Here is a 1,029,196-nt window from a genome sequence, read left to right as displayed (position 1 = left end):
CAACTTGTTATTACGCACTGCAGTTGCTAGTACCGCAATTGCACTGTGTGCGTATTTGGAAGAAAAGCGACGCAAAAAAAAGGATACATACTTGGTTGAAGTCATAGGCATTACGTCGTGACAGTAAAAGCACTCAGCAAAATTTGTTACGAGGGCTGCTAGTGGAGGATGTCAACTCTGCTACTATATAAATTACTTACGAGTGGGTGAGAGTGCATTTCAGTATTTTCTCAACACAGTGACTTCTCATATTACAAAACAGAATATTCTCTTGAGAAAAGCTGTATCTGCAGAAGACAGGCAAACTGTAACACTGGAATTTCTCGATACAGGAGAGAGCTACTCTAGTTTATAACACAGCACTGGAATATCAAATTGCACATTAATCAAAATAGTTCCAGAAACGTGTGAAGCGATTTATAAAGCACTGGTGGGAGAATATGTGAAGGCAAATAAATGTTTAATACACTATATGGGCAATAAGAACTATTTTTATTTTTGAATAATTGAATTACTGGAATTAATGTTGGAACAACTACAAAATCACGACGCGAAAGTCAAGATTTTTCGGTAACAGGCCCGTGATCATATTGGTGTAGTACGGTTTTTGTTGAGTAACGTCTGGCCGCACTGCTAGTAAACACAGCGTACAGCGCACACGCAGGAGAGCCGCTCTGCGATTTTCGGCAGAGGGCGTTGGAGTGTTGGCACCATCTACCTGCAAAGCATTGCGCATGCGTGATTTCCGCGCCTGCGCGTTCTTCGTGCGCGTGTTCAAGGAACGGGGCGTCGACGTGCGGATACCGTCCGTCGTACCAAGCCACCAGCAAGGTTGAACAGTTGCTTCGAGGAAATACTGTGGAATTTGCACAACGTGATCAGGCGGGAAACCCGTGAAGACTATGCACTACATATCCACTGGGAAACCTTAAACGAGTCACAGCTACAAAATTAATAAAACGTACAAAACAGATGAAGTGCTTTTTAACTTGTGGTATCCAGAGTCCAAAGTAGAAACGCAAAACTAAGAAAGATTTTTTATTTTATTTTATAGTGTGACCACATCCTCTATGCTGGCTTGATAAAAAGCTGCATGGATGTTTCCAGATGTAGACGTGGATGGCTGTAGCTTGTGATTGTGGACATGGAGTCGCCTGCAGCATATTCCAACTGCCCATGAACATACAATTAATAGCATGCACTGTGTCCCTTGCTCAAACCCCCACCATAGTCGAAGCAAGTTTATAGTTAAGAGTCGAAGCAAAACGCTGACTCTGAAGCCATGTTTACAGACACACTGCAGAGACGTCAAATAGCTGTAGCGACGCCAGCGCTCCAGGCGGTTACATTTCACATTGCAGTGAACAGAAGGCAAATAACTTCTATGATGAAATCTACGGCGAGTCACTAGATTTGATCATATTTATTTGACGGCAGACGAGATTTGAGAGTATTTCCTATTACGCCATTAAATTTCTTTGACATAAGTATTTGACGTATCAACTTTTACAAAGAAATATGGTAGTGTAATTCTGGCCTCAGAGCACTTTCTTTTCCCCCAAGTCTGGACTCATCCTGCGACTGAATGCTGCACGTCGAGTGAATCATTGCGTCCCCCATTATCTTCGACGTCCCACAAAGTAATGACTGTGGTGTCACCGCCAGACACCACACTTGCTAGGTGGTAGCTTTTAAATCGGCCGCGGTCCGCTAGTATACGACGGACCCGCGTGTCGCCACTGTCAGTAATTGCAGACCGAGCGCCACCACACGGCAGGTCTAGAGAGACGTACTAGCACTCGTCCCAGTTGTACAGCCGACGTAGCTAGCCATGGTTGACTGAGAATTACGCTCTCATTTGCCGAGACGATAGTTAGCATAGCCTTCAGCTACATTTGCTACGACCTAGCAAGGCGCCGTATTCAATTGATATTTAGACTCTATTAATGTATCATCAAGAGCGACGTTCTACAAATGTGGATTAAAGTTAAGTATTCCAGAAGCTACGTACTTTTCTTTATAGCATTCATTACGTATCATGTTTCAGACCTCACGCCAGCCTGCGTGAGCTTAGCGTGCATTTCGGCCTCCTCTAACTACAAGATGTTGGCACTTCTGCCAACAGTTCAATGACACGAGCCGTCTATCGCAACCACAAACTTTTTGACGGCTGTGCATTTTCAACTTCTCGCGGCGTAATGAATAATCTATTAAATTTCGGGCATGCAGCCGCGCAAATAAAATTTCTTCTACTGATATTTCGGCCGCGTATCGTCCGGCCATCTTCAGAGCGAGTCACAAGACTGACGACAAGGTGCCAAGCGCGGCCTTATATGCTCCACCGCGGCGGTACTGCGCATGCGGGTCACAGATGCTGCGCCGCCTGTGGCGAAGGCGTACGGACATTCGATGTGCTTATCGATGTTTGATCGGCGGCGGTGACACGGTTTGCAGAGAAGTCGTCACCGTGTCACCGCCGCCGATCAAACATCGATAAGCACATCGAATGTCCGTACGCCTTCGCCACAGGCGGCGCAGCATCTGTGACCCGCATGCGCAGTACCGCCGCGGTGGAGCATATAAGGCCGCGCTTGGCACCTTGTCGTCAGTCATGGGGGTTGCACCCCTCTACCATCCTCCACACCTACAAATCCTTAATCCGTCCCATCCTCTGTTATGCCAGTCCTGCCTGGATATCTGCCCCCCCCCCCCCAAATTCTATCAGTCCCTCCAGATCCTTGAGCGTCATGCACTCCGCCTCGCCTTCCGTATCCGCCTCCCGTCCCCCACGCGGATCCTCTATGATCTCATTCCTTTCCCCCATCTGCTCCTCTTCCTCGAACATATCCGCATCCTCTACACCTCCCGCCGTCTTGAACTCCCTCACCCCCTGGTTGCTCCTCTCCTCTCCCATCCTCGCCCCCTGCCACGTCTTCACCGTTGTGTCCCCCCTACCCTCCATCTCTACACCCTCCATCTCCTTTCCCAAGGTGGCTTCCGTCAACTCCCCCTCCCGGATGATGCCCTCTCTCCCTCCATTTATCCTTCCTATCAACTCTGATCCTCCCTCCCCCTCCTTTCCTCTGTCCTTTCCCTGGGCTCCCTCTTCCCCCCCCTTCCGTCCTGTTTCCTCCCCACTACACCTCTCCCTACCTCCCTTCTCCCCCCCAGTCCTTTTGTATTCCCCTCCTCTGCCTACCCCCCCTCCCTGTCGCATCTGCCCCCCACCCCTCTTGTGGGTCCTCATCCTCCATCAGCTCCTTTCCCGGACCCCCCCCCCTTCGCTTTTACTCTCCTTTCCCCCCTCTTTTGTTTTCCCATCTCCTGTCCCGTTTCCCCCCACCTGCTCTCGACTGTGGTGTCACCTTTGCCGACTTTTTCGTGCTGTGTTCTAGTGACTTCAGTGTTGTGTTGCGAACAGAAACTATGCTGTCGCTGGGTGTGAATTTTATATACTTTGCGAACAGAATCCAGACTGTCGCCGTGTTTTTTTTTTTAATTGTCTATTGTTTTCCCTGTCTGCTCGATATGTATTTTTATTCGCTTCATCATCCCTCTGTTGCTTGTTTTAATTTCCCCGTTTTCTTTTCACCTTGTTACTCACTAAGTCCCCGATTTTATCGCCTGTTTTTTATTATTATTTATTCTCCTGTTCTTTGTCAGAAAATCTGTAGGCTGCGGAGCGGCGTCCTAAGCTGCTGCCAGCCCGCCCCCTTCGGGGGGAATTGAAATTCAAAAAAGGAAAAAAAAAAAAAAACTTGTCGTCAGTCTTGTGACTCGCTCTGAAGATGGCCGGACGATACGCGGCCGAAATATCAGTAGAAGAAATTTTATTTGCGCGGCTGCATGCCCGAAATTTAATGGATTTTTGACGGCTGTGTCGCAGTTTAAGGTGAATGATGTCTCGGAAAAGCGCCCTCCCGCTTTTATTATATACAGAATTTACGTATCCAACATCACACACAGAGAGGCAGAATGGCTGTGGTCCATCTTAGGTAATATCGCGGCTTTACAATGTGTCAAGGATTTCACATTGAGTTCCTGCATTACAAGTACTTTTAAATCGAAGGGCACACCCTCTTATATTTTTGCGGTGCTGTTTTGATATAAAGCTTACAGAGAAACAGAGTCGTTGCAGGTATGTGGTGGGATTACACTGGCGTGACCAAGGTCACGGGACAGCGGTATGCGCGTGGTAGTAATGCTTATACAAGGTAAAAAAGACAGTGCATTCTCAGAGGTGTGACTTGTACTCAGGTGATTCGAGTGAAAAGCGTCCCGAAGTGATTGTGTCCGCACGAGGGGAAGTGATAGTTTTCAACGTGGAATGGTAGTCGGAAGTACATGCGTGAGACATTCCGTTTCGGAAACCACTTGGGAATTCGACACTGCGAGGTCCACAGTCTGAAGAGTGTGCGACAAGACCACGTGTCAGGCGTTACGTACCTCCCACTGCGGAGGCAGCGCGGCGGCCGGCGGCCCCCACGTATCTGCCGAGAGCAGCGGCGCTTACGTAGAGTTGTCAGGCTGTAGTGGTGCTTTATTTACGTGACCATTACGGCACTCCAACCGCAGTTCTCGATACCAGTAATATCGTACTGCTTTTCCGCGAAGTAACAGACACACTTTTGTGACAATATTCACATTTGGTTTTATTAATGTATAGGTACACCGATGTGTCGATATATTACAGTGATATGGTTCGTGTGTGTAACCATTTCTGTGAGACTGTCATAATCTTTGACTTACTTGTAACCGTTTTGGCGCAAATGCGCGTAGAGCGGTCTTTGTTTCACTTTGGCAGAAGTTAAGTTGTTTATTTCGCTTTATAAAAGAACAGTGAAGTCTTTTGTGTTTGGTTAAAGTGGAAATTAAATACACTCCTGGAAATTGAAATAAGAACACCGTGAATTCATTGTCCCAGGAAGGGGAAACTTTATTGACACATTCCTGGGGTCAGATACATCACATGATCACACTGACAGAACCACAGGCACATAGACACAGGCAACAGAGCATGCACAATGTCGGCACTAGTACAGTGTATATCCACCTTTCGCAGCAATGCAGGCTGCTATTCTCCCATGGAGACGATCGTAGAGATGCTGGATGTAGTCCTGTGGAACGGCTTGCCATGCCATTTCCACCTGGCGCCTCAGTTGGACCAGCGTTCGTGCTGGACGTGCAGACCGCGTGAGACGACGCTTCATCCAGTCCCAAACATGCTCAATGGGGGACAGATCCGGAGATCTTGCTGGCCAGGGTAGTTGACTTACACCTTCTAGAGCACGTTGGGTGGCACGGGATACATGCGGACGTGCATTGTCCTGTTGGAACAGCAAGTTCCCTTGCCGGTCTAGGAATGGTAGAACGATGGGTTCGATGACGGTTTGGATGTACCGTGCACTATTCAGTGTCCCCTCGACGATCACCAGTGGTGTACGGCCAGTGTAGGAGATCGCTCCCCACACCATGATGCCGGGTGTTGGCCCTGTGTGCCTCGGTCGTATGCAGTCCTGATTGTGGCGCTCACCTGCACGGCGCCAAACACGCATACGACCATCATTGGCACCAAGGCAGAAGCGACTCTCATCGCTGAAGACGACACGTCTCCATTCGTCCCTCCATTCACGCCTGTCGCGACACCACTGGAGGCGGGCTGCACGATGTTGGGGCGTGAGCGGAAGACGGCCTAACGGTGTGCGGGACCGTAGCCCAGCTTCATGGAGACGGTTGCGAATGGTCCTCGCCGATACCCCAGGAGCAACAGTGTCCCTAATTTGCTGGGAAGTGACGGTGCGGTCCCCTACGGCTCTGCGTAGGATCCTACGGTCTTGGCGTGCATCCGTGCGTCGCTGCGGTCCGGTCCCAGGTCGACGGGCACGTGCACCTTCCGCCGACCACTGGCGACAACATCGATGTACTGTGGAGACCTCACGCCCCACGTGTTGAGCAATCAATTCGGCGGTACGTCCACCCGGCCTCCCGCATGCCCACTATACGCCCTCGCTCAAAGTCCGTCAACTGCACATACGGTTCACGTCGACGCTGTCGTGGCATGCTACCAGTGTTAAAGACTGCGATGGAGCTCCGTATGCCACGGCAAACTGGCTGACACTGACGGCGGCGGTGCACAAATGCTGCGCAGCTAGCGCCGTTCGAAGGCCAACACCGCGGTTCCTGGTGTGTCCGCTGTGCCGTGCGTGTGATCATTGCTTGTACAGCCCTCTCGCAGTGTCCGGAGCAAGTATGGTGGGTCTGACAGACCGGTGTCAATGTGTTCTTTTTTCCATTTCCAGGAGTGTATATGAAGATTGATACAAAACTGTTTTCTTGATGATGTGACAATTACGAAGAAGTATATGTGAATTTACAAGAAGTTTGATAAAAATGTGGATCGTGAACACCAAGTCAATAATTATTTCTACCATACCATTGTTATGATCTGGGATTGTTTGATCATTAAGAATTTCATGAAAAACGCATTTGTTAGGTCTTGAGATATTGCTAAAATACAGATCTGGACCTTCTAGCAGTCAAAGTGCAATCACCCTAGAACCAACAAGATGAGCCATAATAACTTCGACGAAGTCTACATGGGAATCCATTCAAGATAAGTGCCAAAAATAATGGCTTTTTTTACAGTGACTTCATTATTTCCATTGTTGTTGCCCGATAAAGCGAACATATGCTGCGTGAGCAACATTATTAATCTGATTTCTAACCAACTTTGCAAGTGGTGGTGTTGTTAGAAGGGCTAACAGACGAACAGCATTGCCTGGAATAATTAGCCGCAGATTTCAATGTGGCACGTACCAAGAACGTCACCGCTAGAACAATGTGGGGCCGGCCAGTGGGGTACGGCAGCAGAGGACCGCCACGAGTGCCTCTGCTGGCAGCACGGCATCGCCTGCAGCGCCTCTCTCCTGGGCTCTCCGCCTTATCTGCTGGAAAACCGTGGCCTGGCCAGGTGAGCCGGTAACAGCTGACAGCTGTGTTCCAGTGTGGTGCCACGAAGCAACGGACCAAACTTGGCAACAAGGCACTAAGCAAGCTGGTGGTGGATCCATAAAGGTGTGGGCTGTGTTTACACGGAATGGAATCGGTCCTCTGGTGCCACAGAACCGATCATTCACTGGGAATCGTTATGTTCGGCTACTTGCAGACCATCTGCAGCCATTCATGGACTTCGTGTCCCCAAACAATGATGGAATTCCTGTGGGTGAAAATGTTACTGCGCCCCAAATGTTCGTGACTAGTTTGATGAACATTCTGGCCAATTTGAGCGAATGATTTGGCCACCCCGATCGCCTGATATGAGTCCCATTGAACATTTATGGAACATAATCGAGCAGTCAGTTCGTACACAGAATACTGCAAGTATCTTAGTATGTTATTCTCCAAGTAAAACCAAAGAAAAAAGTTCATAAAAACATATGTCCGCAAATGTTTAGTTACGGAGTTACGGCTAATAAAAGATTTGGTCTGACATTTAGCAAATTCGCTGATACGAAGCCATCGCAAAACTGTACGAGGTTAAAGGAAAGCACGGTTTCCATTTACTTTGTTGTTATTGGTCTGGTGAATCTAATACAACATGTCCCAGATGTGAATCTGCAGTAGTTTTCCAAAACATCCAGAGGAGCAAAGACTATTATACAAGTAAATTTGTTTACTTTCCATTACGAATTTTGTAACGATGTTGTTGGCAACCGTGAGTGACTTGTTTCAGTCGTTCCCGAACCTTCAAACGAGTTAGTTTTCTGTGTTTTTCAGTGAAAGAACATAATGTAAAGTGTATTTAAGCGTTTTTTTCCGGTTAACATGAATTCACGTGTGCTATGGTATTAATAAAAGCATATTATCTCACATTCATACAGTTTCGGTTAACGTTATCATCATCATTTTACGAAAATTAAATTCTCTGCTACTTCTGTTGAAAAGTTTGTGCAATTGTCTGGAATAATTCGATCGAGAGAAGCTATTCTTAAATACAGTAACGAAGTTTGGTAAGAAGTTATAAAAAGTGCACGATTCCGTTTCTTAAATGTCGTGTATTACATTTAACAGTGTGAGAACAAGTACTGCTAAACAGACTACATGTCTTCAAGGCCTCCAGAGTGTTCTCTGTAGATGCTGAGGCAGTATCTGGTCGCAGCGTCGGTCGCCTGGACGTCATTCGAGTCGGCTGACGTAAGATGTGGACTCTCCTCAGCAGTTACGTTTGGCGCCTTTTCAAAAAAATGCGTGGCGTGCCGTTTGGCAGAACATTGTCGCAAGTAAAACAGCTTCTTGAGTATCTTTTGGAGCACTGCCGACCCAATTTACTCCTCCGTCTTAAAGTTCAGCCTGGCTCACTTACTCTGGGTGTGGCGATGTTAATACAGGGTGTCCCAGGAGGATGGCCAGTATTAAGGCAGATGACAGAAACACTGACTCAAAGCAAAAAGAAAGTCGAGTAATTATGTGCTGTAAAATGCACACCACAAGAGCTCAGTGCACTGCTTCGTCTTCCATACTGCGAAACATCTCCTCTATTACAGTAGTGTGCAAAGCTCTTGAGGCCAGTATTACACTATCCAATTTCTTTGTCAAAGATTAGATCAAAGATATGGTCAAATATTCGTCAAATTTATTTTACAAAGATTTTGGCGTGGCCCTAAAAAGGGGTAATTACACGGTCATCATATTTTCCATCAAAGATGAAGATCGCTGACAACAACAACTTCTTATTAACCGCAGCAGTTGCATGTACCACAACTGCACTGTGTGCACATGTGGAAGAGATGCGGGGAAAAAAAAAGGAAACGTACCTGGGTGAAGCCGTGGGTTTTACGACGAGACGATTAAAGCATTGAACAAAAAAAAAAAATGGTTCAAATGGCTCTGAGCACTATGGGACTTAACTTCTGTGGTCATCAGTCCCCTAGAACTTAGAACTACTTAAACCTAACTAACCTAAGGACATCACACACATCCATGCCTGAGGCAGGATTCGAACCTGCGACCGTAGCGGTCGCGCGGTTCCAGACTGTAGTGCCGAGAACCGCTCGGCCACCCCGGCCGGCGATTCGACAAAACTCCTTACGTGAGCTTGTAGTGGAGGGCGTCAAGTCGTACATAAATTACTTAAGAATGGATGAGCATACATTTCAGTATGTGCTCAGTGAAGTGTATCCTCATATCCCAAAGCACAATACGCACTTACAAACTGCTGTATCTGCAGAAGACAGGCTCACTGTTAACACTCCGATTCCTCGTTACTGGAGAGAGTTACTCCATCTTACAGAACAGCACTCGAATACCACAGTGCACATTAACGAAAATAATACCTGAAACGTTTGCAGCAATTTATAAAGCACTAAAGGACCAATGTCTGAAGGTAAATAAATGTTCAATACACTTTATGTGCATTAAGAACTATTTTCTTTGTAAACAAATCAATTACATTTTGTGTCCGAAAACTACGAAATTAATAGAAATGTATGACGCTGATGAGGCGTTTTACAACGTAAGGCATCATCATGAGGCAACTTTACTTGCGTAAATAAAAAGAAATAAATATGCCGATACGTACTTTTGCTTCCTCGTGGGAGTAGCTTGTGTGGACGCCACGTATTTTTTACTTTTGCTTCGAATAATGTCTGCTGCCGTGCAACCAGCCCGTATCTCACGGCTAATGATCTCCGCAATATTATACCCCTACAATGTTCTTAATCTATTTTTGTATTCAGGGTGCCTCACGTTGTAAAGCACCTCATCAGCTTCATACATCTCTATTAATTTTGTAGTTGACGGTACACACCTATTGTATTTACCGGCGATGTTTATGAACTCACTGCAGCTATGCTAGCACTCCCCATGGTAACATGTCACATTGCAGTGAACAGAAGACAAGCGACTCATGTTCAAATCTACAGCGACGCCCTACATTTGATCAAATTTATTTGACGACAGACGAGATTTGACAAAGTGCCCTATTACACCATCAGACTTCTTTGACATAAATATTTGACATATCAACTTTGACAAAGAAATTTGATAGTGTAATACCAGCCTGAGGTATGCATTTTAGAGCCCATGTATTTCGGACTTTTGCTTCGAATAACCATTCCTCTCATTTCCCTGAACACTAACCAGTCCTCCAGAGACATCCTGTACATGACTAGGGTAAACGAGGGATGCCTACAGCCGACAAATTCTTGTAACTGATAACACATCAGCGATACGAGAAAATTTGACGTCCTTATCAGCTACATACAAATCTAGGTTTTGCAGGAAACTTTTTTCTGTGTTTCACAACCGACCATGGAAAAATAATAAAATGACCTTTGAAACGCCATATTAAATACGTTGCACCCCAGGGCGGTAACCACAGTGGTAGAGCGCTTTAGAAAAAACTGGAAGAGCGTCGCACGTACGTTTCCTGACCAAACTAAGTTGCGAATGGTTTCAGTGAGCCAGATACAGAATGGAGAGTCATGCTGTTGAAGCTGTTGTCCGAGATAGGTATACGTATGAGATCTGAAAGTCTCATTCGAAAAATATGGTCACAGAACCGACTTGTGAGCATCAGTGGTCATAAGGCCGTCATAGCCTCGCTTCCCATAAATGTTGGTCCTAAAATCGCGACAAAATCCACAGAAATCCAGTTATAAGATACAGTGAGGACAGATTTCAAAGGCCTAGAAAAATTAATGTATATGTCAACACGGAGCATAATACTTGTATGCATATATCTGATGCATATATTTGAAAAGAACAAAGTATAACATGAGTTACTTACGTACACAACTTTTACACAGATTATTTTATGGACCACTCGTACATCTCGGATATTCTGACAGCCTTTAGTTGTAAGTACACTGCCAAGTGCTCTCAGTTGATACACCCAGACTATTCCGGTCCTCAGTCCATTGAGCTCCCATTAATGAAAAATTTCTCTCAATATTAGAAATATGTGCTACAATTGAAAACATATACTGAAGAGACAAAGAAACTGGCACACCTGCCTAATATCGTGTAGCGCCTCCCCGAGCTCTCAGATATCCAGCAGCTCGACGTGGCGTGGCCTCCACTAAGGTCTGAAGTAGTGCTGGAGGGAGTTGACACCATGGGTCCTGCGGGGCTGTCCATATGAGTACGAGGGGGTGCAGATCTCCTCTGAACAGCACGTTGCAAGGCATCCCAGATATGCTCAATAATGTTCATGTCTGGAGAGTTTGGTCGCCAGCGGAATTGTATAAACTCAGAAGAATGTTCCCAGATTCACTCTGTAGCAATTCTGGACGTGTGGGTTGTCGCATTGTCCTCCTGGAATTGCCCAAGTCCGCCGGAATGCACAATGCACATGAATGGATGCAGGTGATCAGGCAGGATGCTTACTTACCTTTTCATCTGCCAGAGTCGTATCTAGACGTATCACGGGTCCCATATCATTCCAACTGCACATGTTCCCCACCATTACAGAGCCCCACCAGCTAAAACAGTCCTCTGCTGACACGCAGGGTCCGTGGATTCATGAGCCTCTCTCCATACCCGTACAAGTCCATCCGCTCGATACAATTTGAAACGAGACTCTTAAACGTCCCCTTTGAAAAATTATGAATGACGGTTTGGTAAACTTCTACGTTATTTGATTTTGAAACAGGTGAGCAAAACTCAACGTACTCAAACAGTTTTCTGTTTACTTATTCTGATTATTACTAAACTGACAGACAATATTTTTTAGCGCAACGCAATATGACTTTCAATAATCCCTACAAAAAATGGCCCCGACTAACAATAACCTATATCTTTCGTGAATCAGTTACCTCTCAAAAATCTTCGTTACTCGAACTAGTACAATACAGCGAGCGCCAATACTGCCAGCTAAATAAAAGATTTTAAGTACTCAAGCCACTAAGTACTCATAGGCATAGTTAGCAAATGAAAGATTTTCATAGAGAACAAACAATGTATTTACCTTAATAGTGTTCAAGTCATCATATATATATATATATATATATATATATATATATATATATATATATATATATATATATATATATATATATCAATTCATGACATCCATCTTTACAAATTTCCTTTTTCTGGCGGACACACGTCCAGATCGTTTGCTTATATTAACTTCTCACAACTCTGGCATCTCTCTCTCCACATCCACAACTACTGGAGGCTCACTTCCAACTGCGCAATGCTACGTGCTGTTCCCATCCAACTGCCCAACACTCCAGGAGCGAATATTCCAACAATGCCAACCAGCCAAAGACTGCACACAGCACAGCCAGTGATTTTCATACAGAGTACTACATGGCGTTACCAACATAATAACCTAAACAGCCTACTTACAACTCGTCCGACCAGGCAACTTGTTTTAGTCAACAGTCGATTGTCGGTGATGAAGGGCCGTATTTTGTCTGTTTACATATCTCTGTATTTGGCTCAAATGGCTCTGAGCACTTCTGAGGTCATCAGTCCCCGAGAACTTAGAACTACTTAAACCTAACTAACATAAGGACATCACACACATATCCATGCGCGAGGCAGGATTCTAACCTACGACCGTAGCGGTCGCGCGGTTCCAGACTGTAGCACCTAGAACCGCTCGACCACCCCGGCCGGCTCTGTATTTCTTTCGCATTTCAGTGTATAAGTGTAGTTTGGTCAAAATGCTAATTTTGCAGCCTCCGACACGTTGCTTGGTTCCCATCTCATGCCTCACCACCTGAATCTCCCTGAACCGGCGTTTTAGTCGAAAGCTTTCCGTGAATAATGGACCAGAAACTTATGTGGGCATCTCGTATTCGCGACGTGTTCTTCGCTTCTACATGTACCTGCTACGCCGTAGAGACCTCTCAGTTTTCTTTTTATCCACTTCACAAGAAAAGGGAGTTTCTGAGTTCGAGTCGGACACGTAATGTGAACCTAACTGCATGCAGATGTTTGCGGTGGACGCTGCTCTTCCCCCTCCCTCCCTCCCTCCCACCCTCCACGGTGCCACAGCCCGGCCTCCGCTGGCCCTGAGCTCAGCTGCCGCCGACCCACGTCAGCGTCGTAATCTCTCCGTGTGCGTCGTCACAGCGTTTTATCGACTGCAATGTTCATGGCTCACCGTGGGTAATCACGTTCTGAACGAATACTGCGCAGAGAAACCATCAAGAAACAAACCGTATGCTTACCACGTTTTTGGGTAGCTTCATCTAACACGAAGTTGAGCCACGTTTCTCAAGAATGTTTTTTTTGCTGAAATCTATGAGTCTTTCCCTTCTCTCACTCCTAGATCCAAGGCCATATTGTCCTGTACCCCTTTTTTCTACTCCTTTTCACACAACCGCATTCGAATGCCCCACGACTATTAGATGTTCATCTTCCTTTACGTACTGAATTCCTTGTTCAATATCCTCTTTCTCTTGGTCTTTAAGTTGCGACGTCGGCATGTATATCTGAACTACTGTTGTCGATTTCGTGTGCTTCCGATTCTTGCAAGAACCCTATCATGGAACTCTTCACATTACCTCACCCACTGCCCTACCTTCTTACTCATAACAAATCCTACTCCCATTATTCCCTCCCCCTGTCGGAGGTTCGAATCCTCCCTCGGGCATGGGTGTGTGTGCTGTCCATAGTGTAAGTTAAACTTAGTTTAAGTAGTGTGTAGGTTTAGGTACCGATGACCTCAGTGGTTTGGTCCCATGAGACCTTACCAAAAATTTCCAATTTTCCCATTATACCACTTTCTACTGTTGTTGATATTATACTGTACTCATCTGACTAGAAATCCTTGTCCTCCTCATATAGAGATTGAGCCTGTTATTTCCCTTTCCATATTTTGTAGTTTACGTACCAGGTTCAAACTTCTGACATTCCATTTACCGACACGTAGACTATTATGCTTTCGTTGGTTATTGAATCTTTTTCTCACGTTACCTCGCCATTGGCACCCACCGCCCGGGGATCCGAATGGGAACTAGTCCGGAATCTTTCGCCAATGGAGAAATCATCATGACACTTTTACAGAAATACGTAATACCACATTAAACAAATAACACAAGGTGTGATGTTGTGCCCTGTCTCCCAGACGTCAGCCGAGGGGAGAACGGCCGACAGTCGGTCTCTCCGGCGTCTGGACAGCGGCTCCAGTCTCCACTGCCAGGGGGCCACCCCAGAACATGGTGAGCACGCTTGAGGAAGTCAGGTTTCGCATACCCCCTGCTGGAGGGGTGGGGGACACTTTTTCCAGTCGGTCAGCTCGGTGAACCCGTTTTATAATCAAGCCAGCAGATACGAAGGTCAGAAAAGGAGAACTTTCTACTTACATGGGGGAAATATGGTCGCGACAATTCATCTTCAAGTACGTTTCGAACAAAAGCAGTGAATCGAATTACGTAAAAGTTACAGGCTGTGCACAGTGTGAACCGTCCAACCATCATGTCAGGTTTTACAGTTGTACAAGAAATATTCACTGAAATACAGCGCTCCAAACACGACCAAAATTTCTGAGGGGCCACCGCTACTTTTTGTCACGCTTCACTTACTGGTCTCCCTGTGAGGGCTACAAATTAGTACATCTTGCTTTGATTGCTCAGAGAACCTGCCCAGGAAATTTGGACAAAATGTGGCATCACTGACTGGCAGCCGGCAGGCCATTCACCATGCGATCATGATGTGTGTATTGTCAACTCGCATTGTAAGAATGTCACACGACAAAGCTGTTCATTCAGTCACCACTTTTGAGAGGTGGAATTTTTTTCTTAGCGATCTTCTGCCACATATTGATTGCCACAGCAACGTCCAAAACGTCTCAAAAAATTTAAACGTGGCCTTCTCTGGTCTCCGAAGGCGATCCTTGCGCTGGTTGTTAAAACTTTCGTCCGTCATCATATTGCTTACCATTGTGTTGATTACACTGGATGAACTGATGAAATATGCTGAAACGTCTCTGTGAAGTCGTTTCATAAGACGCTTGTCGAATTCGGTACAACTTATTCACTTTACTACCGGATTTTAGCTCAATTCATGAACTCTTTCAGAAAGACAGAGCACTCAAATTAGGCCTATGGAATATTGATATTATATGTGTGTTTCAATGTGGGGTTTCGGTTTTGTTTTGTGGGAAACGCTGAGTTTGTCATCGTCTGCTGGGAGCAGACGATGTTGCTTCCCGTTTGAAGGAGAGCGCAGGATGACCAACTTAGGTTTCCAATACCTGAACAGAGAGGTTTACACATCTTAGTCGAAGGCTGTTTTTGTGAGTGAGTTTGGTGACGCAGGGCTACCCCTCTGGCAGCTTCCGCTGCACGGGGAGCTAGGTAATCTGGAAAGAGAAAGGGGCACTCTTCGGTGAACGCTTGGTGAGTACGGATCGTAGCTCTTAAAGGGGGTTTCAGGTGATAGGAAGCAGGTTGAGTTAGGACTTCGTTATGTTTAACTGGTGAAATACTTAAGAACTTTAGCTTATCTGAAGCGTGTGAAGCGAGTTATTATTTTTAAGATTTTTAATCTTACATTTTCTGGAAATTGCTTTTGTCTTTGTGTGTCGATTTTGTGCCACGTGTCTGGTAATTAATGACCCTTCTGGTGCACCACGGCACCGCGAACGTTCCATTTTGACAGTTTGCTTGTTTAATGAGCTACAGTTCCTGCAAGAATATCTGTTCTTTCGTGCGCTTTCTACAAAGCAGCACAACAGTTTGAGTCAGAATACACCACGTGCTCTAGTTCGGCCGTTTGCAAGCAGCAGATGCAGTTAGTATGTTGAATAATTATCGCACAGCCTTGTGTATTGGTTAAAACTCTGTCCAGAATACAGCATGCGTAGAATCGTAATACGAATCTCACTGAGATATTTTTATGGTATTAATGCAAAAAGAGATAATAGTATAATTGTCTCCCACCCCCGTCTTCCGTGTTTCTTCTTGCTGTAGTTAAATTGTGCTCTGTTTTATTCTCACGTAATTCTTACTTAAATATTTCGATTCAGGCAACAGTTATGTGTAGTTAGGATGTGCTACCAAATATTTAGTTACAATAAATAATTTACGTGAAAGAAATTCTTTGGTATAGATCTTACCCCCTTACTCTGATTTCCATTCCTGAATTAATCAAGTTGCTTCATGCACGACATGGAGTACTATTTATATGGCTGCTTAAAGAAATTTCTGTACTTGTAATTAAATTATTAAAGTATTTAAACTAATAATTTTCCAGCTCCGTTTTTTGTAAATGGTTAGGAAGGTCTTGGGCTGGTGGCGACCCTGAATTTCTGAATTTTTATCATTATTTGTGTGAGCGAAGCAGCTACAAATGCGAGATAACGTATATGGCTCGATGAGAAACGTCGTAAACATAGTAACACGTTACAATGTGTTTAGTGAATGGGTTTGCAGTTTCCGTTCTGCTGTCCTTGTTGCTTCAGGTTGTTCTGGCCAGCTGTTTACAATTTACACACAGAACAGCGAGCATCGAGCCATCTGTGGTCTTCAGTTGCTGAAAATGCAAACAACTCGACAGAACAACCGGGAGCACACCACTAATCAGTCGCTCCGAGAAAAGCCGAGAGATCGTGTTAGAGAAGTATGTTATCAGCCAATTCATCCCAGTTTTTTTTAGTGTTTCTTGTGTAACCAACAAACCGCCGATTCTCTAAGGCAGTGTTTTTCAACCTGTGGGTCGCGATCCCCATGTCCGTTCTTGCTGGCGTACCCGGACAACTCATTGTAGTGACCGAAAACGCGCGCGACTATGCCTTCTCACCCCCACGCCTCTACCGGGAAAAGAATTTCATTATATCTCTGCAGGCAGAGATTTATCAATCAGTATAGCATCAACAGAAAGAAAACTGAATACGTTGCCTTTGAAATCGCTGACATACTTTTATTGTGGTTCTGGGGGTCGCCAGAATATTTTTACTTGGAAAGGGGTTGCGCATTCAAAACGGTTGAAAAACACTGCTTTAAGGAATGCAATTCCCATGTGTAAAATGTTTCAAACTCCTGATTACAAGTGAATTAATACGTTAAATATTCTTCGTTAAGAATGTAAGCTACAAAAAGTTTAGAAAAGGTATGAAATTATGCTCCCATGTGCACAGCAGTTTCAAACTCCTGATTACGTTACAAGTGAGTTCATACGTTAAACATTCAGAGTTAAAGATGTAAGCACCAAAAAGTTTAGAAAAGATATGAAATTAAGCTCGAAGTTTGTCAGAGGTCATTGAGTTCTGTCATTATGAAATACTGGGAGATACATCCAAGGGAATTTGAGCTCCACTCTAAGGGGAAGCGGGTTTTTCACGCATGTCAATGTTTCTGACATCGCATCTCCTCAGCAATATGGGGTACAGTGATGTAATTTCGCAGCTATGTCCAGTAGTGTATCTGGATGCTGCCTGAAAACTGCGTTGCGAACAGCGTCAGTAGTAAACAAGTAATAAATTAAGAATATTATGCCTTCTGCTGAACTTTTGCTGATCGAGCAGTAAAAAAGGTTTCTTCCTTCACAGTGTCTGTGCGTGTGGGGGGGGGGGGGGGGGGGGTCAGCGAGAAAAAGTTTCGTGAAGGTTTGAAGGAAGAACGTGTGTGTAAAGTTTACTGCGTGTTGCTGAGTGCCTCCACTGTCGGACTGCGTAAATCCGGCAGAGGCGCCGCATGCGCTACGGACGGCGCACTCCTCGCAGTTTCGGCAAACACCGGCAGAGTGTGTGAGCATTGGCACTGCAGCTGCTCAGTGCACCCCAGGCTATAATAGAAGTGTTTACGTTTCGATAGGGGTAGATTCACACAAACTCTCTGGGGAATGGCTGAGATAACTCTATAAATATTACTTCCAAACCTTTATCAGTGCCACGATTAGTTCTTTGTTGCACAAAATGGTCAAATATTTGAAAATGTTTCAGTAATTGTATAGCAGTACGTTCTGTTAGAGACGTTTTGATTTTAGTCTGACCATCTTGGCTATCAAGGTCCTGAATTTGTACAGAATGGCGTCTCTACCCTATAGACAAGGATACATACTACAACAAAATCCGGTACACATGCTCCACATTTTTTTTTTTTTTTTTTTTTTTTGCTAGGGATACTTCCCACACAGTTAAAATAACAGTTTTTTAATAACTGCAAACATTTCTGTTTTGTTTGTATTTTCGTTCAAATAGTTAACCATGCACAACATACCAGATCCCTACGACACGGATGATGACAAAAAATTAAGAAAAGTACTCCAATGTACGTGTAACAAGTGTGGAGAATTATATCTGCAAAATAATAGGTTATGTTGCGCAAATTGTAACTTTTGATTATATGAAGATTACACAATTTTTTATTCGTTTTGTGTCGACTGTGGACGAGAAAATGGAAAGAAATCAGATTAACTAAGATTGTAAATCTTTCTTTAGTTTTTTATTTAATATTTCACCATGGGTTATAGTGTGTATTAACGAAGGTTAAATGTGTTGTGTGTCTTAATTTTAATCTTTTCAACTATCAGCAAGTAGATTAGTTACGTAGTCTGGTGAACTACTTAGATATGTAAATGACGTATTAAAGAACTATTGTTAACACTTCATAGTTTTTCCTTCACCCCACAACACATTTATAACCAAAATGTTTTTATGAACGTGTATATACAGATTTTGACTTAAGAACAGCGTAATTTTGCGGTTTTTAGCAGCCAGCATATCACTCATGGAATAAGGTTCAAAAATGGTTCAAATGGCTCTGAGCACTATGGGACTAAACATCTGTGGTCATCAGTCCCCTAGAACTTAGAACTACTTAAACCTAACTAACCTAAAGACATCACACAGGATTCGAACCTGCGACCGTAGCAGTCGTGCGATTCCGGACTGAGCGCCTAGAACCGCTAGACCACCGCGGCCGGCGTGGAATAAGGGTAGACGCCACAGTGTAAAGATGTTTTCATGGTCAAATATGCGTAAACGTTACGCTGAAGAAATAAAAAAATATCTAAAGAGAACTCGTGTGCTTATTTGTACAAAAAAAGTTTTAGTAAAAGTAGTAATCGTGACAAACCTAACTAAATTTGTCTTGTATGCATAAATATACTAGTCACATAGATACGTCATGAACTCACAGAGTAACAATGTGAGAGTTAACTTTTGCATCCTATTAACCAGTCCTGACGACAGCAAGACAGCCGACCAAGCGTCCTGAATCTCTGAATCGTCTTTCCAGCTCCAGGTACTGGAAACGCTATCGACTGCTCGTACTGCGTGCCTGGACTGCATGGATACGAAGCTGATTTCGTTCTCCAGTATCTATGTACAATAAATTTACCACGAACTTAAAAGTTTAATAGTGTGCAATTTAATAAACAATGACTCCAAAATGTGCCACTTAACTTTCGCGAAAACTGAATATAATCTGGCCTTTGCTCCGAGTGTTGTTTTCAGCCAATCACAGCAGAAGGCAACTGTTGCCATGAGAAATGTCACTGACGTCACGCCATTTGTTAATTATGGGAAAATTCTTGGTGCACCTTCGTGTGCATTATGTAGTTAAAAACGAAATTCCCACCCTGACGGCAAATTTGCTACTGTCTTAATTTTTCTGTTTTCCGTTCTTTTTTAGTTGCCTTAAAATTCGTGGAGATATCTCCGTCTATGCAACTAATTGAATGCAGTTTTGTTTATTACCATACGCGTTTCGCTTCTTTTATTTGTGAAGCATCTTCAGTGGCGATTTCCAGCGGTGTTTACTCGTGTTCTGGAGATGTATTCGGTAATTTCCATGCTCCAGCTGGCCTATTTCCGGTGTTCTTTCACGCACATTTAATTGGACACATTGCATGTATCACTTGCGCTTTCTTGCCTTCAATTGGTTGCATAGATGGAACATATCTCCATGAATTGTTACCGTCCGTTCATTTGCATACTGGTGACTGAAGGCTGTCATTTGAATTCTGGGCTCCACATAACACTTGACAGATCAGCATCAGAAGATCGTATGACAGTAGAGATCTTGTTTCCCGACCGAGACGCAAAGCACATATAGCCACACGTGACGATTCTTGGTGTACCGATTTTGTGAATGAAAATATAAACCAGCGCTCTTCATGATGTTCCCACACTAGCAGTTCGAAAATACGGCACCTGTTGACACTACTACACATCTCCTTTGACCGCTGCCGGATAAATCACTCATCAAAATGTAATATACGTAAAATACCTTTAGCAGTAAGAACTATTTAATTTATTCCCATTACAATATATTCGTACGCTTCGCCAAATCACAAACTACCCCTTCAAACTAAGTTAGATAAAAGTATCACCATGCTGTGCCGTCCAAACAAACAATGTAGAAGGAAAATAAATGTCAGTGTTGTGTTCCGTCCATGCACTCAGGATGTCCCGTCAAATTACGACACAGGTGAAAGCCAATGTCTGACTTCGGGAAAACACTCGTGGGAGACATGTTTTGTCGTACTTTTGAAGGTGTAATGTATATATACGCCAGAATGCGTCAAACACAGTGAAAATGTGGACATCAGACTATGCTACATACGAATCCGCTGCCCCACCCTTCCTTTCACATTCACATTCATTGGCTTCCCCATCTCACAATCATACCACCTTACTTCAACCTAACATAGAACTCGTGCTGTGCTACAGATAGGTCTGTCTGCACAACCAGGATTTCAGGGAGGTGGGGAGGACGCTATCGTATCAACCCTTCTTCTGGAAAGTTCGTCTTCAACCATTAGCATTCCTATTTTTTCGTTTACTTCAACAAAAAGCGTTGAATTTACCTTTTGCGTATTAATATCAAGAGATCCGCTTGCTGTGATATAAACTATGTATGCTTTTGCTGTATATAATAGCAACACTCTTTATGCTGTGGGAAAGTACACCCGTAAGTGTGCATTCTTGTTAAGCAAAACCGCACCAGCAGTTGATTAATCCTTTCTTTATCCTGATAAAGTGTTACTCAAAATCTTATGTGGTTTTGTTTAACAAAAATATGTATGTCAATCTTCAGTTTCTGCCCACGTATCTGTTGATCGAACAGCCCAAGTGTGGAATGCCGGTTCATAGTGGGCTGTTTGATCAAGAACATGTGTAGTAGTTGTGTTCTGCACTAAGATCTGTAATTGTCATTCGGTGTATTTTGACATCATTCTGAACATTGATGAAGACGTATCAGAAAATACACTGAGGACGACTGGTTTTACTGTCAAGTTCTACAGTACTGCTCCTTTATGTGTGGTACTGTTTCCCTCATTCATACAGCCTTCTTACTAGGAAAAAAAAAAGTTTTTTGATCAGTGTAAGCCACAGTCACTGTCTGGATATATAGAGTTCGTATTAACAGAAGTGAACAAAGACGAAACGTATAACGGCGAACATTGAGATCTGCAAAAGTACGCAGTAAAATTATCAGTTTTAGGTCAACGTAGCAGTTTATTAATGTCTGAATTTACAGAGGTAGAATAAAGACGAAATGCAGCACAACCTCACCTAACTTACTGCCTATCCAACAGACTGGTCTGTCACCACAAACGTTACTGTAGGAAATATATACCGAAATTACATGGAAAAGCGTTCTGTACTACAACATGTTTGCGTGACGTCATGTTCTGTGGTCTGTTGGAATAAATCTTTGTGTAGCCGAAGTTTCGTACTCTGCAGTTTTCGTAGAGCTCAGATTCCGAAACATGTGATTCAATGCTCCACTAAGGAATGGCTAAAACTCGTCCCACTTGCTTTGACGTCGAGCGATAAATAACGGCAACAGACTGAGCAAGCTCTAAGCGATGTGCCAATGCAAACTTATTTCATTCCTGAGTAGATTAATTTTTGTCTTAACATCGTGTCTCCTTAGAATAGAAGGAAAACGTTTTGTTCCACTGCTGCAGCTATTTTTTTCAGCATTCCTCAGTAACAGTAGGTTAGTCCTTGTACAAATCAGATGTACACGAAACAACACTATAATTCGATAAAAAAAAAAGATTCGAGCGTGAACAAGAGAAGAACCTCGTTCTGAGCGGACTGAGCGAGTGAAATGCTTTGAAATCAGGTCTAAAATCCTTAGAACAGCAGACTTAATGGGAATTTTGGTATGACTATAATATACCAAGATCTTAATAAGCAATTTGCGAGTGAAATAACCGATAAAAAATAAACGAGACCACAGAATTACTATCACTACGACAAAAAAACTCAACAAAGCAGGGAAAAATGAATATGGTCATCCTTACCTTATTAACGATATCCGTGTCGCACAAGAATTTATCGGAGCGGAAGCTGCAGCACGAAATGCCGACGCAGACCCTCACACTGGACACAGCTCAATGTAAATGCGACAGACAACTGAAGTCGCAGGACATGGCCGCTGCGCCAGTGCTGCCAACGGCTGAGAGGGCGGCAGGTACCAGCTGCAGTCCGCCTCGGCAGCCGCTACAGGGGCCTCGCACAGGGGGCCGTGTGTGGCCTGCTGACTCAGTACTGGCGCTGGAACTTCTGTGAGCAGGCTTTCTTGCAAACACTCCTTTGTCTGTTTGCGCTGCCCTTCTGTGTACACGCTCAATATCCCTTGTTAATCTGTTTGTAATGGGTCCCACCCAATCGAGCTATGTATTTGGATGGGTCACACGAGTGATTTGTAAACTGTGTCTCCCTTGTAGACCGACCGCATTGCTCCAATGTCTCGCCTGCGGACCAAAGTCTGCCTCTTACTTTACCTACAACTGAGTCTATGTGATATTTCCATTTCATATCCCCACGTATTGCCACACCCAGATCTTTATCTGAGTTCCCTGTTTCCAAAAAGTGACTCATTAATACCATAACCCTAGAACATAACGTTTCTACGTCTTCTTAGGTGTACAGTTTTCTATGTAAATACTGCGCAAATAAGACTCAAGTGCGTGGCAGAGGGACACTCGTCATGGCGATGGAGAGATTTGCAGTTGTATGCTGAAAGGCGAATGTGTATATTTTCTTTGTGTGTGACTGTTGTCAGTAATAACAGCTTCTCTACATATGTTGTCATTCATTGAAATCCGAATGGATTCGAACCATTACATAGTCAGTTAAATTCCTGGTCCTCCGGTAAAATAGACGATTTGTTTTAGAAATCTGCAGATTTAAAGCAATTTGTTAAACTATGCTTTTATTTGAAATCGTGTAAAAGTCTGAGTAAACATTTGTGCAGCTTCTTTGAAAATGGTTGAAATGGCTCTAAGCACTATGGGACTTAACATCTGAGGTCATCAGTCCCCTAGACTCAGAACTACGTAAACGCAACTAACCTAAGGACATCACACACATCCATCCCCGAGGCAGGATTCGAACTTGCGACCGTAGCAGCAGCTCCGGACTGAAGCGGCTAGAACAGCTCGGCCACAGTGGCCGGCACAGCTTCTTTCGGACAGTACTTAATTATAGGTAATGCTATCATCTCTACCAACTGTGACCTTGCTGTTAACATTGTCTCCAAGGCCACTAGCCAACGGCATGAACATCAGTCCATCCAACACGTATCCCTGAGGCGTGTCTGAAGCTACTTCCACATCTGTTGATAAGTCTCCTTCCAAAATAACAGGCGGTGTCCCCACTAGCAAGGAGAGAAATCCTGTGTGTGTATGTATAAAAGAGACAAACGTATGATTAGACAGATAGATAGTAGAGGGAGACAGTGGGAGAAAGTGGGGTGGGGGAGGGGAGAGCGGGGGAAAGAGGAAGACAGGGAGAGAGAGAACTACTTCATCCGCGTGTAGGGAACACCCCACGCATTTGTTCTGCTATGTCCCTCGTCATCGTGAATGTTCCCACAGTGTGAAACATACACTCCCGACATTGCTTCTCATTTTTTATACACTCCTGACAGCAGCGCTCCAAACCGACAATAAGATATACTTCTGAATACGGTAAACAAGCAATGCAAGTAGCATGATTTATATTGATCTGTAACACAGTTTTTACGATAGGGAACGTCTGTAATGCCATAAAAATCTGCATTACCTAAAAGATTACATCTCATTTTGCTTATTTACTCAACAACTTTAAATTTTTCTAGCTACACTTCCAGCCAGATCAGTGAATGTGTAACTTGGAAAGCGTGTATGGAATGCAACATGTAGATTGTTTAAGCTACCAAATGAGCCATCACAACTGTAGATGAGGTGAAAACCACAAAAAATGGCAATAAGACATCAAAAGCAATAACACTCTTTGTCAACACACAAGAAACCAGTGCCACAAACGGCAAGAATCTTCCAGCAGGTTGATTATATTTACAATAGTACTCGTTTATTAGAAAATTGAGTAAAATGTAAAAACCTGGGAATCATTAGACTCCTAAAAAATTGTTGATTGTCAAAGAGTGTGTCTACCATAACAAGTACAGACAGAAACAAACATAATTATGTGCTTCTCATGCTCGATACATGTGTTTATTACGTTCTCTTGCTTTCAGAGGAGTGAGCTGCAGTTATAGACACACTGAGAAGTACTGCACCGTGAATAAATTGTAGCTTACGTCACAGAATCAATGGGGTTCCACTGTGTTTACATTTATTACACTATCATTCATGTTCCTGGATAATTTACTAATGCTTGGGACGCAACAATATAGTAACAATTTCGTTAATTAAGTAGAAAATTAATGAGAAACAAACGTTAATCTTGCAGCTGGCTTTCTCGCCGCTAGAGGCGCTAGTCTCGTTCAGTTGTCAGGCGCTCAACAGCAGTGACTGCCGCCAGAGAGAGAGAGAGAGAGAGAGGTTTGATCCCCGCCACTGCCTAAATTTTGATAAATAATCAACACTGGCGGCCGAAGACTTCCGGCATAAGAAGTCAGCCTCATTCTACCAACGGCCTTGTCAAAGAGGGCGGAGGAGCGGATAGAGGTTCAGGGCACTCTCTTGTCCTAGGGGTGGGAAATTGCCCCTAAAGGCGGAAGAATAAGCAATGATCAACGACATGAGGATGCAGAAGGCAATGGAAACCACTGCATTAAAGACACGTAACGTGTATCCACAGGACATATGGCCTGTAATTGAAGAAGTGTCATGATAATCTCTCCATTGGCAAAAGATTCCGGAATAGTCCCCCATTCGGATCTCCGGGAGGGGACTGCCAAGGGGGAGGTTACCATGAGAGAAAGATTGAATAATCAACGAAAGGATAACATTCTACGAGTCGGGGCGTGGAATGTCAGAAGCTTGAACGTGGTAGGGAAACTAGAAAATCTGAAAAGCGAAATGCAAAGGCTCAATCTAGATGTAGTAGGGGTCAGTGAAGTGAAGTGGAAGGAAGACAAGGATTTCTGGTCAGGTGACTATCGGGTAATATCAACAGCAGCAGAAAATGGTATAACAGGTGTAGGATTCGTTATAAATAGGAAGGTAGGGCAGAGGGTGTGTTACTGTGAACAGTTCAGTGACCGGGTTGTTCTAATCAGAATCGACAGCAGACCAACACCGACAACGATAGTTCAGGTATACATGCCGACGTCGCAAGCTGAAGGTGAACAGATTGAGAAAGTGTATGAGGATCTTGAAAGGGTAATGCAGTATGTAAAGGGGGACGAAAAGCTAATAGTCATGGGCGACTGGAATGCAGTTGTAGGGGAAGGAGTAGAAGAAAACGTTACAGGAGAATATGGGCTTGGGACGAGGAATGAAAGAGGAGAAAGACTAAGTGAGTTCTGTAACAAGTTTCAGCTAGTAATAGCGAATACTCTGTTCAAGAATCACAAGAGGAGGAGGTATACTTGGAAAAGGCCGGGAGATACGGGAAGATTTCAATTAGATTACATCATGGTCAGACAGAGATTCCGAAATCAGATACTGGATTGTAAGACGTACCCAGGAACAGATATAGACTCAGATCACAATATAGTAGTGATGAAGAGTAGGCTTAAGTTCAAGACATTAGTCAGGAAGAATCAATATGCAAAGAAGTGGGATACGGAAGTACTAAGGAATGACGAGACACGTTTGAAGTTCTCTAACGCTATAGATACAGCAATAAGGAATAGCGCAGTAGGCAGTACAGTTGTAGAAGAATGGACATCTCTAAAAAGGGCCATCACAGAAGTTGGGAAAGAAAACATAGGTACAAAGAAGATAGCTGCGAAGAAACCATGGGTAACAGAAGAAATACTTCAGTTGATTGATGGAAGGAGGAAGTACAAACATGTTCCGGGAAAATCAGGAATACAGAAATACAAGTCGCTGAGGAATGAAATAAATAGGAAGTGCAGGGAAGCTAAGACGAAATGGCTGCAGGAAAAATGTGAAGACATCGAAAAAGATATCATTGTTGGATGGACAGACTCAGCATACAGGAAAGTCAAAACAACCTTTGGTGACATTAAAAGCAACGGTGGTAACATTGAGAGTGCAACGGGAATTCCACTGTTAAATGCAGAGGAGAGAGGAGATAGGCGGAAAGAATACATTGAAAGCCTCTATGAGGGTGAAGATTTGTCTGATGTGATAGAAGAAGAAACAGGAGTCGATTTAGAAGAGATAGGGGATCCAGTATTAGAACCGGAATTTAAAAGAGCTTTGGAGGACTTACGGTCAAATAAGGCAGAAAGGATAGATAACATTCCATCAGAATTTCTAAAATCATTGGGGGAAGTGGCAACAAAACGACTATTCACGTTGGTGTGTAGAATATATGAGTCTGGCGACATACCATCTGACTTTCGGAAAAGCATCATCCACACAATTCCGAAGACGGCAAGATCTGACAAGTGCGAGAATTATCGCACAATCAGCTTAACAGCTCATGCATCGAAGCTGCTTACAAGAATAATATACAGAAGAATGGAAAAGAAAATTGAGAATGTGCTAGGTGACGATCAGTTTGGCTTTAGGAAAAGTAAAGGGACGAGAGAGGCAATTCTGACGTTACGGCTAATAATGGAAGAAAGGCTACAGAAAAATCAAGACACTTTCATAGGATTTGTCGACCTGGAAAAAGCGTTCGACAATATAAAATGGTACAAGCTGTTCGAGATTCTGAAAAAAGTAGGGGTAAGCTATAGGGAGAGACGGGTCATATTCAGTATGTACAACAACCAAGAGGGAATAATAAGAGTGGTCGATCAAGAACGAAGTGCTCGTATTAAGAAGGGTGTAAGACAAGGCTGTAGTCTTTCGCCCCTAATCTTCAATCTGTACATCGAGGAAGCAATGATGGAAATAAAAGGAAGATTCAGGAGTGGAATTAAAATACAAGGTGAAAGGATATCAATGATACAATTCGCTGATGACATTGCTATCCTGAGTGAAAGTGAAGAAGAATTAAATGATCTGCTGAACGGAATGAACAGTCTAATGAGTACACAGTATGGTTTGAGAGTAAATCGGAGAAAGACGAAGGTAATGAGAAGTAGTAGAAATGAGAACAGCGAGAAACTTAACATCAGGATTGATGGTCACGAAGTCAATGAAGTTAAGGATTTCTGCTACCTAGGCAGTAAAATAACCAATGACGGACGGAGCAAGGAGGACATCAAAAGCAAACTCGCTATGGCTAAAAAGGCATTTCTGGCCAAGAGAAGTCTACTAATATCAAATACCGGCCTTAATTTGAGGAAGAAATTTCTGAGGATGTACGTCTGGAGTACAGCATTGTATGGTAGTGAAACATGGACTGTGGGAAAACCGGAAGAGAAGAGAATCGAAGCATTTGAGATGTGGTGCTATAGAGGAATGTTGAAAATTAGGTTGACTGGTAAGGTAAGGAATGAGGAGGTTCTACGCAGAATCGGAGAGGAAAGGAATATGTGGAAAACACTGATAAGGAGAAGGGACAGGATGATAGGACATCTGCTAAGACATGAGGGAATGACTTCCATGGTACTAGAGGGAGCTGTAGAGGGCAAGAACTGTCGAGGAAGACAGAGACTGGAATACGTCAAGCAAATAATTGAGGAAGTAGGTTGCAAGTGCTACTCTGAGATGAAGAGGTTAGCACAGGAAAGGAATTCGTGGTGGGCCGCATCAAACCAGTCAGTAGACTGATGACCAAAAAAAAAAAAAAAAACCTGGTGTCAGAGACATGGTTTCTTTGTGCATTTTTACACTGCGACCAGCTTTTATCCGCGACTGCGTTGTGTAACAGCGCTTACTTTCATGGCGAAGCTGCGATAACTTTGACACTACCTGGCGTGTCAAAATGAAATCTGTATCAAATTTTAAGTTAGACCTGCAAAAATACAGATCAAAATAGCATCCAATTGCGGGCATCAGTTTTTGAGTGGTTCGCGTAGACATACACACAAAAATACTAAAAAAATTTTTTTTTCGCTTCGATAGCTGTTATAAGAAAACACCCTCCTATTTAGTTTTCTTAAAAAGCTCCTACGTACAGATATCTTCAAGTTGATATATTTTATTATATGTGTAAATCCACAATGCAGTGGAAACCACTGAGCGTATCATCAAAGAGTGCCGACTTGTATGAAGCAAAGCTATGTCCAATGTTGAATGATTTTCGCTGCCAACGTCCTGAGCAGTTGGGCGGACGTGATTCCAGATCACCATCCTTTGAAAAATTGTTAAAAGTATCGTTAAGGGAACACTTCCTTTGAACTATAGAGCTGACAATATTAATGTGAGGTACAGATTCAAGACCTACACCTCTCTTTAACGCCACGGATTTGTAAATTGAAAATTATTAACATGTTATTAAAATAATTGTCTAACCAATTAGCTGTGTCCGTGCTTCACTCTTTACCATTAACAGGATACAGTGGGGTGAGGTACTGCAACGTGCTAATGCTTAAAATGTGCATCACGGATGGTCAAAGTTCCTCACGATCAAAATTATTGCTCAAATTCTGACTCAAAATCGATTGCAAGGTTGTTTGTTATTTCATAAGTGTTCTGTTTTCCGCTTTAAAATATGACGTCAAGTCAATGACGTTCCATTGTGGTATTAAAAACTCTGAAGTGTATACTAGTACTAAGGGTGAACAAATTCTGAGCACTAAATAAATGTCTGCTGTATTCGAAATCATCCAGATGAAAACTTCAGTGTTTTATGATGATATCAGACACAAATAGCTGTTCTTACATAGTTACATAACGAGACCCAACATACTTCTTTACTGTTTAAACTTCGGGGTATATATGTATCACTATATAAAATCGATGTCACCCACATAAACAATCTTCTACTTTGTAAAAAAAGTTGGCGATTGGCCTCCACGCACCGATTGTTAGATGTCTGTGCCTCTCGGCACTTGTGTCAACTGCTCTTTTTTGAATCAGTGTTGCCAACGTCAACACTCCTGCGCTTTTACATTTCTAATTGTGCGCTCTGTGGCGTTGGCTGCATGCAGGGGGTTTGTTCCATGACCTAAACGTCACTAAGAAGCTACTGCTGGCCATCGAGGTTAGCTCTGACACACCTGTTACCCTGTTCTTCCTCGTGACGCCAGAAACATTATCAATCAGTTGGCAGAATGTTGCGAACTTAACCAAATGGCGAGATAATTCACCTTTTTCACAGATTGCTTGCAACAAATAATTGCTATACTTGATATGACTAAAAGAAAGAAGAAAGAAAAGAAACCTCTAACTTGACAACAGTTTTTGAGCCCCCCCTCACACTACCACCAATGTGCGGGGTCCGTAGCGTTTGCTTACTCCAGTTACGTGGCTAATCCGGCACTGCTGGAAAATCCGCTACAGTATCAGATACAATTTATTATGCAGCCAACAAAAAATAGCCTAAGGAAGGAACTTAAACTGTAAACAAGTCTATTCTGTGCCTTTGTGGCATCTGTGGCCATTTTACGAACAGAGACACCAAGGACGGCTGCGATGGAACCGAAGAGCGTGGACCATTCATAAGATCGCTGTTTAACTGTAGTGTGATGCAACAGGTATCTTGCCCTTCATGTGGAATCTGAACTTGCGAAGTTTTAAGGTATTCATTCGAAATGAGGATTTCTCAGCTATGTGTGTGAAATGCGTTAACATTTTTTAAAATATCAATGTATCACATGAGACCGTAAATGTGGCAATATTTTGCTCAACTTGTGGCACCTGTTCTTCTTTGATAGAGAGTTGATACATAGATTTTCCAAAATTAAGGATAAGTTCCTCCGTATCTGGATACTAAATGCAAGAATTGAGATTGTTTTGCGTCGTACTGTAACAAGTAACTTGATTTATTACTTTTCAGGGTTTAGCCTGTTAGGCCTTTATTTTTAATGTCTGTTATCATCGGGAAGGCCCTTTCAAAATATGCTTTGTCATGCCATAAGTGTGGAAGTTTTCGAAAACACATATTGTTCATCAAAATGAAAATGAGAGAATGTAGACTAATCTTTACGCAACATGTGCAGCAAAATACATATTAAATCTGTATTACTCTATAACTAAAGTCTTATAATTAACCTAATACTGAATTAAATATCTTTTGTACTTTGGGATGAAACTTTACGGGGCGTTTACTTTCGGAATTCTGCCGTTACGCCGCGAAGATCAGGCGCGAGTATTTCAAACCTTGTTACTGTTGCGACTTGTAATTAAGTTTTTCACAAAAACGATGTTTTTATAAAAATAAAATTATTTTATATTTGTTCCGACATTCTGAGGACGGATATTACTGGTGGACCAGTTTTCTCGAACAAATTTATTGCAGATTAGTTTTCGTATGATGCAGTTCAAAGTGCGATATTGCAGAAATTCCAGCATCGCACTCTTTACAATACACACCTGCTCATCTTCTTACTTTTTTCCGACTGACGCACTTTTTGCTCCAACACACACCGCATTTTCGCGTCAGCGCCTGCTTGTTCGCGCTAGATGGAATGCGTTCGCCAATGTCCCCATTACACCAAACGCTTTGGGGCCGACACCTGCCAAGGTCGTCCAGGTTTTCCACGCTGAGAGGACGGACTGACGTCTATACTGTGTCTTTCTAGCAAACTTTCGATGAGATTAATTTGAAAGACAAGTCTCCCGAATTTCCCACCACGTTTGTTGTGCAACAGGTAGGAATTCAGAGGTGCTACATCCATGAGATCGCGAAATTGTTTCACAAATATTTCCGAAGACGTTTCCTTGTGGCCGAATAACTGGTCATACGTTCGTCAGATAAATCAACGCCGCCAATGTCGTCACTGTATTTCAGTATAACTTCAGCTTTTACCATTTTTAACTCTTTTCTCAGTTCGCTGCAACTCGTCACCTTGAACACAGGAAAGGATGTTCAAGTCTCTCTTCTTCAGCATCTCATTGGCATCAGTTTCCCCTCTGTAAGAGGTCTGAACATTACCTGTCTCGAGTTTTTTTTGTTTCAAAGGTGTTGGCATTTCTTTACTGTTAATCACAAGAGTCCCAGAGCAGTAAGTGATTTTAAAAACGAGAAAATCGACCCGCTGACGGCTAGCGTAAAACCTGTCGATAAACACAGTGTATCCATTGCTAAAATATCTGTGAAGGGAAGACGAAACCACTTTAGACGCCAGAGGATATTCACTATATTGTGGCTCAAGCACAGTGTCTTTTTCACTGTAAATTATAAAGTGACGTATATTCTCGGTACTTGATTCAAACAAGCTAAATGTTTTAATATCAAGGCGAGCAAATTTCATTGATAGAGACCTTTCCACACATAACAGCCATTCATCGATAATTAATTTGAGTTCAGAGTAAGAAATCTCTTCAAACTTCTGTCTGTAGATTATAAATTAGATATTACAATCTACACAATTTAGCAGGAATTCCATGACAGTCTTTTGATTAGCACTGCTGTCATTAAAATGAAAGAACTGGAATAGAATACTGAATCAGGTTTCTGACTTAACTTCCCTGAAAACACGTATTTCAAGGACTTTTTTCTTTGCATAATACATTTCGGAGTCCGCGTTTTGAATAATCTTCTGGAGGAATACCATAGTGAATAAAGAATACAATTCTCCATTGTTTGCTTCTAGCAATTTGTGGACAAGCGACCGCTATTTCACTTTGTACAGCATGTGCGTTCATGAACTGTTCAGCATATTTGTTCGTCTCGCTCGTTATCTTTGTTAGCAAAGCTGTGATAAAAAAGTGTTAATATTAAATATCTTTGAGAAACAATACAACAGAATGGATTACAAAAATCTGCAGTAAATGTAAGAATAAAGAAAATGGAAAGAGCATATGGTCTGACCAAAAATATTTACAACGAGAAATATATACCTAGAAAAACAAAACTAAACACTACACCACATTCGTACGACCGGAATGTTTATATGGATGTGAATGCCTAACGATGAACTATGAGATGGACAAACTAGAGGTACTAGAAAGAAGGATTATTGGAAACATAATCGGAGCAATAAAAACTGCAGATGGTTGGAAAATAAGAAGTAATGGGAACATGTATAAAAATATAGAGAAAATATCTGAAGTAAACGAACATTAACCGTTTTCGGACACCTCTACCGAATGAACGGAAATAGACTAAAAAAACAAGTACTCCTACAGGTATATTTCTGGAAGAAGAATTTGACAATAGCGTGGATTACAGAAGTAATGAAAAATCCAGAAAGAAACAACATCAAAGAGTCAGCACATAGAAACAGTTTTAAAAATAAAATATTAGGTCCATAATTAGGCTTCCGCTGTTTTTTCTCGAAGTTCGGGGCTTCATTGTGAAAAACTTACAAAAAAAATTATGACTCATAGTATTGCCCATTGCTGGCCACTACATCTCCCATCTTTCGGATAGCATACGGATCCAGTGGCGGAAGAACTGGGCGTCTTTTGGGGGGATCCACGAATCGATTCAATTTTGCACCTGTTCATATGACTGGAAGTGCTGGTCAGACAGACTGTATGGCACTGATCGAAAAAGGTGGTAGTCAGAGAGGGCAACGTATGGAGAATACGGCGGGAGGGATAGGACTTCTCATTTCAACGTTTCCATGTATATTCTGACGAGTTTTGCGACGTTGGGTCGAGCACTGACGTGCTGCAAAATTAACTTTACGTGTCTATCGCTGTATTTTGGCCGTTTGTGTTTCAGTGCTGGGTTCGAACGCATTAATTGCTTTCGATAATGGTGTCCTATGACTGTCTTCGTCTGTTCAGTAGCTACGAAAACGTTCTGTCTTCCACACCCATGCCGTTCTTCGACATCAAACTCACCGTTCTTAATGCAGTGAAAACATTATCTGCAGGTTCTTCCGCTAATAGTTCTCTCACCATTCGTCGTACCCAGCATGTTAAGTGCCGCAGTCGCAGATTTCTTCATGTTAAGGAAGAAAATTAAAACTTCCCGCAAATGGCGAGAAATGGGTACCTAAGTTGACGTACTTATCGAGAATAATCGCATCGTGCAATCACAAATCGACTAATATTTTTATGGAATTATGTTTACAGATGCCTAAGCTTATTGTATTACACCTATGACCACCCACCTGAAGCCCTACTTGCCGCTGCTGCCGTCTATTGCAAAACGGCGGAAGCAAAGTTGTAGACTTAAGGCTTTCAAAGCAGAAGAAATAAAAAATTGGAAACAACATGGACAGAAGAAAGGAAGAGACTTCATGAGGAGAAAGTGAGGGAATACTGGAAGAATAGGAAACAACAAGAAAGGAAGAAGAGGAACCGAAGTTGTCAACGTGATCCAAGTTGGTCAATACGACTGTAAAAAATAAAAAAAAAGAGAAAAAAAAGAAGGAGGTATGGAGTATCTCCAAAAGAAATTTTTATACCGGAATTTCCTGTGAAAGGGAATTCACTCCTTTCTACAGTGGACGTACCACACCAGGCCCTTGCAGAAACGGAACCACTGTCATCAATCATCACTTCTTTTCTGACGTCACCTTCACCTCTTGACGCTTCTGAGTCATTGTCATTACAGTCATCGTCATCGCTTTCTCCACCACAACGTCGCAAGACCACCCATGATCACCTCCGTCTAATAATCTCTAAATGTTGTCATCACACAAAGACGTACAATATGCACGCTCAGACAAGTTTTCACTAACTTGTGCGTCTTCCGCCAAACGAAATAATGGCTGCAGGCAACGGAACACCGGCGACATCTGTGCAGTGACCTTTAAGCGGAGTGGGGTGAGTCCTCCTTCCGGCTGGTACAGACATCGCTAAGCCCGCCGAATGTGGCCGACTGCGCGTCCGCCCTCAGCTCGTCGAACACGGTCTAGCAGTTGAAGGAACGCAAAATCGTGACTGGCGATGTTTGAATTTACCGAAACTTGAAGTTTATCGCGGAATTTCTTGCGAGATGATTTTAACAGTTTCCACACAGCAAATCTGTCACGAAATGTGGCAGAAAGTAACAGCGATTCCGTTCATTTCGGTTCACATTATAAGTACATCAGCGCGAAGACGCAATCGCTGCCTACGCTCCCCGAGAATAATGGTGATACCTCCTGTAAAAGTTCGCGAGACCAAAATAAGACTGCAACTCTTTTACTTTTGTAGGTGTTGGAAAATTCATTACCGCCTCTACAAGTTTTGGATCCGTGCAGACACCCTCCTGTCCTATAATATGACCTAAAAAACTGACTTCTTCCAACAAAAAATGATATTTTTCCATATGAAGAGTTAACCGCGCTGCTTTCAGACGATCGAAAACTTCACGCGAACGGCGCACATGTTCTTGCACGTCCTTTGAGAAAACAATTATGTTTTCCAAATATACCATACACTGATTAGGTTTCATCCCTTGTAACACGCTATCTAGTAACCGTTGGAAGGTTGCCGGAGCATTTTTGAGTCCGAAAGGCATTCGCTGATACTGAAAATGACCTGTAGGTGTTGAAAAAGCTGTCTTTGGTCGGTCTTTTGGGGCGACCTCCAACTGGAGAACTGGTGGTACCCTCTTCGAAGATCCAATGTCGTGAAGTACCGACACTGACCCAAATTATCCAGAGTTTCAGTGATATTAGGCATTGGGTATGCATCCGATACAGTTTTTTGATTCAGGAACGATAATCACAGCAAAAAAGACATGCCTTGCCGCCATTATTACGACAGGAGCGGACCACGGACTACTACTGGTTTCTATTATCCCATCCCTAAGCTATTGATTAATAAATTCTTCCATGGCAGGCTGTAAACTTTTTGGAACACGATTTGGACATTTATACACCGGTGCTTCACTCCCAGTGGGGATGTAATGATGAACTAACGGTGTGGTGGGCAGTTGACCGTGAGAATTAAATAACTCTTTATATTCTGTCAAAAGGTTCTCCATGACTTCTCTGTCTTGCCCTTCTAAATGTGCTACTTTAGTACACTACAGTGCGGACCAGCTGACAGACTCTCCCGGCATTGTGTAATCTGCTGCGAAATCCCTATCCAGTTCATTTTCCCCTATTACCTCCAGATTCGCTATTACGGTATCCTGTGCTAACTGCACCTCTTGAAGGCCAAAATTATCAACACTGACAGGCATAACCTCTTTTACTTCTATTTTCCGCATGTAGGGCACGCTACGGCGCGTAAAACACGTCATTTTATCCAGCGGCTCATTCTCAGACTAAGGTTCAACGACACACGACGAATTTACCGGCACACTAGCTCCAACATCTGTCCAGATTATTTTCCCTGTGCGCTTCTGTATAGTATCCCGCGAGTTAACCCTAAGGGACCTTGTACGCACTTTAGGTTGCCCACCCGACGTCTGGGCGGTTCCTTGCGACAGTAATGGTTTTTCGGCCGCAGAACCTAGGCGAAATTGTATTCCGTCCAGTTCTACTGTCCGCCGTTCCAGGTTAACTTTTGCATGATGCGCAACCGGGAAGTCCCGTCTGAGTATGACATCAGGGCTGCTGCCATCAACTGGAAGAACTTCTACCTTCGCCTGCAAGTTCCTCATTTCCACTCGGAAGTTAAACACCGCTGATCCGAGTGACTTCACCTATCCCCCACCCACGCCACGTAACGCCCAGCCTGGTGGTTTTAATTTTCACCGAGTACATTTCTACTCGCCACCGTTACCTGAGACGCTGTATCCAATAAAAATTTGCACAGTCTGCCCCTCAGCAAGCCGGTCAGAATAAAGTCTGCCACGGATTCTGCACTGGCATTAATCCTCACCGGGGGTTTTCCACAGTGGACGCACCGCCCCCTGCCCCATTTAACTGATGGGGGTGAGGTCCACCTTGCGGTTTCCTATCATGTTTCTGCCAGGACCTATTGCAATTACGCTCCCGATGACCCAACGTCTGAATTTCCTGACTTGCACAACCTTGCAATCGTGTCTAATGTGTCCCATCCGACCACATCTGAAACATTTTATTTCTGCATTGAACACTGCTTCCCTGTCCCGCGTCTTTGTTACTGCTTCAACTTTCTCTAACGCCACAGCAATTCCGACTGCCTCATTGAGAGTCTTAGGGAATTCCATCCTAATCTTGCGGGAGGCTTCGGGTTCTATTCCCTGCAAAAATGCGTCTAGTGCCCTCTGCTCAGCTTCCTGCAGAATGGCTTCATGAATCCTATCGAAATCCGTTAGCTCATAGGTATTAACATTAATTTTTCGAATTCGATCTACAAAAGCTTCTATTAATTTCCCATTCCTTTGATACAGTCTATTCAATTGTTCCCAATAATATCTAGACGTATTTTTCCTCTGATACCTTTCCAGCAACCCTTTTTTGAATATTTCAAATGTCCGAGCATCCCTTAATTCTTCATGGCATGTAACATACGCTCTGGCATCCCCAGATACTTTCAACTTAGCCACATGCAAAAGTGTTTCTGCACCCCAATTTCCAAATTTAGCGGCCGTGCTAAGGTTCTCAAAAAAATCGTAACATCCTCCCAGGCTTTTCCCGAGAAAGGGGTAATAAAAGACACAGCGTTAGTGTCAAGAATTACTACTCACTTCTTTATACTCAACAAGCTGTATCTCTAATTCCGACACTCCCTCAATTAGCTGCTGAATAGCCACCTCGGCTGACACAGAGTGCCCCATCATTACCAGCTATCGAACAAGACTACAGTAAGCCCAGAAAGAAGAACAGGAAGGGAAGACGGACTATGCTACATGTTCAGACAAATCACCAAACGAAAAATTGGCACTTACTTGTCGTGTTGCAGAAGTTGCTGATACATTGTTGCCCTTCTCAGCTGCCACATATCCCCGTTCATTACCAGCCACAATTTCCTCCAAATCCAGGGAGAAGACGACTACTGTCACCAATTGTAACAGCAGTGTGTGATGTGCAGGCTGCCCAACTGACACCACTTGTAATAGGATGACCGTAGTGGGTGACGAGGTCGGGTTGTAGGGTGTGGCTGGGTAGAAGAAGGTGGCTGTTTTTAGCAATCTTCATCTTTATTGTTGGTTCATCCAATACATTTTCCGGTAGCTTAGTCCCACCCCTTGTGTCGTGGTGGAGACGTGCTGATGCGGGCAGCCATGCTCAGTCAGCGACTGCGCAGGCGGTAGGAGGTTAGCAGCACGAGGCCTGGTCGAGCGCGCCTCCTGCAGACGCTGCGGCTCGTGACGACGCCGGGAGTCGCCGCTGCAGCAGCGGGCAACGACCTCTGCCAGCCGGTCTTCGGGGACAGTATCACTGATGACGATGACGTAACAGCGACCGAACGCCCAATCGGTCGAACCGATGACGATGCCCAACTCTGATGCCCTTAAATATTGCAGACCGCTACTGAATCCGCCTCTTACGTGGAGTTGGCTAAAACAACGGCGCCACATGCGGCTCGCGCCTCTGTAATTTGCTAATGCTGCAATCTGGCTGTTGGTGGCTGCCGCACACGTACGCACATACCGACGCTCGTTGCAAAACTGAGTCACCTTGAAAGGTGGCTACACTGAGACACAGCGCCAGAGATTGCGCCAAAGAGTATTATTTAGCCGCCTCCACAGGCAGTAGTCGTTCAGATGCGATGGTAGAGAGTGCTTGTCGAGAGGTCATAATGGACAGTGGTTGTTGTGAAGTCGTGGTGCAGAGTGCTTGTTCCGTGTTTTATGCAGCAGATGTTGTTCGAATGGAGATATTGTAATGATCAGAGTGCTTTTCGTCAATATATATGAAGGTAAAAAAATTCCCTTTTCTTTTTATTATTTCAATGTCTTAAATAATGCGTCATTACAGGTTCAGTCAACAAAGCATCTGGCTGGTGTTCTTGTGTTAGAGTGTAATTCTGGTTTACTTGCGTAATTATACCATTTCTATTTTTTTAATTACTTCAATATAAATTGTACTTAAAACTTCTTGTCTTATTGAAGAAGAACCGTGCCAGATGTGTACGTTGAGTCACACTTCCACACACAGAACAGCTATACTTGTGTTTGTTGTTTCGTAGGTTTTATAGTTGCTGGGGACTTAATTAATTAATTGTGTTAACAGAAATTTTCTTTCATTCTTTGTTGTTATTCTATGCAGTCAGAATGCGTACTAAAACTAGTCAGGGCCAACCATTTACGAGACAGCGTAAACGGACAGTAAGCTAGTAAAAAATAAAAAATATTTGCATAAAATTTAATTAAGCCCCCAAGCAATACTATATTCTCGCTCTATATCGAGTAACGTTTCTATGGAAACAACAGGATTTTCTTATGGGATACGACTATCTCCTTTCAGATTCACTATTCCTTCTTTACTGCATCCCTCGCTCCATCACATCGACGAATTAACACAGAAATTGCGTCGCCATGAAATACTATGAGTTCCATGACTTCTCCTTCTAAATCGAGTAACGTTTCTATGGAAACGACAGGATTTTCTTTTGGGATAGGGGTATCTCCTTTCCGATGCACTATTCTTTCTTTACTGCATCCCTCGCTCCTCACATTGAGGAATTAACACAGAAATTGCGTCGCTATGAGATACTATGTGTTCTATGACTTCTCGCTCTATATCGAGAATCGTTTCTATGGAAACGACCGGATATTCTTTTGGGGTACGAGTATCTCCTTTCCGATGCACTATTCCTTCATTACTGCATACTTCGCTCCCTCACATTGACGAATTAACACAGAAATTGCGTCGCTATGAAATACTATTGGTTCTATGACATCTCCTTCTAAATCGAGTAACGTTTCTATGGAAACGACAGGTTTTCTTATGGGATACGACTATCTCCTTTCCGAAACTATTCCTTCCTTACTACATCCCTTGCTCCCTCACATTGACGAATTAACACAGAAATTGCGTCACTATGAAATACAATGGGTTTTATGACATCTCCTTCTAACACGAGTAACGTTTCTATGGAAACGAAAGGATTTTCGTTTGGGATGGGAGTATCTCCTTACCGATCCACTATTCCTCCTTTACTGCATCCCTCGCTCCCTCACACTGAGGAATTAACACAGAAATTGCGTTGCCATCGAATACTATGGGTTCTATGACTTCTCCTTCTAAATCGAGTAACGTTTCTATGGAAATGATAGGATTTTCTTTCGGGATACGAGTATCTCCTTTCCGATGCACTATTCCTTCTTTACTGCATCCCTCGCTCAATCACATTGACAAATTAACACAGAAATTGCGTCGCTATGAAATAATATGTGTTCTATGACATCTCCTTCTAAATCGAGTAACGTTTCTATGGAAACGACAGGATTTTCTTATGGGATACGACTATCTCCTTTCAGATTCACTATTCCTTCTTTACTGCATCCCTCGCTCCATCACATCGACGAATTAACACAGAAATTGCGTCGCCATGAAATACTATGAGTTCCATGACTTCTCCTTCTAAATCGAGTAACGTTTCTATGGAAACGACAGGATTTTCTTTTGGGATAGGGATATCTCCTTTCCGATGCACTATTCTTTCTTTACTGCATCCCTCGCTCCCTCACATTGAGGAATTAACACAGAAATTGCGTCGCTATGAAATACTATGTGTTCTATGACTTCTCGCACTATATCGAGTATCGTTTCTATGGAAACGAACGGATTTTCTTTTGGGGTACGAGTATCTCCTTTCCGATGCACTATTCCTTCATTACTGCATACTTCGCTCCCTCACATTGACGAATTAACACAGAAATTGCGTCGCTATGAAATACTATTGGTTCTATGACATCTCCTTCTAAATCGAGTAACGTTTCTATGGAAACGACAGGTTTTCTTATGGGATACGACTATCTCCTTTCCGATTCACTATTCCTTCCTTACTACATCCCTTGCTCCCTCACATTGACGAATTAACACAGAAATTGCGTCACTATGAAATACTATGGGTTTTATGACATCTCCTTCTAACACGAGTAACGTTTCTATGCAAACGACAGGATTTTCGTTTGGGATGGGAGTATCTCCTTACCGATGCACTATTCCTCCTTTACTGCATCCCTCGCTCCCTCACACTGAGGAATTAACACAGAAATTGCGTTGCCATGGAATACTATGGGTTCTATGACTTCTCCTTCTAAATCGAGTAACGTTTCTATGGAAATGATAGGATTTTTTTTCGGGATACGAGTATCTCCTTTCCGATGCACTATTCCTTCTTTACTGCATCCCTCGCTCAATCACATTGACGAATTAACACAGAAATTGCGTCGCTATGAAATAATATGTGTTCTATGACATCTCCTTCCAAATCGAGTAACGTTTCTATGGAAACGACAGGATTTTCTTTTGGGATACGACTATCTCCTTTCAGATTCACTATTCCTTCTTTACTGCATCCCTCGCTCCATCACATTGACGAATTAACACAGAAATTGCGTCGCCATGAAATACTATGAGTTCCATGACTTCTCCTTCTAAATCGAGTAACGTTTCTATGGAAACGACAGGATTTTCTTTTGGGATAGGGATATCTCCTTTCCGATGCACTATTCTTTCTTTACTGCATCCCTCGCTCCCTCACATTGAGGAATTAACACAGAAATTGCGTCGCTATGAAATACTATGTGTTCTATGACTTCTCGCACTATATCGAGTATCGTTTCTATGGAAACGAACGGATTTTCTTTTGGGGTACGAGTATCTCCTTTCCGATGCACTATTCCTTCATTACTGCATACTTCGCTCCCTCACATTGACGAATTAACACAGAAATTGCGTCGCTATGAAATACTATTGGTTCTATGACATCTCCTTCTAAATCGAGTAACGTTTCTATGGAAACGACAGGTTTTCTTATGGGATACGACTATCTCTTTTCGGATTCACTATTCCCTCCTTACTACATCCCTTGCTCCCCCACATTTACGAATTAACACAGAAATTGCGTCACTATGAAATACTATGGGTTATATGACATCTCCTTCTAACACGAGTAACGTTTCTATGGAAACGATAGGATTTTCTTTTGGGATACGAGTATCTCCTTTCCGATGCACTATTCCACCTTTACTGCATCCTTCGCACCCTCACATTGACGAATTAACACAGATATTGCGTCGTTATGAAATACTATGGGTTCTTTGACTTCTCCTTCTAAATCGAGTAACGTTTCAATGGAAACGACAGGAAATTTATTTTGGGATACGAGTATCTCCTTTCAGATTCACTATTCCTTCTTTACTGCATCCCTCGCTCCATCACATTGACGACTTAACACAGAAATTGCGTCGCCATGAAATACTACGAGTTCCATGACTTCTCCTTCTAAATCGAGTAACGTTTCTATGGAAACGACAGGATTTTTTTTTGGGATCGGGATATGTCCTTTCGATGCACTATTCTTTCTTTACTGCATCCCTGGCTCCCTCACATTGAGGAATTAACACAGAAATTGCGTCGCTATGAAATACTATGTGTTCTATGACTTCTCGCTCTATATCGAGTATCGTTTCTATGGAAACGAACGGATTCTCTTTTGGGGTACGAGTATCTCCTTTCCGATGCACTATTCCTTCATTACTGCATACTTCGCTCCCTCACATTGACGAATTAACACAGAAATTGCGTCACTATGAAATACTATGGGTTATATGACATCTCCTTCTAACACGAGTAACGTTTCTATGGAAACGACAGAATTTTCTTTTGGGATGGGAGTATCTCCTTTCCGATGCACTATTCCACCTTTACTGCATCCTTCGCACCCTCACATTGACGAATTAACACAGATATTGCATCGTTATGAAATACTATGGGTTCTATGACTTCTCCTTCTAAATCGAGTAACGTTTCAATAGAAACGACAGGAAATCTATTTTGGGATACGAGTATCTCCTTTCAGATTCACTATTCCTTCTTTACTGCATCCCTTGCTCCGTCACATTGACGAATTAACACAGAAATTGCGTCGCCATGAAATACTATGAGTTCCATGACTTCTCCTTCTAAATCGAGTAACGTTTCAATGGAAACGACAGGATTTTCTTTTGGGATAGGGGTATCTCCTTTCCGATGAACTATTCTTTCTTTACTGCATCCCTCGCTCCCTCACATTGACGAATTAACACAGAAATTGCGTCACTATGAAATACAATGGGTTATATGACATTTCCTTCTAACACAAGTAACGTTTCTATGGAAACGACAGGATTTTCTTTTGGGATAGGGGTATCTCCTTTCCGATGAACTATTCTTTCTTTACTGCATCCCTCGCTCCCTCACATTGACGAATTAACACAGAAATTGCGTCACTATGAAATACTATGGGTTATATGACATCTCCTTCTAACACGAGTAACGTTTCTATGGAAACGACAGGATTTTCTTTTGGGATGGGAGTATCTCCTTTCCGATGCACTATTCTTTCTTTACTGCATCCCTCGCTCCCTCACATTGAGGAATTAACACAGAAATTGCGTCGCTATGAATTACTATGTGTTCTATGACTTCTCGTTCTATATCGAGTATCGTTTCTATGGAAACGACCGGATTTTCTTTTGGGGTACGAGTATCTCCTTTCCGATGCACTATTCCTTCATTACTGCATACTTCGCACCCTCACATTGACGAATTAACACAGAAATTGCGTCGCTATGAAATACTATTGGTTCTATGACATCTCCTTCTAAATCGAGTAACGTTTCTATGGAAACGACAGGTTTTCTTATGGGATACGACTATCTCCTTTCGGATTCACTATTCCTTCCTTACTACATCCCTTGCTCCCTCACATTGACGAATTAACACAGAAATTGCGTCACTATGAAATACTATGGGTTATATGACATCTCCTTCTAACACGAGTAACGTTTCTATGGAAACGATAGGATTTTCTTTTGGGATGGGAGTATCTCCTTTCCGATGCACTATTCCACCTTTACTGCATCCTTCGCACCCTCACATTGACGAATTAACACAGATATTGCGTCGCAATGAAATACTATGGGTTCTATGACTTCTCCTTCTAAATCGAGTAACGTTTCAATGGAAACGACAGGAAATTTATTTTGGGATACGAGTATCTCCTTTCAGATTCACTATTCCTGCTTTACTACATCCCTCGCTCCATCACATTGACGAATTAACTTAGAAATAGCGTCGCCATGATATACTATGAGTTGACTTCTCCTTCTAAATCGAGTAACGTTTCTATGGAAACGACAGGATTTTCTTTTGGGATAAGGGTATCTCCTTTCCGATGAACTATTCTTTCTTTACTGCATCCCTCGCTCCCTCACATTGAGGAATTAACACAGAAATTGCGTCGCTATGAATTACTATGTGTTCTATGACTTCTCGTTCTATATCGAGTATCGTTTCTATGGAAACGACCGGATTTTCTTTTGGGGTACGAGTATCTCCTTTCCGATGCACTATTCCTTCATTACTGCATACTTCGCTCCCTCATATTGATGAATTAACACAGAAATTGCGTCACTATGAAATCCTATGGGTTATATGACATCTCCTTCTAACACGAGTAACGTTTCCATGGAAACGACAGGATTTTCATTTTAATTGGGAGTGTCTCCTTACTGATGCACTATTCCTCCTTTACTGCGTCCCTCGCTCCCTCACACTGAGGAATTAACACAGAAATTGCGTTGCCATCGAATACTATGGGTTCTATGACTTCTCCTTCTAAATCGGGTAACGTTTCTATGGAAATGATAGGATTTTCTTTCGGGATACGAGTATCTCCTTTCCGATGCACTATTCCTTCTTTACTGCATCCCTCGCTCAATCACATTAACGAATTAACACAGAAATTGCGTCGCTATGAAATACTATGGGTTCTACGACTTCTCATTTTAAACAGAATAACGTTTCTATTGAAAAGACAGGATATCCTTTTGGGATACGACTATCTCCTTTCCGATGCACTATTTCTTCTTTGCTGCATCACTCGCTAGCCATTTCATTGACGAATTAACACTGAAATTGCGTCGCTATGAAATAATATGTGTTCTATGATATCTCCTTCTAACACGAGTAACGTTTCTATGGAAACGACAGGATTTTCGTTTTAATTGGGAGTATCTCCTTACCGATGCACTATGCCTCCTTTACTGCGTCCCTCGCTCCCCCACACTGAGGAATTAACACAGAAATTGCGTTGCCATCGAATACTATGGTTTCTATGACTTCTTCTTCAACATCGAGTAACGTTTCTATGGGAACGACAGGATTTTCTTTTGGGATAGGGGTATCTCCTTTCCGATGCACTATTCTTTCTTTACTGCATCCCTCGCTCCCTCACATTGAGGAATTAACACAGAAATTGCGTCGCTATGAAATACTATGTGTTCTATGACTTCTCGCTCTATATTGAGTATAGTTTCTATGGAAACGAACGGATTTTCTTTTGGGGTACGAGTATCTCCTTTCCGATGCACTATTCCTTCATTACTGCATACTTCGCTCCCTCACATTGACGAATTAACACAGAAATTGCGTCACTATGAAATACTATGGGTTATATGACATCTCCTTCTAACACGAGTAACGTTTCTATGGAAACGACAGAATTTTCTTTTGGGATGGGAGTATCTCCTTTCCGATGCACTATTCCACCTTTACTGCATCCTTCGCACCCTCACATTGACGAATTAACACAGATATTGCGTTGTTATGAAATACTATGGGTTCTATGACTTCTCCTTCTAAATCGAGTAACGTTTCAATGGAAACGACAGGAAATTTATTTTGGGATACGAGAATCTCCTTTCAGATTCACTATTCCTTCTTTACTGCATCCCTCGCTCCATCACATTGACGAATTAACACAGAAATTGCGTCGCCATGAAATACTATGAGTTCCATGACTTCTCCTTCTAAATCGAGTAACGTTTCTATGGAAACGACAGGATTTTCTTTTGGGATAGGGGTATCTCCTTTCCGATGAACTATTCTTTCTTTACTGCATCCCTCGCTCCCTCACATTGACGAATTAACACAGAAATTGCGTCACTATGAAATACAATGGGTTATATGACATTTCCTTCTAACACAAGTAACGTTTCTATGGAAACGACAGGATTTTCTTTTGGAAAGGGAGTATCTCCTTTCCGATGCACTATTCCACCTTTACTGCATCCTTCGCACCCTCACATTGACGAATTAACACAGATATTGCGTCGCTATGAAATACTATGGTTCCTATGACTTCTCCTTCTAAATCATCGTTTCTATGGAAACGACCGGATTTTCTTTTGGGGTACGAGTATCTCCTTTCCGATGCACTATTCCTTCATTACTGCATACTTCGCTCCCTCACATTGATGAATTAACACAGAAATTGCATCACTATGAAATACTATGTGTTCTATGACTTCTCGCTCTATATCGAGTGTCGTTTCTATGGAAACGACCGGATTTTCTTTTGGGGTACGAGTATCTCCTTTCCGATGCACTATTCCTTCATTACTGCATACTTCGCTCCCTCACATTGATGAATTATTACAGAAATTGCGTCACTATGAAATACTATGGGTTATATGACATCTCCTTCTAACACGAGTAACGTTTCTATGGAAACGACAGGATTTTCGTTTTAATTGGGAGTATCTCCTTACCGATGCAGTATTCCTCCTTTACTGCGTCCCTCGCTCCCCCACACTGAGGAATTAACACAGAAATTGCGTTGCCATCGAATACTATGGGTTCTATGACTTCTTCTTCAACATCGAGTAACGTTTCTATGGAAACGACAGGATTTTCTTAAGGGATACGACTATCTCCTTTCAGATTCACTATTCCATCTTTACTGCATCCCTCGCTCCATCACATTGACGAATTAACACAGAAATTGCGTCGCCACGAAATACTATGAGTTCCATGACTTCTCCTCCTAAATCGAGTAACGTTTCTATGGGAACGACAGGATTTTCTTTTGGGATAGGGGTATCTCCTTTCCGATGCACTATTCTTTCTTTACTGCATCCCTCGCTCCCTCACACTGAGGAATTTACTGCATCCTTCGCACCGTCACATTGACGAATGAACACAGATATTGCGTCGCAATGAAATACTATGGGTTCTATGACTTCTCCTTCTAAATCGAGTAACGTTTCAATGGAAACGACAGGAAATTTATTTTGGGATACGAGTATCTCCTTTCAGATTCACTATTCCTTCTTTACTGCATCCCTCGCTCCATCACATTGACGAATTAACACAGAAATTGCGTCGCCATGAAATACTATGTGTTCCATGACTTCTCCTTCTAAATCGAGTAACGTTTCTATGGAAACGACAGGATTTTCTTTTGGGATAGGGGTATCTCCTTTCCGATGAACTATTCTTTCTTTACTGCATCCCTCTCTCCCTCACATTGACGAATTAACACAGAAATTGCGACACCATGAAATACAATGGGTTATATGACATTTCCTTCTAACACAAGTAACGTTTCTATGGAAACGAAAGGATTTTCTTTTGGAATGGGAGTATCTCTTTTCCGATGCACTATTCCACCTTTACTGCATCCTTCGCACCCTCACATTGACGAATTAACACAGATATTGCGTCGCTATGAAATACTATGGTTTCTATGACTTCTCCTTCTAAATCGAGTATCGCTTCTATGGAAACGACCGGATTTTCTTTTGGGGTACGAGTATCTCCTTTCCGATGCACTATTCCTTCATTACTGCATACTTCGCTCCCTCACATTGATGAATTATTACAGAAATTGCGTCACTATGAAATACTATGGGTTATATGACATCTCCTTCTAACACGAGTAACGTTTCTATGGAAACGACAGGATTTTCGTTTTAATTGGGAGTATCTCCTTACCAATGCACTATTCCTCCTTTACTGCGTCCCTCGCTCCCCCACACTGAGGAATTAACACAGAAATTGCGTTGCCATCGAATACTATGGGTTCTATGACTTCTTCTTCAACATCGAGTAACGTTTCTATGGAAACGACAGGATTTTCTTAAGGGATACGGCTATCTCCTTTCAGATTCACTATTCCATCTTTACTGCATCCCTCGCTCCATCACATTGACGAATTAACACAGAAATTGCGTCGCCATGAATACTATGTGTTCCATGACATCTCCTTCTAAATCGAGTAACATTTCTATGGGAACGACAGGATTTTCTTTTGGGATAGGGGTATCTCCTTTCCGATGCACTATTCTTTCTTTACTGCATCCCTCGCTCCCTCACACTGAGGAATTTTAACACAGAAATTGCGTTGCCATCGAATACTGTGGGTTCTATGACTTCTCCTTCTAAATCGAGTTACGTTTCTATGGAAATGATAGGATTTTCTTTCGGGATACGAGTATCTCCTTTCCGATGCACTATTCCTTCTTTACTGCATCCCTCGCTCAATCACATTGACGAATTAACACAGAAATTGCGTCGCTATGAAATACTATGGGTTCTACGACTTCTCATTTTAAATCGAATAACGTTTCTATTGAAAAGACAGGATATCCTTTTGTGATACGACTATCTTCTTTCCGATGCACTATTTCTTCTTTGCTGCATCACTCGCTAGCCCTTTCATTGACGAATTAACACAGAAATTGCGTCGCTATGAAATAATATGTGTTCTATGATATCTCCTTCTAAATCGAGTAACGTTTCTATGGAAACGACAGGATTTTCTTATGGGATACGACTATCTCCTTTCAGATTCACTATTCCTTCTTTACTGCATCCCTCGCTCCATCACATTGACGAATTAACACAGAAATTGCGTCGCCATGAAATACTATGAGTTCCATGACTTCTCCTTCTAAATCGAGATACGTTTCTATGGAAACGACAGGATTTTCTTCTGGGATACGACTATCTCCTTTCAGATTCACTATTCTTTCTTTACTGCATCCCTCGCACCCTCACATTGGGGAATGAACACAGAAATTGCGTCGCTATGAAATATTATGTGTTCTATGACTTCTCGCTCTATATCGAGTAACGTGTCTATGGAAACGACAGGATTTTCTTTTGGAATGGGAGTATCTCCTTTCCGATGCCCTATTCCACCTTTACTGCATCCTTCGCACCCTCACATTGACGAATTAACACAGAAATTGCGTCGCTATGAAATACTATTGGTTCTATGACATCTCCTTCTAAATCGAGTAACGTTTCTATGGAAACAACAGGTTTTCCTATGGGATACCACTATCTCCTTTCGGATTCACTATTCCTTCCTTACTACATCCCTTGCTCCCTCACATTGACGAATTAACACAGAAATTGCGTCACTATGAAATACTATGGGTTATATGACATCTCCTTCTAACACGAGTAACGTTTCTATGGAAACGGCAGGATTTTCTTTTTTGATGGGAGTATCTCCTTTCCGATGCACTATTCCACCTTTACTGCATCCTTCGCACCCTCACATTGAGGAATTAACACAGAAATTGCGTCGCTATGAAATACTATGTGTTCTATGACTTCTCGCTCTATATCGAGTAACGTTTCTATGGAAACGACAGGATTTTCTTATGGGATACGACTATCTCCTTTCAGATTCACTATTCCTTCTTTACTGCATCCCTCGCTCCATCACATTGACGAATTAACTCAGAAATTGCGTCGCCATGAAATACTATGAGTTCCATGACTTCTCCTTCTAAATCGAGTTACGTTTCTATGGAAACGACAGGATTTTCTTTTGGGATACGACTATCTCCTTTCCGATGCACTATTCCTTCTTTACTGCATCCCTCGCTCCCTCACATTTACGAATTAACACAGAAATTGCGTCGCTATAAAATACTGTGGATTCTATGTCTTGTCCTTCTAAATCGAGGAACGTTTCTATGGAAAGACAGGATTTTTTTTTGGGATAGGGGTTTCCTTTCCGATCACTATTCCTTCTTTACTGCATTCTTTGCTCTCTCACGTTGACGAATTAAAACAGAAATTGCGTCGCTATGAAATACTATGGATTCTAAGACTTGTCCTTCTAAATCGAAGAACGTTTCTATGGAAACGACAGGATTTTCTTTTGGGATACGACTATCTCCTTTCCGATGCACTATTCCTTCTTTACTGCATCCCTCGCACCCTCACATTGACGAATTAACACAGAAATTGCGTCGCTATGAAATACTATGGGTTCTATGACTTCTCCTTCTAAATCGAGTATCGTTTCTATGGAAATGATAGGATTTTCTTTCGGGATACGAGTATATCCTTTCCGATGCACTATTCCTTCTTTACTGCATTCCTCGCTCCCTCACATTGATGAAATAACAAAGAAATTGCGTCGGTTTGAAATACTATGTGTTCTATGACATCTGCTTCTAAATCGAGGGACGTTTCTACGGAAACGACACGATTTTCTTTTGGGATACGACAATCTCCATTCCGATGCAGTATTCCTTCTTTACTGCATCTCTCGCTCCCTCACATTGGCTAATTAACACAGAAATGGCGTCGGCATGAAATACTACGAGTTCAATGACTTCTCCTTCTAAATCGAGTAACGATTCTATGGAAATGATGGGATTTTCTTTTGGGATACGAGTATTCCCTTTCCGATACACTATTCTTTCTTCACTGCATCCCTCGCTCCCTCAAATTAACGAAATAAGACAGAAATTGTGTCGCTATGAAATACTATGGGTTTTATGCCTTGTCCTTCTAAATGGGGGAACGTTTCTATGGAAACGACAGGACTTTCTTTTGGGATACGACCATCTCCTTTCCGATGCACTATTCCTTCTTTACTGCATCCCTCGCTCCCTCACATTTACGAATTAACACAGAAATTGCGTCGCTATGTAATACTATGGGTTCTATGCCTTCTCCTCCTAAATCGAGGAACGTTTCTATGGAAACGACAGGATTTTCCATTCGGATGGGGGTAACTCCTTTCCGATGCACTATTCCTTCTTTACTGCATCTCTCGCTCCCTCACATTTACGAATTAACACAGAAATTGCGTCGCTATGAAATACTATGAGTCTATGACATCTCCTTCTAAATCGAGGGACGATTCTATGGAAACGACAGGATTTTCTTTTGGGATACGACTATCTCCTTTCCGATGCACTATTCCTTCTTTACTGGATCCCTCGCTCCCTCACATTGACGAATTAACACAGAAATTGCGTCGCTATGAAATACTATGGGTTCTATGTCTTGTCCTTCTAAATCGAGGAACGTTTCTATGGAAACGACAAGATTTTCTTTTGGGATAGGGGTATCCTTTCCCATGCACTATTCCTTCTTTACTGGATCTCTCGCTCCCTCACATTGACGAATTAACACAGAAATTGCGTCGCTATGAATTACTATGGGTTCTATGTCTTGTCCTTCTAAATCGAGGGACGATTCTATGGATACGACAGGATTTTCTTTTGGGATACGACTATCTCCTTTCCGATGCACTATTCCTTCTTTACTGGATCCCTCGCTCCCTCACATTGACGAATTAACACAGAAATTGCGTCGCTATGAAATACTATGGGTTCTATGACTTTCCCATCTAAATCCAGTAACATTTCTATGGAAACGACAAGATTTTCTTTTGGGATAGGGGTATCTCCTTTCCGATGCACGATTCCTTCTTTACTGCATTACTCGCTACCTCACATTGACGATTTAACACAGAAATTGCGTCGCTACGAAATACTATGGGTTCTATGTCTTGTCCTTCTAAATAGAGGAACATTTCTATAGATACGACAGGATTTTCTTTTGGGATAGGTGTATCTCCTTTCCGATGCACTATTCCTTCTTTACTGCTTTACTCGCTACCTCACGTTGACGATTTAACACAGAAATTGCGTCGCTATGAAATACTATGGGTTCTATGACTTTCCCATCTAAATCCAGTAACATTTCTATAGATACGACAGAATTTTCTTTTGGGATACGACTATCTCCTTTCCGATGCCCTGTTACTTCTTTGTTGCATGCTTCGCTCCCTCACATTGACGAATTAACACAGGAATTGCGTCGCTATGAAATACTATGGGTTCTATGTCTTGTCATTCTAAATCGAGGAACGTTTCTATGGAAACGACAAGATTTTAATTTGGGATAGAGGTATCCTTTCCGATGCACTATTCCTTCTTTACTGCATTCTTTGCTCGCTCACGTTGACGATTTAAAACAGAAATTGCGTCGCTATGAAATACTATGAGTTCTAAGACTTGTCCTTCTAAATCGAGGAACGTTTCTATGGAAACGACAGGATTTTCTTTTGGGATACGGCTATCTCTTTTCCGATGCACTATTCCTTCTTTACTGCATCCTTCGCACCCTCACATTGACGAATAAACACAGAAATGGCGTTGCCATGAAATACTACGTGTTCAATGACTTCTCCTTCTAAATCGAGTAACATTTCTATGGAAATGATTGGATTTTCTTTTGGGATACGAGTATTTCCTTTCCGATACACTATTCCTTCTTTACTGCATCCCTCGCTCCCTCACATACACAAATTAAGACCGAAATTGCGTCGCTATGAAATACTATTGGTTCTATGCCTTGTCCTTCTAAATCGAGGAACGTTTCTATGGTAACGACAGGATTTTCTTTTGGGATAGGGGTATCTCCTTTCCGATGCACTATTCCTTCTTTACTGCATCCCTCGCACCCTCACATTGACGAATTAACACAGAAATTGCGTCGCTATGAAATACTATGGATTCTGTGACTTCTCCTTCTAAGTCGTGTAACGTTTCTATGGAAACGACAGAATTTTCGTTTAGGATACGAGTATCTCCTTTCCGATGCACTATTCCTCGTTTACTGCATCCCTCGCTCCATCTCATTGACAAATTAACACAGAAATTGCGTCGCTATGAAATACTATGTGTTCTATGACTTTTCGCTCTATATCGAGTAACGTTTCTATGGAAACGACAGGATTTTCTTTTGGGATAAGAGTATCTCCTTTCACATGCTCTATTCTTAGTTTACTGCATCCCTCGCTCCCTCTCATTGATGAATTAACACAGAAATTGCGTCGCTATGAAATACTATGTGTTCTATGACTTTTCGCTCTATATCGAGTAACGTTTCTATGGAAACGACAGGATTTTCTTTTGGGATAAGAGTATCTCCTTTCCGATGCACTATTCCTTCTTTACTGCATACTTCGCTTCATCACATTGACGAATTAACACAGAAATTGTGTCGATATGCAATACTATGGGTTTTATGACTTTCATATCTAAATCCAGTAACGTTTCAATGGAAACGGCAGGCAATTTCTTTTGGGATTCGTGTATCTCCTTTCCGATTCACTATTCCTTCTTTACTGCATCCCTTGCTCCCTCACATTGACGAATTAACATAGAGATTGCGGTGCTATGAAATACTATGTGTTCTATGACTTCTCATTCTAAATCGAGTAACGTTTCTGTGGAAACGACAGGATTTTCTTTTGGGATACGACTATCTCCTTTCCGATGCACTATTCCTTCTTTACAGCATCCCTCGGTAGCTCACATTGACGAATTAACACAGAAATTGCGTCGCAATGAAATACTATGTGTTCTATGACATCTCCTTCTAATTCGAGTAAAGTTTCTATGGAAACGACAGGATTTTGTTATGGGATACGACTATCTCATTTCCGATGCACTATTCCTTCTTTACTGCATCCCTCGCTCCCTCACATTGACGAATTAACACAGAAATTGCGTCGCTATGAAATACTATGGGTTCTATGTCTTGTCCTTCTAAATCGAAGATCGTTTCTATGGAAACGACAGAATTTTCTTTTGGGATAGGTGTATCTCCTTTCCGATGCACTATTCCTTCTATACTGCATCCCTCGCCGACTCACATTGACGAATTAACACAGAAATTGAGTCGCTATGAAATACTATGGCTTCAATGTCTTGTCCTTCTAAAACGAGGAACGTTTCTATGGAATCGACAGGATTTTCTTTTGGGATACTACTATCTCCTTTCCGATGCACTATTCCTTCTTTACTGCATCCATCGCTCCCTCACATTGACGAATTAACACAGAAATTGCGTCGCTATGAAATACTATGGGCTCTGTGACCTCTCCCTGAAAATCGAGTAACGTTTCTGTGGACACGACAGAATTTTCTTTTGGGATACGACTATCTCCTTTCCGGTGCACTATTCATTCCTTTCTGCATTCCTTGCTCCCTCACGTTGACGAATTAACACAGAAATTGCGTCGCTATGAAATACTTTGGTTTATTTGACATCACCTTCTAAATCGAGTAACGTGTCTACGGAAATAATAGTATTTTCTTTTGGGATTCGATTATTTCCTTTCCGATACACTATTCTTTCTTTACTGCATCCCTCTTTCCCTAACATTGACGAATTAACACAGAAATTGCGTCGCTATGAAATACTATGTGTTCTATGTCTTGTGCTTCTAAATCGAGGAACGTTTCTATGGAAACGACAAGATTTTCTTTTGGGATAGGGGTATCTCCTTTCCGATGCACTATTCTTTCTTTACTGCATCCTGCGCTCCCTCCCATTGACGAATTGATACATAAATTACGTCGTTATGAAATACTATGTGTTCTATGACTTCTCATTCTATATCGAGTAACGTTTCTGTGGAAACGACAGGATTTTCTTTTGGGATACGACTATCTCCTTTCCGATGCACTATTCCTTCTTAACTGCATCCCTCGGTAGCTCACATTGACGAATTAACACAGAAATTGCGCCGCTATGAAATACTATGTGTTCTATGACATCTCCTTCTAAATCGAGTAACGTTTCTATGGAAACGACAGGATTTTATTTTGGGATAGGTCTATCTCCTTTCCGATGCACTATTCCTTCTTTACTGGATCCCTCGCTTACTCACATTGACGATTTAACACAGAAATTACGTCGCTAAGAAATATTATGTGTTCTATGTCTTGTCCTTCTAAATAGAGGAACGATTCTATGCAAACGACAGGATTTTCTTTTGGGATAGGGGTATCTCCTTTCCGATGCACTATTCTTTCTTTACTGCATCCCTCGCTCCCTCACATTGACGAAATAACACAGAAATTGCGTCGCTATGAAATACTATGGGTTCTATGACATCTCCTTCTAAATCGAGGAACGTTTCTATGGAACCGACAGGATTTTTTTTTTGGGATAGGTGTATTTCCTTTCCGATGCACTATTCCTGCTTTACTGCATACCTCGCTCCCTCACATTGACGAATTAACACAGAAATTGCGTCGCTATGACATACTATGTGTTCTATGACATCTCCTTCTAAATCAAGGAACGTTTCTATGGAAACGACAGGATTTTCTTTTGGGATACGACTATCTCCGTTCCGATTCACTATTCCTTCTTTACTGCATCCCTCGCTAGCTCACATTGACGAATTAACACAGAAAATTCGTCGCTATGAAATACTATATGTTCTATGACATCTGCTTCTAAATCGAGTAACGTTTCTATGGAAACGACAGGATTTTGTTATGGGATACGACTATCTCTTTTCCGATGCACTATTCCATCTTTACCGCATTCCTCGCTCCCTCACATTGATGAATTAACATAGAAATTGCGTCGCTATGAAATACTATGGGTTCTATGTCTTGTCCTTCTAAATCGAAAATCGTTTCTATGGAAACGACAGGATTTTCTTTTGGGATAGGTGTATCTCCTTTCCGATGCACTATTCCTTCTTTACTGCATCCCTCGCTCCCTCACTTTGACGAATTAACACAGAGATTGCGGTGCTACGAAATACTATGTTTTCTACGACTTCTCATTCTAAATTGAGTAACGTTTCTGTGGAAACGACAGGATTTTCTTTTGGGATACGACTATCCCCATTCCGATGCACTATTCCTTCTTTACTGCATCCCTCGGTAGCTCATATTGACGAATTAACACAGAAATTGCGTCGCTATGAAATACTATGGGTTCTATGACATCTCGTTCTAAATCAAGTAACGTTTCTATGGAAATGATGGGATTTTCTTTTGGGATACGACTATCTCCATTCCGATGCACTATTCCTTCTTTACTGCATCCCTCGGTAGCTGACATTGACGAATTAACACAGAAATTGCGTCGCTATGAAATACTATGGGTTCTGTGACTTTCCCCTTCTAAATCCAGTAACATTTCTATGGAAACGACAGGGTTTTCTTTTGGGATAGGGGTATCTCCATTCCGATGCACTATTCCTTCTTTACTGCATTACTCGCTACCTCACATTGACGATTTAACACAGAAATTGCGTCGCTATGAAATACTATGGGTTCTATGTCTTGTCCTTCTAAATAGAGGAACATTTCTGTAGATACGACAGGATTTTCTTTTGGGATACGACTATCTCCTTTCCGATGCCCTGTTACTTCTTTGTTGTATGCCTCGCTCCCTCACATTGACGAATTAACACAGAAATTGCGTCGCTATGAAATACTATGGGTTCTATGACTGTCCCATCTAAATCCAGTAACATTTCTATGGAAACGACAAGATTTTCTTTTGGGATAGGGGTATCTCCTTTCCGATGCACTATTCCTTCTTTACTGCATCCCTCGCTCCCTCACATTCACAAATTAAGACCGAAATTGCGTCGCTATGAAATACTATTGGTTCTATGCCTTGTCCTTCTAAATCGAGGAACGTTTCTATGGTAACGACAGGATTTTCTTTTGGGATAGGTGTATCTCCTTTCCGTTGCTCTACTCTTTCTTTACTGCATCCCTTGCTCCCTCACATTGACGAATTAACACAGAAATTGCGTCGCTGTGAAATACTATGGATTCTGTGACTTCTCCTTCTAAGTCGTGTAACGTTTCTATGGAAACGACAGAATTTTCGTTTAGGATACGAGTATCTCCTTTCCGATGCGCTATTCCTCGTTTACTGCATCCCTCGCGCCCTCTCATTGACAAATGAACACAGAAATTGCGTCACTATGAAATACTATATGTTCTATGACATCTCCTTCTAAATCGAATAACGTTTCTATGGAAACGCACGGATTTTCTTTTGGGATACGAGTATCTCCTTTCACATGCACTATTCTTAGTTTACTGCATCCCTCGCTCCCTCACATTGATGAATTAACACAGAAATTTCGTCGCTACGAAAAACTATGTGTTCTATGACTTCTCGCTCTATATCGAGTAACGTTTCTATGGAAACGACAGGATTTTCTTTTGGGGATAAGTGTATCTCCTTTCCGATACACTATTCCTTCTTTACTGCATCCCTCGGTAGCTCACATTGACGAATTAACACAGAAATTGCGTCGCAATGAAATACTATGTGTTAAATGACATCTCCTTCTAAATCGACTAACGTTTCTATGGGAACGACAGGATTTTATTTTGGGATAGGACTATCTCCTTTCCGATGCACTATTCCTTCTTTACTGCATCCCTCTCTTACTTACATTGACGAATTAACACAGAAATTGCTTCGCTATGAAATATTATGTGTTCTATGTCTTGTCCTTCTAAAACGAGGAACGTTTCTATGGAAACGACAGGATATAAAGGCACATTTGCATGCCGAGCGTGAGTTTCCTCGGAAACGCGAAATATTAATTAAATAAATAATCAGTGACAAATAAATAAAGCCTATGGCACACAACTGCAGCGCTGTGTCGCTGATAAAACAAAAGCACAATTACGTTACTCTTATGTTTAATTAAGAAAAGAGAGAGCTCTGGTAGAAGTGGTGCGAGAAGCACGTATTTTATTCTATTGTCTGGCACACCGCCATATTTCATGTTATAGAAGAATACTGCGAGTTGCAACCAGACTAGGCACTCGATTCTGTAAAGAATTTATATTTATAAAAGTAAGTAGGATTATGAACTGTAGGCTTTTTCATTGAATATATCTGATTTAACTAACTGTGTAACTTTTTTATGTTTAGTAGACAGTCACCTCTGTACGACGTATTGACATGGCTGGCAAATTATTCTAATATTGAGATTTAGATTTGAGTCCGCATCTACCGCAGCAGTCTTTGGAAACGATTTATTTACGAAGTCCGATTATTTCAGTTTTATTTCACGGTCAACTACGAGTAACATTGCCTTTACAAAAAAGCCATTGTCAAGCGTCTGATACCGAATAATTAAACGTCCACGTTCCAGATAAGCAAATATCAATTACAATTACAATCACCATCATACAGAATAATTAATTAATATTTAAATAAATAATATTTTTTTTATTTTATTTATTTTATATTGGCGACCGTGACAGGACTTGTTATTTTGTCATTTGTTACATTGTTCTCTTTGTTTCATGTAAAAAATCAACTTTCTGGACCTGGACGTCAATGTATGAGAGATAACAAAATTTGAAGACATTGCAATTCTGAAATTTTGCCGGAAGACGCAAAGAAGCTTCCAGCAAAATAAGGTAAGACGCAGCATCCTTGCATTAGCAGGCTTGACCAGACGTATAATTCAGTGTATTAGCTTTTCAGTAAATTCTGTAGTGTTTCTTTTCCGCATAACAGTTTCAGTGATAAATTTCATTCTCAGTACTTTTCCCTAAACAATAACGTATGCAACAATACCAATACACGAGTGTACAATATGGCCGACTTCTGTACGATACGTAGTAACATGGACAGCAGCCATTACCAATAATCTCAAATTCAGTTTATATTTTTAAATTAACAGACAGCCATTGTTGCTACGAGCGATTCAGGCTCAACTGCATTTTATTTTAAAATCAGTGTCAAATATTTTCTTGAAACATATATCACGTGTGGCATGGTAATAACTAGAAATCAATACGCAAAAATGGAACAGCAAACACGTACTATTCAGACGCAATCCGACTCGGACGAGAGACAAATGTTAGAAAATGACTTTACGACAGCAACCGGTAGTGACGATTTATCAAACATTGACGCAAGTGTTGACGGAAATTTTGGCAATAGGCCGTCCACTACAAAAATTTCAAAGTCTCAGTCAGAGCCCATGTTGATGCATGACGTCACGTCTAATGACGCGACGGGGGCACAGACCTTGCAAACAGTAAACATTGCAAACATGTTACAAATGCTAATGAAACAGAACGCGGAAAACATGGCAACCTTAAAGACACAAAATGAACAGTTAAAGACACAAAATGACGCAATTAAATCTGACCTCATAGCACTCAAGACAGGTAATGACACTTTATGTAAACGTGTGGAACTTATAGACGCCACACTGACCAAACAGATGACTGAACTCAGTACTAAATTTTCCCAGCTTAATACGAGACAAGAAGAGACTACAACTGACGTAGCACTTTTACAGACACAAGTAAAAAACTTTAATGTCACGTGTGAAGTTCTTACTGAACAAATTCAAACATATCCTTCAGTACATGACAATCTTGAAAAACGAATTACTGACGTACAGAACAAATTTGACAATGTTTGAACAACACCTGACTGACATCTTACAATCTGATGCCACAGCTCATTTTCAAAATATTAATAAAGAATTTCATGATTGGGTAGTGAACAAAGACAAACATTTTGATACATGCTTACGTGAAAATTTACCAACAATTGTGCACGACTCCGTAGCGCAATACATTACTAATAACAAACAGCTGATCAGTGACGCAGTACAATCCGTCACTGCACCCATGAGACAATTCACCGATCGACCACAGTCTGAATGTAACGAAAATATCAGTCAAAATGCACAGTTCAGGAACCAATATACATTCGAGTATGACACACACATACCGCACACGACAAACACACAAGAACAAAACACACCACGACTACAACACATACCACGATGTGTAAACACAAACACAAGCTATTATCATGGTAAACCACAGCAACATTATCGTAATTACTCGCCAGCTGAACATACCAGTAATTACAGTGGAATAAATCCATATCACAATACGAAGGAAGAAGAAAGCTTAATGAAACACAGGCAATTTCAGATTTTTATCCCAGAAAAACGAACCATTCATCCGGTGATTTTTCTTAAATCTTTTAGTAACGCATTTCCACGCACTTGGAGTGACCGGAAAAAGATTTCATATATTGTCGGTTACATCCAAGGCGATGCAGCTGTCTGGGCATACAGTCTAGCTGACGTATGTACCACGTACAGTGAGTTTGAGCGTGCTTTTCTGAACAAATTCTGGTCGCAATCCGTCCAGGAGCGACTCAGAAGACAAATTTTAGAACCTGAAATTTTTAACAGTAAAAATGGCAACTTACGCAGATATTTTGAAAAATACCTGAACATGGGACACTTTTTAGACGAACCAGTCGCAACGCGTGATATACTCCGTGCGTTGAAGGCCAAATTGCCTTTCAACATTAAAGAAAAACTCCTACATATCCCGGATGACGATTCAGATTATTTTTTAACAGCCTTAGATTCGGTTGACATGTTACTTGAAGATCAGCGCTTCGCGCGGCAAAACAGCAGCCACAATGTTTACACTAGTGGTATGCAAAACATGCAGGCTTGCCAACTCAATTCTGGCGCGCCCACAGTTAGATACGCGGTACAGCAAAAACAGCAAACTCACATGCCGTTTCAATACGAAAATCAAAATCAACACGCGTATTCCAATACAAACAATAGTTACAACAGTAATAACACTTCATGCGGCAATCCATACAAAAGGCACCGCGGTAATAACTACAACGGTAACAACGGATACAAAGGCAACAACAAAAACACAAACAGAAATAGAAATAATAATAACTACGAGCCAAGACAGCATCAAGGTTGGACTCGTAACGATCAGTACTATCATTCAAACTCTGCTTTACCACAGCAGCCACCAGGACAAAATTGGAGCATACCTTACGACTGACAGGTAAGTTATAATGCGCAACAGCAACAACAACCGCAAAAGTTTGGAGATCATAATAGGCAATATCCGAATGTGAATATAATAGAAATGACACCTGATGCACAACCTCAATCTGTGTCAGTACCTAGTACATATGCTAATCCAACAAACTAGAAACAGTCACTACTTTGCCCCAGGTCGTGGCTGAAGAATTCTTGGGGGGCGACTTCAATGTTAATCAGTTATTTGACACCACAATTGAACAACAAAATATTGATATGCCTAATAATACTAAACAAAAACTACCTGTTTTATTTATAAGATACAACTACAATAACAATATATCAGATGAACTTTTACAAGACAGTACACAATGTCGTTCAAACACAAATGAAATTGTTTTAGCATCTACCACTGGTGTAGTAGGTGGGATTCCAACTACTATTATCCTAGATACAGGTGCAGCTGTGAGCGTTTTGTCTTTTAATTTCTATAAAAAGATGTGTGAATTGGAACCTGTGCCTGAGTTTCCTGCCCAAAACTGTAAAAAACGAACTGCACGTGGACCAATTACTCGACGGGTCATGTCTGATCTGTAATAAGCAATGCTTTTAGTCACAACGAACTGCATCATAACGACTATAATGGAAATGGGAAATGGACACGCTTATGTATTAATCACGTTGTAATACAACGATGTTACTGTGATCAAAAAAAACTTTACCACGACGATACTAACCTGTAAGAAAAAAAAAAAATTATTGTGCAGCAGATGAATATAAACTGTAATAACGACACAATGTGTATAGGTCAACGCACCTGAAACATACGGACATTTTTCTTTGAAGTATTTCAAAACAATACTATGTAACTAAGAACATTCAACAATCTAAGTTGTATTGTGTTATAACAAATATTGTAAATTTAAAACTAAGTTACCTGTCATAGAATGTAGTCTTCATATGTAATCTTGGTTGAATATTTTCTTTGTGCAACGACTGAGAAACGCGCGCACATGAACAATATGAACTGCAATACTGTGCCGCGTGATCTAACTGTACGATATAACGGCAGTGCCGGAGTCACACAGACGCTTCTGCGCATGCGCGCACTCTATCTGCCAACATAAGAACTTTTACGGCGCACCCGTGTCATTCAAATTTTGTATATAATGTGTATAATGTAAGTCATGTAAATAGTTGTAGATAACTTAGATTATCTTGTGCCTTTAGGTGAATTGCTCGCCTGCAGGTGTGTCCTTTCGCCTCGCAATTCAGGGGGCAATATAAAGGCACATTTGCATGCTGAGCGTGAGTTTCCTCGGAAACGCGAAATATTAATTAAATAAATAATCAGTGACTAGTAAATAAAGCCTATGGCACACAACTGCAGCGCTGTGTCGCTGATAAAACAAAAGCACAATTACGTTACTCTTATGTTTAATTAAGAAAAGAGAGAGCTCTGGTAGAAGTGGTGCGAGAAGCACGTATTTGATTCTATTGTCTGGCACACCGCCATATTTCATGTTATAGAAGAATACTGCCAGTTGCAACCAGACTAGGCACTCGAATCTCTAAAGAATTTATATTTATAAAAGTAAGTAGGATTATGAACTGTAGGCTTATTCATTGAATATATCTGATTTAACTAACTGTGTAACTTTTTTATGTTTAGTAGACAGTCACCTCTGTACGACGTATGGACATGGCTGGCAAATTATTCTAATATTGAGATTTAGATTTGAGTCCGCACCTACCGCAGCAGTCTTTGGAAACGATTTATTTACGAAGTCTGATTATTTCAGTTTTATTTCACGGTCAACTACGAGTAACAATGCCTTTACGAAAAAGCCATTGTCAAGCGTCTGATACCGAATAATTAAACGTCCACGTTCCAGATAAGCAAATATCAATTACAATTACAATCACCATCATACAGAATAATTAATTAATATTTAAATAAATAATATTTTTATTTATTTTATAAGGATTTTCTTTTGGGATAGGGGTATCTCCTTTCCGATGCACTATTCCTGCTTTACTGCATACCTCGCTCCCTCACATTGACGAATTAACACAGAAATTGCGTCGCTATGAAATACTATGGGCTCTGTGACATCTCCCTGTAAATCGAGTAACGTTTCTGTGGACACGACAGAATTTTCTTTTGGGATACGACTATCTCCTTTCCGATGCACTATTCCTTCCTTTCTGCATCCCTTGCTCCCTCACGTTGAAGAATTGACACATAAATTACGTCGCTATGAAATACTATGTGTTCTATGACTTCTCATTCTAAATCGAGTAACGTTTCTGTGGAAACGAAAGGATTTTCTTTTGGGATACGACTATCTAATTTCCGATGCACTTGTCCTTCTTTACTGCATCCCTCGGTAGCTCACATTGACGAATTAACACAGAAATTGCGTCGCTATGATATACTATGTGTTCTATGACATCTTCTTCTAAATCGAGTAACGTTTCTATGGAAACGACAGGATTTTATTTTGGGATAGGTCTATCTCCTTTCCGATGCACTATTCCTTCTTTACTGCATCCCTCGCTTACTCACATTGACGAATTAACACAGAAATTGCGTCGCTAAGAAATATTATGTGTTCTATGTCTTGTCCTTCTAAATAGAGGAACGATTCTATGGAAACGACAGGATTTTCTTTTGGGATAGGGGTATCTCCTTTCCGAAGCACTATTCTTTCTTTACTGCATCCCTCGCTCCTTCACATTGACGAAATAACACAGAAATTGCGTCGCTATGAAATACTATGCGTTCTATGACATCTCCTTCTAAATCGAGGAACATCTCTATGGAAACGACAGGATTTTCTTTTGGGATACGACTATTTCCTTTCCGATGCACTATTCCTGCTTTACTGCATACCTCGCTCCCTCACATTGACCAATTAACACAGAAATTGCGTCGCTATGAAATACTATGTGTTCTATGACATCTCCTTCTAAATCGAGGAACGTTTCTATGTAAACGGCAGGATTTTCTTTTTGGATACGACTATCTCCTTTCCGATGCACTATTCCTTCTTTCCTTCATCCCTCGCTAACTCACATTGACGAATTAACACAGAAATTGCGTCTCTATGAAATACTATGGGTTCTATGTCTTGTCCTTCTAAATCGAAAATCGTTTCTATGGAAACGACAGGATTTTTTTTTTTTTGGGATAGGTGTATCTCCTTTCCGTTGCACTCTTCCTTCTTTACTGCATCCCTCGCTCCCTCACATTGACGAATTAACACAGAAATTGAGTCGCTATGTAATACTATGGCTTCAATGTCTTGTCCTTCTAAAACGAGGAACGTTTCTATGGAAACGACAGGATTTTCTTTTGGGATCTCCTTTCCGATGCACTATTCCTTCTTTACTGCATCCCTTTCTCCCTCACGTTGACGAATTAACACAGAAATTGCGTCGCTATGAAATACTTTGGGTTATATGACATCTATTTCTAAATCGAGTAACGTTTCTACGGAAATGATAGGATTTTCTTTTGGGATACGATTATTTCCTTTCCGATACACTATTCTTTCTTTACTGCATCCCTCGTTCCCTCACATTGACGAATTAACACAGAAATTGCGTCGCTATGAAATACTATGGGTTGTATGTCTTGTGCTTCTAAATCGAGGAACGTTTCTATGGAAACGACAAGATTTTCTTTTGGGATAGGGGTATCTCCTTTCCGATGCACTATTCTTTCTTTACTGCATCCCTCGCTCCCTCCCATTGACGAATTGACACAGAAATTACATCGCTATGAAATACTATGTGTTCTATGACTTCTCGCTCAATATCGAGTAACGTTTCTATGGAAACGACAGGTTTTTCTTTTGGGATACTTCTATCTCCTTTCCGATGCACTATTCTTTCTTTACTGCATCCCTCGCTCCCTCACATTGACGGATCAACACAGAAATTGCGTCGCTATGAAATACTAAGGGGTTCTATGACATCTCCTTCTAAATCGAGTAACGTTTCTATGGAAACGACACTATTTTCTTATAGGATACGATTATCTGCTTTCCGATGCACTAATCCTTCTTTACTGCATCCCTCGCACCCTCACACTGACGAATTAACTCAAAATTGCGTCGCTATGAAATACTATGAGTTCTATGACTTCTCCTTCTAAGTAGAGTAACGTTTCTATGGAAACGACAGGATTTTCTTATGGGATACGACTATCTCCTTTCCGATACACTATTCCCTGTTTACTGCATCCCTCGCTAGATCACATTGACGAATTAACACAGAAATTGCGTCGCTATGAAATACTATGGGTCCTATGATTTCTCCTTCTAAATCCAGTAACGATTCAATGGAAACGACAGGAAATTTATTTTGGGATACGAGTATCGCCATTCCGATTCACTATACCTTCTTTACTGCATCCCTCGCTCCCTCACATTGACGAATTAACACAGAAATTGCGTCGCTATGAAATACTATGGGTTGTATGTCTTGTGCTTCTAAATCGAGGAACGTTTCTATGGAAACGACAAGATTTTCTTTTGGGATAGGGGTATCTCCTTTCCGATGCACTATTCCTTCTTTACTGCATCCCTCGCTCAATAACATTGACGAATTAACACAGAAATTGCGTCGCTATGAAAAACTATGGGTTCTATGACTTCTCATTCTAAATCGAATAACGTTTCTATGGAAACGACAGGATTTTCTTTTGGGATACGACTATCTCCTTTCCGATGCACTATTCCTTATTTACTGCATCCCTCGCTAGCTCTTTCATTGACGAATAACACAGAAATCGCGTCGCTATGAAATACTATGTGTTCTATGATATCTCCTTCTAAATCGAGTAACGGTTCTATCGAAACGAAAGGATTTTCTTATGGGATGCGACTATCTCCTTTCAGATGCACTATTCCTTCTTTACTGCATCCCTCGCTCCCTCACATTGACGAATTAGCACAGAAATTGCGTCGCTATGAAATACTATGTGTTCTAGGTCTTGTACTTATAAATCGTGGAACGTTTCAATGGAAACGACAGGATTTTCTTATGGGATACGACTATCTCCTTTCCGATGCACTATTCCTTCTTTACTGCATCCCTCGCTCCCTCACATTGACGAATTAACACAGAAATTGCGTCGCTATGAAACACTATGGATTCTGTGACTTCTCCTTCTAAGTCGTGTAACGTTTCAATGGAAACGACAGAATTTTCTTTAGGATACGAATACCTCCTTTCCGATGCACTATTCCTCCTTTACTGCATCCCTCGCTCTCTCACATTGACGAATTTACACAGAAATTGCGTCGCTATGAAATACTATGGGTTCTATGTCTTGTCCTTCTAAATCGAAAATCGTTTCTAAGGAAACGACAGGATTTTCTTTTGGGATAGGTGTATCTCCTTTCCGATGCACTCTTCCTTCTTTACTGCATCCCTCGCTCCCTCACATTGACGAATTAACACAGAAATTGTGTCGCTATGAAATACTATGGCTTCAAAGTCTTGTCCTTCTAAAACGAGGAACGTTTCTATGGAAACGACAGGATTTTCTTTTGGGATCTCCTTTCGGATGCTCTATTCCTTCTTTACTGCATCCCTGGTCCCTCACATTGACGAATTAACACAGAAATTGCGTCGCTATGAAATACTACGGGCTCTGTGACATCTCCCTGTAAATCGAGTAACGTTTCTGTGGACACGACAGAATTAACTTTTGGGATACGACTATCTCCTTTCCGATGCACTATTCCTTCCTTACTGCATCCCTTGCTCCCTCACGTTCACGAATTAACACAGAAATTGCGTCGCTATGAAATACTTTGGGTTATATGACATCTATTTCTAAATCGAGTAACGTTTCTACGGAAATGATAGGATTTACTTTTGGGATACGATTATTTCCTTTCCGATACACTATTCTTTCTTTACTGCATCCCTCGTTCCCTCACATTGACGAATTAACACAGAAATTGCGTCGCTATGAAATACTATGGGTTCTATGTCTTGTGCTTCTAAATCGAGGAACGTTTCTATGGAAACGACAAGATTTTCTTTTGGGATAGGGGTATCTCCTTTCCGATGCACTATTATTTCTTTACTGCATCCCTCGCTCCCTCCCATTGACGAATTGACACAGAAATTACATCGCTATGAAATACTATGTGTTCTATGACTTCTCGCTCAATATCGAGTAACGTTTCTATGGGAACGACAGGATTTTCTTTTGGGATTCTAGTATCTCCTTTCCGATGCACTATTCTTTCTCTACTGCATCCCTCGCTCCCTCACATTGACGAATCAACACAGAAATTGCGTCGTTATGAAATACTATGGATTCTATGTCTTGTCCTTCTAAATCGAGGAACGTTTCTATGGAGACGACAGGATTTTCCTTTGGGATAGGGGTATCTCCTTTCCGATGCACTATTCCTTCTTTACTGCATCCCTCGCTAGATCACATTGACGAATTAAAACAGAAATTGCGTCGCTATGAAATACTATGGGTCCTATGATTTCTGCTTCCAAATCCAGTAACGTTTCAATGGAAAAGACAGGAAATTAATTTTGGTATACGAGTATCTGTATATTGAGCAAGCAGTAAAGGAATCAAAAGAAAAATTCGGAGTAGGTATTAAAATTCATGGAGAAGAAGTAAAAACTTTGAGGTTCGCCGATGACATTGTAATTCTGTCAGAGACAGCAAAGGACTTGGAAGAGCAGTTGAACGGAATGGACAGTGTCTTGAAAGGAGGATATAAGATGAACATCAACAAAAGCAAAACAAGGATAATGGAATGTAGTCAAATTAAGTCGGGTGATGCTGAGGGAATTAGATTGGGAAATGAGACACTTAAAGTAGTAAAGGAGTTTTGCTATTTAGGGAGTAAAATAACCGATGATGGTCGAAGTAGAGAGGATATAAAATGTAGACTGTCAATGGCAAGGAAAGCGTTTCTCAAGAAGAGGAATTTGTTAACATCGAGTATAGATTTAAGTGTCAGGAAGTCGTTTCTGAAAGTATTTGTATGGAGTGTAGCCATGTATGGAAGTGAAACATGGACGATAACTAGTTTGGACAAGAAGAGAATAGAAGCTTTCGAAATGTGGTGCTACAGAAGAATGCTGAAGATAAGGTGGGTAGATCACGTAACTAATGAGGAGGTATTGAATAGGATTGGGGAGAAGAGAAGTTTGTGGCACAACTTGACTAGAAGAAGGGATCGGTTGGTAGGACATGTTTTGAGGCATCAAGGGATCACAAATTTAGCATTGGAGGGCAGTGTGGAGGGTAAAAATCGTAGAGGGAGACCAAGAGATGAATACACTAAGCAGATTCAGAAGGATGTAGGTTGCAGTAGATACTGGGAGATGAAGAAGCTTGCACAGGATAGAGTAGCATGGAGAGCTGCATCAAACCAGTCTCAGGACTGAAGACCACAACAACAACAACATACGAGTATCTCCATTCCGATTCGTTATTCCTTCTTTACTGCATCCCTCGCTCCCTCACATTGACGAATTAACACAGAAATTGCGTCGCTATGAAATACTATGGGCTCTGTGACATCTCCCTGTAAATCGAGTAACGTTTCTGTGGACACGACAGAATATTCTTTTGGGATACAACTATCTAATTTCCGATGCACTATGCCTTCCTTACTGCATCCCTTTCTCCCTCACGTTGACGAATTAACACAGATTTTTGCGTAGCTATGAAATACTTTTTGTTATATGACATCTCCTTCTAAATCGAGGAACGTTTCTATGGAAACGACAGGATTTTCTTTTGGGATGGGAGTATGTAATTTCCGATCCACTATTCCTCCTTTACTGCATCCCTCGCTCCCTCACACTGAGGAATTAACACAGAAATTGCGTTGACATGGAATACTATGGAGTCTATGACTTCTCCTTCTAAATCGAGTAATGTTTCTATGGAAGTGATAGGATTTTCTTTCGGGATACGAGTATCTCCTTTCCGATGCACTATTCCTTCTTTACTGCATCCCTCGCTCAATAACATTGACGAATTAACACAGAAATTGCGTCGCTATGAAAAACTATGGGTTCTATGACTTCTCATTCTAAATCGAATAACGTTTCTATGGAAACGACAGGATTTTCTTTTGGGATACGACTATCTCCTTTCAGATGCACTATTCCTTCTTTACTGCATCCCTCGCTCCCTCACATTGACGAATTAGCACAGAAATTGCGTCGCTATGAAATACTATGGGTACTACGTCTTGTACTTCTAAATCGTGGAACGTTTCAATGGAAACGACAGGATTTTCTTATGGGATACGACTATCTCCTTTCCCATGCACTATTCCTTCTTTACTGCATCCCTCGCTCCCTCACATTGACGAATTAACACAGAAATTGCGTCGCTATGAAATACTATGGATTCTGTGACTTCTCCTTCTAAGTCGTGTAACGTTTCAATGGAAACGACAGATTTTTCTTTAGGATACGAATATCTCCTTTCCGATGCACTATTCCTCCTTTACTGCATCCCTCGCTCTCTCACATTGACGAATTTACACAGAAATTGCGTCGCTATGAAATACTATGGGTTCTCTGACAACTCCTTCTTAATCGAGTAACGTTTCTACGGAAACGAAAGGATTTTCTTTTGGGATACGAGTATCTTCTTTCATATGCACTATTCTATGTTTACTGCATCCCTCGCTCCCTCACATTGACGAATTAACACAGAAATTGCGTCGCTATGAAATTCTATATGTTCTATGTCTTGTCCTTCTAAATCGAGGAACGTTTGTATATAAACGACAGGATTTTCATTTCGGATACGAGTATCTCCTTTCCGATGCACTATTCCTCCTTTACTTTATCCCTCGCTAGCTCACATTAACGAATTAACAATGAAATTGCGTCGCTATGATTATACTATGTGTTCTATGACATCTCCTTCTAAATCGATTAACGTTTATATGGAAACGACAGGATTCTCTTATGGGATACGACTATCTCCTTTCCGATGCACTATTCCTTCTTTACTGCATCCCTCGCTCCCTCACATTGACGAATTAACACAGAAATTGCGTCGCTATGAAAAACTATGGGTTCTATGACTTCTCATTCTAAATCGAATAACGTTTATATGGAAACGACAGGATTCTCTTATGGGATACGACTATCTCCTTTCCGATGCACTATTCCTTCTTTACTGCATCCCTCGCTCCCTCACATTTACGAATTAGCACAGAAATTGCGTCACTATGAAATACTATGGGTTCTATGACATCTCCTTCTAAATCGAGGGACGTTTCTATGGAAACGCCAGGATTTTCTTTTGGGATACGACTATCTCTTTTCCGATACACTATTCCTTCTTTACTGCATTCCTCGCTAGCTCACATTGACGAACTAGCACAGAAATTGCGTCGCTATGAAATACTATGGGTTCTATGACATCTCCTTCTAAATCGAGGAACGTTTCTATGGAAACGCCACGATTTTGTTTTGGGATACGACTATCTTCTTTCCGATGCACTATTTCTTCTTTACTTCTTCCCTCGCTCCCTCACATTGACGAATTAACACTGAAATTGCGTCGCTATGAAATACTATAGGTTCTATGTCTTGTCCTTCTAAATAGAGGTATGTTTCTATGGAAACGACAGGATTTTTTTTGGGATAGGGGTATCTCCTTTCCGATGCACTATTCCTTCTTTACTGCATACCTCACTCCCTCACATTGACGAATTAAAACAGGAATTGCGTCGCTATGAAATACTATGGGTTCTATGTCTTGTCCTTCTAAATCGAGGAACGTTTCTATGGAGACGACAGGATTTTCCTTTGGGATAGGGGTATCTCCTTTCCGATGCACTATTCCTTCTGTACTGCATCCCTCGCTACCTCACATTGACGAATTAACACAGAAATTGCGTCGATTTGAAATACTATGTCTGCTATGACATCTCCTTCTAAATCCAGGATCGTTTCTATGGAAACGACAGGATTTTCTTTTGGGATGGGAGTATCTCCTTTCCGATGCACTATTCCTCCTTTACTGCATCCCTGGTTCCCTCACACTGAGGAATTAACACGAAAATTCCGTTGCTATAGAATATTATGTGTTCTATGACATCTCCTTCTAAATCGAGGACCGTTTCTATGAAAATGACAGGTTTCTCTTTTGGGATAGGGGTATCTCCTTTCCGATGCACTATTCCTTCTTTGCTGCATCCCTCGCTCCCTCACATTGACGAATCAACACAGAAATTGCGTCGCTATGAAATACTATGGGTTCTATGACATCTACTTCTAAATCGAGTAACGTTTCTATGGAAACGACACTATTTTCTTATAGGATACGTCTATCTGCTTTCCGATGCACTAATCCTTCTTTACTGCATCCCTCGCTCCCTCACACTGACGAATTAACTCAAAATTGCGTCGCTATGAAATACTATGAGTTCTATGACTTCTTCTTCTAAGTAGAGTAACGTTTCTATGAAAACGACAGGATTTTCTTATGGGATACGACTATCTCCTTTCCGATGCACTATTCCTTCTTTACTGCATCCCTCGCTAGATCACATTGACGAATTAACACAGAAATTGCGTCGCTATGAAATACTATGGGTCCTATGATTTCTCCTTCTAAATCCAGTAACGTTTCAATGGAAACGACGGAAATTTATTTTGGGATACGAGTATCTCCATTCCGATTCGCTATTCCTTCATTACTGCATCCCTCGCTACCTCACATTGACGAATTAACACAGAAATTGCGCCGCTATGAAATACTATGGGCTCTGTGACATCTCCCTGTAAATCGAGTAACGTTTCTGTGGACACGACAGAATATTCTTTTGGGATACAACTATCTAATTTCTGATGCACTACGCCTTCCTTACTGCATCCCTTTCTCCCTCACGTTGACGAATTAACACTGTAATTGCGTAGCTATGAAATACTTTGGGTTATATGACATCTCCTTCTAAATCGAGGAACGTTTCTATGGAAACGACAGGATTTTCTTTTGGGATGGGAGTATGTAATTTCCGATCCACTATTCCTCCTTTACTGCATCCCTCGCTCCCTCACACTGAGGAATTAACACAGAAATTGCGTTGACATGGAATACTATGGATTCTATGACTTCTCCTTCTAAATCGAGTAACGTTTCTATGGAAGTGATAGGATTTTCTTTCGGGATACGAGTATCTCCCTTCCGATGCACTATTCTATCTTTACTGCATCCCTCGCTACCTCACATTGACGAATTAACACAGAAATTGCGTCGCAATGATATACTATGTGTTCTATGTCTTGTCGTTCTAAATATAGGAACGTTTCTACGGAAACGACAGGATTTTCTTTTGTGATAGGGGTATCTACTTTCCGATGCACTATTCTTTCTTTACTGCATCCCTCGCTCCCTCACATTGACGTATAAACACAGAAATTGCGTCGCTATGAAATACTATGTGTTCTATGACTTCTCGCCCTATATCGAGTAATGTTTCTATGGAAACGACAGGATTTTCTTTTGAGGTACGAGTATCTCCTTTCTGATGCACTATTCCTTCTTTACTGCATCCCTCGCTCCCTCGCATTGACGAATTAACACAGAAATTGTGTCGCTATGAAATACTATGGGTTCTATGTCTTTTCCATCTAAATCGAGTAACGTTTCAATGGAAGCGTCACGAAATTTCTTTTGGGATACGAGTATCTCCTTTCCGATGCACTATTCCTTCTTTACTGCATCCCTTGCTCCCTCACATTGTGGAATTAGCACAGAAATTGCGTCGCTATGAAATACTGTGGGTTCTATGTCTTGTACTTCTAAATCGAGGAACGTTTCTATGGATACGACAGGAATTTCTTTTGCGATAGGGGTATCTCCTTTCCGATGCACTATTCCTTCTTTACTGCATCCCTCGCTACCTCACATTGACGAATTAACACAGAAAATACGTCGCTATGAAATATTATGTCGTATATGACATCTCCTTCTTAATCGAGCAACGTTTCTATGGAAACGACAGGATTTTCTATGGGATACGACTATCTCCTTTCTGATGCACTATTCCTTCTCTACTGCATCCCTCGCCCCCTCACATTGACGAATTAGAACTGAATTTGCGTCGCTATGAAATACTATCGGTTCTATGACATCTGCTTCTAAATCGAGGAACGTTTCTATGGAAACGACAGCATTTTCTTTTGGGATACCACTATCTCCTTTCCGATGCACTATTCCTTCTTTACTGCACCCCTCGCTCCCTCACATTGACGAATTAACACAGAAATTCGTCGCTATCAAATACTATGGGTTCTATGAAATCTCCTTCTAAATCAAGGAACGTATCTATGGAAACGACAGGATTTTCTTTTGCGATACGACTATCTCATTTCCGAAGCACTATTCCTTCTTTACTGCATTCCTCGCTCCTCGCATTGACGCTATGAAATACTATGGGTTCTATGACATTTCCTTCTAAATCGAGTAACGTTTGTATGGAAACGACAGGATTTTCTTTTGCGATACGACTATCTCCTTTCCGATGCACAATTCCTTCTTTACTGCGTGCCTCGCTCCCTCACATTAACGAATTAACACAGAAATTTCGTCGCAATGAAATACCATGTGTTCTATGACATCTCCTTCTATATCGAGGAACGTTTCTATGGAAACGACAGGAATTTATTTTGATATACGACTATCTCCTTTCCGATGCACTATTCCTTTTTTACTGCATCCCTCGCTCCCTCACATTGACTAATTAACACAGATTTTGCGTCGCTATGAAATACTATGGGTTCTATGTCTTGTCCATCTAAATCTAGGAACGTTTCTATGGAAACGACAGGATTTTCTTTTGGGATAGGTGTGTCTCCTTTCCGATGCACTATTCCTTCTTTACTGCATCCCTCGCTCCCTCACATTGACGAATTAACACAGAAATTGCGTCGCTATGAAATACTATGTGTTGTATAACATCTCCATCTACATCAAGGAACGTTTCGATCCCAACGACAGGATTTTCTTTTGGGATACGACAATCTCCTTTCCGATGCACTATTTCTTCTTTACTGCATCCCTCGCTCCCTCACATTGACGAATTAACACAGAAATTGCGTCGCTATGAAAATCTATGGTTTCTATGTCTTGTCCATCTAAATCTAGGAACGTTTCTATGGGAACGAAAGGATTTTCTTTTGGGATAGGGGTATCTCCTTTTCGATGCTCTATTCCTTCGTTACTGCATAAGTCCCTTCTTCACATTGACGAATTAACACAGGAATTGCGTCGCTATGAAATACTATGGGTTCTATGTCTTGGGTTCGTAAATCGAGGAACGTTTCTATGGAAACGACAGGATTTTCTTTTTGGATAGGTGTACCTCCTTTCCGATGCACTATTCCTTCTTTACTGCATCCCTAGTTCCCTCACATTGACGAATTAACACAGAAATTGTGTCGCTATGATGTACAATGTGTACTATGACATCACCTTTTAAATCGAGGAACGTTTCTATGGAAACGACAGGATTTTCTTTTGGGATACGACTATCTCCTCTCCGATGCACTATTCCTATTTTACTGCATCCCTCGCTCCCTCACATTGACGAATTAACACAGAAATTGCGTCGCTATGAAATACTATGTGTTCTATGACATCTCCTACTAAATCGAGGAACGTTTCCATGGAAACGAAACGATTTTCTTTTGGGATACGACTATCTCCTTTCCGATGCACTATTCCTTCTTCACTGCATCCCTCGCTCCCTCACATTGACGAAGTAACACAGAAATTGCGTCACTATTAAATACTATGTGTTCTATGTCTTGTACTTCTAAATCGAGTTACGTTTCTATGGAGACGACAGGATTTTCTTTTGGGATAGGGGTATCTACTTTCCGATGCACTATTCCTTCTTTACTGTACCCCTCGCTGCCTCATATTGACGAATTAACACATAAATTGCGTCGCTATGAAATACTATGGGTTCTATGTTTTGTCCATCTAAATCTAGGAACGTTCCTATGGAAACGACAGGATTTTCTTTTGGGATAGGGGTAAGTCCTTTCCGATGCATTATTCCTTCTTTACTGCATCCCTCGCTCCGTCACATTGACGAATTAACACAGGAATTGCGTCGCTATGAAATACTATGTGTTCTATGACATCTCCTTTTAAATCGAGGAACGTTTGTATGGAAATGACAGGATTTTCTTTCGGGATACGAGTATCTCCTTTCCGATGCACTATTCCTTCTTTACTGCATCCCACGCTCAATCACATTGACGAATTAACACAGAAATTTCGTCGCTATGAAATACTATGGGTTCTATGTTTTGTCCTTCTAAATCTAGGATCCTTTCTATGGAAACGACAGGATTTTTTTTTGGGATACGAGTATCTCCTTTCCAAAGCACTATTATTTCTTTACTGCATCCCTCGCTCCCTCACATTGACCATTTAACGCAGAAATTGGGTAGCTATGAAATACTATGGGTTCTATGTTTTGTCCTTCTAAATCTAGGAACGTTTCTATGGAAACCATTGGATTTTCTTTTGGGATAGGGGTATCTCCTTTCCGATGCACTATTCCTTCTTTGCTGCATCCCTCGCTCCCTCACATTGACGAATTAACACGGAAATTGCGTCGCTATGAAATACTATGGGCTCTGTGACATGTCCTTCTAAATCGAGTATCGTTTCTATGGACACGTCAGAATTTTCTTTTGGGATACGTGTATCTCCTTTCCGATGCACTATACCTTTCTTACTGCATCCCTTGCTGTCTCACATTGACAAATTAACACAGAAATTGCGTCGCTTTGAAATACTATGGGTTCTATGTCTTGTCCTTCTAAAACGATGAACGTTTCTATGGAAACGACTGGATTGTCTTTTGGGGTAGGGGTATAGTTTCCGATGCACTATTCCTTCTTTACTGCATCCCTCGCTCCATCACATTGACGAATTAACAAAGAAATTGCGTCGGTTCGAAATACTATGGTTTCAATGTGTTGTCCTTCTCAATCGACGAACGTTTCTATTGAAACGACAGGATTTTCTTTTGGGATAGGGGTATCTCCTTTCCGATGCACTATTCCTTCTTTACTGCATCTCTCGCTCCCTCACATTGACGAATTAACACAGAAGTTGCGTCGCTATGAAATACTATGGGTTCTATGACATTTCCTTCTAAATCGAGGGACGATTCTATGGTAACGAGAGGAATTTATTTTGGGATACGACTATCTCCTTTCCGATGTACTATTCCTTCTCTACTGCATCCCTCGCTCCCTCACGTTTACGAATTAACACAGAAATTGCGTCGCTATGAAATACTATAGGTTCCATGTCTTGTCCTTCTAAATCGAGGAACGTTTCTATGGATACGACAGGATTTTCTTTTGGGATACGACTATCTCCTTTCCGATGCCCTATTCCTTCTTTGTTGCATGCCTCGCTCCCTAACATTAACGAATTAACGCAGAAATTGCGTCGCTATGAAATAGTATGGGTTCTATGACATCTCCTTCTAAATCGAGGAATGTTTCTATGGAAACGACAGGATTTAATTTTGGGTGACGACTATCTACTTTCCGATGCACTATTCCTTTTTTACTGCATCCCTCGCTCCCTCACATTGACGAATTAACACAGAAATTGCGTCGCTATGAAATACTATGTGTTCTAGGACATCTCCTTCTAAATCGAGGAACGTTTCTATGGAAACGACAGGGTTTTCTATTCGGATGGGGGTAACTCCTTTCCGATGCACTATTCCTTCTTTACTGCATCTCTCGCTCCCTCACATTGACGAATTAACACAGAAATTGCGTCGCTATGAAATACTAAGGGTTCTATGACATCTCCTTCTAAATCGAGGGACGATTCTATGGAAACGACAAGATTTTCTTTTGGGATACGACTATCTCCTTTCCGATGCACTATTCCTTCTTTACTACATCCCTCGCTAGCTCTTGCATTGACGAATTAACACAGAAATTGCGTCGCTATGAAATACTATGTGTTCTATGACATCTCCTTCTAAATCGTGTAACGTTTCTGTGGAAACGACAGGATTTTCTTATGGGATACGACCATCTCCTTTCAAATGCACTATTCCTTCTTTACTGCATCCCTCGCTCCATCACATTGACGAATTAACACAGAAATTGCGTCGCTGTGAAATACTATGGGTTCTATGACATCTTCTTCTAAATCGAGGAACGTTTCTATGGAAACGACAGGATTTTCTTTTGGGACACGACTATCTCCTTTCCGATGCACTATTCCGTCTTTACTGCATCCCTCGCTCCCTCACATTGACGAATTAACACAGAAATTGCGTCGCTAAAAACTACGTGTTCTATGACATCTCCTTCCAAATCGAGTAACGTTTCTATGGACACGACAGAATTTTCTTTTGGGATACGAGTATCTCCTTTCCGATGCACTATTCATCCTTTACTGCATCCCTCGCACCCTCACATTGACGACTTAGCACAGTAACTGCGTCGCTATGAAATACTATGGGTTCTATGTCTTGTCCTTCTAAAACGAGGAACGTTTCTATGGAAACGACTGGATTGTCTTTTGGGGTAGGGGTATCCTTTCCGATGCACTATTCCTTCTTTACTGCATCCCTCGCTCCCTCACATTGACGAATTAACACAGAAATTGCGTCGGTATGAAATACTATGGTTTCAATGTCATGTCCTTCTAAATCGACGAACGTTTCTATTGAAACGACAGGATTTTATTTTGGGATAGGGGTATCTCCTTTGCGATGCACTATTCCTTCTTTACTGCATCTCTCGCTCCCTCACATTGACGAATTAACACAGAAATTGCGTCGCTATGAAATACTATGGGTTTTATGACATCTCCTTCTAAATCGAGGGACGATTCTATGGAAACGACAGGAATTTATTTTGGGATACGACTATCTCCTTTCCGATGTACTATTCCGTCTTTACTGCATCCCTCGCTCCCTCACGTTTACGAATTAACACAGAAATTGCGTCGCTATGAAATACTATAGGTTCCATGTCTTGTCCTTCTAAATCGAGGAACGTTTCTATGGAAACGACAGGATTTTCTTCTGGGATACGAGTATCTCCTTTCCGATTCACTTTTCCTTCTTTACTGCATCCCTCGCTGCCTCACATTGACGAATTAACACAGAGATTGCGGTGCTATGAAATACTATGTTTTCTACGACTTCTCATTCTAAATCGAGTAACGTATCTGTGGAAACGACAGGATTTTCTTTTGGGATACGACTATCCTCATTCCGATGCACTATTCCTTCTTTACTGCATCCCTCGGTAGCTCACATTGAGGAATTAACACAGAAATGGCGTCCCTATGAAATACTATGGGTTCTATGACATCTCCTTCTAAATCGAGTAACGTTTCAATGGAAATGATGGGATTTTCTTTTGGGATACGACTATCTCCATTCCGATGCACTATTCCTACTTTACTGCATCCCTCGGTAGCTCACATTGACGAATTAACACAGAAATTGCGTCGCTATGAAATACTATGGGTTCTATGACTTTCCCATCTAAATCCAGTAACATTTCTATGGAAACGACAGGATTTTCTTTTGGGGTACGAGTATCTCCTTTCCGATGCACTATTCCTCCTTTACTGCATCCCTCACTCCTTCACATTGACGAATTAACACAGAAATTGCGTCGGTATGAAATACTATGGGTTCAATGTGTTGTCCTTCTAAATCGAGGAACGTTTCTATGGAACGACAGGATTATCTTTTGGGATAGGGGTATCTCCTTTCCGATGCACTATTCATTCTTTACTGCATCTCTCGCACTCTCACATTGACGAATTAACACAAAAATTGCGTCGCTATGAAATACTATGGGTTCTATGACATCTCCTTCTAAATCGAGGGACGATTCTATGGACACGACAGGATTATCTTTTTTTTGGATAGGACTATCTCCTTTCCGATGCACTATTCCATCTTTACTATATCCCTCACTCCCTCACATTGACGAATTAACACGGAATTTGCGTCGCTATGAAATACCTTGGGTTCTATGTCTTGTCCTTCTAAATCGAGGAACGTTTCTATGGAACCGACAAGATTTTATTTTGGGATAGGGGTATCCTTTCCGATGCACTATTCCTTCTTTACTGCATTCTTTGCTCCCTCACGTTGACGAAATAAAACAGAAATTGCGTCGATATGAAATACTATGATTTCTAAGACTTGTCCTTCTAAGTCGAGGAACGTTTCTATGGAAACGAGAGGATTTTCTTTTGGGATACGACTATCTCCTTTCCGATGCACTATTCCTTCTTTACTGCATCCCTCGCACCCTCACATTGACGAATTAGCACAGAAATGGCGTTGCCATGAAATACTACGTGTTCAATGACTTCTCCTTCTAAATCGAGTAACATTTCTATGGAAATGATTGGATTTTCTTTTGGGATACGAGTATTTCCTTTCCGATACACTATTCCTTCTTTACTGCATCCCTCGCTCCCTCACATTCACAAATTAAGACCGAAATTGCGTCGCTATGAAATACTATTGGTTCTATGCCTTGTCCTTCTAAATCGAGGAACGTTTCTATGGTAACGACAGGATTTTCTTTTGGGATAGGGGTATCTTCTTTCCGATGCACTGTTCTTTCTTTACTGAATCCCTTGCTCCCTCACATTGACGAATTAACACAGAAATTGCGTCGCTATGAAATACTATATGTTCTATGACATCTCCTTCTAAATAGAGTAACGTTTCTATGGAAACGCACGGATTTTCTTTTGGGATACGAGTATCTCTTTTCACATGCACTATTCTTAGTTTACTGCATCCCTCGCTCCCTCACATTGATGAATTAACACAGAAATGGCGCCGCTATGAAATACTATGTGTTTTATGACTTTTTGCTCTATATCGAGTAACGTTTCTATGGAAACGACAGGATTTTCTTTTGGGATAAGAGTATCTCCTTTCCGATGCACTATTCCTTCTTTACTGCATACTTCGCTTCATCACATTGACGAATTAACACAGAAATTGTGTCGCTATGAAATACTATGGGTTCTATGTCTTTCATATCTAAATCCAGTAACGTTTCAATGGAAACAGCAGGAAATTTCTTTTGGGATACGTGTATCTCCTTTCCGATTCACTATTCCTTCTTTACTACATCCCTTGCTCCCTCACATTGACGAATTAACATAGAGATTGCGGTGCTATGAAATATTATGTGTTCTATGACTTCTCATTCTAAATCGAGTAACGTTTCTGTGGAAACGACAGGATTTTCTTTTGGGATACGACTATCTCCTTTCCGATGCACTATTCCTTCTTTACTGCATCCCTCGGTAGCTCACATTGACGAATTAACACAGAAAATGCGTCGCAATGAAATACTATGTGTTCTATGACATCTCCTTCTAATTCGAGTAACGTTTCTATGAATGAATGAATAGGAAAATAGGAATGCGGGTAAGCTACTACAAACAGCACAGTGAACGCATTATTGTGGCCAAGATAGATACGAAGCCCACACCTACTACAGTAGTACAAGTTTATATGCCAACTAGCTCTGCAGATGACGAAGAAATTGAAGAAATATATGATGAAATAAAAGAAATTATTCAGATAGTGAAGGGAGACGAAAATTTAATAGTCATGGGTGACTGGAATTCGAGTGTAGGAAAAGGGAGAGAAGGAAACGTAGTAGGTGAATATGGATTGGGGGTAAGAAATGAAAGAGGAAGCCGCCTGGTAGAATTTTGCACAGAGCACAACTTAATCATAGCTAACACTTGGTTTAAGAATCATGATAGAAGGTTGTATACATGGAAGAACCCTGGAGATACTAAAAGGTATCAGATAGATTATATAATGGTAAGACAGAGATTTAGGAACCAGGTTTTAAATTGTAAGACATTTCCAGGGGCAGATGTGGACTCTGACCACAATTTATTGGTTATGACCTGTAGATTAAAACTGAAGAAACTGCAAAAAGGTGGGAATTTAAGGAGATGGGACCTGGATAAACTGAAAGAACCAGAGGTTGTACAGAGTATCAGGGAGAGCATAAGGGAACAATTGACAGGGATGGGGGAAAGAAATACAGTAGAAGAAGAATGGGTAGCTTTGAGGGATGAAGTAGTGAAGGCAGCAGAGGATCAAGTAGGTAAAAAGACGAGGGCTAGTAGAAATCCTTGGGTAACAGAAGAAATATTGAATTTAATTGATGAAAGGAGAAAATATAAAAATGCAGTAAATGAAGCAGGCAAAAAGGAATACAAACGTCTCAAAAATGAGATCGACAGGAAGTGCAGAATGGCTAAGCAGGGATGGCTAGAGGACAAATGTAAGGATGTAGAGGCTTATCTCACTAGGGGTAAGATAGATACTGCCTACAGGAAAATTAAAGAGACCTTTGGAGATAAGAGAACCACTTGTATGAACATCAAGAGCTCAGATGGAAACCCAGTTCTAAGCAAAGAAGGGAAGGCAGAAAGGTGGAAGGAGTATATAGAGGGTCTATACAAGGGCGATGTACTTGAGGACAATATTATGGAAATGGAAGAGGGTGTAGATGAAGATGAAATGGGAGATACGATACTGCGTGAAGAGTTTGACAGAGCACTGAAAGACCTGAGTCGAAACAAGGCCCCCGGAGTAGACAACATTCCAGTAGAACTACTGACGGCCTTGGGAGAGCCAGTCCTGACAAAACTCTACCATCTGGTGAGCAAGATGTATGAAACAGGCGAAATACCCTCAGACTTCAAGAAGAATATAATCATTCCAATCCCAAAGAAAGCAGGTGTTGACAGATGTGAAAATTACCGAACAATCAGTTTAATAAGCCACAGCTGCAAAATACTAACACGAATTCTTTACAGACGAATGGAAAAACTAGTAGAAGCCGACCTCGGGGAAGATCAGTTTGGATTCCGTAGAAATACTGGAACACGTGAGGCAATACTGACCTTACGACTTATCTTAGAAGAAAGATTAAGGAAAGGCAAACCTACGTTTCTAGCATTTGTAGACTTAGAGAAAGCTTTTGACAATGTTGACTGGAATACTCTCTTTCAAATTCTAAAGGTGGCAGGGGTAAAATACAGGGAGCGAAAGGCTATTTACAATTTGTACAGAAACCAGATGGCAGTTATAAGAGTCGAGGGATATGAAAGGGAAGCAGTGGTTGGGAAGGGAGTAAGACAGGGTTGTAGCCTCTCCCCGATGTTATTCAATCTGTATATTGAGCAAGCAGTAAAGGAAACAAAAGAAAAATTTGGAGTAGGTATTAAAATCCATGGAAAAGAAATAAAAACTTTGAGGTTCGCCGATGACATTGTAATTTTGTCAGAGACAGCAAAGGACTTGGAAGAGCAGTTGAACGGAATGGATGGTGTCTTGAAGGGAGGATATAAGATGAACATCAACAAAAGCAAAACGAGGATAATGGAATGTAGTCGAATCAAGTCGGGTGATGCTGAGGGTATTAGATTAGGAAATGAGACACTTAAAGTAGTAAAGGAGTTTTGCTATTTGGGGAGCAAAATAACTGATGATGGTCGAAGTAGAGAGGATATAAAATGTAGACTGGCAATGGCAAGGAAAGCGTTTCTGAAGAAGAGAAATTTGTTAACATCGAGTATAGATTTAAGTGTCAGGAAGTCGTTTCTGAAAGTATTTGTATGGAGTGTAGCCATGTATGGAAGTGAAACATGGACGATAAATAGTTTGGACAAGAAGAGAATAGAAGCTTTTGAAATGTGGTGCTACAGAAGAATGCTGAAGATTAGATGGGTAGATCACATAACTAATGAGGAAGTATTGAATAGGATTGGGGAGAAGAGAAGTTTGTGGCACAACTTAACCAGAAGAAGGGATCGGTTGGTAGGACATGTTCTGAGGCATCAAGGGATCACCAATTTAGTATTGGAAGGCAGCGTGGAGGGTAAAAATCGTAGAGGGAGACCAAGAGATGAATACACTAAGCAGATTCAGAAGGATGTAGGTTGCAGTAGGTACTGTGAAATGAAGATGCTTGCACAGGATAGAGTAGCATGGAGAGCTGCATCAAACCAGTCTCAGGACTGAAGACAACAACAACAACATTCTATGGGAACGACAGGATTTTATTTTGGGATAGGACTATCTCCTTTCCGCTGCACTATTCCTTCTTTACTGCATCCCTCTCTTACTCACATTGACGAATTATCACAGAAATTGCGTCGCTATGAAATACTATGTGTTCTATGTCTTGTCCTTCTAAATAGAGGAACGATTCTATGGAAACGACAGGATTTTCTTTTGGGATAGGGGTATCTCCTTTCCGATGCACTATTCTTTCTTTACTGCATCCCTCGCTCCCTCACATTGACGCATTAACACAGAAATTGCTATGAAATACTATGGGCTCTATGACATCTATTTCTAAATCGAGGAACGTTTCTATTGAAACGACAGGATTTTCTTTTGGGATACGACTATCTCCTTTCCGATGCACTATTCCTGCTTTACTGCATACCTCACTCCCTCACATTGACGAATTAACACAGAAACTGCGTCGCTATGAAATACTATGTGTTCTATGACATCTCCTTCTAAATCGAGAAACGTTTCTATGGAAACGACAGGATTTTCTTTTGGGATACTACTATCTCCTTTCCGATGCTCTATTCCTTCTTTACTGCATCCCTCGCTCCCTCACACTGACGAATTAACACAGAAATTGCGTCGCTATGAAATACTATGAGCTCTGTGACATCTCCCTGTAAATCGAGTAACGTTTTTGTGGACACGACAGAATTTTCTTTTGGGATACGACTATCTCCTTTCCGATGCACTATTCATTCCTTTCTGCATCCCTTGCTCCCTCACGTTGACGAATTAACACAGAAATTGCGTCGCTATGAAATACTTTGGTTTATATGAAATCACCTTCTAAATCGAGTAACGTTTCTACGGAAATGATAGGATTTTCTTTTGGGATACGATTATTTCCTTTCCGCTACACTATTCTTTCCTTACTGCATCCCTCGTTCCCTCATATTGACGAATTAACAAAGAAATTGCGTCGCTATGAAATACTATGGGTTCTATGTCTTGTGCTTCTAAATCGAGGAACGTTTCTATGGAAACGACAAGATTTTCTTTTGGGATAGGGGTATCTCCTTTCCGATGCACTATTCTTTCTTTACTGCATCCTGCGCTCCCTCCCATTGACGAATTGACACATAAATTACGTCGCTATGAAATACTATGTGTTCTATGACTTCTCATTCTAAATCGAGTAACGTTTCTGTGGAAACGACAGGATTTTCTTTTGGGATACTACTATCTCCTTTCCGATGCACTATTCCTTCTTTACTGCATCCCTCGGTAGCTCACATTGACGAATTAACACAGAAATTACGTCGCTATGAAATACTATGTGTTCTATGACATCTCCTTCTAAATCGAGTAACGTTTCTATGGAAACGACAGGATTTTATTTTGGGATAGGTCTATCTCCTTTCCGATGCACTATTCCTTCTTTACTGCATCCCTCGCTTACTCACATTGACGAATTAACACAGAAATTACGTCGCTAAGAAATATTATGTGTTCTATGTCTTGTCCTTCTAAATAGAGGAACGATTCTATGGAAACGACAGGATTTTCTTTTGGGATAGGGGTATCTCCTTTCCGATGCACTATTCTTTCTTTACTGCATCCTGCGCTCCCTCCCATTGACGAATTGACACATAAATTACGTCGCTATGAAATACTATGTGTTCTATGACTTCTCATTCTAAATCGAGGAACGTTTTTATGGAAACGACAGGATTTTCTTTTGGGATACGACTATTTCCTTTCCGATGCACTATTCCTGCTTTACTGCATACCTCGCTCCCTCACATTGACGAATTAACACAGAAATTGCGTCGCTATGACATACTATGTGTTCTATGACATCTCCTTCTAAATCGAGGAACGTTTCTATGGAAACGACAGGATTTTCTTTTGGGATACGACTATCTCCTTTCCGATTCACTATTCCTTCTTTACTGCATCCCTCGCTAGCTCACATTGACGAATTAACACAGAAAATGCGTCGCTATGAAATACTATATGTTCTATGACATCTGCTTCTAAATCGAGTAACGTTTCTATGGAAACGACAGGATTTTGTTATGCGATACGACTATCTCTTTTCCGATGCACTATTCCTGCTTTACTGCATCGCTCGCTCCCTCACATTGACGAATTAACACAGAAATAACGTCGCTATGAAATACTATGTATTCTGTGACTTCTCCTTCTAAGTCGAGTAACGTTTCTATGGAAACGACAGAATTTTCTTTTGGGATACGAGTATCTCCTGTCCGATTCACTATTCCTCCTTTAGTGCATCCCTCGCTCCCTCACATTGACGAATTAACACAGAAATTGCGTCGCTATGAAATACTATGTGTTCTATGACATCTCCTTCTAAATCGAGTAACGTTTCTATGGAAACGATAGGATTTTCTTTTGGGATACGACTATCTCCTTTCCGATGCACTATTCCTTCTTTACTGCATCCCTCGCTCCCTCACATTGACGAATTAACACAGAAATTGCGTCGCTATGAAATACTATGTGTTCTATGACTTCTCGCCCTATATCGAGTAATGTTTGTATGGAAACGACAGGATTTTCTTTTGGGATACGAGTATCTCCTCTCCGATTCACTATTCCGTCTATATTGCGTCCCTCGTTTCCTCACATTGACGAATTAGCACAGAAATTGCGTCGCTATGTAATACTATGGGTTCTATGACATCTCATTCTAAATCGCGGAACGTTTCTATGGAAACGACAGGATTTTCTTTTGGGATACGACTAACTCCTTTCACATGCACTATTCCTTTTTTACTGCATCCGTTGCTCCCTCACATTGACGAATTAGCACAGAAATTGCGTCGCTATGAAATACTATGGGTTCTATGTCTTGTACTTCTAAATCGAGGAACGTTTCTATGGATACGACAGGAATTTCTTTTGCGATAGGGGTATCTCCTTTCCGATGCACTATTCCTTCTTTACTGCATCCCTCGCTAGCTCACATTGACGAATTAACACAGAAAATACGTCGCTATGAAATATTATGTCTTATATGACATCTCCTTCTTAATCGAGTAACGTTTCTATGGAAACGACAGGATTTTCTATGGGATACGACTATCTCCTTTCTGCTGCACTATTCCTTCTTTACTGCATCCCTCGCTCCCTCACATTGACGAATTAGAACTGAAATTGCGTCGTTATGAAATACTATCGGTTTATAAAATAAATAAAATAAAAATATTTTTTTATTTAAATATTAATTATTCTATCTGTATGATGGTGATTGTGATTGTAATTGTAATGAATATTTGCTTATCTGGAACGTGGACATTTAATTATTCGGTATCAAACGCTTGACAATGGCTTTCTCATAAAGGCAATGTTACTCGTAGTTGACCGTGAAATAAAACTGAAATAATCGGACTTCGTAAATAAATCGTTTCCAAAGACTGCTGCGGTAGGTGCGGACTCATAATCTAAATCTCAATATTTCAATAATTTGCCAGCCATGCCAATACGTCGTACAGAGGTGATTGTCTACTAAACATAAAGAAAGTTACACAGTTAGTTAAATCAGATATATTCAATGAATAAGCCTACAGTTCATAATCCTACTTACTTTTATAAATATAAATTCTTTACAGAATCGAGTGCCTAGTCTGGTTGCAACTCGCAGTATTCTTCTATAACATGAAATATGGCGGTGTGCCAGACAATAGAATAAAATACGTGCTTCTCGCACCACTTCTACCAGAGCTCTCTCTTTCTTAGTCAAACATAAGAGTAACGTAATTGTGCTTTTGTTTTATCAGCGACACAGCGCTGCAGTTGTGTGCCATAGGCTTTATTTATTTGTCACTGATTATTTATTTAATTAATATTTCGAGTTCCCGAGGAAACTCACGCTCGGCATGCAAATGTGCCTTTATATTGCCCCCTGAATTGCGAGGCGAAAGGACACACCTGCAGGCGAGCAATTCACCTAAAGGCACAAGAAAATCTAAGATATCTACAACTATTAACATGACTTACATTATACACATTATATACAAAATTTGAATGACGCGGGTGCGCCGTAAAAGTTCTTATGTTGGCAGATAGAGTGCGCGCATGCGCAGAAGCGTCTGTGTGACTCCGGCACTGCCGTTATATCGTACAGTTAGATCACGCGGCACAGTATTGCAGTTCATATTGTTCGTGTGCGCGCGTTTCTCAGTCGTTGCACAAAGAAAATATTCAACCAAGATTACATATGAAGACTACATTCTATGACAGGTAACTTAGTTTTAAATTTACAATATTTGTTATAACACAATACCACTTAGATTGTTGAATGTTCTTAGTTACATAGTATTGTTTTGAAATACTTCAAAGAAAAATGTCCGTATGTTTCAGGTGCGTTGACCTATGCACATCGTGTCGTTATTACAGTTCATATTCATCTGCTGCACAATAATTTTTTACCGGTTAGTATCGTCGTGGTAATGTTTTTTGATCACAGTAACATCGTTGTATAACAACGTGATTAATACATAAGCGTGTCCATTTCCCATTTCCATTATAGTCGTTGTGATGCAGTTGGTTGTGACTAAAAGCATTGCTTATTACAGATCAGACGTGACCCGTCGAGTAATTGGTCCACGTGCAGTTCGTTTTTTACATTCCGTGGAATCTTGGTTGCAGAACCTCGGACGGCACATAGCTGGCGTCGATCCTTGCACAGTCCAGGTAAGAGTGTCTGTCACATTTCGAGAACATTTCATTCCCTGAAGTTCCAACCAAAATTCTTCCACCCGTCGTGTTGTTTTCTGGACAGGCAGTTTGTGTCCATTTAATCCAGTTAACATCTTGAAGTTAGGTACTGTGGTAATGTCACTAGACGATGCAGGAATTATGCACTTCACATTTTCAGTTTTTTGCTGAATATAGCTCACCTAAATGTTCGTAGTTATTAATCAAGGAATTCGTTCATCGCGTTTACATAGGTACGATGCATAATGAATGGCATTAACCGTTTCCTTCACATATGTTTCTGCGTAGTTGCAGAGTTAGTAATGTTCGTTAATGTCCGTGAAGAGAGGTTCACTATGCAATGTCTTTTTGGCACTCGTTTTGTTCAAATTTTTACATAGTAACAGTTACATGATACATCAGTTAAAAAAGTAAGTAATTATACATACACATGTCACATATTTTCTTAGCATAAACATAATACAGTTGCACATAAAAATGTTTGCATCATCATTACATAGCTATAGGTTATTACATTGTGTCACGTGATGTCATCTGAAATTAAGATAGGTTAGACACAACATTCATTACATCAGTAGGCAAGACCAGGCGTTTTCACTACTCAATAAATATTCAAAATAGTAAGAGAGAGAAAATGTTCGATTCCTCGCGTTTTGTGCGTGTGTGTAGAGTGTCTGTGTGGCCTTGACTACTGATAGATGCTTTTCGTGTTGAGAGATGTGCGTCTAATCTATTTCTCAAAGTAAAAGATCGCTTCACATATGACGTCTGTCGGTTCGTCAGGTGTCATACCAAGTCAGTGGTACCTACAATAACAAATGTTCCGTGAAAAATTAATATATCATTCACTGCTATGTAATTATAAATTTTATTTTGATATTCCGTCTTCCAGGTGGTGGCGCGCGATGAAAGAAGAGTTCTTCTGCCTTCAACTGCGACTCTGGAACCGCTGAAATGAAAATTTCTACACCACTTATTATCTGTGTTGTAACAACAGAGTTTTTCGAGTTGCTTAGCAATATTTTGATGGGTATGACTTTGACATTATTCAGCATGAAATGCTCTAAGATCTCGGTGTGCGTATTTTTCTAAAATTCTTTGAAGTGTGTCAACGTGTTCCTTCCAAGACTGTGTAGCTATCAGTATATCATCTACATAGTGTGTGACTGTCTCAACTAAATCGTCGCCAAGCACGGTATCCAGGGCTGTAATGAATACCCCAGAACTGACATTCAGTCCGAAGGGTAGAACACAAAACTGATAGGTTCGCCCCCCGAACATAAATGCAGTATATTTCCGTGAATCAGGAGTGATACCCACCTGCCAAAACGAATTAGCGAGATCTATTGTGGAAAAATATTTTGGATCTAGAAATTTCTGTAATTGCTCTTCTAAATTTTCGGGTTTTGTGTGAACCGGTAAAATTATTTCATTAATTGCTCGTGCGTCTAACACTAACCTAATGCTTCCATTTGATTTTTTGACGACAAGTAGAGGACTACAATAAGGTGAGGTGGATGGTTCAATGACCTTCCAGTCTAACATTTGTTTTAATTCTTGCCACACAGCAGGTCGTTGAGATAACGGTACGTTATATGTCTTGTGGTAGAATATCTTGTGAGGCTTAACTTCAATCTTGTATACATACGTGTTGATAACACCTAATCGTTTGGTAAAAACTTGTAAATATTTGGATAACACTTCCTGTAGTTTTATACGTTCATGTACACTGAGAGCTGTAGCTTCACTTATCTTATGATCAAGCAATGTTTTCAAGTCCATTATCTCTGTGTCAGCTGAGTGTGTTTGCATATCTTGAATGTCATTGTCAAGTACTAACTGAACCTTGTACCCTGTACAGTGTTTGTCATGCTTTAGAGTTCTCCTGTCCAAATCAATAATAATTACACTGCCTTTATCATTTAAAATACATTTACCTTTGGAGAAGTCTATAATAGAGTCCTTCTCGCTCATAATATCTATTCCTAATATGCAATTTGTCACAAGGTTTTGTACAACCAGGAATGGCCATTGTACGGTTCCATTACCTATTTTAATGTTTACAAAAACTTGCTTCTTAACCCTACATGACTTATTACCTAGTGCAGTAGTTATTTTACAGTTTTGGGCAGGAAACTCAGGCACAGGTTCCAATTCACACATCTTTTTATAGAAATTAAAAGACAAAACGCTCACAGCTGCACCTGTATCTAGGATAATAGTAGTTGGAATCCCACCTACTACACCAGTAGTAGATGCTAAAACAATTTCATTTGTGTTTGAACGACATTGTGTACTGTCTTGTAAAAGTTCATCTGATATATTCTCATTGTGGTTGTATGTTATAAATAAAACAGGTAATTTTTGTTTAGAATTATTCGGCATAACATTATTCTGTTGTTCAAGTGTGGTGTCAAATAACTGATTAACATTGCAGTCGCCCCCCAAGAATTCTTCAGCCACGACCTGGGGCATAGAAGTGACTGTTTCTAGTTTGTTGGATTGGCATTTGTACTAGGTACTGACACAGATTGAGGTTGTGCATCAGGTGTCATTTCTATTATATCCACATTCGGATATTGCCTATTATGATCTCCAAACTTTTGCGGTTGTTGTTGCTGTTGCGCATTATAACTTACCTGTCGGTCGTAAGGTATGTTCCAATTTTGTCCTGGTGGATGCTGTGGTAAAGCAGAGTTTGAATGGAAGTACTGATCGTTACGAGTCCAACCTTGATACTGTCTTGGCTCGTAGTTATTATTATTTCTATTTCTGTTTGTGTTTTTGTTGTTGCCTTTGTATCCGTTGTTACCGTTGTAGTTATTACCGCGGTGCCTTTTGTATGGATTGCCGCATGAAGTGTTATTACTGTTGTAACTGTTGTTTGTATTGGAATACGCGTGTTGATTTTGATTTTCGTATTGAAACGGCATGTGAGTTTGCTGTTTTTGCTGTACCGCGTATCCAACTGTGGGCGCGCCAGAATTGAGTTGGCAAGCCTGCATGTTTTGCATACCACTAGTGTAAACATTGTGGCTGCTGTTTTGCCGCGCGAAGCGTTGATCTTCAAGTAACATGTCAACCGAATCTAAGGCTGTTAAAAAATAATCTGAATCGTCTTCCGGGATATGTAGGAGTTTTTCTTTAATGTTGAAAGGCAATTTGGCCTTCAACGCACGGAGTATATCACGCGTTGCGACTGGTTCCTCTAAAAAGTGTCCCATGTTCAAGTATTTTTCAAAATATCTGCGTAAGTTGCCATTCTTACTGTTAAAAGTTTAAGGTTCTAAGATTTGTCTTCTGAGTCGCTCCTGGACGGATTGCGACCAGAATTTGTTCAGAAAAGCACGCTCAAACTCACTGTACGTGGTACATACGTCAGCTTGACTGTATGCCCAGACAGCTGCATCGCCTTGGATGTAACCGACAATATATGAAATCTTTTTCCGGTCACTCCAAGTGCGTGGAAATGCGTTACTAAAAGATTTAAGAAAAATCACCGGATGAATGGTTCGTTTCTCTGGGATAAAAATCTGAAATTGCCTGTGTTTCATTAAGCTTTCTTCTTCCTTCGCATTGTGATATGGATTTATTCCACTGTAATTACTGGTATGTTCAGCAGGCGAGTAATTACGATAATGTTGCTGTGGTTTACCATGATAATAGCTTGTGTTTGTGTTTGCACATCGTGGTATGTGTTGTAGTCGTGGTGTGTTTTGTTCTTGTGTGTTTGTCGTGTGCGGTATGTGTGTGTCATACTCGAATGTATATTGGTTCCTGAACTGTGCATTTTGACTGATATTTTCGTTACATTCAGACTGTGGTCGATCGGTGAATTGTCTCATGGGTGCAGTGACGGATTGTACTGCGTCACTGATCAGCTGTTTGTTATTAGTAATGTATTGCGCTACGGAGTCGTGCACAATTGTTGGTAAATTTTCACGTAAGCATCTATCAAAATGTTTGTCTTTGTTCACTACCCAATCATGAAATTCTTTATTAATATTTTGAAAATGAGCTGTGGCATCAGATTGTAAGATGTCAGTCAGGTGTTGTTCAACATTGTCAAATTTATTCTGTACGTCAGTAATTCGTTTTTCAAGGTTGTCATGTACTGAAGGATATGTTTGAATTTGTTCAGTAAGAACTTCACACGTGACATTAAGGTTTTTTACTTGTGTCTGTAAAAGTGCTACGTCAGTTGTAGTCTTTTCTTGTCTCGTATTAAGCTGGGAAAATTTAGTACTGAGTTCAGTCATCTGTTTGGTCAGTGTGGCGTCTATAAGTTCTGCACGTTTACATAAAGCGTCATTACCTGTCTTGATTGCTATGAGATCAGATTTAATTTCGTCATTTTGTGTCTTTAACTGTGTCTTTAAGGTTGCCATGTTTTCCGCGTTCTGTTTCATTAGCATTTGTAACATGTTGGCAATGTTTACTGTTTGCAAGGTCTCTACCCCCGCCGCGTCATTAGACGTGACGTCATGCATCAACATGGGCTCTGACTGAGACTTTGAAATTTTTGTAGTGGACGGCCTATTGCCAAAATTTCCGTCAACACTTGCGTCAATGTTTGATAAATCGTCACTACCGGTTGCTGTCGTAAAGTCATTTTCTAACATTTGTCTCTCGTCCGAGTCGGATTGCGTCTGAATAGTACGTGTTTGCTGTTCCATTTTTGCGTATTGATTTCTAGTTATTACCATGCCACACGTGATATATGTTTCAAGAAAATATTTGACACTGATTTTAAAATAAAATGCAGTTGAGCATGAATCGCTCGTAGCAACAATGGCTGTCTGTTAATTTAAAAATATAAACTGAATTTGATATTATTGGTAATGGCTGCTGTCCATGTTACTACGTATTGTACAGAAGTCGGCCATATTGTACTCTCATGTATTGGTATTGTTGCATACGTTATTGTTTAAGGAAAAGTACTGAGAATGAAATTTGTCACTGAAAACTGTTATGCACGAAAGAAACACTACAGAATCTACTGAAAAGCTAATACACTGAATTATACGTCTGGTCAAGCCTGTTAATGCAAAGATGCTGCGTCTTACCTTACTTTTGCTGGAAGTTTCATTGCGTCTTCCCGCAAAATTTTTGAATTGGAAAATATCTTCAGATTTTTTGTTATCTCTCATACATTCACGTCCAGGACCAGAAAGTTGATTTTTCACATGAAACAAAGAGAACAATGTAACAAATGACATAATAACAAGTCCTGTCACGGTCGCCAATATAAAATAAATAAAATAAAAATATTTTTCTATTTAAATATTAATTATTCTATCTGTATGATGGTGATTGTGATTGTAATTGTAATGAATATTTGCTTATCTGGAACGTGGACATTTAATTATTCGGTATCAGACGCTTGACAATGGCTTTCTCATAAAGGCAATGTTACTTGTAGTTGACCGTGAAATAAAACTGAAATAATCGGACTTCGTAAATAAATCGTTTCCAAAGACTGCTGCGGTAGGTGCGGACTCATAATCTAAATCTCAATATTTCAATAATTTGCCAGCCATGCCAATACGTCGTACAGAGGTGATTGTCTACTAAACATAAAAAAAGTTACACAGTTAGTTAAATCAGATATATTCAATGAATAAGCCTACCGTTCATAATCCTACTTACTTTTATAAATATAAATTCTTTACAGAATCGAGTGCCTAGTCTGGTTGCAACTCGCAGTATTCTTCTATAACATGAAATATGGCGGTGTGCCAGACAATAGAATAAAACACGTGCTTCTCGCACCACTTCTACCAGAGCTCTCTCTTTCTTAGTCAAACATAAGAGTAACGTAATTGTGCTTTTGTTTTATCAGCGACACAGCGCTGCAGTTGTGTGCCATAGGCTTTATTTATTTGTCACTGATTATTTATTTAATTAATATTTCGAGTTTCCGAGGAAACTCACGCTCGGCATGCAAATGTGCCTTTATAGGTCCTATGACATCTGGTTCTAAATCGAGGAACGTTTCTATGGAAACGACGGCATTTTCTTTTGGGATACCACTATCTCCTTTCCGATGCACTATTCCTTCTTTACTGCACCCCTCGCTCCCTCACATTGACGAATTAACACATAAATTGCGTCGCTATCAAATACTATGGGTTCTATGAAATCTCCTTCTAAATCGAGGAACGTATCTATGGAAACGACAGGATTTTCTTTTGCAATACGACTATCTCATTTCCGATGCACTATTCCTTCTTTACTGCATTCCTTCCTCCTCGCATTGACGCTATCAAATACTATGGGTTCTATGACATCTCCTTCTAAATCGATGAACGTTTATATGGAAACGACAGGATTTTCTTTTGCGATACGACTATCTCCTTTCCGATGCACTATTCCTTCTTTACTGCGTGCCTCGCTCCCTCACATTGACGAATTAACATAGAAATTGCGTCGCAATGAAATACTATGTGTTCTATGACATCTCAATCTATATCGAGGAACGTTTCTATGGAAACGACAGGTATTTATTTTGGGATACGACTATCTCCTTTCCGATGCACTATTCCTTTTTTACTGCATCCCTCGCTCCCTTACATTGACTAATTAACACAGAATTTGCGTCGCTATGAAATACTATGTGTTCAATGTCATCTCCTTCTAAATCGAGGAACGTTTCTATTGAAACGATAAGATTTTCTTTTCGGATACGACTATCTCCTTTCCGATGCACTATTCCTTCTTTACTGGATCCCTCGCTCCCTCACATTTACGAATTAACACAGAAAATGCGTCGCTATGAAATACTATGTGTTCTATGTCTTGTCCTTCTAAATCGAGGAACGTTACTATGGAAACGAAAGGATTTTCTTTTGAGATAGGACTATCTCCATTCCGATGCACTATTCTTTCTTTACTGCATCACTCGCTCCCTCACATTGACGAATTAACACAGAAATTGCGTCGCTATGAAATACTATGTGTTCAATGTCTTGTCCTTCTAAATCGAGGATCGTTTCTATGGAAACGACAGGATTTTCTTTTGGGATAGGGGTATCTCCTTTCCGATACACTATTCCATCTTTACTGCATCCCTCGCTCCGTCACATTGACCAATTAATACAGAAATTGTGTCGCTATGAAATACTAAGGGTTCTATGACATCTCCTTCTAAATCGTGTAACGTTTCTATGGAAACGACAGGATTTTCTTATGGGATACGACTAACTCCTTTCCGATGCACTAATCCTTCTTTACTGGATCCCACGCTCCCTCATATTTACGAATTAACACAGAAAATGCGTCGCTATGAAATACTATGTGTTCTATGTCTTGTACTTCTAAATCGAGGTACGTTTCTATGGAAACGACAGGATTTTCTTTTGGGATAGGGGTATCGCCTTTCCGATGCTCTATTCCTTCGTTACTGCATACGTCGCTTATTCACATTGACGAATTAACACAGGAATTGCGTCGCTATGAAGTACTATGGGTTCTATGTCTTGTCTTCCTAAATCGAGGAACATTTCTATGGAAACGACAGCGTTTTCTGTTTGGATGGGGGTATCTCCTTTCCGATGCACTATTCCTTCTTTACTGCATCCCTCGCTCCCTCACATTGACGAATTAACACAGAAGTTTCGTCGCTATGAAATACTATGGGATCTATGCCTTGTCCTTCTAAATCTAGTATCGTTTCTATGGAAACGACAGGATTTTCTTTTGGGATACGACTATCTCCGTTCCGAAGCACTATTCTTTCTTTACTGCATCCCTCGCTCCCTCACATTGACGATTTAACTCAGAAATTGCGTCGCTATGAAATACTATGGGTTCTATGTCTTGTACTTCTAAATCGAGGAACGTTTCTATGGAAACGAAAGGATTTTCTTTTGGGATACGATTATCTCCTTTCCAATACACTATTCCTACTTTACTGCATCCCTCGCTCCCTCACATTGACGAATTAACACAGAAATTGCGTTGCTATGAAATACTATGTGTTGTATGACATCTCCATCTACATCAAGGAACGTTTCGATCCAAACGACAGGATTTTCTTTTGGGATACGACAATCTCCTTTCCGATGCACTACTTTACTGCATCCCCCGCTCCCTCACATTGACGATTTAACTCAGAAATTGCGTCGCTATGAATTACTATGGTTTCTATGTCTTGTCCATCTAAATCTAGGAACGTTTCTATGGAAACGACAGGATTTTCTTTTGGGATAGGGGTATCTCCTTTCCGATGCTCTATTCCTTCGTTACTGCGTACGTCCCTTCTTCACATTGACGAATTAACACAGGAATTGCGTCGCTATGAAATACTATGGGTTCTATGTCTTGGGTTAGTAAATCGAGGAACGTTTCTATGGAAACGACAGGATTTTCTTTTTGGATAGGTGTACCTCCTTTCCGATGCACTATTCCTTCTTTACTGCATCCCTAGCTCCCTCACATTGACTAATTAACACAGAAATTGCGTCGCTATGAAGTACAATGAGTACTATGACATCACCTTTTAAATCGAGGAACGTTTCTATGGAAACGACCAGATTTTCTTTTGGGATAGGGGTATCTCCTTTCCGATAAACTATTCCTTCTTTACTGCATTACTCGCTACCTCACATTGACGATTTAACACAGAAATTGCGTCGCTATGAAATACTATGGGTTCTATGACTTTCCCATCTAAATCCAGTAACATTTCTATAGATACGACAGGATTTTCTTTTGGGATATGACTATCTCCTTTCCGATGCACTATTCCTTCTTCACTGCATCCCTCGCTCCCTCACATTGACGAAGTAACACAGAAATTGCGTCGCTATGAAATACTATGAGTTCTATGTCTTGTCTTTCTAAATCGAGGAACGTTTCTATAGAAACGACAGGATTATCTTTTGGGATAAGGGTAAGTCCTTTCCGATGCACTATTCCTTCTTTACTTCATCCCTCGCTCCCTCCCATTGACGAATTAACACAGAAATTGCGTCGCTGTGAAATACTATGGGTTCTATGTCTTGTCCTTCTAAATCGGCTAACGTTTCTATGGAAACGACAAGATTTTCTTTTGCGGATACGACTATCTCCTTTCCGATGCTCTATTCCTTCTTTACTACATCCCTCGCTAGCTCTTTCTTTGACGAATTAACACAGAAATTGCGTCGCTATGAAATACTATGTGTTCTATGTCTTGTCCTTCAAAATCGAGGAACGTTCCTATGGAAACGACAGGATTTTCTTTTGGGATACGACTATCTCCTTTCCGATGCACTAATTCACCTTTACTGCATCCCTCGCTCCCTCACATTGACGAATTAACACATAAATTGCGTCGCTATGAAATACTATGGGTTCTATGTCTTGTCCTTCTAAATCTAGGATCGTTTCCATGGAAACGACAGGATTTTCTTTTGGGATACGACTATCTCCTTTCCGAAGAACTATTATTTCTTTACTGCATCCCTCGCTCCCTCACATTGACGATTTAACGCAGAAATTCCGTCGCTATGAAATACTATGGGTTCTATGTCTTGTACTTCTAAATCGAGGAACGTTTCAATGGAGACAAAAGGATTTTTTTTTGGGATACGACTATCTCCTTTCCGATGCACTATTCCTTCTTTACTGCATCCCTCGCTCCCTCACATTGACGAACTAACACAGAAATTGCGTCGCTATGAAATACTATGTGTTGTATGACATCTCCATCTACATCAAGGAACGTTTCGATCCAAACGACAGGATTTTCTTTTTGGGATACGACAATCTCCTTTCCGATGCACTATTTCTTCTTTACTGCATCCCTTGCTCCCTCACATTGACGAATTAACACAGAAATTGAGTCGCTATGAAATACTATGGGTTCTATGTCTTGTCCATCTACATCTAGGAACGTTTCTATGGAAACGACAGGATTTTCTTTTGGGATAGGGGTATCTCCTTTCCGATGCTCTATTCCTTTGTTACTGCATACGTCCCTTCTTCACATTGACGAATTAACACAGGAATTGCGTCGCTATGAAATACTATGGGTTCTATGTCTTGTCTTACTAAATCGAGGAACGTTTCTATGGAAACGACAGGATTTTCTTTTTGGATAGGTGTATCTCCTTCCCGATAAACTATTCCTTCTTTACTGCATCCCTAGCTCCCTCACATTAACGAATTAACACAGAAATTGCGTCGCTATGAAGTACAATGTGTACTATGACATCACCTTTTAAATCGACGAACGTTTCTATGGAAACGAATAGATTTTCCTTTGGGATACGACTATCTCGTTTCCGATGCACTATTCCATCTTCACTGCATCCCTCGCTCCCTCACATTGACGAAGTAACACAGAAATTGCGTCACTATTAAATACTATGGGTACTATGTCTTGTCCTTCTAAATCGAGTTACGTTTCTATAGAGACGACAGGATTTTCTTTTGGGATAGGGGTATCTGCTTTCCGGTTCACTATTCCTTCTTTATTGTATCCCTCGCTCCCATACATTGACGAATTAACACAGGAATTGCGTCGCTATGAAATACTATGAGTTCTATGTCTTGTCTTTCTAAATCGAGGAACGTTTCTATACTAACGACAGGATTTTCTTTTAGGATAGGGGTATCTCCTTTCCGATGCACTATTCCTTCTTTACTGCATCCCTCGCTCCCTCACATTGACGAATTAACACAGAAATTGCGTCGCTATGAAATACTATGGGTTCTATGTCTTGTCCTTCTAAATCGGCTAACGTTTCTATGGAAACGACAAGATTCTCTTTTCGGATACGACTATCTCCTTTCCGATGCTCTATTCCTTCTTTACTACATCCGTCGCTAGCTCTTTCATTGACGAATTAACACAGAAATTGCGTCGCTATGAAATACTATGGGTTCTATGACATATCCTTCTAAATCGAGTAAAGTTTCTATGGAGATAATAGGATTTTCTTTCGGGATACGAGTATCTCCATTCCAATGCACTATTCCTTCTTTACTGCATCCCTCGCTCCCTCACATTGACAAATTAGCACAGAAATAGCGTCGCTATGAAATATTGTGTGTTCTATGACATCTCCTTCTAAATAGAGGAACGTTTCTACGGAAACGAGAGGATTTTCTTTTGGGATACGACTATCTACTTTCCGATGCACTATTCCTTCTTTACTGCATCCCTCGCTCCCTCACATTGAAGAATTAACACAGAAATTGCATCGCTATGAAACACTATGTGTTCTATGACATCTCCTTCTAAATCGAGGAACGTTCCTATGGAAACGACAGGATTTTCTTTTGGGATACGACTACCTCCTTTCCGATGCAGTAATCCTCCTTTACTGCATCCCTCGCTCCCTCACATTGACGAATTAACACAGAAATTGCGTCGCTATGAAATACTATGGGTTCGATGTTTTGACCATCTAAATCTAGGAACGTTTCTATGGAAACGACAGGATTTTCTTTTGGGATACGGGTATCTCCTTTCCGATGCCCTATTCCTTCGTTACTGCATACGTCACTTCTTCACACTGACGAATTAACACAGGAATTGCGTCGCTATGAAATACTATAGGTTCTATGTCTTGTCTTCCTAAATCGAGGAACGTTTCTATGAAAATGACAGTATTTTCTTTTGGGATAGGGGTATCTGCTTTCCGATGCACTAATCCTCCTTTACTGCATCCCTCGCTCCTTCACATTCACGAATTAACACAGAAATTGCGTCGCTATGAAATACCATGGATTCTATGTCTTGTCACTGTAAATCGAGGATCGTTTGTATGGAAATGACAGGATTTTCTTTTGGGATACGACTACCTCCTTTCCGATGAACTGTTCCTTCTTTACAGCATCCCTCGCTCCCTCACATTGACGAATTTACGCAGAAATTTCGTCGCTATGAAATACTATGGGTTCTATGTCTCGTCCTTCTTAATCGAGGATTGTTTCTATGGAAACGACAGGATTTTCTTTTGGGATAGGGGTATCTCCTTTCGGATGCACTATTCCATCTTTACTGCATCCCTCGCTCCCTCACATTGACGAATTAACACAGAAATTGCGTCGCTGTGAAATACTATGGGTTCTATGAGTTGTCCATCTAAATCTAGGAACGTTTCTATGGAAACGACAGGATTTCCTTTTGGGATAGGTGTATCTCCTTTCGGATGCACTATTCCATCTTTACTGCATCCCTCGCTCCTTCACATTGACGAATTAACACAGAAATTGCGTCGCTATGAAATACTATGGGTTCTATGACATCTACGTCTAAATCGAGAAACGTTCCTATGGAAACGACTGGATTTTCTTTTGGGATACGGCTATCTCCTTTCCGATGAACTATTCCTTCTTTACTGCATCCCTCGCTCCCTCACATTGACGAATTAACACAGAAATTGCGTCGCTGTGAAATACTATGGGTTCTATGAGTTGTCCATCTAAATCTAGGAACGTTTCTATGGAAACGACAGGATTTCCTTTTGGGATAGGTGTATCTCCTTTCGGATGCACTATTCCATCTTTACTGCATCCCTCGCTCCTTCACATTGACGAATTAACACAGAAATTGCGTCGCTATGAAATACTATGGGTTCTATGACATCTACGTCTAAATCGAGAAACGTTCCTATGGAAACGACTGGATTTTCTTTTGGGATACGGCTATCTCCTTTCCGATGAACTATTCCTTCTTTACTGCATCCCTCGCTCCCTCACATTGACGAATTAACACAGAAATTTTGTCGCTATGAAATACTATGGGATCTATGTCTCGTCCTTCTAAATCGAGGATCGTTTCTATGGAATCGAAAGGATTTTCTTTTGGGATACGACTATCTCCTTTCCGATGCACTATTCCTTCTTTAATGCATCCCTTGCTCCATCACATTGACGAATTAACACAGAAATTGCGTCGCTATGAAATACCATGGGTTCTATGTCTTGTCACTGTAAATCGAGGATCGTTTGTATGGAAATGACAGGATTTTCTTTTGGGATACGACTACCTCCTTTCCGATGAACTGTTCCTTCTTTACAGCATCCCTCGCTCCCTCACATTGACGAATTTACGCAGAAATTTCGTCGCTATGAAATACTATGGGTTCTATGTCTCGTCCTTCTTAATCGAGGATTGTTTCTATGGAAACGACAGGATTTTCTTTTGGGATAGGGGTATCTCCTTTCCGATGCTCTATTCCTTCGTTACTGCATACGTCGCTTCTTCACATTGACGAATTAACACAGGAATAGTGTCGCTATGTAATACTATGTGGTCTATGATATCTCCGTCTAAATCGAGGAACGATTCTTTCCAAACGAAAGGATTTTCTTTTGGGATAGGGGTATCTCCTTTCCGATGAACTATTCCTTCTTTACTGCATCCCTCGCTCCCTCACATTGACGAATTAACACAGAAATTGCGTCGCTGTGAAATACTATGGGTTCTATGAGTTGTCCATCTAAATCTAGGAACGTTTCTATGGAAACGACAGGATTTCCTTTTGGGATAGGTGTATCTCCTTTCGGATGCACTATTCCATCTTTACTGCATCCCTCGCTCCTTCACATTGACGAATTAACACAGAAATTGCGTCGCTATGAAATACTATGGGTTCTATGACATCTACGTCTAAATCGAGAAACGTTCCTATGGAAACGACTGGATTTTCTTTTGGGATACGGCTATCTCCTTTCCGATGAACTATTCCTTCTTTACTGCATCCCTCGCTCCCTCACATTGACGAATTAACACAGAAATTTTGTCGCTATGAAATACTATGGGATCTATGTCTCGTCCTTCTAAATCGAGGATCGTTTCTATGGAATCGAAAGGATTTTCTTTTGGGATACGACTATCTCCTTTCCGATGCACTATTCCTTCTTTAATGCATCCCTTGCTCCATCACATTGACGAATTAACACAGAAATTGCGTCGCTATGAAATACCATGGGTTCTATGTCTTGTCACTGTAAATCGAGGATCGTTTGTATGGAAATGACAGGATTTTCTTTTGGGATACGACTACCTCCTTTCCGATGAACTGTTCCTTCTTTACAGCATCCCTCGCTCCCTCACATTGACGAATTTACGCAGAAATTTCGTCGCTATGAAATACTATGGGTTCTATGTCTCGTCCTTCTTAATCGAGGATTGTTTCTATGGAAACGACAGGATTTTCTTTTGGGATAGGGGTATCTCCTTTCCGATGCTCTATTCCTTCGTTACTGCATACGTCGCTTCTTCACATTGACGAATTAACACAGAAATTGCGTCGCTATGAAATACTATGTGGTCTATGATATCTCCGTCTAAATCGAGGAACGATTCTTTCCAAACGAAAGGATTTTCTTTTGGGATACGACTATCTCCTTTCCGATGCACTATTCCTTCTTTACTGCATCCCTCGCTCCCTCACATTGACGAATTAACACAGAAATTGCGTCGCTGTGAAATACTATGGGTTCTATGAGTTGTCCATCTAAATCTAGGAACGTTTCTATGGAAACGACAGGATTTCCTTTTGGGATAGGTGTATCTCCTTTCGGATGCACTATTCCATCTTTACTGCATCCCTCGCTCCTTCACATTGACGAATTAACACAGAAATTGCGTCGCTATGAAATACTATGGGTTCTATGACATCTACGTCTAAATCGAGAAACGTTCCTATGGAAACGACTGGATTTTCTTTTGGGATACGGCTATCTCCTTTCCGATGAACTATTCCTTCTTTACTGCATCCCTCGCTCCCTCACATTGACGAATTAACACAGAAATTTTGTCGCTATGAAATACTATGGGATCTATGTCTCGTCCTTCTAAATCGAGGATCGTTTCTATGGAATCGAAAGGATTTTCTTTTGGGATACGACTATCTCCTTTCCGATGCACTATTCCTTCTTTAATGCATCCCTTGCTCCATCACATTGACGAATTAACACAGAAATTGCGTCGCTATGAAATACCATGGGTTCTATGTCTTGTCACTGTAAATCGAGGATCGTTTGTATGGAAATGACAGGATTTTCTTTTGGGATACGACTACCTCCTTTCCGATGAACTGTTCCTTCTTTACAGCATCCCTCGCTCCCTCACATTGACGAATTTACGCAGAAATTTCGTCGCTATGAAATACTATGGGTTCTATGTCTCGTCCTTCTTAATCGAGGATTGTTTCTATGGAAACGACAGGATTTTCTTTTGGGATAGGGGTATCTCCTATCCGATGCTCTATTCCTTCGTTACTGCATACGTCGCTTCTTCACATTGACGAATTAACACAGGAATAGTGTCGCTATGTAATACTATGGGTTCTATGTCTTGTCTTCCTAAATCGAGGAACGTTTCTATTTATACGCCAGGATTTTCTGTTTGGATAGGGGTATCTCCGATCCGATGAACTATTCCTTCTTTTTTGCATGCCTCGCTCCCTCACATTGACGAATTTACATAGACATTGCGTCGCTATGAAATTCTATGTGTTCTATGACATCTCCTTTTAAATCGAGGAACGTTTCTATGGAAACGAAAGGATTTTCTTTTGGGATACGACCATCTCCTTTCCGATGCACTATTCATACTTTACTGCATCCCTCGCTCCCTCACATTGACGAATTAGCACAGAAATTGCGTCGCTATAAAATTCTATGTGTTCAATGACATCTCCTTCTAAATCGAGGAACGTTTCTATGGAAACGACAGGATTTTCTTTTGGGATACGACCATCTCCTTTCCGATGCACTATTCTTTCTTTACTGCATTCCTCGCTCCCTCAAATTGACGAATTAACACAGAAATTGCGTCGCTATGAAATGCTATGGGTTCTATGTCTTGTCCTCCTAAATAGAGTTACGTTTCTATGGAGACGACAGGCTTTTCTTTTGGGATAGGGGTATCTCCTTTCCGATGCACTATTCCTTCTTTACTGCATTCCTCGCTCCCTCACATTGACGAATTAACACAGAGATAGAGTCGCTATGAAATACTATGTGCTCTATGTCGTCCTTTTAAATTTAGGAACATTTCTATGGAAACGACAAAATTTTCTTTTGGGATAGGTGTATCTCCTTTCGGATGCTCTATTCCTTCTTCACTGCATTCCTCGCTCCCTCACATTGACGAATTAACACAGAAATTGAGTCGCTATGAAATACTATGGGTTCTATATCGTGTCCTTCTAAATCGAGTTACGTTTATATGGAGACGACAGGATTTTCTTTTGGGATACGGGTGTCTCCTTTCCGATGCACTATTCCATCTTTACTGCATCCCTCCCTCCCTCACATTGACGAATTAACACAGAAATTGCGTCGCTATGAAATACTATGGGTTCTATGTTTGTCCTCCTAAATCGAGGAACGCTTCTATGGAAACGACAGGATTTTCTTTTGGGATAGGTGTATCTCCTTTCCGATGCTCTATTCTTTCTTTACTGCATTCCTCGCTCCCTCAAAATGACGAATTAACACAGGAATTGCTTCGCTATGAAATACTATGGGTTCTGCTCCTTGTCCTTCTAAATGGAGGATCGTTTCTATGGAAACGACAGGATTTTCTTTTGGGATACGGGTGTCTCCTTTCCGATGCACTATTCCATCTTTACTGCATCCCTCCCTCCCTCACATTGACGAATTAACACAGGAATTGCGTCGCTATGAAATACTATGTGTTCTATGACATCTCCTTCTAAATCAAGGAACGTTTCTATGGAAACGACAGGATTTTCTTGTGGGTTACGACTATCTCCTTTACGATGCACTATTCCTTCTTTACAGCATTCCTCGCTCCCTCACATTGACGAATTAACACAGAAATTGCGTCGCTATGAAATGTTATGGGTTCTATGTCTTGTCCTCCTAAATAGAGTTACGTTTCTATGGAGACGACAGGATTTTCTTTTGGGATAGGGGTATCTCCTTTCCGATGCACTATTCCTTTTTTACTGCATTCCTCGCTCCCTCACATTGACGAATTAACACAGAAATTGAGTCGCTATGAAATACTATGTGCTCTATGTCGTCTTTTAAATTTAGTAACGTTTCTATGGAAACGACAAAATTTTCTTTTGGGATGGGTGTATCTCCTTTCCGATGCTCTATTCCTTCTTTACTGCATTCCTCGCTCCCTCACATTGACGAATTTACACAGAAATTGCGTCGCTATGAAATACTATGGGTTCTATGTCTTGTCTTTCTAAATCGAGTTACGTTTCTATGGAAACGACAGGATTTTCTTTTGGGATTGGGGTATCTGCTTTCCGATGCTCTCTTCCTACTTTACTGCATCCCTTGCTCTCTCACATTGACGAATTAACACCGAAATTGCGTCGCTATGAAATACTGTGGGTTCTATGTCTTGTTCTTCTAAATCGGGGAACGTTTCTATGGAAACGACAGGACTATCTTTTTGGATATGTGTATCTCCTTTCCGAGGCTCTATTCCTTCTTTACTGCATACCTCGCTCCCTCACATTGACGAATTAACACAGGAATTGCGTCGCTATGAAATACTATGGATTCTGTGTCTTGTCCTTCTAAACGAAGGAACGTTTCTATGGAAACGATAAGATTTTCTTTTCGGAAATGGGTATCTCCTTTCCATGGACTATTCCTTCTTTACTGCATACCTCGCTCCCTCCCATTGACGAATTTACACAGAAATTGCGTCGCTATGAAATACTATGGGTTCTATGTCTTGTCCTTCGTAATCGAGGAACGTTTCTATGGAAACGACCGGATTTTCTTTTGGGATAAAGGTATCTCCTTTCCGATGCTCTATTCCTTCTTTACTGCATCCCTCGCTCCCTCACATTGACGAATTAACACAGGAATTGCGTCGATATGAAATACTATGGGTTCTATGTCTTGTCCTTCTAAATTGAGGAACGTTTCTGTGGAAACGACAGGATTTTCTTTTGGGATAAGGGTATCTCCTTTCCGATGCACTCTTCCTTCTTTACTGCATCCCTCGCTCCCTCACATTGACGAGTTAGCACAGAAATTGCGTCGCTATGAAATACTGTGGGTTCTATGTCTTGTACTTCTAAATCGAGGAACGTTTCTATGGAAACGACAGGATTTTCTTTTGGGATACGACTATCTCCTTTCCGATGCACTATTAATTCTTTACTGCATCCCTCGCTCCCTCACATTGACGAGTTAGCACAGAAATTGCGTCGCTATGAAATACTGTGGGTTCTATGTCTTGTACTTCTAAATCGAGGAACGTTTCTATGGAAACGACAGGATTTTCTTTTGGGATACGACTATCTCCTTTCTGATGCACTATTCCCTCTTTACTGCATCCCTCCTTCCGTCACATTGACGAATTATCACAGAAATTGTGTCGCTATGAAATACTATGGGTTCTATGACTTGTCCTCCTAAATCGAGTTATGTTTCTATGGAAACGACAGGATTTTCTTTTGGGGTAGGGGTATCACCTTTCTGATGCACTATTCCTTCTTTACTGCATACCTCGCTCCCTCACATTCACGAATTAACACAGAAATTGAGTCGCTATGAAATACTATGGGTTCTATGACTTGTCCCTCTAAATCTAGGAACGTTTCTATGGAAACGACAGGATTATCTTATGGGATAGGGGTATCTCCTTTCCGATGCTCTATTCCTTCTTTACTGCATACCTCGATCCCTCACATTGACGAATGAACACAGAAATTGCTTCGCTATGAAGTACTATGGGTTCTATGTCTTGTCCTTCTAAATCGAGGAACGCTTCTATGGAAACGACAGGATTTTCTTTTGGGATAGGTGTATCTCCTTTCCGATGCTCTATTCCTTCTTTACTGCTTTCCTCGCTCACTCACATTGACGAATTAACACAGGAATTGCGTCGCTATGAAATACTATGGGTTCTATGTCTTGTCCTCCTAAATCGAGTATCGTTTCTATGGAAACGTCAGGATTTTCTTTTGGGATAGGGGTATCTCCTTTCCGATGCACTATTCCTTCTTTACTGCATCCCTTGCTCCCTCACATTGACGAATTAGCACAGAAATTGCGTCCCTATTAAATACTATGGGTTCTATGCCTTGTCATTCTAAATCGCGTTACGTTTCTATGGAGACGACAGGATTTTCTTTTGGAATAGGGGTATCTCCTTTCCGATACTCTATTCCTTCTTTACTGCATCCCTCGCTCTCTCACATTGACGAATTAACACAGAAATTGCGTCGTATGAAATACTATGGGTTCTATGACATCTACTGCTAGATCGAGGAAGGTTTCTATGGAACGAAAGGATTTGCTTTTGGGTTACGACTATCTCCTTTCCTATGCATTATTCCTTCTTTACTGCATTCCGCGTTCCCTCACATTGACGAATTACAACAGAAATTGCGTCGGTATGAAATACTATGTGTTCTATGACATCTCCTTCTAAATCGAGGAACGTTCCTATGGAAACGACAGGATTTTCTTTTGGGATACGGCTATCGCCTTTCCGATGCACTATACCTACTTTACTGCATCCCTCGCTCCCTCACATTGACGAATTAACACAGGCATTGCATCGCTATGAAATACTATGGGTTCTATGTCTTGCCCTTCTAAATCGACGAAGTTTCTATGGAAACGACAGGATTTTCTTTTGGGATAGGTGTATCTCCTTTCCGAAGCACTATTCCTTCTTTACTGCATCCCTCGCTCCCTCACATTGACGAATTAACACAGAAATTGCGTCGCATGAAATACTATGGGTTCTATGAGATCTCCTTCTAAATCGAGGAACGTTTCTATAGAAATGACATGATTTTCTTTTGGGATAGGGGTATCACCTTTCCAATGCACTATTCCTTCTTTACTGCATCCCTCGCTCCCTCACATTGACGAATTAACACAGAAATTTCGTCGCTATGAAATACTATGGGTTCTATGTCTTGTCCTTCTAAATCGAGGAACGTTTTTATGGAAACGACACGATTTTCCTTTGGGACAGGTGTACCTCCATTCCGATGCTCTATTCCTTCTTTACTGCATCCTTCGCTCCCTCACATTGACGAATTAACACAGAAATTTAGTCGCTATGAAATACCATGGGTTCTATGTCCTGTCCTTCTAAATCGAGGATCGTTTCTATGGAAACGACAGGATTTTCTTTTCGTATACGAGTATCTCATTTCCGATGCACTATTCCTTCTTTACTGCATCCTTCGCTGCCTCACATTGAAGAAATAGCACAGAAATTGCGTCGCTATGAAATACTATGGGTTCTAGGTCTTGTCCTCCTAAATCGAGTTATGTTTCTATGGAAACGCCAGGATTTTCTTTTGGGATAGGGGTGTCACCTTTCCGATCCACTATTCCTTCTATACTGCATTCCTCGCTCCCTCACATTCACGAATTAACGTAGAAATTGAGTCGCTATGAAATACTATGGGTTCTATGACTTGTCCCTCTAAATCTAGGAACGTTTCTATTGAAACGACAGGATTTTCTTTTGGGATAGGGGTATCTCCTTTCCGATGCTCTATTCCTTCTTTACTGCATACCTCGATCCCACACATTGACGAATTAACACAGAAATTGCGTCGCTATGAAGTACTATGGGTACTATGTGATGTCCTTCCAAATCGAGGAACATTTGTATGGAAACGACAGGATTTTCTTTTGGGATAGGTGTATCTCCTTTCCGATGCTCTATTCCTTCTTTACTGCATTCCTCGCTCCCTCACATTGACGAATTAACACAGGAATTGCGTCGCTATGAAATACTATGGGTTCTATGTCTTGCCCTCCTAAATCGAGTATCGTTTCTATATAAACGACAGCATTTTCTATTGGGATAGGAGTATCTCCTTTCCGATGCACTATTCCTTCTTTTCTGCATCCTTTGCTCCCTCACATTGACGAATTAACACAGAAATTGCGTCGCTATGAAATGCTATGTGATCTATGTCTTGCCCTTCTAAATCGAGGAACGTTTCTATGGAAACGAAAGGATTTTCTTTTGGGATACGACTATTTCCTTTCCGATGCACTATTCCTTCTTTACTGCATCCCTCGCTCCCTCACATTGTCGAATTAACACAGAAATTGCGTCGCTATGAAATACTATGTGTTCTATGACATCTCCTTCTAAATCAAGGAACGTTTCTATGGAAGCAACAGGATTTTCTTTTGGGATACGACTATCTCCTTTCCGATGCACGATTCCTTCTTTACTGCATCCCTCGTTCCTTCACATTGACGAATTATCACAGAAATTGCGTCGCTATGAAATACTATGTGTTCTATGTTTTGTCCTTCTAAATCGAGTTACGTTTCTATGGAGACGACAGGATTATCTTTTGGGTTAGGGGTATCTCCTTTCCGATGCACTATTCCTTCTTTACTGCATCCCTCGCTCCCTAACATTGACAAATTAACACAGAAATTGCGTCGCTATTAAATACTATGGGTTCTATGTCTTGTCCTTCTAAATCAAGATACGTTTCTATGGAGACGACAGGATTTTCTTTTGGGATAGGGGTATCTCCTTTCCGATGCTCTATTCCTTCTTTACTGCATCCCTCACTCTCTCACAGTGACGAATTAACACAGAAATTGCGTCGCTATGAAATACTATGGGTTCTATGTCTTGTCCTTCTAAATGAAGGAACGTTTCTATGGAAACGATAGGATTTTCTTTTGGGATAGGTGTATCTCCTTTCCGATGCACTATTCCTTCTTTACTGCATTCCTCGCTCCCTCACATAGACGAATTAACACAGAGATTGCGTCGCTATGAAATACTATGGGTTCTATGAGATCTCCTTCTAAATCGAGGAACATATCTATGGAAACGACATGATTTTCTTTTGGGATAGGGGTATCACCTTTCCGATGCACTATTCCTTCTTTACTGCATCCCTCACTCTCTCACAGTGACGAATTAACACAGAAATTGCGTCGCTATGAAATACTATGGGTTCTATGTCTTGTCCTTCTAAATGAAGGAACGTTTCTATGGAAACGATAGGATTTTCTTTTGGGATAGGTGTATCTCTTTTCCGATGCACTATTCCTTCTTTACTGCATTCCTCGCTCCCTCACATAGACGAATTAACGCAGAAATTGCTTCGCTATTAAATACTATGGGTTCTATGACATCTACTTCTAAATCGAGGAACGTTTCTATGGAACGACAGGATTTACTTTTGGGATACGACTATCTCCTTTCCTATGCACTATTCCTTCTTTACTGCATTCCGCGTTCCCTCACATTGACGAATTAACACAGAGATTGCGTCGCTATGAAATACTATGGGTTCTATGAGATCTCCTTCTAAATCGAGGAACATATCTATGGAAACGACATGATTTTCTTTTGGGATAGGGGTATCACCTTTCCGATGCACTATTCCTTCTTTACTGCATCCCTCGCTCCCTCACATTGACGAATTAACGCAGAAATTGCTTCGCTATTAAATACTATGGGTTCTATGTCTTGTCCTTCTAAATCGAGTTACGTTTCTATGGAGACGACAGGATTTTCTTTAAGGGATAGGGGTATCTCCTTTCCGATGCACTATTCCTTCTTTACTGCATCCCTCGCTCCCTCACATTGACGAATTAACACAGGAATTGCGTCGCTATGAAATACTATGGGTACTATGTCTTGTCCTTCTAAATCGAGTTACGTTTCTATGGAAACGACAGAATTTTCTTTCGGGATAGGGGAATCTCTTTTCTGATGCACCATTCCTTCATTACTGCATCCCTCACTCCTTCACATTGACGAATGAACACAGAAATTGCGTCGCTATGAAATACTATGGGTTCTATGTCTTGTTCTCTAAAATCGAGGAACGTTTCTATAGAAAAGACATGATTTTCTTTTGGGATAGGGGTATCTCCTTTCCGATGCACTATTCCTTCTTTACTGCATCCATCGCTCCCTCACATTGACGAATTAACACAGAAATTGCGTAGCTATGAAGTACTATGTGTTCTATGACATCTCCTTCTAAATCGAGGAAATATTCTGTGGAAACGACAGGATTTTCTTTTGGAATACGACTATCACCTTCCGATGCACTATTCCATCTTTACTGCACCCTTTGCTCCCTCACATTGACGAATTAGCTCAGAAATTGCGTCGCTATCAAATACTATGTGTTCTATGACATCTCCATCTAAATAGAGGATCGTTTGTATGGAAACGACAGGATTTCCTTTTGGGATAAGTCTATCTCCTTTCCGATGCACTATTCCTTCTTTACTGCATCCCTCGCTCCCTCACATAGACGAATTACCACAGAAATTGCGTCGCTATGAGATACTATGTGTTCTATGACATCTCCTTGTAAATCGAGGAACGTTTGTATGGAATCGACAGGATTTTATTTTGGGATGCGACTATCTCCTTTCCGATGCACTATTCCCTCGCTCCCTCACACTGACGAAATAACACAGAAATTGCGTCGCTATGAAATACTAGTTGTTCTATGACATCTCCTCCTAAATCGAGGAACGTTTCTATGGAAATGAAAAGATTTTCTTTTGGGATACGACTATCTCCTTTCCGATGCACTATTCCTTCTTTACTGCATCCCTCGCTCCCTCACATTGCCGAATTAACGCAGAAATCGCTTCGCTATTAAATACTATGGGTTCTATGTCTTGTCCTTCTAAATCGAGTTACGTTTCTATGGAGACGACAGGATTTTCTTTTGGGATAGGGGTATCTCCTTTCCGATGCACTATTCCTTCTTTACTGCATCCCTCGCTAGCTCTTTCATTGACGAATAACACAGAAATCGCGTCGCTATGAAATACTATGTGTTCTATGATATCTCCTTCTAAATCGAGGAACGTTTCTATGGAAACGACAGGATTTTCTTTTGGGATAGGTGTTTCTCCTTTCCGATGCACTATTCCTTCTTTACTGCACCCCTCACTCCCTCACATTGACGAATTAGCACAGAAATTGCGTCGCTATGAGCTACTATGGGTTCTATGACATCTCCTTCTAAATCGAGGAACGTTTGTATGGAAACGAAAGGATTTTAATTTGGGATACGACTATCTCCTTTCCGATGCACTATTCCTTCTTTCCTGCATCCCTCGCTCCCTCCTACTGACGAATTAACACAGAAATTACGTCGCTATGAAATACTATGTGTTTTATGACATGTCCTTCTAAATCGAGGAACGTTTCTATGGAAACGACAGGATTTTCTTTTGGGTTACGACTATCTCCTTACCGATGCACCATTCCTTCTTTACTGCATCCCTCGCTCCCTCACATTGAAGAAATAGCACAGAAATTGCGTCGCTATGAAATACTATGTGTTCTATGACATCGCCTTCTAAATCGAGGAACGTTTCCATGGAAACGACAGGATTTTCTTTTAGAATAGGGGTATCTCCTTTCCGATGCAGTATTTCTTCTTTACTGCATCCCTCGCTCCGTCACATTGACGAATTAACACAGCAATTGCGTCGCTATGAAACGCTATGGGTTCTATGTCTTGTCCTTCTAAATCAAGTTACGTTTCAATGGAGACGTCAGGATTTTCTTTTGGGATAGGGGTATCTCTTTTCCGATGCACTATTCCTTCTTTACAGCATCCCACGTTCCTTCACACTGACAGATTAACACAGAAATTGCGTCGCTATGAAATACTACGTGTTCTATGACATCTCCTTTTAAGTCGAGGATCGTTTCTATGGAAACGACAGGAATTTCTTTTGGGATACTACTATCTCCTTTCCGATTTACTATTCCTTCTTTACTGCATCCCTCGCTCCCTCACATTGACGAATTAAAACAGTAATTGCGTCGCTATGAAATACTATGGGTTGTATGTCTTGTCCTTTCTAAATCGAGTTACGTTTCTATGGAGACGACAGGATTTTCTTTTGGGTTAGGGGTATCTCCTCTCCGATGCTCTATTCCTACTTTACTGCATCCCTCGCTCCCTCACATTGACGAATTAACACAGGAATTGCGTCGCTACGAATTACTATGGGTTCTATGTCTTGTCCTTCTTAATCGAGGAACGTTTCTAGGGAAACGACAGGATTTTCTTTTGGGATAGGGGTATCTCTTTTCCGATGCACCATTCCTTTATTACTGCATCCCTCGCTCCTTCACATTAACGAATGAACACAGAAATTGCGTCGCTATGAAATGCTATGGGTTCTATGTCTTGTCCTCCTAAATCGGCTAACGTTTCTATGGAAACGACAGGATTTTCTTTTAGGATAGGGGTATCTCCTTTTTGATGCACTATTCCTACTTTACTGAATCCCCAGCTCCCTCACAATGACGAATTAACACAGAAATTTCGACGCTATGAAATACTATGTGTTCTATGACGGCTCCTTATAAATCGAGGAACGTTTCCATGGAAACGACTGGATATTCTTTTGGGAAAGGGGTATCTCCTTTCCTATGCAGTATTTCTTCTTTACTGCATCCCTCGCTCCGTCACATTGACGAATTAACACAGCAATTGCGTCGCTATGAAATATTATGGGTTCTATGTCTGGTACTTCTAAATCGAGTTACGTTTCAATGGAGACGAAAGGATTTTCTTTTGGGATAGGGGTATCTCCTTTCCGATGCACTATTCCTTCTCTATAGAAACCCTCGCTCCCTCACATTGACGAATTAACACAGAAATTGCGTCGCTACGAAATACCATGGGTTCTATGTCTTGTCCTTCTTAATCGAGGAACGTTTCTAGGGAAACGACAGGATTTTTTTTTTGATAGGGATATCACCTTTCCGATGAACTATTCCTTCTTTACTCCATCCCCCGCTCCCTCACACTGACGAATTAACACACGAATTGCGTCGCTATGAAATACTATGTGTTCTACGTCTTGTCCTCCTAAATCGAGGAAAATTTCTATGGAAACGAAAGGATTTTCTTTCGGAATAGGGGAATCTCTTTTCCGATACACCATTGCTTCATTACTGCATCCCTCGCTCCTACACATTGACGAATGAACACAGAAATTGCGTCGCTATGAAATACTATGGGTTCTATGTCTTGTCCTCGTAAATCGGCTAACGTTTCTATGGAAACGACAGGATTTTCTTTTGGGATAGGGGTATCTCCTTTCCGATGCACTATTCCTTCTTTACTGAATCCCCCACCCCCTCACATTGACGAATTAACACAGAAATTGCGTCGCTATGAAATACTATGTGTTCTATGACATCTCCTTCCAAATCGAAGAATGTTTCTATGGAAACGAAAAGATTTTCCTTTGGGACACGACTATCTCTTTTCCGATGCACTATTCCTTCTTTACTGCATCCCTAGCTCCCTCACATTGACGAATTAACACAGAAATTGCGTCGCTATTAAATACTATGGGTTCTATGTCTTGTCCTTCTAAATCGAGTTAAGTTTCTATGGAGACGACAGGATTTTCTTTCGGGTTAGGGGTATCTCCTATCCGTTACACTATTCGTCCTTTACTGCATACCTTGCTCCCTCACATTGACGAATTAACAAAGGAATTGCGTCGCTATGAAGTACTATGGGTTCCATGTCTTGTCCTTCTAAATCGAGGAACGTTTCTATGGAGACGACAGGATTATCTTTTGGGATAGGGGTATATCCTTTCCGATGCACTATTCCTTCTTTACTGCATCCCTCGCTCCGTCACATTGACGAATTATCACAGAAATTGCGTAGCTATGAAATACTATGTGTTCTATGACATCTCCTTCTAAATCGAGGAAAGTTTCTGTGGAAATGACAGGATTTTCTTTTGGAATTCGACTATCACTTTCCGATGCACTATTCACTCTTTACTGCACCCCTCGCTCCCTCACATTGACGAATTAGATCAGAAATTGCGTCGCTATGAAATACTATGTGTTCTATGACATTTCCTTCAAAATAGAGGATCGTTTCTATGCAAGCGACAGGATTTTCTTTTGGGATACGACTATCTATTTTCCGATGCACTATTCCTTCATTACTGCATCCCTCGCTCCCTCACATAGACGAATTAACATAGAAATTGCGTCGCTATGAGATACTATGGTTTCTATGACATCTCCTTCTAAATCGAGGAACGTTTCTATGGAAACGACAGGATTTCCTTTTGGGATAGGTGTATCTCCTTTCCGATGCAAAACACCTTCTTTACTGCATCCCTCACTACCTCACATTGACGAATTAACTCTGAAATTGCGTCGCTATGAAATACTATGTGTTCTATGACATCTCCTACTAAATCGAGGAGCGTTTCTATGGACACGACAGGATTTTCTTTTGGGATTCGGCTATCTCCTTTCCTATGCACTATTCCTTCTTTACTGCATCATTCGCTCCCTCACATTGAAAAAATAGCACAGAAATTGCGTCGCTATGAAATACTATGTGTTGTATGACATCGCCTTCTAATTCGAGGAACGTTTCCATGGAAAAGACAGGATTTTTTTTTTTGGGATAGGGGTATCTCCTTTCCGATGCAGTATTTCTTCTTTACTGCATCCCTCGCTCCGTCACACTGACGAATTAACACAGCAATTGCGTCGCTATGAAATACTATGGGTTCTATGTCTTGTCCTTCTAAATCGAGTTACGTTTCAATGGAGACGACAGGATTTCCTTTTGTGATAGCGGTATCTCCTTTCCGATGCACTATTCCTTCTTTACAGCATCCCTCGCTCCCTCACATTGACGAATTAACACAGAAATTGCGTCGCTATGAAATACTATGTGTTCTATGACATCTCCCTTTAAGTCGAGGAACGTTTCTATGGAAACGACAGGATTTTCTTTTGGGATACTACTAACTCCTTTCCGATGCATTATTCCTACTTTACTGCATCTCTCGCTCCCTCACATTGACGAATTAACACAGAAATTGCGTCGCTATGAATTACTATGTGGTCTATGATATCTCCTTCTAAATCGAGGAACGTTTCTATGGAAACGAAAAGATTTTCTTTTGGGATACGACTATCTCCTTTCCGATGCACTATTCCTTCTTTACTGCATCCCTCGCTCCTTCACATTGACGAATTGACACAGGAATTGCGTCGCTACGAAATACTATGTGTTCTACGTCTTGTCGTCCTAAATCGAGGAACGTTTCTATGGAAACGGCAGGATTTTCTTTTGGGATAGGTGTATCTCCTTTCCGATGCTCCATTCCTTCTTTACTGCATTCCTCCCTCCCTCACATTGACGAATTAACACAGGAATTGCGTCGCTATGAAATACTATGGGTTCTATGTCTTGTCCTCCTAAATCGAGTATCGCTTCTATATAAACGACAGGATTTTCTATTGGGATAGGAGTATCTCATTTCCGGTGCACTATTCCTTCTTTACTGCATCCCTTGCTCCCTCACATTGACGAATTAACACAGGAATTGCGTCGCTATGAAATACTATGGTTTCAGTGTCTTGTCCTTCTAAATGAATTAACGTTTCTATGGAAACGATAGGATTTTCTTTTGGGATAAGTGTATCTCCTTTCCGATGCACTATTCCTTCTTTACCGCTTTCCTCGCTCCCTCACATAGACGAATTAACACAGAAATTGCGTCGTATGAAATACTATGGGTTCTATGACATCTACTTCTAAATCGAGGAACGTTTCTATGGAACGACAGGATTTACTTTTGGGATACGACTATCTTCTTTCCTATGCACTATTCCTTCCTTACTGCATTCCGCGTTCCCTCACATTGACGAATTAACACAGAGATTGCGTCGCTATGAAATATTATGGGTTCTATGAGATCTCCTTCTAAATCGAGGAACGTTTCTATGGAAATGACATGATTTTCTTTTGGGATAGGGGTATCACCTTTCCGATGCACTATTCCTTCTTTACTGCATTCCTCGCTCCCTCACATTGACGAATTGACACAGAGATTGCGTCGCTATGAAATACTATGGGTTCTATGACATCTCCATTTAAATCGAGGAACGTTTCTATGGAAACGAAAAGATTTTCTCTTGGGATACGACTATCTCCTTTCCGATGCACTATTCCTTCTTTACTGCATCCCTCGCTCCCTCACATTGACGAATTAACGCAGAAATTGCTTCGCTAATACATACTATGGGTTCTATGTCTTGTCCTTCTAAATCGAGTTACGTTTCTATGGAGACGACAGGATTCCCTTTTGGGATAGGGGTATCTCCTTTCCGATGCACTATTCCTTCTTTACTGCATCCCTCGCTCCCTCACATTGACGAATTAACACAGGAATTGCATCGCTATGAAATACTATGGGTACTATGTCTTGTCCTTCTAAATCGAGTTACGTGTCTATGGAAACGACAGGATTTTCTTTCGGGATAGGGGAATCTCTTTTCTGATGAACCATTCCTTCATTACTGCATCCCTCACTCCTTCACATTGACGAATGAACACAGAAATTGCGTCGCTATGAAATACTATGTGTTCTATGACATCTCCATCTAAAGAGAGGATCGTTTATATGGAAACGGCAGGATTTCCTTTTGGGATACGACTATCTCCTTTCCGATGCACTATTCCTTCTTTACTGCACCTCTCGCTCCCTCACATTGACGAATTAACACAGAAATTGCGTCGCTATGAAATAATATGGGTTCTATGTCTTGTCCTTCTAAACCGAGGAACGTTTCTATGGAGACGACAGGATTTTCTTTTGGTATAGGCTTATCTCTTTTTCCGATGCACTATTCCTTCTTTACTGCATCCCTCGCTCCCTCACATTGACGAATTAACACAGGAATTGCGTCGCTATGAAATACTATGGGTTCTATGTCTTGTCCTTCTAAATCAAGATACGTTTCTATGGAGACGACAAGATTTTCTTTTGGGATAGGGGTATCTCTGTTCCGATGTTCTATTCCTTCTTTACTGCATCCCTCGCTCTCTCACAGTGACGAATTAACACAGAAATTGCGTCGCTATGAAATACTATGGGTTCCATGTCTTGTCCTTCTAAATCGAGGGACGTTTCTATGGAAACGACAGGATTTTCTTTTTGGATATGTGTATCTACTTTCCGATGCTCTATTCCTTCTTTACTGCATACCTCCCTCCCTCACATTGACGAATTAACACAGGAATTGCGTCGCTATGAAATACTATGATTTCAGTGTCTTGTCCTTCTAAATGAAGTAACGTTTCTATGGAAACGATAGGATTTTCTTTTGGGATGAGTGTATCTCCTTTCCGATGAACTATTCCTTCTTTACTGCATTCCTCGCTCCCTCACATTGACGAATTAACACAGAAATGGCGTCGTATGAAATACTGTGGGTTATATGACATCTACTTCTAAATCGAGGAACGTTTCTATGGAACGACAGGATTTACTTTTGGGATACGACTATCTCCTTTCCTATGCACTATTCCTTCTTTACTGCATCCCTCGCTCCCTCACATTGTCGAATTAGCACAGAAATTGCGTCGCTATGAAATACTATGTGTTCTATGACATCTCCTACTAAATCAAGGAACGTTTCTATGGAAGCAAGAGGATTTTCTTTTGGGATACGACTATCTCCTTTCCGATGCACGATTCCTTCTTTACTGCATCCCTCGTTCCTTCACATTGACGAATTATCACAGAAATTGCGTCGCTATGAAATACTATGTGTTCTATGTTTTGTCCTTCTAAATCGAGTTACGTTTCTATGGAGACGACAGGATTATCTTTTGGGTTAGGGGTATCTCCTTTCCGATGCACTATTCCTTCTTTACTGCATCTCTCGCTCCCTCACATTGACGAATTAACACATAAATTGCGTCGCTATGAAATACTATGGGTTCTATGTCTTGTCCCTCTAAATCGAGTTACGTTTCTATGGAAACGACAGGATTTTCTTTTTGGATAGGGGTATCTCCTTTCCGAAGCACTATTCCTTCTTTACTGCATCCCTCGCTCCCTCACATTGACGAATTAGCACATAAATTGCGTCGCTATGAAATACTTTGTGTTCTATGACATCTCCTTCTAAATCAAGGAAAGAAAGTTTCTATGGAAACGACAGGATTTTCTATTGGGATACGACTATCTCCTTTCCGATGCACTATTCCTTCTTTACTGCATCCCTCGCTCCTTCTCATTGACGAATTAACACAGGAATTTCGTCGCTATGAAATACTATGGGTACTACGTCTTGTCCTTCTAAATCGAGTTACGTTTCAATGGAGACGACAGGATTTTCTTTTGGGATAGGGGGATCTCCATTCCGATGCACTATTCCGTCTTTACTGCATCCCTCGCTCCCTCACATTGACGAATTAACACAGGAATTGCGTCGCTATGAATACTATGGGTTCTATGACTTGTACTTATTAATCGAGGAATGTTTCTATGGAAACGAGAGGATTTTCTTTTGGGATAGGGGTATCTCCTTTCCGATGCACTATTTCTTCTTTACTGCATCTCTCGCTCCCTCACATTGACGAATTAACACAGAAATTGCGACGCTATAAAATACTATGTGTTCTATGTCTTGTCCTTCTAAATCGAAGAACGTTTCTATGGAAACGACAGGATTTTCTTTTGTGATAGGGGTATCTCCATTCCGATGCTCTATTCCTTCTTTACTGCATACCTCGCTCCCTCACATTGACGACTTAACACAGGAATTGCGTCGCTATGAAACACTATGTGTTCTACGTCTTGTCCTCCTAAATCGAGGAACGTTTCTATGGATAAGACAGGATTTTCTTTGGGGATGGAAGAATCTCTTTATCGATGCACCATTCCTTCTTTACTGCATCCCTCGCTCCCTCACGTTGGCGAATTAACACAGAAATTGCGTCGCTATGAAAAACTATGGGTTCTATGACTTGTCCTTATAAATCGGCTAACGTTTCTATGGAAACGACAGGATTTTCTTTTGGGATAGGGGTATCACCATTCCGATGCACTATTCCTTCTTAACTGCATCCCTCGCTCCCTCACATTGACGAATTAACACAGAAATTGCGACGCTATAAAATACTATGTGTTCTATGTCTTGTCCTTCTAAATCGAAGAATGTCTCTATGGAAACGACAGGATTTTCTTTTGTGATAGGGGTATCTCCATTCCGATGCTCTATTCCTTCTTTACTGCATACCTCGCTCCCACACATTGACGACTTAACACAGGAATTGCGTCGCTATGAAATACTATGGGTTCTATGCCTTGTCCTCCTAAATCGAGAAACGTTTCTATGGAAACAAAAGGATTTTCTTTTTGGATAGGGCTATCTCTTTTCCAATGCTTTATTCCTTCCTTACTGCATCCCTCGCTCCGTCACATTGACGAATTAACACAGAAATTACGTCGCTATGAAATACTATGTGATCTATGACATCTCCTTCTAAAACGAGGAACGTTTCTATGGAAACGACCGGAATTTCTTTTGGGATACGACTATCTGCGTTCCGATGCACTATTCCTTCTTTACTGCATCCCTCGCTCTGTCACATTGACGAATTAACACAGAAATTGCGTCGCTATGAAATACTATGGGTTCTATGTCTTGTCCTTCTAAATCGAGTTACGTTTCTATGGAAACGAAAGGATTTTCTTTTTGGATAGGGGTATCTCCTTTCCGATGCACTATTCCTTCTTTACTGCAACCCTCGCTCCCTCACATTGACGAATTAGCACATAAATTGCGTCGCTATGAAATACTTTGTATTCTATGACATCTCCTTCTAAATCAAGGAAAGAAAGTTTCTATGGAAACGACAGGATTTTCTTTTGGGATACGACTATCTCCTTTCCGATGCACCATTCCTTCTTTACTGCATCCCTCGCTCCCTCACTTTGACGAATTAACACAGGAATTGCGTCGCTATGAAACACTATGTGTTCTACGTCTTGTCCACCCAAATCGAGGAACGTTTCTATAGATAAGACAGGATTTTCTTTCGGGATGGAAGAATCTCTTTTCCGATGCACCATCCCTTATTTGCTGCATCCCTCGCGCCCTCACATTGACGAATTAACACAGAAATTGCGTCGCTATCAAATACTATGTGTTCTATGTCTTGTCCTTCTAAATCGAAGAATGTTTCTATGGAAACGACAGGATTTTTTTTTGGGATAGGGGTATCTAAATTCCGATGCTCTATTCCTTCTTTACTGCATACCTCGCTCCCTCACATTGACGACTTAACACAAGAATTGCGACGCTATGAAATACTATGGGTTCTATGTCTTGTCTTCCTAAATCGAGAAACGTTTCTATGGAAACGACAGGATGTTCTCTTTGGATAGGGCTATCTCTTTTCCGATGCACTATTCCTTCTTTACTGCATTACTCGCTCCCTCACATTGACCAATTAACACAGAAATTGCGTCGCTATGAAATACTATGTGTTCTATGACATCACCATCTAAATCGAGGAACGTTTCTATCCAAACGACAGGATTTTCTTTTGGGATACGACTATCTCCTTTCCGATGCACTATTCCTTCTTTACTGCATTCCTCGCTCCCTCACATTGACGAATTAACACAGAAATTACGTCGCTATGAAATACTATGTGATCTATGACATCTCCTTCTAAAACGAGGAGCGTTTCTATGGAAATGACAGGATTTTCTTTTGGGATACGACTATCTCCGTTCCGATGCACTATTCCTTCTTTACTGCATCCCTCGCTCTGTCACATTGACGAATTAACACAGAAATTGCGTCGCTATGAAATACTATGGGTTCTATGTCTTGTCCTTCTAAATCGAGTTACGTTTCTATGGAGACGACAGGATTTTCTTTTGGGATAGGGGTATCTCCTTTCCGAAGCACTATTCCTTCTTTACTGCATCCCTCGCTCCTTCACATTAACGAATTAACACAGGAATTGCGTCGCTATGAAATACTACGGGTTCTATGTCTTGTCCTTCTTAATCGAGGAATGTCTCTATGGAAACGACAGGATTTCCTTTTGGGATAGGGGTATCTCCTTTTCGATGCACTATTCCTTCTTAATGCATCCCTCGCTCCCTCACATTGACGAATTAGCACATAAATTGCGTCGCTATGAAATACTTTGTGTTCTATGACATCTCCTTCTAAATCAAGGAAAGAAAGTTTCTATGGAAACGACAGGATTTTCTTTTGGGATACGACTATCTCCTTTCCGATGCACTATCCCTTCTTTACTGCATCCCTCGCTCCTTCTCATTGACGAATTAACACAGGAATTTCGTCGCTATGAAATACTATGGGTACTACGTCTTGTCCTTCTAAATCGAGTTACGTTTCAATGGAGACGACAGGATTTTCTTTTGGGATAGGGGGATCTCCATTCCGATGCACTATTCCGTCTTTACTGCATCCCTCGCTCCCTCACATTGACGAATTAACACAGGAATTGCGTCGCTATGAAATACTATGGGTTCTATGTCTTGTACTTATTAATCGAGGAATGTTTCTATGGAAACGAGAGGATTTTCTTTTGGGATAGGGGTATCTCCTTTCCGATGCACTATTCCTTCTTTACTGCATCCCTCGATCACTCACTTTGACGAATTAACACAGGAATTGAGTCGCTATGAAACACTATGTGTTCTACGTCTTGTCCTCCTAAATCGAGGAACGCTTCTATGGAAAAGACAGGATTTTCTTTTGGGATAGGTGTATCTCCTTTCCGATGCTCTATTCCTTCTTTAATGCATACCTCGTTCCCTCACATTGACGAATTAACACGGGAATTGCGTCGCTATGAAATACTATGGGTTCTATGACATCTCCTTCTGAATCGAGTTACGTTTCTATGGAGACGACAGGATTTTCTTTTGGGATAGGGGTGTCTCCTTTCCGATGCACTATTCCTTCTTTACTGCATCCCTCGCTCCTTCACATTGACGAATAAACACAGAAATTGCGTCGCTATGAAATACTATGGGTTCTATGTCGTGTACTTCTAAATCGAGGAACGCTTCAATGGAAAAGACAGGATTTTCTTTTGGGATAGGTGTATCTCCTTTCCGATGCTCTATTCCTTCTTTACTGCATTCCTCGCTCCCTCACATTGACGAACTAACACAGGAATTGCGTCGCTATGATATACTATGTGTTCTATGTCTTGTCCTTCTAAATCGAGGAACGTTTCTATGGAAACGACAGGATTTTCTTTTGGGATAGGGGTATCACCATTCCGATGCACTATTCCTTCTTTACTGCATCCCTCGCTCCCTCATATTGACGAATTAACACAGAAATTGCGATGCTATAAAATACTATGTGTTCTATGTCTTGTCCTTCTAAATCGAAGAATGTTTCTATGGAAAAGACAGGATTTTCTTTTGGGATAGGTGTATCTCCTTTCCGATGCTCTATTCCTTCTTTACTGCATTCCTCGCTCCCTCACATTGACGACTTAACAGAGGAATTGCGTCGCTATGAAATACTATGGGTTCTATGCCTTGTCCTCCTAAATCAAGAAACGTTTCTATGGAAACAACAGGATTTTCTTTTTGGATAGGGCTATCTCTTTTCCGATGCTTTATTCCTTCTTTACTGCATCCCTCTCTCCCTCACATTGACGAATTAACACAGAAATTACGTCGCTATGAAATACTATGTGATCTATGACATCTCCTTCTAAAACGAGGAACGTTTCTATGGAAACGACAGGAATTTCTTTTGGGATACGACTATCTGCGTTCCGATGCACTATTCCTTCTTTACTGCATCCCTCGCTCTGTCACATTGACGAATTAACACAGAAATTGCGTCGCTATGAAATACTATGGGTTCTATGTCTTGTCCTTCTAAATCGAGTTACGTTTCTATGGAAACGAAAGGATTTTCTTTTTGGATAGGGGTATCTCCTTTCCGATGCACTATTCCTTCTTTACTGCATCCCTCGCTCCCTCACATTGACGAATTAGCACATAAATTGCGTCGCTATGAAATACTTTGTGTTCTATGACATCTCCTTCTAAATCAAGGAAAGAGAGTTTCTATGGAAACGACAGGATTTTCTTTTGGGATACGACTATCTCCTTTCCGATGCACTATTCCTTCTTTACTGCATCCCTCGCTCCCTCACTTTGACGAATTAACACAGGAATTGCGTCGCTATGAAACACTATGTGTTCTACGCCTTGTCCACCCAAATCGAGGAACGTTTCTATAGATAAGACAGGATTTTCTTTCAGGATGGAAGAATCTCTTTTCCGATGCACCATTCCTTCTTTGCTGCATCCCTCGCTCCCTCACATTGACGAATTAACACAGAAATTGCGTCGATATGCAATACTATGGGTTCTATGTCTTGTCCTTCTAAATCGGCTAACGTTTCTTTGGAAACGAGAGGATTTTCTTTTTGGATAGGGGTATCACCTTTCCGATGCTCTATTCCTTCTTTACTGCATACCTCGTTCCCTCACATTGACGAATTAACACAGGAATTGCGTCGGTATGAAATACTATGGGTTCTACGACTTGTCCTTCTAAATCGAAGATTGTTTCTATGGAAGCGACAGGATTTTCTTTTGGGATAGGGGTATATCCTTTCCGATGCTCTATTCCTTCTTTACTTCATCCCTCGCTCCGTCACATTGACGAATTAACACAGAAACTCAGTCGCTATGATATACTATGAGTACTATGACATCTCCTTCTAAATGGAGTTACGTTTCTATGGAGACGACAGGATTTTCTTTTGGGATAGGGGTCTCTCCTTTCCGATGCACTATTCCTTCTTTACTGCATCCCTCGCGCCTTCACATTGACGAATAAACACAGAATATGCGTCACTATGAAATACTATGGGTTCTATGTCGTGTACTTCTAAATCGAGGAACACTTCTATGGAAAAGCCAGGATTTTCTTTTGGGATACGTGTATCTCCTTTCCGATGCTCTATTCCTAGAAACGACAGGATTTTCTTTTGGGATAGGGGTATATCCTTTCCGATGCACTATTCCTTCTTTACTGCATCCGTCGCTCCCTCACATTGACGAACTAACACAGAAATGCGTCGCTATGAAATACTATGTGATCTATGACATCTCCTTCTAAAACGAGGAACGTTTCTATGGAAACGACAGGAATTTCTTTTGGGATACGACTATCTCCGTTCCGATGCACTATTCCTTGTTTACTGCATCCCTCGCTCCCTCACATTGACGAATTAACAAAGAAATTGCGTCGCTATGAAATACTATGGGTTCTATGTCTTGTCCATATAAATCTAGGAACGTTTCAATGGAAATGAATTTTTTTTTGGGATTGGGGTATCTCCTTTGATGCTCTATTCCTTTGTTACTGCATACATCGCTTATTCACATTGACGAATTAACACAGGAATTTCGTCGCTATGAAATACTATGGATTCTATGGCATCTCCATCTAATTCGAGTAACGTTTCAATCCAAACGACAGGATTTTCTTTTGGGATAGGTGTATCTCCTTTCCGATGCTCTATTCCTTCTTGACTGCATCCCTCGCTCGATCACATTGACGAATTAACACAGAAATTGCGTCGCTATGAAATACCATGGGGTCTATGTCTTGTCCTTCTAAATCGAGGATGGTTTCTATGGAAAGGAAAGGATTTTCTTATGGGATACGACTATCTCGTTTCCGATGCACTATTCCTTCTTTACTGCATCCCTCGCTCTTTCACATTAACGAATTAACACAGGAATTGCGTCGCTATGAAATACTATGGGTACTATGTCTTGTCCTTCTAAATCGAGTTACGTCTCTATGGAGACGACAGGATTTTCTTTTGGGATAGGGGTATCTCCTTTCCGATGCACTATTCATTCTTTACTGCATCGCTCGCTCCCTCACAGTGACGAATTAACACAGGAATTGCGTCGCTATGAAATACTATGGGTTCTATGTCTTGTCCTTCGTAATCGAGGAATGTTTCTATGGAAACGACAGGATTTCCTTTTGGGATAGGGGTATCTCCTTTCCGATGCACTATTCCTTCTTTACTGCATCCCTCGCTCCCTCACATTGACGAATTAACACAGAAATTGCGTCGCTATGAAATACTATGTGTTCTATGACATCTCCATCTAAATCGAGGAACGTTTCTATCCAAACGACAGGATTTTCTTTTGGGATATGACAATCTCCTTTCCGATGCACTATTCCTTCTTTACTGCATCCCTCGTTCCCTCACATTGACGAATTAAAGCAGAAATTGCGTCGCTGTGAAATACTATGGAGTCTATGTCTTGTCTTCCTAAATCGAGGAACGTTTCAATGGAAACGACAGGATTTTCTTTTTGGATAGGGGTATCTCCTTTCCGATGCACTCTTCCTTCTTTACTGCATCCCTCGCTCCCTCACATTGACGAATTAACACAGAAATTGCGTCGCTATGAAATACTATGTGTTCTATGACATCTCCTTCTATATCGAGGAACGTCTGTATGGAAACGAAAGGATTTTCTTTTGGGATTGTGGTATCTCCATTCCGATGCACTATTCCTTCTTTACTGCATCACTCGCTCCCTCACATTAACGATTTAACACAGAAATTGCGTCGCTATGAAATACTATGTGTTCTATGACATATCCTCCTAAATCGAGGATCGTTTCTATGGAAACGACAGCATTTGCTTTTCGGATAGAGGTATCTCCTTTCAGACGCTCTATTCCTTCTTTACTGTATACCTCGCTCCCTCACATTGACGAATTAACACAGAAATTGCGTCGCGATGAAATACTATGGGTTTTATGACATGACTTCTAAATCGAGGAACGTTTCTAGAGAAACGATAGGATTTTCTTTTGGGATATGACTCTCTCCTTTCCGATGCACTATTCCTTTTTTACTGCATCCCACGCTGCCTCACATTGACGAATTAACACAAAAATTTCGTCACTATGAAATACTATGGGTTCTATGTTTTGTCCTCCTAAGTCGAGGGACGTTTCTATGGAAATGACAGGGTTTTCTTTTGGGATACGACTATCTCCTTTCCGATGCACGATTCCTTCTTTACTGCATCCCTCGCTCCCTCACATTGACGAATTAACACAGAAATTTCGTCGCTATTAAATACTATGGGTTCTATGTCTTGTCCTTCGAAATCGAGTAACGTTTCTATGGAGAGGACAGGATTTTCTTTTGGGATAGGGGTATCTCCTTTCTGATGCACTATTCCTTCTTTACTGCATCCCTCGCTCCCTCACATTGACGAATTAACACAGGAATTGCGTCGCTATGAAATACTATGGGTTCTATGTTTTGTCCTTCTTAATCGAGGAACGTTTCTATGGAAACGAGAAGATTTTCTTTTGGGATAGGGGTATCTCCATTCCGATGCACTATTCCTTCTTTACTGCATCGCTCGCTCCCTCACATTGACGAATTAACACAGAAATTGCGTCGCTATAAAATACTATGGGTTCTATGTCTTGTCCTCCTAAATCGAGAAACGTTTCTATGGAAACGACAGGATTTTCTCTTTGGATAGGGCTATCTCTTTTCCGATGCCCTATTCCTTCTTTACTGCATCCCTCGCTCCCTCACATTGACGAAGTAACACAGAAATTGCGTCGCTATGAAATACTATGTGATCTATGACATCTCCTACTAAAACGAGGAACGTTTCTATGGAGACGACAGGAATTTCTTTTGGGATACGACTATCTCCGTTCCGATGCACTATTCCTTCTTTACTGCATCCCTCGCTCTGTCACATTGACGAATTAACACAGAAATTGCGTCGCTATGAAATACTATGGGTTCTATGTCTTGTCCTTCTAAATCGAGTTACGTTTCTATGGAAACGACAGGATTTTCTTTTTGGATAGGGGTATCTCTTTTCCGATGCACTATTCCTTCTTTACTGCATCCCTTGCTCCCTCACATTGACGAATTAGCACATAAATTGCGTCGCTATTAAATACTATGTGTTATATGACATCTCCTTCTAAATCAAGGAAAGTTTCTATGGAAACGACAGGATTTTCTTTTGGGATACGACTAACTCCTTTCTGATGCACTATTCCTTCTCTACTGCATCCCTCGCTCCCTCACATTGACGAATTAACACAGAAATTGCTTCGCTATGAAATACTATGGGTTCTATGTCTTGTGCATCTAAATCGAGTTACGTTTCTATGGAGACGACAGGATTTTCTTTTGGGATAGGGGTATCTCCTTTCCGAAGCACTATGCCTTCTTTACTGCATCCCTCGCTCCTTCACATTAACGAATTAACACAGGAATTGCGTCGCTATGAAATACTACGGGTTCTATGTCTTGTCCTTCTTAATCGAGGAATGTCTCTATGGAAACGACAGGATTTCCTTTTGGGATAGGGGTATCTCCTTTTCGATGCACTATTCCTTCTTAATGCATCCCTCGCTCCCTCACATTGACGAATTAACACAGAAATTGCGTCGCTATGAAATACTATTTGTTCTATGACATCTCCATCTAAATCGAGGAACGTTTCTATCCAAACGACAGGATTTTCTTTTGGGATATGACAATCTCCTTTCCGATGCACTATTCCTTCTTTACTGCATCCCTCGCTCCTTCACATTGACGAATTAACACAGAAATTGCGTCGCTATGAAATACTATGCGTTCTATGTCTTGTCCTTTTAAATCGAGAAACGTTTCTATGGAAACGACAGGAATTTCTTTTGAAATAGGGGTATCTCCTTTCCGATGCACTATTCCTTCTTTACTGCATCCCTCGCTCCTTCACATTGACGAATTAACACAGAAATTGCGTCGCGATGAAATACTATGGGTTTTATGACATGTCTTCTAAATCGAGGAACGTTTCTAGAGAAACGATAGGATTTTCTTTTGGGATATGACTCTCTCCTTTCCGATGCACTATTCCTTTTTTACTGCATCCCACGCTGCCTCACATTGACGAATTAACACAAAAATTTCGTCACTATGAAATACTATGGGTTCTATGTTTTGTCCTCCTAAGTCGAGGAACGTTTCTATGGAAATGACAGGGTTTTCTTTTGGGATACGACTATCTCCTTTCTGATGCACGATTCCTTCTTTACTGCATCCCTCGCTCCCTCACATTGACGAATTAACACAGAAATTTCGTCGCTATTAAATACTATGGGTTCTATGTCTTGTCCTTCTAAATCGCGTTACCCTTCTATGGAGACTTTTCTTTTGGGATAGGGGTATCTCCTTTCTGATGCACTATTCCTTCTTTACTGCATCCCTCGCTCCCTCACATTGACGAATTAACACAGGAATTGCGTCGCTATGAAATACTATGGGTTCTATGTTTTGTCCTTCTTAATCGAGGAACGTTTCTATGGAAACGAGAAGATTTTCTTTTGGGATAGGGGTATCTCCATTCCGATGCACTATTCCTTCTTTACTGCATCCCTCGCTCCCTCACATTGACGTATTAACACAGAAATTGCGTCGCTATAAAATACTATGGGTTCTATGTCTTGTCCTCCTAAATCGAGAAACGTTTCTATGGAAACGACAGGATTTTCTCTTTGGATAGGGCTATCTCTTTTCCGATGCCCTATTCCTTCTTTACTGCATCCCTCGCTCCCTCACATTGACGAAGTAACACAGAAATTGCGTCGCTATGAAATACTATGTGATCTATGACATCTCCTACTAAAACGAGGAACGTTTCTATGGAAACGACAGGAATTTCTTTTGGGATACGACTATCTCCGTTCCGATGCACTATTCCTTCTTTACTGCATCCCTCGCTCTGTCACATTGACGAATTAACACAGAAATTGCGTCGCTATGAAATACTATGGGTTCTATGTCTTGTCCTTCTAAATCGAGTTACGTTTCTATGGAAACGACAGGATTTTCTTTTTGGATAGGGGTATCTCCTTTCCGATGCACTATTCCTTCTTTACTGCATCCCTTGCTCCCTCACATTGACGAATTAGCACATAAATTGCGTCGCTATGAAATACTATGTGTTATATGACATCTCCTTCTAAATCAAGGAAAGTTTCTATGGAAACGACAGGATTTTCTTTTGGGATACGACTAACTCCTTTCTGATGCACTATTCCTTCTCTACTGCATCCCTCGCTCCCTCACATTGACGAATTGACACAGAAATTGCTTCGCTATGAAATACTATGGGTTCTATGTCTTGTGCATCTAAATCGAGTTACGTTTCTATGGAGACGACAGGATTTTCTTTTGGGATAGGGATATCTCCTTTCCGAAGCACTATTCCTTCTTTACTGCATCCCTCGCTCCTTCACATTAACGATTTAACACAGGAATTGCGTCGCAATGAAATACTATGGGTACTATGTCTTGTCCTTCTAATTCGAGTTACGTTTCTATGGAGACGACAGGATTTTCTTTTGGGATATGACAATCTCCTTTCCGATGCACTATTCCTTCTTTACTGCATATCTCGCTCCCTCACATTGACGAATTAGCACAGAAATTGCGTCGCTATGAAATACTATGGGTTCTATGACATCTCTTTCTATATCGAGGAACGTTTCTCTGGAAAAGACAGGATTTTCTTTTTGGATACGACAGTCTCCTTTCCTATGCACTATTCCTTCTTTTCTGCATCCCTCGGTCCCTCACATTGACGAATTAACACAGAAATTACGTCGCTACGAAATACTATGTTTTCTATATCTTGTCCTCCTAAATCGAGTTACGTTTCTGTGGAAACGACAGGATTTTCTTTTGGGATAGGGGTATCTCCTTTCCGATGCACTATTCCTTCTTTACTGCATTCCTCGCTCCCTCACACTGACGAATTAACACAGAAATTGAGACACTATGAAATGCTATATGCTCTATGTGTTGTCCCTCTAGATCTAGGAACGTTTCTATGGATACGACAGTATTTTCTTTCGGGATAGGGGAATCTCTTTTCCGATGCACCATTCCTTCTTTACTGCATCCCTCGCTCCCTCACATTGACGAACTAACACAGAAATTGCGTCGCTATGAAATACTATGGGTTCTATGTCTTGTCCTTCTAAATCGGCTAACGTTTTTATGGAAACGACAGGATTTTCTTTTGGGGTAGGGGTATCTCCTTTCAATTTCACTATTCCTTCTTTACTGCATACCTCGCATCCTCACATTGACGAATTAACACAGGCATTGCGTCGCTATGAAATACTATGGGTTCTATGTCTTGTCCTCCTAAATCGAGGAACGTTTCTATGGAAACGACAGGATTTTCTTTTGGGATAGGGGTATCTCCTTTCCGATGCACTATTCCTTCTTTACTGCATCCCTCGCTACCTCACATTGACGAATTAACACAGAAATTGCGTCGCTATGAAATACTATGGGATCTATGTCTTGTCCTCTTAAATCGAGATACGTTTCTATGGAGACGACAGGATTTTCTTTTGGGATAGGGGTATCTCCTTTCCGATGCACTATTCCTTCTTTACTGCATCCCTCGCTCCCTCACATTCACGAATTAGCATAGAAATTGCGTCGCTATCAAATACTATGTGTTCAATGACATCTCTTTCTAAATCGAGGAACGTTTCTGTGGAAACGACAGGATTTTCTTTTTTGATACGACTATCTCCTTTCCGATGCACTATTTCTTCTTTACTGCAACCCTCGCTCCCTCACATTGACGAATTAGCACAGAAATTGCGTCGCTATGAAATGCTATGGGTTCTATGACATCTCCTTCTTTATCGAGGAACGTTTCTATGGAAACGACAAGATTTTCTTTTTGGATACGACTGTCTCCTTTCCGACGCACTATTCCTTCTTTACTGCATCCCTCGCTCCCTCACTTTGACAAATTAACACAGAAATTGCGTCGCTGTGAAATACTATGATTTCTATGCCTTGTCCTCCTATATCCAATTACGTTTCTATGGAAACGACAGGATTTTCTTTTTTGATACGACTATCTCCTTTCCGATGCACTATTCTATCTTTACTGCATCCCTCGCTCCGTCACATTGACGAATTCACACAGAAATTGAGTCGCTATGAACTACTATGGGTTCTATGTCTTGTCCTTCTAAATCGAGTTACAATTCGATGGAGACGACAGGATTTTATTTTGGGATAGGGGTGTCTCCATTCCGATGCACTATTCCTTGTTTACTGCTTCCCTCGCTCCCTCACATTGACGAATTAGCACAGAAATTGCATCGCTATGAAATACTATGGGTTCTATGTCTTGTCCTTCTAAATCAAGGAACGCTTCTATGGAAACGACAGGATTTTCTCTTGGGATAGGTGTATCTCCTTTCCGATGCTCTATTCCTTCTTTACTGCATTCCTCGCTCCCTCACATTGACGAATAAACACAGGAATTGCGTCGCTATGAAATACTATGGGTTCTATGTCCTGTCCTCCTAAATCGAGGAACGTTTCTATGGAAACGACAGGATTTTCTTTTGGGATAGGGGTATCTCCTTTCCGAGGCACTATTCCTTCTTTGCTGCTTCCGTCCCTCCGTCACATTGCTGAATTTTTACAGATATTGCGCCGCTATGAAATACTATGGGATCTATGTCTTGTACTTCTAAATCGAGGAACGTTTCTTTGGTAACGACAGGATTTTCTTTTGGGATACGACTATCTCTTTTCCGATGCACTATTATTTCATCCTCGCCCCCTGACATTGACTAGTTAACACAGCAATTGAGTCGCTATGAAATACTATGGGTTCTATGTCTTGTCCTTCTAAATCAAGGAACGCTTCTATGGAAACGACAGGATTTTCTTTTGGGATACGACTGTCTCCTTTCCGACGCACTGTTCTTTTTTTACTGCATCCCTCGCTCCCTCACATTGACGATTTAACTCAGGAATTGCGTTGCTGTGAAATACTATGGGTTCTATGATATCTCCTTTTAAATCGAGGAACGTTTCGATGGAAACGACAGGATTTTCTTTTGGGATAGGGGTATCTCCTTTCCGATGCACTAATCCTTCTTTACTCCATCCCTCGTTCCGTCACATTGACGAATTAACACAGAAATTGCGTCACTATTAAATACTATGGGTTCTATGTCTTGTCCTTCTAAATCGCATTACGTTTCTATGGAGACGACAGGATTTTCTTTTGGGATACGGGTATCTCCTTTCCGATGCTCTATTCCTACTGTCCTGCATCCCTCCCTCCCTCACATTGACGAATTAACACAGAAATTGCGTCGCTATGAAATACTATGGGTTCTATGTCTTGTACTTCTAAATCGAGGAACGTTTCTATGGAAACGACAGGATTTTCTTTTGGGATACGACTGTCTCCTTTCCGACGCACTATTCCTTTTTTACTGCATCCCTCGCTCCGTCACATTGACGATTTAACACAGGAATTGCGTTGCTATGAAATACTATGGGTTCTTTGTCTTGTCCTTCTAAATCGAGGAACGTTTCTATGGAAACCACAGAATTTTCTTTTGGGATACGACTATCTCCTTTCCGATGTACTATTCCTTCTTTACAGCATCCCTCGCTCCCTCACATTGACGAATTTGCACAGAAATTGCGTCGCTATGAAATACTATGTGTTGTATGACATCTCCTTCTAAATCGAGTAACTTTTCTATGGAAACGACAGGATTTTCTTTTTGGATACGACTATCTCCTTTCCGACGCACTATTCCTTCTTTACTGCATTCCTCGCTCCCTCACATTGACGAATTAGCACAGAAATTGCGTCGCTATGAAATACTATGGGGTCTATGACATCTCTTTCTATATCGAGGAACGTTTCTATGGAAACGACAGGATTTTCTTTTTGGATACGACAATCTCCTTTCCAATGCTCTATTCCTTCTTTACTGAATCCCTCGCTCCCTCACATTGACGAATCAACACAGAAATTACGTCGCTACGAAATACTATGTTTTCTATGTCTTGTCCTCTTAAATCGAGGAACGTTTCTATGGAAACGACAGGATTTTCTTTTGGGGTAGGGGTATCTCCTTTCAATTTCACCATTCCTTCTTTACTGCATCCCTCGCATCCTACCATTGACGAACTAACACAGGCATTGCGTCGCTATGAAATACTATGTGTTCTATGTCTTGTCCTCCTAAATCGAGGAACGTTTCTATGGAAACGACAGGATTTTCTTTTGGGATAGGGGTATCTCCTTTCCGATGCACTATTCCTTCTTTACTGCATCCCTCGCTACCTCACATTGACGAATTAACACAGAAATTGCGTCGCTATGAAATACTATGGGATCTATGCCTTGTCATCTGAAATCGAGTTACGTTTCTATGGAGACGACAGGATTTTCTTTTGGGATACGACTATCTCCTTTCCTATGCACTATTCCTTCTTTACTGCATCCCTCGCTCCCTCACATTGACGAATTAGCACAGAAATTGCGTCGCTATCAAATACTATGTGTTCAATGACATCTCTTTCTAAATCGAGGAACGTTTCTATGCAAACGACAGGATTTTCTTTTTTGATACGACTATCTCCATTCCGATGCACTATTTCTTCTTTACTGCATCCCTCGCTCCCTCACATTGACGAATTAGCACAGAAATTGCGTCGCTATGAAATACTATGGGTTCTATGACATCTCCTTCTATATCGAGGAACGTTTCTATGGAAACGACAAGATTTTCTTTTTGGATACGACTATCTCCTTTCCGACGCACTATTCCTTCTTTACTGCATCCCTCGCTCCCTCACTTTGACGAATTAACACAGAAATTGCGTCGCTGTGAAATACTATGATTTCTATGCCTTGTCCTCCTAAATCGAATTACGTTTCTATGGAAACGACAGGATTTTCTTTCTTGATACGACTATCTCCTTTCCGATGCACTATTCCTTCTTTACTGCATCCCTCGCTCCGTCACATTGACGAATTAACAGAGAAATTGAGTCGCTATGAAATACTATGGGTTCTATGCCTTGTCCTTCTAAATCGAGTTACAATTCTATGGAGACGACAGGATTTTATTTTGGGATAGGGGTGTCTCCTTTCCGATGCACTATTCCTTGTTTACTGCTTCCCTCGCTCCCTCAAATTGACGAATTAACACAGAAATTGCGGCGCTATGAAATACTATGGGTTCTATGTCTTGTCCTTCTAAATCAAGAAACGCTTCTATGGAAACGACAGGATTTTTTTTTTTGGGATAGGTGTACCTCCTTTCCGATGCTCTATTCCTTCTTTACTGCATTCCTCGCTCCCTCACATTGACGAATAAACACAGGAATTGCGTCGCTATGAAATACTTTGGGTTCTATGTCTTGTCCTCCTAAATCGAGGAACGTTTGTGTGGAAACGACAGGTTTTTCTTTTGGGATAGGGGTATCTCCTTTCCGATGCACTTTTCCTTCTTTGCTGCTTCCTTCCCTCCGTCACATTACTGAATTAACACAGATATTGAGTCGCTATGAAATACTATGGGATCTATGTCTTGTACTTCTAAATCGAGGAACGTTTCTAAGGTGACGACAGGATATTCTTATGGGATACGACTATCTCCTTTCCAATGCACTATTATTTCTTCCTCGCTCCCTGACATTGACTAATTAACACAGAAATTGCGTCGCTATGAAATACTATGGGTTCTATGTCTTGTCCTCCTAAATCGAGGAACGTTTCTATGGAAACGACAGGATTTTCTTTTGGGATAGGGGTATCTCCTTTCCGATGCACTATTCCTTCTTTACTGCATCCCTCGCTCCCTCACATTGACGAATTAACACAGAAATTGCGTCGCTATGAAGTACTATGTGTTCTATGACATCTCCATCTATATCGAGGAACGTTTCAGTCCAAACGACAGGATTTTCTTATGGGATACGACAATCTCCTTTCGGGTGCACTATTCCTTCTTACTACATCCCTCGCTCCCTCACATTGACGAATTACCACAGAAATTGCGTAGCTATGAAATACTATGGGTTCTATGTCTTGTCCATCTAAATCTAGGAACGTTTCTATGGAAACGACAGAATTTTCTTTTGGGATACGACTATCTCCTTTCCTATGCACTATTCCTTCTTTACTGCATCCCTCGCTCCCTCACAATTACGAATTAGCACAGAAATTGCGTCGCTATGATATACTATTTGTCCTATGATATCTCCTTTTAAATCGAGGAACGTTTCTATGGAAAAGGCAGGATTTTCTTTTGGGATAGGGGTATCTCCTTTCCGATGCACTATTTCTTCTTTACTGCATCCTTCGCTCCCTCACATTGACGAATTAACACAGAAATTGTGTCACTATTAAATACTATGGGTTCTATGTCTTGTCCTTCTAAATCGCGTTACGTTTCAATGGAGACGACAGGATTTTCCTTTGGGATAGTGGTATCTCCTTTCCGATGCTCTATTCCTGCTTTACTGCATCCCTCGCTCCCTCACATTGACGAATTAACACAGGAATTGCGTCGCTATGAAATACTATGGGTACTATGCCTTCTCCTTCTAATTCGAGTTACGCTTCTCTGGAGACGACAGGATTTTCTTTTGGGATAGAGGTATCGCCTTTGTGATGCACTATTCCTTCTTTACTCCACCCCTCGCTCCCTCACATTGAGGAATTAACGAAGGAATTGCGTCGCTATGAAATTCTATGTGTTCTATGTCTTGTCCTTCTTAATCGAGGAACGTTTCTATGGAAACGACAGGATTTTCTTTTGGGATAGGGGTATCTCCTTTCCGATGCACTATTCCTTCTTTACTGCATCCCTCCCTCCCACACATTGCCGAATTAACACAGAAATTGCGTCGCTATGAAATACTATGTTTTCTATGTCTTGTCCTCCTAAATAGAGTTACGTTTCTATGGAAACGACAGGATTTTCTTTTTTGATACGACTATCTCCTTTCCGATGCACTATTCCTTCTTTCCTGCATCCCTCGCTCCGCCACATTGACGAATTAACACAGAAATTGCGTCGCTATGAAATACTATGGGTTCTATGACATCTCCTTCTATATCGAGGAACGTTTCTATGGAAACGACAAGATTTTCTTTTTGGATACGACTATCTCCTTTCCGACGCACTATTCCTTCTTTACTGCATCCCTCGCTCCCTCACTTTGACGAATTAACACAGAAATTGCGTCGCTGTGAAATACTATGATTTCTATGCCTTGTCCTCCTAAATCGAATTACGTTTCTATGGAAACGACAGGATTTTCTTTTTTGATACGACTATCTCCTTTCCGATGCACTATTCCATCTTTACTGCATCCCTCGCTCTGTCACATTGACGAATTAACAGAGAAATTGAGTCGCTATGAAATACTATGGGTTCTATGTCTTGTCCTTCTAAATCGAGTACAATTCTATGGAGACGACAGGATTTTATTTTGGGATAGGGGTGTCTCCTTTCCGATGCACTGTTCCTTGTTTACTGCTTCCCTCGCTCCCTCAAATTGACGAATTAACACAGAAATTGCGGCGCTATGAAATACTATGGTTTCTATGTCTTGTCCTTCTAAATCAAGAAACGCTTCTATGGAAACGACAGGATTTTTTTTTGGGATAGGTGTACCTCCTTTCCGATGCTCTATTACTTCTTTACTGCATTCCTCGCTCCCTCACATTGACGAATAAACACACGAATTGCGTCGCTATGAAATACTTTGGGTTCTATGTCTTGTCCTCCTAAATCGAGGAACGTTTGTGTGGAAACGACAGGATTTTCTTTTGGGATAGGGGTATCTCCTTTCCGATGCACTATTCCTTCTTTGCTGCTTCCATCCCTCCGTCACATTACTGAATTAACACAGATACTGAGTATCTATGAAATACTATGGGATCTATGTCTTGTACTTCTAAATCGAGGAACGTTTCTATGGTGACGACAGGATATTCTTATGGGATACGACTATCTCCTTTCCAATGCACTATTATTTCTTCCTCGCTCCCTGACATTGACTAATTAACACAGAAATTGCGTCGCTATGAAATACTATGGGTTCTATGTCTTGTCCTCCTAAATCAAGGAACGTTTCTATGGAAACGACAGGATTTTCTTTTGGGATAGGGGTATCTCCTTTCCGATGCACTATTCCTTCTTTACTGCATCCCTCGCTCCCTCACATTGACGAATTAACACAGAAATTGCGTCGCTATGAAGTACTATGTGTTCTATGACATCTCCATCTATATCGAGGAACGTTTCAGTCCAAACGACAGGATTTTCTTATGGGATACGACAATCTCTTTTCGGGTGCACTATTCCTTCTTACTGCATCCCTCGCTCCCTCACATTGACGAATTACCACAGAAATTGCGTAGCTATGAAATACTATGGGTTCTATGTCTTGTCCATCTAAATCTAGGAACGTTTCTATGGAAACGACAGAATTTTCTTTTGGGATACGACTATCTCCTTTCCTATGCACTATTCCTTCTTTACTGCATCCCTCGCTCCCTCACAATTACGAATTAGCACAGAAATTGCGTCGCTATGATATACTATGTGTCCTATGACATCTCCTTTTAAATCGAGGAACGTTTCTATGGAAAAGGCAGGATTTTCTTTTGGGATAGGGGTATCTCCTTTCCGATGCACTATTTCTTCTTTACTGCATCCTTCGCTCCCTCACATTGACGAATTAACACAGAAATTGTGTCACTATTAAATACTATGGGTTCTATGTCTTGTCCTTCTAAATCGCGTTACGTTTCTATGGAGACGACAGGATTTTCCTTTGGGATAGGGGTATCTCCTTTCCGATGCTCTATTCCTTCTTTACTGCATCCCTCGCTCCCTCACATTGACGAATTAACACAGGAATTGCGTCGCTATGAAATACTATGGGTACTATGTCTTCTCCTTCCTAATCGAGTTACGCTTCTCTGGAGACGACAAGATTTTCTTTTCGGATAGAGGTATCGCCTTTCTGATGCACTATTCCTTCTTTACTCCATCCCTCGCTCCCTCACATTGAGGAATTAACGAAGGAATTGCGTCGCTATGAATTTCTATGTGTTCTATGTCTTGTCCTTCTTAATCGAGGAACGTTTCTATGGAAACGACAGGATTTTCTTTTGGGATAGGGGTATCTCCGATCCGATGCACTATTCCTTCTTTACTGCATCCCTCCCTCCCTCACATTGCCGAATTAACACAGAAATTGCGTCGCTATGAAATACTATGTTTTCTATGTCTTGTCATCCTAAATAGAGTTACGTTTCTATGGAAACGACAGGATTTTCTTTTTTGATACGACTATCTCCTTTCCGATGCACTATTCCTTCTTTCCTGCATCCCTCGGTCCGTCACATTGACGAATTAACACAGAGATTGAGTCGCTATGAAATACTATGGGTTCTATATCTTGTCCTTCGAAATCGAGTTACAATTCTATGGAGACGACAGGATTTTATTTTGGGATAGGGGTGTCTCCTTTCCGATGCACTATTCCTTGTTTACTGCTTCCCTCGCTCCCTCAAATTGACGAATTAACACAGAAATTGCGTCGCTATGAAATACTATGGGTTCTATGTCTTGTCCTTCTAAATCAAGGAACGCTTCTATGGAAACGACAGGATATTCTTTTCGGATAGGTGTATCTCCTTTCCGATGCTCTATTCCTTCTTTACTGCATTCCTCGCTCCCTCACATTGACGAATAAACACAGGAATTGCGACGCTATGAAATACTATGGGTTCTATGTCTTGTCCTCCTAAATCGAGGAACGTTTGTGTGGAAACGACAGGATTTTCTTTTGGGATAGGGGTATCTCCTTTCCGATGCACTATTCCTTCTTTGCTGCTTCCATCCCTCCGTCACATTACTGAATTAACACAGATAATGAGTCGCTATGAGATACTATGGGATCTATGTCTTGTACTTCTAAATCGAGGAACGTTTCTATGGTAACGGCAGGATATTCTTATGGGATACGACTATCTCCTTTCCAATGCACTATTATTTCTTCCTCGCTCCCTGACATTGACTAATTAACACAGAAATTGCGTCGCTATGAAATACTATGGGTTCTATGTCTTGTCCTCCTAAATCGAGGAACGTTTCTATGGAAACGACAGAATTTTCTTTTGGGATACGACTATCTCCTTTCCTATGCACTATTCCTTCTTTACTGCTTCCCTCGCTCCCTCACATTGACGAATTAGCACAGAAATTGCGTCGCTATGATATACTATGTGTTCTATGATATCTCCTTTTAAATCGAGGAACGTTTCTATGGAAACGACAGGATTTTCTTTTGGGATGGGAGTATGTAATTTCCGATCCACTATTCCTCCTTTACTGCATCCCTCGCTCCCTCACACTGAGGAATTAACACAGAAATTGCGTTGACATGGAATACTATGGAGTCTATGACTTCTCCTTCTAAATCGAGTAACGTTTCTATGGAAGTGATAGGATTTTCTTTCGGGATACGAGTATCTCCTTTCCGATGCACTATTCCTTCTTTACTGCATCCCTCGCTCAATAACATTGACGAATTAACACAGAAATTGCGTCGCTATGTAAAACTATGGGTTCTATGACTTCTCATTCTAAATCGAATAACGTTTCTATGGAAACGACAGGATTTTCTTTTGGGATACGACTATCTCCTTTCAGATGCACTATTCCTTCTTTACTGCATCCCTCGCTCCCTCACATTGACGAATTAGCACAGAAATTGCGTCGCTATGAAATACTATGGGTACTACGTCTTGTACTTCTAAATCGTGGAACGTTTCAATGGAAACGACAGGATTTTCTTATGGGATACGACTATCTCCTTTCCGATGCACTATTATTTCATTCTCGCTCCCTGACATTGACTAATTAACACAGAAATTGAGTCGCTATGAAATACTATGGGCTCTATGTCTTCTCCTTCTAAATCAAGGAACGCTTCTATGGAAACGACAGGATGTTCTTTTGGGATACGACTCTCTCCTTTCCGACGCACTATTCCTTTTTTACTGCATCCCTCGCTCCCTCACATTGACGATTTAACACAGGAATTGCGTTGCTATGAAATACTATGGGTTCTATGATATCTCCTTTTAAATCGAGGAACGTTTCTATGGAAAAGGCAGGATTTTCTTTTGGGATACGACTATCTCCTTTCCGATGCACTATTCCTTCTTTACTGCATCCTTCGCTCCCTCACATTGACGAATTAACACAGAAATTGTGTCACTATTAAATACTATGGGTTCTATGTCTTGTCCTTCTAAATCGCGTTACGTTTCTATGGAGACGACAGGATTTTCCTTTGGGATAGGGGTATCTCCTTTCCGATGCTCTATTATTCTTTACTGCATCCCTCGCTCCCTCACATTGACGAATTAACACAGGAATTGCGTCGCTATGAAATACTATGGGTACTATGCCTTCTCCTTCTAATTCGAGTTACGCTTCTCTGGAGACGACAGGATTTTCTTTTGGGATAGAGGTATCGCCTTTGTGATGCACTATTCCTTTTTTACTCCATCCCTCGCTCCCTCACATTGAGGAATTAACGAAGGAATTGCGTCGCTATGAAATTCTATGTGTTCTATGTCTTGTCCTTCTTAATCGAGGAACGTTTCTATGGAAACGACAGGATTTTCTTTTGGGATAGGGGTATCTCCTTTCCGATGCACTATTCCTTCTTTACTGCATCCCTCCCTCCCTCACATTGCCGAATTAACACAGAAATTGCGTCGCTATGAAATACTATGTTTTCTATGTCTTGTCCTCCTAAATAGAGTTACGTTTCTATGGAAACGACAGGATTTTCTTATGGGATACGACAATCTCCTTTCGGATGCACTATTCCTTCTTACTGCATCCCTCGCTCCCTCACATTGACGAATTAACACAGAAATTGAGTCGCTATGAAATACTATGGGTTCTATGTCTTGTCCTTCTAAATCGAGTTACGTTTCTATGGAGACGACAGGATTTTCTTTTGGGATAGGTGTGTCTCCTTTCCGATGCAGTATTCCTTGTTTACTGCATCCCTCGCTACCTCACATTGACGAATAAAAACAGGAATTGCGTCGCTATGAAATACTACGGTTTCTATCTCTTGTCCTCCTAAATCGAGGTACGTTTCTATGGAAACGACAGGATTTTCTTTTGGGGTAGGGTATCTCCTTTCCGAGGCACTATTCCTTCTTTGCTGCTTCCGTCCCTCCGTCACATTGCTGAATTATTACAGATATTGCGTCGCTATGAAATACTATGGGATCTATGTCTTGTACTTCTAAATCGAGGAACGTTTCTTTGGTAACGACAGGATTTTCTTTTGGGATACGACTATCTCCTTTCCGATGCACTATTATTTCATTCTCGCTCCCTGACATTGACTAATTAACACAGAAATTGAGTCGCTATGAAATACTATGGGCTCTATGTCTTCTCCTTCTAAATCAAGGAACGCATCTATGGAAACGAAAGGATGTTCTTTTGGGATACGACTCTCTCCTTTCCGACGCACTATTCCTTTTTTACTGCATCCCTCGCTCCCTCACATTGACGATTTAACACAGGAATTGCGTTGCTATGAAATACTATGGGTTCTATGATATCTCCTTTTAAATCGAGGAACGTTTCTATGGAAAAGGCAGGATTTTCTTTTGGGATACGACTATCTCCTTTCCGATGCACTATTCCTTCTTTACTGCATCCTTCGCTCCCTCACATTGACGAATTAACACAGAAATTGTGTCACTATTAAATACTATGGGTTCTATGTCTTGTCCTTCTAAATCGCGTTACGTTTCTATGGAGACGACAGGATTTTCCTTTGGGATAGGGGTATCTCCTTTCCGATGCTCTATTATTCTTTACTGCATCCCTCGCTCCCTCACATTGACGAATTAACACAGGAATTGCGTCGCTATGAAATACTATGGGTACTATGCCTTCTCCTTCTAATTCGAGTTACGCTTCTCTGGAGACGACAGGATTTTCTTTTGGGATAGAGGTATCGCCTTTGTGATGCACTATTCCTTTTTTACTCCATCCCTCGCTCCCTCACATTGAGGAATTAACGAAGGAATTGCGTCGCTATGAAATTCTATGTGTTCTATGTCTTGTCCTTCTTAATCGACGAACGTTTCTATGGAAACGACAGGATTTTCTTTTGGGATAGGGGTATCTCCTTTCCGATGCACTATTCCTTCTTTACTGCATCCCTCCCTCCCTCACATTGCCGAATTAACACAGAAATTGCGTCGCTATGAAATACTATGTTTTCTATGTCTTGTCCTCCTAAATAGAGTTACGTTTCTATGGAAACGACAGGATTTTCTTATGGGATACGACAATCTCCTTTCGGATGCACTATTCCTTCTTACTGCATCCCTCGCTCCCTCACATTGACGAATTAACACAGAAATTGAGTCGCTATGAAATACTATGGGTTCTATGTCTTGTCCTTCTAAATCGAGTTACGTTTCTATGGAGACGACAGGATTTTCTTTTGGGATAGGTGTGTCTCCTTTCCGATGCAGTATTCCTTGTTTACTGCATCCCTCGCTACCTCACATTGACGAATAAAAACAGGAATTGCGTCGCTATGAAATACTACGGTTTCTATCTCTTGTCCTCCTAAATCGAGGTACGTTTCTATGGAAACGACAGGATTTTCTTTTGGGGTAGGGTATCTCCTTTCCGAGGCACTATTCCTTCTTTGCTGCTTCCGTCCCTCCGTCACATTGCTGAATTATTACAGATATTGCGTCGCTATGAAATACTATGGGATCTATGTCTTGTACTTCTAAATCGAGGAACGTTTCTTTGGTAACGACAGGATTTTCTTTTGGGATACGACTATCTCCTTTCCGATGCACTATTATTTCATTCTCGCTCCCTGACATTGACTAATTAACACAGAAATTGAGTCGCTATGAAATACTATGGGCTCTATGTCTTCTCCTTCTAAATCAAGGAACGCTTCTATGGAAACGACAGGATGTTCTTTTGGGATACGACTCTCTCCTTTCCGACGCACTATTCCTTTTTTACTGCATCCCTCGCTCCCTCACATTGACGATTTAACACAGGAATTGCGTTGCTATGAAATACTATGGGTTCTATGATATCTCCTTTTAAATCGAGGAACGTTTCTATGGAAAAGGCAGGATTTTCTTTTGGGATACGACTATCTCCTTTCCGATGCACTATTCCTTCTTTACTGCATCCTTCGCTCCCTCACATTGACGAATTAACACAGAAATTGTGTCACTATTAAATACTATGGGTTCTATGTCTTGTCCTTATAAATCGCGTTACGTTTCTATGGAGACGACAGGATTTTCCTTTGGGATAGGGGTATCTCCTTTCCGATGCTCTATTATTCTTTACTGCATCCCTCGCTCCCTCACATTGACGAATTAACACAGGAATTGCGTCGCTATGAAATACTATGGGTACTATGCCTTCTCCTTCTAATTCGAGTTACGCTTCTCTGGAGACGACAGGATTTTCTTTTGGGATAGAGGTATCGCCTTTGTGATGCACTATTCCTTTTTTACTCCATCCCTCGCTCCCTCACATTGAGGAATTAACGAAGGAATTGCGTCGCTATGAAATTCTATGTGTTCTATGTCTTGTCCTTCTTAATCGAGGAACGTTTCTATGGAAACGACAGGATTTTCTTTTGGGATAGGGGTATCTCCTTTCCGATGCACTATTCCTTCTTTACTGCATCCCTCCCTCCCTCACATTGCCGAATTAACACAGAAATTGCGTCGCTATGAAATACTATGTTTTCTATGTCTTGTCCTCCTAAATAGAGTTACGTTTCTATGGAAACGACAGGATTTTCTTATGGGATACGACAATCTCCTTTCGGATGCACTATTCCTTCTTACTGCATCCCTCGCTCCCTCACATTGACGAATTAACACAGAAATTGAGTCGCTATGAAATACTATGGGTTCTATGTCTTGTCCTTCTAAATCGAGTTACGTTTCTATGGAGACGACAGGATTTTCTTTTGGGATAGGTGTGTCTCCTTTCCGATGCAGTATTCCTTGTTTACTGCATCCCTCGCTACCTCACATTGACGAATAAAAACAGGAATTGCGTCGCTATGAAATACTATGGTTTCTATCTCTTGTCCTCCTAAATCGAGGAACGTTTCTATGGAAACGACAGGATTTTCTTTTGGGATAGGGTATCTCCTTTCCGAGGCACTATTCCTTCTTTGCTGCTTCCGTCCCTCCGTCACATTGCTGAATTATTACAGATATTGCGTCGCTATGAAATACTATGGGATCTATGTCTTGTACTTCTAAATCGAGGAACGTTTCTTTGGTAACGACAGGATTTTCTTTTGGGATACGACTATCTCCTTTCCGATGCACTATTATTTCATTCTCGCTCCCTGACATTGACTAATTAACACAGAAATTGAGTCGCTATGAAATACTATGGGCTCTATGTCTTCTCCTTCTAAATCAAGGAACGCTTCTATGGAAACGACAGGATGTTCTTTTGGGATACGACTCTCTCCTTTCCGACGCACTATTCCTTTTTTACTGCATCCCTCGCTCCCTCACATTGACGATTTAACACAGGAATTGCGTTGCTATGAAATACTATGGGTTCTATGATATCTCCTTTTAAATCGAGGAACGTTTCGATGGAAACGACAGGATTTTCTTTTGGGATAGGGGTATCTCCTTTCCGATGCACTATTCCTTCTTTACTGCATCCCTCGTTCCGTCACATTGACGAATTAACACAGAAATTGCGTCACTATTAAATACTGTGGGTTCTATGTCTTGTCCTTCTAAATCGCATTACGTTTCTATGGAGACGACAGGATTTTCTTTTGTAATAAGGGTATCTCCTTTCCGATGCTCTATTCCTACTTTCCTGCATCCCTCCCTCCCTCACATTGACGAATTAACACAGAAATTGCGTCGCTATGAAATACTATGGGTTCTATGTCTTGTACTTCTAAATCGAGGAACGTTTCTATGGAAACGACAGGATTTTCTTTTGGGATACGACTGTCTCCTTTCCGACGCACTATTCCTTTTTTACTGCATCCCTCGCTCCGTCATATTGACGATTTAACACAGGAATTGCGTTGCAATGAAATACTATGGGTTCTATGTCTTGTCCTTCTAAATCGAGGAACGTTTCTATGGAAACGACAGAATTTTCCTTTGGGATACGACTATCTCCTTTCCGACGCACTATTCCTTCTTTACTGCATTCCTCGCTCCCTCACATTGACGAATTAGCACAGAAATTGCGTCGCTATGAAATACTATGGGTTCTATGACATCTCTTTCTATATCGAGGAACGTTTCTATGGAAACGACAGGATTTTCTTTTTGGATACGACAATCTCCTTTCCTATGCACTTTTCCTCCTTTACTGCATCCCTCGCTCCCTCACATTGACGAATTAACACAGAAATTACGTCGCTACGAAATACTATGTTTTCTATGTCTTGTCCTCCTAAATCGAGTTACGTTTCTGTGGAAACGACAGGATTTTCTTTTGGGATAGGGGTATCTCCTTTCCGATGCACTATTCCTTCTTTACTGCATTCCTCGCTCCCTCACACTGACGAATTAACACAGAAATTGAGTCACTATGAAATGCTATGGGCTCTATGTGTTGTCCCTCTAAATCTAGTAACGTTTCTATGGATACGACAGTATTTTCTTTCGGGATAGGGGAATCTCTTTTCCGATGCACCATTCCTTCTTTACTGCATATATCGCTCCCTCACATTGACGAATTAACACAGAAATTTCGTCACTATGCAATACTATGGGTTCTATGACTTGTCCTTCTAAATCGAGGAATGTTTCTATGGAAACGACCGGATTTTCTTTTGGGATAGGGGTATCTCCTTTCCAATGCTCTATTCCTTCTTTACTGCATACCGCGAACCCTCACATTGTCGAATTAACACAGGAATTGCGTCGCTATGAAATACTATGTGTTCTATGTCTTGTCCTCCTAACTCGAGGAACGTTTCCATTGAAACGATAGGATATCCTTTTGGGATAGGGGTATCTCCTTTCCGATGCACTCTTCCTTCTTCACTGCATCACTCGCTCCCTCACATTGAGGAATTAACACAGAAATTTCGTCGCTATGAAATACTATGTGTTCTATGACATCTCCTTCAAAATCAACGAACGTTTCTAAGGAAACGAACGGATTTTCTTTTGGGATACGACTATCTCCATTCCGATGCACTATTCCTTCTTTACTGCAACACTCGCACCCTCACATTGACGAATTAACACTGAAATTGCGTCGCTATGAGATACTATGTGTTCTGTGTCATCTCCATCTAAATCAAGGAACGTTTCTATCCAAACGACAGGATTATCTTTTGGAATACGACTATCTCCTTTCCGAAGCATTATTCCTTCTTTACTGCATCCCCCGCTCCCTCGCATTGACGAATTAACACAGAAATTGCGTCGCTATGAAATACTATGCGTTCTATGTCTTGTCCGACCATATCTAGGAACGTTTCTATGGAAACGATAGGATTTTCTTTTTGGATAGGGGTATCTCGTTTTCGATGCACTATTCCTTCTTTACTGCATCCCTCGCTCCCTCACATTGACGAATTAACACAGAAATTGCGTCGCTATGAAATACTATGGGATCTATGTCTTGTCCTTCTAAATCGAGGAACGTTTCTGTGGAAACGACAGGATTTTCTTTTGGGATAGGGGTATCTCCTTTCCGATGCACTATTCCTTCCTTACTGCATCCCTCGCTCCCTCACATTGACGAATTAACACAGGAATTGCGTCGCTATGAAATACTATGTGTTCTATGACATCTCCATCTAAATCAAGGAACGTTTCTATCCAAACGACAGGATTTTCTTTAGGGATACGACTATCTCCTTTCTGAAGCACTATTTCTTCTTTACTGCATCAATCGCTCCGTCACATTGACGAATTAACACAGAAATTGCGTCGCCATGAATTACTATGGGTTCTATGTCTTGTCCATCTAAATCTAGGAACGTTTTTATGGAAACGACAGGATTTTCTTTTGGGATAGGGGTATCTCCTTTCCGAGGCTCTATTCCTTCGTTACTGCATACGTCGCTTATTCACATTGACGAATGAACACAGGAATTGCGTCGCTATTAAATACTATAGCTTCTATGTCTTGTCTTCCTAAATCGAGGAACGTTTCTAAGGAAACGACAGGATTTTCTTTTTGGAAAGGGGTATCTCCTTTCCGATGCACTATTCCTTCTTTACTGCATCCCTCGCTCCCTCACATTGACGAATTAACACAGGAATTGCGTCGCTATGAAATACTATGTGTTCTATGACATCTCCTTCTAATTCGAGGAACGTTTCTATGGAAACGACAGGATTTTCTTTTGGGATACGACTATCTCCTTTCCGATGCACTATTCCTTCTTTACTGCATCCCTCGCTCCCTCACATTGACGAATTAACTCAGAAATTGCGTCGCTATGAAATACTATGTGTTCTATGACATCTCCTTCTAAATCGAGGAACGTTTCTATGGAAACGAAAGTATTTTCTTTTGGGATAGGGGTATCTCCTTTCCGATGCACTATTCCTTCTTTACTGCATCACTCGCCCCTCACATTGACGAATTAATACAGAAATTGCGTCGCTATTAAATAGTATGGGTTCTATGTCTTCTCCTTCTAAATCGCGTTACGCTTAGATGGAGACGACAGGATTTTCTTTTGGGATAGGGGTATCTCCTTTCCGATGAACTATTCCTTCTTTACTGCATCCCTCGCTCCCTTATATTAATGAATTAACACAGCAATTGCGTCGCTATGAACTACTATGGCTACTATGTCTTGTCCTTCTAAATCGAGTTACGTTTCTATAGAGACGACAGGATTTTCTTTTGGGATAGGGGTATCTCCTTTCTGATGCACTATTCCTTCTTTACTGAATTGCAAGCTCCCTCAGATCGACGAATTAACACTTGAATTGCGTCGCTATGAAATACTATGGGTCCTATGTCTTGTCCCTCTTACTCGAGGAACGTTTCTATGGAAACGACAGGATTTTCTTGTGGGATAGGGGTATCTCCTTTCCGATGCACTATTCCTTCTTTACTGCATCCCTCGCTCATTCACATTGTCGAATTAACACAGGAATTGCGTCCCTATGAAATACTACGTGTTCTATGTCTTGTCCTCCTAAATCGAGTTACATTTCTATGGAGACGACAGGATTTTCTTTTGGGATAGGGGTGTCTCCTTTCAGATGCACTATTCCTTCTTTACTGCATACCTCGCTCCCTCACATTGACAAATTAACACAGAAATTGCGTTGCAATGAAATACTATGTGTTCTATGACATCTCCTATTAAATCGAGGAACGTTTCTATGGATACGAAAGGATTTTCTTTTGGGGTACGACTATCTCTTTTCCGATGCACTATTCCTACTTTACTGCATCCTTCGCTCCCTCACATTGACGAATTAACACAGAAATTGCGTCACTATGAAATACTATGTGTTCTATGACATATCCTTCTAAATCGAGGAACGTTTCTACGGAAACGACAGGATTTTCTTTTGGGATACGACTATCTCCTTTCCGACGCACTATTCCTCCTTTACTGCATTCCTCGCTACCTCACATTGACGAATTAACATAGAGATTGCATAGCTATGAAATACGATGGGTTCTATGTCTTGTCCTCCTAAATCGAGTTATGTTTCTATGGAGACGACAGGATTTCTTTTGGGTTAGGGGTGTCTCCTTTCCGATGCACTATTCCTTCTTTACTGCATCCCTCGCTCCTTCACATTGACGAATTAACACAGAAATTGCGTCGCTATGAAATACTATGGGTTATATGTCTTGTCCTTCTAAATCGAGGAACGCTTCTATGGAAACGAAAGGATTTTGTTTTGGGATAGGTTTATCTCCTTTCTGATGCCCTATTACTTCTTTACTGCATTCCTGGCTCCCTCACATTGACGAATTAACACAGGAATTGCGTCGCTATGAAATACTATGGGTTCTATGTCTTGTCCTTCTAAATCGAGGAACGTTTCTATGGAAACGACAGGATTTTCTTTTGGGATAGGGGTATCTCCTTTCAGGTGCTCTATTCCTTCTTTACTGCATACCTCGCTCCCTCACATTGACGACACAGGAATTGCGTCGCTATGAAATACTATGGGTTCTATGTCTTTTCCTTCTAATTCCAGGAACGTTTCTATGGAAACGACTGGATTTTCTTTTGGGATAGGGTTATCTCCTTTCCGATGCACTATTCCTTCTTTACTGCATCCCTCGCTCCCTCACATTGACGAATTAACACAGAAATTGCGTCCCTATGAAATACTATGTGTTCTATGTCTTGTCCTTCTAAATCGAGGAACGTTTCTATGGAAACGACAGGATTTTCTTTTGGGATAGGGGTATCTCCTTTCCGATACACTATTCCTTCTTTACTGCATCCCTCACTCCCTCACATTGACGAATTAACACAGAAATTTCGTCGCTATGAAATACTATGTGTTCTATGACATTTAAATCTAAATCAAGGAACGTTTCTATCCAAACGACAGGATTTTCTTTAGGGATACGACTATCTCCTTTCTGAAGCACTATTCCTTCTTTACTGCATCCCTCGCTCCCTCACATTGACGAATTAACACAGAAATTGCGTCGCTATGAAATACTATGGGTTCTATGTCTTGTCCATCTAAATCTAGGAACGTTTCTATGGAATCGAAAGGATTTTCTTTTGGGATAGCGGTATCTCCTTTCCGATGCTTTATTCCTTCGTTACTGCATACGTCGCATATTCACATTGACGAATAAACACAGTAATTCCGTCGCTATGAAAAACTATGGGTTCTATGCCTTGTCCTCCTGACTCGAGGATAGTTTCTATGGAAACGACAGGATTTTCATTTTGGATAGGGGTATCTCCTTTTCGATGCACTATTCCTTCTTTACAGCATCCCTCGCTCCTTCACATTGGCGAATTAACACAGAAATTGCGTCGCTTTGAAACACTATGTGTTCTATGGCATCTCCTTCTAAGTCAAGGAACGATTCTATTGAAACAACAGGATTTTCTTTTGGGATACGACTATCACCTTTCCGATGCACTATTCCTTCTTTACTGCATCCCTCGTTCCGTCACATTGACGAATTAACACAGAAATTGCGTCGCTATGAAATACTATGTGTTCTATGTCTTGTCTTTCTAAATCGAGTTACGTTTCTATGGAGACGAAAGGATTTTCTTTTGGGATAGGAGTATCTCCTTTCCGATGCACTATTCCTTCTTTACTGCATCCCTCGCTCCCTCACATTGACGAATTAACACAGACATTGCGTCGCTATGAAATACTACGTGTTCTATGACAACCCCTTCTAAATCAAGGACCGTTTCTATGGCAAAGACAGGATTTTCTTATGGCATACGACTATCTCCTTTCCGATGCACTATTCCTTCTTTACTGCATACCTCGCTCTCTCACATTGACGAATTGACACAGGAATTGCGTCGCTATGAAATACTATGTGTTCTATGTCTTGACCTCCTAAATCGAGGAACGTTTGTATGGAAACGATAGAATTTTCTTTTGGGATAGGTGTATCTCCTTTCCGATGCACTATTCCTTCTTTACTGCATCCCTCGCTCCCTCACATTGACGAAATAACACAGAAATTGCGTCGCTATGAAATACTATGGATTCTATGACTTTATCTTCTAGATCGAGGAACGTTTCTATGGAAACGACAGGATTTTCTTTTGGGATACGGGTTTCTCCTTACCGATGCTCTATTCCTTCTTTACTGCATACCTCGCTCTCTCACATTGACGACTTAACACAGGAATTGCGTAGCGATGTAATACTATGGGTTCTATGCCTTGTCCTCCTAAATCGAGGAACGTTTCTATGGAAACGACAGGATTTTCTTTTTGGATAGGGGTATCTCTTTTCCGATGCATTATTCCTTCTTTACTGCATCCCTCACTCTCTCACATTGATGAATTAACACAGAAATTGCGTCGTTATAATATACTATGTGTTCTATGTCTTGTCCTTCTAAATCGAGGAACGTTTGTATGGAAACGACAGGATTTTCTTTTGGGATACGACTATCTCCTTTCTGATGCACTGTCCCTTCTTAACTGCATACCTCGCTCCCTCACATTGACGAATTAACAGAGGAATTGCGTCGCTATGAATTACTATGTGTTCTATGTCTTGTCCTCCTAAATCGAGCAACGTTTCTATGGAAACGAAAGGATTTTCTTTTGGGATAGGAGTATCGTCTTACCGATGCACTATTCCTTGTTTACTGCATCCCTCGCTCCCTCACATTGACGAATTAACACAGAAATGGCGTCGCTATGAAATACAATGGGTTCTATGTCTTGTCCTTCTAAATCGAGGAACGTTTCTATGGAAACGACAGGATTTCCTTTTGGGATAGGTGTGTCTCCTTTTCGATGCACTATTCCTTCTTTACTGCATTCATCGCTCCCTCACATTGACTAATTAACACAGAAATTGCGCCGCCTTGAAATACTATTCGTTCTATGACATCGCCTTCTAAATCGAGGAACGTTTCTATGGAAACGACAGGATTTTCTTTTGGGATACGACTATCTCCTTTCCGCTGCACTATTTCTTCTTTACTGCATCCCTCGCTCCGTCACATTGACGAATTAACACAGAAATTGCTTCGCTGTGAAATACTATGGGTTCTATGTCTTGTCCTTCTAAATCGAGTTACGTTTCTATGGAGACGACAGGATTTTCTTTGGGATAGGGGTATCTCCTTTCCGATGCTCTATTCCTTCTTTACTTCATCCCTCGCTCCCTCACATAGACGAATTAACACAGAAATTGGGTAGCTATGAATTACTATGGGTTCTATGTCTTGTCCATGTAAATAGAGAAACGTTTCTATGGAAACGACAGGATTTTCTTTTGGAATAGGTGTGCCTCCTTTCCGATACACTATTCCTTCTTTACTGCATCCCTCGCTCCCTCACATTGAGGACTTAACACAGGAATTGCGTCGCCATGTAACACTATGTGTTCTATGACATCTCTTTCTAAATCGAGGAACGTTCCTATGAAAACGACAGGATTTTCTTTTGGGATATGGCTATCTCCTTTCTGATGAATTATTCCTTCTTTACTGGATCCCTCGCTCCCTCACAATGACGAATTAACGCAGGAATTGCGTCGCTGTGAAATACAATGGGTTCTATGACTAGTCATTCTAAATCGAGGATCGTTTCTATGGAAACAACAGGATTTTCTTTTGGGATACGATTATCTCCTTTCCGATGCACTATTCCTTCTTTACTGCATCCCTCGCTCCCTCACATTGACAAATTAACGCAGACATTGCGTCGCTACGAAATACTATGTGTTCTATGTCTTGTACTTCTAAATCGAGGAACGTTTCTATGGAATCGACAGGATTTTCTTTTGGGATAGGGGTATCTCCTTTCCGATGCACTATTCCTTCTTTACTGCATCCCTCGCTGCCTCACATTGAAGAATTAACACAGACAATGCGTCGCTATGAAATACTGTGTGTTCTATGACATCGCCTTCTAAATCGAGGAACGTTTCTATGGAAACAACAGGATTTTCTTTTGGGATACGACTATCTCCTTTCCGCTGCACTATTCCTTCTTTACTGCATCCTCGCTCCGTCACAGTGACGAATTAACACAGAAATTGCGTCGCTATGAAATACTATGGATTCTATGTCTTGTCCTTCTAAATCGAGTTACGTTTTTATGGAGACGACAGGATTTTCTTTGGGATAGGGGTATCTACTTTCCGATGCGCTATTCCTTCTTTACTGCATCCCTCGCTCCCTCACATTGACTAATTAATACAGAAATTGAGTCGGTATAATTTACAATGTGTTCTATGTATTGTCCTTGTAAATAGAGAAACGTTTCTATGGAAACGACAGGATTTTCTTTTGGGAGAGGTGTACCTCCTTTCAGATGCTCTATTCCTTCTTTACTGCATACCTCGCTCCCTCACATTGACGAATTAACACAGGAATTGCGTCGCTATGAAATACTATGGGTTCTATGTCTTGTCCTTCTAAATCGATTAACGTTTCTATGGAAACGACAGGATTTTCTTTTGGGATAGGTGTATCTCCTTTCCGATACACTATTCCTCCTTTACTGCATCCCTCGCTCCCTCACATTGACGAATTAACACAGAAATTGCGTCGCTATGAAATACTATGTTTTCTATGTCTTGTCCTTCTAAATCGAGGAACGTTTCTATGAAAACGACAGGATTATCTTTTGTGATAGGGGTATCTCATTTCCGATGTTCTATTACTTCGTTACTGCATTCATCGCTCCTTCACATTGACGAATTAACACAGGAATTGCGTTGCTATGAAATACTATGGGTTCTATGTCTTGTCTTCCTAAATCGAGGAACGTTTCTATGGAAACGACAGGATTTTCTTTTTGGACAGGGGTATCTCTTTTCCGATGCACTATTCCTTCTTTACTGCATCCCTCGCTCCCTCACATTGACGAATTAACACAGAAATTGCGTCGCTATGAAATACTATATGTTCAAGGACATCTCCTTCTAAATCGAGGCACGTTTCTATGGAAACGAAAAGATTTTCTTTTGGGATACGACTATATCCATTCTGAAGCACAATTCCTTCTTTACTGCATCCCTCGCTCCCTCACATTGACGAATTAACACAGAATGTGCGTCGCTATTAAATATTATGGGTTCTATGACTTGTGCTTCTAAATCGAGTTACGTTTCTATGGAGACGACAGGATTTTCTTTTGGGATAGGGGTATCTCCTTTCCGATGCACTATACGTTCTTTACTGCATCCCTCGCTTCCTCACATTGATGAATTAACACAGGAATTGCGTCGCAATGAAATACTATGGGCAACTATGTCTTGTCCTTCTAAATCGAGTTACGTTTCTATGGAGATGACAGGATTTTCTTTTGGGATATGTGTATCTCCTTTCCGATGCACTATTCCTTCTTTACTGCATCCCACGCTCCCTCACATTGACGAATTAACACAGGAAATGCGTCGCTATGAAATACTATGGGTTCTATGTCTTGTCCTTCTTAATCGAGGAACATTTCTATGGAAATGACAGGAATTTCTTTTGGGATAGGGGTATCTACTTTCCGATGCACTATTCCTGGTTTACTGCATCCCTCCCTCCCTCACATTGACGAATTAACTCAGAAATTGTGTCGCTATGAAATACTATGGGTTCTATGTCTAGTCCTTCGAAATCGATGAACGTTTCTATGGAAACGACAGGATTTTCTTTTGGGATAGGAGTATCTCCTTTACGATGCTCTGTTCCTTCTTTACTGCATACCTCGCTCCCTCACATTGACGAATTAACACAGAGATTGTGTCGCTATGAAATACTATGGGTTCTATGTCTTGTCCTTCTACATCGAGGAACGTTTCTATTTAAACGACAGGATTTTCTTTTTGGATATGTGTATCTCCTTTCCGATGCTCTATTATTTCTTTACTGCATACCTCCCTCCCTCACATTGACGAATTAACACAGAAATTGCGTCGCTATGAAATACTATGGGTTCTATGTCTTGTCCATCTAAATCTAGGAACGTTTCTATGGAATCGAAAGGATTTTCTTTTGGGATAGGGGTATCTCCTTTCCGATGCTTTATTCCTTCGTTACTGCATACGTCGCATATTCACATTTACGAATAAACACAGTAATTGCGTCGCTATGAAAAACTATGGGTTCTATGCCTTGTCCTCCTAACTCGAGGATAGTTTCTATGGAAACGACAGGATTTTCTTTTTGGATAGGGGTATCTCCTTTTCGATGCACTATTCCTTCTTTACTGCATCCCTCGCTCCTTCACATTGACGAATTAACACAGAAATTGCGTCGCTATGAAATACTATGTGTTCTATGTCTTGTCTTTCTAAATCGAGATACGTTTCTATGGAGACGAAAGGATTTTCTTTTGGGATAGGAGTATCTCCTTTCCGATGCACTATTCCTTCTTTACTGCATCCCTCGCTCCCTCACATTGACGAATTAACACAGACATTGCGTCGCTATGAAATACTACGTGTTCTATGACAACCCCTTCTAAATCAAGGACCGTTTCTATGGCAACGACAGGATTTTCTTATGGCATACGACTATCTCCTTTCCGATGCACTATTCCTTCTTTACTGCATACCTCGCTCTCTCACATTGATGAATCGACACAGGAATTGCGTCGCTATGAAATACTATGTGTTCTATGTCTTGTCCTCCTAAATCGAGGAACGTTTGTATGGAAACGATAGAATTTTCTTTTGGGATAGGGGTATCTCCTTTCCGATGCACTATTCCTTCTTTACTGCATCCCTCGCTCCCTCACATTGACGAATTAACAGAGGAATTGCGTCGCTATGAAATACTATGTGTTCTATGTCTTGTCTTTCTAAATCGAGTTACGTTTCTATGGAGACGAAAGGATTTTCTTTTGGGATAGGAGTATCTCCTTTCCGATGCACTATTCCTTCTTTACTGCATCCCTCGCTCCCTCACATTGACGAATTAACACAGACATTGCGTCGCTATGAAATACTACGTGTTCAATGACAACCCCTTCTAAATCAAGGACCGTTTCTATGGCAACGACAGGATTTTCTTATGGCATCCGACTATCTCCTTTCCGATACACTATTCCTTCTTTACTGCATACCTCGCTCTCTAACATTGACGAATTGACACAGGAATTGCGTCGCTACGAAATACTATGTGTTCTATGTCTTGTCCTCCTAAATCGAGGAACGTTTGTATGGAAACGATAGAATTTTCTTTTGGGATAGCGGTATCTCCTTTCCGATGCAGTATTCCTTCTTTACTGCATCCCTCGCTCCCTCACATTGACGAATTAACACAGAAATTGCGTCGCTATGAAATACTATGGGTTCTATGACTTTATCTTCTAAATCGAGGAACGTTTCTATGGAAACGACAGGATTTTCTTTTGGGATACGGGTTTCTCCATTCCGATGCTCTATTCCTTCTTTACTGCATACCTCGCTCTCTCACATTGACGACTTAACACAGGAATTGCATCGCGATGTAATACTATGGGTTCTATGCCTTGTCCTCCTAAATCGAGGAACGTTTCTATGGAAACGACAGGATTTTCTTTTTGGATAGGGGTATCTCTTTTCCGATGCATTATTCCTTCTTTACTGCATCCCTCACTCTCTCACATTGATGAATTAACACAGAAATTGCGTCGCTATAAAATACTATGTGTTCTATGTCTTGTCCTCCTAAATCGAGGAACGTTTGTATGGAAACGACAGGTTTTTCTTTTGGGATACGACTATCTCCTTTCTGATGCACTATCCCTTCTTTACTGCATACCTCGCACCCTCACATTGACGAATTAACAGAGGAATTGCGTCGCTATGAATTACTATGTGTTCTATGTCTTGTCCTCCTAAATCGAGCAACGTTTCTATGGAAACGAAAGGATTTTCCTTTGGGATAGGGGTATCGCCTTACCGATGCACTATTCCTTCTTTACTGCATCCCTCGCTCCCTCACATTGACGAATTAACGCAGAAATTGCGTCGCTATGAAATACTATGGGTTCTATGTCTTGTCCTTCTAAATCGAGGAACATTTCTATGGAAACGACAGGATTTTCTTTTGGGATAGGTGTGTCTCCTTTTCGATGCACTATTCCTTCTTTACTGCATTCCTCGCTCACTCACATTGACGAATTAACACAGAAATTACGTCGCCTTGAAATACTATGGGTTCTATGACATCGCCTTCTAAATCGAGGAACGTTTCTATGGAAACGACAGGATTTTCTTTTGGGATACGACTATCTCCTTTCCGCTGCACTATTTCTTCTTTACTGCATCCCTCGCTCCGTCACATTGACGAATTAACACAGAAATTGCTTCGCTATGAAATACTATGGGTTCTATGTCTTGTCCTTCTAAATCGAGTTACGTTTCTATGGAGACGACAGGATTTTCTTTGGGATAGGGGTATCTCCTTTCCGATGCACTATTCCTTCTTTACTGCATCCCTCGCTCCCTCACATAGACGAATTAACACAGAAATTGGGTCGCTATGAATTACTATTTGTTCTATGTCTTGTCCTTGTAAATAGAGAAACGTTTCTATGGAAACGACAGGATTTTCTTTTGGAATAGGTGTGCCTCCTTTCCGATACACTAATCCTTCTTTACTGCATCCCTCGCTCCCTCACATTGAGGACTTAACACAGGAATTGCGTCGCCATGTAATACTATGGGTTCTATGCCTTGTCCTCCTAAATCGAGGAACGTTTCTATGGAAACGACAGGATTTTCTTTTTGGATAGGGGTATCTCTTTTCCGATGCACTATTTCTCCTTTACTGCATCCCTCACTCTCTCACATTGACGAATTAACACAGAGATTGCGTCGCTAAAAAATACTATGTCTTCTATGTCTTGTCCTTCTAAATCGAGGAACGTTTCTATGGAAACGACAGGATATTCTTTTGGGATACGACTAAATCCTTTCCAATGCACTATTCCTTCTTTACTGCATCCCTCTTTCCGTCACATTGACGAATTAACCCAGAAATTGCGTCGCTTTGAAATACTATGTGTTCTATGCTATGTCCTCCTAAACCGAGGAACGTTTGTATGGAAACGACAGGGATTTTCTTTTGGGATACGACTATCTCCTTTCCGCTGCACTATTCCTTCTTTACTGCATCCTCGCTCCGTCACAGTGACAAATAACCACAGAAATTGCGTCGCTATGAAATACTATGGATTCTATGTCTTGTGCTTCTAAATCGAGTTACGTTTTTATGGAGACGACAGGATTTTCTTTTCGGATAGGTGTATCTCCTTTACGATGCACTATTCCTTCTTTACTGCATTCCTCGCTCCCTCACATTGACGAATTAACACAGAAATTGCGTCGCCATGAAATACTATGTGTTCTATGACATCTCCTTCTAAATCGAGGAACGTTTCTATGGATACGACAGGATTTTCTTTTGGGATAGTGAATCTCCTTTCCGATGCACTATTCCTTCTTTACTGCATCCCTCGCTCCCTCACAATGACGAATTAACACAGAAATTACGTCGCTATGAATCACCATGGGTTCTATGACTAGTCATTCTAAATCGAGGATCGTTTCTATGGAAACAAAAGGATTTTCTTTTGGGATACGATTATCTCCTTTCCGATGCACTATTCCTTCTTTACTGCATCCCTCGCTCCCTCACATTGACAAATTAACGCAGACATTGCGTCGCTACGAAATACTATGTGTTCTATGTCTTGTACTTCTAAATCGAGGAACGTTTCTATGGAAACGACAGGATTTTCTTTTGGGATAGTGGTATCTCCTTTCTGATGCACTATTCCTTCTTTACTGCATCCCTCGCTGCCTCACATTGAAGAATTAACACAGACAATGCGTCGCTATGAAAAACTGTGTGTTCTATGACATCGCCTTCTAAATCGAGGAACGTTTCTATGGAAACAACAGGATTTTCTTTTGGGATACGACTATCTCCTTTCCGCTGCACTATTCCTTCTTTACTGCATCCTCGCTCCGTCACAGTGACGAATTAACACAGAAATTGCGTCGCTATGAAATACTATGGATTCTATGTCTTGTCCTTCTAAATCGAGTTACGTTTCTATGGAGACGACAGGATTTTCTTTGGGATAGGGGTATCTACTTTCCGATGCACTATTCCTTCTTTACTGCATCCCTCGCTCCCTCACATTGATTAATTAACACAGAAATTGAGTCGGTATGAATTACTATGGGTTCTATGTATTGTCCTTGTAAATAGAGAAACGTTTCTATGGAAACGACAGGATTTTCTTTTGGGATAGGTGTACCTCCTTTCAGATGCTCTATTCCTTCTTTACTGCATACCTCGCTCCATCACATTGACGAATTAACACAGGAATTGCGTCGCTATGAAATACTATGGGTTCTATGTCTTGTCCTTCTAAATCGATTAACGTTTCTATGGAAACGACAGGATTTTCTTTTGGGATAGGTGTATCTCCTTTCCGATACACTATTCCTCCCTTACTGCATCCCTCGCTCCCTCACATTGACGAATTAACACAGAAATTGCGTCGCTATGAAATACTATGTTTTCTATGTCTTGTCCTTCTAAATCGAGGAACGTTTCTATGAAAACGACAGGATTATCTTTTGGGATAGGGGTATCTGTTTTCCGATGTTCTATTCCTTCGTTACTGCATTCATCGCTCCTTCACATTGACGAATTAACACAGGAATTGCGTTGCTATGAAATACTATGGGTTCTATGTCTTGTCTTCCTAAATCGAGGAACGTTTCTATGGAAACGACAGGATTTTCTTTTTGGATAGGGGTATCTCTTTTCCGATGCACTATTCCTTCTTTACTGCATCCCTGGCTCCCTCACATTGACGAATTAACACAGAAATTGCGTCGCTATGAAATACTATATGTTCAAGGACATCTCCTTCTAAATCGAGGCACGTTTCTATGGAAACGATAAGATTTTCTTTTGGGATACGACTATTTCCATTCCGAAGCACTATTCCTTCTTTACTGCATCCCTCGCTCCCTCACATTGACGAATTAACACAGAAATAGCGTCGCTATAAAATACCATGTGTTCTATGTCTAGTCCTTCTAAATCGAGGATCGTTTCTATGGAAACGACAGGATTTAGTTTTGGGATACGACTATCTCCTTTCCGATGCACTATTCCTTCTTTACTACATCCCTGGCTCCATCACATTGACGAATTAACGCAGAAATTGGGCCGCTATGAAATACTATGGGTTCTATGACTTGTATTTCTAAATCGAGGAACGTTTCTATGGAAAAGACAGGATTTTCTTTTGGGATTGGGGAATCTCCTTTCCGATGCACTATTCCTTCTTTACTGCATCCCTCGCTGAGTCACATTGAAGAATTAGCACAGAAATTGCGTCACTATGAAATACTATGTGTTCTATGACATCGCCTTCTAAATCGAGGAATGTTTCTATGGAAACGACATGATTCTCATTTGGGATACGACTATCTCCTTTCCAATGCACTATTCCTTCTTTACTGCATCCCTCGCTCCGTCACATTGACGAATTAACACAGAAATTGCGTCGCTATGAAATACTATGTGTTCTGTGACATCGCCTACTAAATCGAGGAACGTTTCTATGGAAACGACCGGATTTTCTTTTGGGAAAGGGTATCTCCTTTCCGATGCTCTATTCCTTCTATGGAAACGAGAGGATTTTCTTTTGGGATAGTGATATCTCCTTTCCAATGCACTTTTCCTTCTGTACTGCATCCCTCGCTCCCTCACATTTACGAATTAACACAGAAATAGCGTCGCTATAAAGTACCATGGGTTCTATGTCTAGTCCTTCTAAATCGAGGATCGTTTCTATGGAAACGACAGGATTTAGTTTTGGGATACGACTATCTCCTTTCCGATGCACTATTCCTTCTTTACTACATCCCTGGCTCCATCACATTGACGAATTAACGCAGAAATTGGGCCGCTATGAAATACTATTGGTTCTATGTCTTGTATTTCTAAATCGAGGAACGTTTCTATGGAAAAGACAGGATTTTCTTTTGGGATTGGGGAATCTCCTTTCCGATGCACTATTCCTTCTTTACTGCATCCCTCGCTGAGTCACATTGAAGAATTAGCACAGAAATTGCGTCGCTATGAAATACTATGTGTTCTATGACATCGCCTTCTAAATCGAGGAATGTTTCTATGGAAACGACAGGATTTTCATTTGGGATACGACTATCTCCTTTCCAATGCACTATTCCTTCTTTACTGCATCCCTCGCTCCGTCACATTGACGAATTAACACAGAAATTGCGTCGCTATGAAATACTATGTGTTCTGTGACATCGCCTTCTAAATCGAGGAACGTTTCTATGGAATCGACCGGATTTTCTTTTGGGAAAGGGTATCTCCTTTCCGATGCTCTATTCCTTCTTTACTGCATACCACGCTCCCTCACATTGACGAATTAACACAGGAATTGCGTCGCTATGAAATACTATGGGTTCTATGTCTCGTCCTCCTAAATCGAGGAACGTTTCTATGGAAACGATAGGACTTTATTTTGGGATAGGTGTATCTCCTTTCCGATGCACTATTCCTTCTTTACTGCATCCCTCGCTCCCCCACATTGACGAATTAACACAGAAATTGCGTCGCTATGAATTACTATGGGTTCTATGTCTTGTCCTCCTAAATCGAGGAACGTTTCTATGGAAACGACAGGATTTCCTTTTTGGATATGTGTATCTACTTTCCGATGCACTACTCCTTCTTTACTGCACCCCACGCTCCCTCACATTGACGAATTAACACAGAAATTGCGTCGCTATGAAATACTATGGGTTCTATGTCTTGTCCTTCTAAATCGGCTAACGTTTCTATGGAAACGACAGGATTTTCTTTTGGAATAGGCGTATCTCCTTTCCGATGCACTATTCCTTCTTTAGTGCATCCCCCGCTCCTTCACATTGACGAATTAACACAGAAATTCCGTCGCTATGGAATACTATGGGTTCTATGTCTAGTCCTTCCAAATGGAGGAACGTTTCTATGGAAACGACAGGATTTTCTTTTGGGATAGGGGTATCTCCGTTCTGATGCACTATTACTCCTTTACTGCATCCCTCCGTCTCTCACATTGACGAATTAACACAGAGATTGCGTCGCTATGAAATACTATGGGTTCTATGTCTTGTACTTCTAAATCGAGGAACGATTCTATGGAAACGACAGGCTTTTCTTTTAGGATACGACTATCTCCTTTCCGATGCACTATTCCTTCTTTACGGCATCCCTCGCTCCCTCACACTGACGAATTAGCACAGAAATTGCGTCGCTATGAAATGCTAAGTGTTCTATGACATCCCCTTCTACATCGAAGAACGTTTCTATGGAAACGACAGGATTTTCTTTTGGGATACGACTATCTCCATTCCGATGCACTATTCCATCTTTACTGCATTTCTCACTCCCTCACATTGACGAATTACTACAGAAATTGCGTCGCTATGAATTACTATGTGTTCCATGTCTTGTCCTCCTAAATCGAAGAACGTTTCTATGGAAAAGACAGTATTTTCTTTTGGGATAGGTGTATCGCCTTTCCGATGCACTATTCCTTCTTTACTGCATCCCTCGCTCCCTCACATTGACGAATTAACACAGAAATTGCGTCGCTATGAAATACTATTGGTTCTATGTCTTGTCCGTCACAATCGAGGCACGTTTCTATGGAAACGACACGATTTTCATTTGGGATACCACTATCTCCTTTCCAATGCACTATTCCTTCCTTACTTCATCCCTCGCTCCGTCACATTGACGAATTAACACAGAAATTGCGTCGCTATGAAATACTATGCGTTCTATGACATCTCCTTCTAAATCGAGGACCGTTTCTATGGAAACGACAGGATTCTCTTTTGGGATAGGGTATTTCCTTTCCGATACACTATTCCTTCTTTACTACATCCCTCGCTCCCTCACATTGACGAATTAACACGGAAATTGCGTCGCTATGAAATACTATGGGTTCTATGTCTTGTCCTTCTGAATCGAGGAACGTTTCTATGGAAACGACAGGATTTTCTTTTGGAATAGGGGTACCTCCTTTCCGATGCTCTATTCCTTCGTTACTGCATACGTCGCTCCTTCACATTGACGAATTAACACCGGAATTGCGTCGCTTTGAAATACTATGGGTTCTATGTCTTGTCTTCCAAAATCGAGGAACGTTTCTATGGAAACGACAGAATTTTCTTTTGGGATACGACTATCTCCTTTCCAATGCAATATTCCTTCTTTACTGCATCTTTCGCTCCCTCACATTGACGAATTAACACAGAAATTGCGTCGCTATGTAATACTCCTTCTAAATCGAGGACCGTTTCTATGAAAATGACAGGATTCTCTTTTGGGATAGGGGTATCTCCTTTCCGATGCACTATTCCTTCTTTACTGCACCCCACGCTCCCTCACATTGACGAATTAACACAGAAATTGCGTCGCTATGAAATACTATGGGTTCTATGTCTTGTCCTTCTAAATCGGCTAACGTTTCTATGGAAACGACAGGATTTTCATTTGGGATAGGCGTATCTCCTTTCCGATGCACTATTCCTTCTTTACTGTATCCCCCGCTCCTTCACATTGACGAATTAACACAGAAATTCCGTCGCTATGAAATACTATGGGTTCTATGTCTAGTCCTTCTAAATGGAGGAACGTTTCTATGGAAACGACAGGATTTTCTTTTGGGATAGGGGTATCTCCGTTCCGATGCACTATCACTCCTTTACTGCATCCCTCCCTCTCTCACATTGACGAATTAACACAGAAATTGCGTCGCAATGAAATACTATGGGTTCTATGTCTTGTCCGTCACAATCGAGGAACGTTTCTATGGAAATGAAAGGATTTTGTTTTGGGATAGGGGTATCTCCTTTCCGATGCACTATTACTTCCTTAGTGTTTCCCTCGCTCCCTCACATTGACGAATTAACACAGAAATTGCATCGCCATGAAATACTATGGGTTCTATTTCTTATACTTCTAAATCGAGGTACATTTCTATGGAAACGACAGAATTTTCTTTTGGGATACGACTCTCTCCTTTCCAATGCAATATTCCTTCTTTACTGCATCTTTCGCTCCTTCACATTGTCGAATTAACACAGAAATTGCGTCGCTATTAAATACTATGTGTTGTATGACATCTCCTTCTAAATCGAGGAACGTTTCTATTGAAACGACAGGATTCTCTTTTGGGATAGGGGTATCTCCTTTCCCATGCACTATTCCTTCTTTACTGCAACCCTCGCTCCCTCACATTGACGAATTAACACAGAAATTGCGTCGCTATGAAATACTATGTGTTCTATGTCTTGTCTTTCTAATCGAGGAACGTTTCTATAGAATCGACAGGATTTTCTTTTGCGATTGGGGTATCTCCTTTCCGATGCACTATTCCTTCTTTACTGGATCCCTCGCTCCCTCACATTGACGAATTAACAAAGCAATTGCGTCGCTATGAATTACAATGTGTACTATTTCTTGTCCTTCTAAATCGAGTTTCATTTCTATGGAAACGACAGGATTTTCTTTTGGGATTGGGGTATCTCCTTTCCGATGCACTATTCCTTCTTTACTGCATCCCTCGCTCCCTCACATTGACGAATTAACACAGGAATTGCGTCGCTATGAAATACTATGTGTTCTATGACAACTCCTTCTAAATCGAGGAACGATTCTATGGAAATGAAAGGATTTTCTTTTGGGATAGGGGTATCTCCTATCCGACGCACTATTCCTTCTTTACTGCATCCCTCGCTCCCTCACATTGACGAATTAACACAGAAATTGCGTCGCTATGAGGTACTATGGGTTCTATGTCTTGTCCGTCACAATCGAGGAACGTTTCTATGGAAACGAAAGGATTTTGTTTTGGGATAGGGGTATCTCCTTTCCGATGCACTATTCCTTCTTTAGTGCATCCCTCGCTCCCTCACATTGACGAATTAACACAGAAATTGCGTCGCTATGAAATACTATGTGCTCTATGTCTTGCCTCCTAAATCGAGGAACGTGTCTATGGTAATGACAGGATTTTCTTTTGGGATAGGGCTATCTCCGTTCTGATGCACTATTACTCCTTTACTGCATCCCTCCCTCTCTCACATTGACGAATTAACACAGGAATTGCGTCGCTATGAAATACTATGTGTTCTATGAAATCTCTTTCTAAATCGAGGAACCTTACTATGGAAACGACAGGATTTTCTTTTTGGATATGTGTATCTACTTTCCGATGCACTATTCCTTCTTTACTGCACCCCACGCTCCCTCACATTGACGAATTAACACAGAAATTGCGTCGCTATGAAATACTATGGGTTCTATGTCTTGTCCTTCTAAATCGGCTAACGTTTCTATGGAAAAGACAGGATTTTCTATTGGAATAGGCGTATTTCCTTTCCGATGCACTATTTCTTCTTTAGTGCATCCCCCGCTCCTTCACATTAACGAATTAACACAGAAATTCCGTCGCTATGGAATACTATGGGTTCTATGTCTAGTCCTTCAAAATGGAGGAACGTTTCTATGGAAACGACAGGATTTTCTTTTGGGATAGGGCTATCTCCGTTCTGATGCACTATTACTCCTTTACTGCATCCCTCCCTCTCTCACATTGACGAATTAACACAGGAATTGCGTCGCTATGAAATACTATGGGTTCTATGTCTTGTCCTTCTAAATCGAGGAACGTTTCTATGGAAACGAAAGGATTTTCTTTTGGGATACGACTATTTCCTTTCCGATGCACTATTCCTCCTTTACTGCATCCCTCGCTCCCTCACTTTGACGAATTAGCATTGAAATTGCGTCGCTATTAAATACTATGTGTTCTGTAACATCTCCTTCTAAATCGAGGAACGTTTCTATGGAAACGACAGGATTTTCTTTTGGGCTACGACTATCTGCTTTCCTATGCACTATTCCTTCTTTACTGCATCCCTCGCTCCCTCACATTGACGAATTAGCACAGAAATTGCGTCGCTATGAAATACTATGTGTTCAATGACATCTCTTTCTAAATCGAGGAACGTTTCTATGGAAATGACAAGATTTTCTTTTGGGATACGACTATCTCCTTTCCGATGCACTATTCCTTCTTTACTGTATCCCTCGCTCCGCCACATTGACGAATTAACACAGAAATTGAGTCGCTATGAAATACTATGTGTTCTATGTCTTGTACTTCTAAATCGAGGAACGTTTCTATGGAAACGAAAGGATTTTCTTTTGGGATACGACTATTTCTTTTCCGATGCACTATTCCTTCTTTACTGTATCCCTCGCTCCGTCACATTGACGAATTAACACAGAAATTGAGACGCTATGAAATACTATGGGTTCTATGTCTTGTCCATCTAAATCAAGTTACGTTTCTATGGAGACGACAGGATTTACGTTTGGGATAGGGGTGTCTCCTTTCCGATGCACTATTCCTTGTTAACTGCATCCCACGATAGCTCACATTGACGAATTAACACAGAAATTGCGTCGCTATGAAATACTATGGGTTCTTTGTCTTGTCCTCCTAAATCGAGGAACGTTTCTATGGAAACGACAGGATTTTTTTTTATATAGGGGTATCTCCTTTCCGATGTACTATTCCTTCTTTACTGCATCCCTCGCTCCCTCACATTGACGGATTAGCACATAAATTGCGTCGTTATGATATACTATGTGTTCTATGGCATCTAATTCTAAATCAAGGAATGTTTCTATGGAAACGACAGGATTTTCTTTTGGGATACGACTATCTCCTTTCCGATGCACTATTCCTTCTTTACTGCATCCCTCGCTCCGTCACATTGACGAATTAACACAGAAATTGCGTCGCTATGAAATACTATGTGTTCTATGACATCTCCATCTAAATCGAGGAACGTTTCTGTCCAAACGACAGCATTTTCTTTTGGGATACGACAATCTCCTTTCGGATGCACTATTCCTTCTTTACTGCATCCCTCGCTCCCTCAAATTGACGAATTAACACAGAAATTGCGTCGCTATGATATACTATGGGTTCTATGTCTTGTCCATCTAAATCTAGGAACGTTTCTATGGAAACGATAGGATTTTCTTTTGGGATAGGTGCATCTCCTTTCCGATGCTCTATTCCTTCTTTACTGCATTCCTCGCTCCCTCATATTGGCGAATTAACACAGGAATTGCGTCGCTATGAAATACTATGGGTTCTATGTCTTGTCCTTCTAAATCGAGTAACGTTTCTATGGAAACGAAAGAATTTTCTTTTGGGATAGGGGTATCTCCCTTCCGATGCACTATTCCTTCTTTACTGCAACACTCGCTCCCTCACATTGACGGATTAGCACATAAATTGCGTCGTTATGAAATACTATGTGTTCTATGACATCTCCTTCTAAATCAAGGAATGTTTCTATGGAAACGACAGGATTTTTTTTTTGGGATACGACTATCTCCTTTCCGATGCACTATTCCTTCTTTACTGCATCCCTCGCTCCCTCACATTGACGAATTAACACATAAATTGCGTCGCTATGAAATGCTGTGTGTTCTATGACATCTCCATCTAAATCAAGGAACGTTTCTGTCCAAACGACAGCATTTTCTTTTGGGATACGACAATCTCCTTTCGGATGCACAATTCCTTCTTTACTGCATCCCTCGCTCCCTCACATTGACGGATTAACACAGAAATTGCGTCGCTATGAAATACTATGGGTTCTATGTCTTGTCCATCTAAATCTAGGAACGTTTCTATGGAAACGACAGGATTTTCTTTTGGGATAGGGGTATCTCCTTTCCGATGCGATATTCCTTCTTTACTGCATCTCTCGCTCCCTCACATTGACGAATTAACACAGAAATTGCGTCGCTATGAAATACTATGGGTACAATGTCTTGTCCTTCTAAATCGAGTTACGTTTCTATGGAGACGACAGGATTTTCTTTTGGGATAGAGGTATCTCCTTTCTGATGCACTATTCCTTCTTTACTGAATCCCTCGCTCCCTCACATTGACGAATTAACACAGAAATTGCGTCGCTATGAAATACCATGGGTTCTATGTCTTGTCCATCTAAATCTAGGAACGTTTCTATGGAAACGACAGGATTTTCTTTTGGGATAGGTGCATCTCCTTTCCGATGCTCTATTCCTTCTTTACTGCATTCCTCGCTCCCTCACATTGGCGAATTAACACAGGAATTGCGTCGCTATTAAATACTATGGGTTCTATGTCTTCTCCTCCTAAATCGAGGAACGTTTCTATGGAAACGACAGGGTTTTCTTTTTGGATAAGGGTATCTCCTTTCCGATGCACTATTCCTTCTTTACTGCATCCCTTGTTCCATCACATTGACGAACGTACACAGAAATTGCGTCGCTATGAAATACTATGTGTTCTATGACAACTCCTTCTAAATCAAGGAACGTTTCTATGGAAACGACAGGATTTTCTTTTGGGATACGACTATCTCATTTCCGATGCACTATTCCTTCTTTACTGCATCCCTCGCCCCTCACATTGACGAATTAACACAGGAAATGCGTCGCTACTAGATACTATGGGTTCTATGTCTGGTCCTTCTAAATCAAGTAACGTTTCTATGGAGACGACTGGATTTTCTTTTGGGATAGGGGTATCTCCTTTCCGATGCACTATTCCCTCTTTACTGCATCCCTCGCTCCCTCACATTGACGAATTAACAAAGGAATTGCGTCGCTATGAAATACTATGTATTCTATGTCTTGTCCTTCTTAATCGAGGAACGTATCTATGGAAACGACAGGATTTCTTTTTGGGATAGGTGTATCTCCTTTCCGATGCACTATTCCTTCTTTACTGCTTTCCTCGCTCCCTCACATTGACGAATTAACACAGGAATTGCGTCGCTATGAAATACTATGGGTTCTAGGTCTTGTCCTCCTAAATGGAGGAACGTTTCTATGGAAACGACAGGTTTTTCATTTGGGATACGACCATCTCCTTTCCGATATACTATTCCTATTTTACTGCATCCCTCGCTTCCTCACATTGACGAATTAACACAGAAATTGCGTCGCTATGAAATACTATGTATTCTATGTCTTGTCCTTCTTAATCGAGGAACGTATCTATGGAAACGACAGGATATCTTTTTGGGATAGGGGTATCTCCTTTCCGATGCACTATTCCTTCTTTACTGCTTTCCTCGCTCCCTCACATTGACGAATTAACACAGGAATTGCGTCGCTATGAAATACTATGGGTTCTATGTCTTGTCCTTCTAAATCGAGGAACGTTTCTATGGAAACGAAAGGATTTTCTTTTGGGATACGACTATTTCCTTTCCGATGCACTATTCCTCCTTTAATGCATCCCTCGCTCCCTCACTTTGACGAATTAGCATTGAAATTGCGTCGCTATTAAATACAATGTGTTCTGTAACATCTCCTTCTAAATCGAGGAACGTTTCTATGGAAACGACAGGATTTTCTTTTGGGCTACGACTATCTGCTTTCCTATGCACTATTCCTTCTTTACTGCATCCCTCGCTCCCTCACATTGACGAATTAGCACAGAAATTGCGTCGCTATGAAATACTATGTGTTCAATGACATCTCTTTCTAAATCGAGGAACGTTTCTATGGAAATGACAAGATTTTCTTTTGGGATACGACTATCTCCTTTCCGATGCACTATTCCTTGTTAACTGCATCCCACGATACCTCACATTGACGAATTAACACAGAAATTGCGTCGCTATGAAATACTATGGGTTCTTTGTCTTGTCCTCCTAAATCGAGGAACGTTTCTATGGAAACGACAGGATTTTTTTTTTATATAGGGGTATCTCCTTTCCGATGTACTATTCCTTCTTTACTGCATCCCTCGCTCCCTCACATTGACGGATTAGCACATAAATTGCGTCGTTATGATATACTATGTGTTCTATGACATCTAATTCTAAATCAAGGAATGTTTCTATGGAAACGACAGGATTTTCTTTTGGGATACGACTATCTCCTTTCCAATGCACTATTCCTTCTTTACTGCATCCCTCGCTCCGTCACATTGACGAATTAACACAGAAATTGCGTCGCTATGAAATACTATGTGTTCTATGACATCTCCATCTAAATCGAGGAACGTTTCTGTCCAAACGACAGCATTTTCTTTTGGGATACGACAATCTCCTTTCGGATGCACTATTCCTTCTTTACTGCATCCCTCGCTCCCTCAAATTGACGAATTAACACAGAAATTGCGTCGCTATGAAATACTATGGATTCTATGTCTTGTCCTTCTAAATCGAGTAACGTTTCTATGGAAACGAAAGAATTTTCTTTTGGGATAGGGGTATCTCCTTTCCGATGCACTATTCCTTCTTTACTGCAACACTCGCTCCCTCACATTGACGAATTAACACAGAAATTGCGTCGCTATGAAATACTATGGGTTCTATGTCCTGTCCATCTAAATCTAGGAACGTTTCTATGGAAACGACAGGATTTTCTTTTGGGATAGGTGCATCTCCTTTCCGATGCTCTATTCCTTCTTTACTGCATTCCTCGCTCCCTCATATTGGCGAATTAACACAGGAATTGCGTCGCTATGAAATACTATGGATTCTATGTCTTGTCCTTCTAAATCGAGTAACGTTTCTATGGAAACGAAAGAATTTTCTTTTGGGATAGGGGTATCTCCTTTCCGATGCACTATTCCTTCTTTACTGCAACACTCGCTCCCTCACATTGACGAATTAACACAGAAATTGCGTCGCTATAAAATACTATGGGTTCTATGTCTTGTCCTTGCAAATCGAAGAACGTTTCTATGGAAACGACAGGATTTTCTTTTTGGATGTGTATCTCCTTTTCGATGCTCTATTCCTTCTTTACTGCATACCTCGCTCCCTGACATTGACGAATTAACACAGGAATTGCGTCGCAATGAAACACTATGGTTTCTGTGTCTTGTCCTTCTAAATCAAGGAATGTTTCTATGGAAACGATAGGATGTTCTTTTGGGATATGGGTATCTCCTTTCCGATGCACTATTCCTTCTTTACTGCATTCCTCGCTCCCTCACATTGACGAATTAGCACAGAAATTGCGTCGCTATGAAATACTATGGGTTCTATGACTTGTCCTTCTAAATCGAGGAACGTTTCTATGGAAACGACCGGATTTTCTTTTGGGATAGAGGTATCTCCTTCCTGACGCTCTATTCCTTCTTTACTGCATCCCTCGCTCCCTCACATTGACGAATTCACACAGGAATTGCGTCGCTATGAAATACTATGGGTTCTATGACTTGTCCTTCTAAATCAAGTAACGTTTCTATGGAGACGACAGGATTTTCTTTTGGGATAGGGGTATCTTTTTACCGATGCACTATTCCTTCTTTACTGCATCCCTGGCTCCGTCACATTGACGAATTAACACAGAAATTGCGTCGCTATGAAATACTATGGGTTCTATGTCTTGTCCTTCTAAATCGAGGAACGCTTCTACGGAAACGACAGGATTTTCTTTTTGGATGTGTATCTCCTTTTCGAGGCTCTATTCCTTCTTTACTGCATACCTCGCTCCCTGACATTGACGAATTAACACAGGAATTGCGTCGCAATGAAGCACTATGGTTTCTGTGTCTTGTCCTTCTAAATCAAGGAATGTTTCTATGGAAACGATAGTATGTTCTTTTGGGATATGGGTATCTCCTTTCCGATGCACTGTTCCTTCTTTACTGCACTCCTCGCTCCCTCACATTGACGAATTAGCACAGAAATTGCGTCGCTATGAAATACTATGGGTTCTATGACTTGTCCTTCAAAATCGAGGAACGTTTCTATGGAAACGACCGGATTTTCTTTTGGGATAGGGGTATCTCCTTCCTGACGCTCTATTCCTTCTTTACTGCATCCCTCGCTCCCTCACATTGACGAATTCACACAGGAATTGAGCCGCTATGAAATACTATGGGTTCTATGTCTTGTCCTCCTAAATCGAGGAACGTTTCTATGGAAACGATAGGATGTTCTTTCGGGATATGGGTATCTCCTTTCCGATGCACTATTCCTTCCTTACTGCATTCCTCGCTCCCTCACATTGACGAATTAACACAAAAATTGCGTCGCTATGAAATACTATGTGTTCTATGACATCTCCTTTTAAATAGAGGAACGTTTCTATGGAAACGAAAGGATTTTCTTTTGGGATAGGGGTATCTCCTTTCTGATGCACTATTCCTTCTTTACTGCATCCCTCACTACCTCACATTGACGAATTAACACAGAAATTGCGTCGCTCTATATACTATGGGTTCTATTACTTGTCCTTCTAAATCGCGTTACGCTTCTATGGAGACGACAGAATTTTCTTTTGGGATATGGGTATCTCCTTTCCGATGCACTATTCCTTCTTTACTGCATCCCTCGCTCCCTCACATTGACAAATTAACACAGGAATTGCGTCGCTATGAAATACTACGGGTACTAAGTCTTGTCCTTCTTAATCGAGGAACGTTTCTATGGAAACGACAGGATTTTCTTTTGGGATACGACTATCGCCTTTCCGATGCACTATTCCTTCTTTACTGCATCCCTCGCTCCCTCACATTGAGGAATTAGCACAGAAATTGCGTCGCTATTAAATACTATGTGTTCTATAACATCTCCTTCTAAATCGTGGAACGTTTCTATGGAAACGACAGGATTTTCTTTTGGGATACGACTATCTCCATTCCGATGCACTATTCCTTCTGTATTGCATACCTCGCTCCCTCACATTGACGACTTAACACAGGAATTGCGTCGCTATGAAATACTATGGGTTCTATGTCTTGTCCTGCTAAATCGACGAACGTTTGTATATAAACGACAGGTTTTTCTTTTTGGATAGGAGTATCTCCTTTCCGATGCACTATTCCTTCTTTACTGCATCCCTCGCTCCCTCACATTGACGAATTAACACAGAAATTGCGTCGCTAAGATATTCTATGTGTTCTATGTTTTGTCCTTCTAAATCGAGTTACGTTTCTATGGAGACGACAGGATTATCTTTTGGGATATGGGTATCTCCTTTCCGATGCACTATTCCTTCTTTACTGCATCCCTCGCTCCCGTCACATTGACGAATTAACACAGAAATTGCGTCGCTATGAAGTACTATGGGTTCTATGTTATGTCCTCCTAAATCGAGGTACGTTTCTATGGAAACGAAAGGATTTTCTTTTTGGAAATGGGTATTTACTTTCCGATGCACTATTTCATTTTCACTGCATCCCTCGTTCCCTCACATTGACGAATTAATACAGAAATTGCGTCGCTATGAAATACTATGTGTTCTATGACATCTCCTCTTAAATGGAGGTACGTTTCTATGGAAACGACAGGATTTTCTTTTTGGATACGACTATCTCCTTTCCGATGCAGTATTCCTTCTCTACTGCATCCCTCGCTCCCTCACATTGACGAACCAGCACAGAAATTGCGTCGCTATGAAATACTACGTGTTCTATGACAACTCTTTCTAAATCAAGGAACGTTTCTATGAAAACGACACGATTTTCTTTTGGGATATGACTATCTCATTTCCGATGCACTATTCCTTCTTTACTGCATCCCTCACTCCGTCATATTGACGAATTAACACAGAAATTGCGTCTCTACTAGATACTATGGGTTCTATGCCTTGTCCTCCTAAATCAAGTTACGTTTCTATGGTGACGACAGGATTTTCTTTTGGGATAGGGGTATCTCCTTTCCGATGCACTATTCATTCTTTACTGCATCCCTCGCTCCGTCACATTGACGAATTAACACAGAAATTGCGTCGCTATGAAACACTATGGTTTCTGCGTCTTGTCCTTCTAAATCAAGGAACGTTTCTATGGAAACGATAGGATTTTCTTTTGGGGTTTGGGTATCTCCTTTCCGATGCAGTATTCCTTCTTTACTGCATATATCGCTTCCTCACATTGACGAATTAACACAGAAATTTCGTCACTATGAAATACTATGGGTTCTATGACTTGTCCTTCTAAATCGAGGAATGTTTCTATGGAAACGACCGGATTTTCTTTTGGGATAGGGGTATCTCCTTTCCAATGCTCTATTCCTTCTTTACTGCATACCGCGAACCCTCACATTGTCGAATTAACACAGGAATTGCGTCGCTATGAAATACTATGTGTTCTATGTCTTGTCCTCCTAAATCGAGGAACGTTTCTATTGAAACGATAGGATATTCTTTTGGGATAGGGGTATCTCCTTTCCGATGCACTATTCCTTCTTCACTGCATCACTCGCTCCCTCACATTGACGAATTAACACAGAAATTGCGTCGCTATGAAATACTATGTGTTCTATGACATCTCCTTCAAAATCAACGAACGTTTCTAAGGAAACGAACGGATTTTCTTTTGGGATACGACTATCTCCATTCCGATGCACTATTCCTTCTTTACTGCAACACTCGCTCCCTCACATTGACGAATTAACACTGAAATTGCGTCGCTATGAGATACTATGTGTTCTATGTCATCTCCATCTAAATCAAGGAACGTTTCTATCCAAACGACAGGATTATCTTTTGGAATACGACTATCTCCTTTCCGAAGCATTATTCCTTCTTTACTGCATCCCCCGCTCCCTCACATTGACGAATTAACACAGAAATTGCGTCGCTATGAAATACTATGCGTTCTATGTCTTGTCCGACCATATCTAGGAACGTTTCTATGGAAACGACAGGATTTTCTTTTGGGATAGGGGTATCTCCTTTCCGATGCTCTATTCCTTCGTTACTGCATACGTCGCTTATTCACATTGACGAATTAACACAGGAATTGCGTCGCAATGGAATACTATGGGTTCTATGTCTAGTCTTCCTAAATCGAGGAAGGTTTCTATGGAAACGATAGGATTTTCTTTTTGGAGAGGGGTATCTCGTTTTCGATGCACTATTCCTTCTTTACTGCATCCCTCGCTCCCTCACATTGACGAATTAACACAGAAATTGCGTCGCTATGAAATACTATGGGATCTATGTCTTGTCCTTCTAAATCGAGGAACGTTTCTGTGGAAACGACAGGATTTTCTTTTGGGATAGGGGTATCTCCCTTCCGATGCACTATTCCTTCCTTACTGCATCCCTCGCTCCCTCACATTGACGAATTAACACAGGAATTGCGTCGCTATCAAATACTATGTGTTCTATGACATCTCCATCTAAATCAAGGAACGTTTCTATCCAAACGACAAAATTTTCTTTAGGGATACGACTATCTCCTTTCTGAAGCACTATTTCTTCTTTACTGCATCCCTCGCTCCCTCACATTGACGAATTAACACAGAAATTGCGTCGCTATGAAATACTATGGGTTCTATGTCTTGTCCATCTAAATCTAGGAACGTTTTTATGGAAACGACAGGATTTTCTTTTGGGATAGGGGTATCTCCTTTCCGAGGCTCTATTCCTTCGTTACTGCATACGTCGCTTATTCACATTGACGAATGAACACAGGAATTGCGTCGCTATTAAATACTATAGGTTCTATGTCTTGTCTTCCTAAATCGAGGAACGTTTCTAAGGAAACGACAGGCTTTTCTTTTTGGAAAGGGGTATCTCCTTTCCGATGCACTATTCCTACTTTACTGCATCCCTCGCTCCCTCACATTGACGAATTAACACAGGAATTGCGTCGCTATGAAATACTATGTGTTCTATGACATCTCCTTCTAAATCGAGGAACGTTTCTATGGAAACGAAAGTATTTTCTTTTGGGATAGGGGTATCTCCTTTCCGATGCACTATTCCTTCTTTACTGCATCACTCGCCCCTCACATTGACGAATTAACACAGAAATTGCGTCGCTATTAAATAGTATGGGTTCTATGTCTTCTCCTTCTAAATCGCGTTACGCTTAGATGGAGACGACAGGATTTTCTTTTGGGATAGGGGTATCTCCTTTCCGATGAACTATTCCTTCTTTACTGCATCCCTCGCTCCCTTATATTAATGAATTAACACAGCAATTGCGTCGCTATGAAATACTATGGGTACTATGTCTTGTCCTTCTAAATCGAGTTACGTTTCTATAGAGACGACAGGATTTTCTTTTGGGATAGGGGTATCTCCTTTCTGATGCACTATTCCTTCTTTACTGAATTGCAAGCTCCCTCAGATCGACGAATTAACACTTGAATTGCGTCGCTATGAAATACTATGGGTCCTATGTCTTGTCCCTCTTACTCGAGGAACGTTTCTATGGAAACGACAGGATTTTCTTGTGGGATAGGGGTATCTCCTTTCCGATGCACTATTCCTTCTTTACTGCATCCCTCGCTCATTCACATTGTCGAATTAACACAGGAATTGCGTCCCTATGAAATACTACGTGTTCTATGTCTTGTCCTCCTAAATCGAGTTACATTTCTATGGAGACGACAGGATTTTCTTTTGGGATAGGGGTGTCTCCTTTCAGATGCACTATTCCTTCTTTACTGCATACCTCGCTCCCTCACATTGACAAATTAACACAGAAATTGCGCTGCAATGAAATACTATGTGTTCTATGACATCTCCTATTAAATCGAGGAACGTTTCTATGGAAACGAAAGGATTTTCTTTTGGGGTACGACTATCTCTTTTCCGATGCACTATTCCTACTTTACTGCATCCTTCGCTCCCTCACATTGACGAATTAACACAGAAATTGCGTCACTATGAAATACTATGTGTTCTATGACATATCCTTCTAAATCGAGGAACGTTTCTACGGAAACGACAGGATTTTCTTTTGGGATACGACTATCTCCTTTCCGACGCACTATTCCTTCTTTACTGCATTCCTCGCTACCTCACATTGACGAATTAACATAGAGATTGCGTAGCTATGAAATACGATGGGTTCTATGTCTTGTCCTCCTAAATCGAGTTATGTTTCTATGGAGACGACAGGTTTTTCTTTTGGGTTAGGGGTGTCTCCTTTCCGATGCACTGTTCCTTCTTTACTGCATCCCTCGCTCCTTCACATTGACGAATTAACACAGAAATTGCGTCGCTATGAAATACTATGGGTTCTATGTCTTGTCCTTCTAAATCGAGGAACGCTTCTATGGAAACGAAAGGATTTTGTTTTGGGATAGGTTTATCTCCTTTCTGATGCCCTATTACTTCTTTACTGCATTCCTGGCTCCCTCACATTGACGAATTAACACAGGAATTGCGTCGCTATGAAATACTATGGGTTCTATGTCTTGTCCTTCTAAATCGAGGAACGTTTCTATGGAAACGACAGGATTTTCTTTTGGGATAGGGGTATCTCCTTTCAGGTGCTCTATTCCTTCTTTACTGCATACCTCGCTCCCTCACATTGACGAATTAACACAGAAATTGCGTCCCTATGAAATACTATGTGTTCTATGTCTTGTCCTTCTAAATCGAGGAACGTTTCTATGGAAACGACAGGATTTTCTTTTGGGATAGGGGTATCTCCTCTCCGATACACTATTCCTTCTTTACTGCATCCCTCACTCCCTCACATTGACGAATTAACACAGAAATTTCGTCGCTATTAAATACTATGTGTTCTATGACATTTAAATCTAAATCAAGGAACGTTTCTATCCAAACGACAGGATTTTCTTTAGGGATACGACTATCTCCTTTCTGAAGCACTATTCCTTCTTTACTGCATCCCTCGCTCCCTCACATTGACGAATTAACACAGAAACTGCGTCGCTATGAAATACTATGGGTTCTATGTCTTGTCCATCTAAATCTAGGAACGTTTCTATGGAATCGAAAGGATTTTCTTTTGGGATAGCGGTATCTCCGTTCCGATGCTTTATTCCTTCGTTACTGCATACGTCGCATATTCACATTGACGAATAAACACAGTAATTGCGTCGCTATGAAAAACTATGGGTTCTATGCCTTGTCCTCCTGACTCGAGGATAGTTTCTATGGAAACGACAGGATTTTCTTTTTGGATAGGGGTATCTCCTTTTCGATGCACTATTCCTTCTTTACAGCATCCCTCGCTCCTTCACATTGACGAATTAACACAGAAATTGCGTCGCTACGAAACACTATGTGTTCTATGTCTTGTCTTTCTAAATCGAGTTACGTTTCTATGGAGACGAAAGGATTTTCTTTTGGGATACGACTATCTCCTTTCCTATGCACTATTCCTTCTTTACTGCATCCCTCGTTCCGTCACATTGCCGAATTAACACAGAAATTGCGTCGCTATGAAATACTATGTGTTCTATGTCTTGTCTTTCTAAATCGAGTTACGTTTCTATGGAGACGAAAGGATTTTCTTTTGGGATAGGAGTATCTCCTTTCCGATGCACTATTCCTTCTTTACTGCATCCCTCGCTCCCTCACATTGACGAATTAACACAGACATTGCGTCGCTATGAAATACTACGTGTTCTATGACAACCCCTTCTAAATCAAGGACCGTTTCTATGGCAAAGACAGGATTTCCTTATGGCATACGACTATCTCCTTTCCGATGCACTATTCCTTCTTTACTGCATACCTCGCTCTCTCACATTGACGAATTGACACAGGAATTGCGTCGCTATGAAATACTATGTGTTCTATGTCTTGACCTCCTAAATCGAGGAACGTTTGTATGGAAACGATAGAATTTTCTTTTAGGATAGGTGTATCTCCTTTCCGATGCACTATTCCTTCTTTACTGCATCCCTCGCTCCCTCACATTGACGAATTAACACAGAAATTGCGTCGCTATGAAATACTATGGATTCTATGACTTTATCTTCTAGATCGAGGAACGTTTCTATGGAAACGACAGGATTTTCTTTTTGGATAGGGGTATCTCTTTTCCGATGCATTATTCCTTATTTACTGCATCCCTCACTCTCTCACATTGATAAATTAACACAGAAATTGCGTCGCTATAAAATACTATGTGTTCTATGTCTTGTCCTCCTAAATCGAGCAACGTTTCTATGGAAACGAAAGGATTTTCTTTTGGGATAGGAGTATCGTCTTACCGATGCACTATTCCTTGTTTACTGCATCCCTCGCTCCCTCACATTGACGAATTAACACAGAAATGGCGTCGCTATGAAATACTATGGGTTCTATGTCTTGTCCTTCTAAATCGAGGAACGTTTCTATGGAAACGACAGGATTTCCTTTTGGGATAGGTGTGTCTCCTTTTCGATGCACTATTCCTTCTTTACTGCATTCCTCGCTCCCTCACATTGACGAATTAACACAGAAATTGCGTCGCCTTGAAATACTATGGGTTCTATGACATCGCCTTCTAAATCGAGGAACGTTTCTATGGAAACGACAGGATTTTCTTTTGGGATACGACTATCTCCTTTCCGCTGCACTATTTCTTCTTTACTGCATCCCTCGCTCCGTCACATTGACGAATTAACACAGAAATTGCTTCGCTGTGAAATACTATGGGTTCTATGTCTTGTCCTTCTAAATCGAGTTACGTTTCTATGGAGACGACAGGATTTTCTTTGGGATAGGGGTATCTCCTTTCCGATGCTCTATTCCTTCTTTACTGCATCCCTCGCTCCCTCACATAGACGAATTAACACAGAAATTGGGTCGCTATGAATTACTATGGGTTCTATGTCTTGTCCATGTAAATAGAGAAACGTTTCTATGGAAACGACAGGATTTTCTTTTGGAATAGGTGTGCCTCCTTTCCGATACACTATTCCTTCTTTACTGCATCCCTCGCTCCCTCACATTGAGGACTTAACACAGGAATTGCGTCGCCATGTAACACTATGTGTTCTATGACATCTCCTTCTAAATCGAGGAACGTTCCTATGAAAACGACAGGATTTTTTTTTGGGATATGGCTATCTCCTTTCTGATGAATTATTCCTTTTTTACTGGATCCCTCGCTCCCTCACAATGACGAATTAACACAGGAATTGCGTCGCTGTGAAATACAATGGGTTCTATGACTAGTCATTCTAAATCGAGGATCGTTTCTATGGAAACAACAGGATTTTCTTTTGGGATACGATTATCTCCTTTCCGATGCACTATTCCTTCTTTACTGCATCCCTCGCTCCCTCACATTGACAAATTAACGCAGACATTGCGTCGCTACGAAATACTATGTGTTCTATGTCTTGTACTTCTAAATCGAGGAACGTTTCTATGGAATCGACAGGATTTTCTTTTGGGATAGGGGTATCTCCTTTCCGATAGACTATTCCTTCTTTACTGCATCCCTCGCTGCCTCACATTGAAGAATTAACACAGACAATGCGTCGCTATGAAATACTGTGTGTTCTATGACATCGCCTTCTAAATCGAGGAACGTTTCTATGGAAACAACAGGATTTTCTTTTGGGATACGACTATCTCCTTTCCGCTGCACTATTCCTTCTTTACTGCCTCCTCGCTCCGTCACAGTGACGAATTAACAGAGAAATTGCGTCGCTATGAAATACTATGGATTCTATGTCTTGTCCTTCTAAATCGAGTTACGTTTCTATGGAGACGACAGGATTTTCTTTGGGATAGGGGTATCTACTTTCCGATGCGCTATTCCTTCTTTACTGCATCCCTCGCTCCCTCACATTGACTAATTAATACAGAAATTGAGTCGGTATAATTTACAATGTGTTCTATGTATTGTCCTTGTAAATAGAGAAACGTTTCTATGGAAACGACAGGATTTTCTTTTGGGAGAGGTGTACCTCCTTTCAGATGCTCTATTCCTTCTTTACTGCATACCTCGCTCCCTCACATTGACGAATTAACACAGGAATTGCGTCGCTATGAAATACTATGGGTTCTATGTCTTGTCCTTCTAAATCGATTAACGTTTCTATGGAAACGACCGGATTTTCTTTTGGGATAGGTGTACCTCCTTTCCGATACACTATTCCTCCTTTACTGCATCCCTCGCTCCCTCACATTGACGAATTAACACAGAAATTGCGTCGCTATGAAATACTATGTTTTCTATGTCTTGTCCTTCTAAATCGAGGAACGTTTCTATGAAAACGACAGGATTATCTTTTGGGATAGGGGTATCTCTTTTCCGATGTTCTATTCCTTCGTTACTGCTTTCATCGCTCCTTCACATTGACGAATTAACACAGGAATTGCGTTGCTATGAAATACTATGGGTTCTATGTCTTGTCTTCCTAAATCGAGGAACGTTTCTATGGAAACGACAGGATTTTCTTTTTGGATAGGGGTATCTCTTTTCCGATGCACTATTCCTTCTTTACTGCATCCCTCGCTCCCTCACATTGACGAATTAACACAGAAATTGCGTCGCTATGAAATACTATATGTTCAAGGACATCTCCTTCTAAATCGAGGCACGTTTCTATGGAAACGAAAAGATTTTCTTTTGGGATACGACTATATCCATTCCGAAGCACAATTCCTTCTTTACTGCATCCCTCGCTCCCTCACATTGACGAATTAACACAGAATGTGCGTCGCTATTAAATATTATGGGTTCTATGTCTTGTGCTTCTAAATCGAGTTACGTTTCTATGGAGACGACAGGATTTTCTTTTGGGATAGGGGTATCTCCTTTCCGATGCACTATACGTTCTTTACTGCATCCCTCGCTTCCTCACATTGAAGAATTAACACAGGAATTGCGTCGCAATGAAATACTATGGGCAACTATGTCTTGTCCTTCTAAATCGAGTTACGTTTCTATGGAGATGACAGGATTTTCTTTTGGGATATGTGTATCTCCTTTCCGATGCACTATTCCTTCTTTACTGCATCCCACGCTCCCTCACATTGACGAATTAACACAGGAAATGCGTCGCTATGAAATACTATGGGTTCTATGTCTTGTCCTTCTTAATCGACTAACATTTCTATGGAAATGACAGGAATTTCTTTTGGGATAGGGGTATCTACTTTCCGATGCACTATTCCTGGTTTACTGCATCCCTCCCTCCCTCACATTGACGAATTAACTCAGAAATTGTGTCGCTATGAAATACTATGGGTTCTATGTCTAGTCCTTCGAAATCGATGAACGTTTCTATGGAAACGACAGGATTTTCTTTTGGGATAGGAGTATCTCCTTTACGATGCTCAGTTCCTTCTTTACTGCATACCTCGCTCCCTCACATTGACGAATTAACACAGAGATTGTGTCGCTATGAAATACTATGGGTTCTATGTCTTGTCCTTCTACATCGAGGAACGTTTCTATTTAAACGACAGGATTTTCTTTTTGGATATGTGTATCCCCTTTCCGATGCTCTATTACTTCTTTACTGCATACCTCCCTCCCTCACATTGACGATTTAACACAGGAATTGCGTCGCTATGAAATACCATGGGTTCTATGTCTTGTCCATCTAAATCTAGGAACGTTTCTATGGAATCGAAAGGATTTTCTTTTGGGATAGGGGTATCTCCTTTCCGATGCTTTATTCCTTCGTTACTGCATACGTCGCATATTCACATTTACGAATAAACACAGTAATTGCGTCGCTATGAAAAACTATGGGTTCTATGCCTTGTCCTCCTAACTCGAAGATAGTTTCTATGGATACGACAGGATTTTCTTTTTGGATAGGGGTATCTCCTTTTCGATGCACTATTCCTTCTTTACTGCATCCCTCGCTCCTTCACATTGACGAATTAACACAGAAATTGCGTCGCTATGAAATACTATGTGTTCTATGTCTTGTCTTTCTAAATCGAGTTACGTTTCTATGGAGACGAAAGGATTTTCTTTTGGGATAGGAGTATCTCCTTTCCGATGCACTATTCCTTCTTTACTGCATCCCTCGCTCCCTCACATTGACGAATTAACACAGACATTGCGTCGCTATGAAATACTACGTGTTCTATGACAACCCCTTCTAAATCAAGGACCGTTTCTATGGCAACGACAGGATTTTCTTATGGCATACGACTATCTCCTTTCCGATGCACTATTCCTTCTTTACTGCATACCTCGCTCTCTCACATTGACGAATTGACACAGGAATTGCGTCGCTATGAAATACTATGTGTTCTATGTCTTGTCCTCCTAAATCGAGGAACGTTTGTATGGAAACGATAGAATTTTCTTTTGGGATAGGGGTATCTCCTTTCCGATGCACTATTCCTTCTTTACTGCATCCCTCGCTCCCTCACATTGACGAATTAACAGAGGAATTGCGTCGCTATGAAATACTATGTGTTCTATGTCTTGTCTTTCTAAATCGAGTTACGTTTCTATGGAGACGAAAGGATTTTCTTTTGGGATAGGAGTATCTCCTTTCCGATGCACTATTCCTTCTTTACTGCATCCCTCGCTCCCTCACATTGACGAATTAACACAGACATTGCGTCGCTATGAAATACTACGTGTTCTATGACAACCCCTTCTAAATCAAGGACCGTTTCTATGGCAACGACAGGATTTTCTTATGGCATACGACTATCTCCTTTCCGATACACTATTCCTTCTTTACTGCATACCTCGCTCTCTCACATTGACGAATTGACACAGGAATTGCGTCGCTTTGAAATACTATGTGTTCTATGTCTTGTCCTCCTAAATCGAGGAACGTTTGTATGGAAACGATAGAATTTTCTTTTGGGATAGCGGTATCTCCTTTCCGATGCACTATTCCTTCTTTACTGCATCCCTCGCTCCCTCACATTGACGAATTAACACAGAAATTGCGTCGCTATGAAATACTATGGGTTCTATGACTTTATCTTCTAAATCGAGGAACGTTTCTATGGAAACGACTGGATTTTCTTTTGGGATACGGGTTTCTCCATTCCGATGCTCTATTCCTTCTTTACTGCATACCTCGCTCTCTCACATTGACGACTTAACACAGGAATTGCGTCGCGATGTAATACTATGGGTTCTATGCCTTGTCCTCCTAAATCGAGGAACGTTTCTATGGAAACGACAGGATTTTCTTTTTGGATAGGGGTATCTCTTTTCCGATGCATTATTCCTTCTTTACTGCATCCCTCACTCTCTCACATTGATGAATTAACACAGAAATTGCGTCGCTATAAAATACTATGTGTTCTATGTCTTGTCCTCCTAAATCGAGGAACGTTTGTATGGAAACGACAGGATTTTCTTTTGGGATACGACTATCTCCTTTCTGATGCACTATCCCTTCTTTACTGCATACCTCGCTCCCTCACATTGACGAATTAACAGAGGAATTGCGTCGCTATGAATTACTATGTGTTCTATGTCTTGTCCTCCTAAATCGAGCAACGTTTCTATGGAAACGAAAGGATTTTCCTTTGGGACAGGGGTATCGCCTTACCGATGCACTATTCCTTCTTTACAGCATCCCTCGCTCCCTCACATTGACGAATTAACGCAGAAATTGCGTCGCTATGAAATACTATGGGTTCTATGTCTTGTCCTTCTAAATCGAGGAACATTTCTATGGAAACGACAGGATTTTCTTTTGGGATAGGTGTGTCTCCTTTTCGATGCACTATTCCTTCTTTACTGCATTCCTCGCTCCCTCACATTGACGAATTAACACAGAAATTACGTCGCCTTGAAATACTATGTGTTCTGTGACATCGCCTTCTAAATCGAGGAACGTTTCTATGGAAACGACCGGATTTTCTTTTGGGAAAGGGTATCTCCTTTCCGATGCTCTATTCCTTCTTTACTGCATACCACGCTCCCTCACATTGACGAATTAACACAGGAATTGCGTCGCTATGAAATACTATGGGTTCTATGTCTCGTCCTCCTAAATCGAGGAACGTTTCTATGGAAACGATAGGACTTTATTTTGGGATAGGTGTATCTCCTTTCCGATGCACTATTCCTTCTTTACTGCATCCCTCGCTCCCCCACATTGACGAATTAACACAGAAATTGCGTCGCTATGAATTACTATTGGTTCTATGTCTTGTCCTCCTAAATCGAGGAACGTTTCTATGGAAACGACAGGATTTCCTTTTTGGATATGTGTATCTACTTTCCGATGCACTACTCCTTCTTTACTGCACCCCACGCTCCCTCACATTGACGAATTAACACAGAAATTGCGTCGCTATGAAATACTATGGGTTCTATGTCTTGTCCTTCTAAATCGGCTAACGTTTCTATGGAAACGACAGGATTTTCTTTTGGAATAGGCGTATCTCCTTTCCGATACACTATTCCTTCTTTAGTGCATCCCCCGCTCCTTCACATTGACGAATTAACACAGAAATTCCGTCGCTATGGAATACTATGGGTTCTATGTCTTGTACTTCTAAATCGAGGAACAATTCTATGGAAACGACAGGCTTTTTTTTTAGGATACGACTATCTCCTTTCCGATGCACTATTCCTTCTTCACGGCATCCCTCGCTCCCTCACACTGACGAATTACTACAGAAATTGCGTCGCTATGAATTACTATGTGTTCCATGTCTTGTCCTCCTAATTCGAAGAACGTTTCTATGGAAACGACAGTATTTTCTTTTGGGATAGGTGTATCGCCTTTCCGATGCACTATTCCTTCTTTACTGCATCCCTCGCTCCCTCACATTGACGAATTAACACAGAAATTGCGTCGCTATGAAATACTATTGGTTCTATGTCTTGTCCGTCACAATCGAGGCACGTTTCTAAGGAAACGACACGATTTTCATTTGGGATACCACTATCTCCTTTCCAATGCACTATTCCTTCTTTACTTCATCCCTCGCTCCGTCACATTGACGAATTAACACAGAAATTGCGTCGCTATGAAATACTATGTGTTCTATGACATCTCCTTCTAAATCGAGGACCGTTTCTATGGAAACGACAGGATTCTCTTTTGGGATAGGGTATTTCCTTTCCGATACACTATTCCTTCTTTACTACATCCCTCGCTCCCTCACATTGACGAATTAACACGGAAATTGCGTCGCTATGAAATACTATGGGTTCTATGTTTTGTCCTTCTGAATCGAGTTACGTTTCTATGGAGACGACAGGATTTTCTTTGGGATAGGGGTATCTCCTTTCCGATGCACTATTCCTTCTTTACTGCATCCCTCGCTCCCTCACATAGACGAATTAACACAGGAATTGGGTCGCTATGAATTACTATTTGTTCTATGTCTTGTCCTTGTAAATAGAGAAACGTTTCTATGGAAACGACAGGATTTTCTTTTGGAATAGGTGTGCCTCCTTTCCGATACACTAATCCTTCTTTACTGCTTCCCTCGCTCCCTCACATTGAGGACTTAACACAGGAATTGCGTCGCCATGTAATACTATGGGTTCTATGCCTTGTCCTCCTAAATCGAGGAACGTTTCTATGGAAACGACAGGATTTTCTTTTTGGATAGGGGTATCTCTTTTCCGATGCACTATTTCTCCTTTACTGCATCCCTCACTCTCTCACATTCACGAATTAACACAGAGATTGCGTCGCTTTGAAATACTATGTGTTCTATGCTATGTCCTCCTAAACCGAGGAACGTTTGTATGGAAACGACAGGGATTTTCTTTTGGGATACGACTATCTCCTTTCCGCTGCACTATTCCTTCTTTACTGCATCCTCGCTCCGTCACAGTGACAAATAACCACAGAAATTGCGTCGCTATGAAATACTATGGATTCTATGTCTTGTGCTTCTAAATCGAGTTACGTTTTTATGGAGACGACAGGATTTTCTTTTCGGATAGGTGTATCTCCTTTACGATGCACTATTCCTTCTTTACTGCATTCCTCGCTCCCTCACATTGACGAATTAACACAGAAATTGCGTCGCCATGAAATACTATGTGTTCTATGACATCTCCTTCTAAATCGAGGAACGTTTCTATGGAAACGACAGGATTTTCTTTTGGGATAGTGAATCTCCTTTCCGATGCACTATTCCTTCTTTACTGCATCCCTCGCTCCCTCACATTGACGAATTAACACAGAAATTACGTCGCTATGAATCACCATGGGTTCTATGACTAGTCATTCTAAATCGAGGATCGTTTCTATGGAAACAAAAGGATTTTCTTTTGGGATGCGATTATCTCCTTTCCGATGCACTATTCCTTCTTTATTGCATCCCTCGCTCCCTCACATTGACAAATTAACGCAGACATTGCGTCGCTACGAAATACTATGTGTTCTATGTCTTGTACTTCTAAATCGAGGAACGTTTCTATGGAAACGACAGGATTTTCTTTTGGGATAGGGGTATCTCCTTTCTGATGCACTATTCCTTCTTTACTGCATCCCTCGCTGCCTCACATTGAAGAATTAACACAGACAATGCGTCGCTATGAAAAACTGTGTGTTCTATGACATCGCCTTCTAAATCGAGGAACGTTTCTATGGAAACAACAGGATTTTCTTTTGGGATACGACTATCTCCTTTCCGCTGCACTATTCCTTCTTTACTGCATCCTCGCTCCGTCACAGTGACGAATTAACACAGAAATTGCGTCGCTATGAAATACTATGGATTCTATGTCTTGTCCTTCTAAATCGAGTTACGTTTCTATGGAGACGACAGGATTTTCTTTGGGATAGGTGTATCTACTTTCCGATGCACTATTCCTTCTTTACTGCATCCCTCGCTCCCTCACATTGACTAATTAACACAGAAATTGAGTCGGTATGAATTACTATGGGTTCTATGTATTGTCCTTGTAAATAGAGAAACGTTTCTATGGAAACGACAGGATTTTCTTTTGGGATAGGTGTACCTCCCTTCAGATGCTCTATTCCTTCTTTACTGCATACCTCGCTCCATCACATTGACGAATTAACACAGGAATTGCGTCGCTATGAAATACTATGGGTTCTATGCCTTGTCCTTCTAAATCGATTAACGTTTCTATGGAAACGACAGGATTTTCTTTTGGGATAGGTGTATCTCCTTTCCGATACACTATTCCTCCCTTACTGCATCCCTCGCTCCCTCACATTGACGAATTAACACAGAAATTGCGTCGCTATGAAATACTATGTTTTCTATGTCTTGTCCTTCTAAATCGAGGAACGTTTCTATGTAAACGACAGGATTATCTTTTGGGATAGGGGTATCTCTTTTCCGATGTTCTATTCCTTCGTTACTGCATTCATCGCTCCTTCACATTGACGAATTAACACAGGAATTGCGTTGCTATGAAATACTATGGGTTCTATGTCTTGTCTTCCTAAATCGAGGAACGTTTCTATGGAAACGACAGGATTTTCTTTTTGGATAGGGTTATCTCTTTTCCGATGCACTATTCCTTCTTTACTGCATCCCTCGCTCCCTCACATTGACGAATTAACACAGAAATTGCGTCGCTATGAAATACTATATGTTCAAGGACATCTCCTTCTAAATCGAGGCACGTTTCTATGGAAACGAAAAGATTTTCTTTTGGGATACGACTATTTCCATTCCGAAGCACTATTCCTTCTTTACTGCATCCCTCGCTCCCTCACATTGACGAATTAACACAGAAATAGCGTCGCTATAAAATACCATGTGTTCTATGTCTAGTCCTTCTAAATCGAGGATCGTTTCTATGGAAACGACAGGATTTAGTTTTGGGATACGACTATCTCCTTTCCGATGCACTATTCCTTCTTTACTACATCCCTGGCTCCATCACATTGACGAATTAACGCAGAAATTGGGCCGCTATGAAATACTATGGGTTCTATGACTTGTATTTCTAAATCGAGGAACGTTTCTATGGAAAAGACAGGATTTTCTTTTGGGATTGGGGAATCTCCATTCCGATGCACTATTCCTTCTTTACTGCATCCCTCGCTGAGTCACATTGAAGAATTAGCACAGAAATTGCGTCACTATGAAATACTATGTGTTCTATGACATCGCCTTCTAAATCGAGGAATGTTTCTATGGAAACGACAGGATTCTCATTTGGGATACGACTATCTCCTTTCCAATGCACTATTCCTTCTTTACTGCATCCCTCGCTCCGTCACATTGACGAATTAACACAGAAATTGCGTCGCTATGAAATACTATGTGTTCTGTGACATCGCCTTCTAAATCGAGGAACGTTTCTATGGAAACGCCCGGATTTTCTTTTAGGAAAGGGTATCTCTTTTCCGATGCTCTATTCCTTCTATGGAAACGAGAGGATTTTCTTTTGGGATAGTGATATCTCCTTTCCAATGCACTTTTCCTTCTGTACTGCATCCATCGCTCCCTCACATTTACGAATTAACACAGAAATAGCGTCGCTATAAAATACCATGGGTTCTATGTCTAGTCCTTCTAAATCGAGGATCGTTTCTATGGAAACGACAGGATTTAGTTTTGGGATACGACTATCTCCTTTTGCGATGCACTATTCCTTCTTTACTACATCTCTGGCTCCATCACATTGACGAATTAACGCAGAAATTGGGCCGCTATGAAATACTATGGGTTCTATGTCTTGTATTTCTAAACCGAGGAACGTTTCTATGGAAAAGACAGGATTTTCTTTTGGGATGGGGGAATCTCCTTTCCGATGCACTATTCTTTCTTTACTGCATCCCTCGCTGAGTCACATTGAAGAATTAGCACAGAAATTGCGTCGCTATGAAATACTATGTGTTCTATGACATCGCCTTCTAAATCGAGGAATGTTTCTATGGAAACGACAGGATTTTCATTTGGGATACGACTATCTCCTTTCCAATGCACTATTCCTTCTTTACTGCATCCCTCGCTCCGTCACATTGACGAATTAACACAGCAATTGCGTCGCTATGAAATACTATGTGTTCTGTGACATCGCCTTCTAAATCGAGGAACGTTTCTATGGAATCGACCGGATTTTCTTTTGGGAAAGGGTATCTCCTTTCCGATGCTCTATTCCTTCTTTACTGCATACCACGCTCCCTCACATTGACGAATTAACACAGGAATTGCGTCGCTATGAAATACTATGGGTTCTATGTCTCGTCCTCCTAAATCGAGGAACGTTTCTATGGAAACGATAGGACTTTATTTTGGGATAGGTGTATCTCCTTTCCGATGCACTATTCCTTCTTTACTGCATCCCTCGCTCCCCCACATTGACGAATTAACACAGAAATTGCGTCGCTATGAATTACTATGGGTTCTATGTCTTGTCCACCTAAATCGAGGAACGTTTCTATGGAAACGACAGGATTTCCTTTTTGGATATGTGTATCTACTTTCCGATGCACTACTCCTTCTTTACTGCACCCCACGCTCCCTCACATTGACGAATTAACACAGAAATTGCGTCGCTATGAAATACTATGGGTTCTATGTCTTGTCCTTCTAAATCGGCTAACGTTTCTATGGAAACGACAGGATTTTCTTTTGGGATAGGGGTATCTCCGTTCTGATGCACTATTACTCCTTTACTGCATCCCTCCGTCTCTCACATTGACGAATTAACACAGAGATTGCGTCGCTATGAAATACTATGTGTTCTATGTCTTGTACTTCTAAATCGAGGAACGATTCTATGGAAACGACAGGCTTTTCTTTTAGGATACGACTATCTCCTTTCCGATGCACTATTCCTTCTTTACGGCATCCCTCGCTCCCTCACACTGACGAATTAGCACAGAAATTGCGTCGCTATGAAATGCTAAGTGTTCTATGACATCCCCTTCTACATCGAAGAACGTTTCTATGGAAACGACAGGATTTTCTTTTGGGATACGACTATCTCCTTTCCGATGCACTATTCCATCTTTACTGCATTTCTCACTCCCTCACATTGACGAATTACTACAGAAATTGCGTCGCTATGAATTACTATGTGTTCCATGTCTTGTCCTCCTAAATCGAAGAACGTTTCTATGGAAACGACAGTATTTTCTTTTGGGATAGGTGTATCGCCTTTCCGATGCACTATTCCTTCTTTACTGCATCCCTCGCTCCCTCACATTGACGAATTAACACAGAAATTGCGTCGCTATGAAATACTATTGGTTCTATGTCTTGTCCGTCACAATCGAGGCACGTTTCTAAGGAAACGACACGATTTTCATTTGGGATACCACTATCTCCTTTCCAATGCACTATTCCTTCTTTACTTCATCCCTCGCTCCGTCACATTGACGAATTAACACAGAAATTGCGTCGCTATGGAATACTATGTGTTCTATGACATCTCCTTCTAAATCGAGGACCGTTTCTATGGAAACGACAGGATTCTCTTTTGGGATAGGGTATTTCCTTTCCGATACACTATTCCTTCTTTACTACATCCCTCGCTCCCTCACATTGACGAATTAACACGGAAATTGCGTCGCTATGAAATACTATGGGTTCTATGTCTTGTCCTTCTGAATCGAGGAACGTTTCTATGGAAACGACAGGATTTTCTTTTGGAATAGGGGTACCTCCTTTCCGATGCTCTATTCCTTCGTTACTGCATACGTCGCTCCTTCACATTGACGAATTAACACCGGAATTGCGTCGCTTTGAAATACTATGGGTTCTATGTCTTGTCTTCCTAAATCGAGGAACGTTTCTATGGAAACGACAGAATTTTCTTTTGGGATACGACTATCTCCTTTCCAATGCAATATTCCTTCTTTACTGCATCTTTCGCTCCCTCACATTGACGAATTAACACAGAAATTGCGTCGCTATGTAATACTATGTGTTCTATGATATCTCCTTCTAAATCGAGGACCGTTTCTATGAAAATGACAGGATTCTCTTTTGGGATAGGGGTATCTCCTTTCCGATGCACTATTCCTTCATTACTGCACCCCACGCTCCCTCACATTGACGAATTAACACAGAAATTGCGTCGCTATGAAATACTATGGGTTCTATGTCTTGTCCTTCTAAATCGGCTAACGTTTCTATGGAAACGACAGGATTTTCTTTTGGGATAGGCGTATCTCCTTTCCGATGCACTATTCCTTCTTTACTGTATCCCCCGCTCCTTCACATTGACGAATTAACACAGAAATTCCGTCGCTATGAAATACTATGGGTTCTATGTCTAGTCCTTCTAAATGGAGGAACGTTTCTATGGAAACGACAGGATTTTCTTTTGGGATAGGGGTATCTCCGTTCCGATGCACTATCACTCCTTTACTGCATCCCTCCCTCTCTCACATTGACGAATTAACACAGAAATTGCGTCGCTATGAAATACTATGGGTTCTATGTCTTGTCCGTCACAATCGAGGAACGTTTCTATGGATATGAAAGGATTTTGTTTTGGGATAGGGGTATCTCCTTTCCGATGCACTATTCCATCTTTAGTGTTTCCCTCGCTCCCTCACATTGACGAATTAACACAGAAATTGCATCGCCATGAAGTACTATGGGTTCTATTTCTTATACTTCTAAATCGAGGTACATTTCTATGGAAACGACAGAATTTTCTTTTGGGATACGACTCTCTCCTTTCCAATGCAATATTCCTTCTTTACTGCATCTTTCGCTCCTTCACATTGTCGAATTAACACAGAAATTGCGTCGCTATGAAATACTATGTGTTGTATGACATCTCCTTCTAAATCGAGGAACGTTTCTATTGAAACGACAGGATTCTCTTTTGGGATAGGGGTATCTCCTTTCCCATGCACTATTCCTTCTTTACTGCAACCCTCGCTCCCTCACATTGACGAATTAACACAGAAATTGCGTCGCTATGAAATACTATGTGTTCTATGTCTTGACTTTCTAATCGAGGAACGTTTCTATAGAATCGACAGGATTTTCTTTTGCGATTGGGGTATCTCCTTTCCGATGCACTATTCCTTCTTTACTGGATCCCTCGCTCCCTCACATTGACGAATTAACAAAGCAATTGCGTCGCTATGAATTACAATGTGTACTATTTCTTGTCCTTCTAAATCGAGTTTCATTTCTATGGAAACGACAGGATTTTCTTTTGGGATTGGGGTATCTCCTTTCCGATGCACTATTCCTTCTTTACTGCATCCCTCGCTCCCTCACATTGACGAATTAACACAGGAATTGCGTCGCTATGAAATACTATGTGTTCTATGACAACTCCTTCTAAATCGAGGAACGATTCTATGGAAATGAAAGGATTTTCTTTTGGGATAGGGGTATCTCCTATCCGACGCACTATTCCTTCTTTACTGCATCCCTCGCTCCCTCACATTGACGAATTAACACAGAAATTGCGTCGCTATGAAGTACTATGGGTTTTATGTCTTGTCCGTCACAATCGAGGAACGTTTCTATGGAAACGAAAGGATTTTGTTTTGGGATAGGGGTATCTCCTTTCCGATGCACTATTCCTTCTTTAGTGCATCCCTCGCTCCCTCACATTGACGAATTAACACAGAAATTGCGTCGCTATGAAATACTATGTGCTCTATGTCTTGCCTCCTAAATCGAGGAACGTTTCTATGGTAATGACAGGATTTTCTTTTTGGATAGGGGTATCTCCCTTCCGATGCACTATTCCTTCTATACTGCATACCTCGCTCTCTCACAGTGACGAATTAACACAGGAATTGCGTCGCTATGAAATACTATGTGTTCTATGACATCTCCTTCTAAATCGAGGAACCTTACTATGGAAACGACAGGATTTTCTTTTTGGATATGTGTATCTACTTTCCGATGCACTATTCCTTCTTTACTGCACCCCACGCTCCCTCACATTGACGAATTAACACAGAAATTGCGTCGCTATGAAATACTATGGGTTCTATGTCTTGTCCTTCTAAATCGGCTAACGTTTCTATGGAAAAGACAGGATTTTCTATTGGAATAGGCGTATCTCCTTTCCGATGCACTATTCCTTCTTTAGTGCATCCCCCGCTACTTCACATTGACGAATTAACACAGAAATTCCGTCGCTATGGAATACTATGGGTTCTATGTCTAGTCCTTCAAAATGGAGGAACGTTTCTATGGAAACGACAGGATTTTCTTTTGGGATAGGGCTTTCTCCGTTCTGATGCACTATTACTCCTTTACTGCATCCCTCCCTCTCTCACATTGACGAATTAACACAGAGATTGCGTCGCTATGAAATACTATGGGTTCTTTGTCTTGTACTTCTAAATCGAGGAACGATTCTATGGAAACGACAGGCTTTTTTTTTAGGATACGACTATCTCCTTTCCGATGCACTATTCCTTCTTTAAGGCATTCCTCGCTCCCTCACACTGACGAATTAGCACAGAAATTGCGTCGCTATGAAATACTAAGTGTTCTATGACATCCCCTTCTAAATCGAAGAACGTTTCTATGGAAACGACAGGATTTTCTTTTGGGATACGACTATCTCCTTTCCGATGCACTATTCCATCTTTACTGCATTTCTCACTCTCTCACATTGACGAATTACTACAGAAATTGCGTCGCTATGAATTACTATAGGTTCTATGTCTTGTCCTCCTAAATCGAGGAACGTTTCTATGGAAACGACACTATTTTTTTTTGGGATAGGTGTATCGCCTTTCCGATGCACTATTCCTTCTTTACTGCATCCCTCGCTCCCTCACATTGACGAATTAACACAGAAATTGCGTCGCTATGAAATATTATTGGTTCTATGTCTTGTCCGTCACAATCGAGGCACGTTTCTATGGAAACGATAGGATTTTGTTTTGGGATAGGGGTATCTCCTTTCCGATGCACTATTCCTTCTTTAGTGCATCCCTCGCTCCCTCACATTGACGAATTAACACAGAAATTGCGTTGCTGTGAAATACTATGTGTTCTATTTCTTATACTTCTAAATCGAGGTACATTTCTATGGAAACGACAGAATTTTCTTTTGGGATACGACTCTCTACTTTCCAATTCAGTATTCCTCCTTTACTGCATCTTTCGCTCCTTCACATTGTCAAATTAACACAGAAATTGCGTCGCTATGAAATACTATGTGTTCTATGACATCTCCTTCTAAATCGAGGAACGTTTCTATGGAAACGACAGGATTCTCTTTTGTTATAGGGGTATCTCCTTTCCCATGCACTATTCCTTCTTTACTGCATCCCTCGCTCCCTCACATTGACGAATTAACACAGAAATTGCGTCGCTATGAAATACTATGTGTTCAATGTCTTGTCTTTCTACTCGAGGAACGTTTCTATAGAATCGACAGGATTTTCTTTTGCGATTGGGGTATCTCCTTTCCGATGCACTATTCCTTCTTTACTGGATCCCTCGCTCCCTCACATTGACGAATTAACAAAGGAATTGCGTCGCTATGAAATACAATGAGTACTATTTCTTGTCCTTCTAAATCGAGTTTCGTTTCTATGGAAACGACAGGATTTTCTTTTGGGATAGGGGTATCTCCTTTCCGATGCACTATTCCTTCTTTACTGCATCCTTCGCTCCCTAACATTGACGATTTAACACAGAAATAGCGTCGCTATGAAATACCATGGGTTCTATGTCTCGTCCTTCTAAATCGAGGATCGTTTCTATGGAAACGACAGGATTTTCCTTTGGGATTGGGATATCTCCTTTCCGATGCACTATTCCTTCTTTACTGCATCCCTCGCTGCCTCACATTGAATAATTAGCACAGAAATTGCGTCGCTATGAAATACTATGTGTTCTATGACATCGCCTTCTAAATCAAGGAACGTTTCTATGGAAACGACACGATTTTCATTTGGGATACCACTATCTCCTTTCCAATGCACTATTCCTTCTTTACTTCATCCCTCGCTCCGTCACATTGACAAATTAACACAGAAATTGCGTCGCTATGAAATACTATGTGTTCTATGACATCTCCTTCTAAATCGAGGACCGTTTCTATGGAAACGACAGGATTCTCTTTTGGGATAGGGTATTTCCTTTCCGATACACTATTCCTTCTTTATAACATCCCTCGCTCCCTCACATTTACGTATTAACACGGAAATTGCGTCGCTATGAAATACTATGGGTTCTATGTCTTGTCCTTCTGAATCGAGGAACGTTTCTATGGAAACGACAGGATTTTCTTTTGGAATAGGGGTACCTCCTTTCCGATGCTCTTTTCCTTCGTTACTGCATACGTCGCTCCTTCACATTGACGAATTAACACCGGAATTGCTTCGCTTTGAAATACTATGGGTTCTATGTCTTGTCTTCCTAAATCGATTAACGTTTCTATGGAAACGACAGAATTTTCTTTTGGGATACGACTATCTCCTTTCCAATGCAATATTCCTTCTTTACTGCATCTTTCGCTCCCTCACATTGACGAATTAACACAGAAATTGCGTCGCTATGTAATACTATGTGTTCTATGGCATCTCCTTCTAAATCGAGGACCGTTTCTATGAAAATGACAGGATTCTCTTTTGGGATAGGGGTATCTCCTTTCCGATGCACTATTCCTTCTTTACTGCACCCCACGCTCCCTCACATTGACGAATTAACACAGAAATTGCGTCGCTATAAAATACTATGGGTTCTATGTCTTGTCCTTCTAAATCGGCTAACGTTTCTATGGAAACGACAGGATTTTCTTTTGGGATAGGCGTATCTCCTTTCCGATGCACTATTCCTTCTTTACTGTATCCTCCGCTCCTTCACATTGACGAATTAACACAGAAATTCCGTCGCTATGAAATACTATTGGTTCTATGTCTAGTCCTTCTAAATGAAGGAACGTTTCTATGGAAACGACAGGATTTTCTTTTGGGATACGACTATCTCCTTTCCAATGGAATATTCCTTTTTTACTGCATCTTTCGCTCACTCACATTGTCGAATTAACACAGAAATTGCGTCGCTATGAAATACTATGTGTTCTATGACATCTCCTTCTAAATCGAGGAACGTTTCTATGGAAACGACAGGATTCTCTTTTGGGATAGGGGTATCTCCGTTCCGATGCACTATCACTCCTTTACTGCATCCCTCCCTCTCTCACATTGACGAATTAACACAGAAATTGCGTCGCTATGAAATACTATGGGTTCTATGGCTTGTACTTCTAAATCGAGGAACGATTCTATGGAAACGACAGGCTTTTCTTTAGGATACGACTATCTCGATTCCGATGCACTATTCCTTCTTTACTGCATCCCTCGCTCCCTCACATTGACGAATTAGCACAGAAATTGCGTCGCTATGAAATACTAAGTGTTCTATGACATCCCCTTCTAAATCGAAGAACGTTTCTATGGAAACGACAGGATTTTCTTTTGGGATACGACTATCTCCTTTCCGATGCACTATTCCATCTTTACTGCATTTCTCACTCCATAACATTGACGTGTTACTACAGAAATTGCGTCGCTATGAATTACTATGGGTTCTATGTCTTGTCCTCCTAAATCGAGGAACGTTTCTATGGAAACGACAGTATTTTCTTTTGGGATAGGTGTATCGCCTTTCCGATGCACTATTCCTTCTTTACTGCATCCGTCGCTCCCTCACATTGACGAATTAACACAGAAATTGCGTCGCTATGAAATACTATGGGTTCTATGTCTTGTCCGTCACAATCGAGGAACGTTTCTATGGAAATGAAAGGATTTTGTTTTGGGATAGGGGTATCTCCTTTCCGATGCACTATTCCTTCTTTAGTGCATACCTCGCTCCCTCACATTGAGGAATTAACACAGAAATTGCGTCGCTATGAAATACTATGGGTTCTATTTCTTATACTTCTAAATCGAGGTACATTTCTATGGAAACGACAGAATTTTCTTTTGGGATACGACTCTCTCCTTTCCAATGCAATATTCCTTCTTTACTGCATCTTTCGCTCCTTCACATTGTCGAATTAACACATAAATTGCGTCGCTATGAAATACTATGTGTTGTATGACATCTCCTTCTAAATCGAGGAACGTTTCTATTGAAACGACAGGATTCTCTTTTGGGATAGGGGTATCTCCTTTCCCATGCACTATTCCTTCTTTACTGCATCCCTCGCTCCCTCACATTGACGAATTAACACAGAAATTGCGTCGCTATGAAATACTATGTGTTCTATGTCTTGTCTTTCTAATCGAGGAACGTTTCTATAGAATCGACAGGATTTTCTTTTGCGATTGGGGTATCTCCTTTCCGATGCACTATTCCTTCTTTACTGGATCCCTCGCTCCCTCACATTGACGAATTAACAAAGGAATTGCGTCGCTATGAATTACAATGTGTACTATTTCTTGTCCTTCTAAATCGAGTTTCGTTTCTATGGAAACGACAGGATTTTCTTTTGGGATTGGGGTATCTCCTTTCCGATGCACTATTCCTTCTTTACTGGATCCCTCGCTCCCTCACATTGACGAATTAACACAGAAATTGCGTCGCTATGAAGTACTATGGGTTCTATGTCTTGTCCGTCACAATCGAGGAACGTTTCTATGGAAACGAAAGGATTTTGTTTTGGGATAGGGGTATCTCCTTTCCGATGCACTATTCCTTCTTTAGTATATCCCTCGCTCCCTCACATTGACGAATTAACACAGAAATTGCGTCGCTATGAAATACTATGGGATCTATTTCTTATACTTCTAAATCGAGGTACATTTCTATGGAAACGACAGAATTTTCTTTTGGGATACGACTCTCTCCTTTCCAATGCGATTTTCCTTCTTTACTGCATCTTTTGCTCCTTCACATTGTCGAATTAACACAGAAATTGCGTCGCTATGAAATACTATGTGTTCTATGACATCTCCTTCTAAATCGAGGAACGTTTCTATTGAAACGACAGGATTCTCTTTTGGGATAGGGGTATCTCCTTTCCCATGCACTATTCCTTCTTTACTGCATCCCTCGCTCCCTCACATTGACGAATTAACACAGAAATTGCGTCGCTATGAAATACTATGTGTTCTATGTCTCGTCTTTCTAATCGAGGAACGGTTCTATAGAATCGACAGGATTTTCTTTTGCGATTGGGGTATCTCCTTTCCGATGCACTATTCCTTATTTACTGCATCCTTCGCTCCCTAACATTGACGATGTAACACAGAAATAGCGTCGCTATGAAATACCATGGGTTCTATGTCTCGACCTTCTAAATCGAGGATCGTTTCTAAGGAAACGACAGGATTTTCCTTTGGGATACGACTATCTCCTTTCCGATGCACTATTCCTCCTTTACTGCATCCCTCACTCCCTCACATTGACGAATTAACGCAGAAATTGCGCCGCTTTGAAATACTATGGGTTCTATGTCTTGTACTTCTAAATCGAGGAACGTTTCTATGGAAAAGACAGGATTTTCTTTTGGGATTGGTATATCTCCTTTCCGATGCACTATTCCTTCTTTATCGCATCCCTCGCTGCCTCACATTGAAGAATTAGCACAGAAATTGCGTCGCTATGAAATACTATGTGTTCTATGACATCGCCTTCTAAATCGAGGAACGTTTCTATGGAAACGACAGGATTTTCATTTGGGATACCACTATCTCCTTTCCAATGCACTATTGCTTCTTTACTTCATCCCTCGCTCCGTCACATTGACGAATTAACACAGAAATTGCGTCGCTATGAAATACTATGTGTTCTATGACATCTCCTTCTAAATCGAGGACCGTTTCTATGGAAACGACAGGATTCTCTTTTGGGATAGGGTATTTCCTTTCCGATACACTATTCCTTCTTTACTACATCCCTCGCTCCCTCAACTTGACGAATTAACACAGAAATTGCGTCGCTATGAAATACTATGGATTCTATGACATCTCCTTCTAAATCGAGGACCGTTTCTATGAAAATGACAGGATTCTCTTTTGGGATAGGGGTATCTCCTTTCCGATGCACTATTCCTTCTTTACTGCATCCCTCGCTCCCTCACATTGACGAATTAACACAGAAATTGCGTCGCTATGAAATACTATGTGTTCTAAATCTTGTCCTTCTGAATCGAGGAACGTTTCTATGGAAACGACAGGATTTTCTTTTGGAATAGGGGTACCTCCTTTCCGATGCTCTATTCCTTCGTTACTGCATACGTCGCTCCTTCACATTGACGAATTAACACCGGAATTGCGTCGCTTTGAAATAATATGGGTTCTATGTCTTGTCTTCCTAAATCGAGGAAAGTTTCTATGGAAACGACAGAATTTTCTTTTGGGATACGACTATCTCCTTTCCAATGCAATATTCCTTCTTTACTGCATCTTTCGCTCCTTCACATTGACGAATTAACACAGAAATTGCGTCGCTATGAAATACTATGTGTTCTATGACATCTCCTTCTAAATCGAGGTCCGTTTCTATGAAAATGACAGGATTCTCTTTTGGGATAGGGGTATATCCTTTCCGATGCACTATTCCTTCTTTACTGCATCCCTCGCTCCCTCACATTGACGAATTAACACAGAAATTGCGTCGCTATGAAATACTATGGGTTCTATTTCTTATACTTCTAAATTGAGGTACGTTTCTATGGAAACGACAGAATTTTCTTTTGGGATACGACTATCTCCTTTCCAATGGAATATTCCTTTTTTACTGCATCTTTCGCTCACTCACATTGTCGAATTAACACAGAAATTGCGTCGCTATGAAATACTATGTGTTCTATGACATCTCCTTCTAAATCGAGGAACGTTTCTATGGAAACGACAGGATTCTGTTTTCGGATAGGGGTATCTCCTTTCCGATGCACTATTCCTTCTTTACTGGATCCCTCGCTCCCTCACATTGACGAATTAACACAGGAATTGCGTCGCTATGAAATACAATGGGTACTATGTCTTGTCCTTCTAAATCGAGTTACGTTTCTATGGAAACGACAGGATTTTCTTTTGGGATTGGGGTATCTCCTTTCCGATGCACTATTCCTTCTTTACTGCATCCCTCGCTCCCTCACATTGACGAATTAACACAGGAATTGCGTCGCTATGAATTACTATGGGTTCTATGTCTTGTCCTTCTTAATTGAAGAACGTTTCTATGGGACCGACAGGATTTTCTTTTGGGATATGGGTATCTCCTTTCCGATGCACTATTCCTTCTTTACTGCATCCCTCGCTCCCTCACATTGACGAATTAACACAGAAATTGCGTTGCTATGAAATACTATGGGTTCTATGTCTTGTCCTCCTAAATCGAGGAACGTTTCTATGGAAACGACAGGATTTTCTTTTTGGAAAGGGGTATCTCCTTTCCGATGCACTATTCCTTCTTTACTGCATCCCCCGCTCCCTCACATTGACGAATTAACACAGAAATTGCGTCGCTATGAAATACTATGTGTTCTATGACATCTCCTTCTAAATCAAGGAATGTTTCTATGGAAACAATAGGATTTTTTTTGGGATACGACTATCTCCTTTCCCATGCACTATTCCTTCTTTACTGCATCGCTCGTTCCGTCACATTGACGAATTAACACAGAAATTGCGTCGCTATGAAATACTATGGGTTCTATGTCTTGTCCTTCTAAATCGAGTTACGTTTCTATGGGGACGACAGGATTTTCTTTTGGGATAGGCGTATCTCCTTTCCGATGCACTATTCCTTCTTTACTGCATCCCTCGCTCCCTCACATTGACGAATTAACACAGAAATTCCGTCGCTATGAAATACTATGGGTTCTATGTCTTGTCATTCTAAATCGGCTAACATTTCTATGGAAACGACAGGATTTTCTTTTGGGATAGGGGTATCTCCTTTCCGATGCACTATTCCTTCTTTACTGCATCCCCCGCTCCCTCACATTGACGAATTAACACAGAAATGGCGTCGCTATGAAATACTGTGGGTTCTATGTCTAGTCCTTCTAAATCGAGGAACGTTTCTATGGAAACGATAGGATTTTCTTTTGGGATAGGGGTATCTCCTTTCAATCTGGTGTTAGATAAGGTCATAAAAGAATGGGAAACATCACAACAGGGGATAACCTTAGGAAACCTACAGATTAAATGCCTGTCTTTTGCAGATGATTTGGCGATTTTCACGAAAGGTATAAAGGAAACAAAATACACTATTGAAAAACTGCACGAAATCGCTTCCAAAACTGGACTATAGATCTCTTACGAAAAGACACAGTTTATGAGCACAAAGAAACTCTCATCTCTGAACACAAAGTGTGGCACGATTTACAAAACAGCAAACTTCAAATACCTCGGTGAAACACTACAAATGAGTGGACATAACAGAGACTCAAATGAAGAAAGAAAGACTAAACTGGACAAGGCATACAAAGTAGTGTGGAATCATTACAACAAGAAGTCTATCTCACAAAAAGCCAAATTACGCCATTACGACACGGTGGTGCTCCCCGAGGCACTATATGCAGCAGAGACCACACTAATCCGAGGGCATACATGTATCAGACAATTAGAAAAAGTAAAACGGAAAATACTTAGGAAAATATTTGGCGCATCTAACAACAATGGAATATGGATCAAGAAACCTACAGAGGAACTGTACAAACATACGGAGACAATCACAGAAAAGATTAGAAAACGCAGACTACAATTCTATGGACACCTATACAGAATGCCATCACACAGGCTGACCAAACAGATCTTTGGCTGGGTAACCTCTAGAAACAACAAATGGGTGGCAGAGGTAGAAAACGACCTGAACCAGCTCAACGTAACAGCAGACACAATAAACGACAGAATAAAGTTCAGAAACATCATTAAGAAAAGTAAATTACATGAGATACAATGCGACAAACGAACAGGCATAAAATGGACCGAAGAACGAAAGCAAGATCACAGCCAGAAGATGAAAGAAATATGGGCAACCAAAAAGGCAATCAAGATGAAGCCGAAGACATGAAGCCGACAAGAAGCATGGACAGAAGACCGGAAACAGAAACACAGCGAGCGAATGAGGGAAGTTTGGGCAGCAAGGAAGGCAGCAAAAGGAACTGGCCATGTAGTTTAGTCCAAATGCGCTCTTTAAGGGCAAAACACCAATAATATATATATATATATATATATATATATATATATATATATATATATATATATATAACAATAAACACAAATTTATTATTAGAAACAACTTTAAACAGCTTTAATTTTTTGTATTTCTTTGCTAATATTAAATCGGCTATTTTTTTAAAGTAATAGTCACAATGTAAAGTAACTGAATATACTGGAACATGCTACAAGAAAATTTAAGGTTTACTTTTCATTGCACCAGTTTTTCACAGTTTTCGTGAACGCTCTTAGCACGTTGCCATTTCGCTAGAAATATAGTTGTGGACAGTTTTCCTCTTTCTTTGATATGGACAAAATCGACAAGTTTTTCTTTTTTAATCGGTCTCGTTGAACATGACGCGTCATCAACTTGAACTAAAGATTTACTGCTGTTGGCTAACGATTGTGACTGTAGTTTTTTTAAATATCTTCTTCTACACATGAAATAATATTTCGTAGCTCTAGAGGCATATTGCAGACTACCAGTCGGGATTTCACAAAATCTTGGAACAAATATAGAGAAACTCTTATCGGGATGTCACAAGGTGATATGGTTTCTTTTCGGCAAAAGGCCATAAGTAAATATTTGCGTTTTGTTCTGGGATGATGTTCGGCAAAGGACGCGCATATACGTGGTCTTTCGCACAACCCAATGCAAAGAAATCCGTGGCTGTCAGGCCCAGAGGTCCAGGTGGCAGAGGACGCGGTACGAGGGATTCGACGTTCTGGGAGACGTTGATTTTAAAGTTTTCGCCTCTTTCCGATGCAAAGCATTTGCGCAATGGTTGAAATTTTGAACTTTCCAAAATGAAATTTTCACTCTGCAGCTGAGTGTGCGCTGATATGAAACTTCCTGGCCTATTAAAACTGTGTGCCGGATCGTGAATCGAACTCGAGATCTTTGCCTTTCGTGGGTAAGTGATCTAAGGCAAAGGTCTCGATTTCGAGCCCCGGTCTGGCACACAGTTTTAATCGGCTGGCGAGTTTCATTCTGAACATTCTTTTACACTCTCTGTAATCGTTAGTTACAGCGGTTTGTTACTGCTGTAGCGAATTTTAGTTGGTCTTACAGTGGAGCCCATGCCGTGTGGCTGGCCTCCCACGCCCTGTGCTATTATAACGCCGGCAGTCGGGCTGCGGGAAGCGGCTCAGACAACAAACTGGTTGTCAGCTGACCGCCAACCGCTGGCCGGCCGCTGTCACAGCGGGGATATGACGCCAGCACTCGTGGCCGCACTTCCGGCACACACACACGCTTAAACACGCGAATTATTCCTGTCGCACATCAGCAGTGATGCATCTACGCAAATACGACTTGGAGACGTGAAATCGCTACTTTGCTACAGCCACTTCCACCTAAAAGGTGAACACGTCCTTACTTGGCCAGTACATCGACACTGGATGCAGAACTCTGATCAGCTGGTGTGGCCAAGCGACTCTAGGCGCTTCAGTCTGGAACCGCGCGACCGCTACGGTCGCAGGTTCGAATCCTGCCTCGGGCATGGATATGTGTAATGTCCTCAGGTTAGTTAGGTCCACGTATTTCTAAGTTATAGGGGACTGATGACCTCAGATGTTAAGTCCCATAGTGCTCAGAGCCATTTTTGGAGACCTCTGTGTCATAGACTAAACTGGTGACGTCGCGCGACTGATCTACGCAAACCGAACGGTCGTCATTATCGGTTCAGTGTCACAGCGTGTAATATCAAGTGTACCCACAACCAATCGTCATAAACTCTCAACACTACTTAATCATTCGCGGCGCAAATACATTCTCACATCGACTCCCAGACACAGATGGAGTAGTTTCTGAAAGGTTCGGGGAAAAGTTGCGTCTCGTTACCAGACAGGTACTTCACTCATACAATAATAGTTGGTGGTGACTTCAATGTACCCGCAAGACGTTGACGAAAATGCATAATTCAAGCCAGCGATCGTCATAAAACATCGTCCGAAATTCCACTAAATGCTCTCTCCAAAAATTATTTCGAGGCCCTGGATTAGGAGCCCACGCTTACGAAAACATACGTGACGTCTTGGCAACAAATAATCATGATCTGACAGGAAGCACCATTACAATTATGAGGGTCTAATCCAAATTCACCGCGAATAAAGGCAAAATATATCCATTTGAAAACAGTAGATACAATTTCGCTTCACACCTACCTAAGAGACAGTCACTCCGAACTAAGTAGACTATAGTGGTATTTAAGTACTGGCGCTGTAAAGAGGGGCGGATTATGTGGATTATTTCGAAGTGTGTACTTTCAACAGCAGCGTCTATGTTGGCACTTACACAGTTTCTCGCTGCCATTACCAATGAAACAATATACATTGATTGATATGTTAACTATCTTTTGACCAGACTGATATTTACCTCTTATTTCTTGAAGAAAAGGAAATGCTGTCCATCGCCATCATAAAGGGTGCAGTATAACACATACATCAAAAAAACGCTTTGCATCACCCCGGTTTCCAGATCTCCTGAAGATAGACATTGACTGTGTGTATCGTATCACATACACAGTCCCTTTGACTGTTGAGAGATGTCACTAAACCTGCCGAAAGATGTAACCAACCGTGAATGAGCAGCGCCTATTAGACGTGGGGGGTCCGACAGCCGATCAGTTTCAGTCATTTCACCAGGAAGGAGGTACACGGCTCGTGTTGGCTGTAGTTCAACCCTGCCTAGACGGTCAATACCGTGGTTCAATCGTGTCCACATTGTTACTTTGTGCCAGGAAGGGATCTCAACAAGGGAAAGTGTCCAGCCGTCTCGGAGTGAACCAAAGCAATGTTGTTCGGATATGGAGGAGATACAGAGAGACAGGAACTGTCGATGACATGCCTCAGTCACGCCGCCGAAAGACTACTACTGCAGTAAGTGACCTCTACCTACGGATTATGGCTCGGAGGAACTCTGACAGCCACCATGTTGAATAACGCTGTTCGTGCAACCACAGAACGTCGTGTGACAACTCAAACTGAGTGCAATAGGCTGCGTGATGCGCAACTTCACTCTTGACGTCCATGGCGAGGTCCATCTTTGTAGCCACGACGCCATGCAATGCGGTACAGATTGGCTCAACAACATGCCGAATGGACTGCTCAGGATTGGCATCACGTTCTCTTCATCGATGAGTGTCGCATATGCCTTCAACCAGGCAATCATCGGAGTCGTGTTTGGAGGCAACCTGGTCAGGCTGAACGACAGCCACATTGTCCAGCGAATGCAGCAAAGTGGAGGTTCCCTGCTGTTTTGGAGTGGTATTATGTGAGACCGACGTACGCCGCTGGTGGTCATGGAAGGCGCCGTAACGGCTGAACCATACATCAATGCCATCTCTGACCGACAGTGCAACCATATCGACTGCTTATTGGTGAGGCATTCGTCTTCATGGACGACAATCCCTGAACCCATCATGCACATCTTGTGAATGACTTCTTTCTGGATAACGACATCGCTCGACTAGAGTGGCCAGCATGTTCTCCAGAAATGAACCCTATCGAATATGCCTGGGATAGACTGAAAAGGGCTGTTTGTGGACGACGTGACCTATCAACCACTCTGAGGGATCACCGTTGAGGTGTGGGACAACTTGGAGCAGCAGTGCCCTCATGAACTTGTGGATAGTATGCCAGTACAAATACAGGCATGCATCAATGCTAGAGAACGTGTTACTCGGCATCAGAGGTTCCGGTGTGTCTAGCAATCTGGACCACCACCTCTGAAGGTCTCGCTGTATGGTGGTACAACACACAAGTTTGGTTTTGATGAGCAATATAAAGAGCGGAAATGATTTTTCTGTTGATCTCTATTCCAATTTTCTGTACAGCTTCCGGAACTCTCGGAACCGAGGTGATGCAAAACTTTTTTTATGTGTGTACAATCATAAATTGGGCCGCCATTGTATCCGAATGTTGCACGCTACTATGTATCCAGCAATACAGAAATGAAAGAAACTGCCTCTATTTGCAGAAGAAATATTGTAAAGGACTTTTGTTCAAATACAGGGTTATTACAGATGGTTGAAGCGATTTCACAGCTCTACAATAACTTTATTATTTGAGATATTTCCACAATGCTTTGCACACACATACAAAAACTCAAAAAGTTTTTTTAGGCATTCACAAATGTTCGATATGTGCCCCTTTAGTGATTCGGCAGGCGTCAAGCCGATAATCAAGTTCCTCTCACACTCGGCGCAGCATGTCCCCATCAATGAGTTCGAAAGCATTGTTGATGCGAGCTCGCAGTTCTGGCACGTTTCTTGGTAGAGGAGGTTTAAACACTGAATCTTTCACATCACTATGCGTGAAACTTGCCCGCACGCGTTCAACCGTTTCTTCGTTCACTGCAGGCCGACCCATTGATTTCCCCTTACAGAGGCATCCAGAAGCTTTAAACTGCTCGTACCATCGCCGAATGGAGTTAGCAGTTGGTGGATCTTTGTTGAACTTCGTCCTGAAGTGTCGTTGCACTGTTATGACTGACTGATGTGAGTGCATTTCAAGCACGACATACGCTTTCTCGGCTCCTGTCGCCATTTTGTCTCACTGTGCTCTCGAGCGCTCCAGCGGCAGAAACCTGAAATGCGGCTTCAGTCGAATAAAACTTAATGAGTTTTTCTACGTATCTGTAGTGTCTCGTGACCATATGTCAATGAATGGAGCTACAGTGAATTTATGAAATCGCTTCAGTCATTTGTAATAGCCCTGTACACATAGCTGTCAGATACACACAACACATCCACCCAGAATCGCAGACGGGAAGAGACAGATAGCTGACGAGTGAAAAATTTGATTTCGGCTTAAGGAAACATTAGAATGTAGGTATATGTTCATCTTTCTTTTCGTACATACCTCTGTTTGGAGTGGGCATGTTTATACTGTATCTTTGAGTCACACAGTGCAGTAATATTTAGTAAATGGCATATGCTTTATAGCCAAATCAAAATAAGATATAACACTACTGCCCCCAGACTGTATACTGGCGTTGTCCATGATTATTGGACGTACGTAACATAAATAATCAAATTTGACGTGAAAGTACCGCTGAAAATATTTTTTGTCCTGTCTGGGGATCAAATCGTCGTAAAGTTCTGCGTCCTACGCAACTACAAAGGGCAGTTAGAGCGTTTCATCACTGTAGGCACACGTAAGTTTGATCACTGCTTCAGACAAGGTTGTATTTCTCATTCAACGCACGCTAACCTTATCGTATTTAGACAGTTTTTCTTGATATACCTTTTCATTTGAAATATTTCCGACACCCTTTTCATATACAGTTTTCCTTACATGTCTTTGTACAAGTACATAAAATTTTACATGCGTTACATAAATTACTACATGACGTAAATTTCCTCCTTATAACTACTCATAAAAGTCATTTTAATATTAGCTGAGACAGGAGGCCCAATGCGTTTTGCTTATATACAAGATTGTACATTAATTTGTCACATCGTTTTCCCTGTTGGCATGACAATAACTAAATACAAGTGAATAACATTAAAGAAATCCTTTTCGCCTTCAAAATTCGTAAGGCAACATTTACACGACAATTTATTGCATATTAACTCTCATCATTAATAAATCATTTGTGTTCAGAATGTGAGTGTGTGGGTACTATTCTGTCATTCTGTGCAACGGATTAATCTGAGATGTACCCTTTACCCTGTGGCTCCTGCAAGATGCAATTTCCACCCCCACACTACTACAGAAGTCAGACAGACGCTCCTAACGTTCTATAGAGATATGCCTGAAAAACATTCAACACTAAATATCTTGTGGAGTCGTCCGCTGTAAGGAAATGACACAAAAATTCACACAATTTCTTACATAACTAGTGGGTTACTTGGGTACTGGAGTAGTGCTAGTTAGTGTAAGAAAAACATGAAACTAATGAAAAATATTATTTACTCTGCAAAAATTCAGAGAAATCACAATGGCACTTTCAGTTATGAACTGAACAAGTTATTTCTGGGTTCTTTTCGGAATGTGAAGTCACCTCTTAAGGATAGGATTTGCTAATGAAATTTCTATACAAAGTCTAAGATTGTTATTGACTTGGCAGAATGGTGGAGAGCCACGCCTACACAACTTGAATAATTATCCATTACAATGTACAAGGCTGTCACGTGTGAACTGCAGTGAAGTGTATGGTTGTGGAGGAAATATGGGGCTCGCTATAGCTGTAGCGCACCATACCATAAGCTGCGATGACTGCTGTCTGCACCGCTCGCTGCTGACAAATAAGGTAACTCTTATTCTATCTGGATTGACCTTTGCCAATCAAACTCTCCCTATGCCTTGATGAAGTCAAGGTCAGTTAACCAGTCCACCGTGATGCCACACAAAAATTCACTCACAGGCGTTTAACTATAACTCTGTCCGTTCACACTGCACAATAAGTGTGGTGGCTAACACAGTGAACAACACTTAATCACAAGGACTCAATATAGAGTCACACTCCGATTTGCTCTCGATAGAGGTGCTCTCCCAGTGAAGTACTGAGGAGAGACTTAGTCCTCGCTCTTTGAGTACACTTATGAGCACACACGCCCTCATTACGTATTCTCGCTCCAAGTGCGACAACGGAACGGCCCTTCTCCACGCCAGATGTGAAGGGGTATATCTTTCGGTCTATTCCATTACTCCTTCAGCTCAAGGCGTCAGAAATGTCGTCTGCCAATCAGCATTGCTCTTCTAAAACGGTAGAATGACGTATCGTTTAAGGCGACCAATCTGGAAATCTGTAGAATCGGCGTTTGGCGTTTGCTGTCTCCCCGTGAAAACCTCTGAAACTGCATGCTATGTTTGTAAAGAATGCGTAGGCTGGGTGCTCCCACACAATGTAGCAGAATTTGCTTTTAAGCCGAACATGGGGTCGTACTTTCACTCATGCAAACGCTGTCTGCTCTAGTCTGCAGCTCGTGGTCGTGCGGTAGCGTTCTCGCTTCCCGCGCCCGGGTTCAATTCCCGGCGGGGTCAGGAATTTTCTCTGCCTCGTGATGACTGGGTGTTGTGTGCTGTCCTTAGGTTAGTTAGGTTTAAGTAGTTCTAAGTTCTAGGGGACTGATGACCATAGATGTTAAGTCCCATAGTGCTCAGAGCCATTTGAACCATTTTTTGTCTGCTCTACGATCAGTCACCGACCGATGTAGATAGGCTGAATCGTCCTCTGAAGGGACTGGCCTCTTGGCGTGTGGTCCACCTCTCCCGAACTAAAAGCTCCTGTATCTGTCATGTCTTGAATGTGTGTGTGTACACCAGCCTTGAGTATCTCAACCCCCGTGCGCACTTGTTATTTGCGAATTGTTTAAATAAATTCATACAACATTGACATTATCTTATCGAGTTTGGGTTCGAATGAAGCGTCTTGATGTGCAGAATATGGTTTTGAGGGCGGAATATGTAAACAGTAAACGTCAGGAGATCACGGCCTCTTATATACCTCACTCCTTTTGACAAAATTTTTGTCTGGGGTTTGTCAATGCCGAGGAAAACATTGACAAAGTCAGGCAAAAATTGTTCTTTTGGATTTTCCAATAAACTTTTCTCAGCCATTCTTAACAATTTTTTTCTTATGATTTCTTTATAGCTATTGTTTCTATTTTTTTAATTCCACAATTTATGATTTGTTGTTAGGCAAATATAGAGTTTACAAAGGTTGTTATTCTTTGTCGTTTATTTCCAAAAATTGTTTATACAATAATAATTTTTCTAAATTCGTAAGTGTACAGTGTATTATGTCTTGGTGTGGTTATCTCTTTTCTTCAGTTAGGCTTTGTGTAAATGTTCGCAAAAGCTCTGTTGTGTTACTTTTTTTAATTTATTTAGGTATTATGTTTTTCTTTATGTGTCAACTTTTTTGTGTAAGTATGAAGAAGCATTTCCTCTTAATTCTATCATCGGTATTAATATTATAACCCCAAAAAGGTGTTTTTGAATGTTACTTAAAGACGAAAAATGCTGCATAAATCCTTTTCTAATTTTACATTTAAAAGAAATAAATAGACTTTCCAGGAGTTTGTGAGATTATATACACTCCTGGAAATGGAAAAAAGAACACATTGACACCGGTGTGTCAGACCTACCATACTTGCTCCGGACACTGCGAGAGGGCTGTACAAGCAATGATCACACGCACGGCACAGCGGACACACCAGGAACCGCGGTGTTGGCCGTCGAATGGCGCTAGCTGCGCAGCATTTGTGCACCGCCGCCGTCAGTGTCAGCCAGTTTGCTGTGGCATACGGAGCTCCATCGCAGTCTTTAACACTGGTAGCATGCCGCGACAGCGTGGACGTGAACCGTATGTGCAGTTGACGGACTTTGAGCGAGGGCGTATAGTGGGCATGCGGGAGGCCGGGTGGACGTACCGCCAAATTGCTCAACACGTGGGGCGTGAGGTCTCCACAGTACATTGATGTTGTCGCCAGTGGTCGGCTGAAGGTGCACGTGCCTGTCGACCTGGGACCGGACCGCAGCGACTCACGGATGCACGCCAAGACCGTAGGATCCTACGCAGTGCCGTAGGGGACCGCACCGCCACTTCCCAGCAAATTAGGGACACTGTTGCTCCTGGGCTATCGGCGAGGACCATTCGCAACTGTCTCCATGAAGCTGGGCTAAGGTTCCGAACACCGTTAGGCCGTCTTCCGCTCACACCCCAACATCGTGCAGCCAGCCTCCAGTGGAGTCGCGACAGGCGTGAATGGAGGGACGAATGAAGACGTGTTGTCTTCAGTGATGAGAGTCACTTCTGCCTTGGTGCCAATGATGGTCGTATGCGTGTTTGGCGCCGTGCAGGTGAGCGCCACAACAGGACTGCATACGACCGAGGCACACAGGGCCAACACCCGGCATCATGGTGTGGGGAGCGATCTCCTACACTGGCCGTACACCACTGGTGATCGTCGAGGGGACACTGAATAGTGCACGGTACATCCAAACCGTCATCGAACCCTTCGTTCTACCATTCCTAGACCGGCAAGGGAACTTGCTGTTCCAACAGGACAATGCACGTCCGCATGTATCCCGTGCCACCCAACGTGCTCTAGAAGGTGTAAGTCAACTACCCTGGCCAGCAAGATCTCCGGATCTGTCCCCCATTGAGCATGTTTGGGACTGGATGAAGCATCGTCTCACGCGGTCTGCACGTCCAGCACGAACGCTGGTCCAACTGAGGCGCCAGGTGGAAATGGCATGGCAAGCCGTTCCACAGGACTACATCCAGCATCTCTACGATCGTCTCCATGGGAGAATAGCAGCCTGCATTGCTGCGAAAGATGGATATACACTGTTCTAGTGCCGACATTGTGCATACTCTGTTGCCTGTGTCTATGTGCCCGTGGTTCTGTCAGTGTGATCATGTGATGTATCTGACCCCAGGAATGTGTCAATAAAGCTTCCCCTTCCTGGGACAATGAATTCACGGTGTTCTTATTTCAATTTCCAGGAGTGTAATTATACTAAGTTTCTTTACAAAAGGTTCTAAGGTATCTATAAATTGTGGACTTTACATACATAATAAAAATAATTACTTTTACAAAGAAAGGGAAGAAAAATATCATATTACAAATGTGTATAATTTTTATAAATTTACACTTGTTTTAGTACAGAGGCAATTTATTTATTTATTTATTTTTCGAAATATTCTTTTCGTTTGGTGCTGCTCTATCAGTTTCTGTGCTTGACGATCTCCATTGAAGTATTGCAAGGTGTCGACTCATTTATATGGGTGTCACAAATCATGTGAGAAGCACTATAGCATCCGATGCTGGGTCTTATTTGTTGACCTTGTCATCATGAAGTGGTATTCTAACCAATGGTTGTTAATGACTGTGGTTTACTGAATATACAGTGATGTCCTTGTACTCCTTTACTGTCACACCTGGTGCAGTATGGTAGTTCAATGATTGTAGTAGACTACTGACAATCATCACCCAATATTGTGCTGTGACATCTCGGTACTTCACACCTGGTTCGGTATGGCGATTTGATGATGTGGTAGAGAGAATACTGTTCATTTTGATGAATCTATTTCTAGATAATTTTGGTTGGTACTACTTAATAATCTGTTTGCTGTTCGCTTGTATTCGTTTTTACGATCCAAGGTTTATTTTTAGAGAGGTGGTTGTGGTAGTTGCCATGCCTCAAAGTTCATGGAAAGACGTTTGTAGCAATTTGCTTTGTAGGATAGGAGAGAAAGATATCTTGCTGTCTTCTGCCCTTTTTCATATTGCATCTTCCGTTCTTCTCTTCTTTCTTGCATTCTTCTGTTCTTCTTGGGCTAGGAATATGTGACTTTTAGTGTAGGAGTGATATAGGATTTGTAGGATCTGACTGCCTTTCCAAATGTTACTTGATGAGTTTGTAGATCTTAGTAATTTTTTGTACCTTCATTGTCGTCTCGTCGTATTATGATTCTCCCCACGCTCTTCTGTTGTGTAGCAGTGTCGTGAAATATGAAATGTCCATGCTGCACGTTGTGCTCCTGAAGTCCAACCTGGTTGCAACCTGCATTTCCAGTGTGGCGTTGGTCTTCATGTTGTTTTTGCCCTAAGTACTTTCTCAAAATGTCTGTACCCTCTCCGTCGCTATCTCGAAGCATCTGGTGTTAAGGGAGCTGGTGATTGGTGTTAGTGGCGATGTCCCTCTGACGCATAGAAATATTTACAATTTTTGTTTTACATATATTTGTTATTTACAAAAAAACTCTGATTTTATATAATGCAAAAATTATCTAATAGTGGCAACAATTGTTGTATATATATGATTTCTTTTCTTTATTCTAATTATGTCCTACCACTTCTTCATTCTTTTAATTGTTGTGTACCATTCATTATTTGTGTGCATGTTGTAGTGTACTTGATACTGCAAGAGATTGTTAGTGTGTATTGTGTCTGTTTTTCTTTTAATTAATGTGTTATTTTGTTGATTCTTAATTTAACTTTTATTTAGTGGTTAATATAAGATACGGTGGACATTAGTTTGCCTAACCTCTTCCGCATTTTTCAATTCAACCTTTACATTTTGCAGTATTTGGTGACCTAACTTCTATATCTGGCTTGTCTTTGCTGTATTGTTCTTGTCTCTGTGGACCATAATTTCCTCGGTAATTATTCGCGCCCTGGTCTCGCCAGTTGCTGTTTCTAACATCGTGACCTCTTTCAAAGCACCCTTGACCATTGGCATTTTGATTCCTAAACCCAGATCCGCCACTGTATGAGTGTCCATTACCGTTCCTATTTCGGTACCAATTATTCAGGTTATCGTTTCTACGCCAATTGTCTCCATCGTGCCACTGTCCTTGTCTGTTAAATTGCCTGAAATTATTGGTGTTAGGATTACGATTATTACTATTGGAATATTCGTTCCTAGTCCTCTCCTTTTGCTGTTCCCTTTCCTTTCTTTTTTTTCTTTCACCTCGTCTTCTTTGAACATAAATTCAAGTTCCCTTAAAACCTCTTTGAATTCTTCGGTATTTTCATTTTTTCCTACTGTCGCCTGTTGATACTTTACCGGTAATTTCATTCTACATAGACGTGTTAGCTCTCCGTTACTGTATGGTTTGTCAAGGCATTGATTCTTTTTGTCCATTGTATCAAAGAATTTTACCACGCCTTTCTCTCCTGAGTTTTCATATGGTGTCATCGGAAGTAACTCGTATTTAATTTTGTTTTGCGCGTCCTTGGACCAATATCTTTCGAGAAATGCTGTTCTGAACTGTAGGTAAGACGTACAGGTAGCCGCGATCTTTTCCATCACCTCTGCTACTGTCCCTGACATATGTGCACAAATGAAGTCAAGTTTGTGAGCTACACTCCAGTGGTTTGGTAAGCCTACCTGAAACTCATCGATGACTGTGCGTGCATGCAAGCTACCGCCTTCTTCCTTGAAATGTTGAAATTTTCTAACTGTAAGGAAGTGGTCTGTATCGTATCTACTCATAAATCCGGTTTGTGGCTGATTCATGGACACAAATAATCTGCCACTGCTTGTCTCGTCGTGTTTATTCTCTGGTAATCTACTGCCTGTCTGCCTATTTTCAATTTCCTGACTCATATCCGCATCACATGGTATCATTGATGAACAAAAGTGTTGTTCGTGTGTTTCGTCGTTCGCGGTATAGTACCTGTGCTGCTATTATGTTGTGCCGCTGGATTTACTGGTTCAGTTGCCTGTCTTTCGATTGGTGTCGGCTGAATGTGTGTGTTGAGTTTTTCTAGATACTGTGCCTGGTCCTGTGGCATGTCATGTATTACTTTAATCGGGGTTTCTTCTTTTGATTTCTGCGTGAGTGGTCTGCCTCGGTTCTACTTGAACTTTCTTAGACGGTGCGTGTTCGTGTACTGAATTAATGCTTGACGTATCAGTTGTTTCGCTACAGGTGTAATCGATCTCGACTTTTTCTTCTATTGTTTGTATCAACTCTGTCCGAAGCTTTTCAAACTGATCTTTGTTTTTAAGTACTATTTTATTGATCCGCTGATCATATTTTTTCAGTGTAACCTTTGCGACCTTGCTTTGAATTGCTTGTTCTTCCGAAATTTATATAGCTGTTCGAGTGGCTTTTTTCGTAAAACGTTCCACCTTTTTGTCAATGTTTACGATGTATTTGTCCACGTCAGTGCATGACTGCTGCTGACCTTGTGTTAGTACCTGAATTCTTTCTCTAGATTCTTTTGCGTCTTTGTTTATCTGAGTGATCTATTAATTCTAGCGATCTCTTCTTCCATCTGAATTTTGACCTGTTGAATCTGTGTCTTTATCTCTTGTCTCAAGTTCTGATTATCCTGTTTCAATTGCTGATTCAATTCTTGATACTGTTTTGTCATCTGTGTATTAATATCCTGATTCTGTTTCGTCATACTAGCGTTCATTTTTTGTAACATCTCCATGATAACGTCCTGTCCTGTAACACTACCTTCTGCTGAACTATGCATTCTCGATCTATTGTTTTCCACTCGCTCAGTTACGTCGTTTGCTGGGCTATGCTGTGACGTTTCTAAGTTTGAGAACTGCAATAACCCGTGCTGTCTGCGTTGAGGACTAGTTGCGTTTGTCATTGAACCATGCAAACAAATCCGCATTCTGCCATCTCTGTTGTGTATGTCTTGTGTTTTCAGGTACAGTATGTTCGACGTATTCTAAATGTTCCCCCTCTTCCTCACTGTCTACTTCTCTTTGAACGTTAGCTGACTGCCAGTTCATTGACTGTATTGACGCGTATTCTGTCTCTGAATATGCCGCAGACAAACGCGTTTCCTGTGCTTGTTTCGCTTCTAATCTTTGCCATTTCATAAGTGGGCTGCCTATTTCTGGCTCAGAATGTGCCCTACCTGGAATTTCATATTCTGGAAATTCGATGTTCTCGTCCCCTCAATTCCCATCTGCCTGATCTGTCTCATTTTAATCCCAGTCTAACTGAGCATGCTGATTCTGCTTCTCCCCGACTGTCCTATTCTCTGATTCACCTTCTGTCCTATTCTCAATAAGCACGTTTACTTGCTGTCTATCTGGTTGATTCTCCCCAATCTTGTCTACTTGCTGCCTCTTACGTAAACTTTTGGCTTGTACTCTCGTTAACATGGATATTCTTTCAACACACCACAGCTCTATCTACAAAACTGTACGACCAGCTAAATGTTGGTTGAACCAACAACAACAACGTCGTGACTTCTCGGCTAATATTCTATCTGCTCTACTACAATCTCCACCTGTGCGCTTGCAAAGGGAGAAAAATGTTATTTCTTAATTCTAACTTATATGATGATGCGCCACACTGTGTCTCTTCATCACTCTGCATCTTTGCCTATCACCTGAAAATCCTACGCCCTAACAGCTACACAAAAATCGTAAGAAAATGCAAAACTTTCCAACACACACCCTTTTCCCTACAATTCTGCTTTCTTCGCTACCTATATCTATTCTAATCCCATTCTTTGCAGATAGCTATTTAATTCATGAAAGAAGTTCTTCAAAGTGCTACTGCTGCGACATGCCGTACCTAACTATCCTGACACTTTCCTATCCTGGTAGCTTACCTACTTTACCTATCCTGGCAGGGTCGCCATTTTCTGTGAGCTTGTGGGTGCTATTCTGTCATTCTGCACAATGGATTAATCTGAGATGTACCCTTTACCCTGTGGCTCCTGCAAGATGCAATTTCCACCCCCGCACTACTACAGAAGTCAGACAGACGATCCTAATGTTGTAAAGAGAAATGCCTGAAAAACATTCAACACTAAATATCTTGTGGAGTCGTCCGCTGTAAGGAAATGACACAAAAATTGACAAATTTCTTACATAACTAGTGGGTTACTTGGATACTGCAGTAGTGCTGGTTAGTGTAAGAAAAACATGAAACTAACGAAAATTATTATTTATTTTGCAAACATTCTGAGAAATCACAATGGCACTTTCAGTTATGAACTGAACAAGTTATTTCTGGGTTCTTTTCGGAATTTGAAGTCACCTCTTCAGGATAGGATTCGCTACTGAAATTTATATAGAAAGTTTAAGATTGTTACTGACTTGGCAGAATGGCTGAGAGCCACGCCTACTCAACTTGAATAATTATCAATTAGAAAGTTGCTAGGTACGGTCAAGGCTGTCGCATGTGAAATGCAGTGAAGTGTATTGTTATGGAGGAAATATGGGGATCGCTAGAGCTGTAGCACACAATACCGTAAGCTGCGATGACTGCTGTCTGCGCTGCTCGCTGCTGACAAATAAGATAACTCTTGTTCTATCTGGATTGACCTTTGCCAATCAAACGCTACCTACACCTTGATGCGGTCAAGGACTCCTATTCGCCCCTAGTCTAACTATTGGCGTGGTACATTGGTCAGATAACCAGTCCACCATGATGGGACTCAAAAATTCGCTCACAGGTGTTTAACTATAACTCTGTCCATTCACACCGCACAATAAGTGTGGTGGCCATCACAGTGAACAACACTTAATCGCAAGGACTCAATACCGAGTTGCACTCCGATTCGCTCTCGACAGAGGTGCTCTCCCAGTGAAGTACTGAAGAGAGACTTGTTCCTCGCTCTTTGAGTACACTTACGAGTGCACACACTCTTGTTATTTGTTCTTGCTCCAAGAGCAGCAACGGAACAGCCCCTTGCCAGACTTGAAGCGGTATAGCTTTCGGTCTCTTCCATTACTCCTTCAGCTCAAGGCGTCAGAAATATCGTCTGCCAATCAGCATTGCTCTTCTAACATGGGAGAATGACGTTTCGTTTAAGGCGACCAATCCAGAAATCTGTAGCATCGGCGTTTGGCGTTTGCTGTCTCCCTGCAAAAACCTCTGAAACTGTGTGCTATGTTTGTAAAGAATGTGTAGGCTGGGTGCTCTCATACAATGAAGCGGAATTTGCTTTTAAGCCAAACATGGGGTCGTTCAACCCTTTCACTGGGGAAAATGCTGTCTGTTCCACGGGCGGTCGCCATCCTACATAGATAGGCTGAATCGTCCTCTGAAGGGACCAGCCTCTTGGCGTGCAGTCCGCCTCTCTCAAACTAAAAGCTCTTGTGACCACCGTGTCTTGAATGTGTGTGTTTGTACGCCAGCCTCGATTATCTCAATCCCGGTGCGCACTTGTTATTTGCATATTGTGTACATGAATTCATACAACACTGACAATCATATCGAGTTTGGGTTCGAATGAAGGGTCTTGATGTGCAGAATATGATTGTGAGGGCGGAAAATGTAAGCAATGAAGGTCAGGAGACCACTACGTCTGACAACAACTTTTATGATGATCTAGTACTCTAACTTTTAAACTAATGGCCTAGTTTTTGTGTACATGAATAATTTGCAAAACACGTTGCACACCAGGACTGGAAAAATAATATACATGTATGTAATCTGACGATATGCATGAACTGCTACCACCATCTCAGCATTTGTAATTCCAGGTCGCTAACGAAAGGAATAGAGAACTTCACTCTCGCATTTCGAACATAAGCAAGCTTAACTACGCTTAGCCACACTTGTGTCAATTCAACCAGGTGGTGGTCTTCAAATCTACAGTGAACTGTGACAAGGAATGGAAAGAAGCATCTATCATCTCCAGCTGATATCCATCGTTTATATTTCACACAATGATTGAGAAAAGCCTTTGCGAAAGTTTCATAGTGTTTTGTGACAGACTAATTACTCAGTGTTTGCAGCACTATAAATAAAAGTTTTGACATCATTGTGTCATGCAATTAATAAAATTAATGTCATTTGCTCAGAAGGTCCTGTAATGATTGTACTTCAGTGTTGTTAATTTATACTTACCGTTGCTAAATGGCATATGCTTTATGGCCAAATCAAAATAAGATCTAACACTACTGCCCCCAAACTGTATACTGGCGTTGTCCATGATTACTGGACGACAGTATGCAGTAGCAGTGCATTTTTCGAACGGACATAACATAAATAATCAAATTTGACGTGTAAGTACCGCTGAAACTACTTTTCGTCCTGTCTGGGGATCAAATCGTCGTAAAGTTCTGCGTCTTACGCCACTACAAAGGGCAGTTAGAACGTTTCATCACTTTAGGCACACGCAAGTTTGATCACAGCTTCAGACGAGGTTGTATTTCTCATTCAACGTATATATGTATATCTGTAAAGACTTTACTACCAAAGGTGTGCCCAAAAGAAATGTTGGTGGAAGAATATTTAGATAAGCTCTGATCATGTTTAATTGTCTTGAACACTTGTGTTCTGCGTTCATATCTGTTACTTCCATTCTTCAAATATGATCCCACCCTTTTATGCATCCTCTGGTAGATCAGGACGCCAGTATCATTTCACAACATTTTACACACTCTACCTTCTTTATCTTCTCCCCATGAACCATAGACCTTGCCATTGGTGGGGAGGCTTGCATGCCTCAGCAATACAGATAGCTTTACCGTATGTGCAACCACAACGGAGGGTTATCTGTTGAGAGGCCAGACAGATGTATGGTTCCTGAAGAGGGGCAGCAGCCTTTTCAGTAGTTGTAGGGGCAACAGTCTGGATGATTTACTGATCTGGCCTTGTAACACTAACCAAAACAGCTTTGCTGTGCTGGTACTGTGAATGGCTGAAAGCAAGGGGAAACTACAGCTGTAATTTTTCCCGAGGGCATTCAGCTTTGCTGTATGAATAAATGATGATGGCGTCCTCTTGGGTAAAATATTCCCGAGGTAAAATAGTCCCCCATTCAGATCTCCGGGCGGGGACTACTCAGGCGGACATAGTTATCAGGAGAAAGAAAATTGGCGTTCTACGGATCGGAGCGTGGAATGTCAACTCCCTTAATCAAGCAGGTAGGTTAGAAAATTTAAAAACGGAAATGAATATGTTAAAGTTGGATATAGTGGGAATTAGTGAAGTTTGGTTTGATCCCGACCTGTTTTTTTTTCCTTTAAGCTAATATTCTGCTTCAACCTACATTCAACTAAATCTGAATGAGGCCCTTCCTCCACTACTTCAGATAGGAAGCCAAACTGATTTGCTAAGTGAATTTTATAAGTTTTATCAATTGTTTCCCTTTTTCGCCCTTTGCTATCTACCTTTTCCTAGCGCCCAGATTCCTTTTCGTCCCTTAGCTTACATAATTCCAAATTCGCGATTTCTAATTACGCCTTAATGGCACAAATCTTTGCCTCCTGTTCCACGATTTTTCTATCCTTTCTATGTAACCTACACTGCCATGCAAGAGTTTCATTAACTACCCTCGTTTCCTCTCCGCTGCACTCTCCCCAATGAAACCACAAACTAGTCTATACAGAACACTCCCTCTTTCTAGTTTCTATGGCAACCACCACGCTTATCACACATGGTTTGATAGTAAAACGTAACACAAAAGCAGAAAATAACTACAACAGCACAACAGTATTGTAAGCTGTACTAATATGTAACTAAACATTAATGTAAACAAACTTACAAACTTGCTTCAGAAACTTTTAATTAACCACACAAATTCTGGATGAGAGACACGAATTAATTTAACTTTGAAGTGCTAAGTCTAGTCAAAAACAAATATCTACACTTGTACGAAAGATACGTTTAAGTATGTAAACAAACTCGCGACTATTGGCCTTTACAAAATACTTCCTTTTCGATGTAATTACGTTTATAAAAGCGAAACATTCAATAGATAGATTAGATAAGAAGTAAATGCGCTAGTCTAAAATGTAATACTAACTAAATTAGCTCTTATTTCAATATTAATCGCTTAACTTAGTGAGAGCTTCGTACGTGCACATCTGCCTGGCTACAGGGCTGTCAACCTAAGTACATGAAATAACATTTCATAAAACAATGAAGGTGTTACAGTTGTCATAAGGAGATTAGTTTACTACGGATATACATTCAGTTTGTAATGTATTCTTCAATAACTTTGTAATTTTATCTTTTATACTAGAAACTGCAGAGATTATAGGAAAAGTAATGAATCTTATTAATATTATTGAGCTAGACCTCCTTTTGTATGGAAATAACCAGCCAGCCTTCGATGATGCACCCATTTGATGCAGTGTTACAGCCTTTCATGATCTGCGAGGCTAGACCTTCATAACTAGTAACAACATTTGCTGGCCCCAATGCCGTCATTCCGAACCACAATACTCCATCACTGCCCACTGGAATCACCATTGCACCAGCTTAGCCACTGCCCAGCTGATGTATCTTGGCAGACCTCATACTGTCCCTGCTGACTCAGTACATGGTCGGCACACCTGTTGCCTTGGCATCACCACCACACCACTGTATCAGCGCATCATTCAGTTGGCTGTGTATATTTCTACAATAGCAAAAATTATTTCTACAATAGCCAAAATTGGCCAATTCGAACTCTAAATTATTGTACTATTACTTGTCGCTTCTTAAATACTTTGGAGTTTTCTATTCCTGTCCACTTTTTTTACTGCATTTTGGAAATTATTTGTTTCCCCTATTAGAATGTTGCATGCCTTAGCAAGAACCACCGGTCCAAAGGAGCATTTTCTAACATTAAACTACTATTTTTGTAATTTTGAAATAATTAGCCTGCTGGTATGGAGGGGGAGTGAAGTGTGCATGGTAGATTGATAGACCGAGTGGCGGAACACTTTATGAAATACATTTCACTGCAGACCTGTGGTTAGGCAGGGGCTGGTTCTGTATCAGTTACCGCTGTATATGCCTTGTTCACATTCATACCATTCTGACAGTGAGGATGCTGATGGGGAGACACTTCCAAGAAGCATCGCTAGTGAAGGAAACCACCTAGACAACCATCCAGCAACCAATCAGACTGCTGTTAATGGTCACATGGGGCCATACAGCATAGCTGGGATCAATTTGGCTCACTATTGGCAACCAGCTTTCCGTCTGATCAGAGGTGTGCTTCTATCCCATTCTCCAGCACTATGCCCTCAGTCTATCAGTGGCCTTAGAAGTAAAGTTCTGATGTAAACACCAGTCAGTTGTTTTAAAGTACTCTATTTTCTTTAAACAATATGCTTGATTACCCTGTGCTCCTGGATCCACAACCTACAACTGACTTGTCCTTGGCAATTCTTATACAAGTTTATTCTGTAGTGATTAGCTTAGGTTATTATTTTAATAGGTGCAGTTACACTTTTAATTTATAGGTATGTACTGTGTTTATGTAGACTCAGTTCTTTGGGTGGTTTTCCAAACAACCACTGAATGTGCTTATTTTCTGCTTACATTTCGTGTACCAGAGAAACACCGTATGACCCATCCTTAGCTGATGCCTATAGATATTCAGTCCATATTGTGTACCTTTCTTAACATGTTACTACAAATTTTACAGTTTCTTAGAGATTCATAATATGTATGGTCGTCACACTTTGTAGCACATTTTCAGATTCATCTGAATATAAAGCTATTGTCCAGAAATCCAGTTTTTCTTTCCTTTTATTGGAAAATAATATCTAATACAAATTTAATATTTAATACAAATGTATATGGATATTGGCTATTATGAATAACCTATACAGCAGTTGTGGATGTACTATCATGAGGAAGATGGGATACAATGTAACCACATCACTACAAAGTGTCACAGATAAAGTGTAGCAACACAGAACAGTGCCAATCAATTACAACTATCTCCCATTGTTACACATATGATGGAACATACTAAACCACTTTCAACAATAACAAATAGGTAGAGAATTAAAAACAATCGTTCTGAAATTAAAAATGAAGCATAAGTACAGATTTCCAAAAACCTCATGTATATTTACACAAATTAAGAAAAATACCCACGATGGAAACATCTTTGAATATAACAAGAAATATTTGGTGCTCACGTTCTGAGCTCTCCCAAGTGTTGTTCTTGTGTATACAAATAACTGGAATCAAATCATAACACCTAATGTTTGTTTACCTATTTCATTTTTTTTTGTAGAACTTACACAGTATTAAATGCTGAACAAATAATTAAGAGGTTTGGTGCGTAACACTTATCTACATTATCTCTGAATCATGTACAGAGCTTAGTGAAACAAAAATATTTCACAAAAAAAAAAAATACAGCTATTGTGCACTGGTGTAAATGGCAACCAAGCATGATGAATTTCTTACATTACAGTTTCGCATCTGACTGATTTACGTGAAGATGCACTGATGGGCAAAAATGTCATGAACACTGCCCATGAGGAGAATGAACGCCACATGTATGCACATGATGCAGTGAGCAGATTACAAGTATATAAGCAGACCAGAGATTTACAAGGAATTGTTCTACCAGTTAAATGGATTGCAAACATGTAAATCCAATGACATAAGTGACTTTAGCAAACGTGAAGTTACAATGGCATGGCAGTTGGGAACTAGCAGCTCAAAAGTGGTGAAGCTGGTTGGCTAGATCTATGCTACTGTTGTGAACATCTGTGGAAGTGGCTGAAAGGTGATACATTCATAACCTTATGAAAAGATGTAATACATATACACTTCAACACCAATCATGGAAGTCAGATGCTTGCCTGCTCTGTAAAGCTGGACATGAGGCAATGTGTGGCATATCTAATGAGGGATAACAATGCTAGAGCAGCCGTACACGTTTTTGAACAGACAATTCAATGTACATGTACATTGTTGAACATGGGGCTCTACAACATATGGTCTCTGTATGTTTCCATATCGATCCACCAAAATGTTCAATTGCAACTGCAGTGGGCAAGGGATCACTGAGGTTAGAATGAAGGTCAATGCAAACGTCAACTGCCAGGATGGGTGACATTTCCTGTTACACCAGGTCAGTTGTACATCCAGATATGCTATATAGGTGAATGGCGCCAGATGGAGGGTGCATTATGCTATGGGGGCAGTCACTTTGGCTCCTTTGGGACATTTGGTAGTAATAGAAGGCATCATGATAGTTGCAGACTATGTGACCTTTATTGCAACTGCATTCCTGGTGAGCTCTCCCATGCTGAAGGTATCTTTCAGCAGGATAATTGTCCATGTCACATGTGCAGAACAACTCCACATTGGTCTGAGTAGCATGGTAACTAACACCGATGTCTTGACCACACCATTTAGCTGATCTCAATGTGTGGAATACAACTGGTGCAACATAAACCCAGAAACATGTAAATGATGTGTCAAGTACTGTGTTCCAACAGTGGACAAACATGCTATTAAGCAGGTTGCTATATTTGCTGTTACGTGTACTTATGCAGGATTAGTACTAACAGAACATAAATGTACACACTATTAATGACACAGCAAATCCCTTGAGAAAACATATCCAAGTAAAACAATTATTATAATTGTGTTTCTCCAGTTTTGAGGTTACCAGTCTGAATGAAGCAAGTGCCATGAATATATTTTTACTATCACTGTTTCTAAAATACATAGATACAAGTACTACATGATGACTTTGTTTGGAATAATAAACAGCAAGTCATCACATTACCTTGGCCTTATACTGAATATTGCATAGTACTTATGATCACTGACAAATTTAAGGATCTATCAGAATTCACAATCTTCTTGTCTCAAGATCTATAGGAAAAAGCAGCAGTGCTAATGACAAAAACACATTTGATTCATGTTTCTGGAGTATTTAGGATTACCATTTCTTGACATGTAAAGTGGCAGATACGGATTTATATATTGTCACATTATTGCACATTTTTTCACAATCCTACCACATTTTAATTTTATTTCACAGGCAATGCAATTTACTGTCCCCCTGCCACATCCATTGTTTTATAGGCCTTTAGAGCACCAACCAGGAAAATCTATTTGTCGTAATTTCTTTTTGATGTGAAGTAGTGCATGTGTCTTAAGAGTTCCCACCTGAATGAAACTTTTGTCACATCACATTTGTGAGTTCTCCTAATGTGTTCTAACGTATGTGTCTTGAGATCACCTGATCTAGCAAATGATTTGCCACAAATCTCAATTGTGCAGTTTCTTTAAAGTGTGAATTAATATGTGACTCTCGAGATGACCTGAATGGGCAAAAGATTTCCCACAAATCTCACATTTGTAAGGTTTCTTTCCAGTGTGAATTATTGTGTGTCTCTTGAGAGAACCTGATGTGGCTAACGATTTGCCACAAATATCGCATTTGTGGGGTTTCTTTTCAGTGTGAATTAATGAATGTTGCTTGAGAACGCCTGACCTAGCAAAAGATTTCCCACAAATCTCACATTTGTGAGGTTTCTGTCCAGTGTGAATTAATCCATGTTGCTTGAGATGACGTGACTGGGCAAACGATTTGTTGCAAATCTCACATTTGTGAGGTTTCTTTCCGATGTGAATTAATACATGTTTCCTGAGATTTCCTGACGAAGCAAAAGATGTCCCACAAATATCGCATTTATGGGGTTTCTTTAAAGAGTGAATTAATGAATGTTGCTTGAGATCACCAGACCTAGCAAAAGATTTCCCACAAATCTCACATTTGTGAGGTTTCTTTCCAGTGTGAATTAATGAATGTATCTTAAGATTATATGACCAAGCAAAAGATTTCCCACAAATCTCACATTTGTGAGGTTTCTTTCCAGTGTGAATTAATATGTGTCTCTTGAGAAGGTGGCCCCTAGCAAAAGATTTCACACAAATTTTACATTTGTGAGGTTTCTTTCCAGTGTGGGTTAATACATGTTTCTTGAGATAACTTAACATAGTAAAAGATTTCCCACAAAACTCACATGTATGAGGTTTAATTCCAGTGTGAATTAATGTGTGTATCTTGAGACTGCTTGCCAAGGCAAAACATTTCCCACAAATCTCACACTTGTGAGGTTTCTTTCCAGTGTGAAGTAATACGTGTTTCTTGAGACTACCTGACACCGTGAAAGATTTCCCACAAATCTCACATTTGTGCGGTTTCTTTCCAGTGTGAATTAACATATGTGCCTTTAGATTACCTGACCGGGCAAACCATTTGTCACAAATATCACATTTGTGAAGCCTTTTCCCGGTATGAATGTAACAATGTCTCTTGAGATCACCTGACCTAGCACACAATTTGCCACAAATACCACATCTGTCAGTTCTGTTTGCAGTAAGTAGATCAGCCTGGGCACTGACATTAACAGCTATAGACGAAGTTCCATAATTACCTTTTTCCTCTCTATCATTTGTCATGTGTGTGTTACACATGTCGTTAGAGGGCTTCTTTGACACTTTCCAAGTTTTCTTACATGACGACTGCTCACTGTACTGTGTGACAGAAACTTCTGGCTCGCTATCCAACAAGGTACTGCTTTGATGCTCATCACTATGGCCATATCTTTCATGACTGTCAGCAGTTAAAAATTGACAATTCTCACTCATTCTCATATGCATTATGAGTCTGTATTTTGAAGGAAAGCTCTGTTGGCAGAAATTACAGCTATATACATGTAATTCCTTTTCCCTCGTACTGCAGTCATATCGGGTGGCAACTGAGCATTCCTTATCAACAGTCACATCTTCTGTATTGGTACTGAACCCATGTGTTGACTTCTCCATGTCTATCACCAACTCTTCCTGGACCAGTCTATGGTGACAAGTTTCCTCACATGATTTGCTGCAGCTCCCACCAGTAGTCTGAGTAAATCTGAAGAGTGAGGAGGATAATGTTAAATAAGATACTCAACAAAGAAACATTATTTGAGTGACCATAAATCCAGTACCATAGGCCACAAGTCATAAAAGTGAATAAGAAATTACATATTCAGTAACTGTTACTGATGTAAAATTACAATATTCCACCAGAAGCAAACGACTGATGAGGTAAAAATGGTTTAAATCGAAAATAACCAGATGAAATTCAATAATGATTAATCTGAGTCACAGCCTACTTGATCTGAAATTTTTAGATGAGAATTAAAATACTTCACCTTCACGTGTTACAATCTTTCTAAAATACAGTGCTAATAGTTAGTAATCTACACCAATTTATTAAAAGTATAAAAAATGTATCAGTTACAAGTTTTAATTCAAAATTCTTAAGTTCATGGGATTTCAGATTTATTTAAGAGAAATAATTTTTAAATACTACTCTTCCATTATCTTAGCTCTGTAAGTACATCCTCTTTGTTTTGTCAACACTTTCACCATTAGAAACGATAGATTTATTTCACCTAGTAAACATTTTTTTTGTTCGATTCCCAATAAGTCAATGACTAGTGCAAGCATCAATATTTTGATTAGGTATCTAGAATGGATGTTGATCAACTGGATAATGACGGTTCATGAACAAGAATCAATGTCACATCAACCAAGGGAAAAAATTTGCATACTGATGAATGAATGTGAATGACAAACTTGCAGATGGTTTTAATCTAAAACTGTTTTTGGCACTGCAACTTATATGAAGCCTTGCACAAATGGAAATACTGTCTGAACAGATGGAAATGGTTGCAAATTTTCCAGTACACTTGGAGTGAGCCTTTTTGAAAATTTTTTCATCTTCCCAACATCTGGTCACCTAGCATTGCAGAAAACTGTTGACTGAACGACACATATAAATGGCCACATCATCACCCATCAAACAATGAAGGCTAACACTACATATTGAGTGGCGGTGATAACAGCTGATGCATGAGCTACACCTGTAGTATGTGGGTTTCATTATTATACCTGCAGTTAAACCGTTTCCTACAGAACAGAAACGTGTGATGCATTTCAGGTCCCCGGTATGTACATCGTGTTGGACATGAAAGATTAAAAAATACTGAGGGCGTGCATGCTTCCGTGGTTTCCTTGTATCCTGATTGTGACATCTGAATCTTTTTGCAATCTGATGTATAGTTGTTTGGTATGGTATCTGACAAAGTTCGAGTGTTTTTAACTACTAACTGGGATCACACGTTTTTTCAAAGTAACTGGTATTATAATAAAGTGTCAGATTCCAGAAGTTAACAACTGTAGAGGACAAGGGGTTATTTTTAAGAAATACTGTGCAAAATTGTGATTTATTGAGTTTCAGTGTGCGATTTGCCAGCCTCACGGCAAACAGCTGATGAAGGCTGGCCAGCATGTTATGCAGGTGACAGTTTTGCAACGAGCGTCCGTATGTGTGTACGTGTGCGGCAGCCATCAGAACGCAGCATTAGCAGAATTACGTAGGCGCGGGCCGCGTGTGGCAAAGTTGCGTTAGCCAACTCATCAAGAACCCTCTAATAAACACGCCGCTGTGTAACCGGCGGATTCAGCAGGGGTCTGCACTATTTAAGGACATCAGTGGTGGGCGTCGGCATTCGGTTCGACCGATTAGGCGTTCGGTTGCTGTTAAGTCGTCATCAGTGACGCTGTCGCTGTCCATGTCCTTGAGGACCGGCCGCCGGGGGGTGTTGCCCGCTGCTGCACCGTCGACTCCCGGCGTCATCACGAGCCACCACGTCTGTGAACTGGGCCATGCCTCGTGCTGCTAATCTCCTACCTCCTGCACAGCTGCTGACCAAGCACAGCGTCGCATTCCCCAGACTGCAAGCATCAGCAAGTCTCCACCACAACACAAGCAGTGGGGTTGAGCTACCGGAAAATGTATTGGAAGAACCAAAATAAAGAGGAAGATTGTTAAAAACAGCCACCTTCTTCTACCCAGCCACGCCCTACAACCCTGACCATGTCACCCGCTCCAGTCATCCTATAACAAGTGGTGTCAGTCACGCAACTTGCGCATCACACACTCCTGTTACAATTGGTGACAGTAGTGGTGTTCTCCCTGTATTTGCACGAAATTGTGGCTGGTAATCGACAAGGGTATGTGGCATTTGAGAAGGGCAACAATGGATCAGCAACTCCTGCAACATGACAAGTGCCAATTTTTCGTTTGGTGGTTTGTCTGAACCTGTAGCATAGTCCGTCTTCACTTCTTGTTCTTCTTTCTGGGCTTACTGTAGTCTTGATTCGATAGCTGGTAGTGATGGAGCAGTCTGTGTCAGCCGAGGTGGCTATTCAGCAGCTAATTGAGTGAGTGTCGGAATTAGAGATAGAGCTTGCTCGGTCTAAAGAAGCGAGCAAAGAATGGTTTCCTGTTAATGCAGTAATTCTTGACACTAACGCTGCGTCTTTGGTCACCCCTTTCTCAGGAAAAGCTGGGGAGGATGTTATGATTTTTTTTTTTTTTTTTTTTAGAACCTTAGCACGGCCGCTAAATTGGCAATCTGGGGTGCAGAAACGCTTTTGGAAGTGGCGAAGTTGAAAGCAACTGGGGATGCCAGAGTGTACGTTACATGCCATAAAGCATTAAGGGATGCTCGGACATTTGAAATATTCAAAAAAGAGTTGCTGGAAAGATATCAGAGGAAAAATACATCTAGATATTATCGGGAACAATTGAATAGAATGTATCAAAGGAATGGGGAATCAATAGAAGCTTTTGTAGATCGAATTCGAAAAATTAATATTAATGCCTATGAGCTAACGGATTCTGATAGGGTTAATGAAGCCATTCTGCAGGAAACTGAGCAGAGGGCACTAGACGCATTTTTGCAAGGAATACAACCCGAAACCTTCCACAAGATTAGGATGGAATTCCCTAAGACTTTCAAAGAGGCAGTCGAAATCGCTGTGGCGTTACAGGAAGTTGAAGCAGTAACAAAGACGCAGGACAGGATAGCAGTGTTTAATGCAGAAATAAAATGTTTTGGATGTGGCCGGATGGGACACATTAGACGCGTTTGCAAGGAAGTGCAGTGCAGGAAATGCAGATGTTGGGGTCATATGGAGCGTAATTGCAATGGGTCCTGGCAGAAACATGATAGGAAACCGCAAGGTGGGCCTCGTCCCCCTCAGTTAAATGGGGCATGGGGTGGTGTGTCCACTGTGCAACACCCCCCGGTAAGGATTAATGCTAGTACAGAATCAGTAGCAGACTTTTTTCTGACCGGCTTGGTGAGGGGCAGACCATGCAAATTTTTATTGGATACCGGGTCTCAGGTATCTGTGGCGAGTAGAAATGTACTCGGTAAAGTAGAATTAAAACCACCACGCTGGGCGTTAAGTGGCGTGGGTGGGGGACAGGTGAAGTCACTCGGATCAGCGGTGTTAAACATCTGAGTGGAAATGAGGAACTTCCAGGTGAAGGTAGAAGTTCTTCCACTTGTTGGCAGCAGCTACGATGTCATACTCTGATTGGATTTCCTGGTTGCGCATCATGCAAAAGTTAACCTGGAACGGCGTACAGTAGAACTGGATGGAATACAATTTCGCCTAGGTTCTGCAGCCGAAAAACCATTACTGTCGCAAGGAAATGCCCAGACATCGGGTGGGCCACCTAAACTGCGTACAAGGTCCCTTAGGGTTAATTCATGGGATACTGTACCGAAAGGTACAGGGAAAATAATCTAAGCAGATGTTGGAGCTAGCGTGCCGGTAAATTCGTTGTGTGTCGTTGAACCTTTGAAATTGAGCCGCAGGATAAAATGAAGTGTTTTACACGCCGTAGCGTGACCTCTGTGCGGGAGATAGAAGGCAAAAGGTTGTGACTGTCAGTATTGATAATTTTGGCCTTGAAGAGGTGCAGTTGGCATGGGGTACCGTAATAGCGAATCTGAAGATAATAGGGGAAGATGAACTGGGTAAGAATTTCACAGCAGATTACACAATGCCGGGAGAGTCTGTCAGCTGGTCCGCACTGAGGGATAAAGTAGCACATTTAGAAGGGCAAGACAGAGAAGTCATGGAGAACCTTTTGACGGAATACATACAGTTATTTAATTCTCATGGTCCACTGCCTGTCACACCAGTAGTTCAGCATTACATCCCCACTGGGAATGAAGCACCTGTGTAAACATCCGTATAGTGTTCCAAAAAGTTTACAGCCTGTCACAGAAGAATTTATTAATCAACAGCTTAGGGATGGGATAATAGAAACCAGTAGTAGTCTCTGGTCCGCTTCTGTCTTAATAGTGGGTAAAAAAATCACCTGATGGGGGCAAGGCATATCGTTTTTGTTGTGGTTATCGTTTCCCGAGTCAAAAAACTGTATCAGATGCATACCCAATGCCGAACATCACTGAAACTCTGGATAATTTGGGTCATTGTCGGTACTTCACGACCTTGTATCTTCGAAGTGGGTACCACCAGTTGGTGGTCGCCCCGGAAGACCGACAGAAAACAGCTGTTTCAACACCTACAGGTAATTTTTATTGTCGGCGATTGCCTTTCGAACTCAAAAATGCTCCGGCAACATTCCAACGGTCACTACATAGCGTGTGACGAGGGCTGAAACCTAATCAGTGTATGGTATATTAGGACGACATAATTGTTTCCTCAAAGGACGTGCAAGAACATGTGCGCTGTTTGCACGAAGTTTTCGATCGTCTGAAAGCAGCGCGGTTAACTCTTCATATGGAAAAATGTAATTTTTTGTTGCAAGAAGTCTGTTATTTAGGTCATATTATAGGACAGGAGGCTGTCCGCATGGATCCAAAACTTGTTGAGGCGGTAATGAATTTTCCGACACCTACAAAAGTAAAGGAGTTGCAGTCTTATTTAGGTCTTGCCAATTTTTACAGGAGGTATATTCCACAATTTCCGGAAATTGCAAGGCCCCTCACGCAGTTGTTGAAGAAAGGAGCAAAATTTCGCTGGTCAGCAGCATGCAGAGAGGCTTTTCAAAAGTTAAAAAAGATGTTAACATCTAGTCCGGTTTTGGCTTTTCCAGACTTTAGTAAAAAGTTTATATTATCTTGTGACTCTAGCAATTTTGATTTGGGTATAGTATTATCTCAGGAAATAGATGGGCAGGAGCACCCAATAGCATATGCTTCCAGACATTTAAACAATGCAGAAAAAAATTACTCAACAACTGAGAAGGAGTTATTGGCATTAATTTTCGGAATAACCTATTTCCGGTGTTATTTGTATGGACGACGTTTCAAGATGATTACTGACCATGCAGCACTTAAGTGAACTACTAAATATTGCAACATATGGTTTCATACATATGAAAGTGAAGCAACTGAACATTAAGAATGAAGAAAAAAATCCAAGTAATATGCAAGTAAGGTTTCAAATAAATATTTTCGTATGTTTCTCAAAGTACTACAAATAAAAATTTTAATTAAATTTTTTTTACTGTGCCGATCCTTCATTAACAACCAAGTACAAGATACAATTCCTGGAAAACTTCAAGGATAAATAAATTTTGATGTTAATTATTTATAAATTGTTTGAGAAACCTCCATGTAGGCATTGTGTAGGTACTGGGTACTTGTGTCATATCCCTAAAATTTACTGCACAGCATTTCGTGTGGCAGGTACATTGATAAACTATTCATCTACATCTACGTGATTACTCTGCTATTTACAACGAAGTGCCTGGCAGAGGGTTCAATAAACCACCTTCAAACTGTCTCTCTACCATTCCACTGTCGAACGGCACGCAGGAAAAACGAGCACTTAAATTTTTCTGTGCGAGCCCTGATTTCTCTTATTTTGTCGTGATGATCATTTCTCCCTATTTAAGTGGGTGCCAACAGAATGTTTTCGCAATTGGAGAAGAAAACTGGTGATTGTAATTTCATGAGAAGATCCTATCGCAATGAAAAACGCCTTTTGTTTTAATGATTGCCACTCCAATTCATGTACCATGTCTGTGACACTATGTCCCCTATTTCACGATAATACAAAACGAGCTGCCCTTCTTTGTACTTTTTCAATCCGTCAGTCCCACCTGATGCGGGTCCTACACTGCATAGTAATACTCCAGAACAGGGTGGACAAGTGTGGTGTAAGCTGTCTATTTAGTAGACCTGTTGCACCTTTAAGTGTTTTGCCAATGAATTGCAGTCTTTGGTTTGCTCTAACCACAATATTATCTGTGAGATCGTTCCAATTTAGGTTACTTGTAATCCCTAAGTATTTAGTTGAATTTAACGCCTTCAGATTAGTGTGACTTATCACATAATCATAATGTAGCTCATCTCTTTTAGGACGCATGTGAATAACTTCAGACTTTTACTTATTCAGCGTCAATTGCCACATTTTGCACTATACAGATATCTTATCCTAAATCATTTTGCAAGTCGTTTTGATCATCTGATAACTTTACAAGACGGTAAATGACAGCATCATCTGCAAACAATTTAAGACTGATACTCAAATTGTCTCCTATGTTGTTAATATAGATCAGGAACAATAGAGGGCCTATAACACTTCCTTGGTGAACGCCGAATATTACTTCTGTTTTACTCGATGACTTTCCGTTTATTACTACGAACTGTGACCTTTATGAAATGAAATCACGAATCCAGGCGCACAACTGAGGCGATATTCTGTAGGCACACAGTTTGGTTAGACGATGCCTCTGAGGAACAGTGTCGAAAGCCTTCTGGAAATCTAAATACATGGAATCAATTTGACATCCCTTGTCGATAACACTTATTACTTCATGAGTATAAAGAGCTAGTTGTGTTTCACAAGAACGATTTTTTCTGAAACCGTGCTGACTGTTTGTCAATAAATCGTTTTTCTTCGAGGTACTTCATAATTTTTTAATACAATATATGTTCCAAAACCCTACTGCAAATCGACGTTAGTGATATAGGCCTGTAATTCAGCGGATTACTCCTACTTCCCTTTTTGGGTATTGGTATGACTTGAGCAATTTTCCAGTATTTAGGTACATATCTTTCTGTGAGCTAGTGGTTGTATATAATTGCTAAATATGGAGCTATTTTATCAGCTTACCCTGAGAGGAACCTGACTGATATACAATATGAACCGGAGGCCTTGCCTTTATTAAGTGATTAAAGCTGCTTCGTTACTCCAAGGATATCTACTTCTATGTTTCTCACCTTGGCAGTTGTTCTCGATTGGAATTCAGGAACATTTACTTCGTCTTCTTTGGTGAAGGAGTTTCGGAAAACCGTGGTTAATAACTCTGCTTTAGTGGCACTGTCATCAGTGACTTCACCGTTCTTATCGTGCAGTGAAGGTATTGCGTCTTACCACTGGTGTCTTTATGTATGACCAGAATCTCTTTGGGTTTTCTGTCAGATTTCGAGACAGAATTTCGTTGTGGAAATTATTGAAAGCATCTCGCATTGAGGTACGCGCCATATTTCGAACTTCTATAAAACTTTGCCAATCTTGAGGATTTTGCATTCTTTTAAATTTAGGATGCTGTTTTTGTTGCTTCTGCAACAACGATCTCACCCACATAGTGTACCATGGGTGGTCAGTACCATCACTTATTATTTTATGTGGTATATATCTCTCAATTGCTGTTGATACTATCTCGTTGAAAACATTCCACAACTTTTCTAAACTTACATGATCAGATCAGGGTTGGAGACTGTCTTTTAAAAAGGCTTAGGAGCATTTTTATCAGCTTTTTTAAATAGATATACTTTGCATTTATTTTTGATGGTTGCAGTAATGATGGAAGTGAACATGTATTTTATCAACACACATACTACAGCCTGGACAGTAACACTGCTGATAGTTTACACCACATCTGTTAAAGATTTTGGCATGATAGCTATTACCTCTATTTTATTCCTTCCTTTGTTCTCTCAATTCTCCAACTAAAGAGCTGTCAGTATGAACAGAAACAGTCTCTTACATTCGATCTATCTACGCTGATAACCTTCTACCCAACAACTAGTTGGGTTGGGGGATCAATGAGACTTCGCAACCTTTACTCAGTCTTTTGGCCGAGGCTGGTTGCGAAGTGCCATTACATGTACAAGGTAGTATTACGATGGGGTCGCCACTCCCAAAGACTAGCCCTCCCCACCTCCGAGACGTAATTAGTGTACCCAAACTGTTTGCACCCAGTGTAATCCATTGTAAAATGCAAATGTTTGGAAGCTGTGTAACTGAGGCAGAATGTGGGGACCAGCCTGGTATTCACCTAGCAGGATGTAGAAAACCACCTAAAAATCACATTCAGGCTGGCCGCCACACTGGCCCTTCATTGTTAATCTGCCAGGTGGATTTGATCCAGGGTCGGCACGCCTACCGGAATCCAGGAAGTAGTGCGTTAGTGCTCTCCGCTACCCTTGAAAATACTACATCTGGTTCCACCTACTAAGGAAAGATTGTCAATGCACTTGATGCCAGGGTTGGAGACTGTTGTGAATACAAGCAAGCCTATTAAAGCTTTTTCTTAGAAACATCAATATCATGCAAAGAAGGTACATTCTTTTGAACATTTTTATATTATCAAGATTTTGTTTCATCACTGTTGAATCTCATCTAAAATACCTTCAGGGAAAGTACACCTGATTTCTAGTTCAATGTCTATTCCTGCCCAACGCATTACCACTAGATCACAGGGCAGGAATCTGCAAAGCAATGTTATATTGTCTAGCATTAACATTGCTTGGATTGTGCATTTATCCATTTGAGTTTCCCCTACCATAAAAGCAGGAATCATGCTGATATGACTATGTCCTCTGTTATCATTATCATTTCCACGACGACCACTACTACCACCACCACCAAGCCATTTTCTGAATTTGTATCACCAATTTCCATCATGTAATCTTGATGAATATTACTGTCATCCACAACTTCACAATTCATTTATCCAAATTTACGTTGAAGTACAGTTCTCTTACTCTCGGAATTCATGTATGATGCTGATGCTGATGATGATGGGTTTGTCGGGCACTCAACTGCACGGTCATTAAGTCCCCTTTCCTACACAGTCCTTTCCTACACAGTCCTTTCCTACACAGTCCTTTCCTACACAGTCCTTTCCTACACAGTCCTTTCCTACACAGTCCTTTCCTACACAGTCCTTTCCTACACAGTCCTTTCCTACACAGTCCTTTCCTACACAGTCCTTTCCTACACAGTCCTTTCCTACACAGTCCTTTCCTACACAGTCCTTTCCTACACAGTCCTTTCCTACACAGTCCTTTCCTACACAGTCCTTTCCTACACAGTCCTTTCCTACACAGTCCTTTCCTACACAGTCCTTTCCTACACAGTCCTTTCCTACACAGTCCAATGTAGCCACTGTCACGAATGATGATGATCAAATGATGAAGACAATGCAAACACCCAGTCATTAGGTAGAGAAAGTCCCCAACCCAGCCAAGAATCGAACCCAGGATCCCATGATCCACAAGCAGCAATGCTAGCTACTAGACCATGAGCTGCGGACAGAACTCATGGTGAATTATAAGTCCGATCAGGCTGGTTTGAATGGTTACAGAGACATGGGGCACACTGCACATTGTAAAAGACACTGACAGAGGTCACCATAATTATTATACCATAGTAACAATAAACAAAAGCTGTTGATAAAAACCCCTGCTGAGTGGCAATCATAGAACGAGTGTGGTATCTGCAAGACGTCATAGCAACTTTATTATGGATTTACTGAGGGTAAAATTGTTTGAAAAGCACCCTGTTTTCATAACAAGAAGTCGATCCAAGGTATTTTAAGTGATTATAATGAAACTGACAGTGTTCCAGGTGCTGTAGTGTGCACTCTATACATTGCAGGATGCTGTAACATTTTAGGATGTATATTAAATGGTGTCCTCACCGAGCATGCTGAAAAATAATTTTTCACTTTTCGCCACCAGGTGAAAATATGGCGCTAAAAGGAAAGAGAATGAGGTATTAGATAGGAAAAGAGAAGAACCATAGTGCAGGTAAAATAACTGATGTTTAGCCTGAAAGACTAAACAATCTACTTCTAGAATATATAAATTATGGTAATTAAATGGAAACATAGATCGATTACGACTGTTTACAGCTTAAGCTGGTGAAGAGAATGCAGATCACATGAACAAAACATTATCGATCTTACCTAGGCTTCAAAAATTATGCATTGTTGAGTAAGTGTGGAGACAGTTGTTCATGAGCTTTACAGACCTGCATGCAGAATATATCTGATAATACAAGGAATGGATTATGCACGGCAGGCTGATCACTTGGATATGCAAAACTACTTGGCAGGCTGATCACTTGGATATGCAAAACTACTTACTATCACATGATGGCTGCAAGTATGTTCTCACAGTCACAGTCACAGACACAGACACACAGACACACACACACACACACACACACACACACACACACACATTCCAATTTCACTTGGGCCTTACCTTTGAATGTAAAGACAGGGAAGGAGGTTTGAGAGGTTTCTGAACAATTGTTGCAGACAGGACTAAATCGACTGTCCATCAACCTTGAAGGCATATGATGGAAGTGAATTTTACGATAGGCATTTCTAAGCAGAATTCGAATGATGTGGGATAAATCACTAAGCAGAATTCGAATGATGTGGGATAAATCACTATTCAACATTCTCATATTTGGAAACTAGTATTGCCATATGGTTGAACTGGACCATCAAAAATGGAATGTGGAAGCAATTTAATCTTCAATGTATGTGCAAATGGTTGAACATACAGCCACAAATCATTGATGAGTATAATCCCATTATTCACCATAGAATTAAGAGCAAACCTATTGAAGTCACAAACGAATTACAGGAAAAATTTGAACCCATTATGTTCCTCATAGAGTGGGTCACAAGATGTCAAAGGAACTGGGCACTGATGAAATGGCTTAGTTTCGTTTCTCATCAAAGCTCAACAGCTGTGTAAACACCCAGAAATTGCTATGTAATTCGAAAAGCAAAGCTCAAACCGTGCAGTAGTGTGAGATGAGTGCTAGGAAACGTATCAAAAAAGTTGGAGGTGGTATTCTCGAGAATCTGCCATCAGAAGTTTGTATCTCTAGATACAATTTCTGTGGAGCTGGAACAAAATTGAAATAGCACCTAGCTTGTGGTGACAAGGGTTTTAATGCCTCTGACAATGTATACAAAGTGCACATCATCACCTACACTACAGACAAATATCACCGTATTGCAGGTATTTCAAGGACCAGATATTCATGTAGCACAACCTATTTCTGAATATGTGGTTGATAAGGCAATGTTTGCTAGAACTTAAATTGGATACTGGACTAACCTTCAACCAATACTGAATGCAGTTCACTGTATTCTAAAGAAGAAGAAAAACCTATGGGATGTTTAAAAAATTGGTGACAGCTGTAAAAGGTGCCTTGAGGAAGAAAGAAAGAATGATGTGTTAAAAAGCCCAGGTTCCTACAAATACCAAAGACATCTGGTGGAATAATTCTGTTTCAGATACCTCCATTTGCTGGGCTGTCAGCTACTGGTTTCATTAACAAAGAGAGCTGATATATTTCAAGCAGTACAGAATGCCCGAAAATGCGAAAATTAATTACAAGCAGCTAAAAGGCATATGACCATGGAGGCCATCGCTATAGGTGAAGGCCTATATTTACAATACAGGAAATGGCTTTGGTTGTACATAAAAAAGCCCCACAGCAATGTTACTGCAAAAAAGGATTAAAAACACAGATCTGGCAAAACTCCTCAGCAAACTTAAAATCATGAGATTTTACAGCGTCTTTATGAACGATATGCTGCCTGAGACAATGTGGAAATTCAAGAAACATGGAACTGTCAATTTAGATGTTGTTCGGGGTACGGAGCTCTTGGTGATTTAAAGCCACCTGAAGAACTGTGTTGTCACTTCACCAATAGGAACCAGCTGCTGTACAATGTTCGACGCTCCCATGACTTCAGTTCATACCTCTGAGGATATTTCTGCCTGATATTTTTCCTCAAAATTGCATAAAAACAAGCAGTATGCAAGTCTCCACATCATTTGAAGCTGCGATGTAATTATGTTCACTCTAATTCTAATTGGTTTAAATTGAAAGCAACCTACTTTCCTCCAATATATGAGCAGGGGGTAGTGGTGTACAGTATTGACTGGCTGGAAACACACGAAAGCATAGCTAACTTCACTGATTTAATAATAAATTGCATCTAGGGAATTGGGAAGTTGTGTCAATACCTCTTGGCACTTGCAACATTGACAATTCATATGTATACTTGAAACGTTTTGTTAAGGGATTTGAAGTATGGGGTCCACGCAAATGTTCATATGTTTAAATCAGAGATAGAAACAAAATACATTGAGGACTTCAGTCACAAATATTTAATAGGATGGCTAGTAAGTTTCTCAGAGGGACAAGTGATGGTGCGTAATACTGAAAATTTATCAACTGGTGAACCAACTGCCAGTCACTATAATTCGTGTAGAGTGTAATATTGCAATGAATTTTGTACCTTGACGACAGATTGGTCCATACTATTTATGTATTTTTTTCCTACAGTGGGTCCTGCATATAAAAGTTAAGAAAATGAAGTCCATAATGAACATGGGTTGCTACACGAAGCCAAGGTGGCGAAGGGTTCACAACCATAAGGAATGTGGCAGGTACTGTGAAGTTAAGCTGCAAAGAAGAAGCCAAAAGCAAACTCCAAGAGGTAACTGAGATGAATTGCATTACCTGTACTAGCAGGCAGGGGAGTAATCGAATAAGAGGGAATAGGATGAGTGGTGAAAGAGAAATGGCATGCCTATCCACTGAGGAAGACATCATCATGCCAATATGACTAGTTGTGCAGCATCTTCTGCATAGACTCTAAACCCGGCTTGGGTAAAACCCACCAGTGGTGAAACATACTCCATGATCGTGGAGTGTGTTAAGACAGCAAATGATGGACAGAGGTGCAGAGGAATGAACTGAACACCCACAGTCTAGTTATGAATGGACATGAGATTTAAAAAAAAAAAAAAAAAAAAAAAAAAAAAAAAAAAATGGAGAAGGGTGGTCTGAACCACTCCCCTGGAAGTACCACTTAGGAGATGTAGGACACTGAGGAACTGGGTACCATGTACAGACAGTGTAACAATAATGTACCTATAATAATTTTTTCCTTTATGCATTTAGATAAATGTTCCTTTCTGAATTTATGTGAAATAATGTAAATTTTTTTTGATTTTTTCTTTTCGTGTCATGTTAAAGAAACTGTACACAACTTTTGAAATGAATGTCATTACTTATGTTAGATTTTTAAGCGATTTGGTAACCAAAGGAAAGTGTATTTAATGTTAAATCTATTGTATGATGTGAAAAATGGAATTTAAACACTTGGTCCATACGTAGGTAATGCATTAGAATATGTGTAGTAGAATACCTGTGGTGAATACCCTACCTGTAGGGACGCGGGAAAAGGTGGATGCAGGCGAGCGCGGGAAAACGCACACTGGCGCGGTTCGGCACAACGGGCTCAGTGAAACAGTCGGAGTTGGGTATCGGTCAGAGGAACATGTACTGTACCGAGGATGCTATCTAGGAAAAGTGGATTCCATTGAGCCTCGGATGGGCCGATTCCGACGACTATTTGGCATGGCTATATTCTCAGGCACAAAACTGGAAAGATTACGACGCTAAGAAGAATGAAAGTGTCGATACTGTGAGAGCCTTAGCCGTTCTTGTATGTGTGCTGTGCTGCCCGCTATCTCGCTGCCCGCCATCCGCCACACCGACGTGCACAGGTCAAACATTCATTTCATCTTTAGAAGTGTATTTGTGTGGACCAGTGTCGAAACTGTTTTGACTGTTCAATAATAACGTGACTTTTACCAGAATTGCCTTAGCCATCACTTATCCTTATCATTGACCTAGACAGGGTCCTTACCACATATTGTGCAACCCGAGTATCCCGAACTGAAAGTTTACAGTTAGTACTAAATTATCTGCAGACCAATCTATGCTACAAAGACGTTTAAAGTTAGGAGTGCAAAGGTAAATGTTAGTAAAGAACAACAGTGTGGTTAAATTGAAAGATAAATTTTGAATGGCGCTAGCTATGTTATTTAATTGATTTGTGACTGAAATAATGATAACTAAGTAATTCAAAATAAGACAAAAGAATAGTTCTTTACAGATTGATAACTTTGAGTGTTAATGTACCTTCAGGACTTACTAGTTTCAGTATAACAACCATAACAGATTCAGGGCCCCCCCCTTTTTCTCTTGCCTATTCTTGCACATTTTGAAGTGTACTGATCAGAATTGAACAGTAAAATTAATTTCTATATTAAACCTAAGTGTATCAGTGTTTTTTCCAATTTTAATAGTGACATTGTATGTGTGTTTTCAAAATTACTGATTCTAGGGTAATCTATGCCCGATTTCAGTCTGATCAATATACAAAGTGCAGCTCGTAGTAATCATTGCTGTGTGGTGTTGTGTAATTTTAGCTCGTACAAATTAGTACAAAAGAAGAAAACCTTAGTTCAGTAGATTCTTTCTGGTTCTAAATTTTGCCATAAAACGCAACATTACTACGTGTCATTATGCTTGTACATGCACCCACTTGTACCGGGAAAAACTCATTCAATGCCTAATTAGGCTGGCGACCGTATTATTAATCATTGGTAGTATCTACTGTGTGTACTTCTTGTCCATGCGAATGCGTAATTGTACTTTACATTTGCTTGACGCATCACTGTAGTTACTGACTGAATAAGTCCGAATTGCTTCCATTAGGTACACGCGGTCAACTTATGTACTAAATCCTTGTTTACAAGGTGAAGCCCGTGAACTTATAACAGTACAGGCTTTATTGAGTTAACGCACGTCCGACAGGGCGGAAGTGTTACACGTGGCTTCCCGGTGACAGGACATCCAGTTGTTGTCGGTTATAAACTAAAGACCGAACAGTGGATGTTCAGTGGCACGAATAGCAATAAAGTTCAGTAAATTAAACTGCAGTGTGAGTCAAGTAAAATAGTGTGGTGTGATTGGCATTCAATATGGACAGGAACGGGGACAGGGTAGATGTGCCGAGCGAAATGGAAAATGCGGCTAGCAGTAGCAGGAGTCTACTCGGCCAGATAACAGATGGCGTTAGCGAAAGACAATTGGCGTACATACGATACCATGAACACGTCAACGAACAGATTGAAATGTCGCGATCGCCTCGAACACAGCAAGGGACAAAACAGGAAGTAGAGGGTGATTTTGTAGATGATAGTGGGTACGTGAACGAATCCACTGGCATATTTGATTCACCACAGATAAAGAAAGAACCGAAAGAAACTTATGAAGTAGGACCGGAACACACGGATTCCGTAGAACAAAACAGTGTAAAAATTTTGAGCATGAACGATCTATTTGAACAATTAACCAAACAAATTGCAGGGCAGAATGAGCAACTTCAAAAACAAGTCGGCAATCAGGTTAAGCAGCTCAAAACACACGTTGACGAGCAGCTTAAAACACACGTTGATCAAATTAAAGCACAGGTCAAAGATCAAGGAATTAGAATTAGTAAACAAATAGAGCAGGTAGAACAAAAAGTGGGAAATTTAAGTTCTGTGATAAATAATATGAAATTTGAAATTGATACTATTAACAAAAATATGGATACTATGCAGGAGGAAATTGGTAACATTAACAGTAGATTCGATGTTGAAATTCTCAACATCCAAGAGAAAGTAGAACCTCTGGTTGAAACTAAGGTAGACGAAAAAGTTTTCGGTCTTAAAACTGAGATCGTAAACGAATGTCAACACAGGATATCACAGTTGAAAAAGGTGGTTCTAGACACTGGAAAAGATTTAGGTGAAATAGTAACCGGCTGTATTCAAAATTGTGAACAAAATACTACGGAAATTCAAGGCAGAATTTTCGATCTGGAGAGCAAAATAAAAGATAGGCCTGGTGTTGTCTGTAATGGCACACCGATTACGAAGCTGTTAGAAGGCGAGGAACGCTTCGATCCAGCCAAGAAACATAACGGGTGGCATCCGTTAGACTTCATAAAAAATTGCGAGAGAATATTTCCTGGGCACTTGTCTGATCAGGAAAAGATAAACGTTGTAATTAGCGCCTTAGCAGGTGACGCTAAGCGCTGGGGAATAAATTTAGATACCGAACGAATGACGTTCGAAGAATTTAGGCAAAAATTTACCGAAGAATATTGGTCTGAACAAAAGCAGGACCATTTATGGCGCGAGTTTATCATGGCCAAACAGCATGATAACAGGGGCAGGAATTCTTTGAAAGATTTCTGCGAGTATTGGTACAGGAAATTGACGCATTTAAGAGGTAGAAGATCAGATTCAGAAATTATCTGGGAACTGTATAAAAAGCTCCCAGAAGATTCCAAGAGGTATGTAGGAAGCAATCATCGCAGCTTCCAAGCATTTCTCGAAAGAGTAAGACGAAGACCATTGGCGCGAAAGTCGTGCCAATTATCAAAATTTTGGCAACCGTAATACCCGACACAATGACGAAAGGAATGTCGGCGATGGATTTCGCGTCAATGTAATACAGAGAGGAAGAGGCAGAGGAAGAGGCAGAGGAAGTTATCCAGGTCGCGGACGAGAGTACACCGCGCAAAACAATAACGACGCGGGAAACTAATTTCCGCGAACGTTGCGGGCCAAACGGAAGCGGACAATACATACCGGCCCCGATTTAAGAACAGATACCGGACCGACCGTAATGTAATGAGACAGGTTAGAGACAGGCGTGAAACGAAGCAACGTGTTGTGGCAAGACAAGCGTCAGGTGCGAGCGAGCATGAGTCATCTATGCCGCGCAGAAAGCTCCAGGTTAACGGGCGAGTGGAGCATCAGAGGGCAACGGCCCAGCCTAGTGGAACATCTGTTCAGAGAGAAGCCGCTAGCAATACGGCAGCAGTAGGTGCGAACGTAGCCGTAAGAGATAATGAAAATTTTACGAGTGATAATTCCGTGGCAAAGGAAACGATAGATGAGACTGTGAATACACAGAGAGGTGCGGTTAGCAGTGTTTGCAATGAGGAAAAGGGCGATAATGAATTAGCGGAAGTAACTGATTGGCGTGTGCAGATCGACGATCTGTACAAGGGCCTAAAGCAATGTGAGTGGGAGGATGTTAAGAAGGAATATGAGGCGAAGAAATTAGTTAATAGAAAGGGAAATGATAGGGGCGTCAATATAGTGACGTGGCCCAAATGTGAAGAAGGGAGAATAAATAGCGCCGCGAAAAGTACGCGTGCTGCCGATAAGGGGAAGGTTAATGATAGGAAGGATTTGGAGGATGAAATCCTCAGCATTGACGAAGAAATAACTTCTGCTAACAATCCGCCAATAGTGCAAGCTGCTACCGAGAGGCACCGTGGAGAAGGGGCAGATGATTACATGAAAGTAATTAAAGTCCACGAGGATTATACCGAATATGAAGTCACAGTAGAGGTAAATAAAGCTGATGATGAGGCCGTTTCATCAAAAGAGGAGATTGAATTAAAATCTAAGCCTGATGACAATACCGAGGAAGAACTTAGTGCCTGTCTCAGAAAAGCCTTTATGTTAGAACTTGATAGCGATCCAGAATGGTCGGATTCCGACGATAGTTCAGATGATGAAATATACGTAAATACAGACAAAATTGAATATACTAGCTTTCCCTGTTGTGCAAAAGTAGCGTACTTAAATGAATCTGATGTGGAGGAAGAGAGTAGTGATGACTCTAGTGAAGATGAATTTTTCGGGGTAAAAGAAAGTGAATATACTTTTACTGAAAGAGGGTATGAAAAAATCAGTGAAATAAAAGGGGATGCAGTTAAGTACGATATTATTCCTAACGATGACGAAGTATCAAAACAAAATCCAGATGTTGAGACCGAACAAAGAAAGAAAGAGCCGCCTGACGACTCAGTGTTTATTTTGCGAAGAGTTCAAGTGAGCAAAGACTTTGAACTCCAGAGGCCTAAGAAGCCTCCAGACTTAAGTGACTGATTTATGAACCATAAAAGAATGCCTTGTTAATAAAGAGACGAACAGGGGCAGGGTACTGTATTTGTATATATTATTAATATTAGGCATTACTTGATTGTTACTGTAACTCAGTGTTATCTGAAATTGAATTATTGTTTTATTGAATTAGAGCCTGGGGCAGATTCATATCGGATTTTGAGAATGTCATGAACACATTACATCATGAAACTACAGGGTTCCCACCGGAAGAAATTTTGTTAGGTAGAAGTAGTAAAAGTTTAATTGAAGAAAAATTAGAGTTTCCACCTTGTACAAGTTTGGGATTGAATCAAAAGAAAGAATTGGTTATAAAAAGGGCAAAGCAAAAAGCCGAATCTAGATCTAGAAGACACGATAAGAATCTAAAAGTTTCAAAATTTAAAATTGGAGATCATGTTCTTCTGAAAACCCACGAAAAATCTAGTGAACTAAACCATGAAATTTCAAAATTTAAATATATCTATAATGGACCATATATAATACAGAACATTCCACACGAAAATGCTTACTACCTAATCTACCCAAAATCCAAAAGACCTTTAGGTGTAAGAAATATAGTGGATCTGAAACTGTATGTTCCCAGGAACGAGTAATTATGCTGTATTTTATGCTGAACCCAAGTTATTTCAAATGTAACTATTCTTTGTAAATGTCTGTATAATCTTGAAAGTGTGCTAATGTAGTTATGTGAGTTTCAGATTACCAATTCTACTGTAACTATAAAAATGTATGGAGGAAAGGACTGAAAGGAAAGGATAAATGCTTTCAGCCAGATAAAAGATGGAACTGTCTAAAATGAAAATGGGCAGTGTATGAACCAGAATATGAAGGACTGCCAAATACCAATGAGGGCAGATAAATAGTTGATGGTAAATAGTAAATGTAATCCAGAGGATGTGACAATATGAAGTGAAATGGACTGCCCAAATCCACATAATAGGCAGCAAATATGTGTAAATAATTTCTGAAAATTTTGTGGGTGTGTTTTGTTTAATAAATTAAGAACTGGACTGCTATTCAAAGCAAGCAGCGACAAATTATCCTATAGTGTATACGAAATATGCATTTGTTTTTGTAGTTAAATGTGTGTATTCCAGAATTTTAAATTATTTCTTTAAGAAATTTGGGAAAAAATGATTAAATTGCTATTTTAGTAATGTTAGAATGGGAAGTGGGACTGTGCAAAAGGCACTTAAATAAATAACAAGAAACTGGTCTTAATATGTTAAAATAGTGTGAACCTATATACAGTGAGTGGAAGGAAATATGTAGTGTAAATCTTCTTGAACATTTACGTGAAGATTCAGAATCAGTGTATTATTGTTAAATTTAGTGTTCCCATAAAATTTGGACTTAAGAAAATTTTCTGGAAACAGGGGCATGTGTAACAATAATGTACCTATAATAATTTTTTCCTTTATGCATTTAGATAAATGTTCCTTTCTGAATTTATGTGAAATAATGTAAATTTTTTTTTTATTTTTTCTTTTCGTGTCATGTTAAAGAAACTGTACACAACTTTTGAAATGAATGTCATTACTTATGTTAGATTTTTAAGCGATTTGGTAACCAAAGGAAAGTGTATTTAATGTTAAATCTATTGTATGATGTGAAAAATGGAATTTAAACACTTGGTCCATACGTAGGTAATGCATTAGAATATGTGTAGTAGAATACCTGTGGTGAATACCCTACCTGTAGGGACGCGGGAAAAGGTGGATGCAGGCGAGCGCGGGAAAACGCACACTGGCGCGGTTCGGCACAACGGGCTCAGTGAAACAGTCGGAGTTGGGTATCGGTCAGAGGAACATGTACTGTACCGAGGATGCTATCTAGGAAAAGTGGATTCCATTGAGCCTCGGATGGGCCGATTCCGACGACTATTTGGCATGGCTATATTCTCAGGCACAAAACTGGAAAGATTACGACGCTAAGGAGAATGAAAGTGCCGATACTGTGAGAGCCTTAGCCGTTCTTGTATGTGTGCTGTGCTGCCCGCTATCTCGCTGCCCGCCATCCGCCGCACCGACGTGCACAGGTCAAACATTCATTTCATCTTTAGAAGTGTATTTGTGTGGACCAGTGTCGAAACTGTTTTGACTGTTCAATAATAACGTGACTTTTACCAGAATTGCCTTAGCCATCACTTATCCTTATCATTGACCTAGACAGGGTCCTTACCACATATTGTGCAACCCGAGTATCCCGAACTGAAAGTTTACAGTTAGTACTAAATTATCTGCAGACCAATCTATGCTACAAAGACGTTTAAAGTTAGGAGTGCAAAGGTAAATGTTAGTAAAGAACAACAGTGTGGTTAAATTGAAAGATAAATTTTGAATGGCGCTAGCTATGTTATTTAATTGATTTGTGACTGAAATAATGATAACTAAGTAATTCAAAATAAGACAAAAGAATAGTTCTTTACAGATTGATAACTTTGAGTGTTAATGTACCTTCAGGACTTACTAGTTTCAGTATAACAACCATAACAGATTCAGGGCCCCCCCCTTTCTCTTGCCTATTCTTGCACATTTTGAAGTGTACTGATCAGAATTGAACAGTAAAATTAATTTCTATATTAAACCTAAGTGTATCAGTGTTTTTTCCAATTTTAATAGTGACATTGTATGTGTGTTTTCAAAATTACTGATTCTAGGGTAATCTATGCCCGATTTCAGTCTGATCAATATACAAAGTGCAGCTCGTAGTAATCATTGCTGTGTGGTGTTGTGTAATTTTAGCTCGTACAAATTAGTACAAAAGAAGAAAACCTTAGTTCAGTAGATTCTTTCTGGTTCTAAATTTTGCCATAAAACGCAACATTACTACGTGTCATTATGCTTGTACATGCACCCACTTGTACCGGGAAAAACTCATTCAATGCCTAATTAGGCTGGCGACCGTATTATTAATCATTGGTAGTATCTACTGTGTGTACTTCTTGTCCATGCGAATGCGTAATTGTACTTTACATTTGCTTGACGCATCACTGTAGTTACTGACTGAATAAGTCCGAATTGCTTCCATTAGGTACACGCGGTCAACTTATGTACTAAATCCTTGTTTACAAGGTGAAGCCCGTGAACTTATAACAGTACAGGCTTTATTGAGTTAACGCACGTCCGACAGGGCGGAAGTGTTACAACAGGTAAGAATATGTGGGAGGACCAAGGAAGTTTCCTATCAAACATGAGCCCCAGGAATTTTCTAGTTTCAATGAATGAAAGAACAAAAGGTGCAAGATGTAAAGATGGTGTAAGAAACTCATTACGCCGTCAAATATTCATAGAAAAGGTTTTGGCAGTGGAAAAGTAAAAACCACTGCCCATGCTTCACGAGAAAAGACGATAGGAACGACGCTGAAGACACCACACAAGGAGACAGGTTGGTGTGGAACTGTAACAGACAACACAAATCTTGGTGAAAAGAGAGATGCCTGTTGGGTAATTCCATAATATGGGTAATAGGGATAGCAAAGACAATGATACCCAGAACGAGCATTCAGGCACCCTGTTTTCCTGGATAAATGTGTCTGACAAAGTCAAACCATATAAACCTTGAGAAAACTTTGTGTTTTCAAAACTTCCTCTAGTAAATGGGGCAGATGGCATCTAAAGCCCCACATGTACAGACTACAGAGGATAACAGCCCTCCAGCAGATGTATCAGGATGTGGAGAGCACATCTCTGCAAGTGAATCACATCGCTGCACGCCTCAGTCCACCAGGGACCAGGACACGCTACAGGAAACTTGAAGTGCACGGTATGGAACATTCTTTGGCGGTAAGGATAACATTTGGAAGATACTTTACGTGGTCATCACAGCTGTGTAAAGGTCTTGAGGGAGGGGTAAGGCCCCCAGTCGGCCTTAGAAAGCTGCCAATTGAATTTCCACTCAGAGGAAGTGATCACTTGCGTATGTTAGAGGGAATGGGTCATTCCAGGTTGATATGGCGTGCATTATTGTGCTCTGATCTTTTTTAGAGTGCATGCTATAATCGATTATAGTTCGCTGTTTTGGTGCTGGTGACACTCCGGTGGTGATTTGCTATTACGTCGCTGGTGTGTGTTCTTGGTGGCTGGCGGAAAGCGAGATGGTAGTCTGTTTCCGGGTATTGCACGGAACGTGAAGTTCGCTCTGCTGACCTGCTGGTGAATAGCGCTAAGGTGGTTGTGCCTCACAACATGAGCAAAGTGGTCTGGGGCGGAGGTGCCTCGCCACTGTGCTGGCCATGCGGTGGTGATTAATTGGATTCTGTGTACTTGTTCTGCCTGCCTGTCTGATGTGGAGGTCCGGTGGGGTCCTGTGATAATCTGGCCGAGAGACAACTAGTTGCTAAATTTTGGAGTCGTCTGCCAGGTTAGGGTATGGGCATGGTTGGCTCTTCATATTTTCTGCTGGAAGCTCCAGCAGCGGTTTCTCAACTTCATTCTGATGTGGGACGGCGTTGTTGGAAGTTTTTGCTGTGTGTGTGTTTGTGTGTGTGTGTGTGTGTGTGTGTGTGTGTGTGTGTGTGTGTCACGTTACGATATTTGTTGGTACTAATTTACTTGCTCAATTGGAGTATCTTATGGTTATCCTGCTGAGTGGGTCGTTACTCACCCGGTCTGCTCAGTGTAATCTTTGGTGCGGCCTGTATGTTTTTTTTTTTTTTTGAAGGAATTCACGTAGGTGGTTCCTGTTACCTGCCTGGGGTTGCGTTCATGTATGGTATATTTGGCATTTGATGTGTTGGGTAAAGTCTGCGTAAGAAAAGCAGTTTATCTTGTGTTGATATTATCTGTTGTGTGTTACAGAACATAACCAAGGTGCATAAGTGATGGGCAGATGTGGGAGGCATGTCAGGGAGCTCTCAGCATTTATTTCAGGGACCGTTTCTAGTGGGAAACCTGTGAAGTGATGAGAGCTCACTCATCTGTGATTGCGTTGGGAGTTGCCCTTGTCTTTTGTTTGTATCAAATTATTAATTTCTTCGGAATTCACATGAAAGATCAAGCGACAGATATTTGGAGCGGCGTTGTTTTAGTTGCAGCTCGCGCAATTATCTTATTCGGGCCTGTCCGGTGCCGCGGACACCCCGTGATGCTAAATGACGCCAGGGGAAGAGGAGAAGGATTTGGAGATGCAGGAAGATAAATTGGCCGGTTAATTGCCGGGCCATTCGTGTTGTCTCTCGCCCCTCCTCTCCTTACATTTGCATGAAGATTGGGGATGAACAGATTTATGCCCTATTAGATATTGGTAGTGCCCATTCTATAATAGATAAGAACTGGTATTTTGAATTTAATACACTGGCCCGTAGTTCAAATTTGCTTCTTATTGAGGTAAAATGTCGTGCGGCCAGTCGGCAGTTGTTGCCTATCCTCGGGGAACGTAAGGTTAGCTTATCTGTCGAAAAATTTTCTTGGCCGGTGAAGTTGTCGGTCGCCGAGCGGTTAAATATCCCATTGATCTTGGGATGTGATTTCATATACAAAGCGGGTCTTATTATAGATTGTTCTAGAGGCACATTTCATTTTCGGTTCCAACCTGGAACGAAAATTGCCTTCTGTGATTGTAGACAGGGAGGAGGTTGCCAGGTGGTCTCTGTACAGGAACGGCTCCCTGTTACGGCCCATTTAAACCATAGCCAGACTGACGCATTACAAGCGTTGTTGATGAATTACCCTGAGGTGATGACTGATAAGCTCAGGGTAACTAGCTTGATTCAGTACAAGATCCAACTTATTGACAACACTCCTGTGTAAGACACCGTATAGACTGTTCCCTCTGAAGATGTGCATTTTGAAAGACAAAATTAATCAAATGTTAGAAATGGGGGTCATTCATTATTCCACATCTCCGTACGCTTCACCTGTGTTCTTGCTCCCTAAGCCAGGTAAAAACGATCACCGTGTCGTGGTGGATTATCGTCTTCTTAATCAGAAGGTTATATTAGAGTCGGTACCCTTGCCTGATCTCCATAATTGTTTCACCTGGTTTTGCGGCGAGAAAGTATTTACTGTATTAGATCTAAACCAAGCGTATTTTCAAATTCCCCTTAGTGAATCTTCTAAACCCGGCATGGAATTTACCACCGATTGGAACTTATTTGAGCAACAGAGTTCCATTCAGTTTGGCTACGGGTGCCACTGTTCTTTCAAGACTTCTGGACAGAGCCTTGGGTGATCTGAAGTTTCAGTGCGTCTATAATTATTTAGACGATTTGGTAATTTACAGTGCGTCGTTTGAGGAACACCTTACACATGTGAAGTTGGTATTTGAAAGATTGCATAATGCAGGTCTGACGGTTAAGCCTTCCAAAATAAGTTTGTGTAATACTAGTATTGTCTTCTTGGGGCATGTTGTCTCTGAAAGAGGTGTGGAGGGAGATCAGGAATGCACATGAGCTATTAAAGAGTTTCAGCCTCTCTGCGATAAACAATGTATTGCACGTTTCATAGGTATGTGTAATTTTTTTCGTAAGTTCGTCCCTGATTTTGCATTGTTAGCGGATCCCATCAATCAGTTACGAAAGAAAAATGCTAAGTCCCATTGGGGCTAGAAGCAACAAACTGCTTTTCTCACTTTGAAACAGGCCATCGCTAATCCTCCAGTCCTTGCAGTACCTGATTTCAATTCGTAATTTACTGTGCAGACTGATGCCTCCCAGGGAGGAATTACCACCGTATTACTACAAGGCCAAGAAGGTAGTCGATGGCCTATTGCTTATGCATCGCGTCGTTTATCCGATCCAGAACGAAAGTACTCTGTTTATGAGTGCGAGACTTGGGGTAGTGGTGTTTGCCCTCGAAAAATTTTCATTTTACCTGGAACATCGCCCGTTTGTACTGGAGACTGACAATCAGGCTCTCAGTACGGTGGGCAGTTCGCATATCTGCCTTTTGATTCGAGGTTAGACACATTTGTGGTGCGGATAATACTGCCGCGGATGCTCTCAGTAGGATGTTCATGGATGGGGAAACGGAGGAAGGAACTGAGATAGGAGTGGGGGCCTTACTGACGGATGTTCTGGGGTTATTTTGCGACGCACCCCAGAAACAAATTGATGATCTATATTGGGGACCGTTATATCAGCGTCTTAAAGAAGGTGAAGAGGTACCGGGCCTTCAATTTCACAATGCCATTTCATGTAAACAGCAAAAGGGTTCTGGGGAGTACAAATTGTGTATCCCTAAGGAGCTAGTAACTATGGTTATTAAATTTTTCCACGACACTGTGTCAGGAGGGCATATGGGATTTAGTAAAACCTTAAACCACGTGTGAGAGCATTTGTACTGGAAGGGTTTGTATACGAACGGTAGGAGTTTTGTTGCGAAATGCAATGAATGCAAGTGAGGCAAACCTGATGTAGGCCCCCGTACTGGATTTCTTCAGTCAGAAAGGGAGTCCAGTCCCATGGAGCATCTCTATTGATTACATCGCCCCCCCTACCTCGAACTAGGAAATGTAATAAGTACATGTTGGTGGTAGTTGACATATTTTCGCATTATTCATGGTTGTTGCCAACCGAGGGAGTCATGGCAGATATTACTGTTCAGCACCTTGTTCGTGTTTTTTCTTGGTTTGGCCCTCCGAGGATCTTGGTTAGTGATAACGCCCCGACTTTCTTGTCAGGGTGATTTAAATATTTTTGTTTCTCTCAAGGGGTAAAACATATAACCACAACACCGTATTATCCCAAGGCCTCCTTTGCTGAATGAGTCAATCTTAACTTGAAAGCCACCTTGTGCATTTTTCATACTTGTTCCCCTACAAGCTGGGACACGTCATTGCCATAGCTCAATCAGGCATTTCACTCAGCGCGTCACGAGTCAACCGGCAGTATGCCTAATGTGTTGATGTTTGGCATTCGATAAATTCCCGTGTCTAACTTGACGAATATTAATGATTTACTGCCCAGGGAAATTACTTCAGCACGCCTTCGTAAGAATTGGGACACAGCGAGGCGTAACATTCTGCGTGCGCGCAATAGACAAGCCAAACATATAATCGTGGTAGATGCCCCTTTAGAGGGAAGGTGGAGGGGCTTAGTTTTTGTCCGTAACACATCCTCTTTGGGACATAATTAGATAAAAGGTAAGCAGCAGCCTCCTTTCTGTGGACCCTATTGAATAGAAAGGATTTTAGGGCCGGTTAATCTTTTGGTTAGGCAGTTGAGTTCTCGGAAGTTCTACTGCATCCATATAAGCCAAGTTAAGCTGGCTAGGGAACACGTGTAGGCTTGGCACAGGCGTTGTGTCAGAGGGAGCTCCATTCTGGGCATTTTTGCTCCCCCCAACCCCCACCCATGGGTTTTGGGGGGAGGAGATTGATATGGTGTGTGATACTATCCTGTGATCTTGTTTAGAGCGCATGCTATAATCGATTATAGTTTGCTGTTCTGGCGCGGATGGCACTCCGGTACTGATTTGCTATTATGTCGCTGGCATGTGTTTGTGGTGGCCGGTGGAAAGTGAGAGGGTAGTCAGTTTCCGGGTATTGCACAGAATGTGAAGTTCGCTCTGCTTGACCTGCTGGTGACTAGCGCTAAGGTGGTTGTGCCTCGCAGTATGAGCAGAGTGGTCTGGGGCGGAGGCGACTCGCCGCTGTGCTGGCCATGCAGTGGTGATTAATTGGAGTTGGCGTACTTGTTCTGTCTGCCTGTCTGATGTGGAGGTCCATTGGGGTCGTGTGATACTCTGGCCCGGAGACAACAAGTTGCTAAATTTTGGAGTTGCCTGCCAGGTTAGGGCGTGGGCTCTGTTGGCTCTTCACATTTTCTGCTGGAAGCTCCAGCAGCAGTTTTGAACTTCATTCTGATGTGGGACGGCGTTGTTGGAAGTTTTTGCTGTGTGTGTGTGTGTGTGTGTGTGTGTGTGTGTGTGTGTGTGTGTGTGTGTCACGTTACGATATTTGTTGATGCTAATTTACTTGCTCAACTGGAGTATCTTTTGGTTATCCCACCGAGTGGGTCATTGCCCACCCGGTCTGCTCAGCATTACCTTTGGTGGTGCCTGTTCATTTCTTTTTGAAGGAGTTCATGTAGGTGGTTCCTGTTACCTGCCCGGAGCTGCGTTCACCTATGGTATATTTGGCATTTGATGTGTTAGGTAAAGTCCGCCTAAGAAATGCGCATTTAGACAGTATATGAATAGTGAATTACTTCTGCTTGGTATATGTGGTCTTCTGGGACCTGAACAACACCATCGCATCAATTTGGTTTGTGTCACAGCATTAAGTGGTATGTTCTGTATTTTTATCTCACTGTGTTATTATTAACTTGGTGGAATAGTCACGTTTGTTGTCGTTAAGGCACTTCTAAGACTGTGGTTGGACTATTCATGTGCGCTTGGCTTTTATTGTTTTGTTTTACGAAGTGAGAATTGCTCATTTAGATTTGTGTGTGTTGGCTTCTGGCACCTGTTAAGTGCACCTGAGATAATGGCACCATGGCTATGTTCTGTCGGGATGTTATATTGTTATTTGATTTTTTAATTTTATCTTGTGATGATATTATCTGTCGTGTGTTACAGAACATAACCAAGGTGCGTAAGTGATAGGCAGTTGTGGCAGGCATGTCAGGGAGCTCTCAGCATTTATTTTGAGGACCATTTCTAGTGGGAAGGCTTTAAAGTGTTGAGAGCTTGGTCGTCTGTGATTGTGTTGGGAGTTGCCCTTGCCCTTTGGTTGTATCAAATTATTATTTTGTTATTATGTTTATTGGTTGTGTGTTGTGCTGCTTTTATTTTATGGTGCCAAGTCCCATTATCGTTTATATAAATGATTTTAAATTGTATTGCCAAGTTAACTTATTATTGTATTTTGTCTCTTGGGTAAACTCTAAAAGCTGTTTGGATATTATTGGGTGGAAATCCTTGGATAGTTGTCCTATAAGAACACACATTCCAAAGATGACAGGCGAGCTGGACAGTGCAGAACGAGAGGTCCAAATGGTAGTAAATGTGCATGGAATCTGAAAGGAACGTTGGTGCTCCAGTGGTAAGAGATGATTCAGAAGGTCAGCTAAGAGGGAACCTCTTGGACATGCTCTCTAAGAGCCCCAAAGCAGATGGTGGGCAGTAAAGTTGCCAAGCAGCAAAAAGGAGTGAGAGAGCTGACCAATGAGCTAGAGTAAGTCCGACTTGGTAACAGCAAATGATGGAGAGGTGTAGATCTTGCAAAGAGAAAAGGTGAAATGAGGAAGGGCAATGCTGACTGCAACAGCTAGCAGTCGCATGTTAAATGAGATGGATGGCCAGCATGGCTCCCACATGAGGTGGAATGCTGTCCTTGGAGGTAAAGGTCACAGAGGACCAGAAGGAAACATGAAAGGTCAAATGGGTTGTGAGGACAATTTTTTTTCTTGGAAGCAGAAAACAAGCGGACACTGCAATTCCAAGAGCAGCTGTAATTCCTCCTTGAATCTAATGCCATGAATGTTCCATTGGAGAAGAGTCATCATGGGAATTGGGGAGGAGGGAACAAATTAAGATTAGTCACCTTGGTGGCTACTGAGTGACACCCCTCAAAAATTCACTGCTACAGGGGGGAAGAGGCAGCAGAATCCTGTTCCATGATATCTACAAGCATATAGGCACTCTCCCTGGGTCAGTCTGAATTCCATGGCAGAAAATTTGTAGGCAGTGGGCAACAACAAAATGGAGGTCAGCCAGGTAAGGGTACATGTGCCAACACCACTGACAAGGATCTCCAAGTCAGGGAATAAGAAGACCATTTGTTTTTGTTTCAGTTCTTAGAACTTTCTACTTGACAGATGAAGACTTGTTTTTGGCTGTAGAAAGTCTTTGCAGGAGTACTGCTTTTGTCCCTTTCAGACTGACAGTTGTGTAGCAGGTTATTTCGCCACCAAAGGTAAAGATCTGATGGCTTGTTGCGTAGCTGTAGGAGGGGACAGGGATGCTATTGTGACCTGTGTGATTTCACTACTGCAACACTGAATTTTAGATCAGGAGTCTGGGTGGGCATATCCTCCATTATGCATGGCATTGCAAAAGCGATACTGTAAATGCCAGCTGGTAAAACGCACGCATTTTGACTAGATAAGAACTGCAAGTGACAGGGTGGGGTTTGGTGTCCTTCACTCAGATCTGCTGGATGGCGTGCTCATTAAGACAGCAGAGAGGAGGCAAACAGCTGCCCTCATGAGCATCTCTGCCAAAAGTAACACACTTTGCCATGTTTTGACAGGACACCCATTTTATTATAATGTTGACACTTGTAGGAACTCAACTGGTTTGGAATGTATGGTTGGACTGTGTTTACTTTATAGCTTGCCTTAATCTTTGAGGCAAAAACTACTCGAGCAAATGGTAGAAAATGAGTGCATGTGGGCATTAACTTTGCATCATTCTTTTCATAAATGAGAAAAAAATTTCACAGAGCCTCCAACTGCAACGCCTTCCAGAATAAGGCACACATGAACCATAGTAAAGAACTGACCCTCTCCTGTACGTGATACCATGAGGAACCAACGTGCGTTTGGGAGGGCCTTCAAATTTATAGCCTCATTCTGTTTATGTTTAGTAGACACACACTAAGATGGTGATTGATACATTGCAAAAAAAAATCACCCATGATTGCCAACATCTCCAATGGCATGCTCTTTCCAACTGGGAAGCCCCTCAGAGGGGGATTCACCTACTGTAAATTATTGTTCACACGTCAGGTCACACCTCCCAAACTCCTGACAGAGGGACCAATTGGCATGTGGGAAGGTAACAGCTCAGGCACTCACCCTTCTGGGCCTGACCTGTATCAGAGGATACGTGAGAACCCTATCCGTTGACCTGGAGCTGCCAATTATGCATTACCTTACACCTGTAATGTGTCTAACAAATGGGACAGCCTTCAGAAACACACCAGGACGAAGGAGAAATGGAGATAATGAGGATTCACCAGCTAAATCTTCACAACCTTACTGAAACTGGCACCATTTACTTACGTTTCTTCTTGATGGTGGCCTGTAATGTCACCACTACAAGCTTGTGTGTTACCTGAGCACCGCTGTGGCACCGCGTTGAAACAGATGTTCAACACTATATTCATTAATCTGAAAGGCTGGGAATCAGCTCCAATTTTTGGATATATAGCCATTCACCCTTTCTTCCTACTTGTTCTACTGCAGTATATTAGCTTGTGCCCATCTAGAAGAATCTGTTCAATTTGCAGTGATTTTCATGTGACATTCTGCATTGAACACAATACAGCTGCTGATAAGCCACCTGAACTTTTATTTTCCTGTATGGATATCAGACGTTTGCTCTATTTATCTAGGAATAGTCACATAATGGTTGTTGTGAGGAATAGTATTAATGAATAATTACAGTAGTGCATTTTATATCTGAAGTACTCTCACAGTTAATAAACAAAAATTTATATTTCTGGAAAAGTTCTGCAGTGAATTATGAAAACTTACCTTGCACTATCAGATTCGTATCTTGCTGAGGTTCCCACCTGAAATATTTGAAGAAATGGTCAGTGATTTACAACTGATGAGACAGTAAATAAATAGAATTCTATTAACGCCCACCAACATGTGATTGGTCCACAATATGCTGTAAGTTAGGCTTGAAAATATCATTAAAGAGGACATGATAAACTGTTGCAGTTAATGAAACAGAATGTTAGTAAGAATTCATTCTCCATTTTCTCATTGTGTTCAGCACTGTAAATAACTACACAAGCCAGTAATTTGTTTGTAGCCATACTTCCTACTAAACACTTCACAAAGGAAAGTGACCAATAACATCTTTAACCTGTCATGCACTTACACCTTGTGTAAAATTTTCTTTCAGTTTCTTTCCATTATGAAAACTGCCATTCAATGACAGATGAATCCATCATCATAAGTGACTCATTTGGGCCTTTGTGCTCTGGGCAGCCCAGACAAACTTGCAGAGGTGAGGAGTGACTTCTAAACCCAACCTTAAATTCACATCCGGAACTACATACAGGCTTGGACCATTAAATATACAAACATTAATAAATATTGGCAAACTCAAAATAGTTTCAAACATTGTAAACACACAAGTTAAAATTGGCATTACAAAATAACACATTCACAGATGAAGAAATATCACAATCAGAAAACTGTAGATTCTTAACGGAGAACACAGGGAAGAAATTCGCTTAACTACTCCAGAACTAGGATCTGCATTCATAAATGGCAATTATGATGCAAACGGTACCAAATTTTTCATTACCTCCAGAAAGTCTCTCTCCCTGCAATAATTCAATATTTAGGTGAGAGTTACACAATAATCAATGCACATGCACCAATAAATCAGGATAACAAGAACAATGCAGAAGGTAAAACAGTCCTCAGAACAATGTTGAGAAGCATCTGATGAAGTAAGGGAGGAAAACATACATATTTTATTAAATTTCTATCCTCAGACTGGTACAGAATGGAGACGAGAGCATTTTCTGCCTAAACTGCTATTAAATGTATTTATTCACAACTGGAATTTTGACTGTTATGCCATTCTCAAGTGACAGCACACTATGAACTAAGTCAAAGTTATTAAATGTCATGCCTAGTGCTTGGGGAGTGGATATTAAGATGTACAGTATGATATGACTGTGACAGAAATTAGTACACTAAGTACTACCATTGTCTAGACATACAGATTACGAAGATTCTCATCTTGTAACGAATATGGAATTTGTAAACATTGTTAACACAAGGAAAGTATTACCTCAAAAGGAATTATAAAGAATTCAGACATCACACTCAGCTACCACATGAGAATTGTACAGCTGCCAAATTAATTTTGAATAAGTACATTCCGTAACACTCCTGCTCCTGGTAGAAAATGTTTTCATTTACGAATGTCTGCCTGACTGGATGTAAGAAAAAAGGAAAATTGGCAAGAAAAAGACATTTAGCATACACCACTAAAAAGATATGAGGACAACAATAATATGATTTGAGAAAATCAGACAGCTTATGTGCCAGTAGCAAAGCACAATTCCAAAAAGATGAAGAATTCTAGAGTCAGAAATAGATATCTGTTGAAATTGACCATTACCACTGAATAATTAAAGTAAGATTCCTGGCCTAGAATAACTGATAACCATGTGCACGTAGGATTCAACGAAATTCCATGAAAAGTGCAAGGAGAAAACTACAGCAGTAATTCTGAAATACGAGGTATATCAGAGATGGCTTAGGGCAGGATGGACCTGTGGAGGCCAAATTGATAAAGGACCGAAGGAGCAAAATACTATTGGAATACATCCGTAAAATTTTAGAAGCAAGACTGCTTTTATTCAAAATTCTTAAAGAATCTGAAATACAGAAGACAACACGGGTCGTCTTAAAAGAACTACAGCCTCATTTGAGATAAGGACAGACTTTAGCCAAGGCAATGTACTAACTCCATTATTCTTTCAGACTATACTAGAAAAGTGAATATTGAACAGATTTAACAGTTGTCAGAATCTAATACCCAGAAGTTGACTACTACTTAGTTAGAAAATTGATAATGTCAAATTTGTTTGTTCAACTTTTGTAGACAATTTAGCAATGCTGACTGTGTAGAAAAACCACAGAACAGAGAGAAAGAAATACAGTAGGAAAAGCATGACTACCCATCTCTTCTGATAAGAAGCAGTAAAGCAGAATTGGGTAACAACAGAACTGGGACGGTCAGGGGAAGGCAAATTTAAGGATCTATGAGAAGTCATGTAGCCAAATGGTGGGGAAAACGGAACCACAAGAGGAAGACTATGAAAGTCTGACTTTGCATTTCAGTTAACAGAAGACATTTATAGTAAAAATTCATTCTCCAAAATTGCAGAACCTACAACTTGCAAGGCAGTCATTTGGCCAGAATACACATCTGTACCACAAATACCTGCTTTAGAATCAACAAAAGATAATGAAAATTACGAAAAAGAAAAGATACTAGGAAACAGAACACCAGCACAAACATTTAAATTCAGAAACAATACAGAAATATACATGAAGATGCAGGAAAATAACTGGAGACAAAATTTGGCAAACAAGGCTAATGAGTCTTAGCATACTGAAAAGAAAAACTGTGCAGCAGTACTAAAACCATAAAAAAAGAACTTATTGGCTTACAGGAGTGCACAAAGACCTACAAGAAACTTGTATAAATTAGCAAGATATTTAAAACCAAACCAAATCCAGAAACAGAACTGAGCTGGTAAATTGTCCACAGCATAACAGTTCCAAAATGACAAGATAGAAACTGGATGTCAGGTGTGTGGAAAAAAAATGTGTACAGATCAAGGAGTAGCATACATAAATGTAAAACCTTAGCTGGACTGTAACTGATCAGGAAAAAAAAATTGTTGCACAGTTGTACCTTTTCAGTAAAGCATAGCAATTATGTATGTACTGCAAACAAGTTGCAGCAAGCAGGTCAGAGTGTCTCTGCAAATATGCAGATAACAGTATTAGGAGTGTTTTGTTAGGCTACAGGAGACCTCAGAAATATTTTGCAGTGGTGGTGGTATGCTGTCAGTACTGCTTGCATGCAGTCACAAAAGAGCAATGCATTCAAGTGTCACTCCATCAAGAGCTGCATGCTGCTGTGGTTACATATCTAGTCAACAAACAAGATCATACAATAACAATATAAGTATATATTCCTTTAGCTCTAAAGTATGTAACTTGCCTTGATGGTATGGTATCCATTAACAACTATGACTGAGGTATTTACTCAGTGACTGTTTACTTGTAGAGAACTAGAAGTATAGCAAAACAACACTTGCTTGATGTGAGACAAGCTGTCTTGCATGTCTTCAAGATTGGGAGGTAGCAGTGCAGTACTTCTAGGGACTATGGCATACCACGACCACAAACAAGTGTGCATAGTTAATGGCAAAAACAGGAAACAAAAGTAACCAATAAGCCAAGGTCAGGTCATCATTGAAGAGCGAGGAGGAAGGACAAAATGGTTCAAATGGCTCTGAGCACTATGGGACTAAACTGCTGAGGTCATCAGTCCCCTAGAACTTAGGACTACTTAAACCTAACAACCTAAGGACATCACACACATCCATGCCTGAGGCAGGATTCGAACCTGCAACCGTAGCGGTCATGCGGCTCCAGACTGTAGCACCTAGAACCGCTCGGCCACTCAGGCCGGCAAGGATGGACAGAGTGTGTGTGTGTGTGTGTGTGTGTGTGTGTGTGTGTGTGTGTGTGTGTGTGTGTGTGTGTGTTCGGGCTTATGGGCACTCAACATCGAGGTCATCAGCGCCCTGACACACATTAAAAGGAATGAATGTGGACAGACCTAATAAAACTGAAGCACTCACTCAAAGAAACCAGGAAAATGCTGCACAAGAAAGTAAAACCTAAGGAAAGGGAAAACATAGCAACAAGAATGCCACAGGAAAATGTCACTGGCTGGCCACTTACATAAAATATGTGCGAGCTTGTCACACAGTGAACAAGTTAAAATCCTCTCCCTAAAATCTTTGTAAAAACATTTGACATGGCACAGAATTTTAAAACTTTAACCACACTGGGCCGAGTGTTGCCTAAGAGAGATGGCAGGTCCGCCGGCAAGTCAGCCGTGGCCCGCTGGTCAGAAAATAAAACGCAATCCAATAAAACATGCCGCACGGAGACCTGGACGCCGCAAGCACCACACATTGGAGGGTCCTCTTGCCGGAGCAGGAAGCCATGCGTCATAGGGCTGTGGCCTATTCGAAGCCGCGTGAGGAGAACCTCATCCCGTCGATGGGGCTGAAAGGAAGTACACCACACACGTTTTGTGGGTTTGACTATACGGAGCTTATTGTCAGTCACTTCCAGCCACTCATCCTCCCACCAACGCATGAGTGCGTGCAATGGGATAGCACACTGAGATACGTGTGGATCGAGACACGCCTCCTTGGCTGCTAGATCTGCCCTTTCATTCCAGCAATGACGACATGCCCCAAAACCCAGCAGAAAGCTACAACCTTCCCCAGTCGCTGTAGTCGGAGGAGGGCAACCTGGATGGTCTGGACTATTTTGTTTGCCGGATACAAACGTTGCAATGAGTGAAGGGCTTTGAGTGAATCGGAACAGACAAGAAATTTAGGAGAGGAAGAAAGCCTCATCTGCTCCAGTACCCGCAAGATTGCAGACAATTCCGCATCAAAGACAGTAAAAGTCTGAGGCAATCAGACCTTGAGGACACAATCCGGAAAAACAACTGAGCAACCAACGGAATCCCCTTGTTTTGATCCATCCGTAAAAACAGCTACAGAGTCGTGGCACTCAGATAAAATGGCAGAAAATACTGCATTAAAAACTGTGGCAGGAATGCAATCTCTCTTGTACTGCAATAAATCTAAAATCACTCCGGGCCTTTTCAGTAACCAGGGTGGCAGGTGGTTAAAACCCAGGATTTGGGGTTGTACAGACTCCACACCAAGGGATTCTAGCACACGTTGCACACGGAGACGGCGGGAAAAAAGGCGGTCCAGAGGTGGATGGGCAACAAGATGGTGAGCAGGCGAGCTGGGAGCTACAAGAAACTTACATGCCTGGCGCACCAGCAGGAGCTGCCGCCGGATGGTAAGTGGCGGTTCGCCAGCCTCAGCACAGAGGCTGGGTGCGGGACTGGTCCGATAAGCAGCCGTGGCTAGTCGAATCCCAGCATGGTGAACTGCGTCAAGGATCTGCAAATAAGACGGCCTTGCTGACCCATATACTGTGCACCCATAGTCCAGCCGTGAACGCATAAAAGCGCGATAAAACTGAAGGAGACACGCCCTGTCCGCTCCCCAAGACCTGTGGCTGAGGCACTTGAGGATGTTCAGTGCCTTCAGAGTTCTGGCTTTCAAGTCACGTAGGTGTGACAGCCATGACAACCTGGAGTAAAAAATTGGGCCCAGAAAACGCACTGTGTCTCTAAAATGTAGGACAGTATCCCCCATATGCAAGTCAGGCAAAGTAAAAAGACGACGAGAACGATTAAAATGAACACAAACACACTTATCGGCAGAAAACCGAAAACCCGTCTTTGCAGCCCACTCCTCTAACCGCCGCACTGATAGCTGCAACTGACGGCTCACGGTTGCAACACTGGAGGAGGAACTGTACTCGACTCCTCACTGTAGACGTTATACTGTTGATGGCTATGGCAAAGAGGGTAACGCTTAAAACACTGCCCTGGGGGACATTATTCTCTTGCTCAAAGCGATCAGACAGTGTGTTACCAACGTGGGTCCGGAAAAACTGCTGAGACAGGAAAGACCGAATGAAAATGGGGAGGCGGCCACGAAAGCCCCATTGATGCAGTTGTGCAAGAATACAGTGTCTCCAAGTAGTATCATATGCCTTACTGATATCAAAGAAGATACCGATACAGTGATGCTGACAGAGGAAATCCTGCTGAATAGCCACCTTCAGGAGGGTCAGGTTGTCGACCGTGGACCGAAATTTTCGGAATCCACACTGAAAGCGGCTAAGGAGCTGTCTGGTCTCTAACAGCCAGACCAGACGACGGTTAACCATCCGTTCCAGGGTCTTTCCGACACAGCTTGTCAAGGCGATACTACGATAACTACTGGGACATGTGCGGTCCTTTCCCGGTTTGAGGAGAGGTATGAGGATTGCCTCCCTCCACGAGGTAGGGAACACTCCTGTCTGCCATATGAGATTAAAACATACAAGGAGGATTTCCTTTGACGCCGCTGGCAGATATCGCAGCATGGAGTACCAGATGCAGTCGTAACCTGGTGCAGTGTCAGAAGTCTCATTAAGTGCCGATTCAAGTTCCCACATGGAGAAAGGGAAGTTGTAGGCCTCAGAACTGTTCGACCGAAAGTCCACGTTCACTCTTTCGACAGTCGCACGATAGCGACGAAATGCTGGATCCTGGGTTGCAGTGGCAGTACTTTGTGCAAAATGCTCTGCCAGTGTCTGAGCAATGGCTCTGGGTGTCGTTTGGAAGTATCCCTGGTTCAGGACTGCAGCTATTGGTAAACGGCTGCGTTTACCGGAAATCCTCTGGATGGCTTCCCATACTTTTGTGGAACAAGTGGAACGGTTGATGGAGTCCAGGAACTCCTGCCATGACCTTTTCTTGCCCTCTTTAATGACACGGCGTGCCCTGGCTCTCGCGATTCGAAAGGCGGTAATATTGGCCGCTGTTGGGCGGCATTTAAATCGTCGAAGAGCCGCACGCCTGTCCTGGATGGCTGAATGGCACTCTTCTGTCCACCAAGGTACAAGGCGCCGCTTAAGAGGGCCAGAAGACCATGGTATGGACAGGTCAGCAGCATGATGGATCACTAGTGTGATGTGATCCACCCATTCCTGTACGCTGTTGTGGCGTTCAAAGACAGCCAACCGAGTGAACAGTGGCCAGTTTGCTCTGCCAATCATCCATGACGGCGGCCTCTGCTCCAGCAATACACCATCCAGGAGATGAATGCGGATGGGGAAGTGATCGCTGGAATGAAGGTCGTCAATGACCTCCCAGTGAACAGAGTCAGTGAGGATTGGAGAGCAGAAAGATAGGTCAATGGCTGAGAATGACCCAGTAGCAGTAGAGAAATGAGTCGGAGTACCTGTGTTGAGGATGCACAACACTTGGGATGTTAGGAGGCTCTCAAAAATTCGACCTTGAGCGCAAAGAGAAGTGGAGCCCCACAGGACATGATGGGCATTGAAGTCTCCCAGGAGGAGAAATGGGCGGGGGAGTTGGTCGATAAGATCTGTGAGAGCCTCTAAGTTCACTGCATCCAGAGGGGGTAAATAAAGGGAGCAAACGGTAAGCCTCCGACGTGAATGAATTTCAACTGCAACTGCTTGCAGGTCAGTATCCAGGGGGAGAGCAGAGGAGTGGTGGTCATTATTGACAAACACGGCGACTCCACCTTTGGCACTTTCTCCAGTCAGGTCATCTTTGCGATATAACGTATAGCCGCTTAGTACAGGAGCATCAGAAAGTTTGAAATGCATTTCCTGTAAACACAAGCACAGGGGACGTTGCCGTGCTAGGAGGTTAAGTTCCTCCACATGTGCCCGGAATCCATTCACATTCCACTGTATAATGGGAGCCATCTATCAGGGTGGGAGTACCTTCATTCTCACTTTCTGTCGGGGAGGAGAGCCCACAACAGGTGGAGGCTCAGTTTTGGGGCGAGATGATTGCCCCAATCTGACATCAACCTCCATCGCCTCTGAAGAGGAGTCGAGAGAGACGTCAGAGAGAATGACATCAACATCAGCAGATTGATTAACTTCAGTCTCCTTCAGTGGCGAGTCTTCACCTTTGGCTTTGGTTTAGATTTTATGGCCTGAGGTGGCATTGGAGCCAAAACCTCAGAAGCAGTAGGGGGTGTAGCAGTGCTGGGCAGTGCACAAGACTGGACCCGGGAAGGGGCAGGAAGTTCCATAATGTCAGCCACCACAGCCTGGTCAGAAGGCCGGGGGGGGAGCAGCAGGATTCACAGGAATGGCAGCAGCACATATACATTGACAAATGCAGGTGCTAGTGCTGACAGTAGCAACCTCCGTTTGTGTAGCGGCATCGGTTTTCAAGACTGGCTGTTTCAGAACAGAAGAAAAGGAGGCAGCGAACGTGGGCGGCTGCATGGAGTTTTAGATTCTCTTTGCCTCACCATACGGGATGCGTTTAGTGGTTTTAAGTTCCTGGATCTTCCGTTCCTCAAGGAAAACTCTGCATTCCCTACTCCACACAGAGTGACCCCCAGAGCAGTTGACACACTTGGGAGGAGAGGAGCAACCAACTCCCTCATGGATGGCTTCACCACATTTCCCACAAGTGGCTTCCCCTTTACAGCCGAGAGTAGTGTGGCCAAAGTGTTGGCATTTAAAACACCACATGGGGTTGGGGTAATAAGGCCATACACTGAGGCGTAGGAAACCTGCCTTCACATGCTCTGGCAATTTGGTGCTGTTAAACGTAAGGATAAATGAGTCAGATTTCATGAGAGCACCATCCACCCGTTTCATAACGTGTTGCACGTTGACAATTCCTTCCCGGGACCATTCAGACTTCAGTTCGTCCTGGGGAATGCCAACGAGATCTCTGCAAGTCACAACACCCTTGCTGTAGTTCAAGGTGTTGTGAAATTCAGTCTCTATCGCAAACTCCCCAAGAAATTGTGCCTTCTGAGGGTTCTGGATTTGCTGGAAGCTAGATGTTTCAACCAGCAAGGTGCCATTTCGCAAGCGCTTTACAGACTTTAACGTGCCAGCAATACCTTCTAAGCCCTTCTGTATATAAAATGGCGAAACTTTTTCAAAACTCCCATCTTTTTTTTTAATTATGAGAAACACATTCTGCGAAGCAGCATGCATTCTGTTACTACTACCTGAATCAGGAGGACTGGCTACACGAGCCCTCTTGTTAGATTGGGTGTTAGAACCTACCAGTGGCCCACCCTTTCCTCTGGGAGGAGGAGAAGAAAAGTTCGAGGGTTCCATCTCGGTCCCACGAGCAGCTAGGGAACTAGAAGTCCACCTAGACAGAGCCCCGCATGTCTAGGTAAGCCTTATACAACTGAGGTGCGGCAGGTTCCCCAGAGGTTGCCCGCTAACGACTGTTCCACCTCAACAGCCATGCATCTCATCAGCGCGCAGCACACCTTGAGATTGAGGGGCTGTTTATAGAGGTTTATTCCATCCTCTCGATCCGGGCGATCAAGCCAAGATTCCCACTCCCTGAGACACACAACGTTCGACCGCCGCGCCGCACGGTGGTCGCTGAAGTATGTCCAGAGCTTACGGTGACAGGGGACTGTCGGCGCTTACCAGTCCCCAGCTCAGGAACCCCGGGGTCGCCAAGCCCGTACCCAGCAAATGAATGCTGAGCCCCTGGGGGCAAAGGAAGGACAGAATGATTTGTAAGCGATCAGCTGCTGCTCCAAGAGAAACACCTCAACAAATCAGGGATGACCTGAAGCAACATAATGGACTGATTTGATGCACGTCTACTGTAAAAAGTCACTAAGTAACAGATGATTTACATGATAAATGACATAAAACCACTCATAAATTCAAAAAATAAGGACAGGATAGAGTTTGCAAGGAAACATCGAACTTGGAATGCCAAAGATAAGTCTAAGATTTCATGGAGTGACAAAAATTAATTTAACATATTTATTTTGTGATGGTGTCCAGTACACAGGGTGAGTCACTAAGAATTGCCACCAAGAATAACTCTGGAAGTATGGTAGGAGTTGAGAAGTGTGTGGGACAAAAGTTTCATGATACAACAGGGTCCATAATATGACGGTTTTTACTTGCTTCAGAGATATAAAGGTCAACTTTCTTTTTTTAAAATGAGATGCTATAGTTTGTTACATATTTTCTGATAGCAGCTGTAGATACAAATCCAATGATGTGTAACAGTAAGGTCAAAAAGGGTCAAAAAGGGTGGCATGAACGTCCATTTACAGAAGGTGTTCAAAGTGATGATCATTGGTATGAATGCAATCTTCTTATGAAGTGAGTGGTATTCCTTATCACATTGGCACTTATCGAAGCATATCCTCTGTCAATTCTCTCTCACATACCTTCAGGTGTTGTTGGAACATCGTTATAAACAATGTCTTTTACAAATACCCACAAGGAATGCTCCAGAGGCATCAAGTCTGGTGAACCATCTGGCCATGACACATCACCTCCATGTACAATCCAATGATTTGGGAACTGTCTCTGCAACTCATTTCTAGCAGTCAGCGAAAAATGTGCTGGGCACCCATCGTTTTGATACCACATTATGTTCCTTGTTCCTAAAGGTATTTCTTCCAATATCATAGCTAATGTTTCTTGCAGGAATGTAGTGTACTTCCTACTACTAAGACTGACTTTGATGAAATAGGAGCCTATAATTCTGTCCTCCAGAATCTCACACTGTATCATCACTGACCATGGTTTTTGATGTGCAACTTGCAGCATCCAATATGGATTTTCAGTTGCCCAATAATGCATGTGATGCAAATTAACATTTCCATGGTTCATGAATGTAGCCTCATCAATAAACAAAATTAAATCAATAAATGTGTCATCCCTCTAAATCTGAAGTTGAGCCATCAGCAGAATTTAATGTGACACATACAATCCGTACTACATGATTCTTGGTGAAGAGTGGTACGGTAAGGATGATGTTTATGGCAATGCAGAACACGAAAAACACTACTCTGGCTCATGCAAGATTCCCTTGTGATTTGACACAAACTAGATCAAGGATCTCTAACCACAGTGCAACAATACCAGCTCACTGAATTTCGTTGGCATTCTCCGTAAATGAGAAGCATATCGACTTGTTCTTCAAAGGAATACATCATTCACACTTGCTTGATTCAATGATACTAGTCTTACCGTTCTTGTTAGTGTTTTATTGCAAAACCATCGAAAGGCTTTTACACGTCAGTGGCATGTTAGATGGATACGCCCTATTTGGCGAATATTTACTATTAGTACGAGATAGGAGAGAGAATTGTAAGAGCAAGTGCTTTGATAAGCACTGATGTGATAAGGAATACCACTCAATCCATGATAAGAAGATTGCAGCACTGCACTGATACCAATAGTCATCACTTCCAACACATTCTATAAATGGACATTCGTGCCATCTTTTTGATCTTTGTCAACCTTCAAAGACCTTATTGTTGCACATCATTGGATTCATCTCAATAGCTGATATCAGCAAATAAGTACCAAACTATAGGATCCTATTAAAAAAATTAAAAATCAAAGTTGACCTTCGTGTCTCTGAGGCAACCCAATCTAGCAACACAACACCAATGTCATATTATGGCCCTCCATTGTCCCAGGCAACATTTGTCCCACAAACTTTTCAGCTACTCTCATATTTTCAGACTTATTCTAGGTGACAATAGTTACTCACCCTGTATACATCACAAAAAAGCTAAAGGGACAATCAGGTACAGATCACTAAGCATGGTGGTGGAAGTGTCATGGTGTAGGGATGTTACGTGTACAGTCACATTTTACAAAAGAATACGATTCCTTGTAGCAGACACAATATGTCACATAATTGGATATTTCAGCTGGTCCACAATTTGGAACACACCTCTGTCTATTTTCTAATTCTTTTCAGACCAAAACTGAAAATTTTTGAGTACCTAAGCCGGAGCCTGGGTCTAAATCCAACTGAACACCTCTGATCTGTGCTGAATTGATGTGTTCATGGCAGAAGCTACTTAAACAAGAATCAATTTGCTGATATCTCACTGGACCCATGGTCTGAACTCTCAATTAACCTGTAACAAAAGCTTGTAGATTCAATGGCAAATTGATGTGTGGCCGTGATCAAAGCCCCTGGGTATGCAACAAATACCAATTTATTCTTCAGATCTCAAAATAGTTTTATTCTTATATACTTAGACCTACAAATTATTTTTGACTCAAAAGAATTACTTCTCTCTTGATGCAACATAACCTTGTTTAAACTTTTACTAAATAGGTCACGAATTCATTTTTTTGAATTATCTAATGGCAGCTTTTTCTGTTATACACTTACGTTTACGTAATTGTAATTAATGCTTTCTATAAAACATTTTTGAGTGATACTGTAATTGGACTGTATTTAGACGCATGGTGAGATGAAAGGAACAGATAGTAAACAACAGTGACGGAGTACAAATACTGTTTTGTTCTGCAGATCACTATATGCAATCTGATAACCCTCTGGGCAGCAGCAACAATTCTTAAGTACAGTTTCTGATGTGAGCTCATCAGATAAAATCAAAATGCATTCAAAGAAAACAACTAGCAAATTATACAGACTGTAAGGTGCACCTTAATTTTCAAGCAATTTTTTAAGGAAAGTACATTTTTATAATTTTTTATTAGATTACAAAGTCCGCATAAAAATTTTACTTTATAACCAAAATGACCTTTAAAATCACTGCAATTCATTATCTGAACTGTCCTCTTTCCTCAGTATCATTGTCCTCTTATATCTAAGATGGTCTTCACTATCATTACGAGCATTATTTATGCTGACCTATTGAAAGATTTAACAATGACATTTTCTCTCAGCCTACATCATAACTGCTTTGTTTACTGACACCTGTTTATTTCTAGATCATTTTAGAACTCCCTTTGTCACGAATTCTTGTTGGGCTTAAACCATCATCCATTTGTTCCAATCCTCTTCCATATGCAATTTAAATACACTGAAGTGCCATGGAAACTGGTATAAGCATGCATATTCAAAGATAGAGATATGTAAACAAGCAGAGTATGTCACTGCAGTTGGCAATGCCTATATAAGACAACAAGTGCCAGACAGTAGATGTATCAGCTACTACTGCAACAACAGCACATAATTCAGATTTAATCAAGTCTGAATGTGGTGCTATGGCCAGAGCATGAGGATAAGACACAGCATTTCTGAGGTAGCAATGAAGTGGGGATCTGCCCATATGACCATTTCATGAGTGTACAGTGAATATTAGGAATTTGTTAAAATATAAAATATCTGACATCGCTGTGGCCGGAAAAAGATACTGTACGAAGGAGACAAACAACAAATGAAGAGAATCATTCAGCATGATGGAAGTGAAATCCCTGTGCAAATTGCTCTACATTTTAACGCTGGGCCATCAAAAAGTATCAGCGTGCAAACCATTCAACAAAACATCACTGATACGGCCTTTTGGAGCCAAAGGACCACATTATTGAGTGTATCAGCGATGTCTTGCAACAAGCTCTTCAGAAAAGATTTCCACTCCCTCATATGCTTTCTGAATTATGGTCAGCACTGCAAGATTCATGGTATTAATCCTCCCCCAGCACTACTTCAGACATTAGCCGAGTCCATGCCATGTCGTGCTGCGGCACTTCTGCATGCTCACTGGGGACCTACATATTAGGCAGGTGTACCAAATTCTTTGGCTCTTCAGCGTCATGTATTTGTCAAGACATCAAGAAAATGCAATTGTGTAGTAAGCCCTCCTGCAATAACAGCAAGTTCTGTATTTAACTGTCTCAATTTCTCTTTCACCGAATTTTATAAATGACTAGTAAAGTGATCTAGCACAGGAAGAGAACTATTCTTCAGTGAAGTGATTTTCCTTTGCTTCAACACACAGTTAATCCTTAATTTCATACCAGCCTCATCCATCCAACCTTCGTCACATATGTTAACAACACCTGGCAGTATTTCCTAAGGTTTTGACATTGTTCAGCACTTGGAAATGATCACTGGATTAAGTTTAGTGCCATGAACACAACACGAAAGAACAACAGTGTAGGGCATTTTTTCAAGTTCACCTGTTTTAATAGTTACCGTTTTAGCACTTTTCATGGCAACAATTTTGTTACTTGGCACATCAAGTCTTTATGCACTATTTAACTTAGTTCCACACAGGTTTTCTTTCTATGTTGTATAATAATGTGATGGAAAGGTAATACTCTCTTCATACTCTTGTGGAATTTTATGAGATGTTTTGGTCTTGGTTCACATGCTATGTCCAAGACACTTTATAAACCTGTAGCACCAAACATTTTCACCCTTAGTATCTGTTAAGTTCCACTGTAGCACTAGCTTACAAGCATGTATTCGAGACATTTTTGTAGTAATTCTAATACCATTTGGATGGTGTGCTTGAATCCATTTCAGTACAGCATCTTCTAGTTTTCGCCATTTTGTATTCAGTCCCCTATTTGCACATTTGGCCTTCTTCATGTTTTTCTGTTCTTCTTTACTAGCCTGCCAATAGCAATTTTTTTTTTCTGTTGCTGGAGGACTGGAATGCTGCTCAGCTGCTGTGTTTCCACATTGTTCTGCATATGCTTTTACTTTCTATTTATAGCCTGCATCATATGAGTACCTTTTATTTTTTCCATTGTGAAGCTAGCTACTAAAGAAAATATTCATCTGTTACCAATAACACAAATCACTTTCAATTCAAGTTTGCTGGCACTGTAGACTGCCATGACACATCACAGGCTAGACAGTGCTCTGGGTTTGTGATTGCTGGGCATGTGGGAGACACTGTTAGCAAGCTTGTGAATCCCTGTAACATGTTTGTTACACTGGTGCATTTCTGCTGCCAATTGAATCCAATGTTACTAGATAGAAATAGATTTCTTGCATAATTGAATATATGGCCATTTTTAAGGCAACTGGGAATTTTGACTGAAACACTGGACTTGTTATATTAAATTTGAGTATAACACACCTCAATTTTGGAGGCAATTTTTCGAAGAAACAAATCAATTTTATAAACCTTAATATATGGTATCAAGTCTTTGTAAGCACCAATGGAAATTAATTTGAACAAATAATTAAGGTAACTGAAAATTAGTCATGCATTCAAACTTTCAAATACTACAAATGAGATAGTAATGTGAATCTACCATCAAATGCACAGGATTGATTGACACTTAACATTTCCCATTTAACATTGAAACACAAACATCTATACATTTAATATTTTGCTCTGGTGAACTATGTTCCTCCTAAGCCAAGAGAATTGCACATAACCTGCTATCCATTGGGAATACTTGCCTGTGAGAAAAGGCAGACAACTGTGAGGCAGTATTTAAATTCACATCCTTATAACTTTTGCAGTTGTATCTTTGAGCAATTTTAGGACTTTCCCAAAGTCGGTGCTATGATGGCAAGTAGAATTTTTGACACACATTTAAACTTAATCATAAACTCATTGACAAACAAAAGATGAATGTGGCCAAAATAAGTGAGGGACAGCAATAAACAAAGGATGCAACAAATCAAATATTCTAACTCTGCTGACTCATCTCTCAAAAAATCAGATGCATAGCCAACTGCTAATTTTTCACTTTCCAGCTATAAAATATTATTCACAAATATTATATAGAACAACACTAAAATTGAATTCAACAATACTACATCAAACTGTGCAGCCCAACTTCAGGAGTTAAATAGAGCCCTGTATAGTTTTTCATTAATTAATTTATTTTATAAACACTGACTACAATAATGCTAAATTGTACTAATGGTAAGCCAAAACTGCCACAAGCATAAACAATACATCAAACTGTACAGCAAATACATAGTTTGTCTGGAACTCAACTGGATCCAGGGTATCTAAAATTTTACTAAAACTACTCAGTTAATTTGACCAGAACTAAATATAGTCCACAATCCCATACACCAAAAGACAGCATATTTTACACTACACCATTATCCTTATCGAATGTGTATTAGATACGTTTTTGACAAATTAACTACTACGCAGTGTGATCAAGACATGTCGAGTTCAACTGGTTGTAATTCAATCTTGGTAAGTGCTACGCAGTAACCTAAAGCACCACATGTAAATGAGCAGGAAATTACAATCTCACCTGATATGACACATTTGTCTGTATAGAAATATTTCCTTGTATTTACTTACTGTAACAGTTGCATATGATGGCAGTTAATCATGTTTTCGCTGATATTTAATGTAATATTTATCTCAGAATGTTTCGTAAGGTTCTAAAGTGACCAGCATGGGAAGGTCCTTATCTCAACCCAGGCTTCACAAAATCCTCACTAGAGTACCAACTAATCCACGAGGTACATTGAGGAAGGAGGATGGGGAATATACAAAGACAGCACATGAGACACTGGAACTGCTCCTCAAAACTCATTTTCCTCAATATGCTCTGGCAGATAACAGACCAGAATGCAACCCCTGAAAGACAATGGTTCTCAGGCACTCGAAGAGAGGACTGGGAATCGGCCAAGGAGTGTGTCAATTTCAGTAAAATCCAGTGAGTGGTGGGAACATTCCTACCGTTCAAGTCACCTGGCCCAGACAGAATCTTTCCAGCTCTCTTGAAACAAGCATGAGAGAATCTTATAAGGGTCCTGTGCAGGTTATTCAGGGTTAGCCTAGCAGTGGGAGTCATTCCCAATGCCTGGAGGGCAGTGAAGGTTGTCTTTACTCAGTAGCCAGGGAGAATTGATCATACAAAGGCCAAGGATATGAGACCAATCAGTCTGGTTAATGTACATGTTGGGGAGAGGAGGCTAACTAGGGCTCCTCTACGTTCAAACCAACACTCATAACCAGGTAAATCAAGTGAGACAGCTCTCCACCTATTTGTTGGGAGGGTGGAGAAAGCACTTTGCTTTCAAGAAATAGCCCTCTGCATCTTCCTGGGCATCAAGGGGGCTTTTAGTAACAGAACCTTCAATTCCATGGTTAGGTCCACAGAGGTGCATCCTAGTGTCCACTATATGTAGGTGTACTAGGGCCATGCTTAGTGGAAGGAGGGTAGGGGCCACATAATGAATGAAAAAATGGTAATTAACACCACTAGAGGTTGTCCACAAGTAGTAGTTTTGTCCACTTTATTGTGGAAGCTAGTGGTGAACAAATTCATTGAGAAACTAAATTCCAAACAATGCTTTTGCCACGGATACGCAGATGACCTTGTCATAGTAATACCTGGCAAATTTGCTGACACGGTTAGGGATATTGCACAAGGTGCACAGGACATTGTGAAAGATTGGTGCATTAAATAGGACCTAAACATTAATCCTAACAAGACTTGTGGTACCAATCATGAAGAAGCATATCCAACACAAGAGCTGGAATCTAAAGCTTTTTGATGAAACTCTACCTGTGAAGGGGATAGTGAAATATCTAGGGGTAATCTTAGATGAGAAACTAACATGGACCCCTCACATTAAAAGCATCTGCGCCAAGGCGAATTGTACTCTAGTGAGTACCAGAAGGCCTTGTGGCAAAAACTGGGGCCTAAGATCCTGAAGTATGCACTGGACACACACAACAGCAGCTAGACTTAGAATCTCCTATGGGGCCGTAGTGTCGTGGAAGAAGGTCCAACAGCAGGTTGCAGCTAAGGAGCTTGCGAAGGCGCAGATACTGGCACGCTTTGCCACAACAGGCAGAATTAATAGCACACCAACCACTGGGATGTAAGCCATGCTGGACATGCTTCCACTACATCTTTGGGTTAAGATGAAGGCAGCAGCTGGTGCATACAGACTCAAAACTGGTAAAAACTGGATCACGTTGGGATATCCAGACACACACTAAAATAGTGAGGCAAATATAGAAATGGCTTGGGAAATGCCGCCCGACTATATAACAACTCCCAACTGTTTCAACAAGCCTTACAATACAATAATTGGAAGCAGGAAGCAGTGGGAAAACAGACACCACACAGGGGACGTTGTCTAGTTCACTGATGGGTTGAAATCAGACCAAGGCGCTAGGGCGGGGTATACAGGGTTCAGCCAAGACTGGAGGGCTTCATCTCTCTAGGAAAACTGGCCTCTGTATTCCAAGCTGAAATTACTGGAATCGAGGTGTACTTGGAGGAGAATATATATAGGTGCTACAAGGACTGTAGCATCTACATCTATTCAGACAGCAAGGTAGCCCTGAAATTATTGGGAGCTCCTGCAGCACAATAGAAGATTATTGCATAATGTCACAGGGCTCTGGTGGAGTTAGGGGATGCAATAGCGGAAACTTAATATGGATCCTTGGTCACTCAGGGATCAGTGGCAATAAACAAGCTGACAGACTGGCCAGGATGGGGGCAAAGATTCCATTCAGTGGACCGGTACCTGTCCCGATAATCACCAATGCTGTGATCAAACTAGAACTATGGAACTGGCTTAGAAGCAGCACATAGAATACTAAACTAAGGTCTATAAGCAAAAACATGGTAAGGTAATGATTCCAAAGCTGTCCTTTAAAACATGCTCTGTACCACTGGGCTTGAAGAGGAAAGAGATTAAACTCATGTTTGGACTGATGACCAGTCATGGGAATTTAAAAAACAAAAAAAAAAAAAAAAAACACCTACATACAATGGGTATAATGGAAGAAGACTGTAAATGTATCATCTGTGATGAGAGTGAAAAAACTGCATCACACCTAATCTTCCAATGCATGACATTGGAGAGCAAAGAGAGGGAGAATTTTCAGTGCAACAAGAAGTGAAGAAATTGTGTCTAACAAAGAACTGGTAAGAGACTCCTTGCACTATCTAAGGGCACTGGTTGGCTTTACTAGATATACAGGGAGCAATACTGCACAATAAACTGTTTCAGTGCAAGGTTAGACCAAAGATGTCTTAGCTTCTCTGCCAAAATCAAATTAAATCCATCATCTTTAGTGAATTGGTGTTCAGGTATTTTTGAAAAATTAACTATTATGCAGGTTTTAAATAAGCAGTGCTGCTGTACCTCATAGTCTTTGGTAATGTATGTGTGTTTCTTACATAGTCTGGGCCGGTGAGCTATTACTGTTAAGTCTGCATAGGTTTTGACAGAAGTTGAATGGAAGTCTCTGGGCAGCCAACCAGTTGTGCCATTTCAGCTCTCTAAAACTGTATGGATGATAAGATTTTGAGCAATACGTGAGGATTTTGACATTTTCTCACTACATTCAACTGTATGTTTTTGTGACTGACGAACTTTCACTCTACGCAACTGATAGTTCTGTTTTGTACTGAGCTTTGATTGACAGTGGCAGAGCATCACTGATGATTAACACTCAGTTGGAATGTAGATTTTAGTTCTGATTTCACATTAGCTTATGTAACTGGGGAATCTGTCAAATATTCATAATTATTCACATAGTTGAACTGCATTATCTTCAATCTGAAGTGTTCAACCTTGCTATGTGATCCTATATAATTCAATTTAATGATTTTAAGTAAGGCCATTTCTATTTTTGTGCCTTACATTGACAGTACATACCATTGAACTTAACTTTGCCACTATGTTTACATTTCCTTATTTAGTTTTCACTGTATTTAAATTCAGTTTAAACAACATGTTTAAGTATACATTAACTATTGCAATATATGCCTAACTTCATACTTTTAGATGTTGCTTGACTAACAAAATCTATTGTAGGCAGCTGGTGGTTTTAACAGGGTAGATACTCAGTGGTAGATGGCATTGACCCACGCATGGGACTGCAGAGATACATTCTGAAATCAGCTCTGTTCACTACCCTGAAACCCAATACATGATAGGACCAATTTCAAAGCATTAACATCACACATCTTGATTGAATTTTCACACTAAGGAATCAGCTCACAGTGTCAGTAACTGGACTGAAATCACTATCAGTTGCCCTATTGGCACACAAACTGAAGATAACATACAAAAGGCCAAATATTCAATTTTCTCTTTCAAATCTATGTCATTGTGGAATATTGTAATGGAGTTCCTCCTTTCTGTACTGGCATCAACATCAAAATGACAGATTTTGAGATCAATTTTTGTTGATTTTATACTGTGTAACCACTTAATAAGAAAAAAGGCACCTGGGCAATATGAGATGGCTGTACAACACTACTCATATTACACTAAACTTGTTCCTTCTCTAATAGCAGCATATCAAACATCTCTCAGCCCATGGAAGTTTCCTAGTGGTTGGAAGAAGGTACCAATCAATCATATTCTAAATTAGTGTCACCTGATAGATGCACATAGTCATAGCAAAATGAAGCATGTGCATGAATAATTCTGTATGGCACATTTCCAAGTTTTTAGGAAATCGACACAAACTGTTAATAATAAAGTAATAGCAGATATTTATTGTTTGCAGATGCAGACTGTTGAAGATAGTTGGTTGGGCTTTTTAAAATTGCACTAAGGATAGGTTTTAGAAAATACATAACTATTAAAATGGGAAAACAGCATATAGCAAATGATGTACAGCATTACTGTATATCACACTCTACTATAGCTATAAGGTTGCCTCGAGTCTCAAAGTTTTACGTAAAAATATTATAACAAGATACAAACTAATATTTATAGTAAACTGATTACTTTGGTCTTAAAAAAGTAATAGAACATGAGTTTGTTATCGAGTTGAGACCCAAAGCTGGCACATTACACTTAGTTGGCACACTGAATGTTTTCATAAAATGCCTGGATTTTGATTCCCTGTATTTAGTCACATCCAATAGATTGCCTTTCTTCTCCTTACAAGTTTCAGTACCCCACTGTAGAGCAACCAAAAACCAAAATGCGACAGAATGTCTTTTTCTTCATGTTTAAAACTATGTTTCACAATACAATGTCTTTCACATGGATGAAACATGCTTATGCCTTGAGGATCATCACTGCATAGCTTCAACCAGAGCACAGCAGTAATTTTCAAAGTAGGTGGCATTTTGAGAAGCAGCTCAATGGATCCAATGGATCCAATGCCCTTGAAGTCTTCCATCATCTCCTAAATGGTAAACTTTGAAGGTTCTACAGAGGCCTAAGCAATGACATGCTTCCATTCTGAAGGAGCCATAACTTTTGACACTTTCTTTCCTCAATCACTGCGAAGTTCCTGTGACAACGCAACTATGACTCTAACATAATAACTTTTTATGTATTTCTACGCAGTACTTGCAGTTGACCAGACAGAAATATAGTGCTAAAATTCTCCAGTTATTGTTCTGCCCAACATGGTGGTCAGACCATGTAATTAGTTTGTGTCCCATACCTTCTTCAAGCATCACAAATTTAATCAGATAGGAAACTATTTTGGCTGAACCAAACCTTGCACCAGATCCATCACCTAAATTTACCGTGTTAGTTAAGTACCAAAGTCATGAACCGTTAAATTATATGACAGCAGCTGTTTCTGGCAGAATGCCATGGAATGTGCCAATGTATGACAAAGTAGAACGTCCACACATGTAACATATATATTGTTGTTCCTTTGTAGCCACTTCTGTGTTGTTTTTCAGCAGTTTGGATGCTCAGTTTTCTTTTGCATGACAACTGACTAAGTTCTATGTTGTGCATTTGTATCTCATCTGAAGCTGCGATCATAAAGAATCATTAGTTTCTGCATAAATTGAGATTGTGGTACAGACATTCTTTCGAAGATTTACTCTTACTTTGAGAAACTCAAACTGAGTTCTTGAATCAGAGACCTGTCATTTGATATGACATGTGGCCTACACAAATATTTTCCTCAACCATCTTCAGGAGTGGTCACTCCACTTTACAGTTTATGTTGAAGAGTGAGTTTTCATTGCTGGGTGATGCAAAATATGTCAAGCAATGTTTTTTGACACACTTCTTTTGACTGGACTTCATACTTTAAAGTAGCTTGTTTCAATGAAGTACTGTCTGTCTTGCTTCCTTTTGTCTGGCTGGCACACCTATTGACATGGAGTTTATCAAGTAAATTGACTTTTCATTGTGCATCAATGCATGGTATTCTTTGTACAGCCTTAACTTAATTTACATATTTATGCCCTAGAATCCTTCTTTTGAACACACTTCTGTATTGCACACATGGTCTTGAATCATGCTGTCAATATTACTACCCAATATTCAACTGAATTATCATACTCCACATTCTCTTTCAATAATATAGCAGTGTGTATTCTACTTTTTCATCATGGATAATGACAGAACTGCAGTTAGTTTCATTCATGGTATTAGAATTATGGGACAAATTTCAATGTCAGATCAACAACAAGTAATGGAAAGTTGATTGGTTGGTTGGTTGGTTGGTTGGTTTTGAGTATAAAGGGACCAAACTACAGGGTCATCAGTCCCTTTCTTCCTGACGGAAGCAAAACTCAAGGTACAAAAAAACTCAGCACCACACCTAAAAAGAAAATGAATGGAATGAACAAATAATGTGGGAAACATACACCACAAAGAAAAGCAGAAGGTATTAAAACCATAGAGCATATAGTCTGGGCTGGCTGATCACAATAATAAATGAGGATGAGCCAGCCACTCTGCAACAAATTAAAACGTCCACCTCAAAAAGACAAGGCGAGATGAGCACATGTAGGGAAAAGATGACCACAAAGACAAACAAATGCAAAGGAAATGTGACTGAATTACAATGGAGGGAAGGTGGCGACCTCAGCTCTGGCTAGAGATAGGGCACGAACATTATTCATTTGTTCATTCTTTGATTTACACATTGCATTCCATAAATGAAGATGTGGATGGATGTGGGATAAGCCAGCTTGCAAATCTTAAGGCAGAAGCTCCCACAGGAATTTACCTCTGTGAAGTATAGTGACAACCAGCTGTTTGTGACAAGTGCTAATCTACTCACATGGCTAATTATGAGAACTGTTAATAGATTATTTTGTATGTATGTATGTATGTATATGTACATTTACTACTATGAAAAATATCATTGTTGCTCCTACTACATTGGTCAGCCACTAATTTTACCTAGTATCTCCATAAACTTCTATACTCCGCTATCCACTTAATGGTGCATCATGAAGGGTACCCCATAACCCTGCTGGTCATTTCCGTTCCCATTCCACTCACAAATACAAGTGAAAAAGACTGTGTATGTGACTCTCAATCAGCATTGACTTCTCAAATTTCACCTTCATAGTCTTTATGTGCTGTGTATGTTGGAAACAACAATATCGTTCAGTAGTTTGCTTCAAATGGCAGTTCTCTAAATTTTCTCAATAGCGTTTCTCAAAGGAACATCACCTTCCCTCTGGGAATTTTCATTTGAGTTCCTGAAGGATCTCCATTACACTTGTGTGTTGTTTGAACCTACAAGTAACAGATGTAGCAGACTGGCACTGAAATGCTTCTACAACAAAGTACTACTTTATCTTGCTAGCTTGCTCTAGCTTTTCATGCAATTACCTAATAAAATTCCCAATTCCACAATTAACACAGAATCTTGCTGGCCATGTGCCACTATCAAAATTGTCAGCCCTATTTTTCTGCTACATTATTAAGCCCTTGCATATTATGCTCCTGAGACCACAAAGATTGCATGTCACTCTAGCTGACAGAGCTAAGATATTCACTACACAACTGCATGTATTACTCAGGATCACTTCTATTCATAGATTTCTCAGGTGTCTACCACTCTTTAATCTAAGTTAAATATTTTCAAAGTAACAAGTGGGGTACACGTCAGTGATTTCAGTGTCAACCACATGACATGGTTTTCCAGACCACACAACCAGCAACACACTGTTCTGAACACTTGCTGTGGAAGCAGCACTCCATGCAGTGGACACTATCACTGAATCTCTGGCCCTGGTGCCATGGAGACATCTCTATCGATCTGTGATCTCTTGGGCTGCATACAAAGGTCAGTATGGTCTTTTGTATTTTCATGGTAAGTGGTCACCAACTACAATCCAGCCACTTTGCCGAGTACAGCTATGCCCGAGGACACCTTACAGATCGCTGTTTTAGCCAAACTACCCATATGCACATCCCTTACTACTATGTGTGGCTTTCTCATTTCTGTAAAACCCTTCTTGTGGAACAACACTACTACTGTTTCACTTACTGTCCTGTCTACTTGTGATGCCAATGCATCCCTTTCATTTGTTTAAAATGGCATAACATGAGTCCCTGTGACATTAAGTCTGGCCTGTTAGCTGTGAATCAGCTACACTCCTTTACATACTCTCTGAGCTGTCCATATCATGATAGTTTGGATCCTTGACCTGTATGCTTGTGTAATCACCACACATTCCAGTGTCTGACGAAGCCAACATTTCAGTGCCTGAAAAATCCTTTATAACTTCAGAACATTTGTTTATGAACAATGAGATCAAGAGTGAGCCAGTACCTAACCTTCAGCAATTGTATGTTGAATGTTCCCAGTCTTTGTCTAATTTCATTCCTGTGACATGTTTATCAATATGAGCATCTCCTTCCCTTAGCAAGGTCATAAAGCATACTTAAAAAAATTTCTTTTTTCTTTAGATCTGCCAGGACTCTAATGGTGAGGTCATGTATGTACAATCATTCACCAAAAGCCATATGCAGAGTTTTTCTATTACTGAAAATTTTATAATTAATAGAACAGGTACCACAGAAGCTGCCACAATATGTGCCAACATATCGGGGCTGATCTAGAACACACAAATTTCATCTCTGTTTTTCAAATCCGAAATTTTTTTTAGGAAAACTCAGGAATAACCTACACTATTGGAACTTACACTTCATCTAAATGTAAATTTCATGACCATCACATACCACCATTATACAATGTAGTTAATATCAACAAAGGCTACAGAGAACAGGATTATACCAGACACTAATCCCGTTCCACTTCTATTTAAAACAATGAGAATGTAAGAGGTGATATGATATTCAAGTGCAAGAGTATAAGAATACTCTACAATTACGAATAGCAACAAATTCCAGAAGACTGACAATCTGTGACAATTCCACTGCAATACAACTTTTACTCTACACACTTACCAAAAGACTTATTATTTGACTACAAACAATACATCAGAGATGTAAATACTTACAGTATTCTCAGTTATATTCATTTCCAAATTTAATTCAGGATCCTCCTTGATGAAATCAGTGGACCAAAATATTCCCAATGGATCTTCAACAGACTGAAAGAAGAAAACAATCTCTGAATTATAACTACTTGCTATCTTCTCTGTGTATATGACAGCTCTCAATATTCCTTTCTCATGAGTATCAACCAACTTTGCAGAGTCTTATCGATTGGGAAGTGTGTGTCAGAATGCATCCAAATCAGTTCTATGGGCCCTGATTTTGCTATCAGCCATTGTGCAGTATTTATTTGGCATATTGTCACTTTCTATTCCTGTCACATAATCCACTCTGATTTCAGAGGCAATATGGCCTACTCTATCGGATGGTCATACTCACATATACAAATTTGATATATGTGTGTGGCAACATTTCAAAATTAAATTCAGATAATATAGAGATGCAAATAATCTTATAGCTGTAAACCCATAAACAGGAGGACATTTTGGTCATTAATCAAATGAATATGGCATCATATCAAAATTAGCCAAATTTAATGTTATTTACACAGCTTCTTCCCTTTTTTTTTTAGGGAACAATGCAAATTTGTCATGTGTACTGGAGGGAAATCATAAGGAATTACACACACCCAATGCAGGATTTCAGTAATGATGTAAATACTACAGTGAATAGTGACTAGTAACTCTAGAATATACACCCATCACATGTCTTAGTTCCACATCTGTTACAGCACTGTGACACTGACATAACAACATTAACAATTACTTCCAACAGGAAGTCTTCCTTGCTCCGTTGACACAAAATATGTACTTAAGGCATTCATTACATAGAATCACAACCAAAACTGCAAGGGTAATGGTCCGTAAAGATATGATTGTTACAAGTGCTGTTAAAATACTGTTGGTAATAACCTACAAATAACACATCTAACTAGAGTTTCTTACTACACTTCCTACACATTACAGTGCTTGTGTGAAAACTTACATTATGCTCAGATCCAGCAGCATGTTGTTTCAGTTCGGGATATTGCTTTACCCAAACACTATGGTCGTCAGCCCTTAATGGGTCTTCAAGAAACTGAAAAACGAAGAAAGTGAAGTATCAGGACATCTGTGACTTGTTCCTACATGGCACTGTCATACACAGGGCAAGGGGGGAAGATAGGGAGAGAGCGAGGGAGGGAGGGTTGGAGTGAGGGAGGGTTGGAGTGAGGGAGGGAGGGAGGTGGGAGGGAGGTGGGAGGGGGGAGGGAGGGAGGTGGGAGGGGGGAGGGAGGGGGGAGGGAGGGAGGTGGGAGGGAGGTGGAGGGGGGGAGGGGAGGGAGGTGGGAGGGGGGAGGGAGGGGGGAGGGAGGGAGGTGGGAGGGAGGTGGGAGGGGGGAGGGAGGGAGGTGGGAGGGGGGAGGGAGGGGGGAGGGAGGGAGGTGGGAGGGAGGGAGGGAGGGAGGGAGGGAGGTGGGAGGGAGGTGGGAGGGGGGAGGGAGGGAGGTGGGAGGGGGGAGGGAGGGGGGAGGGAGGGAGGTGGGAGGGAGGGAGGGAGGGAGGGAGGGAGGTGGGAGGGAGGGAGGGAGGGAGGGAGGGAGGTGGGAGGGAGGGAGGGAGGGAGGGAGGTGGGAGGGAGGTGGGAGGGAGGGAGGGAGGGGAGGGAGGGAGGGAGGTGGGAGGGAGGGAGAGAGGGAGGGAGGGAGAGAGGGAGGGAGGTGGGAGGGAGGGAGGGAGGTGGGAGGGAGGGAGGGAGGTGGGAGGGAGGGAGGGAGGGTGGGAGGGGAGGGAGGGAGGGAGGGAGGGAGGGAGGGAGGGAGGGAGGGGGAGGGAGGGAGGGAGGTGGGAGGGAGGGAGGTGGGAGGGAGGGAGGGAGGGAGGGAGGTGGGAGGGAGGGAGGGAGGGAGGGAGGTGGGAGGGAGGGCGGGAGGGAGGTGGGAGGGAGGGAGGGAGGGAGGTGGAGGGAGGGAGGGAGGGAGGTGGGAGGGAGGAGGAGGTGGGAGGGAGGGAGGTGGGAGGGAGGGAGGTGGGAGGTAGGGAGGTGGGAGGTAGGGAGGTGGGAGGGGGAGGGGAGTGGGAGGAGGGAGGTGGGGAGGGAGGGAGGTGGGAGGGAGGGAGGTGGGAGGGAGGAGGTGGGAAGGAGGGAGGTGGGAGGGAGGGAGGTGGGGTGGGAGGGATGGGTGGGAGGGGGAGGTGGGAGGGGGGAGGTGGGAGGGGGGGAGGTGGGAGGGGGGGAGGTGGGGAGGTGGAGGGGGAGGGGGGGGGGAGGTGGAGGGGGGAGGTGGGAGGGGGGAGGTGGGGGGAGGGGGGGGAGGTGGGAGGGGGGTGGTGGGGGTGGGGAGGGTGGGGGGGGTGGTGGGAGGGGGGGGTGGGAGGGGGGAGGTGGGAGGGGGGAGGTGGGAGGGGGGAGGTGGGGGTGGGTGGGGGGGAGGTGGGTGGGGGGAGGTGGGAGGGGGGAGGTGGGTGGGGGGAGGTGGGAGGGGGGAGGTGGGAGGGGGGAGGTGGGGGGGGAGGTGGGAGGGGGGGGTGTGGAGGGGGGTGTGGGAGGTGGGAGGGGGGGGGGAGGTGGGAGGGGGGAGGTGGGAGGGGGGAGGTGGGAGGGGGGAGGCGGGGGAAGAGGGGGCCGAGGAAGGGAGGGAGGCAGGGGAAGAGGGGCCGAGGGAGGGAGGGAGGCAGGGGAAGAGGGGGCTGAGGGAGGGAGGGAGGGGAGGGAGGCAGGGGAAGAGGGGGCCGAGGGAGGGAGGGAGGCAGGGGAAGAGGGGGCCGAGGGAGGGAGGGAGGCAGGGGAAGAGGGGGCCGAGGGAGGGAGGGAGGCAGGGGAAGAGGGGGCCGAGGGAGGGAGGGAGGCAGGGGAAGAGGGGGCCGAGGGAGGGAGGGAGGCAGGGGAAGAGGGGGCCGAGGGGAGGGATGGAGGGAGGCAGGGAAGAGGGGGCCGAGGGAGGAGGGTGGCAGGAAAGAGGGGGCCAAGGATGGTCATACTCACATATAAAATTTGATATACGTGTGTGGCAACATTTCAAAATTAAATTCAGATAATATAGAGATGCAAATAATCTTATAGCTGTAAACCCATAAACAGGAGGACATTTTGGTCATTAATCAAATGAATATGGCATCATTGGAAAGTAAAGGGAGGGAGGGAGGTGGGGGAAGTGTGAGGTGGGGGAGAGGGAGGGAGGGAGGGAGGGAGGGAGGTGGTAGGGGGAAATAGAGAGGGAGGGGGGAAGTTTCTTATGAATGTGTTTACACTAAGTGACATGCGCATAGCATATCCAGTCAGCAAAATCTAAAAGACCCTATCTTGGACGTTGCAAATGGCAAAATCAAAATTAGATTCAATGCTCAAGTGTACAACAGCATGAGAGCTAATGCTGACAGCCACTTTGCTCGATTTTTTGAAGAGGCAAAGGGAGTTATTGAAGAGATAAACATGGAGATGAGTTTTCCTTGTCATACAGGCAGACAAAGACACAGGGAAAACTGCAATCATAATGATGCTATGACATATTGGAAAGTAACTTTTTATTCCAACACTGGACCATGTTATGACTGGCATGATGGCGCATTTTGCTGAAGAAAATATTTATCATTTAAAATTCAACATCCTTTTGCCATCACAACTACTGGAATTTGATGGTAATGATCTGATGCACAAACTAAATCAGTGCTTAACTGAACTACTGTATTTTGAAGAAGACTCACACTTTCTGATTAAAAAGAGACCAATGCGACACTCTTCAATACAAGCAAAGAGCATAAATACCCTTAATGATTGTGATTTTGTTATTCAAGCATTGTCTCTCTGTCCTAGATCTGACTATCCTACTTTGCACACACTGTACATAATATTTGTCTATTGCTACAGTAGAAAGAAGTTTTTCAACAGTGTGGTGTACAAAGACATGGCCGAGGTCGACAGTGAAGGAAGGTTGACTTAATGGCTTACCTCAGTTGGACACTCACCCTGGCATTCCTTGTCCTGCTGACAATGTAATTAACCAATTTGTCAGGAAGAGTAGGTGCATAGAATTCATCATTTAAGGTACATAACCACAATTCTAACTTTTTTAACATCATAAGAAAGCATTGTCTTGTATATGTGTATAATCAGTTTAAATAAAACTTTCTTACACTTTCCATATGACTTTATTACCTTTTATTACAGTAAAAGTAAAGGTAGCTCAAGATATCTGTAGTGAACCCTCCTTGAGGTTTTTCTGTATCCACCACTGTCTGATCTGGTGCAAGTGCCATTGGCCAGCTGTGAACTGTGGCTCGTGTGCAACAACAAAATCTGTTGGTTGGGCTCAGAGGACATCCTTAGGCTCACTTTTTGGCTGTTGCTGAAGAGGCAATGAACATTTGTTAGTGAGGCAAGAGAACATATTTTAATTTATGGAGTCAAGCTGCAGATGAACTACTATCACCTAATTTGGAGCCGAGTTTATGACTCAGATCAGATCTTTTATTAGTTTTGTGATCTCTACTACATATTCTCTGGAAAATGGTAGGGTCCCTGTGTAGCAGCAATGAGTACATTTCAGAGATGTAATCTCGCATTTACAAAAGTGTAATGCATAGATTCATGCAGTCTATTACACAGTTGTCTTTTGTTTGTTTTGAATGGGCCAACAACTGCTTGTCTCAGAGGCTCAAACTGCAGTATGTGACACCAGCACAGCACTGTAAGGGATGCATAATTACCTACTGAAAGATAAGCATATTTTATTCAAACAGTAGAAGATACCAGGTATCAGTAGTCAATCACTTAATGCTCCTAGTATGCATTGTTGCTCCTTTCAGATGCAGTGATGTGCGGCACAATGAGTGAGTGTTGACGATAATAGCACAGTGAGAGCAGGAATATCACACTGGCTGAATGTTTGCCCCATTCTTGTTTGTTGATCCCAGCAAGCAAAATTATACCATATTGTGACAATTGTTTTGACCAAGAAATGATAACAAATATGGAAAGCCGATATTACACATACATGTCCACAATGCTGGCCAAATGATTGCAGTAAGGAAAACATGTTCAGATTGTTGGAACAGGATGTGACGATACATTGACATATCTGAAAGAATGGACACCACATATATAATTAAGGTGATGTCAGCCAATGATCCTTTCAGTGTAGATGCACACCACACTTTAACTCCTACAGGAACCAGTGAGACACAATGTGTAATGAGGATCATAAGCATGAGCACTGCATCAGTGGTATGTAAGCATGCTAGAGCAGTCCACGCAGATATGATGACCAATGTGTCCAGATGGCATAGTTGTCACTGCAACTGCCCAGTCCGCATGAGACTCTGGTTCAATTCCTGGTCCAGCACAAATTTTCAATCCTCCCCATTGATGTAAATTAATGCCCACAGACAACTAATGTCTCTACTTCCTTTGTCCCTGACTCATTGTGGCTGCAGGATCAAAATACTGCCGGTCCCCTTGGACATGTCCAAAAGAACAGACAACACATGCATATTTGACATGTTGGGATTAGATATGAATAAAATTAGTTTTGCACTGATAGTGACTCCGTCCATTTATGTTTAACCAAAAATATGTAACTTTACTTCGGGCTAACTTTCATGACCTTTTTTGGTCAACAATCTCTGCTCCTTGAATGTAGCATTATTGAGCAGCCAAATTCTGCCTGAAATAACACCCATAGCACTAAAAATCAATTAGCATGTATGCATTGGGTTACTGTTACTTGAAACAAAGATGAAGCCGGTACATACATAATTTGACTGCTAAAAATACCATAATTTAATTAGGGTTGTATCAGAATCAAGTTACATATGAAGGGCTTATTTCAATAGAAGTTCAAGTCCATTTTTGTTCATCTTCAGATACGGAGTCCTAAAGTTAAATGAGTGCTGAAAAATCTGCAGTTGAGAAACCACAAATATTCAAGCATATGGCTTCTTGCTTGACATGAACCTTTCTTTCTCTTTGTTTGGATCATTAAATTCAGAAGCAATATAGGCAGAAAAGTGGGTGTAATGGACTTGTACCACTATTGAAATGAGCCCTTCATATGTAGCTCTCTCTCTCTCTCTCTCTCTCTCTCTCTCTCTCTCTCTCTCTCTCTCTCTCTCTGTGTGTGTGTGTGTGTGTGTGTGTGTGTGTGTGTGTGTGTGTGTGTGTGTGTGTGTGTGTGTGTGTGTGTGTGTATCTTTATCTCATCTCATTTTATGATTAGATTCCTTCCATGCTTTTGTAGTAAAGAGGTGCAATCCCATATTTTACTAACTTTAAAGTGTATTCGTGGTCTGTTGCACAGCTCTTAATTCTTTTGAATGAACAGCTACACAGCGCAATAGTGAATTAGCCTTCACTGGTGAAACATCAGAACAATAGCAAGCTAGATATATTGTTTCTCTGTGCGTTTTATTGTTAATTCTTGAATAGTAGTACTGGAATGGGTATAATGTGTGCACGCTGTGTGCAGATGGAGGAGCTGGCCTCCGTTCACCAACAGCTGAAGATGCTTTTTGCCACATTCAGCAGCATTCAGGCTGCTGCCTATTGTTGTAGTGGGGGCCGAGAATCTGGCTCATCACACAGAATGCCTAAGGTGCCACCTATTTTGCCCAATGGCTCTGCTGTCAAGACACCTTGTGGTGCACCCAATGTGGCTGAGTTGTCCTCACCAAATAGTGAGGGATGGGTCATAACAGTTAGCGCTGTTTGAGGCAGAGAGTGAATGTAGAGACTGCCTCACCCATTGACCCTGTGAGTGGACTGGCAGGTATTCATTCATCAGGGTCCAGACAGCCCCAAGTGAAGAGAAGTTTTTTAGTTAATGAGGAGCTCCAACATCAAATGCATTATGGAGCTCCTTAGGAAAATGGCATCCAGGACTGGAAATGAATCCTATGTCTACTGAATGTGTCTGCCAGGGAGCCTCATCCGAGATGTGGAAAATGTCCTGCCTGTGCCTACCAAACACACAGAGTGTGGCTGTCTACAAGCTGTAGCTCATGTTTGGGTTCTGAAGCCATCTTCATTTTGTATTGAGAGGTAGCACAAATGACGAAGAGCCCCTGTGTCACACATGAGTGCATGCAACACACACAGTTTGTATCAGCATTCCCAGAATTGATTCAAGTCCTTTGGTTTGGCGTGAGTGGAGGGTCTCAACCAAAGGCTTCATCGATTCTCTGGCTGTCTGAACTGCAGACCGCTGGAAATGCGTTATGAGGTGGAGAATTGTAGGAATACTTCATGGGTCAGTGGTGCACTACACAAAGCAAGTTTTTTTTAGGCTAGGCAGTAGTTTGAGGTCCTCTGATGAATGCACGTTAGTCAGACCTCATACAAAGTAATGACCATACTACCATCAACATGTTAACAGTAAATTCTTGATGTATTTGTAGTCCCTGAATTTAATGCCCTCCAGAAAGCTGTTATGATCAAAATACTCTTGGAACTGAAAGCTGGCTGAAACCTGAAGTACAAACCCTTCAAATACTTAGCAAGGCACGGAATGTACACTCAAGAGACAAGTGAGACACCACTGAGATGGGAGTGCCAGAAGAGCTGAGGGGAGAGGAAGGAAAAGAATGGATATGGATAAAATTTATGCAATAAATGAAAGCACATGCTATTGGTGATAACCCCTCAATCACTAGTGAAAGTAGGATTCTCAGATTCAATAATAATTTTGTATTTCCAACATATAACTATACTTAAAATACGTTTTGCGACAAATAGGTAGGCAGTTATGGAAACATTCAGTTTCATTCCACAGGTTGTGTGTGTGTTAGCTATGACTGACTGACATAATCACAAGAGAAGGTATCTGTATAGTTTACATGTGGTAATGGCAGGTACCTCACACCTATCTATTTGTACCATTGAGTTCTAATATATCTTACTGCTTCCATGTAATTTAAGGCATAAGGTAATGATTAACTGCATGGCACAAGTGCTGAGTCATTGAAAGGCACATCAACTTAGCTAGCTTTCCCACAGATACTACTTCAGAACTATGGTCTCATTTTACAAGCTGAATACATTGTGGCAACACTGTGAAAAAGCAGAGTAAACAGTTTCACATGACTGATAATTATGGGATCCATTTCCATTCTCGCAGATGAATTGATTTTTTTCAAGTGCCATCATAAGGGATCACAAAATCATTCAAGAAGACTTTTACACCAACTTGGTATGTCTGTAATTTTGCACGTATTTCCTGTGACTTTTCTTACAAACTGGAATGATCTTTGACTTTTTCTATACATGTGACAAACCACTGTTCCATAAATGAACAATTCGGATGGCAGAAAGGTGTCTGTTCAGCACTGTTTTTTGTGTCACTGAATCTGCTAACTACACTTTATGGTCATGTGACCTCTGATGTGTTCAGCATCTACTTTTGGAGTGCATTCCATATGGAATTATATGGATTATAGCTCTGGACTTTACTGCTAAATGCTTCTGCCTTTTTCTAGTACTTGTGGCTCAATGGGTAATTGTGACACTACAAATCCAAAGATCCTTGATCACTGAATGGCAGGTACTTCATAACTAGTTGGGTAAATCAGTTCAGAGGTGGAAACAGTAACAGCAAATGGTAGTCAGCAGGACTGTGTGTAACAGAGAACTCCAGTGTTCAAAATCTCCATGCTGATGACAACTTTACCTCTAGTTTATTTTATGTTTGCCTTTCTGTCATGTATTCTCTTCATGACCAAGCAGATGACCGATCCTTGGCTCTGTCATATACTCCAGTGAACAACGTATTAGCCTTACAAAGGGGCTTTCCAAACTTATAAAGCTTGAGAATGCATTTCACATGGAATATGCAGCTTTATTAGCTTCTTTCCAGCTGCTGTGCATGTATGTCTGCAAGAAAGTTTGCAAGCCACCAAATGGTGCATCGTTGATGGCATCTTGTACTACTACTACTACTACTACTACTACTACTAGGCTCTTCTATGGTGTTCTATATGTAGCATCCTTTACAGATGAACCACATGAACCACAGTTTTCCCAATATAAAAAAGTTGATAATTTCCCATCCTACCACCATCCTTATGTGCTTGTTCCACTTCATATCACTTTGCAATGTTATGGTTCAAATGGCTTTGAGCACTATGGGACTTAACTTCTGAGGTCATCAGTCCCCTAGAACTTAGAACTACTTAAACCTGACTAATCTAAGGACATCACACACATCCATGCCCGATGCAGGATTCGAACCTGCGACCGTAGCGGTCCCGCGGTTCCAGACTGTAGTGCCTAGAACAGCACGGCCACACCGGCCGGCCCCTGCAATGTTATGCCTCAACATTTTATTGACCTGACTGTCAATCTGTGGAGTACCAATATTGTATTCTAACATTATGGGATTGTTTTTCCTACTCATCTGCATTCACTTGAATATTTTTACATCTGCCATTCATCACACCAAATAAAAAGTTTGTCCAAGTCATCTTGTATCCTCATAGTCACTCAGTCATGACCCTTCCCCACACACAATGCCGTTAGCAAACAGACACAGAATACTGCACATCAGATCATTTCATACATAGATATGGCACTATTCTCTGTGGCACTATTCATGGCGCTCATGTCTCTGAGAAACAGTCACTGTTGATGTCAAAGTACTGGCCTCTGTTACTTGAGAAGTCTATGTGCCATTCACATCTCAGGGAACCTATTCCATATGCTCATACCTCTATTTAAAGTATGCAGTGATGCACTGTTAAAACGCTCTCCTGAAATCTAGGAGTATGGAATCTAGCCTGTTGCCCGTCATCCATGATTCACAGTATGTAATTTGACGGAAGACCAAGATGAATATTGCACAAAATCAATGCTGATTTGTGGATAAAAACTTTTCTGTCTCAAAGAAATTAATTATATTTAAACTGAGGATATGTTCAGGAACTCTGGAGCAAGTAAGCGTTATGATATTGTTCTGTAATTTTACAGGTACGTTCTTTTACCATTCTTATATACAGAAGCCACCTGAACTTTTTCCCAGCTGCCTGGGTCTTTGCACTAGGAGAGAGATTTGCAATAAATGCAAGCTAAGTATGAGGCCAATGCTGTAGAGTACTCACTGGACAAATGATTTGTGATTCTGTTTGGACATGGCAACTATTTTGTTTTCAACTCTTCCAGTTGCTTCGCTACTTCAGGGATCCTATTACTACGTTCCCAAACAGGGGTCTATGTGGGAGTGAAAGAACATGTTTGTATGATCCTCCTGCACAAACTTGATAACTAAATACACAGAGGGGTTAGTGATCATCATCTGCTTTCCTCCAAAGCCACACCAGACTGGTCACTGACTGCCTGGATAGAAGTCTTTGACCTGAAATGTCTCATGTTCTCTGTAAAATCTGTTGTTCATGTATGATGGTGGTAGTTGTATGCTTCACACATAGATCTTTTTACAGACAGAAGAATTTCCATTAACACTTGCCTGTCACCACTGTGGATACTTTTTTGAACTGAGTGTACAACAGTCTGCTTCCTCAGTCTTTTCTGAATTCTGACATTAAACCACAGTGGGTCTTTTCTGTCTGTAGTCCAGTTACTCACCACATACTTATTCAGTGTGTGATTTACAGTAAATGACATTTAAACGGGATGCTAACAACTACTTACCAGCTCTTCCTAGCAAATCTATTCTCCTAGCATTCTTAAAGGATTCATTAACTTCATTTACCATCCAGAATGAGATTTTCTCTCTGCAGCAGAGTGTGCGCTGATATGAAACTTCCTGGCAGATAAAAACTGTGTGCTGGACCGAGACTCTAACTCGGGAGCTTTGCCTTTCGCGAGCAGGTGCTCTACCATCTGAGCTACCCAAGCACAACTCACACCCTGTCCTCACAGCTTTACTTCTGCCAGTACTTCGTCTCCTACATTCCAAACTTTACAGAAGTGAACCTTGCAGAAGTAAACCTGTGAGGACGGGGCGTCAGTCGTGCTTGGGTAGCTCAGATGGTAGAGCACTAGCCCGTGAAAGGCCAAGGTCCTGAGTTCAAGTCTCAGCGCAGCACACAGTTTTAATCTGCCAGGAAGTTTAATTTACGATTGTTGCTGTGCTGGCATCATGATCACTATCGCCTCTCTGTACTGATACCATTTGTAAGGGCAAGCCTATTTGTAGTTACAGTGTCTAAACTATTTCAATTTTGCGTGGGCTGTTAAACTAGCAGCTTACGACAGCTTTTAGAAAACTGTTCAAAAGTACTTCACAAGACTGCCTGTCCATACCAATTGCAATGTGTGCACAGACATCTTAGTCTCTACTCAGTAGGTTAGGATCACCTACTTTTTATGCACTACTTTGTGTAGATTTTTCTTGGATGATTCTGTAACTGTCACAGCAGTATCACATGGCGAATAAATACATCCAATGCAGGAGTTCACATACACGGAACCATTAAGGGAACTGCTCATTAAAACAGGAAATCATAGCTTAAGTCTTGGTACCAATCATCATAACTTCATCAATGCAATCTCATTTAATTCTTATTTGTGCTTATAATGTAAAGAAGCAATTCTAAAAACTCACAAGTTGAACTTCACCTGCTGAAAGATAATGTTTATATCCAGATGGGTAAAGTGTAACAAAATATTCTATTTTACCTGTTTCCTCATTTCCAACCTGGGGCATACTGTAATACTGTAACTCTTGTCCTCTTTACCCTAAAGTAAAAACCGGACTGATAAACTGAATACACACAAGCAATTGATTACCACAGCTCAGCAATGATTAATTGCATGTAGTCATATAAATTCTAAAATTACCTCTTTATTCGCACCCTCCTCCAACTCTTCTTTTACATTCATGCTGCATGGGTAAACTTGGGCCTGTGGCAAAAATAACAAACTGTAATAAGTACATTTAAGCAGTCATAGTCCTCCCACATTATATAAAATGTATCACACAGATAAACCCCAACTGTCATACTACTTTATAACTAAATAGAAGTTATGGTTAAGTGTTCTCTTTTGAGTTCAAAATTCTGACTGATCAGTTCACTATGCTATACTTCAATGGGAGGAAGCAAAAAATTGTAAGGCGGATAAATGACAATGCCTTTGAAAATTCATTATGATCTTCAGCTTCAGCCTTCTCCCTATGCTGTTGTTTTCAATCATATTTTCTAGTTTCATTATCTACATATGCATATAATGGTACTGTAATCAAATAAAATAACATGGCTACTACCTAAAACAATGATATCAATGTTGTTCAAAAAATCGTTGTTGTTCATATCAAATTACAATACAGCTTACACCAACAGTGTGGGGGTGCAGAAACTGGACTGTCAAGTGCCACATCTCTCGAACTACTTTTATGATCAGAATCATAAAATGTCTAGAACAACTACATCAAATCGTTTTGTTGCACTGAATGCTTATTTATGATAAAATTATTAAACACACACACACACACACACACACACACACACACACACACACACACACACACACACACACACACACACCACCCCCCCTACCTTGGCACACTACGTAATACTATTCTAACTTCATGAATTCCTTTTCATGGGACAAGCACGTTCCTAACAGTACAAAAAGAGAGAATAGGCTACAGGCTACACCAGTCCTATTCTGTGGATCCGAACTATGGGTTTTACTTGCTGATCTCAAAAGAAGACAAAGTTCTGGAAAGATTATTTATGGAGCAGCATCAGCATACCAAGACTGAAAAACCCATAATGTCAAAGGAAGTGCTGGAATGAGAACAAATAAAATAGAGATAGCATAGGAAGAAAATCATTAAACTGATATTGGGATCTGTTGAGAACATTAGATAATTAGCAGCCAAATAATAATTTTTGATTGGAAATCGCCTTACGGATAGAAACTAAGTAGACAACTTAACTTTAAGAAAGAGCGTATCGACAAAATAATGAAGCAAAATGGTGTATGCAAAGAAGATGCCCTGAAGAAAGATGCTGGACAGAAAATGGAAAGAATACAGCAACATGTTATTAATTGATCTTTGTATTAATTAACTGCCTACAATAATACTAATATACAAGTACAAATAATGATGATGATTATGATTTTAATAATAATAATAATAATTGAAAAGCACCAGTTTGCTTAATATGATTATGATTTTATTATTATTACTATCTGAGCCATGGCGGGCTACCTCTTTGAATTCCCATCCTGCACTTGGTGATGTCACTTCTTTTGCTTGGAACTCGTGGAGCCATGGGGCACAGTAGAGCCACACAGGATATGTAAACAGTATTTGCCATTTAGCCACAATTGACAGAATGGAGTGACTGGTAGCCCTTTAAAAGTTCTGTCAAGTCAATAGTTGCAGGCACAGGTGTTAACAAAAGACGGAAGATTGGTGTGGTCTTGGCTATCTGTATTTGCTATTGGTTCTACTCTGTGGAAGTCACATTACGCAAAAACCTTTCTCATCTGAAAAACTGCCTGACTTGAGTTGTGTTGCATGACTTAATGCCTCGTGGCGTTGCCTTGGAAGGGGTTAGGGTAGTGTCCAGCAACCAGACAAGCTTGTTATTGCTATTCAGTTCCCCGCATTCAGCAGTGGATTCGATGATTTGGCTATCCTGAACACTGCTTTAAGCGTGACCATGTTTAGCCTTAGACGAAGTTTTTGATGAGAATCATCTGACGAGTCCATTGATCTGCCCAACTATCGTGGCCATGTGGTTGTATTAAGTGAGAATGACAGTGGAATTTAGATACTCCTTAGTCTGCTCCAGTTTTCTACTGTTGTGGCACACTTTGATTGTTTTGGACTTTGACTCAGGGCATGCTTATCATGCTGTGGCTGTTAATATTGCCTCTGTACATCAGCCTCATGGAATTCACCACTGCCAGCTACTGATGGGGTGCCTTCACTCAAGTTACATAAATCACTACTTAAAATTTCTACTAAAATTTTGTACATTTTGATTTTTTGGGGGTTTGTTGGGTCGAGTGCATTTGTTGTACATACCGTATAGCACTGTTATAATGGCCACATGCTGATCATCTCTATGTGAATCTCACGTCATATTCAGATGTCATCCAGACTTGAGAAAATATAGCCTGTTGGTAAGTAACAGGCACATTTGAGGCTCACAGGCTGGAACAAGCAAAAGCGTGTAAAAGTGTTACTGAGCTCTGATTGTTTTTTGTGTTTGTTCAGTGGCTATTTGTGAGCTGGAGAGTGAAAGAAATTTATTCTGTCTCAGGGCTACTTACTGCTTACTACATTTAATTGTTCAACTGTTTGTTATTTGAAAGTTGTCATGGAGTGACCTTTTAGCACCTGTTACTTATTTACTGCTACAAGTTGGTTCTGACTACTAATTACTGGTTCTCCTATTTAAAGGGCGTTCTTGAGCTGCTATGCATGCACATTCACATACTGAATCACTTACACATCTTCTACGGTATACCTTAATAGAATTTTCACTGTGTCTGAAGCCAGTTATATCAATCTGTGCACACTCATTCTCTTATTAATTATTTAACTGCTCACTGGGGCAAGATTTAAAGAGACTTGCTGTGTCTGTCTGCATGAAAGCAGCTCTAGAAATCAGTGCACCTGTTTACTTTATTAAATTATCTAGATGCACTTGGAGGTGTATTTTAAGAATTTCCTTTTTCTATTGGTTCCGACGCAGCTATAAATTGCTCTGTCTTCCAATGTAGCTATTCATTTTTAATCTTTGAGATGTTTTATGCTTCTATGTTGTCTTTAAGAGCCATCTGTTTCCAAATAATTATTTGTCCATTTGTTGAAGCATTTTCTGAGTTGCAGTTTGTGAAGATGGAAATTTTGAATCTAAAATCTAAGAACTGGTGTCAACACAGCCTTTGTCTTTAACTATTGCCTTATTTAAATTGTAACTAAACTAAGGTTTGTAATGCCTTCAATCTGAAAAGTTCAGAGTGTTTTTTGTAATCCTGCAAATGTATCTGATTTTAATTATTTTTCTTAAATAAATACATTTTAATAAACAATGGAGACTCATGTGAACCCTAATCCATCCAGTCCTTTCACTTAATTTCCCCTTTTCCTGCTGGATGTTGCAGATATACCTAAGTTGAAACAAGGCCATAGGAGTAGACAACATCCATTAAAACTACTGATAGCCTTGGGACAGCCAGCCTTGAAAAAACTCTGCCATCTGATCAGCAAAATGTCTGAGACAGGCAAAATACCCCCCAGACTTCAAGAAGAATATAATAATTGCAACCCCAAAGAAAGCAAATGTTAACAGGTGTGAAAATTACCAATCAGTTTAATAAGTCACAGCTGTAGTTGGGAAGGGAGTGAGACAGGGTTTTAGCCTATCACTGGTGTCGCTCAGTCTGTATATTGAGCAAGCAATAAAGGGGCCAAATGAAAAATTTTGAGTAGGAATTAAAATCCACAGAGAAGAAATAAAGACTTTGAGGTTTGCCGATGACATTGTAATTCTGTCAGAGACAGCAAAGGGCCTGGAAGTTGAACAGAATGGACAGTGCATTCAAAGAGGGATATAAGATGAACATCAACAAAAGCAAAATGAGGTTAATGGAATGTAGTCTAATTAAATTGGATGATAATGACAGAATTGCATTATGAATAAGACAATTAAGGTAGTAGATAAGTTTTGCTATTTGGGGAGCAAAATAACTGATAACGGTCAAAGTAGAGAGAATATAAAATGTAGACTGGCAATGCCAAGGAAAGCATTTCTGAAGAAGAGAAATTTGTTCACATACAGTATGCATTTAAGTGTCAGGAAGTCTTCTCTGAAAGTATTTGTATTGAGTGTATCCATGTACGGAAGTGAAACATGGACGATAAATAGTTTAGACGAGAAGAGAACAGAAGTTTTCGAAATGCGGTGGTACAGAACAATGCTGAAGATTACACGGGTAGATTGTGTAACTAATGACAAGATACTGAATAGAATTGGGGAGAAGAGGAATTTGTGGAACAACTTAACAAGAAGAAGGGACTGGTTGGTAGGACACGTTCTGAGCCATCAAGGGATCATCAATTTAGTATTGGAGGGAAGCATGGAGGGTGAAAACCATAGAGGGAGACCATGGCATGAATATACTAAACAGACTCAGGAGGATGTGGGTTGCAGTAGTTACTCGGGGATTAAGAAGCTTGCACAGGATAGAGCAGCATGGAGAGCTGCATCAATCCATTCTCATCACTGAAGAGCACAACAACAACAGAAGGGGTGGCCGTGCTTTGCAACCAGTTTACGATACTACTTTTGTGACGTAGTGCCTCGCACGAGCTCCACTGGACCCATGGGTGCCCACGTGGTTGTTTCCCGGAGTATAATGAAGGCCCCGACAGTGTAAGAGTCTAGGGGCTGTTCCCCTTGTGGGTGACGGAAATGCACACTCCCAAAGGCATGATGAAGGTATCAGGATTCTTCAGACCACGCAGTGCTCTGCCATTGTGCCAACATCCAGTGCCAATAGTTACATGCCTATTTCAGTTGTTGTCGATGTCATGGCATGGGTCACCAGCTGCACAGGCTCATCATTAGGAGTGTTTGGAGCATTGTGCATTCAGGCACAATTGTACTCTGCCCAGCATTAATGTCCCATTTTAGTTACACCACAGTTTGTTGCCTGTCTTGTTTTACCAAACTGCCCAGCCTATGATGTCTACCATCTGTCATGAGGGGTACTTGCCCAACCCCATAATGTCTGGCCATGGTCTCACCTTCGTTTTTCCATGTGTTGAAGACAACTGCCACAGTACTACTCAAACACCTGACAAGATGTGCAGCTTCCAAAATGCTCATACCAAGTCTTCAGCCCATCAAAATCTGCTCTCAGTCAAACTCTGGTTGTGTGCATTCCCTATTTTACAGCAAGACAAGATGCTCACTGATACTCCAGGCAACGTGCATGTGTCTGACTAGAAGACAAGGTGAGATGCTATTGCCTGGATGAATTTATATTGATAGCAGATCAGTGGTCATAATGTTTTGGTTGTTGTGTATATGGATTTAGTATTATGACTTCCAAATGGATGCTGGGCAATGCCAAGGGACCATTCCGCAACATTTGAGGCTATTGTCAAATGCATCAATTTATTACAAGGGTGTACCAGAAAATAATGACTCTAAAATTTTGATTCTGTTCTTAATATCAGTTGTCACGCATATTACACTGTTGATGTTACCACTTTGCTGAGACAATATGGAGCACCCTCCTGTCACAGTGTTTAACATGTGTGATATTTAACTGTGTCAGGACGTGAAAAAACCCTCAGACAACATAGCACCAATTCAAATAGTTCATCCACATGTGGAGCACCCTCTCTTTCAGCATGACGATGCCAGACCATACATAACTTTTTTTTGCATCTGCAACAGGTCGACACCTTTGATTCATAATTATTGATCATCCTCCATATGGTCCCGGTTTGACCCAAAGAATTTTCAACTGTTTCCAAAACCTAAAGAACACCTTCAAGGACTTAACTGTGATAGTGATGAATTAGTGTGAGCAGAGGTGAAGCTGTGGGTCTGCCAATGAAGTCAAACATTCTACTTTGACAACACCAACAACCTTGTGTCTCACTGGGAGAAAGGTGTTCAGTGCCACAGTGATTATGTTTGAAATAAATATATAAACTTTAAGAATAAAGATGTAAAATATTAATAAAGTTTGTATTAATTAAAATGGTTCAATCATTTCCAAATAAAAATTTTGTGCCACCTTTCCAGCATGTGCTTATGCCCAAAATATACACCAATTAAAAATTAAGTTTTAATTAATTTGGCAAAGAAGGTGGCTTTCAACTGATATAATGTCTACATTTATCTGTTAAGGTCATAGGGAAGTTCAGTCCATCAACTAACACAGCACACAGAGTATGAAAGACTTCTTGTAGGTAAAAGTTAACATTATGGGCACCATTTGGATTTTTTGGTTAACTTTAGGCTGTGCTACTGGTCAATTTTTTACCACATCCTTTACTTGGCTTTCAAATTTCTAGGCTTTGTCAGCTCACAGCCACACTGCCACCTTTGAACATAGGCTAGGCCTTGAGCTGCACTATGAATCAGTCTCCCACCACAACCAATATTTCAAGGGGGGAGTGGGTCTAGCACCACATTTTAACCTTGTAGCCTTTGAATAGTTCTCCAGTTTAGGTCCAAGGTCAATGACTCTTAAAATTGATTTTCATTTACATGACTTGTGTTGTGCATACATATCATTCTGTATGCCAAACCATCATTATGTCAGGGGTGAAAGCCAAGGCTTTAACTATGTTGGGTCTAACCACTCTTTTACTGTATTTCATAAAATTTACTAAATTTAATTTCCTACCGTTTCCTCACTGTGATGGTTTAGAATTAGTGTTGTGATACAGCTTGTCAAATGAATTGCAAGTTGATCACATAGTTTGTATGAACTATAATGAAGCACTCACATATATTCAAATGCAAATGCTGCATTAATGCTATCACAGTACTTCTGCAGTTGCACCTAAGATGTATGCTGAAGCAGACTTTTTCAGCACAGACAGTACACAAGTAGTTTGTGTGATTGTGTCAGTACCCTCAATTCTGGTTGGCAGAATAAAAATATTAGTGGCACCATGTGAATTTGTTTCCCTGCTGATGGCTGAATACCATACAAACAGTTGCACTGCACCAGATTTTAAGGGACATGTATAAGTAAGATTATTTACACCAGTAACTTTAACACTGTGGCCGTTTCACAAATGATATGAGTAACAATGTGCAGCAAACACAGAAAGTGGTTATGAACACACCTGTCAATATTTGATGTGTAACCCCATGGTTCCATCAAAACTTCGCTGCCAACATACAAATTCATTCTGCTGTGTAACAATTTATGCTTCCATGTGATATTTGTCTGAAATTTAACTTTACTGCTGACAGTTCTACTTACATATTGTTCACATATTCAAAACCAACAAAATGGATTTCTCAGATTAGTGACCATGTGAGAGTCACTTCAAAATTATTTACAAATTAATGTATTTTGGAAATACAGAAGCGTCAGATTCCACCCGTCTGCTTTGACCCACGATGTCAAAACTACGACTTGAATATGGCGCCTATGACATCATTATGTAAACATGACCACGAATATACATTGAAAAACCAACACACACACATTCCACAAAAAAACCTAATGAAACTAACGCGACAAGTGTGGGAAATTGGGGGTTTTTGGAAGGGGACAAAGTAAATATAAACAAATCTAGACACACACCACCATACCAAATAACACAACACGATGAAAAAACCGACAAAACAAAACTCCCCAAATTATCCTCTGGAATCTGACACTTCCCTTGACCTATGTAGATCAACTGCAGCTCCCAATCCCACAAATTGGAATCGAACACTTCCCTTGACCTATATAGCTCAATATCAGCTCTTGATCCCACAAATAACACTTCCCTTGACCTATATAGCTTAACAGAAACTCTCGATACTGGAACACCCACAGCAACCACAGATTGGAATCGAACACTTCCCTTGACCTATATAGGTCAACAGATACTAACAATACCAAATCATAAAACCCAAAACTACAACCACATCCACAATCATAACTACCTCAAAAAACACAAAAAACCAAGAAAATTGGAATGAAACACTTCCCTTGACCTGTTATCCTTACGACATCTCCCTGGTCTGAGACGCCGGAACTTTAGTAAGCCTCATTTCTTCACGACACACTGAACACTTCAAAACTTCATCCGAAACTCTGAATAGTTGAAGAAATTTTATTAGAGGCTACGCACTGTCCCCCATCATCGCCGACAATTGAAAACTGTTGACCTTGTCGGTCATATCCATTCCTACCAAAGACATAAAAAAAGCCATTTACCATAATTCACATATGATGAACAGAAGAAACTACAATAACATCGACATAACAAAACCAAAATTGTTAACTCACTGAAAAATATTCCGCTGAAAGCACAGTCACTACCGATACCACGCAAATGAACCCCATACGCCACGTAACACACTACCCATAAACACACTACCAGAAAGAACCACTGACCACAACAATACACCACCTATAAACATGCCACACACGCAAACTAAACCAAAAACATCACCTAACACACAACACGTAAACACACAAGAGAGCACCACCGATCACATCAAAACAATAACTACAAACATGCCACTCTCATAAGCTAAATTCCACTAAGTCGTGATGTCACACACCACAACAGCCTTACGTCATGGGTCAAAGCCGACGGGTGGGATCGGATACTTCGGTCAACCCTTTATTTTACATCAATAAATAAATTACAATTCTCATTCCATATCACGATACACTGCAATAATTCGTTAACTGCCGCCATACCATTTACAAATTTAATGGCACTCCTAACATTCACTATAGTCACAGTTATTCTTAAGTTGTCTTAGGTTGTCATTTAAAAGAAGCATATCAGAGCAGAATATACCAATCTTATGGCAACCATTTTATCAGTATAATTGGGTTGTGCATTAAAAAAGTTTTCCATGTTTACTGAACATTAAATTGAAACCCTTCCTCAGTTCTATGTGAGGTTTAATACAAGGCTTACTTCAATGCTCTGTGCAAAATGTCATATTTAAGACTGAAAGTTCATCAATTTAGAAAACAAAATTATTCATGTTTCCAGCTGTATGACATCAATTGTATGTATCCACACATCATACTACACACAGAAATTAACGAAACACTTACGAAATACAAGTAAGCCACTTACCATGAAGCATAACTCAGTTTGTACTTCATCTGTTCCCTCTTTTTTTATCCACATAGTTGGCTCCTGGTCCATGGCTTCAGTTCTACAGTCTGAAAAGAAAAAGCAATCAGATAAGAAAAGTTTTACTCAGTTTCTGTTACAATGAGGTATAGCTCAAAGGCAGTATTTTCACTCATATATTGCGTGCAGTAAATGACTGATTACACAGTAAACAGATTGAAAGTGGCTGAGGAAAAGTGTGTTCAGTTATATAAACTCATTTACATTTCTAAGGTCATGAAGAGTGAGAACAATCATAAAGTAACATGCACTGGAAACTGAGCATTTAAAGTTGCTAGGTAACTGCTCCTTTGTAACACTGGCTCATGGATACTGTCCTGTAGTGACAATTATGGTAGATGTGCAATTTTGCGTGCATGCATTAACTTCAGCATTACAAACAATCAAAGTAGTCAATTGATTGCAGCGATATTACTGAATAACACCAAATATTTCATTCTACACTTGGTTCATTGTGTTAATTTCAGTGTGATAGGGACATGATGAAAATCCGGATGTACGGATTGTTTATCAGTGAATATGCATTTCCAACATAGGCATTACCTTTAAACTTCCTTCATCTGTATTCTTTCACGGAAGTATGCTCAATTTAGTACAGTAAGCATCATCATTTTAGAATCTTTACCTGCTATTTAAGAAAACCATATACCTGTACCCTAGACTGCACACTGCAACACGTAAGTTCTCATTCTTGATTACCATCAAGATTAAACATTGGTTAGCATTTTCTAACAAAACTGATTTACTGAAACGACTTCATACTAACTGTAACTGTGATGAATGAGCTATTGAGTTCTGATGAAATGTAATGGTTTGTGTTAGACAAATTACAGTTAATCTGTACCTTGTATTTCGGCAGTTTGTAAATAATGTTACAGTACTCATACAGAACTCCATTAAAACCCACACACTACAACAAACTGGTATTTACACATGATTAGACGAATACTAGCGACACGAGTAATCGAAGCACAGTGAAAACTAACAAAATGCAACAGAATTACAGCATTTCCTTTCATGTGAACATACTCAAAACATGATGTGCTGTATATAGTAACTGTGGGTACTTGAAAAAAATGCTTACATTAGCCCTAAAATATGGAGCCCCTATATGTCTACATCACATCACAGAAAATTATCATCACACTGATTATTACTGCTAAGTAAGTCAACATAACCGTACTAACATAGCCAATGTTTGAATTTCACTGTCCGCCTTTTATCGTTAGTCACGAAGTACATGATGGAGATCACTGTATAGAGAAACTGTTCCTGACAACACGTCACCCTCTCAGCCGTTTCCTTTACAAAGATACACGTAGCGATTTTACCGGACAGGCCAAAATCAAGCACTAACAACTCAGGTATTTAATTGTTATGAACATAACCTGAAGAATTACAACATTCACACACCGTCACTAAGCACGCTATAGGTGATGTGATCACAATTAAGTACAGAATAAAATCTCATCTTTCTGTACCAATTAAAAATTTAAAAAAAAAGATAAAAAGGCAGCAGCCTCAAACACAGCTACCACAGCGTCATCACAAGATATTCGCGAACTATTACAGTCATCAAACTCAACTGTTCCTGTGACAGAAATTAAGTACGATGTTAACTTACTCTTGTTTGCACTTTATAAACGCTTACAAATTACCTGGAGAATGTCACACAAATTCCCACAACACCACGAGGTTGCCGCGGACTAGAGATGGCAAAAAATAACGTAACTGATAGAAATAGCCGGTTACTGAAAACTAACGGTTACTGCGATAACCGTTCCTCTGATACAGGCAGTTATTTCAATAACTGTCTAATGTCAACAGTGCCTCGCGCCATCTGTTGACCGAAGATCGTACTACGCTTTCTCGTCAACTCATCGGAGAACTGGCTAGGAACTTAGGAGAGGATAGACCATTTGGAAGACGTTCTATAGGCCATGGGAATAACTGTGAGACTGCGCGCCATCTGTTGACAAGAACTGTGTACTATATCGTGCGCCTTCGTTACTTTTAGCACAAACAATTAAATAAGATTAATGTCCGAGCGTTGGCTGATAGGAGCTGCAGTACAGGCATTAACAAGTACGGTCGTTCCCTTAAGCCACCGCCTCATATGTCAATTTAGCTTGGACGGGTTGTATAAAGAGAGGTACCATAAGGAATTCGAGCGACTATGGAAATAACTGTCAGAGATAGGTATTTTCCTCTGGCAGTTATCGTTATTGGCTCACAGTTCTCGCTCTCTGGCAGTTATCGGACTACCATTACGAGTAGTGATGGGCTAAACTGCGATTTTCCGATATCAGTGATTTATGTGAATGCTACTTTTCAGTATCTGTTAGTCTTGACTGTGATTTGTCGCAGTTAAGAGTCGCAGTTAAGGAACATAGGTCGTGTATCCCTCCGCCACTGCTATTTCTGCGATTTCTGCTACTTCCGCGATTTCTGCTACTTCTGCGATTTCTGTGACTTCTGCTACTCCTGCGATTTCTGCTACTTCTGCGATTTCTGTGACTTCTGCTACTTCTGGGGTTTCTGTGATTCCTGCGATTTCTGCGACTTACCACCGTACGAAAAAGTTACATCTGTCAACACAGAAAATTGCATCTCAACAAACCTGTCATTGGCAAGTATGTTTTACGTTTTTTCTTCCGTTGGCTTTAATTTTGTATTAAAGAAACAACTGTGAAAATATTAATAGTGTAATTAATATGTAAGTAGCCGTACAGTACCGTAATAGTTCGTATTTAGAAAATGAATTCTAACATATTGTTTTGTCCACAGGTACCTGAACTACATTTTAGTCACTCAGTAAAGTGATAACTCAAAATATCATTGTCAACAGATCTGAAGAAATTGCCACTGCGTCTTTAGACCGTTTTCGTCAGACGAGAGGTTAGTTTCTAAGCGTTTCGATGGACTTAATTACTTCAGTGAGATCGTTCATGCAAATGTGATATTCACTATAGCAAATATTAGCAATTTACTCTGTCAATTATATTGCTAGTAATTAATGACAGCAAAAATTGTTTAATAATCCTTGTGTTTTTGCAGACACAGTTCTGACTCTGATTACTGGTTGCTGTACGTATCTATCCACATCAAGGCTGTTTTTGAGAGAGACTCGTGAAGATTCAAGACAGCTCTTAGAGGATTTGCAGTTTAAAAGTGAAATAATTGTGAAATAAGTGTGTGAATGATTAAACTGTGTTTTATCGAAGTTGTTGTGCTATTTTAAAGGAATAATAAATGTCAAATACAGTGAGTGAATCATAAAAATCTCATTTTCCACATGTTTAAGCCGTCCTATACCCATAATTTTCCGCCACTTACTTATTGGTAAACACTTGTTGGAGAGTGACATGCCCCCCACCCCCCCACTTTCTCCATAATCTTGGTGTGACACTGACCTGTAACTTATCCCGAAGTCTACAATATGCATTTTGAGGCTGTTGATATGAAAGTGGGAAGTACAGATCTTCCAGTTAAATCAGGAATAGCTTAAGTGCCTTACTTGAAAGTAACACAGGAAAAGCTTACTTGTGTAGGTGGTAGTAGTGTCGGCAAAAAGTTCTTGTGTGTGAAGTTACCATGTAGAACACCAGGTGTAAAACTTTTCTCCCGAGTCTTGAACTGTGTCGGAATAAAAGTGAGGCATTCATATGACTGTTTTCATTTCTCTATACTTATACAGATGTCTGAATTCTGCTGTGTTAACATTGCAAAGTCCTGTAGGCATGTGGAGTATTAACCTAAACTGTCATATTGGAGGCAGAATCAAACACATTTGTTACGTTACTTGATATTTTCAGGAGAAAAAGGCAATGTTGTTTCTTATTAATATAATACATTCAGAGTCACAGCACTATTTGACCAACCATAACTGATGCTGAATGTGCATGTCGTCATATAATATGAAGGGCTTATTTCAATAGTGGTACAAGTCCATTACCTCCACTTTTCTGTCTATAATGCTTCTGAAATTAGTGATCCAAACAAACATAAATAAAGGTTCATCTCTAGCAAGAAGCCATATGCTTGAATATTTCTGGTATCTCAAATGCAGATTTGTCAGCGATCATTTACCTTTACGACTCTGTATCTCAAAATGAACAAAAATGGACTTGTACCACTATTGAAATAAACCCTTCATATGCACACACAGCACATGGATCTCGCGAGGCACAAGGCTCTCACAACGAAGTACGTACGTTGGTCAACAGATGACGCTAGGAAAAGTATGTTAACTGCGTGTTTTAGTTGCTACTTGCGACTCTTAGTTGCGATTTGTTACAGAAATCGCAGTTTGACTCGGTAGCGAAAAGCGTAGTACGAACTTTGACCCACAGATGGCACTGTTAACCGCGCTTTCTAGTTGCTACTTGCGACTCTTAGTTGCGACTTGTCACGGAAATCGCAGTTAGACTCGATACCGTATCGCAGAGATGGACGTAGTACGAACTTCCGCCAACAGATGGCACTGTTAACTGCGCTTTTTAGTTGCTACTTGTGACTCTTAGTTGCGACTTGTCACGGAAATAGCAGTTGGACTCCATAGCGTACCGCAGAGATGGACGTAGTACGAACTTTGGCCAACAGATGCCACTGCTAACCACGCTTTTTAGTTGCTACTTGCGACTCTTAGTTGCGACTTGTCACTGAAATCGCAGAATGTTGTTGTTGTTGTGGTCTTCAGTCCTGAGACTGGTTTGATGCAGCTCTCCATGCTACTCTATCCTGTGCAAGCTTCTTCATCTCCCAGTACCTACTGCAACCTACATCCTTCTGAATATGCTTAGTGTATTCATCTCTTGGTCTCCCCCTACGATTTTTACCCTCCACGCTGCCCTCCAATACTAAATTGGTGATCCCTTGATGCCTCAGAACATGTCCTACTAACCGATCCCTTCTTCTGGTCAAGTTGTGCCACAAACTTCTCTTCTCCCCAATCCTATTCAATACTTCCTCATTAGTTATGTGATCTACCCATCTAATCTTCAGCATTCTTCTGTAGCACCATATTTCGAAAGCTTCTATTCTCTTCTTGTCCAAACTATTTACCGTCCATGTTTCACTTCCATACATGGCTACACTCCATACAAATACTTTCAGAAATGACTTCCTGACACTTAAATCTATACTCGATGTTAACAAATTCCTCTTCATCAAAAACGCTTTCCTTGCCATTGCCAGTCTACATTTTATATCCTCTCTACTTCGACCATCATCAGTTATTTTGCTCCCCAAATAGCAAAACTCCTTTACTACTTTAAGTGTCTCATTTCCTAATCTAATTCCCTCTGCATCACCCGACTTAATTAGACTACATTCCATTATCCTCGTTTTGCTTTTGTTGATGTTCATCTTATATCCTCCTTTCAAGACACTGTCCATTCCGTTCAACTGCACTTCCAGGTCCTTTGCTGTCTCTGACAGAATTACAATGTCATCGGCAAACCTCAAGCTTTTTATTTCTTCTCCATGGATTTTAATACCTACTCCGAATTTTTCTTTTGTTTCCTTTACTGCTTGCTCGATATACAGATTGAATAACATCGGGGAGAGGCTACAACCCTGTCTTACTCCCTTCCCAACCACTGCTTCCCTTTCATGTCCCTCGACTCTTATAACTGCCATCTGGTTTCTGTACAAATTGTAAATAGCCTTTCGCTCCCTGTATTTTACCCCTGCCACCTTTAGAATTTGGAAGAGAATATTCCAGTCAACATTGTCAAAAGCTTTCTCTAAGTCTACAAATGCTAGAAATGTAGGTTTGCCTTTCCTTAATCTTTCTTCTAAGATAAGTCGTAAGGTCAGTATTGCCTCACGTGTTCCAGTATTTCTACGGAATCCGAACTGATCTTCCCCGAGGACGGCTTCTACTAGTTTTTCCATTCGTCTGTAAAGAATTCGTGTTAGTATTTTGCAGCTGTGACTTATTAAACTAATTGTTCGGTAATTTTCACATCTGTCAACACCTGCTTTCTTTGGGATTGGAATTATTATATTCTTCTTGAAGTCTGAGGGTATTTCGCCTGTTTCATACATCTTGCTCACCAGATGGTAGAGTTTTGTCAGGACTGGCTCTCCCAAGGCCGTCAGTAGTTCCAATGGAATGTTGTCTACTCCGGGGGCCTTGTTTCGACTCAGGTCTTTCAGTGCTCTGTCAAACTCTTCACGCAGTATCGTATCTCCCAATTCATCTTCATCTACATCCTCTTCCATTTCCATAATACTGTCCTCAAGTACATCGCACTTGTATAGACCCTCTATATACTCCTTCCACCTTTCTGCTTTCCCTTCTTTGCTTAGAACTGGGTTTCCATCTGAGCTCTTGATGTTCATACAAGTGGTTCTCTTATCTCTAAAGGTCTCTTTAATTTTCCTGTAAGCAGCATCTGTCTTACCCATAGTGAAATAAGCCTCTACATCCTTACATTTGTCCTCTAGCCATGCCTGCTTAGCCATTTTGCACTTCCTGTCGATCTCATTTTTGAGACGTTTGTATTCCTTTTTGCCTGCTTCATTAACTGCATTTTTATATTTTCTCCTTTCATCAATTAAATTCAATATTTCTTCTGTTACCCAAGGATTTCTAATAGTCCTCGTCTTTTTACCTACTTGATCCTCTGCTGCCTTCACTACTTTATCCCTCAAAGCTACCCATTCTTCTTCTACTGTATTTCTTTCCCCCATTCCTGTCAATTGTTCCCTTATGCTCTCCCTAAAACTCAGTACAACCTCTGGTTCTTTCAGTTTATCCAGATCCCATCTCCTTAAATTCCCACCTTTTTGCAGTTTCTTCAGTTTTAATCTACAGGTCATAACCAATAGATTGTGGTCAGAGTCTACATCTGCCGCTGGAAATGTCTTACAATTTAAAACCTGGTTCCTAAATCTCTGCCTTACCATTATATAACCTATCTGATACCTTTTAGTATCTCCAGGGTTCTTCCATGCATACAACCTTCTATCATGATTCTTAAACCAAGTGTTAGCTATAATTAAGTTGTGCTCTGTGCAAAATTCTACCAGGCAGCTTCCTCTTTCATTTCTTAGCCCCAATCCATATTCACCTACTACGTTTCCTTCTCTCCCTTTTCCTACACTCGAATTCCAGTCACCCATGACTATCAAATTTTCGTCTCCCTTCACTATCTGAAAAATTTCTTTTATCTCATCATACATTTCTTCAATTTCTTCGTCATCTGCAGAGCTAGTTGGCATATAAACTTGTACTACTGTAGTAGGCGTGTGCTTCGTGTCTATCTTGGCCACAATAATGCGTTCACTATGCTGTTTGTAGTAGCTTACCCGCTTTCCTATATTCCTATTCATTATTAAACCTACTCCTGCATTGCCCCTATTTGACTTTGTGTTTATAACCCTGTAGTCACCTGACCAGAAGTTTTGTTCCTCCTGCCACCGAACTTCACTAATTCCCACTATATCTAACTTTAACCTATCCATTTCCCTTTTTAAATTTTCTAACCTAGCTGCCCGATTAAGGGATCTGACATTCCACGCTCCGATCCGTAGGACGCCAGTTTTCTTTCTCCTGATAACGTCATCCTCTTGAGTAGTTCCCGCCCGGAGATCCGAATGGGGGACTATTTTACCTCCGGAATATTTTACCCAAGAGGACGCCATCATCATTTAATCATACAGTAAAGCTGCATGCCCTCGGGAAAAATTACTGCCGTAGTTTCCCCTTGCTTTCAGCCGTTCGCAGTACCAGCACAGCAATGCCGTTTCGGTTATTGTTACAAGGCCAGATCAGTCAATCATCCAGACTGTTGCCCTTGCAACTACTGAAAAGGCTGCTGCCCCTCTTCAGGAATCGCAGAAAGCAGTGCTAAATTCGACCAATAGATGGCTCACGTCTTTGAATATGAAATACTACTTGCGACTGCTAACTGTGACTGAAATCGCAGTTAGATTCTGTAAAGTTGCAACTGTGATATCTGTGACTTCTCAGTCACTGTGATTTCTAACAGATACGCGATTTCCTGCCCACCACTAATTACGAGTAACCTGGAAGTTGGTAACGGAATAACAGTGTGTCTGTGTTCCTGATACAGTGACTCCAGTCTTAGACCCCAGTGATGTTACAGAGACGATAGTTACTAGAGCGAACAAATATTTACGTACTTCTTCGGAAATAGCCCCTGGCCATCGCGAATGACAAATAACATGTCAGAACGTATAACATAATACAGTGGAATATAATAATTATTATCCTCATCATTTGTCAGGAGATTGTCAAAATATGTGAATATATCACAGTAACTGCTAATATTTACAGAATTGATACATTGTCAGAATAAAACACAGATACGCACTTTCAATAAATTTATCATACACAGAATACCCGATCTTGACTGTTGCAACCAAGTGCTGTCAAAACTGAAATATAGCAGAATTTTTACCTAAGTTGGTCTATCAGTCTCTGTTACGATGTTCATCTACAGAGTGGAAGGAGCGGTCAATGGAAGCGTCTGATTCCACACGTCTGCTTCGACGTAAAGGTGTTGTGGTGCGTGAATGTCATTACGGCACGGTGTTTATGAGTTGGTTTTTGTGTGTGTCGATCTAGGTTGCAGTGCCGGAATTTGCTGGTGGTAATTATTATTTTTTTTCTAGCTGTTATGTTTTGTGTATTTATGAAGTATTGAATGTGATTTAATTTATGTAGGGATGATTGATTTGTGGACTTTTGGGATTGTGGTTTTATTTTTCGCAGTTGTAGGTGTTGGTTTTTTGGCATCAGTAACTGTGGTGGACCTATATAGGTCACCGGAAATGACTGATTCCCATTTTCATAGTTGTATGTGCTGATGTTTTAGTATCGTCATCTGAGGTTGACCTATGTAGGTCAAGGGAAATGTCCGATTCCAATTTTCGTACTTTTAGTTGTGGGTATTGGTGTTTTGGTATGGTCACCTATGGTTGACCTATATTGTTCAAGGGAAGTGTCCGATTCCTGCAGATTTTTGTTGGTATAGCAGAATGCTGTATTTTTTTTTTTTTTTTTGTTCTTCATTTTTGTGTTTTGGGATCATGGTGTGTTTTTTTTACTAGATTGTCCTCACTCTGAAACCCCCAACTTCCCGCAGTTGTCCCGTTGATTTGATTGTATTTTTGGTGGGAAATGTTATTGTATTATTTATATGTATCTTCGTGTTTGTTGCCATGTGTATGTAGTAACGTCATAGACACACTTAAAATAGCTATTTCCGGCATATTGATGACGGGTGGAATCACACTTCTGTATCAAATAGTCTTTCAAACACACTGTAAACCGTGCTTTATCTGAAACCAAGTTTTTAATGGTTGCTGACTTGCTGGCAGTTTATTGAAAATGCATGTTCCTGAATATTGGACCCCTTTTGGGCCAAGGTAAGTGATTTTAGGTCTTTATGTAGATTGCTGTTCCCATTTCTAGTACTGATATTATGTATTAAGCTATTGGTTGGAAATACTTGTAACAAATTTCATTAAGGAATGAATATACTGGGAAGCAGTAGTTAGAATACAAAGTTCCTTGAACAGGTTCCTACATGATGTTCTTGAATTGATATCACAAACGATTTTTATTACACGCTTTTACATGCGAAAAACTTTTGCTACGTTTGATAAGTTACCACAGACTATGCTCCCTTATGAAATAATAGAATTAAAAAATGTGGTATGCCCTTCCCAACTGAATTTATTATCGAGTTGTAGTCCCAGAAATGTAACACTGTCAACCTTTTCTATCTGCATGTCTTCATATGTTATAAACATGCTGTAGCTGGAGAAATCGAGCAGTTTCCAAATCTGACATAAAACTTGGATTAGCGTACTCACACTTTCCCCAATAGGACTAGCTTTTACACCACAAGAGTAAACGAATCTGTCACATTACGCATATCTTTTGTTGTATTACAAGACTGTACTCTTTATTCTATTATGTGAGCAGCACAAGAAATTAAGCTTCGAATTTAACCTACAGTACTCAGTTTACGTATTACTTCATACTTAAAAACGCACATTGTTAACATTTTACTTAAACAGTGCTTTGGCGAAGTTCCGCATACTTTCTGTCGCAGCTGCGAAGATAATATTTCTAATAGCGACCGATAACCTACAAACATATAATCTGAAACACTAATAATCGTTCTAACATCAACTAAAATGTACCCGGAGTTAATAAACTGCGGTTATGACACGATTCATACGACATTCCTGCTATTTCACACTACTCGCAGTATTACTGATAACTAAACTGATGGATTCCAACTATGTCGTTATTTAACTGTCGGAGTTATCGGTACTCGCTAGCGAAAAATAACTTGGCAGTTATTAATAACCGTTAATGATAACGGTTATCAAAGAATAACTGGAACGGTGATAACGGTTACTCCAGAATAACCGTTTGGCCCACCTCTACTACAGAGTACACGAAGGGTGACAGTATGTCAGAACCAGCAGATGACTGGCGTCTAAAGCTAGCGAAATGAGGGATGCTCAACTACCGGACTTCCCGATAGATGGCTCTACCAGCGTCCAGCTGATTACTGTCGTCTGTATTGACCGCCATATTCGAATTTGGCAAGAAGTTTCTCTCTGTCTGTACGGTGTATAAGGAATTAAGTATTATCGAAATGGTGATTTCTTGTTCCGCTTTCAATTGTACGAAGCGATGGAGTAAGGAAAGTGAATTACCATTTCACAGGTAATAGGACTACCGATACAATACGATAAAAATACAGACTTAGTGCGTTTGCTAATTCGATGTTTTTGAACAGGTTTCTTCTAAAGCACCCAGAGCTGCTAAAGAAGTGTATTACTTCCGTGAAGCGGGAAGGTTTTAATCCAACGTCTTGCAGTTCTCTTTGCGGAAACCATTTCCGACAAGATGATTACATAGTGAGCCCTGGAACGTGGAAGAAACGTTTCAAACCCGAAGCAGTGCCATCAGTTTTTGACTTTCCGACTCATTTGATGCCACCAAATAAACAGCCACGATGACATGTTAGGATTTTGAGTGACAACGAATGCTTCTCCATTTGAGGTAGCTAATTAATTTCGTTGCTATGTGTGTGCTTTTTACTTTTGTGAATTTATTTCGTACGAACACAAATGGGCTACATAGGTCTAAGCAATGTTGTAATACAGGTCCATATTTTTGTTTTTAGCGTTCTGTCATAGAATCTGTGCTCGATTTGCCCGCTGCAGAACCTACTGATTGCGTGGAGAATGTTGTCAATGAGAATTCTTCCGTGGAAAGCATGTCCCAATTATCCAATGCAGAAGCTGCGAATTGTGTCAAAAACGTTAGTATAAGGATGTTTTCACACGGCCGAAGTTTTCTTATAATATTTTTTCATCAAGCATTGAGTTATTTCAATCATATATAACGAAATTATTTCTTTGTTTCAGAGTACAGTTGGTTCTTCAGTAATTGATTGTGGTATACAGTCGAAAGTAGAAATGGAAGACAAGGCGACCGAAACTTGCAATTTTTTCTCAGACATTGTGCACGAATTAAAACGTAAACTGAAGTGTGTCTGTGAAAAACTTCGAAGAAGAGAGAAGAAAGTATTTTCCATGGATGACATCATAAGTTCATTGAAGGAAAATTATCTTCCTAAGAAGTTACATAATTTCTTCAATCATCAGAAAGGAACACAAGTGGAATTAGTGTGCAATTAAGTGAACAACTCTCTCTCGTCAAAGGGTAATAGATACACAACAAATGTGAAAATGTTTGTGATGACTGTGTACTTTTATTCACCAGCAAAAATTAATGCCTCTGCCCCATAAATCATTGATTTCCAAATGGGTGGCAAGTGTAGACTGTGAACCTGCCTTCTTAAAAGATTTTTTTAAGTACATTGATTTGAACCCAATTGTAAGGGACCAGTTCAGCGATTCATGTCTAATTGTAGATAGTATGGCAATTAGGAAGCAAGTAGTTTGGGACCGAGGAACTAAGCAATACACAGGGTTAGGCATCTGAGGCTCTGACTTTCATGCTTGTCTCTATTAAAGGCAAATTTAAATACCCGATTGCATATTTCTTTATCAACGGTGTACAGGCAAATAATCAGGACACACTGATAACATCTGCTTTGAGAGGCTGCATAGTTCTGGCATTAGGGTTTGGTGTGTTACATGTGATGGCTGCAAGGTAAATATAAGCACTTGGCTGTACTTTAGATTTTTCCAAGGGTGATTTTAAAAGCCACTTTCCTCATCCTGTGGAAAAATACAATGTTTATTGTATCTTTGACATGGTTCATATGATTAAGTTAGCCATAAATGCTGTAGCAGAAGTATCTATCGAGTCTCCAACTGGCATTATTAGATGGCATTTCATTGAGCAATTGAAGAAGGTACAACAAGAAGAAGGTATGACATTTGCCAACAAACTATCAGGACAACATATAAGTTATGTAAATAGAAAAATGAATGTTTCATTAGCTGCACAGACTTTGAATTCTAGTGTGGCAGATAGTATAGAGTTTTTGAGGAGGGTTGGTGATCCAAATTTTAAAGGAAGTGAAGCAACAGTAGAATTTTTGTATTATATTGATAGGATTTTTGATATTCTGAACTCCAGAAATCCATTAGGTAAACGGTATAAGAGCCCCCTGAGACTTGACAACAAATCTTATTGGCTTGGTATTTTCAGACACTAAAAATTATATCAAGAGCTTAAAAATTATTGGTGTTCCGTTGCTGCTCCATGCAAGAAGTACTTTTGCTTTTGGGATAATTTTCGATATGCAGTCAGTCAGGCACATAGCTCTGTCAAGTATGCTTCGTGTTGAATCTCCTCTGAAGTATTTGCTGACATATAAACTGTCACAAGATCACTTAGAGCTTTTTTTCCTGCATTCGGCCCAGAGGTGGTTGGAACAACAATCCAAATGCATACCAGTTCAAATGTGCCATGAGAAAGTTGCTCTTCGGTAACAGTGTCACTGTAATGAATGAGAATTGCTCACATTTTAATGTGTGTTGTTTGCCACCTGTTTATGATTTTCATGCAAGAAAGCATGTAGTAGAAAGTGATGAAAGTGCTGCAGAAAATGAAATAGAGAAGTGGTGTGCACGTCTTGATGATAAGATTAAGTCCTCATTTTACAAGCAAAACATAGTCTATTATACTGCAGAGTATGTGTCATTGCTGTTGTCAAGGCAGATCACATACAAAGACTGCCTTCACATACTGAAGCCACCAATAGTTAAATCTGCATTAGAATGTGATGCTCTCTATGCTTTTCCCAATATGGCCAGTAAATGCATTTGTAAATTTTGTTAACCAGGGAGAACTGGTTAAAACAAGTGGCTGCATATACTCTGTTGTAGAATACTCAGATAAACTGTTTCAGATGTTTGTGATTGCTGGGGATATGCGACGGAAATATATACAGGCCAAGATTTTGCATTCTGTTAAAAATAATTTTGTAGATTACCCATTTCCTGCTCTTGGTCATGATTACCATAATGAAATTGGGATTGAGGACTTACATCAGACTCAACTTGTTTGTAAGATTGCATCCCTGTAGTCCTGCATACGCTTAAAAACATATGGGAAAAAAATGTCTGCTGAGAAAATATTAAACAACAAATCAAGTATAAGGCAGAAGTTAAATAAACTCATATTGTTTAATCATGTATAGTGCTCAAATTGGAAAAGATTATGTAATGGAACATGCAGATGGGTGTGACATTTTGACAGTTTTTTTTAAAACTACTTTGTCCATAGATTTGTTGTTGTGTAATGATGAACTTCAAAGGACGAATCACATTGAAGTAAAATTAACTCTTTACATCCTGTGTAGATATTGGAACAAAATTCTAATTGTTTATTATATAAGCTTATTTTAAGATGTTTGGTGTTACAAAATATGCACTTCCATTAAAAACAGGTGATTTGTGTGAAATTAATGGAAAAAAAGTTCTGAGACTTATTTGACAGATGGCTTTCAGTGTGAGAAAATATGTCCCTCAATAACTATGTTAATTTGAATTTTTCACTTTAAGAAAACAGTTTAATCACAGGATGGGCGTGATCTAATGAAGTATGCAGTGGCCCTATGTTTCAAACAGTAATGTTTGTGGATACTCTGCAACATAAGAGCAATAAAATTGTTACTTTGTCAATTCTTGTTTTAATACTTCCTAGAATGAACACAATGTTCCAATTGATCGTAAGCATTCTTTTTACTTTAGAACCATTCTAGAATAAGGGAGCCTAAGTCAGGCGAAACCTAATTCTCTGAATTTTGTCTTTATTTTGCTAGGAGGTCTTTCTATTATATTTTCCTGTGTTGGAGGGGGGGGGGGGAAGAGAATGCAAATAATCATATAGAATTATCTTTCTAGCACTACAAAGAAAAAAATACAGTGATTGCAGTTGCACTTGGCAATTTAGGAAATTTCAGTACTTGTTACATGCCTAATTTTCATCATTTACCTTAATTATACGGTTGCATTTTTTGCTGATTTGAACTGTGTACTAAATGTTAAAAATATTTTGTTGTTCATAGTAATAAAAGCATTTCATTTTGTTAGTTCATATGTCTCACATGGAACTGAAGTTATGACAACAAAGGAAGGAATTAACATTAAGGAATCTTACTTCACAGAAATTATGTAACAATGGTTACACTTTTTGCTAGTTAACGTTAACATAAACCATTTTGTTTTCCATTAAGAGTGAAAGAAGTTGCACGAGTCACGTGTACAACAAAGTTACCCATAGGGAACTAAAGTATTTTACGTTTGAGTTGTTGTAGGCTCAAAGTATTGTGCTCTTCATATTTCTATTTAAAAAAAGTTTGTTACTCAAATTCACAGACAATTTGGAATCTGTACATACATGTGTGTAGCAAAGTATTTTTCATGTGCCATGTGGAACCTTTAATTTTCTGGTTTAAATATAATTTATGTCATGAATTACCTTTAATACCAACAATGTCTGAATGCATTATTTACCATTTAGAAGAAGCAATATTAGTGTACAGAATAACAAACCTCGTGAAAAAGGGGAGAGATTGTTCTGTACAGAACTTGGAATGGCTCTTTATCAATAGCAGGTAAAAAGAAGGCTTCTATTAAATGTTCAAAGAAACCAGTCAGCACCTCTTAATTTACCATACAGGTGATACAGTAATAAAATAATTTACTTTTCCAGAATTTCTGGTAAGTATTAAAAGTGTGAAGACCTATTCAATTAGTATTTGCTTTACCAATAACCTGTAGTACAAGCACACGTAGAAGCAGGTAATTATGAGAGTAAAGAGTTATGTTAAAATTAAAGATACTGACTGGTATTACTTGCTCACAGAACATTGTAGTTGCTGTACAGTTAATGCTGTAAGTGGTGTACCCAATGTGATTCCTGGAGGACAGAATATTCTGTTGTCCTATGGGAGTGCACTGATACACCTATTGAAAGTAAGTTTTGCTGTGGAATAGTTTTATCAGATGTCTGTACCAGAAAACAAATCTCCACTGTGACACCCTTATGTTCTTGGTATGCTATTAGCTATTTATTACAGGAATACTCTAAACATGGAGGAGGGAGGGAGAGAGAGAATGTTACTCTCTTTCCAGATACTGTTCTATTTCTTCAAACCAATTCTGAATTCCTCAGGTTTGGCATATTATTTATTGTTCATTGTCCAGCAATACTTCTGTTGTTACCGGATAGTTTGTAATTTGGCACTACCTTTGTGCCACTGCTAGTGTACTTTTGCAGATAAGAAACTCTGTGGTACTAGAATGTCTTGTCAGTATAGAACAAATTCAGACAATATGGAACTTTTTACACTAAATTTGCAATATAATGACACCCTTGTCTCACACAGATTGTAGCAGCCATTGGGGTGCCTGTCTGGCTGGCTTCTGCAGCTTTCAGTTTCAGGTTTGGTTTTTGCTTGGGCCCTATACTGACAACCAGTCATTCCAGTGACAGACACCATCTCAAAGACTGGAACCAAGATTCACAGAAATAAAATTCCATGGTTATAATTCATAGTGCTCCGAGTTACCACCTGCCAATATAAACAAACTTCAGTTTTAAACTGAAGGTGAAATATGTCATATGTATTCAAACCACTACCACATTATTCTTCAAGCTTCTCGCATTATGGCTGTGTGATGTCTGCTGCTGCTGCTGCTGCTGCTGCTGACTTCTGGAGCTGTAACAGGAACAAAGAGCTTTGAGTTACCATTTGCCAGTTTACTCTTAAGGACTGTAACTGTACCTTCATTTTAAGTGAAAGGTGAAATTTCCCACACATGTATCCAAACCACTAGTACCTTATTCTTCAAGTTTCCCATTTTATAACTGTGACATCTGCTGCTGGTGGCGGTTTTCTGGAGCTATAACTGGAACAAAGTTCTGTGTGTTACTGACTGCCAAACTACATTACACACTTCAAATGTACCTGCATTTTAAGTGGAAGTTGAATTTCCCACACATGTATCCAAATCACTAGTACCTTATTCTTCAAGTTTCCCATTTTATAACTGTGACATCTGCTGCTGGTGGCGGTTTTCTGGAGCTATAACTGGAACAAAATTCTGTGTGTTACTGACTGCCAAACTACATTACACACTTTAAATGTACCTGCATTTTAAGTGGAAATTGAATTTCCCACACATGTATCCAAACCACTAGTACCTTATTCTTCAAGTTTCCCATTTTATAACTGTGTGACATTTGCTGCTGGTGACTGACTTCTGGAGCTGTAACAGGAACAAAGAGCTTTGAGTTACCATTTGCCAGTTTACACGTAAGGACTGTAACTGTACCTTCATTTTCAGTGAAAGGTGAAATTTGCCAAATGTGTATCCAAACCACTAGTACCTTATAACTGGAACAAAGTGCTCTGACTTACTGACTGACAATATACATTAAACACTTCAACACAAAACCACTAGTACTCTTAATGTAGCATAACAAATATATGCTATGCCCTACAGTTATATCTCCATTTTAAGGGAGAGATCAAATCTGCCAAATATGTACCCAAACTAGAATTACCTTACTGTTATAATATCCCAAGAATTAAACGGAGACTCATCTGCTGGTGTTGGTGTGCCTCTCGAATCCACTACTGAAACAAACATCTAAGATAAGAAAAGCATATTTTGGGACCAGTAATCTCTCATTAAATACAATAAATAACACGTACCCTGTAACAGGAAATTCAGGAGTTAGTACTGTTCATATTTAGAAATATAAGTTTCTCAACTTTGGACGCCTTCAGCCGTGTTCGCCTTTCATTTATAATGATACCAGTTTTAGAAAATATTCTTTCGCACGGCACAGAAGTGGCCACTATATTGAATTTTTCCCTCACCACTTTAGCAATATTTGGGAAAATATATTGATTTTCACGCCACCATGCCAGTGGATCCTCACTTCTACTAATAACTGGGCTGTCCATGTACCTTTGTACTTCCACAATAGCAGGTGACTGAGGAGTGCCCTGGGGCTGTGTTGATTTTACAATTGCATCACAGACACCCCATACTGACAAGGGATCAGTGGTGGTTGAAGTTGACACAGTTTCATGGCTCTGGCCTGTGTTTGTCAGTCTTCTGTCACCCATCTTTTCTGCTACTAGTTCAATAAGCTGTTTCTTTGCATTATCTGCTGCAACTCGGCTTTCAAACACAAGAGATTTAAAGCGTGGATCTAGTAGAGTGGCTACTCCTATAGATTTGCTCATCTCTACATTGTGGAAACAGTCCTTCAGGCCTGTTGTTAATTCTTCAATGATGGTCCTTGTCACACTGTTAAATGGCCTTTTCAAAAGTTCTGCACACACTGATAATAATCCCCTTGTCAGAACAATAACCTGAAAATTGGAATAAGTTCAATATAACACAAACAGTACAATATCTCAGAAATGATTATGCCATAATACCACAGCTAACATTTTAGCAAGAAAAAAGCTGCTTAACTTACTTGGCTGCCGGTAGGATATGACTCAGCACTAAGCTGTGTTGAAACCTGTGCAAATAGCTTCAACACAGAGCAGAGTTCTGAGCAGATGTTCCATTCCTCGTCTGTCAGTTGTTGAAAATCAACTGTGAATAGTACAATGAAGTCTTCACTGCATCTTTAATTTCAACTATTCGCTCCAACATACACAGAGTAGAGTTCCGCCTTGTTGGCACCTCCTGCACCAGTTTTTTAACATGACCTGCCCCATTATTTTGTTGTATGTCAGCAGTCTTTCTGTTGCCTTGCAGCTTCTCTTGAAGAATGCTACAATAGTTTTGACTTTCTGCTGAATTGACACAAAATGTTTTAGTGCATTCTGCACAATAAGATTTAGTGTCTGTGCATAGCACCCAAAGTGTTTCCACCGTAAAACGGCGGATACTGCATTTTTAATATTTGGTGCATTATCCGTCACAAGCTGCAAAACTTTGTCTGTCAGCCTGAAGTTATCTGTCGTGCCTATTAGAGATGCCGACAGATTCGCAGCAGTATGTGCACCAGACAATTGGGAACATCCTAACAACACCGATTGCAAGGTGAAATCTTCAGACACAAAATGCCCTGTCACCGCCATGTAACCTTCATTTTCTGCCGATGTCCAACAATCTGTGGTCAAACAAACTGTCTTCGCAGCTGACAGTTTGTCTACCACTTTCTCCTTTGCTGCTGTGTATGCTGCTTGCAGCATTACATCTGAAATATGCTTCCTGCTTGGTAACTCATAACCAGGATTAAGGGCCCACACAAAACCCCGAATCTTCAACGACTGAAAATGGTTGGAAGTCTTTAGTGAACAGCTGAAGAAGTTGCCCATCTATCTTCTTTTTCTGATTCACTCCGATCCTTTTGGAGAGGTACGATGTCATAGAACTTTGAACACCTTGCTGCATTGAGGGGGCTAGAGCAGCTCGCTCCTCTTCCACACTACTGGTGCCAAGGATCACCTCTACAGGAAGGGTTTCACCTACAGAAAAATAGGTTTCATATCAGCATAAGCACAATAGAAATGATGCCATATTTTTGGTGATATACATTACATTGTTTGCGTACAGTATTCTACATGGTACTTGTAGCTTCAATATTTACTTCATACAAGTTGACAATTGACTCAGTTTTAGTAATGACTATAGCTTCAAGTTTCTTCTTTAATCCTAGCAACACCAACACATTTTCATTTTCAATAATGTGTATTGGGAGGAAGGGAGGGTACTGTATTTCCACCCTAAAAAATATCTTAATTGTTGTTGACATATCATATTTTAAACAAATACTGATGTATAAGAAGGGCCCTGAACTTCAAAATATTCAATATGACTGTCACTGTGGAAAGTCACATGTACTATTAATGTGTCAAATTTTTGGGTTAAGTTTCACCACAAAATTTAAAACATTTATGGAATTCAGTTGAAGACTCCATTAAAAACAATTATCCTTTTCAAAATTTTAAAATATGAAACAGTATCTAATTCCCTCCCCCCCCCCCCCCCCCGGCATCAGGGTTACAAACAAATGATACACAGGAATGAGCACTGATACAATCCAATTAGTTACTAATAATTGCGAGACGACAGTTCATATATCACATAGTGGCATTTTATTAGCACTATCGTTATTACACCTGTAACAATAACTTCGAATTAAATAATTAAGTATTCCCGCACCATATGCAACATAATTTAATGTTTGAAAATGTCAAGGCAAACAGGTGCGGTGGTATCGACAGCTTAAGTAGTCACGACAAATGAAAACTTGCGTGTAAAAATGCACAAAGCACCACACTGTATAGCATGCTCTTATCTTAAAAAAATTAATAAAATAAAAAAATAAATGATTATGCATGCACTGAAATAACCGTAATTGCAATAAATATATTTTTTTCATTACTCACCCAAATCTAGCTCCGAAGGTCTTTGTGAAGAGAAATTCACAATTAAATGTGATTTCTGGAGATGTTTCTTTAAATTCGTCGTCGATTTGTACGATAATTTCTTACTGCACAAAGTACATTTCGTAAACTCTCGATCAAGAATTTCGAAATATGACCACAGTTCGCTTGTCCTCGACCTCTTCATGTTGGCAACTATTGGTAGTAATAGCAACAATACAAAGAAAAACAAGAACGCGGAACGAAAGTCAATACCCTCTAACGCAACCAAAGGCCGGAAAGAGCGTGACACCTGTTCCGGAACACCAAGAATTGCAGAGAAATGAGACAATAGATTCCCGTTATTTGCCATCCCCTCTCCCCGATGGCCAGTAGCAGTACGAAAATATTTGTTCGCTCCAGTTACTACCCTCTCTGGAAATATCACCGGGATCTACGACCTTTAACTGAAGTCACCGAGTCAGGAACGTCTAGACACACAGTTATTCCGTTACCAACTCCCACTGGGTGGTGATAGCCCGATAACTGCCAGAGAACTAGAACTGCGAGCCAATAACGATAACTGCCAGAGGAGAATACCGATCTCTGACTGTTATTTCCATAGTCGTTCCATAGACGTTCCTGACTCGGTGACTTCAGTTAAAGGTCGTAGATCCCGGTGATATTTCCAGAGAGGGTAGTAACTGGAGCGAACAAATATTTTCGTACTGCTACTGGCCATCGGGGAGAGGGGATGGCAAATAACGGGAATCTATTGTCTCATTTCTCTGCAATTCTTGGTGTTCCGGAACAGGTGTCACTCTCTTTCCGGCCTTTGGTTGCGTTAGAGGGTATTGACTTTCGTTCCGCGTTCTTGTTTTTCTTTGTATTGTTGCTATTACTACCAATAGTTGCCAACATGAAGAGGTCGAGGACAAGCGAACTGTGGTCATATTTCGAAATTCTTGATCGAGAGTTTACGAAATGTACTTTGTGCAGTAAGAAATTATCGTACAAATCGACGACGAATTTAAAGAAACATCTCCAGAAATCACATTTAATTGTGAATTTCTCTTCACAAAGACCTTCGGAGCTAGATTTGGGTGAGTAATGAAAAAAATATATTTATTGCAATTACGGTTATTTCAGTGCATGCATAATCATTTATTTTTTTATTTTATTAATTTTTTTAAGATAAGAGCATGCTATACAGTGTGGTGCTTTGTGCATTTTTACACGCAAGTTTTCATTTGTCGTGACTACTTAAGCTGTCGATACCACCGCACCTGTTTGCCTTGACATTTTCAAACATTAAATTATGTTGCATATGGTGCGGGAATACTTAATTATTTAATTCGAAGTTATTGTTACAGGTGTAATAACGATAGTGCTAATAAAATGCCACTATGTGATATATGAACTGTCGTCTCGCAATTATTAGTAACTAATTGGATTGTATCAGTGCTCATTCCTGTGTATCATTTGTTTGTAACCCTGATGCCGGGGGGGGGGGGGGGGGGGAGGGAATTAGATACTGTTTCATATTTTAAAATTTTGAAAAGGATAATTGTTTTTAATGGAGTCTTCAACTGAATTCCATAAATGTTTTAAATTTTGTGGTGAAACTTAACCCAAAAATTTGACACATTAATAGTACATGTGACTTTCCACAGTGACAGTCATATTGAATATTTTGAAGTTCAGGGCCCTTCTTATACATCAGTATTTGTTTAAAATATGATATGTCAACAACAATTAAGATATTTTTTAGGGTGGAAATACAGTACCCTCCCTTCCTCCCAATACACATTATTGAAAATGAAAATGTGTTGGTGTTGCTAGGATTAAAGAAGAAACTTGAAGCTATAGTCATTACTAAAACTGAGTCAATTGTCAACTTGTATGAAGTAAATATTGAAGCTGCAAGTACCATGTAGAATACTGTACGCAAACAATGTAATGTATATCACCAAAAATATGGCATCATTTCTATTGTGCTTATGCTGATATGAAACCTATTTTTCTGTAGGTGAAACCCTTCCTGTAGAGGTGATCCTTGGCACCAGTAGTGTGGAAGAGGAGCGAGCTGCTCTAGCCCCCTCAATGCAGCAAGGTGTTCAAAGTTCTATGACATCGTACCTCTCCAAAAGGATCGGAGTGAATCAGAAAAAGAAGATAGATGGGCAACTTCTTCAGCTGTTCACTAAAGACTTCCAACCATTTTCAGTCGTTGAAGATTCGGGGTTTTGTGTGGGCCCTTAATCCTGGTTATGAGTTACCAAGCAGGAAGCATATTTCAGATGTAATGCTGCAAGCAGCATACACAGCAGCAAAGGAGAAAGTGGTAGACAAACTGTCAGCTGCGAAGACAGTTTGTTTGACCACAGATTGTTGGACATCGGCAGCAAATGAAGGTTACATGGCGGTGACAGGGCATTTTGTGTCTGAAGATTTCACCTTGCAATCGATGTTGTTAGGATGTTCCCAATTGTCTGGTGCACATACTGCTGCGAATCTGTCGGCATCTCTAATAGGCACGACAGATAACTTCAGGCTGACAGACAAAGTTTTGCAGCTTGTGACGGATAATGCACCAAATATTAAAAATGCAGTATCCGCCGTTTTACGGTGGAAACACTTTGGGTGCTATGCACAGACACTAAATCTTATTGTGCAGAATGCACTAAAACATTTTGTGTCAATTCAGCAGAAAGTCAAAACTATTGTAGCATTCTTCAAGAGAAGCTGCAAGGCAACAGAAAGACTGCTGACATACAACAAAATAATGGGGCAGGTCATGTTAAAAAACTGGTGCAGGAGGTGCCAACAAGGCGGAACTCTACTCTGTGTATGTTGGAGCGAATAGTTGAAATTAAAGATGCAGTGAAGACTTCATTGTACTATCCACAGTTGATTTTCAACAACTGACAGACGAGGAATGGAACATCTGCTCAGAACTCTGCTCTGTGTTGAAGCTATTTGCACAGGTTTCAACACAGCTTAGTGCTGAGTCATATCCTACCGGCAGCCAAGTAAGTTAAGCAGCTTTTTTCTTGCTAAAATGTTAGCTGTGGTATTATGGCATAATCATTTCTGAGATATTGTACTGTTTGTGTTATATTGAACTTATTCCAATTTTCAGGTTATTGTTCTGACAAGGGGATTATTATCAGTGTGTGCAGAACTTTTGAAAAGGCCATTTAACAGTGTGACAAGGACCATCATTGAAGAATTAACAACAGGCCTGAAGGACTGTTTCCACAATGTAGAGATGAGCAAATCTATAGGAGTAGCCACTCTACTAGATCCACGCTTTAAATCTCTTGTGTTTGAAAGCCGAGTTGCAGCAGATAATGCAAAGAAACAGCTTATTGAACTAGTAGCAGAAAAGATGGGTGACAGAAGACTGACAAACACAGGCCAGAGCCATGAAACTGTGTCAACTTCAACCACCACTGATCCCTTGTCAGTATGGGGTGTCTGTGATGCAATTGTAAAATCAACACAGCCCCAGGGCACTCCTCAGTCACCTGCTATTGTGGAAGTACAAAGGTACATGGACAGCCCAGTTATTAGTAGAAGTGAGGATCCACTGGCATGGTGGCGTGAAAATCAATATATTTTCCCAAATATTGCTAAAGTGGTGAGGGAAAAATTCAATATAGTGGCCACTTCTGTGCCGTGCGAAAGAATATTTTCTAAAACTGGTATCATTATAAATGAAAGGCGAACACGGCTGAAGGCGTCCAAAGTTGAGAAACTTATATTTCTAAATATGAACAGTACTAACTCCTGAATTTCCTGTTACAGGGTACGTGTTATTTATTGTATTTAATGAGAGATTACTGGTCCCAAAATATGCTTTTCTTATCTTAGATGTTTGTTTCAGTAGTGGATTCGAGAGGCACACCAACACCAGCAGATGAGTCTCCGTTTAATTCTTGGGATATTATAACAGTAAGGTAATTCTAGTTTGGGTACATATTTGGCAGATTTGATCTCTCCCTTAAAATGGAGATATAACTGTAGGGCATAGCATATATTTGTTATGCTACATTAAGAGTACTAGTGGTTTTGTGTTGAAGTGTTTAATGTATATTGTCAGTCAGTAAGTCAGAGCACTTTGTTCCAGTTATAAGGTACTAGTGGTTTGGATACACATTTGGCAAATTTCACCTTTCACTGAAAATGAAGGTACAGTTACAGTCCTTACGTGTAAACTGGCAAATGGTAACTCAAAGCTCTTTGTTCCTGTTACAGCTCCAGAAGTCAGTCACCAGCAGCAAATGTCACACAGTTATAAAATGGGAAACTTGAAGAATAAGGTACTAGTGGTTTGGATACATGTGTGGGAAATTCAATTTCCACTTAAAATGCAGGTACATTTAAAGTGTGTAATGTAGTTTGGCAGTCAGTAACACACAGAATTTTGTTCCAGTTATAGCTCCAGAAAACCGCCACCAGCAGCAGATGTCACAGTTATAAAATGGGAAACTTGAAGAATAAGGTACTAGTGATTTGGATACATGTGTGGGAAATTCAACTTCCACTTAAAATGCAGGTACATTTGAAGTGTGTAATGTAGTTTGGCAGTCAGTAACACACAGAACTTTGTTCCAGTTATAGCTCCAGAAAACCGCCACCAGCAGCAGATGTCACAGTTATAAAATGGGAAACTTGAAGAATAAGGTACTAGTGGTTTGGATACATGTGTGGGAAATTTCACCTTTCACTTAAAATGAAGGTACAGTTACAGTCCTTAAGAGTAAACTGGCAAATGGTAACTCAAAGCTCTTTGTTCCTGTTACAGCTCCAGAAGTCAGCAGCAGCAGCAGCAGCAGCAGCAGACATCACACAGCCATAATGCGAGAAGCTTGAAGAATAATGTGGTAGTGGTTTGAATACATATGACATATTTCACCTTCAGTTTAAAACTGAAGTTTGTTTATATTGGCAGGTGGTAACTCGGAGCACTATGAATTATAACCATGGAATTTTATTTCTGTGAATCTTGGTTCCAGTCTTTGAGATGGTGTCTGTCACTGGAATGACTGGTTGTCAGTATAGGGCCCAAGCAAAAACCAAACCTGAAACTGAAAGCTGCAGAAGCCAGCCAGACAGGCACCCCAATGGCTGCTACAATCTGTGTGAGACAAGGGTGTCATTATATTGCAAATTTAGTGTAAAAAGTTCCATATTGTCTGAATTTGTTCTATACTGACAAGACATTCTAGTACCACAGAGTTTCTTATCTGCAAAAGTACACTAGCAGTGGCACAAAGGTAGTGCCAAATTACAAACTATCCGGTAACAACAGAAGTATTGCTGGACAATGAACAATAAATAATATGCCAAACCTGAGGAATTCAGAATTGGTTTGAAGAAATAGAACAGTATCTGGAAAGAGAGTAACATTCTCTCTCTCCCTCCCTCCTCCATGTTTAGAGTATTCCTGTAATAAATAGCTAATAGCATACCAAGAACATAAGGGTGTCACAGTGGAGATTTGTTTTCTGGTACAGACATCTGATAAAACTATTCCACAGCAAAACTTACTTTCAATAGGTGTATCAGTGCACTCCCATAGGACAACAGAATATTCTGTCCTCCAGGAATCACATTGGGTACACCACTTACAGCATTAACTGTACAGCAACTACAATGTTCTGTGAGCAAGTAATACCAGTCAGTATCTTTAATTTTAACATAACTCTTTACTCTCATAATTACCTGCTTCTACGTGTGCTTGTACTACAGGTTATTGGTAAAGCAAATACTAATTGAATAGGTCTTCACACTTTTAATACTTACCAGAAATTCTGAAAAAGTAAATTATTTTATTACTGTATCACCTGTATGGTAAATTAAGAGGTGCTGACTGGTTTCTTTGAACATTTAATAGAAGCCTTCTTTTTACCTGCTATTGATAAAGAGCCATTCCAAGTTCTGTACAGAACAATCTCTCCCCTTTTTCACGAGGTTTGTTATTCTGTACACTAATATTGCTTCTTCTAAATGGTAAATAATGCATTCAGACATTGTTGGTATTAAAGGTAATTCATGACATAAATTATATTTAAACCAGAAAATTAAAGGTTCCACATGGCACATGAAAAATACTTTGCTACACACATGTATGTACAGATTCCAAATTGTCTGTGAATTTGAGTAACAAACTTTTTTTAAATAGAAATATGAAGAGCACAATACTTTGAGCCTACAACAACTCAAACGTAAAATACTTTAGTTCCCTATGGGTAACTTTGTTGTACACGTGACTCGTGCAACTTCTTTCACTCTTAATGGAAAACAAAATGGTTTATGTTAACGTTAACTAGCAAAAAGTGTAACCATTGTTACATAATTTCTGTGAAGTAAGATTCCTTAATGTTAATTCCTTCCTTTGTTGTCATAACTTCAGTTCCATGTGAGACATATGAACTAACAAAATGAAATGCTTTTATTACTATGAACAACAAAATATTTTTAACATTTAGTACACAGTTCAAATCAGCAAAAAATGCAACCGTATAATTAAGGTAAATGATGAAAATTAGGCATGTAACAAGTACTGAAATTTCCTAAATTGCCAAGTGCAACTGCAATCACTGTATTTTTTTCTTTGTAGTGCTAGAAAGATAATTCTATATGATTATTTGCATTCTCTTCCCCCCCCCCCCTCCAACACAGGAAAATATAATAGAAAGACCTCCTAGCAAAATAAAGACAAAATTCAGAGAATTAGGTTTCGCCTGACTTAGGCTCCCTTATTCTAGAATGGTTCTAAAGTAAAAAGAATGCTTACGATCAATTGGAACATTGTGTTCATTCTAGGAAGTATTAAAACAAGAATTGACAAAGTAACAATTTTATTGCTCTTATGTTGCAGAGTATCCACAAACATTACTGTTTGAAACATAGGGCCACTGCATACTTCATTAGATCACGCCCATCCTGTGATTAAACTGTTTTCTTAAAGTGAAAAATTCAAATTAACATAGTTATTGAGGGACATATTTTCTCACACTGAAAGCCATCTGTCAAATAAGTCTCAGAACTTTTTTTCCATTAATTTCACACAAATCACCTGTTTTTAATGGAAGTGCATATTTTGTAACACCAAACATCTTAAAATAAGCTTATATAATAAACAATTAGAATTTTGTTCCAATATCTACACAGGATGTAAAGAGTTAATTTTACTTCAATGTGATTCGTCCTTTGAAGTTCATCATTACACAACAACAAATCTATGGACAAAGTAGTTTTAAAAAAAACTGTCAAAATGTCACACCCATCTGCATGTTCCATTACATAATCTTTTCCAATTTGAGCACTATACATGATTAAACAATATGAGTTTATTTAACTTCTGCCTTATACTTGATTTGTTGTTTAATATTTTCTCAGCAGACATTTTTTTCCCATATGTTTTTAAGCGTATGCAGGACTACAGGGATGCAATCTTACAAACAAGTTGAGTCTGATGTAAGTCCTCAATCCCAATTTCATTATGGTAATCATGACCAAGAGCAGGAAATGGGTAATCTACAAAATTATTTTTAACAGAATGCAAAATCTTGGCCTGTATATATTTCCGTCGCATATCCCCAGCAATCACAAACATCTGAAACAGTTTATCTGAGTATTCTACAACAGAGTATATGCAGCCACTTGTTTTAACCAGTTCTCCCTGGTTAACAAAATTTACAAATGCATTTACTGGCCATATTGGGAAAAGCATAGAGAGCATCACATTCTAATGCAGATTTAACTATTGGTGGCTTCAGTATGTGAAGGCAGTCTTTGTATGTGATCTGCCTTGACAACAGCAATGACACATACTCTGCAGTATAATAGACTATGTTTTGCTTGTAAAATGAGGACTTAATCTTATCATCAAGACGTGCACACCACTTCTCTATTTCATTTTCTGCAGCACTTTCATCACTTTCTACTACATGCTTTCTTGCATGAAAATCATAAACAGGTGGCAAACAACACACATTAAAATTTGAGCAATTCTCATTCATTACAGTGACACTGTTACCGAAGAGCAACTTTCTCATGGCACATTTGAACTGGTATGCATTTGGATTGTTGTTCCAACCACCTCTGGGCCGAATGCAGGAAAAAAAGCTCTAAGTGATCTTGTGACAGTTTATATGTCAGCAAATACTTCAGAGGAGATTCAACACGAAGCATACTTGACAGAGCTATGTGCCTGACTGACTGCATATCGAAAATTATCCCAAAAGCAAAAGTACTTCTTGCATGGAGCAGCAACGGAACACCAATAATTTTTAAGCTCTTGATATAATTTTTAGTGTCTGAAAATACCAAGCCAATAAGATTTGTTGTCAAGTCTCAGGGGGCTCTTATACCGTTTACCTAATGGATTTCTGGAGTTCAGAATATCAAAAATCCTATCAATATAATACAAAAATTCTACTGTTGCTTCACTTCCTTTAAAATTTGGATCACCAACCCTCCTCAAAAACTCTATACTATCTGCCACACTAGAATTCAAAGTCTGTGCAGCTAATGAAACATTCATTTTTCTATTTACATAACTTATATGTTGTCCTGATAGTTTGTTGGCAAATGTCATACCTTCTTCTTGTTGTACCTTCTTCAATTGCTCAATGAAATGCCATCTAATAATGCCAGTTGGAGACTCGATAGATACTTCTGCTACAGCATTTATGGCTAACTTAATCATATGAACCATGTCAAAGATACAATAAACATTGTATTTTTCCACAGGATGAGGAAAGTGGCTTTTAAAATCACCCTTGGAAAAATCTAAAGTACAGCCAAGTGCTTATATTTACCTTGCAGCCATCACATGTAACACACCAAACCCTAATGCCAGAACTATGCAGCCTCTCAAAGCAGATGTTATCAGTGTGTCCTGATTATTTGCCTGTACACCGTTGATAAAGAAATATGCAATCGGGTATTTAAATTTGCCTTTAATAGAGACAAGCATGAAAGTCAGAGCCTCAGATGCCTAACCCTGTGTATTGCTTAGTTCCTCGGTCCCAAACTACTTGCTTCCTAATTGCCATACTATCTACAATTAGACATGAATCGCTGAACTGGTCCCTTACAATTGGGTTCAAATCAATGTACTTAAAAAAATCTTTTAAGAAGGCAGGTTCACAGTCTACACTTGCCACCCATTTGGAAATCAATGATTTATGGGGCAGAGGCATTAATTTTTGCTGGTGAATAAAAGTACACAGTCATCACAAACATTTTCACATTTGTTGTGTATCTATTACCCTTTGACGAGAGAGAGTTGTTCACTTAATTGCACACTAATTCCACTTGTGTTCCTTTCTGATGATTGAAGAAATTATGTAACTTCTTAGGAAGATAATTTTCCTTCAATGAACTTATGATGTCATCCATGGAAAATACTTTCTTCTCTCTTCTTCGAAGTTTTTCACAGACACACTTCAGTTTACGTTTTAATTCGTGCACAATGTCTGAGAAAAAATTGCAAGTTTCGGTCGCCTTGTCTTCCATTTCTACTTTCGACTGTATACCACAATCAATTACTGAAGAACCAACTGTACTCTGAAACAAAGAAATAATTTCGTTATATATGATTGAAATAACTCAATGCTTGATGAAAAAATATTATAAGAAAACTTCGGCCGTGTGAAAACATCCTTATACTAACGTTTTTGACACAATTCGCAGCTTCTGCATTGGATAATTGGGACATGCTTTCCACGGAAGAATTCTCATTGACAACATTCTCCACGCAATCAGTAGGTTCTGCAGCGGGCAAATCGAGCACAGATTCTATGACAGAACGCTAAAAACAAAAATATGGACCTGTATTACAACATTGCTTAGACCTATGTAGCCCATTTGTGTTCGTACGAAATAAATTCACAAAAGTAAAAAGCACACACATAGCAACGAAATTAATTAGCTACCTCAAATGGAGAAGCATTCGTTGTCACTCAAAATCCTAACATGTCATCGTGGCTGTTTATTTGGTGGCATCAAATGAGTCGGAAAGTCAAAAACTGATGGCACTGCTTCGGGTTTGAAACGTTTCTTCCACGTTCCAGGGCTCACTATGTAATCATCTTGTCGGAAATGGTTTCCGCAAAGAGAACTGCAAGACGTTGGATTAAAACCTTCCCGCTTCACGGAAGTAATACACTTCTTTAGCAGCTCTAGGTGCTTTAGAAGAAACCTGTTCAAAAACATCGAATTAGCAAACGCACTAAGTCTGTATTTTTATCGTATTGTATCGGTAGTCCTATTACCTGTGAAATGGTAATTCACTTTCCTTACTCCATCGCTTCGTACAATTGAAAGCGGAACAAGAAATCACCATTTCGATAATACTTAATTCCTTATACACCGTACAGACAGAGAGAAACTTCTTGCCAAATTCGAATATGGCGGTCAATACAGACGACAGTAATCAGCTGGACGCTGGTAGAGCCATCTATCGGGAAGTCCGGTAGTTGAGCATCCCTCATTTCGCTAGCTTTAGACGCCAGTCATCTGCTGGTTCTGACATACTGTCACCCTTCGTGTACTGTGTAGTCAGCAGCAACCTCGTGGTGTTGTGGAAATTTGTGTGTGACATTCTCCAGGTAATTTATAAGCGTTTATAAACTACAAACAAGATTAAGTGAAGAAATGTGTTTCGGAAGTAAATTAACATGGTACTTAATTTCTATCACAGTAACAGTTGAGTTTGATGAGTGTAATAGTTCGTGAATATATTGTGATGACTCTGCTGTTTGAGGCTGCTGTCTTTTTTTATGATTTAATTTTTAATGGGTACATAAGGATGAGATTTTATTCTGTATTTAATTGTGATCACATCACATATAGTGTGCTTGGTGACGGCGTGTGAATGTTGTAATTTTTCAGGTTATGTTCATAACAACTAAATACCTGAGTTGTTAGTGCTTGTTTTTGGCCTGACCGGTAAAATCGCTACTTGTATCTTAGTAAAAGAAACGGCTGAGTGTGTGACGTGCTGTTAGGAGCAGTTTGTCTACGAAGTAATCTCCTCATATACTTCGTGGCTAACGACAAAAGGCGGACAGTGAAATTCAAAGGTTGTCCATGTTAGTACGGTTATTTTGACTTACTTAGCAGTAATAATGATTGTGATGATAATTTTCTGTGATGTGATGTAGACATATAGCGGCTCCATATTTTAGGGCTAACGTAAGCATTTTTTAAAGTGCCCACAGTTACTACATCATTTCATGGTTTGAGTATGTTCGCATGAAAGGAAATGCTGCAATTCTGTTGCATTTTGTTAGTTATCACTGTACTTTGATTATTCGTGTCGTTACTATTCGTGTAATCATATGTAAATACCAGTTTGTTGTAGTGTGTGGGTTTTAATGGAGTTCTGTATAAGAGTACTGTAACATCACAAGGTACAGATTAACTATAATCTGTCTAACATAAAGCATTACATGTCATCAGAACTCAATAGATCATTCATCATATTTACAGTTAGTATGAATTCGTTTCAGTAAATCAGTTTTGTTAGAAAATGCTAACCAATGTTTAATCTTGATGGTAATGAAGAATGAGAACTTCCGCATTGCAATGTGCAGTCTACAGTGCAGGTATTGGTTTCCTTTCATAGCAGGTAAAGATTCTAAAATGATGCGCTTCCTGTAAATTGAGCATACATCCGTGAATGAATACAGATGAAGTAAGTTTCAAGGTAATGCCTATGTTGAAAATGCAGTTTCACTGATGTTGTTGTTGTTGTGCTACTCTATCCTGTGCAAGCTTCTTCATCTCCCAGTATCTACTGCAACCTACATCCTTCTGAATCTGCTTAGTGTGTTCATCCCTTGGTCTCCCTCTACGATTTTTACCCTCCACACTGCCCTCCAATGCTAAATTTGTGATCCCTTGATGCCTCAAAACATGTCCTACCAACCGATCCCTTCTTCTAGTAAAGTTGTGCCACAAACTTCTCTTCTCTCCAATCCTATTCAATACCTCCTCATTAGTTACGTGATCTACCCACCTTATCTTCAGCATTCTTCTGTAGCACATCATTTCGAAAGCTTCTATTCTCTTCTTGTCCAAACTAGTTATCGTCCATGTTTCACTTCCATACATGGCTACACTCCATACAAATACTTTCAGAAACGACTTCCTGACACTTAAATCTATACTCGATGTTAACAAATTCCTCTTCTTGAGAAACGCTTTCCTTGCCTTGCCAGTCTACATTTTATATCCTCTCTACTTCGACCATCATCGGTTATTTTACTCCCTAAATAGCAAAACTCCTTTACTACTTTGAGTGTCTCATTTCCTAATCTAATTCCTTCAGAATCACCCGACTTAATTCGACTACATTCCATTATCCTCGTTTTGCTTCTGTTGATGTTCATCTTATATCCTCCTTTCAAGACACTGTCCAATCCGTTCAACTGCTCTTCCAAGTCCTTAGCTGTCTCTGACAGAATTACAATGTCATCGGCGAACCTCAAAGTTTTTACTTCTTCTCCATGAATTTTAATACCTACTCCGAATTTTTCTTTTGTTTCCTTTACTGCTTGCTCAATATACAGATTGAATAACATCGGGGAGAGGCTACAACCCTGTCTTACTCCTTTCCCAACCACTGCTTCCCTTTCATGCCCCTCGACTCTTATAACTGCCATCTGGTTTCTGTACAAACTGTAAATAGCCTTTCGCTCCCTGTATTTTACCCCTGCCACCTTCAGAATTTGAAAGAGAGTATTCCAGTTAACATTGTCAAAACCTTTCTCTAAGTCTACAAATGCTAGAAACGTAGGTTTGCCTTTTCTAAATCTTTCTTCTAAGATAAGTCGTAAGGTCAGTATTGCCTCACGTGTTCCAACATTTCTACGGAATCCAAACGGATCTTCCCCGAGGTCGGCTTCTACCAGTTTTTCCATTCGTCTGTAAAGAATTCGCGTTAGTATTTTGCAGCTGTGACTTATTAAACTGATAGTTCAGTAATTTTCACATCTGTCAACACCTGCTTTCTTTGGGATTGGAATTATTATATTCTTCTTGAAGTCTGAGGGTATTTCGCCTGTCTCATACATCGTGCTCACCAGATGGTAGAGTTTTGTCATGACTGGCTCTCCCGAGGCCATCAGTAGTTCAAATGGAATGTTGTCTACTCCCAGGGCCGTGTTTCGATTCAGGTCTTTCAGTGCTCTGTCAAACTCTTCACGCAGTATCTTATCTCCCATTTCGTCTTCATCTACATCCTCTTCCATTTCCATAATATTGTCCTCAAGTACATCGCCCTTGCATAAACCCTCTATATACTCCTTCCACCTTTCTGCCTTCCCTTCTTTGCTTAGCACTGGGTTTCCATCTGAGCTCTTGATATTCATACAAGTGGTTCTCTTCTCTCCAAAGGTCTCTTTAATTTTCCTGTAGGCAGCATCTATCTTACCCCTAGTGAGACAAGCCTCTACATCCTTACATTTGTCCTCTAGCCATCCCTGCTTGCCATTTTGCACTTCCTGTCGTATCATTTTTGAGACGTTTGTATTCCTTTTTGCCTGCTTCATTTGCTGCATTTTTATATTTTCTCCTTTCATCAATTAAATTCAATATTTCTTCTGTTACCCAAGGATTTATATTAGCCCTCGTCTTTTTACCTACTTGATCCTCTGCTGCCTTCACTACTTCATCCCTCAGAGCTACCCATTCTTCTTCTACTGTATTTCTTTCCCCCATTCCTGTCAATTGTTCCCTTATGCTCTCCCTGAAACTCTCTACAACCTCTGGTTCTTTCAGTTTATCCAGGTCCCATCTCCTTAAATTCCCACCTTTTTGCACTTTCTTCAGTTTCAATCTGCAGTTCATAACCAATAGATTGTGGTCAGAATCCACATCTGCCCCAGGAAATGTCTTACATTTTAAAACCTGGTTCCTAAATCTCTGTCTTACCATTATATAATCTATCTGACACCTTTTAGTGTCTCCAGGATTCTTCCAGGTATACAACCTTCTTTTATGATTCTTGAACCAAGTGTTGGCTATGATTAAGTTATGCTCTGTGCAAAATTCTACAAGGCGGCTTCCTCTTTCATTCCTTCCCCCCAATCCATATTCACCTACTATGTTTCCTTCTCTCCCTTTTCCTACTGACGAATTCCAGTCGCCCATGACTATTAAATTTTCGTCTCCCTTCACTACCTGAATAATTTCTTTTATCTCGTCATACATTTCATCTATTTCTTCATCATCTGCAGAGGTAGTTGGCATATAAACTTGTACTACTGTAGTAGGCATGGGCTTTGTGTCTATCTGGGCCACAATAATGCGTTCACTATGCTGTTTGTAGTAGCTAACCCGCACTCCTATTTTTTTATTCATTATTAAACCTACTCCTGCATTACCCCTATTTGATTTTGTATTTATAACCCTGTAATCACCTGACCAAAAGTCTTGTTCCTCCTGCCACCGAACTTCACTAATTCCCACTATATCTAACTTTAACGTATCCATGAAACCTTTTTAAATTCTCTAACCTACCTGCCCGATTAAGGGATCTGACATTCCACACTCTGATCCGTAGAACGCCAGTTTTCTTTCTCCTGATAACGACATCCTCTTGAGTAGTCCCCGCCCGGAGATCCGAATGGGGGACTATTTTACCCAAGAGGACGCCATCATCATTTAATCATACAGTAGAGCTGCATGTCCTCGGGAAAAATTACGGCTGTAGTTTCCCCTTGCTTTCAGCCGTTCGCAGTACCAGCACAGCAAGGCCGTTTTGGTTAATGTTACAAGGCCAGATCAGTCAATCATCCAGACTGTTGCCCCTGCAACTACTGAAAAGGCTGCTGCCCCTCTTCAGGAACCACATGTTTGTCTGGCCTCTCAACAGATACCTCTCCGTTGTGGTTGCACCTACGGTACGGCCATCTGTATCACTGAGGCACGCAAGCCTCCCCACCAATGGCAAGGTCCATGGTTCATGGGGGGATTCACTGATAAACAATCCATATGTCCGGATTTTCTTCATGTCCCTATCACACTGAAATTAACACAATGAACCAAGTATAGAATGAAATATTTGATGTTATTAAGTAATATCGCTGCAATCTATTGACTGCTGGGATTGTTTGTAATGCTGAAGTTAATCCATGCACACAAAATTACACATCTTCCATAATTGTCACAACAGGATGGTATCCATGAGCCAGTGTTACAAAGAAGCAGTAGCAACTTTAAATGCTCCAGTTTCCATTGCATGTTATTTTATGATTGTTCTCACTCTTTATGATCTGCAAAATGTGAATGAGTTTATATCAATGAACACACTTTTCCTCAGCCACTTTGAATCTGTTTCCTGTGTAATCACCCATTTACTGCACGCAATATATGAGTGAAAATACTGCCTTTGAGCTATACCTCATGGTAAAAACGGAAACTGAGTGGGCCAAAAACTTTTCTTATCTGATTGCTTTTTCTTTTCAGACTGTAGAACTAAAGCAATGGAGCAGGAGCCAAGTAAGTGGATAAAAAAAGAGGAAACTGATGAAGTACAAACTGAGTTCCACTTGATAGTAAGTAGCTTACTTGTATTTCTTAACTGGGTTTCATTAATTTCTGTGTGCAGTGTGATGCGTGAATACATACAATTGATGTCATACAGCTGGAAACATGAATAATTTGGTTTACTAAAGTGATGAACTTACTGTCTTAAATATGACATTTTGCACAGTGCATTGAAATAAGCCTTGTATTAAACATCACATAGAATTGAGCAAGAGTTTCAATTTAATGTTTAGTAAACATGGAAAACTTTTTTAATGCACAACCCAATGATACTGATAAACTGGTTGCCATAAAGTGGGTATATTCTGCTATGATACACTTCTTTTGAATGACAACCTTAATGTGCAGTGTAGTGTAGTGTAGTGAACCTTAGCAATGCCATTAAATTTATAAATGGTATGGCTGCAATTAATTCATTATTGCACTGTATTGTGGTATGGAATGAGAATTGTAATTTATTTACTGATAATGTAAAATAAATTATTTATAAATAATTTTGAAGTGACACTTGCATGGTCTCTAATCTGAGAAGTACATTTTGTTTACTTTGAATATGTGAACCATATGTAAGTGGAACTCTCAACAGTAAAGTTAAATTTCAGACAAATATCACATGGAAGCATAAATTGTTACACAGCAGAATGAATTTGTATGTTGGCAGCAAAGTTTTGATGAAGCCATGGGGCTACACATCAAATATTGACAGGTTTGTTCATAGTCACTTTCTGTATTTGCTGCACATTGTTACGCATATTGTTTGTGGAACTGTCACAATGTTACAGTTACTGGTGTAAATAATCTTACAAATACATGTCACTTGAAATCTGATGTGCAACTGGTTGTAGGGTATTCACCTATCAGGAGCAAACAAATTCACTTGGTGCCACTAGTATTTTTATCCTGCAAATGAGAATTGAGCGCACAGACACAATCACGCAAACTACTTGTGAACTATCTGTGCTGAAAAAATCTGTTTCAACATCCATCTTGAGTGCAACTGCAGAAGTACTGGGATAGCATTAATGCAGCATTTGCATTTGAATATATGTGAGTACTTCATTATAGATTATACAAACTATGTGAACAGCCTGCAATTCATTTGACAAGCATTATCACAACAGTAATCCTAAACAATCACTGTGAGGAAATGATAGGAGAATAAATATACTAAATTTTATTAAATACAGTAAAAGAGTGGTTAGACCCAACACAGTTCAGGCTTTGGCTTTGACCCCTGATGTAATGATGGTTTGGCATTCAGAATGATATGTATGCACAACACACATCATGTAAATGAAAAGCAGTTTGAAGATCCATTGACTTTGGACCTAAACTGGAGAACTATTCAAAGGCTACAAGGTTAAAATGTGGTTCTAGACCCACTCCCCCCTTGTAACATTGGTTGGAGTGGGAGTCTTGATTCATAGTGCATCTCAAGGCTTAGCCTATGTTCAAAAGTGGCAGTGTGGCTGTGAGCTGACAAAGTCTAGAAATGTGAAAGCCAAGTAAAGAATATGGTAAGAAATTGATCAGTAGCACAGCCTAATGTTAACCAAAACATCCAAATGGTGCCCATAACGTAACTTTTTACCTACAAGAAGTCTTCTCATATGCTGTGTGCTGTGTTAGTTGATGAACTGAACTTCCCTATGACCTTAACATTGTATCAGTTGAAAGCCACCTTCTTTGCCAAATTAATTAAATGTTAATTTTTAATTGGTGTATATTTTGGGCATGAGCACATGCTGGAAAGTAATGACACATAATTTCTATTTGGAAATTATTGAAGCATTTTAGTTAAAACAAACTTAATATTTAACATATTTATTCTTCGTGTTTGTATATTTATTTCAAACATAGTCACCGTGGTACTGAACACCTTTCTCCCAGTGAGACACCAGGTTGTTGGTGTCGTCACTGTAGAATGCTTGACTTCGTTGGCAGACCCACAGCCTCACCTACGCTCACACTATAATTCATCACTATCAAAGTTGAGTTCCTGAAGGTGTTGTTTAAGTTTTGCAAACAGTTGAAAATTCATTGGCTCAAACCGGGTCAGTATGGAGGATGATCAGTAATAATGAATCAAAGACGTCAGACTGTTGCACGTGCAAAAAAAAAGTTGTGTATGGTCTGGCATTGTCATGCTGAAGAAGAGGGTGCTCCACATGTGGATGAACTATTTGAATTGGTGCTCTGTTGTCTGAGGGTTTTCTCACGTGCTGACACAGTTAAATGAACAGAATCAAAATTTTGGAGGCATTATTTTCTGGCACACCCTTGTAATAAATTGATGCATTTTACAATTGCCTCAAATGTTTCAGAATGGTTCCCTTGGCATTGCCCAGCATCCACTTGGAAGTCATAATACTAAATCCATATACACAGCAGCCAAAACATTATGATCACTGATCTACTATCAGTATAAACTCATCCAGGCAATAGCATATCACCTTGTCTTCTAGTCAGACACACACACACGTTGCATGGAGTATCAGTGAGCATCTTGTCTTGTTGTAAAATAGGAAATGCGCACAATCTGAGTTTGACCAAGAGCAGATTTTGATGGCCTGAAGGCTTGGTATGAGCGCCTTTGGAAGCTGCACAGCTTGCTGGGTGTTGAAGTAGTACTATGGCAGTTGTCTTCAACACATGGCAAAACAAAGGTGAGACCATGGCCAGACGTTATGGGGTTGGGCAAGTACTCCTCATCACAGATGGTAGACATCATAGGCTGGGCAGACTGGTAAAAAAAGACAGGCAACAAACTGTGGTGTAACTAACATCAGAAATTAATGCTGGGCAGAATACAATTGTGTCTGAATGCACAATGCTCCAAACACTCCTAATGACGAGTCTGTGCCACTGATGACCCACGCCATGACATCGACAACAACTGAAATAGGTATGTAACTATTGGCGCTGGATGTTGGCACAATGGCCGAGCATTGCGTGGTCTGATGAATCCTGATACCTTCATCGTGCCTTTGGGAGGGTGCATTTCTGTCACCCACAAGGGGAACAGCCTCTTGACTCCTGTACTGTCGGGGCCTCCATTATACTCTGGGAAACAACCACGTGGACACCCGTGTGAGGCACTGTGTCACAAAAGAAGTATTGTAAACTGGTTGCAAAGCACATCCACCCCTTCTGTTGTTGTAGTCTTCAGTGGCAAGACTGGATTGATGCAGCTCTCCATGATACTCTATCCTGTCCAAGCTTCTTCATCCCCGAGTAACTACTGCAACCACATTCTCCTGAATCTGTTTAGTGTATTCATGTCTTGGTCTCCCTCTGATTTTCACCCTCCACCCTTCCCTCCAATACTAAATCGATGATCCCTTGATGGCTCAGAACCTGTCCTACCAACCAGTCCCTTCTTCTATAGGGTGGTGCACGAAATGTGTTACCATTTTGTTTTTGAATATAAACTTTATTGTCAATACAATCTGAAAGGAACATATACTATAATGAAAAGCCATTCATGGAGATTTGTTCTAACTCAGTACATGCTCAATATGCCCACCATTTTGTTTCCTAACTTTCTTCAAAGGAACGCTGAAGTTAGTGAGTACCCTATGGCACATGTCTTCCCTAATTTCACTGAAAGCTTAAAGAATAAGTCTTCTGAGCTCCATTAAATCACGTGGACATTTCAGGAAATTTTTTTCCTTTGGGTACCCCCAAAGAAAAGTCACATGGATTGAGGTCTGGACTATTGGGGGGCCAATTTTGTCCATCATTGAAGCGACCTGGAAACATGAGTGAAATGATCCGCATGTCGAAATGCTCGTGTAAAAACTCCAACACAGTGTTTGCAGTATGTGACCTTGCTCCATCTTGCATGAATCACTGTGTGGTGCAGGGCAAGGCAGTAACAAGTAGCTGTGGAATGAATCTATTGCAAAGCATGCTCAAATAATGTTCGCTGTTCAGTTTCTCCAAAGAAAAAAGGGTCCCGTATGTCCGTGACTGGAAATTGCTGCTCACGCTGTAATCCTCGGAGCATAATGTCATTCATGAAGCACTTGTGGGTTTTCAGTGGCCCAAAAGTGTACATTTTGTTTGTTAACCACGCCATCCAAATGAAAATGCACCTCTTCTGAAAACCAAACGTTGTTGAGAGTTTCTTCCCTATCCTCCACCCACTGAGCAAACAGTAGTCTCTGCTGCTTGTGTTCTTCAGTGAGCTTCTGTGCACAGGTCATCTTGTATGGGTACATGTGGAGGCCACTTTTAAGAATGCATTGAATGGAGCGACTGGATATTCCCAGTTGCACTGCTGCCTTTCTACACAATTTCCCGGGACTTCTCTGTACAGCAACTCGTACTGCTTAAATATTCTCCGGTGAACAAACAGGCTTAGGCCGAGGTCGCTTCGGATCCAATACTGTTCCTTCCTGTACAAATTTATCGTACAACCTGTGAATGGTCTTCTTGCAAGGGACCTATCGTGTGTTAAACTGTTGTCAAAAATGCCTCTGAGTCACACCAAGGCTTTTCGTTTCATGAAAAAGTAACACAATTGCCGATCGTTGCTGTGTCGTCAGTCGTCCATTGTCAGCCATTGCTGGTTACTAGTCTCCTAGTGGCAGTATCGTGAATTACATGTCATTTCATGACTCATTTGTTTTTCCAAGCTCTGCTGGTACTGCTGTAGAGATCCCAGCGGAGTATCTAATGTGCGGCGTAAATTGTAAAAGAAACAATTGGTAACACATTTTGTTTGCCACCCTATAGTTAAGTTGTGCCACAAATTCCTCTTCTCCCCAATTCTATTCAGTATCTCCTCATTAGTCACACAATCTACCCATCTAATCTTCAGCATTCTTCTGTAGCACCACATTTCGAAAGCTTCTGTTCTCTTCTCGTCTAAACTATTTATCGTCCATGTTTCACTTCCATACATGGATACACTCAATGCAAATACTTTCAGAAAAGACTTCCTGACACTTAAATGTATACTCAATGTGAACAAATTTCTCTTCTTCAGAAATGCTGTCTTTGGCATTGCCAGACTACATTTTATATTCTCTCTACTTCAACCATCGTCAGTTATTTTGCTCCCCAAATAGCAAAACTTATCTACTACCTTAATTGTCTTATTTCATAATGTAATTCTGTCATCATCACCCAATTTGAATTTCACTACATTCCATTATCCTTGTTTTGCTTTTGTTGATGTTTGTCTTATATCCCTCTTTGAATGCACTGTCCATTCTGTTCAACTGATCTTCCAGGCCCTTTACTGCCTCCGACAGAATTACAATGTCATTAGCTAACCCCAAAGTTTTTATTTCTCTTCCCTGGATTTTAATTCCTACTCAAAATTTTTCATTTGTTCCCTTTATTGCTTGCTCAATATGCAGACTGATTGACACCAGGGATAGGCTAAAACCCTGTCTCACTCCCTTCCCAACCACTGCTTCCCTTTCACTCCTCCCTTTTTATAACTGCCATATGGTTTCTGTACAAATTGTAAATAGCCTTTCACTCCCTGCATTTGAAGACTGCCACCTTCAGAATTGAAAGAGAGTATGCCAGTCAACATTGTCGAAAGCTTTCTTTAAGTTTACAAATACTAGAAATGTAGGTTTGCCTTTCCTTCATCTATCATCTAAGATAAATTGTAGGGTTGGTATTGCCTCACGTGTTCCATCGTTTCTACGGAATCGAAACTAATCTTCCCTGAGGTCAGCACCTATCAGTTTTTCCATTCGACTGTAAAGAATTCATGTTAGTATTCTACAGCCATGACTTATTAAACTGATACATCGGTAATTTTCACGCCTGTCAACATTTGCTTTCTTTGGGATTGCAATTATTATATTCTTCTTGAAGTCTGGGGGTGTTTTGCCTGTCTCATATATTTTTCTGACCAGATGGCAGAGTTTTTTCAAGGCTGGCTATCCCAAGGCTATCAGTAGTTTTAATGGATGTTGTCTCCGCCCAGGGCCTTGTTTCAACTTATGTCTTTCAGCACTGTCAAGTTCTTCACGCAGTATCATATCTCCCATTTTATCCTCATCTACGTTCTCTTCCATTTTCAAAATATTGCCCGCAAGTGCATCGCCCTCGTACAGACTGTCTATAGGTCTCTTCAGTATTCCAGTAGGCAGTGTCTGTCTTACCCCTAGTCATATATGCCTCTACATCCTTAAATTTGTCCTGTTACCATCCCTGCTGAACCATTTTGCACTTCCTGTCGATCTCATTTTTGAGATGTTTGTATTCCTTTCAGCCTGCTTCATTTACTGCATTTTTATATTTCCACCATTCATCTATTAAATTCAGTATCTCCTCTGTTACCCAAGGATTTCTGCTAGCCTCGTCTTTTTGCCTACTTGATCCTCTGCTACTTTCACTAGTAATCTCTCAAAGCTACTCTTCCTCTTCTGCTGTATCTCTTACCCATGTCCTTGTCAATGGTTCCCTAGTGCTTTCTGAAACACTCTACAATCTCTGATCCTTTCACTTTATCCAGATCCCATCTCTTACAATTCCTACCTTTTTGCAGTTCTTTCAGGTCTGGATAGATATCTGCCTATTACACATTACAACCTTCTCCAAATGTCGGCGGTATCTTTCAGTCAGCAGACAAGATTGGCCTGTATGCTTTTGTGCTGCATGTGTCCCTTCATGCTTCCACTTCACTATCTCATCAGAAACAGTGGACGTAGGAATGTTCAGGAGTGTGGAAAGCTCGCATACAGACATGTGACACCAATGACACCCTATCACCTGACCACATTCAAAGTCAATGAGCTCCACGGAGTGCCCCATTTTGCTCTCTCATGGTGTATAATGACTACTGAGGTCTCTGATATAGAGTAGGTGGCAGCACAATGCACCAAATATGAAAAAGTAAGTTTTTGGGGGTGGCCCGATGCTTTTGAGCACGTAGTGTATGATGAAGTTGTGCTCTGTGCAAAATTCTACCAGACGGCTTTTCTCTCTCATTCCTTACCCACATTCCATATTCACCTCCTACTTTTCCTTCTCTTCCTTTTCATACTATTGAATTCCAATCCCCTGTGTCTATTAAATTTTCGTCTCCCTTCCTTATCTGAATTATTTCTTTTATCTCATCATACATTTCTTTAATCTCTTCATCATCTGGGGACCTAGTTGGCATATGAACTTGTACTACTGTGGTAAGTGTGGGCTTTGTGTCTATCTTGGCTACAATACTGCATTCACTATGCTGTTCATAGTAGCTTACCCGCACTCCTGTTTTTTATTCATTTTTAAACCTACTCCTCCATTACCCCTATATGATTTTATATTTATAATCCTGTATTCATCTGACCAGAAGTCTTATTCCTCATGCCATCAAACTTAACCAATTCCCACCATATTTATCTTTACCCTATCCATTTCTCTCTTTAAATTTTCTAACCTGCCTGCCTGAGTAAAGGGTCTGACATTCCATGTTCCAATTTGTAGAACATAAGTTTTCCGTCTCCTGATAACGATGACATCCTGGAGATCTGAATGGGGGACTATTTGACTTCCGGAATATTTTACCCAAGAGGACACCATCATCATTTAATGAACAGTAAAGTTGCATCCCCTCGTGAAAAATTACGGCTATAGTTTCCCCTTGCTTTCATCTGTTTACAGTACCAGCACAGCAACACTGTTTTGGTTAATGTTACAAGACCAGATCAGTCATTCATCCTGACTGTCGCCCCTGCAACTACTGAAAAGACTGCTGCCCCTCTTAAGGGACCACATGTTTGTCTGGCCCCACAACAGATACCCCTCCATTGGGGTTTTACCTACGGAACGACTATCTGTATCGCTGAGGCACACAAGCCTTGCTACCAGTGCCACGGTCCATGGTTCATGTTAGGTCCACTCCTTCGTGATGATCATGTTTCCCATTGAGTATACATTTAAGTGTCAGGAAGTCTTTTCTGAAAGTATTTGCTTTGAGTGTGGCATTTTTCATGAAAACAATGCACCATTTCACAAGGCCATGAGTGTGATCGAGTGGTTTCAGGAACACAGTGGTGAGTTCCAATTGATGTGTTGGCCACCCAACTCACCAGCCCTGAACCTGGTTGAACAGATCTGGGATGTGATTTAACATAACATCAGAGATCATCCCCCCCTTCCAGAATTTACGGGAATGAGGTGGCCTGATTGTTAAATATGGTTCCAACTTCCTCCAGTGATCTATGAAGGCCTCATTGCTTCCGTGCCACTATGTCTCCCTACTGTTGTCTGTGCCAGAGGTGTACATACCAGCTTTTAGATGACTGATGATAATCTTGGGCTGATCAGCCTATGGCAGTTACCATTATTGAAAGAAGATTGTTTTATTGTAATGATTGTGATGGTATAATGATACTGCCACATAAAGTTCAGCTAAACAGTACATGCTGCCCACGAGACCTGCATGACTCACTCTCCAGTCCAGCTTCAAGACACCGACTGCCCGTGAGATCCACTGCTGTTCCTCTACACCCATTGCTGCTCCACAATGCCCACTGGTGCCACGAGCTCTGTGCTGTGAGAAGTGACATCTGCCAGGCACATGGGGCTCGAATTCGAAGAGGGAGCCCACCGTAGTTCAGCCTCCTCCACCAAACCAAAATCCCCCTTCCCCACCATTAAGGAGCCCTTTACATATGCCTCTCCTTGATATGAATAATGTGCATGTGTGAGGCTTTACTCTTCTATAAATTCAGAAGCAGGAAGTTTGCTAAGCTCACCACCCTGACAATCTAACAGGGTCCCAACAACTGAGGAGCTAGCTTGCTATTGAACCCTAACTCCCCCTTTTTAGCATTATTAGGGTTTCGGACTAACACTGTGTCCCCAGCCTTTCCAATGAACTGTTTAGCCCCTGACTGTAACAGGTGGATAACCTGTGACAGGCAATTTTGGTATTATGTCTAGCCTGGCTCCAGTTGTGCTGTGTTACTGCTAGGGTAACTTGTTCTTGAAGCAAATCATTGATTGCCTACTGGTTGACAAGAGGAAAATTGGCTGGATGTGCTAACATAAGGGATACTGGAGCAGCCTCCAGGGACTTGGGTTGTGCAGTGTTAAAGATAAAATTGAGCCACGTTGTCTGAGCCTTGTTGTGAAAGATATGCACAGCCTTCAACTTGCAGTTCACCTGGTCAGCAAAGTATGCTGGTAAAAGGATTTGTGGTCACATTTTTAATTCCATTGTCAAAGCAGAACCTCACAAATAGCTGGGAAACAGAAGCTATCAAGCATCCTCGGTGGTCTGGAAACAGAAAAAATTCATAACAAATGCTGGCCAGCTGCCAGGATGGTCATTTCTCTGCTCGGAATGTGTCAAAAAAATGAGAAAAGTTATCCGTGATAACTAGTAGGTGCCTAATACACACACACACTTGATGAAGTGGACCTATATAATCCATACAAAGTTAATCCATCAGGCATTCCTAATGGGTAGACTCTAAAAGCCACCTGAGGGAATTCAAGTTGGGCTCAGCTCCCTTACAGCTCTCACACTCCTCCACCAACCTCTGGACAGCCTTATTCAGGGAGGACGAGGTGACATGTTGAGTGATCTTGACTCCACCAACCTCCAGGCTTGCTTATACAGGGAGGACCAGGTGATGTGTCGTCTGATCTTGACAACAGTTTTATAAATGCCTAAGAAGGTATTATGGAAATAATGAGCCAAAACCTAACTAAGAGCTTGATTGTCAGTCTCTAAACAAAATTCCTGTTGTTCAAAATAAAATCTGAATTTCTTAAGGGCAAACATATCCGCCAAAGCTTCCCATTCATACATAGAATATTTCATCTCCGCAGGTGAAAGTTCCCAAGGTGCATTGCTATAGGGCATCAACATGCAACACCTCCCCTGCCATTCCGTTCCTGCAGGAGGACAGCTACGACTTTCTACTCCAGAAGAATTAGGTGTCTGTCTGCAAGAAGAAAACGACCTCAAAATTTGGTATGTCTAATACTAGTGGGTTACTAAGCACCACCTTAATGGCTTCAGAAGATTCTGGATGACTTTCATCCCATATGAAATTTCTTAAATCGTTAAGGCACCCCACTAATTTAATAAAATTCGGCACAGACTTTTGAAAAAAATGTCATGCCTATGAACCGTGCCACACCTTTCTTATTTCTAGAAGCTGTAAATTTTCGCAAATCACTAGTATACTCCTGGTCAATTTCAATCCAATCAGTGAAACTAAGATGTCCCAAGGATGAAACCTATGTGCCAGTGTCATTTCAGATGGTTTCACAGTAAGTCCCACCTCCCTCTGGTAAACCAGAACTGCCTCAAGATGTTTCAGGTTTTCAGACAGACTAGAACTGTAAACAACCATGCCATTTAGATAATTAGACACACACTTGAATGTGAAATCACCCATAACACAATCTAGAAGACAAGACATAATGGTAACTCCCGTTGAAAAACCAAAGGGCACCCTGTTAAAATTGTGGAGGTTTCAATCTGTACAGCAGGCAGTAATATACTTGGAATCCTCTGTTAACATGATCTGATAATATGCGAGATTGAGATCCAGGTCAGCAAAATACTGAGCCTGGACTAAACCAAGTAAAAGAATTATGCAGATTGGGAAGTGGCACAGATTCCAAAACTATGTTCTCATTAACTGCACAATAACCCACAACAGGATGAAACACCCCACTGCTGCCCATAGATACTGAGAATATGGTAGAAGCATAGGCTGAAGTTGAGGGCCTGATGACCGCATTGAACAACACATTATTAATCAAAGTACATATACATATCATCCTTGATGGAGAAAACCTCTCTGGAATGTCATTTGTAAGGCAAATCTAGTACTGGATTTTATCGGTGATGTCCAATCTGTTAGTTAACATCTGTGGTAACCGATCAAAAACTTCCAGTACCAGCATCACCTCTACTGTATGAAGGTGACTGAGCTGAAATGGCAAACATTGTGGTAACACACTATGAATTTCTGTGGCAACCTGACAGGAGCACAATGTGAATGTTTCAGCTGGGTTAAATTTAAAATAAACAACCCTGCCTTGACAAACTAGCACAAACCCACTACCACTTACAAAAACACTCTGCAAAATTAAGTTCGCTGAAAGATTTTTAGTTACTATCCACTTCACAGGCCAAGAAAATTTTCCAATACTCAGTTTTGCCAACCAGAGGCAACTTGTGCCCAGTGAGAGCTCAACATTGGGAGGACGGATGCAAACAAGGCAATTGACAGGTATGGCGGAACTTCAAATGCCACAGATAATCTAAACGAGAAACTGAACTACCAGAGTTGAGGACGGTGCACATTCGTTCCTGGTTAAGTTATACCCAAAAATAAGGCAGGGGTTCCCGTACCTCGGACTTGGCACAGATCCAGCCCTTAGGCAGTAGAACACTACCGTGTGTCTTCCATTCTGCATTCTGTGTGATGTCGGCTGTTTGATTCTCCTTCCATGTAACCAGACATCGCCATACAAAATGCCCCTCTTTGTTGCACTGGAAACACATCCTACACTTTTTCCTTATGGGTGGTCCGCTTTTAAATTGCTTGGAATCTCAATCCCTATCCTGATAATGTCACTTAAACCCCCATCACTGCTGGTCTGCGAAACTCAGACTTCAATAGCGGACAACAAAGCCTCTAATTCAGTAAAAGATGTGCATTTATTAGTGAAGGTAATCCATGAACAGTCCTGTGGCCACATTTTCTGTAATATATTATTGAGTATTTGTATCTCTGTGACTTGCAATTCCAGGTATGGAATGGTCATATGCATTCATCTATGAACCTAGGAAAAGGTTCATGAGGAAACTGCAATAGCCAAAAATGTTTATGCCTGAGTAGCCTCTTAATTGAGGTGACAATTTCAGGCCAATAATTGATTTTTACAACTCCCTTGATGTTGCACTTTCATGTAAAATTCGATTGAAAATATGGCTTAACACAGGGTGTACAACGTCTGAACAACAACATTGTCAGTGATGGCCAAAGTGTCAGCATGAAACATAAATTTGACCATGATCCATATGATGGATTTTACCTGTCTTTAAATTCTACATTGAAAGTTCCATTATAGCTTGCAGCAGTAACATTATTTGGAATGGTAATTTCCCAAATGAATTCTCCTGAGGTCCTTAAAGGTGTCCGTAGCATTCCTACTACTTCCAGCAGTTATATGTCAGTGGGAGAATCTTGTTCACCACCTATTGCTCCTAATTTGTCTAAATAAAGGCAGCTGTCCCTCTAACTGCAGAGCTAATGTAATCTGCTCAGAATAGAGATTACATTGTGCAATACCGCACAAGTGATTATCTCAATGGATCAATTGTGCCTGAATTATATGTATTTGCTTATGATGGGGCTGACTACCTTCTAAACACACTACATTCTGACACAAGATTGTCATGGCCAGAGCTCAGGCAGCTAGTGCAACGTATACCTCCATGGTGCAGTTGGTACTAATCACCAAGGGGTCGTCCACAAGTTGGGCACACCGCCCTTACATGGAAGCTGACAAACTTTTAATTCATAGATAAACTGTTGATTTTTCAGTGAGGGCAAACTGCTGGGACAGTTGTGGGACCCCATGTTCCGCAGTGGATACCTGCAAACACACACCTCGTGGTGAATGACAATGACACCTTCCCCCTTTACTTCCAGGAAAATAACCATCGTCTCTTACCAACCAAACATCCAGCAGGAAAAGGGGAAATTAAGTGGAAGGACTGGATGGATTGGGGTTCACATGAGTCTCCATTGTTTATTAAAATGTTTTTATTTAAGAGAAATAACTAAAGTCAGATACATTAGCAGGATTACAAACACCACTCCGAACTTTCAAATTTAAGACATTACACACCTTAGTTTAGTGACAATTTAAATAAACCAATAGTTAACGACTAAAGCTGTGTCTGACACCAGTTCTTAGATTTTAGATTCAAAATTTCCATTTTCACAAACAGCAAATGAGAAAATGCTTCAACAAATGAACAAATAATTATCTGGAAACAGATGGCTCTTTAAGACAACACAGAAGCATAACTCATCTCAAAGGTTAAAACTGAATAGCTATACTGGAAGACAGAGCAATTTATAGCTGCCTCGGGACCCTTAGAAAAAGGAAATTCTTAAAATACACCTCAAAGTGCATCTAGATAATTTAATAAAGTAAGCAGGTGCAATGATTTCTAGAGCTACCTTCAGGTAGACAGACAGAGCAAGTCTCTTTAAATCTTGCACCAGTGAGCAGTTAAGTAATTAACAAGAGAATGAGCGTGCACAGATCGATATAACTGGCTTCAGACACAGTGAAAATTCTATTAAGGCATACTGTAGAAAATCCCTAAGTGATTCAGTATGTGAATGTGCATGCATAGCAGCTCAAGAACACCCTTTAAAAAGGAAAACCAGTAATTAGTAGTCAGAACCTACTTGTAGCAGTAAATAAATAACAGGTGAGAAAAGCTCAATTCATGACAACTTTAAAATAAGAAACACTTGAACAATTAAATCTGGTAAGCAGTAACTCACCCTGAGATGGAATAAATTTCTTTCACTCTCCACCTCACAAATGGTCAGTGAACGAACACAAAAAACATTCAGAGCTCAGTAACACTTGATGGTTTTACACGCTTTTGCTTGTTCCAGTCTCTGAGCATCAAATGTGCCTGTTACTTACCAACAGGCTATATTTTCACAAGTCTGGATGACATCTGAATGTGACGTGTGACTCACATAGAGATGATCAGCAAGTGACCATTCTAACAGTGCTCGACAGTATGTACAGTAAAGGCACTCGACCCAACAAACCCCCAAAAATCAAAATGTACAAAATTTTAGTACAAATTTCGAATAGTGATTTACATAACTTGAGTGAAGGCAGCCTATCGGTAGCCGGCAGCAGTGAATTCCCTAAGGCTGATATACAGAGGCAATGTTAACAGCCACAGCATGATGAGCATGCCCTGAGTCCAAGTCCAAAACAATCAAAGTGTGCCACAACAGTAGAAAACTGGAGCAGACTAAGGAGTATCTAAATTCCACTGTCATTCTCACTTAATACAACTGCACGGCCACGATAGTTGGGTAGATCAATGGACTCAGATGATTCTCATCAAAAACTCGGTCTATGGCTAAACATGGTCACACTTAAAACAGTATTCAGGATTACCAAATCATCGAATCCACTGCTGAACATGGGGAATTGAATAGCAATAACAAGCTTGTCTAGTTGCTAGACACTACCCTAACCCCTTCCAAGGCAATGCCACAAGGTATTAAGTCGTGCAACACAACTGAAATCGGGCAGTTTTTCAGATGAGAAAGCTTGTTGCATAATGTGACTTCCACATAGAAGAACAAATAGCAAATACAGATAGCCAAGACCACACCAATGTACTGTCTTTCATTAACACCTGTGCCTGCAATTATTAACTTGACAGAACTTTTGAAGGGCTATTAGTCACTCCATTCTGTCAATTGTGGCTGAATGGCAAATACTGTTGACGTACCCTGCGTGGCTCTTATCGTGCCCCATGGCGCCCCGAGCTCCAAGCCAAAGAAGTGACATCACCAGGTGCAGGATGGGAATTCAAAGAGGTAGCCCACCATGCCTCAGATAGTAATAATAATAAAATCATAATGATCATTGTTTGTACTAGTAAATTAATATTATTGTAGGCAGTTAATTAAAACAAAGATCAATTAATAAGATGCTGCTGTATTCTTTCTATCTTTTGCCCAGCATCTCTCTTCAAGGAATCTTCTTTGCGTACACCATTTTGCTTCATTATTTTGTCGATATACTCTTTCTGAAAGTTAAGTGGTCTACTTTGTTTCTATCAGTACGATGATTTCCAATAAAAAATTATTCTTTGGCTGCTAATTATCCAACATCCTCAACAGATCCCAATATCAGTTTAACGATTTTCTTCCTATGCTATCACTGTTTCATTTGTTCTCATTCCAGCACTTCCTTTGACATTATGCATTTTTCAGTCTTGATATGCTGGTGTTGTTCCATAAATAATCTTTCCAGAACTTTGTCTTCTTTTGAGATCAGCAAGTAAAACCCATAGTTCAGATCCACAGAATAGGACTGGTGTAGCCTGTAGCCTACTCTCTCTTTTTGTTCTGTTAGAAACGTGCTTGTCCCACCAAAAGGAATTCATGAAGTTAGAATAGTATTAAGTAGTGTGCCAATGTAGGGTGTGTGCGTTTAATAATTTTATCATAAATAAGCATTCAGTGCAACAAGGTTTCGATGTAACTGTTCTAGACATTTTATTATTCTGATCATAAAAGTAGTATGAGTGATGTGTCACTTGACAGTCCAGTTTCTGCTCCCTCACACAGTTGGTGTAAACTGTATTGTAATTTGATATGAACAACATTGATTTTATGAACAACATTGAAGTCATTGTTTCAGGTAGTAGCTGTGTTATTTTACTTCATTACACTATCATTATATGCATATGTAGATAATGAAGCTAGAAAATATGATTGAAAACAATAGCATAGGGAGAAGGCTGAAATGAAAGATCATAATGAATTTTCAAAGGCGTTGTCATTAATCAGTCTTACAATTTTTTGCTGCCTCCCATTGAAGTATACCATAGTTAACTCGTCACTCGGAATTTTGAACTCAAAAGAGAACAGTTAACAATAACTACTATTTAGTTATAAAGTAGTGTGATGGTTGGGGGTTTATCTGTGTGATAAATTTTATATAATATGGGAGGACTGTGACTGCTTAAAAGTACTTATTACAGTTTGTTATTTTTGCCACAGGCCCAAGATTATCCATGCAGCATGAATGTAAAAGAAGAGTTGGAGGAGGGTGTGAATAAAGAGGTAATTTTAGAATTTATATGACTACATGGAAGTAATCTTGTTGAGCTGTGGTGAAAATAATGAGATGGTAATCAATTGTGTGTGTATTCACTTTAGCAGTCCTGTTTTTACTTTAGGGTAAAGATAACAAGGGTTACAGTATTACAGTACGCTCCAGGTTGGAAACGAGGAAACCGGTAAAATAGAATATTTTGTTACACTTTACCCATATGGATTTAAACATTATCTTTGAGCAGGTGAAGTAGTTTAGCTTGTGAGTTTGTAGAATTGCTTCTTTACATTATAAGTACAAATAAAAATTAAATGAGATAGCATTGATGAAGTTATATGAAAATTGGTACCAAGTCCCAAGACTCAAGCTATGATTTCCTGTTTTAATGAGTAGTTTCCTTAATGGTTCCGTGTATGTAAACTCCAGCATTGGATGTTTTTATTCGCCATATGATACTGCTGTGACAGTTACAGAATCATTGAAGGAATATCTACACAAAGTAGTGCAGAAAAAGTAGGTGATCCTAACCTACTGAGTAGAGACTAAGATGTCTGTGCATACATTGCAATTGGTATAGACAGGCAGTCTTGTGAAGTACTGTAGAACAGTTTTCTGAAAGCTGTCGTAAGCTGTTAGTTTAACAGCCCACACAAAATTGAAATAGTTGAAATACTGCAACTATAAACAGGCTTGTCCTTACAGATGGTATTAGTACAGAGAGGGGCTAGTGATCATGATGCCAGCACAGCGACAGTGGTAAATGAAACTTCCTGGCAGATTAAAACTGTGTGCCGGACTGAGACTTGAACTCGGGACTTTTGCATTTCACAGGCAAGTACTCTACCATATGAGCTACCCAAGCACGACTCACGCCCCGTCCTCACAGCTTTACTTCTGCAAGGTTCGCAGGAGAGCTTCTGTAAAGCTTGGAAGGTAGGAGACTAAGTACTGGCAGATGTAAAGCTGTGAGGACGGGTCATGAGTGGTGCTTGGGTAGTTCAGATGGTAGAGCACTTGCCCGCGAAAGGCAAAGGTCCTGAGTTCGAGTCTTGGTCCGGCACACAGTTTTAATCTGCCAGGAAGTTTTATATCAGCGCACACTCCGCTGCAGAGTGAAAATCTCTTTCTGGATGGTAAATGAAGTTAATGAATCCTTTAAGAGGGCTAGGTGAATAGATTTGCTAGAAAGAGCAGGTAAGTAGTTGTTAACATCCCATTTAAACAATGAGAATGTCATTTACTTCCAATATGATTTACGTAGAGGAAGATGGACAAACACTAAACGGACTGTAAATCACATACTGAATAAGTATGTGGTGAGTAACTGGATTACAGACAGAAAAGACCCACTGTGGTTTAATGTCAGAATCGGAAAACACTGAGGAAGCAGACTGTTGTACTCTCAGTTCAAAAAAGTATGCACGGTGGTGACAGGCAAGTACTAATGGAAATTCTTCTGTCTGTAAAAAGATCTATGCGTGAAGCATACAACTACCACCATCATACATGAGCAACAGACTTTACAGAGAACATGAGACATTTCTGGTCAAAGACTTCTATCCAGGCAGTCATTGACCAGTCTGGTGTGGCTTTGGAGGAAAGCAGAAGGTGGTCACTAACCCCTCTCTGTATTTAGTTATCAAGTTTGTGCAGGAGGATCATACCAACACATTGTTGTTTCACTGTCACACTGACTTCTGTATCAGGAACATAGTAATAGGATCCCTGGAGTAGAGAAGCAACTGGAAGAGTTGAAAACAAAATAGTTGCCATGTCCAAACAGAATCACAAATGATTTGTCCAGAGAGTACTCTACAACATTTGCCTCTTACTTAGCTTGCATTTATTGCAAATCTCTCACCTAGTGCAAAAACCCAGGTAGCTGGGAAAAAGTTCAGGTGGCTTTTGTATGTAAGAATGGTAAAAGCATGTACCTGCAAAATTGCAGACCAATATCATAACACTTACTTGCTCCAGAGTTCCTGAAAATATCCTCAGTTCAAATATAATTAATTTCTTTAAGACAGAAAAGTTTTTATCCCCAAATCAGCATTGATTTTGTGCAATACTCATCTTGGTCTTCTATCAAATTACATACTGTGAACCATGGATGATGGGTAACAGGCTAGATTCCACAGTCCTATATTTGCAGAAAGCATTTGAACAGTTCACCACTGCATACTGTAAATAGAGGTATGAGCATATGGAATAGGTTCCCCGATATATGAATGGTGCAAAGACTTCTCAAGTAACAGAGGCCAGTACTTTGATCTCAACAGCAACTGTTTTTTCAGAGACAAGAGTATCATCAATAGCACCACAGAGAATGGTACCATATCTATATATGAAGTGATCTGATGAGCAGCATTCTGTGCCTGTTTGCTAATGGCATTGTGTGTGGGGAAGGATCATCACTAAGTGACTACGAGGATACAAAATGACTTGGACAAACTTTTTATGTGGTGTGATGAATGGCAAATGCAGAAATATTCAAGTAACTGTAGATGGGTAGGAAAAACAATCCCATAATGTTGTATACAACATCAGTACTCTACAGATTGAAGGTCTGGTCAATAAAATGTTTAGGTATAACATTGCAGGGGCCAGCCAGAATGGCCAAGCGGTTCAGGGCACTACAGTCTGGAACCGTGCGACCGCTACAGTTGCAGGTTCGAATCCTGCCTTGGGCATGGATGTGTGTGATGTCCTTGGGTTAGTTAGGTTTAAGTAGTTCTAAGTTCTAGGGGACTGATGACCTCAGAAATTAAGTCCCATAGTGCTCAGAGCCATTTGAACCATAACATTGCAAAGTAATGTGAAGTGGAACAAGCACATAAGGATGGTAGTAGGATGGGGAATGATCAACTTTTTTTTGTATTTGGGAAACTGTGGTTCATTTGTAAGGGACACTACATATAGAACACCATAGAAGTGCCTAGTAGTAGTAATTGTTGTTGCTGTGGTAATAGATGCCATCCACGATGCACCGTTTGGTGGCTTGCACAGTTTTAATGCAAACGTACATTCACAGCAGCCAGAAAGAAGATAATCAAGCTGCAGATTCCATGTGAAATGCATTCTCATGTTTTATAAGTTTGGAAAGCCCGTTTGTGAGGCTAATAAGTTGTTAACTGGCATATGTGACAGAGCCAAGGATCAGCCATCTGCTTGTGTCACGAAGAGAATACATGACAGAAAGGTAAACATAAAAATAAACTAGAGGTAAAGCTGTCATCACCCTGGAGGTTTTAAACACAGTAGTTCTTTACTACACACAGTCCTACTGACTACCATGTGCTGTTACCCTCTTTTCACATCTGAACTGATTTACCCAACTAGTTACAAAGTACCTGCTGTTCAATGATCAAGGACCTTTGGATTTGTAGTGTCACAATTACCCATTGAGCCACCAAGTACTAGAAAAAGGTAGAATCATTTAGCAGTAAAGTCCAGAGCTATAATCCTTATAATTCCATATGGAATGCACTCCAAAAGTAGATGATGAACACACCAGAGGTCACGTGACCATAAAGTGTAGTTAGCAGATTCAGTTACACAAAAAAACGGTGCTGAACTGACACCTTTCTGCCATCCGAATTGTTCATTTATGGAACAGTGGTTTGCACATGTATAGAAACAGGCAAAGGTCATTCCAGTTTGTAAGAAAATTCGCAGTAAATATGTCCAAAACTACAGACATACCTAGTTGGTGCAAAAATCTTCTTGAATGATTTTGTGATCCTGTATGATGCTCTTGAAAAAAAAATCAATTCATCTGCAAGAATGGAAATGGATCCCATAATTACTGGTCATGTGAAACTGTTTAGTCTGCTTCTCCACAGTGCTGCCACAATGTAGTCAGCCTGTAAAATGAGACCATAGTTCTGAAGCAGTATCTGTGGGAAAGCTAGCAAAGTTGATGTGCCTTTCAATGACTTAGTACTTCAGCTATGCAGTTAGTCATTACTTTATGCCTTAAATTATGTGAAAACAGTAAGATACATTAGAACTGAATGGTACAAATGGATAGATGTGATGTACATGCCATTACCACATTGTAAACTATACAAGTACCTTCTCTTGTGATGGTGTCCAACAGTCATAGCTAATCCACAAAACATATGGAATGAAAATGAATGTTTGCATAACTGCCTACTTATTTGTGGCAAAAAGTATTTTAAGTATAGTTATATATTTTGGCAATATAAGAATGTTATTGAGTCTGAGAATCCTACTTTCACTGCTGTTTGGGGGTTACCACCAATAGCATGCACTTTCATTTATTGCACAAATTTCACCCATATTCATTCTTGCCCTTCGTCTCCCCTCCACTCTTCTGATGCTACCATCCCACAGGTGTGTCATCTGTCTCTTCAGTGTACATTCCATGGCTTGCTAAATATTTCAAGGGTTTCTGCTCAATGTTTCAGCCAGCTTTGGTCCAAACATATTTTGAACATGACAACTTTCTTGGAGGGCATTATATTCAGGAACTACAAATACATCAAGAATTTACTGTTAACATGTTGATGGTAGTATGATCTTTACTTTGTATGCAGTCTGACTAGTGTGCATTCATCAGAGGACCTCAAACAACTGCCTAGCCTAAAAAACGCTTGCTTTGTGTAGTGCACCAATGACCCATCAAGTATTTCTACAATTCTCCACCTCATAATGCATTTCCAGCAGTCTGCAGCTTGGGCAGTCAGAGAATCAATGAAGCCTTTGGTTGAGACCCTCCACTCACACCAAACCAAAAGACTTGAATCAATTCTGGGAATGCTGATACAAACTGTGTGTGCTGCATGCACTCATGTGTGACACAGGGGCTCTTCGCCATTTGTGCTACCTCTCAATATAAACTGAAGGTGGCCTCAGAACCCAAATGATGGGTATCATTGGCACCAACATCAGCCACAACTTGTAGACAGCCACACCCTGTGTGTTTCGTAGCCACAGGTAGGACATTTTCCACATCTCAGATGAGGCTCCATGGCAGACATATTCAGTACACATAGGATTTCCAGTCCTGGATGCCATTTTCCTAAGGAGCTTCATAATGCGTTTGACGTTGGAGGTCCTGATTAACTAGAAAACTTCTCTCCAGTTGGGCCTGTCTGACCCTGATGAATGAACACCTGCCAGTCCACTCACAGGGTCAATGGGTGAGGCAGCCTCCACATCACTCTCTGCCTCAAACAGCGCTAACTGTTACGACCCATCCCTCACCATTTGGTGAGGACAACTCAGCCACATTGGGTACACCACAAGATGTCTTGACAACAGAGCCAGTGGGCAAAATAGGTGGCACCTGAGGCATCCTATGTGATGAGCCAGTTTCTCGGCCCCCATTACTACAATAGGCAGCAGCCTGAATGCTGCTGAATATGGCAAAACGCATCTTCAGCTGTTGGTGAACTGAGTCCAGCTCCTCCATCTGCACACAGTGTGCACACATTATATCCATTCCAGTACTACGATTCAAGAATTAACAGTAAAACAGACAGAGAAAGCTATTTATGTTGCTTGCTATTGTTCTGATGTTTCACCAGTGGAGGCTAATGCATTATTCCACTGTGTAGCTTTTCATTCAAAAGAATTAAGATCTGTGCAACAGGCCATGAATACACTTTAAAGTTACTAAAATATGGGATTGCACCTCTTTACTACAAAAGCATGGAAGGAATGTAATCATAAAACAAGAGCGAGAGGGAGAGCTACATATGAAGGGCTTATTTCAATAGTGGTACAAGTCCATTACCTCCACTTTTCTGACTATAATGCTTCTGAATTTAATGATCCAAACAAAGAGAAAGAAAGGTTCGTGTCTAGCAAGAAGCCATATGCTTGAATATATTTGTGGTATCTCAACTGCAGATTTTTCAGCACTCATTTAACTTTAGGACTCTGTATCTCAAGATGAACAAAAATGGACTTGTACCACTATTGAAATAAGCCCTTCATATGTAACTTGATTCTGAAACAACCCTGATTAAATCAGGGTATTGTTAGCAGTCAAATAATGTACGGGCTTCACCTTTGTTTCAAGTAACAGTAACCTAATGCATACATGCTAATTGATTGTGAGTGCTATGGGTGTTATTTCAGGCAGAATTTGGCTGCTCAATAATCCTACATTCAAGGAGCAGGGATTGTTGACTAAAGAAGGTCATGAAAGTTAGCCCGAGGTAAAGTTACATATTTTTGGTTAAACAGAAATGTAAGGAATCACTATCACTGCAAAATAAATTTTTATTCATATCTAATCTCAACATGTCAAATATGCATGTATTGTCTGTTCTTTTGGACATGTCCAAGGGTATAGACAGCATTTTGATCCTGCAGCCACAATGACTCAGAGACAAAGGAAGTAGAGGCATTAGTTGTCTGTGGGCATTAATTTACATCAATGGGGATGGTTGAAAATTTGTGCTGGACCAGGAATAGAACCCAAGTCTCATGTGGACTGGGCAGTTGCAGTGATAACTATGCCATCTGGACACAGTGGTCATCACATCTGCATGGTCTACTCTAGCATGCTTCCTGTCAGACCCAAATTCCGAACTTACTCACCACTGATGCAGTGCTCATGCTCATGATCCTCCTTACACATGGTGTCTCACTGGTTCCTGTAAGAGGTAGTGTGGTGTGCATCTACACTGAAAGGATCGTTGGCTGACATCACCTTAATTATATATGTGGTGTCCATTCTTTCACATATGTCGATGTATCGTCACATCCTGTTCCAACAATCTGAACATGTTTTCCTTACTGCAATCATTTGTCCAGCATCGTGGACATGAATGTGTAATATCAGCATTCCATGTTTGTGATCATTTCTAGGTAAAAACAATTGTCACAATATGGTATAATTTTGCTTGCTGGGATCAACCCACAACAATGGGGACAAACATTCAGCCAGTGTGATATTCCTCCTCTCACTGTGCCATTATGGTCAACACTCACTCATTGTGCAGCTTCATCAATGCATCTGAAAGGGGCAATAGTGCATACTGGGAGCATTAAGTGATTGACTACCGATACCTTGTATTTTCTACTGGTTTGAATAAAATATGCTTTCAGTAGGTAATTATGCATCCCCTACTGTGCTCTGCTGGTGTCACATACTGCAGTTTGAGCCTATGAGACAAGCTGTTGCTGGCCATTCAAAACAAACAAAAGACAACTCTGTAATAGACTGCACGAATCTATGCATTACAGTTTTGTAAATGTGAGGATACATCTCTGAAACTTACTCATTGTTGCTACATAGGGACCCTACCATTTTCCAGAGAATATGTAGTGGAGGTCACAAAACTAATGAAAGGTCTGATCTGAGTCTTAAACTCTGCTCAAAATTAGGTGATAGTAGTTCATCGACAGCTTGACTCTACAAATTAAAAGATGTTCTCTTGCCTCACTTACAAATGTTCATTGCCTCTTCAGCCAACAGCCAAAAAGTGAGCCTAGGATGTCCTCTGAGCCCAACCAACAGATTTTGTTGTTGCACATGAGCCTCAGTTCACAGCTGGCCAATAGAACTTACACCATATCTCATATGAGACAGTGGCAGATACAGAAAAACCTCAAGGAGGGCTCACTAAAGATATCTTGTGCTACCTTTACTTTTACTGTAATAAAAGCTAATCAAGTCATATGGAAAGTGTAAGAAAGTTTTATTTAAAGTGATTACACACATATACATGATATAAAAAAGTTAGAGTTGTGGTCCTGTACTTTAAATGATGAATTCTATGCACCTACTCTTTCTGACAAATTGGTTAATTACATTTTCAGCACGACAAGGAATGCCAGGATGAGTGTCCAACAGAGGTAAGCCATTTAGTCGATCCTCCTTCACTGTTGACCTCAGCCATGTCTTTGTACAACGCAGTGTTGAAAAACGTCTTTCTACTGCAGCAATAGATGTAGGTAGACAAATATATTTTACAGCGTGTGCAAAGTAGGATAGTCAGATATAGGATAGAGAGACAATGCTTGCATAACAAAAACACAATCATTAAGAGCATTTATGCTCGTTGCTTGTATTGAAGAGTCTGTCCCATTAGTCTATTTTTAATCACAAAGTGTGAGTCATCTTCAAAATACAGTAGTTTGGTTAAGCACCGATTTAGTTTGTGCGCAAGATCATTAGCATCATGTTCCAGTAATTGTGATGGAAAAAGGATGTTGAATTTAAAATGATAAGTATTTTCTTCAGCAAAACCTTCTCTCATGCCAGTCGTAATATGGTCCAGTGTTGGAATAGAAAGTTATTTTCTAATATGCCATAGAATCGTCATTATGATCGCATTATGATGAACGTCGAATCTAATTTTGCTTTTGCCATTGCCCGACGCCCAAGATATGGTCTTGTAAGATTTTGTTGACTGGATACCGTATTTACTCGAATCTAAGCCGCACTTTTTTTCCGGTTTTTGTAATCCAAAAAGCCGCCTGCGGCTTAGAATCGAGTGCAAAGCAAGTGGAAGTTCTGAAAAATGTTGGTGGGTGCCGCCACAACTAACTTCTGCCGCGAATATATGTAGCGGTACACAGGCATGCTTTGTAGGCACAAAGATAAATACTGGCACCAAAACCTCCGCGTCATAAAAAAAAAAGTGGAAGACGAGCTTTTTCTCTCCGCCCCGAGTTTCGACCACTGCATTTTCATATATTATCCATCGAAGTAAATACAAATTCTGTATTGTTCATCTTCGAATGTAGCAGAATTTCAATGTACTACAAAAATCAGACATGCAAGACTGTTTGGGATGTTTGTCAATATGGCCAACTCTACTTTCTGAATTTTTTCCTACCTCTGTGAAGAGATGGTTGCTAATAGGAACCTGATGAAATGTGAATCGCATGCAGTATTCTCTTCACCATAAGGTCAGAAATGAAGCAAGGCAACTGACTAGATTTTTAATTCTAAGATGACTCTAATTTCTGTGCAGAATTTGATGTACTAAAGAAGCGGCCGCAAAGATTTTCAAACGGAGAAACATTTTCGCCTAACTCTCGTTCAGAACATGTTCTATCATACGCAGTCTATTATTTGGTTCTTGTTGATCATTATCGAAGAAAGCAGCAGTGTAAGTAACAACAAATAGTAGTCACTTGCCATTGTTTCTCTAATGAGACGATTACTCTCTTTTTTTTAATTGTAAGCGGCGGTAGCGCGCACAAAAGCATGCCTTGCCGCGAGCAGCGACAGGCCGTAAACACGCACTATCTGAAGGCGACAAACAATGCGTGACACAGTACAGTAATGCATATTCAGCTTAGAGTGACGCAAACACCTATAACAAAGAAAACAGCACTTATCAGATCAAAGCAAAATAAGCAATCGATTGAAACCAGACGAAGCACGTGAAAAAGGAAGGGTACCCGTATAAATACGGATGGAGCTCCTGACGCATAGCAATGGCTACCTGGCAAAGCTTAACTGCTAAGCTTACGACTCGAACCAAACTACTGTAGCTGTATCGTCATTCATTCAACCTAAATTGTGTCTCGTATTACAATGGACCAACTTTGTTTCGATTTGGAGGTGCGGCCTAAAACTTTACTTTCCCCTTGAATTTCAAGTCTCAAATTTCCGGTGCGGCTTAGATTCTGGAATTTTTATTCCTTTATTTCGAGTCTCATTTTTCAGGTGCGGCTTAGATTCGAGTAAATACGGTATGTTATGCGCATGTCACGTAGTGTAAATAGATTGATAAGAAAGTCCCCTTTTCTCCACCTTCTCTACCCCCACCCTCTCCCCCACGCCCCCTGTCTCCCTGCCCCCGCGCCCCCTCGCCCCCTGTCTCCCTGCCCCCGCGCCCCCTGTCTCCCTGCCCCCGCGCCCCCTGTCTCCCTGCCCCCGCGCCCCCTGTCTCCCTGCCCCCGCGCCCCCTGTCTCCCTGCCCCCGCGCCCCCTGTCTCCCTGCCCCCGCGCCCCCTGTCTCCCTGCCCCCGCGCCCCCTGTCTCCCTGCCCCCGCGCCCCCTGTCTCCCTGCCCCCGCGCCCCCTGTCTCCCTGCCCCCGCGCCCCCTGTCTCCCTGCCCCCGCGCCCCCTGTCTCCCTGCCCCCGCGCCCCCTGTCTCCCTGCCCCCGCGCCCCCTGTCTCCCTGCCCCCGCGCCCCCTGTCTCCCTGCCCCCGCGCCCCCTGTCTCCCTGCCCCCGCGCCCCCTGTCTCCCTGCCCCCGCGCCCCCTGTCTCCCTGCCCCCGCGCCCCCTGTCTCCCTGACCCCTGTATGACTGTGCCATGTAGGAACAAGAGACAGATGCCCTGATACATCACTTTCTTGGTTTATCAGTTTCTTGAAGACCCATTAAAGGCTGGCGACCCTAATTTTTGTGTAAAGCAAGACCCCGAACTGAAACACCGTGCTGCTGGATCTGAGCGTAATGTAAGTTTTCACACAAGCACTGTATTGTGCAGGAAGTGTAGTAAGAAACTCTAGTTAGATGTGTTATTTGTAGGGTATTACCAATAGTATTTTAACAGCACTTGTAACATGCATATCTTTATGAACCATTACTGTTGCATTAATTTTTTATTGTGATTCTATGTAATGATTGCCTTAAGTACATATTTGGTGTAAACGGAGCAAGGAAGACTTCCTCTTGGAAGTAATTGTTAATCTTGTTACATCTCTGTGTCACAGTGCTGTAACATATGTGGAACTATGACATGTGATGGGTGTATATTCTGGAGTTCCCAGTCACTATTCACTGTAGTATTTACATCATTACTGAAATCCTGCTGTGGAATTCCTTATGATTTTCCTCCAGTACACATGACATAAATTTGCATTGTTCCCTAAAGAGCAGGCACTGAAAATACATGGTGATATGGCTAGAAGCTGTGTAAATAACATTAAATTTGGGTAATTTTGATGATAATGAGTGGAATGCCACATTCATTTGATTAATGACCAAAAATTCCTCTTGTTTATGGGTTTACTGTTGGAAGATTATTTGCATCTTTATATTATCAGAGTTTAATTTTGAAATGTTGCCACACACGTATATCAAATTTGTATATGGGAATACAACCATCTGATAGAGTAGGCCATAGTGCCTCTGAAATCAGAGTGGATTATGTGACAGCAATAGAAAGTAAAGTATGCCAAATAAGTACTGCACAATGGCTGATAGCAAAATCAGGGGCAATAGAACTGATTTTGATGCATTCTGACACACTCTCTTCACAATTGATAAGAATCTCTGCAAAGTTGGATGATACTAATGAGAAAATAATATTGAGAGCTGTCATATACACACAGAAGATAGCAAGCAGTTATAATTTGCAGATTGTGTTCTTCTTTCAGTCTGTTGAAGATCCATTGGGAATATCTTTGGCCTCTGATTTTATCAAGGAGGATCCTGAAGTAAATATAACGGAGAATACTGTAAGTATTTACGTCTCTGATGTATTGCATGTATTCAAGTAGTAAGTCTTTTGTTAAATGTGTAGAGCAAAAGATGCATTGCAGTGGAATTGTCACAGATTGTCAGTTCTTTGGAATTTGTTGCTGTTCGTAAGTGTAGAGTATTCTTGTACTCCTGCACTTGACTTTCATATCACCTCTTACATTCTGACTGTTTTAAATAGAAGTGGAAGGGGACTAGTGGCTGGTATAATCCTGTTCTCAGTAGCCCTTGTTGTTATCAACTACATTGTATAATGGTTGTCTGTAATGGTCGTGAAATTCACATTTAGATGAAGTGTAAGTTTTAATAGTGTAGGTGATTTGAAAAATATTCCTACTTTCAACAACTTCTGATAAATAGAATTCAAAAGAACACTGGCTGTTCTTATCTTTTGTGTGAATCATAATTATTCTTGAGTTTGCCCTAAAATTTTTTTGGGATTTAAAAAACAGAGATGAAATTTGTGGGTTCTAGATCAGCCCCGATATGTTGGCCACAACTTGTATATATTGTGGCAGCTTCTGTGGTACCTGTTGTATTACTTATAAAATTTTCATTAATAGAAAAACTCATAGATTTTAGTGAATGATTGTACATAGCTGAAGCCATGTATGGCCTCACCATTCGAGTCCTGGCAGATCTGAAGAAGAAAGATTATTTTTTTAAATATGCTTTATGACCTTGCTAAGGGAAGGAGAAGCTCACATTGATAAACATGTCACAAGAATGAAATTAGACAAATATTGGGAACATTCAACACACATTTGCGAAGGTTAGGTACTGGCTCACTCTTGATCTGATTGTTCATAAACAAACTTTCTGAAGTTATAAAGGATTTTTCAGGCCCTGAAATATTCGCTTCTTCAGACACTGGAATGTGTGGTGATTATACAAGCATACAGGTCTAGGATCCAAACTATCATGCTAGGGACAGCTCAGAGAGTATATAAAGGAGTGTAGCTGATTCACAGCTAACAGGCCAAGACTTAAATGTCACGGGGACTCATGTTATGCCATTTTAAACAAATGAAAGGGATGCATTGGCATCACAAGTAGACAGGACAGTAAGTGAAACAGTAGTAGTATTGTTCCACAAGAAGGATTTTACAGAAATGAGAATGCTGCACATAGTAGTCAGGGATGTGCATATGAGGAGTTCGGCTAAAACAGTGATCTGTAGGGTGTCCTAGGGCATAGCTGTAGTTGTCAAAGTGGCTGGTTTGTAGTTGGTGACCACTTACCATGAAAATACAAAAGGCCATACTGGCCTTCATATGCAGCCCAAGAGATCACAGGTCAAACAAGATGTCTCCATGGTACCAGGGCCAGAGGTTCAAGGATAGTGTCTACTGCATGGAGTGCTGCTCCCATAGCAAGTGTGAAGAACAGTGTGTTGCTGATTGTGTGGTCTGGAATACCATGTCATGTGGTTGGCACTGAAATCACTGATGTTGTACCCCACTTGTTACTTTGAAAATACGTAAATTAGATTAAACAGTGGTAGACACCTGAGAAATCTACGAATAGGATGTGTGACCATAACAGTGATGCTGAGTAGTACATGCAGTTGTGCAGTAAATATCTCAGCTCCGTCAGCTAGAGTGGACATGCAACCTTTGTGGTCTCGGGAGCATAAAATGCAAGAGCTTAATAATGATGCAGAAAAATAGGGCTGACCATTTTGATACTGACACATGGCCAGCAAGATTCTGTAGTAATTGCGGAATTGGGAATTTTATTAGGTAATTGCATGAGAAGCTAGAGCAAGATAGCAAATTAATACTTTGTTGGAGAAGCAGTTCAGTGCCAGGCTTCTACATCTGTTACTGGTAGGTTCAAACAACACACAAGTGTAACGGAGATCCTTCAGGAACTCAAATGAAATTCACAGAGGGAAGGTGATGTTCTTTCTAGAAACACTATTGAGAAAATTTAGAGAACTGCCATTTGAAGCTGACTGGTGAAAGATTTTGTTGTTTCCAACATACACAGCACATAATGACTATGAAGGTGAAATTTGAGAAGTCAGGGCTGATTGAGAGGCACATATACAGTCTTTTTCACTCGTATTTGTGAGTGGAATGGGAACGGAAATCACCAGCAGGGTTATGGGGTACCCTTTTTGATGTGCCATTAAGTGGATAGCAGAGTATAGATGTATGTGGAAATTCTAGGTAAAATAAGTATCTGACCAATGTAATAGGAGCAACAATGATCAACACCTTCAACCCATTACATGCAGTCTCCCATCCTTCATCAAAGACACCAACCACTTTCTCGAACGCCTGGAATCCTTACCCAATCCGTTACCCCCAGAAACCATCCTTGTAACCATTGATGCCACTTCCTTATACACAAATATCCCGCACGTCCAGGGCCTCGCTGTGATGGAGCACTTCCTTTCACACCGATCACCTGCCACCCTACCTTAAACATCTTTCCTCATTACCTTAGCCAGCTTCATCCTGACCCACAACTTCTTCACTTTTGAAAACCAGACATACCAACAATTAAAGGGAACAGCCATGGGTACCAGGATGGCCCCCTCGTATGCCAACCTATTCATGGGTCGCTTAGAGGAAGCCTTCTTGGTTACCCAGGCCTGCCAACCCAAAGTTTGGTACAGATTTATTGATGACATCTTCATGATCTGGACTCACAGTGAAGAGAGAACTCCAGAATTTCGTCTCCAACCTCAACTCCTTTGGTTCCATCAGATTCACCTGGTCCTACTCCAAATCCCATGGCACTTTCCTTGGTGTTGACCTTCACCTGTCCAATGGCCAGCCTCACACGTCCGTCCACATCAAACCCACCAACAAGCAACAGTACCTCCATTACGACAGCTGCCACCCATTCCACATCAAACGGTCCCTTCCCTACAGCCTAGGTCTTCGTGGCAAACGAATCTGCTCCAGTCCGGAATCCCTGAAGCATTACACCAACAACCTGACAACAGCTTTCGCATCCCGCAACTACCCTCCCGACCTGGTACAGAAGCAAATAACCAGAGCCACTTCCTCATCCTCTCAAACCCAGAACCTCCCACAGAAGAACCACAAAAGTGCCCCACTTGTGACAGGATACTTTCCGGGACTGGATCAGATTCTGAATGTGGCTCTCCAGCAGGGATACAACTTCCTCAAATCCTGCCCTGAAATGAGATCCATCCTTCAGGAAATCCTCCCCACTCCACCAAGAGTGTCTTTCTGCCGTCCACCTAAACTTCGTAACCTCTTAGTTCATCCCTATGAAATCCCCAAACCACCTTCCCTACCCTCTGGCTCCTACCCTTGTAACCGCCCCCGGTGTAAAACCTGTCCCATGCACCCTCCCACCACCACCTACTCCAGTCCTGTAACCCGGAAGGTGTACACAATCAAAGGCAGAGCCACGTGTGAAAGCACCCACGTGATCTACCAACTGACCTGCCTACACTGTGATGCATTATATGTGGGAATGACCAGCAACAAACTGTCCATTCGCATGAATGGACACAGGCAGACAGTGTTTGTTGGTAATGAGGATCACCCTGTGGCTAAACATGCCTTGGTGCACGGCCAGCACATCTTGGCGCAGTGTTACACTGTCCGGGTTATCTGGATACTTCCTACTAACACCAACCTATCCGAACTCCGGAGATGGGAACTTGCTCTTCAATATATCCTCTCTTCCCGTTATCCACCAGGCCTCAATCTCCGCTAATTTCAAGTTGCCGCCACTCATACCTCACCTGTCATTCAACAACATCTTTGCCTCTGCACTTCTGCCTCGACTGACATCTCTGCCCAAACTCTTTGTCTTTAAATATGTCTGCTTGTGTCTGTATATGTGTGGATGGATATGTGTGTGTGTGCGAGTGTGTACCCGTCCTTTTTTTCCCCCTAAGGTAAGTCTTTCCGCTCCCGGGACTGGAATGACTCCTTACCCTCTCCCTTAAAACCCACATCCTTTCGTCTTTCCCTCTCCTTCCCTCTTTCCTGATGAGGCAACAGTTTGTTGCGAAAGCTTGAATTTTGTGTGTATGTTTGTGTTCGTTTGTGTGTCTGTCGACCTGCCAGCACTTTCATTTGGTAAGCCACATCATCTTTGTTTTTAGATATAAATGTACATATACATACATACAAAATAATCTATTACTAGTTCCCTTAATTAGCCGTGCGAGTAGATTAGCACTAGTCACAAACAGCTGGTTGTCACTACACTTCACAGAGATAAATCCCTGTGGGAGCTTCTGCCTTAAGATTTGCAGTGTGGCTCATCCCACATCCATCCACGTCTTCATTTATGGAATGCAATGTGTAAATTAAAGAATGAATAAATTAATAACATTCACACCATATCTCTAGCCATGGCAGAGATTACAGTGTTGTAAGCAAATTTAATTTTCTGAAAAACATTGTGGAACATTCAATAATAGGTGCAACCCATCAAGACAAATTAAGATCATCATATTTCACTGAAAGAAGTTATACCTGTATAAGCAATTCCTCGAGGATGTTTATAATCATCAGATTTCACAAGACTATAACTTTATTTATTACAAAGGTACAGAATTGAGGTCAGATTTTTATTTCTATACATGCCTGCAAAGCCTTTATTTCCAAAGGAACCATATGATTTTCATGTTGCTCACATTTTGTGTGTGTGTGTGTGTGTGTGTGTGTGTGTGTGTGTGTGTGTGTGTGTGTGTGTGTTTCGTCATTTACTGATCACAAATATCAAAATCCTTTTCTACACATTTAAGCATCCAGACAATAGACTTGATCCACACATTTGCAAGCATGTCAGTTTAGGAAACTCAATGCTGTTCCCATGTAGCATCATAGTTCATCCAGTGTTATTGGTACACATAGGTGGAGCCTGTCACAAACACCAACCAATATAAAAAAGATACGATACTGTGAAATGAAGCAAATTTCATGGTCAGGTCTGCAGACCCTTTAGCTGATCAATGCTGGTTCCAATGCAGTGGTATACCATCCGTATGAGCAATTATATTTCTGATAATTTCCCATCTCTTCGGTTTTTTGACCATCTAAGTGTTTTCTAACATTGTCAACTTTCTTCAATTTGTTACAGAATTGCTCCTCTTCAGATGCAGTTCAGTGATAATCTCATCAAACTGTTCATCACATTACTTACGTTTAGTAATAACTCCTGATCACTACCAACAAATTTTCTGCCCCATATTGCACAGCACTTTACCCTTATTAATGTTGCAGCTACCAGTTAAAGTCATCCCTTGAAGACTCATTTTATAAGATGGAAAAGCAATGAGAAATGGCCTGCTACTAGAAGAAGTAGACACTACTGGTCACACACTAAAGGAAACATACTGCATCCAATTCCTTGGTGTCTGCTTGCGTTTCAATTGAAATGGGGTCCACCAATGCGTAAAATTGTCAAGTTGATCCCCTCAGCATTACTCACCTATAGGCAATTTCAGTGGCATCTTTTGGAGTTTTCACTTGTTTTTGGAATTATCTTCTGGGAAAGCCAAACAGAAATAAATAAAATATTAATGTTATTTAATGTGAAAGGCAATAGGAAGTTTCATAGTGACATGCAGATGCAAAGTGTTCACATCACATTCCTACTACAAGCTTGTATAGGATAAATACTAATTTGTTCATTGCTGCCATGTCCTATAAGATTATCCTATAGGCTAGGACTGAGAGAAAGTGTGCTGGGAAGCATTTCTGCATGTAGACACTCTGGAGGAACATTCATTAATTGCAGGGCAGAGAGAGATGAGCTTTTTGGTTATCTCATTCTCATGCTGGTCCCTCCTTAATTTATTATCGATCTGAATGCCTAAGAACTTAACTCTTGGAACCTCATCCAGTGTCTGTCATTGATATCTCCTTGTATCTGTAAGTCATTTGAATTTGTTTGGAATTGCTTGATGTATGTTTTTGTAAGTATAAAGGTTGAATTTTTGTGCTGTTGCCTGTAAACCAGTTGCAAGCATGTTCCATTATTCTCCTGGCTGTTTCTAGTATGAGCGTGTTTGGCCATTATCAGTGAACTAATTATCGGCAAGCATTGCAGATTTTGAAGGCGTCTCCAATGGCTTTAGCACAACATTTATGTAGGTCAGTCCTGTGGGACATCATATGTATTGTTTCCCCAATCTGTATTCAGTTTTCCTCCCAAGGTATCATTTATCACCATGACCCAGTTTATTGTTGTTAAGCTAAGATTCAGTTCTTGTAAGTGTAATTCATTTAACATGACAACACTTGTAGTTTCCCCGAGTAAAGGAAGATTAAGGCTTTAATGTGATGCCAATAAGTTTTCTCCACTTCTATGTGACTTGTACAGTTACAGAATGAAAAAGTCATCCCAGCATTGGGGGACTGCTGTAAATAGTGAAGGGGAACATTTTGTTGATTATTTAAGTCTCTTATTTGTATCTCTTATATATTAAAATTAGGTAAATATGCCAAGAACCATATACCAACCAAATAATTGCTGGAAATGGGTACATATGCCTTACCTTTTTTCATTTTGTTGGTTAACTGTGTTTCCTTTCATCACTGTCTAACCAGTATGTATAATGTTCAAAACAAAACTTGGTCTGTTAAGCCCAGTGTCTGAATACAGATGTTGCAAACACGGGTTGGTATTGTACATATCTTTTGCAACACAGTTAACTCAATGGATGTGTGCTAAGTCTTCAATGATGAATCATATTGTCTTTAGTTGTCAAGTTTATAAAGAATTTAATAATTTCTCAAAACAATACTGATCTACAAGTAAGGTTATGGCTGAGTAAATGTCAGAACATTCTTAATTTCTTGTCGTAAAATGATGTGGTTCTGTTGAGAGGTTAATGTAATCTGTCCACTATTGATTCTCATAATATTTGAGAAGTAGTGTTTGGGTCAGCAGAGTTGTGACAGTTAACCAACATAAAAGCTAATTACTCTTGTTGTGAAGTATCGGTTAAAATAATTTTAATGAACAACCCATAGGGTGCATTGAAATATTTTGTAGGTTATCAACTAAATTTGTTTACTTCGTCGTAGAAATGACTGAACTACTAAATATCCACCAATTGATGTTGGAAATAATTTGATTTTGTTGTATGATCAGTAGGCCTGGTAGTTGCAGTGGATAGAGATACAATTATTTCTTAATGGAATACAACAGTATAGTTACTCATTAAATGTTAGTTGAATCGAAAGTACAATTCAGCTGAGGTAAAAGTGATTCCAAGTTTTCTCTTGGGCAATCACATGTTTGGAAAGTGAGTTTCATTCATTGTCATAGTAACAGTTCCTTTTCTAAATGATTGATAATGGGTTCACACAATTGGCCGTGTGGAATTAAAGATAGCTTCTGAAAGAATTTCTTAAAATTATGTTTAAATCAGAAATTATTTGAATTGCACACTCCTTTAAAATCCAAATACATAAGGAATATATTAAATTAGGCATGAAATAATTGAATCTAAAACTTAATATCTTGAAGATAAAAGTCAAAAACTAATTGCATTTGGGACACTATAGATTCTATACATAGCTCACACAAATAGCATTAGTCATAATGCAATTTTTGATACTCAAAAAAACTAAAACTATACATAAATCATACGATTTAAATACATGAGTCTTTCGGTTTTTCATTATATTACATTTTCTTCTTAAAAAAAATAATTCATCTTGCAACACAGTCATAGGTCCCAATTCTAAAGACATAAGTAATATCTGATGCTTTTTAAATGATCATTGGTTAATTTATTAATGTTCAAATTTGTTCAGTTCTAACAAAAAGTGCTGTCACTTTTGTATTTTGTGGAAAAATTGTAGCCTTTGGAATGGGTTTCAAAAACATTACCATAGGTTCTGCATTTTCAGAGATGCCATAGAAATTGTTTTATACCTGTCTCATTTAAAATTTCTACAATGACAAACAGTCCAGGATTTATCAAATCAATATGCACCTTCTTGACAACATCTGTTGGTATTGTGTATTCGTCTGCAGCATTTGATCCTCGCAAGAATCATTTTCCACCTCTGAATACCAAGCACATCTTTGATGGGTTGCATCCTTAGTTACGAGAAGATGTTTGGTTTTTTCAAGCTTCAGGGTTGTTGTGACAACAATATTATGATAGCTTAAGGTAAAAAATAATAATAGTTTTGAATATGAGCAAAAACGTTTGAGCTGAATGCAAGTTACACTCACTCAGTTGTCCAGAAACCATCTTCCAGTACCATAAAATATGGTTTTTACTTGAATCTGAGTTTGTGCCATTTATAAAAATCTGTAGCTCAGCCAGCATATCATTTTCTGTGTTTCATCTGGTTCCACACTCCTCTCCTCATTGTACCACAAATAGCATCCATAACGACTTTACCATGTCACGCAGCAAAGAATAACAGTCCATTTCCACTTTAAATACTTTTGAACACAAACTGGATAATGTGTACTTTTTTTTTCAAATATAGAAGTAGTACAGCCATCTCAACAAACTGTCAAATTTTTTTAGATGTGGGGTCTTCTTATTTACATCAGGTATTATTTATATGAGAACACAGCAACAGAAACTGTTTCATGTGTTAGATCTCATTAGTGATGATGGCATGATAAAATGTTCCTGCAGCATCCAGGCACAACCTGCAAAGCCTGTACTTATTCATGTTATGAATGAGCACTTTGACTTTGGTCTTCGTTAATCATAGACACACTATCTACAAAGTCAGTCTGTAGATCTTCAGATTAGAGAAATCCATTTTGCACATATCCCCAAATCAGCAGATTGTGAGTTTTCTATGAAGCAGAGAAATATTAAATATAAAATTTCTTTATAAATTTCTGACACTACGTCAGTGATGCTACCATTAACTTCTGCATATTTTTGTTGCCTGTCAACATCAATCAATTTTTTTTCCATTTTACTTGTTTGTCAGTCAAATTCATTCTTTAATGTGGAGTGAAGTTTAGGAGTTACAGTTTTTACACTTTATACATGAGTTCGTAGTACACATGAATTATCAGTAGACTACATGTTCTAGTAACTCCTTACCTCATAAAAAAAATGCTCTTTTCAGTGCATTCACCAGATAATAAGAGTTGGCATGATACCTTCATACATACATTGAGGTGTATTCAAAACGAACAAAATGTGTAATAAATGAAAGTATTTTTTATTTGTCCTATTTCTGTATCTGCCTAAAATTGCTTATAAGCTCCCTGAGCTGAAAATACCATGTAGTACTTTTTGCAAAACTCTGTGCATCTTTGTCTTCTGATCTTTAAATAATCTGTCAGGTGCTTCACAGTTTGTCATCTCTGTTGTAAAAAAATTCAACTGTTTGCTTCTTTTTTTCTGAAACCTTGTTATCCAGTTCATGTTGTTAATGTGTGCTTAAACATTATGGAAGTTGTTCCACTGGGACAATTAATTTGTTTGTTACTGCATATTTCCATGTTGGGCTCTCTGGATGTAGTTATTTCAATCTTTTCATTGCTTTTCCTAAAGCTTATGGGGATTAGTATGAACGTAAATAGGGTTCTGATGATTACACTCCAGTGACATGAGTGGTTGTGCATTTACATTACTTGTACATACTCTTCACAACAGTTTTTCCTCTTTACCTTTATTTTAAATCTAGACATTTGCGAAGTTGTTCTCTTCCCTTTCTTCTGGAGTCTTGTGATATTTGCTTGTCTTTTTCTCTACATTGAACCAATTGTAATTGATTTGCTTACAGTTTTGCAAAATTTCTCTCTCTCTCTCTCTCTCTCTCTCTCTCTGTCTGTCTGTCTGTCTGTCTGTCTGTCTCTCTGTCTCTCAAATTTACTTTCCATTATGTTTAACAGAAAACTAGTAATAATAATGTGTAACAATGCACGAGCCTTCATATACAGACGTATTACTATGTAAATTATTCAGTAAATGAAACTTTTATTGTTTCATCCACAAAATAATTCTGCCATAAATTCTTTGCTTTACAGCACATCTTTTTTAAATTGTTTAGGTTAAAGTTGCCTAACAAAAAATTTAAACATTCTTCCTGACCTACCTTCTGTGTAGTAAGAATCCTTGATGTTAAATTCATCTTTGGATATCACAACTTAATCAGTATTTTTAGTTCCATATCTGGCAGCAAACATGATGAATTTAAACTTAAAATGCCTCTAACACTGTAGCCAAACAAAATGTATTTTTTAACATGGTCTACGCAGTTCAAATCAGCACACAGGAAGTGTCATACTGTTTAGTACATCAAGTATGTAATGTGAAGACAAAGATTCTTCATATCATTGTAACCTCTACTTGTAACTTTCAAAAAATAGATGTGGGAAATTATTTACATTTTTGCTCTTCAGACAGGAAAATAGATACTACAGATAAACCTTGATGCAAAAACACAGATAAGGTTCAGAAAATTATATTTTACTCTCCTGTTCACATTTTGGATTGGCTCAAAACTACAAATTTGTCACACAAAATGGCTGCTTTTCACTTAACTTCAGGAGTTGAAATAGCTAGTACTGACAATACATGTACACAAAGGTACAAGGAACTTCCCTAGCTTTTGGAATTATTATTTCCTTTATCTGGAAAGAGTTAGTAACAGATATAGGAAGGTTAGGAAAGAAGGGCAGGTCACTGAGACCTAAAGTGTCACTCACAAGGAAACATCACCAATTTGACTTTATATTTTATACATAACAAAAGCATACAATGTTTTATGGACTATGACACACTTTTTTCTTAAAAAAAATCTTACATCGTTCAGGTGTGTCTTATACTCAAAATTAATTTTAAAATGTCCAGTGTTTGATTGAAAATTCGTGCCAGGCTTAAAGGCCATATATTCAATGCTGTGGGAAACCTATAACTATCTGGCAACACGATTCAACTGGCAGCAGCAGTGCACCAATGCAATGAACATGAGCTGTAGAGCTTAACAAGCTTGTTAACACTGTCCCTCTCCTGCCCCGCCATCACAAACCTAGAACACTGTCAAGCATATGATGTATCACAGCAGTCTACAGTGCCAGTGAACTTGAACTGAAAGTGATTTGTATTATTGATAACAGGAGAGTATTTTCTTTAGTAGTTTATTAATGAAAAAAATAGGGGTTTCATATGATGTGGGCTATAAATTGAAGATAATAGCATATGCAGACCAATATGGAAACAGAGCAGCTGAGTGGCATTTTGGTCCTCCTCCAACAGAAAGAGCCATTCGTGATTGGCTTGCCAGTAAAGAAGAACTGAAAAAATGAGCAAGACTACATGTGCCAATTGAGGACTGAATGCAAAATGGCCTAAACTAGTCTTATATCCAGAATTAAAGCAACAAACTACTACTTCCCCATCCTGTGTTTCATTCACAATACAATCCTACAAACTGTAACCAGATGTCCATATGATCGTGTTCTGCATGGAAGATGGCATTCTGGTCAACTGACAACTTTGCCAATGATTTCAGGGGACGTATGAAATGAGGTAGTGTTTGTTGGGTAACCTCACATTCAGAATCACCATGTACACAGCTACAGAGAGTCAGTTTGACACAGAGAAAATGCCTACTAGACTTGGCATTGGAGGGCCATAGAAAGAAAGGAAGCAGGACAGTCAAAAATTGATGTGGCCTGATGGCTTAGTGTGAATTGTGCTGTTTCTTGGATGTAACTACAGTTCATAGAGACTGAAACTGTATCCCAAAGTCCAGGTCAGGGTCGACAACATGTGACTTCTGAAAAGAGGACTGTTATTTGGCTGTAAGGTCACAACAGACTGCCTTTGTACTGCATGGTAGCTGGCATATAAGCCTGCAGCATCCGCTGGACATGTTGTATCAAGGTAAACTGTGTGCAGATGGCTGTGGCAAAGTGGCCTTTATTGTTGGAGACCTGCTGTATGTCTACCTCTGACACATCGTCACAGAAGGCAATGTCAAGAGTGAGCAGGCAGCTTGCTTGTGACTAAGGGCAGCCTGCCCCGTCTTGTGTTTGAATGGTGGACTCCATGCTGCATTCCAGGATGTCACTGTGGGTGTCACAGGTGTGTGGTGTTTGCTGTGATAGTGGGACAAGTAGCATACAAACTGCTTAGTACTTCTACACTTCAGATTATGTTTGTTTAGTGTTTAAGGCATGTATTGTAAATACTAATCTGGTGGCAAGTGATGAAAAACTTCTGTCTTTCCACTAGCATGTTGCAACACTGGCTGTTGCTATACTATGCCCAGCTGGCTCTGCTTTGCAAAGCAAGTTGGCCATGTTTTGCTTTTCAATGCATAACACCGTCACCCATGTGCATCTGGCTGTTCTTCTGCTGTAGCATATTTTTTGACCAATTATGGTCAATACACTACATTGACCTTTTTATCAAGGCTCTGTCTCTTGGATTGACCAAACTATACTACCCATTAAACAAGAGTTGCTGGCAACAAGTATTTCCGGCCTTATTTCACCACTTATGTATCGTTCTAACAACTTTACCCTTTCACTGAATCTTATAAATTTCCATAGGGCCCCTTGCCCTGCACCTTGACTGAAACACCATGGTACTAATGTCATTACTGTGCTTCTTGCACAATTTTTTCCAACTTTATACATCTCACTTAAAAGCGAAAATAAATTGATTGTTCTTCATACTATATCACTGTGCATTCTGCTGCTTTTATGCTTGGGTTATCCAACGCAGTGGAACCTGAACTATGGCTGGATCCGAACTCGGCCGTATTCTTTGTTTTTTGTGTACCAGAAGAACACCAGGCTCAGCAGAACAAGTGCCGCTGCAGTGGTTGGTATGACAATGGTGAGTGTTGTCTCATTCTGGTGCTGATTTTCACAATATGAATTTACATGTTGCAATAATGTTTCCAGGGAGATTGGTCCCTCCTGCTGGTTCAGAAGTGTGGTTACAGATTACATTAGTTCTGGCTCTAGAGTTTGATTTAGGATGGGCGGTTTGCGGCAGGTGGCACTTCCATGGGCTCTTCTGGCCAGTACAAATGTGGCTGGGAAATGCTCAAGTGAGTTATCCCTGCAATCATGGTGGACAGGCAGAAAGTAGGCCCCATTACTTTGGACACTGTTCCATTTAATAAGAAAGCATTCACCTTTCATTCTACCCTCATTGCTGATGTACCCCTCCACTTCTTGTAACAACTAGCTGCTACTACCATCTTGACAAAGCCCATGTGCCTCGATATGCTGAAAGTACAATTCTGGCTGGACCACTTTTTAATTGTATTCTCTTTCCTCCTTTCTCCCATTATCAATTTCACTGCACAGGAATCCTGCCCCACTCATATTACCATACGCAGACAGACTATGATTTTCTCTCGGTGGCATTTTTGTAACTTTGCTTCCTCCATTTCTACATATCTTCCTTCATCTTTTGCAGTTAATGACAGTCGCTGAGTTTTTACTCTTACAAATTTCTTCAGTGTTCCCCTTGTGACGAGTTATGCATGAATTATGTAGCACTCATGATGTTCTTGTTTCCCTGCTACTGTTACAGAAATGGAAATAGAAACTTTTCTTCCATCAGTTCTCAATGATGCTGTGGCTTCTCCAAATTAGAGGGCAAGCCTTTGTGCTCAGGTTCTGAAACCAACCTCAACTTCGGTGATAGTTCCTTCTATCCTTAGACCCTTTAAATACTTCCCTTCTTGCAACAAATTTACCCCTAGCCGGAACACTATCTTCTATGGACTGCAACCATTTTAATAACTACTTCCCTCTCTAAGACTTCTACTTGGATTTGTAGTTCTTCGATATTCTGAGTAATATGTAATACTGCTGGTTTTCTACTTCAGCTATCTGCATTCCCATGCTTCTTCTCAGTTTTATGAATAAGTTCAAAATCAAATTTGCTTAGTCTTGCTGCCTATCATGTCAAACTATTGGGAAGGATTCTTTAACCCCAACAACTATTTTAATGCCATATGATCTGTTATTACTCTGAATGTTTTACTGTACAGATAAAATTTGAAGTATGAAAGTCCATAAATAAGGTTAACTTCCCATTCTCCATTGTGGAATAATTTCATTCTTCAGAATTCAGTTGCCTTGAGCGTAAGCTACTGGATGTTCTACACATTCTACCTCTTCTGATAAGAGACAGGCTGGTGCATGAATTTACGCATCACATAATAAAATAAATTCTGTATTAAAATCTGGAAATGCTACAATTGGACTCAATGTTTAAGCTTCTTTTAGCTCCTCAAAAGCATGCTGGCACTGTTCTGACCACACAAATTTTGTACCCTTCTTCTAACAATTGTCAACCTTTTGGCAGTATCCACACATCCTTTTACGAACTGGTGGTAATAGGTCACAAGTCCAGAGTGACTGCAACTCTTTTACAGATTGTGGTATGGGAAATTCCCATACTGGTCTAATCTCGGTCTGTGTTACATTCATCTTTTGATATGTCTTAGGTATGCTATCTATTCCATCAAAAAGTCACACTTTTTTGTACTCACTGTTAACTTCACTGCTCTTAACCTTATGAATACTTCCCTTAAGCACTGCATATACTGTCTGCTGTCACTTCTATAGACGATTATTCCATCAAGATACACAGCATTTCCATGGTTTCAAACTTCTGAGAATTGTGTCCAACAATCTCTGAAATGTTATACAGGTGCATTTTTTTATGAGGATGGCATCCTTCTGATTTGGTAGTGTCCCCATGGTTCCAGAAATGCTGTTTTGTGTCAGTCCTGTGACACAGGCTGTATCTGGTGATACTCACTCTGCAAATCCATTGTTGAAAAGTATTAGGATAGCTCTAAATGATCCATAGTTTCTGTGATGTTTGGGAAATGGTAAGCATCCATTATGGTTTTCTCATTTAGGTGTCTGTAATCAAACCAAATCTATATTTTTGGCACAAATATTCCTGCCCAATGTTGACATCACATTCTTCAAGTATTCCATCTTTCAGCTGTTGATCGATTTACAACTTCAAAATTGGGTGAAAGTTGCTAGCTCTTCTGTATGGTTTGTGGTAGACTGATGACTCATTTCATATTGGTATGCAGTGTTGTGTAATATGCGTACCTGATAATGGTCCTTTTGGAAAAAATAAACCATTGAATTCCAAAAGTAGTTTTGTCATCTGTTTGCTCTTGTTTCCCTCTAGATGCTTCACTTTTGCTCCTTATACAGTTTCAGTGATGTCTGGCAATTCTCTGTGGCTGACACCCCATTTGTTCCATTCTTCTTCCTCCAAGGTATTCGTATTGGAGATTAACAACAGGTGTGTTAATCATGTGCCCTCTGTGCTGAAATGGTACGTAGAAACATGTATGGGCATGATATGTCTGTTAAATAAACAACCCACCTGATCTAATATTTAATTCTGTTCTAATGGTTCCATCACACACAAAATTCCTGCCGGCAAGCTGGACTTGACACTGACCCAAAGAAATTTCCCAGTACCCTTAGATACATAATCATGCAAATCAAGTCTTAGTATAGTTTTCATGGTTTAATTGGTTCATCTTTCGCAATAGACTCTTCTTGCCACCTCTCTACCATGACTTAACCAAACTGAAGCATTTTTCTGCCATGTTCCACCCTATGTAGCTGGAAGTTGAGTATGGCACAATGCTGATAAGGAAATCTAATCCAGAATCATGTTTTACCCCTCAGTTGAATGTGACACAATCTCTAATCATTGTTTAAATTAAGCTGTATTCAGGTGGATGCCTGTGTCCACAGTCCTAATGTTGTGATGATGTCTTTATTCCCACTCCATGCAGTCTGTACTTTGGTGGGTCCAATTGCGTACATTTCACCAGATCACTACTGGTGACTGAAACATTCTCCCGTGTCCAATGATATCATGGAATCATTTTTGTTCCTATTCTTCTTATCCCAAACAGATCTTATGGCGTCCACATCTGCATACAATTTTGTATCTAGTCTTACTGGGAAGACTATAGGTGGACCAGGGGTTCCAGCTAGTGTTCAATACCTTATATCTACCTGCTCCTCTACTTTTAAAACTGTTACTTCTTCTTTCTTTATTCACATCACCCTGAGGCTGGCAACACTTTGTCCTTACATGGCCTGTTTGTCCAAACTTGAAATGTTTTATATTAGCTGCAAACAGTGTCCATTTGCCCTGTATTCCAGTAGACAAATTGATCTCCTAACACACTGTAGCTACCGCACTGCTGTGCGCAAATCTGTCAGACACCCTGTCCACACACATTCTGACATTTCTGCATGCAGCCCTCTTAAAAAAGCTTTGAAGACCCTCTGCTATGCTTCTTGCAAAATAATGTCATTAACTTCAGCATCCTGCCCCAATGCACAGGTATGTCCATTGATTTTCCTTATCCTGTCTGCAAATTCTTCCACAGTTTCTTTATTTCTCTTAGTTATTACTGCAAATTGTTCCCTATAGTGTCTGGCACTATTTTGATCCATATATCTTAGAATTAACCCTTCTTTAAATTCTTCGAATATTGTGGCTCCCTTCACAGCTCCTGTATACCCTAAATATGTTTTTACTTCCTTTGTTAGTATCAGTTTTGTAACAGTCAATAATACTTCATTAGACCAACCATGCATCTGAGCCAGATATTGAAGGTGAAGACATGCTCATTGTCGGTTGTTTTACCAGGACAAGGACCAATTAAACTTTTGTCAGACAAATGTACACTGTGTTGAATGATCGTGATCCTGTCAACCCACAAAGTATCTTATTTTCGGCTGGTAATTCTGTTACCTTCTTGAACAATATGCATACTACTTCTGATTGTGGTACACCTTGTGTCTCTGGTTCTATTCAAGCTTTGTCCTTGACAACACTCACTTCGAGAACTAACATTCACAAGACAAGAAGACAAAATACATTAACTTAATTCTTACATGTAATTATGAGCCATATTGTCTCCCAGCACTGCCTAGCCATGTGGCCCAAATGATTACATGTGTAACACTTTCCTAGAAGTGATTTCATACATTGCACTTATGACCCTTGAGGTTACACAGTGCACATCTAACAGTCACTAACTAGTCATACCTTCCATTACCTCTAAGAGTAGAAAAATCCACTGGTTCTCTATTCGCAATAAAATCTACGTTATAAAATTCACGTCTGTCAGATGGTTTTTCTATGACCAAAATATAAGGATTTTCTTTTTCTTTAATTCACTGTAACATAGCGTGTAGGTTCAAACATTGCTCTAAGAAGTGATTGATTGCAAAGTTCTGACATCAATGTTGCATGACCCTTGGATTGCCACATGTGGAGGGTGAAATGAGGTGTCAGGGCGACTGTAGATATGTTTAATTACTTTCTTTTTTCCAGCCCTCAGGTGTAGTAAATCAGGAACAGCTTGGTAGAGGCTTCCAGTTGCTTCTTAAGTGAAATAGTAGACATCTGTCATTGCTGACAGGTCAAGGAGCAAGGCTGAATGTGGGTTCACTCAGTGTTGCTGTCAGCAGTCACTCTGGCTGTGACAGCGATCCAGCTGATGATGGCCGTAAACATCCTCCAGTGAGCACCAGCTCCCTCGTGCCTCACAGCGGGCTACCCTGTGTAGTGGTCAAACGGCAGACCCCATAGTGCATTCTAGGATGTCACTCTGGGTGTCACAGGCTTGTGGGTGTTGTTTGCTCTGATATTGAGACAAGAATCATTTAGTACACAAATAGCTGAATGTTTATTCGTTCCAGACTATGTTCATTTAGGGCTTCAGGCAAATATTTTAAACACGACTGGTGGCAGGTGAGGAAAGTCTCCCGACCTTCTGCTAATGCACTCCAGCGTTGGCTGTTGCTATATCACGCCCAACTGACTCAGCTTCGCAACACCAGTTGGTTGTGTATTGCTTTGCAGCATGTAATACTCCCGCCCACCTGCAGCTGGCACTGTTGCAGCTCACTTCTGCTCTGGTGTATTTTCTGACCAAATTCAGTTGACATGCTACAGATGAAACCCAACAAGGACTTACACCAGAGAGAGCATTGAAAGGACCTACAATCACACCAGTGTGTCACTGGAAAAAAGTTGTTGTCTATTGTAAGAGAAGACATTTTGGTCAAATCTTTCAATAAGTACTGCATATGTAATGCTCTGGTGGGCAGTGAAGACCATCTCTTATATGAAGAAGACAATCGTTATGAAGGAGAAGTTCAATTTTGGTATTCAGGGGCCTTTAGGTCAGTGCGGTTCTATACACAGAATTGTTGTTAGCCTGGCTTTGCAATCTAATATTACAAATTGTAAAAATATTACTTTTTAAAAAGTGCTTAAGTATGAATGTGTACCCTATAGCCTGCAGCATCTTATAGTCTGTAAAATATACTGAGGACCCTCACTGATCGTAATTATCCTCCCAGCTTTGTACAAAAATAAATATATCATGCTGTATCTTTCCAGTCTCACATTGTATGGCCACAGAGGATCATTCCCAATGTAACTCAGTACCACCCAGGTCTGGAGCAACTGAATTACATTCTCCACCAGGGTTTTGACTACCTCTCGTCTTGCCCTGAAGTGAAAAATGTTCTGCCCACTATCCTTCCCACACCCCCCATAGTGGTATTCCACCATCCACCAGACCTACACAATCTACTCACCCATCCCTACACAACCCCTGCTTCCAACCCCGTACCTCATGGCTCACACCCCTGTAATAGATGTAGATGCAAGACCTGTCCCATACATACTCCCACCACCATCGCAAACATCACCTATCCCATCAAAGACAGGGCTATCTGTGAAACTAGTCATGTGATCTACAAGCTAAGCTGCAACCACTGTGCTGCATTCTATGTGGGTATGACACCCGACAAGGGGTGCAGATCGCACTAAGCTGCTGCAGCTCTATAGAGCTCTTGCTCAATCTCGTCTTGACTATGGGAAACTGGTTTATTGTTTGGTGGCGCCCTCAGCGATATGTTTACTCTGCCCAGTTGACTGGTAACAGGAGGTAACACCTCCATGGTGTACACCGAAGCTGAAGCTTTGCCTGGACCATTCACAGGGTGCTAATGGATGAGTTAACTCTGCAGCTCTTGGCTGTCACTTCCTCTCGATTCTTGACAAGTACCGGGACTGTGAAGTGGTTTACTCGGACTGCTCCATGGGTGATGGTCACATTGTCTTTGCATATGTTCGTGGAGAACATACTGAACAGCACTCCTTGTCAGACAGCTGCAGTGTTTGGACTGCAAGGCTGGCAGCCATTTCTCGTGCTCTTGAGCACATCCAATGTGGCGTAGCAAGTCGTTTCTTCTCTGTGCTGACTCCTTGAGCAGTCTACAAGCTATCGACCAGTGCTACCTGCGCCATCGTTTGGTAGCGACCATCCGAGAATCCATGTATGCCCTGGAATGGTCTAGTCATTCCGTGTTGTTTGTGTGGACCCCAGGCCACATTGGAACCCCAGAAAGTGAACTTTCCGACAGCCTGGCCAAACGGGCTTAACGGAAACCACTTATGGAGGTCGGCATCCCTGTAACTGACCTGTGATCATTATTACACCACAAGGTTTTTCAGGTTTGGGAGACCGAATGGCATAATCTCAGTATGCACAACAAACTCTGCACCCTTAAGGAGACTACAAATGTGTAAAAGACTCCATGCAAGCCTGTCGCAGGAACTCTGTGGTTCTCTGCTGGCTCCGCATTGGCCATACATGCCCTAAATCGCTCCAGGCAAATGCCGGGATGGTTCCTTTGAAAGGGCACGGCCAACTTCCTTCCCTAATCCTATGAGACTGATGACCTTGCTGTCTGGTCTCCTCCTCCAAAACAAACCAAACCAAACCAAACAAATGCCGGCCATACATGGCTAACACATGGCTACTTCCTCTGTCATGAGGACCCACGTCGGTGTCACTGTGGCTCACATATGACTGTCATCCACATCTTGCTGGACTGCTGACTTTTAACCACTCTATGGCAGACTTTTAACCTTCCTAGAACCCCACCTTCGGTGTTGGGTAACAATGTTTCAAACCGCAGATTTAATTTTAGGTTTTATTTGTGAGGGGGTTTCGTCATACAATCCAAGGGTGGGCATTTAGCCTTCTCTCTGAGGTCGCCACCCTCCCTCCATTGTAACTCTGTCGCACTTTCTTTGCATTTGTTTGTCTTCGTTGTCATCCTTTTCCCTACATGTGCTCTTCTCGCCTTGTCTTTTTGAGGTGGACGTTTTAATATGTTGCAGAGTGGCTGGCTCATCCTCATTTATTATTGTGATCAGCCAGCCAGACTATATGCTCTATGGTTTTAATACCTTTTTCTGCTTTTCTTTGTGGCGTATGTTTTCCCCATTTTTTGTTCATTCCATTCATTTTCTTTTTAGGTGTGCTGCTGAGTGTTTTTGTACCTTGAGCCTTGCTTCTGTCAGGAAAAAAGGGTCTGATGACCCTGTAGTTTGGTCCCTTTATACTCAAAACCAACCAACCGATCAAGTTTGCTCTTTATAATATTGTTACATTACTTCCCGGATTTTCCATTACTTGTTGTTGATCCAACATTGAAATTTGTCCCATAATTCTAAGACCATGAATAAAACTAACTGCAGTTCTGTCTTTATCAGTGATGAAAAAGTAGAAAACACACTGCTATATTATTGAAAGAGAATGTGGAGTATGATAATTCAGTTGAATATTGGGTAGTAGTATTGACAGCATGATTCAGGACCATGTGTGAAACACAAAAGTGTGTTCAAAAGAAGGATTCTAGGACATAAATATGTAAATTAAGTTAAGGCTGTACAGAGAATACCATGCCTTGATGCACAATGAAAAAGCAATTTACTCGATAAACTCTACGTAAATAGGTGTGCCAGGCAGACGAAAGGAAGATAAGACAGACAGTACTTCATTGAAACAAGCTGCTTTCAAATATGAAGTCCAGTCAAAAGAAGTGTGTCAAAAAACATTGCTTGACATATTTTGCATCTCCCAGCAATGAAAACTCTCTCTTCAACATAAACTGGAAAGTGGAGTGACCACTCTTGAAGATGGTTGAGGAAAATATTTGTGTAGGCCACATGTCATATCAAATGATGGCCGGTCCCTGATTCAAGAACTCAGTTTGAGTTTCTCGAAGTAAGAATAAATCTTCGAAAGAATGTCTGTACCACAAACTCAATCTGTGCAGAAATTAATGATTCTTTATGATCACAGCTTCAGATGAGATACAAATGCACAACATAGAACTTAGTCAGTTGTTATGCAAAAGCAGACTGAGCATACAAACTGCTAAAAAACAACACAGAAATGGCTACAAAGGAACAATATATATGTTACATGCGTGGATGTACAACACATTCTACTTTGTCATAAATTGGCACATTCCATGGTATTCTGCCAGAGACAGTTGCCGTCATATAATTTCCATGGTTCATTACTTTGGTACTTAACGAACACGGTAAATTTAGGGGATGGATCTGGTGCAAGTTGTGGTTCAGCCAAAATAGTTTCCTGTCTGATTAAATTTGTGATGCTTGAAAAAGGTATGGGACACAAACTAATTATATGGTCTGACCACTATGTTGGGCAGAACGATAAGTGGAGAATTTTAGCACGTTATTTCTATCTGGTCAACTGCAAGTACTGTGTAGAAATACATAAAAAGTTTTTATGTTAGAGTGATAGTTTCCTGCCTTGTGACAGGAACTTTGCAGTGATTGAGGAAAGAAAGTGTCAAAAGTTATGGCTCCTTTAGAATGGAAGCATGTCATTGCTTAGGCCACTGTAGAACCTTCGAAGTTGACCATATAGGAGATGATGGAAGACAAGGGCATCGGATCTGTTGAGCTGGTTCTCCATATGGCACCTACTTTGAAAATTACTGCTGTGCTCTGGTTGAGGCTATGCAGTGATGATCCTCAAGGCATAAGCGGTTTCATTCACGTGAAAGACATTTTGTTGTGAAATATGTTTTTGAACATGAAGAAAAAGAAATTCTGTTGCATTTTGGTTTTTGGTTGCTCTACAGTGGGGTACTGAAACTTGTAAGGAGAAGAAAGGCAATCTATTGGATGTGACTAAATACAGGGAATCAAAATCCAGGCATTTTATGAAAACATTCAGTGTGCCAACTAAGTGTAATGTGCCAGCTTTGGGGCTCAACTCGATAACAAACTCATGTTCTATTACTTATTTAAGACCAAAGCAACCAGTTTACTATAAATATTAGTTTGTAGCTTGATATAATTTTTTTATTTAAAACTTTGAGACTCTATGCAACCTTATAGTTCTAGTAGAGTGTGATATACAGCAATGCTGTATATCAGTTGCTGTACACTGTTTTTCCATTTTAATAGTTATGTATTTTCTAAAACCTATCCTTAGTGCAATTTTAAAAAGCACAACCAACTATTTTCAACAGTCTGCATCTGCAAACAATAAATATCTGCTATTGCACTTTTATTAACGGTTTTTGTCGATTTCCCAAAAACTTGGAAATATACCATACAGCGTTATTCATGCACATGCTTCATTTTGCTATGATCATGTGCATCTATCAGGTGACACTAATTGAGAATATGATTGATTGGTACCTTCTTCCAGCCACTAGGAAACTTCCATGGGCTCAGAGATGTTTGATAGGCTGCTGTTAGAGAAGGAACAAGTTTAGTGTAATATGAGTGGTATTGTACAGCCATCTCATATTGCCCAGGTGCCTTTTCTCTATTAAGTGAGTACACAGTATAAAATCAACAAAAATTGATCATCTCAGAATCTATCATTGTGATGTTTATGCCGGTACTGAAAGGAGGAACTCTATTATTATATTCCACAATGAAATAGATTTGAAAGAGAAAATTGAATATTTGGCCTTGTGTCTGTTATCTTCAGTTTGTGTGCCAATAGGGCAACTGATAGTGATTTCAGTCCAGCTACTGACACTGTGTGCTGATTGCTTACAGTGAAAATTCAATCAAGATGTGTAATGTTAATGCTTTGAAATTGGTCCTATGATGTACTGAGTTTCAGGGTAGTGAACAGTGCTGATTTCAGAATGTCTCTCTACAGTCCCATGCATGGGTCAAGGCCATCTACCACTGAGTATCTACCCTGTTAAAACCACCAGCTGCCTGTCAGTCAAGCAACACCTAAAAGTATGAAGTTAGGCATATATTGTAATAGTTAATGTATACTTAAACAAATTGTTTAAACGAATTTAAATGCAGTGACAACTAAATAAGGAAATGTAAACACAGTGACAAAGTGAAGTTGAGTGGTGTACTGTCAATGTAAGACACAAAAATAGAAATGGCCATCCTTAAAATCATTAAATTGAATTATATAGGATCACATAGCAAGGGTGAACACTTCAGATTGAAGATAATGCAGTTCAGTTATGTGAATAATTGTGAATATTTGACAGATTCCCCAGTTACATAAGCTAATGTGAAATCGGAACTAAGTCCAGCTGGGTGTTAATCATCAGCGATGCTGTGTCACTGTCAATCAAAGTTCAGTACAAAACAGAACTATCAGTTGCGCAAAGTGAAAGTTCGTCAGTCACAAAAACATACAACAATTTAATGTAATGAGAAAATGCCAAAATCCTCATGTATTGCTCAAAATCTTATCATCCATACAATTTTAGAGAGCTGAAATGACACAACTGGTTGGCTGCCCAGAGACTTCGATTCAACTACTGTCAAAACCTATGCAGACTTAACAGTAACAGTTCACCGTCCCAGACTATGTGAGAAACACACATACATTATCAAAGACTATGAGGCACAGCAGCACTGTTTATTTAAAACCTCAAGAAACCATACCATGCTAGTCATTTTCAAAACATCTTACAAAACTTAATTAAAATAAGTGATTGAAAGTACATTGTTGTTACTGAAACTAATCAACTTGAAATAAACACCTTCCGATACTGGTCACTTTGGAAGCTTACCAAACATTCTAAGATAAATATTAACATTAAATATCAGTGAAAACATGATAAACAGCCATTATATGCAACTGTTAAAATAAGTCAATACCAGGAAATATTACTATAGAAATGAGTTTGTCATATCAGATGAGATCATAATTTCCTGTTCATTTACATAGTGCTGTAAGGTACTATGTAGCACATACCAAATTCGAAGTACAACCAGTTGAACTGGACCCATCTTGATCACACTGCATAATAGTTAATTTGTCAAAAATACCTGAACACAAATTCACTAAGGATGATGGATTTAATTTGATTTTGGCAGAGAAGCTAAGACAGCTTTGGTCTAACCTGGCACTGAAACAGTTTATTGTGCAGTATTGCTCGCTGTATATCTAGTAAAGCCAACCAGTGCCCTTAGATAGTGCAAGGAGTCTCTCTACCCATTATTTGTTAGACACAATTTCTTCACTTCTAGTTGCACTGAAAATTCTGTCTCTTTGCTCTCCAATGTCATGCATTGGAAGATTAGGTGTGATGCAGTTTCTTCACTCTCATCACAGATGCTACATTTATGGTCTTCTTCCATTATACCCATTGTATGTAGGTGTTTTTAAATTCCCATGACTGGTCATCAGTCCAAACATGAGTTTAATCTCTTTCCTCTTCGAACCCAGGGTTACAAAGCATCTTTTAAAGCGCAACTTTGGCATCGTTACCTTACCATGTTTTTGCTTATAGACCTTGGTCTAGTATTCTATGTGCTTCTTCTAAGCCAGTTCCATAGTTCGTTTGGTCATAGCATTGGTGATTATCAGAACATGTACCGGTCCACTGAATGGAGTCTTTGCCCCCGTCCTGGCCAATCTGTCAGCTTCTTTATTGCCACTGATCCCTGAGTGACCAAGCACCCATATTTAGTTTCTGCTGTTGAATCCCCTAACTCCACCAAAGCCCTGTGACATTCTGCAATAATAATATATTGTGCTGCAGGAGCTCCCAATAATTTCAGGGCTACCTTGCTGTCTGAATAGATGTAGATGCTATGGTCCTTGTAGCACCTATATATATTCTCCTCCACACACGCCTTGATTGCAGTAACTTCAGGCCAGTTTTCCTAAAGAGATGATGCCCTCCAGTTATGGCTGAACCCTGTACACCCCGCCCCCAGCGCCTTGGTCTGATTTTGACCCATCAGTGAACCAGACAGTGTCCTCTGCATGGTGTCAAACTGTTTTCCCACTGCTCCCTGCTTCCAATTATTGTATTGTAAGGCTTGTTGAAGCAGTTGGGAGTTGTTATGTAGTCAGGCGGCATTTCTCAAGCCATTCCTATATTTGCCTCACTATTTTAGTGTGTGTGTCTGGATATCCCAATGTGATCCAGTTTTTACCAGTTTTGAGTGTGTGTGCACCAGCTGCTGCCTTCATCTTAACGCAAAGATGTAGTGGAGGCATGTCCAGCATGACTTACATCCCAGTGGTTGGTGTGCTACTAATTCTGCCTGTTGTGGCAAAGCAGGCCAGTTTTTGCACCTTAGCAAGCTCCTTAGCTGCAGCCTGCTGTTGTACATTCTTCCACGACACTACGGCCCCATAGGAGATCCTAAGTCTAACCACTGTTGTGTGTGTCCAGTGTATACATCAGGATCTTAGGCCCCAGTTTTTGCCACAAGGCCTTCTGGTACTCACTAGAGTACAATTCGCCTTGGAGCAGATGCTCTTAATGTGAAGGGTCCATGTTAGTTTCTCATCTAAGATTGTCTCCAGATATTTCACTATCCCCTTCACAGATAGAGTTTCATCGAAAAGCTTTAGATGTGCTTCTTCGTGATTGGTACCACAACAGTCTTGTTAGGATTAACGTTTAGGTCCTATGTAATGTACCGGTCTTGCACAATGTCCAGTGCACCTTGTGCCATATTCCTAACCATGTCAGCAAATTTGCCGGGTATTACTATGACAAGGTCGTAGCGTATCCATGGCAAAAGCATTGTCTGTAATTTAGTTCCTCAATGAGTTCGTTCTCCAGTAGATTCCACAATAAAGTGGACAAAACTCTTTGTGGACAACCTCTAGTGGTGTTAATTACCATTTTTTCATTCATTATGTGGCCCCTACCCTCCTTCCACTAAGCATGGCCCTAGTCCACCTACATATAGTGGTCACTAGGTCATGCACCTCTGTTGACCTAACCATGGAATCAAAGGTTGTGTTACTAAAAGCCTCCTTGATGCCCAGGAAGATGCAGAGGGCTGTTTCTTGAAAGGAAAGTGCTTTCTCCACCCTCCCAACAAATAGTTGGAGAGCTGTCTCACTTGATTTACCTGGTTATGTGTGTTAGTTTGAATGTAGAGGAGCCCTAGTTAGCCTCCTCTCCCCAGCATGTACATTAACTCGACTGATTGGTCTCATATCCTTGGCCTTTGTATGATCAATTCTCCCTGGCTTTGGAATAAAGACAACCTTCACTGCCCTCCAGGCATTGGGAATGACTCCCACTGCTAGGCTAAACCTGAATGACATGCAGAGGACTCTTATAAGATTGTCTCCTATTTGTTTTAAGAGAGCTGGAAAGATTCCATCTGGACCAGGTGACTTGACCGATTAGAATGTTGCCACCACCCATAGGATTTTACTGAAATTGACACACTCCTTGGCTGACTCCCAGTCCTCTCTTTGAGTGCCTGAGAACCATTATCTTTCAGGGGTTGCATTCTGCTCTGTTATCCGCCAGAGCATATTGAGGAAAATGAGTTTTGAGGAGCAGTTCCAGTGTCTCATATGCTGTCTCTTCTGTATTTTCCCCATCGTCCTTCCTCAATTAACCTCCTGGATTAGTTGTTACTCTGGTGAGGATTTTGTGAAGCCTGACTTGAGATAAGCACCTTCCCATGCTGGTCACTTTAGAACCTTACGAAACATTCTGAGATAAATATTACATTAATTGTCAGTGAAAACATGATAAATTGCCATCATATGCAAGTGTTACAGTAATTAAATACAAGGAAATATTTCTATACAAACAAACGTGTCATACCAGGTGAGATTGTAATTTCCTGCTCATTTACATGGTGCTTTAGGTTACTACGTAGCACTTACCAAGTTTGAATTACAACCAATTGAACTTGACACATCTTGATCACACTGCATAATAGTTAATTTGTCAAAAAAGTGTCTAGTACACATTTGATGAGGATAAGGGTGTAGTGTAAAATATGCTGTCTTTTGGTGTATGGAATTGTGGAGTACATTTAGCTCTGGTCAAATTAATTGAGTAGTTCTATTGAAATTGTAGATACCCTGGATCCAGTTGAGTTCCAGTCAAACTATGTATTCACTGTACAGTTTGATGTATTGTTTATGCTTGTGGCAGTTTTGGCTTACATGTAGTACTACTTAGCATTATTGTAATCAGTGTTTATAAAATTAATTAATGAAAAACTATACAGGGCTCTATTTAACTCCTGAAGTTGGGCTGCACAGTTTGAAATAGTACTGTTGAATTGAATTTTAGTGTTTTTCTATATAATATTTGTGAATAATATTTTATAGCTGGAAAGTGACAAATTAGCTGTTGGCTATGCATCTGATTTTTTGAGAGATCAGTCAGCAGAGTTAGAATATTTGATTTGTTGCATCCTTTGTTTATTGCTGTTCCTCACTAATTTTGGACGCATTCATCTTTTGTTTGTCAATGAGTTTATGATTATGTGTGACAAAAATTCTACTTGCCATCATAGCACTGACCTTGGGAAAGTCCTAAAATTGCTTAATGATTCAAGTGCAAAAGTTACATGAATGTGAATTTAAATACTGCCTCACAGTTGTCGGCCTTTTCTCACAGGAAAGTAACCCCAATGGATAGTAGGTTATGGGCATTTCTCTTGACTTAGAAGGAACATAGTTCACCAGAGCAAAGTATTAAATGTATAGATTTTCATGTTTCAATGTTAAATGGGAAATGTTCAGTGTCAATCAATCCTGTGCATTTGATGGTACATTCACATTACTATCTCACGTATAATATTTGAAAGTTTGAATGCATGAAAGATTTTCAGTTACCTTCATTATTTGTTCAAATTAATTTCCAGTGGTGCTTACATAGACTTGATACCATATATTGCAGTTTATAAAATTCATTTGTTTCTTCAAAAAATTTCCTCCAAAATTGAGGTGTGTTCCACTCAAATTTAATATAACAAGTCCAGTGTTCCAGTCAAAATTCCCGGTTGCCTTACAAATGGCCATATATTCAATGCTGCAGGAAATCTATTTCTATCTAGTAACATTGGATTCAATTGGCAGAAGAAATGCACCAGTGCAATGAACATGTTACAGGGATTCACAAGCTTTGTTCAGATGTTTCTCTTGGAACACCAGCTGATTGCGTACAAATCATTCTGTCCTTCCTCCTCTCTCTTCAGGGATGACCTGACCTTGGCTTATTGGTTACTGTTGTTTAATGTTTTTGCTATTGACTGTGCACACTTGTTTGTGGTTGTGGTATGCCATATCCCTAGAAGTACTCCGAATCTTGAAGACATGCAAAACAGCTTGTCTCACATCAAGCAAGTGTTCTGTTTTGCTATACTTCTAGTTCTCTGCAAGTAAACAATCATTGACTGGATACCATACCATCACGGCAAGTTACAAACTTTCGAGCTAAAGGAATACAGATGTACTGTACGATCGCTATGCATTACTGAGAAGGTACTACAAACATGGAACAATTTTTTTTCCTGATCAATTACAGGCCAGCTAAGGTTTTACATTTATTTATGCTACTCCTTCTGTACACATTTTTCTTTCCACGCACCTGACATTCAGTTTCTATCTTGTCTTTTTGGAACTGTTATGCTGTGGAGAATTTACCGACTCAATCTTGTTTCAGTGTTTGGTTTGGTTTTAAATATCTTGCTAATTTATACAAGTTTCTTGTAGGTCTTTGTGCACTCTTGTAAGGCATTGAGATTTTTTAATGGTTTTAGTACTGCTACACAGTTTTTCTTTTCAGTATGCTAAGACTCATTAACCTTGTATGCCAAATTTTGTCTCCAGTTATTTTCCTACATATTTATCTATACTTCTGTATTGTTTCAGAATTTAAATGTTTGTGGTGGTGTTCTGTTTCCTAATATCTTTTCTTTTTCGTAATTTCCACTATCTTTTGTTGATTCTAAAATTACAGACGTGTATTTTGGCCAAATGACTTACCTTGCAAGTTGGAGGTTCTGCAATTTTGGAGAATGAATTTTTACTATAAACATCTTCTGTTAACTGAAATGCAGAGTCCATCTTTTATAGTCTTCCTCTTGTGGTTCCATTTTCCCCACCATTGGGCTACATGACTTCTCATAGATTCTTAAATTTGTCTTCCCCTGACCCTCCCACACTTTGTATTTGATAGGGATGTTGCAGTCCTGTAGTTACTCATTACTGCTTCACTGCTGCTTATCAGAGGAGACGACTAGTCATGCTTTTTCCTACTGTTTTTCTTTCTCTCTGTTCTGTGGTTTCTCTAAATTGTCAGCATTGCTAAATTATCTACAAAAGTTGAACAAACAATTTTGAAATTATCAATTTTCTAACCAAGTAGTATTCAACTTCTGGTAGTAGATTCTGACAACTGCTCCATCTGTTCAATATTCACTTTTCTAGTATAGTCTGAAAGAAGAATGGAGTTAGTACATTGCCTTGGCTAAAGTCTGTTCTTATCCCAAATGAGGCTATAGTTCTTTTAAGAAGACCCATGTTGTCTTCTGTATTTCAAAATTCTTTAAGAATTTTGAAATAAAGCAGTCTTGCTTTATAGTCATAAACCTTCTAAAATGTTACAGATGTATTCCAATAGTATTTTGCTCCTTTAGTCCTCTATCAATTTGGCCTTCACAGGACCATCCTGTCCTAAGCCATCTCTGATATATCTTGTATTTTAGAATTCTGCTGTTGTCTCCTTGAACTTTTCATGGAATTTCATTGAATCTTATGTGAACATGGTTATCAGTTATTCTAGGCCCGGAATCTTAGTTTTATTGTTCAGTGGTAATGGTCAATTTCAACAGATATCTATGTCTGACTCTGGAATTCATCATCTTTTTGGAATTGTGCTTTGTTACTGGCACACAAGCTGTCTGATATTCTCAGATCATATTATTGTTGTCCTCGTATCTTTTTAGTGGTGTATGCTAAATGTCTTTTTCTTTGCAGTTTTCCTTTTTTCTTACATCTACTCAGGCAGACATTCATAAATGAAAACATTTTCTACCAGGACTGATATGGAATGTACTTATTCAAAATTAATTTGGCAGTTGTACAATTCTCAAGTGGTCGCTCAGTGTGATGTCTGAATCCTTTATAATTCCTTTTGAGATAATACTTTTGAAGTAATACTTCTGTGTTAACCATGTTTACAAATTCCATTTTCTTTACAAGATGTGAGTCTTTGTAATCTGTATGCCTACAAATTGGTAGTACTTCATGTACTAATTTCTGTCAAAGTCATGTCATACTGCACATCTTAATATCCACTCCCCAAGCCCTAGGCATGACATTTAATAACACTGACTTAGTTCATAGTAAGCTGTCACTTGAGAATGGCATAACAGTCAAAATTCCAGGTGTGAATAAATTCATTTAATAGCAGTTTGGGCAGATAATGTTCTCATCTCCATTCTGTGCCAGTCTGAGGATAAAAGTTAAATAAAATCTGTATATTTTCCTCTGGAACTTCATCAGATGCTTCTCAACACCATTCTGAGGACTGTTTTACCTTCTGCATTGTTATCCTGATCTATTGGTGCATGTGCATTAATTATTGTGTACCCCTCACCTAAATATTGAATTATTGAATTATTGCAGGGAGAGAGACTTCTGGAGGTAATGAAAAATTTGGATTTTGGATTGTTTGGGGGAAGAGGCAAAACAGCGAGGTCATTGGTCTAATCGGATTAGGAAAGGATGGGGAAGGAAGTCAGCCATGCCCTTTCAAAGGAACCATCCCGGCATTTGCCTGTACTGATTCAGGGAAATCATGGAAAACCTAAATCCGGATGGTCGGGCATGGGATTGAACTGTTGTCCTCCCAAAAAATTTGGTACCGTTTGCAACATAATTGCCATTTATGAATGCAGAGCCTAGTTCTGTAGTAGTTTCGCGAATTTCTTCGCTGTGTTCTCTGTGAAGAATCTACAGTTCTCTGATTGTGGTATTTCTTCATCTGTGAATGTGATATTTTGTAATGCCAATTTTAACTTGTCCATTTACAATGTGTGAAACTATTTTGAGTTTGCCAATATTTATTAATGTTTGTATATTTAATAGTTCAAGCCTGTATGTAGTTCTGGGTGTGAACTTAAGGTTGGGTTTAGGAGTCACTCCTCACCTCTGCAAGTTGGTCTGGGCTGCCCAGAGCACAAAGGTCCAAATGTGTCACTTACAATGATGGATTTATCTGTCATTGCATGGCAGTTTTCATTACGGAAAAAAAGTGAAAGAAAATTTTACTCAAAGTGTAAGTGCATAATAGATTAAAGATGTTATTGGTCACTTTCCTTTGTGAAGTGTCTAGTACAAAGTATGGCTACAACCAAATTACTGGCTTGTGTAGTTATTTACAGTACTGAAGACAGTGAGAAAATGGAGAATGAATTCTTACTAACATTCTGTTTCATTAACTGCAACAGTTTTTCATGTCCTCTTTAATGATATTTTCAAGCCTAACTTACAGCATTTTGTGGACCAATCACATGTTGGTGGGCGTTAATAGAATTCTATGTATTTACTGTTTCATTAGTTGTAAATCACTGGCCATTTCTTCAAATATTTCAGGTGGAAACCTCAACAAGATGTGCATCTGATAGTGCAAGGTAAGTTTTCATAATTCACTGCAGAACTTTTTCAGAAATATAAATTTTTGTTTATTAATTGTGAGAGTACTTCAGTTATAAAATGCACTACTGTAATGATTCATTAATACTATTATTTGCAACAACCATTATGTGACTATTCCTAGATAAATAGAGCAAATGTCTGATATCCATACAGGAAAATAAAAGTTCAGGTGGCTTATCAGCAGCTGTATTGTGTTTAATACAGAATGTCACATGAAATCACTTAAATTCAACAGATTCATCTTGATGGACACAAGCTAATATCGTACTGCAGTAGAACAAGTTAGAAGAAAGGGTGAATGGCTATATATCCAAAAATTGGATCTGATTCCCAGCCTTTCATATTAATGAATATAGTGTCGAACACCTCACTCAATGCGGTGCCACAGTGGTGCTCAGGTAACGCACAAGCTTGTAGTGGTTTACAGGCCACCATCAAGAAGAAACATAAGTAGCTGGTACCACTTTCAGTAAGGCTGTGAAGACTTAACTGGTGAATCCTCATTCACTTTGTTTCTCCTTCGTCCTGGTGTGTTCCTGAAGGATTTCCCATTTGTTAGACACATTACAGGTGACAAGGTAATGCATAATTGGCAGCTCCAGGTCAATGGGTAGGGTTCTCATGTACCCTCTGATACAGATCAGGCCCAGAAGGGTGAGTGACTGAGCTGTTACCTTCCCAAATGCCAATTGGTCCTTCTGTCAGGAGTTTGGTGGAGGGGGGGGCGGAGGTGACCTGAGGTGTGAACAATCATTTACGGTGGTGAATCCCTATCTGAGGGGGTTCCCAGTTGGAAAGAGCATGCCATTGGAGAAGTTGGCAATCATGGGGGATTCTTTTGCAATATATCAATCACCATCTTAGCGTGTGTCTACTAAACATAAACAGAATGAGGCTATAGATTTGAAGGCCCTCCCAAATGCACCTTGGTTCCTCATGTTATCACATACTGAAGAGGGTCATTTCTTTGCTACAGTTAATGCATGCCTTATTCTGGAAGGTGTTGCAGTTGGAGACTGTGAAATTTTTCTCATTTATGAAAAATATGGATGCAAACTTAATGCCCACATGCACTCAAAAAAAAAAAAAAAAAAAAACAAAGGTTCAAATGTCTCTGAGCACTATGGGACTTAACATCTATGGTCATCAGTCCCCTAGAACTTAGAACTACTTAAACCTAACTAACCTAAGGGCAGCACACAACACTCAGTCATCGTGAGGCAGAGAAAATCCCTGACCCCGCCGGGAATTGAACCCGGGAACCCGGGTGCAGGAAGCGAGAACGCTACTGCACGACCATGAGCTGCGGACCCACATGCACTCATTTTCTACCATTTGCTCGAGTAGTTTTTGCCTCAAAGATTAAGGGAGGCTGTGAAGTAATCACAGTCCAACCATACATTCCAAACCCGATGCATTGGTACAAGTGTCAACATTATAATAAAACGTGTATCCAGTCAAAATATGGCCAAGTGTGTTACTTTTGGCAGAGGTGGTCACGAGGGCAGCTGTTCGCCTCCTCTCTGCTGTATCAATTGTAATCCCGTGAATGTCCCAAGTGTCTTAATGAGCAAGCATCCAGGAGATCTGAAGGCCATCAAACCCCACCCTGTCACTTGCAATTGTTAGCTAGTCAAAATCCATGCATTTTACCATCTGGCATTTACAGTACCATTTTTGCTACGCCGTGCGTAACGGAGGTATGCCCACCAAGACTTCCAACTTCAAGTCAGTGTTGCAGTAGTGAAATCACACAGGTCACAATAGCATCCCTGTCTCCTACTACAGCTACGCAACAAGCAATCAGATCTTTACATTTGGTGGCGAAATCACGTGGTACACAACTGTCAGGCTGAAAGGACAAAAGCAATACTCCTGCAAAGACTTTCTACAGCTAAAAATATACTCTTCATCTGTCAACTAGAAAGTTCTAAGAACTCTAACAAAAACAAATGGTCTTCTCCTTCCCTGACTTGGAGATCCACTTCAGTGGTGTTGGCATACGTGCCCTTACCTGGCTGACCTCCATTTTGCTGGTGCTCACTGCCTACTGATTTTCTGCTGTGGAATTCAGACTGACTCAGGGCGAGTGCAAATGTGTTTGTAGGTCTCATGGAACAGGATTCTCCAGCCTCTTCCCCCTGTAACCGTGGATATTTGAAGGCTGGCACTCAGCAGCCACCAAGGTGACTAATCTTCATTTGTTCCCTCTTCCCCAATCCCCATTACGACTTCTCCAATGGAAAATTCATGGCATTAGATCCCAGGAGGGATTACAGCTGCTCTTGGAATTGCAGTGTGCGCTTGTTTTCTGCTTCCAAGAAAAAAAATTATCCTCACAACCCATTTGACCTTTCATGTTTCTTTCTGGTCCTCTGTGACCTTTACCTCCAAGGACAGCATTCCACCTCATCTGGGAGCCGTGCTGGCCATCCATCTCATTTAACATGCGACTGCTAGCTGTTGCAGTGAGCATTGCCCTTCCTCATTTCACCTTTTCTCTTTGCAACATCTACACCTCTCCATCATTTGCTATTACCAAGTCAGACTTACCCTAGCTCATTGGTCAGCTCCCTCACTCCTTTTTGCTGCGTGGCAACTTCACTGCCCACCATCTGCTTTGGGGCTCTTAGAGAACCTGTCAAAGAGGTTCCCTCTTAGCTGACCTTCTGAATCATCTCTTACCACTAGAGCACCCACGTTCCTTTCAGATTCCATGCACATTTCTTACCATTTGGACTTCTCGTTCTGCACTGTCCAGCTCGCCTGTCATCTTTGGAATGTGTGTTCTTATAGGACAACTATCCAAGGATTTCCACCCAATAATCCCCAAACAGCTTTTAGAGTTTAGCCAAGAGACAAAATCCAATAATAAGTTAACTTGGCAATACAACTTAAGATCATTTACAAAAACCGTTAAGAATGATGACAGTTGGCACCATAAAATCGGAAAACATTAAGAGCAGCAATAAACTAAAAAACATTAATAATAATGGCAACTTGGCACCATAAAATAAAAGAAGCACAACACACAACCAATAAATATAATAACAAAATAATAATTTGATACAACCAAAGGGCAAGGGCAACTCCCAACACAATCACAGACGACCGAGCTCTCACACTTCAGAGCCTTCCCACTAGAAACGGTCCCCAAAATAAATGCTGAGAGCTCCCCGACATGCCTCCCACAACTGCCCATCACTTACGCACCTTGGTTATGTTCTGTAACACACGACAAATAATATCAACACAAGATAAAATTCAAAAATGAAATAATAATATAACATACTGACAGCACATGATAACCACAGCGCCGTTAACTCAGGCGCTCTTAACATGTGCCAGAAGCCAACACACGCAAATCTTAATAAACAAAACAATAAAAGCCAAGCGCACATGAATAGTCAAACCACAGTCTTAGAAGTGCCTTAACAACACCAAACGCGACCATTCCACCAAGTTAATAATAACACAGTAAGATAAAAATACGGAACGTACCACTAAATGCTGTGACACAAACCAAATTGAAGAGATCGTGTTGTTCAGGTCCCAGAAGACCATATATACTAAGCAGAAGTAATTCACTATGCGTATACTGTCCAAAACCGCCTTCCTTAGGCAGATGTTACCTAACATGTCAAATGCCAAATATACCATACATGAACATACATGAACGCAACTCCGGGCAGGTAACAGGATCCACCTACAGGAATTCCTTCAAAAAGGAACATACAGGCACCACCAAAGGTTACACTGAGCAGACCGGGTGGGTAACGACCCACTCAGCGGTATAAACAAAAGATACTCCAGTTGAGCAAATAAATTGGTACCAATGAAACACACACACACACACACACACACACACACACACACACACACACACATACATACACATACACAGCATAAACTTCCAATAACGCCGTCCCACATCAGAATGAAGTTCAGAAACCGCAGCTGGAGCTTCCAGCGGAAAATCTGACGGGCCAACCAAGCTCACACCCTAACTTGGCAGACGACTCCTAAATTTAGCAACTAGTTGTCTCCGGGCCAGAGTATCACAGGACCCCATCGGACCTCCACATCGGACAGGCAGGCAGAACAAGTACACCAACACCAATTAATCACCACCGCATGGCCAGCACAGCGGCGAGTTGATCCGCCCCAGACCACTCTGCTCATATTGCGAAGTACAACCACCTTGGTGCTAGTCACCAGCAGGTCAGGCAGAGCGAACTTCACGTTCCGTGCAATATCCAGAAACCGACTACCCTCTCACTTTCCGCCAGCCACCACGAACTCGAGCCAGTACGTAATAGCAAATCACCACCGGAGTGCCACCCGCACTAGAACAGCGAACTATAATCGATTATAGCGCGTGCTCTAAACAAGATCACATGATAGCGGCGCGCGCCGTATCAACCTGGAATGACCCATTCCCTCTGACACGTACTCAAGTGATCACTTCCTGTGTGCTATCCATGCGCCGACTCCTACCCCACCTGAGTGCAAATCCAATTGGCAAATTTCTACATCTACATTATACTCCGCAAGGCACCCAACGGTGTGTGGCAGTGGGCACTTTACGTGCCACTGTCATTACCTCCCTTTCCTGTTTCAGTCGCATATGGTTCGCAGGAAGGACTGCCGGAAAGCCTCCGTGCGCGCTTGAATCTCACTAACTTTACATTCGTGGTCTCCTCGGGAGGTATAAGTAGGGGGAAGCAATAATGTATTCGATACCTCATCCAGAAACGCACCCTCTCGAAAACTGGACAGCAAGCTACACCGTGATGCAGAGCGCCTCTGTTGCAGTGTGTGCCACTTGATTTTGCTAAACATCTCCGTAACGCTATCATGCTTACCAAATAACCCTGTGATGAAACACCTCGCTCTTCTTTGGATGTTCTCTATCTCCTCTGTCAACCTGACCTGGTACGGATTCCACACTGATGAGCAATACTCGAGTATAGGTCGAATGAGTGTTTTGTAAGCCACCTCCTTTGTTGATGGACTACATTTTCTAGGGACTCTCCCAGTGAATCTCAACCTGGCACCTGCCTTACCAACAATTAATTTTACATGATCATTCCACTTCAAATCGTTCCGTACACATACTCCCAGACATTGTACAGAAGTAACTGCTACCAGTGTTTGTTCTGCCATCATATAATCATACAATAAAGGATCCTTCTTTCTATGTATTCGCAATACATTACTTGTGTCTATGTTAGGGGTCAGTTGCCACTCCCTGCACCATGTGCCTATCTGCTGCAGATCTTCCTGCATTTTGCTGCAATTTTCTAATGCTGCAACTTCTCTGTGTACTACAGAATCATCTGCATGGAACTTCAGACACTACTAGGTCATTTATATATATTGTGAAATGCGATGGTCCCATAACACTCCGCTGTGGCACGCCAGAGGCTACTTTGTCTGTAGACGTCTCTCCATTGAGAACAACATGCTGTGTTCTGTTTGCTAAAAACTCTTCAATCCAGCCACACAGCTGGTCTGATATTCCGTAGGCTCTTACTTTATCAGGCGACAATGCGGAACTGTATCGAACGCCTTCTGGAAGTCAAGGAAAAGGGCATCTACCTGGGAGCCTGTATCTAATATTTTCTGGGTCTCATGAACATATAAAGCGAGTTGGGTCTTACACGATCGCTGTTTCCGGAATCCATGTTGATTTATACAGAGTAGATTCTGGGTTTCCAGAAATGACATGATACACGAGCAAAAAACATGTTCTAAAATTCTACAAGAGATTGATGTCAGAGATATAGGCCTATAATTTTGCGCTTCTGCTCGACGACACTTCTCGAAAACTGGGGCTACCTGTGCTCTTTTCCAATCATTTGGAACCTTCCGTTCCTCTAGAGACTTGCTGTACAGGGCTGTTAGAAGGGGGCCAAGTTCTTTCATGTACTCTGTGTAGAATGGAATTGGTATCTTGTCAGGTCCAGTAGACTTTCCTCTGTTGAGTGATTTCAGTTGCTTTTCTATTCCTTGGACTCTTATTTCGATGTCAGCTATACTTTCGTTCATGCGAGGGTTTAGAGAAGGAACTGCAGTGCGGTCTTCGTCTGTGAAACAGCTTTGGAAAAAGGTGTTTAGTATTTCAGCTTTACATGTGTCATCCTCTGTTTCAATGCCATCATCATCCCAGAGTGTCAGGATATGCTTTTTCGATACACTTACTGATTTAACATAAGACCAGAACTTCCTAGGGTTTTCTGTCAGATCGGTACATAGAATTTTACTTTTGAATTCACTGAACACTTCACGCATAGTCCTCCTTATGCTAACTTCGACATCCTAAGGCTGACTGGAGGCTATACCCCTCCCTCACGACCTTTATACAGCTGTGAAGACCACGTAAAGTATCATCCAAATGTTACCCTTATCGCCGAAGAATGTTCCATACCGTGCACTTCAAGTTTACTGTAGTGTGTCTTGGTCCCTGGTGGACTGAGGCATGCAGCGATATGATTCGCTTGGGGAGATATGCTCTGCACATTTTGAACCATCATCCTGATACATCTGCTAGAGGGCTGGTATCCTCTGTAGTCCGTACACGTGGGGCTTTAGAAGCTGTCTGCCCCATTTACTAGAGGAAGTTTTGAAAGACAAAGTTGTCTCAAGGTTTATATGGTTTGACTTGTCACACACATTTATCCACGAAAACGGGTTGCCTGAATGCTCGTCCTGGGTATCATTGTCTTTGCTATCCCAAGCAACCATATTATGGAAGCACCCAACAGGCATCTCAGCTCCATTTTCGCCAAGGATTTTACACTCTGTTACAGTTCCACACAAACGTGTCTCCTTGTGTGGCGTCTTCAGCATCGTTCCTATCTTCTTTTCTCGTGAAGCATGGACAGTGGCTTTCACTTTTCCACTGCCAAAACCTTTTGTATAAATATTTGGCTGCTTAATGAGTTTCTTACACCATCTTTACATCTTGCACCTTTCGATCTTCCATTCATTGGAACTAGAAAATTCCTGTTGCTAATATCAGATAGGAAACTTACTTGGTCCTCCCATGTATTCTTATCTGGCTGTACATGGTACCCAGTTCCTCAGTGTCCTACATTTCCTAAGTGGTACTTCCAGGGGTGCGGATCAGACCACCCTCCTCCATTTTTTTTAAATCCCATGTCCATTCATAACTAGACTGTGGGTGTTTAGTTCATTCCTCTGCACTCTGTTCATCATTTGCTGTCTTAACACACTCCACCATCATGGAATATGTTTCACCACTGGTGGCTTTTACGCGAACCCGGTTGTGTCTATGCAGAAGATGCTGAACAACTAGTCGTACTGGCATGATGTCCTCCTCAGTGGATAGGCATGCCGTTTCTCTTTCACGCCTGACCACTCATCTTATTCCCTCTTATTCCATGACTCCCTTGCCTTCTAGTATGGGTCATGCCATTCGTCTGAGTTACCTCGTGGAGTTCACTTTTGGCTTCTGCTTTGCAGCTTAACTTCACAGTACCTGCCATATTCCTGATGGTTGTGAACCCTTCGCCACCTTGGCTTCATGTAGCAGCCCATATTCATTGTGGACGTCATTTTCTTCACTTTTATAAGCAAGACTCACTATAGGAAAAAATGCATAAATAATATGGACTAATCTGTCGAGGTACAAAATTCATTACAATATTACACTCTACACGAATTGTACTGACTGGCAGTTGGTTCACCAGTTGATAACTCAAAAATTTTATCAGTATTATGCACCATCACTTGTCCCTCTGAGAAACCTAGTAGCCATGCTATTAAATATTTGTGACTGAAGTCCACAATGTGTTTTGTTTCTATCTTTGATTTAAACATATTAACGTTTGCCTTCACCTCATACCTCAAATCCCTTAACAAAACGTTTCAAGTATACATATGAATTGTCAGTGTTGCAAGTGCCAAGAGGTATTGACACAACTTCCCAATTCTCTAGATGCAATTTATTATTAATTCAGTGACATTAGCTATGCTTTCGTATGTTTCCAGCCAGTCAATGCTGTACATCGCTACCCCCTGCACATATATTGGAGGAAAGTAGTTTGCTTTCAATTTAAACCAATTAGGATTAGAGTGAACATAATTACATCGCAGATTCAAATGACGTGGAGACTTGCATACTGCTTGTTTTTATGCAATTTTCAGGAAAAATATCATGCAGAAATATCCTCAGAGGTATGAACTGAAGTCATGGTAGCGTCGAACATTGTACATCAGCTGGTTCGTATTGGTGAAGTGACAACACAGTTCTTCAGGTGGCCTTAAATCACCAAGAGCTCCATACCCCAAACAACATCTAAATTGACAGTTCCATGTTTCTTGGATTTCCACATTGTCTTAGGCAATGTATCCTTTATAAACACGCTGTAAAATCTCGTGATTTTAAGTTTGCTGACGAGTTTAACCAGATCTGTATTATTAATCCTTTTTTTCCAGTATCATTGCTGTGGGCCTTTATGTATAACCAAAGCCATATAAATATAGGCCTTTACCTATAGCAATGGCTTCCATGGTCATATTACGCCTTTCAGCTGCTTGTAATTACTTTTCGCTTTTTCGGGCGTTCTGTACTGCTTGAATTATATCAGCTCTCCTAGGTAATGAAACCAGTAGCTGACAGCCCAGCAAATGCAGGTAGCAGAAACAGAATTATTCCACCAGATGTCTTTGATATTTGTAGGAACGTGGGCGTTTTAACACATCATTTCCTTCCTTCTTTCTGCCTGAAGGCACCTTTTGCAGCTGTCACCAATTTTTTAAATATCCCATAGGTTTCTCTTCTTCTTTAGTATACAGTGAACTGAATTCAGTAATGCTTCAAGGTTAGTCCAGTACCCAATTTAAGTTCGAGCAAACATTGCCTTATCAACCACATATTCAGAAATAGCTTGTGCTGCATGAATATCTGTTCCTTGACATACCTGTGTAGCCTTATCAATGAATATTTGCTCTGCAATACGGTGATCTTTGTCTGTAGTGTAGGCAATGATGTGCACTTTGTATACATTGTCCAATGCATTAAAGCCCTTATCACCATAAGCTAGGTGCTATTTTAGTTTTGTTCCAGCTCCATAGAAATTGTATCCAGAGATATACACTTGTGATGGCCGATTCTCGAGAATACCACCTCCAGCTTTGTTGATACGTTTCGTAGCACTCGTGTCACACTACTGCATGGTTTCAGCTTTGCTTTTCGAATTACATAGCAAATCGTGGGTGTTCACTCAGCTGTTGAGCTTTGATGAGAAACTAAGCCATTTCATCAATGCCCTGTTCCTTTGACATCATATGGCCCGCTCCATGAGGAACATAATGGGTTCAAAGCTGTCCTGTAATTCCTTTGTGACTTCAATAGGTTTATTCTGTGGTGAATAATGCGATTATACTCGTCAATGATTTTTGGCTGTATGTTCAGCCATTTGCACATACATTGAAGATTAAATTGCTTCCACATTCCATTTTTGATGGTCCAGTTCAACCATTTGGCAATACTAGTTTCCAAATATGAGAATGTTGAGTAGTGGTTTATCCCACTTAATTCGAATTCTGCTTTGAAATGTCTATCATAAAATTCACTTCCATCATATGTCTTCAAGGTTGATGGACAGTCGATTTAGTCCTGTCTGCAACAACTGTTCAGAAACCTCTCAAACCTCCTTCCCTGTCTTTACATTCAAAGGTAAGGCCCAAGCGAAATTGGAATGTGTCTGTGACTGCGAGAACGTACTTGACGCCATTATTTGATTGTAAGTAGTTTTGCATATCCAAGAGATCAGCCTGCCATGCATAATCCATTCCTTGTATTATCAGATATATTCTGCATGCAGGTCTGTAAAGCTCATGATCGACTCTCTCCACACTTACTCGACGATGCATAATTTTCGTAGCCCAGGTAAGATTGATAATATTTTGTTCATGTGATCTGCAATCTCTTCACCAGCTAAAGCTGTAAACAGTCGTAATCGATCTATGATTCCATTTTGTTATCATAATTTATATATTCTAGATGTAGACTGTTTAGTGTTTCAGGCTGAACTTCGGCTATTTTACCTGCACTAGGCTGAGCTGTTAATGCTGGTTCAGTTAAAATCCTGTAATTTTCGCTCTATGAGACTTCCATTCATCCTTTTGGGGTTTTACATGCGTTGGTCATATGTGATATTGGACCACATGTTTTTATAGTTTCAGGGCATATTTTTAACAGTCAACATTTTCAAAATTATTAACTGTAACAGCCTAGGCAATCTTTCAAATTCCTTGTTCCCAGTTCTTATTGGCTTCTTGGTTAAACATATTGAGTGCTTACCTAACAAATACGGTTTTGCCCTGATGACCCCATATGTTCTTTCTTAACTCAACACTCCTCCTCCTCTTCCTCCTCCTCATGTTTCTGGTTTCATCCATAGTCCATGACAGCTCTTTCAGCCTGTCAGTTACTGGCTTAAATGTTGCTGAAAAAGACTGGTCTCGTTGCAGTTGACCTAACTTTCACGAAAGTAACTTCTGTCAAATTGTCTTCCACACCCCAGTTTTTGACATTACACTTCTTTGACAACATCCTCCTGCATACTAATCCATTTTTGAGACAGTTTACAACTTACGTATATTCTGTGACATTCGGTAACGATGGGTGTGAAGTGCCTTAGCTATCACATTCTTGTTCCACATATGCATTGGTTTTACATTGACACCTTCAATTTTCTCGTTGACACACAGGTCATATTGCTGAATTTGAGCAATCAACACCTCACCATTCATAGCACCTTCCTTGACAAGACATTCAGTTCCATTACTTTAGTGTTGATTACCTCCATTTTTTTGTCAAACGCACGTGCTTTGCATCCTCTGAATGAATGTGCAACACATGTGTAAATTTTTACATAGTGTACAATATACTGACAGGTGCGTTTTGGTGCATTGCCTTTTTGAAGAATCATTTTGAAGTTTTGACTCTCATTCAGTTTAGTAGTTTCATCTATAACCAGCAAGCTATACTGAGAGTTACTCCAGCAATCCTCACATATAACGAATTCATTGAGTGCCATGTCAGTTCCTACATGTACTTGGAAAATATGCTTTAAATTCAGATTGTCTGTTCGATTGTTATAAGGTTCGTGTATCCCAGACCAACAGCTTTGGTATGCTTAAGTATGTCTCACTCAAATAAATTATATTCACTTCCATGTGGCGAGCTAAGCAGAAATGTCGGCGGATATCCTGATTTTCCACAGAGATGTTGCCAAAAATGAATATGCTGTTTGGTTTTACGTTTTCAGGTGGTGGAATATCACTGCTTTTGCTGGCAGTTTAGTATGTTAGTACCTTAACTCCATGCAAAATCTCCTGCAGTAGCTGATATTTTGATTGAAACAGAATTTTTGAAAAATATATACATTCTCTAAGTGGACTCCCACAAGATATGTCAATAGTGTAAAAAGTAATTATTTTCCGCAGCATGAAACCCCAATAACCAAAGCACCTCTAATATCAGGAAGTAATGGTCCATTCGCCTCGTCCTTCATCACTGCAGGACCAGTCATTTAAAAACCCTTGTGGTGAGACTGTTTTGTCCACTTGGTTATAGTGGTAACTGTTTATTTACATTGAAATGGAGGGTTTTTATAAACTCTTGCTTATAGCTGGGTATATAAACAAACTTAAATTAGATCGTAATTCAGTGCTCACATCTGGTAATGATGATTCATACATTTCCACTTCCATCAATGTACAGAATGCATCATGGAGTCGAGCTATGGTAGTTTCCAATGAGTGGAGATTTTGGCAAGCTATCGACAGTAAATTACTTGTAGAATATGTGACTGGCATCTTTGCCAACACTCTAGCTCATCCTGTACCGCATTTCATTAAAATGTTAAAAATCAGCTCCTGTAGATCTGTGCTCCCTCTGTTGTTAAATATTTTAACTGTACCAACTCTGTTCCCTACGGAGATGGTATGATCACCTGATAACATCAGGGGAGAACAAACTTTTCTGTGGAACAAGGCTGACATCTGCTTTGAGACATTGCATTGTCAGTGTCATTGATGCAAAGCGAATATTACTTTGTCATCACTAAATCGATGTTTTTCAGGAAATTCCACTTACTAGAACTCCCTATTCGATATTACACTGACAGTAACATGCTTACACCCACTGGTATTCAAACAGTAGGTTTGATTGAACAGCATTATGTTGACACCAGATGCCTGTTGCTGCAAACGACTTCACCTTTGCTGCAAGGAAAGCATATAGTGTTCGTTAGAAGGTTATTTGCTCATTTTCCCTGTTCGTCAGCATTAATACTTAAATTGGCTCACAATGGAGACTTCTGATGCATGACTTGACGTCATTATCCTTTGATGTTTGTCACAAGTGAGCGAATTATATATCAGTTGCTGTAAGTATATTTTCGAGACATCCACTACTATTATAGTTGTAATGGTATTATTATTGTTATTGCTATTATTTTGCTTCAAATCCCGTATTTTGAGCACATGTGTGTATTTGTCAGGCACATTTATAAGCTTTATAAACTGTGTGGTCCATAGAACCACTGGCTGAATTGCATCTCTCCTTTGTTTTGTGTTACTTGCAGCACTTAGATCGCCCAATCCAGTGGAAGCTCTCATAGTAGCAGCAGTAGTACATCAGAGTACTGTGAGCTGACATGTATTCATAAGAAGCGACTTATTTTAAATATTGTCTGTGTTCCTTACCTTCAACTCCTATACTTCGTATATGTCTGTTTATTTACTATGCCAACTCTGGTATGGACAGATATAGTAATTGCTGTGTTCAGATGTGAATGAAGTTGGTGATTCTTCGCTCACAGCTCCAGGTATGTTGTCCACCAATTGGTCCACTGCTGCGGTCACCTTGGGTACTGCCCATACTGAGATTGACCTCTCCCTTGGTCCGCAGCTCGTGGTCATGCGGTAGCGTTCTCGCTTCCCACGCCCGGATTCCCGGGTTCGATTCCCAGCGGGGTCAGGGATTTCCTCTGCCTCGTGATGACTGGGTGTTGTGTACTGTCCTTAGGTTAGTAGGTTTAAGCAGTTCTAAGTTCTAGGGGACTGATGACTATAGATGTTAAGTCCCATAGTCCTCAGAGCCATTTGAACGTCTCATTTGTGGTCGAGTGGGAAGTCATTCCAGCGTGTGGGTGGCAGTGAAAGAATTTCCATGTTGTTGATCGGAGAGCCTGCTCAATTCGTCTGATGAACAATTTGATTTCTGTCTATGGCTGATGAAATCCATGAGCCAGATGAAGTCGCTTGCCATGTTCCAGAGAAAGCCTCTCAGTGTGCAAGACAGGACAGAGGGTAGTATTACTGGTGATTGGAAGCTCCGGTGTTAGGTGTGTAATGGCACCATTTAGAGGAACGACTGTATAGGAGGGGAAGGAATCCAATGTGCATACTGGGAGGAGTCTTTACAGATAAGAAATGGGTGCTTCTGGATGCCATGAAAGACATGGAATAGCCAGCAGTAGGTGGTGGTTCACATTGGTACTAACAATATGTGCCACATTGGATTGGAAGAGGTTCTCTCAGGTTTCAGGTGACTGGCTAGTAAAGACTGCCAGTCTTGTGTGCGAGATGAAGGCAGAGCTCACCATCTGAAGCATCATGGGCAGAACTGAAGGTGGTTCTTTTATACAGAGTGGAGTGAAGTCTGAATCAGAGTCCCAGACAGTTCTGCAGCTGTGTAGGTTGCAGATTCCCCAACTAGCGTCAGAAGGTGGTGGATTTACGGATTCAGCTAAATGGCTCAGGAGTCAACTACACAAAGGAAGCAGTTCCACGAGTATGCAGATGTGTAGATGGGACTGGGCTTTTCTTTTAAATTAGAGGGTCTCGGGTAAGTGCAGAAAGTGCTTCAGTTTCAAAGGCTGGAAATAGAACATCGAAAGAGGGTAGATACAACACAGTAAGTATCGTAGCTGTAAATTGTCGTAGTTGCATTAGAAAAGAACGAGAGCTCAAATCGTTATAGGTATTTAAATAAGTTCAGCTGAAATTTTTGAAGAGACCTAAGCATGTTCACAAAGAATAGATGAAATACATATGGTGGTGTAGTGTTCATTGCTGTTCGAAGTAGTTTACCTTGTAGTGAAATTTAAGTAGATAGCTCCTGTGAGGTAGTAAGGGTAGCGATCAATTAAAAGTTCTGATCTCAGATGTCATGGTCTATCTGTAAAACTACCTCTTCCTGACGTTTCGTTGCCAACTGCAGCCAACATCTTTGGAGGTGAGTAAACAATGGCTGCCAGGCCATGGATTTCCCGTTTATATAGTGTGCATAGAGGGCACCAACATATGTCACGTGGGGCAGACTATAAGTCTGTCTCTGACTAACATCATTATTCTTGAATGAATGTAATCGATCGTCACATCATTGGAACAAAGTCGACCACAATATCCTGTCTAACTTTAAGCCGTCCCCTTTTGTGTTGAAATCATTGTGGTGTTCCAGAATTTCTATAGCTTTCCTATACATACGTGCATAATAATCGATGTTCTGGCTAACACGCTTGTCTCGCTAAATTTTATTTCATGACCACCTTCCTTAAAAACATGTTTCGGTACAGCTGATTTGTCGGTATATCCCAGTCTACAGTTCCTTTTGTGTTCGGTTGGCCAAAACTTTCCCAATACAGTCCGTAATATTGTGAATAAATGGAAGAAAAACTTTTCCAGCTGACAGTTGTTGCTGCATATTGTCACATACTTTTCTTCTGGGATGAAGTGCTCGCTCGATGTCGTTGTCGGCGTATCCATTTTTCTTAACAGCCATTCGTAAATGATTTAGATCAACTTGAAAATAAACTTACTAGCTCTGTCCACCAATGTTTTAATGACACCTCTCTTCTTCCTGGGATGATGGTTCGAATGCTTATGGAGGTAATAGTCGATGTGTGTTTCTTTTGTATACACCTTATGCCCTAGAATCCCATTGCCTGTTTAATTGCTGATACGTCCAAAAAATTTAGTTGCCATTTCTCTGTTTCTCCATAGTAAATTGTATCTTTGGATTAATACTATTCAGATACTCCTAGAAACCGTACAGTTCCTCTCTACTGTGATTCCATATCACAAAAGTCCCATCCACGTACCGACACCACTTTCAAGGACTTTTTCTGCCTGACTGCAGTGCTTACTGTTCAAAAAATTCCATGAAAAGATTAGCAACAGCTGGACTCAGAGGGCTCCTCATGGCCACGCCTTCTGTTTGTTCGTGAAACTCATTATCATACTGGAAATAAGTCATGGACGGCCGCCGGTGGCCGAGCGGTTCTAGGCGCTTCACTCTGGAACCGCGCGACCGCTGCGCTCGCAGGTTCGAATCCTGCCTTGGGCATGGATGTGTGTGATGTCCTTAGGTTAGTTAGGTTTACTTAGTTCTAAGTTCTAGCGGACTGATGACCTGAGATGTTAAGTCCCATAGTGCTCAGAGCCAAATAAATCATGGACAGGCAATGTTGGGACCTGCATAGCCTGGCAGCCAGTCATTGACTCACTGCTGCCCGCAGTTGGTAACGAAACGTCAGGAAGTAGTAGTTTTACAGACTGACCATGGCCTCTCAGGCCATAAGTCTTAACTAATGGGGATGCTGACTGTGAAAGCCTATACAGTATGATAAGTACGGTTGGAGCTTACACCTACAAACTGGAATAAATTAATAAGTTCCCTTCACTAATGCTCTGGCTTGGATGAAACATGCTGAACAGTTCAAAGAAAACTTGTCATTTGAAATAGGTATGCCACTCGTAGAATTAGAGTTGGTGGGGACTTTCGTCTACCCTCGATATATTGGCGAAAATACAATGTCAGTGGTAGGCATAAAACGTTGTCGAAAACCAAACTGAATGGTGTGTCTGAAAATTATTTTGCACAGTGAGTTCAGAAACGCACTGAAAGTGTAAATGGTTGAGAAAACATATTTGACATCTTAATAACCATGGCCAAACAGGGAGCGTAACAGGTACAGGGATAAGTGACCACAATGTTGTTTAGCCATGAAAAGTTCACAAGAGTGAATACTGTAACATCAAAACTCTCCAAAATAAACGCATAATACATGCCCTTGAAAAAGCAGATAAAAATTCACTTGACACATCCCAAAGAGAGTGTTTCCACTCCTTCAGATAAGTGTTTCTAAGCATAGTCCAGATGTGGTTTAAAGTAAAATAAGTAATGACTGAGAGATACATATCAAAAAAATTAATAAGTGGTACTGACACACAACAGGTCAGACCAGTGTTTTAGAAGCAATGAAACACACATGCCAAATTTAAAAGAATGCAAAATCCACAGGATTTTCGAAGTTTTACAGAAGCTCGAAATGTAGTGCAAACTTCAATGCGAGAGGCTTTTAATAGTTTCCAGAACGACACTCTGTGTCGAAATCTGGCAGAAAACCCAAAGAATTTCTGGTTTTATGTAAAGTATTCAATTGACAAGGTGCATTAATACCTTCACTGCACGATAACAATGGTAAAGTTATTGACGACAGTGCTACTAAAGCGAGTTACTGAAAACGAATTTTATCAATTCCTTCACAGCAAAAGCGAAGTATTCCAGAATTCTAATCAAGAATAACTGCCTACTTGAGTAACTTAGAAGTGGGTATCCTAAACGTGGTGGAGTAGCTTAACACTTAAGAAAGGCAATGCCCCTGGGGCAGACTATACACCACCCAGGTTCCTTTCAGAATATGCTGATACAGTAGCTCCATACTTAGCAGTCATATGCAACTCTTCAACTGCAGAAAGATCAGTACCCAAAGACAGGAAAGTAGCACAAATTAGACTGGAACCCAAGAAAGGAAATGGGAGTAATCCGATGAAATGCCCACCCATACCACTAACGTCACTTTGCAGTAGGATTTTGGAAAATATAATCTGTTTGAACATTGTGAATGACCTTCAAGATATCATTTATTGACAAATAACCAACACATATTCGGAGAACATAATTCTTGTGAAACACAACAAGCTTTTTATTGTCGCAAAGTAATGACTGATTTGGGCAGATGAAATTACATTGATTCCATATTTTTTGTTTTACAGAAAGCTTTTGACTCTGTTCCTCACAAGTGATTTCCGATTACGTTGTGTGCCCCTGGAGTATCATCCTAGTTGTTTGCACTTATTCGTGATTTTGTACCAGGAAGGTAACAGTTCGTAATATCTGACGTTTCCCAAGTGTTATAGGCCCTCTCTTGTACCTTATCTATGTATACGATTTAAGAGACAATCTGAGAAGCTCTCTTTGATTGTTTGCAGATTATGCTGTCATTTACCTTATTGTAAAGTCATCAGATGATCAAAACGAATTGTGATGTGATAAAGATGTCTTTAAGATGTGACAAATGACATTTGACTGTAAATAATGGAAAGTATGAAGTAAACCACATGAGTATTGAAATGAATGTGCTAAATTTCGTTACCACGATAAATCATACAAACCTAAAAGCTGTGAACTCAACTAAATACATAGGAATTACACTTATGAGTAAATTAAATCATAACATTCATATAGATAATGCTCTGGAGGAAGCAAACCAAAGATTGATTTTTTGGAAGACAACTTGGAAAATGTAACAAGTCTACTAAAGAAACTGCTTACACTGTGCTTGTCTGTCCTCCTGTGGAGTATTGCAGTGTGGTGTGGGACATCAAAGAAATTTAAAGGATAGCAGCTGTTTTTGTATTATCACGAAATCAGGGAGAGAGTGCTATGGATACGATACATGAACTGGGATGACGGTAATTAGAACAAAGGCGTTTTTCGCTAGAGCCAGAGATTTTCGCGAAATTTCAAACACGAATTTTGTCGTCTGAGTTTGATAATATTTTGTTGGCGCCCACCTATGTAGGGAGAAATTATCATCATAGTAAAGTACGAGAAATCAGAGCTCACATGGAAATATGTAACCCTGTGTGCAATGAGAATGGAATGGTAGAGAAGTAAAATAAAAATTATGGTTCGATACCCATCTGCCAGGCCCTTAATCGTGAATTGCAGAGTTATCATGTAGATATGGATCATCAGGCATCATCGTCATCTTACAGATATATATAAACAAATATTTTGAGACTTGCCAAACAAAAGCGCTGGCAGGTCGATAGACACACAAACATACACACAAAATTCAAGCTTTCGCAACAAACAGTTGCTTCATCAGGAAAGAGGGAAGGAGAGGGAAAGACGAAAGGTTGTGGGTTTTAAGGGAGAGGGTAAGAAGTCATTCCAATCCCGGGAGCGGAAAGACTTACCTCAGGGGGAAAAAAGGACAGGTATACACTCGCGCGCGCGCGCGCGCGCGCGCGCGCGCGCGCGCACACACACACACATATCCATCCGCACATACACAGTGTCTAGTTCACAAACAGTTCCTTTCACCTACAGGGCTATTACAAATGATTGAAGCGATTTCATAAATTCACTGTAGCTCCATTCATTGACATATGGTCACGAAACACTACAGATATGTAGAAAAACTCATAAAGTTTTGTTCGGCTGAAGCCGCACTTCAGGTTTCTGCCGCCAGAGCGCTCAAGAGCGTAGTGAGACAAAATGGCGACAGGAGCCGAGAAAACGTATGTCGTGCTTGAAATGCACTCACATCAGTCAGTCATAACAGTGCAACGACACTTCAGGACGAAGCGATGATATGCGCAGTTTAAAGCATCAACGATGCTTTCGAACTCATTGATGGGGACATGCTGCGCTGAGTGTGGGAGGAACTGATTATTGGCTTGATGTCTGCCGAATCACTAAAGGGGCACATATCGAACATTTGTGAATGCCTAAAAAAACTTTTTGAGTTTTTGTATTTCTGTGCAAAGCATTTTGAAAATATCTCAAATAATATAAAGTTATTGTAGAGCTGTGAAATAGCTTCAATCATTTGTAATAACCCTGTATTAAACAACCATTTCGGCTAGTTCTAATAACTTTTGCTTTATTTCCATTTCCGTTTTTCTCACATCACTGATCATTTTTAGCCGCTTCCCACAGGTTTTAACGTCATTATTTCTTCGTCAGACAATTGTTAGCCTCATTTTCATAATCTGCCACCACAAAACCACTCCTTTCAATACATTTACACGTAGTTTTTTCGAAATTTTCCCGAATTTCTCCACCCTTTAACGTGTTTTGGCGGCAACACAACCACCTAACCTTTATGCATATCGTTGTCTACCTACACAAGTTCACCAGAGGATCAACATAGCACAGCTCTAACCAACACTTTTTCGCCTTTTTTCACGCCATATCTCCAGTTGCTTTCTAGTTCACCTTTATCCCTCCCCATACATTTTATTTTCATTTTCATTTCAGCCTCATGGTGTCTGTGTATGTGCGGATATATATATATATATATATATATATATATATATATATATATATATATATATATGTGTGTGTGTGTGTGTGCACGCGAGTGTATACCTGTCCTTTTTTCCCCCTGAGGTAAGTCTTCTGCTCCCCGGGAATAGAATGACTCCTTACCCTCTCCCTTAAAACCCACATCCTTTCATCTTTCCCTCTCCTTCCCTCTTTCCCTCTCCTTCCCTCTTTCCTGATGAAGCAACTGTTTGTTGCGAAATCTTGAATTTTATGTGTATGTTTGTGTGTCTATCGATCTGCCAGCGCTTTTGTTTGGTAAGTCTCAAAATCTTTGTTTTTAGATATATTTTTCCCACGTGGAATGTTTCCCTCTATTATATTCGTGTGTATATATATATATATATGGGCTTAGGACGTTTTGGTGGTGCGGCTGATAATTGTCTCAGAGCGACTTGCTTTTCACATACTTACTGACACTGTTCTCATTACATTTTCTGGAATACCTTAGCAACAACAGCAAATTGCGTCAATATCTTCATCATCAGCACTCCCGTTACAGTGTACCATGGACAAAAAGTTAATTAACTGAATATAGAAAATCGAATGCTTAGCAGTGAGATTTCTTTTTTGTTTTTAATATGTACAGTTGATGTCTTAATCAGTCATTGTTAATATGCAAATGCTGAGAGAGTGTTGTGCATAGATGTTTCAAAAAGAAAGTAGAACCTCCTATTGATACAATATGAGAGTTACAGGTAGACCATATTTTAAACGTTTCTTGTATGGACAGGCATTTTAAACAATTAGAACATATGCAACACTTCATACATGTTAATTGCAGTAACTTCATACAACATAATGGGCTCAGAGGTGTGAGGTGCACGGGGCAAAGTGTGCTGCATGATAGTTGGAGCACTGGCCATGGGAGTGGAGGTGTTCATGACTGGATGCTTATGCTGATAACAGTGAATATGCATTTGAACTGTACTGAAATCTTGGTCCTGTGCATACAGAGCTGTAGGCACTTCGAACAGGAGCTGCTACATCTACAAGTAGCAGAAGCACAGGGAGGAGGCACAAGAGTCCTCTCATCCCTCTCCTTCTCCCCTCCCCTCCCATATCCCCTTTCCATCCTGTGCACCTCAGGCACTAGTTCCTTTCCTGTTTTCTCTCTAACTCTCCCACCCTCCCTTCGTCTCCCATGTATCTCCCCAGCCCGTATCTCCAGGTAGGTTGAGATTCCTAAACTGCCAGAAAGTTCTATACAGGCTTATAAATCCATAACCATTCAATGTATTGATAAGGTTTACAGCTCCTATGGAAACGATACCATCTTTTAACATGGAAAAATGTACTTCCACCCAATAAAAAGTTTTTCACCTTAGGAAGCGCGTTTCTAGCTGTGAAATCTGGAAATTTTTTCTTGTTTGTATATATACCCAGTTAAGAAGGTATCTCTTTCATATGAAATGAAGTGCCTATTGAGAAGGAATGCCGTGCACATGTGGTACAGCTGTTTTATCAGAACAGCAGCACTGCATTGCAGGAATATCATTGAAATAAATGGCTGTGAAGAGGCCCCATGTCAATAAATGTGTTGAAGAATACAATCAAGGAATTTGAAGAAATAAGTGAATTGGGTGGTGCAGCAGATTGCCATAGCAGTTGTTGAAGTTGCTTTTAGCTACAGCTAATCATGCAGCAGATGTCTCAAATTCTTCAGTAAATGCTAGTGTTCTCACAGGATATCTCTCTCTCTCTCTCTCTCTCTCTCTCTCTCTCTCTCTCTCTCTCTCTCTCTCTCTCTCTCTCTCTCTCTCTCTCCCCCCCTCCTTCCCTACCTCCCTCCTTCCCTACCTCCCTCCTTCCCTACCTCCCTCCTTCCCTACCTCCCTCCTTCCCTACCTCCCTCCTTCCCTACCCCCCATGCTGCCTCCCTACACACACACGCTACCTCTGACTGCCTCCCCCCATCAACAGTTAAAAAGATTTGGTGACACATTTTACACTAGTATCTGTAGAAGGCTCTGAATGTGCTGCTAAAGAAGCCCCAAGATAGGCTACAACACTTTCATTTTGCCTTTATTTTTGGCACACATGGAAATGAGCGACTTTTGGCTGGGGAATATTCTTTGGAGGGACAAGGCATATTTTACTCTGCATGGGGCTGTGAATGCACAGAACTGTCAGATATGGGGGTTTTTCTCCCAAATATTGTGCAGGAACATCCACTGCTCCCAGCTTATGTGATAGTGTGGTGTGATTTCACAAACCCCCTTCATTTTCAGTCAGTGTTCCTAGAAGATAATGACAAGTCATGCACCTCTTAGGAGACATCTGAATTTTATAAGGACCTTGTTATGCAACGTGATTCCGGCATTTCATGAAAACACATGTATCATTATTTTGATGGTATGTCATTTGTCGAGTGAACCATTGGTTGCATGTAAACTTCAGTATCATCTGCATCATATCTAGACAGTTTCAAGATATGTGGCCTTCGAGATCCTCTGATATAAATTCATGTGACATGTGGATGTTGGGATATGTGAAAGATTTATTGGGGATGTATCCAGATACCCCTGATCAGTAAGCTATCATATGATGACAGTCAATCTGATTACACTGTTTATGATGTAGACAACTATTAACTATGTCATGTCATGGATACATCAAGTTGGAGAGGCAGTAGACCATTTTGAATATGTAACTTCTGATCATATGCTAACAAAGGTACCAGAACCACCATAATCATTGGTCTGATCGTTCTTCTCTTTTCCTGCCTGATGCCTCATTCTCACTGCTTATAGCGCCATATTTTCACCTGGTGGCGGAAAGTGAAAAATTATTTTTCAGCATGCTTGTTGAGGACACCAGTTAATATACATCCTACAATATTACAGCATCCTGCAAAGTATAGAGCCCACACTGCAGCACCCAGAACACTCCCAGTTTAATTAAAATCAGTTAAAACGCCTCAGATCGATTTCTTGTTATGAAAACAGGGTGCTTTTCAGACAACTTTACCCTCAGTAAATTCCTTATAAAGTTGCTATGACGTCTAGCAGATACCACACTCGTTCTATGATTGCCACTCAGCAGGGGTTTTTATCAACAGCTTGTGTTTATTGTTATTACAGTATAATAATTATGGTGACCTCTGTCAGTGTCTCTTATAATATGCAGTCTGCCCAATGTCTCCCTAACCATTCAAACCTGTCAGATCGGACTTCTTATTCTCCATGAGTTCTGTCCACAGCTCGTGATCTAGTAGCTAACATTGCTGCTTCTGGGTCATGCGATCCTGGATTCGATTCCTGGCTGGGTTGGGGACCTTCTCTGCCTAATGACTGGGTGTTTGCATTGTCATCATTTGATCATCATCATTCGTGACAGTGGCTACATTGGACTGTGTAAAAAAAGACTGTAAAAATTGGGACTGATGACTGTGCAGTTGAGTGACACACAAACCAATCATCATCATACATGACTTCTGAGAGTAAGAGAACTGTACTTCAACATATATTTTGGTAAATGATTTATGAAGTTGTGGATGACACTAATATTCATCAAGATTAAATGATGGAAATTGGTGATACAAATTCAGAAAATGGCTTGGTGCTGGTGGTAGTAGTGGTCGTTGTGAAAATGATAACAGAGGACATACTCATATCACCATGACCCCTTCTTTTATTGTAGGGGATACTCAAATGGCGACATGCACAATCCAAGCAATGTTTATGCTAAACAATATAACATTGCTTTGCAGATTCCTGCCCTGTGACTTAGTGGTAATGCGTAGGGCAGGAATCGAGACATTAAACTAGAAATCAGGTGTACTTTTCCCTGAAGATATTTTAGATATTCAACAGTGATGAAACAAAATCTTGATAATATAAAAATGTTCAAAAGAACATACCTTCTTTGCATGATATTAATGTTTCTGAGATAAGATTCAATAGGTTTGCTTGTATTCACAACAGTCTCCAACCCTGGCATCAAGTGCACTGACAATCGTTCCTTAGTAGGTGGAACCAGATGTAATAGTTTCACAGTGATGTAAGGAAACGACCCACCAGGGTAGCTGAGAGCACTAACACACTGCTTTCTGGATTTCAGTAGGAGTGCTGACCCCGGATCGAATCCACCCGGCAAATTAACGACAAAGGGCCAGTGTGCCGGCCAGCCTGGATGTGGTTTTTAGGTGGTTTTCTACACCCTCCTAGGTGAATAGCAGGCTGGTCCCCACATTCCACTTCAGTTACACAGCTTGCAGACATTCGCATTTTCCCATGGATTACACTGGATGGAAACAGTTGGGGTACACTAATTCACTAATTATGTCCCGGAATGGGGGAGGGGGGGGAGACTTTGGGAATGGCGACCCCATCGTAATACTAGTCTGTATAATACGTAATGACACTTTGCAACCAGCCTCGGCCAAAAGACTGCGTAAAGGTTGCGAAGTCCCATTGATCCCCCAACCCAACTAGTTGTTGGGTAGAGGAGTACTGGTGTAGATAAATCGAATGTAAGAAGCTGTTTTTGTTCATAATGACAGCCCTTTGGTTGGAAAATTGAGAGAACAAAGGAAGGAATAAAATAGAGGTAACAGCTATCATGCCAAAATTTTTAACAAGTGTGGTGTAAACCATCAGCAGTGTTACTGTCCAGGCTGTAGTATGTGTGTTGATAAAATACATGTGCACTTCATCACTGCAACCATCAAAAAGAAACGCAAAGTATATCTATGTAAAAAAGCTGTTAAGAATGCTATTAACGCCCTCTTAAGACACAGTCTTCACTCCTTCTGATCTGATCATGTAAGTGAAGAAAAGTTGTGGTATGTTTTCAAAGATATAATATCGACAGCAATTGAGAGATAAATACCACATAAATTAATAAGTGATCCCCCATGGTACACTAGGTGGGTCAGATCGTTGTTGCAGAAGCAACGAAAAAAGCATGCCAAATTTAAAACAGCGCAAAATCCTCAAGATTGGCAAAGTTTTACAGAAGTTCGAAATATGGCGCGTACTTCAATGCGAAATGCTTTCGATAATTTCCACAACGAAATTCTGTCTCGAAATCTGGCAGAAAACCAAAAGAGATTCTGGTCATACATAAGGCACACCAGTGGCAACATGCAATACCTTCACTGTGCGATAACAACAGTGAAGACACTGAAGATAGTGCCACTACAGCAGATTTATTAAACACGGTTTTCCGAAACTCCTTCACCAAAGAAGACGAAGTAAATATTCCTGAATTCCAATCAAGAACAACTGACAAGATGAGAAACCTAGAAGTAGATATCCTCAGAGTAACAAAGCAGCTTAAATCACTTAATAATGGCAAAGCCTCCGGTCCAGACTGTTTACCAGTCAGGTTCCTCTCAGAGTATGCTGATAAAATAGCTCCATATTTAGCAATAATATACGACAACTCGCTCACCGAAAGATCCATACCTAAAGAGTGGAAAATTGCTCAAGTCACACAAATACCCAAAAAGGGAAGTAGGAGTAATTCGCTAATATACAGGCCTATATCACTAACGTCGATTTTCAGTAGGGTTTTGGAACATATACTGTATTCAAACATTATGAAGTACCTCGAAGAAAACGATTTATTGACAGTCAGCATGGTTTCAGAAAATATCGTTCTTGTGAGACACAACTGACTCTTTATCCTCTGAAGTAATAAGTGTTATCGACAAGGAATGTCAAATTGATTCCATATTTTTAGATTTACAGAAGGCTTTCGATACTGTTCCTCACAGGCGTCCTCTAACCAAACTGTGTGCCTACGGAGTATCGCCTCAGTTGTGCGACTGGATTCGTGATTTCATGTCATAAAGGTCACAGTTCGTACTAATTGACGGAAAGTCGTTCCCCGCTATAGTTCCTGATCTATATTAACAACATAGGAGACAATCTGGGTAGCCGTCTTAAATTGTTTGCAGATGATTCTGTCATTTACCATCTTGTAAAGTCATCACATGATAAAAACGACTTACAAAATGATTTAGATAAGATAACTGTATGGTGCAAAAAGTGGCAACTGACCCTGAATTAGGGAAAGTATGAAGTTATTCACATGAGTCCTAAAAGAAGTGTGCTAAATTACGATTACACGGTAAGTCACACCAAGCTGAGGGGTGTAAATTCATCTAAATACTTAGGGATTACAAATAACCTAAATTCGATCGATCACATAGATAGTATTGTGGGTAGAGAAAAAGGGAGAGAAGGAAACATAGTAGGTGAATATGGATAGGGGTAAGAAATGAAAGAAGAAGCTGTCTGGTAGGATTTTGCACAGAGCATAACTTAATCATTGCTAACACTTAGTTAAAGAATCATAAAAGAAGGTTGTACACATGGAAGAATACTGGAGATACTAGAAGAGATCAGATAGATTATATAATGGTAAGACAGAGACTTATGAACCAGGTTTTAAATTGTAAGACATTTCCAGGGGCAAATGTGGACTCTGACCACAATCTATTGGTTATGAACTGTATATTAAAACTGAAGAAACTGCAATGGGAATTTAAGGAGATGGGACCTGGATAAACAGACTAAATCAGAGGTCGTAGAGAGTTTCATGGAGAGGATAAGGGAACAATTGTCACGAATGGGGGAAAGAAATACAGTAGAAAAAGAATAGCTAGCTTTGAGGAATGAAATAGTGAAGGCAGCTGAGGATCAAGTAGGTAAAAAGACGAGGGCTAGTAGAAATCCTTGGGTAACAGAAGAAATATTGAGTTTAATTGATGAAAGGAGAAAATATTAAAATGCAGTAAATGAAGCAGGCAAAAAGGAATACAAACGTCTCAAAAATGAGATTGACAGGAAGTGCAAAATGGCTAATCAGGGACAAATGTAAGGCTGTAAAGGGTTATCTCACGAGGGGTAAGATAGATACTGCCTACAGGAAAATTAGAGAGACCTTTGGAGAAAAGAGAGCCATTTGGATGAATATCAAGAGCTCAGATTTAAACCCAGTTGTAAGCAAAGAAGGGAAAGCAGAAAGGTGGAAGGAGTATACAGGGTGTTACAGAAAGGTACGGCCAAACTTTCAGGAAACATTCCTCACACACAAAGAAAGAAAATATGTTATGTGGACATATGTCCAGAAACGCTTACTTTCTATGTTAGAGCTCATTTTATTACTTCTCTTCAAATCACATTAATCATGGAATGGAAACACACAGCAGCTGAACATACCAGCATGACTTCAAACACTTTGTTACAGGAAATGTTCAAAATGTCCTCCATTAGCGAGGATACATGCATCCACCCTCCGTCGCATGGAATCCCTGATGTGCTGATGCATCCCTGGAGAATGGCGTATTGTATCACAGCCGTCCACAATACGAGCATGAAGAGTCTCTACATTTGGTACCGGGGTTGCGTAGACAAGAGCTTTCAAATGCCCCCATAAATGAAAGTCAAGAGGGTTGAGGTCAGGAGAGCGTGGAACCCATGGAATTCTGCCTCTATCAATCCATCGTTCACCGAATCTGTTGTTGAGAAGTGTACAAACACTTTGACTGAAATGTGCAAGAGCTCCATCGTACATGAACCACATGTTGTGTCATACTTGTAAGGGCACATGTTCTAGCAGCACAGGTAGAGTATCCCGTATGAAATCATGATAACGTGCTCCATTGAGCGTAGGTGGAAGAACATGGGGCCCAATCAAGACATTACCAACAATGCCTGCCCAAATGTTCACAGAAAATCTGTGTTGATGAAGTGATTTCACAATTGCGTGGGGTTTCTCGTCAGCCCACACATGTTGATTGTGAAAATTTACAATTTGATGACGTTGAAATGAAGCCTCATCCGTAAAGATAACATTTGCACTGAAATGAGGATTGACACATTGTTGGATGAACCATTCGCAGAAGTGTACCCGTGGAGGCCAATCAGCTGCTAATAGTGCCTGCACATGCTGTACATAGTACGGAAACAACTGGTTCTACCGTAACGCTCTCCATTCAGTGACATGGCCAACATTACCTTGTACAGCAGCAACATCTCTGACGCTGACATTAGAGTTATCGTCAACCGCACAAAGAATTGCCTCATCCATTCTCCTCGTCGTTCTAGGTCTTCCCCAGTCGCGAGTCATAGGCTGGAATGTTCCGTGCTCCCTAAGACGCCGATCCATTGCTTCGAATGTCTTCCTGTCGGGACACCTTTGTTATGGAAATCTGTCTCGATACAAACGTACCACGCCATGGCTATTGCCCCATCCTAATCCATACATCAAATGGGCATCTGCGAACTCCACATTTGTAAACATTGCACTGACATGTTCGTGATGAACACTAACCTGTTGATGGTATGTACTGATGTGCTTGATGCTAGCACTGTAGAGCAATGAGTCGCATGTCAACACAAGCACTGAAGTCAACATTACCTTCCTTCAATTGGGCCAACGGACGGTGAATCAAGGAAGTAGAGTACATACTGACGAAACTAAAATGAGCTCTAACATGGAAATTAAGCATTTCTGGACACATGTCCACATAACACCTTTCCTTTATTTGTGTGAGAGGAATGTTAACTGAAAGTTCGGCCATACCTTTTTGTAACACCTTGTATAGAGGGTCTATACCAGGGCGATGTGCTTGAGGACAATATTATGGAAATGGAAGAGGATTTAGATGAAGATGAAATGGGAGATACGATACTGCATAAAGAGTTTGACAGAGCACTGAAAGACCTGAATCGAAACAAGGCCCTGGGAGTGGACAACATTCCACTAGAACTACTGATGGCCTTGGAAGAGCCAGTCCTGATAAAACTCTACCATCTGGTGGGCAACATGTATGAAACAGGCGAAATACCTTCAGACTTCAAGAAGAATATAATAATTCCAAGCCCAAAGAAAGCAGGTGTTGACAGATGTGAAAATTACCGAACTATCAGTTTAATAAGTCACAGCTGCAAAATACTAACACGAATTCTTTATAGATGAATGGAAAAACTCATACAGGTCGACCTCTGAGATCAATTTGTATTCTGTAGAAATATTGGAACACATGAGGAATACTGACTCTACGACTTATCTTAGAAGAAAGATTTAGAAAAGGCAAACCTATGTTTCTAGCATTTGTAGACTTAGAGAAAGCTTTTGACAATGTTGACTGGAATACTCTCTTTCAAATTCTAAAGGTGGCAGGAGTAAAATACATGGAGTTGAAGGCTATTTACATTTTGTATAGAAATCAGATGGCAATTAAGAGTAGAAGAGCATGAAAGGTAAGCAGTGGTTGGGAAGGGAGTGGGACAGGGTTGTAGCCTCTCCACGATGTTATTCAATCTGTATATTGAGCAAGCAGTAAAGGAAACAAAAGAAAAGTTCGGAGTAGGTATTAAAATCCATGGAGAAGAAATAAAAACTTTGAGGTTTGCCGATGACATTGTAATTCTGTCACACACAGCAAAGGACTTGGAAGAGCAGTTGAATGGAATGGACAGTGTCTTGAAAGGAGGGTATAAGATGAACATCAACAAAAGCAGAACGATGATAATGGAATGTAGTTGAATTAAGTCAGGTGATGCTGAGGGAATTAGATTAGAAAATGACACTTAACGTAGTAAAGGAGTTTTGCTATTTGGGGAGCAAAGTAACTGATGATGGTTGATGTAGAGAGGATATAAAATGTAGACGGGCAATGGCAAGGAAAGCGTTTCTGAAGAAGAGAAATGTATGAACATCGAGTATAGATTTGTCAGGAAGGCGTTTCTGAAAGTATTTGTACGGAGTGTAGCCATGTATGGAAGTGAAACATGGAGGATAAATAGTTTGGACAAGATAAGAACAGAAGCTTTTGAAATGTGGTGCCACAGAAGAATGCTGAAGATTAGATGGGTAGATCACATAACTAATGAAGAGGTATTGACTAGAATTGGGGAGAAGAAGAGTTGTGGCACAACTTGACAATAAGAAGGACCGGTTGGTAGGACATGTTCTGAGGCATCAAGGGATCACAAATTAGCATTGGAGGCCTGCGTGCAGGGTAAAAATCGTAGAGGGAGACAAAGACATGAATACACTAGCAGATTCAGAAGGATGTAGGTAGCAGTAGGTACTGGGAGATGAAGAAGCTTGCACAGGATAGAGTAGCATGGAGAGTGGCATCAAACCAGTCTCAGGACTGAAGACAACAACAACAACAACAACAACAGAGCAAACCAAAGACTGTATTGCCAGAACACTTAGAAGGTTCAACAGGTCTACTAAAGAGACTGCTGACACCACGCTTGTCTACCCTTTTCTGGAGTATGGCTGTGTGGTGTGGGATCTGCGTCACGTGAGACTGACGGATGACACTGAAAAAGTACAAAAAACGGCAGCTCGTTTTGTATTATCGCGAAATAGGGGACATAGTGTCAGAGACATGGTATGTGAATTGGAGTGGCAATCATGAAAACAAAGGCGTTTTTCGTTGCGACAGGATCTTCTCATGAAATTTCAATCACCAGTTTTCTCCTCCGATTGGGAAAACATTCTGTTGGCACCCACTTACATAGGGAGAAATGATCATCAAGATAAAATAAGAGAAATCAGGGCTCGCACAGGAAAATTTAAGTGCTCGTTTGTCCTCCACGCCGTTCGACAGTGGAATGGTGGAGAGTGAGTTTGAAAGTGCTTCATTTAACCATCTGCGAAGCACTTTATTGTGAATAGCAGAGTAATCGTGTAGATGAATAGTTTATAAATGTACCTGCCACACGAAATGCTGTGCAGTAAAGATAAGGGATATGACAGAAGCACCCAGTATCTACACAATGCTTACATGGTGGTCTCTAAAACAATTGATGGATAAAAACCTCAAAATTTATTTATTGCTAAAGCTTTCCAGAAATTCTGTTTCTTATTCTGGTTGGTTTATGGTTGACCGGCATATTGTAAAATTTTAATTGTAAGTTTTATTTCTAGTACTTTGACAAACAGAAAGGTATTTGTTTGAAATCTTATTTGCATATTTTTCTGATGTGTCTTATCATTATTAGTGTTCAGTTACTTCACTTACATGTATATGAAAATACAAGTTGTAAATTATTGAGTTATAAAAGTTACAATATTTAGTAATTCAGTTGTCAGCGTCTAGAATCTGACACACCATGATACCAGTTACATTTAAAAAAAATCATGTGATCCAATTAATTGTTCAAAAACACTCGAAATTTACCAGATACCATGCCAAACAAAACTATATACTCAACACAATGCAAAAAAGTGAAAAGGTACAGTCAGAACAAAAGAAAACTCTGGAGCCTGCACACCTCAGTAGTTTGTAATCTTTCATATCCACCTATGTACATACTGGGGACCTGAAAAGCATTAGTTATTTTCTGTGGGAAAGGGTTTAACTGCAGGTATAATAATGAAACCCAGATACTACAGGTATAGCTCATGCATCAGCTGTTATCACTGCCACTCAGTATGTAATGTTACCGTTCAGTATTAAGTGGGTGATTATGTGACCATTTATGTGTGTGTCCTTCAGTCAACGGTGTTCTGCAATGCCAGGAGACCAGATGTTGGGAAGATGTAAAAATTTTCAACAAGGCTCACTCCATGTGTACTGGAAAATTTGCAACCATTTCCATCTGCTCAGACAATATTTCCATTTGTGGAAGGCTTCATATAAGTTACAGTGCCAAAAACAGTTTTAGATTAAAACCATCTGCAAGTGTGTCATTCACATTCATTCATCAGTATGCAAATTTATTCCCTTGATTGATGTCACATTTATTCTTGTTCATGAACAGTCATTGTCCAGCTGATCAACATCCATTGTAGATAACGAATGAAAATATTGATGCTTGCACTAGTAATTGATTTATTTGGAATCAAACAAAAAAAAGGTTTTGCCAGGTGAAATAAATTTACCATTTCTAGAGGTGAAAGTGTCGGCGAAACAAGGAGAATGCACTTACAGAGCTAACATAATGGAAGAGGAACATTTAGAAATTATTTCTCCTAAATAAATCTGAAATACCTTTAACTTAAAAATTTTGAATTAAAACATGTAACTGATTCATTTTTTGATACATTTCATAAATTGTTGTAGACTATTGACTTGTAGCACTGTATTTTAAAAAGATTGTAAGACATGAAAGTGAAGTATTTTAGTTCTAATCTAAAAATTCCAGATCAAATCGGCAGTGACTCAGAATAATCATTATTGAATTTCCTGTGGTTATTTTTGTTTTAAACCACTTTTACCTCATCAGTTCTTTACTCCTGGTGGAATATTATAATTTTAAATCAGTAACAGTTACTGAATATGTCAATTCTTATGCACTTTTATGACTTGTGGCCTATAGTACTGGATTTATGGTCACTCAAATATTGTTTCTTTGTTGTATATTTCAATATTTAACATTATCCTCCTCACTCTTCAGATTTACGCAGACTACTGATGGGAGTTGTAGCATATCATGTGAAGAAACTTGTCACCATAGACTGGTCCAGGATGAGTTGGTGATAGACATGGAGAAGTCAACACATGGGTTCAGTACCAATACAGAAGATCTGACTACTGATAAGGAATGCTCAGTTGCCACCCAATATGACTGTAGTACGAGGGAAAAGGAATTACATGTATATAGCTGTGATTTCTGCCAACAGAGCTTTTCTTCAAAATACAGACTCATAATGCATGTGTTTATGCACATTGATGGAACGCAACCACCTTCGCATGTTTGTAAGTGGTGTGGTGAGGTATTTCACAGTAATGTTGGCTTGAAAAAGCATATGAGAATTAGTGAGAATTGTCAAGTTTTAACTGTTGACAGTCATGAAAAATATGGACATAGTGATGAGCATCAAACCACTACCTCGTTGGATAGCGAGGCAGACGTTTCTGTCACAGAACACAATGAACAGTCTTCATGTAAGGAAACTTGGAAAGATTCAAAGAAGCCCTCTAATGACATATGTAACACATACATGACAAATGATAGAGAGAAAACAAGTAATTATGGAACTTTGTCTATAGCTGTTAATGTCAGTGCCCAGTCTGATCTACTTACTGCAAACAGAACCGACAGATGTGGTATTTGTGGCAAATTGTTTGCTAGGTCTGGTGATCTCGAGAGACATGTTTCCATTCATACTGGGAAAAGACTTCACAAATGTGATATTTGTGAGAAATGGTTTGCCCAGTCACGTTATCTAAAGGCTCACATATTAATTCACACTGGAAAGAACCCTTACATGTGCGAGATTTGTGGGAAATCTTTTACTATGTTAGGTGATCTCAAGAAACATTCATTAATTCACATTGGAAATAAACCTCACAAATGTGAGATTTGTGGGAAATCTTTTACTATATCAGGCAATCTTAAGAAACATGTATTGATTCACACTGGACAGAAACCTCACGAATGTAAGACGTGTGGGAAAGCTTTTGTGTTTTCAAGCTATCTGAAGGCACACACATTAACACGTTCGCTGCGGCTGACGCTTATAAGCGTTTCCGCGATCAACACGCCAGAGCGGCTGACGCTCATAAGCGTTTCCGCGATCAACACGCCAGAGCGGCTGACGCTCATAAGCGTTGCCGCGATCAGCAAGCCAGTGCGGGTAACACTTATAAGCGGTGCGCTCGCTAGCTGAGTTCTCACTAGGGGAGGTCGCCAACTGGGACACGCCGATTTCGTCCGAATTGTTTCTAGAAAGAGGTGGGACTCCACATAACGTGCCCGAAATATTTCGCCTGAGTTGGCCATAGGAAAGGAGGACATGCTCTCGAAAGTTGTTCCGATAGCACTATAGGAGGCTATACCCTATTTAGCGCTCTGTTCGTCGTTATTGGCGTAGAGTCATGGTCAAGCGCATTGCTCACGAAACAGGCGCCTTGGGATCAATCCCAGGTCCGTCCTGATTTTGTTTTCTCATTTCTATTTTACTCCGTATCTTCAGAGTGTTCGGTTATTTACGGTAGATGTATATTTCTATCGTCAAGTCAAAAATCTAATTAAAAGATTACAAAGTGCCCCTGAATAACTCCAACAACAGCGAGAGGTATCATCAAGAGAAGATGCAATTAAAATACATTCGACCGTGCTGCATCAATTCAGTGCTCTTGTGGACACCCCTATGATCTACTACGCTTGGTTTGCATCCAAACTATTAGAGGAAACACCTTAGTTTTAAAACTTGAATTAAGTGTGCTTTCCAATGAAGCATGTTGCAGAGAAATGTAACTGCTCAAACAATGCCTTCATAAAATGTGCCTAGAGTGAAACATATATGTTTCACATGTTTCTATGATATGTCACCATAAAAATGGCAAAACGTCTACTGTCGTAATGAATAAAAAGTAGCGCACGTAATCACAAGAATCGTTAAAATCTTTATTTTCATTAAACCTTTCGCCTAGTTATATAAATATACTACTTGAATGTATTTAAATTCTACGGTAAATAGTTGAACAATCTGACGAAACCAAGGAAAATAAGAATGACAACAATTGCAAAAAATTAGGAAGCACCTGGGATTGATTCCAGGTCGACTGTTTCGTGAGCAATGCGCTTGACCATTACGCTACGCCGTCAACATGTTCGCTGCGGCTGACGCATATAAGCGGCGCGTTCACTAGCAGAGTTCTCAGTTTAGTTTGTTCGGCTGTGCACTCGTGTTAGTTCAAGTAACCAACGACATATCACGTAACGTGTTCCTGTCTGCAGTTGTGTGTTTTCGTTTTTTGTCGTATGTGTTGTGCATTGTTTGCAATGGCGGCGACTGAACCGACACCGGGGCCTTCGAACGCGAAAAAGTGTAGGAAGAGTGACCAATATACTGCCCATGAGTTACTACGTGTGTTAGAAGATAGTGATGTAGAGTTCAGAGAGGACGAACCAGATGAGGGTGACTGGCATTTGGAGACTGCAGAAACAGACCACAGTGATGACAGTGTGGAAGCAGAACTGTCCCGTATGTTTCGTGACAGTTCGGAATCGGACGATACGGGCGACGATGATGAGGAAATCGCCGACGATAAAGAACCAGCGCTCGCAGAGGTAAGCAAACCAGGTGTTACGTGGCATGAAGAACCACATGGGATGCAGTATCACCCGTTTACGAAAGCAGAATGTTTGCTGATGAAGCCTGCTGGCAATACGCCAATGGATTTCTTTAGGCTACTGGTTACAGATGACATACTGCAGCTCATAGTTGACGAAACAAATGATAACGCACGGAATATATTTGCGAGCGCAAATACACAAGAGGGCTCTAGAATTAGTAATTGGAAACCCGTAAGTATAGAAGAAATACGTGTCTTCCTGGGGATTTCATTACATATGGGTAATGTCAAATGTGCCCGACTACAAGACTACTGGAAGAGGGATCCGCTGTTCGAAAATAAAGGAATAACGATGAGTATGAGCAGAGACAGATATTTGCTGATCTTACGCGCATTGCATTTTGCAAAAAAATCCAGAGTCAGGAGAACCGAAACCAAATGATCGACTGTATAAGATACGCCCTATATTGAATTATTTCAACAACAAAATGTGTAATGTGTATTATCCAGGTAGGGATCTCTCTTTAGATGAATCAATGATTCTTTGGAGGGGACGATTGTCATTTAGACAATACATAAAAAACAAACGAAATAAGTATGGCATCAAATTGTACATGCTAAATAACCCAGACGGCTTCATCAATAAATGCGCTGTGTACACGGGGATGCGTGGTGATATGGGGGGAAAAGGGCATGCTGAAAAGATAGTATTGCATTTGTTAGAAGAGAAGGTGAATGTTGGCCATCACATTTACATGGACAATTTTTACAACAGCTTTGCCTTAGCTAAAACCCTGTTGAATGCAAAAACACATTGCACCGGGACACTAAGGGTAAATAGGAAAAATACCCCTAAAGACGTGGTATGCGCCAAGCTGGGGAAAGGGGACACCATAGCACGATATTCGGACGGGGTAATGATCGGCAAATGGAAGGATAGACGAGAGGTCTCCTATATTTCCACAGAATACCCCAATACAATGGAACGTGTGCAGAATGCACGCCAGCAAATAGTCGCGAAACCACTGCCAATTATCAGATATAATAGTTGTATGTCTGGGACCGATAGGCAGGACCAGATGTTGTCTTATTATTTATGTGAACGAAAGACAATCCGCTGGCCAAAGAAACTATTCTTCCATGTAGTTGACATGCTAATGTTCAATGCACATTACCTATATAATAAATACTCAGGGCATAATATGACTTTGTATGATTATAGAATACAAATAATAAAGGGACTACTTCCACCAATGGACGTTACAAAAGGTGTGCGTAACAAATGTAAAGACACACATGTTGTGCAAAAGCGGGACGCAACGGAAGGGACGAAGCAAGTTATGCGGAAGCGATGTAAAACGTGCGCGGCACGGGGCAAGCGTACGGATACACCATACGTGTGTATAACGTGTCCAAACCAACCTGGATTCTGTTTGAACTGCTGCACAATTACACATCCATAATGTAATGGGACGTCGTATCTACAGAGGAAGATCTGTTTGTGTTTGATTTGTAAAGTGTTTGCTTTATTTGATAGCCATGTAAATATAGTTACATTGGTTGCTCAGAATATGATGTTTCTGTACAGTACCGTATGTGGACGTATTTGTGGTTTGCTATACAAACATCACCTCTACACCTTGAAAACGTATTTCTTACTAGCTGCAGTGCCCGGCGTTGCCCGGGTGTGTATTCATTCCTGTCTTATTTTAGTCCATCTGCTTCTTCTCTCTCTGTCCATCGCCTCCTGTTCTATCGCTATCTATTTTCCATTCATCTCAGTTCCGTTTTCACACAGGTCAATCTTCATGACATAATATTTCCTGTACTATGTGTCCCACAAGAATATAATTTTCCATGTTCCCCGGGAAGAATATTAGGAAACTGCAAAATGCGTTGCGAATGGAGTTGGTATTACAGACGTAATACATTACAACCACATGCATAGTGGGACGGATTTTCGTGCGTTTCATAGTTTTGACGTCATATCTCCTGTACTACGTGTCATACTATGATATAATTTCAAAGCTACATTTAGTGGTATATATGCATATCCTCTGCAAAATTCTTCACGAATAGCTTTAGTAGTAATGACATAATAAATAGAAATCACAAACCTGATGTTGCGGTTATTCACGAACAGAATTGTTTATGACGTCATATCTCCTGAACTATATATCGTAAGTAGGTTTTGCTACCATAGCAAATGATTCATTACCTTAGAGAAGATTTGTACCAAATTTGATTGCAATCGGTGTACTAGTTTAGGAGCAGATGTGGAATATCGTCACATGATGCGGCCGTTTTTGACGAATTACATTGTTCATGACGTCATATCTCCTGACGTATGTGTCGTATGTGGTTCTTATCCCTACAGTGAGAGTTTTCCGATAATAGGAATATGTGTACCAAGTTTCGTTGAAATCGGTCCAGTAGGAGGAGATGTGGAACATACATACATACACATACAGTCATTTCTAAAATATGTATATATTTGTGATTGGGTTTCCATAGCACCACATTGCAGACGAGTCCTGTTTCTTTTTCTTCGTTTTATACATCTTTTGGTGTTTTCCGACTAATTCTTTTTCAATGGAGTGGATTTGTCACTTGTGTGAATTGCATTTTCTGTCCAGTTAGCAATACAATAAACAAATAAGGGGCTTTGTTAGAATTGTTTGCAATAAATGCATGTAACGCTTATAAGCGACAGACAGCAGGCAGCATTTATCACATGATCGGCATGCAGCTAAAGTGTACTTGTATTTCTATATCTAGCACCTCTTCCGCAGACGTTATATTCGTTGCCAATATTACGTTCGTGCACAACATGAATTTGTCGCAAAACTAGACATTAGTCTTGCGATCAAAATTTAGGCGTGTTCATAATTTGTATTCAGCCAGGTATGGATTACGAAATATAAATTCCAGCAGTATCTTATTATAACTTGCAACTGCTGACTTCCCTTGCAGAACAAAGTTTATTCATCCATAAGAATTATGAAACGATACAGTGGCGAGCTAAGTCGGTAACTATGTAAAGTTATTTCCTCGAAATAAAAATCATAGAAGGCCGTGCGGCTGCAAAGAGAAGTGATTGCAGCGCTCCTGGCAGCTGGCCCCGAACTGTTTTGACTGAGTGGAACGCTGCGCCTCTGGTAGCCAGCGTACGAACTCCAAACGAATCAGCTGGCGGCATCTAGTTTATTCGCCACAAACTTACAGGTTTCGCAGGGCTATGATTTCAGCTCTCAGCGCACGTGCGCTTACAAGCGTCCGCCTCGCGCGTTAGCGGCTCGCACTGGCGACCGCAGCGAACGTGTTAATTCACACTGGAAAGAAACCTCACAAATGTGAGATTTGTGAGAAATCTTTTACTATGTTAGGTAATCTCAAGAAACATTCATTAATTCACATTGGAAATAAACCTCACAAATGTGAGATTTGTGGGAAATCTTTTGCTAGGGCAGATCATCACAAGACACACACATTATTTCACACTGGAAATAAATCTCACAAATGTGAGATTTGTGGGAAATCTTTTACTATATTAGGCAATCTTAACAAACATTTATTAATTCACACTGGAGAGAAAACTCACAAATGTGAGATTTGTGGGAAATCTTTTGCTGCGTCAAGCTGTCTCAAGAATCACAATTTAATTCACACTGGAAAGAAACCTCACAAATGTGAGATTTGTGGGAAATCTTTCACTATGTCAAGCCATCTCAAGAAACATGTATTAATTCACACGGGAAAGAAACCCAACATCTGCGAGATTTGTGGGAAAACTTTTACTATGTTAGGGGATCTCAACAAACATGTATTAATTCACACTGGAAAGAAACCTCACAAATGTGAGATTTGTGGGAAATCTTTTACTGTATTAGGCAATCTTAACAAACATGTATTAATTCACACTGGAAATAAACCTTACAAATGTGAGATTTGTGGTAAATCTTTTGCTAGGGCAGATCATCGCAAGACACACACATTATTTCACACTGGAAATGAACCTCACAAATGTGGGATTTGTGGGAAATCTTTTACTATATTAGGCAATCTTAACAAACATTTATTAATTCACACTGGAAAGAAACCTCACAAATGTGAGATTTGTGGGAGAGCTTTTACTATGTTAGGTAATCTCAAGAAACATACATTAATTCACACTCGAAAGAAACCTCACAAATGTGAGATCTGTGGGGAATCTTTTGCTACATCAGATGATCTCAAGACACACGCATTTCAACACACTGGAAGTGGGCCTCACAAATGTGGTATCTGTGACAAAAGTTTCACTTACTTGGATACTCTCAAGACACATGCATTACTTCACATCAGAAAGAAAACGTAAGTATGTGTTAGTTTACGCAAATAGGTTTTCGTGGTTGGTGCCCTCAAGGCCTATCAAATAATGTATGTACCAGGGGACAATAAATTGTACTTTTGGTGAAATAACTTTAAAATCTGGTAGAATTGTGAAAAAAACTTGTCATGATGTCTACTATGGAGTGCTAACAGATAATGTGACAAAAAATTCATATCTGTAGCTTCAGATGTCAAGAAATGGTATTACCAAATACTCATAAACGTGAATCAAATGTGTTTTTGTCATTAGCACTGCTGCTTTTTCCTATTGATCTTCTGACAAGAAGATTGTGAATTGTGATAAATCCTTACATTTGTCAGTAATCATAAGTATCTTGCAATATTTTGTGTAAGGCTAAGGAAATGAGATGACTTGCTGCTTAATATTCCAAAGTCATCATGTAGTACTTGTAACTCTGTATTTTACAAACAGTGACAGTAAAAATATATTCATGGCACTTGCTTCATTGAGGCTAGTAAACTCTGGAGAAACATGATTATAACAATTATTTTACTCAGATATGTTTTCTCAAGAGTCTTGGTGTGTCATTAATATTGTGTACATGTATGTTCTGTTGGTACTACTCCTGCATTAGTAAACATAACAACAAATATAAAAACCTGCTTAATAGCATGTTTGGCCACCTTTGGAATACAGTACTTTGACAATTCTACATGATTGGGACTTGAAACATCATGTACATGTTTCTGGGTGTATTTTGCATCAGTTGTATTCCACACATTCAGATTAGCTAAATGGTATGGTCAAGACATCAGTGTTAGTTACCAAGCTAGTCAGACCATGCACATGTGACATGGACATTTATCCTGCTGAAAGATGCCTCCACTATGGGAGAGCACACCTGGAATGAAGGAATCCATGCAGTTGCAATTAATGTCACATAGTCTGCCACTGTCATGATGCCTTCTGTTGCTAACAGGTGTCCCACAGGAGCCAAAGTGACTGCCCCCATAGCGTAATGGGCCCTCTATTTGGTGCCATTCATTTAGATGATAGCATATCTGGATGTGCAACTGACCTGGTGTAACAGGAAATGTCACCCATCCTGACAGTGAACATTTGAATTGACCTTCACTACAGCCTCAATGATCCCTTGCCCACTGCAGTTGCAAGTGAACATTTTGGTGGATTGGTATGGAGACATAGTGACCATATGTTCCAGAGCCACACATTCAACAATGTACATTGAACTGTGGGTTCCAAAACGTGTATGGCTGCCCCAGCGTTGTTTTCTTTCATTAGATACACCACATAATGCCACATCTCCAACTTTACAGATCAGGCAAGCTTCTGACCTCCATACTTTGGGAAGAAGTATAGATGTATTACATCTTTTCATAATGTTATGGACTTATTACCATTCAGCCATTGTACCATTGTACCAACTTCACCACTTTTGAGGTGCTAGTTCCCAACTGCAATGCCACTTTAACTTGCCCTTTGGTAAAGTCATTTACATCTTTAAATTTACATGTTTGCAGATCATCTTACTGATAGAAGAAAAAGTGTAAATCTCTGGTCTGCTTATATACTTGTAATCTGCTTACCGCATCATGTGCATACAATGTGGCGTTCATTCTCCTCATGAACAGTGTTCATGACATTTTTGCCTATCAGTGCATCTTCATGTAAATGGGTCAGATGCGGAAATGTGTAATCTTAGAAATTCATCATGCTTGGTTGCCATTCACACTAGTGCACAATAGCTATATTTTTTGTGAAATATTTTTGTTTCACAAAGCTCTGTACATAATTCAGAGATAATATAGGTAAGTGTTATCCACCAAAGCTCTTAATTACTTGTTCAGCATCTAATACTGCGTAAGTTCTACAAAAAAAATGAAATAGGTAAACAAACATTAGATGTTATGATTTGATTCCAGTTATTTGTATACACAAGAACAACACTTGGGAGAGCTCAGAACGTGAGCACTAAATATTTCTTGTGTTACATTCAAAGATGTTTCCATTGTGGGTATTTTTTTAAATTTGTGGTAAATATACAAGAGGTTTTTGGAAAATTGTACTTATGCTTGAGTTTCAATTTCAGAACGATTGTTTTTAATTTTGATTTCCTGCCTATTTGTTATTGTTGGAAGTGGTTTAGTATGTTTCATCGTATGTGTAACAATGGGAGATAGTTATAATTAAGGGATTGGCACTGTTCTGTGTTGCTACACTTCAGCTGTGACACTTTGTAGTGATATGATTACATTGTATTTCATCTTTCCCATTATAGTACATCCACAACTGCTGTATGGGTTATTCATAATAGACAACATCCGCATTAAATATTATTTTCCAATAAAAGGAAAGAAAAACAGGGTTTCTGAACAATAGCCTTATATTCCAATGAATCTGAAAATGTACTACAAAGTGTGGCGACTATGCATATTATGAATCTCTAAGGAACAGTAAAATTTGTAGTAACATGTTAAAAAAGGTACACAATATGGACTGAATATCTATAGGCGTCAGATTAGGATGGGTTATATGGTGTTTCTCTGGTACACGACATGTAAGCAGAAAATAAACATATTCAGTGGTTGTGTGGAAAACCACCCAAAGAACTGAGTCTACATAAACACTGTACATACCCATAAATTAAAGAGTGTAACTGCACCTATTAAAATAATAACCTAAGCTAATCACTACAGAATAAACTGTTGTATAAGAATTGTCAAGGACAAGTCAGTTGTTGGTTGTGTGTCCAGGAGTAAGGGTAATCAAGCATATTGTTTTAAGAAAACAACAATGACGAGTAATTTAAAACAACTAACTGGTATTTACATCAGAACTTTACTTCTAAGGCCACTAACAGACTGAGGGGCATAGTGCTGGAGAATGGGATAGATGCACACCTCTGATCAGACTGAAAGCTGGTTGCCAATAATGAGCCAAATTTATCCCGGCTATGCCCTATGGCCCGATGTGACCATTAGCAGCGGTCTCATTGGTTGCTGGATGGTTTTCTAGGTTTTCCTCACTAAGGATGCTTCTCGGAAGTGTCTCCTCATCAGTATCCTCACTGTCAGAATTGTATGAATGTGAACAAGGCATATACAGCAGTAACTGATACAGTTCTGACTAGCCACAGCTCTGAAGTGAAACGTATTTCATAAAGTGTTCCCCACTCGGTCTATCAATCTACCACACACACTTCACTCCCCCTCCATAGCAGCAGGGTAATTATTTCAAAATTACAAAAGTAGTAGTTTGATGTTTGAAAATGCTCTTTTGGACCGGTGGCTCTTACTAAAGGATACAACGTTCTAATAGGGGAAACAAATAATTTCCAAAATGCAGTAAAAAAGTGGACATGAATAGAAAACTAAAAGTATTTAAGGAGTGACAAATAATAGTACAACAATTTAGAGTTTGAATTTGCCAATTTTGGCTACTGTAGAAATAATTTTGGCTATTGTAGAAATATACGCAGCCAACTGAAATGATGCAGTGATACAGTGGTGTTGTGGTGCCGAGGCAACAGGTGTGCTGACCATGTACTGAGCCAGCAGGGACAGCATGAGGGCTGCCAAGATACATCAGCTGGGCAGTGGGTAAGCTGGTGCAATGGTGATGCCAGTGGACAGTGATTGAGTATTGTGGGTCAGAATGACAGCATTGGGGCCAGAAAATGTTGTTACCAGTTGTGAAGGTCTAGCCTCGCAGATCATGAAAGGCTGTAACACTGCATCAGATGGGTGCATCATCGAAGGCTGGCTGGTTATTTCTATACAAAAGGAGGTCTAGCTCAATATTATTAATAAGATTTATTACTTTTCCTATAATCTCTGCAGTTTGTAGTATAAAAGTTAAAATTACAAAATTATTGAAGGATACATTACAAACTGATTATATATCCATAATAAACAAATCTCATTAAGACAATTGTAACACTTTCATTGTTTCATTAAATCTTATTTCATGTACTTAGGTTGACAGCCCTGTAGCCAGGCAGATGCTATTGGTAGGTGGGGCTACACTACACATGGCCTGCACCTTATTAGGAAGGGGGAAGATAAATTAGCTTCTCTATTAGCAGATACTGTAAGGTGGGCCACAGTCACACAAGGGGTGATCCCTGTGGTTATTGCGACCAAGGCAAACAGGTTTTTTTTAAGGTTAAAGTCAATTTCCAGGCAGACAACAACCATGGAAAATAGAAGAAAAGAAACTTCATGCACAGCAAACAAGGATAAAGCTAAGGATGATATCAAATTCACCAAAATATCAGAGGAATAAAAAAAAAGTAGGTGAGCTGATAGTGTATTTAGATGATCTCGAAAATAAGAATGAGATTGATATACTTTGTCTGTCTGAGCATCATGTAACTGTGGGGATGGAAAATGTCAGTATAAATGGGTATTATTTAGCATCTTACACTTGTAGACCTAGTATGAATAAAGAAGTAGTTGCCATTTTCATAAAACAAGTGTATAAATACACAACTGTTAAAGTGAGCAAATTTTGTGTTGATCAGCACTTTGAGGTTTGTGCATGTTAACTTCAGCTAGATAATGTTGATATTAGCAACAGTGTAAAGGTTTCCACTAGGAGATTGGGAGCTATTCATAAAAAAGTTTGACTCCCTATTATGCTGTCTGTCAGACAAAATGAAGAAGTTATTAATCTGGGGTGATATCAGTGTTAACTTTTCTAAGCATTTCTGATAGGAAAAGTGAACTAGAAGTGTTGTTAATAACACATAACTTAGAATCAGTATCCCTACAGGTATAGCTCAAGACAGTAGTACTCTAACAGATAATGTATTTGTACAGCAAGAGGATGTAGAACAAACACATGCTTTCCCTGTGGTTAATGGATTATGTGACCATGATGCACAACTGATTAACTTACAAAACATAACAGGGTGTACACTTCAGAAACCATTAAGTAAAAGTGTGAGGGTGTTGAACCCAGTATCTATAGATCACTTCAGAGAAAGTTTAGGAAATGTAAACTGGGAATATATATATAATGATCCAAATGCTAATGATAAATGCAGCAAATTTCCTAATAAATTTATATCCCTTTTTGAACATTGTTTTCCAAAGAAAATTACTAAATGTAACACCACAATATTTTTAAAGAAACCTTGGATTATTGTAGGTATTAATGTGTCTTCAGAAAGAAAAAGAAAACTGTATGAGACAGCAAGAAGTAGTTTTACACTATAAAAATTATTGTAACACACTGAGAATAGTTGTAAGGAAATCAAGAAATACATATGTTAGAGAACAAATTAACAACTGCAGCAATAAAATCAAATCAATATGGAATGTTGTTAGAAGGGAGACAGGAAAACTAACCAGTGGGGTAGGTAGTATTACTGATAAAGAGAATGAGACCATCTTAACCAACATTACACAGGTAGCCAATGTATGTAACAATCACTTCTTAAGCGTAGGAGAAAAAATTGGTGAGAATAGTTCAAAAGAAAAAGCCAGGCAGCACATGGAAGAGTCAGTTTTGAAAAATTTTAGTCAGATTAGGTTTCATCTAACAAACTCTTGTGAAATAAGGAAAATTATTAAATCATTGAAAAATAAATGTTCTTTAAGAGTACACGACATCAAAACAATTCGGAGCAGTTACAGCTGATATTTTGAGTCACATATGTAATGCATCACTGACTCAGGGAATTTTTCCAGGCAGGTTGAAATATATCCATTGTCAGGCCTCTCTACAAAAGGGGGAAACCACAGATGCCAATAATTACCAGCCAGTATCCTAGCTTACAGCATTTTCAAAAATGTTTGAGAAAGTAATGTACTCAAGAGTGGTTAGCTATCTCAACAGTAATGGGGTACTTAGTAAATCACAGTTTGGATTTCAGAAATGCTGTTCCACTGAGACAGCAATATGCAATTTCACTGTCTACATAATAGAGTGTTTAAATAGTAAAATGTCACCAGTAGAAATATTCTGTGACTTATCCAAAGCATTTGATTGTGTGAACGATGACATTATGTTAGAGAAATTACAATTCTATGGTATAAATGGAAAAGCGTATGAATGGTTTAAGTCATATCTACAGAACAGAAGCAAAAAGTCTCCTTGTATGCTTCTAGTGATTGGAAGGAGTTTGCCACTTCATCTAACTGGAATGAAATTACATTAGGTTGTAACCTCCCCCTCACTTACCGACCTGAATGACAGTGAAAAATGAAACCACGTGTACCTAATGGGAGTTTTGGAAAAGCAATCGTCACCGATGTTAACCTGTTGGTAAAGAGGGAGGAAAGGGTTACATCTGGATGAAAGGAAATTTGCTAATGAAACTGGTGCAAATTAATTTTGAAAAGGGGTAAAGTTAATAAAGAAAGTAAATGTGCAGCCGTTACGTTAACAATTAACTAGCGGTAATTAGGTATTTGAGGTTTGGGGGAAATCACGGTCGCCAGTCCTAAGGACAATTACTATAGTAACTGAAAAAGAAAGGTTATTACACATATAATTAGCACTAGAAGCGTGGCAACTGAAGGTTGACACGTGTAGTGTGAAAACTGAAAGTTTGTCAGAAGTAATAAATTTCGCTACACCCTGACTTAATTTAGCAAAAGAATTAATAAAACCGGAAAATCGAAAGTTAATTTAGTGACTGAAGTTAATAGTGAGCTTTCTTTCTGAAGCACATCGAAATTCAGTAAAATACGGTTAGTCTTGGACTACCTCAACAATCATTTCAAAAACTACTTGAATCTACGCAATTTAGAAATAAGAGATTTAACTTTGAACTTGAATTAAATGATTCCAAACAATTAACAATAGTAAAATTTAGTACGTACCAAGCTGAGCTGCAGTCACAGGTAAGCTAAAATATGGTAACAAAACTCGCACTCTTAATTCGTGCTTGTGTAATCTGAATATTGTAGCCAGCTATTAATGCCATAATTGAACTTTGAAATTAAAGCAGTGATAACGAGTTAGCTATATTACTTTAATGCTGGCGTTTGAATTTCAACGACACTCGGGTTCGTTTCGGAAAAGGAAGGGACTCTGCTTGGTAATGCAATTGGGACAATGAGCAACAAAAGTTCATGCTAAGTTGCTGTACTTATAGTGACGAAAATGGAACAGTTTGAAAGCTGAGGTCTGCCGTACAGTTCTAAAACTTTACGTGCGTCCAGTCTTCCTCGTCGGTTGATTGAAGGTTTGAAGCCTTCGGTCGAGGAGGTGGCGACAGTCACTCATTGTCAGCCGTCGCTGTTGCAGAAGCTGGATGTAGGCGCGCCTTCTTCTCGACACGGTCACCAGACGAAACGGGCTCTTGATGTGCGCTAGTTAATGTTTCCCGTCCGCGACACCATGTCAGAAACTATCATCGCAAGTCGATCGCAATTACATGCTGCCAAACCCCGAAAGCGCGGCAACTCGCGGGAGCGTCACACAACACACCTGCTCCACTCGCTACTCCCGCCACACTCCTTCTGCTCAGCCCGCGCTCCACGCGGCAGAGTTAACACTACCAAAGATCCTACACACTTTGATTCTTCACACGACCTATCGACGTAATCGTTCGATAGCAGTCTTCCCTAGGCAAGACCCAGCGTAAAAATACAAATAATATTTACGAAACAAACCAATTATACATCGACATAAATGTATAAAAATATATATACAAACAGTAAAACAATTACAATATACAAAGAGACAGAAATGTCATATCTTGAGGTAACAAAGCAAGGAAAAAAAATAGTACAATAGATGGAAATAGGAGGATATGCATTTCCGGCGTTACAAGGTGTTCCACAAGGTTTGATCATGGGTCTCCTCCTGTTCTTGATATATGTGAATGATGTTGAACTGACACTGTTTGCTGGTGATACAAGCATAATTATTAATCCAGTAAAGGAAAGTCCAATAGAAAATGATACAAATAAGGTCTTTTGAAAAGTTATTAATTGGTATTCTGTGAATGTGTTTCTTCTAAACTTCGAAAATACACAGTACATCCAATTTTCTGCTGCGAAAAGTTTAATTCCTTCAATAAACATAACACATCAAAAGAAGTCAGTAGCCAGGGTAGAACATACTAGGTTTTTGGGCGTACATAGAGATGATAATCTTAATTGGAAAATTCGTGTTTTGGATCTCCTAAAGCGACTAGGTTCAGCAACTTTTGCAATCAGAATAATTGCTAATTTTGAGGATGTAGAAATTAGTAAGCTAACATACTCTGCATACTTCCACACTCTGATGTCATACAGAATAATATTCTGGGGCAACTCAACACTTAGGCGAAAGGTATTCATTGGTCAAAAGAAAGTAGTTAAAATAATATGTGGGGTTCATAGTCGCACATCTTGTAGGCATCTGTTTACAAGGTTAGGAATTCTTACAATTGCTTCACAGTACATTTACTCAGTAACGAAATTTTTTCTCAACAACATTGACCAGTTTAAAATCAACAGTGACATTCATGATTACAATACCAGAAAAAAGAAAGACCTACACTATCCTTTACTTAATCTACAGTATTTTTGGCACAGAAAGGGGTAAAATATGTTGCTATAAAACTTTTCGATGAAATAAAATGTCTGACAGACAGCAGTAGTAGTTTCAAAAAGAAATTGAAATCATAACTCCTTGACAACTCCTTCTATACCATAGATGAATTCTTGAATATGAGTAAATAAATCTGGAGATATAATATATGCATTTTGTGCCATTTAAGGGAATGGGGTAGATAATAGAAATATTTAGGTAATGTAAACACTATAATAAACAAGAAAAGCAATTTGTTTCCTGTGCGCATTTCTAGTGCATTTGACACGTTCCACATCATAATGGTTTTTCCGTGCTATTGATCAATGGAACATGTAACTAACTCAATAACTAACTAACTTAATTGATATTGGTTATTAAATCCTATATCATTGGTTTGGTCCTTAACTAAGTGGAATTTAATGCTCACCCATGTTGCAAAATACGCAAAATAACAAAATTATACAATGGAAACAATCTTATACATATTAGCATCCCATCTCCTAATGCTTAGTCATAAACGAGAGTCGTGACTGAATTGCGCCAGGATCCAAAATCCACTTAAGTATAAAATTACCCAACAGCTGCTGCTTGTGCACCACTGGTTTGGTGATCTGAATAGTTCACAGTATCCTGGATTACATATGATCCATATAACCATTCTGAGGACAACTACACCATATAACCATTCTGAGGACAACTACAGTCACTGGAAGATACATGACACCGGGGAACCATTCTATGTAGGAATCCCAGCTTACTCCACTCAGTGATGTGTGCAATGCCGTGGTCAACGGTAAATTTCAATTTTCCTGAGCTAGTATACATCAATGGTTTGCAGAAGGTGAGTCTTTGATTTTTTCGATAGTGTAGGCAGGCTGTCGATTGGGTGCCAGCACAAAAGGTGTTTCAGGAAAATTAGAAGAAAAATTTAAATGCTATTCTGTGTGTAAGTTAAATGAGCAAATAACCTAATGGTGGGTGTGATACATCATAATAAGAACATTGAATAAAAGTCTACCATTAGAGAAACTCGAGAAGTCTGGAGCGTAAATGCATGGTCACAGCAGAGAACTGCTACTATAGTTGACTGTGCTACCAAATACTGTATTCTGTTCCCAGTGGGCATAAATAAAGATTTGTGCATTGCAACAACAATGTGAGAGCAAGGGAATTCTGTAGTTTTTCCTAAAAGCAATGCTATTTCACAATGCACTAATGTAGAGTAATAAGGTACGAGGCTTGTAATAATTAGTGTGATTGCACAGTTGAAACTCGGACTACATGGCAGTGTGATGGACAACCCTTGGAAACAATCAGGATGCCTGTTTGCCAAACATTGCGTTCATAGGCAGCCACACAGGCGACAGAGAAAGAGAAGGTGATAACACTCAAATTTGCGACTGGTGCAAGTTATGGGCAGGGATATCTGCACATTTAAAACATCTGTAGATCATGACAGTTGTACAATAGCAGCAGTGCAATAATACAGCAAGGTTGATTCCTAGATGCAGTAGATCATTTGCATGTGCACTGATGCATGAAATGAATTGTTAGTTATGGTTTGCTGGAAGGTTTCAGCTGGCACTAAGTTAGGGCTTAGGCTCTGTTGCAGTCTTGACTAAATGGTAGTGTGCACAGTGTTAACATGCAAGTGTTGCGTGGGTGTTATACAACAAGATCTGTAAGGCTTTGGTCCCTTCCAAAGTAGCAGTCAGTTTGCACAGTTCCCTGTGTGCAGTTATTAAGTCACGCTGGTTCGCGTTTTTAAGTTCTTCGTATTTCAGTATTAGCACAGCGACTATATTATGGATTTTTCAGTTGGTAACCAAAAGTTGTCTTCAATGTGATTGAGCTGCACATGACAGGATACTAGGATTTCATGATACTGCGTAACAAAGAACGAAGCTCGCTGGGGAGCTTTATCACAGCGATCATCATCAGTCTGATCAGGGGTACCAAATTTGATTTCAGCACAGCTGCACTTCTATTAAACCAAACTTGCATGGCAATGCGGAGTGGTACTGTGACTGTTTGTTCACAGGATGAACAGTGTTTGTAATGCAGTGAAGGAAAATTAAATCTGTGAAAAGACAGAGATGGTAGTACACGTTGTCTGGTCGTTTCTGCTTGCATGCTGCAAGAGATAGCACTCGTGTAGATGCAATAGCAACAGGGTACCAAGGTTCGACGGCTTCGCAATCAAGATGATTGATCGGCAGTATTTATAGTGTGTTCACAGGTGCTAGTTGTCTTGAAACTTTGCAAAAGTTTAAAAGATCATTATTCTTTTGAAAAAATACTGATGAAGTATGTTGAGCAGGGCGGAATTTTGAGGGGACTGAATTCACAGCCAGTTGTTTTTGGCATCCTTTTAGAAAGAACAGAAGACTTTATAGCCTGGCATATTGCAGAATTTGGTCAACAGTTGGCTAATGTGTATGATTTACTGTAGTGTGCTAATTCTATACTTTGTTGAGAAAATAAATGTGAGTTTGTATCACCACTTTTCTGAAAATTAATGAGAATGAAACCACATTTTCGAAGCGCCCATTATGTCAACTGGCATGAATATGGAAATGTTAGATTTAGGACAAGGATGTCAAAATGGGAGCCAGTAATCATACCCAGTAGTGATAACTTTCTTGGTTAGCTATGAGAAAGAATAGAGGGCTTAGCAGTTATGAAAATAGCCAAACCAGCTTCAGTTATCTGTAACGAAATTAAAATTGAGAGTATAGGTTACATTTATAATTGTAATGCATTAAAATATAATGGGTGGTGCAATGAGAGTGGGAGGTGAACTAGGAAGGGAATCATGATTAACTGTCCAAACACTTATGTGTTTGCAAGGCAATTTAAGTCCATTGTGGGACTGAACTCTGACCACAAGGCAAGTAGTTTTGTATATACTTACGAACATCAGTCTGTCTATCTTCTCATCAATACTGTGTGTCTATTCTGGCATTCATGGCTTTTTGTCCATTATGACATGCCTGCAAACTGTCATGATACTGAGCTATTATACATGCTTGCAACTCTTTCTGCAATTATGACTCTGTTGCTCAGGGGAATTTATGTGGCATACAATATAATCAACTGTGACAAAATGTTGAAGAGAATTGTACCAGTTACATTGTACATCTCTCAATTCTTCTATTAAAACATTGTCAGTATGAATCATTTTGACCTTATGGCCCAGTGCATCAACATTCAGGTATGAACAGCCTGGTTTGTGGCATGTGTCATAATCCTATTTTGATAGTTTTAATGCCCAACGAGTCAAATGATTACTGAGGTCCTTTAAACTGCGCCTCTACAAAAGAGCAGTATAATCAGAGACAACAGCGAATTTTCTTCTGTAGAAATAACATCTGCAATAGTTGACTCCGAATTTAAGTGCTAGCAATTACTCCTGACAAAGAATGGCACTTATAGCATATTCGAGGTGTCTGTTCAAAGGATAAAAAGCTTTTCAGAATCAGTATATTAATAATGTGAACCTGTCAAATCGTATTTAAGTTTCCTCATAGCCTATTCATATCCTTCTGTCCGCTCAAGCACTGCACCTTACTTTAACAACTTAGTTAATCGTTTGGCTGTTATAGCAAAATCCTTTACCAAAGACGATAATAATTAATGGAGGCAAGAAAAGTTGCATTTCCTTATCGTTAGTGGGCCTGGAAGAGTCTCAACTGCTTTGGTTAGCTGTGGATCTGTCTTAACTTCATCTTAACTGATAATATGTCCCAGGTACTTAACCTTTGATTGTGCAGAAAAAAACTTTTAAATTCACATGTGTATGCTGTAACCTTGATAAAACGTACCTCAATCTCACCAAATGTTCCTCAGTACTCCTTGAAAATATCATGTCATCGAAATACACAAAAGATGTTGCAGGCTTCAATCATCTTATTAACAAGTCATCGAGTCTTTGGAAAGTGACAGGCGCATTTCTAAGGCTGAAAGGCATGTGTAAAAACTCATACAACCCTCATGGAACCACAAATGCGGTATTTGAGGTATTCTGGTGCAATCAGAATTTGGTGTAATTAGAATACATGTAAAATGTAGTAAAACACCTACAGTTTCCCAATCTCTCCAATGTTTCGATGATATGGGGTAGAGGGTAGGTATCAGTGGCAGTTATCTTGTTTACTGGTTGTACGTTAATGCATAGGCGATAGGCTTTCTCTCTACTGATTGCCTTTTTCTGGTCCCACAACGATAGGGACCAAGCAGGGGTTCGCAGAGGAATGATCTATCCCTGCAGCCAGCTGTTGTTGTGTAACATCCTGAACGATGGATTGTAGATAAAATAGGAATCTGCCCAGTTCCGACCCTGTCCAGTTTCTAAGCAATTGGCCTAATGTCTTAAGTTTGAATTTCGTGTTGTACAACGTTAGTGACTCACATATACTGCTGTTCCTCGAACAACCAAGCATATTCATTTACTACCAAGTACAAAAGATTTCACTTACACTGGCAATTGTGCTAACTTCTCATAGGCCTGATTTTTAAGTAAGGTCGCTACTGTGCAAATTCTCCTTCTATCAGCTGCTTCTTGCTCTTACACTTTAACTTATTTTCACACTGAAATTCTTCAACTTCCTGAGCACTATCAAGTATTGTTCCAGGTGTAATCTCTATATCTTCTTACCGAAAATCATCAATAAATACTGGAGCACAAAACTTGTGTACCAGTGTCTCTATTTTATTTGTACTTCTTCTCACAGGAATCAACAACCTGTAGAGAACGTTGTTTAGACCGAGTGTATCAACGAGAAAGTCTAATCTAGGCAACATTTGGATTGTGAAGTCGGTCCTGTGCCACCGCTGATTGTTACCAGTTATGTAAGTTTCAAATGCCCATGTATGTGATTCTGTTGGAGGTTGTGGAAGGGGCCTCATTCCACAAGTTCCTAGTGATTGAGGGTCGCGAATTTCGCCGAAATAGTTGCCTCACTGAATCTAACAATATACGCCCCATAATCTACCACCACCCAGTACTGATGTAGGATATCCTTCTGTAGAATGATACTGAAATCCCTTCTGCGGCTTCTCCCAACTTACCTATCAGAACCATAATTCTTACCATCCATCTGCAGGTTTACAAAACATTTTCCTGTGGGCAGTATTACTTCTTCTCTTAATCCACTAATGTTACAGCGAAACGAATTAAGTGCACTCTTATCATGAAGAGAAACAAATAATGCTCTAATTTGAGCCCCTGTATCTACTGACACTTTGGCAACTCTTCCTCTCATATTGTCCTTTAAAATTATGTAAGTCACCTCATTTACACTTCTGTCTTGGTCTGGATACATTATCCACGTTACGTTGAGGATGGGTGGTGGGGCCTGATCCCCTACGTGTATATCAGCGTTTGGAATTCGTGTCGTTTACAAAAACGTGGCGTAGCTTATTGCTTTGTGACAGAGTAGAGATGAACCTTGCAGCCTTCTTGCAAAAATGTGTCAGTCTTACTGCCTCATGCAGTGAAGTATGTGAGGCCACCTTTACTTCACTACATATCTGCAGATCTATTCCACGTATGAAGACGTCAATTGTTCTGGCTCTAGCTAGCTCAATTAACATGTCATTACATGTGGCATCCCACCCTAACACATATGTGCTGCCTGACACAGCTCGTATTTGATCAACAAAATCTTCATTCACCTTGTGCCTTAACGTGGATAAATGGTCTCTGTAGTAGCTGACTTCTTATTTGTCGGAATAGTGCTCTGCTAAATCGTATGCCAGGGCTTCAGAGAAAAGTAATTAAAAAGATTACCAAGGACTGTCCTCAAAGTTACGTAAGTGGTCCACTGGTTTGGGATCTTAGTATTGACCTGTTACATTTGGGGCAGATGCTATTGAAAGTGTTGTCGCATACGCAGGTGACATCCTAGTAGGTGTGTCTGCAGACTCCAGGGCGAGACTTAAGGCAAAGGCGAGCGATGGGCTTGCTCAGTTGCAGCGTTGGTGCAAGAGCAACAAACTGACTACATCTGTTCATAAAACCACATACATACTTTTGAAGGGAAGGTTTTCTCTTAGTCGGAATCCTTCCCTGAGGCTTGACAGAATACCTGCAAAATGCAGCTCTGCTAGTATATATTTAGGCTTTATTCTAGGCGAGAAAAGAAACTGTCTAGAACACTAAAGTCTGTTACTCAGAAATCGGTCAAAATTATGTATAATATTGCCTGTGCTGACTATAAATTACCATTTCATGTGGTGTGGTCATATCACGAAGCTAACTTCGACACCATTATGGACTTCACTGCCAGCATCTTGACACATCATCTTAGACTGGTCAGCAACAAAACAATACTGCGACGAACTCTGTGGAGCATACTTCTGCAGGTCACTGTGACTTTCGTACTACACCTATAGAGGGTTAACTGGTGATAGTCGGGCTATGTCTGATGAATATCATGGTATGTTACAGGGCAGCGCTGTTTTGGTTAGGATGTGAGCCATATGATCATATGTATGAGATCACAAGAATGCATATTAGTGATAAAAGACATTTATAAGCCTGAAAGTGTCGCCATTATTAACCAATATGTACGACCTGTTTGGAGTTTCCAGAAAACAGATCTAAGATTCGTAGTAATAAACGAAATTGAATTGAACTAAACTGCTTCAGATTTTATTGCGTTTTATATTGCATCAACATATTAAACGTACTTATGTCAGTCATCTGGCAACTTTGGTCTCACTATGTTTAGTAATATTCCATTCGGCCAAGTCCAAAAATGCCCCAGATCGCGAACATTCTGTAAGAAAGTGGTAACACCTCCATTAGGCTTTCCCAAAAATGTAGGTATAAAAGAGACGGCAGAGGAGCTGTTTGGTATGATTGCTACAGATGCTGCAGAACTAGCTGGAGGGGTTCCTGAAAAACTTGCAGCCATCCGACAAGCTTTGTGCTCAGTTTAATCCCTTTGCACCAATTCTTCACACTATTCCTGTAACACTAACTTCTGACACGTAAGTATATTAATTTGTTCAGCTGACGTATCTATCAACTGGACTAACACCATTAGAAGTAATAGGTACACCCTTTATAGGTGAATCACTTATTAAATATGTACGTGGTCTGAACAACATACTACTGATTACCAATTTAATCAAACGACAGTTGCTAAGAACTTAATTAAGAGGGCCCAACAACTAGTAAGCAAACATAACGAGAAGGCTGTTGTTGTGGTCTTCAGTTCTGAGACTGGTTTGATGCAGCTCTCCATGATACTCTATCCCGTGCAAGATTCTTCATCTCCCAGTACTTACTGCAACCTACATCTTTCTGAATCTGCTTAGCGTATTCATCTCTTGGTCTCCCTCTACGATTTTTACCCTCCACGCTGCCCTCCAATACTAAATTGGTGATCCCTTGATGCCTCAGAACGTCCTTCCAACCGATCCCTTCTTCTAGTCAAGTTGTGTCACAAACTTCTCTTCTCCCCAATCCTATTCAATACTTTCTCATTACGTATGTGATCTACCCATCTAATCTTCAGCATTCTTCTGTAGCACCACATTTCAAAAGCTTCTATTCTCTTCTTGTCCAAATTATTTATCGTCCATGTTTCACTTCCATACATGGCTACACTCCATACAAATACTTTCAGAAATGACTTCCTGACACTTAAATCTATACTCGATGTTAACAAATTTCTCTTCATCAGAAACGCTTTCCTTGCCATTTCCTGTCTACATTTTATATCCTCTCTATTTCGACCATCATCAGTTACTTTGCTCCCCAAATAGGAAAACTCCTTTACTACTTTAAGTGTCTCATTTCCTAATCAAATTCCCTCAGCATCACCCGACTTAATTCGACTACATTCCATTATCCTTGTTTTTCTTTTGTTGATGTTCTTCTTCTACCCTCCTTTCAAGACACTACCCATTCCGTTCAACTGCTCTTCCAAGTCCTTTGCTGTCTCTGACAGAATTACAATGTCATCAGTGAACCTCAAAGTTTTTATTTCTTCTCCATGGATTTTAATACCTACTCCGAATTTTTCTTTTGTTTCCTTTACTGCTTGCTCAATATACAGATTTAATGACATCGGGAAGAGACTGTCTCACTCCCTTCCCAACCACTGCTTCCCTTTCATGTCCCTTGGCTCTTACAACTGCCATCTGGTTTCTGTACAAATTGTAAATAACCTTTCGCTCCCTGTATTTTACCCCTGCCACCTTCAGAATTTGAAGGAGAGTATTCCAGTCAACATTGTCAAAAGCTTTCTCTAAGTCTACAAACGCTAGAAACGTAGGTTTGCCCTTCCTTAATCTAGCTTCTAAGATAAGTCGCAGGGTCAGTATTGCCTCACGTGTTCCAACGTTTCTACGGAATCCAAACTGATCGTCCCCGAGGTCGGCTTCTACTAGTTTTTCCATTTGTCTGTAAAGAATTCGCGTTAGTATTTTGCAGCTGTGAGCTATTTAACTGATAGTTCGGTAATTTTCACGTCTGTCAACACCTGCTTTCTTTGGGATTGGAATTATTATATTCTTCTTGAAGTCTGAGGGTATTTCGCCTGTTTCATACATCTTGCTCATCAGGTGGTAGAGTTTTGTCAGGACTGGCTCTTCCAAGGCCGTCACTAGTTCTAATGGAATGTTGTCTACTCTGGGGGCCTTGTTTCGACTCAGGTCTTTCAGTGCTCTGTCAAACTCATCACGCAGTATCGTATCTCCCATTTCATCTTCATCTACATCCTCCTCCATTTCCATAATATTGTCCTCAATTACATCGCCCTTGTATAGACCCTCTATATACTCCTGCCACCTTTCTGCTTTCCCTTCTTTGCTTAGAACTGGGTTTCCATCTGAGCTCTTGATGTTCATGCAAGTGGTTCTCTTATCTCCAAAGGTCTCTTTAATTTTCCTGTAGGCGGTATCTATCTTACCCCTAGTGACATAAGCCTCTACATCCTTACATTTGTCCTTAGCCATCCCTGCTTAGCCATTTTGCACTTCCTGTCGATCTCATTTTTGAGACGTCTGTATTCCTTTTTGCCTGCTTCATTTACTGCATTTTTATATTTTCTCCTTTCATCAATTAAATTCACTATCTCTTCTGTTGCCCAAGGATTTCTATTAACCCTCGTCTGTTTACCTACTTGATCCTCTGCTGCCTTCACTACTTCATCCCTCAAAGCTACCCATTCTTCTTCTACTGTATTTGTTTCCCCCATTCCTGTCAATTGTTCCCTTATGCTCTCCCTGAAACTCTGTACAACCTCTGGTTTAGTCAGTTTATCGAGGTCCCATTTCCGTAAATTCCCATCTTTTTGCAGTTTCTTCAGTTTTAATCTACAGGTCATAACCAATAGATTGTGGTCAGAGTCCACATCTGCCCCTGGAAATGTCTCACAATTTAAAACCTGGTTCCGAAATCTCTGTCTTACCATTATATAATCTATCTGAAACCTGTCAGTGTCTCCAGGCTTCTTCCATGTATACAGCCTTCTTTTATGATTCTTGAACTAAGTGTTAGCTATGATTATGTTGTGCTCTGTGCAAAATTCTTCCAGGCGGCTTCCTCTTTCATTCCTGAGCCACAATCCATATTCACCTATTACGTTCCCTTCTCTCCCTTTTCCTACTACCGAATTCCAGTCACCCATGACTATTAAATTTTCGTCACCCTTCACTATCTGAATAATTTCTTTTATTTCATCATACATTACTTCAATTTCATCGTCATCTGCGGAACTAGTTGACATATAAACTTGTACTATTGTAGTAGACGTGGGCTTCGTACCTATCTTGGCCACAATAATGCGTTCACTATGCTGTTTGTAGTAGCTTACCCGCTTTCCTATTTTCCTATTCATTATTAAACCTACTCCTGCATAACCCCTATTTGATTTTGTGTTTATAACCCTGTAGTCACCTGACCAGAAGTCTTGTTCCTCCTGCCACCGAAATTCACTAATTCCCATTATATGTAACTTTAACCTATCCATTTCCCTTTTTAAATTTTCTAACCTACCTACCCGATTAAGGGAACTGACATTCCACACTCCGATCTGTACAACGCCAGTTTTCTTTCTCCTGATAATGACATCCTCTTGAGTAGTCCCCGCCCGGAGATCCGAATGGGGGACTATTTTACCTCCATAATGTTTTACCCAAGAGGACTCCATCATCATTTAACCATACAGTAAAGCTGTATGCCCTCGGGAAAAATTATGGCTGTAGTTTCCCCTTGCTTTCAGCCGTTCGCAGTACCAGTACAGCAAGGCCGTTTTGGTTAGTGTTACAAGGCCAGATCAGTCAATCATCCAGACTGTTGTCCTTGCAACTACTGAAAAGGCTGCTGCCCCTCTTCAGGAACCACACATTTGTCTGGCCGCTCAACAGATACCCCTCCGTTGTGGTTGTACCTACGGTATGGCTATCTGTATCGCTGAGGCACGCAAGCCTCCCCACCAACGGCAAGGTCCATGGTTCGGGGGGGGAGGAACGAGAATGCTATAGAACCTCAATATAAGTTAGATGATCTAGTCTTAGTAAAACAACATCTTCAGAGCTCTGCCTTGAAGAGAGAAACGCATAAATGTTTTCAAAAGTGTGTGGAGCCTTACCGAGTACAACGGGTAATCCACCTAAAAACCTTATTCTTAGTGAATCATACAACTGGAAAAAAAGGAAAATATAATGTTAAAGATATAAAGTCGTGTATTCCCCAGGAACGTTAACATTCTGTGTTAACGGGGAAGTGACGACCATCGAATCCTGAGTTGGGTGCAGTGTTACTTCCACAAGTAGTTTTCCTACACTGAATTCCCTTCAAATCTTCAACAATACTGTAATATATTTATAACCTCATAAAGTATCCTATCATATCAGTATTTAAGTGACTGATTGTGACTGCACTGTTATGACTACTTTAAGGAGTCACAGTAAACAGTAACATCTAAGTATGAGGTAAAACTAACAGAATAACATTCTAGAAGAAGATATAATATGATGGTACTATATGATACCTAGATGAATAAAGCGAACAGGGTATCTTATGTGTGTATAAGATATAATGTGAAGTGACTAACTGGTAAAATAACTATTTGACTTTAGTGTATAATTTTCTATTTTTATAGAGTATTTTATACCTTTTGGTGAGATAGCATATGAATGGGGAGGGATTGTACCAATTTTGAAAGGGGGTTGTTAGTGTAGGTACACAACGTTAACGATAGACACACACACCACACCTTTCACAGAACCCTCGCAGACAAGTGTGACTGATTCTTCACCACCATAGGAGTTGCTAAGATCTTTCTTCGGGGACTTCAAAGGTGAAGGTGAGAATGTCCATTCTTTAGGTGACGTTTAACATCATACACTCTCCGGCTCCTCACTTCAGTATCGGTGAAGTGGGAATCCTGGGGAAGGGCGGTGGGAAGGTTTTCCTGTCTTTAGTGCTATCTTCTTTCTCTTCTTCGATTTTAGCAACCGGTTCTACTTCTCCATTTCTTACTTATCTTCTGAGTGCCGGTCCATCTTTCCCTCTTTCCATATGCATACACTTCTATTGCTGAAGTCCTTCTTACTTTCTGTGGTTTCCTATAACCTTCAACTTATTTAAAACAAGTAGGCCGAAGAACCAGGCTGCATGAAAACATATCGACATACACACAAAATCAAACTTAGACACAAACATGAAAATTACGAATTAGAAAGCTAAAAGCAATGGCAGACCCGCCAAGAGATGTAGAAGAATATAGATATATGTCCATCTGAATCGATGCTCATATTACATTGTTGATATGTGATGGTACTGCATCGTTAATTTTGTAGCTCTAACATATATTTACATGTGCCATTGGAAGAAAGTTGTTAAATACACATAGACATAGCATCTACTAGGTGTGTGCATGATCTCTATTTATATAGTAAAAGTGAGGAGTGAAAGAGGACTCTAGGGTGTAAGACGATGCATTAGAAAATGGAATATGGGTGTAAAGTAGATTGGTAATCTGACCAGAGAATATTTAAGAATAGTATACATAAAGATGTATGCTAGGGCAATGAACCAGGAGGCCTAATCAGGAAGGAGAAGGAGGGCACACCCAGCATTTATCGGATCGTAAGGTGCAGATAGGCAGACCCAAGAGAGGCTGACCTATACTGTGCAGCAGGGGCATCAAGATGGGGATGACCTGTGTACCATAGATTAGGAATTAAAAAGGGGTGTACCTACCCAAACGGAAGTAGAAAGGGTACTCCTAGGATCAACTCATGTGAGATATCGGTACTGTTTCAAAAGGGAAAAAGGGGCAGTATCGTGACAGAAGTCACACGTTTACAGAGATTATTGTGGTAAGTTTGAATTCTCTATTCCACTAGCCTTGTCAGGTTTAAAATATCCTAGAAGGGAACACTTTTATTCTACCCAGAGTTTCTCCAGATTAAAATAAGTTATAATTAAGTACATACTTAGAAAAAAGAGTAGTACGGGAAGTAAGAACAAAGCAAAAGAATGTTCATGAATCATGTGCACCTGGAATTTACGTTTGGAAGAGGAACAAAAAACAGAGATAACCCCAACCTGGATTGAAAGGTTCGCAGTTTGTAATTGTTGTATCATCTTGTGTAATATTAATATATAGAATCCATATGTGTAAGATGTTGCGCGTTCAGTCTAAAGGGAGGGATATATAGTGCTTCGAGAATTTCGGGGTAAATTCTAGAAACACTTGGCTGTCCACCATTTCGAACACCCGGTATTTTAACGACGAAGTTGTGTGAGCCTTTTTACTGCGCCACACGTATTTGTGTGCGCAGGGAGGACAGCTGTCACGAGAAGCCTGGAGCGTCGTCAGACGAGCGGCCCTGACAAGTGGGGGCCGCGTACGCCTTGGAAGCCGTATGTCCGGTCCAAGGAGTAATCAAGGGACACTCTTTGACAGTGAAACAGTAGTGACTGTTCGGAACAAATGAAATATATTTTTATCTAGAGACTCTAGATACTTGTTGTTTGACTTACTAGTAGCAAGAACTGTTTTAAAAGAGGTTATTAAAACCAAAAGAGTCTGTAGTGTTATATATTATGTACTAATGTTTTGCGGACAGGGTTAATTTGCGAGAAATGGAAAAGAATGTGAAACTTATGTATTTGTTATATAGCGAAGAGGAAAATACAGACAAGATAGTATGAAAGTATTCTGAGAGTAAGAGATCATTTCCAAAGTAGAGAAGTAGTTCAGTATAATTCCCGCAACCAATACGAAATCTTCGGAGAAGAAGCATTGTGGAGATCGACGCATCCGTCTGCCTTGAGAAGAAGATCGGCTGCGCACAGTACGTAAGTCGACCGCGAGAGACGTGCGAGTCTTGCGCACCAGCACCACACAGTCTGCGGTCGTCAGGAAAGCAGTAGAAACTCCGATGGTAATTCCTTCTGTACTTTAATTAGACCCTTTAAATACTGCTCTGCCGACAGCGAATTTGCACCTAACTGATCCCTTACAGCCTGCTACATAGCCTGCTATAGTTCTCTCACTTTCCCTTGTGCTTCACAAACACTAACATACACGAACTGCAACCACTTTGTCATTACTACTTCCCTGTCTAAGACTTCCACTTCAGTTTGTAGTTCCCTGGTATTCTGATCAAGTGCCTCTTCCGCAACTCGCCGCTTTACTTCTCAGGTGAGTTGTAGTAGTCGTATGTTATTCAATTCGTCCTTCTCTAAACCTCACCTATCAGCAGGAGTACCTATTACCACCCTCCCACTTTAGTTCTTTGCTGCCCCACAGCTGCTTACACTAAACGCACTAAATGTAAACATAACTAAAAAAAATATTAATGTCCGTTTCCTAGGCCTTAATCCATATGGGTTCCTCATTACTGTTTCTTTCACAACTTCTTTTTTCCTCTTCTAATACCTTTCGCCTCACTCTCCCTTTCTGGTTCACATTCCTATCCCTGGAACTACTTCCGTACTCCGTTGAAAAGCTTTCAACCGCCCTACACGCACAGTTATCGGTCTCCTCGACAATTTAATCTTGACATTTACTGGTGACGTAGTGTCTACCACTTGGTATGGCCCCTGATACTTCTCAAAAAACTTTTTTATCTTTCTCTTAGGCGTACACAAAGTTGGCAGCATCGCCACTGATCAACCTTATACTGTGGCATTCTTACTGTATGGTACACTGCTTCTTCCTGTTTCTCCAGTGCTCGTGTATTTGCATTCTGTACTGTATTCCAAATTTCCCTAATCGCTCTGGCAAATTCCTTAACAGGCTCTCTAGTCTTCCCGTTCTTCACTTTCAATATGGTTGTAAAACGACATCACCATTTGACATATTGAAAGTGACGAAAGGGAGGACTAGAGAGTCTCATAAGGAATTTGCTATTTCATATAGCCATAATCCTGGATTTGTATGCTGCTTTAAGTCGAAGGTGGAGATGATATAGTTCAAATAGACATCCTGGTTGGTTTGATGTGAGTCATTGCAGTATCCAAGCATGTCCCTGATCGTCCTGTGCACTCTTTCACTTCTTCCATTGGCTTGTCGATGGAGAGAGTTCATTCTTAACTTCTTCACATTCAGTAACGTACACAAGTTCTTGAATAGATCTGACATGGAATTCGTTCCTTGGTCTATCGTTATTGTTTCAGGCAATACAAAATCAGTATCCAATTATTCAAAAGAGCTTGTGCCACTGTTTCTGCCTGTTAGTTTGACATTGTGACAATTTCTAAGTATCATGAAAAATGATTTATGATTGTGAGTATGTACTTATTCCCTGCAGGTGTTTTTTTGAATGGACCTAAACATCAATCCCCAGAAAAACCTTATGCTTCAGGTAACCCTGCTATGGTACTCTCATTGGACACAAATCCGCTCTCTGTGTGCACTGTATGCAGTTCCACGCATACTGGTTTACGTCTGTCTGCCTGTTCCTCTATCAATACCTTTTCACTACTCTTCTGTTGGTAGATCTGCAACCTCCATGACCCACTAATATGTAATTTTGAGCTTGTTGTAGCACGCTATTCCTTAGCTTCACTTGCGGCCCCAACTTGGTTTCTTTATATACCAACCCATCCTCCATACAAAACTATGACTGCTTAAAATACTGCTTAATGCTTCATCCACTTTTTGTGCAGCTTCCCATTCTTATGCTTATTACCCCCAACATGTAATACTGCTACTTTTCTACTTAACCTGCCCATATTTCTGTGATTCTTCCCACATTTATGCATAACTTCAAAATCTATTTCGCTTAGTCTTCCTGCCCAACGTGACGACCTATTGGAAGTATTCTTTAATCCCAACAACCATTTTAATGCCACATAATCTGTTACAACTCTAACCTTTTTACGGTACAGATAACATTTGAAATATGTTGTTCCTTAAATAAATCTTAACATCTCTTTCTATGTTGTGGAGTAATTTCTTTCCAGAGACTTTAGTTGCCCTGATACATAGGCTACTAGCTAGTTACAGTATATGACGTAGCTTCATTCAGTAATTCAAAACTACCCTCCAAAGTTGTGCATACAATTAATGACTCAACAATTAGAAATTTCAGGGAAGATCTTCAGCAGTTAGACAGGGATGAGGTGTACAAGGAACCCGATGCTAATTTAAAATATAACTTTCATGATACACTTGTAAGATAATTTGAAAACTGTTTCCCCAAGAAAATTGTTAAATCTAATTATAAGAAACCGTGCAAAAAACCTTAGCTTACTAAAGAAATAAAACTATCTCATAACCACAAAAGGGAACTGTATCTAACAACAAGAAAGAGTAATGAAACAGAAACAGCCAAAATTATAAAAACTACTGTGCTACATTAAGAAAGGCTACTACAAAGTCCAGAAGCATGTGCATCATATCTGAGATTAATACCTCTGATAGCAAAATCAAAACAATTTGGAATATTATTGCAAGAGAGACAGGGCAACCAAGAGTACAAGATTACGGCATTACCATCAAAGTGAATGGAAACTTGACAAACAACAAACCGGAAGTTGAAAACCTTTTGAATAATCATTTTTTAAATGTTTTAGAGAAAATAGGATCTAAATGTTTATTAGAAGAAGCAAGACAGTTAAAGGAAGAGGCCTTACCCACACAATTTGATACAACTGAAATTCCACCCACCTCTCCTTCTGAAATTAATAAGATAATAAACTCTCTCAAGAATAAAAGCTCACATGGAATTGTTGGCATTTCCAGCAGGATAATAAAAGCTTGTTCCCAAGAGATAAGTGGGATTCTTAGCCACATATGTAATAGCTCTCTGAAGCAGGGTATTTTCCCAGACAGTCTGAAGTATGCCATTGTTAAACCACTGCATAAAAAAGGGGATACGTCTGATGTCAACATTCTCCCTTGTGACTGCCTTATCCAAAATTCTTGGAAAAATAATGTATTGTACAGTAGCTTCACACCTTTGTAAAAATAAAGTTTTAACAAAATGTCAGTTTGGTTTTCAGAAAGGTTTTTCGACGGAAAATGCTATATATACTTTCACTAATGAAATATTAAATGCTGAAGTCAGCCGTTGGGATTTTTTGTGATCTCTCAAAGGCTTTCAATTGTGTATATAATGGAATACTCCTAGATGAGCTCAGGTACTGTGGTATGAATGGGACAGCGCTCAAATGGTTTATATCATACCTAACTGGAAGAGTGCAGAAAGTTGAAATAGGCAGTTCACATAATATTCAAAAAACTGGCGATATCCCAAACTGGGGAACAATCAAGAATGGGGTGGCACAAGGTTCGGTCTTAGTTCCTCTGCTGTTCTTAATATATGTTAATGACTTGCCATTCTATATTCACGAAGATGCAAAGCTGGTACTTTTTGCTGATGATACAATTATAGCTATCACCCCCAACAGACAAGAATTAACTGATGAAATTGTAAACGATGATTTTCAGAAAATCATTAAGTGGTTCTCTGCAAATGGGCTCTCATTAAAATTTGACAAAACATGGTACGTATAGTTCCACACAGTAAATGGAAAGACACCATTAATAAATATAGACTTCGATGAGATATCGGTAGCCAAGGTAGAATATGCATTGATGAGCGGTTGAACTAGAAAAAAACACACTGAAGATCTGCTGAGACGTTTGAGCTCAGCCACTTATGCTATTAGAGTCACTGCAAATTTTGGCAATATGCATCTCAGTAAATTAGCGTACCACGCCTATTTTCATTCTCTGCTTTCGTAATGCATCATATTCTGGGGTAACTCATCAGTGAGTAAAAGAGTGTTCATTGCACAAAAGCGTGTAATCAGAATAAGTTCTGGAGCTCATCCAAGATCATCCTGCAGACACTTATTTAAAGAGCTAGGGATCTTCACTGTAGTCTCACAATATATACATTACTTACGAAATTTGTTATTAACAATGTGAACGAATTCAAAAGTAATAGCAGTGTACATGGCTACAAAACTAGGAGAAAGGATCATCTTCACTACTCAAGGTTAAATCTAACTTTGGCTCAGAAGGTGATAAATTATGCTGCCACAAAAGTATTTGGTCACTTACCTAATAGCATCAAAGTCTGACAGATAGCCATATAGCATTTAAAAGGAAATTAAAAGAATTTCTTAATGGTAACTCCTTCTACTCATTAGATGAATTTTTGGTTATACTAAGTCAGTAATTTTCCCACCCCCTACCCAAAAATAAAAAATTAAGTGTCATGTAATATTTTGTGTAATTTAATATCTTGGATAGACACCTTTTATTAACCTGATACATTTCACATCATTACGAAGTGTGGTATTCATGATCTATGGAACAAGTACTAATCTAATCAAATGTCTAAACGACTTCTACCTCTTTTACAAGTTTCATGCATCACATGATAAAAGAAATTCTCTCTTAAAATCCGGAAATACCATTATCGGACTCGATGTTAAAGCTTCTTTTAACTCGTCCAAAGCACACTGGCACTCTTCTGACCACAAAAATTTAGTACCCGTTTTTAACAACTGAACTGTGTCAATGGTATGGTAGTATCCACAAACCCTTTTCTGAATCACCGGTAATAGTTTGCTAGTGCCAAGAACGATTACAGCTCCTTTACAGATTCTGGTACAAGAAATTCACATACAACTCTAATGTTGGGTATGCCGTAAAATCATTTTTACTTATGATGTGACATAAGATGCTATCTGTTCCATCACAAAGTTGCGCTTTGCTGTACTCAGTGTTAAGTATGAAAATTTAACCTTAGGAAAACTTCCTTCAATTGCTGCATATGCTGTCCCATATGACTCCCATAGACGATTGTGTCATCAAGATACACTAACAACTGCCATGGTTTCAAACCCCTGAGTACTCGGTCAAACAACCTCTGAAATGTTGCAGGTGCATTTTTTAATCCGTATGGTATTCTTCTGAATTGGTACCGTCCACACTATGCTGAATAAGCTCATTTATGTCGATCCAGGCGTGAAGCTTCTATCTGGTGAAAATCGCTCTTCAAATACATTGTTGAAAAAATTTGCATTACGCTAAGTGATCCAAGGTTCTGTAATAATTGGTAATGGGTAGATATCTATTATAGTTTTCGCATTTATGTGTCTGTAATCAAAAGAGAACCTGTGTTTCTGCAACCCATTGAATGATTTTTTTGACATGATGACTGTTCCTGACCCCCATGGACTATTTACTTTCTTCAGTTATTCCATCTTTGAGCTGTTGATGGATAAATTCCTCCAAAACTGGCTGCAAGTACCTTGGTATTCTGAATGATTTGCGCTAGAAAGGTGATTTATTTCCAATTGGTATGCAGTGGTGTGTAATATGTATAAGTGCTAATGATTCTTTTGGAAAACATAAATCTTTAAATTCCAAAATAAATTTTTCCATTTATTCTGCATAGCTGCTCTTTAGGTGCTTCACTTTTTCCATTATGCAGTTTCAATGACACCCCTCATATCTTATTCTTCTTGCTCCATACTAGCGATTAGCAACCTCTTTGTTAATCCTATGTCCTCTGCGCTAAAATTATCTATAGAAACAGATACTTCTCTTCATGCCTTATTTTTTGAATGTATACAATACCTCTTTTAACTAAGCAGCACACCTGACCTAATACTTCATTTTTCTAAGGGTTCCACCACTCACAAAAGTCCTACTGGCAAGCTAGATTCAGTACTCACCCAAAGCGGTTTCGCAGTACCCTTAGGTAAACAATCGTCTGAATCAAGCTTTAGTTTGGTCGTTTGTGGTTTAGTCGGTTTGTCTTTGATGAAAGAATTCCGTCGCGACATCGCTACACTGACTATGGCTTCTCCTAACTAAAAATGTTTCGATCCACTCTATGTAGCTGGCACAATACTGATATAAGAAATCAAATACCAGGATCCTGTCATAGCCCTTACTCATGTGTAGCACAATCTCTACACATTGTTTAACTGTACTGTATCCAGGCAGAAGTCTGTGTCCACCGATTCTAATACTGTCACTTCTTCTCCCCCCTTTCCACTCAGTCTGTACTGTGTTGCTTACATTTCACCAGATCACTACTGGCGACCAACACATGCGTCCCTGTGTCCATCAATTTCCTGCGACCTGTCTTTCCTACTATTACCCCTCTGCATACGATTTCGTAGCATCCAATCTTACTGGGATGGATCGTAGGTGGGCCTGGGGCTATTCCTGCCTGGTCCTCTACTTCTAAAACTATTACTTTCTCTTACTTTATTCACGTCATCTGGACGCTGGTGACACTGCCTCCTTACATGCCCCATTTGCCCACACCTGAAACATTTTATATTAGCTGCCAACACTGTCTGTTTCCTGAACATTCCAATCAACAAGTCGCTCTCTTCACATTATAGAGCTAGCTGAACTGCTGTGTGCAAATCCGTCTGACCCCAGCCCACACACGTCTTGATATTTCTGCATGCAACTTTCTTAAAAAATGCGTCGAGCACTCTGTGCTTAGTTTCTTGGAAAATAATTTCACTTTCTATCCCAATTCATAGGTACATCCATTAATTTTCCTTAGCCGATATGCAAATTGTTCCACGCTTTCCATATTCTTCTTAGTTATCAGCCCAAATTGTTCTCTATAGTATCTGGCACTATTTCGTTCCGTATGTCTTTGAATTGACCCTTCTTTAACTCCTTCGAATGTTGAGGCTCTCTTAAGTGCTTCTGTATACCCTACATAAGTTTATGCTTCCCCTGTTAGTCTCAGTTTTGCAACACTCAATAATTCCTTATCAGACCAAACTTCCATCTGAGCCAGATTTCGAAAGTCTCCCACAAAGGCCTGCACATCCTTGGTGCCTTGCGGGAAAAAAGCAGAAATTAAACCCTACTTGCAATAATATCTACTTTACAAAATGCATGACCATCTAACTTCTTCTCCATGACCAAAATAAAATAATTTTTTTTGAATCACTGTACCAAAGATTGCAGGTCCATACTCTGATCTGAGAAAGTGACATCAGTGTTCTGACACCAGTGTTTAAAGACCCTTACATTGTCTCCCGTGCAAGTTGAAATGAGACATCAGTACAACAGTAAATTTTTTCAATTAATTTCTTTCTTCTGGCCCTCGGCTGTAGTACATCAGGAGCAGCTTGGTGGAGGCCTCCAGTTGCCTCTCGTGTAAAAAATTGACGTGCATTACTTCTGAATACACAGAGAGCGAGGCCTAGCATGGCGTCACTCGAATGCTGCTGTCAGTCACATCTCTGGCAGCGACCCGAGCGCCTCCCTTGTGACTCATGGCAGGCTGCCCTGTCTCGTGGTCGAACAGCGGACCCCATACTGCACTCTGGGATGTCGCTACGGGTGTCACAGGGTCGTGGTTTAGGCTGTGATACTGAGACGAGAGTCACTTAGTACGTGAATGGGAATGGCTGAGAAATTGAACGCTTAAGGCACGTGCTCTAGACTCTTCCTTAGTTGCAAGTGAGGAAAGGCTTCTACATCTACATCCATATCTACGTGGATACTGTGCGAATCACATTTAAGTGCCTAGCTGAGGATTCATCGAACCACTTTCACAATTTTCTATTATTCCAATCTCGTACAGCGCGTGGAAAGAATGAACATCTATTTCTTTCCATACGAGCTCTGGTTTCCCTTATTTTATCTTGGTGATCGTTTCTACCTATGTAGGTCGGTGTCAAAAAAATAGTTTCGCATTCAGTGGAGGAAGTTGGTGATTGGAATTTCGTGAGAAGATTCCGTCGCAACGAAAAACGCCTTTCTTTAATGGTGTCCAGGCCAAATCCTGTATCATTTCAGTGACACTCTCTCCCATATTTCGCGATAATACAAAACGTGCTGCCCTTCTTTGAACTTTTTCGATGTAATCTGTCAGTCCTATCAGGTAAGGATCCCGCACGGCGCAGTTATTTTCTAAAAGAGGACGGACAAGCGTAGTGTAAGCAGTCTCCTTAGTAGATCTGTTACATTTTCTAAGTGTCCTGCCAATAAAGCGCAGCCTTTGGTTCGCCTTCCCCACAACATTTTCTATGTATTCCTTTAGATTTGACTGATTTATCGTGTAACTGAAGTTTAACGAATTCCTTTTAGCACTAATGTGGATGACTTCACACGTTCCGTTATTTAGGCTTAACGGCCAATTTTCACACCATTCAGATATCGTATGTTCCAGAATGCTACTGCATATCGATGTTAATGATAAGGGCGTGTAATTTAGTGGCTTACTCTTACTACATTTCTTAAATATTGCAACTTTACTGTCTTGGGGTACGAATCTTCCGTCGAACAAATGGTTGTATATGACTGTTAAGTATGGAGCTAATGCATCAGAATACTCTGAAAGGAATCTAATTGGTATACAGTCTGAACCAGAAGACTTTCTTTTATTAAGTGATTTTAGTTGCTTCACAACTGCGAGGATATTTACTTCTACATTACTCATTTTGGCAGCTGTTCTTGATTCGAATTCTGTAATATGTACTTCCTCTCCTTATGTGAACGCATTTCGGAAGGCTGTTTTTGCAGCACTGTCTCCGATAGTATCTCCATTGCCATCATGCAGAGAAGGCATTGATTGTTTCTTTGAGCCAACATACTTCACGTACGACGAGAAACTCTTTGGATTTTCTGGCAGGTTTCGAGACAATGTTTCGTTGTGGAAACCGCTATAAATATCTCGCATTGAAGTCCGCGCTAACTTCCGAGCTTCTGTAAAAGATCGCCAATAGTGGGGATTTTGTGTCTGTTTAAATTTGGCATGTTTGTTTCGTTGTTTCTGCAATAGTGTTATGATCCGATTTGTATACCAAGGAGGATCTGCTCCGTCGTTTAATTTATTTGGTATATATCTCTTAATTGCTGTCCTTGGGGGTAACCATATTCAGTCTTGCTATGACAACCCTGTGTTTGCTGATCCCTGTATCCGTTTTTATCCTCGTTATTAACTCAGGATTATTTGTTGCTAAGAGGTCAAGTATATTTTCACAACCGATGGTTGCTATACCGCGCCCAGATGGCTCTGCTTCACAACGCCACTTGGCCGAGTTTTGCTTTGCAATGCATAATGCTCTCGCCCACCTGCGTCTGTCTCTGTTGCAGCTCTGACGTATTTTTTTTACCGAATACAGTCGATACGCTACAGGAAGTACATAGTCCACTGTGTGGGAATTATACAGTAACTGAATGTCAAGCTATTAATTAAAAAAACGCCATTAATTTCACACTTGTTTATTTCATAAACACACACACACACACACACACACACACACACACACACTGATGTAGTAAAGCCAACGTTTCTGTCATGTAACCAACCCAGAAGTACTAACAAAAATTTTCCAGCAGACGATAATAGCTGACCTAACTGTTCCATAAATGAGTTCAGAGCGACTGGCAGTTCTGTCTGAATGGTCCTGTTTAATTTTAAAGCATGAGTCAATACATGGTTAGACCAACATAGTTGCTCACTGGAGTCCAGATTGCAACATAAATGACGAGGATACAGTTTCATGAGGGTAAGTCAAAAATTATTCGGACTTCTAATGAGACACTCCATTTACTTGAAAAATAGAATTTGATTTACACATTAGTTTTCAATATAGTCTTCTTTCTGTGAAATGCGCTTGGTCCAGCCGTCCACAAGCTTGTGTATGTCTGCCGAAAAGGTTTGTGATGGTTGAGAAGCCACTGGTTTGCGGTTGGTTGTGAAGCCACTGATGCAACACTTCTGGCACCTGTGTGTCCCAGGAAAATCGGTGACCTCGCAAAGCGTCTATCAGCGGCCCAAACGAATAAAAGTCTGATGGAGAATGATCTTAATTGTTAGGTGGATGTTCCAGCGGCTCGAAACATAATTTCTGGATTGTGTCAAGGATGAGGCGAGTCATGTGAGGATGGGCGTTAGGCCTACTACGTAACGGTAAAACGTACCATGACAAAAGACCTCATCCTTTATTGTGAATTGCTGGATTAAGTTTCTTAGTCAACAATGCACAACAGTAGACTATGTTGATGGTTTTCCCCCTCTCCATGTAATATTCCTTTTGCATCGAAAAACACAGTTTGCATAACCTTTCTTGCTGATGTTGCAGACTAGAATTTTTCTTCGCTGGTGATTCTGGGTGCTTCCACTCCATACTCTGGTGTTTTTATTCTGGCTCATACTGATGAGCCCACGTTTCATCACGCATCACTATTATTTCCAAAAATGGTTCGCTTTCTCTGTTATAATGGTCGAGTACTTATTGGCTGACCTCAAGACGCCTAAGTTTGTGTTCTTCAGTGAGTTGTCATGGCGTCCATGACAAACAAATTTTATGGAAGCCAAGTTCATAACGGATGATGATATCAGCAGAACCATGACTGATGTTCAATGTAGGCACTATGACGTCGATAGTAATCCGCCCATTCGTCAAAACCGTCAACTGAGCTTGCTCCATTTTGTCGGCCGCTGTGGACGTTGAAGGCGCCCTGCTTCCTGTTTGTGAGTCAGTTTTGTCCAGCCACATTTGAATTCCCGACCTACTTCAAAGAACTTGACCTTGGCAGTGTAACGTCCCTGTACTGTGCTAATAGTCTATCATGAATTTTAGCCCCTTTCACTTCTTACGACCAATTAACCGTATCACTGGTTCTTGTTCTTCGTTTGTGCATGTTGCTAATGGAGGGGATATTTTTACGCTGCCACTGCCAGCTCACTTCAGTTGCGATAAAGGTCAAGTGAATTGCATGCCGCCATAGTAGTACCAACGGTAAGTATGATTTCACAGACTACCGCGAAAGTGTTATTTTTAGGAAGATTTGGATAATTTTGACTTACCGTCGTACATTGTGTCCTTTGCAGAACTGCAGTTCGCTTCGTTTGGAATTATTTGACTGAACTGAGTTTACTGGAAGATGATACAAGTGCCACTCGAAGATAAAAAACGGTTCCTCATTAAAATGTAAACGTAGAAAAGTAATTTCTGATGCATGTTACTCATTTACGTTTTGTGTATAACTGTTGTTCCTGTTATTAAAATTCTACCTTTGTTGATGTTAATGAGGTAGTTGTCAATTTAACAAGGTTAAATTAATTATTTCATTAATTAATTGTGTTTCATTTGTAAGGGGTGAGATAATTCTGTGCACTACATAGGCTACTTACGTAGGCCACTCATCTATTATTCGTATAAATTTTTGCAAGGTGGAGCAGTAAAGTTGTACGTCTGTGTAGTTTTATGTCTTTGGTTACAGTTCATGGCTCATGAGAGAGGTATCTGATGTAGTCATTTCATGTAAAAACATGTGCCCGGGGTACATGAGTATCCCACTGCTGTGGTTCTTGAAGTTAAGCTTCTTTTTGTAGTGTATGATCACCTGATTTTAACATATATTGTTATAATTCAAATTGTTAAACATCCATTGTCTTTGTCCGTTACTACCAGTAACCGTTTTCTCTTCAGGCAAAATTAAAGTTTCGTCTAAAATAATAACTTCTGGGGAACAAATATGTATCATTTGTGGAAGAGGCACCAAGGTAGAAGGCTTTCAGCATTGTGATATTAACAATGAAACATTATATCCTTAGGAAAAACTCATCAAACCTCAGTACGAAATCCTGTCACCTGTGTTCGTGGGATTATTCGAGTTTCTGCAATGTAAAGCCTGCCATGTGCCTTGAGGGTAGAATAGGACTAATGTTTGTCACGAGGTCCAATGAGACATAATTACAGTCAAAGAATTCTGTGTCAAAAGCAGGTGGGAGTTATCACTACAATCTGTGATTATAGCACTAACATAGGTTACATTGGGACACTTCATAAGGCGGAGTTCCCCATCTCAAGAACATCAAGGTTGTGTCTTCTGCTCTGTAACAGAGACAAAACACGAAAGCGACTGTTGCAGATGGTCTATACCAGGTATGGACAAACCGCAGCTCTCACAGTTGATATGATGGTGGCACACCGCTCACTGTTCATTCTAGTAAACTTTATTACCTAATTTTCACTCTTGCCTGGAAAGGAGTGGCTCAGCCCTTGTACAACTTTCGAGACACGCCAATATAGCTGGTACTGCGGGAGAGGAATCCACATTCGATATAATAACTTATTTTACTGAAAATTATTTCTGAAGTGGCACAGTTGCACAACAGAGCAGCTCCTGTGACAAGAGTTGCACGTGGACCTGTGGGGAACAGCGTTGTTTAGTTGTCAGTGGGTTGGGTATTCTACAGTACATGCTTTGCGTCAGTGAAATTCTTCACTTAATGTCATTAGCCCACTAAACATGTATTATAATAACAAAAGCATAAAAAATAATTAAAATGAATCTTTCTGAAACAAATGACATCGAATTGTCTTAACTTGCTGCGATCCTTACATAGTCACAGTGAGGATTTTGTGGCCTGTGCTACTAGCTAAGCTGAAAACCCTTGGCGTAAGACATCTTCCCTTTAGCAGAATCAAATTACGAAAGAAGAACTCACAAGTATGTGCAGGTAGGTATGGGAGGCGTTCTCTCTATCCATTCTGTTTAGTTATTGAATAAATACCGACCTATGCTGTAACTTTTCTAGGTCTCAGTGCTGCCCTTGAGCTTTGATACACTAACAACAGAACTCATGTAGCGGTATATTTCCCTCGCTACAACAATTGGTCACAGAAGATGAAACTTAATGAGAAACGAAAAGATAAAAATTAACTTTAAGGAATCACTGTTTCGAAGACTGACATCTAGAGTTACTCATCATTCACACTTTCGAAAAGACATATGAGTCATAGCTGAAGGGATCCTGTAAGTAACTTTTATTTAAAGTGTAACTGAGTTTGGTCAGACTCAGTTCACTTCACTTTGCAATAACAGAAATATAAAAAAGGAAGAGCATTACAAAATGGTTTCCCCCTTACAATATCTGGGTTAGGTGATATGATATTCTAAAGTGAATTCTAAAGTGAGCTGCTGAAAAAGTACAATATCTCAAACACTCGGATGATCATAATGAGGTTTGTAATAGAAAGGCAAATAAATACACTATGTCAACACCAGTGAATAAGAATATTAAGCAGTTTCTATTTTAAGAGTGGGAATTAACATTAATCAAAACTAATTAGGGACCCACGCAAAAGACGTAAAACGCTCAGAATACTTTGCACTGTCCAGAAGGTACAGTACTTTTAAAAATTGGCCGAATTTTAAGATTTTTTATCCGGTGTTTAGTCTATGATACGTTATCACGAAAGTAGAAAATCTCACTGAGCGTTCACAGAAACTGAGAAACAAGTATATACGAGTATGTCTCGCCAAACGTCTTGACCTTAATAGCTGCCACTACACAACCATTATATAATTAGATCCCTGGAAATGAAAAACGAGAATTATTTCAGTTCAATGGCAGCACAAAGAAAAGTTGCACCTCATTGTGAAAATGTTATCAAACCCTGTTACGGTAAAACCTAATACTCAAATGAAACTAGACCAAGCACAGTTGAACAGAGCATTTAAGTAAAAGGAAAACACCATTATAAATGTAAACAAATATGAAAAACCATCAAACATCGTAACCATTATATATCACATAGTCACATTTAGGTAGATAAGTAACAAATAATGTAATCCAATAAAGCATACAACAAATAGATGACCACATTAGTAGTCATAGAATAAACCATTATCATTCGTTTATCATGTATTACCAAAAAAATGAAAAAAAGGAAACTAACTTATTACCTTATTCTGTATTCAAAGCTCACCTTACAGAATTGCTTAGGCGCTTCATGTTTTCTTTCATATTTACTTTTTCCCAAGATCGATGGCCTACAGGATATTAATCACAAAATTCTGGGAAATATAAATGAACTTGAAACGGCTATAACGAAAACAGGAAAAATATCTGGTTTCCTACAGCGCAGAAATAAGTTACTTGAGCGCAAAATTCCAAGTACAGGAGAGATTTGTGCCAAACGATGACTTGTAACGTTACAACGATTTGCAGTGGTACGTGACAGAGACGAAGCACATTCTGGCATAATTTATGCACGTAATCAGAGCGAGCAGGAGATTCAAGAAGACGATGGCCACATGCCTGCACTTGCTATTGTACTTGTAAGCAACACAGGCTGAAACAGGGCAAGCAACTTTAAATTAAAAATGCCTCTTCTCTGTGGGAATATACACAACGGATATTCGAGTGCAGATTGTAGACACATGGTTGACGAAATATGGAGGTTTGGGTTTGGCCGTGACTCGTGCTTGCGTAGCCTAATGGTCAGGCGACTGCTTGCGATAAGCGGGAAATCCGGGTTCGAGCCGAGGTCTGCCACAAATTTTCCCTGTTGTCATTCGGGTATGCAGCTGACGGTTGCCCACATTTGCAACTGTGAATGAATTTCATGTATTTCATTACTGCTTTAGTCGCTGCAGTGCCTGTTCCTAAGGACTTGCGTTCATGTCCAGAGGAACTCTGTATCGTATTTCTGAACAACAAAGGCATTGTAATATCGTACAAACAGTAACACAGAGAATTGAGAGAAAAGGAGAGGTCAAGCAGTACTCATCTGTTTAGACAAAGGCTGTACCCCGTAAGCCTATAAGAAAACGTGTGCTATAAATCACAAATATTCACATCTTACAGCATGAAGGAGAAGCTTTATGAGCTAAAATAATTTTATGAAATAAAATATCCCCTCCATGAAACGTGTGCAGTTGCAATAAATTTCATTTCATTAGGAACTAAATCTCCTCACTCATCAACCAAGATACCCGAAGAAGTGCACAGATAGGTCCATAGTCTGTTGCAGACGTAACCCAGAACGGACTTAACTTCCTCCTGTGTTTGTGATGTATCAGCAGCATCAGTCTGTTGGCGTTGAACTATGAAATTTATATATGGTTGCAAATGCTTTACTAAGAGCTGTAATGAATTACATACTTATACTGTTGCACAAGTTACTTAGAACATCATGTGTTGATTACTTATCACCAGAAATTTCACATATTCTTGTTTAAGAGAGATAATAATAATGGCGTGTGAAGGGTAGACTGCCCGCATGGTGCAAGTCTTTCGATTTGACGCCACTTCGGTGCTTGCGCGTCGATGGGGATGAAATGATGATGATTAGGACAACACAATACCCAGTCCCTGAGCGGAGAAAATCTCCGACCCAGCCGGGAATCGAACCCGGGCCCTTAGGATTGACAGTTTGTCGCGCTGACCATTCAGCTACCGGGGGCGGACTTTTAAGAGAGATGAAACGCCATTATTATGAATGTAACAGAAAAAATATTCCTATATGCTAACACTTAAAAATACATGCAATAAAAGATAAATATTCACGTCTTACAGCTTAATCGATTAAATTTATTGACCAACACAGTCTCTCTTTCCTTCTTCAAACCCCTCCACCCTCTGCTCCAAGTATCTAAACACACAAGAAATATCATTTCATGGACATCCAAACCTCTTCAAAACTTCTCACTCCACAGATCAAGCGAGATAGTTATAGAAGAGCACAATTGTGGCTGTTATCTGTTACAGGAACCACCCAGCACAGAATAACCTCCTAGTAAAATGCACTAATGATGTGTAAGCAATAACAAGTCTCTTGGTTTTGTACAGTGAAATTTAGGTATGGCAGTATACACTTTGTAAAGACATGTAATGAATTACGTATTGTTCTGTTTGCATAAGAGACTTGTAACACCATGTATTGAACACTAACCACCACAAGCTTCACCTCCATCTTCTTATCTGTGAGGTTCATCATAAATTTGGAGCATACCATGTTGGAATTATCACCCCCCCCCCCCCCTCAAATACACACCTAACACCTCATTTATTTTAGCACCTTCTAGATCAAGTTAGTTCTGTAATAGGACTTTGAAGAGAGAGAAAAATGTAGGTTCTCTCAATCCCATGACCTAAACATTTTAAAATTTAAAACATGGGATCTCCATTTTTATCGATAATAATGTAATTACAGCTACATTCCCAGTATTTTTTAACTTAAAACTTGTAAGTCCCTCCTCTCTTTAACATTAGCATAATCATCAACAATTTTCTTCACAAAGTCACTAAGAAGCATATTTGTAGAAACAAACAACCTAATGAATACAGGAAAATGGGAATATGTAGGAAGAGAGATTGTGGGAAGTAATGAACAACAAAGATGATTATATGAAGTTTAGGAGAGGGGAAGTGTTGAGCTGTGTCTGGTCATTTAGGATGAGATCTGGACTGTGAGCAAGATGTTTGTTAATTTCCAGGGCTTCGAGCAGGTTGAGGTTATGGCCTTTTATTTGCTAAGTGAAGTACATGGGACACTGGCTGGTAGTTGTGACCCTCACTCAGTACATGCTCAGCAAATGCAGAGTCTGAATTCTGCAACCTCCAGCTGCGTTCATGTTCAGCCAGCTTAGTTGATATGTCTCTGCCTGACTGACCAATGTAAAATTTGTCACATCAGAACAGGTGATTTTGTATACCCCACTTTTGGCTAATAACTGGATCTTGTCTTTGCTAGGAAACCTTATACTTGCAGGATTTCAGTGCTTTGGCTACAATCTGTGATACCTGACCTAGAAATGGTAGTGTACATCATTTCTTACAGACAGTGGATGGGGAAGCAGGTGGGACATAGAGGAGGGGTATAATTTTTCGTTTTTGTTTCCTGTGCAAGATGTGGTCAATAAGAACTGGATTGTAGCCATTGGCTGTGGCAATAAATTTTATTATATCCAACCCTGCTTTAAAATCATCTCTGGACATGGGGATAGATATGAGACGGTGTACCATTGAGTGAAAACCTGCATGTTTGTGAGCTATGGGGTGTTGTGAGCAGGAAGGTATTACTGTGTCTGTAGTTGTTGTTTTTCTGTAAATTTTGAAACAATGTGTTTGTGTACTGATGTCAATGATGAGATCTAAGAAGTATATGGATTTGTTGCCAATCTTCATAGTGAACTGGATATTTTTATGTTGACTGTTTAGGTTTTTCAAGAATGTGTTGAGCTGTCTTGTAGTACCAGTCACCATACACAGGACATCATCTACATATCTAAACCAGTATTTGATGTTTACACTCAAAGGTTCTGTTTTTAGAAAATTTTGTTCAAAATGGTCCATAAATATTTCAGCCAACAGTGGACTAAGAGGGGAACCCATAGCTAAGCCATCTAATTGTTTATAAAGTGTCCCTTGCAACTGGAAATAGTTCTGTGCGAGGCATGTCTGTGTGGCCAGTCTCAAGTCATTCAATTCTACAGGATTGACATTAGAATTGTGCATCAGCTCTCTCAGAATATCAATGCAGTCTACTACTGGTATGTTAGAAAACAAATTGCTGACATTAAAGGATACTAATTTATTACTGGGTGAGACAGGTATACCTTTTAACTTGTTTCCTATGTCCACAGAGTTTGAAATACCATGATTTGGTTTAAATTTAGTCTTGCTCTTAATTAGGACATACAGTTTACTGGCTAGTTTGTAAGATGGAACAGTGAAAGATGATACAATTGGACGAATAGGAACATCTTTTTTATGCATTTTAGGAAGCCCATACATTCTAGGAGGCACTGGGTTCATATTGGTTAATAATTTTGCTTCAAATTCAGAGAAAATGCTTTTGCATGAATTGATTGCATATCTAATATCCTCTTTGAACAATTTAGTAGCGTCTTTAGGAAGGACTTGGAAGCCTGTGGTATTCAGGAAATCGTTAACCTTATCCATATAATCATATTTGTTCAAAAGCACAATACTGTTGCCTTTATCAGATTTTGTGGCAATGATACCTTGGTGTTGTAATTTCTGTTTTAAGTACTTGAGGGTGTGAAAGTCAGTAGACTGTGGGATGTTACACACGAATTTGGTTTCGTTCTTTAGTGCATTGACAACTGTGGTGTCTTTCGTTAGGGCATATTCAATATCAACTTTCATAACATCCAGTTGTCTTTCTGCTGGAGGGTGGGGAGGAGCAAATTAAAAACCTTTCTCAAGCACTCTTTGTTCGTTTGGAGACAGAACCAAGTTCGATAAGTTAATTACGCGTTGCGAAAACTTTTGTTTACAGTTTGAGGTTAGAGGTACACTCACCTTCCTAATCATAGATAATTTCTTGTTCTGCCGCAAAAATACATCGTGAATAAGATCACTTACACTTTGACGAACTTCTCGATCGAAAACGTCGAACTCACAGGGGTGTAACTCAGATGTAATTGCTATATGTACCACTTTTAGATGTGTACACATGTTGTCACGAACACGATAACATTTCTTCATTTCTTCCATTATCCACGTGTATCTTGCGACGTCAACGGCTTTGTTTGCAGCGGCGGATGTTCCTCTTGACTTTATGTAGACGTATTTTGCTTAATTTTGCGTTGCGAACACTGTTTGTTAAACCAAATGCGTTGTGTAGACTTTGCTTTTTGTCTCAGTAATCTACTATAAAAGATGGATAATTGTGCGGTTGTGGCATATTTTATCATATTAACAGAATCTTCCGTCGGTTCTTGGTAGAACAACATTCTTCTTCTTCTTTCGATTTCGGCCATCTTTGGACCACGTTCAACAATTCACTTGCCCGGCTTTTTGATCTTTTTTTCTCTCTTCCCAATATTTCCTCATCATTTTCGAGTGGTTCCTCCTCCGCTCTTCTGACCATTTCCTGTTATTATTCTTTAGTTTCGTTTCTTCTGGAAAACACTTAATTTCGTTCACTATTTGTCTAAACTTTTCCCTGTCCCTGATTGACTCACGGGTGACATTAAAATAGGCCAAATCCTTTTTCACCATCTGTATCCATTTATTGTTGGTTTTTTCGTTCCTGTTACTATGTTCAAACACTTTTCTTGTTAGTCTGTTTCCATCCATCCTCGACAGGTGACCATAAAACGTTAGTCTGCGTTTACGCATTGCCTCACTCACTTTCTCAATAGTTTTGTATATTTCCTTATTACTCTTTAGCTTGTACTCTTCCCCAATCTTTCTCGGTCCTAATATTTTTCTCAAAATTTTCCTTTCTTTCTTTTCCATGTTTTCTATTTCCCCCTTTTTGTTAAGAGTTAGGCACTCCGATGCATACAGGCATTCTGGTCTAATGACAGTTTTATAATGTCTTAATTTAGCTTGAATCGAAATGTTTTTTTTGTTATATATGTCTTTGGTTTTTTGAAAAGCAAATTCCATTTTCCTTGCTCTCGCCTGGTTTGCACTCTTGTCTAAACCATTCACTTGAATTATTTCACCTAAATACTTAAATTTTTCTACTCTCTTAATATTGCCGTATTTAGTAGTAAGATTTTTCTTGTTATTTCTATGATTAGACATATACACGGTTTTTTCAAATGAAATCTGCAGTCCAGCTCTGGCCGAAACTTCTTGTAGTTTCTCCAAGTAGTTCTGAGCTATTTCTTCGTTTTCTGTAATTATTGCCAGATCGTCTGCAAAAGCTAAACAGTCCACTTCTATTTTTTCTTTTTTTGTTCCAATTCTGATGTCATTCTTGGTGCCTTTGAGTTCTTCTTTCCATATTCTCAATATCTTTTCCAGTACGCAGTTGAAGAGGATTGGGGATAAACCATCACCTTGTCTAACACCTGTTTTAATTTCGAACTTCCTTGAAATTTCACCCATAAATTTAACTTTGGCCTTACTGTTTGTTAGCGTCTGTTTGATAATTTGAATTGTTTTCTTATCGACCCCAAATTCTTCCAATACTTTCAGTAATGTTTCTCTATCTACCGAGTCGTATGATTTTTTGAAATCTACAAATACTATTGCAAATCTCTGGCCTCTTGAGATTCTGTAACGAATTAGTGTTTTCAGGTTAAATATTTGTTCAACACAGGATCTACCTTGTCTAAAACCTGCTTGATATTCACCTATTTTCTTATCCAGAACTGGCTCCACGATTTGAAGTAATTTCCTTGACAAAATTTTGTATCCTACTGGTAGTAGCGAGATCCCTCTATAATTATTAACATTCATCTTATCCCCCTTTTTGTGTAGTGGGTGTATCAGGGCACACTGCCAGTCTTCAGGAATTCTTTCTTCGTCCCAGATCTTCTTAAACATATGTTCCAAAACTTGTGGGAGGTTGGTATCCATTATTTTTAGGATTTCTGGTACTATGGAGTCTTCACCTGGGGCTTTATTGTTTTTTAGACTGTGTATTATGTGTTTTATTTCTTCAGCGTCTGGAGGTTTTGACTCGGTATTAGTATTTCGGTGGTTTTCAAAACTCATTTTATCTTTGGGTGGTTCACAATTTAGTAGATTCTCGAAATATTTTGCTAGTATTTCACAATTAGTCTTGTTTGTCAAACCTAGCTTGTTCTCTTCATCTTTAAAACATAAATTTGGGGATTGGTATTTGGTTAGCTGTTTTCTAAAAGTTTTGTAGAAATCTCTAGAATTATTTCTTTTAAAGTCTTCCTCAATCTGTTCTAGGTTATCCTGAAATTGTCTTCTTTTTTTATTACGGAAAGCTTAGCTGTTTCTCTTCTCTGGATTTTAAAATTGTCAAGATCTTGAGGATCTTTTGTGGAGTTCCATTTCTGCCACAATTTCTGTCTCTTCTCCAGGTTCTCATCACATTCATTGTCCCACCATGGATGTCTTCTTACTCTTTTCACGAGACAATTTTCTTTTGCTATTTCAACTATTTCGTTTTTGATCTCCTCCCATCCCGCTTCCTTATTTATTGTGGATATGCCATCGCTATCTTTGTGCAATGCTCTTTGAAACCGTTGTTTAATTTCTTCATTTTTTGAAGTTTCTGTGTTATATTTTGGAATTTTGTAAAAGGTTTTCTTCTCTTTTCGAAATGGGAGTGGTCTGAATTTAATCGTAGTCAAATAGTGGTCTGAATCAACATCAAGGCTTTTCAGCACTTTAGTGTTTTGAATTTCTTCTTGACAATGAAGTGAGATAGCCACATGGTCAATTTGGAATTCTCCGAGAAGTGGATTTGGTGATCTCCATGTTTTAGTTTTTCGGCTCAGCTTTTTGAAATGTGTTGTCATTATTTTCAAGTTGAAATGCCTACATACCTCTATAAGCCTTTCTCCATTTTTTGAAGTTCTTTTGTGACCTGGGAAGAGGCCTACTGTTCCATGGTATTTTTTCTCCCTTCCTATTTGTGCGTTAAAATCGCCTACTAACATTTTTATGTTCTTCTTTGAGCATCTATCCAGTTCCATTTCAAGTATCTCCCAAAATTCTTCAACTTTCTCCGGGGTATTTTTGTTGTCCTGGTTTATGGGTGCATGGCAGTTGATTATAGAGTATCCTTTGTTTTTACATTTAATCTCAAGAATGGATAGTCTCTCAGAACTCGAGTAGAAGTTAGTAACTGAATCTAAAATTGAGTGATGTACCAGAAATGCTGTTCCCAGGTATGGCATTTGTTTCATTAAGATTTTACCTGGTTTTCCTTTAAATAAACGATAGTTTTCAAAATCTAAAGCAGTTTCATCTAAAAACCTTGTTTCTTGCAATGCACATATTAAAATTTCTTTCTGGTTCAGCTTTTCAATCAATGATTTCAATTTTCCTACTTTAATTAGAGAGTTTACATTTAGGGTTGCAAACATAGTTGCTTTCTTAAATTTCAGTGTTGAGGGCTGCATACATGTTGGTTGGGGTCCTCCAAAATCCTTTGACCCCTTTGCATTGTTTCTACGAACAACGGAGGATTTGCCATTCGGTCTACCTCTTGGAGTAGTGTCTATCTTTGACGACGTTCCCATCATGCTTTGCAATAATTGTTGGATAATAAATTGGGGGATCGGGTTGCCCCGAATCCGAAATTAAAACCAAGGTAGTAAGCCCTGGAGTTAGCTCTTCCGCTCTCTCTGCCGTTGGGAAATTGTTCCTCTTCCGCCATTGAGACCGTTGGCTGGGTTTCACCTAGTAACCCTAGGCAGGGGCCCTATGACAGGGTGCTACCATCTGGAGCCGGACGGACCCTGGTTTTTTTACGAGGTTGTTACTCCTCCCCCTCCACACTTCCCCATCCTCTTGTTTTTAGATGGGCCCGGGCTTGGGACCGGCTTGCGGCGGTGTTGTAGAACAACATTATAATAAACGAAAAGTATAGGGTTTCCTAGTATGTCAGGAACACGACAGCCCAGCGTGTTTTCAATAGCAAAGACAAGATCCAGTTATTAGCCAAAAGTGGGGTATACAAAATCACCTGTTCTGATGTGACAAATTTTACATTGGTCAGTCAGGCAGAGACATATCAACTAGGCTGGCTGAACATGAATGCAGCTGGAGGTTGCAGAATTCAGATTCTGCATTTGCTGAGCATGTACTGAGTGAGGGTCGCAACTACCAGCCAGTGTCCCATGTACTTCACTTAGCAAACAAAGGCCATAACCTCAACCTGCTCGAAGCCCTGGAAATTAACAAACATCTTGCTCACAGTCCAGATCTCATCCTAAATGACCAGACACAGCTCAACACTTCCCCTCTCCTAAACTTCATATAATCATCTTTGTTGTTCATTACTTCCCACACTCTCTCTTCCTACATATTCCCATTTTCCTGTATTCATTAAGTTGTTTTATTTTGTTGAAGTTGTCTTCGTATCCCACATAGACTGTAGTTTCAATAGTTAAGGCTTTCTTTTAACTGGTAGTTGTATTACTTTCCACGTTTAACGCTCATTGTAGTTGTCTCATCAAATACTGCTCATATTTACTTTGCTCATTTATTTAATGAAAACTGTTACACAGCCATTGCTTTGATTAAAATGTTAATGTTAAAATGCAGTACCACCACACTCTTAGACTGTAGGCTCCCTCAAACACCTCCATTTTCCTGCATTTATTTATTTCTGTTTATTTTATTGATATTGCTTAAGTTCCTTATGTATTCTGTATTTACATTGATAACTGTCTCTTCTTTTAATTTGTTGTGTAGCGCTCTCCATGTTTTATACCTCATGATGAAGCCGTGTCTAGTACCAATTTTATTTTGTTTTATTAGTTGTTTTATTAATAGAAACTGTTATGTAGGCATGCTGTTCCTATTTTGTGCTTAAGGTTTTCCTCTCTACTCCATTGTTATTCATGTACAGTTTAGTTTTTACTTTTTCATTGCAAAGATGTTACTTACTGTATGTTTCTACATCAGTCTATATGTATTACTTCTCTTCCAATGTTGTCTGCTAACATTTCACTTTTTTGGTGATAATACTCAGTAAATGTCTGAAGATGGCCTTGTAAGCCGAAAACCGGTTAACAATAAAAGTAATATTGTAGAACAAAAGCAAACTGGTGCGTTTCATTCATTATAAATTTTAATATTCAGGATCATTCAATGTTTGTGATGGATGGCTGTGAGCTTTAGGCTCCATTAGATTTCCACTGAAATTCTGTGATCTTTCTTAGCTCAGAAAAACGTGTGAAATCATATGAATTATCCAGCCTTTTCTTTAGTGATGAACTTCTTGAATCTCTCAACAGCGTCTGTCAAGAGTTCTTTTTGCTATTTCGTAAGTTTATTTATGTACCAAATCTTGACAGGTTTTAGTACCACTCGTTGCTTTCTTACATATACACAGTTGGAAAGCAGAGACATACCCTGCTCAATGGTGAGAGATATCACCTTCTATGTCCATTTCTTTCCGTTAAGCCGGGTTTTCCCAATAGATTAATTTTTTGATTGTGTACTTCTTTTGTATGTGTACTAACTTTATCTCTTTTTCTTCTTTCTTGCTTCTGGAATGTACGAGTAATTACAAGAAAATCAATAACATTTATTCAAATTTAGACTGTGAAAAAGTGAAAAAACAGACATGTACACCTATTATGTCATAACTAATCAATGCAGATTGTTATTCTACTTTTCATTTTATACTAATGAATACGATTTTCACCAGATCTATATTACTGAGAAAATTTAAAAAAAAAGTCCTTGCTACCAACGCTTTGTCATTGGCCATTAAAAATATTTATCCAAACTCTGCCTCTTCAGACATTGACTCCTATCGCTAAAACATCTCCCATGAGCGTTCATATGCAAATATTTTGGAAACCCAATTTTAGTTTGAATACAAAAGGAATAAAAATCGCTACTCTCATGTGTTTAATGGTTCAGTGTCCTTAAGAAGCTAGATACTTCTAGAGGATGAATTTCCATCACATCAACTAGTTAAACGAGTGGTTACTTTAATCTAATAGAATTATGCTTTGAATTTTCTTATGTTAGTACTATGTGAACTGGAAAACTAGATGTCACGGACAAGTATTTTATCACTGACTTTATCTGATCAAAGAAACATCAAGACTCTAAATCTTTTAGGTATCACAACCTTCTTTCAGATCAGATTCACTATCAAAAATACAAATATGTTTCCATTCAGTAGTAATAATTCACATGTGTACCAAATGCTACAATTCAGAGAGAATTACAGAACCATTTATAAACAAAGAAGGTTGTGCAGTTTTTCCCATTTTAAACAATAGTTTTGACTTTTCCTGATTATTATCGCTGCTCCTCATTGTGGTCAGCTTCTCAGCCTCTGGTCGTGAAAGTCCACAAGGGATTCCCCATTTACTCTGTCTCTCTTGTGTCACCATCAGAATCTGTTCCTTTTTCTTTGTAACACCAAACAAATCCATACCACAACAATATCACCTGAAAAAATTGCATTTACTATTGATGACTATGGGAGATGGAAGTATAAAATTATTTTCGTGATTATTGTCATCTCTGGCAAAGTGATCGCTCCATTTTGGCCTATCACAGAGCCTCCCTTTCTTTGGATCCCATTAAAGACCATCCTCCATTACTATAAATATCATCCTTCTTCATTGTATCATTAACATACTCTCGCCTAATACGTATCTTCTTTACCTATTTAGAAAAATGAAATCAAGAAATGTTGTCAGAACTTTTTAAATATGTAGTTATTAATACCACTGATAGTGATTTGCTATCTACTCAAAAATACCTCCTCCAGAAGGTTATATACCGTTTTCTTCGCTGCAAGAGTAGAATTTTTGCCTCCTCCAGATTCACATAACATATTGTAATTGCCTTTCTTTAATTTAGAATATTTCCCCATCAAGTTGTTCATTCTACACATGGATATAAAAAAAGTTAGTTCTGATTTCATATTCCTAAAGAACACACGAACAGATTTACAGATTGGTTAACCTTTGTCTATTTGCTTCCTGAGTATCTAATCTTCCAGTAAATTGTCATATGTATAAAGTGGCAGGAATTCAAATATTGGTGGTGAATTCAAAATTTTGTGAGAAATTTAAAGATTCCCAAGTGTGATATGTGGCTTTCCCCACTCCTATGAGAGAGCATTGGATGTATGGCTGTAGTTCTAAGTATAAATTCGCTGGAAATCCATGATGGTGCATGATTGTGCTGGCATTTGTAATGAATAATGTAGGATATGGGCACAACTTGCATTGTTATAAGATTTCGCATGTTTCCCTTGTGTCTATCACTGGAGACAAACAATGTTTTCCTCACCTGCAGGTCCAAGGCTTGTAATGTTGTTGCTTTAATTTGTTATGAAAGCGGTGCTGATAGACAATAAAAGCGGGTTAAAAGCTGTGCGCTGCCTGGGGAAGTTAACCTTGCATTACTGAGCAACTGTTTCACCAGGTATCATGTCTAGCTTACCAAATTCCCAACCAGACTAACATTAATTATAATCGTTTAATCGTCATACGGCAACCGGTGATATATATATTTGCTCCAATTTCGTTCCTTCTTTAAGTTACCTTTCGCTTCCAACTCAGTTATTTCGCCTGTGGTGGTTATTCTGGATTCATTTCTCATGAATGGCAAAATTGTGGTCTCCTCTATTCTGCAAAACAGTCTCATCTTAACATATTGAACTTACAACAGACACAAAAGATCCGAATCCTCCTGTAGTTTAAATGACAAATGTTTTGCTTCATCCTTATTACATTAAACCAAGCTTTCCTTCGGTCCCATAATCAAAATTATTTAATCTTCCTCTACCTTCAAGAGGGACATTTCTTCAGTTCAACACATATAGGCTGTAGTGCATCTCGCACCAGCGAAAACAGTAAGCTGTAATGCTCACAGCATCAGCAAAACAAATAAACGTCGCTTTTATAGGAAAAGTATTAACGCAGAATAATTTTTCAGGCTCTAGCTCAACATCAATCAAGACTACAGAAAGGATCCATATTTCTGTTCCATTCTCCATTTGCTGAAAAACTGCTCGTATTTGTCTACCATAATACTATTTCAGGGCCACGTAAATTACACAAACCACAACTCCTCTTTCACCTTGAAGAGAATCAATCTACTTACAAAATCCACAGACAGCACTTTACGTACTCAGCTATAAAGAACAAAAAAGATATATCATCAATATTAACATATAAGTGCATATTGGGAAGCCATTGGTTAAACAATCGTATTATCGCATCCTGTTTTCAAGATTCCAAACTTACTCATTCCTTTCTCAGAGTTCTCCTATCTTAAAATATTCATACAGCACGCATACTATAGTAATAGATCCTCATTTATACTGATAGATATAGAATAGTAATAGATAGATAGTAACACTGAAAGCAGAAAATCGGAAACAAGCCTACTAACAGCTGGGGACCTGGGTTTGCCAGACCCATAATACCCACAGATCGAATATTCCCCTGAGTTTTGCATTAATTCAACACAGATCTTGCTTCTCTCAGGAGCGACTCTTTTCAATTCACACAAAAAAACCATAAACAGCAATTTACTCGTTCACAAAGAAACCTTTTATCTTCACATTTGAACCAACCTAAATCCTAATTGCACAAGGAAAGAAAAAAACCGCAAACATCACTTCAATCAATCACACAGAAACATCTTTATCATTCTTTTTACCAACATATTATTCAAAATGCATATGTCACAAATTTAAACTAATCAATTCTTTCTCCTCACCGTCCTCTCTACTCTTCACTGTCCTCTCTATGTACCCTATGTACTCATTTGCCATGTCACTCATTTGTTCCAATTGGGCGCCTTCTGCGCTGATCATTTGTCATTGCTGGTTTTGTTCATTTCCATTTGCTGGATTGTGTCTAGGGTTGGCCGGCCGAATTTCAACATCATGTGGTGCTCCGCTTACAATCCTATTCCCACCGTGTTCATCGTAGTATCGATTCTGGCTGCCGTACCTGTAGCGTTCACGATCTTGTCCACGTCCTCGATCATTTTCGTTGTTCCACCTGTGCTCGTGAGTGTTACCCCAGTTTCTATACGGCCGGTCCCGATTATTGTTCCGTTCGCGTCGCGACGACCAGTCACGCCGTTGATTAGTGCTACGGCCAAGACTGCGATCGCGCTGCTGTGCCCCGTAATAACTTTGTGCCTGATTAGGCGGGCATTCTCCTGTATTATATTCCAACTCTTGGAGTAGTGTCTTAAACGTTGCCACGTCCTCTTTGCATCGTCCTGCAAGAATGACGTGGCGCAAGTGCATCGACAATTTGGTGATGCATATCCTAATTAGTTCCGCAAGTCCGTATGGGTCGTATAGAAATTGATTTGCCTGTAGCATGTGGTCGAATAGGCGTGCTGGGCTGCCGAAACCAGACTGGTTCAAATTTGGCAGCATAATTATGCCATGCTTGACCCTATCTTGTGCCGCTTCCGACCAATAGGTGGACAGAAAGGCTTGTCGAAACTCCCGAGTGGAGTTGCAGTGACGCGCTGCCGACCTCATGCGAATCGCCTGTTCGCCTTCCAAATAGCCACACATATATTCTATCTTATGTGAACTTGCCCAGTCAGGGGGAAGACAGAACTCAAATTGCTCGAGCCATGCTCGTGGATGTATTCCTTTTTGTGAATTTCGCAATATCTCAAACTTTCTCACCGTAAGGAAATGTTTGAAATCAAATCCCCGCATTTCCTCCAGGCGAGACCCTTGAATGTTTCTATTTTTATCATGTCTGCCCCTCAAAATGCATTCTTCCCTGTCGTCAAAATCTCCCTCGTGGCCAGAGTCCCTCTCTACACTGTTCGTACGGCTATTTTTAGTGCTATTGGCGAGTTCGGAATCACACCCAATGCAGCTTTCCAGATGCGCCACGCGTTCTTGTAACTCGCCTGTTACAGCTTTGTGCCGCCTGTTCACTTCGAACTGTCCCTTCTGAAATCTAAGAAGCGAAAGCACTTCTTCGGTCTCTGCGACCACTACCTGTGTAGTATTGTTATTGCTCTCCGTCACCTTCATTGTGCCTACAATGTCCGCTAATGCCACAATCTTATCATGTACTTGTCTGTTGTCCTCCGCCCCAGTTTGCTTCAATTGTTCTACTTGCTGTTCGAGTGCGTGAAACGCTTGACTGTTGTCCGCTACTGTGTTGCTAACGGATGTGGGACAATGCTTTTCCGCCTCCTGAACCCTGGAGAGTACCTGCTGGCGTTCCCTTTGGCATCCTTCTCTCAGCGCTTGGAAATTCCTAAGTAGCTGTTCCTTGCTCTCTTTCGATTCCGCATCGCGCCTCTGCTTGCCCTGTTCTAAGGCTTGCAGACGATCATCAATTTGTTCAAATGTACGGCCTAATTCTTTCATAATATCACTTTTTATTTCACTTGCCAGATTGTTTATTATTTGTGAGATACCATCAGACACTCTCTGCATCGACTTGTCGACTTTATTTGTGTGCTGGATTAGTTTTTCGTCTATTTGTTCACCTAGCTCGCAGATTGATTTTTCAGATTTATGCATCATTTGTTCGCCTGGCTCACGGATCGATTTTTCAGATTTCTCTATCATTTGTTCTCCTAACTCTCAGATCGATCTTTCAGATTTCTGCATCATTTCATCGCCTAGCTCTCGGATCGATTTTTGATATGATTCTTTTTGTTCCCGGAACGATTTTTCTGATTTCTCTGCCTTTTCTTTATTTTGTTGCAATAAGGCTTTCATGAGTTCTGCCAAATCAATTTGGGTAGTTGGAGGCAAATTAATTTCTGGCCCTGCTGTGAGCCCGTTCATCCTGTTTTGCATTTCGTCTGAAGTATTCCCCATTGCATTTTGGGAACCGTCTGACACGTTTATATTCGAAATCAAATTATCCCCTTGGTCCATGTTGTTTAAGTTGTTGGACCACCTACTTTTAGCTTGGTTACGTGTCTGCATTAGTTCAATTTATACCCGGTACGCAACACACTAACCACAATAAATGTATCCCCCAAAAATTACGACAATTACACGAAAGGTACCCAACCTAATACGCACTTTTTCACACGCAAAACAAATTTTTATCTTTGATCGAAGCAGTGCAATTTACAAGCGAGAAAAAAACCACACACACAAATATAGAAAACAAAACAACAAGACAAACAACACAACGCCGCTCAACAACACCGTGAATAATTTCAAAGTCTCTTCAGAAACAATGCAGAAGTTGTTTGAGCGCTGCAGGGGAAAAAAATTAAGATTATACAACGCTCGCAATCCAACGTTTCAGAGATTCCAGAGTCTAGCGGAATCACAGAACAGGGTCGCCATGTGTAATGTTGTTGCTTTAATTTGTTATGGAAGCGGTGCTGATAGACAATAAAAGCGGGTTAAAAGCTGTGAGCTGTCTGGGGAAATTAACCTTGCATTACTAAGCAACTGTTTCACCAGGTATCCAGTCTAGCTTACCAAATTCCCAACCAGACTAACATTAATTATAATCTTTTAATCGTTATACGACAACCGATGATATATATATATATAGAGAGAGAGAGAGAGAGAGAATTTAAATAAAAAGAAATAAATCAGTTTATATTTGGAAATTTATTTTAACATTGATCACTGAAATTTCAGCATATTAAACTTGATTCATAACCGAACTGGTGCCTTATTTAGGATTGTGAAAATGTCAGTTTGTAATCTTACAGAACACATCAAATATGGAGCCAAAATTGGGAGACTGCATACAACACTGCATTCATAAAATAACACACGAAGAACATTGAAACATATGCAAGAGGAAATTAACCACAACCAACCGGTTCAATTTTCACTCAAAGAAGTTACATTCGTAGCGCAATCCTGTCCGTCATGTAATTACCACACACTGGTATACTAAATTCATACTAACTCTCTGTGAAATCTTTCTCAAAAGAATAGCTGAGGGCTACTTTGATGATTACACCACATGCATGTGGTCAACTTGGTTTACACAAAGAGTGTAACTCCACAATAATTTTGGTAATTAAAATAAATTAGATCGAAAAGCAATTTACAAGAGAAAAACCTCGAACCGCCGGCCACAGTGGTCTAGCGGTTCTAGGCGCTCAGTCCGGAACCGCGCGACTGCTACGGTCGCAGGTTCGAATCCTGCCTCGGGCATGGATGTGTGTGATGTCCTTAGGTTAGTTAGGTTTAAGTAGTTCTAAGTTCTAGGGGACTGATGAACACAGATGTTAAGTCCCATAGTGCTCAGAGCCATTTGAAACCTCGAACTGGTTACTATCGTCTTATTATTAACCTGAAGGGTCAAACAATTGTATAAGCACATGGTACTGGTCGTACAAAGTACACCCCACGTGGACTGAACATAAAGAAAAGTTGCTATATTGAAAAATATTGTCAAGACGCGACGTCATAATCTCACGCACATTCACATTTAAGATTGATGATCTTAGTTAGAGTTACTGATCAACATGTGGTTCCACTTTACTCACAAAGTAGTGACAAAGCAACTACCGGAAGACATTCTGAACTTCACACTCGAATTACACTGCGTTGCAATTTAAGATAACATTAGATATTTTAGAGCTAAACCTGAAATAAAGTTGATTAAATTTTCAGTTAGGCTGAACTTAAGAAATCTATTGTCCTACGGACTTAGCAGAGACGAGCTTAGCCGGAGATCTTACCACTTCAGACGCTCGCCGCAGACAGACTGACCTGGGTTGCTACAGAGCGTGCTTAACAGATACAAACGGAAGTGACCAGAGAGGCAGCTTCCTATACCAACATGACAAGGGACAGACAGGACCATACTAAGAATAGAAACCTCTCTGCTTTTAGAAAGCGTAGCTACCTGTTCAGACGTTGGTCCTACTGTTCTCTAGAAGACAGGCTTGTCTGCTACCATCAAGCATGCAACTGGAAATACATTTGCTCATTCATCCTCTCACACAGAAGGGAAGGGGGATGACGGTATCTTATCATATACAGTATATAAAAGAAAGGAGATGTAGGTTCCGTATGAGATTGTGTGACATGAATTACGTATAAACTGTGTTTTAAAGTGTAGTAGTGTGACAGATCGTTCTTGTTTATGTGTAATACTAACACGTTCCACTGCTCAGTCTCCTCCCAGATAGTCAGAAACACCACAGTAAATTTAGAAGAGGAATTTATGCAGTAAATGACAACATATTTAAGAAATTAACATGAAAGGAATCCAACAGAGACCTTTCAGGCTATCTGTTAGATGAAGGACGCCACTCAGACCTTATAGATATGCAAATATGTTATTCACCCTGGGGATAGTATGCATTTCAGCGACATGAAAAACCACATAAGATGGTTGTTTTAAGCCAGTAGTCACTCAGAACTGCATGGTTATTTATAACAGTCTGGTCACTTATAGAATTCATGTGTCTATTCCCTGGATATCACACACATATTGCTTGTCCTGGGTCAAATTTTCATTACATTTGGATCTGTCCACTTGTGCTAAGTTTTTAACACTACGTGAGGGGGAAGGGACCTCCCCATTCTACACCACCATCCTGTGCTCCTACACCACCCCATGCCACAACACTGAGCAAGTGTGTACAAAGGGCCAGATGTGTCACAGCTTCCACCTCTGACCATGCCGTGCTAGATAGCAGCCAATGCGCATCACAATCAGCCAGGCTGGGCAGTCAGATGGCTAATTTACCTGTGTTACACTGTCACTCAACCCACAGAGCTAGCACTATTCCACTCACCTGCCTAGCATTAACTGTAATCATATTACAATGCTTTTAATGAAGTGTAAATAATGCCATCTTAGAGAAAGAAATCTACAATGCAGATGTACATCCCTACTGTAAAAAATATGGCACTTTATGCAGACATTTGTGTCTGACTATAGCAAAAAAAGAATGAAGTGTAATTGCATTCAATATTTTTATAGAAAAAGATTTCAGATTTGTGCAATTCTGTGCATATATATATATATATATATATATATATATATATATATATGTGTGTGTGTGTGTGTGTGTGTGTGTGTGTGTGTGTCATACTTGAAGTAGAAAGAAAACAAATAACTAGATTTTAACAAACTATACTTATTTATTCATCAATGTTGATTCCCACCAACATGCTTTTACAAAATCATATCTCCCATATGTTGTACCAGTTCACTTTCAAATAATATACATATTTCAGCACAGAAAACACAATAGGATTTAACATAATAATATTTGTTTCAACACAGAAAAGCAATGTACAAAAACTGTGCAAACTGTGCATTCAATATTTACAAAAAAATCATTTAACAATGTACAGAAATATATACACAATACGTCTCCTAGGTTAATACTTTTTTGTCAGCAGTTGATGCACTCATGCATTTCCCTTCCAATAGCTAGGAGTAGGCATAACACAATTTAAGAAGTTGTAATACAGTTGATGGGCTTATACACTTATGAACTTTAACTGCAGTGATCAGGGAATTTTTATTCACAAATTTCCTGGGAGATACAACATTGATTTAAAATAAATCCCTTCTAGTATGGCCAGCAGCAGCAGAACTTAACACAGCCTACAGACATACACACATGATGTGCAAAAAAGTATGACTCATTCATATAGTGTGCAAAAAACAAACTCACAGTATGTATGCATATAAGCTTCACATGAAAAAACTACAAAGAACGAAACTCGTCTAGCTTGAAGGAGGAAGCCAGATGGCGCTATGGTTGGCCAGCTAGATGGCGCTGCCATAGGTCAAACGGATATCAACTGCGCTTTTTTAAATAGGAACCCCCATTTTTTATTACACATTCGTGCAGTACCTAAAGAAATGTGACTGTTTTAGTTGGACCACTTTTTTCGCTTTGTGATAGATGGCGCTATAATAGTCACAAACTATACGTACGTAGAATCACGTAACATTCCGTCAGTGCAGACGGTATTTGCTTCGTGATACATTATCCATGTTAAAATGGACCGTTTACCAATTGCGGAAAAGGTCGACATTATGTTGATGCTTGGCTATTGTGATTAAAATGCCCAACAGGCGTGTGCTATGTATGCTGCTCGGTATCCTGGACGACATCATCCAAGTGTCCGGACCGTTCGCTGGATAGTTCGTTTACATTATTTAAGGAAACAGGAAGTGTTCAGCCACATGTGAAACGTCAACCACCACCAGAAACAAATGATGATGCCCAAGTAGGTGTTTTAGCTGCTGTTGCGGCTAATCCGCACATCAGTAGCAGACAAACTGCGCGAGAATCGGGAATCTGAAATACGTCGGTGTTGAGAGTGCTACATTAACATCGATTGCACCCGTAACATATTTCTCTGCACCAGGAATTGCATGGCGACGACTTTGAACGTCGTGTACAGTTCTGCCACTGGGCACAACAGAAATTACGGGATGATGACAGATATTTTGCACGCGATCTATTTAGCGACAAAGCGTCATTCACCAACAGCTGTAACGTAAAGCGGCATAATATGCACTATCAGGCAACGGAAAATCCACGATGGCTGCGACAAGTGGAACATCAGTGACCTTGACAAGTTAATGTATGGCGCGGCATTATTAGAGGAAGGATAATTGGCCCCCATTTTGTCGATGGCAAACTAATGGTGCAATGTATGCTGGTTTCCTATGTAATGTTCTACCGATGTTGCTACAAGATGTTTCACTGCATGACAGAATGGCGATGTACTTCCAACACGATGTCCGGCACATAGCTCACGTGCGGTTGCAGCGGTATTGAATACCATATTTCATGACAGGTGGATTGGTCGTCGAAGCACCATATCATGGCCCACACGTTCACCGGATCTGACGTCCCCGGATTTCTTTCTGTGGGGAAAGTTGAAGGATATTTGCTATTGTGATGCACCGACAATGTCTGACAACATGCGTCAGCGCATTGTCAATGCATGTGCGAACATTACAGAAAGCTAACTACTCGCTGTTCAGAGGAATGTTGTTACACGTATTGACGGACATCATTTTGGACATTTATTGCGTTAATGTGGTATTTACAGGTAATCACGCTGTAACAGCATGCGTTCTCAGAAATGATAAGTTCACAAAGGTACAGGTATCATATTGGAACCACCGAAATAAAATGTTCAAACGTAGGTATGTTCTGTATTTTAATTTAAAAAACCTACCTGTTACCAACTGTTCGTCTGAAATTGTGAGCCATATGTTTGTGACTATCACAGCGCCATCTATCACAAAGCGAAAAAAGTGATCCAACTCAAGCATTCATATTTCTTTACGGGTACACGAATATGTAATAAAAATGAGGGTTCCTATTAAAAAAAAACGCAGTTGACGTCCATTTGACCATTGCAGCGCCATCTAGCGGGCCAACCATAGTTGCATCTGCTTTCCCCCTTCAAGCTAGACGAGTTTTGTTCCTTGTAGTTTTTCGGTGTGATGCTTATTTTGTGCGATATTTGGCCCAGTCACGATCAGTGGACCACCCTGCACATATATATATATATATATATATATATATATATATATATATATATATATATATATATATATATATATATAGGGTGAGTCACCTAACGTTACCGCTGGATTTATTTCGTAAACCACATCAAATACTGACGAATCGATTCCACAGACCGAACGTGAGGAGAGGGGCTAGTGTAATTGGTTAATACAAAAACACAAACCTACGTTTTCTAAATGGAACCCAGTTAGTTTTGTTAGCACATCAGAACATATAAACAAATACGTAATCAGTGCCGTTTTTTGCATTGTAAAATGTTAATTACATCCGGAGATATTGTAACCTAAAGTTGATGCTTGAGTACCACTCCTCCACTGTTCGATCGTGTGTATCGGAGAGCACCGTATTACGTAGGGATCCAAAGGGAACGGTGATGGACCTTAGGTACAGAAGAGACTGGAACAGCACATTACGTCTACATGCTAACACCTTTTTATTGGTCTTTTTCACTGACGCACATGTACATTACCATGAGGGGTGAGGTACACGTACACACGTGGTTTCCGTTTTCAATTACGCAGTGGAATAGAGTGTGTCCCGACATGTCAGGCCAATAGATGTTCAATGTGGTGGCCATCATTTGCTGCACACAATTGCAATCTCTGGCGTAATGAATGTCGTACACGCCGCAGTACATCTGGTGTAATGTCGCCGCAGGCTACCACAATACGTTGTTTCATATCCTCTGGGGTTGTAGGCACATCACGGTACACATTCTCCTTTAACGTACCCCACAGAAAGAAGTCCAGAGGTGTAAGATCAGGAGAACAGGCTGGCCAATTTATGCGTCCTCCACGTCCTAGTGATAATTGCGGAATGTGCAGGTGCACCATCATGCTGATACCACATACTTCTGTACCTAAGGTCCATCACCGTTCCCTTTGGATCCCTACGTGATTCAGTGCTCTGCGATACACACGATCGAACAGCGGAGGAGTGGTACTCAAGCATCAACTTTAGGTTACAATATCTCCGGATGTAATTAACATTTTACAATGCAACAAACGGCACTGATTACGTATTTGTTTATATGTTCAGATGTGCTAACAAAACTAACGTGGTTCCATTTAAAAAAAGTAGGTTTGTGTTAAAAAACGTATTTGTGTACATTTTTGTATGGTTTGTAATAAACAATTACACTAGCCCCTCTCCTCACGTTCGGTCTGTGGAATCGGTTCGTCGGTATTTGATGTGGTTTACGAAATAAATCCAGCGGTAACGTTAGGTGACTCACCCTTAATATATATATATATATATATATATATATATATATATATATATATATATACTATGATAAGTGGTCGTACTGTACCATCTGCAAACACACACGCACACACACCAATTTTCACCATATGTATGTAATATATATTCATACATTCTACTGCTCAAGTGAAGAGTGCGTGTATGGTAGCAAACCAGTTCTGTCACCAAAAATGACGTGCTAGTCATCATGTCATAACAGGCCAATACTCAGTTATGATGTATTGCACACCTAATGACATTGTGCTTGAGTAATGGGTTGGTGTTCAATGTGTAGTGTGGGAGACAGAATGCAGCCAACACAGCCACGTGGGTATTTCAAGTAGATTTCAATCTTGACAGACATTGGTGCCACACAGCACACACCCATAGCCCGGGTGTCAACACCTGCTTTATTTGGGATTGGAATTATTATATTGTTCTTGACGTCTTAGGGTATTCGCCTGTCTCATACATCTTGCTCACCAGATGGTATAGTTTTGTCAGTGCTGGCTCTCCCAAGGCTATCAGTAGTTCTAAAGGAATGTTTTCTACACTCGGGGCCTTCTTTTGACTTAAGTCTTTCATTGCTCTGTCACTCTTCATGCAGTATCAGATCTCCCATTTCATCTTCATCTACATCCTCTTCGATTTCCACAATATTGTCCTCAAGTTCATCGCCCTTGTATAGACCCTCTATATACACCTTCCACCTTTCTCCTTTCCCTTCTTTGCTTAGAACTGGGTTTTCACTTGAGCTCTTGACATTCATGCAAGTGGTTCTCTTTTCTCCAAAGGTCTCTGTAATTTTCCTGTATTCAGTATCTATCTTACTCCAAGTGATATATGCCTCTTCATCCTTACATTTGTCTTCTAGCCATCCCTGCTTAGCTATTTTGCACATCTTTTCTATCTCATTTTTGAGACGTTTTATTCATTTTCGCCTGCTTCATTTACTGCATTGTTATATTTTCTATTTTCATCAATTAAATTCAATATTTCTTCAGTTACCCAAGGATTTCTACTAGCCCTCATCATTTTACCTGCTCGATCCTCTGCTGCCCTCACTATTTCATTTCTCAAAGCTACCTATTCTTCTTCTACTGTGTTTCTCTGCCCTGTTCTTGTCACTCGTTCACTAATGTTCTCCTTAAAATTCTCTACAACCTCTGGTTGTTTCAGCTTATCCAGGTCCCACCTCCTTAAATTCCCACCTCTTCGCGGTTTCTTCAGTTTTAATCTACAGTTCATAACCAATAGCTTGTGGTCAGAGTGCACATCTGCCCCTGGAAATATCTTACAATGTAAAACATGGTTACTGTATCTCTGTCTTACCATTATATTTCTGAAACCTTCCAGTGTCTCCAGGCCTCTTCCACATCTACAACGTTCTTTCATGAGTCTTGAAACAAGTGTTAGTTACGATCAAGTTTTGCTCTGTGCAGAATTCTACCGTGGGCTTCCTCTTTGATACCTTACCCCCATACCATATTCACAGAATAGTTTTCCTTCTCATCCTTTTCCTACTATGGAATCCAGTTCCCCATGACTATTAAATTCTCGTTTCCCTTCACTTTCTGAATAATTTCTTTTATCTGATCGTACATTTCTTCAATCCCTGCATTATCGGCAAAGCTAGCTGGCATATAAACTAGTACTACTGTTGTAGGTTTGGGCTTGTGTCTGTCTTGGCTACAATAGTGCGTAAACTATGCTGTCCACAGTAGCTTACCAGTGCTCCTATTTTTTTTATTCATTATTAAACCTACTCCTGCATTACCCCTATTTGATTTTGTATTTATAACCCTGTATTCACCTGACCAGAAGTCTTGTTCCTCCTGCAACCGAACTTCACGAATTCCCAATATATCTGACTTTAACCTATCCATTTCCCTTTTTAAAATTTTCAACCTACCTGCCCGATTAAGGTGTCTGACATTCCACACTCCGTTCCGTAGAACGCCAGTTTTCGTTCTACTGATAACGACGCCCTCCTGAGTAGTCCCTGCCTGGAGATCCGAATGGGGGCTATATTACATGAGGAATATTTTACCCAAGAGGACGTATTAGTACTCTTAACTAAAATTCTCATTGTGCCTTTCAGCGAAACAACTAAGACAACTTTTTACACAAAAACAATTTAAATGGTGCCTCTTTATATTAGCTTGGCACTTCATAAGTCTATAAAACAGGAAAGATTAATCAAACACTTGGAAGTAACCCTACATAGTTATAAAATTAGGGTGAAAAACAGGGTAAACCAGTTTTTTTAAAGTTCACGAATTATTATTCATTAACAAAACACAGTTTAAACTAATGGTTCACGCTGTGCAAAAGTAAAATACTGTACCAATTGTAAATTGGCATTCAAAGCTCCTCCTGCTCCACAAGGGTGTTGCCTCAATCACCGTTGCCACAGACCGTGTGACTTACTCTCCGCACTTGCTCTAGGTAGCGCGCCAAATCGCCCTTGCCATCCTTCCATTTCCAGAGCCACTTTCGTTTCATTCAAAAGCACCCTGGCTTTTACATAATACCTATTTCTTACATTTTTCCTAAGTGTGACAATTTATTACAATTAAATTACTCACAATGAAATACAGAATGTGATCAGAAAATTATTTATCGCCATAGACAGTTTACATAGTATTTCATGTACATTACTTACATACAATACCAAGAACTTCAACCTTCAGTATAGAGACACTTTACTTTACATTTTAAAGCAAAAATTGTAAAAATTTAAATGAACCGAAAACAAATAGTGTTATAGTCTATTTACATTTTGAAAAATAAAATAGACGACATTGAAAATTACTACTGGCACACTTTTGGAAAACATGGGCTTAAATACGAGAAGGCATGAGTGTTTTAAAACATGTCTTAGCATAATGAAGCCTTAGTAGCATGATCACAAAATAAATACAATATCAGCTTAGCATCGTTGCGTACACACTGGCGGGGGAAAATCAATAAAACAAGAAGGAGTTGTGCGACATAAATGGAAGTTGAGAGGCGTGATTCTACATCTGAGGTATGATGTCTATTCAAATTTCGCGTGAGTCGCATCTGTGTGGCGCTAGTAGTGCCACTATAAAGATGCAGACTGGGTTCGCTTTAAATACACGCTTTAGCGGTCGTCAGTGTATTTTATTCTTGAGATTGGACGTAGCGTGGGGATGTTAGTCAAGAATGCCTTTAAAGCTATAAAGACTCCCTTATCAACACCTCACTGAATTTGAATGAGGTCATGTAATAGGGCTATGACAAGCTGCGATACTTGTGAAATATTTGGCAGGAATAAAGGCACTGTGCATTATTACAGGCACCAGTCGTCATGAGAATGCACAGTCGGAAGAAAACCGGGCTCAGAACGACAGAGAGGAGAGACCATTCTGCTCTGCATGCGGCTCTGATGAACCGTACTGCATCTGCAGCAGTAACCTGAGTAGCAACTGGGCTCACAGTGACATAACAAACTGTTACAAATCAACTACTTTAAGGACAGCTGCGAGTCGGCCAACCTGTAGCGTGCAGTCGACTGAAATCAAACCACTGCCACTGGCGAGTTCTGTGGAGTCAAGAGAGAGCACAGTGGAATGCAGGGCTGAGGTCTGCCGCACTTTCTGATGGAAGTTGGCTGTGCCTCAGTGTTAGTGACGACCTATCTGTGTGCTGGACACACTGGACCTACATCTGGAGCTATGGCCTGGGGTGCGATTTGCTATGGCAGCAGGAGCACTTTCGTGGTTATCCCAAGCACCCTGACTGCGAAATATTACGTCAGTATGGTGATACGAGCTGCTGTACTGCCATTCATGAACAACATTCTAGGGTACGTTATGCAACAGCATAATGCTCGCCTACATTGTAACCCAACATGGTCTATACAGTGTCAACAGGCTTCCTTGACCTGCTCAACCACTAGATCTGTATCCAGTCGAACACATGTTTGACATCATCAGATGACAAGTCCAGCATCATCTGCAACCAGCATTAATTCCATTCCACAAACTGACATCCGCCACCTGTACAAGACAATCCATGCACGTTTGCATTCTTGGAATCAAGATCCTGGAGGTTACACCGGTTATTAATGTACCACCATTTCATTTTTGCTATGTCTTATCTCGCGCTTGCATCAATCTATGATCTTGAAATGTTAATCACTTAAATGTGTTTGGCAAACAAATACATTCCCGAAATGCCATTACTCTACATAAATTTTCTTTGTATTGTTATTTTTTCCATCAGTGTATTTAAAATATGGTGTAAACTAGGCCATAGTGTGGAGAGAGTAATCTTGTTAACAGCGCTATTGTTCACAACACACTGATGAACAGTAGCTAAAGCCTACCCATATTCATGATTTACATAATAGCACAATATGCAATGAAGGAAGAATGCAGTAAGTAAAATTTACAATTGGCTTAACGGATGTATAAGCTACAACAGTGATAGAATGCAACAAATGAAAATGTGCCTGAAGATAAATCTAAACCGTTAAAACGAAATGGTTAAGATACAATATGTAATTCTGTATGCTGTTGTAGCGATTTTATGTACAAAAAAATAATGACGTACATGAGAACACGAAGCTAACATAATTATGTAAAAATGATAAAGTAAATATGGGAAAAAGTCAAATGCATGAAAATACAGTCTTCAGTAAGTAATATGCGCACTCTCTTGGCATGGCCACTAAACTGCCCTTAGGCGACAAGAGGTCAGAGCAACTGAACCGCTAGAGAGCTCATCATACCCTGTGACACGCCGGCACCAGAACAGAATAATAAAACACCTTAGCAGTCAATTTATGAAATTATATAGTTAATGAAATATATTACATAAACAGAGAAAGGACAAGTAAACACGAGTGTGGTACGCTCACTGTAAGAATATGAAGTAAATATGTAATATATTCTATACTAGGGAAAGACAAAGGGAATATGTACATAAGAGAAGTTCAAGGACTGAACTGGATACAAAATCGCTCTACCCATTGAGCAGTCTTGCAGACTCTTGTTTTTCTCGGTTTACATATTTGATGCAAATTTGGAAATTTGTGGTAAGTCCTTGTGGGACTCGTATGTCGGCGTGTGAGAAACAGTTCTGAAAACTGAAAGCTATAACCACAGTCACCCACTCACTCATTGGCAAAGGCTCCCCCACACTTCCAGCGGCCAATGATAAAATATCCCCAAACTGTGTGCACAGCTGTATGAATGTGTCTTTACTCGCTCAGAAGTTTTCTGAGCGTCCCTACACACCTCAGCTTTTGGGTGGAATACTCTTACACCAGCGATAGCCTCGCTCTTCTTTCCAGAACGAGCGCAATTCCGGTCGCTCAGTAAAGGTGTCTCGAACGCTTTAACGGACGTGGATAATAATTTTGAACATCCCTTTATGTGCAATCTCATTATCATCATAACCATCACCATTATCATCGTCATCATCATCATCCTTACTATTTCACTGGTGTCCGTTGGAAATCCATACTCTCCATTATTTGTATATTAGGAAAACACTGATGAAAATTCGCAGCACCGAGGACAGTGGCACTGTAGAGACCATGCGTCTGAAAATCATGAATCTCGCAACACGGACGCTAGTTGGGACTAACAAAACCGATTAATGCTTAAGATGTAAAAATGACTAGAGGAAAATGGTTCCCAAAATTTTCGTAATGTGAATGTTGTGTCCCAAGTAAACTTCGTATCTGTCGTACCGTAACCTCACGTCGCTCAGTAAATACATGGAAAGACACAGCAGGTATTAAAGTCTAGGAGCCCAACTTGATTAAGGCCTTGAGGCGAAATTTATCATATTTCAGTATAGTCAAAACCGTTGATTAGTAGAATAGTGTTTGCCTTTCGTTGGGATATAAAACGAGAGCTACTTGGTTACATAGACTATTATCCATGTATTTTGGGTACTTATCGAGATACAGACAGGAGTTAATATCACCGTATTTAACAGTCGTTTGGTCGTCATTTCGAAGTCACAGACGCTATAAAAGTATTTCGTCATTACTCACTATGATGGGAACAATGTGACCAACACAGTTAACAGTTTTGATTCTTTTTCAATACTTTGGCAATTGACCAACGATGCATAGTCCTTCTATTCATTAATACCGATTCTGTAGGGTCATGCATGGTGCCCTATAATAGTGTGACACACATTTTTGTCACTAGATTTATTTATTTAGTAGCTTACTAGAGGGCTTTTTGTAATCAATAAATATATTTTTCATCTTATTTTGTAGTGCCTTGGTCATACGTATATCGTTTCCTATTGCGTACCTACTGTGTACCACCGCATTGTGCCCTTTTTAGCACATCAGGCTGTCACTTCACGCCAGGCGAATATAATGGCGCTGCAGGGCAAACCTCGCTCAACCAGCACTGCTTGCGTCATGACGTTTCTTTTCACGTGCGCCACACATACATCACCGAACGACTTCCAGTCGTGTCGTCCGCCTCCGCTCCACCACGCCACTGCAACGCCATCACGTGACACAGAAAGCCACCAAACCAGCATCAGAGGACACCGAACACATTTTGAGCACATTCAATCACAAATGCAGATCCCTGAAATGCAGAAACCGATTTTATTTCTCCGTCAGTTCTCCGTTTCCTGCAGCCGAAAGAGCTTTGTCACTGCCTTCCCGACTGATTGTCACCATTTTCATGAACGACTTAGCTGTCACGACAGCCCTATGATGGCAGACATCTATAGCTAAGTCCTTCTATTTTGCGCTAGTTTATCATTGTTGCCGCCAAAATTGCAGCACCCATTCATACTACGCAGTACATAACTCCGTTAGTCCTTTTACTAAATACTCAATTTAAGAGGTTAAATATGAATTGTATGAAGAGGCAATTACAAAATCATTCCTGTGTCGCAACAGGTAATGCTCTGGCAGAAAGAATTGTTTCCTGGATGACTGCATGCTAGACGTAAGACTGCTGTGTCCTATGAGCATTATGCTCATTCTTTACCTAAGAAAAATAAGAGAGTAGTAAAATAGTCAACTTCGTCATGAGCTAGAGCCTTAGTTAACTCTAATTCATAAGAAGTAGTTGAAGACAGTTGTGTGTAAAATGATATGTGGCAAGGACGATAACGTTAGTTAATTTATTCGTGGAGGGCGTAAATTTAAACCTGGGTTTGTGTAATAGCTGTTAACTCAGTTCTACTACGTAATTTACCGTTTAAAATTGCCATCGCATAAAATCACCAGAAACGTGCAGTTTTACTGCTACCTGCTGCTTTCGTTACTTCTTACTGTTTTCATTCATTTAATAGAATCCCAATCACTCCGGAGAAAGCCTGAGTTTAACTGTCGTCATTCCGTGGCTGCAACAGCAACAATCGACCGATGATGCAGCCATTGAGCTCTGTGGTCTGCAGGATACGGAGAATTGACTGAAAGATAAAGCAGCTTCTACATTAGTAGCCTACGATCGGCATTTGCGATTAATGTCTGAATGTGCTCGCAATCAGTACAGCATCGCTATGCGAATCTGACGCTGGTTTCGCGATTTAGTGGATCGCGTGCTGGCTTTCCAGTGACGTGGCGGAATATAGGCGGACGACTGGGCTCGGAGCCATTCAATGAGGCATGCGTAGCGTACGTAAAAAGTGAATAATTTGAACAGGGCTGGTTGAGCTAGGTTTGCCATCCAGAGAGTCCCTTTAGTCAGCCATAGTCAGTGTCAGTGTCGTCGTAACTGCCGTCTGCTTCACGTCTGCTGTGCAGCGAGCTACCTTAATTTAAGTATTAACTGTATTTTTCTTACTTGTCACTTCTTCCGTGTGTATTTGCTTTTAGGAAGCTTTAATTGTCTGGTGATATTAATAGTGTTCCATAGATTTCGTGTTTGTTTTGAATACAGTCAGAGTCCCTTTAGTCAACCATAGTGCCAGTAGTGCTAGTGTTTGTTTTCAATACAGTCCAGAGACAGGTAGTGCAATTTTCATTGTTTTCTACAAGAAGTGGCTAGCAACCCCAGTTTAGTGAATAAACAGCCGCCTTTAGTGAATTAGCAATCTAGTTAAAGGTTGAACAACTCTCTTCAGCAAATTTATTCCTTAGGATGGATAGGATGTGTGACTGCTGTATACGGACGCAGGAGGAGCTGGCCACTGTTCGCGAACAGCTGAGCGTGTTGTTGGCCGCGGTCAGCCGTCTTCAGGCTGCTGCCTCGGAGTGTAGCGGCAGTGGGGAGGCTGGTGCGTCGCAGGGTACACCCCAGGTGTTACATGCTTCACCCACTGACCCTGCTGTCGAGACATCTTCGCGGGCACCGGGCGCGGTTGGGCCACCCTCTCCCCAAGGGGAGTGGCGGGTTCAGCGGCGTTCGCGGCGCACGAGGCGGAGGGTCAATGTGGAGGCTGGCCGTGTGGCATCGCCCGCTCTGCCTGTGAGTGGACATGTGGCTGCTCCTTCAGCAAGGTCCGAGCAGGCACACGGGGGGAGGGGTTTATTAGTTATTGGGAGCTCCAACGTTAGGCGGGTGATGGAGCCCCTTAGGGAAATAGCGGGAAGGTCGGGGAAGAAGGCCAGTGTTCACTCTGTCTGCTTGCCGGGGGGTCTCTTCCGAGATGTGGAGGAGGCCCTACCGGCGGCGATAGAGAGCACTGGGTGCACCCGACTGCAAATTGTTGCTCATGTCGGCACCAATGACTCCTGCCGTCTGGGTTCAGAGGTCATCCTCAGTTCGTACAGGCGGTTGGCGGAATTGGTGAAGGCGGAAAGCCCCGCTCGCGGGGTGGAATCAGAGCTAACAATTTTTAGTATCGTTCCCAGAACCGATCGCGGTCCTCTGGTTTGGAGCCGAGTGGAAGGCTTAAACCAGAGGCTCAGACGATTCTGTGGAGATCTGGGGTGCAAATTTCTCGACCTCCGCTATCGGGTGGAGAAATGTAGGGTCCCCCTGAATAGGTCAGGCGTGCACTACACGCCGGAAGCGGCTACAAGGGTAGCGGAGTACGTGTGGAGTGCACATGTGGGTTTTTTAGGTTAGAGAATCCCCTCCCTAGGCCCAACAAGACGCCTCCTGAGACGCGGCAATGTAGGAGTAGGCAAAATGCAACAGGGAATAACAATATTAATGTGCTAATAGTAAACTGCAGGAGCGTCTATAGAAAGGTCCCAGAACTGCTCTCATTAATAAACGGTCACAATGCCCATATAGTACTAGGGACAGAAAGTTGGCTGAAACCAGACGTAAACAGTAATGAAATTCTAAACTCAGATTGGAATGTATACCGTAGAGACAGGCTGAACAGTGAAGGGGGAGACGTGTTTATAGCGATAAGAAGTGCAATAGTATCGAAAGAAATTGACGGAGATCCGAAATGTGAAATGATTTGGGTGAAGGTCACGGTTAAAGCAGGCTCAGACATGGTAATTGGATGTCTCTATAGGCCCCCTGGCTCAACAGCTGTTGTGGCTGAGCACCTGAAGGATAATTTGGAAAATATTTCGAGTAGATTTCCCCACCATGTTATAGTTCTGGGTGGAGATTTTAATTTGCCAGATATAGACTGGGAGACTCAAACGTTCATAACGGGTGGCAGGGACAAAGAATCCTGTGAAATTTTTTAAAGTGCTTTATCTGAAAACTACCTTGAGCAGTTAAACAGAGAACCGACTCGTGGGGATAACATATTAGACCTTCTGGTGACAAACAGACCCGAACTATTTGAAAAAGTTAACGCAGAACAGGGAATCAGCGATCATAAAGCGGTTACGGCATCGATGATTTCAGCCGTAAATAGGAATATTAAAAAGGGTAGGAAGATTTTTCTGTTTAGAAAAAGTGACAAAAAGCAGATTTCAGAGTACCTGTTGGCTCAACACAAAAGTTTTGTCTCAAGTACAGATAGTGTTGAGGATCAGTGGACAAAGTTCAAAACCGTCGTACATTATGCGTTAGATGAGTATGTGCCAAGCAAGATCGTAAGAGATGGAAAAGAGCCACAGTGGTACAACAACCGAGTTGGAAAACTGCTGCGGAAGCAAAGGGAACTTCACAGCAAACATAAACATAGCCAAAGCCTTGCAGACAAACAAAAATTACGCGAAGCGAAATGTAGTATGAGGAGGGCTATGCGAGAGGCGTTCAATGAATTCGAAAGTAAAGTTCTATGTACTGACTTGGCAGAAAATCCTAAGAAATTTTGGTCTTATGTCAAAGCGGTAGGTGGATCAAAACAAAATGTCCAGACACTCTGTGACCAAAATGGTACTGAAACAGAGGATGACAGAATAAAGGCCGAAATACTAAATGTCTTTTTCCAAAGTTGTTTCACAGAGGAAGATTGCACTGTAGTTCCTTCTCTAGATTGTCGCACAGATGACAAAATGGTAGATATCGAAATAGACGACAGAGGGATAGAGAAACAATTAAAATCGCTCAAAAGAGGAAAGGCCTCTGGACCTGATGGGATACCAGTTCAATTTTACACAGAGTACGCGAAGGAACTTGCCCCCCTTCTTGCAGCGGTGTACCGTAGGTCTCTAGAAGAGCGTAGCGTTCCAAAGGATTGGAAAAGGGCACAGGTCATCCCCGTTTTCAAGAAGGGACGTCGAACAGATGTGCAGAACTATAGACCTATATCTCTAACGTCGATCAGTTGCAGAATTTTGGAACACGTATTGTGTTCGAGTATAATGACTTTTCTGGAGACTAGAAATCTACTCTGTAGGAATCAGCATGGGTTTCGAAATAGACGGTCATGTGAAACCCAGCTCGCGCTATTCGTCCACGAGACTCAGAGGGCCATAGACACGGGTTCACAGGTAGATGCCGTGTTTCTTGACTTCCGCAAGGCGTTCGATACAGTTCCCCACAGTCGTTTAATGAACAAAGTAAGAGCATATGGACTATCAGACCAATTGTGTGATTGGATTGAGGAGTTCCTAGATAACAGGACGCAGCATGTTATTCTCAATGGAGAGAAGTCTTCCGAAGTAAGAGTGATTTCAGGTGTGCCGCAGGGGAGTGTCATAGGACCGTTGCTATTCACAATATACATAAATGACCTGGTGGATGACATCGGAAGTTCACTGAGGCTTTTTGCATATGATGCTGTGGTGTACCGAGAGGTTGTAACAATGGAAAATTGTACTGAAATGCAGGAGGATCTGCAGCAAATTGACGCATGGTGCAGGGAATGGCAATTGAATCTCAATGTAGACAAGTGTAATGTGCTGCGAATATACAGAAAGATAGATCCTTTATCATTTAGCTACAAAATAGCAGGTCAGCAACTGGAAGCAGTTAATACCATAAATTATCTGGGAGTACGCATTAGGAGTGATTTAAAATGGAATGATCATATAATGTTGCTCGTCGGTAAAGCAAATGCCAGACTGAGATTCATTGGAAGAATCCTAAGGAAATGCAATCCGAAAACAAAGGAAGTAGGTTACAGTACGCTTGTTCGCCCACTGCTTGAATACTGCTCAGCAGTGTGGGATCCGTACCAGATAGGGTTGATAGAAGAGAGAGAGAAGATCCAACGGAGAGCAGCGCGCTTCGTTACAGGATCATTTAGTAATCGCGAAAGCGTTACGGAGATGATAGATAAACTCCAGTGGAAGACTCTGCAGGAGAGACGCTCAGTAGCTCGGTACGGGCTTTTATTGAAGTTTCGAGAACATACCTTCACCGAAGAGTCAAGCAGTATATTGCTCCCTCCTACGTATATCTCGCGAAGAGACCATGAGGATAAAATCAGAGAGATTAGAGCCCACACAGAGGCATACCGACAATCCTTCTTTCCACAAACAATACGAGACTGGAATAGAAGGGAGAACCGATAGAGGTACTGAAGGTACCCTCCGCCACACACCGTCAGGTGGCTTGCGGAGTATGGATGTAGATGTAGATGTTATACGGGGCGTGCGAAAACAATGTGACCAATAGTGCCGGGGTGGAAAAGACAGCACGAAAAACGGAAATTTGTGTATGGCAGCTAAGGGTCGTAACTACATATTTTCAGCTCTATAGGAAAGTGATTGAAATCTGACATACAGATGTCTTTACTCAAAATGATGAGTAATTTGCAGAAAATGTATTCGTAAACAGGATGTTTGGATGAACCAATCGTCACGCTGAGATCAAGGTAAACTTAATGTAGTACTTACACGGGCATCGGATTTAGCTGACGTACCAGACAGTACTTTTTCAGAGATTAAGACAATAACATCTCCATGTTTCATGTCTTTAAAGGGCCAAAATGAATGAAAATTTTAAGTGTGTTCCGTGCTGCTATAGCACCATAAGTAATCAAATTCGACCTCTAGTTTCGTATTCAAATTCTTTCATTTGATGCTGTCTTTGTGACCTACACTTTTGGTCAAATTGTGTTTCCGCATTCTATATATGCTAGACGAGGCGTGACAGAATGTTGATCGAATTATTAGGAGTCCAGTACACTTAGCCCTTCGCAGAAAGTGCTAAAAACGGCAGAATAACGGAATGCATTGCTAGCGATATGTAACTTTAAAATTCAGTAGAAAATAACTACGCCAAAGAAAATGTCATACGTTTAGCAAAGGAGCTAAGAAAATAGGTGTACAATACCTTTCTTGATTACAAAAAGTCCTCGAGTAATGAAGTAAAACCGAGCGGGGTGGTGCAGTGGTTAGACACTGGACTCGCATTCGGGAGGACGACGATTCAATCCCGCGTCCGGCCATCCTGATTTAGGTTTTCCGTGATTTCCCTAAATCACTCCAGGCAAATGCCGGGATGGTTCCTCTGAAAGGGCACGGCCGCTTTCCTTCCCAATCCTTCCCTAATCCGATGAGACCGATGACCACGCTGTCTGGTCTCCTACCCCAAACCAACCAACCAACCAATGAAGTAAATGTATAAATGTCGTGACAAGAGTGCCGTCACGCTATTATGGGCCAACATATGAGACCTCACAGAATCTGTGTTAAGGAAAGAACAGACTTGCCAAAGCATTGAAAACAAACCAAATGTTTAACAGCTTTAGTCACATTGTTCCTATCATCGTGAGCAACAATAAAATACTTTTCTTGTCTTCAGTTATTCGGAAGTGATGACTGTTAAATACGATGATATTAACTCACATTTGTATCTCAATATATACCTACAACACATGGACAATGTTCTATGGACCCATGTAGCCGTCGTTTTTCTCCCGCACAGAGGCAAACACTATTCGCTTTAAAATGTGTTTTGACTATACTGAAAGGTGGTAAATTTTGCCTCAAGATCTCCTTCAAGGTGGGCTACTAGCTTTCAATACATCCTGTGAGTTTCCTTACTGAGCACGCGAGGTGGACGGTACGACAGACACGACGTTTACACGGGACGCAAGATTCAGCTGACGAAATTCTCGGGAACCGTTTTTCTGTAGTCACGTTTACATATTAATGCTTAATAGGTTTTGCTAGTCCGAAGAAGCTTTCATGTTGCGAGCTTCATAATTTTTACTCACGTGGTCTCTGCAGTGCAACTGTCCTTGTTACAGGGAACTTATCGGTGTTTTCCTAACGTCGAGAGGAGACCTTAACGATTGGTGGAGGATATGGATTTCCTACTGACGCCAGCGAAATCATGAGAATGAGGAGGAGAAGTCGGAGATTGCTCACAAAAGGTATGTTCCAAAGTGTTATCCGTGTCCGTTAAAGCGTGCGGAGGTGCTTTATTCAGCGACCAAAGTTACGCTTACTGGGGCACGGTTTTCAGTTAAGTCTAGATATATTCAGACACGACGGAGAATGGGCGGCATACTTGTCGAGAGGTTACAAAAATGATAACTTTACGTGTTTCCACGTTGCCAACAAGACGACTATGTTCTTGTTTTTATGTACGACCGGAATGTAAAGGAGAACAGAGCGCCGTTTTGGGAAAGAAGGTGTCACAGCGATGTAAATGTGTCGTCTACACGGCTCGCGCGATCCTTTTGCTGAATCAGAAGTTCAAGAGATTAACAATTATATATTTGGCAGCTGTAACCGGGAGAGTTAAAGCCTATGGGAAAGATGTCCGCCGTTTGCGTTTTCAAGGTGTATTAGGCGTATACTACAGCAAAAATGAGACACATTAACATGGAAAAAAATGTTTCTTCAGATTTTAATAAGAGGAACTCGAATATAGGGGTAACGTGTTTGGCAGTGCAGTATCGTTCATGATAAATGAGTCGCGAGTGTTGATGTTACGACGTCACCATAATGTAACAGCAATAGACGCCATCCCGAGACTTGAACATACACTCCTGGAAATTGAAATAAGAACACCGTGAATTCATTGTCCCAGGAAGGGGAAACTTTATTGACACATTCCTGGGGTCAGATACATCACATGATCACACTGACAGAACCACAGGTACATAGACACAGGCAACAGAGCATGCACAATGTCGGCACTAGTACAGTGTATATCCACCTTTCGCAGCAATGCAGGCTGCTATTCTCCCGTGGAGACGATCGTAGAGATGCTGGATGTAGTCCTGTGGAACGGCTTGCCATGCCATTTCCACCTGGCGCCTCAGTTGGACCAGCGTTCGTGCTGGACGTGCAGACCGCGTGAGACGACGCTTCATCCAGTCCCAAACATGCTCAATGGGGGACAGATCCGGAGCTCTTGCTGGCCAGGGTAGTTGACTTACACCTTCTAGAGCACGTTGGGTGGCACGGGATACATGCGGACGTGCATTGTCCTGTTGGAACAGCAAGTTCCCTTGCCGGTCTAGGAATGGTAGAACGATGGGTTCGATGACGGTTTGGATGTACCGTGCACTATTCAGTGTCCCCTCGACGATCACCAGTGGTGTACGGCCAGTGTAGGAGATCGCTCCCCACACCATGATGCCGGGTGTTGGCCCTGTGTGCCTCGGTCGTATGCAGTCCTGATTGTGGCGCTCACCTGCACGGCGCCAAACACGCATACGACCATCATTGGCACCAAGGCAGAAGCGACTCTCATCGCTGAAGACGACACGTCTCCATTCGTCCCTCCATTCACGCCTGTCGCGACACCACTGGAGGCGGGCTGCACGATGTTGGGACGTGAGCGGAAGACGGCCTAACGGTGTGCGGGACCGTAGCCCAGCTTCGTGGAGACGTTTGCGAATGGTCCTCGCCGATACCCCAGGAGCAACAGTGTCCCTAATTTGCTGGGAAGTGGCGGTGCGGTCCCCTACGGCACTGCGTAGGATCCTACGGTCTTGGCGTGCATCCGTGCGTCGCTACGGTCCGGTCCCAGGTCGACGGGCACGTGCACCTTCCGCCGACCACTGGCGACAACATCGATGTACTGTGGAGACCTCACGCCCCACGTGTTGAGCAATTCGGCGGTACGTCCACCCGGCCTCCCGCATGCCCACTATACGCCCTCGCTCAATGTCCGTCAACTGCACATACGGTTCACGTCCACGCTGTCGCGGCATGCTACCAGTGTTAAAGACTGCGATGGAGCTCCGTATGCCACGGCAAACTGGCTGACACTGACGGCGGCGGTGCACAAATGCTGCGCAGCTAGAGCCATTCGACGGCCAACACCGCGGTTCCTGGTGTGTCCGCTGTGCCGTGCGTGTGATCATTGCTTGTACAGCCCTCTCGCAGTGTCCGGAGCAAGTATGGTGGGTCTGACACACTGGTGTCAATGTGTTCTTTTTTCCATTTCCAGGAGTGTATGTAACACAACTGAAGCGAAGGGAACAGTTAATTCTGGGAAGCGATCCATATTTATAACATTTTCCGTCGTTTTCTACTTGCCTCAACTAAGTATAATACTTCGCCTAACATTTTACGCAAAAATATTTAGACTACTGTTATCAACGAAAAAATCGAGGAATGCAGACAATCTTTTATATAATAAAGGGGATCAGATGTCGCAAAAATAATTTCAACTTTTACAGAGGCTGTTCGTCGAATCATTGCGATTACGTTGATGAGGTGAAGCATTTCCTTAGCTGCAGTGTAACCGGAAGCACGTGTGTTTCCTGTGGATTAAGACAGACAAAACTGTGCTCTTTCAGTCTGTTCCCCTAACCAATGAAAGAAACAGAAGATTCACCCGAGTTGGCAAATCGCTTCATCGCCTGGCTAGTAAGGACGACCAGATTTGATAGTGTCTCTGGTTTGGAAACGGAGAGTCAGCCGTTGGCAAAAGTTCTCTACCATTACTAACTAGAGACGTTACCTCAGTTCCCAAACGAAGCATTTCATACAGTGAGAGGTGAATAACATTCACAGAAATGTAGGACGACGTTAAATACTCAGATATGATGCGTCTTTTTTCCTTATCTGGTCTCACTGCGAACCTAAGGCATAATAGCAACATACTCTGTGTGACGTGGTGATTGTGCGTGCAGCAATGGTTAAGAATAAAGAGACGCTACGAGATTGTTCCGACAAGAAGACAATGTAGCTTCCTATGTTACCAATACTGACTAAACTGAGAGCCCCTTAATACTGTCTCCAGAACGATATTTGCATTCGCTCCAAAACCTTAATAGTAGCTGGAAATTTCGACGTTTACATCGATGCATCGGTCTCAACGAAACAACAGAGTCGTAGAACGCATCATTCATAGAAATGTTATCAGTACAAGAGACGCTTCGCTACGTAAAAGTCGGTGCATTAATGACAAATGGAAAATTATAGTAGTGCACAGTAATTCTAATACAGCAATTCGGTTTTCTGTAATTTGGTCATTGTTTTTTAAAAAAAATATGTACATGTACCATTCGCTCCAATTTCTAGTACAGTCTTCTAGTATGGACTATTTAAAAACACCAGAGAGTAGACAACACATTTGGTAGAAGCAGATATTAATGATAAATTTCTTGTGTGTCGACATCAAGGCAAGTTTGATACTGATTTGATACGCAGCCAGAATGTGTCAATATGCGGCAACACTACTTCAAGGAGGAAAATGCAACTACACCGTTAATAATTGGGCAACAGAATTTGGGAGGTTCCATTGTCGAGAGTGGAAACAAAGCGATGGCAGTTTGTGCGTTTTGCACTTGCAGCCCACAGTGTTTCTAACTGTCGTTTAATTACACGCCATTTATATGTTAAAATAGTATATTACAATTGTAGCCGAACAAAAAATACCGCCTATAGACGATTGAACTTAATAACAGGAGGAATCTTTTGGTAGCTCATAATAAAGAGGACGCGAGTGAAAATTTCATAACGTCACGGTTGTTTATCATGGAATGCGAAGTGTATAGAACGTACGTAAATTTTCTAAAGTAGGTGTCTACTTCTGCGTATGCGTTCCAGGGCTAGGTTAACGGTGGTGAGTCGTCGGTACTGCTAAGATGCAAGGGCTTGCCGACCATCACAAACACACGTGAAACAAAAGTGGTTACTGTTTTGTCTGTAAATTAGGACTGAGAAATGTTTGGACGCACTCTTTCAAAGGGAGAATTTCAAGCCAAATGACTTCACAAGCTGCGCAGCAGACATATTCCAAAATCCTTCTTTCGATGAAAGTAGGGATGTAGGCTACGTCGGTCGTCAGATATAAGACTCTACGAATGTTGAAAATTTTTGACACAACAGAACGTTAATCTCTGACCCAGTATTATGAATTTCCTCTACAAGTAACGTTTTCTGGCACATCACGCTTCTTATCTCGATATTATATCGATAGCCCTATTCGATTAAGCAAAATTCATAGCCTTTTATTCCATGTAAAAATCGGACATTACGAATGGTACTTCGTAAATCATAATAAAACACATCACACTTACTCCTGAGTAAATATGCTTCCAGCCAAACCGATGTTAGGTCTCCTGCAAAAACGGTCAGCTAAATGAGCCACAGTGCAACAAGAACAGGAAATCGTCGAATTACTGTAATTCCTTCGTTTGTGTAAATAAAGAATTGTCAGGACAGTGTTTCGTTTCAGTGTTTGAAACGTTTGTGTGTCGTGTGCTGCCTTTGCAGTGACGAATAGGCGGACGACCGGGCTGGAAGTCATTCAATGACACATGCGTAGCGTACGTAAATAGTACATAATTTAAGTAGTGGTGGTTGAGCAAGGTTTACCATCCCGCAACATTATACAGGCTGCGAAATAATAATCTGCCCGAAAGTGTAGGGCGAAAAAACAGTATGAAACAGGAATCTGAGTACAGAAATTCGCGTTCGCAAATGCGTATTTACGGCGTTACAGGAACGCAATTAAAATCTGACATACTAGTCGTCTTTACTCAAAATGTATGCGCAAACACAGTCTAACCAGTCTCCGGGATGAAATCAAGAAAATCTTGAAACATCACAAACACGTGCATAATACTCAGCCGACGTTCCAGACAACACTTCTTTAGAAACAAAGACAACCACATGTCGATGTTTTATGCTTCTAGATGTCTTAAAATGGTCAAAGTAAGTAATAAATAAGTGACCACAAACTAACGTAAGTATGTTGTAACAAAGATTGAAACAGATTACCGCTTTCATGCTGGCATAGCGCTGTAAATATTCAACTACGACCTCTAGTTACTATACCCAGATTATATTTTTATGCTGTCTTTCTGCCCTACAATTTTGGTCAGACTGTTTTTCCGAACACTGCATATGCCGGACAAGACGTTACAGAATGATGGTCAAATTGTCAGGAGTCCATAGAAAGCGCTGGAAATACCAAAATGACGGAATGCGTTCGTGGCGATTGATAACTTTGAAATTTGGTAGACGCTAACTACGAGACAGAAAATGCGACATGTTTAACAAAGGTGTTACAATCTAAGATGTAAAATACGTTTCTTGATTACAAAAAGTTATCAACTGAAACAGTGAATGTTTAAATGTCGTAACAAAAGTGTCTGTATTTTACTGTGGGCAACATGCGAAAGACTATGCACTGTTGGTCAATTCCCAAAGCATTGAAAATGAAACACAATTTGCGTTGGTCACTTTGCTGCTATCACCCTGAAAAAAAACGGATTAATTTTATAGCTTCTGTGATGTGGAAGTGATGACTCAGAGAATGATGCATAGTGTGATATCAACTCCTCTTCTGGATAGATACTTGTGATACAGTATACTATGGAGTAAGCCTTGAATGCATGGTACTCCTTGTGCACAGTAACTCTTGGACATGCAGTAACGGTTATGGAGGTGGTAACTCTCGTATCTACAATAAATCTACTCTTGTGTGTGCAGTAACTCCAGTGCGTGCAGCAACTTTCGTGTGTGCAGTTACTCTCATGGGTGCAATAAGTCTAGCATCTGCAGTAACTCTTGTGCAAGCAATAGCTCTTGTACATGCAGTAAGTATTGAGTGTGCAACAACTGTTATGCCTGCAGTAACTCTCATACATACAGTTACCATTTTGCATGCTGCAACTCTTGTGCATTCAGTAACTGTTGTGTGTGCAAAAACTGTTGTTTTTGCAGTGACTTTTGTGTACACAGTAACACTCGCATGTAGAGCTACACTGGAATGTGCAGGAACATTCAGCAATTCTAGCTCATGTAGCAACCATAGCGTGTGCAGGAGCTCTTGTATGCACAGTATGTCTAGTGCAGAGTAAGTCTTGCATGTGCAGTAGCTCCTGGATAAACAGTAGCTCCTGCATGCACAGTAACTCTTGCATGTGCAGTAACTCATGTGTTTTCAGCTAATGTGTGTGCAGTAACTGTGGAGCTTGCATTAACTGCTTTGCATGCTCTAATGCAGGAAGAAACAGATGGAGAGGAAGAAGAGTAGGAGGCAGAAGGAATGGAAGGACAGAGGAGGGAGGGATGGAGGGTGGGAGAAAGGGAGGCTGGGTGGCTGCGAAGGAGGGAAGGAGGTAGGGGGGAAGGGAGAGGTGTAGAGGAGGTGGAAGGATTGAGAGAGGAAAAATGACGGAGGACAGAAATAAGGGGAGGAGGACGGAGGTATGGTGAGAACAGGGAGGAAGGATGGTGCAAAGGGCAAAGAGGAAGATAAGGAGAGAGGGGAGGAGGGAAGGAGGGAGGGAAAGTAACAGAGGAGATAGAAGGGGGACAGAATGGAGGTAGATAGAGAAAAAATACGTTTACTATATTGAGATCACACAAACATGTTGAACAGGCAGTGAAGTGGAGACTGATGAGGAGAAAACAGCCACTAATTCTTTGGTGATACGAAAAGTATAATCTTCGATGAAGTTGAGAGACATCGATTAATAAAGTGGAGAAACCAAGTTGTAGAACATGAGCTGAGCCATATAGCAACTGAAATACAATACACTCGTTGTTGTGGTGTTGAACATTAGTTGTGCTGTCTGTCACGACAGCAACATAAATTTACAGTTCAAACACACGCACCAAAATCGCCATCGATTGGAGCATTACAATAACTGAAAGACAAACACTGCTGTGTGACGCCGGTGGACAAGTTTTCAGAAAAGAATTGAAGGTAAGCAATCCACTCTAATGCGGGACGTGAGCGAGAGACGGACCAGCCCCGCTAGGTGCTCCTAATGGCGTTGTGAATCCATCAATGCTTGTGGCATACCAGCCCTGCTAGGTGGCGTTGTGCGACCAACAACGTGCGCTCCGTTTGACACCGGCCCCCTGTCAACGCGACCACGCAAAACAAGTGACTGCGAGAGAAACTCGTGTCCTACGCTATGTTCCTTAGCGAGCATCCACCACAACTTTTAACGTCAAAGTATGCGACACGTCCATACACTGTTTATTCGTCTTATATAATTACAAGCTAACAACTTTCCGTTGTTTCCCTTACTGTGAACACTTCTTTCTGTCCCCGTCTCATGGCTCTAGGTCAACGAAAAGTACGGTATTGGGGTCTACGGCGCGTCGCTTCGTGTTTCAAATCATATGACAAAAATGCAAAATGGCAATAACGTCTGACTGCCTACACTTAGAAGCATGAAACTTTTACACTGCCAACAGATCATCAACATCTATTAGTTATATAAATATGAACTGGCTCCAACAAACTGTTCCAGGGAAAAACGGTCGCAAAGCCGAAAATACAAACCCAATAACGGATAAAAAGTGAGAGAAAAGCAATTTTTTCGTGCTATATAATTAACTAAACATGTGTCCTTGATTCCCGAGAATGACACACACACACAAGAACCACCTACGTACCTGACAGCAGACGCTGTATTGCCTCCTAGTCGCTGTAAGCAACGCACCTACCCTGAGCTCGTGGTGCCTCGTCAAAAAAGAAATGTAAAGACTTCACAGCGCGGCACACAAGACCCCCGCCCTCTGGCACGGCCTTGGGCTCGGCAGTGGACCTTGACACACTTTGATGACGTTATTATGTCAGCCAGGAGATCTTGATAATTGTTGACTTAGGTGCGCTTTGCATGCTTGCATGTACTGTTACAGCTAAAGGCAATTCATCTGTTGCCATGCTGTAATACTGAATAATTATTTAATTAATAACTTAGGATAAAAAAGTAAAAACATTGAACGTTCACTACACCATTTCTAAATATCCTGTTCCACCAATGTCATTAAACGCCATTTTTACAAATCACAATATTAGAACGTTTCTTAATTTTCACCGGTACAATTTCGGAAATTTAGAACGCTATATTATACTCAACACTGACATTTTCTTAAGACTACTTCGTTTGTATTCACACATTCATAAAATATTATATTGCCACTTATCTTACGACAATAATTCCACTCGCCACATCCACAAAAGTGGACAAAGTCAATGCAATAAAATCAATGCTGTCCTGAACACACAGAACTCACTCCCGACGATATGGCTCCAAAAAGCTCATATGAGATGTTGATCGCACTAAATGTCGAACAGAACAAGAAGTGTTAATTTTACAGCAACGGGGCTAATTAGGTACCCGTCCAATATGGCCAGCTCTTTCCCACCTCTGTGAGTCTTGTGAGGGTACAGAACTTTTGTAGTTTAATTCTGGATTATTTTCAATAAAAATTAGAGGTGCAAAGTTTCCTGTACCCTGGTCTCCTATAGAAGAGAAAACATGTAGTCGCTTAAAATGATGTTTCCTTTTTAACGATTCACACTTGCACGGTTCGTGGATAGCGTATTATTGGAAAGAATATTATGTGCTAGTACAATTATTTGTTAGTTCTATATTATTATTGTTTGAGCTAATCCTTGGGCGACGAGCAACAGTTGAAGTTTGCTAGCAGAGGCCTTTATGTCAAAGCAAGTGTAGCACGGAGATTCCAAAGATTCCAACTGCATGAGACTTTGAAAAGGCGACTTTGAGAACCGCCAATGAAAGATATGGTCAACAGTGTGTACAACTAAACTCCCATAGAAAAAAGGTCAGTTCATTTCAGTATTAAGAACGCTTCTGTACCGAAAACATATCTCTACAAGTTTTCCTAATGAATGTTCATAGTCGTACAAATCAGACTAGGATATTACCAAAGCTTTAGAGGAGTGGTCAACCCATCTATATTCATAAACCGCTATCCTACAACACCAATAACAGTTGCAGGTTTGTCTCTCTAACAGCTTCCAGGCCAACTGAAATTGGAATTTCAGTAAGTAATGACTGACTCAAAGAAATTAAAATTGTATCAAAATCTACTGGTTGGAACTTAAAAAGTAGCGTTTCGTTAAACGCTTAACACAGCGAGACAGATAATAGAGTTAGAATCTGTGTGTTTGTCTTGACGCAGCGCAGCTGATGGCGTGCAAGTGCCCGGACTTTACTCGTCCAGTGTCAGAGGCTGACAGCACCTGCCGACGCTGCCAGGTCAGCCCCGTAGCGACGGTCAGCAGACGCAACAGGCCCCGCTTATTAGGCGGCCAGGGAATGTGCGTAAAATAATCTGTCCAGTTAGACACGAAAAGGCATTCCACCTGCTGTCCGCTGGAAAGACGATGACGTCCAAATCTACAGAGGGCACTGTGGATTTTAGCTCGCTTGTAAAACGGAGCGCTGGGTACACCGAACGTTGTGTGTTGTAAGTTGTCAACAGCGCAATACTTACTGGGAAAGTCCCTAATGTTTTTCGAGCTAGTCATAATAACCGAATGAATTATAATAGAGTTGTACTGATTACCAATAAAAAAAGTAGGTAATGCACGAGTGTAACATACTCATTTTTGTAAGTCTTCTACTACAGCCTTTCATTGCTTCCACAGTGTATGTACTTTTCTTACAGTACTTTCGATAAGAGCCGTGTACAGCGAACGTTGCATTCTTGCTGGTGGATTCCTTCTGAAAAGGAGTTACGGTTTGGCGGTTCCTGTGTTTCTTATATGTTGTTTCTTTGCTGGTCACTGTGCAGTAATAGGACACAATACTATTGTGCAACAACGGTAGAAGATATTAAGTGAGTGAAATATGATTTTATCTAGTGGCTGAGAAGCTCGCCGACAGAAAAACAACAAACACTGAAGAATCAAGCAGCCTCATTTGTATTGTTAATACAAGCCATCCAGTTATCAAAAATATTTAAAAAAATGCATTTGTCTCGTATGTGCAAAGTTTACAAAAGTGTAGATATCAGTCATCGATGTTTGATCTGATAATAAAAGTTAAGGTTATGATGCAGTAAAGATTTATTTGTCAGTGAGACACCAGGTGTGGGACTGACTTTTTGAAACCAATCACTCACGGGTGTAGTACTGGGTGCCAGGTTTCACGCCGTGCAGTCATCCACCCTGGTGGACCCCAATTCGTGAAAATCTGACGAAACTAATGCCTCGTGAGGCACTACACCACTAAAGATAACACAAGTTTACCCAGCAGATCCCCAGCGTAGTGGCTGAGGCTCTAGGCTCGTGAGCTAAAGGTCGCATACTCAGTACCTACACAACGCTAATTTTAGAAGAATCTTTATCAAATGGATGTGGTCTTTATTTTGCATTTGATTTTGTTTTAAACATCGTTCTTTTCTTCATTTTAATTTCTGATTCTTGAAAGCCTCACTCCAGTTATTGTACGAATTAAATGACAGGAACTTGTATTTAAAATGTGATTGCAGTAACGTAGCATTTACATTTTCTCATAGTACGAGAAGAATTTATGTTTTAAATATTTGTGTGATGATAACCATCCAAAAAATCTACATATTTTTTGAGAACAATGTGCACCAACTATAAAGCCTGTAAAATATTTAGTGAGCCCTCACTCTGTAGGGTAAATGTCAGAAGAATTCAGTATACACCGAGACACTCCTCAATGTTGGCAGCCTTTGCTAACTGCAGCGTAGACACGCTGCTGACTGCAAGTAAGTGAGACACACATGAAGGTGAGAAACTTTATAACAGACCTTAACAACTGTGGTTGAAACCAGACATCAATGACAACGAAATTTTAAGTTATGATGGAAATGTTTCTCGTAAGGATAGGTTAGCCGCCAATGGTGGCGTGGTGTTTAATGCAGTAAAAAATTCGATGAAATCACAGATTCCCAATCTGAATTAACCTGGGTGGAGCTGAGTATCGAACAACAGTGAAAATGGTGATGGGATGCTTTTATAGACCACCTGGGTCAGGATCTGTAGTTGTAGAGCGCTTGAGACAGAACTTGCAGGATGTCATTAGTAATTTTCCTGATCATGGCGTTGCGATAGGGAGTGACTTCAACTGGCCAGATATAGATTGGGAGTGTTATGCCATCAAAACTGGTGTCAGAGACAGGGTTTCGTGTGGCGTTGTTCGAGATGTCTTGTCCGAAAAGTACCTTGAGCAGGTAGTTAGGGAACCAGCTAGTGAGGGTAACGTCTTAGACGTCATGGCAACCAACAGACCTGAACTTGTCGAATCAGTTAACGTAGAGGAAGGTATCAGTGATCACAGAGCTGTGACAGCATCCATGGCGACGGGCTCTACGAGGAATGTTAGGAAAGGTAGGAGGATATATTTACTCAGCAAAGGTGACAGGACACAAATTTCAGAATATCTCAAATACTTGGTGATGAGAAAGAAGATGTGGAGAACAAATGGAAAAAATTCAAAGGCATCGTTCAATATGCCCTAGACAGGTATGTTCCGAGTAAAGTTTTAAGGGATGGGGAGATCGTCATTGGTTTAATAGGCGTGTCTGAAAAAGCGCTGTGTAATCAAAGAGCACTACATCTTATATTCAACAGAAGTAAAAACCTAACTGACAAAGAGATGCTGAGCAAAGCGAAAACGAGTGTAAGGAGAGCCATGAGAGACGCGTTCAATGTACTTACCTGATTCCACTAACGTTTTTAAACTGCACAGTTTGCCATGGGGAAGTTCAAACGTAACGCTTCAAAGAGCAACCCAGCATGCCACAACTTAACGAAACGCGCGTTCGCTGTCGACCAGGAAGCGTGCTGCCTGTGCGTCTGTCGTGTTGCGTTGAGCCTGTGTCGCTTTGCTGCTCAGTTCTCGGACCTGGTTAGCGTTATGTTACTTTCTTCCTTGAATTTTTTTTTAGTCTGTCTCGAAATTTTTCCCTATCACTGCGAGCACGTTAATCCATGACTTGGGGTTGTTTTTTCGTCTATCAGCTTTGGAATCACTTTCGTTCTAGCTCGCTTCTTTTTTAGAGAGACTGTTTCAGTTTCATGCCCAGCATGAAGACATGTTTTAAAGTGTTTGAGGCAGGTGTCTTGTGAAAGGAGTAACTTATGTTGTTATCTTCCGGTGCCTCTAGTCCCTCGGCTCTTCCATTTCACATACCTTATTCTTACGAAGTAGTGGATGTTAAGCGGTTGCATTTTGTTTCGGAGTGTCATTTCTTCGTGAGTTTTGTCGAATTTTGGATACTATGGATGATCGTGAGTCTCTTTACTAGCACGTTGCGGAAATTTCTTGAGGTCGTCAGTAATGGATGACGTTCGCATCTGGTATTAATACATGTACGTGCAGTTACAATTAAAATAACAAACTGTAATTATCAATTCGCTTTAAGCAGCACACATACTGCCAGAGTTACACTCCCTACGGTGACAAGGGATTTATGGTGCAGGAAATTTTACATAGCGTTGAGGTGCTGTTCACTGTGACCAAGGGATTTGATGGCGGAAATAGAAATGTAGGGTAATAAGAAAAGGGGTATTGAACAAATACTAAATCAGCAAGGTGAATTCGACCAGAACTACTTTTTCAATATTTTCTGTGACATATGTTAATAAACATGTTGCAAGTTAGGATACTGAAGGCGCCGGTATGATGGACCAGTTCGAAAGTGTTCTCCACAGGACACTGTGACACGGGTTTCTGCCCCTCTCATGGTCGTCCACACAAACACGTTGAAATCGGCTCCACTGCACACACACACACACGCACACACACACACACACACACACACACACACACACACACACACTGGGAGATGTCCCATTCATTTTGGATTATAATTTTTCAGTTTGTACTCACTTGTTTTAAAAATGCATATTAGGTTCCTTGATTTTGCCTTTATTTAAATAGTTCCCCTCTGAGAGCTGCTATGTGCTCTGAAGTATTCGTGGTAAAGTTACTGCGAAACTGACATAGGCATTGTGATTTGCATTTGTCATACACGATATGCACTTATTATATATTTTGTATTTCTTATAATGATAATAATAGTTCTATTTTATTATTTGAATTGTAACTAATTGTATTTATGGGCCAAATAGCGATTATTCTGGCAATATTTGGTTGGCACCAAGAAGTACACACAGCATTTAAGGTTCTGGTATCTTCAAATGGTGACAGGTAAAGTCGACTATCTTTTCATGTTTTTGTATTTTACATTCTTAATATGACAAGTTACATTTCTAATGAGGCTGTAAAGACTTAGTGTCGCTTCTTAAGAAACATAACGTGTATCATTAGCTTCTGCACTCACTTATTTACTTATTTATTGTATAATGGAAACAAACATGTATATACAACATCTGTAAACAAATGCGCACAGTCACTAACTAGCATCTCACATCTACAGATCTAGTTGTCTGATCTATTAGATTGCATCATCTGATGCGTGATAAATGCCCACTAATGTTTCCTTGTTCTCTCGAAGACAATGATCAGCAGCAATACGATGGATTGACTGTAAGGCGGTACCACAGTCGTGATTTGCATAACTTGCTCATCCCCATTTGTGAATTAAATGGTAGAAGAGGATTGTTCTTTTATGGATAGTTCGAGGTCCCTTTCTAATTTCGCCAGTTGCCCTAGTCTCAGTACAATCATAACAACAAGAAGGTCAAACGTGGTGACATGTTTTGCTTCGATTACCTGGATATTTAATTATAATTAAATTATGTTGCTATTCTCCTGTTGTGCCTGGATCCTGAGATATATGTCATCATTTCATCAGATATTATGTAAGATATTATCAGACGATTATGTTGTTCCTTGGGTCCTGGTCCTTGCATTCAGAGATGTAAGTCATAAGTTTGTCAGATAATTACGCTGTCTGTTATGTGATATTTTTCGTTATGCTCTTTGAAAATGAAATGTATTTATCAGGGTACTTGACTATAACATTAACTAAATCGTCAGGCATGCCTAATTTGTTCAAGTGTTCAGTGAGGAAGTGCACATGTTGTCTGCTCAAATTGTATGTGCCAGGGAAGTTTATAACTCAAGTTACACGAGTTGTGTGCGGTACTACAGAATTTAATAGTTAAATGACACCGATCCCTAACCACTTGTTTAGTTGTTTATTCTAACAGTTGACTTCAAATGCATTTTCATATAGTGAATGACTTTCAGGTGTTTCGATTATATGAACAATGGTATGACAAAGATCATCAGTTCTCACTGCAAGTTTTTCCAGCTCAGATAGCAACCATTTTGCAGGACCTGTACCAATGTACAGGTGTGAGTAGAAATTACAGGCCTGCGTGGACAGCAAATGGTAGTCGCCCTTTGTGGTGAAAATTTTTAAATTCTGTGAATTTATCATGACCTGTTTACACAGTCGGAAGCTTTTGTAGAAGTCATGCTGCTGCTCAGGAAAATTTTCACTCATGTGGAATCTACTCAAACATGTACTGTAGATATACTGCACACCATGATGTTTATTCAGCTGTAATGAAATAAGCTGTGATGACAAATAATGATGCTGCTTTGTATTGTTTTCATCAGAGATGATCAGAAAATCTGCATAGTTTTCCCGTTGCCTGGCAAATTCTCAAAAACGCAGGGAGCCAACAACTTTATGAGCAATCTTACCATCACTATCGTTTCACGCATCCAAGGCGTATGGGAGATATGAATATTCTACATCTACATCTGCCTCTACATGGTTACTCTGCAAATCACACTTAAGTGCCTGGCAGAGGGTTCTTCGAACCATTTTCATACTACTTCTCTACCATTCCACTCTCGAATGGCGCGCGGGAAAAAAGAAACCCAAAATCTCTCCGTTCGAGCTCTGATTTCTCTTCTTTTATTATGACGATCCTTTCTCCCTACGTAGGTGAGTGTCAACAAAATATTTTCTAAATTGTTAAGGCTTTCGTGGCCACTTGTTGACAAACTGCCTATTGGCTTCTGTCTCGGGTTCTTCGGCCGACGTTCATATAATGATTTTTCTGACGTTTCGCCAGCACGAGTGGCTGGCATTGTCAAAGCTTCACCCTCCATTGCCGGTGGTGAACTGGAGCCGAGCTCGCGGGCGCAGACTATATGTACCTGGCGCACCAACGTCCGAGGGCTTCTCTGCGGTCATTTCCGGTGCGGTTCTCCTCTTGCTACCTGCGACGAAATGACTGGACGATCCATCAACACCAGGATCAAAGAGCATAAGCGACATTGCAGGTTGGGGCAGGTGGAGAAATCGGCCGTGGCAGAGCACGCACTGAATGAGACCGACCACGTAATAAAATTCGCCGACACGGAAGTTCTGGCTGTAGAGAAGCACTATCACACGCGCTTGTTCAGAAAAGCTGTAGAAATACAAAAACACGCGAACAGTTTGAACAAGAAAGAGGAAAGCCTTAAGGTAAACGGATCCTGGCTTCCCGTACTGCAGCGAACGACCGTCGCAGGTAGCAAGAGAAGAACCGCACCGGAAATGACCGCAGAGAAGCCCTCGGACGTTGGCGCGCCAGGTACATATAGTCTGCGCCCGCGAGCTCGGCTCCAGTTCACCACCGGCAATGGAGGGTGAAGCTTTGACAATGCCAGCCACTCGTGCTGGCGAAACGTCAGAAAAATCATTATATGAACGTCGGCCGAAGAACCCGAGACAGAAGCCAATAGGTAGTTTGTCAAAATATTTTCTTATTCGGAAGAGAAAGTTGGTGATTGAAATTTCGTAAATAGATCTCGCAGCAAAGAAAACCACCTTGGTTTCAATGACTGCCACCCCAACTCCCGTATCACTCTCACCCCCATTGCGCGATAACACGAAACGAGCTGCCATTCTTTGCACTTTTTCAATGTCCTCAGTCAGTCCTACCTGGTAAGGATCCCATACGGTGCAGCAATGTTCCAGCAGAGGATGGACAAGTGTAAAGTAGACTGTCTCTTTAGTGGGTTTGTCGCATCTTCTGAGTGTTCTGCCAACACGGCGCAGGCTTTGTTTCGCCTTTCTCACAATATTGCCGGCCGGGGTGGCCGAGCGGTTCTAGGCGCTACAGTTCGGAACCGCGCGATCGCTACGGTCGCAGGTTCGAATCCTGCCTCGGGCATGGATGTGTGTGATGTCCTTACGATAGTTAGGTTTAAGTTGTTCTACGTTCTAGGGGAGTGATGACCTCAGAAGTTAAGTCCCATAGTGCTCAGAGCCATTTCATTTTTTCACAATATTATCTATGTGGTCTTTCCAATTTAAGTTGTTCATAACTGTAATTCATAGGTATTTAGTCGAATTGACAACCCTTAGATTTGTGCAGTTTATCATATACCCAAAATTTATCAGATTTCTTTTAGTACACATGTGGATGGCCTCGCACTTTTCTTTGCTTAGTGCCAATTGCCACTTCTCGCACCACACAGAAATTCTCTCTAGATCATTCTGTAATTGGAATTGATCGTGTGATGATTTTACTAGACGGTAAATTACAGCGTCATCTGCGAACGATCTAAGTGGGCTGCTCAGATTATCTCCTAGATCATTTGTGTAAATCAGGAACAGCAGAGGGCCTATGACACTACCTTGCGGAACGCCAGATATCACTTCTGTTCTACTGGATGATTTACCGTCTATCACTACGAACTGTGACCTCTCTGAGAGGAAACCACGAATCCATTCACACAACTGAGACGATACTCCATATGCACACAACTTGATTAATAGTCGCTTGTGAGGAACGGTATCAAAAGCCTTCTGGAAATCTAGGAATACGGAATCGATCTGAGATCCCTTGTCGACACTACTGATTACTTCATTGGAATAAAGAGCTACCTGTGCTGCACAAGAACGATATTTTCTGAATCCGTGTTGGTTATGTATCAATAAGTCATTTTCTTCAAGGTGATTCATAATGTTCGAGTACAGTATATGCTCCAAAATCCTACTGTAAATTGAGATCAATGATATTGGTCACTCCAATTTCCTTTCTTGGATATTGGTGTGACCTGTGGTACTTTCCAGTCTTTAGGAACAGACCTTTCGTCAAGTGAGCGGTTGTATATGATTGCTAAGAAACGCTTTATTGTGTCTGTCTGTATACTCTGAAAGGTACCTGATTGGTATGCCATCTGGACTGGAAGACTTGCCTTTTTTAAGTGATTTGAGTTGTTTCGCAACACCTAAGATATCTACTTTTATGCCACTCATGCTAACAGCTGTTCTGGTTTCGAATTCTGGAATATTTACTTCGTCTTATTTCATGAAGGAATTACAGAAAACTGTCTTTAGTAACTCCGCTTTAGTGGCACCATCATTGGTAACATTTCCATCGCTATTGCGCAGTGACTGTTTTTTGCGCTGGTGTACTGTACATACGATCAGAATGTCTTTGGGTTTTCTACAATATTTAGAGTAAATGTTTCATTGTGGAAACTATGAAAAGCATGTCGCATTGACGTCCGCTCTAAATTTCTAGCTTCCGTGAAACTTAGCAAGTCTTGGGGATTTTGCGTTGGTCTGAATTAGGCATGCTTTTTTCGTTGTTTCTGCAACAGTGTTCTGACGTGTTTTGTGTACCATGGTGGATCAGTCCTGTCTCTTATTAACTTATACGGTATGAATCTATCTATTGTTGTCGATACAGTATCTTTGAATTTGAGCCAGATCTGGTCTACGCTTACATAATTCGCTTGGAAGGAATAGAGACTCTCTCTTACGAAGGCATCAAGCGAATTTTTATCTGCTGTTTTAAATAGACATATTTTTGTTTATTTTTAGTGGTTTTGGTTGATATGGTTTTGAGCCTCGCTACAGTGAGCTTGTGTTCACTAATCCCTGTATCCATCATGACGCTATCTATTAGATCAGGATTATTTGTGGCTAAGACATCAAGAGTGTTTTCGCAGCCATTTACAATTCGTGTGGGTTCATGAACTAATTGCTGAAAGTAAATCTCAGAAAAAGCACTTATTACAATTTCGGAAGATGTTTTCTGTCTTCCTCTGGCTTTGAACACGTATTTTCACCAACAAATCAAGGGTAGATTGAAGTATCCACCAATTATAACTGTATGAGTGGGGTACTTATTTGTAATGAGATTTATTATATCATGTGAGTCAGGTGGTCGGTAGAAGGAGCCAATTATTGTTTTGGTATGGCTGTTGAGTATACAACTACAACTACAATAGCGACTATTGCTTGGCTGATTCTGGTCGTTTCTTTGCCCAGTACCCTTTGAGACTTGAGCCCGTTTTGATCTTTACCGAGACTGTCTAACCTAAGAAACCGCTCAGTCCACGCCATACAGCCCCTGCCACCCGTGTAGCCGCCTCCTGTGTGTAATGGACACCTGACCTATTTAGCGGACCCCGAAACCCCACCACCATAAGGTGCAAGTCGCGGAATCTGCAGCCTACACGGTCGCAGAACCGTCTGAGCCTCTTATTCAGACCCCCCACTCTGCTCTTCATATTTATCGATATCCTGAATTTTCATGGGATAACCATTGCCTTCATGTCTATAATTACTGGGAACATCGTACTTGACATATTTACCAGATCACTCTGGAAAGGAGTCAAAATTATTCTCCCGGGCCACACTATACAAAACAGAATTCATCTTTATTTATTACATGAACAGCCGTATGTTACGATGCAGTATCTCCTGGAAGTTTTGTGAATAAAGAACTGTCATTACGTTGACAATGGATGAATGCACAAATGTCTAAGTACAGCACATTACTTTATAGTTTCTCAGAGTGTCTTTCTTCGAATTATGACAACTTTGTTTGTAAGCGGTCGTAGACATACTTCTCGTACCATTCAGTGAGCGAGGTGGTTTGCAATATTTCGTTTATTCTACTCGGGTAGATCACATAACTAATGAGGAAGTATTGAATAGGATTGGGGAGAAGAGAAATTTGTGGCACAACTTGACCAGAAGACGGGATCGGTTGGTAGGACATGTTCTGAGGCATCAAGGGATCACCAATTTAGTATTGGAGGGCAGCGTGGAGGGTAAAAATCGTAGGGGGAGAGCAAGAGATGAATACACTAAGCAGATTCAGAAGGATGTAGGTTGCAGTAGGTACTGGGAGATGAAGGATAGAGTAGCATGGAGAGCTGCATCAAACCAGTCTCAGGACTGAAGACCACAACAAAAACAACTCTGCAAGTGTATGTGTGCCATCTCAGTCACATCGTGATGTGTAGGAATTTCAGACTCATAGCATAACATTGCTTTACAATTAACTGAAGGGTACTGAAGCTTCTTCGAATTTTAGACATCCTTTGGCTCCAAACAGGTTTACATGCATCAGAAATATAATGGGAGGGCGTCCAGATATTAAAAACCACTCTTAATTCGAGGTTGTGAAATTCTGTTTCTGGTAACACACCAGTCAGTGAATAATTTAGGTCTATGGTCTAGCTGATCTCAAGCAACTGGTCTTTATTATTGAAACTGCTGCTGAGATTGCTGTACCCTCTACTGATAGAACTCTACTGCAGTGACAATATTTGCAGTGATTGTGCGTCTCCATCATCGATGAGAGTTGGAGGTGTCTCCCAGTGTTAACATCCAAGTTGAGGTGACTTCACGCTGCTTCTGCCACTGCTGTGTGACGTAGGTGCTGGGGCGATAATAGCAGCGGACCTCCCACTGACATCATGCTGCTGCCCCCACCATGGCCACCTCCTCGCTTATGTTGATGTAACGAGTTTACACAAAGAAGTGTTGCTCTGCAGTGTGCATATACCTCGTTTATATCATATCCCCATTACCTTTTTTCGAATTTAGTTGCACGATTATTTCTTCTCCAAAGAATTCGCAAGTTGTCTGTCTTGGTCAACAACATTCACCTCAAGCGTATCCAACGTTTGAACGGTTACAGGGAGATATATAACATTAAATGGAGCCACTAATGTTTTGTATCCAGCACCTACTGCAGGGGGAAAAACAGGAATTGTATGTAGCAGCTTATCGTTTAGATACATATCTGTTCCAAAACTGCATTAAGCATGAATTGTCAGGAATATATCTACAGCTAGGTCAGACTTGTAAACCTTTTTAGCATCCAATGCTAGACGTTCTTCTCTCAGAAAGCCTAAAAGTAGTACCACTGAAGCTTCATTTGCAAAGTCAATACCCCCTTCAGTTGCTCATGTCTCTGCTTTAAGTGTCTTGGTATTTGCAAGTAACTTGAACCCATTTGATGCTGTTATAAATGTGTGTTTATATCGTCGAAACTTATTGACACTTTGCCATATTTACACTATTCACTCAGCTAGTGAGTATATTTATGTATGTATGAGTGTTTGCAGAATAGTATGACCTGTTTATCATATCTGCAAATATCTTGCATAATGTTTGTTTCCCACTGCTGTTGGTGCAGTAAAAGACGAATATACATTGTATATAATTTTGTTTATTAACTTTTTTACATACAGAAAATAAAAAAAATACGTTGTTGACACATTTCTTATTATTCATACTGCCTTACATCCTTACAGTATTGTTTAAATAGTTTTTTTATACCCTCTAAATTCTACTATCATTGTGTTCAAATCAACAGGATGCACAATATATTTCGGTTCTCCAACTGTAAACCAATTCTACAGATTTAATATCCATAGGAGTTTTAGTAGCAGACTTCGGTACTGCAAGCATACATACATTTATACGTTGTTCTGAACCGTCTTCTATGGTACATTTCATGTACATAACTTACAACATCATTAAACAACGGTTTCACGTTCGGTTGCCACCGACTTTGTCTGTTGCGATCCATATTGAACTTTATAGCCAATATAACTTCGTAACACATATAAGTTTTAAATAAACACACTGTGAAGAGTCCTGCGATAATGATGAGAACTTTAATGTAGGAGTTTCATACAGATCGATGATGGTTGCCTTATTGCTACAGATGTTCTTGTCAGGAGGAAGTTGAGATGGATCAGAGTGTGTTGTCATCAACCTCACAGTGTGCTTCATCGGCCTACAATGCTCTCCCTACTTTATCTCTGTAAATTGTCTTTTAGCATTACGACGAACATTGTCAGTTTCTACTATAACTTCACATTCATATAGATACACTAATCTTACATTCGCATGTTTGGAACTGCATGCTGTTAACATGTATGTACTGGTAAGGAGCAGCATTTGGAAATGAACTGACAATATGAAATAGCTGTATAGTTTACATATCTCTCTGCAGTATAAATGACCTCTTGATCCTAAGACTTAATGTAGTAACATGTAAAAATTGTGCAGCACAACTGCAGGGCAATTACACACATTTTGAGCCTTTAAGACATAATAAAAATGACACTGTACGAGGATTCTCATCAGGAAGTACTATTTCAATATCCACGGCCGAGTGTGCTTCAAGATCCAGGGACCAAGACCATGGGAGCAGCATAATTGATAAAATCACGCGTAATTATTTGTTGAAATTATGACATACATCTCAGGATCCAGGAGACAGCCCCAGGATAATTACATATCCTGATGATTAAACACGGAGATAATCGAATCAACACGTTTGATGATATAGAGATCTCTGAATTAGCACAATTGGATCATCATGTGACGTCATGACGGGGGACAGGTCATGCACACGCCTCAGAGTGTGTTGCAAAATGTGATCTTGTTGTTGTTGTTATATTGAGGCTAGGCAAATGGAATATTTAGAAAGTGACATTGATTGTCTGTAAAAGAACACTCACCACCTACGTTAGATAAGCAGATATGCCTTGTCCAGTGCTAATCCAGTTCATGATCCTCTACTGACGTCTGAGGAGATCGAATCCTTCTGTCTGCATGAAAGCGTCCTTGACTAGATGTTTGTTCACTACTGATGACTGCGCTTACTGAATTTTCCATGAATAATTGACAATGAAAGGGGGCACAACAAGGTTTTTTGCTGTGCACCATGAGGCTGTCCTTGATTTCAAGCCTTGGTATTCTGGCTGTGCAATATCTCGATGAATGGGTAGTTGAGAATTCTTCTGAACATTCTTCCAGACCTTTAGGACAGTTGATCTTCTTGCAACTGGAGGTGGGATGATGCTGAGAACGGGAAGTCTTATAGTGTTTGTACTCTGAATACATCTCGTAATTCCTGATTGAGTTGCACATCTATCTTCTTTGTATAGGCATCATTGATCCTGGTCGAACAACAAACTTCAGTAACAGAGCACCTGCGGTAGGATTAAAGCTATAGCTCTTAAAACAGGGGCATTAGCTCCCAATAAGGCACCAACAAATTTTTGAAGACTGTTGTTTCTCGTTTTGACTTTAGCTACTGAAATAGAAAGATGCTACTTTCAAGTTAAGAATTCTGTATAGCGCTAGGTATTATGGTGTAATGCGATACAGCAAGACTTGGCCTCTGGATCTGACGTCTGGTATGTAATCTGTGTTGTGCATAGATGTAATGAAGCTAGAACTGTTTTCTGATGATTTAGGTTCAGGCACCATTTCTTGAAGACTCCCCTATCAGTGGTTAAAGAGGTTTCAGCATCAGAAACGTTGTGGCTCTGGGCCATCAAGCAAATGTCATCAGCATAAACTATAATCCTGAAGACGTGATCCCAGAACAGATACTTGTAGTAAACCATTATTCAGTTTAAGTACCCTGCATCTCTCTTTGTTAGAGTAGATATGAAATCATCTATTGCTTAGCATGTTATAAATTAAGTCCTTAAATTTGCGACATGAGATAACAATCGTAAATTCCTAAAGAAGTCCTTCTCACCAAGCAGTGTCGTGAGCAGCTGATAGGCCCAAAAAGATAGCTACCCTTACTAATTTCTGCTCATACCAATTTTCGATATAAGTAACGGGAGGGAGTTTCTTTTCATTAAATTAATTTCAATTTTTAAGCTGTATAGTGCCTTTATTTTTAACGAAACGGTGTGTTTTGATTGTCCGTAAACGTTCAGAGTTGCACTGTCTAACTTCGTTGGTGCAACCAACATTCTATTGAAAATATGGCTCATTAGTCTACATGGTACATTTCATTATTTCTTTTTGCTAATTTCTATGAAATCTTAAAATAGTGTACTGTTGATATTGACCAGACAGGTACTTTCCATTTACTTACATAGTTCCAAGATATGCTATTAGATGATGTCATTCAAGCCTACAGAATTCATTGCCTCATAGTATTTACTATGAGGGACAAATTATCACTTCACTCTACATAACTTTCATTACATAGAATTAACGAATGTAACTGAAGATTTTTAAAGTCAGTTAAACCTAAGGCAATTTTCTGTTTCCTGTTTCTTTTACAGGCCCGAAGATGGGTGTTTCGTAGCCAGAACTTGTAATAAATAGTAGATGATTGTGTTTTTGAGTTCAAGAAAACTAAAAGGTTTTGTAATTTAGTTTTGATGTTTTAGAAATACGTAAAATTACAATTTCCATCACCAAAGTCAGGTTTTAATAACATGTGATTATGATTAAGATCATTCGTTGACTATTTCAAATTGACCTAGTTAAAAAAGTCAGCTTCTAAGCTGCTGATCCCAATTACAGTCACTGTTTACAGACTAGAGGTAAAATTGAAAATACTTAAGTTTAGTACAAGTATTAGTATGCCTTGCCAAACGTGTAAATCTTCGAACTGGTATGCACTTAACGGTGTTGTCACAGTGTTTGCCTTTAATCTCAGACTCTTATTTGGTTTGGACATAGTACGTAATCCTGGTGGATTGGAGGACGATGTGATTCTTATTGCTGAGTCCTTGCATTCACCTTATGGCTGGGTTAAAACTTCTGGGTAAAAAAACATCACCTGGGATTGTTTGTCGAACGTCAAAGCATTTTGTGTCCTGTTCCAGTGTTCTGGTTGTCTTTTCGACTAATTTTTAAAAACTAATCTCTAGTATAATACGAAGGAGTTTATGAAATAATTGTTTAAGTCAGCTTTTGACGAAAATGAGCTAAGTGCTATGTTATTTAGCAGAAACTACAATCTTCTGAATGGTATAGTGATGTATGTTTTTGTGTGCGCAGTAGCATAGCTACATCATATTTACAATTTCTGCTGTCATGAAGTCATACAGTTTTCGTTTATAGCTAATGTAGTTATGTCAGTTATATCACAAATTACAAAAAGGGAAGTGGACACAGTTGTAGATGAGATAGGAGATGTAATACTGCGAGAAGAATTGGACATTGAGCTGAAATATCTAAGTCGAAACAACGCCCTAGGAGTAAACAATATTCTGTCAGCACAATGGATAGCCTTGGGTGAGCCAGCCACGACAAAACTTTTCCATCTGTTGTGTTATATGCATGAAAAAGACGAAATACCTTTGGACGTTAAGAAGAACGTAATAACATCAATTCCAAAGAAAGCAGTTGTTGATTTGTGTGAAAATTACTGAACTATCAGTTTAATAAATCATGGCTGCAAGACACTAACAGGAATTCTTTGCAGAAGAATGAGAAAACTGATAACCTCATGGAAGTTTAGTATGAACTCCAAAGAACTGTGCGAACACATGAGGCAGTACTAACCATACAGTTTATCTTAGAAGATGGGATAAACTTACGTTTATAGCGTTTGTATACTTAAATAAAGCTTTTGACAATGATGAATGGAATATCCTGTGTGGAATTTTGATGGTAGTACCGGTAAAATGAAGAGAACGAAAGGCTATTTACAACTTGTACAGAAACCAGAGGGCAGTTATAAGCGTCGAGGCGCATTGAAGAGAATTTGGAGTAGTGGTTAAATTACAGGGAGAAGAAATGAAAGCTTTGAGGTTTGCTGATGAACTGTAATTCCGTGAGATGCAGTAAAGGGCTTGGAAGAACGGTTGAAGGGAATGGACAGTGTCTTGAAAGGAGGATATAAGATGAAAATCAACAAAAGCAAAACGAGGATGATGGAGCGTAATCGAATTAAGTCAGATGATCTTAAGGGAATTAGATTAGGAAATGAAACACTGAAAGAAGTAGATGACTTTTGCTGTTTGTGTAGCGAAGTAGCTGGTAGTGGCCAAAGTAGAGAGGATATAAAATATACACTGGCAATGGTAGGAAAAGTGTTTCTGAGGAAGCAAATTTTGTTAACTTCAAATATATCCTCAAGTCTTGGGAAATCTTTTGTTGAAGCTATTTTTATGGGGTGTAGGCATATGTGGAAGTGAAACATGGATGATAAACAGTTTAGACAAAAAGAGAATCGCAGTTTTCGAAATGTGGTGCTACAGAAGAATGTTGATTAGATGGGTGGATCACATAGCTAGTGAGGATATACTGAGTAGAATTCGAGGGACAAGAAATGTGTGGCACAACTTGAACTAATGGAGGGATTGGATGGTTGGACACATTCTGAAATGTCAAGAGATAACCAATTCAGTCTTGAAGGGAAGTGTGGGAGATAAAAATCGTATAGGAAGACCAATTGGTGTACACAGTAAACAGATTCAGAAGGATGTAGGGTGCTGTAGTTATTTGAAGATGAAGAGGCTTTCAGAATGGAGAGCTTTGTTTGAAACCAGTCTTCAGAATGAAGGCCACGACAACATCTTTCTGCGTTATAACATCTTATTTTCCAGTTGGTGTATTTCTTCATTGTTTATAACTGACTTGCAGAATGTGTCTGACGTAACTTCAAGGATGATGTGTGAGGAATAAATATATATTTAAAGTATGAGTAATTGAAGGTCCCAGATAGGTGCTGAAGGATAGATTTCGTGAATCCAGGGTATTTTAATCTACGGAGCTGTTCTTTCATCCCTCGACCAAGATTTAGCGGTGTCAGCTGTGTTTCTCGTGTGAAGTAGTGAAGACGTGGCTGTTCCACGTGCCGTCTTTGCGACTGGCGTAAATCTCGTCGAATGGTGATCACCGATACGGTCTTGTATTTACCTGTTCCCAATAACGTTTGTAATTAATTGCACAGCTTGGCGTGGGAAACTGCAACGTAACGTTTCAAAGAGCAGCCCAGCATGCCACAAGCTATGGAACGCGCGTTCGCTGTCCACCAGGAAGCGTGATGTCGTTGTGTCTGCCGCGTTGCGTTGAGCCTGTGTCGCTTTGCTGCTCAGTCCTAGGACCGGATTACCTGTGCTATGGTTGCCGCTGAATCCGGCCTGTTCTTGTCGGAATATGTTGCTTTATTCCTTGAAATTTTTTAAATTTGTCTCGAAAGCTTTCGCTATCACTAAGAGGACGGTAATCTATGAGTAGGGCTGGTTTTTGGTCTATCAGGTTTGGAAAACGCATTCATTTTAGTTTGCTTCTATTTTAGAGAGACTGTTTTCAGTTTCATGGCCGGTATAAAGAAATGTTTTAATGTGTTTGTGGCAGGTGTTTTGTGAAAGGAGAAATTTTACGTTGTTGTCTGCCTGTGCCTCTAGTCCCTCGTCTGCTTTTCTTACGTTTCAGATTCCTTAATCTTACGAAGTAGTGGACGTTAAGCGGTTGCATTCGGTTTTGGAGTGTCGTTTCTTCGTAAGTTTTGTCGATTTTTGGATACCATGGATGATCGTGACTCTTTTTTGTAGCACTTTGCAGAACTTAGTTGAGGTTATCAGTAATTGATGACATTGTCATCTGCTATTAAGGCTGGCTGTTCTCAGATGGTATGCTATGGCTCATTTGAATTCTTTTCCAAAAACGACTGGCACTGTGGGGCCTAATTCTTGTGATTCCCTCGCCCATCACTTGGCGGGCTTCTCTTTTTATTACGGCATTGGGACTATTCAAATCAAAACATCCGTTTGGTTAGTGCTGCATTGTCTTCAGAATTTTATTTCTATTTAATTTTGTTTATTATGTATGTAACTAGTGTTTCTCTGTGTTATGTTGGTTTCTTCTTAGGGGCATTTTCAGGCACAGCAGGTTGTATTGCTTGCACTGTTTGTTGGTTGTAATATGTTATAATAAGTGGTTTCAGTAGCTGATACTCTAGGTTTTGTGCTTAAACGTCTCAATCTGAATTTTTCGGCGATTAGAATCCGTGAATCTATGTTGGTTTAATTTGTTCCTGCTTTTGTGGTTAATAGCTGTAGATCATACAGTAAATGGCGGGTACTCATTAGCTATGCTGTCGCCTAATTCAGTCTCGCTTCAGTGTCTGCGATCGAAGATAAAAGTGTCATAGTGATTGTTAAAAGTGGGCGTTATTTCTAAGTCTGGCGAGAGTCCAACAGGCTACAACAAGTTCACCATTTTTGAGTTTTACAGGAAATATCGTGGATCTAGCACTGAGTCTCCTGTGACTTAAGCTGGCCCGAGTGAAGGTAAGAAAAATGATGATATCAATTGGGAGTTCCTCGGCGAGAGGTACATATATCGTTGTGTCTCTTATACCGTGCTCAAATTTTTCACAAGATCGCTTGGTGGATGTTTAGATTTTACTGCAGGACCATTCCTGTTGTTCTCTGCGAATGTTGCAGACTAATCAGTGTGGGCGTTGTCGCGCGAGCTGTAGCTCACGGAAAGCTTGGTGATGTTAGCTAAGTGGCAATATTGCTTAGATTAAAAGTGACTGACTTGGATGCGGTAATTTCATAGTGATAATCTGAATTTGTTATCTTCCAAATCTGGAAGTGTCGTTTTTTGAGTCATCCTTACCCTATTGACTTGGACCTGTATATTTCGTACAGCCAGTCAAGGGTAATTTCCCGAAATTAGCTGTATTTGTTGGATTTATTAGTGTTCAACCAACTTATATATATATATATATATATATATATATATATATATATATATATATATATATATATATATATATATATATTGTAGCGTTGCACTTGGGGGACGAAAATAAAAAGAACTGTTACTTTTTTTTTTTAATGTCGAAAAAGTGAATATTTTGGTGGGCCACTTGGCAACAGAATCAGGGATTTATTACGCTATTATAATAACATACGTTGACCATTATATACCTGCATAAGAGCAGCATATTGATATATATATTTGAGATCGTTCGGAAAAAACATTATCATTTCTGTGCGTTTTTATAGTCGCGATGTAGTCATACCTGGATCAACACTAAGGGACCAGAAGATTTATAGACCTTTAAAAAAATGCAACACTACACAAAAAAAAGTTGGTTCAGAAATAATAGGAAAACGATAATGTTCCTTCTGCCTCATGCTGCGTTCGGCCAATCAGCGTGATCGTAATTTCTGATGATGAAGTAACACAAACAATAATTATCATTCAGTTAATTAAGGAGATGGAATCATCAAGGTTAATTTACGAAAATAAGCACACTTATCTTTAACACACGTTTTTTAATGCTACGTACCTTTTTATATTAAATTACAATAGATGACCATTGTGGTTAGATACTTTATACATAACAGTCAAAATGTCCTCTTGACTCTGTCTGTTCGATATCAGTTACAAGAAACTACATGTTTTCTGATTGGAAAAAATAACAATTAGCATATTCACTCAATACTTTCACATAGAATATAAAATACAGTTGCGGAACGCAGCAAGTCCGCGTCCGCCTCTCATGGAATACAAACAGTAAAAGGTGAGGCGCCAAAAACCTCATTTGTCTTGAAACATCAGAATTCTTTTTTACACCATTAATCGATACATGTACATAAAGATTAACTGGCACCGCGCAAGAACGGCAAAGATAAAGAATAATAGATTCTGTCGCTGCTATGCTTTGGTTCATTTCTTTTACTTTACAATTGTTCGATAACTTTAGGCCATCAGGCGTTTACTATTGAGCGTATATTAATGTTTGTGAGGCGAAAATTACTAATATTACACTGCCTCCCATGAGAAGGGAAGGAATACCGAAGGTATTACTTTCATCCTCATGCCAATTGGAATATTTGTAATTTTCGGGTGTAACATACAGGTTATTAAAAATTTCATTTCACATTCATTTCATAATAAAAGAATTAACGCTTCAATTTGTAATTACTGACGATGGATCATTGTGAATTTGTTCTGTGTGTCTATCAGTGTTTGCATGGATTCAGTCTTTCTTGATGATTCTTAAAATTAAGGCTATAAGTACACATATTTACAAACTTCATAAGGAAATAGAGTCACACTTCATTTTTCAACGTTGCAAAAGTAATTTGACTATCACAACTGGTACACAACTTTCTGTTTTGACTGTATTCATTATATTGTCATCGTCTTGTCGATTGATTGCCTTGTCCGTTGTCGCACTTAATTATACATTTATTTTCGTCGCACATACACTATTTGTGATAGACTTGGATTGTAGAGCGGCCACTGGTGATGGCTTCGACAAGGAAGTCCATATCTTTCACTTTCAGGGCTCGAGTGTGGCTCTCCGAATTATTTCACATATGAAACAGATAAAATATCTTATATTAGAATAGCTTACAAAACTAATTTTATATAAATGTGGGATGGGATTTAGGAAGGATCGGATCCTTTGACGTATTTTCGTGTGCTTATTTTCATTCGTATCGTGACCTCTCGTTAAAGTTTACATTTCAACTCTGTTCAGAGGTGACCTTGTGACTTGTCTCTGTGTACTATCAGTCATTATAATAATTGCGCTAACTTCTCTATCTCAGAGTCTCTCGGAACGTTTATGATCATACAAAAATGTTTCCAGTACTGGGTGTGAACGTTTTTGCTACAGAATGTAGCGCACAGCAAATACTGTTGGCGGTTGAACGTTTACATTATTTCGTCACGTGTTGGCTGTCCGCCTCCACTGTTGCGAGCAATCTTGAAATTCAGTCTGTGCGCGCGCACGTGACCGGAGCTTTCTTGCAGAGCGTTGATTTCGCACTTGAGGTGCCGTGCGTCGCTTTTGTTCGGCGGATCGTGGCTTTGTGCTTTTTAGATTGCTGGAGGGAGCTTCTGCCACCGAAACTGCCTCACATCACTTCCTGCCCACTATCCAGTTACGGATTCACAGGTAAGTGGTAGCTACCGCTGCAACTGCACGTGTGGAATGACACTGATTATTACACACTGCACACATCAATGAATTTTTTTTACACATATGGTGCAGTAGAATACTGCCACTGAAAATCGTCGAACTTTAAAACTTCACTTGCACTGTGGTGAGCGTCTGCGTGAACGGTGTATTAAAAGAAATTCTCGCTTCATAACATCACACGGTGTTTACAAGTTGATTTACATACTAATATTTACAAGAGTTCATTTAAATCGAGAATTAATCTAATTGACCACTTTGAATCAGAATAATTGTTTCTTAATTAGTCTTTTTTTTTTATTTATGCCTACGGTCACAGGTAGGCTATTATAAGTCCTTTTTCTTTAACCAAATCCATTCCAATCTCCTTTACAAATTAATTTCATTCATAGTAATCTTTATCACGCTTGCTTATTCATTTTGTAGGCCCAATACATTTCTTTTTTTAAATTGCTCGTCTTATTTAGTGACTTGTGAGGGGAGCTTCATTTATGTCAAAGTTTCTCTCGTATGTGCTTGTCTTTAAAGAAAGTTCGAGGACAGATTTGAAAATAGCAATTCCGCCTCGGGATTTCGTGTGGAAATACAAACAGTCGAAAAAGAAAAATGGGCAAAGCGGGCCTACTCGCGGATCGTCGACAGAATTTAAATTACTCCTCTACCAGGTCGAAAATTTAATTTACATTGCGCATTACAAAAGCAATATGCGCATCGCGAACCTACTCATTTTTATATGTAGTGCCTCACTTCCTAAGCACACGTGCATCTTTACAAGTTGATCCTGAGGAGTGGATAGGATCAAGGATCTTAAAGGATTTGCACTTAGGAAAGGGATTCACTAATCACAGAGAAAACAATAAGTATTACAGTGCGCACTTAAAATAAAATCTATCACTTCAAGCATTTATATCTAATATGTATCTTGCTGCAGCTTGCTTACTACTCTTTGCTCATTTCTTAGACTAAGTCAAGTTTATGCATTACGCGCTTGGGTATTAATTATCATTTGTATATATAAGCCTCTCACTAGAGTGTTGTTGTTTGCTGCTGTCGCGACCTGTGAAGGTTGGGCGAGATTCTTATTCTATTTGCTGCTAGCTTGTGAATTTGCAGTATCGCTAATGCTCAATAGTACCGTGAAGTTGGCATAATAAATCATGTTACTCATATGTTCTTTTACTCAGCTTGTTTATAGTCTGGACTCATCTTACTTTGCGTTATATAATAAACTTCCTTTTTATTCCATCACGGTTTTTCTTAAGGTTAACGTCAGGCCTTTTTTAGAACAATTGCACTGCGTTATCAATCTGTTCATGCTTAATCCTAGGTATCTGTTTACTTCAAAGAGATGTTATTTCATCGCTGGCACAGCTCTGTGCTGGAAGTTACAAGTTAAATCTACCTACTCTTTTGCGCTAACAGGTGGTGCCTTATTTACGTCACATTTGAAAATAGGGAATAACCTCATGGAATCGAATCTTTTCACATAACTTTCCTCTTTTGTCTGCACGTTTAAGTATTTCCTTTTAAAACAGGTCATTAACTTGTCCTCGATTAAATTTCACTTACAAATACTAAGCACATATAATCATCATTTTCATATTACTATTTAGTGAGAGAAGGGCATTATTCGCTCCTTCCTGCTCATTCTCAAATTACTATTTAGCGAGAGAAGTGCATTATTCGCTCCTTCCTCTTTCCTCATTTTAGGACCTCGGGGCTAATTAATACCTCTCGAGTACATCATTTTTCTTACATACTAACTTATAACTAAAATTGAAAATCGCCTCTAGGACATGTCCTCCTGTTTACATAAAGATTATTCATGTAAATACTTATCTACAACTTATACTGTATTTTAATTTTCAGACACGTTGTTTTGATACATAAGGTTTCCTTTTAGCACCGGTTAACGTCCGTAGTCAGTTCAGTTCCGTTCTTGTTACTCATTGGTTAATCCTGATCTCCAATACCTTAGAATTTTCTGACAGCTTAAATTAACTTAATTCCTGGCGTTATAAAATTTTCTTAAATCATGATGGTGGAACAATCCTTTGATTTTATTCGTGGCAGGGTCAGATAACAAATAGCTACCAATGTGTGGTTTCCTCATTATCACAAAGGGACCTTCATAAATGTGTTGACACTTACGATTCTTCTTTAACAACAGGGATGGTTTAAAGTGAGTCCTGACTAATACCTAACTCCAAGAAACTTCTACAGATGCTCTTCAAAAGCCTCTGTTCTCGTTCTTATGGGTACTATAATTTTATTGATTAATCTTGCATCTAGGACTAGCCTTACGCTACCATCTGATTTTAGTACAGACAATAAAGGACTCGAATAAGGTGAATGAGATACTCCTATCACATTCCAGCGTAACATTTTCCTGATCTCGCACTTGACAGCTTCTCGTCTCGCATATGGAATGGAATAGCTTGTTCTACAGTAGGTTGAATGGGGCAGGACATCCATTCGATATTCAAAGCCTTTTATTAGTCCAGGTTTCTTAGAAAATACTTGAACGTAATCTGTTAACAAATTGTAAAGCTCATTCTTCTGTTGTTTGGATAATTCAGTGGACTCACTAGCTTTACCGTATAATTCATTCTGACCGAGAATTAGGTCTTTACACTCATCGTCATTAACACTTTCAGGATCTGTCACGTCTTCTGTCTGACTGTACTGTTGTCTTTTAGTCCATGGCCGTACTGCTATCCGAAGCACCCCAAAGTTTGTCTTCACCTTACTTCTTAACAAATTTACAGTTACTTGTTGCTGGCTCGCTACTAGAGTACAGATTCCACACTCGATGTCAATTTTAGCTTTCGTCTGCCTCAAGAATTCCATACTCAGGATACATGGCACTGATAGGTTTTTAACAATAAGAAAAATGCACGTTACTGAAATAGACTCTATCTGGATTTGAAGCTGAGTCTGAAGATTTACACGTTGTGTTAGTGGACCAATTGCTCCCGATACGGTGCAACCTTGAATTGGAAGTGATAAAACTTTGCATACAGAGGATATTTGCTTAAATAAACATAAAGATAAGACATTTATATTAGCTCCTATATCTACAATGGCTGTTACTGGTATGTTGGCCATTGATACTCTTATGGAAGCTTGAACTTGTTCGTCCCATACGTCATCATTGTCTTTCGTCTCAGTGTCTGCTACTAGATCATCCCGTAAGTTTGTCTCTTTGTCATACCTAATTGCTTTAATTTCGTGTGGACTAAGGGATAGGGTGCCCCCATTCAAACCTGCAGCATCCTCTAGGAGGCTCAAAGGTGCTGCTTTTAATTTTCCGCTCGACACTTACTTTCCTGCTGATTTATATTTCTTAGAGTTTCTTCCGTCTGGAACTGGTGTTGGTTTTGTGGTACGAACTCGGTTGGAAATGGATCTTGTTGTCCTGGCGTATTCGCTTGCGCATAATAAATTTGCGTATTATGTGGGCGTTTAGGCTTCAGACTTACCGAAGGTCCGTTCGCTTGTTGCGTGAAGTGTACATTTTGTGGCTGAAAGGTATTTTGCTGTGGCTTGTGTTGATTGTAACCGTTACTGAAAGGTGTACGTTGGTCTCCACCTTGATTATGCCATTTATTTCTTTTCCACTGACGATTTGAATCGTAAGACTGATCGTTTTGATAATTACCGTTGATCGGTTGCGTGTTTCCATATTGCTGGGGCTGTGTATTTTCGTACTGAGGTGGTGACGAATTATATATTGGATTGTATCTCTGGCCGTTATTGTACTTATTTTTGTATTTGCTGTTGGAGTACGTAGTGTGTTTATTTTTGAAACCGTTGTTGGGGTTGGTACTGGCTGTCGCTGTGACGCGCTTTCGCTCGGCCACCATTGTTGCCTGCATATTCTGTATTGTGCTGGCCGCCTGCACTGAAGTGAGCGTTGCCAACATCAACTCTAGCGTCCTCGTAAATCAGATCTAACGAGTCTAACACAGATAGGAAAGTGTCCGTATCGTCCTCAGACACGTTTACTAACTTTTCTCTGATCGCAATCGTTAGCTTAGTTTTTAGAATCATAATAACGTCTTTGGCGGTGATCGGCGAATCCCAGGACTTGATTTTCGCTAAATATTTTTCAAAATACCTTCTCAAACTACCGCGCTTACTGTTAAACACTTCGGCGTTGTAAACCTCTTTTCTCAGGCGCTGCTGCACACCAGAACTCCAGAATCTAGCTAAAAACATCTGTTCAAACTCTTTGTAACTCTTACAAGAGTCGACCATTTCGGTTCCCCATAAGGCAGCATCGCCTACGATAAATCCACTAACGAATTGAATTCGCTGGCGGTCACTCCAGCTATTCGGGAAAATTCCTGAAAAATTTCGGAGGAACACTATAGGATGAATTTCTCTTTTCTGTGGGTGAAAGGTCGGAAAAACACGATGTTTGATCACGCTTTCCTCCTGCATCAAACTGACAAAAGTGGGTGGGCTGGTAATCTGGTTAAATTGTGCTTCTATAGAACTATGAGTTTGAGCGTTATCAAATGGTGAACGGTAATGTACCTGCTGTTGTTCATTACATCGTGGTGAATTATTCCACTCTCCTGACACGGAAGGTGGGGAATTTTCAACTTGACATTTTAGTGTACGAACTTCATCAACTATCTGTTGACGCCATTCAGGTAAATCTTGAGCTAACGTTCGTCTTATCTGGCCTAATTCTGGCATGACCGTGTCTCCTGTTTTTCCAGGGGCTGCCAATATTTCAAAGGTCACGTTTTTGACAGTTTCCCTGAGTTCGTTCTTGACCTTGTTTTCTATGAATCCGTCTTCGTTTTTAATCCACTCTTGGTAGTGGTCAGACAATGCTTCAGCATGTGCCTTAACAGTATTCTTTATTTGATCCTCTACATTAAGGGTCTCAATCTGTTTGGAAAGATCATCAACAACATTCTCGATCGTGTCTACTGCGGTTTTAACTCCTTTGACCTCATCAGAGATTGCAGTATAATCTTCTTTTAAGGTCGCAGCTTGTTTTTGATATTCCATCACTTTTGAATTTATCTCTCCCTTGGCTGCTTCGGTTTTCTTATCTAACCGTTTTGAAATATCCTCTATTTTTGACTCTACTTGTGTGTCAATTTCTAGCCTCATGGTCGTGATCTGACTACTGATTTGGCTTTGGACATTACCCAACAGGGTATTTGAATCAGCTGTTATGTCTGCCTTTAGTTCGGCCTTTACCGAATTTAACCGTGTAATTAGGTCATTTATCTCCGTTTGCAGATCTGTTTTTACTGAATTTATGTCTGTTTTTACTGAATTTATGTCTGTTTTTACCGAATTTATTTCTGTTTTTACTGAATTTATGTCTGCTTTTACTGAGTTGCACAGATTTGTAAGGACCTGATTTTTATTATGCCGTCTTTCGGCCTTCTCTTTTTCTTCGCGGGCCTTTTCATCTAATCTTTCCTGTTTTTGGCTTTCGAACTTGCGTTCCATTATTGCTTCGATCATTGCAGCCAAGTCAATTTTTTCAAAAGCGGGAATAGTTTGCACACTAGGACCAGCTTCTAAAACTTCGGTCGAGGCTGCTTCTGCCTCCGCTCGTGTACCTATCGCGCGTGATCGTAATGGATAGTGAGGTCCATTCGCATCACCGCTGTCGTCTGGTTTTGTTTGTGTCCGCTGTTTATCGTCAGCCATGTTCATGAATTATTTGTCAAACGTCAAAATGCTACAGATATTGTTTGTCACTGCCGTCAGTCGTTTGTCTGTGACGTAGTGCTATGGCTTACTGGGACCTAAGATGAAATTTAAACTCTGGGTAACAACTGACGTTCATTTACGCCAAGAAGACAAGATGGTTCCTACTAATTACAAACAAATGAAATATCACACGTTTTAACCGTTTTGAGCGTAGTTATCCGCCATATCGTAATTTTTTTTTATGCACTGACAACAGTGATACACTTTCACTGAATTTGACTACATAAGAATGGACTATGGACAAATTGAAATAAAGCTGTTTCAAGGCAAGGAAAGACAGGTTTACGTTCTGATCAACTCGAAAGATGCTACGTCACTGCGAAAGCTTGGCTACTGCGTATAAAAATTTGACTTACTATGGCTGTCTTGATGATGATACGGATGAATACTCGCGTTTTTTGGTAATTTCATCAATCGTTCTTCTGAATTAATTAAAAGGTTTTCCCACTTCTCTTTCTCGGTTGAATTGCATCCACATGAAAAAATGAAACAATTATTAGAACAAGCACTGAAAAATATTTAAACATATAAATGAAATGATTTTTTGATCGAGTCCCTGTCCGGGCGCCAAGTGTAGCGTTGCACTTGGGGGACGAAAATAAAAAGAACTGTTACTTTTTTTTTTTGATGTCGAAAAAGTGAATATTTTGGTGGGCCACTTGGCAACAGAATCAGGGATTTATTACGCTATTATAATAACATACGTTGACCATTATATACCTGAATAAGAGCAGCATATTGATATATATATTTGAGATCATTCGGAAAAAACATTATCATTTCTGTGCATTTTTATAGTCGCGATGTAGTCATACCCGGATCAACACTGAGGGACCAGAAGATTTATAGACCTTTAAAAAAATGCAACACTACACAAAAAAAAGTTGGTTCAGAAATAATAGGAAAACGATAATGTTCCTTCTGCCTCATGCTGTGTTCGACCCATCAGCGTGATCGTAATTTCTGATGATGAAGTAACACAAACAATAATTATCATTCAGTTAATTAAGGAGATGGAATCATCAAGGTTAATTTACGAAAATAAGCACACTTATCTTTAACACACGTTTTTTAATGCTACGTACCTTTTCATATTAAATTACAATAGATGACCATTGTGGTTAGATACTTTATACATAATAGTCAAAATGTCCTCTTGACTCTGTCTGTTCGATATCAGTTACAAGAAACTACATGTTTTCTGATTGGAAAAAATAACAATTAGCATATTCACTCAATACTTTCACACAGAATATAAAATACAGTTGCGGAACGCAGCAAGTCCGCGTCCGCCTCTCATGGAATACAAACAGTAAAAGTTGAGGCGCCAAAAACCTCATTTGTCTTGAAACAACAGAATTCTTTTTTACACCATTAATTGAAAAATGTACATAGAGATTTACTGGCACCGCGCAAGAACGGCAAAGATAAAGAATAATAGATTCTGTCGCTGCTATGCGATGGTTCATTTCTTTTACTTTACAATTGTTCGATAACTTTAGGCCATCAGGCGTTTACTATTGAGCATATATTAATGTTTGTGAGGCGAAAATTACTAATATTACAATATATACATATATATACTGGTTTCTTCATAGGGGCGTTTTCAGGTATTAGTGTTCAACCAATATATATATATATATATATATATATATATATATATATATATATATATATATATATATATATATATATATATATATGTGTGTGTGTGTGTGTGTGTGTGTGTGTGTGTGTGTGTGTGTGTGTGTGTTTTTGGATATGCAAAGCGTTTCCCAACGTTTGTAGTAAGTAATCTCAGTGCATAGGATACGTAGACAGAGGCTACCACTTCCAAGTAAGTAGACAGTTAAAAATAAAGAAGACATTGGAAAGGAGAAGTACTGGCTGTACGATATCACATTTAATTACATTTAATGTTGTCATATTAGATAGATTTCATTTTTATTGCAGGCTTTAATGCAATCTACTGTCAAGACAGTTACTGCAGAAAAATACTAAAGGAGGCTACAGAGAGGATTCTGCAACCAGAGACTGCTCATTGTTTCTCCTGGCCAGATTCCTCTCAGCTGCCGAGCAGAGGTGTCCCCCTGCAGGGATGTTAGTTGGGTTAAACCACGCTAGTATCCTGTTCTTCAGTATGGGGAGCGTCGTTCCATTGCAAACGAAACAGACGAAGAGCACTGGTCCTTGCAGCATTGTAACCAGATGTACGTAATAGACAAACTGCGCAATTCCTTGAGCCTGGTGGAACCCAATTCTAATTGCAATACCCATTCCAGTTACGATAACAACCTTAACTGACATAAAAAGACATTGCTTCTTTGAGGCAAATTTATTGTTATCAACAATTTGCAGTTGCCGCATGGAATACCGATTACGTAGGAACATGTATCCAACCAGTCCGAGACAAACCAAATTGAAAGCCACTGACAGAGAAATGCCCACAAGGACTAGCACACGACTGTGGATCAGGTAATATTTACTCGTCTTTTCCAAAGCAGCAGCTGCCACACACACTATACTCCACGGTATTAACACGTACAACACCTGACGACGGAATAACTTGCTTACTTCAGCAGGTAGCAGGTCGTTAGGAAGCCTGAGATGGCGAACACAGGCATACATGTGGTAGCAGAATGAGTTTAGCCAGATACAGCTGAGAAGTGTGAGGGCGCTATCTACCAGCACTGCTGTAGGTAAGTCAGGGAAACCTGCCATACGATACACGACCTCAGAACACAGGATCTGGATCATGCACGTGATCTGAAAGGACAAGAGTATCTTTCCAGGCAAGTTACGTAACTGGGGAAGGTACATGTATACTCCGGCTGTCGAAAAGCGGAAAATAATGTTTACCAGTATAAATGAGATTTCTAAAGGCTTTAAGCTATCGATTTTGAAATCCTTGTATTTCAAGTTGTCGCTCTTTAAACGGTTTTTGCGGTTCAGTGTTTCTTCTGTTAGCTTTGGATACAGTATGCTGCTAGAACTACATGGCTTTATAAATGGGTAATGAATGATGCAATTATCGGAAGCCATAGTGGAGGAAAAGTCGCGACATTTCAGCAGCAGAATAGCTCTGGAAACAGAGCAGATGGCATCTGTAGCGTTCGATTCCAGACACGATTGATCGTCAGGACTATCGAAGTAGCAGCGAGCATCACTCACGGACTGTATCATACTAAACGGGACGCCCTGACAAATGCTGTACGAGTTGACTGCCATCCAGGCCAGCAGACAGAGGTTGACGTTCACCCTCTGTGTGTAGGCCAGGTAGCTGGTCACGGGTATGTGGGGCCACCTCTGCACCACGTCGTCCCACAGCTGCTCGCGGCACTGTAGGCGCTGCTGGATGGTCTCCGGTGGCAGGTCTTCCAGCGGACACGTGGGGTGGTCCAGGGCGTTCGCCAACAGCTGCACACAGTCAGTGTCCACGGAGAGCGTAGCGCTGCTTCTGTCCTCCAGCTGCCACTCCTCATCTGCAAAAATATGACAGCAAGTATGTGGCGCCCATATACTGCAAGTAGCTGGATCCAAAGTCTCCTCTAGGTGATAAGATTGGTCGTTGTTTACCTACATTAACCAGGTTCAGTTACTCAGAATTATGTAAGGCGACATGTCATAACAAATTAAGACTATTCAGAAAGACAAATATCATTGTTACCATGCAATTCTATTTCATCTACAGGGTGTCCAAGAGGTCCCTGTGTCGCTCTTGGCTTAATAAAAATGAGGAAAGCAATAAGTTTTATTGGTATTACTGCTTTGAAGCTGGAGAAAAAGCAATGTTATCAGTGTTGTATTTCTGTTTCAGCACTGTAGTCTCTGAGTTCGGAACCCATGGTGCAACAGCTATATTTCAAAGGAGAGATTAGTGGCAGATTTGTGTGAGCATGAACATCCATAGATAGAAAAAACTACGAAGGGCATGATGAGACAACTTGCCACAGTCTACCTCGTAAAGTATCCTACCTGACTGAGATAAATGTCCTGTTTTTTCAGATTGTCTCAAAGACCGGTCACGTATTGGAAGCAATAAAACGTGAGAGGAAACGTGTGTCACTGTCTCTTAATCAGATGTGCCGTCTCCAATGAAATCCATTTGCAAAAGAGCAGTTGGACTTCAAGCATCTTGCTCAACAATGCAAGACCACATTGAAAGAAATTTGAATACGAAAGGATCTAGGCCGATGTTTGTTACTGAATTAACTGACAATGATATGGAGCTACTATTTGTAGCCTACCGACTTCGTTGGGCTCAAGACTGTTTACTGATAAATGAGCCATATACCGCAGTTTGCACAGGAGAAATATTGTTTACTTGTCTAAGGAAAATACCTATAATCAGCAAGAGTTAGAAAGAAACCCACTTCATGTCACATGGGCCTTGGTGTGATCACAATACATGTTTGGACCACATTCTTTTGAAGCTTACATGAATGGGAATTTTTATTTAACTGCACAACAGAAGTTTGCAGTACCTCTGGTCGATGAGAAGGCAGTCACGGATCATGTGCGGTTATGGTAGGACAGAGCTTGAGTCAAATTTAGCTGTTCAGGTGTGTGGGTTCCTTAATGAACAATTTTGCCTCGGATTATGTTTTGCAATATCTGAAGCCACATTAAAATAGTGACTGTAGCCTCCCCCCAGTTTCGCACCGAACTGTATTATTCACATACACTGTAGGTGAAGTTATATTTTAATTATTATAGCAGTATCTATATCTTTCCTCCTCGTTGTGAGACTCATTGTTGTCCACTTCTGTTAATGTCAAAACTACTAAATGATAACATCTCCTTCCTTAAATGCTGGAATTTATTAATTAAATCACTCAATTTATAAACATCAAACACTGTGTACCATTCTGCCACTCATCTCTGGCCTCGCTACCGAGCAACCTCTCTCTGTAGCCTCTCACACCCCACTTCCACCCATGGACTCCAACACTAGACTACACCTTACCCTCTCGCACATTGTTGACTGCACTGCAGTCTTTGCTTAAACCATGTATGATCTCTGCATAGTGCATAATCGATATTACATAATGGTACTGTACCCTTACATATCCCCACCAAAATAATACGCTAATATGAAAAATGTAATAGTGATATTAGATTTGAATATTGAAGTAGAAAAATAAAGTAGAAAAATATATAGAAAGACAAAAATAAAAAAAATGTGAAATTACATTATTTAGTCAAAACTATTTGCTTATTAATGCTGTGATAGTAGGAGGAGAGGTCATACTCCTACGTGGCGCATCCCAGATGGCTGACAGGGAAGTCCTCACAAGTTTACCGGCGGACTTGAGTGAAATAAAATAGCTCTCGTACCAAACACACCCTCTGTGGTTAACAATCATAATTGTAAATCGGAGCTTGCTCCAACTAAGGTTGACAACCTTCGAAAGTAAAAAAAAGGCAAGGTCTTTTAGGCAAAAATTCCACCGTCCTGCTTAAAAAGTCAGGAAAAGGCTACATCGGATTCGGTGGGTAGTCACCTAGAAGACAGCAATGAATCGGAGCGTTTGCAACCATCAAAATGCACACTAAAACACAAAAAGAAGATTAAACATAAGCAGATAAATTATATAGCAACACAAAACATAAACTCACTACTTCAGACTGGAAAACTCAAGGCGCTCACAGATGAACTAAATAAACAAAAAATTTTAATAACAGGGATCCAAGAAATGAGAAACACCACAGAGGACGCATTCGAATCCCAAGGATACAGAATTTATAATGGGAAACCAGGACCGAGGGCAATGAAACAACGTCCCCAGTTTGTAACGGGATTTTTAGTAAACATAAAAATAATAGAATCAGTAACGGATTTCCAAGCAGTATCGCCAAGAATTGCGACTCTAAACTTAAAAACAATGAATAAAACCTATACAATAATAAATGTTCATGCCCCAACAATTAAAAAAAATTGTCTAACAAAAACAAAGGAAGAGGTAGATAAATTTTGGGACCTTCTAGAACAAACTGTGAACAGAGTAAATAAAAAGAATGTAAAAATCTTACTGGGATATCTCAATGCTCAGTTGGGAAAAGAAAGGAAATATAAAGATATAACTGGAAAATGGAGCCCACATAAATTTACAAACAAAAACGGTCAAAGACTTGTAGACCTCTGCAGAGAATACAACCTTATATCTAAATCAACATACTTTAAGAGGAAGCCAAGTAAACATAAAACGTGGAAACATCCAGACTGGAGGAAGGGGGAGTGGCAGCAAGACCATGTCTGTATGGACAAAAATTTTCATAAGGAGGTCCACAATGTTAAAGTACTGAGAGGAGTAGACACAGGCTCAGACCATTATATAGTTAAAATTAAAATCACATTCACTCCATTAAAGAAGAGCACCACAAAAACTAAAAAAATAAAAAGGAGGTTTGACCCACATCAGCTAATTAAAAATAATAAATACCAACAAATAACACAAACCATCAAATTAACTGATGATGTTGGACAACTAGTGCCTAATCTTAAAAAAGAAGCAGAGACTCTAGCTCCCTTGAACCCATGAAGGAAACATGCATTGTCGACATCAGAATGTGACAAATTCCATGAAGATAGACACCAAGCATGGTTAAAGTTTCAAACACATAAAACTGAAGAAAATGCCATCAACCTAAAAAATGAAAGAAAAAAATTTACACAAAATATTAGAAGAATCAGGAGAGGATTCCATAAAGATATTATAAACTTTATACTGTAGAAGGTAATTATCATAAAACCAACTCCAGGAACTACTATAAAATCTTTGGGAAACAACTACAACAATATGAGGCCCCTACACTAATACTGAAAGATGAAGATGGAAGAATGACACACAGTAACAAGGAAAATGCAGAAATCATGGCAAAAGCATTTAATAAACTTCTGAATTGTGAGGAACCCAAAGAACCCTTACAAATCAACATATATACCCCAATAAAAACCAAACCTAACAAACTAGACCCTCCAACTTTCCAAGAAGTAGAAAAAATTCTTAAAGATCAAAAAACTTATAAGGCATGTGGAGAAGATCAGGTTTTTGTTGAAATGTGGAAATAGGCAAGTGACACAGTCAGGATCTCCTTACACATGGCTTTAACAAAAATTTGGGTAACAGAACGATTCCCTGAACATTGGACCACAGCTGTCATCCACTCACTACACAAAAAGGGATATAAGAGCAACCCAGACAACTACAGAGGAATCTCTCTCCTAGATTGCACATACAAAATTCTATCCAAGATCTTATATGAAAGAATCAAAGAGCATTTAGAACAGGAGTTAGGGGAATATCAGGGAGGTTTCAGACCATGAAGCTGTTTAGGGCAGATAATTAGTTTAAAATTCATTATGGCATACTACAAGAAACAGAATAAACCTCTGACAATAACATTTGTAGATTTTAAGAAGGCATACGACTGTCTCCACAGACCTTCAGTATTAAAAATTTTAAGAAATCTAGGACTCCATCCAAAACTAATTAAAATAATACAACTCATTCTAACCAACACCAAATCAAAAGTGAAACTTAGAGGAGAAATTTCGGAACCATTCCTCATAAAAACAGGCTTAAAACAAGGTGACTGCGTATCACTATTACTGTTCAACTGTGCACTGGAATACATAATGAGAGAATGGTACAAGATGATATTAGCTTAAACTGCTTGGGATTCGCTGATGATTTTGCTCTCCTAGCCAAAACCGTTCAAGAAGCCAGGCAACAAGTGAAATCACTACAAGAAATAGCAGAGAAAGTAGATCTTAGAATATCATTTGAAAAAACTGAGATTATGCTAACTAATCCACCACTTGCAAACAAAATTTCAATAGGAGAACAGGAAATCAAAATTGTTGATAAATTTAAATATTTAGGCGAAATAATAACATACAATCCAAATGAGAAGCCATCATGGCAGAATAGAATAAAAAAACTAAACTACGCAAATTACATTACCAAAACTACATACAACAAAAAAAGTCTATCTATAGATGTAAAATTAAAACACTATAGAACAGTTACACAACCAGAAATAACGTATGCAGCGGAAACTATCTTCAAAACAACTAATACAGCAGAAATTGACAAACTACTAAACAGAGAAAGAAGAATAAGTAGGACATGTGTAAATAAACAGTATAAAATAAATGGACATTGGAGAATAGCATCAAATGAAACAGTATATAAGAAAATAGAACCAGTCATGAGCACGAACAGGAAGAAATGAATCTCATTCTTTGGACATCTGATGAGAACTCTAGAAAACAGAATTAGTAAAAAAATAATAAAAAAAATGGTGTAATAGCAAGAGCGACATTAAATGGATCACAGAAATTAAGGAAGATATAAAAGAACTCCAAATTACAGTAGATGACCTAAAAAACCAGAATACTGCAAGACCTGCAAACCAGACTACAAATGAAAATCAATAAAAGGAGTACTGGAAGAGTGGTCTCAGATGAAGAAAGAAAGAAATTATCTGAAAGAATGAAGAAATATTGGGCAGACGGAAGAGCAAAACACCTTTCATATAAGAATAGGCTCTAATAATTATATTACTTAAATATCATATTAAGTTATTGTTGAGCCAAGTTGTATCCCTGTGAAAGAACTTGTTTACAACTTTGTATTTTTGACTAGAGTGGTCCAATGAAGGCCATAAAATAAATAATAGTAATAATAATGGAGAAACTCAAGTCATTAAAAATAATTCTCATTTGTGTAAGGAAAATGGTGTTTAAGAAATTCAAGTATCACTTAATCACAGTACATTAATAAAATTATATCATTAAATCACTCTCTAATTAGCAACAAGATAAGTCAGGTTAATCGCAAATGCTTCTGCACACTGCATAATGTCATTGAATTAACATAGCAACATGAAACACAATGCTGCGACGTCTCAAGTAAATAGTATGGCTAACTGTGATACACAAGGAACAAGTGTCTATTAGCTTGTTCATGAATTTTTATTGTTGTAATGAATTAAATACTAATGATCAGATAGTCACTGTATTGAATGAATAGAAACATAAGCATAATGAATGAATGTGATCAAAAAATAAACAAAATAGTAAACAGACAACTCTAACTACTACACAATACTCACAGGAAAATATTATATTATTACCTCACATAAATTAACACTCTAAGTGGCAGCATATTTTGAAAATGCGATACTGTTATATTTATGGAACACAGTTTACAGGGTTAGTAATACAAGAAATTTGACAAAAGGCACATACCGTGGAAAGTAATCCATAAACAAATAATCACCTTGGAAAACACTTTTTTATGTAGCACTTCAAATCTAATTACTCTGCTTTAGGTCCCTGCCTATATGTTGAGTCATAAATCACACGCAAACACGCTGGTTCACAACGCACTGGGCTATGGCATCGATGCCACTGGTGATATACCACCACAATAACAATAACACTTTCACTGTTTACTCTGCTATTTCACTTCCCTATATGATACAATCCAAAACACACGTATTTGTAGCTTTCGATGAATTATAGGGCTGTGGCATCGAAGCTGTTGGGGACTGTAGACTCGTTGTCTCTGCAAATTGTTGGAATTGAAGTAACAGCGTCATAACAGCGACTCCCGCGCCGTGAAGCTTGTTGTTGTTGTTGTTGAACAGCTGGCCGCTGACGTCAGCATCCCATAGTTCCGCACTCCACACAGCTCGCCAACCTGACAGGATTGCGCAGCGCTGGAACAGGCGACAGTCGTGCTGCATGCTAGGTCCTCGTGGGGGTTGGTACAACCTCTACTGCAGTTGTAACATGTGACGACCGCGCTGTCTACTGACTGGTTTGATGTGGCCCGCCACGAATTCCTTTCCTGTGCGAACCTCTTCATCTCAGAGTAGCACTTGCAACCTACGTCCTCAATTATTTGCTTGATGTATTCCAATCTCTGTCTTCCTCTACAGTTTTTGCCCTCTACAGCTCCCTCTAGTACGATGGAAGTCATTCCCTCATGCCTTAGCAGATGTCCTATTATCCTGTCCCTTATCCTTATCAGTGTTTTCCACACATTCCTTTCCTCTCCGATTCTGCGTAGAACCTCCTCATTCCTTACCTTATCAGTCCACCTAATTTTCAATATTCGTCTGTAGCACCACATCTCAAATGCTTCGATTCTCTTCTGTTCCGGTTTTCCCACAGTCGATGTTTCACTACCATACAATGCTGTACTCCAGACATACATCCTCAGAAATTTCTTCCTCGAATTAAGGCCAGTATTTGATATTAGTAGACTTCTCTTGGCCAGAAATGCCTATTTTGCCATAGTGAGTCTGCATTTGATGTCCTCCTTGCTCCATCCGTCATTGGTTATTTTGCTGCCTAGGTAGCAGAATTCCTTAACTTCATTGACTTCGTGACCATCAATCCTGATGTTAAGTTTCTCGCTGTTCTCATTTCTATTACTTCTCATTACCTTCGTCTTTCTCCGATTTACTCTCAAACCATACTGTGTACTCATTAGACTGTTCATTCTGTTCAGCAGATCATTTAATTCTTCTTCACTTTCACTCAGGATAGCAATGTCATCAGCGAATCGTATCATTGATATCCTTTCACCTTGTATTTTAATTCCACTTCTGAACCTTTCTTTTATTTCCATCATTGCTTCCTTGATGTACAGACTGAAGAGTAGGGGCGAAAGGCTACTATCTTGTCTTACACCCTTCTTAATACGAGCACTTCGTTCTTGATCGTCCACTCTTATTATTCCCTCTTGGTTGTTGTACATATTGTATATGACCCGTCTCTCGCTATAGCTTACCCCTACTTTTTTCAGAATCTCGAACAGCTTGCACCATTTTGTATTGTCGAACGCTTTTCCAGGTCGACAATTCCTATGAAAGTGTCTTGATTTATCTTTAGCCTTGCTTCCATTATTAGCGGTAACGTCAGAATTGCCTCTCTCGTCCCTTTACTTTTCCTAAAGCCAAACTGATCGTCACCTAGCGCATTCTCAATTTTCTTTTCCGTTCTTCTGTATATTATTCTTGTAAGCAGCTTCGATGCATGAGCTGTTAAGCTGATTGTGCGATAATTCTCGCACTTGTCAGCTCTTGCCGTCTTCGGAATTGTGTGGATGATGCTTTTCCGAAAGTCAGATGGTATATCGCCAGACTCATATTCTACACACCAACGTGAATAGTCGTTTTGTTGCCACTTCCCCCAATGATTTTAGAAATTCTGATGGAATGTTATCTATCCCTTCTGCCTTATTTGACTGTAAGTCCTCCAAAGCTCTTTTAAATTCCGATTCTAATACTGGATCCCCTATCTCTTCTAAATCGATTCCTGTTTCTTCTTCCATCACATCAGACAAATCTTCACCCTCATCGAGACTTTCAATGTATTCTTTCCACCTATCTGCTCTCTCCTCTGCATTTAACAGTGGAACTCCCGTTGCACTCTTAATGTTACCACCGTTGCTTTTAATGTCACCAAAGATTGTTTTGACTTTCCTCTATGCTGAGTCTGTCCTTCTGACAATCATATCTTTTTTTATCTCTTCACATTTTTGCTGCAGCCTTTTCGTCTTAGCTTCCCTGCACTTCCTATTTATTTCATTCCTCAGCGACTTGTATTTCTGTATTCCTGATTTTCCCGGAACATGTTTGTATTTCCTCCATTCATCAATGAACTGAAGTATTTCTTCTGTTACCCATGGTTTTTTCGCAGCTACCTTCTTTGTACCTATGGTATCCTTCCCAACTTCTGTGATGGCCCTTTTTAGAGATGTCCATTCCTCTTCAACTGTACTGCCTACTGCGCTATTCCTTATTGCTGTATCAATAGCGTTAGAGAACTTCAAATGTATCTCGTCATTCCTTAGTACTTCCGTATCCCACTTTTTTGCGTACTGATTGTTCCTGACTAATGTCTTGAACTTCAGCCTACTCTTCATCTATACTATATTGTGATCTGAGTCTATATCTGCTCCTGGGTACGCCTTACAATCCAGTATCTGATTTAGGAATCTCTGTTTGATCATGATGTAATCTAATTGAAATCTTCCCATATCTCCCGGCCTTTTCGAAGTATACCTCCTCCTCTTGTGATTCTTGAATAGGGTATTCGCTATTACTAGCTGAAACTTGTTACAGAACTCAATTAGTCTTTCTCCTCTTTCATCCCTTGTCCCAAGCCCATATTCTCCTGTAACCTTTTCTTCCACTCCTTCCCCTACAACTGCATTCCAGTCGCTCATGACTATTACATTTTCGTCCCCCTTTACATATTGCATTACCCTTTCAATATCCTCATACACTTTATCTGTTCATCTTCAGCTTGCGACGTCGGCATGTATACCTGAACTATCGTTGTCGGTGTTGGTCTGCTGTCGATTCTGATTAGAACAACCCAGTCACTGAATTGTTCACAGTAACACACCCTCTGCCCTACCTTCCTATTCATAACGAATCCTACACCTGTTATACCATATTCTGCTGTTGATATTACCTGATACTCATCTGACCAGAAATCCTTGTCTTCCTTCCACTTCACTTCACTGACCCCTACTATATCTAGAGTGAGCCTTTGCATTTTCCTTTTCAGATTTTCTAGTTTCTGTACCACGTTCAAGCTTCTGACATTCCACGCCCCGACTCGTAGAACATTATACTTTCGTAGATTATTCAATCTTTTTCTCATGGTAACCTCCCCCTTGGCAGTCCCCTCCCGACGATCCGAATGGGGGACTATTCTGGAATCTTTTGCCAATGGAGAGATCATCATGACACTTCTTCAATTACAGGCCACATGTCCTGTGGATACACATTACGTGTCTTTAATGCAGTGGTTTCCATTGCCTTCTGCATCCTCATGACGTTGATCATTGCTGATTCTTCCGCCTTTAGGGGCAATTTCCCACCCCTGGGACAAGAGAGTGCCCTGAACCTCTATCCACTCCTCCGCCCTCTTTGATAAGGCCGTTGGCAGAATGAGGCTGACTTCTTATGCCAGAAGTCTTCGGCCGCCAATGCTGATTATTTATCAAAATTTAGGCAGTGGCGGGGATCAAACCCGGGACCGAAGACGTTTTGATTAGGAATCAAAGACGCTACCCATAGACCACGCGGCTTGACTGAAGCAGAACGAGAAGAACTGAGGGAATTACAGAGGTGCTACATCGATATATTTTCAAAGATACCAGGATTAATTAAAGGATATGTTTGTAAAATTAAAGTAAAGGACCATGAACCATTTCACAGTTAGTCATATGCAATAGCATTGGAAAAAAGGGAAGCTATTAACAAGGAAACATACAAACACTAAACGGAATTACGGCAGTGGTGAAACAAAATACACTGCGCGCGCACGTCAATCAGTCTGTAGTAACCACAACACTCGCGCCACGGGTTCCTATTATTGCTTATAGACATGTCTCTGCACAATATTTACGTGACGGCATAAAATGCTTAAAAGTGATTGGATCTAGCTCACAGTAGCTACCTACTACTGTCCACTATAACTAACTCACAATAGCTACCGACTATTGTCCATTTATTTTCACACAGGCAAAATGATTGTACACAAATATGACAATGTTCATTTTTTTTTACAGAGCATCTCTGGATAGCAACATTTCTTACAGTTGAAACGGTTTAATGTTTTCTACATGTTGTAGGCTATGATACTGACCGGACTGCACCATTTCAATTTCAACCGCATTAGGGTGAACAAGTTTTCTAATTTTGAATAGTCCTCTGTAGTAGTGGTGAAACTTTTTTATCTCTTCATTTGCACTTGATGATTTCGTATGAGTTCGAATAAGTACTAAATCACCAACTTTGTACGTAATGGGCTTCACTATCTTGTCATGTGCCAGCTTCCGTTCTTCTGCTACAGCATGTATTGGGTTTGAATATTCGCTATTTGAGAGCTCAATTATTTGATTATTCAACATCCTCTGTATTTCCTTGTTAACAGCTTCCCTTTTTGCCAATGCTATTGCGTATGACAAACTGCGAAATGGTTCATGGTCCTTTACTTTACTTTTACAAACATATCCTTTAATTAATCCTGGTATCTTTGAAAATATATCGATGTAGCATCTCAGTAGTTCCCTCTGTTCTTCTCGTTCTGCTTCAGTCAAGTCCACTAACGCTCGAATCTTGGTTTGAATACAATTTAGAGTATCCTCCTCGTTCCTCTCTTGCAGCTTAGCGCAGTTCTCTGAATTGTTTAAGGTGACATTTTCATATTCTCCTCTATAACGCATCATCCTTATTTTCACGCCCACAGCGCCGTTATTATCTATAATAAACCTTTTGAATACAATTCTTCTTTCTTTATTATCTCTCCACGTCCGCAGACAGTTCTCCTCAAAATTAATACAGCATCTCATCTCTGACAACCAATCAACTCTGAGAACTAGCCCAACATTGAGAGAACCAACGATTAAAACACTCTGCTCATATTCGTCCCCTTGAATACGAAATCTTAGTAATGCTTGTCGTTTGACTGGTTTGCTTCGGTTTCCAACTGCACTGACAATATGTACGCTGTCAACAGGAAATGTGGGAATAGCGACAAGATTGTTTAATTGCGAAAATAGATTTTCATAAACAGCACTTGCCTCACTAGCTGAATCAATTAATGCATCCATAACAATACCACATACTTCGACTTCCACAAATGGCATCAGAATTTCTGTATTAGTTTCTTCATTTTCTCGACACAAATCTTCGTTGACATCATTTACATGTTCACACTTTATGGCATTTATCATAATATCCGACCCTTGTCCCTGTGACAGAGTTCTGGAGCGGGTCGTCTCCGAAACTTTGCTTTGCTTAATGGTTCAGAATCTCGCTGATTGCGATCGCTGCTTCTTGCACGTTCTGGCGATCGATACTGTCCTCTGTCTCTGCCATTGTGTGGCCGGTTCGGCCGATGATTTGACCTGAATCCGTCTTGTACATCGTATTCGTTTCTCCTGTGTCTATCATCGTCTCGGCGATCAGGTACTTGGGCTTCCTTCCCGCGCTGGGCCGTTTTGACGATTCGGGTAATTGTTATTACTGTGTCGCTCACGCTGATCGCGTTCGACATCCAGCAATTCCATTCGGTCAATTAGCAAACACACTTGCTCCGTTGTTAACTGTGGTGTGAGTGCTAACTTCTCACGCACCAAAAATGGTAATTTCTGCATTGATATAAGCATTAGCTCTCCTTCTTTAACCGGATCGTCCAAGTATGCATTGTCGTTCCAGTACCTTTGCATAAACTCACGCATTGTACCGTTATGTCTTGCATAATTTGGAGGTGTGAGAATTTTAGATTTGGCGTCCCACTGTTTTTCTTTTGACCAAAATTTTTTTAAAAATGCTGTTTCAAAATCTTCATACTTGGTGTAATTGTCGGATACACTTATACCCCAAATATGTGCCTCACCCTTCATGTGACTGACGCAAGTGTCAATTTTAGCACGTTCCGTATAATGCCTCGGAAACGCATCTTTGAATTGTCTAATGAAAGCAACTGCGTGGATAACTTGTTTCGGTTCATATTCATGAAATTTTCGACCGCTCAGTCCATTGTCAACAATTACTTGCGGCAAACCAACAATATTGTTACTGGTTCACGTAATACTGCATTAATTTCATCGCGCAAAATTTATTGATTAATTCCATTTGACATTGTGTCGTTGTTCGTTACCTTTTGTCGTATCTCATGTACCTCATCACTTAGTTCATCACATCGCGTTTGTACGTCGTTAACCGTCTTAATTATCGGCTCTTTGTTGGTTTTACAAGAACTTTTAATTTTGACGCTTTCGTCATCTTGAGCCTTAACTTGTCATTAACTTTGCAAATAAAATCTTCCGTTTGCCTACACCGTCCATTAACTTGAATTTTAAGATCTGTAATTTCGCTGCCAATGGCCTCATGTTTGTCTTGACATTGTTTTCGGAGCTCATCATGCTTTTGTTCAAATGAGCTGGTGAGTTCCGTTCGCAAATTGCTAATCGCATTAGTTAGTGTCTGATAATCATTTTTGATTTCCTGATGGAACTTTCTTGTTTCCTCATAAAATTTTGTTATTTCCTCATGCACCTTTTCATTTTCCTCATGAAACGCTCTTGTTTCTACACGCGCCTGTCTATTTTCCCCATAAACGTTTTCGATTGCTTCTAACAATTGAGATATACAATCTTTACTGACAATAGCAGTTTATGTTTGCTGGATAACCATCGGTGTTGAACTTCTGTTAGGCAAAACAAAACTAAGAATACCACTGTCTTCGTTCGAATTAACTGTAGTGTTTTCCATCACATTAATTTGTTCTCCATCAACCACATTATTCAATTGTCCTCCCTCGTCTTTAGTAACACTACTGTTTTGTTCTGAATTAGCCATATTAACACTGTTCACAACAATCACTATTCGTTATAACTTATGGTTGCTCTAAATTGAAAAGTTCACTCGCAACTTAAATGTCAGTAACACTATTGATTATTCCTATTCCTGTTCATTCCTACACAACGTTGAGTTCACTTAATTTCGAAGCGCTGCTGTGCTGACATGCTGTGTTGTCTTCTCTGTCCTTTCTGAAGACTGCTGTGGAATCGAAGTCCGACATATGGAACCTCCCCCCAGTTTCGCACCGAACTATATTATTCGCATACGCTGTAGGTGAAGTTATATCTTAATTATTTTAGCAATATATATATCTTTCCTCCTTGTCATGAGACTCATTGTTGTCCATTTCCTTTATTGTGAAAACTACTAAATGATAACATCTCCTTTCTTAAATGCTGGAATTTATTAATTAAATCACTCAATTTATGAACATCAAACACTGTGTGCCATTCTGCCACTCACCTCCGGCCTCGCTACCGAGCAACCTCTCTCCCTGGCCTCTCACACCCGACTTCCACCCACGGACTCCGACACTAGACTTACCCTCTCGCACATTGTTGACTGCACTGCAGTCTTTGCTTAAACCATGTATGATCTCTGCATAGTGCATAATCGACACTACGTAAGGGTACTGTACCCTTACATGACGACGAAATCCCAGCATTACCACCTCAACAACCCTTGGAAACGACCGTGACAAATTTCGGATCTTACCACTCCAGTAACTCTTTATGAAGAATAATTAAGTCCCATGTAGCTCAACGCTGAAGCTGTGTAAACGACGCATGTGTGCAAAGATTGTACATCTGGCCACAGTTAACATCGATGGTTTTACGAACTTCCAACATGCTGAAGCAGCTTGGGTCGGCAACTTCTGTTATTCAGTAGAAGGAAAAACCAGTAAAAGTCCCAATTTTTACTTTTTGTTCATTCTGAATGCGATGCAAATGTTCATTGCACATTTTTTACATATTCTGGAATGCCATTTTCCACTATATTATGACGATCTGAAAATCGCTCTCGGTCCGAAATTAGTCATCCAATGAATAGAAAGTAAAAATTTGCAACTTGGACTGGTTTCTCATTCTGCTGATGGGTGGTTTTGTTTGTAACTGGGATAGGTGAGATGGTTCTGCGATTCCGTGCCAGATAGTCGTCACACAGGAAGTATTTTTGACATCTGCAGGCTTGTGTTTGCGATTTAGTTGATACTACACAATGGCAGCGACAGCAAATCAAGGATCTGTTCTTGATGTGATGGTCTGTTGTTGACGCGGAATCTGTAAGAATATGAGAATTATTGCTGATACAGAAGGTTTTGGTTATCTGGGTGCTGGAATGGGAATTTAATTCCTGCCCAACATCTTCCACTGTGTGTCATGTTCACCAACGTGGTTGACAGCGGCGAAAATGAGTGGAGTCAAAGAGACTGAGGTTGAGTAGGATTGAGTGGTACTAAGAGAAGTGTTGCTTCCAAAGAGACTGACTGGGATGTTTTGTAGGAGGATCGTCTGGAAATTGTGCAAATTGTAAAGATGGATTCATTCCTAAGAATTAGCTATTAGATTAGTTTAGACTTGCTAGTACGTTTTCAGTCTGGACCCCAAGGATTTAGGCCTGAGGAATTTAGTGGATGTGTAGGACTAAACAAAAGAGCAAGTCGTTGGAGAGAGATTTCGAGAAGAAGTGGGTGTGGAATATGTGTACTAGAAATTACGAGATATATCTCCCTTTTTTGTAGGTTGGGAAGTTTATGGAGGCTGAGGCTTTTGTTAGTTTTTGTGGCCAGGTTGTCATGTGAGGTAGTTCGTAGGATAATTTGGGGGAGAGAGTGATTACCAGGTGTGTTGCTAGAAGTAAGCATTTTTGTCAGTAACCAACATGTACAGTATATGCTCTCTTAATGTCTTAATGATTTCACAATATTAAAAAAAAATCTTTCTATCTGTGTATGAACTAAACTAACAATTAGTAAACTAAAGTGATGCGTAATGAAACTGAATAAACTTATACTTTCACAAATGTTTGTCCAGTCAACTATAGTATTCAAGACTGGATGCTACAGATTTACCATCGCATAATACATTTTCTGCCCTTGAGTGACGTACAATTCGCTGAAAATGTGAAAGGTTTATAATTCTCAAAGAGGCGCCCCGATGCAGAAAGCGTCATTGCCGGCGTCACTTGCCACTTAGACAGGACGGAAAACGTCTGAGGAATGAAGGCGTTATCAGCTCTCTGTGTCTGAGGAATGAAGGCGTTATCAGCTCTCTGTGTCTGAGGAATGAAGGCGTTATCAGCTCTCTGTGTACCAGCAGGTAGATCGTGGCCACTCCCATTGTCAGCAGTTCAAGTGAGTTCTAATTTCTGACGTCAGATGGTCAGTGGGGACGCTCATTCGGATGTGATTAGAGGCTTCCGCATTTGGCTCAGGGAATGGCCGCCTCCTCTCGCTACAGTTCTGCTGGTTAGTGATGCGTAAAAAAGCAGGCAGTAAAGCGCCACGGTTTTAAAGTGGCGAGGGTAGCCTGCTGGATGTCGTAAGCCATCTGCAACATGGCCACGTGCCCAGAAGAGATTCGCAACCGTTCCTCCTTCCCCCTCGTTTGTTATGTCGACCGAACTGCCGCAATTTCTCTGGATTTTCATTACAGCTTTCCCCTGACAGTATGTTCGCTGTCGGGCTTAAAGTTAGCATCCAGACAAACGGCTAGTTGTCCACAAATCTGTCAGCTCTTGTCGCTGATCGATCTGTAAAATCTTGTCATCACTCGGTCCCATTTTAAGTAATTGAAACATCGACTTCAGCTCACACATTTATTCTCAGGGTCCATTACAGTTTCAGTCATAATTACAGACACGCTGCAGAGAGCAGCACAGTCTACATATAGTTGGCGTAAGGGTCTCTCATACCCCAACACGTCTACTTGTTTAGTAATTTGCTAACAATGCGTATCTCCGTTTAGCGCCAGTATTATTCTTATGACTGTCTGCAGTAATTTAATGGTTCAAATGGCTCCGAGCACTATGGGACTCAACATCTTAGGTCATAAGCCCCTAGAACTTAGAACTACTTAGGACATCACACACACCCATGCCCGAGGCAGGATTCGAACCTGCGACAGTAGCAGTCCCAGTAATTTAATGGCGTAGCCGAAATTTTTTAAAGGTAGGTGTTTGCAGTATTAGAGTTCCTGGTTCTAATATAGTTTGTTAATTAGTCACTTTACTACCAATTAAAACCCTGCAAGTTCGATTGCCTGAAGCGGTCAAGAGCGACACCGGCAGGCATAATCAATTTTCCCGTGGAGCTCGCTGTCCTCCCCTCCTCTCATTTAAGTGGAGTTACTCCCTACCGAGCAACAAGCTGTCTGACAGTTACGAGGAGAGAAACGAACGATTGCAACTCCTTTCATATCTGGTGCACGATAGACAGATCGAATGATCGAGTAAGAGATAACTCCAGCAACGAGAATAAAATAATAAACCAAACAAATATAGTGATCTCGATGAAACAGAATTGTTTAGCAGACAGGTTCCGTTGTTGAAAATACAGTTTTTCTTCAGTCCCAACACAGTCCATAGTATTAACATTTGTAAGAATAATATTAACAGTTTATCTTGTCCAATTAACTGTTCAGTTACAAATCAAAATATTATTCGTAAAGAAAATTATTAAATCGAACAATATCATAACAGAGCGAAATTTAGAACACTACACCAGTTACAGGATTAACAAAAAGTTTGTTTGTAACCGTTGTGTTACAGAAACCAACCGCCGTTTTTAAAACAAGCCTTATACTGGGTCTGAAAAAAACTACATGTACAGAATTTTAGAGTGTTTAGAGAATATAAAAAGGAACACCTTTTTATGTGACGCAAATGTCGCACCTCCACCGACGTTCAGAGACGGTGTTCAACCTGCTGTGCGATGGATACCCTTTTAGACTCGTTGCGGGCCTCCTACGGGAGGGAGTCGAGTTGTTCGGTGTACGGGAACTGGCAGACACTCCAGGTGGGCTGGTTGCCTGTCAGGCTGAGGCTGCAACCATTATTTGTGGAACACCCACTTGTTTCGAAATGTGTTATACAATCACTAGGACCCGGCTGCCACTAGTGCAACATCACTAAAACATCACACAGTCTCTGAACATCACTAGCGTCTAAACCTTCATGGACTACGAGCAGGGTACACCGGTGACGTTTGTGTTACATAAAGCTATGTCCTTTCTCAGTGTTCTCTAAACACAGCAAAATTTTGTGAATGTAGTCTTTTTTACTGCCTGTACAATGAAAGAGTCAATAGTACATCGACATGAAGCAGTTAGATTTAACAAGTCCAGATGGAGAGTTGCCAAGCAGTCGAAAAACTGACTTTGGAAAGAGCACCAGTGATTATCTTGGGTGGCATGCAAAATCACGTAAGATCCAAAAGTAGATATTCAGAAGCGTATTTGAACCTCATTTCTTAAATAACTGGACAGTCGTCAGCGCGTAACCATAAAGTGGACGGGTCCCACTGTTAAACTTACCTACAGTCTTGAAATCATCTTCGTAGAACATATCGATGTACACAGCTACAGTGTACCAGTTGAAACGATAGTAGGCGTACAGTGTGTCAGCGAGGCTGAACACCTGCGACGCCTCTGGCTGCCGCTCCTCGCACAGCGCACTGAAGTCGTCGTGAGAGGAAAGGTTCCACGGCTGGTAGGGCAGTAGGCGTTCACTCAACAGCGGCCGCCTGTAACACAAGCCGATGGGGTTAAAAGTTAAAAACCAAACGTGTTCACTGTATGCAAGAGTGTAAACGTATCCAGAATGGATTTCTACTCAGCGGTGGATGATAACCTTCCTGGCAGATTAAAACTGTGTGGCAGACTGGGACTAAAACCTGGAACCTTTGCATTCTTTAAAGGAAACATAGAAACACAGCAAACAATCGCAAAGCTATTCGTTTTTTAGTATTCTTGCACGTTGAGATTTCCCATTTCAGAGCACTCAAGAGAGATACTGATTTTGACTATTTCTTGCAGAATATCCACTGCCTTCTCTGCTGCTACATCGTTTGAACTGATTTTAGATGTAAATTAGACACATTAGACTGCAGAACTGAAGCGCTTGCTGCAGAATATGTCTTTTCTTTAAAGAAGAATTTCGCATGCATTCCATTTCTCCAGTACCTTTCAGCTAATCCAATGGTTAAGGAGAGCGCATTATGATGACTCAAAATATTTCAAATCCATCTTTGCAACTACCAAAAGTATGTGTTTATTCCACAATATGTGTTTCGTTTTACTCATTTAAACCATTGTCAGTTGTGGCTTTTTTATAATGTTTCCGCTTACATGCGGAATTGCGCATCCCAGTGTCTGACACTGCTATGTATGACATATTTGGAGCTCGACGTCCAAAAGCACATGTCTGCTGACGTAAGACTTGACAAAATAACGCACCACTATTACATACAGATGTTTGTTTACCCGGTTCTGAACCATTCGCTGGGTCTCGCTTCGTGAGTTGTTGGTGTGGGTCTCTCGTTTAACAGTGCAAGTTATCCTACGGCATTTTTGGCCGTAAAACTTGGTCCTAAGGTCAGTGTTCTGTAGACCGATTCGATGCATGTGTATAAGGTACATCTCATGACGAGAATGGAACCCTCAGAATAGGATATGAGGCAATTTTTTCCTAATTAATCTACGACTGCATTCACTATAGCCCATCAACGATGGAAATCTTGCAAACTGCCTGAGACAATGCGCAACAACCTGTACTCCTTGTAGCATGGTCCTTGGTTATCACTGTTACTAGAGAACAACGTTGTCAATTAAAGCATGTAACTGCATGGTAATGAGTTCCGTGTGATGTCTGGGTCCCCAGTTTCACCGGAAAGCAATCCCTTCCAAGAGATGTCGTCGGTGCCATGGCGCTAAGACTCTCAAATCTTTTCCATGCGACGTATCCCCGCACGGCGTTCTGCCTGGATGTACAGCACCACACCTACTCCACGTGGCACGCTAGGTCTCAGAATCCGTGCCGCGATTAAATTCATCATTTTCACGCCCCAGAGGGAGGAAGTACGTGCATATTGACTTTGATCTGAATAATCATTATACGGAGATTTGGTTGGGGAAGAATTTCGGGAAAGGGCTGTTTTTAACGTAATGGAACCTTTCATTCCAAAAGGCAACCAGAAAATCGATTGAAGTACATGAAGGTGGTGAACATACAGCCTCCATTAAAACAAAGTGTAAAGAAAATCTCGAAACTTCTGGACAATTTGCAATATACTACACTGCAGTAGTGATACAATACTGACTGCCATATTCAGTTCGGGAGCACGTGCGTTGGTACACAAAGTGGCAGATCAACAGAAGACGCAATAAATACTCGCCACAGAGACCTGGGGTGTCGACGAGCGAGGAAGACCACCACAACGGAAGACAATCGTCAATTTGCGCACAGAGGCAGGGGTCAGTGTGCGGTCCACGGTTTTGGCTAGTAGTGCTGGAGCCATTACTAAAGGTATCATGCGAGTCCAGTAATGAAGTGGAGTGGAGGAATTTAGAGCTGACCTACTATAAATGGTGATACGTGTACTATAGAAGATTCACGAAATGTTACCCTGCCTGAACTAGAAGGGCGGTACCAAAGCTCCACCACTGCCGTTGGAACTCTGAGCCCCCTAATGCAGCTCCGGTATTCGACTTCGTACTGACATCCAACAGACAATAAACACACCGGAGCGTATTAATAAACAAGAGGACATTCTCTGTAGAGGATTCTCAGAGCTAAAGAACATTTTCTGAGAAAGCTCTTATGAGTAAAACATTCGCAGCCATATTCTCTGACGAGAGTGTTCCTTCCCACCACCTCTGTTCCCTGCTGAGTTCTCGGTGTGTGTGTGGTCTGCCGTGTCCGGCACAGAAAGCACGCGCCATGTTACATTTCATTCCGCTCGCTCAAACAGGCGACGTGTATGGGACCGGCATCAGTGTGTTCTCCCAGAGTTTCACTACGTTTCAATTTACTTATTTTATGTGCGGCAACAAATTATTAAAACGATTACCTACAGTTTACGAAAATGCGTCTTCTAGCGATGTTACCGATAATCCAACATGAGCTAATCTTTTCTATTACAGAAGTAAGGTGAACACATTATGCAAACGAAACCTTAAGATTACATGACCTTTTACCCACCCCAAACTGAAACTCTGTCACAGAGAGAAATACAGTAGAAGATGAATGGGTAGCTTTGAGAGATGAAATAGTGAAGGCAGCAGAGGATCAAGTAGGTAAAAAGACGAGGGCTAGTAGAAATCCTTGGGTAACAGAAGAGATATTGAATTTAATAGATGAAAGGTGAAAATATAACAATGCAATAAATGAAGTAGGCATAAAGAATACAAAGGTCTCAAAAATGAGATCGATAAGATAATTTTGGTTAAATACGGCGCACAACGGTCTGCTCGGGTGTTGAAGCACGTAAGCGGCCGCCCATGTGGTTCGTTACGAGGAACAGATCGCTAGATTTGTAATAAACTAGTTATTAATTTTTCTGACACGCCTAGTTATTTCTAACATCACACAATATAGGACTTATCCTGTGAGAAGACGTGATGGCGAACATCTGGAAATGTCTGACACGGTTGTTTGGTGTAGTCCTACACCTATGTTGTGGATTGGCAAGACAGCCAACCCACTATGAGGAAGCCGAAAGGCACGCGTTTTAGCTCACGCAGGCTGGCGTGAGGTCTGGAACAGGTCAAGGAAAATATACTAGCAAAAAACGCACGTAGCTGCTGGAATACTTAACTTTAATCCATAATTGGTGAACATCGCTCTTGACGGTACATGTTTTACAGCATCAATAGTAACTGGTAATGGCGCCTTGCTAGGTCGTAGCAAATGACGTAGCTGAAGGCTATGCTAACTATCGTCTCGGCAAATGAGAGCGTAATTTGTCAGTGAACCATCGCTAGCAAAGTCGGCTGCACAACTGGGGGAGTGCTAGGAAGTGTCTCTAGACCTGCCGTGTGGTGGCGCTCGGTCTGCAATCACTGATAGTGGCGACACGCGGGTCCGACGTATACTAACGGACCGCGGCCGATTTAAAGGCTACCACCTAGCACGTGTGGTGTCTGGCGGTGACACCACAACCTAAATGTTCTCGTACATCAGTCTGAAAACTTGGGTAACTAAATAGCAATTAAAATGTTTTAATTTTCACTTCGTCTGGAAGGTAGCCCTCTCTTCTTTTGTGATTTTCTATAGGGAAGTTTACCTGGCAGATACTCGTAATATTCTTATTGTCAGACCGATATAAACATCTACAGTTCCTATCTTCAGCATTTCGTTGGGATACATATATCTTTTTTTGCCTTCTAAGAAACATGAATTCTGCAGTTACTGCCAAAAAGTCGGTAAAACGCAACCTCAACAGAACTTACCAATATCGAGGATTGCTACAACGTTTCCGGTTGTGAGAAGCTCCTGTAGTTTTATTCATACCAAATCGGAGACCGTTCTTTGTTTTGAGCAACATCCCTCGCCCTTTCACTGACAATTGAGCACATTCTCGGGTCGAGTATATTCTCTGACTTGCTTTACTCATACCAACCTGAAAATGTCCTCCCAACATTGCGAGCATGAAGTAAACTCCCCATTCTACTGCTAAGACCCACTATACTAAGACACCACCTCAGCTCTTTCACCTCCACCGTCTTAGTGGTTCTTCGCCGATAATCTCCGACCCTTCCTCCTCCTCTTCATTGTTTTACCACTCACGAAGAAGCATCTTCGCCATTGCCACCGTCAGATGCTCCGTCACCATCACTGTCACCTATGCCATCGTCCACTCTCTCGCCAGCAACGTCGCAGCCCCAAACCCGCGGCCCGCCCCACCGCCCGCACCATTGCCAGTGGCAGGAGATCCAACCACATCCGCCACCATTGTAGCGTCATCACCACCGTCATAAACTGTTATCTTCACCCAACTGGGGCCACCTATTACTCCACAAGCCTCATGCATGCAGTCATAAGACCAAACAAATTAAATAGAGCAGACGAACCCTCACCATTCCAAATAAAACCAAACCAAAAATGATTTCACTAAATTTATGGACAAGAAACCAATTTTTCCTCTCAACTATCGTCTTCTGCATCTACATCTACATACATAATCCGCAAGCCACCGTGCGGTGCATGGCGGAGGGTACCCCGTTCCACAAGCTGTTATTTACTTTCCTGTTCCACTTGCTGATAGAACGACGGAGAATGAGCTCTAATTTCTCGTATCTCATCTTCGTGGTGCCTGCCAGAAATGTATGTTGGTGTCAGCAGGATCGTTCTGCAGTCAGCTTCAAACGCCGGTTTTCTAAACTTTCTCAGTAGTATTCTTCGAAATGAATGTCTTCTTCCCTCCAGGAAGCCCCTCCTGAGCTCCGAAAGCATATCTGTAACACTTAGATGCTGATCAGACCTACTGCTAACGAATCTACCTCTTCGCCTCTGAACTGCTTCGATGTCTCCTTTAAATGCGACCTGGCGCGGATCCCCAACACTCGCTCAATACTTAAGAACAAGTCGCACCAGCGTCCTACACAGGCTCTCCTCTACAGGTGAGCCACACTCTCCTAGTATTCTCCCAACAGACCGAAGTCGACCATTCGCCTTCCCTACCAGAATCCTCACATGCTTATTTCATTTCGCCTCACTTCGCAATGTTATGCCAGATATTTAAAAGACGTGACTGTGGCAAGCTAGACACTACGAATGCTGTACTCAAACATTACGGGTTTGTTTCTGCTATTCACCCGCTTTAAATTACGTTTTCATACAGTAAGGGTCATCTGCCATTCTTCACACCAACTAGAAATTTTCTCTAACCCGTCTTGTATCACCAAACACTCACTGAACTTCGACACATTGCCATACACGAGGACATCATCAGCAAACAACTGCAAACTGCTGCCCACCCTGTCTTCCAAATCATTTATGTATACAGAGAACAACAGCGGTGCTGTCACACTTCCCTGGGACACTCCTCGCCATACCCTTGCCTCTGATGAACACTCGCCATTGAGGACAACGTACTGGGTTCTATTACTTAAGAAGTCTTCGATTCACTCGCTTATCTGGGAACTTTTTCCATATGCTCGTACCTTCGTTAACTGTCCACAATGGGGCACCGTGTCAAATACTTTCCTGAAATCTAGGAATATGGAATCTGCCTGTTGCACTTGATCCATAGCACTAAGTACATCATCTGGATAAACTGACATAACCAGAGGTAGTCAGGGAGAGCATTAGGGAACGATTGACAAGAACTGGGGAAAGAAATACAGTAGAAAAAGAATGGGTAGCTTTGAGAGATGAAATAGTGAAGGCAGCAAAGGATCACGTAGGTAAAAAGACGAGGGCTAGTAGAAATCCCTGGGGGAACAGAAGAGATATTAAATTTAATAGAAGAAAGGAGAAAATATAAAAATGCAGTAAATGAAGCAGGTGAAAAGGAATACAAACGTCTCAAAAATGAGGTCCTCAGGTAGTGCAAAATGGCTAAGCAGGGATGGGTAGAGGACAAATGTACGGATGTAGAGGCATGTATCACTAGGGTAAGATAGATACTGCCTACAAAAAAAATAAAGAGACTTTTGGAGAAAAGAGAACCACTTGTATGAATATCAAGAGCTCAGATGGTAACCCAGTCCTAAGCAAAGAAGGGAAAGCAGAAAGGTGGAAGGAGTATATAGAGGGTCTATACAGGGGCGTGTACTTGACGACAACATTATAGAAATGGAAGAGGATGTAGATGACGATAAAATGGGAGATGTGAAGAGCTAGACAGAGCACTGAAAGACTTAAGTCGAAACAAGGCCCCAGGAGTAGACAACATTCCATTAGAACTACTGATAGCCTTGGGAGAGCCAGTCCTGACAAAACTCTACCATCTGGAGAGCAAGATGTTTGAGACAGGCGAAATACCCTCAGACTTCAAGAAGAATATAATAATTCCAATGCCAAAGAAAGCAGGCCTTGACAGATGTGAAAATTACCGAACTATCATTTTAATAAGTCACGGCTGCAAAATACTAACATGAAGTCTTTCCAGACAAATGGAAAAACTGGTAGAAACTGAGGTCGGGGAAGACCAGTTAGGATTCCGTAGAAATGTTGGAACACGTGAGGCCATACTGATCCTACGACTTATCTTAGAAGCTAGATTAAGGAAAGGCAAACCAATGTTTCTAGCATTTCTAGACTTAGAGAAAGCTTTTGTCAATGTTGACAGGAATACTGTGCTTCAAATTCTGAAGGTGGCAGGGGTAAAATACAGGGAGTGAAAGGCAGTTATAAGAATCGAGGGGCATGAAAGGGAAAGGGAAGCAGCGTTTGGGAAGGGAATGTGACACGGATGTAGACTATCGCCGATGTTTTCAATCTCTATATTGTGCAAGCACTAAAAGAATCAAAAGAAAAATTCGGAGTAGGGATTAAAATCCAAGGAGAAGAAATAAAAATTTCGAAATTTACCGATGACATTGTAATTCAGTCAGAGATAGCAAAAGACCTGGAAGAGCAGTTGAACGGAATGGACAGTGTCTTGAAAGGAGGATACAAGATGAACACAAACAAAAGCAAAATTAGGATAATGGAATGTGGTCGAATTAAATCGGATTATGCTTAGATTAGGAAATGAGACACTTGAAGAAGTAAATGAGTTTTGCTATTTGGGAAGCAAACTAACTGATGATGGTCGAAGTAGAGAGGATAAAAAATGTAGACTGGCAATGGCAAGGAAAGCGTTCCTGAAGAAGAGAAATTTGTTAACACCGAGTATAGATTTAAGTGTCAGGAAGTCGTTTCTGAAAGTATTTGTATGGAGTGTAGCCATGTATGGAAGTGAAACATGGACGATAAATAGTTTAGACAAGAAGAAAATAGAAGCTTTCGAAATGTGGTGCTACAGAAGAATGCTGAAGATTAGATGGGTAGATCACATAACTAATTAGCAGGTAATGAATAGAATTGGGGAGAGGAGGAATTTGTGGCACAGCTTGAGTAGACACTAAGCAGATTCAGAAGGATGTAAGTTGCAGTAGATGCTGGGAGATGAAGAAGCTTGCACAGGATAGAGTAGCATGGAGAGCTGCTTCAAACCAGCCTCTGGACTGTAGACCACAACAACAACAACATCATCTTAGAAAAGGACAAGCTGAGTTTCGCACGAGCGATGCTAACACCGTGCTGATTCGTGCACATGTGCTCCTCAGTCTCGAGAAAGTTGATTATATTGGAACTGAGAATATGTTCAAAGATTCTGCATTAAACAGAAGTTAGGGATAATGGTCAGTAATTTGTCGGATCCGGTCTTTTACCTTTCTTTGGAGTCACCTGCATTTTTTGACAGTCACTTGGTTCTTAGCTCTGATCGAAAGATGCGCGGTAAATACAAGCTAAGTAAGAGGCCAATGACGTAGAGTACTCTTTGTAAAACCAAATTGGGATTCTATCCAGACATGACCATTTATTTATCTTCAACTCTTTCAGTTGTTTCTCTACGGCAGGGGTGCTTATTTCTATGTCGTCAATACGGGGCTGTGTCAGATGATAAAACGACGGTACGTTTGTGCTATTCTCCTGCGTGAACGATTTCTTAAACAAGGAATTCTTAACTTCGGCCTTCCTTTTGGTATATTCTAGCGCCAAAGCAGACTGGTCAACGTGTGACTGAATGGAAGCCTTAGACCCGCTTAGCGATTTTGTAAAGGACAACAAGAACTTTTCGGATTCTCCGCCAGATCTTTAGTCAAGGTACAACGATGGTAGCCGCTGTATGCTTCGCGCATGGATCTTTTCACAGACGCACGTCTCTCTACTAATCTTTGTCTGTCGTCATTTGCGCGTCCTATTTTGATCCGAGAATGCAACAGCCTTTTTCCTCAGCATTTTCCGAATTTCGTTATTAAACCACGGTGAGTCTTTTCCGCCATTAGTCCACTTAGTAGGCACATATTTTTCAGTAGCCCGATTTACAGTATGTTTAAACTTTGCCCATAATTCCTCTGTTGCCATAATTCTGGAACTAAATGATTTAAGTTTATTGTCTAAGTGAGATGCTAACAACTATTTATCTGCTCTTTCTAGCAGAAACACTCTCCTAGCCTTCTTGACTGATATATTGACTTTCGTAACCAGTGTCGCTATGATAACATCACGACCACTAATCCCCATCTCTATACTGACGCCTTCGATAAGGTCCTGCCTGTTTGTAGCTACAAGGCCTGAGATACTTCCGCTACATGCTGGCTGCAGAAGTATGTGCACACCACAGTTTTTGGAAAATGTGTTCAAATATACTTCACAAGACTATCTGTACCACCTGCAGTGAATCCATATCGTCCCAGTCTATACTTGCCAAGTTAAAGTCACTACCAATTAGTGTTGCATGATCTGGGTATTACCATAAACCTTCTTTGAATGACTCTACATCTGTCTCAGCGAGTCGGTTGGGCGGCAAAAACACCCGACAGTTAACATGGTTTCACCTAGACCTGTTTGCGCGGCCAGATAACGTCACTATCACACACCATTTTCAACGTCAGTAGAGAGAATATTTTTTGTTGACCGCAATGAACATTTCAACTCCTATGGCGCCTAATCTGTCATTACGATAAACATGCCAAGACTCGCTAAATATGTCAGAGATTTTTACTTCGGGTTTTAGATAGCTGCCGGGCGGTATGTCCGAGCGGTTCTAGGGGCTTTAGTCTGGAACCGCGCGACCGCCAATGTCGCAGGTTCGAATCCTACCTCGGGCATGGATGTGTGTGATGTCCTTAGGTTAGTTAGGTTTAAGTAGTTCAAAGTTCTAGGGGACTGATGACTTCCGATGTTAAGTCCCATAGTGCACAGAGCCAACTGAACCATTTTTTAGACAGCTCTCAGCTCCTAGAATAATTTGAGTCTGAGAACTTGTTTGGAGTTCGGTAAATTCGTGAACTTTGTTACCAATACTTCGACACCTTATTGATAATATTTTTACAGTCCATCTGTCTTTACTTTGAAAGCGGTCTGATTTCTCTATAGGTGTACCAACTGGTGAGTGTTCATGAGAGTACCTCCAACTACCGCCTAGACTAAAACCCCCCATGTGGACTTTGCGAGTACTCTGCTACCCGAGTTGCAGCTTCCTTTGTCCCTGTCTAACAATATACTCATATACACTTTTCAAGTCACCTCCCCAGCCACTGGTACATTCGTGACCACTGCCTGACAGATTATCCATAATTTTGTCCCATCGCACTATGTGCAGGTTTCTATATACAGTGAACCAGTAATCCAGTCACAGCGCCCATGACAGATGTAGAGTAGCGAACCAAAATATCCCCACACAATAACCAATGTGGAGTAACAATACTGTTCCTCAAAAACAGCACCAATTAGCTACAAATCATGTTCAATCACTCTCCATAATACTTTATCCTCAGTGTGAATTTTACCACCCTACTGCCTGTCTCTGTCCGAGCCATCCCATACCACATAATTTCCGTGCTCACACTGACCATTGCCTCTCCACAGCTTTACTTCCACATCAGTTCCCATGATGAACTTAACTGTGGACGTCAGTTGATCACCTTCGTTTCAGAAGACCTAGCCCATTTCCCAGACACACTCATCCCAGGGTGACTCCCATACCAAGCTCTTCAGACGTAACTGCAGAAGTCTTTCATGCAATTGGAAGCCATCACGACTGAGTCTATTTGTCGATCCTAATCCATGTTTCCCACCTCCATAGCTATCCCACAAGAAGCCACCTAATATAATCCAAGAACACCGCCACAAGACGTGGGATGCCTACTGGGAGCTTACCCATTCCCACGTTGGAAGCCACCTGGTCACACTCCATGCCGCCACCATATCTCCTACACTACTCCCTTCCACGGCCTCGTATGTAAACCACTCGAGAGACTATTCCGCTTGCCTCTCGCTTGCAACTTCCGGTATTTACGCTGTATGCTACAGACTGATTTAAGCACACCAACCCGCTTCCTTCACTTTGCTGACATCTTCCCCCATGGGTGCTTAGGTTTTTTCTTCGTCTACTCAGATGAACATGACATGTGGCCTCTTTTCCTCAACGACTAGATGCCTACTACACGATATTGGCCTGATTTATCCCGCAAGTAACTTTCTTTTTGTTCCGCACAAGATGAGGACTCGCTCAGTTTTTGTGTCAGGTTCCACGTCATTGTTTCCACAAATTATGAAAACTTTGGACGTATCTGCAACCATCTTCTGTAGTCAAAGCAGTAACATCGCTCGTTGTGTCTCTTTTCGCGCTATCTGTTACGTAACACGTGGAACGCTATATGGAATCAAAATACTTCGAAAATGACTAGTTTCTGTAACCATCTCTTTCACTACGGTCTCTCACTCGTAGTTCTTTATTCCACCCTGAATTAAATGATCCCAGTATATTCTATTGCAGTAATGAATACTTCCACGAAAAAAAGTGAAATAAACACTAATGAATCATAGCGAGACGGCAAAGATTTGAGTGCACACTGGTTCATACCTGAGTATCAAGCGTCCCGGCCTGTCCTTGTCTTCTTCCAACTCGTAGTGCTCTACCTGTTTGCTGACGCATTGCGCGTCGTGTACCAATCCGGTTACTTTCGTGTGCAGCATGTCTTTCACACGTTCCACGTCCTTCATCCAACTGTGGAGTTGCTGATCACTGGTGTGGTTACCCTGAGACACACAGAAAATAGTTCAGATTCCTCTCATAATATTCACAAGCAGCAGCCTGTCTTAATTTACAGTTACGTGTACCACTAGTAAATAACACTGAAGTTACTGCCAGCGCATGAGTGTAGTACATTCAGTTTTGTACATGCATTGAAACATTTACGCACAGCAGATGCCTAGTGGGGTTTTATTAAATACACACATTTCTCAAACTATGACATCAGGTAAGAGAGGCGCAGGTATTTCTTGGTAGTTGACATTACAAACGTCTGGATGTATGAATGCATACTCTCGTAACGACGTGTCCGACTGGAATGTTCTGGGGCCACTAGCAGCGTCGAGTTCCTACGTGTAGAGCCACATGGCGAGGCTGTGGCTCTGAGGAGATTCTATCCAAATTTTTGAGCGATTTTCGAAACTAGAATGGTGAGATCGCTGACCATTCCGTCAAAATCTTACTCGCTACCAATGCTATGAGAAACCTGAACACACGTTGCGACCGTTTACAAACACAATGATATACATCAGCCGTTCCATATCGGAAAAATTATCTGAATTAATTGTGACATGTGAAATTTCAGTTTGACTCAGAATTCTGTAGCGTTGCTCCATTGCCTGGCTTCTCACTTTTTCCGAAAATTTCCGTTTATTGCTCGTCATCTAAAACGATGTCGTCTATATCTGAACACGTCTCGAATATTGCAGATTTGAAGGGATGTAGCACGGTTTATTGACGTTGGAGTTTCAGAGGGGACAAAATGAGCCTGTCTCAGTTGTTCTAATTTATGTTAGCACAGAAACCAAACAGAGAAAATGTCTCAAAATAACTCCAGTGGATGAAGACACAATACTGTGAGATGAATAGGGTTCAATGTTTCAATCTGTAAAAATGGAAGCCTCATAGAATCGCTTTGCTGTCCGTTTGTCGGTCCGACTGCTAAGAATCCTTGTCGCTACGTATCAAGTTCAAATTCATGTCACCTATTAATGTCTGTGCTCCCAGCGAGGTATCAAAATCTTACGTTTAAAAGTCACTCCAATCAAGAGGTACGGCCATTTATATCACATATAATCACAATCGGAAACTCACTCGTCAAACCCTGACAGGTGCTTTCCATTGATCTGGAATCGTGAAATTCGGCAAGCGAGGTTTCACAGTACAAGTAAAGGAAAAGAATCTGAATATTATTAATCTGTAATTATATAACAATGAAAAATACTTCCTTGTCTTGTTTTTATCTATCTGTCTGTCTGCCTACCCGAATGTTAAGATCCTTTTTTCTGGACCAGTCTCGGGTACGAAATTCAAACCTATGTCACATATTAAGGTCTATGCTCCCTTGGCGTTGGACAAATTGTAAGCTTCTAAGTCAGTGCAATCAAAAGATATGGCCTAAATCTGAAAGACCTTAATTTGTAACTATATAACTCTAGAAAATACTTTTCGTATTATTTTTTATCAGTCTGTTATTTGTCTGTCCGTCTGCTAGGATTCTTTTTCTCTGGATCACTTCTGGGTATCAAGTTCCAATTTATGTCAGATATATAGGTCTATGGACCCTTGGCGGCGTAAAAATTGTAAGCTTATAAATCACTCCAGTCAACAGATACGGCCATTTATGTCACATATTTTGATAATCGAAAACTCACTCATCGAAACCTATAGGGTGCTCCCCATTGACTCACAGTCATGAGATTTGGCAACAACTGAGTTTTCCAGTACAAGTAAAGGAAAAAATCTGAAATTTGTTAAGTTGTAATTATATCACATGAAAAATTTTTTTTGCCATTTGGACATGCATTGCATTGATCATCTGTTAAAAGCATAACATACGAACATTAGTGCATCCATACATAAAATGTATGTTGTAGTCATTTTTTAGTACATAATGAGAAATGCGTCATTAAGTCTTCTCTCTGTGCTTACATAAACTGAGGTCCTCTGCTCGCTTGTTCTTGTTTGTTCGGGCTAGGCTGAAGATCTACTGTAGAAATTCTGAAGCGGTTTTGGTATTGCCAGGACCAATATGTTGCTAGTATCATATCGACAGCAGGCAAAAATGGTTGGTATTCTTGAGTCTCGACAGGGAGTTTCTGCTGAACCCTTAGTCTGCGAGCCAGTCTCGCACAGGTCCAGTCTTTTTGCTTACATTAGGAGCAGGCAGTATGTTGTCCTCGAAGGCGAGTGCTCGTCACAGACAAGGGTGCCATCAGTAGTGGCCGAGGGAACAGTGACAGAACTACTCTTCTTCTCTATACGTGGTGCCCCAATCTTTTTCGGTCATATTGAAACAGGTTATAATGGTTCCACAACACAGTATATTGAGACAGGGAACCAATGCTCGAAAATGCATATTTATTGTGCTAATGACGTACACAGCATGCACCACCTAACAACAATGTAGCTCATAGTGAAACGTCCCCTTAGAAAATTTAATTAATTACTGTGCTGATTAACCTCTTACATTATTTGATTTTCAAACAGCTGAGTGGAACTGAACGCACTCAGACATTTCGCTCTTTACCTATTCTAATCAACACTAAACTGACACACAATATTTTTAGCGCAACGCAATCTGACTTTCAAAAATCCCTACAATAGAATGGCCCTGACTAACATTAACCTATACCTTTCACAAATCACTTACCTCACCAAAAATCTTCGTTACTCGAACTACTGCAATACAGCGAGCGCCACTACTGCCAGCTAAATAAAAGATTCAAACTACTGAAGGCACTAACTACTAATAGGCATAGTTAGCAAATGAAAGATTTTGATAGAGAACAAGCAATGTATTTACCTCAATAGTGTTCAAAAGTCATAATGTATATAGCAGTTCATGACATCCAGTCTTACAAATTTCAAAACTCCGCCATCTCTCTCCCCACGTCCACCACTGCTGGCGGCTCACCTCCAACTGCTCAACGCTACGCGCTGTTCACATCCATCTGCCCAACACTACATTGGCAGACAACAATGCAAACTAGCCACAGACTGCACACAGCACAGCCGGTGATTTTCATACAGAGCGCTACGTGGCGTTACCAATATAAAAATGTAAACAGCCTACTTACAATAGTAACTGTTGCAACCAACGACTGTCAGTCTCAATACATGTATTGTAATAATGCCTGCAGTTATTCATACTCTTGCAAAGATCTCGTGTGTCCGTTGTGCAGTCGAACAGTAGCAGCTGATAAACAGTGTACACCCCTGACCACCAAACATACATACTGTACACAACTTGGCTCATAGCACGTGTGTCATGTGACGACTGCAAGCATCGCACTGGAGCAATAATCTGCGCTGCAAGCACACCACTGACCCTGCTGTCAGCTGTCCATTGCGTCAGACAGCTTGTGACGTGTCATTGTGAGGTGTGTTGCTGTGTACAGTGCACAGTGAGTAGTTATAGATGGAACCTCACTTGTCGCAAGAGTTTGCAGACACGTATTTAATGTGCGGTCCAGTTGGACGTAGTGGCTGCAAAGCAACATGAGTGCACAGAGAATTGCGTAAGTTGACATCTGGCCTTATAAAATTAATTCTCCTCAACATGGGGGATCGTCGAGTGACCAGAGTGGTCATACTGAGTCACTTTTCTGCGATGCAGGAAATGGGGTCCAGTAAGACACTCAGCTATATGCTCCACCCTGATTTATATTCATAAGATTTTGATCCACTTATTGTGGGGTCCAGTTACATCCCTCTTCGAAAGAATATATTGTTAAAATCATCTCTTAATGTCCAAAATCTTGATGACAAAAATTTAAATTGCTTTGCATGGTTGCTTCTCGCTAGCGATAGACATAATCCTAAAAATGTAGGGCACACAGATACGTACCAAACATCAGATGTCCAGTGACATTTTAATTTCCAGAGCGCAGAATTCCCCATAGTACTCCAGGTCATTTCAAAGACAGTAAGAATTGCGAGTATTCGATTCGCGTTTACGGGCTGAATGTTGGTAAGCCGGAAGAAGAAGACGAACATTAACACACTATGTCGCAGAACAACAAAGAAGTCAAGCATAAAGTAGTTGGTCCCCTCATCTTGTCCAAATTAGCCGGTAAACGTCCCAAAAGTGTAGACCTGTTGCTAATCTCTAAAGGCGATAAGCAACACTATGTTTGGATCAAATGAGTATCCCACCTACTTTGTTCTCAAATGAGATCAATAAAGTTGCAAGATATTTTTGCTGTAGATGTCTCAAGTCATTTAGCAAGAGCTGGTATCTCGAAAGACACCTCATTCACTTCTGGAGCGAAGAACCAATATGGGTGGAAATGCTTATCAAGGGTAAATGGTTCTCGAAGTTTAAGAATGCCTCTCACTAGCAGCTCTGTCCCTTCGTTGTTTACATCGATTCAGAGTGCCTCCTAGCTCTCGTGGGACTGTGTGAAGGTGATGCCTCGGGGTCCCATACCACTGTCACAGAATGACGAATACGACATGTGGATACCTATCAAGTTGTGTGCACATATAACTCATCACAAGAAATTGAAATCTTACGTCGAGGGAATACTGCGAGATGGTTGCTCCCTGAGCTGGAAAAATCTTGCACGGGATGTTTATAACATTTATAGTGAGAACGTCCTCACGACCAACTAGAAGGAGAATGATGCACAGTACAAGCAGGCAGCTGATCGTTATATCTGGGGACCGCGACTGGACAGAGACGAGGAAGCTCCCTGTAGAGCCTGTTGTCATGTAATGGGGAAGTCCCACAGCGGAGCTCACAAGCTCTTTAACTACTAACTGCCACACCACATAGCGGTCTTTTACACAATTTAAGTGAGTATGATGCCCACTTTCTAGTTCAGCACTTTGGTGAGTCTGGGATGTAGGATGATACGATCAGTGTCATTTCTGGCACCATTCGGATATACATGTCGTTTCAGTGCTGATCACACAAAGAATAATGTTTCACTTCCTAGATTCACAACGCTTCATGCTCACATCTTTTTAGAAACATGGTGAACCAACGCGTCCTGAAGATATGCGTAGCAAAGGGAGCCACATATCTCGATGATTCAAAGTTTCAGCTTATGACGAAGAAGAGGTCTGTCTATATGAAAATCTGGACTCTCCAGTAAACTAAGCGACACTTGGTGAATGTAGGAGTTCGGCATCTCTGATTTATAAGAACATGTAAAATAATTAACACCCTGTACGTCTGCCTGCCGACATCTTCTAGAAATTCTATAGTGCATGCCTGAGCTTTCGTGAGATGCCATGTTAAGAAAGACACATGCCAGCATTGAATTCTTGACCAACGTTGAATTGCTTGTCTCCTTGGAACATGCGATACAGGAGTGACTTGGCCAACCTGTGCATAGGTATGCCAAGGCGAATAACTTGCAAATGAGCCAGAAGGAGTACATGTTGTCTGACGATTTCAGTTACATCCTTTACCTGAGTGTAAACAGCCTCTACAGGCGAACCAGACCACAAAGTCTATCATTTGGAGGGTTCTGATGGATGTCCAAAGGAGAAGTCGCCAGAATGAGGAGAAAGATGAAATATGTGGCTGCTGATGCTGTTGAGGGATAAGTCCCAGTGGTACAGCTGGACCATCCCACCAGTTTACATGACGAGCACAGCCATTTGCAAAGCCTCAAAGGCTTTCCTAATCGGGGACTACAACAGGTGCTCCCTCGACGGCATTGGGGCATTGGCGCTGCACCACAAATGCTGATCAGGTAATCTTTCGATCGAGGTATATACTGAGGTATGGACTGCAATTGACCGTTCTGCATCCAGACTATTCACTGAAGGGACTGAGTGTTTTTATTAATTATTAAACCATTCTAGCGTGTGACTTTTGTCTCTGGTACAGTTTGGTGAACTGTTTGTCACAGTTCTCTCTGCATGTGTGCGGTCCTGAATGATTTATTGCACAATATATATATATATATATATATATATATATATATATATATATATATATATATATGAGGATATACATACGACATCAAACCCTGTAAGGAAAGTATTTTATATATTTGTGGTGTGTGCATGTGTGTGTGTGTGTGTGTGTGTGTGTGTGGGTGGGTGGGTGTGTGGGTGTGTGCTGTTTTTGTGCTGCCATTGCTGTTGCTGTCATAAGTAGGTATACACTGAAAGCTTCTGTGTCTATTAGTAATAAATGCTTTTTACATATTATAAACTGAAATCATTATCTTATTCATAAGAGAATGTGTGTATTGCAACAAACATGAATCAATTACGAAATAAAAAAATTGTAGGGTACATGGAAAGTAAAAACTTTGAGATGTTCTGACAATAGACCGACAACAACTGACGCAAAATGCGCCAACTGATGGACCTCATCTTCAGGTTGTGGTTATTGTCTCTCGTCCTTTGTGGCTGTGATGGCAGGAGCATTGTCGAGTCACAAGCATCAGCTACTTAAAATCTGGTCACGGATTGCGGGGAATGGACACGTGAAAGTTTAGGTGGGAGGAGTTGGAGCAGTTGTATCGAAGTGTATACATTATCAGATATGTATACAGGTTAATTAGGAAATGCGAAGTCCACGATCCCCCATGTTGAGGAGAAGTAATTTTATGATGTAAACTCACGCAATTCTTATGAATGTCAATTGTTTCTACAGCATATATTATAGCCTACCCTAGAATACTTACAGATTAGTACTGAACCAACATCAACGAGACTTGACTTCTCTGAAATAAATTTGAATTATGACTTGTATTAGTGAGCATGAGAAATATATAGTTATGTTCCAGCGTTTGTAGACTAATAAACTAATGTTCTTCAATTTCTGCTCATGGTCTTCTTGTAAAATCACATCGTCTGCTTATGCTATGATTTTCGTGTCACCTGCTGCTGACCCTTGCCGAAGTATCCTTACGATATTTTCCAATGACAACATCCATATCAGTGCGTAAAAATTTATTTATCTGCTACCGTATTAGACGCTGCAATTACCTGGCTATGTGATCTCCGACTCCTACCTTCCTTCTTCCATTAGGAGTACATGTTCCAAAGAAGCAAAGATGCATATGGTCAGATAAAAACAGAGACAATAGACACCAGATCAGTCCCCACTAAATATGTAGCTAACAGGCTTGGGATTGTAAACCAGGATCTGATGCAAAGTGTCCTAACTCTGTTAAAGAAGTAGCGAACAAATACCAGAAAAGGAAGACACAGACGGCCGGCCGAAGTGGCCGTGCGGTTAAAGGCGCTGCAGTCTGGAACCGCAAGACCGCTACGGTCGCAGGTTCGAATCCTGCCTCGGGCGTGGATGTTTGTGATGTCCTTAGGTTAGTTAGGTTTAACTAGTTCTAAGTTCTAGGGGACTAATGACCTCAGCAGTTGAGTCCCATAGTGCTCAGAGCCATTTTTTGAAGACACAGACGATTTTCTTCCCTATCCTCAAACATTCTGAGCGTAACTTCCCTGTGTCCTAGCCCCACAAGGCCCACAGGAGTGGAGGTCGGTTCAGAATTCTGGCAGAGGGTTAGCAATAGAACTGGAGAACCAAATATAGCTCCAGTGGGAACCAGATAAACCTGGAAACAGACTTCATGAACTGACCAAGCCGTGTGTGTCATTTTATCACCTATGGTACATATAACAAAGTTTGTAAGAGGAGGAAAAATCACCACCTACCGATTGTTCGAACGCGAGGGGAACCAACAGCTGTGAGAAGTGCGTCGCGCCGAGTGAGACCAGCTGCGCCACGTCTCGCCAGTGGCTGGAGAGGCGCTCCCGGAAAACCGCCGCCTGGGCCCGCAGTTCTGCACAAGACGGGAGACGACGTACTGGTGAACAAGCCAGTGGTCCAAGTCTCTGTGGAAGCACAGCTTTCACTTTCTGCCTTCACAGAGTGTATACAAGTAGCATTTACCTTTTGAAACTAGATGAATATACATTGTCAGTAATCTTAAGATCTACAACATGGACACGACGACCAGATGTTACAAAGCTCATATTCCAATCACAAGTTTAAAGAGCACATCAGGCAAAACGAGAAGAGTACCATCACCTAACGTAGATTTGATGATAAAGTTTCTTGATACATTGCCTAGGGGTAGAAGTATCAACTCATCATCATCATCATCATCTTTAAGACTGATTATGCCTTTCAGCGTTCAGTCTGGAGCATAGCCCCCCTTATACAGTTCCTCCATGATCCCCTATTCAGTGCTAACATTGGTGCCTCTTCTGATGTTAAACCTATTACTTCAAAATCATTCTTAACCGAATCCAGGTACCTTCTCCTCGGTCTGCCCCGACTCCTCCTACCCTCTACTGCTGAATCCATGAGTCTCTTGGGTAACCTTGCTTCTCCCATGCGTGTAACATGACCCCACCATCTAAGCCTGTTCGCCCTGACTGCTACATCTATAGAGTTCATTCCCAGTTTTTCTTTGATTTCCTCATTGTGCACACCCTCCTGCCATTGTTCCCATCTACTAGTACCTGCAATCATCCTAGCTACTTTCATATCCGTAACCTCAACCTTGTTGATAAGGTAACCTGAATCCACCCAGCTTTCGCTCCCATGCAACAAAGTTGGTCGAAAGATTGAATGGTGCACAGATAACTTAGTCTTGGTACTGACTTCCTTCTTGTAGAAGAGAGTAATCGTAGCTGAGCGCTCACTGCATTAGCTTTGCTACACCTCGCTTCCAGTTCTTTCACTATGTTGCCATCCTGTGAGAATATGGATCCTAAGTACTTGAAACCATCCACCTGTTCTAACTTTGTTCCTCCAATTTGGCACTCAATCCGTTTATATTTCTTTCCCACTGACATTACTTTCGTTTTGGAGATGCTACTCTTCATACCATAGTCCTTAAATTTCTGATCTAGCTCTGAAATATTACTTTGCAAACTTTCAATCGAATCTGCCATCACAACTAAGTCATCTGCATATGCAAGACTGCTTATTTTGTGTTCACATATCTTAATCGCACCCACCCAGTCTATTGTTTTCAACATATGATCCATAAATAATATGAACAACAGTGGAGACAGGTTGCAGCCTTGTCTTACCCCTGAAACTACTCTGAACCATGAACTCAATTTACCGTCAACTCTAACTGCTGCCTGACTATCCATGTAAAGACTTTTAATTGCTTGCAAAAGTTTGCCTCCTATTCCATAATCTTGTAGAACAGACAATAACTTCCTCCTAGGAACCCGGTCATATGCCTTTTCTAGATCTATAAAGCATAGATACAATTCCCTTTTCCCCTGATAACACTTCTCCATTATTTACCGTAAGCTAAAGATCTGGTCCTGACAACCTCTAAGAGGCCTAAACCCACACTGATTTTCATCCAATTGGTCCTCAACTAATACTCGCACTTCCCTATCAACAATACCTGAGAAGATTTTACCAACAACGCTGATTAAAGAGATACCTCTGTAGTTGTTACAATCTTTTCTGTTTCCATGTTTAAAGATTGGTGCGATTTCTGCTTTTGTCCAGTCTGATGGAACCTGTTCCGATTCCCAGGCCATTTCAATTATCCTGTGTAGCCATTTAAGACCTGACATTCCACTGTATTTGATGAGTTCCGACTTAATTTCATCCACCCCAGCCGCTTTATTGCACTGCAATCTATTGACCATTTTTTCCACTTCCTCAAATGTGATCCTATTTCCATCATCATTTCTATCCCATTCTACCTTGAAATCTGAAACATTACTGATCGCATTTTCACCTACATTGAGCAACTCTTCAAAATAGTCCCTCCATCTGCCCAAGGCATCCACAGGATTCACCAGCAGTTTTCCTGACCTGTCCAAAATACTTGTCATTTCCTTCTTACCTCCCTTTCGAAGACTGCTAATTACACTCCAGAATGGTTTTCCAGCAGCTTGACCCATAGTCTCCAACCTGTTTCCAAAGTCTTCCCACGATTTCTTCTTGGATGCTGCAATTATCTGTTTGGCTTTGTTTCTTTCTTCAACATAACTTTCTCTGTCTACCTGGGTTCTGGTATGTAGCCATTTTTGATACGCCTTCTTTTTCCTTTTACAGGCTGCCTTGACTGTATCATTCCACCAAGCTGTTTGCTTCATCCTACTTTTACATACTACTGTTCCAAGACATTCTTTAGCCACTTCTAGTACTGTGTCACCGTACCTTGTCCATTCCTTTTCCAATGACTGTAACTGACTACATTCAACTAACTGGTACCTTTCTGAGATCGCTGTTATGTACTTGTGCCTGATTTCCTTATCCTGAAGTTTCTCCACTCTTATCCTCCTACATATGGACCTGACCTCCTGCACTTTCGGCCTCACAATCCCAATTTCATTGCAGATTAAATAATGATTAGTGTCATCAAAAAATCCCCTGAATACACGTGTGTCCCTCACAGCCTTCCTGAATTCCTGATCTGTTATTATATAGTCAATGACAGATCTGGTTCCCCTGCCTTCCCAAGTATACCGGTGAATGTTCTTATGTTTAAAAAAGGAGTTTGTGATTACTAAGCCCATACTGGCACAGAAATCCAAAAGTTGTTTCCCGTTCCTGTTGGCCTCCATATCCTCTCCAAATCTATCCATAACCTTTTCATACCCTTCTGTTCGATTTCCAATCCTGGCGTTAAAATCACCCATGAGCAGAACACTGTCCTTGTCCTTTACTCTAACAACTACATCACTGAGTGCCTCATAAAAACTATCCATCTTATCTTGATCTGTCCCTTCACAACGCGAATATACTGACACAATCCTAATTTTCTTGCTAGACACTGTCAAATCTATCCACACCAGTCGATCTTTTACATACCTTATTGCAACTACGCTGGGTTCCATTTCTTTCCTGATGTAAAGCCCTACTCCCCATTGTGCTATTCCTGCTTTGACTCCTGACAGGTAGACCTTGTATTCTCCCACTTCCTCTTCTTTCTCACCCCTTACCCGAATGTCATAACAGCTAAAACGTCCGGCCCCATCTTACTTGCAGCCTCTACCAGCTCTACCTTCTTTCCAGAGTAGCCCCCATTGATATTAATAGCTCCCCATCTCATTACCATTTGTTTGCCAAGTTGTATCTTAGGAGTCCCTGGTTTGTCAGTTAGAGGTGGGACTCCGTCACCTCCAAAGGTGCGAGGCATTTTTCTCTGATTGTTGCCAGCATCATATTTAAAGTACCAGTGAAGCAGGTTGCTAGCCTTACTTGCCCTGAGTCCCATTGGGTTTTACCCCTAACGGCTGAGGGACTAACTGGTGGATTTGGTAGTCTTTGCCGTATGAGCACAAAGGTGACCACGACTCAGAATATGTCCGAGATGCCCAACCTTATTCCAAAGTAACTGGTATCTCGACTGTCGGGACCACTTACTTGGCCACTCATACATTGCCCGTGGTTCATGAACTAGGACATGACTACAGGAACCCGCACCATGAACCACTATCAACTAATCTGAAGAAATGGTAATACAAAATTAGTTAAAAAATCACCCACACGACTTGCTCAGCAATGAGACAGTCTTAAGCAATTAGAGATCTTGAGGTAATTTCCAATCATTTTTATGTCCTAATAATAAAAGGTAAGTTAAATGAGGATGTGTAGTTTGCCTATTTGGAATTGACTTACTGAAAAACATAGGAAGTAACGATTTGCACAGAATCGTGTCTATGCTGGTTTTATAATGTGAGTAGTCCTTATGACCTTTCCTATGAGTTGTATGATTTGTATGAAAACGAGGAAGAATCATGTCCACTCGTACACGTTTTTATACTTGGGATGTCTTTATTTTAAGATAGGTAATATATTTTAGTAATTCAGGAAAAAATTGTATGAGGTGTTTTGCAAGTGCTACTGAAAAAGCCCTTCTCCCCCTAAACGTTCTAGGGACCATGGAAATCTCTGACTACATTTGTACTGGTATGGTATCTTACATACTGTTAGTGCATTTTACAATTAGGTAGTGTTACACATAATGTTCTGTAATTTGTGGAAAGTATCCCATCACATATTCTTATCTCAGTTTATTGTACTTCTTTTTTTTTATTTTTCGTGTGGATCAATTCGTCTATGGTAATTGCGATTTATGTCTTTGTGTTGTTAATTTGGTACAATGAATTTACATGTAAAATGAAATGTATATGATTATTAATGCTATGTTTTTATGAGTATCCAAGCTACTGTAAGTCTTGGAGGTAGATACCATATGTGCTACTACGCCCTATGATAATAAACAAATTTCTCACGTTATTCCTTTATGTCATTTGACTGTATCGTAATATAGGATGGTAAATTCTGTTAACGAATGTAAACGTGGGATAAAGATACTCTGATATAAAACATTTGCTGTTGGATGTACGATCACTGATGAGAGCTAAGGAAAAACGACTTGTGAATATGTTCCCCAGCCAACTGCCTCAGTTGCCATGTAAACAGTGCACATGAACAGTGATTTGATGAGATTCATGTTAATTATGTTGACATTGGTAACAATAAATGTACCTTATGCCATTTCTGTGATCCTTACGCTCATTTAATGATGATGTACTCTCAGAGTAAGAATACTCAACATATAGATACAACGGTAAGGTATATACACGTCAGAAGGTTCGTAATTTTGACATCTACTGAGGCACAATGTAAGTGATTCGTTGTTTTTAGCATTTTTTGTAATGCAACTGTAGTATGGATGGCATGATAGTGCCATTCTGCGCATGCCCTCTGTCCTTCATTTCCAGCTTTTGCTGTAGACCGCTTTATAATGGAAATAAGATTGAAACTGCAGTTGTGGAAATAAATAATTTTTACAGTTAATTTCTGCTATGTTGTCTTTTAAAAAATCATACTGCATTACTCTTATGCGTGTGAGATGAATTCGAGTTTAGTCCTTACGCGAGCTTATTTTCAGTGCAGAAAAGATATACCTACAGATGGAGAATGATGTGAGTACACGATGGTTATTGTGTGTGTTTAACGCTATTGGAATTATTCACGGGCAGATCACAAAAGAAAATGTCCAAAGAACGTGCACGTTCAGTTTATGGGCATCCTTCAGACTTTGTAGAAGATCGAATCTTCGGCATGAGGGACATTACACTGACACTGCCATTACACTGACATTTCGCAGTAGGGCAACAACTGCAGAACGTGTAGCGACGGGACGAGGTCGATACAATGGAGTGGTGAGATCACCAGCCATCACAGACAGACTGATGGAATCGGGCTTGAGGTCTGTGGTTGCCACTGACACCGTACCACAGGCAGTGTAGTGTGGAGCCAGAGTCAGCTGGGGCACTGAGTAGCGTTCTGTGGTGTTGGGCGGCGGGTGTCGCTTTTGCCTGTGGCCGTCAGGTCGACGCTGCTTTGTCCTCAGGTGACCTGGTTGGAGGTCGCGGCAAGCAGCGGTCATAGACATGGCTGCCTCTCCAGCCCACGGAAACAAACAGAGCTGAGGAAGACTTGCGACCAAATCATTTGGAAGGCATATGGAACAGTCCGTCGGAATTTGGAAAACTGTTGAGAGATTTGGAAACGAAACTATTATCCCAATTGGTTTGTAGACTCTTCCAGAGATAGACAATCAGAATCTTAGGAAAATATCACTCACACAGTTCAGATGCTTGCAAGTGCAGATTAGTGTGAGAAGATTCGCACAAATTCAAAGAAAGACTAAATTAATGAAGTGTAGCAGAAATGAGATTATTGTTCAACTTAACATCAAAACTGTAGATGAGGATCTAGACGAACTGAAAAGATTTTGCTACCTTAGTAACAAAGTAACTCATAATTCACAAATTAGAGAGGACGTAATAAGTAGACAAGAGCATTCAAAAAGGACATTCAGGGCCAAAATAAGTCAACTATTATCAAATGTCGATCTTAGTTTGAGGACGAATAACTGAACATGGAGATTGTATGAAAGTGAATCAAGGACACTGGGAAAACCGGAACAGAAGAAAATCGAAGCGTTTGAGATGTGGTGCTACAGAAGAACGTTGAAAATTAGATGGACTGATAAGACAAGAAATAATAAGGATTTTAGCAGAACATTGAAGAATGGAACCTGCGGAACACGTTGGTAGGAAGGTGGGACAGCATTTTGTTCTTGGTCTTGCATTCTTATCGTTGTCTGTTGGATCTTGTAAGTATTGTATATTACTCGTATTTCACTGAATCGTATTCTTACTTTTCTCAATATTTTGAACATATTGCACAATTTTACGTTTCCAGATGATTCTTCTAGGTCTACAGGTCCTATGAATGTGTCCATTTTATTTTAAAGTTTTGCTTCCGTCATCAATCACAACGTCAGACGTGCTGCTCTATGATCGTAATCTGTTATATCCTCTATTTGCTTTTCCATTCCTCTGTATAGACACTATGTGATCAAAAGTATCCGGACAGCCCGAAAACATACGTTTTTCATATTAGGTGCATTGTGCTGCCATCTACTGCCGGCTACTCCTTATAAGCGACCTCAGGAGACATTAGATATCGTGAGAGAGCAGATTGGGGCTCCCCGCGGAACTCAGGCACTTCGAACGTGGTCAGATGACTGGGTGTCACTTGTGGCACCCGTCTGTACGCAAGATTTCCACACTGCCAAACATTCCTAGGTTCAAAATGGTTCAAATGGCTCCGAGCACTATGGGACTTAACATCTATGGTCATCAGTCCCCTAGAACTTAGAACTACTTAAACCTAACTAACCTGAGGACAGCACACAACACCCAGTCATCACGAGGCAGAGAAAATCCCTGACCCCGCCGGGAATCGAACCCGGGAACCCGGGCGCGGGAAGCGAGAACGCTACCGCACGACCACGAGCTGCGGACAAACATTCCTAGGTCCACTGTTTCCGATGTGATAGTGAAGTGGATACATGGAGGGGCACGTACTGCACAAAAGCGTAGTGGCCCACCTCGTCTGTTGACAGAGAAAGAGCGCCGACAGTTGAAGGGGGTCGTAATGCGTAATAGGCAGACATCTATCCAGACCATCACACGAGAATTCCAGACCGCGTCAGAATCCAGTACAAGTACTATGACAGTTAGGTGGGAGGTCAGTAAGCTAGGATTTCACGGTCGAGCAGCTGCTTAGAAGCCTAACATCACGCCGCTATATGCCAAACGACGGCTCGCTTAGAGTAAAGAGCGTAAACACTGGACGATTCAGCAGTGGAAAAACGTTGTGTGGAGTGACGATATACAATTTGGCGCTCCGATGGCAGGTTGTGGGTATGGTGAATGCCCAGTGAACGTCATCTGCCAGCGTGTGTAGTGCCAATAGTAAAATTCGGAGGCGGTTTTGTTATAGTATGGACGTGTTTTTCATGGAGGGGACTTGCACCCCTTATTGTTTTGCGTGGCACTATCACAGCACAGGCCTATATTGATGTTTCAAGCACCTTCTTGCTCCCGCTGTTGAAGAGCGATTCGGGGATGCCGATTGCATCCTTCAACACGATCGAACACCTGTTCATAATGCATGGCCTGTGGCGCAGTTGTTACACGGCAACAACATCCCTGTAATGGGCTGGCCTGCACAGAGTCCTGACCTGAATCCTGAAGAGCACCTTTGGTATGTTTAGGAACGCCGACTCGAGCCAGGCCCCGCCGACTGACATCGATACCAGGACGTAGCCTCACCTGGGACTTTCCTGTGCCTCGATCGTTTTATGAGCATACGTGCTGCGGGGAAGCAAGAGTTTTCGATAGCCGGCGACTGTTGCGACTTAAAACGAAGAACGACGGAGAAAGATAGAGAGAGAGAGAGAAAAGGATTCCCCTCGCATCCACTCCGCTCCAAGGCCAAACCTGGTGTACGATCATGATTGTTTGTACTGCAACCATAATATTATGAAATTGCGGTACGTAAAATTTTGATATTCTTATCATTATGTAATTCGTTAATAGAAAGGCGAAGAGACATGTAAAATTAATGCATTCACAGTTTGAAACAGTTGATCCAAAAATAGATGTTTTACGTTGTTTTACATCTATGTCAAAGATGCAGAGCTACAATTTTTGTAGTATGTGTATTCTGATATAAAGCACAACATATACAATTTATATAAATTTCAGTCATCAGTGATAAGACGAGCTACAGTTGCAAAATTTTCGAACTGTATTTGATTTTATCACTGGTGATGAATATCAACACTTGTGCATGTCCCGTCTAGAGAAACGTGTGTTCTTATCTGTGCATTGTTATTGTTGTTGTTAGTAATAGTAGTATAATTATCACTACTACGTGGTACTGTTGTAGTGTTGACTCACTAAGATGTCAGGTTATATGTGAGTGAGTGCGCCGGCCGGAGTGGCCGAGTGGTTCTAGGCGCTACAGACTGGAACCGCGCGACCGCTACGGTCGCAGGTTCGAATCCTGCCTCGGGCATGGATGTGTGATGTCCTTAGGTTAGTTATGTTTAAGTAGCTCTAAAATTTTAGAGGACTGATGACCTCAGAAGTTAAGTCCCATAGTGCTCAGAGGCATTTGTAGGTGAGTGCACGAATGCCTTCATTTTATCAGGTGAAATAAACGAGTAAAGAAGTAAATAAATGTACAAAATGTGGCAAAATACGCTAGTGCTTGTTATCCACTTTAAACTATTTCTAAGGCCACCGGCTCTGCCCTTTCTTGCGACTCATTGTGTCTGTTCTGCTGGGGTTGGTATCGTGTAGTGGGTCCCCGTACCCTCTGGAGCGTATGTGTGTCAGCGGGCCACACGCAACACCAAATGGCCTCAAAGATCTGAACATTTCGGAAGAGAATGGCGCCACCTTTCTCCATTCTAGCTTTTATTAGAACGACAATGGGCAGGAGTCTTAGAAGATCACGTGTCAGAGATTTGTGCTGAAATTATGTGTACATGCAGTCTTGATCGCATCACATCACATAGTGGTCTTTTAATTCCGAACCTGTGCCCTGGTTTCATGCTGAGTATCCTGTGGACTCTCCCGAGACAGCAGCCGTGTTCACAGATCTGCGTGGACGCGCTCCTGGCTTTACGACCACTCAGGCGTCCTGTCACGTCCCCATATGCCCGCCAAACGATTCGATTCACAGGAAATGTCTGCGACCAGCGTGTGGAAAGTGAAGGTCCCAAAGTCCCTGCGATCTGGTGGCTCTACGGGATCTGCTGAGTGACGTCAGCTGAGCACGACACAGCTGGAGAGACTTGTGGAGTCTCTCTGTCGGTGAACTCAGGCCCTTGTCAAGGCTAGAGGCGGTGTGCTCTACTGCTGTGTTAGCATGATCTCTCCTTATCTGACATCGACTGAAATCTGTCCTCAACCTTCATGTAACCTTCCAAGTAAACACAACCAACTTGACCTTGTGTTTTAAGGAAAAAAAGGTACACTTGCAAGATCTCATCCATAGCAACCGAACACCCGCTCCCTCTTAAAATAAATGTGCATAATTATGAAAACATTAAATGAAGACTTCTTGAATGCACTGCTTTTAACCTTTTGCACGTGCAGGTTGCCTGTCACTGGCTCCTTCCCACTGCAAATGCCTAATACACGAGTGCAGACTACTGTACAGGGTGGGGGGCGGGGGGGGGGGGTGACATCCAGACCCCTCATACTCGCTTCATGTTGAAAGCGTGGGAGGAGCTGAGTGGAACCAGTCACGCCTGCCCCATGTGTTTCGAAATATTGTTCTACAAGTGGAACACATGTTATTTAACATGTAAAACAGGTAAGCAATACGAGCAGATAGTATATATATGATCAACATTGTTTAGCGATATTCTAGTACTGACATTCTCAAGCAGTTTTATATAAAACACACACACTGATACATAGATCTCTGTTGTGGTCAGGGACAAGGTCAAACCTGACAATATTAAATCTTCAAAGCAAGCTTCTTAATCAGTCAATTCCTGATTTTACGTCTCTGTTCCACTGTATCAATGAAATCGTTTGACGAAACTGGTTTTTTGTGAAAGCGTATCGTCATCGTTGTCACCGTCTTCCTCTCATAAAGAAGACTCTACCGTCACTCAGCTTTTGTTGTCTACATTTACCAGATGTTCTCTATGATAAGGTACAAATAATATCAGAAAGAAACACTTGCACACTTTCATTTCCCACGTGTAAGAGTTAGTCGAATAGCCACATGTAACGAAGATTACGAGTTACAACTTTCACGAGCTTTGAGGTTTAATCGTTGCAATTTGATCGTCACTGTATACTGATCCTGGAGGTGCCACACTATCGCTTGTTGGTTCACCGACATTATAAACACAAAGCTCTCACTCATTGTACCGTACAGTAGTTCGTGCTCTGACAATGGTCGACCGCAGTGGGTTGGAGGGTGTCAGAAACAAGTGGTACACGAGCGTTGAAAAGCTATGTGTTCAGAAGGTCATAACTGCGTACTCTCAGAATTATGGCACAAATCTTCACCCGAGATCTATAGTTTGGGCTAATATTTTGCAAGTCTGCTTTTTTTTATATGAGACCAAATTGGTGATCTTCCCTTGTTCGATGCGATCGGTTGTCAGTAGATAACTGTTTCTTTTATCCAGTGCTGTTATTATTTAGATCTAATGTTTTTATTTCTATGTATAATTTGGACAGAGTTTTCAGTCCGTCGCAACTCCATCATCATGTGTACATTAACTCATATGGGATTTGTTATAGAATACCTTAAGGAGCACTTCACGCTTTATTTCTTAATAACGTACTCACAAATAAGATACTCACCAGCTTTGTTCAAGTCCCTCCACTTGTAATTACGCAGACGGTGGCTCTCACATCTTTCCCTGGCGACCACGGCTCTTGTGCTTCTCCGAACAGCACGCAGTGACTGGGACACGACGTCATGCCTCAGATCATCCCTCTGCAGCGTTGTAATGTTCCATTCCATGTTGTTCAACTTTTCAAAATAAAACGGAGCCAGCAGATGTAACAGATGATATTCTGAAACTTGACTGTATTTTGTAGAATAGAACAGCGAATACTAAACTCAACGTGTCCTTTCTCCAGGTTTTACGTTTCTCATTGATAGGGGTCACCAGCTCATTAGTGTCGAAGCAAGGTGTCAGACAAGTATTCTGGCGTAAATTATGACCGGTATGGAAGTCTGCTGACATATTCTGGTGGACTGATCGTCTCTCAAGAAATACAAGAATTCACATACAAACATGCAGCCAGGACAACGACAGGACAAGCACGGCAGACCACCTTTAAAAACATGGAGTGGGCGCTCCCCCACAACATGCCTCAGCGTCTGCCCCTCGGCACCATCTTGAGCTTTCGTGACAAGAAAGACCATACTGTGCAACCTTATTCAGTTGGTGGTCTCCGCTATTTAGGACTGAACTCTTACTGGACTTTGCCTCGAGAATTAGCATCTTGGCATCTTTGATTGTGAGATTAGCAGGGACAAAACTGGACAGAGCAGGTAACCACTAAGCGGGAGCTGTTGTAGCAATGCCATTAATAGCCAACGTGGCCCCTTTCGTGTTAATTGTATGAGCGCTGTTCTCCCTCGCTTTAACACAATATGCAGCAGCTCAATATGCAAGAGAAATTACAGCGTTCTTTTGTTTGTCTGCATTTCCACCCCAGTAGTTTCTAGAAATGTGGTTCAGCTGATTTAAAATACGACTTTAAACGACTTTCATAGGTTCGTGCAGAGCTGCTTAGGTGACAGTGACAGGAAAAGTGAGACACCTAGGTAATTAAGGAAGTAGTTGCAGGACATGTCCGTAAGAACAGACACCACATCCATATAAGTATATACACTCCTGGAAATTGAAATAAGAACACCGTGAATTCATTGTCCCAGGAAGGGGAAACTTTATTGACACATTCCTGGGGTCAGATACATCACATGATCACACTGACAGAACCACAGGCACATAGACACAGGCAACAGAGCATGCACAATGTCGGCACTAGTACAGTGTATATCCACCTTTCGCAGCAATGCAGGCTGCTATTCTCCCATGGAGACGATCGTAGAGATGCTGGATGTAGTCCTGTGGAACGGCTTGCCATGCCATTTCCACCTAGCGCCTCAGTTGGACCAGCGTTCGTGCTGGACGTGCAGACCGCGTGAGACGACGCTTCATCCAGTCCCAAACATGCTCAATGGGGGACAGATCCGGAGATCTTGCTGGCCAGGGTAGTTGACTTACACCTTCTAGAGCACGTTGGGTGGCATGGGATACATGCGGACGTGCATTGTCCTGTTGGAACAGCAAGTTCCCTTACCGGTCTAGGAATGGTAGAACGATGGGTTCGATGACGGTTTGGATGTACCGTGCACTATTCAGTGTCCCCTCGCCGATCACCAGTGGTGTACGGCCAGTGTAGGAGATCGCTCCCCACACCATGATGCCGGGTGTTGACCCTGTGTGCCTCGGTCGTATGCAGTCCTGATTGTGGCGCTCACCTGCACGGCGCCAAACACGCATACGACCATCATTGGCACCAAGGCAGAAGCGACTCTCATCGCTGAAGACGACACGTCTCCATTCGTCCCTCCATTCACGCCTGTCGCGACACCACTGGAGGCGGGCTGCACGATGTTGGCGCGTGAGCGTAAGACGGCCTAACGGTGTGCGGGACCGTAGCCCAGCTTCATGGAGACGGTTGCGAATGGTCCTCGCCGATACCCCAGGAGCAACAGTGTCCCTAATTTGCTGGGAAGTGGTGGTGCGGTCCCCTACGGCACTGCGTAGGATCCTATGGTCTTGGCGTGCATCCGTGCGTCGCTGCGGTCCGGTCCCAGGTCGACGGGCACGTGCACCTTCCGCCGACCACTGGCGACAACATCGATGTACTGTGGAGACCTCACGCCCCACGTGTTGAGCAATTCGGCGGTACGTCCACCCGGCCTCCCGCATGCCCACTATACGCCCTCGCTCAAAGTCCGTCAACTGCACATACGGTTCACGTCCACGCTGTCGCGGCATGCTACCAGTGTTAAAGACTGCGATGGAGCTCCGTATGCCACGGCAAACTGGCTGACACTGACGGCGGCGGTGCACAAATGCTGCGCAGCTAGCGCCATTCGACGGCCAACACCGCGGTTCCTGGTGTGTCCGCTGTGCCGTGCGTGTAATCATTGCTTGTACAGTCCTCTCGCAGTGTCCGGAGCAAGTATGGTGGGTCTGACACACCGGTGTCAATGTGTTCTTTTTTCCATTTCCAGGAGTGTAGTTCTGGCAATACCGGTCATGACCTTTTCTTCTGTGCAGATGCACACATATTCCCCAAACTCTTACGGGACGTGGTAAAAATGTCTTCCACGAGTAATGAGTGCGTTGGGGTGGGACACTATGAATGTAGTGTGTGGACATGAAAGGTGAGAATGTGGGTCTCGTGGGAGGCGTGCGCGAGATAGTCCCTGCAGTCGCACTATCCTCTGTGCCCTCGGTGGCTCAGATGAATAGAGCGTCTGCCATGTAAGCAGGAGATCCCACGTTCGAGTCCTGGTCGGGGCACGCATTTTCACCTGCCCCCGGTGATATATATCAATGCCCATCAGAAGCTGAAGGTATTAATATAATACTAATTTAAATCAGTAAATAGCCAGCTGCACTCGATGAATTTCGTTCCTAGGCGTCCATTATGAACAACAATAAAAAAACTACCTAGGACCTTGGAAGGCAAAGAAATTGGCTAAGGGGTCATGTGAAACGGAATCTGGACCAGTGGAGTGGGCTTCTATTCACCGGCGAGTACAGGTTCGAATGACGCCTGGGGCTCGTCATACAAGACTGTGTAGCTTACCAGCAATCGGTGCAGGCCTCTGTCCATGGGTTCAGCTGAGAGACAAGTCGGTCATATTCTGGGCTGCTATTGTGGATGGGTACCCGACACTGCTGTAGCTGCTCTGTAGGTAGCGCCTTTGATTAGCAATCCAAAAGTCCTCGTTCCTGGATTCGATACCTGTCAGTGCTTAAATTTTCATTAATAATCAGCATTGGTCGCCGAAGACTTCCAGCATAAGAGTCACCCTCTCTTGCCCTTGAAATGGGAATGTGCCCCTAAAGGCGGAACAATCAGCAATGATCAGCTGCATGAGGATGCAGAAGACAATGGAAAACAATTCATTAAAGTCACATAACGTGTATCCACAAGGCATGTGGCCTGCAACTGAAAAGTGTCATGATCATCTCTCCATCGGCAAAAGTCTCCAGAATAGCCCCAATTGGGATCTCTGGGAAGGGACTGCCAAGGGGGCGATGAAAACGAGGAAAAGGTTGAATAATGAACGAAAGGATAACGTTCTAATGTCGGGGCGTGGAATGACAGAAGACTGAATCTGATAGGGAAGCCAGCAAACCTGAAAAGGGAAATGCAAAGGCTCAATTTAGATATAGTAGGGGTCAGTGAAGTGAAATGGAAAGAAGACAAGGATTTCTGGTTAGATGAGTATATGGTAATATCAACAGTAGCAGAAAATATTAAAAACATAAAAAAAAGTTTTGCATCACCTCGGTTCCGAGAGTTCCGGAACCTAGAAAGAAAATTGGAATAGAGCTCAGCATAAACATCATTTCCACACTTTTTACTGCTCATGAAGACCACACACTGCATGTTGTACCACCAAACAGCGGACCTTCAGAGGTGGTGGTCCAGATTGCTGTACGCAACGGTACATTCGAACCTGTGCTTGCCGGTGAATAGAAGCCTACTCCACTGGTCCAGTAGCAGGTAATCTTGCATTGATGCATGCCTGTATTCGTCGTGGCATACTATCCACAAGTTCATCAAGGCACTGTTGTTCCAAATTGTCCCACTCCTCATCGGCCATTCGGCGAAGATCCCTCAGAGAGTTTGCTGGGTCACGTCGTCCATAAACAGCCCTTTTCAATCTATCCCAGGCATGTTCAATAGGGTTCATGTCTCGAGAACATGCTGGCCACTCTAGTCGAACGATGTCGTTATCCTGAAGGAAGTCATTCACAAGATGTGCACGATGGGGGTGCAGCTATCGTCTACGAAGACGAATGCTTCGCCAATATGCTGCCGATGTGGTTGCACTATCTGTCAGAGGATGGCATTTACGTATCGTGCAGCCGTTACGGCCCCTTCCATGAACACCAACGGCATACGTCGGCCCCACATAATGCCACCCCAAGACAGCAGGGAATCTCCAACTTGCTCCACTCGCTGGACAGTGTGTCTAAGGCGTTCAGCCTGACTGCGATGCCTCCAAACACGTCTCTGACGATTGTCTGGTGAAGGCATATGTGACACTCATTGGTGAAGAGAACGTCATGCCAGTCCTAAGTGATCCATTCGGCATGTTGTTGGGCCCATTTGTACCGCACTGTGTGGTGTAGTGGTTGCAAAGATGGACATCGCCATGGACGTTGGGAGTGAAGTTGCACATCATGCAGCCTATTGCACACAGTTTGAGTCATAACACGACATCCAGTGGCTGCAAGAAAAGCATTATTCAAAATGGAGGCGTTGCTGTCAGGGTTCCTCCGAGCCATAATTCGTAGGCAGCGGTCATCCCCTCAGTAGTAGTCCTTGGGCGGCAGGAGCGAGGCGTGTCATTAACAGTTCCTGTCTCTCTGTATGTCCTCCAAGACGCATGGACACTTCTCTTGTTGCGAGCCCTTTGTGGCACAAAGTAACAATGCGAACGCGATCGAACCACGGTATTGACTGTCTAGGCAATGTTGAACTACAGACAACATGAGCTTTGTTCTAGGTGGAATGACTGCAACTAATCGGCTGTCGGACCCCCTCCATCTGATAGGCGCTGCTCATGCATGGCTGTTTACATGTTTGGGCGGGTTTAGTGAAACCTCTGAACAGTCAAAGGGACTGTGTCTATGATACAATATCCACAGTCTACCTTTGTCTTGAGGAGTTCTGGGAACCGGGTGATCCAAAATTTTTTTTGATGCTTGTATAATGGGAGTAGGATTATTATGAATAGGAATGTAGAGCAAAGTGTGCGTTACAGTGAACAGTTCAGTGATAGAGCTGTGCTTATCACAACCGACAACAAACCAACACCGACAACGATAGTTCAGATATACATGCCGACGCTGGAAGCTGAAAATAAAGAGATAGAGTATATAAAGATAATGAAAAGGGTAATACAGTACGTAAAGGGAGATGAAGCTCTAATAGTCATAGGGGACTATTGCAGTTGTAGGGGAAGACCTAGAAGAAATTGTTGCTAGAGAATATGTGCTTGGGACAAGGAGTGAGACAGGAGAAAAGCTACCTCAGTTCTGTAATAAATTTCAGCTAGTAATAGCGAATACTCTTAATCACAAGAGGAAGATGTATAATTGATAAAGGCTGGATGATATGGGGAGTCTACAGTTAGATTACATTACGGTCAGACAGAGATTTTGAAATCAGATACTGGATTGTAAGGCGTACACAGAAGCAGATATATACTCATATCCAATCTAGTAATGATGGAGTATTTTGAAGTATCAGAGATCAGTCAAGAAGAATCAATATGCAAAGATGTCAGTTACAGAAGCACTCAGGAATGACGAGGTATGCTTGAAGATCTGTAACACTATGGATACAGCAATAAGGGATAGCCCAGTACGCAGTACAGTTGAAGAGGAATGGACATCTCTGAAAAGGACAATCACAGAAGTTGGATAGGAAAACATAGGTACAGAGAAACTAACTGCGAAGAAACCATGGGTAATAAAAGAAATAACTCAAGTATTTATTGTATTATACATGATGAAAAAAGGAAGTTCAAAAATGTACAGGGAAATTAAGGAATACAGAAATACAAGTCACTGAGGGATGAAATAAACATAAAGTGTAGAGAAACTAAGACGAAATGGCTGCCTAAAAAGTGTGAAGAAATCGAAAAAGAAATTATTGTTGGAAGGAATGAGTAAGCATACAGGAAAGTCAATGCAACCTTGTGTGAAATCAAAATATGGGTGATAACATTAAGAGTACAGTGAGAATTTCACTGTTAAATGCATATGAGGGTACAGTAGGGTCGAAAGAGTACATTGAAAGCCTCTATGAGGGGGAAGATTTGTCAGATATGATAGAAGAAGAAACACAAGTCGATTTAGAGGAGATAGGATATCCAGTAATAGACTCAGAATTTAAAAGAGCTTTGGAGGGACTTAAGATCGAATAATTCAGATGGCATAGATATGATTCCATCAGGATTTCCAAAATCATTCGGGGAACTGCAACAAAACGATTATTCACGTTGGTGTGAAGAATATATGAGTCTGTCGACGTACCACCTGACTTTCTGAAGAATATCATCCACATAATTCCTAAGACTGCAAGAGCTGACAAGTCCGAGAATTATGGAAAACTGCTTAACAGCTCATCCATCCAATTTCTGACAAGAATAATGTACAGAAGAATGGGAAAGATAACTGAGGATGTGTTAGATGACTATCAGTTTGGCTTTAGGAAAGGTAAATGCACCAGAGAGGCAAGAATGACTAAAGGACAATGAAGGCACATTTATAGGATTTGTCGACCTGGGAAAGGCACTCAGCAATGTAAAATTGTGTAAGATATTCGAAATTCTGAGACAAACATGGATAAGCTATAGAGAAAAACGTGTAACACACAAAATGTACAAGAGCGAAGTGGGGATAATAAGAATGGATGACCAATAATGAAGTACTCGGATTAAAAAGGGTGTAAGGCAGGGATGTAGTCTTTCGCCGCTACTTTCAATCAGTGCATCGAAGAAGCAATGATGGAAATACAAGAAAGGTTCAGGAGTGGGATTAAAATTCAAGATGAAAGGGTATCAATGATTCAATTCGCTGATGACATTGCTATCCTGAGTGAAAGTGAAGAGGAATTACATGATGGGCTGAGTGGAATGGACAGTCTAATTAGTACAGAATATAAATTGAGAGTAAATCGAAGAAAGACGAAACTAAAGACAAGTAGTAGAAATGAGAACAGAGAGAAACTTAACATCAGGATTAATAGTCACGAAGTTGATGAAACTAAGGAATTCTACTACCTAGGCAGTAAAATAACCAATGACGGACGGAGCAAGGAGGACATCAAAAGTAGATTAGCTCTGGCAAGAAGGGCATCCCTGGCCAAGAGAAGTCTACTCGTACCAAGCATAGGCCTTAATTTGTTGAAGAATTTTCTGAGAATGTATGTTTGGAACAGAGCATTGAATGATAGTGAAACATGGACTGTGGCAAAACCGGAACAGAAGAGAATCGAAGCATTTGAGATGAGGTTCTACAGACGAATGTTGAAAATTAGGTAGAGTTAAAGGTAGGGAATGAGGAGGTTCTGAGCAGAATCGAAGAGGAAAGGAATGTGTGGAAAATACTGACAAGGAGAAGAGACACGATGATAGGACATCTGTTAAGACATCAGGCAATGACTTCCATGGTACTAGAGGGAGCTGTAGAGGGTGAAAACTGTAGAGGAAGCCAGAGATTGGATAATTCATAGAGCAAATAATTGAGGACGTAGGTTGCAAGTGCTACTCTGAGATGAAGAGGTTGGCATAGGAGAGGAATTCGTGGCGGACAGCAACAAAGCAATCAGAAGACTGAAGACTCAAAAAAAAAAAAAGTGGGAAAGGTCTCTAACCTTTCGTTTCCAAATGTTGGAGACATCTTCAGAGGGTATAAAGGCTCAGGCAGCAGTTTGAAACGTCTATAAACTCAGCAAGCCGAACTGTTTTTTACGCATCCACGCCACAGTCGGACAGTGATGTCATCACACGGCTGCTTAAGAGCGCAGGGCCGCGAGTGCGTCTGTTGTCGAGCCTCTGCTGGTTTGCCTGGTCTCTGCATTCAACACTAAGGCCAGCAACTCGTCTAATTTCAGTCATTCTCCTTTTCGTTAAAGTTGCTTCTCGTACTTATGTGTGTTTGACCGAGTGTGCAAGACAATTTATGTAATCCTCCTACTGCAAGTGCTGGCCATACATTCTTTACAGTGTTCAAAACCCTCACGCTCCTTTGTTATTGGCATAAACACTGCACTCTGATGATGTTGACGGTGACTGCTTTTACTAATGGGAATAGATCTTTGGTCATTTTCATGAGTAGCTCCATATCTGTAAGCAGATATTGCAGTATTTAACTCTCTCTCAGATTAATCATTTCTTCTGAAAGTAGTGTTTAAATGGTCAGAGTGTTCCTCCAACTACTGTGGTGACAGATTATTTAAGCCCAGCCCACAACTGCTCTTTCCAGTTTGGGGCAATGATTGGAATTTTTTGTGAATGTATCGACATGTGTGAGTGAGGTTTTTGCAGACATTCTGTGCCTAACACCTGTGGATTCTCTAAGCATCTGTATGGTGTAAAATATTTCAATTTCTTTCTGTTCAGGATTTCATCTTATAACTAAAATCATTTGGAAAATTTAGAAATTCTGTGTTCTTTTTCTCCATGAGGCTGTATAATGAAGCAACAAGTCTAACGACAGTGGTTTTTCTTGGTAGACTAGTGAGCTGTTCCTTCCAGTTTTACATATAGAACTCCGCTGTAACTGTGCTGAGTGTGTTTCTCGTAGTCACACTACCAGTCTTACAAATAGTTTGTGGTCCTATCGAAAATATGTCATTGTGAAAGAGTATTTAAAGCGATCATACCTGTTCTTTGCCAAAATTCATTCTACGACGAGAAAAAAAGAAATGAAAATGACGCACCACAAAGGAATCATCTTAAAGGGACGGAAATCGGTAGACGTGATGTACACAAGCAGACAAACAAATGAATACAGTTTCATAAAAACTGAATGATTTATTCTAGAGAAAGAGCCTCACAAACTGAGCAAAGTCAATAACGCTATGGTCCACATCTAGTCCTTCTGCGAGCAGCTATTCATCTTCCCATTTATTGGCAAAGTTGTTGAATGTCCATCTGAAGGATATCGTTCCAAATTATGTCCAACTGGGAGGTCAGATCATGAAAATTCCGAGATGGTTGGAGGACCCTGCCCAGTATGCCCCAAACGTTCTCAGTTGGGGAGAGATTTGCCGACCTTCCTAGTCGAGCACGAAGACAAGCAGTAGAACCTCTCGCCGAGTAAGGGCGGGAAATTACTTTGCCAAAATGAAAGACAACAAAACTGGACGTGGAATATCGTCGGCGTATCGCTCTGCTGTACGGGTGACTACTAAAGCGGTCCTGCTGTGAAAGTTAATGGCACACCAGACCAGCGCTCCTGGTTCCTGTGCCTTATGGCAGGCGACAGTCACGTTGGTATCCCCCAGTCTCCAAGGCGACTCCAGACACGCCTTTCCTGGGCACTGGGGCTCAATTAGAAGCGGGGCTCATCACATAAGACTGTTCCAGTCAATGACATTCCTGGCCTGGAGACGCCCCAGATAGCCTTGGGATACCAAGCTTACTGTTGTCCGCCACATGGTGTGACAGCCTGGAGTGATGCTCAGAGGTGTCATTGGTCTTCACAGCAGGACTTCTTTGGTTGTCACCTATGGCACCCTCACAGCACACCAGTTCGTGTGCAGCCCATTTTGCTGCCCTTCATGGTAAGCCACCCATGGCTAACTTTTTTGTCTTTGGACTTGCCAAATCCTACCTTGGTCAGCAGGGTGCCCAGACCTCTTCCTAATTGACAATAATTGGAGCAATATAGGCAGGGACCAACCAGATCGGGATTTTGAAGATCTACGGCACCAATTGGACAAAATATGGCAGGATGTTACTCTGTGAGACATCCAACAACTCTGTCAATCAATCCAAGCTGAATAATTGCTTACATAAGGACCAGAAGTGGACTAATGCATCATTCTTGCTTAATTTGTGAAGCTTTTGTCTTGCATAAATCATCCAATTGTTTGTTTGTTCATGTATAGCACATTTACTACACTCCTGGAAATTGAAATAATAACACCGTGAATTCATTGTCCCAGGAAGGGGAAACTTTATTGACACATTCCTGGGGTCAGATACATCACATGATGAAGGAACTGTATTCCTAGCAGTAGAATACTGGATAAACTGTCTTTTCCAAAATTCAGCCCACCAATTAACAACTTTTCCAAAGGCATTATTTGTATCATTTTCCACTGGCGTTTCCTGTACAGGTTTAATAATGATGGTTGCATCATCAGCAATGTCAGTTTAGCTTCTTGTTTCAGATAAGAAGGGGTGTCGTTCATGTACATTCAGAACACGAGAACCATGATTGAACCTTGTGGAACACCTAGTGTAATTTCACCACAGTTACATAAAATGGAAAACTTCTGTAAATCAATTAAACCATATAAATAAATTTTTGGCTTCCTGTTCTGTAGATATGACTTAAACCACTCATATGCTGTTATTTATACCATAGAATTGTAATTTCTCTAACATAATATCATGGTTAACACAGTCAAATGCTTCTGATAAGTCATAGAAAATTCCTAGAGCTGGTGTTTTACTACTTAAAGATTCTATTACGAGAGCAGTGAAACTTTATGCTGCTGTCTCACTGGAACAGCATTTTGCAATCCGAGTTGCGATTTACTAAGAATCCCTTCACGGTTGTGATGACTAACCACTCTTGAGTACATTTCTTTCTCGACGATTTTTGAAAATGTTGTAAGCAAGGATACTGGTCAGAAATTATTGACATCTGTGCTGCCCCATTTTTTGTACAGTAGCTTGACGGAGGGATATTTTAACCTGGATAGGAAAATAGCTTGCGTTACTGATGCATTATATATGTGACTCAGAACATCAGCTGTAACTGCCCCACATTGTTTTTATGTCTTGTTAGAGGTGTCATCTGCTCCAACAGACATTGATTTATCAAAGATTTAATGATTTTTCTTTTTCAGAAGAGGTTTCTAGGTGAAAATTAATGACTGAAATTTCTCACAACTGACTCTTCCATGTATGGTTTGGCTTTTTCTTTGCAACTATTCTCACCAATTCTCTCACATACACTTAAGAAATGATTGGTAAATGCAGAGTAAGATTGTCACTGTGCAGCAAAGTGTGCGCTGATATGAAACTTCCTGGCAGATTAAAACTGTGTGCCGGCCCGGGACTCGAACTCAGGACCTTGACCTTTCACGGGCATGTGCTCTACCAACTTTTTTTTATTATTATCGGATTGACTTGGCATTTTGATGAAAATTAGACAACCATAGTCAAACCATCATTTAATATCAGCTGCAAAAAAGAAAATCAACAAATTAGTACAAGCACAAACAATTATTAAATTCTGAATGGGAAGTCTAACCTATTATCCCACCCTTTTGCTCAATTTTTTTATATGCATGTGGAAAGTGACAAAACAAAGCCAGAAGGGAGGGGGCTCAAGCTCAGGGAAGAAACAAGGATCACAGGGGAATTTAACCAACAGCCTGTCGATTAAACACAAGAATGAGCATATTCGCAAAAAGCGTTCGGTATCGTGGCAATCGCTGCCATTTCCAATGCGCAGTTGTCAGATAATGGTGAAAAGCACGGGGATTTGGGTCATTCCCGCCCTCAATGACATAGTGAACATACTAACCCAAGAGCCAAGCAATCGTGTTCGTTTTCATCTGAGGAAAAAAGGATACGTCCGGATGTAGGACAGTTTCGTCTGGGAAAGCGGTTTCAGGCCCTCGAGTAAGGAAAGCTAACTGATGACGGACTCAGAGCCAATTATCCCGTCCGCAAGCAACAAGTCTGAGAAGTAAGGTGTCAGCCTGATGACAGTCCTCACACTGATCAGTCGGACGAAGGCCGAAACGAAAAAGACGACCACTTGTTGGTATCAGACGGTGAGTGACCTTACACCACGTTGAAGCAATCTCCATCGGCAATATAGGAGGACTAAGATGAGACCAGACCGTTTTCTAAGACGTTGATGGGGAAGCAAGTTCAACAGGGGACATGGTGCACGCCCACTGGGTGATAATATGTTGGTAGTAATATGCGTCATAGAAGGTATATCACACCTAAGATACCGATAATTATAAAGTATTCACGAATGTGCCGCAATTTAGGATTAATCCGTTCAACAACGGCAGGGGTCAGACTGACCAGCCAGAGATGAGAAAGTAAAGGAGAGGTAACTGAATGCGGAGCCCACATACAGGTTAAAACATTGCAGTGGGCAAATAAGATGGATGTCTTCACTTTGATATCGGAAAGACCCAATCCTCCAAGCTTGCGAGGCCTGGCCACGACTCCATACCGGACACGAAAGGTATGACGGCGCCACAGGAATCGACCAGACAGCTGTTTCAGTCTGCGTGCCATAATCGTGGGAAGGGGGAAGACCTGCGCGACGTATACTATACTGATGACATAGGTCTCTAAAAGCTGTACCTTGTGAAGAAGGCTAAGAGAATGGCGTTCATGTTCAGGGATCGCTCCGTGAACACGACTCGTAACCTCACGCCAATTTAGTGACGCCATTTTGATCAGATTGCGATCCACTAAGATCCCTAAGGTCTTCCGGCGATTGACGACCATCGTCCAAGGAATAACGACATGATGTAAGCCTCTCAACGGTAGGAACGTGCATTTACTATCATTTGTGCGAGCACCGGCAAGACGACAAAATGAATCCAACGTATCTTCAATCCTCGGTATGTCCTCAACATGTCGTACTAAAACCGTGACGTCATCGGCGTATGCATGGACCGAGAAAGGTTCCCCCAATGTAGTCCAGGCACGTATTTGCATTGCGAGGCGGCGAAGTAAGGGCTCTAAGAACAAGAACAAGAGTGACCTGATTGATACCCGGGGTGGCGAGGGGGGGGGGTTGGGGGGAGGGGGTAAGGTAACCGTTAACAATCACTGGGAGACTAGTACCGATAAAAAGGCGAGTTGAGACCTGTCGAGCATCATTATTAAAGCCGACAGCGGTGAGCACCTGGCTAAGGCTAGCATTTGGTTTCACAAAACTTGTGACTTGATGCGCTGCAACTAATTCCTTCTGAAGCTCCTGGCCCATACCCCTCCCATGACTGCTGCCTAGAAGCAGCATTCTTCTTTTCCTATTCTGATTTGATCCCGACCTGTCTTTTTCCTTTAAGCTAATATCCTCCATCAATCTACATTTAACTACATCTTGGTGAGGCCCTTCCTCCACTACATCCGATTTACTAACTTTTTTCAACAGTTTCCCTTTTTCACCCTTTGCTTCTACCTTTTCCGAGTACCCCATCTCTTTCTCTTCCCTTAGCGCACATAATTCCAAATTCGCCTTAAGGGCACAAAAGTTTGCCTCCTGTTCAGAGATTTTTCTGTCCTTTATACATAACCTACATTGCCGTGGAGGAGTCTCTTTATCTACCCCGTTTTATCGCCGCTACATTCGCCCCAATGAAACGACAACCGACAGTCTTCACACTCCCTGCTTCAGATTTCTGCGGCAACCACCACATTTGTCTGACATGTTCTGATAGAAAAATTTACACAAAAGCAGAGAATAATTTGGCACAAGAGCACTGATATTTCATAACCTGTATTTATACGTAACTGAACGCTAATGTAGACAAACTTTTAAACAACTCAAAATCTTTATAAAACTACACTTGCAATTCTTTCTAGGTCACAACGTATTCTTCGAACCTTGCATTTTTTTAACGCCAGTTATCTTAGGAACTAGACTGTCTTTGTCAGAATGTGTCCCTTTCAGAAACGCGATTTTCTTTTTACATGTATACCCATCAAATCAGAAAAAAGTTACCTTGCAATGCCTTACTATGAGCAATATGCAGTCATGTTCACTTAAAATGTGAAATCTGCGCTCGATTTCAGATGTTCCAAGTTTCGTTCGTGCACTCCTTTCTCCTTCAAAAAATAAAACGTTCGACCAATTTCTTCACGTGCTCCAGATCTGCAAATTTAGCACAAAGTACTTTTTAATGAACAAAACAATGAATCCCGTCTGTCGACATTTGGAGTTTTATCCCTCTTTCATTGTCAACTAAATCTTTAAAACCTTCCTGTATGGTACGACGAAGTAAATATTCCAGAATTCGAATCAAGACAATTCCCAACATAACTAATTTAGAGGCGATATTTTCGGAGTAGTGAAGCAACTTAAATAATCTAATAACAGCAAGTCTTCCGGTCCAGACTGTATACCAATTACGTTTCTTTCAGAGAATGCTAATGCAATAGCTCCATACTTAACAACCATATACATCCCTTCACTGGAGAAGAGATCCGTACCCAAAGACTGGAAAGCTGCACAAGCCACACCAGTATTCAAGAAAGGTAGCAGGAGTAATCCACTAAATTGCTGGACCATATCATTATCGTCGATATGCAACAGGAGTTTGGAACATATATTCTGTTCGAACATTATGAATTACCTCGATGAAAACGGTCTATTGACACACAGTAAACACAGATTTAGAAAAAATCGTTCTTGTGAAATACAACTAGCTGTGTACTTGCACGATGTGGTGAGTGCTTTCAACAAGGGATTTCAAATTGATTCGGTATTTCTAGATTTCCCAAAGGCCTTTGACACTATCAGACAAGTGGCTGGTAATGAAATTGCGTGCTTACGGAATATCGTCTCAATCATGTCACTGGATTCTTAAATTGCTGTCATAGAGGTCACAGTTCGTAGTAATTGACGGAAAGTCATCGAGTGACACAGAAGTGAGAACTGGCATTCCCCAATGTAGGCCTACTGCTGTTGCTTATCTAAATAAATGATTTAGAAGACAATCAGAGCAGCCGTATTAGGTTGTTTGCAAATGATGCTGTCATAAACTCAGTTAGTAAACTCATCAAATGATCAAAAAAATGCAAAACGATTTTGAAAATATATCTGTATATTGCGAAAACTGGGAATGAGCATAAATAACGGAAAGTGTGACGTCATTCACATGAGTGGTAGAAGAGATCCGTTAAAGTTCCGCTGCACGATAAATCAATCAAATCTGAAGCCCCCAAATTCAACTAAAAGCCTAGGAGTTATAATTACGGACAACTTAAATTGGGAAGAACATATAGAAAATCTTGTGGGGGAGAGAACCAAGATACTGCGTTTTATTGGTAGAAACTTGGAAAATGTAACAGATCTACTAAGCAGACTGCATACACTACGCTTGTCTGCCCTCTTTTGTAGTACTGCTGCACTGTGTGGGATCGTTACAATATAAGGTTAATGGAGTACATCGAGAAAGTTCGAAGAAGAGCTGCACGTCCTGTACTACCGCGAAGTATGGGAATCAGTGTCACTGACATGATACAGAATTTTGGGTGGACATCAGAAAGGAGTTTTTCGTTCAGAATCGTCTCACGAAATTTCAGTCACCAGATTTCTCCTTCGCGTATGAAAGTAATTCGTTAACTCAGAAATGTTCAAATGTTGAGATGTATGTGAGCTCTTAAGGGACCAAACTGCAGAGGTCATCGGTCCCCAGACTTACACACTGCTTAAACCATCTTGAAGTAACCTATCCCGAGAAGACCAAACACACCCTAATGCCCGAGGGAGGACTCGAACCTCTGGCAGGAGGGGCCGCGCAATCCGTGACGTGGCGCCTCTAACCGCGCGGCTACGCAGACATACTTGGGAGAAACGATCATCATAATAAAATACAGAACATCGGAGTTACCGCGGAAAGGTATGGGTACTCGGTTTTTCAGCACACTGTTCGGGACTGGAATAACAGAGAATTGTTGTGAACGTGGTTCAGTGAAACCTCCGCCAGGCACTTAAGTGTGATCTGCACAGTATCCGTGTACATAATGCCGTTTCATAGCAGATATGCGCTACCTGTAACGTAAGCGAATTGAGGAACCTCTTCGCTCTCGTCTGTCACTGCCATTTATTTTAAAGAATTCCGACGGTAGATCGCTTGACTGCCCCCTTTGTGCAAACACCATCGAACCAGTGAACCTCCCCCGTACGGCGGACAAACAGCGAAGGGTGAACAGCGCTGGCGGCACGACTCTGCCGAACTCCAGAGACTTGTGCCGGCCGAAAGACTCCGGATGAAGCGCCGCGCTCTGCCGGGCGCCTCCGAGGAGGGCCGAGCGGTGCCGAGCGGCAGACTTAGGCCGGGCCCGTGCCGCCCTGTGCTGCCGCCCGCACAACACAACACGCGCTGCACGCGTGGCGTCTGGCAGCCGCGGCCGGCCGTGGTTTGGAGCCTCCACCCAGCTGTGGCGAAGTCATTCAGTCAGCGCCTAAGGCGTCATCAGTGGCCAGAGGTGACACAGGTAGGATGTAAGATGTAATACTTCACACGTGTCCGTTTCATATTTTACAGCAAAAAGATATCCACTAAGGCACAAAAACCATTTTTACAAGTGGCAGACAGACAGCCTGTAAAACACAATTCATCAGAATAACACACATTAAAAGCAGAAATACTATCAAGGAATACGGCAGTACCAAGAGCTTTCAGCTAAAGATAATTACAGAAAACACTGTAATATCTTGAGAAATGTCATTAAACAGCTGAGAGCATCAGCTGTGCGAGTAGTAAGTACAAACCTCAGAACAACATCAAAATAAGCTGGTGTATAAGCAGGACAGTGCCAGGTGAGCACCGAAAACATTCAGCTCACTGACTGTGGTAGTGTAAAGATGTTGTTATCATCAATGGGATATGGAAAAGTTTAAATAATAAATTCAAGTACGTCAAAGAGAAACTCAAACTCCTGTGGCCCATCTACTCAGATTGCTTGTAACACCATTTTTAATGTGTGCAGATGAAGGTAAAACTGAGGGATGCAAATGGTAAGGAAATCGAAGCAGTAATTACTCAATAAATGAGGGTGCATGTGGTTGAGATCATATACCATGTGGGACAGTGTGTTTTTATACATCATGCACTGGCACTGTACTTCGTTATGTCAGTAACATACCTTGTGAAATAAATTTTTTCCTTTACCAGAGTAAATATTGTGTTGTAAGGCTGTAAAAATAACAAGTTGGCAACATCAAAATTTTCTTCCACTTCGATATTCTACAAACCCCTTGGAAGCGGGTGGCAGAGGGTATTTCCTGCAGTAGCACATACTGCGCAGTCTCCCTGTCCAGTTCGCCTCTTTGTGCGCTGTAATTACTGCGGCTGGTCCCGGCGGAAATTCGAGTCCTCCCTCCGGCATGGGTGTGTGTGTTTGTCCTTAGGATCATTTAGTTTAAGTAGTGTGTAAGCTTAGGGACTGATGACCTTAGCAGTTAAGTCCCATAAGATTTCACACACACTTGAACACTTGTAATTAGTGTCATCTCGTGTTTTCTGTGTCCCTACGAGAGCGACAGCCAGGCGTACGTATCGTACTGTCAGATTCTTCGTTTAATACAGCTTCTTGATACGCTGGGAGTGGGTATTCATCTTGAGGTGATTTGTCTGCATTAAATCTCAGTTTTTTTTATCTCGTCTTTGATTTAGTAACAGGAATTTGAAAAGATTCAACCGTGAACAAACGCGGTTTCTTCTTTTTTTTACCGAAATATATTTTGTCGATATTTCAGTATCATCAGTGGGTTTCCTTTATTCTTCTGCAGAGTAAAGAGTAAAATACCGCACTCGGATAACAATATACTCTTTGTTCGACAGAAAAATGAAGGGAACCTCTCATGATGGTAAAGCTTCGCCAAAACTTGTACAGGTGAAGAAGAAGAAATTGTGTTTTGCTGAAGGCAGAATGTTTTCAGATAATATTTATTTACAGGTAGGCATTCACGGAATATTTGGCATCTACCTTCATGCATCTGCGGAAGGCAATGGAATACCAAAGCAGATTATCTTCCCTGCATAATGTAGTCTCCATTTTATGCACAAAAAATGGCTTCCTCTCATGTTAAATCAGTGTCCGAAGGTAAAATAGTCCCCCATTCGGATCTCCAGGGGGGACAACTTGAAAGGAGGCAAAAAATCAAAACGAGAATTGGTACCTGGAATGTCAGAACTCTGCTACAAGCAGGAAAACTAGCAAACCTTAAAAGAGAGATGGAAAAGAATCATATGGACCTCGCAGGAGTTGCTGAGGTAAGATGGAATGGACATGGAGAGTTGCAGTCAGATGAATATGTATTCTGCTACTCAGGAGGAGAAGTAAAAGGAATTAATGGAGTAGGAATGATTATGACAAAGGAATTGGCTAAATGTGTGGAATATGTAGACTATGCAAATGATCGGGTTATTGGTGTAAGGCTGAAAGGAGCACAAAAAGATTTACTGATTGTCCAAGTGTATATGCCATCTTCAGAACATGATGACCAAAATGTAGAGGAAATGTACAACGTAATAGAGAGAATAATGGACGAAAATAAAAAATACTGCAAAATAGTAATGGGAGACTGGAACGCCATTGTGGGAGAAGGGAAAGAGGGAAACATAGTAGGCAGTCATCGTCTTGGGAAGAGAAATGACAGAGGTGAATGGTTAATTGACTTCTGCAGGGAAAGGCAGCTGATAGCGGCAAACACATGGTTCAAGAACCACAAGAGGAGGCTCTACAGTTGGAAATCACCAGGGGATAAATATAGAAACCAAATCGATTTCATACTGGTAGAAGAAAGATACAGGAAAGGAATCAAGAAGGTGCACACATTACCAGGTGCAGATATTAATAGTGACCATAACTTACTTTTGGCAGAAATAGAAATAAGAATAAAAAAGCTGAAGAAGGCGACCATGGTGAAGAAGTGGGATTTAGAGAAGATAAGATCCAACAAAGAACAAATTACAGGTTTGCTGTCTCGGGACTTTCTAAACACATTACGAGACAAAGAAGCACCTGATAATGCCAACGAGTACTGGAACATGCTGAAAGAAGGAATCATTGAAGCAGGACAGCAAAATATAGGATATGTAAAAGGGAAAAGGTAAAAAAAAAAAACCATGGGTCACACAAGAAATCATTTCCAAGATGGAGGAGAGAAGAAAATTGAAAAACAAGAACACTGAAGATGCAAGAAAGACGTACCGAAGGTTAAATAATGAACTGTGAAGGGAAACAGAGCAGGCTAGGAAAAAATGGCTAAAAGAGGAATGTGATGAAATTGAAGAACTGGACAGGAAGGGAAGATACGACTTATTATACAACAGAGTAAAGACTATGACATGGGAACAAAACAGAGCAGGAACTGCTACTATGGAAATTTTGAGTAAAGACGAAGAGGTAGTGTACAAAGATCGTGACGATGTCCTCCAGAGATGGGAAGAATATATAAAAGAGCTATATGACACAAATAGCAAACCAGAAACTCTGGAACTTGAATCACACAACAGTGCAAGTGATGACGAGAAAGGACTGACCATCATAATAGAAGAAGTAAAGTCTGCCATAGCTGCAATGAAAAATGGTAAAGCGGTAGGTACAGATACAATACTGGGAGCAATACTAAAATGCTTGAACCACGATGGAATGAGAGAAATATTGAGGTTATGTAATAAAATATATGACAGTAGTGAATGGCCTGAGGACTTTCTGACAATAGTAATGATGCCATTACCGAAAAAACAAGGAACCAAGAAATGCAGCAAGCACAGGACAATCAGCCTCGTTTCACATGCAGCCAAAGTGATGTTAAGAATAATTAATAAAAGACTTGAAAAAGTAATGGAGGAGAATCTTGGAGAGGAGCAGTTTGGCTTTAGACGGAATACGGGCACCAGAGATGCAATAGGGCTCTTACGAATTTTGAGAGAAAGGTTTATTGAAAAGGGAAGAGACCTATATATGTGCTTCATCTATCTAGAAATGTGATTTGGGACAAGCTGACGACTATAATGAGGGCAAAGAGAGTTGATTGGAAAACCAGAAGACTTATAATCTCATTATATCTTAATCAAAAAGTCTCAGTTAAAGTGAGAGGAGAAAGTACAAACTGGATCAGACTAGGAAAAGGAGTAAGACAAGGATGCTGTTTATCACCTACTCTTTTGAACCTCTACTTGGAAAATATGATTGACCAATGCTCAGTAGATGACAAAAGAGTAGAAATTGGAGGAAGAAGTGTAGGTTGTTTGAGATTTGCTGATGACATGGTCCTTCTAGCCACAGGGGAAAAAGAATTACAGGATTTGGTGGACACCGTTGCAACTAACGGAAAAAATATGGAATGAAAATTAACACAAATAAAACAAAAGTATTGGCACTAGGAGGAAATAAGGAAATAAAAATTATGCTGAATGGAGAAACACTAGAACAGGTGCTAAATTTTAAGTATCTTGGAAGCAGGATAGACTTCGAATGGAAGTGTACCACAGCAATTAAAACAAGGATAGCAATGGCAAAAGAGGCGATTTATAAGAAAAGGAGAATCTTCTGCAGCGGTCTGGACAGAGAACTCAGAAAGAGTTCTTGTATGGAGTGTTCTTCTATATGGTGCTGAAACATGGACTATGAGGAAAAAAAGAGAAAGGCTGGAGGATTTTGAGATCTGGACATGGCGGAAGATGGAAAGAATAAGTTGGATGGACAGAGTAAAAAATGAAGAGGTACTGAGAAGAGTGGGAGAGAAAAGACACTTACTAGATGTAATAAAGAGAAGAGAAAGAAATTGGATTGGGCATATATTAAGAAAGAATGACGGACTGATAAAAACAGTTTTATAAGGTTATGTAGAAGGGAAAAGGAAGCGAGGAAGGAAGAGATTCCAGATACTGGATTACATGATGGACGGTACAACATACAGCAGCCTTAAGAAGGAAGCAATGGATCGCAGAAAATGGAGAGGCAAAGGACCTGCTAATACAGCGGATAACTGACGATGATGATGACCTTCAAGCGAATGCCAGTATTGGTTTCTGTACTGCCTACGTCTACGTGTTTCTGTGAATTAACTGATTCCAATTCTGACTCACTGGTGTGGTAGTCGTAGGATAACTATTATCTGCTTTTTTTCTAGGTGACCAATTTTACATTTACAAACGATTAAAGAAGTTGCCAATCTTTACAAAACTTTAACTAGCGAGTGGGTGCGTCTATGTATAAAGTGCGGCAACTTCAAATTACATTGTCTTCTACAGTTCTCTGCATAATAAATACAAAAATTACATTGTTATTTTAAAACTGCGAGCGGTATCTATATTTTCATTATTGCTTCAGCTAACTCAGTGGTAATTTGTGTTGTCATTCGTCCAAGTGAGCTGTAGTAACGCAAAATAGACAACGCGTGTGCCATCTTAGAATACAAGATCTCGTCAGCCTTTGTCCGCAAGCGGGCCCCTGTCACCCTCTACAGGCCACACAAAAGCTGGCCGACAACGAGGAGCCTGCGTGGCCACTCACCGAGGATCCAGGGTTCGACACCGAACCAGGAAACGAAAATGGCGACGACACTGAGGATGAAGAGGAAGAACTTACCGCACGAAGTGACCGCGATTCGGATTCTGAACAAGAACACAATTCAGACGATGACCGTGAATAATCACTCTCCGCTGTTTATATTTTTACAGGGAGGGAGGAACATGAAAATGGAATAAATTATGTGCTAATGAGACCAGAAAAACTTAAAGAAAGAATATTTTAAAAATATTTCCTAAGGTGAAAGTGTTACCAGAGAGGTGTCAAGTGAAATGGACAGTACTTAGCCTGGACATGATTGACAAAATAGTAAGATACACACAATTATGTACACAGTCTAAGAAAGAAACTGTACAGTATTACAGATAAAGGGATGCAAAAAAGGGCTACAAGTTGTGAAATAATAGCGTTACTGGGATTGCTTTGGGATTACGCTAGGAAACCACACTAATCTCATCGAACTGTGGAGAGCAGATGGTACAGGCATGGAGATCACGAGAGCTGTGATGAACTACGGAAAACTCCTGCTCCTTTTACGTTGCATCCGTTTTGGCCACAGAAGCTCAAGGCAAGAAAGGAGAGTAAGTGATAAACTTCCTGCAGTAAGGCAAGAATTAAAACGTAACAAAGTAAGGAGGAGCCTACACAGCCGATCAGCTGGGAGGTGAGTATTCCATAGCACGGGTGACAAGAAGGTGGCCACTGGAAAAAGATAAGATTCCTTCACTTCCTCTAGACACAGCAACTCTCCTAGAGAAACTGAAAGAACTACAGGTTGAAAGAACTGGGAAGCCTGCCACCAGGACGAAAAAAAAAAAAAGAAAAAAAAAAAGACGTCTCTACTACCTTCAGTTGAGGCCCTTGCCGTGGCCTTTTTTACCAAAGGACATGGGAAAACAATGCTTAACATATCAAATGTTTCAAGTAATCCGCATGGTTTTCTGTTTATCAAAGTAGCGGCAAACCGTCCATCGAACTTAAGTAGTTACACGAGAAACTAAGTAACAACTTAGTACACACCAAAATTGTATCCACAACACTACCCAATCCCTATTGCATAACGCTGACATACGCAAGTTCACGTTTTTACATTAGATTACTAACAGCCGCTCACACAGTTGCAGATGACACAATGTATGCCGAGAAAAAAGGCAACAGAAAGAAACGGAAAATATGCCGCAGACAGCGACAACAGTCTTAAAACCACGCTGTAATGTCAAACCTTGACAAGGTTATAAGGTCCAGAGATATAACACTAGCAACAAAGATCCGTATTCTGAGGGCTATGGTCTTTCCAGTTGTGATGTATGGATGTGAGACCTGGATAGAAAGGCTGAACGGCGAAGAATTGACTCCTTCGAATTGTGGTGTTGGAGGAAACTTCTTAGAGTTCCATGGACTGCAAAGAGAACCAACAGATCAAAATTGGAATTAAACCAGATTTCTCCCTGGAAGGTCTAATGTTAAAACAAAAGCTGACCTTCTTTGGACACACAATGCGAAGGCATGCCTCGCTGGAAAAAAACATTAATGCTGGGGAAGATTGAAGGAACTAGAAGAAGAGGACGTCAGAGGATGAGATGGATCGATGGCATCAGAGAAGCAATGTGTACTAACATGGAAGGTCTACGGGAGAAAGTGCAAGACAGGAAAAAGTGGCGTGATTTGGTTCATGGGGTCACGAAGAGTCGGAACCGACTAAACGAATATAGAGAGAGAGAATGTATAATAAATAAAGTATTATGAAAGTATTCACAGAAAACAATATTTAAAAAACAAAGAGTACACATGTAATAATGTTTTACAGTGTTTTATAATATTATGCTATTTTCTGTATGTTTCAGATTTAAACAACCCACTGATTATGGCGATATTTGTCGTTGAAACTACTTTGGGTAATGAATAACTAAACAACAAAAATGTTTTGGATCAAGGCGGACCCCCAATTTCCAGGTTGTTCTACATATCTCGATACTTCAGTTGGTGAGGGCGATGTCCGCAAAAGGAGGAGGACTGGGTTTGAGTTCCAGCCTGACACGCAATTTCCATCTGTCAGCAAGATTCAGATTTTCGTCCGTCCCATTACTGATATATATTAATGTGAAATAACTTTGTTTCTATTACCATTACAATTGTCGTAACTATTTCTCTTTGTCGTCGTTAGCTGGAAGACTGGTCTGACGCAGCTCTCCGTGCTGCACTATCCTGTGTGAGCCCCTTCACTTCCAAATACGCACTGCAACCTAAATTCATTTGAACCTGTTTACTGTACTCATTACTTGGTGTTCGTCTTCAACTTTTACTCCCCACACTTTTTCTCCGTTACCAAACGGACGATTCAGGAGGTGTCCTGTCCACTGATCACTTCTTTTAGTAAAGTTGTGCCACATTTTTTACTGTCTCTAATTCGACTCAGTATCTTCGCATTAATTAAACCATCTATACACCTATTCTTCAGCAGTCTGATCTACCACTACATTTTAATATCTCCTATTCTGTTCTTGTGTCAACTGCTTATCGTCCATGTTTGACTTTCATACAAGGCTACACTCGAGACAAATACTTTCAGAAATGACTGCCTCACAGTCAGATTTATACTAAACAATAAAAAATTCCTCTTTTCGAGAGATGCTTTCCGAGCTGTAGACAGCCCGTCTACATCGGCTATCAACAGTTATATTGCTGCCCGAATATAACAGCTGATCTACTGCTTTAGTGTCTTATTTGCTAATTTAATTACACTTTCGAATGTGACAGGTCAACTTTTCAACAGTCTTATCAGCTAACTTAATAAGATACGGATATGTTGAGATGTAATTCACTTCTTAATATGACGGAGACATAACCGCAGTTCACAGAAAATGAAACTAAGTAAAATGTATTATCGTTCGATGCTCAACAGAGCATGAAAATAATATCACAACGGAAACATTTTCCCGATGCTGTGCAGCTGTTACGAATTTAATCACAACCGATCATGTTGTCACTTGATCAGAGCATAAGAACCTGAATCCTAGACTGAGATTATGTAAATAATGGTTGCAGAAAGTCAGGAAAGTTTTCCTTTACTGTATTAAAATGGCATTATGTCCAAATGAGGAACTAAGATTTGAGATTTGTACATATTCAGTGAACAGTACACGTATGCCTCTAACAGCAATAACAACACTTGTGTGGTGATCGTAAAACGACGAGTCTTTTGTAGAACGAAATTAATCCACCGATCATGGTACACCACTTGTGAGTGAAACTAAGAAAAAACAGAGTGAGCTTGAAGTCGCCAACTAGAGCATGATTTCCAACCTGATGCTTATCATACGCGAATTAAGTGTTGGCTAAAAGTGTACAAAACCCAGAGCTTCTGGAAAGCATGAAATAATCTCCCCACGCGAGATGCTATGCCTCCACTTAACTGAGTACAGACAGGGGTCGCTTTGGAGTGGTGGATGCTGTGGTGCAGGGGAGGCACCAGGCGGTCACGTGACGCCCCACCGCTGACGTCAGTGGTGACGGTGAGGTGGCGATAGCGGTGCGCACGTGCCAGTCGCCCGCGTGGAGTCAGCGCTGCCACCTGGGTCGACGTGGAGATGTCGAGGAGTGGCAGGAAGGAGTTTTTGCGTTTGGATATGTCCACGACCACACCGACAGCAAGACTGGACAATCTGTTATTGTGTCAACACGGACTGTCCAAGTATCTGCGACGAATGGTGAACCACTCGTAGTGATGTAAGGCAGAGGCATAAGAAGATCCTAGTCGACAGGGCTGGTGACGAGTGTCACTCCAGGTCACCGGCGATCAGTTTCAAACCAGACGAAAATTGCCACGGCCAGTCGAAGCAGCTCCTTCTGAACCAGCTGCGGAGAAATCGTTGCGAAGGCAGCTGCACAGACTCGACATTTCGAGTCAGCGACCGTCGCTCACAGAGACACACACAGCAGCGCGTCTTGAGTGGGCCGAAAACGCAGTGGCTGGTTGGAGGTGCGTCATACGAGTCGCGATTTCGCCTATTCTGAAATTATTGAGGTGTCGTTTGGACCGACGGCCGAATGAGGCGTTCAAGCTGCAGTGTGTAGAGGATGTAGTTCAGGACAGTGGTGGTTTCATGGGATTATGCGAGCGTTTCTGTCACCACTGAGCCGTGCTGGTTCGTATCGATTGATCGATCGGGTGGGCATGGCGTGATCTTTGGGCTGGGCCGGCTTTTGGCCGGGACGGGCGTGTGGCGCCAGAGAGGGGACAGCCGGAGAGCCGCGAGGTGGCGTGAGAGTCGGAGGCGAGCGCGGCCCAGCAGGCGGTCGTGGTGTGTCTGACACGTTTGCAAGACCGCACCTGGCTTGTAGTGTGGCAACTGGACTCGGCCACATCACCCGAATGGAGTCGTGTGACCCTGATTTGGATCTGTAAAGATTTTTATAAAAAATTTGGTGAGAATTGCTTGTCATGTTTTTGGTGTGCATATTATACTGATCCTTGCTTCCCCAGTATCGGCACCATGACTGGAAACTGTTGTCTTGCCAACCAAAAGGTCCCCTCTATTTAGTGCTGTTTAAGTAAACACGTGTTATTGTGAAACTTCCTGGCAGATTACAACTGTGTGCCCAACCGAGAGTCGAACTCGGTCCCGTGTTCGAGTCTCGGTCGGGCACACACTTTTCATCTGCCAGGAAGTTTCATATCAGCGCACACTCCACTGCAGAGTGAAAATCTCATTCTGGAAACATCCCCCAGGCTGTAGCTAAGCCATGTCTCCGCTATATCCTTTCTTTCAGGAGTGCTACTTCTGCAAGGTTCGCAGCAGAGCTTGTGTAAAGTTTGGAAGGTAGGAGACGAGATACTGGCAGAAGTAAGGCTGTGAGTACCGGGCGTGAGTCGTGCTTCGGTAGCTCAGATGGTAGAGCACTTGCCCGCGAAAGGCAAAGGTCCCGAGGTCGAGTCTCGGTCGGGCACACAGTTTTAATCTGCCAGGAAGTTTCATATCAGCGCACACTCCGCTGCAGAGTGAAAATCCCATTACGTGTTATTGTGTTTGGTTAAAGGTTTACCTGGATTTTGTGATGCGATAGAGTCCGAACAAGCGAGGTGTATTAATTGGTAGTATTGCTGTTCGGAGTGACGGACGGCATAAGACAGTATGGTGAAAGTGTAATATTTTTCCTGGTACAGTGAGCCATGTGGACGTTGCTACAGTTGGTTCAAAGCACACGCTTAACACTGACTCTGTACGTTCTGTGTTATCTAAATGCATTACTTGTTCACTCGTAAACAGCGGAATGGTAGCGTTACTTGACTGTGTAAGTCCATCAGTATCCTGTTGAGGGGTAACTTAAATGAGCTCCCCAGTTTCAGTGAGCGTATGTTAACCTACCAGTCTAGTTCAAATTTGTAAGGTGACTTGGTACTATGCTATTCGCCCTCGTCCTTTAGGGTTACGTCAAGGGCATTGGTTATTGATTCACCCTTGACTGTTTTATTTCAATGTTCGTGAAATAGGCTGTTATTCTATACATCGTAGTTATTTTACGTTTGAGGAATCAGTGTTTGCCGTTTTCTCCCCCCCCCCCCCTCCTTTTCCCTGAAACTCTATAGTGTCACGGGCTCTGAGACCTTTTCTTCCAGTGTGTTACGGTGTACTGTGTGCGGCACCCTGTCCAGCTCGCCCGCTTCCCCCGTGGCTTCTGGTAACCAGCCGCCTCTGGTCTGGCTCCAGTGGGCCCCCCTTCTGCTACTTGAATTTGCCCGTGCCAATGTGACGTCACCTGTTTTGAAAATGTGTCATGAAGAGGTGCATCTGTTGCTATTCTCTTTTGTGTTAAAAAATTTTGTTATATCCATTATTGGTTAAATTTTGCCTGATTATTGTAGTCTCCTTTTGGAAGCTTTACTGTGTATAGAATTTAATTAATTTGGAAGTCACTTAAAGCTTGGTTAAAGCTTTACTGTGTATAGAATTTAATTAATTTGCAAGTCACTTAAAGCTTGGTTAAAGATTAATGTTGTTGTTTGAATAGGGAAGTTGCACGTGCTTGTAAGGATTTTGAATTTTAAAGATAAAATTTCATTTGGCCAAGGAAAAGTTAGTAAAAGTGTCGATGTTATAAACTGTGAATTTTGCTTATGTGGCCCGGCGCTCCCGCTCAACAGCAATTGGCTGATTAGGGTGGATTAACCACCACAACCATGACTTGGATTCAGTCATTAAGATTAATGTGAAGCTGAACCAGCACGTGTATTTCAACATTCTCTGTGACGAAGTATTGCCCTATCTTCTATACCTTCCTGATCAGTATTCTCTGGACACTTGCGCTGTAGCAGATGACACAGTCGTGTTCTCAGGGCCGCGTGCGTACACTCCTGGTTTCACGAACACTCAGGCACCCTTCAGCACCTACTAGACAACCCAGTCTTATAGCGACAGACATTGTGCGGTACTGTTTGGAACAGCAGCTGCCAGGTGGTAGCCGACATCCCAAGAGACTGGCAGTTCTATGGGATCTGATCGTCAGTGGGAGGCCTCGGGTGGATGCTGCGTATCTGGAGAAAATTTCGGTACTATCATCCGCGCCGAACTGACGGAATTTTCGAGGCTAAAGGCGGTAATATCGTGATGCCGTTGCATGATCCTTCAAGAAAAAGTTGACTTGAATCTGGCTGTCCTACTCTAACTTAATGATGTATGGAAAGAATGGGAATCATGCAACCAGCTAGTTGTACATCAAAAGTTTATTCAAATCCTTACCTTTGTTTCAACAGATATACACCCGTCTTCCTTGGAAGAAGTGTAAACTTATTGTGTGGAAAGAGAAACCAGGTCATAAGGCTCGGTCAGCAATTAACTGATCCATATAAATGCTAAGATACAGCCACATGGCGTAATGAACAGGAAACCTAGGTAAAAGTTTGAATAAACTTCTGACGTGCCCACTGGTTGGCAGTATGATTCCTATGGCCTCCATAATTTTACTGTTGCTAACTGTTGCCGTGTTAGAGATTTTAATGGCGTATATATAGCAGATCATATGGAGCACTACTATTATCTGGTGGTGCAGGGTGTTGACTCTCTAACTGCTTCTTTCGATAAAGTAATTAATTTAGCCACTGGCGGTGTTCATTGTTCACTTTTGAACTTATTTAGAACTAACAACTACATCAAACTACAGATGTTGTCAACACAAATGACACTGTACTCTTATTGATTTTTTATAATATGGTTAAGGAATAGGGATTCAAATTGAATTTTAGGAAGGTAATGAGTCTCGATCGCAAAATGTTTTATTGATGGTTACCGCTTTCCATATTTGACTATCGTCATTAGACCATTTACTGTTCCCTGTAGTGATATGCGGAGATAGCGACTGGAGAGAGACGTATGCCACGAGTCACATTCTTCGACTACGCGGTGGAAAGTGTCAACAGAAGAGGCGGCGGTAGAAGGTATTAGTGCACTGCCTCCTTGGGTCTAACTAATGCATGCTTATTGGCAGATGGTCAGTCTCGGGAAATAGGAAAGGTTGGAAACAGCATTGAGAACAAATTAAATGACAGGAGAGGAGGATTAGTTATACTGTTAGTAGATTTGGCGTCGAGTGGGGTGCGTACCTCGGTACAGAGCAGGAGTCGATGCAGTCGTCGGCGATCCGGCAGCCGAGCTCCCCGACGAGTTTCGAGGATTGGCGCTTCGTGAGGCGGCGGAGCTGCGCCAGGGCGCCGGAGCACCCCTCTTCCTCCCCCCCTCCACCTGCGGGCGGCGGCGGCAGTCCGTGGCCGCTGACGATGGCTGCCAGGCGCTCCACAGCTGCCACGGCGGCGGACAGGTGCTCCGGGGTGCCGCACGGCATGAACTCCGGCAACAGATCTGCGAAACACTCTTCAGTCACCTCCATGTCTGCACTCTGACTCCTTACAAGAGCTTCCATTGACTTCTCCTATCCACATCAGTACAAGCAGCCACTGAAAGTGAAACACTAAGAGAGCAGCAGTCAGCAGTAGTCGATACGGCGTGGGGTGTACTGCACACTTTTACTAGCCAATGGTCAGCAAGTCAGCTGACTGTCAGCACGGCGGCTCCCCTTGAGGAGGAAGCGGTCAGAGCTGCGCCGACAGTACTTAACTGGACACTGGACACTGGACACTGTGCCGTCATTCCGTACGAGCCCTCGTTCTGATCAGATCACCACAAAGGACGATCGGTGCATCGAGGCCCCGAGCAGAGTGGAGGGTGCCACGTTGCTGTGGTGTCACTGCCAGACACCACACTTGCTAAGTGGTAGCTTTTAAATCGGCCGCGGTCCGCTAGTATACGCTAGTATACGCCACTGTCAGTGATTGCAGACCGAGCGCCGCCACACGGCAGGTCTAGAGACACGTCCTAGCACTCGCCCCAGTTGTACAGCCGACTTTGCTAGCGATGCTACACTGACAAATACGCTCTCATTTGCCGAGACGATAGTTAGCATAGCCTTCAGCTACGTCATTTGCTACGACCTAGCAAGGCGCCATTTATCCTTTGCTATGAATCTAATGAAGCATGAACCATCCGACCGATGTACACCAATTATGGATTAAAGTTAAGTATTACGTCAGCTACGTACTTCAATTAGTAGACTCAACTCCTTTAATTGTTCCAGACCTCACGCCAGTCTGCGTGAGCTAAACGCGTGCAATTCGGCCTCCTCCAGCAACACGGTGTTGGCTTTCTGCCAACACATCAGTTGCATTCTTTGTTCTCATTCTCGCCCATTTCATGTGGTGCCACTTGGTTCACAACACGTGATCGGTTACATGGATTGCAACTGTTACATTCCTGAGTCTTCGAGACAGTTCACTTGCGATCTTTCGACATCCTGTCCACAAAACAATTCGAGGCTCCATGTCACCTTTGCAGTTCTGCCCCAGCTTGATAGAGTCAGCTCTGCCCGAAACAAATGGTACCACAGTAACGTGGAATGTACCTCGCTAGACGCAGAGAGTATTATTCAAGTCAAAAATACACTTATCGTTACGTGATTTGACTGGCGATATGGCTAATTTGAGCTGGTCGATGAGACATACAGACCCGCGCTCATAAATCTTTGCAGGACGCTAGCGGAGAGGCAGCCTTACGTCGGTGTCGGAGCTGCCAGTGCGGGGCTGGACAGGAGACTCCAGGCTGGCCGAGAGGCAGCTGGACTGCAGCCGCCAGGGCGCTCCAGACGTCGCCCCTCGCTGCACCGGTAGCCGATGGGAGCCTCTCCAGGTGACTCCAGGGCTCCAGTCCAGGCTGTGCCGTGAACGACGACTCAAGGCATTCCGTGGCCTCGTCTCCTGGAGCGCCACCCACTTAGCCTGTCTCATCGCAGTCTGCCTGCCAAAGATTGCCTCACAGTCACAACAACCGCAGCTCGAATTCTCATTGACATAATCGGCATACCACTCCTTTCTCGCTATAATCGCTGGCATGCGCCTCTGAGCTGTATTTCGCCGTTAGTTGTCGCCCTGCTTACGCGGGTTATCTCGTCAGGTAAGTAGCGGATGCGCTATCATTCGTTGTTCTGTACACGTCTGAGGTAGTAGTTGCAATTTTTGTTCCTTTGTTACTTGTGTGGGAACGTTCAACGCTTACGGAGCAGGGAGAAAACAAATTTAGTAGCGAAGTACTCATCAAATGTTCAGATCAGTTTAGAAATAATCGTACTGAAATGGTCGGCCGATACGGCAGTGCGGTTGAGAAACGGCTCCTCGCCCAAATGAAGCAGCAATGAAGGCACTGAGTGGCAGGCAGTGGCTGTGCACTAAAAAGTGGCGATCTGCTCTCACCTGCCAGAAAGTTCACGGCAGAGTCTCTGGACACACAAAAGGTAGTCTGCCTGCTCATTCCCTCACGAAGGATCAAACAATAACGGACTAGAACGAATTAAGTCTTTGTGAGCAAATGCATGAGAAAACCCGCAGTGAGTTAGAATGCAAAATTAAGAAAAAAAAAGAAGAAAGCGTAATATCTCTGTAAACAAACAGATGGTTAGCCCGCGCGGCTACACCCGTCAGATCCGCTTCGCTGAGGGGAGTCACCATGAGGCCACCTCGACGATGAGCTGATCTCGTCAGTAAACACTCAAAGAGTCTCGCGCGGCCTCCGTGATACTGCTAATTCTGGTGATGTCCCTCGCAGCCGGTGGGACCGTCGGGCTGTAAACGTACAAAGAGTGGCTTCTGGTGGCACTGTGGGCAGTGCTGGTGGTGTTGATACAAAGCAGAGCAATGGCAACGATAAACAAAGCAAACATTGCGTTATATCTTCAATAACAGTAGCCGAAGTTGAGTTTTCATGAGAAAGGAACCCAAAAAATCTCACCAAGTGCGAAGGAAGTGGCGCATGAAAGATTAACGTTTATGCGAGGTGAGTCAGCGGAATGCGTGGTGTCGTATATGCTCGACAGTGCGAACAATGTACAGGAGGCGTGCAGTGATGACGATTGCGTGTTTAGCAAGAGAGAGTGGTACTGAGGCAGGTGTCGAGCCATCACTTTTGTCGGATAGGGAGCCCCAATTACCGTCTTCGGTGAAACATAGTAAAGGACAATCGTTGTCCAAGGAAAATGTACTAAACATTCTTACGTACTTGGAAAATCATTCACAGCATAGCAAAAGAACAATTATAAGCAGATTTTGACTAAGTCTGCAGAAATATGACCGGTAGTGCAGAAGAAGAACTTCAACGGAGGACAGGGCGCACTTGCCACAAAAACTGATGATGTTTGCGCGTTTCAAGGGTGCTCCATACAATTTACTGGAAGTACATGCTAGAGACCTACTACGTTAGGCACCTCAAATTGAGCGCGACATACGTTGTAATAATTTCAAGAGAAGCAGTGGATGGTGGCATAACTTCAGACAATGCCACACAATTGGAAGACGTAAGGGGACGAGATTTCAAACAAAGCCTCAACTTGGCGATGCATAGAAAACTACGGAATCGGTCCAAAGCCGGCCGGTGGGGCCAAGCGGTTCTAGGCGCTTCAGTCTGGAACCGCGCGACCGCTACGGTCGCAGGTTCGAATCCTGCCTCGGGCATGGATGTCTGTGATGTCCTTAGGTTAGTTAGGTTTAAGTAGTTCTAAGTTCTAGGGGACTAATGACCTCAGATGTTAAGTCCCATAGTGCTCAGAGCCATTTGAACCAATCGGCCCAAAAATTTGTAGAGGAGGTAAACAAACTTATCTCATTGTTCAGTAAGGAATTTGTTTTCAACTGCAACCAACAGGCATTTGTAGAGGAAAAGCATATGAAAGGGAACCAGAAAATTGGAGGTTCCGAGAGAGTTGTATCAAATTTATCTAATACAAATTCCTTAACGCATTCGTATACAATTATGCCGGATTTTAAACCAGTTGGTAAATTGGCTGGACGCTATTTATTGCGCTGCGAGAAGTAAGAGGCGCTCTGCGCCTATGATTGATTATTTCTTGTGTGTGCGATCCTGGCAAGGGCAACAGGGAATACTTACGTCACAGCAAGCAACAGTGGGAGAACGGGCTAAGAGAACTACAACTCTGGTATGAACACTGATTTTTGGCTAATAGCTCGTCAAAATAAGTTGCTTTCGTTTGATCCGTAGTCTGCGTATAAAAATCATACTCCACGAAAGTGTGCGACATTGCAGTTTATACCACCTGGGTCGACCAGATGAATTCAACCTCCAGATGTCTGTGTTTTCCGTGCGTATAAAACACATTTCCGCACTATCTGCAGCGACGCCTTAAAGGACAGCCAGTTTCACGATAAGTACCACGACAGGCTGTTTTGCAGTCAGCTGGACGCCATAACATTCCATTAGTTCTCATCAAGCCCGTTACACCAGTGTCATTGTATATGCAGTCTTTAAGATGGGGTACCTAGCAGAACGTCTTGCGAGGTTTCTAACTCCCAATGAGTTCGCCTTTGATAGTGATGGTGCGAATCTTTATGATCACTAATGCGCGCCATTTTTCATTCGGTTTTCGTGGTGCAGGTTAATGGCTTGTTCTGAACATTTCCTGAAGGTCGACGATATCCATTTCGTGAAGTGAATGCATCTCTGTACCTCCCGGACTCTCCTCTTCTGTGGAGACGGTGAGTCATTACAAGTTAATATTTTTCCTGTCGAAATTGTCACTTTCCAATGCTTGCTAATGATTGGTCTGTTCCTTGTAAGTCATCTAACAGAGAAGGTTAAGAAACGAGAGGAATCTATTGGACATAAGAATGCTTATTTATATTTTTTAGCCCTTGGAAAAACAGAAATTAGGCAACACTTAAGCTCAGCTTTCATGTAAAATACAGAAAGACAGAACGGCAACGTAAGGGAAAACCACTATGTTCTTTCCAAGATAACTGGCTGTATTAAGTTCTGCAGTGAGTCTGAACTTGCGTTACGTGTACACGATGAAACAGTAGAATCTAACAATCCTAGAGTACTCAGAGAGCGGGTAAATTTCACTTCCGCTGTAGCTGCAGTTGTCAAAGAGCGCCGGCCGGTGTGGCCAAGCGGTTCTAGGCGCTTCAGTCTGGAACCGTGCGACCGCTACGGTCGCAGGTTCGAATCCTGCCTCGGGCATGGATGTGTGTGATGTTCTTAGGTTAGTTAGGTTTAAGTAGTTCTAAGTTCTAGGGGACTTATGACCTAAGATGTTGAGTCCCTTAGTGCTCAGAGCCATTTGAACCATTTTTAGAGAAACATAATTCATTTTTGTTTTCATTTCTCATAGAAATCACACACACCCATGCCCGAGGCAGGATTCGAACCTGCGACCGTAGCAGTCCCGCGGTTCCGGACTGCAGCGCCAGAACCGCACGGCCACCGCGGCCGGCATTATGTTTCTCTGTAAATAGAAAAAATTTCATTTGCATGTATTCGTGGAAACACTTTTGAAATTACGAAACAGTCGTACAAAGAAATTTCCATAATTTCCAGATGTGTAAGCGCAGCTCATTCTCATGTCTAGACTCCGATTTTGTAAACGTCTCTGTAGGCGCTTCACAGCTCTGTAGACCGCTAATGTTTTCGCCTACAGCCGTTTGCACTTTGCAGCTGAAAACTGTCAAAAGCTCTGCCATGTGTCAGGGGTTTCTCTAAGTGGGCTCAACTCTCTATGTGTCTTAATAATACAGAATAAACGTATTAAAAATTCACACATGATGCGGCATTTCTTCATGCATCTCAGTGTTCATGACGCCATATCTCCTGATCCATGTGTCATACAATGATATGAGTTTGTAGATACATTCAGCAGCGTACGTCGGTACTCTGTGCAGAATGTGTTGCGAACGGAGGTAGTAGGGAAGAAGCAATGAATACAAACGTCATGTATGATGAGGCAGTCTGTCGTGCATCGCACTGTTTATGACATCATATGTCCTGAACTATGATAAGTAAACGATATTTTGAAAATTAGAAACATTGTTCGTAATACCACAGAGCAAACCACTTCTTGGCCTCTAATTTACTTCACCAGCAGTTCTACTTTTCACTGACAAATAAGTGTCCTGTAAAAATTCTTTTTGCTGTTGCGCAGTTTTTGAATAAAGCTGTGTTAAAAACAGAACTGCAAATCATTTATTCTCGAAATAATTTTTTAAGAAAAGAAAAGCGCAGTAGCCCTTGCAAAGTTTTTCATCTAAAATAGCCTACAACAATCTTTTGGCGACTCCATGAATATGCCGAAATTAGCGGCTGCTATCCCATGAGACCGTGTGAAGCAGAGAGGTGTTTCCACACTCTGTGGTGGACCAAACAGTCTCGTAGAAGTACCGTAGATGAAGATAGGCTGTCTGCTCTTGCCGTGCTTTCTACTGAGAAGGAAACGATTCACAGGTCTACAGATTTTAACGACAGAGTCATAGATCCAACACCAAAAAGGAAAGGCAGATGGACTTTCTCTACATATCTACAGGCGATTCAATCCCACGAACGTCGTCAAGCTCATTGTAAGGTAATTTTAGATTTATAAAAATATTTTAAATAATTTAGAAAATTAAATTATTCGCAAAGCTGGGTTGTAGAATGCAGTAAAGGTAGTGAACTTCAGAGTGCTTGCGCAACGATGGAAATTTTGTATTTGGTTTGTATTTAATTTTCTTTATTATCGATGTATCGCTGTACGTTAAATAGTTAATAGCCGTTTGACATCGCTATATTCATTCTGAACTGTTTATTATTATAATGTGAGTCTCCATAGCTATGTAGAATACGTAACTGTGGAAGATACGTAAAGGGCGCAATTATGTCGAGGTGCGTCAGAACTTCTGCTCGAAAGTACTTTGGTAGAGCGGAATCTACTCATCGTATCTGGCAACATCTTACTTCCATCTATTCTGACACATATGGAACACGTTTTTGGCTCAATTAAGAAATATAGATGATTAATTTACAATCTTTCCCAATTTGTACTTTGCGACATCTTCTCACTCGCAAAAGGGTGTTGCAAAATAAATTGACCGAAAATATTGAGAATGCAATGCAGTTTACTCCTGATAAACGTAGTCCTTCACTGTCAGTGAGAAAACTATAATCTTTGATAACAGCATGTGAAAGCCGAGCCGGCTGTGAGTGTTTGAAAACAGCACTGTGCATAAGTCTTGTGAATCCGTGCTGCACGAAAAAGCACTTACCGGGAAAGTCGCAGTAGTTCCTCTGTATCTCGAATTCAGCGTAACTGTATGCCGAGCGTGCAGAGCAGACGCACTCCAGCACGGCGGTCCCACTCCCTGCGAGCAGAGCCGCCAGCGCGGCGACCACTCCCGCCGGACGCATTGTCTGCTGTCGACGCCGGGCAGCAGGCAGAGGCGGTGCGCGTCGCAGGGAGCGCAGCCTCGCTATGACGACGAGTGAGGCGGAAGTCTGCCGCAGGACGGCTAAACACAGGACACGTGACGTCTCTCCTTCGCATCGCAGCCATATTCCTGTGTGCGCAGTAGTAAATTAAAAACGTCGTCCAGTAAAACAAAACTGATATCTGGCCGTCCCCAACGAACTGTTGTAGGCGTTCTGCTGTTTCTAATCTATATAAACGATTTAGCAGGCAATCTGAGCAGCCATTGTTTGCGGATGATGCTGTCGTTTACCATCTAATAAAGTCATCAGAAGATCAAAACCAATTGCAAAATGATTTAGAGAATGTGTCGGTTTTGGTGCGAAAAGTGGCAGTTGATTCTAAATAATGAAAAGTGTTACGGCATTCACATGAGAACTAGAAGGAATCCGTTCAATTGCTGCTACTCGATAAGACACACAAATCCAAAGGGTGCCAATTCAACTAACTGCCAAGGGATTACAATTAGGGACAATCTTGTAGGGAAGACGAGTCAGAGAGAGTTTGTTTGCAGGGCAGTCAGAAGATGCAACAAATCCAGTAAAGTGACTGACACTTAGTGGTCCTAGAAGCACCCTCCGCCACACACCGCCAGGTGGCACGCTGAGTATTGGTGTAGTTGTAGATGTACATCCACATCTCTATACGTCCACCATACGTCACAGTATGGTGCATGCTGGAAGTTGCCTTGCACCTGCACTTGTCATTTCCTTTCCTCGTAAGTACTGTGAGTAAAAAACGACTGTCTATATGCCTCCACAGACACCCTAATTTCTCTGCCTTAGTGCTCCTTATTCCAAAAGGACGTTGACGCCAGTGATATCGTTTTGCAGTCAGTTTCGCATGTTGTCGATTCTCTAAATTTCCTCAATAGTGTTCCTCGAAAAGAACATCGTCTTCACTACAGGAGTTCCTAGTTAGGTTCACAAACGACCTCCATAACACTCGCATGTTATTCGAATCTACAGGTAACAAATCTGGCTACACACCTCTCACTTGCTTCGAAGTCTTCCTTTCACAGGACCTGGTGCGGATCCAAAACACTCAAACAGGACCCAAGAATGGGTTGTACTAGTGTCCTATATTCTGTCTTCTAGAGGTGACCCGCACTTTCCTAAAACTCTCCGAATCGAAGTCGAGCATTCACCTTCTATGCTGCATTCTTACATGCTCATTCCACTTCATAGCGCTTTGCAACGTTAAACCTTGATATTTCATCGATATGAATCTGTCAAGCAGCACACCGCTAATGCTGTATTCCAATATTTCTAGACTTACATCTAATTACCAATCATCTTACCAACTAGAAATTTTGTATAAGTAATCTTATACCCTCCTACAGTCACTCAACACTTAAATCTCCCCGTACACCACACCACCATCAGCTCGTCCTCTCTGTCAGATTATGATCTGCGGCACTCTCGGCGATACCTTTGTCTCTCATGAACACTCGTTGCCGATTACAATGTAAGGGGTTCTGTTATTAAGAAATTTTAGTACCATTCACATATCTAGAAACCTATTCTGTATGCTCGGCGATACCTTTGTCTCTCATGAACACTCGTTGGCGATTACAATCTAAGGGTTTCTGTTATTAAGAAATTTTAGTACCATTCACATACCTAGAAACATATTCCGTATGCTCGGCGATAACTTTGTCTCTCATGAACACTCGTTGGTGATTACAATCTAAGGGTTTCTGTTATTAAGAAATTTTAGTACCATTCACATATCTAGAAACCTATTCTGTATGCTCGGCGATACCTTTGTCTCTCATGAACACTCGTTGGCGATTACAATCCAAGGGTTTCTGTTATTAAGAAATTTTAGTACCATTCACATATCTAGAAACCTATTCTGTATGCTCGGCGATACCTTTGTCTCTCATGAACACTCGTTGGCGATTACAATCTAAGGGTTTCTGTTATTAAGAAATTTTAGTACCATTCACATATCTAGAAACCTAATCTGTATGCTCGGCGATACCTTTGTCTCTCATGAACACTCGTTGGCGATTACAATCTAAGGGTTTCTGTTATTAAAAAATTTTAGTACCATTCACCTATCTAGAAACCTATTCTGTATGCTCAGCGATACCTTTGTCTCTCATGAACACTCGTTGTCGATTACAATCTAAGGGTTTCTGTTATTAAGAAATTTTAGTACCATTCACATATCTAGAAACCTATTCTGTATGCTCGGCGATACCTTTGTCTCTCATGAACAGTCGTTGGCGATTACAATCTAAGGGTTTCTGTTATTAAGAAATTTTAGTACCATTCACATATCTAGAAACATATTCTGTATGCTCGGCGATATCTTTGTCTCTCATGAACACTCGTTGGCGATTACAATCTAAGGGTTTCTGTTATTAAGAAATTTTAGTACCATTCACATATCTAGAAACCTATTCTGTATGCTCGGCGATACCTTTGTCTCTCATGAACACTCGTTGTCGATTACAATCTAAGGGTTTCTGTTATTAAGAAATTTTAGTACCATTCACATATCTAGAAACCTATTCTGTATGCTCGGCGATACCTTTGTCTCTCATGAACACTCGTTGGCGATTACAATCTAAGGGTTTCTGTTATTAAGAAATTTTAGTACCATTCACATATCTAGAAACCTATTCTGTATGCTCGGCGATACCTTTGTCTCTCATGAACACTCGTTGGCGATTACAATCTAAGGGTTTCTGTTATTAAGAAATTTTAGTACCATTCACATATCTAGAAACATATTCTGTATGCTCGGCGATACCTTTGTCTCTCATGAACACTCGTTGGCGATTATAATCTAAGGGTTTCTGTTATTAAGAAATTTTAGTACCATTCACATATCTAGAAACCTATTCTGTATGCTCGGCGATACCTTTGTCTCTCATGAACACTCGTTGGCGATTACAATCTAAGGGTTTCTGTTATTAAGAAATTTTAGTACCATTCACATATCTAGAAACCTATTCTGTATGCTCGGCGATACCTTTGTCTCTCATGAACACTCGTTGACGATTACAATCTAAGGGTTTCTGTTATTAAGAAATTTTAGTACCATTCACATATCTAGAAACCTATTCTGTATGCTCAGCGATACCTTTGTCTCCCATAAACACTCGTTGGCGATTACAATCTAAGGGTTTCTGTTATTAAGAAATTTTAGTACCATTCACATATCTAGAAACCTATTATGTATGCTCGGCGATACCTTTGTCTCTCATGAACACTCGCTGGCGATTACAATCTAAGGGTTTCTGTTATTAAGAAATTTTAGTACCATTCACATATTTAGAAACCTATTCTGTATGCTCGGCGATACCTTCGTCTCTCATGAACACTCGTTGGCGATTACAATCTAAGGGTTTCTGTTATTAAGAAATTTTAGTACCATTCACATATCTAGAAACCTATTCTGTATGCTCGGCGATACCTTTGTCTCTCATGAACACTCGTTGGCGATTACAATCTAAGGGTTTCTGTTATTAAGAAATTTTAGTACCATTCACATATCTAGAAACCTATTCTGTATGCTCGGCGATACCTTTGTCTCTCATGAACACTCGTTGGCGATTACAATCTAAGGGTTTCTGTTATTAAGAAATTTTAGTACCATTCACATATCTAGAAACCTATTCTGTATGCTCGGCGATACCTTTGTCTGTCATGAACACTCGTTGGCGATTACAATCTAAGGGTTTCTGTTATTAAGAAATTTTAGTACCATTCACATATCTAGAAACCTATTCTGTATGCTCGGCGATACCTTTGTCTGTCATGAACACTCGTTGGCGATTACAATCTAAGGGTTTCTGTTATTAAGAAATTTTAGTACCATTAACATATCTAGAAACATATTCTGTATGCTCGGCGATACCTTTGTCTCTCATGAACACTCGTTGGCGATTACAATCTAAGGGTTTCTGTTATTAAGAAATTTTAGTACCATTCACATATCTAGAAACCTATCCTGTATACTCGTTCATTCGTTAACAGACTGCAGTGAGTGTTCCTAGCACAGGATCATTGTGGGTTGCGAGCGAAATCGCTGCCTCAGTATCTGTCAGCTCTTTTCTTCCGGTGTGATATTACAGCAGACACAACTGCTTATGCCACCCTCCCGTCCGCTCACCCTTACCTCCCCACCCCCCCCCCCTCCTAGCCGGCCGCAGTGGCCGAGCGGTTGTGGGCGCTTCAGTTTGGAACCGCGCGACCGCTACGGTCGCAGGTTCGAATCCTGCCTCGGGCATGGATGTGTGTGATGTTCTTAGGTTCGTTAGGTTTAAGTAGTTCTAAGTTCTAGGGGACTGATGACCTCAGATGTTAAGTCCCATAGTGCTCAGGGCCATTTGAACCATTTGAACCTCCCCCTTCATTGTACTCCCCCAAATTTCTCTCGCCCAATAAGGATCGTTTCAGGTCGATATACAGTAGTGAAAAGAACATCACGAAGTGCTGTCAGCAGGGATCGGCAAAAAACCTAATATATTCGACTATACCTATGTATTTTTTCAGGAAGACATCGAACAGCTGAAATGCAATGGCAAGCCACAGACAACCTTTCAGATTTATCAGACTCTGCAGCCTTACTACTATCTTGTACAGATTTCTGACCTTCCTCAACTCGCGAAGTCTCAGTTACGTTGCAGAAGTGTTCTGCTTTTCACCAACACATATAATTTGAGTCTAAATAAGACGAGGATGTAGGCCCATCATGGGTACAGATGTAGAAAACTTTCGACGTGTTTTTGGCATGAGAGGACTACCTGTGTAGCATGAGCGATTATTAAAAAAATGTAAATGACGACAGAGTGTGTTCCATTTCATTCACCAACTCACATTAAAATTTAAGGGAAGGGGGTTTCAGCAGTGGATATCTACAGGGAAGCTATGCTTGATTAACTTCATGGGATCTGGGCATTTAAATAAAACATTCTCGTGTGGGGGATTTGGATGATTTATAGTGTGTGTTACCGACTGCTACAGAAAGACTAACATTCTGTCACCTGAATGTAAGAGTAGCAGTTTATAAAGGCATGTACTCTCCGTGTGCCAGGAGAACCGATTAGTATGAAGTCCACTGAAGCAGAATTCAGGGATGATATATCTACTCGTATATATGTTGAGGCCTTGTTGGACTGAATGCTACTGAGTACTATAGAGGCTGAATTTAAGACCCATATAAGGCAACTTCTTAGAAAACATTGGTAAACACAATGAGTATGTAATGTACATGTGTAAATAAAGAAAATACAAAATAAACTGTTCTTTCTGTCCCACTGCATCCCAATCCTCATCATTCAATTGCTCATAACCATCCCAAGAGTCAGTGCTTACTCGAAAGTCTCCAGCATTGTCCTCAGGAGGAGACCTGCAGAGGGGGGCCGCAGCCAGCTCCCCCCCACCCAGCCAGCCCGTGCCTCCACGGCAGTGCTGGCGCCACAGCCCGTGGTGCACACAGGAGAGCAGCCAGGGAGGTGCCACGTCAGAGCACGTGGCCAGCAGCAGTCGGCGTCTTAATGTTACGATGAAATACATATAGTTACTGTAACTGTGTGGTAATGTGTCGTGAAGCTGCTATGACTGTATATAATATCATTAATTCTTATTTTTTACCTTGAACTTTGCTATTGAACACACTTTATGCTGATATGTAAAGGTGTCTGTTCGTGATGGAAAGACGTGTTCAATGCAGCACACTGTAAATAGCTAGCCACATCTTACAACATTGATTTAAGGAAATTCTTCTTTTTCATCATTTACATCTGGCTAACCATTTGTAAAGATAAGGTTCCTCTCTTCTAAATAACAATGATATAACAATACAACAGTTAATGGTTTTTTAGTTAACGATCTTTTTTTTGTAAACAAAATGATCGATGTACATTTTTAATGTGTACATCTTGCATACAATTTAACCACATAATATTTTAAATTTAGTTCCATACATATGTTTAAACTAGTAAATAATGTGTTTTCTTCTATTCGATCATCTACTATATTTGCATTTAATTCCAAGTACTAATTAGAAACTATATTTTTTTCTTTTCTGATTAGTTTTTGTATGTGCAAATAATATCGGTGCACTAGCAGCAGCAGGTGAAGAAAGAACCACATATATAGCCTACACTGAAGAGCCAAAGAAAATGGTACACCTGCCTAATAGTGTGTAGGGCCCGCATGAGCACACAGAAGTGCCACAACGCGACAAGTCATGGACTCAACTAATGTCTGCAGTGAGTGCTGGAGGAAACTGACGCCATGAATCCTGCAGGGCTGTCCATAAATTTGTAAGAGTACGAGTGGGTGAAGATCTCTTCTGAACAGCACATTGCAAGGCATATCAGGTATGCTAAATAATGTTCGCCTCTGGGGAGTTTCGTGGCCTGCGTAAGTGTTTAAACTCAGAAGAGTGTTCCTGGAGTCACTCTATAAGAGTGCTGGACATTTGGCGTATCGCATTGTCCTGCTGGAATTGCCCAAGTCCGTTGGATGACAGGATGCTTACATACATGTCCCCTCTCACCGTCGTATCAAGACATATTAGGGGCCCCATAATACTCCATCTGCCCCACACCATTACAAAGCTTCCACCGATATAAACAGTCCACTGCTGACATGTAGGGTCCATGGATTCATGAAGTTTTCTCCATACCCGTGCATGTGCATCCACTCGATACAATTTGAAACGAGACTCGTCTCACCAGGCAACATGTTTACAGTCTTCAACACTCCAATGTCAGTGTTAACGGGCCAAGATTGGGCCTTCAGCTCAAATTCCCCATATCGATGATGTTTCATCGAACTGTTCGCATTCTGAAGCTTGTTGATGGCCCAGCATGGAAATCTCCAACAATTTGTGGAAGATTTGCACTTCTGTCACATTGAATGATTCTTTTCAGTCATTGGTTCTATTCTTGCAGGATCTATTTCTGGCTGCAATGATGTCAGAGATATGATGATTACGGTCGTATGGAAAAATCCCCACATCATCGCTATCTCGGAGGCGTGGTGTCACAATGCTCGTTCGCCGACTATAACACCACATTCAAATTCACTTAATTCTTGATAACCTGCCATTGTAACAGCAGTAACCGATGTAACAACTGAGTCAGACACTTGTCTTATAAATGTGTTGCAGACCGCAGCGCCATATTATGCCTGTCTACATATCTCTGTTTTAGAATACCAGTTTCTTTGTCACTTCAGTGTATATACAATATACATAAACAAATGTAGTATGTTTTTGTACAACTTGCTTGCATACATAGTGTGCAATGAGTTATCACACTTATACAGATAAACACAATTGAGACAAACACTTCATCTATCTGTTACACTCAGACACACACACACACACACACAAATTCACACGTGAGTGAATAGTGTGAGAATGGATGTGTCCTGATACTATCTGCATAGCTGAAGAATTTGTTATCGTTTTGGGACATGCTGACTTTCACCTGTAGTATGTAGCACATGATCTCGTAATTGAGACTGCTTGGTGGACCATATGCAGAGAATCATCACCACCATGCAGGTGGTCCTTGTGGTCTTAAATCATAAGAGCGCAAGGCTGTATGATGCACTACCCTAGCCCATCTTTGGGTGCCCCCTGCTCCTATTTGGTATGCATACATTTTGGGTCTAAACCACACAAATTACATACTCTTGAAACATTCTTTCCATCTTCCATCAGCTTGATAAACTTCTTCTTGGGGTTCTACTCCATAAGGATTATCAGCTACATATGCAGACATGTCGATCTTCTTTGTATTGTACCTAATAATTTCGTATGGATCACAGCATTTTACCCAGTACATAACATAATCTGTATCTATATAAAACGGATCAGCAAGTGGAATCAGTAAATGTGAAATTTTCAGAGGTCCGAATACACAAATTGATATATAGACAGGGTTCCTAAACACCACTGAAACCCTAAAACGTGACTAGTCCTTCATTGAAGACCGTGGCCCACTTAAAATTTAAGTTTGCAGTTTGATCTCTTGCACCATAACATCCGTCCCAGCGGTAAACTAAATGAAATTCATGGCAGTTTTTTACATTCTCCATAGTTTTGCCGAAAACAGATCTGTTCATTAATTTATGAAAATTCTTTTCAAAACCACACATCGCCCCCTCTTTTAGATATTACCATCAATGTACTCCTTCAACCAAGGATGCTGACTGAAGGAGATGCCACCTAATAAGTCTCATATCCTAACTGAGAAATTGCTGGAGGTTCGCCGGCCGCGGTGGTCTAGCGGTTCAGGCGCTCAGTCCGGAACCGCGCGACTGCTACGGTCGCAGGTTCGAATCCTGCCTCAGGCATGGATGTGTGTGATGTCCTTAGGTTAGTTAGGTTTAAGTAGTTCTAAGTTTTAATGGACTGATGACCACAGATGTTCAGTCCCATAGTGCTCAGAACCATTTGAACCATTTGCTGGAGGTTCCTGTAGTGTGGAATGTATCTCCGCTTACTCCCCTGTGTTTTCATCAATTTGGGGGCAGACCAATTTTGGACGTCTAGGTGCTCTGGAGACAGTGGCAAACCACTGTGTGCCTCATGCACATGGAGGGGATATGCCAGATTGGCCTGCAGGGCACACTCCTCGGCAGCATCTGCATACACACGATGGATCCCTTCTCCAATCTGCAGATTTTCTACTTGCACAGCTATCAAAACCCTCCAAACGGCAGAGATTGCAGTATGGCTTGTCCATAAGGATATTTTACGTCCTAGTGAAGGACGTAACTCACATCGTTAGCCAGCCTGTGCTCCTTCTCAATCATTCACAGGTTATTGATTGGCGACTCCATGGAGTGTCCTGTGCACCACGACCAGATAATGGATATACTTAGAAGGAGAGACAGCATTGGTCGTATTTTTTTTTTTGTTTTATTAACCGCAAAATCGATTTTCGGTCACTTAGTGACCATCCTCAGTGCTGTAATATACAATTTAAATTGGTGGGCACTGGTGTCAACAAGCTTAGAGCGATCACATAAACTGAGGCTAATTACACTCCAGAATAGTTTTCCAGCAGCTTGACCCATAGTCTCCAACCTGTTTCCAAAGATTTCCCACGATTTCTTCTTGGATGCTGCAATAAGTTACCAATAAGAGTCTAAAAAGTAATGTGAAATATTTGTATTTCTGTGAAAACAATATAAGATTTTGGTTAGTTAATATTACGAGGCATGCGGTTCTGGTAATAAGTAAAGAGATTGTCAGTAGTCAGTCAAGCAAATATTATGTAGCTGACGTGTAGTTACATTGATCGTTGACTCTAGAGCAAACATTTGGACACTGTAACATTGTAATGAAAATGTCTTGCTTTCTTGAAGAACATTTCTCTGACGGTTCTGCCTTTCATATGTGTTGAATTCGGTGTTCAGTAAGTTACGTGATGTGAACAGCATCGATATAATCCTGCGAGGTTTAAAAGTATGCGGCGGAACGCCATTTAAGTTTGACTGATACTACGTTCCAAAGGAAAGAAATGATAGCTGTTCAGATATTTAGTCCTAAGACGGCCTTTGACAGTAAATCCACTATTATTTTCACCTCATGTCCTTACTGTATTAGTGAAGGCATTGAGCTACTGTTGTTGGAACAACGCGCTGTGGCAGCGCGGCGGCCCGCCTGCTGTGGCGGTGCGTCACGTAAATATTGATGTTTTTATCGGTTGTAAGCGGTGAACAATATTGTGGAGTATTAAGGGTGAACTGGGAATTATTTGTAAACACTTAACGTATTTTATGAACATAATTAGTATAAAGGATACAGTGAATGTTCTTGAAAAAAAACTGACATGCAGCGATAATTCGATAATTTAAAAGTAGCATCTTTATTTAAAACATGTCTGTGAAATAAAAAAGAATCGCTAAGAGACGCGATTGTACGGCCGAGGAGCACGGACGTACTCTATGGTACACACAGTGTTTTGTTTCGCGATACGGAAGGTAGCCATTGACGGCTACACATATTTTATGTAAGTTATTCAGTATTCTGCTAAAATAAACTAATTATTGTTATCACAAAATGAATTTCTTTCTAATAGTTCTCACCTCAAATGGTCGCAGCGGCTAATTATTTTTAATAAGCATTTTTTTTTTCAGTAAGCTCATCTTCCGACACAGCCTCTGCTCGGCCATTACGCGCCGAAGTATTGATTTATTTTTCAAAGTGTTAACAGTAACTGTAAATGCGAGAGATTTCGTTGTAAGAACGTTTCTAAATTGCAACAGATAATTAATTTAACGTTAAAGTTCATTTTTTAAATTATACAGATTACATGAGTTCAGTAAGTTTTATCTTGGCCGCTGCACGGCAACAAATCGAAATTCTCTCGAGCCTTACTTTGCAATCAATAAATACAAATTAACAAAATTACATTCCATTCAGTTAACGGCAACTATATTTTAGTCATCACGTTCAAAATCTGAAGTTGGTACAAGAATAACAGTGGCCATTCAAGAACCCGTTTCATATTTACTTATGCACGCAAGTAAAAGTGATAAAAAAGGATAATATCCCTGAGAGAAAGAATCATGCTCTAACAAACAAACAAAAAACTTTACCTGATAAATTAAAAATAATATATATATATATATAATTTTTCGTATATGTATAACGTAACAGTGCCTCAGTTAACACAGACTTGGATCGGAACCATTTCACATAGAACGGCGTACTGTAGAGCTTTATACACTGTGATCAATGTTGGTTCGCTCGCGTGTGTAAACCGGAGGGACGTGAATAACACGTGGTGTAACACGAGCTACCAACAGTGGTGTACGCCGAAATGCTACATCCCATACTGACGATTTATTGAATAGATGGTTTCGTAAACTTGTGTCTGTGATCCTATTAGTGAACCTAATGCAGTACAATGTTCGCTAGAAGCGTTGTTTGACGAGAACTAATACCTACCATAGCACGATACATGGAATACGCTCGAGTACAGTGGACGCGGTTGCTTGTTAAATCACTCATCCCATACCAGTCGAAATAAAGAACAGCAGGTGCGCACTGTGATTTCCTAAAAAGACTGGTGGTTGTAAGTTATTCAGTTACAGGCACGAGTATGGTGTGGATGACTGATTTGCTCATTTGTGACGCAAAACAACTTTCAGTGCTCCAATTTATTCGTTATTTTAAGCAGAAAAGCTGTTTTAGAATGCAAGAGCATTGTTTCGTTGTAACACAGCATCAATACACTTTTACTTTAAATGGTGGACGTCTATTAGTTCGTTTTTAACCCTACCGGTTGGAAGTGCCAATAACATAATGTCTTATAGCTTTATTTTCTGCCTCGTCAATACGATCGTACGACATGTGTTGACGACGTGTTTACACTGGTGTGGTGCTTTTCCTACGCAAATAGTACCTTGATCTCTTACATACTTCAGCCATTTACTTAAATAACCTACAATGTTCTTGCTGCTGACAGGAAACAAAAATAAGTACATGAATGCGTGGTTTGTGTTCGTTCGGACATGTCCAGAACAAGACACCACGTGGAATGCTCACCTGTGGTACAATATATATAAATTGATGGTTGAAGGGGGAGAGAGGAAAGGAAAGGGAAGGGACTATTTATATCAGCTGCATCGGGCTTTCCACGGAATCAGCGCGGACTAGTGAAAACGTGTGCTGGACTGGGTTTCGAATGCATGTCCTCCTGCTTAGTAGTCAGTCGTGTTAATCACTTTACGAACCCCGGACACAGTGTTTATGGCAAGTGGGCGGGCTATCTCGGCCGACCCAGCTCCCACCCAGCGCCACCTGCCCGCGGTCCCTGCCCTGCCCACGTCCTGCACTCTCACTGCTGTGAGGTACTGTGTGTCTGCACTGTAGAAGGCTGATTGGTCGCTCATCGAGGAAAATCAGTTGTATGAATGTGTGGTGTCTTCTTCAGTGGGGATGCACTACTGCGTCTGCTGTCCTGCGGAAATCTCTGTGGTGAAGATGGTCTGCTCAGACACTCCGTGCAGGTGCGATGAAGGCTGTGTCCGGGTGGTGCAGGTGCTTAACGCGACTGCCTAGTGAACACGAGGTCACACGTGCACACATCTTTCACTCGTCGCCACTGCTTCGGCATAAAGTCTCGATGCAACTGACATCAATTCTCCCTTCCCAACCGTCTCCTTTCTGCCCCCCTCCACCTACAATTTACATATAAAAATACATATTCCCCACATAATGTCACTAGAACAACAAACAATACATTACTGAAAATATTTGTTTTAGTTTCTAGTAGCAGTTTATTTACTTTGTTCCTGGTTACATTCACTTCCCAAGTAGATGTTACGTTTCAAATACAAAAGTCTGACGCACTAACTTGGGAAGTGAGGGTCAGGAGTTCTTGTATGGTACTGTGTACAGCAATTGGTAGCTGGGAGGCAAAAAGAATGAACTGCGGCTGTAGACTGAAACAAGCATTTTCAAAACAAGAATAAGTGCTCATTTTCATATTCCCGTATCAGCCCACCACAGTATGTTTTCGCCTGGGTGTGAGGGTGGTCTGGCCGCCCTGTCGTAAGCAGGCACGTAACTTGGTTGATAGTTTATGCGCAACTGACCTGAAAGCATCGAAGTGCAGCGAGTTCTCCTTAGTGTAGCGGCTACATCGGCCTCGCACGCCCTTCGGTCCACCCTCCTACGTACTGCGCAGTCGGCTGAGGTCCGGCCACCTGTGCTACAGGCTTCATAGCACAGCAGCGGACGCTGATAGGCTGCCGTGTGGGGCGTGGCCAGCTCACAGCGCAAAGGTGGCGAGCCACATATTAGCAGCACCATCTGCCCGCTGTCGGCCAGGTACATGCGTTCTGGCAGACTTCCGAGCTCGACAGGTCGCGGTGCCAGAGTTCGCACCTTTGCCTTCTCTTTAGTACGTACAAGGGAATGGTCATGCTTGATATGTCGAGATATGCTATGATTCTGTTTGTCGTTCGCAATAAACGTCATTTAAATTCCGTGTGCCTAATTTCGGTTGCCGATACACTCGCTGAACTTACCTAAAAAGATTATCAGACATATGGGTATTTGCTGGCTTAATAGTACAACACGGTAGGACATTCCTTCCCCCCCCAAATTCTGTAAGTCCCTCCAAATCCTTGAGCGTCATGCACTCTGCCTCACCTTCCGTATACGCCTCCCGTCCCCCACGCGGATCCTCTATGATCTCATTCCTTTCCCCCATCTGCTCCTATTCCTCGAACATATCCGCATCCTCTATACCTCCCGCCGTCTTGAACCCCCTCACCCTCTGGTTGCTCCTCTCCTCTCCCATCCGCGCCCCCTGCCACGTCTTCACCGTTGTGTCCCCCCTACCCTCCATCTCTACACACTACATCTCCTTTCCCAAGGTGGCTTCCATCAACTCCCCCTCCCGGATGATGCCCTCTCTCCCTCCATTTATCCCTCCTATCAACTCTGATCCTCACTCCCCTTCCTTTCCTCTGTCCTTTTCCCGGGCTCCTTCTCCCCCCTTCCATCCTCTTTCTTCCCCACCTCCCCTCTCTTTGCCCCCTTCTCTCCCCCGCGTCCTTTTACATTTCCCTCCTCTGCCTCCTCTCATTCCCTCTCGCGTCTGCCCTTCTCCCCCTTTATTAGTCCTCTCCCTCCTTGGTTTCTCCCCCCCTTTTCGTTTTTTCCTCTCCTCCCTCCTTGTTTTTCCCCCTACTCCAGGTCCCCCCCCGCCCCATCTGCCTTGGGTCCGGAGTGCCATCTTTGTGCCGCCTTTTTCGTGCAGTGTTTTACAGTGTGTTTTTCCAGTGCGTGCTCCGTGTTGTGTCTTTTCGGAAGTGTAGCGAACAGCCATCATACTGTCTCTGGGTGTGCTTTTTATTACTTGCGAACAGAAACCAGACTGTCGCCATGTTTTTTTATTGTGTGTCTACTGTGTTACTTGTCTGATTCCTGTGTCTTTTATCTACATTGCCAACCCCCTTTGCTTTCTGTTTTAACTTTCCGCAATTTTACGCCATTTTTCACTTTAAATCGCCATTTTATCGCCTGTTTTTCCTTGTTTCTTTCTTCTTCCTTTATTTACAAAAAGTCTGTAGGCTGTAGAGCAGCGTCGTAAGCTGCTGCCGGCCCGCCCCCTTCGGGGGGAATTGAAGATCAATAAAGAAAAAAAAAGACATTCCTTGACCTCGCTATCTTCTTTCACAGCTAGCGTTTTGTGCTCATGTGGGTTAGTGTAGCTTGTGATTGTCTCAGAAGCGATCATTTATCAGGAATGTCGCTCGAAGACTTTGTTGAAAACAGAAACCAATGTTCAATTGTTTTGCAGCTATGTCTTTTAATTTCCGGTAAGTGTTTTGAAACATGTTGTTAACGACAGTAACTCGTGACGTAAGAACAGTCGTCGTAAAAAATATCCAGAGACGAGTAGCACGGATTGTCAATGACAATACCTACCACATCCGGCATGAAATTCCCTTGTCAGTGAACCGAGGTTCATCTCAACTAGTTCCCAAGTGTAGGTTTCGTACTAAGCTGTGCGCATTGCAGACGTGGCGTCGGGCACCGCTAAGAGCGTCGCAGCTGACATCGGCACGCAGCGCTGCACGCCTCCAGGAGGCCAAACAGCGCAGGAAGCGGGCGGTGGGTTGGTGACTGCGTGCGCGTGTGGTGTCGGCCGGCGCGTCGGCATTTCGCCAAACGATTCAGACGATACAGTTGCTGAACGGTTCAAAGAAAACTTGAGATTGATTTCGAACACGCACCCGACTCATACGATAATAATTGGTGGTGACTTTATTTTACCCCCGATATGTTGGCGTAAATACATGGCTAATTCCGGAGGTACGCATAAAATATCATCTGAAATTGTGCTAAACGCATTCTCTGAAAATTATTTCGAGCAGTTAGTTCATGAGCCCACGCCAATAGTAAACGGTTGTGAAAACACACTCGATCTCTTAGCAACAAATAATCCTGAGATAATGACGAGCTTCAAAACTGATTCAGGGATTGGTGAACAAAGGGCTGTCGTAGCAAGATTGAATATTGTAATCCTCAAATCTTCGAAAATATGCGAAAACTATACCTATTCAAAAAAGCAGATAAAAATTCACTTGACGCCTTCCTTCATTCCAAATTAATAATATAAGTGTAGACCAGATGTGGCTTAAATTCGGCAGAAATTGAGAGATTTATACCAAATAAACTAACAAACGAAAGAACTGATCCTCCTTGGTACACGAAACGGGTTAGAACACTGTTACAGAAACAACGAAACAAACATGCCAAATCTAAACAGACGCAATATCCCCAAGATTGGCGATCTTTTACGGAAGCTCCAAATTTAGCGCGGACTTCAATGTGAGATGCCCACAACAGTTTCCACAATGAAACTATATCTCAAAACCTGGCAGAAAATCCAAAGAGATTCAGGTCGTATGTGAAGTATGTTAGCGCCAAGAAATAATTAATGCCTTCTCTGTGCGATAGCAATGGAGATACTATTGAAGACAGTGCTGCCAAAGCAGAGTTACTGAACACAGTCTTCCGAATTGCCATCAAAAAAGAAGACGAAGTAAATATTTCAGCATCCAAATCGAGAAAAGCTGCCAACATGACTAATGTAGAAGTAGATATCCTCAGAGCAGTGAAGCAACTTAAATCACTTAATAAAAGCAAGTCTTCTGGTCCAGACTGTATACCAATTATGTTTCTTTCGGGTATGCTGATGCATTAGCTCCATACTTAACTATCATATACAACCGCTCGCTCGACGAAAGATCCGTACCCAAAGACTGGAAAGTTGCACAGGTCACACCAATATTCACGAAAGGTAGTAGGAGTAATGCACTACATTACAGGCCCATATCGTTAACGTCGATATGTAGCAGGATTTTAGAAGCTATATTGTGTTCGAACATTGTGAATTACCTCGAAGAAAACTGTCTATTGACACACAGTCAACATGAGTTTAGAAAACATCGTTCCTGTGAAACACAACTAGAAGTGTTGAGTGCTATTGACAAGGGATTTCAGATCGATTCCGTATTTCTGGATTCCCGGAAGGCTTTTGACACTGTACCACACAAGCTGCTCGTAGTGAAATTGCGTGCTTATGGAAAAAAATGGCTCTGAGCACTATGGGACTCAACATCTTAGGTCATAAGTCCCCTAGAACTTAGAACTACTTAAACCTAACTAACCTAAGGACATCACACACACCCATGCCCGAGGCAGGATTCGAACCTGCGACCGTAGCAGTCCCGCGGTTCCGGACTGCAGCGCCAGAACCGCTAGACCACCGCGGCCGGCGCGTGCTTATGGAATATCGCCTCAGTTATGTGATTTCCTGTGAGAGGTCACAGTTCGTAGTAACTGACGGAAGGTCATCCCTTTGCTGTTCATTATCTATATAAACGATTTGGGAGACAATCTGAGGAGCCGTCTTCGGTTGTTTGAAGACGACGCTGTCGTTTATCGACCAATAAAGTCAGAAATCAAAACAAACTGCAAAACGATTTAGGAAAAATATCTGAATGGTGCGAAAAGTGGCAGTTGACCCTGAATAACGAAAAGTGTGAGGTCATCCTCATGAGTGCTAAAAGGAACTCGTTAAACTTCGGTTACACGATATATCAGTCTAATGTAAAAGCTGTAAATTCAACTAAATACCAAGGTATTATAATTACGAACAACTTCAATTGGAAGGAACACATAGAAAATGCTGTGGGTAAGGCTAACAAAAGACTGCGTTTTATTGGCGGGACACTTAGAAAATGTAACAGACCTACTAAGGAGACTGCCTACACTACGCTTGTCCTTCCTGTTTTAGAATACTGCTGCGCGGTATGGGATCCTTACCAGATAGGGCTGACGGAGCACATCGAAAAAGTTCAAAGAAAGGCAGCACGTTTTGTGTTATCGTGAAATATGGGAGAGAGTGTCACAGAAATGATACAGGATTTGGGCTGGAAATCGTGAAAAGAAGGGCAGTTTTCGTTGCTACGGAACCTTGTCACGAAATTCGAATCACCAACTTTCTCCTCCGAACGCGAAAATATTTTGTTGACACTGACCTACATAGGGAGGAACGATCACCACGATAAAATAAGGGAAATCTGAGCTCGTACGGAAATATATAGGTGTTCTTTCTTTCTGCATGCTATACGAGATTGGAATAATAGAAAATTGAGGAGGTAGTTCGATAAACCCTTTGCCAGGCACTTATATGTAGATGTAGAGATGTAGATGCGAGGCGTTGAGGATACCTCCGGCCCAGCAAGCTGTTTAGCCCGCACTGTGTGGATGTTGGTGTTCTGGTCGTAGGTGGTTCGGTTAGTTTTTATGCATGTTTCCCATAACGTGATTTGGGCCCACTCCCTTGGGTTACCAAGGAAGCTTGCTTCAACCTTTTTCGTGGCCAGATCTTCATCTTTACTATACGTATTCATGATGACTATGCTATGGACAATCACAACGAGATTAGATATGTTTAGAGGACACATCTCGAGTTTCGCGACCATTCACGCACACTATCACGTCTCTAGTGGTACACTAAGGATTCAGATCCTAACCCAACTGGTAATGTCGGGGCTCCTTGGAATACCAGATGAAACGTAGTACTGAACTGCGCGGCAGTTTCGTGGCTCTGTGGGATCTGACCATCAACGAGTGGCTGCAACTGAAGAAACTCGTGGATCCTCTTCCTAGCCGACGAACTGAGGCTATTATCTAATCTAGAGTCAGTGTTACAGAGTATAGCGTCATGCCTTCTAAGAGTACAAATTGTTTTCCATGGTGCTTAAAATTGGCGGCTTGTTGTTTGTTGCGCTAGTTTCATAGCATGGGTTGTGTGGCCTTTAACGGAGCGTCTGCCAGTCGCTCGACTTCACAGACAACTTAGGACGATAGTTTTGCTGCTAACTAAAATGGTGTCCCTTTATTGCGAGAATCCGCATTGACCCCTGACAGTCATTCTTTATTCGTGGTCAATGCCGATTGAAGGCTTTTCGTGTGTTTGATCCTAATATGATGAAGCTTCTGCGCTATTGCTTCACATCAGGCGGTAGTTCAGTACACCGAGTACAATACTCATCTAACTTCAAGCTAGAAACACAGCAGTGTTACGTATCTTGTTTCATAGTTTGCTTGTAGGTTCAGAGGTAGCTTTGGACAATATTGACTGTAACCATGTCTTTTCAATTATCTACAAGTCGCACGTAAACCAGAAACAGGACTCAAGTGTGGAATGAGATCAAGGGAGTGAGGCAGAGTTGTGGCGTACCCCCATGTTACTCAGTCTGTACATTAAGAGAAACGTAAAGGAGCAGGAAAAGCAGATTAGTGAGGAAATGAAAGTTCAGGGACAAAAAGTAAAATCTTGAAGATTTGTATATAACAGTGTAATCCTGCCGGGGACGCCAAAATTCTTGGAACAGTAGCTGAACGGAATGGATAATATCTTGAAAATCTTATAAATGATTTCCAGTCATAGTTAAATAAGCATAATATAAACGAAGGAAATCAGGCTTTGCTGAAGGGCAGCAGAATAACTGATTGTGGTTGAAATGGAGGGACTGTGAAATAAGCATGCAGTAGCAAGAAATGTGTTTCTGAAAAAGAGAAAAGCTTTTCCAAAGAGAAATATTTAACATCGAATGTATATGGAAATGTTAGGAACATTTCTGGAAGCTACCTATGTTGAACAGCGGTTCAGGCACGAAGAGAAAAGAAGCTTTTAAAAAGTGGCGCTACAAAAGACTGCTGAATACCAGATGCGTAGATCGAGTAACTAGTGTGGAGGTACTGAATCGAAATGGAAAAAAAGAAACAGAAACTTGAGCGGTGGATTGAGAGGTGATACTCAGAAATCGAGGAATCGTAGTTTCTCAAGCAGGGAAGTAGTGGAGGTTAAAATTCTAGGGGGTCTCCAACACTCGATTACCGTAAGAATGTTGAAATGCACATCCTGGCAGTGGCTGTACAGACGCGACGAGGACGTACCTGCTAGGTAGGAGAGTTCCACCATCAGACCAGTCTCCCGGCCACAACTACGCTGCTGACCAACAGGAAGGGTGAGGGGGGGGGCACCCCGTCTACATCTACACCTGCAACAATATGACTACTGCGTAGTTCGTTTTTAAGCGCCTGGCACCTCCAGCCTATATCTGTACACTTCCAGTGTCGAGCATTGTGCAGCAGAAATGACACTTACATCTTCCCCTGCTAGCTCCGATTTCTCTTACTTGATTATTACAATGATCATTTCTCCCTGTGTAGGCAGACATCCACAAAATATATCTGCTGGTGACTGAAATTTAGTGAGAAGTACTCGCTGTAACGCAAATAATCTTTGTTTAAATTACTGCCATTCCAACTCGCAGATAATATCCATGACACTCTCTCTCTTATTTCTCGATAGCATAAAGCGAACTGCCCATCATTGAACTTTTTCGATGTCTTCCACCAGCTCAGTCGACTGAGGGTCCCGTACTGCACAGCAAAATTTCAGAAGACGACAGACAAGCGTAAAGCATGCAGTCTCTTTAGTGGATTTGTGGCGTCTTCTAAGTATTCTGCCAATAAAACGCAGTTTTTGGATCGCCTTCCTCAAAACATTTTCTGTAAGATCGTTCATATTCAAATAGTTCATAATGATAATTCCTAGGTATTTAGTTAAATTGAGAGTCTTTAGATTTGTGTGATTTATAGGGTATCCCATATGTAAAGGATTACTTTTAGGAGTCACGTTCTGCATTGTTCATGGTCAATTCCCACTTTTAGGCTAAATGATTTGGCATTTGGCAATCGGTTTTGATCTGATGCTAACTTTACTACACGATGTCTGAACACACCGAGAGGGCTTCTCAGATTGTCTCTTAAATCGTTTATACGGATTAGAAACAGCAGACGGTGTATAACACTTCTCTTTTCTACGGGTAATGTAATTTCTGCCTGCCTCTAGGATTCTCCTTCAGTTAGTACGGCTGTGATCTTTCTGAGCGGAATCGCAATATCATTAGAAGCCGTTTCTGAGGGACACTATCAAAAGCCTTCCGGAAATCTAGAAAGAAATCAGTTTAAGGTCCGTTGTCGACAGTACTGATTACTTTGAATGAGCAAAGAGCTAGTTGTGCTTAACAAGAACGATATTTACTGAATCGATGCTGACTATGTCTCGGCTTTTCTCGAGATAATTCATAATGTACGAAGGCAGTATATGTTCCAAATCTTACTGCAAATCGACGTTACTGGTATGGGGAAGGTATTCGGTGAATTACTCGTATTTTATTTCTTGACTGTTGGTGTGACCTATTGTACTTTCCATTCCTTAGGGGGTGACAATTGGTTGAGTTAGCGGTTGTAGATGATTTCTAAATACGGAGATATTACACCACCGTACTCGTTAGGGGACCTGACTGGTATACTCGTACAATTTGCCTGGGAAAGTTACCTTTATTAAGTGGTTTAAGTTGCTCTTCTACATCGAGGATATCTACTTCTAAATGCATCGGCTGCTGTTATTGACTCCAATTCTATAATATTTACCTTCTCTAGTAACTCTGCTTTAGTGGCACTTTGATGAGAAGCATTACCACTGCCATTGTGCAGAGAAGGTAATAATTGTGTCTGATGTACACTCTTTGACATAAAACTCGACCGGCGGCCGGCCGCTTCAGAGGCTAAGTCCGCGCCGATCGCGACATGGGACAAAAAAACTGGCCAACTCGCTAATTCTCTAAGTCCGGTTATCTGCCCAATCTGGCAACACTGTAGACTGCGGCACTTCCTGGAGGAAAACTTGTCCCAAGATAGAGAGACTCTAGGCTGATTACGCCTGTGGTCTAGCCCCAGTCGGCTCGCAGCCGTGCTAGCGTGCGGAGCTGCTCCGCGCGTCGTGTGACGCTCCGCTCTTGGCGGTGTTTACTTCCGCGTCGCGGTGTTTGTGTCTATCGAGTCCAGTACTAACGTACACCATGGCGCACTCGTACCGCCGTGCAACGATCAAAGTAACGTTTCAAGCCGAACATCCACGACCCAGAGCTTTCGAAGTCGAACAGTTCATACGTGAGGATCTACGTTTGAACCCCCAGGACGTAATCGGCATACATTTTTCCATCACTGGAAGTGTTGTCTACATCAAGATGTCGACGGAGGAAATTTGCAATGACATAATTCACCGTCATGCCACCGGACTGAAATTTAAACACTCTGATGGACATATGGGTGCTGTGACAGTCGCCCATGCTGGTTTCGGTCTCCGGACATTGCGGGTATTTGAACTCCCGTTCGAGGTGCCTCAGGATGTGGTCATTGCCGCTTTCCAACCATATGGCACCGTCTTGGGTCACGTCGCGGAGAAGTGGCAAACATTTACGACCTATCCCGTATTAAATGGCGTCAGGCAAATAAAAATTGAGCTGACGAAACATGTCCCATCGTACCTGCTGATTGGCGGTGTGAGGGCCATCGTCATGTATGATGGACAGCCACGAACGTGCGCAGGATGTGGCCAGGAGGGACATGTACGGTCCGAATGCTTACACCGCCGTTTAATACAGACGCCGTTACGTGAAGAGACCCAGGCTTCGACGGTCACGTCCTTACACATCACCTACGCTAAGGTTGCACAGAACCCCGTCGTACCAATCTCGATTGCGCCAGCAGCATCGTAAACGCCACCCGCCGCAGCACAACGCGCCGAGGACACAAGCACGGCGTCACCTCCAGTGCTCGCTTCAGGACCGTCCGGTTTGCAGACCGAAACCGATGTTCCTGTTGGAACCATGGACGTCGACCTTGGTGTCGTGCCGACGTCTGCCTTTGTCCAGACGGGTTCGGCGTCAGACGACGGGCGACCACATTCTGATTCAGAAGGCCACATCAGAAAACAGCGGTCGCCTCGCAAACACAGGAAACGACGACGAACGCCTTCCGATGACGCCCTTTCTCAGACGGCCCCACGAGATGTCGACCTGATGTCTGACGGTGATCTCCCACATTGCGTCCAGTCAAGCGATGTGGCAGCAACAGGAGCCCCTCCTGTGACGCCTACTCTCCCAGCCAGGGACGTGTCCTCGCCGTTGTCAACGAATGATGACGGCGGTCCCCCTGCCACTCATGTTGCGGAATCCACAACACCCGTTCCGGAAGTACGTGACCGTCACATGTCCACGTCGTCAGCTTCCTGGGCCGATGACGTTGAAGAAGAAGCGGAACAGACTGCCAGCGTGTCTGCACAGGAGTCCACCTCGGCGACACTGGGGCTGGCGCCCCGCTAGTAATTATCACCACTGCGGGACCACCGGCGGGTCTCCACCTGCCGGCTACTTCTACCGCAGTTTCTGCAAATACTGAGGATGGCCGCACACAGCACTATCGTATCGCCACGATGAATCTTGCCACCATTCGTGCCCCCCATAAACTGGCCATGTTCAGAGACACTATTTATTCTGCGGATGTGGATATAGCACTCTTACAAGAGGTGTTTGTGGCTGACTTCCTAGTTCCCACCGGATACAACGCCCATGTTTCCCCCGCATCCGATACCGATAGCGGCGTCGCCATCCTGCTACGCGACGGACTCCCTGCAGAGGACGTCATCTACCTCCCCACTGCGCGAGGTATGGCCCTCACACTGTTCGGCGTGCGTATTACTAATATCTACGCTCCGTCCGGCACTGGCCGCCGTCATGACCGACAAACTTTTTTTGCCGAAAGCGTCACACCCCTCTTCACCGGTCCGCAGGACGATTTGATACTCGGTGGGGATTTTAACTCGACACAGGAGCCCGCGGACCAACTCCCGCGACATTCCCCTTGTGCATCTCTCTCAGTGGTCATCGACCGTCTCCGACTTGTTGACACATGGAAGAAGCTCCACGGAATTCAACCGGGCTATACATTCTACACCTCTCACTCGTCCAGCCGCATAGATCGCATCTACGTTACCCGCTCCCTTGCTGATGGCACACGTCATGCGGAAGTCTGGCCCTTGGCCTTTTCAGACCATGATGCATACCTCTGTGACGTCACTCTCGCCCGACAGCAAGTGTGGCATAGTCGTGGTCTGTGGAAACTCAATGTCGCTCACCTGACCTCCTCAGACTGTCGCCGTATGGTCGAAGAAGCGTGGGCACGCTGCCACCATCGTCGAGAAGCCTATGACTCTACCTTATCATGGTGGCTCTCCTGTGCAAAGCCGACCCTCAGGAAGACTCTGATGAGTTTTGGGACGGAATTAAAGGCGTGGCAAACTAATACCCTGCACTTCTACTACACCATTCTACGTGACTGTGCGACGATGCCCTTCTCGCCAGCCCGGCAGTCGATGGGCCACCGCACGAAGGCGCAGATCTCCTTGATCATGCGCCGTAACTTGGAAGGCACTGTAGTCCGTTCTCGAGCTTCTAATCGAATCCCACAAGAACGTCCGTCGATGTACCACCTCCTTCAGGAAAGACAACGACGACGACGAGCTCTGATCCAAGTCCTCACTGATGTGGAAGGGCGCCGGCACGACACCCAACAAAGCATCGGTCGTGCTCTCCATGCTCATTTTGCCGGGCTATACGCAGCCGTACCGCATTCTGCAGCACTGATCACAGAAGTCGCTCAGCTCACTACGAACACTCTTCCGGAGGATGCAGTGCATGACCTCCAAGACGACGTAACCACAGATGAAGTGGTAGATGCTATCAAGGCGGGTTCCGATAACAGGTCTCCTGGACCTGACGGTATACCCATCGAATTTTATAAAAGTTTTCAGTATTTGTTGGCTTCCACATGGACGGCAATCGCACAAGAGCTGATGTCACCGAGGACAGTGGTCCCGAGCGCCTTTCTAGAAGGAATTATTATCCCCGTACATAAACCGCGCGGGTTATCGAGGGTCTAAGACTATCGACCAATTACTTTGCTCAACAGCGACATGAAAATATTCACACGGCTACTGGCATCGCGACTCAAGAAGGTCGCACGTTACGTCACATCCTGCGACCAGACTTCCCTAGGAGGCGACAACAACATCCGTACGGCCCTTTGCCGTTACAGAGACATGATAGCATTAGCGCATCATCAGCGTCTCCCTGGCGCCTTGGCTTCACTGGACTTTCGCCAGGCTTTCGACCGTGTTGACCACTTCTATTTACGGACAGTTCTTCAGCATATGGGTTTTCCTGGCGGTTTTGTAACAGTGGTTATGCGCCTGTTGAGTAGTGCAACCTCTAAAATCATGTACAATGGTCGTCTTACACCGTCCCTGGTCATCGCACGATCTGTACGGCAAGGATGCCCTCTTTCCACGATTTTGTATGCTTTCGCCTTGGAACCCCTGCTCCAGGGCATGCGCCAACGTTTGGAAGGCATGGCTGTGCAAGGCCACCGTTTTTGTTGTACAGCCTACGCAGACGACATAGTACTATATCTGCGCAGTGCAGATGAAGTACGAGCAGCACTGACATGGGTGGCGACTTACGGCGAAGCGTCGGGGAGCTGCCTCAACGTGTCAAAATCCAAGGTCCTGCTCATTGGTGAGGGCTTGCCGGAGAGATGCGCTGCCCCCCTTAGTGTCGCCGCCACCATACGGTGTCTTGGACTTGATTTCACAGTAGACCTGCGCCGCTCAGCGGCTATCAATGGTAGACGCTTGCTACAGACAATCAGAGCAAATCTCGCAGATCACCGGCTACGAGCTCTCGACGTTATCCAACGCGCGCAATACGTGAACATGTATCATGCTTCCCGTATACCACACGTGGCTCAAGTCCTACCAGTCCCAAATCTCCTGGCGCGACGACTGTTGATGGCTTTCGGCTCCTTCGTCAGCTCGGGGATGTTATTCAAGGTGCAGTATGAATCCCTTGCACTGCCACGAGATCGTGGCGGGGTGGGACTCATCCACGTGCCGACTCGTGTCAAGGCACTATACGTCAGCTCCCAACTCAAACTTTGGCATCGTTGCCCGCAGAGCCTTACTAGCCTCCTGCTTCACAACTTTGCACCGGCGTCCTTGTCCGCCCCAGTACTGATATCGACCATTCCAACCCCCTTTTATTACATCCAACGATTTTTCCTGGAGTTCAGTTATATCTACCGGTCCTTACCACTTACACGTTTGTACCTCACGAAAACAGTCTCCGAATTGTTACAACAGTGCCGCTCGTCCAACCCCATCGAACGTAAGTATCCACAGTACGTGTGGCGACACATATGGAAGGCGATCCATGCGCGTTTTCTCGAATCAGACGTTCAATCAGCGTGGTACATTACCGTGAATGGCAAACAAGTTAACCGAGATCGTCTGCACCGCATCCATCTCGCCGATTCATCCCTCTGCACCCACTGTGGCGTGGATGACACGGATGTCCACCGGTTCCACTGTGGCACAGCGCTAGACGTCTGGACACTTGCGCGGCGAATTTTGGCGTTTCTTACTCGCCAGACACCGGCTCAGATCGACGTCCACATGCTTTTGTACCCAGATACGACTCTCTACCCCTCCGCCAAAACTAACTCTGTGAATTGGATCTGTGGCCACACGATCCGCTATCTTTTTACTTCAGGCGACAAGTCTACGCTAGGATATTGGACTTATCTCAACGAACGACACTGCGTCCTGATACGCAACCCACGCTATAAACAATATTTTTCTAATTTCTTACGGAGCACTTTCGATGACCCACCTAGTAGCTGGAACGTCCAAGCCCTGAGAAGCTGAAAACTGTATAAAACGAACCGAACTGAATAGATCTGCCACCCAGAACTCACGCCTACGCCATGAGAAGACACGTTTGGACGAGCTGGCATGCTGTAGGCGGACACTTCAGGAGCTCCTGTAAGAACTGGACTTTAACTACAAGTCGCATGACGACTTAAAAAGCTTTTCCTTATTTCTTCCTCATAGTTTGTTCTTAAAGGAAAAAGAACTTTGATTTTGACTTTGAGAAACTTTTTTTTTTTTTGTTCCAAAGGATTGCTTCTTCGCCAACAAGACAAAGGAGACTCATTTTTGTTTACTGGAAGGAGAAACCAGTACAATCAGAGTCTTTGTTTTCTTTCGAAAAAAAAAAAAAATTTCCTTATTTATTCCTCACAATTTGTTCTTAAAGGAAAAAGAAATATTGAGTTTGGCTTAAAAAAAAATAAAAAAATAAAAAAAATAAAAAATAAAAAACTTTTCCTTATTAAAAAAAATAAAAATAAAAAAAAATAAAAAAAATAAAAAAAAGCGGTAGCGTGCGTTGTTTCTGTTCATAATGTCAGTGGATCGAAAGTAGCTGGCATAAAATATTTTTATAGCCTCTTCTGTCTGAATGCTGAAGACGTGAATGTAATGGTAGCGCAGATTCAATCTATTTCGCTTTGTGACACACCGATATCAAAATTTTATCTAGTAACGATTTTGCTGCAGATTTCCTGCAGACTGTCCTCCTCTGGACGCCGTATGCGGCAAAGCTCCGGGATCCATTTGCTGGCTACTGGCAGCGGCCGTGGCGACAGCAGCGGCGCTGCACTCCCCCGTTCTTTATCGAAAGCGCCTGCTACCGCTCATCGCTTTTGATGATTTAAAACGCTTTATTATTAAATGTTGCTCCACAGAAAATTTTTACAATTTCCATTCACGCTCAAAAACAACGGAGACAGACGCCCTGATTAGTAGGCGGGTAATCGGCAAGAGCTGAGTATGGCCCGAAATTAATTTTATAGACTGGGACGAAATTAAACCACCTCACTACATTCGATGAATTTATAAATGCTTTATACCTCCTTTCTTTTCCTTTCAAACTTAATTATTTGTGCAACTTTTGGTCAATGTTTGGATGTTTTCGTCAAGCCAGAGTGAGCGTCTGTGGTGTAAAGTGTATAACAGTTCTTGTTTCATTCCTTATGGTAAGTCTATGCGATAAACTGTGTGAATACCTTGCAATGCATGCTCTGTAGCAGTGCAGGCACACTGCACATTTGGAGTTCCATGTATGGGTTCATGAAGTATTTGTTGTTGATCGGAAGTGATAGTTAAGGTCATCAGATTTAAACCAGAAAAATTTGTCGTTTTGAAAGTTTCAGAGAACGGAAAGGAATTGCTAACGCCGGTGTTAGAAAACGTCTACAGTTAAATGCTATTGCAAAAATTTAGAAGATGGGAACTACATTAATGAACATGTGCACTTCATAAACGACCTTCTGACATGTTAGACCTATATAACGAACAAAGCTCAAATTTATATCGTTGACAGTCGGTTTGAATCTTTTCAGGACCTATTTTACAGTGAAGCACCTTGGAATTTGCAAAGCAGAAATCCATGATATTAACTTACTTTACTTAGTCGAAATCGGACGAAGATTGATGTTTAAAGGCATTCTTCAGATTTCGCATAAGAAATTTTTACTAGCAGTTTGCAACTCCATTAATTAAAATGGAAAATAAAAGGTTGTAGTCAGCGGCTTCTACCGTGATTCGAACTTATAGTACAAGCACTGCAACGCACAAGGGAACCTCTGAGCTAACGACACACTGGCGGCCAGAGGCGGACTATAGTCACTGCGATGTTGCCTGAGCCTCAAAACGCAACCTTAAACGCACAAACAGAGGAGGTGGAGATTACTGTTTTAACGTCCCGTCGACAACGATGTCATTAGAGACGGAGCACAAGCTCGGATTAGGGAAGGATGGGGAAGGAAATCGGCCGTGTTCTTCCTAAGGAACCATCCCGGCATTTGCCTGAAGCGATTTAGGGAAATCACTGAAAACCTAAATCAGGATGGCCGGGCGCGGGATTGCACCTTCGTCCTCCCGCATGCACACACAAACAGGTGTTACTTATGTGAAGAACGCCGTTCTTGGAGTCCAGAAATTAAATATACTTTCTAATTGTGTCATCTTGCAGTGGATTATATCGTACGAGTCTTCGATGTGGAAAACGAATCTCAAGTGAATTTAGCGAGGTAACGCCGACCTACACCCGGAAGTAAATGCACTATCAGAGTGTTGACAAATACTTGCTACGACGCTGCCATTTCTCGGCTCTCTGACGAGGCAGCTCTTCAGCGAAATGCTTGCTGTGATTCTCCGATACGGTTCTTCAGAGTGGAGACGCGCGCGCACGTTTGGTTTTTATGCGGCGTTCTCCCCTGATGGTTTCTGACGTCGCCTTGTGGGCTATGTATACATATGAGACATTCAATTATCATTAATCCAGAATGATAGAAATTTCAGCTTCCGGCGTGGAAGAAGGCTGTTGACGCCGACATTATATCATTTCAACGTAGGGAAAGCAAAACGGATCATTCAATGTTTCACATTCAACATAAAGCATGTGAGATAAATTTCCGTAACGTTCATAATCATCTAAAAATACAAACGAAGTAAAAATACACCGGAAGCTTATTCGAATTGAATATAAGGTAAGATACCAAACGCTTTGCACCTCGATGTCGAATTTGTCCACTTGCAATCGTTTGCAGCATGCACATAGAATGTCATGATTACCACGAGAATGAAGAAATATGTTCGTAAGGATGGAAGCAAGAAGAGACGCAGTCAATAAATATTCTATTCCTCATGGCATTCATTTCATTTGACACGTAAGAAGAGGTAAAGCGGGAATTTACTTTCGTTAACACGAAAGATATGCCGCACATATGGATAACGAGGAAGTCTGCGTCTTCATACGTTTCCTCCTTGAAATCTGTATGCTCTATTATATACTAAGTAGCCCGATCATTGTTTCAGTAATGTTACCCTCTTGTTTGACCCCGTAACGCTGAACAGATTCCAAATGCATGTCTCTGCGTGAAAGTAGCTCTTCGAACCCTTCCTGGGTTGTTTTTTGTGTTTTATTGCTTGGAATTCCTGAAGCAGACCACTGTGCCTTCCCCCCTCGTGGGTTAGGTCTCAAAACTAAACCGCTTTGTATCCAATGGCATAATTTATTCATACAGCATCAGCATAAGACTCTTGCGAGTGATAGAATGACAATAAAAATCGTAACAAGAACAAGCAAATAAGGAATGATGTTTATTCCAACGCAGAACGAGAATGGCTTTAAATATAAAAATCTATATCTATATCCATATCTATTGATCTTTGAGTTGGCACAATGTAAATATATTCTTAGCATTTAGTTACTGAATTTAGTTCTGGATGTTTGCAGAGAAAAGGAAAAGTCGGTACTTCTCGCTAGTGTAATATAATGTGAACCAGCAACTACCCTTTCCTTAGAACACGACTCAAGCAGGTCCTCAAGTAGGCACTGCTGCATTCTGTTCCCTGACATTGCTCTGATGACGGTTAATGCAGATAGTTCCGATTATGAAATACAAAACGTATTGCAGGTTAGTTCCTAGGATAGTAACATTAAATTTGCGTTGTAGACGGCACATAAACGTGACGACTATCCATATTACTCATCAATATAAAAAGACAATATTTTGGGAATTTAGTAGGATTACTCAAAATGAATTCTGAAATTGGGTGACTGACCGCACAGGTGCTAAACGTCGTCAAGAGTATACGATGTCCTAATCGCATTAGGAATATGAAGATCGTCTTCGACAGCTCGCAACTTTCACATTGCTATCTCCACCCTACTCCAGACAGCTCTCGGTGGAGTTGCACTACGTTGCCGATGTTATGGAAGGCCTTCAAACCGACAACAGACCACATATTGAAAAATACAAGCGAATTCTCTTGCAGCGTAAGCCTATTGTAACTAATCTAAAAATTATTGGAGAGGAACATTGTCCTATTCAAAAAAAGTAAAATGTTACACACTGTTGACGTCAAACGGACATTATCTATGTCCTGTCTTGTGTCCTACTCATCTATAATATCAAGTGTACTATGAAAATGATTATATATAATGGATTATAAGGTAATGCATTGATACCAGATGGTGGGGGCCGGCCGATGTGGCCGTGCGGTTCTAGGCGCTTCAGTCTGGAACCGCGTGACCGCTACGGTCGCAGGTTCGAATCCTGCCTCGGGCATGGATGTGTGTGATGTCCTTAGGTTAGTTAGGTTTAAGTAGTTCTAAGTTATAGGGGACTGATGACCTTAGAAGTTAAGTCCCATAGTGCTCAGAGCCATTTGAACCATTTGAACTATTTCACACAAAATGACATTAAAAATTTAAGTTATTCACGAGCAGCTAGTTGAGAATATGTATGAACATTAAATGACACGACGAACTGTCTTGTTCTGCATATGGATTCAAACCCAGCTCATGCAGACTAAGCAAAGATTTCGTGACTGACGGAAACTAACAGTCATTCCTGATTAGGCATACAGAGAGTGATATACCTCGATTTTAGACAGTATCAGTTAGCAAATATCAACTTTAAATTGCATAACGCAAACATTTTTAACAGACGCGAATTCCTACCCAGCATCTATTGTCCCTGTTAACGAACTACGAGAGATGTTAAATATTGCTTCTTCACAAGTAACTTACTTGAAATGCCGTGAGGTAAAGCTGTGTGTTGGACACGGATTCGAACCCGGAACCTAATCGGATTGCTATAGAAGCACAGTCAAATGTGACATATCGGAATTTCGCGGCAGTAACTAGATGTTTTAACTGAAATGACGAGACGAAACATTAATTTTTTCCTTCCCAGGACTCCAACCCGGCACCTATCGCTGTTAAATTCTAGAGAAAACTAACGTTAAATATGGGTTTGTTGCACCAGCAGTGACATGTGAGCATGTTTGAACTGAAATAATATGACGAAGAGTTCAGCGCTCACTGGGAATAGAGCCCCACACATATCGTTGTTGACTACACACAAAGAGACGTCAGCTACCGACGTTTTCTCCACCAGCTGCTCAGAATAGCATCTTGAACTTACAGTCATCTCGCAAATTGTTCTGTGTCTCACTGGGAGTTAAAAACGTCGGATATCGTTAGTGTTGACAGCGAATGAAAATACATTAAAAATCAAAATTATTATCCACCAGCAGATAGGTGTTCTCATGCTAGAGCTTGATAATACATAATTAAATCTTTAGTGCCGGGCCAGGATTCGATCCCATTCACGCATAATATGTGAAGGTGTTGAGGAATCTGCAGTTTTGAACAAACAACAAATTGTAGCCGATCTGTATTGCCACGAAGGGATCAAATTCCGCGTTAAGGGCGCTCTGAGTTGCATTCCCAGTTCAGAACCAATTTTATCGACATACAGAAGCTCAAATAAAAGATGGAATAAGTGTCCTGTGACCATACATAGCGTTTGTGTCGTCACTTGAAATAAATAACTAGTATAAGAAAGGTTACTGGTGATAGAGTTTCTACATGTCGCCACTCCAGACTTTATTGTGGTTCAACCTACCGTCTACTTGGTAAAGAAGGAATATCATCTTTAATGTGAATTTTCAGACCACGCAGCCATTATATCTCCTTCACTTGGTGTAGCCAGGAGAGAATGGAATCTGTCTCTCCCTATCTAAAATCATGGACAGAAGTGGGAATCGAACCCAGACCATAGGTATAACAACCTACCATCCGTCCAACAGACCAGGAAATCCTCTTCTCTGCGAGTCATTTTTCTATCGTAACGCAGTTGCGCCACACTGGATGAGAATTCTGACACACAGGCTCCCTGTAGTAATTTGCAGCATGTTCAGTAAATTCATTTACTTGGTTGACCGAATCACCATGAACTAGCTGCCTCGGCTACCCAGTGCATACATTCGACTATTTTGTAATCACAGAAATAAAATCACGTTACTGCCACCTACACACAACTGCCAACATTGTAGGATACAGAAGTTTAAATAGGAAGTGTTCCTTTCCACTTGAGCTATTCTATTGCGCTATCTGTTACTAGAAAACGTCGTTCAGTCCAAAAGAAAAGCTGTAACTGTTTGTCTCTCAGAAGTCAAGACCTGGCCATATGTATAATCTCACAGTGCTGTGGAATCCAAAAGTTCTGGACGAATAGTTGCCGAGCTCTGGAGCTGTTGTAGCTACGTGTCAGCTTGTAGCATAGATAAGATGTCGCGAGTTCGAATACATTCAGTGCTACATTTTTTAAAACGCAATTCTGCTCTCTGCTGAAGTTATCAATCTAATGGAACTTTGAACATAATTCCCTTCACTTCTCAACCCAAAGTAGTCGCATGTGGAAAAAGGACTAACTACTGTGATATTTTGTTCTATTCAGGTTTAATAGACAGCAGGCAGCAGATGCATCTCGAAGATGTGCAGGGAGAGCGCATCGTGCCATAATATGTCAGAAAAGTATTTTCTACATTAGCCGTCGTGTGGTAGTGATATTTTATTCTTCTTCAAACTTTGATTGACAGCTTTATCTCAGAACAAATTTTCTACATGCATGTAATCAATAAACTGCATGTGCATTGTCAGACTGTCATAGGTAACATCAGAGAATTCGCATATATCGTTGATGATTAATTTCTCTCTCATGTTTACTATTGTTTTAACAACACTAAAGGAAACCTTACGAAAATTGTGCACTGTATTATAAGAAATGAAATAAAACTAACCATGATAACTTTACGACGAAAGTATCTGTACACGAGCATGCCTCTATCGACAAGAATTAGTAAAATACTACTCACTTAGATTGTGATTGGGTCTGTGTTTAATTGGTATGCTGTGTCATACGCAAGATGTATGCAAATGTGGCATTTCATAAATATAGTTACGTATTCCTAGAAACCCAAAATTCGCTTGTCAGCAGCGGAAAGAGGCGTTACCTGTTGTGCAGCATTGTAAGATTTTCAACATTGCACTATGAGCTGAAAGCATTTTCTTGCGATTTCCTTATTGATGTTTGATCTGACTGCTTGTAGCTCTTTCACAGAAGGGATAAAAACGTTTCAGGCAGTGAGACTTTAACTGCGAACCGTAACAGAAGCTGTTTCACAGGTCAGCACGTTATCACAGAGCTGGCGAGAAGGTGTGGGTCTCAGCTTCCTATTACGACGGCAATAGTAACTAGAACTCGTAAACCGCTATTTAAAGGTCGAGATTAGTTGCGATTTCCACCTGCAACGACTTTCCTGGGCTGAAAACCGTAAATTTTCAATCTTTTGTTACCCTTCAAGCTATAATAACTCAGATTATTCAATGGAAATGACAGGTAAAATCAAGTGAACTTTGAGGCTTAATTCCGTGCACACCAGGAAGTAACTCGTCGATCACAGAGTTGCCAAACATACGTTGCCTTGTTGCCAAATCTCAGTTACAGTACCAGCAGGAAGAAGACGAACCGATGTGATCCTACAGCGGTCTGGGAAGTGACCATAGCTGGTGTCTCCAAGTCGCGGCTGCTACGGCCTGGAATACGTAATGCGTCTGATTCGCTTTCTGTAACTAGGTTTAGGGACTGGAGCGTAGTTACTAATAATACTCAGAACTGACTGCAAACTGAGCATCATAAATCAGTAACTCTCATTGTTGTTTTTATATTTCTTTCGTAAGTGCACTCAAAACTAAGAAAGTCATTCACAGGCGTTTTCGTGCCTCGCCGATAGTCGAGCACAATATACAGATAAAAATAAAAATGAATGTGTGTGTGTGTGTGTGTGTGTGTGCGTGTGTATGAGAGAGAGAGAGAGAGAGAGAGAGAGAGAAATAAAAAGCAATGAGAGAGTGTGTAAAAAATTGTTGTAAAGAAATTGAATCATGGTATTTAAAGAAATCTTTCATTAAAATGACACGTTCCACATCATTACGAAATGTCGTATTCATGATCTAAGGAACAAGAGTTAATCTAATGTAATCTAATCTAATCTAATCACATCATTTTGATGATTAGCCATGAAGAGTCATGAATTACCGAAAGTTTTGCCAATACCAGTAACCAAATCTAAACTTGAAAATAAAAGACGACAATTTTTGTAATAAACCGTGGCTCCTATCAAGACCCTTTCATCCCTGTTATCTAACCACGAAAGATGTCTGATATACCTCCATTCTGAAGTAACAAAGTGTGCATGCATTTAAAGATGAAGTGCATGATGTGAAGTTCTGTGACGGAGATACGAACCCAACACGTAATCTGATTGTTAACTAAGAAAAATCAAATGTTACGTATCGGTTTTTCTTACGAGCCGCTAGGTGTCTGAATCTAAAATAAGGATACAAACTTTTGTGCCTAAGCGACAATCGAACTGCACACCTACCGTGCATCCACGAATATAGCTTAAGTATCAGTTGCTTACTCATGAACAGTAAGATGTGTGCGTGTTTGACCAGAAATAACGACACCTGTTGCGATTGTTGGCAACACATGAACAGACATTGAATTTGCGCGTTAATTTTCACTAGCAGGTGGGCGTGCACTTGATAAAGCTAGAAATGAAATTATGAATATTTTTGTACTGGATCAGGTTTCAGACCCACATACTTACCTTTGGAGGAGACCTAGAGAAGATTGCAGTCTTGGGAAAAGGAACGAAATGACTGAACTATACTGTTCCGAGAGATTCAGATCCTCGAAAGAGGAGATACGAATTCGAATCACAGTCCAGCACCAAATTTTTAAACGTCTCTAGTTCAATCAAGTACAAGTAAAATAAGAGCCCTGTCCCTTTAAATGGCTATCGGTTCATCAAATAAAATAAAATTTTCTAATGTAAGTAAGCTTACTGGCGACTGTATTTCTTTTTACCATGACTTCCGCTGTGTCATTTCCCAACGTAAACCGGCTCTGCCCAGTTGGTAATGAAGGAACGTGATGTTTAATGCGGATTCTGGATTATAACGTCTTTCTCTTGAGGTTACCAGAGGTAAAATAAATCTGTTTGTGCCTCTTAAAAGTAAATGCCTGAACCCACGCATTGCACCTGTGATAGCTCGTTCCACCAGACCATTGTGGCCACATTACCCAGCCCCAGGAGTGTGCTGTAACGGATGATGTGCTTAGCTTACAAAATTAGTCACGGTGGAAAAAATGCGAGTCTATTAAATGGTCAAGTAGAAGCAAGCTTCTGACGCAGAGATTATGCTATTCTCATGTCAGCAGGATGTAAAGACTCTTCTAGGCATCATAGGCTGGATGTGAAGCCATTTTGATTTTTCACAAATTCAGCAAATGTCTTAGTTCGAAAAAATCCACTGTGAAGTGTGAAGTTGCCGGATAATTCGATTATTACTGTTATTATTAATATCATTTTATTCATACTGCTGCTGTAACACAAGTGCTTGAACATCATTTAGTGCCTTTTGGTCACTATAGAAGTAGTTTCGCAAGAACAGGTTCCTTCCCTGTCTACGGAATCCTTTTCATGTTAATATCAAACACCAGCAATTACTCGTAGATTACATTAAAACTAAAGTAATTGACGAAGACGTTACTTGGTAACAAAAACGCAATGCCTTTCTTCATTTACTTTCGCCTAGAAATGGCTATCGAGTACTGACAAACCAAAAGGCAAGAGATCTTACTGCTTTCCGATATACGTTGCTGTTAGTTCTTCCACATGATTTGGTCGACATGACCTGTTTCAAGTAGTGTATGACAGACAGTGTTTTAGAAAATCTATTGTTTCCCTTTGCAATAAACAGAAGTATTTTCATTCTAAGCTGTCCAAGTACAAAATTTTCGCAATATTAGTGCAAATTTAATATTCGCTTCTATAATGTATAAAAGTATTTCACAGTCGCAAAACTCGCATCCGAAACGTTGACCTTACACTTAGTCGCTGACCATGAATTCTAGCTCAGAGTGACACCAGTTTAAATACCCTAATGTAGCGAAGACTGTTTGCCAGTGCTCTTTCTCACCGGAAAATACGCAATTGACTCATTTGGCTCCATAAGTACACTGTAACAATAATTTCTGTGTGAAATTTGTCAGTAAGCTTTCACCTTCCAACCGGCAAAATACGGAAGAGTACGGCCGGTAAACAATTCACAAACCACGATTTAGTGCCGATAAGACGATTTCTTTAAACATTGTCGAAGCTGAGGGAATTTAGTTTCTGCTTAAATCGTCTTAAACAGCAACGTTCACAGATATCTCAAATAGGAAAAAGCTGAATATCCAGATACGAAGGTTGTAAAACAAACTTCCCACAGTTTGTGTCAGGTTGATCTTTTCGTCTGATAACACTGCTTAAGTATTTTGTCTAAGAGGTATCACCAGTAGTATCCCTGTAGCTGTGGGAATCATTGGTTGAAAACGAATTTAACACCAATGGGTACAGAGCTGCTATATTTTCAAAATTATTATCAACCTAAGTCTGAGTTCATCCACAAACTGAGGCATATTTATAATATTGAAGCTAGACTGTGTATCCTTGTCTTTCTTGAGTGGTCATTGGAAGGCGTTTACACACACGTATACAAAACTATGAATACTTCGAACGCTATGGTTAACGTTGCTCTCATAAATAATTTTTTTTTCTAATTCTTCTGGGTCTTAAGCGTGCAATATGTGTTGTAGATACAATCTCAGACCAAAAAATTGACCGCCGAGTCGTTCACGTAAGGTGGACAATACAGTCATGCTCCTCTCAGAATTCTATGTCTGGCAATATGCTCGATCTAGCAACATGTAGACTGCGGCACTTCCCAGAGGAAGTCTTGACTCCAGTCTTAGTACATTACTCTTCACGACGACCGTAGTCCTGAGGTTAAACGCGAAACCAGCTAATATGATATTGTAGATTCGCTTGAATTACACTCATAGCTTCAGCACCGAGAGGAAAGGGGCGATAAAAATGTTGTCGATATTTGCTTTGGGTCGCCAGACGACATATTAGCTGGTCTCGCGTTTTACCTCAAGACTACGGTCGTGTTCCATCAGCGGTATGAATAAAATGATATTAATAATAACAGTAATAATTAAATTATCCGGCAACTTCACACTTCACAGTGGATTTTCTCGAACTAAGACATTTGCTGAATTTGTGAAAAATCAAAAGGGCTTCACATCCAGCCTATGATGCCTAGAAGAGTCTTTACATCCTGCTGACATGAGAATAGCATAATCTCTGCGTCAGAAGCTTGCTTCTACTTGACCATTTAATAGACTCGCATTTTTTCCACCGTGACTAATTTTGTAAGCTAAGCACATCATCCGTTACAGCACACTTCTGGGGCTGGGTAATGTGGCCACAATGGTCTGGTGGAACGAGCTATCACAGGTGCAATGCGTGGGTTCAGGCATTTACTTTTAAGAGGCACAAACAGATTTATTTTACCTCTGGTAACCTCAAGAGAAAGACGTTATAATCCAGAATCCGCATTAAACATCACGTTCCTTCATTACCAACTGGGCAGAGCCGGTTTACGTTGGGAAATGACACAGCGGAAGTCATGGTAAAAAGAAATACAGTCGCCAGTAAGCTTACTTACATTAGAAAATTTTATTTTATTTGATGAACCGATAGCCATTTAAAGGGACAGGGCTCTTATTTTACTTGTACTTGATTGAACTAGAGACGTTTAAAAATTTGGTGCTGGACTGTGATTCGAATTCGTATCTCCTCTTTCGAGGATCTGAATCTCTCGGAACAGTATAGTTCAGTCATTTCGTTCCTTTTCCCAAGACTGCAATCTTCTCTAGGTCTCCTCCAAAGGTAAGTATGTGGGTCTGAAACCTGATCCAGTACAAAAATATTCATAATTTCATTTCTAGCTTTATCAAGTGCACACCCACCTGCTAGTGAAAATTAACGCGCAAATTCAATGTCTGTTCATGCGTTGCCAACAATCGCAACAGGTGTCGTTATTTCTGGTCAAACACGCACACATCTTACTGTTCATGGGTAAGCAACTGATACTTAAGCTATATTCGTGGATGCACGGTAGGTGTGCAGTTCGATTGTCGCTTAGGCACAAAAGTTTGTATCCTTATTTTAGATTCAGACACCTAGCGGCTCGTAAGAAAAACCGATACGTAACATTTGATTTTTCTTAGTTAACAATCGGATTACGTGTTGGGTTCGTATCTCCGTCACAGAACTTCACATCATGCACTTCATCTTTAAATGCATGCACACTTTGTTACTTCAGAATGGAGGTATATCAGACATCTTTCGTGGTTAGATAACAGGGATGAAAGAGTCTTGATAGGAGCCACGGTTTATTACAAAAATTGTCGTCTTTTATTTTCAAGTTTAGATTTGGTTACTGGTATTGGCAAAACTCTCGGTAATTCATGACTCTTCATGGCTAATCATCAATATGATGTGATTAGATTAGATTAGATTACATTAGATTAACTCTTGTTCCATAGATCATGAATACGACATTTCGTAATGATGTGGAACGTGTCATTTTAATGAAAGATTTCTTTAAATACCATGATTCAATTTCTTTACAACAATTTTTTACACTCTCTCTCATTGCTTTTTATTTCTCTCTCTCTCTCTCTCTCTCTCTCTCTCTCTCACACACACACACACACACACACACACACACACACACATTCATTTTTATTTTTATTTGTATGTTGTGCTCGACTATCGGCGAGGCACGAAAACGCCTGTGATTGACTTTCTTAGTTTTGAGTGCACTTACGAAAGAAATATAAAAACAACAATGAGAGTTACTGATTTATGATGCTCAGTTTGCAGTCAGTTCTGAGTATTATTAGTAACTACACTCCAGTCCCTAAACCTAGTTACAGAAAGCGAATCAGACGCATTACGTATTCCAGGCCGTAGCAGCCGCGACTTGGAGACACCAGCTATGGTCACTTCCCAGACCGCTGTAGGATCACATCGGTTCGTCTTCTTCCTGCTGGTACTGTAACTGAGATTTGGCAACAAGGCAACGTATGTTTGGCAACTCTGTGATCGACGAGTTACTTCCTGGTGTGCACGCAATTAAGCCTCAAAGTTCACTTGATTTTACCTGTCATTTCCATTGAATAATCTGAGTTATTATAGCTTGAAGGGTAACAAAAGATTGAAAATTTACGGTTTTCAGCCCAGGAAAGTCGTTGCAGGTGGAAATCGCAACTAATCTCGACCTTTAAATAGCGGTTTACGAGTTCTAGTTACTATTGCCGTCGTAATAGGAAGCTGAGACCCACACCTTCTCGCCAGCTCTGTGGTAACGTGCTGACCTGTGAAACAGCGTTTGTTACGGTTCGCAGTTCCAGTCTCACTGCCTGAAACGTTTTTATCCCTTCTGTGAAAGAGCCACAAGCAGTCAGATCAAACATCAATAAGGAAATCGCAAGAAAATGCTTTCAGCTCATAGTGCAATGTTGAAAAACTTACAATGCTGCACAACAGGTAACGCCTCTTTCCGCTGCTGACAAGCGAATTTTGGATTTCTAGGAATACGTAACTATATTTATGAAATGCCACATTTGCATACATCTTGCGTATGACACAGCATACCAATTAAACACAGACCCAATCACAATCTAAGTGAGTAGTATTTTACTAATTCTTGTCGATAGAGGCATGCTCGTGTACAGATACTTTCGTCGTAAAGTTATCATGGTTAGTTTTATTTCATTTCTTATAATACAGTGCACAATTTTCGTAAGGTTTCCTTTAGTGTTGTTAAAACAATAGTAAACATGAGAGAGAAATTAATCATCAACGATATATGCGAATTCTCTGATGTTACCTATGACAGTCTGACAATGCACATGCAGTTTATTGATTACATGCATGTAGAAAATTTGTTCTGAGATAAAGCTGTCAATCAAAGTTTGAAGAAGAATAAAATATCACTACCACACGACGGCTAATGTAGAAAATACTTTTCTGACATATTATGGCACGATGCGCTCTCCCTGCACATCTTCGAGATGCATCTGCTGCCTGCTGTCTATTAAACCTGAATAGAACAAAATATCACAGTAGTTAGTCCTTTTTCCACATGCGACTACTTTGGGTTGAGAAGTGAAGGGAATTATGTTCAAAGTTCCATTAGATTGATAACTTCAGCAGAGAGCAGAATTGCGTTTTAAAAAATGTAGCACTGAATGTATTCGAACTCGCGACATCTTATCTATGCTACAAGCTGACACGTAGCTACAACAGCTCCAGAGCTCGGCAACTATTCGTCCAGAACTTTTGGATTCCACAGCACTGTGAGATTATACATATGGCCAGGTCTTGACTTCTGAGAGACAAACAGTTACAGCTTTTCTTTTGGACTGAACGACGTTTTCTAGTAACAGATAGCGCAATAGAATAGCTCAAGTGGAAAGGAACACTTCCTATTTAAACTTCTGTATCCTACAATGTTGGCAGTTGTGTGTAGGTGGCAGTAACGTGATTTTATTTCTGTGATTACAAAATAGTCGAATGTATGCACTGGGTAGCCGAGGCAGCTAGTTCATGGTGATTCGGTCAACCAAGTAAATGAATTTACTGAACATGCTGCAAATTACTACAGGGAGCCTGTGTGTCAGAATTCTCATCCAGTGTGGCGCAACTGCGTTACGATAGAAAAATGACTCGCAGAGAAGAGGATTTCCTGGTCTGTTGGACGGATGGTAGGTTGTTATACCTATGGTCTGGGTTCGATTCCCACTTCTGTCCATGATTTTAGATAGGGAGAGACAGATTCCATTCTCTCCTGGCTACACCAAGTGAAGGAGATATAATGGCTGCGTGGTCTGAAAATTCACATTAAAGATGATATTCCTTCTTTACCAAGTAGACGGTAGGTTGAACCACAATAAAGTCTGGAGTGGCGACATGTAGAAACTCTATCACCAGTAACCTTTCTTATACTAGTTATTTATTTCAAGTGACGACACAAACGCTATGTATGGTCACAGGACACTTATTCCATCTTTTATTTGAGCTTCTGTATGTCGATAAAATTGGTTCTGAACTGGGAATGCAACTCAGAGCGCCCTTAACGCGGAATTTGATCCCTTCGTGGCAATACAGATCGGCTACAATTTGTTGTTTGTTCAAAACTGCAGATTCCTCAACACCTTCACATATTATGCGTGAATGGGATCGAATCCTGGCCCGGCACTAAAGATTTAATTATGTATTATCAAGCTCTAGCATGAGAACACCTATCTGCTGGTGGATAATAATTTTGATTTTTAATGTATTTTCATTCGCTGTCAACACTAACGATATCCGACGTTTTTAACTCCCAGTGAGACACAGAACAATTTGCGAGATGACTGTAAGTTCAAGATGCTATTCTGAGCAGCTGGTGGAGAAAACGTCGGTAGCTGACGTCTCTTTGTGTGTAGTCAACAACGATATGTGTGGGGCTCTATTCCCAGTGAGCGCTGAACTCTTCGTCATATTATTTCAGTTCAAACATGCTCACATGTCACTGCTGGTGCAACAAACCCATATTTAACGTTAGTTTTCTCTAGAATTTAACAGCGATAGGTGCCGGGTTGGAGTCCTGGGAAGGAAAAAATTAATGTTTCGTCTCGTCATTTCAGTTAAAACATCTAGTTACTGCCGCGAAATTCCGATATGTCACATTTGACTGTGCTTCTTTAGCAATCCGATTAGGTTCCGGGTTCGAATCCGTGTCCAACACACAGCTTTACCTCACGGCATTTCAAGTAAGTTACTTGTGAAGAAGCAATATTTAACATCTCTCGTAGTTCGTTAACAGGGACAATAGATGCTGGGTAGGAATTCGCGTCTGTTAAAAATGTTTGCGTTATGCAATTTAAAGTTGATATTTGCTAACTGATACTGTCTAAAATCGAGGTATATCACTCTCTGTATGCCTAATCAGGAATGACTGTTAGTTTCCGTCAGTCACGAAATCTTTGCTTAGTCTGCATGAGCTGGGTTTGAATCCATATGCAGAACAAGACAGTTCGTCGTGTCATTTAATGTTCATACATATTCTCAACTAGCTGCTCGTGAATAACTTAAATTTTTAATGTCATTTTGTGTGAAATAGTTCAAATGGTTCAAATGGCTCTGAGCACTATGGGACTTAACTTCTAAGGTCATCAGTCCCCTATAACTTAGAACTACTTAAACCTAACTAACCTAAGGACATCACACACATCCATGCCCGAGGCAGGATTCGAACCTGCGACCGTAGCGGTCACGCGGTTCCAGACTGAAGCGCCTAGAACCGCACGGCCACATCGGCCGGCCCCCACCATCTGGTATCAATGCATTACCTTATAATCCATTATATATAATCATTTTCATAGTACACTTGATATTATAGATGAGTAGGACACAAGACAGGACATAGATAATGTCCGTTTGACGTCAACAGTGTGTAACATTTTACTTTTTTTGAATAGGACAATGTTCCTCTCCAATAATTTTTAGATTAGTTACAATAGGCTTACGCTGCAAGAGAATTCGCTTGTATTTTTCAATATGTGGTCTGTTGTCGGTTTGAAGGCCTTCCATAACATCGGCAACGTAGTGCAACTCCACCGAGAGCTGTCTGGAGTAGGGTGGAGATAGCAATGTGAAAGTTGCGAGCTGTCGAAGACGATCTTCATATTCCTAATGCGATTAGGACATCGTATACTCTTGACGACGTTTAGCACCTGTGCGGTCAGTCACCCAATTTCAGAATTCATTTTGAGTAATCCTACTAAATTCCCAAAATATTGTCTTTTTATATTGATGAGTAATATGGATAGTCGTCACGTTTATGTGCCGTCTACAACGCAAATTTAATGTTACTATCCTAGGAACTAACCTGCAATACGTTTTGTATTTCATAATCGGAACTATCTGCATTAACCGTCATCAGAGCAATGTCAGGGAACAGAATGCAGCAGTGCCTACTTGAGGACCTGCTTGAGTCGTGTTCTAAGGAAAGGGTAGTTGCTGGTTCACATTATATTACACTAGCGAGAAGTACCGACTTTTCCTTTTCTCTGCAAACATCCAGAACTAAATTCAGTAACTAAATGCTAAGAATATATTTACATTGTGCCAACTCAAAGATCAATAGATATGGATATAGATATAGATTTTTATATTTAAAGCCATTCTCGTTCTGCGTTGGAATAAACATCATTCCTTATTTGCTTGTTCTTGTTACGATTTTTATTGTCATTCTATCACTCGCAAGAGTCTTATGCTGATGCTGTATGAATAAATTATGCCATTGGATACAAAGTGGTTTAGTTTTGAGACCTAACCCACGAGGGGGGAAGGCACAGTGGTCTGCTTCAGGAATTCCAAGCAATAAAACACAAAAAACAACCCAGGAAGGGTTCGAAGAGCTACTTTCACGCAGAGACATGCATTTGGAATCTGTTCAGCGTTACGGGGTCAAACAAGAGGGTAACATTACTGAAACAATGATCGGGCTACTTAGTATATAATAGAGCATACAGATTTCAAGGAGGAAACGTATGAAGACGCAGACTTCCTCGTTATCAATATGTGCGGCATATCTTTCGTGTTAACGAAAGTAAATTCCCGCTTTACCTCTTCTTACGTGTCAAATGAAATGAATGCCATGAGGAATAGAATATTTATTGACTGCGTCTCTTCTTGCTTCCATCCTTACGAACATATTTCTTCATTCTCGTGGTAATCATGACATTCTATGTGCATGCTGCAAACGATTGCAAGTGGACAAATTCGACATCGAGGTGCAAAGCGTTTGGTATCTTACCTTATATTCAATTCGAATAAGCTTCCGGTGTATTTTTACTTCGTTTGTATTTTTAGATGATTATGAACGTTACGGAAATTTATCTCACATGCTTTATGTTGAATGAGAAACATTGAATGATCCGTTTTGCTTCCCCTACGTTGAAATGATATAATGTCGGCGTCAACAGCCTTCTTCCACTCCGGAAGCTGAAACTTGTATCATTCTGGATTAATGATAATTGAATGTCTCATATGTATACATAGCCCACAAGGCGACGTCAGAAACCATCAGGGGAGAACGCCGCATAAAAACCAAACGTGCGCGCGCGTCTCCACTCTGAAGAACCGTATCGGAGAATCACGGTAAGCATTTCGCTGAAGAGCTGCCTCGTCAGAGAGCCGAGAAATGGCAGCGTCGTAGCAAGTATTTGTCAACACTCTGATAGTGCATTTACTTCCGGGTGTAGGTCGGCGTTACCTCGCTAAATTCACTTGACATTCGTTTTCCACATCGAAGACTCGTACGATATAATCCACTGCAAGATGACACAATTAGAAAGTATATTTAATTTCTGGACTCCAAGAACGGCGTTCTTCACATAAGTAACACCTGTTTGTGTGTGCATGCGGGAGGACGAAGGTGCAATCCCGCGCCCGGCCATCCTGATTGAGGTTTTCAGTGATTTCCTTAAATCGCTTCAGGCAAATGCCGGGATGGTTCCTTAGGAAGAGCACGGCCGATTTCCTTCCCCATCCTTCCCTAATCCGAGCTTGTGCTCCGTCTCTAATGACATCGTTGTCGACGGGACGTTAAAACAGTAATCTCCACCTCCTCTGTTTGTGTGTTTAAGGTTGCGTTTTGAGGATCAGGCAACATCGCAGTGACTATAGTCCGCCTCTGGCCGCCAGTGTGTCGTTAGCTCAGAGGTTCCCTTGTGCGTTGCAGTGCTTGTACTATAAGTTCGAATCACGGTAGAAGCCGCTGACTACAACCTTTTATTTTCCATTTTAATTAATGGAGTTGCAAACTGCTAGTAAAAATTTCTTATGCGAAATCTGAAGAATGCCTTTAAACATCAGTCTTCGTCCGATTTCGACTTAGTAAATTAAGTTAATATCATGGATTTCTGCTTTGGAAATTCCAAGGTGCTTCACTGTAAAATAGGTCCTGAAAAGATTCAAACCGACTGTCAACGATATAAATTTGAGCTTTGTTCGTCATATAGGTCTAACATGTCAGAAGGTCGTTTATGAAGTGCACATGTTCATTAATATAGTTCCCATCTTCTAAGTTTTTGCAATAGCATTTAACTGTAGACGTTTTCTAACACCGGCGTTAGCAATTCCTTTCCGTTCTCTGAAACTTTCAAAACGACAAATTTTTCTGGTTTAAATCTGATGACCTTAACTATCACTTCCGATCAACAATAAATACTTCATGAACCCATACATGGAACTCCAAATGTGCAGTGTGCCTGCACTGCTACAGAGCATACATTGCAAGGTATTCACACAGTTTATCGCATAGACTTACCATAAGGAATGAAACAAGAACTGTTATACACTTTACACCACAGACGCTCACTCTGGCTTGACGAAAACATCCAAACATTGACCAAAAGTTGCACAAATAATTAAGTTTGAAAGGAAAAGAAACGAGGTATGAAGTATTTATAAATTCATCGAATGTAGTGAGGTGGTTTAATTTCGTCCCAGTCTATAAAATTAATTTCGGGCCATACTCAGCTCTTGCCGATTACCCGCCTACTAATCAGGGCGTCTGTCTCCGTTGTTTTTGAGCGTGAATGGAAATTGTAAAAATTTTCTGTGGAGCAACATTTAATAATAAAGCGTTTTAAATCATCAAAAGCGATGAGCGGTAGCAGGCGCTTTCGATAAAGAACGGGGGAGTGCAGCGCCGCTGCTGTCGCCACGGCCGCTGCCAGTAGCCAGCAAATGGATCCCGGAGCTTTGCCGCATACGGCGTCCAGAGGAGGACAGTCTGCAGGAAATCTGCCGCAAAATCGTTACTAGATAAAATTTTGATATCGGTGTGTCACAAAGCGAAATAGATTGAATCTGCGCTACCATTACATTCACGTCTTCAGCATTCAGACAGAAGAGGCTATAAAAATATTTTATGCCAGCTGCTTTCGATCCACTGACATTATGAACAGAAACAACGCACGCTACTGCTAGACCACAGGCGTAATCAGCCTAGAGTCTCTCTATCTTGGGACAAGTTTTCCTCCAGGAAGTGCCGCAGTCTACAGTGTTGCCAGATTGTGCAGATAACCGGACTTAGTGAATTAGCGAGTTGGCCAGTTTTTTTGTCCCATGTCGCGATCGGCGCGGACTTAGCCTCTGAAGCGGCCGGCAGCCGGTCGAGTTTTATGTCAAAGAGTGTACTTTACATTCGACCAGAATCTCTTCGGATTTTGAGCTACATATGTAGACAAAGTTCTGTTGTGGGAACTATTAAAAGCATCTCGCACCGAAGTCGGCGCAAAATTTTGAGTTTCTATGAAACATCGCCAATCTTGGTGATATTCCGTTGTTTCAAGTTTTCCCTTTTTTTCGTTTCTTGTTCAACAGTGATCCGACTTGTGCGCAATAGGAGAATAGTGCCGTCTCTTATTTACAAGTTTGGTATAAATCTCTCGATTTGCGGGAAACTACTAACGCAGGATCGCGATTTCTCGCCTCCAAGTTGTATTTGCGTGGGTGGACCATTGCGGATGTGCGCCAGGAACTCTCGACGCGTTTACGTGTGTGTGTGTGTGTGTGTGTGTGTGTGTGTGTGTGTGTGTGTGGGAAGTGCGTCTTATCCTCGCTGTGTCAGCATGCGATTGCGGTCAGCGGTCAGCTAACATCCCGTTTGTGGTCTGAGCAGCTTCCCGCTTCCGACAGCCCGGCTGTGGGCGTCACAGCAACACAGGGCGAGGGAGGCCAGCGGGGGACACGGACAGAGTCCACACAGTACGGGGCCCACTCTAGGGGCCAACCTAGAATCACTGTAGTGGTGGTACGTGACCGCAGCCGATGCTTAGTTTACGTTGATAAACAGTACAAAAACCAAAAACCTTCTTCAGAGTTTCCATCGTTGTGCAAGAGCAGCGGATCGGAAGCCGCTGCACACTTTTGAATCAGCAGCTCCCAAACGTTCAGTCCTTCATCCTAGCCATGGCGACACCGCGTTCTGTGCCACGTGGACCTCCGGGCCTAGCACCCACAGATTTCGTGGGGTTATGCGAAATACGTTGTGTGTACCCCACATTTGCCGAAAACCATTCCAGAGCACAAATCGCACATTTCTGATGCGTCGGTGACTCCACATACGCTTCTAAACGTATGGCGTGACATGGTTCGTCACTTACATGTTGCACGTGCCACCATGAGCTTAATGCAAAATACCTATAAAGAAACTAAAATAAATTTGCTCTATTTCGAATAGTTACATCCGTTGGTAACCGCTTCATTTACTTTTCACTGTATACCTACAGATATAAATAACTAATTCGTAAATTTTATTTAATAATATGCAGAAAGAATAAGGAGAAGGTTAATAGGATTAAGGAGACATATAGATGTCAGAGTAGCAAATCTTATCTTGCGATTATCAATGCAAGGGAGAGCCAGAGAAACTGTCAAACCCTCATGTGATTTGTGCCTAAGTAAAATATTCTACAATGTAAAATAAATTACTCCAGTCCCGCGTCCACTTCCACTGTTTAGAGAAAAGACCCTCGCCGCCGTGGGGTGGCGTGCGTGCCTCAGTGACGCAGGCAGCCATACAGCAGCGTGGAAGGCGCGTCTATGCACGACTCAGACCAACATGGCTTTCCCGAAGAGGGCCGGCAGCCTATAGAGAGTAATGCTGAAGATAAGACGGGTAACTCGAGTTCATAATGAAGAGGTACTGAATCGAAGTGATGAAACATATAGAAGGAATCGATTGACAGTATACGTCCTCAGGTATCATGGAATCGTTAATCACAGAAGCTAAGCACAGAATGGTTGGCAGTAATTCTTTACGTCATTAGCTACAATTGAAATCATTGCATACAGGTATCAGCATCCGTAGGCGTTATGTATTGTTTTCATCAGAGATGATTAGGAAAACTGCATATTTTTCCTGCTGCCAGCCAAATTCTGAAAACGCAGGGAACCAACAAGTTAATGAGCAATCTTATCATCACTATCCTTTCATGCATCCAAGGTGTATACAAGGATAGTGATATTCATATTCCGCTCTTCAAATTTACCGATGTCCTGGACCTTCATGGGATAACCAATGCCTTCATGTTTATAATGATTGGGATCATCGTACATGACGTATTTACCAGGACACTCCGGATGGGTCTCCACATCATTCTCACAGGCCACACTATGCGAAACAGAGTCTATCTTTACTTAGTACTTGAACATCGATATGTTTGGACACAGTATCTCCTGGAAGTTTTATGTATGAAGAACTCTCATTACATTGATAACGGATGTATGCAAAAACGTCCACATACAGCATGTTTCTTTATTCTTTCTGAGAGTCTCTTTCTGCCAATTCTGACAACCTTATTCGTAAGCGCTCATTGACATACTTCTCGTACCATTCAATGAGAGAGGTGCTTTGGAATATTACGTTAAATCTACTCTACACATGTATGACTGCAATCTCAGTCTCATCGTGATGTGTAGGAATTGCAAACACATAGCACAGCATTCCTTTACACTTGATTGAAGGATACTGAGTGTTCTTTAAATTTTAGACATCCTGTGCCTCCAAACAGGTGTGCATGCAGCACAAATATAAGGGGGTGTGGGTCGAGATAACCAACAGCTCTCTTAATTCGAACTTGCGCAATCCTGTTGCTCATAGCATACCATATGAGTGAATAATTTAGGTTTGTGGCCTGGCTGATCTCAGGCCCACCACTGGTGGAGCTCTGCTGCAGTCACAGTGTTTGTACTGACTGTGCAGTTCCAGCGGGGGTGAGAGGTTGGGCTGTCTCTCAGTGTGAACATCCACGTTGAGGTGATGTCATGCCGCTTCTGCCACTGCGATGTGACGTATAAGTTGGTGTGAGAATGGCGGCGGAGTGCCCCGTGACATCATGCTGCTGCCCCCACCACAGCCAACTCCTTGCCTATGTTGATGTAACGAGTTTACACACGGAAGTGTTGCTCTGCAGTGTCTGTATACCATGTTTATATCGTATTCCCATCATCTTTTTTCGAATGTAGTTGTACAATCATTTCTTCTCCACAGAAGTCGCAAGTTGACTTGGTCTAAACATCCACCTCAAGCATATCCAACATTTGAACATCACATGGAGCCTCCAATATTTTGTATCCAGCACCTACTAAAGAAAAAGAAAACAGATATTGTATGCAGAAGCTTATCCTTTAGATACACATCTGTTGCAATATTGCATTAACCATGAATTGTCACGAATATATCTACAGCCTTGTCAAATTCGTAAACCTTTTTAGCATCCAATGCTAGGCGTTCTCCTCTCAGAAAGCCTGAAATTAGTACTACTGAACCTTCATTTGCAAAGTCAATACCCTCTTCACTTGCACATATCTCTGCTTTAATTGTCTTGGTATTTGCAAGTAACTTGAACCCTTTTTCTGCTGTTTTAAATGTGTGCTTATTTCGTCGAACCTTATAAACACTCTGCCATACGCACTCTATTCACTCAGTCAGTGAGTAAGTTGGAGGGTTTGCAGACTAGTATGACCTGTTAACTATATCTACAAATATCTTGCATGATATTTGTTCCCCAGTGCTGCTGTTGCAATAAAAGACAAATATACTTTGTTAATAATTTTGTTTATTAACGCTTTCTATGTACATAAAATAAAAAAATACATATTCGACACTTTTTTATTATTCATTCTGCCTTATACCCCTACAGTACTGTTTAAACAGTTCTTTTATACCCTGTAAATTCTGCTTGCATTGTGTTTAAGCTAACAAGACCAACAATATGCTTTGGTTCGCTATCTGAGAAACCATGTTCTACAGATTTAACATTTATAGGAGTTTACAGTAGGAAACTTTGGTACAGCAAGATTACATGCATTTATGTGTCGTTCCAAATCATCTTGTATGGTACATTTCATGTACGTAACTTACAACTTCGTTAAATAACACATTCACATATGGAGGCCACCGACTTTGTCTGTTGCAATCCATATTGCACTTTATAGACAATACAACTTCATAACACTTCAAAGTTTTAAATGAACACATTGTTAAGAGTCCTGTGATGATGATGAGAACTTTAATGTAGGAGTTTCATACAGATCGATGATGGTCGCCTTATTGCTACAGATGTTCATGTCAGGAGGAAGTTGAGATAGATGTGTTGTCATCGACCTCTCAGTGTGCTCAGCGGCCTACATTGCTCTCCCTACTTCATCTCTGTAAATTGTGATTTAGCATTATGACGAACATTCAAAATTTCTACTATATCTTCACACACAAACATATTCTAATCCTACATTTGCATGTTTTGAACCACATGCTGTTAAAATGTATGTACTGGTAAAGAGTAGCATTCTGAAATGAACTGATAATATGAGATGGCGGTATGGTTTACAGTAGAGATGACCTCGGAATCCTAAGACTTAAAGTAGTAACATATAAAAATTATACAACACAACTGCAGGGCAATTACACACATTCTGAGAAGTGAAGGCATAATGGAAATGACACTGTACAACGATCCTCATCAGTAAGTACTATTTCAATATCCACGGCCCAGTGCACCTCAGGATCCAGAGAGCAAGACCACGGGAGCAGCAGAATCGAAAATTCTGAAATTGTGACATATAAGACCGTGGGAGCAGCATAATCGAAAAAGTCATACATAATGATCTGTTGAAATTGTGACATACATCTCAGGACCCAGGATACATTCCCAGGGTAATTAGATATCCTGGTGATTAAACATGGAGATAATCGAATCAACACATTTGAGGATAATGAGATCACTTTTTGATATGACGACAGGGCACGGGGCATGCACCTGCCTCAAGGGTGTTGCAACATGTGATCTTGCTGTTACGATAATATTGAGGATAGGGCAAGTCTAATATTTAGAAAGTGACATTAAATTGTCTGTAAAGGAACACCCACCTCCTACTTTAGATAAGCACATATGCCTTATCCAGTGCTAATCCATTTCATGATCCTCTACTGACATCTGGGGTGATCGAATCCTTCTGTCTGCATGAAAGGGTCCTTGACTGGATGTTAGTTGACTGCTGATGACTGCTCTTACATAATTTGCCATGAATGGTTGACAATGAAAGAGGACATAACAATGTTTATTGCTGTGCACGATGAGTTTTTCCTTGATTTCAAGCCTTGATGTCTGGCTGTGCAATATCTCGATAAATGGGTAGCTGAGAATTCTTCCGAACATTCTTCCAGACCTTTAGGACAGTTGATATTCTTACAGCTGGAGGTGCGATGATACTGAGCACAGGAAATCTTACAGTGTCTGTACTCTGAACACATCTCGTAATACATGATTGAGTGGCACATCTATTTTCTTAGTGCGAGCACTACTGATCCTGGTCGAACAATAATCTTCAGTAACAGAGCACCTATGATAGGGTTAAAGCTATGGATCTTACCTCGCCATAAGGTACCAACTAATTTTTGTATACTGTTGTTCTCGTTTTGACTTTAGCTGCTACAAGTGAAAGATTCTACTTGTAAGTTAAGAGTTCTGTCTAGCGCTAGGTATTATGGTGTAATGCAATACAGCAAGACTTGGTGTCTGAATCTGCTTCTAGTATGTAATCTGACTGTCTTGTGCATAGATGTAATGCAGATACAACTGAGAATGTAGGTGGAGCCACCATTTCCTGAAGTCTATATCCAAGACTTACATCCCAGTGGTTAAAGAGGTTTCATCATCAGAAACATTGTGGCTCTGGGCCACCAAGCAAATGTCATTAGCATAAATCAATATTCTTGAAGACGTTCTGGTAAGCCATGAGTGTAAAGAGCAAAAAGGGGTGACCCCAGCACAGACATCGAAGTCAATCATCAATCAGTTTAAGTACTCTGCATCTGTCTTTGTCAGAGTAGATATGAAATTAACTATTGCTTAGCATGTTATTAAGTAAGTCCTTAAATTTCCAACATGGGATTACAATCGCGAATTTGTAAAGAAGTCCTTCTCACCAAGCAGTGTCGTAAGCAGCTGATAAGCCCAAAAAGGCAGTTAATCTTACTAATATCTACTCATATACATTTTCGATATATGTAATGAGAAAGAGTGCCTCTTCATTACATTAATTTCGGTTTTTAAGCTGGTCTGGTGCATTTATTTTTGACGAAAGAGTGTGTTTTGATTGTCCCTATACGTTCAGAGTTGCATTCTGTAAATTCGTTGGTGTAACCAACAGTCTATTGAAAATATGGCTCATTAGTCTTCATGGTATGTTCTCATTATTTCTGTTTGCTTATTTGTATGATAAAAACAGTTTCCTGTTCACATTGACCTGATAGATACTTTCAGTTTACATGCATAGTTCCAAGATATGCTATTAGACGATGGTGTTCAAGTCTACAGAATTCATAGCTACACAGTACTTACCATGAGTGGCAAATTATCACTTCATATTATGTAACTTTCATTACATAGAATTAATGTATGTTATTGAAGATTATTGAAGTCAGTTAAACTGAAGGCAATTTTGTGTTACTTGTTTAGTTTACAGGTCCATGAATGGTTGTTTCGCAATAAAAACTTGTATGAATAGTAAATCATTGTGTTTATAGCGATCAAGAATATTAAAGATTTTATAACTTAATTTTAATGTTTTAGAAATACACAAGATCGCCCATCTCCATCACCTCATAAGTCAGGCCTTAATACCATGTGACTAGTTAAAGAATGTTTGTTTCTAAGTTCCTGATCCCAATTACAGTCACTGTTTACAGACGACAAGTAAAATTGAAAATCTTTAAGTTTAGGACAAGCAGCAATGAACCTTACCAGATGTGTTACTCTTTGAACTGGAGTGCGTTTAATGATGTTTGACACTGTTTATTTTTAATCTTAGGCTCTTATTTGGTTTGGACATAATGCATAATCTTGGTGGATTGGAGGACGATGTTCCTCTTATTATTGAGTCCTGGCATTCTCCTTATGGCTGGTTAAAACCTACCTCTAAAAAAAATTACCTAGGATTATTTGCTGTTAAAGCATTTTGTGTCCTGTTCTGCTGTATTGGTAGTCTCATGCTTAGCAACTAATATCTAGTATGAAACGAAGAAGTTTATGAAATAATTGGTTAAGCCACAATGCGCTAAGTGCTATGTTGTGCAGTAGATACTACAATAATCCAAATGGTATAATGCTGTATGTTCTTGTGTGCGCAATAGCATAGCTACATCATATTTATAATTTCTGCTGTCATGAAGTTATACAGTTTTTGTTTATACACTCCTGGAAATTGAAATAAGAACACCGTGAATTCATTGTCCCAGGAAGGGGAAACTTTATTGACACATTCCTGGGGTCAGATACATCACATCATCACACTGACAGAACCACAGGCACATAGACACAGGCAACAGAGCATGCACAATGTCGGCACTAGTACAGTGTATATCCACCTTTCGCAGCAATGCAGGCTGCTATTCTCCCATGGAGACGATCGTAGAGATGCTGGATGTAGTCCTGTGGAACGGCTTGCCATGCCATTTCCACCTGGCGCCTCAGTTGGACCAGCGTTCGTGCTGGACGTGCAGACCGCGTGAGACGACGCTTCATCCAGTCCCAAACATGCTCAATGGGGGACAGATCCGGAGATCTTGCTGGCCAGGGTAGTTGACTTACACCTTCTAGAGCACGTTGGGTGGCACGGGATACATGCGGACGTGCATTGTCCTGTTGGAACAGCAAGTTCCCTTGCCGGTCTAGGAATGGTAGAACGATGGGTTCGATGACGGTTTGGATGTACCGTGCAGTATTCAGTGTCCCCTCGACGATCACCAGTGGTGTACGGCCAGTGTAGGAGATCGCTCCCCACACCATGATGCCGGGTGTTGGCCCTGTGTGCCTCGGTCGTGTGCAGTCCTGATTGTGGCGCTCACCTGCACGGCGCCAAACACGCATACGACCATCATTGGCACCAAGGCAGAAGCGACTCTCATCGCTGAAGACGACACGTCTCCATTCGTCCCTCCATTCACGCCTGTCGCGACACCACTGGAGGCGGGCTGCACGATGTTGGGGCGTGAGCGGAAGACGGCCTAACGGTGTGCGGGACCGTAACCCAGCTTCATGGAGACGGTTGCGAATGGTCCTCGCCGATACCCCAGGAGCAACAGTGTCCCTAATTTGCTGGGAAGTGGCGGTGCGGTCCCCTACGGCACTGCGTAGGATCCTACGGTCTTGGCGTGCATCCGTGCGTCGCTGCGGTCCGGTCCCAGGTCGACGGGCACGTGCACCTTCCGCCGACCACTGGCGACAACATCGATGTACTGTGGAGACCTCACGCCCCACGTGTTGAGCAATTCGGCGGTACGTCCACCCGGCCTCCCGCATGCCCACTATACACCCTCGCTCAAAGTCCGTCAACTGCACATACGGTTCACGTCCACGCTGTCGCGGCATGCTACCAGTGTTAAAGACTGCGATGGAGCTCCGTATGCCACGGCAAACTGGCTGACACTGACGGCGGCGGTGCACAAATGCTGCGCAGCTAGCGCCATTCGACGGCCAACACCGCGGTTCCTGGTGTGTCCGCTGTGCCGTGCGTGTGATCATTGCTTGTACAGCCCTCTCGCAGTGTCCGGAGCAAGTATGGTGGGTCTGACACACCGGTGTCAATGTGTTCTTTTTTCCATTTCCAGGAGTGTAGTTAATGCAGTTATGTCAGTTATATCTCACGGCAGGTAATATTACAGAAAGGGAAGTGGACGCAGATGTAAATGAGATGGGAGATATCATACTGCGAGAGGAATTTGACAGTGCTCTGAAATATGTAAGTCGAAACAAGGCCTGTCAGAACTACGGATGGCCTTGGGACAGCCAGCCACAACAAAACTCTTTCATCTGTTGTGTTACATGTATGAGACAGGCAAAATATGCTGAGGTACTAAGCGTATGCTTCTATCGCAATCTGAAAAAAGCATGAATTTGATAACGGTGTTAGAGTTGTGGCTTTGCTCTAAACTATTTGCTTATTTCGGAAGCCAAATCTTGAAGAAACAAACTGGTGTTTGCAAATAGCCAAGGAAACTGCCGGAGTAGAAGGAAGAATCTGCTTATTTAAGAACATCGATGAATGAAAACCACCTCCTTGGTCTTGCACTTATGCATATTCATTACCAGATTCCTGTAGATGGAGAAAAAGTGATTACAAGATTTTCAAAAAGTGGGCGAAAAAGGAGATTAAAATTTAATATGTAAGAGCAGTATTGTGAACATACATATTAAATATTAAATTTCACTTTATTTATACTTTTGAATTTTTTTTACATGAAGAAAGAAAGAAATTTCTTATTGTTAGTATTTACATTCATGAGAAATACAGCTCATTATAAGCATAAAATGACGTAGTTAATAATATAAGATGATTTCCTGAACACAGTCAAATACCCTATTACAACTTTTCGCAGTCCTATCGTCATTGCTGCATATAAACACATGCGCGAATTCGATGGCAACATTCTGTCAAATGAAAGCAATTGGTGAACTAATTTCGAAGATTAAAGAATGGAAACAAATGAACATTAGCATTTTTATAGATTATTTAACATTAGCAGACAAACACAGAGTTTTTCAAGTGCACGTGTCGTCTTTGAAGAATATGTTTTAGGTAATGCAGTAATCTGTTTCATTAAACACACTTAACACATATCGATACAAATTAAACTAAAAACACTTGCCCCCCGCCTGACCGCCCCTGCCTCCAGTGCGCCACGTGACGGCTTCTGGCGCGCCGCACGCCGCCAGGGGTGGCGCCGAGTCCGGCCTGGAGGGCGGCTGTGGGGCGGCGCGGCGCTGAGCAGCAGGCGGCGCTGAGCCAGCGGGGCTGGGCGGGGGCGGCGCCTGCTATTAACGTTGTGGATGCCTGCTAAATGAGTGATGACTGCTGTAATTTCACAACTTCCAATATTCAACACACGTAGTATTACTTATCACAAAGCTTTCAGTTGACCTATATATTAAATTCACACAGATACTCCTTCACTTTGCTCACTCAGGTTTTATTTCGACAAATAGGAGATCGTCTATGGGTAACGAATCACAATAAATTGGGCATACAGTGTCCTTAAGGGTAAACCACTATTGCCACATATTTTCCAGCACTCACGCTATTGGCAAATGTTTATCCTTCCACAGTACTGTTTCTATAAATGCTCCTTTAAATAATGTTTTTCCTTGTTTAAGAGTAGCACTTGTAGCACTAATTTTTTATGTCTGCTACAGTACCCTTACGAACATCTAGATGAACAAATCACCATGTTGTCTCAAAAGAGCAATACCACTAGTCTCATATAACACTCTCCTTCCACACTTTCCATTCATTTCAAGCAACATTTCACAAAGACAATGATTTATTCCTTTTTTTTTACTGTAACTTTTTGAGTCACTCTATGGAATCGAACTACTAATAAGCCCAACAAACCCACTTGCACATTCGTCCATACACTACTGCAGTCGTTTTTCTGCTCCTTTAATTTTACAAAGATTTGACTGTCTCTTGCCATGGTACTTGAATTACAAATCATATAGAAGTACACATAGAAAAACTTGTTTTAGACAACATATGTTAATTAACACTACATACAGTATATGTATAAAATAGATTATGTACATCTGTTATATACATATACATGTATATATTATAATTAATAAAATATACAAATGGCAAGGACGGACTACTGACGAAAACTGGAGAAAAAAATGTCCTGTGAACATGTGTCCAGAAATGCACCATTGCCATGGTAGATGGCACTGTTCAACGAGAGTTCTCCTAACCATGTGCCAAGTCTTCCACGTATATAGCAACATGAGCGATTGACGCAGTGCATTGTAAGCAGCATTTGATATAAAGCAATCGTTGTCACACATACTATACCCCAAGGTGTTAGTGCAAACACCAATATATGCTAGCTACAGCGACGATTCTGCTACCAGAGACTGTTCATTGTTTCTCCTCGCCAGATTCATCTCAGCTGCTGAGCAAAGCTCTCGCCCTGCAGGGATGATAGTTGGGTTAAACCAACCTAGTACCCTGTCCTTTAGTATGGGGAACGTCGATTCGTTACAAATGAAACAGACGAAGAGCAATGGTCCTTGCAACATTGTAACTAGATGTATGTAGTAGACAAACTGTGCTATGCCTTGGACCTGGTGGAACCCAACTCTAATTATGATACCCATTCCGCTTAAGATAATAGCCTTAACTGACATAAAAAGACATTGCTTCTTTGAGGCCAATTTATTGTTATCAACAACTTTGAGTTGCCACATTGAATACCGAGTACGTATGTCCATGTATCCAACCAGGCCGAGACAAACCAAATTGATAGCCACTGACAGAGAAATGCCCACCAGGACTAGCACACGACTGTGGATCAGGTAATATTTACTCGTCTTTTCCAAAGCAACAGCTGCCACACACACTATACTCCACGGTATTGACACGTACAACACCTGACGACGGAATAACTTGCTTACTTCAGCAGGTAGCAGGTCGTTAGGAAGCCTGAGATGACGGACACAGGCGTACATGTGGTAGCAGAATGAGTGTAGCCAGATACAGCTGAGAAGTGTGAGGGCGCTATCTACCAGCACTGCTGTAGGTAAGTCAGGGACGCCTGCCAAACGATACACGACCTCAGAACACAGGATCTGGATCATGCACGTGATCTGAAAGGACCAGAGTATCTTTCCAGGCAAGTTACTTAACTGGGGAAGGTACATGTATACTCCGGCTGTCGAAAAGCGGAAAACAATGTTTACCAATATAAATGAGATTTCTAAAAATTTCAAGCTGTCGATTTTGAAATTCTGCTATCTCAAGGTGGCATTGTTTAAACTGTTTTTGTAGTTCAGTTTTTCTTCTGTTAGCTTTTGATACAGTACGCTGCTAGAATTAATAAACTTCGATCGACAGCTGCACGCAGTCAGTGTCCACGGAGAGCGTAGTGTGGCTTATCATCCTGCTGCTCTTGTTCAAAATAATCCAACCAGTTATTTAATACTCAACGTATGTTATTATAACAGTGTAATCAATCCCTGATTCTGTTGCCAAGTGGTCCACCAAAATATTTACTTTTTCGCCATTTTTAAAAAAAAACTATAAAAATAACAATTCTTTTCACCTCCCCCCCCTCAAGAGCAACGCTAAACTTGGCACCCGAATAGGGACATGATCAAAACTCATCCTATGAATGTGTTAAAAAAATTCTGTGCTTGTTCTCATAATTGTTCCATGTGGATGCAATTCAACCGAGAAAGAGAAGTGGGACAAACCTTTAATCAGTTCAGAAGAACGACTGAAGATAAGGCTAAATTACGCGATTATCCAGCCATACAGCCATCAAGAAGGCCATAGTAAGTGAAATTTTCATATGCGGTAGCCAAGCTTTTGTAGTGACGTAGCATCTTTCAAGTTGATCACAAACGTAAACCTGTCTTTACTCGCCTTGAAACTGCTTATTTCAGTTTCTCCATAGTCCATTCCTCTGTAGTTAAATTTAGTGAAAGTGGACCATTGTTGTCAGTGCACCAAAAAATTTTTACAATATGGCAGATAATTATGGTCAAAACTGGTAAAACGTGTGATATTTCCTTTGTTTGTAATTAGTAGGAACCATGTTGTCTTCTTGACGTACGTGAATGTCAGTTGTTAGCCAGAGTTAAAATTTCATATTAGGTCCCAGCAAGCCATAGCACAACGTTACCGACAAAGGACTGACGGCAGTGACAAATAATATCTGTAGCATTTTGTCGTTTGACGAACAATTCATGAACATGGCTGACGGTAAATAGCGCACACAAACAAAAGCAGACGACAGCGGTGATGCGAATCGACCTCGTTATCCATTACGATCACACACGATAGGTACACAAGCGGAGGCAGAAACAGCCCTGACCGAAGTTTTAGAAGCCGGTCCTAGTGTGCAAACTATTCCCGCGTTTGAAAAAAAATGACTTAGCCGCAATGATTGAGGCAATAATGGAATGTAAGTTCGAAAGGCAAAAACAGCAAAGATTAGATGAAAAGTCCCGCAAAGAAAAAGAGAAGGCCGAATGACACCATAATAAAGATCAGGTCCTTACAAATCAGTGCAATTCAGTAAAAGCAGACATTAGTTCAGGAAAAAAAGACATAAATTCAGTAAGAACTGATCTGCAACCGGAGATAAATGACCTAAATACACGGTTAAATTTGGTAAAGGCTGAACTAAAGGCAGATATAACAGCTGATTTAAATACCCTGTTGGGTAATGTCCAAAACCAAATCAGTAGCCAGGTCACGACCATGAGGTTAGAAGTTGACACACAAGTAGAGTGAAAAATAGAGGATATATCACAAAGGTTAGATGAAAAAAGCCATGGGAGAGATAAATTCAAAAGTGATCGAATAGCATCAACAAGCTGCGACCTTAAAAGAAGATTATAATGCAACTCTACGTGATGAAGTTCGTACACAAAAATGTCAAGTAGAAAATTCTCCACATCCCGCGTCTGGAGAGTGGAATAATTCACCAACTGAACAACAGCAGATACATTACCGTTCACCACTTGATAGCCCACCGGAGTGGCCGAGCGGTTCTAGGCGCTTCAGTCTGGAACTGCGCTACCGCTACGGACGCAGGTTCGAATCCTGCCTCGGGCATGGGTGTGTGTGATGTCCTTAGGTTAGTTAGGTTTAAGTAGTTCTAAGTTCTAGGGGACTGATGACCTCCGCTGTTAAGTCCCATAGTGGTTAGAGCCATTTGAATTTGAACCACTTGATAACACTCATACCCATAGTTCTATAGAAGCACAATTTAATCAGAGTACCAGCCCACCAACTTTTGTCAGTTTGATGCAGGAGGAAAGCGTGATCAAACATCGTGTTTTTCCGACCTTTCAGCCGCAGAAACGAGAAATTCATCCTATAGTATTCCTCCGAAATTTTTTCAGAAATTTTTCCGAATAGCTGGACTGAGCGCCAGCGAACTCAGTTCGTTACTGGATCTATCGTAGGCGATACTGCCTTATGGGGAACCGAAATGGTCGACTCTTGTAAAAGTTACAAAGAGTTTGAACAGATGTTTTTAGCTAAATTCTGGAGTTCTGGTGTGCAGCAGCGCCTGAGAAAAGAGGTTTACAACGCCGAAGTGTTTAACAGTAAGCGCGGTAGTTTGAGAAGGTATTTTGAAAAATATTTAGCGAAAATCAAGTCCTGGGATTCGCCGATCACCGCCAAAGACGTTATTATGATTCTAAAAACTAAGCTAACGATTGCGATCAGAGAAAAGTTAGTAAACGTGTCTGAGGACGATACGGACACTTTCCTATCTGTGTTAGACTCGTTAGATCTGATTTACGAGGACGCTAGAGTTGATGTTGGCAACGCTCACTTCAGTGCAGGCGGCCAGCACAATACAGAATATGCAGGCAACAATGGTGGCCGAGCGAAAGCGCGTCACAGCGACAGCCAGTACCAACCCCACAACGGTTTCAAAAATAAACACACTACGTACTCCAACAGCAAATACATAAATAAGTACAATAACGGCCAGAGATACAATCCAATATATAATTCGTCACCACCTCAGTACGAAAATGCACATTATAACACACAGCCCCAGCAATATGGAAACACGCAACCAATCAACGGTAATTATCAAAACGATCAGTCTTACGACTCAAGTCGTCAGTGGAATAGAAATAAATGGCATAATCAAGGTGGAGACCAACGTACACCTTTCAGTAACGGTTACAATCAACACAAGCCACAGCAAAATACCTTTCAGCCACAAAATATACACTTCACGCAACAAGCGAACGGACCTTCGGTAAGTCTGAAGCCTAAACGCCCACATAATACGCAAATTTATTATGCGCAAGCGAATACGCAGGACAACAAGATCCATTTCCAACCGAGTTCGTACCACAAAACCAACACCAGTTCCAGACGGAAGAAACTCTAAGAAATATAAATCAGCAGGAAAGTAAGCGTCGAGCGGAAAATTAAAAGCAGCACCTTTGAGCCTCCTAGAGGATGCTGCAGGTTTGAATGGGGGCACCCTGTCCCTTAGTCCACACGAAATTAAAGCAATTAGGTATGACAAAGAGACAAACTTACGGGATGATCTAGTAGCAGACACTGAGACGAAAGACAATGATGACGTATGGGACGAACAAGTTCAAGCTTCCATAAGAGTATCAATTACCAACATACCAGTAACAGCCATTGTAGATATAGGAGCTAATATAAATGTCTTATCTTTATGTTTATTTAAGCAAATATCCTCTGTATGCAAAGTTTTATCACTTCCAATTCAAGGTTGCACCGTATCGGGAGCAATTGGTCCACTAACACAACGTGTAAATCTTCAGACTCAGCTTCAAATCCAGATAGAGTCTATTTCAGTAACGTGCATTTTTCTTATTGTTAAAAACCTATCAGTGCCATGTATCCTGAGTATGGAATTCTTGAGGCAGACGAAAGCTAAAATTGACATCGAGTGTGGAATCTGTACTCTAGTAGCGAGCCAGCAACAAGTAACTGTAAATTTGTTAAGAAGTAAGGTGAAGACAAACTTTGGGGTACTTCGGATAGCAGTACGGCCATGGACTAAAAGACAACAGTACAGTCAGACAGAAGACGTGACAGATCCTGAAAGTGTTAATGACGATGAGTGTAAAGACCTAATTCTCGGTCAGAATGAATTATACGGTAAAGCTAGTGAGTCCACTGAATTATCCAAACAACAGAAGAATGAGCTTTACAATTTGTTAACAGATTACGTTCAAGTATTTTCTAAGAAACCTGGACTAATAAAAGGCTTTGAATATCGAATGGATGTCCTGCCCCATTCAACCTACTGTAGAACAAGCTATTCCATTCCATATGCGAGACGAGAAGCTGTCAAGTGCGAGATCAGGAAAATGTTACGCTGGAATGTGATAGGAGTATCTCATTCACCTTATTCGAGTCCTTTATTGTCTGTACTAAAATCAGATGGTAGTGTAAGGCTAGTCCTAGATGCAAGATTAATCAATAAAATTATAGTACCCATAAGAACGAGAACAGAGGCTCTTGAAGAGCATCTGTAGAAGTTTCTTGGAGTTAGGTATTAGTCAGGACTCACTTTAAACCATCCCTGTTGTTAAAGAAGAATCGTAAGTGTCAACACATTTATGAAGGTCCCTTTGTGATAATGAGGAAACCACACATTGGTAGCTATTTGTTATCTGACCCTGCCACGAATAAAATCAAAGGATTGTTCCACCATCATGATTTAAGAAAATTTTATAACGCCAGGAATTAAGTTAATTTAAGCTGTCAGAAAATTCTAAGGTATTGGAGATCAGGATTAACCAATGAGTAACAAGAACGGAACTGAACTGACTATGGACTTTAACCGGTGCTAAAAGGAAACCTTATGTATCAAAACAATGTGTCTGGAAATTAAAATACAGTATAAGTTGTAGATAAGTATTTACATGAATAATCTTTATGTAAACAGGAGGACATGTCCTAGAGGCGATTTTCAATTTTAGTTATAAGTTAGTATGTAAGAAAAATGATGTACTCGAGAGGTATTAATTAGCCCCGAGGTACTAAAATGAGGAAAGAGGAAGGAGCGAATAATGCACTTCTCTCGCTAAATAGTAATTTGAGAATGAGCAGGAAGGAGCGAATAATGCCCTTCTCTCACTAAATAGTAATATGAAAATGATGATTATATGTGCTTAGTATTTGTAAGTGAAATTTAATCGAGGACAAGTTAATGACCTGTTTTAAAAGGAAATACTTAAACGTGCAGACAAAAGAGGAAAGTTATGTGAAAAGATTCGATTCCATGAGGTTATTCCCTATTTTCAAATGTGACGTAAATAAGGCACCACCTGTTAGCGCAAAACAGTCGGTAGATTTAACTTGTAACTTCCAGCACAGAGCTGTGCCAGCGATGAAATAACATCTCTTTGAAGTAAACAGATACCTAGGATTAAGCATGAACAGATTGATAACGCAGTGCAATTGTTCTAAAAAAGGCCTGACGTTAACCTTAAGAAAAACCGTGATGGAATAAAAAGGAAGTTTATTATATAACGCAAAGTAAGATGAGTCCAGGCTATAAACAAGCTGAGTAAAAGAACATATGAGTAACATGATTTATTATGCCAACTTCACGGTACTATTGAGCATTAGCGATACTGCAAATTCACAAGCTAGCAGCAAATAGAATAAGAATCTCGCCCAACCTTCACAGGTCGCGACAGCAGCAAACAACAACACTCTAGTGAGAGGCTTATATATACAAATGATAATTAATACCCAAGCACGTAATGCATAAACTTGACTTAGTCTAAGAAATGAGCAAAGAGTAGTAAACAAGCTGCAGCAAGATACATATTAGATATAAATGCTTGAAGTGATAGATTTTATTTTAAGTGCGCACTGCAATATTTATTGTTTTCTCTGTGATTAGTGAATCCCTTTCCTAAGTGCAAATCCTTTAAGATCCTTGATCCTATCCACTCCTCAGGATCAACTTGTAAAGATGCACGTGTGCTTAGGAAGTGAGGCACTACATATAAAAATGAGTAGGTTCGCGACGCGCAAATTGCTTTTGTAATGCGCAATGTAAATTAAATTTTCGACCTGGTAGAGGAGTAATTTAAATTCTGTCGACGATCCGCGAGTAGGCCCGCTTTGCCCATTTTTCTTTTTCGACTGTTTGTATTTCCACACGAAATCCCGAGGCGGAATTGCTATTTTCAAATCTGTCCTCGAACTTTCTTTAAAGACAAGCACATACGAGAGAAACTTTGACATAAATGAAGCTCCCCTCACAAGTCACTAAATAAGACGAGCAATTAAAAAAAAATGTATTGGGCCTACAAAATGAATAAGCAAGTGTGATAAAGATTACTATGAATGAAATTAATTTGTAAAGGAGATTGGAATGGATTTGGTTAAAGAAAAATGACTTATAATAGCCTACCTGTGACCGTAGGCATAAATAAAAAAAAGACTAATTAAGAAACAATTATTCGGATTCAAAGTGGTCAATTAGATTAATTCTCGATTTAAATGAACTCTTGTAAATATTAGTATGTAAATCAACTTGTAAACACCGTGTGATGTTATGAAGCGAGAATTTCTTTTAATACACCGTTCACGCAGGACGCTCACCACAGTGCAAGTGAAGTTTTAAAGTTCGACGATTTTCAGTGGCAGTATTCTACTGCACCATATGTGTAAAAAAAATTCATTGATGTGTGCAGTGTGTAATAATCAGTGTCATTCCACACGTGCAGTTGCAGCGGTAGCTACCACTTACCTGTGAATCCGTAACTGGATAGTGGGCAGGAAGTGATGTGAGGCAGTTTCGGTGGCAGAAGCTCCCTCCAGCAATCTAAAAAGCACAAAGCCACGATCCGCCGAACAAAAGCGACGCACGGCACCTCAAGTGCGAAATCAACGCTCTGCAAGAAAGCTCCGGTCACGTGCGCGCGCACAGACTGAATTTCAAGATTGCTCGCAACAGTGGAGGCGGACAGCCAACACGTGACGAAATAATGTAAACGTTCAACCGCCAACAGTATTTGCTGTGCGCTACATTCTGTAGCAAAAACATTCACACCCAGTACTGGAAACATTTTTGTATGATCATAAACGTTCCGAGAGACTCTGAGATAGAGAAGTTAGCGCAATTATTATAATGACTGATAGTACACAGAGACAAGTCACAAGGTCACCTCTGAACACTGTTGAAATGTAAACTTTAACGAGAGGTCACGATACGAATGAAAATAAGCACACGAAAATACGTCAAAGGATCCGATCCTTCCTAAATCCCATCCCACATTTATATAAAATTAGTTTTGTAAGCTATTCTAATATAAGATATTTTATCTGTTTCATATGTGAAATAATTCGGAGAGCCACACTCGAGCCCTGAAAGTGAAAGATATGGACTTCCTTGTCGAAGCCATCACCAGTGGCCGCTCTACAATCCAAGTCTATCACAAATAGTGTATGTGCGACGAAAATAAATGTATAATTAAGTGCGACAACGGACAAGGCAATCAATCGACAAGACGATGACAATATAATGAATACAGTCAAAACAGAAAGTTGTGTACCAGTTGTGATAGTCAAATTACTTTTGCAACGTTGAAAAATGAAGTGTGACTCTATTTCCTTATGAAGTTTGTAAATATGTGTACTTATAGCCTTAATTTTAAGAATCATCAAGAAAGACTGAATCCATGCAAACACTGATAGACACACAGAACAAATTCACAATGATCCATCGTCAGTAATTACAAATTGAAGCGTTAATTCTTTTATTATGAAATGAATGTGAAATGAAATTTTTAATAACCTGTATGTTACACCCGAAAATTACAAATATTCCAATTGGCATGAGGATGAAAGTAATACCTTCGGTATTCCTTCCCTTCTCATGGGAGGCAGTGTAATATTAGTAATTTTCGCCTCACAAACATTAATATACGCTCAATAGTAAACGCCTGATGGCCTAAAGTTATCGAACAATTGTAAAGTAAAAGAAATGAACCAAAGCATAGCAGCGACAGAATCTATTATTCTTTATCTTTGCCGTTCTTGCGCGGTGCCAGTTAATCTTTATGTACATGTATCGATTAATGGTGTAAAAAAGAATTCTGATGTTTCAAGACAAATGAGGTTTTTGGCGCCTCACCTTTTACTGTTTGTATTCCATGAGAGGCGGACGCGGACTTGCTGCGTTCCGCAACTGTATTTTATATTCTATGTGAAAGTATTGAGTGAATATGCTAATTGTTATTTTTTCCAATCAGAAAACATGTAGTTTCTTGTAACTGATATCGAACAGACAGAGTCAAGAGGACATTTTGACTGTTATGTATAAAGTATCTAACCACAATGGTCATCTATTGTAATTTAATATAAAAAGGTACGTAGCATTAAAAAACGTGTGTTAAAGATAAGTGTGCTTATTTTCGTAAATTAACCTTGATGATTCCATCTCCTTAATTAACTGAATGATAATTATTGTTTGTGTTACTTCATCATCAGAAATTACGATCACGCTGATGGGCCGAACGCAGCATGAGGCAGTAGGAACATTATCGTTTTCCTATTATTTCTGAACCAACTTTTTTTTGTGTAGTGTTGCATTTTTTTAAAGGTCTATAAATCTTCTGGTCCCTTAGTGTTGATCCAGGTATGACTACATCGCGACTATAAAAACGCACAGAAATGATAATGTTTTTTCCGAACGATCTCAAATATATATATCAATATGCTGCTCTTATGCAGGTATATAATGGTCAACGTATGTTATTATAATAGCGTAATAAGTCCCTGATTCTGTTGCCAAGTGGCCCACCAAAATATTCACTTTTTCGACATTAAAAAAAAAAGTAACAGTTCTTTTTATTTTCGTCCCCCAAGCGCAACGCTACAATATATATATATATATATATATATATATATATATATATATATATATATATATATGTTGGTTGAACACTAATAAATCCAACAAATACAGCTAATTTCGGGAAATTACCCTTGACTGGCTGTACGAAATATACAGGTCCAAGTCAATAGGGTAAGGATGACTCAAAAAACGACACTTCCAGATTTGGAAGATAACAAATTCAGATTATCACTATGAAATTACCGCATCCAAGTCAGTCACTTTTAATCTAAGCAATATTGCCACTTAGCTAACATCACCAAGCTTTCCGTGAGCTACAGCTCGCGCGACAACGCCCACACTGATTAGTCTGCAACATTCGCAGAGAACAACAGGAATGGTCCTGCAGTAAAATCTAAACATCCACCAAGCGATCTTGTGAAAAATTTGAGCACGGTATAAGAGACACAACGATATATGTACCTCTCGCCGAGGAACTCCCAATTGATATCATCATTTTTCTTACCTTCACTCGGGGCAGCTTAAGTCACAGGAGACTCAGTGCTAGATCCACGATATTTCCTGTAAAACTCAAAAATGGTGAACTTGTTGTAGCCTGTTGGACTCTCGCCAGACTTAGAAATAACGCCCACTTTTAACAATCACTATGACACTTTTATCTTCGATCGCAGACACTGAAGCGAGACTGAATTAGGCGACAGCATAGCTAATGAGTACCCGCCATTTACTGTATGATCTACAGCTATTAACCACAAAAGCAGGAACAAATTAAACCAACATAGATTCACGGATTCTAATCGCCGAAAAATTCAGATTGAGACGTTTAAGCACAAAACCTAGAGTATCAGCTACTGAAACCACTTATTATAACATATTACAACCAACAAACAGTGCAAGCAATACAACCTGCTGTGCCTGAAAATGCCCCTAAGAAGAAACCAACATAACACAGAGAAACACTAGTTACATACATAATAAACAAAATTAAATAGAAATAAAATTCTGAAGACAATGCAGCACTAACCAAACGGATGTTTTGATTTGAATAGTCCCAATGCCGTAATAAAAAGAGAAGCCCGCCAAGTGATGGGCGAGGGAATCACAAGAATTAGGCCCCACAGTGCCAGTCGTTTTTGGAAAAGAATTCAAATGAGCCATAGCATACCATCTGAGAACAGCCAGCCTTAATAGCAGATGACAATGTCATCAATTACTGATAACCTCAACTAAGTTCTGCAAAGTGCTACAAAAAAGAGTCACGATCATCCATGGTATCCAAAAATCGACAAAACTTACGAAGAAACGACACTCCAAAACCGAATGCAACCGCTTAACGTCCACTACTTCGTAAGATTAAGGAATCTGAAACGTAAGAAAAGCAGACGAGGGACTAGAGGCACAGGCAGACAACAACGTAAAATTTCTCCTTTCACAAAACACCTGCCACAAACACATTAAAACATTTCTTTATACCGGCCATGAAACTGAAAACAGTCTCTCTAAAATAGAAGCAAACTAAAATGAATGCGTTTTCCAAACCTGATAGACCAAAAACCAGCCCTACTCATAGATTACCGTCCTCTTAGTGATAGCGAAAGCTTTCGAGACAAATTTAAAAAATTTCAAGGAATAAAGCAACATATTCCGACAAGAACAGGCCGGATTCAGCGGCAACCATAGCACAGGTAATCCGGTCCTAGGACTGAGCAGCAAAGCGACACAGGCTCAACGCAACGCGGCAGACACAACGACATCACGCTTCCTGGTGGACAGCGAACGCGCGTTCCATAGCTTGTGGCATGCTGGGCTGCTCTTTGAAACGTTACGTTGCAGTTTCCCACGCCAAGCTGTGCAATTAATTACAAACGTTATTGGGAACAGGTAAATACAAGACCGTATCGGTGATCACCATTCGACGAGATTTACGCCAGTCGCAAAGACGGCACGTGGAACAGCCACGTCTTCACTACTTCACACGAGAAACACAGCTGACACCGCTAAATCTTGGTCGAGGGATGAAAGAACAGCTCCGTAGATTAAAATACCCTGGATTCACGAAATCTATCCTTCAGCACCTATCTGGGACCTTCAATTACTCATACTTTAAATATATATTTATTCCTCACACATCATCCTTGAAGTTACGTCAGACACATTCTGCAAGTCAGTTATAAACAATGAAGAAATACACCAACTGGAAAATAAGATGTTATAACGCAGAAAGATGTTGTCGTGGCCTTCATTCTGAAGACTGGTTTCAAACAAAGCTCTCCATTCTGAAAGCCTCTTCATCTTCAAATAACTACAGCACCCTACATCCTTCTGAATCTGTTTACTGTGTACACCAATTGGTCTTCCTATACGATTTTTATCTCCCACACTTCCCTTCAAGACTGAATTGGTTATCTCTTGACATTTCAGAATGTGTCCAACCATCCAATCCCTCCATTAGTTCAAGTTGTGCCACACATTTCTTGTCCCTCGAATTCTACTCAGTATATCCTCACTAGCTATGTGATCCACCCATCTAATCAACATTCTTCTGTAGCACCACATTTCGAAAACTGCGATTCTCTTTTTGTCTAAACTGTTTATCATCCATGTTTCACTTCCACATATGCCTACACCCCATAAAAATAGCTTCAACAAAAGATTTCCCAAGACTTGAGGATATATTTGAAGTTAACAAAATTTGCTTCCTCAGAAACACTTTTCCTGCCATTGCCAGTGTATATTTTATATCCTCTCTACTTTGGCCACTACCAGCTACTTCGCTACACAAACAGCAAAAGTCATCTACTTCTTTCAGTGTTTCATTTCCTAATCTAATTCCCTTAAGATCATCTGACTTAATTCGATTACGCTCCATCATCCTCGTTTTGCTTTTGTTGATTTTCATCTTATATCCTCCTTTCAAGACACTGTCCATTCCCTTCAACCGTTCTTCCAAGCCCTTTACTGCATCTCACGGAATTACAGTTCATCAGCAAACCTCAAAGCTTTCATTTCTTCTCCCTGTAATTTAACCACTACTCCAAATTCTCTTCAATGCGCCTCGACGCTTATAACTGCCCTCTGGTTTCTGTACAAGTTGTAAATAGCCTTTCGTTCTCTTCATTTTACCGGTACTACCATCAAAATTCCACACAGGATATTCCATTCATCATTGTCAAAAGCTTTATTTAAGTATACAAACGCTATAAACGTAAGTTTATCCCATCTTCTAAGATAAACTGTATGGTTAGTACTGCCTCATGTGTTCGCACAGTTCTTTGGAGTTCATACTAAACTTCCATGAGGTTATCAGTTTTCTCATTCTTCTGCAAAGAATTCCTGTTAGTGTCTTGCAGCCATGATTTATTAAACTGATAGTTCAGTAATTTTCACACAAATCAACAACTGCTTTCTTTGGAATTGATGTTATTACGTTCTTCTTAACGTCCAAAGGTATTTCGTCTTTTTCATGCATATAACACAACAGATGGAAAAGTTTTGTCGTGGCTGGCTCACCCAAGGCTATCCATTGTGCTGACAGAATATTGTTTACTCCTAGGGCGTTGTTTCGACTTAGATATTTCAGCTCAATGTCCAATTCTTCTCGCAGTATTACATCTCCTATCTCATCTACAACTGTGTCCACTTCCCTTTTTGTAATTTGTGATATAACTGACATAACTACATTAGCTATAAACGAAAACTGTATGACTTCATGACAGCAGAAATTGTAAATATGATGTAGCTATGCTACTGCGCACACAAAAACATACATCACTATACCATTCAGAAGATTGTAGTTTCTGCTAAATAACATAGCACTTAGCTCATTTTCGTCAAAAGCTGACTTAAACAAATATTTCATAAACTCCTTCGTATTATACTAGAGATTAGTTTTTAAAAATTAGTCGAAAAGACAACCAGAACACTGGAACAGGACACAAAATGCTTTGACGTTCGACAAACAATCCCAGGTGATGTTTTTTTACCCAGAAGTTTTAACCCAGCCATAAGGTGAATGCAAGGACTCAGCAATAAGAATCACATCGTCCTCCAATCCACCAGGATTACGTACTATGTCCAAACCAAATAAGAGTCTGAGATTAAAGGCAAACACTGTGACAACACCGTTAAGTGCATACCAGTTCGAAGATTTACACGTTTGGCAAGGCATACTAATACTTGTACTAAACTTAAGTATTTTCAATTTTACCTCTAGTCTGTAAACAGTGACTGTAATTGGGATCAGCAGCTTAGAAGCTGACTTTTTTAACTAGGTCAATTTGAAATAGTCAACGAATGATCTTAATCATAATCACATGTTATTAAAACCTGACTTTGGTGATGGAAATTGTAATTTTACGTATTTCTAAAACATCAAAACTAAATTACAAAACCTTTTAGTTTTCTTGAACTCAAAAACACAATCATCTACTATTTATTACAAGTTCTGGCTACGAAACACCCATCTTCGGGCCTGTAAAAGAAACAGGAAACAGAAAATTGCCTTAGGTTTAACTGACTTTAAAAATCTTCAGTTACATTCGTTAATTCTATGTAATGAAAGTTATGTAGAGTGAAGTGATAATTTGTCCCTCATAGTAAATACTATGAGGCAATGAATTCTGTAGGCTTGAATGACATCATCTAATAGCATATCTTGGAACTATGTAAGTAAATGGAAAGTACCTGTCTGGTCAATATCAACAGTACACTATTTTAAGATTTCATAGAAATTAGCAAAAAGAAATAATGAAATGTACCATGTAGACTAATGAGCCATATTTTCAATAGAATGTTGGTTGCACCAACGAAGTTAGACAGTGCAACTCTGAACGTTTACGGACAATCAAAACACACCGTTTCGTTAAAAATAAAGGCACTATACAGCTTAAAAATTGAAATTAATTTAATGAAAAGAAACTCCCTCCCGTTACTTATATCGAAAATTGGTATGAGCAGAAATTAGTAAGGGTAGCTATCTTTTTGGGCCTATCAGCTGCTCACGACACTGCTTGGTGAGAAGGACTTCTTTAGGAATTTACGATTGTTATCTCATGTCGCAAATTTAAGGACTTAATTTATAACATGCTAAGCAATAGATGATTTCATATCTACTCTAACAAAGAGAGATGCAGGGTACTTAAACTGAATAATGGTTTACTACAAGTATCTGTTCTGGGATCACGTCTTCAGGATTATAGTTTATGCTGATGACATTTGCTTGATGGCCCAGAGCCACAACGTTTCTGATGCTGAAACCTCTTTAACCACTGATAGGGGAGTCTTCAAGAAATGGTGCCTGAACCTAAATCATCAGAAAACAGTTCTAGCTTCATTACATCTATGCACAACACAGATTACATACCAGACGTCAGATCCAGAGGCCAAGTCTTGCTGTATCGCATTACACCATAATACCTAGCGCTATACAGAATTCTTAACTTGAAAGTAGCATCTTTCTATTTCAGTAGCTAAAGTCAAAACGAGAAACAACAGTCTTCAAAAATTTGTTGGTGCCTTATTGGGAGCTAATGCCCCTGTTTTAAGAGCTATAGCTTTAATCCTACCGCAGGTGCTCTGTTACTGAAGTTTGTTGTTCGACCAGGATCAATGATGCCTATACAAAGAAGATAGATGTGCAACTCAATCAGGAATTACGAGATGTATTCAGAGTACAAACACTATAAGACTTCCCGTTCTCAGCATCATCCCACCTCCAGTTGCAAGAAGATCAACTGTCCTAAAGGTCTGGAAGAATGTTCAGAAGAATTCTCAACTACCCATTCATCGAGATATTGCACAGCCAGAATACCAAGGCTTGAAATCAAGGACAGCCTCATGGTGCACAGCAAAAAACCTTGTTGTGCCCCCTTTCATTGTCAATTATTCATGGAAAATTCAGTAAGCGCAGTCATCAGTAGTGAACAAACATCTAGTCAAGGACGCTTTCATGCAGACAGAAGGATTCGATCTCCTCAGACGTCAGTAGAGGATCATGAACTGGATTAGCACTGGACAAGGCATATCTGCTTATCTAACGTAGGTGGTGAGTGTTCTTTTACAGACAATCAATGTCACTTTCTAAATATTCCATTTGCCTAGCCTCAATATAACAACAACAACAAGATCACATTTTGCAACACACTCTGAGGCGTGTGCATGACCTGTCCCCCGTCATGACGTCACATGATGATCCAATTGTGCTAATTCAGAGATCTCTATATCATCAAACGTGTTGATTCGATTATCTCCGTGTTTAATCATCAGGATATGTAATTATCCTGGGGCTGTCTCCTGGATCCTGAGATGTATGTCATAATTTCAACAAATAATTACGCGTGATTTTATCAATTATGCTGCTCCCATGGTCTTGGTCCCTGGATCTTGAAGCACACTCGGCCGTGGATATTGAAATAGTACTTCCTGATGAGAATCCTCGTACAGTGTCATTTTTATTATGTCTTAAAGGCTCAAAATGTGTGTAATTGCCCTGCAGTTGTGCTGCACAATTTTTACATGTTACTACATTAAGTCTTAGGATCAAGAGGTCATTTATACTGCAGAGAGATATGTAAACTATACAGCTATTTCATATTGTCAGTTCATTTCCAAATGCTGCTCCTTACCAGTACATACATGTTAACAGCATGCAGTTCCAAACATGCGAATGTAAGATTAGTGTATCTATATGAATGTGAAGTTATAGTAGAAACTGACAATGTTCGTCGTAATGCTAAAAGACAATTTACAGAGATAAAGTAGGGAGAGCATTGTAGGCCGATGAAGCACACTGTGAGGTTGATGACAACACACTCTGATCCATCTCAACTTCCTCCTGACAAGAACATCTGTAGCAATAAGGCAACCATCATCGATCTGTATGAAACTCCTACATTAAAGTTCTCATCATTATCGCAGGACTCTTCACAGTGTGTTTATTTAAAACTTATATGTGTTACGAAGTTATATTGGCTATAAAGTTCAATATGGATCGCAACAGACAAAGTCGGTGGCAACCGAACGTGAAACCGTTGTTTAATGATGTTGTAAGTTATGTACATGAAATGTACCATAGAAGACGGTTCAGAACAACGTATAAATGTATGTATGCTTGCAGTACCGAAGTCTGCTACTAAAACTCCTATGGATATTAAATCTGTAGAATTGGTTTACAGTTGGAGAACCGAAATATATTGTGCATCCTGTTGATTTGAACACAATGATAGTAGAATTTAGAGGGTATAAAAAAACTATTTAAACAATACTGTAAGGATGTAAGGCAGTATGAATAATAAGAAATGTGTCAACAACGTATTTTTTTTATTTTCTGTATGTAAAAAAGTTAATAAACAAAATTATATACAATGTATATTCGTCTTTTACTGCACCAACAGCAGTGGGAAACAAACATTATGCAAGATATTTGCAGATATGATAAACAGGTCATACTATTCTGCAAACACTCATACATACATAAATATACTCACTAGCTGAGTGAATAGTGTAAATATGGCAAAGTGTCAATAAGTTTCGACGATATAAACACACATTTATAACAGCATCAAATGGGTTCAAGTTACTTGCAAATACCAAGACACTTAAAGCAGAGACATGAGCAACTGAAGGGGGTATTGACTTTGCAAATGAAGCTTCAGTGGTACTACTTTTAGGCTTTCTGAGAGAAGAACGTCTAGCATTGGATGCTAAAAAGGTTTACAAGTCTGACCTAGCTGTAGATATATTCCTGACAATTCATGCTTAATGCAGTTTTGGAACAGATATGTATCTAAACGGTAAGCTGCTACATACAATTCCTGTTTTTCCCCCTGCAGTAGGTGCTGGATACAAAACATTAGTGGCTCCATTTAATGTTATATATCTCCCTGTAACCGTTCAAACGTTGGATACGCTTGAGGTGAATGTTGTTGACCAAGACAGACAACTTGCGAATTCTTTGGAGAAGAAATAATCGTGCAACTAAATTCGAAAAAAGGTAATGGGGATATGATATAAACGAGGTATATGCACACTGCAGAGCAACACTTCTTTGTGTAAACTCGTTACATCAACATAAGCGAGGAGGTGGCCATGGTGGGGGCAGCAGCATGATGTCAGTGGGAGGTCCGCTGCTATTATCGCCCCAGCACCTACGTCACACAGCAGTGGCAGAAGCAGCGTGAAGTCACCTCAACTTGGATGTTAACACTGGGAGACACCTCCAACTCTCATCGATGATGGAGACGCACAATCACTGCAAATATTGTCACTGCAGTAGAGTTCTATCAGTAGAGGGTACAGCAATCTCAGCAGCAGTTTCAATAATAAAGACCAGTTGCTTGAGATCAGCTAGACCATAGACCTAAATTATTCACTGACTGGTGTGTTACCAGAAACAGAATTTCACAACCTCGAATTAAGAGTGGTTTTTAATATCTGGACGCCCTCCCATTATATTTCTGATGCATGTAAACCTGTTTGGAGCCAAAGGATGTCTAAAATTCGAAGAAGCTTCAGTACCCTTCAGTTAATTGTAAAGCAATGTTATGCTATGAGTCTGAAATTCCTACACATCACGATGTGACTGAGATGGCACACATACACTTGCAGAGTTGTTTTTGTTGTGGTCTTCAGTCCTGAGACTGGTTTGATGCAGCTCTCCATGCTACTCTATCCTTCATCTCCCAGTACCTACTGCAACCTACATCCTTCTGAATCTGCTTAGTGTATTCATCTCTTGCTCTCCCCCTACGATTTTTACCCTCCACGCTGCCCTCCAATACTAAATTGGTGATCCCTTGATGCCTCAGAACATGTCCTACCAACCGATCCCGTCTTCTGGTCAAGTTGTGCCACAAATTTCTCTTCTCCCCAATCCTATTCAATACTTCCTCATTAGTTATGTGATCTACCCGAGTAGAATAAACGAAATATTGCAAACCACCTCGCTCACTGAATGGTACGAGAAGTATGTCTACGACCGCTTACAAACAAAGTTGTCATAATTCGAAGAAAGACACTCTGAGAAACTATAAAGTAATGTGCTGTACTTAGACATTTGTGCATTCATCCATTGTCAACGTAATGACAGTTCTTTATTCACAAAACTTCCAGGAGATACTGCATCGTAACATACGGCTGTTCATGTAATAAATAAAGATGAATTCTGTTTTGTATAGTGTGGCCCGGGAGAATAATTTTGACTCCTTTCCAGAGTGATCTGGTAAATATGTCAAGTACGATGTTCCCAGTAATTATAAACATGAAGGCAATGGTTATCCCATGAAAATTCAGGATATCGATAAATATGAAGAGCAGAGTGGGGGGTCTGAATAAGAGGCTCAGACGGTTCTGCGACCGTGTAGGCTGCAGATTCCGCGACTTGCACCTTATGGTGGTGGGGTTTCGGGGTCCGCTAAATAGGTCAGGTGTCCATTACACACAGGAGGCGGCTACACGGGTGGCAGGGGCTGTATGGCGTGGACTGAGCGGTTTCTTAGGTTAGACAGTCTCGGTAAAGATCAAAACGGGCTCAAGTCTCAAAGGGTACTGGGCAAAGAAACGACCAGAATCAGCCAAGCAATAGTCGCTATTGTAGTTGTAGTTGTATACTCAACAGCCATACCAAAACAATAATTGGCTCCTTCTACCGACCACCTGACTCACATGATATAATAAATCTCATTACAAATAAGTACCCCACTCATACAGTTATAATTGGTGGATACTTCAATCTACCCTTGATTTGTTGGTGAAAATACGTGTTCAAAGCCAGAGGAAGACAGAAAACATCTTCCGAAATTGTAATAAGTGCTTTTTCTGAGATTTACTTTCAGCAATTAGTTCATGAACCCACACGAATTGTAAATGGCTGCGAAAACACTCTTGATGTCTTAGCCACAAATAATCCTGATCTAATAGATAGCGTCATGATGGATACAGGGATTAGTGAACACAAGCTCACTGTAGCGAGGCTCAAAACCATATCAACCAAAACCACTAAAAATAAACAAAAATATGTCTATTTAAAACAGCAGATAAAAATTCGCTTGATGCCTTCGTAAGAGAGAGTCTCTATTCCTTCCAAGCGAATTATGTAAGCGTAGACCAGATCTGGCTCAAATTCAAAGATACTGTATCGACAACAATAGATAGATTCATACCGTATAAGTTAATAAGAGACAGGACTGATCCACCATGGTACACAAAACACGTCAGAACACTGTTGCAGAAACAACGAAAAAAGCATGCCTAATTCAGACCAACGCAAAATCCCCAAGACTTGCTAAGTTTCACGGAAGCTAGAAATTTAGAGCGGACGTCAATGCGACATGCTTTTCATAGTTTCCACAATGAAACATTTACTCTAAATATTGTAGAAAACCCAAAGACATTCTGATCGTATGTACAGTACACCAGCGCAAAAAACAGTCACTGCGCAATAGCGATGGAAATGTTACCAATGATGGTGCCACTAAAGCGGAGTTACTAAAGACAGTTTTCTGTAATTCCTTCATGAAATAAGACGAAGTAAATATTCCAGAATTCGAAACCAGAACAGCTGTTAGCATGAGTGGCATAAAAGTAGATATCTTAGGTGTTGCGAAACAACTCAAATCACTTAAAAAAGGCAAGTCTTCCAGTCCAGATGGCATACCAATCAGGTACCTTTCAGAGTATACAGACAGACACAATAAAGCGTTTCTTAGCAATCATATACAACCGCTCACTTGACGAAAGGTCTGTTCCTAAAGACTGGAAAGTACCACAGGTCACACCAATATCCAAGAAAGGAAATTGGAGTGACCAATATCATTGATCTCAATTTACAGTAGGATTTTGGAGCATATACTGTACTCGAACATTATGAATCACCTTGAAGAAAATGACTTATTGATACATAACCAACACGGATTCAGAAAATATCGTTCTTGTGCAGCACAGGTAGCTCTTTATTCCAATGAAGTAATCAGTAGTGTCGACAAGGGATCTCAGATCGATTCCGTATTCCTAGATTTCCAGAAGGCTTTTGATACCGTTCCTCACAAGCGACTATTAATCAAGTTGTGTGCATATGGAGTATCGTCTCAGTTGTGTGAATGGATTCGTGGTTTCCTCTCAGAGAGGTCACAGTTCGTAGTGATAGACGGTAAATCATCCAGTAGAACAGAAGTGATATCTGGCGTTCCGCAAGGTAGTGTCATAGGCCCTCTGCTGTTCCTGATTTACACAAATGATCTAGGAGATAATCTGAGCAGCCCACTTAGATCGTTCGCAGATGACGCTGTAATTTACCGTCTAGTAAAATCATCACACGATCAATTCCAATTACAGAATGATCTAGAGAGAATTTCTGTGTGGTGCGAGAAGTGGCAATTGGCACTAAGCAAAGAAAAGTGCGAGGCCATCCACATGTGTACTAAAAGAAATCTGATAAATTTTGGGTATATGATAAACTGCACAAATCTAAGGGTTGTCAATTCGACTAAATACCTATGAATTACAGTTATGAACAACTTAAATTGGAAAGACCACATAGATAATATTGTGAAAAAATGAAATGGCTCTGAGCACTATGGGACTTAACTTCTGAGGTCATCACTCCCCTAGAACGTAGAACAACTTAAACCTAACTATCGTAAGGACATCACACACATCCATGCCCGAGGCAGGATTCGAACCTGCGACCGTAGCGATCGCGCGGTTCCGAACTGTAGCGCCTAGAACCGCTCGGCCACCCCGGCCGGCAATATTGTGAGAAAGGCGAAACAAAGCCTGCGCCGTGTTGGCAGAACACTCAGAAGATGCGACAAACCCACTAAAGAGACAGTCTACTTTACACTTGTCCATCCTCTGCTGGAACATTGCTGCACCGTATGGGATCCTTACCAGGTAGGACTGACTGAGGACATTGAAAAAGTGCAAAGAATGGCAGCTCGTTTCGTGTTATCGCGCAATGGGGGTGAGAGTGATACGGGAGTTGGGGTGGCAGTCATTGAAACCAAGGTGGTTTTCTTTGCTGCGAGATCTATTTACGAAATTTCAATCACCAACTTTCTCTTCCGAATAAGAAAATATTTTGACAAACTACCTATTGGCTTCTGTCTCGGGTTCTTCGGCCGACGTTCATATAATGATTTTTCTGACGTTTCGCCAGCACGAGTGGCTGGCATTGTCAAAGCTTCACCCTCCATTGCCGGTGGTGAACTGGAGCCGAGCTCGCGGGCGCAGACTATATGTACCTGGCGCGCCAACGTCCGAGGGCTTCTCTGCGGTCATTTCCGGTGCGGTTCTTCTCTTGCTACCTGCGACGGTCGTTCGCTGCAGTACGGGAAGCCAGGATCCGTTTACCTTAAGGCTTTCCTCTTTCTTGTTCAAACTGTTCGCGTGTTTTTGTATTTCTACAGCTTCTCTGAACAAGCGCGTGTGATAGTGCTTCTCTACAGCCAGAACTTCCGTGTCGGCGAATTTTATTACGTGGTCGGTCTCATTCAGTGCGTGCTCTGCCACGGCCGATTTCTCCACCTGCCCCAACCTGCAATGTCGCTTATGCTCTTTGATCCTGGTGTTGATGGATCGTCCAGTCATTTCGTCGCAGGTAGCAAGAGGAGAACCGCACCGGAAATGACCGCAGAGAAGCCCTCGGACGTTGGTGCGTCAGGTACATATAGTCTGCGCCCGCGAGCTCGGCTCCAGTTCACCACCGGCAATGGAGGGTGAAGCTTTGACAATGCCAGCCACTCGTGCTGGCGAAACGTCAGAAAAATCATTATATGAACGTCGGCCGAAGAACCCGAGACAGAAGCCAATAGGCAGTTTGTCAACAAGTGGCCACGAAAGCCTTAACAATTTAGAAAATATTTTGTTGACACTCACCTACGTAGGGAGAAAGGATCGTCATAATAAAAGAAGAGAAATCAGAGCTCGAACGGAGAGATTTTGGGTTTCTTTTTTCCCGCGCGCCATTCGAGAGTGGAATGGTAGAGAAGTAGTATGAAAATGGTTCGAAGAACCCTCTGCCAGGCACTTAAGTGTGATTTGCAGAGTAACCATGTAGAGGCAGATGTAGATGTAGAATATTCATATCTCCCATACGCCTTGGATGCGTGAAACGATAGTGATGGTAAGATTGCTCATAAAGTTGTTGGCTCCCTGCGTTTTTGAGAATTTGCCAGGCAACGGGAAAACTATGCAGATTTTCTGATCATCTCTGATGAAAACAATACAAAGCAGCATCATTATTTGTCATCACAGCTTATTTCATTACAGCTGAATAAACATCATGGTGTGCAGTATATCTACAGTACATGTTTGAGTAGATTCCACATGAGTGAAAATTTTCCTGAGCAGCAGCATGACTTCTACAAAAGCTTCCGACTGTGTAAACAGGTCATGATAAATTCACAGAATTTAAAAATTTTCACCACAAAGGGCGACTACCATTTGCTGTCTACGCAGGCCTGTAATTTCTACTCACACCTGTACATTGGTACAGGTCCTGCAAAATGGTTGCTATCTGAGCTGGAAAAACTTGCAGTGAGAACTGATGATCTTTGTCATACCATTGTTCATATAATCGAAACACCTGAAAGTCATTCACTATATGAAAATGCATTTGAAGTCAACTGTTAGAATAAACAACTAAACAAGTGGTTAGGGATCGGTGTCATTTAACTATTAAATTCTGTAGTACAGCACACAACTCGTGTAATTTGAGTTATAAACTTCCCTGGCACATACAATTTGAGCAGACAACATGTGCACTTCCTCACTGAACACTTGAACAAATTAGGCATGCCTGACGATTTAGTTAATGTTATAGTCAAGTACCCTGATAAATACATTTCATTTTCAAAGAGCATAACGAAAAATATCACATAACAGACAGCGTAATTATCTGACAAACTTATGACTTACATCTCTGAATGCAAGGACCAGGACCCAAGGAACAACATAATCGTCTGATAATATCTTACATAATATCTGATGAAATGATGACATATATCTCAGGATCCAGGCACAACAGGAGAATAGCAACATAATTTAATTATAATTAAATATCCAGGTAATCGAAGCAAAACATGTCACCACGTTTGACCTTCTTGTTGTTATGATTGTACTGAGACTAGGGCAACTGGCGAAATTAGAAAGGGACCTCGAACTATCCATAAAAGAACAATCCTCTTCTACCATTTAATTCACAAATGGGGATGAGCAAGTTATGCAAATCACGACTGTGGTACCGCCTTACAGTCAATCCACCGTATTGCTGCTGATCATTGTCTTCGAGAGAACAAGGAAACATTAGTGGGCATTTATCACGCATCAGATGATGCAATCTAATAGATCAGACAACTAGATCTGTAGATGTGAGATGCTAGTTAGTGACTGTGCACATTTGTTTACAGATGCTGTATATACATGTTTGTTTCCATTATACAATAAATAAGTAAATAAGTGAGTGCAGAAGCTAATGATACACGTTATGTTTCTTAAGAAGCGACACTAAGTCTTTACAGCCTCATTAGAAATGTAACTTGTCATATTAAGAATGTAAAATACAAAAACATGAAAAGATAGTCGACTTTACCTGTCACCATTTGAAGATACCAGAACATTAAATGCTGTGTGTACTTCTTGGTGCCAACCAAATATTGCCAGAATAATCGCTATTTGGCCCATAAATACAATTAGTTACAATTCAAATAATAAAATAGAACTATTATTATCATTATAAGAAATACAAAATATATAATAAGTGCATATCGTGTATGACAAATGCAAATCACAATGCCTATGTCAGTTTCGCAGTAACTTTACCACGAATACTTCAGAGCACATAGCAGCTCTCAGAGGAGAACTATTTAAATAAAGGCAAAATCAAGGAACCTAATATGCATTTTTAAAACAAGTGAGTACAAACTGAAAAATTATAATCCAAAATGAATGGGACATCTCCCAGTGTGTGTGTGTGTGTGTGTGTGTGTGTGTGTGTGTGTGTGCGTGTGTGTGTGTGTGTGTGTGCGTGTGTGTCTGTGTGTGTGCAGTGGAGCCGATGTCAACGTGTTTGTGGGGACGACCATGAGAGGGGCAGAAACCCGTGTCACAGTGTCCTGTGGAGAACACTTTCGAACTGGTCCATCATACCGGCGCCTTCAGTATCCTAACTTGCAACATGTTTATTAACATATGTCACAGAAAATATTGAAAAAGTAGTTCTGGTCGAATTCACCTTGCTGATTTAGTATTTGTTCAATACCCCTTTTCTTATTACCCTACATTTCTATTTCCGCCATCAAATCCCTTGGTCACAGTGAACAGCACCTCAACGCTATGTAAAATTTCCTGCACCATAAATCCCTTGTCACCGTAGGGAGTGTAACTCTGGCAGTATGTGTGCTGCTTAAAGCGAATTGATAATTACAGTTTGTTATTTTAATTGTAACTGCACGTACATGTATTAATACCAGATGCGAACGTCATCCATTACTGACGACCTCAAGAAATTTCCGCAACGTGCTAGTAAAGAGACTCACGATCATCCATAGTATCCAAAATTCGACAAAACTCACGAAGAAATGACACTCCGAAACAAAATGCAACCGCTTAACATCCACTACTTCGTAAGAATAAGGTATGTGAAATGGAAGAGCCGAGGGACTAGAGGCACCGGAAGATAACAACATGTTACTCCTTTCACAAGACACCTGCCTCAAACACTTTAAAACATGTCTTCATGCTGGGCATGAAACTGAAACAGTCTCTCTAAAAAAGAAGCGAGCTAGAACGAAAGTGATTCCAAAGCTGATAGACGAAAAAACAACCCCAAGTCATTGATTAACGTGCTCGCAGTGATAGGGAAAAATTTCGAGACAGACTAAAAAAAATTCAAGGAAGAAAGTAACATAACGCTAACCAGGTCCGAGAACTGAGCAGCAAAGCGACACAGGCTCAACGCAACACGACAGACGCACAGGCAGCACGCTTCCTGGTCGACAGCGAACGCGCGTTTCGTTAAGTTGTGGCATGCTGGGTTGCTCTTTGAAGCGTTACGTTTGAACTTCCCCATGGCAAACTGTGCAGTTTAAAAACGTTAGTGGAATCAGGTAAGTACATTGAACGCGTCTCTCATGGCTCTCCTTACACTCGTTTTCGCTTTGCTCAGCATCTGTTTGTCAGCTAGGTTTTTACTTCTGTTGAATACAAGATGTAGTGCTCTTTGATTACACAGCGCTTTTTCAGACACGGCTATTAAACCAATGACGATCTCCCCATCCCTTAAAACTTTACTCGGAACATACCTGTCTAGGGCATATTGAACGATGCCTTTGAATTTTTTCCATTTGTTCTCCACATCTTCTTCCTCATCACCGAGTATTTGAGATATTCTGAAATTTGTGTCCTGTCACCTTTGCTGAGTAAATATATCCTCCTACCTTTCCTAACATTCCTCGTAGAGCCCGTCACCATAGATGCTGTCACAGCTCTGTGATCACTGATACCTTCCTCTACGTTAACTGATTCGACAAGTTCAGGTCTGTTGGTTGCCATGACGTCTAAGACGTTACCCTCACTAGCTGGTTCCCTAACTACCTGCTCAAGGTACTTTTCGGACAAGACATCTCGAACAACGCCACACGAAACCCTGTCTCTGACACCAGTTTTGATGGCGTAACACTCCCAACCTATATCTGGCCAGTTGAAGTCACTCCCTATTGCAACGGCATGATCAGGAAAATTACTAATGACATCCTGCAAGTTCTGTCTCAAGCGCTGTATAACTACAGATCCTGACCCAAGTGGTCTATAAAAGCATCCCATCACCATTTTCACTGTTGTTTGATACTCAGCTCCACCCAGGTTAATTCAGATTGGGAATCTGTGATTTCATCGAATATTTTAGTGCATTAAACACCACGCCACCGTTGGCGGCTAACCTACCCTTACGACAAATATTCCCATCATAACTTAAGATTTCGTTGTCATTGATATCTGGTTTCAACCACAGTTGTTAAAAAAGTCTGTTATAGAGTTTCTCACCTTCATGTGTGTCTCACTTACTTGCAGTCAGCAGCGTGTCTACGCTGCAGTTAGCAAAGACTGCCAACATTGAGGAGTGTCTTGGTGTATATTGAACTCTTCTGACATTTACCCTACAGAGTGAGGGTGGCTGGGCTCACTAAATATTTTACAGACTTTACAGTTGGTGCACATTGTTCTCAAAAAATATGTAGATTTCTTGGATGGTTATCATCACACAAATATTTAAAACATAAATTCTTCTGGTACTATGAGAAAATGTAAATGCTACGTTACTGCAATCACATTTTAAATACAAGTTCATGTAATTTAATTCGTGCAAAATAATAAAACGAATACAATAACTGGAGTGAGGCTTACAAGGATCAGAAATTAAATTTAAGAAAAGAACGATGTTTAAAACAAAATCAAATGCAAAATAAAGACGACATCCATTTGATAAAGATTCTTCTAAGATTAGCGTTGTGTAGGTACTGAGTATGCGACCTTTAGCTCATGAGCCTAGAGCCTCAGCCACTATGCTGGGGATCTGCTGGGTAAACTTGTGTTGTCTTTAGTGGTGTAGTGCCTCACGAGGCATTAATTTCGTCAGATTTTCACAAACTGGGGTCCACCAGGGTGGATGGCTGCACGGTGTGAAACCTGGCACCCAGTACTACACCCGTGTGTGATTGGTTTCAAAAAGTCAGTCCCACACCTGGTGTCTCAGTGACAAATAAATCTTTACTGCATCCAGAAGTAAATGAATCATAACCTTAACTTTTATTATCCGATGAAATAACGATGACTCGTATCTACACTTTTGTAAACTTTGCACATACGAAACAAATGCATTTTTTTAAAATTTTTGCTAATTGGATGGCTTGTATTAACAAAACAAAGGAGGCTGCTTGATTCATCAGTGTTCGTTGTTTTCCTGTCGCGAGCTTCTCAGCCACTAGATAAAACCATATTTCAGTCACTTAATATCTTCTACCGTTGTTACACAATAGTATTGTGTCCTATTACTGCACAGCGACCAGCAAAGAAACAACATATAAGAAACGCAGGAACCGCCAAACCATAACTCCTTTTCAGAAGGAATCCACCAGCAAGAATGCAACGTCGCTGTACACGGCTCTTATCGAAAGTACTGTAAGAAAAGTACATACACTGTGGAAGCAATGCAAGGCTGTTGTAGAAGACTTAGAAAAATGAGTATGTTACACTCGTGCATTACCTACTTTTTTATTGGTAATCAGTACAACTCTATTATAATTCATTCGGTTATTATGACTAGCTCGAAAAACATTAGGGACTTTCCCAGTAAGTATTGCGCTGTTGACAACTTACAACACACAACGTTAGGTGTACCCAGCGCTCCGTTTTACAAACGGCTAAAATCCACAGTGCCCTCTGTAGATTTGGACGTCATCGTCTTTCCAGCGGGCAGCAGGTGGAATGCCTTTTCGTGTCTAACTGGACAGATTATTTTACGCACATTCCCTGGCCGCCTGATAAGCGGGGCCTGTTGCGTCTGCTGACCATCGCTACGGGGCTGACCTGGCAGCGTCGGCAGGTGCTGTCAGCCTCTGACACTGGATGAGTCAAGTCCGGGTACTTGCACGCCATCAGCTGCGCTGCGTCAAGACAAACACACAGATTCCAAGTCTATTATCTGTCTCGCTGTGTTAAGCGTTTAACGAAACGAAAAGATTTTGATAGAATTTTAATTTCTTAGAGTCGGTCATTACTTACTGAAATTCCAATTTCAGTTGGCCTGGAAGCCGTTAGAGAGATAAACCTGCAACTGTTATTGGTGTTGTAGGATAGCGGTTTATGAATATAGATGGGTTGACCACTCCCCTAAGGCTTTGGTAATATCCTAGTCTGATTTGTACGACTATGGACATTCATTAGGAAAACTTGTAGAGATATGTTTTCGGTACAGAAGCGTTCTTAATACTGAAATGAACTGACCTTTTTTCTATGGGAGTTTAGCTGTACACACTCTTGACCACATCTTTCATTGGCGGTTCTCAAAATCGCCTTTTCTCGGAGTTGCCTCATGCAGTTGGAATCTCCGTGCTGCACTTGCTGTGACATAAAGGCCTCTGCTAGCAAACTTCAACTGTTGCTCGTCGCCCAAGGATTAGCTCAAAAAATAATAATAATTTAGAACTAACAAATAATTGTACTAGCACATAATATCCTTTCCAGTAATACGCTATCCACGAAGCGTGCAAGTGTGAATCGTTAAAAAGGAAACATCATGTTAAGCGACTACATGTTTTCTCTTCTATAGGAGACCAGGGTACAGGAAACTTTGCACCTCTAATTTTTATTGAAAATAATCCAGAATTAAACTACAAAAGTTCTGTACCCTCACAAGACTCACAGAGGTGGGAAAGAGCTGGCCATATTGGACGGGTACCTAATTAGCTTCGTTGCTGTAAAATTAACACTTCTTGTTCTGTTCGGCATTTAGTGCGATCAACGTCTCATATGGGCTTTTTGGAGCCATATCGTCGGCAGTGAGTTCTGTGTGTTCAGGAACAGATCGCATGCGGACAGCATTGATTTTATTGCATTGACTTTGTCCACTTTTGTGGATGTGGCGAGTGGAATTATTCTCGTAAGATAAGTAGCAGTATAATATTTTATGAATGTGTGAATACAGACGAAGTAGTCTTAACAAAATGTCAGTGTTGAGTATAATATAGCGCTCTAAATTTCCGAAATTGTACCGGTGAAAATTAAGAAACGTCTAATATTGTGATTTGTAAAAATGGCGTTTAATGACATTGGTGGAACAGGATATTTAGAAATGGTGTAGTGAACGTTCAATGTTTTTACTTTTTTATCCTGAGTTATTAATTAAATAATTAATCAGTATTACAGCATGGCAACAGATGAATTGCCTTTAGCTGTAACAGTACATGCAAGCATGCAAAGCGCACCAAAGTCAACAATTATTAAGATCTCCTGGCTGACATAATGACGTCATCAAAGTGTGTCAAGGTCCACTGCCGAGCCCAAGGCCGTGTCAGGGGGCGGGGGTCTTGTGTGCCGCGCTGTGAAGTCTTTACATTTCTTTTTTGACGAGGCACCACGAGCTCAGGGTGGGTGCGTTGCTTACAGCGACTACGAGGCAATACAGCGTCTGCTGTCAGGTACGTAGGTGGTTCTTGTGTGTGTGTGTGTCATTCTCGGGAATCAAGGACACATGTTTAGTTAATTATATAGCACGAAAAAATTGCTTTTCTCTCACTTTTTATCTGTTATTGGGTTTGTATTTTCGGCTTTGCGACCGTTTTTCCCTGGAAAAGTTTGTTGGAGCCAGTTCACATTTATATAACTAATAGATGTTGATGATCTGTTGACAGTGTAAAAGTTTCATGCTTCTAAGTGTAGGCAGTCAGACGTTATTGCCATTTTGCATTTTTGTCACATGATTTGAAACACGAAGCGACGCGCCGTAGACAACAATAGCGTACTTTTCGTTGACCTAGAGCCATGAGACGGGGACAGAAAGAAGTGTTCACACTAAGGGAAACAACGGAAAGTTGTTAGCTTGTAATTATATAAGACAAATAAACAGTGTATGGACGTGTCGCATACTTTGACGTTAAAAGTTGTGGTGGATGCTCGCTAAGGAGCATAGCGTAGGGTAGAGAGAGTGTCGTGAAGTGCAGTGATCGCGAGGTGTTTGAGACATGAGTTTCTCTCGCAGTCACTTGTTTTGCGTTGTCGCGTTCATAGGTCGCACAACGCCATCTAGCAGGGCTGGTATGTCACAAGCATTGATGGATTCACAACGCCATTAGGAGCATCTAGCGGGGCTGGTCCGTCTCTCGCTCACGTCCCGCATTAGAGTGGATTGCTTACCTTCAATTCTTTTCTGAAAACTTGTCCACCGGCGTCACACAGCAGTGTTTGTCTTTCAGTTATTGTAATGCTCCAATCGACGGCGATTTTGGTGCGTGTGTTTGAACTGTAAATTTATGTTGCTGTCGTGACAGACAGCACAACTAATGTTCAACACCACAACAACGAGCGTATTTTATTTCAGTTGCTATATGGCTCAGCTCCTATTCAACAACTTGGTTTCTCCACTTTATTAATCGATGTCTCTCAACTTCATCGAAGATTATACTTTTCGTATCACCAGAGAATTAGTGACTGTTTTCTCCTCATCAGTCTCCACTTCACTGCCCGTTCAACATGTTTGTGTGATCTGAATATAGTAAACATATTTTTTCTCTATCTACCTCCATTCTGTCCCCCTTCTATCTCCTCTGTTACTTTCCCTCCCTCCTTCCATCCTCCCCTCTCTCCTTATCTTCCTCTTTGCCCTTTGCCCCAGTCTTCCTCCGTGTTCTCCCCATACCACTGTCCTCCTCCCCTCCTCCTCCCCTTATTTCTGTCCTCTGTCATTTTTCCTCTCCCAACCCTTCCACCTCCTCTACAGCTCTCCCTTCCCCCCTACCTCCTTCCCTCCTTCGCAGCCTCCCTGCCTCCCTTTCTCCCAACCTCCATCCCTCCCTCCTCTGTCCTTCCATTCCTTCTGCGTCCTACTCTTCTTTCTCTCCATCTGTTTCTTCCTGCACTACAGCATGCAAAGCAGTTAATGCAAGCTCCACAGTTACTGCACACACATTAACTGAAAACACATGAGTTACTGCACATGCAAGAGTTACTGTGCATGCAGGAGCTACTGTTTATCCAGGAGCTACTGCACATGCAAGACTTACTCTCCACTAGAGATACTGTGCGTACAACAGCTCCTGCACACGCTATGGTTGCTACATGAGCTAGAATTGCTGAATGTTCCTGCACATTCCAGTGTAGCTCTACATGCGAGTGTTACTGTGTACACAAAAGTCACTGCAAAAACAACAGTTTTTGCACACAGAACAGTTACTGAATGCACAAGAGTTGCAGCATGCAAAATGGTAACTGTATGTATGAGAATTACTGCATGCATAACAGTTGTTGCACACTCAATACTTACTGCATGTACAAGAGCTATTGCTTGCACAAGAGTTACTGCAGATGCTAGACTTATTGCACCCATGAGAGTAACTGCACACACGAAAGTTGCTGCACGCAGTGGAGATCCTGTACACACAAGAGTAGAGTTATTGTACATACGAGAGTTACCACCTCCAAAACCGTTACTGCATGTCCAAGAGTTACTGTGCACAAGGAGTACCATGCATTCAAGGCTTACTCCATAGGATACTGTGTCGCAAGTATATATCCAGAAGAGGAGTTGATATCACACTATGCATCAGTCTCTCAGTCATCACTTCCACATCACAGAAGCTGTAAAATTACTCCGTTTTTTTTTTGTTTTTTTTTTTCAGGATGATAGCAGCAAAGTGACCAACGCAAATTGTGTTTCATTTCCAATGCTTTGGGAATTGACCGATAGTGCATAGTCTTTCGCATGTTGCCCACAGTAAAATACAGACACTTTTGTTACGACATTTAAACATTCACTGTTTCAGTTGATAACTTTTTGTAATCAAGAAACGTATTTTACATCTTAGATTGTAACACCTTTGTTAAACATGTCGCATTTTCTGTCTCGTAGTTAGCGTCTACCAAATTTCAAAGTTATCAATCGCCACGAACGCATTCCGTCATTTTGGTATTTCCAGCGCTTTCTATGGACTCCTGACAATTTGACAATCATTCTGTAACGTCTTGTCCGGCATATGCAGGGTTCGGAAAAACAGTCTGACCAAAATTGTAGGGCAGAAAGACAGCATAAAAAAATAACCTGGGTATAGTAACTAGAGGTCGTAGTTGAATATTTACAGCGCTATGCCAGCATGAAAGCGGTAATCTGTTTAATCTTTGTTACAACATACTTATGTTAGTTTGTGGTCACTTATTTATTACTTACTTTGACCATTTTAAGACATCTAGAAGCATAAAACATCGACATGTGGTTGTCTTTGTTTCTAAAGAAGTGTTGTCTGGAAGGTGGGCTGAGTATTATGCACGTGTTTGTGATGTTTCAAGATTTTCTTGATTTCATCCCGGAGACTGGTTAGACTGTGTTTGCGCATACATTTTAAGTAAAGACGACTAGTATGTCAGATTTTAATTGCGTTCCTATAGCGCCGTAAATACGCATTTGCGACCGCGAATTTCTGTACTCAGATTCCTATGTTTCATACCGTTTTTTCGCCCTACACTTTCGGGCAGATTATTATTTCGCAGCCTGTATAATGTTGCGGGATGGTAAACCTTGCTCAACCACCACTACTTAAATTATTTACTATTTACGTACGCTACGTATATGTCATTGAATGACTTCCAGCCCGGTCGTCCGCCTACTCGTCACTACAAAGCCAGCACACGACACACAAATTCACGAAAGCACAGCATCTGATCCGCATAATTACACTGTACTGACTGTGAGCACATTTAGACGTTAATCGCAAATGCAGATAGTAGTAATGTAGAACCTGAATTTATTTTTCCGTTAATCAACCGTCTCCTGCAACCGACAGAGCATTGTTGCTGCCTCAGCGATTAATTGTTGCTACTAACACCGCGGAATGGCACTTTTTAACTTTCTCGTGAGTAATGGCAGTTTTCTGAAGTAAATGAAAACGGAAAAGTAAGTCACATGCAAGTGTTCATAATCGAACTCCCTACATGATGCAGCGACTTAATTTTTAATGTCTACCCACATGAGAACCTCGTGTATCCCTAAAGTTGCGAGATGAGTATCCATTCCCACACGTGAATCACATTCCCTGCCGCTGGCCAGTTGCACAATTTTAATTTAGGATCCGGAGAGTGCTGTTTCGCACTCTGCACATTCATGGATGGCCTTATGTCACAGCTGCTTCCAGCTGATGTTACCCTACGGTCCTGAGAAGGAGGCGATTGTGTGAGAAAATCTTAAGGAAAACGCGTAAAGCAATCGTCAAAGATATCTTCAAAATGTTTTTATCCAAGCCAGTTAACTCACGTAATACTGTGTTATTATGCTGACCTGGATGACATACGTTGTGAAGATTATCTGCAGAGGTAAAAGGGAGAACATATTCACACTCCATGGCTTTGAAGTTTGGAGTGGCTAGAAATATTCCTCTCGATTCAAAAAAAGGTCTTAATCGTGTATGTACAATTAGCGGACATGTTGTCACCAGCTATCGCTATTGTAGACGTAACAAAAAAGATGACAGCATCATCTGTTTTGTATCCTTGTGAAATTTATTCTCAGTGTGAGAACCTGTTTTACTTCGTGGCAATGAGTCCTCTGTTCTCCCTTTGTTTCTATAAACTGCGTTCGTTAAACGGTAACAGATAAATAAACGATCCGTCCAGGGCCTTTACACACTGCACGTGAGAGGAGGTAGACTGCATCCAAGTCAACAATTAATTCCCTGAAAAGGCGATGGAAAGAAAAAGAAACTTTTGTCAGCGATATAACTCTGACGTGCCGCTGGGGAGCGCCTATCGCGAGAACGATGGCCACCGAAGCTTTATTTTACGGTTCTTGACTGGGTTATACGCTCCTCGTTGTCGTATGTGGGCCAACGCTAACCTTGGACCATGGACCATAGAGATGTTGTAACAGATGGCGCATGCCTCTGTCCCTGCCGTGATGGTATTTGAAACCAAACAGGTCAGACAGTAGCGGTATCTGTAGCTGGAATCAAGCAATGATTTCAACAACTGATCTCTTTGTTGAATTAACCAAATTTTCCCAAGGGTCGCAGTGTTAGACCGACAACTATCCTTCTTACGTTTGGCCAGGTTGAACGACAGCAGAGCCGGCCGAAGTGGCCGTGCGGTTAAAGGCGCTGCAGTCTGGAACCGCAAGACCGCTACAGTCGCAGGTTCGAATCCTGCCTCGGGCATGGATGTTTGTGATGTCCTTAGGTTAGTTAGGTTTAACTAGTTCTAAGTTCTAGGGGACTAACGACCTCAGCAGTTGAGTCCCATAGTGCTCACAGCCATTTGAACCATTTTTGAACGACAGCAACCGTTTCAAACACTGTCCTGACAATTCCTTATTTCCACAAACGAAGGAATTACAGTAATTCGACGATTTCCTGTTCTTGTTGGACCGTGGCTCATTTAGCTGACCGTTTTTACAGGACACCTAATATCGGTTTGGCGGGAAGCATATTTACTCAGGAGTACGTGTGTTGTGTTTTATTATGATTTACGAAGTACCATTCGTAATGTCCGCTTTTTACATGGAATAAAAGGCTATGAATTTTGCTTAATCGAATAGGGTTATCGATATAATATCGAGATAAGAAGCGTGATGTGCCAGAAAACGTTACTTGTAGAGGAAATTCATAATACTGGGTCAGAGATTAACGTTCTGTTGTGTCAAAAATTTTCAACATTCGTAGAGTCTTATATCTGACGACCGACGTAGCCTACATCCTTACTTTCATGGAAAGAAGGATTTTGGAATATGTCTGCTGCGCAGGTTGTGAAGTCATTTGGCTTGAAATTCTCCCTTTGAAAGAGTGCGTCCAAACATTTCTCAGTCCTCCGTTACAGAGAAAACAGTAACCACTTTTGTTTCACGTGTGTTTGTGATGGTCGGCAAACCCTTGCATCTTAGCAGTACCGACAACTGACCACCGTTAACCCAGCCCTGGAACGCATACGCAGATGTAGACACCTACTTTAGAAAATTTACGTACGTTCTATACACATCGCATTCCATGATAAACAACCGTGACGTTATGAAATTTTCACTCGCGTCCTGTTTATTACGAGCTACTCTCAAACACCATCCATATATTCAGCTCCTACAATCGACAGAGCTTGGCCTTATACTCTTCTCACTAAGAAGATACGTTTAGCATTCCAAAATATTCCTCCTGTTATTAAGTTCAATCGTCTAAAAGCGGTATTTTTTGTTCGGCTACAATAGTAATATACTATTTTAACATATAAATGGCGTATAATTAAACGACAGTTAGGAACACTGTGGGTTGCAAGTGCAAAACGCACAAACTGCCATCGCTTTGTTTCCACTCTCGACAATGGAACCTCCCAAATTCTGTTGCCCAATTGTTAACGATGTAGTTGCATTTTCCTCCTTGAAGTAGTGTTGCCGCATCTTGACACATTCTGGCCGCGTATCAAATCAGTATCAAACTTGCCTTGATGTCGACACACAAGAAATTTATCATTAATATCTGCTTCTACCAAATGTGTTGTCTACTCTCTGGTGTTTTTAAATAGTCCATACTAGAAGACTGTACTAGAAATTGGAGCGAATGGTACATGTACATATTTTTTTAAAAAACAATGATCAAAGTTCAGAAAACCGAATTGCTGTACTAGAATTACTGTGCACTACTATAATTTTCCATTTGTCATTAATGCACCGACTTTTACGTCGCGAAGCATCTCTTGTGCTGATAACATTTCTATGAATGATGCTTTCTACGACTCTGTTGTTTCGTTGAGACCGATGCTTCGATGTCAACGTCGAAATTTCCAGCTACTATTAAGGTTTTGGAGCGAATGCAAATATCATTCTGGAGACAGTACTAAGGGGCTCTCAGTTTAGTCAGTATTGGTAACATAGGAAGCTACATTGTCTTCTTGTCGGAACAAACACGTAGCGTCTCTTTATTCTTAACCGTTGCTGCACGTACAATCACCACGTCACAAAGAGTATGTTGCTATTATGCCTTAGGTTCGTAGTGAGACCAGATAAGGAAAAAAGACGCTTCATATCTGAGTATTTAACGTCGTCCTACATTTCTGTGAATGTTATTCACCTCTCACTGTGCGAAATGCTTCGTTTGGGAACTGAGGTAACGTCTCTAGTTAGTAATGGTAGAGAACTTTTGCCAACGGCTGACTCTCCGTTTCCAAACCAGAGACACTATCAAATCTGGTCGTCCTTACTAGCCAGGCGATGAAGCGATTTGCCAACTCGGGTGAATCTTCTGTTTCTTTCATTGGTTAGGGGAACAGACTGAAAGAACACAGTTTTGTATGTCTTAATCCACAGGAAACACACGTGCTTCCGGTTACACTGCAGCTAAGAAAATGCTTCACCTCATCAACGTAATCGCAATGATTCGACGAACAGCCTCTGTAAAAGTTGAAATTATTTTTGCGAGATCTGATCTGCGTGGCCTCTGTGATGACAGAAAATTGAAATCCCCTTTATTATATAAAAGATTGTCTGCATTCGTCGATTTTTTCGTTGATAACAGTAGTCTAAATATTTTTGCGTAAAACGTTAGGCGAAGTATTATACTTAGTTGAGGCAAGTAGAAAACGACGGAAAATGTTATAAATATGGATCGCTTCCCAGAATTAACTGTTCCCTTCGCTTCAGTTGTGTTACATATATTCAAGTCTCGGGAGGGCGTCTATTGCTGTTACATTATGGTGACGTCGTAACTTCAACACTCGCGACTCATTTGTTATGAACGATACTGCACTGCCAAACACGTTGCCCCTATATTCGAGTTCCTCTTATTAAAATCTGAAGAAACATTTTTTTCCATGTTAATGTGTCTCATTTTTGCTGTAGTATACGCCTAATACACCTTGAAAACGCAAACGGCGGACATCTTTCCCATAGGCTTTAACTCTCCCGGTTACAGCTGCCAAATATATAATTGTTAATCTCTTGAACTTCTGATTCAGCAAAAGGATCGCGCGAGCCGTGTAGACGACATGTTTACATCGCTGTGACACCTTCTTTCCCGAAACGGCGCTCTGTTCTCCTCCACATTCCGGTCGTACATAAAAACAGGAACATAGTCGTCTTGTTGGCAATGTGGAAACACCTAAAGTTATCATTTTTGTAACCTCTGGACAAGTATGCCGCCCATTCTCCGTCGTGTCTGAATAGTCGATACCACAAAAGCCATAAAAGAAATAGGTGCGCAACCTATATCTAGACTTAACTGGAAACCGTGCCCCAGTAAGCGTAACTTTAGTCGCTGAATAAAGCACCTCCGCACGCTTTAACGGACACGGGTAACACTTTGAAACATACCTTTCGTGAGCAATCTCCGACTTCTCCTCCTCATTCTCGTGATTTCACTGGCGTCAGTAGGAAATCCATTTCCTCCACCATTCGTTAACGTCTCCTCTCGACGTTAGGAAACCACCGATACGTTCGCTGTAACAAGGACAGTTGCACTGCAGAGACCACGTGAGTAAAAATTATGAAGCTCGCAACATGAACGCTTCTTCGGACTAGCAAAACCTATTAAGCATTAATATGTAAACGTGACTACAGAAAAACGGTTCCCGAAAATTTCGTCAGCTGAATCTTGCGTCCCGTGTAAACGTCGTGTCTGTCGTACCGTCCACCTCGCGTGCTCAGTAAATACGAGGAAACTCACAGGATGTATTGAAAGCTAGTAGCCCACCTTGAAGGAGATCTTGAGGCAAAATTTACCACCTTTCAGTATAGTCTAAACAGATTTTAAAGTGAATAGTGTTTGCCTCTGTGCGGGTGAAAAACGACGGCTACTTGGGTCCATAGAACATTGTCCATGTGTTGTAGGTATATATTGAGATACAAATGTGAGTTAATATCATCGTATTTAACAGTCATCACTTCCGAATAGCTGAAGACAAGAAAAGTATTTTATTATTGCTCACGATGATAGGAACAATGTGACTAAAGCTGTTTAACATTTGGTTTGTTTTCAATGCTTTGGCAAGTCTGTTCTTTCCTGTGAGGTCTCATATGTTGGCCCGTAATAGCTTGACTGCACTCTTGTCACGACATTTATACATTTACTTCATTACTCTAGGATCTTTTGTAATCAAGAAAGGTATTGTACACCTATTTTCTTAGCTCCTTTGCTAAACGTATGATATTTTCTTTGGCGTAGTTATTTTCTACTGAATTTTAAAGGTACATATCGCTAGCAACGCATTCCGTTATTCTGCCGTTTTTAGCACTTTCTGCGAAGGACTGAGTGTACTGGACTCCTTATAATTCGATCAACATTCTGTCACGCCTCGTCTAGCATATATAGAATGCGGAAACACAATCTGACCAAAAGTGTAGGTCACAAAGACAGCATCAAATGAAAGAATTTGAATACGAAACTGGAGGTCGCATTTGATTATTTATGGTGCTATAGCAGCACGGAACACACTTAAAATTTTCATTCATTTTGGCCCTTTAAAGACATGAAACATGGAGATGTTATTGTCTTAATCTCTGATAAAGTACTGTCTGGTACATCAGCTAAATCCGATGCCCGTGTAAGTGCTACATTAAGTTTATCTTGATCTCAGCGTGACGATTGGTTCATCCAAACATCCTGTTTACGAATACATTTTCTGCAAATTACTCACGATTTTGAGTAAAGACATCTGTATGTCAGATTTCAATCACTTTCCTATAGCGCTGAAAATATGTAGTTACGACCCTTAGTTGCCATACACAAATTTCTGTTTTTCATGCTGTCTTTTCCACACCGGCACTTTTGGTCAAATTGTTTCCGCACGCCCTGTATAACGGTGCTGGATGGCAAACCTAGCTCAACCAGCCCTGTTCAAATTATTCACTTTTTACGTACGCTACGCATGCCTCATTGAATGACTCCCAGCCCAGTCGTCCGCCTATATTCCGCCACGTCACTGGAAAGCCAACACGTGATCCACAAAATCGCGAAACCAGCGACAGAATCGCATAGCGATGCTGTTCTGATTGTGAGCACATTCAGACATTAATCGCAAATGCCGATCGTAGGCTACTAATATAGAAGCTGGGTTTACCTTTCAGTCAATTCTCCGTATCCTGCAGACCACAGAGCTCAATGGATGCATCATCGGTCGATTGTTGCTGTTGCAGCCACGGAATGACGACAGTTAAACTCAGGCTTTCTCCGGAGTGATTGGGATTCTATTAAATGAATGAAAACAGTAAGAAGTAACGAACGCAGCAGCTAGCAGTAAAACTGCACGTTTCTGGTGATTTTATGCAATGGCAATTTTAAACGGTAAATTACGCAGTAGGACTGAGTTAACAGCTATTACACAAACCCAGGTTTAAAGTTACGCTCTCCACAGAGAAATTAACTAACGTTATCGTCCTTGCTACATTTAATTTTACACATAACTGTCTTCAACTACTTCTTATGAATCAGGGTTTATTATGGCTCTAACTCATGACGAAGTTGACTATTACTATTACTACTCTCTTATTTTTCTTAGGTAAAGAATGAGCAAAATGCTCACAGGACACAGCAGTCTTGCGTCTAGCATGCGGTCATCCACGAAACAATTCTTTCTGCCAGAGCATTACCTGTTGCGGCGCAGAAATGATTTTGTAATTACTTCTACATGCAATTCATAACCTCATAAATTGAATATTTAATAAAAGGACTAACCGATTTATGTACTGCGTAGTATGAATGAATGCTGCAATTTTGGCGGCAACAACGATAAACTAGCGCCAAATAGAAAGACTTAGCTATAGATGTCTGTCATCATAGGGCTGCCGTGACAGCTAAGTCGTTCATGAAATCTTAATGGTGACAATCAGTCGGGAAGACAGTGACAAAGCTCTTTCGGCTGCAGGAAACGGAGAATTGACGGAGACATAAATTCGGTTTCTGCATTTCAGGGATCTGCATTTGTGATTGAATGTGCTCAAAATGAGTTCGGTGTCCTCTCATGCTGGTTTGGTGGCTTTCTGTGTCACGTGATGGCGTTCCAGTGGCGTGGCGGAGCGGAGGCGGACGACTCGACTGTAAGTCGTTCGGTGATGTGTGTGTGTGGCGCACGTGAAAAGAAAGAAACGTCATGACGCAAGCAGTGCTGGTTGAGCGAGGTTTGCCCTGCAGCACCATTACATTCGCCTGGCGTGAAGTGACAGCCTGATGTGCTAAAAACGGCATAATGCGGCGGTACACAGTAGGTACGCAAAAGGAAATGAGATACGTATGACCAAGGCGCTACAGAATAAGATGAAAAATATATTTATTGATTACGAAAATCCCTCTAGTGAGCTATTAAATAAATCAATCTAGTGACAAAAATGTGTGTCACACTATTATAGGGCACTATACGTGACCCTACAGAATCGGTGTTAATGAAAAGAAGGACTATGCATCGTTGGTCAATTGCCAAAGTATTGAAAATGAAACAAAACTGTTAACTGTATTGGTCACATTGTTCCCATGATAGTGAGTAATGACGAAATATTTTTATAGCGTCTGTGATTTCGAAATGACGACAAAGAGACTGTTAAATACGGTGATATTAACTCCTGTTTGTATCTCGATATGTATCTAAAATACATGGATAATAATCTATGTAACCAAGTAGCTCTCGTTTTATATCCCGACCACAGGCAAACACTATTCTACTTATTAACGGTTTTGACTATACTGAAAGTTGGTAAATTTCGCCTCAAGGCCTTTATGAAGTTGGGCTGCTAGACTTTAATACCTCCTGCGACTTTACATGTACTTACTGAGCGACGTGAGGTGACGGTACGACAGATACGACGTTTACATGGGACACAACATTCACATGACGAAAATTCCGGAAACCATTTTTCTCCAGTCATTTTTACATGTTAAGCATTAATCGGTTTTGTTAGTCCCAACTAGCGTCCATGTAGCGAGATTCATGATTTTCAGACGGATGGTCTCTACAGTGCTGCGAATTTTCATCAGTGTTTTCCTAATATACAAATAATGGAGAGTGTGGATTTCCAACGGACACCAGTGAAATAATAAGGATGATGATGATTATGATGACGATGATAATGGTGATAGTTAGGATAATAATGCGATTGCACATGAAGGGATGTTCAAAACTATTATCCACATCCGTTAAAGCGTTCGACACAGCTTTACTGAGCGACCGGAATTACGCTAGTTGTGGAACGACAAGCGAGGCATCGCTGGTGCAAGAGTATTCCGTCCAAAAGTTGAGGCGTGTAGGAATGCTCAGAAAACTTCTGAGGGAGTAACGACTCATTCATACAGATGTGCACAGAGTTTGAGGATATTTTGACATTGGACACTGGAAGCCTTTGCCAATGAGTGAGTGGGTGACTGTGGGTACAGCTTTGAGTTTTCAGCACTGTTTCTCACACGCCGACATACGAGTCCCGTAGGAACTTACCACAAATTTCCATGAAGTTTGTAAACCTAGAAAAACAAGAGTCTGCAAGACCGCTCAATTGGTAGAGCGATTTTGTACCCAGTTCAGTCCTTGAACTTCTCTTATGTACATATTGCCTTTGTCTGTCCCTAGTATAGAATATATTACATATTTACTTCATATTCTTACAGTGAGCGTACCACGCTCGTGTTTACTTGTCCTTTCTCTGTTTATGTAATATATTTCATTAAGTATATAATTTCATAAATTGACTGCTAAGGTGTTTTATTATTCTGTTCTGGTGCCGGCGTGTCACAGGGTATGATGAGCTCTCTAGCGGTTCAGTTGCTCTAACCTCTTGTCGCCTAAGGGCATTTTAGTGGCCATGCCAAGAGAGTGCGCAGATTACTTACTGAAGAGTGTATTTTCATGCATTTGACTTTTTTCCATACTTACTTTATCATTTTTACATAATTATGTTAGCTTCGTGTTCTCATGTACGTCATTATTTTTTTGTACATAAAATCGCTACAACAGCATACAGAATTACATATTGTATCTTCACCATTTCGTTTTAACGGTTTAGATTTAACTTCAGGCACATTTTCATTTGTTGCATTCTATCACTGTTGTAGCTTATACATCCGTTAAGCGAATTGTAAATTTTACTTACTGCATTCTTCCTTCATTGCATATTGTGCTATTATGTAAATCATGAATATGGGTAGGCTTTGGGTACTGTTCATCAGTGTGTTGTGAACAATAGCGCTGTTAACAAGATTACTCTGTCCACACTATGGCCTAGTTTACACCATATTTTAAATACACTGATGGAAAAAATAACAACACAAAGAAAATTTATGTAGAGTAATGGCACTTCGGGAATGTATTTGTTTGCCGAACACATTTAAGTGATTAACATTTCAAGATCATAGATTAATGCTAGCGCGAGATAAGACATAGCAAATATGATATGGTGGTACATTAATAACCGGTGTAACCGCCAGGATCTTGATTCCAAGAATGCAAACGTGCATGGATTGTCTTGTACAGGTGGCGGATGTCAGTTTGTGGAATGGAATTAATGCTGGTTGCAGATGATGCTAGACTTGTCATCTGGTGATGTCAAATAGGTGTTCGACTGGATACAGATCTAGTGGTTGAGCAGGTCAAGGAAGCCTGTTGACACTGTATAGACCACGTTGGGTTACAATGTAGGCGAGCATTATGCTGTTGCGTAACGTACCCTAGAATGTTGTTCATGAATGGCAGGCAGTACAGCAGCTCGTATCACCAGACTGACGTAAAATTTCGCAGTCAGGGTGCTTGGGATAACCACAAGAGTGCTCCTGCTGTCATAGCAAATCGCACCCCAGACCATAGCTCCAGATGTAGGTCCAGTGTGTCCAGCACACAGATAGGTCGTCACTAACACCGAGGCACAGCCAACTTTCATCAGAAAGTGCGGCAGGCCTCAGCCCTGCATTCCACTGTGCTCTCTCTTGACTCCACTGAACTCGCCAGTGGCAGTGGTTTGATTTCAGTCGACTGCACGCCACAGGTTGGCCGACTCGCAGCTGTCCTTAGAGTAGTTGATTTGTAACAGTTTGTTATGTCACTGTGGGCCCAGTTGCTGCTCAGGTTACTGCTGCAGATGCAGTACGGTTCATCAGAGCCGCATGCAGAGCAGAATGGTCTCTCCTCTCTGTCGTTCTGAGCCCGGATTTCTTCCGACTGTACATTCTCATGACGACTGGTGACTGTAATAATGCACAGTGCCTTTATTCCTGCCAAATATTTCATAAGTATCGCAGCTTGTCATAGCCCTATTACATGACCTCATTCAAATTCAGTGAGGTGTTGATAAGGGAGTCTTTATAGCTTTAAAGGCATTCTTGACTAACACCATCTCGCTACGTCCAGTCTCTGACGACCGCTAAAGCGTGTATTTAAAGCGAACCTAGACTGAATCTTCATAGTGGCACTACTAGCGCCACACAGATGCGACTCACGCGAAATTTGAATAGACATCATACCTCAGATGTAGAAACACGCCTCTCAACTTCCATTTATGTCGCACAACTCCTTCTTGTTTTATTGATTTTCCCCCGTCAGTGAGTATGCAACGATGCTAAGCTGATATTGTATTTATCTTGTGATCATGCTACTAAGGCTTCATTATGCTGACACGTTTTAAAACACTCATGCCTTCTCATATTTAAGCCCATGTTTTCCAAAAGTGTGCCAGTAATAATTTTCAATGTCGTCTATTTTATTTTTCAAAATGTAGATAGACTATAACACTATTTGTTTTCGGTTCATTTAAATTTTTACAATTTTTGCTTTAAAATGTAAAGTAAAGTGTCTCTATACTGGAGGTTGAAGTTCTTGGCATTGTATGTAACTAATGTACATGAAATACTATGTAAACTGTCTATCGCGATAAATAATTTTCTGATGACATTCTGTATTTAATTGTGAGTAATTTAATTGTAATAAATGGTCACACTTAGGAAAAATGTAAGAAATAGGTGTTATGTAAAAGCCAGGGTGCTTTTGAATGGAACGAAAGTGGCTCTGGAAATAGAAGAGGTGGCAAGGGCGAGTTGGCGCGCTACCTAGAGCAAGTGCGGAGAGTAAGTCACACAGTCTGTGGCAGCGGTGATTGAGGCAACACCCTTGTGGAGCAGGAGAAGCTTTGAATGCCAATTTACAATTGGTACAGTATTGTACTTTTGCACAGCGTGAATCACTAATTTAAACTGTGTTTTGTTAATGAATAATAATTCGTGAACTTTAAAAAAACTGGTTTACCCTGTTGTTTCACCCTAATTTTATAACTATGTAGGGTTACTTCCAAGTGTTTGATTAATCTTTCCTGTTTCATAGACTTATGAAGTGCCAAGCTAATATAAAGAGGCACCATTTAAATTGTTTTTGTGTAAAAAGTTGTCTTAGTTGTTTCGCTGAAAGGCACAATGAGAATTTTAGTTAAGAGTACTAATACGTCGTCTTGGGTAAAATATTCCTCATGTAATATAGCCCCCATTCGGATCTCCAGGCAGGGACTACTCAGGAGGGCGTCGTTATCAGTAGAACGAAAACTGGCGTTCTACGGATCGGAGCGTGGAATGTCAGATACCTTAATCGGGCATGTAGGTTGAAAAATTTAAAAAGAGAAATGGATAGGTTAAAGTCAGATATATTGGGAATTCGTGAAGTTAGGTTGCAGGAGGAACAAGAGTTCTGGTAAGGTGAATACAGGGTTATAAATACAAAATCAAATAGGGGTAATGCAGGAGTAGGTTTAATAATGAATAAAAAAATAGGAGCACAGGTAAGCTACTACGAACAGCATAGTTTATGCACTATTGTAGCCAAGATAGACACAAAGCCCAAACCTACCACAGTAGTACAAGTTTATATGCCAACTAGCTTTGCCTATGATGCAGGGATTGAAGAAATGTACGATCAGATAAAAGAAATTATTCAGAAAGTGAAGGGAGACATGGGGAACTGGATTCCATAGTAGGAAAAGGAAGGAAAACTATTCTGTGAATATGGAATGGGGGTAAGGTATCAAAGAGGAAGCTCCCGGTAGAATTCTGCACAGAGCATAACTTGATCGTAACTAACACTTGTTTCAAGACTCATGAAAGAACGTTGTAGATGTGGAAGAGGCCTGGAGACACTGGAAGGTTTCAGATATATAATGGTAAGAAAGAGATTTAGTAACCAGGTTTTACATTTTAAGATATTTCCAGGGGCAGATGTGCACTCTGACCACAAGCTATTGGTTATGAACTGTAGATTAAAACTGCGAAGAGGTGGGAATTTAAGCAGGTGGGACCTGGATAAGCTGAAAGAAGCAGAGGTTGTAGAGAATTTTAAGGAGAACATTAGTGAACGATTTACAAGAATGGGGGAGGGAAACACAGTAGAAGAAGAATGGGTAGCTTTGTGAGATGAAATAGTGAAGGCAGCAGAGGATCGAGCAGGTAAAATGATGAGGGCTAGTAGAAATCCTTGGGTAACTGAAGAAATATTGAATTTCATTGATGAAAGTAGAAAATATAACAATGCAGTAAATGAAGCAGGCGAAAATGAATAAAAGTCTCAAAAATGAGATCGAAAGGATGTGCAAAATAGCTAAGCAGGGAAGGAAAGAAGACAAATGTAAGGATGAAGAGGCATATATCACTTGGGGTAAGATAGATACTGAATACAGGAAAATTACAGAGACCTTTGGAGAAAAGAGAACCACTTGCATGAATGTCAAGAGCTCAAATGGAAACCCAGTTCTAAGCAAAGAAGGGAAAGCAGAAAGGTGGAAGGTGTATATAGGGGGTCTATACATGGGCGATGAACTTGAGGACAATATTGTGGAAATGGAAGAGGATGTAGATGAAAATGAAATGGGAGATCTGATACTGCGTGAAGAGTGACAGAGCAATGAAAGACTTAAGTCAAAACAAGGCCCCGTGTGTAGAAAACATTCCGTTAGAACTACTGATAGCCTTGGGAGAGCCAGCACTGACAAAACTATACCATCTGGTAAGCAAGATGTATGAGACAGGCGAATACCCTAAGACTTCAAGAAGAATATAATAATTCCAATCCCAAATAAAGCAGGTGTTGACACCCTGGCTATGGGTGTGTGCTGTGTGGCACCAATGTCTGTCAAGATTGAAGTCTACTTGAAGTACCCATGTGGCCGTGTTGGCCGCATTCTGTCTCCCACACCACACATTGAACACCAACTCATTACTCAAGCACAATGTCATTAGGTGTGCAATACATCATAACTGACGATTGGCCTGTTATGACATGATGACAAGCAGGTCATTTTTGGTGACAGAACTGGTTTGCTACCATACACGCACTCTTCACTTGAGCAGTAGAATGTATGAATATATATTACATATATATGGTGAAAATTGGTGTGTGTGTGTGTGTGTGTTTGCAGATGGTACAGTATGACCACTTATCATTATATATATATATATATATATATATATATATATATATATATATATATATGCAGGGTGGTCCACTGATCGCCATACATTAACCTGTCAAGGTCATTGATGTTCCACTTGTCGCAGCCATCGTGGATTTTCCGTTGCCTAATAGTGCATATTATGTCGCTTTACGTTACCGCTGTTGGTGAATGACGCTTTGTCGCTGCAAAAAATCTGTCATCATCCCGTAATTTCTGTTGTGCCCAGTGGCAGAACTGTACACGACGTTCAAAGTCGTCGCCATGCAATTCCTGGTGCATAGAAATATGGTACAGGTGCAATCGATGTTGATGTAGCACTCTCAACACCGACGTATTTCAGAGTCCCGATTCTCGCGCAATTTGTCTGCTATTGAGGTGTGGATTAGTTGCAACAGCAGCTAAAACACCTACTTAGGCATCATCATTTATTGCAGGTGGTGGTTGACGTTTCACATGTGGCTGAACACTTCCTGTTTTCTTAAATAATGTAAACGAACTATCCAGCGAACGGTCCGGACACTTGGATGATGTCGTCCAGGATACCGAGCAGCATACATAGCACACGCCCGTTGGGAATTTTAATCACAATAGCCATGCATCAACATGATATCGACCTTTTCCGCAATTGGTAAACGGTCCATTTTAACATGGGTAATGTATCACGAAGCAAATACCGTCTGCACTGACGGAATGTTACGTGATTCTACGTACTTATAGTTTGTGACTATTATAGCGCCATCTATCACAAAGCGAAAAAAGTGGTCCAACTAAAACAGTCACATTTCTTTAGGTACTGCACGAATATGTAATAAAAATGGGGGTTCCTATTTAAAAAAAGCGCAGTTGATATCCGTTTGACCTATGGCAGCGCCATCTAGCTGGCCAACCATAGCGCCATCTGGCTTCCACCTTCAAGCTAGATGAGTTTCGTTCTTTGTAGTTTTTTCATGTGATGCTTATATGCATACATACTGTGAGTTTGTTTTTTGGACACTATATGAACGGGTTACACTTTTTTGCACATCATGTGTGTATGTCTGTACACTGTGTTAAAAAGTTCTGCTGCTGCTGGCCATACCAGAAGGGATTTATTTTAAATCAATGTTGTATCTCCCAGGAAATTTGTGAATAAAAATTCCCTGCCCACTGCAGTTAAAGTCCATAAGTGTGTAAGCCCATCAACTGTATTACAACATCTGAAATTGTTTTATGCTTACTCCTAGCTGTTGGAAGGGAAATGCGTGAGTGCATCAATTGCAGACAAAAAAGTATTAACCTAGGAGACATATTGTGTAAATATTTCTGTACATTGTTAAATGATTTTTTGTAAATATTGAATGCACAGTTTTTGTACATTGCTTTTCTGTGTTGAAACAAATATATTATATTATGTTAAATCCTATTGTGTTTTCTGTGCTGAAATATGTATATTATTTGAAAGTGAACTGATACAACATATGAGAGATATGATTTTGTAAAAGCTTGTTGGTTGGAATCAACATTGATGAATAAATAAGTATAGTTTGTTAAAATATAGTTATTTGTTTTCTTTCTACTTCAAGTATGACACACACACACACACACACACACACACACACACACACACACACACACACACAGATATATATATATGCACTGAATTGCATAAATCTTAAATCTTTTTCTATATGAATAATGAATACAATTTCATTTCATTCTTTTTTTGCTATAGTCAGACACAAATGTCTGAATAAAGTGCCATATTTTTTTACAGTAGGGATGTACATCTGCATTGTAGATTTCTTTCTCTAAGATGGCATTATTTACACTTCATTAAAAGCATTGTAATATGATTACAGTTAATGCTAGGCAGATGAGTGGAATAGCGTGGCTCTGTGGATTGAGTGACAGTGCAAAACAGGTAAATTAGCCATCTGACTGCCCAGCCTGGCTGATGGTGATTGCGCATTGGCTGCTATCTAGCACGGCATGGTCAGAGATGGAAGCTGTGGCACATCTGGCCCTTTGTACACACTTGCTCAGTGTTGTGGCATGGGGTGGTGTAGGAGCACAGGATGGTGGTGTAGAATGGGGAGGTCCCTTCCCCCTCATGTAGTGTTAAAAACTTAGCAGAAGTGGACAGGTCCAAATGTAATGAAAATTGGACCTAGGACAAGCAATATGTGTGTGATATCCAGGGAATAGACACATGAATTCTATAAGTGACCAGACTGTTATAAATAACCATGCAGTTCTGAGTGACTACTGGCTTAAAACAACCATCTTATGTGGCTTTTCATGTCGCTGAAATGCTTACTATCCCCAGGGTGAATAACATGTTTGCCTAAGGTCTGAGTAGCGTCCTTCATCTAACAGATAGCCTTCGACCTGCAGGTGAAGAAAACATTGTTTGTCTCAGGTGATAGACACAAGGGAAACATGCGAAATCTTATAACAATGCAGGTTGTGCCCATATCCTCCATTATTCATTACAAATGCCAGCACGATCATGTACCATCATGGATTTCCAGCGAATTTATACTTAGGACTACAGCCATACATCCAATGCTCGCTCATAGGAGTGGGGAAAGCCACCTATCACACTTGGGAATCTTTAAATTTCTCACTAAATTTTGAATTCACCGCCAATTTTTGAATTCCTGCCACTTTATACATATGACAATTGAGTGGAAGATTAGATATCCAGGAAGCAAATAGAAAAAGGTTATCCAATCTGTAAATCTGTTCGTGTGTTCTTTAGGAATATGAAATCAGAACTAACTTTATTATATCCATGTGTAGAATGAACAACATTATGGAAAAATATTCTAAATTAAATAAAGGCAATTACAATATGTTATGTGAATATCGAGGAGGCAAAAATTCTACTCTTTCAGCGAAGAGAACGGTATATAACATTCTGGAGGAGGTATTTTTGAGTAGATAGGAAATCACTATCAGTGGAATTAATAACTACATATTAAAAAAGCTCTGACAACATTTCTTGATTTCATTTTTCTAAATAGGTAAAGAAGATATATATTAGGTGAGAGTATGTTATAATAATGATACAATGAAGAAGGATGATATTTATAGTAATGGAGGATGGTCTTTAATGGGGTCCAAAGAAAGGGAGGCTCTGTGATAGGCCAAAATGGAGCGATCACTTTGCCAGAGATGACAATAATCACGAAAATAATTTTATACTACCATCTCCCACAGTCATCAATAGTAAATGAGGCAATTTTTTTAGGTGATATTGTTGTGGTATGGATGTGTTTGGTGTTACAAAGAAAGAGGTACAGATTCTGATGGTGGCACAAGAGAGACAGAGTAAATGGGGAATCCCTGATGGACTTTCATGACCAGAGGCTGAGAAGCTGACCACAATGAGGAGCAGCAATAATAATCAGGAAAAGTCAAAACTATTGTTGAAAAGGGGAAAAACTGTACAACCTTCTTTGTTTATAAATCGTTCTGTAATTCTCTCTGAATTGTAGCAGTTGGTACAGATGTGAATTATTAATACTGAATGGAAACATATTTGTATTTTTTATAGTGAATCTGATCTGAAAGAAGGTTCTGATATCTAAAAGATTTAGAGTCTTGAAGTTGCTTTGATCAGATAAAGTCAGTGATAAAATACTTGTCCATGACATCTAGTTTTCCAGTTCACATAGTACTAACATAGGAAAATTCAAAGCATAATTCTACTAGATTAAAGTAACCACTCGTTTAACTAGTTGATCTGATGGAAATTCATCCTCTAGAAGTATCTAGCTTCTTAAGGACACGGAACCATTAAACACATGAGAGTAGCGATTTTTATTCCTTTTGTATTCAAACTAAAATTGGGTTTCCAAAATATTTGCATCTGAACGCTCATGGGAGATGTTTTAGCGATAGGAGTCAATGCCTGAAGAGGCAGAGTTTGGATAAATATTTTTAATGGCCAGTGACAAACCGTTGGTAGCAAGGACTTTTTTAAAATTTTCTCAGTAATATAGATCTGGTGAAAATCGTCTTCATTAATATAAAATCAAAAGTAGAAATACAATCTGCATTGATTAGTTATGACATAAGAGGTGTACATGTCTGTTTTTTCACTTTTTCACAGATTAAATTTGAATTAATGTAATTGATTTTCTTGTAATTACTCATATATTCCAGAAGCAAGAAAGAAGAAAAAAGAGATAAAGTTAGTACATATACAAAAGAAGTACACAATCAAAAAATTAATCTATTGGGAAAACCCGGCTTAAGGAATGGACATAGGAGGTGATATCTCTGACCATTGAGCAGGGTATGTCTTTGCTTTCCAACTGTGTATATGTAAGAAAGCAACAAGTGGTACTAAATCCTGTCAAGATTTTGTACATAAATAAACTTACGAAATAGCAAAAAGAACTCTTGACAGATGCTGTCGAGAGATTCAAGAAGTTCATCACTAAAGAAAAGGCTGGATAATTCATATGATTTCACACATTTTTCTGAGCTACAAAAGATCACAGAATTTCAGTGGAAATTTAGTCGAGCCTAAATCTCACAGCCAGCCATCACAAACATTGAATGATCCTGAATATTAAAATTTATAATAAATGAAAAGCACCCGTTTGCTTTTGTTCTACAATATTACTTTTATTGTTAACCGGTTTTCGGCTTACAAGGCCATCTTCAGACATTTACAGAGTATTATCACCAAAGAAGTTAAATGTTAGCAGACAACATTGGAAGAGAAGTAACACATATAGACTGATGTAGAAACATACAGTAAGTAACATCTTTGCAATGAAAAAGTAAAAACTGAACTGTACATGAATAACAATGGAGTAGAGAGGAAAACCTTTAGCGCAAAATAGGAACAGCATGCCAACTTAACAGTTTCTATTAATAAACAAAATTAATAAAATAAAATAAAATTAGTACTAGACAAGGCTTCATCAGGAGGTATAAAACATGGAGAGTGATACACAACAAATTAAAAGAAGAGACAGTTATCAATGTAAATACAGAATACATAAGGAACTTAAGCAATATCAATAAGATAACCAGAAATAAATAAATGCAGGAAAATGGAGGTGTTTGAGGGAACCTACAGTCTAAGAGTGTGGTGGTACTGCATTTTAACATTAACATTATAATCAAAGCAGTGGCTGTGTAACAGTTTTAATTAAATAAATGAGCAAAGTAAATTTGAGCAGTATTTGATGAGAAAACTACAAGGAGTGTTAAACGTGGAAATTAATACAACTACCAGTTAAAAGAAAGCCTTAACTATTGAAACTACAGTCTATGTGGGATACAAAGACAACTTCAACAAAACAAAACAACTTAATGAATACAGGAAAATGGGAATATGTAGGAAGAGAGAGTGTGGGAAGTAATGAACAACAAAGATGATTATATGAAGTTAAGGAGAGGGGAAGTGTTGAGCTGTGTCTGGTCATTTAGGATGAGATCTGGACTGTGAGCAAGATGTTTGTTAATTTCCAGGGCTTCCAGCAGGTTGAGTTTATGGCCTTTGTTTGCTAAGTGAAGTACATGGGACACTGGCTGGTAGTTGTGACCCTCACTCAGTACATGCTCAGCAAATGCAGAGTCTGAATTCTGCAACCTCCAGCTGCGTTCATGTTCAGCCAGCCTAATTGATATGTCTCTGCCTGACTGACCAATATAAAATTTGTCACAATCAGAACAGGTGATTTTGTATACCCCACTGTTGGCTAATAAATGGTTCTGGTCTTTGCTATTAAAAACACACTAGGCTGTCGTGTTCCTGACATAGTAGGAAACCCTATACTTTTCGTTTATTATAATGTTGTTCTACCAAGAACCGACGGAAGATTCTGTTAATATGATAAAATATGCCACAACCGCACAATTATCCGTCTTTTATAGTAGATTACTGAGACAAAAAGCAAAGTCTACACAACACATTTGGTTTAACAAACAGTGTTTGCAACGCAAAATTAAGCAAAATACGTCTACATAAAGTCAAGAGGAACATCCGCCGCTGCAAACAAAGCCGTTGACGTCGCAAGATACACGTGGATAAAGGAAGAAATGAAGAAATGGTATCGTGTTCGTGACAACATGTGTACACATCTAAAAGAGGTACATATAGCAATTACATCTGAGTTACACCCCTGTGAGTTCGACGTTCATCCCCATCGACGCGCAAGTCGTCGAAGTGGCGTCAAATCGAAAGACTTGCACCAGGCGGGCGGTCTACCCGACGGGAGGCCCTCTTCACACGCCATTATTATTATCTCTCTTAAACAAGAATATGTGAAATTTCTGGTGATAAGTGATCAAAACATGATATTCTAAGTAACTTGTGCAACAGTATAAGTATGTAATTCATTACAGCTCTTAGTAAAGCATTTGCTACAATATATAAATTTCATAGTTCAACGCCAACAGACTGATGCTGCTGATACATCACAAACACAGGAGGAAGTTAAGTCCGTTCTGGGTTACGTCTGCAACAGACTATGGACCTATCTGTCCACTTCTTCAGGTATCTTGGTTGATGAGTGAGGAGATTTAGTTCCTAATGAAATGAAATTTATTGCAACTGCACACGTTTCATGGAGGGGATATATGCAAAGAGAAGGTGAGAAATAGAGACAGATTTTATTTCATAAAATTATTTTAGCTCATAAAGCTTCTCCTTCATGTTGTAAGATGTGAATATTTATGATTTATAGCACACGTTTTCTTATAGGATATGGGGTACAGCCTTTGTCTAAACAGATGAGTACTGCTTGACCTCTCCTTTTCTCTCAATTCTCTGTATTACTGTTTGTACGATATTACAATGTCTGTGTTGTTCAGAAATACGATACAGTGTTCCTCTTGACATGTACGCATGTCCTTAGGAACAGGCACTGCAGCGACTAAAGCAGTTATGAAATACATGAAATTCATTCACAGTTGCAAATGTGGGCAACCGTCAGCTACATACCCGAATGACAACAGGGAAAATTTGTGGCAGACCTCGGCTCGAACCCGGACTTCCCGCTTATCGCAAGCAGTCGCCTGACCATTAGGCTACGCAAGCACGAGTCACGGCCAAACCCAAACCTCCATATGTCGTCAACCATATGTCTACAATCTGCACTCGAATATCCGTTATGTATTTTCCCACAGAGAAGAGGCATTTTTAATTTAATGTTGCTTGCCCTGTTTCAGCCTGTGTTGCTTACAAGTACAATAGAAAGTGCAGGCTTGTGGCCATCGTCTTCTTGAATCTCCTGCTCGCTCTGATTACGCGCATAAATTATGCCAGAATGTGCCTCGTCTCTGTCACGTACCACTGCAGATCGTTGTAACGTTACTAGTCATCGTTTGGCACCAATCTCTCCTGTAATTGGAATTTTGCGCTCAAGTAACTTATTTCTGTGCTGTAGGAAACCAGATTTTTTTTCTGTTTTCGTTATTGCCGTTTCAAGTTCACTTTTATTTCCCAGAATTTTGTGATTAATATCCCGTAGGCCTTCGATCTTGAGAAAAAGTAAATATGAAAGAAAACATGAAACGCCTAAGCAATTCTGTTAGGTGAGCTTTGAATACAGAATAAGATAATACGTTAGTTTCCTTTTTTTCATTTTTTTTTTGTAATAGATGATAAACTAATGATAATGGTTTATTCTATGACTACTACTGTGGTCATCTATTTGTTGTATGCTTTATTGGATTACATCATTTGTTACTAATCTACCTAAATGTGACTATGTGATATATAATGGTTACGATGTTTGATAAAGATGTGTGATGGTTTTTCATACTTGTTTACATTTGTAATGATCTTTTCCTTTTACTTAAATGCTCTGTTCAACTGTGCTTGGTCTAGTTTCATTTGAGTATTAGCTTTTACCGTAACAGGGTTTGATAACATTTTCACAATGAGGTGTAACTTTTCTTTGTGCTACCATTGGACTGAAATAATTCTCGTTTTTCATTTCCATCGCTCTAATTATATAATGGTTATGTAGTGGCAGCTATTAAGGTCAAGACGTGTGGCGAGACATACTCGTATATACTTGTTTCTCAGTTTCTGTGAACGCTCAGTGAGATTTTCTACTTTCATGTCAACGTATCATGGACTAAAAACCGGATAAAAAGTCTTAAAATTCGGACAATTTTTAAAAGTACTGTACCTTCTGGACAGTTCAAAGTATTCTGAGAGTTTTACGTCTGTTGCGTGGGTCCCTAATTAGTTTTGATTAATGTCAATTCCCACTCTTAAAATAGAAACTGCTTAATATTCTTATTCATTGGTGTTGACATAGTGTATTTATTTGCCTTTCTCTTACAAACCTCATTATGATCATCCGAATGTTTGAGATATTGTACCTTTTCAGCAGATCACTTTAGAATTCACTTCAGAATATCATATCACCTAACCCAGATATTGTAAAGGCGAGCAAACCATTTTGTAATGCTCATATGTTTTTATATTTCTGTTATTACAAAGTGAAGTGAACTGAGTCTGACCAAACTCAGTTACACTTTAAATAGAAGTTACTTACAGGATTCCTTCAGCTATGTCTCATATGTCTTTTCGAAAGTGTGAATGATGAGCAACTCTAGATGTCAGTCGTCGAAACAGTGATTCCTTAAAGTTAATTTTTATCTTTTCGTTTCTCATAAAGTTTCATCTTCTGTGCCCAATAGTTGTAGCGAGGGAAATATGCCGCTACATGAGTTCTGTTGTGGGTGTATCAAAGCCAAAGGGCAGCACTGAGACCTTGCAAAGTTATGGCATAGGCCAGTATTTATTCAATAACTAAACAGAATGGATAGGGAGAACGCCTCCCATACCTACCTGCACATACTTGCGAGTTCTTCTTTTGTAATTTGATTCTGCTAAAGGGAAGATGTCTTACGCCAAGGGTTTTCAGCTTAGCTAGTAGCACAGGCCACAAAATCCTCACTGTCACTATGTAAGGATCGCAGCAAGTTAAGAAAATTCGATGTCATTTGTTTCACAAAGATTCAATTTAATTATTTTTTATGCTTTTGTTATTATAATACATGTTTAGTGGGCTAATGACATTAAGTGAAGAATTTCACTGACGCAAAGCATGTACTGTAGAATAACCAACCCACTGACAACTAAACAACGTTGTTCCCCACAGGCCCACGTGCAGCTCTTGTCACAGGAACTGCTCTGTTGTGCAAGTGTGCCACTTCAGAAATAATTTTCAGTAAAATAAGTTATTTATCGAATGTGGATTCCTCTGCCGCAGTACCAGGTATATTGGCGTGACTCGAAAGTTGTACAAGGGCTGAGCCACTCCTTTCCAGGCAAGAGTGAAAGGTGGGTAATAAAGTTTACTAGAATGAACAGTGAGCGGTGTGCCACCATCATATCAACTGTGAGAGCTGCGGTTTGTCCATACCTGGTATAGACCATCTGCAACAGTCTCTTTCGTGTTTTGTCTCTGTTACGGAGCAGAAGACACAACCTTGATGTTCTTGAGATGGGGAACTCCGCCTTATGCAGTGTCCCAATGTAACCTATATTAGCGCTATAATCACAGATTGTAGTGATAACTCTCAACTGCCTTTGACACAGAATTCTTTGGCTGTAATTATGTCTCAGTGGACCTCGTGACAAACATTAGTTCTATTCTACCCTCAATGCGCATGGCAGGCTTTACATTGCAGAAACTCGTATAGTCCCACGAACACAGGTGACAGGATTTCGTACTGAGGTTTGATGAGTTTTTCCTTAGGATATAATGTTTCATTGTTAATATCACAATGCTGAAAGCCTTCTACCTTGGTGCCTCTTCCACAAATGATACATATTTGTTCCCCAGAAGTTATTATTTTAGACGAAACTTTAATTTTGCCTGAAGAGAAAACGGTTACTGGTAGTAACGGGAAAAGACAATGGATGTTTAACAATTTGAATTATAACAATATATGTTAAAATCAGGTGATCATACGCTACAAAAAGAAGCTTAATTTCAAGAACCACTGCAGTGGGATAGTCATGTACCCCAGGCACATATTTTTACATGAAATGACTACATCAGATTAGAGTTGTGGCGATTCATGAATGAGTCGTTCATTTGAACGACTCTAAATAAAGAATCGTAAGAATCGAATCGTGATACGGACGAATCGTCGTTCAAAAGAATCGTAAGAACGATTGTGTGTTTCCGAGCCGTGACGATTCCAAGTTCCAACGATTCATCGATTCTTAGTACGCTGTGCTTCCAAGGCAACTTCCGAATCATGCCGAGTCGTGCCGAATGATTACTACCGCCAGATGGCAGTCAAGTGGAGGATGCATGTGAACAAAGGAAGCTCGGAACGAGCAAACGAAGTTCGTGGGCCGAAATATTACTCGTGAAAACCAAGCTGACACTTGGCGGTGTCGTCTTCTCATGTAAATAGTAGTGACAGCGGCAAGTTCTCAAACAAATTAAAAGCAAAATACCTATGCTTTGTATTTAGAAGAAATTAAAGTTAAGCTAAATTTGCCTTGTGGGAGGGCTGTAAGCTGCGTTATGAATTACAAGGGTGATGTGGAAGGACATCTTACCACAGAGAAACATAGGATGATATGAGCCAAACCACGTCTGCCTCACTGTTAGATTTTGTTACTATAAAACAGACGTCTGTAGTTAGATACGTTCAAGCCACACAACCAAACTGGCATACCACGTAATTTTGCACCACCTTTCGCACAAATCAACTCCTCTTTCCTGGCACACTGAAATAAAACAATGGATGCAATCAAATCAAACGTGATCTTTCATCAATTAAGGCATTACACGTATAAATCGAGAATCACACTTGTAACATCATATGCTTGTTTACTCATAAATGAACTATTTCTGCCGTATCTTATCATGACACAGTTCGGTTTTCGATTCTAACCGCATTGTCAATTTCAGACATGTCCTGCCATCTGTGAGTAAGATGTAGGACTTTTTGTATTCCGTAAGAATCGTGCCATCGCAGACTAGAATGAATCGTGAAAGAGTCGTGAACGAATCGTAGGAATCGATTCGCAATGTGAGATTGAATCGTGGGAATCGAATCGGGAAAAAGAATCGTGTTGCCCAACTCTACATCAGATACCTCTCTCATGAGCCATGAACTGTAACCAAAGACATAAAACTACACAGATGTACAACTTTACTGCTCCACCTTGCAGAAATTTATACGAATAATAGATGAGTGGCCTACGTAAGTAGCCTATGTAGTGCACAGAATTATTTCACCCCTTACAAATGAAACACAATTAATTAATGAAATAATTAATTTAACCTTGTTAAATTGACAACTACCTCATTAACATCAATAAAGGGAGAATTTTAATAACAGGAACAACAGTTATACACAAAACGTAAATGAGTAACATGCATCAGAAATTACTTTTCTACTTTTACATTTTAATGAGGGACCGTTTTTTTATCTTCGAGTGGCACTTGTATCATCTTCCAGTAAACTTAGTTCAATCAAGTAATTCTAAACGAAGCGGACTGCAGTTATGCAAAGTACACAATGTACAACGGCAAGTCAAAATTATCCAAATCTTCCTAAAAATAACACCTTCGCGGTAGTCTGTGAAATCATACTTACCGTTGGTACCACTATGGTGGCATGCAATTCACTTGATCTTTATCGCAACTGAAGTGAGCTGGCAGTGGCAGCGTAAAAATATGCCCTCCATTAGCAACATGCACAAACGAAGAACAAGGACCAGTGATACGGTTAATTGGTCGTAAGAAGTGAAAGGGGCTAAAATTCATGGTAGACTATTAGCAAAGAACAGGGACATTACACCGCTAAGGTCAAGTTCTTTGAAGTGGGTCGAAAATTCAAATGTGGCTGGACAAAACTGACTCACAAACAGGAAGCAGGGCGCCTGTCAACGTCCACAGCGGCCGACAAAATGGAGCAAGCTCAGTTGACGGTTTTGACGAATGGGCGGATTATTATCGACGGCATAGCGCCTACACTGAACATAAGTCAAGGTTCTGCTGATACCATCATCCGTTATGAACTTGGCTTCCATAAAATTTGTTTGTCATGGACGCCATGACAACTCACTGAAGAACACAAACTTCGGCGTCTTGAGGTCAGCCAGTAAGTACTCGACCATTACAATAGAGAAGGCGAGCCATTTTTGGGAATAATAGTGATGCGTGATGAAACGTGGGCTCATCAGTATGAGCCAGAATCAAAACACCATAGTATGCAGTGGAAGCACCCAGAATCACCAGTGAAGAAAAAATTCTAGTCTGCAACATCAGCAAGAAAGATTATGCAAACCGTGTTTTTCGATGCAAAAGGAATATTACATGGAGAAGGGGAAAACCATCAACATAGTCTATTGTTGTGCATTGTTGACTAAGAAACTTAATCCAGCAATTCGCAATAAAGGATAAAGTCTTTTGTCATGGTACGTTTTACCGTTACGTATTAGGCCTAACGCCCATCCTCACATGACTCGCCTCATCCTTGACACAATCCAGAAACTGTGTTTCGAGCCGCTGGAACATCCACCTAACAATCAAGATCATTCTCCATCAGACTTTTATTCGTTTGGGCCGCCGACAGACGCTTTGCGAGGTCACCGATTTTCCTGGGACACACAGGTGCCAGAAGTGTCGCATCAGTGGCTTCACAACCAACCGCAAACCAGTGGCTTCTCAACCATCACAAACCTTTTCGGCAGACGTACACAAGCTTGTGGACGGCTGGACCAAGCGCATTTCACAGACAGAAGACTATATTGAAAAATAATGTGTAAATCAAATTCTATTTTTCAAGTAAATGGAGTGTATCTTTAAAAGTCCGAATAATTTTTGACTTACCCTCATGAAACTGTATCCTCGTCATTTATGTTGCAATCTGGACTCCAGTGAGCAACTATGTTGGTCTAACCATGTATTGACTCATGCTTTAAAATTAAATAGGACCATCAAGACAGAACTGCCAGTCGCTCTGAACTCATTTATCGAACAGTTACGTCAGCTATTATCGTCTGCTGGAAAATTTTTGTTAGTGCTTCTAGGTTGGTTACATGACAGAAACGTTGGCTTTACTACAACGGTGTGTGTGTGTGTGTGTGTGTGTGTGTGTGTGTGTGTGTGTGTTTATGAAATAAACAAGTGTGAAATTAATGGTGTTTTTTTTAATTAATAGCTTGACATTCAGTTACTGTATAATTCCCACACAGTGGACTATGTACTTCCTGTAGCGTATCGACAGTATTCGGTAAAAAAAATACGTCAGAGCTGCAACAGAGACAGACGCAGGTGGGCGAGAGCGTTATGCATTGCAAAGCAAAACTCGGCCAAGTGGCGTTGTGAAGCAGAGCCATCTGGGCGCGGTATAGCAACCATCGGTTGTGAAAATATACTTGACCTCTTAGCAACAAATAATCCTGAGTTAATAACGAGGATAAAAACGGATACAGGGATCAGCAAACACAGGGTTGTCATAGCAAGACTGAATATGGTTACCCCCAAGGGCAGCAATTAAGAGATATATACCAAATAAATTAACAAACGACGGAGCAGATCCTCCTTGGTATACAAATCGGGTCATAGCACTATTGCAGAAACAACGAAACAAACATGCCAAATTTAAACAGCCACAAAATCCCCATTATTGACGATCTTTTACAGAAGCTCGGAAGTTAGCGCGGACTTCCATGCGAGATATTTATAACGGTTTCCACAACGAAACATTGTCTCGAAACCTGTCAGAAAATCCAAAGAGTTACTGGTCGTACGTGAAGTATGTTGGCGGAAAGAAACAATCAATGCCTTCTCTGCATGATAGCAATGGAGATACTGTCGAAGACAGTGCTGCAAAAACAGCCTTCCGAAATGCGTTCACATAAGGAGAGGAAGTATATATTACAGAATTCTAATCAAGAACAGCTGCCAAAATGAGTAATGTAGAAGTAAATATCCTCGCAGTTGTGAAGCAACTTAAATCACTTAATAAAAGCAAGTCTTCTGGTTCAGACTGTATACCAATTAGGTTCCTTTCAGAGTATTCTGATGCATTAGCTCCATACTTAACAGTCATATACAACCATTTGCTCGACGGAAGATTCGTACCCCAAGACTGTAAAGTTGCACAGGTCACAGCAATATTTAAGAAATGTAGTAAGAGTAAGCCACTAAATTACATGCCCATATCATTAACATCGATATGCAGTAGCATTTTGGAACATACACGATATCTGAATGGTGCGAAAATTGGCAGTTAACCCTAAATAACGGAACGTGTGAAGTCATCCACATTAGTGCTAAAAGGAATTCGTTAAACTTCAGTCACACGATAAATCAGTCAAATCTAAAGGAATACATAGAAAATGTTGTGGGGAAGGCGAACCAAAGGCTGCGCTTTATTGGCAGGACACTTAGAAAAAAGTGTAACAGATCTACTAAGGAGACTGCTTACACTACGCTTGTCCATCCTCTTTTAGAAAATAATTGCGCCGTGTGGGATCCTTACCAGATAGGACTGACAGACTACATCGAAAAAGTTTAAAGAAGGGCAGCACGTTTTGTATTATCGCGAAATATGGGGGAGAGTGTCACTGAAATGATACAGGATTTGGCCTGGACACCATTAAATAAAGGCGTTTTTCGTTGCGACAGAATCTTCTCACGAAATTCCAATCACCAACTTCCTCCTCTGAATGCGAAAATATTTTTTTGACACCGACCTACATAGGTAGAAACGATCACCAAGATAAAATAAGGGAAACCAGAGCTCGTATGGAAGGAAATAGATGTTCATTCTTTCCACGCGCTATACGAGATTGGAATAATAGAAAATTGTGAAGGCGGTTCGATGAACCCTCGCCTAGGCACTTAAATGTGATTCGCACAGTATCCACGTAGATATGGATGTAGATGTAGAAGCCTTTCCTCACTTGCAACTAAGGAAGAGTCTAGAGCACGTGCCTTAAGCGTTCAATTTCTCAGCCATTCCCATTCACGTACTAAATGATTCTCGTCTCAGTATCACAGCCTAAACGACGACCCTGTGACACCCATAGCGACATCCCAGAGTGCAGTATGGGGTCCGCTGTTCGACCACGAGCCAGGGCAGCCTGCCATGAGTCACAAGGGAGCCGCTCGGGTCGCTGCCAGAGATGTGACTGACAGCAGCATTCGAGTGACGCCATGCTAGGCCTCGCTCTCTGCGTATTCAGAAGTAATGGACGTCAATTTTTTACACGAGAGGCATCTAGAGGCCTCCACCAAGCTGCTCCTGATGTACTACGGCCGAGGGCCAGAAGAAAGAAATTAATTGAAAAAATCTACTGTCGTACTGATGTCTCATTTCAACTTGCACGGGAAACAATGTAAGGGTCTTTAAACACTGGTGTCAGAACACTGATGTCACTTTCTCAGATCAGAGTATGAACCTGCAATCTTTGGTACAGTGATTAAAAAAAATATTTTATTTTGGTCATGGAGAAGAAGTGTGATGGTCATTCATTTTGTAAAGTAGATATTATTGCAAGTAGGGTTTAATTGCTGCCTTTTTCCCGCAAGGCACCAAGGATGTGCAGGCCTTTGTGGGAGACTTTCGAAATCTGGCTCAGATGGAAGTTTGGTCTGATAAGGAATTATTGAGTGTTGCAAAACTGAGACTAACAGGGGAAGCATAAACTTATGTAGGGTATACAGAAGCACATAAGAGAGCCTCAACATTCGAAGGAGTTAAAGAAGGGTCAATTCAAAGACATACGGAACGAAATAGTGCCAGACACTATAGGGAACAATTAGGGCTGATAACTAAGAAGAATATGGAAACTGTGGAACAATTTGCATATGGGCTAAGGAAAATTAATGGATGTACCTATGAATTGGGATAGAAAGTGAAATTATTTTCCAAGAAACTAAGCACAGAGTGCTCGGTGCTTTTTTTTAAGAAAGTTGCATGCAGAAATATCAAGACATGTGTGGGCTGGGGTCAGACGGATTTGCACACAGCAGTTCAGCTAGCTATATAATGTGAAGAGAGCGACTTGTTGATTGGAATGTTCAGGAAACAGACAGTGTTGGCAGCTAATATAAAATGTTTCAGGTGTGGGCAAATCGGGCATGTAAGGAGGCAGTGTCACCAGCGTCCAGATAATGTGAATAAAGTAAGAGCAAGTAATAGTTTTAGAAGTAGAGGACCAGACAGGAATAGCCCCAGGCCCAACTACGATCCATCCCAGTAAGATTGGATGCTACGAAATCGTATGCAGAGGGGTAATAGTAGAAAAGACAGGTCGCAGGAAAATGATGGACACAGGGACGCATGTGTTGGTCGCCAGTAGTGATCTGGTGAAATGTAAGCAACACAGTACAGACTGAATGGAAAGGGGGGACAAGAAGTGACAGTATTAGAATCGGTGGACATAAACTGCCTGGATACAGTACAGTTAAACAATGTGTAGAGATTGTGCTACACATGAGTAAGGGCTATGACAGGATCCTGGAATTTGATTTCTTATATCAGTATTGTGCCAGCTACATAGAGTGGAACTTGATCGAAACATTTTTAGTTAGGAGAAGCCATAGTCCGCGTAGCGATATCGCGACGGAATTCTGTCATCAAAGACAAACCGACTAAACCACAAACGACCAAACTAAAGCTTGATTCAGACGATTGTTTACCTAAGGGTATTGCGAAACCGCTTTGGGTGAGTACTGAATCTAGCTTGCCAGTAGGACTTTTGTGAGTGGTGGAACCCTTAGAAAAATGAAGTATTAGGTCAGGTGTGCTGCTTAGTTAAAAGAGGTATTGTATACATTCCAAAAATAAGGCATGAAGTATCTGTTCCTATAGATAATTTTAGAGCAGAGGACATAGGATTAACAAAGAGGTTGCTAATCGCTAGTATGGAGCAAGAAGAATGGGATATGAGGGGTGTCATTGAAACTGCATAATGGAAAAAGTGAAGCACCTAAAGAGCAGCTATGCAGAATAAATGGAAAAATTTATTTTGGAATTTAAAGATTTATTTTTTCCAAAAGAATCATTAGCACTTATACATATTACACACCACTGCATACCAATTGGAAATAAATCACCTTTCTAGCGCAAATCATTCAGAATACCAAGGTACTTGCAGCCAGTTTTGGAGGAATTTATCCATCAACAGCTCAAAGATGGAATAACTGAAGAAAGTAAATAGTCCATGGGGGTCACGAACAGTCGTCATGTCAAAAAAATCATTCAATGGGTCGCAGAAACACAGGTTCTCCTTTGATTACAGACACCTAAATGCGAAAACTATAATAGACATCTACCCGTTACCAATTATTACAGAACCTTGGATCACTTAGCGTAATGCAAATTTTTTCAACAATGTATTTGAAGAGCGATTTTCACCAGATAGAAGCTTCACGCCTGGATCGACATAAATGAGCTTATTCAGCATAGTGTGGACAGTACCAATTCAGAAGAATACCATACGGATTAAAAAATGCACCTGCAACATTTCAGAGGTTGTTTGACCGAGTACTCAGAGGTTTGAAACCATGGCAGTTGTTAGTGTATCTTGATGACACAATCGTCTATGGGAATCATATGGGACAGCATATGCAGCAATTAAAGGAAGTTTTCCTAAGGTTAAATTTAGCATACTTAACACTGAGTACAGCAAAGCACAACTTTGTGATGGAACAGATAGCATACTTATGTCACATCATAAGTAAAAATGATTTTACGGCATATGTGAATTTCCTGTACCAGAATCTGTAAAGGAGCTGTAATCGTTCTTGGCACTAGCAAACTATTACCGGTGGTTCAGAAAAGGGTTTGTGGATACTACCATACCATTGACACAGTTCAGTTGTTAAAAACGGGTACTAAATTTTTGTGGTCAGGATGAGTTAAAAGTAGCTTTGGATGAGTTAAAAGTAGCTTTAACATCGAGTCCGATATTGGTATTTCCGGATTTTAATAGAGAATTTCTTTTATCATGTGATGCATGAAACCATACACTAGACTGTGTATTGTAAAAGAGGTAGAAGTCGTTTAGACATTTGATTAGATTAGTACTTGTTCCATAGATCATGAATACCACACTTTGTAATGATGTGAAAAGTATCAGGTTAATAAAAGGTGTCTATACAAGATATTAAATTACACAAAATATTACATGACACTTAATTTTTTATTTTTGGATAGGGGGAGGGAAAATTACTGACTTAATATAACCAAAAATTCATCTAATGAGTAGAAGGAGTTACCATTAAGAAATTCTTTTAATTTCCTTTTAAATGCTATATGGCTATCTGTCAGACTTTGATGCTATTAGGTAAGTCACCAAATACTTTTGTGGCAGCATAATTTATCACCTTCTGAGCCAAAGTTAGATTTAACCTTGAGTAGTGAAGATGATCCTTTCTCCTAGTTTTGTAGCCATGTACACTGCTATTACTTTTGAATTCGTTCACATTGTTAATAACAAATTTCGTAAGTAATGTATATATTGTGAGACTACAGTGAAGATCCCTAGCTCTTTAAATAAGTGTCTGCAGGATGATCTTGGATGAGCTCCAGAACTTATTCTGATTACACGCTTTTGTGCAATGAACACTCTTTTACTCACTGATGAGTTACCCCAGAATATGATGCATTACGAAAGCAGAGAATGAAAATAGGCGTGGTAAGCTAATTTACTGAGATGCATATTGCCAAAATTTGCAGTGATCCTAATAGCTTAAGTGGCTGAGCTCAAACGTCTCAGCAGATCTTCAGTGTGTTTTTTTCCAGTTCAACCGCTCATCAATGCATATTCTACCTTGGCTACCGATTTCTCATCGAAGTCTATATTTATTAATGGTGTCTTTCCATTTACTGTGTGGAACTATACATACCATGTTTTGTCAAATTTTAATGAGAGCCCATTTGCAGAGAACCACTTAATGATTTTCTGAAAATCATCGTTTACAATTTCATCAGTTAATTCTTGTCTGTTGGGGGTGATAGCTATAATTGTATCATCAGCAAAAAGTACCAGCTTTGCATCTTCGTGAATATAGAATGGCAAGTCATTAACATATATTAACAACAGCAGAGGAACCAAGACCGAACCTTGTGCCACCCCATTCTTGATTGTTCCCCAGTTTGGGATATCGCCAGTTTTTTGAATATTATGTGAACTGCTTATTTCAACTTTCTGCACTCTTCCAGTTAGGTATGATTTAAACCATTTGAGCACTGTCCCATTCATACCACAGTACTTGAGCTCATCTAGGAGTATTCCATTATATACATAATTGAAAGCCTTTGAGAGATCACAAAAAATCCCAACGGCTGACTTCAGCATTTAATATTTCATTAGTGAAAGTATATATATAGCATTTTCCGTCGAAAAACCTTTCTGAAAACCAAACTGACATTTTGTTAAAACTTTATTTTTACAAAGGTGTGAAGCTACTGTACAATACATTATTTTTCCAAGAATTTTGGATAAGGCAGTCACAAGGGAGAATGGGTGGTAGTTGTTGACATCAGATGTATTCCCTTTTCTATGCAGTGGTTTAACAATGGCATACTTCAGCCTATCTGGGAAAATACCCTGCTTCAGAGAGTTGTTACATATGTGGCTAAGAATCCCACTTATCTGTTGGGAACAAGCTTTTATTATCCTGCTGGAAATGCCAACAATTCCATGTGAGCTTTTATTCTTGAGAGAGTTTATTATCTTATTAATTTCAGGAGAGGTGGGTGGAATTTCAGTTGTATCAAATTGTGTGGGTAAGGCCTCTTCCTTTAACTGTCTTGCTTCTTCTAATAAACATTTAGATCCTATTTTCTCTAAAACATTTAAAAAATGATTATTCAAAAGGTTTTCGACTTCCAGTTTGTTGTTTGTCAAGTTTCCATTCGCTTTGATGGTAATGCCGTAATCTTGTACTCTTGGTTGCCCTGTCTCTCTTGCAATAATATTCCAAATTGTTTTGATTTTGCTATCAGAGGTATTAATCTCAGATATGATGCAAATGCTTCTGGACTTTGTAATAGCCTTTCTTAATGTAGCACAGTAGTTTTTATAATTTTGGCTGTATCTGTTTCATTACTCTTTCTTGTTGTTAGATACAGTTCCCTTTTGTGGTTACGAGATATTTTTATTTCTTTAGTAAGCCAAGGTTTTTTGCATGGTTTCTTATAATTAGATTTAACAATTTTGGTTTTGGTTTGGTTTGTGGGGCGCTCAACTGCGTGGTTATCAGCGATTAACAATTTTCTTGGGGAAACAGTTTTCAAATTATCTTACAAGTGTATCATGGAAGTTATATTTTAAATTAGCATCGGGTTCCTTGTACACCTCATCCCTGTCTAACTGCTGAAGATCCTCCCTGAAATTTCTAATTGTTGAGTCATTAATTGTATGCACAACTTTGGAGGGTAGTTTTGAATTACTGAATGAAGCTACGTCATATACTGTAACTAGCTAGTAGCCTATGTATCAGGGCAACTAAAGTCTCTGGAAAGAAATTATTCCGCAACGTAGAAAGAGATGTTAAGATTTATTTAAGGAACAACATATTTTAAATGTTATCTGTACTGTAAAAAGGTTAGAGTTGTAACAGATTTTGTGGCATTAAAATGGTTGTTGGGATTAAAGAATACTTCCAATAGGTTGTCACTTAGGCTAAGCGAAATAGATTTTGAAGTTATGCATAAATGTGGGAAGAATCACAGAAATATGGGCAGGTTAAGTAGAAAAGTAGCCGTATTACATGTTGGGGGTAATAAGCATAAGAATGGCAAGCTGCACAAAAAGTAGATGAAGCATTAAGCAGTATTTTAAGCAGTCATAGTTTTGTATGGAGGATGGGTTGCTATATAAAGAAACCAAGTTGGGGCCGCAGGTGAAGCTAAGGAACAGCGTGCTACAACAAGCTCAAAATCCCATATTAGTGGGTCATGGAAGTTGCAGATCTACCAACAGAAGAGTAGTGAAAAGGTATTGATAGAGGAGCAGACAGAGAGGCGTAAACCATTATGCGCGGAACTGCATACAGAGAGCGGATTTGTGTCCAATGAGAGTACCACTGCAATGGTTACCTGAAGCATAAGGTTTTTCTGGGGATTGATGTTTAGGTACATTCAAAAAAACTCCTGCTGGGAATAAGTACATACTCACAATCATAAATAATTTTTCGTGATACTTCGAAATTGTCACAATGTCAAACTAACAGGCAGAAACAGTGGCACAAGCTCTTTTGAATAATTGGATACTGATTTTGTATTGCCTGAAACAATAACGATAGACCAGGGAACGAATTCCATGTCAGATCTATTCAAGAACTTGTGTACGATACTGAATGTGAAGAAGTTAAGAATGAACTCCTCTCCATCGACAAGCCAATGGAAGAAGTGAAGGAGTGCACAGGACGATCAGGGACATGCTTGGATACTGCAATGACTCACATCAACCCAACCAGGATGTCTATTTGAACTATATCATCTCCACATTCGACTTAAAGCAGCATACAAGTCAAGGATTATGGCTATATGAAATAGCAAATTCCTTATCAGACTCTCTAGTCTTCCCTTTCGTCACTTTCAATATGTCAAATGGTGATGTCGTTTTACGACCATATTGAAAGTGAAGAAAGGGAAGACTAGAGAGTCTGTTAAGGAATTTGCCAGAGCAATAAGGGAAATTTGTAATGCAGTACAGAGTGCAAATACACGAGCACTGGAGAAACAGGAAGAAGCAGTGTACCATACAGTAAGAATACCACAGTATAAGGTTGATCAGTGGCAATGCTGCCAACTTTGTGTACGCCTAAGGGAAAGATAAAAAAGTTTTTTGAGTAGTATCAGGGGCCATACCAAGTGGTAGACACTACGTCACCAGTAAGTGTCAAGATTAAATTGTCGAGGAAACCGATAATTGTGCGTGTAGGGCGGTTGAAAGCATTTCAAGGGAGTATGGAAGTAATTCCAGGGATAGGAATGTGAACCAGAAAGGGAGAGTGAGGCGAAAGGTATTAGAAGAGGAAAAAAGAAGTTGTGAAAGAAACAGTAATGAGGAACCCATATGGATTAAGGCCTAGGAAATGGACATTAATATTTTTTTAGTTATGTTTACATTTAGTGCGTTTAGTGTAAGCAGCTATAGGGCAGCAAAGAACTAAAGGGGGAGGGTAGTAATAGGTACTCCTGCTGATAGGTGAGGTTTAGAGAAGGACGTATTGAATAACATACGACTACTACAACTCACCTGAGAAGTAAAGCGGCGAGTTGCAGAAGAGGCACTTGATCAGAATACCAGGGAACTACAAACTGAAGTGGAAGTCTTAGACAGAGGAGTAGTAATGACAAAGTGGTTGCAGTTCGTGTATGATAGTGTTTGTGAAGCACAAGGGAAAGTGAGAGAACTATAGGAGGCTATGTAGCAGGCTGTAAGGGATCAGTTAGGTGCAAATTCGCTGTCGGCAGAGCAGTATTTAAAGGGTCTAATTAAAGTACAGAAGGAATTGCCACCGTAGTTTCTGCTGCTTTCCTGACGACCGCAGACTGTGTGGTACTACTCGCACGCCTCTCGCGGTTGACTTACGTATTGTGTGCAGCCGAACTTCTTCTCAAGGCAGACGGATGCGTCGATCTCCACAATGCTTCTTCTCCGAAGATTTCGTACTGTTTGCGGGAATTATACTGAACTACTTCTCTACTTTGGAAATGATCTCTTACTCTCAGAATACTTTCATACTATCTTGTCTGTATTTTCCTCTTCGCTATATAACAAATACATAAGTTTTACATTCTTTTCCATTTCTCGCAAATTAACCCTGTCCGCAAAACATTAGTACTTAATATATAACACTACAGACTCTTTTGGTTTTAATAACCTCTTTTAAAACAGCTCTTGCTCCCAGTAAGTCAAACAACAGAGTATCTAGAGTCTCTAGATAAAATATATTTCATTTGTTCCCTGCAGTCACTACTGTTTCACTGTCAAAGAATGTCCCTTGATTACTCCTTGGACCAGACATACGGCTTCCAATGCATACCCGGCCCCCACTTGTCAGGGCCGCTCGTCTGACGCCGCTCCAGGCTTCTCGTGACAGCTGTCCTACCTGCGCACACAAATACGTGTGGCGCAGTAAAAAAGCTCTCTCACCTTCGTCGTTAAAATACCGGGTGTTCGAGACGGTGGAGAGCCAAGTGTTTCTTGAATTTACCCCGAACTTCTCGAAGCACTATATAACTCTCCCTTTAGATCGAAAGCGCGATATTTTACACATATGCTTTCTATATATTAATATTACACAAGATGATACAACAATTACAAACTGTGAACCTTTCAATTCAGGTTGGAGTTATCTCTGTTTTTTGTTCCTCTTCCAATCGTAAATTCCAGGTGCACATGATTCATGAACATTCTTTTGCTTTGTTCTTACTTCCCATACTACTCTTTTTTCTAAGTATGTACTTAATTATAACTTATTGTAATCTAGAGAAACCCTGGGTAGAATAAAAGTGTTCCCTCCTTGGATACTTGTAAATCTGACAAGGCTAGTAGAATAGAGAATTCAAACTCTCTACAATAATCTCTGTAAATGTGTGACTTCTGTCACGATACTGCCCCTTTTTCCCTTTTGGAACAGTACTGATGTCTCACGTGGGTTGATCCAAAGAGTACCCTTTCTACTTCCGTTTGGGTAGGTACACCCCTTTTTAACTCCTAATCTATGGTACACAGTTCGATCCCCATCTTGGTGCCCCTGCTGCACAGTATAGGTCAGCCTCTCTTGGGTCTGCCTATCTGCGCCTTACCATCCAGTAAACGCTGGGTACGCCCTCCTTCTCCTTCCTAATTAGGCCTCCTGGTTCATTGGCCTAGCATACATCTTTATGTATACTATACTTAAATATTCTCTGGTCAGATTACCAATCTACTTTACACCCATATGCCATTCTCTAATGCATCATCTTACACCCTAGAGTCCTCTTTCACTCCTCACTTTTACTATATAAATAGAGGTCATGCACACACCTAGTAGATGCTATGTCTATGTGTATTTACTAACTTTCCTCCAATGACTAGCATGGCACATGTAAATACATGTTAGAGCTACAAAATTAACGATGCAGTACCATCACATATCAACAATGCAATATGAGCATCGATTCTGATGGACATATATCTATATTCCTCTACATCTCTTGACGGGTCTGCCATCGCTTTTAGGTTTCTAATTCGTAATTTTCGTGTTTGTGTCTAAGTTTAATTTTGCGTGTATGTCGATATGTTTTCATGCAGCCTGGTTCTTTGGCTACTTATTTTAAATAAGTTGAAGGTTATAGGAAACCACAGAAAGTAAAAAGGACTTCAGAAATTGAAGTGTATGCATATAGAAAGAGGGAAAGATGGACCGGTACTCAGAAGATAAGTAAGAAAGGGAGAAGTAGAAACGGGGCTATCGGAAAGAAGATAGCCCTAAAGACAGGAAACCCTTCCCACCGCCCTTCACCAGGATCCCCATTTCACCGGTACTTAAGTGAGGAGCCGGAGAGTGTATGATGTTAATTGTCACCTAAAGAATGGACATTCTCACCTTCACCTTTAAAGCCACCCAAAGAAAGATCTTAGCAACTCCTATGGAATAGCAAATGGTGAAGAATCAGTCACACTTGTCTGCAAGCGTTGTGTGAAAGGTGTGGTGTGTGTGTGTGTGTGTGTGTGTAGCATTAACGTTGTGTACCTACACTACCAACCCCTTTCAAAGTTGGTACAAGCCCTCCACATTCATATGATATCTCACCAAAAGGTATAAAATACTCTATAAAAATAGAAAATTATACAGTATAATCAAATAGTTATTTTACCAGTTAGTCACTTCACATTATATCTTATACACACATAAGATACCCTGTTCACTTTATGTCATCTAGGTATCACACAGAACCATCATATTATATCTTCTTCTAGAATGTTATTCTGTTAGTTTTACCTCATGTTAGAGGTTACTGTTTACTGTGACTCTTTAAATTAGTAATAACCGTGCAGCCACAATCAGTCACTTAAATACTAATATGATAGGATAGTTAATGAGGTAATAAATAGATTACAGAATTGTAGAAGATTTGAAGGGAATTCAGTGTAGGAAAACTAATTGTGGAAGTAACACTGCACCCAACTCAGGAATTGATGGTCGTCACTCCACCCGTTAACACAGAATGTTAACGTCCCAGGGGAATACAACACTTTATATCTTTAACATTATATTTTCCTTTTTTTTCTTCAGTTGCATGATTCACTATAAATAAGGTTTATGGGTGGACTACCCATTGTACTCGGTAAGGCCCCACACACTTTTGAAAAAATTTATGCGTTTCTCTCTTCAAGGCAGAGCTCTGAAGATGTTGTTTTACTAAGACTAGATCATCTAACTTATATTGAGGTTCTATAGCCTTCTCGTTATGTTTGCTTACTAGTTGTTGGGCTCTCTTAATTAAGTTCTTAGCAACTATCGTTTGATTCAGTTAGTCATCAGTACTAGGTTGTTCGGACCACATAAATATTTAATAAGTGATTCACCTATAAAGGGTTTACCTATTACTTCTAATGGTGTTAGTCCAGTTGATAAATACGTCAGCTGAGCAAATTAATATACTTACCTGTCAGAAGTTAGTGTTACAGGAATAGTGTGAAGAATTGGTGCAAAGGGATTAAACTGAGCACAAAGCTTGTCAGATAGCTGCAAGTTTTTCAGGAACACCTACAGCTAGTTCTGCAGCATCTGTAGCAATCATTCCAAACAGCTCCTCTGCCATCTCTTTTATACCTACATTTTTGGGAAAGCCGAATGGAGGTGTTACCACTTTCTTACAGAATATTCGTGATTGGGGCATTTTTGGACTTGGCCGCTTGGAATATTACTAAACATAGTGAGGTCAAAGTTGCCAGATGACAGACGTAAGTACGTTTAACATGTTGATGCCTTATAAAACGCAATAAAATCTGAAGCAATTGAGTTCAATTCAATTTAGTTTATTACTACGAATCTTAGATCTGTTTTCTGGAAACTCCAAACAGGTCGTACATATTGGTTAATAATGGTGACATTTCCAGGCTCATACACATGATCATATGGCTCACACCCTAACCAAAAGCGCGCTGCCCTGTAACATACCACGATATTCATCAGACATAGCCCGACTATCATCAATTAATCCTCTACAGGTGTAGTGCGAAAGTCACAGTGAGCTGCAGAAGTATGCTCCACTGAGTTCGTCGCATTATTGTTTTGTTGCTGACTAGTCTAAGATGATCTGTCCAGATGATGGCAATGAAGTCCATAATGGTGTCGAAGTTAGCTTCGTGATATGACCACACCACATGAAATGGTAATTTATAGTCAGCACAGGCAATATTATGCATAATTTTGGCCGCTTTCTGAGTAACAGATTTTTGTGTTCTAGACAGTTTCTTTTCTCGTCTAGAAGAAAGCCTAAATATATACTACCAGAGCTGCATTTTGCAGGTATTCTGTCAAGCCTCAGGGAAGGATTCCTACTAAGAGAAAGCCTTCCCTTCAAAAGTATGTATATGGTTTTATGAACTGCTGTAGTCAGTTTATTGCTCTTGCACCAACGCTGCAACTGAGCAAGCCCATCGCTCGCCTTTGCCTTAAGTCTCACCCTGGAGTCTGCAGACACACCTACTAGGATGTCACATGTGTATGCGACAACACTTTCAATAGCATCTGCCCCAGATGTAACAGGGTTCAATACTAAGATCCCAAACCAGTGGACCACTTACATAACTTTGACGACAGTCCTTGGTAATCTTTTTAATTACTTTTCTCTGAAGCCCTGGCATACGATTTATCAGAGCACTATTTCGACAAATAAGAAGGCAGCTACTACAGAGACCATTTATCCACGTTAAGGCACAAGCTGAATGAAGATTTTGTTGATCAAATACGAGCTGCGTCAGGAGGCATACATGTGTTATGGTGGGATGCCACATGTAATGCCATGTTAATTGAGCTAGCTAGAGCCAGAACAATTGACGTCTTCATACATGGAATAGATCTGCAGATATGTAGTGAAGTAATGGTGGCCTCACATACTTCACTGCATGAGGCAATAAGACTGACACATTTTTGCAAGAAGGCTGCAAGGTTCATCTCTACTCTGTCGCAAAGCAATAAGCTGCGCCACGTTTTTGTAAACGACACTTATTCCAAACGCTCATATAGACGTAGGGGGATCAGGCCCCAACACCCATCCTCCATGTAACGTGGGTAATGTATCCAGACCAAGACAGATGTATAAATGAGGTGACTTACATAATTTTAGAGGACAATATGAGAGGAAGAGTTGCCAAAGTGTCAGTAGATACAAGGGCTCAAATTAGAGCATTATTTGTTTGTCTTAATGATAAGAGTGCACTTAAATCGTTGCGCAGTAACACTAGTGGATTAAGAGAAGAAGTAATACTGCCCACAGGAAAATGTTTTGTAAACCTGCAGATGGATGGTAAGAATTATGGTTTTGATAGGTAAGTGGGGGGAAGACGCAGAATGGATTTCAGTGTCATACTACATAAGGATACCCTACATCGATACTGGGTGGTGGTAGATTATGGGACGCATATTGTTAGATTCAGTGAGGCAACTATCTTGGCGAAATTCGCGACCCTCAATCACTAGGAATTTGTGGAATGAGGCCTCTTCCACAACCTCCAACAGAACCACATACATGGGTATTTGAAACTTACACAACTGGTAACAATCAGCGGTGGCACAGGACCGACTTCACAATCCAAATGTTGCCTAGATTAGACTTTCTCGTTGATACACTCGGTCTAAACAACGTTCTATACAGGTTGTTGATTCGTGTGAGAAGAAGTACAAATAAAATAGAGACACTGGTAAAGAAGTTTTGTGCTCCAGTATTTGTTGATGATTTTCGGTAATAAGATATAGAGATTACACCTGGAACAACACTTGATAGTGCTCAGGAAGTTGTAGAGGAAGAATTTCAGAGTGAAAATAAGTTAAAGTGTAAGAGCAAGAAGCAGCTGACAGAAGGAGAATTTGCACAGTACCGACCTTACTTAAAAATCAGGCCTATGAGAAGTTAGCACATTTGCCAGTGTAAGTGAAATCTTTTGTACTCGGTAGTAAATGAATATGCTTGTTTGTTCGAGGAACAGCAGTATATGTCAGTCACTGACGCTTTACAACACGAAATTCAAACTTAAGACATTAGGCCAATTGCTTAGAAACTGGACAGGTTTAGCACTGGACAGATTCCTATTTTATCTACAATCTGTTGTTCAGGATGTTACACAACAACAGCTGGCTGCAGGGATAGATCATTGCTCTGTGAACCCCGGGTTGGTCCCTATCTTTGTGGTACCTTAAAAAAGGCAATCAGTAGAGAGGAAGCCTATCGCCTATGCATTAACGCACAAGCAGTAAACAAGGTAACTGCCACTGATACCTACCCTCTACCCCATATCAACGAAACATTGGACAGATTGGGAAACTGTAGGTATTTTACTACTTTTTACATGTATTCTAACTACCACCAAATTCTGATTGCACCAGAATACCTAAAAAAACCGCATTTCTGGTTCCATGAGGTTTGTATGAGTTTTTACACATGCCTTTCAGCCTTAGAAATGCGCCTGTCACTTTCCAAAGATTCCATAACTTGTTAATAAGATGATTGAAGCCTACAACATCTTTCGTGTATTTGGATGACTTGATATTTTCAAGGAGTACCGAGGAACATTTGGTGAGATTGAGGTACGTTTTATCAAGGATACAGCATACACATTTTAATTTAAAAGTTTTTTTTCTGCACAATCAAAGGTTAAGTACCTGGGACATATTATCAGTTAAGATGAAGTTAAGAAAGATCCACAGCTAACCAAAGCAGTTGAGACTCTTCCAGGCCCACTAACGCTAAGGAAATGCAACTTTTCTTGCCTCAATTAAATATTATCGTCTTTGGTAAAGGAGTTTGCTATGACAGCCAAACGATTAACTAAGTTGTTAAAGTAAGGTGCAGTGCTTGAGCGGACAGAAGGATATGAATAGGCTATGAGGCAACTTAAATATGATTTGACAGATTCACATTATTAATATACTGATTCTGAAATGCTTTTCATCCTTTGAACAGACACCTCGAATATGCTATAAATGCTGTTCTAGGTCAGGAATGATTGCTAGCAGTTAAATTCGGAGTCAACTACTGCAGATGTTATTTCTACAGAAGAAATTTCGCTGTGGTCTCTGATTATACTGCTCTTTTGTAGAGGTGCAGTTTAATGGACCCCAGTAGTCATTTGACTCGTGGGGCATAAAAACTATCAAAATAGGGTTATGCCACATGCCACAAACTGGGCTGTTCATACCTGAATGCCGATGCACTAGACCATAAGGTCAAAATGATTCATACTGACAATGTTTTAATAGAAGAATTGAGAGATGTACAATGTAACTGGTACAATTCTCTTCAACATTTTGTCACAGTTGATTATATTGTATGCCACATAAATTTCCCTGAGCAACAGAGTCATAATTGCAGAAAGAGTTGCAAGCATGTATAATAGCTCAGTATCATGACAGTTTGCAGCCATGTCATAATGGACAAAAAGCCATGAATGCCAGAATAGACACACAGTATTGATGAGAAGGTAGAGAGACTGATGTTCAGAAGTATATACAAAACTACTTGCCTTGTGGTCAGAGGTCAGTCCCACAATGGACTTACATTGCCTTGCAAACACTTATAGACGCTACAAACCCATTTCAGAATGTTGCCTTAGACAGTGTCAGACCGTTCCCACAGACCACACAGAATTATTAATATATACTATCTACCACTGATCTAGATATCTAAGTCTAGTACAAGTTGCAGGTATGACTATAGGAACAGTGATGAGTGCCTTTGTCAATACTTAATTTTTATCATTCGGGGCCCTGATGATATTTTGACTGAACAGAGGACTAATTTAATGTACACCCTGTTTCTACAAGTGTACAAATTACTATGAATCCAAAAATAGAGACACTCCTTATCATCCAAAAGCTAATAGCCACCTCCAATGTGTTCACAAACAGCAGTTCGGATTTTGTCTTACTACATAAACCACTCAATGACTGGGACAGGTAGGTCGCCTATGTAACTTCTGCATAAAATAGTCATACACATGAATCAACTAGATATACATCCTATGAGGAAGTATATGGATGGCCTATGAGCTCCCCAATTGAACATGATATACCCCCAATCTGTCGTGGATCTGGCAGAAGTTGTCACCTAAAGGCTATCTGGAAGCAGATAAAGCAAAATAAATATAAGCTACCCAGAAACAAGATGAACGAAGTAACAAAGGGACTGTGCTTTCTCAATGTAAACTTGGGAATCTACTTTTGATTTGTAACCCCATGATTAAGAAAGGGAAGACTAAGAAATTCATGTCTCAATACGAAATGCCTTATTCCATCACACGAGTGACTTCTGTTTATGCAGATATTCATTTCCTGACCATACAGTGGTAGTATATTCTGACTGGTTACAGCTGTACCATGGTCAAGCTCTGCCACCCTCTGCAGTGTCACTTGCTTCAGTTCAAAATTATTTATGACAAGTCACAGGTACTATCATGCAGAAATGCAGGAAAAAAAGGACAAGTTGCTGTCAGCTCATCCTCAGTATGCCTTGAGAAATAAGCACCCTTATGCCTTGAGGTCACGGGATTGAGGTATCGTTGGTTCGAACGAGTTGTATGTGGTATTTTATTCTGTGTAGGAGTGATTTCACTATAGGAAGAAATTTATTTTATTGATGCTGTTGCGAGTAATAATTTTATCATTCAGTCAGTCATTTTGACTGGCTAGTGCAAACTAATTGTGCTAGACTATAGAACCAGTCTCCAGTTGAGGCTAGTTGGCCATCTTTCTTTTGCAGTTTTTTATGCAAGATGCTGCCAAAATTGCTTTCTAAAGTAAGAGTGTGCCTTGCTGTATTATAAGTTACTGTATATTAACAGCAAGGCAACGAGAGAAGTGATATTGTAAATGATTAAAGTGTGACCAGAAGTAATTGCTTACACAGTGGACAAGAGTTTACAGAGATCAGTTGTTTTATAATAATCATGTACCAGTAAAAGAGAATGTGAGGGGCTACAATTCAACATCATCAGGAGCTTACTATGTTACCCAGTAAAGCTGTAAACCTCCTATATGTGAGAACCATACTGTGGTGATACATGAAATTACTGTTAGTTTTGCATTATGTGCACTAGAGACTTTACATCATGTGAAATGGATTTTTTACGGACGCATTTACACTATTGAAAACGAGGTTTACTCAGTACTACATTGTTCCAAAGGATTGGAAAAGGGCACAGGTCATCCCCCTTTTCAAGAAGGGACGTCGAACAGATGTGCAGAACTATAGACCTATATCTCTAACGTCGATCAGTTGTAGAATTTTGGAACACGTATTGTGTTCGAGTATAATGACTTTTCTGGAGACTAGAAATCTACTCTGTAGGAATCAGCATGGGTTTCGAAAAAGACGGTCATGTGAAACCCAGCTCGCGCTATTCGTCCACGAGACTCAGAGGGCCATAGACACGGGTTCACAGGTAGATGCCGTGTTTCTTGACTTCCGCAAGGCGTTCGATACAGTTCCCCACAGTCGTTTAATGAACAAAGTAAGAGCATATGGACTATCAGACCAATTGTGTGATTGGATTGAGGAGTTCCTAGATAACAGGACGCAGCATGTTATTCTCAATGGAGAGAAGTCTTCCTAAGTAAGAGTAATTTCAGGTGTGCCGCAGGGGAGTGTCATAGGACCGTTGCTATTCACAATATACATAAATGACCTGGTGGATGACATCGGAAGTTTACTGAGGCTTTTTGCAGATGATGCTGTGGTGTATCGAGAGGTTGTAACAATGGAAAATTGTACTCAAATGCAGGAGGATCTGCAGCGAATTGACGCATGGTGCAGGGAATGGCAACTGAATCTCAATGTAGACAAGTGTAATGTGCTGCGAATACACAGAAAGATAGATCCTTTATCATTTAGCTACAAAATAGCAGGTCAGCAACTGGAAGCAGTTAATACCATAAATTATCTGGGAGTACGCATTAGGAGTGATTTAAAATGGAATGATCATATAATGTTGATTGTCGGTAAAGCAGATGCCAGACTGAGATTCATTGGAAGAATCCTAAGGAAATGCAATCCGAAAACAAAGGAAGTAGGTTACAGTACGCTTGTTCGCCCACTGCTTGAATACTGCTCAGCAGTGTGGGATCCGTACCAGATGGGGTTGATACAAGACATAGAGAAGATCCAACGGAGAGCAGCGCGCTTCGTTACAGGATCATTTAGTAATCGCGAAAGCGTTACGGAGATGATAGATAAACTCCAGTGGAAGACTCTGCAGGAGAGATGCTCAGTAGCTCGGTACGGGCTTTTGTCAAAGTTTCGAGAACATACCTTCACCGAAGAGTCAAGCAGTATATTGCTCCCTCCTACGTATATCTCGCGAAGAGACCGTGAGGATAAATCAGAGAGATTAGAGCCCACACAGAGGCATACCGACAATCCTTCTTTCCACGAACAATACGAGACTGGAATAGAAGGGAGAACCGATAGAGGTACTGAAGGTACCCTCCGCCACACACCGTCAGGTGGCTTGCGGAGTATGGATGTAGATGTAGATGTAGATGTTATAACATGAGAATTACAGTTTTGAGGTAGAACGATGTTTTACTGAGCCAACTCACAAGCAGCACTGAAGTGAAGTAGATAATTGGAGACATTAAGTAACAAAGTCTATTTCCAGTAGCTGATATTGATCGAATGGTTTCTTCACAGCAATACATATTTATCTTTTGCCAAGTTTCGTACGAAAAACACATACAACAAATTTTCACTTATTATCAGATGTCATGCTATTTCCACTTTACTATCAAAATTTACTTTAGAATTCACAGTTCTATTGTCCACAATAGGCAAGTAAACTTCTTAATTTAATATATGAAGAGACAAGAGATAAGTGCATTCATTTATATAACAGTTAAGAACCAAATCTGCAACAACCAGGCGACCTCTATATCAAGTGCTTCGAGTTAACTCTAAAGACTAATTCATTTAATGAGTAACCTACAGAGATCATGTACTTGACACACTCGCCTAAAATCTGCAAACCACAGCTATGAAACTACCCAAGACTCTCATAGTATACACTAGTGGGAAGTTATAATGTATATGACGGTATTATGTCGAAGTTGTGTTAGCGTTTTGTAAACAAAGAATAACTCACACTGCAAGATATTACTAGAGGCAAACACATGCATATAGAGCAATATAAGTTACTGTTTGGCAGGACTTTTGCACGTCAGATGATCTATATTCTTTGTACGTGAAGGAGAACACAACAAAAATAAGTCCTGGCCTTCGTAATTTGTGGTAAAATGTATAGTAACTCATGTGGATTGATCTGGTGAAACAAACAAGTTATGGTTACAAATTTTGCCATATCCCATTATAGGAAATGTATTACGCCTTCAAAAACTATACTTTCCTCTATTCTCCACCTAATTTACAATAGACTTCAGACGTGAAATCCTGAACATCACAGTTATGTGCATTGTCAGAAGACACTGCTACATGTCGAGACCATAGATCCAGCATGACAAAAATATAGGGTGTCAAGGGTAGGTCAGGAGAACAAAAGCATAGATAAGTTGAATTATATACTACTTCTGTATCACAAATGACTTAACTTCATTACCAAACAATGATACCTGAAAGGCACTAAAGACACAGAAGGTGTCAAATGTAGTTTCACAGCAATGGTTTGTGAAAGGTAATGTGTAATTATGCCGCATTCTACATGAAGTTAAGAGACAAACAATTTTCAAACAACAGTAGCATCTTCATTGTCATATGGACGAATAAGAATTACCTACGGTACTGCAAAGAAGGGTAAATGCATTGATTGTTGTAATTACACAGTGATGGACTAACTGCTCTTGTCACTGTGACAGTTACTCTGAAAGCATGCCATTCAAAATGCTTCAAATGGCTCTGAGCACTATGGGAGCATCTGAGGTCATCAGTCTCCTAGAACTGCTGTGGTCATCCGTCCCCTAGAACGTAGAACTACGTAAACCTAACTAACCTAAGGACATCACACACAGCCATGCCTGAGGCAAGATTCTTTACCATAGCAGTCGCGCAGTTCAATACTGAAGCGCCTAGAACCACTCGGTCACAACGGCCGGCTGTTCTACATTACTCATCGCCATTGTGCAAAAGCGGACCTCAGATATTATCTACATCTCCATTGAGTAAAATGTGGCATTCATCAGTACAAAATCACATTCATCAAGCAGTTCCTGTCTGATGCACCTGGCACCACACCAATTTCAGCCTTGCTCACTCCTTCAAGAAGAAATATGAATAATAAAGTCTTTTTCCAATGTGGCCGCCACCAATGTTATCAGTTACAATCATTATTAAATACTCACTAACGCACAATTTTGTGCATCTGTCCCTCTAGTGATGTGTTTTACCTGCCAGTTAGGATCTGCTATTTTGATGACGTGAATGCGAATGCATCTGATGCCCACCATTCCGTTTATGGGAAGATTTAGAACGCTTCATGCAATCTGTACAAACTCTCTGTGCTTCCCCATCACTAACCAAGAGAGCAGTGGATATGCATAGATTATTGATACAGGTTACTTTTGTGACCCTTTCATATCCACTGACACGTACCACGTTATGCATTCACATGTAGTACACTATAAATAACTATACAATTGGACACACCCCAGCGCCTTACACACCTACAAAGTCAATGTACTACTTGTCAGTGCTGCATCACTGAGAAAAACTTTAAATGCTTCGACTCTTTTAACTCATTTACTTACCTCACGTATCTACAGGCGTTTCTGCTCATTTCACATTCCTTTACCATATTTAGCTTTGACATACTTTTATAGCAGCAGAATAAAATTCTATCGCTTCATGACACAAATCTTGTATGGCAGCAGCACACTCTTTTCGACTCGCAAGTTCATTACACCTTGATAGGCTGATGAGATGACGAAAAACGTCCGATTCATCTAGAAACAAGCTCCTGCGATTCCTTTTTCTTCCCTTTGTGATTAAGTTGCAGTAATTGTAGTGCATGATGTCACCTCTTTTCCTGTTAATGTATTTCTGTTTTCCAGTTCATGTTGTCATGTTCTGCGATCTGTTTTTATCAACTAGTTTAATTAGGACTGGCATGAACCAGTTAGGTCCCTCAACAGTCACAAGACTACAGTCCCAGCCACCATGAGTTCGGACAGTTGATCATGATTCCATTCCTACTTCACCTCCCATTCTCATTGCACCACCTATTATATTTTAATACATTATAATTATAAATGTAACCAATACTTTCAATTTTAATTTCGTTACAAGAAACTGAAGCTGGTTTGGTCGTTTTCCGAACAGCTAAGCCCTCTATTCTTTCTCATAGCTCACCAAGGACGTTATCACTACTGGGTATGTCCACTGGCTCCCATTTTGACATCCTTGTCCTAAATCTAACATCTCCATATTCATGCCAGTTTACGAAATGTACACTTCCAAAATGTGGTTTCATTCTCATTAATTTTCAGAAAAGTGGTTATAGAAACTCACATTTATTTTCTCAACAAAGTATAGAATTAGCACACTACAGTAAATCATACACATTAGCCAACTGTTCACCTAATTCTGCAATATGCCAGGCTATAACGTACTCCATTCTTTCTAAAAGCATGCCAAAAACAACTGGCTGTGAATTCAGTCCCCTCAACATTCAGCCCTGCTCAACATAGATCATCAGTGTTTTTTCAAAAGAATAATGATCTTTTAAACTTTTGCAAAGTTTCAAGACAACTAGCGCCTGTGAACACTCTATAAATACTGCTGATCAATCATCTTGATTGGGAAGCCATCGAACCTTGGTACCCTGTTGCTATTGCCTCTACACGAGTGCTGTCTCTTGCAGCATGCAAGCAGAGATGACCAGACAATGGGTACTACCATCTCTGTCTTTTCACAGATTTAATTCTGCTTCACTGCATTACAAACACGGTTCATCCTGTGAACAAATAGTCACAGTAAAACTCCGCAATGCTATGTAAGTCTGGTTTAATGGAAGCGCAGCTGTGCTGAAAACAAATTTGGTACCCCTGATCAGACTGATGATGATCGCTGTGACAAAGCTCCCCAGCGAGCTTCATTCTTTGTTACGCAGTATCATGAAATCCTAGTATCCTGGCTTGTGCAGCTCAATCACATTGAAGACAACTTTTGGTTACCAACTGACAAACCCATAATATAGCCGCTGTGCTAATACTGAAATACTAAGAACTTAAAAACGCGATCCAGTGTGACTTAATAACTGTACACAGGGAACTGTGCAAACTGAATGCTACTTTGGAAGGGACCAAAGCCTTACAGATCTTGTTGTATAACACCCACACAACACTTGCATTTTAACACCATGCACACTACTATTCAGCCAAGACTGCAACAAAGCCTCAGCCCTAACTTAGTACCAGCTGAAACCTTCCAGCAAACCATAACTAATAATTCATTTCATGCATCAGTACACATGCAAATGATCTACTCCATGTAGGAATCAACCTTGCTGTATTATTGCACTGCTGCTATTGTACAACTGTCATGATATACAGATGTTTTAAATGTGCCGATATCCCTGCCCATAACTTGCACCAGTCGCAAATTTGAGTGTTATCACCTTCTCTTTCCCTGTCGCCTGTTTGGCTGCCTATGAACGCAAAGTTTGGCAAACGGGTATCCTGATTGTTTCCAAGGGTTGTCCATCACACTGCCATGTAGTTCAAGTTTCAACTGTGCATTCATACTAATTATTACAAGCGTCCTACCTTATTACTCTACACTAGTGTCGTGCATTGTGAAATTGCACTGCTTTTAGGGGAAACTAAAGAATTCCCTTGCTCTCACATTGTTGTTTCAATGCACAAATCTTTATTTATGCCCATTGGGAACAGATTACTGTATTTGGTAGCACAGTCAACTATAGTAGCACTTCTCTGCTGTGACCATGCATTTACACTCCAGACTTCTCGAGCTTCTCTAACGGTAGACTTTTATTCAATGTTCTTATTATGATGTATCACACCCACCATTAGGTTATTTACTCATTTCACTTACACATAGAATAGCATTTAAATTTTTCTTTTAATTTTCCTGAAACACCTTTTGTGCTGGCACCCAATCGACAGCCTGCCTACACTATCAAAAAAATCAAAGACTCACCTTCTGCAAACCATTGATGAATACTAGCTTGGGAAAATTGCAAGTTACCATTAACCACAGCATTGCACACATCACTGAGTGGAGTAAGCTGGAATTCCTACATAGAGTGGTTGCCCCGGTGTCATCTATCTTCCATTCACTGTAGTTGTCCTCAGAATGGTTATATGGATCATATGTAATCCAGGATATTGTGAACTATTCAGATCACCAAAACCAGTGGCCCACAAGCAGCAGCTGTTGGATAATTTTATAGTTAAGTGGATTTTGGATCCTGGCGCAATTCAGTCACGACTCTCATTTACGACTAACCATTAGAAGATGGGATGCTAATATGTATTAGATTGTTTCCATTGTATAATTTTGTCATTTTGCGTATTTTGCAACATGGGAGAGCATTAAATTCCACTTAGTTAAGGACCAAACCAATGATATAGGATTTAATAACCAATATCAATTAAGTTAGTTAGTTAGTGAGTTAGTGATGTGTTCCATTGATCAATAGCACGGAAAAACCATTATGATGTGGAACGTGTCAAATGCACAAGAAATGCGCACAGGAAACAAGTTGCTTTTTCTGTTTACATTATAGTGTCATACCTAAATATTTCTATTATCTATCCCATTCCCTTAAATGGCTCAAAACGCATATATTATATCTCCAGATTTATTTAGTCATATTCAAGAATTCATCTATGGTATAGAAGGAGTTGTCAAGGAGTTATGATTTCAATTTGTTTTTGAAACTATTACTGCTGTCTGTCAGACATTTTATTTCATCTGGTAATTTATCGAAAAGTTTTATAGCAGCATATTTTACCCCTTTCTGTGCCAAAAATAGATAAGTAAAGGATAGTGTAGGTCTTTCTTTTTTCTGGTATTTTAATCATGCATGTCGCTGTTGATTTTCAACTGGTCCATGTTGCTGAAAAAAAATTTCATTACTGAGTAAATGTACTGTGAAGCAGTTGTAAGAATTCCTAACCTTTTAAACAGGTGCCTACAAGATGTGTGACTATGAACCGCACACATTATTTTAACTACTTTCTTTTGAACAATGAATACCTTTTGCCTAAGTATTGAGTTGCCCCAGAATATTATTCCGTATGACATCAGAGAGTGGAAGTATGCAAAGTATGTTAGCTTACTAATTTCTACATCCTCAAAATCGGCAATTATTCTGATTGCAAAAGTTGCTGAACCTAGTCGCTTTAGGAGATCCAAAACATGAATTTTCCAATTAAGATTCTCATCTAAATGTATACCCAAAAACTTAGTATGCTCTACCCCAGCTACAGACTTCTTTTGATGTGTTATGTTTATTGAAGGAATCATACTTTTTGCACCAGAAAATTGGATGTACTGTGTATTTTCAAAGTTCAGAGGAAGCCCATTCACAGAAAACCAATTAACAACTTTTCAAACGACCTTATTTGTATTATTTTCTATTGGACTTTCCTTTACTGGATTAATAATTATGCTTGTGTCACCAGCTAACACTGTCAGTTCAGCATCTTGTTTCACACAAGAAGGGAGGTCATTCACATATATCAAGAACAGGAGGAGACCCATGATCAAACCTTGTGGAACACCTAATGGAATTTCACTCCAGGTAGATGAAGTGGCAAACTCCTTCTAATCACTAGAAGCATACAAAGAGACTTTTTGCTTCCTGTTCTGTAGATATGGCTTAAACCACTCATATGCTTTTCCATTTATACCATAGAATTGTAATTTCTCTAACATAATGTCATGGCTCACACAATTAAATGCTTTGTATAAGTCACAGAATATTCCTACTGGTGACATTTTACTATTTAAACACTCTATTATGTTGACAGTGAAATTGCATATTGCTGTCTCAGTGGAACAGCATTTCTGAAATCCAAACTGTGATTTACTAAGTATTCCAGTACTGTTGAGATGGCTGTAAGCTAGGATACTGGCCAGTAATTATTGACATCTGTGGTTTCCCCCATTTTGTAGAGAGGCCTGACAATGGATATGTTTTAACCTGTCTGGCAAAGTTCCCTGAGTCAGTGATGTATTACATATGTGACTCAAAATATCAGCTGTAATTGCTCCAATTTGTTTTTATGTCATCTACTCCAACAGAACATTTATTTTTCAAAGATTTAATAATTTTCCTTATTTCACGAGAGGTTGTTAGATGAAACCTAATCTGACTAAAATGTTTCAAAACTGATTCTTCCATGTGCTGCCTGGCTTTTTCTTTTGAACTATTCTCACCAATTTTTTTCCTACACTTAAGAAGTGATTGTTGAAGACATTGGGTACCTGTGTAATGTTGGTGAAGATGGTCTCATTCTCTTTAACAGTAATACTACCTATCCCAGTGGTTAATTTTCCTGTCTCCCTTCTAACAACGTTCCATATTGATTTGATTTTATTGCTATAGTTGTTAATTTCTTCTCTAACATATATATTTCTTGATTTCCTTGCAAACTTTTCTCAGTGTGTTACAAAAACTTTTGAGGTGTAAATCTACTTTTGAATCTTTACTAGTTCCTGTTGTCTCATACAGTTTTCTTTTTCTTTCTTAAGACACATTAATACCTACAATAATCCAAGGTTTCTTTGATAAGATTGTGGTGTTACATTCAGTAATTTTCTTTAGAAAAAAATGTTCAAAAAGGGATATAAATTTATTAGGAAATATGCTGCATTTATCATTAGCATTTGGCTCATTATATACATCTTCCCAGTTTACAATTCCTAAACTTTCTCTGAAGTGATCTATAGATACCGGGTTGAGCACCCTCACACTTTTACTTAATGGTATCTGAAGTGTACACCCTGTTATGTTTTGTAAGTTAATCAGTTGTGCATCATGGTCAGATAATCCATTTACCACAGGGAAAGCATGTGTTTGTTCTACATCCTCTTGCTGTACAAATACATTATCTATTAGAGTACTACTGTCCTGAGCTATACGTGTAGGGAAATTGATCACTGATTCTGTTATATGTTGTTAACAACACTTCTAGTTCACTTTTCCTATCAGAATTGCTTAGGAAGTTAACACTGAAATCACACCAGATTAATAACTACTTCTTTTTTGACTGACAGTCAGCATAACAGGGAGTCAAACTTTTTTATGAATAGCTCCCAATCTCCTAGTGGAGACCTGTACACTGTTCCTAATATCAACATTATCTAGCTGAATTGCACGTGCACAAACCTCAAAGTGCTGAACAACACAAAATTTTCTCACTTCAACAATTCTGTATTTATACCCTTGTTTTGTGAAAATGGCAACTCCTTTATCCATACTAGATCTACAAGTGTAAGATGCTAAATGATACCAATTTATACTGACATTTTCCATCCCCACAATAACATGGTGCTCAGACAGACAAAATATATCAATCTCATTCTTATTTTCGAGATCATCTAAATACATTATCAGCTCACCTACTTTTTTTTATTCCGCTGATATTTTGGTGAAGTTGATATCATCCTTAGCTTTATCCTTGTTTGCTGTGCATGTAGTTTCTTTTCTTCTATTTTCCTTGGTTGTTGTCTGTCTGGAAATTGACTTTAACCTAAAAAAACCTGTCTGCCTTGGTCGCAATAACCACAGGGATCACCCCTTGTGTGACTGTGGCCCCCCTTACAGTATCTGCCAATAGAGAAGCTAACATATCCTCCCCCTTCATAATAAGGTGCAGGCCATGTGTAGTATCACCCTACCTACCAATAGAATCAACTGGACCAACACTCATGTGAGACTTTGCCGGTGTCTGGAGCATCCTGTTCAGTTCAGTGTTAACACGCCATACCCAGGGCTGATCATGGCGCTGAAAGACCTCCAAAAACCCAACATTCATATGCCCAGTTTCTGCTCCTATTTTATCCAGGTCACTCCTAATACTGTACCCTGCATTCATGGCCAGGCTGCTTACTGCTCCCCCAACTATAATTCCCTGATTTTCCTTCTCAAAGTCCTTGCATAGCTGACATAAGTTTTCTGTCACCTGGCTAAGGTTAGCACTTGGTTTCACAAAACTTGTGACCTGGTACTCGGTCCATAATTTCTCCTGAAGCTGTTGGTCCACACCCTTCCCATGAGTGCTACCTATAAGCAGAATTTTTCTTTCCATATTCTGGTTTGATCCCGACCTGTCTTTTTTCTTTAAGCTAATATTCTGGTTCAACCTACATTCAACTAAATATGAATGAGGCCCTTCCTCCACTACTTCAGAGAGCAAGCCAAACTGATTTCCTAACTGAATTTTATAAGTTTTATCAATTGTTTCCCTTTTTCGCCCTTTGATTGCTACCTTTTTCCAGCGCCCAGAGTCCTTTTCCTCCCTTAGCTTACATAATTCCAAATTCGCGATTTCTAATTCAGCCTTAAGGGCACAAATCTTTGCCGCCTGTTCCACGATTTTTCTATCCTTTCTACATAAACTACAGTGGCATGGAAGAGCCTCATTATCTATCCTCGTTCCCTCTCCGCTACACTCTCCCCAATGAAACCACAACCTACCGTCTATACAGAGCACTCCCTCTGTCAAATTTTCACACTTGTCACACATGGTTTGATAGTAAAACATAACACAAAAGCAGAAAATAACTTCAACAGCACAATAGTTTTTAACTTGTCCTAGTATGTAACTAAACACTAATGTAAACGAACTTATAAACTTGCTTCAGAAACTTTTAATCATTCTGGATGAGAGACACGAATTAAGCTAACTTTCAAGCGCTAAGTCTAGTCAAAAACAAATATCTACATTCATACGAAATTTACGCCAAAACATGTAAACAAAAACGCAACTGCCTGCCTTTACAAAATATTTCCTTTTCGATGTAATTACGTTTAGAAAAGCAAAACCTTCAATACATAGATTAGATAAGAAGTAAGTGCACTAGTCTAAAATGTAATATTGACTAAATTAGCTCTTATTTCAATATTAATTGCTTCACTTAGTGAGAACTTCGTACACACACGTCTGCCTGGGTACAGGGCTGTCAACCTAAGTACATGAAATAAGATTTAATAAAACAATGAAAGTGTTACAGTTGTATTAACGAGATTAGTTTATTATGGATATACAATCAGTTTGTAATGTATCCTTCAATAACTTTGTAATTTTAACTTTTATATTACAAACTGCAGAGATTATAGGAAAAGTAATAAATATTATTAATATTATTGAGCTAGACCTCCTTTTGTATGGAAATAACCAGCCAGCCTTCGATGATGCACCCATTTTATGCAGTGTTAGAGCCTTTCATGATCTGCAACACTAGACCTTCACAACTGGTGACAACATTTGCTGGCCCCAATGCTGTCATTCTGAACCACAATACTCCATCACTGCCCACTAGCATCACCATCGCACAAGCTTAGCCACTGCACAGCTGATGCATCTTGGCAGCCCTCATGCTGTCCCTGCTGGCTCAGTACATGGTCAGCACACCTGTTGCCTCGGCACTACCACACCACTGTATCAGTGCATCATTTCAGTTGGCTGCATATATTTCTACAATAGCCAAAATTATTTCTACAATAGCCAAAATTGGCCAATTCGAACTCTAAATTATTTTACTATTATTTGTCACTTCTTAATTACTTTGAGTTTTCTATTCCTGTCCACATTTCTTACTGCATTTTGGAAATTATTTGTTTACCCTATTAGAACGTTGCGTCCCTTAGCAAGAGCCACCGGTCCAAAGGAGCATTTTCAAACATTAAACTACTACTTTTGTAATTTTGAAATAATTAGCCTGTTGCTATGGAGGAGGAGTTAAGTGTGCATGGTAGATTGATAGACCGAGTGCGGAACACTTTATGAAATACGTTTCACTACAGACCTGTGGCTAGTCAGGGGCTAGTTCTGTATCAGTTACCACTGTGTATGTCTTGTTCACATTCATACAATTCTGACAGTGAGGATACTGATGGAGAGACACTTCCGAGAAGCATCCCTAGTGAGGAAAACCTAGAAAACCATCCAGCAACCAATCAGACCGCTGTTAATGGTCACATGGGGTCATAGAGCATAGCCAGGATCAATTTGGCTCAGTATTGGCAACCAGCTTTCAGTCTGATCAGAGGTGTGCTTCTATCCTATTCTCCAGCACTATGCCCCTCAGTCTGTTAGTGGCCTTAGAAGTATAGGTCTGATGTAAATACCAGTCAATTCTTTTAAAGTACTCCTCATTGTTGTTTTTTTAAACAATATGCTTGATTAACCTTACTCCTGGATCCACAACCTACAACTGACTTGTCCTTGACAATTCTTATACAACAGTTTATTCTGTAGTGATTAGCTTAGGTTATTATTTTAATAGGTGCAGTTACACTCTTTAATTTATGGGTATGTACCGTGTTTATGTAGATTCAGTTCTTTGGGTGGCTTTCCACACAAACACTGAATATACTTTTTTTCTGGTTACATCTCGTGTAGCAGAGAAACACCGTATGACCCATCCTTAGCTGACGCCTATAGATATTCAGTCCATATTGTGTACCTTTTTTAACATGTTACTACAAATTTTAATGTTTCTTAGAGATTCATAATATGTATAGTCGCCACACTTTGTAGTACATTTTCAGATTCATCGGAATATGAGGCTATTGTCCAGAAACCCGGTTTTTCTTTCCTTTTATTGGAAAATAATATTTAATACAAATGTCTGTGGATGTTGGCTATTATGAATAACCCATACAGCAGTTGTGGATGTACTCTCATGAGAAAGATGAAATACAATGTAATCATATTACTACAAAGTGTCACAGCTAAAGTGTAGCAACACAGAAGGGTGCCAATCACTTAATTATAACTATCTCCCAGTGTTACACATATGATGAAACATAATAAACCAACAATAACAAATAGGTAGGAAATCAAAATTAAAAACAATCGTTCTGAAATTAAAACTGAAGCATAAGTACAATTTTCCAAAAACCTCACGTATATTAACACAAATTAAGAAAAATACCCACAATGGAAACATCATTGTATATAACACAAGAAATATTTAGCGCTCACGTTCTGAGCTCTCCCAAGTGTTGTTCTTGTGTATACAAATAACTGGAATCAAATCATAACACCTAATGTTTGTTTACCTATTTCTTTTTTTTCTTTTTTTTTTTTGTAGAAATTACGCAGTATTAAATGCTGAAGAAATAATTAAGAGCTTTGGTGGATAACACTTACCTATATTATCTCTGAATCATGTACAGAGCTTTGTGTAGCAAAAATAATTCACAAAAAATATAGCTATTGCGCACTGGTGTAAATGGCAACCAAGCATGATAAATTTCTTAGATCACACATTTCCGAATCTGACCCATTTGCATGAAGATGCAATGATGGACAAAAATGTCATGAACACTGTTCGTGAGGAGAATGAACGCCACATTGTATGCACATGATGCGGTAAGCAGATTAAAAGTATATAAGCAGATCAGAGATTTAAAAAGTATTGTTCTATCAGTAAGATGGGCCGCAAACATGTAAATGTAATGATGTAAGTGACTTTAGCAAAGGGCAAGTTACAGTGGCATTGCACTTGGGAGGTACAATGGATCTATGCAACTGTTGTGAACATCTGAGGAATGTGGCTGAAAGGTAATAAGTCCACAACATTACGGAAAGATGTAATACATCTATACTTCATCACAAATTATGGAGGTCAGAAGCTTGCCTGCTCTGTAAAGCTGGAGATGTGGCAATATGTGGCATATCTAATGACAGAAAACAACGCTGGGGCAGCCATACACGTTTTGGAACCCACAGTTCAATGTACATTGTTGAATTTGTGGCTCTGGAACATATGGTCACTGTATGTTTTCATACCAATCCACCAAAATGTTCACTTGCAACTGCAGTGGGCAAGGGATCATTGAGGCCGGAGTGAAGATCAATGCAAATGTCAACTGTCAGGATGGGTGACATTTCCCGTCACACCAGGTCCGTTGCACGTCCAGATAATGCTATCATCTAGGTGAATGGCCCAAATAGAGGGCCCATTATGCTATGGGGACAGTCACTTTGGCTCCTTTGAGACATCTGGTAGTAACAGAAGGCATCATGACACTTGCAGACTATGTGACCTTTATTCCAACTGGATGGATTCCATCATTCCTGGTGTGCTCTCCCGTGGTGGAGGCATCTTTCAGCAGGATAACTGTCCATGTCACATGTGCAGAACGACTCCACATTGGTCTGAGTAGCATTGTAACTAACACTGATGTCTTGACCATACCATTTAGCTGATCTGAACGTGTGGAATACAACTGGTGCAACATACACCCAGAAACATGTAAATGATGTGTCAAGTCCATATAATGTAGAATTGTTAAAGTACTGTGTTCCAAAGGTGGACAAACATGCTATTAAGCAGGTCCCTATATTTATTGTTATGTTTACTTATGCAGGATTAGTACTAACAGTAAACACTATTAATGACACACCAAATCTCTTGAGAAAACACATCTGAGTTAAATAATTGTTATAATCATGTTTCTCCAGTATTGAGTTTACTAGCCTGAATGAAGCAAGTGCCATGATTATATTTTTACTGTCACTGTTTCTAAAATACAGAGTTACAAGTATTACATGATGACTTTGTTTGGAATAATAAGCAGCAAGTCATCACATTTCCTTGGCCTTATACTGAATATTGCATGATACTTATGATTACTGACAAATGTAAGGATTTATCACAATTCACAATCTTCTTGTTGCAAGATCGATAGGAAAAAGCAGCAGTGCTAGTGACAAAAACACATTTGATTCATGTTTCTTGAGTATTTGGTAATACCATTTCATCACATCTGAAACTACAGATATGAATTTTTGTCACATCTGTTAGCACTCTATAGTACACATCATTGCAAGTTTTTTCAGAATTCTACCAGATTTTAATGTTATTTCACTGAAAGTACAATTTATTGTCTCCTGGTACATACATTATTTATTGGCCTTGAGGGCACCAACCATGAAAACCTATTTGTGTACACTAACACATACTTACAATTTCTTTCTGATGTGAAGTAATGCATGTGTCTTGAGAGTATCAAAGTAAGTGAAACTTTTGTCACAGATACCACATTTGTGAGGTCCACTTCCAGTGTGTCCAAATGCATGTCTCTTGAGATCGCCTGATGTAGCAAAAGATTTCCCACACATCTCACATTTGTGAGGTTTCTTTCCAGTGTGAATTAATATGTGTCTGTTGAGATGGTCTTCCCTAGCAAAAGATTTCCCACACATCTCACATTTGTGAGGTTTCTTTCCAGTGTGAATTAATAAGTGTTTGTTAAGATTGCCTAATTTAGTAAAAGATTTCCCACAAATCTCACATTTATGAGGTTTGATTCCAGTGTGAATTAATGTGTGAATTTTGAGATAGCTTGATGAGGCAAAACATTTCCCACAAAACTGACATTTATGAGGTTTGATTCCAGTGTGAATTAATGTGTGTTTCTTGAGATTACTTGACATAGAAAAACATTTCCCACAAATCTCACATTTGTGAGGTTTCTTTCCAGTGTGAATTGCCACATGTCTGCTGAGATGGTCTTCCCTAGCAAAATATTTCCCACACATCTCACATTTGTGAGGTTTCTTTCCAGTGTGAATTAATAAGTGTTTGTTAAGACTGCCAAATATAGTAAAAGATTTCCCACAAATCTCACACTTGTGAGGTTTCTTTTCAGTGTGAATTAATGAATGTTTCTTGACATCACTTAACATAGTAAAAGATTTCCCACAAATCTCGCACATGTAAGGTTTCTTTCCAGTGTGAATTAATACATGTTTCTTGAGACTGCTTGACAAAGCAAAAGCTTTGCCACACATCTCACATTTGTGAGCTTTCTCTCCAGTGTGAATTATTGTGTGTGTCTTCAGATTGCTCGACAAAGCAAAAGCTTTCCCACACATCTCACATTTGTGAAGTTTCTCTCCAGTGTGAAGTAATGTGTGTGTCTTGAGATGGTCACGCCTAGCAAAAGATTTCCCACAAATCTCACATTTGTGAGTTTTGTTTCCTGTGTGAATTAATGAATGTTTCTTGACATCACTTAACATAGTAAAAGACTTCCCACAAATCTCGCACATGAAAGGTTTCTTTCCAGTGTGAATTAATACATGTTTCTTGAGACTGCTTGCCAAAGCAAAAGCTTTGCCACACATCTCACATTTGGGTGGTTTCTCTCCAGTGTGAATTAAACTATGTATCTTCAGATTGCTTGAGAAAGCAAAAGCTTTCCCACAAATCTCACATTTGTGAGGTTTCTCTCCAGTATGAAGCAATGTGTGTGTCTTGAGATGGTCTGCCCTAGCAAAAGATTTCCCACAAATCTCACATTTGTGAGGTTTCTTTCCAGTGTGAATTAATGAGTGTTTCTTGACATCACTTAACATAGAAAAAGATTTCCCACAGATCAGGCAAATGTAAGGTTTCTTTCCAGTGTGAATTAATGTATGTCTCTTCAGATGGCCTGACAAAGCAAAAGCTTTCCCACACATCTCACATTTGTGAGCTTTCTCTCCAGTGTGCATTAAAATGTGTATCTTCAGATTGCTTGAGAAAGCAAAACTTTTCCCACAAACCTCACATTTGTGCGGTTTTTTTCCAGTGTGAATTAATACGTGTTTCTTGAGATGGCCTGACCTAGCAAACAATTTGCCACAAATACCACATTTGTTGGTTCTGTTTGCAGTAAGTAGATCAGCCTGGGCACTGACATCAACAGCTATAGACAAAGTTCCATAATTACTTGTTTTCTCTCTACCATTTGTCATATGTGTGTTACACATGTCATTAGAGGGCTTCTTTGAATCTTTCCAAGTTTCCTTAAATGAAGACTGCTCAGTGTTTTCTGCGACAGAAACTTCTGGCTCGCTATCCAACAAGGTAGTGGATTGATGCTCATCACTATGTCCATATTTTTCATGACTGTCAGCAGTTAAAACTTGACAATTCTCACTCATTCTCATATGCTTTTTCAAGCCAACATTACTGTGAAATACCTCACCACACCACTTACAAACATACAAATGTGGTTGCGTTCCATCAATGTGCATGAACACATGCATTATGAGTCTGTATTTTGAGGAAAAGATCTGTTGGCAGAAATTACAGCTATATACATGTAATTCCTTTTCCCTCGTAGTACAGTCATATTGGGTGGCATCTAAGGATTCCATATCAATAGTCACATCTTCTGTATTGGTACTGAACCCATGTGTTGACTTCTCCGTGTCTATCACCAACTCATCCTGGACCAGTCCATGGTGACAAGTTTCTTCACATGATATGCTGCAACTCCCACCAGTAGTCTTCGTAAATCTGAAGAGTGAGGAGGATAATGTTAAATATTGGGATATACAACAAAAGAAACAATATTTGAGTGACCATAGATCCAGTACTATAAGCCACAAGTCATAAAAGTGCATACGAAATTACATATTCAGTAACTGTTACTGATGTAAAATTACTATATTCCACCAGAAGCAAAAAACTGATGAGGTAAAAGTGGTTTAAAACGAAAATAACCAGAGGAAATTCAATAATGATTATTATGAGTCACTGCCCATTTTATCTGAAATTTTTAGATGAGAACTAAAATACTTCACTTTCACGTGATACAATCTTTGTAAAATGCAGTGGTACAAATCAATAGTCTAGAACAATTTATGAAATGTATCAAAAAATGAATCAGTTACATGTTTTAATTCAAAATATTTAAGTTCAAGGTATTTCAGATTTATTTAAGAGAAATAATTTGTAAATGTTCCTCTTCCATCATGTTAGCTTTGTAAGTGCATTCTCTTTGTTTCACCAACACTTTCACCTTAGAAATGATAAATTTATTTCACCTGGTAAACAATTTTTTTGTTTGATTCCAAATAAATCAATTACAAGTGCAAGCATTAATATTTTCATTAGATATCTACAATGGATGTTGATCAGCTGGACAATGACTGTTCATGAACAAGAATCAACGTGACATTAATCAAGGGGATAAATTTGCATACTGATGAATGAATGTGAATGACACACTTGCAGATGGTTTTAACCTAAAACTGTTTTTGGCCCTGCAACTTATATGAAGCCTTCCACAAATGGAAATACTGTCTGAACGGATGGAAATGGTTGCAAATTTTCCAGTACACTTGGAGTGAGCCTTTTCGAAAATTTTTACATCTTCCCAACATCTGGTCTCCTGGCATTGCAGAACACCATTGACTGATGGACACACACATAAATGGCCACATCATCCCCCATTAAATACTGAAGGGTAACACTACATACTGAGTTGCAGTGATAACAGCTGATGCATGAGCTACACCTGTAGTATCTGGGTTTCATTATTATACCTGCAGTTAAACCCTTTCCCAGTTTGGACATGAACTACTGGAAGTGTGCAAACTCCAGTGTTTTCTTTTGTTCTGACTGTACCTTTTCACATTTTTGCATAGTTTTGTTTGGCATGGTATCTGGTAAATTTCGAGTATTTTTAAGCAATTGGGATCACACGATTTTTTTAAGGTAACTGGTATCATGGTGTGTCAGATTCTAGACGTTGACAACTGAATCACTAAATATTGTAACTTTTTTAAGTCAATAATTTACAACTTTTACTTGCATACATATATAAGTGAAGTAACTGAACAATAATAATGATAAAACACGTCAGAAAAATATGCAAATATGGTTTCAAACAAACACCTTTCTGTTTCTCAAAGTACTAGAAATAAAACTTACAATTAAAATTTTATGCTATGCCAGTCAAACGTAATAAAAAACAGAATTTTTGGAAGGCTTTAGCAATAAATAAATTTTGATGTTAATTATTTATCAATTGTTTTAGAGACCACCACGTAATCATTGTGTAGATACTGGGTGCTTGTGTCATAGCCCTAATCTTTGCTGCACAGCATTTCGTGTGGCAGGTACATTGATAAACTATTCATCTACATCTACGTGATTACTCTGCTATTCACAGTAAAGTGTCTCACACATGCTTCAATAAATCACTTTCAAACTCACCCTCTACCATTCCACTCTCGAACGGCGCACAGAAGAAACGAGCACTTAAATTTTTCTGTGCGAGCCCTGATTTCTCTTATTTTATCGTGATGATCATTTCTCCCTAAGTAAGTGGGTGCCAACATAATGTTTTCGCAATCTGAGGAGAAAACTGGTGATTGAAATTTCATGAGAAGACCCTGTCGCAACAAAAAACGCTTTTGTTTTCATGATTGCCACTCCAATTCACGTACCATGTTTCTGACACTATGTCCCCTATTTCGCGATAATACACAACGAGCTGCCCTTCTTTGTACTTTTTCAGTGTCATCCGTCAGTCTCACCTGACACAGAACCCCCACAACACACAGCAATACTCTAGAAAAGGGTGGACAAGCGTGGTGTAAGCAGTCTCTTTAGTAGACCTGTTGCACCTTCTAAGTGTTCTGCCAATGAATTGCAGTCTTTGGTTTGCTCTGTTGTTGTTGTTGTTGTGGTCTTCAGTCCTGAGACTGGTTTGATGCAGCTCTCCATGCTACACTATCCTGCACAAGCTTCTTCATCTCGCAGTACCTACCGCAACCTACATCCTTCTGAATCTGCTTAGTGTATTCATCTCTTGGGCTCCCTCTAGGATTTTTACCCTCCACACTGCCCTCCAATGTTAAATTTGTGATCCCTTGATGCCTCATAACATGTCTTACCAACCGGTCCTCCTCGTTGTCAAGTTGTGAAACAACTCCTTCTCCCCAATTCTAGTCAACACCTCCTCATTAGTTACGTGATCTACCCATCTAATCTTCAGCATTCTTCTGTAGCACCACATTTCGAAAACTTCTATTCTCTTTTTGTCCAAACTATTTATCCTCCATGTTTCACTTCCATACATGGCTACACTCCATACAAATACTTTCAGAAACGACTTCCTGACACTTCAATCTATACTCGATGTTAACAAATTTCCCTTCTTCAGAAACGCTTTCCTTGCCATTGCCAGTCTACATTTTATATCCTATCTACTTCGTAAATCGTCAGTTATTTTTCTCCCCAAATTGCAAAACTCATATACTACTTTCAGTGTCTCATTTCCTAATCTAATTCCCTCAGCATCATCCAACTACATTCCATTATCCTCGTTTTGCTTTTGTTGATGTTCATCTTATATCCTCCTTTCAAGACACTGTCCATTCCATTCAGCTGCTCTTCCAAGTCCTTTGCTGTCTCCGACAGAATTACAATGCCATCGGCGAACCTAAAGTTTTCATTTCTTCTCCATGGATTTCAATACCTACTCCGAATTTTTCTTTTGTTTCCTTTACTGCTCGCTCAATGTACAGATTAAATAACATCAGGGAGAGGCTACAAACCTGTCTCACTCCCTTCCCAACCACCGCTTACCTTTCATGTCCATCTACTCTTAATTGCCATCTGATTTCTGCACAAAATGTAAATAGATTTCCACTCCCTGTATTTTACCCTTGCTACCTTTAGAATTTGAAAGAGTATTCCAGTCAACATTGTCAAAAGCTTTCTCTAAGTCTACAAATGTTAGAAACGTAGATTTGCCTTTCCTTAATCTTTCTTCTAAGATAAGTCACAGGATCAGTATTGCCTCACATGTTCCAATATTTATACGGAATCCATACTGATCTTCCCCGAGGTCAGCTTTTACCAGTTTTTCCATTTCTCCGTAAAGAATTCACGTTAGTATTTTGCAGCTGTGACTTATTAAACTGATAGTTCGGTAATTTTCACATCTGTCAACACCTGCTTTCTTTGGGATTGGAATTACTATATTCTCCTTGAAGTCTGAGGGAATTTCGCCTGTCTGATACATCTTGCTCACCAGATGGTAGAGTTTTGTCAGGACTGGCTCTCCCAAGGCCATCAGTAGTTCTAATGGAATGTTGTCCACTCCCAGGGCCTTGTTTCGACTCAGGTCTTTCAGTGCCATCAAACTCTTTATGCAGTATCGTATCTCCCATTTCATCTTCATCTAAATCCACTTCCATTTCCATAATATTGTCCATAGGCACATCGCCCTTGTATAGACCTTCTATACAGTGTGTAACAAAAAGGTACGGCCAAACTTTCAGAAAACATTCCTCACACACAAATAAAGAAAAGATGTTAAGTGGACATGTGTCCGGAAACGCTTAATTTCCATGTTAGAGCTCGTTTTAGTTTCGTCAGTATGTACTGTACTTCCTCGATTCACCGCCAGTTGGCCCAATTGAAGGAAGGTAATATTGACTTCGGTGCTTGTGTTGACATGCGACTCATTGCTCTACAGTACTAGCATCAAGCACATCAGTATGTAACATCAACAGGTTAGTGTTCATCACGAACGTGGTTTTGCAGTCAGTGCAATGTTTACATATGCGGAGGTGGCAGATGCCCATTTGATGTATGGATTACCACATGGCACGATACGTTTGTATCGAGACAGATTTCCAGAACGATGGTGTCCCGACAGGAAGACGTTCGAAGCAATTGATCGGCGTCTTAGGGAGCACGGAACATTCCAGCCTATGACTCATGACTGGGGAAGACCTAGAACGATGAGGACACCTGCAATGGACAAGGCAATTCTTCGTGCAGTTGACGATAACCCTAATGTCAGCGTCAGAGAAGTTGCTGCTGCACAAGGTAACGTTGACCACGTCACTGTATGGAGAGTGCTACGAGAGAACCTGTTGTTTCCGTACCATGTACAGCGTGTGCAGGCACTATCAGCAGCTGATTGGCCTCCACGGGTACACTTCTGCGAATGGTTCATCCAACAATGTGTCAATCCTCATTTCAGTGCAAATGTTCTCTTTATGGATGAGGCTTCATTCCAACGTGATCAAATTGTAAATTTTCACAATCAACATGTGTGGGCTGACAAGAATCCGCTCGCAATTGTGCAATCACGTCATCAACACAGATTTTCTGCGAACGTTTGGGCAGGCATTCTTGGTGATGTCTTGATTGGGCCCCATGTTCTTCCACCTACGCTCAATGGAGCACGTTATCATGATTTCATACGGGATACTCTACCTGTGCTGCTAGAACATGTGCCTTTACAAGTACGACACAACATGTGGTTCATGCACGATGGAGCTCCTGCACATTTAAGTCGAAGTGTTGGTACGCTTCTAACCACAGATTCGGTGACCGATGGATTGGTAGAGGTGGACCAATTCCATGGCCTCCACGCTCTACTGACCTCAACCCTCTTGACTTTCATTTATGGGGGGATTTGAAAGCTCTTGCCTACGCAACCCCGGTAACATATGTAGAGACTCTTCGTGCTGGTATTGTGGACAGCTGTGATACAATACACCATCTCCAGGGCTGCATCAGCTCGTCAGGGATTCCATGCGATGGAGGGTGGATGCACCTATCCTCGCTAACGGAGGACATTTTGAACATTTCCTGTAACAAACTGTTTGAAGTCATGCTGGTACGTTCTGTTGCTGTGTGTTTCCATTCCATGATTAATGTGATTTGAGGTACGTTCTGTTGCTGTGTGTTTCCATTCCATGATTAATGTGATTTGAAGAGAAGTAATAAAATGAGCTCTAACATGGAAAGTAAGCATTTCTGGACGCATGTCCACATAACATATTTTCTTTCTTTGTGTGTGAGGAATGTTTCCTGAAAGTTTGGCCGTACCTTTTTGTAACAGCCTGTATACTCTTTCCACCTTTCTGCTTTCCCTTCTTTGCTTAGGACTGGGTTTCCATCTGAGCTCTTGATATTCATTCAAGTGGCTCTCTTTTCGCCAAAGGTGTCTCTAATTTCCCTGTAGGCAGTATCAATCTTACCACTAGTGAGATAAGCCTCTACATCCTTACATTTGTCCACTAGCCATCCCTGCTTAGACATTTTGACTTCCTGCCGATCTCATTTTTGAGCAGTTTGTATTCCTTTTTGCCTGCTTAATTTACTGCATTTTTATATTTTCTCCTTTCATCAATTAAATTCAATATTTCTTCTGTTACCTAAATATTGCGACTAGCCCTCATCTTTTTCCGTACTTGATCCTCTGCTGCCTTCACTACTTCATCCCTCAAAACTACCCATTCTTCTTCTACTGCATTTTTTCCCCCCATTCGTGACAATTGTTCCCTTATCCTCTCCCTGAAACACTGTACGACCTCTGATTTAGTCAGTTTATCCAGGTTCCATCTCCTTAAATTCGCATTTTTTTGCAGTTTCTTCAGTTTTAATCTACAGTTCATAACCAATAGATTGTGGTCAGAGTCCACATCTGGGCCCCTGGAAATGACTTACAATTTAAAACCTGGTTCCTAAGTCTCTGTCTCACCATTATATAATCTATCTGATCCCTTCTAGTATCTCCAGGATTCTTCCATCTGTACAACCTTCTTTTATGGTTTTTGAACTAAGTGTTAGCTATGATTTAGTTATGCTCTGTGCAAAATTCCACCAAACGGCTTCCTCTTTCATTTCTTACCCCCCCCCCCCCAAACCATATTCACCTACTGTGTTTCCTTCTCTCCCTTTCTCTCTACCCACAATATTATCTATGTGATCGTTTGACTTTAGGTTATTTGTAATCCCTAAGTATTTAGTTTAAGTTACAGCATTCAGTTTTGTGACTTATCGCATAATTGTAATTTAACACACTTCTTTTAGGACTCATGTGAATAACGTCATACTTTCCCTTATTCAGGGTCAGTTGCCACTTTTTGCACCATACAGGTATCTTATCTAAATCATTTTGAAAGTCATTTAGATCATCTGATGACTTTACAAGACAGTAAATGACAGCATCATCTGCAAACAATTTAAGACGGGTACCCAAATTGTCTCCCATGTTGTTAATATAGATCAGGAACAATAGTGGGGCCTATAACACTTCCTTGGGGTATGCCGGATATTACTTGTTTTACTTGATGACTTTCCATCTATTAGTACGAACTGTGACCTTTATGACATGAAATCACGAATCCAGTCGCACATTTGAGGCGATATTCTGTAGGCACACAGTTTGGTTAGAAGATGCCTGTGAGGAACAGTGTCGAAAGCCTTCTGTAAATCTAAAAATATGGTATCAATTTGACATTCCTTGTCCACTTATTAATTCACGAGTATAAAGAGTCAGTTGTGTCTCACAAGAACGATAAATCGTTTTCTTTGAGGTACTTCATAATGTTTGAATACAGTATATGTTCCAAAACCCTACTGCAAATCGAAGTTAGTGATATACGCCTGTAATTCAGCGGATTACTCCTACTTCCCTTTTTGGGTATTTGTGTGACTTGAGCAATTTTCCAGTCTTTAGGCACGGATCTTTCGGTGAGCGAGTTGTCGTATATAATTGCTAAATACGGAGCTATTTTATCAGCATACTCTGAGAGGAACCTGACTGGTCTACAGTCTTGACCAGAGGCTTTGCCATTATTATGTGATTTAAGCTGCTTTGTTACTCCGGGGATATATACTTCTATGTTTCTCATCTTAGCAGTTGTTCTTGATTGGAATTCAGGAATATTCACTTCGTCTTATTTGGTGAAGGAGTTTCGTAAAACCGTGTTTAATAAATCTGCTTTAGTGGCACTATCTTCAGTGACTTCACCGTTGTTATCGCGCAGTGAAGGTACTGCGTGTTGCCACTGGTGTGCCTTGTGTATGACCAGAATGTCTTTCGGTTTTCTGCCAGATTCCGAGACAGAATTTCGTTGTGGAAATTATTAAAAGCATCTCGCATCAAAGTACGAGCCATATTTCGAACTTCTGTAAAACTTTGCCAATCTTGAGGATTTTGCGTTTTTTAAAATTTGGCATGCTTTTTTCGTTGCTTCTGCAACAACGATCTGACCCACCTTGTGTACCATGGGGGATGAGTACCATCACTTATTAATTTATGTGGTATTTATCTCTCAATTGCTGTCGATACTATCTCTTTGAAAACATACCACAACTTTTGTACACTTACATGATCAGATCGGAAGGAGTGAAGACTGTCTCTTAAGAGGGCGTTAAGAGCATTTTTATCAGCTTTTTGAAATAGATACACTTTGCGTTTCTTTTTGATGGTTGCAGTGATGATGGAAGTGCACATGTATTTTATCAACACACATACTACAGCCTGGACAGTAACACTGCTGATGGTTTACACCACATTTGTTAAAAATTTTGGCATGATAGCTGTTACCTCTATTTTATTCCTTCCTTTGTTCTCTCAATTTTCCAACCAAAGGGCTGTCATTATGAACAAAAACAGTTTCTTACATTCGATTTATCTACGCCGGTACACCTCTACCCAACTAGTTGGGTTGGGGGATCAATGGGACTTCACAACCTTTACCCAGTCTTTTGGCCGAGGCTGGTTGCAAAGTGCCATTACATATACAGGCTAGTATTACGATGCGGTCGCCATTCCCAAAGTCCCTCCCCCCCCCCCCGCCCGCTGTGGGATATTATTAGTGAATTAGTGTACCCCAACTGTTTGCATCCAGTGTAATCCATGGGAAAATGCGAATGTCTGCGAGGTGTGTAACTGAGGTGGAATGTGGGGACCAGCCTGCTATTCACCTACCAAGCTGTAGAAAATCACCTAAAAACCACATCCAGGCTGGCCGGCACACTGGCCCATCGTCGTTAATCTGCCAGGTGGATTCGATCCAGGGTCAGCATGCCTACCGGAATCCAGGAAGCAGAGTGTTAGTTCTCTCGGCTACCCTGGTGGGTCGTTTCTTACATCACCGTGTAACTATTACATATGGTTCCACCTACTAAGGAAAGATTGTCAATGCACTTGATGCAAGGGTTGGAGACTTGTGAATACAAGCAAGCCTATTAAATCTTATCTCAGAAACATCAATATCATGCAAAGAAGGTATGTTCTTTTGAACATTTTTATATTATCAAGATTATTTTTCATCACTGTTGAATCACATCTAAAATATCTTCAGGGAAAAGTACACCTGATTTCTAATTCAATGTCTCGATTCCTGCCCATCGCATTACCACTAAGTCACAGGGCTGCAATCTGCAAAGCAATGTTATATTGTCTAGCATAAACATTGCTTGGATTGTGCATGTCTCCATTTGAGTTTCCCATACAATAAAAGCAGGAGTCATGGTGATATGAGTATGTCCTCTGTTAATCATTAGCATTTCCACCACGACTACTACTACCACCACCACCAAGCCATTTTCTGAATTTGTATCACCAATTTCCATCATGTAATCTTGATGAATATTAGTGTCATCCACAACTTCATAGATCATTTACCCAAATATACGTTGAAGTATAGTTCTCTTACTCTCAGAAGTCATGTATAATGACTATTGGCTTGTGGGGCGCTCAACTGCACAGTCATCAGTCCCAATTTTTACACAGTCTTTTTTTACACAGTCCAATGTAGCCACTGTCACAAATGATGATGATCAAATGATGAGGACAATGGAAGCACCCAGTCATTACGCAGAGAAGGTCCCCAACCCACCCAGGAATCGAACCCAGGATCCCATGATCCAGAAGCAGCAATGTTAGCTACTAGATCACGAGCTGCGGACAGAACTCGTGGAGAATAAGAAGTCTGATCAGGCTGGTTTGAATGGTTAGGGAAACGTGGCACACTGAATATTGTAAAAGACACTGACAGAGGTCACCATAATTATTACACTGTAATAACAATAAACACAAGCTGTTGATAAAAACCCCTGCTGAGCGGCAATCATAGAACGAGTGTGGTATCTGCTAGACGTCATAACAACTTTATTATGAATTTACTGAGGGTAAAATTGTCTGAAAAGCACCCTGTTTTCATAACAAGAAATCGATCTGAGGCATTTTAAGTGATTTTAATTCAACAGAGTGTTCTGGGTGCTGCAGTGTGGGCTCTATACTTTGCAGGATGCTGTAACATTGTTGGATGTATATTAACTGATGTCCTCACCGAGCATGCTGAAAAACAATTTTTCACTTTCCGCCACCAGGTGAAAATATGGCGCTATAAGCATTGAGGATGAGGTATCAAGCAGGAAAAGAGAAGAACGATCAGACCAATGATAATGGTGGTTCTGGTACCTTTGTTAGGATATGATCAGAAGTTACATATTCAAAATGGTCTACTGACTCTGCAACATAATCTATCCATGACATTACATAGTTAATAGTTGTCTACATCACATAAAGTGTAATCAGATTGACTGTCACCATATGATAGCTTACTGATCAGGAGTATCTGGATACATCCCCAATAAATCTTTCACTTATCCCAACATCCACATGTCACATGAATTTATATCAGGAGATCTCGAAGGCAACATACCATCAAACTACTGGTGCATGTGTGTTCATGAAATGCTGGAATCACGTTGCATAACAAGGTCCTTATAAAGTTCAGATGTCACTGTACTCCTAAGAGGTGCATGACGTTTCATTATCTTCGAGGAACACTGACTGAAAATGAAGGGGGCTTGTGAAATCACACCACACTATCACATAAGCTGGGTGCAGTGGATGTTCCTGCACAAGATTTGGGAGGAAACCCCCCCCCCATATGTGACAGTTCTGTGCATTCGCAGCCCCATGCAGAGTAAAATATGCCTTGTCCATCCAAAGAATATTCCACAGCCAAAAGTCACTCATTTCCATGCATGCCAAAAATGAAGGCAAAATGAAAGCGATGTAGCCTATCTTGGGGCTCCTTTAGCAGAACTCCTTATAGAGATACTAGTGTAAAATTTGTCACCAAATCTTTTTAACTGTTGACTGGGGGGGAGGCACAGTCAGAGGTAGTGTGTGGGAGGGGGAGTGGGGAGGGGGGGAGAGAGAGAGAGAGAGAGAGAGAGAGAGAGAGAGAGAGAGAGAGAGAGAGAGAGAGAGAGAGAGAGAGAGAGATCCTGTGAGAACGCTAGCACTTACTGCAGAATTTGAGGCATCTGCTGCATGATCAGCTGTAGCTAAAAGCAACTTCCACAACTGCTATGGCAATCTGCTGCACCACCCAATTCACTTATTTCTTCAAATTCCTTCATTGTGTTCTTCAACACATTGACATGGAGCCTCATCACAGCCATTTATTTCAATGATATTCCTGCAATGCAGTGCTGCTGTTCTGATAAAACAACTGTACCACCTGTGCACGGCGTTTCTTCTCAACAGGCACTTCATTTCATATGGAAGACATACCTTCTTAACTGGGTGTATATACAAACAACAAAAAATTTCCAGATTTCCCAGCTAGAAACGCGCTTCCTAAGGTGAAAAACTTTTTATTGAATGGAAGTACATTTTTCCATGTTAAAAGATGGTATCGTTTCCATAGGAGCTGTAAACCTTATCAATCCATTGAATGGTTATGGATTTATAAGCCTGTGTAGAACTTTCTGGCAGTTCAGGAATCTCAACCTACCTGGATATACGGGCAGGGGAGATACATGGGAGACAGAGAGAGGAAGGAAGGGTGAGAGAGTTAGAGAGATGCACAGGATGGAAAGGGATATGGGAGGGGAGGAGAGGAAGGAGAGGGATGAGAGGACCCTTGTGCCTCCTCCCTGTGCTTCTGCTACTTGTGCATGTAGCAGCTCCTATTCCAAGTGCCCTCAGCTCTGCATGCACAGGACCAAGATTTCAGTACAGTTCAAATGCATGTCATATTCACTGATATGAGCATAAGCATCCAGCCATGAACACCTCCACTCCCATGGCCAGTGCTTCATCAACTATCATGCAGCCCCATGCACCTCACATCTCCTGAGCCCATTATGTCGTATGATGTTACTGCAATTAACATGTATGAGGTGCTGCATATTTTCGAATTGTTTAAAATGCCTGTCCATACAAGAAACGTTTAAAAACTGGTCTACCTGTAACTCTCATTATGTTTTGTTACTATTGTATCAGTAGGAGATTCTACTTTCTTTTTGAAACATCTATGCACAGCACTCTCTCAGCATTTGCATCTTGACAATGACTGATTAAGACATCGACTGTACATATTAAAAACAAAAACGAAATCTCACTGCTAAGCATTCGATTTTCTATATTCAGTTAATTAACTTTTTGTCCATGGTACACTGTAACGTGAGTGCTGATGATGAAGATATTGACACAATTTGCTGTTGTTGCTAAGGTATTCTAGAAAATGTAATGAGAACAGTGTCAGTAAATATGTCTGCTTTTGTCTGTATATGTGTGTATGGATATGTGTGTGTGCGAGTGTGTACCCGTCCTTTTTTCCCCCTAAGGTAAGTCTTTCCGCTCCCGGGACTGGAATGACTCCTTACCCTCTCCCTTAAAACCCACATCCTTTCGTCTTTCCCTCTCCTTCCCTCTTTCCTGATGAGGCAACAGTTTGTTGCGAAAGCTTGAATTTTGTGTGTATGTTTGTGTTGGTTTGTGTGTCTGTCGACCTGCCAGCACTTTCATTTGGTAAGTCACATCATCTTTGTTTTTAGATATATTTTTCCTTCGTGGAATGTTTCCTTCTATTATATATATATATATATATATATATATATATATATATAAAGATGACGATGATGCCTGATGAGCTATATCTACATGATAACAGCAATTCACGATTAAGGGCCTGGCAGAGGGGCATCGAACCATCATTTTTAATTTACTTCTCTACCATTCCACTCTCATTGCGTGCAGGGTTACATCTTTCCATGTGAGCTCTGATTTCTTGTACTTCACTATGAAGATAATTTCTCCCTACATAGATGGGCGCCAACAAAATATTATCACACTCTGACGGCAAAATTCGTGTTTGAAATTTCACGAAAATCTCTGGCTCTAGCAAAAAACGCCATTGTTCTAATTACCGCCATCCCAGTTCATGTATCGTATCCATAGCACTCTCTCCCTAATTTCGTGATAATACAAAACGAGATGCTATCCTTTACATTTCTTTGATGTCCCACACCACACTGCAATACTCCACACGAGGACAGACAAGCACAGTGTAAGCAGTTTCTTTAGTAGACCTGTTACATTTTCCAAGTGGTCTGCCAAAAACTCGGTCTTCGGTTTTCTTTCTCCAGAGCATTATCTATATGAATGTTATGATTTAATTTACTCATAAGTGTAATTCCTATGTTTTTAGTTAAGTTCACAGCTTTTAGGTCTGTATGATTTATCGTGGTAACGAAATTTAGCACATTCCTTTCAATACTCATGTGGTTTACTTCATACTTTCCATTATTTACAGTGAAATGTCATGTTTCACATCATACAGATATCTTTATCACTTCACAATTCGTTTTGATCATCTGATAACTTTACAATAACGTAAATGACAGCATAATCTGCAAATATCAAAGAGAGCTGCTCAGATTGTCTCTTAAATCGTGTACATAGATCAGGTACAAGAGAGGGCCTATAACACTTACTTGGGAAACGTCAGATATTACTTCGATGACTTTCTGTCACATATTACGAACTGTTACCTTCCTGGTACAAAATCACGAGTAAGTGCAAACAACTAGGATGATACTCCAGGGGCACACAGTGTAATCGGAAATCACTTGTGAGGAATTGAGTCAAAAGCTTTCTGTAAAACAAAAAATATGGAATCAATGTAATGTCATCTGCCCAAATCAGTCATTACTTTGCGAGAATAAAGAGCTTGTTGTGTTTCACAAGAATTATGTTCGCCAAATATGTGTTGGTTATTTGTCCATAAATGATATCTTGAACGTAATTCACAATGTTCAAACAGATTATATTTTCCAAAATCCGACTGCAAAGTGAACCTTAGTGGTATGGGTGGGCATTTCATTGGATTACTCCCATTTCCTTTCTTGGGTTCCGGTCTAATTTGTGCTACTTTCCTGTCTTTGGGTACTGATCTTTCTGCAGTTGAAGAGTTGCATATGACTGCTAAGTATGGAGCTATTGTATCAGCATATTCTGAAAGGAACCTGGGTGGTGTACAGTCTGGCCCAGAGGCATTGCCTTTCTTAAGTGTTAAGCTACTCCACCACATTTAGGATACCCACTTCTAAGTTACTCATGTAGGCAGTTATTCTTGATTAGAATTCTCGAATACTTTGCTTTTCCTGTGAAGGAATTGATAAAATCCGTCATCTGTAACTCGCTTTAGTAGCACTGTAGTCAATAACTTTACCATTGTTATCGCGCAGTGAAGGTATTAATGCACCTTGTCAATTGTATACTTTACATACAACCAGAATTTCTTTGGGTTTACTGCCATATTTCGACACAGTGTCGTTGTGGAAACTATTAAAATCCTCTCTCATTGAAGTTCGCACTAAATTTCGAGCTTCTGTAAAACTTCGCCAATCTTGTGGATTTTGCATTCTTTTAAATTTGGCATGTGTATTTCATTGCTTCTGCAACACTGGTCTGACCTGTTTTGTGTCAGTACCACTTATTAATTTATTTTATATGCATCTCTCAGTTATTACTTATTTTACTTTAAACCACATCCGGACTATGTTTCGAAAGACTTATCTGAAGGAGTGGAAACTGTTTCTTTGGGATGTGTCAAGTGAATTTTTATCTGCTTTTTCAAGGGCATGTATTATGCGTTTATTTAGGTGAGTTTTTATGTTACAGTATTCACTCTTGTGAACTTTTCATGGCTCAACAACATTGTGGTCACTAATCCCTGTACCTGTTATGCTCCCTGTTTGGCCATGGTTATTAAGATGTCAAAGATGTTTTCTCAACCATTTACAGTTTCAGACACACCATTCAGTTCGGTTTTGGACGACGTTTTATGCCTACCACTGACATTGTATTTTCGCCAATATATCGAGGGTAGACTGAAGTCCCCACCAAATATAATTCTACGAGTGGCATACCTATTTCAAATGACAAGTTTTCTTTGAACTGTTCAGCATGTTTCATCCAAGTCAGAGCATCGGTGAAGGGAGATTATTAATTTATTCCAGTTGGTAGGTGTAAGGTCCACCATTACTAATCATACTGTGTAGGCTTTCGCAGTCAGCGTCTCCATTAGTTAAAACTTCTGGGCTGAGAGGCTGTGGTCAATCTGTAAACCTACTACTTCCTGACGTTTCATTGCCAACTGCGGGCAGCAGTGAGTCAATGACTGGCTGCCAGGCTGTGGACGTCCCAACATTGCCTGACCATGATTTATTTGGCTCTGAGCACTATGGGACTTAACTTCTGAGGTCATCAGTCCCCTAGAACTTAGAACTACCTAAACCTAACTAACCTAAGGACATCACACACATCCATGCCCAAGGCAGAATTCGAACCTGCAACCATAGCGGTCACGCGGTTCCACACTGAAGCGCCTAGAACCGCTCGGCCACCAACGGCCGGCCATGACTTATTTCCAGTGTGATAATGAGTTTCACGAACAAGCAGAAGGTGTGGCCACGGGCGGCCCTCTGAGTCCAGCTGTTGCTAATCTTTTCATTGAATTTATTGAATAGTAAGCGCTGCAGTCGGGCATAAAAAGTCCTTTAAAGTGCTGTCGGTATGCGTATGGAACTTTTGTGATATGGAATCACAGTAGAGAGGAACTGTACGGTTTCTTGGTGAATCTGAATAGTATTAATCCAAGGATACAATTTACTATGGAGAAACAGAGAAATGGCAATTAAATTTTTTGGATGTATCAGAAATTAAGCAGGCAGATGGGATTCTAGGGCATAAGGTGTATAGAAAAGAAAGACACATCGACTATTACCTCCATAAGGATTCGAACCATCATCCCAGGCAGAAGAGATGAGTCATTAAAACATTGGTGGACAGAGCTAGTAAGTTTATTTTCAAGTTGATCTAAATCATTTGCGAATGGCTGTTAAGAAAAATGGATATGCTGACGATGACATCGACCGAGCACTTCATCCCAGAAGAAAAGTATGTGACAACATTCAGCAACAACTGTCAGCTGGAAAAGTTTTTCTTCCATTTATTCACACTATTACGGACTGTGTTGGGAAAGTTTTGGCCAAGTTTCAAGTTGAAGCAATCTTTAGACCCACAAAGAAGTTAGTGAGTGTTTAAGATGGGCGAAAGATGCACGACACCTCTTAGCAGCTCCTCAGGTGTATAAAATTCCGTGTGGCTGTGGAAAGGTTTATATTGGAACAACGATAAGAAGTGTCGATTCCCCGCTAAACCGACAAATCAGCTGTAGCGAAACACGTTTTTAGGGAAGGTGATCATGAAATAAAATTTAGTGAGACAAGAACATCGATTATTATGCACGTATGTATAGGAAAGCTATAGATATTCAGGAACACCACAATGATTTCAACACAAAAGAGGACGGCTTATAGTTAGACAAGATATGGCAGTCAACTTTGTTCCAACGATGTGACGATCGATTACATTCATTCAAGAATAATTATGTTAGTCAGAGATAGGCTTATGGTCGGCCCCACGTGACATATGTTGGTGCCCTCTATGCACACTATATAAACGGGAAATCCATGGCCTGGCAGCCATCGTTTACTCACCTCCAATGATGTTGCTTGCAGTAGGCAACGAAACGTCAGGAACTAGTAGTTTTACAGATAGACCATGACATCTGAGATCAGAACTTTTAATTGATCGCTACCCTTACTACCTCACCGGAGCTATCTACTTAAATTTCACTACAAGGTAAACTACTTCGAACAGCAATGAACACTACACCACCAAATGTATTTCATCTATTCTTTGTGAACATGCTTAGGTCTCTTCAAAAATTTCAGCTGAACTTATTTAAATACCTATAACGATTTGAGATTCAGTGCTTTCTGTTAGCACTTTGAGCTCTCGTTCTTTTCTAATGTAACTACGACAATTTACAGCTACGATACTTACTGTGTTGTATCTACCCTCTTTCGGTGTTCTACTTGCAGCCTTTGAAACTGAAGCACTTTCTGCACTTACCTGAGACCCTCTAATTAAAAAAAAAAGCCCAGTCCCCTCTACACATCCGCATACTCGTGGAACTGCTTTCTTTGTGAATTGACTCCTGAGCCATTTAGCTGAATCCGTAAATCCATCACCTTCTGACGCTAGTTGGGGAATCTGCAACCTACACAGCTGCAGAACTGTCTGGGACTCTGCTTCAGACTTCACTCCACTCTGTATAAAAGAACTACCTTCGGTTTGTTTCAATCAAAATATCAGCTACTGCAGGAGATTTTGCATGGAGTTAAGGTACTAACATACTAAACAGCCAGCAAAAGCAGTGATATTCTACCACCTGAAAACGTAAAACCAAACAGCATATTCATTTTTGGCAACATCTCCGTGGAAAATCAGGATATACGCCGACATTTCTGCTTTGCTCGCCACATGGAAGTGAATATAATTTATTTGAGTGAGACATACTTAAGCATACCAAAGCTGTTGGTCTAGGATACACCAACCTTATAACAATCGAACAGGACAATCTGAATTTAAAGCATATTTTCCAAGTACATGTAGGAACTGACATGGCACCAGTGAATTCGTTATATGTGAGGACTGATGGAGTAACTCTCAGTACAGCTTGCTGGTTACAGATGAAACTACTAAATTGAATGAGAGTCAAAACTTCAAAATGATTCTTCAAAAAGACAATGCACCAAAACGCACCTGTCAGTATATTGTACACTATGTACAAATTTACACATGTGTTGCATATTCATTCAGAGGATGCAAAGCACGTGCGTTTGACAAAAAAATTGAGGTAATCAACACTAAAGTAATGGAACTGAATGTCTTGTCAAGGAAGGTGCTATGAATGGTGAGGTGTTGATTGCTCAAATTCAGCAATATGACCTGTGTGTCAACGAGAAAATTGAAGGAGTCAATGTAAAACTAACGCATATGTGGAACAAGAATGTGATAGCTAAGGCACTTCACGCCCATCACCACCGACTGTCTCAGAATATACGTAAGTTGTAAACTGTCTCAAAAATGGATTAGTATGCAGAGCATGTTGTCAAAGAAGTGTAATGTTAAAAACTGTGGTGTGGAAGACAATTTGACAGAAGTTACTTTCGTGAAAGTTAGGTCAACTGCAACGAGACCAGTGTCCCTCAGCAACATTTAAGCCAGTAACTGACAGGCTGAAAGAGCTGTCATGGACTATGGATGAAACCAGAAACAGGAGGAGGAGGAGGAGGAGGAGGAGGAGGAGGAGGAGGAGGAGGAGGAGGGGGAGGAGAAGGAGTGCTGAGTTAAGAAAGAACATATGGGGTCATCAGGGCAAAACCGTATTTGTTAGGTAAGCACTCAATATGTTTAACCAAGAAGGCAATAAGGATTGGGAACAAGGAATTTGAAAGACTGCCTAGGCTGTTACAGTTAATAATTTTGTCGACTGTTAAAAATATACCCTGAAACTATAAAAACACGTGGTCCAAAATCACACATGACCAACGCATGTAAAACCCCAAAAGGATGAATGGAAGTCTCATAGAGCGACAAATACAGGATTTTAACTAAATCAGCATTAGCAGCTCCACCTAGTGCAGGTAAAATAGTCGAAGTTCAGCCTGAAACACTAAACAGTCTACATCTAGAATATATAAATTATGGTAACTAAATGGAATCATAGATCGATTACGACTGTTTACAGCTTTAGCTGGTGAAGAGATTGCAGATCACATGAACAAAATATTATCGATCTTACCTGGGCTACGAAAATTATGCATCGTTGAGTAAGTGTGGAGAAAGTTGTTCATAAGCTTTACTGATCTGCATGCAGAATATATCTGATAATACGTGGAATGGATTATGCATGGCAGGCTGATCTCCCGGATATGCGAAACTACTTACAATCAAATAATGGCGTCAAGTACGTTCTCACAATCACAGACACATTCCAATTTCGCTTAGGCCTTACCTTTGAATGTAAAGACAGGGAAGGAGGTGTGAGAGGTTTCTGAACAGTTGTTGCAGACAGGACTAAATCGACTGTCCATCAACCTTGAAGACATATGGTGGAAGTGAATTTTACGATAGACATTTCAAAGCAGAATTCGAATTAAGTGGGATAAACCACTACTCAACATTCTCATATTTGGAAACTAGTATTGCCAAATGGTTGAACTGGACCATCAAAAATGGAATGTGGAAGCAATTTAATCTTCAACGTATGTGCAAATGGCTGAACATACAGCCAAAAATCATTTACGAGTATAATCACATTATTCACCACAGAATTAAGACCAAACCTATTGAAGTCACAAAGGAATCACAGGAAAGCTTTGAACCCATTATGTTCCTCATCGAGTGGGTCATATGATGTCAAAGGAACAGGGCATTGATGAAATGGCTTAGTTTCTCATCAAAGCTCAACAGCTGGGCGAACACCCACAATTTGCTATGTAATTCGAGAAGCAAAGCTGAAACCATGCAGTAGTGTGACATGAGTGCTACGAAACGTATCAACAAAGTTGGAGGTGGTAGTCTCGAGAATCTGCCATCAAAAGTGTATATCTCTGGATACAATTTCTGTGGAGCTGGAACAAAACTAAAATAGCACCTAGCTTATGGTGATAAGGGCTTTAATGCATTGGACAATGTATACAAAGTGCACATCATTGCCTACACCACAGACAAAGATCATCGTATTGCAGAGCAAATATTCATTGATAAGGCTACTCAGGTATGTCAAGGAACAGATATTCATGCAGCACAAGCTATTTCTGAATATGTGGTTGATAAGGCAATGTTTGATCGAACTTAAATTGGGTACTGGACTAACCTTCAAGCATTACTGAATTCAGTTCACTGTATACTAAACAAGAAGGAAAACCTATGGGATGTTTAAAAAATTGGTGACAGCTGCAAAAGGTGCCTTTAGGCAGAAAGAAGGAAGGAAATGATGTGTTAAAACGCCCAGGTTCCTACAAATACCAAAGACATCTGGTGGAATAATTCTGATACCTCCATTTTCTGGGCTGTCAGCTACTGGTTTCATTAGCTAGGAGAGCTGATATAATTCAAGCAGTACAGAACGCCCGAAAAAGCGAAAAGTAATTACAAGCAGCCAAAAGGCATAATATCACCATGGAGGCCATTGCTATAGGTAAAGGCCTATATTTACAATACAGGAAATGGCTTTGGTTGTACATAAAAAAGGCCCACAGCAATGATACTGGAAAAAAGTATTAATACCACACATCTGGTTAAACTCGTCAGCAAACTTAAAATCACGAGATTTTACAGCGTGTTTATAAAAGATACATTGCCTGAGACAATGTGGAAATCCAAGAAACATGGAACTGTCAATTTAGATGTTGTTTGGGGTATGGAGCTCTTGGTGATTTAAGGCCACCTGAAGAACTGTGTTGTCACTTCACCAATAGGAACCAGCTGTTGTACAATGTTCGACGCTACCATGACTTCAGTTCATACCTCTGAGGATATTTCTGAATGATGTTTTTCCTGAAAATTGTATAAAAACAAGCAGTATGGAAGTCTCCAAGTCATTTGAAGCTGTGATGTAATTATGTTCACTCTAATCCTAATTGGTTTAAATTGAAAGCAAACTACTTTCCTCCAATATATGAGTGGGGGGTAGCGATGTACAGCATTGACTGGATGGAAACACACAAAAGCATAGCTAACGTCACTGAATTAATTATAAATTGCATCTAGAGAATTGGGAAGTTGTGTCAATACCTCTTGGCACTTGCAACATTAACAATTCATATGTATACTTGAAACGTTATGTTAAGGGATTTGAGGTATGAGATGCTGGCAAACGTTAATATGTTTAAATCAAAGATAGAAACAAAACAAATTGCGGACTTCAGTCACAAATATTTAATAGGATGGCTACTAGGTTTCTCAGAGGGACAAGTGATGGTGCATAATACTGATAAAATTTGAGTTATCAACTGGTGAACCAACTGCCAGTCAGTACAATTTGTGTAGAGTGTAATATTGCAACGAATTTTGTACCTTGACGACAGATTAGTGCATACTATTTATGCAGTTTTTTCCTACAATGTGTCCTGCGTATAAAAGTGAAGAAAATGAAGTCCACAATGAACATTGGTTGCTACATGAAGCCAAGGTGGCGAAGGGTTCACAACCATCAGGAATGTGGCAGGTACTGTGAAGTTAAGCTGAAAGCAGAAGCCAAAAGTGAACTCCAGGAGGTAACTGAGATGAATGGCATGACCCATACTAGAAGGCAAGGGAGTCATGGAATAAGAGGCAATAGGACGAGTGGTCAGGCGTGAAAGAGAAACGGCATGTCTATCCAACGAGGACATCATGCCAGTATGACTAGTTGTTCAGCATCTTCTGCATAGACTCTCAACCGGACACGCGTAAAAGCCGCCAGTGTTGAAACATATTCCATGATGGTGGAGTGTATTAAGACAGCAAATGATGAACAAAAGTGCAGAGGAATGAACTAAACACCCACAGTCTAGTTATGAATGGACATGGGATTTTAAAAAATGGAGGAGGGTGGTCTGATCCGCTCCACTGGAAGTACCACTTAGGAGATGTAGGACATTGAGGAACTGGGTACCATGTACAGCCAGGTAAGAATGCATGGGAGGACCAAGTTAAGTTTCCTATCAGACATGAGCAACAGGAATTTTCCAGTTTCAATGAATGGAAGAACGAAAGGTGCAAGATGTAAAGATGGTGTAAGAAACTCATTACGCCGCCAAATATTCATACAAAAGGTTTTGGCAGTGGAAAAGTGAAAACCACTGCCCATGCTTCACAAGAAAAGAAGATAGGAACGATGCTGAAGACGCCACACAACGAGACACGTTTGTGTGGAACTGTAATAGATTGTAAAATCCTTGGCGAAAAGGGAGCTGAGACGCCTGTTGGGTGATTCAATAATATGGTTACTGGGGATAGTAAAGACAATGATACCAAGGACGAGCATTCAGGCAACCCATTTTCGTGGATAAATGTGTGTGACAAGTCAAATCATATAAACCTGGAGAAAACTTTGTCTTTCAAAACTTCCTCTAGTTAATGGGGCAGACAGCCTCTACAGCCCCACATGTACGGACTACAGAGGATACCTGCCTTCCAGCAGATGTATCAGGATGATGGTTCAAAATGTGGAGAGCATATCTCCCCAAGCGAATCATATCGCTGCATGCCTCAGTCCACCAGGGACCAGGACACACTACAATCAAATTGAAGTGCATGATATGGAACATTCTTCAGCGATAAGGATAAAATTTGGAAGATACTTTAAGTGGTCATCACAGCTGTGTAAAGGTCGTGACGGAGGGGTAAAGCCTCCAGTCGGCTTTAGGATGTCAAAGTTAGCGTAAGGAGGGCTATGCATGAAGCGTTCAGTGAATTCGAAAGTAAAATTCTATGTACCGATTTGACAGAAAACCCTAGGAAGTTCTGGTCTTGCGTTGAATCAGTAAGTGGATCGAAAAAGCATATCTTGGCATTGAAACACACGTAAAGCTGAAATACTAAACACTTTTTTCCAAAGCTGTTTCACAGAGGAAGACCGCACTGCAGTTCCTTCTCTAAATCCTCGCACGAACGAAAATATGGCTGACATCGAAATAAGTGTCCACGGAATAGAAAAGTAACTGAAATCATTCAACAGAGGAAAGTCCACTGGACCTGACGGGATATCAATTCAATTCTACACAGAGTACGCGAAAGAACTTGCCCCCTTCTAGCAGCCCTGTACAGCAAGTCTCTAGAGGAACGGAAGGTTCCAAATGATTGGAAAAGAGCACGGGTAGTCCCAGTTTTCAAGAAGGGTCGTCGAGCAGAAGCGCAAAACTATAGGACTATATCTCTGACATCGATCTCTTGCAGAATTTTAGAACACGTTTTTTGCTCGTGTATCATGTCATTTCTGGAAACCCAGAATCTACTCTGTAGGAATCAACATGGATTCCGGAAACAGCGATCGTGTGAGACCCAACTCGCTTTATTTGTTCACGAGACACAGAAAATATTAGATACAGGTTCCCAGGTAGATGCCATTTTCCGTGACTTCCGGAAGGCGTTCGATACAGTTCCGCATTGACGCCTGATAAAGTAAGAGCCTACGGAATATCAGACCAGCTGTATGGCTGGATTGAAGAGTTTTTAGCAAACAGAACACAGCATGTTGTTCTCAATGGAGAGACGTCTACAGACGTAGCCTCTGGCGTGCCACAGGGGAGTGTTATGGGACCATTGCTTTTCACAATATATATAAATGACCTAGTAGATAGTGTCGGAAGTTCCATGCGGCTTTTCGTGGATGATGCTGTAGTATACAGAGAAGTTGCAGCACTAGGAAAATTGCAGCGAAATGGAGGAACATCTGCAACGGATAGGCACTTTGTGCAGGGAGTGGCAACTGACCGTTAACATAGACACATGTAATGTATTGCGAATACACAGAAAGGAGGCTTCTTTATTGTATGATTATTTGATGGCGGAACAAACACTGGTAGCAGTTACTTCTGTAAAATGTCTGGGAGTATGTGTACGGAATGATTTGAAGTGGAATGATCATATAAAATTAATTGTTGGTAAGGTGGGTGCAGGTTGAGATTCACTGGGAGAGTCCTTAGAAAATGTAGTCCATCAACAAGGGAGGTGGCTTAAAAAACACTCGTTCGACCTATACTCGAGTATTGCTCATCAGTGTGGGATCCGTACCAGGTCGGGTTGACAGAGGAAATAGAGAACATCCAAAGAAGAGCGGCGCGTTTCGTCACAGGGTTATTTGGTAAGCAAGATAGCGTTATGGAGATGTTTAGAAAAATCAAGTGGCAGACTCTGCAAGAGAGGCGCTCTGCATCGTTGTTTTTTTTTTTTTTTTTTGGTTGGGTTTAAGGGCGCTCAACTGCTGAGGTCATTAGCGCCCAGTCACTGTTGTTTGAGCACATGGAATCTGGTAAAACTCAAGGGGATGGAGGGGACACCAGAAGGACCCGACAAAGATGCAGACAAAATAAGTAAAAAGATTAAATGTCCTTGGACAAGCCAGTTAAAGTTATAAAACGCAGAATACGAGCAGCTGCTCGAGCGTCATCAGCTAAAACATCCGGTAAAGTAGATGGCAGGGACAGGACAACACGAAATTGACTAAAACGGGGACACGACAATAAAACATGGCGCACTGTTAATGCCTGACCACAAGGGCACTGCGGGGCTGGGTCACCGGAGAGCAGGTAGCGGTGGCTAAACCGGCAATGCCCAATCCGCAACCTGGTCAGAAGGACCTCCTCGCGCCGAGATGGTCGGGAGGATGTTGTCCAAGCAGTTGGTAGCGGTTTTACTGCCCGGAGCTTGTTTCCTTGGAGGGATGACCAAGCATCCCACCACAACGACACAAGACTCTTACAGACATCCCCACGAACGTCGGATGACGGGACACAATGGGAGGCTGGCCGAGGCAGGAGGACTGCAGCCTTGGCTGCAGCATCTGCAGCCTCATTCCCAGGCACTCCCACATGTCCGGGAACCCACAGAAAGCTGACAGAACCACCGTTATCAGCCAAAGAATGGAGGGACTGCTGTATCCGTTGTATCAAGGGATGGACCGGATAGGGAGCTCCAAGGCTCTGAAGAGCACTGAGTGAGTCAGAGCAGAGTACATATGATGAATGGTGGTGGCGGCGGGCATACTGAACGGCCTGGTGGAGAGCAAAAAGCTCAGCCGTAAAGCTGGAACATTGGTCGAGGAGCCTGTATTTAAATGTGGCGGCCCCGACGACAAAGGCACAGCCGACACCATCGTCAGTTTTGGAGCCATCGGTGTAAATAAAGGTGTGACCGGCAAGTCGAGCACGAAGTTCGGCAAACCGTGAGCAATACATTGCAGCCGGAGTACCATCCTTCGGGAGTGAGCTGAGGTCGAGATAAATATGAACCGGAGCCTGGAGCCAAGGTGGTGTCGGGCTCTCACCCTCTCTGAAGGTGGTAGGGAGGGCAAAATCCAATTGTCGAAGCAGGCGACGGAAGCGGACTCCGGGGGGCAGCAGGGCAGACACATACAACCCGTACTGACGGTCGAGAGAATCGGCGAAGAAGGACTTGTAAGAGGGGTGGTCGGGCATAGACGACAGCCGGCAGGCATACCGACACAGCAGTACGTCGCGCTGGTAGGTCAACGGTAACTCGGCAGCTTCAGCATAAAGACTCTCGACAGGACTAGTGTAGAAGGCTCCGGTCGCAAGACGTAACCCCCGATGGTGGATGGAGTTGAGCCGGCGTAAGAGGGACGGCCGAGCGGACGAGTGGACGAAGCTCCCATAATCCAGCTTCGATCGGACTATGGACCGATACAAGCGAAGCAGGACAGTGTGATCCGCTCCCCAAGATGAACCGCTAAGAACTCTGAGGACATAAAGGGAACGTGTACAACGGGCCGCCAAATAAGAGACGTGTGGAGACCAACACAGTTTCCTGTCCAACGTGAGCCCTAGAAACTTAGTTGTGTCCACGAATGGGAGAACAACGGGACCGAGATGTAAGGATGGCGGAAGGAACGCTTTATATCGCCAAAAGTTGATACAAACCGTCTTTTCTTCAGAGAACCGGAAGCCATTTGCCACACTCCATGAGTAGAGGCTGTCTAGACAACGCTGAAGGCAGCGCTCCAGGAGGCATGTTCTCTGGGCACTGCAGTAGATCGCGAAGTCATCGACAAAGAGAGAGCCTGAGACATTAGGTGGAATGCAATCCATAATGGGATTGATCGCGATGGCAAAAAGGGCTACGCTCAAGACGGAGCCCTGAGGCACTCCGTTCTCCTGGAGGAAGACGTCGGACAATACGGAGCCCACACGTACCCTAAACTTTCGATCCGTTAAAAAGGAATCAATAAAAAGGGGCAGGCGACCGCGTAGGCCCCACCTGTGCATAGTGCGGAGGATACCTCCTCTCCAACAGGTATCATAAGCCTTCTCCAAGTCGGAGAACACGGCTACCGTTTGGCGCCTTCGCAAAAAGTTGTTCATGATGAATGTCGACAAGGTCACGAGGTGGTCAACAGCGGAGCGGCGGCGACGAAAGCCGCATTGGACATTAGTAAGTAGCCGTCGAGAGTCAAGAATCCAGACTAACCGAGCATTAACCATGCGCTCCATCACCTTACAGACACAGCTTGTAAGAGAAATGGGGCGGTAACTAGAAGGAAGGTGTCTATCCTTCCCGGGTTTGGGTATAGGAACAACAACGGCGTCACGCCAACGCATGGGGACTTGACCTTCGGTCCAGACGCGATTGTAGGTATGGAGAAGGAAGCTTTTGCCCGCCGGAGAAAGGTGTGCCAGCATCTGAACGTGAATGGCATCCGGCCCCGGAGCAGAGGACCGGGACAGTGCAAGCGCACGTTCGAGTTCCCGCATAGTAAAGGGGGCATTATAGGTTTCCAGATTCAGCGAGTGGAAGGAAGGTCGCCGAGCCTCTTCTGCCTCTTTCCTGGGAAGGAAGGCAGGATGGTAATGGGCGGAGCTTGAAACCTCCTCGAAAAAGCGGCCAAAGGCGTTGGCGACAGCCACCGGATCAACAAGGACCGCATTACCTGAGGTCAGGCCAGGTACCGAGGAGTGGGCCTTAATACCCGACAGCCGGCGCAGGCTACCCCAAACGACGGAAGATGGAGTAAAACTGTTAAAGGAGCCGGTGAAAGAGGCCCAACAAGCTTTTTTGCTGTCTTTGATGACTCTACGGCATTGCGCTCGGAGTCGTTTGTATTCAATACAATTCGCCAACGTAGGATGGCGGCGAAAGGTGCGTAAAGCACGTCGTCGAGCACGGATAGCGTCCCTACAAGCCTCGTTCCACCAGGGGACGGAAACGCGACGTGAAGAAGTAGTACGAGGAATGGAACGTTCGGCAGCATGGATGATAACAGCCGTGAGGTATTCGACCTGACTGTCACAACTGGGAAAATCGTGGTCCGGAAAGGTCGCCAGGGATGAGTAAAGTCCCCAGTCAGCTTTCAATATGTTCCAGCTCGAAGGACGTGGGGATGGGGTGTGGTGCAGGAGACGAACGACACAGGGGAAGTGGTCGCTCGAATAGGTGTCAGAAAGGACATACCACTCGAACCGACGGGCAAGAGTGGTAGAACATATCGAGAGGTCCAAGTGGGAGTAGGTATGAGTGGAGTCCGAGAGGAAAGTCGGGGTGCCGGTATTGAGGCAGACAAGATTGAGATGGTTGAAGACATCTGCCAAGAGTGAGCCTCTTGGACAGGATGCAGGAGAGCCCCAAAGGGGATGATGGGCATTGAAGTCGCCAAACAATAAAAACGGCGGGGGAAGCTGAACGATCAGGTGCATCATGTCAGCCCGACTAACGGCAGACGACGGTGGAGTGTAGATGGTACAAACTGAAAAAGTAAAAGCAGAAAGAGTAATGCGGACAGCTATTGCTTGGAGTGGGATGGTCAATGGGATGGGATGGTAATAGACGTCGTCCCGAATGAGCAACATGACCCCACCATGAGCTGGGACACCGTCCACAGGGGTAAGGTCATACCGCTCCGAGGTATAGTGGGTAAAGGCAATACGGTCAGTCGGGCGCAACTTGGTTTCCTGGAGTCCAAGGACGAGCGGACAGTGCAGGCGGAGGAGCAGTTGTAATTCCTCCCGATGAGATCGAATACCTCTTATGTTCCAATGAAACAACGCCATCGCTAGTCAAAAAGTTGGGGGAACGAGACGGGGGAAGAGCTGGTCACCTCGACGGCCGCGGAGGGCCAGGTTGCGAGGGAACAACGCTACAACCGACGGGAGGCGGATCCGGTTCCATCGACTGGTCGCCAGCTGCGGCCGCTGTCCCTGGTTGTGTAGGAGGGGCAGCATCATTTGCCAACGAAAGGCCAGCTGAGCGCCTGGCAGCAGAGCGTCCCGGCGAAACTGAGGACGGCCGGCAGCGGCGACTCACGGATGGAGCGTCAGTCGAAACGCGCCGGGGTGGAGAGGGGGATAGAGACTTCTTCTTGGAGGCCTTCTTGGAAGGCCGAGGAGGCACAGGGATGGTGGGCTGGACCCGAAGAAGGTCCTCACGCACGGGGTCCGTTTTGGAACGCCGGACCTCGGAAGCCGGGGTCCGGAACATTTCCCCGATGGACGCCTGAGAAGAGGATCGCTTCTCAGGTGGCGTGTGGGGAGAAGGAGGAGGAAGGATGGCCCCTGGGGCAGAGGGGGTGGGGGCCACGGGGGAGGAGGATTTGGAAGGGAGGGATTTGGGAGGCGGAGGCAGAGCCCCCTGATGGGCGGAGGAGGCGGAGGGGGGACAGGAGAGGGGTGAGGATACTGCGGAAGGAGTGGACACAACTGAGGCAAATGAAGTGGTCAATGGCATGGGATGGAGGCGGTCGTACTTCTTCCTGGCCTCAGAATAAGACAGCCGATCCAAAGTTTTGATTTCTTGTATCTTCTTCTCCTTCTGATATGCGGGGCAGTCTGAGGATCTAGGCGAGTGGACGCCAGGACAATTAACGCACCGAGGTGGTGGGGTGCATGTATGTTCCTCACGAACACGACGGCCACAATCGCCACAGAGGGGCTCAGCCTCACACCGTGACGACATGTGCCCAAAGCGCAAACACCTAAAACAGCGCATAGGAGGCGGAACGTAGGGTCGCACGTCACACCGGTAGCACATTACCTTTACCTTCTCCGGGAGAACGTCCCCCTCGAAGGCGAGGGTAAAGGCCCCAGTGTCGATGCGACGGCGCTGGACTCGCCGGACGAAATGCACGCCTCGGCGCTCCAGGTTGGCCCTGAGCTCCTCATCAGATTGTAGCAGGAGGTCACGATGAAAAATAACCCCCTGCGTCCTATTGAGTGCCAGATGTGGGACAATGGAGACTGGGATGTCCCCTAGGCGGTCGCACGCCTGGAGCGCCGCCGACTGTGTGGCGGACGTGGTCTTGATAAGTACGGACCCTGAACGCATCTTGCTGAGAGCCTCGATTTCCCCGAAGATGTCCTCAATGTGCTGAACAAAGAACATGGGCTTGGAGGTGGCGAATGTCCCCCCATCGGTTCGAGAACAGACCAAATAGCGGGGGAAGTACTTCGCTCCAAGCCGGCGGGCCTGTCCCTCCTCCCATGGAGTGGCCAAGGGGGAAGGGGCAGGAGAACCAGAACCAGAAACGGTACTTTTTCTTTTGAAAGACTCGGCCGCAGAGCGACCCGATACGTGGTGACGTTTCATCTGCGAAACGTCCGCCCCGATACCACCCACTCCGACCAGGGGCTCTCCCCACGGGCGCCACCCAGCCGCAGCAAGGGCCACCTGGCAGGATGACCATTGCCGGGAGTCCTGATGCCCCAAGGAGACGGGCATCTACTCCTTGGCCGACGTGGGGAGGGTGCAGCTCAGGTATCGGCAGTACGATCCCTGTGTTGTCAGGGGGCTACAACCTAGAGGGTACATGACGACCCCACCACAACGGGCTGGCTACCGTGCTGGATTTCTGGTGCCATGGAAAGTCCATCATGATCGCTGGTGCAGATGGAGACGCACGATGGGCGTAACTGGGACAACCCAAAAGGCGTTTAGGCCCAATTTGAGTAGGTATGGTTACAACGCCGGTGCAATGCTGAGTGCCAAGGTCTGAGTGCACTTAGGACCAGTGGTACACCACGTAAGGTGTCCTTCCCCAAAAGGCTCGTACTTCTGTAGAAATTTAGAAAAATGGAGGTCAAACCCCAAGGGGGACCATCACATGGAAGGCCGAAACAGTTGAAACTCCTTTTAGTCGCCTCGTACGACAGGCAGGAATACCTCGGCCTATTCTTACCCCGGACCCGCAGGGGGGTCTGCATCGTTGTGTAGCTTGCTGTCCAGGTTTCGAGAGGGTGCGTTTCTGGATGAGGTACCGAATATATTGCTTCTCTCTACTTATACCTCCAGAGGAGATCATGAATGTAAAATCAGAGAGATTCGAGCACGCACGGAGGCTCCCGGCAGTCCTTCCTGCGAACCATACGCGACTGGAACAGGAAAGGGAGGTAATGACAGTGGCACGTAAAGAGCCCTCCGCCACACACCGTTGGGTGGCTTGCGGAGTATAATGTAGGTGTAGAAATTTGGCAATTGGATTTGCACTCAGGTGGGGTAGGAGTCGGCGCATGGATAGCACACAGGAATTGATCACTTGAGTATGTGTCAGAGGGAATGGGTCATTCCAGGTTGATATGGCGCGTGCCGCTATCATGTGATCTTGTTTAGAGCACGCGCTATGATCGATTATATTTCGCTGTTCTAGTGCGGGTGGCATTCCGGTGGTGATTTTCTATTACGTCGCTGGCGTGTGTTCGTGGTGGCTGGTGGAAAGTGAGAGGGTAGTCGGTTTCTGGGTATTGCACGGAACGTGAAGTTCGCTCTGCCTGACCTGCTGGTGACTAGCGCTAAGGTGGTTGTGCCTCGCAATATGAGCAGAATCATCTGGGATGGAGGCAACTCGCCATTGTGGTGGCCATGCGGTGGTGATTAATTGGAGCTGGTGTGCTTGCTGTGCGTGCCTGCCTGTCCGATGTGGAGGTCCGGTGGGGTCCTGTCATACTCTTGCCCGGAGACAACTAGTTGCTCAATTTTGGAGTCGCCTGCCAGGTTAGGGTGTGGGCTCAGGTTAGGGTGTGGGCTCGGTTGGCTGGAAGCTCCAGCTGCGGTTTCTGAACTTAATTCTGATGTGGGATGGCGTTATTGGAAGTTTATGCTGTGTGTGTGTGTGGCACGTTACGATATTCATTGGTTCTAATTTATTTGCTCAACTGTAGTATCTTTAGTTTATCCCGCTGAGTGGGTCGTTACCCACCCGGTCTGCTCAGTGTAACCTTTGGTGGTGCCTGTATGTTCCTTTTTGAAGGAATTCACGTAGGTGGTTCCTGTTACATGCCCAGAGTTGCGTTCATGTATGGTATATTTAACATTTGACGTGTTAAGGAAAGTCTGCCTAAGAAAGGCGGTTTTAGACAGTATATGCATACTGAATTACTTGTACTTGGTGTATATGGTCTTCTGGGACCTGAACAAGACGATCTCATCAATTTGGTTTGTGTCACAGCATTTAGTCGTATGTTCCATATTTTTATCTCACTGTGTTATTATTAAGTTGGTGGAATAGTCGCGTTTGGTGGTGTTAAGGCACTTCTAAGACTGTGGTTTGACTATTCATGTGCGCTTGGCTTTTATTGATTTGTTTATTAAGATTTGTGTGTGTTGGCTTCTGGCACCTGTTAAGAGCGTCCAAGTTAACGGCACCATGGTTATCATGTGCTGTCGGGATGTTGTATTGTTATTTGATTTTTGAATTTTATCTTGTGTTGATGTTATCTTTCGTGTGTTGCAGAACATAACCCAGGTGCGTAAGTGATGGGCAGTTGTGGGAGGCATGTCAGGGAGCTCTCAGCGTTTATTTCGGGAACCGTTTCTAGTGGGAAGGCTCCGAAGTGTTGAGAGCTCGGTCGTCTGTGATTGCGTTAGGAGTTGCCCTTGCCCTTTGGTTGTATCAAATTATTATTTTATTATATTTATTGGTTGTGTGTTGTGCTTCTTTTATTTTATGGTGCCAAGTGCCACTATCTTTCTCAGAGTTCTTTTATATAAAAGATTTTAAATTGTAATGCCAAGTTAACTTTTTATTGGATCTTGGTCTGTGGAGTAAAATCTTTTAAAGCACCATTGTAATTTCTTCTTGCAGAATAAATTTCTTTTATTTTATTGTGCCAAATTGCCATTATTATTAATTTTTTTTTAGTTTATTACCGCTCTTAATGTTTTCTGATATTATGCTGCCAAGTGTCACTATCATTCTTAAAGGTTTTTGTAAATGATCTTAAGTTGTATTGCCAAGTTAACTTATTCTTGGATTTTGTCTCTTGGGTAAACTTTAAAAGCACTATTGTAAAAGGTTCTTTGATTTTATGGTGGCAAGCTGCTGTTATTGTTTTTCAAGCTCATTCTTTTAACCATTTGTTAACTTCTGTAAGTTATATGAATCTGTTGTTATTTAAAGGAGTTTAGTATTGACATTTTAATAAATTGTGTACAGAGTCTACTGTTTGGATATTATTGGGTGGAAATCCCTGGACAGTTGTCCTATAAGAACACACATTCCAAATGGTAGCAGAGCCAAATCAGATCCGTAGTTGTCTTCCTAATATGATCTGAACAGCAGTCTGTCTGGTTGAATCAGTATTAAATTGTTTCTTGCATTAACACTACTTCTGCTATTTTCAGAATTTGATAATATGGCGGCTCATGCATGTCCTGGACTCCACCTACTCACTAAGCAGCAGCTGGTGTACGAATTACGGGTTCATAAGCGACCAACAGAAGGTACCAGGGTGGAATTGGTAGCATGACTTTGGGCAGCTCTAATGTTACTGGTTGTTGCAAGGCATCATGGAAGTTAAGGTTGTTAGTTAGACTGTGGCGCCATGCTGATGCATTTAACATTTCTCATGTAGTTATTCTTACTGCATTATACCCATTGACTCGGCGTAGTCTTCGTTCTATGATTGGCGAAGTTTGGCAGGAAGGGAGGGGGTCACTTAAAGAACTGTAAAATAGGATTTTGAAAGTTAAGTTGTCAGAAAGGAGGCGTAAAGAAGCAATAATATTTTTGGCACCCACAAGCCACGAATGAAAATCTTGCTCAATTTGTGGAGCGAATTAAAATAGCCGTGGAAGTGCTAGACATCCAGATTGTGGATGCCACGTGTGTAGACCACATTTTAGATGGAATATAGTTATCAGACTGAGTCGTTTTGTTTCTTTAAAGAGACCAGAAAATTTTAAGACCTTACAGGTGGTGGTGGACGAGTTAGACGAGCGTAGTTCGCAGACCCTAAGGAATAGCAATGAGAATTCGCCGACAGAACCTAAGTTTGAACGCGCTCGGAATACACATGAAAGATCGAGCGACAGATTTTGGGAGCGGCGTTGTTTTGGATGCGGGTTGCGCGATCATCTTATTCGAGCCTGTCCGGTGTCGTGGACACCCCATGATGATAAATGACGCCAGGGGAAGAGGGGAAGGGATCGGAGACGCAGTAAGAGAAATTGGCCAGTTAATTACCGGGCCATTCATGTTGTTCCTCGCCCCTCCACTCCTTACATTTGCATGAAGATTGGGGATGAACAGATTTGTGCCCTATTGGATACTGGTATTGCCCGTTCTGTAATAGATAAGAACTGGTATTTTGAATTTAATAAATCGACCCGTAGTTCAAACTTGCTTCTTATTGAGGTTAGATGTCGTGCGGCCAATCGCCAGTTGTTGCCTATCCTCGGGGAATGTAAGGTTCGCTTATCTGTCGAAAAATTTTCTTGGCCGGTCAGGCGGTGAAGTTGTTGGTCACCGAGCGGTTAAATATCCCATTGATCTTGGGATGTGATTTCGTATACAAAGTGGGTCTTGTTATAGATTGTTCTAGAGGCACATTTCACTTTCGGTTCTGGCTTGGAACTAAAATTGCCTTCTGTGATTGTAGACAGGGAGGAGGTTGCCAGGTGGTCTCTGTACAGGAAGGACTCCCTGATACGGCCCATTTAAATCATAGCCAGACTGACGCATTACGAGCGCTGTTGAAGAGTTACCCTGAGGTGGTGACTGATAAGCTCGGGGTAACTAGCTTGATTCAGTACAAGATCAGACTTATCGACAACATTCCTGTGCGTAAGACACCATATAGACTGTCCCCTCTGAAGATGTGCATTTTGAAAGACAAAATCAATCAAATGTTAGAAATGGGGGTCATTCGTTATTCCACATCCCTGTACGCTTCGCCCGTGTTCTTGGTCCCTAAGCCAGGTAAAAACGACAACCGGGTCATGGTGGATTATCGTCTTCTTAATCAGAAGGTTATATTGCCTGACCTCCATAATTGTTCCACTTGGTTTCGCGGTGGGAAAGTATTTACAGTATTAGATCTAAACCAAGCATATTTTCAAATTCCCTTAGTGAATCTTCTAAACCGGCCATGGCATTTACCACCAATTGGAACTTATTTGAGTTTAATAGAGTTCCATTCGGTTTGGCTACAGGTGCCGCTGTTCTTTCAAGACTTTTGGACAGAGTCTTGGGTGATCTGAAGTTTCAGTGCGTCTATAATTATTTAGACGCTTTGGTAATTTACAGCACGTAGTTTCAGAAACACCTTACGCATGTGCAGTTGGTATTGGAAAGATTGTGTAATGTGGGCCTGACTGTTAAGCCTTCCAAAGTAATTTTGTGTAAGAATAGTATTGTCTTCTTGGGGCATGTTGTCTCTGAAAGAGGCGTGGAGGTAGATCAGGCAGACACGAGCTATTAAGGAGTTTCAGCCTCCCTAAGATGAACAAGGTGTTGCCCATTTCGTGGGTATGTGTAATTTTTTTCTTAAGCTCGTCCCTGATTTTGCCTTGTTAGCGGATCCCCTCAATCAGTTACGAAAGAAAAATGCTAAGTTCCATTGGAGCTCCCAGCAACAAAGTGCTTTTCTCGCTTTGAAACAGGCCATCTCTAATCCTCCTGTCCTTGCAGTGCCTGATTTCAATTCGCAATTTATTGTGCAGACTGATGCCTCCCGGGGAGGAATTGCTGCCGTATTACTACAAGAGCAAGAAGGTAGTCAACGGCCTATTGCTTATGCATCGTGTCGTTTATCCGATCCGGAACGAAAGTACTCTGTTTATGAGTGTGAGGCTTTGGCGGTGTTGTTTGCCCTCGAAAAATTTTCATTTTACCTGGAACATCGCCCGTTTGTACTGGAGACCGACAATCAGGCTCTCAGTTTGGTTCGAGCTGCCCCAGTAAGACAGGCAGATTAGCGCGGTGGGCAGTTGCGCATATCCACCTTTTGATTCGAGGTTAGACACATTCGTGGTACAGATAATAATGTTGCGGATGCTCTCAGTAGGATGTTTGTGGATGAGGAAATGGAGGAGGGAACTGAGATAGGAGTGAGGGCCTTACTGGTGGAGGTTCCGGGGTTATTTTGCGACCTAGCCTAGAAAAAAATTGATGATCCATATTGGGGACCATTATATCACCGTCTTAAAGAATGTGGAGAGGTACCCGGCCTTCAAATTCGCAATGCTATTTTGTGTCAACAGGAAAAGGGTTCTGGGGCGTATAAATTGTGTATCCCTAAGGCGCTAGTAACTATGGTTATTACATATTTCCACGACACTGCGTTGGGAGGGCATATGGGATTTAGTAAGACCTTAAACCACGTGCGAGAGGATTTGTACTGGCCGGGTTTGTATACGGACATTAGGAGTTTTGTTGTGAAATGCAACGAATGCAAGCGAGGCAAACCTGATGCAGGCCCCCGTACTGGATTTCTTCAGTCAGAAAGGGAGTCCAGTCCCATGGAGCGTCTCTTTATTGATTACATCGGCCCCCTACCTGGAACTAGGAAAGTAATAAGTACATCTTGGTGGTAGTTGACGCACTTTCGCGTTATTCCTTGTTGTTGCCGACCAGGGGAGTCACGGCGGATATTACTGTTCAGCAACTTGCTTGTGTTTTTTCTTGGTTTGGCCCTCCAAGGACCTTGGTTAGTAATAACGCCCCGGCTTTCTTGTCAGGGCGATTTAAATCTTTTTGTTTCTCTCACGGGGTCAAACATATAACCACGACATCGTATCATCCCAAGACCTCCTTTGCTGAACAAGTCAATCGTAACTTGAAAGCCGCCTTGTGCATTTTTCATTCTCGTTCCCAAAAAGCTGGAACACATCATTGCCGTAGCTCAATCAGGAGTTTCACTCAGTCCGTCACGAGTCAACCGGCAGTACACCTAATGCGTTGATGTTTGGGCATTCAATATATTCCACTTGTCTAATTTGTGGAATATTAATGATTTACTGCCCATGGAAATTGCTCCGGTAGGCCTTCGTGAAAACTGGTACAGAGCGAGGCGTTAACATTCTGTGTGCGCACAATAGACAAGCCAAACAGTATAATCGTGGTAGACGCCCCTTTAGAAGAAAGGTGGGGGTGTGACGCTACAACGCAGTCCTTGCTATGAATTTTTTCGCTTACTCAACACATGAAACTGTTTGTATACGATGTATTGTCTAGTGTAAATATGTATTGTAAATACTATGTTTAAATTATGTAATATTTTACACTGGCAATTCAGGGCATATTTAGTTAACGTTGAAGTCAGATTTTTTGGTCGTGCCGCTGGGCGCGGGAGAGCAGTAGTAGCAGTGACGCCGTGCTCAGAGTAAGATGTATAGTCGAGTGCTGCTATTCCTAGCTGTGTTACCTCTAACGGCTAGTGTGTGGATCTAAGTACAACGGGAACGTAATGGTCGGCAAATCTGGATGCATGGCCGGGCAAGTTATTATGGATTAATGGGCATAGTGCTGAAGAAACGAGGACTTAAATGTGAAGCGCACTGTGGGCCCAAGTCACAACAGTAAAAACCCACTGCCACATTGTGTCGCTGCCGTGGACTTCCGTCGATCCACCGACAACGATCTACGTAATTTTCGTAGGATAAAATTGTAGAAGCCTTGCCAGTGACTGTGCTTTTCTCTGAAGTTGAACAATTAATAACAAGCACTTTATAATCGAAGTGTTGCAGTTACATTCCACCCGTCAATAACACTAAGTAGGTTCTTTCCGATCCTTACCTTATTGAACCGAGTGTATCATGCCTTTATCAAGAGAAAATATGTTAATTATCAAATTATTTGTATAGACGGTGAAGAGTAAATTTCAGACTGGTTATCGTATTTAATCATCATCATCATCTTTTAAGACTGATTATGCCTTTCAGCGTTCAGTCTGGAGCATAGCCCCCTTATAAAATTCCTCCATGATCCCCTATTCAGTGCTAACATTGGTGCCTCTTCTGATGTTAAACCTATTACTTCAAAATCATTCTTAACCGAATCCAGATACCTTCTCCTTGGTCTGCCCCGACTCCTCCTACCCTCTACTGCTGAACCCATGAGTCTCTTGGGTAACCTTGCTTCTCCCATGCGTGTAACATGACCCCACCATCTAAGACTGTTCGCCCTGACTGCTACATCTATAGAGTTCATTCCCAGTTTTTCTTTGATTTCCTCATTGTGGACACCCTCCTGCCATTGTTCCCATCTACTAGTACCTGCAATCATCCTAGCTACTTTCATATCCTTAACCTCAACTTTGTTGATACGGTAACCTGAATCCACCCAGCTTTCGCTCCCATGCAACAAAGTTGGTCGAAAGATTGAACGGTGCACAGATAACTTAGTCTTGGTACTGACTTCCTTCTTGCAGAAGAGAGTATATCGTAACTGAGCGCTCACTGCATTAGCTTTGCTACACCTCGCTTCCAGTTCTTTCACTATGTTGCCGTCCTGTGAGAATATGCATCCTAAGTACTTGAAACCATCCACCTGTTCTAACTTTGTTCCTTCTATTTGGCACTCAATCCGTTTATATTTATTTCCCACTGACATTACTTTCGTTTTGGGGATGCTAATCTTCATACCATAGTCCTTACATTTCTGATCTAGCTCTGAAATACTACTTTGCAAACTTTCAATCGAATCTGCCATCACAACTAAGTCATGCGCATATGCAAGACTGCTTATTTTGTGTTCACATATCTTAATCTCACCCAGCCAGTCTATTGTTTTCAACATATGATCCATAAATAATATGAACAACAGTGGAGACAGGTTGCAGCCTTGTTTTACCCCTAAAACTACTCTGAACCATGAACTCAATTTACTGTCAACTCTAACTGCTGCCTGACTATCCATGTAAAGACCGTTAATTGTTTGCAAAAGTTTGCCTCCTATTCCATAAACTCGTAGAACAGACAATAACGTCCTCCTAGGAACCCGGTCATATGCCTTTTCTAGATCTATAAAGCATACATACAATTCCCTGTTCCACTCATAACACTTCTCCATTATTTGCCGCAAGCTAAAGATCTGGTCCTGACAACCTCTACGAGGCCTAAACCCACACTGATTTTCATCCAATTGGTCCTCAACTAATACTCGCACTTTCCTTTCAACAATACCTGAGAAGATTTTACCCACAACGCTGATTAAAGAGATACCTCTGTAGTTGTTACAATCTTTTCTGTTTCCATGTTTAAAGATTGGTGTGATTACTGCTTTTGTCCAGTCCGATGGAACCTGTCCCGACTCCCAGGCCATTTCAATTATGCTGTGTAGCCATTTAAGACCTGACATTCCACTGTATTTGATGAGTTCCGACTTAATTTCATCCACCCCAGCTGCTTTATTGCACTGCAATCTATAGACCATTTTCTCCACTTCCTCAAATGTGATCCTATTTCCATCATCATTCCTATCCCATTCTACCTCGAAATCTGAAACGTTACTGATCATATTTTCACCAACATTGAGCAACTCTTCAAAATATTCCCTCCATCTGCCCAAGGTATCCACAGGATTCACCAGCAGTTTTCCTGACCTGTCCGAAATACTTGTCTTTCCTTCTTACCTCCCTTTCGAAGACTGCTAATTACACTCCAGAATGGTTTTCCAGCAGCTTGACCCATAGTCTCCAACCTGTTTCCAAAGTCTTCCAAAGATTTCTTCTTGGATGCTGCAATCAGTGTTTTGGTTTTGTTTCTTTCTTCAACATAACTTTCTCTGTCTACCTGAGTTCTAGTATGTAGCCATTTTCGATACGTCTTCTTTTCCCTTTTACAGGCTGCCTTGACTGTGTCATTCCACCAAGCTGTTTGCTTCATTCTACTTTTACACACTACTGTTCCAAGACATTCTTTAGCCACTTCTAGTACTGTGTCCCTGTACCTTGTCCATTCCTTTTCCAATGACTGTAATTGACTACATTCAACTAACTGGTACCTTTCTGAGATCGCTGTTATGTACTTGTGCCTGATTTCCTTATCCTGAAGTTTCTCCACTCTTATCCTCCTACATGTGGACCTGACCTCCTGCACTTTCGGCCTCACAATCCCAATTTCACTGCAGATTAAATAATGATCAGTGTCATCAAAGAATCCCCTGAATACATGTGTGTCCCTCACAGCCTTCCTGAATTCCTGATCCGTTATTATCATAGTTAATTGCTGCACTTAATAAGCTTACGCCAACCGTAGTAACTTAACAATAGACTTAAGTAATAAATTTGATTATTAAGATTTATTTCAATGCATATTCACCTGAAGTTAGTTCAAGGATATTTCATGAAACCATAAAGCGTATTCCACCTGACAATCCCCAATTAATGAATTGTTATCATTCAAAACATGGTTAATCAATTATTGGCAATACATTTCATTATCTATAGATTAAACTGTGCAAAGTACCTAATTTTAAAGACAGGATGACAGTCCATTATTCAAAATCTCGATAGATAATTATCTGTGTTGTCAGCATTGCAGTTATCTGACAAATTATGAACAAAATAATTATAAAAATACTTATTGAAAGTTAACCATTAATGTTTAAGTGTAGTTAGCTTGTTATGACATTGTTTTATATGACTACTGAGACTGACACAGCACTTACGTAAAAGTTCCCATTCCACTTGCTGCGCTACAAACAGGTGAACTTTATTTTTGACACAATTATTCACGTACTTAACAGTACTGTCGCTCATCAGTTGAGCTGACGACCGATTTTTAAATTGCTTTTACAACTTAATCATTACTTCCGGCAAAATTTTCGCCGGCAAAATTTATTTCCAAATTATTTCCATTATTTCATTTACCGATCATTATTGAATGAAATTATTCATTCAATAACGATCAAGTTATAACATCTCCTGTTTCCCGCGGAATAATCATTATTTACTTCCGATTCGGATGCCTTATCCAGACACCGGTCAAAATTCATAATTCACGGTCATTGTCAACTTGTAATTTCGCAAATCCCGGGAAGCAGGAGGGTGTTATAGGGGTACTTAGTTTTTGTCCATAACACATCCTCTATGGGACATAATCAGATAAAAGGAAAGCTGCAGCCTCCTTCCTGTGGGTCCTATCGAATAGAAAGGATTTTAGGGCCGGTTAATCTTGTGTTTAGGGAGTTGAGTTCTCGGAAGTTCTACCGCGTCCATATAAGCACGGTTTAGCTGGCTAGGGAACGGGAACATGTGTAGGCTTGCGCGCAGGCATTGTGTCAGAGGGAGCTCCCTTTTCGACATTTTTGCTCCCCTCCCCTGTGGGTTTTGGGGGGAGGAGATTGATATGGCGCGCGACGCTATCCTGTGATCTTGTTTAGAGCGCATGCTATGATTGATTGTAGTTCGCTGTTCTGGTGCATGTGATGCTCCGGTGGTGATTTGCTATTATGTTGCTGGCATGTGTTTGTGGTGGCTGGCAGAAAGGGAAAGGGTAGTCGGTTTCTGGGTATTGCACGGAATGTGAAGTTCGCTCTGCCTGACCTGCTGGTGACTAGCGCTAAGGTGGTTGTGCCTCGCAATATGAACAGAGTCATCTGGGGCGGAGACGACTCGCCGCTGTGTTGGCCATGTGGTGGTGATTAATTGGAGCTGGTGTGCTTGCTGTGCCTGCCTGTATGTCTGATGTGGAGATCCGGTAGGGTCCTGTGATACTCTGGCCCGGAGGCAACTAGTTGCTAAATTTTGGAGTCGTCTGCCAGGTTAGGGTGTGGGCTCGGTTGGCTCGTCAGATATTCCGCTGGAAGCTCCAGCTGTGGTTTCTGAACTTAATTCTGATGTGGGACAGCGTTGTTGGAAGTTTTTGCTGTGTGTGTGTGTGTGTGTGTGTGTGGCACGTTACGATATTCATTGGTTCTAATTTATTTGCTCAACTGGAGTATCTTTTGGTTATCCGACTGAGTGGGTCGTTATCCATTCGGTCTGCTCAGCGTAACCTTTGGTGGTGCCTGTACGTTCCTTTTTGAAGGAATTCATGTAGGTGGTTCCTGTTACATGCCCGGAGTTGCGTTCATGTATGGTATATTTGGCATTTGATGTATTAGGTAAAGTCTCTCTAAGAAAGGCTGTTTTGGACAGTATATGCAGAGTGAATTACTTCTGCTTAGTATTTATGGTCTTCTGGGACCTGAACAACTTTATCTTACTGTGTTATTATTTACTTGGTGGAATAGTCGCGTTTGCTGTTGTTAAGGCACTTCTAAGACTGTGGTTTGACTATTAATGTGTGCTTGGCTTTTATTGTTTTCCGATTTTATGGTGCCAAGTGTCATCATTCTTAAAGGTTTTTGTAAATGATCTTAAGTTGTATTGCCAAGTTAACTTATTATTGGATTTTGTCTCTTGGGTAAACTCTAAAAGCTGTTATGGTATAATTGGGTGGAAATCCTTGGATAGTTGTCCTATAAGAACACACATTCCAAAGATGACAGGCGAGCTGGACAGTGCAGAACGAGAGGTCCAAATGGTAATAAATGTGCATGGAAACTGAAAGGAACGTGGGTGCTCCAGTGGTAAGAGATGATTCAGAAGGTCAGCCAAGAGGGAACCTCTTGGACAGGTTCTCTATGAGCCCCAAAGCAGATGGTGGGCAGCAAAGTTGCCAAGCAGCAAAAAGGAGTGACGGAGTTGACCAATGAGCTAGAGTAAGTCTCACTTGGTAACAACAAATGATGGAGGGGTGTAGATGTTGCAAACAGAAATGGTGAAATGAGGAAGGGCAATGCTGACTGAAACAGCTAGCAGTCGCATGTTAAATGAGATGGATGGCCAGCATGGCTCTCACATGAGGTGGAATGCTGTCCTTGGGGGTAAAGGTCACAGAGGACCAGAGAGAAACATGAAAGGTCAAATGGGTTCCGAGGATAATTTTTTTTCTTGGAAGCAGAAAACAAGAGGACACAGCAATTCCAAGAACAGCTGTAATCCCTCCTTGGATCTAATGCCATGAATTTTCCATTGGAGAAGAGTCATAATGGGGATTGGGGAGGAGGGAACAAATGAAGGTTAGTCACCTTGGTGGGTGCTGAGTGTCAGCCTTCAAAAATTCACTGATACAGGGGGAAGAGTCTGGAGAATCCTGTTCCATGAGATCTACAACATATTGGCACTCTCCCTGGGTCAGTCTGAATTCCATGGCAGAAAATCTGTAGGCACTGGGCACCAGCAAAATGGAGGTCAGCCAGGTAAGGGTACATATGCCAACACCACTGAAGTGGATCTCCAAGTCAGGGAAGGAGAAGATCATTTGTTTTTGGTTGAGTTCTTAGAACTTTCTAGTTGACAGATGAAGACTATGTTTTTAGCTGTAAAAAGTCTTTGCAGGAGTATTGCTTTTGTCCTTTCAGCCTGACAGTTGTGTATCAGGTGATTTCGCCACCAAATGTAAAGATTTGATTGCTTGTTGCGTAGCTGTAGGAGGAGACAGGGATGCTATTGTGACCTGTCTGATTTCACTACTGCAACACTGAACTTGAAGTTGGAAGTCTGGGTGGGCATATCCTCCATTACGCACGGCATAGCAAAAACAGTACTGTAAATGCCAGATAGTAAAATGCACGGATTTTGACTAGCTAACAAATGCAAGCGACAGGGTGGGGTTTGATGTCCTTCACTCAGATCTGCTGGATGGATTTCTCATTAAGACACTTGGGACATTCATGGGATTACAATTGATACAGCAGAGAGGAGGCAAACAGCTGCCCTCGTGAGCATCTTCGCCAAAAGTAACACACTTGGCCATGTTTTGACAGGATACACGTTTTATTATAATGTTGACACTTGTAGGAACTCATCTGGTTTGGATTGTATGGTTGGACTGCAATTACTTCGCAGCCTGCCTTAATCTTTGAGGAAAAAACTACTGGAGCAAATGGTAGAAAATGAGTGCATGTGGGCATTAAGTCTGCATCCATCTTTTTCATAAATGAGGAAAAAATTTCACAGAGCCTCCAACTGCAACGCCTCCCAGAATAAGGCACACATTAACCGTAGCAAAGAAATAAACCTTTTCAGTACGTGATACCATGAGGAACCAAGGTGCATTTGGGAGGGCCTTCAAATCTATAGCATCATTCTGTTTATGTTTAGTAGACACACACTAAGATGGTGATTGATACATTTCAAAAAAATCCCCCATGGTTTCCAACATCTCCAATGGCATGCTCTTTCCAACTGGGAACCCCCTCAGAGAGGGATTCACCCACCGTAAATGATTGTTTGCACCTCAGGTCACACACGCCGAACTCCTGACAGAGGGACCAATTGGCATTTAGGAAGGTAACAGCTCAGGCACTCACCCTTCTGGGCCTGACCTGTATCAGAGGGTACATGAGATCCCTACCCGTTGACCTCGAGCTGCCAATCGTGCATTACCTTGTCACCTGTAATGTGTCTAATGAAAGGGACAGCCTTCAGAAACACACCAGGACGAAGGAGAAATGGAGATAATGAGGATTCACCAGCTACATCTTCACAACCTTGCTGAAACTGGCACCAGCTACTTACGTTTCTTCTTGATGGTGGCCTGTAAACCACTACAAGCTTGTGCATTACCTGAGCACTGCTGTGGCACTGCATTGAGAGAGGTGTTCAACACTATATTCATTAATCTGAAATGCAGGGAATCAGCTCCAATTTTTGAATATATAGCCATTCACCCCTTCTTCTAACTTGTTCTACTGCAATATGATATTAGCTTCTGCCCATCAAGATGAATCTGTTGAAATTCTGTGATTTTCGCATGACATTCCGCATTAAACACAATATAGCTGCTGATATACCATCTGAACTTTTATATTCCTGTATGCATATCAGACATTTGCTCTATTTATCTAGGAATAGTCACATAATGGTTGTTGCAAAGAATAGTATTAATGAATCATTACAGTAGTGCATTTTATAACTGAAGTACTCTCACCATTAATAAACAAAAATTTATATTTCTGAAAAAGTTCTGCAGTGAATTATGAAAACTTACCTTGCACTATCAGATGCATATCTTGTTGAGGTTTCCACCTGAAATATTTGAAGAAATGGCCAGTGATTTACAACTGATGAGACAAATACATAGAATTCTTTTAACGCCCACCAACATGTGATTGGTCCACAAAATGCTGTAAGTTAGGCTTGAAAATATCATTAAAGAGGACATGATAAACTGTTGCAGTTAATGAAACAGAATGTTAGTAAGAATTCATCCTCCATTTTCTCACTGTCTTCAGTACTGTAAATAACTACAGAAGCCAGTAATTTGGTTGTAGCCATTCTTCCTACTAGACACTTCACAAAGGAAAGTGACCAATAACATCTTTAATCTGTCACGCACTTACACCTTGTGTAAAATTTTCTTTCACTTTTTTTCTGTTATGAAAACTGCCATTCAATGACTGATGAATCCATCATCATAAGTGACACTTTTGGACCCTTGTGATCTGGGCAGCCCAGACCAACTTGCAGAGGTGAGGAGTGACTTCTAAACCCAACCTTAAGTTCACATCCAGAACTACATACAGGCTTGGACCATTAAATAGACAAACATTAATAAATATTGGCAAACTCAAAATAGTTTCAGATATTATAAATGGACAAGTTAAAATTGGCATTACAAAATAACACATTCACGGATGAAGAAATACCATAATCAGAGAACTGTAGATTCTTCACGAAGAACATAGGGAAGAAATTTGCGAAACTACTCCAGAACTAGGCTCTGCATTCATAAATGGCAATTACATTGCAAATGGTAACAAATTTTTTGGAAGGACGACAGTTCAATCCCACGTCCGACTATCCTGATTTAGTTTTTCCGTGATTTCCCTAAATCACTCCAGGCAAATGCTGGGATGGTTACTTTGAAAGGGCATGGCCGACTTCCTTCCCCATCCTTCCCTAATCCGATGACCTCACTGTTTGGTCTCTTCCCCCAAACAATCCAAAATCCAAATATTTCATTACCTCCAGAAAGTCTCTCCCCCTGCAATAATTGAATATTTAGGTGAGAGGTACACAATAAGTAATGCACATGTACCAATAAATCAGGATAACAAGAACAATGCAGAAGGTAAAACAGTCCTCAGAACAATGTTGAGAAGCATCTGATGAAGTTCCAGGGGAAAACATATAGATTTTATTAAACTTTTATCCTCAGACTGGCACAGAATGGAGATGAGAACATTATCTGACTAAAATGCTATTAAATGAATTTATTCACAACTGGAATTTTAACTGTTATGCCATTCTCAAGTGACAGCTTACTATGAACTAAGTCAGTGTTATTAAATGTCATGCCTAGTGCTTGGGGAGTGGATATTAAGATGTGCAGTATGACATGACTTTGATAGAAATTAGTACATGAAGTACTACCATTGTTTAGGCATACAGATTTTGAAGACTCCCATCTTGTAAAGAATATGGAATTTGTAAACATGGTTAACACAAAAGTATTACCTCAAAAGTATTACCTCAAAAGGAATTATAAAGGATTCAGACATCACACTGAGCTACCACTTGAGAATTGTACAGCTGCCAAATTAATTTTGAGTAAGTACATTCCATAACAGTCCTGGTAGAAAATGTTTTCATTTATAAATGTCTGCTTGACTGGATGTAAGAAGAAAGGAAAATTGCAAAGAAAAAGACATTTAGCATACACCACTCAGAGATACAAAGACAATAATAATATGATTTAAGAATATCAGACAGCTTATGTGCCAGTAACAAAGCACAATTCCAAAAAGATGATGAATTCCAGAGTCAGACATAGATATCTGTTGAAATTGACCATTACCACTGGATAATAAAAGTAAGATTCCTGGCCTAGAATAACTGACAACCATGTCCATATAATATTCAAAGAAATTCCATGAAAAGTACAGGGACAAAACAGCAGAAGAATTCTAAAATAGAAGATATATCAGAGATGGATTAGGACAGGATGGTCCTGTGAAGGCCAAATTGATAGAGGACTAAATGAGCAAAATACTATTGGAATACATCTGTAAAATTTTAGAAGGCTTATGACTATAAAGCAAGACTGCTTTTATTCAAAATTCTTAAAGAATCTGAAATACAGATGACAACACAGGTCTTCTTAAAAGAACTACAGCCTCATTTAAGGTAAGAACAGATTTTAGCCAAGGCAATGTACTAACTCCATTGTTCCTTCAGACAATACTAGAAAAGTGAATATTGAACAGATGGAGCAGTTGTCAGAATCTAATACCAGAAGTTGAATACTACTTGGTTAGAAAATTGATAATGTCAAAATTGTTTGTTCAACTTTTGTAGATAATTTAGCAATGCTGACAGTGTAGAGAAACCACAGAACAGAGAGAAAGAAAAACAGTAGGAAAAGCATGACTACTCATCTCCTCTGATAAGAAGCAGTGAAGCAGTAATGGGTAACCACAGGACTGCAACATCCCAATCAAATACAAAGTGTGGGAGTTATCAGGGGAATACAAATTTAAGGATCTATGAGAAGTCATGTAGCCAAATGGTGGGGAAAATGAAACCACAAGAGGAAGACTATAAAAGATGGACTCTGCATTTCAGTTAACAGAAGACGTTTATAGTTAAAATTCATTCTCCAAAATTGCAGAACCTCCAACTTGCAAGGCAGTCATTTGGCCAGAATACACATCTGTTTCACAAATACTAATTTTAGAATCAACAAAAAATAGTGAAAATTATGAAAAAGAAAAGATATTAGGAAACAGAATACCACCACAAACATTTAAATTCAGAAACAATACAGAAGTATAGATAAATATGTAGGAAAAAAACTGGAGACAAAATTTGGCAAACAAGGCTAATGAGTCTTAGCATACTGAAAAGAAAAACTGTGTAGCAGTACTAAAACCATAAAAAAACCCTCATCGCCTTACAGAGTGCACAAAGACCTACAAGGAACTTGTATATAATAGCAAGATATTTAAAACCAAACCAAATACAGAAACAGGATTGAGTTGGTAAATTCTCCACAGCATAAGTACCAAAAAAGACAAGATAGAAACTGAACGTCGGGTGCGTGGAAAGAAAAATGTGTACAGATGAAGGAGTAGCATAAATAAATGTAAAACCTTAGCTGGCCTGTAATTGATCAGGAAAAAAAATTGTTCCACATTTGTAGTACCTTCTCAGTAAAGCATAGCGATTGTATGTGTACTGCAAACAGGTTGCAGCAAGCAGCTCAAAGAGTCTCTGCAAATATGCAGATAACATTATTTGGAGTGTTTTATTAGGCTACAGCAAAGCTCAGAAATATTTTGCAGTTGCGGTGTTATGCTGTCCGTACTGCTTGCATGCAGTCACAAAAGAGCAATGCATTCAAGTGTCAATCCATCAAGAGCTGCACACTGCTGTGGTTACATATCTAGTGAACAAGCAAGATCATACAACAATAATGTAAGTATGTATTCCTTTAACTCAAAAGTTTGTAACTTGCCTTGATGGTATGGTATCCATTAACCACTGTGACTGAGGTATTCACTCAGTGATTGTTTACTTGTAGAGAACTAGAAGTATAACAAAACAGAACACTCGCTTGATGTGAGACAAGCTGTTTTGCATGTCTTCAAGATTGGGAGGTAGCAGTGTAGTACTTCTAGGGACTATGGCATATCACAACCACAAACAAGTGTTCACAGTCACTAGCAAAAACATGAAACAACAGCAACAAATAAGCCAAGGTCAGGTCATCCTTTAAGAGCGAGGAGGGACAGAATGATTTGTAAGTGATCAGCTGCTGTTCCAAGAAAAACATCTAAACAAATTAGGAATGACCTGAAGCAACATAATGGACTGATTTGACGTACATCTACTGTAAAAAGTCACTAAATAATGGGTGATTTACATGATAAATGACATAAACCCACTCATAAATTGAAAATATAAGGACAGGATAGGGTTTGCAAGGAAACCCTGAACTTGGAATGCCAAAAGTAAGTCTAAGGTTTTATGGAGTGACAAAAATTAATTTAATGTATTTATTTTCTGATGGTGTCCATTATACAGGATGAATCACTAAGAATTGCCATCAAGAATAACTCTTGAAGTATGGTAGGAGTTGAGAAGTTTATGAGACAAAATTTTCATGATACAACAGTGCCCATAATATCACGTTGGTTTTTCGTTGCTTCAGAAATATAAAGGTCAACTTTCTCTTTTTAAATGGGATGCTATAGTTTGTTACATATTTTCTGATAGTGGCTATATATACGAATCCTATGATGTGTAACAGTAAGGTCTTTTGAAGTTCAACGAAGGTCATAAAGGTGGCATGAATGTCCATTTACGGAAGGTGTTCGAAGTGATGATCATCGGTATGAATGTAGTGGTTGCAACGTTCTTATCATGAACCGAGTGATATTCCTTATCACATTGGCACTTATCGAAGCACATCCTCTGACAATTCTCTCTGTCATATCTTCAGGTGTAGTTGGAACATAGTTATAAACAATATCTTTTACATCCTCTGACAATTCTCTCTGTCATATCTTCAGATGTAGTTGGAACATAGTTATAAACAATGTCTTTTACGAATACCCACAAGGAATAATCCAGAGGCGTCAAGTCTGGTGAACCAGCCGGCCATGACACATCACCTCCGCATCCAATCCAACGATTTGGGAACTGTCTCTGCAACTCATTTCTAGCCGTCAGTGAAAAATGTGCTGGACACCACATTCTGTTCCTTGTTCCTAAAGGTATTTCTTCCAATAACATACCTAATGTTTCTTGCAGGAATGTGGTGTACTTCCTCTACTATTAAGACTGACTTTGATGAAATAGGAGCCTAAAATTCTGTCTTCCAGAATGCCACACTATATCATCACTGACCATGGTTTTTGATGTGCAACTTGCAGCATCCAATATGGATTTTCAGTTGCCCAATAATGCATGTGATGTAAATTAACATTTCCATGGTTCATGAATGTAGCCTCATCAATAAATAAAATTAAATTAATAAATGTGTCATCCCTCTGAATCTGAAGTTGAACCCATCAGCAGGATTTAATGTGATGCATACAATCCGTACCAGATGATCCTTGGTGAAGACAGGTATGGTAAGGATGATGTTTATGGCCATGCAGAATGCGAACAACATACTCTGGCTCATGCAAGATTCCCTTGGGATTTGACACAAACTAGCACAAGGATCTCTAACCACAGTTCAACAATACCAGCTCATGGAATTTCGTTGGCATTCTCTGAAAATGAGAAGCATATCAACTTGTTCTTCAAAGGAGTACATCATTCACATTCACTTGATTCAACAACACTAGTCTCACTGTTAGCGTTGTATTGCAAAACCGTCGAAAGGCTTTTACATGTCAGTGGCATGTTACAAGGATATACCCTATTTTGCAAATATTTACTATCTGTACGAGATAGGAGAGAGAATTGTAGGAGCATGTGCTTTGATGAGTGCCGATGTGATAAGGAATATCACTCAATCCATGATAAGAAGATTGCAGCACTGCACTGATACCAATAGTCATCACTTCCAACACATTCCGTAAATGGACCGACCTTCAAAGACCTTATTGTTGCACATCATTGCATTCGTCTCAATAGCCGCTATCAGCAAATAAGTACCGAACTATAGGATCCCATTAAAAAAAAGTTGACCTTCATATATCTGACGCAACCCAATCTAGCAACATAACACCAATGTCATATTATGGCCCCCAGTTGTCCCATGCAACATTTGTCCCACAAACTTTTCAGATACTCTCATATTTTCAGAGTTATTCTAGGTGACAATAGTTACTCACCCTGTATACATAACAAAAAAGCTAAAGGGACAAAACAAGGATCAGTTATAGATTACTAAGCATGGTGGTGGAAGTGTCATGGTGTAGGAATGTTACCTGTACAGTCACATTTTAGAAAAGAAAATGATTCCATGTAGGAGACACAATATGTCACATAATTGGATATTTCAGCCGGTCAATGATTCGAAACACACCTCTGTCTATTTTCTAATTCGTTTCAGAACAAAAACTGAAACTTTTTGAGTGCCTAAGCTGGAGCCTGGATTTAAATCTAACTGAACACCTCTGATATGAGCTGAATTGATGTGTTCATGGTAGAAGCTACTTAAACAAGGATTAATTTGCTGGTATCTTGCTGGACCCATGGTCTGAACTCTCAATTGACCTGTTACAAAAGCTTTTAAATTCAATGCTAAATTGATGTGCAGCTGTGATCAAAGCCCCTGGGTATGCAACAAATCCCGATTTATTCTTCAAATCTCAAAATAGTTTTATTCTTATATATTTAGACCTACAAATTACTTTTGAGTCAAAAGAATTACTTCTCTCTTGATGCAACATAACCTTGTTTAAACTTTTACTAAATAGATCACAATTTCATATTTTTCAATTACCCAATGGCAGCTTTTTCTGTTACACACTTATGTTTATGTAATTGTAATTAATGCTTTCTATAAAACATTTTTGAGTGCTACTGTAATAGGACTGTATTTAGACGCATGGTGAGATGAAAGGAGCTGATAGTAAACAACAGTGGCAGAGTACAAATACTGTTTTGTTCTGCAGATCACTATATGCAATCTAATGACCCTCTGGATGGCAGCAACAATCCTTGAGTACATTGTCTGATGTTAGCTCATCAGATCAAATGCATTCAAAGAAAACAACTACCATATTATACAGACTGTAAGCTGCATGTTAATTTTCAAGCAAATTTTAAGGGAAGTACATTTTTATAATTTTTTATTAGATTACGAAGTCCACATAAAAATTTTCCTTTATAAAACCAAAATGACCTTTAAAATCACTGAAATTCATTATCTGAACTTTCCTCTTTCCTAAGCATCATTGTCCTCTTTATATATAAGATGGTCTTCACTATCATTAAGAGCATTATTTATGCTGACCTATTGAAAGATTTAACAATATTTTCTCTCACCCTTACATCACAACTGCATTATTGACTGACACTTGTTTGTTTCTAGATCATTTTAGAGCTCCCTTTGTCATGAATTCTTGTTGGGCTTAATCCATCATCCATTTGTTGCAAGCCTCTTCCACATAAAATTTAAATACACTGAAGTGCCATGGAAGGTGCTATAAGCATGCATATTCAAGGATAGAGATATGTAAACAAGAAGAGTATGTCACTGCGGTTGGCAATGCCTATATAAGACAACAAGTGCCTGACAGTAGTTGTATCAGTTACTGCTGCAACAATGGCACATAATTAAGATTTAATCAAGTGTGAATATGGTATTATAGCCAGAGCATGAGGATAGGACACAGCATTTCTGAGGTATCAATGAAGTGGGGATATTCCCATATGACCATTTCACGAGTGTACAGTGAATATCAGGAATTCGTTAAAATATAAAATATCTGACATTGCTGTGGCCGGAAAAAGATACTGCATGAATGAGACAAACAACAAATGAAGAGAATCATTCAGCATTATGGAAGTGAAATTCTTGTGCAAATTGCACCAGGTTTTAAGGCTGGGGCATTAAAAAGTATAAGCGTGCAAACCATTCAACAAAACATCACTGATACGGCCTTTTGGAGCCAAAGGATCACATTATTGAGTGTATCTGTGATGTCTTGCAACAAGCTCTTCAGAAAAGATCCCGACACCCTCATACTCTTTCTGAATGATGGTCAGCACTGCAAGATTCATGGTATCAATCCTCCCCCAGCACTACTTCAGGCATTAGCCGAGTCCATGCCATGTCGTGTTGTAGCACTTCTGCATGCTCACTGGGGCCCTACGTGATATTAGGCAGGTGTACCAACTTCTTTGGCTCTTCAGTGCAGTGTATTTGTCAAGACATCAAAAAGTTGCAGTTGTGTAGTAAGGCCTCCTGCAATAACAGCAAGTTCTGTATTTATCTGTCTCAATTTCTCTTTCACAGAATTTTATAAATGACTAGTAAAGTGATCTAGCACAAGAAGAGAACTCTTCTTCAGTGAAGTGACTTTCCTTTGCTTCAACACACTGTTAATCCATAATTTCATACCAGCCTCATCCATCCAACCTTCGTCATGTATGTTAACAACACCTGCCAGTATTTTGAAAGGTTTTGACATTGTTCAGCACTTGGAAATGATCACTGGATTAAGTTTAGTACCATGAACACAACACGAAAGAACAACAGTGTACTGCATTTTTTCATGTTCACTGATTTTATAGTTCCCGTTTTATCACCTTTCATGGCAAAAATTTTGTTACTTGGTACATCAAGTCTTTATTCACTATTTAACTTAGTTCCAAACTGGTTTTCTTTCAATGTTGTATAATAATGTGATCGAAATATAATATTCTCTCTTCATACTCTTATGGCATTTTATGGCATGTTTAGTTCTTGGTTCACATGCTAAGTCCATGATGCTTCATAAACCTGTAGCACCAAACATTTTCACCCTTAATATCTGTTAAGTTCCACTGTAGCACTAGCCTACAAGCATGCATTTGAGTCCCTTTTGTAGTAATTGCAATACCATTTAGATGGTGTGCTTGAATCCATTTCAATACACCATCATCTAGTTTTGGCCATTTTATATTCAGTCCTCTATATGCACATTTAGCCTTCCTCATGTTTTTCAGCTCTCCGTTATTAGCCTGCCAATAGCAAGTGATTTTTTTCTGTTGCTGGAGGACTGAAATGCTGCTCAGTTGATCTGTTTCCACGTTGTTCAGCATATGCTATTACTTTCTATTTATAGCCTGCATCATATGAGTACCTTTCATTTTTCCATTGTGAAACTAGCTACTAAAGAAAATATTCTTCTGTTGCCAATAACACAAATCACTTTAAATTCAAGTTTGCTGGCATTGTAGACTGCCATGACGCATCACAGGCTAGACAGTGCTCTGGGTTTGTGATTGCTGGGCATGAGGGAGACACTGTTAGCAAGCTTGTGAATCCCTGTAACATGTTAGTTGCACTGGTGCATTTCTGCTGCCAATTGAATCCAATGTTACTAGATAGAAATAGATTTCCTGCAACATTGAATATATGGCCATTTTTAAGGGAACTGGGAATTTTGACAAACACTGGATTTGTTACATTAAATTACACCTCAATTTTGGAAGCAATTTTTTGAAGAAACAAATGAATTTTATAAACCGTAACATATGGTATCAAGTCTTTGTAAGCATCACTGGAAATTAATTTTAACAAATAATGAAGGTAACTGAAAATCTCTCATGCATTCAAACTTTCATATATTATATGTGAGATAGTAATGTGAATCTAACATCAAATGCACATGATCGATAGAAACACAAACATCTATACATTTAATATTTTGCTCTGGTGAACTGTGTTCCTTCTAAGCCAAGAGAAATGCCCATAACCTACTATCCATTGGGCTTACTTTCCTGTGAGAAAAGGCCGACAACTGTGAGGCAGTATTTAAATCCACATTCACGTAACTTTTGCACTTGTATCTTTGAGCAATTTTAGGACTTTCCCAAGGTCTGTGCTATGATGGCAAGTAGAATTTTTGTCACACATTTAAACATAATCATATACTCATTGACAAACAAAAGATAAATGTGGCCAAATTAAGTGAGGGACAGCAATAAACAAAGGATTCAACAAATCAAATATTCTAACTCTGCTGACTGATCTATCAAAAAATCAGATGCATAGCCAACTGCTAATTTGTCACTTTATAGCTATAAAATATTATTCACAAATATTATATAGAACAACACTAAAATTGAATTCAACAGTACTATTTCAAACTGTGCAGCCCAACTTCAGGAATTAAATAGAGCCCTGTATAGTTTTTCATTAATTAATTTTATAAACACTGATTACAATAATGCTAAATTGTACTACAGGTAAGCCAAAACTGCCACAAGCATAAACAATACATCAAACTGTACAGTGAATACACAGTTTGTCTGGAACTCAACTGGATCCAGGGTATCTACAATTTGACTAAAACTATCAATAATTTGACCAGAGCTAAATATATTCCACAATTCCATACACCAAAAGACAGCATATTTTACACTACACCCTTATCCTTATAGAATGTGTATTAGATACTTTTTTGACAAATTAACTATTATACAGTGTGATCAAGATGTGACAAGTTCAATTGGTTGTAATTCAAACTTGGTAAGTGCTACGGTTTAACCTAAAGCACCATGTAAATGAGCAGGAAATTACGATCGCACACCTGATGTGACACATTTGTTTGTATAGAAACATTTCCTTGTATTTACTCACTGTAACAGTTGCATATGATGGCAGTTTATCATGTTTTCACTGATAACTAATGTAATATTTATCTCAGAATGTTTCGCCTGTGGTTGATTGGGAGGTTGTTCCAAGGCATGGCAGACAGCAAAAGACGTCCCCGGAGGCTGATCAGAAAGCCTCCCCAGTGCGTCTGACAAACAGGTTTCAAGTGCTGTCTCTGGCAGAGCCAGATGCAGCAGCCTGCCCTGTTTCAGAGGATGATTTTCAGCCTTCAAGGTCTGGGCAATTGCAGAGGGTGGGCTTATTGGTAGTTGGGAGCTCCAATGTTAGGCGCGTAATGGGGACCCTTGGGAATATGGTGGCTTCGGAGGGGAAAAAAATCCAGTGTGCACTTCGTGTGCATTCTGGGTGGAGTCATTCCTGATGTGGAAAGGGTCCTTCCGGATGCCATGAAGAGCACAGGGTGCAGCCAGCTGCAGGTGGTGGCACATGTCGGCACTAATGATGTGTGTTGCTTTAGTTCTGAGGAAATTCTCACTGGATTCCAGCGGCTATCTGATTTGGTGAAGGCTGCCGGTCTTGCTTACAAGATGAAGGCAGAGCTCACCATCTGCAGCATCGTTGACAGAACCGACTGCAGACCTTTGATGCAGAGCCGGGTGGAGGGTCTGAATCAGAGGCTCAGACAGTTTTGCGACCGTGTTGGCTGCAAATTCCTTGACTTGAGCCATAGGCTGGTGGGGTTTCGGGTTCTGCTGAATAGGTCAGCAGTTCACTACACTCAGTTGGTGGCTAAACGGGTAGCGGAGGCTGTGTGGCATGGACTGGGCGATTTTTTAGGTTAGAAGGCCTTGGGAAAGTATGGTGTGGGCTGCAATCTCAAAGGGTGCATGGCAAATAAAGGACATGCTTGGATCAAGGAACAGTCGGAATTGTAGTTGTAAATTGTTGTAGTTGTGCTGGGAAAGTCCCTGAGCTTCAAGCGCTAATAGAAAGCACAGAAGCTGAAATCGTTATAGGTACAGAAAGCTGGCTAAAGCCTGAAATAAGTTCTGCAGAAATTTTTACAAAGTCTCAGACAGTGTTCAGGAAAGATAGATTAGGCAGAATTGGTGTCTGTCAGTAGTGGTTTATCTTGTAGTGAAGTCGAAGTAGATACTCCGTGCGAATTGGTATGGGTGGAGGTTATACTTAACAGCCAAACTAAGTTAATAACTGGCTCCTTCTACCGACCCCAAGACTCCGTTGATATACTTGCTGAACAGTTTAGAGAAAATTTGAGTCTCGTAACAAATAAATACCCCACTCATACGGTTATAGTTGGTGGGGACTTCAATGTTCCCTTGATACGTTGGCTAAAATGCTTGTTCAAAACCGGTGGTAGGCAGAAAACATCTTCCGAGATAGTCCTAAATGCTTTCTCCAAAAATAATTTCGAGCAGTTAGTCCACGAACCCAAGCGAATTGTAAATGGTTGCGAAAACACACTTGACCTCTTAGCCAAAAACAATCCAGAGCTAATAGAGAGCATCATGACTGATACAGGGATTAGTGATCACAAGGTCGTTGTAGCTAGGCTCAATACTGTTCCTTCCAAATCCACCAGAAACAGACGCAAAATAATTTTATTTAAAAAAGCAGATAAAGTGTCACTAGAAGCCTTCCTTAGAGACAATCTCCATTCCTTTCAAACTGACTATGCAAATGTAGACGAGATGTGGCTCAAATTCAAAGATATAGTAGCAACAGCAATTGAGATATTCATACCTCATAAATTGGTAAGAGATGGAACTGAGCCCCCATGGTACACAAAACAGGTCCGAATGCTGTTGCAGAGGCAACGGGAAAAGCATGAGAAGTTCAGAAGAACGCGAAATCCCGAAGATTGGCTAAAATTTTCAGACGCGCGAAATTTGACAATGCGAGATGCCTTTAATAGGTTCCACAACGAAACATTGTCTCGAAATTTTGTAGAAAATCCGAAGAAATTCTGGTCGTATGTAAAGTACACAAGCGGCAAGATGCAGTCAATACCTTCGCTGTGCAGTGCCGATGGTACTGTTACCGACGACTGTGCCGCTAAAGCGGAGTTATTGAACGCAGTTTACCGAAATTCCTTCACCAGGGAAGACGAATGGAATATTCCAGAATTTGAAACATGAACAGCTGCTAGCATGAGTTTCTTAGAAGTAGATACCTTAGGGGTTGCGAAGCAACTCAAATCGCTTGATACGGGCAAGTCTTCAGGTCCAGACTGTATACCGATTAGGTTCCTTTCAGATTACACTGATACAATAGCTCCCTACTTAGCAATCATATACAACCGCTCGCTCACCAATAGATCTGTACCTATAGATTGAAAAATTCCGCAGGTCGCACCAGTGTTTAAGAAGGGTAGTAGGAGTAATCCATCGAACTACAGACCTATATCATTGACGTCGGTTTGCAGTAGGGTTTTGGAGCATATACTGTATTCAAACATTATGAATCACCTCGAAGGGAACGATCTATTGATACGTAATCAGCATGGTTTCAGAAAACATCGTTCTTGTGCAACGCAGCTAGCTCTTTATTCGCACGAAGTAATGGCCGCTATCGGCAGGGGATCTCAAGTTGATTCGGAATTTCTAGATTTCCGGAAAACTTTTGACACCATTCCTCACAAGCGACTTCTAATCAAGCTGCAGGCCTATGGGGTATCGTCTCAGTTGTGCAACTGGATTCATGATTTCCTGTCAGGAAGGTCGCAGTTCGTAGTAATAGATGGCAAATCATCGAATAAAACTGAAGTGATATCAGGTGTTCCCCAGGGAAGCGTCCTGGGACCTCTGCTGTTCATGATCTACATAAATGACCTGGCTGACAATCTGAGCAGTTCTCTTAGGTTGTTCGCAGATGACGCTGTAATTTACTGTCTAGTAAAGTCATCTGAAGACCAGTATCAGTTGCAAAGAGATTTAGAAAAGATTACTGTATGGTGTGGCAGGTGGCAGTTGACGCTAAATAACGAAAAGTGTGAGGTGATCCACATGAGTTCCAAAAGAAATCCGTTGGAATTCGATTACTCGATAAATAGGACAATTCTCAAGGCTGTCAATTCAACTAAGTACCTGGGTGTAAAAATTACGAACAACTTCAGTTGGAAAAACCATGTAGATAATATTGTGGGGAAGGCGAGCCAAAGGTTGCATTTCATTGGCAGGACACTTAGAAGATGCAACAAGTCCACTAAAGAGACAGCTTACACTACACTCGTTTGTCCTCTGTTAGAATATTGCTGCGTGGTGTGGAGTCCTTACCAGGTGGGATTGACGGAGGACATCGAAAGGGTGCAAAAAAAAGGGCAGCTCGTTTTGTATTATCACGTAATACGGGAGAGAGTAAGGCAGATATGATACGCGAGTTGGGATGGAAGTCATTAAAGCAAAGACTTTTTTCGTCGTGGCGAGATCTATCTACGAAATTTCAGTCAGCAACTTTCTCTTCTGAATGCGAAAATATTTTGTTGAGCCCAACCTACATAGGTAGGAATGATCATCAAAATAAAATAAGAGAAATCAGAGCTCGAACAGAAAGGTTTAGGTGTTCTTTTTTCCCGCGCACTGTTTGGGAGTGGAACGGTAGGGAGAGAGTATGATTGTGGTTCGATGAACCCTCTGCCAAGAAGTTAAATGTGAATTGCAGAGTAATCATGTAGATGTAGATGTAAGGTTCTAAAGTGACCAGCATGGTAAGGTGCTTATCTCAAGACAGGCTTCACAAAATCCTCACCAGAGTACCAACTAATCCAGGAGGTTAATTGAGAAAGGAGGATGGGGAATATACAAAGACAGCACATGAGACACTGGAACTGCTCCTCAAAATCTCATTTTCCTTAATATGCTCTGGCGGATAACATAGAGCAGAATGCGACCCCTGAAAGACAATGGTTTTCAGGCACTCAAAGAGAGGACTGGGAATCGGCCAAGGAGTGTGTCAATTTCAGTAAAATCCAATGGGCAGTGGCAACATTCTAATCGGTCAAGTCACCTGGTCCAGATGTAATCTTTCCAGCTCTCTTAAAACAAGTAGGAGGCAATCTTATAAGAGTCCTCTGCAGGTTATTCAGGGTGAGCCTAGCGGTGGGAGTCATTCCCAATACCTTGAGGGCAGTGAAAGTGTCTTTATTCCAAAGCCAGGGAGAATTGATCATACGATGGCCGAGGATATGAGACCATTCAGTCGGGTTAATGTACATGCTGCAGAGAGGAGGCTAAGTAGGGCTCCTCTACATTCAAACCAACACACATAACCAGGTAAATCAAGTGAGACAACTCTCCAACTATTTGTTGGGAGGGTGGATAAAGCACTTTGCTTTCAAGAAACAGCCCTCTGCATCTTCCTGGGCGTCAAGGGGGCTTTTAGTAACACAACCTTTGATTCCATGGTTAGGTCAACAGAGGTGCATGACCTAGTGACCTAGGTGGACTAGGGTCATGCTTAGTGGAAGGAGGGTAGAGGCCACACGATGAATGGAAAAATGGTAATTAACACCACTAGAGGTTGTCCACGAGGAGGAGTTTTGTCCACTTTATTGTGGAATCTAGTGGAGAATGAACTCATTGAGGAACTAAGTTACAGACAATGCTTTTGCCACGGATATGCAGATGACCTTGTCATAGTATTACCTGGCAAATTTGCTGACACGTCTAGGAATATGGCACAAGGTGCACTGGACATTGTGCAAGACTGGTACATTACATAGGACCTACATTACATAGTCTAACAAGACTGTCGTGGTACCAAACACGAAGAAGCACATCCAAAACTAAAGTTGGAATCTAAAGCTTTTCGATGAAACTCTACCTGTAGAGGGTATAGTGAAATATCTAGGGGTAATCTTAGATGAGAAACTAACATGGACCCCTCACATTAAGAGCATCTGCTCCAAGGCGAATCGTACTCTAGCGAGTACCAGAAGGCCTTGTGGCAAAAACTGGGGCCTAAGATCCTGATGTATGCACTGGACACACACAACAGTGGTTAGACTTAGGATCTCCTATGGGGCCGTAGTGTCGTGGAAGAATGTACAACAGCAGGCTGCAGCTATGGAGCTTGCTAAGGTGCAGATACTGGCCTGCTTCGCCACAACAGGCAAAATTAGTAGCACACCAACTGCTGGGATGTAAGCCATGCTGGACATGCCTCCACTACATCTTTGGGTTAAGATGAAGGTAGCAGCTGGTGCACACACACTCAAAACTGGTAAAAACTGGATCACATTGGGATATCCAGACTCACACACTAAAATAGTGAGGCAAATATAGGAATGGCTTCGGAAATGCCACCTGACTATATAACAATGCCCAACTGCTTCAACAAGCCTTACAATACAATAATTGGAAGCAGGGAGCAGTGGGAAAACAGTTTGACACCATGCAAAGGACACTGTCTGGTTCACTGATGGGTCAAAATTAGACCAAGGCGCTGGGGGCGGGGTGTACAGGGTTCAGCCAAAACTGGAGGGCATCATCTCTTTAGGAAAACTGGCCTGAAATTACTGCAATCAAGGCATGTGTGGAGGAGAATATATATAGGTGCTACAAGGACCATAGCATCTACATCTATTCAGACAGCGAGGTAGCCCTGAAATTATTGGGAGCTCCTGCAGTACAATATATGATTATTACAGAATGTCACAGGGCTTTGGTGGAGTTAGGGGATGCAATAGTGGAAACTTAATATGGGTCCTTAGTCACTCAGGGATCAGTGGCAATAAACAAGCTGACAGATTGGCCAGGATGGGGGCAAAGACTCCATTCAGTGGACTGGTGTTATTATTTTAATTAAGTTTTGTAAGATGTTTTGAAAATGACTAGCATGGTATGGTTTCTTGAGGTTTTAAATAAACAATGCTGCTGTGCCTCATAGTCTTTGGTAATGTATGTGTGTTACTCACATAGTCTGGGCCAGTGAACTGTTACTGTTAAGTCTGCATAGGTTCTGACAGTAGTTGAAAGGAAGTCTCTAGGCAGCCAACCAGTTGTGTCATTTCAGCTCTCTGAAATTGTATGGATGATAAGATTTTGAGCAATACGTGAGGATTTTGGCATTTTCTCACTACATTCAATTGTTGTATGTTTTTGTGACTGACGAACTTTCACTTTGCGCTACTGATAGTTCTGTTTTGTAATGAACTTTGATTGACAGTGACACAGCATCACTGATGATTAACACTTAGTTGGAAATTAGATTTTAGTCCTGATTTCACATTAGCTTATCTAACTGGGGAATCTGTCAAATATTTATAATTATTCACATAATTGAACTGCATTATCTTCAATCTGAAGTGTTCAACCTTGCTATGTGATCCTATATAATTCAATTTAATGACTTTAAGGATGGTCATTTCTATTTTTGTGTCTTACATTGACAGTACACCATTCAACTTAATTTTGTCACTGTGTTTACATTTTCTTATTTAGTTTTCACTACATTTAAATTTGTTTAAACAACTTGTTTAAGTATACATTAACTATTGCAATATATGCCTAACTTCATACTTTTAGATGTTGCTTGACTGACAAAATCTATTGTAGGCAGCTGGTGGTTTTAACAGGGGGGATGAGGATACTCCATATTTCATAGGACCAATTTCAAAACATTAACATTACGCATCTTGATTGAATTTTCACAGTAAGCAATTAGCTCACAGTGTCAGTAGCTGGACTGAAATCACTATCAGTTGCCCTATTGGCACACAAACTGAAGATAACAGACACAAGGCCAAATATCCAATTTTCTGTTTCAAATCTATTTCATCAAGGAATATCGTAATGGAGTTCCTCCTTTCAGTACTGGCATCAACATCAAAATGACACCTTCTGAGATGATCAATTGTTGATTTTGTACTGTGAACCCACTTAATAGAGAAAAGGCACCTGTGCAATATGAGATGGCTGTACAATACTGCTCATATTACACTAAACTTGTTCCTTCTCTAACAGCAGCATATCAAACATCTCTCAGCCCATGGAAGTTTCTAGTGGTTGGAAGAAGGTACCAATCAATCATATTCTCAATTAGTGTCACCTGATAGATGCACATAATCATAGCAAAATGAAGCATGTGCATTATAACGCTGTATGGTACATTTCCAAGTTTTTAGGAAATCGACAAAAACTGTTAATAATAATGTAATAGCATATATTTATTGTTTACAGATGCAGACTGTTGAAAATAGTTGGTTGTGCTTTTTAAAATTGCACTAAGTATAGGTTTTAGAACATACATAACTATTAAAATAGAAAAACAGTGTAAAGCAACTGATATACAGCATTACTGTATATCATACTCTACTATAAATAAACAAAGCTTTAAATAAAAAAATTATAACAAGATACAAACTAATATTTATAGTAAACTGATTGCTTTTGTCTTAAATGAGTAATAGAACATGAGTTTGTTATCAAGTTGAGCCCAAAGCTGGCACATTAGACTCAGTTGGCACACTGAATGTTTTCATAAAATGCCTGGGTTTTGATTCCCTGTATTTCGTCATATCCAGTACATTGCCTTTCTTCTCCTTCCAAGTTTCAGTACCCTATTGTAGAGCAACCAAAAACCAAAATGCAACAGAATTTCTTTTACTTCATGTTCAACACCATGTTTCACAATACAATGTCTTTCACATGGATGAAACATGCTTATGCCTTGAGGATCATCACTGCATAGCTTCAACCAGAGCACAGCAGTTATTTTGAAAGTAGGTGGCCTTTTGAGAACCAGCTCAACAGATCCGATGCCCTTGAAGTCTTCCATCGTCTCCTGTATGGTCAACTTTGAAGTTTCTACAGTGACCTAAGCAATGATATGCTTCCATTTTAAAGGAGCCATAACTTTTTACACTTTCTTTCCTCAATCACTGCAAAGTTCCTGTCACAAAGCAGGAAACTATGACTGTAACATAAAAACTTTTTATGTATTTCTACACAGTACTTGCAGTTGACCAGATAGAACTAAAGTGCTAAAATTCTCCAGTTATTGTTCTGCCCAACATGGTGGTCAGACCATATAATTAGTTTGTGTCCCATACCTTTTTCAAGCATCGCAAATTTAATCAGAAAGGAAACTATTTTGGCTGAACCACACCTTGCAACATATCCATCCCCTAAATTTATCGTGTTAGTTAAGTACCACAGTTATGAACCATGAAATTATATGATGGCACTGTCTCTGGCAGAATACCATGGAATGTGCCAATGTATGACAAAGTAGAACATTTGATTCTTGAGTTTCTCACGGCATATTTTATAATCATAATATCCACGGGTGTACTGCCGGTCTCCAGTGTCCTACGGGCACTGTAGATCGGCATTACACCCGTGGATATTTTAAAAGTAGAACCTGTTGTACGACCACACATGTAACATATATATTGTTCCTTTGTAGCCATTTCTGTGTTGCTTTTTAGCAGTTTGTATGCTCAGTCTACTTTTGCATGACAACTGACTAAGTTCTATGTTGTGCATTTGTATCTCATCTGAATCTGCGATCATAAAGAATCATTAATTTCTGCACAGTTTATGAGACTGAGGTACAGACATTCTTTCGAAGATTTATTCTTACTTTGAGAAAATCAAACTGAGTTCTTGAATCAGAGACCTGTAATCATTTGATATGACATGTGGCCTACACAAATATTTTCCTCAACCATCTTCAGGAGTGGTCACTCCACTTTCCAGTTTATGCTGAAGAGAGAGTTTTCATTGCTGGGTGATGCAAAATATGTCAAGCAATGTTTTTGGACTTCATACTTGAAAGAAAACTGGTGTTCTACGGATCGGAGCGTGGAATGTCAGATCCCTTAATCGGGCAGGTAGGTTAGAAAATTTAAAAATGGAAATGGATAGGTTAAAGTTAGATATAGTGGGAATTAGTGAAGTTCGGTGGCAGGAGGAACAAGACTTTTGGTCAGGTGATTACAGGGTTATAAATACATAATCAAATAGGGGTAATGCAGGAGTAGGTTTAATAATGAATAAAAAAATAGGAGTGCGGGTTAGCTACTACAAACAGCATAGTGAACGCATTATTGTGGCCAAGATAGACACAAAGCCCATGCCTACTACAGTAGTACAAGTTTATATGCCAACTACATCTGCAGATGATGAAGAAATAGATGAAATGTATGACGAGATAAAAGAAATTATTCAGGTAGTGAAGGGAGACGAAAATTTAATAGTCATGGGTGACTGGAATTCGTCAGTAGGAAAAGGGAGAGAAGGAAACATAGTAGGTGAATATGGATTGGGGGGAAGGAATGAAAGAGGAAGCCGCCTTGTAGAATTTTGCACAGAGCATAACTTAATCATAGCCAACACTTGGTTCAAGAATCATAAAAGAAGGTTGTATATCTGGAAGAATCCTGGAGATACTAAAAGGTATCAGATAGAGTATATAATGGTAAGACAGAGATTTAGGAACCAGGTTTTAAATTGTAAGACATTTCCTGGGGCAGATGTGGATTCTGACCACAATCTATTGGTTATGAACTGCAGATTGAAACTGAAGAAACTGCAAAAAGGTGGAAATTTAAGGAGATGGGACCTGGATAAACTGAAAGAACCAGAGGTTGTAGAGAGTTTCAGGAAGAGCATAAGGGAACAATTGACAGGAATGGGGGAAAGAAATACAGTAGAAGAAGAATGGGTAGCTTTGAGGGATGAAGTAGTGAAGGCAGCAGAGGATGAAGTAGGTAAAAAGACGAGGGCTAATAGAAATCCTTGGGTAACAGAAGAAATATTGAATTTAATTGATGAAAGGAGAAAATATAAAAATGCAGTAAATGAAGCAGGCAAAAAGGAATACAAACGTCTCAAAAATGATATCGACAGGAAGTGCAAAATGGCTAAGCAGGGATGGCTAGAGGGCAAATTTAAGGATGTAGAGGCTTGTCTCACTAGGGGTAAGATAGATACTGCCTACAGGAAAATTAGAGAGACCTTTGGAGAGAAGAGAACCACTTGTATGAATATCAAAAGCTCAGATGGCAACCCGGTTCTAAGCAAAGAAGGGAAGGCAGAAAGGTGGAAGGAGTATATAGAGGGTTTATACAACGGCGATGTACTTGAGGACAATATTATGGAAATGGAAGAGGATGTAGATGAAGACGAAATGGGAGATAAGATACTGCGTGAAGAGTTTGACAGAGCACTGAAAGACCTGAGTCGAAACAAGGCCCCGGGAGTAGACAACATTCCATTTGAACTACTGATGGCCTCGGGAGAGCCAGTCATGACAAAACTCTACCATCTGGTGAGCACGATGTATGAGACAGGAGAAATACCCTCAGACTTCAAGAAGAATATAATAATTCCAATGCCAAAGAAAGCAGGTGTTGACAGATGTGAAAATTACCGAACTATCAGTTTAATAAGTCACAGCTGCAAAATACAACGCGAATTCTTTACAGACGAATGGAAAAACTGGTAGAAGCCGACCTCGGGGAAGATCAGGTTGGATTCAGTAGAAATGTTGGAACATGTGAGGCAATACTGACCTTACGACTTATCTTAGAAGAAAGATTAAGAAAAGGCAAACCTACGTTTCTAGCATTTGTAGACTTAGAGAAAGCTTTTGACAATGTTAACTGGAATACTCTCTTTCAAATTCTGAAGGTGGCAGGGGTAAAATACAGGGAGCGAAAGGCTATTTACAGTTTGTACAGAAACCAGATGGCATTTATAAGAGTCGAGGGGCATGAAAGGGAAGCAGTGGTTGGGAAAGGAGTAAGACAGGGTTGTAGCCTCTCCCCGATGTTATTCAATCTGTATATTGAGCAAGCAGTAAAGGAAACAAAAGAAAAATTCGGAGTAGGTATTAAAATTCATGGAGAAGAAGTAAAAACTTTGAGGTTCGCCGATGACATTGTAATTCTGTCAAAGACAGCAAAGGACTTGGAAGAGCAGTTGAACGGAATGGACAGTGTCTTGAAAGGAGGATATAAGATGAACATCAACAAAAGCAAAACGAGGATAATGGAATGTAGTCAAATTAAGTCAGGTGATGCTGAGGGAATTAGATTAGGAAATGAGACACTTAAAGTAGTAAAGGAGTTTTGCTATTTAGGGAGTAAAATAACCGATGATGGTCGAAGTAGAGAGGATATAAAATGTAGACTGGCAATGGCAAGGAAAGCGTTTCTCAAGAAGAGGAATTTGTTAACATCAAGTATAGATTTAAGTGTCAGGAAGTCATTTCTGAAAGTATTTGTATGGAGTGTAGCCATGTATGGAAGTGAAACATGGACAATAACTAGTTTGGACAAGAAGAGAATAGAAGCTTTCGAAATGTGGTGCTACAGAAGAATGCTGAAGATAAGGTGGGTAGATCACGTAACTAATGAGGAGGTATTGAATAGGATTGGGGAGAAGAGAAGTTTGTGGCACAACTTGACTAGAAGAAGGGATCGGTTGGTAGGACATGTTTTGAGGCATCAAGGGATCACAAATTTAGCATTGGAGGGCAGTGTGGAGGGTAAAAATCGTAGAGGGAGACCAACAGATGAATACACTAAGCAGATTCAGAAGGATGTACGTTGCAGTAGATACTGGGAGATGAAGAAGCTTGCACACGATAGAGTAGCATGGAGAACTGCATCAAACCAGTCTCAGGACTGAAGACCACAACAACAACAACTTGAATGTAGCTTGTTTCAATGTAGTACTGTCTGTCTTACCTTCCTTTTGTCTGGCTGGCACACCTATTTACGTGGAGTTTATCGAGCAAATTGCCTTTTCATTGTGCATCAAGGCATGGTATTCTCTGTACAGCCTTAATTTACATATTTAAGTCCTAGAATCCTTCTTTTGAACACACTTCTGTGTTGCACACATGGTCCTGAATCATGCTGTCAATATTACTACCCAATATTCAACTGAATCATCATACTCCACATTCTCTTTCAATAATATAGCAGTGTGTTTTCTACTTTTTCATCACTGATAAGGACAGAACTGCAGTTAGTTTTATTCATGGTATTATAATTATGGGACAAATTTCAATGTTGGATCAACAACAAGAAATGGAAAATCCAGGAAGGAATGGAACAATATTATAAAGAGCAAACTCGATTGGTTGGTTGGTTTTGAGTATAAAGGGACCAAACTACAGGGTCATCAGACCCTTTTTTCCAGACAGAAGCAAGGCTCAAGGTACAAAAACACTCAGCACCACACCTAAAAAGAAAATGAATGGAATGAACAAAAAATGGGGAAAACATACACCACAAATAAAAGCAGAAGAAGGTACTAAAACCATAGAGCATATGGTCTGGACTGGCTGATCACAATAATAAATGAGGAGGAGCGAGCCACTCTGCAACACATTAAAACGTCCACCTCAAAAAGACAAGGTGAGATGAGCACATATAGGGAAAAGATGACAACGAAGACAAACAAATTCAAAGGAAGTGCGACAGAGTTACAATGGAGGGAAGGTGGTGACCTCAGAGAGAAGGCTAAATGCCCACCCTTAGATCGTATGACAAAACCCCCTCACAAATAAAACCTAAAACTAAATCTGCGTTTTGAAACATTGTTACCCAACACTGAATGTGGGGTTCTAGGAAGGTTAAAAGTCTGCTGTAGAGTGGCTAAAAGTCGGCAGTCCAGCAAGATGTGGATAATAGTCATATGTGAGCCACAGTGACACCGACATGGGTCCTCGCGACAGAGGAAGTAGCCATGTGTTAGCCATGTATGGCCGGCGTTCGTTTGGCTTGGTTTGTTTTGGAGCAGGAGACCAGACAGCAAGGTCATCAGTCTCACAGGATTAGGGAAGGAAGTCAGCCGTGTCCTTTCAAAGGAACCATCCCGGCATTTGCCTGGAGCAATTTAGGGCATGTATGGCCAATGCGGAGCCAGCAGAGAACCACAGAGACCCTGCAACAGGCTTGTATGGAGTCTTTCACACATTTGTTGTCTCACGGAGTTTGTTGTGCGTACTGACATTATGCCATTCGGTCTCGCAAACCTGAAAAACCTTGTGGTGTAATAATGCTCGCAGGTCAGTTACAGGGATGCTGACCTCCAGAAGTGGTATCCGTTTAGCCTGTTTGGCCAGCCTGTCTCAAAGTTCATTTCCTGGGGTTCCAATGTGGCCTGGGGCCCACACAAACAACACGGAATGACTAGACCATTCCAGGGCATAGATGGATTCTTGGATGGTCGCTGCCATACGATGGTGCAGGTAGCACTGGTCGATAGCTTGTAGGCTGCTCAAGGAGTCAGTACTGAGAAGAAACGTTTTGCTAGGGCACATTGGATGTGCTCAAGAACACGACAAATGGCTGCCAGCCTTGCAGTCCAAACACTGCAGCCATCTGACAAGGAGTGCTGTTCAGTATGTCCTCCATAAACATATGCAAAGCCAATGTGACCATCACCCATGGAGCTGTCAGAGAAAACCACTTCACGGTCCCGGTACTTGTCAAGAATCGAGAGGAAGTGACAGCTGAGAGCTGCAGAGTTAACTCATCCATTAGCACCCTGTGAAAGGTCCAGGCAAAGCTTCGGCTTTGGTGTACACCATGAAGGTGTACATGAATGGACCTTGAGCATAGGTGGTAGAAGCAAGGACTCCACTTCAGACAGACAAGGTTGGAGCGAACTGCAGTCTTAAGTGCTGACCTGGGCCTCTGATGCAGGAGATGAAATTCCGTGTATGGGATAAGGAGATGGTAATGTGGATGCTCTGGAGAACTAAGAATATGTGCAACATACCTAGCGAGCAGTTGTGCATGTCCAACCTTCAACGGGGGGACTCTGGCCTGGTCACTGGACTCGTCCTGAAGCCTCCTGTTGCCAGTCAACTGGGTCGAGTAAACATATCACTGAGAGTGCCACCAAACAATAAACCAGTTTCCCATAGTCAAGACGAGATTGAACAAGGGCTCTATAGAGCTGCAGCAGCTTAGTGCAATCTGCACCCCAGTTGGTGTTGCTCAGGCACCAGAGGGCATTGAAGTGATGCCAGCAGTTCCATTTCAGTTGACCAAGATGAGAAAGCCACGTCAAACAGGCATTGAAATCCAGTTGTAAGAATCGATATGTCTCCATTACAGTGAGTGGATCATCATTAAGCTGAAGTTCTGGTTCCAGATGAACAGTACAATGCAGACAGAAGTGTGTGACACATGACTTTACAGCTGGAAACTGGAAGCCATGGGCTAGAGCCCATGACTATGCCTTGTGAATGGTTCCCTGTAGGTGCTGCTCAGCAACACCAGTATTGGAGGAGCAGTACGAAATGCAGAAGTCGTCTGCATACAGAGAAGCTGAGACCAATGGCCTGACAGTTGTTGCAAGACAGTTAATGGCCACTAAAAATAGAGATACACTCAATACAGAGCCCTGCAGGACCCCATTCTCCTGGATGTGGAGCGAACTACAGGAGGCACCAACTTGGACACGGATAGAACAGAGCGATAGGAGATTTTGTATAAAAATCTGGCATGGGCTCTGGAGACCCCACTCATATAATGTGGCAATGATATGATTTTGCCACGTCGTGTCTTAAGCTTTTCATAAACCAAAAAAGACAGCAACCAGGTGTTAGCGTCTGGAAAAGGCTGTTCAGATGGCAGACTCAAGGGAAACTAGATTATCAATTGTAGAGTGACCCTGGAGGAAACTGCCCTAACATGGAGCCAGTAGGCCACATGACTCCAGGACCCAACACAACTGCTGACTTGCCATACGTTCTAACAGCTTACGAAGAACTTTGGTGAGGCTGATGGGCCAATAGCTATCCACATCAAGCGGGTTTTTATCGGGTTTGAGCACTGGAATAATGGTGTTATCCCACCATTGGGATGGAAAGACGCCATCACACCAGATCCAGTTGAAGATAAGGAGAGAGCGCTTTTAGTCGAACAATAGATGTTTGATCATATGACTGTGGATCTGATCTGGCCCAGGAGCTGTGTCAGGGCAATGTGCAAGGACGCTGAGGAACTCCCACTCTGTAAATGTAGCATTATAGGGTTCAACGTGGCATTCAGTGAACTAGAGCACTTTCCTTTCCATCTGCCATTTGAGGGTGCAGAGGCTCAATCGTAGTGTCCAGCAAAGTGCTCGGCAATTGCCTTTGTGTTGGTAGATAACATACCATCGAAGTTAGTGCCAGCAACACTTGTCGTGGTCTGGTACCCATATACATGTCCGATCTTCCAGACTTAGGAAGGTGACGTATGGCACCAATGGTCGAGACTTACCTCTCCCAACATGCCTGTTTCAGTCTTTTTATAAGCTGGAGAACGCGAGCATGAGCCCTTTCAAAGCTGTGCTAGGGAAGAGTGCAGCTTACGTCACTGTAGAGCTCGTTGATGCTCTTTAATGGCCTCAACGATTTCTGGCAACCACCAAGGTACTGACTTTCACCGGGGGCACCATAAACAACAAGGGATCGTTAATTCTGTCACAGAAACGATCGATCTAGTAACCTGCTCAACTACCACATTGATGGTACCATGTGAGGGAGTTTCAATGGTGACAGCAAAGGTAAAAGCTTCCCAGTCTGCTTTGTTTAAAGACCATCTTGGTAGACATCTGGGGGGAATGGTGCTGAGGGAGTGACAGGAAGATGGGGAAGTGGTCACTACCACGCAAGGCATCATGGGGTCTCCAGTGGACATATGGGATGCAGAGGGATAAAGCAACGGCCGAGTAAGTGCAATGAGCCACACTAAAATGTGTGGGGGCCCTAGTATTTAAGAGGCACAGGTCGAGTATCAACATCTCTAACTTCACCAGTAAGCATAGTGGCACCCCACAAGGGGTTATGGACGTTAAAATCTCCCATAAGTAGGAAAGGTTTAGGGAGTTGATAAATCAGTGCAGCCAATGCTTTCAGGCGTACTGCACCATCTGGAAGAGGATATATGTTGCAGGCAGTTATTTCCTGCTTTGTCCTTATCCTGACAGCCACAGTTTCAAGAGTGGTTTGAAGGGGTACAGGTTAACAGCATACTGAGTTCAGGCCATAGACAAGAACTCCACCTGATGCACTATTATAGTCACTACAGTTCTTGGTGGTGGAAAAAACCGCTGCTGTTCTACTGGAGGATGAGGTTATTGTGAGGCTGGGAAGGCACGAAGCGTGCAAGAAGGCAGGTTACACTTCAGCGTCACCTGCTGCCACCGATTGAGTATTTTTATCCATTCCTATTGTGGATGAGGCATCAGTGAAATCCAGGTCCTCAGTAGATGCTGAGATCTCCACCTTAACTGCAGGTATAGAAGTGGTAGCTAGTAGTGGTGTTGAGGCCACTAGAGGGTTCTTTTTCTTAGCAGACTTCTTTGTTTGTTTGCCCTCTCTCTTCTCTTTAGGGGCTTGCTGGGAGGACTTCTGTGAAGTAGCTTCAGGCATGGAGGAAGACCGTGAAGCTCTTTGATCTGCAGCTTTTGGCTCCTTTAGCCACTGGTAAGTGTCCACTGTAGCATTAGTGGAGACCTTGGGAGAGAGAGTCCCAAGCGATCGCTTCCATACAAGATGAGCTGGAGGAGGCTGTTGCTTCTCTGGCGGGTGGGTGGGGACTGATGTTCCCTGCATTTGGGGGGGGGAGGGGGGGCTTGCTCCTACACTAGGTACTTGTGATGGCGATGGGAATGTAGCTGCAGCATATGTCGACATCAACCATATGGGTTGTAATCGTTCAAATTTACATTTAACCTCTTGGTAAGTCAATCTGTCCAGGGTCTTGTACTTCATGATTTTCCCTCCTTTTGGAGTACTGTGCAGTCTTGCGAACCGGGGGAGTGCTGCTTTCCGTAGCTGATACAAGTGGGAAGGGGCACACAGGGAGTATCTGGATGCAGTGGACATCTGCAGTCTCGATGTGTGGCATGGGAAGTGCAGTGGGAAGACATGTGCCCTAATTTCCAGCACACAGAGCACCGCATATGGGGAGGAACGTATGGTTTAACATCACAGTGGTAAATCATCACCTTGACCTTCTCAGGCAACGAATCACCCTCAAAGGCCAAGATGAAAGCACCAGTAGTGACCCTGTTGTCTTTGGGTCCCCTGTAAATGTGCCAGATGAAAAAAACACCCCACCATTCTACATTGGCACAGAGCGTGTCAGACTGCAAGAGGAGGTCGCAATGCAAAATAATCCCCTGGACATGTTGTTTTTATGGGGAGTGACAGAAACAGGATTATCACCCAGACGATCACAAGCGAGTAACGCCCAGAATTGGGCTGGAGATGCTGTCTGAATCGAGACTGCACTGCTTCTCATCTTGGACAGTGCTGCCACTTCCTCAAACTGATCCTCAAAATAAAAAAATAAAAAAACTGAGTCTTCATGGGTAGAAAGAGTCCCTGTCAATTCTGCCACAGACTAAATACCGAGCTGAATATGGCTATCTTCTTTCTGTAGCCCTACGTTTCTCCCATGGTGTAGCAAGGGAGGGAAAAGATTTAGGATCATATCTGTCAGCTTTGTACTCTGATCTTGCCTTCTTGGAGACAGCTGGTGCCTTACAGTCACCAGCAAGGGATGACAGTCTGCTTCATTGTGGGTCATCTGCCCTGATGCCACCCATTCCGATCATGGGCTCTCCCCACGGGTGCCAACCACCAACAGCAAAGGCCACCTGGCATGCTGGCCATTGCCAGGAGTCCTGATGCCCCAGGAAGACAGGCATCTACTCCTTGGCATACATGGGGAGTTTACAGCTCAGGCATCAGCAGTGCGATCCCTGTGTTGTCAGGGGACTACCACCAAATGGGTACACGATTGCCCCACCACAACGGACTGGCTACCGTGCTGGATATTGGGCGCAGAGAAATCCAAACTGCCATGAGGGTGAAAGAGTACAGGAGAAAATGGAAGAAGATGACATACCCCGCAAAGTGTGCTCATCCAAATAGTTGAATTGCAGGTGGAGATGCAAAGCCAAGACAATAGGCTCAGGACATCCAATCTAGGGGAACTATGGATAACTCATGCACCACGTAAGGCATCCATCCCCATATGGCGCGCACTTCTGTGGAATTTGGAAAGTGGCAGGTCAAACCATAAAATGGGACCTGAAGTTATAGGGTCGAAGAGTGAGAGATTCCTTTTAGTCACGTCTTACGACAGGCAGGGATACCTTAAGCCTATTCTAACCCCCAGACCTGCAGGGGGAAGCAAAGTTGACATTTGCCATATTGCAGAGATGCTAAGTTGCAGATAGGAACAACAAAAAGAGTGTGACAAATAGAACTTTTGGCCCATAAGACTTTCGTCAAAAATAGATGACATACACACACACAACTGCAGTCTCGGCAACTTTAGCCACACTGTGAGCAGCAGCACCACTGCATGATGAGAGTCGTGACTGGGCAGGGGTAACGAGGAGGCTGGAGTGGGGAGGGATAGTTGGGTAGGGGTGACTTACAGTGCAGTGCTGCTGGGGAGCATGCAAGGATGAGGTGGAAAGAGGGTAGGGCAGCTACGTGCTGTCAGGCAATTAGACAGTGGGCAGGGGAGAGGTGAGAAGGGGGGCACCAGCAAAGGAGAGAAGTAAAGAGACTGGGTGCAATGGTGGAATGATGAGGGCTGCATGGTGCTGGAATGGAACAGGAGGCTGAATGGGTGAGGACAATGACTAATGAAGGTTTAGGCCAAGAGGGTTACGTGAATGTAGGGGAAGTTCTCCCTGCACAATTCAGAAAAGCTAGTGTTGGTGTGAAGGATCCATATGGCACAGACTTTGAAGCAGTCACTGAAACAAAGGATGTCATGAATAGCAGCATTCTCAGCAACCAGGTGGTCCACTTTTTTCGCTGGCCATTCATGCAGACAGATGGCTTGTCGGGTGTCATGCCCACATAGAATGCAGCACAGTGATTGCAGCTTAGCTTGTAGATAACATGACTAGTTTCACAGATAGCCCTGTCTTTGATGGCATAGGTGATGTTTGTGATGGTGGTGGGAGTATGTATGGGACAGGTCTTGCATCTACATCTATTACAGGGGTATGAGCCATGAGGTACGGGGCTGGAAGCAGGGGTTGTGTAGGGATGAGTGAGGAGATTGTGTAGGTTTGGTGGATGGTAGAATACCACTGTGGGGTGTGTGGGAAGGATAGTGCGTAGAACATTTCTCGCATCAGGGCTAGACGAGAGGTAGTCAAAACCCTGGTGGAGAATGTAATTCAGTTGCTCCAGTCCTGGGTGGTACTGAGTTACATGGGGAATGATCCTCTGTGGCCATACAATGTGAGACTGGAAAGATAAAGCATGATATATTTATTTTTGTACAAGGCTGGGAGGATAATTACGATCAGTGAGGGTCCTCAGTATATTTTACAGACTATAAGAGGCTGCAGGCTAACATTCATACTTAAGCACTTTTTAAAAAGTAACATTTTTACAATTTGTAATATTAGATTGCAAAGCCAGGCTAACAACAATTCTGTGAATAGAACTGCACTGACCTAAAGGCCCCTGAATATCAAAATTGAACTTCTCCTTCATAACAACTGTCTTCTTCATATAAGAGATGGTCTTCACTGCCCACCAGAGCATTACCTATACAGTACTTCTTGAAAGATTTGACCAAAATGTCTTCTCTTACAGTAGACAAAAACTTTTTTCCAGTGACACACTGGTGTGATTGTAGGTCCTTTCAATGCTCTCTCTGGTGTAAGTCCTTGTTGGGTTTCGTCTGTAGCATGTCAACTGAATTTGGTCAGAAAATACGCCAGAGCAGAAGTGAGCTACAACAGTGCCAGCTGCAGGTGCGTGGGAGTATTACATGCTGCAAAGCAATACACAACCAACTGGTGTTGCGAAGCTGAGTCAGTTGGGCGTGATACAGCAACAGCCAATGCTGGAGTGCATTAGCAGAAGGTCGGGAGCCTTTCCTTACCTGCCCCCAGTTGTGTTTAAAATATTTGCCTGAAGCCCTAAATGAACATAGTCTGGAACGAATAAACATTCAGCTATTTGTGTACTAAATGATTCTTGTCTCAATATCAGAGCGAACAACACCCACAAGCCTGTGACACCCAGAGTGACATCCTAGAATGCACTATGGGGTCTGCCGTTTGACCACTACACAGGGTAGCCTGCTGTGAGGCACGAGAGAGCTGGCTGCTCACTGGAGGAAGTTTACGGCCATCATCAGCTGCATCGCTGTCGCAGCCAGAGTGACTGCTGACAGCAACACTGAGTGACCCCATATTCAGCCTTGCTCCTTGACCTGTCAGCAATGACAGATGTCTACTATTTCACTTAAGAGGCAACTGGGAGCCTCTACCAAGCTGTTCCTGATTTACTACAGCTGAGGGCTGAAAAAAAGAAAGTAATTAAACATATCTACAGTCGCCCTGACACCTCATTTCACCCTCCACATGTGACAATCCAAGGGTCATGCAACATTGATGTCAGAACTTTGCCACCACTTCTTAGAGCAATGTTTGAACTTACACCCTATGTTACAGTGAATTAAAGAAAAAGAAAATCCTTATATTTTAGTCATAGAAAAGCCATCTGACAGTCGTGAATTTTGAAACGTAGATTTTATTGCGAATAGAGAACCAGTGGATTTTTATACTCTTAGAGGTAATGGAAGGTATGACTAGTTAGTGACTGTTAGATGTGCACAGTGTAACCTCAAGGGTCATAAGTGCAATGTATGAAATCACTTCTAGGAAAATGTTACACATGTAATCATTTGTGCCATACGGCTAGGCAGTGCTGGGAGACAATATGGCTCATAATTACATGTAAGAATTAAGTTAATGTATTTTGTCTTCTTGTCTTGTGAATGTTAGATCTCGAAGTAAGTGTTGTCAAGGACAAAGCTTGAATAGAACCAGAGACACAATATGTACCACAATCAGAAGTAGTATGCATATTGTTCGAGAAGGTAACAGAATTACCAGCAGAAAATAAGGAACTTTGTGGGTTGACAGGATCACGATCATTCAACACAGTGTAAATTTGTCAGACAAGAGTTTAATTCGTCCTTGTCCTGGTAAAACAACCGATAAGGAGCATGTCTTCACCTTCAATATCTGGCTCAGATGCATGGTTGGTCTAATGAGGTATTATTGACTGTTACAAAACTGATACCAACAAAGGAAGTAAAAACATATTTAGGATATACAGGAGCTGTGAAGGGAGCCACAATATTTGTAGAATTTAAAGAAGGGTTAATTCTAAGATATATGGATCAAAATAGTGCCAGACACTATAGGGAACAATTCAGAGCAATAACTAAGAGAAATAAAGAAACTGTGGAAGAATTTGCAGATAGGATAAGGAAAATCAATGGACATACCTGTGCATTGGGGCAGGATGCTGAAGTTAATGACATTATTTTGCAAGAAGCATAGCAGAGGGTCTTCAAAGCTTTTTTAAGAGGGCCGCATGCAGAAATGTCAGAATGTGTGTGGACAGGGTGTCTGACAGATTTGCGCACAGCAGTGCGGTAACTACAGTGTGTGAGGAGATCAATTTGTCTACTGGAATACAGAGCAAATGGACACTGTCTGCAGCTAATATAAAACATTTCAAGTTTGGACAAACAGGCCATGTAAGGACGAAGTGTTGCCAGCCTCAGGGTGATGTGAATAAAGAAAGAAGAAGTAACAGTTTTAAAAATAGAGGAGAAGGTAGAAATAAGGTATTGAACACTAGCTGGGACCCCTGGTCCACCTATGGTCTTCCCAGTAAGACTAGATACAAAATTGTATGCAGATGTGTATGCCATAAGATCTGTATGGGATAAGAAGAATAGGAACAAAAATGATTCCATGATATCATTGGACACAGGGGAGAATGTTTCAGTCACCAGTAGTTATCTGGTGAAATACACACAATTGGACCCACCACAGTACAGACTGCATGGAGTGGGAATAAAGACATCATCACACCATTAGGACTGTGGACACAGGCATCCACCTGAATACGGCTTAATTTAAACAATGATTAGAGATTGTGTCACATTCAATTGAGGGGTACAACATGATACTGGATTAGATTTCCTTATCAGCATTGTGCCATACTCAACTTCCAGCTACATAGGGTGGAACATGGCAGAAAAATGCTTCAGTTAGGTTAAGTCATGGTAGAGAGGTGGCAAGAAGAGTCTATTGTGAAAGATGAACCAATTAAACCATGAAAACTATACTAAGACTCGATTCGCATGATTATGTATCTAAGGGTACTAGGAAATTTCTTTGGGTCAGTGTCGAGTCCAGCTTGCTGGCAGGAATTTTGTGTGTGATGGAACCATTAGAAGAGAATTAAGTATTAGATCAGGTGGGTTGTTTATTTAACAGACATATCATGCCCATACCTGTTTCTACGTACCATTTCAGCACAGAGGGCACATGATTAACACACCAGTTGTTAATCTCCAACATGAATATCTTGCAGGAAGAAGAATGGAACATATGGGGTGTCAGCCACAGAGAATTGCCAGACATCACTGAAACTGTATGAGGAGCAAAAGTGAAGCATCTAGAGGGAAGCAAGAGCAAACAGATGACAAAACTACTTTTGGAATTCAATGGTTTATTTTTTTCCAAAAGGACCATTATCAGGTACGCATGTTACACAACACTGCATACCAATATGAAATGAGTCATCAGTCTACCACAAACCATACAGAAGAGCTAGCAACTTTCACCCAATTTTGAAGATGTAAATCAATCAACAGTTGAAAGATGGAATACTTGAAGAATGTGATGTCGACAGTGGGCAGGAATATTTGTGCCAAAAATACAGGTTTGGTTTGATTACAGACACCTAAATGAGAAAACCATAATGGATGCCTACCGTTTCCCAAACATCACAGAAACTATGGGTCATTTAGAGCTATCCTAATATTTTTCAACAATGGATTTGCAGAGTGAGTATCACCAGATAGAGCCTGTATCACGGGACTGACACAAAACAGCATTTCTGGAACCATGGGGACACTACCAAATCAGAAGGATGCCATCCTCATTAAAAAATGCACCTGTATAACATTTCAGAGATTGTTGGACACAATTCTCAGAAGTTTGAAACCATGGAAATGCTGTGTACCTTGATGGAATAATCGTCTATGGAAGTGACAGCCGACAGTATATACAGTGCCTAAGGATAAGTATTCCTAAGGTTAAAAGCAGTGAAGTTAACAGTGAGTACAAAAAAGTGTGACTTTTTGATGGAATAGATAGCATACCTAGGACATATCAAAAGATGGATGTAACACAGACCAAAATTAGAGCTGTATGGGAATTTCCCGTACCACAATCTGTAAAAGAGTTGCAGTCACTCTGGACTTGTGAACTATTACCACCAGTTCGTGAAAGGGTGTGTGGATACTGCCAAAAGGTTGACAATTGTTAGAAGAAGGGTACTAAATTTGTGTGGTCAGAACAGTGCCAGCATGCTTTTGAGGAGCTAAAAGAAGTTTAAACATTGAGCCCAATTGTAGCATTTCCAGATTTTAATACAGAATTTGTTTTATTATGTGATGCATAAAATCATGCACCAGCCTGTCTCTCATCAGAAGAGGTAGAATGTGTAGAACATCCAGTAGCTTATGCTCACGGCAACTGAATTCTGAAGAATGAAATTATTCCACAATGGAGAATGGGAAGTTAACCTTATTTATGGACTTTCATACTTCAAATTTTATCTGTACAGTAAAACATTCAGAGTAATAAAATCATACGGCATTAAAATAGTTGTTGGGGTTAAAGAATCCTTCCCAATAGGTTGACATGATGGGCAACAAGGCTAAGCGAATTTGATTTTGAACTTATTCATAAAACTGAGAAGAAGCATGGGAATGTAGATAGCTGAAGTAGAAAACCAGCAGTATTACATATTACTAAGAATATCGAAGAACTACAAATCCAAGTAGAAGTCTTTGAGAGGGAAGTAGTTATTAAAATGGTTGCAGTCCGTAGAAGATAGTGTTCCAGCTAGGGGTAAATTTGTTGCAAGAAGGGAATTATTTAAAGGGTCTAAGGAAAGTACAGAAGGAACTATCGCCGAAGTTGAGGTTGGTTTCAGAACCTGAGCACAAAGGCTTGCCCTTTAATTTGGAGTAGCCACAGCATCATTGAGAACTGATGGAAGAAAAGTTTCTATTTCCATCTCTGTAACAGCAGCAGGGAAACAAGAACATCATGAGTGCTACATAATTCATGCATAACTCGTCACAAGGTGAACACTGAAGAAATTTGTAAGGGTAAAAACTCAGCAACTGTCATTAAGTGCAAAAGATGAAGGAAGATATGTAGAAATGGAGGAAGCAAAGTTACAAAAATGCCACCAAGAGAAAATCATAGTCTGTCTGCGTATGGTAATATGAGTGGGGCCGGATTCCTGTGCAGTGAAATTGATAATGGGAGAAAGGAGGAAAGAGAATACAATTAAAAAGTGGTCCAGCCAGAATTGTACTTTCAGCATGACGAGGCACATGGGCTTTGTCAAGATGGTAGTAGCAGCTAGTTGTTACAAGAAGTGGAGGGGTACATCAGCAACGAGGGTAGAATGAAAGGTGAATGCTTTCTTATTAAATGGAACAGCATCCAAAGTAATGGGGCCTACTTTCTGCCTGTCCATCATGATTGCAGGGATAACTCACTTGAGCATTTCCCAGCCACATTTGTACTGGCCAGAAGAGCCCATGGAAGTTCCACCTGCCGAAAACCACCCAGCGTAAATCAAACTCTAGGGCCAGAACTAACGTAATCTGTAAACACACTTCTGAACTGGCAGGAGGGACCAATCTCCCTGGAAACGTTATTGCAACATGTAAATTCATATTGTGAAAATCAGCACCAGAATGAGACAACACTCACCATTGTCATACCAAACACTGCAGCGGCACTTGTTCTGCTGAGCCTGGAGTTCTTCTCATACACAAAAGACAAAGAACACAACCGAGTTCGGACCCAGCCATAGTTAAGGTTCCACTGCGTTGGATAACCCACGCATAAAAGCAGCAGAATGCACAGTGATATAGTATGAAGAATAATCGATTTATTTTCGCTTTTAAGTGAGATGTACAGAGTTGGTAAAAATTGTGCAAGAACCACAGTAATGAAATTAGTACCATGGTGTTTGAGTCAAGGTGCAGGACAAGGGGCCCTATGGAAATTTATAACATTCAGTGAAAGGGTTAAGGTAACTAATTGTTAGAACAATACATAAGTGGCGAAATAAGGCCGGAAATACTTGTCGCCAGTAACTCTGGTTTAATGGGTAGTATAGTTTGGTCAATCCGAGAGACAGAGTCTTGATAAAAAGGTCAATGTAGCGTATTGACCATAATTGGTCAAAAAATATGCTAGAGCAGAAGAACAGCCAGCTGCACATGGGTGACGGTGATATGTATTGAAAAGCAAAACATGGCCAACTTGCTTTGCAAAGCAGAGCCAGCTGGGCATAGTATAGCAACAGCCAATGCTGCAACATGCTAGTGGAAAGATGGAAGTTTTTCATCACTTGCCACCAGATTAGTATTTACAATACATGCCTTAAACACTAAACAAACAATCTGAAGTGTAGAAGTACTAAGCAGTTCATATGATACTTGTCCCACTATCACAGCCAACACCACACACCTGTGACACCCACAGTGACATCCTGGAATGCAGCATGGAATCCACCATTCAAACACAAGACAGGGCAGGCTGCCCTTAGTCACAAGCAAGCTGCCTGCTCACTCTTGACATTGCCTTCTATGAAGATGTGTCAGAGGTAGACATACAGCAGGTCTCCAACAATAAAGGCCACTCTGCCAAAGCCATCTGCACACAGTTTACCTTGATACAACACATCCAGCGGATGCTGCAGGCTTATTTGCCAGCTACCATGCAGTACAAAGGCAGTCTGTTGTGACCTTACAGCAAAATAACAGTCCTCTCTTCAGAAGTCACATGTGGTCAACCCTGCCCTGGACTTTGGGATACAGTTTCAGTCTCTATGAACTGTCGTTACATCCAAGAAACAACAGCACAATTCACACTAAGCCATCAGGCCACATCAATTTTTGACTGTCCTGCTTCCTTTCTTTCTATGGCCCTCCAATGCCAAGTCTAGCAGGCATTTTCTCTGTGTCAAACTGCACTGTCTGTAGCTGTGTACATGGTGATTGTGAATGTGAGGTTACCCAACAAACACTACCTCGTTTCATGCGTCCCCTGACATCATTGGCAAAGTTGTCAGTTGACCGGAATGCCATCTTCCATGCAGAACACGATCATACGGACATCTGGTTACAGTTTGTAGGATTGTATTGTGAATGAAACACAGGATGGGGAAGTAGTAGTTTGTTGCTTTAATTCTGGATATAAGATTAGTTTAGGCCATTTTGCATTCAGTCCTCAATTGGCACATGTAGTCTTACTCATTTTTTCGTTCTTCCTTACTGGCAAGCCAATCACGAATGGCTCTTTCTGTTGGAGGAGGACCAAAATGCCACTCAGCTGCTCTGTTTCCAAATTGGTCTGCATATGTTATTATCTTCAATTTATAGTCCACATCATATGAAACCCCTATTTTTTTTCATTAATAATCTACTAAAGAAAATACTCTTCTGCTATCAATAATACAAATCACTTTCAGTTCAAGTTCACTGGCACTGTACACTGTTTCCTGTCTGAAGAGCAAAAATGTAAATAATTTCCCACATCTATTTTTGAAAGTTACAAGTAGAGGTTACAATGATATGAAGAATCTTTGTCTTCACATTACATACCTGATGTACTGATCAGTATGACACTTCCTGTGTGCTGATTTGAACTGTGTAGACCATGTTACAAAATACATTTTGTTTGGCTACAGTGTTAGAGGCATTTTAAGTTTAAATTCATCATGTTTGCTGCCAGATATGGAACTAAAAATACTGATTAAGTTGAGATATCCAAAGAAGAATTTAACATCAAGGATTCTTACTACACAGAAGGTAGGTCAGGAAGAATGTTTAAATTTATTGTTAGGTAACTTTAACCTAAACAATTTAAAAAAGATGTGCTGTAAAGCAAAGAATTTATGGCAGAATTTTTTGTGGATGAAACAATAAAAGTTTCATTTACTGAATAATTTACATAGTAATACATCTGTATATGAAGGGTGGTGCATTGTTACACATTATTATTACTAGCTTTCTGTTAAAGATAATGGATGGTAAATTTGAGTGAGAGAGAGAGAGAGAGAGAGAGAGAGAGAGAGAGAGAGAGAAATTTTGCAAAACTGTAAGCAAATCAATTACAATTGGTTCAGTGTAGAGAAAAAGACAAGCAAATATCACAAGACTCTAGAAGAAAGGGAAGAGAACAACTTCGCAAATGGGGTAAAGAGGAAAAAGAGTTGTGAAGAGTATGTACAAGTAATGTAAATGCACAACCACTCATGTCACTGGAGTGTAATCATCAGAACCCTATTTACATTCATACTAATCCCCATAAACTTTAGGAAAAGCAGTGAAAAGATTGAAATAACTACATCCAGAGAGCCCAACATGGAAATATGCAGTAACAAACAAAATAATTGTTCCAATGGAACAACTTCCATAATGTTTAAGCACACATTAACAACACAAACTGGATAACAACATTTCAGAAAAAAAAAGAAGCAAACAGTTGAATTTTTTTACAACAGAGATGACAATCTGTCAAGCACCTGACTGATTATTTAAAGAGCAGAAGACAAAGATGCACAGAGTTTTGCTAAAAGTACCACATGGTATTTTCAGCTAAGGGAGCTTATAAGCAATTTTAGGCAGATACAGAAATAGGACAAATAAAAAATACTTTATTTATTACACATTTTGTTCGTTTTGAATACACCTCAATGTATGTATGAAGGTATCATGCCAACTCTTATTATCTGGTGAATGCACTGAAAAGAGCATTTTTTTATGACATAAGGAGTTACTGGAACATGTAGTCTACCGATAATTCATGTGTACTACAAACTCATGTATAAACTGTAAAAACTGTAACTCCTAAACTTCACTCCACATTAAAGAATGAAGTTGACTGACAAACAAGTAAAATGGAAAAAAATGGATTGATGTTGACAGGCAACAAAAATATGCAGAAGTTAATGGTAGCATCACTGACGTAGTGTCAGAAATTTATAAGGAAATTTTATATTTAATATTTCACTGCTTCATAGAAAACTCACAATCTGCTGAATTGGGGATATGTGCAAAATGGATTTCTCAAATCTGGAAATCTACAGACTGACTTTGTACATAGTGTGTCTATGATTAACGAAGACCAAAGTCAAAGTGCTCATTCATAACATGAATAAGTACAGGCTTTGCAGGTTGTGCCTGGATGCTGCAGGAACATTTTATCATGCAATCATCACTAATGAGATCTAACACATGAAACAGTTTCTGTTGCTGTGTTCTCATATAAATAATACCAGATGTAAATAAGAAGATTTTACATGTAACAAAATTTGAGAATTCGTTGAGATGGCTGTACTTCTTCTATATTTGAAAAAAAAAAAAAAAAGTACACATTATCCAGTTTGTGTTCAAAAGTATTTAAAGTGGAAATGGACTGTTATTCTTTGCAGCGTGACATGGTAAAGTCGTCATGGAAGCTATTCGAGGTACAATGAGGAGAGGAGTGTGGAACCAGATGAAACACAGAAAATGGTATGCTGGCTGAGCTACAGATTTTTATAAATGGCACAAACTCAGATTCAAGTAAAAACCATATTTTATGGTACTGGAAGATGGTTTCTGGACAACTGAGTGAGTGTAACTCGCATTCAGGTCAAACGTTATTGCTCATATTCAAAACTATTATTATTTTTGACCTTAAGCTATCATAATATTGTTGTCACAACCACCCTGAAGCTTGAAAAAACCAAACATCTTCTCGTAACTAAGGATGCAACCCATCAAAGATGTACTTGGTATTCAGAGGTGGAAAATGATTCTTGCGGGGATCAAATGCTGCAGACGAAGACTGTAGTAGCCACCAAAAAGATCGTGGGAGGCGCACATGGGCACGGTGCGTCACGGACGGTAGTTGCCGCCAGTAGAGTCCCGTCCACCAGAGGGCACGCGAGAATTCAGACGCGACCTCTGCCGGCGTAACAACAAGAACAACAACAACAACTCCGGCACGACAGGCCGTGCGCAGTCAGTCAACATCGGGCATGCCTAGGACACAGTCCCGGTCTACGCTAAGTGAAGTGCGACGTAACGTGAACAGTGTTACTACACAATTGGCGACGAGTAGGGTCGTTCTTTCGCATGTTGCGTCGTTGTTCCGGTTTCGCAGTTTCTCCACGGCATGGAGGATTTGGTGCGGGTTTTGGTTGCGCAGCAGACGGAGCTCATGGCCACCATGAAGCAAGTGCTTCCGGCGTTGCTCTCCACGCCGTCTGCTCCGGCGCAGTTCCCTCCTCCCTTTCCCCCGTATGACGAGACGGCAGAGGATTGGGACGCATATGAACATCGCCTTCGGCAGCATTTCCAGGCGTTTCATGTTGCCGATGCGGAGGTATGTCGTGCTCTCTTCTTGTCTTGGATATCTCCCTCGCTGTATCAAGTTTTGCGGCAGCTAGCGCTGTTGCAGGAACCCTCGTCCCTGTCGTTTGACGCATTGTGTTCATTGCTGTCTTCATATTATCGCCGCCGCACGCATGTTGTGGCGGCTAGGGTCGAGTTCTATCAATGCAAGAAACAGCCCTATCAGTCTCACCGGGCGTGGGCCGCTACCCTGCACGGTCTTAGTCGCAAGTGTCATTTTGTCACGGAGCAGTCGCGGGAGTCGTATGCCCATGTTATGGTCCGCGACGCCATTGTTCGTTCGGCCCCTGATCGGGAGGTCCGGCAACGGGCCCTGCAGTTAGAAGACCCTTCCCTCGAGAAAGTCCTGTCCATTGCTCAATCGTATGAAGTCTCTCACGCAGCAGGTCAACAGCTGGAGGCGTGGTGCGACGTCGCGGAGGTTCAGGGCGGCGCGGCCGCGTCCACTGTGTCCGGGGTGGACGACGTGCGAGCGGTACAATCCGGCCGTTACGGCCGCTCCCACGCGGCGCGTAAACAGAATTCCGGCCGCCGGCCCCTGTTGCCGTCCTGTGCGTCGTGCTATATACATCACGATCGGTCAAAGTGCCCCCAGCGTTGGGCCGTTTGTCGCAAATGTCATAAAAACGGTCACATTGCTAAAGTTTGCCGCTCAGCCTCAAAGGAATCGAAGGAAGCAAGTACAGAGGACATGGACGTTGACATTCAGGAAGTTTCATCGGGCCAGGCTCCCGACGCATCGGCACGCAAACTCTTTATCGAGGTGTCGGTTCGGTCACGCCGGTTACAACTGCAGGTAGATACGGGCGCGGCAGTTTCGTTGTTGAATGCACAAACGTATTCCGACCTTGGATCGCCCCCGTTGGCGCCAGTTTACCGGCGTCTACGCGGTTATGGTAAACAGTTCATTCCCCTCCTGGGTCAATTCACTACCGACGTGACTTACAAATCAGTCACTCGGCCTATTACTTTTATTGTTGTCAGTGATGCGAGCTCCGCTAACCTTTTTGGCCTGGATGCCTTTCAAGCTTTCGGTTTTTCTATCGCTGACACCATACAGTTGGTCTCCGAAGACGTTCCCTATCACTCATTGGAATCTTTGATCTCAGACTTTCCAGATATTTTTGAGGAGGGCCTGGGGCGTGTTTCAGATTTTGAAGCTCACTTAACGTTGAAGGCGTCTGCTCGCCCGCGTTTTCTACGCGCGAGGCAGATCCCCTTGGCTCTTCGCCCTCAGGTAAAGGAAGAGCTCGACCGGCTGACAGCCCTAGGGGTCGTTCTTCCCATTTCTTCCAGTGAGTGGGCTTCGCCCCTCGTTATTGTCAAGAAGCCCTCGGGAAAATTACGTCTTTGTGGCGATTTTAAGGCCACCATTAATTCCCAATTGGTGGTGGACACCTATCCTTTGCCTCGTGCTGATGAATTGTTCTCCGCCGTGGCGGGAGGCCACTATTTTTCGAAAATCGATCTGTCAGAGGCTTATCATCAGATACCACTTGACGAGGACTCCAAACGGCTGGCAGTCGTCAACACCCCGTTTGGCCTTTACCAATACCAGCGGTTGGCTTTTGGGATATCCAGTGCCCCGGCGATATTCCAGCGTTATCTTGAGCATGTCACGTCGACAATCCCTCATTGTATTAATTACCTGGATGATATCATTGTCACGGGCCGCAGCACGACGGACCACTTGCACAACCTTCGCACCCTCTTTCTCAAATTCAGGTCTGTGGGCTTGCGTTGCATCCTGCATAAGTCAACCTTCTTCCAACCGTCCATTGAGTATGTGGGCTACACCATATCTCGGCACGGCATCCAGCCACTAGGAAGTATGGTCCACGGTATCGTCAACCTTCCTCGGCCCACTTCGCTGAAGGAGTTACAAGCTTTTTTAGGCAAGATAGCCTATTACCACCGGTTCATTCCCAGGGCTTCCACTGTAGCCCACCCCCTGTACTGCCTTCTGCACAAGGGTGTTCCTTTTGATTGGTCGCCTGCATGCGAGCGAGCGTTCACCTCGTTGAAGGGCCTCCTCACGTCAGCCCCTTGTTTGGCTACTTTTGATCCCCATAAGCCGTTGGTCCTGGCTACGGATGCTTCGCAGTATGGGGTGGGGGCGGTCCTGGCCCATCGCAACGCAGATGGTTCCGAGCAACCACTGGCGTTTGCGTCGAAAACGCTTAGTCCCACGCAGGCCCATTACTCCCAGGTGGAAAAAGAGGCTTTGGCCATTGTCTACGCTGTTACCAAGTTTCACCCTTTCTTGTATGGCACGAAGTTTCAGTTAATCACTGACCATAAGCCGTTAATATCGTTATTTGGCCCCGCCTCTCAGATTCCGGATAGGGCAGCCCACAGACTACAGCGCTGGGCCTTGTTCCTCTCTAAGTACCATTATGACATTCGTTTTCGCCCTACAGGCCAGCATGCCAACGCCGACGCGCTTTCCCGTCTTCCGGTGGGCCCGGACCCTACATTGGATCGAGAGGAGATTATGTGTTTTCATTTGGATGTGGCGTCCCGCCAAGCGGTTGATGGCTTCCCGATCACTAGTTCTCGAGTCGCCAGGGAAACGGCGGCTGACCCGGTTCTCCGGCAAGTAGTTCGCCTCATTCAGCAGGGGTGGTCGTCCCGCCCTCCGGGCCGGGCCTCGGACCCTCTTCGTAATTATTTTCTTCTACGAGACCGTCTCTCAGTCTTGGAAGGAGTTCTCCTTCTGGCTACCGATGATACAGCTCCTCGCGTGGTTGTTCCTGCAAGTTTACGAAGGGAGGTCCTCAAGTTATTACATGCGGGGCACTGGGGTGTTTCCCGTACTAAAACCTTGGCTCGCAGACATGTGTACTGGCCCGGTATTGACAGAGAAATTGAGCACTTGGTGGCCGCCTGTTCCCAGTGTGCGAGCCAACAAGCATCTCCCAGGGCAGCATTCTCTTCATGGCCGCCGGCAACCCAGGCGTGGGAACGTGTTCACATTGATTTTGCGGGCCCGTTTCTCAATGGCTTTTGGCTCATTGTCATTGATGCTTATTCCCGATTCCCATATGTGGTTCGCTGCTCCTCAACCACTTCAGAAGTTGCAATCCAGGCACTAGCAAAAATCTTTTCTGTGGAAGGTCTGCCAATAACCCTGGTCTCGGACAATGGACCGCAGTTTCTTTCGCAGACCTTCAAGGATTTTTGTAGGCGCTTCGGTATTCGGCACGTTTGCTCTCCCCCCTTCCATCCACAATCGAATGGGGAAGCTGAGCGTGTGGTGCGCACCTTTAAGACGCAGATGAAAAAGTATGTGCACGAATTTCCTGCAGAGGAAGCATTGACGTTTTTCTTGACGGCATACCGGACCACACCAATGGGAGACCGCAGCCCCGCAGAGCTCCTCCATGGGCGTCAACCTAGGACTCTGCTGCACCTCCTCCAGCCTGGTCCTCGCCAGTCTTCACAAAACGGAGTACCTGGCTTTCCACTGGGTATGTCAGTCTGGGCCCGTGGGTTTGGTCGCAATCCTCATTGGATACCGGCGGTGGTCCTGCACTGCCATGGCCGCCGGCTCTATACCTTGCAGGTGGGGGACCGGGTGGTACGTCGTCACCAAAATCAGCTCCGTCCACGTTCGGGCACCCACCCTCCGACCTCTCGGACACCGGCTTCCCCATTGCCAGCACCTGTATTGGTTTCACAGGGGACGTTACCTCCTCTCCCCGCTGTGACTCTGCCACACTGCGATGGTTCTCAGCCTTGGCAGCCTCCAGTGGCTCCAGCACCAGCATCGCCGTCATTCGAGATGCCCCAGCGAGAGCCGGCCCCCATAGCCGGCCCGGTTTCGCAGGGGGCTAGTTCCCCTGTGGTCATCCCTTCCCCTTCGTCCCTGCCACTGGGTCTTGCCCCTCCTGAGGTGGAACAGGATCCAGACTTCGACAGCTTGTCGCCCGTGCTGTCCCGGGCTCCGGTTGTGGGACGACGGGGGCCTCTTCGTGTGGGTCACTTCCAGCCGTATTCGAAGGTTCCAGCTCGAGCGTTGGCAGATCCCCTCGACTCCGGCCATCCAATGGATGTGGAGGTCATCGCTCCTGCCCGACGCTCCACCTTCCGACGCAGTGGATCACAGTGGCTTCACCCCCCGAAGGAGGAGGACTGTAGTAGCCACCAGAAAGATCGTGGGAGGCGCACATGGGCACGGCGCGTCACGGACGGTAGTTGCCGCCAGTAGAGTCCCGTCCACCAGAGGGCACGCGAGAATTCGGACGCGACCTCTGCCGGCGTAACAACAAGAACAACAACAACAACTCCGGCACGACAGGCCGTGCGCAGTCAGTCAACATCGGGCATGCCTAGGACACAGTCCCGGTCTACGCTAAGTGAAGTGCGACGTAACGTGAACAGTGTTACTACAAAGACACTATAGCAACAGATGCTGTCAAGAATGTGCATATTGATCTGATAAATCCTGGACTGTTTCTCATTGTAGAAATTTTAAATGAGAGAGGTATAAAACAATTTCTATGGCATCTCTGAAAATGCAGTACCTATGGTAATGTTTTTGAAACCCATTCCAAAGGCTACAATTTTTTCACAAAATATTAAAGTGACAGCACTTTTTTTTAGAACTGAACAAATTTGAACATTAACAAATTAACCAATGATCATTTTAAAAGCATCAGATATTACTTATGTCTTTATAATTGGGATCTATGACTGTGTTGCAAGATGATTTCTTTTTATCTTTTTTTTCTAAGAAGAAAATGTAATATAATGAAAAACCGAAAGACTCATGTATTTAAATCGTATGATTTATGTATAGTTTTAGTTTTTTTGAGTATCAAAAATTGCATTATGACTAATGCTATTTGTGTGAGCTATGTATAGAATCTATGGTGTCCCAAATGCAATTAGTTTTTGACTTTTATCTTCAAGATTTCAAGTTTTAGATTCAATTATTGCATGCCTAATTTAACATATTCCTTACGTATTTGGATTTTAAAGGAAGGGTGTAATTCAAATAATTTCTGATTTAAACATAATTTTAAGAAATTCTTTCAGAAGCTATCTTTAATTCCACGCGGCCAGTGTGAACCCATTATCAATCATTTAGAAAAGGAACTGTTACTATAACAATGAATGAAACTCACTTTTCAAACATGTGATTGCCCAAGAGAAAACTTGGAATCACTTTCCTCAGCTGAATTGTACTTTCGATTCAACTACCATTTAATGAGTAACTATACTGTTGTATTCCATTAAGAAATAATTGCATCTCTATCCACTGCAACTACCTGGCCTACTGATCATACAACAAAATCAAATTATTTCCAACATCAATTGGTGGATATTTAGTAGTTCAGTCATTTCTACAATGAAGTAAACAAATTTAGTTGATAACCTACAAAATATTTCAATGCACCCTATGGGTTGTTCATTAAAATTATTTTAACCGATACTTCGCAACAAGAGTAATTAGCTTTTATGTTGGTTAACTGTCACAACACAGCTGACCCAAACACTACTCCTCAAATATTATGAGAATCAATAGTGGACAGATTACATTAACCTCTCAACAGAGCCACATCATTTTACGACAAGAAATTAAGAATGTTCTGCCATTTACTCAGCCATAACCTTACTTGTAGATCAGAATCGTTTTGAGAAAATATTAAATTCTTTATAAACTTGACAACTAAAGACAATATGATTCATCATTGAAGACTTAGCACAAATCCATTGAGTTAACTGTGTTGCAAAAGATATGTACAATACCAATCCGTGTTTGCAACATCTGTATTCAGACACTGGGCTTAACAGGCCACGCTTTGTTTTGAACATTATACATACTGGTTAGACAGTGATGAAAGGAAACACAGTTTACCAATAAAATGAAAAAAGGTAAGGCATATGTAAATGAATTACACTTACAAGAACTGAATCTTAGCTTAGCAACAATAAACTGGGTCATAGTGATAAATGATACCTTGGGAGGAAAACTGAATACAGAATGGGGAAACAATACATATGATGTCCCACAGGGCTGACCTACATAAATGTTGTGCTAAAGCCATTGGAGATGCCTTCAAAATCTGCAATGCTTGCCGATAATTAGTACACTGATAATGGCCAAACACATTCATACTAGAAATAGCCAGGAGAATAATGGAACATGCTTGCAACTGGTTTACAGGCAACAGCACAAAAATTCAACCTTTATACTTACAAAAACATACATCATGCAATTCCAAACAAATTCAAATGACTTACAGATACAAGGAGATATCAATGACAGACACTGGATGAGGTTCCACGAGTTAAGTTCTTAGGCATTCAGATCGATAATAAATTAAGGAGGCACCAGCATGAGAACGAGTTAACCAAAAAGCTCATATCTCTCTGCCCTGCAATTAATGAATGTTCCTCCAGAGTGTCTACATGCAGAAATGCTTCCCTGCACGCTTTTTCTCAGTCCTAGCCTATAGGCTAATCTTATAGGACATGGCAGCAATGAACAAATTAGTATTTATCCTATACAAACTTGTAGTAGGAATGTGATGTGAACACTTTGCATCTACATGTCACTATGGAACTCCCTATTGCCTTTCACATTAAATAACATTAATATTTTATTTATTTCTATTTGGCTTTCCCAGAAGATAGTTCCAAAAACAAGTGAAAACTCCAAAAGATGCCATTGAAATTGCCTGTAGGTGAGTAATGCTGAGGGGATCAAGTTGACAATTTTACCAATTTGTGGACCCCATTTCAATTGAAATCCAAGCAGACACCAAGGAATTGGATGCAGTATGTTTCATTTAGTGTGTGACCAGTAGTGTCTACTTCTTCCAGTGGCAGGCCATTTCTGATTGCTTTTCCATCTTATAAAATGAGTCTTCAAGGGATGACTTGAACTGGTAGCTGCAACATTAATAAGGGTAAAGTGCTGTGCAATATGGGGCAGGAAGTTTGTTGGTAGTGATCAGGAGTTATTACTAAACGTAAGTAATGTGATGAACAGTTTGATGAGATTATCACTGAACTGAATCTGAAGAGGAGCAAATTCTGTAACAAATTGAAGAAAGTTGACAATGTTAGAAAACATATAGATGGTCAAAAAACCGAAGAGATGGGAAATTATCAGAAATATAATTTTTCATACGGATGGTATACCACTGCATTGGAACCAGCATTGATGAGCTAAAGGGTCTGCAGACCCTACCATGAAATTTGCTTCATCTCACGGTATGGCATCTTTTTTATTGGTGGGTGTTTGTGACAGGCTCCACCTATGTGTACCAATAACACTGGATGAACTATGATGCTACATGGGAACAGCATTGAGTTTCCTAAGCTGACATGCTTGCAAATGCATGGATCAAGTGTATTGTCTGGATGCTTAAATGTGTAGAAAAGGATTTTGATATTTGTGATCAGTAAATGACGAATCTGGTCCTAAACATAGCTTTGAAAAGTACCTTAATGTTTTATGTGCACACACACACACACAAAATGTGAGCAACATTAAAATCATATGGTTCCTTTGGAAATAAAGGCTTTGCAGACATGTATAGAAATAAAAATCTGACCCCAATTCTGTACCTTTGTAATAAATAAAGTTATAGTCTTGTGAAATCTGATGATTTTAAACATCCTTGAGGAATTGCTTATACAGGTATAACTTATTTCAGTGAAATATGATAATCTTCATTTGTCTTGATGGGTTGCACCTATTATTGAATGTTTCACAATGTTTTTCAGAAAATTAAATTTGCTTTCAACACTGTAATCTCTGCCCTGGCTAGAGATATGATGTGAATGTTATTCATTTATTCATTCTTTAATTTACACATTGCATTCCATAAATGAAGACGTGGATGGATGTGGGATGAGACACACTGCAAATCTTAAGGCAGAAGCTCCCACAGGGATTTCTCTCTGTGAAGTGTAGTGACAACCAGCTGTTTGTGACTAGTGCTAATCTACTCGCACGGCTAATTAAGGGAACTAGTAATAGTTTATTTTGTATGTATGTATATGTACATTTACTACTATGAAAAATATCATTGTTGCTCCAACTACATTGGTCAGCTACTTATTTTACCTAGAATTTCCACATACATCTATACTCCGCTATCCACTTAATGGCACATCGCAAAGGATATCCCATAACCCTGCTGGTGATTTCCGTTCCCATTCCACTCACAAATATGAGTAAAAAAAACTGTATATGTGCCTCTTAATCAGGCCTGACTTCTCAAATTTCACCTTCATAGTCCTTATGTGCTGTGTATGTTGGAAACAACAAAATCGTTCACCAGTCAGCTTCAAATGGCAGTTCTCTAAATTTTTTCAATAGTGTTTCTAAAAAGAACATCACCTTCCCTCTGGGAATTCTCATTTGAGTTCCTGAAGCATCTCTGTTACACTTGTGTGTTGTTTGAATCTACCAGTAACAGATGTAGCAGCCTGGCACTGAACTGCTTCTCCAACAAAGTATTAATTTGCTATCTTGCTAGCTTGCTCTAGCTTCTCATGCAATTACCTAATAAAATTCCCCATTCTACAATTACTACAGAATCTTGCTGGCGATGTGCCAGTATCAAAATGGTCAGCCCTATTTTTCTGCATCATTATTAAGCTCTTGCATTTTATGCTCCCGAGACCACAAAGGTTGCATGTCCACCCTAGCTGACAGAGCTAAGATATTTACTGCACAACTGCGTGTACTACTCAGCATCACTGTTATGGTCACACATCTTATTCGTAGATTTCTCAGGTGTCTACCACTGTTTAATCTAAGTTACGTATTTTCAAAGTTGGTTGGTTGGTTGGTTTGTGGGATTAAAGGGACCAGACTGCTACGGTCATCGGTCCCTTTTTCCAAATACTAAAAACACCCACAGAGAATAAAAACGATTAACAGAATAGATCACAGACGACACAGAACAAGAGAAACTTACACAAAGACCAGACAAAAAGGACTAAAATCACACAGAGTGTGACGGTGGTTGGCCGACCATAGAAATAAAAAAGGGAAAGCCAACCACTTGGAAACACATTAAAAATCAGTTTAAAATTGTAGGCCAAGGCCAGAATCATCACAAAACAATAAAATAAAACAGAAACACTCAGATTAAATGATAAAAAACCCCTGCCCGAATAAAATGTAAAACTAAGTCAGCCATAGCAGAGTCATCTGTTAAAAGGGCAGGGAGCGTGTCAGGCAGTGCAAACGACTGCCTGAGCACAGCTAAAAGTGGACAGTCCAATAAAATGTGGACCACTGTCAAAACGGAGCCACAGCGACATAGAGGTGGGTCCCCACGTCACAATAAGTGGCCATGCGTCATCCATGTGTGCCCAATGCGCAGCCGGCAGAGGACAACAGACTCCTTGCGAGAGACCCGCAAGGAGGAGCTCCACACACCGGTAGCCTCCTTGATGGCCCGAAGTTTGTTTCGTGAAGGCAGGGCGTGCCATTCAGTGTCCAAAAGGTCCAGAATTTTGCTGTGAAGGAACGCTCGCAAATCTGTCTGCGGGAGGCCAATGTCCAGAGATGGTGTACTGGTGGCCTCTTTCGCCAGGCGGTCAACATTTTCATTTCCGGGTATCCCAACATGGCCCAGGCTCCAAACAAAGACCACAGGGCGGCTGCAATGCGCAAGAGTATGTAGGGACTCCTGGATAGCCATCACCAGACGAAAACGAGGAAAACACTGGCCGAGAGATCGTAAACTGCTCAGGGAATCGCTACAGATCATGAAGGACTCACCTGAGCAGGAGCGGATATACTCTACGGTATGGAAGATGGCGACCAGCTCAGCAGTGTAAAGGCTGCAGCCAGCCGGCAATGAACATTGTTCGGAATGGTCCCCTAGAGTAAGCGCATAACCGACACGACCAGCAACCATCGAGCCGTCAGTGTACGCAATGCCAGAGCCCTGATACATTGCAAGGAGGGAAAGAAAGCAGCGGCGGAAGGCCTCCGTAGGGACTGAGTCCTTCGGGCCCTGGGCCAAGTCGAGCCGAAGGCAAGGGCGAGGAACACACCATGGGGGTGTACACAAAGTGGTCCGAAAAAGAGGTGGAACAGTGAAAACCCTAAGCCTGGAGAGAAGCTCTTGGACACGGACCGCAATCGTACAACCTGACCGGGGCCGACGTTCTGGCAGATGGACGACCGATTGCGGGAACAGGAGACGGTAGTGCGGATGCCCGGGCGTGCTAAAAACACGGGCAGCATAAGCGGCCAGCAAACGTTGGCGCCGTAACCGCAGTGGAGGGACACCTGCCTCCACTAGTATGCTGTCCACAGGGCTGGTACGGAAGGCACCAGTGGCAAGGCGTATCACGCTGTGTAGTATTGGGTCCAGCAGCCCCAGCACAGATGGGGATGCTGAGCCATAAGCCAGGCTCCCATAATCCAGACGAGACTGGATTAACGCCTGGTAGAGCCGTAACAGGGTAGATCAGTCAGCGCCCCAGCTGGTGTGGCTCAAGCATCTCAGAGCATTTAGATGCCTCCAACATGCCTGTTTAAGCTGCTGAATATGAGGCAGCCAAGTCAACCGAGCATCAAAAACTACCCCCAAAAACCTGTGGGTCTCCACCACAGCAAGGAGTTCGTCGGCAAGATAGAGCCACGTCTCAGGATGGACTGTTCGGCGCCGGCATAAATGCATAACACGGGTCTTGGCAGCCGAAAACTGAAAGCCATGCGCTACAGCCCAAGACTGCGCCTTGCGGATAGCGCCCTGTAGCTGACGTTCAACAGCTGCAATGCCAGTAGAGCAGTAGTAAAGGCAGAAGTCGTCAGCATATGGGGAAGCGGAGACAGAATTTCCTACCGCTGCAGCAAGCCCATTTATTGCGATTAAAAACAGGCAGACACTGAGGACAGATCCCTATGGTACCCCGTTCTCCTGGACTCGGGAGGAACTACGAGAGGCCGTGACTTGCACGCGGAAGGTACGATACGACAGAAAATTGCGGATAAAGATCGGCAGAGGGCCCGAAGACCCCATCCATGAAGCGTAGATAGGATGTGACGGCGCCATGTTGTATCGTACGCCTTCCGCATGTCGAAAAAGACAGCGACCAGGTGCTGACGGCGGGCAAAGGCAGTACGGATGGCCGACTCCAGGCTCACCAGATTGTCGGCGGCGGAGCGGCCTTTACGGAACCCATCCTGAGATGGAGCCAGAAGGCCCCGTGACTCCAGTACCCAGTTCAACCGCCGGCTCACCATCCGTTCAAGCAACTTGCAAAGAACGTTGGTGAGGCTAATGGAATGGTAGCTGTCCACCTCCAAAGGGTTCTTCGCAGGTTTCAGAATGGGGATAACAATACTTTCCCGCCATTGCGACGGAAACTCACCCTCGACCCAAATGCGGTTGTAAAGGTCGAGGAGGCGTCGCGTGCAGTTCACTGAAAGTGTTTCAGCATCTGACAGTGGATGCGATCTGGCCCAGGAGCGGTATCAGGGCAAGCGGCAAGGGCACTGCAAAATTCCCACTCACTGAATGGAGCATTGTAGGATTCAGAATGGTGGGTACGAAAAGAAAGGTTCCGACGTTCCATCCACTCTTTAATGGAGCGGAAGGCCAGTGGGTAATTGGAAGAAGCGGAACTAAGAGCAAAATGCTCTGCCAAGCTGTCGGCAATTTCGTCGAAGTCTGTACAAACTGCTCCATTCAGTGAGAGCACAGGGATGCTGACAGGGGTCCGATAGCCGTAGAGGCAGCGGATCTTGACCCAGACCTGCGATGGAGAGACATGGAGGCCAATGGCGGACACATACCGCTCCCAGCACTCCTGCTTCCTTTGGCGGATAAGGCGGCGGGCCCGCGCACACAGCCATTTGAAGGTGATGAGTTGTTCAATGCAGGAACGTAGGGATGTCACTTGTGACACTGTAGCGCCCGCCGACGATCTTTAATCGCCTCAGCAATCTCAGGCGACCACCAAGGCACAGTCCGCCACCGAGGGGTCCCAGAAGAACTGGGAATGGCAGATTCGGCGGCAGTAACGATGCTGTTGGTGTCTGAGTGAACCACCGCATCAATGTCATTACTAGAGAGAGGCTCAATAGCGGCAGTGGTGGAGAACGAGTCCCAGTCAGCCTTATTCATAGCCCACCTGCAAGGGCGCAGAGAAGACTGACGCTGTGGCAGTGACAGAAAGATTGGAAAGTGGTCACTACCACACAGGTCATCATGCACTCTCCATTGGACAGACAGTAAGACGCTAGGGCTGCAGATCGAAAGGTCGATGGCGGAGTACATGCCATTCGCCACGCTAAAGTGTGTGGAGGAACCATCATTTAAAAGCGAAAGATCGAGCTGTGCTAATAAATGCTCAATGGTGGCGCCTCGACCTGTCGCCACTGACCCACCCCACAGAGGGTTATGGGCGTTGAAGTCGCCCAGTAACAAGAAAGGTGGCGGCAATTGGGCTATCAGAGCAGCCAGAACATGCTGCGCGACAGCACCATCCGGTGGAAGGTAAAGCCTGCAGACGGTAACAGCCTGTGGCGTCCACACCCGAACAGTGACAGCCTCTAAAGCTGTTTGTAGAGGTACAAACTCGCTGTAAAGAGAGTTAAGGACATATATGCAGACGCCACCAGACACCCTTTCATAAGCTGCCTGGTTCTTATAATAACCGCGATAGTCATGGAGGGCGGGGGTTCGCATTGCTGGAAACCAAGTTTCCCGAATAGCAATGCAGAAGAAAGAGTGAAGGCTGATAAGTTGTCTGAGCTCAGCTAGATGGTGGAAGAAACCGCTGCAGTTCCACTGGAGAATGATATTGTCCATAGATGGGAAAGGCGTGAAGGGACTGGGGAGGCAGATTACGCCTCCTGGGTCCCTGCTGCTACTGAGTTACCAACTGTACAACAGCCATCCATTGCGTCCGAGTGACTGGCGAGATCCAGGTCCTCAGCGGACGCCAGAATCTCCACCTCATCTTCGGACGCAGAGTTAGAAGGTGGCGGTGGGACAGGTGCCACCGCAATGTCAGGATGCTTGGGAGCCTTTTTCTTGGACTGCTTTGCGCGCTGTGCCTTCAGTGGTTCTGGCTGGAAGGGCCTCACTGGGTCAGTCTCAGGGACTGAAGACGACCGTGACGCCCTACGACCAGCGACCGTTGGTTGTTTGAGATACTTGCTGGGGTCTGCTTTGGCACTGGGCAAAGCCTGGGATGGGAGGGCCCCAAGGGACCCCTTCCGGGCGAGAGGAGCCGAAGAAGGCTCACGCTTCTCTGGCTGGGAAGGGGGGAACAGATGTCCCCGATGGTTGGGGTGGTGTTGTTCCTGAAGTAGATGGAGCAGGAGCAACAGGGAGCGAAATGCCCCCCACAACCAAGGGGGCCGGTGAATTCTGACAGAGCTAAGGTCGATCTGTAGGTGACAACACAGTAGAGGTTCGAACTGGTGTTGCAGCAGCGGCATAGGTGGGTGTCATGGGCACAGGATGTAGCCGCTCATATTTCCACCTTGCCTCGGTGTAGGTCAGGCAGTCCAGGGTCTTATATTCCATTATCTTCCTTTCCTTCTGGAAGATCCTACAGTCCGGTGAGCAGGGGGAATGGTGTTCTCCGCAGTTAACACAGATGGGAGGCGGAGCACATGGAGTATTGGGATGCGAAGGACGTCCACAATCTCGACATGTGATGCCGGAAGTACAGCGAGATGACATGTGCCCGAACTTCCAGCATTTAAAACACCGCATCTTCTTCTTCAGTAGCTCTACAGCCCTTGGTGAGCCTTGGCTTCTTCAACAATCTTCCTCCACACTTCTCGGTTATTTGCTGCTCTTTTCCACCCCCAGACTCCCATATTGCTGATATCCATTATTACCTCATCGATCCATCTTCTTCTAGGTCTCCCTTTTCGCCTAACTGAATGGATCATACCTTTCATCATTTTCTTTGGAATTCTATCCTCTGCCATTCTCTCCAAGTGTCCTAGCCATCGTATTCGCTGCGATTTCACAAATTTTACTATGTCCCTGCCTTGTATTAACTCTTGTAATTCGGCATTGTAGCGTATTCTCCAGCCTTCTTCCTCCCTTATTGGCCCATAGATTTTGCGTAGTATTTTCCACTCAATGCTTCTTAGAGCATTTTTATTGTGTTCTGTCGACGTCCATACCTCTGAGCCGTATGTGATAACTGGGCAGACTTGGGAATTATATATTAGCAGTTTAGTTTTTCTTGTAACAAGGCTATTTTTGAAGAGCTGTATATTTGCAAAGTAAGCTCTGTTTCCTGCTTGTATTCTTTCCCTTATAGCCTTTCCAATACTGTTATCATTTGTTATTAGGGCTCCCAAGTAGTTAAAAGAGGACACTCCATTGAAGCATTTCCCATTGATGTTTAGGTTTTTAGGGGTTCTTCTGGCCTCAGATTGTGACATTACCATATATTTTGTTTTGTTTTCATTTACTATGAGGCCAATTTTTAAGGCTTCTGTTTCCATTGCCCGGTATGTTTCTAGGAATGTATTTGTATTTATTCCTACTATAGCAATGTCATCAGCGTATGCACATATCTGGCTAGTTTTCATAAATATGGTGCCTCTTTTGTTGATTTTATTTACTGCACTATGCAGGGCTATGTTGAATAGGACAGTGGAGAGACTATCCCCTTGCTTCACACCTTTATTAAAGTCAAAGCCATCACTTGTTCTGCTAAGGACCTTTACTTTTGCTCTTGTCTCTGTCATTGTCATTCTGATTAGTCTTATTAATTTAGCACATATACCAACTTCTTTCAGTACTCTATATAGTTCTTGCCGATTTATGCTGTCAAAGGCTTGTTTGAAATCGATGAATAAGAAATTGAGATCTATATCGTATTCATAGAACTTTTCCATCATTTGCCTTATCACAAATATTTGATCAGTTGTTCCTCTGCCTGGTCGAAAGCCACACTGATATTCCCCTAGTATGCCTTCTGCACACTTCTGTATCCTTTCGTTTAATATACTTGTGAAGATCTTATAAGTTGTACTTAGGAGTGTTACACCTCTATAGTTTTCACATGCTGTTCTGTCCCCTTTCTTATAAATGGGGACTATTATTCCAATTTTCCAATTATCTGGCATAGTTTCTGTTTCCCATATATCTGATATTAATGTGTGCAGTTCCTTTATTACAGCCTCACCACACCGCATCGGAGGAGGGATATATGGCTAACACATCACAACGGTAAACCATCACCTTGACCTTTTCGGATAAAACATCACCTTCGAAGGCTAAGATGAAGGCATCGGTGGCTACCTTACTATCCCTCGGACCCCGATGGACGCGCCGGACGAAGTGAACACCTCGTTGTTCTAGGTTGGCACGTGGTTCATCGTCGGACTGCAGAAGAAGATCCCTGTGGAATATAATACCCTGGACCATGTTGAGACTCTTATGCGGCGTGATGCTAACGGAAACATCCCCCAACTTGTCACAATTGAGCAACCTCCGTGACTGGGCAGAGGATGCTGTTTTGATGAGTACTGAACCAGAGCGCATTTTGGACAAGCCCTCCACCTCCCCGAACTTGTCCTCTAAATGCTCCACAAAAAACTGGGGCTTGGTTGACACAAACGATTCCCCATCAACTCGCGTACACACGAGGTACCGGGGTGAATATTCTCCACTGCCTTCTTTACCCATACATTCCTCTCATGGAGTGGCCAGGGAGGGAAATGATCTTGGTTCGTATTCCTTGCCATTGAGGTTAGACCTCAATCGCTTAGAGACTGCTGGTGGAGGCCCACCAGCGAGAAATGATGTACCTCGCTTCATTGCGGGTCATCCGCCCTGATGCCACCCACTCCGACCAGGGGCTCTCCCCACGGGTGCCACCCAGCCACAGCAAAGACCACCTGGCAGGATGGCCTTTGCCGGGAGTCCCGATGCCCCAGAGGGATAGGCATCTACTCCTCGGCATACGTGGGGAGGTAGCAGCTCAGGCATCAGCAAAGCGATTCCTGTGTAGTCAGGGGGCTACCACCAAAAGGGTACATGAAGACCCCACCACAACGGACTGGCTACCGTGCTGGATGTCGGGTGTCGAAATATCCATGTACATTATGAGGGCAAAGATGGAAGTGCACAATGGAGGGAATGTATGCTATCCGGAACACACTCCAGCGGATGTGGCCGGAAGCTTGATTGAAATCCAACTCCATCACAATATCGGGTGTGCCAGATCTTAGGGCAAGATGGATTGAAGATGCACCACGTAAGGTGTCCTTCCCCAAATGGCCCGCACTAACGGAAAATTTGGAAAGGAAGTGGTCAAACCCCTTAGGGGACCATCATATTAAAGGCCGAAACAGATGAGACTCCTTTTAGTCGCCTCTTACGACAGGCAGGAATACCGCGGGCCTATTCTAACCCCCGAACCCGCAGGGGGAATTTTCAAAGTACCAAGTGGGGTACAACATCAGTGATTTCAGTGCCAACCACATGACATGGTATTCCAGAGCACACAATCAGCAACACACTGTTCTTCACACTTGCTATGGGAGCAGCACTCCATGCAGTGGACACTATCCCTGAACCTCTTGCCCTGGTGCCATGGAGACATCTTGTTTGACCTGTGATCTCTTGGGCTGCATATGAAGGCCAGTATGGCCTTTTGTACTTTCATGGTAAGTGGTCACCAACTACAATCCAGCCACTTTGACAACTACAGCTATGCCCTAGGACACTCTACAGATCACTATTTAACCAAACTCCTCATATGCACATCCCTGACTACTATGTGCAGCATTCTCATTTCTGTAAAACCCTTCTTGTGGAACAACTTTCTGTCCTGTCTACTTGTGATGCCAATGCATCCCTTCCATTTGTTTAAAATGGCATAACATGAGTCCCTGTGACATTTAAGTCTTGGCCTGTTAGCTGTGAATCAGCTACACTCCTTTATATACTCTCTGAGCTGTCCCTAGCATGATAGTTTGGATCCTAGACCTGTATGCTTGTATAATCACCACACATTCCAGTGTCTGAAGAAGCTAACATTTCAGTGCCTGAAAAATCCTTTAAAACTTCAGAAAGTTTGTTTATGAACAATCAGATCAGGAGTGAGCCAGTACCTAACCTTCGCAAATGTGTGTTGAATGTTCCCAATATTTGTCTAATTTCATTCTTGTGACATGTTTATCAATGTGAGCTTCTCCTTCCCTTAGCGAGGTCATAAAGCATATTTAAAAAAAAAATCTTTCTTCTTCAGATCTGCCAGGACTCGCATGGTGAGGCCATACATGGCTTCAGCTATGTACAATCATTCACCAAAAGCTATAAGAGTTTTTCTATTAATGAAAATTTTATAAGTAATACAACAGGTACCACAGAAGCTGCCACAATATGTACAGGTTGTGGCCAACATATTGGGGCTGATCTAGAACCCACAAATTTCATCTCTGTTTTTCAAATCCCAAAAAAATTTTAGGGCAAACTCAAGAATAACTATGATTCACACAAAAGATAAGAACAGCCAGTGTTCTTTTGAATTCTATTTATCAGAAGTTGTTGAAAGTAGGAATATTTCTCAAATTATCTACACTATTAGAACTTACACTTCATCTAAATGTGAATTTCGTGACCATCACAGACAACCATTATACAATGTAGTTGATAACAACAAGGGCTACTGAGAACAGGATTATACCAGCCACTAGTCCCCTTCCACTTCTATTTAAAACAGTCAGAATGTAAGAGGTGATATGAAAGTCAAGTGCAGGAGTACAAGAAAACTCTACAATTACGAACAGCAACAAATTCCAGAGAACTGACAATCTGTGACAATTCCACTGCAATGCATCTTTTACTCTACAGACTTAACAAAAGACTTACTACTTGAATACATGCAATACATCAGAGATGTAAATACTTACAGTATTCTCAGTTATATTTAATTCAGGATCCTCCTTGATAAAATCAGTGGACAAAGATATTCCCAATGGATCTTCAACAGACTGAAAGAAGAACACAATCTGTGAATTATAACTGCTTGCTATCTTCTGTGTGTATATGACAGCTCTCAATATTCTTTTCTCATTAGTATCATCCAACTTTGAAGAGATTCTTATCAATTGGGAAGAGAGTGTGTCAGAATGCATCCAAATCAGTTCTATTGCCCCTGATTTTGCTATCAGCCATTGTGTAGTACTTATTTGGCATACTTTCACTTTCTATTCCTGTCACATAATCCACTCTGATTTCAGAGGCACTATGGCCTACTCTATCGGATGGTTGTACTCCCATAAAAAAAATTTGATATACGTGTGTGGCAACATTTCAAAATTAAACTCAGATAATATAAAGATGCAAATAATCTTCCAACAGTAAACCCATAAACAAGAGGAATTTTTGGTCATTAATCAAATGAATGTGGCATTCCACACATTATCATCAAAATTACCCAAATTTAATGTTATTTACACAGCTTCTTGCCATATCACCATGTATTTTCAGTGCCTGCTCTTTAGAGAACAATGCAAATTTATGTCATGTGTACTGGAGGAAAATCATAAAGAATTCCACAGCAGGATTTCAGTAATGATGTAAATACTACAGTGAATAGTGACTGGGAACTCTAGAATATACATCCATCACATGTCATAGTTCCACATATGTTACAGCACTGTGACACAGAGGTGTAACAAGATTAACAATTACTTCCAAGAGGAAGTATTCCTTGCTCCGTTTACACCAACTACGTACTTAAGGCATTCATTACATAGAATCACAATAAAAAATTAATGCAACAGTAATGGTTCATAAAGATATGCTTGTTACAAGTGCTGTTAAAATACTATTGGTAATACCCTACAAATAACACATCTAACTAGAGCTTCTTACTACTCTTCCTGCACAATACAGTGCTTGTGTGAAAACTTACATTATGCTCAGATCCAGCAGCACGGTGTTTCAGTTCGGGGTCTTGCTTTACGCAAACACTAGGGTCGCCAGCCTTTAATGGGTCTTCAAGAAACTGAAAAACCAAGAAAGTGACGTATCAGAGCATCTGTCACTTGTTCCTACATGGCACTGTCATACAGGGGGAGAGAGAGGAAGTAGACAGTGCGGTGGTGGTGGGGCATGGGGAGTGGTGAGAGACGGGGCATGGGGAGTGGTGAGAGACGGGGCGGGAAGGGGGTAGTGGGAGACGGGGTGGGGGGCGGTGGGGTAGTGGGAGACGGGTTGTGGGAGGGAGACAGGGTGTGGGGCTGGGGGGATGGGGAGATGGGCCGTTTAGGGGGCAGGGAGACAGGGCGGGCGGGGGGGGCAGGGAGACAGGGCGGGCGGGGGGGGCAGGGAGACAGGGCGGGCGGGGGGGGCAGGGAGACAGGGCGGGCGGGGGGGGCAGGGAGACAGGGCGGGCGGGGGGGGCAGGGAGACAGGGCGGGCGGGGGGGGCAGGGAGACAGGGCGGGCGGGGGGGGCAGGGAGACAGGGCGGGCGGGGGGGGGCAGGGAGACAGGGCGGGCGGGGGGGGGCAGGGAGACAGGGCGGGCGGGGGGGCAGGGAGACAGGGCGGGCGGGGGGGCAGGGAGACAGGGCGGGGGGGCAGGGAGACAGGGCGGGGGGGCAGGGAGACAGGGCGGGGGGGCAGGGAGACAGGGCGGGGGGGCAGGGAGACAGGGCGGGGGGGCAGGGAGACAGGGCGGGGGGGCAGGGAGACAGGGCGGGGGGGCAGGGAGACAGGGCGGGGGGGCAGGGAGACAGGGCGGGGGGGCAGGGAGACAGGGCGGGGGGGCAGGGAGACAGGGCGGGGGGGCAGGGAGACAGGGCGGGGGGGCAGGGAGACAGGGCGGGGGGGCAGGGAGACAGGGCGGGGGGGCAGGGAGACAGGGCGGGGGGGCAGGGAGACAGGGCGGGGGGGGCAGGGAGACAGGGCGGGGGGGCAGGGAGACAGGGCGGGGGGGCAGGGAGACAGGGCGGGGGGGCAGGGAGACAGGGCGGGGGGGCAGGGAGACAGGGCGGGGGGGCAGGGAGACAGGGCTGGGGGGGCAGGGAGACAGGGCGGGGGGGCAGGGAGACAGGGCGGGGGGGCAGGGAGACAGGGCGGGGGGGGCAGGGAGACAGGGCGGGGGGGCAGGGAGACAGGGCGGGGGGGGCAGGGAGACAGGGCGGGGGGGGCAGGGAGACAGGGCGGGGGGGGCAGGGAGACAGGGCGGGGGGGGCAGGGAGACAGGGCGGGGGGGGCAGGGAGACAGGGCGGGGGGGGCAGGGAGACAGGGCGGGGGGGGCAGGGAGACAGGGCGGGGGGGGCAGGGAGACAGGGCGGGGGGGCAGGGAGACAGGGCGGGGGGGCAGGGAGACAGGGCGGGGGGGCAGGGAGACAGGGCGGGGGGGCAGGGAGACAGGGCGGGGGGGCAGAAGGGGGAGAAAAGGGGAGTTTCTTATCAATCTATTTACACTAAGTGACATGCGCATAACATATCCAGTCACCAAAATCTTACAAGACCATTTCTTGGGCGTTGGGCAATGGCAAAAGCAAAATTAGATTCGACGTTCCTCATAATGCGATCATAATGATGATGCTATGACATATTAGAAAGTAACTTTTTATTCCGACACTGGACCATGTTACGACTGGCATGAGAGAGCGTTTTGCTGAAGAATATATTTATCATTTTAAATTCAACATACTTTTTCCATCACAATTACTGGAACGTGATGCTAATGATCTTGCGCACAAACTAAATCAGTGCTTCACCGAACTACTGTATTTTGAAGACGACTCACACTTTGTGATTAAAAAGAGACTATGGGACAGTCTCTTCAATACAAGCAACGAGCAGAAATGCTCTTAATGATTGTGTTTTTGTTATGCAACCATTGTCTGTCTATCCTATATTTGACTATCCTACTTTGTACATGCTGTACAAAATATTTGTCTACCTGCATCTATTGCTGCAGTAGAAAGAAGTTTTTCAACACTACGGTGTACAAAGACATGGCTGAGGTCAACAGTGAAGGAGGATCGACTTAATGGCTTAGCTCTCTTGGACACTCACCCTGACATTGCTTGTCATGCTGACAATGTAATTAACCAATTTGTCAGGAAGAGCAGGTGCATAGAATTCATCATTTAAAGTACAGAACCACAACTATAACTTTTTTATATCATGTATATGTGTATAATCAGTTTAAATAAAACTTTCTTACACTTTCCATACGACTTGATTAGCTTTTATTACAGTAAAAGTAAAGGTAGCTCAAGGTATCTTTAGTGAGCCCTCCTTGAGGTTTTTTTGTATCTGCCACTGTCTCATATGAGATATGGTGTAAGTTCTATTGGCCACCTGTGAACTGAGGCTCTTGTGCAACAACAAAATCTGTTGGTTGGGCTCAGAGGACATCCTAGGCTCACTTTTTGGCTGTTGGCTGAAGAGGAAATGAACATTTGTAAGTGAGGCAAGAGAACATCTATTAATTTGTAGAGTCATGCGGTGGATGAACTACTATCACCTAATTTTGAGCAGAGTTTAAGACTCAGATCAGACCTTTCATTAGTTTTGTGACCTCCACTACATATTCTCTGGAAAATGGTAGGGTCCCTATGTAGCAACAATGAGTAAGTTTCAGAGATGTAATCTCACATTTACAAAACTGTAACGCATAGATTCGAGCAGTCTATTACAGAGTTGTTTTTTGTTTGTTTTGAATGGCCAGCAACTGCTTGTCTCAGGGGCTCAAACTGCAGTATGTGACACCAGCATAGCGCAGTAGGGGATGCATAATTACCTACTGAAATGTAAGCATATTTTATTCAAACCAGTAGAAAATACAAGGTATAAGTAGTCAATCACTTAATGCTCCCAGTATGCACTGTTGCCCCTTTCAGATGCATTGATGAAGCTGCACAATGAGTGAGTGTTGACCATAATGGCACAGTGAGAGGAGGAATATCACACTGGCTGAATGTTTGTCCCCATTGTTGTGGGTTGATCCCAGCAAGCAAAATTATACCACATTGTGACAATTGTTTTTACCAAGAGATGATCACAAACAGGGAATGCTGATATTACACATTCATGTCCACAACGCTGGACAAATGATTGCAGTAAGGAAAACATGTTCAGATTGTTGGAACAGGATGTGACGATACATCGACATATCCGAAAGAATGGACACCACATATATAATTAAGGTGATGTCAGCCAATGATCCTTTCAGTGTAGATGCACACCACACTACCTCTTACAGGAACCAGTGACACAACATGTGTAAGGAGGATCATGAGCATGAGCACTGCATCTGTGGTGAGTAAGTTCAGAATTTGGGTCTGACAGGAAGCATGCTAGAGTAGACCATGCAGATGTGATGACCACTGCGTCCAGATGGCATAGTCGTCACTGCAACTGCCCAGTCCACATGAGACTTGGTTTCAATTCCTGGTCCAGCACATATTTTCAGCTCTCTCCATTGATGTAAATTAATGCCCACAGACAACTAATATCTCTACTTCCTTTGTCCCTGAGTCATCGTGGCTGCAGGATCAAAATGCTGTCTGTACCCTTGGACACGTCCAAAAGAACAGACAACACATGCATATTTGACATGTTGAGACTGGATATGAATAAAAATTTATTTTGCAGTGATAGTGATTCCTTCCATTTATGTTTAACCAAAAATATGTAACTTTACCTCGGGCTAACTTTCATGACCTTCTTTAGTCAACAATCCACGCTCCTTGAATGTAGCATTATTGAGCAGCCAAATTCAGGCTGAAATAACACCCATAGCACTCAAAATCAATTATCATGTATGCATTAGGTTACCGTTACTTGAAACAAAGGTGAAGCCTGTACATTATTTGACTGCTAACAATACCCTGATTTAATCAGGGTTGTTTCAGAATCAAGTTACATATGAAGGGCTTATTCAATAGTGGTACAAGTCCATTTTTGTTCATCTTGAGATACAGAGTCCTAAAGTTAAATGAGTGCTGCAAAATCTGCAGTTGAGATACCACAAATATATTCAAGCATATGGTTTCTTGCTAGACATGAAGCTTTCTTTCTCTTTGTTTGGATCATTAATTTCAAAAGCATTATGTCAGAAAAGTGGAGGTAATGGACTTGTACCACTATTGAAATAAGCCCTTCATATGTAGCTCTCCCTCTCGCTCTCGTTTTATGATTACATTCCTTCCATGCTTTTGTAGTAAAGAGGTGCAATCCCATATTTTAGTAACTTTAAAGTGTATTCATGGCCTGTTGCACAGATCTTAATTCTTTTGAATGAAAAGCTACACAGTGCAATAATGCATTAGCCTCCACTGGTGAAACATCAGAACAATAGCAAGCTACATATATAGCTTTCTCTGTGTGTTTTACTGTTAATTCTTGAATAGTAGTACGGGAATGGATATTATGTGTGCACACTGTGTGCAGATGGAGGAGCTGGCCTCAGTTCACCAACAGCTGAAGATGTGTTTTGCCATATTCAGCAGCATTCAGGCTGCTGCCTATTGTAGTAGTGGGGGCCGAGAATCTGGCTCATCACATAGGATGCCTAAGGTGTCACCTATTTTGCCCACTGGCTCTGTTGTCAAGACACCTTGTGGTGTACCCAATGTGGCTGAGTTGTCCTCACCAAATGGTGAGGGATGGGTCGTAACAGCGCTGTTTGAGGCAGAGAGTGATGTGGAGGCTGCCTCACCTATTGACCCTGTGAGTGGACTGGCAGGTGTTCATTCATCAGGGTCCAGACAGGCCCAAGTGGAGAGAAGTTTTCTAGTTAATCAGGACCTCCAATGTCAACCGCATTATGGAGCTCCTTAGGGAAATGGCATCCAGGACTGGAAATGAATCCTATGTGTACTGAATATGTCTGCCATGGAGCCTCATCTGAGATGTGGAAAATGTCCTGGCTGTGGCTACGAAACACACAGGGTGTGGCTGTCTACAAGTTGTGGCTGATGTTGTTGCCAATGATACCCATCGTTTGGGTTCTGAGGCTACCTTCAGTTTATATTGAAAGGTAGCAGAAATGGCGAAGAGCCCTTGTGTCACACATGAGTGCATGCAGCGCACACAGTTTGTATCAGCATTCCCAGAATTGATTCAAGTCCTTTGGTTTGGGGTGAGTGGAGGGTCTCAACCAAAGGCTTCATCGATTCTCAGACTGCCCAAACTGCAGACTGCTGGAAATGCATTATGAGGTGGAGAATTGTAGAAATACTTGATGGGTCAGTGGTGCACTACACAAAGCAAGCATTTTTTGGGCTAGGCAGTTGTTTGAGGTCCTCTGATGAATGCATGCTAGTCAGACTGCATTCAAAGTAAATACCATACTACCATCAACATGTTAACAGTAAATTCTTGATGTATTTGTAGTTCATGAATGTAATGCCCTCCAAGAAAGCTGTTATGTTCAAAATACGTTTGGACCAAAGCTGGCTGAAACATTGAGCAGAAACCCTTTAAATATTTAGCAAGCCATGGAATGTACACTGAAGAGACAGATGACACACCTGTGGGATGGTAGCATCAGAAGAGTGGAGGGGAGACGAAGGGCAAGAATGAATATGGGTGAAATTTGTGCAATAAATGAAAGCGCATGCTATTGGTGGTAACCCCCAAACAGTAGTGAAAGTAGGATTCTCAGACTCAATAATATTCTTATATTGCCAACATATATAACTATACTTAAAATACTTTTTGCCACAAATAAGTAGGCAGTTATGCAAACATTCATTTTCATTCCATATGTTTTGTGGATTAGCTATGACTGTTGGACACCATCACAAGAGAAGGTACTTGTATAGATTACAATGTGGTAATGGCAGGTGCATTACACCTATCCATTTGTACCATTCAGTTCTAATGTATCTTACTGTTTTCACATAATTTAAGGCATAAGGTAATGACTAACTGCATAGCAGAAGTACTAAGTCATTGAAAGGCACATCAACTTTGCTAGCTTTCCCACAGATACTGCTTCAGAACTATGGTCTCATTTTACAGGCTGACTACATTGTGGCAGCACTGTGGAGAAGCAGACTAGACAGTTTTACATGACCAGTAATTATGGGATCCATTTCCATTCTTGCAGATGAATTGATTTTTTTTTAAGAGCCATCATACAGGATCACAAATTCATTCAAGAAGATTTTCGCACCAACTAGGTATGTCTGTAGTTTTGCACGTATTTCCTGTGACTTTTCTTACAAGCTGGAATGACCTTTGCCTGTTTCTATACATGTGCAAACCACTGTTCCATAAATGAACAATTTGGATGGCAGAAAGGTGTCAGTTCAGCACAGTTTTTTGTGTAACTGAATCTGCTAACTACACTTTATGGTCATGTGACCTCTGGTGTGTTCATCATCTACTTTTGGAGTGCATTCCATATGGAATTATAAGGATTATAGCTCTGGGCTTTGCTGCTAAATGCTTCTGCCTTTTTCTAGTACTTGGTGGCTCAATGGGTAATTGTGACACTACAAATCCAAAGGTCCTTGATCACTGAACATCAGGTACTTTGTAACTAGTTGGGTAAATCAGTTCATATGTGGAAAGAGGGTAACAGCACATGGTAGTCAGTAGGACTGTGTGTAGTAGAGAACTCCGGTGTTTAAAACCTCCAGGCTGATGACAGCTTTCCTCTAGTTTATATTCATGTTTACCTTTCTGTCAAGTATTCTCTTCATGACACAAGCAGATGACTGATCCTTGGCTCTGTCACATACGCCAGTTAACAACTTATTAGCCTTACAAACGGGCTTACCAAACTTATAAACCTTGAGAATGCATTTCACATGGAATCTGCAGCTTGATTATCTTCTTTCTGGCTGCCGTGCATGTATGTTTGCATTAAAACTGTGCAAGCCACCAAGCGGTGCATCGTGGATGGCATCTATTACCACAGCAACAACAATTACTACTACTAGGCACTTCTATGGTGTTCTATATGTAGTGTCCCTTACAAATGAACCACAGTTTCCCAAATACAAAAAAAGTTGATTATTAACCCATCCTACTACCATCCTTATGTGCTTGTTCCACTTTATATCACTTCGCAATGTTATGGTTGAAATGGCTCTGAGCACTATGGGACTTAACTTCTGAGGTCATCAGTCCCCTAGAACTTAGAACTACTTAAACCTAACTAACCCAAGGGCATCACACACATCCATGCCCAATGCAGGATTCGAACCTGCAACTGTAGTGGACGCACGGCTCCAGACTTTAGCGCCTAGAACCGCTCGGCCATTCTGGCCGGCCCCTGCAATGTTATACCTTAACATTTTATTGGCCAGACTGTCAATCTGTAGAGTACTGATGTTGTATACAACATTATGGGATTGTTTTTCCTACTCATCTGCAGTTACTTGAATATTTCTGCATCTGCCATTCATCACACCACATAAAAAGTTTGTCCAAGTCATTTTGTATCCTCGTAGTCACTTAGTGATGATCCTTCCCCACACACACTGCCATTAGCAAACAGGCACAGAATGCTGCTCATCAGATCATTTCATATATAGATATGGCACCATTCTCTGTGACACTATTGATGATACTCTTGTCTCTGAAAAAACAGTTGCTGTTGAGATCAAAGTACTGGCCTCTGTTACTTGAGAGGTCTTTGCACCATTGATATATCGGGGAACCTATTCCATATGCTCATACCTCTATTTACAGTATGCAGTGGTGCACTGTTCAAATGCTTTCTGGAAATATAGGAATGTGGAATCTAGCCTGTTGGTATGTAATTTGATAGATGACTAAGATGAGTATTGCACAAAATCAATGCTGATTTGTGGATAAAAACTTTTCTGTCTTAAAGAAATTAATTATATTTGAACTGAGGATATGTTCAGGAACTCTGGAGCAAATAATAATTATGATATTGTTCTGTAATTTTGCAGGTACATTCTTTTACCATTCTTATATACAGAAGCCACCTGAACTTTTTCCCAGCTGCCTGAGTCTCTGCACTAGGCGAGAGATTTGCAATAAATGCAAGCTAAGTATGAGGCCAATGCTGTATTCTCTGGACAAATGATTTGTGATTCTGTTTGGACATGGCAACTATTATGTTTTCAACTCTTCCAGTTGCTTCTCTACTCCAGGGATCCTATTACTATGTTCCTAAAACAGGAGTCTGTGTGACAGTGAAACAACAATATGTTGGTATGATCCTCCTGCACAAACTTGATAACTAAATACAGAGAGGGGTTAGTGACCTCCTCCTGCTTTCCTCCAAAGCCACACCAGACTGGTCAATGACTGCCTGGATAGAAGTCTTTGACCAGAAATGTCTTATGTTCTCTGTAAAATCTGTTGCTCATGTATGATGGTGGTAGTTGTATGCTTCACGCATAGATCTTTTTACAGACAGAAGAATTTCCATTAGCACTTGCCTGTCACCACTGTGCATACTTTCTTGAACTGAGTGTACAACAGTCTGCTTCCTCAGTGTTTTCCCAATTCTGACATTAAACTACAGTGGGTCTTTCCTGTCTGTAATCCAGTTACTCACCACATACTTATTCAGCGTGTGATTTACAGTCCATTTAGTGTTTTTCCATCTTCCTCTATGTAAGTAATATTGGAAGTAAATGACATTCTCATTGTTTAAATGGGATGTTAACAACTACTTACCTGCTCTTTCTAGCAAATCTATTCACCTAGCCCTCTTAAAGGATTCATTAACTTCATTTACCATCCAGAATGAGATTTTCACTCTGCAGCGGAGTGTGCGCTGATATAAAACTTCCTGGCAGATTAAAACTGTGTGCCGGACCAAGACTCGAACTCAGGACCTTTGCCTTTCGCAGGCAAGTGCTCTATCATCTGAACTACCCAAGCACCACTCACGCCCTGTCCTCACAGCTTTACTTCTGCCAGTACTTCGTCTCCTACCTTCCAAGCTTTACAGAAGCTCTCCTGCGAACCTTGCAGAAGTAAAGCTGTGAGGACGGGGCGTGAGTCGTGCTTGGGTAGCTCAGATGGTAGAGTACTTGCCTGTGAAAGGCAAGGTCCCGAGTTCAAGTCTCAGTCTGGCACACAGTTTTAATCTGCCAGGAAGTTTCATTTACCACTGTTGCTGTGCTGGCATCATGATCACTAGCCCCTCTCTGTACTAATACCATCTGTAACGACAAGCCTGTTTATAGTTGCAGTATTTCAAGTATTTCAATTTTGTGTGGGCTGTTAAACTAACAACTTACGATAGCTTTCAGAAAACTGTTCTAAAGTACTTCACAAGACTGCCTGTCCATACCACTTGCAATGTATGTATAGACATCTTAGTCTCTACTCAGTAGGTTAGGATCACCTACTTTTTCTGCACTACCTTGTGTAGATATTTCTTCAATGATTCTGTAACTGTCACAGCAGTATCACATGGCGAATAAAAACATCCAATGCTGGAGTTCACATACACGAAACTATTAAGGGAACTACTCATTAAAACAGGAAATCATAGCTTGAGTCTTGGGACTTGGTACCAATTTTCATATAATTTCATCAATGCTATCTCATTTAATTTTTATTTGCACTTTTAATGTAAAGAAGCAATTCTACAAACTCAGAAGCTAAACTACTTCACCTGCTCAAAGATAATGTTTAAATCCATATGGGTAAAGTGTAACAAAATATTTGTTGTGAGTCGCCGATTATTCAAAGTGCCGCCGCGCAATTACGCATGTCCTCTACGTGCGGCGCTGTCTGCCAGCCAGGCAGCAGCTGCGCCACCTAAGCGGCCAGCCGAGCAGCGACCGCTAGACTGAGACTCAGTGTTTAATCGAATGCCGACTTGTACACAGGTCAACTTACTCAGTGACTTATATGTGTGTTGTGTTGTCCGTTAACTGTGTTACATTTGAAGATATAAAAATTGGTGACGAGGATGGGATTTTTCCTTTTCACCGTTGACACTCAGGGTTCCATGGCTACTGTCGAGCAACTATTGCAAAATCTCCTTGAACAGCAAACACTTCTAACAGCGGCGATTCGCGATTTCGTCGCGGCGTCAAATGCGGGGCGTTTCTCGTCGTTGGCTGTACCTCCTTTTCCACCTTACGACGAGACGGCGGAAGACTGGTCTGATTATGAAAAACGTCTTCAACAGCACTTCTTGGCATTTCATGTCACGGACGAACAACCATGTAAGTCTCTGTTCCTTTCCTGGATTTCACCTCAAATGTATCAGTTGTTGTCGCAATTGGCTCCTTTGAAGGATCCTGCGTCTTTGTCCTTTGCTGAAATGTGCTCCCTTCTGTCTGTCTATTTTCAAAAGCAAACGTATGTGGTAGCCTCTCGTGTTGCCTTTTATCGTTGTCAAAAACAACCAAATCAGTCCTATCGCGCTTGGGCTGCTGAACTTCACGGCATCAGTCGAAAGTGTTAATTTGTTACTGACGTTCACAAAGAATCCTATGCCGATTCCATGGTACGGGATGCTATTATCCGGTCGGCACCCGACAAAGAAGTTCGGCAACGTGCCCTTCAGTTGGCGAATCCGACTCTCGATGAAGTTCTCTCCATTGCGCAGTCTTTTGAAATTTCTCGCGCCACTGGGGCGCAAATAGAGGCGTGGGGTGATGTCGGGGAAATACAACCTCTGTGCACTATTGACGACGCGTGCGGCGCGTCCCCGCTGGCCGACGTGGCTGCAGTACACTCCAACGCGCAGCCGCGGCCTAGCCGTAAACAACCCACTAAGAAACTGCAGCAAAATCCCCGGCAACTTCCTTCATGTCCGCGGTGTTTTACGAAACATTCACGCGAGGATTGTCCCCAACGTTGGGCTGTGTGTCACAATTGCAAAAAGAAAGGTCATGTGTCTTCCGTTTGTAAATCCGACCGCATACATGATGTTCATGAACATGACGCTGATTCTGATTCTGTGTTGTCTGTCAATTGCACTTCTTCCCTTTCAGGGAAGTTATTCCTCACTGTCCAAATCCTTGGTCGAGATGTTCGCATGCAAGTGGATACCGGTTCTGCTGCCACTATAATTAATTCTCAGACGTATCTTCAGCTGGGTTCTCCACTCCTGTCCCCTGTCACTCGGCAATTACGGACGTACAATAAACAGAAGATTTCTCTCTTGGGACAGTTTAATGCTGAGGTATCTTACAAATCCGTCGTTCGCACTGTTCCCATATTTGTGGTCAACCAGAGCACCGCAGAAAATCTTTTTGGTTTCGAAGCCTTTCGCGTTTTTGGGTTCTCCATAGATGACTGTCAATATTGTCTCTGATGCTATTCCTTATGCTCAGCTGGATTCCTTGTCGACGACATTTTCGTCCCTTTTTTCTCCTGGGTTAGGCCATGCAAATGACTTTCAAGCTCATATCACGCTCAAACCCACTGCTCGGCCTAAGTTTTTTCGGGCTCGGCCCATTCCTGTGGCCCTTCGTGATCGTGTAAAATGGGAGTTGGATCGTCTCACTGCTTCAGGGGTCTTGCTTCCTGTCACTTTCAGTGAGTGGTCCTCTCCTGTCGTTGTAGTTGCTAAGCCCAATGGTGATATTCGTCTCTGTGGCTATTTCAAAGCCACTGTAAATGCTCAATGCCTCATCAACACTTACCCTATGCCCCGTCCTGAAGAACTGTTCACTAAACTCGCTGGAGGACAGTATTTTTCTAAAATTGACCTGTCGGAAGCTTATCATCAACTTCCTCTCGACGCTACTTCCCGGCAGTTTCTGGTCCTTAACACGCCTTTCGGCCTCTATCAATACCAACGCTTGCCATTCGGGGTTGCTAGCGCCCCTGCTCTTTTTCAGCGATTCTTGGAACAATTATTGCTCCCTGTCCCGGGGTGTATCAATTACATGGACGACATTGTTGTCACTGGCTCCACCACTGAAGAACATCTTCAAAATCTCCGCACACTTTTTAATGTCTTACAGACTGCCGGTCTTAAGTGTAATCTTCAGAAATCACAATTCTTTCAGGCATCTATCACGTACTTGGGGTTTCAACTCTCTCGGGATGGTATTCGTCCACTTCAACACACTGTTGCTGCGATCGATGCCCTTCCTCGCCCTACATCTGTTAAGGAACTGCAAGCTTTCTTGGGGAAAATAGCATACTATCACAAGTTTTTACCGTCTGCGACGTCGGTGGCTCAGCCGTTGCATCGCCTGTTGCATAAAAATGTGCCTTTTCACTGGTCCGCGTCATGTGACGCGGCTTTCCGGAAATTAAAGACTATGCTGAAACAGGCCCCGTGCCTGGCTACTTATTGACCTGGCCAACATCTTGTTCTTGCCACAGACGCCTCTCAATACGGGGTCGGTGCAGTCCTTGCGCACCGTTTTTCTGACGGTTCGGAACAACCCATCGCTTATGCCTCCAAAACGCTCACGGATGCCCAACAAAAGTATTCTCAAATTGAGAAAGAAGCTTTGGCCATCATTTATGCTCTTCATAAGTTTGGTGTTTTTCTCTATGGCTCAAAATTTCATCTTGTTATGGATCACAAACCGCTTGTTTCCTTGTTTCATCCATCAACGTCACTTCCCGACAAGGCTGCACACCGCCTCCAGCGTTGGGCTCTTTACTTGTCCCGTTTCAATTATGAGATTCATTTCTGGCCAACGGCTCAACATGCGAATGCTGATGCTTTGTCTCGCCTTCCCATGGGTCCTGATCAGGCATTCGATAGGGACAAACTTTTGTGTTTCCACCTGGATGTTGCCGAGCAGCGGGTTGTGGATGGGTTCCCCATCACTGGGGACAGGCTGGCAGCTGCTACGGGTTCTGACCCTACCCTCTCCCGGGTTTTACGCTGTATTCAGAAGGGTTGGCCAGATCGCTCGTCCGCTAAGACTTCTGATCCGTTGCGGAACTACTACACTTTGCGCTACCGCCTCACAGCTAGGGATGGTGTTATCCTCCTCTCCACTGACAATGCTTCGCCGCGTGTTGTGGTACCTGCGTCTTTGCGTGCTTCGGTCTTGCGCCTCCTTCACCAGGGGCACTGGGGTGTGTCTCGCACAAAATCTCTGGCATGCCGTCATGTGTACTGGCCTGGCATCGACTCTGACATCGCACACATGGTCGCTGCCTGCGGCCCTTGTGCGTCACAGGCCGATGCCCCGAAGTCATCTTTGTCACCGTGGCCTTCGCCTGAGAAGCCCTGGGAGCACATTCATGGTGACTTTGCGGGACCCTTTATAGGTACTTATTGGCTCCTCATAATTGACGCCTATTCTAACTTTCCTTTCATTGTCCGTTGCACGTCACCTACCACCGCGGCAACCACCAGTGCTCTCGCCCGCATTTTTTCTTTGGAAGGCCTCCCCTCTACTCTTGTTACTGATAATGGTCCGCAATTTGCCTCTTCAGACTTTGCGGATTTTTGTGCTCGTCACGGTGTTACGCATGTCACGGCCCCGCCGTTCCATCCACAATCCAACGGTGAGGCTGAACGGCTGGTCCGCACATTTAAGGCTCAGATGCGGAAACTTCTGACTTCTTCTGCTGCTGATGACGCGCTTCTCCAGTTCCTGGCGTCTTACCGCTTCACCCCCATGGGCGATCACAGCCCGGCTGAGCTCTTACATGGCCGACAGCCCCGCACGCTACTTCATCTTCTGCGGCCTCCCACCTCACGGCCGCGGGTGCCTTCACTTGGCCGGTTCACCGCCGACGACCTCGTCTGGGTACGGGGATATGGCAGGCGGCCAAAATGGAGGCCGGGCCGCATCTTACGACACCGTGGCAGATGCTGTATGAAATCCAGACGGACGCGGGTGTTGCAGTGCATCATTCGGACCAGCTTCGGCCTCAGGTGCCAGCAACGCCTGTTCCGAATGCCGCCACACCACCTTTGGCTCTACCTGATGCTCGGGATCTTGGCATCTCTCAATACTCACAAAGCAGCCCTCTCACCGACATTGCGATGCCAGCACCAGAACGGACGCCACCAGGAGACGTGCCCATGCAGGAACCGGAGGACCGTCCTCTGTCAGAGTACATCTACTCGCCTCCTCCTCCAACAGACGCCGACCATCGCCCATGTCTCCTGTCATATCAACTGGACTTGCCGCAACGGGCAGATTGGTGCAGGGGGCCCCAGCAGATTCAACCCCTACGTCTCCTGTCATCTCGACCCATTATCATCGGGGACATTTCCGTCCGTACGGGAAGCCTCCTCCTCGAGACTTTACGGCGAGTCAAACAACGCCTATGGACGTTAGCCATCTCCAGGACACCTCCATCAAGACCAGTGCAACAATTTCAAAGGGGGGAAAAGTGTTGAGAGTCGCCGATTATTCAAAGTGCCGCCGCGCAATTACGCACGTCCTCTATGTGCGGCGCTGTCTGCCAGCCAGGCAGCAGCTGCGCCACCTAAGCGGCCAGCCAAGCAGCGGCCGCTAGACTGAGACTCAGTGTTTAATCGAATGCCGACTTGTACACAGGTCAACTTACTCAGTGACTTATATGTGTGTTGTGTTGTCCGAAAACTGTGTTACATTTGAAGATATAAAAATATTCTATTTTACCGGTTTCCTCGTTTCCAACCTGGAGCATACTGTAATACTGTAACCCTTGTTGCCTTTACCCCAAAGTAAAAACAGGACTGCTAAAGTGAATACACACACAATTGATTACCATCTCATTATTTTCACCACAGCTCAACAAGATTACTTGCATGTAGTCATATAAATTCTAAAATTACCTCTTTATTCACACCCTCCTCCAACTCTTCTTTTACATTCATGCTGCATGGATAATCTTGGGCCTGTAGAAAAAATAACAAACTGTAATAAGTACTTTTAAGCAGTCACAGTCCTCCCATATTATATAAAATGTATCTCATGGATAAACCCCAACCATCACACTACTTTATAACTAAACAGTAGTATTGTTAAGTGTTCTCTTTTGAGTTCAAAATTCTGAGTGACGAGTTCACTATGGTATACTTCAATGGGAGGCAGCAAAAAATTGTAAGACTGATTAATGACAACGCCTTTGAAAATTCATTATGATCTTTCATTTCAGCTTTCTCCCTATGCTATTGTTTTCAATCATATTTTCTAGCTTCATTATCTACATATGCATATGATGGTAGTGTAATGAAGTAAAATAACACAGCTACTACCTGAAACAATGACTTCAATGTTGTTCATAAAATCAATGTTGTTCATATGAAATTACAATACAGTTTACACCAACTGTGTGGGGGAGCAGAAACTGGACTGTCCAGTGCCACATCACTCATACTACTTTTATGATCAGAATAATAAAATGTCTACAACAGTTACATCAAAACTCTGTTGCACTGAATGCTTATTTATGATAAAATTATTAAACGAAAACACCCTATGTTGGCACACTACTTAATACTATCCTTTTGGTGGGACAAGGACATTTCTAACAGAACAAAAAGAGGGAGTAGGCTACAGGCTACACCAGTCCCATTCTGTGGATCTGAACTACGGGTTTTACTTGCTGATCTCAAAAGAAGACAAAGTTCTGGAAAGATTATTTATGGAACAGCACCAGCATATCAAGACTGAAAAACCCATAATGTCAAAGGAAGTGCTGGAATGAGAACAAATGAAACAGTGATAGCATAGGAAGAAAATCATTAAACTGATATTGGGATCTGTTGAGGATGTTAGATAATTAGCAGCCAAAGAATAATTTTTTACTGGAAATCGACTTACTGATAGAAACAAACTAGACCACTTAACTTTCAGGAAGAGTTTATCGACAAAATAATGAAGCAAAATGGTGCACGCAAAGAAGATGCCTTGAAGAGAGATGCTGGGCAAAAGATAGAAAGAATACAGCAACATCTTATTAATTGATCTTTGTATTAATTAACTGCCTACAATAATACTAATATAATAGTACAAATAATGATCATTATGATTTTTTTATTATTACTATCTGAGGCATGGCGGGCTACCTCTTTGAATTCCCATCCTGCATCTGGTGATGTCATTTCTTTGGCTTGGAGCTCGGGGCGCCATGGGGCACGATAAGAGCCACGCAGGGTACGTCGACAGCATTTGCCATTCAGCCACAATTGACAGAATGGAGTGACTAATAGCCCTTCAAAAGTTCTGTCAAGTTAATGATTGCAGGCACACGTGTTAATGAAAGACAGTACATTGGTGTGGTCTTGGCTATCTGTATTTGCTATTTGTTCTTCTCTGTGAAAGTCACATTATGCAACAAGCTTTCTCATCTGAAAAACTGCCCGATTTCAGTTGTGTTGCATGACTTAATACCTTGTGGCATTGCCTTGGAAGGGGTTAGGGCAGTGTCTAGCCACTAGACAAGCTTGTTATTGCTATTCAAGTCCCCATGTTTAGCAGTGGATTCGATGATTTGGTAATCCTGAATACTGTTTTAAGTGTGACCATGTTTAGCCTTAGACCGAGTTTTTGATGAGAATCATCTGACGAGTCCATTGATCTACCCAACTATCGTGGCCGTGCAGTTGTATTAAGTGAGAATGACAGTGGAATTTAGATGCTCCTTAGTCTGCTCCAGTTTTCTACTGTTGTGGCACACTTTGATTGTTTTGGACTTGGACTCAGGGCATGCTTATCATGCTGTGGCTGTTAACGTTGCCTCTGTATATCAGCCTCAGGGAATTCACCACTGCCAGCTACCGATAGGCTGCCTTCACTCAAGTTGCGTAAATCTCTATTCGAAATTTGAACTAAAATTTTGTAAATTTTGATTTTTGGGGGTTTGTTGGGTCGAGTGCCTTTGTTGTACATACTGTCAAGCACTGTTAGAATGGTCACTTGCTGATCATCTCTATGTGAATCACACGTCACATTCAGATGTCATCCAGACTTGTGAAAATATAGCCTGTTGGTAAGTAACAGGCACTATTGACGCTCAGAGACTGGAACAAGCAAAAGTGTGTAAAACCATCAAGTGTTACTGAGCTCTGAATGTTTTTCGTGTTTGTTCACTGGCCATTTGTGAGGTGGAGAGTGAAAGAAATTTATTCCGTCTCAGGGTGAGTTACTGCTTACCAGATTTAATTGTTCAAGTGTTTGTTATTTTAAAGTTGTCATGAAGTGAGCTTTTCTCACCCGTTATTTATTTACTGCTACAAGTAGGTTCTGACTACTAATTACTGGTTTTCCTTTTTAAAGGGTGTTCTTGAGCTGTTATGCATGCACATTCACATACTGAATCACTTAGGGATTTTCTACAGTATGCCTTAATAGAATTTTCACTGTGTCTGAAGCCAGTTATATCGATCTGTGCACGCTCATTCTCTTTTTAATTACTTAACTGCTCACTGGTGCAAGATCTAGAAACTTGCTCCGTCTGTCTGCCCGTAGGTAGCTCTAGAAATCAGTGCACCTGTTTACTTTATTAAATTATCTAGATGCACTTGGAGGTGTATTTTAAGAATTTCCTTTTTCTGGGGGTCCCGAGGCAGCTATAGATTGCTCTCTCTTCCAGTATAGCTATTCAGTTTTAACCTTTGAGATGAGTTATGCTTCTGTGTTGTCTTAAAGAGCCATCTGTTTCCAGATAATTATTTGTTGAAGCATTTTCTCATTTGCGGTTTGTGAAGATGGAAATTTTGAATCTAAAATCTAAGAACTGGTGTCAGACACAGCTTTAGTTGTTAACTATTGCCTTATTTAAATTGTCACTAAACTAAGGTGTGTAATGTCTTAAATTTGAAAGTTCGGAGTGGTGTTTGTAATCCTGCTAATGTATCTGACTTTAGTTATTTTTCTTAAATAAAAACATTTTAATAAACAATGGAGACTCATGTGAACCCCAATCCATCCAGTGCTTCCACTTAATTTCCCCTTTTCCTGCTGGATGTTTAGTTGGTAACAGACGATGGTTATTTTCCTGGAGGCAAAGGGGGAAGGTGTCAATCTGTCATTCACCACGAGGTGTGTGTTTGCAGGTATCCACTGCTGAACATGGGGTCCCACAACTGTCCCAGTTTGTCCTCATTGAAAAATCAACAGTTTATCTATGAATTAAAAGTTTGTCAGCTTCCATGTAAGGGCGGTGTGCCCAACTTGTGGACGACCCCTTGGTGATTAGTACCAACTGCACCATGGAGGTATATGTTGCACTAGCTGCCTGAGCTCTGGCCATGACAATCTTGTGTCAGAATGTAGTGTGTTTAGAAAGTAGTCAGCCACATCATAAGCAAATACATATAATTCAGGCACAATTGATCCAGTGGGATAATCACTTGTGCGGTATTGCACAATGTAATCTCTATTCTGAGTAGATTACATTAGCTCTGCAGTTACAGGGACAGCTGCCTTTATTTAGACAAATTAGGAGCAATAGGTGGTGAACAAGATTCCCCCACCGACATATAACTGCTGGAAGTAGTAGGAATGCTACGGACACCTTTAAGGACCTCAGGAGAATTCATTTGGGAAATTACCATACCAAATAATGTTACTGCTGCAAGCTATAAAGGAACTTTCAATGTAGAATTTAAAGACAGGTAAAATCCATCATATGGATCATGGTCAAATTTATGTTTCATGCTGACACTTTGGCCATCACTGACAATGTTGTTCAGATGCTGTACCCCCTGTGTTAAGCCATGTTTTCAATCGAATTTTACATGAAAGTGCAACATCAAGGGAGTTGTAAAAATCAATTATTGGCCTGAAATTGTCACCTCAATTAAGAGGCTACTCAGGCATAAACATTTTTGGCTATTGCAGTTTTCTCATGAACCTTTTCCTAGGTTCATAGATGAATGCGTATGACCATTCCATACCTGGAATTGCAAGTCACAGAGATACAAATACTCAATAATATATTACAGAAAATGTGGCCACAGGACTGTTCATGGATTACCTTCACTAATAAATGCACATCTTTTACTGAATTAGAGGCTTTGGTGTCTGCTATTGAAGTCTGAGTTTCGCAGACCAGCAGTGATGGGGGTTTAAGTGCCATTATCAGGATGGGGATTGAGATTCCAAGTAATTTAAAAGGGGACCACCCATAAGGGAAAAGTGTAGGATGTGTTTCCAGTGTAACAAAGAGGGCCATTTTGTATGGCGATGTCTGGTGACATGGAAGGAGAATCAAACAGCTGACATCACACAGAATGGAAGAGGCACGGTAGTGTTCTACTGCCTAAGGGCTGGATCTGTGCCAAGTCCGAGGTACGGGAACCCCTGCCTTATTTTTGGGTACAACTTAACCAGGAACGAATGTGCGCCCTCCTCAACTCCGGTAGTTCAGTTTCTCGTTTAGATTATCTGTGGCATTTGAAGTTCCGCCATACCTGTGAATTGCCTCGTTTGCATCCGTCCTCCCAATGTTGAGCTCTCACTGGGCACATGTTGCCTCTGGTTGGCAAAACTGAGTATTGGAAAATTTTCTTGGCCTGTGAAGTGGATAGTATCTAAAAATCTTTCAGTGAACTTAATTTTGCAGTGTGTTTTTGTAAGTGGTAGTGGGTTTGTGATAGTTTGTCAGGACAGGGTTGTTTATTTTAAATTTAACCCAGCTGAAACATTCACATTGTGCTCCTGTCAGGATGCCACAGGAATTCATAGTGTGTTACCGCAATGTTCGCCATTTCAGCTCAGTCACCTTCATCCAGTAGAGGTGATGCTGGTACTGGAAGTTTTTGATCAGTTACCACAGATGTTAACTAACAGATTGGACATCACCAATAAAATCCAGTACAAGATTTGCCTTACAAATGACATTCCAGAGAGGTTTTCTCCATCAAGGATGATATGTATATGTACTTTGATTAATAATGTGTTGTTCAATGCGGTCATCAGGCCCTCAACTTCAGCCTATGCTTCTACCATATTCTCAGTATCTATGGGCAGCAGTGGGGTGTTTCATCCTGTTGTGGGTTATTGTGCAGTTAATGAGAATGCAGTTTTGGAATCTGTGCCACTTCCCAATCTGCATAATTCTTTTACTTGGTTTAGTCAGGCTCAGTATTTTGCTGTCCTGGATCTCAATCTCGCATATTATCAGATCATGTTAACAGAGCATTCCAAGTATATTACTGCCTGCTGTACAGATTGGAACCTCCACAATTTTAACAGGGTGCCCTTTGGTTTTTTAACGGGAGTTACCATTATGTCTTGCCTTATAGATTTATTTTCGCTTTTAAGTGAGATGTATAGAGTTGGAAAAAAATTGTGCAAGAACCACAGTAATGAAATTAGTACCATGGTGTTTGAGTCAAGGTGCAGGACAAGGGGCCCTATGGAAATTTATAACATTCAGTGAAAGGGTTAAGGTAACTAATTGTTAGAACAATACATAAATGGCGAAATAAGGCCGGAAATACTTGTCGCCAGTAACTCTGGTTTAATAGGTAGTATAGTTTGGTCAATCCGAGAGACAGAGTCTTGATAAAAAGGTCAATGTAGCGTATTGACCATAATTGGTCAAAAAATATGCTAGAGCAGAAGAACAGCCAGCTGCACATGGGTGATGGTGATATGTATTGAAAAGCAAAACATGGCCAACTTGCTTTGCAAAGCAGAGCCAGCTGGGCATAGTATAGCAACAGCCAATGCTGCAACATGCTAGTGGAAAGACGGAAGTTTTTCATCACTTGCCACCAGATTAGTATTTACAATACATGCCTTAAACACTAAACAAACAATCTGAAGTGTAGAAGTACTAAGCAGTTCATATGATACTTGTCCCACTATCACAGCCAACACCACACACCTGTGACACCCACAGTGACATCCTGGAATGCAGCATGGAGTCCACCATTCAAACACAAGACAGGGCAGGCTGCCCTTAGTCACAAGCAAGCTCCCTGCTCACTCTTGACATTGCCTTCTGTGAAGATGTGTCAGAGGTAAACATACAGCAGGTCTCCAACAATAAAGGCCACTCTGCCAAAGCCATCTGCACACAGTTTACCTTGATACAACACATCCAGCGGATGCTGCAGGCTTATTTGCCAGCTACCATGCAGTACAAAGGCAGTCTGTTGTGACCTTACAGCAAAATAACAGTCCTCTCTTCAGAAGTCACATGTGGTCAACCCTGCCCTGGACTTTGGGATACAGTTTCAGTCTCTATGAACTGTCGTTACATCCAAGAAACAACAGCACAATTCACACTAAGCCATCAGGCCACATCAATTTTTGACTGTCCTGCTTCCTTTCTTTCTATGGCCCTCCAATGCCAAGTCTAGTAGGCATTTTCTCTGTGTCAAACTGCACTGTCTGTAGCTGTGTACATGGTGATTGTGAATGTGAGGTTACCCAACAAACACTACCTCGTTTCATACGTCCCCTGACACCATTGGCAAAGTTGTCAGTTGACCGGAATGCCATCTTCCATGCAGAACACGATCATACGGACATCTGGTTACAGTTTGTAGGATTGTATTGTGAATGAAACACAGGATGGGGAAGTAGTAGTTTGTTGCTTTAATTCTGGATATAAGATTAGTTTAGGCCATTTTGCATTCAGTCCTCAATTGGCACATGTAGTCTTACTCATTTTTTCGTTCTTCCTTACTGGCAAGCCAATCACGAATGGCTCTTTCTGTTGGAGGAGGACCAAAATGCCACTCAGCTGCTCTGTTTCCATATTGGTCTGCATATGTTATTATCTTCAATTTATAGCCCACATCATATGAAACCCCTATTTTTTTCATTAATAATCTACTAAAGAAAATACTCTTCTGCTATCAATAATACAAATCACTTTCAGTTCAAGTTCACTGGCACTGTACACTGCTGTGATACATCATAGGCTTGACAGTGTTCTAGGTTTGTGATGGCGGGGCAGGAGGGGGACAGTGTTAACAAGCTTGTTAAGCTCTACAGCTCATGTTCATTGCATCGGTGCACTGCTGCTGCCAGTTGAATCGTGTTGCCAGATAGTTATAGGTTTCCCACAGCATTGAATATATGGCCTTCTTTAAGCCTGGCAGGAATTTTAAATCAAACACAGGACATTTTAAAATTAATTTTGAGTATAAGACACACCTGAATGATGTAAGAATTTTTTTAAGAAAAAAGTGTGTCGTAGTCCATAAAACATTGTATGCTTTTGTTCTGTATAAAATATAAAGTCAAATTGGTAATGTTTCCTTGTGAGTGACACACTTTAGGTCTCCGTGACCTGCCCTTCTTTCCTAACCTTCGTGTATCTGTTACTAACTTTTTCCAGATGAAGGAAATAATAATTCCAAAAGCTAGAGAAGTTCCTTGTACCTTTGTGTGCATGTATTGTCAGTACTAGCTATTTCAACTCCTGAAGTTAAGTGAAGACCAGCCATTTTGTCTGACAAATTTGTAGTTTTGAGCCAATCCAAAATGTGAACACGAGAGTAAAATATAATTTTCTGAACCTCATCTGTGTTTTTGCATCAAGGTTTATCTGTAGTATCTATTTTCCTGTCTGAAGAGCAAAAATGTAAATAATTTCCCACATCTATTTTTGAAAGTTACAAGTAGAGGTTACAATGATATGAAGAATCTTTGTCTTCACATTACATACCTGATGTACTGATCAGTATGACACTTCCTGTGTGCTGATTTGAACTGTGTAGACCATGTTACAAAATACATTTTGTTTGGCTACAGTGTTAGAGGCATTTTAAGTTTAAATTCATCATGTTTGCTGCCAGATATGGAACTAAAAATACTGATTAAGTTGAGATATCCAAAGAAGAATTTAACATCAAGGATTCTTACTACACAGAAGGTAGGTCAGGAAGAATGTTTAAATTTATTGTTAGGTAACTTTAACCTAAACAATTTAAAAAAGATGTGCTGTAAAGCAAAGAATTTATGGCGGAATTATTTTGTGGATGAAACAATAAAAGTTTCATTTACTGAATAATTTACATAGTAATACATCTGTATATGAAGGGTGGTGCATTGTTACACATTATTATTACTAGCTTTCTGTTAAAGATAATGGATGGTAAATTTGAGTGAGAGAGAGAGAGAGAGAGAGAGAAATTTTGCAAAACTGTAAGCAAATCAATTACAATTGGTTCAGTGTAGAGAAAAAGACAAGCAAATATCACAAGACTCCAGAAGAAAGGGAAGAGAACAACTTCGCAAATGGGGTAAAGAGGAAAAAGAGTTGTGAAGAGTATGTACAAGTAATGTAAATGCACAACCACTCATGTCACTGGAGTGTAATCATCAGAACCCTATTTACATTCATACTAATCCCCATAAACTTTAGGAAAAGCAGTGAAAAGATTGAAATAACTACATCCAGAGAGCCCAACATGGAAATATGCAGTAACAAACAAAATAATTGTTCCAATGGAACAACTTCCATAATGTTTAAGCACACATTAACAACACAAACTGGATAACAACATTTCAGAAAAAAAAAAAGAAGCAAACAGTTGAATTTTTTTACAACAGAGATGACAATCTGTGAAGCACCTGACAGATTATTTAAAGAGCAGAAGACAAAGATGCACAGAGTTTTGTAAAAGTACCACATGGTATTTTCAGCTCAGGGAGCTTATAAGCAATTTTAGGCAGATACAGAAATAGGACAAATAAAAAATACTTTATTTATTACACATTTTGTTCGTTTTGAATACACCTCAATGTATGTATGAAGGTATCATGCTAACTCTTATTATCTGGTGAATGCACTGAAAAGAGCATTTTTTTATGAGGTAAGGAGTTACTGGAACATGTGGTCTACCGATAATTCATGTGTACTACAAACTCATGTATAAACTGTAAAAACTGTAATTCCTAAACTTTACTCCACATTAAAGAATGAAGTTGACTGACAAACAAGTAAAATGGAAAAAAATGGATTGATGTTGACAGGCAACAAAAATATGCAGAAGTTAATGGTAGCATCACTGACGTAGTGTCAGGAAATTTTATATTTAATATTTCACTGCTTCACAGAAAACTCACAATCTGCTGAATTGGGGATATGTGCAAAATGGATTTCTCAAATCTGGAAATCTACAGACTGACTTTGTACATAGTGTGTCTATGATTAACGAAGACCAAAGTCAAAGTGCTCATTCATAACATGAATAAGTACAGGCTTTGCAGGTTGTGCCTGGATGCTGCAGGAACATTTTATCATGCCATCATCACTAATGAGATCTAACACATGAAACAGTTTCTGTTGCTGTGTTCTCATATAAATAATACCTGATGTAAATAAGAAGATCTCACATCTAAAAAAATTTGACAGTTTGTTGAGATGGCTGTACTACTTCTATATTTGAAAAAAAAAGTACACATTATCCAGTTTGTGTTCAAAAGTATTTAAAGTGGAAATGGACTGTTATTCTTTGCTGTGTGACATGGTAAAGTTGTCTTGGATGCTATTTGTGGTACAATGAGGAGAGGAGTGTGGAACCAGATGAAACACAGAAAATGGTATGCTGGCTGAGCTACAGATTTTTATAAATGGCACAAACTCAGATTCAAGTAAAAACCATATTTTATGGTACTGGAAGATGGTTTCTGGACAACTGAGTGAGTGTAACTCGCATTCAGGTCAAACGTTTTTGCTCATATTCAAAACTATTATTATTTTTTACCTTAAGCTATCATAATATTGTTGTCACAACCACCCTGAAGCTTGAAAAAACCAAACATCTTCTCGTAACTAAGGATGCAACCCATCAAAGATGTACTTGGTATTCAGAGGTGGAATATGATTCTTGCGGGGATCAAATGCTGCAGACGAAGACACTATAGCAACAGATGCTGTCAAGAATGTGCATATTGATCTGATGAATCCTGGACTGTTTGTCATTGTAGAAATTTTAAATGAGAGAGGTATAAAACAATTTCTATAGCATCTCTGAAAATGCAGTACCTATGGTAATGTTTTTGAAACCCATTCCAAAGGCTACAATTTTTTCACAAAATACAAAAGTGACAGCAATTTTTTTAGAACTGAACAAATTTGAACATTAATAAATTAACCAATGATCATTTAAAAAGCATCAGATATTACTTATGTCTTTATAATTGGGCCCTATGACTGTTGCAAGATGATTTCTTTTTATCTTTTTTTTCTAAGAAGAAAATGTAATATAATGAAAAACCGAAAGACTCATGTATTTAAATCGTATGATTTATGTATAGTTTTAGTTTTTTTGAGTATCAAAAATTGCATTATGACTAATGCTATTTGTGTGAGCTATGTATAGAATCTATGGTGTCCCAAATGCAATTAGTTTTTGACTTTTATCTTCAAGATTTCAAGTTTTAGATGCAATTATTGCATGCCTAATTTAACATATTCCTTACGTATTTGGATTTTAAAGGAAGGGTGTAATTCAAATAATTTCTGATTTAAACATAATTTTAAGAAATTCTTTCAGAAGCTATCTTTAATTCCACACGGCCAATTGTGTGAACCCATTATCAATCATTTAGAAAAGGAACTGTTACTATAACAATGAATGAAACTCACTTTTCAAACATGTAATTGCCCAAGAGAAAACTTGGAATCGCTCTTTCCTCAGCTGAATTGTACTTTCGATTCAACTACCATTTAATGAGTAACTATACTGTTGTATTCCATTAAGAAATAATTGCATCTCTATCCACTGCAACTACCTGGCCTACTGATCATACAACAAAATCAAATTATTTCCAACATCAATTGGTGGATATTTAGTAGTTCAGTCATTTCTACAATGAAGTAAACAAATTTAGTTGATAACCTACAAAATATTTCAATGCACCCTATGGGTTGTTCATTAAAATTATTTTAACCGATACTTCGCAACAAGAGTAATTAGCTTTTATGTTGGTTAACTGTCACAACACAGCTGACCCAAACACTACTCCTCAAATATTATGAGAATCAATAGTGGACAGATTACATTAACCTCTCAACAGAGCCACATCATTTTACGACAAGAAATTAAGAATGTTCTGCCATTTACTCAGCCATAACCTTACTTGTAGATCAGAATCGTTTTGAGAAAATATTAAATTCTTTATAAACTTGACAACTAAAGACAATATGATTCATCATTGAAGACTTAGCACAAATCCATTGAGTTAACTGTGTTGCAAAAGATATGTACAATACCAATCCGTGTTTGCAACATCTGTATTCAGACACTGGGCTTAACAGGCCACGCTTTGTTTTGAACATTATACATACTGGTTAGACAGTGATGAAAGGAAACACAGTTTACCAATAAAATGAAAAAAGGTAAGGCATATGTAAATGAATTACACTTACAAGAACTGAATCTTAGCTTAGCAACAATAAACTGGGTCATAGTGATAAATGATACCTTGGGAGGAAAACTGAATACAGAATGGGGAAACAATACATATGATGTCCCACAGGGCTGACCTACATAAATGTTGTGCTAAAGCCATTGGAGATGCCTTCAAAATCTGCAATGCTTGCCGATAATTAGTACACTGATAATGGCCAAACACATTCATACTAGAAATAGCCAGGAGAATAATGGAACATGCTTGCAACTGGTTTACAGGCAACAGCACAAAAATTCAACCTTTATACTTACAAAAACATACATCATGCAATTCCAAACAAATTCAAATGACTTACAGATACAAGGAGATATCAATGACAGACACTGGATGAGGTTCCACGAGTTAAGTTCTTAGGCATTCAGATCGATAATAAATTAAGGAGGCACCAGCATGAGAACGAGTTAACCAAAAAGCTCATATCTCTCTGCCCTGCAATTAATGAATGTTCCTCCAGAGTGTCTACATGCAGAAATGCTTCCCTGCACGCTTTTTCTCAGTCCTAGCCTATAGGCTAATCTTATAGGACATGGCAGCAATGAACAAATTAGTATTTATCCTATACAAACTTGTAGTAGGAATGTTATGTGAACACTTTGCATCTACATGTCACTATGGAACTCCCTATTGCCTTTCACATTAAATAACATTAATATTTTATTTATTTCTATTTGGCTTTCCCATAAGATAATTCTAAAAACAAGTGAAAACTCCAGAAGATGCCATTGAAATTGCCTGTAGGTGAGTAATGCTGAGGGGATCAAGTTGACAATTTTACCAATTTGTGGACTCCATTTCAATTGAAATCCAAGCAGACACCAAGGAATTGGATGCAGTATGTTTCATTTAGTGTGTGAGCAGTAGTGTCTACTTCTTCCAGTGGCAGGCCATTTCTGATTGCTTTTCCATCTTATAAAATGAGTCTTCAAGGGATGACTTGAACTGGTAGCTGCAACATTAATAAGGGTAAAGTGCTGTGCAATATGGGGCAGGAAGTTTGTTGGTAGTGATCAGGAGTTATTACTAAACGTAAGTAATGTGATGAACAGTTTGATCAGATTATCACTGAACTGAATCTGAAGAGGAGCAAATTCTGTAACAAACTGAAGAAAGTTGACAATGTTAGAATACACATAGATGGTCAAAAAACTTAAGAGATGGGAAATTATCAGAAATATAATTTTTCATACGGATGGTATACCACTGCATTGGAACCAGCACTGATCAGCTAAAGGGTCTGCAGACCTGACCATGAAATTTGCTTCATCTCACAATATGGCATCTTTTTTATTGGTGGGTGTTTGTGACAGGCTCCACCTATGTGTACCAATAACACTGGATGAACTATGATGCTACATGGGAACAGCATTGAGTTTCCTAAGCTGACATGCTTGCAAATGCATGGATCAAGTGTATTGTCTGGATGCTTAAATGTGTAGAAAAGGATTTTGATATTTGTGATCAGTAAATGACGAATCTGGTCCTAAACATAGCTGTGAAAAGTACCTTAATGTTTTATGTGTGCACACACACACACAAAATGTGAGCAACATTAAAATCATATGGTTCCTTTGGAAATAAAGGCTTTGCAGACATGTATAGAAATAAAAATCTGACCCCAATTCTGTACCTTTGTAATAAATAAAGTTATAGTCTTGTGAAATCTGATGATTTTAAACATCCTTGAGGAATTGCTTATACAGGTATAACTTATTTCAGTGAAATATGATAATCTCCATTTGTCTTGATGGGTTGCACCTATTATTGAATGTTTCACAATGTTTTTCAGAAAATTAAATTTGCTTTCAACACTGTAATCTCTGCCCTGGCTAGAGATATGATGTGAATGTTATTCATTTATTCATTCTTTAATTTACACATTGCATTCCATAAATGAAGACGTGGATGGATGTGGGATGAGACACACTGCAAATCTTAAGGCAGAAGCTCCCACAGGGATTTCTCTCTGTGAAGTGTAGTGACAACCAGCTGTTTGTGACTAGTGCTAATCTACTCGCACGGCTAATTAAGGGAACTAGTAATAGTTTATTTTGTATGTATGTATATGTACATTTACTACTATGAAAAATATCATTGTTGCTCCTACTACATTGGTCAGCTACTTATTTTATCTAGAATTTCCACATACATCTATACTCCGCTATCCACTTAATGGCACATCGCAAAGGGTACCCCATAACCCTGCTGGTGATTTCCGTTCCCATTCCACACACAAATATGAGTGAAAAAAACTGTATATGTGCCTCTCAATCAGGCCTGACTTCTCAAATTTCACCTTCATAGTCCTTATGTGCTGTGTATGTTGGAAACAACAAAATCGTTCACCAGTCAGCTTCAAATGGCAGTTCTCTAAATTTTTTCAATAGTGTTTCTAAAAAGAACATCACCTTCCCTCTGGGAATTCTCATTTGAGTTCCTGAAGCATCTCTGTTACACTTGTGTGTTGTTTGAATCTACCAGTAACAGATGTAGCAGCCTGGCACTGAACTGCTTCTCCAACAAAGTATTAATTTGCTATCTTGCTAGCTTGCTCTAGCTTCTCATGCAATTACCTAATAAAATTCCCAATTCCACAATTACTACAGAATCTTGCTGGCGATGTGCCAGTATCAAAATGGTCAGCCCTATTTTTCTGCATCATTATTAAGCTCTTGCATTTTATGCTCCCGAGACCACAAAGGTTGCAAGTCCACTCTAGCTGACAGAGCTAAGATATTTACTGCACAACTGCGTGTACTACTCAGCATCACTGTTATGGTCACACATCTTATTCGTAGATTTCACAGGTGCCTACCACTGTTTAATCTAAGTTACATATTTTCAAAGTTGGTTGGTTGGTTGGTTTGTGGGATTAAAGGGACCAGACTGCTATGGTCATCGGTCCCTTTTTCCAAATACTAAAAACACCCACAGAGAATAAAAACGATTAACAGAATAGATCACAGACGACACAGAACAAGAGAAACTTAGACAAAGACCAGACAAAACGGACTAAAATCACACAGAGTGTGACGGTGGTTGGCCGACCATAGAAATAAAAAAGGAAAAGCCAACCACTTAGAAACACATTAAAAAATCAGTTTAAAATCGTAGGCCAAAGGCCAGAATCAACACAAAACAATAAAATAAAACAGAAACACTCAGATTAAATGATAAGAAACCCCTGCCCGAATAAAACGTAAAACTAAGTCAGCCATAGCAGAGTCATCTGTTAAAAGGGCAGGGAGCGTGTCAGGCAGTGCAAACGACTGCCTGAGCACAGCTAAAAGTGGACAGTCCAATAAAATGTGGACCACTGTCAAAACGGAGCCGCAGCAACATAAAGGTGGGTCCTCACGTCGCAATAAGTGGCCGTGCATCATCCATGTGTGCCCAATGCGCAGCCGGCAGAGGACAACAGACTCCTTGCGAGAGACCTGCAAGGAGGAGCTTCACACACCGGTAGCCTCCTTGATGGCCCGAAGTTTGTTTCGTGAAGGCAGGGCGCGGCATTCAGTGTCCGAAAGGTCCAGAATTTTGCTGCGTAGGAACGCTCGCAAATCTGTCTGCGGGAGGCCAATGTCCAGAGATGGTGTACTGGTGGCCTCTTTCGCCAGGCGGTCAACATTTTCATTTCCGGGTATCCCAACATGGCCCAGGGTCCAAACAAAGACCACAGAGCGGCCGCAAAGCGCAAGAGTATGCAGGGACTCCTGGATAGCCATCACCAGACGAGAACGAGGAAAACACTGGTCGAGAGATCGTAAACCACTCAGGGAATCGCTAGAGATCACGAAGGACTCACCTGAGCAGGAGCGGATATACTCTACGGTATGAAAGATGGCGACCAGCTCAGCAGTGTAAACGCTGCAGCCAGCCGGCAATGAACATTGTTCAGAATGGTCCCCTAGAGTAAGCGCATAACCGACACGACCAGCAACCATCGAGCTGTCAGTGTACGCAATGCCAGAGCCCTGATACATTGCAAGGAGGGAAAGAAAGCAGCGGCGGAAGGCCTCCGTAGGGACTGAGTCCTTCGGGCCCTGGGCCAAGTCGAGCCGAAGGCAAGGGCGAGGAACACACCATGGGGGTGTACGCAAAGTGGTCCGAAAAGGTGGTGGAACAGTGAAAACCCTAAGCCTGGAGAGAAGCTCTTTGACACGGACCGCAATCGTACAACCTGACCGGGGCCGACGTTCTGGCAGATGGACGACCGATTGCGGGAACAGGAGACGGTAGTGCGGATGCCTGGGCGTGCTAAAAACATGGGCAGCATAAGCGGCCAGCAAACGTTGGCGCCGTAACCGCAGTGGAGGGACACCTGCCTCCACTAGTATGCTGTCCACAGGGCTGGTACGGAAGGCACCAGTGGCAAGGTGTATCACGCTGTGTAGTATTGGGTTCAACACCCCCAGCACAGATGGGGATGCTGAGCCATAAGCCAGGCTACCATAATCCAGACGAGACTGGATTAACGCCTGGTAGAGCCGTAACAGGGTAGATCAGTCGGCGCCCCAGCTGGTGTGGCTCAAGCATCTCAGAGCATTTAGATGCCTCCAACATGCCCGTTTAAGCTGCTGAATATGAGGCAGCCAAGTCAACCGAGTATCAAAAACTACCCCCAAAAACCTGTGGGTCTCCACCACAGCAAGGAGTTCGTCGGCAAGATAGAGCCACATCTCAGGATGGACTGTTCGGCGCCGGCAGAAATGCATAACACGGGTCTTGGCAGCCGAAAACTGAAAGCCATGCGCTACAGCCCAAGACTGCGCCTTGCGGATAGCGCCCTGTAGCTGACGTTCAACAGCTGCAATGCCAGTAGAGCTGTAGTAAAGGCAGAAGTCGTCAACATATGGGAAAGCGGAGACAGAATTTCCCACCGCTGCAGCAAGCCCGTTTATTGCGATTAAAAACAGGCAGACACTGAGGACAGATCCCTATGGTACCCCGTTCTCCTGGACTCGGGAGGAACTACGAGAGGCCGTGACTTGCACGCGGAAGATACGATACGACAGAAAATTGCTGATAAAGATCGGCAGAGGGCCCTGAAAACCCCATCCATGAAGTGTAGATAGGATGTGACGGCGCCATGTTGTATCGTACGCCTTCCGCATGTCGAAAAAGACAGCGACTAGGTGCTGACGGCGGGCAAAGGCAGTACGGATGGCCGACTCCAGGCTCAACAGATAGTCGGCGGCGGAGCGGCCTTTACGGAACCCATCCTGAGATGGAGCCAGAAGGCCCCATGACTCCAGTACCCAGTTCAACCGCCGGCTCACCATCCGTTCAAGCAACTTGCAAAGAACGTTGGTGAGGCTAATGGGATGGTAGCTGTCCACCTCCAAAGGGTTCTTCACAGGTTTCAGAATGGGGATAACAATACTTTCCCGCCATTGCGACAGAAACTCACCCTCGACCCAAATGCGGTTGTAAAGGTCGAGGAGGTGTCACGTGCAGTCCACTGAAAGTGTTTCAGCATCTGACAGTGGATGTGATCTGGCCCAGGAGCGGGATCAGGGCAAGCGGCAAGGGCACTGCGAAATTCCCACTCACTGAATGGAGCATTGTAGGATTCAGAATGGTGGGTACGAAAAGAAAGGTTCCGACGTTCCATCCGCTCTTTAATGGAGCGGAAGGCCAGTGGGTAATTGGAAGAAGTGGAACTAAGAGCAAAATGCTCTGCCAAGCTGTCGGCAATTTCGTCGAAGTCTGTACAAACTGCTCCATTCAGTGAGAGCGCAGGGATGCTGACAGGGGTCCGATAGCCGTAGAGGCGGCGGATCTTGACCCAGACCTGCGATGGAGAGACATGGAGGCCAATGGCGGACACATACCGCTCCCAGCACTCCTGCTTCCTTTGGCGGATAAGGCGGCGGGCCCGCGCACACAGCCATTTGAAGGTGATGAGTTGTTCAATGCAGGAACGTAGGGATGTCGCTTGTGACACTGTAGCGCCCGCCGACGATCTTTAACCGCCTCAGCAATCTCAGGCGACCATCAAGGCACAGTCCGCCGCTGAGGGGTCCCAGAAGAACTGGGAATGGCAGATTCAGCGGCAGTAACGATGCTGTTGGTGACTGAGTGAACCACCGCATCAATGTCATCACTAGCGAGAGGCTCAATAGCGGCAGTGGTGGAGAGCGAGTCCCAGTCAGCCTTATTCATAGCCCACCTGCAAGGTCGCAGAGAAGACTGACACTGTGGCAGTGACAGAAAGATTGGAAAGTGGTCACTACCACACAGGTCATCATGCACTCTCCATTGGACAGACAGTAAGACGCTAGGGCTGCAGATCGAAAGGTTGATGGCGGAGTACATGCCATTCGCCACGCTAAAGTGTGTGGAGGAACCATCATTTAAAAGCGAAAGATCGAGCTGTGCTAATAAATGCTCAATGGTGGCGCCTCGACCTGTCGCCACTGACCCACCCTACAGAGGGTTATGGGCGTTGAAGTCGCCCAGTAACAAGAAAGGTGGCAGCAATTGGGCTATCAGAGCAGCCAGAACATGCTGCGCGACAGCACCATCCGGTGGAAGGTAAAGCCTGCAGACGGTAACAGCATGTGGCGTCCACACCCAAACAGTGACAGCCTCTAAAGCTGTTTGTAGAGGTACATACTCGCTGTGAAGAGAGTTAAGGACATATATGCAGACGCCACCAGACACCCTTTCATAAGCTGCCCGGTTCTTATAATAACCCCGATAGCCATGGAGGGCGGGGGTTCGCATTGCTGGAAACCAAGTTTCCTGAATAGCAATGCAGAAGAAAGAGTGAAGGCTGATAAGTTGTCTGAGCTCAGCTAGATGGTGGAAGAAACCGCTGCAGTTCCACTGGAGAATGATATTGTCCATAGATGGGAAAGGCGTGAAGGGAGTGGGGAGGCAGATTACGCCTCCTGGGTCCCTGCTGCTACTGAGTTACCAACTGTACAACAGCCATCCATTGCGTCCGAGTGACTGGCGAGATCCAGGTCCTCAGCGGACGCCAGAATCTCCACCTCATCTTCGGACGCAGAGTTAGAAGGTGGCGGTGGGACAGGTGCCACCGCAATGTCAGGATGCTTGGGAGCCTTTTTCTTGGACTGCTTTGCGCGCTGTGCCTTCAGTGGTTCTGGCTGGAAGGGCCTCACTGGGTCAGTCTCAGGGACTGAAGACGACCGTGACGCCCTACGACCAGCGACCGTTGGTTGTTTGAGATACTTGCTGGGGTCTGCTTTGGCACTGGGCAAAGCCTGGGATGGGAGGGCCCCAAGGGACCCCTTCCGGGCGAGAGGAGCCGAAGAAGGCTCACGCTTCTCTGGCTGGGAAGGGGGGAACAGATGTCCCCGATGGTTGGGGTGGTGTTGTTCCTGAAGTAGATGGAGCAGGAGCAACAGGGAGCGAAATGCCCCCCACAACCAAGGGGGCCGGTGAATTCTGACAGAGCTAAGGTCGATCTGTAGGTGACAACACAGTAGAGGTTCGAACTGGTGTTGCAGCAGCGGCATAGGTGGGTGTCATGGGCACAGGATGTAGCCGCTCATATTTCCACCTTGCCTCGGTGTAGGTCAGGCAGTCCAGGGTCTTATATTCCATTATCTTCCTTTCCTTCTGGAAGATCCTACAGTCCGGTGAGCAGGGGGAATGGTGTTCTCCGCAGTTAACACAGATGGGAGGCGGAGCACATGGAGTATTGGGATGCGAAGGACGTCCACAATCTCGACATGTGATGCCGGAAGTACAGCGAGATGACATGTGCCCGAACTTCCAGCATTTAAAACACCGCATCTTCTTCTTCAGTAGCTCTACAGCCCTTGGTGAGCCTTGGCTTCTTCAACAATCTTCCTCCACACTTCTCGGTTATTTGCTGCTCTTTTCCACCCCCAGACTCCCATATTGCTGATATCCATTATTACCTCATCGATCCATCTTCTTCTAGGTCTCCCTTTTCGCCTAACTGAATGGATCATACCTTTCATCATTTTCTTTGGAATTCTATCCTCTGCCATTCTCTCCAAGTGTCCTAGCCATCGTATTCGCTGCGATTTCACAAATTTTACTATGTCCCTGCCTTGTATTAACTCTTGTAATTCGGCATTGTAGCGTATTCTCCAGCCTTCTTCCTCCCTTATTGGCCCATAGATTTTGCGTAGTATTTTCCACTCAATGCTTCTTAGAGCATTTTTATTGTGTTCTGTCGACGTCCATACCTCTGAGCCGTATGTGATAACTGGGCGTACTTGGGAATTATATATTAGCAGTTTAGTTTTTCTTGTAACAAGGCTATTTTTGAAGAGCTGTATATTTGCAAAGTAAGCTCTGTTTCCTGCTTGTATTCTTTCCCTTATAGCCTTTCCAATACTGTTATCATTTGTTATTAGGGCTCCAAGTAGTTAAAAGAGGACACTCCATTGAAGCATTTCCCATTGATGTTTAGGTTTTTAGGGGTTCTTCTGGCCTCAGATTGTGACATTACCATATATTTTGTTTTGTTTTCATTTACTATGAGGCCAATTTTTAAGGCTTCTGTTTCCATTGCCCGGTATGTTTCTAGGAATGTATTTGTATTTATTCCTACTATAGCAATGTCATCAGCGTATGCACATATCTGGCTAGTTTTCATAAATATGGTGCCTCTTTTGTTGATTTTATTTACTGCACTATGCAGGGCTATGTTGAATAGGACAGTGGAGAGACTATCCCCTTGCTTCACACCTTTATTAAAGTCAAAGCCATCACTTGTTCTGCTAAGGACCTTTACTTTTGCTCTTGTCTCTGTCATTGTCATTCTGATTAGTCTTATTAATTTAGCACATATACCAACTTCTTTCAGTACTCTATATAGTTCTTGCCGATTTATGCTGTCAAAGGCTTGTTTGAAATCGATGAATAAGAAATTGAGATCTATATCGTATTCATAGAACTTTTCCATCATTTGCCTTATCACAAATATTTGATCAGTTGTTCCTCTGCCTGGTCGAAAGCCACACTGATATTCCCCTAGTATGCCTTCTGCACACTTCTGTATCCTTTCGTTTAATATACTTGTGAAGATCTTATAAGTTGTACTTAGGAGTGTTACACCTCTATAGTTTTCACATGCTGTTCTGTCCCCTTTCTTATAAATGGGGACTATTATTCCAATTTTCCAATTATCTGGCATAGTTTCTGTTTCCCATATATCTGATATTAATGTGTGCAGTTCCTTTATTACAGCCTCACCACACCGCATCGGAGGAGGGATATATGGCTAACACATCACAACGGTAAACCATCACCTTGACCTTTTCGGATAAAACATCACCTTCGAAGGCTAAGATGAAGGCATCGGTGGCTACCTTACTATCCCTCGGACCCCGATGGACGCGCCGGACGAAGTGAACACCTCGTTGTTCTAGGTTGGCACGTGGTTCATCGTCGGACTGCAGAAGAAGATCCCTGTGGAATATAATACCCTGGACCATGTTGAGACTCTTATGCGGCGTGATGCTAACGGAAACATCCCCCAACTTGTCACAATTGAGCAACCTCCGTGACTGGGCAGAGGATGCTGTTTTGATGAGTACTGAACCAGAGCGCATTTTGGACAAGCCCTCCACCTCCCCGAACTTGTCCTCTAAATGCTCCACAAAAAACTGGGGCTTTGTTGACACAAACGATTCCCCATCAACTCGCGTACACACGAGGTACCGGGGTGAATATTCTCCACTGCCTTCTTTACCCATACATTCCTCTCATGGAGTGGCCAGGGAGGGAAATGATCTTGGTTCGTATTCCTTGCCATTGAGGTTAGACCTCAATCGCTTAGAGACTGCTGGTGGAGGCCCACCAGCGAGAAATGATGTACCTCGCTTCATTGCGGGTCATCCGCCCTGATGCCACCCACTCCGACCAGGGGCTCTCCCCACGGGTGCCACCCAGCCACAGCAAAGACCACCTGGCAGGATGGCCTTTGCCGGGAGTCCCGATGCCCCAGAGGGATAGGCATCTACTCCTCGGCATACGTGGGGAGGTAGCAGCTCAGGCATCAGCAAAGCGATTCCTGTGTAGTCAGGGGGCTACCACCAAAAGGGTACATGAAGACCCCACCACAACGGACTGGCTACCGTGCTGGATGTCGGGTGTCGAAATATCCATGTACATTATGAGGGCAAAGATGGAAGTGCACAATGGAGGGAATGTATGCTATCCGGAACACACTCCAGCGGATGTGGCCGGAAGCTTGATTGAAATCCAACTCCATCACAATATCGGGTGTGCCAGATCTTAGGGCAAGATGGATTGAAAATGCACCACGTAAGGTGTCCTTCCCCAAATGGCCCGCACTAACGGAAAATTTGGAAAGGAAGTGGTCAAACCCCTTAGGGGACCATCATATTAAAGGCCGAAACAGATGAGACTCCTTTTAGTCGCCTCTTACGACAGGCAGGAATACCGCGGGCCTATTCTAACCCCCGAACCCGCAGGGGGAATTTTCAAAGTACCAAGTGGGGTACAACATCAGTGATTTCAGTGCCAACCACATGACATGGCATTCCAGAGCACACAATCAGCAACACACTGTTCTTCACACTTGCTATGGGAGCAGCACTCCATGCAGTGGACACTATCCCTGAACCTCTTGCCCTGGTGCCATGGAGACATCTTGTTTGACCTGTGATCTCTTGGGCTGCATATGAAGGCCAGTATGGCCTTTTGTACTTTCATGGTAAGTGGTCACCAACTACAATCCAGCCACTTTGACAACTACAGCTATGCCCTAGGACACTCTACAGATCACTATTTAACCAAACTCCTCATATGCACATCCCTGACTACTATGTGCAGCATTCTCATTTCTGTAAAACCCTTCTTGTGGAACAACTTTCTGTCCTGTCTACTTGTGATGCCAATGCATCCCTTCCATTTGTTTAAAATGGCATAACATGAGTCCCTGTGACATTTAAGTCTTGGCCTGTTAGCTGTGAATCAGCTACACTCCTTTATATACTCTCTGAGCTGTCCCTAGCATGATAGTTTGGATCCTAGACCTGTATGCTTGTATAATCACCACACATTCCAGTGTCTGAAGAAGCTAACATTTCAGTGCCTGAAAAATCCTTTAAAACTTCAGAAAGTTTGTTTATGAACAATCAGATCAGGAGTGAGCCAGTACCTAACCTTCGCAAATGTGTGTTGAATGTTCCCAATATTTGTCTAATTTCATTCTTGTGACATGTTTATCAATGTGAGCTTCTCCTTCCCTTAGCGAGGTCATAAAGCATATTTAAAAAAAAAATCTTTCTTCTTCAGATCTGCCAGGACTCGCATGGTGAGGCCATACATGGCTTCAGCTATGTACAATCATTCACCAAAAGCTATAAGAGTTTTTCTATTAATGAAAATTTTATAAGTAATACAACAGGTACCACAGAAGCTGCCACAATATGTACAGGTTGTGGCCAACATATTGGGGCTGATCTAGAACCCACAAATTTCATCTCTGTTTTTCAAATCCCAAAAAAATTTTAGGGCAAACTCAAGAATAACTATGATTCACACAAAAGATAAGAACAGCCAGTGTTCTTTTGAATTCTATTTATCAGAAGTTGTTGAAAGTAGGAATATTTCTCAAATTATCTACACTATTAGAACTTACACTTCATCTAAATGTGAATTTCGTGACCATCACAGACAACCATTATACAATGTAGTTGATAACAACAAGGGCTACTGAGAACAGGATTATACCAGCCACTAGTCCCCTTCCACTTCTATTTAAAACAGTCAGAATGTAAGAGGTGATATGAAAGTCAAGTGCAGGAGTACAAGAAAACTCTACAATTACGAACAGCAACAAATTCCAGAGAACTGACAATCTGTGACAATTCCACTGCAATGCATCTTTTACTCTACAGACTTAACAAAAGACTTACTACTTGAATACATGCAATACATCAGAGATGTAAATACTTACAGTATTCTCAGTTATATTTAATTCAGGATCCTCCTTGATAAAATCAGTGGACAAAGATATTCCCAATGGATCTTCAACAGACTGAAAGAAGAACACAATCTGTGAATTATAACTGCTTGCTATCTTCTGTGTGTATATGACAGCTCTCAATATTCTTTTCTCATTAGTATCATCCAACTTTGAAGAGATTCTTATCAATTGGGAAGAGAGTGTGTCAGAATGCATCCAAATCAGTTCTATTGCCCCTGATTTTGCTATCAGCCATTGTGTAGTACTTATTTGGCATACTTTCACTTTCTATTCCTGTCACATAATCCACTCTGATTTCAGAGGCACTATGGCCTACTCTATCGGATGGTTGTACTCCCATAAAAAAAATTTGATATACGTGTGTGGCAACATTTCAAAATTAAACTCAGATAATATAAAGATGCAAATAATCTTCCAACAGTAAACCCATAAACAAGAGGAATTTTTGGTCATTAATCAAATGAATGTGGCATTCCACACATTATCATCAAAATTACCCAAATTTAATGTTATTTACACAGCTTCTTGCCATATCACCATGTATTTTCAGTGCCTGCTCTTTAGGGAACAATGCAAATTTATGTCATGTGTACTGGAGGAAAATCATAAAGAATTCCACAGCAGGATTTCAGTAATGATGTAAATACTACAGTGAATAGTGACTGGGAACTCTAGAATATACATCCATCACATGTCATAGTTCCACATATGTTACAGCACTGTGACACAGAGGTGTAACAAGATTAACAATTACTTCCAAGAGGAAGTATTCCTTGCTCCGTTTACACCAACTATGTACTTAAGGCATTCATTACATAGAATCACAATAAAAAATTAATGCAACAGTAATGGTTCATAAAGATATGCTTGTTACAAGTGCTGTTAAAATACTATTGGTAATACCCTACAAATAACACATCTAACTAGAGTTTCTTACTACTCTTCCTGCACAATACAGTGCTTGTGTGAAAACTTACATTATGCTCAGATCCAGCAGCACGGTGTTTCAGTTCGGGGTCTTGCTTTACGCAAACACTAGGGTCGCCAGCCTTTAATGGGTCTTCAAGAAACTGAAAAACCAAGAAAGTGACGTATCAGAGCATCTGTCACTTGTTCCTACATGGCACTGTCATACAGGGGGAGAGAGAGGAAGTAGACAGTGCGGTGGTGGTGGGGCATGGGGAGTGGTGAGAGACGGAGCATGGGGAGTGGTGAGAGACGGGGCATGGGGAGTGGTGAGAGACGGGGCGGGAAGGGGGTAGTGGGAGACGGGTTGTGGGAGGGAGACAGGGTGTGGGGCTGGGGGGATGGGGAGATGGGCCGTTTAGGGGGGGCACGGAGACGGGGCGGGCGGGGGGGGGCAGGGAGACGGGGCGGGCGGGGGGGGCAGGGAGACGGGGCGGGCGGGGGGGGCAGGGAGACGGGGCGGGCGGGGGGGGCAGGGAGACGGGGCGGGCGGGGGGGGCAGGGAGACGGGGCGGGCGGGGGGGGCAGGGAGACGGGGCGGGCGGGGGGGGGGCAGGGAGACGGGGCGGGCGGGGGGGGCAGGGAGACGGGGAGGGCGGGGGGGGCAGGGAGACGGGGCGGGCGGGGGGGGGCAGGGAGACGGGGCGGGCGGGGGGGGGCAGGGAGACGGGGCGGGCGGGGGGGGGCAGGGAGACGGGGCGGGCGGGGGGGGGCAGGGAGACGGGGCGGGCGGGGGGGCAGGGAGACGGGGCGGGCGGGGGGGGCAGGGAGACGGGGCGGGCGGGGGGGGCAGGGAGACGGGGCGGGCGGGGGGGGGCAGGGAGACAGGGCGGGCGGGGGGGGGCAGGGAGACAGGGCGGGCGGGGGGGGGGCAGGGAGACAGGGCGGGCGGGGGGGGCAGGGAGACAGGGCGGGCGGGGGGGGGCAGGGAGACAGGGCGGGCGGGGGGGGCAGGGAGACAGGGCGGGCGGGGGGGCAGGGAGACAGGGCGGGCGGGGGGGCAGGGAGACAGGGCGGGGGAGGGGGGCAGGGAGACAGGGCGGGGGAGGGGGGCAGGGAGACAGGGCGGGGGAGGGGGGCAGGGAGACAGGGCGGGGGAGGGGGGCAGGGAGACAGGGCGGGGGGGGGCAGGGAGACAGGGCGGGGGGGGGCAGGGAGACAGGGCGGGGGGGGCAGGGAGACAGGGCGGGGGGGCAGGGAGACAGGGCGGGGGGGCAGGGAGACAGGGCGGGGGGGCAGGGAGACAGGGCGGGGGGGCAGGGAGACAGGGCGGGGGGGCAGGGAGACAGGGCGGGGGGGCAGGGAGACAGGGCGGGGGGGCAGAAGGGGGAGAAAAGGGGAGTTTCTTATCAATCTATTTACACTAAGTGACATGCGCATAACATATCCAGTCAGCAAAATCTTACAAGACCATTTCTTGGGCGTTGGGCAATGGCAAAAGCAAAATTAGATTCGACGTTCCTCATAATGCGATCATAATGATGATGCTATGACATATTAGAAAGTAACTTTTTATTCCGACACTGGACCATGTTACGACTGGCATGAGAGAGCGTTTTGCTGAAGAATATATTTATCATTTTAAATTCAACATACTTTTTCCATCACAATTACTGGAACGTGATGCTAATGATCTTGCGCACAAACTAAATCAGTGCTTCACCGAACTACTGTATTTTGAAGACGACTCACACTTTGTGATTAAAAAGAGACTATGGGACAGTCTCTTCAATACAAGCAACGAGCAGAAATGCTCTTAATGATTGTGTTTTTGTTATGCAACCATTGTCTGTCTATCCTATATTTGACTATCCTACTTTGTACATGCTGTACAAAATATTTGTCTACCTGCATCTATTGCTGCAGTAGAAAGAAGTTTTTCAACACTACGGTGTACAAAGACATGGCTGAGGTCAACAGTGAAGGAGGATCGACTTAATGGCTTAGCTCTCTTGGACACTCACCCTGACATTGCTTGTCATGCTGACAATGTAATTAACCAATTTGTCAGGAAGAGCTGGTGCATAGAATTCATCATTTAAAGTACAGAACCACAACTATAACTTTTTTATATCATGTATATGTGTATAATCAGTTTAAATAAAACTTTCTTACACTTTCCATACGACTTGATTAGCTTTTATTACAGTAAAAGTAAAGGTAGCTCAAGGTATCTTTAGTGAGCCCTCCTTGAGGTTTTTTTGTATCTGTCACTGTCTCATATGAGATATGGTGTAAGTTCTATTGGCCAGCTGTGAACTGAGGCTCGTGTGCAACAACAAAATCTGTTGGTTGAGCTCAGAGGACACCCTAGGCTCACTTTTTGGCTGTTGACTGAAGAGGCAATGAACATTTGTAAGTGAGGCAAGAGAACATCTTTTAATTTGTAGAGTCATGCTGTGGATGAACTACTATCACCTAATTTTGAGCAGAGTTTAAGACTCAGATCAGACCTTTCATTAGTTTTGTGACCTCCACTACATATTCTCTGGAAAATGGTAGGGTCCCTATGTAGCAACAATGAGTAAGTTTCAGAGATGTAATCTCACATTTACAAAACTGTAACGCATAGATTCGAGCAGTCTATTACAGAGTTGTTTTTTGTTTGTTTTGAATGGCCAGCAACTGCTTGTCTCAGGGGCTCAAACTGCAGTATGTGACACCAGCATAGCGCAGTAGGGGATGCATAATTACCTACTGAAATGTAAGCATATTTTATTCAAACCAGTAGAAAATACAAGGTATAAGTAGTCAATCACTTAATGCTCCCAGTATGCACTGTTGCCCCTTTCAGATGCATTGATGAAGCTGCACAATGAGTGAGTGTTGACCATAATGGCACAGTGAGAGGAGGAATATCACACTGGCTGAATGTTTGTCCCCATTGTTGTGGGTTGATCCCAGCAAGCAAAATTATACCACATTGTGACAATTGTTTACCAAGAGATGATCACAAACAGGGAATGCTGATATTACACATTCATGTCCACAACGCTGGACAAATGATTGCAGTAAGGAAAACATGTTCAGATTGTTGGAACAGGATGTGACGATACATCGACATATCCGAAAGAATGGACACCACATATATAATTAAGGTGATGTCAGCCAATGATCCTTTCAGTGTAGATGCACACCACACTACCTCTTACAGGAACCAGTGACACAACATGTGTAAGGAGGATCATGAGCATGAGCACTGCATCAGTGGTGAGTAAGTTCAGAATTTGGGTCTGACAGGAAGCATGCTAGAGTAGACCATGCAGATGTGATGACCACTGTGTCCAGATGGCATAGTCGTCACTGCAACTGCCCAGTCCACATGAGACTTGGGTTCAATTCCTGGTCCAGCACATATTTTCAGCTCTCTCCATTGACGTAAATTAATGCCCAAAGACAACTAATATCTCTACTTCCTTTGTCCCTGAGTCATCGTGGCTGCAGGATCAAAATGCTGTCTGTCCCCTTGGACATGTCCAAAAGAACAGACAACACATGCATATTTGACATGTTGAGATTAGATATGAATAAAAATTTATTTTGCAGTGATAGTGATTCCTTCCATTTATGTTTAACCAAAAATATGTAACTTTACCTCGGGCTAACTTTCATGACCTCCTTTAGTCAACAGTCCCTGCTCCTTGAATGTAGCATTATTGAGCAGCCAAATTCAGCCTGAAATAACACCCATAGCACTCAACATCAATTATCATGTATGCATTAGGTTACCGTTACTTGAAACAAAGGTGAAGCCCGTACATTATTTGACTGCTAACAATACCCTGATTTAATCAGGGTTGTTTCAGAATCAAGTTACATATGAAGGGCTTATTTCAATAGTGGTACAAGTCCGTTTTTGTTCATCTTGAGATACAGAGTCCTAAAGTTAAATGAGTGCTGCAAAATCTGCAGTTGAGATACCACAAATATATTCAAGCATATGGCTTCTTGCTAGACACGAACCTTTCTTTCTCTTTGTTTGGATCATTAATTTCAGAAGCATTATAGGCAGAAAAGTGGACGTAATGGACTTGTACCACTATTGAAATAAGCCCTTCATATGTAGCTCTCTCTCTCTCTCTCTCTCTCTCTCTCTCTCTCTCTCTCTCTCTCTCTCTCTCTCTGTGTGTGTGTGTGTGTGTGTGTGTGTGTGTGTGTGTGTGTGTGTGTGTGTGTGTGTCTTTATCTCATCTCATTTTATGATTAGATTCCTTCCATGCTTTTGTAGTAAGGAGGTGCAATCCCATATTTTAGTAACTTTAAAGTGTATTCATGGCCTGTTGCACAGATCTTAATTCTTTTGAATGAAAAGCTACACAGTGCAATAATGCATTAGCCTCCACTGGTGAAACATCAGAACAATAGCAAGCTACATATATAGCTTTCTCTGTGTGTTTTACTGTTAATTCTTGAATAGTAGTACGGGAATGGATATTATGTGTGCACACTGTGTGCAGATGGAGGAGCTGGCCTCAGTTCACCAACAGCTGAAGATGTGTTTTGCCATATTCAGCAGCATTCAGGCTGCTGCCTATTGTAGTAGTGGGGGCCGAGAATCTGGCTCATCACATAGGATGCCTAAGGTGTCACCTATTTTGCCCACTGGCTCTGTTGTCAAGACACCTTGTGGTGTACCCAATGTGGCTGTGTTGTCCTCACCAAATGGTGAGGGATGGGTCGTAACAGCGCTGTTTGAGGCAGAGAGTGATGTGGAGGCTGCCTCACCCATTGACCCTGTGAGTGGACTGGCAGGTGTTCATTCATCAGGGTCCAGACAGGCCCAAGTGGAGAGAAGTTTTCTAGTTAATCAGGACCTCCAATGTCAAACGCATTATGAAGCTCCTTAGGTAAATGGCATCCAGGACTGGAAATGAATCCTATGCGTACTGAATATGTCTCCCATGGAGCCTTATCTGAGATGTGGAAAATGTCCTGCCTGTGGCTACGAAACAGAGAGGGTGTGGCTGTCTACAAGTTGTGGCTGATGTTGGTGCCAATGATACCCATCGTTTGGGTTCTGAGGCCACCTTCAGTTTATATTGAGAGGTAGCAGAAATGGCGACGAGCCCTTGTGTAACACATGAGGGCATGCAGCGCACACAGTTTGTATCAGCATTCCCAGAATTGATTCAAGTCCTTTGGTTTGGGGTGAGTGGAGGGTCTCAACCAAAGGCTTCATCGATTCTCTGACTGCCCAAACTGCAGACTGCTGGAAATGCATTATGAGGTGGAGAATTGTAGAAATACTTGATGGGTCAGTGGTGCACTACACAAAGCAAGCGTTTTTTGGGCTAGGCAATTGTTTGAGGTCCTCTGATGAATGCATGCTAGTCAGACTGCATACAAAGTAAATACCATACTACCATCAACATGTTAACAGTAAATTCTTGATGTATTTGTAGTTCATGAATGTAATGCCCTCCAAGAAAGCTGTTATGTTCAAAATATGTTTGGACCAAAGCTGGCTGAAACATTGAGCAGAAACCCTTGAAATATTTAGCAAGCCATGGAATGTACACTGAAGAGACAGATGACACACCTGTGGGATGGTAGCATCAGAAGAGTGGAGGGGAGACGAAGGGCAAGAATGAATATGGGTGAAATTTGTGCAATAAATGAAAGCGCATGCTATTGGTGGTAACCCCCAAACAGTAGTGAAAGTAGGATTCTCAGACTCAATAATATTCTTATATTGCCAACATATATAACTATACTTAAAATACTTTTTGCCACAAATAAGTAGGCAGTTATGCAAACATTCATTTTCATTCCATATGTTTTGTGGATTAGCTATGACTGTTGGACACCATCACAAGAGAAGGTACTTGTATAGATTACAATGTGGTAATGGCAGGTACATCACACCTATCCATTTGTACCATTCAGTTCAAATGTATCTTACTGTTTTCACGTAATTTAAGGCATAAAGTAATGACTAACTGCATGGCAGAAGTACTAAGTCATTGAAAGGCACATCAACTTTGCTAGCTTTCCCACAGATACTGCTTCAGAACTATGGTCTCATTTTACAGGCTGACTACATTGTGGCAGCACTGTGGAGAAGCAGACTAAACAGTTTCACATGACCAGTAATTATGGGATCCATTTCCATTCTTGCAGATGAATTGATTTTTTTTTAAGAGCCATCATACAGGATCACAAAATCATTCAAGAAGATTTTTGCACCAACTAGGTATGTCTGTAGTTTTGCACATATTTCCTGTGACTTTTCTTACAAGCTGGAATGACCTTTGCCTGTTTCTATACATGTGCAAACCACTGTTCCATAAATGAACAATTTGGATGGCAGAAAGGTGTCAGTTCAGCACAGTTTTTTGTGTAACTGAATCTGCTAACTACACTTTATGGTCATGTGACCTCTGGTGTGTTCATCATCTACTTTTGGAGTGCATTCCATATGGAATTATAAGGATTATAGCTCTGGACTTTACTGCTAAATGCTTCTGCCTTTTTCTAATACTTGGTGGCTCAATGGGTAATTGTGACACTACAAATCCAAAGGTCCTTGATCATTGAACAGCAGGTACTTTGTAACTAGTTGGGTAAATCAGTTCAGATGTGGAAAGAGGGTAACAGCACATGGTAGTCAGTAGGACTGTGTGTAGTAGAGAACTCCGATGTTTAAAACCTCCAGGCTGATGACAGCTTTCCTCTAGTTTATATTCATGTTTACCTTTCTGTCATGTATTCTCTTCATGACACAAGCAGATGACTGATCCTTGGCTCTGTCACATATGCCAGTTAACAACTTATTAGCCTTACAAACGGGCTTACCAAACTTATAAAGCTTGAGAATGCATTTCACATGGAATCTGCAGCTTGATTATCTTCTTTCTGGCTGACGTGCATGTACGTTTGCATTAAAACTGTGCAAGCCACCAAGCAGTGCATCGTGGATGGCATCTATTACCACAGCAACAACAATTACTACTACTAGGCACTTCTATGGTGTTCTATATGTAGTGTCCCTTACAAATGAACCACAGTTTTCCAAATACAAAAAAAGTTGATCATTCCCCATCCTACTACCATCCTTATGTGCTTGTTCCACTTCATATCACTTTGCCACGTTATGGTTCAAATGGCTCTGAGCACTATGGGACTTAATTTCTGAGGTCATCAGTCCCCTAGAACTTAGAACTACTTAAACCTAACTAACCCAAGGACATCACACACATCCATGCCCAATGCAGGATTCGAACCTGCAACTGTAGTGGACGCACGGTTCCAGACTGTAGCGCCTAGAACCGCTCGGCGATTCCGGCCGGCCTCTGCAATGTTATACCTAAACATTTTATTGACCAGACTGTCAATCTGTAGAGTACTGATGTTGTATACAACATTATGGGATTGTTTTTCCTACTCATTGGCAGTTACTTGAATATTTCTGCATCTGCCATTCATCACACCACATAAAATGTTTGTCCAAGTCATTTTGTATCCTCGTAGTCACTTAGTGATGACCCTTCCCCACACACAATGCCATTAGCAAACAGGCACAGAATGCTGCTCATCAGATCATTTCATATATAGATATGGCACCATTCTCTGTGGCACTATTGATGATACTCTTGTCTCTGAAAAAACAGTTGCTGTTGAGATCAAAGTACTGGCCTCTGTTACTTGAGAGGTCTTTGCACCATTCATATATCGGGGAACCTATTCCATATGCTCATACCTCTATTTACAGTATGCAGTGGTGCACTGTTCAAATGCTTTCTGGAAATATAGGAATGTGAAATCTAGCCTGTTGCCCATCATCCATGGTTCACAGTATGTAATTTTACAGAGTACCAAGATGAGTATTGCACAAAATCAATGCTGATTTGTGGATAGAAACTTTTCTGTCTTAAAGAAATTAATTATATTTGAACTGAGGATATGTTCAGGAACTCTGGAGCAAATAATCATTATGATATTGTTCTGTAACTTTGCAGGTACATTCTTTTACCATTCTTATATACAGAAGCCACCTGAACTTTTTCCCAGCTGCCTGACTCTTTGCACTAGGCGAGAGATTTTCAATAAATGCAAGCTAAGTATGAGGCCAATGCTGTATTCTCTGGACAAATGATTTGTGAATCTGTTTGGACATGGCAACTATTATGTTTTCAACTCTTCCAGTTGCTTCTCTACTCCAGGGATCCTATTACTATCTTCCTAATACAGGAGTCTGTGTGACAGTGAAACAACAATATGTTGGTATGATCCTCCTGAACAAACTTGATGACTAAATACAGAGGGGGGTTAGTGACCACCTTCTGCTTTCCTCCAAAGCCACACCAGACTGGTCAATGACTGCCTGGATAGAAGTCTTTGACCAGAAATGTCTTATGTTCTCTGTAAAATCTGTTGCCCACGTATGATGGTGGTAGTTGTATGCTTCACGCATAGATCTTTTTACAGACAGAAGAATTTCCATTAGCACTTGCCTGTCACCACTGTGCATACTTTCTTGAACTGAGTGTACAACAGTCTGCTTCCTCAGTGTTTTCCCAATTCTGACATTAAACCACAGTGGGTCTTTCCTGTCTGTAATCCAGTTACTCACCACATACTTATTCAGAGTGTGATTTACAGTCCATTTAGCGTTTGTCCATCTTCCTCTATGTAAATCATATTGGAAGTAAATGACATTCTCATTGTTTAAATGGGATGCTAACAACTACTTACCTGCTCTTTCTAGCAAATCTATTCACCTAGCCCTCTTAAAGGATTCATTAACTTCATTTACCATCCAGAATGAGATTTTCACTCTGCAGCAGAGTGTGTGCTGATATAAAACTTCCTGGCAGATTAAAACTGTGTGCCGGACCGAGACTTGAACTCAGGACCTTCGCCTTTTGCGGGCAAGTGCTCTACCATCTGAACTACCCAAGCACCACTCACGCCCTGTCCTCACAGCTTTACTTCTGCCAGTACTTCGTCTCCTACCTTCCAAGCTTTACAGAAGCTCTCCTGCGAACCTTTGCAGAAGTAAAGCTGCGAGGACAGGGTGTGAGTCGTGCTTAGGTAGCTCAGATGGTAGAGTACTTGCCCGTGAAAGGCAAAGGTCCCAAGTTCAAGTCTCAGTCCGGTACACAATTTTTAATCTGCCAGGAAGTTTTATTTACCACTGTTGCTGTGCTGGCATCATGATCACTAGCTCCTCTCTGTACGAATACCATCTGTAAGGACAAGCCTTTTTATAGTTGCAGTATTTCAACTATTTCAATTTTGTGTGGGCAATTAAACTAGCAGCTTACGACAGATTTCAGAAAACTCTTCTGAAGTACTTCACAAGACTGCCTGTCCATACCACTTGCAATGTATGCACAGACATCTTTGTCTGTACTCAGTAGGTTAGGATCACCTACTTTTTCTGCACTACTTTGTGTAGATATTCCTTCAATGATTCTGTAACTGTCACAGCAGTATCACATGGCGAATAAAAAGATCCAATGCTGAAGTTCACATACACGGAACCATTAAGGGAACTACTCATTAAAACAGGAAATCATAGCTTGAGTCTTGGGAACTTGGTACCAATTTTCATATAACTTCATCAATGCTATCTCATTTAATTTTTATTTGTACTTATAATGTAAAGAAGCAATTCTACAAACTCACAAGCTAAACTACTTCACCTGCTCAAAGATAATGTTTAAATCCATATGGGTAAAGTGTAACAAAATATTCTATTTTACCGGTTTCCTCATTTCCAACCTGGAGCATACTGTAATACTGTCACCCTTGTTATCTTTACCCTAAAGTAAAAACACACACAATTGATTACCATCTCATTATTTTCACCACAGCTCAACAACATTACTTCCATGTAGTCATATAAATTCTAAAATTACCTCTTTATTCACACCCTCCTCCAACTCTTCTTTTACATTCATGCTGCATGGATAATCTTGCGCCTGTGGCAAAAATAACAAACTGTAATAAGTACTTTTAAGCAGTCACAGTCCTCCCATATTATATAAAATGTATTACACAGATAAACCCCAACCATCACACGACTTTATAACTAAATAGTAGTTACTGTTAAGTGTTCTCTTTTGAGTTTAAAATTCTCAGTGATGAGTTCACTATGGTATAGTTCACTGGGAGGCAGCAAAAAATTGTAAGACTGATTAATGACAACACCTTTGAAAATTCATTATGATCTTTCATTTCAGCCTTCTCCCTATGCTATTGTTTTCAATCATATTTTCTAGCTTCATTATCTACATATGCATATAATGGCAGCGTAATGAAGTAAAATAGCACAGCTATTACCTGAAACAATGACTTCAATGTTGTTCATAAAATCAATGTTGTTCATATCAAATTACAATACAGTTTACACCAACTGTGTGGGGGAGAAGAAACTGGACTGTCAAGTGCCACATCACTCATACTACTTTTATGATTAGAATAATAAAATGTCTAGAACAGTTACATCAAAACCTTGTTGCACTGAATGCTTATTTATGACAAAATTATTAAACGCGCACACCCTACGTTGGCACACTACTTAATATTATTCTAACTTCATGAATTCCTTCTGGTGGGACAAGCACGTTTCTAACAGAACAAAAAGAGAGAGTAGGCTACAGCCTACATCAGTCCTATTCTATGGATCTGAACTATGGGTTTACTTGCTGATCTCAAAAGAAGACAAAGTTCTGGAAAGATTATTTATGGAACAGCACCAGCATATCAAGACTGAAAAACCCACAATGTCAAAGGAAGTGCTGGAATGGGAACAAATGAAACAGTGATAGCATAGAAAGAAAATCATTAATCTGATATTGGGATCTGTTGTGGATGTTAGATAATTAGCAGCCAAAGAATAATTTTTTATTGGAAATCATCTTACTGATAGAAACAAAGAAGACTACTTAACTTTCAGAAAGAGCATATCGACAAAATAATGAAGCAAAATGGTGTACGCAAAGAAGATGCCTTGAAGAGAGATGCTGGGCAGAAGATAGAAAGAATACAGCAACATGTTATTAATTGACTTTTGTATTAATTAACTGCCTACAATAATACTAATATACTAGTACAAATAATGATGATTATGATTTTATTATTCTTACTATTTGACGCATGGCGGGCTACCTCTTTGAATTCCCATCCTGCACCTGGTGATGTCACTTCTTTGGCTTGGAGCTCGGGGCACGATAAGAGCCACGCAGGGTACTTCGACAGTATTTGCCATTCAGCCACAATTGACCGAACTGAGTGACTAGTAGCCCTTCAAAAGTTCTATCAAGTTATTAATTGCAGGCACAGGTGTTAATGAAAGACAGTACAATGGTGTGGTCTTGGCTATCTGTATTTGCTATTTGTTCTTCTCTGTGGAAGTCACATTATGCAACAAGCTTCCTCATCTGAAAAACTGCCCGATTTCAGTTGTGTTGCATGACTTAATACCTTGTGGCATTGCCTTGGAAGGGGTTAGGGCAGTGTCTAGCCACTAGACAAGCTTGTTATTGCTATTCAAGTCCCCATGTTTAGCAGTGGATTCGATGATTTGGCAATCCTGAATACTGTTTTAAGTGTGACCATGTTTAGCCTTAGACCGAGTTTTTGATGAGAATCATCTGACGAGTCCATTGATCTACCCAACTATCGTGGCCGTGCAGTTGTATTAAGTGAGAATGACAGTGGAATTTAGATGCTCCTTAGTCTGCTCCAGTTTTCTACTGTTGTGGCACACTTTGATTGTTTTGCACTTGGACTCAGGGCATGCTTATCATGCTGTGGCCGTTAACATTGCCTCTGTATATCAGCCTCAGGGAATTCACCACTGCCGGCTACCGATAGGCTGCCTTCACTCAAGTTACATAAATCACTATTCGAAATTTGAACTAAAATTTTGTAAATTTTGATTTTTGGGGGTTTGTTGGGTCGAGTGCCTTTGTTGAACATACTGTTGAGCACTGTTAGATTGGTCACATGCTGATCATCTCTATGTGAATCTCACGTCACATTCAGATGTCATCCAGACTTGTGAAAATATAGCCTGTTGGTAAGTAACAGGCACAGTTGACGCTCAGAGACTGGAACAAGCAAAAGTGTGTAAAACCATCAAGTGTTACTGAGCTCTGAATGTTTTTCGTGTTCGTTCACTGGCCATTTGTGAGGTAGAGAGTAAAAGAAATTTATTCCGTCTCAGGGTGAGTTACTGCTTACCAGATTTAATTGTTCAAGTGTTTGTTATTTTAAAGTTGTCATGGAGTGAGCTTTTCTCACCTGTTATTTATTTACTGCTACAAGTAGGTTCTGACTACTAATTACTGGTTTTCCTTTTTAAAGGATGTTCTTGAGCTGCTATGCATGCACATTCACATACTGAATCACTTTGGGATTTTCTACACTATGCCTTAGAATTTTCACTGTGTCTGAAGCCAGTTATATCGATCTGTGCATGCTCATTCTCTTGTTAATTACTTAACTGCTCACTGGTGCAAGATTTAGAGAGACTTGCTCTGTCTGTCTGCCTGAAGGTAGCTCTAGAAATCTGTGTACCTGTTTACTTTATTAAATTATCTAGATGCACTTTGAGGTATATTTTAAGAATTTCCTTTTTCTAAGGGTCACGAGGCAGCTATAAATTGCTCTGTCTTCCAGTATAGCTATTCAGTTTTAACCTTTGAGTTGAGTTATGCTTCTGTGTTGTATTAAAGAGCCATCTGTTTCCAGATAATTATTTGTTCATTTGTTGAAGCATTTTCTCAGTTGCAGTTTGTGAAGATGGAAATTTTGAATCTAAAATCTAAGAACTGGTGTCAGACACAGCTTTTGTCTTTAACTATTGCCTTATTTAAATTGACACTAAACTAAGGTGTGTAATGTCTTAAATTTGAAAGTTTGGAGTGTTGTTTGTAATCCCGCTAATGTATCTGACTTTAGTTATTTTTCTTAAATAAAAACATTTTAATAAACAATGGAGACTCATGTGAACCCCAATCCATCCAGTGCTTCCACTTAATTTCCCCTTTTCCTGCTCGATGTTTGGTTGGTAACAGAGAATGGTTATTTTCCTGGAAGTAAAGGGGGAAGGTGTCATACTGTCATTCACCACGAGGTGTGTGTTTGCAGGTATCCACTGCTGAACATGGGGTCCCACAACTGTCCGTTTGTCCTCATTGAAAAATCAACAGTTTATCTATGAATTAAAAGTTTGTCAGCTTCCATGTAAGGGCGGTGTGCCCAACTTGTGGACGACCCCTTGGTGATTAGTACCAAATGCACTATGGAGGTATATGTTGCACTAGCTGCCTGAGCTCTGGCCATGACAATCTTGTGTCAGAATGTAGTGTGTTTAGAAAGTAGTCAGCCACATCATAAGCAAATACATATAATTCAGGCACAATTGATCCATTGGGATAATCACTTGTGCGGTACTGCACAACGTAATCTCTATTCTGAGCAGATTACATTAGCTCTGCAGTTACAGGAACAGCTGCCTTTATTTAGACAAATTAGGAGCAATAGGTGGTGAACAAGATTCTCCCACCGACATATAACTGCTGGAAGTAGTATGAATGCTACGGACACCTTTAAGGACCTCAGGAGAATTCATTTGGGAAATTACCATACCAAATAATGTTACTGCTGCAAGCTACAATGGAACTTTCAATGTAGAATTTAAAGACAGGTAAAATCCATCATATGGATCATAGTCAAATTTATGTTTCATGCTGACACTTTGGCCATCACTGACAATGTTGTTGTTCAGATGCTGTACCCCCTGTGTTAAGCCATGTTTTCAATCGAATTTTACATGAAAGTGCAACATCAAGGGAGTTGTAAAGATCAATTATTGGCCTGAAATTGTCACCTCAATTAAGAGGCTACTCAGGCATAAACATTTTTGGCTATTGCAGTTTTCTCATGAACCTTTTCCTAGGTTCATAGATGAATGCGTATGACCATTCCATACCTGGAATTGCAAGTCACAGAGATACAAATACTCAATAATATATTACAGAAAATGTGGCCACAGGACTGTTCATGGATTACCTTCACTAATAAATGCACATCTTTTACTGAATTAGAGGCTTTGGTGTCTGCTATTGAAGTCTGAGTTTCGCAGACCAGCAGTGATGGGGGTTTAAGTGTCATTATCAGGATGGGGATTGAGATTCCAAGTAATTTAAAAGGGGACCACCCATAAGGGAAAAGTGTAGGATGTGTTTCCAGTGTAACAAAGAGGGCCATTTTGTATGGCGATGTCTGGTGACATGGAAGGAGAATCAAACAGCTGACATCACACAGAATGGAAGAGGCACGGTAGTGTTCTACTGCCTAAGGGCTGGATCTGTGCCAAGTCCGAGGTACGGGAACCCCTGCCTTATTTTTGGGTACAACTTAACCAGGAACGAATGTGCGCCCTCCTCAACTCCGGTAGTTCAGTTTCTCGTTTAGATTATCTGTGGCATTTGAAGTTCCGCCATACCTGTGAATTGCCTCGTTTGCATCCGTCCTCCCAATGTTGAGCTCTCACTGGGCACATGTTGCCTCTGGTTGGCAAAACTGAGTATTGGAAAATTTTCTTGGCCTGTGAAGTGGATAGTATCTAAAAATCTTTCAGTGAACTTAATTTTGCAGTGTGTTTTTGTAAGTGGTAGTGGGTTTGTGATAGTTTGTCAGGACAGGGTTGTTTATTTTAAATTTAACCCAGCTGAAACATTCACATTGTGCTCCTGTCAGGTTGCCACAGGAATTCATAGTGTGTTACCGCAATGTTTGCCATTTCAGCTCAGTCACCTTCATCCAGTAGAGGTGATGTTGGTACTGGAAGTTTTTGATCGGTTACCACAGATGTTAACTAACAGATTGGACATCACCGATAAAATCCAGTACAAGATTTGCCTTACAAATGACATTCCAGAGAGGTTTTCTCCATCAAGGATGATATGTATATGTACTTTGATTAATAACGTGTTGTTCAATGCGGTCATCAGGCCCTCAACTTCAGCCTCTGCTTCTACCATATTCTCAGTATCTATGGGCAGCAGTAGGGTGTTTCATCCTGTTGTGGGTTACTGTGCAGTTAATGAGAACGTAGTTTTGGAATCTGTGCCACTTCCCAATCTGCATAATTCTTTTACTTGGTTCAGTCAGGCTCAGTATTTTGCTGTCCTGGATCTCAATCTCGCATATTATCAGATCATGTTAACAGAGGATTCCAAGTATATTACTGCCTGTTGTACAGATTGAAACCTCCACAGTTTTAACAGGGTGCCCTTTGGTTTTTCAACGGGAGTTACCATTATGTCTTGCCTTCTAGATTGTGTTATGGGTGATTTCACATTCAAGTGTGTGTGTAATTATCTAGATGGCATGGTTGTTTACAGTTCTAGTCTGTCTGAAAACCTGCAACATCTTGAGGCAGTTCTGGTTTACCAGAGGGAGGTGGGACTTACTGTGAAACCATCTGAAATGACACTGGCACATAGGTTTCATCCTTGGGACATCTTAGTTTCACTGATTGGATTGAAATTGACCAGGAGTATACTAGTGATTTGCGAAAATTTCCAGCTCCTAGATATAAGAAAGGTGTGGCACTGTTCATAGGCATGACATTTTTTTCAAAAGTCTGTGCCGAATTTTATTAAATTAGTGGGGTGCCTTAACGATTTAAGAAATTTCATATGGGATGAAAGTCATCCAGAATCTTCTGAAGCCATTAAGGTGGTGCTTAGTAACCCACTAGTATTAGACATACCAAATTTTGAGGTCGTGTTCTTCTTGCAGACAGACACCTAATTCTTCTGGAGTAGAAAGTGGTAGCTGTCCTCCTGCAGGAACAGAATGGCAGGGGAGGTGTTGCATGTTGATGCCCTATAGCAATGCACCTTGGGAACTTTCACCTGCAGAGATGAAATATTCTATGTATGAATGGGAAGCTTTGGCGGTTATGTTTGCCCTTAAGAAATTCAGATTTTATTTTGAACACCAGGAATTTTGTTTAGAGACTGACAATCAAGCTCTTAGTTAGGTTTTGGCTCATTATTTCCATAATACCCTCTTAGGTATTTATAAAACTGTTGTCAAGATCAGACGACACATCACCTGGTCCTCCCTGTATAAGCAAGCCTGGAGGTTGGTGGGGTCAAGATCACTCAACATGTCACCTGGTCCTCCCTGAATAAGGCTGTCCAGAGGTTGGTGGAGGAGTGTGAGAGCGGTAAGGGAGCTGAGCCCAACTTGAATTCCCTCAAGTGGCTTTTAGAGTCTACCCGTTAGGAATGCCTGATAGTTTAACTTTGTATGGATTATATAGGTCCACTTCATCAGGTGTGTGTGTGTATTAGGCACCTACTAGTTATGATCATGGATGACTTTTCTCATTTTTTTGACACATTCTGAGCAGAGAAATGACCATCCTGGCAGCTGGCCAGCATTTGTTATGAATTTTTTCTGTTTCCAGGCCACCGAGGATGCTTGATAGCTTCTGTTTCCCAGCTATTTGTGAGGTTCTGCTTTGACAATGGAATTAAAGATGTGACCACAAATCCTTTTACCAGCATACTTTGCTGACCAGGTGAACTGCAAGTTGAAGGCTGTGCTTATCTTTCACAACAAGGCTCAGACAACGTGGCTCAATTTTATCTTTAACACTGCACAACCCAAGTCCCTGGAGGCTGCTCCAGTATCCCTTATGTTAGCACAGCCAGTCAATTTTCCTCTTGTCAACCTGCAGGCAATCAATGATTTGCTTCAAGAACAAGTCACCCTAGCAGTAACACAGCACAACTGAAGCCAGGCTAGACATAATACCAAAACTGCCTGTCACAGGTTATCCACCTGTTACAATCAGGGGCTAAACAGTTCATTGGAAAGGCTGGGGACACAGTGTTAGTCCGAAACCCTAATATTGCTGAAAAGGGGGAGTTAGGGTTCGATAGCAAGCTAGCTTCTCAGTTGTTGGGACCCTGTTAGATTGTCAGGGTGGTGAGCTCGGCAAACCTCCTGGTTCTGAATTTATAGATGAGTAAAGCTTCACACATGCACATTATTCATATCAAGGAGAGGCATATGTAAAGGGCTCCTTAACGGTGGGGAAGGGGGATTTTGGTTTGGTGGAGGAGGCTGAGCCACGGTGGGCTCCCTCTTCGAATTCGTGCCCCATGTGCCTGGCAGATGTCACAGCTCACAGCTCGTGACACCAGTGGGCATTGTGGAGCAACAATGGGTGTAGAGGAACAGCAGTGGATCTCATGGGCAGTCGGTGTCTTGAAGCTGGACTGGAGGGTGAGTCATGCAGGGCTCGTGGGCAGCATGTACTGTTTAGCTGAACTTTATGTGGCAGTATCATTATACCATCACAATCATTACAATAAAAAATCTTCTTTCAATAATGGTAACTGCCATATGCTGATCAGCCCAAGATTATCATCACTCATCTAAAAGCTGGTATGTACACCTATGGCACAGACAACAGTAGGGAGACATAGTGGCACGGAAGCAATGAGGCCTTCATAGATCACTGGAGGAAGTTGGAACCATATTTATACAATCAGGTCACCTCATTCCCATAAATTCTGGAAGGGGGGATGATCTATGACGTTATGTTAAATCACATCCCAGATCTGTTCGACCAGGTTCAGGGCTGGCGAGTTGGGTGGCCAACACATCAATTGGAACTCACCACGTGTTCCTGAAACCACTCTATCACACACTCATGGCCTTGTGAAATGGTGCATTGTTTTCATGAAAAATGCCACTGCCAGTGGGAAACATGATTGTCATGAAGGAGTGGACCTAACATGAACCATGAACTGTGGCACTGGTAGCGAGGCTTGCATGCCTCAGCTATTTAGTCATTCCGTAGGTGCAACCCCAATGGAGGGGTATCTGTTGTGGGGCCAGACAAACATGTGGTCCCTTAAGAGGGGCAGCAGTCTTTTCAGTAGTTGCAGGGGCGACAGTCAGGATGAATGACTGATCTGGTCTTGTAACATTAACCAAAACAGCCTTGCTGTGCTGGTACTGTAAACGGATGAAAGCAAGGGGAAACTATAGCCGTAATTTTTCACGAGGGGATGCAACTTTACTGATCATTAAATGATGATGGTGTCCTCTTGGGTAAAATATTCTGGAAGTCAAATAGTCCCCCATTCAGATCTCCAGGATGACATCGTTATCAGGAGACAGAAAACTTATGTTCTACAAATTGGAACATGGAATGTCAGACCCTTTAATCAGGCAGGCAGGTTAGAAAATTTAAAAAGGGAAATGGATAGGGTAAAGACAAATATGATGGGAATTGGTTAAGTTTGATGGCATGAGGAATACGACTTCTGGTCAGATGAATACAGGATTATAAATACAAAATCATATAGGGGCAATGGAGGACTAGGTTTAAAAATGAATAAACAGGAGTGCGGGTAAGCTACTATGAACAGCATAGTGAATGCAGTAATGTAGCCAAGATAGACACAAAGCCCACACTTACCACAGTAGTACAAGTTCATATGCCAACCTGGTCCCCAGATGATGAAGAGATTAAAGAAATGTATGATGAGATAAAAGAAATTATTCAGATAACGAAGGGAGACAAAAATTTAACAGACATAGGGGATTGGAATTCAATAGTAGGAAAAGGAAGAGAAGGAAAAGTAGGAGGTGAATATGGAATGTGGGTAAGGAATGAAAGAGGAAGCCGTCTGGTAGAATTTTGCACAGAGCACAACTTCATCATACACTATGTGCTCAAAAGCATCAGGCCACCCTCAAAAACTTACTTTTTCATATTTGGTGCATTGTGCTGCCACCTACTCCATATCAGAGACCTCAGTAGTCATTATACATCGTGAGAGAGCAAAATGGGGTGCTCCGCGGAGCTCATTGACTTTGAATGTGGTCAGGTGATAGGGTGTCATATGTCTGTATGCGAGCTTTCCACACCCCTGAACATTCCTACGTCCACTGTTTCTGATGAGATAGTGAAGTGGAAGCATGAAGGGACACATGCAGCACAAAAGCATACAGGCCAATCTTGTCTGCTGACTGAAAGATACCGCCGACATTTGGAGAAGGCTGCAATGTGTAATAGGCAGATATCTATGCAGACCTGAAAGAACTGCAAAAAGGTAGGAATTGTACGAGATGGGATCTGGATAAAGTGAAAGGATCAGAGATTGTAGAGTGTTTCAGAAAGCACTAGGGAACCATTGACAAGGACATGGGTAAGAGATACAGCAGAAGAGGAAGGGTAGCTTTGAGAGATTACTAGTGAAAGTAGCAGAGGATCAAGTAGGTAAAAAGACGAGGCTACTAGAAATCCTTGGGTAACAGAGGAGATACTGAATTTAATAGATGAATGGTGAAAATATAAAAATGCAGTAAATGAAGCAGGCTGAAAGGAATAAAAACGTCTCAAAAATGAGATCGACAGGAAGTGCAAAATGGCCCAGCAGGGATGGTAACAGGACAAATTTAAGGATGTAGAGGCATATGGCATATATTACTAGGGGTAAGACAGACACTGCCTACTGGAATACTGAAGAGACCTATAGAGGGTCTATACAAGGGCGATGCACTTGCGGGCAATATTTTGAAAATGGAAGAGAATGTAGATGAGGATGAAATGGGAGATACGATACTGCGTGAAGAATTTGACAGTGCTGAAAGACATAAGTTGAAACAAGGCCCTGGGAGGAGACAACATCCATTAAAACTACTGATAGCCTTGGGACAGCCAGCCTTGAAAAAACTCTGCCATCTGGTCAGAAAAATGTATGAGACAGGCAAAATACCCCCAGACTTCAAGAAGAATATTATAATTGCAATCCCAAAGAAAGCAAATGTTGACAGGCTTGAAGATTACCGATCTATCAGTTTAATAAGTCATGGCTGTAGAATACTAACATGAATTCTTTACAGTCGAATGGAAAAACTGGTAGGTGCCGACCTCAGGGAAGATTAGTTTTGATTCCGTAGAAATGTTGGAACACTTGAGCAAATACCGACCCTATGATTTATCTTAGATGATAGATGAAGGAAAGGCAAACCTACATTTCTAGTATTTGTAAACTTAAAGAAAGCTTTCGACAATGTTGACTGGCATACTCTCTTTCAATTCTGAAGGTGGCAGTCGCAAAATGCAGGGAGTGAAAGGCTATTTACAATTTGTACAGAAACCAGATGGCAGTTATAAAAGGGGAGGAGCGAAAGGGAAGCAGTGGTTGGGAAGGGAGTGAGACTGGGTTTTAGCCTATCCCTGATGTCGCTCAGTCTGCATATTGAGCAAGAAATAAAGGGAACAAATGAAAAATTTTGAGTAGGAATTAAAATACAGGGAGGAGAAATAAAAACTTTGGGGTTAGCTAATGACATTGTAATTCTGTCAGAGGCAGTAAAGGGCCTGGAAGATCAGTTGAACAGAATGGACAGCGCATTCAAAGAGGGATATAAGACGAACATCAACAAAAGCAAAACAAGGATAATGGAATGTAGTCGAATTAAATTGGGTGGTGATGACAGAATTACATTATGAAATAAGACAATTAAAGTAGTTGATAAGTTTTGCTATTTGGGGAGACAAATAACTGATGAAGGTTGAAGTAGAGATAATATAAAATGTAGTCTGGCAATGCCAAGGACAGCATTTCTGAAGAAGAGAAATTTGTTAACATCGAGTATAGATTTAAGTGTCAGGAAGTCTTTTCTGAAAGTATTTGCATTGAGTGTATCCACGTATGGAAGTGAAACATGAACAATAAATAGTTTAGACGAGAAGAGAACAGAAGCTTTCGAAATGTGGTGCTACAGAAGAATGCTGAAGATTAGATGGGTAGATAATGTGACTAATGAGGAGATACTGAATAGAATTGGGGAGAAGAGGAATTTGTGGCACAACTTAACTATAGGGTGGTGAACAAAATGTGCTACCAATTGTTTCTTTTACAATTTACGCCGCACATTTGATACTCCGCTGGGATCTCTACAGCAGTACCAGCAGAGCTTGGAAAAACAAATGAGTTATGAAGTGACATGTAATTCATGATACTGCCACTAGGAGACTAGTAACCAGCAATGGCTGACAATGGAAGACTGACGACACAGCAACGATCGGCAATTGTGTTACTTTTCCATGAAACGAAAAGCCTTGTTGTGACTCAGAGGTGTTTTTGACAACAGTTTAACACATGATGGGTCCCTTGCAAGAAGACCATTCACAGGTTGTACGATAAATTTGTACAGGAAGGAACAGTATTGGATCCGAAGCGACCTCGGCCTAAGCCTGTTTGTTCGCCGGAGAATATTGAAGCAGTACGAGTTGTTGTACAGAGAAGTCCCAGGAAATTTTGTAGAAAGGCAGCAGTGCAACTGGGAATATCCAGTCACTCCATTTAATGCATTCTTAAAAGTGGCCTCCACATGTACCCATACAAGATGACCTGTGCACAGAAGCTCACTGAAGAACACAAGCAGCAGAGGCTACTGTTTGCCCAGTGGGTGGAGGATAGGGAAGGAACTCTCAACAACGTTTGGTTTTCAGATGAGGCGCATTTTCATTTAGATGGTGTCATTAACAAACAAAATGTACACTTTTAAGCCACTGAAAACCCACAAGTGCTTCATGAACGACATTATACTCCAAGGATTACAGCGTGGGCAGCAATTTCCAGTCACGGACTTACTGGACCCTTTTTCTTTGAAGAAACTGAACAGCGAACGTTATTTGAGCATGCTTCACAATAGATTCATTCCACAGCTTCTAGCTACTGACTTGCCCTTCAACACACAGTGATTCATGCAAGATGGAGCAAGGCCACATACTGCAAACACTGTGTTGGAGTTTTTACACGAGCATTTCGACATGCGGATCATTTCACTCAGGTTTCCAGGTCGCTTCAATGACGGACAAAACTGGCCCCCCAATAGTCCAGACCTCAATCCATGTGACTTTTCTTTGGGGGTACCCAAAGGAAAAAAATTTCCTGAAATGTACACGTGATTTAATGGAGCTCAGAAGACTTATTCTTTAAGCTTTCAGTGAAATTAGGGAAGACATGTGCCGTAGTGTACTCACTAACTTCAGACTTTCTTTGAAGAAAGTTAGGAAACGAAATGGTGGACATATTGAGCATGTACTGAGTTAGAACAAATCTCCATGGACAGCACTTCATTGTAGTATATGTTCCTTTCAGATTGTATTGACAATAAAGTTTATATTCAAAAACAAAATGGTAACACATTTCGTGTGCCAACCTATAGAAGAAGGGACTGGTTGGTAGGACAGGTTCTGAGCCATCAATGGATCATTGATTTAGTATTGGAGCGAAGGGTGGAGGGTGAAAATCAGAGGGAGACCAAGACATGAATACACTAAACAGACTCAGGAGGATGTGGGTAGCAGTAGTTACTCGGGGATGAAGAAGCTTGCACAGGATAGAGTAGCGTGGAGAGCTGCATCAATCCAGTCTTGCCACTGAAGAGCACAACAACAACAACAGAAGGGGTGGATGTGCTTTGCAACCAGTTTACAATACTTCTTTTGTGACACAGTGCCTCACACGAGCTCCACTGTACAGTCTGACGCCTTTGATTCATTATTATTGATCATCCTCCATACTGAACCGGTTTGAGCCAATGAATTTTCAACTGTTTGCAAAACTTAAAGAACACCTTCAGGGACTCAACTTTGATAGTTATGAATTATAGTGTGAGCATAGGTGAGGCTGTGGGTCTGCCAACGAAGTCAAGCATTCTACAGTGATGACACCAACAACCTGGTGTCTCACTGGGAGAAAGGTGTTCAGTGCCACGGTGACTATGTTTGAAATAAATATACAAACACGAAGAATAAATATGTTAAATATTAAGTTTGTTTTAATTAAAATGCTTCAATAATTTCTGAATAGAAATTTTGTGTCATTACTTTCCAGCATGTGCTCATGCCCAAAATATACATCAATTAAAAATTAACATTTAATTAATTTGGCAAAGAAGGTGGCTTTCAACTGATACAATGTTAAGGTCATAGGGCAGTTCAGTCCATCAACTAACACAGCACACAGTGTATGAGAAGACTTCTTGTTGGTAAAAAGTTATGTTATGGGCACCATTTGGATGTTTTGGTTAACATTAGGCTGTGCTACTGATCAATTTCTTACCATATTCTTTACTTGGCTTTCACATTTCTAGACTTTGTCAGCTCACAGCCACACTGCCACTTTTGAACATAGGCTAAGCCTTGAGATGCACTATGAATCAGACTCCCACTACAACCAATGTTACAAGGGGGGAGTGGGTCTAGAACCACATTTTAACCTTGTAGCCTTTGAATATTTCTCCAGTTTAGGTCCAAAGTCAATGGATCTTCAAACTGCTTTTCATTTACATGATGTGTGTTGTGCATACATATCATCCTGAATGCCAAACCATCATTACATCAGGGGTCAAAGCCAAAGCCTGAACTGTGTTGGGTCTAACCACTCTTTTACTGTATTTAATAAAATTTAGTATATTTATTTTCCTATCATTTCCTCACAGTGATTGTTTAGGATTACTGTTGTGATAATGCTTGTCAAATGAATTGCAGGCTATTCACATAGTTTATATAATCTATAATGAAGTACTCACATATATTCAAATGCAAATGCTGCATTAATGCTATCCCAGTACTTCTGCAGTTGCACTCAAGATGGATGTTGAAACAGATTTTTTCAGCACAGATAGTTCACAAGTAGTTTGCATGATTGTGTCAGTGCACTCAATTCTCATTTGCAGGATAAAAATACTACTGGCACCAAGTGAATTTGTTTGCTGCTGATAGGTGAATACCCTACAACCAGTTGCACTACATCAGATTTCAAGTGACATGTATATGTAAGATTATTTACACCAGTAACTGTAACATTGTGACAGTTTCACAAACAATACGCGTAACAATGTGCAGCAAATGCAGAAAGTGGTTATGAACAAACCTGTCAATATTTGATGTGTAGCCCCATTGCTTCATCAAAACTTTGCTGCCAACAGACAAATTCATTCTGCTGTGTAACAATTTATGCTTCCATGTGATATTTGTCTGAAATTTAACTTTACTGCTGAGAGTTCTACTTACATATGGTTCACATATTCAAAGTAAACAAAATATACTTCTCAGATTAGTGACCATGTGAGTGTCACTTCAAAATTATTTATAAATAATTTATTTTACATTATCAGTAAATAAATTACAATTCTCATTCCATACCACGATACACTGCAATAATGCATTAACTGCAGCCATACCATTTATAAATTTAATGGCACTGCTAAGATTCACTACAGTCATAATTATTCTTAAGTTGCACATTAAGGTTGTCATTCAAAAGAAGTGTATCAGAGCAGAAATACCCACTTTATGGCAACCAATTTATCAGTATAATTGGGTTGTGCATTAAAAAAGTTTTCCATGTTTACTAAACATTAAATTGGAACTCTTGCTCAATTCTATGTGAGGTTTAATTCAAGGCTTATTTCAATGCACTGTGCAAAATGTCATATTTCAGACAGTAAGTTCATGAGTTTAGTAAACAGAATTATTCATGTTTCCAGCTGTATGACATCAATTGTATGTATTCACGGATCACACTGCACACAGAAATTAATGAAAACCTGTTAAGAAATACAAGTAAGCCACTTACTATCAAGTGTAACTCAGTTTGTACTTCATCAGTTTCCTCTTTTTTTATCCACTTAGTTGGCTCCCGGTCCATCGCTTCAGTTCTACAAGTAAAGAAAAAGCAATCAGATAAGAAAAGTTTTTGGCCCACTCAGTTTCTGTTTTTACCATGAGGTATAGCTCAAAGGCAGTATTTTCACTCATATATTGCGTGCAGTAAATGGGTGATTACAGAGGAAACAGATTCAAAGTGGCTGAGGAACAGTGTGTTCATTGATATAAACGCATTCACATTTTGCAGGTCATGAAGAGTGAGAACAATCATAAAATAACATGCAATGGAAACCGAGCATTTAAAGTTGCTACTGCTTCTTTGTAACACTGGCTCATGGATACCATCCTGTTGTGACAATTATGGAAGATGTGTAATTTTGTGTGCATGCATTAACTTCAGCATTACAAACAATCACAGCACTCAATAGATTGCAACGATATTACTCAATAACATCAAATATTTCATTCAATACTTAGTTCATTGTGTTAATTTCAGTGTGATAGGGACATGAAGAAAATCCGGACATACGGATTGTTTATCAGTGAACATGCATTATCAACATAGGCATTACCTTGAAACTTACTTCATCTGTATTCATTCACGGATGTATGCCCAATTTACAGGAAGCGTCATCATTTTAGAATCTTTACCTGCTATTAAAGGAAACCAATACCTGCACTGTAGACTGCACATTGCAATGCGGAAGTTCTCATTCTTGATTACCATCAAGATTAAACATTGGTTAGCATTTTCTAACAAAACTGATTTACTGAAACGACTTCATACTAACTGTAAATATGATGAATGATCTATTGAGTTCTGATGACATGTAATGCTTTATGTTAGACAGATTATAGTTAATCTATACCTTGTATTTCGCCAGTTCGTAAATGATGTTACAGTACTCTTATACAGAACTCCATTAAAACCCACACACTACAACAAACTGGTATTTACATATGATTACACGAATACTAACGACACGAATAATCAAAGCACAGTGAAAACTCACAAAATGCAACAGAATTGCAGCATTTCCTTTCATGCGAACATACTCAAACCACGAAATGATGTAGAAACTGTGGGCACTTGAAATAGTGCTTACATTAGCCCTACAATCTGGAGCCGCTATATGTCTACATCACATCACAGAAAATTATCATCACAATCATTATTACTGCTAAGTCAGTCAAAATAACCGTACTATCATGGACAACCTTTGAATTTCACTGACCGCCTTTTCTCGTTAGCCACGAAGTATATGAGGAGATTACTTCGTAGACAAACTGCTCCTGACAGCACGTCACACATTCAGCCCTTTCTTTTACGAAGATACACGTAGCGATTTTACCGGTCAGACCAAAAACAAGCACTAACAACTCAGGTATTTAGTTGTTATGAACATAACCTGAAAAATTACAACATTCGCACACCGTCACCAAGCACACTATAGGTGATGTGATCACAATTAAATACAGAATAAAATCTCATCCTTATGTACCCATTAAAAATTAAAACAAAAAAAAGACAGCAGCCTCAAACAGCAGAGTCATCCACAAGATTTTCGCGAACTAGTACACTCATCAAACTCAACTGTTACAGTGATAGAAATTAAGTACCATGTTAATTTACTTGCGAAACACATTTCTTCACTTATTCTTATTTGCAGTTTATAAACGCTTATAAATTACCTGCAGAATGTCACACACAAATTTCCACAACACCATGAGGTTGCTGCAGACTACACAGTACACGAAGGGTGACAGTATCGCAGAACCAGCAGATGCATTCAAAACCAGCGTTAATCTTGTCGCTCGTGTGGCCAACAGCGGAATTTTTCGTCTTCTTCAGTGAGTGTTACGAGATATGTAATTAATAGTTTTTTCTGTATTTTCTATAGTATTTGCGTGCATTAGTGTGAAATAGACTTGATAAATTGAAGGTTTCAGTTTTTATTTGCGTCTGAATAGGAAAAGCGAAGGACAGCTTTGCGTGTAAGCAAACGTTTGTTTACATTCTTAAATTACATTGTTAAATGCGCGGGATCATCAATTAAGTAGTGCACAATACTCAGTAGTGTCATGTAGACTCGATACATTGAAGATAGCAGTTTTTATACATTTTATTAGGTCATTTTTCGCGTGTACGTGAACGTTTGTTTACATTATAAATACGAGGGTTAATCAGTTTAAGTTATTGTTGGATGCTCAGTATTCACGCTTATTAGTGTCATTTAGGCTCCTTACATTGAAGGTAGCAGTTTTTATACGTTTTATTAGGAAAAGTGATACTGACGGTGAACTCTAACGCCACTTGCGTACGTTTGACTAGCGCAACCTTCGAGCGTTAACAGTTAAGTAGACGTAAAATACGTGGTAAATTAGTGTTACACTAAAATGTCTGAGTAAATCAATGTTACAATAAAACTTCTGAGCCCTTCTTACATACGGTTTAGTTAGCAGAAAGCTAATACTCTCCTCGCCGTCTGCTTATTTTCCTTAGCTTGTTGTGAGCATTAGTGGTCGTGTACTGTGAGCCTATGGGTTCCTATAAAGTAGAGCTCGTATTTGTGCTTTTCATTCTGAACTCTTATTGTTAGCTAAAGGTTTTGTTTTGTACCTGCATCTGTCAGTGTACAATACTCAGTATTTACGTTTATTTGTGTCATTTCGAATCGATACATTGAATGTAGCCGTTTTTATAGTTTTATTAGGCCATTTTCGCGTGTACGTAAACGTTTGTTTACACTGTAAATGCGAGGGATAACCAGTAGGTGTAGTTTACCGCTGGTTACTGTTTAACATTTATAAATAACATTCACTATATAGCCCCTAGCAGTATACTGTAGGTCACTGTTTTTTCCTGTAGTATCCACTTGATAGCCCCTAGCAGCAAAATAAGCACCAGATCTAGCTTCTACCATAAATTTTTATTGTTTTTCATTTTTGAGTGTCCTTTCTGCCACCTAGAGTGTAGTTGTTAACCTTGTGTGGCAGTAGATTTCCTTAAGTTTCTTATAGTAAATCACATATTAGCTAGATGGATAGGGACTGTGTCTTTTGTGTGCGGATGCAGGAGGAGATAGCCACAGTCAAAATGCAGCTGGAAGCTTTGTTGGCCACAGTCAACTGGCTCCAGAGTGCCACCTTGAGGTGCGGTGGGGATGGGGTGCCTGGGGCAGCATTTGCTGTACTAGATGTGCGGGGAGGGGGGCAGGGGAGAGATGTCACAGCTCTCTGTCACTGAGCTGACCTACACTAGTAACATAAAACTGTTTATTTGCTGCCATTAATCATCAGTGAGGAAAGAAGTCAACAAACCTAACTCAAAAACTTCATAAAAAGACTGAAAGCATTACAAAAACACACACATGGAAAAATATCCTAAATGTAAAATCAAAATGAACTCCCAACACTGAAAAGATAGTCAACAAAAATGTAATAAAGGAGAAATTTTTAAAAAGAAAATCTGAAACTAAATATATTGTGTCATTTCTTATTAATGTGCTCTATTTGTATGTATACAGTCAATTGAATAAAGTTGAAAAAAGGTTCAAGTCATGGCTGTCATACAAATTTTAATTAATTTCTTCAGCTTCTATCATTATTAAAGATAAAGCTGAGACTCATACACTTCAAGGAAACTTTAAAACCATCAGTTCATGAAATGAAAGAAAATGATCTGTTTTATGCCCAATTGTGCAATAAAATCTTCAAAGAAATGTAAATCCAAGTGTATGAAATATCTTTATTGATTTATGAATATTTCCATACCATAAACATAGGATCATTGATAATTTTTGTGTCTTATGCAGTGTATGCAGTACTTTCACTCCTGTGCACTTCACACGTGTAAAACAGACATCAAGGGACTCCAAACCTCCTGTTTGTATATTAGTCAGTACAGTATCTTCTCTGAAAAATAACATGAAGAATGACAGAGACCGTGGATCATTCCCTGGCTGATTGTTGTGTCCTCAGGACAAGTTTTTAAATGCGTCATTAAGTGGACTAAAATGATTTTGTTTGTAGTCAAATTTGTCACCATCCTTTCTTCCTCAGACAGACTATCAATTACATCTTGTAGACACAAGACTACTTGTTACATTTGTTGAGGTACATGACTTCAAGACTGTCATGGTCAGAATCTGCGGAGGAGTTACCACTTGTATCAACATCGAATAATTCATCCCCACTGTCATGCTTCATATCTTCATAATTTCTTCCTCAATAGAAGGGAACAACAACAACAACATATTCAATAGAAGGGCTGAAGATAAAAACATTTGGATAAACAGAGGCGTCCGATCCCACCCGTCGTCTTTGATCCGTGACGTAAGGATGTTGTGATGTGTGACGTCATGACGGTGCGGAGTTAGTTTATGGGTGTGTTGTGTTTGTAGCTGTCATCTTGTTGCAATTAGAGGTGTCCCCAAGTGGTGCGTGTATGGTCCGCCTATTATGTGGTGTATTGGGTCTATTTGGTTATCACTGCTTGAAGTGTGCGTTTATCGGTCATGACTGTTATAGAAGAACAGAAATTGGTTTCAGTGAGTTAAGAATTAAGTTTGTGTTGTGTTTATCTTATTGTGGTGTCATTTGCTGTTTGTCGAGTGGTAAGTCATTTAATTTAATTTGTGGCTTCTTTTGTTTGGTATGGATATGTCTTCTAAGTTTAATTGGGTTAAGGTTGAGGGAGGGGGGGGGGGGCTGGTTTGTTTTGGATGTGTTTTTGTTTGTTTGTTTGGAGTAGGTGGGAGGATTGGGGTTGCTGACCTAGTATGTAGCGCTGGAACTTTTTTGTGGTAAGTAGCCATTTTTTTGGATCTATTGTTTGCATGTTATGATGATTGGTGGGGTATCTGTGTGTTGTTGGGTCAGTGTTATTTACTGCATGTGTTGGTGGTTGGTGTTTTGTTATCAGCACTTGTGGTTGATTTATGTATCTTAAGGGAAGTACTTTATTTAAATTTTTTTGGTATCGTCAGTTGTATTTGAGTTATATAGGTCAAGGGAAATGTCCGATTCCAATGACTCATCATAGCTACATGTTTTGGTATTGTAAGCTGCTGTTGACCTATATAAGTCAAGTCAAGTGTCCGATTCCCATTTTTGATGCTATGTGTAGTCGCAGTGTTGCAATTTTTCTAGATGTCAATTTTTCTTTTGTGGTATCGGCAATTGTGGTTGAGCTATGTAGATGAAGAGAAGTGACAGATTCCTCTGAATATTGTGAATGTAGTGGAATTGGGGAAATTTTGATTGGTTTTATGTTGTCGTCGTGTGTGTGTGTGTGTGTGTGTGTGTGTGTGTGTGTGTGTGTGTGTGTGTTGTTTGTCCGTACCCAAAAACCCCCAATTTCCCACGCTGGTCCCGTTAGTTTGATTATATTTATGGATTTTGTAATCATGTTTACACAATGACCTCATAGGCGCCATTTTGGAGACGTTGTGAATGGTCATGTCCACAATATTGGTGACGTCACTGGTCAAAGTATACAGGTGGAATCGGACATTTCCGTAACCCCAAACGTTTTTATTCTATTTTTGATGAAAAGTAAGATGAAGTAAAATTGAATGCAGTGAAATAGTATCGTAGTAGACACAGTACTACTACCAACTTAGTAGCCAGAACTGTGGGAAACTGCTAAAAAATAGGTTCAAAGCTCTATTGTGCACTTAAATTCATGAACAGTACACAGCTGCCTGCGAAGTTGCACATTTATACTTGTCTTTAGTGGTCAGGGGGCAGCAGGATGGCTTAAGTTAACTCATCAGTAGTGCTCAAGGAAAACCCACAAGCTGTGCTTAAACTCGTCAAAAGTACCTGGTGACCAGCAGAACATGAAGACAGTACTCAACAACAACAGTTAAAGGACTAAGGACAGATGAGACAGTGGTTGGCCAAGAAATTTATTTGGAGGGTAGGCCCTGAAATGGTCATTTTGTATATAGCTCAGTTGGTCAGTTTCATACTGCGTCATGCCCAAAAACAAGTGTGTCCATTCATAGTAGTGAATCATATTAAAAAAAACTGTGTTAATAAAAGACAAGTTAAGGAAAAACTGTAGTGTCCTACGATTTCGAACCGAGCATCACAAGAAGTGAACCAAGTATGGCTTATCCCTGGACAATAAGAATAACGATAAAGATGATGATGATGATGATGATGATGTAGTATTCCACATTAATATTAAAGGAAATAATTTTCAACGGACAAAACATCATGCTGTGTTAACTGAAGCCTGTGTCATTTGAAGGAATTAATTAATTCATTGTACATGTGCTATGCCAATCAACGATATCAATTCATTTTGAAATGTGAATTGACCACCTAGTATCTGTTAATGAGCAACTTTGGTGGCAACCACTGAACAATGCAACTAGCTGATAGTAATAATTTGAATCTAAGCTTGCTTGCTAAAGAGACTTGATTTTGGAACCCCAAATACAGACTCACATAAGTGCTAGAGCGGACATTATCAACAAATATTGACTGAAATATCAGACAGTTCTGTGTCGCCTCGCTTTCACGTAGTGAAGAATTCTGCCTGGGCATAGAAGAAGGACATTACAATTTTGCTGACCTTGGAAGTGCCAGTAGGTAGCAGTAGGAAGTTTGGCAGCCAGAAACCACACTTTTGAGAGTAGTTGTTTGCTGATGAGACTTGTGTTCTGGAGGTGGTGCTCTTAAGTATATTCATTATTATTCAGATGAAAGAGTATCCAGGCATAGTTTTTCTAGAATCTTGTAAAGATAGCCGTGGTTTACTCTAGTGAAGGCCTTATCAAAGTCCATCGGCACAATCGCAGCGTCGAATTTGTTTACTGCTGTAATGCCTATGACTTCTCTATATGTGGCTAAAGCCTCATAGGTGGCCCTTCCGGGCATGGCACATGTCTGGTGAGGGTGTATCATTTTCTTCATCAGCACTTTTAATTTGTCTGCCATGCATTGTGCTGCTATTTTGTAGTCAGTGTGATAGGTCTGTAATCCTCTATTTTTCACAATGCTGCTTTCTTCAGCATTAAGATAGTGTGTTACTGTTTGAAATCTGGTATTTTCTGACCACCAATCACATCGTTTATGACTGGTGAAGATGTCCCTGACGATATCCCAGTACATATGGTAGAATTCAATGGGAATCCCATGTGTCCTGGCGATTTTCCAGCTGTGCTGGATTTAACGGTGGTATGGACATCATCTTTTTCCATACTTCTTTCTAGGTTCAATTTGTCTTTGTGCATCAGAATGACATGCAGGATCTATAGGAGAACAGTTGGCTGAGGTATTTATGTACCTGCTCCAGGTACATAAATTGTGTTGTGTGCACCAGAAAGCACTTCTGTTGAAGAGTCTCAATCTAAGATAAAACATGCTGTACCCTGTTTACATAGAAAACATCAGCCCAGTCACATATGTTGTCTGATACCCATATCACCATACTTTTGATAATAAACATTGGTGCAGTATTAAGTCGAATTGTTTTTATAAATCAGGAAATATTCCATCTACCTTATTCCCTCAATCTTTGTCTTTGAGGATGGTATGTTGAGTAAAACAAATAAATAAATTTAAAAAAATGTGTAACGGGGTGTTGTGTGATGGAGGTTTTTAGAATTCGTGCTTGTTGGTTTGGTGGAGGTCATTCTGCTTGAAATAACTGTAAATATTTGTAGAGGTGTTATACCTCAACAGCATCTGAGTGTTGGTCCATAGGTTCAAGCGATTGCCACAGTATATCTCTTTTCTATTTTCAAAACCAGTTTTAATATGATATTTGAGTTTCCTTTAATACCTGTAGTATTATTAGTTTTCTTATTTGCTACAAAGGCTACACTTCTATTTACTTCCACTCTTTTCATCAGTAATAAAACATACGGCCTGATTTTAATTCCATTTGGTCTGGATTTTTTCAACGCTTCTGATAATCTTTCTACATATTATTTGGTCTTAATTAACTCCTCTTGCAACTCCACTAACCTAGATCGTGATCCCAGAGTTCTGCAGTTTATTGTCACTGTTTAAGAAGTTGTAGAAACTGTTGTGGCATTGGCAAGACAGCCAATCCACTATGAGGAAGCCGAAAGGCACGCATTTAAGCTCATGCAGGCTGGCGTGAGGTCTGGAACAGGACAAGGAAGTTAGACTTTAGCAAAAAAGGTCGTAGCTATTGGAATACTTAACTTTAATCCATAATTGGTGAACATAGCTCTTGACGGTACAAGTTTTACAGCATCCATAGTGACTGGTAATGGCACTTTGCTAGGTCGTAGCAAATGACGTAGCTGAAGGCTATGCTAACTATCGTCTCGGCAAATGAGAGCATACTTTGTCAGTGAACCATCGCTAGCAAAGTCGGCTGTACAACTGGGGCGAGTGCTAGGAAGTCTCTCTAGACCTGCCGTGTGGTGGCGCTCGGTCTGCAATCACTGATAGTGGCGACACGCGGGTCCAACTTATACTAACGGACCACGGCTGATTTAAAGGCTACCACCTAGCAAGTGTGGTGTCTGGTGGTGACTCCACAGAAACATTTGTGTTTCTAAGGCCCAAGTGATCAAATGCAGAAGTAGCTGTATGTGCCCTGTGGTCTGAGGCTATTGCCCGAGTTTCCTAAGTACAGTTTTATATATTTAGCATTACCCATTCTGTATAAGAGTATAACTCTTGATTCTTTAGATACTTTGGAAAGTTGAGACGAAATTGACGTAAGATAGCACTTATACTGTGCATGCTTTTAGTGAGGACATAGCATCACGCTCAAATCTTAACGACTTTTTTTTCCATTTATGGACTTCTTTTTTACTTTCTGCTCTGTTGTGGTTAATATAAAATTAGTACCAGACCTAAAATTTTGACAGAGCTAAGTCTCTTCTTGGAAAGTTTTGTGTAGAAATTTCAATGCAAGCGAGAAAAAGTTTATTTTCTACAAGTTATAAATTTTCTCTAGATTATTTATTAATGTACCTTAAACCTTGTTATAATGTTGTATTGTTTATCTTATCTTGTGTTCCGCCTTACATTTGTAACTTATTTTACATATATACTCCTCTATTTCATTGTGTGCACTAGTCTGTTACAATATCTTACTTATTGATAGTAGTAGTTCCTTTTACCCTATTACTAATTGTTTCACCTCTCCATTCATTTGTTATTTCAAAATAACTTCTTTCTTTTATAATCCCATGTTAAGGGTTTCAGAGTCTTACATGCTTGCAGATTTGTTTTGTTACATTACTGATTATCAGAAAATTACTTCTGAAATGTTCACTTTCTATACAGAATGATTCATATTTTGTGTACATGGTTTGAGTTACACTAAAACAAACAGAGTAGTGTCAGAAATTTGACCCCATGTTACTTCTACAGTGATTGAAAAAAGGTAGATGAAATATCTCGTGTATAAAATTTACTCTGTGAGCTATTGATTGATACTGTTTTTGGAGATAGCAATATTATGTAGATCAAAATATGGAGTGACATATGTACCAGGCACACCAATGCTGCCTCTAATGCATTGTGTGCGTGCTGTGGTGCCAGTGATGAAAATGAAGTAGCGAGGCATGTCATTATTGAGAAATAGCATCTCATATGAAATGGCAGTCAATTAGATACATTGTCATGATGGTTTTTGAGTCTAGTAGGCAACCTGATAAGAAAACTATGAATAATTATGCTGGAAAAGTCAAAATGGTTATTATACAGGGTGTTACAAACCAAACTTTCAGGAAATATTCCTCACACACAAAGGAAGAAAATATGTTATGTGGACATGTGTCCGGAAACGCTTAATTTCCATGTTAAAGCTCATTTTATTACTTCTCTTCAAATCACATTAATCATGGAATGGAAACACACAGCAACAGAACGTACCAGCGTGACTTCAAACACTTTGTTACACGAAATGTTCAAAATGTCCTCCATTAGCGAGGATACATGCATCCACCCTCCGTCGCATGGAGTCCCTGATGCGCGTGATGCAGCCCTGGAGAATGGCGTATTCTATCACAGCCATCCACAATATGAGCACGAAGAGTCTCTACATTTGGTACCGGGGTTGCGTAGACAAGAGCTTTCAAATGCCCCCATAAATGAAAGTCAAGAGGGTTGAGGTCAGGAGAGCGTGGAGGCCATGGAATTGGTCCGTCTCTACCAATCCATCGGTCACTGAATCTGTTGTTGAGAAGCGTACGAACACTTCGACTGAAATGTGCAGGAGCTCCATCGTGCATGAACCACATGATGTGTCGTACTTGTAAAGCCACATGTTCTAGCAGCACAGGTAGAGTATCCCGTATGAAATCATTGCGGTGAATTGAGGAAGTACAGTACATACTGACGAAACTAAAATGAGCTCTAACATGGAAATTAAGCGTTTCCGGACACATGTCCACATAACATCTTTTCTTTCTTTGTGTGTGAGGAATGTTTCCTGAAAGTTTGGCCGTACCTTTTTGTAACACCCTGTATAACCTGCTCTCCTATTATAAGGCCTTAGTATCATGATTATGGTGATAGTTTTCTGCTTCATACAAAAGGTGAAAAGGAAAGGATTAAAAGGAAAAAAGATAAAAACGAGTCATTCCATGTCAGATAAACAAAGAAAAGTACAATTTTCAACCTGACCTATTTCAATATTCATGAAATTTGGTGTGTTCATTGCTCATAACAAGAGAATTAAAAATAACAAATTACAGAATTTTAGCACAAGTAACACAGGAGTAATGGCCACTTGAAGCTCTAAAAATGTGCTGATAATTCGACAAGTACTGCTGACAAAAACAGCTGAAATTTCCATTCTAATAAAGACACAAGAGTGAACCAGGTAATTTTGGAAAGGTCTTGAAACAAGCTTTTCAAGGATATGTGAGATTGCCATAGTTGAAGAATGTACACAATTAACGTCAGTGACCTTGACCTTTGACCTTGATATTGAAAAACATGCCACCTATGAAACTGATGAAATAATATATTTTCTTCTTCATGTTACACTGTACAACAGTAAAAAGTCAAGTTGGGGTGATAATGGGTTTATGAGGTACAAATTAATGCATACAGGAATGTGTTCTTCATGCAAAATAAATTGTGTTCAGAGTCTGACAATATGACACAAAGCACTGAAAAACATGTTTATTGGTAAAAAGGTGGTGGTCTAACAATGCACTGGAAGGTAACGATGTAGGCGGGCCATTAACAACCTAACAAATATTGGATGGTAGCGTGCCTGCAACGTGTACACAGAAAGTTGCTGCAGTAGGTCTTGTGTGTTGAAATTATACAAATCCACCTGGAGATGAAGTTTGAGATCATCATGTATTGCTGTAACCCATTCAGGGAAGATGGACACTTCAGATGTAAGAAAAATCTATGTAAAGTGCAAATGCGGATGATTAGTGGCATAATAACAGATTACAAAATATGTGGTAAATGTAGAAAAAAATTAACTCAGGGACAAGGGTGGGTGGCCGACCTAGCTACATTGAAACACATAGAAACCACGAACCTGTATTGCTCCTCAGATGAGTCACACATCTGCAGCCCCAAATGTTGCTTTAGATGCATTAAATGATAGTTTGTTATCTCGTGGCAAATTCCCAGTGAAAAAGAACAGACTGGAAAAGAAAACATGTGCGCAGAAAAACATTGAGCAAGTTCTGAGTTATTGCAAAGTAAATACATACCTAGTGTGGAAAAAATGCAGATTATGAAACAAATGTTGAATCTGAAATGGTAAAGCAATTGAAAGAGAAATTCAGTACCAGCACTGCAGATAGTGAGAAGATGCAGATGCTGACACATCTTCTGAAAAGTTGGAGCTTTCGAAGGATTGAAAATGAATTTGGATCCTCTAACTATTTAGTGAGAAAAGCAAAACAAATGTGGTATCTTAGAGAATCCCAAGCCAAGACCTACATGTGTCTTAAGTGAACAATTGTGAATGGTGTCATATTCTACAACAGACATAATAAGCCACTATTCGCCTGGGAAGAAGGATTTTGTTTCTGTTAATGAGCAGGGTTTCAGGGTTCATACACAAAAATGATTAGTGTTGGGAAACCTGCATTAACTTTATCAGGCATTCAAAGATGAAAACCCAGGACTGAAGATAGGACTATTGAAATTCTGCCAGTTGTGACCCAAGAACTGTGTTTTGGCTGGTGCAGGCAGAGTACCATAGCTGGTAGAGGCGCAGACAATGGGGTAAGTGTGGGGAGATCAGTGGTGGTGGGGCTCTGGGTAGGCACTGTAGGGTAAATACTGGGTGCTGGAGGGCAAGTGCTATTCTAAACTGAAGCCTACACTCACATATTTTGTAAATATTAAGAGAGGCCCCACATGCCCACATTTGCATGGTGCCTATTCAAAAAGATTTGTCACCTCTTCTGTGGTTAGTATCCAAAAAGAATTCCACAGAAAATACAACGATTAATTTTCTCCTTGTTTGTTAACCATTTGTAACTTTCAGAGAAGTGTCATGAATGGGGAATTTTGAGGAAAACCTACACATTTCTCTTGTTGCCATGTTAAAATGAGCTTCTTTTGCCAAAACTCATCAGAGTTGACACAGTGTAACCTCAATAATGTGTTGTGCAGACGCAGTTGTGAGAGAATCCTTACACAGTGGTTCATTAAATTTATCAAGAGAGGAACTGGGGAAAACTAAGGTGAGCATTTTATGAAAAAGCACATACACGGTATGAAATAAACATGCCATGAGTTCATTTATGTTGTTCCAAAGCCCATAGCATTTCTTGCTTCACCGGGTTGATGGCTCTTAAAAATAACATTCCTTCACTGGAAATGTCTGTAGTTAGTGGAACAATATGGTAGATAATGAAGAATTACATAATAACCATATGGCAAAATACTCTCCTGTTTGTGTGCTGTCGTTTGTCAATCTCTCATTTTGATATCTCAAACCATTTATGAAATATGAGGAATGTACTGGATATATCACCTTAGCTTTATTGCTGGCACTGTGTGTTCACAAATGAGTATGCTACGTCAGATCAATTTTCTCGAGATTGGTGACAATTACAGATCTCCACCAAGTTTAAAGAAAAATTCAATATGTTAGCTAAATTTCAATACACAGCAACATATTATGTAACATGCACCAATCACAAAGTCATAGCAACACCAATTTTTCATTGCAAACTTTTTCGAATTTTGTGCTGTGTCTTACTTCCACGTAAATATTACAACAATTATGACCAGTAATGAAATGTTGGGCACCTCATAATGAACCTGACATATAAAGTTGCAAGTAAAGCAAAAATGATTTTTTTTAGCAAATAGTTTCTGTAAAATCATTTAAAAAAGATTGCAGGGCATTTGCCTCGATTATGTCATCACCGACCGGCTGGAAGATTGACGTAGATTGAAAGTTCTTCCAGTAACTGACTGCTAAGAGCTTGACCTAAGGCTTTTATAAATACTGAAACAAATATATTTAGCCCAAATAATAATACTTTAAACTGAAAATTTATTCCATCATATAAAAATGCTGAGTATGGTTTTGAATTCTCATTTAACCTAATCTGCCAATTGCCGAATCCGTCAAACTAAAGTACTTCGCTTCCTCAAAATGTACTAATATTCCATTGATATACACTGATATATCTCCCTCAGTCTCTATATGTCTAGGGAAAGTACGTGCATGTAGCATGAGGTGAACCCTGTCTGTAACCTTTCATACTATCAGTAAAGGATTGTTGAAGGCACTTATGCTACATTATATATCATTATCTGTCATCTCATTAATATCTTCTTGTGCTTAAGGTTTTAAACGTATCAGTACTGGTTAGGATTTGCAGAAAAATAGTCCTTTATTCTTAAATTTAAAATTACATGTATGATTGCCTATGACCCGTAGTTTGTTGGAAACATTTTCTCATGGGTACATAAAACATGGTACAATGCTTACTTTTACATATTAGTTAATAAATCAGACTCGTATATAATTTTTATGAATGTAAGTGACATTTATTGTAGCTGTTTAACATTTTCTTTCTCCACTACTTTTGTATTATTTACTGAACGGATGTGATTTAGCCTCACATACACTCCTGGAAATTGAAATAAGAACACCGTGAATTCATTGTCCCAGGAAGGGGAAACTTTATTCACACATTCCTGGGGTCAGATACATCACATGATCACACTGACAGAACCACAGGCACATAGACACAGGCAACAGAGCATGCACAATGTCGGCACTAGTACAGTGTATATTCACCTTTCGCTGCAATGCAGGCTGCTATTCTCCCATGGAGACGATCGTAGAGATGCTGGATGTAGTCCTGTGGAACGGCTTGCCATGCCATTTCCACCTGGCGCCTCAGTTGGACCAGCGTTCGTGCTGGACGTGCAGACCGCGTGAGACGACGCTTCATCCAGTCCCAAACATGCTCAATGGGGGACAGATCCGGAGATCTTGCTGGCCAGGGTAGTTGACTTACACCTTCTAGAGCACGTTGGGTGGCACGGGATACATGCGGACGTGCATTGTCCTGTTGGAACAGCAAGTTCCCTTGCCGGTCTAGGAATGGTAGAACGATGGGTTCGATGACGGTTTGGATGTACCGTGCACTATTCAGTGTCCCCTCGACGATCACCAGTGGTGTATGGCCAGTGTAGGAGATCGCTCTCCACACCATGATGCCGGGTGTTGGCCCTGTGTGCCTCGGTCGTATGTAGTCCTGATTGTGGCGCTCACCTGCACGGCGCCAAACACGCATACGACCATCATTGGCACCAAGGCAGAAGCGACTCTCATCGCTGAAGACGACACGTCTCCATTCGTCCCTCCATTCACGCCTGTCGCGACACCACTGGAGGCGGGCTGCACGATGTTGGGGCGTGAGCGGAAGACGGCCTAACGGTGTGCAGGACCGTAGCCAAGCTTCATGGAGACGGTTGCGAATGGTCCTCGCTGATACCCCAGGAGCAACAGTGTCCCTAATTTGCTGGGAAGTGGCGGTGTGGTCCCCTACGGCACTGCGTAGGATCCTACGGTCTTGGCGTGCATCCGTGCGTCGCTGCGGTCCGGTCCCAGGTCGACGGGCACGTGCACCTTCCGCCGACCACTGGCAACAACATCGATGTACTGTGGAGACCTCACGCCCCACGTATTGAGCAATTCGGCGGTACGTCCACCCGGCCTCCCGCATGCCCACTATACGCCCTCGCTCAAAGTCCGTCAACTGCACATACAGTTCACGTCCACGCTGTCGCGGCATGCTACCAGTGTTAAAGACTGCGATGGAGCTCCGTATGCCACGGCAAACTGGCTGACACTGACGGCGGCGGTGCACAAATGCTGCGCAGCTAGCGCCATTCGACGGCCAACACCGCGGTTCCTGGTGTGTCCGCTGTGCTGTGCGTGTGATCATTGCTTGTACAGCCCTCTCGCAGTGTCCGGAGCAAGTATGGTGGGTCTGACACACCGGTGTCAATGTGTTCTTTTTTCCATTTCCAGGAGTGTATTTAGTACTTGCTAAGGTGGTGATGTAAATTGTATTCCATCATGGTGATTGTCCACATTGCACTTCATTGATGATGCATGGAAATCTAAAATCACTTTGTACTTCTTCAACCAATCTGCTCCATATAACACCTGAATATTTATATTAAGTCCACTAATAAAATTCATGGAAATGTAAATGGTCCAATTTTGATAGTTGCTCTTGTTTCCCTTTTAATTAATTTACTCTTTGTACCTTTCGCTCTGATAATATATACTCCAGTTAATGGTAGTACTGGGAAAAAATCTTTCTCTTTACTTAAAGATATTAATTCTTGGGACAGTCCATATCAAGTGGTCCAGCGTTGGTAGCTTGACCATCTCAGAAGAAACTGATATTCAGTTGGTGAATTCCCTCATGTTTGGTGACCTCTAAATTTTTTTAAATTTGTTATCATGTAGAAAGAGCATTCATTTTGTTTTGGGCTGCAAGCATTCTTTTGCATTTAAAAGCATCATGTTTTTTTAAAAAATTATACAGTAAGCAGTTGCCCCAGGCCTTTCAAATAAGCATGTAATTCAACGTACACTGGATTATAAATTAGAACCACGATCTTCTAACTAAATGTATTTCTTAATATGTTTTTAATGGGTCACATTTATTGGTTGCAAATTTAAAAAAAACTAAATTTTTGAACAGTATTTCTCCAAAGAAGGAGTAATTTGTTGGTCTTAATATTTTTGGTGCTATACTACGTAGTGTAGTTACTTTTTATGGAGTGTCAATTGTGAGAAGTTTACACTTAAAAAACTTCACTATCTGGAAAAAAATTTTTTTTGAAGTTGTTGATTCTCTGGCCAGTAGTATCTTTGTTGGGGGACCATTTAAAAATCTGAAAATTACACACTTAATAGACCTTTATGATGTCAAACTTCAGTATAAATTTCAACCTTGGGACTCAATGGGAATCTACTAAAAAATTACCAGTACGAGTTGGAAAGACTTTTCTTATTGTTGGCAGTATCTGGACTAATAGATAAAGTATATCAGTTACATAATTTATGCATATCTATGATCACTTTTTTTAAAAAAAAATGAGCCAGCTAATTACATTGATCTTGTTCTCACCTTATTTGTTTTTACTACGTTGTTCATCTGCCCATGAACCATGGACCTTGCCGTTGGTGGGGAGGCTTGGTGCCTCAGTGATACAGAGAGCCGTACCGTAGGTACAACCACAACGGAGGGGTATCTGTTGAGAGGCCAGACAAACGTGTGGTTCCTGAAGAGGGGCAGCAGACTTTTCAGTAGTTGCAAGGGCAACAGTCTGGATGATTGACTGATCTGGCCTTGTAACAATAACCAAAACGGCCTTGCTGTGCTGGTACTGCGAACGCCTGAAAGCAAGGGGAAACTACGGCCATAATTTTTCCCAAGGGCATGCAGCTTTACTGTATGATTAAATGATGATGGCGTCCTCTTGTGTAAAATATTCCGGAGGTAAAATAGTCCCCCATTCGGATCTCCAGGTGGGGACTACTCAAGAGGATGTTGTTATCAGGAGAAAGAAAACTGGCATTCTACGGATCGGAGCGTGGAATGTCAGATCCCTTAATCAGGCAGGTGGGTTAGAAAATTTAAAAAGGGAAATGGATAGGTTAAAGTTACATATAGTGGGAATTAGTGAAGTTCGGTGGCAGGAGGAACAAGACTTCTGGTCAGGTGACTACAGGGTTATAAACACAAAGTCAAATAGGGGTAATGCAGGAGTAGGTTTAATAATGAATAGGAAAATAGGAATGTGGGTAAGCTACTACAAACAGCATAGTGAACACATTATTGTGGCCAAGATAGATACGAAACCCACACCTACTACAGTAGTACAAGTTTATATGCCAACTACACTCCCGGAAATGGAAAAAAGAACACATTGACACCGGTGTGTCAGACCCACCATACTTGCTCCGGACACTGCGAGAGGGCTGTACAAGCAATGATCACACGCACGGCACAGCAGACACACCAGAAACCGCGATGTTGGCCGTCGAATGGCGCTAGCTGCACAGCATTTGTGCACCGCCGCCGTCAGTGTCAGCCAGTTTGCCGTGGCATACGGAGCTCCATCGCAGTCTTTAACACTGGTAGCATGCCGCGACAGCTTGGACGTGAACCGTATGTGCAGTTGACGGACTTTGAGCGAGGGCGTATAATGGGCATGCGGGAGGCCGGGTGGATGTACCGCCGAATTGCTCAACACGTCGGGCGTGAGGTCTCCACAGTACATCGATGTTGTTGCCAGTGGTCGGCGGAAGGTGCACGTGCCCGTCGACCTGGGACCGGACCGCAGCGACGCACGGATGCACGCCAAGACCGTAGGATCCTACGCAGTGCCGTAGGGGACCGCACCGCCACTTCCTAGCAAATTAGGGACACTGTTGCTCCTGGGGTATCAGCGAGGACCATTCGCAACCGTCTCCATGAAGCTGGGCTATGGTCCCGCACACCGTTAGGCCATCTTCCGCTCACGCCCCAACATCGTGCAGCCCGCCTCCAGTGGTGTCGCGACAGGCGTGAATGGAGGGGCGAATGGAGACGTGTCGTCTTCAGCGATGAGAGTTGCTTCTGCCTTGGTGCCAATGATGGTCGTATGTGTGTTTGGCGCCGTGCAGGTGAGCGCCACAATCAGGACTGCATACGACCGAGGCACACAGGGCAAACGCCCGGCATCATGTTGTGGAGAGCGATCTCCTACACTGGCCGTACACCACTGGTGATCGTCGAGGGGACACTGAATAGTGCACGGTACATCCAAACCGTCATCGAACCCATCGTTCTACCATTCCTAGACCGGCAAGGGAACTTGCTGTTCCAACAGGACAATGCACATCCGCATGTATCCCGTGCCATCCAACGTGCTCTAGAAGGTGTAAGTCAACTACCCTGGCCAGCAAGATCTCCGGATCTGTTCCCCATTGAGCATGTTTGGGACTGGATGAAGCGTCGTCTCACGTGGTCTGCACGTCCAGCACAAACGCTGGTCCAGCTGAGGCGCCAGGTGGAAATGGCATGGCAAGCTGTCCCACAGGACTACATCCAGCATCTCTACGATCGTCTCCATGGGAGAATAGCAGCCTGCATTGCTGCGAAAGGTGGATATACACTGTACTAGTGCCAACATTGTGCATGCTCTGTTGCCTGTGTCTATGTGCCTGTGGTTCTGTCAGTGTGATCATGTGATGTATGTGACCCCAGGAATGTGTCAATAAAGTTTCCCCTTCCTGGGACAATGAATTCACGGTGTTCTTATTTCAATTTCCAGGAGTGTAGCTCTGCAGATGACGAAGAAATTGAAGAAATGTATGATGAAATAAAAGAAATTATTCAGATAGTGAAGGGAGACGAAAATTTAATAGTCATGGGTGCCTGGAATTCGAGTGTAGGAAAAGGGAGAGAAGGAAACGTAGTAGGTGAATATGGATTGAGGCTAAGACATGAAAGAGGAAGCTGCCTGGTAGAATTTTGCACAGAGCATAACTTAATCATAGCTAATACTTTGTTCAAGAATCATGAAAGAAGGTTGTATACATCGAAAAACCCTTGAGATACTAAAAGGTTTCAGATAGATTATATAATGGTAAGACAGAGACTTAGGAACCAAGTTTTAAATTGTAAGACATTTCCAGAGGCAGATGTGGAGACTGACCACAATCTATTGGTTAGGAACTGTAGATTAAAACTGAAGAAACTGCAAAAAGGTGAGAATTTAAGGAGATGGGACCTGGAAAAACTGAAAGAACCAGAGTTTGTACAGAGTTTCAGAGAGAGCATAAGGAAACAATTCACAGGAACGGGGGAAATAAAAACAGTATAAGAGGAATGGGTAGCTTTCAGGGATGAAATAGTGAAGGCAGCAGAGGATCAAGTAGGTAAAAAGACGAGGGCTAGTAGAAATCCTTGGGTAACAGAAGAGATACTGAATTTAATTGATGAAAGGAGAAAATACAAAAATGCAGTAAATGAAGCAGGCAAAAAGGAATACAAACGTCTCAAAAATGAGATCGACAGGAAGTGCAAAATGGGTAAGCAGGGATGGCTGGCGGACAAATGTAAGGATGTAGAGGCTTATCTCACGAGGGGTGAGATAGATACTGCCTACAGGAAAATTAAAGAGACCTTTGGAGAAAAGAGAACCACTTGTATGAATATCAAGAGCTCAGATGAAAACCCAGTTCTAAGCAAAGAAGGGAAAGCAGAAAGGTGGAAGGAGTATATAGAGGGTCTATACAGGGGCGATGTTCTTGAGGACAATATTATGGAAATGGAAGAGGATGTAGATGAAGATGAAATGGGAGTTGCCATACTGTGTGAAGAGTTTGACAGAGCACTGAAAGACCTGAGTCAAAACAAGGCCCCCGGAGTAGACAACATTCCATTGGAACTACTGACGGCCTTGGGAGAGCCAGTCCTGTCAAAACTCTACCATCTGGTGAGCAAGATATATGAAACAGGCGAAATACCCTCAGACTTCAAGAAGAATATAATAATTCCAATCCCAAATAAAGCAGGTGTTGACAGATGTGAAAATTACCGAACAATCAGTTTAATAAGCCACAGCTGCAAAATACTAACACGAATTCTTTACAGACGAATGGAAAAACTAGTAGAAGCCGACCTCGGGGAAGATCAGTTTGGATTCCGTAGAAATACTGGAACACGTGAGGTAATACTGACCTTACGACTTATCTTTGAAGAAAGATTAAGGAAAGGCAAACCTACGTTTCTAGTATTTGTAGACTTAGAGAAAGCTTTTGACAATGTTGACTGGAACACTCCCTTTCAAATTCTAAAGGTGGCAGGGGCAAAATACAGGGAGCGAAAGGCTATTTACAATTTGTACAGAAACCAGATGGCAGTTATAAGAGTCGAGGGACATGAAAGGGAAGCAGCGGTTGGGAAGGGTGTAAGACAGGGTTGTAGCCTCTCCCCGATGTTATTCAATCTGTATATTGAGCAAGCAGTAAAGGAAACAAAAGAAAAATTTGGAGTAGGTATTAAAATCCATGGAGAAGAAATAAAAACTTTGAGGTTCGCCGATGACATTGTAATTCTGTCAGAGACAGCAAAGGACTTGGAAGAGCAGTTGAACGGAATGGATGGTGTCTTGAAGGGAGGATATAAGATGAACATCAACAAAAGCAAAATGAGGATAATGGAATGTAGTCGAATTAAGTCGGGTGATGTTGAGAGTATTAGATTAGGATATGAGACACTTAAAGTAGTAAAGGAGTTTTGCTATTTGGGGAGCAAAATAACTGATGATGGTCGAAGTAGATAGGATATAAAATGTAGACTTGAAATGGAAAGGAAAGCGTTCCTGAAGAAGAGAAATTTGTTAACATCAAGTATAGATTTAAGCGTCAGGAAGTCATTTCTGAAAGTATTTGTATGGAGTGTAGCCATGTATGGAAGCGAAACATGGACGGTAAATAGTTTGGACAAGAAGAGAATAGAAGCTTTCGAAATGTGGTGCTACAGAAGAATGCTGAAGATTAAATGGGTAGATCACGTAACTAATGAGGAAGTATTGAATAGGATTGGGGAGAAGAGAAGTTTGTGGCACAACTTGACCAGAAGAAGGGATCGGTTGGCAGGACATGTTCTGAGGCATCAAGGGATCACCAATTTAGTGTTGGAGGGCAGCGTGGAGGGTAAAAATCGTAGGGGGAGACCAAGAGATGAATACACTAAGCAGATTCAGAAAGATGTAGGTTGCAGTAGGTACTGAGAGATGAAGAAGCTTGCACAGGATAGAGTAGCATGGAGAGCTGCATCAAACCAGTCTCAGGACTGAAGACCACAACAACAACAACGTTGTTCATTGAACAACAGATAAGTTTCCTCACTCAGTTTGGGCATTAGGTTAAAAGTTCAGCCAGTTGCTGTTGTAAATTCCAGGGGAGACATGTTCTTCAGTACTTTTTTAACAGGTGTCCAGGCAAGATCCTTTGCAACTTTATTAAACAAGATCCTTTGTCCTGGTAGGTGTAAAATGAAACATGCACATACTGATTTTTACAATCAGTATTAACTACTTCACCAATCCATCATTGTTCACCATATAACCATGCCACTATGTCCTTATTTTTAAGTGTCAGTGGTACATCTTTTGCACACTGGGGAAGTTCACTATCATGGAATGTTGATGTGATCTTACACTTCAGCAAGTTATTTGACTGAAGTATGAAACAATGAAAAGATCAGGTGCCTTTAATCTTCTGACAAGTTTTGAATCTTTCCTCCAAGATATTGGTGTAGAGTTCTTGTATTTCCTCACATTTTAAAAACATTGGTAAATCTTTTACCTCTGCTTTACATGATTTAAACATTTCTTGAGGTGTCAAGATTTGGTTCTCTTAGGTCTACTGCAGTCTAGATTTTGTGACAACTTGTTTTGTTGCACCCCCGACTCAATCACATGCATTTTTCCTGAAGCATAATGCAAAAATGTGCCGTTCTGTATCAAATCCATGTCCTTCTCCTGCAAAGGAGATGTTAATAATTCTTTTGTTTTGTTTTTATATTGACTTGCAGCACCATCAGAGAAGTAGATCAGTTTGTTTATGGAAGTTCTGTCCTGTTTTATTTAGTTTGTTAATTGCAGTTGAAAAGCATGCACTGCTGTAGCATTGTGCTCAGGGTAATCACTTATGACACAAAAACTGTGATTTTATTTTGATCTTTATAATAGAACACAAATGGATGAATTGTGGGTTCTTTGTTTATCCAGTTGTACTCTTGTACTTCATCTTGAACAATAAAGGAATTGTTTTCTGAAAAGTCGGCAAGAACTAAGCACTCAGCTGCCAAGATTTGCTTTTTGTCTTTCAGAAATTTGTCCTCAACTTTGGCAATAAAATGGTGTAATTCAGGTTTTCAAGGTTTGCTGGTTAACACTCCAAAAAACTCTTTGTGTGGTTTTGTAATTGTCACCATTTCCATTCTGTCTTTATCACCCATTGTTTATAATGTATATTTTCAGGCATCAAATCATCTTCTGATGCTTCACACACGTCAAGAAAAGCTTGTTTGCCTGGACAGTCTCGATATTTTCCCATGATAATACAATTGTAACAGTTAATATTGAAAATGAGAACTTCCAAAAAGTCTTTATAGTCAACTCTTTAAGATTAGCGCCATCTATCATGAACTTTGCATTCTGATGATACAAACAAATTCAAACATTATGGGTATTAGATATTGACTCTAATTAGTCTTCTGTGAGATTATAAAGTTGACCTTTTAATCAAATACGCAGTACACCATATTGCCAGGATCACACATTTTTAGAGACCATTGATTCAACGGTGTACATAACGAAGATCAAGGAGAAAACATAAACTACCATACATATAACACATCAAAGAGTAAAATATGAATGTTCCCAACACCCCCACAAGTTCTCGAGATGTCAATTCGTGAACTCTGAAAGTTTACCTTTAGGCAGTGCCTTTGTCAAAAAATCAGCTTTCTGCTTATCGGTACTTATAGGTTTCACACTGAATTTTCCTGTTTTAATTAAATGATGAATATAGTGGTGCCTCACGTCAATGTGTTTTGTTCGAGCGTGATGCACACCATTGTGACTCAGTGCAATGGCACCTCTATTGTCACAGCATACACTTACTGGTTTTTCACTATGCGAAACACACAATTCACGAAGCAATCCTTGAAGGTATACCGATTCTTGCGCTGCTGCTGATAGAGCCATATACTCAGCTTCTGTAGTTGATAGAGCGACGGTTTGTGGTCGTTTTGAAGTCCAGGAAACTGCTGTCACATCACACAAACCTTCAGTTTCAGTTGTTCCACTTTTTCAGAAAGTTATTCCTACATTGACTGTGCCTTTAATGTATCGCATAATTCGTTTGACCGCTTCCCAGTGGATTTTCCGATAATTAGAATTGAATCTACTTAGAACCCCCGCAGCATATGCAATGTCCAGTCTTGTGCTTTGATCTAAATACAGTAGTGATACTACGGCTTGCTGATAAAGAATGCGATGTAACACAAGGTTTTCCTCATCTCTCAATTCACATTTTTGCAGCTTTGAGCCAGGTTCAAATGGATATGCAACCTGATTACAATGTTCCATACCAAATTTCTTGAGTATGTTTGCTGCGTATTTGCTTTGATCAATACTAATCGTCCCATGTTTCCTGTTACATTTTATTCTCATGCCAAGATACCAACTAAGTTCACCAAGATCTCTCATCTTAAACTGATTCATTAGTCCTTTCTTCAAGTCTTTCTTCCACCTATTATTTGTATTAGAGAAAATGATCAAGTCGTTTACATAAACAGCTATAATGAGTATATTTTGTTTCTCAATTCTGAAGTAAATGCAAGAATCATATTCTGACTGCTTTAGGTTCATTTTATGTAATGTCACATCTAATTTCATATTCCAAACTCGTGACACCTGTTTTAGACCATAAATTGCCTTCGTCAGCTTGCAAACCTTCATCTCCCCCCCCCCCCCTTCTTCACGTAGCCTTCAGGTTGACGAATGTGAACTTCTTCATTGAGATCACCATATAGGGACGCAGTTTGAACATCCATATGTTCAATGTCAAGATCAAATTCAGCTGATAAAGCTAACAGGATGCGAAGTGAAGAATGACAAACACCAGGCGAGAACATTTCATGAAAGTCTATTTCTTGTATTTGCGATTAACCTTTCGCTACAAAACGAGCCTTATAACGTTCAATTTCGCCATTTGACATTTCTTTCACCTTGAACACCCATTTCGAATTAATTTCCTTCCTGCCTGGTGGTAAATCAGTCAAAATCCATGTTTCATTTTCAAGTAAAGACTTATATTCATTATCTAAGGCTTCCTTCCATTTTTCACAGTCACCACAATTCATTGCTTCTTCATACGAATTTGGTTCAGAAATACAAGGAAGACAAGCAAAATCATCATTAAAATATTTAGTATTTGGTTTTCTTTCACGTGATGATTTTCTAATTTCAGGTCGCGTTTCTGGCTATGCAACTTCCGTGCGACTATGTACGTTGCTATTTACTGTTTTCTCAGTGTCACTTTGTGTTAATTCAAGATAAACTGCATTTCTGTCAACTTCAGCAGGTTGTGTCAGTTCAGTTGCCCCTTCAGTGATGTTAGTTGCTGGCGCTAGTTGATGACTGTCCATACGATTATCGTCAATTGGGTTACTGTTTGGATTACTGTTTCCACAAGTGCACTTTGAGTTTTCGACGACTTGCATATCACGGGCTTTCACAATTGTCTTTGGTGAATTTGGATCAGACGATATGCTTTAGAATCTTCGCAATATCCAACAGAGATAAGTTCCTTAGATTTGTCTTCTAATTTCGTCCTTTTTTTCTTTTGGTATATGTACCAATGCTCCAAATGCTCGACGTCCAAAGATTCGTAAATGACTCAAATTTATCCGACGACACCACTCCATAATTCCTCAGGAGTGACATTCTTAGCAGCTTTTGTTGGAGATCCATTCTTCAAATAAATTGCTATGTTTACAGGTTCAGCCCAAAATTGTCTACTTAGACCTGCAACTGTTAACATTGATCTTGCTTTTTCAATGATTGTCCGATTTAAGCGTTCTGCAACACCATTCTGTTCTGGCGTGAAAGGAGTTGTTGTTTCATGTTGAATTCCATTCGTCTTTAAAAATAACTTCATGCGCCGATTGATGAACTCTTTTCCATTGTCTGTTCGAAGTATTCTGATTTTTCGACCAGTTTCATTTTCTACTCGTGCTTTGAATTCGATGAATGTGTCACTGTTGTTGATTTTAACATATAACCAAAATATTTTCTTGACAGATCATCCGTAAAAGTGAGAAGATATCATGATTCTCCCCACTAAGCCATGCTCATTGGTTCACAAACATAAGAATGCACAATGTCAAGTAGATCTTTTACACTTCTACCTGATGTTATAGGAAAAGGTTGTTACCTTTTATGCGGAGAATACACGGATCTAAATTAACGTGAGACCAGTTCAGTCCATCAGCCTTTTTTTTTTTTTTTAATAATAATAAATGCATGCTTACACGATTCAAATGTCCCAGTCTTCCATGCCACAATTCATAATTGTCAGTTTCTACAACATTTGTGTAATGATGCACTTCATCTAATCGATACATACCATTTATTTGAGTTGCTGTTGCTACTGGTGTTCCACAAACAATTACATCACTTATATTGTATACAACGCACTGCGCATTGTCAAAAAATACACACAATACACGTCTTGTCATCTTACTAACCGACCGTAGGTTGTATGCAAGGCTTGGAACATACGCAACATCATTAGCAGTTATCTGTTTATTCTTGTCGTCACAAGTAACTCGAAGATGAACATCGCCTTCTCCAATAGCCTGAAGATTGCTATTATCTGCTACTGTCACTGTAGCAGCTGTGGTCAATCGGAAAGTGCTGAACGAGTCTCTTCGATTCGTCATGTGTCGTGAATACCCGAATCCACATACTAGTCATCACTATGATACGAAGATGCAGCTAGAGCCGTTAACACAGTTTCGTTTTCAGTATTCATTGCATTCGCAGAATTTGAAAATTTATTTGGTTTCTTCTTTGTTCTACAACCATTCGCCTTGTGACCAGGTTTCTGACAATAACACTGAAAAGGCTTGATATTTCGAACATCACGTTGGATTTTCGTCTTCTGGTGTTTACTGTCCTGCTTACTAGCTACCAGCGCCGAATCTGTGGTCTCATTTGTGGATGCAATTTGACGTTTCGTCGATTCTTGAATTAATTGCTGACTTACTAAATCACTAGTAATCTTGACACCCGAATTCTCAATTGCCATAATCAAGGGTTGGAAATCTGCTGGGAGTACACTTAGCATAATTGCAGCTACGAAATCATCGTCCATTTTCTTACCAATGCTTCGAATTTGTTGAGAAAGTGACATAATTTTCGACAAATACGCCTCCATACGCGTCTGGCCATCCTGATTTAGGTTTTCCGTGATTTCCCTAAATCGCTCCAGGCAAATGCCGGGATGGTTCCTTTGAAAGGGCACGGCCGAATTCCCGCCCCATCCTTACTTAATCCGATGAGACCGATGACCTCGCAGTTTGGTCGCTTCCCCCGAAACAACAACAACAATGCCTCCATATTTTTCTCAGAAGCTAATCGTACATTCATTGAGCATTGTAATAGCCCAATATAACTAGATAAACTCTTATTTTCAAATGCAAATTGTAAATTATGCCATGTTTTTTTAGCAGTCGTTGCTCCACGAAATTTTGGATACACAGATCAATTTACAGATAAACATAATTTTGATAATACTTTCTGTACATTCTTGTCATCTTCCTCAGTGCCAGCAATTGTTTCCCATAGTCCCTCATGTTTCAGGTACATTTCCAATGTGAATATCCAGTCATTGTAGTTTGTCATACTGGTAAACTTTTCAAAACTAAACAGTGATTGTCCACCCAAAGCCATCTTGAATACGTTCAGATAGTTAAACAAATAAATCTTGAAAGTTTCTAAGCAAAAAAATACGATAGCAACACGTTGAACACACGCGAAAATTATGAACCTTGATTTATCAGTTTATTCCTTTGGTATGGAAAGTTCACTAATCTCTCTTGGGCCCATAACCCATTATATATTGATTCTAATTAGTACTGTGTGAGATTATGAGGTTGACCTTTTAATCAAATACGCAATACACCATATTGCCAGGAACATACATTTTTAGAGACCATTTATTCAACATTGTACATAACTAAGATCAAGGAGAAAACATAAACTGCCATACATATAACACATCAAAGAGTAAAATATGAATGTTCCCAATAATGGGAGCCAGATGCCCCTCCAACAATACACCATTTTGATCTCAACTCAATATTTCGACCTTCCAATTTTAATGTCAGGATGTTCTTTTTTGAGTTCAGTGAGTAGTTAATTTAAATTACACAATATCAAGCTTTTTTTATATCTGAACCTTAGTACCATTTTCTTTCACAGAAACAACCTTTTTTGCCATCCATCAAACAGTTGTTGTTGCTTCATTCATAAAATGTAATAGCGTTTTCAGTCATGTTTTCATCTATGGAATTATATGCATTTTTATTTTGTAATGCAGGTAAAATTCTGTGTTCTTTTATTAACTGCTGTGTTAATTTAACCAATTATTTTGACACATTAAATTCATTACTAACTTTCGCTCGACTCGAGGAATTTTGTAGTGAACTGATAATCTGAACTTGACCCTCTTTGTCTGAAATACAACACTTAGTTTTTAGCTTTTCTGTCAAATCATCATATTTGATCAGAGAATTCTTAGAACTTCAATCTGGTTTAGTGCAATATTTCTTTTGAAATCAAACTTCCAAATTCTTTGTGACAGTAATTGCCACATTCTCAGTTTTTACATTCAAAATGAAAGGTCTTTTTTCTTCACATAGTTTTCTAATTTTACTAGCAGGCAATACATAGGATTTCACAATCTCGATCCTTTTTTATAGTTACTGATAAGTCACAAAATTCTTTATCTAGACCATCACCATCCCTTTCTTTGTTAATAAAAAATATCTTAGAATAACATGTTGGACATAATGACTTCCCTGGTATTAAATTGATAAAACAGATTTTTTAAAAAAATAATTATCAGATGTTATTTCTCTCAGACCTTTTATTATGATTCTTAAAAGGGTCCAAGCAAGAATGGTCAAAAAGGTGATTTATGTAAGTATTTCATGGTACTTGCAGGTTGAGTTAACCTCTGAGCCAATTCGTAAGTAAAGCGACACTTTTTCTTCATCACTATAATCTTCAATTATTGTAATGTCTTTAGGAAACAATCCATACACACCTTTATGCCAAGCTTCATTAATAAGAACACCAATAGAACACTGAGACTCCACTGGTAAATGCCACACTTTAAGAGCTCATTGTTAACTAAGTTGAGTAAACAGATGATGGTCGAAGGGGAAGACAATGCACAGACTTGTACAGGCTCATCTGTGAGCTTGTACAGACTTTCAGATGCTGTCACCTAGCCTGGTGAAACTGTTTGCAGAGGATTCGGTGAAACTGTCTGCAGAGGATTGATTCAACAAGTAATCACTTATTTTAATTGTATGTGTTTTTCTTGTGTGTAAATTATTTAATTGATCTATTTTATTCCATTAGTTCTGATATTGCAGATCTTAAGAAACATATTTTTGACTCTTCATGTTCAATTTTTTTCCCTATTCCGTAAGTTTCCATTCAATCTCAAAGTTGAAATTTGTACTTAAGTTTGATATCATGAAGATCTATCAAGTGTGTAATTTACAGATTTTTATCTGGTCCCGTAACAAAGATATTGCTGGCCAAAGAATGAAAAAGTTCAAAATCCTTTTTTTTAATAGTGTATGTTTTATGTGTAAGCTTCTCACCATTGATACTCTATAAAAAGTAACAGTAATGTGTAATGCAATAGCAAAAAAATATTAAGGCTGAAGAAATTCCTCCTTTAGAGGAATACTGTTAAAAAATTGAGGTTTTTCATTTGTGACCAGTAGCTTTGAGATATTAAAAATTAAGGGATACATTGTGCTAAGTGATCACAGTTTTAATTTATAGTCCAGTGTGTGCTGAATTAAATGCTTCTTGTTTGAAAGGTCTGGGGAAACTCATTACAAAATAATTTTAAAAATCCTATAACACATGTTAATGCAAAAAGCCACTTACAGTGTGAAACAAAAATGGCCACAGTTTCCAATTGATAAAAAATCAAAAGAAATTAAAATTGTTTTGAGCGACTGAACATTAGGGAACTCACACAGTAAATATCAAATTTTTGAGATGGTCGAACAACCAATTATTTTTTCCTAGACCGCTTGGTATGGAATGACCCCATAAGGTGCCATTCAGTAAACCTTTTTGTTCATGCCCCAAGAATTGTTGTATTGTTTTGGGTCTAATAATTTTAGTATCAATTTCTCTTGAGTGCTTGGAGACCAGTACTTAGATTTAATAGTCTCCTGAAAATCATTCCACGACTTAGTCTTCTGAATGGGTGTTACCCCTTCTGCTGAATTTCCCACTAAGTAATCTAGTGTGAAGTCTACCTTTTTCAAGTCATCCCCCTTATTGAGTAGTGAACATCAGAATACACCTAAGAAATACATTAGTTGAACAAACCCCCCTCCTCCGAACGTCACCCCCAGTTTGCGGTTTAAATTTGGGAAATATGTTTTCACAAATTCATACTATTTCCTAGCTGTAAATCTTCAAAAAATTCTTTCAGTACTGCCAGACTTTGATGAAATTTTCTAATTTCTAGAGCTCATTTAGTTTCCTTTAACACATCCCAAATCTTTTCAGATTCATTTTTGTGATCAGTACTGCTTTCCACAAAAGTGGTTTTGATCTAGCGGATTACACCTCACATTCAACGAACATTTGCAATCTTTCCTCTAAGCTGGTTAAGGTAGACTGAGGACTCGACTGTTTCATGTTACAAGACTCTACGTGCTCTTTCATGTTTGAAATATCAGTTTGTACTGTATGAAAATGTGTATTTCCATCTGTGAAATAATGACAAAACTCATTACAAGCAATATTGTGCACTCATGATGGTAAGTTCTCCTCTAGTAAGTTAACTTTATAGTCTAAGTAATTATTCTGTTATTTTGTTTTGACAATTTAGACACAAAGTCAGATTTAATTTTGTCTCCCAGTTTTTAAGGGTCTTGTCTTCTAATAGTTCACTGTTATCATCTAGTAACTTTCTGAAATTTTGTACTTATTCTTTTTTATTATTACTCCTGCAATTTATGACATTCCTCCTGTTATCTCAGTGCAACACAACAAATAGGAGAAGTAATTGGTCACTTCTCACAGGATTTAGGTGAGAAGTTATGTTGTGTCGGATGTGTTGGCTATAACTAGCAACCAGAGTGCCAACATCTGCTCGGTGGCTATGAGTGTAATGAATATTGCACTGGGCATGTTCGACATGTAGTCTCATAGTCAACATATGTGCTGAGATGGTAGATGTTTTGTCCATCAGCTGTAAATAAGTCAGGCTGTCTTCTCTGTCACACCCACAAAATTTTCTTCTAAATCATAGTTGTGTTATATCTGTGTTGCATATCTGTAATGCATCCGTGCTGTTGTTATTCGTGGCTGCCAGTTTTCTACCCTCTATTGAAGTATTTTGTTCACGAATCATGTTATTGTGAACTTTTCAATAATATTTCCTCAGTATCCTTCATTAATTGTCAAAATATTTAGCCAGTGTAATGCGTCAAGTAATGTAACTTTGTTAATTCTCAGTTGCCACAGGCAACAAATGTTATCTTCTCAATATTTCTTGAAAATTGGTATACTTTCTTGCGAAACTTGGAATCTTTCCAGTATAACAGTTTCATCTCCCCTCATGGTTACCAAGTACGGTGTAAAATTTGAGAAATGGCTGTGGTAAAAGCTGTGGGTATGCATTACATAGCTTGAGTATTCCTTGAACACCATTTTAGATTGTTGTCTGTTACCTCATGCGTTTCTTCTTGATGAATTATTGTCTTGATAATTCATTCTAGCGGTCTGGATCCTTCAGGCCATGGCCATGCTCAAACATCCAATTCTTTTAGACTTTGTTCCATCTTGCTGGGAACACTAAGTGGAAGATAGCAATCCCTGCTCTGAGCCACAAAATGACTTAAAATGAACTCTCATTTCAACTCTTCTATAGTTTAAAGTGCATTACTTCTTCTTAACAGCCGCTCAAATAGGCTATGTGGTAACAGACATCAGTCATTAAAACACTTCGGATTTAAAAAGGCTGTACAGACAATCGGTGGTGCAGTAAAAACTAATTCATTTGGCATAATGAGGAAACTTGTGTTTTCGGTAAGGCGTGTGTTCCAGGCAGCCTGTGACAACTTCAACTGGAGGCATCATAACATGTGCGCCCAGCTGATAGGTGCTGTGTATTCACTGCCAATGTCTGTGCCAAAACGGAGCAGTGCAGAGAGTCTGTAATTTCGCATTACACATTATTTGTGCCTATTTCACATATTGTGACCATCTTTTGCTCAGTTGATTCTTCGTAGTCAAACAGGATACTTGCTAAAACATTCTGATACAGTACAAATTGTAGCTGGGAATGTTAGTGTTAAACATAAAAGTGTTCGTGTACTTCAGACTTCAGTTGCTGCCCATGTACCTGTCTATGCCTCTGTCTTGAAACTGAATGTCGGAGTGCCGTTGCACATTTACCTTCATCTACGAGTAGCATTTAAAAGATTTGAACATCCCGTCTATCTAGATGTGGAATTGAATTTGCGTGGGTTATTTATACATCTTTGAGAAATCTTATCATCTTTCATTTTGAACCATCCATGTCCAGCTGATTTTGTTGTGGAGTGATGTAGCAGACTAACACAGAGTTCAATGATTTGACAGTCCTTCAATACAACATGAAATATTGACGTATATTGTAAATGTTTTGAAAATGTGAACAGCTACTCCTGCATCAATATATTTTTGAGTGCCACATACATCTTTTTCTCCTGACAACACCACCCAGCGTACTTCAGTAGGATTATGCCCAGCCACATGTGACAAGGAATGCAGAAAACCTCTTTGAATAATGTCATATACACAGTGTACTTGACTGCACTTTCACATGACACGTTAACCGGAAAATGTGTCCTGGATATGTTTTGGTTAGCAACTTGTTTGTCATGGATACTTGATTGAACACTGTAGACTATTTGTAGACTGTCATAGAAACTGTATGGAGAGTGAGTCCCCATAACATGTCCAGTGTCTCCTTGATTGTGTTCCGCAGCACTTGTATTTTCTGATTTCAGTGTGCAGGGTCTTCACAATCCTCAAAGCCAGAGATAATATTCAGTGCTTTGATTGTAATCATTTGTGTATAGTAGCGTACATAATTGGTGGTAGAAAATGCAAGCACATGTGACTTTCTTGGGGTTGCAGTTTTCACAATTGTTAGTGCAGATGATTTGTGCGCAGCAGTTCTTTAATTAAGTAGTGATTCTTAAGGCTCCAAATCTTGTCTAGTACATTTTCTATGTATGCATAAAATTAGTTTATTAATCATATCAGTTGTTCTGAATTATCCCTATTTTTCTAGTAGGCAATTCTTAAAACCTTTATTGAAATTTTCACTTTTTGTGGTTTTTTCTTTTGAGATAAATTCTGCTCTGATGTTCTTAGAATTGTGCACTGCAAGAGAATGCATGTTAACAAATTGAGTACTACTTTTATTCTGTAAAAGATTAATGATGATGATGTTTGGTTTGTTGGGCGTTCAACTGCGCGGTCATCAGTGCCCGTACAAAGTCCCAATTTTTACACAGTCCAGTTTTTTTACACAGTCCATTGTAGCCACTGACACAAATGATGGTGATGGTGATGGTGATGGTGATGGTGATGATGATGATACCGATACCGATACCACAACCACCCAGTCCCCGCGAAGAGAAAAATCCCCAAACCCACCGGGAAACAAACCTGGGATCCTGTGTAAAACATTAATGAAAATGAGCCAGTAAAACGTGTGAACTTCACTCTTGCTCAGGGCATTGTTTTGTGGTTAATTATATTTTCAGCATTAGAAAGGAATGCTGGTATGTAATTTATTACAATTTATTTAATACTGGCTGTGTAATTAGAAGTAAATATTGTATCACACAATGCACTGTATGCTTATTCATTCATTTCAGTACCTTCTCATGATGAATGATTGCCACCTTGAAAAAGCCAGAATGGTTTCCACTAAGGAAAACTTGAAGGTTAGCCAACAAGATACACACTACAATGCAAGACTCGAGTCTTCTGTAGCATCTGTTTCCCCATCAACATCACTTTCTTCACAACAGTCTAAATGCAGTAACTATAGCTATGCTGCAAGTTTATACAAAAGTGTTATAAGTAACAGTATTTTATACAATGACTCAAGAGGTCTGCATGGTTCTTCTGAATTACACAGTTCTGTAAAGAAGTTTGGTGAAACTATGTGGCTTGAGTATTTAAATACTGCCAATGAGGTAAGTGCTTTTGTATATAGCTTTATTTTGTGATTTAGAAAAAATAATTTCTGTTTTTCTGCATAGTGGCCAGACATTAATGTCACTAGCATTGCTCAGAAGAGAAGGTTGTTACATATTTTGCTACTACACCTTCTTTATTTGTAAAATATTTTCAACATTCTACAAGTACTGCTAGGACATTGGTGCATATGGTATTGAACAATGATGTAGTTGTTAATCTTTGTAAAGTTTGGCGGTATTATTCGTACTTGGTGCATAGTGAACTGCATTGCAAGATTTGATTTAGGTGTGCAGTTTATAATTAAAAGGGTAACAAGAAACTTTTCTCAAACAAGTGAAAACATTGGTCTGGACTACGAGTTCATTCCAGGTACCTGTCTGGTATGGACAGATCTTCTCCAATTGTACCGTATAAGTAGGGCCTTAGGATTGATTCAAAATGTCAGCTTACTACAAAGACCTATCCATTCATTTCCAACAAATGCCTGAATTGGAAATTCACTGTTTACAAAACGTGATTCTGATTCAGGTCTGCACTCTTTAGTAATTTGTAGCAAATATTTGTATACACTTAGCATCAAATGCCGTCTCTAGACTATCTGCTTAGGTCATTAGCAAGTACTCTAACATTTTATTGGAGTTTAACATAAATTTTGTATGTTGGCCTCTTTGCTCATGGACCACCGAACCCAGTAAAAGGAAAATATAAGGATCTTCTTAATCCTGATTTTTATTTGCCTTGTGCATCATATTGTAGGTTTATCAAATTGTTAATGGGTGTGGTGTACAGTCATGTACCAATTTTTACTTAATTTTGTGGTTATAAGTGCTATTATGGACTATAAAAAATACATGGAAGTCACAGGTTGTGAGCTGACTACTTTCTGTAACTGTCCATTCCAATTTATACATCATTCTTAATCAAGATTTCGATTAACATGTCATACATAGGTGTGGAGTCATCTATCTTATCCATAAAACAATTTACATGACTGGATGCTAGCCTTTACAAGGATGGTCAGTAATCACTTACTTAGTAGTAAACACACAGTGAAATGAGCAACACATAAGTATGAACATTTAAAACTTAAGAACTTTGTGTACCTAGGGGATAAAAACATAGTGGTGCTGGCAAGCACAAAGAGTTCTTCTCGTGTGTAATCATAAAATTTGTTATTTTGTTGTACTTTGAAGCAAAATAGTTGTGAAATGTAACGAATAATAAAAAAACAAAAATACAAAATATGTGTAGTGGTTCCTCATCCTTGTTACATGCTTCTTCAGAGTGAAATTTCAGATTCAACAATAACATTATTTAACTAGAAAAAACTCATTGCAACACACTACCACAAAATACAAATGGGTTTGTTTAGAGTTACCTTAAAATAAAGTACTTATTAAACAATCTAAAATTTTCAAAATCAGTTGCCAGAGACTGTGTGTGTGTGTGTGTGTGTGTGTGTGTGTGTGTGTGTGTGTGTGTAAGTGTGTAAGTGTAAAGGCCATGTTGGCCGAAAGCTTATTTGTGACAGTCTTTCTGTTGTGCCTATCCACGACAGCATATGGTGAGTAGCAACGTTCCTTTTCATGATATTGTTACATTCCATCCTGGATTTTCCATTGTTTGATAAATGTTTGAAAAATTATGTATTGACTGAGACAGGAAAATTGCGTGTCAACAATGAAACAAAAACATAACGTGAAATCTTTGATTTTTTAGTAACATAATGTAAAATGACTTAACTAACATAAGTATAAAAAGACAACTGGGAAACCTGATGCTTCTGTGATCTAATGAACAAATTGTAAAAATAACTTAAAAGAATATCAAATGAACACATAAGCACAATAATAAGAGACTGTTGTTTGAAACAGTAACACAAATAAACAGTTTACAAGACAGATACCAAATAATAATAATACGGGGTGTACATAAAGTCTGGGAATACTTTCAATTATTTATTGCACAAGAACATTGTACAGATGTCATACATATTGCTTTCTGAAGAGAAACTCTGAAAGTTTTCTTTTTACAAGCATTTGATATGCGAATCATGAGTAACCCGGCAGAAGTCAATATGGTAATCAAATTCTTGCCATACCTGTCCCAGCATGACATCGTTGACTGTGGCAGTCGCTTCTCGTATTCTCTCCCGGTGCTTTGCTACATCACATGCTAGAGGTGGTACATAAACCAGATGTGTCCCCACAGGAAAATGTCACACGGAGTGAGATCTGGTGATTGGGGAGGCCATTTCATAAAATAGCTGTCCTCTTCTGTAGCACAGCGGATCCATTGATGCGGCAGCTCCGTGCTCAGGTACCCACGAACGTCACAATGAAAATGGGGTGGAATTTATTGTGCCAGTAGTAAATAGCCTTCCTTGTTGGTAGCTTCTTACTGTACTTGGTTCTAAAGATCTTTGAACAGCGATACCCCACCTGTTTTCATCGAACTTCGACAGACAGAAAGCTCGCTCTGCACCAGAACTGGCCATGTTTGTGACTAGCACTGACTATCAGCAAAATTACCAAACTACGCTGTGGCCGTATACAAGGGAAAAAAAAGAAAAAAGAAGTCGGGGTTTCTTTTCAAAGTAACATGTGTATGATATCTGTACAATGTTTGGTTCTAATGCTATAAATAATTGAAAGTGTTCCCGGACTTTATGTACACCATGCAGTTTAATTAAAGAAAACAATCCTAGGTGAAATTACAAGAGCGGTTCTAGGCGCTATAGTGTGGAACCGCGCGCCGCTATGGTCGCAGGTTTGAATCCTGCCTTGGACATAGATGTGTGTGATGTCCTTAAGTTAGTTAGGTTTAAGTAGTTCTAAATTCTAGGGGACTGATGACCTCAGAAGTTAAATCCCATAGTGCCCAGAGCCATTTTGAAATTACAAGATGACAGTTTGTGGCAGCAGAAAAATAAATCTTATTAACTTTGAGGTGTTGTTTATCCACCTATTGAATTGATCAGTAAATGGTAGATATTATAGTTTTTATGGTCGCCTATGATGTGAAGTAATTGTGATTTGGACCTGCTGATCAGATCCAAATAAATGTGCTTCTGTCCTTCTTAGTGGACTTCATTTCCTTTGCAGTGTCTTAAGTGGCGGAAGATGAGAGAGAGATGGAATCTGTGACGAAGAAAATTAAAGCTGCTTTATACATTGAAGATAGCTCCCCTAAGATATGTTTAACACTATCATATTACAATTGTTTGAGTTATAGATGTCTTGTCTCATTAGACTACACAACAAAAATACATTTTGACAAAGAAAAATGTCAGATTGAGAAATAATATCAGAATGACACTTTAAAAACATGTTTGTTTTTGTCCATATATCGTCTCTATCGTTATTGTGAGCACCATTCTTTCATGGTCGCAACACATCTCAAAGTTTGACTTCTAAGAACTAATGGCCCACACCAGGTGGAGACACTGAACTTGTCATCCCATCTTGCAGATATGCTGCGCCCATATACCCCATATTACCTGCAAATATTAATAAACTATTTCTCCCACAATTCGCTGTCTGAAACTTAAGTATTTTTTTTAATGAAATATCTCAATCATATTTCATATATTAGGACAGAGAGTGTAACTCATCGTTTTCCCTAAAATGATGTGTTATATCTCAACTTTTCCACTCCACCTCACACAATGTGTTGCAACTTGCCATGAAACATGATAAGCTGGAGTGGCTGTGTGTATTCTGCTACATAACTTCAGGTGTGAAAGAGCAGTATAGAGTCATGCTGAGTGTCACAATAGCAAGCAGGGTGGAAGTCACTACTGGGCCTGTTATGTTAAATAAAATATTGGGCTGGTGGAATCCATAATACATGTGGCAGCTATATCTAGTGACTTGTTGCTGCTCCTGTGTCATCAACTATTTTAAGGACTAGAACAGTTCATTGTTGGTAGTATCTGGAAAAAGTGATGAGACAGGATGTCTACTGAGAGATAAGCTAATTTTTGGAATGGATGACAGGAATGGTTTGATAGCGACATTTCAAATTTCTTTCATTTGTGCTGAGAACAGAAATTCGTCTCCCAGAGTATTGCAACAGGATGCTTTGAATAGAAGTCCACTACTATTCATTGTTACTTGGTACTTGTGGAGAGTGAAATTCCGATTAGAAAACACAAGTGAAACCAGAACGACATAGGGGTTGGCATATATCTAGTTGATACTTATGCAGTGGAACCAACGTTTGGTTAATTCAACTATCAATCTGGGACCATTCGAGTTTGTTGTGTAAGAGACAAACTGTCTTCAGTATGTTCCAAGAAGAAATGGAATCTACATAAGGTGCTGAATTGTGCCACTCAAGTGTAAGTAAAGATCCTACACTGTATCATCAATGTCTACTTGGAGGCCAGGTGTGTGGAGCAGTGCTGGATTGTGCTTCTTGGGCGGTGGTTTAACAATAGGTGTTTTGGTTCACGGAGAGTGGGATCTTATTTCTGGAGACCTTTCCTAACAACACGTTAGTCTTATCCATGATACTGGCTTTTACAATCTGCACTTGTGTGATAATGCAGATTTTCAAATTTCATAAATTTTAATGTAACTTCACCACACCAGACAACCTAGACAATTATGTAGTGACAATGTCTCTACGTAGTGAAATAATGAAAACATGTGACAAAACCATTTAGTTGTAGATGCAGGTAATGAAATATAGAGGAATAAATAAGAGTGAAACGGGGCTGAAGAGGCCACGAGGTGAAAACACAGAGCAGAATCATCAGTTAATTGAAATAGATAGTTTCTTCTCCCACGCAGGATAAAAATTGTTTTTAATCCCTAGACTGTAAGTTGATGGGGTAACAGAATGTAAATTATATCAACATCTGTTCTAAACATTTCTGAGATTTGCTGGATCCTCTACAGTAGGTGCTATATATCTTTATACTTGGTCAAGCGATCAAACTGAGCTGTAATCCAGAATGAGATTTTCACTCTGCAGCGGAGTGTGCGCTGATATGAAACTTCCTGGCAGATTAAAACTGTGTGCCCGACCGAGACTCGAACTCGGGACCTTTGCCTTTCGCGGGCAAGTGCTCTACCAACTGAGCTACCGAAGCACGACTCACGTCCGGTACTCACAGCTTCACTTCTGCCAGTACCTCGTCTCCTACCTTCCAAACTTTACAGAAACTCTCCTGCGAAACTTGCAGAACTAGCACTCCTGAAAGAAAGGATATTGCGGAGACATGGCTTAGCCACAGCCTGGGGGATGTTTCCAGAATGAGATTTTCACTCTGCAGCGGAGTGTGCGCTGATATGAAACTTCCTGGCAGATTAAAACTGTGTGCCCGACCGAGACTCGAACTCGGGACCTTTGCCTTTCGCGGGTCCCGAGTTCGAGTCTCGGTCGGGCACACAGTTTTAATCAGCCAGGAAGTTTCATATCAGCGCACACTCCGCTGCAGAGTGAAAATCTCATTCTGGAAACATCCCCCAGGCTGTGGCTAAGCCATGTCTCCGCAATATCCTTTCTTTCAGGAGTGCTAGTTCTGCAAGTTTCGCAGGAGAGCTTCTGTAAAGTTTGGAAGGTAGGAGACGAGGTACTGGCAGAAGTGAAGCTGTGAGTACCGGACGTGAGTCGTGCTTCGGTAGCTCAGTTGGTAGAGCACTTGCCCGCGAAAGGCAAAGGTCCCGAGTTCGAGTCTCGGTCGGGCACACAGTTTTAATCTGCCAGGAAGTTTCATATGAGCTGTAATCTTCTGATCTGTAATTCAACATTGACAGGCAATGTGAAATACAGTATCTGTAATGGTCTAGTGCAGGGACATGTAAATTTCTTAGTTCTGCCCAATTTCATGGCAGTTTGTTATAACATCCCATGATCTCCTAATGGGTATATCAGCATCCTAGCATCCTTTCAACTATGGAGCTGTCTCCATGTTCAGCTACATTGTTCTGCTGAATTCTCTTCAAAATAAATGTTAATCTTTTAGCCAGGTACTTCATTTTGCTGGAATTCATTTCAGGTGACAGCTTAAGTCTTGAAAGATGAATGCATTATGTGATGATAAACAACCTCAAAGGGAATCGACACTGTGGTTTCGTGTACTCTGGTGTTGTATGACGAAATCACATACGGTAATAGACAATCCCAGTCTGAGGGGAAGCTAGTCATGTTATAAGATAAGATTCTAGGTACTGTTTTATGAATGTGTTCAACCCTGCCATTACTCTTAGAATGAAATGACGTAGCTCTGAACTTCTTCATTTTAAACAGTCAAGGTAACTGTATGATAAGATTGGCCATAACGTTTGTCCCTCAGTCTGCTATAATGGCCTCTGGACTTCTGGATTGTAGTGCAAAATAAGTTACCAGTGCTCTCACAACCATCTCAGCGGCCATGTCTGCAGTGGGTCACACAATAAGATGATGAGAGAAATGGTCAGCGACAGATAAAATGTATGTTACTTTTTACTGTTAAGGCAAATGGTCCTGCAATATAGAGTGCTAAGACTTTGAAAGGTCCAGCTACCTCAGATATAGTTTGAAGAGGTACATTTGGTTTTTGTTCTTGCACTCTCTCCAAAAAGACAGACCACAGGGTACAACAAAAGCTGTCTTCTTCTCCATCTTTAATAGCTACATGAATCTGATAGCAGCTGGAGCATGGTGAAGAATTTGCATTTGCCAAGGTGATTAAAAATATCATCAATCCTTGCAAAAAATGCTGCAAGCTTTTCCTCTGTAACTGGTTTAGTTGGGGACAACCACTGTAACAAGCGTACATAAACAGGGTGTATATGACCAGGGACAACCGGGAGATTCAGTTAAGACCCAGGAATTTTTTCATCCGGGAGAAAACCGGGAAAACCCGTTCTTTTTTTTTTAGAATTCCAGGAATTTTTCATTGTTTTCAGTTAATTTTTTGTAATTTTGACTGGTAAGAACCGATACTCTAACAAAGGATATTACTGTACCCCACTACTGCGCAATAATACTTCAACAATAAAAGATAAACCAGAGAAAAAGAACAAAAATTACTTAAATTGCAAAGGAAATGCGCCATATACAACGACGACACACAGTGCTCGTGCAAGTGTCTGCCAAATGCAAAATGTGTCTAAGGCTTTAGGAAGACTATGCAATGCTTCATAACAACAAATTGCCTCCGATGAGCGTGAAGTCACAACTGTTTACATTAGATTCGTTTTAGCAGTTATGAGCGGGCTCATACGCATGCGCAGTTGAGTTGCCTTTGAGTAGTAGATTCTCCTGATTCCGGCTACAGGAATGTGGATGTTGGCTGTGCAAGCAGTCGCATCAAGCAGCTAGATGCTACCGAGAAAAGGGGGCGCCAAATTCATATTCTTGAGGAAAAAAACTTGTATTACAAAGTGCCTAGCATGCAGCGCATGTTTGTCTATTGATTATTCATATAATTTTGAAACGCATCCCTATTGTATTCTGAACATTTTTGAACACATTTTAATTTGATTTCTGACTGAATCATAAGTTGATTTTTGAATGCATGCATAGTGTATGTGATGTCTCATCGCATCTAGAAATAAACTTCCCGTAGACAGGACAGGGCTATACGAGCTGAGTGGACTAAGGTGAAACGTCTGAATGCTAATCGCTGTCTGATTATGTGGTTGATTGGGTTTGTGAATGATCAGTGTTGTTATAATTACTACTGAAATCCATAGATTCAGACTACCAGAGTGGAAATAAACAACTGTCAGGAATAACAAGTGAGAAAGATTATGTATTATCTTCTCTGTGTATCCAAGGAAATGAAATTTTGACAGAAAATTTTTGGCCATATCGCTACATTAGTAAGGACCAGTAGTACAGTTCTCGTCTAGCAGCCACTTAAGTTCTATTCTGGAAGTAACGTGTTGCACAAAAACGTAAAACGCCTAACCGGAAAATAATCGCGGGATAACCTACCCTGTGATTCTGGCAGGGTTAGTGAAGTTAATCAGCAAACAAATTTTGACAATGGCACGAATAGCTACAGAATTGGTGGTGACAAGATTGTTTGTGGAACGAGAGAGGAGAAGAAACAGGGACATTACACAAATTATGGGAGAATAAGGCGATCCCAAATTTATATAAAAATTTCGTAATACTACTTTTCGATCTCTTGCTTGAGAAACTGGTGTGTATGAATGAAAGAGAAACTATTTCCTAACAATTTTTTTTTTTTGTAGTAGGCCTAATAGGCATTTGATATTGCTACTGCGTGAATTATATTCTGTAGTGTTACAAAAATGGCTATTGGTGCCAAAACAGTCTTGTTTATTTTGTGTGTGTTACAAAACTGCTGACATATTAGAAAGGCCTATTTTGTTTTATCTAGCAGACAGTGACAAAATAGATGTAATCAGATCGAGAAACCACGCCAGTCTTGGGTATTATTTGTGTTAACAGCTTTTTCAGTATTAGATAATGACATTTTGATTTTTCAAGTAGCAAAACGTTTCATGAAGTTTGATGAGGTAATACCGTAGATCCTCTCCCAGAAAGGAAAGCACACCATGTAAAGCTGTAGTGAGATTAGAGAGAAAAAAAATAGTAGGAGCTAAGGATTGAAGAAATGCATAATTTATTGATTATCTCTTGTCTTTATTGGTTTTATGTATCCTATATTTAATTTTATGTTACACAAAACAGCAAGTTATTAGCCAATAGGCACTAAAGAGTTCAGATTTTCTGAAGAGTTCTTGTTCTCCCGATTGCAAACAATCCCATCTGCTATTAATTGTGAGATTTTGTTTTTTGAAAAGGGGCAGGCTGTCGAACCAGTTGACTGGGAGCAGGTGAGGCAGCACAGGACATTTCTGTTGTCCTGAATATAGTTTGATGGCATACATTACAAAATATACACGTTTCAATTCCACAGAGTGAAATACAGTGATATGCGTTAGAAGAACGATTTATCAGAAGGTGTGGCACTGCACTTAGGAATACTTAAGACCAAATAATATGTCTTACATTTCCTCGAACACGTATGTTTTATGTTTCAGACTTTTCAGAAAGATGTGCACTACAAGATGAACATATTTTTGAAAATTCGATTTTTTTAGTATTGATCCGGTCCGCAAATATCGTAGGTCCGGGGCTGATGCGCAGAGCAATCAGAGTAGAGTTGTAGTGGGTAGTCTCCACATGATCCGTGTCTACATTTAGTGATTTTGCTGTTTCCCCTTCGTATACTGTCATGTCATATCTGTGGCCGGGAGCTATCAAGTGAATTAAAATACATTCACATAATTATGGAAGGCTAAAATATGGCATTAGTTTCAGATTTTATTTTATTTCTACCTTTCTGACAGTCAAGCATTATTCACCTTGTGGAACAATGAAGTTATTTTTTGTCTGTTTGCAAAAGAAATTTGGCTTTTATTAACCTTTTCTGCAGTGGCAGTCAATGTATTTGAAACAAAATGTTTAATTCCACCGTACTGGCTAGTTTCAACTGTTCGCTGCATTTCACCTGCATGGTTTTTTTCCCCCCTAGCACATATGGCATTATGCCATAATTAAGAACCAAATATGATATAATACAATACTGGTGCTCCAAGAAAATTTACATCCTGAAAACCACACTGAAAAGCTTAATATCAAGTTGAGGTCTACTTCATTGGGAATCTGGACATACGAGTGTGCACTTTAAATGTGCACATTTTAATATGGTTCACAAAATTCTGATGCTCATGGAGTATCTTCTAATGTCTTGTCTCTTTTATGACATAATGTATGATCTTTCAGCGTTTAACACGTACTCACATACGGGCTTCCTATGTTATGATAGCTGTGTCGCCTGTTATTTCCGCTGTCTGGCAACTGCTGAAACAAACCTATTTCTGACAGGTCACGGGAAAATATTGCAACTAGTGGTTTGAAAAGCATTACTTTCAAATTAAATATCCTTCTACGTAAGTTGAACTATGTGCAAGAATGTACCATGAATTTATTAAATTAAAGAGCATTTGACTCATTTAAAAATCAACTCTTTGATGATGAGTCATTTAGAAGAATTTTGAACCCTGAAATCAGACATTTATCTCATTATTGAAAATTTTACTGGCACATTTGTGTGATGTATCTCAAAGTGCAACACACACAAAAAAGATCAACATTATATGTGAAAGCTTAGCTTCTCTTGCAGCATATTAACCTTAGAGACCAATATTATATGTGACAGCTTTGCTTTTCTTGTAGCAACACCATATATATTAATTTAAACTATTAACTTTCCCTTTTTGTGTGTTCGTGCTACTTAACAGTGATGTTGCTACTGGCTGACTACATCACGTGTCCTATGCTCTGAATATCTGCTGTCATCGGCTGGCGAGATCACCTGACATGAGCTATGACTGGCTTACAAAAGCGCATCGCAATCTCGATTTCAATGATTTGGAAAGTAACATATGGTGTTTGGTGGAATTCCAATGTATACTTTTGTAATATGAAAATACGCAGCATGCATGTTGCTACACATGAAAGATATTTCCAAATCTTGTCTTTTTCCCCGAGTTTCGTTTTCTATAGTGCCAGGAAATTCTGTGCCCATGTCTAAAACCATAACCATTCAAAGGATTGATAAGGGAAAATATACTGTCACTTAACATGGAGAAAGCTTGTTTTCACCTGGGAGAAAGTGTATTTTTATCTGTGAAAAATCTGGGAATTTTTTTCCTTGTCCGCCTATACACCCTGATAAAAGTGCAGGAACACTTTCAGTTATTTATTGCACAAGAACAAAACATTGTACAGATATCATACATATGTCATTTTGAAGAGATACCCTGAAAGTTCTTTTTTCGTGTGTACCGTGCAATGGTTCTTTTGCGTTCTCGTCAATACGGTACCAGAATGTTTAAGTTCTACCACTGTAAAGATGGAAGATCCACGATTCAGAATGTCAGAACTGTGTAGTAAGTAGCGACAGGCACACTCCAAACCATCAACTCTCGGAGAGAGATTTTAACCGTGTTCAACCTAATGGTAAATTATCGAACTATTTTTCTCTGAATCATACAGTTTGTGGGAAAAGCAGTGAGAATAATTACTTTTGGAAACCTTTTATCAGACAAAGCCTGTTATAACAATAAACTGTTTTTCTTAATAAAACGGTCGCCAGCCCAAATCGGGCACAGTGTCCACACAAAAAGATGAAGTCAATTTTCGGCACTGAATAAATAACTACTTTGACTTACTATGTAATTGAAACACAACCACTTAATTTCCATTTACTTGGCTCATTTGGCAGTAAGTACTATTAATCCCACTTTCTGTTACTTATGGAATTTATCACTATACTTCAGTAATTATTTAAAGAAGACACACACCGGGTTCCTAGGAGGAAGTTATTGTCTGTTCTACGAGATTATGGAATAGGAGGCAAACTTTTGCAAGCAATTAAAGGTCTTTACATGGATAGTCAGGCAGCAGTTAGAGTTGACGGTAAATTGAGTTCATGGTTCAGAGTAGTTTCAGGGGTAAGACAAGGCTGCAGCCTGTCTCCACTGTTGTTCATATTATTTGTGGATCATATGTTGAAAACAATAGACTGGCTGGGTGAGGTTAAGATATGTGAACACAAAATAAGCAGTCTTGCATATGCGGATGACTTAGTTGTGATGGCAGATTCGATTGAAAGTTTGCAAAGTAATATTTCAGAGCTAGATAAGAAATGTAAGGACTATGGTATGAAGATTAGCATCTCCAAAACAAAAGTAATGTCAGTGGGAAAGAAATATAAACCGGTTGAGTGCCAAATAGCAGGATCAAAGTTAGAACAGGTGGACGGTTTCAAGTACTTAGGATGCATATTCTCACAGGATGGCAACAAAGTGAAAAAACTGGAAGCGAGGTGTAGCAAAGCTAATGCAGTGAGTGCTCAGCTATGATCTACTCTCTTCTACAAGAAGGAAGTCAGTACCAAGACTAAGTTATCTGTGCACCGTTCAATCTTTTGACCAACTTTGTTGTATGGGAGTGAAAGCTGGGTGGATTCAGGTTACCTTATCAACAAGGTTGAGGTTACGGATATGAAAGTAGCTAGGATGATTGCAGGTACTAGTAGATGGGAACAATGGCAGGAGGGTGTCCACAATGAGGAAATCAAAGAAAAACTGGGAATGAACTCTATAGATGTAGCAGTCAGGGCGAACAGGCTTAGATGGTGGGGTCATGTTACACACATGGGAGAAGCAAGGTTACCCAAGAGACTCATGTGTTCAGCAGTAGAGGGTAGGAGGAGTCAGGGCAGACCGAGGAGAAGGTACCTGGATTCGGTTAAGAATGATTTTGAAGTAATAGGTTTAATATCAGAAGAGGCACCAATGTTAGCACTGAATAGGGGATCATGGAGGAATTTTATAAGGGGGGCTATGCTCCAGACTGAACGCTGAAAGGCATAATCAGTCTTAAATGATGATGATGATGATGACACACATGTTTCAACAAGGATACAAAAAAATATTAAACTTATAGCTATTATTCATATGACCAAAACTATTATTTAACACGACTAGATTTCATTTCTTTAGGACTTTTACTTGTTAACGTTTAACTAACACCACTATTTGTCTGGCTTTCTTTGACATGGAGAAGCAACACGAACAAATACTGTTAAGATTGTTGCAGTTAAACAATTATGTTACCTTACTTTCAAAAATGCTATTGAAAACTTATCCTCATGGTCACGCAAAGCGGTAGTTCTTAAACCGATATGTGAAAACTTTAGTATTTAATAATGATTTTCAAAATTTACTACCAAAGCAATACTATTGCCAGTAATTTACTATTATTCAAGCTTCAATAAACATCAGAATACTCTGAATAAATTCGTTTAGGTAAGGACCCTACTGAGGTAAATGAAATTGGAAAATTATGGCTAAACACAAAGGTACATTTAACACTTATATTCCACTGATTGAAGAAGGATGGTTCATACTGTGATACACTTCTAAGTAAAGTACTTTGCCTGTTACTGATGTCGAAGGTGGCATGAGGCGGGGCTGCATAGTAACACTGCACAGGTGCAGCTCTTGATGTACATAGCTCTCTATCTTCCTCTTGGTGGCGACGATAAAATTGCAAATTTCTGATCTATTAATTTATTGCCGTACTGCGCCAATCATGTAGAACACGTCCGAGGCCAAAACCCAATCTTGCAGAAAATTCGGGGCCTCTAGTGCTTGACCAATGTAATGCGTGTTCACCACTTGCAGGGCAGCTACCGACTGTGTGTGTCACTTGCGCGCCAACTCTCACTCGCGTGCCCCACCACCTTTCCCATTCCACCACAGAACGGAGTTCCGTTCTACCTATGATCCCTACACATTTTCATTTTACACTTCTGCTTACAAAAACCCTAAGTATGAACCATCTACAATTGCATGACAGCACATACATACAAAATTGACATAATTAATTACAGTTGTACTTGAAATATTACATAATTATTTACAAAATATGTTTTAATACATTTATTCCACCTACATCAAAGAGGTTATTTTTAACAGATAAACTACATTTAACAAAAGCATACTCTCATTATAGTATTTGCTTAATTTTTCAAAATTATTAAGGAACAAAAAATTTAAAATATACAGATTAATGGCAGGATTATATTTACAATAGCATTACAACCGCCACAGCGTATTTTGGTAATTTGCCGATAGTCGGTGCTAGTCACAAGCAGGGTGAGTTGAGGTATGTTGTAGTTTGACAAATGGGAAAGTGAAGAGGCATAAATGTCGAATATGGGATACAAAGCATCCACACAAATGCATTAAATTTGAGCGTGATTCCCCAAAGGTAAATATTTTTTGTGCCTTGTCACGTCGAAAACTGTACAGGCCATTCTTCTTTGTCAAAAGCACTGTCACTGGGTATTCCTACTTGGACATGTTTCAGCAGAATGGGGCTTCACCTCATTTCCATCTTGAAGTTTGTGGGTACCTGAACACGGAGCTGCTGCATTGGTGGATTGGCCGTGCTACAAAAGGGGACAGCTGTTTCATGAAATGGCCTTCCTGATAACCAGATCTCACTCCATGTGAGTCTTTTCTGTGGGAACACATTAAAGATCTGGTGTATGTACCACCTCTACCACGTGATACAGCAGAGGTCCGGGAGAGAATACGGGAAGCGACTGCCACAGTCGACGATGCCATGCTACGATGGGTATGGCAAGGTATCAATTACCGTACTGACATGTGCTGGGTTTCTCATGGTTCGCATATCAAATGTTTGTAAAAAACAAAAACTTTCACAGTCTCTCTTCAAAGTGCAATATGTATGAGACCTGTACAATGTTTAGTTCTTTTGCAATAAATAATGATTGAAAGTGTTCCCAGACTTTATGTACACCCTGTATGTGACAACCAGGAACTGAAAGAAGGTTTAACTACTCCAGCTTTTAGTAAATCTGAGGCATTTTTGTCTACTGCAGGCTGCAAGTGATAGGATATGCAATATGGTTTCCAGGCTATTGGCTTGGTATCATATGTAGGAATCTTGTGGTACATTAAGAAGTTTGACAGAAGTTGTTTCTTTTCTTCAGATGAAGTTGCAAAGTCAGCTAGAATGGGTTACAGTTGACAGTGAGTATATCTAACAAACAAAACATTTATTTGTATGCCTGTATTGATGAGGAAGGTGGAAGTTCTGCTGTTCATTTTATCTTGCAAACTTACGTTTACCACTTGAGCAATTCCTATCTCTCTTACCGGATTGACTTTGCAGAAGGGAAGCAAGGAGCAGTGGCAGAACTGCTCCCATTCACATTTCGCATATTCACATTCCTTCGAGCCCCTCGTTGACCTACTTGGTTAACTGACCAGAGATGGACAGTTTTCTCTCTCGTGTCTGATTTTTCTAAAACAAGCACATGGTGGTGCCAAACACTAAGGAGTCGTGTAACTTTTTGTCATTTGCAACGAGTGCAGCACACTTCAGCAACGAATGCACAGCAAGTGGGCTTTATCCCGGTGGATGATTAGACGAATTGTTGCACCTCCTTTGTGAGTTGTATAGCCTATCTTAGTGTACTCGGTGTACTTCACCTTGTCATGTACCTGTGGGGTCAATCCTGTGAATGAGTGAATCTGCACAGCAAGTTTCTGATTTCCTGAGTGGTATCTCATTCCTTTCATTACTTTCTAGTAGTACATATGTATGACAAGACACAACTCTTATTCGGTCAGAAAATCACTCGAAATCCTCTCCAGAATTTTGATATTTGATGGAAAGATTGTCCTTATAGTAGCTGACGGTATTATCTCTGTACATATCCTCAACGCATTCTGCAAGGCTGTCAAATGCCTTGGTATTTCTCAGCCCTTCCTTGAATCTACATAAGCATGAGCCACTCCTTGCAACTTCGTGCTGGTACTCCTATGAACTTTTTGTCAGTCGATGGGGACAGTTTCCCTGTATCCATTACATTTTGTACTACTGTGTCAATGTTTACACCTAGTTTAGAATTGCTAATGGGAACACAGAAATAGGGAAGTTAGGCTAGCTCCAGGCACAGTGCTGTTTCGCAGCATCACATTTACAAATGACACACACACACACACACACCACACACACACACACACAATTTGATCACAGACCTCGATGATGTCAGTGGCAGCATTGGTCCAGAGGCATTTCCCCCTACAATTGAAGCTTGCACATTTAATATGTAGTAATTGGATAGATAAAAAAATCCAGTCACCAAGTGATGGCAGGAGAAAGGTTTTACTTATGCAAGCTTTTGAAGCAAGTGGCCCCTCCTTCCAGCATAAAGATTGAATGGGTAGGGAGAGGGGTGAAGGGAAGGGAACTTGAGATGTCTAGGGAAAGGGGTGGGGTTCTGAAAAGTCACCCAGAATGCAAGGTCAGGGGAGACTTAAGAGATGGGATGATGAGGAAAGACGCCAACCGTTGCTTGGTGAATGGATTTTTTAGCTATATAATTCACGTATATTGTCAGAAATCGATTATTTTGATTGTTACAATTAAATTGTTCATTGACAATAGATTGGGCAGCAATGCAGTGGCGATGCCCGGTGTCATGGTGGCATCGGGACATCATAATCATGATGTGCCCTCGTGCGACCACGATAGAGGAGGCAGACGAGGTTGAATTTCCTTGCCTAATGGCAGTGATGGCAGCGTGGCATTAGGCCTGGGTAGACTGTGGTGGGCAGCTTGGGCTGACTGTGCTAAGCACTTGTCTATTGCACCGCAACATAGAGCTGGACTGTCCTGCACGATGGTTTCTTACATCTGTTCATGGCTTAGTAATTTGTATGGGGCACCTCAAAGCTGAAAGTGGGTCAAATTTGGCATCTCACTTCAGATGCCAGTTCTTACACCCACTTGGGGGTGTACTCAGGATTGGATAGTGATGTGGACTTGCAATTAATATACATACTCATGTTGGGAAAAGGAAACCGTATCAGTTTATTTTCTCATAGGGATTACATTGTGACAATTGTCAGGAGGACAACAGAAGGTAGTTCCAGAACCATCTTGGAGCAGAGGGGAAAATGCCAAGGTAAAGAAACTGAGCCATTTAGTGTTTGCTATAGGTGGCGGTTTGGAACATAAGAGAGAGATGTTCTTCAGCTCTGATAACAGTCAGTGTCTAAAGTCAAGTGATCCTGTGGCATGATTTGGTTGGTAGGTAGGTTTTGACAGTGATGATTTGTCTTAGTCCATCATGAACTGGCCCATTGTTGTATCAGCAGCAAGACGACAGACTGAGTGGGAGCCCATTTCTAAAATGAAGTAATAGTAATTTCTTGCTTACGGAGACTGGAGTAACACCTTGCAAACAAACTACTTTCCAATAACAGTTTTAGCCACGGATGTGACATTTCCTGAGCCTTTTACATGACTATTGTGTAAAAATGGATGTTTGTGAGACTTTAATATGATGCATCATTTAAACTGTATATTTTCGAATTACAAAAATATAAATATTAAAAACACTGAACGTGACACTTAAGTTTTGTGAATATGTAAATTAACATGGCATCCGGTATCTTTTAACATAACGTAGATCCCAGCCTACTTAGGCGATACATGTTATTTGTCCATAAAAAACATGTCCGATTTCTTCCTCGTGATCAGATAAAGATGTTCATTTAAAAATATTATTTAGCTAGTTAGTATATAAAGAACTCCCCTCTGTGTGTACTTCGTGGTGTAATATTTGCAGAAATGACAAAAGAATTGTCGTCTTAGAACATTGTCAAAGTGTGACAGGTATATAACATCTTCTCCTGCTACGAAGGGGTTATTTACTTATTGGGGTTGTGGCTTGGCAGTGTTTTGGAAGGCAGAGAGGAAGAGGCACTGTCTGCAATATCAACACCCAGAAAAAGCTTAACAAGGCTGAAGGGCAATGTCACTCTCTTCTGTGGTGTTATGAGATTCAATTTGAAAATGTTGTTCTCGTTAATGAGATCTGTTTACTCAATGTATATGAATGTCACATGAGAGTAACAAAATACAAAAGAGTTGTTTAAATGGCAGTTGTGTTATTTTGTGGCTTGAAGACTAGAGAGCTGTCTTACAGCCCTCAATCCTGTGCAAATGGAAACAAAGTCACATGGCAAGACGTGGTGGCAGTGCATAGCATGTCCTTAACATGGAGAAACTACAAGAAAGAAACTGACTTGAGGTAAATGTTTATGAGTAGCATCAGGGTGACAGATCATTGAAATGTAATGTGTCTTCTCAGCTCAGTACAGCCATCCCTCTCTTTTTCACTGTTAAATTTGACTACGAACAGTTCGTGCTTTGACCACAAGTTTCATTCACAAAGTAGTAAAAATAATATGGAATAACTATCAAAATAAATGTGAGGGTTACCCAAAAAGTGAGGCACTACATTTTTTTTCCTTCAGTAATTATTTATTGAACACAATGATAAATACAGAAAAGAAAGAATGTTGTTTATTCTACATTCCCTATACTTCCACACAATTGCTGCCCTGTTCTATGGCCTTCGTCCATCGAGATACAAGGGTGTGTGTACCCTGTCAGTGCCCCTCCTTGTTCTGGTATTGAAGCCATTTCTCCACTTTAAGAATAACAGCTTTGTCATCCTCAAAATGTCATCTACAAATGTGGTGCTTTAATGAGACAAGCAAATGGAAGTTGGAAGTGCCCTAGGTCAGGGCTGTAGGATGGATGAGATAATACTGTCCAACCCTGTTTAATGGTGGTTCTGAAGTCCTCAAACTTGTGTGAGGCCGAGCGTTATCATATAGTATCAGTCAATCACCTGGGTTATTATGGTGACAAAATCATTGGAAGCCCTTTTTGGGTTTGGTTAATGTGTTCACATCTGCTTCAGAAATATTGGTACTGCGTCTTGGCATCACATCAAAGAGTGAGAAGATTTAGTTTCCTCATGAGATAGTGCGTAACCCATTGTGCACAAACTTTTGAGTAATTAAGACTATGGATGATTGCATCCACAATTTCCTTCTTGAGTGACAGCTTCATTGCCAAGTGCCAAGTTGTTCTGCATTGGTCTTTGTGAATGAGCAAATCAGCAAGCTGCACCTGGTCAAGTTTGAAAGCCACAGATGGCCTTCCTGAATGAAGCAAATCTTGGAGCTCTGCCGAACCAATGTCTCGTAATGGCCTCACTCTCTTTGCCCAGTGACTAACAAAACTTCTGTCTATGGAAGATGCTCCATAAACTGGATGCAAACAATTGGGAATATTCTTGAAGGTTCTGTTCTTTGCTGTGAGAAGTTCAATGACGACACGCTGCTTGTAGCTTACATCATATAGAGACACCATTTCGAAACACTGCTATGGGTATGCTACCTGTCAGAATAAATGGGAAATTTGTGTGTGCAATTTGGAAGCTTCAAATAATGTATATCTTAACTGCCACATTCATACAATTTTTGCTGATCGAGAAAAAATGTTGTACGTTATTTTCTGGCCAATCTTCGTACTTTCAGTGATCTATTTTACCACCAGAAACGTGTTAGCATGACACCCTCTGTTCGCTGGTGTGTACGGTGACGAGAACCTGACCAATTGGGTGCAAATTTGATTTACGTGCTAGTGAAGCTAAAGCGCTATGTGCTATATTTCAAGTTGTGTTTGTGTCCTGTGAAAAAATCCAATTTAATTGATGCTCCACGTTACAGATCTCACCAAACTGTCTCATTGTTGGTACAGTTTGTTATGCAAAAATATTGAGAACTCTGATGTCACTGGATGAAACAGTACCTATATTCCAAGTTACAATTGAAGACTGCTTCATTATTATGAGAAATACAAATTTTTTATGCTAAAACCAGCCAGCTTTTGTTAAATATGAATGGAACGAATGCTTCAGGGGGAGGTGAAGAAAACCGAGAAAGGCACTATGTTGCACTTTCATATTAGGTTAACAACTCTTATGGTGACAGATCTGTATATTTAGTCTTATTGACAGTCCTGGGCTCTTATTGCTAGTGTGATGATGATGAATTATGTTTGTGGTGACACAGCAAATAGTTTATGTGTGCATAGGATGGCAGGTCTCAGTTGTGAAATAAACATAACATGTTGCTATAGTCAGTGCATGAGCGATGGGACACAGTATCTGCAAGAACATGACCAATGACGACTGAAGAGAATTGTTCAGTGTGGCAGAAGTGCAACCTTTCCTCAGATTGCCATACATTTCAGTACTGGGCTATCAACAAGTATCAGCATGCAAATCATTCAATGATACATCATCGATATGGCCTTTTGGAGCTGAGGCCCACTCGTGTACCCTTGATGACTGCATGACACAAAGCTTTATGCCTCTTCTGGATCCGTCAATACCGACATTGGACTGTTGATGACTGGAAACATGTTGCCTGGTCGGATGAGTCTCATTTCAAATTGTATCTAGTGTACAGATGTGTATGGGTATGGAACTGACCTCATGAATCCATGGACACTGCTTGTCAGCAGGGGACTTGTTCAAGCTCTGTAGTGGTGTGGGATGTGTGCAGTTGGACTGATACAGGACCCATGATATGTCTATATATGACTCTGATAGGTGACACTTATGTAACCAATCTTTCTAGATTACCTGTATCCATTCACAGCCGTTGTGCATTCTGAAGAACTTGGGCAATTCCAGCAGGACAATGTGACACCCCACACATCCAGAATTTCTACAGAGTGGCTCCAGAAACACTCTTCTGAGTTTAAACACTTCACTGGTCACCAAACTCCACAGACATGAACATTATTGAGTGTATCTGGGATGCCTTGCAATGTGCTGTTCAGATGATGTCTCCACACCCTTGTGTTCTTAGTGATTTATGGACAGCCCTGCAGGATTCATGGTGTCAGTTCCCTCTAGCACTATTTCAGACATGCCATGTCATGTTGCAGCACTTCTGTGTGCTTGTGGGGCCCTACACAATATTAGGCAGGTGTACCAGTTTCTTTGGATCTCCAGTGTAATTCTAATGCACACCACGCTTGCAACATCACCTAAAAAATTGGTGCTGAAAATTGATCATGAATTATGCTATGAATTGTTATGGAATGTGCATAGTTGTGCAATTCCTGCTGGATTTCCAGATGCACATTGCAGTTTTGAAACCTCCAAATAAAGTGCTATACCATGGCTCATTGTAAACTAGCATAGCATATTCAGCTGTCTGTGGTCCCTCATGACATTTTTTTCATATGAGGCTTCAAATTTTAATTTTTCACCAATCTAAGTTGTTTGGGCAATTTATGTACCTCCTTGTTATTATTTCTTAATAACTGCCATATTAACCCTCCTATTGCTACTAATTTCAATAAGGAAAAGAAAGATGACAAAAAATCCAGCAGAATGCATTTGAGCATTGAACACAGGTTCTCTGCTCCCCAGCCAGATGCCTTGATTGTTGCATCAGCAATACTTTTGTTGAATAGCATTTACTTTATGGGTACATAAGTGGCAGTTGTAATAGTTTCTTTCGCAAATCCCTAGAAAAAAGTTTGCTTCTGGACACCACCTATGATGATTAAAAATGTCCCATTTTCAATTGTATATCAATCTGGTCAGTTCTGAATCAAATTCACATCATGAACTGTAAGGATGGTGTTCTCAAAACTGGTCTTCATTTTATGTTGTATAGAAGCAGGCTGCCAAATATGAGCTGAATTGGTTAACTACATTTGTGGCGTTCTCCTTGCCCATGTTAAAAATTTACACTTTAGGCTGCTACTTTTGCATTGTTGTGAAGTACTGATCAATTGGTAGTAAAAGGTTTCAAAGAAACCATTGAAGCTATAATAGTGCTTTAATTTGAAAAACTTTTTACAGTGTATGGTTTCTTTAATTGATTACATTTAATGGGTTTCATATAAATGATTTCCTTTTTCTTCTGTGATGCCATATGTAATTTAGTGAAGAGGTATATTTTCGTTTTCATAGTGCTGGAACAGTGATATAACCCTTTTGACACTTCAAAAATAAGCTATTGGAAAGTAATACCAAACTCCTCAAAAATACCGTCAAAATTGGCAGAAAGTAATACAGAATTGACAGAAAACAACAACAAATAGGCAAAAATAACTCTGAAATTGGCCATAAATTAAAATGGATTTTTCCTGTCTCTGCTTACTGTTTGTTAGACAGACAGACAGACATTATTTCCACAACATAATACTTATTTCTTTGAGATTGTGTTCTTCGCAGTTGTATACCATTATTTACACCTGATTCTCTTATCTTGAATGTGCTGCCATTCAGTGTATGTTCAAGTACAGGGTGTACATAAAATTGAGGAACACTTTCAATTATTTATTGCACAAGAACTAAACATTGTACAGATGCCATATATACTGCATTTCGAAGAGAAACTTTTGAAAGTTTATCTTTTTCTACTAACATTTGTTATGCAGACCATGATTGATCAGGTAGATGACAATACGGTAATCGAATTCTTGCCTTACCCATCCCAGCATGGCATCGTTGACTGTGGCAGTCACTTCCCATATTCACTCCCGGAGCTCTGCTACATCGTATGGTAGAGGTAGTACATACACAAAAGAGTCACACAGAGTGAGATCTGCTGATCGGGAGGGCCATTTCATGAAACAGATTTCCCCATCTGTAGCATGACCGAGCCATCGATGTGACAGCTCCATGTTCAGGTACCCACGAACTTCACAATGAAAATGGGGTGGAGCCCCATCCTGCTGAAAGATGAACAGAGAGTCCAATCTCATTTGAGGCATCAGCCATTGCTGCAACATGTGCAAGTAGGAATTTCCAGTGACAGTGCTCTTGGTGAAGAAGAATGGCCCATACAATTTTTGACGTGACAAGACACAAAAAACATTTACCTTTGCAGTACAGATTCATATTCTTTGTTCACCATTGACCACCTGAGGTGGAATAGGCAATTTAAATTGGTATCATATAACATTTTCCTTGAATAGTACCTTAAAGCTAAATGAGCTTTGCAAATAGTGCCCATAGATGATAACATACACCATAACATAAGATAAATACATTCACTGACATCACATAATGAAATCCTTAAAAATTAATGTCGATTGATTTTATATTCATGAATTCTGTTATATTGTAAAAAGGATTGATTAGTAACCAATTTAGTAGCTTGCTCTTGAAGCTACTTATGTGATCCGACCGAGAAGAAAATGGACGTTTATTAAATATTTTTGGACTATTGATTAAATGGGAATTCCCTGTTCTTGTCAGCCTGTGCCTAGGTATGTCTAATTTTGTTTTGCCTCTGGTATTATGGTGGTGCATGTTTTCCCTCATTTCAAAATCTGCTATATTGTTTTTTGCATACAATGCTGAGGCGTATATATAAAGATTAATAACGGTTAATATTTTCAGCTGAATGAACAGTGGTCAGCAGTGCTCTGATCTACCAGAATTGCTCATTGGCCTTATCACTTTCTTCTGAATTTTTAGAAGTTCAGTGATGTGAAGTGAGAGTCCCCATATCAGCAGTCCATACTCCATCTGTGACTGAAAGAGTCCAAAATAAATAACTCTTAAATATTCTTTTGTCACCAGGCTCCTCAGTTTTCACATTAAATATGTAACTCGAGACAATTTTGCGCAGGTATGGTTGATGTGTGTTTCCCACATTAACTTAAAGTCTACATGAATTCCTAGAATTTTAACTGCTTTCACCTATACCTCTTTTGACAATCCTAGTATAATCTGTTGGTTTTTATCAGGATTGCAAAGCAGTGTATTTGGTGAGAACCAATTTAGTGCTGCTTCCATGCCATCTTGCACCATATCTTGCAGAACTGATATGTTCTCGTGCTGAGCAAACAAAGTTGTGGCATCAGCATAACCAAATAACAGTAGTGGGGATACAATGAGGTAAATCATTGACTGCAATTATAAAAAAGAAGGGCCTAAGGACAGATCCTTGTGGGACTCCTGTCTTAACTTCCAGCAATTGTGAGTCTCTGTTTCTGACATAGGCAAACTGCTTCCAATTTTTAGGTATGATTCAATTACTGCCAATGCAGAATCTTGTATGCCATAGAATTTGAGTTTAGCAATTAAGATATCATGAGAAATGCAGTCTAATGCCTTACTTAAATCACATAAAAGAAGTGAGGCTTTATTTTTATTCTCGAGGGCTGTTATTACTTCATTCACAATTGAAAGAACAGCAGCGGTGGTGTTTTTTCCCTTGCGGAAGCCAAATTGACTATTAGAGAGTAAGTTATGCAACTCAAAGTAGTGGTTCAGTTGGTTATAAATAAGAGATTCAAGTATTTTCGAGAAAATGGGAACTATTGAAACTGGTCGGTAATTTTTGAGATCATGTTTGTCCCCTTTTTTTTACACTGGGATAACTTTCGATATTTTTAGAGTTGTAGGATAGACTACAAACTTTTGACACCTATTAAACAGAAAGGCCAATGGTTCACTAATTATATGCATTGTTTTTTTAATTATGTAATTGGACAACGAAGAGTAGTCCATGCTCTTGGAGTTTGAGAACTTTGCCACTACCTTTGTAATCTCAGTGGGTGCTCCACTCCACTCCATTTAAAGGTATTGTTTGCAGGTTGTTGTTGCTTAAGTAGATCACTAGCATTAGTGATTGTTGTTTCAATTTTGTTCCTAATATAACTTACAGAGTCCATGAAAAAACAATTAACTTTATCCGGGTCAAGAGCTATGCGATGTTCATCATTCCTCCAATGCTCTTGTGCAACAGCATTCCATGCAGCTTTGCACTTATTAGGAGCCCCTTCAATGTATCTTTTGTATGCTGTTCTTTTTGCCATTCTAAGCTTAGTTCTGTAGGTTCTCTTACATTCAAGATATGCTTTGTACAATTCATCTTTCTGCTCCATTCCATCTTTAAGAGAATATTTATACATGTGGTACAACGATAACATGTTTTCCCTCGTATTGGTAAGTTTATCTGTGTACCACGTAATGTTTTTCTTTATAGGTTGGCTTTTAAAATCGATTTTTATAAGAGGAGAACAAGAATACCACAAATCTAAATAATTTTTAATGAAGTTCTTAAAAGCAGTTTCAGTTTTATTTATTCCCACTTGCCAGTTATATATACAGTTCCACTTAATATCTCTGAGTTTCTGAATGAAGTGGTTTACTACTACTTCCTTCTGTCCTCTAACCCACATTACCTTTTCCTTAGCATTGGCACCTGTGTTTGGGGAATACGCTCAAATTCAGTGCATTTGTGTGGATGCTTCATACCATAGATTCGACAGTTGTGCCTGTTCACTTTCACAGTACTGTGAAAAGTTACTTGGTCGCTAAAAATGAAGTGTTCAACAATGCCATACCCATCCTCATTCAGTTGTTACAACTGTGAACAAATCTCAGAATGCTTGTCTTTGTTGTTGTCATTGAGCTTCTGCACTAGCTCCAATTTTAATGGTTTCATAGACAGCTTCTGTAGCAGGACTTTCCACACTGTCATTGGAGTCATTTCCAGTTCACAGGATGCACGATGCGCCGATTTCCTTGGACTTCTTATGAATGTCTCTCATAAGTGCTCCACATTCACTGCACTCACACTAGGATGTCCGCTTCTCTTCGCCAGGCACAAGCTACCTGTCATAACGAATTTGTTGTGGCAGTGGTACATGGCCTTTCTTGTTGTTGGCTTCTTACCGTACTTGGTTCTAAACGTAGGAGGAAAAAAAAGAAACTTTCAGTGTTTCCCTTCGAAATGACATATGTGTGATATCTGTACAGTGTTTGGTTTCTGTGCAATAAATAATTGAAACTGTTCCTAGACTTTATGTACACCCTGTATTTTGAAATCTCCTGTGTTGGCAAACATATAAGTGTTATATCAAATATTGATAGAAACTGATTACCAACCATCAAGGAAGACATTCACACAGACAAGGAAAACCTAGTCAAGGAAAACATAACTTTTTTTGAAACTGGAGTTATATTAATCTGCCAAAAGAGACGAAAGTAACAATATTATGAAAAGGAAAGTTACCACTCCCTATAAAGCAGAGATGCTAAGTCATAGATAGGCACAACTAAAAGCCTGTCACAAACAAGAAGGTTTTGGCCAAAAAGGCCTTACTGGCTGGAAGCTTTTTATTTGTGACAGTCTTTCTGTTGTGCCTATCTATGACTCAGCATCTCCACCATACGGTGAGTGGTGACTTTCATTTCCATAATATTGTTATATTCCATCCTGGATTTTCCATTATTTGAAAAGAGAAGACAGGTTTGATGAAACAATGCATACTGAGATTAAATAGAAAAAGTTCTCAAGAGTTCCTGTAGCAAGGAGGAGGTGAACAACACAGTAAGTGCACTTGTTTTTCCTTTCATTCTTTCCATTTAATTTCAGTTACTATTCCTACTTCTGTACTTTCTTCATTGGAAAGAACCTGAAAAATGGCACTGTTATACTTCACTGTGTATGCCTGTATCTACAGCTGTTTGGTAAATAAAAATTATATCTAATGTTATTTGACTGCAATTCTGTATGGGGTGTAATTTTTGCTAGCAGAAAAGTATTTAATTCCGGTGATACACTATGGCCGACCACTACTTATATTTAGGAGGTGAAATTGCCAGTGCTGCTGATTGTCACACACAAAATGAGGGGGAATGAGGAAGGGGGATATCTCATAACTTTGTTTGTTCCCCAGAGAGGAAAGATTGATAGCTTGGGGATGATTGGAAGAGGTCCCTCAGACATCAGGAAACTAATGAATTCGAATTTGTTTTCCTGCCCCATACACTTACAAGTGTCCATTAGCAGTACTTGAAATTTCACTTTCTAAAGGTAAATACTGCCCACCCCATCTGTCTCTTTGTAATTTTATACACAGTTCAGTCACATTAATGTGAGCACTGCCTATGTTTTATATCAACATGCAGTAACAGCTCACAGACGGCAGATGCCAGCATTAGCATTGGAGTATATATAAAGTGGGTCGAGGGGTGATGCGGAAAACAGTGCAGATGTTGTCGTAATGCTGAAACAGAGCGATTTATCGGACATCATTGGTTTTCAGGCCAAGTGTGAAAGCATTTCCAAAAAGGCTAAGATTGTAAACTGTTTACATGCCACCGTGTTGAAAGTATACTGTGCATGGCGAATTAGTGCTATCCAAAACCGGCATGCAGGCAACTGTGGTGCAAAGATATGTGTGGATGAATGAATATGCAACTGTTGAGCAACTGACCGGCCAGATGAACCAAGGGGCTACCAACCGTGTCTCCTCAATGACCATTCAACAAATGTTGATGCATATGGGCCCCTGCAGCAATGGTTTGGTTCATGCACGTATTCTGGCTGCTGTCCATCATCGAGAAAGGCAGGAATTTGCATGCCACAGAGTGGCAAAAGATGGCCTTTTCAAATGAATCGTGTTTTATGCTCCATCAGACAGATCGGTTTTGGCATGTATGGCACTGCAACAATTGTTGAAGGGTTCAGGCCGGTGGAGGGGGTTTATGGTGTTGTGAATATATTTGTGGTCTTCCCTGGGTGATCTGATCATTCTGGAAAGCACAGTGGTTCAACACAAGTAAGCATCAGTCCTTGGGGACCACATCCACTCATACGTGCAATTTATTTTCCCTTGGCAAGATAGCGTCTACCAGCAGAACAATGGAGTATGTCACACACTTCGTAGTGTAAGTGTGTGGTACCTTGAGCACCAGAGTGAGTTCACTGTGCTCATGCCCCCCTGCCTCCCCCCACCCCCTCCCTGCCCCTTCCTCTACCCTAAGGCTGAATTCAAAACCCGGTTGAGAATATGCGGTGACTACTTTGATACTGTTTGTGCCACGAATCTTTGGCCCTCGGCTGTGAAACATAGCACACTTGGCCACGATAGTGGAACTGGAGTGGGTCCACATCCCTGTTGGTACCTTCTGGAACCTCACTGACACTCTCCATGCATGTCCTCACTGTGAAAGATGGCTATTTGGGCTTTTGACAGGTGGTTACAAGTAGTTTAGGACCAAGCAGCTTCCTCAAGTTAATTTTACTGTAGATAGAATACGTGGGCAAATTCCTGTGGTTTTGTTCACAAAAATTTTCTTTCTTGTTTTGTTCTAGTGGCAGATTGAAGGATTTGTTGAGAAGTACAAGAAAATTAAAGACAGGGCAGCTCTTTTGAAAGGCAGTTTACATAAGGTAAGGTGGCATAAACCATATTTTTAAACACAAGAACATGATAATGAAAACCTATCACCATTATGCATTACAGTGTGCTATTATACTCTGAAATATACAAGATGCATCCAATAAGTTCGATGAATGGTATCAGAAAATAAAGAAAATGAGAGTTACAAAGCAATCACCATTAGCTACAACACATTTGTGACACTAATTGTAAAGCTATTGAAAACTGTTCATAAACACTTCTTGTGGAATAGTTTTAAGTAACGTGGTCATGCGTTGTTGGATTTATCGCATCATTATAGGAGGTGAGACCGGGTACTACCAGTACGATGCGTAGACTGAGCGACAGACATTTCCCTCACCTCCCTCAGATAGAAATTCATGATAGATCGAGACTTTGCTTTTGAAAAAAGCAATCAACATCCTTTAATCTTTGATTTTGACAGAAGACTCTTTTTGGGAGGTGTGGAAGACAACAAACATTGTGCCACTGACTCGGTCTCAGGATCTTATTGGTAGCACCACGTCTCATCACCTGCTATGCCACAGATATGCAACGGTGTGTAACCACAGTGCTTTGAGCAATTGCACAAGAAAATTTGTTGACAGTTTCCAACAGCTTTACAACTGATGTCAGAAGTGTGTTGTAGCCAACAGTGGTTACTTTGAAGGCCAAGACTTATTTGATGCAGCTCTTCTTGTTTGTCTTTTCTGTACAGATCTTTTTGTCTTCGTATAACTACTGCAGTCTACATCCATTTGGCTCTGTGTGCTGTTGTCAAAAATTGTTCTCCCTTTATAATGTTACCCCTGCCCCCTCCCCTCCAACTTCCCTCCATTACAAAATTGAAATGTTTTTCTGGTGACCTCCTCCTTAGTATTTACCAACTGGGAAATCCAAAAGGGAAAGCATTTCTCCTCCAGAATATTGCCCCCAAGGGGATGCCATCATCCACCCGTATAGTATAGGTGGATAACAGTGATGTGTTGTGTTGATTGTAGCAAAATTGGGAGTTGCACATGCTCCTAATTTAAAAAATTAAAAGTATGTGGTCTGCAACACTCACCATCAGAATAAATTCTAATATGAATGAAATATTTTCATTCACTTGTGGATTTGTGAATGTTTTCTAAGGCAGTTAACGGGCAATGAAAAATGTCTACACCCAAAATGAGATTATTAAAGAGTTACATGTGTCTCGTCACCCAAGAAATCTCCTGTCTTAGCCTTTTTAAGAAAGTGGGGACATTGACCAGTACCAAACATTCTCTCTCTTCAATCGTAACTTTCTCACAATCTAATGTACCACAACCATAATATAAGAAGAAAATGTGACTCACATTATGATCTGATGAATTTTTTTGTAGTACAGAAATGTGTGAAATAGAACTAGCACTGAAATCTTTTAACTTGCTTGGAAGTAATAAAGATTCCTAAGAGATAATAACACGTTATTTGAAAGTAAGAAGAAGAAAATTTTGTGTAATAATCATGTTATTGTCTTAATTAATTTTTAAGGCAGAAAAATTTGGAATGTAGTCTGATTTGTTCAAGTTATGTCTTTCTGGTTTTGTCTGTACATGATTAATAATACATTCTATGTTCTATAATTCATAAAAAAGTTCTTTAAATTTGAGAAATCCAATGCAAAGTTTATGTAATCAGGGAACAGTGTTATATGATTTGTAATAAAGTATAATTTTATATTTGTTTTTGATTGACATGTATGTAATACTAAATTAAATTACACACACACATACACACACCACGAAAGCAACTATTATCTCCGCATGCTAAGACTGATAGGTTTATTTCTGGATCTTCAAATTAATCTCACCACTTCTCTTCACCATCATTGTATTTTCCTGCTCCTGCCTGCACCACACATTTATTCTCACATATTCAGTGACATAAGTTGCAAGATCCCTTGCCTTTTGATATGCTGGACTGTAAAGTGTCACACAGCATAACAGGAAAGGAGAGAGAGTGCTGTCAACATACTATATGTTTACAACTATATGTCTACACCATAAAACAAGGAAGGAAAAGAGCAATTCACAAGAATCACAGTCAGTAAAAACATTGCTCGTGATGTGCACATTTTTGTATGACATGATGTGGAGTTGTAAATGGATTTAGTAACTGATCTGCAATTTTATTTTTCCCTCCTACAGCGTTTTAAGCTTTTGACAACTGACACTTGCATTTCTACACACGTGTCAAAGTAGTATTAATGAATGGAGATAATACAAACAAGAGTTGAGATGCCACAGTTCGAATGTATTAGACTTTTCAGAGGGATGTTCAGTGAGTCACTAACAAGCTGATAATCACATCTCCAGACAAGGATAAGACAAAAACTGAAAGCATATTTGTTTATCTGTATTAACATGATGTTATGTCTATATGCGAACAATGTTGTGTATTAATGTAGTCTTTGTAGCTGCACTAAGATCCATATAATTTTTTCCTATTGTTTCCAGCTGTCAAACATTTAAGTAAAACAAAAACCACTAACCATTTGGTCTAGTAATAACAGAATTTCTGTGTTGATGGGCTGGACTAGCGTGATCCTGCTTTACACCCTTTATTACAAAGTACTAGGTGCCTCTGAGGCCAACCATTCTCGTACCGGCTGTGTGACAGTGTTCACCCATCGGCCCTGCTAGGTGCCAGGGAAGTGGCTACTGTTTGGTGGGCGTAACAATGATCGTTTTCCTGAGAGATGAAGATTTCATTCCGTTTGTCACCTCTGCTAGTTTCAAAACTGTGGTAGACATAACAATTAAAATGTTAATTTAAATGTAAGATGAATATAAGCTAGCTGTCGCGTCATTCCTGCTTTCTGTTTATAGTCCTCGTACATTCGTACCAACAACTAAAAATGTTGACAGTGAATAGTGAACCTTTACTGCTGCAGCTAAGTGATAAAAAAATAAAGTTTTATCAAAATAATTAATGATAATTATATGATAGAATGTTCAGATGTAATACAAACACACACGAAAATTTGAAGCAACAACTCGGAGCACAGTTTTTGACCAGTTAACAACATAGATCAACAAAAGCAAAAGTCAGTTGTTCATGTCCTGTCGTTATCATTCTTATGTTGCATTTCCACATATTGCTCACTGTGTGTATGCTACTAAAAAGAAAAATACGTTTATGACCTTAATGTGCTGAATTGAAAGCAAATTCTACAAAGATATTATTGTGATCATGTATTCTTTAGAATCTTGAAAAAATGTGATTAGAAATAAAAGAAACATAACTGTATAGCACAAAAAGAAATGCTTGAAGCCATCTGCTCAGAAATGGATAATAACTTGCATTTCCTATTTTTTGATAATGACACAGAAACTAAATTTTGTTTGTGACACAGTTTCCAATTGCTGTGACAACCATCTGGGGATATTGCTTAGCTGCAACTTTGTATTCTGAATTTGCTCTTGCACTGACAGAAGATCGCACTATTGCTGAAAACCAGTTCTGTGGAAAGTTGTCCTGTAATGTATGCCAAAATAAATACTATAATTGATTTTGAGTATCTATTCCTTGAAGTCAAATTGATGACCACTCTCAGATCTTTGATAAATGTTTATTACCAGTAAAAAAACCCACAATCTGAAAGAGTGGTGTGACAGTGTTGATTTAAACACAGAGCACCTTCATCAGATGAAGAGTGACGTATTAACATAACCACAGTATTCCTTGTGCTTACAGTTTGATACATCCAGTTTCCATGAATGTAACCCATGGACACTGTCTTTCATAATGTTGACACAATTACACAACCCATATCCTGCCTACTGAATGTTTCCAAAAAGTTAAAGGTAATGCATGTCACTGCAACGACTGTAGAAAAAGAAAAGGAAGATGTTAGGTGGACTGACTTTTGATAATGTGAATGCTGATACGTTAATCATGTGAGAGATTGCCACTGACTGACTACTTTGGGTCGGATTGGTCTTATAAAGGGTGGTGTAAAGATTTTTGCTGCTTTCGGAATCCTGTAATTATTTGAAAATGACTAGGTTAAGTTTTACTACATTGGATGGGCTGTATACTTAGACCAAAATTGGGTTTATGAAATATGTTGTTGGTTATTACATTAGAAAAATTCATGCAACCACTTTATTCATCCATGTTAGGAACACCCCAGCTAAAAGTTTGACAGTCATATTTAAATGTATAATGCGTTATGTTAATTTTATTAAGATTTTAATTAATGACTCTACAGATTAATAAAGGATGCCATTCAGTCCATAAAAATAATGTCTATGAAAATGCATAGGTGAACTTCAGAAGTAAACAGAAATTATGACACATAAGATAATAGTATGCCTGGTTCCAAACTTTAAGTACGTATATATTTTAATTGAATTATTTTCCAGTGAATCAAAATATCTTCTCACAGAGAATGGAATGAGTGATTTCCGGTGAGTGGTGTCGCTGCTTCAGATTATATCGATCAGCTCATTCTAAATTTCCTATCTCGTATAATAGTGAAGTTTTCAGTTGACAACTTTTGATTAGTACAGTACCATGTGCCGCAGCATCATCAGCAAACAACCCCAGATTGCTGCCCATCCTGTCCTCTAAATCATTTATCAGTATATGGAGAACAACAGTGATCCTATCACACGTACCTGGAGCACTCCTGACAATACCATTGTCCCTGATACTGGGTTCTATTACTTAAGAAGTCTTCGAGGCATTCATATATCTGTGAACTTATTCCATATGCTCATACCTTCATGCAGAGCCTGCAGTGGGGCACTGTGTCAAATGTGTTCCAGAAATCTATGGACTCTGCCTGTTGCCCTTCATATGTAGTTCACAGTATATCATGTGAGAAAAGGTTGATCTGAGTTTCACACGAGCAGTGCTCTCTCAATCTGATTTGTGGACATTAACTTCTCAGTCTCAAGAAAATTTATTATATTCGGACTGGGAAAATGTTCAAGGATTCTGCAACAAACTGAAGTTACTGATATTCGTCCGTAATTTTGCAGGTGTGTTCCTTTGCCCTTCCGCCACTTGGGACTTTGTGCTGGACGAGAGATTCACAATAAATGCAAGCTAAATAAGGGATAATGCCGTGGAGTATTCTTTGTAAAACCAAATTGGGAGTTCATCCGGACCTAGTGCCTTATTTGCTTTTAAATCTTTCAATCGTTTCTCTGTGCCAGGAGCCTGTCCGATGGTCAGATGACTGTATATTTGTATGATTTTGCTGTGTGAATGTTTTCTTGAATGTGAAATTTAAAACTTTGGCTATCGTTTTGCTGTCTTCAACTGCCACACCTGACTGTTCAACAAGGGACTGAGCAGAAGCGTAAGATGCACTTCGGGATTTTACGTAGGACCAGAATTTTCTCAGGTTCTCTGCAAGATATTTTGCTAAGGTATCACAGTGGTAGTTGTTGTATGCTTTGCACATAGATCTTTTCACAAACATACGAATCTCTATTAATCTTTTCTTGTTGTCATTTTTGCGGTCTCTTTCGAACTGAGGGTGCAATAACCTCTGCTTCCTCAGCATCTTCCAAATATCATTATTAAACTATGGAGGGGCTTTTCCATCCTTTATCCACTTACAAGGTGCATAACTCTCCAGACCGTGATTTACAATATGTTTAAACTTTACCTGTAACTCCTCTACATGCATCTTACTGGAACTAAGTGACATTAATTCACTGGCTAAGTGAGATGCTAACAACTGATTATCTACTGTTACCTACAAGAAACACTCTCCTAGCCTTCTTGCTTGATGTAATATCTTTCATAACCCTGGTTAATTGCTAGTTATGATCGCTAATCCTCATTTCTATACTGATATTGTCCGTAAGATCTGGCATGTTTGTAGCTACAAGATATAAGATATTTCCATTGCGTATGGGCTGCCAAGCTAACTGCTCAAAAGAGTTTTCAGAAAATGTTTTCAAAATTATTTTGGCCACCTGTCTGTCAGTATCCTCAGCAATGAATCCATAGATATACCAGTCTATACTCAATAGGTGAAAGTCACCTCCAACTAGTATTGCATGGTCTGGAAATTTATGCGCAACTTACTGTGGTCTTTCTTTGAAGACTTAAGAACTGTCACAGTGGATTCGGGTCGCCACTAAAAACATCCATCTGTTATACGGGACCAGATAACTTCACTGTCACATTCCACTTCAACCTCAGTAGAGGTAATATTTTTGTCAGCTGCAGTGAGCACTCCACCTGCCTTGTCGTCTAATCCGTCTTTACGACATATGTTCCCTGACTTTCTAAATCTCTCAGATCTTTCCACTTTAGGTTGCAGTGAGCTGTTGGTCTCAAGAATACTTTGAGCATGAGAGCTTTCCTGTAGGGCAGGAAATTCAAGAAATTTTGTTATGAATTCGTCGACAGTTTACTGATAAAATTTTGACAGACAAAGTTTCTTTTGACCTAAAGTGGTCTGACATCCTTTGCTGCGTATTGACTGGGGAATGTTTTTCAGAGTACTTCAAACTACTGTCTAGTTTAAAAAACACTCATGTGCACTTCATAAGCACTCTGCTACCTGAGTAGCTGCTTCCTTCATGTAGTCCACTCCCTGACCTGACAAGGGGAATCTTACAAATCCCCACCAGATAATGTAGGTCTAGAAATCTGCTGTCAAGACAATCACAGTGTCAATGAAGCCTTTGGTTGAGACCCTTAACTCGGCTCCAAACCAAAGGACCCAATCACCCCTGGGAACAATGCTGCAAATTGCAAGCTCTGCCTGCACCCCACACCGAGGCTAGCAGTCTTCACCACCACCACTTCCTCCTCCTCCTCCTCCTCCTCCCCCCTCCCCCCACCCCACCCCTCCCCTCCCCTGCCACCTGTATGAATTGAGGATGGTGACAGAAATCATTGATGCTGATGTGAGCCACAACTTGCAGACTACTGCACCCTGCATGCTCGATAGCTGCAGACAGAGCTGCCTCCACATCTCGGATGAGGTTCACCGAGAGACTACCGAATGCACATTGTCTTTCTTTCCAGCCCTGAACAGTGTCTGTCTATGGGGCTCCACAACACACCTAATTTTGGAGTTCCCAATAACTAGTAAACCCCTCGTCCTGTGTGCCTGCCCAGATCCTATTGAAGCAGCAGCCACATATTTACTTAAAGGGCGAATAGGCGAGGCCAAGCGACCAGTCTCCTCATTGGCTCTCCACCTTGACTGATGTAAATGCATTACCTCCATATACTCACCCTGCGGTGAGGGTGAATCCACCGCATCATGTACACTAGGAGGTGCCTGGTTAGCAGAGCCCATGGGCAAAACAAGTGTCCCATACAACACGCCAGATTCTCCACTACTACTGTACCCTGAGGCAACAGTCTGAAGGTCACTAATCGCAGCCAGAAGCACCTCAAGCTGTTTGCGGACCACAGCCAACTCCTCGTGCATCCACATACAGGATGCACACACCCTAAACATCCTAGTTATACCAACTGAGAAGCAAACTATAAAAGCAGATAGAAGCCCATATACACAACTTGTTACCCTCCTGATGTGTCACAAATGGGTATTGATGCATTAATTAGCTAGCTGTTCAGTCAGCAATTCTGCACTACAGGCTGAAGGATTTTTTCCTTACAAAAATGTGAAATTAAAACTCTTAAATAGAGCAGCATATGCTAAATATAGTAAATGTACTACAAGGAAAAGAAGGAAATTCATAAAGACTTAACTTGTTGCTCTGTACAATGACTAGTATGTTGTTGTATTAATAATAAATGAAAAAAAGAAATGACATGACAACTGGCTTTTATTCATCTTAAATTGAAATTAAGATTTTAATTGTTAAAAATCAGATAGTGTTGAAACTAGCGGGGGCAAAAATAAGAATGAAACCTTCACTTTCAAGGAAATGCCAGTGTTCTGCCACAGCAACAGTTGTGAGCTTCGTAGCACCCCACAGACCTGGTGGGCAGAGACTGGTATGCAACCAGTCCAAAAATTATTGGCGTCAGTGGCCTCCAGTGCATTAAAATGCTCTGGGAAAAATAAAACTTCAAATCAGTTACTAAATCAGTTTGTGAATTCCACATTATGTCACACATAAATACATCCATCCTGAGAAATATTTGTACTGCTGTGATGCTTGTAGATGACTATTTTCATTCTTTGTTTTATGGTAGAAGAAAATTAACCTTTCTGTTAAGCCACTGATTTTAATTGAAATTAAGCTTATGTTAACTCCTAATTCAGGTCAGTTAGTATCTCACTTTTTGTTTGCTATAGGGTACAGTATGGACCCATGTGAATTGGTAGTATATTGGCAGCACTGTGTCTTCTTACCTTTTATGCTGTGTGACAGGCTTTACAGTGCATCATAACAAAAAGGCAAGATACTGACCATGCCCAACCCATTTACGACTGCTGCCTGCTTCACTCATACCTACATACCAACATGCATCTCACACTGTCATTGTATTATTATTTATTTCTATTCCTCTCTTCATTTTAATCTCATCCAGTTTTCTTATTGGTCTTATTTACATCTTGATGTCTTGCTACTGTGCTTCATGTAGCTTCATCCTTCCTTCACTATACTTCATCTGGTTTTGTCTTTTTCCAATTTTTCTGAATATTCCCATATGTTTTAATGCTCTGTTACTATTTTTTTTCTCCACAATCGATTTTTGTTCCTTCCATCTGTGTAAATACAGAAAAGTTTCCCTACCCCTATACAGAACCCAGTCCCACATAACTGTTTCTGTGTTGCTGCTTAGTTTGTGGAATTGCTCCCAAACAGCTTTCCACAGTGATTCTACGTTATAATTCTGTCATTCCACAGCCCTCACCAACTTAGCCCTACACAATATGTAACTGAGTCCTAAACATTTTGTCATTACCTCAGCACTGCCTGTAAAATATTTCCACTCTGCTGTACCAATTACCACATCACATTGCCAAATTTGAAACCCACGTACTGCAGGAACAAGAGCAGCATGCACAGTGCCACCTTAAAAACTGTAAAGTCTATTCACTTTGTACACTTATATTGGACTACCACAATCCAGCACCACTACAGTAACCTCTGTCAAACCTCCTTTACATCAGTTAATAGATGCCTGATCCCATCTTGCAGAACTACATATGCTACAATCTCACAAGCTCCCGCCCACCATCCTACCAAACCCAGCACCTAAGTAGTCCTGTAACATAGTAGTGAACCTCTCCTCCAAAAGCCTCATTTCAAAGGGGCTTATCTTTTGCCACATTCACAAATTCAGTCATTCTGAGCTTGTTAAAGACCTACTCTCCTCCCTAAAGTGGAAACTCTTTTTTGCTACCAACTCAAAACTAGTACTGAACCCAGCCTTACTTGGTATACTCTTCCATCTAACTGTGATCCTACAATACATCCCTCATCTCCACCTTCACTCTCCCCACCCCACTTCCTGGATCATCTTGTAACCTCAATTCTTGTCTCACCATCATTCCTCCGAACTCACATACACAGAGAGAAGCACAGTCTGGTGCTTAAAAACTGATTTCCACCTTAAAATCACTTCTAACGGAATACATTTCAGAATAAATAAAGAATATTGTTTGTGACTGCAGCGTACTCTCTGCTCCACCTGTACAGTCCTTGTTAGGGTGTGGAGTACATGGACAGTTTGATAATTGGCTCATTCCATTTCAAGTGTAACGGGAGCCTCTGCTGGACCATTTGTGAATGTAATGAAATTTTATCAGAAGGTTCTACAATGTCTTGAATGGATATGTACTAATATTCAGCTCCATATCTCCTTTGGTTCATTTCTACAGCCTCTCGTGAATAGGGTTCCCAAGTTTGCACCACCTACACACATGCCAAAGTGTGAACTTTGGATAACTTTTGTGAAAGGTACTTTCAGTTTACAAGCCCTTGCTTTTGTACACTTAAACAACTTTTTGTGCTGAATTAGAAGATATTATCATTGACATTTTTAAATGTAAACTGTAAGAGCCGTAATACTACAAAATTGACAGAAAATTCATTGTGTGACTTTGAGAGCCCATCTTTAACCAGTCACAATTCACAATTTAATCAACAGATTTGGTCGACAACTGTGCTGTCTTCTTGTGCTTTTTGTTTGATAGCCTTGGGCCTTTTCTGTCAAATTATATGCTCCTACCAATTTGGTGTAAATGTTTTGGGTGCCAAATTTGTGTAGTTTTTGGAGTCTGTATCTCAACTGTATGTTCTTTAATCTTTATAATCTTTCTGTATCTAAAAAGAGAAGCCTTTCAACTTCAGAGGCACTGTAGTTTAATTTTTACTCTTGCCTGCTTATGACTGAAAAAAAATTGCTCACAGTTATTACTTTTCATACACATTTTTATGCTCAAACGTGATATTAATGAATAAACAGAAAGAAAAATCAGTGAAACCTTTTTTCTGTCCATAAAAATACAAGTGTAGTTATGTACAAATCAACTTCAAGCAATAAGCAGCAATAAAAAAAAATGAATATTCAGAATGTTAGAACTCTAAACACAGCTGGAATAATTCTTTTTCACATCAGAATGAATAAATCACTATTACTGTCTTGTTCATAGTCTGAGTAAATATATTGGATTCCTGAGGTTTTGGTGTTTTTATGACTTTTAGACATGTATTGTTCCGGAATTGGTCTTCTCAAAATTTTGTGAACTTGGCCAAAGTAGTGCTGCTGGTACCAGAGTTGTTGTAATTTAACCTTACCCAAAAAGATTGCATTTTTAAACCCATTGTAAAAAAAATCAATAAAACCCAACTATATCTAATATGAAAATTCAATTAACATACAAAATGTTACATAGTTAGCCATACACGAACTAAAGAGAGCCATCATATTTACTGAAGGCAAATATGTAGTGTCACAAGAATTTATTTTATTAATATTGTGTTTTAACTTTTCTTGCAATTTAAGAAATGCAACTAAAATAACATTTACACTCCCAGCAAAAAGAAACTAACTTGATGTAGAATTGTCATGAGAGTAAAGTACAATTAACTACTTTTTGGAAGCATGCAGAAATTTGTAGATCTTCACTGATTTCTCAGTTCTTTTGTCTCCTAAATTTTTTATTAATTTTGCCCAAATGAACTGGCAGATCAACAAGATTCTTTCAGGTGCATTGCTGGCAGGGCATGAAAAGAGGCACTAATAAAGTAGTTGTAAGAATGGGTTATTGTTTTGAATAGAGTAGTAATAGGAATTTATATTGAATTGTTTAATCATCAATCTGAAAAGAAAGCAATAAAATCTAGTTTCAACTACTTTTCTTTCATTTTTTAAACCCATTTTTATTTTCTCCGTAATCCTGGCTGGTACACTCAGTTCATGTATGTGTAATACATCAAAATGGCCAACTGGTGTTGGCTGCAGCAGCTGTCAAGGATGGTAACTATGAGGAATTAATCAAGAAAACTGTGTGCCATTTGGAATCAAAGAATGCATGCTGCAATATTGTGAACCATGTCCTGGATAACCTGACCTAGAATCTTACTCAGTACATGTTTTTAAAAGCATATGACCCAGAAGAAATTATACAGTACAAACAGGGGTTTATCCTAATAAGAATGTTGTAGAGATGCATCAATCAACTGTAGAAGAGTTCATAGAGAAACTGGTTCTTTAAAAAAGAAAATAAATAAAAAAAAGTCAGGGTCTGACAAGCCACCATTCTCTCTCTCTCTCTCTCTCTCTCTCTCTCTCTCTCTCTACCGCTCCCCCTACTGTCCCCCTCCCACCCCTCTCCAAAATTGACATCTGGGTATACCGTGTATGCCTCATATCGCTGAATTTTCATTTTTGCTGAGTGCTGGAAACTCTACAGCAGGCTGCTTCTGTGCACCCTACTAAATGAGAGAAATTTCTTCTTTTGTAAATGACAAGTATTGCAATGCTTTTTACACACAAGAAAGACTTCAAATAATTCTGTCTGCTTGTAAGCACATTTTGACAACATTTGCAGTGAACAGAGTTACAGATTAGAACACACCCTACTCTCATGTTTCTTTTGTTCCGTGACTTTTTTAAGCACTGTCAAGAATGTCTTCTTCCAAGGAGCCTGTCACAACTCTGAGGTGGGAATCTGCTGCACAGGGAAAACATCAAGTACAGCAAGTGGCCTAATGATCTTCATACCAATTAGTAATCTATTTGAGACCAGTAAATGCTACTTGAGCTACTGTTTTTACAAAATCTCTTAAGATACTTGCAATACCTGTAGGGTATATAAGAATCCCAGAATGTGACAAGCAGTTGTTCAACTAGCTTAGTACTTCATTTTATGTAATATTCTTCTTTACAGTGTCGATATTGTAGAGGCCTCCTTTTCCGTTCAAGAGGGTCTTGATTATTATTGGTGCAATCTCTTCCTTGCATAGTTTGTTAATCTGTCCCCAATATTCTGAGTTCCACTTTTCTTGTCACCTGGTATTGTTAAATAACAGATAAATAAATAAGTAGTGTGGCTATAATTAATACCAGTGTAAATAAAATCCTTGTATACTCTTCTTAATTAAATAATACTACACCAGGCCATGTGAGAGACATTGTGTCAGTAGTGTTTTATGATGCCCTCCAGATGAAATACTAGCCTCAACCTCCTAGGTTGAGAGTGTAAATAAATCTTAAATCTTCTCCATCTAAATTTAATTCTTCCGATAGTTCTGGTGAAAGGCGATTGCTTTCATAAAATTTCCATTTACTTAATTTATCTCTGGTTTTATTAAGTCCATCCCAGAGCTTACCTAGTTCCTCTTCTGTTTTTTCCTAAATCAACTGTGAACCATAGTGTACTGACTGATAAATCTGTTGTTTCTTGTACCTTTTGAGTAATTAATTCACTTACTCATGCCTCCAAAGTTCTGAAAGTGGAGCGTGGTAAAGCTGTTATGTCCAAATTTTTACCATGCTCTAACACATGTAACCACATTTGCATGTCTTAAGAAGTGTTCATTTACTTTTGTAAACATTTGCTTAGTTAATTGTTTCATATATGTTTCACATTCTGACCTACCTCCTTTAATTGTTCAAAACCAGCATTTCTTACAAGATCACATAGTTCGTTTATCTTAGTACTTAACTACTCTTGTAAAGTGGGTAAAATGTTAGCAAGTTAGTTATTTTTGTATTTATCTCCTTTTTTTCTTCTTTGTGAGATTCCTGAATATGCTGTTGGAGGCTACCATTTGTGATATTTGTGATATCTACTTTTTCACTTAAATCCTCAGTCGGTCTTCCACCATTTGTTGCCTAAAATTTATTAATATAAAAACGCTAATGAGTTGTCTGTTGACTCATAATTCTAAGCCCAATAACACACAACTTTTTGGCCAGCCACTGACTTCAAATTTCTCACAACACATAGTACCACTTGAAGGCACGTTATTTTGATTCAAATACAGCTCACTTACATCTTTCAGTGGCACTAGGCACGGCGAACTGCCAGTGCGAAGTGGGACCGTCATGGTGGGAAAGCTACAATAGAAATTGCTGCAGCAGTGGCCAACTCTGGTGTTTGATATGCCGCCAATGTAACTGCAGTTAACTGGTGTGTGATGACAAGGAACTGAAGACTAGAAAACAGCCACCGGCTCGAATTCCCGATCTTCTGGATTGTAGACATGTATTTTATTCTGTGTTGTAATTATTGTTGAGTAACTTAATATTCTTGTATTGACAACTAAATTCCATCTGTTCTTTCTGTATCACTGAGAAGTCTCTAAAGTTTTCTCCTCAACAGCTCAATTCTTCATAAACTTTTCTTGAATAAAGTATTATTAATGATTGCTGCATTGAGTAACCTTCACAGTTGGCCACATTTTCATGGACAGTGTCCTTTTCTACTGGAACTCATTATGACAAAAATACTAATTTCTTTCGAGTATCTTAACAAATTTTTGCAGATTCGCCATTCTGTGAGGCATTCACCACAAACGAAATTTTTCCTGTGTACCTATATGACAATTTTCTCTGAGGAGGGCAGTACATTAGCTACTATTGTCAAAACACCTTCTGCCTTGTATTTCTGACTGTGTCTCCTTTTTGGCATGCTGCTGAGTGCTGAAGACTCAACAACAGACTACTACTGTGCACACTACTACATGAGAGAATTTTCTTCTTCTGTAAACCACATATATTATTATAGCTTTTTACACACAGGAAATATATCAAGCTGTTCTGTTTGCTTGACTAGTATATTTCAACATCATTTGCAACAAACCAAGTTACAGTCCATAGCATTTCTTGGTTCTGTGTATGTCTGATGCATTGTCACATGTGTCTTCATCCTAGGAGCCTGGCACATATCTGAAGCAGGGATCTGCTGCACAGAGAAAACATTAAGAACAGCAAGTGTGGGCAAATAGAAGCCACTTCCAGTGTTGCTCTGTCCAGTAACAACATAGTCTACCTCACCATTCAGTCAATATACACATGCAGAAAAACCCAGTGGTCAACATGAATGTCCCACTATTCAACTACTTTAAATAAATGTGCTCCAGTAGTTGATGGTCATCATTCATCAGTCCTAAATACCGTGTGAAATACATTACTTTAACAAAGTCATAGATTACACTGTAGTCTTGATCTATTTAAATTCAAGGACAACATTTCAAGCATCATCTTGTCTTACGTTGCAGAGAAAGAAATTAAAGAAATTGAATTTGATCAAGAAAGGTTTGCTGAAGTCCACACAGTTGCTAGGCTAAGAGAAAATCAACAGTTCAAGCCCATTGTTGTAAACAATATTAGGGGAAACAGAGGTTAGAATGATTTTGTAGTATTCAAAGTCAAAGCGTTTAAAGTCGGTGAAGAAATTCCAGCACTTATCAGCTTTTTGCATCCCAGTGGTCACGTCCGTTCCTTCCATTGTCCATCTACCTAAGGTACTTAATGGATTCTGGATCATCACATATTTAAAATCAAAAGCACCATCAATAGCAACAGGAAGGCAATATACTTGTTCAGAATTTAAATAAGACGGCATTTGCAATTTATTTAGTCTGAAGTGCAAAGACATTATTCCAGTCATACAGTGTGTTTAAAGTTCTGTCTCTCTGGATTTTCATTTGTTTTATTGCTGCTTATTGCTTGAAGTTGGTTGTCTATAACTACACTTGTATTTTTGTGGCTTAAAATCTGTTTTCTCTCATTTTACTTTCTATTTACTCATCAATGCTGCATTTGAGCATATACACACTTTATGAAAACCTACAACTTTGAACAAGGTTTTACAGCTGTAAGCAGACAAGGGTCAGCTGCTGAAGCTGAAAGACTGCTGAACAGGTCCAGAAAAACAGGGACACTTCATTGAAAATATATTTATTGAAACATAAGTTTCAAAACTGGGAAAATTAAAGCTGAAAGTACATATTTTATATTGTAATTAGCCCTTTACAAAACATTCATTGTAGAACACACAAATTTGACCATCCGTTATTTCCTTTTCTCTGCTGAACAAAACACTAGAACAGTGTATTATTGCAACCCCGTTTGTAGTCCAGTGGGCTATTCTTGAGAGCACAAGACAGATTCTTAAAAGCCAAGTCAAAAAGAAGTATATTTGTGCATTAGAAGTTCATTTGATATGAGTATTGTTTCAAAATTAATTAATTTTAATTTCAATATGAATTGTCCCACCCGTAACACAGAACATCATTAAGTTGTACAAGAGAACACTGTGTAAGCAAGCTACTTTGCGTGTAGGATTCAGCTGGTAAAATTAAAGTATGTTAAGAATAACATTTGCATTTTATGGGTGGGACTTTACACACTGTATTCTCTCCAATGCTTGAAGCTTTGTCAGAAAGTGGGTTAAGAAGAATATTGTTTTAGAATGAAGGTACATGTTTTGGGCACTTATTTTACCAAATAACATAATAATAAATATTTTTAACTAAATTTCAAATTACAATACATAGCAGTAATGGCATCAAAGACTAGAGTCCAAAAGTACAGAGAAAAGTTGAAGAACAATGAGGACGCATGTCAGCTACATTTAGCAAACAAAAGGAAGCATGATAAGAAAAGAAACCAAATGATAAGCAAAACAGTGAATGACAATCTAGCACTTCATAAATTAAAGAAAACAAAAGAGAGAACAAAAACAATGCTTTAGAATGAGGAAGAAAGAACAGTCCGGTAACTCATTAGTTCAACCATACAAGCCAGCAAGTTCACCAGGAAAGGCAGTCAGTGGACAAAGAAGCATTGCCTAAGAGCCCCAATAAAAGAAGTGCTGTGTGAAGAAGCTGTTATCACAGTAACCAGAAACTGAAGGTGCTTCTTCTTCTTCCAGAATGGAAATACCACTGCATGGGCGTAAAATTTATACTAAAGGATTTATTTCAAAAGTCCAAACTTTTTTCTCAAGAAATCTTTCAGGAAAGAGAGATTGTTTGGTTGATAGAGATATAATTACCAAAAAAAGTATAAGGTGCAGCAGTGAATAATGTTGACAACAGTAATGGAAGCATATGAACTTTTTAAATCTGAATTTCCACATTCTACAACTGTGGTGAAAAAACATAATTTTTTGATCCTATACCCACTAACGTTTTACTGACATCTAAAATGCCACATAATATCTGTACCTGAAGGTACCATGGAAATATGGAGTTTCTTATTAAATGTTTAAGTGATGAATTTCCAAATTTCCCAAATACTATCAAAGCATTGGTTTGTAGCACAGGCAGAGAAAAGAGAGTGGCACAAAATTCTATTAATTGTAAGTTAAAGCCAGTGATCCCAGGCTAATTAATCTTATAGATGACAGTGACATGTATGAGGAAGTATGTTGGAAGCAATAGAAAGAACGAGAGGTGTGTGTTTCGGTTGTTACTGAAACTGGTAGTGTACGAGATTTGCTGCAGGAAGTGTTTCAGTGTACAAACTGCAGGGAACCTTGCTCATTATGCCAGACACTGCGTGAAGTCAACTGGAATGATTTATGTTCCCAAGGAAAGAATTGAAGGAAATGTTGAAATGCATTAGTTTTATTTATTATTTTGCAGACAATTTAGTATGTATATCTGAACACTGTATTTGTTAGAATGAAAAGAGTTATTTTATTGCTTGAAACAGTAACTTGACTTCAAAAACTTAAGATTCCTAAATGTAAACCACAAAAATACTAGTACAAACAAGGACAAATGTCCAACCTGAAATGTTGGAATTGTTCTGCACTTTGCAGGGACAGCAAGACAAAAAAATATCAAAGAACATACAGCTGAAATATAGACCTCTATAATTATCCAAAATTTGGCACCCAAAATATTTTCATTAAACTGGCAGGTGCATATATTTTCTTTGAGAGGAACTGTGGCTATTGCAGAAAGGCACAAGAAGACAGCATGGTTGCGCATCATATTACCAATTCTTGGCTGAATCCGCCCATTAAATTTTGAATTATGGCTGATTAAAGAAGGACTCTCATAGACGCGAAGTGAATTTTCCACTATTTTTGAAGTTTTACAGCTGTCAACACATGTACAGAGTCTGCCAGAAAAATCTATACACTCTTTTGTCAGGCTCTATCGCGATATCAATAGTGTTGTTTCATTTGAGTTATGAGTGTGTTGTAGTATGTTCTTTGGCTCAACAGATGTTAGCACTTTCATCTCAGTATTGATAAAATGTGATGGCTGGAGCACACATGACATTTGAACAATGAAGATTTATTGTGAAATGGTTTTTCAAGTTTGAAGTGCGGCATCAGTGGAGGCGGTAGTTGGAAACATAACCACCAACCCACCTAGCAATTAAAAGCATCATTGTCAAGTTTTAATTGCATGGAACATATTGTGATATTCACAAAGGAAGATCAGGAAGACAGCATATAACCACAAGTCCTGCTTCGTTGGTGTTTGTTAATTCTCCACAGAAGTCTACTGCGCAATGTGCACGTGAAGCGGGGGTTAGCAGTGCAAGTGTACATTGAATTCTGAAAGTTGCAAAATGGAAAGTTTACATTCCACAATTACTGCACATGATTAATGATGATGATCCTGATCGCCGAATGCAATTTTTTGAAACCTATCAGCAAATGGTAACTGATGACGAACAATTTGTGATGAAGGTAGTGTGGAGTGACGTGGCACAATTTAAACTTAAGGGAACCATGAATCAGCATAACAGTGTGTACTGGGCACCAGAAAATCTGCACGTTTAAGTGGATAAAGCAGTCAATCTACCAGGGGTTCATGTGCGGCGTGGACTATCATCTAGGATCTTTGTAGGACCCTTTTTCTTTGATGCTACTGTCACTGGTGAAGTGTACCTGGAAATGTTATGCACATCAATTTTGCTAGATACACATGCACTTTATAGAGCTGATGAAGAGGTCTTCTACCAACAGGATGGTGCACCACCTACCTGCATGAGCTTTCCTGGATGACAATTTTCTGGGGCATTGTATTGGATGAAGAGGCCATTAAGTTCCCTCCACAGTCGTCAGATCTAACATCTATGGACTTTTACTTGTGGGGAACTGTGAAAGATAACATCTATCAGAGGAAGCCACACATGCTGGAGGTACTTTGCCAGGAGATTACAGCAACATGTGCAGCGATCTCCACTGCAACATTGACTGATGTAGTTGCAGTGACTGCTCGTCATTCTGTTATGTGCATAGCCGCCAACGGTGAACATTTTGAACATGTACAGTAACCATGCTTCCTTAAAGTGTGTATACATTTTTCTGGCCGACTCTGTATTTAAAGATGTAATTAGTTGTTGTTGTGGTCTTCAGTCCTGAGACTGGTTTGATGCAGCTCTCCATGTAATTAGTAATGTATTCTTATTCAGCACAAAATATTGTTTAGTATACAAAAGCAGGATCTTATAAGGTAAGAGCACCTTTCATGAAGATTATCCAGTTAACGTTCTGGCATGCATGTAGGTTGTGGAAACTGAGAACCCTGTCTATGAGAAGCTGAAGAACTGGAATGAAAAGAAATATCAAGCTGAAACTTTGTACATGTTCATCCAAGACATCGTTGAACCTACTCCAAAAAAGCCATTGGATTCAGAAATGGTCAAGTGAGGACCATCTTTAAATCTGATACATTTGAAATGGAATGACCCTAGTGCTTGATTAATGTCCTGTCACAGGATCCAACACCATCTTTTCAAATTCTACTCTGTAAACAAATGTTTGTTGAGAACATTTGCCAACTGTCTGTGGCATGAAGAATCCATTTTCTTGTAATTTTCTGTCTGTGATGATAAATTTTTTCCAGTTGACAAGATATGTACTATGAATCTTTTCTCGCTACATTTGTATGTCTTTCTGGGCACTGCATGCTGCAACATCATACATTAAATGCATGTCTTTAGTTTGTTGTAATGAGAAATGTTATACCTTTTACAATCAGTCAACTCCTCTGTGAAGAGAGTGTAGGCAATAGTGTATTATTTTTCAAGATAGTGTTACGGTTGTCAGTTTGAAGGCAGTTGCTTTACTACTAAGCATAAGCAGTTTACACACATTTACTTCAAAAATGTTGTACATTCAAGACCTTATACTACCTGAAATACACACTTCCAACCATTTGTTTCTTTTCTCAAAATACTCATTTTAGTGTCCTTTACTGTTGGTATTATTTTGACCCGAAGGGATTGTGACATCCTGTATTAAAGAACCACATATTATACCAAATACATGACAAAATAGTAAAGCCAAATAAATGTCATTGGTGCCAACATGTATATGTAAAACATCGTCATCTTTCTTGTGTGTTGAACTAATATAAAGTTCTCGGGTTTCCAGATTCGACAGTTCGATGAGTGTCGCTACCATCGTCTTATGGTGAAGTCTTGAAATGTCATCTTGCTTGATCTTATACAGGTACTGCAGCGAGTTGAGTTGTCCTTGCCTTTGACCCAGCACAGATTGGAGCAGATGAGGGAGTGTACTTGAATCCCAGCATGTTCAGTCAGATACCAACTAGCACATTGTACAGATATCTCTCAGCTCTGAGTGCTCACAGTGTGTTATGGCAAGTAACAGGTCCAAAGCAGAACTTTGTTAATAGCCACCATCTCTGTTTCTGAGGCCGTTATTAGCCCTAAATTTGATGGATTCCTTTATCATGCTGTCCCAAACTACAATGCATTACAAAGCACTCTTGCTCATTCAGAATACAACATGCAGCTTTCTTCCAAACTGTGCTCAGTGACTGCCAATTTGTCTCTCTGCCCCAGAGCTGATGT

At 40.9% G+C, this 1,029,196-nt stretch overlaps 3 protein-coding genes and 4 long non-coding RNA genes across 10 annotated transcripts; 5 read left to right on the top strand and 2 right to left on the bottom strand.

Moving 5' to 3' along the window:
- Window positions 1–223,992: 223,992 nt before the first annotated feature.
- On the bottom strand, window positions 223,993–949,571 carry LOC126108982 (zinc finger protein 708-like). 4 transcript variants are annotated; one of them, XM_049914384.1, is made up of 14 exons: window positions 949,367–949,571; window positions 947,715–947,796; window positions 932,928–932,990; window positions 923,076–923,168; window positions 922,069–922,149; window positions 898,583–898,645; window positions 883,825–883,917; window positions 882,818–882,898; window positions 293,285–293,347; window positions 282,503–282,595; window positions 281,521–281,613; window positions 261,803–261,941; window positions 256,708–256,745; window positions 226,086–226,222 (listed from the first exon to the last, which is right to left on the bottom strand). In XM_049914384.1, exons 2-13 carry the CDS (start codon window positions 947,784–947,786, stop codon window positions 256,717–256,719), a joined length of 963 nt encoding a protein of 320 aa, XP_049770341.1. In that variant the 5' UTR covers window positions 947,787–947,796; window positions 949,367–949,571; the 3' UTR covers window positions 226,086–226,222; window positions 256,708–256,716. The 4 variants fall into 4 exon arrangements, with proteins under 4 accessions (XP_049770339.1, XP_049770338.1, XP_049770340.1 ...); XM_049914382.1 differs by lacking the exons at window positions 261,803–261,941; window positions 882,818–882,898; window positions 883,825–883,917; ... (4 more) ...; window positions 947,715–947,796; window positions 949,367–949,571 and adding exons at window positions 302,259–302,347; window positions 303,977–304,077 and having other exon boundaries at window positions 223,993–226,222; XM_049914381.1 differs by lacking the exons at window positions 261,803–261,941; window positions 882,818–882,898; window positions 883,825–883,917; ... (4 more) ...; window positions 947,715–947,796; window positions 949,367–949,571 and adding exons at window positions 302,259–302,347; window positions 303,506–303,616 and having other exon boundaries at window positions 223,993–226,222.
- Window positions 304,862–305,520, top strand: LOC126108989 (uncharacterized). The gene is made up of 3 exons (XR_007523675.1): window positions 304,862–304,951; window positions 305,106–305,216; window positions 305,376–305,520. It is a non-coding gene; the product is annotated as an uncharacterized LOC126108989 (long non-coding RNA).
- LOC126108985 (uncharacterized) lies at window positions 318,492–319,083 on the bottom strand. The gene is made up of 4 exons (XR_007523673.1): window positions 319,006–319,083; window positions 318,824–318,892; window positions 318,642–318,710; window positions 318,492–318,520 (listed from the first exon to the last, which is right to left on the bottom strand). It is a non-coding gene; the product is annotated as an uncharacterized LOC126108985 (long non-coding RNA).
- LOC126108984 (uncharacterized) lies at window positions 326,449–327,040 on the top strand. Its single transcript, XR_007523672.1, has 4 exons — window positions 326,449–326,526; window positions 326,640–326,708; window positions 326,822–326,890; window positions 327,012–327,040. It is a non-coding gene; the product is annotated as an uncharacterized LOC126108984 (long non-coding RNA).
- Window positions 332,733–363,998, top strand: LOC126108986 (uncharacterized). The gene is made up of 4 exons (XR_007523674.1): window positions 332,733–332,829; window positions 337,694–337,782; window positions 353,551–353,613; window positions 363,910–363,998. It is a non-coding gene; the product is annotated as an uncharacterized LOC126108986 (long non-coding RNA).
- Window positions 434,478–436,067, top strand: LOC126108983 (zinc finger protein 708-like). Its single transcript, XM_049914385.1, has one exon. The coding sequence runs from the start codon at window positions 434,608–434,610 to the stop codon at window positions 435,583–435,585; it is 978 nt and encodes a 325-aa protein (XP_049770342.1). The 5' UTR covers window positions 434,478–434,607; the 3' UTR covers window positions 435,586–436,067.
- A 31,259-nt stretch (window positions 949,572–980,830) lies between the features above and the next one.
- Window positions 980,831–1,028,027, top strand: LOC126108390 (uncharacterized). Its single transcript, XM_049913601.1, has 3 exons — window positions 980,831–981,309; window positions 1,008,901–1,008,978; window positions 1,027,884–1,028,027. Exons 1-3 carry the CDS (start codon window positions 980,956–980,958, stop codon window positions 1,028,025–1,028,027), a joined length of 576 nt encoding a protein of 191 aa, XP_049769558.1. The 5' UTR covers window positions 980,831–980,955.
- The last annotated feature ends 1,169 nt before the right edge of the window (window positions 1,028,028–1,029,196 follow it).

The sequence above is a fragment of the Schistocerca cancellata genome, chromosome 11 (genome assembly GCF_023864275.1).
Source record: "Schistocerca cancellata isolate TAMUIC-IGC-003103 chromosome 11, iqSchCanc2.1, whole genome shotgun sequence".
NCBI lineage: Eukaryota > Metazoa > Arthropoda > Insecta > Orthoptera > Acrididae > Schistocerca > Schistocerca cancellata.
The sequence above is the reverse complement of the archived record's forward strand: the minus strand, read 5'-3'. Positions and strand labels throughout refer to the sequence as shown.

Excerpts from the sequence above, each read along its gene's own strand:
- LOC126108390 (XM_049913601.1), top strand. The coding sequence starts at position 980,956 with ATGCACTGTATGCTTATTCATTCATTTCAGTACCTTCTCATGATGAAT. Across the intron at positions 981,310-1,008,900 it reads ATTTAAATACTGCCAATGAG|TGGCAGATTGAAGGATTTGT; the intron begins GTAAGTGCTTTT and ends GTTTTGTTCTAG. Across the intron at positions 1,008,979-1,027,883 it reads TGAAAGGCAGTTTACATAAG|GTTGTGGAAACTGAGAACCC; the intron begins GTAAGGTGGCAT and ends GCATGCATGTAG.
- LOC126108982 (XM_049914381.1), bottom strand. The coding sequence starts at position 303,560 with ATGTACTTCGTGACTAACGATAAAAGGCGGACAGTGAAATTCAAACAT. Across the intron at positions 302,348-303,505 it reads GAAATTCAAACATTGGCTAT|ACTGTAGAACTGAAGCCATG; the intron begins GTTAGTACGGTT and ends TTTTCTTTTCAG. Across the intron at positions 281,614-282,502 it reads CTGCTGGATCTGAGCATAAT|TCTGTTGAAGATCCATTGGG; the intron begins GTAAGTTTTCAC and ends TTCTTCTTTCAG.
- LOC126108983 (XM_049914385.1), top strand. The coding sequence starts at position 434,608 with ATGTTAGGTAATCTCAAGAAACATTCATTAATTCACATTGGAAATAAA.